Source organism: Anthonomus grandis, chromosome 16 (genome assembly GCF_022605725.1).
Source record: "Anthonomus grandis grandis chromosome 16, icAntGran1.3, whole genome shotgun sequence".
Taxonomy (NCBI): Eukaryota; Metazoa; Arthropoda; class Insecta; order Coleoptera; family Curculionidae; genus Anthonomus; species Anthonomus grandis.
The window spans coordinates 10,756,853-11,736,792 of NC_065561.1; the positions used below are offsets into that span (position 1 = coordinate 10,756,853).

Consider the following 979,940-nt stretch of genomic DNA (forward strand, 5'->3'; position numbering starts at 1 on the left):
ATTTTTTAGAAACTTTTTTTATTTATGAGTTCATTGATTTCTAGTAGACATAAAAGGTATGCGGCTGAAGGACATATAAGTAAGATCTTACATAGCTAGATTTCCTTTAATAAATATTACATTAATTTAGCCTTTTCGACATCGGTTGCTTTTAAGCTTTAAAAGGGTAAAAAAGTACGGTAATGTTCTATTTGAAATCTATGCTTAAAATACATTTCTTTAACCTTTCAGCGGTCGCGCCCATTTTCAAAAAATAGTGGTCGCTGCGGAGTCAGAGTCCGCAGCAACCACTTGTAGCTAAAAAGATCATTTCTTTAAAAAAAAAACGAAAAATATTTTTAGTTTGAATAAAAAATACATTTTAACGTTAGTAACATTTATTTCAACTGTTTGTTTTTTATTTTAACATAATTGGCGAGTAATTATACAAGAGAAAAAAAATAAACGAGATTAAAAAAACCTAAAACTAAAAGGTCAATTTTCCCACTCAGCTGTATCAAAGCAATCTGGACATGTGGTGATAGCATGATCTAAGCATACAGCTGCATTGCATTTTTTGCAAAAATATCCGGTAGGACGATTTTTTTTTCTGTCGCATAAAATACGTCGATTTGGTACATTTTCAACTGGATTTTCTGAAGTCTCTGTTTCAAGGATCTCGTGGATTCTAAGTTTGGTAACTTTTGATATATTTGGAATCTCTACACGAGCTTTAAGTTGAGCTTCAATAAGCTTGAATGAAAGTTGACGAAAAAATTCTTTACGCTTTATTTTTGCAACTGGATCACTAGCTTTGTACACAACTAATGAATTTATTCCGGCAACATATTTTAACATACTATAAAATATGACCATTGGCCATTTTCGAGTAGCGCGCACAAATATAAACTGAACATAACTTATCCACCGTATCGACCCCTCCTTTACTTTGATTGTGCATTGTAATGATCTCTGAGTAAAAATTTCAACACCAGTGCTGCCGTGCAAAGGCAAAAGACGGTACTCGCAAAAAATGGCAAAATAAGATTATTGCATATTTGAAATCTCCTCGTTTTTCTCTATATACCATTTTTTTTAGATTCTTGATATCTTAAAAAATAAGGGAATTAGCACCCTGCCAAATTACTGTATATGCATATTTTTTGGGGTGAAACCAAGGTAAAAAAAGGTACTCAACACTTTTTAAATAATTTTACAAAGGTAAAGTAGTGTAAGGGCTCGTACCTTAAAATTTTAGTTTTTCAAATATTTTTTTAAACTTTCTTACAAAGGCAAAGTAGTGTATATGTGCGAGTACCTTACTTTGCCTTTGAAACGTCACATCAAATTTTAATTATTTTCAAACACTACTTTGCCTTTGTATCGGAGCGCTTTTTAATTCAGTTTGCCCAAATCTCTCAGCGAGAGTTAGTAGACGTTTTTGTGCAATTGTTTTTTTAAAGTTTGTGTTTGAAAATAATATGTATTCCGAAAGGACCAAAAGGATGGTTAATGGTATTCTTAAATCAAAAAGTAACTTGGTAAGTGTGTTGTGTTATTTTTATTTGATTATACTTATGTAGTAAATAAAAATAAAACCTAATAATTAAGTAGATTTAAATAGTAAATCTAAGTAAAGTATTTATTTTTTATTTTTAATGATTTTTAAGAGTTTTGGAAGCCAAAGTAAGAGCCGAAGTACCTACTAAAAATCTAAAACCTTTTTGAGTCATTTTCAATTAAGAAAGTTTTTATACAATTTGGGTAAAATAATTATTCTTTCTGTGATCGTTCGGAAAGTGTCAATTTTCCGCACGCATTTTTGTTTTGAAAGTGTCACTTTCCGCACTAGTGCGAAAAATTAAAATATCTAAAATTGACATCTTATATTTTTATTAATTTTTTGAGTGAATCAATCTGTTTGACTTGTCAGGTTGATGACAATATTTTTGTTTTATTGTGTTTAGTATTAAACAAAATTTTGTTTTTATGTTTTTGCTTACGCTTATAGAAAAAATAGCGTTTTAACACGTGCTAAAGGTATTTTTTCCGCACGTGATTAGATGATCACCTTTCTCCTTCACATCGATCAGCCAAGTGCAATCGCGTGCACAAAAGTAAGACTTTTAGCACTAGTTAGGAAATATACTGTTATAAATCTGTATATTTTATGTACCATCGCGATCAAAAAAAACTGGGATACCTTATAAGATCTCCTGGACTATTTCTTAATTTTTTGTGTCAAATGTTTTCCAAAACTCACTTTTTGGTTAAGATAAGAAATAGGTTAAACTGGGATTTAAAGGAGTTTGACATTTCGTGTCAGTTACCTTCAAAAAATAGTCCAGGATTAATGTTGGTTTGTTTTGTCCCAGTTTTTTTTGATCGCGATGATAGGTAGGTCTAATATTTTTTACCGGATATAAAAATATGTGACCTGATATACGAAACTAAAAAGGTCTTTTTTTGGCTATCCAACAGTTAATGTTTTTATCTTGGCCTAAATGAACATTAGCTCTTTTAATTTTAGGACGAAAATGTTCTTGCCGATATATCAAACATAAGCTCTGACTTAAACAGATCAAGCCTTCCCAATGCAGATTTATTGGATAATTTTGTGTTTTCACAAGAGAAAAATTCAAGCTTTATTGAAAATGATAGAGAAGCGTCTCCTCCCCGTCGTCTGCTGTTTGATCCTGAGGACAAGGATGATGACATTACAGATCCGGATTATATACCCTCGAGTTATAGTGACTCAGATTTAGAAGTACGAGACGTGACTTTTAATAATATAGAAGAGACAGGTGATAACATAGAAGAGATAGGTGATAACATAGAAGAAATAGGTGATAACATAGAAGAGATCGGTAAAGCTGATAGTCAAGAGGATACAGAATCAGATGTAAAAGGAAATAGACCCGAAATATTGAATATAAAGCGACCACGTACTTCAAAAGAAAAAGTTATAAGAAATAAGAATAAACACCCTATCGAGCCTTACACCTGCAACTGCAAGACTAAAAAATGCCTTAATGCATTTGACTCAGACAAAAGAAAAGACTTGCATACACGATTTTGGTCATTAGATAAGGATTTACAAACGATGTGGCTTTATAAGCAAATTCACGAAACTAAAGCGAAACGTAAGCATCTGGAAAGTCGTAGAAATTTTTCTAGAACATATACCTTGCCGAAAATTAACGCAAACGGTGATGACGAGCGGGTAAAAATATACCAAAAATTTTTTATGACAACTTTGGGGTACAAAAGTACAATGGTGGTAGACTATATGTTAAAAAAGAATAAGGATCCTCATGGTACACAAATAGCAACTCCCTTATTAGCAGACCAAAGAAGAAAATGGACTCCAGGAAATAAAAAAAGCAAAACTCCAATTACAGACCATATAAATTCCTATAATCCCAAACCATCACATTATAGAAGAGCACACGGGCCAAATAGAGAGTACCTGCCAGCTGAATTATCTATAAGGGATTTGTACAAAGACTATAACGAAAAATATCCTGAAAATAAAGTTAGCTATGAAACTTATAGAAATGAAGTAGAAGCATTAAATATTGGGTTTTATGAAATAGAAGCAGACAAATGTGATACATGTTCGGAATCAGGCCAAACAAATAACGAAGAAACTTCACTTAAAAAAGAAGAGCACATTGCTGAGGTAATTTTTTACTTATATTTTGTTCACTTTTTCTACTATTGCGTATTTTTACAAAATTTAAGCTTGTATTTTAATTACCCTGACCTTTTTCTTAACAGAAATAATCTACAAAACCTAATATTGACCTCATTATTATTGGACTAAAAATAAGCTTTTTTCGAGACTTTTATTGACTTTTAAAAGCAGAAAGTTTAATTAAAATTGTAAAATAAAAAATTAATTAAATCAAATCTTTTATAAATGCCACAGCAATCTATTAATTGAAAAATTATTCGTGTGACCACCTTGCATATTTTTTTTTTGTAATATCTACGACGATCTTTATACCAAAAAGATGCGCAGCAGTATTTGACGGATCCAATTGTAAAAGTTTATGTGGTGGATATGCAAAAGGTGTTCCTGTTACCGAGAATGCCAAAAGTTAAAGAATCCTTTTTTACATCAAGGCTTGTTGTTTTCATTGAAACCTTTGCCTCTTTAAAGAATAATGACAATCACTTTGCTATTATATGGCATGAGGCTATCGCTGGGCGAAGAGGAGAAGACGTTGCCAGTGCATTTATAAAATTTTTGGATCTCTGTAGAGATGCATCAGAAGTTATTTTGTGGGCTGATAATTGTACGGCGCAAAATAAAAATTGGTTACTTTTTTCAATTTTAATAATATACATTAATAATGATTGTTGCTCTCTTAAATCTATAACCATAAAATATTTATTAAAAGGGCACACTTATAACTCCGCCGATGGCTTGCACGGCAAAATTGAATAGTGTGCAAAGAAAAAAAACACTATCGAAGATATGGACGATTTTATTGAAGTTGTTGAAAAATCTGCGAAACGATTGATAACAAAAGAAATGTTAATCACCGATTTCATGAAAGTAGAAAATATATTTTCCAAAAATACTTCAAAAAAAGGAAAAGATAGTGACGCTATTTTGCTTAAAGACATAGTAGAGATTTGTTTTGTGAAGGGAAAGGAAGCGTTTCTTTATAAAACCGACTTTAAAAATTTGGAATACAAAGAATCTAATCTTAAATTAAAGAGAAAAATGAATTTAAATATTATGCCATCTAAACTAATAAATGTTCGTGGAATAAATAGCGATAAAAGAGATCGAATTATGAGAAGCTTAGTTCCACACATGAAGCCTTCGAGAAGGAAGTTTTGGCAAGAGATGCCTTCTACCGAAGCCAATGATTTGCTAAAATCATTTATTGTTTATTATAATTTTTCTTACGTTACCAAGAATATATTTTTTTTAGTTCCTATTTTGGTTCCTTATTAAAAAAATCGTATTTATATACTTTACACCTATTTTGTTAATTAAATCGACATTATTGGTACAAATTCTAAATATACAAATACGGTTAAGTTTTATAACCTTGAACCTAAGAGTTTTTTTTTATTATTTTAACAATTTTGTTTAGAGTTATGTTTTTTGTTTTTTTTTTATTTTTATTTTTTTTTAAAGTTTCTATAAAAATCTTTTCTGTGAAAATTAATTTTAAGTTCCAGCAAGTTTATATTAAAAATTAGTATATTTCCACGTTCTTTAATTTAAACCCCAATATCTTCCCATTTCTTCAAATTTAGTGTATAAGTATACACTAGTTTACCAGTTCTTATCTATTTTTTCATGACCTTAGTACCAAGGCAAAGTAGGGTAAGTGCTTATACCTTAGTTTGCCATTTTTTTAGGGCACGTTAAAAAAAATACAAAGGCATAGTAGTGTAATCAACAAAACACTGTTTAAATATTGTTTAAATCAATTTAAATTTATTTGGTTGAAAAGAGAAGTTAAAAAAACCCTTGAATTTAAATTTTCATGCAATTCGGACAAATAATAAATACGTGGCCTTAAATTTACCTTTAAACTCGCTTATCTCGAAACTTAATTTTTGCGTGTACCTTATTTTGCCCTTGTGCGGCAGTGCCATCGGTTTTCCACAAATCTTCAGCATTTAAATGACTGCCTTTTAATAATCCACCTAAATAAAGGAGACCTATCAAAGCAAGCAATTCAACAGAATCTGTGGGTTTAGCATCTCTTTCGCGTGAATAATTGCCACGGACGGATTCAATATGCTGGTTTGTATACTGGATAATGGTATTTACTTATATCTTCAGAAAAAAAGTGCTGCCATATTTTTATTGGAGATTTTTGATTTTTTAAATCTCCTTTGGGACCAGGCAAATGCGTAAACAAATTTTCGGCCGGTGTTCGGACAGCTTTTGAAGGACAATGCTTTCGCCACTTTGAGGTCTTGTTTTTGCCTATAGAAAAGGGACCTTCATTGTATTCATTTACTTCAATTTCAGTATCCGAAATATCCTGTTCACTATCAGGATTATAAACCTCTGTTTCGACGACGCATTCTTCTTCATCATCAGATTCGTCCAGACGCAATTCTTCTTCAAAGTAATTTTCCAAACATTCCTGCATTAATTTTTCTAGTCTGTCTTGCTCCTTTTCATACAAAGCCATTCTAAAGGTTAAACAAAAGTAAACTATTAGTAAATAGATCGAAAATTGGCAATATTTACATACCTTTTAGCAGTAAAATAATTATTTACTAAAAACGATTTTCGACACGCCGCTAGTCGCTGCGGACTGATAGTCCGCAAATATAAATATCTCTCTACAACTGAACGCTCCCGAGTTTAGCGGTACACTAATTATGCTATCGTCGCCCTAAAGTGTAAACCTGCCAAGTCACATTTTACCTATTTTACAGGAGAGTCAAAAAACCTAAATCAACTATATTTTACCTAAATTATTGTATGTTTGCCTTGTTTTATTGATTTTTATTAAATATTATTATATTATTAATTATTTAATATAATAGAAACAATCTAAAACTGTGTATAACAAACTGTTTTAAGTCAATAAATAAAAATAGGCAGGTTTGCATTTTGTGAACTCAAATTTTGGCTGGACTTGGCAGGTTATCCCCATAATAATAATTAATACCTTAATATTAAATAAAACCAAAATACTAGTAATCGTTTAATATTTTATTACAAAATATACTAAAATTATTTCAATTAACAAAGTAAAAAATAAGTGAAAAATAATAATATATTCTTAACATAATTTTATCCTAAATTACTTTGTTTTATGGGGCAAGTCATCATAAAATGTGTGGTAGTCCCGGGGCAAAGTTTTTTTATAGCCTGTAGATTTTCATATTTTCGGGAAGCTATTTTAATTCTCTCCAAGGAAAGCGGACTTAAATCTTCCCATAAATATGTTCTAGATATTCGGCTTTTCCTTTGTGGAAGAATTTCCCACGAGTTCGAAAAATAAATTTTATAGAAAATATCTCTTTCCGGCATGTATCTCAGAGCACGACTATCAGTAACTTTCAGGTCTCATTTAACATTACCAGGTCTAATTTTTTTATAATATTGCTTACAATTAAAACTTTTAAAAAAGTAAGATAGTTTACATCATACGGCGCAGGAATTTTTTTTGCCTGTTGGCATCAAACAGAAATATAATCAGCTGGTATATTAATTACTCTATCTTTAAGCTTTTGCTCAATTTTAGCATGAACAGAATCAACTTCCATCTGCGTATGTCCAGGTTCAAGATATTTCTGCTCTATTATAATGTTATGGGCAATAGCAATGTTAAGTTAAACATTCGACATAGTGCAGTTCCGATTTTGGTATCCACATCCATCAGAATATATAATAAGATGACTTTTTCATTAGGATCTTCTGGAGGTGTAATATTTGGCAATATTTTTTTTTCTAAAAAAATAACCATATGCTTGCAAATTTTTTAGCATTAAGTTCACCTTCAGATTCATTCCATAGAAAGCAATAAGCGTCTGAATTCATTAAATTATAAAAACAAAGATTGTGCACTTGAAGTTTTGTTTTATAATATAAAGTAGACACTTTAGATACGGGACACATTAGCACAGCTTGCAAATCCACCGTAAATACATAATATTTTTGTGTATTTTTATCCTTTTCCTTTTCCTCCCTTGCCGCATTTTTCTTTTGTATGTGACTCTTGTATTCATCTTCCGAGATGTCGCCAACCTTGTAACTAACGCATTTTTCGCATTGATCTTTTTTCGGGTGAAAAATGGCATTTTTTTTTCTTCAAAGGCCTTGGAAAATGTTGCTATAGAAAGCAGCTCCACATTTTTTGATTCGCACCAATTATTGATGTAAAAATCATAAAGACTTTTTTTAGATTGCCACTCAGCTATAAAGTATTTTTTATTTGATGTTGATCTGCAGTAATGAGACTCCATGACTGGCAATGAATTTAAAAATTGCAGTAAACATTCACGACGCAATTCGAATGGCTTCTTTTGACCTTCCATTGACGTTTCTCTTTATACATTAGGCGAACGGGAATGAAAAGACTGTTTCCAATGGAGTATCGTCCAGCGACTTATTACTAAAGTGGTAATGAACATTGTCCTACAAACTCTAAGGTTTTCTTCTTCTACTCTTAAAAAATATAGAAGGGTTTGTCCCCGTTTACTTTCATTTTCTTTTTGTCGGTTTCTGTGTCTTTTAGGTGGTATAGAAAAGACAAGAGTGTTTACATAAACTTTTCAAGTAACAAAGTCATTTTTCAAAAGTTGTTAAAAATAATTTGCCTTTGACCTTCATTTACTGCAGAGCATTTTAATATTCCTTTAGGGTTTAGTTTATATTTGCACCTTTCCTTCATTGTACGAGGTTTTTTTGAATTGTTGTAGGTCCATTTTCCATTTTTTTTGTTTCGTCCCAAGTAACTTTGACCCCTTTCTCTTAACTTTCTATTTTTTTCACCAAACCACGTTGATTCTTCTACTTGAAAGCGCTTTTTACGTTTTTTACTTTTTGCCGAATAACTATAAGATGAGCCTGAGTCGGAATCCGAATATGGTACCAACCTGCTAGCTTCGTCATCGGAAATATTAGAAATTGTAGATTCTATATTGGATTGTTTTTTAATATGATTGATTCCTGATGTAGAAGCACGAGAAGCTTCATTTAAGTTGTCCAGTAAAGAAATTTCATTCAGTACAATAACTTCTTCACAATTATCTAATTTTTGTCCATTTTCGTCAATAAAATCAATTTGCACATTTTCGGCTATTTGGAAGTTTTCAAACGGTTGATTTTCTTTTATGGGAGAGTCTAATATATCCATTGGTAACTCCAACGACAGGGGAATTGAGTCTACACCACTGCTTTCCCCAAAAGAATACTCCCAAGTATTATGCTCAGACTCTTCTCCTAGTCTTCGGTTTCATTTGCTGTTTGACCGATGGCCATATCAAGGATTCGTTTGGCACGTGACCTCTTAAAAAAAAAAAACTTGATTCATCACCTATTATAATTTAAAAAGGGTTTACATAAATATATATTTTTTGGCAAACAATTTATTGCTTATTGTGGTTAACACGCTTTTCTATAAAAGTAAATACCATAGCAGTAACTTATTGATGTACTAAAATATTATATTTTATTTAATTTGTCTAATTGTAAGAAAATTAATTAATAATATTATTTAATTTTGTAAGTTTTTTGTTAAGTAGAAAAACTGTTTTCTCCTCATGATATTTTAAAAAACATTTAAGAAATACTGCCAAGTCCTATTAAAACAATAAACGATAATTACCGCTGAATAAAAAATCATTACTGCATGCAATTTGGATAACAATGTTTTAACAACTTACCACTTGTGTTATTAAATAAAAAAAAATATTTGAAACACCCAAAATACTAGAAGTAACTTAAAATAATGCACATTAAACTCAATTGCGATACGTTCTCACAAGATCACCATTGAAAATGCACATGGCTGTGTGGACTTGGCTGTGTTTACAAAGTGGATTTGAGTCGGCGGGAGTTAGCTGTTATTCTCATCGTATAAAATAAGTATTATTATTACACATTTGTAGTTGGCAGGTTAACTAATCAACGTAGAATATATAGTGCTGCCGGTTTTTCGAAAAAACGCATTTTAGTCAAAAATGGACTTAGCAGGTTTACACTTTAAGGCGACGCTATTTCATTAAGGTACTGAGAAACGCAGCCCGAGGTGCGCAGTAACTTTAAGTCAATATCCAAAAACATTTTAAAATGTAGCGAGAGTCCGCACGCGACCACTGAAAGGTTAAGAGATTTTTTTCGGTGAAGTTTTTGAAAAAAAAATTGAAAATCAGAAGCCAATAACAAATAACTAAACTGATTTAAAATAAAAGTTCTTTTTTATATGGTAACCCTTTACTTATTTTACAATCGATTTTTGTTTCAAATCAAAATTCCTTTTTTTTGTTTTCGTTTATTTCGTTTTATGTGATAATTTATTATATATTTAGGTTAATCATTGTCATTATTATCAAACAGCTGATAAGTCAAGTGCTGGACATAGACCTCTCTTGTTTGCTTCAACAACTCCCTATCCTGAGCAATCTGCATCTATTTAGTATGTATAATATGTTTTAAGTCATCATGCTATCTAGACAAAGGACGGACTTTTCTTCTAAATGCATGTTATATTGGTCTCCATTCGATTATCTTCTTTGTTCAACGATCGTCATTCGGCCTTGCAGCGTACCCTGCCCAAGTGACTTTTGGTCTAGCTCGCACTTTGGTTTTTGGTACTTTGTCTCTCAGAGATAACCCCAACATTGAACTTTCTATTGCTCTTTAAGTAGTTCTTATCTTGTTCGATGTTTTCATCATTAATGTTTAAATTTCTGCACTATATATAAGAACTGTCATTACGCACTGATTAAACACCCTTCTCTTCAAACATAAAAAGTGGCGGCCCATGTTAGTTCTATACGACTAGTAAGTTTGCACGTTTGATTGTCACTACTTATTCGTATTTCGTAACCTAGATGTTTATAATTAGTTGTTTCCTCCATTTGTTTTTTATAAAAATATTATCCTCCGCCAATTATTAGGGTTGTCATCATTTGATTTTTAGGGATGTTAATTTTGAGCCCCATCTGCTTAGAAAGCCCTCAAGCGGATTTATCTTAATAAGTATACATAAAGAAATTTATTTTTTACCCAATTTGTCACTGCTTTTTGTATTTCCCCAGAGAAGGCCGTACAAACCTTATGAAAAATTGCTTTAATTATAAAAATATCAAGGTTATACTAATTAAGTAAGTACAGAAATAAATATACGTCTGTAGTTCATTTATTAATGATATAAAATTTTATTATACCATGGAAAACATATTTTTTTTATTTGCGATCATATGCTCGAAATCAGAGGTGTTTGAGGATAATTTGGAAAATTAGAAGTCAGTAATCCGGAAAATTAATCAAAATCTAGTGGTATGTAAATAATTTAGCATGTCAAGTATAGAAAATACATTTAAAAGGTAAAATATATTATAGCATAATAATATTCCTTAAATCAGTGATAGTCACTGGTAAAAAGAGAATTGTCTATGATTACAGTGATATTCTATAAATTGTAACATATTACAAACCTAAACTCTATATAAACATCATTCTAACCCCAACAAAAAAAACCAAGGAACCTGGAACAAAACGTAATACAACCCTTAACATTTTAATATTCTCCATTTATTAATTTTCTGCTTAATAACTATGTAACATTTTTTTTAATTTTAAAAATATCATAATTGTTTAAATTGTTGTCAACAATCTGTTATATTCTTTTGAAGCTCGATACATAAAATTATAAAGTCCTTTGTTAGTTTTGATAAATTTCTGATAAATGCAGTCATGGAGCTGTGTAAAATGATTATACATGTTTTTGTATAATAAATTTGAGATTTGTTAAGTGATTTTTCGTTGGTATATATTACATAATAATTATAATAATAATAATAATAATAAACGACTTTTTATCAAACTCGGCGAAGGGCAGCCAAAGCTGTTTGCTTAACCGAGCATACAGAAATCAGCAATATATATTATTATAAATTACATGGTATAAACAGTCCTAATTAGTAACAATAATTATGATAATAAGAAATTTACAAAACTCAATCCAAATATATTTAAAAGTTCAAAACCCTGGTATAGAACTATATTTACTTAGCATAAACCCTTTTATGTTTTTCTTAAAACTTGACAAACTACAATTTTGAAGTTTATTATGCAACATATTGTTATATACTTTTGAAGCAAGAAACGAAAAGCTACGTCGAAACATAGATGTGCGATGCTTTGGTATATTTAAAAGGGTATTTTGATGTGTGATACGATCATGAGTGGAGAATCTAAACGTTAAACGATCTCTAAGATACTTAGGCGCTCTACTAGAGATGATTCTATGAAGAAAGCATGCGAAGTGTACCGTCTCTCGATCCTGCATATTTAACCACTTCAGTACAGGTAACTTGTATCTGACGTGATCACGGGCCCTTAAATTGTAAATAAAACATATACATGAATTCTGCAAGCATTGTAATCCTTTTTTTTGATGTTACATCCAGGGCGGGGCATCATACACAAAATTACAATAAGCAGTATGATAGAGAACCAATGTTTCGCATAAAACCTTTCTCAACGGCAATGACATATACAACCTTTGAAGGACCCTTGCCAATTGGCTGCGAAATAGTAACTTAGAATCAAATATGATGCCCAGATTCTTACATTCTCTCATAATGGGGATTGGAGTTTGGGATACATGAATAACCAAATTATTCATTGCCCACTCATGATCAGGACCAATGTATACTACGACTCACTTCGATGGATTCAGTCGCCACCCAATATTTTTAGAATATTCAGCCACTGACTCTAAACACTCATTCAATCGAAGAACAGCTTCGTCCGCATTTGCTTTAGAAAAACTGGTATATATTTGGGTGTCATCCGCGTATCGTTGAATTATTCAGTTATTGACAATAGAATCCATGTCACACGTATAAATAACAAACAGCAAGGGTCCCAAAATCGATCCCTGTGGCACGCCTTTAGTCAAAGGCCTCAAACATAATTTCCCATCCTCAAAACGCACTGACTGAGTCCTACCTAATAGGTAGTTTTCAAAAAAACGAATGGACGAAAGAGAAAATCCCAAAGATCTCAACTTAGCGCACAGAAGCTTGTGATCTATCGTGTCAAAAGCCTTGCTGTTATCAAGCAGAACCAGTGCTGTAGTATGACCCTTATCAGCTGCTTCATATATGTCGTCTAGGACGCGCAATTAAATAGATGTTGTACTATAGCCCTTACGAAAGCCTGATTGATTAGGGCTAAGAAGAGAGTAGTGCTTTAGATAAGTAGTCACTTGGTCGTAAATTAGCTTTTCCAGGATGTTAGAGCACACACATAACAAACTTATAGGTCGTAAGTGAGAAAACGTTACTAGTTTATTATTTTTAGGCAAAGGAAGAACCACAGATGATTTCCACAGATTAGGGAGTTGGCCACACAGAAGGCATTCATTAAAAAGATATAACCGGGCAGCAAAGTTTAATGATTTAGATCGTTATACTATCCGATCCACAGGCATTTGATTTAATAGTAGAAATTGCATTTAATACATCAATTTCTAAATACGGTGTAAACTGAAAACTGCTTGTTAGATGTACCTGTTTATATTTATTTATACAAACGTCAGTGATATCTATCGCTGAAGGATCAATTGATTCTATAAAAAAATTGTTATATCTTCGGAATTCCTTAAATGATTTGGTATTGTTATATTGTGTTTTTGTTTCTTGTAAATATTAAGATCATCTAGAGCTTCACATGTATCTTTACTACTATTTTTTAGCGCTACAAATTGTAAATAGGCCGTTTTCTCTTTTCGAACAGTATTTGTAAAATAAATCCTGATTTCTTTATAAGCTTGCCAATCCTCTAGTTTTTTTGTTCGCTTATATTACGATAATGTTTTATTTCGCTCTCTTTTTATAATTTTTAATACATCCGTAAACCATGGTGCCTTTGGTTTTATCACAAATACCTTTTTGATAGGTGCGTGGCAATTAAATACCGCCAATATTTTGTCTGTCATAAACTATGCTTTTTTATTTATTCAAGCAAGATCAAAAATCTGTCCCCAGCCAGTGTTTATCAAGTTAGAATTAAACGCCTCAAAATCAAAATATTTAAAACTCCTAAATACAACAAATTTAGGCTTCCTGCTAGGTATTCTACATAAGAGTTCACAAGATATAAGCTGGTGGTCTGTTAACTCATGCATATCATGATGTTTGATGTCACCGTGAATCATATTAACATTAGACAGAATAAAATAATCCAGCAAAGTACAATTAGTTTTAGAGAGTCGCGTCGGATCTTTTACGACTTGCGAGAGAGAAAAGGAATTAAAAAGGATATCGAGAGTACTAGTTGAACTATTACAAGCCAAAAAATCGACGTTCATATTACCCATACACACTAACTTATCAGACAGAGGAATAACTGCAGCAATAGTCCGTCAAATGCCGTGATACCATCTAATAAATTAGTTTTTAGGCGGACGGTAAAAATTACCAATAGCAACATTTATCCCTTCCACTCTGACCATCACCCAAAATTGCTCAAAGCTTTTTACAGATACAGTATCAATTGGTACCGCTGAAAGGTCGTCTCTTATGTATATGCCTACTTCCCCTCCCCGAGATCTACGATCCTTCCTATAAAATTTAAAACCGTAAATAGCTAAAGCTTCATCACTTATCGCGTCGCTTAACCAAGTCTCGGAGACTCCGAGAATGTCAAGTTTCAAAATATGATTTAATTTATCTTTTAAGGCATTTATGCTGGGCAGAAGTGAACGTTTGTTAATATGACCCACATTTAAATTTTTTGAGTTAGCCATAACAGAAAAGAATTTCCAATGTATATATAGAATAAAATATGTATCAGTATGAGCTTACATCTAAAGAAAAAGGACAACTAATTATATAGAGATAAATAGAACAGAATATTCATAAGGTTAGTTCATTTAGAAAGGCCTCGCTTTTTATAAATATAATTTTCTCCGTCATTCTTCCTTGCCAAGACCTTGCCATTCCGATGCCAGACGTATTTGAATCCATCCCAGTTCCTTTAAAGCCTTGGCCTTTTTGAATAGGTGATAGGTATCCTTAGTTAACTCTTCATGTATGTAGATTGCAGCATCAGACATTCCCAGACCACAAACTCTAGGCGTAATTTTCCCCTTTTGAGACCGAGCAGACAGGATGCGGTTCTTAAGTTCTGTGTCTTTTAAAGTTAAAGATATTTTGGTTCCAGGCTTTGTATTAAAATAATGCACTCTAACAAAGTCTTCAGGTACCACCTTGACATTTAAAGTAGAACAAAGCTCAACAAGATCCCCAGTGATTACCCTTGTATCACTTTGACCATTAAGGGGAAATCCAGACAGGGAAATATTTTATTGGATTTTTTTCGTATTCTCTAAATTGGCAACTCTTTCTAGTCTCTCCACTTTTTCTTTTAGTATTTTATTTTCCTTTGATAATTCGGAAAACATTTCAGACATAATTTGATTACACTCTCTTTTCTCTTCAAATTGCTCATTAATGAAATCCATGGATCTTTTCACGTCTCGTATCTCGCTCTGTAGTTCCTTTATCAGCGTCTAAAGTTCCATCATGTCACCTTCGGGCTTAGAAGATGAAGCCGGTACCGCGGATAGTCGTCTACTGCTGTTGTCACAATCCTTGCACTTCCAGAGTGCTTTTCGGACTTGTATCAATCTAGCCTCCACCTCAGTTACGCCTCCACAGTCGAGATAAAACATCGCAGAACAGTACCCGCATTGTAGCTTAAGACCCCTACCCACGCTTCGGCGACAAACTTTACAAGAAGATTCTTTTACAAGAAGGTATCACTCTGAGTTGAGGATGTGATAATAATAACGGTTATTTGCTTAAAAAAACCGGTTTTGAGCAGGACCGCAATAAACAAACAAACACACAGCTAGGCGCACCGTTGCCATGGTACATATATTTACATAATTTAAAATCCCTTAGTTGATACTGCATAATTCCCAAGCTCCTTATGTAAGATTTCTGTGGGTGTTAACAGATCATAGTTAAATAAGGCTTTCAATATTTTGTTTTGAAGTAACTGAACTCTTTTAAATTCTGTCACACTGCAGGCATTCTATACTAAAAATAGGTATTAAAGATCTGATACAAAATCAGCATTGTCAATATTAAATTTGCTTTTATAAGATAAATAATTTTTGCACTTACATACAGCTGATGCCATTATTTTATTATAAATTTGTGGAATTTTATCCTTCCAATTAATGTTCTCGTCTATAATTAGCCCTGAACATGAATGAATGTATTGAATTGAACTCTTGCTAGCTGCACGTTATTTAATTTAAGAATAGGGTATTGAATTACTTTTTTGATTAAAAATTATGTGCTTAGTTTTTAAAATATTAATTTTAACTTTATTATTTAATGACTAATTTAAGTATTTCTGTAATCAGAGTTTATTTGTCTTCTAAACTTTTTTCACAATCTTTACTATACATAAGTCCTAAAATTATTTTTTTTTAATTTCGGTATTATCACATCAAAACTGACTACATCAAAGGCATTTTTCAAATCAATAAATACTGCAGCTACATTTTTTTTATTACAAAAGTCAAGAAATATTCACTAAATCCGTAATGATATTTATTAATTCTTATATATTTGGGTATAAATTATAATATTAATTTATTTATTACCTTTTCAACTATTTTGGAAAAAGTGCTTATTACTTTAATTGGTTTATAATTTTGTAATAAAGTTTTAAGATCTGATTTATATAATGCCCCTACCCTGCCAATTTTCGGTTTACCTGAAAAAAACCCATTTGTAGGAATCTGATTGATAAAATATGTTGAGATATCTACAAGCTCTTTGTCTAAATTGCATACATCATAAACGGTTATTTAGTGATGATCAGGCACTAAGTTGCATTTTAATTTAGTAATTATGCCACCATCATAGATGAATTAAAAAAAATACAAATTTGCCAAAAATCTCCTAATCACTTTTTATCTATACCAATAGATAATGATAGCAAAAGATGCTAGATTGAAGAAAACAAACTAATTAATTTAGTGAATCGCAAATTTTATTTTTTAATAGTCATCTGTACAATAAGTATGCTAAATCATCCTTTTTCTCTAATTAAAGATTTTGTTGCTTGAACCACGTCAAAAAATGTCCCGAATTAACTTTTTTATGTACTAAATTAAAAAGATAAATTTTATAAGCCTATGAGAGTGTGTAAATTAAATATTGTATCCATGGTGAATAGTAAAAAATTTATATAATAGGTGTGAGTAGGAATGATCCTCATAAATTTAATTTTCCGATAAATAAAAAAAAAGAATGTATACACATGTGTTACATTTTTTTTACTACCCAAGAAAACATTAACAGAAAATCTAAAATAAAAAATTACTTTACGCACTAGTGCAAGAAATTGTGCACTAGTGCGTAATCACATTAAATATGCTGGCGAAGCCTAGTAAATAAATTCTATTCTACTTAACCCACAATTAGTTGTTTAATAATATAAAATTAAATAATTTTTATTACCATAGTTATATTTATCGTTTGGATGGTATCGTATGGCATAAAGCTGTGCGTTGGTGGGTCATATACCATGGAAGAACATATTAAAAAACTGTTAGCAGCTTAGTGCCTAGAAGAGTATATTGAAAATTGTGAATGTAAGTAAAGCGCAATAACTTAAAGCTTTTTAAATAGTCTCACGCATCTGCTTGTAATTTTGTTTTTGCAATATTTCGTATTTATATAATAGTCCTTACAATAAGGTATAATAGTAAACTTATAATATTTAAAGTTATATTATTAATACAATTGTTTTAATTTACACTTTCCTTAGTACTGAAAAAGGTTGTCTGAATAAAAAATAAATTTTCCCGTATTTAATAAAGATCCGTATTTAATAAAGAGCTTCAAAAATAGCATAGTCCTTTTTATGTAACTAAAAAATATAATCGTTATAGTAAATAACTCTGCGATTTCTGTAGAGCTACTCACTAGTTTAGTAAAGATACTTTATAAGAAACTACTCTACTACTACAGTTGAGCTTTACTACCTTAGTAAACTGTTCTCTTAGCGCTTATTTTAATAGATTTTTTAGCTAAATAAGCTGAAAAATTTGCAGTGAGGATGAAAGATTTTTCTCAGTGCAGAAAGGATTCTGAAAAATGCAAAATTTAGGCTTTATTCGGAACGTACTATTTTAAATGATCAAACTGTAAGTAGTAACAGACCTGACTTAGTTTTTGTGGATAAGCTACATAAGATAACATCTCTTACTGAAGTTGCTATTTCCAATACTAACAATTTAGTTGAAAAGCATGCAGAAAAAATTTCAAACTACCGCGACTTAGAAGTACGGCTACAGAGGCAATGGCAAATGAATGTTGTTAGAACAATACCAATTATAATGTCGACTACGGGAGTCATATTAAAGAACCTGGAAAGAAGCATTAAAGCCAGTCCCACTAATAAAGCGGTTAGGAAAAGTATCTTTACCCTAGCCGCGTTATGAGCAGGACAGCCATCTTGCTGAAAATAAACCGATCCCAGGGCTACATCAGGTAGGATTTGAATGGCAGGAAGAACTTGGTTTTGCAGCAACTCAAGGTACTTTTGGGCATTTAAAATGCCATCAATAAAAAATGGCCCTATAACATTGTCGCAGAAAATACCTGCCCAAACATTCAATTTCTGAGGATACTGGGTACGAAACTGAAAACTGTGCTCATTTTCCTGAGACCAATAACGAACAATGGAAGAATTATGTTTGCCATTTAATGGAAAAGGAGATTCATCAGAAAACAAAATATTTTTAAAAAAATATTCGTTTTCATTGGCCGTTTCCATCATGGTTTCACAAAATTCGATTCTTCGCCACTGGTCTTCAAAAAATATTTCCTGAGTTTCTGAATAATTGAAACATTTGTACCCATATTTTTTCCAGATACAAGCAACAGTTTTATTGCTCATTCCCAGTTCCTCTTCAACCCTTCTAGTGGACCGTGTCGAATCAAGTTTTAGGGTACTGCAAACCATTTCTTCCCGCCGTTCTATATCCTGGACCACTTCAACAGGTGGTTTTTGACGTTTTGTGTGGCATTTTTTACAATCTTGAAGACAAAAAGATGTCTCAAAATTTGTAACCACATTTAAAACTGTTTTTGCATAAGGAATCGGTCTATTCTCAAATGTCCCTGTAAACAAATCTCTACATTGTACTGCCGAATTGCGCCCATAACCATTTAACCATTTAATTAGTTAAACTCTTTCGGAAGGGGTATAAACAGCCATAGTGAAAAAAACACGAAAATAACGCTCAAAAATTATTAATGCAACGCAGTAACACAGCAAAGTGAGGTCTGCTGACTCCCGGTTTAAAAAATAAAAACGAAAAATTCCGCCGCCTGCAAGCCGGAGCCAAGCGGTGTTGCCATTATTCTGGGTAATACGTAGCTCACGATAACACTATCTATATATGCAGATAGTTTAGCAAGAATTGTAAGATATTACTAGAATCATGAATAATAAAAGATAAGCAAACTAAGATGAAACCCATGCATAAAGTTAACGTATAGATAAGACGGTTAATCTTATTTTTAACCTTTTGTATTACCATAACACAAAGTCACGGAATCATATAAATACGTTGCTAATTATTATTCTGCAATTTTGCGGTCATAGAGCTAATCTTATAATTTGATTTTTTATTAGAATAGATAGCTACTTAAGTATTTTTTTGTTTTTTCTTCCTTGACTTATCATATGCAGCATATGATAAGTCAAGCAGAAATATGCAGAAATATGAAAGCAGCATCGTGATTTTTTATTTGCCAAATATCCTGAAAAACCTCTTTTTTTACTTACCTATCCTCAAATTATTAAACAAATTAATTTACTGATATACTGTACCTAAATTGCGTACAAAGGACTTCGATCGTAAAATAACTATTTTCCTTAATATTTACCTCTAAATGTTTTCTCGTATACTTTGTTATTTCCCAAAAAAAAAATGTTTTATATTTTTGGAAAGCATTTGGAAGTTGTTGCAGCAGTCTCATAAGTTATTGTTGACAACTCATATTCGCTCATTATCTGGGAACTTCTTGTTCTCCACAGAATTCGTTGAAAGAGCCGATCTTCAGGATGCACTTGAATTTGTCTGTACATTTTCTCAATGTCAGCTGTGAATGCTATTCGATGTTTTCTCCATCGTAACAGAATATCCGCTAAGTTTTGCTTTAGCCTTGGACCAGTATGCATTGTATCATTTAAGCTGATACTGGTGGATGTCTTGCTTGATGCATCGAATACCACTCTTAATTTTGTCGTAGAGCTTGATTCTTTTATGACTGCTTGGTGTGGTATATAGTATTTACCACGATTTACTTCTGGACATGATACTTTTCTCATGTGACCTAGCTGTTCGTATTCGCTCAAAAAATCAGTGTATTGCTTTTTGAGTGATGGATTAATTAATGTTTTCTTTTCTAAGTTTATTAGTCGGGCGCCTGCTCTGGGTTTCGACCGACCTAAGCATTCCGTATTCTTTTTGAACCGAATTCTTAATATATAGCTTCCATTTTTATCTCGAGTAGTCGTCTTGTCATACAAACTTGGTCATCATCTGTCATCTAATTTCTTGATGGCACTTCTTCAATTTCCAAAATCTTGTCAATTGCTTTTCTTCTTCGCATTGAGCGTCCATGCTTATTACTTGAATTCGTCGTCTGCTTGAGAGTACGGAGCCAGAGATCATGCAGCCTAGTTCGGTGTTTTATTTCAATAGGCCATTGTTGAATTTTTCAATACCATCTAACATTATAGATGCATATTCCTTGGCCCCAAGTATGGCATCAATTGGACCTGGTCGCATAAAGGTTGGATCAGCCAGAATATCATTCTTTAACAACTCCTTTTCAACTTGGATTTGTTGATTTGGAATTGATTAAGTTAATTTGGGAAATACTAACATGTTGACTATGAGTGCAAAGTCACTTGGATGTAGTTCGTAGTAGTCCAAGCAGTTAACACGTATGATAGGCGATCCATAGTTTTTCGCGTGTTTCAAAGGGTTAAAGTACAGTTTTTGATTAATAATTTATATCAAAAGAAGTCTTTTAAAATTTTGCATCTTTCAAGCTAAGTATTGACTTATTTTAGAATCACGGTTGCCATAAATCAGTAAAATTCAATTTTTATTTCTCTAATTTGTGTAATAAGTATAACATAAATATAGTGCACGTACGTGATAATTACAGTGTTTACATTAACGGGTTTTCTATTGTAAACAGTATTTGTCTAAATTAACTTATATTTAATTCATATACGGGGTGATTTTGAAATTGTGATTAACTAATGAAATAATGGCTGGAGGAAGTACTACGGATGACGGTGATCCAGAAAGTAATTGTGCTAAATGTAATTTAGTATTTGATGACATTAAGTCGATAATACAATGTACCAGGTGTGCTAAGTATTTTCATGGAAAGTGTGTTAATGTTGACATGCGCGGTTTTCATTTGAGAAAATCGACATGGAAATGTGAATCGTGTGATCCCTCTGCATCTAGTGATGGTGCATACAAAACAGAGCGCGCTAGGAAAAGAAGCCGCACAGATGATATTGTTATTGATTTAGATAATGTAGGAGATATTATGGCCACCTTGCAGCTCTTAGTCAGTAAAACTAACGAGTTAAATCAAAAAGTCCATCTCCTGTTAAACGAAAACCAGAATTTGAAACGTGAAATTGCCAGCCTGAAGGAATGTAAGCCGTCAACAGCCCCATCAAGTGTGAACTCCAAGTTGTCATATGCTGCAGCAATAGGCACCAAAAATGATAGCAAAGTTTTGGTTGTAAAGCAAAAGTGTCCGGAGAAAGATGTAAAGCAAGTGAAGGAGGATTTGAGAAAGAAAGTCAATCCTACTGTTATTCGAGCCGGTTTATCTCTAGGAAAAGCAACCAAAAGTGGCGGCGTTATCATTAAGTGTGGCAATGAGAAGGAGCTAACTTCGATACAGTCGCAGATCCAGAACAACATGGGTGACAACTACAGTGTTGAGGTACCAAAACTTTTAGAGCACAGGATTAAAGTGGTGGGCAATAATGAGTCTGAGTACAACCTATCAGATAATGAAATTTTGGCCAAAATAAAGAGTCAAAATAATGTTCCAGAATCTCCAAACCGGAAAATTCAAATTGTGAGAAAAACTAAAATCGTAAACAAAAAGTTCAATATGATCTTGGAAGTTGATGCTACCACGTATGCAGTGTTTATTGAAAAGGAGAAGATGAACATTGGTTGGAACCGTTGTCCTGTCTTCAACGAATATGGTATCCGAAGGTGTTCCAAGTGCTGTCGGTATGGTCATTTACTGAAAGAGTGTAAAGAAAATAAAGTGTGTGCAAAGTGTAGTGGATCCCATGATGTTAAAGAATGTAATGTAAGTAGCGTTAAGTGTATCAATTGTGTAGTATCTAATGAAAAGTATGGTCTTAGGCTAAACGTCAATCACGTTTCTTGGGATGTAACTAGTTGTGATTCCTATAAGCGAATTGAAGAGTTACAAAGGAATAAATATATTAAGTAGCAATTAGACCTAAATATTGCACTTAACACCAACATTGTTTATTTTAATTGCCAAGGTTATCTAAACAACAAAGATAACATTATTTTACTAGTAAATGACTGGAGGCCTAAGATCTTGCTTTTGAGTGAGACTCACGTAACCCCGGTTATTGAGCCATGTGAGTTGATTATTGATGGGTACAATTTAGAGCAATGCACTAGTAACAACAGTAGAACAGGTGGGGTCTTGGCCCTTATTAGAAACGATATTAGATATAAAGTGGGGTCTGTATTGTCTATTGATGATTATGTCTGGTTGTTGTCTTTTGAGCTATCTATGGGTGGAGGTAAATATTTGTGCTCCGTTTTGTACCATTCGCCTTAGAAACAAGATGCCAAATTTATAGAGTTTTTTGGGGGATATTTAGAGCAAATTAGTGGATTTAATGGCACCAACATTATCCTTGGGGATTTTAATTTTGATTTATTAAAAAACAATTTTTATAGTAACAAATTATTAAGTATCATTTATACCAATGGGTTTAGTCAAATAATTGAGACTCCAACTAGAATAGTCCAAAGAAGTCAGACTCTGATCGATTATTTAATTTCAAATGACTCTCTGGCAGTCCATCAAACTCCTAAAATTAGTGACCATTCTATTATATCAATTTCTATGGATCAATCGAAGGAACAGCCAATAAATCTAGTAAGTTATACTAGGTCTTTTAAGACCTACAAATGCCATAAACTTCAGGAAGAACTGCTTACATGCAATTGGAATAGAAATAGTTCAGATGTTGACTTACTAGCTAATACTTTTGTCAGAGATATTAGAACAATTCTTGACAGTATGTGCCCAAGGATTAAAATTGTGCAAAAACAGAAATATGCCGATAAAAAATGGATAACTCAAGATATAAGGGAGCAAATGCAGGAAAGGGATCGATTATATAAAAGGGCTGCCATAGAAAACAACGACAACGTTTGGAATGAATATAAAGCTATAACATACTAAGAAATAACATAGTAAGCAAGATAAGAGTAGAAAAGGATAGATTTTTTGCGAATACCATAGATCTAAATAAATAATAATCAAAAAGAACTCTGGAAAAATCTGAAGACGCTTTTGCCAGGAAAAAACCAAAACATGCCTAATGAAATAAAGTTTGAAAATGAAATCATTACACAGGAGGATGATATTGCACATAGATTTAATAATTATTTCGTGAATAGTATTGATCTTATTCTTGCAGATATTCCACCAGCAGCAAATGGCCAAACATATTTCATTGAACCACCTTCAGTCCAGAATACCTTGACACAATTTAATAAAGTTTCGATGACTAAAATGAAGGAAATACTTAAAAATCTAAAAAACGTTGGTGGTGGGGAGAGTGGCATCTCTAAGCAGGTTCTTTACGATGTTGCTTATGTTGTGGGTGATCGTCTTTTGGATATTATCAATACATCCTTAAGTACTGGGATTTTTCCGCAAGCCTGGAAACTTTCTACTGTTGTTCCTGTTCCAAAAGTGCAAAACACTAAATTGTGTAATGAATTTCGGCCAATTAATACCGTACCTATTTATGAGAAGCTCCTTGAAGTATGTGTTAAGGAACAGCTACTCGAACATTGTAATATAAATAAAATAGTTGTGCCTAACCAATCGGGGTTCCGTGAAAATCATTCATGTGAATCTGTCATTATTAATATAGTTGATAATTTTCTCAGGGCCCTTGACTCTGATAATCTAGTACTTGCTGTATTTTTGGATTTTAAAAGAGCGTTTGAAACCGTGAGTAGAGAAATGTTAATTAGGAAATTAGAACGGTTAGGCCTTAAACATAATGTATTGAAGTGGTTTCAATCTTATCTAAGTGGTAGAGTTCAGCGAGTCATGTACAAAAATAGTTCATCTGAAAGTGTTAATGTAAAGCATGGTGTACCGCAGGGAACGGTCTTGGGCCCCTTGCTATTTTTATTGTATATCAACGATATGGTGGAGGTAGTGCGGGGGTGTAATGTGGTGTTGTTTGCGGACGATACAATGTTGTATGTGGTGGGTAAAGATATTCATCAACTGCAACAGGTCATGAACGTTTAACTCAATAACTTATTCATCTGGCTCTGTAGAAATAAACTAAGTTTAAATGCAAGTAAATCCAAGTTTTGTATATTTGGCAAGAAATCTAGATTAAGTTCTATAGACATGGGCAATATACAGATTTCTGTTAATGGGGAAAGTATTTTGTATGCCAAAGAAATTAAATATTTGGGAACAATTTTCGATGCCAATCTAAATTTCCATGCTCATGCAGATTATGTAATGAGAAAATTTTCAAAAAAAGTTGGATTTATCACAAGAATTGGAAAAAATTTGTCAATGTACATCAAATTAAAACTTTACAACGCCATTGCTCTTCCTCATTTACAGTTCTGTTCAACATTATTGTTTAACTTGCTACAGTATAGAACTGACCAACTAGAAAGAATTCAAAATAGGGCTATGAGATTGATTCTAAATTGTAATCGTTACACGCCTGTTGTCTCTATGTTGGGTGTCCTAGATATGTTGTCTGTACATCAAAGAATTTTGTATAACGTTTATTTGTTTATTTTTAAATTAAAACATCAGATGCTCCCCGATTATATTTGTAATAAATTAAGAGTTTTTGGAGATATACATAACTATAATACGAGAAATCGTATAGACTTCATACTAGTCGACAGATGTAACACAACCCAAATGCATAATTCAGTTCTATACAAAGGTTTAATCCTATTTAACAACTTGCCTGCTAACATCAAGAATTGTATTACTTTGAATCAGTTCAGAGGGCTCTTGAGAAAATTTATTATGAATAAGTAAAATTGTGTTTGTTATTTTATTATTTTATTTTAATTATGTAGTTTATTTAGTTTTACTATAGTATGCATTGTTTCCGCTCCAATCATCATCTTGATTGTTGGTTTATCTGTTGACTGGGTATTTTTGGGCCAACCGGTATACTGGTTACAGCTTCTTGGAACTACCGAAGCATTTCTAAGTGTTGCACGGGGGGACCAATGTGTCTAGTCAGCAAGGTCAACCAAGTTCCAAATGTGTGTCATCGGCTGATTGCAACCGAACCGACTCGATCAACCTGAGTCGACATTATTTTTATTATTATAAGGCAAACAACAATTAACTGTGCTTTTAATAACTGGGCAAGGAAATAATGTTTAAAATAATATTTAGGTTAAGTCTAGTTTTAATTTATGGTCTACCTCTGACAGGATATTTCTGGAACCGGGATGCTGTTTCTGGATTACCGAGACCATCCATGGACAAACCGGAGTGTCCTGATACAGTTATGGCCAACTTATACTTATACTCTATTTTTTATTTATGTTTTTATTGAATGTAGCATTTGCTAAATAAAGATATTATTTATTTATTTATTTATTAATTTACTTGGAAATCGTGGTTTGATAGGGACATCTATGCACCACTTTGACTTTAGATGATCTCCTTCTCCTACTTCTGATATTTGTGCTGAAATTTTCTTGCGTGGAAGGCCTATCCGTTGTGCGGCTTCTTCGGTGATCAATGACGATTGTGACCCTTGATCAATCAGTACTCGAAGTATCTGGTTGGTGTTTTGAGTTGTAACTTGAACCAATGCCGTTGCTAGCAGCACATTTTCTTGTTGGTTATCTACATAGCGGCTGCTGGTGTTCTGACGTATGGCATTATTGTCCCCGTATCTTCTGCCTGACCCTCTTATCTGATTTTGACGTTGGTTAATATTCCTTTCGTTAGTGGGAGCTCTGTCCATATGCAGAAGTGTATGATGATTGCGTTTACAGATGGTACATGTTGCAGTACTCTGGCATTTTTTGCTGCGATTATGACTTAAGCAATTAGCGCATATTCCTTGGCTGTAAATTTCATTGTTTCGTTCATTTCGAGATAGTGCCTTAAATTTATGGCACTGGAATATGCCATGATTTTGCATTTTACAGAAGGTGCACCCATGATTGCTGATACTCTTGGTTTTTGATTCCTTTGTTATTGCTTCTAACGACTGGAATCTTCTCTCCAGAAATTCCATAAACCCTTCCATGGAGCTGTTTTATTATCTCATCATTTTCTGCCGTGCTGCGTGGTAGATCAAGTAGTTTGTCAATGAGGGTGTATAGCAGAAGCCTTCTGTTCTGGTATCTTTTTTATAAGATTTCCCATGCTGCTTCATAATTGTCATCTGTTATTGGTAAATGTTGAACTACTTTGGCAGCTTCTCCACGAAGATGGGACTTAAGTAATTGTATTTTTTCCACGTTTGTGATTGTTTCGTTTTCATGAACTAATCGCAAGAACATATCATGAAATGAAGTCCATTGCTCATATCCTCCATTGAACATGGGTAAGGATATGGATGGTAATTGTATCCTTTGCCTACTGATGGCTGGTATAGGCTGTTCCATCAGCGTGGTAGGTGTGTTTAACCTGATTCTGTTTATTTTTTCCATGGCTGTGTTATATTTTTTACGACTTTCTTGGAACCAGTTTTCGGTGAAGTATTGATCAGTGTGTAGTGCTTCATTGATCATTATTTCCTCATTCAGCTCTTCGATAGCTTCCCATTTGCCCTTGAGGTCTTCCTGCATTTGTGTACAGCCGAGTGCCGTAATATCTCCCATCGTTTCATCATTTATTGCCTCGATAGTTTCTGTAAAATATTCAATTTTATGATGCTGCTTCTTTAGTCTAAGAAGCTGTTCTTTTTCGGGTTCATCGAATTGCCATTCTGTTAATATTTTTCTGTAAGCTTCGTATTTTACTTTTATTTGATCTTTATAATTTGTTGTAAAATACGGGATTGTTGTATTTTCAAAGCTAAGCATTTTGCTGTGATTTCTGATGATTGTTTGCCATATAGTGACGTTTTTGGCGGTCTTTCTTAATGCGTTGTCTTTTTTTGAAGCTGCTTGAACAATGCTTTTTCCTAATTCTTCTTGAGCAAGGGCAAGTTTGTTCATCTCCTCAATCGCTGTCGTCATATTGCAGCCGATTTCCAGTACTTAATACCACCGAAATTTGGGCTGTTATCGTTTTGATGAGAGCCTTTATTGCTTGCCACTAGTTGTAACGCGTTCAATTTAAGCAGAAATCAGTGACTATACTCGCTAGCATTAACTGGCTTGAATATGTTTACTTGATTCCGATACAATATTTTTTCGCCAGCGTTAACGAGGCTGAAAAGATACTGTGCTTAGTGGTGTATGGTTTTATACGACCAACTCAATGTTTACTTCCGCCAGCGTTAATGGGCATAGAAATAACCATAGAAATTGTATTAATCTTCCTCGCCAGCGTTAACTGGACAACTAGAAAGATATGTAATCCTCAGTTAACTAATGATCATACAATTTACTTCCGCTCGATATCAGTACCCTAATCTTCGCCAAATAATTCTTTATACCTGGTCTCTAGTCTTCTTATGAATGCTGCTGATTCTTCGGTTTTTGTGAACTCCCGTTTTGTTTTCGGTGTCACTAACTCTGTCACGGCGGCACCTTCCCGTTGAAATTGGTTGGTCTTCGTGAATTCAAATGATTGTTCAATTGTCACTGGTAGACCGGATTTGTGTAGTTGGACGTTTATGGAGTCTGAACAGATTCAAATCAATTGCTTCCGCTTTTCCCCAGGCTTCTTCTGTCTTTGATTCTTGTTCAGTTTTCTCCTGGCCATAGATTCCTGTTATCCACTGCTATCTTCTCTAATGTATTTCTTGATGTTACCCCACTCAGTTCAGGCAAACAATACACCCTGGTTAGCTGGATTTTTTGCTCGAAGGACCAATGTTAAAACTGGTGTCTTGCACATTGATTGATTTGTTGCTAGTACGTCACTGGCAGCATGGTGACGAGTACTGTGGGTTGTCTTATTGTTGATGGCGTGGTTTTGCAGGATGTTAAATGAGACACAACGTGATCGTTAATGCTAATTTTATTAATTTCACCTAGCGTATTTATAGTAAATGCAATAGTCGATTCATCACTTTTAATTTACAATGGGTGACTTGGTTTTAGTAATAAATGTAGGTCAGGCGTAATAATGCAATAATGCTGACTGGAAGGTTCATTGATATTAATTTAGGTATTTTATATATTATGCGAAACAATATGTACAATATAAGATTTTAATAAAATTAAAACTAATGTCGGTTAGACACTTTTGAATTTTCAAAATAAATATATTTATAAATTTAATCCTTAATATCGGTTTAATAAAAATAAATATTGATATTTATTTCCGAAAGAGCGTAAGAAGGGGAGAATCCGGAAAACCGTATTCTATTTTATTAAATATCCTGCTTGCTTTGTAAATTGCTTTAACTTCTGTTTAGATTTATCGATGTTTGGTTCTAAAATAAAGAAATTTTATTAACTAAATTATATAAATTAAGGAGTTTAAGGAAAAGTTTTTGATTTAAATATTATATTTTATAATGATAAATACTCAAACTTCATTAGAAAAGTCAAAATTGGGCGAAGTAAAGCTTTTATGTATTATTAAAATATAGTTGATACATAATATTTTCTCTTATTTTTAAATATATATACATAATTTCTTAAAAAAAAAAAACATAAAACTTCCATTAAAGTGTCATTAACCATACAGATAGAGGGAGTACATCATAATAAAATAAAAAGTAATATCTGTCTATTTCATTTGTCGTAAACACCAGCAGGTGCTTCGAACCACCGTGATAAGGATTAGAGTAAATAAAATGCGAGGAAGAGGGATTTTTCACACCGTAAGAAAAGTTAAGTCTGGATTTTGCTGTTACGAGAGATTTATCCTGTTGCTGTTGCTACCGAAAAAGCCATAAATAAAATGGTTTTCAGAAACTAAGCTATACAGGGTGATTGATGGTTGATGGTACCATAGACGTTTACGCAGAACGAAAAATTGAATTTTTTTGAAAATTTGGCATCATGGATTTTAGCTGGTGATCTAATGACTAAAAATATTTTTAGCGATACAGCATTGTCGCTTATACCAAAAAATAGTAGCAACTTTGTTATTTTAAATAAAATACCCTGTATATTATTTTATTTTCCGAGTTTTCTAGAGAAGGTATTTTTAATAAAAGAAATCAACATTTTTGGATTAATCAAAATCTGTATGCGGTTAAGAAAATGGGATTTCAAGAAAAATTCAGTTTTAATGTTTTTTGTTTACTAAAAGAGCTTTTTCATTTACGACGGGTCATGAAACTCCCATAAGTACCTTCAAATTTTGCGTTCAGTAGTAGAAGATTTTCTGGAAAATTTAACGCTTGAAGATTATCGCACTTGCTGGTTCCAATTAGATGAGGTACCCGCTCATTGCACTGAGAAATTGACATGTGGGTTATTTGAGAAATTCGATGACCCCTGGTATACAAGACACCGATAAACAGTACACAGGATCTACGTCAACGACTTATATTAGATTAGAGCAATAAAAGAAAGATTACATAAATTGGAGCAATGCACTACCAACAACAACAGAACAGGGGGGTTATGGCATTAATACGTTGTGATATTAGATATAAGATTGTCACTGTTCAATGTCTTGAAAACTATGTTTGGTTATTGTCCCTCGAAGTATCTTTGTCTGGTTTGAAGTATTTATGTTCGGTTTTATATCATCCGCCTCAGAAAGATGATGCAAATTTTATAGATTTTTTTAATAATCATTTAGATCAAATTTGTGACTTTAATGGTATAAATGTAATAGTAGGCGATTTTAATTTTGATTTATTGAAAAACTCATTTTATGGCAACAAGATAACTAATGTTATATATACTAATGGATTTTATCAAATAGTACAGACCCCTACTAGAATAGTCCCAAGAAGCCAAACATTAATAGACTATATCGTAACAAATAATAAAAATCTCCAATATAAAGTTCACCTTACGCCTAAAATCAGCGACCATTCAATTCTTTCAATAACACCTCCCCAAGAAAAAACTCAAAATGATAAAAAATTACATTTCAGAGGTCTTTTAAAAATTATGATCCCAATGAGTTACAACAGGAATTATCACATTCTGTTTGGAATAATAATATCTCTGATGTAAATATTTTGGCTACTTCTTTCATTGGAGATATTGAAAATATTATTAATCGTATGTGTCCCAGGGTCAAGATAGTCCAAAATCAAAAATATCTCGACAAAAAATGGATTACTTCTGAAATAAGAGAAATGATGCGTGAAAGGGATCTATTATACAAAAAAGCTGTTATGAGTGGAAGTGAAAATAATTGGCAAGAATACAAAAGGAAAAGAAATATCATTGTAAGTAAAATAAGAACAGAAAAAAAAAATTTTACGCAAAAACAATAGACTTAAATAAAAGTAACCCAAAAGAACTGTGGAAAAACCTTAAAACTGTTTTACCTGGAAAAAAGCAAGAATTGCCAGACGTAATCAGGTTTGAAACAGAAGTAATCAACCAAGAGGCAGACATAGCTAATAGATTTAATAAGTATTTTGTGTATAGCATTGACGGTATAATTGGGGATATACCACTTCCACAAAATGCTGTACCCTTTTATATTGGACCCACAGTGCATAGTGGAATATTTAGAAATTTTGAAAAATTAACAATGGTTAGAATGAAGGAAATGATAAAAAACCTAAAAAATGTGGGTGGGGGTGAGTGTGGCATCTCTAAGCAAGTCCTTTGTGACGTAGTATATGCAGTTGGTAATCGTCTTTTAGATGGTATTAACACATCACTTAGCAATGGTGTTTTTCCTGAATCCTGCAAATTAACAACTATCATTCCTGTTCCTAAGGTAAATAACACGAAATTTTATAATGAGTTTCGTCCAATAAATACGGTGCCAATATATGAGAAGGTTTTAGAAGTTGTTGTTAAAGAACAGTTGCTAAACTTCTGTAATTCAAATAAAATAATTATTCCTAACCAATCAGGTTTTAGAGAGAACCATTCTTGCGAGTCTGTTGTTGTTGGTATGTGTGATGATTTTCTTAGGGCCGTCGACTGTGATAACTATGTCTTAGCCGTTTTTCTTGATTTTAAGAGGGCTTTTGAAATAGTAGATAGGAGTATTTTAATAAACAAATTAGAACATATAGGAATCAAGAATACTGTTCTAGAGTGGCTTAAGTCATACTTGAATAAAAGATCTCAACGTGTGTCTTATAAAAATTGTTTGTCGGAGTCTGTAAATGTTAAATATGGTGTACCACAAGGAACGATTTTGGGTCCGCTGTTATTTTTAATCTATATTAATGATATGGTTAGAGTAACACTTAAGTGTAAAATTATTCTTTTTGGTGACGACACAATGCTTTATATTATAGGTAAAAACTTACAACAAATGCAGAAAGATTTGAATGATGATTTGGAGCGTATTTTTGATTGGCTGTGTGTTAATAAGCTATGTTTAAATACTGATAAATCCAAATTTTGCATATTTAGAAAGAAATCAAAGCTTAGTGAAGCGGAAATCCAAAATATGCACATAGCTGTAAATGGGGAAAATATTACTTATGATGGGGAAATTAAATATTTAGGCATAATGTTGGACTGCAATCTAAACTTTCAAGCTCATGCTGACTATATAATGCGAAAATTTTCAAAAAAAGTCGGTTTTATAACTCGAATAGGTAAAAACTTAAACATGCATACAAAACTACAACTCTATAATATTATTGCTCTCCCACACTTACAATTCTGTTCGACTTTCTTATTTAATCTACCTCAGTATAAAATAAACCAAATGGAGAAAATACAAAATAGAGCTATGAGACAAATTTTAAAATGTAGTTGGTATACACCAATTAAATGTATGTTGAATGTTCTGAACATGTTGTCTGTGAAGCAAAGGGTCTTATTTAATGTGTATCTGTTTGTTTTTAAACTTAAACATAATTTGTTACCTAACTATTTGTGTAATGGATTGAAGGTATTTAGTGATATTCATAGTTATCATACGAGAAATCTTACAGATTTTATTTTATTGGAACGGTGCAGTTCGACCCAAATGCAAAACTCGGTTTTATATAAAGGATTATCTGAATTTAACAAATTACCTGTGATAATAAAAAATTGTGATAATCTAAACCGGTTCAAAAGGCTCCTAAGAAAATTTCTTTTAGATAACTGTTAGTACAGATAGTTATATTTGTTTATTTTAATTTTACAGTTGTATTTGTATATCGTTGAATTGTACTAAATTCGAAACAAAATATAAATATTTTCTTTATGAGAAAGTAGAAAGTAGGAATAAAATGGTAAATTAAAAATTTGAGGATTTAAAAAATATATTAAATGTAGAAGCTGAACTGTAGAGGCAAATCTTCTACTTCGTAGTCACCACCGTTATGATAATTGTCGTCTGGTTCTGCATTATATTCAAAATCAGCATCTCCCAAGAACTTGGAAACATTGTAAAGTACGATACAACAAATAATAACGCATGGAACTTTTTCTAATTTGAACTCAGCAGATATATTTCAAAACTAGAAACCTGCACTTTAGTTGGCCAAAACACCTTTCAATTACAACCATTTCTTTCTTAAATAGACTGTTGTAAGCTCTTTCCAATGCATTATTAGGGTTAAGTATAGTCATTAGCCACGGTTCTAAGCCGTAACCATCATCATCCAGTGGTGCTCCACCAAGAAACTGTTGCGACGTATATCGCAGTTCCTCCAAATCCCTGCTGTGTAAAGATTCCGGCCAACTAACATCAGCATACAAAACACACAAAAATAGCATCAGCACTAGTAAACATTTCCACTGAGTTACATGTTGCCTGCACATTTAAATTCGCCAATCCCTTTCTGGTGATGTATTCATCACCATGTTGATTCGGTTTTAAAATCTGAACACGCCTGCAATCAATCACTCCAAAAGCACTTAAAAACTAAAATGTTTCTTGACGGGCTTGCTGTGCTTCATTTATTTTGGGTTGGGTTGACGGAAATTTGATCCATAAATGAGATTTTTCAACTATTTTGTTTGTTATAAATTATGGTAATTCTGCAGTTTAGCGGCTTTTGTCAAAAATGGTCGGGTTTTTTTGCAAAATGAGTAGATTCGGGTATATATCTTTCACTAAGAGTGGCGGAAAGCCACATTTGCCTAGAAAAACTTGACATCTATCCTGAGGAGATGCTCTTTGCGGGTCCAGATAGATGTTGCAAGAAAGAGAAAAGGCGGAGTCCAACAAGGCCGATGGTGGCCCGAATACCAATGGCCATATGCGTGCATTTCCTAGAGCTCTATATAAAAAAAAAAAAAAACAAAAAAAAATAGGGTTCGGTTGGGTTGGGTTAGATTGGATTGGGTTGGGTATCTGTGGTCTGTGCGAAAAGCCTTATGTTCCCGTCGCAGTGATAGAGGAACGGAGCAAACCGAAACACTGCACACACATACTCCCAGAGTCGGCAATTCATTTGACAGATAGCGACTGTCATTGAATTTATGCAAAAAAACAGGAAAACATTTAAATAAACCAGTTTACCTCCATTTGTGATACTTCACATTGTTTATAAAGAAACTATTTGCAAAATACACCTTCCGCCACTTTATTTTTTTCAGGTAAAATTAAGCCATTTAAAAAGAAAACCGGTGAAAATACGCTAAATTTGACAAAAGCCGCTAAACTGCAGAATCATATTATTTTTAATTCGGACCAAAATCTAAAATTTACCAAAATAATAATACATTATGGGTGTCTTCGGTATGTTTGTTGCACGAAAATAATAGATTTAGTTACAAGAAAAGGTAAAAACAGTTTTTGTGAAATTAGATTACTTTATTTTGCACATAATACCTAACATTTCACGTGACTAAAAAAATACAGAGTGAATTCTCCACTTTAGAGAAGGCACTCATGAGTCAGCCACACTGGGGACAAGGCTGAAGCTGCAGTGACAAAACGCAGTTAACGACAGAACTGGCAACACCAAACCTAACCTCACCTCAGTTGTCACCTATTTGTTGACAAAATTAATCGAATACAGGGTTATTCTAATGATTAATCACATCCCATAGTGAGTGATTTAGTGCGTGATAACACCCTTGTCGTGATAAAATTTGGCCCCATCATTTTTCGTTAGTTTAGACAAAAGCCGCTAAACTGCAGAATTACCTAAATTATTTTAGTTTTTTTATAGTCGACTGAGTGATTCCCAATTCTTCCGCTTCACCCATCTGAAATCCAGGATTGGCTATATATCGCAGGAATACCTTCATTTTATGATTGGAAGAATCTTCTCGTCTTTCAAGATTTTCTCCCAAAAAGTACGTTGCCATCCAATTTACATTCCCTTCTTCTGTAAGGAGATTTAAAATCTCACCAATCAGCTTCCCTTCGCACTTTGTATTGCTTCTGTGAATTGAATTCTGCTGTTTTATGACCAGCTTATTGCAAGGTGCAAAAGCTTTGCAAAAAAGATGCAAAAATTTTGGGGCAAATGCTCAACTAAGTAAGCAAATGCTTAAACGGGAGTAGATGCTCATGCTTTTAATACAAGTTTGAGCAAAATCTTCTACTTACATTTTTATTCATAAATTATGTAGCAGATGCTTTTCAAGTTTTATAAGTAGAAGTTTTTGTTCATTTTTATTTATGCGGCCCATTGAGTTCGCTATTCTTCTCGATGACAATTTTAACATAACAGAACCAAAAGGGACAAATACACAGCTTACTGCCGAACTTCAGAAACTGTAGGAATCAATGCAGATCGTAGAGATTAAATTACTGATTTTATTAACAAAATGGCCTAGTCCATTAAAACACACTCAAACATTTCACATAACTTTAAGTGCGCCCAGTGCGCTTTGACTTGCATGCAGAAAACAATTATTCTTGGACCACAACGATGATGCGAAGAATCCTCTTCAAGAAATAACTTCTGCAGTCTTGAAAAATCAAAGACGCATTGAGCAACATAGGCTCTTGCCGTTTTCCTGATCTTTTGTTTATGTGTTTTTTAGCGCCTATTAAAAAAAAAAGCATTGGGCAACACCACGAATATACCAGTTTTTCTCTCTAATTCCGGCATCACCGCGGTGACACAAGTACACCGCAAGAAAGACATCTCTGGAGACTCCTGGAAGCTTAACGAAGCTTCTGCTAAGTATATAAGGGCACCTATGGACATACAAAGTAGTAAATAAAACTGTGTAAGTAAGTATATCTAGTAGTCGGAAGAAATCTTATTTAGTAGTTCAGCAGTTAATCAGAAGACTCTTTCTGTGCATCGAGTATTTTAATTCACAGCTAACGACTGAACAGGTAAACACTCCACATTATCTACCACGTTGACTAAGTACTTAAATAAAGGCCTGATACCTAACGTTTTATAGCCTAGAATGAACATCAATAGTGGCCTGCAATTTTCGTAACCTTAAAACCCAAACTAATAGTTCATGTAACAATTTCCAGAAGCAGTCTCTTGATGGCAGTCACCTCCTGATGGCATGAAAATTATATACGTCATACCAGTCATGCTGCATGCTTCACTTCATCTTGTTTGTGTACCAAAATTAAGTTCTTAAACAGGATAAATGTGGTGTATTTGGGTTAGCACTTGGATTAAATCTTAGTCAAAAAAATCCAGCATTTCTGATATATAGGTTCGGTGGCATAATTACTTAATTTTATCTACGAAAATAAGTCACAGAGCCTCTATAAACCTATTGGGAGTTAAAATATTTCTGGCACAACTGTATTCTTTTGATACCTCTTCCTTTAGGTTCAGTTCATCAATTTTCATTATCAGGGTAATTATGAAACATCTGTTCAATTGAACTTCTTTATAGCACCGTGGAAATTATTTCAAAGCACTTAAACAAAATAAACTATTACGTAGGCAACCGATAAGATTAACACGTTGAGTGTTATGCATCCAACATGGATGCATATATCATGATGATTGAGTGGCCGCATGGATCCATAATGGATACAAACTGGTTTTTGTGTTTCTGACCGCCTGCATCCGCATTGGATGCACGGTTTGCATGTGTTGTTATGGGAGCTCTTATATGGTGGCCTGGGGTACCCAAAAACGGCTTGGCCTACGAAATTTATTTTTGCTCTCTGTTCTGCAGAGGAATTTTGAAATAAATGCATACAAAAATAAATACATAGAAAAATGTGGTTTATTCACATAAATTTATTAAATATGAATTAAACTAAACATGAAATTAAACGTAATGAAACCTAACAAGTTAAAACAAAAAACCTGGATTATTCACTTAAGGCAAGCTTATTCACTCACAAACTTCACACCTAAATTTACTTTGAGTTGCTTGTTTAGCCGCTAATTTACTCCCAATCTCTTCAGATTTTTTTTTGTAACAGTGGACACATCGACCTCTTTTTTGTTCAGCACCTTGACTTTCTACTAAAGTATGTTTCACCTGATTATCGGGACCTCGAGCATCCGCATCAACAGGTGGAATGCGAAGCATTTCTCCTGCAACCATTTCTTTAAATTTTATTATTGACATCTTTTCGTTGGCAACTTCTTGGTGCAAAATGTAGGCATTTACGACTGCAGTTCCCGCTAGTAACTCTATAGCTAATTTTCTGTACCACTTTACTTCTTGCCTCAATGATGTTCCATATGACTTCATCTGGTCAGATAGGTCAATAAACGCCTTACATTTATTATAGTCGGCTATAATTTCAGGTTTTTGAACTTCGTCACCTTTTTGTCTAACAGTTACTTGTTTGTCTGTATGTTTAGTACTCAGAACCAAGACGTCATGTTTATCTTTCCATTTCAGAACTACTACACCAGTGTTACTTTCGGCTGCAACAACTTCGTTCTTTAGAAGTTTTTTACTGACTACATCTTTCGGGTTCAGTTTTCGGTTTGCACGCAGCGTTCCAACTAAGTGAGTTTTTCGTTTTGTCAGATAATGAGCTAACCCGACACTGGTGTAATAACTGTCTGTATATAGAGTTCGTCCTTTATCAAGTAAGTTATTCATAAGAGACATTACAACTGCAGTAGACACAGGCATCCCCTTTTTTTTTCAGCACCGCAATATACACTGAGGTTATAGGTATATCCCTTGGAGACACACAATTTGAACAGCTTTATGCCGAATTTATGCTGCTTGTTTTTTATGTACTGTCGAAAAGAGAGACGTCCTCTAAAGGGGACGAGAGTCTCATCAATACATACCTCATTATCAGGTATAATACTTTGAATACTTGGTGCTTGAAAACTGGTTATGAGTTTTTTGAGAAGTGGGTCTATTTTATGAAAACGATTTTGAACAACACCTTCATTATCGTTAAAATGAAGCATTTTTAGCAGCAGCTGGAATCTGTTTCTGCTCATAAAATATCTTCTTTTATTGAAGTACAAAAAAAATGTCTGCTAATATGCTTGGATACTTGGCAGCTGAAATAGTCCCATCCACATAATTATACCAAGGAACCTTTCAATTTCTTGCGAATTGGTGTCCACCCATTTCTGTATTCTGGACTTTCGTTTATAATTTGTGTTTTTAAATTGTGCTGCATAACGATTTGTTTCAACGACTATATGATTTATAACTTCGGCAGGTACCATAAGTTTATAAAAATTATATGGATTTTTATCAAAAAACTGGTCATGAAATTCCGGTTTTACGTCAGGATCATTCTCCATAAACGAAATTTTTTTTAAATTCATACCTGTAACTGGATTCCAAAATGGTTGGTTATCAGAAGCTTTAATATCTTCATCGTCTTCTCAATTTGAGGTGGTGTGTAATCGAAAGTTTTTTATCACATTATCTGTCGTTTGTAAAATCTGGCTGGTACCATTATCATGCGTGGGAAAATTGGAGGTTGCTTCGTCATCTGAAGACATCAAGGTACGTGTACGATCTGGACTGGATTGGTGAGTTTCCAAACCCACGTTAGTGGCTACACCTTTGCTTGTACTGGGTTGAGGACTATCTGTAAAGACAAAAAGTACTTATTACAAATTACAGAGTGTAACATAGAAAGAATTTTTAGTTTATAATAATTAAAATTAATGTTATTGCGATTTTGTTTTATTGAACCCCTATCAAACAACTTCCTCTGTCTTACAATTGTAAATAAGAATTAATTAATTAAAGCGATATAACACTTACCATAAATTGGTTGTTGAGGGATTGCATTTTTTTACGTCGCTTAGGTGTAATAGATAAAGTAGATGAGTCACTGCTTACGTTTCCGCTTTCGGGTTGATACTCGTCTGACAAATAAACGTCACCGAATACAGAATATTCTTCAGAGAGAATTTCCAGCATCATTTTCTCTAATTTAGCTTGTTCTTCTTCGTACGCCATTTTGAAAAATAACACACACAGCAAACCACTATCGGCGATGATAATAAAAGTACTGCAATTAAAGAACTAAAGTAATCATGCGCACGTGTTAAGAGCAACGAATGTTTACAGTTTCCAAGAACTGACAGACGACAGGCACAACAAACAACCGTGGGCAAGTAAAATAACTAAAGGCGCGCAACCGTGATGCGTCCGGCTTCATATTCAAGCAGTGTTGTCAAATATATCTCCCATGTATCTGGGTTGGATACATGCGGTTACAATAAGCAAAACTAATATAATGGCCACGTGTATCAAATGTAGATACATTTTCAAATCCACGTTTTGAGTGCATCTATTTTTTGTTTCTAAATTTTTTCATTTTATGTGTAAATATGTATTTTTAAACAAATTAACAAAAAAAAATGCCCTGAAGACCCACATTTTTTGGTACCATTGTGGCACTCAACGTGTTAAGGTTCTGGTATTTGTTCTTGATGTTTCTCCCTCCCTATGGCCCAACATCTTTAGGTTTGTTACGATTGTTGTATTTTTATTCGTATTTTATAAAATACCCATATTATTTTAAAAATAAACTTAAAAGCTTAAGAAAATAATTTTTAATTATTTTCGGTAACAAACTAATGCAACAACAACCTGAGTAAGGTTCACTTTTACATAAAAAACGCAATATTTCGCACTTACCCAGACAAAAACCGCCTTCGCGAAATGCCAAGGAGCCACTTCTCCGTGATTTATTTCGCTTTTGTTTTAAAACGTAAAATTAATTTGCTAAAAAAGTCGCTAACATTTCGTCGAGCATTCTGTCCCCTTTTTAATACGCTTTGTCTCAAAATTGAAATCATTATGTAAATAACATTTTCTATTGGGTCTGTCCTAGCGTCGACGTGGCAATAAGACGAGTCTTGTTTTTTTTTATTTTCAAACGTTTCTGACCTTTCTTGGGACTTCTAAAGTAAATAGTCCTTTTGGGGGGCTGTTAACTCTAACTTTTATGGTTTATTTACAGTATTTCTGTGTGAGAAAGGAAAAGAGATGAGAGAAGAATGAAAAAGAATTAAAAAAAAATTGAATGCAGCATGTACTTCGGTTCTTTAAAAAAAGGTTCTAACAGCCCAGGGTATTAGAAATATGGATAAATTGTAGGGACTTTTTAACGGATTTTTTGGTATGAAATATGAGTGACTAATGAAATGAAGATTGTATCTAAGCAACTTATCTTGCATTTTGAGCATTACATTCCTAACACTAATTACTCTACTGCAGACAGTAATTAGCATTTTCTTGTTATTTACCTGCTTAAATCCACAGTGTCTAGTAGTTACTGATTAGTGTTAATTTGTTTTTGGTAGGGATCAAATATTCCATATCTTATATTATTTAGGAAATAAATATTAATATTAATATAAATAATAATGCTTTTATTATTCTATAAAAATAATGCAAGAAAACAAAAATAATAATAATACACTGTATTATATACAAAAAAAAAACAAAATTCTATGGAATAAAAGGCAATTTCACCTTCTATTCTTCACACAAAGAAAGGGCTGTTAGGCCTTGAATTTACAAGATTTTATAAACAACGGGATATACTGATCAAAATGTTGTAACAAAAAAAGGCTATAGAATATTTGATAATATTTTACAGAAATAAGCACTATAAAATTTTAAACAATATATACTAATAATATAAATTAATACATAGTAAGAACTAAAAAAAATGAATATGAAGAAAATGATAATCATAAATCTAAACTACTTCTTAGGGACCAGCGAGAAGGTTTTGTTTCATATATCATCATATTTCATATAAAATCATTTATTTCAAATTTGTTTATGGTTGATGCAATAAATATGAATACTTACGAATTCTTAAAAAGTTTTTTTTTATGATTTGGCACTGTTAAAATGTACGGTCGTCTAATATTTAAATTATGAATATCTGTGGGAAATCTAATCTTATTATACAAGTAGGTCGAACTTTTAAAATTAATTATTTTATAGAATAAACACAAAAAAAGCAAAAAGCGTCTATTCAGCATGCTAAGCCACCCCAATTCTGTTAGCTTATAAGAGACAAGCTGTCCTCGTCGTAATTCATAAATAAGGCGTAAGCAAGATTTTTAAATTTTTTCATTACGATTTATATCAGCAAATCCAAAAAAAGACCAAATCCGCAAAATTAAAATTTGATAGTATTAGAAATTCATACAACAAGGCTTTAGTCTTAGGGAGAGCGCCCACCAAAGTGGCGTGACATGTAACATGGCAGTGACATAGCACGGGCATAGCACTGGCGTGGCAGGTAGCGCACACTAAAGTAGCATGACATTAACGCTTTTAAACGTAAACAATATGAACAAAACTCGTCCGCAATGTCAGTTTTGGGTACACCCTTATTGGAAAGAGATGCAAGGACATAGTGGATTTAATGTATTTAAAGATTTGAATATGTATCCGGCGAAATTCCAATCCTTCTACAAAATGAGAAGAGAAACTTTTGAGCTATTACTGACAAAAATTAGTCCAATAATTTCGAACAAGGATACAAATTATAGATATGCAATATCACCTGCAGAACGTGCAGAAGTTTTGGGAAGTCCAAAAACTCGAATAAATTTTATTGGACTGATGTTGTGGGCTCAGTTACTGTCCTCAGGTCTGTTTACAGTCTATCGTTATTACACGTGGTGCTGGAACTACTTATATTTTCTTCCAAAATATTGCCAGCAGTTGACAACATGTAAATTTTAAAGCGTCTTTTTTGGTTTTCGTTCATTTCTTTCATGTCAGGTACCATGCTCATTAGGAAGGAAATGTCTGGGTCTTCATATGGTGTTATAGTCAATGCTTTTCCCACAGACGTCTTTTTAGACCGAAAGTATTCCAGCGCGGATTTATTCACTTCTTCTAAAGATACTGCAGTTTTAGGGATTATACGAGGTTTTTTGGCAAGTAAGATTTGTTGGAAATTATGCACACTGGATGAAGTATTGTTAGTCGAATAATTGCTCTCGGTCGGTGATTTTCCTCATTTTCACATTGCGACTCGTTATCGCCGCTATTGCTCGCACAGGAATAGTCTATAGATGGTTACGATGAAGGTTCTAGGTTACTCTTCATTGGCCTGGATTTGGTAAATGGCGTGAGAAATTGCATGTATTTAGCGAGGTAGTAAGGTCGCGTTTTTTTGGTGGCAGAACAAGAAGGCGTACATTTTTTCAAATATCGTATGCAAAATCCTCGCAAGGTCTTTCACCGTTCTTTGCAAAGCGCAACTACAACAAATACATATTATTAGTTTAAACAATACTTTCTTAAAATATTTTTATACAAGCATTGTTTTTTTTTCAGATATTTTGCTACTGGTAGTTTGTTTTAAGCATTATCCTACTATTTTTTAAGAGGTCATACTATTGTACGCAAAATTGTGTACGAAACATCTACAACAGTTTGGACAGTACTCCATCCAGAATATCTGCCCAAACCATCAAGACAATTATGGCTTAAAACAGCGTAGATACTGGGAACTTTGGAATTTGCCTAAGTGCTGTGGCTCATATCAGGATTAAACCCCCCTCCTCCCCCCCCCCCCCCGAAATCTGGGTCAGCATACTTCAACTACAAAGATATTTTTCTCTGTATTTTTAGTTGTGGCTGATGCAGACGGGCTATTGTTGTCAGTTGATATTGGTGAATATGGACGAAATAGTGATGTCAGAGCATTTAAAAAAAGCGCATTTGGAAAAGCAGTAGTTGGTGACCAACTTAATCTTCCCGAATATAAACCGTTGCTAGGAGAAAATGATACTGCAAGTTTTCCTTACTATTTTGTAGCAGACGAAGCTTTTCCCCTCTTAGATCGTGTCATGAAACCATATCCCAGAAGACATTTTACAAATGAAAAACGAATATTTAATTACAGACTTTCTAGAGGGCGAAGGTCTATTGAGTGTGCATTTGGTTTGCTTGCTCTGAACTTCAAAGTTCAGAGTATTGGAGACTCCAATATGTTGCAATATTGATAAAATTGATAGCATCATTCAAGCTATTTGTGTGTTACACAATTTTATACGTGTTTATGATGGAGTTTTTACTAATCCGACATTCCAATTGAAAGAACGTATTATAGCCAATAATAATCCAGTACAACCTGGGAGGCATCGCAGGCCAACAAATGGTGCATTAGAATTAGGAAATAGACTATGTAATTTTTTTAATCATCCTACTGGTGCCCTGCTTTGGCAAAATGACCACTGCGTTTTATAGATTTGTCAGTACATATGCCTGAATAGGTAAATAAAAATAGGGTATTCTAGTAAAAAGTAAGATGTTTTTAGCCCTCATCTGTTGTTTTATTCGTTTTTTTCCTAATAAATATCGTAACAAATGGTATTGGACATGCCAATAAGAATATGTCATGTTTTAAGCCATTGAAGAATTAAAACAGATCGTCTAATCAAAAAAGTTATTGATACATAAATAATGTTTTCTTCACCTGTTGTTCGATATTTATATGCAAACCCAACGTCCATAAAACCCAAGAAACTTATAATCGCAACTGCGCCGAAGCGTCAACCTCGCTGATACCTGATTACACCACCTGGCTTCCACGTCACCAAGCCGTCAGACAGACTTCAATCAACTTTCGACTCGAGCGTATAGACCGCTTCCTTTTTTAATCTGTATTCACACATAAGAGTGTTTACTTTGTTGTAAAACTAAAATTAAAATATATACATTAATTAGGAAAAACATCAAGTGTATTATTACACATATTTATGGTCCTTCAAACCTGATTACCAGCGAGAAATCGAAGAAGATTATCGCCGTCTCCAGGCAATCCGAGCGGCCATTTTCATCAATCGAAGCGACGAACGACGGTTAAGGGCGAGAAGCAAAAACACTATCTGACTAGTAGCGTGGGTAGTTCTCCGAAAAGAGGTTAGTCCGTTCCGATTAAGAACTATTTTATAAATTCCTATATAATCGTTGATTTGTATAGCATTAAGCGTTGTATTTTCTCATATACATTCAACCTTAATTATTTTACATACTCCTTGTTTTTGTATTATTTTTACATTTGTAAAAGTTTAAATTCTTAAAAACATGTCTTCCGAAGAGGAAAATTTTGTTGCTAATAAATTAATAAAGCTAAAGAATACACGGAAAAACGATAAATCTCAATTAACACGATTCAAGACATATTTTGAGGCTGAAATATTAAAGGAAAACCCAGATTTTAAGCAACTAGATTTTCGTCTTTCTAAAATAACACCGATTTTAAACAATTTTTTTGATATTCAATCCGAAATAGAACTGATAGAAACTTCAGTAGATGATGATATACATGAAAAAGAACGTACGGAGTTTGAAAACAATTACTTTTCTGTTGTTTCACGGTGTCAAACGTATTTAGAAAATCATAAACAATTTCAAACTTCTTCTGCAATGCCTTCACACATAGAAAACAAGTAGACGCTTCGCGTCTACTTTGGTCCGTGGGGACCAGTAGAAATTTTTAAAATTTTTGTCAGTACCACAAAAAAAAATCTCTACAATAATCCAAGGAGTGCCCTAAACACGCAGTGGGGAAGAGACCTGCCGTATCCTCATAAGGCTCTGAGTTTAAACCTTAGCCTCGGCATGGTGCTCTACCCAACTTTTTCTTTTTTTTAGTACTTCGACAGAATTAACATCTATAGTAAATACAGAGAGAAAAGGGAAGGTCTCATTATCTATTATAATCAGAAATAAATTTTATTGAAATATTACTTACTTATTTCTGGGTATCATGCTTCAGAGAACCATGATGTGTTACAATACGCTCCGCTCTCAAGTAACTCGTATAAATATAACCAAAATTCAATGATACCTTCTTAGTTTATTATAATGCGCCATCTATGGTAAATACGCTAAAACAGAGTCCTCAATTATAATACACTGTTGTACTGACGAACGTTATGGCGTATTCGCCATAGTATGCAGATAATTTCATTTACGTTTTTAAATTATGCTCCAAATTCAAAATGTATTTTTTTACCTTAAAGGCCATTCAAAATTAAGTAAAAAAGTTTTATAAATAAATTTTCCACGATTTATCCGTGTCACAAGATAAAGGAAAAAGAGGGTCCCATTTATTAGAGTATTGGAAAAAGACAACCGTGTTTTTATGTCGATTTTTTTTATTTTTCAAATTTATTTTTAAAAGCTTATAGTAAATAAGATATAAAAAGAATTGACATGAGGAGAATAAGGAATAAAAGTAACCAAAAACGAAATGAATCGAAACTATAGAAGCCGAGATATAAGTAAAAATGTGGGAAAAACAAAAGAAAACTGGTTTTTTCCCACCGTACCATTTTTTTTTCCTAATATGATTATTGGCAAATTTCAAAGTAAGCCCTAAACTAACAATTTCTATTAAAAAAACCCAATAAAAAAATAATTTTTTTTTGGTCAAAAATCGAAAGGGGTATACCCACGAAAAATTTCGAAAAAATGGTTTTTAATTTTTTATAAATAAACTATAACTCTGACAACTTTTTGTATTAAATAAAAGTTCTCAGGCATATCACGAGGTATGCGTATGTCAAAATAAATCGGTTGTAGCTATCATAGAATCGGAGAAAATTGAAAAAAACTATAAAACATAAATATTGAATTATGATGAGCCCTATGGAAAAATTTTAATTTTTTATTTTTCTATCCTATACTACTTCAGAGTACCTTTAAAAAAGATTATTACCGATTTGACTCTAAAACGAACGGAAAACCTATTTCTTTGCATTTTTCGATTTTCGAACAAAATCCGGGTCAAAATGAGCATTTTTTCAAAATATGCTCCGAATTTAAAATTTCTTTTTTCTACTTAAAGACGACTTAAAAAGTAGTAAAAAAGCTTCATGACAAATTTTTCCACGATTCATACGAGTGGCACAATATAAATAGAAAGATTAGGTCCCATAAGAATTGATGTTTGGGGATAAGAAAATCGGGTTTTTTCGTGGATTTTTGTAATTTTTTAGTTTTATTTTTGAAAGCCAATACTAATTAAATATGAAAGGAGTAGACAGATGAAGAAAAAGGAGCAAAAAAACCATCAGTGAATTAAGTCGAAGCTATAGAAACCGAGATATTAATAAAAAGGTGGAAAAAACAAAAGAAAACTCGTTTTTTCCCATGATACCATTTTTTTTTCCTAAAATAATTATTGGCAAATTTTAAAGTAAACCCTAAACTAATAATGTCCAGTAAAAAAACTCAATAAAAAAATAATTTTTTTTTTGGTCAAAAATCGAAAGGGGTATACCCACGAAAAATTTCGAAAAAATGGTTTTTATTTTTTTCTAAATTAACTGTAACTCTGACAACTTTTTGTTTCAAATAAAAGTTCTTAGGAATTTTATGAGGTATCCGCATGTCAAAATAAATCGGTTCTAGCTATTATAGAATCGGAGAAAATTGAAAAAAACTGTAAAACATAAATATCGAAATATCAAGAGCCCTATGGAAAAATGTAAATTTTTTATTTTTCTATCCTACACTACTTCAGAGTACCTTTAAAAAAGATTATTACCAATTTGACTCTAAAATGAACAGAAACCCTATTTCTTTGCAATTTTCGATTTTCGAACCAAATCCGGGGTCAAAATGACCATTTTTTCAAAATATGCTCCGAATTCAAAGATTCTTTTTTCTAGCTAATGTCCATTCAAAAACTAGTGAAAAAGCCCTATGACAAAATTTTCCACGATTTATACGAGTGTCACAATATAAAGAGAAACATTAGGTCCCATAAGAATTCATGTTTGGGAATAAGAAAACCGGGTTTCTTCGTCGATTTTTTTTTATTTTTTAGGTTAATTTTTGAAAGTTAATAGTAATAAGATATCAAAAGAATTGACAGAAGAAGAATAAGAAAAAAAAAGAAACAATCAACGAATTGAATCGAAGCTATAGAAGCCGAGATATAAGTAAAAATGTGGGAAAAACAAAAGAAAACTGGTTTTTTCCCCCGTACAATTTTTTTTTCCTAAAATGATTATTGGCCGATTTTAAAGTAAGCCCTAAACTAACAATTTCCAGTAAAAAAACTCAATAAAAAAATAATTTTTTTTTGGGCGAAAATCGAAAGGGGTACACCCACGAAAAATTTCGAAAAAATGGTTTTTATTTTTTTATAAATAAACTATAACTCTGACAACTTTTTGTAATAAATAAAAGTTCTTGGGTATATTAAGAGGTATTCGCCTGTCAAAACGAATTGGTTCTAGCTATTATAGAATCGGAGAAAATTTAATAAAACTGTAAAACATAAATATCGAATTATCAAGAGTCCTATGGAAAAATGTCGATTTTTTATTTTTCTATCTTGCACTACTTCAGAGTACCTTTAAAAAAGGTTATTACCAATTTGACTCTAAAATGAACAGAAACCCTATTTCTTTGCAATTTTCGATTTTCGAACAAAATCCGGGGTCAAAATGACCATTTTTTCAAAATATGCTCCGAATTCAAAATTTCTTTTTTCTAGTTAAAGAGCATTCAAAAACTAGTAAAAAAGCTTTATGACAAATTTTTCCACGATTCATACGAGTGTCACAATCTAAAGAGGAAGATCAGGTCCCATAAGAAGCAATGTAATAGGATAGGAAAAAGTGGTTTGTTTCTTGTTTTTTTTTTTTTAATTTTTATTTTAAAAGGCAATTATAATAAAATAAAAAAAATTTAAAGAAAAAAAAAACGAATAAAAAAATTTATCAACTTATTGAATTGAAGCTATGAAAGCCGTGATCTCAATAATATAGTAAAAAAAATATAAAAATACACCTTTTTTTGACACCGCATCAATGTCTTTTTTTTCTAAATTGATAAACTATTAATATAAATTTATTACCAATTTAGCAACCCCCACTAAAAGAACCCTAACTAAAATAAAACTATTATTACTATTATTTTTTTTCCAGATATTTATACCTTGTCCTAACCTTTATGCTGCTATTACTATTATTATAAATATTATCTTTCTTGTCAATGTCCTTAAACCTTAAAACACCCTTTATAATATGATTAATATAATTATAAGTAATATTTTCCTTATAAATGCCTTAAAACCTTAAAACCCCCCGTATAATTCTATTTCCATACTATTATTATCCTCATAAATGTTCCGTAATATCAATACCCTCTGTATATTTCAAATATATATTTCTTAATATTTATATTCATTTTATTTATCCTAGTAATTTATCAAGAAACCGCGTAAAATTGTCCCCATAATACTAATAATATTCATTAATAAAATAACTCATGACGTCACGAGACGAACACGACGCGTTTATAATTGTTGCCAGACATCCTCCATCCTTCTCTCAAACCGCTTTTCCTACTCTAACTCGTAGCGCAAACGGGGCCGAATTTGCCGCCACAATACCGAAAACCCCGCGGTTACGTCATCTGGCCATGTGCGACTCGATAATGACGTCGTCCGTATGCTTTTACATTGGGGCAATTTGGTGCTGGACCGCCAACTATTTTGTACCATGCGTTGGCTCCCGTGGTGTCGACGGTATGATTGGTTGATTGGAACGGCTTATTTTTGGGGGTTTTTCTTAAATAACGGCGCATTGCGGGAAAACGGTAACATTTGAAGAAAAACGGTTTTTAGTGGATTATAGCCAGATAGTGTCCGGTGATTTCAGAAAAAAAATGGTTTTCGTAGGTGTCATAGGTATGCCGGTATAAAGCGTCAAAGTTAAAAAAAGGTGTAGAGCAAAAACTGCTCTACGTAGAAGGTTGTAGAGTACGTCGAAAAATAGGATTTAAAAAGTTCTTAAAACGCTGAAAGTTTGAAGTCTCTAGGTGCCGCCGATAAAGAGTTATTAAGAAAAATAGAAAAAATCGGTCAAAAAAAGGCTCAAAAAGGGGTTTATATTTGTTAACACAGCTCACCCCGTATAATACGTAGCACCATAAATAATACCTCTATTTAATCCTAAAGGATCAAGCTTTCAAACGGTGTTAACAAAAAAAAAAAAAAAATTTTTTTAGAAGTAGAAAAAAATTTATTTTTCGAAAAATTCACTTTTTTTTTTTCGAAAAAAAAAATTTTAAGTTTGAGCTCGTTTATCTCGGAAGGAGTTTCTTTTGGAAAAAAATAGTTTTAATAAAAAAGAAAGCTACATTTACGTAGAAAAGGGCTGTTCTATTCGCATTGTCGGAAACAATACCGTTTAGGCCCCACAGCCGTTTAAGTCCGCAAGGTACCGCGCAAAAAGTTCAAAATTCATTCACAGAAAAATCCGACTTCTAAAGGGTTTATCTTAAAAAGCGCCCTTTAGGAGCTGCTTTATATAAAGGCCTTTAACGTCAATGAGTTTCAGAAAAATCGGCCCGGTCAGTTTTCCACAACGACTTAATCAAATTTTTTTCGTCAAAAAACCGTTTTTTGCCACGCCCACCCCTTCGGGGTGGGCGTGGCGAAAAATTTTTTTCACCGTTATATACTCTCATCCTTCCTACATATAACGGTAAAAACCCGAAAGAAAAATTCGCCATAGAAAAAAAGTTATTAGCGTTTTTGTGTCGAAAGTCGGAACCTCCGCCAATTTTTGTCGGTGCGTTCTTACAATACGCGAAGCGTATTGTAACAAGTAGACGCTTCGCGTCTACTTTAGTCCGTGGGGACCAGTAGAAATTTTAAAAATTTTTGTCAGTACTACAAAAAAAAATCTCCAAAATTATCCAAGGAGTGCCCTAAACACGCAGTGGGGAAGAGACCTGCCGTACCCTCATAAGGCTCTGAGTTCAAACCTTAGCCTCGGCATGGTGCTCTACCCAACTTTTTCTTTTTTTAGTACTTGGAAAACATTAACATCTATAATAAATCCAAAAATCTCATCCATTATTCTGTAAGAGACCAACATACAAAATTGACGAAACACAAAGTCACGGTCTCACAACATGTAATTAAACGGGCTACACGTGTTTCGCTCTAGTTAGAGCATCATCAGGCCTTTAGAAGCCATCCACACACTTATGCTGTAACTGATGATGCTCCAACTAGAGCGAAACACGTGTAGCCCGTTTAATTACATGTTGTGAGACCGTGACTTTGTGTTTTTCTTTGTTTTTCGTCAATCTATAGTAAATACAGAGAGAAAAGGAAAGGTCTTATTATATATTATAATCAAAAATAAATTTCATTGAAATATTACTAACTTATTTCTCGGTATCATGCTTCAGAGAACCATGATGTGTTACAATACGCTCCGCTCTTTAATTTTAGTTTAGTAGAAAATATTCTCAAAACCTACATATATCAAAATTATGTCAGGGTTCTAAAATGAATCGGTAATAAAATCGTAAACCAGATCAACATTGGAAATATTTTTAAAAAAAATGCTTTGGTCCGATTGAAAAATGTAGTATACTACCAAATAGTTACATCTATTCGGTGGCAATTAAGTTATAAAATTCTGTCTATTATTAATTTTAATAATATAAAGTGTACCCTTTAACTCTCAGCCATTATTTACAATTTAATTGTTAATTATGCCTAAAAAAATGAATTGACAACTTTGGTATTATTGGTATAAACAGCTTAATTCCTTTATGTAAAGCCACCTTAACATGTTTTTGCATAATTCTGACTCACGTTGGTTGCTATCGGGCTTAAGCCATAAAAATCGAAGAAAAAAAGAAGAAGACGAAGAGACTTTCACTTGTCATTTCAATGTCACTTTCCGGCCCACAAGCATAAACGCCACCGGCAACGGAAGTTCCCAAAATCCAAACAAATGTTGGAAGATATTTTTAAGTCTCCGCATCTTTCTTACTTTCCTATATGAAAATAAAATGTAAGTATCACAATTACACACATACAAGTTTTTTTTTTTAATTCAGTTTCATAATTACCAATTTTTAGTGAATAATCCTGAAATTTATGAAAATACATACATTTTAAGGTTATGTCATAATGTTTTGATTGTTATATTTGATTTTGTTTTTGTTATTTTAGTGGACTACACCAACAAAGGTTATGTGTTTTGCACCAGATTGAAAGCATCATAGCGAAAAACGGACCTGTCATATCTTTAAATTTTCAAAAGAGCCCCTGGAAAAAGAAAAATGAATATCTTTGCCAAGGAATAGGTACTAAGGTATTTTTACTAAATCTTTCATTTTTTTTAATACCTAAATGAGGTAATTTATAAATTTTGTTCCTTGTAGGCAAATGGATAAAAAACCTTCAGTCCATGCATTGGTATGTAATTGTTGACAAAAATACAATGAATGGCCTCACTACTTTTCCACATGCAAAGAGGTTAACCAAGGAGAAATTAAAGAAATTGTCAAAAACCTAGGTAAGTATATACTTCCAACTTATTTTTATTTATTTCAAAGCTTGATTTTTTTCAAGGTAAATACAGAATTGCTTAGTACAAACATATCTATACCCAGTACAAGTTCGTCCACTTCTTTGAAGCATGGTACTTCAAACAGAAACACTGTCAACAATTTTGTAGAAGGTGAGCCGGTGTCAAATTCCAGTAAGGGACATGATTTCAATTTTGCACCAACAGCAGAGCTAAAATTCATTTTGCCGCAAAAAACTGGAGGATGTGAAAGAAAAAAGTGCAGAAGTTAAAATTAAGTTTTTCATATGAGCACATAAAAAATAATCATGACAAAGTTCAGTTGTATACAGGTTTGACATGTAATAAATATTTTTGTAATCTTATTAAGTTAATTAGTTTTATATATTATTTAAATAATAATTGAATACTTCACATAGAATATGCAGAAATTATATGTACATATATAAATTTTTTTATTAAGATAAGGACAACATGTATTAAAGCATAACACATAATATAAACACACACGTAATATCTTCATTAAAAATTATGATTGTATGTTATGTAGCATTAGAGCCTAAAAACATTAAGGAGAATAAAGGTCGTTATTGGCAAATGACAATATTATTTTCTCTATTTCCTACATTTTTGGTGAAGGGAATAGGCTCTGCCCTAAAAAGCCAGGTTAAACCAAGAGCAAAAAAGTTTAGGTCTCATGAGTGTAAGTAAAGTAAACCTTTCTATTAAAAAGGCCATCCAAGATAAAAAAAAATATACTAAAAATATTAATGTTAATTCTTTAGCGACATCTAGGGTGGATATGCTGAATCAACTCATCAATTAATTCACTGTCGTACTGATGAAAGTTATGGCGTATTCACCAAAGTATGCAGATAATCGCTGATTTCAAAATAATTTTATTTGCGTTTTCAAATTATGCTTAAAATTCAAAACTTCTTTTTTTACCTTAAAGGCCATGCAAAACTTAGTAGAAAAGTTTATTAAGTAAATTTTCCACGATTTATACGTGCCACAAGATAAAGGGAAAAGAGGGTCCCATTTATTAGGGTATTGGGATAAGACAACTAGGTTTTTATGTCGATTTTTTTTATTTTCCATTTTTATTTTGAAAAGCAATTGTAATAAAATATAAAAAGAATTAACAGGAAAAGAATCGGTAATAAAAGAAACTATTAACGAATTGAATCGAAGCTATAGAAGCCGAGATATTAGTAAAAATGTGGGAAAAACAAAAGAAAACTGGTTTTTTCCCACGGTACAATTTTTTTTTTTTTAAATGATTATTGACAAATTTTAAAGTAAGCCCTAAACTAACAATTTCCAGTAAAAAAACTCAATAAAAAAAAAATTTTTTTTTTGGTCGAAAATCGAAAGGGGTATACCCACGAAAAATTTCGAAAAAATGATTTTTATTTTTTTCTGAATTAACTGTGAGTCTGAGAACTTTTTGTTTCAAACAAAAGTTCTCGGGAATATTACGAGGTATCCGTATGTCAAAACGAATCGGTTCTAGCTATTATAGAATCGGAGAAAATTGCAAAAAACTGTAAAACATAAATATCGAATTATCAAGAGCCCTATGGAAAAATATCAATTTTTTATTTTTCTATCCTGCACTACTTCAGAGTACCTTTAAAAAAGGTTATTACCAATTTGACTCTAAAATGAACAGAAACCCTATTTCTTTGCAATTTTCGATTTTCGAACAAAATCCGGGGTCAAAATGATCATTTTTTCAAAATATGCTCTGAATTTAAAATTTCTTTTTTCTGGTTTAAGACCATTCAAAAACTAGTAAAAAAGCTTCATGACAAATTTTTCCACGATCCATACGAGTGCCACAATATAAATAGAAAGATTAGGTCCCATAAGAATTCATGTTTGGGGATAAGAAAACCGGGTTTTTTCGTGGATTTTTTTGATTTTTCAGTTTTATTTTTGAGAGCCAATAGTAATAAAGTATTAAAAGAATTGACAGGAGAAGAATAAGAAATAAAAGAAACCATAAACGAATTGAATCGAAGCTATAGAAGCCGAGATATAAGTAAAAATGTGGGAAAAACAAAAGAAAACTTCCTTTTTCCCACCGTACAATTTTTTTTTCCTAAAATGATTAATGGCAAATTTTAAAGTAAACCGTAAACTAACAATTTCCAGTAAAAAAACTCAATAAAAAAAAAATTTTTTTTTTGGTCGAAAATCGAAAGGGGTATACCCACGAAAAATTTCGAAAAAATGATTTTTATTTTTTTCTGAATTAACTGTGAGTCTGAGAACTTTTTGTTTCAAACAAAAGTTCTCGGGAATATTACGAGATATCCGTATGTCAAAACTAATCGGTTCTAGCTATCACAGAATCGGAGAAAATTGAAAAAAACTGTAAAACATAAATATCGAATTATCAAGAGCCCTATGGCAAAATTTTAATTTTTTATTTTCCTATCCTGTACTACTTTAGAGTACCTTTAAAAAAGATTATTACCGATTTGACTCTAAAATGAACGGAAAACCTATTTCTTTGCATTTTTCGATTTTCGAACAAAATCCGGGTCAAAATGACCATTTTTTCAAAACATGCTCCGAATTCAAAATTTCTTTTTTCTGGTTAAAGACCATTCAAAAACTAGTAAAAAAGCTTTATGACAAATTTTTCCACGATCCATACGAGTGCCACAATATAAATAGAAAGATTAGGTCCCATAAGAATTCATGTTTGGGGATAAGAAAACCGGGTTTTTTCGTGGATTTTTTTGATTTTTCAGTTTTATTTTTGAGAACCAATAGTAACTGGATATAAAAAGAATTGACAGGAGAAGAATAAGGAATAAAAGAAACCATAAACGAATTGAATCAAAGCTACAGAACCCGCGATACTATAGTAAAAATGTGGGAAAAACAAAAGAAAACTGGTTTTTTCCCACCGTACAATTTTTTTTCCTAAAACGATTATTGGCAAATTTTAAAGTAAGCCCTAAACTAACAATTTCCAGTAAAAAAGCCCAATAAAAAAATAATTTTTTTTTTGGTCGAAAATCGAAAGGGGTATACCCACGAAAAATTTCGAAAAAATGGTTTTTATTTTTTTATAAATAAACTATAACTCTGATAACTTTTTGTATTAAATAAAAGTTCTTGGGTATATTAAGAGGTATTCGCCTGTCAAAACGAATTGGTTCTAGCTATTATAGAATCGGAGAAAATTGAAAAAAACTGTAAAACATAAATATCGAATTATCAAGAGCCCTATGGCAAAATTTTAATTTTTTATTTTCCTATCCTGTACTACTTTAGAGTACCTTTAAAAAAGATTATTACCGATTTGACTCTAAAATGAACGGAAAACCTATTTCTTTGCATTTTTCGATTTTCGAACAAAATCCGGGTCAAAATGACCATTTTTTCAAAATATGCTCCGAATTCAAAATTTCTTTTTTCTGGTTAAAGACCATTCAAAAACTAGTAAAAAAGCTTTATGACAAATTTTTCCACGATTCATACGAGTGTCACAATCTAAAGAGGAAAATCAGGTCCCATAAGAAGCAATGTATTAGGATAGGAAAAAGTGGTTTGTTTCTTGTTTTTTTTTTTTAATTTTTATTTTAAAAGGCAATTATAATAAAATAAAAAAAATTTAAAGAAAAAAAAAACGAATAAAAAAATTTATCAACTTATTGAATTGAAGCTATGAAAGCCGTGTCCTCAATAATATAGTAAAAAAAATATAAAAATACACCTTTTTTTGACACCGCATCAATGTCTTTTTTTTCTAAATTGATAAACTATTAATATAAATTTATTACCAATTTAGCAACCCCCACTAAAAGAACCCTAACTAAAATAAAACTATTATTACTATTATTTTTTTTCCAGATATTTATACCTTGTCCTAACCTTTATGCTGCTATTACTATTATTATAAATATTATCTTTCTTGTCAATGTCCTTAAACCTTAAAACACCCTTTATAATATGATTAATATAATTATAAGTAATATTTTCCTTATAAATGCCTTAAAACCTTAAAACCCCCCCGTATAATTCTATTTATATACTATTATTATCCTCATAAATGTTCCGTAATATCAATACCCTCTGTATATTTCAAATATATATTTCTTAATATTTATATTCATTTTATTTATCCTAGTAATTTATCAAGAAACCGCGTAAAATTGTCCCCATAATACTAATAATATTCATTAATAAAATAACTCATGACGTCACGAGACGAACACGACGCGTTTATAATTGTTGCCAGACATCCTCCATCCTTCTCTCAAACCGCTTTTCCTACTCTAACTCGTAGCGCAAACGGGGCCGAATTTGCCGCCACAATACCCCGAAAACCCCGCGCTTACGTCATCTGGCCATGTGCGACCCGATAATGACGTCGTCCGTATGCCTTTACATTGGGTCAATTTGGTGCTGGACCGCCACCGTTATTGTACCATGAGCTGGCTCCCTGTGTCTCGAGGGTATGACTGGTTGATTGGAACGGCTTATTTTTGGGGGTTTTTCTTAAATAACAGCGCATTGCGGAACAACGGTAACATTTGAAGAAAAACGGTTTTTAGTGGATTATAGCCAGATAGTGTCCGGTGATTTCAGAAAAAAAATGGTTTCCGTAGGTGTCATAGGTATGCCGGTATAAAGCGTCAAAGTTAAAAAAAGGTGTAGAGCAAAAACTGCTCTACGTAGAAGACTGTAGACTATGTCGAAAAATAGGATTTAAAAAGTTCTTAAAATGCTGAAAGTTTGAAATTTCTAGGTGCCGCCAATAAAGAGTTATTAAGAAAAGTAGAAAAAAACGGTCAAAAAAAGGCTCAAAAAGGGGTTTATATTTGTTAACACAGCTCACCCCGTATAATACGTAGCACCATGAATAATACCTCTATTTAATCCTAAAGGATTAAGCTTTCAAACGGTGTAAACAAAAAAAATTAAAAAAATTTTTTAGAAGTAGAAAAAAATTTATTTCTCGAAAAATTCACTTTTTTTTTTTCGAAAAAAAAAATTTTAAGTTTGAGCTCGTTTATCTCGGAAGGAGTTTCTTTTGGAAAAAAATAGTTAAGATAAAAAAGAAAGCTACATTTACGTAGAAAAGGGCTGTTTTATTCGCATTATCGGGAACATTACCGTTTAGGCCCCACGGCCGTTTAAGTCCGCGAGGTACCGCGCAAAAAGTTCAAAATTCATTCACAGAAAAATCCGACTTCTAAAGGGTTTATCTTAAAAAGCGCCCTTTAGGAGCTGCTTTATATAAAGGCCTTTAACGTCAATGAGTTTCAGAAAAATCGGCCCGGTCAGTTTTCCACAACGACTTAATCAAATTTTTTTTGTCAAAAAACCGTTTTTTGCCATGCCCACCCCTTCGGGGTGGGCGTGGCGAAAAAATTTTTTCACCGTTATATACTCTCATCCTTCCTACATATAACGGTAAAAACCGGAAAAACAAATTCGCGATAGAACCAAAGTTATTAGCGTTTATGTGACGCAGGGTCCGAAAATCCCTCAATTTAGCTGGATGCGTTCTTACAATACGCGAAGCGTATTGTAACAAGTAGACGCTTCGCGTCTACTTTGGTCCGTGGGGACCAGTAGAAATTTTTAAAATTTTTGTCAGTACCACAAAAAAAAATCTCTACAATAATCCAAGGAGTGCCCTAAACACGCAGTGGGGAAGAGACCTGCCGTATCCTCATAAGGCTCTGAGTTTAAACCTTAGCCTCGGCATGGTGCTCTACCCAACTTTTTCTTTTTTTTAGTACTTCGACAGAATTAACATCTATAGTAAATACAGAGAGAAAAGGGAAGGTCTCATTATCTATTATAATCAGAAATAAATTTTATTGAAATATTACTTACTTATTTCTGGGTATCATGCTTCAGAGAACCATGATGTGTTACAATACGCTCCGCTCTCAAGTAACTCGTATAAATATAACCAAAATTCAATGATACCTTCTTAGTTTATTATAATGCGCCATCTATGGTAAATACGCTAAAACAGAGTCCTCAATTATAATACACTGTTGTACTGACGAACGTTATGGCGTATTCGCCATAGTATGCAGATAATTTCATTTACGTTTTTAAATTATGCTCCAAATTCAAAATGTATTTTTTTACCTTAAAGGCCATTCAAAATTAAGTAAAAAAGTTTTATAAATAAATTTTCCACGATTTATCCGTGTCACAAGATAAAGGAAAAAGAGGGTCCCATTTATTAGAGTATTGGAAAAAGACAACCGTGTTTTTATGTCGATTTTTTTTATTTTTCAAATTTATTTTTAAAAGCTTATAGTAAATAAGATATAAAAAGAATTGACATGAGGAGAATAAGGAATAAAAGTAACCAAAAACGAAATGAATCGAAACTATAGAAGCCGAGATATAAGTAAAAATGTGGGAAAAACAAAAGAAAACTGGTTTTTTCCCACCGTACCATTTTTTTTTCCTAATATGATTATTGGCAAATTTCAAAGTAAGCCCTAAACTAACAATTTCTATTAAAAAAACCCAATAAAAAAATAATTTTTTTTTGGTCAAAAATCGAAAGGGGTATACCCACGAAAAATTTCGAAAAAATGGTTTTTAATTTTTTATAAATAAACTATAACTCTGACAACTTTTTGTATTAAATAAAAGTTCTCAGGCATATCACGAGGTATGCGTATGTCAAAATAAATCGGTTGTAGCTATCATAGAATCGGAGAAAATTGAAAAAAACTATAAAACATAAATATTGAATTATGATGAGCCCTATGGAAAAATTTTAATTTTTTATTTTTCTATCCTATACTACTTCAGAGTACCTTTAAAAAAGATTATTACCGATTTGACTCTAAAACGAACGGAAAACCTATTTCTTTGCATTTTTCGATTTTCGAACAAAATCCGGGTCAAAATGAGCATTTTTTCAAAATATGCTCCGAATTTAAAATTTCTTTTTTCTACTTAAAGACGACTTAAAAAGTAGTAAAAAAGCTTCATGACAAATTTTTCCACGATTCATACGAGTGGCACAATATAAATAGAAAGATTAGGTCCCATAAGAATTGATGTTTGGGGATAAGAAAATCGGGTTTTTTCGTGGATTTTTGTAATTTTTTAGTTTTATTTTTGAAAGCCAATACTAATTAAATATGAAAGGAGTAGACAGATGAAGAAAAAGGAGCAAAAAAACCATCAGTGAATTAAGTCGAAGCTATAGAAACCGAGATATTAATAAAAAGGTGGAAAAAACAAAAGAAAACTCGTTTTTTCCCATGATACCATTTTTTTTTCCTAAAATAATTATTGGCAAATTTTAAAGTAAACCCTAAACTAATAATGTCCAGTAAAAAAACTCAATAAAAAAATAATTTTTTTTTTGGTCAAAAATCGAAAGGGGTATACCCACGAAAAATTTCGAAAAAATGGTTTTTATTTTTTTCTAAATTAACTGTAACTCTGACAACTTTTTGTTTCAAATAAAAGTTCTTAGGAATTTTATGAGGTATCCGCATGTCAAAATAAATCGGTTCTAGCTATTATAGAATCGGAGAAAATTGAAAAAAACTGTAAAACATAAATATCGAAATATCAAGAGCCCTATGGAAAAATGTAAATTTTTTATTTTTCTATCCTACACTACTTCAGAGTACCTTTAAAAAAGATTATTACCAATTTGACTCTAAAATGAACAGAAACCCTATTTCTTTGCAATTTTCGATTTTCGAACCAAATCCGGGGTCAAAATGACCATTTTTTCAAAATATGCTCCGAATTCAAAGATTCTTTTTTCTAGCTAATGTCCATTCAAAAACTAGTGAAAAAGCCCTATGACAAAATTTTCCACGATTTATACGAGTGTCACAATATAAAGAGAAACATTAGGTCCCATAAGAATTCATGTTTGGGAATAAGAAAACCGGGTTTCTTCGTCGATTTTTTTTTATTTTTTAGGTTAATTTTTGAAAGTTAATAGTAATAAGATATCAAAAGAATTGACAGAAGAAGAATAAGAAAAAAAAAGAAACAATCAACGAATTGAATCGAAGCTATAGAAGCCGAGATATAAGTAAAAATGTGGGAAAAACAAAAGAAAACTGGTTTTTTCCCCCGTACAATTTTTTTTTCCTAAAATGATTATTGGCCGATTTTAAAGTAAGCCCTAAACTAACAATTTCCAGTAAAAAAACTCAATAAAAAAATAATTTTTTTTTGGGCGAAAATCGAAAGGGGTACACCCACGAAAAATTTCGAAAAAATGGTTTTTATTTTTTTATAAATAAACTATAACTCTGACAACTTTTTGTAATAAATAAAAGTTCTTGGGTATATTAAGAGGTATTCGCCTGTCAAAACGAATTGGTTCTAGCTATTATAGAATCGGAGAAAATTTAATAAAACTGTAAAACATAAATATCGAATTATCAAGAGTCCTATGGAAAAATGTCGATTTTTTATTTTTCTATCTTGCACTACTTCAGAGTACCTTTAAAAAAGGTTATTACCAATTTGACTCTAAAATGAACAGAAACCCTATTTCTTTGCAATTTTCGATTTTCGAACAAAATCCGGGGTCAAAATGACCATTTTTTCAAAATATGCTCCGAATTCAAAATTTCTTTTTTCTAGTTAAAGAGCATTCAAAAACTAGTAAAAAAGCTTTATGACAAATTTTTCCACGATTCATACGAGTGTCACAATCTAAAGAGGAAGATCAGGTCCCATAAGAAGCAATGTATTAGGATAGGAAAAAGTGGTTTGTTTCTTGTTTTTTTTTTTTTAATTTTTATTTTAAAAGGCAATTATAATAAAATAAAAAAAATTTAAAGAAAAAAAAAACGAATAAAAAAATTTATCAACTTATTGAATTGAAGCTATGAAAGCCGTGATCTCAATAATATAGTAAAAAAAATATAAAAATACACCTTTTTTTGACACCGCATCAATGTCTTTTTTTTCTAAATTGATAAACTATTAATATAAATTTATTACCAATTTAGCAACCCCCACTAAAAGAACCCTAACTAAAATAAAACTATTATTACTATTATTTTTTTTCCAGATATTTATACCTTGTCCTAACCTTTATGCTGCTATTACTATTATTATAAATATTATCTTTCTTGTCAATGTCCTTAAACCTTAAAACACCCTTTATAATATGATTAATATAATTATAAGTAATATTTTCCTTATAAATGCCTTAAAACCTTAAAACCCCCCGTATAATTCTATTTCCATACTATTATTATCCTCATAAATGTTCCGTAATATCAATACCCTCTGTATATTTCAAATATATATTTCTTAATATTTATATTCATTTTATTTATCCTAGTAATTTATCAAGAAACCGCGTAAAATTGTCCCCATAATACTAATAATATTCATTAATAAAATAACTCATGACGTCACGAGACGAACACGACGCGTTTATAATTGTTGCCAGACATCCTCCATCCTTCTCTCAAACCGCTTTTCCTACTCTAACTCGTAGCGCAAACGGGGCCGAATTTGCCGCCACAATACCGAAAACCCCGCGGTTACGTCATCTGGCCATGTGCGACTCGATAATGACGTCGTCCGTATGCTTTTACATTGGGGCAATTTGGTGCTGGACCGCCAACTATTTTGTACCATGCGTTGGCTCCCGTGGTGTCGACGGTATGATTGGTTGATTGGAACGGCTTATTTTTGGGGGTTTTTCTTAAATAACAGCGCATTGCGGGAAAACGGTAACATTTGAAGAAAAACGGTTTTTAGTGGATTATAGCCAGATAGTGTCCGGTGATTTCAGAAAAAAAATGGTTTTCGTAGGTGTCATAGGTATGCCGGTATAAAGCGTCAAAGTTAAAAAAAGGTGTAGAGCAAAAACTGCTCTACGTAGAAGGTTGTAGAGTACGTCGAAAAATAGGATTTAAAAAGTTCTTAAAACGCTGAAAGTTTGAAGTCTCTAGGTGCCGCCGATAAAGAGTTATTAAGAAAAATAGAAAAAATCGGTCAAAAAAAGGCTCAAAAAGGGGTTTATATTTGTTAACACAGCTCACCCCGTATAATACGTAGCACCATAAATAATACCTCTATTTAATCCTAAAGGATCAAGCTTTCAAACGGTGTTAACAAAAAAAAAAAAAAAATTTTTTTAGAAGTAGAAAAAAATTTATTTTTCGAAAAATTCACTTTTTTTTTTTCGAAAAAAAAAATTTTAAGTTTGAGCTCGTTTATCTCGGAAGGAGTTTCTTTTGGAAAAAAATAGTTTTAATAAAAAAGAAAGCTACATTTACGTAGAAAAGGGCTGTTCTATTCGCATTGTCGGAAACAATACCGTTTAGGCCCCACAGCCGTTTAAGTCCGCAAGGTACCGCGCAAAAAGTTCAAAATTCATTCACAGAAAAATCCGACTTCTAAAGGGTTTATCTTAAAAAGCGCCCTTTAGGAGCTGCTTTATATAAAGGCCTTTAACGTCAATGAGTTTCAGAAAAATCGGCCCGGTCAGTTTTCCACAACGACTTAATCAAATTTTTTTCGTCAAAAAACCGTTTTTTGCCACGCCCACCCCTTCGGGGTGGGCGTGGCGAAAAATTTTTTTCACCGTTATATACTCTCATCCTTCCTACATATAACGGTAAAAACCCGAAAGAAAAATTCGCCATAGAAAAAAAGTTATTAGCGTTTTTGTGTCGAAAGTCGGAACCTCCGCCAATTTTTGTCGGTGCGTTCTTACAATACGCGAAGCGTATTGTAACAAGTAGACGCTTCGCGTCTACTTTAGTCCGTGGGGACCAGTAGAAATTTTAAAAATTTTTGTCAGTACTACAAAAAAAAATCTCCAAAATTATCCAAGGAGTGCCCTAAACACGCAGTGGGGAAGAGACCTGCCGTACCCTCATAAGGCTCTGAGTTCAAACCTTAGCCTCGGCATGGTGCTCTACCCAACTTTTTCTTTTTTTAGTACTTGGAAAACATTAACATCTATAATAAATCCAAAAATCTCATCCATTATTCTGTAAGAGACCAACATACAAAATTGACGAAACACAAAGTCACGGTCTCACAACATGTAATTAAACGGGCTACACGTGTTTCGCTCTAGTTAGAGCATCATCAGGCCTTTAGAAGCCATCCACACACTTATGCTGTAACTGATGATGCTCCAACTAGAGCGAAACACGTGTAGCCCGTTTAATTACATGTTGTGAGACCGTGACTTTGTGTTTTTCTTTGTTTTTCGTCAATCTATAGTAAATACAGAGAGAAAAGGAAAGGTCTTATTATATATTATAATCAAAAATAAATTTCATTGAAATATTACTAACTTATTTCTCGGTATCATGCTTCAGAGAACCATGATGTGTTACAATACGCTCCGCTCTTTAATTTTAGTTTAGTAGAAAATATTCTCAAAACCTACATATATCAAAATTATGTCAGGGTTCTAAAATGAATCGGTAATAAAATCGTAAACCAGATCAACATTGGAAATATTTTTAAAAAAAATGCTTTGGTCCGATTGAAAAATGTAGTATACTACCAAATAGTTACATCTATTCGGTGGCAATTAAGTTATAAAATTCTGTCTATTATTAATTTTAATAATATAAAGTGTACCCTTTAACTCTCAGCCATTATTTACAATTTAATTGTTAATTATGCCTAAAAAAATGAATTGACAACTTTGGTATTATTGGTATAAACAGCTTAATTCCTTTATGTAAAGCCACCTTAACATGTTTTTGCATAATTCTGACTCACGTTGGTTGCTATCGGGCTTAAGCCATAAAAATCGAAGAAAAAAAGAAGAAGACGAAGAGACTTTCACTTGTCATTTCAATGTCACTTTCCGGCCCACAAGCATAAACGCCACCGGCAACGGAAGTTCCCAAAATCCAAACAAATGTTGGAAGATATTTTTAAGTCTCCGCATCTTTCTTACTTTCCTATATGAAAATAAAATGTAAGTATCACAATTACACACATACAAGTTTTTTTTTTTAATTCAGTTTCATAATTACCAATTTTTAGTGAATAATCCTGAAATTTATGAAAATACATACATTTTAAGGTTATGTCATAATGTTTTGATTGTTATATTTGATTTTGTTTTTGTTATTTTAGTGGACTACACCAACAAAGGTTATGTGTTTTGCACCAGATTGAAAGCATCATAGCGAAAAACGGACCTGTCATATCTTTAAATTTTCAAAAGAGCCCCTGGAAAAAGAAAAATGAATATCTTTGCCAAGGAATAGGTACTAAGGTATTTTTACTAAATCTTTCATTTTTTTTAATACCTAAATGAGGTAATTTATAAATTTTGTTCCTTGTAGGCAAATGGATAAAAAACCTTCAGTCCATGCATTGGTATGTAATTGTTGACAAAAATACAATGAATGGCCTCACTACTTTTCCACATGCAAAGAGGTTAACCAAGGAGAAATTAAAGAAATTGTCAAAAACCTAGGTAAGTATATACTTCCAACTTATTTTTATTTATTTCAAAGCTTGATTTTTTTCAAGGTAAATACAGAATTGCTTAGTACAAACATATCTATACCCAGTACAAGTTCGTCCACTTCTTTGAAGCATGGTACTTCAAACAGAAACACTGTCAACAATTTTGTAGAAGGTGAGCCGGTGTCAAATTCCAGTAAGGGACATGATTTCAATTTTGCACCAACAGCAGAGCTAAAATTCATTTTGCCGCAAAAAACTGGAGGATGTGAAAGAAAAAAGTGCAGAAGTTAAAATTAAGTTTTTCATATGAGCACATAAAAAATAATCATGACAAAGTTCAGTTGTATACAGGTTTGACATGTAATAAATATTTTTGTAATCTTATTAAGTTAATTAGTTTTATATATTATTTAAATAATAATTGAATACTTCACATAGAATATGCAGAAATTATATGTACATATATAAATTTTTTTATTAAGATAAGGACAACATGTATTAAAGCATAACACATAATATAAACACACACGTAATATCTTCATTAAAAATTATGATTGTATGTTATGTAGCATTAGAGCCTAAAAACATTAAGGAGAATAAAGGTCGTTATTGGCAAATGACAATATTATTTTCTCTATTTCCTACATTTTTGGTGAAGGGAATAGGCTCTGCCCTAAAAAGCCAGGTTAAACCAAGAGCAAAAAAGTTTAGGTCTCATGAGTGTAAGTAAAGTAAACCTTTCTATTAAAAAGGCCATCCAAGATAAAAAAAAATATACTAAAAATATTAATGTTAATTCTTTAGCGACATCTAGGGTGGATATGCTGAATCAACTCATCAATTAATTCACTGTCGTACTGATGAAAGTTATGGCGTATTCACCAAAGTATGCAGATAATCGCTGATTTCAAAATAATTTTATTTGCGTTTTCAAATTATGCTTAAAATTCAAAACTTCTTTTTTTACCTTAAAGGCCATGCAAAACTTAGTAGAAAAGTTTATTAAGTAAATTTTCCACGATTTATACGTGCCACAAGATAAAGGGAAAAGAGGGTCCCATTTATTAGGGTATTGGGATAAGACAACTAGGTTTTTATGTCGATTTTTTTTATTTTCCATTTTTATTTTGAAAAGCAATTGTAATAAAATATAAAAAGAATTAACAGGAAAAGAATCGGTAATAAAAGAAACTATTAACGAATTGAATCGAAGCTATAGAAGCCGAGATATTAGTAAAAATGTGGGAAAAACAAAAGAAAACTGGTTTTTTCCCACGGTACAATTTTTTTTTTTTTAAATGATTATTGACAAATTTTAAAGTAAGCCCTAAACTAACAATTTCCAGTAAAAAAACTCAATAAAAAAAAAATTTTTTTTTTGGTCGAAAATCGAAAGGGGTATACCCACGAAAAATTTCGAAAAAATGATTTTTATTTTTTTCTGAATTAACTGTGAGTCTGAGAACTTTTTGTTTCAAACAAAAGTTCTCGGGAATATTACGAGGTATCCGTATGTCAAAACGAATCGGTTCTAGCTATTATAGAATCGGAGAAAATTGCAAAAAACTGTAAAACATAAATATCGAATTATCAAGAGCCCTATGGAAAAATATCAATTTTTTATTTTTCTATCCTGCACTACTTCAGAGTACCTTTAAAAAAGGTTATTACCAATTTGACTCTAAAATGAACAGAAACCCTATTTCTTTGCAATTTTCGATTTTCGAACAAAATCCGGGGTCAAAATGATCATTTTTTCAAAATATGCTCTGAATTTAAAATTTCTTTTTTCTGGTTTAAGACCATTCAAAAACTAGTAAAAAAGCTTCATGACAAATTTTTCCACGATCCATACGAGTGCCACAATATAAATAGAAAGATTAGGTCCCATAAGAATTCATGTTTGGGGATAAGAAAACCGGGTTTTTTCGTGGATTTTTTTGATTTTTCAGTTTTATTTTTGAGAGCCAATAGTAATAAAGTATTAAAAGAATTGACAGGAGAAGAATAAGAAATAAAAGAAACCATAAACGAATTGAATCGAAGCTATAGAAGCCGAGATATAAGTAAAAATGTGGGAAAAACAAAAGAAAACTTCCTTTTTCCCACCGTACAATTTTTTTTTCCTAAAATGATTAATGGCAAATTTTAAAGTAAACCGTAAACTAACAATTTCCAGTAAAAAAACTCAATAAAAAAAAAATTTTTTTTTTGGTCGAAAATCGAAAGGGGTATACCCACGAAAAATTTCGAAAAAATGATTTTTATTTTTTTCTGAATTAACTGTGAGTCTGAGAACTTTTTGTTTCAAACAAAAGTTCTCGGGAATATTACGAGATATCCGTATGTCAAAACTAATCGGTTCTAGCTATCACAGAATCGGAGAAAATTGAAAAAAACTGTAAAACATAAATATCGAATTATCAAGAGCCCTATGGCAAAATTTTAATTTTTTATTTTCCTATCCTGTACTACTTTAGAGTACCTTTAAAAAAGATTATTACCGATTTGACTCTAAAATGAACGGAAAACCTATTTCTTTGCATTTTTCGATTTTCGAACAAAATCCGGGTCAAAATGACCATTTTTTCAAAACATGCTCCGAATTCAAAATTTCTTTTTTCTGGTTAAAGACCATTCAAAAACTAGTAAAAAAGCTTTATGACAAATTTTTCCACGATCCATACGAGTGCCACAATATAAATAGAAAGATTAGGTCCCATAAGAATTCATGTTTGGGGATAAGAAAACCGGGTTTTTTCGTGGATTTTTTTGATTTTTCAGTTTTATTTTTGAGAACCAATAGTAACTGGATATAAAAAGAATTGACAGGAGAAGAATAAGGAATAAAAGAAACCATAAACGAATTGAATCAAAGCTACAGAACCCGCGATACTATAGTAAAAATGTGGGAAAAACAAAAGAAAACTGGTTTTTTCCCACCGTACAATTTTTTTTCCTAAAACGATTATTGGCAAATTTTAAAGTAAGCCCTAAACTAACAATTTCCAGTAAAAAAGCCCAATAAAAAAATAATTTTTTTTTTGGTCGAAAATCGAAAGGGGTATACCCACGAAAAATTTCGAAAAAATGGTTTTTATTTTTTTATAAATAAACTATAACTCTGATAACTTTTTGTATTAAATAAAAGTTCTTGGGTATATTAAGAGGTATTCGCCTGTCAAAACGAATTGGTTCTAGCTATTATAGAATCGGAGAAAATTGAAAAAAACTGTAAAACATAAATATCGAATTATCAAGAGCCCTATGGCAAAATTTTAATTTTTTATTTTCCTATCCTGTACTACTTTAGAGTACCTTTAAAAAAGATTATTACCGATTTGACTCTAAAATGAACGGAAAACCTATTTCTTTGCATTTTTCGATTTTCGAACAAAATCCGGGTCAAAATGACCATTTTTTCAAAATATGCTCCGAATTCAAAATTTCTTTTTTCTGGTTAAAGACCATTCAAAAACTAGTAAAAAAGCTTTATGACAAATTTTTCCACGATTCATACGAGTGTCACAATCTAAAGAGGAAAATCAGGTCCCATAAGAAGCAATGTATTAGGATAGGAAAAAGTGGTTTGTTTCTTGTTTTTTTTTTTTAATTTTTATTTTAAAAGGCAATTATAATAAAATAAAAAAAATTTAAAGAAAAAAAAAACGAATAAAAAAATTTATCAACTTATTGAATTGAAGCTATGAAAGCCGTGTCCTCAATAATATAGTAAAAAAAATATAAAAATACACCTTTTTTTGACACCGCATCAATGTCTTTTTTTTCTAAATTGATAAACTATTAATATAAATTTATTACCAATTTAGCAACCCCCACTAAAAGAACCCTAACTAAAATAAAACTATTATTACTATTATTTTTTTTCCAGATATTTATACCTTGTCCTAACCTTTATGCTGCTATTACTATTATTATAAATATTATCTTTCTTGTCAATGTCCTTAAACCTTAAAACACCCTTTATAATATGATTAATATAATTATAAGTAATATTTTCCTTATAAATGCCTTAAAACCTTAAAACCCCCCCGTATAATTCTATTTATATACTATTATTATCCTCATAAATGTTCCGTAATATCAATACCCTCTGTATATTTCAAATATATATTTCTTAATATTTATATTCATTTTATTTATCCTAGTAATTTATCAAGAAACCGCGTAAAATTGTCCCCATAATACTAATAATATTCATTAATAAAATAACTCATGACGTCACGAGACGAACACGACGCGTTTATAATTGTTGCCAGACATCCTCCATCCTTCTCTCAAACCGCTTTTCCTACTCTAACTCGTAGCGCAAACGGGGCCGAATTTGCCGCCACAATACCCCGAAAACCCCGCGCTTACGTCATCTGGCCATGTGCGACCCGATAATGACGTCGTCCGTATGCCTTTACATTGGGTCAATTTGGTGCTGGACCGCCACCGTTATTGTACCATGAGCTGGCTCCCTGTGTCTCGAGGGTATGACTGGTTGATTGGAACGGCTTATTTTTGGGGGTTTTTCTTAAATAACAGCGCATTGCGGAACAACGGTAACATTTGAAGAAAAACGGTTTTTAGTGGATTATAGCCAGATAGTGTCCGGTGATTTCAGAAAAAAAATGGTTTCCGTAGGTGTCATAGGTATGCCGGTATAAAGCGTCAAAGTTAAAAAAAGGTGTAGAGCAAAAACTGCTCTACGTAGAAGACTGTAGACTATGTCGAAAAATAGGATTTAAAAAGTTCTTAAAATGCTGAAAGTTTGAAATTTCTAGGTGCCGCCAATAAAGAGTTATTAAGAAAAGTAGAAAAAAACGGTCAAAAAAAGGCTCAAAAAGGGGTTTATATTTGTTAACACAGCTCACCCCGTATAATACGTAGCACCATGAATAATACCTCTATTTAATCCTAAAGGATTAAGCTTTCAAACGGTGTAAACAAAAAAAATTAAAAAAATTTTTTAGAAGTAGAAAAAAATTTATTTCTCGAAAAATTCACTTTTTTTTTTTCGAAAAAAAAAATTTTAAGTTTGAGCTCGTTTATCTCGGAAGGAGTTTCTTTTGGAAAAAAATAGTTAAGATAAAAAAGAAAGCTACATTTACGTAGAAAAGGGCTGTTTTATTCGCATTATCGGGAACATTACCGTTTAGGCCCCACGGCCGTTTAAGTCCGCGAGGTACCGCGCAAAAAGTTCAAAATTCATTCACAGAAAAATCCGACTTCTAAAGGGTTTATCTTAAAAAGCGCCCTTTAGGAGCTGCTTTATATAAAGGCCTTTAACGTCAATGAGTTTCAGAAAAATCGGCCCGGTCAGTTTTCCACAACGACTTAATCAAATTTTTTTTGTCAAAAAACCGTTTTTTGCCATGCCCACCCCTTCGGGGTGGGCGTGGCGAAAAAATTTTTTCACCGTTATATACTCTCATCCTTCCTACATATAACGGTAAAAACCGGAAAAACAAATTCGCGATAGAACCAAAGTTATTAGCGTTTATGTGACGCAGGGTCCGAAAATCCCTCAATTTAGCTGGATGCGTTCTTACAATACGCGAAGCGTATTGTAACAAGTAGACGCTTCGCGTCTACTTTAGTCCGTGGGGACCAGTAGAAATTTTAAAAATTTTTGTCAGTACTACAAAAAAAAATCTCCAAAATTATCCAAGGAGTGCCCTAAACACGCAGTGGGGAAGAGACCTGCCGTACCCTCATAAGGCTCTGAGTTCAAACCTTAGCCTCGGCATGGTGCTCTACCCAACTTTTTCTTTTTTTAGTACTTGGAAAACATTAACATCTATAATAAATCCAAAAATCTCATCCATTATTCTGTAAGAGACCAACATACAAAATTGACGAAACACAAAGTCACGGTCTCACAACATGTAATTAAACGGGCTACACGTGTTTCGCTCTAGTTAGAGCATCATCAGGCCTTTAGAAGCCATCCACACACTTATGCTGTAACTGATGATGCTCCAACTAGAGCGAAACACGTGTAGCCCGTTTAATTACATGTTGTGAGACCGTGACTTTGTGTTTTTCTTTGTTTTTCGTCAATCTATAGTAAATACAGAGAGAAAAGGAAAGGTCTTATTATATATTATAATCAAAAATAAATTTCATTGAAATATTACTAACTTATTTCTCGGTATCATGCTTCAGAGAACCATGATGTGTTACAATACGCTCCGCTCTTTAATTTTAGTTTAGTAGAAAATATTCTCAAAACCTACATATATCAAAATTATGTCAGGGTTCTAAAATGAATCGGTAATAAAATCGTAAACCAGATCAACATTGGAAATATTTTTAAAAAAAATGCTTTGGTCCGATTGAAAAATGTAGTATACTACCAAATAGTTACATCTATTCGGTGGCAATTAAGTTATAAAATTCTGTCTATTATTAATTTTAATAATATAAAGTGTACCCTTTAACTCTCAGCCATTATTTACAATTTAATTGTTAATTATGCCTAAAAAAATGAATTGACAACTTTGGTATTATTGGTATAAACAGCTTAATTCCTTTATGTAAAGCCACCTTAACATGTTTTTGCATAATTCTGACTCACGTTGGTTGCTATCGGGCTTAAGCCATAAAAATCGAAGAAAAAAAGAAGAAGACGAAGAGACTTTCACTTGTCATTTCAATGTCACTTTCCGGCCCACAAGCATAAACGCCACCGGCAACGGAAGTTCCCAAAATCCAAACAAATGTTGGAAGATATTTTTAAGTCTCCGCATCTTTCTTACTTTCCTATATGAAAATAAAATGTAAGTATCACAATTACACACATACAAGTTTTTTTTTTTAATTCAGTTTCATAATTACCAATTTTTAGTGAATAATCCTGAAATTTATGAAAATACATACATTTTAAGGTTATGTCATAATGTTTTGATTGTTATATTTGATTTTGTTTTTGTTATTTTAGTGGACTACACCAACAAAGGTTATGTGTTTTGCACCAGATTGAAAGCATCATAGCGAAAAACGGACCTGTCATATCTTTAAATTTTCAAAAGAGCCCCTGGAAAAAGAAAAATGAATATCTTTGCCAAGGAATAGGTACTAAGGTATTTTTACTAAATCTTTCATTTTTTTTAATACCTAAATGAGGTAATTTATAAATTTTGTTCCTTGTAGGCAAATGGATAAAAAACCTTCAGTCCATGCATTGGTATGTAATTGTTGACAAAAATACAATGAATGGCCTCACTACTTTTCCACATGCAAAGAGGTTAACCAAGGAGAAATTAAAGAAATTGTCAAAAACCTAGGTAAGTATATACTTCCAACTTATTTTTATTTATTTCAAAGCTTGATTTTTTTCAAGGTAAATACAGAATTGCTTAGTACAAACATATCTATACCCAGTACAAGTTCGTCCACTTCTTTGAAGCATGGTACTTCAAACAGAAACACTGTCAACAATTTTGTAGAAGGTGAGCCGGTGTCAAATTCCAGTAAGGGACATGATTTCAATTTTGCACCAACAGCAGAGCTAAAATTCATTTTGCCGCAAAAAACTGGAGGATGTGAAAGAAAAAAGTGCAGAAGTTAAAATTAAGTTTTTCATATGAGCACATAAAAAATAATCATGACAAAGTTCAGTTGTATACAGGTTTGACATGTAATAAATATTTTTGTAATCTTATTAAGTTAATTAGTTTTATATATTATTTAAATAATAATTGAATACTTCACATAGAATATGCAGAAATTATATGTACATATATAAATTTTTTTATTAAGATAAGGACAACATGTATTAAAGCATAACACATAATATAAACACACACGTAATATCTTCATTAAAAATTATGATTGTATGTTATGTAGCATTAGAGCCTAAAAACATTAAGGAGAATAAAGGTCGTTATTGGCAAATGACAATATTATTTTCTCTATTTCCTACATTTTTGGTGAAGGGAATAGGCTCTGCCCTAAAAAGCCAGGTTAAACCAAGAGCAAAAAAGTTTAGGTCTCATGAGTGTAAGTAAAGTAAACCTTTCTATTAAAAAGGCCATCCAAGATAAAAAAAAATATACTAAAAATATTAATGTTAATTCTTTAGCGACATCTAGGGTGGATATGCTGAATCAACTCATCAATTAATTCACTGTCGTACTGATGAAAGTTATGGCGTATTCACCAAAGTATGCAGATAATCGCTGATTTCAAAATAATTTTATTTGCGTTTTCAAATTATGCTTAAAATTCAAAACTTCTTTTTTTACCTTAAAGGCCATGCAAAACTTAGTAGAAAAGTTTATTAAGTAAATTTTCCACGATTTATACGTGCCACAAGATAAAGGGAAAAGAGGGTCCCATTTATTAGGGTATTGGGATAAGACAACTAGGTTTTTATGTCGATTTTTTTTATTTTCCATTTTTATTTTGAAAAGCAATTGTAATAAAATATAAAAAGAATTAACAGGAAAAGAATCGGTAATAAAAGAAACTATTAACGAATTGAATCGAAGCTATAGAAGCCGAGATATTAGTAAAAATGTGGGAAAAACAAAAGAAAACTGGTTTTTTCCCACGGTACAATTTTTTTTTTTTTAAATGATTATTGACAAATTTTAAAGTAAGCCCTAAACTAACAATTTCCAGTAAAAAAACTCAATAAAAAAAAAATTTTTTTTTTGGTCGAAAATCGAAAGGGGTATACCCACGAAAAATTTCGAAAAAATGATTTTTATTTTTTTCTGAATTAACTGTGAGTCTGAGAACTTTTTGTTTCAAACAAAAGTTCTCGGGAATATTACGAGGTATCCGTATGTCAAAACGAATCGGTTCTAGCTATTATAGAATCGGAGAAAATTGCAAAAAACTGTAAAACATAAATATCGAATTATCAAGAGCCCTATGGAAAAATATCAATTTTTTATTTTTCTATCCTGCACTACTTCAGAGTACCTTTAAAAAAGGTTATTACCAATTTGACTCTAAAATGAACAGAAACCCTATTTCTTTGCAATTTTCGATTTTCGAACAAAATCCGGGGTCAAAATGATCATTTTTTCAAAATATGCTCTGAATTTAAAATTTCTTTTTTCTGGTTTAAGACCATTCAAAAACTAGTAAAAAAGCTTCATGACAAATTTTTCCACGATCCATACGAGTGCCACAATATAAATAGAAAGATTAGGTCCCATAAGAATTCATGTTTGGGGATAAGAAAACCGGGTTTTTTCGTGGATTTTTTTGATTTTTCAGTTTTATTTTTGAGAGCCAATAGTAATAAAGTATTAAAAGAATTGACAGGAGAAGAATAAGAAATAAAAGAAACCATAAACGAATTGAATCGAAGCTATAGAAGCCGAGATATAAGTAAAAATGTGGGAAAAACAAAAGAAAACTTCCTTTTTCCCACCGTACAATTTTTTTTTCCTAAAATGATTAATGGCAAATTTTAAAGTAAACCGTAAACTAACAATTTCCAGTAAAAAAACTCAATAAAAAAAAAATTTTTTTTTTGGTCGAAAATCGAAAGGGGTATACCCACGAAAAATTTCGAAAAAATGATTTTTATTTTTTTCTGAATTAACTGTGAGTCTGAGAACTTTTTGTTTCAAACAAAAGTTCTCGGGAATATTACGAGATATCCGTATGTCAAAACTAATCGGTTCTAGCTATCACAGAATCGGAGAAAATTGAAAAAAACTGTAAAACATAAATATCGAATTATCAAGAGCCCTATGGCAAAATTTTAATTTTTTATTTTCCTATCCTGTACTACTTTAGAGTACCTTTAAAAAAGATTATTACCGATTTGACTCTAAAATGAACGGAAAACCTATTTCTTTGCATTTTTCGATTTTCGAACAAAATCCGGGTCAAAATGACCATTTTTTCAAAACATGCTCCGAATTCAAAATTTCTTTTTTCTGGTTAAAGACCATTCAAAAACTAGTAAAAAAGCTTTATGACAAATTTTTCCACGATCCATACGAGTGCCACAATATAAATAGAAAGATTAGGTCCCATAAGAATTCATGTTTGGGGATAAGAAAACCGGGTTTTTTCGTGGATTTTTTTGATTTTTCAGTTTTATTTTTGAGAACCAATAGTAACTGGATATAAAAAGAATTGACAGGAGAAGAATAAGGAATAAAAGAAACCATAAACGAATTGAATCAAAGCTACAGAACCCGCGATACTATAGTAAAAATGTGGGAAAAACAAAAGAAAACTGGTTTTTTCCCACCGTACAATTTTTTTTCCTAAAACGATTATTGGCAAATTTTAAAGTAAGCCCTAAACTAACAATTTCCAGTAAAAAAGCCCAATAAAAAAATAATTTTTTTTTTGGTCGAAAATCGAAAGGGGTATACCCACGAAAAATTTCGAAAAAATGGTTTTTATTTTTTTATAAATAAACTATAACTCTGATAACTTTTTGTATTAAATAAAAGTTCTTGGGTATATTAAGAGGTATTCGCCTGTCAAAACGAATTGGTTCTAGCTATTATAGAATCGGAGAAAATTGAAAAAAACTGTAAAACATAAATATCGAATTATCAAGAGCCCTATGGCAAAATTTTAATTTTTTATTTTCCTATCCTGTACTACTTTAGAGTACCTTTAAAAAAGATTATTACCGATTTGACTCTAAAATGAACGGAAAACCTATTTCTTTGCATTTTTCGATTTTCGAACAAAATCCGGGTCAAAATGACCATTTTTTCAAAATATGCTCCGAATTCAAAATTTCTTTTTTCTGGTTAAAGACCATTCAAAAACTAGTAAAAAAGCTTTATGACAAATTTTTCCACGATTCATACGAGTGTCACAATCTAAAGAGGAAAATCAGGTCCCATAAGAAGCAATGTATTAGGATAGGAAAAAGTGGTTTGTTTCTTGTTTTTTTTTTTTAATTTTTATTTTAAAAGGCAATTATAATAAAATAAAAAAAATTTAAAGAAAAAAAAAACGAATAAAAAAATTTATCAACTTATTGAATTGAAGCTATGAAAGCCGTGTCCTCAATAATATAGTAAAAAAAATATAAAAATACACCTTTTTTTGACACCGCATCAATGTCTTTTTTTTCTAAATTGATAAACTATTAATATAAATTTATTACCAATTTAGCAACCCCCACTAAAAGAACCCTAACTAAAATAAAACTATTATTACTATTATTTTTTTTCCAGATATTTATACCTTGTCCTAACCTTTATGCTGCTATTACTATTATTATAAATATTATCTTTCTTGTCAATGTCCTTAAACCTTAAAACACCCTTTATAATATGATTAATATAATTATAAGTAATATTTTCCTTATAAATGCCTTAAAACCTTAAAACCCCCCCGTATAATTCTATTTATATACTATTATTATCCTCATAAATGTTCCGTAATATCAATACCCTCTGTATATTTCAAATATATATTTCTTAATATTTATATTCATTTTATTTATCCTAGTAATTTATCAAGAAACCGCGTAAAATTGTCCCCATAATACTAATAATATTCATTAATAAAATAACTCATGACGTCACGAGACGAACACGACGCGTTTATAATTGTTGCCAGACATCCTCCATCCTTCTCTCAAACCGCTTTTCCTACTCTAACTCGTAGCGCAAACGGGGCCGAATTTGCCGCCACAATACCCCGAAAACCCCGCGCTTACGTCATCTGGCCATGTGCGACCCGATAATGACGTCGTCCGTATGCCTTTACATTGGGTCAATTTGGTGCTGGACCGCCACCGTTATTGTACCATGAGCTGGCTCCCTGTGTCTCGAGGGTATGACTGGTTGATTGGAACGGCTTATTTTTGGGGGTTTTTCTTAAATAACAGCGCATTGCGGAACAACGGTAACATTTGAAGAAAAACGGTTTTTAGTGGATTATAGCCAGATAGTGTCCGGTGATTTCAGAAAAAAAATGGTTTCCGTAGGTGTCATAGGTATGCCGGTATAAAGCGTCAAAGTTAAAAAAAGGTGTAGAGCAAAAACTGCTCTACGTAGAAGACTGTAGACTATGTCGAAAAATAGGATTTAAAAAGTTCTTAAAATGCTGAAAGTTTGAAATTTCTAGGTGCCGCCAATAAAGAGTTATTAAGAAAAGTAGAAAAAAACGGTCAAAAAAAGGCTCAAAAAGGGGTTTATATTTGTTAACACAGCTCACCCCGTATAATACGTAGCACCATGAATAATACCTCTATTTAATCCTAAAGGATTAAGCTTTCAAACGGTGTAAACAAAAAAAATTAAAAAAATTTTTTAGAAGTAGAAAAAAATTTATTTCTCGAAAAATTCACTTTTTTTTTTTCGAAAAAAAAAATTTTAAGTTTGAGCTCGTTTATCTCGGAAGGAGTTTCTTTTGGAAAAAAATAGTTAAGATAAAAAAGAAAGCTACATTTACGTAGAAAAGGGCTGTTTTATTCGCATTATCGGGAACATTACCGTTTAGGCCCCACGGCCGTTTAAGTCCGCGAGGTACCGCGCAAAAAGTTCAAAATTCATTCACAGAAAAATCCGACTTCTAAAGGGTTTATCTTAAAAAGCGCCCTTTAGGAGCTGCTTTATATAAAGGCCTTTAACGTCAATGAGTTTCAGAAAAATCGGCCCGGTCAGTTTTCCACAACGACTTAATCAAATTTTTTTTGTCAAAAAACCGTTTTTTGCCATGCCCACCCCTTCGGGGTGGGCGTGGCGAAAAAATTTTTTCACCGTTATATACTCTCATCCTTCCTACATATAACGGTAAAAACCGGAAAAACAAATTCGCGATAGAACCAAAGTTATTAGCGTTTATGTGACGCAGGGTCCGAAAATCCCTCAATTTAGCTGGATGCGTTCTTACAATACGCGAAGCGTATTGTAACAAGTAGACGCTTCGCGTCTACTTTGGTCCGTGGGGACCAGTAGAAATTTTTAAAATTTTTGTCAGTACCACAAAAAAAAATCTCTACAATAATCCAAGGAGTGCCCTAAACACGCAGTGGGGAAGAGACCTGCCGTATCCTCATAAGGCTCTGAGTTTAAACCTTAGCCTCGGCATGGTGCTCTACCCAACTTTTTCTTTTTTTTAGTACTTCGACAGAATTAACATCTATAGTAAATACAGAGAGAAAAGGGAAGGTCTCATTATCTATTATAATCAGAAATAAATTTTATTGAAATATTACTTACTTATTTCTGGGTATCATGCTTCAGAGAACCATGATGTGTTACAATACGCTCCGCTCTCAAGTAACTCGTATAAATATAACCAAAATTCAATGATACCTTCTTAGTTTATTATAATGCGCCATCTATGGTAAATACGCTAAAACAGAGTCCTCAATTATAATACACTGTTGTACTGACGAACGTTATGGCGTATTCGCCATAGTATGCAGATAATTTCATTTACGTTTTTAAATTATGCTCCAAATTCAAAATGTATTTTTTTACCTTAAAGGCCATTCAAAATTAAGTAAAAAAGTTTTATAAATAAATTTTCCACGATTTATCCGTGTCACAAGATAAAGGAAAAAGAGGGTCCCATTTATTAGAGTATTGGAAAAAGACAACCGTGTTTTTATGTCGATTTTTTTTATTTTTCAAATTTATTTTTAAAAGCTTATAGTAAATAAGATATAAAAAGAATTGACATGAGGAGAATAAGGAATAAAAGTAACCAAAAACGAAATGAATCGAAACTATAGAAGCCGAGATATAAGTAAAAATGTGGGAAAAACAAAAGAAAACTGGTTTTTTCCCACCGTACCATTTTTTTTTCCTAATATGATTATTGGCAAATTTCAAAGTAAGCCCTAAACTAACAATTTCTATTAAAAAAACCCAATAAAAAAATAATTTTTTTTTGGTCAAAAATCGAAAGGGGTATACCCACGAAAAATTTCGAAAAAATGGTTTTTAATTTTTTATAAATAAACTATAACTCTGACAACTTTTTGTATTAAATAAAAGTTCTCAGGCATATCACGAGGTATGCGTATGTCAAAATAAATCGGTTGTAGCTATCATAGAATCGGAGAAAATTGAAAAAAACTATAAAACATAAATATTGAATTATGATGAGCCCTATGGAAAAATTTTAATTTTTTATTTTTCTATCCTATACTACTTCAGAGTACCTTTAAAAAAGATTATTACCGATTTGACTCTAAAACGAACGGAAAACCTATTTCTTTGCATTTTTCGATTTTCGAACAAAATCCGGGTCAAAATGAGCATTTTTTCAAAATATGCTCCGAATTTAAAATTTCTTTTTTCTACTTAAAGACGACTTAAAAAGTAGTAAAAAAGCTTCATGACAAATTTTTCCACGATTCATACGAGTGGCACAATATAAATAGAAAGATTAGGTCCCATAAGAATTGATGTTTGGGGATAAGAAAATCGGGTTTTTTCGTGGATTTTTGTAATTTTTTAGTTTTATTTTTGAAAGCCAATACTAATTAAATATGAAAGGAGTAGACAGATGAAGAAAAAGGAGCAAAAAAACCATCAGTGAATTAAGTCGAAGCTATAGAAACCGAGATATTAATAAAAAGGTGGAAAAAACAAAAGAAAACTCGTTTTTTCCCATGATACCATTTTTTTTTCCTAAAATAATTATTGGCAAATTTTAAAGTAAACCCTAAACTAATAATGTCCAGTAAAAAAACTCAATAAAAAAATAATTTTTTTTTTGGTCAAAAATCGAAAGGGGTATACCCACGAAAAATTTCGAAAAAATGGTTTTTATTTTTTTCTAAATTAACTGTAACTCTGACAACTTTTTGTTTCAAATAAAAGTTCTTAGGAATTTTATGAGGTATCCGCATGTCAAAATAAATCGGTTCTAGCTATTATAGAATCGGAGAAAATTGAAAAAAACTGTAAAACATAAATATCGAAATATCAAGAGCCCTATGGAAAAATGTAAATTTTTTATTTTTCTATCCTACACTACTTCAGAGTACCTTTAAAAAAGATTATTACCAATTTGACTCTAAAATGAACAGAAACCCTATTTCTTTGCAATTTTCGATTTTCGAACCAAATCCGGGGTCAAAATGACCATTTTTTCAAAATATGCTCCGAATTCAAAGATTCTTTTTTCTAGCTAATGTCCATTCAAAAACTAGTGAAAAAGCCCTATGACAAAATTTTCCACGATTTATACGAGTGTCACAATATAAAGAGAAACATTAGGTCCCATAAGAATTCATGTTTGGGAATAAGAAAACCGGGTTTCTTCGTCGATTTTTTTTTATTTTTTAGGTTAATTTTTGAAAGTTAATAGTAATAAGATATCAAAAGAATTGACAGAAGAAGAATAAGAAAAAAAAAGAAACAATCAACGAATTGAATCGAAGCTATAGAAGCCGAGATATAAGTAAAAATGTGGGAAAAACAAAAGAAAACTGGTTTTTTCCCCCGTACAATTTTTTTTTCCTAAAATGATTATTGGCCGATTTTAAAGTAAGCCCTAAACTAACAATTTCCAGTAAAAAAACTCAATAAAAAAATAATTTTTTTTTGGGCGAAAATCGAAAGGGGTACACCCACGAAAAATTTCGAAAAAATGGTTTTTATTTTTTTATAAATAAACTATAACTCTGACAACTTTTTGTAATAAATAAAAGTTCTTGGGTATATTAAGAGGTATTCGCCTGTCAAAACGAATTGGTTCTAGCTATTATAGAATCGGAGAAAATTTAATAAAACTGTAAAACATAAATATCGAATTATCAAGAGTCCTATGGAAAAATGTCGATTTTTTATTTTTCTATCTTGCACTACTTCAGAGTACCTTTAAAAAAGGTTATTACCAATTTGACTCTAAAATGAACAGAAACCCTATTTCTTTGCAATTTTCGATTTTCGAACAAAATCCGGGGTCAAAATGACCATTTTTTCAAAATATGCTCCGAATTCAAAATTTCTTTTTTCTAGTTAAAGAGCATTCAAAAACTAGTAAAAAAGCTTTATGACAAATTTTTCCACGATTCATACGAGTGTCACAATCTAAAGAGGAAGATCAGGTCCCATAAGAAGCAATGTATTAGGATAGGAAAAAGTGGTTTGTTTCTTGTTTTTTTTTTTTTAATTTTTATTTTAAAAGGCAATTATAATAAAATAAAAAAAATTTAAAGAAAAAAAAAACGAATAAAAAAATTTATCAACTTATTGAATTGAAGCTATGAAAGCCGTGATCTCAATAATATAGTAAAAAAAATATAAAAATACACCTTTTTTTGACACCGCATCAATGTCTTTTTTTTCTAAATTGATAAACTATTAATATAAATTTATTACCAATTTAGCAACCCCCACTAAAAGAACCCTAACTAAAATAAAACTATTATTACTATTATTTTTTTTCCAGATATTTATACCTTGTCCTAACCTTTATGCTGCTATTACTATTATTATAAATATTATCTTTCTTGTCAATGTCCTTAAACCTTAAAACACCCTTTATAATATGATTAATATAATTATAAGTAATATTTTCCTTATAAATGCCTTAAAACCTTAAAACCCCCCGTATAATTCTATTTCCATACTATTATTATCCTCATAAATGTTCCGTAATATCAATACCCTCTGTATATTTCAAATATATATTTCTTAATATTTATATTCATTTTATTTATCCTAGTAATTTATCAAGAAACCGCGTAAAATTGTCCCCATAATACTAATAATATTCATTAATAAAATAACTCATGACGTCACGAGACGAACACGACGCGTTTATAATTGTTGCCAGACATCCTCCATCCTTCTCTCAAACCGCTTTTCCTACTCTAACTCGTAGCGCAAACGGGGCCGAATTTGCCGCCACAATACCGAAAACCCCGCGGTTACGTCATCTGGCCATGTGCGACTCGATAATGACGTCGTCCGTATGCTTTTACATTGGGGCAATTTGGTGCTGGACCGCCAACTATTTTGTACCATGCGTTGGCTCCCGTGGTGTCGACGGTATGATTGGTTGATTGGAACGGCTTATTTTTGGGGGTTTTTCTTAAATAACAGCGCATTGCGGGAAAACGGTAACATTTGAAGAAAAACGGTTTTTAGTGGATTATAGCCAGATAGTGTCCGGTGATTTCAGAAAAAAAATGGTTTTCGTAGGTGTCATAGGTATGCCGGTATAAAGCGTCAAAGTTAAAAAAAGGTGTAGAGCAAAAACTGCTCTACGTAGAAGGTTGTAGAGTACGTCGAAAAATAGGATTTAAAAAGTTCTTAAAACGCTGAAAGTTTGAAGTCTCTAGGTGCCGCCGATAAAGAGTTATTAAGAAAAATAGAAAAAATCGGTCAAAAAAAGGCTCAAAAAGGGGTTTATATTTGTTAACACAGCTCACCCCGTATAATACGTAGCACCATAAATAATACCTCTATTTAATCCTAAAGGATCAAGCTTTCAAACGGTGTTAACAAAAAAAAAAAAAAAATTTTTTTAGAAGTAGAAAAAAATTTATTTTTCGAAAAATTCACTTTTTTTTTTTCGAAAAAAAAAATTTTAAGTTTGAGCTCGTTTATCTCGGAAGGAGTTTCTTTTGGAAAAAAATAGTTTTAATAAAAAAGAAAGCTACATTTACGTAGAAAAGGGCTGTTCTATTCGCATTGTCGGAAACAATACCGTTTAGGCCCCACAGCCGTTTAAGTCCGCAAGGTACCGCGCAAAAAGTTCAAAATTCATTCACAGAAAAATCCGACTTCTAAAGGGTTTATCTTAAAAAGCGCCCTTTAGGAGCTGCTTTATATAAAGGCCTTTAACGTCAATGAGTTTCAGAAAAATCGGCCCGGTCAGTTTTCCACAACGACTTAATCAAATTTTTTTCGTCAAAAAACCGTTTTTTGCCACGCCCACCCCTTCGGGGTGGGCGTGGCGAAAAATTTTTTTCACCGTTATATACTCTCATCCTTCCTACATATAACGGTAAAAACCCGAAAGAAAAATTCGCCATAGAAAAAAAGTTATTAGCGTTTTTGTGTCGAAAGTCGGAACCTCCGCCAATTTTTGTCGGTGCGTTCTTACAATACGCGAAGCGTATTGTAACAAGGTCACTCTGAACTCTGGCTTAAAGTCACTTCAAGTAAAACTTCCCACGATAACATTACCAGCATTTGATGGAAATTTCGAGCAATGGCTATTTTTTAAAGACACGTTTCAATCTCTGATTCATACAGATAATACAATACCAGATATTAATAAGTTTTATTACTTAAGATTATCGCTAAAGGGTCAAGCATTAGACCTACTTACCTCACTCGAAATTTCCTCAAATAACTATGCTGTAGCATGGAATCTATTAGTAGAACGATATGAAAACAAGCCATTATTAATTAAAAATCACATTAAGGCTTTGTTTGAAATCAAATCGGCTCTAAAAGAGGGTCATAAAGAATTAAGAAATATTTTGGACGGTATGAATCGTCATCTACGTGCCCTTAAAGTACTTGGTTCACCAGTAGATTCCTGGGATGTTATAATCACTTACTTATTTTCGTTAAAACTAGACCCAGTCACAAGGCGTGAGTGAGAGTCCGAGTATGCTAAACACGACATTGTGACAAAACAAATGTTTGCTAATTTTCTGGCTGAAAAGTGTCGAATATTAGAAACTATCAATTCTACTCCTCAACCTTTATGTAATGCTAATCAACATAATACTAGTAAGGCAAATAAACAACACATTAAAACTTTATTTTCTACGCATGTTCCTATTTGTAGTTTTTGTAATAAAAATCACACAATTTATAATTGTAAGAATTTCATTGATCTCAACCCATATTTAAGGCTGCAAGAGGCTAAAAAGCACAAGCTTTGCATAAATTGTCTTCGTGATAATCATAAAACCGAACAATGTTGCTCTTCTCCCTGCAGAAAATGTCAAGTAAAACACAATACATTATTGCATTTTAGCTTTAACCATAATGATACAAATCAAAACAGAATGCCTGCTAATTCAAATGCCCCATTAAATTGCAATGTTGCCACATCCTCTGAAATTCCTGAAATCTCAGAAAATAATCAAACTTGCCTATTTTCGGGTAATTTCATGTCCAATCGTGTTCTTTTATCTACGGCTTTGGTTGACATTGCTGACAATCAAGGTCGGATTCATTCATGTCGAATTTTATTGGATAGCGGCAGTGAGTCAAGCTTTATTAGCGAATCATTTTGCAAAAAATTAAATCTTAAAACTCAACCAATAAATTGCACAGTGACAGGTATTAATCAAAAGGCTACAAACATTTTGAAACATACTAAAGTTAAAAGCTAGGCAAGTGCCCTTTAATATTGGTATCAAATGTTTAGTATTACTCAAAATAGCAAATCAAATACCAAGTTTCTTATTGGACATTTCGCACATTAAAAATCCTCCTAATCTAATTTTAGCTGATCCATCTTATAATGTGCCTGGATCTATTGATATTTTGATAGGCGCAGATTACTTTTGGGATCTCTTAATGCTGGGTCAAATAAAGCTAGGCAAACATATGCCTACTCTCCAAAAAACCCAATTTGGTTGGATTTTTTCTGGCATGTCCCTTCCTCCATATGTAGATAATGAAAGTAACTCAGTCATGTGTAATTTAAGCACTTTACAACATCTTGATAATCAAGTATCAAGATTTTGGGAAATCGAGGAAGTTCAAAATGTCAAAAATCTTTCCCCCGATGAAACATTTTGTGAACAGTTATTTCAAGAAACCACTCAGCAAACTTTAGATGGACGTTTTATTGTTCAGCTTCCACTTAAGAGGCCTGCTTCCTTTCTAGGCGATACCAGAGAAGCAGCAATAAAACTACTTTTAAATCCTGAAAAACGACTAAACAAAAATCCTGATCTTAAAAGACAATACTCTGACTTTTTAAATGAATATATTTCTCTTGGTCATATGACTCAAATCGATGTTTCTAGCTTGTCACATCAAACATGTTATTACCTACCGCATCATTGTGTCATCAAAGATAACCGCTGACATAGCCAAAATGTATAGGCAAGTCCTAGTCAGCAAGAACCAACGTTCAATGCAATTAATTTTGTGGAGATCTGACACTAATACTGACATTCAAACTTTTCAATTAAAAACACTTACTTACGGAACAGCACCTGCAGCTTTTCTATCCACTCGATGTTTTAAAGAAATATCGATAAGATGCAAACAATCTGATCCTAACGTAAGTCAAATCATTGAAAGTGATTTTTATACATTATTTCAAGTCTAGATTCAACCCAAACTAAAGACACAATCTTTCGATTCGGCGAGCCAAACGAAAATAAAACTCTTGGCTTGCTCTGGAATTCGGAGTCTGATTTTTTGCAATATTTTATCAAAACTTTTGATCAATCTAATCCAACCAAGCGTAAAATTTTATCGTGTGTGTCTCAAATCTTTGATCCCTTGGGATTGCTTCAACCAGTAATCATCATTGCAAAGACCATTATTCAAAAATTATGGCAATGCAAGATTAGCTGGGATGAATCTATTCCCTTAGATCTCCATACAACCTGGTTGAAGTTTCAAAATAATTTACAAGAAATTAACAATATCCGAATTCCTCGCCATGTGTTACCTGAGAAATTCATCAAGGTAAAGCTTCATGGCTTCTCTGATGCCAGTCAAATGGCACATGGAGCTTGTATTTATATAGTTTCTACAGATATAAACAATAAAATCCACAGTCACCTTCTCTGCTCTAAGACCAGAGTAGCTCCTTTGAAGGTTGTCACTATACCACGACTTGAGCTTTGCGCTGCACTGTTACTATCAGAGCTTATGCACAAGGTCAAGAACGCCTTAGCTTTAAATATAGATCAATGCTTCTATTGGTCTGATTCGACAATAGTATTATCCTGGATCAGATCCAATCCACAACACTGGAAAATATTCGTGGCTAACCGTGTCAATCAAATTCAGTCCCTAACTGACAGCAACTTGTGGAATTATGTAAATACACACGAAAATCCCACGGATCTTTTGTCCCGTGGCCTTGATCCCAAAAACCTAATTAGTAATACCTTGTGGTGGCATGGGCCGCACTGGCTTGTTTCTTCTGAAGAAGAGTGGCCTACAAAATCTTTGGAAATTTCCAATAATATTGATGATTCAGAAAGACGTATAGAGAAGCCTATCTCCTTCATGGCCACAGCTTCTTCCTTTCATCTTTTAGAAAGATTCTCGACATTAACCAAGCTTCAAAGAGTAACTGCTTACTGTTACCGATTTTTCAAAAACTGTCGAGAACCTTGTAAAGGCAAACGTAAAATCGGCCACTTAGAAACAGTGGAGCTCAAACTTGCTCTCAGTAAGCTTGTATCTATGGTTCAAAAATGTGAATTTCCAAGGGAATATAATGATCTCAAAAACTTAAAAAATATTAGCCGTAAAAGTAAATTATTAAAACTTAATCCCTACCTTGACCAAGATGGTTTAATCCGAGTTGGAGGTAGATTAAAACATTCCGACTTTAATTATGAAAAAAGGCACCCTGCCATTTTGCCTGGGAGGCATGTACTCTCTAAACTAATAGTAACATATGAACATATTAGACTATTACACGCAGGTCCTCAACTATTATTAGCCTCTGTTAGGGATCGATTTTGGCCTACTTCAGGCAGAAACCTAGCTAAGCAAGTAGTAAAACAATGTACACGTTGCTTTCGTCTTAACGCTACTTCAGCTTCACACATAATGGGAAACTTACCAGACTTTAGAGTGACACAAAATAGGCCATTTTATAACGTTGGGGTTGATTACTGTGGCCCATTTTTAATAAAGGATCATTCTACTCGAAACTATAAAACTAGCAAGGCTTGGGTGTGCTTGTTTGTGTGTCTTAGTGTGAAGGCTATTCACTTGGAACTAGTATCCAGTTTAAGTACTGAAGCTTTTATCGCGACGCTTCGTAGGTTCTTTTCGAGAAGTGGTATAAGCGCGAATATTTACTCAGATCATGGATCAAACTTCGTCGGCGCTAAAAATGAAATATCTAAGTTTTTTTATTCAAAAATCAAAATGCTTTGAAATCTGAGTTTTCTCAAGAAAATATTCAATTTCATTTTATTCCTCCACATTCTCCCCACTTCGGTGGAATATGGGAGGCAGGAGTTAAATCCTCAAAGTATCATATCAAGAGAGTGCTTAATCAGACACCTCTTACTTTTGAAGAATTCTCAACTGTCCTCACTCAGATTGAGGCATGTCTTAATTCGCGACCCCTATACCCTTATTCCGAGGATCCTAATGATCCTCAGCCAATCACTCCTGGCCATTTTCTCATAGGCCAACGCTTAACTGCTTTACCTAGTCACGATTATTTGGACATAAAGGACAATGGCCTTACCAAACTACAACGACTTCAGAAGATAGTTCAAGGCTTCTGGAAAAGATGGTCTAAGGAATTCATCTCCGAACTACAACAGCGGTCAAAGTGGAAGACGAACTGCAAGGACCTTCTGAAACCTGGGGTTGTCGTTCTTATCAAAGAAGATGGAATACCTCCATTGAAGTGGAAACTTGGTTTGGTGCAAGCTGTTCATCCTGGATCCGATGGAGTTGTTCGAACCGCCACCATCAAGACTGCATCAACGGTTATCAAGAGACCAGCGGTAAAGCTTTGTGTTTTACCCAGATGCGAATAATCGTATTGAAGCCTTTAGGCTGTCAAGGGGGGCGGTATGTTCGATATTTATATGCAAACCCAACGTCCATAAAACCCAAGAAACTTATAATCGCAACTGCGCCGAAGCGTCAACCTCGCTGATACCTGATTACACCACCTGGCTTCCACGTCACCAAGCCGTCAGACAGACTTCAATCAACTTTCGACTCGAGCGTATAGACCGCTTCCTTTTTTAATCTGTATTCACACATAAGAGTGTTTATTTTGTTGTAAAACTAAAATTAAAATATATACATTAATTGGGAAAAACATCAAGTGTATTATTACACACCTGTTGCCTTCATCTTCTTTCGCAATTTTTTGCCATGCAAGTTCTTGGACATTTCTATTTGAATATTCCGGACTTCTGTTGTCATAGATGCCTGGAAATTTCTCAATTAATGAAACAAAATGAATATTAAATTCTGGACTATCTTTCATATTCAAATTTGTCAATGAACACACATAAAAATGCAAGTAGCACGTGGCAAAAAGTAGAACAAGCTCTATTTTTAACGACGTGGCGTAGCAGGCTGCATGATGCCACTGCCACTGTCATTTTGGTGTGCTCTGAATCATTCGTTGTCATTGGTTTCATTTAAAGTAACATGCTAGACGCGCGCTACTTGCTACTTGTCACTTGTCCCGCCACTTTGGTGGGCGCTCTCTCTTAGAAGTCAGTGAATGACGGTGTACAGAGTGTCCCAAATTCGAGGGTGACCATTGAAATCTCGAAAACCGTTAGAGTTACAGAGTCGGTTAATTGAAGGCAAAGTTGCGCAATTTGGAGCCTAATAAAACGACGTTTAAAAAAATTTTAAATTCCGGATACTTCCGGAGATATCCAAAAAAAAAAAAACGAAATTTGGCAAAATCGTTTTTACCGTTTACCGACTTTATTTAAAGAGATATCGGAAAACTTAAAACAGTTTTTCATTGCCCCTTTTTATGCTCTACAACATGACGCCAAAAAAAAAATCAATCCGACGTTTCGTTTTTTTTTCGATCATCATCAACTTTATTTTTTCTTATGAGCGCCATATTGAATTTTCTCATTTTTAAAAAGTATTTTTAATTGCCTTTAAAATGAGGTATCGCACTTGCGTGTCCGATTACTCCTTCTATTACTTCCCATAAGAACTCCATGAGTGCAAGAGAGGAGGATATATTAATGGGATTTCCAAATAAATTGATTTTATATAAACTGAAGCTATAAGATATTCTGCATTTGATATAGTTTTTTGATTTTTTTAAATTTATATACTAGGCCATGACAAAATGACATTAGCCGGTTAAACTTAATAAAATGAATGAGTACAAATTCTAAACGTAGAATTTGTTTTGTTTATTCTAATAAAAACTAAATAAAATAAAAACTATAAACCTTTTAATGAAAATGATTGATGACACGTTGAAGGACAGAGACGCTGAGCAGCGTCTTTTCGTAAAAATGTGATATGACACAACGCTGCTCTGCGTCCTTTGCTTGATGGCTAAAAATGGTAGGACGCTGTGTGTGCAGCGTTTTGCTTTATCGTATAATATAATGGGTTTTATTAGCCACTGTCACAAGGCATTCGGATATTACCAGGGTACTGTCACCCTATTAAAGTATATTTACTCCTACCTTTTATTTATACATCCCCTCCATAAACTCAAACAGAACGCCGGGCAGCGTCCCAGAAAGCACTTTTGTAGCATTTAGTTACCCATTTACTGCCGTACTGCCATGTTGATAAACTGATTTGTGTTGTGATTAGTGCTATAAAATAATAATATCGTAGCGTGGTGATTTGTGTAAAGTAAGGTTAGTATTGTAAGGAATTATTTATAATATGTGTTAAAAATAAGTAGGTAAATGGGGAAATGGATCTTTTCATTAATTAGTTTTTATATATTTTAGATGGGAGACACAAATAACTATGATCCATATGAAAGAGATCAGCAACGTCTTCTTCAGCTTTTCGATGAACTATCGACAGATGAAGAACCAGATCCATTTGCAGATGTTGATGGTGATTATGATTCTGACAAAAATTATGAACCATCTTCCGAATCTAATGAAAGTGATAAACTGTCTTCGAGTGCTCCAAATATGGAAAGACAGTCATGTACAAGTAAAAAAAACACAGCACCTGTATTAGATGACGAAGTTGTTTCATCAGAGGATTCTCCATCACACACGCCAAGACCTTCTTCACTATTAGTCTCGGATATAGATTCCTGGGAACCTACGATCGCTGCAATTCCTAATTTTAACTTTGATGAGGGCAGCAACGTTTTAAAAATAAATATTGGACCACTTGTTTTTTGGAAGTGTTTGAATGCCTGGTTACTTCAAGTATATTAGACTACCTTGTTGACTGTACAAACAACTACGGTATATAATTAACAAATACAAATAGACCTAAAACACGCCATAGCAGACATGCAAGTTTTCGCCCGGTAAGCAACCAAGAAATGAAGAGGTTTTTGGGTCTATGCCTATTACAAGGACAAGTTTCTACCAAGAACATGCGACGCTATTTTTCTTATTCGGATACATTGTATTTTCATCCCACATTTTCATGTATAATGTCATCCAGAAGGTTTGAGCAAATCTTAAGGGTTTTATGTTGTTCTCCAGGGAATTCTAAAGGCAAGGATAAAATCCAGCTTCTAATAGACATGCTAATTCAGCAATTTCAGAGTGTTTATAGCCCTTCCAAGGAACTTTCAATTGATGAGTCGTTATTGAGTTTTCGTGAAAGATTAAAATTCAGAGTTTACATAAAGAATAAGAAGTCCCGATATGGACTTAAATTTTTTAAACTAACAACATCTGACGGCTACCTCCTAAATATGGAATTATACAGTGGTCCAGTAAACGAAGATGACGAGTCAGACAACACTAAGACTGAAGCTCTAGTGCTAAGACTGATGAAACCTTATTAAATAAAAGGTCATGAACTATTTATGGATAACTATTACAATAGCTATGAGTTATCCGAAAAACTGCTAAGTTGCAAGACGCACACCAATGGCACTTTACGTTCAAACAGGAAAAGTAACCCAAAAACTTTAATTAAAAGAAAACGAAAAAAGGGCCATTATTTTTGGGTTAGTTGGAAACAAGTTTATGTGTCTAAATGGCGGGATAAGCGTGACGTATTGGTGATTACTACCCGAAACTATCCTCAGATGGACTGAGTAAGAAATCGATAAGGAAAAGAGCAAATGAAACCTAAAAAAATTGCTACGTACAATGATCATATGTCCGGCATTGACCGCTGCGATCAAATGACATCGACCTACTCCACCCCCAGAAAAACCATACGGTGGTACAAAAAGCTCCTTTTCATTTACTTGATGTAACAATGTGGAATGCGTATTATCTTACTCGTAAATACTGCATTAGCAACTCCATAAAATTCCGATATCTTCAATTTAGAGATAAATTAATAAAATGTTTAATTCAAATGCCTAGGGATAATGAAGCAAAAGATTTAATACGTAGTCAAAAACATGACAATCGACGCTCAGAGAAAATATTCTCTGAAGTAACTTATGCACAAGAACCTGGACTAAGTTCAAATGGCCACTGGTCAGAAAAAAATCCCGGTAAGTCTACCGCAAAATCAAACAAAAAATCTGTTTTTTTTTTAAATGCAGGTTATGCACAAGCAAGAAAATACGTAAGGAGACATGTTACCAGTGCAAAGGCTGTGCCGAGAAGCCACCATTATGTCCAGACTGTTTCGAGAAGTGGCATGAAAAAAAAATGCTAATTAGTATAAATTAGTCTTTCTTAAGCCATACTCAAGTATCCTTTCAAATAAAGAAATTTTTCTTAAGTGTTGACTTTCATTTAAAAAGAAAAACAAATAACGCTGATCAGCGTTGTGTCACAGTCACATTATTATGTGGAATTATGATGTGGCTCAACGCTGATCAGCGTTAGACGCATATCAGCGTTGTATCATTATCGCCTCTGGTAAATTCTTAATATTGTGACAGAACGTCCATCAGTGTCAAAATTTAAACTAATTTAAAACTAATTTAAAATGTTTTTTTTTTACTTAATTCAAAGTGTTAAAAATATTTTGGTAGACTTAAAAACATGATATTTAAAAAAAAATTACTGCCAAAATTGACAACTTCTAAAATGTGTTAGTGTCCTTCAACGTGTTAATAAAAATGTAATATATAAAATTCCTTGTACTTGTGGTCAATTTTAAGTAGGTGAAACCTGTAGACCATTACCAAAAAGAATAATAAGATAATAATTTAAAATATTTGATATTCATATATTTTCTATCATTAAGATCATTAACTTTTATTTAACTCTTAATTTACATTAAGATCACATCCCTTTAATTTTAAAGGAGTAACCTTTGAATTTTTTGTTATCTTTCAAAACAGTTTGTTAAACTATTAATAAACCGTGAAATTATATAAAAAAGAATTTATTAAAGTATTGTCAAATTAGGAAGGAGTTTTGAAGGAAGTATTATATAGCAGGAAATTTGAAAGATAAGTATATTTTGTTTATATTTTTAATTTAATTTTATTTTAATTACCTTGATAACGGTAGTAGATATAACTACCGAAACGTTGGTTTAAATAAGGGATTTTTTAAAAAGTAGGTCTGCTCGTTGTTTTTATCGTTTTTTATTATTCATAACGAAGTTAGGTAGGATATTGCAAAGAAGAACCGAGCTCAGAGAATAATAGATTAAACATTAGCTCCTGGGTATATAAAAAAATATATTATACCTTAAGTAAATTATTGTAGTTAAAACTTATTGAACTTAAATTAAATTAAGTATATCAAACAGTATCATTATAGATTTGAGTTCATATTTCTTCTAAATACGTGAATAAGTCTATTTTCTTCTTCTTTTTAATTTTTAAACGTGTGAGATAGTAATTTCTAAGTTGATTTTTCCGATAAGTGACGTAATACCTAATAAAATAAGTAACTCACCAGAGGTTGATCTTCAACCTTAGGATGAACACATTTAAAACCAGGTTTTTTCCGTCGTATCAAATTGATTGAAAAGTATTAATGTTCGTCTATTTTTCTATTAGTTTTTCAACGTAGTATGTTACCGATACTGAAGTTGAATCGGGTGTCCGTTCATGGTGATGAGGGTCAAGTCAATCTGTTACCCTGCCCCTCGCCGTGAGAAATTCATCGTCAGTAAACAAATGTAACTAGAAAGGGCTAAATACTACATTAAGAAAAGTCTTTGGTAATTCAGCAGAGCAATCATGACAAGCCTAGTTAAAATATGTTTTAAAAGGTTCTTATATAACAACGTCTAACGGTTATAGTCAATGGTGTGTATGTGATAGTATTGTAAACAAAACTCTCCCATTTTGCTTGCAGGTCTCTAGACCTCTGAACGATAAATGTGTGGTTGTCAAGCTTTTTATCTAGGCTACATTTTACAAAGTTTATGAAATGCAACAGATAAAATTCTAAATGGTCACTGGTCATCCAACCACTTGGATGTAGATATCACAGCTCTGGATCGTTATATAGTCTTATTTATAAATACGAGGAAAAACGAAGAAATGCGAAATTGAATAAATTTTAAATTGTATTTACCGTGCACAAGACTGTGAGGGTTTGGCCTCTCTCACCCTAAGTAACTTTGGCCACTTGCTTTTATCCTTTGTTTGAAATGATTTTGTAGGGTTCATGGACAGCCTGCACTCCTGTTTTATCACAATTATATATAGAATCTGGTGTGAACTTTTCTCGAGTCAATACCTGTCTCATTAAATTGTACAAGTCTCCAACGATGTATTGATTGAAAGTTGTCGCAGTTCGAAGCTATAAACAAAGTATATAGATTTCAACTTCATGTTAGACTTCAACTTCATGTTAGACTGTGCTATAAAGCCACGTTCACAGTCACAAAAGTTACAAATTTTCTGAAATTTTTTTTGGCATACACATTTTTATGTCTCTCTTAATGTAAACTTATAATTGCTACTTTTCTCCTTATTTAGCTACTTCTCTTCCTTAGGTAAAAAAGTAAACAAGTAAAAATTAATGAACGCGCAAAATTTAAAGTATAGTTTGCCTCATCTCCTTTTTGTTTAAAGTTTGCAGCACACCTTTTAAGGTTCTCAGCTTGCACCCATCTACAACTTCAAGTGCAGCTTTGTTCATTCATTCAAGTGAAGGCGGCACCATGAAATATTTATAAATATTCGAAAATATTTCTTTTATGAAAAATAATTAATATTGGATGATTTGATACACACATCAAGTCTCCCCGAATTGGTTTGTATCATTTTTTCCTTACATGACATGTCTTACTAAATGAAGAACTGCCAAAAACAAACTTCAAATTTTGACAATCATTTGCATCTTAAATGTTAGCTAAGTCCCATCCCATCTCATTCATAAATATGAAAATCTGAATTAGTTTTTAATAAAATGCCTTAAACAAATGCTAATTTTTTTTATATAAAAGTTTTTTCTGTTAAGACTTTTGAGCGCGCTTTAAGCGCATCACATGAATATCAAATGACAGTTGACTAGAAAGCATTACACTGATGCCAAATTTCAGGAGAAATTCATATTTTAGGCTGCAAATTTAAAGCATCTCAAACTTTTCACGGCATCTGATATGGCATTTGGCCTTTTAGGTTGGGTGACGAATGATAATAGCCATTCTGTTGAATAGATATCAAAAAAGTGTACTAAGATTAAAAAAGTGTACTAAAATATGTATGGCATTGTCTATTGAAACATAACATCAATTCTTTCTCCAAGAGACCACACAAAAAAAAATTAAAGTAAAAAACTCCCAAGTCATGGTCCCATTTAATAAAAGCCAATAAGAGCACCTCTCGTACCTTATTTAATTACTTAGAGAATTTCTTTCCGCAAAATTCAGATGGCGCCGTTCACTGACGTCTAGTCAGTTAAGAATCAGTCAGAATCAGTTTACTCCCTTAATATTTTAATTTTAACTTATTTAAAGAGCTTTTTTATTAATTTTGAACTGTGTGTGAAGTAATCTTAAAGGTTGTGTCGAATTGAAATTCAAAAGTTATGGGCAGCAAATCAGCCACAAACCTGAAGGATCTCAGCACACGTTTAGATCAGCTGTAAGCAGAATTCAACACGGGACTGAGCATGCTTCGAGAGCAATTTTCATTCTTTAAAAAGAACGCAGGTCCCTCCTTATCAAATATTAGGATAAACATTGGTCAACTGAAGAAACATATTTCAACATTTCAGATATCTATGACAGCTTCTCTGCAGGAACTGGTTAGGGATAAGCACTTTAAAAGTGACAACAGACGAACACCACAAAAGGTTACACAATATGGAACTAACTCATAATTCGTCCTGTATTTTACTACACGAAATTGAAGATGACAGAAATATCCAAGCTGAAAATTCTGCTAAAACACTATCCGATCTTCTAAAAATAAACATAAATAAGACAGATATTTCGCATTGTTACCGTATTGCCAAAAAAACCTGCGGGTCATCTAAGCCACGGCCCCTGATAATTCAGTTCAGCCATAAGTGGATGCGCGACTTTATGTTTGCAAACAAAAAATTACTTAAAGGTTCGCGTGTGCTAATAACGGAAGTTTTAACTATTCAAAAACTCAAACTTTTTAAAATGGCGAGAGAAATGTACGGAAAATTTGTGTGGACGTTTAATGGACTGGTGTACGCGGAAATTTTGGGTCAAAGAAAACTGATTAGAAATCAAAGTAATTTGGGGGCTTAGGAAGTAAATCCGAACAAAATTCAATGAAATGGAATTATAGTTTCAAAACGGTTAGTAAAATTATACAGGGTGTCCCAGCGAAAACAAAACAGAGGTATTTTTGGTATGAAAAAAAATTTTTTTTACAAAAATCTCGAACACGTCTATTTTATTTTCGAGGGGGACAACTTTTCCTTATCAAGGCACCCTCATACCAGTAACCCTCTTCGAGAGAGTGGGATCACCCCTAAAATCTTAAATAGAAAGAGGGGTCGTGTGATACCTTATTTTAAAGGCCTTTTAATTCTGAATATAACTGCCAAATTTGAAGTGGCTAAAATTTTTTATCCGGATATGACAGCTTGTCAAAATTGTCAGCGAAAATGAAAAAGGTATTTTGAACTCTGTTTTGGATAATATTTTTAAAAAAATAAGGAAGTCCTAATTTTAAAGGGGTCACTTATTAATTAAGGGGCCACCCTAATACCTGGAACCCTTTACGAGGGGTTGAAAGCAGCCCTTAAATCTTAAATAGAAAAAGGGGTCGTGTCATTCCTTATTTTGAAGGCCTTTTTACTCTGAATTTAGATGGTGACTTCTGAGTGACTGATGGATATCTTGTGGATATAAAAATAAAAAGAAATATCTTTACTGCCAGTAAAAGTAAAGAGATAAGAAATACCTACCCTTTTCCTTTTGTGTCTTTTAAATAAAACAAGTTTATTTAAATTACGTCAATTTATTAAATGTTCAAATTGTGCCCCGCCTACTTCCATGCAGGAATACAGGTTTTGCTCAAAACGATGCCTGGCGTTTTGTAGAACTTCAGGTGTTATCATCTGACACTCATTTATAATTCTCTGGCGTAAGTCTTCTAGGGTGTCTGGTTGGGTAGCGTAAACTTTTGTTTTTAAATGCCCCCATAAAAAAAAAATCTAATGGGGTTAAGTTGGGTGACCTAGCTGGCCATTCCATAAAAGGTCCTCTCCTTCCAATCCAACGATTAGGAAATATCTCATCAAGATATTGCCTCACACCAGCAGCATAATGTGGAGGCGCTCCGTCTTGTTGGAAAACGACTTGATCATCATCAGAATGATATCCGCCTTCCATTATTTCTACTATTCTTGGATATACGGCATTTTCCAAGAGATCTCGGTACATTTCTCCATTCAAATTTCCGGGCAGAAAAAACGGACGAACAATGGAGCCGCCCAAGATTCCCGCCCAAACATTTAACTTCTCAGGGAACTGGGTATGAACTTCACGAAACTGGCCCGGATTTGCATTTGACCAGTAGCGGCAGTTATGACGATTTACGTTGCCACTCAGAAAAAAAGTACATTCATCTGAAAAGCAAATGTTGTAAAGAAGACGCGGATTAACAGTTATCATATCACTAAGCGATTCACAAAATTGCACTCGTCTGTCAAAATCGTCCTCATTCAGTTCTTGCACCAGATGAATTTTGTAAGCATGGAATTTATTATGCTTAAGTATCCTATGAACACTACTTTTGCTTACTCCTGTACTCGTCGCCAATTTTCTGACACTTATTCCTGGCTCGGCATGAAGTTGACCTAGGACAGTTATTTGCATTGCTTCATTGACAACAACAGCATTTTGAACCTCACGCTTTTTATTTAAGACACTGCCAGATTCTCTAAATTTAGCAACTATTTCTAGAACGTATTTTCTGTTGACTCGTTTTTCTGGATGAAGGTCATTAAATTCTTGTACCGTTCTATTGGCACAATTGTTATGCCGAAAGAAAAACTCTATCATCTCAACCCTCTCTGCAGTAGAATAAACCATTGCTAACAGTGTTTCAACACGTAAAAGACTGGGTAATAATTTAAAACTATTTAAATAAATGCTGCTTTATGAAAAAAGTACCAATGATATTTAGCAAGCTAAATAAATTCTTTAGATACTTGTGTTTGCATTTTATTTGGTATTTTGTTTTTATTTATGATATGCTGATAAGGTGTAATAACAATAATATTAACAATACTAATAAATTTTTAATCATGTTTTAATGATCCAATAAAAAAAATTGTAAGAAAGGGTTTCAGGCATAAAGGTTTATTTAAAGCATTTTTTCCAGAATTTTATTTGGCTTTCATATCCAGAAGAAATCCATCAGTCACTCAGAAGTCACCATTTAAATTTAAAGTGAAAACGCTTTCAACATAAGGTATAACACGATCCCGCTTTCTGTTTAAGATTTAAGGGGTGCTTTCAACCCCTCGTAAAGGATTCCAGGTATTAGGTGGCCTCTTAATTAATAAGTGACCCCTTCGAAAATAGGATTTCCTTGTTCTTTTGAAAATATTATCCAAAAAAGAGTCCATAATACCTTTTTCATTTTCGCTGTTTCCGCAATTTTGACAAGCTGTTTTATCCAGAGAAATAATTTTAGCCACTTCAAATTTGGCAGTTATATTCTGAATTAAAAGACCTTTAAAATAAGGTATCATACGACCCCTCTTTCCATTTAGGATTTTAGGGGTGATACCACCCCCTCGAAGGGGATTGCTGATATGAGGGTGCCTTGGTAAGGAAAAGTTGTCCCCCTCAAAAATAAAATCGACTTGTCCGAGATTTTTAAAAAAAATTTTTTTTTTCATACCGAAAATAGCTCTGTTTCGTTTTCGCTGGGACACCCTGTATACTCTAAACATTCACTTTTTGAGCACACGTTTATATAAATTATTGCTTTCTTAACTATTCAGATTTGATTTTTTTTTCTGAATATAATTTCCTTTTTTCTATAATATAATTTGGTTTAGTTTGTGCACCTGGGAAAACCCCATTTAAAACTTTTACTCTTTGCTCTGATTATTATTAAAAGCTAATTATGTATTTTCTAGTTAATTCAATATGTGGTTATAAGAAAATGGGCTTTATAATTTTACTTTTTATTTGTTGTTTAAACCAATTTTTGCCCTGTTTATGGGAGTATGATGTACTGTACTAACACGCCTTAAGATTTGGGTCTTTTCGTTTTCGTATAAACATAGAATTTATTTTTTTATTTTGATATAGATTATTTAATACGATTTCTTGTCGGTTCTTGGCTGTGGTAAAAACCCTGGGGATAGACGGTTGACTGCATGTATTTGGGGCTTCAGCTGCATCGGGTGGCTCCTTCTTGTTCTTGCCGTGGTGTCACTTGGGATTTTATAGATTTCTATAAAATATAAATTTTTATCTTTACCTTCTTTTTGACGGTTAATGATTTTAGACTGAATCTACATAATACAAATATGCCACCCTTAAAATAAACAGCATGTACTTAAATGTCCGGTCATTTTTTACAGGATTTAATGAGCTTTCTACGATTCTAACCGAAAATGAATATGATATATTAATGATAACAGAAACTTGGTTGAACCCAAACTGTAATGCCAATTTACTTAGTATTCCACGATATAATTTAATTCATAAGGATAGAGCTGGACCTGGAGGTGGCGTTGGGGCATATGTTAAAAAGGCATTGAACACCAAGGTCATTAATTTAACTTTTTCTACTACTGCCGAACTTGAGCATATTTTCTTAAAAGTTTCCCTACCTAACATGAAAATTATTGTAGGAGGTTTCTATCGCCCCCCACGCTTAAATATTAATAATACATTGGTCGACTTGGAACATATAATAAACGAGCTTTTTCTTTATTTTGATATTATGATTTTGACAGGAGATTTAAACGTCGACTTTTTAAATCTGCATAACTCTGTACCAGATACTCATAACACCTATGGCCTCGAACAAATTATTAATGAACCTACTCGAATTACTAATACCTCTAGCACCTTAATTGACCCGATTTTTATTAACAATAAATGCGGCACACTACCCTTTAATGGAATAAGCGATCATAACCTTGTTTTTGTCAAAATATCTGTTAAATTTATAAAGGCTCCTTCGCGTTTTTTTCAATATAGGACTTTTGAAGACTTTAATTAAAATGCTTTTAAAAATAATTTACGAAATATACCATGGCATAGAATTTTTTGGGAAAGAAGCATAGAAAAAAAAAGTTAATATCTTTAATGATCTTATTATTTCACTTTTTGAAAAACATGCTCCAATTCGGAGGGTAAGAGCAACAAAACCTAGGGCTCCTTGGCTTACCAGAGATATTCGTAAATTGCAGAGATTAAGAGATAAAGAATGGCAAAAATATAAAAAGACTAAAACGGAAACTAATTACAACTAATATAAGATTTTTAGAAATCATACATTATCTTGTATTAGAAAAGAAAAAAGAAATCACATATCAAATATTTCTAAACTTAATAATCCTTCTAAGCTTTGGAAAACCCCTCAAGACTTAAATATTACTTCACAAAATAACAGTACTCTTCCGCCAAATCTACCAAACGCTGAAAATATAAATAAATACTTAACCTCTTTTTTACAAACAGTAACTAAACAATGTAGGGATAAGATAGAATACTACAACAATAATGTTTATAATTTTAAATCTAGATTTAACTTTTCACTAACAACTTCTCAGGAAATACATTCAATTTTGCTAACCCGTAAATCAAATGCTGTAGGTGTAGATTCAATCAATTTAAAAATGTTAGAAATGTGTAGCCCTTTTATAGAAGATATTATTATGCATATGATTAACTCTATAATTGAAACGAGCGATATAACGACTCTGTGGAAAACTGCAATTGGCATCCCTTTACCTAAAATAAATGATCCTCAAACCTTCTCCGACTTAAGAATTATCAGTATATTACCCACATTGTGGAAAAAGTTTTATATAACCAAATTTTTTTTTCATTTCAACAATAATAAAATTATTCCTGATTTTCAGTGCGGATTTAGAAAGGGGCTTAGTACGGCTTCCGTTTTAGCATCGGTACATGATCATGTCATTAAGAGTTTCGATGAAGGTCTTATTAATGTTTTGGTTTTATTGAACTTCTCTAAGGCCTTTGATACTTTAGACCATAGGCTTCTATTAGCTAAACTTAAATACTATGGCTCTAAGTCCGATGCACTTAATCTAGTTAGATCATTTTTTCGAAACAGATCGTAAAAGATTAGTTTAGGTGACTCGGTATCAAATAATATTTCGATTAAATCTGGTGTACCTCAGGGTGCTATTTTATCCCCGCTCTTATCTATTATTTACACAATAGACGTTATCGCTGCTCCTTTGTTTTGTAGTACACATGCTTATGCTGATGATACTCAGATCTACTTTTCTTTCAAACCTCAAGATACTCAGGAAGCTGCCGGAAAAATAAACTCGGATCTTAATATAGTTAATCAATTAGCTTACGAACATAATCTTAACTTAAACCCCAACAAGATAAAGTTATTGTGTTTTGAAAGTAAAACCAAAAAAGACATGGTAAAAAAGTCGTTAAATCTACACATTGGCGCCACAAGTTTATCCTTTGTATCTTGTGCAAAAAATTTGGGCTTACTAGTAGACGAGGATCTAAGATTTCATGAACATGTACGGAAGATTATTAAAAAAAGATTTTATGCTCTTAAATTAATTTATAACAACCGACGACTGTTAGAGTTTCCATTAAAAAAGATGTTGTGTGATAGCCTTGTTTTATCGCATTTTAATTATTGTGACCTTCTGTACGGGCCTTGTCTAACTGCGGAGGATAAATATAAAATTCAAAAAGTACAAAATGCATGTTGTAGGGTTTTGTATGGAATACGTAACTGTGACTATGTATCTCATTTGATCTCTGAATACAATTGGCTGAACATGGAAAACCGAAGAACACACTATCTTTTAAATTTTGTTCATAAATTGCTTACTGAGGCGGAAACATCTCAATTTCTTAAATGCAAATTTTTACCACGCACAGCAATTTGCAATTTTAACGTTAGATCACGCCATGCTTTTACTGTACCACAACATAAAACAGCCATGTTTCGAAGATTTTTTATTTTCAACGCCATCAGCATATACAATCTCATACCAGACAATTTTAAAATTCTTAATATAAATAAATTTAAATTTAAATCTCGGCAGTTTCTAATGGACAGACAAGTGTGAACATGCAGGGAAGTGCTGGGTGATGACCTGCGGTGGGCGCGGGGTGCCTTCGATGCTTTTGCTGCGACTGGGGGAGGTCGATTGTCTGTTGCCAACATGGGCCAGTCAGTCATGTCAGTCATGAGTCGACAGGGTATTATTTTTGTTTTGTTGAAAAATAGTTATACAACATATGTCAAGAATAGCGCGTATTTAAGTATTCAAATATTTTATCTTAGGTGAACCTTAAAAGGGTTGAGTGAGAATAGCAGCTTGCTAGATTTCGCCCTTTAAGTTTACACAAACTTTTTCTTTGTTTCCATTGTACTTAAGTATCTTATTTTTTTGTAACTTATAAAGGTTAATAAAAGTCGTTTTTATTTATTTATTTAAAATGGGTGGCTCTGGTTCTTCCGAAAGATTAAGCGCTATAACTGGACGATTATCATAAAAAGGTTCTTTAATATTCTCAAAAGCAACAAATGATCTTGTGCTTTATATCCGCACTTATATTTCCGTCCTTATATATAAATATTTTAGGCCGTTTGTGTTATCTCATTTCAGTCACCTTCCCAATTTTCTTAGTTAAGTGTCGTATTTTTTTTCCGTTCTCCGGCCTCTATGATTTTTCTTTTAATTATCCGATTAACTTCTTTATATAAGTCTTACTTCCAGAAAGTTAAGCGTATCGTCCGTCATCCAGTTCTGCTTTGCCTTCTTTTCTGCTTTTAAAAGTTTATATCCGACTGTCGCAATATCGTCTTTTATGCCGTATCAATTCTAGTCCAATTGACAGATTTCGGAGATTTTTATTTTTTTGATAGTGTGTTTTTAACAAAAGAGTTGACTTGTTGAGTTCTCTTGTATCTACAACTCGTTTATTTTAAGATATTTTCAGATTTTTAAGGGTGATTTTTATGCTAAAAACAACTGGGTTGAGATCTGACACGTTCTGATTGACTTCACAGAGTTTTTGTATCCACTATCGATTGATGAATTTAATCTTTATGATACTGAATAGTGCAATCAGCCTTATCTGTTGGAGATCTCTAGAACTAGCTAGAAGTTTACTAAACTAGCTAAAAGCCTTAAAGAAAAATAAGGTTTTCTGCTCGTTATAGTCTTTTTAGTATAAAGTTCCAGAATAAATGCAAGGAAGATTTTCGATTATTTTTAGTAGTCGGAGAAATTGTAGTATTGAATCGAGTCAAATACAAACTAGGAATCTGTTTATATTTAAAATAAAATTCACCATTAAAGAACACAGAACAAATTTATGCTTATCTGCTGAAAATTATGGAAAAGCTTTATAAATTTAACCTAAAATCAAATTGTGAGAAATTGGCTAATGTTATAGAAAACTTTAATTGACCATCCGTATCCGATCCACTAGATAGCACTACTAAAATGCTAAGATCAGGAATGAAATAAAAGGCAATAAAATAAGGTATCGTTTTATGTGTTTTATCGCGTTAAATTGACTTGTTAAGTTAACTTGACCCATTTTTTTAACCGCCTCTGAAAAAGTCCCTGTGAAAAAAAAGTTAATAAAACTAAAAAATAACCAGAGTGAGAAAAATGTTTTTAATCAACTCTACTTAACGACTCTATTACCTCTAGTATCAATACATCTTTGGCATTTATAATATAAGCAACTAATTCCTCTCCTAGTTTTTAATCAGGAACAATAGATTTGAAGATATAAAAAAAATCTTTTTTTTATACATTTCTTTCAAATATGTTTTAAAAGAAAATAGATCGTTTCCGATATTAACCGCAGTTTGGTCTACATTTTCTTTTATTACTTTCTACAAATAAAGAGCTAAAAGTTGATCTCAGGATACAATACGCCGCTGGGGATAATTCTCGTTTAGCCATTTCTAAGAGTTCGTTCAGGATGCAATCGGCATTAAAGTCTATTTTCCAATAAAACTTTAATTCTATTTTTTAAAATAACAGAAAAATATTAGTGCTTAATTTCTCTAATAATTGATAAATTTAAACGTTTAGTTATAGCAAGTATTAACTGGGGGAGAATGTTTAAAAAGAGGCAATTGGATAATTTTAGTATAGTATTTTAGCCAAATTAAATGTGAGGTTAAAAAGTTACTACTAGTTGCACCGAACCTACCGAAAATAATGGGGGATGTCCCAAGAAACATTTTCTCAAGCAGTTGGTTTTTAAAGTTGCCTTTTAGCCGCACCAAGGTTCTGCAATAGTCATTGGCTTGCTTGATGGAACTATTTAGGTTAAATTTTGTGCTAATAGGAACTAGGAACCTTAAATAAATTAAAAATTTAATTAGTTCTAGACAAGTGTCAACAATAACGTTGTTATGGCCATAAACGAGGACTTGATGGTTTTGAGATAATAGGGTTTTGGAGACGTTATATTTCGGCATTAATTTGGCAATCAAAATTCCAATATAGAACGATTTTAGCATTAAAATTACCTATTCAGAACCATATGGTCTTGAATCAATTGCCTAACTATTTGGCACTTTATACAGCCTATTCCGGAAAATATAGCATTTCTTAACACCTAAAGGACTTGCTAAAAGTCATATGGATAATAAGATAACTTTATGGTATAAGGTTTAACCAACTAGTCACAATAAAACACAGTTTGCGGACGGTCGCGACTATTAAATCCTACGTCATTTATTCTTAGAATACAGGGATGTCTTGGCACAAAATTGTAAGAAGTGGTAATTTTAAAAGAAAAGTGAAGCGAAATTTCCAACGAATTACAACTGGTCAGGTAAATATGACAAATAAAATATTGACAATTTTGGTAGATTATAACGTAAAAATAAATTTAGTTTGCAATAGATACACCGGAAGAAGATAATTCTCGTAATTTAACTGATGACGGTCTTGGCATTGAACCTGATCCTCTAGAATCAAATATTCACGATGCCAGTACCAGTGGCTTAACAGAAAAACTGGCTTCAGAACAACGAAGTTCATCGATGGATTGGAATGAAGATGATAAAATTGATGACTTTAAGAAATTTGATTTTAGTCAAGATTTAAAAGATTGGGCACTGAAATATAACATTAGACACGTTGCCATTAAAGATCTTTTAAAAATTTTAAATAAATATACAGAGGTCAAGTTTCCGAAGGACCCTAGAACTTTTTTGTCTACTCCATGTAAAATAAATTTACGGGATATTGCGGGAGGTCAATATTGGCATAATGGATTAACTAAGTGCTTGCAAGAAATATATCATAACATAGAAAAAAAACAAAATATTTCTAATACTATTGCAAAGACAAAAATGTAGTGTTAATACAAGGATTAAAGTAGGTATAATTGCTCACAGTAACCAAAAATATACCAAAATATGAAGTCCAATACTATACAATTTTTAAGTTTTAAATATTTAAAAATCTGCTTTTTATATGTATTATATTTTTATATTTATTAAATTTACTAATAAAAAAATCCAAAATTTATAAAGAATATAAATCTAAACATAAATTACCTTTATTGTTGAAGCTTTTTTTTTAACTTTAAAAAGTCAAAACCCATTAAAAAAGAGTAAAATTAAATAAAAAATGTAATTTGTTATGACTAGTGTTGTGAAGGTTCACGACTTATTCGTGACGTTTATCCTCAACAGCACGAATAAGCATGAATCCGAACGTTACTCAAAAATTTAAACGATCCTATAGCGTTAGCGTTAATATTAAGTATAAACGGTCCTTTAGCAACAAGACATGGCAACACCGGATCGCCTCGCATTAGGTTGGTTGTCGTCGATTGTTGGCAGCAAATAACATCTGACAGTGTTGATTTTCGAGGATTCACATCGTATTAATTTATTGGAAATACATACAATCTTACAATCATTATATTTCTTCAATTTTTTTGTGGTTCTAATATACTTTGAATTGAAATACTGCATGGTTGTGTTAAGAGAAAAATGATTTGGTACTCATAACCTCTAAACTTGCAACAATCTGTATTTATCTTTATCAAAATCGCTTTGCCTATGTTTATTATATGAACTAAAATGAACTTAGCTTTTTATGTACCTAAATACAGCCCTGCATGTATGCAATTTGAACGATAAAAAACACACTTTTATTTTCACAGTAACTGGGACCACCAAAACCAAACGCAAACTGAATTGCAATAAAGAAGACTCAAGAAATCCCGCGTAGTAATAAATAATGCCAATAGATCCTACTAAATGCCTAAAAGCCATTTATTGAAATTCGCCCAGACCTTGCCAGCTAATTGGTTATTAAAAGTGGCCTATAAGTCCTGGAAGATGCTAGTTAGCCCTGTTTTAGCTTTTTTTAAAACCCACTGGCATTTTTTTAAGCCTTTTGTCCTACCACATAGCTTTTGATACTTACTTAAGTTATTATAGCAGCCTAAAAGCATACCCGGCAAGGCGTCCATTTTGAAGAAAAAATGTAATTCTTCCATTTTTATAAGCTATTCAAATACAGGCAAAAATAATGTAATATGTAAACAATTTAGATAATATATAAAGACACTGGAGCATTTAAGTATATATTATCACTAAAGCATCTCAGAAATAAAAATATATTAATTTTTTATTTTTTTATTGGCACTGAATAATGTTTAAATTCAAAGGCGCGCGTGTTTTACAGTTAAATTACACCCAACTTTTTTAAGAAACTGGTGTGCGCAATGAAAATCGGTCATCTATTCCAGTATAATATATTTTTTTCTAAAATAAAGTCATACTTACTAAAAATGTCGCCATTGCTTTTTATTTTGGCGTTGTCTTATTTTTACCCTGGCTGTATGATATTTAAAACTAAATGGCAAAATTTTAATACTTCAATATGTATCTGAAATGCCAAAAGCCGGCGAACAGGCCAAACTATATAACCACCTAAAAGTCTAAAAGGACTTTGCTAAAGGGTTGTAAACAGGTAGGCGTAAAAGCTTTCAGGTTCTACACAGGTTACTTTTAGGCATCTTCGGGTTCGATAAAGGTTATTTCTATTAGCTATATAGGTTCTGTGATATGCGATCTGGTTTCAAATTGGCCAGGGCCTATTGGCAACGACAGCCTCTTTAGGGCTGGGACATTTTTTACTACAGGAGGTTATGCGGGCTAATAAATAACGTTGTTTGTACTTAATGGCATAATCAATAATTTTTCTTAAACAGGTTCTAGGAGTTATTTATAACCTTTTTAGAACCTAAATTGTTACTTGGGATATGCCTTGTGATCTGGAAATGCTAATTATCTTATTCCGATTTGACGGCTAGCTGATTCTTGTATATAAATTGATGTGCAACTAAATTAAAGTAAAATAATGCACTGTCGAGCATTAACAATATTATTCTTTCTATGCTTGCTTCACAATCTTTAGATATAGGTTTTTGTAATTTACTTTTAATAAAATATCTTTTCCTATATTTGGTGACTAATTTTTTGGAGGAGAATGAAAGGTCTAATGGTCCGTTTACACGCTCAATTTGTACAAATTTGACTGAATTGGGAGGCGGCTTAGACGCTCATGCCATTTGCGCCAATTGACTTGTTCAAGCAAATTTGTGCAAGACAGTTTAAAGCTAGACTTCCACCATAGACTATTTTGCCTTCTGTCAGCGGCAAAAAAAAACTACATTTCGAATTGTTTATTTATTGAAGTTAATAATATCTGGAAATGGAAAATATTGATGAGATGTTAATTTTTGGTACGGTTGCAGTTTGTGTTATTAAAAGGAAACTTAAATTAAAGGAAAAAAGAAGATGGTCCAAACCTTGGTTGCTAAAAAGGGATCTGCTTTCGCACACCAATTTAATTGCTGGTTTACGCACTGAACCTAATGATTTTCGTAATTATTTGCGTATGGACGAAACCACATATCAACATTTACTTGATTTGCTTGATTTGCCTTTTCTAATTTTATCGTTGTTAATTAAATTTGAGATTAAGTGTTCATATGCAACCTAATAAAAAATGCGTTTATTTCGAAAACGGTCTACTTTTTGGAGATCAAACGAGTATACCTTTTTTGACTAGAATTAAATGCTGTTTTATTATTTTCACTCGCAAATGTATGTACAAGGAGGTCAAAAAAGTTATGACCTTTTTAATCACTCAATGTTGTTGTATGTTGCGCCATCTAGTGGCAATGGCAAAATAGATATCATATTCGTGTTCCTTATCCCAAATAATAAGAGTACGCCAAATTTTAGGTTAATCTGTCAAGTTGATTCCAAAATATTCCAATAAATGTTTGGTAAAAAATTAGTTTTAACACCCTGTAGAACGAAAACCAATAACATTTTGCTAACCGATATTGACCTTAAACGATTTATTTTCTTGTCAGATATCCTACATTAACCTAGGTCCAATTAATTACGGGACATCCTGTAGTGTGCAGTCATATTAAAAAGTTTTTTGTTTTAAAGATATTTATTCAATAAAATTAATATTTATTTTCTTTTTTTTTAACCATTTTTATAAAATACAAAGGTACACCTTTTAATTTTTTTACTGATGTTAACTAATTATTTAAATTTGATCTTAAACAAGTAAGTCGGATACTTTGTGTGGGCATTTTAGTAGATTGGTAAATAGGATCCAAAAGAAAGGTCATAGGAAAGGAACGAAAATAGCAATAAGGCTGAAATTAATGTTTAGAATGCTAGGGATCCTTTCCTCCTTATTATATTTGCGACTATCATAGTAAGGGTTTATGGTTTCCTTGTTGGTTTTATTGTGTATTTTGTTGTCTTTCAAATGGGTCTGGTGTAATTTAATATAAGAGCTAAATAAATTTAAATCTAGTAATTTTATTTAAATAATTTTAAATGATTTATAGCTTTGAATTTTATAAATTTTTTTTTCATTAAGAAAAAAAATATTTTTTAAAACAAAAACCTTTTTAAAGTGCAGCTTGCAGTTTACAACCTGTTTCGACCAGTTGGCATCAAACCTTTTTTTATCCATAAAGTGTTTATATTTTTTCTCGTAAATACCCACTTAATAATTCTATTAAACCAGCCTATAAAGCTTTTAACTAAGATATTAAATGTCTTGACTTATATCCTACCTTAATACCTTTACCCCTACCTTAATACCTTTACCCCTACACCACTTTTATCATTTTAAACTAACTTGGTGGTATTTATGAAACTAAGGAAAATATGGAAAAGGAAACATATTATATCAACTATTCTGCTTAATAAAAATGATGTATTTTAAAGTCTTCTCGCTTTTATAAATTTTCATTGCTTTTTCCATAAAATGCTTTTTAACTTAACTTCATCTTTATTAAACTTGTAATTTAAGAATGGGTACGTTTGTAAATGCAACTTATTATTATCTACAGGGTGTTTTAGAACTATGGGATCAAACTTCTAGGGGTTGTTCAGTGAAACAGTAGAATCCATTTGAGTATAGAAACCCATGTCCGTAAATGTGTCGCAACGCCACTACGGCCCTAAGACGCGTTTAAATTTAGAAAAAATATTAATTACCTAAATATGATCTGATGCATTTGTTTTTACCTTTTGTATAATAATATGATACCATCACAACAATTGTTCAAAATGTCTTCCTCCAACCTCAATACACCGATTTAAACGCCGCACATGATTTCGGCAGACTACACTAAAAATTTGATCCTCGTTTTGAATGATTTCAAATGCTGCTGTTATTCGTCCAATTAAGTCTAGCTCTGATTCTATTGGAGTTTCGTAGACTAAAGACTTTACATGTCCCCACAAGAAAAAATCGAGCGACGTTAAATCGGCTGACCTAGGAGGCCAAGAAACTGCTCCACTTCTGGCAATCCAACGGTGCCCAAACTGCTGAGCCAAATACTCGCGTACTTGTACAGCAAAGTGAGCCGGCGCTCCATCATGTTAAAACTGCATTTGCTGCCTAACGTTTAGTGAAACATTTTCAAGGAGTTCTGGGAGAACTTCCTCCAAGAACCGCAGATAAATAGGTCCTGTTAACCGAATGGCCCAATTAAATAATCATCAACAATGTCTGCTCATACGTTGACAGACCAACGATTATGATGTTTTCTTGGAAAAATTGCATAGGAATGTTCTTCGTCCCAAAGATGGCTATTTCTGCTATTAAAAATACCGTCTCTTGTGAAAGAGGCTTCATCGGTCCACAAAATATATCGTAAAAAATTTGGTTCTGCAATGATGTGATCCAGAAGCCATCGACAATATTGAACTCTAGGATGATAATCAGCTGCAGTCATACCTTGAACTTTCTGGAAGTGGTATGGATGGAGTTGTTGCTCGTGTAATACCCGCCAGACAGAAGAGTTACTCGTATTTATATTCTTAGTGACGTCCCGTGTGCTATTTAATGGTTCATCGATAACTCGCTGAAGCACCTCTTCTTCAAATTCCGTTTTTACGGTTCGAGCAACACCAGTATCATGCATCTTGGTCTTAAACATGCCTGTCTCAGCGAGCCGCCGATGAACCGCAATAAACTTTTTGTATCCAGGATGCTGTCGTTCGGGATAACGTTCATGATACAACCGCGATGCTGCTCGTGCATTGCAGTTTATTGCTCCGTATGCCAAATGCATATCCGTCAATTCTTGATTGGTAAAGTTTCCATTAGCAATAAATGTTTAAAAATTGTAAGCTATAAAATTTTTAAACATGACATTGAGAATTGACATTGATAAGCGTTGATTTTAAACAATTGTTGTTATGGTATCATGTACAAAAGGTAAAAATAAATGCAGCAGATCCTATTTAGGTAATTAATATTTTTTATAAATTTTAACGCGTCTTAGAGCCGTAGTGGCATAGTGACGCATTTCCGGACGTGGGTTCCTATGCTCAATGGATTCTTCTGTTGCACTGAACAAGCCCCAGAAGTTTGATCCCATAGTTCTGAAACACCCTGTATTAAAAAGGCTATAATTAAATATAACGCTCTTCCAGCATTTGTAGTAAAGTAATTTGAAATCTATACATATACTTACGTAGGAGATTACTCAAGAGAATATTACCTAAAGAGTTAATAAATATCTTAATCTAAATATTGTAGCGTTTTTACCATTTGTTTTTGTTATACATGATACACCAAAATTATAAATTGATTTAATACATATGCACACACTATTAGGAACTATTATTAATACTGTATTTATTTCCTTTTATTTAATTTGATTTAAAAATGAAGCCAATATTCATACTTAAACTGGCGGCGAGGGCTTCTTGCATAATAGCGTTGATTGAATATTTGGGAAGATACGCAACCTTATGGGCCAAAGCGTGACCGCAAATATGCGTGAAAAATAGATGGCGATTCTCTCCAGTATGCGCGAAAATAATTTCGTCCGTCGCTTCTCATTAGTAATCGGCCAATCATCCCTGAGTCGTGTGGGAGAGTTTTTGCACAGGTTCGTGTTTGCACTTTGCCGTATTGCAATTTGGTAGTTGTTAAAAAATTGTCTTGGATATCATAATCACAAATAGATAGATATATGTAAATGTGTTTAGTTTGTGAGACAATGGCTCCTTTAGGCAAAATTAATTAGTGTGCGTATCGTGGGTGCAATAATGTAAGAAAATGTAAAAACAATGTTCTCAGTTTTTCAAATTTCCGATTTTAAAACCAGTGTTGCTTAACCAGTGGATAGAAAATATAGGCAACGGGGAAACATATGTTATGTATAAAAATTTATTAAAAAACAAAGTGGTTGGCCAGAAACATTTTGACAAAATATATATTGCAGTAAGTAATAAGCGAAAGAGACTTTTAAAATTAGCTGTACCAATTTCATGGAAAGGTATTATTTTTGATATTTTACTGTTTCCTTCCAAATTAGTGTTATAAATTTACTCTAAATTATAGAACCGGCCTCTAGAAACACAATTTCTTTGCCTGATACCTCATGTAACGCTCAAAGCCTTGAGAGTTTAGATGCAAAAGTTTCATCAATAAATTGGGAAAATGGTAAGTAAAGAATATTATAATATTACTTAAACTTGACACTTTATTTTTTAGAGGCAGATTTTTTTAACTGTTGTATTAAAAGTACATGAGTGGGTATACTTTAATGCTCATTCTCGTGCTGGCATTACTGAAAATATTCCTATTTGCCCTTTTGCATATTTTCAAACTCTTTTACAAGTTGGTGACAAACCTTACCTATTACGACAATAAGTATTATAATATTATTATAACTATAATTATTATTATATATTACTTACATATAGACAGGATAATTCTTTTAATGCACAAATGTAAATGGACGATAGATCTCATCATTTTAGGATAAAAAGTTTGTTTGTTTTTTAGCAAAATTTGGAAATGTCTATTTATTTTAAGAAAGCTTCGCTTTTCAAAAAAAGTTTTACAGCAAACAAATATTTTAAATTTAACAGGCCACTTAATTTCCTAACTAGAAGATGTTAAAGACGTATCACAAAAATTTTTGGGCGGGATAAAGAAGCTTTTTATAGGATATTACTTTTTATTTATAGGGTCTATATTTACATCTATAGGTATATATTTATTTATGTAAAATTTATTTTCATTAATTCTTATTGGTAATGGTCTACAGGTTTCACCTATGTAAAATTTACCACAAGTACAAAGAATTTTATATATTAGATTTTTATTAAGTTCATTTTAATTGAAAGGTTAAGTTTTTCTTAATAAATATCGTAATGTGTTTTGTGATTTAAAAATAATTCTTATGTTAAATTTTTTAGCAATGCTTTTTATCTTAAATAAGACTTGTCGTAAAAATTGGTTTATTCAATTTTATACGTGCATTATCAAACTCTAATTAAACTAACAAACTAAAATAATTATTTTGTATTAAGATATCTTTATTAAAATCTTTTTCAGTTGTTAAATATTGATTATTACAAGTAATGTATTTTTAATAGTATTTTCTAAATTGATTTTTGCTATAAGTGACGTAATACCCAATAAAATAAGTAACTTATAACAGATCTAAGTAATAAAATACAGTGAAAACTACTTTTGGGTGATTACTTTTCAATTTTCTGTTAGATACTTTAGCCTTTGAAGGTGTTTCGAAAATCGTAATATTATTATATATATTTATAATAATCCTAATATTTAACAAACAAAAAACTGAATGCACTGGTCAATTTTGAGCAAAAATATCTCTAAATTTACCAGATAGTATAATACAAGTCTTGAAAGTTTTTATTTGTAGATACAATTGATACAAATGTATTGCCTGGCACGCATATTCAAGTTGATATTTTGCAGCATAGTCCAAAAAATGGTAAGTGTTTGGTAAATTTTTCCAAATTTGCTTTTGTTTGCAATAAAATCTAAATAAGAAATGAATTACTTGAATTTTAAGGAGATATATTTTCTTTAAAAATTAGTAAAATTGGTAACACTTGATCTATTCTGGTCTTCGAATAGATCAAGCATATGTCAACGAATAAGCATATGTGAGAATGATCAACCATAAACCATATGTTTCTAAATAAAGGAAGTTAAAATTTTCTTTTAAACTTTAGTGTTTTTAAAGAATTTGAATATTCTTTAGCAATTGTCCAAAAATAATTCTACACCTGTTATTTTTAGTGATATAGAACAAATTTAGCTTTAACTGGCTGGTTGTAATATAATGATACAACTTAAGAGAGAGGTATATAATATTTAATAGGGATGATTTCAACTCCTCACTAGAAATTACCTCGTTGAAAAAGTAATTAAAAGGGTTATTCAAAACTGCAAGTAGCCAACATGGCGTCGACAAGAAGAAACAAAGTTGGTTATGACTCTCTTAAGAAGGAACGTCGTATTTAAAAGTTAAAGATGTTAACTTGTAAATGAGAGAAAGTGTTTACAACAATGTATAAATGATTTTATTTTATATTTTCAAATAACGCCAGAAAAAAATAAAAAACCATTTTGGCAAATTTCACCTTTTTCCTGAATATTAGAAAGTATTTGGCATTTTTCTAATTTTTAGATTGCATTTATTCAATCATTGCATTTATATTGCGCAACTTTTGCCTAATTAAATATTTACTGCTCATCCTTATTTTGGACATCCTGTATAATCGCGATGAGACCCTTCATACTGTTAAACAAAATATTTGTTTTTTTTTCTTATTAACTTTTTCTAGTTTTAAGAATTAGTACTTAAGTGTTTGCCTGTATTGCAAATTAAAATGTGGCCTATTTTCTATATTTTATAGTGTTGTTACACCCTTATTGAAAACCTTTTAAATTTTGGGATTTTATTTTTATATTAATTTCAGTTAAAGGTATCTATTTTTCAATATTTTTGTCCAAAAAAAGTGTACTTCACAGATCTCACTACCCTACACAGTTTTTGAGATATTGGCTGGTTTCACAAACCCGTATTGTCAAAAATCACATTACGGGCTACTTTTTGCAAAAAATTATTGACTCTAAAAACTATAGTACCGTATATAGATATTAAATCTTTAATTATTTAATTTACTCTTTATATTTACGTGAAACCTACCTATATCATCACCTTTATTTAATATTTTTGTTAATTTTCTAATTAATAAATAAAAGCTTACTGAATTGTTGTTTTGTTTTTATTTATTTATTTTTGTCTCAAAAAAGGATATTGGTAAGTAATTTATTATTTGTTAATAAAATTAGTTGTAAGAGATAGCACCTTCCAATACATTACTTGACTAGTTATTTATGCGAGATCACAGCGCATTTAAATATCGGCAATAACAAAATAAATAAAAGCGCTGTTATCATCATCGCCCTTGTCTTAAAAAAATAACAAAACGGCCGGGCGCCCAAAGATTCCCGCGTCGTTAAACTGCAAGTGGTCAATATAGCGCCGACAAAGAAAAACAAAGTTGATGATGGCTCTTTAAAGACAGAACGTCGTATTTTAAATTTAAAGGTGTCATCGTATAGGCAAGAAAAAGTGGCCACAATAATTAATTCATTTAATAAATACTTTTGTCGTATATTTTGAAATAACGCCAGAAAAAAAATAAAATGATTTTGCCAAATTTCAGTTTTTTGCTAAATTTAGGAAGTATTTAGATTTTATTATAAAAGGACACTATATTGCTCAACTTTCCTCTAATTATACCACCTCTATTGACGTCCTGTATAACCATGATGCGGGGTCTTTAAACAAAATGTGTTTTTTTGTTACTAGGTATCTTTTTATAGTTTTAAGCATAGTTGTAAAAATGTTTATTTTTTTTTGTTACTAGGTATCTTTTTATAGTTTTAAGTATAGTTGTAACAACTGGTAATTGAGAATTTTCCTGTGTCGCTTAAAACTTAAAATGTGGCCTATTTTCTATTTCTATAAACATCCTCACTCACAACCCCTTACTTTACAGATCTCACTACGCTGCACAATTTTTCAGATATTGAATCACATGACAAAATGGGTTACTTTTTACAAAAAATTATTGATCAAGAAGTTATATTACCATCGGTATTAAGTCTTATGAATTATTTCAATTATTCTTTATAATATTTACGTGAAACCTACTTATATCTTAAAATTTGTTCCACATATTTTTTGTATATTAGTTTTTAGTTAATTAAGTGCAACGGGTTTTTTTTTAAACTTGACTCTCTTGAACACAAAATGGAGGAAACATAATGTTTGTTGGAATTATAACTTGTATTAAACTTAGATAGCTTTTTATATTTTTGTATTAATAATAATATTTTTATATTTTTGTATTAATTTTTGTCTCAAAAACATATTTTGGTAAGTAATTATTTGTTTATAAAATATAACTTTTAAGAAATTTCAATATGCCTCCACCCTTAAGTATATCACTTATCACTTGACCACCACATAAATGACACCGTGTTGTATGTTCAAAAAAAATGATAAAAACATAGTTGGCAGTTCCCATATCTTAAAAAAATATCCAACACGGCCGCGTAACCGGAGATTCCAGCGTCGTTGAAAACCTGACTCAAAGAAGCCAAAAGCCAAGTCCACGCAGCTAAAATAAATAGTTCCTAGATTTGACGCTTTGCGGCAGCACCACACGGAAACTGAACGGCAATCCGATAGTCGACCGGGTACACTTTTTAACATAGGATTGCGTATCTTCCCAAATATTCAATCAACGATAATAGGTATACCATGGTTTCGGAACATTCACTAATTTCCCACGTACGCTCAGAGATGTCGCAAGTTGTGCCTGCCGCTCGCTCCATCGATAAGCAAAAGCAAAAAAACTTTTAAAAATCTTAAAGGATCAATTTTAGAAAAAAATATAACAATATCAACAGTGCTTGTGTTAATTTTTTAGAGGATTTATATGGAAAAAATGTGTATGACTCTTTATTTAGGATGTTTCTCTAACAAAGATGAACGGCCATATTATTTTAAAAACTCCATACCGTTTCATAAGAGCCACAAGTAATAAAAAGTCGTGAGATAGGTATAACCTAAAACACCTTGCAAACCTCGCCCCAATGTAAGATGTCGCAGTATACCTTTAGACTGGAGCGGTGTTTATGAATATTTAAAAGATTTTCGGGAAAAGTAGGATTGCCTATGCAAAAATGGCGCTGCATATTGCAGAATGTTTAAAATATTTAGCATATCGTACGCTTCTAAGTTGATAAGAGTTATACTAAAATAAAAAATTATAAATTATTAAGGAGAAGAGAGAAACCAACTTATTTGAAGAATAGTAATGAAAATCTTGTGCATAAACGTTAACACTTACTAAGCGCACTAAGCTACAAACCAATAATTTTTGGTAATATATTTTTATTATTTTAATTTTAGTTCAATTAACAATAACTATTTTTTTTTGCATTATTTAAGGGCAATGTTGCTTCTAAACCAATTCCGTAAGCTGGGACCTTTTTAATGATATTTTTATATAGGAATTAAGATATCAATCATTGATGGTTCTAATTTTTTTTTAATGGCCTTGTGTCGAGCACATTTAGCCACCAGTTCCAAGCAGAACAATGGTATTCATGTTATATGATGGCTGTTATCTCACAGCGACCTATACACCTGTGTCTCAAACAAATGAGAAAAACTCTTGGTATACCAGATATACTTGGATACTTGGTTTACTTAATTATCTAAAAACATATATCTAACTCCCTATAATTTAGATCCCTAAGTGGAACAATTTCTCTTCAAGCTTTCATTATCCCGTAATTTTTTGTAGTGATTTTAATGCACACTATACAACTTGGGGATATAATCACAATAATCCACAAGGATGTAATCTTTTAGAATTGCTAGATCAAAACAATTTAATATTTTTGAGTGATGGCTCTATTACTTATATAAATACTTTGGGAATACTTAGCTAAGCTATAGATTTAACTAATTTGGAGATACTAATCTCCAAATTAAGCATCTAATCTTAATTGATCCACTTTGATCTGATTTGACGCTATTATTATAGGGCGTAATTAAAATATTTAACCAAGGATTGCTCCTACAAAAAACATAATAAAAAAGTAGGGCATAAAATTTTGGAATTTAGTGAATACCAAAAAATTCATACACCTCATTTATAAATAAATTAAATAATGTAGCTAGCAAATCCGTCCTAGTTAATTCGATTTATTCAACGAGGCAGACCATGATGGAATCCTCAGTCTCAAGATATTGAGAATAAACGAAAAAATTCATATGTAAAGCATAGGCAAAACCCCCACTTCAGAAAATCTTTTAATATAATTATGAAAGGAACTTTATAACTTTTATTTACCCTTAATTTTATTGATGCTTGAATGCGTACATTAAAAGCTAACCTACAAAAAAATATCTATAATGATAGTGAGCTCTTAACTCTGATATACTTTATATATATCCATAAGATATAATTCAGAAACAGATCTTCATTGTAAGATAGGTTAAACAAATTTTGCACTTTCATACATTTTATTAGCTTAGGTTTAAAAAATTGCTTAAAAGAAAATGACTTTCATCTATAAAGTACATATTTGATAAGCATGTAAACATTTACAGTTGGAAATTGGTTTTTGATAAAACTTTTAAGCAAATTAATAATGCAGGATTTTGTTTAATATATGAAAGTTTTAAAATCACGTCTATAAATTTATCAAAGCTTAAAAATATATATAAACATAATATGTACTTAAATTAAGCCTATAAATTGTTAAGCCTCTTTCAGTAAATCGGTTTATTTTAATTTGTTAAATAATATTCTATATAGGACATTATATGGATATACAATTTTGGCTTATTTATTATGGTATATACTTATTACTTTGTAACAGATTTAATTATTATTTATTTGATAAGTTGCACAAAAAATATACATTTTATAAATAAAATATTTTTTTTAAGCAATAGTTGCGGTCTATGAAAAATTTTACGGGCCCTTTCTTCAAAATATTATTTCTTAAATTTAAACTCGACGATGGATTCTTATTAAGAATTATAAGCTTTACAGTTCATATACAAGATGTTCAGAATAAGAAATTTAATATATAAACGACGCTTTAGAAAAAAACATATTTTTTTTTAGGATCGACTTTCTACCTGTCAGCTAAAAATACGACCGTCACAGTAGAAAAGTATCTACGAGGGAATATTATTTCTCCACTGCTGTTTTGCATTATTCCACTGTCAAAATGTTGATTTGGCCTAATGAAAAACAATCAATGCTCCGAAAAACACCCCTGTAAATATCTGGAAAAAAAGAAACCGCAATTGGATTTTGAGATTCCCAATTACTGTACGCCTTAATAGAGTCCCGATTGAATTGGCGAAAAATTCAAACAGTAAATTTAATATAAAATTCAATAAAAAGCAAGTGAACGTGTCTCTTTATCCTATTTTATTTTTGGATTGCTGCCGAAATCTTCTGGTCAAATTGCATTTTCCTTGAGTAGGGGGGACAATTCACTCACCTACGATTTTCATCCTGTAATTGATTGGCAAGAATGTAAAGATCCAGTCAATTGCTTTGAATATTTTATGAGCCAAAATATTGTGTCCAAAATGTGCGAATGAACCAACAATAGAGCAGAAATATATTTCAGGAAAAATAATAAAAACACTGTACTTGGTCTTCAGTAGAAGAAACTTAAAAAAGGGAAAATATGTATTTTTTTTGCACTTCATTTTCTCACATGACCCATTAAATGTCCTCGTATAACAGATTATTAGAATAAAAGCATATAGTGTTCTGGACCAAAAGTGTTTGATAAAACAATAATGAGCCGAAACAGATACCTATCTATCTTTACATTTATTACATTTTCTCCTCCGGAAGCTTGGAATTTTAATGGCTATGTTAAAACATGGACCCCGAGATCAGTTTTTCCTATTGATTAACACCTAATGTTACACAAAGGTAGGTTGCATTTCCGCGAGTACATAAAAAGTAAAGGAAGCAGGTTTGGAATAAAAAATTTTGCATTATGTTCGAGTGCTCATCATCTTAGAGGTTATTCTTGGACCTTTTGTCTATATATAGGGAAAGATACTTTTAAAGTAACACATATACCAGTCACTAAAAATTTGACAGTATCTGATAGAATAGTAGTTTACCTAGCGCAAAACCTACTAAAGAGTGGCCGCGAAGTTATTTTGGATAACTGGTATACTTCGGATCAGGCTTTTGAAAATGTTTACTCTCCCAAGAAACATATTTACTTGGAACAATAAGAATAAATCGAGGTGTTCCTAAACAACTGTCCAACACACCAATAGAGCGTTACCAGTCGTGTTTTGTACGACAAAATATGCAACTATTAGTTAAATATAGAGACAAAAAAGATGTGTATCTGTTAACAACAAAACATTATGCAGGTTTTTATGAAAAAAGTCGGCAAATAGCGGAAGGAAATTTGGTAACTTTTAAACAACCTGCCCATAGTGAGTACTATAACTAGAATATGAGCGCTGCGGATGCCGTAGATCAAGATTTAGTGCTATATAATCCTTTGAGAAAAAGTTACATTTGGTTTCCAAAAGTGGGGTTCTTACTGATGTCTCAGATGCTTCTGAACTCCAGAGTTTTATATACACATGCAACCAGAGGTTCTAAAATTGCTATGTGTGACTACATAAAATTGTGCGGTCATTATTTTTAGATAAATATAGTGATGGGTATCAAAAGATGTTTGACGCTCAACCTTCAACCTTCAAAGGTAAATCCTAAAAAGAACATGTTATGGTGAACTTGCCAAAGGAGCAAGGAAAAAATCGCGCTTTACGAAAAGTTTGCATTGTCTGCCGACGACGTGGAATAAGAAAACTAACCAGAAAAACCAGAACTATGCTGTGACAATCACTTCGTAGATTACCTTTAACTTTTTTAAAAAAATTTAGTTTTTGTCCTTGACCTATATTTTAGATATCTAGTTATCTTTTGATTCGGGTTTTGTGTCTCTACGATCAATAATAGCTAAAATATCTAGCTGATAAAGGAGTGATGTACATATTTTTTGAATAATTAATAAAAGATCTATGTACAGCTTTTTTATGTACATAGCTCCTTCATCCACTAAACAAACCAAAATATTGGACTTAGATCCTTTATCCATTGAGATACATGTACATGAATCCTTTATCCATTTAAACTTGGTCGCTTTTTATTTTAGACCTTATTAATCGTAAATTGAGGTTAGATTTGTTGTTTGTTTATATTTTGTGCCTGGTAATTATGCAGTTTTTCTTTAAAAAAGTATAATATTGTGTATGAAAATTGCAACTCCTATAGTGCAAATATGTCATCAAGGACAAAGTTAATGCTGCAACGTGCAAAAATTATGGTCTGTTATGGTAAGTATATATACCTCAAGGTTTTTAGAAAAAGCTTATCATACAGCAGTCCCTAGCAATGCTACAATAACAACAATTTAAATAATCAAAAATCTTGGGGTTTTTGGTGAAGGGGTTTTGAATAATAATCTATAATTTCCTGAAAATTAAACGTGTTTTAATATTGAAGAAATATTTTTTTATCTTAAAAAACATATGCAAAAATAGTGCTAAGTATTTTTACTTTGTAAGTTAAGGGCATAAGAGTCATAGCAAATTAAGGGCAAAAATTAGAAAAGTTTTGTTTGAATATATTTTTATATTTAGTGTTTTTAGATTCCGATATTGATAACGCTCCAAATATATCTGAGCATGGACCTTTCGAAAGAGATTGTATCTCAGGATCAAAAGATATTAGTTGCTGTTCGTCTACAAAACCATTCTTAAGTATGTTTTAAACTTTTTACATAATATATTTCGTTTCTTTTTTTTAACTTCAATAAATTAAAATATATTTAGGCCCAATTCACGAAAATGTTAGTATGAATTCGCCAATGTTGGCTGCTTTGCCGAAAAAAGATCCTGAAATATTAAGCGCAGATGTTTTAGAACCATACCTTGACCTTAGTACGCCAGGTGATTTTAGTGGTAAGAATTTTACATACCCACTTTCATTATTTTTGTGCACTTTTATTTTTTATTGCCCTTATTTAGAAGGGAATGGCAATGTGGCGCAGGCGTTACCAACAGTTCAAAATAATGAAACAAAAAATAACTTTTTGGATCTAAGTCACTCAAGCTGCTTTGAATACACTATTAGTCCTTTAGAGACAATACATTTTAATGGTAAGTTCTCTATTCCTTTTTATTAGTGCCACTGCAGTATCTGTCTTAATTTGTTTTTTGATGTTTTTTGAGGTTGATTTTTTTTTAGAACTTAATGATGAAAGTTTCACTATGTGTCTTCTGCATATTGCCGTTCCAAGCACCACTTCAAGAGTGACATAGGACTTTCCTCTTGTGCTTGTGTTTATCATAAAAAAAAAAAAAAAATCCCGATTTAACTATGAAGACCCCTGTTAAAATATATTACAATATGGGTAAAGTTAAATATATTACAATTTGAATCCTGTTGAAAGAGTAAAAAGAAAAATATTTGAGTTGCCTGAAAAAACTTCTCGAACAAGAACATGAATGGAAAAAAAAGCAGCAATATCTAGCGAGAAGGGAGAGAGCTATATGTCGCAAAAAGGAAAGTTAATTCCAAGTAAAAAGATTGACGTTGGTCTTTTATGCAAAAGAGACAAATCTAGATTGCAATGTTACTCCAAATTTGATGAGGAAGCTAGAATAAGCATTTAAAAAAAATCTTATTCCCTAGACATTAATTCCAAAAATGCTCTGCTTTTTAGTAGTATTTTGATTCAGCCAAGTGTACGCCATAAAACAGACAGGCAAAAGGACAAGCTATTTTCTTTTAAATATCGCCTTACTTTTAAAAAGGAGGAAAGGTTTGTGTAAATCGGCTTTTATGAATATCTACCAAATTTCTGCTAAAAAAATTCAGCTGATTCAGAACAAACTTAAATCGGGTTCCACCGCGCCTACTCCAGATAAACGAGGTGTTTATAAAAATAGGCCCCACAAACATTCAGAGGAAGTAATAAATTTTATTATTTCTTACATCCAAAAATTTCCATCAGAGCAATCCCACTACTCCAGGAATAAAAATATTAATAAATTATATCTTTCACCTTTACTAAATTTACAAAAAATGTATAAGCTGTACCTATAGAGTAATGTAAAGAACAAAAGCCCCAAAAAAATATTTGGTGAAACCGTGCACTTATATAGTCAAAATCGCTCTTATCGTGCGGGTGTATCGGATTATCAACGACAAACTTTTGTAGTTACGTTTCATTTCAATTTGCGCAACAACGTTTTTTAACTACAACGCGTCAGATAAACGAAACAGATATATGCAGCGTTAATGTATCAAGAGAAGATAAAATGATAAATGTCAGTGGTTCTAAAACAATTACTTTCATAACAAACATGTCTCGTTTCGATTGACGGATGACATTATTTGTCACAAGATAATTTAAATTTCAAATTATGGAAAAGAAAAAGCCTTTTTGTGGATTTCTAAATCCTTAAGCCAAAAAAATGGTACTTAATGTTATTAATTACTTCGAGAATGAAAAAGAAAATAAAGGGTTGCCTAAGAATGTACAAGAAGAAGTAGCTAAAGCGCTTGGAATTAGTTTAAGAATGGTGCAAAAGGTTGTATATGAAAACAAGAACAATATTATTCCCAAAAAGGAATAAAAGTGTAAAAGGAAGAAGCCGAAGATTTAAGTAAATGTGTAAATATAGAAGTAAGGGATAGGATTTATGAACTATATAGGCTAAAAACAAATATAACGCTGCCATTTCTAAGGGATGTTTTAAAGCAACGCGGCACTTTGGAAATTGGACTTTCTGCTTTATCAAAATTAATTAAAAGCATAGGTTTTCGCTATAAAAAAGACTGCAGTAGAAGATATTTGTGTGAACTACCAAATATTGTGAGACAACGAATAGGATTTTTAAGACAATATACACAAAATGAAAAATCAAAGTTAAGGAAAGTGGTATTCTTAGATGAAACTTGGATATTTTCAAACGGGAGTGAAATAAAATCTTGGCAATATGAATCTGTGAAAAGCGTGAAAAGAAAAAAAAATGTGGTCAGGGAAAACGATTTATTATTTTACATGCCGGGTCTTCAACGGGATTCGTTCCAGGTGCAAGTTTAATTTTTTCTTCAAAGTCTAAAAGTATGGATTATCATGAAAATATGAATTACGAAATGTTTGAAAAATGGTTAAAGGAACAGTTAATACCGAACTTGCAAGAACCTTCCTTAATAGTATTAGCGTCGTATCATTAAAGAATTTTGAATAAACAACCAAATGGAAGTTGGAGAAAAAGCGAAATTTATGAATGGTTAGTAAAAGAAAATCAGAATCCCTTGCCATATATGCTAAAATCCGAACTTCTTTCAATTGCAAAATCGCTGAAAAGACCAAAAATATATGCTGTTGACGAAATAGTACGTGAATATGGCCATGAAGTTTTAAGATTGTCACCATACCATTGTCAGTTTAATGCCATTGAGCTCATATGGGTAGGGTCAAAATCTTATTATGAGAAGCATGTGGGTGCTGGGCTTAGATCTGACCAGGTTGAAGCTGTTTGGAATGAGGCATTGAATCACATCACAAAGGAGTATTGGCGGAAATCAGTGGATCACACAGAAAACATTATTAGAACCTGGTGGAAGAGAGAAAAAGTACTCGATATCCAAGTTGAACTATTGATCATTGCTCCATTTGAAGAAGATTCGGAAAATGACAAAGAGTTTTCCGACTTTGTTAGTGATAATGATACTTATAATTAGTTTCTTTTTTTAGTCAAATTTGTTACTTTATTTTTATACATTCACTTAAATCTTCAGTCTTCGGCTTATTCCTTTTACACTTTGTTTCCTGCTTGAAAATAAGATTGTTCCTGTTTTCCTATACAACCTTTTGCACCATTCTTAAACTAATTCCAAGCGCTTTAGCTACTTCTTCTTGTACATTCTAAGCAATCCCTTTTTTTCTTTTTCGTTATTAAAATAATTAGTTTTCTTTTTGCATTTCGTTTATTATTTAGGTATGATTAAAAAGTACAAAAAAATCTTTTTTATCAAAGCTAAGTAAATAAATTGGTGAATGCGCTGGGATATAGATATGCCCGGCGCATTCTCCATTTATTTAATAGTTAGTTTCAATCTTTCTTTGCCTTGTAATGTGTAAATAAATAAATATTCATAAGAAAACGATATTTTAAAGAGCTGTCTTAGCTCCCCTCGTATTTATCTTTTTAAAAAAAGCTAAGTAAATAAATTGGTGAATGTACTGGAAGATAGAAATGCCCGCCGCATTCACCAGTTTTTTTTTAGTTATTTTTTATCTTTTTTTGACTTTTAACTGATATAAAAGAAAGGATAACACAACTTTTTTAATTTTCTGTACATCAACGTATAGATTGGGTCGAACGACAAATAATAAATCATAAAATTAAAATGTAATTTTAAAAGTGAGATTGTAACATGAACTTGCCTTTAAATTTCCCAATAATTATTACAAAAAACACAATCGCTGACAAAACACAGACGCTGTGCCCTGAAATCGAGAAATTAGTATGTTATACACATACATAGGATCATGCTAAATTGTAGACTAATTTCTCAAAAATTTAGGTAACAACCATTTTTAAATGAAATATGTACAATTTTAATGAAAGGCTAGGGAGGCATTTTTGCTCTCATAAAAAAATATAAAATGCTTAGATTTAGATATTATTGCGTAAAGAAAAATTGTTGAGAATTCCGTCTATTTAGGAAATTTTGTTAAAAAATAAAAGTAAATATTATGTCTGGCAACTTAACAGAATATCGGAGATTCTAGGCATAAACCGATGAGGCGTGTACCCAACGGGATTTATACTTATGGGCTTTTTCATGTCATAAAAGAAAATAACCAACTTATGTTTTACATGTCGAATCTCGGATACGTAGTATTCCGCAGACATTTTTACGGCGTTAAAGGCATCACGTCAGTTAATAATTATGATCTAAGGTGTATACGCGGCTTTAATATGTCACATGACGGCGTTCAATGTATTGTCAAGCTCTCAAGGAAATAACATTTTGGCAGCCACTGATTTTTCAATTTGATTCATATTACGTGGTGACCTTTGAACCCGCACGATAAGAGCGAAGGCGACTATAGTAACATTTTTTCAAAACACTTCAATCTTTCTTTTGGGCAGCCAAAAAGCGACACCTGCTGCACATGTGATGCAGGATTAGACAATGAAGAGAACAAAGAAAAAGCAGGCTTATCAACAACAAAAACGAGATAGGATGAATGCCGAAAAAAGCCCCAATACAGTGTATTTAACTATGGATCTGCAGCAGAAGATGCCTTTGCCAAAATTAACTATCTCCAAAAGTTTTTACTTAAGACAACTCTGGCTATTTGGTCAGATTCATGCGCGGGCCAAAATAAGAATTTTAATATGATTACATTTTATTAATACTTTAGTCTAAAAGGATATTGCAAAACAATTGACCATAAGTTTTCTGAAGTAGGGCACTTTTACATCATACTCCTCAAGAGTATCGAGATCTTATCAAATCGGCAAGTGTTAACAACTCTGTGGTATGTGATATGACAGATCATTTTAAAAAATTGAGGATATTTCCGAAAAAATACACCTTGTAAACAAGAAAAAGAATACCTTAAATCAGCAAGTGTGCTTTCGTGATGGTATTAAATGAATTCGAGTGGAAGAATATAGAAGTTATACAAATCAACTTTGGATGAGAATACTTCCTTTTTGAAGGTTGAAATTCTTAAAGCTAGGTGTCAGAGGATCAAGGCTAAGGATTTTACACTCAATATTATAAAGTCCAAAACTAACATCATTTCAGCAGAAAAAATTTTAAACCTAAAAGAGCAACTTATTTATGTCCATGAGGAGTTATTTTTATCAAAAAATCATTAATAATGCAGAAGATATCTCCAAGACAAAAAAACTAAAAATGCAAAACGAAGAACAGTTTAAAGAATTATAAACCCTTTATTAATTTCAGCTTCCGTTTATTTATATAATATCCTATTTGACAAAAGATCTATGTTACCTATTAAAATTCTGTTTTTTTTTTTAATTGATAAAGGGCTTATGTAACTTTAAAATTGCTTTTACAAAAATTGGTAAATATTTTGGGTTTCTAATAAAGATAAATAAAATTTTTTAATAAACATCTGTTTAGATATGCTGACAGTATTTTTTTTAAACCTTCCAAAAAAAGTGATACATTGAAAACTTTAAACCTATTTTTCTCATATTATTTTTTTTGTGACATGAATTCTTCATCCACTTGCGTCTTCAATTAGTAAATAAATGTTTGTAACTTTGTCCATGTTTTTTTTTGTATAAATAAATCATTTGATTCATTAAAAATGTGTTTAATTTTTTTTTAATATCTATTCATGGATATCTGGTATAGCACTGATATCTACCACATGGATATTCTCGTATCCTGGTAAATTTTAGGAACGTACCACCATTTTGTTTTTTTGTTTCGGGAAACAAAAACTTACAATTATAATCAGATATAAGTATACAAATATAATTTATAAAAGTAAAAAAAAAATATATGGTATGTAGGATACACCTTTGTTTCAAATTGCAGCTGGAGTGGAAGGGGTTAACTGTACACTTAAATTCATACAAGTCCAAAATACCTCACAGCAGATTTATTTTTATTATAATTTATGCTGTTGCTATTTGCATTACTTAAAATATTATGCAGGGTTTTATTAGTTTATTCCGGCATTTCTAAAAACATTGTTGCCTAAAAAATTCAGACCTGTTTAACTGTCATCTGCGCACGATGTTTATATTAAGAGTTTTTAACGAATGTGTCTAATGTAAAAATAATAAACATTATATTGACCCTTGAGTCCTTTTTCCATGCTAAAACTCTAAGACTTTATTCCATTAAGAAATACATATTGCGACTTAGTTTTCCAATACAAGAGAAGAGCAAAGCTTTTCTTTGAAACCCAAAACGCTTAAGTTTAGCCTAATGCAGTCGTGAACAAAAAGTATTGAAAAGCGTTACTAAAATCCAAAAAGATTATTGAACTTTATCTGATGCTTTGATCTGAAATATTTAGAAAAGCTGTGACAATGGTAAATCCATTCTGAAAACTCAATTGAAATATTTTTGATATGAAAATATTTTTTTTGTTCAGTTTTTTAAGTAATTCGTTGCAAAAATCATAATGAAATTTGCCTAATTTTTGAACAGTGTTTTGCATTAAATAATTTAAAATAAATGCGTTTCATAAATTCTAATTGAAAATTATTAATATATATTTAAATAAATAACAAAATGCTGTTTTTAAAATGTACTTTCTTGAACCTACATATTAGAACTAAGTCTATACATTAGAAATAAGTCACAATTAAAGGCATAGTTCCCAGAAAACCCAAGAAAAATAAATTTAGAAAATAAAGACACACTGTATATGTATTAATAGTTTTATTTTATTTTCAGTAACTTTCCAGGTCATACGACGCTACTATATATTCATATTCTAATATATATTATTCTGCTACTTTATATATTTCACAATAAATTTTAAAAGTAATTTTTTTATAAAACAACCAGGACATTTTAGCTTGATTTTTACCAAATATAGGATCTTTAAAATAACTTTAAAAAAATAATAAGAATTTCTATTATAATAAATATATATAATAGTATGTAAACAAGAAAATGTTGATTTTCTTTGTTATATTTATGAGGCAACTTATTTTCGTTCTAAAATAATACAAACCGAGCCTATTATGAACTTACCAAAACAAAAACGTCATTTCATGTTAAATATAATATTTTATAAAAATTATATTAATTTTTAATAATTAATATTAACATTTTAATTTCTGTTATAATATTTTAATATAATTCAAAAATAAAAAAAAGGAAAAAAATATAAATCAATAAACTTTAGCAAAAACATAGTGGTGAGAGGAAACTAATATTTTTTTTAATTATAAAAAAAGTTAAACATCTCAGAATAATATATCAAACTATTGTGAATACTTACCAAATCTAAGCTTATTATGACACCTTTATGCAAATTCACCTGACTATTATTTTTTTGACATAAAAAAACTCCAAAAACTTTAAACTTTCGCGATCCTGAATTGTACTTCCTTCTCCGGAGAGCACAACTTTTAGGGAGTCGAAACGCGACTGACGAAAAACGACAGGGAAGTTGTCCGTTCAGGAATATTTTGGAGCAGGCTCAATTCACATTTTTGGGTCCTATGAAGAAGTAATACCTAAAAATTAAACGTTTTATATAAAAGAACATATAAGTATCGTAGTATAAATAGTATAAATATCGTAGAATATTTCAGGAAGCACATTACATTATCTTTATATCACCACTATGCTTCCGAACTAGGATAATTGTTGTATTAATAATGTTTATTTATATCTTGTTTGTCTTATATGAATAACTTACATATATTATTTATATAAATATATAAATAAATTATATTAATGCCTCTTTTTTAAATTCTAGAAAATAAAGAATTGATGAAAAAAAATTATTCAAACTATATAGGTCTAGTAAATGAATGCTATTCTATTTAACCAACCGTAGATCTATAGCATTTTTACCATGTCAAAAAACTACGAGTATGATATGTTGATATTTTCGGCATTAATTGCATAAGCGCGTCTTAATGCAGAACTTTTTGTTTTTTGAGGTGTTAACTTACTGTTGACCCATTGCTGATTTGGCCCATTTCTCTAGAATTGGTTTAACATTACCTGCATTTAGGTTTAATGGGGTATATCAAATCAAATCAAATCAAATCAAATCAAAAATGGTTTATTTGTCAAAATGTACAGTTTTATAGGTCAATAAAAATTACAAAGAAAAAAAAATTACATTGACAAATAGGACTATTCTCTCGATTATAAAACCGTTTTCCCTAGTTAGCACAAGCAAAGAAGGGATGAAAAAGCCCTTAACAATTTACCGAAACAATTTTACAAAAATAAAAATAACGTTTTTATATAGGAATGCAAAGTAAGATATAGAATTAATTAACCTAAGATTTTAAGACAGGCAGCGGCAGTGTGACAACGGACGAGCGCAAGGAGAGAGGACAGACGAGGCGAAAAAAGACCCCAAAAAAATAACCCCAAGATGCGTGCATCGGCCTAGGCTATTAAAAAATATACGTATGTATGTTACGGAAAAAGAAAGAATAAAACTAAAAACGGGATTTTAAAATATAATCTCCGAACATTCCACTGAAAATTAGCATATTATATACACATGTATATCTTCTGTTACATGTTACTATTTCTTGTATTATGTTATTATACGCATTATCACATTTTATATATCACCCTACTTGAATTAATTGCCAATTATTTGTTCCATAAGTAGTTTAGATTTTATTTGACCAGAGAAAGCTCCCAAGGGCATTTGCTTTATGTCATTGTTTAAGCCATTCCACATTTGAACAGCTACATACTTAAAAGGACGTTGAAATGCTGCGCTTCTATGCAATGGTACGATAAAAACGTTATTTCGTGTGGCATGCGCATGTTCGAATTCTTGAAACTGACTTCTTAAATTAAATGGTTGATTATTATTTACTATGCGATATACAAAATTATACATATGTAGCTTTCTTCTATTGTTCATATTTAATATTTTATTATTATTGAGATAAGGCGATATATGGTTTCTGTGGGGGATATTATAAGAGAATCTCATACAGGAATTTTGGACTTTTTGTATAATTTTTTTATTTTGTGAAGATAAAGAATTTCCATAGACTACGTCACCATAATCAAACAATGACAAAATAAGACTATCGCACAATAAGTACTTTTGTTTTGCCGATAAATTTCGCTTAAACTTAAAAAGTTTTTTTAAACGTAAATAAGCAGTTTTCGTTTTATTTTTTATGTGTAATTCAAAAGAGCTGTCAAATATAACGCCTAAATTTTTTGCCTCGGAAACAACAGGAATTGAAGTATTATCAATAGATATAGGATTTAAGGATAAGTTGTGTTCGAGCCTTTGCCTTATATTAAAGTTGGAGCACATAATAAGAATTTTAGATTTTGTAGCATTAAGCTTAAGATTATGATTTTCTGCGTATTTATGTAGACTAATTAAATCACTATTAAAATTTTGATAGAATAGATTTATATTATTAAGGAGAATTGGAATATAAACTTGGGAATCATCGGCATATTGTTGCAAAGTGGCGTGTTTTATTACTTTGTACATATCAGCCACGTAAATAGAGAAAAGTAACGGCGATACTATAGAGCCTTGAGGTACTCCCTGGTTAAAAGGTTTAAATTCTGAGTAATGCTTTTCAGACTGCCGAACCACCATAACACAACTGTCTCTATTACGCAAATAATCCTTGAAAAAATTTACACCGCTCTCTGAAATACCAATATATTTTAATTTTGCCAATAACATTTCATGGTTAATCGTGTCAAAAGCCCTACTAAAGTCCAATAAGGCCATACATGTTGGCTGACCATTCTCCTCATTTACCCTAATATCATTTAAAATACCCACCAAACTTGTAGACGTGCTAAAGTTTTTTCTGAAACCGGATTGACAATCGGGGATAATTTTATGTTTATCAACAAAATTTGAAATTTGATTAAAAATATGTTTTTCCAGAATTTTAGATGATGCTGGTAGAATACTAATTGGTCTGAGATCTTTATGCTCTTTTGGATTTGAATTTTTTGGAATGGGTTTAATAATTGCCCTTTTCCACACATTTGGAGACTTTTGTTGAAGAATACATTCGTTAATAATATGCAATAAAGGACTTAAGCAAAAAGGCAAACACAATTTTATATCTTTTATAGAAATACCATCGATTCCCGTTGCATTTGATTTAATAGTCGAGATTATTTTAATCATATTGTCTTGGTCCAAAAGCTGGAAATTAAGTTCTACATTATTTATGGTATTATTTTGATAAAATTCAATACATTCTTTACTTGTAGTATCAGGTAGGGTGGAAACAGTATTAAAAAAATTGCCAATATCTGTTGGATTTGATATGTTAGTAGGTAGCTCGTTTTGATATCTTTTTCCTTTAGTTAAGAATAGTTTATCTGCTATTCTCCAAAATTCTTGTCCTTTTTTGTTTGATAATTGATTAAAAAATGTTATTTTTTCTCGTATTATAACATGTTTTGTGTAGTTTCTTAGCTGTTTATAATATTCAAAATGAGGCTGAGATTTATTTTCAGATATTTTTTATGAGCACGATCACGTAATTTGATAAGAGTTTTTATATTTTCGGTTATCCATGGACAGTATATTTTCTCTTTAATAATTTTATTTTTAGTCGGAGCATGTGTATTTAAAAGCTGTAAAATATGTTCATTAAAAAACTGCACTTTGTCATTAATATCTTTAAGGCGGTACATCTGATCCCAATTTATAAGCAAACCATCGTTTATAAAATTTTCCATATTTATGTTGTTATAAACTCTGAAAGTCATGGATTTTTTTTTAACCTTTATGTTATCATATTGAAATATTGAATAAATCAGATTATGATCCGTGATTGTTTCTGCTATGGCAAGCGACTCTGAGTTTAATGACACCAAATCATTACTGCAAATTATATAATCAATAAGGGTACCATCACCAGTGTTCATGTTAATTCTTGTTGGTTCTGTAATACGCTGTGAAACATTGAAATATTCTAAAATAAATTTTAATCTATTTGAATATGTATTTTGTTTTAAAAAATCAATATTGAAGTCGCCTGTTATAATTACGTAATCGAAACTTAACGTTAACCTAAAAAGATCCTCCAAGTTATCTAAAAAAGCTGGTATGCTATTGGCAGGTGCACGATATATCGTAATAAGGGCGAAAGATCGTTATATCTCTCGTCCGCCGAAGTAACCGCTTTGAAAAATGGAAAAAGTTCTGCCTTCAGAAAGAAGTACTTCCGCAAGTTGGCTATTTGCTTATCAGAGAGAGATAGAATATCAAGTGCTCCTCCACCTCTATGAGCTTTAGGCAGCTTTACATATTTTATTGCTGATTTTCAATAGCGGGGTCTTGTACCTTGTCATCGTTGTTCGAGTGGTATACAGACTTCTAATAAGAAGTCTGTCTTCATTCATTTGACTGTTCCAAATGTATGTGTCAGCACTGGTATAGCATAAGTGTTGATGGATTTGACCATATTCTTACGATTTAGCCTTAATTTCAAGATATTGTTAAGATATTGTGCGGAGAAAGTATTTTTGTGTGGTATTCTGTTTAATGATAACCCTGGTATTTGTATATCTCATCTTCTTCTATGGGCATGATTCATTATTTGTTTTATTTAATTTAAAATTCAAATGTTTTATTTGCCCATTTATAAAATTATAAAATACATTTATAAACCTAATTAAATTTTTGACAAAAAGGATAAATTCTTGATTATAAAAACCGTTAATCTGTTGGTACAGACGAAATAATCTTTAAAAGTAATTAATTTATATAAAATAAACCAAAAGAAAATAAACAATAATTAAAGAACGCGAGAGCGGCAGATGCGGCAGCAGTTGAAAAAAGGTTAACCAAGGAGGGTAATGCCCGATATTTAAGACCTTAAAAAAAGCAAAATGCAAAATGTCGATGTCCACAAAGGGTAATGATCTTAAAAATTATTAGTTTACAACTAATAATTTTTAAGAATGATTTTGTTTTACATTTCTACCTTACTTTGTACCTGATGTTAATTAATCTATTTTTTGTTCAACTAGAATAATTTCACAACGCTCTCACACTCGGTTCAAACAGTTACTATATCCGATACATTTCATTATATAAAATTTTCACATGCGTAGTTTCCATTTCATAATTTAAAAAAATACTCTTTGGGATTGTGTCGTATAGTTTTGTTGACTTATTAACAATTGTTGGGCGCCATAAAGTTGCATAAGAATTCAGGATCACTTCTAATGGAAAAACGTAAAGAGCCTGAGGGTGATATACTTGTGAGTGAAATAACCGTAAAGAAACCCGAAGATATTAAGGTCTGATGATGCTTTATTAGCGGAACATGTAACGTTCGGGACATATATAAACGATATTTTGAGACTGGGACTTGGGGTTTTTAGTTTTTCTCTTTGTTCAACTAGCAACTGTCATTAAATTTTTTTAGAAAATATGTTTAAAGATAGTTGTTTAATGCTGGATGGAATACTATTTCACATTTTAACCCCCGTAAATTTAAAAGAGCGCTGAAATAATACGGATGCAAAAATTCATCTCGCAAGTTTGCCGATTGGCATTTCTTTATAATCCGATAAATAAAGTTAAACATATGATGTTTTTGTCTATTTCTCATATTTAATAAATTTTTGTCATTATGTGGTTTCTATATGGGATATTATAGGAAAATCGTATGCAGGAACTTTTTTAAATTTTTTTGAATTGCATTTTTGGTACTTAACACATTCACTGCCCATATAAAAGAAGGTGTCTTGCAATGTGCCAGAAATTTTTTTTACAGATATGGCAGAATATGTATAAGTTGTGATTTAAAAAGTACCTGAAAATATTTTTTATCAAATTTTAAATAGGAAAAAAACAAAAACGCTCTAGGCGCGTTGGTTCATATAATTGTAGATTAGGCGCTCGGCGCGTTCTTATGAACATAAGAGGAAAATGTACAAACAATGCAAAATGTTAATAATCATTTTATTAAAAGTTCATGCATAAAAACTGCACATAATAAAATACATAATAAATTGAATTATATATACCAAAACAAATGAAACAAAGAAAAAATTTTAGTAAAATGTAAGAGAAGGACATTTGTTATGTATGAAATATTCTAAAATATGGCGTTAGACAAAGTCCAGGGCCACCAGGACATTGAGGGCAATAGTACACTGAATCTTTCCTTTTTTTATTGTCACTTCAGCAAACAGTGCACCTTCTTCTTTTAGATTTTCCATTTTCTCCTTTCGGACAATACTGAAGAAGGTGCAGATGATTTAACTTAGGTATTGGATCTGGCGGGGGTGGTAGAGGGCTCCTATCACGTCTAATCTATATTCATACAAGTCTTTGCGGCTTCCAGTACCTTTTTTGTACAAATAATATGAGTCCAAAAGCATTATCTGGAATATGTGGATAGCCAGCTTTTTGTACTATATTAGGGTCTTGTGTTCGCAAGGATAATACGATAACATTTGACCGCAGTGATCAACTCCTGCCATAAATTGGTTATATTTATTTATTAACTTTGGTTTCGTCACTACTTGACCATGTTGTGTAGTAACTTCTTCCATTTCTCCATTAAATTCGCTAGAAATTGCTAGAATTTCCTTGCGGTCCTTCCATTTTATAACACAAATTCCACTTGGGTTGAATTGCATAACCAGATCACCTTTTTTTAACTTTTTAGACAAAACTTTAGGAGGATTTCCTTTCCTGTTGGCTCGGAGGGTTCCTGTGACGTGTGTTCTATGACCTAACAATTCTTTGGTTAATTTTACGCTATTGTAAAAATTATCCGTATATAATGAGTGTTCAACACCAAATTTTTCTTGCAGAAGAGACATTACTACGTTTTCAGTATGTAGAGAGCCAGATAACTGAGCATCAGTGCATCCTGAATATAAAATTAATTTAAGAGTTAATCCATTTGGTTCACTAAGGACGTACAGCTTGATCCCGAATTTGTGTCGTTTGCCTTTAATGTATTGGCGGAATTTTAATCTTCTGCGCCATAGCACCATTGATTCGTCTAATGATAATTATTTGTCTGGATAATATATAACCTGCAACCTATTATTGAAAAAGTTAACAAGTGGAAGTATTTTGCCCAGTTGTGTTCTAGCTGCTTGATTGTCCAGATCTTCAAAATACAATGACCGTAATTTCGGCTCATAAAGGTTGAAAAAACTTTTATGTTAAATAAGTAATGTTTTTTCCAGTAATCGTTAATCCTATTCAAACGAATTGTGCCCATGTGAAATAGAACTTCAAGAAGTGTTTTCATTTCATCTCTGGTAATATCCTTCCAACGACTAATTCGTGATTGGGTGCCTTCACTCTTGAAAAGCAACTCCACTGCATGCGCATTAGCCTTGGCACACAATATGTCATATAGGTCTTCTGTTACTAATAAGTTAAAGTACTCAATGGGCTCAAAGGCCTCTTTGATTCATATTGACTTAAATACCAGGAACACCAATAAAAGGAATATGTGGCTTTTGTACTTCATCGTATGACCATTCCGAGGTTGTAGCTACTAGCATCGTCAATGATGAATTGGGAGCGACTGCTATAGGAGATATTAAGGGTGGTTCTTGCTCTTCTTCAGAGTCGGAGATAGGATTATATTCGGTATCGTTTACAAAGGGGTCTTCTTCATCTGATTCTTAAAGAAGCATAAGAAGTTCGTCGTCAGACAATGGTTTTTTCTGATCGTATTTCAACTTTTTCTTTGGGGGATCATCACTGTCCTTTGATGTTCCAGGCTTCGGTTCCATGACAAGCTGTAACAAAATAATATAATTATTTTTGATTGTAATATGCTTGTAGGGGGCGGAGGAAACTACACCAAATAGGTTGCCCCTCCTATTCAATGGGTATTTCTATGAAAATGGAGACCAGAATTTTTTGTCACAGGTTGTCACTATTGGCCACTAAAGTTTACAGAATGTGTTGAATAAAAAGAAGAATTACATTCCGAATGAAATGATTCACAAGCATTTATGTCAAAAATTTATTCTGAAATAGTTACAATATTTTATTGGGAATTGGATATTTTATTAACATTACTATTATTAGCTCAATATATCACCTGACCTGATGTCGAAAATTCACCCGCCGTTTGTGGGTGCGCAGCAATGCACCTGGCGCAATCAAATAATTTGTAAATATATATGTATATGCAAAACCACGCACTCAAATTTCTACAACTAACCATATTTCCATATTTTTTATCATTTGAAAGCAATTAATCAATACTATAAGTCACCAAAATATAATACATACCTTTGGAAAACACCACAACACAAAAATTTACGCAATTTGAAAAATCGCATGTGATAACTCGAACCAACTACACTCTAAGTGTGCGAACAGAGTGAAAGCAGGTTTTTCGCAAGTGGTTATCGGCGCCGACTCGCGCCGACTCGCGCTTATCGCTTTCGACATTTATCCCGTGTTTTTAAATTGGCGCGAACAGAGTCAAAGCAGGTTAAAACGAGTCGGCGTTGATAACCTGCTTACACGTTTTTGTCGGAATTAAAATTAGTTTTATTTCTGCTTTTGGTCGCGCGAGTTGTAAATAATTTGAGCCTATTTTTAATGGATAAAGAACTTCTTATAGCGTCTGTGTTTCAGAGAACCCATATATGGGACAAGCGGAACAAATTTCATAGTAATCGAAATGTGATAAACAAATATTGGAGAGAAATAGGCTTTGAAATGAAAAAAGATGGTAAGTATTAAAATGTTTATTATTGTAATGACGGAAAATAAAATAAATGTCATTGATGTTATTGCATATTAGGTATATGTCAACGGATTTTGAGAAAAATAATTTACAAATATATTTCGAATGGTTTTCGCTTCATTTACAGGGCTTCCTGTTATTTGTCTTTCTGTATTTCTGTTTGAGTATTCCACTGATACACCACTAAGATATCTTTGAAATCTTTCCTTACCAATAATGGTGTTATGTAAAATGCATATACACTTAATAATATTGTCTGCAGTCTCGATGTTGGCTTCAATGCATTTTGAAAGAATGCGCCATTTAGCTGTAATTATTCCAAAAGTGCACTCCATGTAATTTCTAGCTCGAGATTACCGTTTATTGAAACATTCTTGTTCAATACTAAGATTTTTCCCACCAAAAGACTTTAAAAGAAAAGGCAGAAGTGGATACGCTTCGTCACTAATTAATACGAAAGGTGCCTTCATCGTTGTTTTAGGTAAATAAGATGGTTCGGGAATATTAAATCGATTATTTTTTAGCAAATTGAATAGTTCGGAGGCTTGAAAAGTACCTCCGTCACTCTGTTTACGGTAGCCGCCAATCTCCACAGTAATAAATTTATAATTCGCATCAGCAACTCCTTGTAAAACTACAGAAAAATAATGCTTGTAGTTATAAAACATGGATCCCGAATTTTTGGGATAAACAATTCGAATATGCTTTCCGTCGATGTTGCCGATGCAGAGGGAGAAGTTCCAAATGTTATTAAATTCATCTGATATTCTTCGAAAATCTTGTTTTTTCGGAATAGCCATGTGAATATCTTTAACTCATGCCATATTGCAGAAACTATTTCTTTTACTATTCCACCTGCAGTGGATGCGCCAATTCGAAATGCAAACGAGATTTGTCTAAAGGATGATCCAGTTGCCAAAAATCTGTATACAAAATATACTCTTAAGAGGCATAATCAGCACGTGATCGGATTTTAACACATTTACAGCGTTTGTCACTAAATGGCAACACAGCATACAACAAGCCGATTCCCGATACGAATACTTTCCATCGCGTTTGCGATGTTGGCATATAGTGCAAGATATTATGAAATTTTAAGAGTTTTGTCATTTTTGTATTGTTGAAATTGACGCTTTATTTATTTAAATTTTGTGTTTAACCATTTGAATTAGTTTCCTAAAAATGGGTTTTTTCCCCGCTACGAAGAAATTTTTTATGTTTTTTTTTAAATAAAGAAAAAAAATCTATTAAAAAAAAAATAAAAAAAAGCGTTCGTAGCGGGCTTCTTATAGGTATAAGAATACCATTAGTGAAAACCGCACTGAAATATCTCTTTAAATAAAGCAAATATTTAAACAATAAGAATTACTAGGGTGATTATTGCTCTTAAGTAACTCGAGGACGAGTTTCAAAGTAATAGTAGGTTTTTTTTCAGAGGCCAAGGTGCGAAAGCAGTGGAAGTATCTGCAGGACCAATTTTCGATCGAATTGGGAAAATTTCCTACACCAAGATCTGGTAATGCGGCAGAAGATACACCGACATCAAAATGACCTTTTTTTAAGCAACTACTGTTCCTAAAAGATATTGTTAACCCTAGAACAATGATAGGAAATCTACTCAGCACCATTAAGTCCACCCAGGAAACGTCGTTAGAGGAACCCAAGTCTCGCGTTGAATGTGAGGAAAATAGCGGGAATGAAGAGGCTTCTGAAGTAACAAAAATTGACCAGATAAATGTCACGGAAAATGACATCACACTATGTAGTTCGAGCCCAACATCTTCAATTCAGACTCCTGTTATGACACAAAAGAAACATGGAGTCACCGAGACATTTAATGCATCTATGCTAGATATAGAACGACGCCAAGTAGAATATCTGGAAAGTAAATATAAGCGAAGCTGCTCCAGAGATCAAGATGACGACCATCTATTATTTTTCAAAAGTTTGTTACCTTATGTAAAAAAAATACCTCAAAACAAAATTTTGTCTTTTCGATGTCGTGTTCAGGAATTGGTAGATCAATTTACATATCAATTAAACTCTCCTTCATCATCTACGTTATCCTATTCTTCTCAGCCTTCTCCTAGCTATATAATGAACGATCAAACTACTACGCATAATTCCACTCAAAAAGTAGTACCGGTAGTAATAAGGTAGTAAGGAGGTATTACCGGTAAGCAGGAAATCCGCTTTCACTCTGTGCGGACCCTTAGATTGTTAGATTAAACATCAAGAGCCACCACATCACCGTACTCGAACAAAGATAAAACAGGCTTTCACAAAGTAAATCTTTTTGTTTTGTGGACAGGTTCCATTTAAATTTAAAAAGATTTCTCAGAACTATTTCTGCTCTTTAAAACTCAAGTTTCTAAAGTTAGAAATACTCTGAAGCAATGCTGCCCATGATATATTAGTCCAAGAGCTACATAATTGCCAACCGAACTTTTAAATAATGAAACTTCGATAAGCAAATTCAACAATTAGTTAAAAAAAATATACAATTAATTACATTTTTATTCTTTTCGTGTTTTTTGTGGCTGCTAAGCCTTCAAACTATTTCTATTTACAATGCAGTAAGTGTCCTGTAATACTCATATAAAATTGAAATGTTTATTTTTAATTGACCATAATAATAATTTTGTTTTTATTTAAATTTTATTTTTTATCCTATTATGGCTTTTTATCATAATCTTCTTATTATTATATTTCGCTTTCGATAACTTTTGTTTAAGGAGATATATGCCGCTAAAAAGAGCTAAAAACTGCCTTTTTTTTAACTTTTATAATACTTTGAATAATTGGGTATGTTTTTAGTACAATAATTACTAGAAAAGCCGCCAGAAACGACCCTTATAAAACCTAGTTGGCACATTTATTCTAACTGAGCTTTCTCAATGAAATATTGCTGTCAGGAACATACTCTTTCACTGTCAACTTCAGGGGCTATATTCTTGAATTATGGGTAGTAGAAAAGGTTATAAACTGGTGTTTGTTGTCTATTTCTTTTTCTAGTTTGAATTAAAATTATCTGGCAAGTACAAGTTTTTTTTTAAATAATTCTGCTCCTTAAAACTGAAAAATAGATTCTAATAAGTAGACTTTAAGGTATATTTCTACATATTTCATTATTTAAACTTTTATTTTGTTTTTACCAACTAGCACCAATAAGCATTGGTTAGATTCCAAAAAAAGCACACACATGATACAGCAAGCAAAATAATCTAAGTAAGGTATAATTGCAAGTGGATCATATAACTCATTGATAAAACTCTTGTACATATAAAATGTAATAGAGACTTAACAATTATTTTTAATATTTAACTTCATTTTTACGTCACTGATCCTGATGAATATTTACAGGCACCATTTTATTTTAAAGCTCTGGGAATTATTTGAAAAGTTAGTCCGTTGTGTATTATATAGCTTAACTTTATCTCCATTAGGATGCTATTTCTTTCCAAAGAGTTTGCTCGTTATGTATTTCCGTAATAATATTAAAACCTAAATAATAATTGTAATCATAATCAATAATTTTTACTTAGCATAGCGGGAGTATACTTGTAATACTTCATAACTTATTTGTTGGCAAAAGTTTTATTTTCCCTACTTGCAAATATTCTGTCAAGTAGATTCTGTCACTCTTTATGTTCTATTTGCGCAAATGCACATGCAACAACCTCCTTTAATACACTAGATAAACTCTCCCCAATAATTTTTCATTTCATACGATTTTGTGCTGTTTGTGATGAGCTATCTTGAGAGTTTACTAACAAAACTTTGTGTCGAAAAGTCGATGTCGAAAGAGATGTTAGGTCATTTTTTTTCTTAGATCGGTAAGATTAATAGCAGCTTTATTTATATTTAAAAATGATTAAATGCTAAATAAGTTGTTGTTGATATGACCATTTACAAGCGATAGTATGATTGGTTCTAAAATAAGCTCGAATGTCTGCATCTTCCTCTGTGTAACTTTAAGTTTCTTAGCTGTTGCTGTTCTTAATGTAAAGATTTCTGAGCCATTACTGGTAGCACGCACTAATCGAAATTGAAAAAATACCTTCTTTTTAGATTATCGGGAATTTCAAATGCATTTCATTTTTCCAAAAGCTGTCCCTAAGAGAGTAAGCCTTCTTTTTAGTTCGCATGTTAAACTCATAGCCAAGGTATACATATCTATCTTACATTTGAATTTTAGCTCGGCCAATCTTCAAGCTATAGCGACAAACAAGGATTTTCGTAAATTTTGTTTTTGACATACTAATATTAAGACCGACTTTTCAGATCAGTCCTCCTGCAATATCAATCGCATTTCTTCTAGATTATCCGACAATAGCACTATCATTTGCAAATGTTTTGTTTAGGTTCTTGCCATCTATGTTTAGACCTCTCTGACTACAGTCCAATTGTTTGAATGCATTCTTTATAACTGTAATAAACTGTTTTGGTGACATCGCGTCACCTTGCCGAACATTACATTATAAGGTTAGTATTTTTATGTAGATTTACCGTCAATATTGCATTTTTGTAGATATTGTGGATGAGTTTGTTATATCGGTAGTCGACTCTAACCTGAAGTGCATTTAGCTCTAATCTATCGAAGGATTTGTGGAAGTCTACGAATGTCATTTATGTATTTATTTAGTATTACAGCTTTAAAAGCCAAATAGCCAATTACAGATACCGAAATAACCTATAACTAATAAATTCAAAATATTCAAAAGCATTAAGTAAACAATATAAAATCCTACATAGCTCTTAGAAAATTATCTAAATACCTACTAAAACAGGAACTAACGTTATATATTATTTAAATCCTGCATCTAAGAAGCATACAACCAATCATTTATAATTCTAGTAAAACTTTCTAAGCTTATCAAATTCATGTCGAAGTCACTAGCATGAATATTGAAAGAATTGCACATTTTATATATTTGTGAGCTTTTAAAAATATTTGTCCTTGGAAAATCCAAATTGAAAGTCTTTCTTTGTCTAGTGTTCCCAGCATTGACAAAAAAATGAAGCTTTGAAAGTATTTCTGGAGAGTTCATTTTATTTGTTAAGATTTTATACATATACACAAGGCGAATTTTTTGATCTCTATTTTCCAGGGAGAGCCTATTAAATTCCTACAATAACAATAAAACATGTATTTTTTGAAAAACATGTATTTCAGAAATTTACGTTGTACACGTGTTATAGTTTTGGTACACACCTCATATTGTGGTGACTATATAATGCTACCATACTCCAATACTGGCAACAACAGACTGTCAAACAATTTTAGACAACACTGAAACCCTTGGCAGACCTGACGATAAATCCCATTGTTCTTCGAGTTTTATTTACAAACTCAGCAATATTGTCTGTAAAACTCAAATTACATCGACAGTAATACCCAGGTCCTTCTCGTGCTTACGGTCTTGTACTGGTGTACCATTAATGCTATACTCATATCTAAACACATTTTTATGAAGAGTTAGAGACATAGAACAACACTTTTTTTTATTAAAAATCATTTGAGTTATTTACACCAGTCTACAATACTTTGTAAATTTCTTTGAAAAACATGACAATCCTCTAGTGTACTAATAACCATATACATTTTAAAGTCATCAGCAAAACATAAGGCCCTTAAATTATCTATAGCATATAATATGGTATTTATAGTAATTAAAAACAAAAGGAGTCCCAAATTGGATCCTTGGGGAACCTCAAAGCTACTAGTATAAATATTAGACTTAATATCGCTTAAATAAGAAATTATTAATTTTATTAAAATATTTGTAACATTACTTTTATAGAGAGATTTTACTATGTGACTATGTTTCACTCTCTCAAAAGCCTTCTCTGTATCAGTATAAATTACATCAACTTGCTTTTTCTTATTAAAAGCATTATGTAAATACTCGCACAATGTTCGTAGGTTAGTCAATGTCGACTTTCTTGGAAAAAAACCATGCTGCTTTTCCAATACACTATATTCTACTTCATCATATAGTCTATCAAACAATACAATTTCAAACACTTTAGATACAGAGTTTAGTATAGTAACTGGTCGATAATTTATTACTTTATTTCTGGCACCTTTTTTTAATATTGGAATGACTTTATTTATACGCCAGGCTTTAGGATAGGTTGAAGTTTGTAAATAGAGGTTAAAAATATGCAAAAAAGGCTTTACTAATACATCAACATATTCCTTACTAATATATCCAGGAACACCATCAGGTCCAACAGATCTGTTTCCTTTCAATTTCCTAATGGCATTCCTAATTACTGTTTTTGTGAAAGTCCTATAACAAAAAAAGTCTTTGAAGCGTACCTTATCCTAGCAGAGAGGTATGTCAGATAAATAAAAAAAAATGAATAAAAATTAAAATGCAATGTTTTTAGCGCCATTTACAGAGAGGCTGTTATAAGTCATTTGGGCAGGTATATCGGCATATCGTATATAGGTATATCATTTTTTAAAGTACGAACTAAAGATGAACATTTTAGCGTTAATTTTATATTCTGCATAGGTTTTTTTATACTTAATTTAATTGTTTGCCTAATCTTTTTATATTTATTCCACCAATATCCAACTTAAGTTTTTTTAAACTTCTTTGAATAACATCCCTTATCTTATCATTTTAGTTATTTCACCATTATAACACACAGGAAATACTTTTCCAACTTGTGCTCACATGGGTACACATTCTGAAAAGATGTTATTGAAAATATTATAAAAATTGTTAACAGAATCATCAATATTTGGACAACTACAAATGCTATTCCATTTTGTATTTTGGAATAGCATGAACGTCCTTTCAAAATTTGCTTTTTTTTAAATTACATATTTTGTTCTTAATTTGATCACATTCCTCCAACTGTTCGATATCTCGATTGATAATGCGGGATTGAATTTATCCAGAGAAAACAATGAGTCATCATCAAGTCTAACCAAGGAACCCTGTAAATGGGGGCTTATTATGACTAGGTCTAACATTGAAAACATTGCGTACATCATTAATCTGTAAAAAAATTGTAAATTCTAAAAAATTGTTAAAATCACATATTGTGGCACTATAAATATTTAACATGAAATCACGAAGACTAAAATCATCTAAAATTAAACACGCACAGTCTAAAAGATTTGTTTTCAATACAATTATAAAATTTGCGATAAAAATCTAAACTACACCCAGGCACAAAGTACACAACCACAACATACAGAAATTTTCTTTGGTCAAGGCTAATTTTTCACACCTTGTCAAATATATCACAATGCATTGCTACAAATTTGTTATTTAAAGCTAATCAAACACCCCCACCTTGTTTTTTACCGGTAAGTATTTGATCTCTGGTCTTTCTAAATATTATTTTATTTACATTAAATTCTTAGTTATAGACAGAACTGTTTAGCTATGTCTTTGTTAATGCAATTGTGTCACTTTCATGATTTATTAACTGCAATTTTAAAACTTTTAACTTTGTTTTAATACCTCTGCAATGTTGATAGTAGACTTTTAGTTTTTTTAAGTTATTTCTATTATGCGGTTTTGGTTCTAAAAATTGAAATAAATTTTTATTGAGTTTTGAACAGTCTTATTAACGGCAGACTCATCCTTGCTATTTTGCAATATATGAATAGTCACATTAAGAGATTGATTATTACTTATTTTTAAATGAATTAATGTTTTATTCTTTTTATGGTTAAACGGGTCCTGGCTAATAATATTATATATGGACTTAGAGATGTTATTATTTCCTATCTTTTTACCAATACTATCACAAATATTAGCATATAACACACAATTTTCAGTATACCTATTTACAAAATTGAAAAAACTACATAACTTTTCTTTATACCTAATTATTTGTTTATTTGCTTTTGATGCGGATAAGACATTCCTTAATTTTATTATTAACTTACTTCATTTTTGGATAATTCCCACTTAACACGTCATTAGTTGTGGCGTAAACTTTACAGTGTTACTATTTTGCCAAGAGTTTGCAGACGGTAGCTCAGAATTATTGGAGGCTTGGGATTGTTCGAAGGTTCACTTATGACTGGCTATTAAAGAATATAAACTTGATTATAACTATTAAATAAGAGGGCGCCACTTAGTTTTTTTTTTTATAAATGAAAGAAAACTAAGAAAAACACTTGGTATATATGTATACACCTCATGTTCTAATCTGCTAAAAGTTAATAATTTGCTATGAATTAAAATAATATGAATAATAATGTTGATATGATTAAAATAAGTTTGTCAAAAGTAACATTTAAATTTTGATTTCACTATTAGGTAGATTTCAGCACTTGAAAAATAAATTGCAATTATTAAAGTTTTTAGTAAATATTTGTATTACGCAGGGGAAAGTTCATGAACCTTTTTACCTAAGGCATATCGGCCTTAACCGAGTTATATCTACTTAACCACCAAAAAAGGTACTGAAAAATACTGAACAAAAAATAACTAAAATTATAGATAAGAATTTGACATATTAAATCATAATATTGATTAAATATTTGTAGCAATAAATTGAAATTAAAGATATATTAGTAAAAATTTAAATAAGTGAGAAAAATCTATGGTTAGTAATATTGAAATAAATGGAATAAACTAGCCTGTATATTCCTCCAAGAAATGAACGGCTAGCCTTCAAAACCGAGGCTGTGAATGTATGCCATTTGTAGCTTAGCTATCCGGACTGGGAATATCTAATACTAGTTCTGGCTCCAACTCCACCGTTTTCAGCAATTTCCCGGAGAAATGAAAAGCCTGCAGCCATCAACAATTGAAGAAGAATAAAGAGGAAAACGGAAAAGTAAAACCCTTGCTAGTTTCATTATCCATCCATCAAAATCTCGGGCATCCTGCACCAGAATTATGAAATAAACAGTTCCCCAAAGGAACAAGATTAAGGACTATAAATTATAAACCATATTGGCCACTTCCTGCTTCACAAACTTCGGAAATAAAAAAACTGACCTTTTACGTGTGCTTCTACCTGCAACACGGGAACAAGTCCTCGAAAAATGGATGCAGTACCGACTAAATAAGTTACGACCCCACCTCTCGCCTGAGCTGTCAATGTCAATCCAATCAGAGAAAACATTAATTAAGACCCACCAGAAGAGTGACGGACCGTCAACAGAAAGCATGAATAATAAAACCAGGAGAGTGATGCGTTACAGTAGTAATGTGTGAATTTAAAGAAATATCGATAAAAGGAGTTGACTGAAATTATTATTATAATTATTGAAATTAATGAAATATCAATGGAGCGTTAGTAACATAATGCTAACAAAACGCTACATAGTACCACATTCTATTATCACAACAAAGTCCTTGGCCGTTAAGTCCTTAGTGAGTCTAGCAAGATTTTCCAGTACCTGCTCGTGCTTTGCATATGGCTTTTTCAGATCTTGGCGCCGTTTCACTACTAACAACAAAAGAAGATGGTATTGTGATGATTGATTGATGATATTGTGATAAATGATTTTTATTCTGATATAATCATCTGTCTGGACATACTATTTAATTCAGCCACCTCCTTCTGCAATTTAATTTTCTCCTCGGCATACACCACACTTTCCTTTTCAAGTATATTTATTGTGTTTACTAGATTTTTACTTAGAAGAGTCAATTCATTCATTTTAGACTCAAGGTCTTGCCTACTGGTTCTACATGAACTTATTTCTGTTGATAGTTGTTGTTCCCTGGCTTTTAACTCTTGTAAATTAGCACTCAAAAGGTCATTTTGTTTATTTAAGTTTTTAATATGCAAAAAAAACTTCATTTCAGAATCGGAAACTTCATTTTCAAATACCTGACTATTACGCTTTAATCTTTCAATTGCTCCACTCTTTCCGTTATTATCCTTGATTAGCTCTTCTATATGTTCTTTATTGTTTTTTTCTCATTCTCTTTCTCATTATAATCATGGTGGCAGTTTTCTGAATTTCCTGACAATATTTTATATCCATGTAGTCTTACTACATCAGGCAGCCTTTCCAAACAACTGGGATGAAAAACGGAGTGGTAAAAATGTTGTGGTAAAAAAGTGGCAAAAATACAGAAAAAGTTTGAAAAATCCTTATTTTTGCAACATTTAAAATTTTTGTTCATTTTACTCTCTATTTACTGGACTATAGGTTAACAAAAAACAAGCGTATTTTGAAACGTAGCTGCGAAATAAAAAAAAATCTAAACAGTAAACAGTGCATTGCACGCCAAAAACGTTCAGGTATTTATCTTAATTTTTTGCTTAAAACGCAATTTTTAAACAAAAACACTAATGCACAATGATTACAACATTACTACAAAACATACAGACTTTAACTTTTAAAATAATTTTTCCCTTTGTATACGAAAAATACACGATTATAAGCGGAGCTGTATTTAATACGTGTCAATGCAACTGCATCCGCAATGCAAACGTTTTAAAAATTTTTGAGTATTTGGAAGTCATTGTTTACATATTATACACTTATATTATATACTTATGGTATAATTTAAGTAAACAGTTTATAAAGGTGACTTAAGAGGCTTATTGGTCAGTAGATTACATTAAAATTATGCCAATTTTCGGGGATTTTATTATTAAACAGACAGATTAAATAGAAACAGACAGACTTTTTATTTTCAACAGTAAATGTTAACTTCTTCTTTTTAGTGCACAGTCTGTACCTATGTTGTCTTTCCCTAGCGCTTTATTATTTTCGTGCTTTTTAATGCGAATTTTATTTTCGCTATGGTAATATCAGCAAGCTCTTCTAATCCTTTGTTGACATTGCCCCCTTAAATGTGGTAAAGAAGTTTATAGAATTCCTCCGCTATATTTAATATTAACTTACATCGTAAGTTCTCCATCTTTGTTTCTAATTTTGTATATTTTTTCCTTTTTATTCTTAAGTTTTCTTAGGAGTACCTTCATACTTTTGTCATTCCCTAAGGTTCGTTCTTTTTATTGCTTTGGAGCTGTTTATCTGTCGTTTTTCTCTACTTGTTCTATTTCTTCTTTCTTGCATTAGTTCTCTAGTTCCTTCACTTATCCTTTCACCCTTTTTGCTCGCTGGAAAATATTCATATCTATTTTAAGTTCTTTTAATAGGTCAAAAGTACGTTGTTGGGATTTATAAGTATCAATCGCCAGATACCGAGTTTTTTATTTGACATCTTAAACATTTTCTGTCGCTCCTTTTTAAATTTAGAGGGACTTTTGTTTTTACCATACGATGGTTACTGCCGATGGTTAATTTACTTAGAACTCATAGATTCTTGATTATATGTTTATAATTGGTTATTACAAAATCGATCTCATTTTTTGGTAGACTAATTGGACTTTTTCTAGTCTATCTCCGTTTAGGCTTTTTGTGAAAGAAGATATTCATGAAGAATAGGTTGTTTTGTAGCAGAAATCTTAGAAGTGTCTCATCGCGATCGCTTCTGCCCTCCGAACCAAAGCATCCAAGCGAAGTCTCAGAAAACTCAGCCTTTACACCCACTTTAGCATTTAGAATACCAAATTCACCACACAGAATTGTGAAATGAGTTGTCTGGTTTTTTTCACATTCTCATAAAAGACATCTATTTTCTCTATAGAATACAATTTTGCATAGTTGTACGTTAAAATCATTGTATTTTCTTTTTATCAAACTAGTACACTTTTTCACTTAACATTCATTTTATCGATTTTAATAATAAGAGTATGAAAAGTTTGAACATGCCGCCGCCCCTGAGAGTATCCAGGTAATATGAGATGCTTCCAACAAGATATTAAATAATAGTTTAAAAACACGCTTTTCCCAAAGACATAGATTCGTACCCCAAAAGACGTATTATCAAAGTATATAGAATTCATTTTTAGACTGTGGTATTATGTACTATAGACGTATACAGTATATACAGGGTGTCCCAGCGAAAACAAAACAGAGCTATTTTCGGTATGAAAAAAAAATTTTTTTTCAAAAATACACTCGTTACATACATTCAAAAAAGTTCTACAAAACGTCAGGCATCGTTTTGAGCAAAACCTGTATTCCTGCATGGAAGTAGGCGGGGCACAATTTGAACATTTAATAAATTGACGTAATTTAAATAAACTTGTTTTATTTAAAAGACCCAAAAGGAAAAGGGTAGGTATTTCTTATCTCTCCACTTTTACTGGCAGTAAAGATTGTATTTCTTGCTATTTTTATATCCACAAGATATCCATTAGTCACTCAGAAGTCACCATTTAAATTCAGAGTAAAAAGGCCTTCAAAATAAGGAATGACACGCCCCTTTTGCTATTTAAGATTTAAGGGGTGCTTTCAACCCCTCGTAAAGGGTTCCAGGTATTAGGGTGGCCTTTTAATTAATAAGTGACCCCTTTGAAATTAGGACTTCCTTATTCTTTTAAAAATATTATCCAAAACAAAGTTCAAAATACCTTTTTCATTTTCGCTATTTCTACAATTTTGACAAGCTGTCATATCCGGATAAAAATTTTTAGCCACTTCAAATTTGGCAGTTATATTCAGAATTAAAAGACCTTTAAAATAAGGTATCACACGACCCCTCTTTCTACTTAAGATTTTGAGGGTGATCCCACCCCCTCGAAGAGGGTTACTGGTATGAGGGTGCCTTGGTAAGGAAAAGTTGTCCCCTTCGAAAATAAAATCGACGTGTTCGAGATTTTTGTAAAAATTTTTTTTTTTCATACCAAAAATACCTCTGTTTTGTTTTCGCTGGGACATCCTGTATGTATATATATGTATAGGACGTCCACTTTCCGCAGGATTCTACGTCATATGTACGTACTTTTAGGACATTTTACGTCATGTATTGGACATAATATGACGTATCTAGATATATACTTAACTCCTTTTTTTGTGTGGTAAAAGGTATTTGGGAGAAAAAGTAACTTATTTATAAAAACAGAAAATATATTGATTATAAAAAATTTATATAAAAATATGAAGCAAAACATGTATATGTCTTAAAAAAAAACAAAAATTAACGTTTAAAAAAATCCAATAAAAACGTCATTTGTTCTTCGCATCTATTGTGACATACAGTATTCAATTTTCTTTGTTCTTCCAGTCTGAAAATTATCAAATAACTAATTCCATTACTACGAAAATAAATAAATATGCTGTTACCATGAATTAATAAGAAAATGTCATTATAAGCCGAATTTTGATGAATCACAAGAGTGTAAACTTTTATTACAAAGGGACAACCCACGCCATTTCTGCCAAGTCGACTGAAAATAGGCGTTCGTTCTCGCATCTTTTGGTTGTGTTAAACACTGTCAACAGTGTCAACTCCCTCATGTTGCTAATTACGTATTTGACAGTCAAATGTTTTGAAAATCCTATAATGAATTACTATTCTACAAGATCAACATGTAAATTAACTAAATTTATTGGGTATGTTAGTCCTTTGGAAAGAGGGAATCTCGATTTGACAGTTTTCGTCTAGTTTATACCGAATTCCTTGACATATTATATAAGTATTTATTTGTACATATATGTACGTACGTCCGCGAGACGTAACGTAAATATACGTACGAACTACATATCCAAAAGTACCTACTATGTAAAAGTGGACGTATGGATATAAGAATGACATATACAAATTACCCAGGAAGTATTAAATATGACAATTATTGGCAGCTATTTATGAGAGAAAAGTTATGAAAATGAAGTAAAATGCACCCCACGCTTTTCACTATAATTTGAATTATTCTGTTAATAACTTAAATTTTATTTTGATTATTATTTGAGGTAATTAATTATGATTAATTTGTTCTACTACTGTAATGAAAAATTATTTTCCACATTTTAGTTCGATTAGCAATAAAAGCGTGTTCTTTTAGCTTTTTTAAACTATTAGTTATTAATTTAAATGTGTAGTTGAACCCAGATTTTTTCGGTTTATTGTAGTTCGAGCTAAGTGAAGTTTTTTTGACTTTAATATTATGTATTAGATTAAGCTTCGGTTTTCAATTTTATGAAGCTAGGGCCAATTTTAATCTAAGAGAAAAGTTTCTATATTTTCTGTAGTTAGCTCAGGTGCCAAACCATAAAAATAGAAAAATTACATCATTTGTTCTGTTTTGATGTGCTCCTTGTTCTCTTATATTTCCTGTTACACTTATGCTAAAAATAGGAAAAAAAATTACCGCAGAAATTGCCTTTTTGCATGTTACTTTTTGTTAGGCACCCTCTTCTGCCTGCTCATCAATCAAAATTTGAAAAGCTTTGTTTTTCTTTCGACTAACGACAAAAAAGTTATCCGCGTTGCCTTTTATAATAATTGACGTTTTTCGTTAGTTTACATTTTTGACTACAAAGCTTTTATATTTTAAAGATTTTATAAAATAACTTATACGTAATTTTTTATTCTGCTCCTGTGGTTGCTGATGCACTTGTGCCCTTGATCTTGTTTTGGCATTTAATTTTTGGTGCTGAAGGTGATCCATTTATGAATTTACTGAATTTACTATTGAGCATAATTCACAAGAACATACAGACAAAGTTAAATTTATTATTAAAGCTTTACGGAAAATTACATTATTTGTATTTCTAATTTTTTGTGTTTAAACAATAAGGGTGAAAAGATGATTTAATAAAAGATATTTTTAACTGCTTGGGATTTGACGCTACTATATCAGAAAGAAGACTCAGAAAACAAAGATAAAAATATAAAAACCGAAATAGTATTATTATGAAAATGTAAATACGTTAATTATTCTCCTAGGTTTTGTACTGTTTTATTAGTATTCTGTAGTTAAAGTTGATTCGTAGAATTTATTTAGGGTTCTACTTACGTTTGGTTTATTATTTTTATCTATAGTGTTTACTTTTTAAGTAGTTCATCTTGTTTGAGAGTCCCATTTTGTCCCCAATTTAGGTTATTTAGGATATATTATGGTAAATCCCTGTAGTTTTAATTGTTTAGTCAGTTTTCACCTTGAAAACAATTAAACGACAGTCAAGGCGAGTTAGGTTAGTGTTTTTGACGTTGACAATAAAAGTGTGTTCCCGAATTTCGTTACAATTGGTGTCAGAAGTAAATAATATTTGGAAGCTCATTTTAGTGTTTGCCTTTAACAAGAAATCAGGCCAAGATGGAGACCGAGAAATTGATGGACCTGCTATTAAGGATGTTTGACGAGCAAAAAGTAGAACAAGAAGAATGAGACCGTAAACAGAGTAAACAGAGGAAAGAATAAGAAGAGTGAGATAATAAACAGGAAGATTTAGTAAAGACAATTAAATCTGACCTGAAGAAGAAAAATGAAGACCTGATAAGGGCCATGAAAGATGACCTAAAGAAAGAAAATGAAGACCTGATTCGAAACATGAAAGATTTCTTACTGAATTTAAAAGATAATCTTAAAAAGGAGCAGGACGAACGAGACAGAAAATAAGAGGAATGAGTTTTACGACTTAGAGAAGATCTGGAGATGAATCAAAACCAATTAATGACTAACTTTGAAGCAACAGTAAAAGAAGAATTGGGGCAAGTACAGAAAAGATCCAAGAACTAGAGATAAAAGTAAAACGTTAGCTCTATTCTGGGTAATTTAAATTTTCGCTTACCAGTTTGATTGATTGTGTGACTACCCACCATAGATCCTCGGTCACTGTTATCATCAGCTTCACCTTGTGACATAGTTACCCCCGACTTCTGCGTGCTCTGGTACCTCAGCTTCAAATCTACAAACCGCTTCCCGTAGGTATCCGTTGTATCCATTTTGGCTGCTAAATCCTTCTCACTTGCTTCAGCACTTTCCACTAAACAACTACAAATTTCATTATCTGCTGCTACGAGAACTTCATATTTAGCACTTAACATTTCCCAGGCCACATTAACCGATGGAAGGTCTACAATTTCCGCAGCCAGCAGAAGCCCTAGCTCGTTCGCACACTTGGTAAAGCTAGCACGCAACGCGCCGCGATATTTTTTCTTCACTTCCATGTTTAGACAAACCCGAGAAAGTACTTAACACGCCCTGTATAGTCACTGCGTATCTTATTCACATATTATTAATTACCGACTGTCCTGTCACGGTCGCCAATATTCTGCATCACGATCTAAAAACCTACCCGATTTTCTTTTCCTGATTCGGTTCGGTTCAATAAAACACAATTTTTTACTAAGACGACGGTAATTTAATTAAATCTAAATTATAATAATACGCCCGACAAAAAACCTGAATGTGTATACGACTAAATATGATTCTAAGCAAAACGGACTCCTCTTTATCCCGATCCTGGAATGCAAACAATGATGAAAGTAAAGTCACCAAAATTCGACGGCAAAGAAGCATGGAGTACCTAGTCGAATCAATTTGAGGCCGCTGCTAAGGGAAATCGCGAAGAAAAGGCAATCAATCTTAAGCTAAGCCTTAGAGAAGAAGCTACAGAAATATTAAGAATGGTGCCATCTGAGGATCAGCTTAATTTCGACGTACTGGTGCGTACCTTAGAGATGAGATACGGTGAAGCCCATCTACAACGTGCCAAGTGTACCAGGCTCAATTGAAATCTAGAAGACAACAACTCGAGGAAGGACTCAAGATAAAGTAAATATCAGAGTCGTTAAGTTATTCAGGGATATTACCATATCAGCAAATTTAGAGGTGGTGGTTAATGCTACAACTGGAGAAAAAGAGAAAGAAACTGTTTTGATTGAGCCCATGGAAAACTGCAAACTATACGGTCAAGAATTTTTCCAGCCAAGACGTTATCTACGCAAAAGAAATCTACTGATTTGGTTTGAATGGTAAATTTAAAGGGATATGATCAACACCTGAAACAAGGAGGGAACATTGGCGTATGCTCTGAAATAGTGGCAGTCTTGAAAAATGCTGATAGAAGTCGTTATTTAAACAGACCTTTTCCTGTATGTTTATAAAACCTATTTGAAGAATCTCCTGCCAATTTAACCATAAGCCAGTGTAGTAAATTGCGACGTCTTCTTGAAGAAAATCAAGATGTGTTTTCCATGCACGATAATGAGCTGGGAAGAACTGATTTGATGCAGCATCGAATTAACACTGGAGACAATGGTTCGATTAAACAAGCACCTCGAAGGATTCCGATAGCTAAACAAGGAAAAGTTTCCTCAATGCTTTAAAAAATGAGGACACAAGGAGTGATAGAACCTTCCCAGAGTCCTTGGACATCTCTAGTTGTGCTAGTGAAGAAAAAGGATGGATCCACCAGATTTTGTGTAGACTATTGGCAACTGAATGACATTACCAAGAGAGATAGTTATCCTCTACCGAAAATTGACGACACCCTGGATAAGCTATCAGGTTCACAATGGTTCTAAACACTCGATCTAGAGTGTTAAGAGTGGATACTGGCAGGTAAAGTCATGCCCTTTGGACTCTGCAATGCTCCAGCTACCTTTGAGAGACTTATGGAAACAGTGATACGTGGAATGCCTTGTGAATTATGTTTAGTTTATCTAGATGACGTCATCATACTGGGAAAAACATTTGAAGAATATTAAAAAGGTATTTGTTAAGCTCCGAGAGGCCAACCTGAAGCTAAGTCCTAAAAAATGTTTCTTATGTCAAAAAGAAGTTCGATACCTTGGCCATGTAATATCAGAAAAAGGTGTCAAGACTGATCCAGATAAAGTAGAAGCAATCCAAAAATTGAAAGAAGCAACGACAGTCGCTGAAGTGCTGTTCCAGAACTGGATTTATCGATTTGGAGTACCCAGAGAGATACATTCAGTTTAAGGAAGGAACTTTGAGTCACAAATATTCCAACAAGTATGCCAGTTGCTGGGAGCCAATAAGACCCGTACCACCCCCCTACACCCTTAGTCTGATGAAATGGTTGAAAGATTTAACCGCACGTTTGAAACCTATTTGAGGATGGTGGTAAACTCTAAGCAAACCGACTGGGATACCTGTATACAACCATTTCTATTTGCATATCGTTCTTCTATCCACAAGTCAACTGGAAAAAGCCCGGCAAAAGTTGTCTTCGGTGATGAACTTCGTTTACCTTTAGACATTATTACTGGAAAACCTCATAAGTCTGAAACCCTTGAGGAGTACGTCGATCATTTACAAGAGCGTTTGCAAATTGTTTACGAACAAGCACGGGATAAACTTCACCTAGAAAGTAACAGAATGATGACACGTTATGACATAAAGGCAAATTCTATTGGTTTTAATCCTGGGGATAAAGTCTGGTTATACAATCCACGGAGGACGAAGAGCAAGTCACCAAAGCTCCAGAAGGATTGGAAAGGTCCATTCAATGTGGTCACCAGAATCAACGACGTGGTGTAGCGTATCCAGCGACATCTGACAACGAAAATGAGAATTGTAAACATCGTCCGGTTAGTACCCTATTATGACTCAGGTGGTCCCATGAGAGTGGTTGATTGATCGGGATAACTATTTTATTAGTATTCTGTAGTTAAAGTTAATTTGTAGGATTTATTTAGGGTTCTAGTTACGGTTGGTTTATTATTTTTATCTATAGTGTTTGATTCGAGTTTATTTTTATCTATATTTGAACCAAAAATAATGTTGATTAATTGCGCTGAGTTCAAATAAAAAATAAAATTAAAAAGTTAGTTAACTCACGATGAAAAAAAAAAGGAAAAAAAAAGTGATTTAGTGGACTGTAAACACTTAATGAGATTAACTAAAAACTTGGAAAAAGCTGTTATGAGAGTTTATTTTTATCTATTGTGTTGGCATCATGTTTCATCTGAGAATAATCCAGCCGACCTCGGTTCTAGAGGTTTGCTCCCTATGGAGTTATGTAATAGTTCGCTTTGGTGGGTGGGTCCTAGTTTTTTAATTAGCTCAACTCGCAACTGGATCCCCTTCATAAACACTCCTTCAACTTCACATGATTTACCTGAAGAAAAGAAAACATGTCTCTCAATTTTTTCTTCTAAGGGTTTTCTGGATAATCTTATTTCAAGGTTCTCGTCGCTCGACAAACTGAAACGCATTATGGCCTATATTCTTCGCTATAAGCATAATATTTCATTGCCCCGCAAAAAATATGAGGGTAACCTTACTTTGGTAGAACTCCACAATGCATTAATGCTTTTGGTTAGACATGTTCAGTCGCAAACCTTTTCCTCGGATATAATGTTAATTCAAGGAAAAAAAATACCTTCGAAAGCGTTTAGAAAATTGAATGTTTTCCTAGATAGTGCTGGGATACTACGTGTCGGTAGTAGATTAAAACATTCTTTAAGTTTTAACAATAACTATCCCGCTCTCCTACCCAGTAATCACGAGTTTACAAGGCTTGTAGTTACTTTTTTTCATTTAAAGTATTTTTACGCTGATGTGCAGAGTGTTCAGTTTCTTATTACACAGCAATTTTGGATATTGTCATCTAAAGCCGTTATTCGTCGTATTCTTGGTAAACGTGTTAGATGCTTTAGATGTAGGCCTCAGTCAATTCAACCTCCTATGGGTGATTTGCCTGCATCCCGCGTATCACAGGTAAAACCTTTTCTTCATACCGGCGTTGATTATGCTGGTCCATTCAATGTCATGATGTCTCGTTACCGCGGCTGTCGTACCAGTAAGGCCTATTTATGTTTGTTTGTTTGCTTTGCGACTAAAGCTTTGCATTCAGAATTGGTATCCAGTCTATCTACGGAAGCTTTCTTAGCTGCTTCGAGACGATTTGTAGCTCGCCGAGGTCGCTTCCAACATTTGTACAGCGATTGTGGTAGCAACTTTATTGGTGCATCCAAGCAGTTAAATAATTTTATAGTAAAATCCGCCGCATCTGAAGGTATAACATGGCATTTTAACCCCCCCTTTGCGCCCCACTTTGGAGGATTGTGGGAGGCCGGAGTGAAATATGTAAAAACTCATTTATACAGAGTCATTAGTGTTTGACCTATGAGGAGCTAAATACTGTATTGGTTCAGATTGAAGCCTTTCTTAACTCGCGACCTCTTACACCCTTTAGTAATGATCCCAATGATATGACTGCTCGAACCCCGGGTCATTTTCTGACCCTGGAACCTCTGAGTGTTCCTCCTGAATTGGATGTCACCTCACTTCCCGTTCGTCAATTGGATCGTTGGCAAATGCTTCAAAAAATGCACCAAGATTTTTGGCGTCATTGGTCTGCACTACGTCGTGAGTACTTGCATACGTTGCACCAACGTGCTAAGTGGCATAAATCCAGTGGTAATCTTTCACCAGGAACTTTAGTTTTAATTCGCAATGATTTGGCCCCTCCTCTGCATTGGTCAATAGGCCGCATAACTGAGGTACATCCAGGTTTAGATGGAATAGTGAGAGTTGTTACTGTTCGCACTAGTAATGGGACTTTAAACCGACCTGTGGTGAAGCTCTGTCCTTTGCCACTTTCGGAGGACTGAAAAATGCAATGCATTTTGGTGGGCGGTATGTTAAGTTTTTATATGTTAATTTCATTCGTAAATTTGATAGTCAAGGAACATATGTAGTAGAGACATGGATTGGAGACTAACGCTCCGTCTTACGTGGGCGATTAAAAAGGTGCGTGGGACTCGCGCGTCAATAGCGACCAAGAGCGCGATTCGTACGATGAAGAAAAGCTTGTCCATGATGTAGTGTCCTCGAGCGACGCGTACTACAGTAGATTCTGACATTGCTAGTGAGAACAACAATATTATGCCGTGATTTGACAAACGTGAAACTGTGTTACTGGATAATCTGGCTTTAAAAATAGCTTTGATTCGGCAAAGACGAAATAAAAGAAGACAAATCAATAATATATATTTGGAAAGGGCACGGATGAGTGAGTTTTTATGATTTATACCGAGAGTTAAGGCGTCCAGAAAATAAGTGCCTCTTCTATGGATATGCAAGGATGTGCGCCAATACCTTTGACTACATTGTATAAAATCTTCAACGAATTTCCAGTGCCCTATATCAGTAGAGGAGCGCTTAATTGTAACCATCAGGTAAAAATAATTGTAAATAACTTTAAAATTGTTTTATTGATTTCTATGATACATATGAATTATTAATGATGAGTCACATTTGTATTGTGGAATTGGTCGTTATCGGAATAATGAGATGTTCTTGAACTTGACGAGATATAAGATCCTGCTGGAGAGGGATGCACAGGTGGTACGCAAGTGATGCCCAGATCGCCATGTTAAATATGACCTGAAAATTGATGTCCATTCTGAACTATTGATACTTGAGAAATATGAAAAGACGGTACGCCGGAAACCCCTGAGACTGTTTAACTGTATTCTGGGCAGAAAATTAATTCTGCTTCTTAACTTCAACAATTGAATTTATTAACAGGTTTTGCACTGCACTACGGAAGGCTTCTTTATTGGAGGAAGGAGTCTTACATGAGGAAGTAAAGATTTGAAAAAATTTATATCTTTATCATCATCATTATCAGCTTTGTTTAATAAATCGACTTTTTTCTTCTCGAGGTCCAGCATTTCTTGTTCAAAGTGATTTAGCATTATTTAGTGGCTTACGTTTTTTACGTATTTCAATGGGTGTAATTGGTCTATCTTGATTAGGTAACTCATTGTCTATCTCCTTTTGTAGCTGTGTCTTCTGTGGAATTTCTGGCAGTTGGTCCTCTTCAAACTGGGTAAGTTGATAACTTTGTGACTGCGAGGTATTTTCGTCATCTTCTAGTTGAGAGCGTTGAGAAACTGTACTTTCAGATAATTGTCCTGGGTATTCCTTGGTGTAAAAACAGCTTTCAGCAACAGCATTGAATCGAAGTGCGCCCACGATCCTGGATGAACTGGATCTTGATCACTGCCATCTCCCGAGCAACTTTTGAGGATCTTTTTAAACTCCCTTCTAAAATTATCACGCAGGTTCTTACATTTTGATTTAACCGCTTCCTCTGAAAAAAAAAGAGAAAAATTGGATACATGACTGTTGCTAACATTTTAATGAAAAGTATTAAGAATTTCTCAAAAAAGTTGGTTTTAATTCGCAAATCTTGGCACAGTTTAAGTTAGATTAGGTCCCCAATAAAACTTAAGAAAATAAATGTTTTTTTTTTAGATATTTGGCAACAGGCATGCCATTTCGATAACTAGCATACAGCTTTAGAATTTCGAAGAGTGCTGTATCTGTAATAATTATCGAGGTATGTCAGATAATCTGGAAAAGGTTAGTAGAAGCTCATATGCCAGTGCCTACTGAAATACACTTAAAAAAAATATCTAAAGAAATTATGAAATATTGGCAATTTCCAAACTTTATTGGCTGTGTCGATGGGAAACATATAAGAATTAAACGACCGCAAAAATCGGGCTCTTTGTATTACTGTTACAAGAATTATTTTTTTATTGGACTTCTTGCACTGACAGATGCCAATTATAAATTCATTATGGTAGATATTGGATCTTATGGGAAGGAAAATGATGCTGGGGTTTTTGATAATTTTCCACTAAGACGTGCAATTGAATCAGGGAAAATAACTAGAGGAAACACATTTGCCGCAATCAACAATTAAAGTTCCATTTGTTTTTCTGGGAGACGAAGCGTTCCTTTAAGAGAATATCTAATGAGGCCATTTCCACGAGCCCAGTTAAAAGAAAGGGAAGAAAATGATATATTTAATTACATATTATCGAGGGCTAGGATGGTTGTGGAGGGTTTGTTCGGAATAATGGTCGCAAAATTTCGTCTTTTAGGAAAAGCTATTGAGAGGAGTGTAAATAATGCTGTAGTCATTGTTAAGGCAATAACGCTATTGCACAATATTATTATTGACCTGGAAGGAGTAACAAATTCCGAATCAGAAAACTTGGCTGTTAATTCGACATTACCGAGTGTACAACCGACTAAAAAGTATAATGCTACAAAGAAAGCAATTTTCATTAAAAAAATATTTCTCGTTATTTTAAACTGAATCCATTAAAAACTGCTTAATGTAAAATATTATTATAAAAGTAAATCATTATGTTAATTAATATTGTTTCATTTTACACCGGGTCAATAAATGAATGCCTTATTTTTCTGAATCTAATTTACTTTATATTGAAATTTATTTATTTATTTATACAGATTTAACATGATTTGAATGATTACTTACTTGTTTCTCCTAAATCTGTGCCGATTTGTATCCACTTCCTATCTACCAGTAAACGATTATGATACTGCTTATGGCTCATGTCCTAAAGAACTATACAACTTTTTACGGTACTTATTTGCCCTTCCGTAAACTGTTCAGGCTGCTGAGACATGTTGAAGTACACGTCTCACTTCGGCAACCATACAACCACAACTGTGCCATCGCGCGATGCGCGCATTAAAATATCAAATATTTTGATCGCGTTGGTCGTTCAAAAATACTGTTGTATCGCGCGCATCGTTTGACGTTGCCACGCAAGACAGTCTCATTAGAAAACATTGTTTTGATAAAATCTCTTTTATCACGTCGCTCGCATCGCGCGCTTTAATCGCCCACGTAGGACGGAGCGTTAGAGAATATGACTGATCTATTTAGTTGGGATGCCCTGCAAATATTTTTGCAAAAAAGTCTTTGTTTGGACTTGCTAAATTATTTATGCAAAGTGAGAGAAATATCAAATTATGGAAACAGCTAAAGAAAGTACTTAAAAAAGAATATGGTTCTACTTTGAATAGTAATTAGTTGCATAAGATGTTGACTGAAAGAAAAAAGGATAAGAATCAATCAGTCGAGGAATATCTGATGAAATAGATCAATAAATATGGATTAGTTCAAAGAAAAGTTGAGTTTCTGCAGTCTGATGAGATGTTTTAAGCCATACAAAAAGTAATAGAGATAAAGAACCAAATCGAACATAGGGCAAGGAAATTTAGAAAATAGGTAATATTTCAGATGTTCCAATTGTGGACAAAAAGGCTATAGGTCAAGTGACTGCAAACTAAAAAGAATAAGATCGAAGTGCTTCAAATGTAATAAGTTTGGTCATAAGAGTTTTAAGTGTAAAATTGTATCACAGCAGCAACTACGGCCATCAACTAGTCTCTCAATCAGATCTCAACAGATGTCAATAACCTTGAAGGTGTAACTTTTAACAAGATACAACAACATATACAAATTGATGCTTTATACATAAACTGCTTGTTAGACATAGTCAGGTTAATTGTTTAATAGAGAGTATTTACAAAAGCATTGGTTTAAGTTTTCTAGAAACATCAAAAATAACGTTAAGTCGATTTGGACATTCTAGTGCTGCTATACCAGGATTTTTTGTGTAATTTTCTGATGGATATTCAACTATTTACTTCTCGATTATATGTTGTGTCTGATAAAAATATGGGAAAGAATTTTTAAAAATGCTGACATGATCAACAAAACAATCTATGAATATTACCAGAGAAGAAAAAAATATTCTTCATATTAACACGACAGATGAAGATGAGTCTAATGAAAATATAAAATACAAGTTAAAGATATTGTCTTAAACTATATGCCTGAATAAAGAATGGCGACCCATATTGAAATGAAGATTTTAATAAAAGATGATGAAGCAACATATGCATCTCCAACACGTTTACTATTTTTTGAAAGGTAAATTATTGACGAACAAGTGCAACAATGGATAGAAAAAGGCATAGTGGAAGCCTGCAGTTCTGACTACGCAAGTCCAGTTGTAATAGTTAGAAATAATATGGTAGTACAGTAAGATTGTTAGGGGCAGATATTCTTTGCCATTAATTAAGCATGTAATAATTATGTGCCTTTAAAAAAATCTTTGAAAATCTTGTTTTATGTCTGCTTTCAGGCATTTAAAGTAATAACTATTTGCCTTTGAAAAATTCTTTGCAAATCTTGAAAATCTTGTTTTATGCCTTCTTTGATGCATTTGAAGTAATTTTCCACATTATTTCAGACACAAGGTATTTTTTATTTATTTTTTCGAATTCAAAGTAATTTTTTAAAGGCACTTGAAAATCAGGTTTTATTTCTTCCAGGGATTTAAAGTAATTTTTCACGTTATTCCAGGCAGTTAAAGCTATTTTTCATGTATTCCTTCGAATTTAAAGTAATTTTTTAAAGGTAATTCGAAATCAGGTTTAATTTCTTGAAGGTATTTAAAGTCAATTTTCACGTTATTTTAGGACCTTGGCTATTTTTTATTTATTTCTTCGAATTTAAAATAATTTTTTAAATAATAATAATAATAATTATTTTTATTTAACATAAATAGCTACATACAAAAACAACAAATTTCCCAAAAAATTATTAAAAATAAAAATACATATAATATAATTATTAATGTTCATAAACCATGTTCAACAACATATTTAGTCAGCAAGAGTACTATATAAGTAAGCAATAAATATCAAAATGCTGGGTATCCCGATCCCCGACATTTGCAACGTCCCGGTTTTACCAGGAACAGCAGCATCCCGGTTATCCAAAGGATACGGCATTATTCCGGTCCGTCTAACCATTGTCATGTCGGCGACCTAAGCACACCGCCATCAAAACTGGTTCAGAAGTTATTAAAAATTATCACATACATAACCCTAAAGCGCTCTTACTAACTTTACAATAATATTATTAATTAATTAATTATTAATATACCCTTATAAATTAATCAATATACGCTTATTGTGTAAAAAATATAATATACATATGCACTTGAGGTTACTATTAACATGTGGATCTAAACAAAACAATTGATGTAATCAAAATTTGCAGTGCTCGCAAATAACTATAAAATGTTACGCCAATCGATGAATCTCGGTCATAGGTCAATTACCTACCTACCAATGGGCTGGTGAACTAGATCGAATACAGAGTGTCCTGGTTTTTTTGAAGAGACCATGTCAAATCCCGGTTAATCCATGAATACTTTTTCAGTATCTCGGTTGTTCCATGGATAGCAAATACAGCGGTTCTGCCTCCCACAAACACCTCATCATTGTTCTCACTTCACTACAATATTTATCTGCACATATATTCACTATAATAATTTAAGCCGCATACTAAAATTAAACTTAAAATAAGTGTTAAACTAAAATAGTGATCCTAAACAACATACTATAAAAAATAAACAAAATGAAAATAAAAAAAAAACAATTAGGCAAAGGTAACAAAATCCTAAGACAATATATGTGCCCTAACCAGCCTTTTAAAATTATTTACAGAATCACAGTCTCTTATGCTTGTTGGTTATCTATTAAAACCTTGTAAGCCTCTCTGTAGGACAGAATTTAACATCTGGTTAGAGTTACACCTATCGATTAGTATGAAATTGTTACAGTTTCGAGTTTGATAATGATGAACATCTCTAAAAAACTTCACCTTCTTACAAATATATAATGGTACCATATTATTTTTAACTTTATACAAAAAAACATAGAAATAATTTTATTTGATAAACATTTAAAGGCACATAGAAATAAGGCTTTATTTCTTCCAGGCTTTTGAAGTAATTTTTTACGTAATTCCGGGTATTTAAAGCAATTTCTCAGTTATTTCTTCGAATTTAAAATATCTTTTTAAAGGTACTTGAAAATCTTGTTTTATGTTTTTTTTCAAGCATTTAAAGTAATTTTCTACGTTATTCTAGGCACTTAAAGCTATTCTTCATGTATTCGTTCGACTTTAAAGTAATTTTTTAAAGGTAATTGGAAATCAAGTTTAATTTCTTTAAGGTACTTAAAGTCATTTTTCACGTTATTTTAGGAATTTGAAGCTAGTTTTTATTTATTTCTTCGAATTTAAAATAATTTATTAAAGGTACTTGAAAATCTTGTTTTATGTCCTCTTTCAGATATTTGACGTAATTTTCCACTTTATTTCAGGAACTTAAGGTATTCTTTATTTATTTCTTGGAATTTGATGTCATTTTTTACTTTATTCCAGGTATTAAAGCTATTTTTCACTCATTTCTTCGAATTTAAAATATCTTTTTAAAGGTACTTGAAAATCTTACTTAGTGTCTTTATTCAGGCATCTGAACTAATTTTCCATATTGTTCCAGGCACTTGAAGCTATTTTTCATGTGTTTCTTCGAATTTAAAGTAATTGTTTAAAGGTACCAATGGGTAACTGTCTTTATTTTGAGAGTTTGATGTAGATGCAGGATTTGTAATGACAAAACTTGCATCTACACCATTTAGGACCATTAGAGAGTATCTATAAAAATTACCATCACATTCTTGCTATTATCGACTCAGTTAGGAAGTTTGTATAGTAAAAAGAGTTTTTTTTTTCTAAACGGTGCCCTTTCAGAAAATTTGAACAATTAAACTATGAGATTAGCTATAGTTTAGTCTCAAGGAGTGACCATGACAGATAAACGATCAGTGAATGTAGGCTTTAAAGAATTTGTGTATTAATAGTATTGGTATAATTTTTTTTGTACTTACTAAGACAGGGTTTGATGAAAATTCAGAGCCTGGTCGCTTTGATCTTTTTGGTTATGAACATAAATGGTGAAAGATAGACTGAGATGCGGTAAAATTGTGACCTTTTGTTAAAATTCCAAAGTTAATATTGCTATTTAAACATATTAATTTTTGTATATCTATATGTAAATGCAAGTAAGAGAATCGTTACATCTTATAAGTTACAGAAAATATCTAAAAAATCTTGATGAAACCGTAAAAAACAGGGAGAAACAGGGAGTCAATAAAACGTTCAGCAGCATAAATCAACTAATCTCCGTAATTTTACTCAGCTGTCAGCTTTAGCATATTTTTGAAATTATGTACAATATTGCCTTTTCATTTCTTATTTCTTCTTTTCAAATATTTACGAGCGAATAACAAATATTTGTTCTTTTTATTAACCTCTCTCAGATATTTCAAATTTCCGCTTTCGACTTTCCACTCTTTTATAAGTTGCCTTATCAGGAATCCTTCGATTTGGAAATGTTTTTCATAAGGCCTCCCCTTCACTTTCAAGGCGTTACAGGATACTCGTACATAAATTTAAGTAATAACTGCACATTCGGCAGATGTAAATTCCAATATGGAAATCAAATAACTAAAAAAGATTAGAACAAAATTTTATACTTTAAGGAGATGAAAAAATTATATTGTATGTAAAATGTTTATGAATAGCTAAAAGATAATAATTTAAAAATCCCTTTTTTATTATAAATTAAATAAACAAAACAAATACCAATATAAAGAGTAAAAACATGGGGGGAGGGTATAAAAAATGTTGCATTATTTATATAAAATAAAAAATAAAATAACATAAAAAAGAAGCAAATAATTCAGCGCTACCAAATATTGCATGAAATTATTCCTTTTTGAGATGTGAAGCGATTTGTTGACACTAGCAGTATAAATATTTATTGGTAAAAATAGCCATACTTCAATTATTGTTTATTATTTTTACATAAATATTACTAAAATAGGCAGTAACTTAGTTACGGCGTATTTTCTTTTATTAGTGATTTTACTGTTTTAATTAGTTTCCAACATTTTAGTATTTTTTATGCATATATGTTAGTAAGTGAGGCCCAATGTCTTAAAAAGTGATTCATACAAGTTCTATAAGTTCTTCATATAAGTTCTTATCTTGCAGGGTAAAGGTTGGAACCGACATGACCAATAGCGCGTGCTGTTGTGCCCGGTAAGACCTATTTGCTTGTGAGTTTTTTTTCCTTTAAGTGTAGAGGCATTTTCCTTTTTACGCATTGAGTTTAAAGTGCTCTTTAAAAAATGATCTCAACTCTAGCACTTTCTAGTTCTTCGCAGTACTTCTTAAGCCATGATGGCTTTTATAATCTAGAAAATATATTCTAGCTATATGTTGCCATCTATCGTTCAAAAGCGGCCATTTAGCCAAATGTTCAGAAATCGAGGAAAACACACCGGTTCACCTCAATACATAGAGACAGCAAAAAAAGTTGATTTTAGTGTTTTAGGGAAGTACTTTAATGCATTTTATTTATTTTTTATTACATTTGAATAAAATAAAATTAATCTGGATATACAGGGTGTTTCAAAACTATGGGATCAAACTTCTAGGGGTTGTTCCGTGCAACAGTAGAATCCATTTGAGTATAGGAACCCATGTCCGGAAATGTGTCACTATGCCACTACGGCCCTAAGACGCGTTTACATTTAGAAAAAATATTAATTACCTAAATATGATCTGATGCATTTATTTTTACCTTTTGTATAATAATATGATACCATCACAACAATTATTCAAAATGTCTTCCTCCAACCTCAATACACCGATTTAAACGCCGCACATGATTTCGGCGGACTACACTAAAAATTTGATCCTCGTTTTAAATGATTTCAAATGCTGCTGTTATTCATCCAATTAAGTCTAGCTCTGATTCTACTGGAGTTTCGTAGACTAAAGACTTTACATGTCCCCACAAGAAAAAATCGAGCGACGTTAAATCGGGTGACCTAGGAGGCCAAGAAACTGCTCCACCTCTGGCAATCCAACGGTGTCCAAACCACTGAGCCAAATAATCGCGTACTTGTACAGCAAATTGAGCCGGCGCTCACACTGCGAAACATTTTTAAGCAGTTCTGGGAGAACTTCCTCCAAGAAACGCAGATAAATAGGTCCTGTTAACCGTTTCGGTAGAAGGTATGGCCCAATTAAAAATACCGTCTCTTGTGAAAGAGGCTTCATCGATCCACAAAACATATCATAAAAAATTTGGTTGTGCAATGATGTGATCCAGAAGCCATCGACAAAATTGAACTCTAGGATGATAATCGGCTGCAGTCATAACTTGAAATTTCTGGAAGTGGTAAGGATGGAGTTGTTGCTCGTGTAGTACCCGCCAGACAGAAGCGTTACTCGTATTCATATTCTTAGCGACGTCACGTGTGCTATTTGATGGTTCATTGGCAACTCCGTATGCCAAATGCATATCCGCCAATTCTTGATTGGTAAAGTTTTCTATTAGCTATAAATGTTTAAGAATTGTAAACTATAAAATTTTTAAACATGACATTGAGAATTGCCATTGATAAGCGTTGATTTTAAACAATTGTTGTTATGGTATCATGTACAAAAGATAAAAATAAATGCGGCAGATCCTATTTAGGTAATTAATGTTTTTTATAAATTTTAACGCGTCTTAGGGAGAGCGCCCACCAAAGTGGCGTGACAAGTAGCAAGTATCGCGCGCCTAGCATGTTACTTTAAATGAAACCAATGACAACGAATGATTCAGAGCACACCAAAATGACAGTGGCAGTGGCATCATGCAGCTTGCTACGCCACGTCGTTAAAAATAGAGCTTGTTCTACTTTTTTCCACGTGCTACTTGCATTTTGTATATGTATTTGTTAACAAATTTAAATATGGAAGACAGTCTATATTCGTTTTGTTTCATTATTTGAGAAATTTCCAGGCATCTATGACAACACAAGTCAGGAATATTCAAACAGAAATGTCCAAGAACTTGCATGGAAAAAAATTGCGAGAGAAATGAAGGCAACAGATAAAGAAAACATTATTTATTTATCAATAACTTTTTTGATTAGCCGATCTGTTTTAATTCTTCAATGGCTAAAAACATGACATATTTTTATTGGCATGTCCGATACTATTTGTTACGATACTTATTAGGAAAAAAATGAATAAGGCAATAGATGAGGGCTAAAAACATTATACTTTTTACTAGAATATCCTATTTTTATTTACCTATTCAGGGATATGTATTGACAAATCTATAAAACACAGTGGTCATTCTGCCAAGGCAGGGCACCAGTAGGATGATTAAAAAAATTACATAGTCTATTTCTTAATTCTAATGCACCATTTGTTGGCCTGCGATGCCTCCCTGATTGTATTGGATTATTATTGGCTATAATATGTTCTTTCAATTGGAATGTCCGATTAGTAAAAACGCCATCATGAACACGTGAAAAATTATGTAACACACAAATAGCTTGAATGATGCTATCAATTTTATCAATATTGCAACATATTGAAGTCTCCAATACTCTGAACTGAACTTTGAAGTTAGCAAACCAAATGCACACTCAATAGTCCTTCGCCCTCTAGAAAGTCTGTAATTAAATATTCGTTTGTTATTTGTTAAATGTCTTCTGGGATATGGTTTCATGACACGATCTAAGAGGGGAACAGCTTCGTCTGCTACAAATTAGTAAGAAAAACTTGCATTATCATTTTCTCCTGGCAACGGTTTAGATTCGGGAAGATCAAGTTGGTCGCCAACTACTGCTTTTCCAAATGCGCTTTCTTTAAAGCTTTGCCATCACTATTTCGTCCATATTCCCCAATATCAACCGACAATAATAGCCCATCTGCATCAGCCACAGCTAACAATATAATAGAAAAATATCCTTTGTGGTTGAAGTATGCTGACCCAGATTTCAAGGGGGCTTTAATCCTGATATGCTTTCCATCAATAGAACCACAGCAATTAGGCAAATTCCAAAGTTCCCAGTATCTACTCGCTGTTCTAAGCCATAATTGTCTTGATGGTTTGGGCAGATATTCTGGCTGGAGTACTGTCCAAACTACTGTAGATGTTTTGTACACAATTTTGCGTACAGTAGTATGGCCTCTTAAAAAATAGTAGGATAATGCTTGAAACGAACTACCAGTAGCAAAATATCTGAAAAAAAAACAATGCTTGTATAAAAATATTTCAAGAAAGTATTGTTTCAACAAATAATATGTATTTGTTGTAGTTGCGGTTTGCAAAGAACGGTGGAAGAACTTGAAGAACGGTGCGAGGATCTTACACATGATATTTGAAAAAATGTACGACTTCTGGTTCTGCCGCCAAAAAAACGCGACCTTACTACCTCGCTGAATACATGTAATTTCTCACGCCATTTACCAAATCCAGGCCAATGAAGAGTAATTTAGAACCTTCATCGCAACCATCTATAGACTATTCCTGTACGAGCAATAGCGACGATAACGAGTCGCAATGTGAAAATGAGGAAGATAATGAATCCCAGTATGTAATGGCTTTAGAAAATGAGTCGCCTCTTCTGTCACCGACCGAGAGCAATTATTCGACTGACAATACTTCATCCAGTGTGCATAATTCCCAACAAATCTTACTAGCCAAAAAACCTCGTATAATCCCTAAAACTGCAGTATCGTTAGAAGAAGTGAATAAATCCGCGCTGGAATACTATCGGTCTAGAAAGACGTCTGTAGGAAAAGCATCGACTATAACACCATATGAAGATCCAGACGTTTCCTTCCTAATGAGCATGGTACCTGACATGAAAAAAATGAACGAAAACCAAAAAAGACGCTTTAAAATTCACATGTTTTCAACTGCTGGCAATATTTTGGAAAAAAATATAAGTAGTTCTAGCACCACGTGTAATAACGATGGACTGTTAACAGACCTGAGGACAGTAACTGAGCCCACAACATCAGTCCAACAAAATTTATTGCAGTTTTTGTACTTCCAGTGACCAGAGTATAATGAATAAATGTTTTTGTTATTAATAAAGAACATATCTTTTATGTTATAATGAATAATGATTATATTATTTATTAATATTATTTGTAATAAAAAATAGATACATACCTTATTATTATTAATAAACGTTCTGCAGGTGATATTGCATATCTATAATTTGTATCCTTTTTCGAAATTATTGGACAAATTTTTGTCAGTAATAGCTCAAAAGTTTCTCTTCTCATTCTGTAGAAGGATCGGAATCTCTTCTCCCAAGATTTCAATTTTCAAATTTCAGCAGATCCTATTTAGGTAATTAATGTTTTTTATAAATTTTAACGCGTCTTAGAGCCGTAGTGGCGTAGTGACGCATTTCCGGACGTGGGTTCCTATACTCAAATGGATTTTTCTGTTGCACTGAACAACTCTTAGAAGTTTGATCCCATGGTTCTGAAACACCCTGTAGATAATTTTGATAGCAAAAAAAAATTAAACGCGCTATAATACATTTTTATTTTAAAACTGGAACGCAAAACATATTTTTATTATGAATCTGCTGAAATAAAAAAAGCACAAAAAATACGCGAAACATAAAATATTTATATATGAAGAGCAGCTTCTTCATCTAAACAGTTACATGGTATAACCTGCTCGCCTTCATCTCCTGCCTTGTCGCTAGTTTCAGTGTCTGTATTACCAGTTAATATATCTATTGGTCCCATTTTGATTAGATTATTAAAAAGACAAAAGTTGATTTTTTTTCAATGAATTTCGCTTTATTTGATACAGTGTTTCTTCTGATAATCTATGGAAAATAATTTAATTCAAATGTTGGCCACGGCTGACTCGGCAGTAGGTCATCCTGGAACACCAATTTTCAAGCACTTTGTCCACTGTTTCCTGGTCAATTTGGGTAATTGCGGCACGAATATTCCAGGATTCCTTAGATTGTTATTAACAATTAGATAAATTTGTTTGGCGTCTGTACTTAAACAATTACGTTTTAAAACTGCCTGATTTTTTCCCTGTAGCTTCTACTTTCCTTGCTTCTTTTTGCTTCCTCAACACTAGTAAATGAACTATCAGAACTATGTTAGTGTAAATCACTGTCAAGATCACTCTTATTGTTTTCATCACAAATGTTATTGTCTTTCTTGTGCACCTACGGTCTCCATAAGCCCACACAAACACTTTCCTCTTCATTTGCCAAATTTTCCTGTCTATTTTCCCAGGGTCGAAACATTTTAAGGTCTTTAGGTATAATACCAAAACAAATCCACAAACATAAATAAAAAAACACACTTCCCCATAGTAAAAACTGCAAAAAATGTAAACGAATACAAGCCAAATTCTAAATTCTCCACATTCATAAACGTGTAAAAAGCAAAACCGGCAAAACTCATCAAATAATAATACCCTCACATGACTCCCCTCCCAACTATTAAAGGTGATAGACTCATCCAACAACTATTTTAAAGGCGATAGACCCATCCTTAAAGATCTCTTTAAAAACACGACCAAAGTAATACAAAAACAGCCCAAAAATTTGGGTACGGCCCGGTAATCTTCAAAATCAGTGGGATAGAGAGAGATACAAAATCACTTGCACAGCCTGAAGTAGGAATCGCCAGAACGCAGGTGTTTTATCTTTGTTTAATAGACTGGGTAAAAAGAGGTGACAAGTTTGTGAGTGCTGGAAGTGTTTCAAGTATTTTGTAAGATGCTTGGATTTTAGTCGGCGGTCAATTTTTTGATATTATTTTCTTGTGATAATATTTTCTTTCTAAAAATGGACATTTTCGAAAGAAAAATAAAAAATACTATAAAACATGGGGTTTTACATATATTTAAGATGATTTCATAGATAAACAATATAAAATTTTGCCATTTAAACATGTATAACATGCGACAATAAATACGACATAGGCGCACGGACTAGTTACTGCGGCATCTGCGACACATCAAAGATTCTAATAGATCTCTGAACTGGACTTTATCTAGTAAAACTACTTAACCTAATTTAAACGTGAAGAAAGAGAATGGATATTTTTATTCACTAAATGTGCCAAAAAAATTTGCCGCAAAAACGACAAGTTCATTTAAAAGACAAAAAATTGTTTCTCACATTCTTATCATTTGTTTAATTGAAATGATTAAGTTAGTGTTTCGACATAAAGATATGTTTTATGTTCACTCTGAGTTCAGTCTCACTCTCTCAATAAATTTTAATTATATCGTTACACATTATTGTTCAATTTTTTAAGGAGGTATCACTTGACCCTCCGTCCCATTTGAAAAAATTAGGGGATGTCACCCCCGCTTAGGGGGTTGAGTTTTTTGAAATGGTTTTTACGTCAAAAATTGTCCCCCTGACAAACATACTTAACGTATTTTTGGATTTTGCCGAAAACTTTTTTCTCACCCTGTAATGCCTTGCGGTACGTCTTCGATGGGCCACCCTGTATTTAAAATTCTTTTTTGGGTGCAGTTTTAAGTTTTTCTATTTGTAATTTTATTTTTTAATATTTTATTTTTCATTGGTGGTTAGATACAGGAGTAGCTTTAAGCTAACAAATTTAATTTCTCTCTGTCTATTGTGCTTTAAATTTATAAATAAAGGGCGTTTTTAATTATTATTAGTATTATTTTGATATTTCGGTGTTGTATTCAACAGCGATATTAAATAACAATTTTAAATTTTCTACTTAAAATTTAGTAGGGCTGAAATAGCTAAAATTTTAATACTAGTATTTTTCTTTAAATTGTTGCATGTTTTATTCTTTTTCCCAAAAGCCCAGCCGTGAGCTTACAGTAAAGTAACTCGCCTTTCTTATTCGAATTATATATTTATCATTATATAAACATCCTGTCTGCATCAATACAAAAGTCACGTAAATGTAGTTTACTCAAAACATCATACATAATTTTTTATTCAAGATGATATATGTGGTACTTTACGTTTTATATTCAGAAAATACTACGAGAAACGACTCTTGTAAGTTACCTTAAAAAAATTTGGCCTCAACAGGAGTATATCTTCTTAAATAATAATAAAAACAATTAAAATAAATAGTTAGATGACATGACGCACTGTAGCTATGTTGAATATTTGAAGGTGATATGTTTTATGATAATTGTTGGCACAGTTTCGATTTTTAAAAAAGAAAATTAGGTAATATCAACATAGTTTCTTTACGAAGAGATCCACAAGCACAAGTGTATGTAATCTGTTAGTGTGCTGTTGATCGTAAATTTCATTCATATCCATCAAAGTCAGATGCTTACTAACATCGTACTGAAAAACAACGACTTGTTGCCATATTTCGCCTTTGAGCACTTCTCTATACGTAATCGCTAACTCTGGATTTACAAGAAATATAATGTAAATTTTCGGACAAGATGAAAAAAGCTGAATGTGGTCTATTAGATATTAATACTGGTAATATTATTTTTGTTGCTACTAGCTATAGGGTTTACTCGATAAATTTAAACATTATAAAGAACTTAATAAAAATAAATTTTTATAAACAGTTGTCGCTAAAAAAATAAGAGTTCATATCAAATTTTAAATCAAATTAAATTAGCTTCGCTATATAAAATACTAGGCATTTTCTTCCAGTATTTAATCTATTTACTTGATAAAATTTATAAATAAACCAATAAAGCCTTATCTTTTAAAATCATGTTTTTTTCATTATTGTTGAATCAATCGAATCAATTATATTGTTCATTTATTCAGATAAAAGATTTGTTTGTCATATTTTTCATAAATGCAAGTCAGTTTCAACAAGATAATTCCATCGCGTTGGTAAATATGGGTCGCGCAAAGCATTGTAGCCCCGAAGAAAGGCGTCTAATTCTGCCATTGAGGAGTCAAAATAAATTGTTTTCACAGCAATATCATGGGCAAAAGAAAGAAAAACACAAAAATTGAAAATTTTCAAATTTTATATTTCTTGATTGACCAAAATTAAAAAATCAAAATTTCATTAAACAACCCTAAAATTATAACAATTGTTTAAAATGTCTTCCCTCTTGTTCAATACATTTGACGTATCTTCTTCTGACACTTTCAACAACCCGTTCAAGTTCAACGCGTTTTTGTCGCATTTCATTGCAACACACACTAATTCGAATTATTTGTTCGTCTCGAGTATTAATGTTAATACTACAAACATTAGATTTTAATATGCCCCAGACATAAAAGTCAAGGGGCGTAAGGTCAGGGCTTCTGGGCGGCCATCTTACCGGGCCGTATCTTTTATCCCCAAGGCATTGATTCAAGGAATTTTGCACAATTCTGCCATTATGAACTGGTTTCGTTGCCGAAACTTATTTTTTTTTGCACAATTTCAGACAATTAAGATCTTTCTGGAATTATAACAAACTTTTAAATATGAGCAAATAACTAAAATTTATATATTTTATTTACAAATTGTCAGCAGTCTAAGATATTACTTGCAAAAATTTTAATTTAGACGATTAGGATTTATACCTTCGGCAAAAATGTTACTTAATTTCCTTAATGTCCCTAATCAAATTGCGGATCTCTCATATTTCAACAGAAATTCAGCAAATTCCAAAAATATCCTAAGGCATTATAAAAAAGGGACGGATCTTTATTAGGAGCTTTGCAGATGTGCGCATAAAATAAATTTTTGAGATTTTATCATTTCCTCTTGACAAAGGGAAAATAAGGGTAGTCCTTCGTCGTGCTATTTAATATTTAAGACGAATAAAATGTGACACAAAGCGGAAATAAACACCGTGTGACAAATTCAATGCTTTAGCTAGTTTTCTTTGGAGGTTTCCTGAATACTTATGCCCTTCTCTAAATTATATCACGTGAGAGACGTTTAGAAAAGGACCAATATAAATAGACACATATATTGTTTTTTTTTTTAATTTAAAAGAGTCTTCCCGTATATATAAATTACCAGTAAGAAGAAAGAATTAGGGAAGTTTTAAAAAAATAAGTTACCAGATAATCTACAGACAAGTGCTAAGAAGTTTAAGAAGATAGAACACTTTAAACAAATATATTAATATTTTCTCTTTTATGAAATATAATTTCAATTCAAAAACTGGACAAGCACTAATATCTCGAAGTTTCATCAAATGCAATAATAAAAGTAACTTAAAAAGAAGAAGATGAAACAAAACTTTACTTTGTCTACTTTCTTACATTAAATTCTGTTTTAAGCTTTTAGCATTTTTTATTATACGGAAAACAAATAATTTCTAATTAAGGAAAATTTTACGTACGTCCCAAAAAAGAAAATTAAAAAATCTATTAAGAAAATAAAAATCTCTTTTTGTTAACTTTTATTACCCTTGCCTTCATTAAAATTTGATTTTTTTTTTTAAATTTGGAAACATTTATTTATATGGCTTTATGTGTGATAGATGTCGTAGCATTGTATACTAAGTATTTCTCGGATACTGAAAATCAAGTAGGAATGATACTCTTTTCCGGCATTATAAACAAATGTATAGAAAATGGTTAAAGTTATAGCCGAAGTCTATAGTCGACAAAAAGAAAAAGTGTATTATCAACGTATTAGAGTGAGGAATTATCGAATACAAACTAGGTAGCAAAATTGGGTTTTAATTTCGTCCATTCTAGTAATAGTCCATATAAGTAAAATGCGTAAAAATATCAAATATGATATGAAATACTGAAAACACTCGATGCAGAAAAATAGTAAACTAATTTAGTTTACACGTATGCACACACTAATCATTTAAGAATACTACAAATATTTATTTACACTGCATTTATTTACTACTATTTATGTCAATTTAACTATTGTGCCAATGTTGCTACTTAAAATGACCTCCCGGCGACGAGAACTCCTCATATACTCAGCAGATCATAATGCCGGAAAATTCGCTAGCCTTCCGTGCGCCTCCAGAGATGTCGTGCAATGTGTCCGCTTGCGTCACCACAATAATTTGATTCCAGAATGACGAAGCATAGCTGATATTCGCGACATTGACAATATCGTTACACTACCCCTTTCTAAGGCCATTTCGTCCCAAAATGATTCCAAAGATGGTGGATGTCAATATCGATAGAAGGGTCCCCACTTGCAACAAGATCTTTTGTAGAAATAACAATAGGCGCTTTTGTCCAAATAACGACGTTAAGCAGTATACCAGCACATCAGGTATGCCTATAGACCTCAAGATCACTTCTAATATGCTGCGAATCATCCTCTAGTTCAGATTATCGAGTCCGCATACGTTTGAGTTCTCAGATCCTTGGCAAACAAATATTTCTTTAGAGAACACAAAGGCTTCCAAACGTCCTTATAGGTTGGCTTCTGAAGATGCCTCACCTCTTTGGTAACCAGGTAGAAAACTTTCTATCAGTCTCTTAATCGCTCATCTTGAGTGCTTGTTCCATTCTGAGGTTAAACTAACGCTCTTGAATTTTTCCGAACTTTTTACAAATTCGATTCTGGTTGCATTTTCCTCCGCTTAGAGTCTTCGTTGTTTCTATAATAAGGAGCTAGTCGGTTAAGGTGATTGACTTAAGATTTACCCTTTCGCGGCTTTTGTATTCTGTAAAGAACATCATTGATGACTTCCAGCATTTTGTACGAGCCAAACCAGAGCTAAATCCAGTAACCATTGTTGTACTTTAGGTCTTTGATGTGGACATCATATGCGTTCTTTTTCTGATCGCTGGCATCTTAAATGGAAATGCGCACTTAAATATACATGACATTCATTCTTTTATGCATCGCACTGACGTAGTCCTTCCTGGCAACATCGGTTTCTGGCAGGCAACCAAATTTCAGATCATATGAGAGAAAGAATTCTCTTTCTATCACTATTCTTTTCCATCCCAGCAACCCTAAAGGGATAGATTTTCCTGGAAACTTATATCAGCCTCTTAGATGGCTAGAGACAACTTTGGCCAAATACCAATTAATGGTTCTATTCATTCATTACAGGTGTAATGCAGTAGTCATCGTTTTCTTGATTTCAAGTGTTTTACTCACGTTCAGAAACAAACTGGATTAAAAATATCATCCTTGGTCTGAATCTAGCCCCAAAAGGTACACCAAATTGGCACATCCATTTTTTTATTAAAGCGTCTTCGACAGTGAAGGCTTTCTGGTTTGGTAGAGGGTGCGCCTCAATCCATTTGCTCAAGTAGTCGTCCATCATGACTTAAGTCTGTCTTTTTATTGACCCAGTAAAATCTTATCCTTACTTTTTTTTAATGACTTCATTACTCCAAGACGTCTTCTTGACACTGGCATGAATTTCGTCTAGCAACTCCAAAATATGAAATTTAGGAAAAATGATTTGCCTTCTTTCCTTTTTGCCGTCATGCTCAACCATTATCTGCCGCAAGAGTCCATCTTCCAAAATTCGAAACTTTTATTGTGCTCAATATGATTTGCAGTCCTCTAGACGAATCTTCTTAATAGGGCATCTGCCATTCATAGGAATTCCTCTATCCACCTTGCTACTTGACGCTCCGGATTTTTGAACTAAAGGAAAGCATTGTAAAGCTGCACAAAAACTAAAGGAATTATTGTAAAGCCGCACAGCTTACAGCAAGAACCTTCTCCTACCCATGTACTTGTCGAAGCGGTCCATCGCTTTGACAACAGCTAGAAACTCTCGGCGAACGACGCAATAGTTAAGGACTAGCTTGGGGAGTATCTTACTAAAATATTGACATGACTTTTTCTTCTTGGCCATCCTGGATTTGGGGTAAGAAATTGCTCGGAATATGAACGCAGGTCAGCGCGTTTTAAGGTGATCAATGGCTTTACACTCGCACAGTTTTGGGACCATTGTAATTTTCATTCTGCTTCTATCAGCCTGGTCAGTGGTTTCGCGATGTTCCCAAATCTCTCCACATACTAAGTATATAATCTCAAGAAGCCGCGTAGCTCATGCCTATCTTTGGGAACTAGCCAATCTTTAACAGTCTGGATCTGTGCCATATCAACCGCAACTCCTTGACTGAAAACGACGTGACCCAGATACTGCACAGCAGGCTCAACTTTAATACAGAACCGCGTATCCTCATAAGATAGACAAGTCTTTCAGGATAGTCTTATTAAAATCATTTATATCATCCCTCCAAAAATGACGGGGTCAGCATTGCATCATGTCATCAATGCGAGGTAAAGGATAGCTGTCCTTTTAAGTCACGTTATTATGCTGCCGGCAATCTACGCAGCCTGTCTGTCTGTCGAATAGATCGCGCATTTTCTTTCTTGATTTTGTGCTGGACTATGTTAGTTTCTAAATTAATTTCGTCCCAGTATCAAAAGCATCTCGATATCTGTGGACCAAATTAATAAAAATTATTCGCATTATATTTTGATTCAAGACACAAGAGCCCAAACCTTTAATGCAAAATGGTATTGCAACTATTCTAGATATATCTTACCAGGTATTCAGACACTCTAGAAGACAGTGCTGGAGGCGGTTCGGCAAGAATGTTGAAAGCACATCCTCCGCGGCACGCCTGTGCAAGGACCTGTCCAAGGACCAGAACCAGGGCCGCTGTCACTTCTAGATGGCGGCTTTACAACCAATGAGTGGGAGATCTTAGAGCTATGAGTCATACTACGCAGTCACTTTCTAGGCTCCAACTCCTCTCACGATCCCCTTCGCAGCTCTCGGGCCACGATTCGTATTCGATACGAATCGTGGTATTGAATGCTGTTAGAAGGATAATCACCTAGAAGATAGTGAAATGAGCAATAAAATTATTCCCCTCTTTCAAATCTCCGGGTATGGATGGGTTAAATCCATGCATTCTACAAAATCGGTTAGGTGTACTAGTTTCACATATCGTCAGACCATTCAGGACTTACGTCCCAAAGTTACAGCGAGAGGTAAAAGTTCTTTTTATCCCGAAATCAGGAAAAACATATAGAACTCACGGACAAACAAACCACACAGTACCGACCAAGCAGCCTTACCACTTTTCTGTTGAAGACAATCGAGAGGCTAAAATACCGATATCTAAAAGAAAGCAATGGTAAGGTCTGTCTGGATGCGTTCCTAGATATTGATAAGACGTTTGATAGCATCCCTTTTGCAGTAGTCTGCCAACCAAATCTGTTTGGTGAGTGGGTTAAAGACCATGCAATTGCAGTGTTATGTATCTGCCTAACACAACAGCGAGGTTTTCAAAGCGTTGCTGGCTAAGGGCTGCCCGCAGGGAGGAGTATTGTCCCCAATCTTGTGTTGCCTAGTGGTCAACAGCCTGATCGAATATTTAAATATGGTTCTTCTATACACACAGTACTATGCTGATGCCCGGAGAAGGACACCGCCATAATGCCAAGCTCTAAAACCGGTCCCAGATACTACGTGCATTCGGCGAATATGCGAATTTTCGAACTATGTACTACGCCTTCGGTCAGCTTCCCAGGCGCTATATTATTTGCAGAAATACGTCCAATATCAAATATTTCCAGTAGTACTACGTAGAGCAACCAAGGATGGTGACCGATGACCTTGTGCAGTAGGCAAGTGCAGTATGCAGTTTAAAATGGACAGTGGCGATGGACAGATCGTTGTCGCCGCTGCTAGTTGTATAATTTTCGGCAGTGTTTTATTATTACGTAATAAGAAAGAGGAACGTAAAAGAAGAAGATGGTGGATATTATCTTTAAATAGAAGTCGATCTAGGTATGTATTAACAGTGACGTTACAGACAAGGGTGTCCGGAGAGGGGGCAGGGGTTGTTTCCAGGGGTTGCCCCCTGGAAATTGCTTTTTATTTATTATCAAAATAAAAATGTAAAAATACATTACTTCTTTAGGATAATCAGTTGCCCCACTAGAAAGTCTAGTTCGGACTGTGGCTAGTAATTTACTCGAGTAATTTTTTTGGCGTATAGCAAAATTAATTTGTGGAGGTATAATGCCTCAAATATACTACAAGATTCGAATCAAGAACCACCTGGAAAGTTCGAAATTTTTGTCGAATGTCAGCAGTCGACTTCAAATATCTCCTTAATAAGATCGGTCCATATATAACAAAAACTGATACAATCATGAGAAAAGCAATACCTGCCAACGAAAGGTTAGCTGTACCTTTAAGATTTTTCGCTTGGTGACAGTTTTGTTAGCCTTTCATATCTATTCAAAATGTCTATACAAGTAATATCTAACATAGTACATGAGGTCTGCGATGCAATGATCACCTCGTTCAAATAAAGGTAACTATATCGTCAGAGGCATTTTTAACGTGCAGGTCCAAAGTTCCTCTTTCACAACAACTGTCAATAATTTGATAATAATTTTACATGCGAAATCTTCCAAAAAAGGAGTTTCGAAACGAAATTTTGACCTTTGGACCCGCACGTTAAGAAGGCCTCCGACTATAATAATAATATTGTTATAAACATTTATTTATGTAATATAAATACTACATTAGTATAAATCATCTTCATTTTGCGAAGCAATCGAAGGAGTGGGTGATAATAATGATGATTGAAAAGGGGAAGTGTATGAGTCAGGAAGAACAGATGGTGATTGTTGAGGAGTTGGAGTACATGAACTAATAGAACTAGAAGATGACATCAGCTGATGTGTGTTGAGAAGTACGTGGTTGAGAAGCGGATAAAACCTGAGACACGGATTGACGGATTGGAGGGAATGATTTAATCCAACACAAGACTGCTGATATTGTGAATTATGTGCTTGCTATTCCGACTGTTGGAAGTTAAAGTTTGATGACTGTAAAGAAATTATGGATGGCGATACACCTCTTTTAAATTTCATGGTAGTCTGAAAAACTAAATCATCGATTGCGTTCTTTAGAAGCTCTCTGTTCAGTTCATCCATCGCCCTGAGCCTTGTGGCAAATACTTCGCCATACAGAGAACAATCACCTCGACCCGGTTTCTTATTCGTAATTTTTTGCATGATATTTACGGCCTGTATTAAGTGACCCTTAATATTGCGTCGGGTGGCATCTGCGTTGATGACTTGAATCTTTTTGCCTTGGATTTTGATGACTCGGGGGACGATGAGCGCGCCGGCGGTGTGATCTGCTCCAGGTGTTGCTGGTCAACAGCTTCTTCGTTTTGAGCCTGAAAGAATAATGAATAATTAGTACTTTGAAATTGCTCCTGTGTGTGTTTTATCGCTCCTTTTTTCGAATTTTAAAATAATAGAAAGGGTTTAGAAGTGTAATATAAGAATATTTATTTTCAGATGCCACAGACCGACGACCACACGAAATACAATAATAAATGAAATTTTCCAAACTGGATTGGGGCTTTAGACGGCAAGCATGTGGTTTTGTCGGTGTCATTCAATAGTGGATCAGAAAATATTAATTATAAAGGCACATTCAGTATCGTGATGATGGCTCTTGTGGATGCTGACTATTGTTTTAGCTATGTTGACAATGGCTGTCAAGGACGGATAAGCGACGGAGGTGTTTTTCGAAATTCTTCTTTATTTAAAAAAATGGAAGAAGGTGATTTAAATCTCCCTTTACCTCATCCTATTTTATCAAACGGGCCATCTCTTCCTTGTGTAATAGTAGCTGATGATGCCTTCAGCTTTAGTCAATATCTAATGAAACCTTATCCAGGAACCCTCGAGAAAGGTAGTAAAGAGAGACAGTTTAACTATCGCCTCTCACGCGCTCGTCGAATTGCTGAAAACGTGTTCGAAATTATGTCGTCCATATTCCGGGTACTTAGAAAACCAATGCTTCTCGTCCCTCAAAGAGCTTCTAATAATGTTATGGCTTGTTCATTACTGCACAATTTCTTTAGAAAAGTCGAACTTCATCATCACGATACACCCCCGCAAGTACATTTGATAGTGAACACGATGGGCAGATAGTGCCAGGAACATGGAAACAAGATAATAATAATTTTAACCTTTCTCCTTTGTTGCCATTCCGAAATATTCCAAAAAAATCGGAAGCTCAACCAAAACAAATCCGTGCAACATATGCCGAATATTTTGCAACAGTTGGTAAACTACCATGGCAGGACGGATATGCTTAAGTTTAATATGTACTGGGTGCTAATAAAATACGGAATCACCAAAACCATTCAAAAGCTATGAAATTACTAATAAGTAATCCACATTTTATTAGTTATCAAAAAGAAAAAAACTTAAAAGTATGACTTAACTGTGTACTTATCGTATCTCTTGGGAAATAAACTGGTTAGAGAAAATTAACCATTTTGCCGTATGAGAACCAAGTAGGTTTGTACACTTCATCTCTGCCCGCACCCGATTTTAAGCTGGCCTTCACCTAATGGAACAATTGCCATTAATGAATCCTTCTTTTTTTTTCAATTCGACCAGCGAACAGTATCCACTAAAGTTTGCCTTAATGTTATTCCAGGCATCTGCCACCTTGTTTCGATTGTTGTGATCTGGAATCTGTGGATTCCATGGGAATGGAATCCACAGATTGGAAGGATGACTGCTTCATTTTCAAATAATTGTTTAAACTCCAAAGTTAATTCGTTGCTCCATTCCATTTTTCAAAAAGATCAATTCAACTTTCCGCCACTGTATGTACAAACTAACTAAGCGGAGCGCGACGCTAAACAAAAAAAAAACAAATAGCCGTAGCGGCTTGGAGAAATGCCGAAGTTGACTACGCCGCACTCCGCCGCACTGTAGTAAATTATGATTTAAGTAATTATGATTTAAGACATAGGGTTAAAATAAAACAACCTGCTTAGGGTTAAGTAGGATCTATAATAAAATATCAAAAAGGTACATCCAAGGATCGTTGAACTTCCCGTTGACCTGGTTTATGATAATGCTTACTAGACATTATAATGTTTTGCTATATAGACTTAATTAATATATTATTACAATATTGTAGATTCCTATTTACACAATATTTGTTATACTGGATGATACTTCCATACTACATCTCCCCGGGAAATTTAAGGAATTTACATATTTCTTTTAAATTGAAAATTCCGGATATATATACTATAAAAGTAATAACTCTTCTTAACACATTCCTAAAATTATATACATACATTCAATTAATATCCAGTAATTTTGAAAATTTCAACTTTTTACCTAATAATACACCAAACTAGTATATTAATTAATTATTACCTAACTATGCGCAGGGCCCTTTATGCACTAATTACTTACTTATGATATAATTTAGTTCTATTTTTATGAATTAGAATCTTTAAATTAGAATCTCTTTATTTTCTTCTACAATTTTTACATTAGGAGATTCATCCTGAACGACTACATACGGCCCCAGGAAACAAGGACTGGTAATTTTATTACCATTATATTCATTTTTAACGAGCATTAAATCTCCTTTCTTATATTCAATGGGATTTATATTTTTATCATAAGATATTTTTCTTTTTTCTTTTGAAAGTAAAATATTATTTCTTGCATCATCATGAGCTTTTTGTAACATGTATTTCAAATCAATTGAATAACTATCAAAATTGTAAATAGGTTCCACGATATTTTTTAAATTACTTGGTATCTGAGATTTTTTCCCAAAAACAAGCTCAAAAGGAGTATATTTAGTTTCAGTATGAACTGCCGTATTATACGCAAAACACCAGTACGGAATCCATAAACTCCAAGCTGCGATATGGTTTTCTGACTGAATTCTTAAATATGCTCCTAAAGCCTTGTGTGAATTTTCGAATGACCCTATGCTTTCGTGATGATATGCAGTGGAATGAACTTGTTCTATTTTTAAATTTTTGCAAACTTCACTCATTGTAGAAGAAATAAATTCAGATCCCCTATCAGTTGCAATTTCCTGCGGAATTCCATATCTTAAGATAAAATTTTCCACAAATGCCTTTGCAACTGACACAGCATCTTGATTTTTTAATGGATATGCTTCCACGAATTTTGTTAATTCACACTGCAGGGTAAAAATATAGGAAAAATCATTGATATCTGTAGGTAGCGGTCCTACAATATCTAGATAAATTTTTTGAAACGAAGAACTGGCTGTGGTAGTAATCACCATTGGCTGTTTTGTATAATGATTTGAATATTTTTGTTTTTGACACATACCGCATCTTTTTACAAATGCCTTAACAGCATTATACAAAGTTGGCCAAAAGTAATACTTTTTTTAAATTATTTGTCATTCTATTTATACCGGGGTGTCCACTGGTTGGAAGTAAATGAAAATCATTCAAAATAACTCTTTTTTCATCATTGTTTACTACTTTGATAATTCCTTTTAAAATACTTATTCGAGGCCCCTGATAACTAATATTATTTTTAATTTCTTTCCCTATACATTCAATTAATTCTGCAGAATTTTCGTTTTTTAAAATATACAATTCTTTTGTGTCAGCTCTCTTACTAATATCGGTCAAGTCTCTCAGCATTCCGTCTCGCGTCAATGTTGATCGAGAAGTTTGACTTAAATATACAGTAAGATGTAGTGGTACAAAATAAAAATTTTCTGATTGTTCAGTTATAATTTTTGACAAAGATTTTATTTTTGATGAGTCTATCAAGACTAACTCAGTGCAATTTTTTGGTTGTCTAAGGGCTTCCACAATGTTTGGTTGATCAGGCCAAGCACTATGACTATCCTTATCCAAATTTCCATCTTCTTCTGCTATACGCCTACACTGATTTCTAGTCATAACAGCAATCATGTCCTTGTTCATAGTTTTTAACTCATTCGATGTTAGAATAATTCGAGATAACGCATCCGCTGTAACATTTTCACTGCCTTTTACATACTCTACATAAAAATCGTATTCTTCAAGACCTAAGCGAAATTTTGTTAAACGACTAGATAGGTCTGTAAGGCTAAATAAGTACAACAAGGGTTTATGGTAAGTCACTATTTTAAATCGGCGTCCGTATAAGTATGGGCGAAAATGTTTTACAGCCCAATAAATAGCTAAAAGTTCTTTGTGAATAGTTGGATAATTTATTTCGGCCTTATTTAAACTCCTGCTTGAGTATGCTACTGATTTATTATTTTTGTTCGAAAGCACTGCTCCAATAGCAAATTGTAAAGCATCTGTTTGAAGTATAAATTCATTCGTGTCCGTAAAATCTGGATACTTCAACACTGGATATTGAACCATTGCTTTCTTTAAAATTTCAAACGCACTATTACACTTTATTATGATAATGCTTACTAAACATTATAATCTTTTGCTATATAGAATTAATTAATGTATTATTACAATATAGTAGATTCCTATTTACACAATATTTGTTATACTGGGTGATACTTCCATACTACAGCACTACGAGCTCCTTTAATTCGTGTCAGTTTACCGACAACCGCCGGGAAAATGACGTAGTACGAATCTTCGTCGAAGGTAGCCTCCCACACGCTAGACAGATAATGCCTCATCAATGATCAACCTCAAAAAGATTTCTTACTATTTACGAGGAGGCGTAAATTTAGCCCACCACCTTTTATATCTCTGTCTGGCGTGCAGGACACTTCGATTTTTGCGAATCACATCAGATTCCAAACTCTCCTAGTACAATCATGCAGACATCAAAATTTAGAAGGCCATCTGTGTGCTATGGGCCTGCAGAAGAACTTTTGGCAACACCTAAGGTCTGTCCCTTAAGATCCTTCACTGGATCTATTCATTTATTGTCAAACTTCTTCTCACTTACAACTTAGTCACAAAATTCGGGCTTAATTGGACAAAGTCCAACGCCTTACATTTCTCAGCATAACGGGTTTTATACTGTGCCAACTAGAGCCTTTGAAACTTTGTTGAGCCTTCCTTGGACCACTGGACCAGTTGAAACAGTGGACTTTGTGGTGTAATTCGAGGTAATAAGGACTGCTTATAGGTTGCGTGTCCTTAGTGAACTATGGGCTGGTAAGACTGGTCATGTAGAAATCTGGTCACAGGCCGTACAGGACAGTGACTGTGGCATCAAAGGCAGTAGATTGCAAGGATTTTGTGACCTACATCGCAGGCAGACAGGAGTGGCAGCACTCTAATAGGCCTAGATTGCTAAGCCGGGGGACCGTCTGGTATACCTACAGATGCCTTCAGAATGAACAATAGAGCTGGGACAGCAGGGCTGCCATTAAGACTATTACGCCCGAAAAGATGAGCTGCAAGCTCGTAGTGGAGTGCATAAAGGTCCTGGTGAAGGTGTGCTACAGGTTTTAACTTGTTTGAGGGCCTGGCCACTCAGGCTATGCTGAAAACGGGGAAGCAGACTCCCTTGTTAGACTTGAATCTGCAAAACTGCCGGTGGGGCTTAACTTGATAAGCAGTATAGTAAAATATGTAGCAATTGCATCAAATAAGAGTCTGTAGATGAGTTAAATCCTCCAAAGATGGTAAGGAGAGTGCCTATCACTCACGAGCGCTCAAGGTTCAAACATTTGGGTAACATTTACATTGTACCGGTCGACTTAAGTACTCTACTGATAATTCTCGTTGGGGCACGACGGGCTCATTGGGAGACCTATGTGCATAACAGCCTCCTTAACTGCTCACTGTAATACAAATGACAATCTGTATGTCTTATTAGCCTAAACCCGCCACTCAGCTCGCGTGATAGAAAATGGTAGGAAATTAACATATTTTGTAGACTCAGAATATCAATTGACATTGACAATCACGATCGCATGACGACGATATATGATACGCATGGTCATGTATCGATTAAAGTTCAAATACTGCTGCTGCTCTAAATGTTTTTCACTTTATCAATCTTACTTGCATAGTTCGCACGTTACTATACCTATATGTATAGGTAGATAGATATAAGTAACATCTGGATATTTTTGGACATATGAAAATGTAAATTTTTATACTATAACAAACTTTACCTTCGACATGTTAATTTAATCAAACTCTTCTAGTTTCCAATTTAGTACAAATGAATCGTTCATTTCAAAAACCACGTAAGTCAAAAAAGTATAATTTTCAGGAAACATAAACTGATTATTTAAAAAAGTATGTTTTTTTAGTAGAAATAAATATTTTTTATTTGAAGTGACTAGTTACCAAAAGCAAGCGCATCGAGAAAAATTCCAAAAAACTAGAATTTGTTGTTAAAAAAAAATAAATAAAAATGTTGATTTATTTTTTTTTTGCACGGTGAAAATTTGTTAAATTGTTTTTTGCATTTTTAGGAAGATATAAAATAAAAATTACATGTTTAAAATATTTATTCAAAAATAATTATAAATTCAAACAAAAAAAAAAAACAGGTAGATAAAATAATATTTAGGGTACATAGTCAAAATCTTCGTCATTCTCGACATTCTCTTGGAAATCTTGCTCTTCTCCTGTTGGCCATCGAAACATTTCTTCATAAAATGGCATATGCTGTTGAAGGATGCTATTTCTGACTGTTTGATGTTTTCAATTTTTTATGTGACTTATGGGAACGTGCCTAATGGATAAGCCTGCTTGTCTGGTAAAGATATTTCCATAGCTTTGTTTCTAACCAAGTGGAACGTATGTCTACTTAAGCCATCAATGAACTGTCTGGTAACAATGGCTTCTTTTTTATTCCTATCATATTCCAAGGACATATACGTGGATGGAGAAAATGACTGCTTATTTTCTTTTGGAACGTGTCTTCCAAAACTCTCATCTGATAGGCATGTTCTCTTATAGTAGGTAGGCCACCATTTTGAAAAATTCATGACTTCACGCTTTGAAAACAAAAATACGGAAAAGCTTGGGTTTGCCTTTGACATTATGTCATAATACTCTCCAGGGACATATATATGGTCACATTGCTTTATTTTTCTCTATAATACGGATTCATTAGTTTTGAGATTCTTGATCCCAAAACAGTTGACCCATAGTTGTCTAAGGTAAAATATCTCCTGTATTGGTATATTTGGGAGTGGCAAATTTTGCATATAATCAAACGTTAAAGCAGCCAGATCGTCCCGATTCTGACAAATTTCTTTTACAGCTGCAATCTTGTTATGAAATTTTTTCGCTCGTCTTTTATGAACCGCGAGCTCTGCGTCGGCTGCCATTTTCGCACTATGTCCTAAAGTGGGGCTCCTGATTTTGACCCCTAATTCTTCACAAGTAATGCATGTGTCGACCTGTGGTCTTCCAAACCGTAAAGAAAAAGTGTTTTTGAAATAGTTGGCGTAGAACGCATAGGTAACTTTTAAATTCGGATGTTTTCTTCTGAACAAATCATGCATGGTTTTAACATCCAATCTTGCATCTAAATATTCAATATCTTTGCCTGAGTAATGAGTTCTCTTTCGAGGGAAGTCCATAATATGATCGTGTATTTCTTTTAAAATTTCAGGCCGTGTAGTATTGGCCTTGGGATGTTGGCCTCGTTTGTCATGAGGAGTTTCCGATCTAACAAGTAGGTCGCATGGGCGTCTTACTCGGTTTTCTGTTATGCCAAAAATGGAGATAAAAGCTTCCTTGCATACGACTTTATTTTTCAATCTTGTAACGATGAAATATTTGAAAGCATATTCTCTAGGTACAGCTCCTTCTTTAGTGTTCGGTGGGTCTTCACTGCTTCTTTTTCAATAAGCTGTTGCACGCAAATATCCTGTTCATTCTTAGTTTGAAAAGAATTGATTTTACTAATAGAAAATGCCAAATCATCTTGAGTAAGATTTTCAAAGTATGCCATTTTACATCTAAAATATATTAAAATATCTCTTTCCCTTCTCTCTCCCTTAACTTTTGATTTCTTGATAATATTCTTTTTGTATGATTCTGGTCACCGTTGCCTCTTTTTCAGAGGTTCTGGTCGATCTTCTATTTCACTACTTAAACTATCAGACGTTTTTATCGACGATATTTACGTACCAAAATAAAAAACGTTACGACGACTAACAGTCAACGACAAACTGAGAATGTAAACACTAAACAACTAAGAATAGCCACACAGAAGAAACGTCATGATGACGCCCCCACTCGACAATGAGTCGGTTCATTTCTATATCGGTATATTTGACTGCGTGGTTTTTGCCTATAACGTGTAGGAACACATGACAAGCCGTTTCATGGCAAAAATGACATATTGGAAAAAATTGACTTATGTGGTTTTTGAAATGAGTCAAATGAGCGATTCAAATAAATCCTGGATTTTATAATTACGCACCAAGTTATTTAAACGTAAATAGCTTAAGCTCTTTTATGGCTTAATGATGTTCTGATCTCACCGATGTGTGGCATAACCTATCAGCAGTGTTAAAAAAAAGGCTAACATAAATTTTCTACAAATACGCATTTTATTGTTTATCTCAGTTAATAAATAGTGGCAACGTAATTATAATATTCTGCTATTGGTATATTTTTAATAGCTTGATTTATTTTTAATTAGCTATTATGAGAATCCATTTAAATACATTGTAATTTCGGGCATTAAATCAAACAACTAACCTTTTGAATTAGTAACTTTATTTCTACAATTATATGTATTATTACGTAATACATTTCTTTTAAATATAACTTCGATATAATCTAATTCTCTTGATTTTGATTGTTGACACTTTTAAATCCTAACAATAATAACTGGGATTGATTTGTTCTTATAACAGAATTACAATAAATAATATGGCATTGTTTGAAAGCTTTCTCGTTTCTATCGTTTCTAATGGAGATTCCTGGATAATATTTATTAAATAGTATAAATATTGCGATTTTATCTTTAAAATCAAAGAAAATGCTATAATACAAATAAAATTATTAAACATATAATATAATATACTAAATATACCCTGCTCTCTATTTACCAACACATAGAAATGATTGTATATAATGACAATGTTAGTGTGATATGAAAAAGACGACGACGAATTGTAAAACACCAAAATGACATGAAATATATAGAGTAAATAATCATATATTATAATTTTTTTAGTTTATGCAGATTACTGAAAATACTCTACATAAATGATGACCTATTTCAAGTGGTTTTTTGTTATAATTTTTCATAACAAAAGCACTAACAAAGTCGAGGTTAAAACAACGAAAATGCTCGTATTTTTAATACAAACACTTCGACAGTACAAGTATACACAATAACACTTAAAGTGTTAATTTAAAATAATAATATTTACAACATAAACTTACAAGTTAAAATAATTTTAAATAATAAAAAAGACTAGCTGTGAAATTTTTAAAGATAAGTAGACTCATATACAACATGACTGAAAGATTTGTTTAACATGTTTGCTACTTAAGATAATGCAATACGTGTTAATTTTCAATATACACCAAATGAATTTCTTTTAATTAAACGTAACTATTACTTTTATTAAACAATACTGAAACTTTAGTAGTGATGTGTTAAAGCTTTTTGATAATTCTTAAACATTTTAGACGATATTGGGTTTGATACCATTGGATGTCAGTACTTTATTTACAAAGTTAACGATAGCAGTAGCGGGCTGTTCTGGGTCGAGCTCGGCGAATAGATGGCACTGGTTGTCGGAGTTGCTCACATTCGGTTTACGTGCCACAAAACCAAATATACGACTGAAAAAAAATACATAAAATAGTTTTAATTTATTAAGTAATCATATATAATATTTAAGGCTACTATGAAAAACATACCTACACATATTTTCAAGAAAAAACTTATAATTGCTACCTATAATGTCCGAATACCGAGCCTCCAAAAACATATGGAAAGACTCGAATAAGAATTGCAATACATGAACTGTTACTTTTCTAGAGATACATAAACTGAGACTGTTCTAGGTCTTACTGAAATAAGACTAAAAGGAAAATTATTCACCACCCTGAAAGCTGGACATTGTTATATCAGAACATCTCGGAAACAAACTATCAAGTAAAGGAGTTGTTTTGACCGTAAACAGATGCCTAAAAAACAGAGTACCTTACCTAAAACATGCAATCGTTTGCACCACGAGTTATGTGTATCCTGCTGAAAGTTAACAACAGATACAGTTTACAGATAGTGCAGGTCTATAGCCAAACTAGTACCTCCGATGTTAAAAATATTGAATAACTATATGAAGACATTACTATGGTGAAAAACAACAAGAAGGCCATTACGTTATAATAATGGGGGATTCTAATGCTAAGATCCAGGGCGCCAGTAAGGATTTGCCAAGTGTAGATAAGTTTGGCATTGGCCATAGAAACTAAAGAAACAACGCATAGAAAGGATATATATATATTCCAGGATATCATAGTTTTAAACTGGCAGCAACCACCGTATAGCCCGAGCAACTATACAGATCTGAAAGAGGAAAACTCAAGCAACAAAAATACTCAACAGTTAAAGTTTTAAGTCGGCACAAAACTACTTTTAAACATATTTTAAATTCTAAACTAGGTCAACCGGCAACACCCAAATCAGTAATAGCAACAACAAACCCCACAATAACATTCTAATTAACCTATTAGTACGTAGAGTCCCTTAAAAGGGACGCCACTGGTTTCAAGCACATGCGCACTTATAATGTTTTCATAATCTCGTGCATTTGTCTAGACGTTCGCTATTTGTTGTAAAATCAGTTCATGTGCAGACATCGGAGGTAGTGTTTTGATTTTGTATTTTTATGTGACCATGCCTCCGAAACTTTACTCGAAATGGAGGGTAAGTTTTAATTTTTTATATCGATAGGTTTTGAAACCAGGGTAAAGAAATTCAGTAAATATATTGTGTTTGAGGTTAGAATCATCATACAATTTTGTCTGCAAAACAAAAATATGTTATTGTTGTCTTAGACATACATTTTTGTTCTGACCCTTATAAGGGACTCAATTAATGCAAAATAGACAATCCTCAGTATAATTCGTAATTCGTATTTTGCAGATTATCTCTGCATGAACTGCAGACATTATTTGAAGAAAATGACGGTGAAGTTCAACAAAATCTTGATGTTTACATTGTTATTCCTGATGACCTAGGCGAAGACACAGAAGAAGACAGCGACAGCTCTGATGATGAGCATATCGGAGATGTAAATCGCTTATGCCGTGGAATACTTCAGCAGAATTTTGAAGTAAGAGCCAGAAAACAAGATGATTTTGATGAAGAAGATCTAGTACCTTTAGCAGATTTGGTTTCTAAACCTGGGTCAAGTATAAGTCAAGGCAATTTTTCAACCCCTAAAGGTAGAAAGCTATATGAATGGAATGCAGATCCCCCCATTTTTTCTATGAATGAAAACTGTGTGCCACGAAAGCCATCTTAAGAAGCAAAAGAAGCCCAAAATCCGTTAGATTTTTTAAAACTGTTTTTCGATGAAGATCTTACATCGAAAATTGTTGAGGAAACCAATAAATACGGCCAACAAAAAAATAAGGAGCTAAATTTCGCAAAAGAAGAGTTATATCTACTTCTTGTAGAAATGCTTCTTTCAGGTTATGCAAAATATCCGAACAAGAGGATGTTTTGGAATCCAACAGAAAATATACCAAACATTTTAAAAAATAGCATGCAACTAAATAGTGTGTGTGTGTGTGCGTGAATGAGTGTTACTTCGCCACATCCATTTCAACGATAATGCTAATATTGATCGCAGTGACCGGCTTTACAAAATTCGCCCTCTACTGAACTCACTGAATGAGAATTTCAAAAAACACGGGGGTTTGGATGAAAATCTTTCAATTAATGAAAGCATGATACCCTACTATGGCAAACACTATGCCAAACAGTACATCAAGGGCAAGCCGATAAGATTCGGCTTCAAAAACTAGACTCTTTGCAGTCCAATGGGTACATGATTTCTTTTGAGATTTACACTAGCAAATCAGATGCAGAAAAAGTTTTTGGTCTTGGTGGAGACGTGGTTATGTCCTTACTACATAAATCGGAAGTGCCTTCTAACCAGGGATATAAAATTTTTTGATAATTATTTTACAAGCCTGAGTTTACTGAACCATCTCTCGGAAAATAAAATTTGTGCAACGGCAACAGTAAGAGAGATTCGAACGGAAAAGTGTCCATTTCCTGAAAGTACTTCATGAAAATCAAAACCAAGGGGAAGCCACTGTTTTGTTTCTTGTGATAACGTTACTTTTGTACAATGGAAGGACAACAAGGTTGTGACATTGGGTACCAACTTCGAAAGAAATGACATTGTTACCACATCTAGATGGTGTAAGGAAACTAAAACTAAAAAACAAATTCCGCAACCAAAAATTATAGCTGGATACAATAAACACATGGGAGGAGTTGATAAAATGGATGGGCTGATTGCTTTGTATAGGACAAGAATGCGACAGCGAAAATGGTATTGGCCAATAGTTTCATATTTATTAGATGCAAGCATCTCAAATAGCTGGGTACTTATGAAAAAGCTAAGACCAAATGATGCAAATTGTGCCTCCTTACTGGAATTTCGGAGGTATATCGCCCTAAGTTTTTTACAGTCCTATGGTAAAAAACCAAGTAGAGGAAAAACCTGGCTTCCATTTCATAAAGCCTCTAGAATTGATAATATAAGACATTTAATTCGGTACAATGAATCTGATCGAAGGTGCCAAGTATGCAAGAAGAAAAGTAACTTTATATGTGTAAAATGTCACTGTGGACTTCATCCAAAAAATTGTTTTGAAAATTACCATATAAACTAAATAATATTAATTTTATGTATTTTATGCATGGAGTCTCTTTTGAGGGGCGGATCATAATACACTAATAAAAACTAATATTTGATTTTTGTATATTTATTTTTATATCCAATTTAAGTCATTTACCTAATTCATAAAGAAAAATACATAAAAAACAATTTTTATAAGTTCATGCACTATTGGGTTAATATTCAAATTGCAATACTTTTAGTCAAGGGAAAATTTGAGTAAAATCAGCCCACACATAAAAAATCTAATAAAATACAGGGGCAATTGAATTGAGAAAACCAAGGATATAAAAATCGTAACATGAAATTAATAGGAACATCCGAAAACATTTAAGATACCCCAATAATGAGCTAATTAAGAAGTAATACAGTCGAAGATAATAAAAGAATGAAAGTTCAAACTATAAAATGGGAAGTCAAAAATGGCTAAAGCAAGAAAGAGGTTGTTAGAGTCAGCGATCGTAGAGAGATGGCGATTGCTATTCAAGGCTTCGACATAAACCTGTACAGTCTTAGAGTCCAGAGCTGTCAATATTAAAGATAAATAATGCAAATTGTGGGATCTGAAGAAGTCTCAGAAATAAATATCGGAGAATTGGAGACATCAGAGTATATTAAATGAAAGACAAAAAGAGTACAGGAGAAGATCAAATGAAATTACTAAAATAGGAGGTCAGACATTGATGGATGATATACATGTAGGACTATTGCTTAGTGAATGTTTAACAGAAGGAAAAATGCAGAATGCAGAAATCATTCTGTTATACAACAAAGGAGACGGAAAGGACATAGATAAAAAATTATCTTTCAGCTTATTATTACACTTATATAATTTGTTTACAAAAATAATAACCAAGCGGTTGATCAACAAGGAACGAATATATCAATAATAATGCTACCATTCTTGTAAAGATAAATGATTAATTTAAAAACATATTCCAATCAAAAGAGAAACAATACAGGGAGATAGCATCGCACCAAAACTGTTTACCCTTGCTTTGGAGGTTGTCCCCAAAAAACTTGACTGGCAAGAACTCAGGATTAATATTGATGGAGTGCGTCTAAACAATTTACAATTTGCCTGCGATACAACATCGCTACAAATTGGACTTGCGAAAAAACTTGTACAATACAAAGATCACGAGTACAGGAAACATCCAGCTGTAAACTGTTAATGACCAACCCCTAGAAGTATAGTTTGATTTACTTTATCAGCTAATTTACTCTTTTACAAATATCAGCTTGCAAAGAAACTAATCTTCTAAGACCATAAGAAGAATAGGCCTATCCTGTGCAGCTTTAGGTAAACTTGTGAATTTGATATTGTGAATTTCCGATAAATTTAAAAAAGGAAGGTGTGATGCTGGTGCTAATTCATATATGGACTCTAGACAATGGCAATTACCGGCACTTGCCAAGAGGCTGCAAACTTGCCAGTGAGCAATGAAGAGGATTATGATAGGAATTATATTAAGGCATAAAGTTTGAAACCAGGAGATTCGTAGGAGAAATAAAGTGTCGAATGTAAGGTTATGGTGCAACTAAAATGGAGATGGGTTTGCCATATAGTAAGGCAGGATGACCTAAAAATGGGCACATAGAATGTTCATTTGACAAAAAGGAGCCATTGGTAGTACCCAGAGACGATGGCGAGACGATATCCAAAATTTTGCAGGAAGCAATTGAATTCGGGGTGCTAGATATGGAAAAAGGTGAACAGATTTGGAAGAGGTCTACAGTCAGGAGTGGAAGAAGGCTACCAAGAATGTTAAAATTTATTACAATTACTTTTTCTAATTGAAGTTCGTTCAGCTTGTAAATACCAAATTTATTAAAAAAAAGATAACAGCGTACGACAAAGTGCAAAGAAGTTAAAAAAATAAATTAATAATTGTCAAATTCTTATTTTATTCAAAAAGTAGGCTGACATATGATAAATATTCACTATCGTCCATCTCACTAATAAATTACAAAATAATAAAACAATTAACAACTAAAAAGTTATTTTTATGCTTTAATTTAATTCGTCGATATCTCAAAATTTTGTCTAATGTAACCTATATATGAAATAAAATGGCGGGTCACGGAATAGTTAGCGAAAACTTTTCACTGGAGAGTCCGAACAAGATGTATCTACCCTATACTGCCCTTGTAGCTTAAACTCAATAACAAATTTAATGCCAAAATAAATATAAATAAAAAAAATTAAGTTTTAGCTATAAAGTTTTAACTGCCCCTCTTGCAGTTAATAAGAGCAAGATAATGAATTCATAAAAAACTATGTAACAGAATAGTGAAAAGCCGAAGCAGTCACGCCAATTAATAAAGAAGGCGACAAGTTATTAGCAGGTAACCATAGGCCAATAAGCCCATAGTATTTATTATTTGCAAAATTATGGAGTACATTGTTCGAGATAAAATGTAGACTTTGTTGACTGAAAATTACGTAATACCGTAGCGGTTGCTTTACAATTACAAACCTACTTCAATACATGTATACTGGATATCAGCTTTGAACAAAAACCAACCAATAAATGTCATCTACCTAAACTTTGCTAACGCATTTGATAGAGTTCTTAGGAAACGACTGTTGCATAAGCTAGAACATCCTGGCAAAAAATAAAATTTGTTAAATTGGATTGGAGACTTCTTAAAAAACAGTGTAAGGATGAAGGGTCTATTCTATGTCAAAATTCTATCCACTAACCATGTCGTCACTATCCATAGAGTTACAGAGAGCTCCGTCCTTGGCATACTCCTGTCCCTGCCTTCCACGTGTGATTTATCTCAGAACTAAAGTGTTGGGCGTCAATATTTGCAGACTACATACAAATATACGGAGTTCCCCTGAACGTCTTACCAACAACCGCACACCGATTTGGACACTATTTGGAAGTGGTGCGGTGAATGGTTATTTCCTCTTAGCACGTGTAAGTGTGTAGAAAAACAAACCTTAGCTATCTTACTAAATAAATAACATTGAACTTAAAAAACTTTTGCATTCGTCTTATAATATGTCCACTCGAAACGACAAAGAAGATCGATATTTAAAAAAAATATAATCGTCCAAAAACTACAGCTTGTGAAAAAATATTCCAATTAGACCATGAAATACACAGACCTAATCTTACAGCGTCAAATTACATGATTAGGGCTTGGACAAAGATCTGTCAATCAGGCGTATCAAGTAAGAGTCCTGTTCTTCAGATGAGTATCTCTTTTTTACTAAGAAATAGCGTCTATTTAGTGCTTAATAAGGGTTCAGATAATCTTATGGTTTTCACAAATAATACTCATTTATGAAAGGGTCATTGTCATTTTTACGTATAAATTCACTCATCCTGGGACACACTGTATATAACAAACTACCAACAAGAGCGAATAGCCAATTTACTACTGAATTTTTCCAACTTACTTTGAGCTCTTTGCAGAACCAACATCTTCCGTACTAACGAGCCACCTATGTTCCTCGGGATCCACTCCACAATGGCTAATAGTATTAATGGGGTAATGTTTTCTAAAGAACAGCTTTCTTTTGTTATCCGTTAAGGTAATGCCTTGCCCGTTAACTTTAAAGTGTACTACAACGGCTTCCGGAAGAGGCGTCCTCTGGAAGAGCTGCATCACTGACTTTTTTACAGCTTGTGGGCCTGTTAGAGACTCCATCTCTAAGGTACAAAGGTAAAGAACATTACATGCCGCTCCCTGAAGTTGGATTTGTTGCAGGTGTTCTTGGGTAGAAGTTGGGTGAGCCAGAGGACTAAAAATAAATATCATGTTATACTTAAAAAATAGTTTTAAGTATAAGACTTGGTTTTGTACCTTAAGTCTCTCTCTGGCAAAATTAGCCTGCAAGGCAAAGCGATCTGAGTGATGCTGTGTTGATAAATTAACGCACTTAAGCTGCTAAACACCGGTTCATTGGGACATCCCTTTAGTCTGACTCCTTTGGAAGTAGGTTCGATCAAAAAGTGACGAATCAGCTCATCAGATCCACTACTAGACTTATTTTGAAGATTAACTGGTACCTGTGCCACCCGTAGGGCTAACCCGAAAGCCCCTGGGAAAGAGTTTGAATCTCGTACAACAAAAGTACCTGGAGCTTTGTCTCTTAACATACTGATTGCTAAAAAAATTAAATAAGTTTAGTTAAAATTCTAAAGTAAACATAAAGTAATAATACCTTCTTCTCTTGAGATGGTCGGTTTGTACCAAAACTTGCTGGTATCTCGTACGATTTTAACATGGGCCGCGGACACTTCATGTGGTGGTTGGTCATTTGCACTGGAGGCTACTGATCCTCTTCTAGACTGTCCGTAATAGACGGTTGGTGAGGAGGATCCATTTTGATTTTCTCGATAGCCAGTTGCTGATGCACTTCTTTGGGTTATGACGTGTCTGTATTCGCTGTCTGACATGCCGCCGTTGAGGTCTGATGGAGAGGTTGGTCGGTCCTTTCTAGATTTGCGGAAAAATATTACAGTTATCATGAATATATACATACAGGGTGGTCCATTTAACTTGAGACATCGTAATATCTCGAAAACTAAACATGTATCCAGAAAATGTTTTATGTGAATGGTTTCCAGGGGGGCCATAAAATGACGTTATTGGTTTGATCTTGAGTGGACGTCTTTAAGGTCAAATAAAGGGCAACTTCACTTTTTTGCATAGAAACCTCTACTTTTTTTAATAGTATCTGATTTAGCATTAAAAAATAAGTAACTTTCGTCTGACACTTTTTTACATGCGACCTCTGCTTTTCAAGATATTAAATCTTGATTCTTTTACGAGTTTTTTCCTTGATAATGACATTAGAAACAGGAATAGCTTTGGTTCAGCAATTCTTCAATATTGTTGTGACAAGGCATTGTTGATTAATGATCAATGTAAGTTATTATGATGCGAAAATTTTCTATAGTGAACAGATCTCACGTGTTTATATCAGGTATTTCAGGCGATAGTAAACAAATACTGATGAATAAAGTAAATGAGAGATATTTTGGTTCACAGTATTCGTTTAGTTATCAAGTATTTGACTATTATGTTGAGTGACTATGGAATGCCTAACAATAAATGAAAAAGTTGAAATGTTCCTTATCTATGGTGAATCTGAACGGATTATTAATAGAGCCATTGAACTGCATAACATGCGACATCCTCAACGGTGACTTCCATCGCGAGCATCATTTTATCCTGTAGTGACCCACTTTATAGAAGATGGAAGTGTGAGAACGATAAATCGATCACGAAAGAGAAGCATTACAGTCAAAATAATGAAATTGCCGTCTCAGCTGCAGTTGCCCATAATCCTGGAGTCAGCTCACGATCAATTTCTTCTGCTTCTGGAATCTCCAAAACAAGTGTCCTGAGAATTTTGAAACGCCACAAGTTTCATCCGTATCACTTGTCGTTACATCAAGAGCTTCACGGGAATGATTTCCAAAATCGAGTGTTGTTTTGTGAATGGGCCCAAAATTAATTGCATGAAAATAACAATTTCTTTCTGCGCGTCTTATTCACCGATGATGCTTCATTTACAAACTATGGGGTAGTTAATCGTCATAACATGCATTATTGGACTTTTGAAAATCCCAGGTGGTTTCGAGCGATAGAACATCAGCGGCCATGGTCTGTGAATGTTCGGTGTGGCATCATCAATGATAAAGTCAAAGGACCTTATTTTATTGATGGTGTTCTTACAGGCCAAAAATACCATAACTTTTTGCTGGAGATTCTACCAGTATTCTTGGAAGATGTGTTTTGAAGTGAGACTAAATGTGTGGTACCAGCATGATGGTTGTCCTGCACATTATTCACGCGTTGCGCGCCAAGTGTCGGATCGTGACTTCAATGGACGTTGGATAGGTCGCGGTGGAGCAGTCCACTGGCCACGACGGTCACCTGATTGACGCCCTTAGATTTTTTTCTATGGGGTTATTTGAAAGAGATCGTATATTGCGATCCACCAACGACTCCCGAAAATATGAAGCTGCGAATCATGGAGGTTTGTGGGCAGATAACTCCACAGATGCTTCACTCTGTTCATCGATCGTTTGGGAAGCGAGACGAAAAATGTATAGAAGTGGAAGGTCAACACTTTGAACATTTATTGAAATAATTTTCTGACTTTTTTTGTCTCAAATTCTTTTATTTGAACTTTGTACGTTTCCTTTTCAAGTTTTCGATTCTGTTGATAATAAAATTCTATCATAAGATACTTTTACTTCTTTTGATAGATCATCAGATACTACCTACAAGGGTAAATGTCATTGTTAAGGAAAAAATTCGCAAAAGAATCAAGAATTAATATCTTGAAAATGAGAGGTCTCATGTAAAAAAGTGTCAGATGAAAGTTATTTATTTTTTAATGCTAAATCAGATACTATTTAAAAAAATAGAGGTTTCTATCCAAAAAAGTAATGTTGATCTTCATTTAACCTTGAAGACGTCCACTCAAGGTCAAACCAATGACGTCATTTTATGACCCCCTGCAAACCATTCAAACTTCACATGAAACATTTTCTGGATACATGTTTAGTTTTCGAGATATTGCGATGTCTCAAGTTAAATGGACTGTATATCAAAAACTTATTATTAACAATGATCATAATATACAAAAAGGAGAAATGTAGTAAAGTAAAGCTCAAAATATAGCTTTTATCTTAATTTGAAATTGGAAAATAAGAAGTCACACTGAGTCTCTTTAATTCTAAATATTTACAAAAAAATTGGCGATATCGACGGCTACTTCTCGTATATTAAAGATCCTCCATGAAACATACAAAATAAAACCTTTTGCGGCATTATAGTTGCAGCTTCAGATTATGTCTGGAATATCCGCTAATATTTCCGTTTATCAACAGTCATTCAGTATTTTTTGTGGTCTATAGTGAACATAACCTGACTCAAATATACGAGCTGTTCTTTGGCATTTAGGAATCATCTCATCCTCCCGAAAGAGACTGCGAATATGGAGCGAGCGGCAGGCACACCTCACGACATCTCGGGACATACGTGGAGTATTGCCGAATGTTCCAGAACAATGGTCTACGTAATAAATAGCCCTCGCCGCTAGGAGGCGAGTTTAAATCTGAATCTGGCGCGTCGTATTCACAATAAATTGTTGGTAATAAACAAGTGATTAAAGTTGGTAAGATCTTTTCATAGAAAAAATTTTATAGAATGATAACGCGCGCAAAATCGGTTTTCTTACATGCAACACGATAGAAGTCATGCAATAATAAAAATAAAAATGTAGGATCATGCGAGATAAAAATTAAAATAAATAAGAAGTAATACGATATTAATAATAACATAAGATATTTTAAAAATGAAATTAATATGCGGTGTTGTGCGGAAAATAATGCTCATATTTATTTGCAGATGATAGTGCGCTATGCTAAACATCGAATCATGCTTTACTGCAGTTATCCACATTTTTTTATATTGATTTTTACCTTTCGGGGGATAGCGCCCATTTGGCGTTTTTCGTAAGTGTGGCCGATGGAAAACTAAGACGGCTATATAAAAAATAAAAAATCTACAATTTTTCGATTTTCAATATGATGCCGTTTAAGTAAAACTAGGTGGTTATAATACCGATAATATTGTAGTTAATTATAGAAGCTTACCGCTGGGTTGTAGGACTCTTGGGAGGCAGACGCTCATGGGACAAGTCAAACTGCACAGATGGGGTGGAAGCATTAAGGTAAGGGGTGCGAGCCAAAACCGGAAAAGCGGGCGTCTGGGGCCTCGGAGAAGAACTGTGTGATGGAGAGATGTCCATGCCTTCGTTGTTTGTTGACTGAGATCTCCAGGTATACGTAGATTGTTCAAACTGCAATGTTAGCTGATTAAAATCTATATTTTTATCTAAAGGAATTTAAAGAATTAAGTAAATATAGAAAAGGATATTAAAGAATTTGAAAAAGATTTTAATAAAGCAGAAGCTTGCAATAGAATAAAAAAGTATATGTAGTAGATTCTTTCAGGCTTTTTGTTCTTTTTCGTAAGTACTGTGCGATAACTGCTAGGGTGTGTAGTAGTGCGGCTATAACCTCCTCGAGGCCACTGGTAACAGAGACCCAGAATGGTCATGTCTGTTTTGGGTACCTGGCAAATATAGTCAAGCTAAGAGAGAAAAGACTAAATAATTCCCAATCCGATTTGACCGTCTTTTCTTCTTCACCCAAAGGACCCATATGGAAGTACACAAAAAAACGGAAAATAAAAAAAGTGACCAAGCACAAAGTCTTTAAAACAATAAAAAAGCAGAAAAATCCATACCTGAAACTGGAGCGGAAATAACTTAGCCAGCAAAACAAGCAATAAAGGGAGGCCAAAGCGGTAAAAAAAGAATACCTAAAAGCTCCTTTGTAAGGAGTAAATATATGCCAAGGCTCTACACCCAATGGCCGCAGACCAAAGGACCAAAGGCAGGACATGTGGCCCGAAAAGGCAAAGGTCTGAAGAGGAGATGCCACCTGAATACTACAGAACAAAAGAGGCTCAATGATAAAAAACCATTCACCTCGCGAGCAAATTGCAGCAGTCAAATAAACAGGTGTCCACTGCCTTATACAAATACATCAAAAGGGGAGTCAAAATTGCGGTTCTGGCAAGGGATTATCCAGATTTGTCCCTTAAGACCCAACAAATGGACTCCATTTAGAGTATAACTCTGAACAAAATTGTAGCAGGCCACAAAACCTGCTTTTCTGGGCTGTACTTACAAGGCAGGATTTCTAGTTTTATATTGTAAGGATAGCGCGTCAGCTGAATGGGTGAAGGTAACCATCACGGACCTGACAGTATAGGAGGAAATCTCGCTGAATGCCATAGAGGAACACAAGATTCCTTTATATTACGTTGCAGTAAGATTCTTCCCAAACACGACTATGCTGGAGGCAAGCAAGATCTTTGATCTACTTACTGGGGCAAAACCAAGGCCTCTTTGTTAAAACGTGGCGAGTATTTAAAAACGCTAAAAAAATGTCTCCTGTTACAAAGGTCATTTTAGTGAACCAAAAATCAGCATCCAGTGTAACGAAATCAACTTTTTGGCCAAATTGTCTTAAGATTCAAGGTTAAGAACATAAGAATGGAAGCATTGATGTAGTAACTGAAGGCGGTGGAGTTGGAAGAAAGCCCTTCTTCCAAATTAGAGGTAACTAACTAAAAATGCCTGAGTCCCGGCAAATCTTCATTATGATAAGGCTGCATCGGCGGTAATTTAGCATAAAGTTTGCTGGTGGCGCCATCAATTTAGGGATAAGTCTTATGTATAAGACAAGAGTCCTGGATATCAAAGCGCCGCATACGAAGACTCAATGAACAAAAGACCCAGGTAATTTGTGATACGGGTGCAGACAAGTCAAGAGCTCCGCTTATCATGAACACCGATATAAGCTATTTACCTCTTACGGATTATAGGAATGTTGACACTGTTGTGGTGGTAGTCGAGTTGGCTTCAAACGGAAGCAGGAGAGAGGTCGTTATTGCCTCAGCCTACTTCCCGGGGGACAAGTAGATTCAGACGTAGTGTCTGAATACCTACCACGTCAATATAAAGGAAGTAGTGGAATATTGTAGATGCTATAGAAGGACACTGATGGACCCCAAGCATAGACACGAACAAAAGGGGTGAGTTACTTCTAGAATACCTAATACTCACTAACATGTGAATTGCAAATAAGGGGAATAATTCAACATTTTACAACACCATTAGGGAAGAGATTATTGATCTGACCGTCATAACTAACAAATCTCTTTATTGACTGAAGGGTCTCTGAACAGGACTATACGTCGGATCATAAACAAATCCTTTTTGAACAGAATTTTTTTTGGTCCAGAAATCTTGAGAAAATGCGCAACATGGCACCTATACAGATACTTTCAATGGGACATTAGAGCTTCTTCTTAGAATTCACTTTCCTGACTGCAGGTTTGGAGCTTAGAATACTGACACTCACACTACTACTACACAAGTAGCATGGTCACATATTTAGCGAAAGGCAATGAATCAGGTAGACAGGAAGAAAGTGACCTTTAAGAGAGTGAAATCGGCTGTGAAATCTTTCAGAAATTATAAGTCACTCGGCCAGATGGCCTTTCACCGGCACTGTTTTTAAGAGGAAATGCTATCCTCTATCGAAAGATGGCAACAACTTCCAATGAAGACAAACATTAGGATGTATTCCAAAAATTTAGAGGGTGGTAGGGATCATATTCATAGCCGAGGGTAGGACAAAACCCCCTGAATCTTTCAAGTCCTACAGGTCAATTAGTCTATCCTTTTATGTTGAAGCCAATAGACAAATTATTGAAGCAGTATCTCAGGGTGGAGGCACTCTCCATGAGACCTTTGCATAGAATCGCCTATTAGAAGCGCAAATCAATTATTATGGAGTTAGTTCCAAAAATAAAAAAGACCTTTGCATCCAAGGCAACGCGGACTTCCTTGCAATGGAAACAGCACTCTCTAATAGAGAAGCTGATCTTGCCATAGTAAAAGAGGTCAGCGGCATGCTAAACCAAAGGTCAATTAGGGCCTCACTTGGATTCACGGATCTAAGTGTCACTGCGGTTAAGGGATACCCATAAGGCGGGGTACTATTTTCTGGTAACTGGCTCTCGTCTTGGATAGAAAACTTACCTGAGAACCGCACCTCGAATCAATACTGGAAAAGGCCACAAGGACCCTTTGGAAAGCAAGACGGCTACAAGGATACGACAATTTTCCAATCGAAACTATATGCGACATTGGGGTTTGTGGAAATCTTATCCGAAAAAGGACATGAGGGAATCCGGATTAAAATATTCTGGAATCGATCTTTATGGCCCTGAGCGGCTGCACATACAGGTCAATATTAATTAAGATATCCTTGATTGAGATCTCCTTAAAGGAGAGCGAAACATATATCGTCCAGGATGATGTGATATTGGAATGACACCAATGGGCTTTCATAAAAATGTTCCTGAGCTCCGACTCATTCTGGAGGGTAGATGTAGCTCTAAGTCACTACTCTAGTCACAGATCACTACAAATGCAACAGCCACTTATACAAAATGGGCTTATCCGACACATCTGCAGATTTTGCTGTGAAGTCCATGGAACACTTGGTTGCAAATTGTACTGTGGAAAGTACACAGTAAGAGTACTGTGGAACAGGAGGTACAGGGTTCTACACACATACGATGAGTGAAGACAATCTGCTGATGCTTCCACTGAAAGAGCTGATCTTGTTCGCGAACGTATTAAATAGATAGGGACAGGGATCAACAATGGTCGTAGTGAAAAAAGCCACCCTTGGCTAGACCCCATTTAACAATAAATTTATTTAAGACTTCGATTACGAGTTTTGTCTCTAAAAATTATGAGGAATTTAATACTCGGCTTATATAATAAAACAGTTGTAGTTGTTTATTTTCCAAAATATTTCCAGACAAATACAAAAACCAAAAATAGAAAAGTTACTAGTGTTATTTGCTCTTTTTTTTAAAAGCTAAAAAAATTATCTAAATAAAAAACTCAAAGAAACATATACATATATAAAATATTCGGATTTCATCGAAAATATTCTAAATTATTTAAATTTTGTAACGATATTTAATCAATATTAAATTTCGCAACTTTGGGAATTTAACCGATCAGATGCGCATTATGTAATAAAAGATACCTAATTTAAATAATTAAAAAAAAATTAAATGCATTTTACAAATCAAGAAAATTAGTAATCACACAAAAAAAAAATTAAACACAGTAAATAATTAGTAAAAACACATTTAAAAGTTAGTACCTGTGGCCATGCCGTGGAAGTGTTAGGACTGTTACTCGAATGATCAGAGCTACTTGACAAATTAGCGATCAAGTCATCCAAAGCGTCCAATCGTGAATTTTCATCTTTCAGCGGGTTATCGCTCGGGTTATTTTGGCCGTTAATTTCACACGCATTACCCACCGTGTTTTCTGGAGATGCATACTTCTGTCTCACGTTATATTTCCGCTCGACCAATGATAGTAGCCCGCTGTTGTCCACGTGATCCTCGCTCACGTTCCTTGAGGATGACCTTACAATTTGGCCATGTGGATTGGCCGCTAGGGCTGAGGCGGGATCCATTGTCTGTTTGAGGTTAGAGTGATTGTGAGGTTAAATGTGCAATGGAAACTACTACTATTATAACATGACGTAAAAAGTGATGTACTTCTTATAATTTTAGTTTTTGTTATCAAATTTATATAATAATGGACTGATAACACATCAAGCCAATCCCCAATAAAACACAAGTGGTCAAGATGAATTCTATTTACATTATCGTATATTATTGTGATGATAAGACTGTACAGGCTATTTTAAATGAAAACAGGCTACTTACTTGGTTATATTTTTCATGTGCCCTCTTAACACTCATAAATGGGCGTTCGTTCTTAGGCATAGTGGAGCAATTACTTTTTAATGTACTGTATTGGGAAGAACTGGGTGTGACGCCATTCCTATGCATCGTATTGATATGTAATGGTATCGTATAGTCATCATCGTCATCTGCGAATGCGGTCGTATCGCTCGTGTAGCCATCTGGATAAATAAATATTCTTTTGTATTGCTGATTATGAAGTACATTAATACAGTGTAAACTATGTTAAGGACATATGTTTAGTTTTAATGTGTTAAAGATAATATAACAGTGCATAATATTTTTAGTATTATTAGAATAAAATTCTGTTTCTCAATAGTTTTTAAGCATAATGGACTTTAGTATTAAGACCGACAACTTAATCAACGCAGCTGCTTTGATTTTTGCTTCCTTGTCTTGTCCTGTTTAGCTACTTGGTATTCAAACAGATATAGGTACTGTCCTATTTCTCACCAGTATTCTCTGTTTTATGCTATTTGCTTTTAATTCAACCTGCCTACCCACTTAGAGTCATAACCTTTCTCTCCTTTGAGATCATACCCTAGTACTGTATCTTAGCGATGGTTTTTAATAGTTCTGGAATGTAGTATAACATCTTTTATACTTTTGATGAGCGTTATCCTGCAAAGGTCCACTAGACTTGCAACGTATTCCGTAACGTTTAGTATATCTCTTTTACCTTTAATATATGTATTTTCTATCAACCAGTCGTACTCTCTACGTAGATCATTTAATTTGGAATTTTGCATTTTTTGACAGTTTGATCTAAGTGAGTGCTTAAGTTTGATATTCATATGTCACAATTAAAAGGTTGTAAGATCTGCTGTATAGATATTATTCTATCTTTAAGTTTTTAAGCATCCATTTGGATTCTTCTGATTATTTCAACTGTTTGATTTTCGTGGTCTGTCCAGTTTATCCAATTCACTAGTCCACAATAGTTCAAGGTATACATATTTCTCCATTATCTCCAGAATCTAGTCAGCTATAACCACATTTCGTATTTCTTTGCGGCTTGTTTCTATTATCTTGGTCTTATGCAATATAATTTTTTGATCCTATTTCCTTTTATCGTTTTAGTTATTAAGTCATAGTTTATTGTTTCTGAGTCTTGACGAGATCATCGGAAAATCTTAGATACACTTATTTGCTGTCTATGCCATTGTCTGACCAGTCAAGTGACCAAAAGCATTAGATATGGTAGGTTAAGTATGCTATAATAGGTATAGTGTAGTAAGGTTTGGTTAGGTATAGTAGCCTGGGTTATCATCTAGTCGAACTCCTCTTTGAGAAGTTTGAAGATATTTCATATTTTTAGGTTTATCATCATTGTTACATTTTTATATAAATTGTGTATTAAATTGCTATAGTAAAAGCAAAAAAGCAGGCTCAGACGACATTCATTCATTAGTTAGAACGTTGTAAGATCTGGTGCTTAAGTATTATTGTATCATTGGGTTTTTAAGTATCTATTTAGCCAAATCCTACCCTATCGTATTTCTCTGGTTTTTTTCCCTATTTGATATTTCTTTTCGGTTTTAACAGTCTAAAATATAAATATTCCTTCATTCTCTCCAGGCTATAGCCATTTATAACAATTTCTCATTTCTATAAGATTTACCCTTGCAAATTAATTTTTGATCCTATTTCTTCTTCTTGCTATAGTTAATTGGGAGTTTACAGCTCCTTAAATCTTAACGAGATTAGGATATTATTATCAGAAAATCGTTAGATACATTCATTTACTGCCGTTGATGTCTACGCCATTGTCTGACCAGTCTAGTGTGCTAAACATTCTCCAAAGCCTAAAACATTGCTTTAAAATAAAGCAATAGAACCCGACAGTATAGAGGCTGAATTTTGGAAGCTGCTGGATGATAAAGAAATAGCCTGAAATACCGACATATTTAACAGAATCTCCAACTCCGGAAATATCCCCGAAAAATGGCTGCAGTCAGAATTTATAACGTTGCCCAAAAAACCTTAAGCAATGGAGTGCAAAGGATATCTAGCTATCAGTCTAATGAGTCGTGTGCATATATTATTAATAACAGATACCCGAAAACCAATTTGGTTTTTTTTAATGTAGTCGGAATCACAGAGGCACTCTTTGAAGTGCAAGTCTTAATCCTGAGATGCAGAAACGTCAACTGTGATTTATACGCATGTCTAATCGATTATAAAAAAACCATGTGATCGCGTTCAATATTGGACGATAAAGATACAAGATTCATTTAAAATATCTACTGAAATCAGACAGCATGCTTAAGACTTGATGAAGTCGAACGCAACAGGTCAAAAGACAACGTGGATTCAGACAGGGTTGTGTCTTCCTGCCTTAAATATTCAACTTATAAGCCGAAAAATTTTTCCCTTAATGGAGTAGAAGAAGGTATTATGAATGAAGGAGTCAGATTGATTAATATTCGATATGCCGACGATACCATGTAGATAAATCTAGAAAATCCAGATTTTTAGTGGTGGCTTCTCTGAGTGTCCAGGATTTTACACCATACAATAAACCAGAAGACATAGGCACTTAGCCTTTTTTTCGTTGCACGAGATATGTTGTGACTTTTAAATGGCCTCATTTCATGAAATATTCTGATTATTGATTTTCCTATACGACATTTAATTTCTTGTGCACTATCCCGATGTTCATTTATGATGGTTCCAAACTAGCAATATTGTTGAACACGTTCAATTCTCGTTCCGTAGACGTAAGGGTGATATCCATTTATATCTCTTTTCCTGATGATCATTTATTTCGTTTTCTTTACGTTGATAATAAAAACATATTGTTGAATGTACTGCATTTAAGATGTAGCTGAATAGAAGAATTCTTAGAATGCCATGGACAGCTCATATTATAAACAAAGAAATGCTAAGAAAATGCGGCATATTATGAGACACAAAGATTGATAATCTCTATTGCAATTCATAAAATGAGGAAAGGTATTATATTAGGTAAAAGACGGCCCGGAAGGAAAAGAACATCATGGTTGTCAAACCTACGGACTTGGTTTGGAAAAAGCTCAGTAGAACTATTTCCAGCTTATACAGTAAAAGTAATTACATATAAAAATAAACATCCAAAACGGATAGGTACCTGAAGAAGAAGAAGGTTAGCCTGGTTTTAGGTATATTACATCACCTAGCCGAGTTCCTCTTTTTATGAGCATGGAATGAGCATTAATGGTTGAATAGATTGTTCAATTGAATTGACTACAGATAGTCGAACTAAAGATGATAACTTCATATATCTTTCTATTCTCCTTATTTAAGACGAAGTATAACTATGCTTCCGTTTCTTTCTTTAGGACTTTGGGATTTGTGAAGGTTTTTATCAATCAAAGAGCGTTTTAAAGTTTGACAAGATGACTGATTCAAATTTCCTTAGCATATCTTGCAAATATTTCTTCTACGCTAGCTGTCTAATTCTTTTTTCTTTATAAGAGGTATCTATGCCTGTTATTTTTTTCTTCCGAATTTAAATTTCAATCCTTCTATGTATAGAAGAGAAGGTGCAAATATGGAATATGCATGTAATATGGAATACCTTGGTTTTCTAAATCTAAAACCTCTAATTCTAAAACTAAGGTCAAACTATTAAAGTTTAAGATACTGTGTGTTTTGCTTGTTTTTTTTTGTTACGATAGGCTAGATCTAACCTCAAATATTGATGTTATAGCTTTTTGAGTTAGAGAAAAAAAAAAGGAATATCTCTATCTCTTTCATCTGAATCAAATTAACACAGTTTTACCACATCAAGCTGCAGCAACCAAGCTTACGTAATTTGGCATCTGAGCTGTTAGCTGATTATATTTTAAAAATGGAGTCCAAATTTTACGGTCTCATATTGACAGGATATAAAGCGTAAGGCATATTAGGTGCCCATAAGGAATAAAATCAAACACCCATTTATTTTTAAAACGACATCCAACTTTGTCAGTAAGAAAGCAAACGGAGACATTATTTGCAAGAGCTGCAGATTTTTGAAAAGAAAAAGTTTATGGTTTTTTAACCTTCTTGAAGAACAAACGTCCTATATCCCGAACAACGTTTATAATTTGGACAATTTAATAAATCAGCAAATAGAGGGACCTTTGGTAACCGTATAAGCCCCTTGATTATTTTTCTAGGAATATTTAGTATATGAGTGGTGCTCCTCCTGAGTCCATAGGAGTTGCACACCCATAAGGTTGGATGCAGTCTCATATTTTCGTAACTTTATCGAGTACATTAAACCAACTCAAGAAGATCCTATCCTCCTAGTATTTGACGGCCATTACAGCCATATCTGCAATATCGACATCATCGACCTTGCAAGGGACAACCACGTTAACATTTTATGTCTGCCTCCGCACTCAACCCATAAGCTCCAGCCATAGGATAAATCGTATACGGGGCCATAAGTTTATTACAGTGAGGACATTTGTATATTTGGATCCGTCAAAACCAACGGGCTCTTTCATATCTTTTTGATATAATGGAATAATTTGGTAGAGCTTATGATAGAGAATACACTTTATTTACACCAAGAGAGGTTTTAGCATCACTGGCATTTGCTCTTTTAATAGAAATATTTTTTTCTGAAGCTGGCTTTATTGCTGCGGAAAAAGAAGCAGCTAATAGAGGAATTACTGTTAGCATACACGTCTCCTACGCCTTCCGACCAAGTCTCGGCTGCTCCTGGCACGGAGGCTTCACGCTCTACAACTTTTCTGTCGACAAACCTTCATGCTCTAGAACATCATGCGAAAACAATACATTTGTCAGAATTTAAGCTGTTAGTCAAAATAAAGATCAGGACTCTGCCTCAGAAGTTGACTTACGTTGAACTTATTCACAAAAAGCAACTCAGTAGTTTGTTTCTCTATTTGAAATATCGCCCGTCCTTAACACAATCCGGAATAAAGCAACAGAGGATGCAAGATAATTGTATCTACTCTGATTACCTCGACACAAAAAAAGAACAAAATGAGTCAGTAATTAAAAAAACTGAAAGTAAGGCAAAAGCGTATGCAGCTTAGAATAACTTAAGTTAAAATATAAAACCTAAGGATTCAATCCAAGATGTAAAACCTGAGGATTCTGACAATGGTTTGCAAAATATACCGGCACAGTTAAAACTAAATGTAAATTATAGGTCCAGTATTCAATCTGCTCAACTTGGGCTCCTAATGATTGCGCAGACGTCGAAAAAGACGAGTAATTTTGCGACTGATGCAAGTATTATGTCATTCAAGACATTATAGTTACGGTTAATCTTTAGGAACCATAAGTTACTTAATATTTTGTTAGGTATTTAAGGTATTCCATTTTTCACCGCCTTTCCTGCTTTTGACAATAACATATTTGCGCTTATATTTTGGTGTAAGACCACTCTTCTCTAAATTTTGCCTAATTCAATCTACTAAGAGAAAAAAGGTATATACCAAAAAAAATTGTATTCCATATTTGCAGCTTCTCATATTTTATCTTGTATATTGGCGTCTGGTGGTGTATCTTAAAGGGGAAGGAAAAGCTGGCTTATTGAGAATCATCTGTATAGAATAATTTAGTAAAGTTCAGTTCAGAGATGTATTAGAATCATTGATGTGTCGCACATGCCGCACTAAATAGTCCATGCGCCTATGTCGTATTTATTATCGCATGATATACATGTTTAAAATTCCTAAATTTTATATAATTTATTTATGAAATCATTTTAAATATACACAAAACCCCGTGTTTTACACTATTTTTTATTTTTCTTTCGAAAATGTCAGCTTTTAGAAAGAGCATAATATCACAAGAGAATAATATCAAAAAATTGATCGCGGACTAAAATCCAAGCATCTTACAAAACATTTTAAACACTCCCAGCACTCACAGAATTCTCACCTCTTTTTAGGCAGTCTATTAAACAAAGATAAAACATTCTGGCGATACCTACTTTAGGCTGTCCAAGTGATTGCGTATCTCTCTCCATCCCACTGATTTTGAGGATTAGGGGGCCGTACCCAGATGAATTTTTGGGCTGTTTTTGTGTTACTTTCGTCGTGTTTTTAAAGAGATCTTTAAGGATGGGTATATCACCTTTAATAGTTGGGAGAGAGGTCATGTGAGGTTACTATTGGATGGGTTTTGCCGGTTTTGCTTTTTACACGATTATGAAAATGGAGAATTTTGAATTTGGCCTATATTCCTCTAAATTTTTTGCAGTATTTACTGTGAGAAGTGTGTTTTTTTATTTGTGTTTATGGATTTGTTTTGGTATTATACGTAAAGACCTTAGAATGTTTAAACTCTCATCACTTATTATAAACACCCCACTAATGGCGCCAAGAACTACACTTATTAAATTAAAATTTTTGGTTAAACTCATTTACGTACTTAAATCTTATCTTTATATTAAATACTATCTTGCTATTAACTATCCTGAATTTCTAACTTTATAAAACTAAACTCAGACATATCAAATAATGAAATTTTAAATACAAATAAATTTTAATGCCGGACCTGTGCAACTTTTCATGCGTGAGTGGCGGGGACTAAGATCAGACGTCTAACAAAATAGTACGTGGGCGTCTGTAGCCAAATTTGAGGAATCAAATGTATAAATTTAAAGAAAAAAAATATTTATTTAATGGAATGATTAAATATTGCTTAGAACATTACTTTATGACTCTTTCCGTATAAAAATTCGCGATTTAAACATGTATATCATACGATAATAAATACGACATAGGCGCACGGACTATTTAGTGCGGCATGTGTGGCACATCAAAGATTCTAATAGCTCTCTGAACTGGTTTTTACAATAATATATATTATTATTCTTTCATTCATGTATGTGCATAGATTTTTTTTCTCTTTTTCTGTTGTTCTGACTAACGACAAATAAAAAGCATTTTCTGCTTATATTTAATAATTGATGATTATATAGACACACGCTCAACTTTTAAAAGTAATTGGGTGTCTAGTCTTAAGCAAGTGTTATATTGTATATTTTTGTGAAATAAACAGATTATTTATTATTTAATAATTAATTATTTGATAATTTTCATTAACTATAACAGTACCGCCTGGTCGAAGTAATTTATTTTAGCCTAAAGAAATATATCATATAATTTTCGAAATAAATAAAATATCATGATAACAAACAGCTATTATAAAAAAAACTTAAATTAAACTATATATATAAAAAATTACCTAATCGGTGACTTGCAGTTGGCCTCATATGCCTCGTCTGCACTTGCCTCAACTCGGAAAAAAGCCTCGTTTCATGGGGCTGTCGCTCCTCTCTTAGCCTCATTTCTTTGCGTTCTTTCAGTTTTTGTTGTTGCCTTTGCAGCCATGTTAGGTTATTGCTATTGGTGTAACTAAACAATAAAATGCATTAAATTAGAGAAAGTTTTCTTCTCAAAAAAAAAAATAATAATTGGTCATTGACTTAAAACAAAGTGATTTTCGAAGTATCCACTGGTCGATTTCTTAATTTGGAAAGACGAGTTTCGTGTTCAATGAAGAATAAAAATACCGCTTTAGTGATGCTTTGCTATATCTAGAAAAAGTTTACTGCTACTTTTCTTTGATTAAAGAACTTTACCATAAATAATTGTTTACTGGTTTATATCACTTTTAAAATCTAATTAAAATATTACGGATATAGAGTGTTAAAGAGACATAATGCCTCGTGTCGATAATGAAATAACAATAAACAATAACAAAATTATACGGTAAATCGATTTTCAATGGCAATCAAATGAGTTGCCTACGCATCAAAGCCATTAACGGCGGGATGGGACTTTTATGGTCATGATCATGGTCAAATCTACCAAACTAAACGTAATAATTTACATATATTTGTTATATGATTAGGTATAAGAAAGTGGTTTTAATTTTAAAAATAAGTTTCGATAACATAGTTTAAGGGTAATTAGCAAAAAAACATTTAATCAGTACTATACTACACTATTTTTGAATTTTGAACTTAGGTTGTACGGAAAGGTAATTAAAACCCGAATTAAAGATTGTTAATTGGGAAGACACTAAAGATCAATGTAGCTAATCAATGAATAAAATATGGGTATAAAATTGGTATTTATTGATTTTCCGTATGTGATAGTGTCTCAGTAGCCAAGTTGTGGCAAGTGCTAGAAGATAAGAGAATTTCACCGATGTATATTAATGCTATAAAAGAGTTAACATGAAGATACAGCTAGTTCAATAAAGATTGGCGACAGAGTGACAGAGGTTATAATAAGTTGATAAAGGTTATCAAAGGACATTCCCAAGGTTACTGCAATGCATCTACACTCTTTAAGATTTATTTTGAGATTTATTACAGAGAATCAGGATCATATCCACTACATACTACGGAAAATAGACGAAGAATGCAACAAGTGGCATCTATCAATTAACCCTGATTTTCTCATTTTTTGCCGTATCTAGCACAGTAGTGTTTAGTTATTTTGTTTTTATGATGAATAAACGGTTATTGAATTAAATTGAACTGGACAAGGTAATTCAGCAACACGTCAATTAAATAGTATAATGTAAAATAGCCACATTACTCGTAACATAAAACTTTATTTCTACATAAGGTTCAAAACAATGATGATTAGATGCAGAAGAGACCTACTAAGCTCGAAGTTCTTAAAAGGACTTTAAAAATGTTCTGTGGTTGAGTTCTAACTCCTCCATAAAAGAAGGAACTGTGTTAATAAATAAATCGAATATTGATGCTTTTTTTGATCGAAAAATAACGGTGAATATATTTAGCGGGTTTAACTACCACGAGCAAAAGAGCTATAGAAACCCAAAATAATTACGTAATTAAGAGATTTAGCCCCCGTTACCAAAAAGACTTAAGAATTTCATTAAATAATAAGTAAGTTTATATTTTAATGACATTTCCATTAAAAGACACAGGACGAACGCAGCGAACTAATTTTAGTCATGCCTTTCGCAATACGATAAAAAATGAATATGTCGTAGGCGATTTAATAATATGGGTATGGTCAGTAATTTTCTCGTTATATCAGTGGGCGAGACCCAGTTGACGATGCCATAATAATGATTAAGGCCAGATGGTTTTTTAGCAAGTTTTTTTTGACGGTGCTCTGCTTTTCTTTTAATACTTAAAGTAAACTTTAAAATTGACTATATTTTTTTAAATATGAAAATTATGTGAAAATTTTCCTGCATTTCAAACGCTTTTTCTGAAATAACTAAATAAGATAAACAGTTTTATACTACTTGAAATATCTTTTACCTTAAACGCTAAATCAAGCATTTCTTAATAATCGATTTCCCACGATTTCTTATGCATTATTTGTCCAGTACTTCCTTATTTGTCATATTTAATTCATTTATTCCATAAAAAAAATAAAGGATGTTGTTTAAATAGCTTTCGAGATTCGTTTGTCCGAGACAAAGCAATGAAAGTTTATGTTCGTACTTACGTTAAAAAAAAACAGACAAAGAACGAGCAGTGGAATAAATTGTTATTGTAAATTTCCAGCACGTAAAATCTCTCAAAGCCATAAAAAATTTGTTAGAAAAGATGTTTCAAAAATTACCTTTCGTGAAACTCAGGTGATTTGGTATTGTTTCGGAATTGCCCAGGTGGAGACAAACTCTCAGAGTCAGAATAAGGACTGGTGACTGTTGTGTTTGTCTTGAAAGTAACTTTTTCTGGACTGCGTCTTATAGTGCCGTCTGTGTAGCTTCTTTTAAGGGGGTCATATCTAAAAAAGATTTTTTTTGTTACTTTATCTGATATTTCATTAGAGTAAGAAGGAAAAATGTAAAAAAGGTTATTTGCAAATAATATTTAAATTTATAGTAATAATTTAATCTGTTCACTATACTAATGCAAGGTATGTTAGTACAAATTATAGAAGTTGCAGAAAAAAATTATTTCTGTAAGAAGATAAAAATTTCGAATTAAAGTAAAGTAAAAAATAAGGGACTTCAAGGGTGAAAATATTTTATAATAATACTTGGAAACTGTGCAGGCAATACATAACACCAACTTATACATTGTGGCTCTTAATTGCCTGTAATTTATATTTCCATTTAAAATAATTAAACTTCAGGTAACACAGAATTGTAACTATGTCACTACAAAAGATGTTGAAAATATGCACCATTGACTTCAAGACAGTAAAATAATCTATTGGAAAACTCGTCACCGTTATTTTGAAAAGTGGCAACATCAATATATAGCGACATGCCATAATTATACTTTGACGTAGATCGAAGACAATCTGGCTGGGTCCCGTAGATTTTTTGTTTCAAGTAGCCTATAAAAAAAGTCCAGAGGTGTAAGATCGGGCGACCTGGCTGGCCACTCGGTAGGCCCTCGAGGACCAATACAGTGATTAGAGTAAGTATTGGTCAAATATTCTCTAAAATTTCTGCTAAAGTGACGCGGTGCCCTATCTTGTTGAAAAACTGTCTCCAACTCAAATTAATAAGGACTTTTTTTCATAATCTCAAAGATCAGTGGTTCTACTGCATTTTCCAACATGCAGTAAATTTTGGTCTAAAAAGAGAGGCCCATCCATGTGATTCCCCAATATGCCACCCAAACATTTATTTTTTCTGGGTATCGTGTGTGTGTTTCACAAAATCAGTGGGGTTTAAGTTGCTCCAATAATGGACTTTTTGTCTGTGAACATTACCATTGAAAAAAAGTACATTCGTCAATAAAACAAATGGTCTTCACGTAAGTAGCCTGGCATCCTATTCTCTCAATCATTACCTCGCAGAATTTCATATGTCAATCAGGATCATCTTCTGTCAATCACTTGAATTTTATACGGATAAAATATATGTTATTTTAGTACCCTTTTCACAGTAGCAGAAGATACATGACACGTGTCACCAACTGTGGAAGTAGACTGTTGTGGATCTCTTACCATAGTTGCTATAACATCCACTTGTTTCTTTTCTGGATAGCTAGGACGCCTTGGATTCTTCCTGCTGGTAACACTACCCGTCTCGGTACATTTTTGAAATATCTCGCGAATATACTTTCAACTGGACGGTCAGGAAAGCGAACATTAAAAATTCTTTCCGTCTCATGTACATTACGATTGATCCACCGTAAATGAAAACTTTTTCAATTTTTTCAGTAAAGGGACGTGAATCAGGCATTCTCAATTAAATCAAAGTACAAATAAAATTGCAGTGAATATAGCAAAAATATTCCCTTCTTTCGGTGTTATTCGCCTTTAAAGGTATTAATAACCAAATAAGTTTTTGTGTGAAACAGTAACTTTTACGATTATGATGTAACATTGATATTGACAAGAAATACAAACTCTACAAACAACAACACACCTACAAACAAATTACACTTGAACAGGTGTAGCCAAAGAAAATAAAGATAAATAAAAATGCGAAAAATAAGATTTTGAAAGGCTGCCATTTTACTATTTGTAGAAGTAATGACTTAATATTCTAGGACTATAAAGCATTTAGGGGGAGCTTTCAAGCGATGTATCGCATGACCCCCTCTTTCTATTTAATTTAATTTTTCAAAATGGCGACCCGCCTCCATTTTGAAGTTTTGCAAAATGAGCTAGGGACAAACAGTAGTATTTAGATTGCTTGTGATTTCAAATTCTTATATAAACGCATTTAAAAGTGAATAGGAGGGGCGACAACTAATAGCCGCACTGATGTATAATATAATTCAGTTAATTGGAAAAGTACGATTTAAATGAACATTTATGTTATTATTTTCGATCTGCATTAAGTTTAAATTTGATGGGTTGATGTACTTAACTTACTATTTACTATTTATTTATTTAACGGTATCCACCAATTTTACAAAAATAAAATAACACAAAAGATACTAATAATAATATAACTTAAGCTAGATAATAGTAAGACATAAATCAATCAAAGTTACAAATTAATTTAAAGAAACCTTTTAAAGTAACGAGTCACTAATTAATTAATTAATTTAAGAGAACTCCTAAAACTGCTAAAAGAAACGTGCAAGTCAAGACTATACCTATCGAAAGAATGTTGCATTCTAGTTATAGGATTATGCTGTCCATAAGAACTACTATCAAAATCTACATAGAAGAGTTTTTTCAGTCTAGTAAATTTTTGCGCTCGAAAATTCAGCCTATTTAAAAGATAATCACAATCAGTCATGCCAGATATTAATTTAAAAATAAAACATAAGTCTGAATTATTACGCCTTAACTCAAGTGAGTCGAAAGAGAGAACTGACATGACCGAACGTGACATGACGAATTCTTCCAAAACGAAGGAAATACTCCCGACTTTAAAGACAGATTGAATAAAGTGCAAATAGGCTTCGACAGAGTACAAACACATTCACGAAGTAGCAAGCTGGGTATGCCATCCGGTCCCGCAAAAGTCTTCCTCTATAAGCCAAGAATGTCGTCAAAAGTTTTTACTAAAGATAACTCTCAAATTTGACATCGAACTGATCCACAAGCCCTATCATGTAATATTCAGGTATTTGAAATGCTTTATCAGAATATACGTTTGGCAAATATTTGGCAAATAAATTAACAGGATCACCACCCTCATCACTAGTTTCATCATTTAAAAACATATGTTTAGGAATAATATTTGACTTTTTAACATTGCTTATATGTTTCCAGAATAACCTAGGATTTAACAATAGATTATTCTCGGTATGAAAAATATGATTGCGGTAACACTGACCGCTCAATACACTGCATGACTGCCGAAGCCCAGAGGAAACCAAGTAATCACTTTGCAATTGAGACTCCTTAAACTTCTTATGAGCAATCCTCTTACGTAAAACTAAGCTTCTTAACTCTCTTGAAAACCATACAGGAAAGCTACCATTATTATAAGACTTAATAGGCACAAAATTTAGAACCAAATGTGTGGCCATCGGAGATAATTTAAGGTGACTACTCAAATAATATGCAATGTCTAAGAGAACAGATTTCTCTATTTTCTGGTAAGTATAGTCTTTGATTTCAATTTGATTTAAAGCTACTTTTCATTTTTTAGGTATGATTTCGTGATGCAATGATAAGAATTTTGACAGGTGGTGTATTTCGCATACGTTGTACTTCTCATTTAAAAGTTGTAAATTACACAGAAAAAAATGCATTCTTTCTGTGTTATTGTTAGATATAACACTTATGTGTATTAGAAGTGTCCTATTGTTGTTTTTTATAACACTAATACTTGATCTGTTATATTATAAAGTAACGTTCAACGTATGAATGTATTGTTTTGGCCCAATAAGTTTTTTTTATGTTCCACTGCCGCATCTGGCTTGTTACGGTAGTAGGGTGGTGAGGAGTATACGAAGATATTGTATTTTTGAAGGAGCTACATATACAAGTTGTTTCTAAAAGGTCTGTATAAAATCTTGGGACATATTAAGGTCAAAACAAGGCGATTTAAAGCAATTTACCTTAGTCCAAAATTGCTTCGTTTCTTAGTTATAGGGTGTTAAATTTGAAAAATGAAAATCGATTTTATTTAATTTTTTTAACATTTTAAGATATACCGCTTTGAAAATTGGTACTTAGGGTTTTTTTTGGTATGAGAAACTCGAAAATGAGCATATTTTTACTGTGGCCGATAGAGGGTGCTCCATATTGATGGTGTAAAATGGCCATAACTTTTTTCAAGTGTGGTTTTTATTTTTTGTTTGTAAATGAAACAATTTTCCTAACGCTTTTAAGTAAACAAGTTGCTCTTGTAAGAACCCGCTAAAATTAATCGTTATCAAGATATTTCATGTTTTAGGAATAATAGAGGCTCCTAGAATAAAAATTCAGAGCCCCATTCAAAATAACAAAGTTGATGTTGACAAGTTGAATACAATGGGTTTGAAAATCTGACACTGTAATTTACTATATCTATTTAAATAGAGCAGTAAAAAAATAAATATCATAAATATCAATATTCGTTTTTTTTTCAAAAATGACAAATGTTGATAAAACATACTGACGCATGCGGTAAAATCATTAGAAAATACCAGAAAGGCGTTTTTCTTTAGTCTCGAAAGGTGCTCAACTTAATGGCTGCTATATAAATAGTAAAAGTAAGGTATATGGCATGTAAATGAATTATAATTATTTATTGTTATTACATATGAGTAATATTTATTTAAATATTCAAAGTTTACTTGATCACAACTTTATGAAATGTGACAAATCAGTAGGACTTTTTAATTTGTCTCACATTGGTAAGAAATGTAGAAACTGTCATGTAGGTACATACAGTGAGAACACGCAAGTTAGAACAAATTCATTTAAAATTTAAGGGTGTTTTCGAAAAAAAAAACGCTCGGGCACGTTAATTTTTATTTTTTGTGGCAATTTTTTTGATGTATACAGTATACATATATACAGGGTGGACTAAAAATGAGCAACAACTATCAACCTCATTTTTTTAAATAGAAACACCCATTTTTAATTTTATTTTTTAATTCTGCATAGAATTTTAAGTATATTTTGTATACCATGTCCTATATCTAAACTCAATATTTATTGAGAAATTTGCGATTAAATTCTTTGTAAATAACCATGAATTTTTGGAATAGTTTATAAAAAAAAACAATTTTAATTTTTCTAAATTTTCACATTTATCAAAATAAACACTTTAGAGTTTAGGTAACCCTGTAAATAAAAATCCAATGGTGTTAAATCTGGCGACCTTGCTGGCCATTCAATAAAACCCCTCCTTTCAAATCATCTATTTGGAAAAATGTGGGTAAGGTAATCTTAAGTAAGGTTAAGGTAAAGCTTTACATAGTTCTGGTTCCTTCACTCTGTCAATATTACTTGGCATAAGTATAACAGACTCATCCATTAGGAGATATGGGATATGGTACCTACAAACTTTGTTCCCCTTAACATCTTTTTGACATGACTTGGAATGGTGGTGTGTATTGAATTGAATAATGTCGCGCGCGCTTTCCAAGTCACTCTAGCAGGTAAAATACCTATTGGCGAAATCGGCACATTCTTTGAATCTCTCTGGCGTCACACCTAATTTGGGAGCACCAGATAACCACAATAATCCATGTACATGAGGGGACCCACGATGCTGAAATTCTACCCGATAACAGTGATGTTCTATTGGGTTCTTTTTAAAAGGTCCATCCGCACTTCTCATATGTTTAAACAACAATTTAAACCGATTTTCGAAGTATCTAGCACATGTTACGGGATCTTTTCTAATTAAACGAATCTTCTCGATATAGGGTAGATTACTTGCTTCCTCAAGGTTAAGTTCTTTATTATCTACTATCTTTCGCTGTTCGCGAATAGTATGGGGACGCCATCCTGTTGGAACCTGTTGAAATCGAATTTTATATGGATGCCATTTATTCCTATGCAAATATTTTAGAACACATAATTTACTTCTCGACTGATCTGCAGCAAATTGTCGAGCTGATTTATGTGGATTTTCTTGTAAATCGAGCAAAATATGTAATTGTCTGTTTTCTGGAACATTTTTCGTGGGACGGTCCAGGTTATATTTGTCTCTAACATGACCAAAACCTCGACACTTTTTTTCAATTTTGCTTACTACCGAACGTGTAATAGGCCTTTCCGGGTACTTATTGTTAAACAGATTGCAAACTTTGGCCTGTGTTCGAGTCTTGTCGCAATATCCTACCAAATGATCAAATCAACTATCATATATCAATAACATCAAAATTTCAATTCTTTGTTTTTCTGTTAAACGCGCCATACTTTTAAACTTTGCTACTGCACTTGACACTAGATGACATTTACGTAAAGTAATACATAGTGTTTCCATGCGATTAAATAATGACAAAGTGTCAACAATCAAATATACCTGTTAAAAAACTATGAAAAAAACATGTTTGAATATGCTCAAATGACGCAAACAGTTGCAAATTTAATAATAATGTTAGTATTAGGTATAAGACATTTTATACAAAATATTTATATAAAATTCTATGCAGAATCAAAAAATTTAATAAAAAATAAGTGTTTCCATTTAATAAATTGAAGTTGGTGGTCGTTGCTTATTTTTGGTTCACCCTGTATACATGAATTCATCATTAAAAAAATCTCCTCAAAAAATAAAAATCAATTTGTTGAACGAATTTGGTCGAAATTGCGCGTCTTCACTGTATAAATAATCTGTTTGCCTAATTATTTTAAAATTTAAATAACATCTAAGCGAAAAGTTAAATGAATATATTTAAAGACAATATTTGCTTAAGAAACACATACATAAATCATATTAATTTCTCTACTACGTACAGATAAGTCAATAAAGAAAAATAAAAATTCCTGCTTAAAGTTGATAATTTTAAAGTGAACAAGTGTTATTTACCTTTTTCCATCATCTTTGTAATATTCTTCTCGGTGGTTTCTGGTGACTGGTTTGGCATTTAAGGCACTCTGAGTGAAGATATCATCAATCGATTCCTTTTCGTGCGAAGGAGTTTTTCTACGAGGGGTAGGAGAGTAAGAATATTTGCCCAAAGTGGAATAGTTTGAAATATAAGGAGACGCTGTGCCATTTTGGAAATTCGGTGTAGGTTTTTGAGACGGGTAGACTCCAGTTTGAACCTAAAAGAAAGAATATTTACTTCTACTTATTTACGAGCTCAAATAAATTACTTTTCTCATAAAGATCCGTTTTAGGAAACCCATAAAAATAAAAAATCTTGAAATAATGATTGAGAGGCGCCATGAATTATTTTATGAGGCTTTTTTCGTATAAACATTATTTTTTTCATGACGTATAAAATAGCTATAAAGTTTGGTACTTTGTCTAGTAATTTCCTGCTACAAGAATATATTTAACTTTTATTATATAGCATTTTCATCAGGAGATTATTATGCATCCTACACAAAATAAAAAATACAAACTCTCATTAGTGTCATACGTTGGTTTTGCGTGGGTGTCAATAATAATTAAAGACGGTATTTATTGAATCAATCTTTTGTATCTGTGCATAAAAAATTGATGGAAATATATCAGATAAACCCACGCGCGTACATCTAAACAATATATGTTTTGTTCCATGTAATACGTAATTGAGATAAATGAGTTTGCATAAAACAGAAGTCTATATAAGGTACTTTACTTGAATCAAGGCCCACCTGCTAAATAAACTGCCCTACTTAAGGACTTTAAATACTCACCTTTGCTAAAGTATCCCCATGACTTTTATTGACACTAGCTTTTCTGACCAAACTTGGGCTGGATAAGCCCTTAGACTCCCCTATCATATCCTGATTGACTCCGTAACTAAAGGGTTTACTATTTTCTCTAGCGTGGTAGGGTATTTCCTTATCTTCCTCCTGAAATAATATATAATAGCTCTTTAGCATGTTAAATAACATCAATAGACGTGTTCTCTGACATGCACACTCAATTAACACTTGCGTAATTTTATGTTGATTTAATCATTCAGATATCTTTAAATTATGAAATACGTGTATAAAGCTCAAAAGATAGAGACGAGAAAAATTTTTCCGACTGCAGATTTATTACTATTAATAAGAATGCAAGATGTATTTAAAGCTGATATTGTAAATACAATGAAAACTAGAGTTTTCAACCAGTCCTATTGGTTCTCACTTATGAAACAGAGAACTGGGCCCTAAACAAGGATATTGTAAATAGATTACAAAAAGTAATACAAAAACAGTAATACAAACAACCAATGAAAAGGCGAATCAAAAGCATCAAACTACAAGACCACATTATCAATACAGAAATAAGAAAAAGAACAAAAGCTAAAATCGTATTTTTCGGGTACTTGTACTATTGCTGGAACCCTGAAATTTTAGTATGCGTTGTAAAACAAAATTTTGGATCTTTCAGATGTTGTTTGATCTTTTCACCATGTACAGGGACGCCGCAAATTATTTAAACGCGAAAATTCGAATTGCTCAGAACCTATTAAAGTTGGAAGATTGTAATTTTACACAAATAATGGGGTTATTAAGGTATTGAATACCTGAGAATATAAATGGTCCAGGTGCCATCACCAAAAAGTTATTAAATAAAATGTAATTTTTGGGTCGAACCTTCATGGGGACCGAAATAGAAGTAAACCGCAGATGAGATAATCAGATGATACAAAAAGAGTGACTGCACACGACTGAATCAGAAGAACCAATAAGAGAGAAAAATGGCTTATGTGAATACTGAATACTCAATACTCAAATATTTATTTCCATAGACTCATACAAATAAGAATCGGATAATATCAAAAAATAAAACTATAAGACCTAAAAAAACAACTTTTAAAAGGCCTTAAGAAGAAACAATAAAAAATCTAAATTTAACTAAAGATTAAGAATATAAGAAAACTACAGCTTTTAACAAACAAACAAATACGAATTATGGGAGTAAAGATGGGAGAGACGCTACAATTTAAATATTTTGTTACCGTATAAAAGGAATTTTTAATTAAAATTATTTTCAATGAAGCTTTCAAATTATTAACCTTTTTACTTTTTTTATTTCAATGGGAAGATTATTGTATAATTTAATTGGTAAGACTATTGGGCTGTTTGCCACTTTGGTTAATTTATGTTTGCGTAAATCCAAATTGAAGTGAGCCCTACCTCTAGACAAAGTATAGTCAGACAGCTTACGCTTTATATGCTTGACCGAGTTGAAAATAAATAGGCAAAGAAATGGCATAATTTTCAAGTCTGGAAAGAGGGTTCTACAAAAAAATGTGTAAGGCTTAAATAAAATAGTTCCCCAACCCAACCCAACCCAACCCAACCCAACCCCAACACATTATGCCATATGACAAACATGACTGGACATAGCCATAGTAATAAAGAAATCAGGCCAATATCGATTTTAATACGTAACTGCCAGATCACATAGGCATAAATTGATAATTTCTTTAAAACCCTATCTACATGATAAGATCAACTAAGTTGTTTATCGATTAATATTCCTAAGTACTCGATTCCTGCTATTCCTGCTACTGATACTTATCATTTTGTCAACTACCCTGGTTGAACCTCTAGGTAGTTCTTCTAAGTCACCACTCGACATTGATATAATAACATCATCTGCAAACGCAGCTATGGTTGCCAGGAAAATCGTCCAAGATGCAATCAAAAAATACTACCCTATGGGACACTACTAACAACTGGTAGGGACTCAGACTTAACTGAAACATTTCCTGACTCTCTCAACGTAGCTTTTCCGGATATCATTAAATGAAATTTACTAAAAAAACACTAAATTTATTGGATAGATAAATAAGATAAAAATACAAGCGGCGCTTAATAAACCAAAAAACTGTTTCTCAACATAGTCTTTTCTCAGCTCCATACAGTTTTCTATCCGTTTTTCCAAATTTTACCTTAAAATAAAATTTTGAATGTTTTGGATATTTAGTAATTTCCCTTTTTAAAGTAAAATGGCAAGTGAAGTAATTTTTTCAAATTCTAAGGTCTAGTGAATACGGTGGATGTGGTAACAAATGGCATTCCAGTTCTGTGAGTTTGGTCATCGAAACTGCACAGGCATACAGAACTCGAACTATTACCCATGAATATGTTACGTCAGCAAATTATTTAATTAATTGAAAAGTGTTTAACATCTACCTTAGAGAAATCGACTATCAATTGAGCGATCCCCGTTGAAATCGCTCTTTCAGCAATGGTAGTACTAACTTTAGTAGAAATAAGGTATTATAATTAACTTAATATTTTTTTTTAGAATAGTTTTACTGTTTTAAGTAAGTTAATTAGGATTATCAGTTTCTTTCGCCTAACTTGTCTTATTCTATTGTGTATGTAGTGTTAAATGACCAAATAAATTAGTAGGCAGTAATCAGTAACATGGATAAGAACTCGGTGAATTTGATTTAACCCGTAGCTACTACTGATGGGTCCTGAGGACCTATCCTATTTTTAAATAGAGTATATTTTTTAAGTTTGGCAACAATGGATACTCGCTGTCTCGTTACTCCTTCGCAATACCATACGCCTGATTTCGCCGGCATAGATTCATACTTCAGTATTCGTTTGTGTTGGCGAGGTTCAAAGGCAGTGTTTACTGGGTCCTGAGGACTCATCAGTAGTAAATACGCGACAAGTTATTAACTGCTTATTGGTTTGAAAGTATCTATGTCGTTGTTATTTTTTGCAAGGTATTTATCTATTTCACAAGAATAGGCACTAGTGGCCATAAGGTATAAGTTAATAGATGTAAAATGTGTTTTTTTACTATCTTTTAGTAAATGCAACGCAATGGCGTCCAGTTCTAGGGCATTGTCAGAAGATGCGTTAAGAAATATTTTAGAGTCTAAAGACTTTTGGGAAAGTATGGAAGACTCAAACCAAATAGGCTCGAGCAAGAAAAGTGTATCCGTTGATGTTCCAAACAGAGAAGCTGTGTTAGAGGAACTAGAAAGATTGGCTGAAGAGAGTGGCGAGAATGAAGAGGACAATGAAATACTGAGCGACTCCAATTTGGAAGAAGAAGAGTTGCCCATCAGGAACAGTTGGTATGGGAAAGACAATACCAAATGGTCAAAAACAGCAGGTATTAGAGGTAGGACCCCCGCTCATAATTTGGATACTATCTTGCCTGGCCTTATTGGCCCTGCTCTTAATAATCTTCCACGTGAGCCTGTAGTAGTTGGAGTCTACTAATACCTAATGAGATGATACAAAAGTTAGTCGGTTTTACCAATTTGAAGATAACCTCCACCAGAGAAAACTATAAAAAGTCTAAAAGGTTTACTCAGTCACAAGCTAAATTTTGCCTTTCGTTTACTGAAAATACCAACATATGTGAAATCAAGGCGTTTTTTGGGTTGTTGTATCTTCAGTATATCTTTAAATCTAATCATGAAGCAAGAATCTAACCATTCTATGTGGGCAACAGATGGGAAAGGAAGACCTATTTTTCGTGCTACTATGAGTCTGGCCAGATTTTCGTTTTTATTGAGCTGTCTCAGATTTGACAATGTAGAAACCCGAAAAGAAAAAGTAAAAACGGATAAGTTGGCCGCTGTGTCGGAATTATTTGATGAGTTTGTAGCTAGATCAAAATCATGTTATTCACCGGGAATTCACCTAACTGTAGACGAAATGCTTATACCGTTTCGAGGAAAGTGTGGGCTTCGGATGTATATTCCGAACAAACCTGCCAAATATGGAATTAACGTGCAGGTTTTGGCTGACGCTAAAACGCATTATCTCGTAGATGCAGAGATTTATGCCGGTTCCGAAATAAAAGCTGATAGTGCAAAAAAGCCTACATTATCAAATCCAACAAGAGTGGTTCTTAGGCTTGTGGAGTGTGTTAAAGGCACCAACAGAAACATCACCGGGGACAACTGGTACAGTTCAGTGGAACTCGTTGACGAACTCAAGAAAAACAGTTTGACGTACGTGGGAACCTTACGAAAAAATAAAAAATCTGACAAAACCAGAATTTACCGAACCGAAAACGTGCAATTCATTCATCAACGTTTGGATTTAATTCTTCAACCACTATTATAGTAAGCTATCTGCCAAAAAAAAGTAAAAGCGTTATATTACTTTCTAGCATGCATCATGACAATTCTGTCAAAGACACAACCAAAAAGCCCGAGATAATTCATTTTTATAATGAAACAAAATCTGGAGTTGACGCATTAGATCCGAAATGTGCGTTGTATTCAGTATCCAGAAGAACTAACCGTTGGCCAACGGCAATTTTTTTGTTGCTATATTGAACATTGCAGGTGTAAATTCTCGAGTATTGTACCAATTTGCATCAAAAGGTATAGAACTAAAACGATACTCATTTATCAAAATTCTTGGGAAGCAATTAATAGATAAACATTTACGACTCAGAATTGCCAAAAATAAGGTTCACTCAAATGTGCGAATCCTCATTGCTGAACTTTTGGGGGTTGCGAATCCAGTTTCTGAGCAGCCTCAAGTACCTTCTGAAAAAAGTAAACGAAAAAGGTGTGCCATATGGCCCACCAACAAGGATAGGAAAACTGCTAGCCAGTGACATATGTAAGATGCCCATTTGCAATCAATGCTGCAAGAAATTGTGCCCTAAGTGTTCTGAAAAATAATTTTAGGTTTTTTTCGGTTTATGTACTGTAATATACCCAAGCAATTTTAAATTTTTGAATAAAATTTTTTTATTATTTTTATGGCAATTTTATTATTATGGGTCATAAGGACCCATCAGTAGTACGTATATAATAAAAATGTGTCGGTAGTAGTTCAGGGTTAACGAATGATGAAAGAAGAAACTGTGTTTGAATTGATATCATCTGTATAAGAACGTAAAGACATTCCAAGTCTTTATAGATGGTTCACCTCACATAACTTTTTTAGTAATTTCTAGCATAGGCAAGAACAATTTATTTTAGTTAAATATAAAAACTGAGGCTCGGCACTGCTGGATATCACGTCCTGGATGCTGAGATCACATTTCTTCTTTGTTATGGATCATACTCAGCTTCTATTGACACTAAAGATGCAAACACATTTGTCTGTAGACATAGAAGAACATGCCCTTTCAGATAATAAATCAGTGGCAAAGTATTGTTTTCCATGCTTGTTTAATCAATAAGCAACTTAGGGTAATGGACCAATCAATCTGGTGATGCGATGTCTTGACTACTCAGCTTTGAATTCCATTTTGCAACTGCAATTTTGAAATAGTAACCTTTGGAAAATAAAGTGGTTTTATTTGTGGTTTCTTGTGGTAAAAAATTTCAAACTAACCTAAAGGACCTTATGTACAAATCCTATGTCTGATCTTAAATAAGTGATACATCTAGAACAATTAATGTAAAACAAATGACATGATTGAACTATTCAGTGAGCGATTATTCTCTATAGCCCCTCCGTTGAAAGCACCTCTACAGTTTGAATCATGAATGAGTTTGAACATCTATGAATTGAATGATTCTCGTTTAAGTTCAAGTTCTGTATATCTTGCATCAGGACAATGTGCGTGTCATGATGTAAGAGGAGTTTTTTCTCGTCAAATGTAGACGTTTTTCTTTAATTTCCTTCAACCCATTCAATAACCGCCTTCGATTTCGAACGACATTCAATAACTCTTTTCTATTCAAGTAATTAATGAAAATGATGTTGCGTCCATCCCAGAAGACTATAACTATTACCTTGCCGGATAATTTTACCGTTTTGGCCTTTTTCAGAGTGATTTCACCCTTAAAAATTCATTGTTGCGATTGTCTCTTCATTTTTGGAGTATAGTAGTGAATTCATGCTTCAACCACAATTATGTATCTCTAAAGAAATTTTGTAGGATTATCACGAAAGAGCGTCAAAATAGTGGACCGTACGATTGCGCTTATTTTCGACTGTCATCTTTCCGAAAATAACAGACCATTCATCATCTTAACTATTTCACACCCTTTAACTCCGCGATCACTTTGAAATTTAAATAAAAAAAGGTGCGGGAGCAGTGACTTCCACTGAACGGCCACCTTTAAACTTATTTATCTAATTGTAAACAGTTGTAAATACAGGAGAAATTTTGCTAACATCTCGTTCAAGCAAAGAAGTTTTCCATCTCTCAAAAGAGCCTCTGATATACCACGTTTCAAGGAAGGAAATAAAGAAATCCTTCTATATAGATCTATATCTTTTCTGCCACCATACAAAAATAGTCGAGAAACTTATGACAAATGAATGTTACAGTTTCTTAAGCTCCATAATATTTTAAGTGCTTCACAGGTCGGCTTCATAATATCTAAAAGTACTAGTGATGCTATATTTCGGGTTCTAGAAGAGCTAGATCTTAGCATTAATGAAGAAGATTGTGCCTTCGCTGTGTTTTGTGATGTCTTTAAAGCCTTCGATTGCATCAATCATGGTATTTTACTGAAAAATTTGGCTATGCATGGCTTTCGAGGAAAATCTCTGTAGAGGTTTCTATTTTATCTTAAGGCTAGTTTCCAGGCTGTTTACTTTTAAAATACCAAATCTAATGATTTGAACGTTAATTCTGGTGTTCCACAAGGTTCCGTATTAGACCCTTTTTTATTTCTGCTTTATGTCAACGACCTGCGTGGTGTGCTAAAGTATGGTACAGCATTTGCTGATTATAAAACAGTGTTGTGGCAACATAAGCATCCTGCCTGCCACTTTGAAGCAAATGATAGTGTTAAACATTTTTTGTAAAATATTTGCTATAGGGAACACTCAAATTAAACACTTGGATGAGTGCAAATTTTTGGAATTTATATTGACAACAGGTTAAAGTTTGAGTCTTATATAGGTAATATCTACTGTAGAGTCTCTTCAGGCTGTCATGCTAGTTACATTCACAGTACTGCTGAGGTCAATATGAAACACCACTCCTTCTTTATTAGATAAGGATGATTATAAATGTAAGTAATTGCTTTTGTTTAGACACTTCTTTATTTAGTTCAAAACATATATTCTAGTTTAACCGAATTACTAAATTTTTGTCTGATTTCTAAACCAATTTTCAATAACATAAATTTTGTTACTTTGGTGTTTTAAATAAAAGTTTGTTTTTTAAGACATAGTTTCCCTCGGTCCAAATGCAACTGGCGCAGTCGGGTCGGATTTTGAGACGTTTTACCAAATTAATTTATTCAAAAGAAGTCCTATAACAATAGGTGGATACCAGAAGCCAAATAGTGCTGATCTAAAGCAGCTTTGAGGACAATTTGGAACAGAGGAAAGTAGGAGAATACGGATCTGAAGTAGCCTTTCACTTAACTAATCACCAGGACGACAAGGTAGAAAATACTGCTGATCTAAGGTAGTTATCAAGTAATCCAAAACATCGTTAACCGCCAGAGGACTAGAAGGAAGGCAGAACAAAAAGAAATTGAAAACTGGACTTGAGCAACTCGGACTAAATAGAGCAGTGAACCACTAAAGATATGCAAATATTGACTCTTATCACATTATTACGGTCCCTCGTCTATGCAGAAATACTAAGTTACCACAACTTAAATAACAATCCTGGTATCTTGCTGTATAAAATAGGAAATGCACAGAAAATTATAAACCTTTGGACTTTCATCCTAATATTTGATTTGAAAAATTTAACAAATTAATTTTCTGACATTTGTATAAAAATTATTGAACAGATATATCAAATTGTACCTATAAAAGCTATAAAAGGCGTGAAAAACGAGGTTTAATTAATGGATTAGGTAAGATGATATAAAGCGTTACAGGTAATTTTGATAACGATCATGCTGAAAGAATAGACAAAAATTTAAGAATTCTACGAGAAAATCAGAAAAATCTTAAGCAAACTTTAAATCAACAGCTAACTATCTTAAGCCAATCAATAAACACCTTTCAACGGTCAATAAAAAACATTTTTCATAATCAAGAGACTCTAGAATCAAATATTAAAGGCTATGCAAGACTATGGATCTGGTAATGCTTATCTTTCTGACATAATTCATTTGCACTCTTCACTGTAAATAAACATACTTTTACAGCTTGTTGTCATAAGTTGCCATAAGCTTTGCAAATTTAAAAATATTTTATTAGGCAATTGTCAATACTAAAGATTTTTTGTCTGAATTACAATTTGTAAAAAATCATTTATATCATAAAAAGTAACTTTTTGAACTTTCAATAGAAAACCTTTTATTTTTGAACAATACTAAGCTTGGGTATCAGCAGCTATATCAAAGAATCAAAAGTTGTATTTATTATTAAAATACCTTTAGTAGAAACAGACAATTATAATTTGTACCACTTATTTTCAATGCCTACAAAAAATAATAATCACTTTTAAATTATTATTCCTGACTTTGAATGTTTTTTATTAGATAAGCAATTTAAATACTCTAATCAACCATGTAAAAGAATTGTAGAAAACAAATATTTATGTCATCATATTCAATCTGAACCCTTTCATAAAAACAGACCTTGTGAAGTACAATTAATTAAGTAAAACCATAGTGTATCCAACGGTAAACCAATTAATTAATATCATAAATACCCAAATTGAAAATACATGGATTATTTTAACCAATACCGATATTATAGGTATAGAAATATGCGAAAACTCGCAGAATAATGTAATGCTAAATGGTATATATCGTATAGAATTAAGTTCACCCTGTATGTTAAAAATAAACTATATTTTAATCAAATCTTATAAAAATATAAAGTTTAAAAATAATCTATTGCCTAGGTTATCTTTTAATTTTACTGGGAAAACAGTGCATAAAGAGGCAAAACTGCTCAATTTAAATAACATTAATTTTAATTAATTTGATCAATTGCAAATGATATTGATATTCAAAATGATGAAAATAATAAATAGCTCAAAAATCCTATCTATTATATTTAAAGAATTATTTGGACAGTTTTACTATATATTGCATTAATATTGTTAGTTTTAGCCGTTTTATAGAAGTCTTTATGGCCCTTTTTCAAATTTAAATGAAAAGTCAAAAATAACCCTGAAATTTATGATATAATAATTTAATGTTTTTTGGTCATAGAAACTTTGATGAAGTCTATATACCTGTTTGAGTTACATCCCTAGTAATGCTGAGGTTAACATAAGTTACCACTTCTTCTAATTAAGACACTTTTCTATTTAGTTCGAAACATACCTGTATTCTAATTTAACTGATTCAATAAATATTTCTCTAATTTCTAAACCAATTCCCAATAATATAAATTTTGTTACCTTTGTATTTTAAATATAAGTTTTTTTTTTAAACGTTGTTTACCTTGGCCCAAACGGAACTATTAGAATCGGGGTCGGCTTCATCCTGACCAGAAGTGTTTGAAATTGATGTGTTGAAAAAACTTTGAATTAGTTGAAGCACACCTGAAGTATAAAATTTGGTTATGAGGATCTCGTTCAGCGACAGTCCTTAATTTACTTTTTATGCTACAGAAAAGAGCAGTGTGTTGTATCTACCTGTCATTCATATTTTGTCAGTGGTGGGATTTTGACTTTGATATGTATTTTCATTATGGCAACAGTCTGCGTTACGTATAGGAAACATGTTATCAAAATAGGATCCACTATTTACTCTCTTTTGATTTGTTATTTCTTTTCCGTTTGAGAAGTGATGCCATAATGTCATTGTAAAGTAAATATTGTAAATATTTTTTTTTACGTTAAAATAAAATGCACTAACATGTAATTAGTTAAGCTTTCTCTACATTTTTATTCTAAATCTTTCAAAAAACCCTAATAAATATTTTCCGAAATAAATAAATAAAAACATACATAATAACAATATTAACCCCAATTTACTTTAATTTGTAATTTCTCGATTACCTTAAGTTATTTTTATATAATGTGAAAAACATAAACAAAATTCATTAAAGTTCATTGCTCCCAATTAGTTTATATTTATGTTGGTTCTATGAAATAGCCGATGATATTTTTTTCCTTAAATATCTATTTTCTGCAAAACTTCAATAGCGGCTGTTGGTACATACAGTGTTTATTCCCGTCAAACAATAACAAGGAAGTCGTATCTTAAAGTGTGCACTTTACGGACCTTCTGCTTTGAAAAGAGGTTTCGGGCCAACAGTGTACTTGAATAAACATAGGTGATCCACTTTTTTGTTTATATAGTGGAAGTTTTAAATAAATTAACGTACCCGATGAAAAGAGGTTAACTGGGAAATACACCGGGCCGCATTTTAAAACTAACAAATGATTAGCTAGATAATTAAGATATTAATTAGTTTCAATATTGTATATATATTTTTACGCAATAAAAATAAACTTTCGGGAGTCTCTTAGTAGACCTACGAGCAGTGTTCATTAGTTAAATCATAGGACTTTTCTTTCTAGATAAATCAATTCTTAGATCTGCAGATCGTAAAAGTCAATAAATATCAGTATCATCTTGACAGTAGGGAGACTGGCAAAGGAATCTCGGACTTAAAGAACTTGCGATTCAAGATTTAATTAGAAGAACCTCTAACCACACTTTTTCATCTAAGTTTAACATAAAGTTCTGACAGAATGCACAAAAGAGTGTCAATCATATTCATGTATCAATCGATCGGAATTGATGCTTAGAGCAAATCTTTTCTATGGCCATAATCTCATGGCAAATTGTAAATGTTTGATTATACAATATTTCAAATATATTTGTTACCGGCTTTTGTGTTAAAATATCTTACTTACATATATCTTCTTCTTCTTTTTTAATAGAAACTCCCACCATAATCAAGTTGCCCTAGTATTTCTTAATATTCAATCTGTGCGTTCAAAAGTTAGCGAATTAGAACTATTTTTAGAATCGGTTAACTTTCCTAGTGTGTTAATTCTTGTTGAACACTGGTTGAGGTTTGACGAGCCTATTGATATCCCTGGTTATGTACTAATTTCCAAATTTTCACGCAAGCAATATACACATGGTGGTACTCTTATTATGTTAGAGAAAGCTTTTTTAACTAAGTCTATGTTTATTTCTATTGACAAATTTGATCATCTATTGATTGAAAAGGTGTGCGAGTTTTCTATTGTATTTAACAGTAAGTTAAATTTGTATATTTTAGGATTGTATCGATCTCCATCTGCTAATTTAGATTTGTTTTTAGAAAGGTTGGAGATCCTCTTAAGTGAAATTTCGGTTAATGCGATGTTGATTCTGACTGGCGATCTTAATGTAAATTTTCTAGACGAATCTAATGGATCAAATCGAATGCTTTTTAATCTGTTAACTCATTTAATTTTAAGATGCACGTGGATCAGCCAACCCGGATCTCAGCATTTTTTTCCTCACTGATAGATTACTTCTGTACGAATTTTAACCAACACGAAAATCAGTGTACAACAATCAATGCCGGTTTGTCTGACCATGAGGCAATAGTGGTATTAGTAAAGCTTAATAGTGCAGCTAATGAGAATAAGTTTAGACGCGGTAGACTTTATACTAGAGCTAATTTCCGCAAATTCTCTTTGCTTGGCAATATATCAAGTTGAAATAATGTATTCACTACTGGTAACCCACTGCATAGCTTTCATCAAATAGTATTAAACAATTTTAGCACTGCTTTTCCTGTTGTCAATATTAAAAAACGAAATAGAAAACCTTGGTATACTAAGGGTTTACGAGTATCTGAGAAAAATATGCGCTCCCTTTTTTACATTAGGAAATACGGTATGAACAATGCAATATTTTTCAATTACTATAATAGATACCGCAAGATTTACAGAAACTCAATCAAAATGGATAAGTGGACCTACTTTTAAAGGAGGATAAATAGTTCCTCCACTAAAGCAAAAGAGTCTTGGAAGATTTTAAATGAGCTAAGGGGAAAAAATATTGTCTTGGTTATTCCAAGTACCTTAGATTCCAATGTCCTCAATTCCTTCTACTGTGATATTGCTAGTAACCTTGCAGCCAACATCTCACAAAAAATAGATCCCAGGAGCTATCTCAGCAATGTGGTAGTAGCCGAATCTTTCTTTTTTGCCCCCACAAGTGTGGAAGAGCTTATACAGTTAATGGTTAATATTAAGAATAAGAGTTCATCAAGTTGGGATGGGCTTTCTCTTAGAATATTTTCTGCTTTACCTCTTGTTGCTTTGCAAGTCTTGGCCGAGTCAACTGACTTTTCATTTATATCTGGAGTTTTCCCAGAGTGCTTAAAAAGAGCAATGATTATTACCAGGGTGGTGATTACGACTGTCCTTCTAACTTTAGACCTATAGCGTTATTGCCTGTCTAGCGTATTGAGTCTTCAGCAGTTTGGCTTTCGTGAGTCTGTGAGCACAAATGATGCTATCTTTAGCTTTCTAGCGCACCTGTACAACCGACTGAATGTTGGTGAAGTTACAGCAGCGGTATTCTGTGACTTGTCCAAGGCATTTGACTGCGTGAGTTACAGAGTGCTGCTGATGAAACTGGAGCTCTATGGTTTCAGAGGAACTGCCCTTGAGTGGTTTCGTTCCTACTTATCAAATCGTGCCCAGGCTGTCAAACTTAATGGTGATATCTCTAAGGAACTTAATATAAATGTGGGTGTTCCCCAAGGATCAGTACTTGGTCCTCTACTTTTTCTCATTTATTTGAACGATCTGCCACAACTGCAGGTAACTGGCAAATTTACGAGATCATAGACTTCCCGGTCGGATTTTAAAATTAAAAAAAAAACAGAATTGTTAAGCAAAAACACGTCAAATATATTTGACAAATAGAGTGTTCGATGGTCAGGATTTGCTATTCGTAGCAAATGTCATGAATGCGACAAATTGGACAAGCTTAGTATTTAAATTAAGAAACGTAAGAATTGGTAGTATATAACAAAGGCTATAAAGCAGGAACATCTTGATCTAATTACAAACCAAATGTATATTAAATCAATTTTTAAAGTGTGTTAGAATAATAAAGTATTAGATTCAATAGTGTTTTGAAATTTAAAGATTGTTCTACTGATTATTTTTAGGAGCATAAGAATCGCAGGTACTTTCCAAAATAAGTCATTTTTGCAACATTAAAGCCGAGGATCTATTGTCAATGCAGAACATTAATTTTCTACAAAATCCTACACTCAAAAACAGAGCACTTATTAAAATCATTACTTGGTAACAAGTTTTGAACATGTCTGTAAAGATCCTGTGAATCCTGTGATTTTTTTTTGAAATATGACCGTTTTTTTTTTAATGTTTTTTGAGACTCTACTATTTGCGTACTACTTACGTACTAAATTCTCAAGATAAGCCAATGCAACAAAAAGCTAAGAAACCTTGGATAAATAAAAACTTCCGTTTTATTTTATCACAAATATAATCAAACATTCCTATCAAAATTTTAAAAGTAATTTAGCTAAAGGCAATAGTCTTAAAAAACTGTTTAAATACATAATTCAATTTTTTAATTAAATCGTGTCAATATCATTGCTAAAAAAGGACAACAACATGTGCAAAAATGAAAAGGAAGAGTTGGCAAGCACTTTTGACGCATTCACAAAAATTCCCGAACAAGAGATCTTACCTGTTCCATACTATCCTCGCATGTTAAAATCATTACAACAATAAACATATATTAAACAAAAAATTAAAAATTTAATAAACGATTCGCCTGCAAGGTTGGACAACATAACAGCAACTATTTAAAAAAAAACTATGCCTCTTGCAAAAATAATGAATTACTTGCTTATTAAAAACTCTGTATCAGAGCAGGAGAAAGTCGGAACGCCAATTTTAGCACGCAACTAAATTAAAAAAAAAAAAAAAAAAAAAAAAAATTAGATCAATAAGTAAATCAATACAATTATATCGATTATTTAAATATTATGGAATAAATTGTTCGAAATTAAATGTAGACAATCGTTGTTAAATCACGTAGCATAAACAAAAATCCAATAAGGATTTGAAAGAGGTCGCTCTACAGTTACAAACCTGCTTTATTGCCTTAATCAATGGATAGCCTTAGACCAAAAAACAAATAATGGATGTCATCTGCTTCGACTTTGCTAACACAATTTATATGACACGACTGTTGCATAAGCTTCAACAACTTGGCGTAAGAGGAGGTTTGTTAAATTAAATTGAAGACTTCTTGAAAAAAAACAGACAGTTTAGTGTGACAGTGAGAAGTGTACAATGCTAAAATTGTATTAAGTATCCAGAATCAGATCTCCGTCCTCGGCCCTCTCTTTTTCTTGGCTAACATGTGTGATTTACTTCGGAACTATTGGGTGTCAAGATTTACAGACGACATAAAAATATACGCAGTTCCTTAACTCCTGACCAACATCAACTGCAAACTGATCTGGACATTATTTGGAATTAGTGCAGTGAACGGTTAGTTCCTTTTAACGCGGGCACATGTGCAGTGTTATATCAGGGAAAAACAAACCACAGGTACCCTACTGAATAATTTACATTAAACTTAAAAGTCGAATCTTATTGTGATCTTGGAATAATAGTAACTAAGGATCTCTCTTAGTACCAGCACATGAATTGAGAAACATGCGAAATCTAAAATGTATTTACTACAAAAAACTTTTGTAAAAATCATATTTTACTTTCAAATGCTAAATGACTAAATTCGTGGTGATTTAATTTTTGATCTGTGATCTAAACAAATTATTTGACGAAAAATCAGGATATATATGGATATATTTGCTACCCGTAGATGTTATGACTGGCTATTCTATCACTCGTTTGGACAAATTGGACATGTTTAGTATTTAAATTTAAAAACTGATAATTCAAGATTAGAAAAATTATTGTAATGTCTACTTTAGTTCATAGAGCTATAGAAAATTCTTGGCTTTTATCAAATAAAATAATAATAATTCATACCTTCAGAAAATACAAAGATTTAGAATTAGATAAGAGAATGTTTGTCTATTTGCTAGCACTGTAAAAGTCATAAACAAGACTTGTCATATCTTGCGCACTATAAAAAACTAACACAACAAATAATAGTACATATCAAAGACTTTAAAGCGGGAGCATCTTAATTTAACTACAAACCAGATGTATAATAAATCAATGTTCAAAGATAGTGTCAAAGAAAAATAAACTGTTACACCTAATAGTGTTTTGAAGCTTAAAGATTGTTCTACTGATTATTTTCAGTAGCCCAGTAATTACAGACATTTGCAAAGATAAATTATTTTTGGATCAACATTCAAAGGTTAAGGCTGAAATAAGGTTATTTTTACATAGCTGCTTCACGTACCCTGAATCTTTTTAATAGTTTTTTAAATACATAACTGTATCAAAACTTACCCTATGATACTCCGTTTTCCTGTAAGGATCGTGCCTTTCCTCCTCATCAATATACCTCACGTTATCTAAAGCGAAATCCTGATGTTGTAGCCGCGATCCGTTATCGTTATTTCGCGCGCTTACGTTAACGTTACCGGAGCCGGTCACACTAGTAGACGGTTTGAAATCTGGTATACTTTGCACTGTTAACATCATATCGGAGAGCAGCTCGTCAAGCTCGCGATGTTGATCTTCGGGTGTGAGGGGGGAGGGCTGGGCAGTCGGAGGAGGACTCCCGGAGGCGTTGGTGTTGGCGTTTTGTTGATGGCCTGAAACGAAAAATATATTTTCATGATTCACTTTAGTCACCAAACGTTGCAATGAATATCTGCACGTATATTAAATCACTAATTAATAAAATCTGTAAGAAAGGAGATGAATGTATTTTATTATTGGGCTAGTAAGGGAGACATTTTGTCTAGAGGCTGCCCAATAATCGAGTTTCAAACTTTTAGAAACTTGTCTGCACTAAATTTTGGTTTTTAGGTTAGTATTTAGGCAAAAACTATTGTATTAGGTCTACTTGTAATAAAAATGATAAGAGTAGTTAACGGTGTACCGTACCTTTAAAATTGTTGAATAACAGAAAAAAATCTAGTTTAAAGAAATATTTTTCTATTTATTAATTTTTTAACTTCGACAAAAATAACTTTTTGCGGAATAGAAATTTTTACAATAAGTTATTAAAAATGTTATCCATATTTCTATAAACAATAGTAAAGTTTTCGGACTCCTCCCTCGAAAAACTTAACCGGGAATTGACCGGCATTCTGTTGCAATTCACCTATTAATTACCAGCAAGTTTGATTTTATAAACAATGGATTTTAAGATGAAAAAACAAGTCTAAGGGTGTTAAGTGAACTAAGTACTAAGTGAACTAAGGTGATCTTGGCGGCCACTAAATTGGTTCCCTCTAAAACTGAATTACAATCTGCATTAATTTGAATTTCTAGCTTATGGGTGATAGCAAGATTAATATTCTTTTCAAGCATACTAAATTGATAGATCACTCATGTCATGTGTAATAGTTTTTATGTAAACACTAACCTGAAACCCAAATTCTCAATGAAGTGTCTTACCAATTTTTAATATTTTTAACTACAAGAGAAATGGATGGAAAGCTTTGTAAAATAACATTCGATGTAAAATTGCCAGTGTAAAATTGATACCCGATATAAAAATGAGCTTTTCCTATGATTGGCTGCTTCCACGCAACGTCCGTGTACCTTTTTGGTTTGGAAAGCATAATGATTTACAAATAACTCACTAAATTATAAATCTGTTGAAAATAAATATTTTCAACAGATTGAATAAAATTACCTTAGTTGATTTTGCAACCAAATAATGAGATTCAGCATATTAGTTATAACCAAAATATTTGAACAAAAAAAACTACTAGTATCTCTTGAAAAGTGGATAATGAGTAGTAAAGCATTTTCTCTCAAATTTTTCTAAAGACTTAAATGTAAATGAAAAAATGTCACATGTCAAGTCTAAATTTCTTAAAATAATAGTAGTCGTCAACATCTTTAAAAAGATTTACTAGAAAAACAATTTGTAACTAGATCTCAACGAGTCTTACCAAATACGAAAATACGTCAGGTTCTAATATTGTTAAAAGACTAATAAAAAAATATTGTATCTATTTACAAACTGACAAAGGACACAACATTATTATAGACAAAGCAGAAAATTTTAAACGGGTCGATGATCTTAATAAAAATGAGCCATGTAAAAAGATTTCTAAGAACCCTTTATCAAACATATTCTCACAGGCTAAGACATTATTAAATAATTGCAAAGACCTTATTTCCTCTTCAGATAAATTCAAGCTACAACTTTCGTACCTCCAAATTCCAAAATTATATTGTTAACCACAAATCACAAACCTGGTCACGAAATAGTCTCATTAGTCTCTCACTGTTTCCACTATAGGATCTTTAACTGACAAATTGCTTTGCCCAAAATATTTCAATATCTTTGTTAAATCAATTTGGGACAATAAAACCTTATGAATGTTTTTCAGTCAAAAACTTTCGTAAAGACATAAAGTTTATTTTAAAAGTCAATATTATAATTTTAAGTAAAAATTTTTGTTTTCTTTGCTTTTTTCGGTGTATCTTTATTGTTCCAGTGGTCAAGTATTTCTACCTATACTAGAAACTTTGAAATATCTAATTAAACTTTTGTAAAGTAATGGTTTTAATATTATTTAAGAAATAACTAAGTAAACGAAACTTTGCATATCGCAAAATAATTTTTATTACAACTCATGTTATGAATATCCTATTATGAAGGACAGTCATGGGTAATTGCCTCTTTTCTAAATGCAAAAAATACATTCCAATACTTTCCACGACTTGACTTCAAATATGTGGATGATGTGTTTGCCGTGTTCATGTAATTTTCTAGAACAACTTTTTAACAGTTTGCATCCATTAAATTTGCTTTTGAACAAGAACCAAATAACTAAGTTTCAGTCTTAGATACTCTTGTCATCAAAAACAATAATCAGTTAGAATTTGATATTTATAAAAAAGAATCAAATACTTTGAGATACAAAACTAGTGACTCCGTTGTAATGATAATTTTGCTAGTAGAAATAGTGGTAAAACTGTTTGGTAATTTAATTCTTTTCTGTAAAAAAAAAAGGATTACATTTTAATGCATTTGTAACAAATGTAATTATTCTTAAGAACTTTTAAAAAAATTATTCAATCAACCTAGTTAATTAAAAAACTTACATTAATATTTTGCATACGGACTTTTTTTACGAATTAAGTTTTTTAAGTATTTAATAATTGTAAATAAATAATTCCATGACTTTCATTGATTTTCATTTTTATTGATTATTAGATTTGAATATATATACAGTTTTTCATATGTTTAAAAAGGATAAAATGATAATTTTCGAATATTTTTAAGCAAATTTTAAACGTTACTTTTTTTAAAAACACTTTTATTGTTGATTTTTATTTATTTTCAGATTTAGATATTTTATTTTTTTGTAAATAATTTAAATTAATTAAATTAACACTATAAAATAAAACCAAAATTTAAATAAAAAATTCTTTTATTTCTGAATAATTCAATTTTACGTAGACGTTTTATTAAATACGGGTGATAAGATCCATTTAAGTTATGCAAATTATCTAGTCTATTCTAGCTTTCTATTAAGTAAAAATAAAGTAATTATCTAATACGAAAAATATTAAGAATTATTTATTACTTTGCAAATCCAAGTTACACACTTACTAATATTTTTAACACATGTTAAAATAGCCAATTATTAAAATCCGTAAGAAAGGAGATAAATGGTCAATTCATAAGTGTGGTTTTTTAAATTGTAAAGCATAATGACTTAAAAATAACTCACTGATATATACATCTGAATCGAAAATAAAGCATGATCTTTATACGGGATATTAGACATGATAGACCTAGGGTTGCAGTAGAGGGACACAAGGTGCCCTATTCACAAGAAACCCATATGGGATATTCTTTAAAGTAACTTAGTTGTATCCAAGAACTTTTAAGGAAAAAACTCTTAGTATCTTTTGAAAAGTGGTTAACCAGTGGTAAAACTATTTCTCTTAAAATCTCTTTAAGTAAGTCAAATAAGTTTAAAATGTAAATGAAAAAATGTCACATATCAAATAAAGAAAATACATTTTTTCGTAAGTGTAGTTTTTTGAATTGTAAAGCATAATGCCAATACATAAAAAAGGTTATCAAGAAACTATGGAAAATTACAAACCCATCAGTCTTTTACCAAGTTTTTCGAAATTATTTGAATTAGCTATGTGTAAAAGATTACTCGATTTTTTTAAGAAGTGTCGATTAATTAATTTATTTTTATTTAACACCAACATGGACACACAGAAAATAAATCAACTCAAACAGCGGTCTCTTAGTTTACCAATGCAATTTTGGGACATCTGGAGAAAAAAAAATTTACGCTAGGTATCTACCATGATTTATCAAAGGCCTATGATTGTTTTGATAGGGATTTTGTATTATTATATAGGGTTAGAGGCTATTTACAAAGATTGTTTCAGTTTTACTTACCTTAAAAAAACAAAAGTCAGGGATAATGGAATGTGGGAAAAGAGTGTTGCAGGGCCAATACTATTTGTAATTTATATCAATAACCTTTATTATGCAGTAAGTCAGGAATCAGAAAATATTTCATGTTATGCTGATAACACAAACTTATTAGTTAAGGGGAGGAATATAACTGAAATAATAAAAATGAAACCAATACTCTTCAAAATTAGTTAAAAATGTCTGTTTGCTACGGAATTTAAATTGTTGGCAAGTATATAGGCAAAAAAAAATTTTTAATCGTTGTTAAAGTATAGTATTATTTTCTGTGGCAGCAGCATCGATACTCAAAAATTCTTTTTAGCACAAAAGAGAATTTTGAATAAACAAAATAGATTTCTAGGGGTGTTTTTAAAAATGAAAAAATCTTCACAATTTACGCTCTATATATCTATGAAATGCTGGGTTTATAGATATGACCCAAGAACCTTTAATGTTAATTACCCTGAACATCGACTGAAAATCACTGAGGAAGGACCATATTACATGTGAATCAAAGTCTTTAATAGGCTATTAAATAGCATTTTTTAACAGAATTTCCTTTGTACAAATATGTTTATAAATAAATATATATGTTTATAATACTATTATTAATATTATTAATTTTGATTTGAAAATATCTCACTGAACTATACATCTCATTGGAGAATAAAGCATGACCTTTGTAAGGAATATTATTTAAATTAACTTAGTTGCTTTTGCAACTAAATACTGGGAGTCTAGAAATTAGATATATAACTGTTCAGCAGAGCCTTTTTTTATTTCAAATAATAAATTATTAACAAGTCAGTATAATTCTTACCAGTAAATGAAATTATGCTTCTGCTTTCTCTGATGTTAATGACGTAATGACTATAATCAATATTTCTACTTATTTAAATACGAAACGATGCAGTTCCTCAAATACAAAAATAATATCAAGTTAATCATTATTTTTCATGTATTTTTTATCTAAAATTAAAAAGGATAAAAAAATTTTTTTGAAGCATTATAGAGCAAATTTCAGTCCTAACTTTTTCTAAATAATTTTTGTTTTAATTGTTTACTTTCTATTTATATATAGCTCTAATATTTCTTTTTGCAAATAGTTATTTTTATTTTGTAAATATATAAAATTAATGTAGTTAGCTGTAAAGGCAAAACTAAATAAAGACAAAAAATTCTGTATTACTAAAAGAAATAATTTTATTGGGACGTTTTATTAAATACGGGGAATCAGATCCATTTAAGTTATGCAAATTATCTACTTTAATATATTCTAGCTTTCTATTAAATAAAAAATAAGTCATTATCCAAGACAAAAAACATTAGGGATTATTTATCATATGCGTGTTGCAAGTCCAATTACACATATACTAATATTTTAAGCTCATATTGCAAGAAGAAAATAAATAACCAGTAGTAAAATAATTTTTCTTAATATCTCTAAGTTCTAGATGTAAATGAAATAATGTCATATGTCAAATCTAAATGTTACAAAATAATAACTATTCAGGAAAGCGCTTAATATCAAATATGATGCAGGGTGTTACAAAGTTTAATGCACAAATTTTAAGAACGTATTGATAAGACCTTTTTTTTCCTATAAACATGCATTATATCCTAAAATGCATCTCCTTAGAACTATAGCCCATGAAAACTCCTTAAAGAAAGTCGATTATTTGGAACTGTGACTACAGGTGTGCGTCAAATCTCCTGAAAATTTGCAAGTTCCTATTTTCTAAACTGCTCTTAAGATTTTCCATCCCATAAATAGTGTAAACTCAATTTTACGAAAAGATTTAGCGGAGCTTTCGTAAGCAGTCACATTAATATGCCCATGTAATATTTTTCTAATTTAATAGTTTAATCGGGTTTAATAATGTTCCTCTTTCATTAATTAGCGATTTACTCAAAAATTACTAATTGTATCAAAAAAAAAGGCAGAAAACAAAAATTTAAGATTTTTTCATGCCAAACTAGATGGTGTTGCTAGGTTTTAAAATTTCTTATCGAAAACATAAGATAAGAGCCATAAAAAGGATAAGCCTCCCAGTATCCTAAAACTGGACACCATTTTAGGGACTGAAAATAAAAATAAAGCATGCAAAAAATGCACAGTTATGCTTCAAGTTATATAAAAATATACCAAATACTCGATTTTCTTTTAGCAATTTGCGCGGGCTGTAGCTCTGAAGGGGAGCATATTAGGATACATGTTTAAAAAGGTTTTATTTTGACTTCAGTATTACGCTCTTAAAATATATTCACCGAATTTTTTAACACCCTGTATTATTGGTAAATTAGGAACATTTTTTGCTATCAAAACTGCGAAGCAGAAGATCTTAGATCTGTTTAAGATGAATTACACATTTTTTGGCAAGGAAAAGGCATACATTCCAAGGGTTTTGTAATAAATTTTAGAATTCTCAAGAATTCTTAAAGAGACAATTTAATTATGCTTAATAATTTAAAAGTTTTTATTAATATTTTACATACGAACTTTGATCATTTTTCAAGTATCGGGTATTTATAAATAGATAATTAATAATATACCCGTCATCAATATTTCTATTTATTTAAATTCCTACCATGCAGGTTCTCAAAAATAAAAATAATCTGTATAAATATCAGCTTTATCATTATTTTTTATGTGTTTTTGATCTGAAAATAAAAAATTATTAAGAAAATATTTTTTAAGTATTCTGAAGCAAATTTTAATCGTAACTTGTTTTAAAAGAGTTTTGTTTTTATTGTTTAATTTTTATTTATCTGTAAATCGATCTAAATATTTCTTTTTGCAAATAGTGATTTTTATTTTATAAATGATTCAAATTAATTAATTCAATTAGCTTTAGAGGTGAAATTAAATAGACACAAAAAAATTGTATTACATAATGATTCAATTTTATTTATAATATTATTTAATATAGGTAATCAGATCCATTTAAGTTATGCAAATTATTGTTTGTTTTATTAATATAATCACTACAAACGTTTGTTTTCTATAGAGTCTTAGAAAATATAAGGCAATTATGAAATTATTAGAATTTACACTATTTCGTAATATTATGAGTTTTATAGAAATTATTTAGAAATTAAATTTCTTCATTTTATTTCTCAGTATATCAGACTTTTTTTGCGTCCAAAATTAGTTAGTACAAACACAAAATCTAGGATTTAGAGCAGTTACACAATTTATAATAGTTTCTATCAGACTGGCAATTATAGCAAATTAAGAACCTTTAAAATTGATTCACATTTAAATTATAAATTTATTAACTTATAAACTCTAATATAACTTCTTTTTCATATGCTTTGCTCGAAACAATAAAAAATCAATATTTTCTGGAGACAATATAATGAAAACTCAAAGTGGTGATGAAAGGATTTCATATATCTATGACTCACATGTGTAGACATGAAGGCAGAAATTACTTATTGTGCACCCTGAGGAAACCTAATATTATTCAGTGTACCAAAGGTACCGAGGTGTTTTTTATAGCAAATGGTAATATATAAATTTTCCCTAGTGAGTATGTCAGTGAACTAGATAAAATACTTGGATTTACTAACTTGGAAAAACAGGAGATTTGGAGAAAAAACCAAATCAAAAGGAGAGAGAAGTTGAGGATGCTGATGAAGAGGAAGATAATAATAAGAAAGACAATAAAAATGATAGAGTTATGAAAAAGTGAGAGAAGCAGTACAGCCTGAAAAGAGAAAAACTGAAATAGCATCACAAAGTTTATAAAAGTAAAGCAAGAAAAAAAACAGTATAACAACAGCCAAAAAGTAACAGGGACGTGTGTTTAAAGGCGGCGTTACCATGAAAGGTGTATAGGGGGGTAACGAGGCACAAGCCAAAGTAGGGCAATTTGTCACTGTGTAATATGAGGGCAGGTTAGAAAAGAATAATAAAAAGTCCAACTCGATAACAAAGGTTGAGGATTTAGGTTTAGATTAGAAGGTGGAGAGATAATGAAAGCTTGGGTTTCTGGGGTGGTAAGCAGGAAAATTGGAGGAGTAAGAAATACTGAGAAAATTATTTTTACCTAAGTCATTTGTTGTTTAAAAAAAAAATCTCTAACTTTAAAATAGTTTAAATTTTTAGGTTCTTGAACAGCAAGTAAATAGTCATATTGCTGAGTTCTTTATACATTAAACATGTTTTTAAAATGTCGGAAAGTGTAAATAATTTAAGATGCAAATATTTTCCAAACCTAGTAACCTAAAACAAAACTCCCAAGCTTTAAGTAATGCAGCCTGCAGAGCATAAATATAGCGAGTGCCTACTAAAACTGGAATTAAATAATAATATTTGTTTTGGTAGGTATATCCTTATGTAGGACTATATTTCTCGAGTCATCGATATATAATCATCACAAACATATTTTGTTACAAAATTCAAATGTGGTGTCCAAATGAGTATAGTCTTATTTATTACTATTATTATACAATTTTATAACAGCTAAATATCCATATAAGTAATACAAAATACCGTAAAGTTTAATAATATTATTTGCCTAATTATATATTATTTTATTTCTATAAACCGCCAGCTGGCATGCATAACTTAAATGGATACGATAAGCAGTAAAGTACTTATTCAGTTTATTTTTCTGGCAAATAAAAATGATAAAAACGCATAACAAAATTACCTGCAGATGATATGCCACTGTCCATAGACACAGTTAGCGGGCTAGAAACAGCACCAGGTGACGACTCTGGCTTCTTTGCTATAGTAGCATAAATACTACCATCCAATGGTCCAAATGTATGATTTACGTCATCTGCAAAAAAATACACATTCAGAAAAAAAAAACATTCAATATAAAAATTATATATGTATATATACAATATATAAAATATTACCAGTGATTCGACATTCTGTAGACATAGCCTTAAGTACTGACGGCTTATATAAATTAAACAATGTGTTTAATGATACACCCAGCGCATAATATGACATAAATAATCGTGGTAAACGATTATTTAAGCGACATTATCTAACATTATGTGGAAAACAGCATTACAAAGATCGTGTAGTTATTGTTAATGTCTTGATAGTGATAATAATTATGCCATTTAAGAATACGGATTTGTTCTGTCTTTTACTGTTACTTAAACGATGTGTTATTTAAAAATGATTTGTGACTACTTATACATAAAAAAATGCATTAAATACTGCACCCTTGGATGGATTTTCATGTCAAGTTAACCGCAAACTAAGCTTATTAAGTATCTAGTTCTATAAACGTCGAGTACGCTTCAATAAATTGATCTACATAAATGACTTAAATGCGTCTCTCGTTACTGATTATGATATTAATTTGTTTATACATATTATTTCCTATAGGAGCGTCATGCAGGGATCGCTTTAATATATTTTTGTTTTACTTTTGTCTCTTAGGATTACTAAATTATTTATTTCCAACACGCCATCTTATTATAAATTATTCATCAATATTCTAATTACATGACAAGCATTAACTATGCATCAGCTTGTCTATAAACGCACTTTTTTTCGCCATTACTCACACCTACGTGAGTTTGCTCGTTTACCATGGACTACCCGTAATAAAGTAAAAATGCCTAACTATTATGGGCTTCACTGGAAGAATGATTTATTTTGCCTTGCAACTGAATTAAATTGCCATTTATTTAATGGCGATGAATCAAATTTTGATTGAGAGCCAGTGGAACGAGTTGGATAATAAATCTAAGCATTTTTATCGTGTCATAAAAGTAATTAAGGCTCTTTGGGCATACCTGAAGTTTTAAAATAGCATTTGTTTAGCATCTTCTTAATATGTTAAAGATTATACTATCTTAAAATTATTAGGTAAAGCTGTTATAAGCTCATTGATATACGAGTACATAAATGCAATTTGAACCTGAGTGTGTGTTTGAAAAACTGTGCTTGTAAAACTTATTCTGCTAAATATATTGGTAGAAGTTATAGGAATTTTAAAATTAGAATAAAAGAGCATTTAAGAGGTCTTAGAAAACCTAGCAATAATTTATTATAATTTGCTAAACATTTTATATATTGCAATTATAATTACGAGCCTAATAACTTTAGAATTTTTCATTTTGCTAAAAAAGGTCTCTGCCTAAGTAATTTAGAACTTCTGGAAATTCACACATCTTTTAAGGAAAATAATATGCTTACCCTAAATTCACAGTTAAATTAGGTTATTGATTTAATATAAATTTGGAATTCTGCATTGTCTTATTAGTAAATTTTTGTTATAAAATTATAACGATTTTCACCAAATAAAATAAAACTCAAAGAACTATAATTCATAGCTATAAATGTATAGTTTTAGTTATAGAATCACAGCTAGTATTTTGAGTTATTTGTGAGTTCAGTTAGTTTTGAGTTTGCTTCGGAACTTTTGTATGTAAGTACTAAAAACTTTAGAATAATTAAACTTAGTAACCAATAATTTATTAAAATCTTTACAATGTTACCATTTTAAGTTCACATTTTATTATAGCCTTCGGCGGTCTGATAATGAAGTGTAACTGGTAGACTCAGACACTAGTAACCATTAAAGAAAGAATTTGATAGGAAATTAACTTTGTAAAATACTTTATAATGGTCATCTTCACAGATTATTCACTTTAATTATAAAACAACCCGTAGCACTTAAATTTATTGTCTATTTTTGTCCATTTTATAGCTGTTAATTATCTACTCAAGCCAGTGTAACTTCACTGAAAGCATTTGTAAAATAACTTTACGCTTGATACTTAAACCAAACGTCAAGCCAGCATATTCTTATTTATTATTCCATTATATTTGTGCATTCTTATAAATGCTACTTCATTGTATTATTTTATGACACTTAGCACCAAAGAAACATCAATCAATCAAACTAAAAACAAAAACAGTTACATGAAGCCCATTAAATTCTGATTTGTTCACACCCAGCATTGATGAAATTAGACATGGGGTTTCACGCACATTAAACAGAATTATAGAACGTGGACTTTTTTATTCGCGTATCAGCCTATTAAATCCGGCATAGAATTTCAGTTTAAGGTGTCAAAGATCGGAACCAAAAATGGTCATCAATTAGCCGGTTAAATATGGAAACTGCCAGGAGCAAAACACGACTCACGGTTATTGAAAAACAAACCTAAAAGGCTAAGTATGCCTTTTTTGTATGTCCTGTGAGGTGAGACGCTTTCTTTTCATGTAATTAGGTTTCACTTAATCATTATTGAAAGTGGTTAGTCAATTATTAAAATAAATAGAAAACAAAAATGACTCTCATGTATATCACAATACACTTTTATCAATTAGAAATCACACAAAAGTAAACACATATTCTCGGTGTACTACAGGTTTAAAAAATGCACTTTATAATAAGGTCTGCTTGTTAAATACAATAAAAAAATATATAGTGGCTGCATTTATCCATTTCCTTTTATTAATTTCTCAGCTCGATACGCCCCTGTAAAACACTGAAATTAAAAGAATTAATATATAGGTGGATCCAGTATGAAACAAGATCAAGTCTGGTTTTTATGCACCAAGGACGCGTAATTCCGATGACTTCTTATAAAAGGAAGTTGTTAGCTAACAGACCCACCGCTGAGCGAGTGGACATTACTTAAATGCTTAAACAGATGAACTGGTCAAAAAAGCGGATGGCCTTTGTTTAAACCGAAATAAGTGAATTTTTCAATATAGGGATTTGTGATTTGCAGAAACAATTAGTAATAATTAAGTTGATGAGTCACTAACGTCAAGGAAATTCTTACGGTGATTTAAGAATATTTATCTGCTTATTTTCAGGCTTTTAATACATTCACCATATGTTTTTATTGCATCCACTATTTAAATTTATAGTTTCTCTAATTATACAGGGTAATTTATTAAGGGTGAGGATGTAGTATGTCTCTAGAATAAATGATCCAAAAGCTTCGTAGAAAAAATTAGTTAATAATTAAAGAAATTGATAATTAGTATTATGAGTCACATGTTTATCCTTAAAATTATTCATCGAAATAACAATTTGGATTTATGAAGGGCACGAATACAAAAAATGCACTTTACAAATACACAAGTAATGTTCCAATGCTGTAGGGATATAAGTTGTGATATTGTTGCCTGTTTTATAGACTATCAGAAGGCGTTCTACAAAGAAACGATAGACGTCTTAATAAATACGGGGATGGATGATAAAATCTAAAGATCATCCGAAACCTTTACTATTAAACTAATATTAGAGGTCATTAAAAATAATGACACTGGAATTTTGCTAAACGGAGAACGAATGAAAACTTACAAAAACTAATGAACAAAATAAAGACATCAGCTGTAACTATGGCTTAAAAATTAAAATACGTAAGACGTAATTAGTCGAAAAACTAAGTTACGACAATGCGATAAAAACACACCAATAGACAGAGTCAGACATTTCACCAATCTGAAATCCATGATTACTGATAATTGGAACCACTCACCAGAGACCAGGTGTAGAATAGAGAAAGCATGGAACGCCTTCAACGAAAAAGGCCTGTATATTTCTTGTTTCAATTGCTCGTATAAATTTTTGTTTTTTATCATGAACAAAAAACACCAAAAAATTTTATTACTTTCTTTAACTACAGCATTTGTTGAAAATTGTCAGTTTTGTTTAAGTCTCTAAAAGTATAATTCGTTTCCAATTATCGAAATTTGCCTGGCCATCAAATTTCGGGTTTTAATTCTTAACTGGTATGATGGGTCAATGTTGACCCCATCCAAAACAAAAATTTTTATTAAAGAAAAACTATTGCAAGTGGCAACATTGCCTTCCATGTATTCCTCGGCCGTACTGAGTAAAATATTTCTGCGTGGCAGTTGCGTTTAAGTTTTCGTTTAGCTGGGGTCTGTAAATTAAATGGGTCAAAATTGACCCCGCAATACGTTAAACGTAATTTTTTGAGTTTTCTAATTTTTTAATGTAATGGCTTCTTTAAAGGATAAAAAGGCACCACTAACAGAACACGAGTTAGAACAGCTTGCTAACACTTTTTTTGATAATGACAGCGACATTTCTGATGCCGAGACTCTCGTTAGTTAACATATTTCTGCAAGCGATAGTGATTCTGAACCAAGTGTTGGTAATTTGCCAGATGAAATAAATTTGGATATTAAACCAGATATTTTGGAAGATAGAAGTGATGATGAGGGTGAAATTGGCGTAAGAAGCTACTATTATGGGAAAAATAGAAAAAAATGATCAACACAAGCTCCTGCCATAAGCCGTGCTCGCAATATTGTTTCGCATCTACCAGGACTTTCTGGACCAGCACGAGTTAACAAACCAAATTTAGCCACAGAAGCTTTTAAGCTGTTAGTTGATGATACAATAATCGAGCAAATTATCGAGACCAATAAAAAAAATAACGAGCTTGCAAGCTAGTTATGGGCACAATGCCTTAACCTGCCAATTTTTAAATCATGTTGACGAAACCGAAATGTTGGCATTTTTTGGTCTCCTCTTCTTGGCAGGCGTATTCAAGTCGTACCACGGAGATTTTAATTCCCTTTTCGCAACTGATGGCACGAGTCGTGAAATATTTCGTTCCGTAATGACTGCAAAAAAATTTAATTTTATCCTCACAGCTTTGAGATTTGATGATCCAGACACCAGAAGTCAGCGCACTGAAGCCGGAGACAAGCTAGCCCATATTTCTAATATAGTTTATCGCTTCGTGAATAATTGTCATACAAACTATTCATGTGAGAAATATGTAACTGTGGATGAAATATTGATTGGTTTTCGCAGTAATTGTAGATTTCGAATGTTTATCAAAAGTAAGCCGGAAAAATACGGAATCAAAATGATGTGTCTCTGTGATGCTCAGACGCATTATTTAGTAAACGCCTTTGTTTATACCGGAAAAGACATTCAAATGCAAAATCCTAAGAAGCTAGCCATCCATCCTCAATATTCTTTCTTTAGTTGATCCGATAAAAAATTCTAACCGAAATGTTACTGGGGATAACTGGTTTTCTTCTTTAGAGCTTGTCGAAGAGCTACAACGCTGTAAACTTACCTATGTTGGTACTATCTGAAAAAAACAAAAGGGACCAACCAAAGAAATGTTTGCCAAATAAGCAGCGACCGGTTTATTCTTCGATTTTTGGATTTACCAGAGACGTGACTTTGCTATCTTATGTTTCAGTAAAAAATCGAGCAGTTTGTCTTATATCAAGTTTTCATCATAATGATAGAATTTTGGACAGAGAAAATAAACTTCCAGACATGATTGATGAGATTTTTACAATATTACCAAAGTGGAAGTAGATGTATTAGATCAGACGTGTGCAAATTATAAAGTTGGTAGACGCACTAGAAGATAGCCACAAGCAATTTGGTTTCGAATGATGGATATTAGCGCTGTAAATGGAAGTATTTTATATAACACTGCTCATCCAGAGGCTGAAATGACACACCAAAAGTTTCTAGTTACCTTAGGAAGAGATCTAATACATAACCAATTAATTCGCCGATCTCAAATGGAAAATATTCCCAGGGAATTAAAAGCGCTTATTCATCGAATTGGTCAGATTCCAGAGATAGGTCCAGGCAGAAATAAACATGGGGAAAGACCACCTAAGCGTGCAAAGAGTTCTATTTATCCACGCAATAATAATAAACAATCACTTATATGTGATAACTGTCATAAATGCGTTTGTAAAAATCATTGCGTAAAAAGAATTCGTTGCAATAATTGCCAATAATAGAAGGTTCAAACATGTTTGCTGTTTTTTTATAAAAATCTGTTTAGGATTTTATTTTTAAGTGTTTTGAACGTTTTCACATTTATTTAAGAACATCTTCCCAATTTTTCACCTAAATTTTGTGTTTTTTAGTTTATTTTCGAGTCATTTTGAAAAAAGCCTATTTTTTAAAAAACCTTATATTTTTTAGTCTAGCTTTATTTTAAGTGCAAGTTTTTTGGTTTATATGGCCTCAGAGTTGTTAATATATTATTTTTATATTTTTAAATTTGTTTTTGTTTTAGTTTAGAAAAAAAATCGAAAGGTCTAATTTGACCCCACCATACTTGGAACGTGATTTTTTTCCGCCATACCAGTTAAGAGCTAGAATAATCGCTATACGGAAACAAAACTGGTCAAACCATAGGATTTTAGCTAAGCATTTCAAGGACGTCTGTTAACAGAATAGTGAAACTGTTTAAAGAAACTGGAGCTGTAATAGGTCCCGATTTAATTTGATAAGTGATAGCCGTCGTGTAAGGGTATGGAGAGAACCAGGTCGTGCAGCACGTTTAGCTTTCCTTAAGTGGTTCCCTACCAGGGAGGGATAGTTATCCAAGAAATAGTCCATCTTCTTTTAAAGAGACAGTTACAGGTCTCAAATTTAATTACAGCATCTAAAATTTAAGACCTGTGACTTGAGAGTTTATTTCATTACTATTAAAGGGATATTTATGTTTTTGTTTTCGCTAAAACGCTAACGGGAAAAAAAAACTTATAAGGCTATTTGTTCTACCTGGAAAAGAAGAATTTGGACCAACATTTATTTTTCTAAATGACAACGCCCGTGCATGAGTCAATCAGTGTATCAAGAACAGAAGCGATCACACGAAATATTATTGTTGTTATTTTTTTTATAACTTGATCTTTTGGTTAGTTAGGAATTTTGATAAATTGATTTTTGGCACCTACTTTGGTTTCTATATTTTTTTTATCACCCAACACTTTTGCACCTAAAAAAATATATATGAATAACTTTTAAAGAAATTTTAAGAGATTCAAGTTTTTTGATCTTCTGTATATTTTATAAATCATAACCACAAGATCGACATTAAAATCAGACTCCTCTGGCTTTCGAAATATCATTGAATATCATTGATAAAGAGAATGACCAAAAAGGCAGTGATAAAGAGAATAAAAAAAAAGATTTGGAAGTAGTAAACACCATTAAGAGAAGAAAGCCTTAGTACCTCGGGCATATTATGAGAAACGAACGTAAATATCACCTTTTACAGTTCGTTTTCTATGAAAAAGTTAAGGGCAGAAGACCACTAGGAAGAATGAAACTATAATTTATCAAAAACTTAAGAATATGGTTTTTAAAAACTACTACCGAAGTATTTTACGCAACCGTGAACAAAGTAATCATATCCAGATAATCGCCAATATTTGGACGAAATAAAAAAGGTAATATTACCAGCAATTTGTTAATTACCAATTTTTATCCCAAAGCATCTGGATGATTAATTCCTGAGATATGGTATCTCGTCGCCTTCAAGAAACCACCTTCTAGATGACAATTTGTTGATTTTTCAAAAGATTGAAATTAAATAGCCACAAGCTTCATTGATAAAGAAATGTCTTTTTAATTTTTTTGACAGTTAAATGAATTAGTATTTGTTGAACATTACTTAAAGCTGTTATTGATGTATAGGTGTAGATAAAAGATCGATTTTTCTTTTCAGGAATTTCAATAGGTTTTTATCTTATTAACTACCGGCAATTGAAGCTACATATAAATAGGTTTCTTAAAGCAAGTTTTCCAATTTTATGTTGCTACTGGAGTAACAGTTTCACTGCGTTCTAAGGAGAAAACGTATATTTAACAATTTTTTCCATGAAGCATATCAAGCAGAATTATTAATGTTCCCATTTACAGTAATCCGAATATCGCCAACATTTACAAAAAATGCATCCGACTTTTTAATGATGAGTGTATCAGTTGTGCGCTGTGTTTGCTTAATAAATAAAACACACTTAACACGCTAAAATATTTTCAAAGTCAATAAAACACGCTTAAGACATTTTCAAAGTCACTATTTTCTAGAATAGTGATAGTCACTTTTATAGAAACCATAGACAATATGGAGTGTACCGTTTTTCTAGAATAGTGTCGTTGCTTTGAAAATGTCTTAAGCCCTGATAAGCAGCAATTTAAATTAGTATATACGCTGAATAGAAGTTGTGTTATTTATTTATCCGACTTTTTGTCAATAAAAAAATTTTATTTTTTAATTTAATAAATTATTCAGTTCAATATTTATGTCCTGCTATTTACAACATTGTTATCATCTCTAAGTTATTGGAAGCGGAAGTATTAAAAGAGGTACTAAAAGCTACTAATTTATACTAATACGAATTACATGTATCATAATTATAATTAATATATAACAAAAACAGTAAAGGGTAGTCTTAAAATTATTCATTGTGGCACATCATATTTGATATTAATACTTTAAAATACACTATTTTTAGACCATCATACTAGAGACATCTAGCTTTATCACAAAACTAAAGAAAAAACTCGAAATCCAGGGTCTCATTAAACATATGTAACTTTTTTTAAAAGCTACACGTGTTTTGATCGTATTGAAGCATCATCAGGCCTAGGCATAGATATATTATTAGTTGTAATGTGATCTGTATAAGTGTATATCTAGGCCTGATCATGCTCCGATAAAAGCAAAACATGTGTGGCTTTTTAAAAATATATAACTATATTAACATATTAATATGAACAGACTCACAGAAGTGATTCTTACGGAACCCTGAATGGTCAAGGAAAATCAATGAACTCTTCTTAAAGTTGTCAAGACGTTGTTTCTTGACACAAATTTCAATAGGTTTCTCATAGACTGGCACAGTATTAATAGGTTCGAATTCATTACCACATTTGAGGTTTGGTACTTTGAGAACAGGAACTACAGTAGATGGTTTCCAGATCTCTGGAAAGATACCAATACGCAATAAAGTAAGTATTATTAAAACCTAAAAAACGATTACCAACAGCATAATTTAAGTCACATGACACTGAATCTGCTTTCAAATACCAGTCGTCTCTCCACCAACATTTTTAAGATCTTTAAGTATTATTTTTATTCTTAATATAGAAATTTTGACATAAAACTATGTGGTACAGAGGTTTCCCATTAACTGCTTGGGAAATACCTTCAATAATATGTTCAATACTATTCACAAAATATTTGTCGAATCGTTGTGCAATGTCATCCTGTGCAAGTAATACCATAAAAAATTATTTCATTGGTCATATTTTGGATCTTTCCGGGCAAAAGAGTCTTGCAATTTAAAAATAACCTAAAAGCGTTCCTTTGATTTATTTTTATTTAAATCTATGGATTACACGTAAAATATTTTTCTTTCTACTTTTATTTTGTTTAGAACAATACATAGTCCTTAGATTTTTATATTTATTCCATAAGATTTCCCTTTTTTTCCATAACAGCCTTTTTGTAAAGTCGGCCTCTTTACTGCATTTAAATTCTTATAACAATTGATATCCATTTTTTATTAACGAATTTTTGCTTTTAAACAGATTTAACCCTTGGGCATATACTGCCAACAGTCTAAAGAGAAGTAAATTCTTTAAAACCTCAATAAAATAACTAGAGGATTGTATACAAATTTGTAAGATTATTTATAGATAGAAGTGCTAAACGTTTAAGCTAATGCGTTTAAACTACATAAAGAAGTAGAGGAACAAACTGTTGACCTGTTTCGTTAAATTAAACATTATCCACTCGATCGACTGAAAGCATTTTAAATATTGTCATTTAGAAGGATCATTAAAATAAGTCAGGTAGACATGGTAATAAATGAGAAAGTACTGGGGAGAATAAGAAAGAAAAAGGAAATACTGAACATAGTTAAGATGAGGAAGCTGCAATATACAGGCCAAGCGATGAAGGGACAATATTATAAAGAAAGATAGAGGGAAGGATATTATATATTGTTGCAAAATATTATTAAGAGCAAAAAATATAGAAAGATTTTATATGTTTTAAATAACGAAACATTTTAAGTGTTTTAAGGTCCTGTGAGCGGTTGTCCTTTAAAATCATACCAGAGTTCTATGAACTTAAACAAAGTCTAAACGACTAATCAAGGCAGCTCCAGAAAAGCTCTAGAAAGGTCAACCTTAAGGTGTAATATAAACTATAATCCCTGCAAAACTATTTAATATAAATATCATATTTTTTAAATATAAATTACGTTAAAAACAGGTTTTAGTAAAAACCGTAAAAACAAACCTAAATAAAACACGGATTTAAATGGGAAGCTTATCAAATTCATTAATAATAACGACGCTAGCCTCATACACTACAAAAACTCGTTTGCATCCAACCGCTCCTGAATAAATATTGCAGACAACTCATACATTTACCTTTCTTCGTTAAGAACGGTCCCTGGTTTCAATTAAAATAAACACATCTACCTTGTCCACAGCTTAATAGCGTCCACATATTAAACCTGAGCTATTTTGCTATGCCCTAGATACGCCAGACATCGTTATTTCAAATTGAAATAATGCATTTAATGGCGCGTGGTTGCATGCATATGCAAAAAAATAGCGACTCGTTCACCCACGAGTATGATCTGGTTTTAGTCAAATTTAATCTTCATTGAAATATACAAACAAATCTTTGGTTTAAGTTTGAATCCTTTGGTTTGTTGTAATCAAACCCATGCTATATTAATTAAGAAAGTTCATGATTAAAACGGTTGGCAATTTATAGCCTTAAAGAGACCTATTTTATTACCGATTAGGTAACTGGGGCAAATCGCAATTTTTAGACAATTTGCATGGTCTTAACGACTTGATTTATTAATATTTGTTTTATATGGAAATTCAATGTTAAATGTCACAATAGGAGTCCAAATAAAGTAGGTATATATGTTTTAAGTAAAAAAAAACTTTGATTACATAAAAATGGTTAAGGCATGGCTATTAAAGAATAATTTTATTTTAATATACATTTTTTGTTATAGTTTCATTTCGTCTTAACGTCTCATAAAGAACTAATAATGTAGGCTTGCTATCAAACATCACACATAAATTTACCACATACCTTTGCAAAATTTAACATATGAATTTGATAAGAAATTCGTTATTAGATATTTAAAAATAAAGAAAATAACTAAAAAGGTTTTTATTAACAAAAACCAATTTGCCTAGTTTAAAAGACACCAAAAGCAGTGCAAGGCTTAATTCATAATACTAAATATTTTCTATTAGTAAAATATAATTTTATCTATTTATTAATACCTCAGTTACTTGTTAAAGAATAAAAACTAAATAATTGATCTCACCTAAAGTCTGTGAAGATATGCTCGTATTTATTCACTTCCGTCTTCATAGTATCCACACTTTTTTCCTACTCTTTATAACTGCAAGGATCAAATTATTTTTTCTTTATAGTTGGAAATAACTATTATTGAGAGAGTTATTGAATAAAAACAGAAAAGGTTGCCAGTTTACTAAAATAATGATGACAATAACATAGAAAACCAATTGAGTATTATTAAGCTTTATATTTCTAAGCTATAAAATATACTAATAAAAAAAATTGTTTAAAAAATTCAAAGTTTTCTGTTTCTACAACATCGTCATTTGTATCTATTTTGATGAAATTACCATACCTACAATATAATTATCCGGGTATCTTCTTAGAATTTAATAAGGATATGACAAAATCTATTGTAAAGTGGATCAAAAGTAATTATTTATAATTAATTAATAATTAAAAAGCTAATGATTGAATTAATAAAAATTTAACATTAATCATTATAATAATTTAAAAGTCCTTAATGATAATTTTAATGTTTATTACATGAACGGTCTAGCTTTTAAGATAAGCTAACGAGCAATAACACTATGTTATGACCAATTTTCAAAAGTAAAAAACCTTTTATACGGTTATTTAAACTAATAATTTAAATAGTTACTTCATTTTGAAGAACTTCTTAAGTTGGATAGATTTTAAAAATAAAATCTTTCTAAACACCTTATAGTTAAATATAAACTAAGCATACGATAGATGAATAAACGTTTAAGTATGGTATATTATATACTATTTAAAACCGTGAATAAAATGCGTTTAATGGAATGATATTTTTTTTAAATACCTTTACTACCAATGTAGATATTTTTTTTTAAATTTGAATCGGGTTCCTTTTTCCACGTACCCAAAAAGAAATTAATTTTTACCAGTGGCGTCCTTAAGGGATTTATCGATGATATATGATATTCTGTTGTAACACTAGGTTATAAGGATATATATATATATATATATATATATATATATATATATATATGCACACTGGCATATATCGGGTGGCGCATCGAAAACGAAACAGAGCCAATTACGGGCAGTCCATTAACTTTTTAAAAAAACGCTCGGACCCGTCGATTTTATTTTCGGGGGGAACACTTAATAATCACAAAATCACTTTCCTACCTACATCCCCCTAATCGGGAGTGGCACTACCCCTAAAATCTTAAATGGGAAGGAGGGTCGAATGATACCTCATTGGAAAGGTCTTTTAATTCTCTTTACAAAGGTACTTGGTTTGACGCAATTTAAGTAAGTACTTATTAAAATTTTCGCATTTAAACCTTAAAAGGTAATTTTTATTTTTACTTTATCATAGACTACTAAAGGTATTTTTAAGAAAAATAATGCCAGGCAGTAGGACAAAACCATCAAGTATTATGAAATTATGAGACAAAAAATGAGATAGCTCTATCATATTACAGAATATTTTGACCTTAAGTCTAGACATTTAAAAAATTATTGCAAAAATACATTTAAAAAGAATTTGCTTTAGTTCACTATCTCAATCACAGACCACGTTGGTATTAATATTACTTTATTTACGACAGGTAAAAAATAAAGAGTTAAAATAATTGAATTATTTTTTTGAAATAATTAATGTGCTAATAGAACGGCGGAATTATTTGATGAGCGACATGAAAACAGCAAGGTGCAGTGAAAGTATGTATTTTAGCTTGTTTCCAAATTTCGAGAAACTGGATCAGTGACGAATCGCAAACGCAATATTGAAAATCCCGTAAGGAATGAAGGTATGGAAGTGGCTGTACTAGGGCATTTTAATCTAGATCCTACATTAAGTACCCGTCAATTGGAAACTGTGACAGGTATTAGTCGACGTAGTATCCAAAGAACTCTAAAAGTTCATAAGTTTCATCCGTACAAAATACATTTTGTGCAAGAGCTGAATGAAGATGATTTCGATCGGCGATCATAATTTAGTGAAATGATGAGTGCACGAATTATTAATGACTCACTTTTTGTGTTTAATAAGTGTTTCTCTGATGAAAGCTCTTTTTTCCTGAATGGCTTGGTCAATCATCATAACTGCCGATATTGGTCCGACAATAATCCTAGAGTGTATCGTGAAGTACACACCCAATACCCACAAAAGTTAAATGTCTGGGTTGGTATCTTTGATGATAATTTAGTTGGTCCATTTTTTTTACCTGGAAATCTGACAGGTGAAAAGTACTTAGAGCTATTACAACAGGTCATTGATCCAGCATTGACAGCTATAACTGAAACTCAAAATGACAGATACGATGAGGATAGATTGATGTTTCAGTAGCATGGTGCCCCACCACATTATACGTCATTCGTGCGAGAATATTTGGATTAGACGTTTCCAGGACAATGGATTGGAAAAAGAGGTGCTATTGAATGGCCTCCACGATCGCCGGATTTATCACCTCTAGACTTTTTTCCTTGGGGTTACTTAAAAAGCAAAGTTTATGAGACTAAATCCACTTCGTTAGAAAATTTACAAGGCCGAATTGTAGACGAGTGTCTTCAAATCACGCCTGAAGTATTGCAGAACGTGCGACAACGCTTTGAGCAAAATCTTTTTTATTGTATGGAGAATGGAGGTGGCCATTTCGAACATTTATTATAAGCTAACACTAAAGCAAATTCTTTCTAAATCAATTTTTGCGATAATTTTTTGAATGACTAGACTTAAAGTCAAATTATTCTGTAATATGATAGAGCTACATATCTCATTTTGTGTCTCATAATTTAATAATAATTGATGGTTTTATCCTACTGCCTGGCATTGTTTTTCTTAAAAGTACCTTTAGTAGTCTATGATGAAATAAAAATATTGAAAATTACCTTTTAAGGTTTAAATGCGAAAATTTTAAAAAGTGCTTACTTAAATTGCATCAAACCAAGTACCCTTGTAAAGAGAATTTAAAGACCTTTCCAATGAGGTATCACTCGACCCCTCTTCCCATTTAAGATTTTAGGGGTAGTGCCACCCCCGCTTAGGGGGTTGTAGGTGGGAAAGTGATTTTGTGATTATTAAGTGTCCCCCTCGAGAATAAAATAGACGGATCCGAGCGTTTTTTTTTAAAGTTAATGGACTGCCCGTAATTGGCTCTGTTTCGTTTTCGATGCGCCACCCGGTATGTGATAGGGGTCATTTCATCATATATTTAAGCTGTAACGATCAAGTTTTAAAACTAGATATGTAAACCCGTGTCAATTTTTTTAAATGCCGACATTTTCTGGCATGTGTAAATAGAATTGTATATGATATACGTATATTCTATAGTTTAATAAATATACCTTGACGATATACGGTTGACAAATATATAAATAGTTTTAATTTAAAAACTGTACTGTTAAACCTAGATAATTTAAAGTTGTCTAGAACAAAAAAATAAATATTTCTTTTTTAAAAAACTGAATGGCTTATCTTGAAACTGAATTTTTTGCTGAATTTCTGCAGACTGCATATGAGGCTCTAAATTGCAAATACCAGCTTACCGTAATCTACACAGATTTTGCTAAGGGATTTGATAGATTGGACCATTTCGCAAAAACTCTATAAACTGAATTTATATGAACATCTAGTATAATCTTTCATTACCTACTTAGTAGATAGACCACAAATTGTGGAGTTCAGTGGGTTTAGATCACCAAACATTACATTGGATCAAGTGGTGCCCCAGCAACGTTCAACAGTGCGTTTCTACTGTTTGCGGATGACATGAAGGTTTTTCATCGTATTAAGAGTCGTTAAAATTGCATACAGCTAAAAGCTGATCTTGATAGGGCTTATAAATAATGTGAAGTTAACAGACTTCTACTTAGTTTTCAAAAATGTAAGAAGATACCAATTTACGTAACAAATGATATCAAACTTGTGACTCTCTTTGCAGCCTAAGGATCTGTGTTGAAAATTCTACAAATATATTAGTTTTAAGTTAGACGGTGTATGCCTTGAGAGGGGCTTCAGTCAGCACTATGCTGTTTGTGGAAGTTTGGTGCTTTTCTTTAAATATACAATAATAAAATTGATATTTCATATCTCTCATTAACTTTAAATTTTGCCGTTCCCTATATCTTGACACTTATGGTACCAATTTAGCCAAGGAAGAGCCCTTATATTAAGTTCAATGATGTTCAGTTACGTGGTGATTACGTTCTATGATGTTGATCTGTTTCGCATTGCCTTGAATAATTTCAAATCTGTTATTTCAGATAGAATTAGATTGTTAGTTTTATATTGCACCAGTGACTTTAATACTCTTATTTATAACATTATCGAATTTAGCGTATTATCTGTTGATATTTCAGTAATTATCTTATTATTAGGATTTATTTCTGTTGGATAATAAAACCGTGAATTTGAACTAAGATGCGAACTACCTAAAGTGTGGCTAGGTATTATCGGTATAGTAGTATAGGTTGGTGTTGAGAGAAGGAAGAAACTGCAGACCAAGTTATTGGAATTTAATACATTTAATTTCTTCAGCAACATAAGATCTATCATACCATAACTCCAATTTTAGTGACTATCTGGTATCGTTTAAGAGAATCTCATAGATATTTGATCTTTAATTGATTAACAACTAATTAGCGGTTGGATAAAGAATTGCTGATTAGGGCTGAATCATCTATACCTAAATTGACATCTAAAGTAAGAGTTTGCTTGAACTAAGAACTTGCTCTTTTTTTCCAATATATGTTTATGTGAAAAATTAAGAATGCTTATAAATTTGCAATATTATGCTTTATTTTCGATTTAAATGCAGAATATATCAAAAATACTCTGATATATTAATGTACCTCTTAGGCTTGTGTTATGGAGCAATTTCAAAAACTGGATGATGCGAGATTTCAATTACACAAGTGATAAAGGTACTAAAACCAAAAGTCTTTACATATTTTTATTGTCTCGCATATTAACTTTCTAAAATTAATAGGACTAGATGAAGATAAAAGAGGACGACTCAACGTATTTACGAGTATACTCAAATAAACTCACGTAAAAATACTTACTCTTCTTTGCACTTTATGGGTTGGCCTATTCAGATTATTAATAAGTATTACACATATGTTATTTTTCTAAAATCAATTTTTTATTTTTTGTTAATTAGCAATATTACTAATAAATACACATCATCTAAAATAAGTCCTGCTTATTTATTTATAATCAAATAGGTTAAATTATTTTTGCTCTTTCACTAGATATAAATTGAAATTTCATTACATTCAAACATTCCATCAAAGCAATTATACAAATATTAAACAAAACTACGAGAATACCTTGTTCAATTTTTTTAAAGTATATTTAATCAGCAACAGTTGGCAGACGTATGTACCATAAACAAGTTTTCAAAAGTAATTCTTCTTACAATTTTTTTTTCTCGCATAAAAGCCACAACGTCCTTATCACAACGAAAATCTCAAGTATCCTTATGCAAATATGGTCATTACATATTCTTAAATAAAAAATTATTAAATCATCGTTGTCAAGAATATAAAACATTCTGATCGCGTATACACCATGAAGGTTAATTATTTGTTATTATTGTGAGTTGTTAGAATTATCGGTTCGTTTTATCTTGGCTTGTATGCGCTACTGTAATTGGATAAACTAATATGATTATATGCGGCAGGTGCATTGATTTTTTCTAGTAAATTGCTGGTAATTTTGTAATTAACATCTTTTATGTCTAGATAACTCAGAGGCGGTATAAGTGGAATAAAAACAATGACATTGGTAGAGTAGGTTGTTACATAGGTGAAAAAAGTATTATTAACTTATAAATTTTTTATACTAAAGCATGTTGTTTTTTCAGAAGTTACTTTATCTTATCAATATTTTATTTTATTGAATACCGCTTTTTAAAATGTATATAAATGTGACCCTCCATTAAGTAGCAACTCCGGCCAAATACACTTTTCGAAATCCTCGGTTTACTTTAAATATTAAATTCTCATTAAAAACCAGATTTTAGCATGTCTCTTCATGTCTTATAGCCAGCAATTAATTTGATAACATAATAACCAGCATTACCTTATGTCAATTAATGTAATTGATTTTAATTAAGTTGATAATTTCCATTTCGCTCTGGCGGAACGGGAATGTAAATTCCTTCAAGTGCCTCGGGCTATCACTTTTGATAAACTCGCATAATTTAATGTCAAAAATCTATATTTATTTAATAAAATCAATACGGTGAATAGTTTTTTTTACACTGGAAATTTTCTCCTTTCTCTATTATATCTGGGAATTTGACTTGATGCTATAAAAAAAACTTCCTGTTTCCAAAACGGGCAATGGCATTTCAATCAGATTTTTAACGCTGCGATAATTTATCATTAACTATTTAAGGAGTCCTCTCAATCATCTAGCTGTCACAGTGGATTATTTAGAATATTGCGGACTTGCAGAAAACGTTTGATAAACGACTCTTGGTTGAATAAAATGTATTTGGTGAACATTTTTATTGGGTCAATTTTTCAAGGAATATTAATTAACATTTTATTTGTACAGTACGTCCTTTGCTATCTCGAAACGCTTTTCTCGGTAAATATATCTTGCTATAAATCATGTCAATTATAAAAATAAAATAGAAAATATTCGTAGGCTTGTCTGATGTTCTTGTTTGCCCAGATAATATTATATTGTTTCTATTCTTATCTATAGGATTTTCACTTTAGAGATAACAAAATCTGGCACAAAAAATAATTAATCCGACGTTTCGTTTTTTTTCGATCATCATGAACTTTATTTTTTGTTATGTGCGCCATATTGGGTTTTCTTATTTTTAAAAAGTATTTTTAATTGCCTTTAAAATGAGGTATGGCACATGCATGTCCGATTACTCCTTTTAGTACTTATAACGTAACGTATATGTAACTCTTACGGTTTCCGAGATCCCAATCGCCCCTGAATTTGGGACACCCTGTACATATAATAATGTATGCCTGTGCTTTATAGAATATGCGAAAGCATTAAATAGATTTTAACATCATAAACTAATAGCACAGCTTAGAAAAATGGATCTGAATGAAGAAAAAATTAGATGCATAAAAAGATGCAAAAGTAAAGATCAGAAATGAAGTTACAATAGCGTTTTTCAAATTCAAAAAACAGCAACAACAGCGTTCTTTTCCTGTTTTTATTTAACCTTTACTCGAAGGCTATTTGTTAAGAAGTACTTAAGGATGCAGAGATTGGGATCAGAGTTAATAATGGGAGTTAATAGAGCGTGGACATTCGGTATGCGGATAACGCAACTCTCGTTTCAGATACCATGTATAAATCACAACTCCTTAAAATAGTGGGCCACCATTCATTGGTTTAAATATAAACACCAAAAAAACTAAGTTCAAGGGATAAAAACATGTTTACTGACTCTGACCAAACTTTTGACAAAAAAACAATACAAGGGGTAAAATGTCTTAGAAATCTTGGAACAAAAACTGAAATCAAAGACATAAATTGCGATATATAATAGGGTCGCGCAGCATTTATAAAACTCAAAAAAATATATTAGATAGTCTTGTTAATGAAATTCGTTGCCCCCAAATAAACTACCAATTCTAATGTTAGAAGTGATGCATTTCGGCAAGTGTTCTTGTCATCATCAGACTGGAAAGTTACTAATTACGATAACAAGATTTTGTTACTGTTAGTGTTTTGTGATCGTGTAAACACAATTAGTAACTTTCTAGTCTGATGATGGCATGAACACTTGCCACAATGAATCACTTTTAACATTAGAATTGGCATTTATTTTATTTAAGCAGAAAATACCTCCTTTATTATACTTTTTAATATTCCATTGACTCCACTTCAGAATGGGCTTTTTCCCGTAACTTCTACCAACGGGGTCTGTGTGACCCGGCGTTAGTGTTAATACGCACTTCCTATGTAACCTTGGTGGTAGGGGAGCTATATGTCCAGCTATTCTCCTATTAGTTAGTGCTTCTCTCGGAGACGTGGCAGGTGGTTTTGTTGATTTTGCCAAATTCGAAATAATTACGTAGTTGGATCTCCGTGACCCGTTTGTAGTACTTACGTAAACAAAGTGTTATCTCATTACACAGGTATGTACTCGTTTTTGCTATTATTTTTTGTGTAAACTTTTGTTAATTGTTTAGGCAATTTTTAGTTTTAAATTCAAATATGTTATTTTACTGATAGACTTTTTTTTTCTAGATAAAATGGCTTCTACAAGCTAGCAGCTAACTTCAGCGGAGCTGGAAGACATTCTAAATAGCGAAGAGTCTTGGGAAGAGTTGAAAGATGTAAATGAGGCGGCAGAAACTCTTCAAGAAGTAGAAAATGGATCGCAAGCCGCACAAACATTATTTGATCATGCAGGCGAAAGTGATTACGACGAGGTTGACGAAGAAATTTACAGTGAACACGATACGGATAGTGAATTTGAGACTGAATCTGTGCAAGAGAATACCTCGTCTAGTGACATCGAAATTGAAAATGCTTCGAGTAACCAAACAGCCACTTTCAACATGTCAAAGTCAGCTTGGTACGGAAAAGATTCCACAAAATGGGCCAAAGAACCTCCACAAAGATCTAAGGTAAAATCCCATAACATTATTAGGGTTTTATCCGGACTGAAAGGTCCTGCTCGACAGAAGGAACCATTGAGCCCCTTAGAAGCTTGGAAATTGTTAATAACTGATGAAATGTTGAAAATTATAGTTGAGCACACAAATACAAGATTGACATAATGGCATCAAAATACGCCACATTCAAACGACGTAAAAACTCTCGCCAAAAATTTGCTCCAACTTTCATTGGTACGACAGATAAAATTGAGATAGAAGCTTTCATCAGTCTTTTATTCATGTAGGGTATATTTAAGTCAGGCCATGAGGATTTTAAATCATTATGGGCAACAGATGAAACTGGGAGAGATTTATTCAGATGTACAATGTCCCTTGCACGATTCCTCTTTTTGTTAAGCTGTTTAAGGTTTGACAATCATCTTACAAGGTCCGAGAGAGTAAAAACTAATAAGCTAGCTGCAATATCCGATATTTTTAAAGCTTTTGTGAAAAACTCTCAGCAGAACTATGAAATGCTGGTTCCATTCCGGGGAAGATGCGCATTTAGAATGTACATACCTAATAAGCCTGCAAAATTCGGGCTTAAAGAGCAGATCTTGGCCGATTCCCAAACACACTATATGTATAACGCTGAGGTCTATACTGGAAAAAATATCCAACGTGAAAAAAATCGCCATTTTCGCATCCAACTGATGTCGTTCTTCGGATGATCAAACCAATTGAGAAATCCAACCGAAATGTCACTGGAGATAATTGGTACACATCAATGGAGTTGACTAATGAGTTAAAAAAACAAGGGATTACCTATGTAGGTATAGTGAAAAAAAAATAAAAGAATGATCCCTCCAAAATTTTTACCGGACAGAAAAAGGCCTGGTAAATCTTCAAACTTTGGATTTACATCGGACAAAACCATAGTAACTTTCGTCCCAAAGAAAGGAAAATCTGTTGTCTTAATATCGTCAATGCATCACGACAGCACTATTGATGGAAGTACTGAGAAACCCGAAATAATTATGTTCTATAACAGGCACTAAAGCAGGTGTAGATGCTTTAGATGAAAAATGTGCAACGTATTCCACTTCTCGGCGAACCCGTCGATGGCCAATGGCAATTTTTCACTGTATTTTGAATGTAAGATACACTTACACAACCGCCAACCCAAAATTTATCAAAAAGAAAGAGATGCTCAATTTGTCCTGGAAAAAAGATAGGAAAACAAATACATGTTGCATTGTGTGCAAATTACCTATCTGTTTGCAATGTGCTTTAAAAGTGTGCCCAAATTGTAAATAAAAAGTTTTTTTTGTACTACCCAAGTTCTATATTATATAAATAATGTTTTTGATATCAAATAAAAGTTTTGGTTAATGTTTTTTTCTTTCATTTTAATATTTTAAAACCGGAGTTATCGACGGGTCAGAGTGACCCGTTGATAGCAGTTGCGGGAAAACTATTTATCAGTAACAAATACGGGTTAATACAAAACTGCTTCATCTGGCCAGTTATTCTCTATGGAGCTGAGGGTTAGACTCTTAAGGCCACAGAACACAAATATATAGACAAATATGATTAACACAAAGCTTAAGACAAATATGATTAACAAATTTGAAGCATTTGAAATGTGGATGTCCAGCAGAATTCTCAAAATCCCATGGACAGTTAAAGCAAGAATCGAAGAAGTTTTTAAGAATGAAAGACCACCAACTCTTCGACAGGCAGAAGAGGAATTGGGAGAAAGAAGATGTTATGGCTTCAGAATTTAAAATAATGGACAGGTTCACAAAACATCCAGGTACTAATACACATAGCTAGAGACAGACAAAAGAATGTGGTCGCCAATATCGATTAATAAATTTCAGATCAAGAAGAAGAAACAATCTTCACCTCTTTACTTGCTTTGAAAAGAATACCTTTGGCGCCATCTAGCGAGCATACTCTAAAACATGAATTAAGGTATTTGCAGCTGAAAAGGGTAATTCAATTCTACACTGGTAGGGGCGTTCTTCACGTTAATGGCTAGGGTAATAAACCTTTTTACTAAGGTATTATTTTCTTTTATCTACACTTATTTTAAAATATACTATTTTATTATCATTTGGTAAGTAATATATCCTGTCTCTGTCTTAACTCACAGCTTAGTTGTTGAGATCCTCAAAACTATTACAATAATTTAAAAAATTGGAATGCGGTATATTAATTCACAATTTAAATACTAACAAATATTTAAAAAGTTGAAGAAAATGAAATAATTTTAAAAGATTACATCCTTATCGGAAGAGTATGTAACAAATAATTTATGTAACATAAAATTTTTATATAAAAATTCATGGCAGACCACCTACCTAGGGATCCCTGACATCAGGGTTTACGGAGATGATGATTGTACCACTACAACACGTAATTACCACCTTTTAATGACGACGGTAGCCCTTATAATAAGATCAGAATTATACCAAAAAAAAATCAGGAACAAACTGCAAAAGCATAAAAGAAGTACTGTACAGACATAGACTAAACGAGAAGTTACAACATCAAATATTTCAACATACCACGGCCCATTATAACTATATTAAAAAATGCTTTTAAGAGGGAGCAAAGGAGGCTTTAGTAAGCATTAAAGAAAAGAGATCTACGAAACCTTAGTAGTGGGATGAGGATGCTAAGAAAGAAAAGAAAAAAAAAATAGATACATTTCAACAACAAAATAAAAAATATTAAGAGGACGGTAAAAAGACCACGAAGACAAACAGACCAGAAGTCAAAAAAAAGTAGTGCAGAAGAAGAAGGAGCTGTAGAAGTGATGTAACACGCTCAACTAGTACTTAGGAGAGACAAAAAACACCAAAAATTTGAGAATATTGAAATTATTGGGCCAAAATAAATGAAAAGCTCTAATGTCTCTCATACCACTTCATAAATGGAATAAATATTTTAATTAACTCCTAACTGAAAACCGTCCTAATCACAGAGAGAACTATGGAGATTGTCATTATAATAATATAGATATACCTGCATCATCCATAGGAATCAACAAAAAAGAGGTTAAAGACATTTGCACCTCAGGTAAGACAGAAAAGCACAAGAACCAGAAAACATTATCGTTGAACTTGCCAAGCATGGTTCAGAGAAACTCTTAGACCACCTGACTGTATTGCTTTAAAACTGCATTAATACTAGCTATATACCAGATCAATGAATCGTCTCTGAAACCAACCTATAAAAAGGGTGGTAAGGAAAATTGTGATAATTATAGGAGTATTGCAATGATGGGCTTGATCAGCAAGACAGAGTATTAAAAAATATAATAGAACGAAGCTACGCTAACCATGAAGTGGAAGAACAAGCAGGATCTCGAGCGGGTAGATCACCAACTGACCATCTAACAATCTCTTCTGTAAAACACAGCTAGCAGATAAGATGTCGGCAGTCAACAAAGATTTACATTAAATTTCTATCGACCTGAAGAAATCATATGCTATTGTACTACTTATGGAAAGTACTATGTACCAACAAACTGACATATAAATATTATAAACGCAATAAGAAACTATATATAAAAATTGCCAAGTTAAATTCAGAATCGCAAATAACATCTCGACAAAATTTGCTCCAAATAAAGAACTTAAAAGCGGGTGCTGAAATGATGATTAAAATAGATCTCGAGAGAGTGCTTAATATATGTTCAAATATGGGTATCCCAATTAACCATTCCACATTATACACACACAGCTTCTCTGATGATCAGATCATTATAGCAGAAGATTCCAAGGATATTGAGTATATGACTCGAAAACTCATTAAGGAATAGGAGAAATTCGGACTCGAGGTAAATATTGCCAAAACAGAATCTTGAGTTTGGGAGGAAGCCATAGCATCTAATTTTATAAAATGATCAAACAAAAAAAAACTTTTTAAAGTACAAATATCTGGGTGTAAATATTAATAACGATGGTACCTTAAACGATGCCATTAAGTATAGGAATAGCCAGGAAAGTAGGAATATACAAGAAGGGAACGAAAGCTGTGTCATTGTTGAACATTATCCTTTGGGGTTAAAAAATCACAAAAAATAACGAACGTCGTATATAAAACACCATTGTTAAAAGCATCTGTATTTACGGCAGCGAGATATGAGCACTCAAAGAAAGACCAAAGAAAACCCTGAAAGATTTTTGGAGATGTTCGGCAGGTAGATCGAAGCTTGAAAGAATCTGCAATGACCAAATACGGAGGTTCGGCACAGTACTGTAGATGACATAAATACGTAAGGATTGAAATGATACGGCCACGTCCAGAGAATAACGTACCAGCTACTGCCAAAACAGATAAAGATGCTTCCAGCAGGAAAAAAGACTACAGGAGATAAGGCTGATAAAAGAAACTACCGTTCATACTCTATTTTTCCTTATCAAAGATCTTTTAAACTTAAGTCGGTCGTTTTTAAAAAACTCTTATACAAAATATCATTTGGTATTATAGCGAACAAACTAATCAACCGGTGGAATATATGTGTGACTCCAATTATCCTAAACGCAACATCCAAAAAATCAACTAGAATAATTAGTAAGAAAAGTACAACCTTTTGATTGGTTCCTTTATAAATCTGACTTGATGCTTGTATCAAATTAATAATATTAACTTACTTTGGCTGACTATTGATGCAAACTCCAACTGAATTTTTCACATACAAGCAAGTACATATAGCCTAAATAATAGCCATAAATTAATGTATAAATAGATTGAGGCGAAGAGTATCATTAAATCGTTTAAAAACTTTTGACTTTGCATCTGTTACATTCAATCGATTCTTATGCAGCGTTTTTCTAAGAAGGAGAATTTGATACTAAGAAATAATTTAAAATGTTTTGTTTACATTTAAACTAACTTCATGGAATATTTTTTATAACACGATCTCTTTAAATTTTCCTGCTTTGTTCTTAAAGTCGCTCTTTTTTGAATAAAGAAATAGAAATGATGCATCCGACTTTAGTAAATTTAAAATTGTCTCATTATTCTTTGGCATAAATTTTGATTTTATGACAGGAGATATATAAAGGAGCAATAAGAAACTTTCATAACCATTTTAGGACTAATCAAACAACTTTGTCTAGAAAACCAGCGTTATTCTTTTGGTACTAATTCCTGACCTATTCATTCATTTAATTTATATTTTGTGCAATTTTTAAGTCATGTTTCTCATTTCGAGTATATCCTTGTATTTTTTAACTGATATTTCTGCACATTAAAAAAATTAAGTGCTTTTAGGCATCTAAAGATCTTTTCTTTGATAAAAAGCAAATTATACTCAAAAACTAAGCAAATAATTAAAAAGGATATAAAATTTTAGGTGCACGGGCTAAGATAATAGAATAAAGTATTGATGATAACTGGGGTAATAGACAAAAGAAAATAACAGGAAATAATGCCTATAGTTCAGTAAAACCTTTTAGATAATTAAATTGACAGAATAGAGAAACAGAAAATAAAAAACGAAAAAGAGATTCAAAGAAACAATGTTAAAAAAATATATATTTTTGTAGTAACAAAATAGTACATTTTACTTTTTTAAATTAGCATATCCAATATTTAAATAGTAATTAAAAACCAGATCTTAGTATCCTTCCATGTCTTATAGCAATTAATTTTATATTATAATAATCAGCACGATTCCATGTTGACAATGTATATTTTGATCCGGTAGAACGGGAATGTAAATTCGAATTCCTCGTGCTATCCCTTTCGATAATTTAATAGGAGCAATATGAGCTCTACTTAATTAACTACTTAAATTTTTTATGATAAAAAAAAAGTCTAAAAATAGTAACAAAACATAAAAAAAATGGAAATAAAATCCAAGAAAACTATAAAAAAATTATCTTTATAAAATTAAGATAAAATTCGAACGTTCTTACTTGTGATACAAGCTTACCTAACCAGAATATTTTTTTCAAATCTAAAATTAAAATTTCATCTGAAAAAATGTATGGGCAATTTTATAACAACTCGGTTAAAAAGCACACCAAAGCAAAAAATCCACAACATTATGTAAATGAAACCCAAGCGAGCCAGAGCCCAAACCCCAATATAATGAAATGCAATTAAGGTAACAACTTACTGCTAAAAAAATTCTAGCGCCGAGTATCCACTAAAATAAAAAAAAAACCGAACCCGAACCACCTACACGCTTCGCGGAACCGCGATAAAATAACCGCTGTATTCTCTTTTAAGAAGAAAAAGATCTTATTCCATTAATGGCGGCTCCCACTCAAGATTTAGAATAATATAAAAGAGAGAACACCGAGGTGACCATGTGCCGCTGCCTGCTGGTGATCCTGGTGTCCCCGCTCGAATGAATTAAAGATCACGATCTCGAACGTTTTTGGTTAAATTTAAGTGGTTTTTGGCAAGAAATATTCTTGAATGAGGTAAAATTTGTTGTCGTGTTATTGCGAACGGTGTAGGAGTAAGCGTAAAACATAAAAAATACAGGTAATCATGATAACTTCTAAAAAAATAAGATACTAATCTTAAAGTATCTTATTTTCTGTGTTTATTATCATAAACCCAATTGTCCAACCAATTAATTGGACATAAACCTTACGTTGGCTCTCTCGTTTATCGCGATGTAGCACAGACTACATCCAGTTCGTTATAATGCGTTTTGTATCATTAATGAATCTTCTTGACGGGCATCTACTGCTTCCTCATTTTTCGATTTCCACTCAAAGATTATTCTGGTTCATCGATTGTCATCTTTGCAATTTGTCAAACACAGTTTTATTGCATTGCAGTAATTTTTATTATGGAATCTGCAACATTGGTACTTCACGTTACTTCCTAGTTTAGGATTCGATCCCAAAGACTTACGTCCTATATTGACCTCTCCATAGCACGTTGCGTTATTTGTAATTTGTTTACTATGTGTGTTAAATTAACATTATCATATGTGTTAATTAATAGCTAAAAAATTTCTCTTTTGAAAATGTGTGACAACAGAGAATCAGTAAATATGTGTCATAGTCTGTTGTTGCTCTGTACTCTTAAGTGATCTTTATCCTGTATGACCCTTTCATTTAGCTTAAGAGCGCTATTCCCGGCGCGACCAACTGAGAATCCGCTTTTAGTCGTTTAGCCCGTCCGGCAAACATCTGACAACACGGTACCGTCGCGTCGTCACTTGCTTTCCCATCGATCCGCAGCGATCCGGGCTGCATTGCGTTGTGAATTTTTGAGCGGTGTCGTGGTCGACGTCCAGAAAAGCGCTTTATTTTTTTTTTAAGTTTATTCTATTTCTGCTTCATAAGAAGTTTTTGCGCAATTAGTAAAGCATTTATTGGATACGCTTTTGTGATTTTAATCTAAAAAAAAATCTTTAGGCTTATACAGATTTTCAATAAACTTTGTAAAAAAATTGCACCAAAACACAAGACACAAGCGCAATTTTATTCTGCATTATGTTAAAATAGGTTTTTCAAATCAAATAATAAAATGATAAAATATTACTATTTATTACACATAATAACCTATAAGTTATCTATTATCTATAAATATTAGCTTTAATTATTGTGTTTGAGATATTGACAGTTAAAAATCATCTTGAATACACTTTGATATGCTGTAAGTTTATTTTATTTTTGCACTTTATTTTTACCAGATTCGTGCTACGCCCAATTTAGAAATTATGGGAAAATACTGCAATAAATTAAAAAAAAAAGAAACGAACGAAACGTATATTAACAAAAAAATATAAACATATAAAAAACGTATATACATATTTATTAAGGTTTTTACATATTAGGAAATAAATAAAAAAAAAATTAATAAGCTTCTGCATCGATTCAGTTGACAGGTTTTTCGCCAACGGAAGAATTTTAAGTTCTGATAGGCAGCCCTTTTGGATAAAGCGGGTCAACTATTTCTGGTAATAAAAAATTGAAGTAGAAGGCTTTTAATTTTGGTAACATTTGTTCCTCCCAAAATTGTTCGTCACGGCCAATCTAAAAAAATACAGAATACTATAAAGAATTAATTTATGTTTTCAATTAAAACTCTCACCTGTTCAACTAACATGCCAAGAGGGCTCCAAATAATAAAATAGCATGATTGCTTGTTAGCTATAGCTAACTGCCCCTGAACTTGGTAGTAATAATTGTGGTTTTTTTTCAAATGTAGGTGGTTATTTTCCAATGTAGCGAATGTGATCTTTTTTGATAATATTGCTTCGGTTGGAGTCATGTTGGTAATGCTAAATGGGCATTTAACTTCTACCAAATCATGTTCATTAATGCAACCATCAGGGCTCGCTGCCAAATAATATTCTTGTTCACCTATAAAAATTCCACATCGAGACACTTTTAAATTAAATTCATTTTCAAATTCTAAAATTGCTCGGGCCTCGCTTTCACTTCCATATCTTGTAGCATTATTGCCGCTAAAATTTCCATACAGCATCGTTTTTATTGCACCACATGGCGAGGTTTTTGCCCGCATTTTACATATTTTGCCAAAATTTGAGGCAGTAATCCGCTGTGATCTTTCTTGTATCCATTTTGGATTAGAAGCCTGGCCAATTGTAGAATTTTCAATATGTTTTATTTCCTCTGGACTTTTTTTCATATCTTTTAAGATTTCTTTTTTCCTCGAGATAAAAACGTCACTGTTTATTTCTAAAGAAATGTAATGGGCGTCAGGACAATAATCCTTATCAGGAAGAGTTTGTTTTCTTTTCTTATTTTTTTTTTTTGAAATTAATGTTTTTTGCAGTCTTTTAGTTTGATAAAACAGCCTTATCTTTTTACATCTCTGAATATACCGCTTAGTAAAGGAACGAGGGCTTGTGCCTATTGCGGTTTTATGAAGGATTTCATAATAGCTACCACCAGAATTAAATGACAATGCAGCTGCCTCACAGCGAGCTTCATATGAACCTCGTTTGCAAAAATTTATACGCTTGCCACCAACAAATTTGCTAACAATACTGTTATAATGCTCAGCGAGGTTATTGTCCATATTGAGGATTAGGCTGCTTGCATTATCTATAATTCTTTGCAAAGCTACTAAGATGTCTTCATAAATTCCACAAGTCTGCATACTTGGCACTAAATTTGTGTAATTTGGATTATCACACTTGAAATAATTAATTTCTTTACATCTGGCGTGTTCCCCAAATACATGACTTGGGGCATTAGAGATGTCACCCCTTAGCAATTTAATTTTTTGGTCCATCGTGGTGTCTTCTGCGATTCTGTGAGTGGTGGCTTTTGTTATCGCACTTCTTAATCTTAAAAATCTGTTCAAAACCTCTTTTCTTAACGCCAATGGTACAGGTACATTTTTAGAATTACTTCGTTTTTTATCTGCAAATTAAAAAGAAAGAAAGTAGAAAACAATAGATACACATTATATAATTGTATAAGTTTAATAGTATGAGTTTAATAGTGTAAGTTTAAAATTTGCCAATATCATTTTATTTAAATTAAATTTAATTTTCATTTAAATCAATAAACGCATTTCTTAGATACAAATATGAAAAAAAAAATTTTTTTTACAAAGTTTAACACCCTGTATCTTGAAAACAAACCGCTTCCGGACATATTATGTTTATTTAAAAAAAAGTTTATTTTTACATGATTTATCACTTCTAGAAGTTTGTACAAACCTGACACCCTGTATGGCTTATATGTATGTGTAATAAAATACAGGGTGTTTCATTTAAAATGATATACATGGGGATATCGGAGACCGTCAAAGATACAGGGTGGATCAAATGAGAAAAAAGTTGCGCATTTTTGTAAACATATGTCATTGTCATATGTCATATGTCATTTGTAACAATATGCCATTTAAAAATTTTAAAAGCTCCGAGTGGTTCCGAAGATAATCGGAAAATCCGATATTTGAAAAAATCGATTTTATTTTTTTCTAAGCTTATTTTTTATCCGATTTTTTTAAAACTTTAAAAAGCAATTTTCAGAGTAACTTTTTACGTGCTACATGAAGGTATTTTTAGATTTTTAGTACGACGTTTCGTCTTTTGCCGACCATCATCAACTTTTTTTTTCTTATGGACGCTATATTGGATTTTTGCATATTTAATTCAAAGCAAATTTTTAAATAGCATACTGTTAAGCTCAAAAATGCGTAACTTTTTCCCCATTTGATCCACCTTGTATCTTTGACGGTTTCCGATTTCCCCATGTATATCATTTTAAGTGGGACACCCTTTATACTGGTATTAAAATATAAAATATACATACTACATATTTCTCGAATTTTCTTGGCAAAATTTCGCAACAAATGATTCCTGCACTCCACCTTTTGCACCAACATATTACCATAAGGCTTTGATTGCAATAATTTTCGGTGGACCGAGGAATCTCCATCACCAATCATTTTTGTAAATTTTAAATTGTAAAGCTCCATGCTTCTTTTAAAGCCCTCCAATACTATGTCAGCTTCCATCGATGTAGATGTGCCGTTCCAGTTCTTATGACATTTATGTATTGGAACGTCTTTTTTTTTATTTTCGTACCAGGAACATAACGAACAAAATTTATTTCTTATTCCCAGAAATAACAACTTCCCTGTTTTATAGCCAACTATACATGCCTAAAAATTACAAATTAAAACATTAATCATTTATGTAATGTTTTTAGTCAACAGTTAAAAGAAAATACTTATTTTCGATTTTGATATTATTATTATTAGTATTACCACTCCAGATGAAGAATCATAATTGACATTGTAGGATCTCTTTGCCCAAGCCCCATCGGTCACTACGGTAATACATGGAATTCCATCTTTATCCACTTCGCCTTCAATGGTTGCGATTCTAGCTTCTTCAGCGGCAGCTTCTTCCATACTCTTCCATGCGGATTCCCTAATCAAATGACCCACTTTCTCATGGTGGCTGCTAATCGTTTTATAAGACATAAATGGCATATTCATGGAAGCGGCTACTTCATTAATTTGTGAATAGCCTAGTCCGGTAGATATGGTGCTTAAAACCACTGAAGAATTTAGTTCAAGTTGTTGAAATTTATTTTCTTCATTTGAAATTACTTTAGTGACGTTACACATTTTACATTTTAGTGTAAATTCACTATATAATCCGTTTCTCTTTTCTTTAATCAATTCCATATCCACAAGAGTGCAGTCAAACGGTTTATGCCGTTCCCCATTTAAAAATTGTTTAAATAAATATTCAACGTCAAATATCCGCCTACCTGCTATCTCAAATTCATTGCTAAAAAATTAATTAATTTCATATAATTATTTTTAATAAATAATGTATTAAATTATTTACCACTTTTTTCTTTTTTTCGCCGATTCTAAATTATTTTCTTGTTGGCTTTGACTTTTAGCACCATTTTCAAGTTTATTATCATTTTCTATACTAAAATGTAATACGTTTAGATTATAATTAAAAAATAACATGTAATATATACATACCTCATAGAATCTTCAACATTTAACTCACTATAATTATTCAAAATTGTTGGCGATATTTGTTGCTGAGAATCTTGATAATTATAACCACACGAGGGTAATAAATGAAATCATTACTGTAATAAATGAAAGTTATTTTTCTATGGAATATGTTGTATTTTTCAGGATAATGTTGTTGTAAATTCTAAATACTCAAAAAAGTTACCTTAAAAACATTAAAAAGTTAAAAAAGGCACTTCTCTAAATGCTTATAAAAAATCCTATACTAACCTGGATTCCTCGCGAGCCTTTTCTTCTAGATAGTCGACAGAAACAGTATTTTTAACAGAAACAGTATTTTTAAAAGTTTCAGATGCAGTTCTAAAATAAAGTAAGATTAAAAAGTTTTAATAAACCTAAGTAAATAATAAACCTTTATTTAGGTTAAAACTGTTTTATACTTACCTTAAATTATTTATTTTATTAGATCGGGCTTGTTTCATTCTCTGTTTTAAAGATTTTTTATTAATATAATACACATCTTTTTTACCCTCCTTTCGTTTACCCATTGTTTATTATTAAAATTTTTTAAACCGCCAATAAAAATGGTTAACTAATACACAATAAAATAGATAAGAATAAAAAACGCAAAGACAAAAGAAAAAACAATAATAACACGAAACACAACTACCCCAAAAAGCACAAAATCATAGGTATAGAAATTACAGCGGAAAAACAGTAGCATGCAATTACCGAAATTGATATAATATCGAATAGCTCCCCCGTTCGGTGGACGACTCTCGTCACCAGCCAGACAAGCGGCGCACGGCGCTGCGTTGCCAGCTGCCAGCAAAAGCCGCAGGTATTGGGAAATTTAAAGCTGTTTTTTCAATTTTTCGGTTATTGATATTACGCTTTTATTAATTAAAATTTTATATTTTACCATTTGGCTTAATTTTATAATAATGATTTTATGTTCCCGCTATAGACGAATTTTCGACTTTTTTTCATTATTGCAGAATTAAAAACTAAAAAAAATAAAAAAATAAAAAAAACGTTCTGTAGCGGTGTTCTTTAGGAAATTTAAATAACTTTACTCAAAACCGCAGTTAAATATCTTTTAAAATAAAGGAATTACTGAAATAACAGTAATGAGCGGGTGACTAATGCTCTTAAGTATAGGATAAATGACTCTTGAAGAAAAACTGTTCATTTTAGTGATGATATAGTCTTTGTGAAGGACAAAACTCACTCTTTCTTATACTATATCCTCTTCTCCCATGTAGTGCAACAGATAGTTGAATGACCGTTACATCTGATTTTTCTTTTTTATTATAAAAGTTAAATTTCTGAAATTATTTCAGAATAAAAGCAATATTTATTATACAGGGTGTCCCGAAATTAAATCGCAATATTTTACCACCCGCATTTTTGTCTAAAAATAAGACAAAAACTTCATACACAAGAATCTTGAAAAGTGAATTATTTTCATGTTACAGGGTGTTTTATAATTCCCATTGAAGATAGTTTTTTGTTAATATTTTCGAAACGCCAGGTCGTTATTTTTCAAAATTTTTATCATCGGTACTCTTGTCTTATTTCGTTAGAAGCCTCTGGTTTCAAGTAATTTTTTGTTTGATTGGTATTTTCAGTTTTGTTTTCTTAGCTAATAAGTTAATTGTTTTAATTATTCTCAATTAGTTACACATTATTTACAATTGTAAAATAAAATTTTAAACAAAGAAAACAGTTTTTGTTTTAAAAATTAAGTATTTGTAATAGTCTTATGTCATGTTTATACCTAATGATTTGTAACATACCTTTTAATTTTATTAAACGTGATTAAAAATACTTTATGAGTGTAGGTTGCAAAACGGACGCTCTTATCGAAATGAGACAAGAGCACCTTTCTTATGTAAAAATTTTAATTCTTTTTAATTTTACTATCCACATAAATAAAGAGTAGCCAGAAAAAAAGTTGACATTTTTATCTTTGCTGACCACTAATTTTAATCGACCCTGTATACATTTTAGCATAAAGTGTTATAAAATCAGTTAGTAATAATAACAGCAGTATACGATAAAAATTTCGAAAAATAACGATCAGGTATTTCGAAAATATTAACAAAAAACCATCTTCAATAGGAATTATAAAACATCCTGTAACATGAAAACGATTCAATTTTCAAGATTCCTGTATATGAAATTTTTGTCTTATTTTTGAGAAAGATGCAGCTGGTAAAATATTGCGATGTATTTTCGGGACACCCTGTATTTTCAAACTGCTTAAGATAAATTTTACACTTTTTTTTTAATGTATACAATTCTGGATTCTATGAAAAATGTAATGATATATATTAACTAGGATAAAGAATTTATTTAATTCAATTTTGCCTAGACTATTCAAACGACATATAAGTCGGCAAAAATCGTAGATTTCATAATCCCAAAAGCCTTAAAAAGCTAATATTAAGACATAACATACTGACAAAATATATACTTCGTAATATACTTTGACAGTTAAGCCTTCAGTAAAGCTATCACTGCCGATAGGGAAAACTCTAGGCAAATACTAGAGTCTATTATGGAACTGGTAAGGGATTGATGCAAGGTACAGTTGCCTCAAAGGACTCAACGAAATCACCGGTTGGTTCTGAACCCAGTATCAGCTTATAAAAATGTATAGCTGTTACATCGCTGAAGGGCCTGCTTAGTAAAACACTTTGAAGATAATTAGAAATACTACATCACAGTTACTATTTCGATATCATACGTGTTTCTAAAAACCAGGAATTTTCTTGGTATTAACAGACCACGTAAATAAAGAGGCACAAGGTATAATATTTGGGTAATGTTTTCAGTTTGTTAACCGATGCTAATCTCTTCAAACTAGTGGTTTTTCTATGGTCATCGTATCTCAATTTAATCTAATCAGGAATAAAATTTTATACTGTCATATCTTGTGCATATTATCAACCAATGCTTTAAAAGTTCAGTATTTCCAAGTATGTGGAAAGTAAAAATTATTCATTCGACGAAAAAATTAATCCAATCTCTTTAAATGATATCAGACCATTAAATGTCATCCCACCCCTTTAAAAATGCTTAAAAAAATTTAGACAAACAGCTTTAGGATTTTCTTCATGAGAAGAAGATTTTGCCCCAGAATCAGTATGGTTATATAAGGTGATACAGTTATAAAACTGCATTATTGAGCATTATATGTAGACAACATATTAAAATCAACTGACAAACGGTTAATAAATGTTTTTTAAAGGATTATTTAAATGAATTCGATACCTTAAAATATGATTTAATGTTATTGGCAAATTATTGGAAGAAGTGATGAAAAATGCAGAGGTTATGTTTAATTTTTTGAAAGTAACAAAAGGCGTGGGTAAAATTTCTGTTTTGGCATCAAAATTATTTTAAATTTGCACCTTCAAGCTTTTATCTAAATCTTATATCACAATTTCGGGGAAGATACACAAGGGTACTTATTATTTAGTTTGCAGGAGAGCGACCTTTGCAGCTATTAACTAAGAACTTAGCAGAATCGATGATTTTTCAAACGAACATTATTTAAATCTAAATAATAATAAAACAGTAGGTATAATATCAAGGAGAACAGCTAATACAGAAAATTGTAAATCATATTATTCTCACTCAATATTTATTGACAATGACCGTGTTGAATTCAAGAGCGAAGTAAAAAACTTTAGGTTGATTGGAGATCAAGATTTGAAATTCGTTTTACATATTAATAAGGGTCTCTTAAACGGTTTTATTAACCTAAAAATTATTTTTTTAAATAGACCTTTTTTGCCTAAACCATTAGAGATTATATGATTCACTTGTGCTCTCACATTTTAATTTTTATAATATCGTATATGGATTATGCATTATCGCATTTGAAAGCACACGCATATAAAACTTGCAGAATTCTTATCCTTATCTTATCCATGAAATACGAAAATTTAAACCAATAAGACATAAACTAATTGAGACAAATTGGATGAGTTCATGTTCAAAATGTGCCTCCCTATTTGTATAACAAAGTTTTTAGAACGCAGTCTACAACATTAATATGAGGTTAACTTTCTTCAACAAATCTTTTTGCTTTAACAAATCATTAGATAATTTAAACTTTAAACCACCAAAAAAATTTAAGGAACAGGTCCAAAAAAATGTATTATCTATATATTTAGACTAAAAGCTTGTGTCTAAAACACTATCTTGCGTACTGGTGAGAGATTGTTTTCGACAGTTGAAAAGCATTCTGTTTTTTTTACACATGCCCAGTTATTAAATGAATTTAACTTAATCACAAGTTATTAATATAGGGTAACTCTAGAGCTTAGCTTTAGCTTTAGGTCTTTCTACGTTAGTTTTCTAAAGAATAGACTATGGTCAAAATGAATCTCGCCTAGAGTGGGCATATTATTGCAAATGTCTGTAACAATTTTTTTTCTAGATAAAAAATCAACTTTTACAACAAAAATTTAAAATAATCCACAAAGTGGTGTAAGACCAATAAACCACACTTCTAAATATGAACACAATATATATATGGCAAAATAGGTGAGGAAGTAACAGCTAAAATCTAGAAAGAGTTATTCTGATATCGTAAAAAGAATGTAGTTTATCGATAAAACAGATGAGGGCACGTGCGTATAATACGAATAAATATGAACGGCTGAACAAACAGTTTTCTAGCCGAAAATAGATCATGGTGCTAAAATATTGATCAAAGATTTCCTTTCGATGATCTCTGAAGGGATTTATGTGGCTTACTAGAAGTACATGGGTAATTATATAATATATTTTTCAATATCAGTGATGTCAAACTCTCCTCGATATCTAAAGTAAAGTTTAAGCGGTAGTTATTGGAACGCGAAAAGGAAAAAGGAATATCAATCATCTAATTTCAAAACCGGCTATATCCAAAATATTTATTTTTTAGGCTAAGTATCACATTACATTACGTATTTAATTTTAAAGCCATTTTTTAATAAAAACGGCCATATCCAAGCTAAATGTCAAAATCGGCCTTATCCAATGCCGCTTTGCATGGAAAACCGGCCATATCCAGCCGACCAATAGAAAACCTCAGATTTGCTTTCGCGCGTTTTATCTACGACTCGAGTTTTGTTTCAGTTAGTATAATATTTGTTTTGTTTACGAACGATTACTTTGAAAACAATATCGAAAAAATTTAAACGAAAAAATAACCAACTGAAAAGCAAAATTTATATACACAGAAAAGGTTTCACAAAGTAAAGGCCAAGGCATTTCTTATTTTTATATAGCATTTTTTTATTATTTTTATATAGAGGAGGTAATTGTCAAAAATTCGTCAAATATAATGTTTTAAAATATAAAACGTCCCTTGTATATCTAAACTGACGTTATTTTTTTTTTTTTTAAGAAGTTATTAAGGGTGGTTTAATTTGAAGTTTTGAAAGGAAAGCACTGTATAATCGGAGAAAATGTACTTTCGACATACTTACCAACGTAATTCATCTGTAATTTGCACCCCTAAATAATAAAGTAAAGTACAAAACCCTAAAAACTGACACCGTAAAACTGACCGTAAAAACTAGACTGCTATTCTCATCTATGTTTCGTTAAAAAAACTACATTAAATACTTTAATATTGATATACAGATACAGGTAAGAGATATACATTGCATTTATTAAAGTTGTGTCATTTTAAGGGAAGTACATATAATCTGGTGCCCAACAGTGTCAAATAAATTAAATCTAATAGATTTATAGTCAGTCAAGGTGTAAAAAATTAAGAGTTTATTTAGTTGAAATTCTAGAAGTTTTCTGAATATTGCAGAATATAAGCTTCTTCCTCTATGTTATAAGTTAGTAATCTAAACAATAATTTATTATGAGATAATCAATTATGTGCAGGAATAGATATATACAGTATGAAATAAGGTAACAACAAGAGATTTAGGCATTTTAATAGTCAAATTGAATCAAAAATCATAAGAACTTATAATTGTCAATTTAAAAAATTAATGACCTTTTTAATTTTATATTCCCCATCCTCATACAATTGATAAATAAATTTTAAATAAGTTTTACAATTTTATGCTAAAAGGAAAACTTAATTATATTAAATACTTTTTAAGATATCTAAAGGATTTAAACACATTTAAAGCGATGGCTTAAGAATTTTCTTTAAAATTTTAATACAATTTCATAAAATTCTACATTTTATTTTCGGAAAATAATCACCAGCAACTCCTTTTTAAATGCAATAACTTAAAGAGCCTTAAAAATTAAAATAATAAATAGTAAATAAATTATAGATTTTGAGATTTTAAATATAAAAAAAGCATTTTCAAATTCAAATTCAAATTCAAATATATTACGTAAAGTTATATACAAAAGTGTTATTGTTACATAGGTAAATAGGTACAAATAAAAATAGATAACAACCCTATTTCATGAGAGAAGAAAACTAACGTTAAATACCTACACACCTAATGTAAAAATACAAGAAGAGGAATCGGCCTAAGGCCATCTAATGACCTTGTCAATCTAAGTACCTTGTGTGCAGATTTCCTCTTCCAAAAATGGCACAGATATTAAGAGGTTAAGAACGGCAACAGCCCGGCCGCTATGCAGGCGGAAAACAGGCGAGAGAACAAAAAGGTAGTAAAAATTACGACTAACATGCACTAAAATAACCCAATATCCACAAACTCAGAACAACGTTTCAAAAAATGTTTGATTTTTCAATAAAAATTGTTTGGTTTTGGCTTTGAAAATTTTTGGATTATTATAATATTTTTTCAATTCAGCAGGCAGTGTGTTAAAAAGAACTGGTCCATAATAGGTTACAAATCTTTGGGTCACATTTGTACGTTTAAATGGAATAAACATATTTATCTCTTTTGTTGCTCTTGTGAGATAGTTGATAGAATCACTATTAATTGGTGATAATGTAGTATGGACATAGTTTAAAGTGGAATGGATATAAATATTTCTGACACTTAGTAAATTTAGATTATTATATAGTTCACCAGTTGAAAATCTATATGGTCTTTTAAATATTATTTTTAGTGCAGAATTCTGAGTGATTAACAACTTCTTTATAGTATTGTTATACGCGCAACCCCATATAATAATACAGTACCTTAAATTGGATTCTATTAGTGCGTTATATAAAGTTTTTAACATTTTTACATTTAGGATTTCACGTACCTGATACAATTTATAGAAAATATTTCTAATTTTTTTATTAACGAATGCAATATGTTCCTCCCATTTAAGATACTGATCCAGTATAACCTTCAGATATTTGATTTTTTAAACTTTTTTTTATTTTGATACAATTACATGGATCATTATGCGATAAGCAGTCATTATTATGAATAACAATCTCTGTGGGCGGTGGTTGATCTACTGACGTTGCGGAAAAACTCATATAATAAGTTTTATTTAAGTTTAAACTTAAAAGACTATTGTTGAGCCACTCATACAGTTTACTAAGGCCAATTTCGGCTTTTTTAAAGACTCTCTTCCAAGAATTATCAGAAAACAATAATGCAGTATCATCTGCGTACGAAATAACTTCGCAGTCGTCCAATAGGCTTCCTATACTATTAATATACACAAGGAAGAGTACTGGTCCCAGCACTGTCCCTTGTGGAACTCCGGTTTTAATGTATTTAGGAGAGCTCATTGTGTTATTAATCTTAACTAATTGTTTTCTATCTGATAAATAATTTTTTAATAAGTTAAGAGGCCCGTTTCGAATACCAATTTTTTCTAAACGGTTAAAGAGAATTTCATGTGAAACGGTATCGAAGGCTTTCGAAAGATCCATAAAAACTGCTAAACTTTTTTTTCTGTTTTGTAGATTAATGTTAATATTATTAACTAAATCAAATACGGCTTTCTCCGTATTTTTTTTATCTCGAAAACCATATTGCTTTTGATATAAAAGATTATTCTTTTCCAGGAAATTCATTATTCTTGACTTTAAACATTTTTCAAATATCTTAGCAAAGTTATTTATGAGAGAAATGGGTCTATAATTAGTAGTTTCATCACGATTATCTGATTTAAATATAGGAGATACCAGAGAGACTTTCCAATCAGAGGGTAAGTTAAACGTTGAAAATGACAAATTTATTAAGTAAGCTAAAGGTTTTAAAATATGAACATGTAATCTTTTAATTAAATTAGTTGAAATTTTATCTTCCCCTGGTGCTGAGTTATTTTTTAATGTTTTAATGTGCATTATAATTTCATTTGTATTAACTGGAAAAAGAAACATGGAGTTAGGATTAATTTTAATTTTTTCTTTAAAACTCGATGAATTTTTATTGATATTTTTTTGAATTTTTGAACCTACATTTGTAAAAAACTCATTAAAGGTATTACTAATTGTTACTTCATCTGTTATTATGTCATTATTTACTTTTATTTTAAAATTATTTTGAGGCGCTTTTTTTTGATGGTTGGTAATCTCATTAATAAATTTCCATGTTTTTTTGTAGTCATTTTTGGATTCATCTATTTTTAGCTTATAATAATTATTTTTTGCCAATTTCATTACCTTAGTTAAATTATTCCTAAATTTTTTATATTTTATTTCATCGGCAAGATTATGGTTCATGTTTAAAGATTTTTTCATGCTATCTCTCTGTTTTATAGAATTAATAATACCCTGGGTTACCCAAGGCTTACGTTTTCTTGTTTTGCTATTTAGTGTTATAATATACGTGTGTTTCCTTAGAAAATATAAAATTTTATTTTTAAAACAGGTATATGACTCTTCTATATTGTTGTTTGTAAACACTTCTTCCCATATTTCTTTAGCCAGATCATTTTCTAAATTTGTGTAATTTATATTTGCTTTTCGTTGCATGCTATTAAACTGGGCAATATTTTTTGTTACATTTTTAATAGATAGCCCAATAGGATAATGGTCAGTTAGATTAGTTTTAAAGATTAATGGTATGATAGAGTTTTTTCTTAAATCAAACTGATCTATTTTTAAAAATATATGATCGAGTGCTGTTTTAGAATTGTGGGTTTCTCTTGTTGCTTGATTTATGCACGACATATAACCATTTTGCGACATAACACTTAAATACTTAGTTACATTCATATCAGTTTCCTCCAAAATATTAATGTTAATATCCCCAATAAATATATTGCACATATTTTGCTTTCCTATAAATCCTTGTGTTTCCAGATCGTTTAAAAATAAGTTTAAATTTGTAGAAGGTGGTCTGTATACACCGGTAATACCCAAAGAAATATCGTTTATTTTCATAGTACAATGCAAGAGATTAGTTTCAGTTAGTTTTATTATTTGAGATATTGCATGCAAATTATTTTTTATATACATTACAACACCGTCATTTTTATTAAAGAAAGAGTTATTATAAAAAATATGAAAACCAGCAAGCCTGAATGTGTCAACATTGCTAATTGTAAATGTTTCTGACAACACTACAATATCGATTTTTGTGATATCCAATTCATTCAAATAAATTATCAATTCATCAAAATTCTTTTGTAAGCTTCTGATATTAAAATGTATAATATTAAGCCCACCACTATCACCAAAAACTTCGCCAGCCCGTCCCATGTCATCCGCCAACACTACATCCAACCTGCTACCCTCCTCAACCTCATCACTAAATTCCAAAAAATTTGTCATCTTTAAGAAAAAAAAATTAAATCTTAAATATTCTAACAAAATATACCTAATATATAAGTTACAGAAAAAAGAAAGCAACAAAACACGTATTTTTTTAAGCAGCCAAACATAATAAACCTCTATTATTTATTTAACTGCCCCAAAGAATTGAAATAAACATTAATTAATCGTTAATTGTTTTTATATAAAGGCTAGTTTAAACTAAAGAATCACTATATGAAAATTATGAATAAATATCTGTATAAGGTGATAAAGTCTCTAGGAGAAACCAATCATTACGAGTTAATTACTGGATTCTTGAAGCAAAAGTACAAAGAAACTCGTGATTAAATAGCCATGTACACACAATAAAAACTCAATAAAAAGAAAAACAAATTTGAGCAAAAGCATATCCTACTCATTGTAAAAAAAAAAGGAAAAGAAAAACCATACTTCAATAATTAAAGGTCCAAAAATAAACTCATATTGTTAGTTAAAAATTTGGAATTATACCTACATTATACATATTACCCTAGAAAAGTACCTATATAAAAGAGATATAAATATAATCTATAAACTGTTGAATTTAAATTGTAATTGTAATTATAACTGTAAATTTAAGGTTAATAGTGAAATTATTAGCAGGTAATATAAGATGTTCGTCTTTATTATTATGTGTAAATGTCCAAAATAAAATATGTACATATTCATAAATAAAACAGAGCTCATCCCATTCCCATAGGGGAATGTTTGGATTCTGAAATGTGTGCTTTTAAATACCATATAAATATAACAAAGAATTATACATACTTCTAAGCCTTAAGAGTATTAATATCCTCTAATTTCTCTCTAAACTCATTTAGTTAAGGTTTTTGGACAACACTTTTTAATTCAGATAAAAACACAATCAAAGTGCAGTATCCTGAAATAAATTCTACCTTTCTACATTTTAAATTAATTTTAGAACTTTTTCCTATACCTAAAATCTCTGAGGAAATGTTGCTTCCAATACACCATTACGTTATTATAATGATAAACAGTCTTTTTTATATAATTCTATAATTTTATTTTTATTCTTTTTTGTTTTTATAGTTTCACAAACAATAAAAGCTTCTATTTATGCAACAGTTCAATGGTCATAAAACTAACTTCTCTACTGCCAAAACCATGGCTAAAAATACGTTTTTTGTTTATTTAATCAACCTTGTAGTTTGACTAACAACAGAAAAATATTTGAAATCGATCGTTTGAGATCCGAACATTTAAAATTAGATTTTTGATAATTTAAACACCTTAATCCTACCAAAAATAAAGTTATTAGGTTTGTTTATCGCTTGTTGCTATTACGTTTTTAATTACTTTAAAACAATTAATGCATTTAATTAAAATTGAAAATACGTTTTTATTAACAAGGTCTTAAAACTAAAATCAAACTTACCAAAATTACATCACGTTTTCTGCTTAAAACACAAAAGATTGTTTGAAACCACTGTAAAACTTATGTAACAGAACAGAGACTAAAAAAAATAGACAAAACAAGAAACAAGAGACTTGCAGGCACAGATCTTTTAATTCTCGGACTGCTCGGCTAAGAGATCGAAAATAACACTGGCAAGATCCAGAAATAATGTTTAAGTCAGAGTGAAATCAGATGTAAGACGTTGTACACGCTCAAATATTTATCGCATTTAAAAATCCGGAAAGCATTTTAGAGTTCAATATTTTACCATAACACCATCATATCCTTTAATAAGGTAATTTTTTGACAAATGTCTGTTTTTAAAAAGATTTGAAAATTAATTAAAACTTAGTCGCATTATTTCAAAAAAAGTCTTTTAGGTGTATGTATACCAATTAAGTTCCGTTTTACAAATAAAATCAGCCAAAGCAAAAGTATATTTAGACAAGGATTGTAAATTTATAGTGGGTGTTTTGTATATTTTAGCCCGCATACAGGTGATTTACGAATTTCGGATCTGGTACAAAGAATCTTGCGCTCTGTAAATTTTATCGTTTCCTGGAAAACCTCTAAGATACCGAAAAATATTAATTTAAAGTTAATATTTATCTTCGGTAAAGATATTTGAGGTATTATCTAAAAAAAATAAGTACATATTTTTAGCCGAAAGCCATAAAGCTAAGACAAACACGAAAATGTAAATTATAAGGTAGTTCCGAGGCGGCTTTACTTGTAAATGTCGCCTTAAGTGGTATTTCGCTGAGCAAAATAAGAAATTTTGCAAATTCGCAACACGCAACTGTGCTCGGATATTGCCCTAGGTTGTCACTTGTGTGGTACAAAAACGTGACGTGAGGCAAACATTAGTTCCTGCTCAGCTAGAGGATAAACGAAATTCCCTTTTTTTTTGTAATTAAAAGAACTAGAACAATACATATAGTACAGTAGAAGTACCCAATATAGATGTATTCTTTCATTAAATTTATTACTTACTGAGTTTGCTTAATCGATTTGAGCAGCTGCAAAAGAAATCTGTTAGGATCAAAAGGGATTACACTATAAATCCAACATTTTATCTTTGGGGAAAAGCACGGAAACTTTTAGGATTAGCCTAAACTTAGCTATCTGAATATTTTAAAAATTTATACCTTTGAAGGATGGTAATATTGCAAATAAAAATTAGAAAAAAATGTCATGTTTATTTTAATTCATAGCTTAATTTGTAATAAAAAAAAATTAATATATAACAATTATGTAACCAAAAGTAGATTCTAATAATTGAAATCTTACATTACGTTACTAAAGACATTCTTTTATGCACGAATTTTTAAATATCAATTTTTTTTTTAAAATGCCAAAACATTTTAAAAGCTATTTCTTTTGCATTTTTCAATTTGATTCTTATTCAAAATATAGTTACATTAATAGTATAGAAAATAATTTCTCCTTATATTATTATTTTATATTCAAGTTATAAAAACACTACAAATAGAGGCCTAGAAACAAAATAACTTTTTTTACTATCGTGCATTTGACTTTACATATCCTCCAGGTCTTTCTATTTATAAACCCTATTTTTGGTCAAATCAACTAAATTTTTAGCAACTGTAACTTTATTTTATGCTTTTTTTCTACTATGTAATTTCCTTTTAGAGCCCCTTAGGACCAAAATTAAAACAATTATCGCATATTTAAAAATAAAGCATATTGAATAAAGCCTTTTAATCTTAAAATTGTGAAGTTTTGTCTTACTATCCAATAATATTATGCTTTTTTTTTAATTAAATTACCCTGGTGTATGAAAAATTTTAGGATAAATTATAGGTCCACTATTTTTTATGCTGTATACTTCACAATGGTATAGCACCTTTATATTATTTCCTCATATTTCTGTGCGGCTACTACTCAACTTTATCTATTATTTAGGTCAAAAAATATTAAAGAAGCTAATGTTAAACTTGATCCACATCACACGGTCCTGGTATTCTCACCGAATCATTAATTAAAGCTCACTGGAACAGTGACAGAATTCACTATGAAGGACTTTGGTATTAACGCCGTGGTTGGAAACACAGTAATAATAGTACAGGAGTTATTCAATAAAGCTGAAAGATAGATAAGGCGAAAGTAATATGCTTTACAATTAACGAGGACAAAACGAAATATATGTATATTAGTAAAAGAATGAGAAGAGATAGGATAGTTTAATGTTACAATGAGAGAGTACAATTTTGAATGGATAACAAATTTTAGATACCTAGGAGCCACAATCAACGAATAAAACAGTATATCCGACGAAGTTAAAGTAAGAATCCAATGCAGCTGTAGATACATGCAAGCTCTAAAGGAAGTTATTAACAGCAAAAATCTATCCCGAAAATCAAAAATTAAAATATATTAAACCATCATACGACCAGTGGTCATGTACAGAAGTGCCTTTGATACTTACGAAAGAAAACAAGGGCAAGCTAAAGTGTTTCGAATAAGAAGTTCTGCTTAAGATTCTTGGACTATGCAAAGGTCTAAGAATACAGCAGTTTTATTTAAGAACAAACAACGCACTGACTAAACTCTATTATAAACCAGACATATTAAAGTAATGAAAGCCAGATGGAGATTTATATAAAAGCCGCATATGGAATGGAGAGACAACATCCCTACAGATCTTAGAGCATTGGAAATAAAATGCGATCCTAAATTGAGGCAAGATAGAGAAGGATGGAGAATGTGATGTCAGCCAAGATCAAGATCCTAGACCTACAAATGATGATAAATGTATGTACTTCGTTTTCTAGTGCATTAATCTCCTATCTGTAATATTGATTTGCCAGTACGACTTATCTCTTTTATTCTCAATTTTAATTTTTAGATTGTCTTCTTTCTTTACGTTTTACAAGAAAAACGTAGTTCTTTCATGATATGTAGACAGATTTTTTTTCTCAATTTATTCGATATGTTTTAAATCTCACATGAAAATAATGTCTGTTTTATTATACAAAGATTTATAGTATAAAGTTATGGGTATTTATATTTTTATGTGTATTTTGTATTGTGCATTTTTTGTATGTTTTTATATTATTTTTCTATGTCGACAAAATTTAAAAAAAAATTGTTGACCATAAAGCATATTATTTATTTAATTTATGGAGAAACTAGCGATCCCTTGAATGATACCAGATAAATTTACTGAGTTTAAGCTGACGATAATTTTATGCTGCTCATTTTCGTGGTAAACCTACACTCGAAAGTAAACATATCTAGCTCTATTAAATAAAGAGTTTAATGAAAATTAAAGTATAATTTTATGATTAGTAAGCTTTTTTGTTAAAATATTTTATAATTAAAATAAATGTTAATAAATAGACTTTTTTTCCAATTTTGTTAAAAAGATTAAGTTGAGTAAAATATAAAGAAGAAAAAACGAGCTCCGAGGTCGACAGATCAAACCGTAGCTCCTCGGTTTATACAAAATATCAGTTTATATAAAATCTTTACATCCTAAGCAAATTATTTATTTAAGAATTATTGGAAAGATTACATTAAATATATCGAAAGGTATCGTTAAAGGTTTAAGTTCATATTTCTTAAGTCTATTTTCTTCTTCTTTCAAATAAGTGAGCCACATAAGATATTCTATTAACTTATATTTGTTTAATTAGTGCCGCAAAACTCAACAAAATAAGTAACTCATTATGAATTCGTCACAACAATATATATTTTACTTATAATTTTATGCATGAGCACGCACCACAGCAATATTCGAACACTAATTACTCGTGTTCGATATTTAAAACGTGCGTCTGGATTCATTAATTATATTAAGTCAATTAGGTCATTTCACGCAAATGTACAAAATCTGACGCCGATTTTTGGATATACTACCAGTCGATCTTTAATTTTTTTTTTCAGGAAAATGATGTAGATGCATAATAGTATTAGAGCGAACAGACTTTGGCAAATCTTTGACCGATGCCTATTCGTGATTTCTTTTTAAATTAAATGTTCATTCATTTTTTTGTACATTAGAAGAGGACATAATAAAAATCTGAAAGAATTGATTAATAAGATACTGTACAATTGATGTAAATGTCTGTGTTATCTTAGACAAATGTTGGGTGCCAAAAATATGTTCTTTGTATGTTTGGTTGGTTGCTATAGTTATTATTAAAACAGTAATTTTAATTTCACTAGTTAGTATCTTCTAACTTTTAATTTGCTGTTTGTAGATTTTTCTAAAGTTACTTTTTGTAGAGTTTTTAACGTTTTTTTGGCAAATCAACTTTTGAAACTGTACTTATGGTTAAAATTGCGTGGTGTCGTTTTCTTTGATAACGTACAAGTGTTTTTTGCATAATATTACTACAATATTAAAACTTCAACAGAAAGTGTTTTTTTGTATATTGTGTACATTTTTGTGAAAAAAATTTTTGTTGGTAGTGTGTTGCACTGAAAATGTACAAATCAATATGGGTAGGTTTTAGGATAATATAATTTATTATTTGAGCTAATTAAACTTTTATTATTTGAGCACTTACAAGACTAGCATGTCAATGACATTTTATTATTTATAGATTTAAATTGTGCGAATAAAGGTATACTTCTAATATTTTATAAATATACATCTCTTCTATTTTCAATTTAATTTTTTTAATTAGCTGCGATATTCAAAACGTGCGCCTGGATTCATTACTTTATTTAAGTCAATCACGTCGTTTTATGCAAATTTCTGAAATGTGAGGCCGATTTTTGAAAATACTATCAGTCGATTTTTTTTCGAAAAAATGGAAAACGGTGTATATGGACAATAGTCGTTTAGAGCTAACAGACTTTGGCAAATGAAGAATTGATTATTAAGATATTGTACAATTGATGCAAATGTCTGTATTCTCTTAGATAAATGTTGGGTGCCAAAAATGTGCTTTTTATACGTTTGGTTGGTTACCATTTGTTTTTTATAATATATTTGATGTATGCTATAGTTATTATTAATACAGTAATTTTAATTTGAGTAATTAGTGTCTTCCAAAAAAATATTAAAATTTAAAAAAAAAACAATTTTTTTATACTGTGTACATTTCTGTTGATAGTGTGTTGGACTTAAAATGTGCAAGTCGCTATTGGTAGATCTCAGTACAATCCTTGATACCAAAAGTTGTAGAGCTACAAATGATGATGCTAAAACTTTTATTTTAACATACAGGTTTTACGCAAATATTACGAAATCTGAGGCCGACTTTTTCTTTTCTTTTCGGGTAATAATGCATGCAATTTAAAAAATTAAAAATGGGTTCTTTATACTTGAAAACAAATAACGTAACAGACTTTAGTCTAAAAAAGAAATTGGTTTGTTGTCATTTGTATTGTTTAATATTGTTTAATACAAATGACAACGAACCAATTATATATATATATATATATATGATTTATGCTGTAATTATAATGAAATCAGTAACTTTAATTTGGGTAATTAGTACCTTCTACCAATTAATTTACTGTTAAAGCTATAAATAATCAAGCTTTTAAGTCGAAAATCATATGTAAAGGTTAAATGAACCGTTACGCTATTTCAATATTAAATAATTTACATTGTAATATTATATTATACTAAAGTACTGATACAATAATTTCTTACAAAAAAAAAATACTAAAAACATTAAAAAAAAGGTGTTAAATTATTAAAAAATATATTGCTAACTGTTTGATTTTTTTGAGTAATTATTAGACCTTCTATACTAGTAGTTGTACAAAATACGTAATAAATTGGAATTAAAACTTTTTCCAGATTTTTTAATAAACCTAATAAATTATAAGACGTTTAGTGCCAGGGCAGTGAAGTAAAACCAATGCTTAAGGCCACTAGTGTATTCAAGTTTTAATAAAAGGCGAGGCGAACTTTCGTTCGAGCTACCGAGACGAATCGATTTGGCCAAGTGGAAGGATTGAATGTCTGGTAATGTCGGTAATTACTGTAATGCCATAACATTTTGAATAATTTTGAGCGAGGATCGCGGTTTAAAATCAGCAGGTTATAGATCGGACATTCGTAATGGTTAATTTTTGGAAGCTACGGATGTGTATGTCGTAAGATTCTATTAATAAAATATAAATATAAAACTGGCCGATTGTATTTTTAATAATAACTATTTCAATTCATATTATTATCTAAATCAAACTGGTATAAAATAATAAAAAGTAAATTATAAATAAGGAAAATTAAACGTTATATTATAGTAGATATCTAGAAAGAAATCTAGACCCTATGTAGTTTTAAAATAACTTAGAAGCACGAAAATTTATCATAAATTATTAAAGTAAGGTAATAAGCTCAGTATAAAAAATGATAAAAATGCAAAAATTTAATAAATTCTATTATTGACTAAAAAAATCTTCCTATATTTTCTGATTTAGTTATCAAGTATATTTTTCACATTATAATTATATTATGTTTCAGAATTATATTTAAAAAGTTTTTACCATTTTCTTATACTATTGTTGATTCACGTCTGTGATCGGGTCAATTACGTCAAAAGTGACATTTCAAAATTTGCCAAAGCATATTAGGGAGGTGAGATTTGATAGAAACCCAAATAATAGACTTTTAACACCCTTTTTGGCACAAAAACCTATAGAAAGTTGATGATTGTAAAATGTTTGAAAATTTTTTGTAAGGCAAATGATGTTGGTAGTATCTTCCACTGAACATGTAGAAGTTACAAGTAGAAGTGTTGTGTAGATTTACATACAACTCTTGGTCTATGATAGTAAATTTTTTTAAAGTTAGTTTAGGTACAATTTGTGATGCTTCAAAAAAAAAAGAAATAGCAACAAATCAATTAATGTATATATTTAAGGGTTTGATGGGCAAAGTGATTTTTAAACTGTATAGGGTGTCCTATTTTGTAGATGTAGATGATAGAGAAATGTGGTTTTCACGATACTGTGCTACTTTTCCGTAAAATTAAAGATTCCGTAAAGTTAAAGCCATCAACAAAATGTCCATAGCCCTTTTAGTTTTAAAGATACAGGGCATTTTTCAAAATTTTTCATTTTGAGACTCCCATCGTATCTCCGTTATCTTTAAAGTTTTTATAAAAGTAAAAATTTATTCTTATAGATTTTTTTCCGTAGAATCCAGTGGTGTAGATATATTTTTTTGTTGATTAATAGTTTCTGAGTTATAACCCAAACTTACGTTTGGGTTATAACGCTTGGCCTTTTTTTATCTTTTTAAAAATAGGTAACAGTATGGACTTATTTTCGTAATTTTAAGATATCGCAAATAAATAACAATTTTCTAAATTTAAATCATCAAATTCATAATTTAATGGGAGGCTATGGCTATTTATAACAGGAAACAAAAAAATGAGAAATAAATTGTTTTTTATTAAATTAACATATTTGTAATATTAATTTATGTCTTACTATTATCAAGGTTAAATTGAATTAATATTAGTATCTTTTGTATTATTTTATTTTAGTAAAATTCGTGGATACCGTTAATAAATAAATAAATAAATCAACTAATTGGCGCAATTCATTTAGTATTTTAAAATCTTAGAAGGAGATAAATTATTATTTTGAATGCTATTCAAAGGGTTATAAAGATGTGCCAATTTTGTATCAGAGAAGATGGTGGTCATTTTGAACATCTTGAAACTTGTAAAAATGTTGTTTTGTTACATTGTTATTTTGTTATATGGTTGTTTTCTTATAGTGCTTATTAAATTTATATATTTGTTTTTTATGTTCTTTCATTATAAAAAAAAATAAAAATTATGCAATTCCCCGTTCGTCGTTATTAATTTGTAACTTTTTATTTGTCTGTTATTGTTATTAATGGCCTACTATTAAATTATGCATTTAATTAAAAAATTATTACGTTATTTGCGTATTTTTGAAAATAAGTCCATACTATTATATATTTTTGAAAAGGTAAAAAATTGCCAATTTTAAGAACTATTAATCAAAAAAAAATATTTATACCACTAGATTCTACTGAAAAAAATGTATAAGAATGAGTTTTTACTTTTACAAAAACTTTAAAAATAACGGAGATATCATGGGGGTCCCAAAATGCAAAAATTTCAAAAATGCCCTGTATCTTAAAAAATAAAAGGGCTATGAAAATTTTGTTAAAAGCATCTTTAGTTTTACGAAAAATTAGCATAGTGTCGCGAAAACCGCAACTCTCTATCTCTACAAATAACGGAGATATCCCGCAAAAGTACCCAAAATGGGACACCCTGTACTTATGATTATAACTGTATCGGATAGTTTAACCCTTGAAAATAGGTTTTTGTACATTGTCACGAAAATTACTGTATAATAGCATAAATATTTAGGTTCACGAAGCTATACTTAAATTTGTACTTTTTTAATGAAATAATACAAATTTAAGAAAAAGTCGATTTTTGTACAATGTTTGTATATTTTTATGAAGGAAAATATGTAGACCATGTGTTTCACCGAAAATGTACAAGTCGATTGTAGTAACTTTTTTTGTATACCTTGTATAATCGATTTTTAAAACTGCACTAATTATTGAAACTATGTCGTACAGTTTTTCCTTGATAAAGAACAAATAAGTTTATGTACATTTTTACGAAAATTTCTGTGTAATCACATATACTTACATTTGTTCATTTTGTACAGTAGAATAATAAAATTTAAAGAAGAAGTCGGTTGTTGTAAATTTTTGCCTATAGTTTTGTAGATTTCTTGGCATCTAATAGTCAAATTTTTGTATAGTTGCTTTTTGTACAGTTTTTATTGCTGCTAAAAAAAGAAAAGTCAATTATTTTAGATTTTTAGGGATTTAGTGGTACTACAAACCTACCACTAAAACTGTATTCATGATAAAACTATGGGGTATAATTTTTGCTTGAAAATGTACAAGTAAGTTTTTATACATTTTTAGAAAATTTACTTGTACGTAATTTCATAGATATCTGGGTGCATAACCCAATAATTAAAATTAAACATTTTTAATAGAATAATAAATTTTTAATAGAAAGTCAATTTTCGAATAATTATTTGTTCATTTATGTGAATGAAAATTATGTTGGTGGTGTGTTGCACTTAAAATGTACAAGTCAATGGTCTTATATTTTGGTACAATTTTTAGTATATGGTGTATTTTTCGTGTCCGAAAATAATTTTCTAATGCAATTTTGATACAATTTTTCAGTACAGCTTCACGATCACTTTTTTGGATCACTGTTAAAACATATTTTTCGTTTCTGATTCCTTTTATTACAAGTGGTTTTTTCTGCTACGCTACTAATAGGATATACAAAATGTAATTCTCCTCTATTATTTTAACTAAACCATCCTATTTTTTTTACTTTTGACAAATTGGAAGTTTTTAAATTGCAATCTTGCAAATACCAAAATGTCAATGAGAGTTGTGCACATTTATATTTTTAACTCAAACTGGTCTTTACAGGTACAGGAACCGCTTTGCCATGTTTAAGTTGAGATAACTCAGAAATCAAGCAATTGTTCCTTAATTTAAGTACTTAAAAAAATACCTCAACGTATACCGTTCAAGGGCCTTTTAATTAATATTAAATTAACAAGTTTACAAAATATACACAGAGTCAAACTCTATCTATTGATTGATTTGATTGAGTTCTTTTATTAATATAAATTTGAAGATTGGCTAAAGCTGTTCACCTCGCATTTGAAAACAGTTGCATGCAGAAGATTTTAAAGTATTTAGCACTAAATAACAAACATTTAAAATCTTAACCAGTCATACAAAGATTTCAATAAATGTAACAAAGCATTAATATCAAATACGACCAGCATTTCTGCATTCAAATTATTTGGGCAATATTTAAGGCATTCGCTAAATTATGAAGTTTTATTTATAAAATAATAGTAGTGGTTCTTACAATATTGGAATATTACTATTTTCGTATGGTTTGTTTTCAACTTTTAACATATAATCACATACCTGAGTCAGAGTCATTTTCATCATATACATCAGCAACTAAAGGACTATCAGCCCTTACTACTGGATCATCGTTGGCCGAAGTGTATGGAACTGCTGGAGTGGGAGCTGGGGCAGGATGCCTAGTTTCTGGACTCGATGAAAAATGTAATTCTACAGCACCATCAATTGGAAACCGTGGATCTGGAAAAAAAGGGAATATTTTTAGAAACATTACATTTTACATATTTTGTATGTCAGTTCAGTTATATTATAAACGTTTTAGATACTGACGAAATGATTTCTAATAAGTAGAATAGCGAATTTTTTTAATTTTGCAATAAAAATGAGGAAGGTTTAAAATGAGGGAGGACGAAATTTAAAAAAGTTTCTAAAGTATATGTTTAGCAAAAAAGTTTTTATGTCGAAAACAATAATATCCTTGTAATAACTAATCTATCTAATAACATTTAATATATACTTAATTCCGTCTATCTTTTTACCACATTTTTTTCTTGTCCACGATAACACTATAAAGTAGGTATTTTTAAGGTTTTATAGGCTTGTAATTTTTTCAATTCACATATAAATAAGTCAAGTAAGTTTATTTTTTGCATCGAAATGTCTTACACATACATATAATATATATAATAATAAAACATGCTATATGTACTTTATTTATAGGCTCAAAATCTAGGACATTTAGGATCTATGTTTATAGTAACTCTTTTGCGTAATTCAGTTCAAAGAACATGTTCCTAGCCTAGGGTCCTAAACAGATCTAAATATATAATACATCATCAACTATTTAAGAATTAATATTAATAAGTGAAAATATATGAACCACTTACAATATAAACGAATTAGAATTTTTATTTAAAAAAACTACAAAATTAAAAAAATTAATAATTTTTGTAATTTTAGAATTTGGTTTTTTGTCTTGAAAACTAATAAGTAATCGAAATGATAAAAAAAGTACAAATTAAAAATTATCCTGCAGTCTGCACTTTTTTTGATTAGTGCAATTAAATTAAAAATTTTATTATAGAGATTAGTAAAGACAATATGTATACGTTTACATCTTAAGCGTATCCAAGAAATATTAACTTTAATTACCTTTCATTCTACATACATCAAAATAAACAGAAAAGTTCAAACTTCCTAATAAAAAGCACAGATTTCCGATAATTTTTTAAAAAATAAACGAGAAAATACGTGGACGAGTTTCCGAGTACACACGTTATAGTCGAAAATTTAACAGTTATTCGCATACATAAATCCACAAAAACAGTCTAGATAAGATATAAGATAAGCCGGGATGATATCATTTTTGATTAAGCACTTTAATCTTTTAGAGGAGGTTTAGAAATTACGTTGCCGCTAATAATATAACTTTGTTACAATTAGATTTTATCACACTACATTCTTTAAACAAAAGTCCCTATAAATTTAAAAATATGTTGTTTTAATAAAGGTAAATTAGTATACAGTTACAAACAATAAATAAAATATTTAATGGCTTTAAATCTATAAATAACTCTAGAGGTTGTTTGAAGGATGAATTTTTATATATTCACTAAACTGGTTAATATATAAAAAAATAAAGGGCTACATTATTGTTAAACAATCTTTAAATTTTATATTATTTAGTTGTCTGAGTCAGTTTTATGAGATTCTATTCAGGAAATTAACACTTAATTAAAATCAGTTAATTACTATATTATTGTCAGCGGAGAGATTTAATAAATAATTTATAACCTGTATTGATCAATATTACGAGTATTTGTACCGTTCTCAGACCTGATGTAAACTCACGTAGACCAAATTATCGAAACGTTAGAGAGTGTTTGGATTTATTTTATACGTTAATATAATTTACTATTTTAAATACCCTTAAATTTATATGAGGATTTGCTAAAGTTTTTAAAAGCTAGGAAAAAGATAAGTAAATAATTATAATGAATATACTGTCAGCAGTAGGTCATTAAGTATATCAAAGTTAAAATTTAAAGTAAAAAAAAACACTTTTATTTAACTAAAGGTGCTTACTTTCTTTGTCATATTCATGTTTAATTTTTGCAGTTACTACTGTTACCAAAATTTTTCTTAATCGTTTCTCTATTTCGTATTTAAACTGGTGCACCAATATTTTACTAAAACTATACAGTGTGGTGACTTTAACTGGAATAAATTCAGTTCGAACTAATCAAATTTTATCTCGCAAAATTCCTGTTTGTTTATTTTATTGGTATCGAGGCATTTCCTGACATTGTTGTAGTGTTACTGTTAAAGTGAATTTCAACCAGTTGTTAAATAAGTTAACTTATATTGAAAAAATGCCTTATTTATCCGAATCCCACAAGATTGAAATCTTAATGATGATTGGTTATGGGGACAAAAGTCGTACTCAGCTAGAGGTTGTCCACTTATTCAGGCAGAAATATCCAGATTTGCCACCTATTAACCAAGGTACGGTTAGTAAAATCGAAAGCAGATTTCGAGAAGTTGGGTACGTGAGGGATGTTTCAAGACAAAGGTCTTCTAAAATCGATGAAAACACCCAATTAAATGTATTGTTAGCGATGGAAGAAAATCCGGTAAATGCAGCCAGAAGAGTAGCTCGCGAAAACTCTATTTATCATAAATCTGTGCTAAAAATTTTAAAAAGTGCAAACAAACGACCTTATAAAATGCAACCCGTTTAAGAGTTATTGGAAGACGATCCAGATCGCAGAGTTCAGTTCTGTGAATTAATGATGAACGCCATTGACGAAAATTGCATTTCTTCGGAGTGGATCCTTTTTTCTGATGAGGCTACATTCACCCTAAATGGCCATGTTAATAAGCAGAACTGTCGCTACTGGTCTGACGAGAACCCACACTGGGTAAGGGAAACTAATACACAATATCCCCAGAAAACTAATGTTTGAGCTGGCATAATTGGCAGGCAAGTTATAGGGCCCATATTCTTCAATGATACTTTAATTGGGGAAAGATATCTAGAATTTCTTGAACATGAACTAGTTCCAGTCTTACGTGCCTTATATTCGAGTCAGATCGATCCAGATTTGTATGATAAAAGAATCTGGATGCACCATGTACGTAAGCCCGTAATGTACGCCAGTATTTAGACGACAATTTTCCAAACAGATGGATTGGTAGAAGGGGTGCAATCGAGTGGCCGGCACGTTCTCCCGATCTCACCCCACTTGATTTTTTCCTGTGGGGACATTTGAAAAGTGACATTTATATGAGCAAACCAGGAAACCTAGACGAACTCAAAGAACGTATTAGGCAAGAAATCCGACAAATATCTCCAGAAGTGTTAGAAAATGTCAGAAACGAATTTTATTATCATCTTGGTCTTTGCCAACAAGTAAATGGTGCTTATTTTGAGCATCTTATATATTAAACGCAACTTTAAATAATTTAATGGTTTAATGGTTAATTTGGAACTCCCCTGTAGGTGAAAAAATACAAAAACTATCTTGAAATGTGAAAAAAAAATAAACAAAAATCGACGGGTCTCAGGAATTTTGCAAGATAAATTTTGATTAGTTTTAACTGAATTTATTCCAGTTAAAGTCACCACTTTGTATAATCTTAAATAGAAACTTTCTTTATAAAAATCTTAAATAAAAATTCTACTTTCTTAAAAAATTACTTTTTATTAAGCATTTTAGTGTTGTAATCCTTAATATGCTCTTAAAACTCTAAACAAGTTATGAAAATCAACAATATACCAAAAGAACTGAACCTTTATTGTAGTTTTGGTGTAACAAATTAAAACACTTTGATTAGTTGTTAACCGTATTTACAGAATAGGAATAAAACAAATGTCCTTACTACTAAAATACGTGAATTTAGAGTGCAATCTGGAATATATATAAATGTGTGTTAGAGTACTGACAAATAAAAGACTAACATTAAAATATTTTATTTGCAATGTTTTTTATAAAAATTTAACTTTTTTAATTCCAATATCAAACTTATATTTAAAAGATTTTAGGCTTTATTGAAACTGATTGATTTATTGATAATTTGTGCTATATGTCTTTTACTAGAAATATTTTTAATGCTATGAGTTTAAACTTTATTCTTCGGCTTTCCAACTTTCTATGATGTCGCTATAATTTACTAGGCTAAAAATCACACATCTAAGCCATTTTATTAAAATCTTTTACTCAAATATGATTAGAAAGAATTGTAGTAAAATATTATATATTAGAAAACTGCAGCCATTGTACAGCATCTAAAGCTCTTTAAAAACGCCTAAAAAAGTTAAACCTAAAAGAACATATGAAATTATTCAATTAGAATTGCTTTTACTTGTAAAAATATATAATAGTGTTTATTATATACCTTTTTCTTAAGTTATATATGAAATATTTTTACTTATATGCTTATTTAATTCTATAATAATAATATCATTTTTCAAATTCATAAAATCCTTAGAAAATTTATTTATATAGTTTCTCTAATAAATCCAATTTAATTAATTAGCATAACTTAAATGGGAACAGTAGTTCTTGTTTACAACATTTATTTTTATCCTTATCCTACAACTAAAAGAAGCATATCTTTAACATTGAAGAATAATTTAGTATTATTTAAGCTTTATAGCTATTTCATGAATAAATTAATAGGAATTTCTTCTAGGATTTATAATCTAGAACAAAAAATACATATTTTCAAAATAATATAAAGAAAGAAAGAAAGAAAGAAAGAAAATGTGCTATATTATGTAAGAATAATCTTGTGTACAAGCATCCTACAAGTTAAAAAAACAAAACAAAAATACAATTTCAAAAATTGACAAAACAATGCACAAAATGAAACACAAGAAGACAAAACTTTTTGAACATACTTGAATTAAAGATAAATAAATAAAACAATCAATTACTAAATAAAGGTAAACTTGTTGACAAAACTAGAGAAAAAAGACTTTCCAACATGTCTAAGGTTAAAACCTATCATTAGAAAAGTCGTCCAGGTTATAATATGCCTTAGCCAATAAAAGCGTCTTTAATTCTCTTTTAAATTTCTTAACATCCGATATATATCTAACACATAGAGGAACATGATTGTAAATTTCTTTACTTATGTAAATAAGTAAAATAATGTAAAATAATGTAATAAAGAGTTTTTGGTAAGGGAAGACGTAGGAATAGGTAGGGGAACATCATTTACACGACGAGTCAAATGGCCAGTGTCAGAGGGTAGTTTGGGAATTTTGTGAATAAGAGCAGCTCTTTCTAAGATAAAGAGTGAAAAAAGAGTTAGGATTTTTTCAGAAATGAAGAGGGGTTTGCAAGAATCTCTTAACTTAGCAGAACACAGGTATCTAACTGCTTTTTTTTAAATAACAAAGACAATGTTAAGTAGCCCCTTATTGGTTAAACCCCAAAAAGGCAAGCCATACCGAATATGAGAAATAATAAGTGAATTAACATTTAATAAAGATTATTATATTTGAGAAACTCTCGGAGAAACTTAAAATTTAGGAAAATGCAAAATTAAAAAAATTAGAAAATAGATTAATTCAGGTACATTGGACTAGATTTCAAAAAATATAGTATACTATAATTTTTTTAAATATAATAACTATGCTTAGTTTATTTCTTTTTGAATCTTGATGTTATTTTGTATGATTTAGTATTTATATTTAAAAACTGATGATACACAACTTAAAAATCTACAACTTTTTAATAGGTCTTAATATTTTATCAAGTATATGCAAATACTGCAATTCACATAAATAATTAGACTACAAAAAGGAACAACACAGTACAAATATCTGGCTTTACACGAACTGGAACTAGAAAAAGATATTAGATACAAAATTGAGATGGCTCATACGGCGTTAATTAGTTTGACAAGATTCTTAGAAATCAAAATTTACATATCCCTTCAAGTCCGATATGCGAAGTGGTATGTCTGGTCAGTACCTCTATATAAAGTATAATTATGGAATATTTTTATATTTATTTTTAATCATTAAAAATAATATTCTTTGAGGAAATCATATCTTTAAAAAATGTGTTAATATTATTTCTGTAATAAAAATATTATCATTAGAAAAATATTCAACTAATTTTAAATTATTCTTAAGCATAACTTAAATGATGATTGTTATTCCTACTTAACCACAATCCTTTTTTTTTTATTTGCTCTTATATCTTTTAAAACTGAAACGAAAAATATATTTAATTATGCAAAATGTACGTAATAACAATGGTCAGTAATACTAAACATTGAAGTTTCGTTACTGTGTCACAAATTAATGTATTTTTAAAAATGTTTATCAATAGGTATTTCTTAATAAACCATATAAACCAGATTAGCCAAAAAATAGGCAAATAAAAATTTAAATAATAATTAAATTAAAGTAACTTATCGCAATACGTATGTTAATTTATATGATTTCTTCATTTTATTTTAATTAAATAAAATTTTTTAACTTACTGTTTTTAACAATCGTAAAAAATTTACATTTAAAATAAATTGAATAAATAGCAGTTATAAACATTTTAAAAACATATTATTTATCATATCTTTTATAAGAGTGACAAGTCCTTTAGGACTAATAAGATATTAATAACAATTGAGCAAAATTATTTCACTTCATGCCATTAGTATTTACTTTGTTTTCAATTATTACATTAATATATGCATCCTTTCTATAATAATTTATCCTTTTAACGTTGCTATGATTTACTCTGTTGATAATCGCAGCCCTAAAACAATTTATCAAATTCTTTTTATTATAGTAGAACTTTTTTTACCTACTAATTAAGAACTAAATTTAAATCATCTTTTGAAAAAATAAAAAAAATGTAAATCAAGAAGTACACATGAAATTACTTATTTAGAGTCATTTCAACTGAATATGAAATATTTTCATATACATCTTTAATTTATTTAAAATAACAGTATTCTTTAAATAAATAGTATTATTAGAAAACTATTGAATTAACCTTAGGCATAACTTAAATGGAGACTGTCGCTCCTATTTTACCACAAAATTTATTTTTAACCTTTATCTCTTAAAATTAAAGAAGAAGTAAATTTAACCTTTTAAATTATTTAGTAATATTGAATTTTCATAACTATGTTACAAATAAATAAATTTTTGAAAACATTTGTTAATACGTATTTCTTCTACGATTTACTACCTACAACAAAAAACGGGAATTAAGATTTAGGAAACTGCAATATTATTATCTAGTACGCTTTATTTTATTTAAATGTAAATTTTTGTGACTATAATATGTTTCAACTTAATGTTTATCTAACAATTGTAAAAAAACCTATTTAAAACAAATAAAATAAATATCAGCTATAAACATATAATTACTCATATTTATATTAAGCTCGACATAAATAAACAAAAGTAAATTTTTTTTCTGGTTTTACTATGAAGTCCAAAGGTAGTTAGAATATCGAAAACATGCTCGACGTCATTTATTTGGCAAGGTAAATTTATTTTCTAAATTTGATATAAAATTTATTTTAATTCATTTAACAAATTTAGAAATAGAGTAAAAACATTGCTTGACAAAGATTTATTTCTTAATTGAGGACTAAACATGCCAAGTTTGTTTTTGCCAAATGTAATTAAATTCATTATTTTTGTAACTACATAAGACTGACAATTCCTTTACGCATTATAAGTAATAATAAATTATGGAGATATTTTAAGTAAGATAAAAGTAATATTTGCAAGCACTTTCGGCAAGTGTCTGTGTCGATCTTCAGCCTTTCTATATTTTTGGTAATTTCTACTGACAATAACTTAATTCTATATAACTATTATAAATTCATTGAATCATGCTTAGAGATAACCATTGCTTAACCATTTTGTCGAGTAATTTTTGCAAAATTGATTCAGGGAGTAAGGATATCTACCATGTGAGAGTTTTCTGGACCAATCCTCCTATAAATTGTTAGGTTTATGAATATTTTCTATTACTGGATATCTGTCCAGTAATGTTATGGCAGTTCATATTATGGTTACTAGGAATAGCTACGAAAGTTGTTTTGTTATTTTTGTCAATCAGACCAATTTGTTAGTATTCCCCTTGTTCCAGTATATTTTAAAGTTAGGATTTTCCTCTGCAAGGCTGGGTTTATATTTATAGTACGGTGTCTTCGTTTCGGATTTGGCACGCTTTTAGGAGTTTTTGATACACAAAATTTCGTACTTCATATATACTTCATATATGCAATGTGTTGTGTTTTTCCCAGTCTAATGCAGCCTTATATTAAATGATCTAGGGTTTCGTGTTTTTCATCACATTATTTACAGCTGTCATTTAGTATGTTTTCTTTTAATATATACTTGGTATAGTTTTTTGCTTACTGTATGACAATTAGGGTTTCTTCTTTCTCTTCAGACCCCTATGTCCATCCATTTGAGTTTAGCTTAGTTATCCGTAGACGTATATTATTATTATGTTTTTTTATATATTATTGTCATTAATTAAACAGAATTAGGTAATATGTGACTTAGGTGATTAATTTCGGGTAAATTTAATCATGAAATAAAAAGAAAAGAGAAAGGTGGTCGACTGCATAAAACCACTTTTACCGAGTTAAATAATTATCTTACCTTTAGCAGCAAAATCCAGTTCTTGTTTAGTAAAACTGAGAGTATGGTCAGCGACAGCACAAGTATGAAACTGACAAGCAAATATAGTTTCTCTATCATTTTCCATCCCTCTATGGTAGCACCTTATTAAGATATCACCTCTTAGTTGTAGACCACCTTTTCGCTCTCCAGCCAAGTTAACGGTAAATTGAGATACGTTGTTTGACACCGAATAAACTCCTAATAAAATTATTATGTTGAATTACATGAATTAAATTATTACTGAATTTGACTAAAACTTACCGGAAGTATATACAGGAGTATGGCCTTCATAAAGTTTTAAAAATGCTTTGCAGCCACCATTCTGAAAAGAGGGTGACCCCAGTACAGTTACATGAGTCAAGTATAGTGGAGCAGCATTAATTTTAATGCTGTGTGAGAGAAGACCAGCAAAATATTCGACGTATCTGCAAAAAAAATATCACATTAGAATCACACATCGATTCTATTTTATTAAAAAATACCGTCTGTTTGAAGGCAGCCTTAGAGGTCCTATATTATCATCCAAGAACTTTCTCATGGAGAATCGATCCAAGGCTTGTTCAGCAGTACCACAGATGCTCGAGTAGTGCATATATGCGGCTACTATCACTCCCAACTTCTCTTTCGAGCCCCTAAATTTACGAAATTATTTTGTTTGGTTGATTCTTTAAGAGCCATATTTTGATTTATCGTATATATTCTTACCTAGAATGTAGCACCGCTATTCTATGAACGTCCTTAGATAACCAGGAATCGATTTCTTTGCACACGCTGCAAAGCCGTTCTAACGGCGGTGCCAAATTTGGTGTCCATCCTACTTCTTTGACGTACTTGTGCTCGCTTCTTAGTCCGCGTTTTGGTTCAGATAAATTAAAGACCTGTAATATAAAAAAAAACTGTATTAGAAATAATTTACTTTTATATTTTTTGTGTTGTTATTAGATTGTGGGTGTAAACGCTAAATTTTGATCTTTGTTAAAGTGTGTTTCAGGAGAGACTCAATCGCAAGTCCTTATTAGGCAGGTTTTTTTGTCATCTGTTATAAAAGTAAACAGATATTGCGGTATTAAAAATATTCTCTTCGTAATATTTTTGTCAGTCAGTGCTTGGTACTTTAACCTACTTTGAAATTAGGTAATAATGAAAAATAAATAAATGTGAAATAAAGAACTAAAAATTAACCCTGGTCAAATAAGTAATCGCTTTGGACCTCTCTGTCAAAATGTTAAAATCTGTGATTAAAAAATGATACTTCACCAATAAAATTTTTTTTAATTCAATATTTTCTTTTACAATGACCACTGAACAGGAAGTTTATGGGATCATTAAGGGTTTACAAACTAAGTCAACGACAGTAGATGGTAAAAGCGCATATATGCTACAGTACTGTAGTTCTTTTGTGGACAAATATGTGCTTCGCAATATAAAATGCGATATTGAGTCAAATGACTTTCCGAATCAGTGGAAGGTAGCTCTGGTTCGACCCATTCCAAAATATACAAACCCTACTGTCTTTAGTGATTCTCAAATCAGAGTAAGTACAGTGAGCGAATGATATTTTGTCCAACATTCAGTATAGCTTAAGATGGTATGGACAGTATGACTTTATTGGCTAGGATTAATAGTTATCAAAATTAACCTATGACTAATATATCACAAGACTAAATCTTCACAAGGAAACATAAGAATCACAATTTTACAGAGATTCATAGATAAGGTTCATAAGGTTGGAGAGTGTTAACAATGAGCTAAAGTAGTTTAGCTAATGAAATAGCTTAAACCTCTTCTTAAGCTTGCCCAAGTTCCAAAGCAGTCCACTCCATGAGAATTATAATTGGACAACACAATGGTTTGCACTAAAAAGGAATTGCGACTATAATTCGTGCGATATGTAGAAAAGTGGATTGAAAATTCCTGCCGACTGTATCTGTCTAGGTTGAACATGAAGACCTATTTTAGGTAAAAGTAAATGAAAAAAGTGTTTAAAATAAAGAATATCATAAAACAACTTTAAGCCTTTATGTCTGACAAGTTGTCAGACATTTTGAATTTAGGAATGACTCTAATTGTTGATAATTTCACTTATGTCGATAACTAGTAAACAGCCCGTTCTGTTTAAAAGCCACACATCAATTTGGGTTGCACACCTTCAATTTTACCATTATGTTCACTATAGTAAGGGGACCAAACACAAGAACTGTATTCAAGATGTGAACGTACCAGTAAACAGTATAGCAAAAGGAGGGAAGCGATATTATGACAATCCTGAAAACACCTTTTAACAAATCCGAGTATCTGCAACAATTGAATTACCACATTTGAAATGTGTAGAATTAATCTCAGACCGCGGTCAAGTAAAATTTCCAGATCTCTGATTTGATTAACAGATGATATCTCCTATAAAATAAGAGTGATTCCAAATTTCTCTATTCTTTTCCAAGGTACAGACAGTCATCTGTGGATAGAACTATACGAAAAACTTTATTTTTTTCATTATCAGAGAACATTTCTCCTTTTACTGTGCTGAAAGCACTCCGAGATATCATTTACATAAAGGTTAAACAATAGAGGCTCCAAGTGACACCCAATGGGGATCACCATATATTACATGAATCTTATGTGACTTATAGGCAAGCACTATGACAATCTGTATTCGATCAGTTAGGTTGATAATGCCTGCTTTTATAGGTTTATATATCAACAGCCTATGATTTACCCTATCAAAAGCCTTGAAGAAGTGTACAAAGCATGCACTTGACACCTCTTCCTCAAAGGACTTAAGTCATAAAGTCAATAAAAGAAAGCACATTTAATTCGGCAGAACGCCTATGAAATCAAATTGCTGATCCAATAATTAATCTAGAAGCAGAGACTTATCTATTCTAAATTGTACACTGTACATTTAATATTATTCGTTTTAATTTTAATAGAACAGATCTACTGTTAAAATGATGGTTCAGAGAGCTAATTTCTGTTTATTTTTATGTTTCTCAGGGATCAGTTTTGAATTCATTGTTGTTTTTAATTTATACCGTAGATATCTTAAAGTTGGTTAATAGCTCTTAGCTACTAGTGTATGATAATGATGCCGACATTTATGCATTTTTTCGTAAGACTTGGAGGAAAGTATACAATTAGTGAATAAAGAATTTCATTTGATATCAAAATTGGCCGATGCTAATAGCCTCAAACTTATTTAGAGTAAGTCTGCAGTCATGTTCTCTGGCAATAAAAGAAATATCTATAATAATAGACCAGTTTGTAATTGTAATTGATGGAAATCAAAGTACTTGTAGTTTAAACGACTAAAAACGTAGGCGTTATAAGCGGCTCTGGTCTAAGACTTAGGCAGCATATTAACGTACTGATACAAAAGCCCTTTATACAGGGTGTTTCAGAACTATGGGATAAAACTTCTGAGGCTTGTTCAGTGCAACAGAAGAATCCATTTGAGTATAGGAGCCCATGTGCGGAAATGCGTCACTAAGCACTACGGCCCTAAGACGCGTGAAAATTTATAAAAAAATTAATTACCTAAATCTGCTGCATTTATTTTTACCTTTTGTACATGATACCATAACAACAATTGTTTAAAATCAACGCTTATCAATGTCATGTTTAAAAATTTTATAGCTTACAATTTTTAAACATTTATTGCTAATGGAAAACTTTACCAATCAAGAATTGGCGGATATGCATTTGGCATACGGAGCAACAAACTGTAATGCACGAGCAGCATCGGAGTTGTATCATGAACGTTATCCCGAACAACAGCATCCTGGATACAAAAAGTTTATTGCGGTTTATCGGCGGCTCGCTGAGACAGGCATGTTTAAGACCAAGATGCATGATACTGGTGTTGCTCGAACCGTAAGAACGGTCGAATTTGAAGAAATAGTGCTTCAGCGAGTTGCCGATGAACCATCAAATAGCACACGTGACGTCGCTGAGAATATGAATACGAGTAACGCTTTTTTCTGGCGGGTACTACACGAGCAACAACTCCATCCTTACCACTTCAGGTATGACTGCAGCCGATTATTATCCTAGAGTTCAATTTTGTCGATGGCTTCTGGATCACATCATTGCACCAACAAATTTTTTACGATATGTTTTGCGGACCGATGAAGCCTCTTTCACAAGAGACGGTATTTTTAATAGTAGGAATAGCCATGTTTGGGACAAAGAAAATCCTTATGCAATTTTTCCAAGAAAACATCAGAATCGTTGGTCTGTCAACGTATGGGCAGGCATTGTTGATGATTATTTAATTGAGCAATACCTTCTACCGGAACGGTTAACAGGACCTATTTATTTGCGTTTCTTGGAGGGGTTCTCCCAGAACTCCTTGAAAATGTTCCACTAAACGTTAGACAGCAAATGTGGTTTCAGCATGTTGGAGCGCCGGCTCACTTTGCTGTACAAGTACGCGAGTATTTGGCTCAGCGGTTTGGGCACCGTTGGATTACCAGAGGTGCAGCAGTTTCTTGGCCTCCTAGGTCACCCGATTTTTTCTTGTGGAACATGTAAAGTCTTTAGTCTACGAAACTCCAGTGGAATCAGAGCTAGACTTAATTGGAAGAATTACAGCAGCATTTGAAATCATTTAAAACGAGGATCAAATTTTTAGTGTAATCGGCCGAAATTATGTGCGGCATTTAAATCGGTGTATTGAGGTTGAAGGAAGACATTTTGAACAATTGTTGTGATGGTATCATATACAAAAGGTTAAAATAAATGCATCAGATCCTATTTAGGTAATTAATATTTTTTCTAAATTTAAACGCCTCTTAGGGCCGTAGTGGCGTAATGACACTTTTTCGGACATGGGTTCCTATACTTAAATGGATTTTACTGTTGTACTGAACAACCCCCAGAAGTTTGATCCTATAGTTCTGAAATACCCTGTAGATCTAGGTATTTTTAAGCCTTCCAAAAATTTGTGTGAAACTGGCGTATTATCAAATTCGAGATTGGCTTACGGGCCTGGAAAGTTTGACGTCATTTCTCAAAAGACTTCTGATTTTGGATGATTTAATAAAATAAATTGCAGAAAACTATACCTGGTTTAACTATTTCGTCTAAGATGTTAAAAAATAAGCTCATACTCCGTAACATTATGTATTTCAGAAATAGGTAAAAAAACTTACAATGGCTCATCGTTGCTATCTTACACAGATCTTTTACATTTAATGCAGTTAATACCTTTAAGGCATTGGATGTTAAATTTGCATCTATAACTCCTTTAGTATTTTAAAAAAAAATTTAGAAAATTTTTGTTCGAAGTTGATGACTCGAAATAATGATTGATACGATATATGGCTTTTAATACGTACTCTGTTTACGGTTAATTTACAGTACGACTCTTAATTATCCTCCCTCCTTCTATGTTTTGAATGCGTTTATATAAAAATTTTAAATTTGGCACACATTATTAGCAACCTTAATACTACTTTTTGGTCCCAATAAAATAAAATTAAATAGAAAGGGAGGTCATGCGATAAAACGTTCGAAAGCTCCCACTAAATGCTTTATGGTCCTAAAATATTAAGTCATTAATTTTACCCATAGCAAAATGGCATCCTTTCAAAATCTTATTTTTTGCATTATTATTTACTTTTATTTACTTACCTACACCTGTTTAGGTGTAATTTGCTTGTAGAGTTTGTATGTTTTGTCCATGTCAATGTCACATAATTATTATAAAAGTTACTGTTACACAGAAAACTCTTTTAACTGGTAAATCATTTGATTTACCAATACCTTTAAAAGCAAATAATACCGAGAGGAGAGAATATTTTTGCTATTTCGTTCAGTGCAATTTTATTTAAACATTGATTTAATCGAGAATGCCTAAACCATGTCCCCCTGAAAAAATGTAAATTATTTTTTTCTATTTAATATTCTTTTGATAATATTTAGTAATTATGAATTTCTACAAAATCTTATCTAGTTATGAAATTTAACAAATAATTTATAAACAAATCTCAACTGTATATTTAATTTTAACATGATCAGATTTTAGATATTAATTCCAAACTTTTCGAGGTTCAATACCTAAAAATATACCATGTGATATGATATCCATTAATTTAAAATACTTCAAAATCCCATACATATATTGCCAATTTCGCCAAGTAATCGGAATCAATTGTAACCTAAAAAGAGTCATTCCGCAGACAACTTCAATATATTTGCATCATTAATGGCTAGAATATGTGATAAAAGCTACTCCAAAAAGTTTATTTCAGCTACTTTTCAAGCTTAATTTTTTTCGTTAGGTTTATTGGGTGTTATTTAGAAATAGAATCGAATCAAATGTCATCAACAGATTTTAAAAATGAAGCCTTAAAATGCACAAATAAAAATGGAACTATGACGAAACGCATTATTCTAATCTGTGCGATTTATTTATCTAATTAAAATTGTATTTTCAATTATAGCTTAAAATGAGATTTTTTTTTATTTATCCTGATATAAAAGCTGAGTAAACTTTAATAAGAGAGCAAATTTCTTAAAGGGAAGTCTTTTCTCTACAAAATAAGTGCCAATCTTGTTTCAAAAGTTAGTTTCAATTAAAAATAGGTTAAAAATAAATTAAAAACATAAATATATGTTTATAATATATATTTATCCTAATTTCCTTATTAATCATTTACTACACTTTTAAAATGAACTTCTTCAATAAAAAAAAATTATTTATACTTATTGTTTAGCAGATGTTGGTGAATTTTTAGGAAACCTGATCAAAATCTTAAGTTTCTTAATCCAAATTTAGTAATATTGTCTTAACTATTAAAAGCATATTTTTTTTGTAAAAGTTCTAAAAATAAATCCTATTTTTACCTATAAATCTTTTTTTTCACAATGCCCAAAATGCCAAATTAAATCTAAAAATACGGATCTATACTAAGTATAATAAGATTAGTCAACCTACCTACCTACCGACATTTACGATAGTAGATGTTGCTTTTAAAAGACTTGTTGAACAATAATGAACAACAAGAATATATTAAAGCAAATTTTTTTTTTTTTTAAATATGTAAAACTTTAATATTGCAACAAAAGTTCTTCGCCTCCTCATACTTTTTATCAGGTAATTCATTGTATGTCAAAGGAAACAATACAAATTATACCCATGCCCAATATATTATGTATCATTAAGACGCAAACGTAGGTACTTAAAAAGATCTCTGAAAGGAAGAGGTGTTTCCCTACGTACTCATATATACATACATATATATATAAAGAACAAGATTTTCCTGATAAATGTTTCACGGGGATATAAATAATCTCTATCTCTGACATATGGGAAGCACCGTGTAGTGTTTTATAGTTTTTCATTTACTCGTGAAGGCCGGAACAGGAAAACGACCCCGAGTTCATAAAAGTTCTGTGGGTTTGTCATAAAAGACAGTTCAGATTTTATTGGTTCTTATATTTGAAATATACAGAGCGGTATTATATTAACTATTTATTTTATTTTATTAACAATAAAGGTTTTTATGGTATTGATAGCCGTAAATACATACAATTAAATTTACATGGAATCATCCAGTAATTTGGAGAAGTAGAATTTAATTCGGATCGCAGATTCTAATTTCAACTAAAAATAAGACATTTGTCTAATTTTCAATAGTTTATTACCAATACTTATTCTTGTTAATAAGTCTATATAATTTTTTATCCTTAAAAAACAAAAAAAAAATGAATATATAACATTTATGGAAATCATATTAATACTGGTTGATTCCGTATAAATTGGTTGTATGTATAAACGTATAGAGTATAGACTGAAATATTATTTTAATCGTTTTACCTACCATATAGTTGTCGCCATGCTTATTTCTAAGCATGTGGGCGGCTTGTCTTTGCCCTTGTCGAAAAGCATGTGACGTTGCCGTGTCTGGAAACCACATGGAAATAATGCGCTCAGTGACATAACTAAGATCCATGCTTCCTTGCATGTTTGATGCTGATTTTGCAAATCTCGGTTGGTTAGTTTGAACCTCTCCATAGTAGTCATTGTAGGAAGTGGACCTTAGCATCTAAAAGGCAAAAAAAATTACAAATAAATAAGCACCATTCTAAGGTTAAACAAATAAAGATTCTTAGTTTATATATTTTATGATTTGCCACAAGTAAAGAGAAATTCTTTTACTGGTAATTTAATCATGTGGAAAATGTATGTACTTCGATAAGCCAGAATGCTAGGCATGACATGTTAATCGGTCTTTTCCTTTTGAGACTCTCTGGTTTAGCAAGCTGTTACTTGTGTACTTAACTACTTTGAAAAAACTAAGCTTAAAAATCCATAGCCATTGATAGATCAATAGAACTAAAAAGAAAATTTCAAGTCGTGATCCTATACGGAGAATGGAGAAGGCAGAACATACCAGAGTAGTCCCAGAAGTACCCTGGCTAAAGAGATCGTAAATTGCGGTAATGAACTTCTGAAACTAAGAGACAAAAAGAATATGTCCAATCAATAACTCTCATTATAAAAATATAGACAACCATAGAGGTATGAGCAGATGCAAATTGTGTATTTGTATGATTTTCGGTCATGCATCTGTGACGATATTTATATGAGATTTATGTGATGCTAGTAACTTCTATTATCGAGACTATTAGAATTCTCTGCTAAATGAATAATAGCTAGCAGAACTCACTGTGTTTTACGCTGCCAATATAACGCAAAAAGTACTTTTGTAAGACGAAGAGCAACCGGATGAAATGAAATGTGATTCGAAAAAAGCAAAAAATGCAGACCTATTAACTCAACAAGCTCCTGAGTCGTCACCCTCACAGCAAAACAACCAGCAAATATCTTTTTGGAAAGCGTGATGAGGTGTTGTTCAAATTGTAGGTTCTAGATCTATTATAAAATCAAGAAATTTGGTGCTGGTATGCTGCGTAATTAAGATGTCTCCAATTGCCACTTCTTCAATTTGCAATTAAATTGTCCCTTAAACCATAAAATTTTTGTTTTATTTCAATTTAATAAAAGAAAAAAATCACGAATCAACCCAGTTTTTTAATCCCTGGAGATCACTAAATAGGGAGGAGTGCAGGTATCTACGGACCGGGCCAAAAAACGATGGTCTCATCATTAGAAAATAAGGTAAATCTAAGACAGAAAGACAAAAAGAATATCGATACCACTAGTAGAATCTTATATTCTAGTCCTGGGAATAAGAGTTCGCGTTACAACTTTCGAAATACTACCTAGACTATTTACTTAGTTTTCAAGTATATCTTAACGAGTTTGTCATAAGGAAATATCCCATTTAAACTAAATTATAAAAAAAATACGACAGAGTAGTCAAATTTTGAAAATGATGATAATAAAAATGATTAAGGAGTTAGTGTTTATGAAGACGTATTGAGTCTCTATAAAATACTGCAGAAAAAGGGTCAAACTTTGCCAATTGTTTGCTTGAATCTCTTCTTCTTTTACTTCCGGTGCCTTATCCGTTTTGGACGTTGTCATAGGTTATGATGCTTCGTAAGGTTCAGTTAGGTATTGTTAGTAGATTATGTTATGGTTAGGTCGGGATGTGGTCAGTCCAGGATGTCCGAAGAATGCGACGATATATACACAGCTCAAATGATTCTAATTTCTTCAAGATGGCTGTTGTTATGGTCCATCCTTTTACTCCATAGAACAAAACTTGAAAGACATAACACTTGACCAGTCCTAATTTTAGTATCACTTAGTCAACCAGTTAGTGAACATGTTTCGCGTTTTCAATGTGTTCTAATTTCTGTTGACTGATCTCATTTTGTGTTGATTGTGGTCCCGAAATATGTGTGTATGCTTTTACTTGTTCTATGTTTTGATTGTTTAATGTCAACTGCACGAAGGTTGTTGTGTTTTGCTGATTAGCATGTATTTAGTTTTGGTTGTATTTAGTTCAGAGCTATATTCTTCACTTGTTTTGTGTATTATTTGTATAAGTTTTTGAAGCTCGTTGCAGTTATTTGCAAAAATAACTATATCATCAACATATGTATTGTTACTAATTATCTTCAACTAGGTTCAACTTGATACTTTCTAGATTTTCTCCTAGAGCTTCTCTGAAGATTTGTTTATTATATTGAATAGAAGCAGCGAGAAAACGCATCCTTGTCGTATACGTTATCAATATTTATCTTCTCATCGTATTAGTTGCCCATCTTTATCTCAGCCCTTTAGTCAAAATAGAGACTGGTTATTATACGCAGGTCCTTGCTATCAATATGCATCTTCCTAATCATTTCCATGAGCTTAATATGTTTGATAATATTCAACTCATTGGAAAAGTCGATGAAGCATAAGTGGACGCCCTTGTGCATGTCTTTGTTCAATTAAAAATTGCAAATTGAATATTGCTTCTCCGAATGTGCTTCGAAATCCTAATTATGACTCTCATATATATTTGCTTTGCATTTTTTATTTATTTTGTTATGTATGATTTTAATAAAAACTTTGATAATGTGATAAATCAAGCTTATTAATCGGTGTTAATCACAGTGTTTTGCGCTTGGTGTTTTAACTATAGCTACAAAGCTTCATCGCAGCTATTCCTCCGGAATTTTTCCATTCTTGTAAAGGTATTCAGGTAAGGAAGTCAGAAAATCGAGGAAATAGCAATATATTTTGCATAGAAGTCTTATGATCTTGCTTCATATGTTGGCGAGACCTAGTGTTTTGTCTTTTTTTTAACGATGAATTGAATTTTTCTATTTCAGACCTTAGTATTTCAGGATCCAGTCATGTCATCATCTTGGCACTCTTTCACTCTGAGTTGATCGTTAAAAACTCATTTTACGTAATCTTTCCATGTGTCAGTGCTTCATCATCATCATCATCTACTTCAAGTCGTCTGATATAAGATTTCCGTCCGCTGCTATTAGTCTCGAGTTTGCTGCTATTAGTCTCTGGTTTTTCTTTTAGTTGTTAACACTATGATCTATATGTAATGTTTTGGTAATCACATCTCTTGTCCCATTCTTCGATTTTATCGCATTTCTCTTTAAGCCAGCGTGCCTTCGATTACGATTTTTGACCTCTTTCCTTCATCAAATCAAGAATTTCATTCGTCAACCATTTCTTCTTCTTTACGTGATCCTGCAACAGATGTGTCTTGTTTATCACTTCAGCTCCTTCATTTTCTCCTATTTAGCAGCTGCTTCTATTGCTCAAATAACTCAAGTTTCCGATGTTTCTTTTTAAGGATTCCTGTACTTGTTTTTTATTGTCAGGATCCTTTATTTTCTAAATGTTTATTAGGTTTTGATCCGATCGAATGGTCAGCCCCGGGATAGGTTGTCACTGAGGTGATTGAGTCTCTGAATCTTTCTGGTATGGTGATGAAATCACCTGATTGAAATCAATACTCGGCACTCCCCGACTACATGGTCAACGGTTTCATCCTCCTCACAGCATTATCGGCTTTCCGGGTTGTCCGCAATACCGATAGTATGGAGATGGCTTCTTAAGTGCCAGTGACCGGTTAAAAGACCTGTCACTAGCCGAATTTCGCGTCTTTTTAGGCGTAGTAGATTTTTGGTGAGACAGGCAGAGGGCCCACCTATGTGCGCTTTGGCCTGTCTCATACCAGGGGACTCAGTACAACTTCGGTGGGTCCACTCGTCCAGCAGACCCTTCTGTGACGCGACCGCAACGCATTTAGCGATACCAACTATGGGTTCCGGCCCCATCGGCACATTCGCGGATCCCAGTCTGGCAAGAGAGTCCGCTCCCTTATTACCTGCATGGCCTGCGTGGCCAGGTATTCAGATGAGCTGGACTCTGCAGCCAGCCTACACCAGTTTTTTCAGGACTTTTGTGCACTCTAGTACAAGCTTGGAGCTTAGCTTTGCGACCGTGATAGCCTTGATGGCAGCTCTGCTGTCCGAGCATATTGATGCGACTGTATTAAAATCAAATAAGGTTTTGTTTAAAAGAATACATTTTGGTTTCAAATACACAGAAAGATCTAAATTATAACCTTTTGAATATTTCTTATAGTTTGCAGGATAAATACTATTAACCAAAAGGTCAGAGAATAAAAGGTGTTGTCTTTATAAGTGCCTTAAATATAATAATAAATTTTATTCACATGATAGCATTTTTGTCTTTGGGCCCTGGGTCTACTACTATCATGAAAGTAAAAACACCATACCAAACAGCAAGAAGAAAGTCTTAAAAAGAAGAAACTTTATTGAAAAAACGAAACTAAAGTTTTTAGAAATAATAAATGTCTTAGAAAATAAAGTAATATTTATATTGCCTTGGATTCAAATATATTTAGAAAAATTTATTAAAATACTAACAGAGAATGTTTTTTTTAAGATAATTTATAAAGTATATTATTTAGGTTACATGTGAGGTGTTGTAGATGCGATAATCTGGATGGATCTGCCTAAAAATAAAAGTATATGCTGAGGTAGTGATTTATTATAGGATAACTATGTACGATGTCAGAAGATTTGTACTTTTTAAAGCGATAGACCGGAAATATAAAAAAAGGCCTCAAAGTCATGATTGTCCAACATATTAAGAGGGCCTAATCATTGATGACTAAATTCGCACATCCCGAACAAAATTGTATTATTTCGAAAATTTTCAAATTTCGTTTTTTTACGGAAATAACAAGAAAAATACCTGTGTTCTATTATCCATCAAAACCGCAACATTGATATTTCAAAATTCGGTCACCAGGGGCGCGAAAGACATAAAATATCCTGAGGCCATACCGTCAGAATTTCCGTGTAAGACAGTATCATTTTTTAATTAACACGTGGCGGGTATGTTGTTTCCGAATAAAAGTGTATTATCTCAAAAGATTCACTGAACTTGCAAGCGATTTTAATACAAAAGCGCATTTTTTTTAAATAACCCATAAAATTATCACTCCTTTTCCGTTAAAAAGAGTATTATTTCGAGATATATATGATATACTTTTGAACGGAAATTTGGGCTATGTATGTATTAAAATTGTTAGTCCAAAAGTAAATCATTTGAAATATTCCAGTTTTGTACGGAAAAAATTATAATAGTACTCACAGATTATTAGCAGTATAGTGCATTTTTTGAAATACGACAGTTTTGACCAGAAGAAAGTTTAATTGGTATGAATAATTTTTATTTTATATTTTTCACATATTAAAATTTAATAATTTTTTTTTATTAAGGGCTTCTTATAACAGATAATAAATAATAAAACTTGACTTTGGCCAACAAAAGAAAAGATTTTAATCAAAACTATTTTATGCGTAATTTTACATTTTTTATAAAGCTTGAAGGAAATCTATTTGCATGTTTTTATTATGTTTACACTTAATCTATGAAATTTATAATTATACTTTTTTAATTTAATTTATTTACTGTTAAATCGAAGACCTTTTTTTAGGAATGACCTTTTCTAGATAATGTGGTTAAAAAAAATTGTTTTTTCCTTTTTTTTTTAATTAGTAATTAAAATAAATGTTTAATCTTTATTGTTTCAGGTACATTTAAAATGTATTCTAGCAAGAGTCTAAGCATTAGCAATAGAACTAAAAAAAATGCTTAGCGCTGTATTGAAACCAATAAATAATCAGACAAATAATAATGATGAAGTAGATAATGATTTTGATCCTAATATTTTTGTTTAAAATTCAGTAGGTAAAAACTATTCACAACTTGAAAATGTCAATTTAGAGAGTGACTTATTGGTAAAAAATACTAGCGATTTTTGTAATAATTCGAAAAGCGATAGTCAAGCTTTGGAATCACTAATATCAATGGAACCATTTAACATTGAGACCTACAGTAATAAAGAAAATGAAAATAATATTTTCTGTGAAGATACTTATAATTCGATTAAAACCTCGGTTAATACGACAGACTTTAAAAGTAACCATCAAAATTCAATGAACTTTGAAGAGCACACACAATTTGATTTATGTGTGGATGACGATGACAGCGTAAAAGATCGCAACTATGAAGCTGATAGCAGTGATAGTGACAGTGATAGTACAGCACATCATCTTACTCTAGCTCATCATCCTCATCCGAGTCCTCAACTTTTTCTCCGTTACCTTCTTCTAGTGCTATAGTTGAGGAAGTACAAATTACAGGAAATGAAGTTAAAGAAAAGGTACTGACGCGAAAGAGATTTCGAAATGAAAGCGAATGGATACAAAAAAAAACAAAACGGTTAAGAAATGCTGGAAAAGGATATGTTTCAACGGGCAAACAAAAAAAACTTATTTCTGCAAAAACTGTTAAGGCTCAGTGTGGGGAAAGATGCAAATATGAATGCAGCAAAAAAATAACAGCAGATCAGCGACTGATATTATTTAATGAATTTTATAGTATAAACGATATAAATGGAAAACGAGAGTTTATTATTCTCCATTCGGATAAAATTCAACCAAAATATAAAAAAGAGACAGTTAAAAGAAGTTTTAATTACGCGTATTATTTTACCATTGAAAAAAACAAAATGGACAACAACAAACAAGTGGACTTTGGATATTAACGATAGAATGATTGATACTGCTCAAAAAAAAAGAACATCATATGGAACTGTAGAACCTGAACCTGAAACCTGACCTGGCAAACACCGTAATCATTCTAAAGTTGACAATGGGTTAAAAGAAGGTGTTAGAATGCATATTAACTCAATACCACGTGTTGAAAGCCACTACTTCAGAGCGCAAACTAGCAAAGAATTTATCGACGGAGGTAAATCAATTGCAGATTTGCACAGAGATTATGCATCATTATGTAAAAATGAAAACAAGCCTTTTGCAAACTATCACATGTACTCCGATATATTTAACAGGGAATTTAATATCTCATTTTTTGTACCGCGAAAAGACTAATGTAATTTATTTTACGTATATCAAAATGCAAATGAAGAAGAAAAGGAAAAAATAAACAAAGGGTATGAAGAACATCAAAATGAAAAAGCTCTTAGTCGAAATGAATTGGATAAAGATAGGGCAAAAATAAATGACATTTATTCCATAGCTTGCTTTGATATGCAAGTATTACTTCAAATTCCCAAGGGATAAGTTTCGGTTTTTTACTATAAGTCAAAATTAAATACCATGAACTTTACAATAGCAGAGATGTCCAATGATGCAACAAATTGTTATGTCTGGCATAAAGGTGAGAAAGGGGCGACAGAAGTAGGATCGTGTATGCTGTCATACCTACAAGAAAAATCTATAAGAAGTGACTCAGAAGAATTGGAAATAGTATTGTACAGTGATAACTGCGGAGCTCAACAAAAAAATAGGTAAACAATTTATAAATATTGTGAACATGTGAATTTTTATTTGATTAGTTTTTTTTTATTTTTAATTTTTGATTGCAGTTTTTATGTATGCCGTAATAAACTTCAAAATAAAAAGCATTACCCATAAATATCTTATGGTCGGCCATACTCAAAATCCTGGAGATTCAGTTCACTCGACCATTGAAAAGCAGGTAAACTCTAGGCTGCCTTGTTTTACGTTTAATTATGTTTATACAAAATTTTGCTTTACTTTAGGCTACACGCTCTTTAAAATCAGGTCCGATCTTTGTACCTGATCAATTTATTACTGGGATCAAAATGGCCAAAAAAAAAAGGAAATCCATACCACGTCAAGGAGCTTACACATGATGACTTTTACAATGCTAAGCAACTAATGACTGATTTTGGAAGTAATTTCACAGTTAATTTTAAGAAAGAGCAGGTTTTTATAAATAGTCTTCGTGTAGTTAAAGTCGAAAAGGCACATCTATTTAAATATTTTTACAAAACATCTTTTTCTGATTTGGACGTTGAGCAAGTGATTGTAAGAGAAACTAAACTTGTTAATACCCGAAAATCCTCTAGAAGGACAGAAACAGACTGTGATGTCCCAAAAGTGCCTATATTAGTCAAAGCATATTCCTCTAAACTTCCTTTAAATGAAAATAAAAAAAAGGACCATAAATTCCTGTTAGAAAACGGATACATTTCAAAATATTATTCACTCTTTTATAACTCTTTGTTTTAATTTTAGCTTGAAATTTTTATAATATTAACTTGGTCTAATTTTGTTTGTTTTATAGTTAATTTAGGTAATTTTTTTTCCTAGTTAGGTCTAAAACTGTATTAAAGTTAAAGCATTTTATTTCCTAATTAAGCTTAAGAATGTAAGCTGTAAAACTAAAAATTTGTTTTTTAAGGTAGTATTAAAGTTATGAAGATCAATAAAAGTTTATTTCCATTTCTCGTTGTTTAATTAAAATATTTTTAAGTAAATAAACTTCTTAAGAAATAATAATAATATTGTAAAAAAAAACACGATAATAACCCATTATTATTAACCAACACAGTTCTATTTTCTAAAAAAATTCCGAACAAAAGCGTATTATTTCGAAATAAAACTCTAAAAAGCCCCAAAAAAATAATATTTTTTTATTAAAGTAAAAAAAAATTGTTTGTGTTATATATTAGACCCATCTTCAAACTTTTTACAAAAAAACAATTGAATTACATTAAAAACAAAAGAGGAACAAGAATTTAAAAATTTCAAAATTATATTTTTACCTCTCCTGTAAAATTTAATAATACACTTTTGTTCGGGACGTGCAAATTTTGACCTTACGTTTGGATATATTTTTATGAAAATGCATGTATGTTTGTAACATATTTTAAGCCAAAATAAAAAAAGAGCTAAGCAAGAGCTAGCAAGAAGTTAAAGCAATTTGATTTTTTTGAGACCAATAAACTAGATACAAAAATAAAGCCTTCGAACAGTTGGGTGTTTAACAACTACTCCAAATACATAATCCAGAACTAGGTCAGTATATGGTATTTAGTTCAGTTGCTGAAATAGTTTCAGTGGGGTAGTTTCAGTAGTTTCAATGGGGTTATAAATAAGCTAGCACGTTATTGGCTAGAATAGTAATACGGCTGTTGACATGACTGACGTTTAAAGAAGAATTGATACTAAAGTGATTATTTTTTATCAGGATAACTTAGAAATTGCTTTTTAAAAGTTATATAAATGATTTTTTTGTATTTATATGCACATGTGAATACAAAAAAATCTATTAATAAAATTGAATTTAGATACACACCTCAATTTAACTGATAAGAAGGCTGGTAAGTAAAGGTGCTTAAAGCTTGTGGTTTGGATTACTATAGATGTAAAATCTAAATTTTCACATCTGATTGCCCTCAAACGTGCATATTACTTTCAATTTTAATAGTTTCTTTAAAAAAATAAAAATACCGGCATTCGACATATTAATAATAACTTGATAAATTGAAAAGATAAACAGTGGGTGTGTCTTTTTGTACTGATATGGAATAATAATTATATAAATTTTCGAGTTAGCAGAAAACCGCCTATACTACATTTGAAACGGATACACTCCTATATAATTATGTGATACGCGTTACACATAAAAACATATTACATATTAAACATAAACTAGTCCGATTAATGAAAATTATAAAAAATCTATCTAATAAGACTCACCTTATTATCCCCGGATCCATTTTTGTACGGCTCGTCATGGGTGTGCTGAAACAAGAAAAAACACTATTAGTCATTATGCCCAATAGTTTTTTTTTCGTAGAATATTTGCAGCAAAATAAACAAAACCTCCTTATAGTAAAAGTTGTACATTTCTAAAACAAACCATATAATTTACATGTTAGTTTTGACTGTTTGCCAAACGATATTGTAGGCGCCATCATCATTCCGTCTGTGAGAAAATTTTGTAATGGGTGGGTGTGACGGAGTCAAACGCCTTACAAAAAGCACCATTTATTTGTTGTTGCAGTAAAACTACTTGAAGTTTAATTAACAATCGTAATTTTTTAATGTGACGTAGTTGCTTAATTTCATCCTGAAGTGGCCTAATAGCTTCGTTAAGAGGTTATACGTAAACAGCACCGATCGCGTAATTGGAAAATTACATTTAATTTCCTATAACTGGTAATTTTCCACGAACCCATCATCTAGGATAATCGCTTGATGGAAGAAAATGCATTCTTTTCTGTCGATTCAATTTTATGTAATGATCATTATTTTAATATCCATTAGCACTTTTGTCTCGTACATTCCACACATCAGCAGTGTTTAATTTAATCCTGATTATAGGGTAACTCTTTACATTCCAGGCTTAAATTAGTCGAGAAAATACAAACAAATACACCGATAAAGAATTTCATTAACTCTCAACATCAAACAAACAAAGATTAAATCTAAATATACCGAATGATTCTCATATAGGTGACTAAGAGTAGAAATACTCCTCATGTAGACTTAAAATAAGAAAAAATAAACTGAGATGAAATGCGACCGAAAATAAGGTGAAAAAGAAATGGACTTGATGGAGGAGCATCAGATCTATATTTAAAGTTATTTTATGTATGTGCTTGACCTGTAAGTGGTATTAATGATTGACAGTAATTAATAGCTGTTTAAATATTGTTTGTTTTCAGTCTAGATGAGTACGATGTACTTGCGCTTCTCTTCAGAGCCAGTCGTTTTTATGAGAGGAAAACTTAAAAGTTTATTTTAGAATCCTATAAGTTTTCAAGATATTAGTAATTTTAACTCTTAAGTATTCATGGTCGAAAATTTAAACCACCCTGACTAATGGTTTAAAGGCTCGGTGGTTCAAAAAATAGACCATATTTTGATGTTGCTTTGCAATGCGCTGCCGAAGCACAAAATTTAAACCACCTATTGGAGCTCGCTCCGTGGACATTTTAACGTTTTTTTTTTTACTTTGGCGGTTAGATTTCTTATTCGGTGGATAGCAGCATTGATGAAACAACTGCTGCGAATTAAATTTTGAGGTTAAAATAAGCAAAAGTTAGTTAGCTGTGTCTAAATTGATAAATACTATTAGAACCTGCAAAAAGTGATAGCTTACACCATTCCAGTAAGTATAGATATTTAATTTACATATATTTATTAGTATGTTGTAAAGAAAACATTGTTTTTATGTGGTCCTTTTTACTACCACCGCTCCACTTAGAATATTGAGTTTCACTAATTATAAAATACCTATACAATATTTTCTTGCAGGTATGGAGCCATTGCCATTTAAGACGGTAGAAGGTTTGACTTACGATGAAGTCAAGACACAAATCGACACATTTTATGTCGATACACTGCCTTCGGGGTCTGAGTCAAAAATTGATATGGACTCCTCCGATATAGAGGATGAAACTCTAGTTCCTACAGTTATTACAGATAAGGAAGAAGATCTGCCGATTTCTGAGGAAGATCCAAGTGATTGGTCTAATGTTCATAAACCTGATCTTCTTCCTCAATTTACCGAACCTTTTGGAATTCCTCAGTTTATCAAAGACATTAATGATCCAACACCGTATATGATTTTTGAACTGTTTATTACTAAGGAATTTATTGATACTTTAGTGTTTCAAACAAATCTTTATGCCAAGCAGGAAAAACTTTCAACTGGGAAAAGCTACGTCCCTACAAATCAGTGTAAAATTAATGCTTTTCTGGGCATAAATTTCTTAATAGGTATCAAACGTAGTCCCAGCTATAAGGATTATTGGTCAACTGCTCCCGAGTTGCATGATGCTTTTATCAGCTCAGTAATGACCCAAAAAAGATTTGGATGGCTCTTGAGTAATCTCCATCTGAATAATAATTCTCTGATGCCTCCAAAATCTCCCCAGACTATGATAAGCTTTATAAAATTCGCCCTATGCTAGAACTGTTGACTCATAACTTTGAAAAATGCCTAATTCCTAATCAAGTAGTTGTAGTTGATGAGTGAATGATTAAATTTAAGGGTCGTAGTAGCCTTAAGCAGTACATGCCAAAAAAAGCAATAAAAAGGGGGTATAAGATGTGGATGTTAGCTGGTTATTGCCTAAAATTTGATTTGTACACTGGAAAATCACCTACTAGTGAGATAGAAAAGTGCCTTGGTTTAAGAGTCGTTACAAATTTGATAAAACACTTGGAAAATAAAGACCATGTGTTATATGTTAATAATTTTTTTACTAGCGTCGATCTATTTCAACAATAGAAAGAAAGAAAAATCCATGCTGTTGGAATCGTAAATGTTAATCGTCGTCATATGCCAAAATTTAAACCAGACAAGAATTTGAAACGCGGTGATTGTGGTTTACAAGCAGTACCGGATTGATAGCTGCAAAATGGAAAGACCGTCGATGTGTTCACATGCTATCAAACTTTTTTATCATCCAGAAGATGTAGGAACAGTAAAAAGAAAAGAAAGAAGTGGATAAATTACTGAAATTCCATGTCCTCAATCTATAATCGATTACAATTCTAATATGAATGGAGTCGACAGATTTGACCAAAGACTTTCTAACTACAAGATTGACCGTCGCAGTGAAAAGTGGTAGCATCGAATATTTTTTTACTTATTAGATGCATCAATTGTAAATTCCAATATTATTTATAATAGGTTGGAGTTACCAAAAATGTCTGCTAAAGATTTTAGACGAAGTGTCATAAACGGTTTAATCTCAGAAACGCTGGTAAATCGAAAGAGAAATCTGGTTGCACCATCATTAGATGTTGAAATAAAAAAATACAAACCTTACGTACCCTTAGAGATAAGATAGCAGTCATCTGCTCATCAACCTACAAGGAGTACCAGAAGAAGATGCGCGCTTTGTAGCACTAAGGCTAACCCAGTAAGGGCGGATTGGGTATGTTCCATATGTAAAGTCTCTTTGTGCTTGGGAAAACGTAAAGAGTATTTCCAAAGTTATCATGCAACGTAATTTTTGGTACCCAAGTTTGTATGAGTTTTTAAATAAATTTGTTATCTTACTCTTAGTTTTTTTATTTTGTGTCGCGGTGGTCCACAATATGATCCACCGAATTATTCAAATTTGACAAAAAACTGATTGGCAGATTTTATTTTTTTTATTATTACTAATGTATTAAATTACTACAATTTTACAAAAAATATAAAAATCCATAAAAAAAATATTTTGGCTCCACTAGGTATTTGTTTACCAACTAAATTAGGCGCCGCTAAGAGTTAAAATAAAAAAATTATATGACGTGCAATATATCTTAAAGCTATATTAATTGATCTTTCAGTAAGTTGCACCTATTTAAATGTTATATAAAATAAAAAAAATGTTTTTGCACTATAAAGCACGATCATTTTGCGTCATGATCCTACGGCATGAATTATACTAAATTAGACAACTGATGTGGGCAGAAGCTACAGACTAAAAAATTAATTGATAACAACGATAAAGTCATAAGTAGTAAAGTTTTGTTTGAAACTTTACTAATTGTGAAAAAAAAGTTTCCAATAATTAAACCTCGAATTAAACAAAATATATTTAAATTTAATGTTATTTTAAAAGTATGCAATTGGTAAGTAAAAAATTATTAAAAATTAACTTAAGAAAAATATTTAAATGTCATGTAAAATCTACGTAAATGAACTTATGAACATCAACTGACACATATGAAAAATTATTTTCAAAATAGATTACGGAAAAAAAATAGGTAAATAAATAGTAGCTTTTTGCAATTACTTTTTCTAAAATAAATTAATTTTATTTTTTAATTATAAATAAACTCTATCGAAAGAAAAAGACACTTGTTACATAATATAAGTCATTATAGTGGTATACTTAAAAATTGAATCTTTTAAAAACTCAAATACCTTCACTAATTAATTAATAAAAAGATGAGATCTATCAAAGCTTTAACAAAAAAAGAGACTTCTAGAAAATCTTAGCTGAAAGCTGATAAAATTGAATCAACTCAAAATATGTCAAAATCAAAGCTCGAGTACCTAAACTAATTACTTAACATGCATTAAAAAAAACGAGAAACTAATAGATGCAAAAAAGGAAACATACAATTTCCTAAAAAGTATACCAAATGAATACCATTTATAATAAAATCAGGACTAAAACTTGAAAATGCAAACTTCTGAATTAAGTAGTCAGCATAGAACTCGGCAAATGAATAACAAGTTTTGCCATCCAGGAGTTTCTTAGGTTAAGGTTTAAAAAGCTTAATAGATGCTTTCCTTATGTCTCTCGGTAAATGATTAAAGCTTTTAATTCCCTAGTAAAGGGGTTGATTTATTAATTATAGTGCTAGGGAGAATTGGAGAAAACTTAAATTATTGCCTTGACGCGTAATATATCGAGAATTTAGAGTTGCAATTTTAAAACGATTTGTGCAAATTAAGCAGGTTACTTCCTGTATGTAGAGAGAGAGATGAAAGCATGGAGGGTCAATGTGACAAATAGCGGTCAACGGGATCGCCTGACCTAGCTCCGCAGATATAACGTACAGCAGGCTTCTGAAGAACAAGTCGAATCCGTATAAGGTAAGCAGCTGCATTTGAATGCTTAAATTTGAATTCCCCATAAATCACTATACGCAAATATTTTGTGCTATCAGACTAATGTACTAAACATATAGAAATAGGCATATATGTTCAAGAACACATTTAAAGCACATTAATTTGATTGTTTAAGGATGTAGTTATAGCAAGTTAGACTCATACCAAAGATGTACGGTCTGAAGATCAGCTGCTATAGAAGTATCGTATCATCTGCAACTAGAGTAAATTTTCCTTGAACATGAAGATTCGTAAGATCCAGAATAGACGGAACTCTCAGGATGATAGGGGCCATTTAAAGCACTCAGTCTCAGACTTTATATATAGAAAGAAAACCTGGAGAATGCAACCATAGCGATGAAGCTTCCTCAGCAAAATACTGTGGTAGACACAGTCAAATGCTTTTGACAAATCACATAAAAATGCCACAGAGGCCCCATTTATTTGAAAATATAGCTTAATAAAAAATTAAGCATGACATCATTTGAACTGGCATTCTCTCGGAAGCCACGTTGAAATTAGGATATTGTTGGATTTTAAATAGGAGTGTTATGTCCTATTTGTGTTAACTAATTTTTTAATCAATTTCGATAGAGTGGATAACAGAGAGATGAGACGAAAATTAGAGCACTTCAGTGCCTCAGCCTTCTGGATCGAGATAACCTTTGCTGGTTTGAGACAATTTGAAAAGATGTTTCTTGTTCAAGGTAAAAAAACATGCTTGAGTTCTTTTAGGATTCTAGGTATCAAGAAAAATGAATTTCAAACAAAGAGATTCTGCAAAAAGTTGAGATTTAAATTTGTCCAGAGTTCGCGATCATTTGAGACATAGAGACTTTAGGACATGAAGATGACTAATAATTGACGATAATTGATGACTGTAAAGTAGGTTTTTAATATACACTTTTCATATATTGTAGTAAACGTTTAGCAGATTTGTCTTAATGCTGTATAGGAAAACCTGAGTGAATATCAAGACTTTTTTTACAATAATTAGATTTTGATACGTAATTAGATGATCGCTTATAATTTTCTCCAAGACTTTTTTTAGATATGGGAGAATTCTTTGAGGCATATGTGAAGAGATTTCAATAGCGCCATCCTGTTTAGGTACTGGAATAATGTTAGATTTTTTTTAAGGAGAATCTGTTATAGAGATACTGTTATGGCAAGTTATGTGAAAGATATTTAATAAAAGAATAATAAAAAGTAGTAAGTTAAGACTAAGAGTAGTTAAGACTAATCTTATTGACTCTAATAGCTATAGATTTTACATGAAAAATAATACTTTGTACATTAACTTTATCCATTGGGGAGAATTTAAGCTCAACTTGAGTTACTATTAAAATATTTGACTTTCTTATTTGATGTTCTACTAGGCTTGATATCAGGAATAATATTTAAGAAAAAATTACAGTTTAAAGTTTTAAGCATCGACTGGGTTCTGGGCAAGAACGGGAATTTAGTTAAATATACTAAGTACGGCAGAATTACTTTGGATGATTTTAAATTGAAACTTAATAAAAGTTATTGCGGACATGAAACTTCCTAGTTGAGGGAACAAGGAATCAAAAGCAAAGAGTAAATGGACGTCAATGAACAAAAAATAGAGAGAACATGGTTAAAAAATATATATTACTAAAGTTTATTAGAATACATATACAGCATTGAAGTAGAGCAGTAAAAATTAGTATACAACAAAAAAGAACGTTGCTTAGGAATAGAATTTAAAAAAATGAATATTTGAGTGATTTCTACATTAGGTTAACCGAATTTTAGCAGAAAAGAATATCTAAAATTACACACTTCAACGGAATTGCCATGTTTAGCTTCGTCAGGAAATATTTTCATATAAATTATTTTTTATTAAACTAATATAAATAAAATAGCATGTAATTGTATGTTGTATAAAAAGTATCAAAATCGGATTGCATCGTTTTGTTTGAATTTGTCTTTAATTCATAATTGCTTCTATGTATTACATTTTCAGCTCCAGATACCTTAATTCATGTTTTAAAGCGTAACTGTTAGATGACGTTACCGTCTAAAAGTAAAAAAAAATCAAATTTGTTTGAATTATTTATCTTTTGAGTCCCAGTGATTTTAATTCTTACATTAAAGTATAACTCTTTAATGGATCCTCATTCGAAAACAAGCAAAAAAATATATATGTCACAAACAATTAGAACAGAATGCATTAATTATGTAATAAAGGTAAAGAAATATTGTTCTAGTATACTTTAACATCTCATTAAATGCATAACCATAGTCTTCTATATTAAAGTTACTTATTAAAATCGTTGACAAACAAATAAGAAGAATTACAAGTCATGACGCTATTTCAAAATTGCCTTTTATAACAATATTTTTTGAAGATTTTATAAATAAGCAACTTGGGTTTAGATCTACTACTGCCTCATCGAGTACTATTTTACTTACTTATCTTTTATGTCAAAAATATATATAATTATTAGTTTATTGTGCACTTATAAGTCTATAATAGTAAGTTAAACATCTATGTATTTAGTATTTTAGCATTATTCACGTAGCTTCTAGTATTCTTTAAGGTGTTAACGGTGCATCATTACTTTTTACTCTATTCTCAGTTCATTGTTTACTTTTTGCTTGTTTCTATAGCAATATTTGATGGATTTGTGCAGTTGGTGTCGTATACCTTCACCAACTGCAAAAATCCATCTGATCTCTAAATGCTACCAAACCATGAAGAAGTGAAGCCAAATTTATTTAAATAAAAAGTAACGAAATAATTTACTAAAAATAAAAAACTAAGGAATTATATTAGTCTTATCTATTTTAGTTCCTAAGCCATTGAAAGTAAGGACCTGGCTCCTGTAAAAATATTTCAAATGCAAAAAAATGAGTAATAAAACTGGCAAATTTGCATGGCCGTATGTTTCCGAGTTCCGTGTCGGATATTTGCAAATTGAGCAGTAAAACAGTAACTAGAAGAAACCTCTTTATTTCTTATATACAAAAGCTATCAGAAGTCTTTTTAAATAGATTGGAGTTAAAATTTTTGGAAGTAGATCATGTGATAATATTATTAATTAAAACATTTGACAAATAAATAAAATGAACCATATTTTACATCGTTATTTGAAAAATGTCTTCTATATCAAAAATGTTTTCTTGTTTGAAGATTTTGTAAACAGGCAACTTGGGTTAGGTATCAAAGGTTTACATTAGCAGCAATTCTGTCTAAGATAGAACGTACAGTTTGGAAAAATAGTAACTATATAGGTGTAATCCTATGTGACCTCTTAAAATTTTGAAAACACTATGCAATTGATGAGCTAAGCTTAAAATGATTAAAGAGCTATCTGTCCTAAGATAATTCTCAAGGGTCTATTTTGGGCCTTCTTTCTTTTTAATTTTTATTAATAATATTGAAATATCTGTTGATAATGAGTTCACTGTCTTTGCTAACGATACAACCTTAGTTGCAAAGGGTAAATTTGGAATTTCTAGTTAATGAAATAAACAATTGCCTGGATCAGATTCAGTTATAGTTTGTTGGAAATAAATTATATTGGAATACTAGTTAAAAACTAAGAAAACTGGTTCACAGTCCAGGAGAATTTGATGATGACCAAATTACCAGCAAAATAAATTCTACCATATACCTCTCGAGAAATATTGGAATGCATGTTGATAAGAAATCTTATTGGCGGTGTATCATTGCTTTTAAATTATGATTTGATACTGTTTTGAGCATTTACATTTTGACCTAATAACAACACTATGGTATACTTGCCTGGGAACATAGTACTCGAGCGAAAAAGATGTTTAACACGTTAACCCCTATGTGTATCAAAAGAAACACCCAAAAAGATTTGTAAATTAGCCTGTGTGTATATTTTTGATACACGGATATTTGGCGGATTCAACCTGCTGTGTATTTCATCCGAACACAGTTACCACGTATTTGTGTGGGCTTTTTAATACCTTTAGGTTCTGGTAACTAGTTTTTTAGATTGTTAAAAAGTGTTATGTAAGGCCGGCATCATGGCAAAAATCTCGTTTAACCTAAATACCGGCAAATATTATTTTTAGGATCAGCGTTTGTTTACAGTTCGGTGATCGAGTGTTTGTACGTCTTGCTATAAAAATATGCCGGGTAGAAAAAAACGTGCTCTTTCGGCGTTAGAACTTGCCAATTTAGCTTAAAGTTTAAGCGATGTTAGTGATATTGACGAGCCATTTGATGATTCAGATGCAGATCCATGGTACGCTGAGAGTTCGGAATATGATAGCGAGGCATCTGCCGAAAATAATAATCAAAAATATAAAAAATTTAAATATCGTACCGAAAAGCCAAGACCAGCCACAACAGGTAATATTTGTATTTTTATATTATACCCACAATAATAAAAATTATGTCTATTTTTAGGGTACCAGTAGTGATGACGAAGATCAAGATATAAGTTTAGTTGGTCCCCAAGTTTAAGCGGCAAGAGTACAACCAAACGTAATTTGGAATGATGTTGATGAAAAGAATCTAAATAAATTTCCAAATCCACAAGAGGATAGTACATTAGGTCCGATTGTCGAAACGCGTCATGACGACAGCCCGCTTTCTTTTTATAGGCTATTAGTTTCTGATGAATTGCTTGACCTTCTCGTAACCATAACAAGTACCGATTTGTTGCTTATTAAAAGATTATTGCTGGTATTGTCAATGAGTCTATTTAAAAAAAACTCAATTCTCGCCAACTGGAGTGACACAAATCACAAAAAAATGTTAAAATTTATTGGAATCCTTATATGGATGGGACTTGGCCCAAAACCTCGTCTAAAAGATTTTTGGAGCACTAGTTTTATTTATAAAACTGATATATATAAAGTTACATAGATATCACGATATCGATTTGAAGCTTTGCTGTCTTGTTTACATTTTTCAGATAATGAGTTATGTCCAGAGGGAAACAGATTATTCAAACTGGAAATACTTTTAGAAATATTTATCAAAAGTTTCCAGGCAGCTTTGGTGCCAGTTTCTATAGATCAGTTCATGGTTCCTTTTCAAGGAAGGCCTTAATTTTTGCAATATATACCTGGAAAAAGCCATAAGTATGGCATACAAATTTTTAAGCTGTGTGCTCAAGGTGGTTACATGTACAACTTAAAAGTCTATGCTGGCAAAGAAGTCCGACCCACGGATCAACCAGTAGCAACTCAAGTAGTAATGGAGTTAATGCAACCTATTTTGAACAGCGGTAGGACCTTAGTCACCGACAACTATTACACCAGTGTTAGTTTAGCTCACCTACTAAACGACAATGAGATTCGTTTAATTGGAACACTGCGAAAAAATAGAAAATACAACCCTAAACGTGTCTTTGAGCAAAAATTAAATCGCGGAGAAATGCTGTGTCAAGCGAGCAACACGAAAGTTATTGTTGGCAAATGGGTAGACAAACGAGATGTTGCTTTTTTGACAACTAAATCGCCTCCAGTAATGACCGAAGTCCAGACAAGAACTGGTATAAAAAATAAGCCATCTACCATAATCGAATATATCGCTGCTAAGTCCTACGTTGATGTCTCGGACCAAATATCTTCCTATAGTAATCCCGTGAGGCGTTCTTTGAAATGGTATCGGAAAGTGGGGATAGTCATAGTGGGGAAGTCATAGCAAGTACTAGCGTTGTCAATGCACTAAAACTGTGTAATAAAACTTTAGACAAAAAAATGGATATTACGACTTTTAGGGAGGGCCTTGTTGAGAGTTTGTGCAAGGATAATGAAGATGTTCCTCTCTTGACAGCATTAACTCATCGATTAGAAGAACAAGCAAAGAGAGGAAGATGCGTGGTTTGTTATAACTATTACTCAAAAAGATACGGAAGAGCGCGTGCATCCAAAAACTCGAAACAATGTAACACTAGATGTTCAGGATGTACAGACAAAAAATTTTATGTTTAAATTGGTTTTTCAAAACACATAATGTATCCAAAAAAATGGAAATTTAAGTCCAATGTAAGTTTTTCTACTTTTTGAATAAACTTATTATAAAAAAATTGGTTTTCATTGGTGTATTGGTTTTCATACATGCAGGTTAATATAACCGTAATGAGTAAATGTCAGCTTCTGTGAACTGCGGGTATGCAAAATATACACGCATTCTAAAATCACTGCTTTCAAAAAAAAAAAAACTGTTATTGTATCCTTATTGTCTTGACAAACAATTTTCAAAACAAATTTATGAAAAAAAAATTTTTAGTTCGGGTACATAATTTTTGTGAAACCGGGTGCAGGGGTCAAAGTGTTAAATTCCTGAGAAGCAGTTTTAGTCATTTTAGCGCTGACGTAAATGAATCTTTTATTGGTTCTAGCATAATAATATTATACTCTCACTATATGCTATATCACGATGCTTGATCTATACTCAAAAAAACATAAATGAATATCGCACTCAAATGAGTATCATTACCATACTACTCAACTTAAATATGATATCGGTAAAACTATTTTGCAATTGTTAATGAAATAAAAAATCAATTAAAAAGAATCTACAAGCTTTTTTGTAATTTCGCCTTTAGGAATTGAAGCGTGTACATTCTTCTGTTTTTAAAAATATTTTTAGCATCCATGCGGTTTGTCTGCACCCACGCAATAAGAATCCTCATTTTTTTCAATTGAATTTCTCCTCTCAGGTAATGTTTTTTAGTTTTATAGTGACAGGCTTGAAAACTTAGCAATCGGTGTATTTTGGATCTCTCAAAGTCTAGGTAGTGTAGGTAACAAAATCTTGTTGGAAACAATTAAAATATATAAAATTATAGTAGGTATTGAAGTGAGTATATTATTAATACTAAAAGTGATACTAAGCATTCATGCGGTTTGTCTGCAGCCATGGAATAAAAGTATAATTTTTTTTTCGATTGAATTTTCCCTCTTAATTCTAATGCTCCCTATCTTTATTGGAAAAATAGTAACAGGCTTAGAAATTTAGCGATGGGCATATTTTTGGATCTGTCGAGTGCTTTCGATAGCCTGGGTCACAAAATTCTACTGGGAACAAACTAAGGATATAAAATTAGAGTAGCTATTGAAGTGATTAATATAAGTGATACTTAGCATTCATCTGGTTTGTCTGCAGCCAAGCGGTAAAAATTTTTTTTTTGTTTCGATTGAATTACTCGTCTTTTCATTACATTCGTCTTTACATCTCTTCTCATCTACGCTAGTTTTTTATAAAAAAAAAACAACTCGAAATGATTAATCGAAAATTCAAGTTGTCGATGATTAAATTAATCAGAATACTAATAAAAATCTTTGAAAAATCGTACCAAGAGAATTCTTGTCCCTCTTGAATTGGCTTTTTATATTTGACCATAAAAAAATTTGCATACATATAACATTATATTTTCCTTTTATACCAATTTAACCTAACTATTTTCGGAAATGATTTTTAACATAAAATTTTGAACATCAAAGATACAGTTTAAAAAATATAATAATAAAAGATATTTCAAAAATTAATTTCTTAAATACTTTAAACTAATTACGATATAAAAGCTATTTTTTATGTAACTCTATAACTGTTTAAGATTAGCACATAAAAAAATGCATTAAAGCATAGTTGCAGGTGTTAGTAAAGGTTAATGTTATGTGCAAGTTCTTAAGAAATTATCATAAATATGTAAAAAAAAAACTAATATACCTTTAGCATTTTGTTTTCAATATGAAACGATACATGCCACACAGTGAATGCCAACTGGTACAACATTTTGGCAGTTGAGTCATTTAGAGATCTGTCGGCCTTTTTAGAAGCACTTTTCAGGGAAAATTGAGAAATCGACTTTTTAACCGACATTTTGTTGACACTAAGTAAACACTAATTAGAATAGAAAAGTCTTGCTTATCACATGAAACGTTATATTAAAAAGGCGCAGTTATTTATACTAATTTACCCTGTATATGATATCTTAATCTGGATAATAAATAAAAAAAATGTGGGCTATGATAAAGTGACAATTTTGTAGAAGGATTTGTAAGTAAAAGTGTTGAGCAATAATTAGATCATCACTAAGATTAAACAGTTCATATAGCACCAATTAATAAAACCGTTTATCTCGAAACCAACAAAAAATTCACACTGAAAGTATTTTCACACAACTTATAATAAACCTCACTAAATTTTTTTACAAAACTCATATTAGAAATTGAAACAAAAAAACACCAAACATATTAACTAAATACGCGCTATTCGATTTCAAGAAGAAGTAGTAAAATCGGCATCTTTGGCCGCATAACACGCGTATGGGAAACCGGAAAAACTGACGCATAGACGCCCCACCCCTCCGACGTCGCGACGTCTGAAAACGACGCCTATATCCAGCATCCAAAGAGCGTCCCTATATCCAGAGATTGTTGCTCGGGAAGACTCGTTTCCGGTCCAAACTAGAGTGACACCAGGCCACGAGTATTCACGAGCGAGAGACGTAAAGGTTATAATACTGAATAAGATTTTTTTATAGAAAAGTTTGTTTTGTTTTTTTTTATTTGGAATGATAGAGCTGAGACTAAATAGATGGTCTCGTAAAGGCCTTTAAACATATTTTGTAAAATTTTGATTATTGACTTAAGTAAGCTTATTTTAGTAACATCGAAAAATATTATTTTCTAACATTTCTGTAATAAAAGAAGTTAATTAAAGAAGAGAGTTAGCTGTTTAAGCTAAATTAAAGTTTAGCTGTTTATCCATAAAGTTTTAAAAGTTTTCATATTATATATATTTAAAGAAAAAAAAACAAATCAGATACTTACGAACTTTAAAGCTACTATATTAGACATCGACATATTATAGACATCGACCCTTACTGCAACAAGCTTATAAAACTTAAATAAAAAAAGAAAATGTGGATAAGAGTCTTAAGCAATTTCGGTTCACAATCATGCTGATTTAGCTCACTAATAACCAAAGCGAAAATGTTTTAGAAATGGTGGATAATAAATGGAGAATTGAAACTTAATTAAGACCAATTTAATAGAAGATAAGCTTTTAGCCATACTGCCCGCCAAGAGTCAGATCTTGTTGTTTTTGTTAAAATTGAAAATGTTTTGGGTAAGACGTTTAATTTAGAAAGCCTAAACCATTTAAAATACCATAAAAGATTATATAATCATATTTAGTATCGTAATAATTAGGAATTCAGACATAAATATCTTGTGAGACCATATTCTCTGCTGACAATTTTTTTCATTTTTAAGCAGTTTTTATGTAGAACAAATAAATTTTATATTTACTTCTTGTTCAGTTTTGTTTGTACTCTTAAGTTTATCTTTGGTGAATTTAAAAGTATAAAGATTCGGCTTTCATTTGACTGTACAAATAAAATAATGTTTTTTTTTTAAATAAAAAATTACGAAAAGTAATGTAAAGTAAAAGACCTAAATTTAAAGAAATCAGTAGTATTCAAAACCATTTCTAATTTTACTAGAAGGGGTATCTTGAATAGCAGTTTTAAAAAGTGCTACAAAAAGAGAATCTATTAGTGTGGTGGATAGAAATATGAAGAGATTGGTTGTGCAGGGTCTATTAATGAGGCATTTTATAAAATATTTCATTTTTAGTGTACAGGGTGTTATAAAATTTAATGCAAATATTTTTTAAAGTCAAAAAAAGACTTTTTTTTTCATAAACATGTGTCCTAAAATGCACCTCCTCAGAGCTTGAACCCCTTGAAAATTTTAAATGAAATTGATTATTTGGAACAGTGGCTATAATTATGCGTCAAATCTTTTGGAAATCCTCAAGTTTTCAATGTTTTGGATGCTCTTTATATTTTCCGTCCCAAAAATGGTATATATCCAATTTTTGGGAAATATTCAGGAGAGTTTACTCATATCAAGGCCCATAACTTATGTTTCCGATAAAGAAATTTGAAAATCTAGAATATCATGAAGTTAGCTATGAAAAAATCTAAAATTATCGCTTGTTGCATTTTTTCGATACAGTTAATTTGACCAAAAATTTAAGCAGTCACGGTCACTTCGTTTGTTTTAATTTGATAGTTTAATCTTTCGATTACCACCGATTTTCTCGAAAACTATTAATTGTATCAAAAAAATGCAGCAGACGAAAATTTTAGATTTTATTATGGCTAAATAGATGGTATTGCTAGATGTTTTAATTTCTTATTGTAAACATAAGATAAGGGCAGAAGGGTAAGTTTCCCTAAATCATCCCCTATAATTGGACTTACACCATTTTTGGGACAGAAAATGAAAAGAGCATCCAAACAAAATGGAGATATGAAAATTTTCAGAAAATTTGACGTAACTGTAGTCACAGTTCCAAATAATCAATTTTCTTTAAGCAAATTTCACGGGCATGTATGTGTGCGTTTTAGGATGCATGTTTATAGGAAAAAAGTCTTATTTTTACTCCAACAATACGCTCTTAAAATATTTGCACGAATTTTGTAACACCCTGTATATAGCCTATTAAAAATGAAAATTAAGTTGTCAATAGAGTTCGTTTACTAACACATTTAATGAGCAGACTTATTTTGAAAAAGGAAAAAAAAAATTCAAAAGTTGCTCTATTATGGGCAATAGTGTATATTAAGTTAAAAACTACTATCACTTTATTATGCAAAATTTTAATTTTTGATAGAAGTGAAAGTCGTCATTGTTGGTTCAGCTTTAACCCGTTTTTTTCCAGAGTTCCGATATTGGAAATGTCATTATTGTCCCGGTGTTCCAAAATCGGAATAACCACGTTGTCCCCCTCTCTTTTCTGAGAACTCTTAACTGCGTGCTCTTAACTATCTTTCCGTCGCGCGGTCGTATTAGTGTCGTTCTGTCTAGCATAAGAGAAGGTTTGATGTGCGTTTTTGCAAATTTTCCGCATTTAGTGTGCTAATTACTGATTTTTTGTGATGAAGTTCACAATATGGCGTTAAAAGTAAATATAATTTTTATAGTTTTGATAATTAAATTGTTCTACTGCAAAGAATTTATTGTAAGTGATGTAATTCAAGATATTTTATATGCCCAATACGAATATTATTGAAAGTTACCAAATGATTTGATCATTTTAGGTTGTTCCTATATTGGAACACTGGGAACAAACGGGGACATAATTTTTTATTTTTATTGTAGGTATTACACGACCCAAGAACTAATTGATTTAGTTGAAGATGAGCAGTTTTGAGCTGCAGATGTTTTTATCATAACTCCAAACGATGGAAGGGATTCTGAAGAGGATTCTGATGAAGTTCCTGCAGCTAATGTAAATCACCTTAGTGGTCGTCAAATGCAGCCAGAAGCTTGTGCTATAATAAAGAACATTGATGGAGTAGTTCATATTGGAGATAATAATCAGGATAAAAATATTGAGGAAATATTCGCAATCGATTCGCAACTAGGAACCTCAGGCCATTCTATCGTAAACGATAACTCTCCTGAATTATCTGATGGTAATGCAAGCGACGATAGCAATATTATACCTTTAGCTCGCTTGGTAACCCAAGCTAATAAAAACAAAACAAATATAGAAAGAAGCTGCAAAAAAGTGGAATTGAAAAACTCCTTCCCACAATTTGTTTTTCCGAAAGAGCCTGGGGCAAACGTCGACATATTTCCAGATGCTGTTGCGTGCTTTGAATCATTTTTTGATATGGAAATATGTAATTATTTAGTAGAAATGTTTAATTTGTATGCTAGACAAAAAGACAATCATAATTATAGTACTGATGCAGGAGAACTAAAATGCTTTATTGGTATTTTATATTTATCCGGGCATTTACAAGTTCCAAGATGGAGTATGCTTTGGGAGGTGGATACTGATACATACAATCCATTAGTAGCAAACGCAATGCAAAGAAATCGGTTTGAATTCTTAAAAAAATTTGCGCATTGTGCTGATAATAATGATTTAAAACAAGACAATAAATTTGCGAAGTTGCAACCACTTTTCAATATGTTGAATGACCGATTTTTGTCTTATACTCCGCTTAACCAAAAACTGTCTATTGATGAAAGTATGGTACCATATTTTGGAAGGCATGGAGCGAAGCAGTACATAAAAGGTAAACCTATTAGGTACGGCTATAAAATATGGTCCTTGTGAAAAATCTGGGTACCTAATACAATTTAATCCCTATCAAGGTAAACAAAAAAATAGGTGCAACATAGACCTAGGATTGGGAGGATCTGTAGTGATGACCCTTTTAGAGAATCTCCCAAAAAATGTCCCATTTAAAATTTATGGCGACAATTTTCCTCCCTAAAATTATTCAATTCGCTTCAGAAGATCGGAGTAGGATATACAGGTACAATCAACGGGAATAGATTAGAGAATTGTCCTTTGCGCAATAAAATGCAAGAAAAAAAGGGTACAAGAGGCAGCTTTGATTATTCGACAGACGCTAATTCTCAAATAACAGTTACCTTATGGAATGATAACCGTCCTGTTCTAATTGTAAGTAGTTACGATCCGGTAAATCCTGTTGGTCAAGTTAGTCGGTGGATTTCCAGTGAGAAAAAAAAATGCCTGGTTCCTCAGCCTTTTGTAGTCGGGCAATACAATAAATATATGAGTGGAGTGGACCGAATGGATCAAAATATACACAACTATAGAATTGGGGTTCGTTTCAAGAAATGGTGGTGGAGTCTTTTTGCATTTTGCTTGGACTCGTGCATGCATAACGCCTGGCAGTATTACAGACTTCAACCAAATCGCAAAAAAGTGGATTTTTTAAAGTTTCGAAGAGAAGTGGTGCAGGTATATTTAAGAAAATATGGAAGGCTTATTTTAACTGGAGGACGCCCTAAAACATCAAAGCCGTTAGAGGCTGGGAACCATAATCAAATTAGGTATATATCATGGTGTATGAATAGGTGTGCCCTATGTCACAAAAACTCGACTAAGATGTGTGAGAAATGCAACCTCAACAAGCCTCATGTAGCTTGTTTTAAAGACTATCACGTGTCCACTTAATAATTATTTTATGATTTTTTAAATTAAACTGGACTTTTGTTCATAAAAATTAAAGTTGGTTTTTATGCACCCATGTGTTCCCAGTGTTCCAAAAATGGAACATCAATTTAAAAAAAAAAAAAAAAATATTTAGAAACAAAAAAACAAATTTTCACAGAAAAATATAATTAGTTAATTAGATTTTTTTCTAAAAATATAATTTTCAAAAGTTTTGCAAAACTGGGGCAAAACAGGTAATTTTAATTTATTTAAACTTGGTAAAAAATGAGTTAAGTACTGATGAAAGAATGCACAAATATCGTCTTACCAGAATAAAATGTTGTCAATTATATATTAAAATATATTTTTACACCCTTTTTGGAAGTTTTGCTATAAATATCTTGTAGAAAAGATTTTGAATATTAGTGATATCGTTTTAATCCAAAGGTTGCAAATAGAAAATTTAATGTTCAGATCCAAAATAGTTATTCTGAAAAAGTGTTATCCCTAGGTTCAGCCAAACAATTAATATTAATCCAGACTTGAGATTGATCCAGAACGTCAGGAAGCTTTACTGAAATAAGCCACTTTTTATTTCTTATTGGATAATAATATTTCTATTTCTTCAATGTTTTACAAAATAAAAGATTTTTTAAGTTAAAAAATTAAATATTGGGGGGTGATGGAACTTTCTCTGAGGCTTAAGTTTCAACTCATAATTACTATTTAATAAATCTTTAGTAGTAATGCAATAATTAAATGCTACGTCTGTTAATTTCTAAAATATCTCTGATCTGATGTGTTTTTATAAATCACTTTTATAGAAAAAATATTTTGATAACTTCTAAAAAGTATTTGGTATTTACTGTTTAAGCTCAAATATCGGTTCTTAAATGTGTTGACTTATCTGCAGAAATTATGATAGAAAAAGCAAGTAATAAAAATGATCTTATAAGTGATCGTCCAAAAGTCATCTTACTAAAGAAGGTAAATTTTCATAAAAAAAGTTAATTTAAATAATATTCACACTGTTTTCCTTGTTCCCTTCCTTGTTTCCGTTTCCACTATTTTAAGTTTCGTTAAACTTATGTCATTTTATCATGTCTCATAATAACTTCTAAGACACCCTATAAAAGTACTTGAAATGTTAAGAGGATACTTTCCTTTTGTTTCATGTTACAGATAAATTTATTAGTAATTTGTGTGACTGTTGAAAAGTTCCACAAGCTAAGTACCCGTACCCTTAAAATAATTCTTCGTTTCTCGTTAAGAGGATTAATTTTTCTTCAAGAATATTGGATGGATATATGGATTTCTTCAAATTTGAAAACCGTTGAGATCACTTAGCCAAGAAAAGTTCTTATTCAATTGCTCACCTAAAACTAGATTAATTTAAATAAAATAAGGAAAATGCCGACGTTTTATTAATGGAGAGAGAAACAGAGAGACTTTAAAATTACTATTTTTATTTTGAGAAGATATAAATGTACGAATTCTTCTAATAGGACCTGCGTCCTTAAACCAAGATGTATTTTTCCTACAATCCACAAAAAGGAAAAATACAATCAAAATTAATATACTCTTGTTTTGGTCTAATTAAGTTTGCATAGGGTAAGAAATATCCGCTGTCATTACATTTATTTATTATCCGATTAAAACGATTTTTATACCAAAATATACGTAAGAACACAGTAAGTGCAGATAAAATAAAAACCCGATTTTTTTAAAAAATGTCAGTTACTTGGTTTTTATTTTGGGCAGCCGACCTTTTCTGGCCGTTTTTATTCCCTACTAATTATTCATTTTTATTTAAACTATTTATTTCCAGAACAATCAATTTTTCGAACGATTTCGAATTTTTTTTTCGAAGTTATTTTACCGAATGTTATTTCTTCCGTACATCAATTTTTCTGGAGTAATAGTATTTTAGCCAGTAATAAAATTTATTTACGGATGAGTTAGGTTCGTACTTCCATTCAACGATTTTTATTTAAAGAAAGACGCCTAATTCTATTGACCTCCCGCGTAATTTAGAAGTTCGTCTTCTTCCGGAAATCGTTGCTTCAGGAAATATTTTACTCAAGATTATAGTGAATCGAGAAAAATTTTGTTCAAAAATAAGACAAGTCGAGATAAAAGCATTCGGGACAATTGCAATTTGGAAAAGTGGTCGTTCGTGAAAATTGACCTTCGGAAACTGACACTCGAGAAAATGACAGAATCGTTACTACACCCTATAACTAGCTATGACACATCTTCTGTTCAAAAAGCATCAATTTTTAAAAGTTTTTAAACAGGAAAATTATACCGTAGACCCAAATGAGGAAAATATATTATTTTAGCAACTCCTAAAACCAAATTATTTATTCATTGATAATTATCGATACATACCATTTGCGAAGTTAACAAGACTTAATACTTAAGTCAAAATTATCCTTATTCTACTGATTGCCGGTGCAGCATGCCAACAACTGAATTGAGTGCATTAATAGTATAGAATTGGATTAGAAATAATTTTTATCCTAAACAATGCAGATGGATACTAAATAATAATATTTTGGAGCGTTTTAAGATTCTGTTACCAGCTGCACTACATTTACTTTTAACTGTCGTGTTTAGCAACTGCTTTAAGGGTAGAACACAAATTGTTAAAAAATTGAACTATTGTGTGCAATGCTGTGTGACCATTATAATAGTTAATATTGATAGTAGCGCTACCGAAGAAAATATTTAGGATAAAGATGATTAAGTTTGATCCATTTGACTTCGTAACATAAAATATAGAAATGAGAAATTGAAAAAGACGATGAAAATCTGGAGGGAGACAAAAGACGAGAACTTGGAAATGAACATACGACAAAGATATGGAATAGGGTACAGATTACAAAAATGAGAATGAGCAATCAAAGTCTACAACGGAAAAAAAACGCGCCTTGCCTCGTATCTATGAGGTAGTGTGCAAACAGATGCACCACTACGCTGTTGTTTTAGCGTTTGAAAACCGTTGATTTTGCGTAAAATATGAATTTACAATTTTTTTAATAAAATAAATGTATTCTTTTTTCCTTTATAACCAGAAAAGTGATAGGATATAGAAGAAACCAAATATTTGCGATGAACCAATTTCCGTGATATTTAACCTTCAATAACTAAACCCGAAAACCAAATGTTAACGAGAACTGCTAATATATTATTAATACAATAAGGTAAAATTATATGCAAAACTTCAGGTCACATAACATTTTTTAGAAAATAAAACCTTATAGGACTACCATAGTACGTCTATACTAATATTACATGATTTTTGTTCAACTTAAATATAGTAAAAATCCGTCTGGTGTGCGTATTCCTTTACTACCGTCGCATTATACGTAGGTAGTCATAGCAACAAAGGACGCTGAACATAATAGCCGTGAACTTCCCATGACTACATTATGAAGTTGTGTAAATGCCGGCGAAATTGCCATTTAAATTCTGAATGAAGTTCGGCAGTAAAAACGTTCAAAGGGTTGTAATTGGTTTTGAAGGGGTATTTAAAGGAGCGGCATTTAATTAAAGTAAACGATGTGATTTACAGCAGGTAAATGTTTCGTAAAGTGATTTAACGTCTAATTTAGTGGAATTGTGTGGTGCAACCCTAAAGGCCTGTTCGATACTATTAAAAAGGCTTTAAACTATACGACTTTAAAATTTATAACTAATTTATAACTTTTTTATTAGCATTAACATACAGCTACAGCTTTTTTACAATATTCATCCCTAGCTTAGTGAAAGATAAGTTAAATCCATTAGAAATTAATTAATTAAATTTAATGATCAGAAAGCTTCGACTTGTGTTGACAATTTGGCATATCTTATACATATAACTAATGTTAGTCCAGTGGCGTTTTTTCCCAAAATTTGGAAAAAGGCTCAAATTGTGCCTACATTCAATTTTGGAGAAATAAGTTCTGTTAAAAATTACAGGCTAAGATAGCTTGGATAGCTTGTCACATTTACTCTGGAAAGCTATTCGAATATTTACTATTAAAGCTATTATTTTTAAGTGTCAAAAAAGTTATCGACGTTAACCAATGTGGCTTTTTCAAAAAAAGATAGGGGAATTAATCAATTTAATACCATATATTCAGAGTGTAAATAAAAATATGGGGAAAGAGACTTTTCCACGGCTTTTGATATCATTTATCATCATACACTTCTAATAGATTTGGAGAGTTTCGGTGTGCACAGAACCCTACTCAAACTCATTAAAAATTATCTAATAAGAATGTTGTCAATAATATCTTTTTGTACTATCAGACCTGCAGGAGTAACTTAAGGTTTTCATTTGGAACCAATATTATTTTTAATCTTATTAAATGAAATTCGTCAATGTTTTCAATTTGTAAATATCTTACATATGCAGATGTCCTAAAAATCTTCAAAACAATTAAGCAACTGTCAAATTTTCTTGTCTTACAATCTGAGCTTTCTAGTTTTGAAAGATACTATACCTTAAATAAATTATTTAGTAATCCAGAAAAATATCATTGTATACTCTTTACTAAAAAAGCAGTTCAAACACAAAATAAACATGATATTTCGGAGGCACTACCTTGACATACATAGAGTGCAATAAGGATTTGAATGTGGCATTGAATTCCAAACTGCTCCTCGACTTTCATATAGAAAACATTGCAACAAGCTTTAAAAAATCTCGGTTTTATATCTCAAATTACAAAGGGTTTTAGTTATCAAACGTCAATATTGTTATACAATGCAATTGTTTGACCAACCATAAAATATGCGACAGTAGTCTTAAATCCGATATCTCACAAATATAATGTCCAAAGTGAAAAGGTACCATGCAAGGTTATAAATATATTTAATTTCCACTAGAACAAAAAATAGAAATTTTTTAACGACTATGATAATTTAAGTTTTATATTATTAAGTCCTTACAGAGCCTTAGAAATAACAAAAAGTTGTAGAAATAAATCAAATAAAAGAAACAATTATAAATAGGTTAGTTGGAAGTGCAAAATTTATAGAGCGCTTACTTGTCTTCAAATTCACTCAGATTTTTTGTGATTTCCTGTTACTGAATTGCCTATTCTATCTCTGGGCGAGCATTGCAATAAATATAGGCAAAACTAACTTTCGGGATTCTTTTCTTTCTAACTTTTGGGAGTTTTGGATTGAATCAGGGAGGGTTGATGGTCGCGGTATTCTGTGATCTATACAAGACTTTGGATTGTGTGGATAACCGAATACTCGTGTTAAAATTCGACAGATATGAGAGGCCTGGCTCTTTCCTGCTTTCGATCTTATCTTGAGTGCCGTTATCAGCATGTTGTGTGCTCGGAAGCAAAGTCTTCATCATTGATAGTTAACTGTGGTGTTCGACAGGGCTCTGTTTTGGGTCCTGTCTTGTTCCTGCCGTTCTTGTTTACTTGACTAGCTCTGGTTACTTCACTCTTTTTGCCAACGATACTTCAATACTATGGCAGGACATGGAGATTGGGCGGCTGAAGCGAACAATAGTTGATGATCTAATTATCGTTAAAGAGTGATTCGACTGCAATCGCTTGTGTTTAAATCTGAGCAAGACTCATTTAATGGGACTAAAATGTGATCTCACTGATTTACTTTTTAATGGAGATCTTTTTCCTCAGGTGCCTGTGGCTAGTTTCATATCCTTGAGAAGCATATCCTGGCTAGAAGACTCTCTTCGGGATGCTTTGCAGTGAGGAAAGTTAGGGAGGAATTGGATCAACAACTGGCTAGAACTGTATATTTTTCTTTATTTGAGTCACATCTCCGGTATGGTATACCATTCTGTGGTGTGGCTAATCAAGGTTTTTTAAATATCCTCTTCACTACTCAAAAGAGGGCAGCTAGATTCATTGTAAATGTTTCTCAAAGAGAATCCTGCAGAACGTACTTTGTTCTTGACGCTGACTTCTCTCTTCATTTTGGAAACATCTTCCCTAATTTTAAAAAATCGTAGCAGTTCAACACCAATTTAATTTACCCTTACCGATTCCCTATAGTACTTTGGTGAAGAGGTCATTGTTGTATGAGGGTCGAAAAGTTTGTAATTATTTGACTATTGATTCAAAAGCAACTAATTCATTAAGGACTTTAAGAGGATTGCAAGAAGTCACTTTTAAGCAAACCTTATTATAACTTGGAAGAGTTGTACCGGGACCTCCTTGAGGATATTCTATAGTTTCATGGGTTCCTTTTTTGTTGTGAATGCAGCTTAAGTTATATTTATATATGCTTTTTAATAAGTTTTATAGTTTATGATATATCTATTAGTTTTAATACCTTTTAATTTTTATTTTTTATAGTTTAAATTTTACCAGGTTTTGAAATTTTATTCTGTTTTTTTTTAATTTATTTTATCTTGTTTTTTATTCTGTTTTTAGTTTAATTTATCTTGTTAAGCTATATTTTGAGTATCAGTACATATATCATGCTTTGTTAACAAAAATGTATATTTTTTAAAACAATAAAGCACTTTTTGACTTTGACTTTGCTAAGGTTTAGTAAAATAAGGCTTATCTAAGGAGAAAAATAATGCTTAAATTCACATGTTATTTAGTGCTTCAGTAAAAGCTGAGGGTTATAAATATTTTACTTAGGCATAATTTAATTCTTCCCGCGAACGGATACTATTATACTTTTCTGAGAGAAAAAGTGTTATTTTATATCCATGAAGCCATTATTTCTAAGCTAGTGATTTAATGTCTATTTTAGTATTTATCGGAATTGTGTGGTCCAACCCAAGGCTAACGTGTTCACTATTATTAAAAAGATGTAAAACTATACGAATATAAAGTGTGTAATTATGTGTGTATATTAAAACTTAATTATCCGTTTTTCCTTTTTTATGTGCACTTATTGTTAATTGTGCCTTCTGACGACTGTAAGATTTACATGAGTCTCAACACCTTTCAAAATTAATTACGAAAGTTTTAAAAAATTAGTCACTTTTGTGTAACAAAAATAACTCTATAAAGTATTAATAATATTGTATTTGGATGCTAATGTCGAATGTAACTTTTGGTCCAATAGACGTCTTATAAATATTTATAGTAGCATATGAGGAAAAAAGCTATTTTTCTCTCGTAAAGACATAAGTACTACCTAACAGAAAAATGGATTTTTACCCTATTGCGAGACTGCCGCTGTAACGATGTTATCTAAAATTGCTACATTTTTAACAGTCAAAAATTTGAGCAGTTGTTGAGATATGTGTCGATCTGAAAATAACATGCTGTTTTAAATTTAATGCTCTAAGGTTAAATTATTTTTAAAATTAATGATGCTTAGCTGAGTTCTTATACTAAAAATAAAAATGTGCTTACAGTGCAAGACTTGCAAATTAGGGCGGTGCACTTATACAGCAAATAACCAATAATGCACATGTCTATATGTATGTTTAAGTTTTCTGTAAGATACAGTAAAGTATTTATATAACTTTTACTAAAAATAAATATTTCTTATTACTGTTTGCAGTTTCTTATTACTCTGTACTTTTGATGCGCATATTATATATTATCTTTATATGTGTAACATATAAAGGGTGGTGCAAATACAAATGGACTTCAAGGTATCAATAGGACTATTATGCGGCTCTGTTAAAAGAGGAGAGAAACTGCCCTTGTGTCATCATCCGGTTCAACAATTCAACTAAAGATTTCCCTAATACGTACTCTATTATCTCGTTGCCCTTATCATCTAATCGCCATTTAATTATCAGAAATAAGTGTAGATACGTATTATCAGGCATATTTTTTTTCTTCTTCTCAACCTGTGTTTATTCGCGCCTGGATCTAGGATTCTTCCAAATCTTTCCATACCCACGAAAGGCTCCGACACTGTGAGTATACACGATTTTGTTAGTGATGTAACTACTAATTAGGTAACTGGAGATTATGACATATATTTCTGTTTGAAGAACACCACGCTTGTGGTTGACGAATAAGATGGACTTAATCAGTTGTATAAGCAAGACTCTGTAAAGAGTTTAGATCACCTAAAAACACTTCGTACTCTTTTTGAAAAAGCGAGTTTAATATAGCACTTCAGTTTTCTGAAATCACCAAAATAATAGGTTTCTCTTGGGCAGCTTTTCGCAAACTAGGATTTATCCCTAAATTTCGTAAATTTTCTATAAATTTAGTTAATAGTTAATAAATTTAGTAATTTAGTTAATAGTACTCTAGGTTACCATAAGCAATGTAAAGGACTATCCATAAAGGGTGGTCGTAATGAATGCGTTAAAAAGCAATTCTAGGTTAAATTCGTAAAAATATCGATGTTGAGACAAATATGCCTTGGTAAAATGTCGCTTATAAATAAAGCATGTTAAAGTGTAATTTTCGAATCTGTTCTTCTTTATAACTCAAGTTTTTTTTGATATATCGATATAGAAATGAAAAATCGAGGGTTTTTAAAGAGAGGAATATGATTTTATGCTATTTTTTATATATTAGTCTACAGGGAGCTACTTACACCATATTCACACGGTGTTTCATGCTATGACTATGACTATAACTTTCTTACTAGTACAGTTTTATTATTTATTAAAGTAGTTGATTTTGGAATTGATTTTTAAGAAAAAAAGATATACTACATTTATTTCGGTTAAACAACCGATATTTTTTTTGAAATATTTGCATATAAATGTTCTGTGGCATAGCCAAAAACCCTAAGCATGAATACTATGGATAACAAATTAACGTGATCATGGATTTTTAAAATTCATTAAACCATTGTCAGGCATATTAACAATAAACTTTTTGATCTCAGATTTATGTTGGGCGCCCTAAAGTTATATCTGCAGATCAAGAAGAAGAGATTTTAGTGAGAGTGGGTAAAAATCTAAAGTACACAGCATTTGACACAAATTACTTATGCAAAAAAAATACAAATTTAGAAATTTTACGAATTGAAAATTAAATAAAAAATACTTATTATGTCAATCTCATTCAACATTTATTACCAACTGATTTACAGGCTTTAGTTTTGTCAATTTCTGCTTTAAAATCACAGTCACGATCAACTTATTAACTAAATTCTAATTACAGATAAAGCGACTCTCATCTGGGGAGGTCTATTTAATTGGAGAAATAATCATACTTAAAATTGGAATATCCACGCTTAACCAGAGAACGCTATTTTCAGCAGAAATTTTCTATTATTATCTGGTGTGGTATAGTTGGTGATTGGTGATATTATTGGACCTTTTGAGTTGAACCAGTTTCAGCAGGTTTTACAAAATTATTTTCCATATCTGCCCGATAATGTTTTTTTAAATTTATGACAAAACATGTAGTAGATTCACCGCATTATTCAGTTGCAGTTCGAAATTTTTTAGATAAATGATAGCCTCATCTAAACAACAAAAAAAAGGTGGTTTGGTCGTGACAGTGAATTTCCATGTCCTCCGAGTAGCCCGGATTTAAATCCTTTGGATTTTTTCTTTTGGGATTGGGTTAAGTCACTAGTTTATTCAGAAAGAAATCCGTACACAAGATCCTATTGCAAAAGATCATGATTCCCTCAATGTTATCAGGAATAAACAAGACACTTTATTCATTAATATATCTTAGTTAATAAAATGTTATCTTAGCTTTAATTATCAAAAACCGTGCAACAGAATATTCATAGGTAAATATTTGTAGTAATTTTTTTTTCTTAAAAATCATCCTTTTATCAGTTCCTTTGAGAAAAATCAAACAAAACTAGTAAGCAAGTTATATGATGAAGCGTGTAAAAATGGCGAAGCAAGCGTTCTCTACACAGTATGTCAAAAAATAAAATCATATTTCTCATCTCCAAAAACCCAGTTTTTATATCGATATCTCAAAAACAACTTGTTTTAATTAAATTTTATTACCCTGTCTTAATTTTACTAAGACATATTTGGCTCAAAATTGATAATTTCATAACTTTAACCTATAATTGTTTTTTGCGCATTCATTATTTGTAAAAGAACTAAAGTGACCGATGTGCTAAAGCTTATAGCACAACTGAAGTGGAAATGGGCTGGTTATATGGCAAGACATAATTATCAAAAATGGTATGAAAGGATACTTATTTAGTGCCCAAGAAATTCGAGCCAGACACGTTGGAGATACGATATTCAAAATGTTGTATAAAAATATAACATTTGCTAGGAAAAAGAAGAAGAAGAAGAAGAAGAAGAACGCTTGTTTATTGGAAGTCTCTGGAGTATATACTGCACCCTGAGTCTATTTTAGCTATGAAACTATCTAAGTAGATGATATTGATGCCTGCCATTCAATTGGTATCAATACCTTTTATGTTGTTTGTATAGGGTTTTTTAAATAAGGGTAAGTTAGGGTAAAGATTGGCCAAGCTGAGTCCAGTTTAGTCTCGAATATATTGCTTTCCTCAAGAAGCCAACCCGTATGCCTCCATATTAGATCCAACATAGCCGAATTAAGCAAAATTAAAATTTTCGGGAAGGTCAGACTCATAATTATCTCCAATTCTCTAGTTGGTGTGATTCTAATAGCTCCCGTTATGTTGAGGCATGCTTTTGTGTGAATATGGTCTAGCTTATATATTCCTAGTTTAAGGAGATAAAAAAGAATACTTGATGATGAAGGCACTTTTACACGTCAGACACGTTACTGCTCTACAGAAATAAAAAGAACCTATTTTAAAATTAGTGCAGGCAAAAATTTGAACAGTTTTTCAGATAATGATGATCCTAAAATAACACGCATTAATGAATTACATACTGCAAGGTTAAATTATTCAAAAATATGTTGATGCTTATGTGCCTTTTAAATACTAAAATAAAAATGTGTTTGAAACTTACACTGCAAAACTTGCAAATTAGAACGATGCACTTATACAACAGATATCCTATAATGCACATCTCTATATGAAGTTTGAAGGTTTTTCTGTAAAAACTGGTAGCATTCAGTAAGTGTTTATGTAACATTTACTAAAAATAAATATTTCTAATTACTGGCGTAATTCCCCCCAAGCTTCGAACTAAAACATTCCAGGTTAGTTTACATAAAAATCGTTAAGAAGTAAAGAAATGTGATTCGGTGTTGAAAGTTTCGGTTTCCCACCTTAGTTTCTAATTAAAACATGTTCATCTAAAATTCTTCGAGTACAAGATACGGAAAATGCAGCAAGAATTAATTTCGACGATCACGAAGTAATTCCAGTATCGAGGCAAGTCGATCTCTTTTGCAGAAAAATATGCAATTACACGTTTTCTTATCTGAATTGTCATCTGGCTACCATACGTTATCCTGTCTCGAGGCAGATTTTGCGTATTGCTAATTACAGAGATTCTTTATTACGGCTATTTGTTATTAATTTATTATATCCCTTTGGCAACGCCCACAAGGAAACAGATTTTAGTTTTTTATTTGCCAGTAAAAACGCACAGTTAAGGCCACAAGGATATAAAATAATGATTCTTTTAAAGGTGTTAATTTAAAGGTGTATTTATTCTTTAACTTCTTCAGTCTTAATAGAAATTCGAGCCTCTTACCGCAAGAAGCTTTTTTTGAAATGTGCGCTTTATTCTAATAGATAAATTGAAATATAGCCTTATTAAATCTATTTATTAAGTAGGTTATATTTACAATGAATAAGATTACTAAGTATAGTCAGCTGTTTAAAAACTTCAAAGCTAATTAATGTAATTTACTTTGTTTGAACGTTACCAAAATAAGGAACAAAAAGAATTTTCGACCAACGGAATCAGAGCAGTAAAACCGGAATTAATGTTGAATGTTAATGCTTAAAGCAATAGACAACTTCTTCCCACGGTATAAACTTGATTTTTAAATTTGTTCTGTCATAATAAAAAATGCCGAAAAAATATTCTCTTTGACTGAAAATTAAAAAATTCTGAAAAAATAGTTTTTACGGCTATACGTCTGACAAGTTTTTCGTCTAAATAAAAGTCATTGAAAATATGATGAATAGTTCATACGCTGACAGAAACTAGGTTAAATTTACATCGAACTGGAGAATATAGCAAAAGTCCGTTAGACCTAAAATTTACAGCTACAAACAAATAGCGATGTTTATATAAAGAGTTAATTGAGGCCAGCTCTTTTGGAGCTAAGAAAATAACTAACATCTGATAAATTTATTTGCAAAATAATTGTCAAAAATAGCAGTAATTATTGGTATTCTGTCATACTCATGACTGTAGTACTGGTAATTTAAAAAAAAAACATCTTGGATAGCCCTATTTTTTGTTTGATCTAAATACTATAGCCTATAGAAGATCATTTCAATAAAACCAAAAAACAACATGATACTGAACAGTCTTTTTACCGATTGATTAATTGTTAAGCGAAAAGCGCAGCAGTTTTTGTCATTCTGGATTATTTTTGCGCAACTAATTTTTGTTGGATTTTGAACAAAAATAAAAAGGTTTTTAGACAACTATAATGCAAATAATTAATTTATACTCTCCCGAGAATGATTTTTTAGAGATGCCTAAACTTTGACATAATATAAGGATATGGTTGTCCAGAAATATTTTATTTTCAATTTCAATGTATCAATCAATAGATGGGCAAAAATCAAAAAAAAAAATTATTAATAAATTATCAAACTGTAACTATATTTAGTCAGCTACAGAATTATGTGCTACGAAAAGCTCCTATTTACTATTAAAAAAATATATATAAATTGTAAAATTAATAATAAATTTTTAATAATTTTTGACTGCAAAAAAATTGCACTTCCAGATAACTCATCTATATGCAATTACTTAATAAGTCAAATTTGAAATTCCTGATATTCTTTAAAAAATCGGAAGAGCATAATAAAGTTCACACTTGGATTAAATCTTAAATAAATATAAGAAAAAATAGAAATAAATAAAGCTGCCAAAGGGTCTGCGGTGAACACTTATATTATTGATTTTAAAATTCCTCACTCAGATTTAATTCGATTTTTTTCTCAAAAAATTTATATTAAATCTGAGTGAAATTTGATTGGTAATTTTAATAATTTGGACACAGAAACATACAAAGATAATTTCTCATTTTTATTAAATTTTTGATTTATTAAAATCAAGAACATAGTTCTGTGAACATATTAACAGAAAATTTGTTGGTACCTTTTCGTGGCTAAGATCCTTTTATGCGCTTTGGATCCATTAAATATGAGAAAATATAGGAAATAATGAATTTTGTAAATTTAGAGAAACTAGAGGTCTTAAACAATTTTTTTAAAACGTAATAATTATGCTATTCAAATAATTAAATTTTATTATAAATTAAAAACAATACACTAATTTTTATTAAACCTTAATTATCTGTTTTTGCTTAATTTTTTATTATTCCAATTTATCTTTATAAAACGTCTCAAAGTCAATTTAATTTTGTCGGGCATATATAACATACCCGTAAATAAAGTAAATAAAAAAAAATATTGTAAAATATAAAAAAGAAAATAGAGTTTTTGCAAATAGGTATTTATTCTAAATTTTAATAATTTAAACAGCTACGCACATATTAAGAGTTACTTTACTTACATAATTTTTTTAAGTAAAGTAACTTTCTTTGTTTAATTTCTTACAACACAAATTTTTATCTCTTGAAATAAAAATGTTGCCTTCTAGCAGATCATCTATAAAAGATTTTGTCAAATAGCCAACAGTATACTAGCATTTTAACGAATCAAGAGATATTGAATCTTATTTTTTAATTAGACGTAAATGCCAATAAAAAATAGTGATGATCTAAGAACTATTCCATTTAATTATTCCATTTAACAGGGATGTTCACTACGGGGAAAATATATCACCTAAATTATTTAATGACTCTTAAATATGTTTTCACTGCAAAACCTCTGAATTTTGGAAAAATATTTCAAGAATATGCCTTTATTAATGTTTATGGAATAGTTGGTAGTGATATTCTCTGAATGACCAGAAATAATCGATCAGAAGATCATTGCATCTATGTTATGGATTACTGGATACTCGAGTAATTAAATCAATTGTTTTTTATAATTATTTTATAGGATAATCATTTATGTTCACAACAAAGAAAACATTATATAAATCTTCAAATTATTGAAGATTATTTGAAAAACTTTCAGTTCCAATATCCAAATCGTCCTTGATGACTACAGAATCAAAAATCCAACTAAAAAAGTTTTCGTATAGGGAGGCCTGAGACAATGTAATGGCCGACCAATAGTCCTGATTTTACTCCATCATATTCTCTTGTGAGAATATGTTAGAAATTTATTATGACAAACTCCAAAATCTTGCAATAGTAAGAGTTACAAGTAAACATAAAATATTTGTTCTTTACAGAGAGAGGAGAATGGAGGGTAATTTTAGTACAAATTTAGTAAAAGTGACTTTTTATGATCTGGAGCTTTTTTGGCCAAAATATTTTCGTATACTGAAAAATAAATATACTAGCTGTGCTTTAGAATATCAACTTAGCAGATAATATTTTTTAAATCTTCCAATGACATCATTTACAGATGTTTTATGCTAATGTCGTACTCTAGAATCGCAAAGACATCAATATCGATAAGAGATATCTAAATCTATGTCTTGCTGATACTTTAAAGTACTTAAAACTAAGATACCCCAACTTAATCAAAACAAGGAGACCTCACAAAACAGAGGAGATAAGTAATAGCACAGGAAACATAACTGTATATAACAAACATTAAAAAACGGTGTTAAATGTATATATCCCAAAGATGTTATAAAAATTAATAAGGAAAATCAAACTACAGAAATCAGTTACAAAACGAGCAACCTCTGCTCTAAAAAACTAAAACATTTAAGATATACTCTCAGTGGCTACTTACGGACTGGAAAATATGGCATAAAACAGTGCGAAAAAATTAACATTGACACACAGAGCCATGGAAAGGCCTATCTTTCTAACTTATTGAGATAGGTTAAAGAGATAAAGTTACAAACAGGAAAATTCGTGGACAGACTAGATTGGCAGATGTGATAAAAAGCGTTGCAGGATTCAAATGGCTCATTCCCCTAAAACTACTTACACTGGTGGCCAAAAGTAGATTGACAACTAATTATTTTTCAAATTTGTTTATATCACGGTTTAGGAAATGATAAATTAGGTTGGACAGTACCTGATTAAAAAACAACGGAGCCTATTTGTAATGTTTAATTATATTTAAACTATTTATTCGTAATACCCAATTTTATAATAAAAAATTAAAAAACCAAACAATTTTCAAGTGGCTAAAATTAAATTGACAAATTCAAAGCTTACTAAAATAAAAATAAGTATAGAAAATTTAAAGGGTTTTATTCAATAATGCGTTGCATAGCCTCTATTTCTTCTTACTTCCACTAACCTTTTGGGCATTGACCTAATTAAATTGTCAATATAGGACGTGTCAATGGATATCCAGCATGCCTTCAAAGCTTCAAAAAGTTCTTGTTTATTTTTGAAATTTTTACATTACATTATTAGGTCCAGTGACTGTGATGGCCATTTGATAACATTAATTTTTTCTTGGGTCAACCATTGCTTAACGACCTTGGATGCGTATTTCGGATCGTTATCATGTTGAAAGTAGTGGTTGAGTGGCATAACTTCATCAGCGTAAGGTACCATAACATCCTGCAGTATATCTTTATACCTGAAACGATCCATCATGCCTTCTTTCAAGTGTAGTGGACCCATCCTATAGCCCGAAAAACACCCCCACACCATCACGGAACCACCTCCATGCTTGACTGTGGACACCGTATATTTGGGATCTTACCTTTGGTTCACAGGACGCCTAACATATCTTTTGCCATCCGAATTAATCAAATTGAACTTCGATTCATCACTAAAAATAACCTTTTTATATCCGGAGACTGTCCAGTGACTATGTTCTCGAGCAAAGCTCAATCGCGCCCGTACGTTTTTTAAAATTAGCAGTGGTTTCTCTGCAAGGCGTATTGTTATTAAATCACTATATTGAAGTCTCCTTCTAATGCTACGACAACTAACTGAACCCACACCTTCTTCCAGATGCAACTTGAATTCTTTTGAAGTTGCGAATGGCTCAATTTTGCTTTTTATTAAACACGACTAGTGGTCTTCTTTGGTCGGCCAGTTTTTTTTAGAGGAACAACACTTCCACGGAGATTAAATTTTTTTTATTATTTGACTTCAACTTCAACTGACTGTTGCCCTCAAAAGAGAAAATTTTCGAGCAATATCCGCCTTTTTAACCCCTTTCCGGTAATCGTCGATTATTCGCATCTTAATATCGATCGATAAAGAATCGATTGTGAATATTTTTTAAAACTAATAGTATGGAAAGTCAAATCAACAGAAACCAACGCATGAAGCTCAGAGACTGAATAAATATGTTGTTTGTCAATCCAATTTTGGCCACCTAGAAGTCAAACAAAATTATTGGAATTTGATAAAAAAATATTGGAAAAAGTGCAAGCAATAAAAATCTATGGAATTTGTTTCTTCAAACTATGTTGTTTACATTCCTGAACACTAATAAGCTTAACCGGTTTTTCCTTTGCTTCACATAAAATATATCTATAAAAATGGAAATTGTCAATCTACTTTTGGCTACCAGTGTATATCAGTTAATATCACGATTGTCTTGACGTGATCTAATATTTCTGTTGATTTTATCCTGTAAGTGCTCTATAGGATTAAAGTCTATTGATCAAGAAGGCACCTCCAAAACTTCAACATCTTTACTATCTAAGAATCAATTTGCAACTCTGCTAGCATTTGGAGAAGCATTTTCTTGCATAAAAAAAAATTGCCAAAACCAGCTCACCCGAGCTCGACTACAGGTAACAACGCTGAGTCAACATACTTCGACGTATTAGGATATGTCAAATTCAAATAGTATCTCGTTTGTTTTTCGAGATAGAGGAAAAAGCTAGATTCTGTAGTCTAGCCTATCACCCTTTGCCTCTGAAAATACAAATTCGGCAGTCATTGGATTGTAGGTCGATTCTGGTTTCATTCTAAAATAAGACTTTTGTCCAAAATTCAGTGATCTAATTTTCACACTTTAAACACCAATTTAATCGGTTAATTTTATAATGGTTAATGGTTAGCTTTAAAATTTCTGGAGCTCTTAACTATCTTCTGATAAATAATTGCCCAGTGTGAAGTTTTTTTCTGATAGTTTCAACAAAAACACAAATATCTGTAGCTTACAAAAGTTGTATTTGAAGCTCTGGATGAGATGTAGAATTTCTTTTTGCTATTTAAGCTACAAAAAGATCCTGCCCTTCTGTAGTGGCTCTTCTACAACTTCTCGTCGGCTATTCTTTAGTGTTGTCAGTTCCAGAAACTTTTGTAACTATATACCTGCTCTTTTTAGTAATTACATTATACTTTTTTATTGCTCGTAACAAAAAATAAATAAAGTGCAAATATAAAAAATATCGCAAATACGTTATTTAAATTCGTATCCTTCTCTTTCTCTCACACTTTGATTTGACAACTATTTATCACTATTTGTTGGACATTAGCAACGTTATAGTCAGACGTGGTAGTTTTTAGATGTCCCGAATGTTTATCTTTTCTCAAGTTGGTGGGAATGAGGATACACGGTTCCTCCATACAGTGTCTTACTCATCTTTAATTTGTGTGGTCACATTGACTCACTTAAGCGATTGTTAAGCAACAACTGCGTATCCACAATGACTGAAATTCGTAAAGATAGGTCAGCACATTCACTAGTTTTTATAAATTAATGCTGTAATCTTCAGGTAATGTCAGACAATTTTTATGCACCCTTGTATAGTGTTTCTTTTAAAGATACTCAATTTTGTATGAAATCTATTTTTTGACAGTACTTTTTAACACACTTTCTACATAGTTCTTTAGCATTTAAACATATTTCTCAAACAAATTTGCTTGATAGTTTAGCCATTCACTATGCTATATAAATCGGAATGTAGCTTAACAAGATCATCTCGGTCTACCTGCATATTAATGTGCGGCCGTCCTCTCCAAATTAAAGTCGCTGTCTCAAAACCAAACCGAAATTGTTAATTTTCTGGCGCCAATAATATCGGATGTCGAGTTATATAAAATGGAATTTGCCATTAAAACCACAAAGTTTTTCATCAACATAAAAGAAAGATTTTAATCGAAACTAAGCTTTGAATGTTTTATATCTACGGCCTTGATTTAAATGTTTGAGTTTTATGATAATTGAAGTACGAAAATAATTTTATTCTGTTTGGAAACCTAACGATATCCAGACATTTTAATAGAAATTCCAAAGGTTTATCCCATTAATATAGTATTACGTAAACGTTTTTGTTTTTTATTAAAGTATATTTTATATATACTTTGGATGAAGAAGAAAATAAAGAAGAAAGTGAAATATCTATATATTATTCATTATTTCCATCTTGAAACTAAAATTTTTACATAGTGTAGACAAATTAATTAAAAGTAGTGTTTAATTAACGAATATAAAATTACGTTTCTGCAAACACAATGATATTTTAATTTTTAAAAATATCGGAAATTTAATTATACAATACAATAACCAGTACTACCATTGTCATTACAGGTAAATATTTAGGTTAATAATTAATCATTATACCTACATTGTCCTTTGACAAATGTAATAAAATTTGTAATGTTTCCTTAATTATTAGGTAACTCAAGACAATTAGGGTTAGATTTCATGTAAATTGAACCAATAATCCCCATATTAGCTCGATTAATTTAAATTTTGTTGCGCTCCGTTATTGCAGCTGTGAATCTCGTTTAAAGAGATTAAATATGATTTACAGTTTATTTGTTTTGTTAATCAACTTATATGAATTAGTTTGCAATGTTTAACCATTTATCTAAATTTTAAAAATCTATTAGGTGTTCCTATGTTTTTTTTTTTAATATTTTAAAGCAAATAGGAAATAATTTAACTAACACCATTACAAAATACCAGAAAACAACCCAAAAAGAAAAAAGTTTTTATTTCTTTATTATTTGATTTTCAAAAAAAAAATTACTTCAAAATAAGTATTAAAATTATTTATTTACTCTTTTATCAACTTAATAATTATGACTATACAGGTGATATAAAAATATTCATCGAATTTAAATTGATGACACTTATAGTGCTACTTTTAGTAACCTATAATACTAAACGAACTAACTACGATTGATGTGGGAGGTTCTATATTAAAATGGGTTGCCGCATATTTAATAAATTGCAAGTTTAATATTTAAATATATGGAACTATTTTTAAAGCATTTTCAATAACATCTGGAGTACTTCAAGGATCTCATCTTGAACCTTTATTCTTATGTATATAATTGATATTTCTCACTGTAAATTTGCTCTTTATGCAAATGATCTAAAAATCCTTGGTTGATACTTTATTGATTACTTACTAATAAAAGAAGATTTGACACGCTATTGTAAACTTAATGAACTTCTAATAAATCTTTTCATGATTAACTTAATTGTAAAGAGAGTGCAGGCAATGAGAGACCTCGGTTTAATCTTAAATGATAAATTGTCATTTGTTAAACATGTTAATTACTTGATTCCAAGTTACTTACGAATGCCCGAATTTATTATTTTTTTGAAAGCAGGAGGAAACTAGCGCATATTATATATTTTTATAAAATAATAAATGATAGGGTTGATTCTCTTGAATTCGTGCAAAAATGATAATATAGTCCTATGTTTGGAACTTTTGGTGTGACACTCAAATTACGAGACCCTTTTACCACTAACCACAATTCCTAATTTTTGTTCTCGATACGTGTTTCGGTAACGATGTTAGCATCTTTGGGAGAAGATTAAAACTTCAAAAAACTAATATTTTATAGCAGTTTTTTATATGAAAATTTGATACTTAAGAAGGGTGGAAATAGTATCCATTTAAGTTATGCATATTTAGAATTGTCCTGAGGTTAGGACTTTTTATGGAGCACTTACATTACGAGACAGTCTTACCACTAACCAACACTATTTATTTTTACTTTTGACACGTGTTTCGCTAACGATGTTGGCATCTTTGGGAGAAGATTAAAACTTCAAAAAACTAATATTTTATAGCAGTTTTTTATATGAAAATTTGATACTTAAGAAGGGTGAAAATAGTATCCATTTAAGTTATGCATATTTAGAATTGTCCTGAGGTTGGAACTTTTTATGTGGCACTTAAATTACGAGACAGTCTTACCACCAACCAACACTCTTAATTTTTACTTTCGACACTTGTTTTGCTATCGATGTTGGAATCTTTGGGAGAAGATTAAAACTTCAAAAAGTAATATTTTATAGCATTTTTTCATATGCAAACCTAATACTTAAGAAGGGTCAAAATCGTATCCATTTAAGTTATGCATATTTGGAATTGTCCTTTGATGTGCCACTTAAATTACGAAAGAGTCTTAACACTAACCAAAACTCTTAATTTTTACTTTCGATACGTGTTTCGCTAACGATGTTGGCATCTTCGGGACAAGATTAAAACTAAACTAAAAATAGCAAACTAAAACAAGATTAAATATAGCAGTTGGATTGCTAAACTATTTAAGGTCTTAGGTAGTGCATTTATATGTTTGTATTCCAAACAAATAAAATAAAAAAACTGGCTTTAACGTCTCTATAGGTGTATATCTGTAGCATATATAGATCGTAAGTGCTTTTTATATTTAGTACAGATATTTTGGAAGCTATGGCGAATTAAAAAAACATATGGTTTTACACTATACTATTTAACCAGTTTTACTTTTCCAAAATTAGACAGTTGCCATCAAATATTTCAAAAAAACTTATTTTAAAAAAATTTAGCTTTATAAATATTAGTCTTAGTTTAAAAAAGTTGTTGCAAATATTATAGAACATTTTGTTTTTAATAAAATGACATAATAAGTTTTTTCATCAGACCTTGTTCTAATTTTGTTTATGTTTTTTTAAATGAGAACCATATTAACTTTTATTCTCCTTAAATATAGAATTATATTTATATGATTCTAATAACTATCTGATTTTTAATTTTCATATTTAAAAAAGCGCGATCTGAATAATGCTATTATATAGGTAGTTTTAAAAATACTAAAAAACAGTTTTTAGTTTTTGGAAAACTGCAACTCTTTGCCCATTTAGAATTTTTCCTTTAACATAAAAACATAATTATAATTTTAAATTACAAAATAATTTTTTATATTTTAGGTGTTTAGTATAAATTAACCAGTTACTTTGAACGGATTACTGGGATCAAAATACATGTTGTGTCAAAAAGATCTGACTTCTAGCTAGATTTATATAATAGTTTTTTAAATACTTATAAAATACAATGCGTAAAATACAATGTCTACCATGTGGGTGATAATTGTTCACTCCTGTGATTATTTCCATAAATTCATTTTTTTTTTCGTTTTTTGTTAAGAAATGTATACCCCGAATATAATTCTTAACAAAAAAAAGGAACTTTAGCAAAGTCGGCATTCTTCTTAAGATTTAATTCACAAATACCTACACAAATCTGTTGAATATCCAATTTAAAGTAGTTTAAACTATTGTTCTTATTATTATTAAAATTATTGTCAATTCTGAAATCAATGGGCTGTTTGAAAACTCTGTTAAAATATTCTGCAAATAAGTTAGAGATATCTAAAGGATTTAAAGCGATCGGACCATCAAAGTTTTTATAGATGGTATTGCCAAAGAAGACATTTTAGATACGACAAAGCTTAACATTCTTTAGAATCATACAGCTTCTATACATTCAAAAAAATTATCAAATCTCATTTTATTAATTTTTTTCTAAATCGAGATTTAAATGCATTTAAGTTTCCGAGATTTTCATAAATTTGCCAACAATTTTTCCTTTAATAACTTTAATTGTCCCTGTAGATAAATAGTGAGGAAAACCACTTTTCGTACTAAAGCAATTCTGCCTTGAATAACGTCTTTAAGAAAATTATAAAATAATTTTGCATTAAAATTAATGTCATTATTAGATTAGTATCTTATATATTTATTTTATATTTAATATAAAGCGGCGGCTGGGTAACAAATATCCTCTTTTATAGCTTTCTACAACATCGTTTGATATTTCACATAAAATTCCTATTACATAATATTTTGTGAGAGTTATTTTCTACACATATAATTCAACTGCATTAGCCCTGCAGAATTGCGTCAATCAGATCAGAGTGCACTTAGGCTACACTAAAAGGGATTAAGTGAATGGTGGACTTTTGTTTTTACTTCGAAGAAGCCCAGAATCTACTAATCTATTACTAGCTATCTTACAATTATTGAATGCTCTTAAAATATTTCTAATAAACTAAATATATAGCGAGGTGCTGAAGTATTTAATAAAACTATATTGTTTAACAAAACGTTTTTCTGAATGAAGGACATAATTCTTTTTACATAATTATTTTCAATACGTTTGACGTGTTCACTACGGTAATAGGTTAATAATAATTGTTCATTTAAATTTCTTAGCAGAAGCAAAAGCATTAATTTTCTTTAAGAGAAAATAAATTTTGTAATATTATTCAATATGTGAGTTTTTAGTCTAAATCTAAGTTATCGTTAGGTGTGATCTGTTACGTTAAAAGATAAATTTAATTAAGAGAATTAGGTTTCAATTAATGATAATTTTATAAAGGTATAATAATCTATTGATGCACCTTTATTCTTTTATGGATTTGTACAAACCTACTACAGTACTATTACGATAATTCGGCTTGCATTTATCTCCCTGTTGTATGTACCTTGCACTTTAAATTTTTGCACTTTCAGTAATTTGGATGTGAACCACCACTTAATATTTTTAATGATTATTGATTTTGTTATTTAATGATTTAATATTGAATAATTTTTTTTGCGCAATATTAAGAAAGAACCAATAGAAGTCGGTTATTATTGATAAGCTTAATCGCAGAGTCAGTATTAAAAGTTTAACCGTTATATGATGTAGGAATTTCTATATTAGGTGATATTAAAAAAAAACAAATAAACTTAAGGGGTTAGTAACGGAACTAATTCTTAATTTATTATTTCAGTGCACTAATTTTATATTTTTCTAAATGTCAGATTCATTGTACAAAGTGTTATTGGGCCAGGAAAAAGGTAAACCTTCAGAAAGGCAGAGTACTCAAAGATCGAAAGTAAACTACATTCGTGACTTGTAAGTCTTCGAAATCGACATGTTCCTATTTTATCTGAATTTTTAGCAGCAAAAGTTGAAGAATTTTAGGATAGATTTTAGGGAAATAAAAACTTTATGCAAGTAGGAAGTTGGTAGAAAGCTAGATTTCCTATTTTCGAAAGAAGTATGGCATCAGAAGACTTAAAATTTGTGGGAAACAGTTATCGAATAACTTGCTCAGCAGCTGTCACACCATTTATAGCTAAATTGGATCACAATTAAAACTTATTAGGTTTACAGCAACCACTAATTTATAATGCTCAAGAATCCGCATTGTTCTAGAAAATGCTTTCAGGTAACACCCTGGTGGGTTCCAAAGTAAAACTGCTCCAAGAAGAAAGACCGGTAAGGAAAGGTCCATATTTTTGGCAGCTTGTAATTCTTATAGCAGTCACAAACTTAAACTTCTGGTTATTGGAAAATCTTAAAATCACAAAGCATTAAGAAAAATACAGCTTTGCGTAGATTATAAAACTACAACAAAGGCTTGGATAACTTCAGCCATATATAAACTGTAGTTTGACCAATATTTTGTATCTCAAGTAAGAACATTTTTAAAACAAAGCAAGATTCCTGAAAAGGCGCCACTTCTTATTGATCATGCTTCTGGTCATTGTACTAGAAATAAATTACTTAACGATGTTGTATGCATAATGTCAATATTTTTATAACCAAATACAACTGCCTTAATTCAACCAATGGATCAGTGTTTGCCACACGCGTAACGAAGCTTTTCTATCGAAGAAGCTTTCAAGCTGAAATTGAGTCTCAAGAGCCTGAACATTAAATTTGCTGTATGCCTTCTCCTTAATGCTTGGGGAGAAGTGTAAGCGAGTTCCTTAAAAAAAAGGCTAAAGCTAGGATAAGATTTTTTTAAGAACATAAAGTGACATAGCGGGTGAAGATGATCCTAATGATTTGATCCGTTTAAGTGTGTTAAAGCAAAAACTACAACTTTTAAGAGTAGAAGAAATTAATGACGTTTTTATAATACTTCATAATATTGAAGTAAAGATGTAGATGTTGGTGAAGCTGTAGATTGGATTAATGGTGATGCTCAATTGCTGCAGGCAAACGATTTAATTGCATCAAAAAATGAATCAGACGAAGATGTCCTGAAAATGAACTTGGCTTACAAAATTAAAAATATAGATGCTATTAATATCGTAAATTTGATTTTACAATGGGCCACAAATAATATTCTTCCTTTAACTTACATCATGACTTTGCAAAGATTAAAAGAAACTCCTTTAAAAAAAAACAACGCATCACTTAATAAAAGCAAAAATTACTAATTTATTTGAATCAGTTTAAAAAAATGTAAATGATCAAATCAGAAAGAAGATGCAACCGAACGTGTAGAAATACGCGAAAGTTACTCGGAGATCAATAATTTATTATGTGTATATTAATTCAATACATACATATTACGTCATGGAAGTTCGCAACAGAATCAGAAACGAAAATTAAATTTTTACAGTCGCCCAGATAAGTTCTGCCCGCATTATTTTTTTTTAAGGCTTAATTCTGATTATAAACTTCTAAAATAAAGTTGAGAAAAAACTATAATTACATGTAGAGAAAGGGGGTGTAAATTTGATTTTGTTGCAGCATAAAAGAGAAATGTGTAACAAATTTACAACTAATTCCTGTGATTTTTCAAATTACTAGGGGATGACTTACACACCTTCAAGGCCTAAAAAAACGTGTGTCTTTGAGATATATGGTGTATTTTATTATCTTTTATTTATAAACCAATTTTTATGGCGTAACAAAATTTTTAACAATTACTGTAATCTTTTTAATTATTTTATTTAAACAAACATTTATCTTTTTTGCTGCAAAAAAAATCAAATTTACACCACTTTTCTTTGTATGTAGTTATAGTTTTTTTCCTTACCTTTATTTTATGTTTTAAGTTTAAAAGCAGATTTAATTCTTAAATATGGAAAAAAATATATTACGGGCAGAACTTATCTGGACGACTGTAAAGATTTGATTTTCGTTTCTGATTCTGTTGCTAACTTCCATGACATTACATTTTTTATTATGTTTACTTTGTTGTTTTATTTTTTTTTGAGTTAACAATATTTAATGCCAAGTTTTACAATAATTCAATAATCCAAATTTTTCGATAATTCGGATCAGCTTTTAATTAATCAGGATTATCGCGATATTAGTAATATAATATTTTAAATGAAGCGAAATATAATTTAAATCGTCAATTTTTTCAATTATTCTAGAATGTTTCTTATAAATTAAATAGATCTAACTAGTATTACAGTAATAGCAATAAAATTAAGTAGCTAATTTGTCTAAAATTATTTACATTAAACCAAAATTTAATTTTTAGCCTTTAGAATAGCCTCAAGATGAGAGAAAGCTGCAAAGAAAGAATCTTAATAATTTCTAAAAATATAATATCGCGTGATTAGAAATTTAATTAATAACTTTCCTAAAGCTATTTATAATCAAAATTGTTTTGCTAAAATGTTGCGTAGGCAATATTGTATTGGATCTTGGATAAATCCATTCAATAGTTTTAAATAAGACTTATTTAAAACTAAGGAATTTATAAATAATATTTTTGGACATAAAAAACAATTATTTTTCCCAGTGTTTCTGCTTCTAGAAAATATTAATTTATTTAAATAATCCTTGACCAATATCAAAACAACTAATTCTTACCAGGGTCTTTCCGAACCAAAACCTATAAAACAAATCGTATCTTTCCGCATAAGCATCCATTCTTCCTGCAATAGTTTTTTTTCCACCTAATGGACTTTATAGCACTTCTCTATTATCTAAACCACCCCCGCACTCGCCATTTCTAACTAATCAAATACAAATCGACCGCGAACTGTCTCATGTATTCTTTCTACCCGATTCTAACAAACACTAAGCCCGAAACCGCATCAACCGCGAATTTTTCGTTCAAGAAAGCCCCGGCTTAGAAGCGTCTGATGTAAACAGAAATTTCGAACATTACTTAAGTGGCATCGACGCGCAAGGCGAAAAGGATTAGCAGCGACCAGGCTAATGCTATAAAATTTGCTTTTTTTTCTAGTCCAGGAGCCGATGATATTAGACTACGTTTGTTTGCTTTAAAACGTTTAGGTGCAGTTAAAGTTCTATACTTCAACAATCTACAATGATAAAAATTTTAGTTTTCAGCATAATGAAATCGTTACAAAAAAGGGAATTATTTTACTATATAAACAGCGGAACTCAAAGAGTAAAACTTGATCATATATTGAGTAAATCTTCTCCAGTAGAGTTCGGTGTGACTCAGAGTATGGTGCTGGGGTCATGCTATTTCTCATATAGGCAAAATTTGTTGACTGCACAATACGGAGAAGTAGTTTGTTTTGCAGATAACAGGGTCATACTTGTTAAATAGCATAAATTGTCATAAGAATCATTAGGACCTGGTTTAATTTTAATTATTTGACAATAAATACGAGCAAATCTAACGTCGTCTTCTTTTGGTCACAAGGCGTAAATCTAGTTCTCTGGAAAACCTGACTGGACATACATGAAGATCAATGTTTGGACCATGCTCATTGTATATGCAAAAAATTAATGAAATCCATTCCTGATATTTTGTCTCAAATTCTAATTCGAACTCACACATACTATATGTATGAACTAAAATTATAAATCTTATATGCAAATTAATTATTTAATGCACATTAAATTATTAATGTATAAATTCTACCACCTAATAAAAGTTCATAAACTATGAAGCTAATATATTTATTTTCAGAAGAAGCTATATTAAATTACTGTATTACAGTATGTTGAGCATTAAATAAAGCAATTATGGAGCATTTTATTATTTTTTATTTCGTGTTTGTGACCCAATATCTTCAATATTGCGGAGGGTGGTTGGGTGGGGTCAGAAATAAAACAGAAACCTGTTTACCTAAATGTCGACGTTTCGACTTATATTAAGTCATCCTCAGGACACTGAAATGGATTCAAGTAATTACAGAGATAAAACAAAGTAATTTCAAGTACATAAAAAACACTATTAAAATAAATGTTCTTTAATTTACAAAAATTAAAACAACAAAAAACAAAAACCATGACACAGTTAAAATTACATTCAGGTACAATCCGTTAAAAAAAAACTTTTTTTTTTCAATTATTTCCTTTATTAGTTCTGTTACTTCTTAGAGCAAATGAGATCAAACGATGTATCAAGAAATGCATGCTAGCCATTGTTTCTTTTTTATAAGTATCAAATTCTAGTCGAATATTATTATTGATGACAAGACTATCTAAGATAGGAAATTGATTATTTATTTCTTGTTAAGAAGATAAATTTATTAGAAAGAAAATAGTTATTATATTGTTCTACAAAATTATTAATTTGCTTCTGTCGAACACGGCAAAAACATTGTCAACATATCCTAACCAAACTCATTGAATTCTATTTTGAGTGCTAAAAATATTTTGTGCCATGCAAAGTTTCATTAATTTAATTATTTCTCAGATATTATCGAAGACAGTTTTAATGTTCTTCCGAAAATGCTAACATCGTTAGCGAAACACGTGTCAAGAATAAAATGAGTTTAGGTTACTGGTAAAACTGTTTTGTGATTTAAGTGTCACAATAAAGGTTCCAACGAACCCAAGGACTACTAACAAGAATAGCAAATATCAGAAATTGTTCTTTTATACATTTTTTTAATTATTTAGGTTTGGAGCACATTAGGTCGCTTTAGTATTGCTCGAAGAGCTTTCTTGAAGATTCCCAGTATTTCTAAAAATTCCTATTCAAAAAATCAAGAAGATTCATATTTGGAGATCTAGGTTTAGATCGTTTTGATCAAGCAACCATCATGCATACACCACATGTATCTCAGAGGAATTTCCTTTAGTAATATAGATTATTTATATTTAGAAAATTATTGGTACTTTTTGCTATTAAGTCCAGGTAGAAGGCTAGAAGGTAGTAGGCCTTCTTATATTAGTGAACCAAAGCAGTCTTTTACGGTAACAATTTATTACTGTATACAGTGTGGTGACTTTAACTGGAATAAATTCAGTTGAATCTAATCAAAATTTATCTCGCAAAATTCCTGAAACCCGTCGATTTTTGTTTATTTTTTTTCACATTTCAAGATTCAACTTTTATTAATTTAAAACCATTAAATTTTTTTTTTCGTATTTCTCCTCCTAAATAATCACAAAAGTAAATAGGACAATTTGATCAGGAAAAAGGGCTCTTTTCAATGAGAGTTTAAAAAAAGTGGCTTTCCATTTGAAAAAAAAAGTTTGGGTTAATTTGGATTCCTCCTGTAGCTGAAAAAATACAAAAACTATCTTGAAATGTGAAAAAAAAATAAACAAAAATCGACGGGTCTCAGGAATTTTGCATGATAAAATTTGATTAGTTTTAACTGAATTTATTCCAGGTAAAGTCACCACACTGTATAAATTAGAAGCAGAGAAATTAAATAAAATGTCGCATATTGTACGTAGTTGTAGAATTAGTATAGTTTCCTTTACAGAGTGGTAATAGTTGTGATAAGACATGGAACTTCACATATAGTTGGTGCGCGAAAATAAAGTATATAATGGTCTAAATCATAAGGACTATTATAAGGATAAACTACAAAAATAAAATAAATAGCTTCCCAATAAATAAAAAATTTTACCTTAAATGAACTTCTAGTTTAATTTTTGTGTCAAAAGATTATAGTTAGTCCCTTAAATATTATCTTTAGTTCTGCTCAAGATTTAATGAAAGTGATGCCTAGCTACACGAAAATACTAATTAATGTGACATAGCTGAAAGAACTAAGTTCTTCATGCGTTCTTCTTTTTTCTTAATATGTTAAAAACTTGTGTTTTCATCTAAAGATATTCTTGGTTTCCTTAAAAACAAACACAAAATAATATGGTTAAAACAAATGAAATTTGCATGAAAAGATATATGATAAATAGATACATTTATCGCAATACTTCGGAGTCAAAAAGCAGAAAAAAATATATAGAACTTGTAAATACAAGTTTCTTCTAATTAACTTCTTTAGGGCAAGGCAACCACAAAGTTAAGAAAAATAAATATAAACATCCCAACAAAACAATATTTTCAATTTTTCAATCTAGGATTCTGTCTACAGAATGTTTGTATTCTTTAGATGTAATTATTGCTAAACTGAATATTAAATATATTTTTTATAATTTTGACAACGTAGTCAAATATATAAGAAAGAACTTACTTATAGAAAAATTAGTTCCGGTGCGTAGAGTTAAAGGCAACTTTCCTATCTATTTTCGTTTCGAAACAATCGCAGTAATAAAAGAAAAAATCAAACTCCATAAAAAATATAAAATATACAGTGATCGAGCTTCATACGATCGATTTTCTGAGCTTAGAACCCTATCTAAACAAATGATAAAAAATGACTATAAAGAGTATATAAATAGCATAGAATCCAACATTTTGGAAAATACAAAGAAATTTTGGGGTTTTGTTGGCAATAAGAGAAAAAACAATATGTCTATTCCACACGCCGTAAAATTAGGTAATATTTCTGCAAAAGGTGGCAGGGATGTAAGCAATTTGTTTGCTCAATCTTTTAAGAGTGTTTATAATACATCAAATCCAGTTGTTTTTAATAAAAGTAATATTAAAATATACGAAATTTCAGAAAATAAAATCCTTGAGATATGTAAAAATTTAGATGTAAATAAAAGTCCTGGGCCAGATAATATTCCACCTATCTTGGTAAGGAACTGCGCAAATAGCTTGGTCAAGCCACTAGGCATTATATTCAATAAGTCGTTAAGATCAGGAGTTTTTCCTCAAAAATGGAAATTAAGCGAAATTTCACCAATTTTTAAAAATGGTGATAGGGAAGACGTGACAAACTATCGGCCCATTAGCAAGTTATGCATTTTTGGCAAAATCCTGGAAAAAATTATGTACGACACAATTTTTCCGAGTGTAAAACATAGAATTATTCAAAAACAGCATGGTTTTTACCCTAAAAGATCTCTTGAAACAAATCTACTATGCTTTTCAGAATTTGTCACTAGACCAATAGATAACAAAGGTCAAGTGGATGTGATATATACCGACTTCAGTAAAGCATTCGACAAAATAGAGCCTGAAATATTAATACAAAGGCTTGAAGAAGTCGATGTTGATCCTGCAATAATTAGATTATCCTGTTCCTATAATACAGGTAGAAAAAGTAGAGTAACTATTGATGGCCATAAATCCGAGTGGTTTGACATAACATCAGGTGTACCGCAAGGCAGTCACCTGGGTCCGTTGTTTTTAATAATATATATAAATTCAATAAAAAAATGTTTTAAACACTGTAAAATATTACTTTTTGCAGATGATTTGAAAATCTACTTAAAAATCGAGACCATGGATGACTGTCTCAAAATCCAACAAGACCTTTTGCGCTCTGAAGAATACTGTCAGAAAAATCGTCTCTTTCTAAATTCTGCAAAGTGCTTTTGTATTTCTTTTACAAAAAATATTACCAAAATAATATCGCCTTACTCTATAAATAGCAGTAATCTGAAACGAGTTGTACAGATTAGAGATCTGGGAGTAATCCTGGATGAAAAATGGACTTTTAAATCTCACATTGAGCGAGTGATATGCGAGTCCAATAAGATGGCTGGTTTCATAAAAAGAAATTCAACGGATTTTAAAAACCCAAATTCAATTATCTCCTTATATTATGCTTTTGTCCTCAGTAAACTTTCTTTTGCCTCAGTAATATGGAATCCGAAGTAAAATGTAGACATTACGCGCCTAGAGCGGGTACAAAATAGGTTTCTAAAATATCTAGGATTTAAGACCAATATGCCAATATACAATCATAATTATACCATTATACGAGCCAAATTTAAATTTTTAACTCTTGAATACAGAAGAAATATCACAGATCTTTTTACGCTTTATAAAATAGTAAATTGTCACGTCGATTTACATTATCTTCTATCTCACATTAATATACGGATACCAAGGCAAAATGCAAGAAACCGAGACTTGTTTGCAGCTGATTTTTATCGAACCAACGTAGGACAGAACTCTCCACTTTCTAGAATTCAAAATGTTTTTAATTTTTACAACAATTTTCTGAATTCGGATATTTTTGGAACGCCGATAGGATCCTACAAACGCCAATTAAAAACCTACTTTTTAAAAAAGATAGAATAATTTTATTTTTGTTTATTTAATTCAGAACTTGTAACAGTTTACGCTCTATTTAATCTCATTAGTGTATTCATCTAAATTTCCCTTTTCTTTTTGATTGTATCTACACACGTAACATGTAAACTTAAGACAATGTTTGGTAAACCTATCATAAGTTTGTTATATATACACAGTGGATGCTTTTCTGGTACTTGTGTACTGTTCGCAACCTGAACTTGTAATAAATAAATAAATAAATAAAAATAAAAGAACTTATCGAAATGTTGTCAGACTTAAAGAGAAAGTCTAAAAAAATCGGTTTAAAAATGAAGATCAATAAAACTAACTGTTCACCATAACAATAAAAGGAGAATCAATTAGCCGAAATAACGTGGCGTATTCGACGGACATCGGTTGTTGTAGGAAAATTGGGAACAACATTAAAAAATCAAACACTGCCTATTAAAAAAAGTTTTTCAACACATGCATCTTGCTACTCTTGACTTATGGAATGGAAACAATCACTCTCACAGTTAAAAGCACTAAGAACTAACTAGACTAAGAACAGCGTAATGGGTAATCAACAGAACTATGTTGGGGATAAACCTAAAGGATCCTATACAGAGCGAGGAAATAAGAAAAAGAGCACAAGTCGATGATGTTATAGAGCACATCAGAAATGGCGTTGGGTTGGGCATGTCATACGACAAGACAATGACAGATGGATAAGACGAATAAGGAAGTGACGTCCAAGGCAACATAAAAGAAGTGCTAGTAGTCTACATAAACGATGCATTAATGATAAAAGAGAGATAGCAAAAAGAAAATGGCAGCAGATGGCACTGAACCGATATCAGAACTAAATCTGGACATACACCTCTTGTATCCAAGGCCTATGGCCAGGAGTGGATGCAAAAGGGTTGCTAAAAGAAAAGGTAAAAGAAGAACAACTTGAATATATAAGTAACCAAATATATAGTATAAGAGATTATACGTGTAAAATGCGCTCGTTGCAAAGGCAGAGCACATGAATAAGTTTTCTCTGTTATGTCTCAACTATGCTATATTCAAGATGCGGTTAGCCTTAGCTAAGGCCGCTCCATAAGCAAAATCATATGTGCATTTGGAAATAAATAAAATTAAAAATAGATAGTTATAACTTTGAGACAATATTTATTAGTTCTGTAGGTATTTGTACAAAATAAATATTTAAATTATATTCCAGGTCCATTCGATGTAAAGAGATAAGTGCGATGCTTAAATAATTAAGTTCGGAACAAAGATAATTATCCATATCTGCGTTCAAAGTGGAAATATTTGTAACAAATTTCTGAACTACATATTTAATGACTAACATATAATTAAAATTTCTTTGCACTTTGATAACCTCTAGCTATTACGGACCAATGTTCATAGGAATATTTAGTTATAAAATTGGTTAAGGATTTATTTGCAAACGTCTATATACTTTATTAACCTCTATATGCTTTATGCTAAAACTATGCCTAATGCTTTCCTTTTTAAATAATACCATTACCTTTATACTACTTTTCCATTACTTACTATATTTTAAATTCACCCAAACAAATCCACCTAATTGCTTTTTCTCAATTTATAATTCACACCTCGCATCTATTAGTTTATGGCAAAAGTGCCCGCTAAGTTCAAGGCGAACAAAAAGCAATAATCGTAACTAACATTGTAATTACCCAAGAACATGACTACGTTTTTTAGACCGTTCAGGAAATATGACAGGAATAATTTGGGTACAATATTTTTAAGGTGGACGACCCTGAATTGGAATTAAGTTTGTTTTTCGGTTGCCTTATAAAGGAGAATCGGTTAAACTGCCTTCTTTGGGCCAAGTCAAAATTATTAGAAATTCTAATGAGATGAAAACGGTTGCGTGCGTATTCATTTTTAATATGTGGCGCCTAGATTTAATCAGCCGTTTAGTAACGAAAAAATTGTTTGCCAGATATTTTATGATTGATCATTTCTGAGTGATTTCCACTAACTAATTCGTTTACATTTCGAGCGTTCTAATCATAAAGTTATATATGTATGTTCGCCTAATTCAAACTGACCACTTTGTTCTTAAAATATTTATCTTCACGACGTTCGCGATAATTTAAATATTTGTATAATTAACCAAACTTTCACAGCTGCAAAAACAAATAGGATTTGTCACGTAGAACTTAGAAAATTTATTATAACTAACACAAAAAGCACTTAACTTCATGATGATCACAGTTTTATTGTTCAGTCTAAGTTGGATATTAGTCAGTATTGCTGCAATAAGCTACTTTTTTAAATCTTATACTTTTTTATTTAAGTTAATATTGGCTTAAGTTTTTATATATGTTTTATGTAGTTATAAGGAAAGAAAATAAATGAAATTGGTAACAAATGGTAGGATAAGTGGTGTAAGCTAGGGTTACATTTATTTACACTATGCAGTAGGTCTACGGAACTTTTATTATAGATGGTGATTGAGCCAAAGTGGATATATCTTAGTAATTCTGGAGATTTGTAGATAAAAATCGGTTTTTTAAAAATTAATTTTTTTAACCATCCCCATAAAAGTTACAAAAAAATATTTTGTCGATAGTTTTACGACAATTCTACCTTTAGGTTTCACATTTTTTCTAAAACATGTCAAATTACAGAGTCTAAGGTTGCTAAACTTCGAATAAGCTAAACCAAACCTCGTCAACTGTATCCCAAGTAAGAAAACATTTCGTAGTTAAAAAGAGCTACATTATAAAATATAATATAAATAATCGCCTTATCATATTAATTTCCTCGCTAGAGGGTGTTATTTTAATAATTCTAAAAATCCAAGAATACCACAAAAATTTGGAATCCCTAGATCTGGATTTCAAGAAAGTAAACAGCAATTAATATATGGAGAATTAATAAGTCATGGAAATTTTAATGGCAAGAAAAACTTAGTTTTGTTTTTTAAGAAATTAATTTTATTGGAGTTTTCTATCATAGCGTTATAAAATCCCATTCTTCATATCTCCTGAGTTTTGACATATTTGAAACCACAATTTAAAATAATTTTTTTGCAAGAAGTTGGTCTATACTCAAATGAATTTGATAATAAATCCCTACATTATCCTGCTGAATTGCATCCATAAAACAACTTCATAACTTGAACTCTTTTAGAAGGAGTATAAATATCCATGATAATATTATTTACTGCTCATCGACGAGACGAAGTTCATTTCAATCAATTCCCCAACCTGTATAAACGAATTTGAATACTCAAATACACGAAACTGTTACCAAAGTATATCTCCATTCATGTTTAATTAAATTAGTCAAAACTTCGGTATATCTAAATCCCAAAACTTCGGTTAACCTAAACCTCAAACCAAACTTAGTAATTTTAGTGTTTCAAAAAAAAATTTAGTTTGTACTTGGTTGTTAGTTGTATAGACAAAAGTATGTGAGTATGTTGATCATATGCGTATTTTCTTGAAAAACTTTATTCCTTTATCATCATCTTATTCCCAGTTTTTAGCATTAGGAATAGAAAGCTACATTATGTGTTTAAGCAGATTTTTCCAGATTTCCTAATCTTCTAGTACATTTTCATACAACAATCTCATACAACAATTGGTTTAGTTATGTTGTTAGAAACAAATGCTTCATACATGAATTTAACTAAATTAAGTCAAAAATTAGGTCTTATAATAAAAAATTTGTACTATGCTTAAAGCTTTCATCAACTATTTAGCTTTGATGGTTAACTATATAATAATATTTATTAAAACATTAGTTTATGATCTAAAATAAATAACTCCTACGTCTGCTTAACTGTTTTGTGTACCACTTAAGACTATTAATCTGTATTTATTTACTGACTATCACTAATCAATTCTATTTTTGGTATAATCTTTTATTAGTTGATCAATAAAATAGCTAAGTGAGAATATACATTTTCCTACTACGAATATGACCCTATTTATACTGTATTATACAAGGTGTCCGAACATAAAGTTCTAACAATTTAAAGGGTGATTCTATATGAAAAATAATTATATGAACATAGATCCGGAAATGCATAGTTTTCAAAATAAAGGGTGTTATATATATTTGCTTAAATGTGTTTGTATTAAATATCTTAAATATCCCTTAACCGATTTTGTTGAAATTGTAAATTCTGTTTTGTTGTGATAAAAGGATATTCTGGAAGGATATCTATTGACCTATCTAACTCTATTTACCCATTTTATTTCTTTTACTAATTAAAAACTAAAATTGGAAGCTTTTCCCTTCTTGCATTTTTATCGTTCGATATAACCTACGTATTTTAGAAGCTCATACATTATATCACGAAGCCGTTCCATTTTGTCGACATTGTGATAAATTATTTAGTACAATATAACAAAGGTTAAGTGAGAATGATGCTGTGCTACCAAATAAGATTGATTGTGAAAGAAACTGTACCAAAGGACTGTGAAAGTGAAGGAAAGATTCTTTAAGCGGTCGAAGTGAATCCTTATTTTAGTACCAGAAGAATTTTTTTTACAAAAAACATTGCTAAAGGCAGTGTGCCTAAAATTTTACATGATCAACTTCTTTATCCATATCATTTACAAAAAGTTCAAGCATTGAAAGATTAAGACTTACAAGCTATAGTGAAACTTTGTCAATGGATGCAGACGAAATGTCAAGAGGACCGTTTCTTATTTGATAAAGTAATTAAAGACAAAGCAGGATTTACGCAGTAAAGTGTTTTTAATTTTCTTAAATAATTCACTTTCGACATTTATCATCCCTTCTGCAACTTTTGGCGTTAACCAAAAAGCCGTATTTGAACATTAACGTAGAATAATATCGTAATCTTAGTTACCGTATATGCACAAATTTTAGTTTCCGTTAATGAATTTGCCGTAAACCACAATTTTTAAAAGAAATTGCCCTATCTGCATGTGTGCGTGCGTATACGGCAAATCACCCAAACATTTTCAGCATCTTCGACAGCGATCTGCCTATCGCAAGACGACGCCGTATCTGATTTGGAGGTTAGGTTTTTGTTTTTAAAAACATGTGTTTTGTAATGATCGCAGGTGCAAAAATTAAACAGTCCGGTAAAACAGTAACGTGATTAATAAATTTTAAACTTACGTTAATTATTGTTGAGAAGTGAAGAGCATTAAGTGCAGGTAAGGTCTTGTTTAAGTTTCTGCTTATTATAATATTTTCATTATAATATTTTCATCACAGGATAATGCTCATGATATTATTTTACCAATAATAGAAAATCTATTAGATTTAGTAATATCCGAAACCTCAAAAAATATACCAAAAGCGGAACGTTAAGAAAACGGAAAATCTTTGATACTTCCCTATCTAAGCGCATAGTTGCAAAACGCCAAAAGAAGATATTAAAACATTCAATGAAACCATCTTGTTCCGACCATTGTTTGCTTCAGTGCAATACGAAATTTAGTCCTGAACGAAAATAGTCGATTAACCAGCAATATTGGAAATCCACAAAAAATGTCCAACAAAATTTTTTAATTAGCCATGTTAAAAGAGTTCCTATAAAAATAAGAACAGTTGTTGTTGCGGCAGAGCTTTAAGAAAATCTACGAGTTTTCATTATTTTTTGAAAGATGAATTAGGTGATCTCCAACGAATCTGCAAGGTTTCTTTCTTAAGTACATTGGGGTATCACCCACATGATGATCGATTTTTAAGGATAATTATGTCAGCTACATTATAGCAACAAATACAGATACTGTTATTTACAAACCCACTCGTCGAACAAACGTAACTCCAAACCAAAAAATTGATGGTACGGTTATTGTAGAGTACATAAATTCATTTGGGCCAACTATCTTACATTATCGGAGAGTACATGCCCCAAATAGACGTTACCTTCTGTCAGATAATTATATTATGGCTATGCATAAACATTTCAAACAGAAATATCCTAACATACTTGTCTTATATCAAATTTACCGTGAAGTAGTAGCAGGGCAAAAAATTTCCTTTGTAAAACTAGGACATGAGGAATGTTGGTCCTGTGAAGTTTTTGAACTACACTGTAGGCAAGTGGGGCATGATAAAGAAAGGATAAGTGATGAATGTGATGTATGTCAAAAATGGGCTTCCCATAAACAGAAGGTAAAACTTTCAAGAGGAGCTTACCAAAGAGACGGTGATTCAAGTAGTTTGGTAGTATCTGCTGATCTTCAAAAGGCAAGAAAGTGGTTAAATAATTAGTTTATAAATTAATTTATAAGATTTGTATTTTATAGGTGATTATGCTGCCAAGGGTAGAGATGTTTAAAGAAGTAATCTTCACCCAAAGGATTATCGTCTTCAATGAGTCTTTTGTTCCGGTCGGTGAAAACAAACAAAATAAAGCCTGTGCTGTCCTTTGGCTTGAAGCAACCGCTGGGAGATCGAAATCTGACATTACGTGCGCATATCATCGATTTCTTGTCATCAATAGAGACGCAAAAGAGAATACGTTTTGGCTAGACAATTGTAGCGCACAAAACAAAAATTGGGGACTGTTTTGTTTTTTTATGTATATGGTAAACTCTAATGACATCTCAGCACAAAAAATTGATGTGAAATACTTCGAACCCGGTCATACTTTCACGAGCGCGGATTCATTCCACCACCAAGTCGAGCATTCATGAAAGAGAAAAGGTGTATGATTTCTAGGATTTTGTGGATTGTGTTCAAAAGGCCAGATCGGAGAGGTCTCTAGTCACCGCTGTTATGGATACCCAACACTTTTTTCAATGGGGTGATTATACATCACAGTACAAACTGAGTAAAACATCTCCTCGTCCATATTTGCAGTCAATGGTTCATGTCAGATTAAAAAGGGGTAAATACACCCTGGAGTATAAAAATACTTTTGATTCTGAATTCCTTACATTAAATGTATTAACAGCTAAATTTTCTAAAACTGGAATCCCACCTCCCAAACTCATACAAACACCGCGCGGTATTTCCAAAGAGAGAAAAGAAAATCTTTTGAGTAAGCTTTCTGCAATTATTCCCACAACCAGATTGCAGTTTTAGAGAACTACCAGTTTCCGAAAATGTGGATATGTGTGATTCCGATGATGAGTAAGTTCATTGTTATTTTAATGTTCATGTATTACTACTCTAATAATACGTTATATTTAATTTAATAAAAGATTTTCTTCAAGGTAGTTTTTTCTTTATGCTTACTTTCTTAATATAATACGGCATCTATAATTTTGTTATGAACTATAAGCCAATAAAAATATCCATGGAATTTTTGAAAACCGATTATAAGATAAGTTTCCATCAACGTTTGGGCAGATATTTTGGGGTATGGCCTAATATACAAATGCATGTTATGCCTGAGTCTTTAAATAATTCGACATACTTAAATTTTCTAAGAGCAGAAACCACCTCATTTTGGTGAAATCATTCATTGACCAACATGCAGCACGTTTTACGTCTATTGTTGGACAAAGGCTTCCACCAAATGTCTCTAGTTTTCTCTGCCCTTGGCTGTTGCAATCCAATTTGTCGCTATCCTCTTCAGCTTATCCGTCCATCGAGTGGGAGCCTCAGCTACGCTAGTTTTCTATTTCTTGCTCTTGGTTTCTATTTCAACAGTTTTTTGGTTCATCGCCTGTTCTTCGTTCTAGTAATGTGCCCAGCCCATTTCAATTTTCGTGTATTGATTCTTTGTATAATACCATTTACTCCAGGACATACAGCATATCTCCTATTCCTCACTGATCGATGCTTTGCCTGACCCCTTAAGGTCAGGCATAGCATCGATTTTTCCATTGGCCTTTATGTTACTCTTAGTTTTTTGGCAAATTTCTTCATTAAAGTTAGGGTATTTGCACCATGGAATAAAACCAATAATACATATTAGTTAAATGCTTCTCATTTTAAGCAAATTTAGCAAATGACTCGTGACTCGACTGAATGACTTTAATAAAATGACAGAGGTTACATATTTTGCCCGATTACAGCATCATCAGACCATAACATACACAAACACCTAACATATAAATAAACAAAGCTTACAGAGATTGATATGTTAGATGTTTTGTGTATGTTATGATCTATCTGATGATGCTCTAGACAAGCAAAATATGTAACCTTAGTCGTTTTATTAAATGTTTCTGTAATGCTGGTAGATTTTGTGTTTTTTATTTTTGTAAAAACGTATGACCAACATCTTTGAAAAAATGGATGAATTTTTCGAGTTCAATTTCTTGTATGATATTGTTGCGTTCTTGGAGCATGATGTCATTGGCCTCCTACAGATTATCTGACAAAATAACGATGTCATCCGTAGAATGAAAGCGTAGATGGTAGATAATGACAGTAATAGATACTTTTAGCGACCTGGTGTCGCTTTGCCTAATTTCTGATTCTATTGTTGGTTGTAGGGTGTAGATTTACTTACAGTTGTTGTGGCATTTTCATATATATTTTTATATTTGTCGCAATATGGGTAGTCGACTCTACAATCTTGCCATGCTCTTAAGATAACGGCTTGTTCTACTATATCGGAAGCTTTTTTAATATCAAGGGCGATTAGTGTAACAGTTCGTGATTAAATATAACTTATCCAAACCGCTGGATTGGGCGGGTTGGACCTATTTCGTGGCCAACTTGTTTACCTGATTTAAACACGCTGGTCTATTTTCTTTGGGAAAATTTAAAACAACTGATTAATTTTTATTTAATTATTAGATTCCTGTTGACAACGTGCAATAATTAGAACAGCGAGTCTTAGATTGTTGCTATGAAATACAGAATAAACTAGGAATTTTTTATCAAGTTAAAAGTTTAGTGAGTCGTCTTTTGAACTGTGTATTGAGTAAAAATATATGGAAGACACTTTGAATGCTTATTGTAGCATAACACAATAATCATAATATCCAGACAATTAAATAAAAGCACTGCTAAAAATGTATTGTAACCTTCTGTAATTCTTATTAATTTATTCTCGATTCAAACTGCACCGATCTTATCTGGTGTTTATGTTTAATGATATAAAGTTTCTGGACATTAGTGCAGTTTCAACAAAAATTCTTATACTATGAAGGTGATTCCCTTCAGATCTAATACTAGCTACGTAGAATTTGTTGTCAGTTAGAGACATATAATAAATTTATTTTGTTTTCTTGAAAACGAAGCAGAATATGAAAAAAAATACATTTACACAAAAAAGTTACATTTTTAGTTTAATTAATAAAAAAAAATACTAAAAAAGTGGCGCACATATTTTTTATCAAAAAATATTCAATAAAGTGCTGAATGATACTCCACTTCATAAATTTATTTTAATTAATTTTAAATTACCCTCTATCACAACAAACAACACTACCCAATTTCAAGAAAATCGGTTAAGGGATATTTATGAAAAACTTACCTTATTTGAAAATGTTTGACAAAAAAATGCATTTTTCACATATCTTTCTATAAAAAATGTATTCCTTGTTCATGTAAAATTACCCCTTGAATTATTTGAACGTTATTTCCAGACACCCTGAATAAGATCTTTTCTTGAAAGCTGTTATTTTCTAAATCGTACCTATAATATCTATACGTCAATGCCTAGATTTTTAAAATTTTACCGATACAAATTTTTTAAACGATAATATACCATAATTTTGTATGTAGTTACATAACTCTCAAGAAATAGAATTTTATTTTATAAAATACGTAAAAACTTAGGTGATTGTCCTCTTTAAATACACATATATTTTCAATTCTCTCAAAGATTACATAAATAAAAAGAAACGTATTTAAATATCCTTTCGTCTAACTTGGCATTTATTAAAATTCTCAGTACCAACCCAATGCTTTCGTTTGCAGCTGATGTCACCATTATTTAAAAAAACCGAGTTTGCATTTTTATTTACGATATCACATGGCACGTTATGTCAATTGTCACCCAGGCGCTATATAAAAATATCCATTGTGCAAATTAATTTGTATGTCGGAAAGTTGGCATGAGAAAGGTCTGCTGGTCATGCTTAGTGCGGGAGCTGAAAAAAATAACGAGTTGTAGATATGAGATCTCAAGACTTTAAAATGCGTTTTATATTTACGATATATATTCATGTTTTGCGTTTTGGTTAATAAAATGTCAAGTTTAATAATACGCAGATAAACCTTAAGGAATGATTTTATTACTTCATTTTAAATTCACTGGGTACGAGATCATAATAATACCTTGTCAGCTGTATTATAGATCTATAAAATATAATTTAAACTGATTTTAATGCAGATAAAATTTAAAAGAAAGAGAAAATGAGTACGATTAAGGATGCTATCCATGATAATGTTAAGTTTTCATAAAATCTATTCTTCTAAAAACGTACTTTTAACTTCTTCAGTATCAAATGACACAATATTTCGCTTTTTTTTTTAATTTAAAAATTTAATTGATGTCAGAATATTTTAGTATAATTAACTAAACAACTGTAATTAAGTAACTATATTTATTGCAAATATATTTAAATTAGTATGAGAATATAATACAAATACTAATAGGTAGTCTCTTTTGTTTTATGACAATAATTATTGAGAGAAAAAAGTTGATAGTATTGGTATCTTGATGTTCCATCGCAGGTGGATCACACCGATGTTCCTCGAATGACTAATGAAAAGCACTACGTCATCAAAATAACAGAAGTGATATAGCTTCAAGTCTACACCAATAACAGAATCAATGAGTCTTTGCTATACGGTGAGGACATAAGTCAACCTAAATTGCATACGGGAAAATGGGACAAGTCCTCTAGTAGAAAAAGTGAATGCAGTAAGAGGGTGATGAGATTTTAGTGCAATAGGAATTTGCCAATACGCGGCCTTAATGTTTTCTTTACTATTACCATTAATGATTACCAGTGTGAATTCGATGGTTCCATAATATCATTGACAATTATTTGTGGCAACTCAGAATTTACATCTTTTTGAAGGGCCCAGGACAGGTAGATAATAGCCCTGTTTAATAGGTGCTAAATTAGTTTTAATATCTAGCTTGACAAAAGTGATACAGCCTAAAGTTAAACTCATTTTGGAAAAGTCTGTCTCGATAATTCTAACAAGTGTTTCTCTTTATATTCAAGTTAGAGTGTCAATGGATTAAATTGTTGCAGTTTCATGAATAAGATATGGGGTAGGGAAGGAACAACCAAAACATCTATTAAAACTAAGCGAATTGCGAAGCTTCATTGTCAAGTTTAAATCTATAGTGTTTACAGCAAATATGTGCACTCAGTGGTCCAACATTGTTTAAGAGTACAATAAGAAAGACAAAACAGACCATTTTGCAGAAGCAGTGATACTTTGAGCTCGATTATCTAGGAAACCTAATAATGACTTCCCAAAAATGTATATATTATGCAGATAAGGACATTCCCTTGGGCATGCGCCAAGACGAAATTAACAACATCAGAAGTACGAACATGATTAGTTAAACTAGTAACCGATTGTGATTTAAAGGGTAGACAGGAAGGCATATGCTTTTGCCGGTGACTTGTTTTTTTTTGAGCACGTAAGACCAATATTTGCCCTAACGTTTCGCTTTCCGCATCGGAAACGGAAGAAAATTTTAGGCCTATAACATTTACGGAAACGATGTCCTCTCTTCCAGCAGTTCCAACAGTTTACAATAGAAGAAACTATATTTATAGAAATTAAATAAGCCAAATGATTATTGAAAAGTATCGCCTTAACCTCACTCTAAACGGCAAGTCCAGGCTGCCTAATCTTTGTAGGAGGTGAAATAAAGCGCTGCGGTCGCAGCGTAGCTTTAATCTCTTTAATCACTCGACTCAATCTTGTCAAATCGTGAAGATCATCTATTTTATGAGTAGCAAGGCTACTCTTAATATGAGGTAAACTATAATGAATAAAATTCAGTGACTCACAAGAACTCTCTAAAAGTTTTCAAAATAAGCTCTCCATTGTGACAATAAACATAAGGACGCACTCTTGTGATCTTTGGGTGCGCCTACGTATTTCATCCTACAAACTATAGTCATAGTAGTAAGGCTGAAATGAGTCTTTCTACTTACTGCATTACTAAATCATCCCAACGGGCAAAACTATTGGTACGGGTATAACGGCATCTCCAGTAATAAAATTCTGATGCATATCGGAGTAACTACTTCTTAAATACACCTCGAGATAAAGTCCTTAACACTTTCTAGAAAATCATTATCCAATAAATTTAAGATTCCTGCGAAACACATCATGTATATGATATGAGGGACTTATCTGTGTTCACGCACATAAGTTTGATTTGACGTATCCGTTAGAAAAATTCGTATCTTCCAAACGTCATACTAAGTCGTTGATTGGTATGGAATGGAACAAGTTGTCTGCATAAGCAGTAGAGTTTGCTCAACGAGATGTATGAACCACGAAGGATCCAATTCGAACCTGTGATTGTCAGTTCGTTGGTTAAGAGTCATTTGCTAAGCTCATTGGGCAAGAATAAACTTGACTTACAAGAGGCTGTGCTCGAAATTTATCTCCATAACACAAATCCTCAATAACCTCTACATCCACTTGATGTTCTCCGATGAGTATTAAAATAGGCATAACTGCTTTAAGCAAACTGCAGTAAATCTTGTGGTAGATGCCTAGACTGTGTTGTCAAAAACAGGTCGGAAGGAGATCTCCACGTACTGCATCGTTATGCAATTCAATATGAGACAAATCCCTAGTAACAGTAACTAAACGCGCAGAGGAGGTAGAAATACCAGGCTAAAATGATTTAAATTGTTTGACTGCTCAGCAACCCGCATTGTCATTGCATTGTCACAACTTGATAAGGCACCAACATTAAAATTAATATGTTCTCCCTATAGTTCTTTCACAGGTGTAGGTTCATCGTCACTCAGAACAATCATTATTTACTTGTAAAATCACTCGGTAAATCCTGTGGTAGATGCCTAGACTGTGTGGTCAAAAACAGGTCGGAAGGAGATCCCCACGTACTGCATCATTATGCAATTCAATATGAGACAAATCCCTAGTAACAGTAACTAAATGCGCAGAGGAGGTAGAAATACCAGGCTAAAATGATTTAAATTGTTTGACTGCTCAGCAACCCGCATTGTCATTGCATTGTCAGAACTTGATAAGGCACCCACATTAAAATTAATATGTTCTCCCTGAAGTTCTTTCACAGGTGTAGGTTTATCGTCACTCAAAACAATCATCATTTACTCGTAAAATCACTCGGTTTTCACTGTATTTAAGGATTCGTAGATTTCGTTGGATGGAGTGGCTTTTGTTACAGTAATGGCTGGTCATTTGTTAGCATAAGAAAAATAAATACAATAGTAAAACCAGATACTCTAAGAAGCAAAATTTATAAAATAAGATCACTAAAAAGTTTGGCGCAGGAACTCACAATTTTACTTTTTAAAACAAACTGTACTTCTGGCACAGTATAAACTGACCCGTTGATATAAGTGTAACAAAAGAACTATAATTCGTTTGAATTCTTGATTACGATAATCCGTTCCAAGATTTTTAATATCCCGTTCAATGGATATCAATGTACTGCGACTAGGCAAAGTTTGCTATCTACATCGAAGACAGTAGAACCAGGAGAATCAGTACACTTTTTCCGTTTAAACCGTAATGACTCACGAAGATTGAACCATCTTTGAGCAAAAAAATCGGTTAATAGAATATCTTAAATGTGTAACTCATATTTATTTTTTCACCACCTAGATAATTAATATTCATTACAAATATCAAATGTAAAAATAGAAGAAGAAAAAAATATATATTAAAATAACTAAACAAATAAACCTGATACAAATATAAATTAAGAAGAACTAAGAAAACAAAAGAAAAATATATAAATAGATGTCCAAAGGACACCTTACCTCTACAATGGATTTTCTTTGCAACTTTTACTTGCTGTGTGATGCTAAAAAGGCATTTAGGGAGGATAGGTTAATAGCTGTAATTAATAAATTTGCCTTAAACGAGGGATAAATACCGAAACCTGTCATCTGCCAGCATTTATAATAATGGTATAATAAGATAAAAATGCTATAAGTATATACTCCACAAGAAATGGTACGGGTAGCAAAAAATGTTGAATGAAAATAATAAATATACTATAAATACTGATAATGCTTAACTTGTATAGCATTTTCATTCAAATCTAAAACTCAATGTAAAAAGAAATGATGAATGTGAAGGAATACTTTTAATATTTTAAATAGAAATATTAGAAAATAGTCTTGGCTTGATTTACTGATATAATATATACCAGTAAATGTATATATGTATATACTACATATAAAAGATACATAGTATACTGGATAATGTAGAATAAAGAAAACCCTTATACCTTCTTTGCTTTTTAATCAAAACAAGTAAAAGTAGGTGTACTACGTAAATACGAATTCAAAACGAGAGGCTAGTCGAAATATTATGTAAGTAAGGAACCAGGAAAAATTAAGATAGTTTTTGTCAATCCATATTTATTGCTTCATCAGAATAAGGCATAAGGTACATGTAGTTGGTTGTTTGTTCCAGTTTTGTGATCCCTTTTGCGTTTTTCCTATTTTTCTTTTTGTTTAAATTTTTGAAGAGAGAAAGAAGGTTTTAAAAAATAATAGGAAAAACAGACACAACAGAAAAATAAGTGCGATTTTCCAAGAACAGTTATATTATACTTTCTAAATATAGTTGCTGTATTTTTCCTCTGAAACAAAAAAAGCTGTTTGTGAACCCTTATGCACCTTTTTCTATTCTATATTTTCCATTAGCATTCTACTTTCCTTTCACTGTAAGTCAATAAACTGAGACTCAACAAGTAGCAACCTCATATTTTGTACTTTGTGACTTTTGAAATATCTTAAGTATATTTTCGTATATTACTTTCCGTGCTAACTTTGATTTTTAAAATTATATTTACTCTGGTTAGGTTATATCATAGCTAAGTTATGCTTCCTTATTATGACGTGTTTTTCTTTCAAACTGGAGGTACTAAAAATTATTACGAAAATTGGTTGTTTACTGCTTTCCTTGATTCATTATGTGTTTTTCTTATTTTTTCTTTCTTTCTCATTTTTCTGCTTCCTGAATTATGAAATATCCGAACAAATAATTTATTCTTCTAAATTTAACTTTCCGTGCTAACTTTCTTTTTTTTTTGTGGAATTACTATTTAAAATATTCAGTTGTTTTATGTCACTTACGGTTAAAAGCAAAATTGTCGTAATATAAACTTAATATAAACCAAATGCCAATTGTATCGCTTATAAATAGGGTGTTGCATTTATCCTAGGCGCTAATCTATATGGAAAACTAGTAATTGAAAAATATAGTTAATTTCTTACTAAATTTTCCTGAGATTATAAATAACGGATTTCATAATGCACAGGATATGTTTTTGATATATCATTGCTGCCTCTAAATGACAGAAATTGATTGATTAAATCCCCTTGACAATCATAAACACTGTTTGATTATCAGTTGGGTTTAAGAAAAACTTTAAAATAATTTTGATATTTTAAAGAAAGTTTTTTGCTTATGTTATTCTGTTTTCTTGTCTTACTTATTTTACATAAATAGTCCAGGTTTTGACGAATAATCTAATCATAAGTGCATATAACAGGTTGTTGCTTATAAAAACTAATCTATGTTTTGCAGATGATTACAAAAGACGGAACTTAACTTAAGAATAGGAACGATAGATTTTTCTTAAATCTGCCTTTAAATGTCCATAAATATTTGGAATTCAAGGCGTGAACTGGTAAATATGAAAAGCTCTTTTATTATGTATAAATGAAAGTCATTAAATAAATGATTTTTAATCTTAGTGAAGCAAAAGTTAATTATTAGTTGAATGATGATATTTGAAATATGACTAGGGTCGCATCTCTAGAAAATACTTAAAAAACTTTTAAAACAACCATACCATATGATAACTGATATAAAGCTTAAGATGAAAGAAAAATAAAGTAGCAGCAAATATTGATTCCATATTATGGTAATATTAAATTTGAAAAGGATATTGGATCTCTTCCGAAAAATTTTATTAATTTTTATTTAGGAAGTAGAACTCGCTAGTAATAAAAAAGAATAATTTTTCATATGTATTTGCTATTTATATTATAAATTAGTTATGAGGCTAATAATAAAAAATAAACAAATTACACCTACCTATAATCTTAACTTTCAATAAACATACGATTTTACTAAAGAGGTCGATTTTGAAAGTGGAGTATAGGGAAGAAATATTATAATATAATAAGTAATTTATTTTGTGGATAAAAGATTTAATTCTAAAAAAGTATCTTTCTTAATAAACATATGATCTAAATGTCAAGACGTGACTTATAAACCTAAACCTTTTTAAAGGCCAGATTTTTTATTAAAAGCACAAACCCAACATCTGGTTTTCTCCAGACTCCATAAAAATTAACCCAAATAAACCTCGTTGTTTACAAGTAGGCATCCAACCTCTCGTTTTTTTTCCGTTTTGTCTGTGTTGTATCGCGTGCTTTACCTTCACCCCTAAGAATGTAAGTTCAAGTGCCAGAAGCTCATATACAGTTTCTCCGATCTTGTCGTCACCATGTTATTTTTAGCTTATATACATCTAACTATAGATCTAATAAAAAAACAAGAAGCGGATGGCTTTTGAAATTATTAAACTGTCATGTTTTTTTTCAAGGTCGCACTTTTGCACGGTGATATTTTACCCATTTTATCTCTAACAACATATCTGAAATGTCAGCGTATGACAAAGACAAATTTACCGCAATTTGCGTGTGTGCATTTAAAATGGACGGTTCTTTTATTGACCAAAAATAGAAGTGATGCAATTTTTTGATTTAGTATTCTAAACGTCTTCGTCCTTTAAAAAACTGGTTGGTAAGGATTAAAAATTATAGAGGCTGAAATTGGGTCTGATGCTTTGTCGGTTCTTATTTATCTTTAAATTGGACCAAGGTAGCTCGGAAAGGTTGACAGTTATAAATTTATTTTGTAGGACTTTGAAGGGCATTAATATTTTTTATATAATAATTTAGGCTTCTAAATATCTAAACTAGTTAAAATGAAATAGAGACCACTTTTATGTTTTCTGATTATTTTATATAGTTTGTATTTTAAGAATAAAATTTGAATTGTAAATTTTAAAAATTAAAAGAAATATAATATACGTATCTTAAAAAAAAAAAGTGTTTGTCATGTTAATAGGCATCTCAGTATCATATGATTTATTAATTATCTTCTTTTTCCTAAGTGCTGATGATCTCTTATTCTCTATTTAAGCATATTTCAGAGATATTCAGTAGAATTAGCGTCTGGAGAATTAGCTGGCCACTTTTTGCAAACATCGGACGATCATATATGAGACATAGTGATTGAGACAATTTGCTACTTATAATAATATATTTATTAATTGTATATTTTCGCAACGTCAAAATAGAGCCAAGCGGTGACGGCGTTTGGCTTTGTTTTGACTTTGTTGAAATTGGGATTTCCTTCATACATAGCATGAGATCCATGTCTATCTATGTATAGATCTTCTGCATCAGAAAATCTAGACAACTGGGAGCTAATCAAAAGAATAGTGCTTTTCAAATATGTCTATGTCTTGCCCATATATAAGAAAGGTTCCCCTCTCGACTGTGAAAACATTTACGATTGCCCTATTTTGACATGATTATACTCGATGATGACCAGCAAAATTATGCTCGAGATGTTTAACGAAAGGTTGAAGAATTTCCTCCTCAGACAATGACCAGACGGACAGACCGGATCTGTTTCAGGGAAAGGAACTCACGAATAGATCTTGAACGTTCGACAGATCTTCGAAAAAACCAAGGAGTTTAATTTTAAAATGCTCATATAATTCGTAGACTATAGGAAGGCTTTGGCAAGATAAAATAGTCGAAGGTCTGGAACATTCTTGCCTAAATGGGAACACTGAAGCATCTAATGATACACCTAATAGAAGTACTATATGGGTTGAACACGGCGGTGGTACGAGTCAATAATACTCTATCTAACGCCTTCTCGACTGCTGCTAGGTTGAGACAAGGCTAAATTTTTTCTCCCCTTCTCCTTATTACAAGGAAGATTCTTGAAGAGTGAAAGGGTAGTACCGCTGTTGTGGGCAGAAAAATGAGCAATCTACGGTTCGTCGATGATAGCCTTATAAAAGCAAAAGACGAACATGAACTCATTAATATAATGTAAAGACTAAAGTAATGATTGTTGACGGTGCCAATAATGACAGCCCTGGCATTACAAATGACGTCGGATATCAAGTGGTCAATTACTTTAAATATCTTGGATCTGTCATCACCAATACCGGAGATTGCGAAACGAAATCTGTAGGCGTATTGCCATGGCACGACACTGTACCACGAAACTCACTTTTATCTGGAAGGACACTTCCATCATAGTTAACATCAAACTCAGGATTACAGGAACTCTTATTTTCTCCATAATGAGAAGCAAAACTTTATGGGGTACCTGGCCGATATTATTGTTTTCTTTCTAGTGAATAGTGCATCCTTTTTAAGAAATAATGAATAGTAATGATTCCGCACACAATTTCATTATTATTTATAGAGCTGCTTGAATGCTTTGGAAAAGCGAGTACTCAAATTTGTCCGTTAGAAAATCTATGTCATTTGCATAAGCTATTATATGTATATCATTATTTAGGCAGATAATGAAACTTACCAGATCCATGTCTTGCAGTAAAGGTGATAATACAGGTTACTTGTGTTTTATGTTATTTTATTAAAAGCATCCTCGACGACTTTTGGCCTCTCCACTCTTCCTACAACTGAGTGGAGGGCTGAATCTGTTGTTTTTTCATTTGTAGGTGTGCTTTTTCAGGTGTAGGTGTGCTGGTTACGGTGAAAAGGGTTGGTGATCAAGACTTTATCCCTTTTAAATCTCTTACACAGCTTTCCAATAGATTTTAGCAAAAGGATAAGCTTAAAGTTTTTTCTAAGAAGTGCTATATTCTTAGTTCCCTGGTTTTTCTTAGGTCCTCTGACTTCTCTGCATGCCTTGGGCATGTATCTCGGAAAGCTTTAAACATCTCAACTGAATACGGCAATAATTTTTTTAGGCCCCATCAAATTAATCCTGAATAGATGCAGTGAAGTCCTAGGGATTTAAAGGGGCACGATCCAGGGAATTAGCACTTTAATTTATCCTCATATATTATCGATCGAAGAAATGTTGCCCAACAAGCCTAAAGGAAAAAAAATCAGCCTGGAAACGCGTTACTATATGAACGGGAGAGAACCGAGGAAAATAAAAGCATAAAAGTAATAAGACAACAAATTGCGTAACAAGTTCTTTTATAAAATTTTACAATAAACAAAATACTCAAAAATCGCCACGATCCAGAGGAATATCTCCGAACAAGAGTTCAGGTCAAGTCAGAGCTCCGAGAATGACAAAAATTCGTTATTTTTGTAATAGTGCTTCAGGGGATAACGGTGTCGACATAGAAACAATAGAGATGGGAGGACCAGTATTGATGTCCATAATTTAAAAACCCTTAATCTATGCCTGTGGAATCGGAATATCCCAACAAACTAGAACAATTCATTTGCACAACAAAGGAGATATATAAAAAAAAATGGAGGAAGGTCCCAACCCTCACGTACTTACCCACCAAAGTTCTAAAAGGTCATTAAGCGCCTGACAAAAGGAATTCCTCCCTTATTTATTTTGCCACTTCATTTATAAATATTTGTCTTCAAAATATACATACAAATATAATACACAGAGTACATGTGTATTAGAACTACTCCTTACTAGTGGGTAAAAACCTGGAAACATATAAAGCAATAAATATCTTTAGTTATCTTTATTGACTATACATCAGAATCATAACGAGTAAATTGAAAGCAAAGTTGGATTTCTATTACTCAAGGGAGCAACCAAGGCCCATGTCCAACAATGGATGTAAAAGGTGCTGCATGATGATGATATTATCGATCGACAAATACCCAATCCGTATGATGCTGAGGGTAAATAACGTATCTGCATCCGGTCCTCAGTAATGTTGGAGCTGGAACCAAGGAAGTGTGTGGCAAATAGTAGTTTATTGGTTTTTTACAATTAACGTGAATATGCCATTCTCCTTGCATAAAATTTGTATTTCCCTCTATGAATCTTTACTGCTTTCTGGAGTATGCAAGTATACTTGTACATTTTTACTGTTTTGATTTAGTGACGCAAATAAAGAAAACATACAATCACAGTCTCACAACTGTTTTGCCAAAGCTAGAGCATTATCAGGCCTTTAAAAGCCATTTCACAACATTTACACGCTCACTTGATCACTTGTGGCTCTAATAGAGGTGCCGATGCTCTAATATTCTGATATTTTCTGTTTTATTGAAGGCTTTTTTTGAAGTGGTTTAGTTCTTGGTATGTACAGTGACTGATTTAAGTATATTGTATATTTTTTATTAGGATTTGTTCTCCATTTTCAACATTTTTCCGATAAAGCCACAAAAAGGTGATGAAACATAAAGGTTTCCTTCAATAGAATTTACTTGTTTTAGTGAATCAAGGCTAATTACTGGTAAATGTTTCTTCATTTAACTTTGATACGAGCATGTAGGAATAGGGTGTTATTCTAATATGCCAACAAAATTCACATTCACAATACGCATTTCTTGGATTAAATCAAGCAAAGAATTTCCGTATACATATACATGACGGTAAAGTTGTAAAAAACACACTTATTTCTATTTATAAATTTAATATCATTATAAATATTTTTGAAACTTTCATAATAACCACTTAAAAACTTTTAATAAAATGAAAGCAGAAGCAAAAGTTCCTTAATATTAAATTGGCTAGTTTCATAAAGAATATATAAAAATAATAATATTTATAATAATTAGGGTAACATAACAAAAGTTATATATAATTTCTAATACAATAAGATTTAGGCGCTATGCCTCTTTTTCTTGCTTAAGGTCATTAAAAGAATACGGAATCTGAAGAGTAGGAGGTTATAAATATACGCTTTATAAAAAATTCTTACTGCAGACACTATCTCTTTTCAAACAAACAAAAGATTACATATTTTCCTTAATAATATCTTTTAAAAAGGGTTAATTAAGTCTTATTTATTTAATAAAAATATAACCAATATCAAAGCAACACCCTATAAGCCGTAATCTTGTCATCTATCTTAAGAAAATATCCCGCATACACCGGACATTTATATTAAACCACTGTACAAAAATGGAATTTATTTTCACTGTGAAAACTGTTAACTCTCGTTTCACGTCGATATATCATTCCGCAGACTTGTTTATAGCCATATCATCGGCTTTGGTACCCAGTAGTGTAAATTAAGACCAAAATTGGCCAGCAGGAAAGTGCTCGATGTTTAAAACAGCCGCGGTTCTTAAAGCTATTAACATATTTAACAAATGAGAAATGAAGGCGGTAGTATTAAAAGAAGTTGATAATTATTAATATGGTTGTTATGAAATTCTCACTACTTGTGTTGTTGTCATCTGTTGTTGTTTTTGTAAAGGATATTTGTTTATAAAACAGAAAATTGTTATAAGTTATATACTAAGTATTATTTTGAATAGAACTTACAATCCTACATAATAATAATTTAAAATATATGTAGTAAAAATCATCGTTTTTAATATGTCACCAAAAGGTATTTTTATGGTTGCAGCCAAGCATTTCAAGATCAGAAAATATACTGAACATATTCACCTACTTATTTCAATTATATCCTTTTATGGTTATAATATTTGGCATTTAAATTCTCTATTTTTGGTCATTTCTATTTAGAACACTTATATTATGAATTTATTCATAAAATAAATCTTAAATATGTTAATGTATGTAAAACATATTTTATTTTTATCATTTTATTATATAATATATTTTTTTTTATTTTATATTTTAATATATGTATTCTCATTTAAAACAAAACTCTTTTAATGATCTATAATAATTCTATCTCAATTTAGTTAATTCCATAATCACTTAATAACTTGATATATTTAAAATAACGTATATTGCTAAAGATCTCTTATATTCATTGAGTCAAGAGGACACCCAAAAATATTAATTGGCCAGACAGTCAGAAAGCAACGTTTGAGAAAAATGTGTGTATGTTGGAAAAAGAGTTGTGTTGACTGGCTGCTAAATTTAATAGTGGTGAATATGTGAGAAATAGTTGATCTTGAGTAGATATGTGGCCATTATGAGTAAGTTTGTACAGATCTGTTTTTATTTTGCCCGCACAAGTAGGTGTGAAAGCCTCTGTTCAATTAGGGGCCTTACCTGGGGCTCGACTGACACGAATAAATAGAAGGATATAGTAGAAATATATCCTTTGTCTAATTCGTTGAGATGCTTACTGTTTAGCGGCAGTGGAGCGTCTGAGAAAGCCCTTACTATTCTAGGTGACACTAGCTAGTCGTCAAATAAAGGAAGATAACATGTTTGACATATGTATATATTGAAATTTGACATTGTGTCAATTGATGTTGACTGAGATGATGCAAGGGAACGGAAGTTCCCCGGGGAGTATATTTTATTATTGCCAAAAGTTGACAGAAGAGTAAATATTGTTTTTTTTTATTATTTTTATGTGATGTTTGAGTTTATGTCTAACAATATGAGAAGGATGACTGTTGAGTGAATTTGCATTGAAGAGACCCATTGGCTAAGAACAACTCTGACAGGTAATAAACCACATTTTAAAGCGTATTTTACATCTAGTTTAAAAAATCGAGTCATAAAATAGCTTGAAACTTTATGAAAATAAACCGATTTCCTAAAAATAATAGAATTATTATTGTGCACCTAACCAATAATGCAGCATGCTGAAAACACCTTTTTACGGGAAGTAATTTATTATGTTTTGTTACACCTCTCATATAATCGAGGAAAATAATTCATAAATTACAGGTTGTATTTCACATTCGTTCTTATGACTATTACTAGTCCAGCAGATTGGAATCATACTGAACTTTTATTTTTCAAAAAATAAACAAAAAATTGTATGTATGATAAGCTAAGTAAAAACACAGAATACGGTCAGTATACTGCCTAGGACAAAACGTGCTATAAAACTATAAGTATAGCTGTCAAAAAAAAGTCATAATTTCTACTACACGGGGTGCAGTTAGAATTTTGAATTGGCCTTAACTAATAATCTTCTTTTATTTAATAAAGACACGAAAGGTGTCCTATGTATAACTCTAGAACTGCATGCTGAGCGTCAAGATTAGCAACTTATTGATTTACGTGAATACCAACCCTAAATTTAATCATTTTTAGTAGTTAAGTAGAAAGTTGGAATAGTGCCCCTTTAAGTTATGCACATTTTCTATTAATATTTAGTATTCTTATTAAATTTCTAGTATTTTAGTAGTTTTATAAGTCGTGTGCTATTGTTTTATGTAACTGTTTGTTTTTGTATAGCTAAGTTTATTTATTTATTTATAAAAAAAATAACATTCACATTTAAGTTTTTAGTATTAAGGGATCTTTTTTATGTAAAAACGTTTTTATCATAAAATAGAAAAAAATAGCGTTAAGATTACCATCGCACTCACTTGCAAAGAATTTGAGCCACTTTCTTGTAGAATAGAAATTGTCCAAAATTCTATATTTTTAGTTTTAATAGTTATGGTGGAACATTAGCTTACCTGTACTAAATCCTCAGAAGTTCAAAGACAGTACGACAATAAATGAGAATGAATTCTTTTGAGTTTTTATTGTATATACAGGGTGTTTGACGGAGGGTTAGCCAAACTTGGTGGGCAAATATGTAGGCTCAGATAGAAGATATTTTCTTAATAAACTTGTGTTCTAAAAGTTTCGGGTTTTTTTATATCATTAATTTTGTGTTATTTTCAGCATTTTCAAAAAATTATGCCTTTTGACAACTTTAAATTTTTTCAGCATATTTTTCACGTTTTTTTTACATTTGTATTTAGTCTGTAATGTATTCTGAATCTAAAAAAATTAATATCAAGTACAAATAATACCGAAATCATTCGTTTTGAGCTCAAAAAGTTAATACAAGTAGCAAAAAAAGCAAAGGAATAATTTTTTGAAAATCCTGAAAATAACACAAAATCAATGATATCAAAAAACCCGAGAGTTTTAGAACACAAGTTTATTAAGAAAATATCTTCTATCTGAGCCTATCTATATGCCCGCCAAGTTTGGCTAACCCTCCGCCACCCTGTATACATATTTTTTTAATAACATTTCCAGATCTCAGCAGATTAGTATAGGCACTTTTTACAATTAAATCAATATATTTTTTTTTTAAATAGTAAGGGTTCAAAATAGAGAGTTTTTTATTGTTAAAAGTTGGCAGAGTAACCATTTATGTTATGCCTATTTTTTGAAAATACTAATAATAGAAGTTAGTGTTTATAGAGGAGTGTCTTTTTTGTTAATTTCAAAGTATATTCCTGTACTTTCTTATAGTTTAAATTTTTTTTGCATTTTATTCAGAAATTTTTAAATTGCTTTTATCTATTAGAAATAGTGTACAGACACTAAAGAACCTTTTTAATAACAAAAAAAAATTGTGTAAGAATAAAGAAAACACATCTGTCATGTTGTCACATCTTTCCACTAAGAAGAGCAGAATGTGAGTTTAATTCATAATAGAATCTGCATTATTGATTGTTCGGGAAAATAATTTTGTATTTATAATTATTGCCAGATTCTGGCAGAATAAAATATTCACTTTTTAAAACTAAATCCATTTTAATTCTTAGAATGAAGAGTAAGTAGTAAGTAAGTAGGTTAAAATGTAGATTTTTTGTTAAATTTTAGAAGTTTCATATAGATTCATTTAAGTTACGCATATTTTGGGCAATAAAAGTTTTTAAGTATTGGTATTGTAAATAAGAAATTTACTGATATTTAGGATTTATTTAAAAAATACTAATGAAAATGTTTTTGTTATGAACGCTTTAATTCGTGTTTGCTTTCTATTCTCTGCCATTGTATTTATGCAATATTTAGTTGTTTAAAAGTTTCTTTACATTTTATTTCTTATAATAAATAGGGAATTTTTTTTTGAAAAAAGCAAATTTCATGTTAAAATATAAATCATAACGTTAATATCATAGCTACTATACTTAAAAGTGGAGGATGCGAGCTACTTATGCGGTTTTAAAAAAAGTCAAAAATAATTTTCAATCAATTTCCCATATAAAACTTACACCAGATTTAAAAAATTAGATAGAATTATATTTCTAGTATATATAATTATGAGAATATGATAATTAATAGTAGATTAGCCTGTCTGTTACCTGACTAAAGCCCCAGAGTTCCAAAGATAGTGCGAGTATATAAAAAGTTTCTTATCAAGTTTTTTACACCTTTTACGCTAAGTATGGTCAACTTCGTTCAGTTATTTTAGATTGTTGATGCTTTGAGGAAAATAATGAATAAATTGCAATATTTGTATCTAATTAATAATAGATATTATCAAATTAAAGCAGATTAGTATCACTTTTTACAATGCAATAATTCCCATTTGAGTTATGCATTATTTTAAATATTACCATGATACAGAATTTATTGATTTTTGAAACTTATTTTAAAGATATTGTTAAAAATGGTAAGGTTTAAGAGATTAATCGGAGCTTTTTTTCTATTTTTAAGTTGCCTTTTGATTTCTTAGATTTTACTTTAAGTAAAAATTATTGCATTTTGTTTTTAAATATTGCTTTAAATTATAAATACAGTGTACAATGTGTACAAAAATAAAAGGTAATGTAATCAGGTACTTAAAAAATTAACAACTTTTAAGGGAAAGACGGAAAATCAGTTGTCATCACAGCGTCAACGTAATTAAAAAAGAAACACCGTTAGAAAAGCGCCTAGGCAGAAACATCGATAAAAAACAAAATCCGGGAAAAAATTAATTACATTTAGTATGTTTTGTAAAGTAGAGAAAAAAAAACTGGCTATTAACTTCGGCTATAAGTCAGATTAAAACATTTAGATTTTTAGAGAAGATTAATTTGTAATAATTATTGGTATAAACAACTGAAAAAATTTTAAAGCTTTTTCATTAAAGTCTTGATAAATTTTTGATTTTGAGATATTTGCAAATATTATCTCAAAGATTATAATATATCACATGACTAGTTGTATGCCAAATTTTTTAAAAATTAATTTTTTTTCATTTATACAGCAAATACTTTTGATACTCAAACATATTTTTTATTTGTTATTATTGTAATTTTTCCAGCATTTGTAAAACAATAACTTAATTAGACAAAACAGCTGTTTTCTTGTCTTTAAATTTTATAAGCAAAAATTATTTAAGAAAATCAAACTTTACAGTTTATTTAAGCTAAGCTTAAGAAGAGAACTCAATTTATAACAATTTACTTTCACAAGTTGTTGCCCAATCTAATCTTTAAAAATTAAAAAAATATAAATATATAAGAAATAAATCAAACTTACATGAAAATCATCACCATAATAGCAATCGTTATATTCCATAAAATTATCAAAAAGTGCCACTAAACACTAAAAACAAACACTATCACATCCCATCTGTCTTAACTGTTCAAGCTGAAATCTAAACACAATGAAAATCAACTGGGAACTGTTTCTCTAGCCACGCGACGCTAATTTCTAGGCGTCTAATAAATGCGCCGCGACGCCTGTTAACCTGATAAACACTATGACATTCACCAGCAGAAAAGTTCAGTGGAAATGGGCATTTTATCACGTATAATTGCCTGTATTCGTTTATTGTTGATGAAAATAGAGTTTTATTGCTATTATATTAAGCTCCAAGCGTATAGACGTATTTGAAAAATCATTGTGGAAGAAATGCGTCTGTCTTACTACACGATTTTATATTGACTGAAAGTAGAAATGTGACGTTACGTTATCAACGTTAGACAATAATTGCTATTGTATTGATGAATAATATGGTTCAGGAGATAAATCTAAGAATAGACTTTTAAAAAACTTAATAGTAAAAATTTTGAGGGCAAAGTTTAAGTTTTGCTTTAAAAATACATAAATGAGCGTAATTGAAATTTAGTCAGTAATTTGAAAAAGGTTTTTATACATACTTAGTTTTATGCATTGCAAAGCACTTAAATATGTAAATTGTTTAAAGTTAAAATAATCCTCTTTTAAGTTATGCATATTTTTTTAAATTTAATATTTTTGTACAGTTTTTAGTATTTTTAATAATAAAATGAAAAGAAATGTAAGTTTTAGTGCGTTTAAGTATATTTACGTAATTTTTGTAATTTCTAGAAGGGTTTCTTTTCGCAAACAAAATGTACATCTACATAGTATCTATTTACAGATGATTTAGAAGTTAGTTGTATTGAGTTCTTGTGTTATTTGTAAGTTTATGTTTTAACAGTAAATAAAACTGCTTTTTAATCTGGATGAAATAAGGCTAACTCTAAGAGAATAAATTAATCAAAATGATGACAGATGACACAAAAAGTGCTATAAAAACATATTATAAGAAAAAATTGAACACATAAAAGTTTTTCATCAGTTACAAAAATACTATAATATTTTGTTAAAAACTCAGAAAAGAGGAAAAAATCTACATACCTGTATGTATGGTTTAAAGGAAAATTTAATCCAATATACCCAATCTCAAATTATTGAAAAAAAGTTTTAGAAAATTTGCCTAAATAATAATTTGTAGAGTCAACCCTATTTTAACTTAAATTGCGTTCCTTGTGTTACTATATCTTTTACTAGAGTAAATGAAAGTTACACTAAATATTGTATCTAAACAGAAGTTTAATAGTATCCAAGAAACTTGATCAAACAGGATAGTAAATTGGAAGGAAAGCACCCAGAAAATTATTATACATATTACGATAACTGATTGCGTAATCTTATTTGAAGTAAAACAATAAAAAGTTTAAAGAACTAATTATTATAGTAAAAATTATTTAAAATTTAAAACAATCCAAAATCATTAAATATTACTCAAAAACGCTTAAATCGTCAAATGCGATCAAGATCTGCAGATATCACAGCTTCTGCTGTCATATTAAAATTCTGATAATTATCTTTAAAAATTATATTTAAATATTTTTAAAAGCACTGCTATTACCATTTTTTTAATAAAAGACTAGAAGAAAAACAATAAAATTTAAATAAGTAATAAAAGAGATATAAATATATTTTACATCATAATAATGAAGTTTTTGCAATATTTGGTCCAATAATTAAATTTTTATTTATTGGTCCAAAAAAAGAATAAATTTGATAGAAACTCATGCCCGTAGCACTTTTTTTTCCTTTAGAATTTTAGTTAATTAAAAAAATAGAAGCTGTCAATCCTTTACTAATGCACAAAACCTAAATTATTACATCTCAAATTCAAAACTTCAAACTTTGGCCTCAAAATTGACCTCCAAAAAAGAATAATTACACCAATCAAATGTACGATCATTAAAGCAAATTAAAAGTAGTAATAAACTAAAGTTACAAACCTATTTGTTACTAGGTATTTTTTCAAAAATTTCACTTTTTAACTATAATAGTTTGCATATGCATACTTTTAAGGTTTAATTCACAAAATGCACTTAAAAAAAATAACAATGGATAATTTTAATAAAAATGAGTCACCGTAAATAAACCACCTGGCCACGAATTAGAAATCCCGACACACGCAAATAATAAAAGTTTTGTTAGTCGTGCTTTACCGGCGATACACAGAAAGAAGGAATAGCAGAAGCAGCAGCAATAGCAGCATCGGCGTCTTCATAGAGAAGTCACTGACTTGGTGCACTTCATAATACGGCCTTTGCGAAACTGCAGCAAACTGCTCTCTAACAGCCGCACCGAGATGAGGTCGAGGTGTGTATCAACTGAGAATATGCAAGAGCGGCACTGCACCGGCGATTTTTGCAAAGTGGTGCCTTCTGGGGATTTTGTTTTAGTTAATTAGTTATTTAGATAGGAGAGTAAAAAGCTTTTAACAGAAGCGTCAAATAGAGACGTTTGTAAAAGCGAGGAGTGGACTAACAATATTTATCTAGTCCAAGTAATTGATCCGTCGGCATTGGAGATCAATAAATAATACTGTAGATTTTTTTAAATTGAAAAAAGAAGGATTAGAAACCTTCATTTATAATAAGAGTTAAATGAGAAAAAACGTATCTTAGGACGAAGTCTTTTCCACAAAATAATATTTATACATTTCGATGAGAAAACTCATCATTGTTGGACTCAAAAATATTTTTTTATTTAAAGTAGTCTACGATTATCGTGAACGTACGGTCAGCATAAAGGTCAAATTCACAACTAAAAAACCAAAACTACAAGTAAATTTTAAAAATTTTACCATTACTTAGTTTCGCTGATTACAAAAGGTAAAAAGGATCCTGCAGAGCAACAGCGGTTAAGCAGCAAAACTCGAACTACTGTAGACTAGGTTAGTATCTAGATTCTATTAGGAAAGGAAGAGAGAAAGAAAAATTAAATTAATTATAAATTAAAGAAAATATTTTAAAGGAAAAGTCTTAAATTTATGTATGAGAATTAAGGTTCAGGGGACTCTAAGAAATAACCCCCCAGTAGTCGGGTAAGGTTTATCCGGCCTATGAAATTTGAAAAGTAATGCCTCACTCTTACTTTTTGATTGGTAAATACCTCCTTATCTGTCAGTCAAAAATTCGTAGTTCACGGGTCATGAAGGTTAATCCATACTGAAAGAAATCCGGAGATTACAGCAGTTGCATGATGAAATACAAATTAAAAATATTGATTTGAAGAGTACCAGAGAGTGATCCCAATACGGATACTGAGAAACAATAGGAAGAATTCAAGACTGAGCCCAAAATTCCAAAATACTTTCAGGCTAATGAAGAAAATCATCGACTCTTTAATTGTGCAAAAGATAGTACAACCTCCAAAACATACCTTCCCAAAAATGTGTGAACAACAAGAAGTTGTAACATAATTATTTCTGTTGTACCAGGTACAAAAGAAAAGTCCGTCAAGCTCTTACTCCTTTAGAGTGTTAGAGATATTATACTAGTCAAAGTATTCTTGGTACCATTGTTCAAAACAGAAACATATATTTTTTTTTTAAATAAATAATTATGCAGATGAAAGTAAAGCGTAGTCTGCAAATACTCTAAAAATCAAGGCATTATCTTATAAAAAATTTTGGGCTACTAATGGACAAGTAAAGAGGTATTTTAGGCTACTATGACCCACAGGCGATTTGTATTTTTGCTTCGTTGTCTCCATTTTAACGATGAGAATACTAGAAAAAACAGAAGAACTCTAGATAAAGTCGCACCAATTAGAAATGTATTTGATCAGTTTATTCAGAACTGCAAACTTAATTTATATTCCTGGATCTTGCTTGACCTTAGATGAAATGCTCCTTTTCATTCCACGGTCGTTGCGGATTTCGTGCTTATATTCTCAATAAACCAGCCAGGAATATCATTAAAGTTTTTTCGTTGGTGGATAGCAAATATGTTTATACGCTAAATATGGGTATTTTTGTTGAAACTCAACCTTCAGAACCATATTAGCTCAACAATAAAATAACTGACTTTGTAGAGCGAATATGTGAACTAGTATTTGGTAAGTCGCGGAATATAACCATGGATAATTGATTTACAAGTTATCAAATTGTAAAATGGATGCTGGAGCAATACAAGATTACAACTGTTGGAACAATTAAAGTGAGATTCCAGAAGAACTTCTTAATCCTAATAGGCCTGAGTCTTTATCTATGTTTCTTTTCCAGACTCATGACTTTTGTATCATACGTACCGAAAAAAAATAATTTCGTCATAGCATTATCGTCTTTTCACTAGGATGATACAATTGATGAAGATCCGGGAGATGATGTAACCCAAATATTATTACCTTTTATAACATAACAAAATCGGGTTTTAACGCAGTTGATCAAAAGTGTGCTGCGTGTACTATAGCTAGGAACACCAGAAAATGGTCAAGGGCAATTTTTTATAATTTGCTTAACTTTACAGGCCTAAGCTCACATGTCATACATAAATGTATTACCAATGGAAAAGACATAATATATGAGCGAAAATTGTTCTCAAAAGAAATTGATTTAACCCTGGTCAAAGAGAACTTGCTAATAAGGATAGAAGACTATTTATCTATTTAAGTTGTTTTTTATTAATTTAGTAATTCTTTTACACGAGTTTTCAATTCTCTTTTTACTTTGACTGATATAGCACACATTACAGTCAGGATAAAAACATTTTAGTCTATAAACTCCAAATCTGAGAATGAATCTTGTCTTTGGTATTGACAACTTGCTTTGACAAGAAGTTTGAGGTCTTGAAACCGACATTTATTTTTAATTACGATTTCTCTAAAAGCTTTTAGCTACCTGATTTGGTATTTTATCATAAAATACAATACTTTAGCATTCGACTTCTTTAGTGTCTTTACAAATAAGTTTTTTATTTAAGAATTTATTTTAAAATGTGTTAATCTTTTATTGATAGTGTTAGTCGAATATATTTAAATTCTAGCTATCTCATAAATTGTTTCAAGTTCTCTCTGAAAAAAGAGGAATATTTAAAAGTCTGTGAAACAATGAATTCAATGCAGCAAATTGTTGGTTAATAGGATGATGAAAAGAAAAGTTATATACACCATCAGTTGCTGTAGGTTTTCTATAAATCTGGAACTCAAGTGAATTGGTACTTACCGTTTTAATTAATAATTCAAGAGAAAGAATAATGAACCTCTATTTTTTTTTCATGAGTACATTCAATAGAGCTATGAAAAGATTTGACTTTTTTACTACATTTTTTAAGTCATCCTCAGATCGGCTAATGATTATAAATATGTAATCCACGTATCTGTACCAACATCTAATAAACTTCTCAATAGAAAAGCATACCAAGATCTTTTTCTCAAAAAGAGCATAAAAACTTTAAGGAATTAAGACAAACTTGAACTCATAGTCTGACCAGATTTCTGCGCATAAAGCTTTTTGTTAATTAAAAAAAATACATAGCATTCATTCTTTCTCCAAGAGACCACGTAAAAGAAAATGCTTGTTTTTTAATATCTATTAAAGAGGAAATTTCCAACATAATATGGGTAAGTAAATTGGAATTTTAAAAAGAGTAATTCATAGACATAGGATAAACAATCTTAAGGAGGAATACTAGAAAAAATGTTTTTCCACGTATCTTTTGAAAAAGAGGACTTAAAAGGTTATTTATTTATAAGCCTGCATTACCCGATCTGCACACATTGGCGCCCAACAATTATTTATCTCCAGGCCGTCACTCTGGCTGTAAAAAAATTATAATAAATGAGGAGATAACGATTTACTAATAATCAATTTCATGTTGTACAAAAATGCACTGCACTTATAAAGGAGCAATTTGTCTGTGTTATCTCTGTCTTAGAATAATAATATTACCTATATTATTATCGGATGTTAAAAGAAAATAGTAAATGATTTTGTGCAGGTGTGCTAAACTTTAAGGGAGAATAGGTCGTAAGTTAATTAATTATCCTCTTTGTGAATTTTTTCTTAATTAAAAACTTGTTTCGTTTTGATAACATCAACATTTTTGCTGCATTTAAGAAATATTTTTGTTTTGCTGAATTCTTTGGTTATTTTAACTCCTAATTTTACTCCCTCTTTTTCTAGATCAAGCTAAAGGGAATCAAGAGATGAGTGAGTTAGTTTTAGAAGAGTTTTTCTTAAGCCTGCATCCTATTAGCTTGCATATATTTTTCGCATCGATTCTAGATCATATGTAACACAGCCAATACTCTTTGGCCATCTGCAAAAAGTAAAATATGCAGGAAGCTTTCATTTATATCTTGTACTATGCCTGTCCTATCCTATGCATGTTCCATGTATTTTGTGCTATCCTGTCCTATATATGTCGTTGAGATAAATTTTGAAGAAGGTTGGCGATAAGCAATGGCTCAGAGATCTTTTTCCGGTTTTAACATTCGATAGTCTCGTACCAACATTTGTTCTCGTCTTCAAACCCTTATACAACAATATCATTCTCTTGACTTCCTACGAAGGAATTATGGAGAATCAAGGTTGCAAAGAGTTATAAACAATGTAATACGGCAGAAAATTGTAGCGAAAATATCTATAACAAAGGAAATGCAGAGACGACGACTTAAATGGTATGGACACCTAAAACGCATGGAAAATGATAAATGACCTAAAAAGACGGAAAGGATGGAGGACGGAATCACTGTCCTTTATTTTTCTTTAACCTGTTATAGATGCATGTATTTCCAGTATAAAAATCTTAGTTAAGCTAAAAGTATAAGGTAACTTTAAATTAATGAAGTAATTAACTAAAAGGCTGAAGAAATTTAAATAGTTCAACTTACATTATTTTAAATGTCCTAACTGTTCACAGTTGAGGTTTAAATATATCTGCCAGACACCAGCTAAAAACTGCTACGATAAATTAAAAAAAAAAGATTGATATTAATTAAAAATTATAAATAATGATTCTAAATTAATTCAAATTGGTTAATTACGCATATTTAGTAAAAAACTATAGTAGACATCAAATTAAAAATTTGTAATATAGCTAATTATTTGTGATGTTATTCCATTTCTGTAATTACTGGTTATATATGTGAGAAATTACGTTGTAATAATAAACAAATTTCTCGGGTTTCAGTTGTTTTTACCATTTTACCAGTAATTACTTTGTACCGAGCAAATACTTTATACCTTTACACAAATATGTATTTGCTTACTAAAAGCATAATAGTAACACGCCAAAGTATTTTACAAAAGTAACAAATAAAGTATAACATAAATTATACTAAATGTTAATGTAAATAAATAAGTAATAAATTAGATAATATGAATATAATAAGCCCTTAAAAAATTTAGAGTATTTTTTAACTAAAAATTAATAGAAAATAAAAAGAGAATTAAAGCGCTGGAAATTAAATAATGTAATACCTAATTCACCCATTATTTACTTACAATATGAGGTGTAATAAATTATTGTTTTTGACAAAATATATTTAAACACTTTTTATAATTTAAATGCTATTCTGACAAATTTACATAATTATTATATTACTTTTTTATTACTTATTAAATTAATTAGTTTGTGATCAATTTGCATATTTTCTTTTAAAGCTGAGCCTAAGCATTCTGATACTTGATAAGAAATTTAATTTTCTTTTGTTAATTAATACTTACGTACGTACGATATGTTTTATCTTACTAAATACAGCATTTAATTGAAATATTTTTGGATATTGGAAAGAATTCATTTGATGACATTCATTAGTATTGTGGTCCATAGATCTTCTTCATATTTAGGAAGCTGGCATACATTTTTAATTTCAGATATACAAACATAAAATAGAGAAACAGATCAAGGAGTCTTGCGGGCCATTCGATAGCTCCTTTTCTCTCAATTCTCTATCAAGTAAGTGTTCCAGAAAAATTTTTAGAATTTTATTGCACCATGACAAGTAGCTCAAATTTGAAATATCGTAGTGCCATTTAATATAGAACTTAATGCCCTTTAAAGAAAATGTATAACCAATTCATCTGAGAGAATGAAGGTAAAAGCCGTCCCCGCTAAAGACGTGAAGGTATAGTGATTATGTATAAATATGCGCTTTTAAGAATATTTATTAGTTACGTTTTATTATTTTTTTCTTGTTTAATTTTAGTTAATTTTTATATGTTTATTGTTGTTTGGTAATTTCAACTCTAGCAATTTCAGCTCAATAGAGAATTTCAACTCTGACCATCCTTTTTAATATTGTTATTCATTTTACAGATATCTTATGAGACGTGTTATGTTATAAACACTAACATTGGATAGAAGGAAATGTAGGGAATCACTCCTAACTATGACGGTAACGCCAAAAATTGTTTCAAATTTTTATTAAATAAAAAATTAGTTCCCTTAGTGCTTATGGATGTTCTAAAAGTGTCGACAAAAGTTAATGAATCCTCTCAGTACCATTATGATGTTCAAAAGATTTAAGGGAGAAGCTGCATTCCTTTAGAATGTTTGAGGAACAGAATGGTAGTGAGGCCATTTATTCATTTAGGAAATATTTCAAGATAAGTTAAGAAGTATTGTCGAACTATTTTGGATAGGTGCAGATTTAGAAGATCATGAATGGGAAAAAACTTGGTTAAATATACAGTTGGGACTTAAAGAAATGACAAATAAGGCATTAGGGGTGGAAACAACTGAATTTCTCATGGTGCAATGCATATAGGGACAAATCGCATTTTTGCCTGACGATATGCTGGAGGATATTAAAATTGTTGGAATGGTTGGAACCTTTGGTGTGCTATTCAAATCAAAAAACAGTTTTATCACTAACTTAATTTCTATATTTTATTCTTAGTACGTATTTTGCTAACAATGTTAGCATCTTTGGGTGAAGATTAAAATTATTTTTGAGGTGTTAAAAAATTTGTGTTGCAGTAGAATAATTACACAATTTATAAGACACGTCATAAGGAACAATTTGACGTATAGTGACGTGTTAAGGGTGATCCAAAAATGTATTATCTTTTATTGAAAGAGTTAAAGAATGGGCTCATTCAAAGTATATTATATGCATATTCATATTATGTTCTATGGATATTATATTTTACAGGTGAAGCTATATTTTGGCTGAGACATGTAAAACCTTCACTTAGAGATTAGGATTCTTGGGTACAAAAATTAAAAAGTAACTTTGAGGACTCATATTTTGAGGAAGAAATTTGGAATCAAATTAAGAAGATATTTATATTATAGGCTTACATTTAAATTCCTCTTCTAGACAAGTTCCAGAAATTAAAGACCATTATCCCATTGGTAAGCCAATAAATAAAAAGTATAAAGCAAATCGGAAACTTTTTAATTCCACAAAACAAAAAAAATTCAATAAGAAAAATTGCTTTAAAGAGAATTACAAATTTAAATATAATTCTAAAAATAAAATATTCAAAGAAGAGAAGACAGACAATTTTTTATGAAAATATTAATTGTTGGAAGTGTGGTGGTACAAATCAGATTTTTAAGAATTGTAGATGGACATAGGAAACGGATATCTAAGAGTCAGAAAACTGACCTAAGACCTCCTGATCACTCTAAAAAGATCGGTAAAAATAATTTAAAGTTCTCTGTTAGTAATCCAATAAAAACACTAACATTTTTAATCCTAACACTTTACCTTTATTTTTACTAAAAATATTGTAATATGGCTCTATAGTAAAGCAAATATTTCATTTTCTTTTTTTAAATTATTAATACTAAATTTAATCTTTCTACTCAAAGTGTTTTACTGCAAATGGTGCAGAGCCATTTGTTCAACAAGGTTAAGTAAGTCTTCTCATAGTCATGAATAATAGAGTTCAAATTCTAACTTGTTATGTTGTTCCATTTTTATCACGTTCATTCATCTTTGGTGGTAACATCTGTCAAATGTGTAAAATAATTATTGACTTTAAAAATGATAAATGGAGTATGTGGTGTAATGCTATGAACACTGGTGTAAACAAATGGATTGTTTCCAATACACCAGTGTTCTCTTAAAAATTTACCAGAAAATCAGAAATTGCAAGCAAAGAGCTTATTAAATTCATTTGAAAAACTAAATAGTGTAAGTAGATTGAGTCTCCTTAATAAAATAATAGTGAGTATACATACTGGCGATGCTAAACCTAAATCTAAGACAATATTTGATGAGCTCTTACATGCTAAAAATATAAGATGCTCCTTAAATGCTCCTCCTACTACTGCAGATAACTTCCAAAAGTTGCAATTTAAATTGAAAAGATCATTCAAATTATCTGAGGTTTTTAAGAATGATCGATACGAAATCAGAGACACTCCAGGGATGATCAGGTCATGAGTTCCGTACTTGAAGAGTGGTTGGAATAGATTATACTGTTATATTTTGAGCATCACTTCTACCAACTAGCAAAAATGCACTAACAAATACAAATCAAAAGGAACCGGAAGTATATCATGATTAATGTAAGTACTCAATTGCAATGAAAAAACCTTCAACTTATTACTTTTCAAAATCACGATATAAATTATACATGAATGCAACATAGCTATCATTAGAAAACCCAATAACTGTACATTTTAATATACACCTAATATATTAATATAATTGTTTTTCCTAAAGCATTTACCTCTTCAAGCATATGTTTATTCTGCTATTACGTGCATAATTTAAAAGGATATTATAATTATTTGTTCTATTGTAACAGTGATGAGATTTTTAGAATAGCTTTAGGAGTAATTTTAGTTTTTGTTACTTTGCTTAATAAAGCTTCAAGAATGTTGTATAAACCTCTACAATAACACCAATATTAAATATAGTCATGGGATTTCAAACTAATTTTATTATATCGCCAGTAGCTTGGGTTGCTCTTATTTTACGCTTTTATTATAGGAAAATTATAGATAGCACTCTTAGAATGGTGATGCCAAAAATTGTTTCAAATTTGTATTGAAAAAAATCACATCACGCAAATAGAAACGCGTAACGCAGTCACCCAAAACTCTTGAGTTTCCTTAGTGCCTATGGATATTCCAAAAGAGAGACAAAAGTTTATATAGTCCTGAATTGTTGCAGTATCTGTTGAGAATATTCAAGAGAAAAGTTTCACCTCTTCTAGAATATCTAAGAAGTAGAATGGTAGTATGGCTGTTTGTTCATTAAGTCTAGCAATAGTTTAAATAGGATAAGCTAAGAGGTATAATCGGACCATTTTAGGTTCTTGTCAACCATGAGTGCAGACTTATAAGATTAAAAATTAGACAAAACTTTGTTGAAAATACAGTTAGGACTTAATGAAACGACAAACAAGGCATTGGTGACAGAAGCAAGTAAATTTCTTAGGGTATAACGCGTATAGATTCCATGTTTGCCCAAAAATATTGTGGAGAATATTAATATATTAAAAAAGGTCTTTGATAATTGTTTAATTTATATTCCTATGGATATCGGAAAACTGCATCATTAATAGCGTAGACTATTCAGGGCGTAAAAGATTCTTGGGAATAATACGATACGAAGTCAAAGACATTCCGGGATTGACCAGGTCATGGGATACATATTTGGAAATGACTGAAATAGACAATATTACCCTACTAATTAAAAAGTGGTGCTTAAAATTAGGCAAAAGTAGTTATCTGAAATGCTGGAAACTCATTAGTTCATTTCAAAGATAAGTTGAGAAATTCATACTGGATACTTGTTGAGTTAGGCTGTAGAGTAGGCTAAACCATGAATACTAAAATATAGTAGATAGTAGTTAAACATACTTAAGGAATCGGGTTGTGAGTCCTAGCATTTTGGGTTGGTTCTGATTGCCCTTAGGATTACTTGCGTGCATTTCCATTTTCAAGGAACTAGATGATATATAGTGAGGTATCATATATTATATGTCTTAATGTTGAGCATTTCTATTTGCCTTTGATCCATTTCGGCTTTATTTTATATAATTTTTATAACCGTGTAATTTTTCACTATTCTTATACCGCGTATTCCTGAATATTATTTTCCTTGGCCCTAATGTATTGATCTATAACTATAGAGTTAATTTGATGTATTAAGTATATTATATTTTTACGAGGTGTAGGTCAAGTTGAACGAGATTTGCCAGCAACATTGGTCTTTGTATTCATAATTTTATAATTTCTTAGATGACAGTTATTTCTTAGATAATTTTGTCGAGTGTGAATTCTAAGGTATTAACTATTATATTGTCAAGAAGCATAAGTTTATTTAATCTTACAGCATATTATGTTTTATACTTTCATGTATTAATACAAATATTTTAATTTTATATTTATTATAGTACATCGTATTTTATTATTAATATTTTAATTCAGAATTATCAAAAGACGCTACTAATGACTGCCTCAAATTTTCAATTAAAGACCATACCATAGAAAGAATGGAAACTAAGAACAGCAAAAAATATGATTTTATTAAAATAAGTCATAGTAATTACAAGTTAATAAATACAACATATAATATTCGAAATAAAAAAAAAGTCTACTTAGACAAATGTCGAAAACAAAAACGCCTTTACTAGCTACTGTAAAATATAAAACATTTCTTATTTTACACCTCAACCTAAAGCAGTGTTTAAACTTTAATTTTTAGACACAAAGTAAGAACTAAATTGCTCATAATAACCTTCGTGACTATCCGATTACCACCCGTCAGCAGTATTTAGGTCAGAGGTAAACAAATACTTAAGCTTATTACGTGCTCGTTTATTGTCGCATATTTATATGTCTTTGATGGAATTAAATCAGTTTTAACTACTTACTAACGAGCTTGTTACGACAGTTTCGATTTAAATATCACTTACAGACTCTCTTTTTTTGATAAGCTTAAGGCAAACTAAATAGTTCAAAGAACATTTTACCATCATAAAAGGCTCTCACAGTCGGCTTGTTTGCTCTCTCGACACAAATCTCTCGAGATTTAAAAAATATCTAATCTGCAAATCTCGTAGTACAGTTAGTACCTTAAAGGCACGCGAGTAACAGAGATAACGTTTAAAATCGATTTCAACACCTGGTAAATTTGATAAGAATATTAGATCGGTTAGTAGCATTTAATATAGGTGCACTTTGTTGAGGTTAGTTTACACACAAAATGGAAAATTCCCTTACCAATTCAACTTCAATAGTAGACTCAACTTTTCGATCGACTGGTTCATATAGCACCTCAATTGTTTCAATTTCCACGATCCTTCTATTTTCCGCCTCATCTCCTTTATCTTTATTTTCCAAATGCTTTTCATTATCATTTTCATCTTTCATGTTATCTCTCTCATCATTTGTTTCTTTACTGTCCTCGGGTTTTTCAGGATTATCATCACTTAAAGAAGGTGATATATCATACGTAGATGTTTTATGAGGCTCTTCTACATTAGGCTGTGAAGTAGGAGTTTCAGGTGCATCGTCATTATTACAACGTTTGATTTGGCTTTGCCGAAAAAGACGCCAACTGGTGTCCGTGTAGCGTTGAGCAGCTTCCTGGAAATAAATCGTAAAGAAAAATTTTAATAACATTTAATTTTTGATTTTGAAATCATAATTAAATCCAGCTCACGTACTGGCATAAACCACTTCGCGACAAACAAATAAATAACAAAACAATGGCCGCCATCTGTTTCAATTTCAATAGGAGTAGATCCGCGGCATGCATTTCATTGTCCTCTTGACTGGGTCAAGTCGCTAGCAATTACCAAGATTCATTCCACTTATCTCCAAAGTGCCTTATGATAAAATTTCACCGAAGCAGAGCCGAAAAAATTGAATTGCTTATGATACGGACTAGATTTCGACATGAAGGTTGAATAGGTCAATAGAAAATTAATATTTGTAAAAAATAGGATTTATTGGGGTCTGGAAAATTACTTAAATAAAAGGATGAAATTTTAAGGCTCAGTATTTAAAATAAGCGAAGAAAGACAGAAATAAAAGAAGAATTTAGTAGTCATAAGTTATAAAATATCTAGACATGAAAAGAAAATAAAATCATAAATGATTTAGCATTCAAATCGAAGCTGAGAGAGATAAACATACAGTTCAAATGTACAGAAAGTTGCAGTTTAAGGAGTTTATTTATATATATTGGCTCATTAGGTTATATTGGCAATCTAAAGTAATAAATAAGGCATTTTAGAAAATTTAAATATATCAGTTTATTATGATATTGTAATACATTGTGAATGTTTTCTCAAGTCGTTAATTCACTACTGGTTTGACATTTAAAGATCATAGATTTTAAACTGTTTACTAGAAAAAAAATGAAAATAAAATATAATAAACAGGTATAGTTTTTAGTAAATTAAAAGTGACAAATTTCTGTTGCTTCAAATTTACTACTTGTAAAAATATATTTTCATTTGTTTACTATTCTTTTCTATTCATGATGAATGATTCTTTGTTTGTTGATTAAGCCTTTTTTAATGAAAGGAGTTTCGGATCACTGTTTGAATTATTGTCATTTTAAAAAATATTTCTATATCTAAAAACTTTTGTTTTAATTGTTGTCATATCTTGAGCATCACTTTTACTAACTAGCAAAAATGCACTAACAAATACGAATCAAAAGACACCAGAAGTATATCATGATTAATGTAAGTTCTCAATTGAATTGAAAAAACATACAACTTAATACTTTCCAAGATCACGATATAAATTATACATGAATGCAATATAGCTAACCTTAGAAAACCATATAACTGTACATTTTAATATACACCTAATGTGTTAATATAATTGTTTTTCTTAAAACATTTACTTTTTCATGCATATATTTTTGTGCTGTTACGTGCATAATTTAAAAGGATATTATAATTATGTGTTCTATTGTAACAAGGATGCTTTTAGAATCGCTATGGGAGTGATTTTAGTTTTTGTTGCTTTGCTTAATAAAGCTTCAAAAATGTTGTATAAACATCTATAATAACACCAAAATTAAATATAGTCATGGAATTTCAAACTAATTTTATTTTATTTTTTTATACTTCTACACATATGAATCCAAAATTATTAATATTCTTCTTGTTTTCCATTTTAGATGTATATTATGCGTTATACTTTTAAAGCATTTGGCTATAATTTTTGTATAAGCAATAGCACCATAAAATTCCTAGCAAGCGAATGAATTAGAATTACTTAAAACTAGTTATATAAGAGTTAGCTTTAGCTTAGTTGTTTAGTTGCTTTTTAGAAAATGCATAGATTTTTTTTGTCAGTTTTTGGCCACGGTAACAAATGAAATTAGTTAAAAATCCGTGATTTATTTAGTTTTAAAAGTAATTTCGATTTCATTTTAGATTATCTGGGAGATTTCCAAGAAGCAACTATCTTAGCTATAGTTTTTTCAATCACATATATTTTTCTAAAGTTTTTATTATTAATTACATATTTCGATTTGTGTAGCTTAAATTGATAGCCAACAATACAATAATCTAGTTGCAATGGATCACAAGCTGTGGCTTACTTTTCCAAATATATAGTAAAATGTTTAATTATATTTATAAATACTATTATTAATATATCTAGAGCATATCTTATACGAAATTAGTAGAAATGAACTAAAAAATAAGAATCAAACGTAACTGGAAATATGTTATGATTAATATGAGCATTTCTTTTAAATAAAAATGTTACAACAGAACCGTTAATGTACATAATAATAAATTTTTACGAACTACTTAAATAATTTTAACTGACCTTGTAAAATATTTTCGAACGTTACTTAATTAACAAAAAACCGTAAAGTAATTATATAACTTTTAATGTTAATATACTACCATAGTTATTTTATCTTAAACCTTTACTTTTTCACATAATATTTCTGCTGTTATGTGTGCATAACTTAAAAGCACATTATATTCATGTGTTTACTAATTCAAAAGTCACGCTATTATTATTAACGATGAAAGGGATTTTAATTTTCTTAATTTTGGCATTGATATAGCTCTAAAATTATTGTATAAACATCTATTTTAACAGGAATATGTGGTAGAGTCATGCTATTTTGACCTAGTTTAATTTTTTTATATATTCTTTTTCGCTAACCAATATTTATCCATTATCAGATATAATAGGCCTTCTCATGTCCCCTGATCTCCTGCTAATATTATTAATTGTCCTCCTGCCACCATTCTAACGTCATCTATCCATCTCTTTTTTGGTCGTTCCATATTTTTTGTGTTTTCTATGTCCATCTTTCTAGGTCCTGTTTTGCTACATAAACAAGCTACCCTTTTCACAGCATCCGTTGCTTCGAAAATATGAAATGATTAGATAGCTCTATCACGTATTTGTTTATTTCGTATTTTGTTCCTTAAGGTGACTCTCAGCATTTTTCTCAACCTGACTCTCTGTGCGACTTTTATTGCTTAGCACCTCTTCGGGTAACGGCCGTATTTTGCAGGTCATAGGTGAGAACCTGCAGAATACATTTTTATTTTAAAAAATAAATGCAAATGGGTAAAAATAATGCAAAGTGAAGGATCCTGCACTTAAATTTCACAGTTTAGTTTTCTTTGCCCAACTTGATTTTATATCCTATGTATATGTAATATTCAACATTTTCTATTGTAAAGTTGTCTATAGTGATGTTATATTAATTTTTGATAATTAATTTAGCTGTGTTTAGGTCAAATTTTTGGCTGATTTTCTTGGATTGTTTACTCAGTTTATTTAGTATGTTAAGTTTCTAAATATTGTTTATTAAGACTATATCATCTGCAAATGTGAGGTGATTTAGGTATGTTTCATCAATGTTTAGGCCCTTATGTATTTATATTTAAGCTATTTAAAAACATTCTTTATTACTGGAGTAAATAACTTGGGAGAGACGGTATCTCTTTGTTGTACTTTTTTGCCAAGTTACTCTTTGGTTTCCCAGCCTTTTTTGTGCCATGCCCCACCTTTCATCTTTCTAAGAACATCTTTCTAATGTTCTTATGCCCCCCGTATATAACATACATAATTTTTATTATTACAAAATTGAATTGTTCACTTTAGAAATTTAAAAGAAATATTTTAAGAAGAAATTACTAGGAAACTGTTAACGAAACACAGTAAGTACATTTTTATTACATTTAGTAGTTTAAAAGTTTAAATTCTAAATAATTTTAATGAAGCTTTTTTTATTTTAATTTAGTAAGATTTTTGCGCTTAATGGTTACAGCACAGAAATTTTATATTAGGTTCCAATTTAGCTAAGCTTAGAGACTTAGCTAAATTGGAACCTAATAGTAGCTAATAGAGACTTAAAGACTTAGCCAGATAGCTTAAGTCTCATATCTCCACGTTGTGTTTTATCCAGCCAATTTTTTTTTTTTTTACTAGTAAAGTACTTAATTCCACATTCAGCAAAAAATTAAGATTACAACGATAGCAATAGTTTTCTTGCAAATTTGGTCTAATTTGGGTGTTTAAATTCAATTTTGTTATAAAGCCATGCTATCCCTCCTTTTATTTTAATAAAGTTTTAACTGTCCCATTATTCTTAATTCTGCGATTTCTTCTTGATACTAATAATAATTAATATTGGCTGTATCATCCGTGTTCCAACGATATCAGTTACTTTATATTTGTAGAGGCAATAAAACTGTTTGCTGTTAATATGTTTCTAACATAACTTATAATGGGTACTGAAATCAAATATCTTCGATTTTGCATCAAAAAGAGTTTATTTCTCCCTTGAAATTGGTTATTTAATATATTTGGTTTTTAAAGATATTGGCTAAATAACCCATAAATTATTAGACGTTGATTGTTAATAAATACTGCATTTTAGGTTTGTCGCTTTATAAATCAAAAGTATCAAACAGTTTTATAAATCTTTTCAAGTAGTTCTCTTTAGATAGCCACTAAAATCACTACTTTTAATAAAATTAATACATTTTATTATTAAATAAAGTACTTCATTTAGAATAGGCGAGATGTTTTCAACTACCAAGTTTTTTCTATGAATATAATGCACAAAAATTATTTCTAGATTCGCATCTTTCGTAATTTTAAGCAGCCATTTTCCTTGCCCATCGTATTAGGAGCTCCATAAATTTTGCACAAAACAATATTTTTTCAGTTAAATGCATTTTATCAATATATCTTACGCATGTAATCAACACTTCTTTTCAGCTCTTTAACAAGTTGTTTTTCATTATCTTCACCTATTTCATCTATTCTTCTGGACACAGTACAGTTTTATATTTTTGTCATCATTTTCAATAGCCATTTTAAGAAATGCTGATATTGCTGATTTTATTACATTCTCTCCTATAAATTAATTTTTTCTAGCTTTAACTGGAAAAATTCATCTATTATCCCAAAGATGCTGGTCATACACTTCTATAAGAGGTAAAGACACAAAATCTACAGCATCACAGAATTTCTGTGATACTGATTATATGCTTGAAGATTTGTGTTTTTATTTTATAAAAATTTGTTGATTGTGATTTTTAAAAAATTCGGCTTTGGGCAAAAGGGTTAAGTAGTATCGAGTCCATTTACGAATTGGCTCTTTAACAATTAAATTGCCCCCATGTGAGATGTGGATCCCACGTTGAAGAACACTGGGCTAGAGTATCTCGAATCGATTGTCGCGTCTTCTAATACTGTTAGAAAAGACCAAACTTAAACGCTATCAAAGACTTTTTGGTAGTCCACAAACGCTAGATGTTGGGGTATGTTATATTCCGCTGTTTTTTTTCATGATGACTGCTTTAAGTGTTTGCAGATGGTCTGCGGTGCTAAAGACCTTTTAAAAGTCTACTTGTGCTACCTGTTGGTGGGTTGGTGGGAGTCTAGTTTCATAGTCAGTGGACTATTAATACTCCAAGTTAAAAATGTTTATAAGAGTAATGGCAGACTTATTGGTCTATAGTTTTTTATATTTGAACGATCTGCTTTTTTTAAGTTAGTACAACTTTTTCTTGGTTCCGAGATTTGGCTTTTATCAGACATTTGTTTAATAGCTTATGTCTCTGTAGGCATTTTTACACCCATTTTTAGGATTTCCAGTGTCATTCGGTCTTTTCCCGGGATCTTGAAGTGCGTATTAAATTTCTGATAGTAATATTTAAGGCAAGTCTTCTGGTGCATAGTTGTTTGGTAGAGTTATTTGCTTAATATTTGTATTACACTTTTAATTTTTTATTTGTCTGTGATTGGGATTAAGCTGTTTTTTGTTTTTACAATTTTTTGTTTTCCCTACTCTTTATTCAATTTTACAGTTTCAATATCAGTACACACATTTAGAATTATAAGTATTCTCATTGATTTTTTTATGATATAAGAGTGCACGTTTATTTTAAAACATTTGGCTATATTATCTTATAAATATTAGCATCATTAGTTTTTTGGCAGGGAACTAAAGGTTTACTATATAAAACTAGTTATATAAGCATTAAAATTACTTTTTAGAAACCGCGTAAATTTTTTGTCACAACAAATAACTCGTTGTTGAAGTTTCTTGGTTAATTTATTACTTTCATCTCCAAAAGTTTTGAATTTGATTAATATTTTCCTTACTGTGCAAGGGTGAAGATTTTTTTTTAAGCATTGATTATTATACCAACAATTAATACAATTCTAATTATAACCTTTATTGCAATTATATTCCTGCTTTAAACAAATCATTCGTTTGTCAGTGCATCCTAGATTTGGCGTAATTACACTTACATTTACATTGTTATTATAAATAACAGGGTTAAATTAAGCTTCTAAATAACTGTATAATATAGTAAAATATATTTTTTAATTTGTAAATACCACTATTATTAAATAAGTAGATATGCACTAAAAGTACAGTATGATTGATGTAAGCATATAGGGCTAAGCTTAAATTAATCATACCATATAGTAATAATATAATTTTCAATTTTAATAAACACCTGATGTACTAACCAAATTATTCATCCAAAACTTTACTTTTTTGCACGTTATACTATTGCTATTATGTGCATAACTTAAATGCACATTATATTTATGTCTTTACTTCTGTAAAAGTCATGTTGTTATATAAAGCGATAGGAGGGATTTCAATTTCCTCTTGATTTGCTTAATAAAACTCCAAAAATATTATATGAGCGTCGACTAAAACACTAATATGAGGTACAATAATGATATTTTAAACTATATTTAGTATTTATCATATATACCTTTACACATAAAAAATGGCAAATTCAAAATTAATATTATTCTTGTTGGTTATTCTTATTATATGTACATACAATAGTCACTATATTTTTTAAAAGCATTTGGCTATATTTTCTATAACTTATAGCATCATTAATTTTTTGGCAAGCAAGTAAAGTCTAATCATTTGAAACTATAGTTACATAATTGCTAAATTTGATGTTTGAAAAATGCATAATTTTTGTTGTCAGATTTTTGGCTTGGTATTTAAATTAGGTAAAAAGTTGTAGTTTATGATAAATCACAAAGCGCTATAAAAGAATAATTTTATATTAGCCTTATTATGTCGTAAAATATATGTTTTTATAGTCATTAATAATAATTTAAAGTATATATAAAGGAAGAAATCAGCAAATTCTGAAAAAATAATAGCAGGTTATCTTTGCTGGTAAAAAGGTTCATCATGAGGCAAAGTAGAGGTTGCTAAAAAATTACTAGTGAGTCATCATACATTGAACATAATTCAAAATGTATAAAAGAACCAACTAGGGCTTTCTACAAGCATAACTAGACGTAGCATTAAAATTAGGTAAAAGTCGTGGCCTATAATAAACCAAAAAGCGCTGTGAAAGAATCGTCTTATAATAATGATCTTATTAGTGTCCTTGTTATGCTCGAAAACACCCTGTATCGATGCAATTTCGGTTAACGGTGTAGGTTACTATTTAGTATATTTCCAAGAGCAAAAAAGCAGTTTTTCTATATTATTAAATTAAGATTTGGCTAAATGAATAGTATAAGATTAGGTTAATATAAAATTTCGATAATATAGTTTATTAAAATTATCTGCCATTATTGTACAGCCTTCCTCATAACTAGGTGCAGATAGAGCAATAATATATACCTTAGTTAAAAGGGCTAAAACTAAGATATATATTGTAGCTCTATGTGCACTTAGTTAAAAGTATTACGATTTGACCAAATTTGTCTCGTCCGAAAATTGATAACAACCGAGATACAGGATGGAAAGTTTTAAATTTACTTTCATTATTTCTTAATATTTGATGCAAAAAGAAACCTATCAGCCCAAAATTTGGTAATAGGTTTTTCGAATTAAAAAAGTTTAATTTAATATTAAGTTATGTATAAATTCTAAAGGGCGCTCTCGGTGGCACAGCTACTGGATAAAAACCTGTACAACTATTTTTCATAGAAATCCTAAAATTGCCATCAATATTACTTTAGAAAGTTCAGTGGCGAAGCGTGAACTTTTCTTTCGGGTAGACAAACAATAAAAATTGTTAATTAGAAAAAAATGTGTATTCAATATTATTCTCTTTAATGAAATAGAGAATGAAATATTAACTCAAAGAGAAAAATATGTAGTGATATAAAAAAGAAAAAAATTATTACTACTAGCATAAAAAGATAGATAGATAAAAATAAATACTACTTACAAAAAAAACACAACATAGGTATAACTATAACTTTTAAATCCATAATATCCTTTACTTTAAAATTAATTAAAGACAAATAAAAACACAACTAAAATACAATTGCCAATATCAAATAGTCGTTCATAAATAACCCCTAAAATATCCACTAAAAAAATCTTTTCTATACACCCAAAAATAAAAATACTATTAAATTACAATAGCTCGCGCCCGCACCAAATGCCAAATGCAGATTCATCAAAAAACAAAATTGAAGATGTATTGCGGCCAACCAGATCAAGCGTGTCCACAAACAATAACCCTCAAGAGCATAATAAAATAGCTGGTCGACTTCGATAGACAAAAGCTCAAATGTCTTTCCTGCGAGTAAATTTTGCATACGTAATAGGCTGAATACTGATGCGGCTGGACCTCTGTCACCTGCTTGATGCGTATATGGTTCGATTAGATGCTCCAAATTTCGGAAGACAAATATCAATGTGTCTTCCTGGAGCTCGTATACATTAATTGGGTGTCAGCCCTGCATTTTTATTTTAATTGGTGCGTCAGGCGGGGCGCGCTTTAGATATTATAGATAGGTAGATATCGACACCTCATAGGCCAAATGGCATAACCCACAAAATAGCCGAATTTAAGTTAAGTACATATCTCGATTCTTCTCCGAAAAATACATTAGCTGGCCAAATGATGTAACCCACAAGAAAAACTAAATTATCAAAAAAATTGAAAAACATAAAATCTCCAAGTTTGGAGTAACCGTTTTAAAGAGTGGCCAGTTGATGTATCCCCCAAGTGTAACCCTATTTCTTAAAGGATTGACCTAACATGAACAAGGCCAAATGCAGTAAGCCATATTATTCAAAAATAAGGTAAAAAAAAATGCGCAAAATCGTCAGGAGCCATATAACGTAACCCACACATGCTCACATGTATATTAGCGTAAGAACTCAAGGAGTGATCTGTGTTTGTTGTTTTGCTGATATTTTTAATTTTTCTAAAAAAGTGTCAGATAATATTCTTAACTTTTTGATAAGCCAAATAATGTAACCCGCATTTTTTTTAATATTGTTAATTTTTTATTTATTAATATTAGTTTTATTAGGATTTGCGTTATAAAACTTTTTCTTAACAAAATTAGCAACAAAAATCTAAAATTTTACTATTACTTTATTAAGTTTTTTGACCCTCCTGTAAAATATAACTTTTGTGGGTTACGCCATTTGGCCTATGAGGTGTCGATATTATAGCCGTTTAGATACTATTATAATAATAGTAAGGAGAGCGACTACATTCTGTGTTATTTTTTTTTTTAAATTTGAATTTAACTAATAAATTAATGAGAAATAACTGGATAGTTTTAGGTAGACAGTGTCTACCTTGTCTACTCGTACGCTTCGCCACTGAAAAAGTTATACCTATGTTAAGTCGCTTAAAGCAACCGTTATTAAGATAACTAAATTTTAAATTTTCAATGCTCAAATTTTTTATATTCTTTAACTAATGAATAGTATGGAAATAAAGGGTCCAAATATAATAGTCATATATTTTGTAAAGATATAATATTTTAATGTAATTATTAAATATGTATTGAATGCAATAATTTATTATAAGATAAATAATAATATTGATTATAATATGATTACAAGTAAGAATATGAAACTTAAAGAAAACGGTAATTTTAACAGCAATTTAATTTTTTTTTAACTTACAATAAATGCTCAGAGTGAAGAGTTTTTAGGGACAGAATCCTAAAACCCCGTTTTCTAAAATAAAATTTAAGAAAATTGGCAAAAAATTTAAAGCTGACTAAAAACCTCGCTAATATGGCTACTAGAGAGTTATTTTCATGCAACCTTATAAAGATTTATTTACGTGTAAAATAATTTTTATAAACGGATTTTTTATGGCATCACATGAGTTCTAGTTGCATTTTAATGCCTATTTATTATTCTCGTTGGACGAATAAAACATTTGCACACACTAGTAAAAAAAACATGACTAGTTTTTACGTGGGTGCAAAACAAAAACACCTATATTCCGAGAGCCACATTGTTTAAAAGAAAAGCTAGAATTTATGGCGGCAGCCTCGGAGAATTGTTTAGATATAAGGTTTCATGTCACGTGATTTTTCGTTGTATATTATACGGTTTCGAAAAGAGATTATATGTGACCCAGTTTCCTTCGATTTTCCCGCTATAAACGTGGTATATTGGTTTACGTCGATTTTATTTTTGACTACATTTTTTTGATTGAGCGTACGCTAATACGACCAGAAAATATTTTGTTATTATATCAGTTCTAGAAAGCAGGATTATATTTTGGTATTCTATTACATTTAAGAGATTAAAAACTTTCTAAAGTAATATAACGGAAAAAGAATTGAGTATACCACATATAATGTGTACATGTACAAACCTATCAAATGTATTAAATTTCTTAAAATAAAATTCCCACCGGAAAATGCACACGACTGCAGTCTCTAAAATCTCTGCATCAATATTAAGATTATAAATATGAACGGGCTTATCTTATTTACACCCAACAAAGAGACGCACTTAAGATTGTAACACCCACAAAAATTTCTTGGGGAAATGTAACATGTGTATGTGTTGTTTGCACTTGATATTTTGATTGTGTCGACTGCTGAATGACATTATGTTACCAGTGTACATGGAACTCATAATAATAAAAATGATAAGTTGATAATATGCGTTATAAAATATTTGAGGTCATTTAAGATTTTTTTGATTTTTTTAGCTGTAATAGCATATTAAAATGAAAATAATTGGTACAAGAATAATGAAAAGACATACATGATATTAATGATACAATGAATATAAACAATTTTTTAAGGTCTGAGTAAGTTTTAAATTCCTATTTGTTGCTGATAATTGTTATATTTCATATACTGCATAATCTTATAATAACTTAGGGTGAACAAAAGATCTCTGTAAGTTACTTAAACATGTAGGTAATTTATTACTCTAAGAACAATATTTTTTATTTAATTTGATCTGTGATCTACAGAAGGTGCTACACCCTCCAACTACACTAGGCAACGTGCGAAGCAAGTGCTTAGTAAAGTATCTGATAGGATAGGTGCAGGTTGAGATAATAATTTTTTATCTTTTTAGTAACTAACCGTTTTAGTATTGTTAGGAAAAATGCAAAAATATTATACTATTTTTCTATTATTTAATAAATTCGATAAACTTATTGCGTTCGTTCAGAAGGAGTGGTCGCATTTACCAGTTGGCAGAATAAAAAAGTCGTCTGCATAAGTTATAGTGAAATGGCTACCTAAAATCATAAGGCCACTCCATTCCTTCCTGTGGTCGACCTCTGATCCTTTTAATTTTCCAATCCTGCACACTTATATATATAATTCTCTCAGAAAACAAGTTGGAAATGTATTTAGAGTGAACTCTATATGGTCGATCGAACTTTCCACCCTTCCTACCACTGATTGGAGCCTGTTAATCTCCCATGTTGATTAGGTTAAAGCGGTTTGACTGTTAAGACTTTATTTATTATGTATGTTTTGCACGGTCTTTTGATATATTGATATATTCTAGGGCGATAAGCTTTGCAGTGATAAATTTCAACTTTACTGGTTTCAGAAGAAACAATTCTCAACTATCTCTTTATATCTAAGGAATTCAATTCCATAGTATTTATTAATGACCTCACTCCTATAATAAAGTTCCCTTAAGTTACCATATGCTGACGACCTCAAACTCTTTATGGAAATAATGCCTTTCTCTTCAAAGACATATTGAATCGGTAAATAGTTGGTGTATCCAGAACCGTGTTGATTTAAATATTTGTGAGTGCAAAATTTTCTCTTACATAGACCAAGAAATGCAATTATGTTTAAGTACAACGTAACAAATATCCCTTTGGAACGAGTATATTTGATTAAGGACCAGGGCGTACTATTTGAGACAAGTTAAGTTTTATTTCTCACATCAAAGAACTTGCGATTTCTGCATCCAGACTCTTGGGGTTATTACTTAGAAATAACATAGACTTTTTATTAATGGAGACCATTACAACGTTGTATTTCACTAGTCTTATCAAAGCTGGACTATGCTGTTATTGTTTGGTACCAGTATATACCAGAAATCGTTTCTCATATATTTAGTAGGAAAACGTTTTTGGTCGAACGTACATGTTGTGGTTTTACTTTTGGGTGTATATGATTTTAGAAGGTAAGTTGTCTGTTTATTCCTAATAAATTTTTAGCATGTGTGGTCATACTGAGTAAACGTTTAGACATCTTCTAATGTAAATGACGCGCTGCGGGGAAATTGTGCGCGCTATGTGCGCGGTACTGCGCATAATTACCCCACATAGAATTAAATAAGAACTTTTTCTTTCTTTACAGATACCACGAAATTACAAGCGGAAGACAGAAAAGAATTCGTGGGATACAGAAAATTTAAAGAAAGCTTTAGCGGAAATTAGAAATGACAAAAAAATAAGAGAAGTTGGCCGGCAATTCAATATACCAGAGTCAACATTAATAAAGCAAATGAAAAAAGAAAATCCTGTATCATCGCGCCTTGGTCGTAAAGCAGTATTTTCTGCTGATATTTAGGCCTAACTAAAAGAGTACGTGCTTACACTTGCCAAGCTTTTTTATGGTTTGACGCCCATAAAACTTAGTCAGTTAGCATTTAAATATGCTAAAGAGCATGATATACAAAATGTTTTTTTATCCGAAAAGCAAATAGCTGGTAAAGACTGGTTATATGGGTTTCTGAATCGAAATCCTGAAATAAAACTTGGGCAGCCAGAAGGCATCAGCATAAATAGAATTGCTTCTTTTAATACAGACTCAACCAAGAAGTTTTTCGAGAATCTGAAAGTGGTAATGGATAGATATAAGTTTCCTCCAAACACGATTTTTAACATGGACGAGACAGGGGTCACTGCAAAAAAAGTGTCCAAAAGTTTATGAACCCAAGGGTGCTAAAAAAGTTGGAGCTGTTATTTCGGCGGAGCGTGGACGAACAATAACAGCAGTATTTGCAGTTAGTGCTGGAGGTCACTATTGTCCACCTATACTAATATACCCAAGAAAGCGAATGTCCCCAGCCCTACAAAAAAATGGACCAATTGGGGCTTTTTACGCCTGCTCTAAAAATGGATGGATAAATTCAGTTCTGTTCATTGAACGGTTAAAACGTTTTGAAAAAAGCGTCAATCCTACAGAACACGATTCTGTTCTCCTTGTTCTAAACAATCACTCCAGTCATTTATCGCTAGAAGCTTATTTATTTTGTAAAAGCAAATTTATTCACATGGTCTTTCTGCTACCTCATACTTCTGACCACCTTCAGCCACTGGACCTAACAATTTTTAGTCCTTTCAAAAACCAACTCTCTCGGGCAATTGATCTACAGCTGACCAATACGGGACATGAAAGAATTTCAGAATACGATTTAGCTGAACTTTTAAATAGAGCATTTTTAAAAGTAGCTTCTATGGAAAAAGCTATTTCTGGCTTTAGAACTGCTAGAATATATCCGTTGAACCCGGATAAATTCACCGAAGATGATTTTGCACCTACAAATCAGATCAGACCCCTGATAGTCGAAGCTTCTACACCTGATATTGAGAGACCCTTAACACCTGGTGCTGAGCCTTCTACATCACGAAAAATAGTTAAATCGTCAGCTTTGCTTCGATTTCAAAAAAGAAATTAAATCTTAAGCCTAAGAGAAAATCTCGTGGTAAACAGTGCTCCGAAATACTAACATCGATCCCTATGAAAGAGCAATTAGAAAAAGCTGAGAAGAAAACAAGAACAACAGCAGCCAAGAAAGTTAAGACTGTAAAAAGAAACTTAACAGATAACAAGAAAGAAGACAATACTAAAAAAACGAGATCGGTAACAAAGAAAAAGAGAAGGTTGTCAGAAACAAGCAGTGAATCTGATGTTAGTAAAGCTGTTTGCGATGACGACGACCAATATTATTCAGATCATTTTGATGATGTTGAACGTAGAGATAACTTTAACGAAGTGTGTGGCATTTGTGGGGAGTTCGGTCGCAATAGGTACAGATGCCGTGGCTGTTCCACATGTTATCTATGTGATTATTGCAGTATTAATTAAAAATATGTTTAATGGACTTAGATAAACTTTTATTTTGGTTAAATGTTAATAAACACGTTATAAAACGCTCTTGATTTGTTTTTTTATTATCAAAGAATATTTGAAATTATGCGCATAATTCTCCACCCTCTGCGTACAATTACCCCATAGGGTGGGGAATTTTGCGCTTTGCACTTTTTTGTTTTTTTTTGTTGTGATACTTGGTTCTAGAAAACATAAACAAATATTTTTTTTAATTTCTTGTAAATGGTTTTCTTCACTGTTAAAAATAAACGGCTTATTATTATTAATAAATTAGTTATAATCTACATCGCTAGGACCTACCTAAATATGCTGAGAGTATTTTTTGTTGAGTACTGTTAAGGAATAACTGAACAACGCCGTTTTCCATAAATATATCTAGTACTTATTAGACTCTTAGCTTTTAGGTCCTTTTTCACATCAATTTTTGTTATATATGCATTAAGTGAGCACTTTTAACCTAACTAAGTAAACAAACTACTACAACCACACGGTCAAAGTTACAGTCGATCTTAATTGCTATCACAGTCAAATTAGATCACTTTTGCCGAGATGTAGTGTGTGAGTCGAGTCCTAGTTGTAGTTGTCGTTAAAGTGGATAGTTGCTCATCAGTTATCCCGACTTTTCATTACTTATTAAACTGTAATAGAGGTCTCTCTTCATAAGTTAAGCTGAATCACTGTCGCAGTAATACAGTGTGTGAATCGAGCCGTGCATTGTGGTCGCAATTGAAATAAGAAAATGCCTATAAGTTACTCCTATTCTCCATTTACATTCTGCTTAAACTCTAATATTGTTCTCCCTTCAGACTCTTAGCAGTTACTACTTGAAGTGCATAGTCGAGTATAGTTGCTTACACAGTCGGGTTGAGTCAATGTTGGAGAATGAGTGTGAGTCGTAATTAGAATCACAGTAAGAACTGAGTCACGGAGTTTTCTCAATTTGCCCTATTAGCATTAATACGCAGATAGGTTTTTAATATGTTGGTCTCTCTCTCTCTCTCTCTCTTCACACCTTTGGTGAAGTTTAGGTATACATAATCCCTAATAATCTAAAACGGGTCTCTCTCTGAAGGTTAGTAAATGCCCTTTTATTCTGCACTTAGTTTAAAACCTACATTTATAAACCTAAAAGTCGTTTGGTACGAGTTCGGTCGTTCTGTGTTAATGCAGGAGGTTATAAGCGTCAGTAATATTAGTTATAACGACTGAGTAAAGTTACCTGATAAGTAAGTGTAAATACCATTAAATTAACTTCTGTTTTCCTACCTTTGGATGTAATAAATGGGCATATTATTTTGTATTAAACAAGTTTGTTTTATTTGTTAGTGTAATGTTCACCATCATACAACCTGTAGTCGGATAAAGATAAGGAGTAAATTAAAACAATCCACTACATTAATTATGTTCCCCTCTAGTTAGGTAGTTTGTTAAAATCCTTGCACAGTTTTCTGTGCAGGTCATCTTAAACCATTTCGAAAATATATTTAAAATATTACTACTCAAAATTTTATATAAACTACGTTTATAAAAAAATATATTTTAGGCCCTAGAAACTACTAGTACAGTATTGCTTATAGTATATAAAAATAACAGACTTATTTTTAATTATGCTTTAATTATTTTACAGAACTAATTAAGTGATAAAAAGTGTAAAATAAATTATGCATAAATTTGATAAAAATTACATTTGATATAGTGTTACTTATGATGATATAGGTTATCGCCTAAATGAAAATATTGATACTTTTTGGAATATAGTTAACAGATACCAACGAATTATTAAAAAAGGAGCAAAAAGTGCTTCATAATATAAGACATGATAAATTGACAAATATTTTAGATAAAAAACATAAAATATAAATGGAGCAATGACTGTTAATACCTAATTATATTAAGATTTTTTGAGATAAAATATATGCTACTATCTAATCCTCAAGAAAAGTAATTATGTAATTAGTCATCAGTATATAAGACATATCGAGTTTGGTCGTTGGAAAAATCTCTTCACAAGTAAGTGAAATTGGAAAATGTCTGCCAAGGAACCCAAAGTTTTACGAAAATATCTATACAGTGTCCACCAAGTGAGTGTACAACGCTAAACTACAAATTCCTTGGTCAAAAATAGTACGATTTAAGCCACTTTGCCCATATTAAAGTTGCCTGGTTCATCTGCTAGAGGGTGCCAAAGTTTCAAAAATATAAATGGTTCTTATAAGTAGCGTCTAAATACGTTTATTGATTTTTACCACATTTAAAGTGAGGGATAACTAGTCCCATGGTTGGAACCTGTGGTGTGACCCTCAAGTCACGAGACAGTTTTACTACTAACCAAAACTCTTTATTTTACCCTCGGCACATATTTTTTACTTACTACATTAGCATCTTCGGAAGAAGCTTAAAATGAAAAACTCGTAAAAATTTAAGTTTAGAACTTTTCCCATTTTACCTCTGCCTCTCACTTCTCATCAGACAGTGATAAAACTGCCTCGTGATTTGGAGGATAACTACTCTGATAACTACTCTACCGTGATTTGAAGGATAATTCAAATCGACGTATTTTGACATAGGGGCCATCATGGATTAATGCCCAGAAATTAAATGAAAATAATTAAGAAGAAAATAAAGAATATTAAAAGGCATAACTTTTGTAAATTAAAGAATTTTAAGTATTACTGTCACTAAATGAAAAAAGCATTATTGGCATTTGTTCAAAACTGGAAAAAATATAAATCAACCAATTAAAAAATATTTATATCATATAATTAAATATTAAAACAAACAAAAACATAATAAATAATAAAAACCCAGAAAACTAATTTATTTTTTTACTATTTTCAAACAAATGCTCAAAAATATAAAAGAACAAACTCAATGTAGGACCTAAATCAATATAGTTCCAAAGGTAGAAATCTAGCTTCTTCTTCTTCTTCTTCCAACCTTACGGAGTTAACCCTATAAACGTGTTCTTAATGAAAAAAGCTGCAGTATTTAATGAAAAAAATCCTGGAAAAAATATAAATCACATACTTACGTAAGGCAACTAATTTACAAATTTAAAGAAACCGAATCTGTTGCAAACAAGAAAAGAGCACAGTTTTATTAGTTTTGTAAATAAACACAACTGTAAATACTGAAATGATGACAGTCCGCATGTCTTCAGGGAAGGACACACACAGTATTCAGAAAATATTTATGTATGAGTGTGGTAAATTAATGTAATGACAAGGGTCAACATTTTTTGCCGTGCACCTCAAATTCTGAATTGTCTACTGATGCTCCTAATAATTGTGACAATTGTATAATAATTGTACCCATGTCACTTGAGATACCTTCAATGATTAAACCAATATAAGGTAAATTTTAAATATAATTTGTCATAATATTGAATTGAGACCCAATTAAAAAATAAGCAATCGGTTACTTGCAAGCAGTGTAAAGGCCTCGCGCCATAATAACTAATGCATTACCACATAATCCCTTCCTTTAGAATCTAAGTCTTCAAAGCCTAAAATTTCGTCATGGCCTGTGTCAAAATATAACTGTAACTTTACTTTGACATTTCATTATTATTGAAATTTCATCTATGCACAAAATACAGTGTCTGTCTTGTTGCAGCTTTGTCTTTATTTTCATATCTAAGGCTCTATAAGTTGAAGCCCATAAATTGAAAGTCCAAGGTTGCAAGTAGTGACTTGAGTCATTTTTTGTATGCCTCTTTTTGTTAAAAGGGTAAATATTTCACTTAAAATCCCGTAACCTGAAGGGTTTAAAAAGTAGAGCTTCAATGCTCTACTTTTTAAAACTCTTTTATCTCTGAAGTATATCTTTGAGCTAATAGTTTTTTATATAGTTTATAGTTTTTATAGTTATTTAAGAGCAGCGGGTAATTGCGGCAGCAGTTTAACTAAGAAAATGTTCTCACATTTTATTAAGATCTTCTACGGTCCATTGATAAGTTGCTTTTGTCACCGATTTTCGTAAAAAAAGCCTTCTATTACCTTTTCTCATAGTGTTCATTTTATTTCTCAACTTTTTCTTACGTTGAGTGTTTTTACTTAAAACTGGCTCGGTTTTGGTGCAACTGGTACAAGAAAACATTAATAATGGCAATTTAAAGGGGATTGTTAGTCTCCAGCATTGTGTCATTAGATCCACTTACTAGAAATGCAGTAATTACTCCTGAAGAATATTATTTATTATCGTTTTGGAAATATTTACAATTTTTTTAATGCCCCTTGTTCAAAGTCTTGATTTTCAAGAAAACGTGGGCGTCCACGATTAACATTATTTGGCTTTTCTCGAAGTTGCCTTTCAATACTCGCAAATGTTTGATGGTTTGGAACCCTGTGGTCTGGATATTTGTTACAATATATTCCGACACTTTTATGTCCGTCTTTTCTAAAGCATCCATAGACTAAGAGCATGTTAACCTTTTCTCCAAAAGAATATAGCTTCATTTTAAAAAGAAACAAAAGCAAAAACCGTTGCTTACGATCCTGTCTTTTTTAAGCTTTACCTATTTAAAATTACTTTTTATAATTATTAGGAGGTATAGTATTAATTAGATTTCTTTTTTTTGCTATTAAACCATGCGTTAGTAGAGAAAAATTTAAAAGAAAAAGCTTTGAAATTAAATCAACTAATATTAGAATAGCAATTTAAGTAATTTATTCAAGGTGTAACAAAATTACAACCATTTATTTATAAACAAACCATTTCTTTTAAATTACCGGGCATCAACCCAAAGTCAAAATACGTCAATTTCTGTAGTTATTACTCACTCCAAATTTGGTAAAAATCGATAAAAGTATTTAGGCGCTACTTAAAAAAAAAACTATTTTAATTTTAAAATTTTGGCACTCTTTAGCGGCCAAACAAAATAATTTTGGTATATACAAATTGGCTTAAATTGTTCTATTTTTTAAATTAAATGAAGTCGGTCATTTTATCAAAGAGACCCAGATTCTAAAATCTAGAACAAACTACACAAACTCTCGCTTTAAAAAAAAAAAATAATTTAAAAACTCAGTTACATGTATTTGTCTTAAGAGCATCATCAGACCTTCCAAATCTTAGGGCTACAAACGCTACAACATGGTTTCTAGTCGCACTGGCTTTTTTTTTTGAGACCGAGATTTTGTGTAGCTCCCTTTAGTATTTATTTTTGCCCAAGAAATTTATGGTTAAGCGTTGTTCATTCATTTTGCGGACAACCTGTATACTGTAGTCATGATTCACCAGAAGATGCCAGGACCATATCTACAAAGCAATTCTGAACGCAGATATTGCAGAAAGACTCCAAAACTGAATTTATGGCTATACAAAACGGTAAAAGATCCATGGTTGCCACACAAAGGGTTTATTTGCCTGATCTAAAAATGTCTAATCTGAATAAAAATGTTACACAAATGCAGCAATAATATCAGTTATAAGATATTTAAATAACTCCGATAGCAACAATGAAGCTGTAACTCATAAAAGAGAAACCAATGATGGTATAACTAAAGCTGTAACAAACACAAGGATAGGCTGAGCCATAAAAAATATCGGATGATCGGGAAATTAAGGTAATGTACACAATGCCACTAGATAAAATGAATCCTCAATGCTTCTGCAATACATACTTCCAATCAATAAGGTTACATTGTTATCATCATTATAAGCAAATAATTAGAGAAATACAAAATTAGTTATGGTAATTAACGAGAATATCTACCTCATCCTGAAATGCAAACAGTATTAATTTAGAAATTAGCATTATGATTCGAGTTTTTTATAACTATGACGTAAACATTCATGCATACATCATAAAATTATGTATGTATGTTTGCTTCGAGATAGTCGTTATTTTTTTTACGTGACCTTGTTATTTTGTAAAATTTATTATAAAATATAAAGTAAGACATTAAAAATAATTGGCGAACATTCGCAAGCTCAAAAAAATGTAAACGATGCTGTGGTATTATCATAAACAATAAAAATTATGAAATGTGGTAGTTTTAAGGAATTTACTTAAGTAATAGGTAAAGTTGATCATTAAGTTAGTGCTAATAATGAATTCATAACAAAGTAATACTAATTTTATTAACAGTTTTGCAAGCGATATTTAAAGCAAATGCTATTAAGAAATAAGCTTTTGAATGAAATTAGGAAGACCAAACCCAAGGTAATCCATTATCGTTTCTGGTTTAGTCATTTTCTAACACGATCTGTATAAGGACTAACTCTAATATGTTTAACGACGAGAAATATAAAAGTCGTCAAAAAATAATTTATAATCGTTAAGTAACTTTGTAAAAAGAAGCATTTTATGTTTATTTTGAAACTCAAAAGTGGACAATATTTTTTTGCACTGTTAAACCGTGCATACGTAATTTTATACCCTAAATATGTACTCGTATTTATACGCCCACCAAGATAATATGCGAGCATACTCAAATCACCACTTATAATAAACTTGCAAAATGGGCATGTTAAAACCAAATTTTGACCGAGGCGCGGCTCATTTAAATTTACTTCTCATCATTTGTAACCAAAATAAACATGTTTACGGACATGCAAAGCATTATTTTAAATAATAAACTCGTAAATTGTTTGACAGAAATCGTAAAAAATGGAACTTAATACGGACAAAACGCGAACCGTATACGGTTTTATACGATACGCCTTTGTCGGCTTGAAAACAAGACCTTTTTCAGCATGTTTCGCACATCGGCTTTAAAACCATTTAATGTGGGTTCTTCGAAACGTGGATTGACTTAATCACGGTCCGTGGCGCCCGACCCTTCATATGTTGAACATCTTTTAATTCTATCCCAGTTTTAAAAGAGGTACTGCCTGGTAAATTGTATTATAGTATGTTCATTATAGCAGCAGGAAATTCATAAAATGTGATGCCTTATTTACAATATTGATAACTTATTATTAATATTGGTAATAAAAAGGGTGTTTGCATATGCTTGCATGTTATGCCTATTGTCGAAAGCAAAATTAATATAAAAAATAGAAAATATACAATTAATGATTTCTGAAAGAATGAAGTTAAACACCAGTTGAGTATGTGGAAAATTACACCTTAAGGATATATTTTAGATAAATTTTTGGTTTAAATTTCAATGTATTTTATTAGAAAAGCAACGAGTTATATATTCCCTTGCTCCTCTATAAATAGAGCTCTAAACTAATAAAATAAAAATAACAATATAGTTAGAATACTGCACTATACCTCTTTAATATTCCAAATATCCTCTTTGCTAAGTTTCTTCGCAGACACTTTTTTCTTTCCCATATTTAAGCATATAAATGAACAAAAACCGCTTGTTCACTAACTAGCTGAAAAACCGTCACTGCACACAAAATTTTACAAAATGTTCGCTGCCAAATACCCGAAAAAAAGGCGCACAGTCACAATTTTTGATCCCACACCATTGTCCCTAAGTATTTGGGTACATATCGTGCACAATATTTGGATTAACTAAAATTTGGCTCGGCTTCGTGTGTCTCAACATCTTATCTCTAATGTTTGCTTAACCTTCTTTGCACCTAAGATTTTATAAAACTCGATATATGCAAACGATATTAACGTATGGCGAATTAAATAAACATTAAAATGTACCTTTTGTAACTAGGAATTTGTACAGTATGATTATTATCATATTTTTCATTATGCTTATTTTTATGTTTTTTATATGCAATATATTTAAAAAAAAAATATGCGTGCCATTTATGTTAGATTTACTAAGTTGTACTATTATTTAAACTATCTATAAATACATGTTTTATCTAATATTAAAGATAAGACTATGTGATATCTTAAAACTATTTTCAGGAAATTTATTTGTTGCGTATTTAGGGTTTCTTCAAAATAATAACAAATTTTCAGCATTAATGTGAAAATCGATATGCCAACGATGATAGCTGATAATACAGTTGAATATTCAAAATTAGCTTATAATTTAGTCGTAAGCTTAAATACCATTTATGTGGGAGATCCCAAAATAAATAGTTTGTAATATTGGCAAGATGTTACAAACGTGTTATCAGACCAACAGTGTTCTGGTAATACAAGAAGTAAAGACCATATGCTAAAAAGGAATATTGGAAGTCTGCAAAGCAAGAAAGGATTGATTAAAGAGCTCAGGCTAAGAATATCAATTAAATTATAAAGCAATTAATATATAAGGCGTCGGAGACAAAACAGTCCCCCTTAAGATCTTGAAAAATAAATTATTTAGCCAAAAACGGCCGAACACGTCAAATTTAATATTGAGGGAGACATTTATTGACAGAAATTGCGTTTCTCTGATGTCATGCTCTGACCCTCTACAGCCCCTATGTCAATTTTTTTAAATGGGAATAGGGGTCGAGTGATACCATAAGAAATATGAATAAACATGGCTAATATTCTTTAAAAGTTTCGATCTTGCAAATTTGTTGTCTGCATAAATTTTCTTTTTTTCTTATTTATTCAGGTGTTATCTCTAATGAAAAAAAAATCCAAAAATTCAAGTTATAATGAGAAAATCGTCAAAATATGCAGTAAATATCTACATATTTCGAGGGTTTTGTTGGTTTAGTAATTTTTATTTTGGTATCGATATTTTGTTAATATAAGCAATAACAACAGTAGCACAAAGTATTTGTTTTATTTAGACCTGATGGTAATATTAATAATATCACTAGGTTGATAACAATGGTTTATACGCTGCAAGAAATAATTGAGTGGGTAAATCCTTATTATAAACAAAATAAGTCTGCTATAGCAGCAGCACGTGCTTTTAATGGTGATCATCGGGATAAAAGGGTAAATTATCCTTATGTAATGGATTTGATAAGAAAGATTCAAGAAACAGGATCAGTACAAAATAGGAATGAAGCTCAGCATCCAGTTGTAAATGAAGTGGTAGAAATTGCTGTGCTGGGGCATGTTAAGATGAAATATAATACATCTGCTCAAAAACATACATACAACTACGTTTACATTTTATAAATTTCAGTTTCAATTTGTGGTGTTTGTTAACACTAAATTTTGATTTCTTAATTACTGGATGGTTAAATTAAAGACTAGAATTTTGTGGATTTAAAATCTACTTATATTCTTGTATGTCTCTACTTCATCAGAGAAGGAATGCAAAAAAAACTTTAAGATTGCAAGGAAACCCAAGCCATGTTCATTTCTTCCTATATTAAAATTGAACGTTAAATTGCCAGTCAAAATGAGCCACATGGCCATGAACTTTTCAGACTTTGGTGCTTTTTCATCAAGAGGTATTCTTAGGACCCCTAAGGTGCGATAGAGGTCATCAAATTCTTGTTTTCTTTGACTCATGATGAATTCATGTATGTGTACAAGTCTGGGAACAACATCCAAAAGGAGTTTCCACACGTAGCTACGATAAGCGTGGGGAACTGTGAACCGAAGACAAAATTGCCTTAATTTCGTCAAGTCGACCCCTGGACTCTCTCTTTAAGTAACATTTCCAGAGATTTCTTCTCATCGACACTTTTAAACCTCACTTTCTCATAATAAATTGATCTAAAGTTACGCTCCTCCGCACTCATTTTGAAATTTAAATTATTTATTAAAAATGCCTACAAAGCAAACTAGTACATGAGCTAATTAAAAATGAGTTTGATCGTCGTGTCCAATTTTGTGAGTACTTGAATGATTAAATTGTGAGAGGAATTTTTTGTACCATGTCTGTTCCTCGGACCAGTGCTCCTTTTACTTACAGGTTTAAGTCAATAGACACAACTGTCGATACTGGAGCGACACTAATCCTCATTTATTTCCAGAAACATATACGCAGCAACCTCAAAAACTTATTGTATGGGCCGGTATCCTGGGAGTTGCATCTTGCTGAACCATTTTTTATTAATACAAATTTAAATGCTGAAAATTTCTTGGAACTTCTGCAGGACACTATCAATCCCAGAATACCTGAGTTACTTGAACAAGATAATAACTTTCTAGAAAATGAACTCATGTTTCAACAAGATGGGGTACCACCTCATTATTTCCTAGACATTGGACTGATCGGAGAGGTACCATAGAATGGCCCTCTAGATCACCCGATCTTACCCCTTTCAATTTTTTTGATAGGGTCATCCAGTCTTTGTCACAAAGCCTGACTCCCTTAAAGGTCTTCGAAACAGAATTGTTAATGAATATCAGTTAATAACACCCAAAATGTTCGCAAATGTGTGCAGACGTTTTGAACAACAATTGTATTTTTGTATGTAGGTCAATGAAGATTATTTTCAACATTTATTAAAATAGGTGTTAGATATACTTTTTATTTCTTCCATTTAAAATAGGGTTTATTTTTTATCCACATTTACTCATATTTGCGAAATGCAAATTTTGTGAATAAATGTCCCTTTTAATGTTTAAGCTGGCGTGTTCGGCCCTTTTTGGCTAAACAATGTATTAAGATTTTTAGGGTGAACTTTTTGGACACGCTGTATATAATATATATATATGGCTAACTCTCGAAACACATTTTAGATTATCGGAATATTAAAATTTTATTATATAGGTTTATATGAAGGGGCTTAGAGACAAAGTTTACACATAAAATAGAATAGTACAGTAGAGAATTTAAAATTCAATACTCGCATATAACATAGCCGTTCACCACACCCAAGAACTCGGGCAGCTAACCTCTCTGTTCGTTTAAAACTTTGTATTTCATACATGTTTTACCTCATACATCTTCTGCGACTATCAATTTAGTTTTTTTTTTTTTTTTTAATTTATTTTTATTTAAATTGTTTACCCTCTCGGCTCCAGGTACCTTAATTTATATATAAGCGTACAATAGTTAGATGGCGCCAAGGTATAAAAGTAAAAATGGGATGCATGCATTTGTATAGCTGGTTTATCTTATAGAACTAACTAATGATTTAAATTCCCGTTTTAAAACATTATTTATATATTGCGATGCGGATGGCTTTTTTCAAACAAGTAAAGAAATTAATTTTCTTGCACTGATTACGGAATCCTTTATCCCAAATTATTTATTGCAATGCATAATTATATTTGTATTACATGCAGCTTCTGAATGTTGGGGGCTTTTCCTTCAGAAATATTGGTTTAATAGAGGTTAGCCCATCTAATAAACTCTGGAATAAGTAAAAGGCTGTACCCAAGCTTTTTAAAATTATCTAAAATAATGCCGCTCTATAAGAAGGGCAATATTGAAAACCCTAGTAATTATCGACCCATTACCTTAGTACCTCTTATAAGCAAAGGGTTTGAGCTATTGAAAATGAAATGTATACGTATTCTGAAAAAAAAACTAACTTTTCACTAATAAACAATTTGGGCTTGGCCAGCAAAGATCGACTGTAGCAGCAATAATGTCTCTCACAGAGTATGTGGTCAAAGGATTTAAGGAAGGTCAACATGTAGGCGCAATCCTTTGCGACCTCTCCAAGACCTTCGACCTCATATCCCATGATTTATTGCTACTGAAACTTCAACAGTATGGGTTTGAAGATACAAGTTATTGTACAGGTACTTTGCAGTTATTTATTAGGCAGAATACAACAATTTTTTTCTTGTGGCTTTCTTGGCTCTTTCTCTCCTCTTTCTAATTTCGTCTAGTCGTCTGTCGACTATCATTTTGTGCTTTTTACTGATGACAATAGTCCTTTTAAAAAACAAAAATGTGAGGTCTCTAGTTAATGAAATGAATACTGGAGGAGCGCCCAAGCAAAAGCAAACATATGATCAAATTTAAAAAAATTAGTTAAATATTGGATCGCTTATTAATGGTAGCCACATGCACAAAACTTAAAAGTAACCTAACCAAAAGCAAATAAATCCGGACCATTTCATATGTTAACCATTGCTGGCCTGAGCAAAAACGAACAAATGCTCAAGTAGCGCCCGATCAAAAGCAAACATATGTTACCAGCCAATCAGAATCCGGTAAAACTGATCAGGTGACGAAAGTTTGATTTACGCGCTTTGGGGCTGGAGGTTCGTTTGATGTTTTTATTTTTCACGTGTTTTTGTTTTGAAATAGTAGTCAGTACGTCGTATTTAGTACGTTTTTCTAAAGAACCTATTTAAGTAAATAAAAGTGTGAGTGTTAAGTTTTTTGGCATGGAGGAGATTGACGAGGCTTTAGTAACAGTAAGGGAAGCAGCAAAAGGTAGCAGAAAGAAGCAAAAGAAAGAATCTAAGCAAAAAAAGCGCGGATTTGTAGACCTCTGAATTCCAAGTTTTTTGTGGGATGTACTCATAATACAGCACGTTTTTCATGCAGTAAAGTTCGTCCTGGTGATGCCTTGTTAATTCGTGGAAAGTTGCAATCGTGTGGGAGTAAAATTACTCAAGATAACAAAGTTGCGAATTGGATAAGTGTCTCAGATATTAAAAAGAAACATAGACATCAAGAAAATTGTCGAGTTAAACCTCACTCGTTTAACGTTAAATATTGTGTGCCAACGCAGACAGGAAAAACTGTTACTGTGTGTAAAAAATTATTTATGCATTTGTTTTGTTTAAAAATTAATAGATTAAATAACCTTTGCAAATTAATGAAATCTGGAGAGTGCATTGCAGAAAGGAGAGGAGGTGATCATGTTGGCCATAAATCATTTAAAAAAAAGGAAAAAGTGCAAGAGTTCATTGAGGATTTTTAAAAGGTAGCAAATCACATTATAATAGAAAAAAGTCTGTACGAATTTATTTGCATAGTGAACTGACGCAAAATAAGCTGCGTCCAATCTATAACGCATCTATTGCTCCTGAATTTCAGGTGTCTAGGACAATGTTTCAGAGAATTTTTTCACAATTTAACATTGGTTTTAAATCGCCTGCTTGCGATGTTTGTACATACTGCACGGGGCTATCACTGCAAATAGAAAGTGATAAAGGTGTAGCAAACAAAAATAAATTGCAGCTGGAGAAAAGAGTGCATAAAATGAGAGCAGCTGCGTTCTATTCTCTGTTACGTAAAGATGATAACGAGGATGCGATAACGTATTGTTTTGATTTGCAACAAGTACAGCCCTTGCCAAAGACACCGATCCAGCAAGCGTTTTATCCTCGTCAAATTAGTTTTTACTGCTTCTGTGTTGTTGACCAATCCTCCAAAGAACCATTTTTTTATACATGGACAGAAGATCAGGCTGGTAGGGGATCACTTGGCGAGGACTGGGTTTTACAAGATACTAAGGTAATTTCCGCAATATATCGTAATTTAGACAATATTAGCGACTTAAAGGGAATAAAGATCCTCACAGAAAAAAAGGAAAACCTTTTTCTGTTTTAGTACATGGTCATATGTACCACAGATTTGATGAAGATACATCGCCTGCTATAGAAGTGTCGCCTCAGAAAGCTTGCTCTCATATTATGAATCACATTCCTTTACAACACGCAATAGCAGGCCCGAAAAAGAAAGATGTGGATTCCCTTCTAACTCAACTTTATTGTGAAACATGGAAAGAATGTGAACGTTTTTCTGCTAGAAACTGGTATTCAAACATCCTTGATGATGGAACAATACTGCCAGAAGTATCGGCAAGTTCAGGAGAAGATACCGCAGAATGTAACTGCTTAGACGATAATCTTGGTGTGCATATTTGAAGATAAATAAAGTTGTGTCTGCTTAATTTTTGTTTTATTATAAAGAATAATTTTAACTATCAGCTTTGGGAACCTGCGAAAACAATAAAATATAACTTAGCAAAATTAAATGGTTTAAACAAAAGCAAATATCTCATTCGATAGTCTGATCAAAAACAAACATATTTTGTTAAACCCAATCAAAACCAAACAAATGGATAATAAAAATGTAAATACATCTTTTAAAAATAAAATATAATTTGAACTCTTTAGTTTTATTTTGTTGCTAAATGGTACAGAATCGGTTTTTTATTTGTTTGCATCTTTTAACATTCTACAATTCAAATAAAAACATTTTACGCTTTAACTCAGTTTCTTATTTCAGGCATTTGTTTGCTTTTGCTTGCGCGCTCCTCTGACATTGATCTCAATGCATAATTGGTTGAACACAAATATGCAATCATTAAACAGCAATAAAACCGAAAAAATCATATTTAGTCTAAGAATAATTGAAATACAAGGGCTTAGAAATGAACTCTACAATACAAAATCAACAATTTTAATGAACATATTAATCATACTGCTAAAACACCAAATTTTTCCATTTTTCTTATAACAAATATGAACCCACTTGTCAACAAGCCTATATTATTGACAGTTTATCTTGCACTCTTTTAATCTCATTGTGATTATGCAATTTTGGCTTGTGAGTGTATGCAAAGTAACTGCTATGATCACGATACTAGGCCAAACAAAGACTAAAGGGTTAATTTACAAAAATTTAATTCTGCACTACCCGATGTATTTTATTTAGTATATTTATTTGGCATATTTCAAGACCAGGCGGTCAAAGTCAGAATTACAAAAATCGGCCGCAAACCATTAATAACAAAAAAATGTCAAAATTAAGATCTATACTTAATCTGATAGAACCGCAGAGACCTAATATGTCAAATTATCTTAGGCATTACCGATCGAAGATCCGAAGAGAAGAGAAGTACCTTTAAAATTTTAGATCCTTGATGCTCACTGATTTCCTGTGGATAAATATTGATATTTATTCATGTCAAAAAGTCTAAACTCTTATACAGAGTCATACATAGAGTCAAAATATAGCAAAAAAAACATTTCAAGTCAAATTACAATAATAAAATAACATATAAACTAACAAATACTATACTTGTCTATATTTATCACATATTGTCCTCGAGTTCGCGAACGGGTATTCATTCTGCTGACATTTTTAAAAACCACGTGCTCAAATTCGAAACTACAAAAATCTTACTCAAACCATTCACACAAATCTAAATTATTATCTATACTTAATTTGATAGAGCTGCAGAGACCTAATATAAATAGGTCAAATTATCTTAAGCATTACCGGTTAAGAAGCTAAGAAGTTCAAATTTATTTAAATGGTGTACCTTTTCGGCTACAGGTAGTTCATGTTTTGATATACAACTGTTAGATAGCGCCAAGGTACAAATGTAGAAACGTGATATACACATTTGTATAACTGGTTTATTTTCTTTGATTTAATGACTTTTTGACCCGTTTTGAAGAATTATTTTTAGCTATTAACAATTATTTCATTCGCTATTTCGAAACAAGTAAAAAAATGTCTATTCTTAAACTGATCACAAAATCCTTTATTAAAAATTATTCACTAGAATGTATACACTTAGTAAAAGTAATATAAAAAGCATGTTTCCAGGTTCATTTTCAGCATGTTTTGTTTCCAATTTTATGTCACATATTGTCTCTTAAGACTAAATTCTAGAATTCAACAGCTGAAATAAGTAACCCTGAGTGTGCCTATTGAGACAAAGTTCGACAAATTAGGGGTAAGAATAATGAATCTTAATAATTTGAATAATGATTCTTAATATGACTTAGTCGGGTCAAATCAAGAGTGAGGTTAGGGAAAGTTCCAGTTATATTTAATAGAGGCAGGAAGAAATCAAGATATTGAAAAGAAAATACAATCTGTTAGCTTTTGGTTTTATTCAAGCATAGTCTTTTAACCTAGCACATGACTCTTGAAACGTGCAAGAAATATTAGCTTTACCAGCATCAGCAATTAAATAAGTTGTGTCATTAGTATAGTCAATATTATCAAGTAACAAAGTGCGTATTAAATGCATCTTGCCCACCTTTCAAGATGCATTTAATACGCACTTTGTTACTTGATAATATTGACTATATAAAAGATAATATGAACTTATAGATTTAATATAGATCTCGAAATGTGCTTTTTTTGCATTGTAAAATAATGGTTTAAATTAACTAACTCTATAGAGTTGGAAGATAAAGATCAGCCGGCATGTTCCTAAGAGGAAAATTGTGAGATGGCCTTTCTGAAATTGCTGATATATACTTAAACAATTTGGCTAAAATATGAATAAAACGTTACTATGATATAATTTCTAATCAGTTGTTAACAAGGCATCCTACTACTTTGTTTTAGTGAATAACAAAGCTCTCTTAAGTAGCTAAAATTAAATCGCTCAACATGTACCCCAAAATGAAAAAGCGTATCGGAAATGCAATTTGAAAAGGTCGTAATAGAGTTATCTAGACGTTGCGATGTAGTTTTATTATCTCGAAATCATCATTAATTTTCATCATTAATTTTTTTGAATAAGTCATCAATGTGCAAGTCCCATTTTAAGGAATTTTCTACAATAAGTCCCAAAAACTTCAAAGATTCACTAAACTAGTGTTCTCACAAACGTGAATTACGTGTGGTACAAACGTGACTAGGGCATTTAATACGACTCTATGTAGTGCATTAATTAAATTGTAGTGCATTAAAGCAACACGGATTGCTCCAAGTAAAACAAAGAGGCAGATTTTATAACTGATACTCAAACTAGCGATGTCACTTATAAATAGTAGAAGCACAATAGGCCCTAGAACTGAATGTTAAGGTGCTTCACATTTGGCATATAAGAAGACGTTGTGATATTAATTAACCTTATAATCTAAGTTCTGTTATTAAGACTATAAACTATTTGAAAGGTATTCCTCTGAACACGTAGTTATCAATTAAGACATCATGATTCAGAGGAATCACAGAAATTTATTGAGATCGGGTGATTCTGATTTAGAGAGAAGTATACTCTACTTAAAAGGGAAAAACATATCATCATTTGTGCATATGTTACTCAAGAATCCAAACGGATTTAGAGTAAATATTTTCTATGTAAACAAAAGAGAAAGAAGCTTTTTTTAATCAATCCTTCAATGAGCTGTGGATAGAATGGCAGAGAGTGGAATTAAATGATAATTCGATAGTTTATTTTTATCACCTCTCTTATGCAACGTAACATTTGTCATATTTAAGCAGCTTAGAAAAACTCCATTTTAAATTGATTTATGAATTAAATTCATAAGATGGTTTTGCTTATTGATAAAACATCGATAGCTCATGATGATGGATTATATAGTTTTGTAAACATTCCTAGGGCATTAAAACGAGATTCATAATTAATTTTATTCCATTGCATTTTGTAATATTCTAAGAAGGCAAAATTTGACAAAATTAGTTTATGTAAAATAAAAAAAAGATGATAGTATGTTATAAGAAAGCTATAGCCTAAATACTTTAACAAAAGAATCAATGAGGGAGTTATCTGAGGTGCTTGGCCTATTTCCATTAAATGTACAAAAAATAATTTTCCAGGAGTTTTATATGTTTGCTGGTTAGATACCAAAATATTTCGTTAGCATTTATTAAAGTTAATATGCCTAATTTTTTTTGTACTGCTATACTATACGGATAGAATTAATATTAAAAAAAAAGGCACAGGGCCTAACTACCACTAAAAACAATCCACTTTTTTTTCTAAAAAACCGAGTTTTATATTGTGACAGTTCTTTACTGTTTTAATATTAAATCTTGATAAGAAATCTTATGTTTTATTTTCGTTATATTTATATTTATTTATTGATAATACTTTTTAAAATCTTTGTGCTCCATTTAATAGTATTGACTAGTTCCAATGTTGCCTTGCCAAATGCATATGATTTTTCATCGTAAATAAGTGACTTATTCATTTCAATACACCTTAAATTAAACTATTTTTAACCCTAAACGTTTTTCAGAAAACATAAAAATAATAACCGGCTTTTTACTCGCTTTACATGAACCCATACCTATTTAAAAGTTATTACCCATTACTTTTTACAACACGTATATTTTTAGAAACCTACACGTGTGACATAACATTTATAAACAATTAAAAATGGTGTAATTGTGGGTTTTAACATTTCGACTTGCAGGTGCACGGTGCATTTTACAGTACTATTCTTAGAAAAAACATACCTTAAGTTTACAAGCTGACTGGTTTTTTATGTACTTTATTAGTTAAATGGTGTCTACTTATTTAAGTAACCAAAATGTCAAACATAAAAATAGCCTTCAAATAAATTAATATAATATTCGATTCAAATAGTTCTCAAGAGTCAAATTAAATTTGGGTGCCCCCTCGGTTTAAAATTTAGATCCTATAAACTTCAAGTGGTTTTATTTTTAAGATTTAGTAGCGGCTTCCTGTCTTTTTAATAGCCAGTGATGTAAAAACAGGCCAATAAAATAGGTGACCTGGGATTACTTATATTATTTTAAGGTAGGGAATATATATGGATCTAAATGCAGCATATGATAAAGTCAATTTAGGCAAATTATATAAAACATTGATTTCCTTAAAGGTTTGTATAGAGGTTTTCAATAGAGAGAGGTTACATCCAAGATCAAGATAATTACACATTAGGAGCAATAAAAATAACAACGGGAATCGCCCTAATGCACTTCACTCTAAAATCATATGAAAATGTTAATGACAAAATAAATGATGATGGTAAAAGAATACAAATATTTACTGGTAGTACTCACTGATACCCTGCGTTTGAATAAGCACTTAACATAATTATTTATGTCCACTAGCCAAAGATAACAAGAACAAATTAAACAAACTACAATTCCAGTCAAAAACAGCAACAAGATGCATCTATCGCACCAAACCTCTTATTATGTGAAAGCAGTAAAATAGTCCTAGAATATGGCTATCAGAGCAAATGGTCGCAAAATATCTAAGATTGGACTTGAGTAGGATAATCGAGCTTGCCACCCCAACTTGCCCTGTTTTAATTATAACAGATACATAACAGACAATTATATAACAGACAATTCCTAGAAATCAAAAACACAATTTTAAAACAGGTAAAGTGGGATTTGAAGATTGTCAACAGGAAAAGCACAATTATTCATTAGGACTGCCAGACAATGTAAGAATCGGCACAGCTGAGATTCTATTTATTTATAATGCAGTTTGCCTTTTTTTGCAGTTGCAAGTTTGCCTAAAAAACTACATAAAGAAGTGTATAATTCTGAAAAATTCTGAGAGGGCTATCAAAAAATTAGACTCTACAAAGGCACATCAAATCTAGAACGCATCACCTCCTTAACTAAGAAAATCATTATTAAGGCAAACAACAAGCAATTTGATATTAAATTATTTAATTCAATTAATTAATTAACATATAGATTTATCTAGATATGCATGATTATACCTACTTACTGTTTAAAATTGAATGGAAATAAATTCAATAATTTTTAAATCGACTCTGCAAGTATAAGGTCGACACTACATTTGTGCTCCAACAAACCTAGAAAAGAAAACTTAGGTTGCTACTATAGAATACCAAGGTAGAGGCACAATAACTACGATAATAAAATTAAGAATGGAACATTGCACATCATCAGACTACCCTATACAGACTCGGAATACTGGAAAACCCTTACTGCTCCTATGGGAGGGTGGCTTGCATGACACATATCTGTTAGAATCTAGAAACAATGAGCCTAGTCTATATCAAGAATTAATAAATCGTAGTGTTATAGGATTATCAATATTAATTCATTTACTAAAACTTACGGACATTACACCTGGATTTCTTAAAAAGAACAAAATAAAATTGTAAGGGGTACTTAGAGAATCCTCATGAATCTTCCTATATGATACCGCAAGTGTCAATCCACATATACGTATAATATACGAACAATCTTTTTTAATTTATGGCGTAATAAAATCCAATTAACAAAAATTAAAGACAGTAGTAAAAATGTAAAAGTGAAAGTAAACTAAGTTGCTACAAAGCAATTACAAGAGGAAGAGTAAACCAAAACAAGGAAAAGGACGAAGCACAGAGATGACGCGAGAAATCGTCTTTTTACGACGAGATGGCTAAATGCTTTTAGGAGCAGGCTAGAAGAAAAAAGAAGAAGAAGAAAAGAAGAGGATTTAGGCTGGCAAAAGAGTAATGTATTTTCGATAAGTGTGATTATTATCCTATTTTGTCTTAATTAAACCCATTAAAAATTAAACAAACTTAAAATATATAGAAAACTAGATAATGTAAATTAGCTTTGAAATAAAAAAGGGAATTTAAAATATTTGTTATCTTAGTGTTGCATTAAATAAATACTGCGCGGTTGCAAAATATTAATAACGATATAATAAAATTTTAATAAACTGTAATCACAAATTCTCTTATTTTTATAATTCTATTTGGAATTCGAGCATAAAGCCAGCAAAAAATATGTAGAAAAGGCTGACAGGTTCCATTACGTAATGGCAGGTTATTAAATATATTTTGATAGACAGATATGAGATTTTTGTCTAGGTTTGCATTAATAAATAGCTATGGGAAACTAATAACTAGGAAAACGTAGTATGATTTTTCCTTGTTTCAGTTTCAAATATAGAAAAAATTAACAAATTATACGGAAAAGTAAGACAGTATGTATAGTAGACTTAAGGCAATAGACGGAAGAAAATTAAAAAAATCTTCTGTCGTTTCATCCTCTAGTTTTTAAGAGAAAAATAGCTTTAGTTAAAGTAATCAATATAATACTGCTCCTACGTATATTTGTCCATATGTCAAAAAGCTTATGGAGCCCGATTCAAAGTATTATTTTTTTTTAAAACACAACCTTCAAATATATAGCAAAGAATAACCCCGAGAAATTATGATCTTGTCTTACTCTAGCAATATGACTATAATCAAATCGACCATAGATAGACGCCATTCCTAGACACTCGCATTTAATCTCCGTTATTGTACTAAGTACGGCATTGAAAGAAAAACTAGTGAATTTGAGCTTCACACTAAATCTACATATGTTTCGCTAACGAGCATCCACGGGAGAAGATTAATACTGGTAAAGTTAGTGGTAAAAGTGTTTTGTGATTTGAGTGTTACACCAAAGATTCCAGCCATAACACGACTGTTGTATTTTTAGTTGACAAGCGTCAAATTATGTCTGTAATCTGGAACACGATTATCAAGCTGTAGAACATCTTGGCAGAATGCTAATACACCGTTAAAATAAAGAACTCAGGCTGGGTCATATACAGGGTGTCCCGAAATTACATTGCAATATCTTACCAGCAGCATCTTTGTCTAAAAATATGATAAAAACTTCATATACAGGAGTCTTGAAAAGTGAATCGTTTTCATGTTACAGGGTGTTTTATAATTCCTATTGAAGATGGTTTTTTGTTAATATTTTCGAAACGCCTGGTCGTTATTTTTCGAAATTTTTATCGTACACTACTGTTATTATTACTAACTAATTTTATACATTTTATGTTGAAATGTGTACAGGGTTGTTTAAAATTAGTGGTCAGCAAAGATAGAAATGTCATAACTTGTTTTCTTTTGTTTTCAATTATTTGGATAGTAAACTTAAAAAGAACCAACATTTTTACATAAAATAGGTACTCTTGTCTTACTTCGTTAGGAGCCTCCTGTTTTAAGAAAAATAATAATTAAGTTTTAAGTAAATCATGACTAGGTATTGCAAAGGTAACTATGAATAAAATAAAAAATAGCAGTTGGCAGTGCTTGTTGACAATTCGTTTATTGCTTGAATTTCTTATTGCTTCTTGATTGGCATTTTAATTATTTTACAATTACGTTGGTAAAGTTAAAAAGTTATTTGTATAAATTATTTCTTTAAAACTATAGGTAGATTTACGAATCAAGAGTTGGACGATATGCATTTTGTGTATGGTTTGTATAATGGCAACTCGGTAGCTGCTGCTCGAGTATCGCCGAACATTTGCCCTCAGACGAATTCCAGATCATTAAGTTTTTGTTAACATCCACCGTAACTTATGTGAAATAAAAGTTTTTAAAGATCTCATGGACAAGGTAGGCCACAAGCAAATCATAACTTGGAAAACGTCTTAAACTATTTCGAAGAAAATCCTGGAACAAGCATTAGAACAGTGTCACGAGCCACACATATCCCCCGCTCAATAATAATAAAAATCAAAATATATTTTTTTAGATAGGAATAATGGTGAGAATCCAAGGCTTACATCCCTATTATTACTATTAGAGAGTTCAAGAGTTGGTACCAGACGAGTTTGCGCTAAGGGTCCAATTTTGTAAATGAATAATTAACAATTCAAACTTAGTCCATTTTTTAATATTATAGTACGGCGGAGCGCCTACTCATTTTGGACGTAATGTTCAATTAAGTTGGATTGGTCGAGGTGGTCCCATAAATTGGCCTCCTTGATCTCCAGATCTAACTTTAGTAGGTTACTATTTATGGGACCATTTAAACGAATTAATACCCGAGAAGAATTAGTTCAGAGGATTAATCGGGCGGTTAATGAGGTAAGAGAAAATCCATTTTCTATTTTAAGGGCTACTTGCGCAATAAGTACGCGGCAAGATTATGTCTCCAACAAAATGGCAACCACTTCGAACATTTGCTATAATTTGTTTTCTTTTGTTTATTTGTTTTGTTTGGTATTTTCAGTTTTTTTTTCTTAGCTAATAAGTTAATTGTTTTAATTATTCAAAATTGTAAAATAAAATTTTAAACAAAGAAAACAGCTTTTGATCTTAAAATTAAGTATTAGTAATAGTCTTATATCATGTTTAAACCTGATGATTTGTAAGATACCTATTAATTTTATTAAACGTGATCAAAAATGCTTTATGAGTGTAGGTTGCAAAACATCTATGTCTGATTATTTCAAAAACGGTCGCTCCTATCTAATTAAGATAGGAGCACTTTTCTATCAAAATTATTCGAAAATAGCTAGAAAAAAAGTTTCGATATTTTTAACTTTTTTTTCTGACCACTAATTTTAATCGACCCTGTATATATTTTAGTATAAAGTGCTATAAAATCAGTTAGTAATATTGACAGTAGTATACGATAAAAATTTCGAAAAATAACGACCAGGCGTTTCGAAAATATTAACAAAAAACCATTTTCAATCAGAATTATAAAACACCCTGTAACATGAAAACGATTCACTTTTCAAGATTCCTGTATATGAAGTTTTTGTATTATTTTTAGACAAAGATGCAACTAATAAACCATTGCGATGTAATTTCTGGACACCCTGAATATTCAAAGTTAATCGAGGCTGAGAAATGGGAACATAAAAGAAGACATAGCGTACTAAAGAATCAACTGATGGATTTACACAGGACGGCCTAAAAAGGCCATAGTAGACGGCTGTAATTCATTATGGGTAGAATCGATAAACATAAAATGGATGTGTTTTTCTTACACATTAGATTGGAGTAAGACAAAGTGACTAAGAGTAGAAAACGCAGTGCATTTAATAATAATAATAATAAATCAGTTTATTTACAATATTGGAAAAATATTACAAGATGATTAATTAATTTAATTTACCAGTAAGTAAGCAATATTCACAGAATGCTTACATGCGATAACTTATAATACCTAAACCTATACATAACAATAAACCTAGATAAAAATAAAGAATAATAATAACAATTGTTACTTTGTCTTGGGTCGTAACTACAGGTAATTTTGACGAGTTTAGTATTTAAGATCTTTGATTTATATGTCTTGGTCAGTAGTTTTTTTTTTATAATAATTTACTTTCTAAGATCTGCAATTTTTTTAGTTTAGTCACGCTATGAATTATTTATTAAGTTATTATATCTTTCTCTGCCCATCTGATGTATCCAATCTCTAACGTCCCATTTTGGGTACTTTTGCGGGATATCTCCTTTATTTTTAAAGATAGAAAGTTGCGGTTTTCGCGACTCTGTGCTACTTTTTCGTAAAACTAAAGATGCTTTAAACAAAATTTTTTGGCCCTTTTATTTTTTAAAATACATGGCATTTTTGAAATTTTTGCACTTTGGGACCCCCGTTGTATCTCCGTTATTTTTACAGTTATTGTAAAAGTAAAAACTCATTCTTATAGATCTTGTTCCATGGAATCTAGTGCTATAGATATATATATTTTTCTGTTTAATAGTTTTTGAGATATAACCCAAACTTATGTTTTTTTAAATGGTTTAATTACATTTATCTCTATATATTTATAATTCATAAAATTGGACCCTTTCAAAAATATATAACAGTATGGACTTATTTTCAAAAATACGCAAATAACTAACAATTTTCTAAATTAAATGCATAATTTAATAGTAGGTCATGAGTACCAATAATAGACAAATAAAAAGTTACAAATTAATACCGACGAATGATGAATTGCATCATTCTATTTTTTTTTTGTAATAAAGGAACATAAAAAACAAATATATATATTTTATAAACAATATAAGAAAACAACAATAAAACAAAACAAAATTTTTACAAGAGATGTTCAAAATGACCACCATCTTCTCTGATACAAAATTGGCACTCAAAATAATAATTTGTCTCCTTAGATTTTAAAATGCTAAATAGATTGCGTCTTGAAGTTCTATGAGATTATTGCATTGTCTTTGATGCACTTGATCTTGTAACCCCCATAAAATTATTTATTTATTTATTAACGGTATTCACCAATTTTACAAAAATAAAATAATAGAAAAGATACTAATATTAATTCAACTTAAGCTTGATAATATTAAGACATAAATCAATGTTACCAATTAATTTAAAGAAAAAAGTTAATTTAATAAAAAACAATTTATTTGTCATTTTTTTGTTTCTTGTTATAAATAGGCATGGCCTCCCATTAAATTATGAATTTGATCATTTAAATTTAGAAAATTGTCATTTATTTGCGTATTTTTGAAAATAAATCCATACCGTTATATATTTTTAAATAGGTAAAAAAAGGCCAATATTATCAACCATAAATATATAGGGTGTTACATTAAAAAAACATAAGTTTGGGTTATAACTCAGATCAAAAAAAAATATCTACACCACTGGATTCCACGGAAAAATCTATAAGAATGAATTTTTGTTTTAACAAAAACTTTAAAGATAACGGAGATACGATGGGGGTCCCAAAATGCAAAAATGCCCTGTATCTTAAAAACTAAAAGGGCTATGAAAATTTTGTTGATGGCATCTTTAGTTTTACGGAAAAGTAGCATAGTGTCGCGAAAACCGCAAGTCTCTATCCCTAAAAATAACGGAGATATATCCCGCAAAAGTACCCAAAGTGGGACACCCTGTACATTTTAAAATTCTTGTTATTGAATTTATCTCTAATATCTCTTCCTACTAAAAAAAAGGGCAAAGAACTATTTGACAATGCGTAAACGTCATGCGCGTTATCAGTAAGTCATTTGTGAGGCCAGGAAGACAGGAATGAATATTAAATGGAAAGAATTAATGAAGAAACAGTGAGTAACAGGGATCATTGCAGAGCGAGAAAGGATATGAGAGAAACTAAATCAATAGAGCGAGAGGAAGGATGAGATAGCAAAGAGAATATAGAAGAATCGGCCATAATAGAGCATTAAGATAATGGGGACGAAAATGTATAGGAAGTTATAACAACATTTTTGTCATGCACGGAAAGAACAGGTGACCTACTTTATCTAAAAAAAAGGAAAGTAATTGGCAACCCAGCATGATAAGGTTTCAGAGCGAAAAAGTCTATTATAGGAGTGTGGCGAGAGAGTGTGGATAGAAAACCAATTATCAGTTGGGTCTAAGATTATTAATGTTTTATTATTTAATTCATTATTTAATGTGAATAAATAAAATAATCACAAAAAAGCAAGTAATTAAAAAATTATTGAAAAACTAATAATTAAAAAAAATATATATAAATATACAGCTATGATTGGTTAAGTTAGAATAACAAAGATTGGAATTAATTAAGTACAGTGAGGCATAAAAAATTGGTTTATTTAAATAGGAGCTGGGGCACTTCTACTACTCTACTTTTTTGTTTACCCTTTTTTTTCTATATGCTTTCAAACGCAAAGTCTATAACTAAAAGAGCTTCAATCTCCCCTACAGACTTTATATCTCATAGTTTTAGCAGACTAGCTGGCTGGAATCGCATGGGAGTAGTACCGAATCTTGAAAACTGCCAATTTAAGATTAACCACAGCGAATATGCTAGTTTCTTAAAGACAGTGACACTTTCAGCTCTGATATTAAAATGATGATAACCACTTGAACACTTTGGACCATAATGATATCATTACTATCTTGTGCTTCTCACTAAAATGCTACTAGCCAATATAGATATAAATTCCAAACCAAACCAAAACCAAACTTTTTCGCCGAGAGTATGGCAAGTCAATATTAGCGCACAATATAGCACCCTCAATTATAATATATTAAGTTAAGATTATGATAAGAGTAATTAGATATTGTTTTTGGCTTTAAATTTCATCAGTATAAATGGTAAGTAAGGTCAAAGATTTTTTAAGATCAGGAAATTTATTTTAAGCTTATAGTCAACGCTACACATAATTTATCTTGGTTACCTATTTAAGAACTCGACAAACAATGTACATAGTAATGGCAACATAATTGTGACAGGTAAAAATATAAGTTTTGACAAATGGTCAAAATAACATATGTCTGGTGATGCCTAGACAAGTAAAATTGTATAGTAACACCTTCTGTGGATTACTCAAATATAAAAGGTGAACAATATACTTTGTATAATAATAAAACATTACCTACACTTAAAGTAAACCATTATGTAGATGACACTTAAAGCCATTCACGATGGCAATTATATAGTTTTTTTACAAGACATGAAAGACATTTACATAATTTATATGATTTTCTTACAAAATAAAAATTGTTTAGAAATTAAAATTATTACTCTTTATTTCTAGTACTACAGTTTCATAAAATAATGTTGATTATCTTTTCACGGCCTTATTCGTATAATTGCTTAATGTTACTGAATTATTACTAAGTCTGTTTGGTTACCCATATTATATTACCCACATTAAAATATTTAATGTAATAAATATTAATGTAATCAAAGTAGGAAACTTATCGAATCTTTTCATAATACTTAAATTAATTAAAAATTAACATTTTTAATTAATTTTAGGTGTAACTTTCTTAAAATCGCAGCATAATTTTAAGTGTACGTTAAAAACTTAAAACGTTAAACGCCGAAATATCTGAGCAATAAATATTATCTTACATTATAAATTTGGAAAAAGTTTAAAAGAAGAAACGTGTAGTTTAAATTCTAGAATTTTTTTTACAGATAATTCAATTTTTTATAAACTATGATTTAAAAATTATTGATTTATTTTTTAGAAAATTGAATATTTCAAAAATACAGACATTGTATAATAGAACATCAAATCTGGTCTACTAGGTCCAACAAAATCTGAAAAATTTCAACCTGAAGATCATGCTAGAAGAGTTGTATTTTGCCAGTGGCTTTAAGAGCAGTTGGCAGTGGTAGAAATGAAGATTTTACGAAATTTTCCTAGACTGACCAGTGAAATTTAGATTTAGATAGAAACTAAATTTCACTGGTCAGTCTAGATAGATAGATAGGAATATGTGGTTCCTACGTAATGAGGCTCTACCACATTTTAGACAAGAAGTTTATGAACACAGTTGCCAAATAGATAGACAGGCACAATAAACCTCGTTTCTTGGCCTTTTTGCTCCCCAGATTTAATGCCCTGCGATTTTTTCCGTTGGGGCTATTTGGAAGAGTTGCTGTATCATGATGGAGCAGTAAATACTCGGAAAACTTCAAAAGCACATTAAAAATTTCTTGTGTTTTAATTAGTGCACATTAGGATTTAATTTTCAAAGCTTGTAAAGAGTCGTAGATTCGCCAAGTAAGATTGTGTGATATTTTTGAAGAATTTTTGTGAAAACGGTAACCATTTAACTAATAACTAAAGATTTTGTTTTAGATAATTATAAATAATGTGAAGTAACGCTTTTATTAAGCAATGTTTATATAGGTGATTTTTAATGAGTGTATATGAACTTCCTTTGACGAGATTTATAAGATGTTAAAATAAATGACTCTGCAAACAGGGTGTACCAAAAATCAACGACAAGCCGAAAATGGACAATAGACCATGTGTTTGAGTACTTTTAAAATTATAGGTATTCATGGAAAACCGAAAAAAATCACACCTCCCTGTTGATCTTTTTAGTACTGTGGTTACAAATTTTTGAATTTATTAACAATTTTTCTAACGTTCCTCTGATTAACCCTATAATAAATTATAAAATTTAAACACAACTGTTCACATTTTTAAGAAATTATCATGTTGATAATTAATATTCATGTCGATATCGTGTTTATTTTTGGCTTTTTTGGATTTTTTCGTTAAAATGGCTTGGTTTATTGTCCAAAGGAGGTGAAAGTATACTTAAAGTCAAAGTCTCACAAATCAAGTACATATCTAAGTCTCTTTGAGAATAATGGATGATTAGTTTGAATTACGATATGCCAGCCAGGCTACACTCATCCGAACCTACAGGAAGAACCTAAGTGCACGGAAAAGTTTACTGATGAAAATTTCGTTTCTTCAACAATGTTTACTATTTTAACTGGTCCCAAAATTTATAAACATTAGATGCAAAGCATACACAAGGGCTTCTACTATAGCGGTAAAGAAAGCTGAGATTATTTGCATTAAAGAAGAAATAAAAAATCATTATAGAAGCCTAATTACCGGCAACTCTAAGCTTAAATTTCTTTATTTTACTCTAACTTTTGTGCCACCTTTTTTAGAATTTTGTATTTTAGATTTAAATTTTAGGGACGAAGTTAAGTCATTTGGATCTGAAACTTTTAGGAGATTAGGTAAGAAAATTTCCAATCTTGAATCGTCTAAGTTGACACAATAAAAACAACGTATTTTACCTGAATTTAGATAGAACTTGGGTGGTAATTTATATTTTGGTTTTCACAAAAGATTTTTTAATTTATCTGACGTTTAATTTTTAGCCCACGAAGAAAATATTCTAAGTCATAACTTAAAATTTAAGTTCTAAATCTGATTTAAAAATTAGGCTAGCCGTCGAGGCTGAAAATATCCTACAAACTACAGATATTACCAACAAAAATATCCTTTTCTTTTATTTCTAAATTGGACAAAAACAAAACTTTTAATTATAATAGTAAGCACTTAAGTAAGATTGAAGAAGTAATGGTAGAATCCTTAAAAACTAAAATTGAATAACATTACTTAATTGCCACTAAGGCCAATAAAGGATCTTGCATAGTCTTTATGAAACGCACAGATTATGTGAATATGGTTGTGGGCTTTAATTTTAATTGTGGGTTTTTTAATATTAGAAAAAAGGCTCTTTATCCTATGAACCCTAGAACTCTTGCTTTACGGGCTACCTAAAGTTCATAAAGAAGGACAGCCAAATAGACCAGTGGTATCTTTTGTGGATTTTCCTTGCTTTAAATATTCTTCGTGGTTGAATGGGATTTTAAGAGAAGTGACAGGCTTCCGAAGTCATTTTTCCACTAAGAATTCCGTCGAATTTGGTAATTTTTCAAAAGGCATATATATACCAGACAATGCAACGTTAATTTCCTTAGATGTGAAAATTTTTTCCCAGTATACCACCTACTGACTGTATTGAACTAATGGAATCTTTACTAGCAAATTCTAATCTACCCAGGCTGATTTCTTTAAACTTAATTTGCCTACTAAAAACTGTTTTATGGCTTTTCTGTTAATTAGAATTTTGTTTCTTATTATTTAATTTTGATAATTTTATTTAGGTCTGGTGATGCCATAATGCCGCGAAACGCGTAGCCTTTTAATAGACTCTTGATTTGTGAGACTTTGGGTATACTTTCTCCTCCTTTGGTCATATATCTAAGCCTCTTTGAGAATAATGGATGATTATTTTGAATTTAAACCATGTGACTGTTTAGTAAGTGAAGGAAGCCATGCCAGGTCATCATACTCCTCGCGAATATGCTTACATGCATCTCATCTATAGAAGAATCCAAAAAAGCCAAAATAAATAATACGCCATATCAACACGAATACAGATAGCAAAGTATTGCAGTAGCAAAGGTCTTAATTAATGACCGAAGTTGGGTCACTACCTGTTGTACTTACCCTGTAGGGGTATTTCTAAATAGAGAATACTCGTACCAGCTTAGGTGGAGTAGAAAAATAGCCTGGTGCAATGTTTGCTCAATTTAAATAAATTATTTAAATTTACCTATTTTAAGGAGAACAATAACTAATAAAAAGTGAATAAAGTAATCCAATTTAAAACGTGGTATCATGAGTGAAGGCAGATAATTTGAACATTTGTTGAGAATTAAGTTGAGATTCATTACATTTATTTTGACTGTACAATTATAAACTTAGCTTAGAGTACAGGCATATATTTGACTATGTACCAAAAAAATACATCCTTATTGGACAAAAATCCAAGCAAGTATCTTACGATTTTGAAATCTAGATTAGATACGCCAAATTTTTAAATCACTTGACCAACAGTGAAGTAATTTTCATTTGCAGGACAGTTAGTTAAAGGTGAGAAATGGTAGTCAAAAGACACAATTTTAACACAAGCTGGACAAAAATCTGATAATTTCTTAAAAATGTAAAAAATTGTGTTTAAATTTAGTTTTGTAATTTATCGAAGGGTTAATCAGGGTTATGTTAAAAAAAAATCAATTGTTGAAAAATTCGAAAATTTTTAACCACAGTGCTAAAAAGACCAACAGGAGGGGTCAGTATTTTTCGGTTTTCTATAAATGCCTATAATTTCAAAAGTACTGTTGATTTTCGAGACACCCGGTATAAAAAATTATTACAAAGTTAATAGCTGAAATAAAATGAGAGGTTTACTAGTTCTAATAATTTTCCTCTTTCTTTTAATGTAGAACTAGTTTTTTATACCAGTATTAAAATCTAGTGATAGGCAGTAATTAATAATTTTTTTATAATTTTTTATATAATATATCTAATTTAATATTGTTGTGGTTTATTATATTAGATGGAAAAAAATGCAGCGAGATGCTATCTTGTTGCACCGAATCGCTTTAATATTAATGAATTTAAATTGTAAAATGTAATGTATCAAATAAAATACCTTTATTATTATTATTTTTATTAAAAAGTACTATTGCTACGCCTTCTCGTAATTTGGATTTTAAATTTAAAAACAGAGTGTGCACAGTGAATTTTTAGTATTCTTTATATTTACTGCACTGAAAATGCTACTAATTTTAATTATATTTTTTTTGATGTCAAACAAAAAATGTGCACTAATATTTTAAGATTTTTAGTAATACTATTTCACCGCAGTCTGACATTTTTAATTAAAATTTAACTTACCCAAAATAAAATTAAATTCTAAATGTTTTAAAAAATTAAAAAAAGAAATATTTACTTTAAAATAATCCGAGAACTTAAGGTGTAAAAACACAGTCAAGAAGATTAAGCAAAACATAAAGACAATAATAAAATTATAAAAAAAATGAAAGACACATTCTATAGTAACTCATAAAGCAACTAATTTTACAAAAACCATAATAAATTATGTTATATAGTAAACACAGTTTAAATACCATATAAAAAACTTAAAGAAAACAAAGCTAATCCCACGTTAATCGAAAGAAAAAAGGTTTTCTTTATTACACCCACGCGACAACATTAAAATGCGGCATTTCTTTGGCGCGCGCGACTTCCCATTCCCATTTGAACTAACGCAACTAACGCGCCGAAAACCCATATGCGCTATGGCGTTTTTAACAAAATCATTTTGACTCAAGGAAATTGTGTTCGAGACTGAACAGAACACATGCATAGGACTCTCGGTTCGCCTCCGCCATAAACTAATGCCTGGCTGCTGTTGTTTACTTTAACATAACCTAAAACGCCTATAGGCCGATGGCTACTACATATACCATTACCATTATGATAGACCGACACGAAATTAGTTTTTATTGACGGGATGTAATGCGTAGCAATTTTATTAATTTATGTCAGTTTTATAGCGGCACGTTTTTCTTGCTGTGCAAATTGATTTTTACGTAATTTGTTTGATGGGTCAAGGAAAATTAGAGAATTTTTTTTTACTTAAATTATTTGTGAAATGAATTTTAAAAAGAATATAAATTTTGACGAGGCGTATTGTTTACTGATTATTTTAGCATTAATAAGCAAGCATCTTGTAACTCTGTCAGCAGATCAATAAAATATTGATCAAATAATTCAAGATAAATTTATTAGAGACAACGTACTTACATAAACTGAGATAAATGATACATTGCAAAATCGGGAATGAAGATCACGGAAGTTGCGACATTACATACCTGAAAAGAATAAAGTATCCATGAGTAATTATTTTACCTTTTTGAATGAATATTTTTTAAATATGTAATGTTTTTGATAATATAATAAAAATATTAAGTCTTTTTATTTAAATCCAAAAAAAAACAAATACGTACATACATAATTAATCATACGTAAGAAATACCTCTAAATCTAGTCCTAGGGCCCCTAACTTAACCACTACAAATAGATATACATAAACATAATTTTACGTACTGAATCATCCTGGAAACTTATAAAAAAAATAATAAAAAAGAAGGTTAAAGAATAAAAAAAAGGTTTAGTGTCCTTGCATACGTAAAGGGAAGGGGGCGTGCAACAAACTCAGAATAAAAATACACAAATCATTGGTGCAATAAAACATGATTTTCCAACTTGAATATTTTAATGAGGCTGAACATACTTAGTTATAGTTGCGCTTAAAAGAGGAAAGAACAAAATTTAAATTTGAATTTATTAATATTTAGAATTTTAAAGTTGTTGAGAATATAGCTATAGATTTTAATAGCGTTAAATGTAAACGAGTTTTTACATAGAGCAGTTTTAAATTTAAAAGTGACTCTCTGCTTCTTATATTTAATTGATGAAGTTTGTTTTTGGGTTTAAATTTACTCTTGAGTTTTTTTATAGAAGAGATGATAGAAGTGCCGGTCACAATTTTCTATTAACTGGCAAGATGAAGATTTCATCTGTTTGACGTACTAAGTCACTTTCTTTCTAATATTTTATGCGATATATGGTCTTCCTTTTTAATGCTATATATTAACTGACAACAAGAAATTTACATTTTCTGAATTCTTTCATGTTCTAATAACCGCAAACAAGGCATATATATAAAATCACAGTAAGCATAATTACTAATAACAAGATACTCAAAGAGTAGCTTTTTTAATTTAAAAGGAAGGGACAAAAAAGATTTTTCACTTATTTGATATTCACTAAAACAAAGAACCTCGTCCACATGTAAACATACATTTCTCGCGGAAGCTACGAAAGGAAGTAATGGGTCTACCAATAGAAGTGATAGAAGTTTAGTGGGCCATGTCCGCAAAATGGTATGTGTCAAAACGCGGATCAAGCGTCAGTTGTGTTAAGTATACTTTGTCATTTCATCATGAATCGTTTAAGTCAAGAGCAACGTATAGCTATCGTGAAAAGGTATTACGAAAATATCGCCGCTGCAAGAGAAAGGGTTGACGCGAATAACAATGTGTCTGTTTTGCGCCGTTTTCAGCAATTGGGCATTTCATCAATGTCTCTGTGGCGCATTTTGAAGAAAGACTTAGGCCTACATCCATATAAGATATTTCTAACTCAAGAATTGAAGCCTGCTGACCATGGTTTGCGAAGAACGTTTACCGACTGGGCCCTGTTGCAGTTGGAACAAAATGCCGATTTTGGAAAACAAACCATCTTTTCAGATGAACCCCATTTTTGCCTTAGTGGCGTTGTCAATACGCAAAATTGCCTTTTCTGGTGTCAGAACAATCCCCAGAAATTAGTACAGGTGCTATTACACCCGCTAAAAGTGACTGTGTGGTGTGGTTTGCATGTCGGTGGAATTATCGGTCCATACTTTTTTGAGGATGCAGGGGGGCGTACTGTGACAGTAAACGGAGAGCGCTATCGCGACATGATAACAAACTTTCTTTGGCCTGCAATTGATGGTGGAGACTTCGAACAGAATTGGTTTCAACAGGATGGAGCAACATCACATACCGCCCGAGCCACAATTAATTTATTAAGAGAGCGTTTTGAAGATCGTATAATTTCGCGACATGGCAATATCAACTGGCCACCAAGGTCCTGTGATCTTACTCCCCTGGACTTTTTTCTTTAGGGATATGTGAAGTCGAAGGTGTATTCTAATAATCCTCAAACCATCAATGAGTTGAAAGTTAACACAACTAGGGTTATTCGCGAAATTCAGCCCAACTTGTTAGAAAAAGTGATTGAAAATTGGGTTCATCGTCTAAACGTCTGCCGCCGTAGCCGATGTGGACATCTTAATGATATTTTGTTTAAAACATAATGTTACATAATAAACTACAACATTAAACATCAATCATAGAAATTAACCAATTCGTTTTTATTTTTTAGCAATTTAAACTTATATCATTCTTATTGGTAGACCCTATATAACCTCTCCTAGGTTAATATCAACATTATTTTTTACAATAATTTTATTTTTTTTACTTTCAAAACATAGAAGCTTGGATTGACTGAAGTTAAGTTGTAGATTATGTTCATTAGAGGACCTAATGGTATAAGTTGTGATTAACAGACTATGTTGCATCAGCAAGTTTGGTGGCATCAAAATTATATACCAGTTGCGTATGGTCAGCAAAGGCGGTATCTGTACACAAATTAGTAGAACAAAGAATATCAGCGGTGTATATGTGTGGAATGGCTAGCTCGCTTGCCAGATTTAACAACTTTAGACTTTTTTTTATAAGGCTATTTGAAGCAAAGGGTATACGAAACTGAACCTGCTTCAGTATTGGATTTACGACAGACAATAACAAATATTTGTAGAGATATCGATGTTAGTGTATTTGAAAATGTTTGGTGTGAAATTTCGGACCAACTGTTTTTGTGTCAAAAATGGCGCCTAGCAGCCATCTTGAAATTTTCGTCTGTCAATTTTGTTTTAAAACATAATATTCATTCATCAATTGCATTACCTCAAGTTTCAATATTTTGAATTTTGAGCGGGACATTAAAGAAAAACACTTTATAAGTATCAATTAAGTGGCTGCATAGTTTTAACATAGAAACAGAAATATCATCAGTAGAAAGCGGAAAATTTAAATAGGTGTTTATTAAGGTCATTTACTAGAATAATGCAGTATACGTACAGGGTATCTTTAAAAACTTTAAATTACCATATATTGGGAACAAAAAACTAGCAAAAAATAAAGGCTAAAAATAGTTTGTATAAAATGAAGGGGGCACAAAAACATGCATATTATTTCCCCTTATTTGCAACCCCTTGGACAGGGTGAGATACACCCTTAAAATCCTAAATAAAAAGGGGGGTCGAGTGATATATACAGCTCGTGAGCTCTCGAAAAATGCTTTCCAATGATACTATAGAAACCCACATGTCAGAAAATTCTTCTCTGTTCATCAAAGAAAATAATAAATCACATCTAGATATAGAGTTAATTTTTTTAGCCCTTCTTGAAACCTTTATTTAATTTTAGTCAAAGAATAAGTGAACCTACAAGATTTAATATTTTAAACAATAATTCCACTCTTATAAATCTTATTGTTACTAATATGAATTGCACTAAACTTGGTTCCCTATTAATGCTTAACTCGGTAACTGATCATAATTCAGCTTACGCTATTTTAGATTGCCCTAAAACAAGTGATTCGTGTATTCATACTAATTCAGAGACTATTTCTCCATAAACAAATATTGTATTCCAATAGGAGGATTTAAACAGTAATTAGGACAGGAATTACTATATAAACAATATTAATTTCAAGGTTAACTTATTTAATAATAATATATTGTATTTAGCTTACACGCATGCTCGGCTAAAAAGTAAAAAAGTAAAAAATATACCTTTTACACCTTGGATCATACAAAATGTAAAATTATTAAAATTATTAAATTATTATAATCAACTCAGAAATTTCAGTAAACATGCTATTTATTATTAGGCAAAAAATTAAATTTTTAAATTCAATTTGAATAAATAGTAATAATAATGGTCAGTTCTTGTGGAAAAATGTTAATAAACTTCAGTTACGTAAAAATAAATCAGTTGATATAGCAGAAAAGCTTAAAAATGCGAGTTTGATAAATTCTTATTTTTATGAATGCGATGCAAAAACTATGACCTCGGATAGAAAAATACTTATGGATCACCTTAAATCTATCATTCATGATCAGTGTAGTAAGCAATCTGGTTAAAGTGTGGTTGCGGTTTCGTCAGCTTCACATTTCTTAAAACATGCAAGCTTTTTAATTCTTCGAAGATATGTTGAGTACAGAACTCCACAATCGACGTTCCGACTTCATAAGATACTGATAAATCATTGCTATGAGTGAATATTGAAAACGTAATACCAAAGTATTACGTTTTCAATAGGGGACGGTCTTGCATATAATCAAAAACTAATGCTCTAACATCACATCTCTCCTTGCAGGTCTTCTTAATTTCTTGAAGTGTCTTGTAAAATTTAGTTGTTTGTCTTTTACGAACCATCACTTCTACTGGCATTGAAGGAGGAGCTGGATTTAATATAAAAATATCTCTACAGTTTTCTCAGATTTTAAACATATAAGTAGTAGGATTGAAGTAAATGGTAAGCGAATTTTGGTACTGTATTTAGGCCACCTTTTGGAAGTACCATCACATTTTTTGATACGTTAGAAATTTTACTGGGCAAGCGATGACCCTTTAAGATTATATTTTGTTACTTTGTGATATAAACAATAATATACTAAATAAAAATGCAAATACAAGAAACCTTAAAAATGTTTTTAATATCTTTAACTTAAAACAATTATTAACTCAACCTATTCATTATAATTTATTGACAAAAAGTGTTATTGATGTGACTATTCGAATCGAGAACTTGGATCAAGAAATCGCTACAGCTATATAAAATTTGCCAAAAACACAAAACAAAGTACAACATGTAATATAAAAACGTAAATTTTGAGGATTTTCGCAGAAATGCTGAGCAAACAGAGTAGAATGGAATTTATTTAACAAAAAATTTGATACAAAATTAGATATTTCTAATAAAAATATATTAAATTTAGTAAACGAACATGCTCTAGTTCAACAAAAATTAATTAAAAAGAAAAATCTTAAGGCTTGAAATTGGCACAAGAAATATTCAAAAAGCAAATTTCTGGGACAATGCTAAAGAATTAAATTTATCATCTAATAAGACAGTTGAAATTTACAATGAATTATGTAATCCAGAACAGATTTGCCCCTTTTTTTTCATTAACTTTTTAAGGTCCTAACTTTGTGTCAGATGACAAAATCTCTTTTTACCATTCAAATATCCATCCCAATATTAGTATAGAACTAAATTTGACCCTCATAAATGAAAACTCCTCGTCAAAGATTCTGATTAGTATATCCACTAAGGTAAATGGCGATGATGCTATAACAGTAAAGTATATTAAGCTTTATTTGGCATACTGCCTTCCACTCTTATTAAATGTAATAAACTATTCTAGAAAGTTGTTTTTCATCTTCGTGGCAAAAATCAATCGTAAGAACTACGGGGAAGACCAATCAGTGTTCTTTCGGCAGTTTCTAAAATTCTTAAAAAACATTTTAATAAACATTTATGTGACTTCGTAAACGCGTCAAATTTTATCCCATTATGTTAGTCGGGATTCCGATCTGGTTACACCACTTCTACTTGCTTGATTAATCTTATGAATAATGTACGTCACAGTGAAGAATAAAAAACTAATGGCTTGGCTTTGCATTTCTTGATTTTAGCAAAGCATTCGATATAATTAGCCATAATATACCATTAGATAAGCTTGATTACTATGGACTTTCTGATAATTCTGTAAAATTATTATTAAAATCAATATTTATTAGATAGATCCTTTTGTGTGAAAATTGTGAGAGATTTTCAAAACGTTCGGTCTATATTTGTACCAATTGCCACATGTGTGCCTTAAGGCTCAATTTTGGGTTTTCTGTTATTTTTCATCTATGTTGGAGAAAAAATTTTGAATTTGAATTTGAACTGGGCATCTCTTTGCTGTTTTTTTCAAAGTTATTGACATCAAAGTTTTATCAATGTCGGCTTCTCTTCTATCACCATTTCTTATAGGCAGACTATCTAACCCATGTTTCGTTAATGACAAATCATTTTTTGCATTTGATTTACCTACATGTTCTTTATTCACTAGCCATTATTGCACACTATATCAAATCTTTTTGTAAACCCTACCTATTTCTTCTCACCCTTGTATCCAGTTATTACTAATCTTGCACTGCTACCTCTCTGATAAAGCCTAGAATGTGACTGGATCTACCTACATCTATGCTTACCACATTCAGCTAATGGTTTCTCAAGTGTGTTAGTCTTTGTTTACTGGTTTTGTGGTAAAGTTCTGGAAAACAAAGTGTTTCGCCAACTCCTTTTCATTCACATATTATGTGTATCTCAAACCAATTTATTTTAGACAAATGTGCGGTCTATTTTGATCTGGTATTATATTCTCTTCTCTTCTGATTCCCGTCTTATGAAGTGTTCGGACATACTTCCCGTCTTATCATTTAATTCTCTGTGCTAACTTTCATTTTAAAATAGGCTTTTATTGATAATATTTATTAAAAATGAATTATCTTTAGCTAAAACAAACTTTAGAGTACAAAACAAACAAACAAACAAAACAAAAAAAAACAAACTTAGCAGTATTTTAAACTTACAAAACTATTTCGACCTTGGCATTGACGATTCCATCCATATAAATAAAAAGTCAATTAAGCTTTGCTGAACTTTTTCCAAGAATCACTTTTGCTTAAACACAAATCATTTTTTTAACTTTAGACCTCACCGACCAAAACACATATGCAAAGCCAAATGGGCATGGGTCGTCTGGACTTTAAATTAGCCAATAAAGCAGGTCCGTATCGGGCCCTTTAGGCGATTTTCGACGCGCCGAGATTGAGATTAAATTTGACAATGATTTATTGAGAACCTTTATGACGGCATTTTTTGGTGAGACTTGGAAACCATGTAAAAACAGATTTTACTATTGAAAGTTTTATTTTATAGAGTTTACAGTAGTTGCAACTTTTAACTGTTTGCATAAAAAATAGAAAAGAAAATATATTTTTATATACTTTTTCATTGGCTTTTTGCTTAGTATTAAACAATACGCAAAACCACGTATATTAGTCTCCACAATATCCAGTTGATTTTTTATACTAAGTTTATTTCATTTAAGGCTTTGCAGAGTAATAAATAATAAAATAGGATAGGGTATTTAAGATGTATAACACCAAACCAACTTGAATAAAATATCTTTTAGTTTAGGTTCTCCAAAGCAAGAAAGCCGGCATTCAAGGGCAGCAAGCTGATTTATGGTAATGTTTTGGCACCTCTGGTGCCAATTTATCCATCGCAGAGGCTATTTTTTCCTTCTAATTTTTGCAAATTGCCGCCTGTAAGAATATTAATTACGTACCACATACAAAATAGTAAAACGGACATTTTAATATATCAGAAGTAAGTTTTACCTTGTGGATCTCGCTAATACATACTCTCAAAGCGTGAATGTGTTAAAAAGTCGCTAAATTATTAGTACAATGCCGTAAAATCGATGATTATCTATAGCTTACATTACAGGTATAAAGGTCAATGATGTCAATTGCTTGGCTTTCGGCTGTCGTTGGCATTTTTGGTGTTAAATAAGTCAAATAACCGTTCTTACGAGATATCGTGTTGGTTTTTTTATAACTCACAAGAAATAATTTATGGGTAAATAATAAGATAGTACAAAATGGTAGGAACTGCCTAGGTTTACGTGTGAACTATAATTATTAGTTTGTTCTTAAACTAATAATTGGAGTTTTTTTTTCGTGTTTAGATGTTCAAATTCTGAATAGAAAAAGACCTTAAAGAGTTTTTTTTTAAATATGAGATCAAAAATAACTTTAATACAAATTTTTAATATAATAATAATTAATTAGAAAAACAATTAAACAGATATAAAATAATTAATCTTTTTACCTTACATATTTAATATATAAAAAACAACTGCATTTAGAATAAATTATATTAAACTCTTTGTACTTAAAATATAGTCCAACCAATATTTAGCAAGTAGTTTTAATTAAAAGTGTAAAAAAATGCATAACATAAATGGATACGATTTTTTTTTCGTTAGTAATATAAAAATATTCTGTTTATGAGCTGAGCTGCTGAATTTTTAATTTATTTATGAAAACTGATCTAAGTTAAGTTAAATATATATAGTTATAATTTATTACAGTTAAAAAGTCTAAACTAAAAAATATCAGTGACCTGCTTAGAGGATTTCCTTGTGGGTAAAAATAATAAAACCTCACAATATCCATATACAATCTCGTCTTATTTACAAATAGCATTCCTTAAACACCTGCCAAATAGGGAAGAAGGATTAGGCAAAGAAACGACGTGGTTTTGAAGAACCACAGACCGGTTCTTAAGAGGGCACTACTGAAAAATAAAGAACAAACAATTCGGTTCATATACTGTACTACCTGCTGAACTCCCAAGAATATTATGTGAACACAAGTAGTTAAGAGATTTGTTTTAAGCTTTAAGATTATATTATTGATAAATTTTTATGTCAATATTGCATTATTCAAAGATAACTTTAAAAAAAGGAGCGTTTAAAAGATTTGTCATATCCTGTTAGCAAAAATTAAACTGATAAATATATGAATATGCTTAAGCAATTAATTTTTATATATCAAAGGCAATTTTCGCTTGTGCACCGCTAAGTCCCATAAAGCATCTTTCACGATAACAGTCTGGAAAATAATAAACACAGACACCGAACATTGTAAACAAATTAGGCCAATAAACCCGATGTAAACATTTTTACTACAAACAAAACTGTTTTATGGTATAAGGTGTAAAAATAGCATATTATCCTTGGCAAAAGCTCCTTTAAAATGCATCATCATATGAGAGGTAAACTAACTTATTTTGCGCCAGCTTTTCTTAAAATTTAAAAATTTAACAGCGTACACTCGAACCTTTTATTTTATGGCAAGCAAGTGTCATTTGTACTGTTATAAAATGGGTTAGCTTTCCAAAAATGAATTTTTCAAGAACTTAGGGAGAAAATCAGGTAATAAAAATGGCTAAAAGAATTTTCTTATAGCGTAATCATTTATCATAATTATTATTTATTAAGTTATTCTATATAGACATCATCAATTTAATAGCGCATTTAAAAAGCAACATTTTGTCACGAACTAGAGCTACACGGTCGGAAAGTGATAAGCAAAAAGTGAACATAATGATCCGAAAGCTGTCAGGTTTGATTTCGAGACCAGCTCGAAATGATCCGCTTGACCTAGTCGCCCAATAAATTTTCAAACGATAGGATCTGACATTAATAAGATGGGAATAAGGTATAGGATGATGCGGACGCAATGATAATATAATTTATGAAATGCGGTGTATTTTATATGGTGGAAAACTATATCCACCAATATTATAGAATTTAGTACTATTTATTTTAACATGTTTTATTTTTCTCATTTAATTTACATAAATAAGTTTGATTTCAATGTTTGTTTATTAAGTCACATTATTTATTAAATTTTGACAAAAAATTTTTATTGATATTTCTAGTAGAAAATTTGTGAAAGATATACTTAGAATATGTCTTTATATACTACATAGTTATATCCTATTGTTGTCCCTTTGTTCAAAACATAAATTAGTAAATCGAATATTTAAGAGTACCTTATCTATAAAATTGTGAGCAACTGGTTTATTTATCTTCTTCCGTTTTGAGCCGAATTATTCCAAAAGCTTCTTGATTGTATCTTAAAGGAAATATTATAAGATATATCTAGAGTTTTAATAAAATTTGTGTATTTTCCATATTAACATAGAAAATTCACCATTGCAGTTAAGCCTTGAGCAATTACTATACAATACATCATTAGTTTAAAAATAACCTGAAATTTGAGCCTCTCTCGGCTATTGTCAAGTGACAATTTTTTTTTTTTTTTTTTGATGGTAAACACAAGCACAAGAGGAAAGTCCTATGTCACTCTTGGAGTGGTGCTTGCGCGAAGATATTTGTCGGCGTTTATATTGAATCGCTGTAGGTTGTATGCGCCGGGAAATATGTGAGGTGGAAGCCCGTTCCACAAAGAAGATGTTCTCCAGATGAATGAGTCCCGATACAGCAACGTCCTTGGGGTAGGCAGGTGAACTCGATGTTGATGAGCCGCAACTGCTAGACGCGTCCTTCTTGCCGGAACAGCCCTGGGTGGAATCAGGCCTGCCAGCTCAGAGGAGCACTTACCGTGATAATAACGGTAGAATAAACAGAGATCAGCCACCTTTCTCCTGTGCTCCAGACTATCCAGACTCTTTGTCAGTTCTGGTTTGTCGATAAGACGAATAGCTCTCTTCTGTATAGAATCCAGCAGGTTTAAACTATGCTTGGGTGCAGAGCTCCAGACATGCGAGCAATACTCGAGGGAAGGGCGTATTTGAGCCTTATAAAGAGCCAGCAGCTGTTCTGGTGTATACAGTTTTTCGTTTTGAAAAGCACTCCGAGTTTTTTGGAAGCCGCACTGGCGACCTCGGCAACGTGGTCATGCCAGGACACACGTTGGTGACCTCGACTCCTAGAAGATGTAAAGATGATTTCATTGGCAATGTTTTCCCTGCCATAACCAGCTTCGGGCCACCAAGGTTAGTCCTCATCGTAAATACTGCATCCTGCGTTTTTTTAGCGTTAAAATTGACCAAATTGTTATCGCCCCACTCCAAGATTGTTCTAATATCGTTGTTGGTTGAAGCTACTTGTTGCTGCCAAAGATTCTGAGAACTTGCGGCTGTCGTTGGTTTGGCGGACTTAAATGTGGAAATAAGTGTGCTATCGTCCGCAAAGCTGTAGATTGGATTGACAGTGGTTCCTAGCAAATCATTGATATATATCAAGAAAAGGGTGGGGGATATAATGCATCCTTGAGGGACTCCAGCGTTAATATTAAATTAGTCGGAGAGGTATCCATCGACGGCTACTTGGATTGTTCGTTGTTCAAGAAAACTTTTGATCCAATTCAATAATGAGTTTTGTATGCCGATTGAGGAGAGCTTGGTTAGTAGTCCCTCATGCCACACCCTTTCAAATGCCTTGGAAATATCAAGAGCGACTGAGCGGGACTCGCCGTGCTTCTCCATGGCCTCCGTCCACAAGTGTGTGACGTAGGCCAGAAGATCGCTGGTGGATCTAAGCTTTCGGAAGCCGTATTGATGATCGCTGATTAGTCCAGATGATTCCAGATATCTTGACAGTTGTTTGTTGACTGCTTTCTCCATAATCTTCGATATTACTGGAACTAGTGCAATCAGGCGGTGCTTGGAAGGCATCGTCTTCTTACCCTTTTTGGGTACAGCTTGCACTCGAGCAGTTTTCCAGCTTGTTGGAAATTGGCCCTGCTTATACGATGCCGTGAACAGTCTACATAAGGGAGGAGTCAATTCGTCTGCACAACGTTTTAGTATTAAGGCTGGAATTCCATCAGGTCCAGAAGCTTTGTTGGTGTCTACGCTTTTAAGAATTTATTTATAATTCGTTAAATGAAATGAATTCACGAGATGAATTCACCCTTGGCAAATATGGCGGTGTTTTGCCTTGCGAGTGCAGAGTAGAATTGGACGCGAAGAGTTTACCCAGTAAGTTGGCTTTTTCCCTTGCTGTTACCGCGATAGAACCATCATCTGCTATTAGGGGTGGCAAGGTCGACTTAGCAAATCCTTGACTAACGGCTTTCGATACCAACCAGAAACATCTTGTTCCATTTGGGCAGTTTAGCAGTTTGTTTTTGATCCCGTTGTTGTGACTCCCTTTGCATTTATTAATAATTCGCTTGCAGCTATTTTTGGAGGCTAAAAAGTTCCTGCGATTTTCGATGAAAGGATGTTGACGCCATTTGCGATATGCTGCGTTTTTAATGTTTACTGCCTTTTTGCAATTCAGGTTGAACCATTGCTTGTTGTTTGATCCGCATTAAGTAGAAAAAGGGACATAAGCTTCCATTCCTGCCAAGATCGTCTCTGTAAATTGGCTTGCAAATTCTGAGATGTTATTGGTTCTAAAGCAGACTTCTTTCCAAGGGAATGAGCGATAAAATTTCCGAAGATGGTTCCACTCTGCTGATTTATAGTGCCATACCTTCCGCGGCATCGAAGGAACCTGCGTTTTAACCTCCAACTGGCAAGAGACTGTTATCAATTTGTGGTCCGATGTTCCTAGGGGGGCATGTACTGATACAGTGTACGAGTCAGGGTCTGAAGCCAAGACCAGATCTAGGAGACTCACGAACTCGCCGTCTCGATCGGGGATTATACAAAGTAAGTAGATTTGAGAAGATAGATGGACAACGAACCACTAAAATGTTTACCTACTTCAAAGGAAGTATTATATAGGACAAAGAATTACACTCAGTACCATATATTCTTTACACAATTTATCTAGTATGAATAAAATCCATCTAACTGCTTCAACAATTGTCAAAAGCACTTTCCTCTTTCTAATAAAGCTATTAAAATCTTGCCTCCGAAACTCATAAGTCCATTATCTTTTAGGCAGATTGAAACTGAACCCTCTGGATCAATTGATGGCTACATGTACATGCATCAAACTGGAATCTCCTGCAAAAGGTAAGTTTGGAAAAATTATACATGTACCCTGGTTGTAAAAAAAAAGATTATATTTGTATATTCAAAAATGTGTCTAGCAATAATCTACCATTCACCTGTAACGTCAAAGTTCTTTTGGAGTCTTTAGTAGAGCCAAACAATAGTAGTAAACTTTAAAAGCAGGTTATGCATGTTATGCCTCAATTGACTGTAGAATAACAGGCTTGTCACAGGTAGATCAGATTAGGATATACAGGGTAATTTTAAATTTGTGATATGAGTTTAACCTTCTGGGATAACCAGCATTTATCTGACAAGATAAGAAGAGTATACCAAGTATCAGATAAAATAAAAGTTTTAAAAAGAAGCGAAATGGTAAAAGTACTCCTTCCTTAATCGACATTTTAGTATGTAAATGTCGCTCATCATACTAGATCAAGTTATTGCTAGCAGAAGTTCTGTAAGACTTATAGCTAAGGACGGTCCAATCGATATTGATCCATGCCAAGGTTGTCAATCAGCTATTGAACTTTGCAGGGTTTTATGTATGGAATATAAAATAAGGTATTAGTTAAAAAAGTATTACACTACTACTATATCCAGAGCCTATCCTTGAAAATAATGATAGACTAAACCACTCTTACAAATAAGCCACAATCAATTGGTCATTACTTTGGTCGACCAAATATTCAAGAAAACAACATTGATCAACATAGCAATCTTTTATATTAATAATGTACTTATTAAATATATTAAAACGACTACTGAATATAAGAAACTAAAAAACAGGCTGCACCATGGTATGCCTGGATTGACTGTAGTGTAACAGGCTTGTAACAGGCTTTTAACAGGTAGATTGCACGCAATCTTATAATCGGGCTTCCACCTCACATATTTCCCGACGCATACAATCTGCAGCGATTCAAGATAAATGCCCACAAATATCTTCGCGCAAGCACCACTCCAAGAGTGACATAGGACTTTCCTCTTGTGCTTGTGTTTACCATAAAAAAAAAAAAATCATATAATGTTTACCTGTTGTTAAAAAATAAAAACTGCTATATAACTAAAATTACACTCTCCATACTATGCATTAAATATAGGAAAATTAAGTTGATATTTTTCTACTCGATAAACAGAGTAATTCTATATTTGCAATACGAGTTTTATATTTTATTTTTGCATTCATCCGAAAAAATTAGAAGAGCATGCCAGGTATCTGATTACTGAATTGAAAAGAATATCTCTTTCTTGAAGATAATAAATCTAAATTTTAGTATGTACATTTTCCTAATTATGAGTAGAATGAGGCTTGTGAATTTAGCCGGAGCTTACAAACAGAGTGTACTCGGTATTATCAAATAAAGTCATACCTACGTGCAGAACTTGCAATAAAAAATTTGACGCCTTTCTACTAAACCCAACAAACATTATTCAAAGAGTGCTGGATAACACATACAAAGACTGGGAAAGGCAGATGTTTTCTGAAGAGCTTTTCGCTCATCGCACAAGATCATGTTATTGTTGGTAGAATCTATTTAATACATATAGTTAAGTACAGTTCAATTGAGAATGATCGATGTTGATATGATTGTCAAACCGCTGTTCAACGGACTAATATATAACGGGAGATTGTGTAATATTCGCTGCATAAATATAACATAAAGTAAGTCAAGTCACAGTCAAGTTCCCACGCATGCAAGTTGAAAATTTTTTACACCATTACTATACTCTAAGTTCTATCCTTAGAAATAATGCTTGACCGAACATCTTTTACAGATAAGCCACAATCGGTCAATGAAAACAAGACAAGATATTGTTTTGATATTACATTTTTCCTATTAAAGTTTTGATCAGAATGGTACCTTTTTTGTTTTTTATAAATTATTTTGAGTTGTGTTAGGTGCATTATTTAATTGTCTTTAATGAAAAATTATTCTGGAGCTCAAAGGAATAAGCCAAGAAATTCTACTAAATATAAACTGGTTTAAACTAAGTGGTTTTAATATATATGAGTATTATAAAGTAAATTTATACAATTATTTTGCCTGGTTTCTAAGTCATTCAATAGTTATTAGAGGGATCTTTTATTACGACATTTTTTCAATCTTTATTTCTTTTTTTGGAATTATTCATAAGACACCATTTCACCCTATTAATTCTCAGAAAAGTTTTATGACACCTAATCATTATGTATGGTTCTATCTAGTCCCTGAAAACCACCCTAACACTATTAATAATTAACTTAGAAACTAGGATGCCATAGTCTAACAGATAGAAAGCTATAGTGTAATTAAAAGATATGACTGTTTTCAATTTGATTTTGCTGGTTTCTGTGAGTCTTAAACAAAGAAATAAAGTAATTTAACCAGTATAGATAATAAAATTATTTACAACTTACCTTCCAAGAATGAAGAGCCTATGAAAATGTTATTTTTTCACGCTAACTTGTATATATTATACAAGGCTATCATATATTAAACTATTTTGTACAAATTCTGGAAATAAATACACTATATCTTGGAAGCAGTAAATTATAGAAGTCAAATTTGTTCATACATTTTGTAGCTTTTTGGTGCCCAACACTTTAAACAATTTTGCGATAATAAAAAACCAGTTTCAAAAAATAGCGTGTCATACGCATTTTAATTTTTCAAAAAAAAAAATATAAGCATAGATTTTAAAAAAATTCTAATTCTAAAGCGTCTGTATTACATTTTTCAGTTAGTTGCGTAGTTACACAATGGAAGTAAGTTACTAATTCTGTTTGTTTGTTTTTTAGAATTATGTAATTTTGTTTCTCTAAATACGAAAAAAAATTAGCCTTTTTAGTAAAATATTATGCAAAAAAAATTAATAGATATTGTTTCTTTTTTTGCTAAAATTGGCCTCTTTTACGCCCATGGACAAATTTATAATGTCATCACATTTATTCACGAGTGACCTAATAAATATTAAAATGTAATGCGTCGTTGTTGTTTTTAAAATTATTCCTGGCGGATATTTTGAAATTAATTTTAGCATCAACCTAATAAAAACCCATATTTGTTTTAATTTTATTACATGAACGATGTGCTACGTATTTAAACCATAATATTCTAAATTTAAATATTACAAATTTTATAATTAAAAACACTTACATATATCTAATTTGTTTTGAAAAACATATTTTTTCTATTGGAAAATGATGAAACTGAATGAATGAATAAAGAAATATTTGTAATGAAATTTCCTCTGGGGATATGAATATTCACTATATAAATTACTAGTTTGTAATTATTACAGACTAGGAATTTCATAGAGAAAATTTTTAAATTAACCATTAGAATAGCGGCATTTTAACACAACAACTGAACTAAAATCCAAAGAGATCAAGGTAGTAAAATAAAGATATGATAGTAATAAAAATCCAATCTACGTCTGCCCACGGCGGTAAATCCTTCAAGTGACATTTAACAAGAATGCTTGTGGCATTATCTAAAATGTTTTTTTTTTCTCTTTTATGACTGCTTTATCTTTTTTACGCCATAATAAAATAGATGGCTAATAAAAATATGGTATGTCATAGCTTTCTTTGAGTGCAATTAACACGTTTGGATTAGGGGATTAAATATAACATTAAAGAATCAGTTGCCTTTGTATCCTTTGACGTAATATATGTTTCAATGTCTGCTTTTTATACAGTTAAAAAAATATATATTAATTTCTTTTTAATAATTTCGTAATTTCTTTAATTAATAAATAAAAAATTTACTCTAATGTCTTAATAACCAGGCAATAACCGTTTAAATTCAATTCTGGGATAGAGCGCCGCTATCGATCCGATATGATCTGATCCTAAAAGGCCAGAAAAACAGTTGTGCATGTGTGTGTGTGTGTGTGTGTGGAATCAATTACTGTTATCTGAGATCTTATCGGGTATCTAACTTTGTATCGAGATAAACTACGGCCTGTATAAAAAACAAATTACGTGTTAACGCCTTTGGAGCGTCAGGGAAGGACTCGAAGACAAATTTAATTTAGGTTTGATAAATAATTTTCTTAAATATTTAAATAACTTTTCTTAAGCCAGGCTGAAAATTTACATTTTTTATTGGGGCCGCAGGTAGAAACATATCAATATAAATTACTTGTTTTAATGGAAGTTTTTAAATTCGTGGAGATGTTAAAACTCCTTTTTGCATGGTTATTTGAAAATAAAGTATAGAAACTAAAGCATTAAGTTGTACATGTTCCTCAAAAAGTATTAGAGTGTAAGTTTTCAAATTTTTTTGTCCTCAAACATCCCTTGTGTAACGATTACCAATTATAAAACAAAAGTAGAGGTTCAAACATTAATTGCAAATTCAAGTAATAACATTTGTAAAAACAGTTCGGATGAATCTTGTATGAATGAAAGTATGGCAAATTTTAATTAGTTTGGTTGGCAACGCTATTAAGTACAAACAACTCTATCATTTATTAGATTTTTCAATTCAATGATTTTCATTGCCTGCGTGCTTTTTTAAAAAATTTCTTGACTAATTTAAGTCAAAAAGTAAGTTATAGCTTATGAAATAAATTTAACAAGGTTTCTGGTCTTCAAATTTTGGAGGAATGGTGCGCTGATATATCCTATCCATTAACCCTAAAAAAACTGAGATTTTACTCAAGAACTTTAGGCACCCAAGCTGTCAGGTACATCACTAAGTAAAGTACCTCGATGCAACTCGATAGCAAATTAAATTAGAACTCTGACATTACAAAGAGATAAGAGAAAACATACAACTCTTATGAACAGTGTAGGTACACAATAGATTTCCCAAAAGGCACCATTTTATCAGAATTTAAAAATAAATAACTTTAATAAAAACTAAGGGAAAAAAATTATTGGATAACGTTAAAAAATACTAAATAATAAATAATAATAATTAATAATTAATTTAAAAGGTGCTCAAAGTAGCCGCCATTTTTTTGGATACAAAGCCTGCAGCGTAATGTTAAATTGTCGTGAATTTTCTAAATAACTTCACCCCTATCTTTAATTTCGGTATTTGGTCTCGCACGAACTCATCGGATTCGCCGAGTGCGCATATCTGCTAACTCAGTGCCACGCAAATTGCAAAGAGGGACATGATAACAAAATAACTAATAGCTTGTAGTAGTAGTAGTTGTTCTGCCGTTGCTCTATTTTGAATGTTATGGAGCGATTTACGTGAAATGAATTGGCAGATATGCATTTAAACCTTGGTGAATCCAGAGCAAATGCTGTATTGGCTCGCGCGATTTATGCTGAACGTTTTCCCAATCGAATGGTCTCAGAGAGAAGATTTTTTCTTGAGGTCGACAGGAGTCTACGTGACAGAGGACAATTACAAGTAAGTACCTTCTTAAAAAAAATAAAAACAAAAATTAACATGTACTTTTTGTTTTAGGTGAACCCATTCATGCAAGACCTATTCGTGATAATGTTGAGGAGAAAATACTTCACAATATTGAAGAGGATCCAAATACAAGTACCCGAAAAATTGCTGATCACCTGAGGATAAGCCAAACGTTGGTTTGGAAAGTTTTGCATGATAACCACCTTTATCCATTTAAAAAACAAAAGGTTCAGCATCAGTTGCCCCGAGACTATGCTAATAGGTTCGCGTTTGCCACTTGGTATCTTCAACAAGGGGCTGAACACCCAGACATTCGCCAAGCAATGTTGTTTCAACCCAAGAAACAATCATGTCTGGGCTGATGAAAACCCTCATGCTTAATTTATCCGTGGCTACCAACAAAAATTCTCTGTGAATGTTTGGGCAGGCATTGTACGGGAGAACTTGATTGGTCCGTACATTTTGCCAAGATGTCTAATTGCAGGGAATTATTTGATTTTTCTTCGAGATGTACTGCCTGAACTTTTAAGATGTACCATTGGATGTTCGGCAAATAATGTGGCTTCAACATGATGGTTGTCCGGCACACTATGGTAGCGTTGTCAGGGAATATTTAAACCAAAGATATCCTAGACATTGGATTGGGAGGGGAGGCCCAGTGGCTTGGGCAGCGCGCTCCCCCGATTTAAAACCCTGTGATTTTTATTTGTGGGGTCACTTGGACCTAGTTATTTATTCTACACCTGTGCCAGATGAACATGATCTTTTGTCTCGCATTGCAGTAGCTGCAGGCGAAATTAAAGATAGGGGTGAAGTTATTCAGAAAATTCACGACAATTTAACATTACGCTGCAGGCTCTGTATCCAACAAAATGGCGGCCACTTTGAGCACCTTTTAAATTAATTATTAATTATTATTATTTAGTATTTAGTATTTTTTAACGTTGTCCAATACATTTTTTTTTCTTAATTTTTATTGAAGTCATTTATTTTTAAATTCTGATATGGTGCCTTTTGGGAAAAAGATGCAGGATACCTTTGTTTCTGTTAAATAAACCAAGGATTCTTAAAATTTTTGTTTATCAGTGGCGTATTTTTTTTTTTATTAAAAAATTACTCTAATGCCTATCTGATCTACGCCACTGGTTAAAACTTAAACATTTACTTTTTACATTTATAGCATCTTTATTAAGTAGCTTTATTGAGAAAATTTGACACCAAAAAACTAAAAATTAATTTCTTAATTTTTTTAAAAACTTTAACCCCCTGTATTTTGCTTCTGAGGCATTTCCGACCCATAGCGTCTTATATCAAAAGTTATATTTGAACGTCCCCTATCATCCCCCAAAAGCATGACCTTCTTATAAAAATCACCCTGTATATATATATACATATATGTAAGTGTTTTATATTTTAATTGTCTTTCTTTGTGTCTTTTATTTTTACGCTTCTTAGTATCGTTTTAAATTATATATGTGCATATGTTTTATTTTTAAATTGTCTTGCTTTGTCCTTTTAATTTAATTTTTACACTTTTTAGTATAGTTTTGAATTTTATATTCGTAATTATGAGTTGTAGTTTCTCAAATCTTGCCTGGTTACCATGTATGTACGACCTATCAGCCTTACCAGCTTTATGCTAAAGGCGATGGAGAGGCGTGGAGGGCCTTCGACAACACCCCTTTTGCATTAATCTGCCAAGCACTCGAGAGCCGCGGCTCAGAACCCTGTTTGGTTAGCTGGATAAAGGCCATGATAAATATTTTAAACAATGCTAGCCTATACACACAGGCCTACGCTGATGATCTGGTAATCCTTTGCCCAGGGAAAGACCCCGTCTCAATGCGGGACCCTATGATGAGAGCCCTGCGTATGGTGGACATATGGTGCCTCTCGGGAGGTCTCAGGATTAACCCCAAAAAAGCAGAGCTCCTACTATTCACGAGGAGACGTAACTTGGGCACGCCCCCTGTTATATCTCTAGGTGGCGTGCAGCTGCATTACTCCAAGACAGTTCGATTTCTGGGAATCAAGTTGGATCCCAAACTCTCCTGGCACGATCATGCAGACACCAGAATGAACAAACCCACCTGCGCGCTATGGACCTGCAGGCGGGCTTTCGACAATACCTGGGGTCTGTCTCCTAAGATCCTTCACTGCATCTACTCGCGCATTGTAAGACCTCTTCTGACATACTATCGGGGCTATCGTTTGGTGGCCATGTACGAAGAAAGCGAAAATTCATGCTCAACTGGACAGAGTTCAACGTCTTGCATGTATCAGCATAACGGATTCCATGCGGATGGCGCCAACTAGAGCGCTTGAGACTCTGCTGAGCCTTCCGCCTCTGAACCTCGTTGTGCAATTCGAGGCAATGAGGATTGCGTATAATAATAATAATAATAATATGTCTTTATTAAAAAAAAGCAATATTAATCTTACAATATTACTTAATACTACATTGCCAAGAAGGCGAAGATTAGCTTAAAGCTACTCTTTAACTCTTAACCTTCCTAACATTCACAGTTTAAATGGAGAAAACGAGAAAAAAAAAACAAAAAAAGAAACAAGTATATATAAAGTATTTATCTTCTAGAACACTAGACTATATTTTGGATTGATTTAAAAACAAAAGTTTATAATATTTCCTATACACATTTAACGAAGTATTAAATATTGGTTTATAAGTATTAAAGAACTTAACGGCATTATAAGTAAAAGATCGCTCGAATAGAGCCGTGGAATGGTGCGGCATGGTCAAGATATTGTATCTAATATTTCGAGTGTGAACATGGTTTCTTGGTATTAACTTTTCAAAAAGATATTCAGGTCTTTGACTAACATATAATCGATAAAGAAAAGTAGAAGTGAAGAATTTGAATAGGTAAGGTAGCGTTAACCACCTCAACTGAAGTATAGAGTCTGATACATGATCAAACTTTCCGAGGTTAAAAATAAATCTACAGCAAGTATTCTGCACGCGTTGCAGGCGGTAACGATTTATTTGGTCTAAGCAAGGATAATAAACTATAAGGCAGTAATTTAGAATAGATAAAACAAGAGCCACTACAAGTTTTTTCCTAGTTTTAAAATTTAAAATGTGTTTATTGGTATAAAGCATACGCATGCGTAAATAACACCTCTGCAAAAGAGTATTAACATGTTCCTTAAACCTTAAAGAATTGTCTATTGTAAGTCCCAGAACCTTCACAGTATCAGAGAACAAAATAGTTTCGTTATCCAATTGAATGTGAACAGTTTCCATTATATTTTTATGTGATCCTCGGTTTGAAAACAAAACCATTTTTGTTTTATTAGGATTAATGACAAGGTTATGCTCTTTTGAAAATTGATTTATTACGTTCAGATCAGCGTTAATAGTATCAGCCACGTTATCAAAATTAGCAGAGTCAAAATAATGTATGTATTGAGTATCATCAGCATACTGATGTATTTCAGAATCTTCAACTAGACCGGGTAAATCTGAAGTATATATAAGAAATAATAATGGGCCTAGGATCGACCCTTGTGGGACACCAGAAATAATGTTTTTCGAAGCAGAATATTCATTATTCACCCTCACTTTCTGGGTTCTACGCCATAAGTAAGTTTTAAAAAAGGACAAAACGACCTCACTACAGCCATAATATTTCAGTTTCGCTACAAGCAAATCATGATCGATGACATCAAATGCTTTCGAGAAATCAAGGGCTATCATAATGGCTGAAATCTTTTTGTCAAGAGCTCGCATGATATTATCGGTGACGTTTAGAAGTGAACTAGCTGTACTATGATGTTTTCTAAAACCAGATTGATGGGAAGGGAGGATATTATTTGACATTAAAAATGATGACAGCTGCATATAGACTATTCTTTCGAGAACTTTGGAGATTACGGGAAGCAAACTTATCGGACGCAAATCTTGAATACTTTCAGGACTGGAGGATTTGGGAATCGGACATACCACTGATTCACGCCAGGCCGTAGGAAAATATCCTACCTCCAAACAACAATTTATAATATGAGTGACATGATCCAGTATATCAGGGAGACATAAGTGTAACATACGTCGAGTTATGTTATCCACACCAGAGGCATTGGACCTAATATTTTTTATAGTTTTTTCGACAGTACTTTGGTCTACTAACGAAAAATGAAAATTATCCTCGGTAAATTTATTACTGGAGTAGAAGTTAATTTTGTTTACACATTTATCAGATTTATTAAAAACACTTACAAAAAAATCATTTATTTGATTTGGATCAGATATATTAAACGGCAGCTCGTTATTATTCTTGGTTGTTTTAATATTTAAAGTTTCTAGACCTTTCCAAAGTTTTTTACCAGTTTTGTCACTCTCCAAGCTTGCAAGATATGCAGCTTTTTCTCGTCTTATTGATGCCAACGCAAAATTACGACACTCCGTGTAATATCTCCAATTTTCTAAACACTTGTGATTTTTGTATTTAGTCAAAGCCTTATCGCGTTCCTTTAAAATAAGTCTTAATGTGTCTGTCAACCAGGGAGCTGGCTTTTTACTGACTCTTATAGTTCTGTAGGGTGCATGAATATTAAATAAATAATTAATATTTTGTTCTAAATATTGAACTTTTTTATTTATGTCCTCAAGATAATAAATATTATCCCAGTAAATCTGTGATAAATCGATCCTAAAATATATCTCATTGAAATGTTTAAAATTGCGGATGGTTATAAATTTTTGTTTTTGTCTTTTAACTACTAATTTTAAAGTGCAGAAAGGTATTTGATTGTGATCACTTAAACCTGAAACAACGGTGCCACTTTTATGACAAATATCTTTAGTATTGATAAAAATGGGATCTAAGCATGTTGCAGTAGTATTTGTTATACGAGTTGGTTCATTTATTAATTGTACGTACCCAAAAGAGTTAAGCATAGAATATAATGAATTAGGTTTTAACATATCAATATTTAGATCTCCGAGAATTACTGAATAATCATAGGTCACTAAAAGATGTGGAACAACTTCTTCCAGGAAATTTATAATTTCAAACGCTTTCGATTTAGGGGGCCTGTATATTATAAGTATTGCAATATTGTGAATACCAATTTTAACATTTAGGAGCATAAATTCAAAGTTTACATTATTAACAGGACGTATAGGCTATACGTCCTCGACGAACTACGTGCTGGCGACACCGGTCACGCAAAAATGTGGTCACGGGCCATACAGGAATGTCCTCTCCTTCTGATGGGCAGTGAGTGCATGGCTCCAGTGACTGTGGACTGCGAGGGATTCGTGACGCACATTGCAGGCAGAGAGGAGTGGCAGCATTCCAACAGACCTGCATTGCTAAATAGGGGGACCATCTGGTACACAGATGGCTCCAGAATGAATAACAGAGTTGGATCAGGGCTTATTGGTGGGATCCCACATACCAGTAGGGCATACTCGCTGGGGGAGCACGCCACTGTCTTCCAGGCCGAAGTATTCGCTGTATTAAATTGCGGACAGAAAATCCTAAGCTGCGGACACCACAATACAGTCGTATCAATATGCTCAGACAGCAGAGCTGACTGAATTCCCTGGTATGAGACAGGCCAAAGCGCACATAGGTGGGCCCTCTGCCTGTCTCACCAAAAATCTACTACGCCTAAAAAGACGCGAAATTCGGCTAGTGACAGGTCTTTTAACCGGTCACTGGCACTTAAGAAGCCATCTCCATACTATCGGTATTGCTGTGAGGAGGATGAAACCGTTGACCATGTAGTCGGGGAGTGCCCAGCACTCACGCCCGCCAGGTTGAAATACTTGGGTAACACTTTCAGTGTACCGAGCGACTTTAAGTCCTTCAGACCAGAGAGCCTTATCGGTTTCTCTAAGGCCGTTGGGCTTTGGTAACCTCCGGTGGGGCATGATGGGTCCATCAGGAGACCTATATGCACAACTGCCTTGCCAGCCCACTGTTTCGTCAATTCAATTCAATTCAACCATGTATGTAGCATATATGCTAAATAAACATATTATTATTGTTATAGATGCCATTCTAGCAAAATGATAAATTCTATTCTTTATAAATAGTTAATCGAATTTAATAAGTTACCAAATATTATTAAGAAATGTAGATATATAAGGGAATTTAAATGGTTGTTAGGAGGGTGTATCTAATTTTAATATTTGTGTAGTTTAACGTTGTATTTTACTCTTTTATTATTTATTCGCCTACTTTTGTTTTTACTTTTTATATTTACTAGTTTTATCAAGATATTGTAAATATGTTTTTAAAAATTAGAATATACAGGTGTTCCATTTAACTTAATATATCGAAAACTAAATATGTAATTAGAAAATGTTTCATGTGAAGTTTGAATGGTTTCCAGGGGGCTATAAAATGACGTCATTGGTTTGACCTTGAGTGACCGTCTTCAAGGTCAAATAAAGATCAACTTCACTTTTTTGCATAGAAACCTCTATTTTTTTTTAAAGTATCTGATTAAGCGTTAAAAAATAAGTAACTTTTATCTGACACTTTTTTACATGCGACCTCTCCTTTTCAAGATATTAATTCTTGATTCTTTTACGAATTTTTTCCTTGACAATGACTTTTTCCCATGTAGGTAGTATCTGATAATCTATCAAAAGGAGTGAAAGTATCTTATGATAGAATTTTATTATCAACAGAATCAAAAACTTGATAATAAAACGTACAAAGTTTAAGTAAAAGAAATTGAAACAAAAAAAGTCAGAAAATTATTTCAATAAATGTTCAAAGTCTTGACCTTCCAGTTTTATACATTTTTCGACTCGCTTTCTAAACGATCAATGAACAGAGCAGCATCTGTGAAGTTATCTGCCCGCAAACCTTCGTGATTCGCAGCTTCATATTTTCGGGAGTCGTTGCTGGATTGCGATATACGATCTCCTTCAAATAACCCCATAGAAAAAAATCTAAGGGCGTCAAATCAGGTGACCGTGGCGGCCAGTGGACTGCTCCACCGCGACCTATCCAACGTCCATTAAAGTCACGATCCAACACTGGGCGTGCAACGCGCAAATAATGTGCAGGACAACCATCATGCTGGTACCACATATTAAGTCTCACTTCAAAACACACATCTTCCAAAAATACCGGTAGAATCTCCAACAAAAAATTACGGTATTTTTGGCCTGTAAGGACATCATCAATAAAATACGGTCCTATGACTTTATCATTGATGATGCCACACCAGACATTCACAGACCATGGCCGCTGATGTTCTATCGCTCAAAACCACCTGGGATTTTCAATTGCCCAATAATGCAGGTTATGACGATTAACTACACCATAGTTTGTAAATGAAGCTTCATCAGTGAATAAGACGCGCAGAAAGAAATTGTTATTTTCATGCAACTGATTTTGGGCCTATTCACAAAACAACACTCGATTTTGGAAATCATTCCTGTGAAGCTCTTGATATAACGACAAGTGATACGGATCAAACTTGTGGCGTTTCAAAATTCTCAGGACACTTGTTTTTGAGATTCCAGAAGCAGAAGAAATTGATCATGAGCTAACTCCAGAATTATGGGCAACTGCAGCTAAGACGGCAATTTCATTATTTTGACTGGTAATGCGTCTCTTTCATGATCGATTTATCGTTCTCACACTTCCATCTTCTATAAAGTGGTTCACTACACGATAAAATGATGCTCGCGATGAAAGTCGCCGTTGAGGATGTCGCATGGTATACTACAGTTCAATGGCTCTATTAATATTCCGTTCAGATTCACCATAGATAAGGACCATTTCAACTTTTTCATTTATTGTTAGGCATTCCATAGTCACTCAACAAAATAGTCAAATACTTGATAACTGAACGAATACTGTGAACCATATACCAATATCTCTCATTTACTTTATTCATTAGTATTTGTTTACAATCGCCTGAAATATTTGGGGGACAAGAATCAAATGTTTCATAGCCGCCTATAGATGGCGTAGCAAGATGGCGACGTTGACTGCGTTAACACGGAGCAATTTGTAATGGTTACTTTTTTTAAAATCCTATTTTGAAGAATATGAATCAATTTAGTTAGATTTTATTATTTATTCGGCATTTTTAAGTATCAGAAACCATAATTTATTTGACAAGTAATGGCAATCGATTGAATTGGTTCAAGACCTCCTATAGGTGGCGTAGCAAGTTGTCGAACGTTGACTGCGTTTGTTCTTCTAATAAAGGTGCCTATCGTCTTAACATGTTGACTACGTTTACCCGAAACACTTTGTAATCGTTAAATTATTGTTTTTTGAATTGCAATTTTAAAGAACATGAATCAATTTAGTTGAATTCTATTAGTTACTCGCCGTTGGGGATTTTAAATTCTTGAAAAGGAGAGGTCACATGTAAAAAAGTGTCAAATGACGTCATTTTAAGGCCTCCTGGAAACCATTTAAACTTCACATGAAACATTTTCTGGATACATGTTCAGTTTTCGAGATATTGCGATGGCTCAAGTTAAATGGACCACCCTGTATATTATTGTACTTGTATGTAGCAATATGCTAAATAAATAAATATTATTATTATTTTGACAAAGAATAAAAAGTGTGTTTGTTCTCAGAACTTCAAAGGTGATTGATGCCAAGATGACTTATTTGAATATTTTGATTTGATGGTGTTTTTTCTGGAAAATTCTCTTTAACAGCAAATGGGATACTTTCCACAAAAATGGCTCATTGTACATCTATATTATGAGGTGGACAGAACAGGTTGCAGCTAATAATTTAGTTAATTTAGTTAAAAGACTTTTAAACAGTTATTTATTGCTTTCACTAAATATACGGTTTTTGTAAGAAATTGTAATGTTTTATTATTAAAATTATCTGACATAAAATTAACTTGAAGTCACCTGTAATAAATACTAATTAATTTTTTTTAATACTATTAAAAAGAATATATTTAAGCTTTTCTATCAGTACTCCAATTCCTCAGGATGATATACAAAGGATGACAAAATAGTATTATCTATGGTGCATTCAACAGCTGGACACTCAAAAAAATATTTTTTAATCATTTTTTAATAATAATGAATAGATACTGTATCCGTCTAAATTGTCATATTATAAGATTCTTTGTAACTTTTGTTTTCAAAAATATTTTCCGCAGTATAATGGTAATATGAACTATTTTCTTTTATAGGTTTTAGCTTAAGGGCTATTTTTTGGCGCTATATTATGTTCCGTACACTAAATATTGTCTGTCTATATACCTTAGCCAAAACTGTTGATATATTTAGCTGCTTATTTTAAAAATATTCAAAAAGCGAACGAAAATAATACTACAACGAGTTAAATAATTTCGGTAAACCAAAATTTATTTTATTTGGGAATATAACAATAAAGAGTTACTTATTATATTGGGTATTACGTCACTTATAGCAAAAATCAATTTAGAATTTTTTTTTTCTTTTTTTTTTTTTTTTTTTTTTTTTTTTTATGGTATATAGTTAACCAATTGGTTCAAATTAGGTATTTTTAAAAAAAGTAGGTGTTCTTGTTGTTTTTTATCGTTTTTTAATTATTATATTCATAACAAAGTTAGGTAGTATATTGAAAAGAAGAAACGAGCTCAGAGATTAATAGATTGAACCTCAGCTCCTAGGTATATAAAAAAAAATCTATTATACCTCAAGTAAATTATTGTATTTAAAACTTATTGAACTTAAATTAAATTAAGTATATCGAACGGTATCGTTACAGATTTAAGTTCATATTTCTTTTAAATACGTGAATAAGTCTATTTTCTTCTTTTTTTCAATTAGTGAGCGTTGAGATAAAAAAAAAAAAAAAAAAAAAAAAAAAAAAAAATTCTAAATTGATTTTTGCTATAAGTGACGTAATATCCAATATAATAAGTAACTCATTATGAATTCGTCACAACAATACAGATTTTACTTATAACAATAAAATCCTTTAAAAAGTAAGTAAATCCTTCATATTTTCATAATTAATTTAACTCCGTCCCTGTCGACTTCCTCGAACTTACTTATACAGCCGTCCTAAACAGACGCTGCCAAGAAGAGAAGTTATTGCATTCCTGCAAACGACTTTACGGTCGTCCTTCCTCGACTTGCAGGGCGAGGTAGACTGCTTGTCTTGCGCTCGCCACTACTGCCGCAATGCCATCAGGAATTTTAAAAAATTGTCCGTTTTCAACCGGTATATTACGTTTTTATTAAGGTGCCGTAATATCTGGGTTAAATTTGCTTAAGGTGCTATAAGGGATCATAAAAAAAAGGAAGTTTTAGGAGCAGTCTAAGATATTTAATTTGAAATGTAACGTATATCATAATTTAACGTATATTAACTTCAATCTTAATTAAATCTGCACAATCCTTTCAATAAATATTATAAAATGACAATCACTGGTACTATGATGATTGTCTATGCCAACCTGTTGTAGAGATTTTGTAAGAATTTTCATTCGTTTTAAAAGCCCTTTCACATTTTATACATTCTTCAATTATTCTGTCCGCGTTTTCATAAATCCCATTTTGCTAAAATCACGTAATGACAAGGCGGCTACATCTGCGAAATAAACTGTTAATATCTGCCTGAAGCTGTTATTATTTTCTCTGTTATTATCTTCAATAATAGTTACGGATAATGAGATCCTATAAGCAATGTAGGTTCTTTTTGATCTTTAAAAAGAATTATAAAACCCGGATGTTTCTGTTTATGTTTCATGTAGTGTTAATCTTATATGTGTCTATTATTTAACTTTTGTATGGTTTCAGAATATACTAGCAGGCAATGAAATTATAAATACAATTCGTTCAATACTAGTAAAATCATTTCATTTTATAGATGCAATATCACAAAAATCAGATGTTGAGACGTTCCTTGACATCATTGATCTATTATGTACTGAACTGAGGAGACATTAAAATTGAAATGTTTCAGAATTACTGACACTATACATTGAGGAAACCTGCTTACAAGATAGCGTAAAAGATGACGAAAAATTCCACTGGTTAGCTGAAGTAACCAATGCCCACTCAGGAACTTTTCCTTAAAGGAGAACTCAGAAGAAGTGCATTAAAAATGGACAGCAAACATCGCCAATCGTTTTAATTATCACCAATTCAATAGTATAATAAATAATTAACTAGCTGCCGTGTCAGGTAGGTAAAACCTTATCTTGTTGCAGATACAATTGATTTATTAATTAATTAAATTCTGACTAAATCAAAAAAATAAAATAAATGAAAAGTGAAAAAGCAACATTTCCAGCAACACATCATATATTGTTATTGTTATATATATATTTATTCAACGATTTTTTAGTAAATTTTTGGTTATGGTATATTAATGAAGCTATCGTATTTCATACAATTCTATTTACAAAAGAAAGAGAATTTGGGCATTAAAAAAATAACATAGAATTTACATATCTAGTTTTTAATCTTAATTACTACACCTCAAATATTTGATGAAATTCTTCTAAAAAATCACTGCTTTCATCCCCATTATCCAATCTAATAACGCTGTTTTTATACTAAATGTTTGTACATAAAATTATTTCAAATTTAAATATACAGTTTTATTAAATAAAATATTATACATATGTCGTCTGCAAAAATATTGTTTTTCACAAAACACAACCCTTACCCCAGCCACCAACCCCAAACGTTTTCCCAGTAAGAAATTGTTTTTACAAATCATCGTTTTTTCGTCCATAATATACAATCTTATTGTTTTTGTATCAAATATTTATTAATATACATATATATAATTATTTAAAATTTAAATCAACAAACAAGGTTATTATTTATATTTTGTTATATATTAACGACGAAACCAGCTATTATTTATGCCAATTATTTTGGAAAACAATTATTTTTGAAAACAATTTTTTACTGTTAAGTTGTGTGGGTGGGTGGGGGGTTAATTGTGAGGTTAATGAGAAACAAATTTTTTGCAGAAAATAATTGCCTGATAAAAAAATGCTTTTCAAGAAAATTATGGATGATAAAAATAATTATTTTTTTTGTATCTATACTTTTCTCACATACCCCTAAGGTTTTCTAGTAAGACGTGAAAAGACCCTATTTAATTTTTCGAAAGCAAGGCACATCGCTATAAAAATTGCAGTAGTTGTGCCATTTTTTATCGCAAATAAGTGAAAATTCAGTTTTGTTGAAATAAGTCGTTAAATTTTAAAAAAAAAATAATTTTTTTTTGGTTCTAGACAATTTTTCACTATCTAGGTTAAAAAATACAGTTTTTAAATTAAAACTATTGGTATATTTATTAACCGTAGATAATGAAGGTATATTTATTAAATTGTAGAATATACGCATATGATATACGATTCTGTTTACACAAGGGAGAAAATTTCGGCATTTCAAAAATTTTACAAGAGATATACACAGCTAGTCTTTACACTAACCCTCAAATATGTGATAAAAAGTCCCTAATATCACATATATGCCACTGTTTAGGAAACGATATACTTTTTGAAAACGTATAAATCCTACAGTGTAATAATGAAATATCATAAACAACGAAATCTAGAAAAAATAGGAAATGCATTAGCGAGTATAAAACAATAATTATACCAAATAAGATATACAAACAAAAAAACTTAAGAACACAAATTTGCTTAGAACTAAACAAGGACTTAAAAAATAAAATTTAGTTTAGAAAAATGCAGTGGTGTATTATTTTTTATTAAATAATATTTACGATAAATGAACGCCATTGATAAAATTATTTTTCTCTGTTTACGTCGAAAAATGCCCCCAGCAGTAATCATAAAACGTAAAAAATATGCTTTCTTCTTTGTTGTATCTACAAACGAACGTTGTATAAACGAACTATAAAAGTAATATGAATATATAAGTAGTTAATTTTTGAGAAAGTAAACCAATTATTTTGTTTTAGCCTGTTAGAGTTAAGTAAAAAGTACATTCTTTTAAACACTTTCTTACGTAATACAGATTTACCAACTTCTAACCATCTTCGACTTTTGTCTTTAATTGTGTCAAATTAAAAACATACATGCATCATTTTAATTAAAAATCATGTGCAACTTGACTGTAAAACTAATATGTATGGTATATATTTATTGTGTTTAGTTCATTTTTTAATGTATCTTAAATATATAAATTTATTGAGTTTAGTTATGGATAATAAAATTATTTATAAATTTAGCTACTTTCTCCATGATTTCTATAGGTCAATATAACTTGGTATTTGGCATGTAAGTTATTTTTCTGTGAATCTCTACTACTACTACTACTACTACTACTACTAATGGAATATTTAAGAAATGTAGTTCAAACATAATAAATAATTATTAAACTCACAGATTTATAAAAGTGATCTAAATAAATGAAAAATATAGTGACTAGGTGATTTTTTGTGACCTCAATTACTCAATTACCGTAAGCCTCGTGCAGATTTATTTATATACTTAACTTATCAACGATCTCAACATTTTCGGATGAAAACCCTAATTTTGTATCTAAAATTTAAATGAAAAGCATATGTCCATGTATTACTAATCTGCTTAAAACAGTCTCGCTAAGGTTGAAGATTTGTTTTAAATTTTCTTTTATTTAATTTAGGGAAATCACACAAAGTTTTTTTTTAATTAAGTTTTTACTAAACAACAGTAAAAAACGAGCATGAGCAGGATAATAATAATATAAATTAAATCGTTTCTTAAGATGTCTTTATTAATCACATTGATTGGTAATTAATATTAAATAGTTTCTGCCTTATTTACGCAAAATGAGTCTTTTATTATTTATTAATAAGAAATTAATATTAAAACTCAAAATAGTCATTTATATAACAAGTGTATAAAATGATTTTTTTATGAATAGAAAATTTGTCAATTCCCATGAATAAAAAGAGGGGATTGATTTTACACACGTGTAACATGCAACATTGTTTCTACTACCAAAGAAAACGAAAACATAATTAAAAATACCAAATTATTTTACGCACTAGTGCGTAAAAAATTACATTTAATTTAATTTATAATTTTGACAAATTTTAAATTTAATGTCAAATTGCTCAGTAGTGCATAAGATCTAATTAGAATTAACTAACAGAACTGTAAATCTAATTAAATATTCTTACTAATGGAATTAATGAGTAAGACTTTTAAGACACTAGTGCGTAAAAAGTGGAACTTTATAAACCCTGGAAAATATATGTAGTAAAAAAAAATTTAGGCGCTTTTTTGCGCTTTCTATGGATAAAATCCTCATGCTATTTTTTACAACAGTCCCTCGTAGGAAACATCCCAAGTAAAATTACCTTGTATGGCGTGTAATCCTAGGCAACCCACGTTACGTTATGTTTGTCTCGAGTGAAGCGGGTTTACTATCGATGTATCCTGATTCTCGATTATTTCATTTTGAGGTTGAGTTTACGCGGGAGAAGTTTTATAAAGAATGCCTTGCTTGGATTTTAAGTAATTTATTTATTAAATTGAAATAATTTTTAGTTAGTAGTAAGCAACCAGAGTTTTGTTTTGTTCATCGAGGAGCTAAATATACTTCTTATTTTAAATTTCTTGCAGTATTTTGACTAGCCTTGATAACGAAAAATTAAAAAAAACACGTCTAGTAGAAAATTATAATATTTCTTTAGGGTGGCCTAGGATATCGAGAACACTAAAAAAAACAAAATGAACGGTTTGTTATGTAAACGCGCATCATTTGACATATTTAATTGATTTTGGTCGCTTACGGTATAGCGGGCAATTGCCTTATTTCCTGCTACAATTTTTTTGTTATTGAAGAACTTCCACGGAAAGGACTAATTCGGAGAAAGTAATAATTCTTTCTAAAAAAGGCCCTTTTTCAAAAATTATCTTAAACTTACCGTTGGAATTTAACCAAGCTTGACTTATTTAATGCCTTTTTTCTTCTGTTAAATCTACGAGAAAAGCTCTGTGGCTAACTCAAGAACTAAAAAATGTAATGAAACTCTAATGTGAGACACGAGAATTAACTAAATAAAAAAACTGTCAGAAAATGGGAAAAGCTTTATATTCAGAGACTAGCATATATATCTAAGAAATTTTCACAACCGTTGAAAAATTTCTAAAAAAATTAACATTTACAAAAAAAAAGATATTTTAATAGAAATAGTAAGTTCAGCGGATATAAGAATTGTGAAATTAAATGTGAGTTAAATATAGAATAAACAGTAAATATATAAGTATTATTAAACTGTATTATTTGCAAATAAACATATTAATTGGATCTTATAAATTACCTTTCCAATATTCCTATAATACATATTGTCGGTATCCATTAGGTCAGATTCTGTGTTTTCTTTGCTACGATTAACTCGAAACATAGAAAAGTTACTAGTAGAAATTATGTTTTGATTTTTTGTTTAATTTTGGAAGGCTCATACCTTATAATTCCGAAAGAAAAAGCCAGAGTTTTCTGGATTAGGATTTGTAAAGAAATATTTAAAAGAAAAATATAAGAAGCTTTTTGTTGATTTTTTTATTTTGGGTAACTTACACACATATTTAATATTGAAAATATGATTGTTTTTAGTATTATCGGCTAAAATTTAAAACAAGGGATAAGGTAAGAGAGCAATATAGTCTCTTATTTAATGAGTATTTAATAAGTATTCTTTCGTAATGAGTATTTTAAAGGTTTATACCATAAGAGTGTTTAATTTTTAAGGGTCCTTTGCTTAAGCCAATTCCTGTTTTTCACCTATTTTTCAAGTAAATGAAGAATAAATGGAGGCCCTGATGTACTTGATAGATTTTCATCAAAGAATGATAATGGTACTCAAAAGTTTGTAAACTACTACTTCTTTTGCTTAAAATATGGATTCAGGTTTTATTCTATACCCGGAATAGTGCAACTTGATCTTACAGTAATTGAGCAGCGAAAAAAAATCCTAATTTATATAAATCCTATAAATTATATTTACGATATAGTAAGAAATATCTGACGGATTTTTCTCCACTGAGAAGGCAGCGAAAAAATGTCTACAACTAGGCTATTTGAAATTTTATTAAAGGCATATCATTAAAAGTTATAGTAAAGTAACAAAAGGATAATATATTTAGAGACAAAACCAATATACTTATTCTTATTAAGAAAACAAGAAATTAACAAACAAAAGAAAAAGGAAAATTGAGGCACATAAGTCTCCTTTTTTATTTTAATTTGAAGATGTAAAATATCTCACATTATAAAAATTGAGATAAAGCTAGCTTCAAATTATCGTCCAATCGCTCTCCTTCCAACATTATCGAAGATCATAGAAAGATTGGTTAAAAAAAGCTATTATAAGCTATTATCATTCCTGTTTAAATATAAAATACTAATTCCCCATTAATTTGGCTTCTTGAGTTATAAATGCACTAATGATGCTATGTTCTCCCTTTTTAACAGTGTTTGCTTCAGTATAAACATTTAACAGCAACTATTTTCTGTGATTTCTCCAAGGCTTCTGATTGTGTAAACCATACTATCTTGATCAACAAATTACAGCACTATGGGTTCAGAGGAACGCTTCTCGAATGGTTTAAGTTCTATCTTAGCTACAGAAGTCAGCTTGTAAAGGTTGATACGACTATGTCTTCTAGAAGACCAATAGAATATGGGGTATCTCAAGGTTCAGTTCTGGGCCCAATTCTGTTTCTGCTGTTTATTAATGATATGGCCCATCTTAACATTAGCGGCAAAATCTGTCTCTTTGCCGATGATACTAGCTTTACATGGAGCAATCCGGATGTTGCGGCACTTCATGCAACTATTGCTAAAGACCTTATCAACATTAAATCGTGGTGCGATTCGAATCTTTTCTGCTTAAACATCTCAAAAACTAAAGTCTTATCTTATAAAGGTACTATCCAACCCTTTGTACTTAGCAACACCAGCTTGGACGTTGTTGAATCTGTGAAATTTTTGGGACTTATTGTTAACAGCTCTTTAAAGTGGGAATTACATATTGATGTTTTATCTAAAAATTAAGTTCAGCTTGTTTTGCCATAAGATCAGTTTCCAGGGAATTAAATCTTTCGTGATCAAGAACAGTGTATTATGCCCTTTTTGAGTCCCATCTTCGTTATGCCCTTCCATTCTGGGGCACATGCGGTGCGACTCAGTTTGAGCGCATTTTTAAACTACAAAAGAGAGCGGTTCGCTAGTTACTAGGACTTGATAGTCGAGCTCACCGCCAAGAAATGTTTAAAAGATTTAAAATATTAACTCTTCCATCTTTATTCATTCTTGAATCTATTTGCTTGGTTCGCAAGCATTTATCAGAAATTCCTAATAGACCATCTCACAATTATCCACTTCGAAACGCAGAGCATGATTTTTAGGTGCCAATCCCAAGCTCAGAATTAATAAAAAGCTATATTTTTTACGGAGCTAAAAAAATGCACAATCATCTGCCTTTGGAAATTAAATTATTGACATCTTTTCCTCGATTTCGCAATGCTTTGATATCATATTTACTGAAGAGAGCTTTATATGTCGTAGTAGTAGACGATTTTTTTTTAATATTAATTTTTGAGTATCATGCACGCACTGGCTAATTATTAATTTTTTTATGATGTAGAATAGCAATATTTTGTATTGCTAAGTTTCTATAAAATTTTTTATGACTTTTTAAACATTGTATTAATGTTTTTGACTGTTTTTGTTACTTTTTTTATTTTACTTTTTTGTTACCATTTTTATTTACTTTCCCATTTTCTTACTTCTTACATTTAGTATAAGAAATTTGACCAGGTACATTTATGTCTTTTGTACCCAGTTTTGTATATATTTATTTAGTACTTGTATTTTGATTTATATATTTGTGTGTTTTGCTTTTTATGTATAGCTTGGTCTACAAATTTTTTTACATTTTTTGACAATAAAGCATATTTGATTTGATTTAATTTGAAGCTATTAGATACAAAATGGTAGGACATGAAAAAGCGTAGAGAATTACCCTTTTTTTTTATAAAATAATAAAAACTAAGAGATTTAAAAAACAAAATCCAATATAAAACGGATATATATAGTCTAAATCTCAGATATAAAGGGTAAATAGTTCCTTCTTGGCATAAAACGTCTATGTTTGAAAGCAGCATTTTATACAATATCTATTTTAAGATCATTCAAAATTACGAATTTTAAGTCATAACCTTTAATCAATTAAATAGGTTTAATATATTTTAGTATTATGCATTTTAGTACAAAATTCAGAATCGAACTTTTTTAATTTCAAAAATATACTTTTTTCTGTATATTTAAATTATTGTTTTTTTTACAAAATTATTAAGGGTGGGTCGTGTTGACATGAAAGCCCTCCATTACAGTCTGCTGCAAAAAATTATTAAACATGTTACCATAGTACTTACCTTACTTTCGCAGACCTTGTGACAGACGTATTTGCATACTGAAATAAAAATAAATTGAGTTAATAGTATATCTTGTGGTGGCATATTATTCAAAAAAAAATTAAATTAATAGTAGGTAACTAATATTTACTGCTATTGTTTAAATGTTTAAAACAACCATAAATAATATTGTTATTATATGGAGAGTTAATACATTAAATAAGGGTAATAGATCATTGGTTAAAAAAATTATAAATTTTATCCTTTTTTTTATCATTTGATATTTTTAATCTATAAAAAACGTAATTTGAAATTCTGTTGAATAGCGTTTAGAGAGTCAAGCTTAATTTATTGCTAATGAAACATTTCGCTTATTTATATTATCATAAAAAAAATTACTTTTTTTAACTAGATGCATACTCTAGACAATTAAACAATAATTAATAAAATACTAAGGCCAAACCTGTTTAATTTCTTTGTAACAACCTTAATTTCACCTCGACCTTTTTCTAGAAGAGTAAGTTGTTCTTTCATGTTTAATTTTAACCTTTAATATTGGTTTTACCAATTTTAAAGAGACCTTCGGATTTTTCCGAAAACATTGCTAGCATATGCTTATACTAGGCACTATGATAATATTAAAAAACGTGTTCTTGTTATCTTATGAAGTATTTAATTTATAATAACACATGATATTTTATGTTAATGCTATAGTTGCCTTATGTCTAATGCCTAGCGCAATTATACAATTATGCATATTATGTTAACAATGCTGTAGATCAAAATATATAAAACTACCGATTTTTTATTAGTTTATTATATAAAGTGATATTAAATTATTATTTATAGTAAACAAATCTATCCAGACTTCCAACATCAGTGGCCACAAAAAATAAAGTTTTTACTGCTATTTACTACCATTATAATAAAATAAATAACTTATTTAACAAGAAAAGAGACAATAAATACTTAAAAAGTGGTACTTCCATATACTACCAATATAGAAAAAATAATGCCAAATATAAATTCGACCGACTATATAATACTGGTTGCACGTGGTCGTTACCGTAGAAAGTTACGGAACTCTATAACAAAGCAGACTTTAATAGAGCCTAGGAATTGGAAAAGTCTGGAAGTTATTTTATTTGATTTTATAATGGTTAGCCACTTCACTTCAGAAAAATTATCTAGCAAATGTGTTTTCAATAAAGTATTGCAGGTCAGAACTTTGGGGTAAGAAAATTACTAAATAAGTATAGTTTGGCAAATTTATACCATTATTCTTGCTTTATCGATTTTCCTAAATTTTGCCATAATTCAGAGCTTTTAAGATTATTTAAACAGATTAGTAAAGCTCTTTTTTGCTATAGGTACAAACTTTATACCTTATTATAAAATATTTTTAAATAGTCTTTGAACCAAGAAATCTTACTTTATGAATAAAATATTTATAAACAATAAAAGAAAAAAAGAATTATGGGAAGCTAAGTATATAATAAGTTGTAACTAAATATATAAAAATGATACTCATATACACTAAGATTATGCAACTAACAAACATAATCTAAAACTGTTTTAACATACGTAATTAAAACATTAAGACTGCTTTTCTAAATAGCTCTCATGCTATTATTTACTCGATAAAAAAGGAGTTAAGACCTGATTTATATTTCAAAATGCAGAGCGTGTATTTGGTTCACCACGACTAATTTTTTTTTCCAACAAAATACATAACTGACAGGACAAACACCCACGTCACAGATGTTATTCTATCGCGCCTTGCAAAAGTATTGTTCGTTCTCTGAAAATAAGTCGTGCTTATTTGAGAAGACAAGAGCATTGAATATAGTCGGGTTATTGTTTCCGATTTGTTGTTCTATGCTATCGAGAAATCTCTTAACTAAAACCCTAACATTTAACCAATAAAAAAATAGCAGGAACAGCAGTGATTAATTTTATAAATTCAATAAAGGCGCACCTGAGCTTTTCATAATGATATGCAAATACATGCATACTCTTTAATGATTTATCTTTAACCTGCCAACATTAATAATACCCTTTATATCAATAATAGTGCATGCAGTAAAAATGCCCTTTTCACATATTCATGGTGTCCGCAAGCAACGAAAAGCCCTAGAAACCACCGTGCTAGCCGGCATACGTCTAATGAAAGATTCCGTCTAACGAAAGCACCTAAATTATCGGCAATTCCTGTCAATTACGTAGCAAAAAGTGAAGTTTTGCAATCAATCCACTGAAATGGCTGTAATTTGTTGACGGGCATTTTATGTGTAAAACAGTACTTGCGCAAATAATTATCCTTCCAGGCGAATTGACAGTTAGTGCGTGGAAGAAAATATGGAATTAAAGTGTACGTGTGATTATTTATGAGATGTAACCTTGCATAACAGAAGTATATAATGGCAGAGCAATATTTTACTTAAAAATATATATAAAGAAATGTGGCTGTGTTAAAATGTGGATAAAACATTTTAAAATACAGTTGTATCAATTTGCTCAGCTCAGTTTTGGCAGCTCTTGCGAGCAGAGCTGCCATTAAGACTACTACCGCTGAAAAGGTAAGCTCTAAAACTTTTCAATATTGTATATTATATAATACAGTTGCGAGTCATCCGCATATTTTTGATATGTAGCAGGTTTAGCTGATTTAAACATGTGCGAAGCGTCTTTTAACTGTAAAAAAGTACTATTAGGCAGATCTGAGGGGCCTTGAAAAAAGCTATGAAGGTAGCGGTACTCGAGTGAAATTTAAATTGCAGATTGTTGTTACAATAAATAAAACACAGGTCACTCTAGCAGTTGAAAAGATAGGAAAAATGGACAAATTTGACACCATTTTTTTTTGTTTTTTTTTTTTATTTTATTTATTTTTAATTATGTAAAAATTATCTATTTTTCCATCTGCTAGAGCCACTTGTTTATTATTTATTGTAACAACAATCTGTAATTAAAATTACAGTCGAGTACCGCTACCTGGTGTTTTTTGGCAGCAAATAGAATTTAAAGGAAAAGTTTTCTTTCTATGATTTTTATATACTTTTATAGCTTTTAGCTAGGTACCTCCACTTGTTCCTTTTAAAGGGATATGACAATTATCATGATTGTTTTCATTACGTTTTAACTGTGTTGTCCAGTGCATGTTTTTTTTTTTTGAAGAAACCCTTTAAAAAAGTATTTTTATTGTAAAGTATGTCGTCTTTTAGCCATAGTTTATTTGACAATTTTCGTTTTAACTAAGGTAAGTACCTTAATTCTTTCATAATAAGTGAGCGTGCTCATTAGGACCTAATTCATTTACCCCAATACCCAAACCCCTTTCAAAGTAAATAAATTAAATGAGGATTTTTGAGCACTAGTTAAATTCGCCTTTTGAGCAGTTGTCCAAAATTCTTTGTATTTTTGTTGCACTACTTGTTCAAATAATGGAATTTTTTCTCTAATTATTGCCTGTTTGCTAAAATTTATTATTTGCCTGTAAAACGTAAGTGTCCCTCCGTTTTTATTTTTTTATGCCTCCAAAATGCTTTATTTCTTAGTAGTATTGATGCTGGAAGTAATCCATGAAGTAAAAGGCTTTTTAAAAAATTTTTTAGTTTTTAAAGGTGTGAATTTATTTATGTCGTTTAAGCTTTTGTTATTAGAAATATTTCCTTTATCTTCAATATTTCCTGTAACATACCGGGTAGTGCGTCGCCGAGCGGAACATAGGAAATCCCATGTAAATTTTAAGGGGGTCGATTGTTGGCTTCCCTGTTATATTTTACAGAAAAAATTTAAGATAACTTTTTAAAAAGACCAATCTAGCAAACCCTTCTGCAAAATTTCAAAAAATTTTAATAAGCGAATCTTGAATTAATTACAATTAAATGTAGTTGCAAAATTACTAAATTTTCGGTTCAGGTAAAAAGTGATGTATTTCTGAAATTTCGGCATAAGTTAAAAGAATTTTAATCCTTGCCTAGGTTCTGCTAGGTATAAAGGATCTAAGCCTGAATTATTGCATAGGTTTTTCTAAGTGTCATAGTAAATAAAAATAATTAACTGCCAGTCTGCGATGCAGCAGAGGATACCTGTCTAATACGCTTTTCTAAAAAGCTAAATGTTTAACATCTCCAATAATAACTCATGATCTAGCCTATCTAAGTCTTTGGAATAAATCACCGCTTACAAAATTTTCTATTATTATTTTAAGATAGGCTCAAGCACCTTTACTTAGGGTCAACAGGCTATAGTCTTTTATAATATACCATTAGCAGAAAAGCAGATCTATCTATATTCATATGGTAAAAAAAATGCTAATAGGTGTAAGTTCAGGTAACTCATTTAGTGCTACTTTGGACAAGGGAAAAAATATATAAAATTAAAATAATTAAAAAAAACTTAGGAACAGGTGCCACACAAATGATAGGATGTAAACATAACTCTAAATTTATATATTTAAATAAAGAGCCTCCCTCTTTATACCTGGAAGTCGCCAGTAGACTCGAAAGAAACAAATGTAAAAAATCTAATCGACGTCATTACCATAACAAAAAGATTCAGAAATCAATCATATCAGTAAATACTCGGAACTGACGATGAATCGAATTAGAGTTCAGTGGTAAGTAAGCTGTTAATCAAACTAAAATGTATAGAAGGAGAACAAAACAAAATTAAACATTAAGAAATTAACGGATCTTAACATTAAACAACAAGTACAGGAATTCTTAAGAACAACCATCGAAAACTTGAGTGAACCCAGAATAGACGCAGGTACTAAATGTGAAAAAATAGAAGGAGCGCTTGCAATGACAAATAAGGCTTTTCTGTTACAAGATCACGTAAAGGTAAGGGAATGAATGAAGGATGAATGATACGATGGGGAAAAAAAACAATATAGCAAACAAGCAATTCGAAATATAAAAACAAAAATAAAGGAAGCAAAGGAACGCTGGCTGCTGAAGAATATGACAGAAGATAAGGCTACAACAACATGTACAAAAAATTAAAGAGTTAATAACTAAAGGAAAAGGGAGAGGGATAAAATATGCAGACGGAAACCTTATATCAGACGACTTGAAGCTTATTGACACATGAAAATATTACGTAGCATTACTTTTTAGCAAAAAACGCAGAGTGACAGAAGACCAAGATGACGACATAACTGGAGACAATACTAAGGCCTGAGGTGAAAAAAGTTTTTTAATCGCTAAAAAAACTATAAAACAGCAGGTTCAACGACAACACACAAAGCGAGATTATAAAACCCCTATGCGAAACAGATCACTTTCTCGATTTTCTGGCACAGGTCTTTTTAATACCTTTTGTGACAAAGAGGAGATTTCAGAGGAATGGCTATGATCAACCTTTGTATCTATATCTTAAACACCAAGCACAAAACACTGTGATCAACACCGATTATTACGACTAAGTTACAATTTTAATTCCGAGGCGCATTAGGCACAATTGAAGTAATCTTCAGTCAGCAATTTTTAACTTAAAGATGCTTAGAACGTCCATATTTGTTTTGTCGACTTGTTCAAGGCGTCTGATAATGTCAAATATATTAAACTCATGTAAATGCTCAGGAAGATTTTGGAATTGTTTTGGTAAATTTTATTCAATTTTATTAAGATTAATGACAAGGATCTGTGCATAGGAATCAGTCTCTGTTGGATCACGATCGTCAACGCAAAATGAGATTCGTTAACAGAAATAAGAACACAAATTAAAAAAACGCAAAACATGTTGAATAATACGAGAAAGTGGTTCACCAGAAAACTCTTAATAGAACTAATATTAAGACTGATCAGGTGTTATGTCTTCCCAGTTTTGTTTTATGAAGCAGAGATATAGATCAATTCACCTTGAAGAAAATAGAATCCTTTGAGCTGTGGATATATTGTCGCATTTTTTGGATATCCTGGACTGACCATGCATCACCAACGTGGAAGGAATGCAGAGAATAGGCAAAAGCAAAGAAATCATCTTCACCGTAAAGAAACGGAAGTTTGAATACTTCGGACATATCATGACTTAAGTACCGTCTGCTCTAGTTAATAGAAAGAAGAATCCGGGAATAAGACGACAATACTTTTTGGAATATGAGTTCATTGTTCTTCTAGTTAGATGTATTGACAAAATATTTCTGATAAAATAAGAAACATGAAACAAATATAGAATATCAAAATTTCTTATCAGTATAGAAATTAAAAGCATTAAAAGAGGATTTTATGAATATAATTTTATGATAAATTAATAAATACGCTCAAAATATTAAAACTTAACTATGAACCTAGGCTGCATAATATGTCTGATTTATTTCGGAGCTGCCGAACAGGCAGTGACATTTAGAAATTCAACTACCAATACCTTAATCTTAAAAGATCATTATCCTCATAATGAAAATAGTTTAAATTAATATCTCAAAATAATAAGCAGCTTGCTAATTTACGCAGTGAGCACAACACTATCAGAATTGGAAATTTTAGTTCAAAGCAATTTTGAACTCGCTATCTATATCGATCTGTAATATATGATTTGTTATAGTTGTTAGAATATAGTTTAATATAATTAGTTAAAAAACATTTATCATACTACACTGCGCATCAATTTTTTTTTGTCCTTTCAGCTAATTTTTTGCCTTTCTAGTTTAATTTATAAATAAATCAAATAATTCTATTACAAAATATAAAGTTGTGACATCCAGAAAAAAAATCATAAATGGGTATTTCCCCCTCTGACGTTTACAAGGACTTGACAACGATCTTTCATACTGATAATTAGGGTCCTTATTTGATCTTAGTCTATCGGACCACCAATTTCTACCCATTTCAAATAAAGATCATTTAAGTTGTTTGGGGGTCTTGGTAACTGTCGCCATGACAGTCTTCTCCCCATGACATCCCACATGTGCTCCATTGGATTCATATCCGGGCTTCTGGGTGGCAAATCCAGGATAGCGATTTGGACTTCTTCCTGTACCACCCTTGCCACGTGTGGTCGTGCATTACCGTGCATAAGCAGGAATTTATTTTTAACCTAGGGGGCGAATGGGAGCACTGTGCAGTAAGCCATTCTTTATCTACAAGTACTAATTCTGTGCGGCCCTCCATATTAATCTCTCCTTACATCATTACTGACCCGCCACCAGAATTAACGGTTCCCACTATATTGCAGTACGCATACCGTTTTCATAACCTTCAGTACAGTCTATTACGTCTATCATCAGAAAAAAGACAGTATTTGGATTCATTGCTAAACATAACCTGTGACAAATCCTCATTTTCTCAACTAACGCGTTCACGAGCGAATTGTTGTCTTCATTTCCTATGCTTCCTTATGGGTAATCGATTGTGTTTTTACTTATTCTAAAATTGTAACGCTCCAGGAACTCATTTAGTAAAGAAGTGCTAGTCACAAATCATTGCCTCAAGGTACGAATTCGTAGAAATCGGTCTTTAGCAAAGGTTGTAACACTTCCACGACCTTGATTGCCTGATTTTTTAATGTTGCTACTAGTTTGTGCAAACCGATTCAAAACTCTGGAGATGGTTGACTGATTGACGTTAAAGCTCTCAGCAAGCTGAATTTGGTTTTACCCTTATTCTTGAAGAGTAACGACTCTAACACAGTCAGCTTCTCACAAATTGCGGTTTTTTCGTTGCGGCGGATTCATTTTACAAGAATGATATGTAAAGTTAAAATCACGTCGAATACCGAAGCTGACTGAATTTCTGAAGTAACGCATGAAATTCTGAATGGCAAAATATTAAAACATTTTTTTGCCTGTAAAGAGGTACACCTTTGTTTACAATTTACCAAAAATCAACCATCAATAGTCCAGTTACAATACACGTTCTTCTATGCTTGCAAAAATAGAGAATATTTGAAACAAAACAATTTTTAAAAATTTTCGTTATTTTGTAGCGCAGTGTATTTTAAATTAAAATTATTCAAGAAAGCTTGACCCGTATCTTTTGTTCTTATTTCATTAAAGAAAATTCCTTTTTCATTTCTTTTTTTCCGATTTTAACTTTCGAGAAGTCGGTAATCTGTTTACTAAATCTATCGAACAACGGAGGAACCGTTCCGGAAAATTAAATTTTGGGTTGAGCTTTTGTTGTTGTTCAGGAATTGTCGGTGTTGTGTGCAGTAGTTCTGAATTAAGTTAAGTCAAATTTGGGTGCGGGAATTGAGCATTAAGCAATTTACTAGATTAGTTGTTAATTGAATTTTGACATTAGGGAAACTATACTGTAATTCGGTAGGAAGAGTTGAGTTGTAAAACTAATATAACGCAAAATTACCTTTTATTTACTTGCTCTCGATTTGAAGAATTTAGTGTACAAGTAGAGTTGAATTCATTTTTTTGTAACGAACTAAAAGCTGGAAGTAAACAAAGAGTTCAAAATAAAAAAAAATCTAAATTAGGATATTTAAAACTTTAACAACTTTGAAAGCTTGAAAACAGCTTTGAAAATGATTTTCAATAATAATAAAAGAACTTTTTTAGCCTTTTTGGGATGTTAGCAATATATAACTATATATTGCTAAAATATATTAAAATTTGATAACAGAAGAACTGCCTAAATTTTTAAATTTAATTTTACTTGAGACGATTTTAGCCGTCGGCGGTTATACCAGCTTTTCTCCGACATTTGGAAATTATCGAACTGGAGTGAGTAGCGGACATACCTTTTGACATACGTGGAAGTTTAGCGAACCGATTTTCCGTCTCAATGGTCTACCTAATATATAAGGAGCCCTCATCCCTAGCTGGCCAGTTAAAGCCTGAATATTCGCGGGAATTTTAAAGTGAAATAAATAGTACGAAATAAACTTATGCGGAAAAAACTTGTTAGAGTAACGTAGGCAACATCAGAAAAGACTGTTTGGATAACATATAATAACGACAAAGCGAGAAGAGAAGTGACTTTCATTTAGAAATCAACATGAAATATTTTTTGGAAGAGACGAAGTGGAATAAAGGATGAAATAAAGGAGTATTTTTAAAAGCACCTCGATTTTGCCTGTGAGCCCACTGTAGTAAAAAACCTGTCTAAAAGATGAAAGGCCGTTTATTAAAGTATCTATTAAACCTTACGCAACCCTGACAAGTAGATTGATGATGTAGAATCAGCCCCGGTAATGCAACCCACGGCAAATTAAATGCTTTAAGAATTACTAAAGTTCAAGTGCTATATTTAGGGGTTGAATAATGTTACATACAATATTAATATTCTCGTCAAACATCTCTGGGATATGACAGACAGAATGATTGAACAACTTCTTTGAACTAACAACTTAATGATGCTCCCCAAGTCACTTACAATGGCATACAGGATTTTCTAGTTCATTCATTTGGCTGAGGAAGAATATGAATTTTCCAATAAAAAATCTAATTGCTTACAATTATTTACCTCACAAATAGATGCGTAATTCTGTTTTTAAATATATTAGTCATGTCTCTTGTCACACCTTATATACATATTACTTTACATATTATTTTAGCTTAATTAGTTTAGTTAACCATATTAATGTTTACGTATAATGAATACTAATTGTGATTTATTTAAATAGTGTAATTTTTGCTAATAGGAAAAAACCATCACCACCTAATTTAATTGGTTATTCTATTTAAGTTATTTGGACATCTGTAGAAAAAAAATCTATGCGATTGAAATCAGGAGAAGATGGTGATTAAACCACGAGACCTATTTGTTAAAATCATTTATAAGGAAATCTCTCATTAATACAATATTTAGCAAAATATGGAAATAAATATATGTGCTGGAATGGATAGGCAAAAAGTAAACCATTGTACCTGTTTCTAATACTAAAAAAGAAAATCATAAGAAACCAAAAACCATTAGCCACAACAAACTGCATGCTGATAATATTCAGACAAAAATAATCTACAAACTAAGCATAGAAATTTTTGAAAAACCCGATGTACCGGCATCCGTGAGGATCACATATGGTGTGAAATTGTACGAACATTTGTAGATTGTTTTTTTTTGGTTATTGGTTAATAATTGGTATCTAAGAATCAATAATAAAAGGTCACAAGATATGTATAAAAAGGGTAGAAATTTTTTTTTTAAACTATACGAGCTGTTCTTGGGCGAACAGCTCCTTTAGGATGTATTAGTGTTCCAGTCTTAAATAGAGACAAAGTTTATAAGTTTTTTGATGAGATTGACTAAGTTGTGAGTTACCTCTCTCTGTATATGCGAGCAGGTTCTTTTCAATTTTATAAAAATGCATAAATAATACATGTTAATAATTCTTTTAAATAAAAGTTTTAAATAAATTAATAAGAAGTTAACAATAATCTTCAAGATAACGATAAAAAGAGAAATTTTCAGAATATTGCTAATTATCAAATATTTCTGCTTATTGTTGTCTACTTGCATTTAGAATATTCTACATCCCAAATCGCTAATTTGTGGACATATTAATATAAAAATTAATATGAAGCAACTATTTGCTAAAAGGTATAATTATACAAAATATTTTTAGGCAGTTTAATTTATTTATGTTTATACTATCGGTATATGGCATATATAATTTTATAACAAACTATAGTAAAAATAATTGTAATACAATGTCAAGAATTAGTAATAAATAAAGTAATAAAATTAGTAGTAATAAAATCAATATAAAAGATATTTAAATTAATTAATATTTTTAATGTGTCAAATAATCGTCGTTAATCTTTATTTGCTGTGCATAACTTAAAAGAACACTAATTTTTGTGTTAAAATAAATTAAAAATAAATATATATAACAATTGCATCCTGTATCCGTCTTATGAATATTTTTTTTATAATTTTTTAAATTATTTTGAGCTTATAAACATATATTATTTTTCCCTATTTTATAATGATAAGGAAAAAAAAACTGAAAAAGGAAAAAGTACTCAGGTGTGCATTTACTTCTGAATAACACTTTGCAAAGAATTGAATTTTCCTGTTTCCTCTTTCGCCATTATCATGAAGTTGAAGCTTTTATGGTTCTGTATAGCTGTAATTAGAATTCTAATTGGTGCTCGTAAAAGATGCTCAAGTTTTGTTTTCTCAGTTTTGCGAATTAAAGCTAAAATAACAAAGCGATAGACATATAATATAGAATGGCAAAAAATTCGTGAATAATACTTGTAACTTTTTAATTATAAAAAAGTCACCTTAGCGAAAGTTGTGCAGTAAATTATTGCCCACATTTCTATCTCCATAAATTTGCTGTTTAATTTGTACTTTAGGATTTATAGAGGTCAACTGTTTTTACAAATAGAATACCATGGATGTGCATGATTGCATATTTGGATTCTACTGAGCAAAATTTTTTTTTGTTTAAAATGTTCACCTATTCAACTATCTTTAATTACCTATATACAACTCTTTCCGATATAAAAACAGCTAAAAATAAATAAAAAACCCAAAATTCTTAAATATTACACCTTCTACTTTGGGATATTATGAATGGTTGCTGAAGGACATTTTCATTTAAAAAATTATGCTTTATGCCAATTTTTATATGCTTGTTTACTAACAGAACAAATAGCCTAGAATATTAAACAACTAAAAGCAACTAGAATAATAAGTAAGTCAACAAAATCAAATAGCTGAACATCGAAATAATAAACAAGTGAAATATTTTCAGGGGAGCGGGTGTTTAAAATGACTATTCAATAAGAGCTTTTCTAGCTATCTAACGTCCTGAAAATTAATTGTTAATATATTGCCTAACCTTTGCCGAAGAATGGGTAGATGCTGCACCTTACTGGAACCATAATTGTTGGTTTATTCTATGATTTTCATTAGACAAACTATTTAGCCAAAAATAATTATATAATTATAACTAGGTCAAGATATTTTTGGCACCATCTATGAAAAAATAACTTGTGTTTATCAATAATATTATTTAAATGAAAGACACCTTCATCCAAAAAAAAACTATTTTCGAAGGTATTATCGGTATAGACTTTTTTCATAATCAGTTCGCAAAACTCTGCTCTTTTATTAAAATTATCCTCATTTAAATCATGCATTAACTTTTTCTTATAAAAATGCAATTCCTCTTCCTAAAAAAAATTCTACTGACTCAGGAGAATCAATAAAAACCATTGCCAATACCCTAGATAATTGTATTGAAGTTTCTTGTGTAAAGAGCATGATATTCAAAGCTTTTGCTTCTTCGCTTGCTGTTTTAGGTTATTCTGAGACACTCCTTGTTTCTCAAAACCTTGTTAACACTTAACTATTCGGATAAAATTCATTAAAAAGTCGACAAACCGAATCTTGAAATATTTCATATTTTCGTAACGTTGCTTTTTATTTAAACAAACCATAGTGTAAGTAATTTAAAAAATAAACCGAAAATTAATCAGGAACTCAAAATTAACATTTCTAAAGCCAATGTCAAGAAAGCATCTTGGTTTACATGATAGAAATTAGGTAGTAATAGTGATTTGTATGCTCCTTCCCCTTATTTCTATATTATCCTGAATAATTCAAAATAGGTATAAATTTTAAATACAAAAAAACATACATTTCTTAGTAGAATCCAAATATGTTAAAAAGAAGTTAGTGTTTAGGGCAACCAACGCAGAAATGACAGAAAAAATTAATGTAGGTAGGAATGTAATGTAATACTTGTTTAGTAAACCATTCCCTGGTTTACTAACCAAGTTATACTAAGGTCAAAGTTACAGGCCTAATATGCGACTTTTCTTCCACTTTGTATATGCGGACTATAACGTACACTATAGTATAAATAATGTATCAATCTAACTTACAAATCTGTTAGTAGAGCATTGTCATTATTACACATTAAATTCCTAAAGCACTAATTTAATCACCATTTACTTTTCAAAAACTGTAAAAGCCTTATAGGCTTTTAACTTTACATAAATATAAGAATATATTTAATTATAAGATTTTTGTTATATTTACTAAGCATTTGCCTCTTTAAAACATAAGAATCTTATTTTAGGGAAATCCGTATCACCAATGCCATACAAAAGTAAAATAACATATAAAACTGGTAAAGACATTAAATTAGTAAAATACATCCAGAATTTTCCTAAGATTGATATTTAAAAGTTTGGAAGTCACTTAATTATTGACAAGCTTAAGAATGACCAATAGTAAAAATATTTTATATTTTGTAAGCCACTTTTTTCATCTTGCCTTGCCTTCATTTAAGTGTAAAAATAATACCGATTTTATATCTTAGAATGGGAGATTATTTCCATAAAAATATTAAGTTTTTTGAGACTTTTCAAGAATGTGACTAACAATATTAGCAATTATTTTTTAATGTTGATAATAATATTTCTGACAAATTTTCAATATTTTCCGGTTTTTTTTAATTCTGATATGGATATGTGTTAATTTAATTTCAGCCAAGAAGTTAGCAGTTAGCAGCCAAGAAGTTAAGCAGTTAAATAATTTAAAATTACTCTTCGCATATGTTTGATTTTTTAATAATTAGTTTCCTACTACTTTTTCCTTTGGCCTTCCATGTCGTATGCCACTGTCTTCTTCTTGTCAAGGCAACATCTACAGGTTGAATCTTTTATGCAAAACAATTTTTATTTGCATAAATCCCAGTTTTATAGAAATTGGTGTATCTTACCCATTTAGATTATGCTTAAGTTATTTAATAATTTCAATGTGATTCTAGGTGTTTCTTCTACTAACTTTATTAGTAGAATTACTAAGAGTATAATTTTGTTTTGAAGCTAAGAAATACCTTAAAAACTAAGAGTACTTTTTGGAATTTATTGCTTGTATACGACGGATCCTTGAGAAAAGTCTGCGAGACCGCATATGAAAGATATTAGATTTATTAAATATTAGAAAGGCTGCTGTCTTACCTCGAAAGAGTTTTACAGACATTCTTTAAAAGTTTAACATCTGAGAGAAAAGCTTTTTTTTACGACTATTACAAAATATATGGCTTCTGATATAATTTTTGATAAAGAAATATCTTAATAACGTTAAAAATACAAATATATTCATTCTAAACTTGTTTCGGAATTTATCAATGCTTAAACCACGCCTAAGGCTATCGTCGTAGAAAGACTTTTTCTTATCAATAGCTCTAGATATGTGTATATACTTGTTGTCGCTTGTTTTGCCGCACATAAAAAAACCTGGATAATTTTCCCTGCTGTTTAAATGCCAGCCGAGATATAACCCATTATATAACTCACTACAAACTTTATAAATAACTCAAAATATTAAAAAAGAGTTTTGCTTTTATAAGTAATTCGAGGTTTAACCCGTTCTTAATCAAGAAGCAACCACTATAGCTAATGTACTATTATAAAACTGCATATGCCGATTTAGTGTCTTCGAAAATGTAGATTCAGACCAAGCAAGATTTTTAGTCAAAACAAATTAACTGTTTATAAACATATGAAATGTACGTCAATTAGAGCATGATATTTAAACCTCAGAAGGTCTATTTGTAAATTTAACATAGTAACCAGAAGATAAAAATTTTAAATGTCGTTCGGTTTGACCACCAACCTTGACACTGGAGGTGATTTAGGATGATCAATCTTACCTTGAGAAGAGAATGTATTATGAGAGTGAGTTATAATAAATGATTTATCTGCGCTTTTATTTTTAATATAAACTTAAGATTTGCTAGTTACGTGAATCTTGGGTTTTATTAACATTTCGTTCAATGGTTTTAACTATAGGATCTTAATGTCAGTAGTCGAGCTTGTTAGAGGGCCCAATTTAGGCTATATAATTTATTGCAATAAAATCTTTTGAACTTTGAATATTCTTGATTTTATGTACTTAGTTGCTTTGACTGTCATTTATTTCGTCAATTTATTGATTCTTGTCAGCAAAACTTTGAGGTATTTCTAAATTTACACGGGTTCTTAGGAAGATCACAGGATATTTCGATAATTTTTGTGAGACATTTTCGAAACGATTCAATGGTAAAGTTAATATAATTAAGATAAAAGTACAGCAACCATAAACCTGACCTAAGTAAAGTTCATTTTGTCCAAGTTTAACTAGAATATACTCATAGATAAAAAGCAATTTAGGCCAAACGATGTAATCCTTAATTTTAATCTTTTCAGCTATTACTTTTAGTTAAAATCTTTCCAGCTTTTCAGTAAATATAAAAAAGTTCTGTATTTGATAGATTCAGCAATAATTTCTTTTGTACTTCTTTTCTTACCTCTGCAACAAGATCCCTCATTTATAATCGGCTGATGACACAAGTGACATGGGCGCGGTTTCTTGAAAGTTTTACATCGAAATGCATGGCTGGGCGTCTGGGTTATTCCGCCAGTTTCTTCATTCTGTAAAAAAAAAATACAAAAATCAGCATAGAACGTGCATTTGATTTAGCATGTGTGATGGAATGCACATAAATAAATATTTATATTGCGTTAGAACAAATAAGAGAATATCAGGTGCCAGACAAATCTATAGATAGGAAAAAACAAAATAGTTTGTAATATAATTTTAATATAATATTGTAATTTTTCTTACTATATTGTGTTTAGTTATGCTATATTTTAATTCTTTTAGTCGTAAGCGAAAGTGCTCCCAATTTTTTAAATTATTTCCGCAGAAGTAAAATTTTATTTTATAATTATTAATTAAAATAGTTTAATTGTAAGGTCTCAAAAAATATATCTTACATGATTCCATTCATCGCTTGTAATGTTTACAAAAGATCAATTTTATTTTCCTTATTTAAGAGCTCCTACAAATTAAATATTTGAAAATGTCAAATATACAATATAGAGCCAAGTACAACTACTTGCATATCACTGTTTAAAATTCTTGATCTTGCTGAAGCTTAAGCCTTAAAATTCCTAGTTATTATTTGGGAATAAAGGTCTTTATACAAGTTTTGGTAGTTCTATTATTTCATATATAAAGATAATATTTAGGGTTACTTAAAAGTCTCGCATAAAATTCATATCTCTATTCTTCAGTTTTATTTTTAGCAAAACGGCGAAACACGGGAAACCCTTTTAAAGTTTGGCCACGTTTTGAGTGTGTTTTGGATCTTACTGTTTCAACCTCGCTAGCAGGGTGAAATTGACCCCTAAAAACTTGAATTGATCAGCAGTTTCAGTAATACAACATATGAAAGAGTATTAACTCCACTTTTCAGTTTTTTCTCAGGTATTTTTGAGAAAAATTCGTTATTTCGTAAATATTGAAATTACTCAATAATGTATGTTTAAGATTAATTACCCATTGATACTATTTTAACCGATAACAAGTTCCGATGACCTTCATCCTAGTTTTTTATTAAGAAGTATTTTAAAGTGAATAGAAAATAAACAAAAATAAATTGGCAGATTGGGTATGTATCTGTCACTTTTCCATTTTTTTTTTTATTTTCTTCCAGTAATTTTACTGTAGCATTATTAGTAGTTCAAAGCTTAAGGTGGGATTTTCCGAGACACATGCAATACTCGAAGTGGATTCCATATTTTTTTTACTTTTGCAGCATAATTTAACAGCGACAAAGTATATTTCTATAATATTTATAATAAGCTGTAGAAAACTCCATTTATTTTAATTCCTATTTTATATATGGGAATTACTGTATTGTCAGAGAAGATCAGCATAGATCGTGCATTTGATTTAGCATGTGTGATGGAATGCACATAAATAAATATTTATATTGCGTTAGAACAAATAAGAGAATATCAGGTGCCAGACAAATTTATAGATAGGAAAAAACAAAATAGTTTGTAATATAATTTTAATATAATATTGTAATTTTTCTTACTATATTGTGTTTAGTTATGCTATATTTTAATTCTTTTAGTCGTAAGCGAAAGTGCTCCCAATTTTTTAAATTATTTCCGCAGAAGTAATAAAATTTTATTTTATAATTATTAATTAAAATAGTTTAATTGTAAGGTCTCAAAAAATATATCTTACATGATTCCATTCATCGCTTGTAATGTTTACAAAAGATCAATTTTATTTTCCTTATTTAAGAGCTCCTACAAATTAAATATTTGAAAATGTCAAATATACAATATAGAGCCAAGTACAACTACTTGCATATCACTGTTTAAAATTCTTGATCTTGCTGAAGCTTAAGCCTTAAAATTCCTAGTTATTATTTGGGAATAAAGGTCTTTATACAAGTTTTGGTAGTTCTATTATTTCATATATAAAGATAATATTTAGGGTTACTTAAAAGTCTCGCATAAAATTCATATCTCTATTCTTCAGTTTTATTTTTAGCAAAACGGCGAAACACAGGAAACCCTTTTAAAGTTTGGCCACGTTTTGAGTGTGTTTTGGATCTTACTATTTCAACCTCGCTAGCAGGGTGAAATTGACCCCTAAAAACTTGAATTGATCAGCAGTTTCAGTAATACAACATATGAAAGAGTATTAACTCCACTTTTCAGTTTTTTCTCAGGTATTTTTGAGAAAAATTCGTTATTTCGTAAATATTGAAATTACTCAATAATGTATGTTTAAGATTAATTACCCATTGATACTATTTTAACCGATAACAAGTTCCGATGACCTTCATCCTAGTTTTTTATTAAGAAGTATTTTAAAGTGAATAGAAAATAAACAAAAATAAATTGGCAGATTGGGTATGTATCTGTCACTTTTCCATATTTTTTTTTTATTCACTTCCAGTAATTTTACTGTAGCATTATTAGTAGTTCAAAGCTTAAGGTGGGATTTTCCGAGACACATGCAATACTCGAAGTGGATTCCATATTTTTTTTACTTTTGCAGCATAATTTAACAGCGACAAAGTATATTTCTATAATATTTATAATAAGCTGTAGAAAACTCCATTTATTTTAATTCCTATTTTAATTATGGGAATTACTGTATTGTCAGAGAAGATCCAACACCTTGGCCTCTTAGCCAATTGCAACCTGGTGGAAATTTGCAAGATACAACAATTTTAGGTTTTGTTTAGGGCCAACTCAATAATTAGTTAAATTTAGTGATTTAAATTTTAGCAGAAATAGAAAATTATAGTCATAAAAACTATATGCAACCTTCATCAGTTAGCACCTTGAATTAGGAAAACCGATTTGAAGTGAGAAATAAATAGAAATCGTGAATCTGACATTTGAATTTTAAATTTTTACTGTAAATAGTTTGCCACTTGATAGAATAAAAGATGGAAGCCTTCCCTATACTTTGAATATTAAATCATGCTGTAGATAAAATCAGGAACCAAACTGGCAAGCTTAAAATGTTGACTATAATAAGACCTCAGTCTTAATGATAATGAAAAATATTATTGAATCTTATACAAGTAATTAACACTTCATCCGTAAAACCTAAAAGTAATCGTTAAAAACATTTTTCCCAAAAATAAGTGTTTATATTAAAATTGTTCTGCTCTCGACACCATTATAACCTGTAAAAATTTAATTTACGCTTTGCTTGTTTTCTAAACATCGAGTACTTACCGAATGCTATTAATTAATAACAAATTACATAAACTACAAATACTTATATTCTGCGCGATCCAATATCCAATACATCTCACTTACAGAAATCGAAAGATAGACTTAATTTCTCAACGACCCCCCAGAGTAAAATACTATACTCACCTTGATAATACCTACTCAGCCATAAACACATTCATTCTATTAGGATAGCCCCCGACGCAATAACGTAAAAAAAATGTTTTATTTTTTACACGAAAAAGACAATCTGTATTTGCTTAAATTAGTTTTAATTCCGTTACACTTAAATACAATAAAATTATTTGAACATATCTCCTGTCAGATAATTTGTTTTTTTTTCTAACAGCTATACCGGTTTTCTTGTCACCTTGTCCAATAAATCTTCGTTATTATCTTATAATAATAAAAATGAAAAATACACCAACACAAGTTAAAATGCTATAACATCATAAATTATAATTTAGTTATTAGGAATAATTAACTTAAAACACAAATTTAATAAAAACTTCTCTGACCCCATTTTTCATTTTAGGTCCCATTAATGCCGTAATAAAGCCCTTTAATTGATTTGACCTTTTAAAAAAAACTTTTGTCCTAATTTGAACCTCTTAAGTAAAAAATATGGCTCAGATTAGCCCGTTTCTAGTACCCACATCGAGAGCTTTATTGATTTTAAATTCCGTCCTAATTTCATCTAGATAGCTTCCCATTTACTGCAATTTCTCACGTTTTGAGTCTTCATCAGACTCGAGTGTACCAGAAAACGTGAGTGAAAAATAAATTATTGAAGCTCCTAAAAGTTATTTAAATAGAATATTTATTTCGATGATGTCAGTTTATTAACGTGTTAATTGAATAGGCAGAAAGAGGCCATTTGTAAAACGAACTTGACAAGATAATGGCGGAGTTGTAAATTTTAAAGCGCCACATGATATGTATTGCTCCATTAGTTACGATGAAAAAACTGCCTAGAATCGATTCCAGAGCACATCTGCTAAATCTGTTTTATGTATTTGAACTGGAAAATTGTGCCATGGTAAAAATCTGCTTTAATTTATTGCAAAACTACCGCCGTTAATTATTTTATATATAATTCATTGAGACTTCCCAGAAAAACTATTCCATAACGTATTTTATTTTAAGTACCTATAGAATTTTATAATTATTTATTCATACGACTGTTGTTATACGTTGGCCAGCCTATAGACATTACCATGTATAACTAATTTCATTTTAAGCGTGAAGATTTTTGTGTTTTGATATTTTGAGGTTTTCAATAGTTCTTATCTTGAAAGACCGGCTTTTACGATATACATATGTTACTTCATTAAGACCCACCGCGAGAACAGATGATTAAGTTGGTTTACTTTGCAAGTTTTAAAACTGAATTGTTTTCCCCTTTTTCTCGTATTGTAGGCCTGTATTATTTAACTTAATTATTTTGAGATGTTGAGGTTTATTGCTGCATCCATCTCTTTGGAGGTTTCTGGGTGGTGTCTTATGTCTATGTTTCTTTTTCTGTCTCTTGTGCATACTCTGAGATATGCCTAAGTTTTTTCAGTTCTATAGTTCATAAGATGTTTTGTGTTCTTTTTATTGTCAGTTCTTGTTTCTATAGGGTAGTATAGGTCTAAAACAGGTTTTGTATATTTTGATAAAGTTCCGAAATGCACCTGAAATTTTGCTATCTTTGTTAGCTTATTATCTTACTTTATCTATTATATTTTGGTTTGAGATAATTTTTATGCCTAAGTGTTCGAACGACATAGCTTATTCTATTATTTTCTTTTTCCAGGACAAGTTTACATCTTATTATTATTTGGCTTTTTGCTTATTTATTTGGAGATGACAATGTCTTTGGCTTTTCTGATCAATACCTGCATGTTAAAGGATTTCGCTTTTACATAGAATAAGTATGAACCTTTGTAAGTAGTCCTTATTCTCCACTATAATTAGGGCGTCATCAGCATAACATACGATTTTGATTTCACCTATTGTAAGTGTACATTTTTCTTCTGTTTATTATTTTATCCATTATTTGATTGAAAAACTGTGATCTTATGGAGTCCCTTTGTCGAATTTTCGACAGTTGAGGTTTTTACCAGTCATCTTTTGATATATACATATACGTGGATATATATATTGCGGTTTCGCTATCTTATGACGTCTAAAATGGCTATTATGTCGTTCAATCTTATCCTGTTAAATACTTTGGTGATGCCTATTAAGCACATATGTATAAGCTGCCTCTTTTTGCAGGTGAGCTGATGTAGCTTTTTATTCCGAATAATTTATAGTTTTATTATGTATTATTTCATTTATAAGCAGGTATATTTGTGAATGAATAAACCATAATTATTATTAATATTATTTTTATTATTATTATTATTATTATTATTATTATTATTATTATTATTATTATTATTATTATTATTATTATTATTATTATTATTATTATTATAAAGCTTATATGATGCAGATCGGATTCGTAGGTCAGCCATCTTGCTTAGCAAAGTTGACAGACGTTGTTAACCGACTTTGATTGATGGAATATCATTTCAGTTTGTTTTATTTTTTAATGTATTTTAATATTCAGGAGTAATGTTATAATTTGTAGCGATTCCAGGTTTGCGGTAAGAAAATGTGATTTTCTTTATTACTGTTATCTTTTTGTATTGCCTTTATTAAAATCAAGTTTAATTGGTTTCAATCAACAATTTAATTTTTTAAATATTTAATTTTTAACACGTCGTAAATACATATTACAAATGTCTTTGTGGCTTTTTTTCCATAACCAAAAAATTGATTTAAATTCTCCTGTAAGTAATTATCATCTAAGAGTATGCATATTTTAAATGGTTCTGATAAACAGTAATAAAAGATTTTTTCATTTCCGTCACAAAAAAACATAGAGTAAATATGCAATGAAAATTTTAGTAAGAGAATTATAGAATTTGTTCTGATCACTTCTTAAATTTAACTCCTCCAACAAATTTGATGCTATACTTTGGTCTCCATTAAAATATCAACTTCTAACTGTACACAATTATCCGCTCATAAAACTGAAACAAATATTTTCCAATAAATCTATTCAAGTGAAAACTGACTTAAAAAGAAAAATATCTACAGGTTTGTGCAGAGATTTTAATAACTGTAAACATTATCAGTAAGTTCACTTTATTATACTTCTCTTTAAGAAATGTCCAGTCTGTTTAACCCCATACGGTGCCTCAGCCAATAAATTTAGGAAACTCTACTTGTTTGAAATCAATCACGAAGTATTCTTTTTTCCTGGAGAAAAAAAACATGATATTCTCTAGTTTTTTTTCATTAATTCAGAGTTGGTAAATACTAATCGTCCCCTTTAAGTCACAGATTGTCAATGAAACACAAAGCCTTTGCCCTCTTAATTTTTAGAATAATAAATTACAGGTTGAATTAATGAGTGAACTAGATTGTGGTGCTGTTTAATGAGATACACTTTTATTCAGGATTTTTTTTATGAGTAGCTTACACCGAGAATTTTAGGATTTGAAGTTTTAGGAAAACTTGATAGAGACTCCAAGCAAGCAAATCATGCTTTTATGATACGGAGTCTACGGAAATCCTATAAAATGCCTGTATCTTATTTTATCAATTAGCATTCACGCAAAACAGAGGCACTAATAGTATTGATTATTAACTGTATTAAAGACCTACAGATAATAGTATACATATAAATCTCAGAGTATACTGACAGCAAACCTACTCCACTTTATTGTAAATGGACAGTGCATTACTACCATTTTTGATGAATAGAACCCAATAGGTATATACTATATAGGTTATATTTGTTATGGTATAATAAGTTGTTTTCATTTTCAAGGAGTTTATTTTGTATTGCAGATAGATATATTGTTTTTAGATAGTAATATTTTTTTAATCAGTTCTTAAAATCTGTTTGATTTTCCTATAGGAAACAGAAATAAGTTCACATTGAACGAAGATAATTCATCCTCTATTGAACCTATATTTGTGTTAGTAAAATAGGAATAATTATAATCAAATTGTAATGTCCTTAGATGTATAATAAGAATATAGCATAAAAATCTACACAACCTTTTCCAATCTGGGTTGGGGTACTTCAGTGCTAACAAAATACTCTTAAATATTTTTATATTAATTCTAATTTATATAATGTCAGTCTATAATTTTAAGTAATTATTTTTCAGGAAAATTGAATATTTAATGTATTAAAGAAAAGAATTATTTTATTTCTATTTTGAAATAGCTGATATGTAATACACTATTGTTAACTAATTATTACAGTTCATTGACTCGTATATATAATTATGTAAAATAAAGCTCAATAATTTCATTTTATCCTAATCAATCCCTAATGCTTGTAATCAAAAGGGCCCTATTATCTACTAGCAACCTTTTTTTAAAGGCGTTTGTTTATATAGCGCTTGATATTGCGATTAAATAATAAAATCATGAGATTTCTTATTAAAAGAAATGTGGTTTTTCCGCCATAACTGGGCCACGCCCTTTTACCATTTTGAGTGGTCGAATTCGGCACGTTAAACTGTCAAGTTACTTGCAACGGCTTCCGTTGGCAAGCGAGAGGACGCTAGCAGTCAGAAGAATTTCTATCAGTTTGTATGCAACCACCACTTTTCAATACTTTTGTGTTTTGTGGAGTTATACTATTGAAAGCCATTATAATTTTGAGTAATTTCTTTACTAAGTGTTAGCCAGTAACAGTCAATTATAATTTTTAAAACTTATTCAAAAAAAAATTATAAACACGATTTTCTCTTGTTTCGAAATTAAATAGTTCCGAAATGTGCTGCATATTTTCCAAAATGACTTTGTAAAAAAAGTGTTCCATAACCATTTAAATCCATGTTTAATCAAAGACAACTCAAATTTTCCGCGTAATTTTTAAAACCAAAGTTTGTTTACTAAGGCCGTTAGAAGTTGCTATAATAACAACTTCCTAGAACGTATAGCAAGCTGCAAATCTATAGTAGTAACTTATGCTAATGATAATTTACTTTATCCTAACAATTTAAACTAATTTTTCGGTGAATTTTTGCAGAATACGTCTGTTCTTTTAAAACTAACTTTTACAATCAAAATATTTTCAACAACAATATTCAGTTTAATTTTGCTAGTGTTGCTCAAATCAATAAAATACTAAATGGTATAAAAACAAATGCTTCAGGGGTAGATGGAATTGGTGCCAAATTACTTAATTATTGCAGTCCCTTCTTGGATGTTTACATTACACACATCGTCAGTTGTTGTATAAAACAAAATTATTTTCCTGATCAGTGGAAATTATCAATAGGTAAGCCACTTCCGAAAGTGAAAAATACACCTAACTATGGTGATCTAAGAATAATTAGTATATTACCGGCTTTGTCAAAGGTTTTCGAAAGGGTTCTGTATAATCAGTTGATTGGGTCCTGCGATGTGAATAAAATTTTCCTGGAGTCTCAGTGTGGCTTTAGAAAGGATTTGAGTACTAATATTGCCCTAATTGGAGTTATTGATTACATAATAACGTCAATCGATAAAAAGTTGTCTACTGCTTTGATTCTGTTAGACTTTTCGAAGGCATTTGGGACGATCAACCACGAACTTTTATTGGCGAAACTGAAATTTTTTGGACTTCTGGATGGTTCAGTGATGTGGATAAAATCATATCTTTATAACAGATTTCAAAAAATATTTTCAAATCAAGAAGTTAGACTCTTATGGGGCGTACTTTAAGGGTCAATCCTGGGACCATTATTATTCATAATCTACACCTCAGATATACTTAAATCATTAAAGTACTGTAAACTGAGAGCTTTTGCCAATGATACCCAGGTTTATCTTCATCTTCACTTCAATCATCAGGATTATTTGCATGCATCTTCTTTAATAATAATAATAAACAAGTACAAAATACAATACAAAAATTAAGAAATACACAATGTCTATGAAAAATAAAAGGCCGTGTTACGTCAGTATTCTGGTACGCAGACCAGAACGATACTGTTTAGGCGCTCTCTAAAAAAATTTCAAAAATGTAACATTAAAAAAAGTTGCACTACAACCAGTATCAATATTCCAAATTACAGGTCATAACAGTTGAAACTTAAAAATACAAAAGTTTTTTTTTGAAAAGTAGAACAGGCCAGATCAAATGATCTAATCTTTAAGGAATTCAAACTGAAAGCCAAATTATATGAAAAGCTTCGTTTAAAAAGTTCTTTTCTGTGTCGAGGAATAGTAAAAAGATGTAAATTGCGTATGTTACGATTATTGTTGTTAATTCTAAAATCTGCCCTATCATACAAGTATTCAGGAGATTTAAATTTTATTATCTTGCAGCCCAACGAAATGAAGGGTAGTTTTCTATACATATTAAGCCAGCCGATGTCTATAAGCTTATGAGAGCTGATCCAAACATGGGCCATATACTGTGTCACAGTGGTTAAAGTTGGATAGCACTAAAGAGTTACATAGATGTTTTTTTGATGATTTGGACGTGTTAGTTAATGGAATGGTGACGTTGTTAATTTGTATATTAAGCTCGTTACTAACTCTCAATCTATTATTTTTATCTCCTCCGAATACAGTAACGGATGATTTTGAAGGTTTTATCTTTAGATCGTGACACGTTGAGACTTCTATTATACTTTTTAAATCCAAATTTACATTTCTATTGGCAATCTCTGTATTATTTGGGTGAAAATGAAGATAGAGTTGGGTGTCGTCCGCATACAAATGTTAGCTACAAATTTTAAATGGTCTTTAAATCGACATAATTGTATAAATTGTGTACAACAATGGCCCCAGGATACTTCTTTAAGGAACACCTACTGATAAAGGTGCTGAGTTAGATTTTATACCATTCAAAACGATCTGCTGGCTACGATTACCCAAAAATAACTTAAAAAATGTTATTGCATCTCTTGAAAATCCTATATAACTTAAAATTGATAATAAAATCCTATGATTAAGTTCCTTTCGTTGGGCTATTTTGGCCAAAGGCGTGACTAAGACGTGTTTCCACATATTTGGACGTACCATAATAAACCATGTCCTGAATTTACTTAACCAGCTTTCTTCTTGCCATAATCTAAAACTTAACCCTCTTAAATGAAATATTACGATTTTTGGACCTAATGCAGATTTTATTGAAAAAAATTTAAATATCTTATTAAATGAGGCTCTTCTTCCCAAGACGGATCGTGCAAAAAATTTAGGCATTGTCTTGGATACTGAGTTGAAGTTTCGCTAATATGTTAAATTGTTAATTCAGAAGTCATTTTTATTGTTGAAAATTTTATATAATAGTCGTCAGGTTCTTAGTTTCCATTTGAGGAAAATGCTTTGTGAGTCTCTGGTCCTGTCCAACTTCAACTACTGTAATTTTATTTATAGTCCTTGCTTAGATATTGCAGCTAATAATCGTATTCAGAAAGTTCAAAATACTTTCTCACAGTTAATATTTGAATTATGAAAATACGGTCATATTTCACACACATTTAAAGAGCTTAACTGGTTGAGGACGGACAGGCGCAGAAAGTTACCCTTAGGGAATTTTTATTTTAAGTTTTATTAAACCACCCACTTCTCTCCACTTTAAGGAATAAATTTGTTCCTCGTTCAAACGTTTACACAAGAGTGATCCGATTTCCTGAGAGGATGACACTTCCTCGTTATTTGACTGCAATGTTTCAACGTTCTTTTACGTATAATGGCATTAGACTCTACAATAACCTACCAACTAAATTGTCAACTTTAGATCAGAAGTCATTTAAATCAAAGTTTAAGGAATATCTTTTACATTTAACCTTCAACCAGTAATTTAGGCCTTTAATTATTTATTTTATTAATGTTATTATTGTTCACTATATCTGTAAATTTTGAATAAAATACATTTATTATTATTATTGTTATTAATATTTTACATGGTATAGTTGCCGGTTGCCAAAACGTTCCTAATTTTGGATAATAGCCAGTGGAGACATCTATATTTTTAAGAGAAGAATAAATTTAATAAATCATTACAATAAAAATTAAAAAAGTGTTACCATTTTCTGAGCCGAAATAAAATATTTAATTTAAATTATTAAAATTTAATTATAATTTAAATTTTAAAATATAATTAAAAATTTTATACTTGAGATATCCTATACAGAGCTGCAAACATTTCAATAAATAATAAGAACTTATGTCTGCCCATTACATCTTCTTTAACAGAATATTTATTTTGTAAGCACTATCTTAGATCTCTCGATTTCAAAACAAACCAACTCAAATCTTCACTCTTCTATTGTCAAGGCGTGGACTATAGGTACTAGAATAAATTAAAGTCGCTTTTTAAAGCACCAAAGCGCGATCAAAGAACCCAATAATGCACCTTTTGTTTTGACCGAGAATTCACGCTTAAAACTTTCAATGCTATATGTTAATTTGTTCGAGGGAAACACTATTTACGTTTTCTATTGTTATAATTTTTATGCAATGACCTGAGTACTGTCGTTCTGTATAGGTCAGAGTTATTACAATATGTTTTGGCTTGGTTCGGTTTTTTTTTCTTTGTAATGTTTCCCAGAAGACCCACCCTGATCTTAATTAGAAATGATACTGAAAGTAAAATATGTCATGTAATATTTTATGTAGATAAATGCAAGATACTTTCATATGTAGTGCTTTTTTCATTATAATAAAAGTATTTTGTAAGTGGGTGTCTGGTTACATGTCACCGGGTCAAAATATTATCCAATACGAACAATGACCCAATCACAAAAAAAAAACAAGAATCAGTTTAAAAGAAGAAATAAAAAACGGTCACCCTTGTTCATTTTTCATATGGCACCTGTCATTTTCGTTTGCGTGCAGTGTGTCGGATTACGGGTCTCAAAATAATTACGAAGCCGCTTTTTAAACCCGTCTTAAATTTTAATATCACTTTTGACAAGGTGATTATAAAACTATTGTATTTTATGAGTTTGATTAATACGTTGTTTAGATTTATTTTGATATCCGTAAAAAAACTATTTGGAATCAAATCAAATAAAAAATTGCTTTATTGTATAGATATTGTAAGATATTGTGTTATCATTTACAAAGCTGTTGATACAAATAATTTACAGTATAGTAATTAAATAAAACAAATAAAATTAAAATTTAAAAATACAATACAATATAGGAACAGATATACAAATAAGAACAAGAATATGGTGTATGATCAACGAAATATCAATTCACAAAAAGTATAAAAGTAAAACTGATATAAATAAAACATCACAAAACTGATAAAAATCATCTAATATAAGGCGGTCTACAGTTAAAATATCTCAAATTAGACCATATGCCTCGTCAAAGAGTAGGTTTTTAACTTTCAACAAGTCCCTAAGCTTTTGACTTTTAGAGGCAATATTCTTGCTGCATCATCAAAACTAAATTAAATTTTTTTGTGGATCATATCCATTGTCGTAAGAACAAAAATGCAGGTAATAGTAAGGAATCTCTCCAGAATAAACAGGGACGAATGCTTCCTAGGACCGACCTCACACAACTATCGCAAAGCCCTCTTCTGGAAAATAAAGACAGATTAAATGAGTTGACTATTGTAAACCTCCAGGATTAAATATCATATCTCAAGTATGATTTAATTAGGGTAAAATATATCTTCTTTGCTATGTCCTGGCCTAAGTTCATTCTGGTTACTCCTACAGCATAACAAGCAGAAGCCAGTTTTTTCCTTATATTCTAAATATGTTTCTTAAACTTCTCTAGTGTCAATAAATACCCCGAAAAACTTATAACTATCTTTATTATCCAGTTGAATATCATTCAGGATTATGTCTGCAATGGAGCACCTAAATGATAAAAAATGTTGGTCTTAGAGGTAATAAAGACGAACCTATTTGCATCATTTCATTATTGTTCTAATATTACGATCAATCATATCCCTTAAAATATCTGAGTCTTTACCTAGCCATGGAAATGATGTATCATCGGCAAATAAGGTAAATAGTCCTTTTAGGAGGATCCTAAAACTAAGTCTTGAGGAACTCCATACTCAATGTTCTGATCCGCTAATAGAGAAAAACTGGAAAGAACCCTACTATTAGGTAGGGTAGTAACCCTATCTAATGGTAGAGTTACAGCCACTTTAATTGTATATCCCTTAAGCCATAACGTGAGAGTTTCTGCAGAAATATGTCCCGATAGAAGCAATCAAACGCCTTTGAAAAGTCGCAAAACATTCTCAGCTACCTCCTTCTAATTCAGCACCAGATAAAATTGTTCTGGTTAACAATTAACAATAGAGGCGTACTTTTTGCTTTAACAATTACGATATACATATATTAAAATTTTTCTATACATTAATTAGTAGATTTTAGTTATTTAAGGAGTTATTTCCTTACGTAATTATAAAAAACTTGTTTTTAATATTCCTGTCTTTTATTGGAATTGAATATTTTAAAAATTATTTGTAATTTTTTAAGCCATATTCGCTATTTTATTGCTAATAATTAAGCATGCTTCTGATTGGTTAATAAATAATACTTTCAAGTCATATTACAAGATATTTTTTCATTTAATACATCACTTAAATGTTGACGTGCAAGGCATAACCTAAATATACATGATACACTTTTTTTCGTAACTAATATTAAAATTATCGTCTACGCGTTATCTGTTATGATCTTTTGGCATCTAAAGTAAAATTAAAATATATTGTTTTCTTAAATTGGTCCTAAACAAATTTAATTTAAGAGCAAAATTTTATATTTTAATAAATTGAAAATTTAAAACCTCATTACAAATCAAACCTGCCAACATCTCACTATCTCTGGAATTCACATAAATTCTTTGTTTGATGAAACAATTAAATTCAAATTTGTTTTATAGATTTAGGAGCTTAATATTATTTGAATGGAAACATAAATTTAACAGACACTTAGATATCTTGTCATTTATGTGGTAAAAATGGGTATGAATGCGTTCCTATAATATTTAAAACCATTACTGTAACTAACTCATAAATTATTAAAGAATTATCCAGGGTTCAAAAGATTGAATTCGATTTGGTTCGGTGTTTTTTGATGCCATATACATGGACCCAGCACTTTGGCACTGTAAGATGCGTAAAGAACTTGGACTGACTAATCATAAACAAGAAAAAAATGGTTAAAAGTGAGGAATGTATCAATAGGAAACTTTCACTATTGCTGAACTAGTTATCTATAGTTAATAACATTTATTGCTTGTATTATTTGGGATTATATAACTATTATAATAAATGCATATGGTACTACTGTTTTTTAAAGTAACACAGCTAGATATTAACTGTATATCTTAATAGTTTTAAAACACTAAATAAAACATAATTTGCAAATAAAATTGAATATGCTTACAATATATTAATTCACAAAAATATAAAATAGAAAGCTGTTTTCAAATCACTGATATACAAGTAATTTTTTAATTATATCCTGGCAGTAAATTTGTTTTACTACTGCTTATTGGTAAGTACCGAGTTACTTACCAATAAGGACTTTAATTTATTTTAAATTACTGCTTCTATCAAAAAACAGATTGATATAAACGCATTTTTTTAATACCTATAATTATATCACATGTTTAGTTAATAATGTTAATGTAACTTAACTCCTTTGAAATGTCCCACTCTAATATAACCAGATCCTAAATATCTAAACCACTAATAACTTTTAAGCGTTTTAAATATAAATTATAACCTCAAATCTGACATAAACTAGTAAACTTTTAGTATTAAATTTTTGTTTATTTTTTCTATAACCAATATTTATTGTTACTAATTAATGTACAAGGGCTATCCGACATGACTTAAATTTCAACACAGCAAGAAATAAAAAAAAAAAAGTCGCACAGGGCCAAAATTGGAGAATAGGGTTGATGGGTAGCAGTTCGTAGACAATTCGACTAAAATGGTCATGTCGATGTTCAGGTTTGAGCCGATGGTGGAAAAGTACTTTTCCCTATATATGTGTAATTTTTTTTTACTGTCGAATTGGCCAAATAATTCAAAAACTTAGAGTTTCGTGACCGTTTTGTCCTCCAGGCCAGGTAGTCGATGTAGATCATCATCTTTTCGACCAATAGGATAGTTTTTGACTTCTTCAGAGTAGGTTTTCTTGATGTAAGTCCCTCGTTCTAAGTACTTCTTTAGCTCTGATAAGTAAAAGTAAATTAAGCATCTCATGACAAAAATGTATAACGGTCTTTTGAGATGCCTTCTATCTCAGCTATCTCCCGCACTTTCAATCGGCAGTCTTCCCTTACGAGACCGTAGATTTCTGCTACACTATCCTCCATAGTAGCAGTTTTCAGGACACCTAGATATGGGTCATCAAACATTAACGTGCGACCATGTCAAAAATTTAAACTAATTATTAAAGACCCATAAATAGCATTCAAACGTTCTTTGATTTTACTTTCAGAAACAATAATCGATTTACGAATCCTCCATGCTCTTTTTGCATTTTTCTTAAATCCGCAGAAATGCCCACATGCAGTCAAATAAATGAGTAGATAGATACTATGAGTCTAATTCGCTGAAATTTTAATACTAGTTGGCGACGAAAATATGGTATATAAGAGATTTCTGGCGATTGTGGCGGCATCAAGGGATAAAGTACTACGTCCCTCATTCGTATTTAAACCTTTTTTAGTCAACACTATTTTGAAGTTTATCTCTTGTTTTGAGTCCTTAACATTACAGTCATCAAAAAGTGGGTAAAATTCAAGTGTGACTGAACTGAACTAACGAGTAATTTTCTCAACAAAATTAAGTATTAGCAAATATTGTAATTTTTTTTTAACAAAATCTTGTGGCTTTTGTTTTCACTTTTCAACTTTTTATAGCAAGTTATTTTTAATAAAAATCGAAACGGTCATCATTAAAAATCATTTACCAATTAAATTACTTTAATAGTTTTCAGCGCAGTGCGCTTTCCACTGGACCCAAAAAATTTGTTAAATGTTCGTGACACCCATCTATCTGTATAAAGCAATTTTTTTCATTTTCAGCTTTTTTCCTAACAAAAAAATTAAATAAAACATCAATCTGCTGCATATTATTAAATGTATTTTTCAGTGAATTAAATGGAATTGTAGAATAAAGCTACTAAATAAAATTAAGTTCTGATAAGAAATATATGTTTTTAATTTAGTAAAAAAAATATCATCAAAAGAACTTAAAGTTTATTGCTATAGTAGTTTTATTTATTGCTTCAAAATATAATTTGCATATAAAAGTGGTAACTCAGCTAAATTATTTTTTTCCTTAAAAATTAATCGTCTGCGGTATTTAAACTCACAGCTCTTAAATTAAAAAAAAATATATTATAATCTGGCTTTCTAGTCCAACAGGCAATACATAACGATTTTTTGAATGTAAATAGATTTAATTTGCAAAAGAGCACATTTTAAAAATCATAATTTTATTTAAATGGGCTACAGTGGGCATATCAGTGGTGACCAGAGGTAGAATTAACCTTAATTTTAGTATTTATATGCACAGAATTCTCTATTTAAAAATATACCCGTATATATACATTTTATTTTTACTTTTTGTTATTAAAAACTAAAAGGATTATTATTAGTATTTTTATTTTAATATATAGTTTACATTCGGTTATAAGACAAGTAACTTAATACCTAATTAAAATTTTAATTAATAGGATTTATGAAAAAAATTATTATGTAAATTGATAATTTCGAATTGGCTATTTTAAACTAAACTCTAATTTAAATTCTGTAGTATGAAATAACAGTTCTAAGAACAAAACCCTTTTGAAGCAAACAGAGTTTTGTTAACTGCTAAAAAATCAATTTTAATGCAATTCAAACTATTAAAGTGGATGCTTTTCCATCCATTTGAACAAATGCCCAAATGAGCCAAAAGCTAATTACCGACCAATTTCGGTTTTGTCAATATGGTTAAAAATGTATTAATTTCCATAACTAAGCCAGTGTTACTGCACAACCTGCTTTTATTGAAAATATGTCTGTGATCATCCTCGACAAAAAAATTTATGCTAATTTCTCAAAAGCTTTTGACAATATTCATCATCTACCATTCAACTCTAATTACTAAATTACAAAACACCGTTGACCACGGCATAGACCTTAATAGGTTTGCAAAGGACGGTTACCATCGAAGTTTTGGGTGCCCAAGTAATCTTTTGGACTTCTGGTCAGGCCATTTTATACGACTTGCGTCATTACTCTTCGGAACTGGTTTTAACCATCTCAATCTGTATGACTTAATTTTTTGTACTATACTTGGGCTATGATATAGTTCATATAACTCGTTGTTACCTTAATATTTTTTCAAACTGATTGAGTAGTAACGTTGATTGAAGAGGCGAGTTCCCTTTTCAATCAACGGTAGTAACTTGTCTTTTACGGTAATGGTCCATGTTTCGCTAGCATAAGTTACAACTTGTCTCATTATAGTTTTATATACAATTATTTTTGTTTGTCTGGTTAGGATTCTTGATCGTAATAGTTGCTGGGATAAGTAAAAGTATTTATTTGTCTCGTCTTGTATTTTTGCCATATGCATATACGTTTATCTCCTCGTTGACTCTAATCATGCTATCTTATTTTTTTTTTGGATTTTAGAAATGTTCCTTTTACTCTTACTGTATTTCTTCTACCACAATATTTAAATAATTTGCATACGTTAGATTTATTCTAGGTCCGCTATTATTGTCCAAGATAATTATTTAAATCCAAATTCAAAATGCATTTATTTTTTATTAAAATAACAAATATAATTAACAATTTACAATAAATAAGCCATCATGATTTATACAGCCATTTTCCTGTTTTCTCAACACATTAATTTTAATTGTTTCAAATTAGGTTAAGCATTCTATTACTGTTTTTTAAGAAGATAGTTTTGAATATATTTTTTAAATACACCTAGTGTAGTAAACACTGATTATTATCCTTAGGTAATTTATTCAAAAGTTGAAAAGCTACAAAAACAAAAGGTTTTTAAATTATTAAATTACAAAATACCACTGCATTTTAATCAGATTTTAATAGGTTTTTTAAGATATAGTGTATAAACAAGTGTTTTCTTTTAATATACCAAACTTAAGAAATAGTGAAAATTCATAGAGTTCAAATAAAAATTTGCTTGGAAACCTTGTTGATCATGTTAAAAACCTGGAGGTAATTTGAGTACTCTAAATTATTATTTTATTTTTATCTGTGAATTTACTTTAAATTCTAAGTAGTGCCCTTGTCAAGTCTCAGGATAATGAATTTGTTCCTGATATTTGGTAGTTTAAATAAATTCATAGAAAAAAAAATAACGTCTACTAAAAATATACGTCTTGACCGCTTCAACAATTCTCTTCGATTTTCTCCGATACTGAGTAGCTTATTCCTAATTACGCACCATCAGTGTTTAAAGATCCTTGCTGATATTATCCCACCATCGATTTTCAGACGCCCAAGTACTCTTTTGGACTTCTTTTCAGAGCATTTTAATTAGACTTTAGAAGATATATCTAGAGTTTTAATGTGTCTATTTTCCATATTAATATAGAAAATTCACCATCGCAGTTAATCCTTAAGTAATATACACCATTAGTTGAAAAATGAAAAATGAGCCGAGACTGGAGTCTCTCTCCGTTATTGTCAAGTCACAATTATACAAAGTAAGTAGATCTGACTAGATAGATGGACAACAAACCACTAAAATGTTTACCTACTTCAAAGGAAGTATTATATGGGACAAAGAATTAGATTCTTTACACAAGTTATCTGGTATGAATAAAATCCATTATCGGTCAAAATCTTGCCTCCGAAAGATTATATAGTGAATATTCATATCCTCAAAGGAAATTTATTTGCAAATATTTCTTTATTAATTCATTCAGTTTCATCATTTCCCAAAAGAAAAAATTTGTGTTTTAAAACAAATTAGATATATGTATCTGTTTTTAATTATAAAATTTCCAATATCTAAATTTAGAATATTATGGTATAAATACACAGCACATCGTTCATGTAATAAGTTTAAAACAAATATGGGTTTTTATTAGGTTGATGCTAAAATTAATTTTAAAATATCCGCCAGGAATAATTTCAAAAACAACGACCCATTACATTTTAATATTTATTAGGTGACTCTTGAATAAATTTGATGACATTACAAATTTGTCTATGGCCGTAAAAGAGGCTAATTTTAGCAAAAAAAAGGAACAATATCTATCAATTTTTTTGCATAATATTTTAATGAAAATGCTTATTTTTTTTAATTTTTAGAGAAACAATAACCTTTTCAAATATTACATAATTTTAAAAAACAAACAAACAGAATTAGTTACTTTGTGTAACTACTCAACTAACAGAAAAGTATAATACAGATGCTCTATAATTTGAAATTTTTAAAAATCTATGCTTTAATTTTTTTATGTAAAACTAAAATGTGTTTGACACGCTATTTTTTTTGAAAATTTTTATCCCCATTGTGTCTTACAAAAAACTTTATAAAACATAGGAAAACTAAATTTTCTACAGTTCCCTTAAGGAACAAATGAGAACAAAGGTAAAGCGCACACCATTTTCTGAAGTAGTTTTTGTAATTAAATTTTTTTAAGTGTTGGGCACCAAAAAGTTTAAATGTATGAACAGATTTGTCTTCTATAATTTACTGCTTCCAAGATATAGTGTATTTATTTTCAGAATTTGTACAGTATAGTTTAATATATGATAACTTTATATAATAAGTTATAAACAATATAATATATACAAGTTAACGTGAAAAAGTAACATTTTTATAGTCTCTTAATTCTCGGAAGGTAGTCAGTAAGTAGTAAGTAGTCAGTAGTAAGTCATTGCTGCTTGGAACATCTCTAAACTATCTGAATCTGTATGACCTATTTCTTGTACCATACTTATGCTATTATATAGTTCATAAGGTATATACGGTATTCTTATCCTAATGTTTGTTGATTTCAGACTGCTCCAAAGGATCTTCCTTTCAAAAGGAATGCGTAGTAATGTGTCTTTTACAGTTAGTAGACCTTATAATAGTGTTATCTTTATTTATTTTTATTTATCCGGTCAGGATTTTTTATCCAAATAATTGCTAAAATACGTAATAGTATTTATTTCCTTTTAGTATGCAACTAAAACCTAACCGTCTTTTTCTTTTCTACTTTACCGATATTATCTGATGCCTAGGTATCAAAAAAACTGTACATTCTCGAATTCTGCTATATGCATATACTTCTTTTTCTCCTCGTTGACTCTGAATCCTCTCTTTTAGCTTATTTTTCAGTTTTATAAAGGTCTCTTTTACTCTAATTGCAATTTTTTCCACAGCATTTAGATCATCTGCATTTTTTTTGTTTTTTTAAGCACAATAATTGTATTTATTTCAAATTAAATTAGGCATGCCAAATGTAAATTAAATCTCAGTAATTTTTTTTAACATCCCCCGGTAATTTATTCCAAAGCTAGGAGGCTACAAAAGAGAAGATTTTTGAAAATTAAAAACAAAACAAAACAAAAGTAGAAATGCCAAGTCAAGCTCTCATTAAACAAATGTATATATAATTGTTTAAAAGCTACACGAGCTTTGCTCCTATCATCATCAGGCCTGAAAGTAAATAAAAAATACTACAAAAAAATGCTTATAAAATATGATAATGAGACTTTTTACCTAGCATACACCTACAAGCAAAAAACTAGACCTGTTAGAAAAAATGAAAATAACTAAAGCTAAGAAAAGCCCCGTTCTTGTGTGTGTTCTCACTCATCTATATCATCTATAACAATCTCTCTGTTTAAATTTAAGTCTTTTTCTTTTAAAATTTTATTGTTAAAATATTATAAGCATTGTTGATATAGTAAGGATTATTTTCATGTTTTGTCGTGTGACTTGGTAGCCTTGGTAGACTAAGGTTGCTAAATCGTTTTCTAAGGTAAATATTGTTAACTTAACCTAGCTTTAGATTTGTTGTTAGTTGTAATGTGATCTGTGTAGTTGTATGTCTAGGTAAAATGTTTTTTAGCATATTTTATAAGCGTTCTTTTTGGACTACTTTTTATTTACTTTTAGGTCTAATGATGCTGCAATAAGAGTGAAACACGTGTAGCTTTTAAAGAATTTAATATACAGGGTGGTTCGTAACCTATTCGCATAAACTTGGGAAATGATAGCTGATGAGTAATATTGAGTAATAATGAAAAAAAATGTAGTAAAATATTTTTAGTTTTGACGATATCCATATTTTTTTTAATAAAAAACGTGTATTTTTTAACGTGTTTAACTTAAACTAATTTAAAGCAACTGTTCGAAGTTGTTTCCATCATTTTCGATACAGACTTGAGCTCGTCGAATCCATGAAGACGTACATGCACGGGCCAAACCAGGCTGTAGGCGAATTGCGTCACTGGCAGCGTTTATGCGATGTCATAGCTCTTGCTCAGGATCCACTTCGTTTACATATACACCATTGTTTTCATATGACTCCACAAATAAAAGCCTAATGGATTAAGGTCAGGCGAGCGAAGGGGCCACCCAACTGGACCATCACGGCCTATCCATCGTCCGGGAAACACACGATCTAAATGTTGTCGCACTGGTCGTGAAAAATGTGGCGGAGCACCATCATGAAGAAACCACATGTTCTGCCTAACGTTGAGATTCACATTTTCAAGGAGCACTGGTAAATTGTTGCGCAAAAATTCTAAATACCGAGCACCAGTCAAACGATTTTCCAGAATAAAAGGTCCGATGAGCATCCCGTTCAGAGTTCCAGCCCATACATTTACAGAAAAACGTTGTTGAATGTATGTTCTCCGTGTAATATGCGGATTTTCCAAAGCCCAGTAATGAGTGTTATGAAAGTTGAAAATTCCATTGCGCGTAAAATTTGCCTCATCCGTAACTAAAATGTTCATGGTAAAGTTTGGGCTTAACTGCTGGTGATGTAACAGCCACTCACAAAAGTGTACTCGAAGCGGCAAATTTCTTGGAAGTAGGGCTAATTCCAGGTTGTTCTTCGATGATAACTTCTAAAATATCCTCCTTCAGATTTAGAACGTGCCTAGGTCTAAGCTCCTCCATCTTGTCCAGACCGCGGCCGCAAATTACCAGTTTCTCTACCGCGCTAAATAACGCGTAAGAAAGCCCCACGTCTCGGGTGATATCTTCGGGGAAATCTTTGGGCATACAGATTAGCTGCTGCCACTGCTTTCTGATGCGTTTCTCCGTAAACCAAAACCATGTCGACAAGTTCTTCGTTTGTAAAAATGTGCGCCATTACATTTGACGCTTTTATTTTGTTCGTGTGAAAATAACGATCGAAAACGATCACAGCCACCAACAAACTAAGTACTGCTAAAGATTCCAAACAACAGATTCCTAACATTATGACTTGTTTACTAACAGTTATTAATAAACAAAATAAGTTCGTCTGATACACGTTCTGTTGACATTTGTTTAACTTTATTTCGGAAACCAAAAATATTTTACTAAACTTTTCTCTCATTATTACTCATTATTGATCTTCATCTACCATTTCCCAAGTTTATGCGCATAGGTTGAAAATCACCCTGTACATATGTTTAATGAGACTCTGACTTGGAGTTTTTTACTTTTTTATTGATATATTGATATACTAATTATATATTTCTATCTATAAAAATTGTAATTTAAACAGGCAGTAATATGATTTCTAAATAGTATTTTGAATGCAAAAGGCATACAGCAGTTTTGGAGTTTGTATAGACTAAGCAGTTGTTTCGGTCAGGAAATCAGAATACAACATATCACATTAATCGAGCAAAGAACGAACTGGTGAATTACATAAATAATATTTAATTTTAGATGATTTTTTAGACTATATAGTTTTTTAGGCATATATATGCAATTTTAAATGAGTTTGACATGTAATACCACTGCAAAATACACGCCCAGATTTTTGATCTCATTGACTACTGGCAGCTGAACATTTCGAATCTGTGGATGCAAATTAGACGAAACTTCAAAATCATTTTTGCCACATTCTAGTATTAATAAAAGCTTTTTAAATCCTAATTAAACTGAAATTGAGCTATAAGGAGACGTGATTTTCATGAGATTCTCACGTGAAAATTAAAGATACAACTGTATCTTTCGTTTTCATGTACCTTATGGAAATCATCCACATATGGCTGTAATGTTAAGTGTTTCATACAAGATATCATGTCAGCAACATATAAAGAAAAAAGTAAAGGACCCAAAATAGAATCTTGTAGATATAGTGTGGTAACTTGTATCTTTTAGAAAAAAATTTCTTGTTAAGAACCACGCAATAAGCCCTGCCAGCCCAATAAGACCAAAAAAAGTTTACTGAATCACTAGAAAGTCCAAAATAATGAAGTTTCGCTAATAGCATTTTGTGACTTATAGTATTAGATGCTATACTTAAATCTAACAACCCAAGATATGCTGATCCTCTTTTTTTTCTCTTTTTTTTATTTCATTAAGAAGGTTAACTAAATTGGTAGAAGTACTAAAGATCTTTTCAAAACCTGCCTGGCATTCAGGAATTAAAAAATGTGATTTAATAAATATCCAAATTTGTTGTTTCAGTTCAAACAGTTCATTCAGGTTCATCTTATCACCTTCTCTAAGGCTAGGTTAAATAAAGCTGGTGACAGTGCATTTTCTTGTATAAGGTCGGTTGTTACATCAAATATTTCATTGTATTGACCTTGCAGGTTTATCATATGATAATTATATATTTCTTTAATGCATACTTTAATCATTCTCATGACTTTAATGGGTATTTCAAGTTCTTCTAGCGCTGACCATAGGCTTGCTCTGAAGATACTATCACTCACCTGTTTAAAGTCTCCAAATAGATTGAAACTTAAACACAGTTTCAGAAGAATAATTGCTGGTGGCTTGTTTTTAATTTAAATTTATTCATATTATACCGTCATAGTATCAAATCTATTGATAGTTTGCTGGATTTATTTTTTCGTTGTTAGTCAGTATTTACGCGACCATCAGCCCTCTTTTATTACCCCGTTTTCTCTTAACCAATTTATTTTATCAATTTCTAATAGCCTACCTTTGTTTTATGGTTTTTTAATCTAAAAAACTGCTAAAATATTTTTTTTACTCTTAGATTTAACGCGTTTAAATAATTTATCAAGCAACTGATATGCGTTAAATCAAATATTTCCTTTAAAAAGACCAAATCCAATTTCCTTGAATCGATTGCACTTCAACCCAGGACAGCATCAGCTGTTCTTTACCAACTTTTCGGATCAAAAGGACGCCTGGTGCCTTACGCCACATCAAATCTAATTGACCCTATACTAAGGGATACCTATTATTAAGCCACGTGGCCTCTCAAAGTTATTTTTATAGGTACACCCCCGAACCAGGTCGAAAAACATCTGGAGGATTTACGAGTATGATTTTATATCGTGCTTCTATTTGCGTAAAGCCACATGATAATCTAATATAGATTGTATGTGTAATCCAATAATTATTAATTTAGGGATACCGTTTCGATATTTATAACCCACTGTAGCTGAGTTAATTAGACGTGAGCTGACTAAGCGTTGCTAACCTAACCCATTTAAACTAATTTGGAAATCTCTAACGGGCTGTTGTTCAAATTTAACGTAAATTATTTAACTTAGGGTCGACTGTTTTTCAGGATTAATATACATATGTATTTACGAGACTTATATTAAAAGTCATTTATGCTTTTGTTAAACTACATAAGGCTTAAATATATTTTTTTTTGTAAAATGGCTATAAAGCATAATAATTATTGTTTTCTGCTACACTTTCCTTAAAAAGTAGTTTTTCTTTTTTTGTATTTTACATAAATTTTAAAGCAAATACGCATATAAAAACAAAAAGTGTATTTCTTTCTAAAATTTCTACGGCAGCTTGCGCGAAATAAACAAACTAAAACTCGATGCACGATAATATTATTCAAATCATATTTTACTCGGAAAAATTCTTCTTTTAATAAATCTTTTATGAGTAAGGTCTCGGGTAAAGGGATGAATTTTGTGGAAAAATTGGAGCTATGTGAAATATTTTTAGACCAAAAGTTGGAGTTTTTTTAGTTTATTTAAAAATATTTGACTGAGTTTGGTTAGCTTAGGGAATGCTGGCAATTCATTCCAATATAAATCTGATAAAGAAAAATATACACGCATAAGAATAGAAATAATTATCATAAAAGATAAATAGTATTTAGCATAAAAGCTAGATACAAAAGACAAGAAAATGGAAAAATTATTAGAGAAAAAAAGAAAGAACAGAAGAAATCGTATTTAATAACAATGACGTAGCAGGCGACTAGCAAAGAACAGTGGAGTTGTTCGGAGTTGTAAAGGTTCCATAAAAGAAGGGAGAAGGGTCATCAATTTCAAACGCTAAAAACTTTCTTTGGATATTCTCAAGGGCTGCACAAAGTATGCCATATTAAGGATTCCATACCAAAGAAGCCTATTCTAATTTAGATCTAGCCAGTGAGCAACAAAGTGTTTTCAAGGAATGTTTTTTTATGTTTCTTTGCTTGAAAAGGACTGACAATTACGTATAATGAAACCCAAAGCTTAACATTAAATGTTACCCCCAAAATCCTTAATCACCACACATCCCTGCAGATCCACTTAATTTTTAGTGTAATTAAATGAGATTGGGCTAGTCTTTCATGTAAGTGAACAAACCTTACATTTAAATGCAGTAGGTAATAAATTATTTTGACACCATTGGCAACTTGTTTAGTTGATATTGTCAATTAATCATCATATCCTAAAATATTAGGGTAAATCTTTTAAATCATTTGCAAATAGAAGAGTTTTGCAATTAATACTGTTAATGATATCGTTAATAAATATTAAAAATAATAGAGGACCCAGGTTGGACTTGTAATAGAGTGGTAGCCATTATAAAAACCGCTTGAACTGTGTTTTTTTAAATAGGAACTAAAAAGATTAAATAAATTTTGTCTAACGCCAGTGCCTTTTAATTTCTTTAATAAAGTAGGGTGATCTATTTTCTTAAACGCTTTTAAAAAATCTGTACTACATCTATCTGACCCCGCTTATCTACAGTTTCTACAGTTTGACTAATTTAGTTACAGTTTATCTGCAAGGCATAAAACCTTGCTGAGCATTGGATATTAGAGGCTTTATTTGAGAGGACCTTCGCAAAGTGATTTAAACCCGAGATTGGTCGATAGTCTGATACTTCTGACTTATCACTATTTTTCAAAACAGGGCAAACTTTGGATATTTTCCAGACATCAGGAATTTTTTGCGTAGAAAGAATTAAATTAAAAATTTTATTCAAGAGTGTTACCAAGCAGTAAGCACATTCTTGAACTAAAAACTTGGTATTATGTCCTTTCCAGAAGTAAACTTGTTTGGTAGTTTTTAATTGACATTCAAATTTCATCAGGGGTTGTAAGATTTAAATCAATATTCACTGAATTTAAAATTGTCAAGTCATCATTAGAGGTATTATTTCTAGGTAACCTATAAACATCTCAAAATTTTGCTCCAAAATTTAAAAAATTAACAATGTCATTTGGATTTTCAAAACTGTTGTTATTAAAGTGTACTTACCAGACATGCAGGAGTTTTTCTTTTTGTTTTAAACATATTACCAGAAATTCATTACATTAAAGTTTAAATGAAGTCAATTGGAACAGCACCAGTTTACTTGGCTGGTGACCGTTTTGTAAATACACCAGTTGTCAACATGCTTTTATTTTTGATAGCAAACCAGACACCTGCCAAATATATTGGTGGTGTTCCAATTGACTTCATCTAAACTATACCTGTTATATTCTGTGCCACTTACTGCAGATAGGATTTATATTAACATTTAATTTGATTTTTCGTTATTCTTTGTTATGTAGAAAATTCTTCATAATAGCAATCAAAATAACTTTTCTTTGATTTTTTTGTAGTAATATTAGTTTCATGTTTTTTATCAAGTCAGCTGAATACCAGGTAAAATACATGGGAAACGTGAGTCTAAAATAGCAAATAAAATAATTAAAGGCATTGTAAAGGCCAGTAAATAACGTTTTTTTAAAATTATAATTCTTATAGAAATTTGACTTAACCCAAATATTACTAGCGTCCTTTTAAAAGTACGCTATACAGAATGCTGTATTTCATGTTATAGCTACCGCCCGAAAGATGAAGTGACTGATATACCTGTTGAATTGTATTTCCGGAACTTGTAGGAATATTCTAGAAACAGGTGGCTGTCGGTTTGCGAATTTGTATACAAACTAAGTAGTTTTTTGTGATGTGTATATTTTGTTATAAAACCATGAGTAATTGGAGGTAAGTAAATGAAACAAATTAAAAGTAATTGGATGAAAATTATGTTAATTATAATTAAAAATACTTACTTTGGCGATATGCTATAATAAAAAAGAGATGCATAAGTTTACGTTTTGCCGGTAGGGATATATTTGGTGGCCTTTTTAAAGGACGCTAGTAATTTGAGCATCTATTTTATGCAGTATATATAATAAAAGAATGATAAATATTTGTTTTTTGGAGGGTAATACTTTGTGTCTTTGTAAAATTATAGATATTTTTTATAAATTTGCATTTTTTTAAATTGTTACCCAATTATTAAAAAATGATATTGGTAACCAAAGATTGTATAATATGTAGATATATTTACTTATGTTTATATTTTAATTTCAGCTATAAAAAACCACTCACTTTACATGAGCTTCTAATCGAGGCTGAGAATGCCTATATTGACGAAGATGATACGCCTGTAGAACTAATGATTTTTCCACCCGAAACTGCAAACGAGTGCCATACCGATGAAGATTCAGGTGAAGAGGACTTGGTAGATATAAATAATTTACCCGGAAGTCAACTTCGAGCACCTGTCGAAATCATGAATTTAAACAAAAATTGTGAAAACTCCGATTCAGAGGCGGATTCTGACGAGGATGTCCTCTCTCAGTCCTTTGTGGCAAAACCAAATTTGTTTAAAATGTTACGAAAGCCCAAAAGGAGATTATAACACCAGCCACATCTTTTTCATAGACAAACAATGCTGCTCTTAACGATTTTCCTAATTTTTTAAACCCAGTCGAACCTCCAAATAATATTTCTCCTTTGAATCTATTTAAACTATTTTTTGATAATGATGTTTTACATCTCTTGCATCTCTATACTAATAATTATTGCAGCCAAAATAACCATCCTGCAGATATAAGCGTTGATGAAATACAGTGCTTCATTGGTATGTTGATGATTAGTGGCTACGTTAGAGTACCAAAACGATTTATGTATTGGGAGACTTCTAACGACTCTCATAATGAATTAATCAATTAATTGCTTCCGCAATGTCTCGTGATAGATTTACATATATGAACTTCTACATAATGAAAAACATTCATTGCTGCGATAATAATGATCTTGATAAAAATGATAAATTTTCTAAAATGAAGCCTCTCTTTAATGATTTAAATCAGCGTTTTATGTTATTTTCTCCGAATGAAGAAAATTACTGTATTGATAAGGCTATGGTCCCCTATTATGGGCGTCGTTCAACCAAGCAGTTTATACGCGTAAAACCTATTCCCTGGGGCTACAAATTTTGGGTCGGATCAGACTAGGTTATGTAGCATGGTTTGAACCATATCAGGGTTCATTTATTCAGCAGCCTGCTCAATCCTATAAAGACTTGGGATTAGGCCCTGGTGTAATTTCACGATTTGCTGATGCTCTACATACATCAAAAGTAAACTTAAATTTTCATTTTTACTTTGATAATTTTTTTACGAGCCTTCCATTATTAGACGTATTCACTCAAAAGCTACAAGTACTATTAGAGAAAATAGGCTTGGTTTATGTCCTATACCATCATCAAAGATTTTAAAAAAGTCTGAAAGGAGCAAATTTAAAAGCTCCTATGGTATTTTTAATGCTTTCAAAATATTTGTACGTAGGGTAAGGTATCCTAATTTGGACCACTTTTCAAACATCTATTGTATTACACATGTTAATAAATATTTCAAAATTTTATTATACAAATCATTTACTTAAGTACTGTTTATATTCCAAAAATTCACAAATAATAGATAAATGGTACTTTATAATATTTTATTTTTCAAATGTTAAAAATATAAACAAAAGTCCAATTTGGGATACCGGTATTCTTAATTGGACCATTAGCGCCCTAAATTGGACCGATGTTAAAACCTATATTTAAACATGAGCAACGCGAAAAAAGATATATATTAGCATAACATAAACTAATATTCAACAATTTTTAACTGATAAACTTAACCTAAATGTAAAAAATCTTTATTATTATGTAATATTAAAAATCATAATCTTAAGTTTTACAGTTTGAACACTAAAATATCTTAGTTTTTAGCGATACATTGACACATTTTGCATGAAACCAAATTTTACATTTAAGACACTGGATCATTTCTTCGACTGATTCAGACTCGCATATTTCACAGTGCCAGCTGTCCAATTTAGCTCCACCTAATTTTGCTACCTTTTTTTTATCACTAATCTTTGAAAATTTTAAAGTAGTTTTAACCGATTTTGCTTTGAATGTCTTAGCTCTTGCTTCAAGTTCATTTTTGTACGGGGAACTAGTCAATTCAACTGCGTTCTGGGTGCGGCAAACTTTTGATGATTTTGATTTTTTTATAGGTAAGGGCAAAATATCCTGGACTGAAATATTTAGGGAAGTTGATGCTGCTCTCTTCGTTCGTAATCCTTGCGACCTAACGACTTGCGCCAATGGAATATTATCTTCTTCAGAAGAGGATGCCTCCTGTTGGGATTCATGGTTAGAGTTTGATGCACTGTCAAACATTGAAGCTGCAAAATCAGATTCTTTAAAAACATTTTCATCTATAGGCCAAATGCCACTAGCACAAAAAGCGTTCTGTGCGTTTCTCACTGTTGCAGCAAGCCCATAAGCCTCTCCAATTATCCCGGAAACCTGAAACATTGATACAGTTCGACCCACGTTATTTCGCAACCATTTTTGAATGCATTGTCCATAAACATTTTGAAAGGCTCTGAAGAATCCAACATCCAATGGTTGGAGTCTGTGTGTTGTGTGACTTGGTTTGACCACAGTAGTATTTGCCCCCCTCTCTCCACTAGAAATGCTCCCAATTTGATGTTTTCCCTTCTTGGCTAATATTTTCTGACATTGCCGTTGTACGGTTGAGCAGCCTGTCTCGTCGACGTTGAATATGTGTGTGGCGGTCAATTTATCCTCTTCACAGATTTTTTTTAAAAGTTCATAGAATTTATTAACTCGTACTTTGCTAAATCCTGCAGCACTTGCCATTGATGTTTTCTCCGGCTGCCGTAACGATATTTCTTTATGTCTTGACATGAAACCATAATACCACTTTTTGCCTGCAATACGTTTATCTGTGTTGAAATTGTGTTTCAAATTGTTTCTTGTGGCCAATTCAAATGCCAGTTTGCGGACGTCTCGTATGCCCATCCCGAACATTCGCTCTTCGAAAATCAAAATATGCCTAGCCAATTCTGCTTCAACTTCTTCATTAAATACAATAAATCTGCCCATTTTTTTAATTAAATTATTTGCCCGTCTTTTTAGTGCAGCTTTAGGTACTTTAAACAACCTTGCACATTCATTAAGCCCATAAGAACCATTACGAAAAGCGGAAATAGCACTGCTGAAATCTTCTGTGCTCGACTTGCCGTATTTACCACGTGATGACATTCTGAAAAAAAAATATTAAGAACTAAGTAAATGGAAGTGGTTGCCTAAATTGGACCGGTCCAATTTACAAGTCAATTGCTGTCCAATTTAGGAACCTCGTTCTCAAAACTAAACAATATCAAATTTCACCCACAACGGATTTTACCAATTTGGAGGTTAGGTCACTAAAATAGCCCCTAAACTATGGCCTCTTTAATGAATCTTGAGAAATAATGATATTATAAATGTTGTGATTACTTACTTGAACGGTAAGTACTAGTATATTTGTATCGGAAGTTAAAAAATCACGAAAACACTAATATTTCCTCAACCGTTGTTTACAGACGCACACGTGTTGAAACTCTAATAGTTTTCGAGGTGTAGTTTTAGTTGGCATTGACGGATGGCGCCACTTGTTGTCGGTTTGCTCAAATCTTCAAAGGTCCAATTTAGGAGCCGGTCCAATATAGGCAACCCTACCCTAAGTGGAATGACAATAATGTTGTATCTATAGCTAGTAATGCATGTTCCTCTGAGCCTGTTCGGCAAGTAAAACGGTATTCTCAGGAAGAAAAAAAGATAATATTAGTTCATCAACCAGATTTGATCAAAAGCTATAATGCTAACATGGGCGGAGTTGATCGGTCTGATCAAAACATCGGACTATATAGAATCTAAATCCGAGGAAAGTAATGGTACTTTCCTCTCTTTTCTCACTGTATTAATATGACTGTACAGAATGCATGGCAAATTCACCGACTCCAAAGGGGGAAAATGGATCAACTTACATTCCGAAGAGCAATTGCCACTTATTTCCTGGAAACATATAAGAGACCTTTAAAAAGGGGATGCCCAAGATTATCAAATAATGCCCATGCCTATTCTCGATATGATGGAACTGACCATCTAATTATATATCAAGAGAAGCAAACAAAATATGGCAATTGTCACAAGAAAGTGCAGTTTAGATGCGATAAATGTGACATCGGGCTGCATTGCAAGGATTGCTTTAAGGAGTACCATACTGTATAACATAAGTACACACTATAGAATATTTTGTCTTGATAAATGATTTAAAAAGTTTTAGTTGTATTATTATCAGTTATATCGTTTTTGCAAAAATTGGGAGCATTAAAATCACTGAAAATAAGTAAGTTTGGCTATGATATAATAACAAAACTTACAAAGTTGTTCATATTCCAAGATGTGGGGAGTTATATAGACAACATAAACAAATAATGTGTCCTGCAGAGAGGCACAATATATCAATAGATGAAAATTATTCACTTATAATATCTAAATCTATGCTTTGAACAATGTAATTAGATTTATAAGCTAACAAGACATCGCCACATTTCGTGCTATTCGTTCTATTAAAATCACGATATTTGCGGACAACACTGTAAGAGTCTGGGAATAGTTCTGAGCTTGACAATTGAGGAGATAACCAGGTTTCCACTTGCCCTAGTATTGAGTCCTCTAACTTTCTAAAAATAACCTTGACAAATAGATTTTTTTGACAGGTAATTTTACTTTTCCGACACTATCCTTGCGCATTTAATTTTTAGGTTTCTTGCGACATTTTCGAGTCGTTGGAAAAGCTTAGCTTTCAGTTTCTTATAATATTTAATTTGTTTGGGAGTACGGTCGGCGAAGATACTGAACAGGTCCATAAGTGACGTGGTTCTTTTATGTTACAGGTGTGGCGAAGACATTTAGAAATCAGTTGCTCGCTTGTAAGTTTTATTTTTATTGGACATGGTCTTGTACTAGTTTTTTCAAATTTACCTAATTTAATAGGCTCTAAGCTATTCGATGCAACTTCAGGCGAAATACTTAGAACTTATCATTTTTTTAAATTTAGTTGCAGATTACACAACTAATAAATTTATTTTCATCAGTAGGTTTTTTACAGCAGTTGCATATGAGGGAAGACTAGAATTATCTTGATTCACCGCAGCTACTATAGATCGGGAAATAAGTCCAGCACAATCCGGTAACGGCGCTTTGACTTTATGAAGAATTTACTCTTGTTTATATTTTTAATCCAACACGATGGACTTATAAATACAGGCAAATAAACTTTCAAAAATGCACTATTTAAGAAAAAAAAATATACTAGCACATTCCCGAAATCTCGTTATTTACAGCAATTCAAATTTTAATAATTTAGTCGCTGTGTAACCCTATAAAATACACGAAATACGATAAGCAATATATCAGGTAGGTGACCAGCGTTAAGCGACCTATTGCAAATTGAATTTTGAAAGTGGTTAGTTAGGAAGGAAGGAATCCATGTTTGCATACTCCCACTGAAAAAATTAAGTCCGATATTTAACAATTGTCGATGGTACATCTCTTTTATTCAATGAATAATATAATGTGTCTCTTAGAAACAGGTCATTTTGAATTAACATACAAAAATCATATTGAATAACTAATAATCACATGAGTTATAATACCATTAAGGTTATGTTTACATCTGTTTGTTTACCTGTTCAATTTGGTGCAAAAGTAAAGTGTTACCTTGGACTTTAAAACCCAAGTAAGTCTGGATTGCCTTTCTCGGTTATTTTTCTTGGTACACACACCAAAGTTCTCTGGAAACTCATCCTAAAATTAACCTCATAACACAAAATAAATAGCAGTCTCTTCATCAAATTTTTCCCGCCTAATTCCGGATGACATATTTGACGGCTAGGAGAGATGTCTGGGAGTGGCCAGAGTTCTGTTCTTCTTCTTCTCCTTTAGCCTGGCTTACATCATAACAGACTAACCAACATAATCAGTTTGCACACCATAGAGCTTCTAGAAATATGGCGAAGTATTGCAAATGTGAAAAAGCATTTACAGATAAATGCAAGTTTGTCGACTGTGATGGCTGTAGGCAACAATTTCATTATGAATGTTCAGATCTGACTAGTTCGGAGATCAGAGTCATAGAATTGAAGAATAAACGTAGTTTAAAATATTTTTGTACTCTCTGCCTTGAGGGTTTAAAGCTCATTCCGGTTCTTCAGAGGCGTATTGAATCTTTGGAGGGAAAACTTAGCTCATTGATTATGATCATGAACATGATTACCCAATTTAGTGAGGTTGTTGGTAAAGTGAGTGATCTGCACAATAACCAACAGCAAGTCAATATTATACCACCTAGTACTTCTCAATCCCAGGTCAACGACGGCAATGATTTAATGCAAGAGGTCGCGGATCGACAGAGGAGAATGAATCATGCAGTTTAATATGGAAATCTTACCACACACTATAGAAATTACCCAAATATCTAATCCTCTAAACTCAGTTACTGGCAAGCAAGTGCATGTCTAAGAAGTGATTAAGTTGGGCAGACCAAATAGTAAAGGTCGTAAATGTATCAAATTAGTTCTATCAAATAATTCTGATGTAACCAATGTACTAAAGAACCGGAGGAGGTTTAGCTCTGCTAAGGCGATTTACAGTGAGACTGACCTCACTCCTAGTCAGGCGAGTGATCTGCAAAGGGTCAAGGATGTACTTGAGCATCGGGGATCCAATGGAGAAACAAATCTGTACATCAAGTTTAATAATGGCAGGCCTGTCATCACCACAAAAAACTAAATCCTTTCAGCACTTCACACCACCTACGTCTTTGTTATCAAAATGTACGTGGCCTCCGCACCAAGACTGATAAGCTTTATACAGGGATCTCCGTGTGCGACTTTAACATCATTGCCGTCACTGAAACGTGGCTTCAACCAGATATTCTCGACTCTGAATTGTGTCTAGAAACATTTAGAGTGCTCAGATCTGACAGACAGCTGGATAGAAAGGCCGCTACTCGTGGTGGTGGCTGCTTGGTTGCAGCTTCTCAAAACATCCAGCTAGAGAGGGTTAACTTGGAAGACATTAACTCCACACCACTTATAGATATTTTAGGTTGTCAGCTCACTTATGGTTATTTTGTATTTTATTTATTTGTAATCTATGTCCCTCCTTGCACAACCGAGAGAGACTTTAAGACCTTGTGTGAAACAATTATGTCACTGAATCTGGTCCACACAAAACGCGTTATGATTGTTGGAGATTTTAATGTTCCGTCTTATCGGACAACCGAAGCTAGCAGTGTCAGGCGCAAGCTTTTGACCAATCTATGCGAGATCATTGGTATTAAGCAGTTTAAAAATATTCCAAATGTTAATAATAGGCTTCTTGACTTGGTTTTTTCAAATTTTGACGTCAGTGTCATCAAAAATATATCACCGCTTATTGACGAAGATTTGCATCATGCTGCTTTGACAATTTTTGTTTAAATCGGCTTCCCCTCATAAATATAATCCTTCTATAAGTTCAAATAATCTACAGCAGTTTAACTTCCGAAAAGCAGACTTTCCACTCATGTATAATTTGTTGCTTGATGCAGACTGGTTGTTCGTCTTGCAGTCTTCTGACGTTGACAGTGCTTGCAAGGAACTTTACAAAAGACTTGATTCAGCTTTTGCTGCTTCAGCAAGTTTAAAACAACGAAGACGACGGCGATTTCCAGTATAGTTTTCAAAACAAATTATTTCTAATATCTTTAAGAAGGAGAAAGCATATCGTGATTATAGATCCTCTCCAACTGAATTTAATTTTTCCAGATACAACAGGCTTCGTCAGATAGTAAAATCTCAAGCCCGTGAGGCCTATAACTCATTTGTGACCCAAGCCGAGGAGAACATTGTCACTGATCCCTCATCGTTTTGGTCTTTTGTTAGAGCTAAGAAAGGTCACTTTTCACTTCCGTCTATCATGCGCGAAGCCAATGGTAATTCTTTTTTAAGAACAGAAAATATTGTGCCAGCTTTTGCCAAACTTTTTCCGAATGCCTACAAAGATCCAATCAACCTCGCAGAAACCTATCCTCCTTCTAATTCCTCAGACCTCATCGACATTCTTCCATCAATTACCACTGAGGAAATTATTGCTGCTAGTCGGAGGCTAAAAAACAAGTTGACAGCCGGTCCAGATGGTGTTCCAAGTTTTGTGGCTAAAGACTGAATGTCTGTCCTTTGTCAGCCTTTATGTCATATTTATAACCTTATTTTGAAAACTGGCAAATTTCCAGGCGTCTGGAAATGTGCTAAAGTAATACTAATTCACAAAAAAGACGATAAAAACAGAATCGACAACTACCAACCTATCTCCATACTTTGCAATTTTTCCAAAACTTTTGAAACTATTGTTTATAACAGAGTTTTTCCCCAAGTTCAATCACTACTCTCTATAGATCAGCAGGGTTTTATTCCTAAAAGGTCGTGCATCACTAACCTCTGTAATGTGACTCATTTTATTTCTTCAGCCCTCGATAAAAAAAAGTCAGGTTGATGTGGTGTATACTGATTTCAGTAAGGCTTTCGATCAGATAAATCATAGCATTCTGCTGGAAAAATTGAACAAGCAATTCAACTTCTCAGAAAGGCTAATTTTGTTGCTTTTTTTTGCTCAAATTCTGTTGAGTCCTGTCCTGTCCTTTGAGTTCTCCTGAGTCCCACAGGGATCCAATCTCAGCCCACTTCTTTTTATCTTTTATATTAATGATCTTACAGAATTGATTTCACGCCTTAGACAAGCTTATGCTGATGATCTGAAAATATTCTGGTGTATCAATAGTATCTTGGACTGCTTGTTCTTACAGAGTAACTTGGACCTCATTAGGGGGTGGTGCAGTCGAAATCAGTTATGTCTTAACATCTCGAAATGCTGTGTGATTTCCTTTCACCGAAACCAGTTTCAAGTTCAAGGATCCTGTTTTGTTTAATTACAATATAGACAATCAATCAAATCCTCTGTAGAAGTACTTTTGTTAAAGATCTAGGGGTTGTATTCGACGATAGGCTCACATTTGTGCCACATATTGAACAGACAGTGACCTCCTCGTTGAAACTTCTGGGTTTTGTCATTCGAAATAGCAGACTCTTTAACAACTCAAACTCAATAAAACTATTGTACTTTTCCTTTGTTAGATCAAGACTGGAATACGGTTCCTTTGTGTGGTGTTCTTTTTATGAATGCCATGTTGGCTACATCGAGAGTGTTCAGAGAAGGGTTTTAAAGTTTCTTATGTTTCGTGAGGATAAAATATAACCTGTTAGGGGACATGATCATGATCTGATGTTAGGTCTGATCTGCAATCTCTGGCCATGAGGAGAACAATTCATTTTGTAACATTCTTATGGAAGTTGGTCAATAATCAAATAAATTCTCCTCCTTTCTTGAACGATATTCTATTTCATGTACCACGATTTGCTTCTAGAGCAAATATCACTTTTGCTTTAGATCACGCCAGAACTAACATTAGGTTTCAGGATCCCGTATATCAAATGTGCAGAATTTTTAATTCAGTATCATCAACCTGTGACATATTTTTATGCTCCATAAAGGATCTAGTTTTGTCTCTGACAAACCAACAGTTACCATAATTTCCTTTCTCTTCCTTTTTTCCCTTGTCCCACAAATCCCTCTCTTTGTTCATTCTAATGTTAATTTACATCTCCTTTAATTTTTATATATACATGATATTACTATAGTAATTTAAGTTTTTCTTATTTTTCTTTATTTTTGTTATTTAATTTATAGTAATTTAATACCTCTTTACACTTTCAAAACATTAATTGTAGATTTTCCTGTAACTGGGCTTTGCCTGTTGGAAATAAACTGCTGAATAAATAAATAAATAAATCACATTTAAAAACATGTCTATTTTTAATTCTTATATTTTTTATTTTAATCTATTTGAATATGAATAGACTTGTCGGAGGACCTACTGCCTACCGATTTTACGACTTCCTATGTATAACAATTTGTAGATTCAAAACAGATAACTACATCATTTTCAAAAAAAGTTATTGGTTTTTGAAATTTCTTATTGTAAAACAAACAACTCAAATAACTACTTAAAAAACAGCAAGAAGTCCCAAACCTGAATATATTTTCATTAAAATGTCATCAACATCCTACTGAGGTAAGCTAATAACTAATTATTTCATAATTAAATTCCATGACTTAAAATGTCGACGGAGTATACCATAATGTCACTTAATATTCCAATCTTGCTTAGCGGTGACTGAGTTAAATTACCTGCAGCGAGAACTTTAAAATTAGTCAGAGAAGATGAGAAGTTAATTAATGACTAAACCATATATAAAATTACTGCCGAAAGAACTCGCATTTATCAACGATAGACATATACTACCTTCAATTGTTATAAATCTCGTATAAAACTAATAAGGTTCGTGCCACACACAGCTTCTTACAGATTTTTATTGCCAGATCGAATTACTCTTTAGGTGTGTTCCTTCGAAATTTAATCAGTTTTCGTTTTTTATTTTCTGAGGGTATTTTATTGGCCTTGTGTGAATTTATTGGAAGCAAGGCTTCAGTCATAAGTACTTTTATTTTTATGGCATTTAAGTTGTCGTGTATCCCACCCATAAGATCACGAACTTTATCTGTGACAAGAATCATTAATAATTTTCCCACAAATTCCGTAACGATTGAGCCATCAATAGATGAAAATAGCATGGTTTACATAAAATTTGCATAAGTCAACTTTACCTAACCTCTTTGCCAAGTTGTTTTATACGAGTATTCGCTGTTGCATGTCTGCGTCCTGATTTGGTCAGGTTCTCATGGGCATTAACTTGGATAAAAGATGGCTTATAGGCTTGAAAAATAGTTTGTTAACAAATATTTATGTAGGAGCTACGTTAAATTAAAATATTTGAACAACAAAAAAATATATCGCTTTATTGCCAGCTTTACTTGGAAAACCGTTTAATGTTTCTCTTAGACAATTTAAAGAGAAATTTAGATTAAACGCAATCGACGGCTTGAGTTGTTTTGGTAATTAGAAAAGCCATATAAACAGCATAAAAGACTTTGTTTTTGAGAGGTCTAGTCTAATAAATGATGCATATGGCTGATAGCGTGCGGATCGTTGGTAAACCAATAAACGCGTTTAAAATAGAGTCATAAAAAACGTTTTCTGTTTTTTCTGGATATTTTAAAAATGTCTAAGCAAGCTGTCGAAATTAATTTCAATTATGATTAAAGTATTTTAATATGTTGACCTAAAAACGCGAATGCTAGATCTATATATTTTAATTTAAAACCTAACACGGCTGCTCTACTTTGGGCTCCCTTTGCCAGAAGTGCTAAATTTAAAGGTTTAACTCTAAATTCTCAGTGGCTAAAAGTTTAGCTTTCCTTGAAAATATTCCTGATTTCCTTAGGGTAGGTTATATTTTAAAATGGTTTATGATGGAGGAAAATGGCGGTGAGAAAAGTAAGGAAGTTCTTTCGACTTTTGCTTCTTCGAAATATAGATTATGTTTTAAAAAATTTAAGGATTTTGCACCATAAATATTTATTTATTTATTATATAGGATGCTTAATTGACTTATATCTTGCATTGGAATTTTTTTAAGTATTTAAGAAGGATTCCATTTCAAAACTTGGCTTGTTCATATTGAGTAAAATGTAATTTCACAATGGTCAAAAAACGTTTTATAAGAGTAATGCCAAGTTTGCTTTATTTACTTATACTTACTTAATGCTTAATGCCAGTCCCGCTTTCGTCTGAGTATCTCTAAACTATAATCCAAGTCCATGAGCTGCCTTATTTTATTCCTTCAATAGTAGTGGAAAATATGATATTTTTAGTATAGTGTTTTAGAATCTTTTCTTTGTTGTTTTCATCATAAAAATCATGGACAGTAGGAGTTGATCAACAACTTTCAACATTATTTTTACCGAGTATAGAGACAGATGATACGTTTTCTTTTATAAGCGTGGTTATGGGTTTGACTGAAATGGACTCTCATTGGTAAACTTAAGGACTCTTAATGGCATTTTGTTCTGTTATTTTTCAATAAAAATGGCTTGTTTCGAAAGCACTCTGTCCTATGTTATAACTAAACGATGATCGCTTATGAAATAAGACAGAGATGATAGGTTCCTAAGCATACTGTATAGTGTATATAGCTTGTACAAAATAAATTTCGATAGATTCCATCAACCGTAACATAAACAGCGTTACTAGCTTTTACATATTCTCTTTCAAACCAGGAGACTCTGCAGGTTAAAAGTATATCGACATATGCTAGTAGTAACTATACTTAAATACATGCTTACTTTAAAGATATTCAGAAAAAATTTCTACTGTAATAGTTTAAAGTTTAATAAAAGCCTAAAAAATTGCAAAAAAGGTCAAAATGTGGCGGGAAATATAACTTTGTAAACTCAGTTGGGCGCCAAGAATGTGTACCCTTGGCAACTAAATTACGTTACATATAACATGCATCGAAGATTATTTGGTACGGGCTTTATTTACTGTGATTTATTTCTTTTTGCAAAGATTTTGTTACTTAAGGTTTTTGTTTACTTTTATACTCTCTGGAAATAAAGCAGAAAGAAAAATTAGAAGTATATTTTAAATTATCAAATATCATTAGATCCAGCACTTCATTTAATAAGGAATTAAAATCTCCACGAACGACTTGTTAACATAAAGCATAGCTATAATCCGGTTGTTATTACAATAGTTATCAGTAAATAACTCTACACTTAATATTATCGTAATTAAACATAAATTGTAAGTCTAGGATAACTCTTAAAGTTTAGATAAAACTAGAGCAATTAACGGTTTACATTTTTTAAAGAAGTATTGTTGAGTATCAAAACTAGCACATTCATTGGGTGGAATGCATAAAAAGTAGTATATGCTAATGCTTCAAGTATGTACTACATTTCTAAAGTTTATACTACACTAATGAAGTATTTACTACTCTCTGTAGCATATACTACTATGTACGCGATACATAGAAGAAGGTGCTATGCTTTGGAAGTATCTACTAGTTATAGTAGTATTTACTACCATTTAAATGAAGTTGATGTTTGACAAACTTCGGCCCCAGCAATCAAAGTGTTTTAGTAAAAAATTGCAGTTTTTATAGATGTGCATCGTCAAAAAGTATAAAACAAAGAAAAGAATACCATAATGACGATTTATATCGAAATTATTTAGGTAATTACCATAAATTTAATAGATTTTTCTATCCCAATCATCTAATCACGCTTTGGTATTTTAGATTTAACAGAAAAAATGGAGAGTTGCTTGGACATTATTTTCTCCAAGATGATAATGAACCGGTGGAAACAAGGGGTGGAGCCCAGTCACCGACTCAGAAAATGGGGGTTTTTTTGAGAAGTTTAAGTGTTGCAAGTAGATTAACTTTGTAATTTGAAAAATGTAAATAGCTTTTCTTACAGGAGATCCTAGATTTCAGCAAGGAGTTGATATTGATCTAGACATCAATCAAAGCACTGTTTCCAGAACCTTAGCCACGGTATCTAAAGCAATTTATTCAAAAAGAAACAATTGGATAAAGTTCCCCAACACTAACGAATTGCTTAGAGTTGCTATTAATGAGGGAGCATGTAATGAGCGAATGCCCAGGTGTTATTGACTGTACCCATGTAAAAATAACAAAACCATCTATTCACGGTGATTAATACGTGAACAGAAAAGGGGTATGCTCAATAAATGTTCAAGCTACTTGAAATACCCGAGAAATGTACCATATAAAAATCCAAATACACCAATGCAAGAAAATAATAATTTAACGACATAAAAGAACGATGTGTCATAGAGCGCTGCTTTGGTCAGTTAAAACGGCGTTTTCCAATGCTCCAGTATACTTTTTGCCTAAAAACTGAAAACATTCCGGAACATATTGTGAGTGCATTTGTACTTCACAATATAGCTAAATATCTACAAGATCCATACCATGATTTTGATCGAATTGAGATGGAAGTTCAGCATCTGAATGAACTAATGCCAGGGGGTAATCAAGCACAAATTCGAAATCAAGGTACACAGCACAGAAATGAAGTTGCTGAGTTTTAATTTCGTAATGATAACTAACATACCTAATAATTTAAGTTATTATTATTACTATGATAATTATATACTAAATAGGTAACTTATGAAATGTTCAATAATAAACTAAGTATAAAAAAACAATTAAATAAACTAATTATTTCAATTTAAAGTTTGTGACAAAATATCAAACTATAAAAGAAATAAATGGATACTACACCTCATATTATATTTAAATTATAGGTCCATACGCAGATTTTATATTCCTGTTAATAATCCAACATGTTCCGCCTAATTAAATGGTCAACTAACTGCCCACCAGCTCTGGCAAAATTTACCAATGCAATCGCGGCCCGTTCCTGAGCTTCACCTGAAGGCTGTTGAGCTCGAGAAGCAGAAATTTGGGCTTCGGCTGCTTCAATTTGTTTTCGTAGATAGGTCTTTTGTAGTTGAATAAGTGTCTCCTCCTTATCAGCTGCTTTAGAACCTTTAGGTGTCATGACTTTAACTTGTTTGGAGCCAGATTTAGAACTGAGGAAGTCATCTTCACTGTTTTGGAAGGAAACATCAATCTCTTTGCCTTCACCGGCCTGACATGCACCTGGTACTCTGTGTAGAATTGGGTTTTCTCCTACATTTCATAAGTCCTAGAATTTTATTTGCCATTCCGTCAGTACAATTCTTTTTTTTCCAGTTTTTTTCAAGTCAACTATTTTCTTAACTTTTGTTTTCATGTTATTAAAATTTTTCAAAATTTGTTTTGTGTCTAGGTTTTTTCCCATTATTTTATTAAAACCAGTTGTTAATTTTTTTAGTGCATCTTCTTTTTCCTTTTTAATTTTTGATGTCATCTTTTTATCAAATAAAATTTGATAACTTTCAAGTAACACATAATACTTGTTCGTTTTTATCTTGTCCTAGCTCTTTTGTTGCATCGGAATCTGAAGAATCACTCATAGTTAAACCAGTATTATAAACACTGAACTTTTAAAAAAGTTGAATACGAACCGAATTATACGAACACACTTAATACTAATAGACGCACTGATAGAAAAACGAGTTTTGACAAGTTTCTTGTCAATTTTGAGAACTTTTACACGCGCTTACTGTGACACTAGTAGATACTTTTATGTAAAAGCAAATGCTACAAAGTAAATACTTTTTAACCAAGCATTAGCATCTACTACTTTTTATGCATTTCACCCATTATTTATCATTGCCTAAACTCTTTGCCCTAAATCATATATAACAATGAAATTTTAAGCAAAAGAACAGTTTTTACTTTTTACTATATATTTATATTAGCTATTTAAGGCATGCTCTACTCTTAATGAAAGTGAATTGGAAAATAAAGAATTGTTTTTTCTTTGTAGGATTATTATATAAGAGAGATTAAATGATTATTAGCAGGAATATAGTGTAGTAATATATTTTAATACAGAAGTGTTTTATTACATAAAACTAATCTTTTATTATTACAAAATTTTTCATATCTCATATTTTCATATCTTGCTTCCTAGTAAAACTTTAAAACTCGGTAAACATTACCATCGTCTATCGAGAAATACGGATGATATTAAACTTCCAGCAACTCTCCTATTCGTTTAGAACTCTTCAGATACTTTCGGAGGTAATAAAAACAGAATTAGGAGCCTCTATTCAACTTTTGAGATAAATTTTTATAAAAAGTTCTAAAAGGTAAAAGGAAATTTTCTGTTTCTAAGTTAAAACTTATATGGAGAATCAGTATAATATCTAAAAATACTGCATAACTTTACAGAGTATGAAACCTTATATAGGAAAAAAGGACGGCAAAGCCCTATAAAAAAATTTTAAATTTATGCAAGATTATTTTTTTAAGTATTATACTACAAACAAAGTACTCTAATAGTTTAGAAAAGATTTATAATGTTTAACTTCTTTTAAAATTTAATCCTTAATTTTTTTTATTAAATCTGCAGCTCGTAGGTGATAAAATTCGCGTTTAAATTGCGCTTCAAAAAAGTCCTGCTTGAGAAGTTAGCGCCATGACTTTAGCTTCGACCCTAACCCGCCTGTAGGAGATAAAGACTGAATTATGCAAAATAGCGTTTGTAATTTTCCAGCTTACAAGTCTGGGCTTTAATAGAATTTGTCCTGTGCATATTTAAAAGAGGTCCAGTTTTTAAACTGTTTTATTAAAGTAAAGGTTTAAAGTACCGTTACCCAAAAGCGTTAGGGTGAGCGGTCGGTTATAAGAAGCATCTAGTAATTAATTTTAAATAATCTAAAAATACATTTCTCTAAGAATGTTTCAAGCATTAACTTCTAAAGCTCTATATTATTATTGGAATACTCACCTGTATCCAGCATGACTAAAACAGAAAAAGTAATAAGTTTTCAATTAAGCAACTTATATGGTGACTCTCTAAACAACTAGACTATACATAAACATGACTTACATACATTTAATTACACAGGTTGTTGTAGACGAAATAGATTTTACTATTTAAAAATTACAATTGTTCAAGAGAATTAAACGATAAACAGAAGCTGTAAATATATTATAATAAGATCAGTCAAAATAATCAAATTTACGATTTTTCTTGCAGAGCTTTATGATAACTTAGTAAATATCTATATTGACAAATTGTATACATTTTTAGAATCAAAGTCGTCTTGTCAAATTTATCTTCTTAAAATTTTGACTGTAATCAGCTGTTTGTTTTGTTGCTTTTTTTGTATTATTCATATGTGTTTTGTTCTGAAATAAACATCTACATATATCCTCTTATAATACAGAAAAAATACAAGAAAGGGAAACTTTACTTAGCAATCTTGTTAAAGCAAAAAATTCATAATTTTATTGAAGATTAGATTGGCTTAATATGCATATCGTCGCCAAAATCCAAAATGAGTAATTTTACAGGAGAAGCAAAAAACTGTATTTTCGGGGTTATATTTTAAAAAAGATGCATTTTTTTAATGAAATTCATTTATTTATTTTAAAAATAGTTAACATTTTGATTTTTAATGTTTTTTTGGAATCTTTTCATGTAGTACTCTTATTTGCGAACAAAAGTGGACTTATGCATTTTAAGAAAAATACTAATCATAGAACAGAAACATTTATTAAACAAAAACAAATTAAAATCTTTTTATTAAATAAAAGGTTATTCGTGCTTCAAGTTATCGTAGAAAGGATGATACTCTGTCTCCGTTGTTTTCTTCAAAAACATTAAATTATAAAATTTTTCCTTTTTTATTTTTAAGGAATCTTTATAAAGCGGTGGTAACGAATTAAAGGGTACAGAGACTCTACTTTTACTTTGCCTGATAGGTAATTCCTTAAAATTGTGCTTGTGTCAAATTTTGTAATCAATTTTTCCATTTACATTATATCTTAATGTAATCATTCACAGTGGGATCACCTGCTTTAAATCCTGGTCGAATGAACTTCACTAACTTAATCCATTAACGCCCAAATTATTTTTTTTTTCGAAAATCGTTGAAAAAATTGTCTTGCCATGTTATTTTGGATAATTTTTAGCCAAAAAAAAATTAAAGAATTTTTTTTGTTTTTCCGTTTTTTCAAAAAAAGATGATCTATAAATAGATCGCTGGGCAAATAATTGATTTTTTTTAATAAAAAAATATGTTTTTTATTACTGTAAAATTGTACAATATCTAATTTTTGCGGTGATATTTTACAAAACAAGTGGTGCAAAGCGTAATGTTACATTTTTTGCAGTAAATAAGTGGGCGACTTTTACAAGAAGTGTATTAGCATCTTCTTTGATTGGTTCTCTTTTCCAAAAAATGCCCCTTTTCATCAAGTCTAACTTCATCAGGTACGCGTGATTTGGAGGTTGATGGTAAGCTTAGGGGTCTACCATTCCTAATACTTCGTCCATGACCAAGCTTGAGGTAGGTTACTGCAATCTCGCGCCTAAAATCTTTTAAATTTATTGATTTCTTCCCATTGATTCTTCGGTAAAGCTGCAACGAATTTATTACTGCCATATCTACCATCCTTGTAAATAAACACCAGTACCACTTTTTGCCTCGGATGGCGATGCTATGCTTCTCCAAAAGCCAGTCATGGTGATCCACTCCTCCCATGTATTCATTGTAGTTGTATATCAGTCTAGGTTGGGAAACTGGCGTGCGAGCTTTTTCCTTCCTATTCCAGCGTGGAACTGAGGCTACTGGCTCTACGTGATCAAAATTAGTCCCCGTATTTCATTTTTGATGTCGAATCTAAAATCATATGATCCACGAGGCATTTTTTCCAGTTCCTTGGTTGCTTGTAATGGGCACTGGGCAGTCCGATTTTCCCTTATCGTGCCAGTAGCTCTAAATTTAAATTCTTTTAGCTTGTGAAATAGCCTATGACTACTAAAAAAATTATCGAAGTAGACGGGGTAGCTTTTCGGATTTTCCAAAATTGATAGTATTTCTACAACTACCCTGGTACCCAAAGGCTCTTTATGTTGATTTTCTTCTTTTCCAGCATAAAGTGAAAAAGAAAAGCAATATCCGTCTTCGCCATATATTGCCCATAGTTTATAACCAAAATGGATTGGCTTGGCTCTAATGAATTGTTTTAACGAGTGCCGACCATAATACCTAACAATCATTTCATCAATTGACAGATTTCCTTGAAAAATTCCGAATTTTTTAAAATTATTATTAACTTTGTCAAATAATGGTCGTATTTTAAAATATTTATCATTTATCATCATATTTGTGTTGTCTTTAGCTTTAGAATTGTCGACAAAATGAATACATGATTTTATTTCCAAGTAGGCATTTCTACTCATAGCATTTTTCACGATTGATTGGCTCAAATCGTCTTCATCGGACCAGTAATCTCTTTCAGAGGGTAAAGTATGATAGCCACTAAATATGAAAAAACCAATAAAAATCCTTATCTCATCTTTTGATATTGTAAATCCAAGTCGATTCTTTTGGGTAACTGCATAGTTAGTAGTTTGTTTCCCTTATCATGCTGTAAATTTCATCATCGAAAAAGTGTTCAAATATGTTTACCGCAGAGGAGTTCAATGTAGCTTTCATATCATTCTCAGCTTGTAAAAAATCCTGTTCGGCTGTTTGAAGATTATATTTAGGGTCAGTTTTGATCCATTTAGTTTCAAGTTTTTGGGGTTTTTGAATTTTTGCTTTTTTTTTCTTAGGGAGTAGACGTGCCAATGGTAAGTTATCTTCTTCCTCGCTTTCGTCATCTTCATTTGTCTGTATTTCTATATAACCAGCAATATCTTCTATGATAGGGATGCCAGTTTCTTCATCGTTAAATACTTCCTCATCGGTTGGCTCATCAGCATCGGGTGGCAACGCTAGTATGTCCGCATCTATTTGCTCTGAGTACAGGTACTGCACTGCATCTTCTAGATTTTTAAATATATTAGGTTTGCTCATTTTTATATCTGAAATAAAAAAATCTTACAGAAAAACATTTTTTATATCTAATATAAGTTATAAATATTTTTTAGAAATTAAATTTAAAAAAATCTCTGTTTATCCCAGCGATCTATTTATAGATCACCATAAAAATCAGTGTTATAAAAAGTAAAAAAAAATGAAACATGCAACAATAACCATTTAGCTACATTTATTGAATCCCTCCTAATAGAAATATAATACATAATTTAACTTACCTTAACAATTTTTAAAGCTATCTCAAAATATAATAGTCGATACACTTGATGAAAAAAATGTCTCCAACGAAGGTCCAATAAAATAAACACTTTCGGTCGTACAATGAAGTAAGGCACTAAATAGGACCGATTTACAATCAAAGTAACGATATGGGTGGTAGGCGCGGCTTAAAATTCACCAGACACATTTTGAACACCTGTTTGATGTTGTGATCTATAAATAGATGGCTGGGCGCTAATGGGCTAATTTCGTCAAAATTCTTGAAATGTTCATGACTTAAATAATTAACTTTATAGGGCTTTTCTCGCATATTTACAGGCAGCAAAAATATCAGCGGGCACATTGATATTTCGTCCTTTTAAATAACGTTCTATGGTGGAATGCATCGAGTCACATTCCATTTAGGTGTGACCCTTTTCCAAATATTTTTGTTCAATACACACCTGGTTTGTTACACAAAGATTAAGAAGAGCATTTGATAATATGACATTCCTATTCTGTGCTGCACATCCGTCGCTAATTAAAATGATCTTTTGGTTAGGGGTAAGGTTTGGCATAATATCAGTCATGAGAAATTGGGAAATAATAGAGGAAAAACAATTTGCGGTTAGTTCTCCGTGACCCTCATGCCATACAAAGCCCTTCTCTGGTATGAAGATCAAAAGTCGTAAAATTATGGACTACTAATTTTGTTCGATAATACAAAGCCGAAGCGTTCGACTTCGGGCAAAGGAGAACCGATTGTAGATTTATTGTGAATACTTTGTCGTCAGAAAGTTTATCAGATTCTTTTTCACTTCTTGCTTCACTTTTCTTTTCAATGTGCTCGATGTAAATTTGCTCTTTTTAATTTTTTGTTTTATATCCCACGCATACATCACATTCATTTTTTTTGGGGGCATATAGTACCAAGTTAAGTTCGTCAAAAACTTCGTGCAAAGTCTTTATGCTTAGAGCATTTATTTTATTTTTAGCACACCAATCTTCTTTATAAATGTGGTACACTTCGACTTTTGATCTAAAATGTGGTTCAAGATACAGTCTCGATGTTGTTTTGCGGCAGTAATGAGATTCAAGCTTAGGCAGTGTATGAAAAAAGATTTTAGGTTTTCCTTTTCTTTGATGAATCTTAAGTTTTTCTTTCTTGGAGTATTATTATCATGATTTTCGCTCGAGCTGGCATCACTTTTATTAGGACTTTTAGTGTCACTTTCAATCCATGCAGATATTGTTCTTACTGAAACTTCCAAAGTGTTGCATACGCGAACTTGTTCATTTTTTGTATGTAGAAAGAATTTGATATGAAATGGAAAAATTTTCTGTTTCTTGTTCGAGCTGTCGGCAGCGCTAATATCCTAGATGACACATAAATTTTTTTCTCTTGCCATTTTAACTTCCAAAATTTCTCAAACATCTTGTCTCATTCTTGGTCACTTGTTTTAAAGCACTGAATTTGTGTAATTACTTTAACACATTTATACACCTTTCCTTTAGAGTTTTCTTTGCTTTGTTTATTTTAAACTTATTACCTTTCCTGCCTGTGTAGTCTAAACCATGTTCTCGTCTTTTTTTTATTCCATTATACTTCCACTGTTCAGGATTGCTAAATTTTCTTTTTTTTCGTTTTCGGTTTAAGTCCTGGTTATCAATATCTTCACGTGAAAAAATTTCTTCTTGTTCTTCCTCCTCCAGTAGTCTCGCTTCACCATCGGTCGCTTCATTTTCTTCTTCTTGTTCCATTTCAAAACTGGAATCATGATCTTCAACTATCTTAACATCTTCGTGCTCTAACACATTTAGCTCGTTCAAAGTTTTCGTAATATTTGGGTTATGTTCTTTTCTTTGGTCTGATTCTAATAAATTTTTACTTTCAAGTTCTTTTTCATCGGTTTTACTTACATTCTCCCCTACTTCCAAGTCAATTGTTGTATTAAGGTTCCAATGGTTATCTTCATCTTCAATAATAATATTAACAAAACTAGTTGATATCACCACAGAACTATCAAATAATATGTTTTCATCAGTTAAAATTTCTTCTGCCAGTCGGCATTCCTCTAACAAATCATATGTTTTGCTAGCTTGAATATCATCGGAATTTTTAGGTGGCTGGTCTTCAAAACTCTCACTCTCAAGTAGCTCTAAATACTGATTATCAATCGAGTTTTTAATGTCTTGTAGGCCAATAGACCGTTGGAGTAGTTTATAGCCTCTTTTTGATTTATCCATATCTGAAAAAATAGAATTTTTAAATTAATAAGTGGTGATAGAAATTAAAAAATATGGCAATATAATACGTACTTACCTTTTTAAACAAAAATCCCAATTTTGTATACCAAAAGCCTTTATAAGCATAAAAAATAGATCAATAAGTTGAAAACGTAAATTCAATACCTTTTAACCACAAACACTGACGGACTTATGCAGGTTTCATAGAGTTGTCAAAATAGTTGGACTTATGCAGATTTCATTTCTATAATTTTAGCCACATCTATTGACAATTTCTCGATCTAAAGTAGGTCCCCGGATAGCTTTAAAAATCAGCTAATAGATGCCACCAAATATCTGAAATTGAATTTTTTAAAGTTTTCAAGCATTTCAAGCCTTTGTTGTTGGGGTCCACCAATTTATTGATTACTCTAGGTCTAATTACAGCATTATATTACCCTTTTAGGATATTGGCCTTTAAAAACCATTTCCCACCAATAACTCTTTGAACTTCGAGTCGAATAAATTTTAGACGAAATAATAATTGTTAGTAACTTGCATTAAATTAGTTGCTTAACTTATCTAATACTTGCAAAGAAACATTACTCATAAGCCTTTGGTACTGTCTTTCCACTTTCCATGATAATTTTTACTGACAATGAATAATAACTTTTTCCTTTGAGACAAATAATTTAAAAATATTTATTTACATTGTATGTTTCGTTTTGTTTTGTTTAGTCTTAATTTTCCTATGGTTCATCGTGATTCTTACCCTAAGATCTTCAATGTTGTTTCTTTTATCAACAATAATTACTGTTGGTCTATTGTCTATTTATGTGCTCCTTTTTATTTTCACTGCGTTGTATAAAGAAATTAATTGTATAATTATAGTTACTGCCATTTATAGCTTAATTTTAAAAAAAATACAAGTCATAGAATTTGAGAATATTTTTATTATACATTTCTGAAAATTAATTGAAAAGTTCTTTGAAAAAATTTGTTAGACAAATTATAACATACAATTTGTTTTATATATTATTTTTTTTATAATCTAATTATAGTTTATAGGGAAAAAAATGTTATATTCACAACTTTTTTATAAAACTTTATACAAAAGGCCAATTAAAAATATGCACAAAACATTCTCTTTCAACTAAAACGACTGAACCGCATTTTTACAAAACATATAGTCCTGCCTATCTGTTCCGTATAGATCGGAACTACGACCCAATTAATCTTACTCCCCGAACAAAACAACAAAAACTCAGCGAAGAGCATTTTTCCGTTTTTCTGCTTTAATTTCAGGGCAAACGGAAGGTCGCTCTGTTGTGCATTTTTCCTGTTTTCGAGGCAATGATGTACAGGGACATTTCTGGATAATTGCCAAGCTTCCCTGTCAGACAACCGAGCTGCGATGTAGCCTGAAACCGCAAGTGCAATGCATCTCACCCCTGGTTTTCTGGATCGGCAAGAATGTACAATCGCAACAGATGCCTTTTTGCGAATAACTTTATATAAGTAAAGACTGACTTGTAAGTATTTTTTTAGCAAAGTAAATCCTAAAACTTTAAGTGGATTAATAAAATGAGGCATAAGTTAAAAACAGGGCAATAATTTTTTAATGGCTTTTGTTGCCTGACGTTACTAGTAAGTCCTAGGAACTTAATCTGCATACAGTTATGAGCAAATGAACTTAAGAGGCAACTTATGTATAAGAGCTTCTTAATTATCTTTCTTTAAAGCTCATCAGATTAGGTTTTCATTAGCAAATCTGTAGGTATATTAAAAAAAAAAGTAGTGATAGCTACATTTTTTCAACTTCTTAACTCTAAGTTGATATTACCAATAGGCTTGGATAAGGCAGCCTGGCAAGTGTCAATCTCAAATTTTCTTAATAACAGAAATTAGAACTTAAACAAGTATTATATAACACACAAGATCCAGTCTTACAAATGTGTCAAAGCCATTTCGCTATAAAAATATGCCCTTTTAATCTTTGCACTTCAATAGCTAATATTATTACTAAGATGATTTAAAGAGAAATCATCGATAATTAGTAGTTATAAAATATAATATCATTTTCTTCTATATATACTTTCCTTCCTTATCTCTATCAATACTTATATAATAAGCCCTTCACATAAAATCCCAATAAAACTTAATTTACTTTAAAATTTTTCATTTATATAATCATGATACTACAGCGGATTTTCTCAATTATAATTTCCATCACGTAGGTTTATAAAATAGGGTTCGTTCATCAAATAGGCTTATATTATAATCGCATTAAAAATATATATTACAATATAAAGAGTTATTCACTATACTCCTATGGATTAGTAAGTTGATTTTTTATATATCCAATGATTGCAAAATTAACTACGTTCTTGTCCTTCATGAATAAAAGAGTTAAACTGAATTTTGATATTTGGTTTGCATTGCAAAATTATTACGAAGTATAAAGCCAAATGGCTTCTATTTCTATGACTCTAATATTAAAATGATATTGTATCCATTTAAGTTATGCATTAAAAATATTATGCATTTTCGGCATCATAAGTTACTAAAAGAAATAAAGTCTCAATTTGAGCTGGTACTCAATATTTAAATAAGACTGTGGTCTAAGATAAATTTTTATTTATACCTAAGATCAGTTAAAAAAATATGAAAATTATATATCAAATATTAACTTAAATTATAATATTAATACCATTAATTTAAAAATTCGTATATAAATTTCAGTTCTTAGTATATACATTTCTAAGAATTTGAAGTACTATCTTCACACTATTTTATTATATTCAGTATCCCATTTGATTTACATATTTAAAATTTGAAGTTTATTGAGACAAAGAGTTCAAAGTAATATAACTTACATAAAAGCAGTTCCTCTGCTCCTACAATAAATTTAAACAAAAGTAACGTCCTACCATAGTGAAAGCTTTTAAATGCAAATACGTCTTGAACAAAATAAAGAGCGAAATATGGAGAATAAGCAAAGAGAATTTACATAAACTTAAGCCATACATTTCTCATAATATATGTTGAGCCCAGTATTATTTTGATAAAGAAAAGGAATTTCGTGTTTTAGAAAATTTCAACTAGGACTAAAAAAATTCCTTTTATTAAAATATATATCGTTATTTATCCCTGCCAAGAGGCCAGCAATTCGCTTTATAAGAAAAACCTCTTTTATTAAAAATAATTACTATAATATTTCAAGAACGAACAAAAAGGCAGAGATTTGCTGTTTCGCCTTATGTCGTCACGAAGTAATAAATTATATACTGCTGGGCAAAACACAATGATATAAATAATATTTTTTGAGTCCTATACATGTTATACAGGAAGCAATTGCCCGAATTAAGATAAATGGAGAGAAAATAAAAAGTCAACATTTTGATGCAATTCATTTTATTAGTAGACTTTGAATTTGCCGACAATAATAAGCTTTTGTTTATTGGTAATTCTAATACTTACGAGTACTAAGCCATTAAGTTTTTTAGAAAAAGCCAAGTACTTTTGGGATCCTAACCTAATTGTAATAAAATAAAATGAATGCCAGAAGTTACTTTTTAATGAAAACAAAATAGGAGGAGATACTAGAAATTTCATCAGCATGAAAGCACTTATTTTATTCTACTAATCAATGTAAATTTTACTTATATTGAGGCACTCATCATCCTATCATAGAACCAGCTGTTGTATTCCGCACTCAAAAATTGTTGCTGTCTAATTAGATAACCTCTGCGGCAGGTTCGTTTTGATTTCATCTATTCTAATCTCCTTGATTTTCTTTTTCTTTGACCCTCTACATCTTTAAAATAGCAGAATGCTAATTTCAAAAGAACGCAGCTCACACTCCATGGATCTATATTATAATCTTTTCTCTAGGCTTTCTTTCATCTTTGATGTAGATGAGGTGAAAAGGGTAGCCATAATGGTCTGTAAATTTCTATGATATATTATTTAAAATCATTGAAGTCAAATTTTAGGCTGTGAACCAGATAATATTTCTGCTATTTCTGTTTATCATTGAAATTAAACAAATATTGTAGCAAATAAGATAAGTTATTTATTAAATCCCACTTTTAAGCCAAAACAACATTGATTTATTCTAGGCCGCTCAATTACAACAAACCTATTAATATTGAATGAGTTTTTATTGAATCATTTTGAAGATAAGTGATAGGATATTCTAATCTACATTGATTTCTCCGAAGCATTTTACCGGTTAAAATAACATAACTCGAAAAACTCATCCATTATCCCAAAGATGCTGGTCATACACTTTTATAAAAGGTAAAAAACACGAAATCTACAGCATCACAAATAAAAAAAAAATAACATAATGTCTTGAGATCTAAATATCTATGATAAGATTTCTTTTATTAATAATGTAAAATATTGTTTCGTGACGAGTAATAAACTCGTCTAGGCCATGACTTATAAAGACTAGAGACAGTCAGATTTGTGTAAGTATAAGATCAGGGCAAAAAATTTTTTGCGCAAGGGAAAAACAGGATTATGAGAATAAATCTGCAAAAAAATTATGGAAACTTCTACATGTGCTAGAACATATAGAATCTTTGTCAAACAGGGCTAATAAATCAACTAGTCTGTCTGAAAAAGCCCGATGAACTTGAACAAAATCTGCAGCAGAAAGCCTAAAATAACTTGTATATGTGAATTTTTCCAGGATCGACTATACTACTAAAATTATTGGCCAACATCTCCTCAAAGAGTAACAAAGATAATAAAATCTAATTGCAAAATAGCCAATGAAATAATTAATTATCCAGCCACACAATAAGCGCTAAATTAATTGCAGACACATAAATCACCAGACTCCAATTAAATCTATCCAATAATGCTTTTAAAAGATGAAGATGAATACTGCCATACCTAGGACAAATGTTTAGAGCATGCATAATTTAAGGCTATGATAAAATCATACGGATCTATCAGCTTAAAATCATTCTTAATAAAAAAAACTCTGGACAAAATTACTAAAGGTATATAAGAGATGAAGTTATAACCTAATATCCACTTAGTGTGGCAGATTTACATGCACATATCAGGGAGAGAAGTCTTTAGAAACCGCCCTGGATGAACTAAATTGACTGGCGATATTCTTACTAAAAAAGAAACGTTTAATAATGCCTGAATTATGAATTTTACTTATCAATTACATACATTTTCAATGCATTTGAACTATAGCAATACCTCTGTCATCGGCTATATAGACACATGTCTGCTAGCTGTTGGACTGTTGGTATTTGCCTCTTTCACTATAACTGTACTATTTTTACAGGTATAGCGAAACAGGCCTCTTACTATCCTGACGGAGGTGTTCTATCACTATTATGCAGATTATTCGACGATTTACTAATAAGAATAAAAAATTAGTGCATTGCTTGGGCTTCGCAAACGATTTAGTAATAGAATTAAGAGGCATAGAGGCATAGAGGCATAAATACATGAACTATGTTTTAAACAACATAATTAACGAGAATGGGAGCTTATCACGCTTAGACCCAAAATCATTCCAAAAAAAAGAGGGAACGACTTAAAAACTAAAATTGAATAAGACACAAATTTCGTCTATGAAACAAGTAGAATACCTAGGAGCAAAAAATGACCTTGAGGCAATAGTCAAGGCAAAAACTGCTCTAGACTTTAAGAGACGGTCTAGAAGAAACTAGGGCTAGAACTTATGGCTGTACAAAATGGTAGTAAGATCAATTCATTCATAAGATTAAACATTTACTCAAACTCCAGCAATCAGGCAAATACCGAAAGTCCAACAGCTAGCAGACTTGTGTCTATATAGCCGATAACAGAGGTATTGTTGGATCTACTGCCTCTCCACATGTTCATAGAAGCAAACGTAAAGGCTGTTCAATACTGGCTTAAACAAAGCCAAAGACCCATAAAAGGTAAATAAAAACTGTGAGCTATAAAAACAAAGAAAATATTAAAAAGTCATTTCAATCTATGACATGCCGTCCGACAAGATGATTTTAATACCAACAAATACTTTTTTGTAAAACTCAGAGGAGCAGGTCTGGTAGGGTGGCTTTCCAATAAAAGTAGATTTACTTTGGTTTCAATCTTGGTCTTAAGAAATCTCAATCTCTTGAATTTGACAAAATCGTCGTTAAAATGTGAAGAACTTCAGCAACAGAGACATAGATGTACTATATCAAATTTGCACAAAGATATGGGAATACGATAAATACTTTAGATTATTATATGGTGATATATGGATGAAATCAGCCTACGTTTCTCTACATAAAAATGAAGCAATTACAGAACCGTCGCTGTGATTAGCCATGCCAGTAAAGTTCTCACGTGAATCATAAAATCGATTGAAGAACTCCCTTGACAAATTATAGAAAAAACATACGAGTACAATATACCAGCTATGTTTTAGTTCCTTGACTACATCCAAGCCTTTGACACCGTACAGAGGGAGACCACCATGGAGCAGCATCCGGAATAAGTTGGTGGTCCCGATTTGTATTTATTCAACCTAAAATTGTTAAAGAAATAGAAAATCATCTAGATATTCATGGAGGTAGGCACCTAAACGAAGATCTATTACATTTTGAACAAGATGGAGCATCACTCCGCTATGTTCTTCCTATGAGGCATTTTTACATAATGCGTTTCTAGACCAGTAGATTGGAAGAAGAGGTCCAATGAAATGGGCGTCAAGATCACCAGATCTAACACTCCTCGACTGAAGTCACTTAAAACCTGTTGTGTTTTAAACCCAACCAGCTCCACTCGATAATTTTCGGCAACGGATTATTACACAAAGTACATAGATCTATTCTATCTTATAAGAAATAAGTTAGTTTAGAAGAACCAAAAATGCAATGCATTTTAAGTATTTACAAATTTTAATTATTTGAAATAATTTTATGAAATTTGATAAACGACCCTAAAGTAATAAAGTGTATATTTTAATTAATTTTTTTTTTAATTAGCTTAGTGCACATTTAGTTAATTGTCTCTTTTTCATACGATCCAAGGCTTTTCAGTAAAAAAAAATTGTGAATTCTTTAAGGAATTTCTTTATTTTCTTTTAATCTGTTTACACGTAGTCCAAGACTTCAAACCAAGATGATTCATTAGCATTTCCAAGTTCTTTCGTCTCTGGTCACTCTGGGTGAGGCTCTAGAAATCTATCGGGATCCTTATGTAAACTTCTAATTCCTGTCCGCACCTCCAATAGATTTAATTTATTAATCAGTCGTTTTTCGATAGTGAATTCTGATTTTCATCTTATAGGATCTCATTCATGCCAACGAATATTAGCTTCCAGTTAAATCCTTTAACAAGTTTGGATTTTCGTCAAGGAAATTCTTTATTTCATTAAGAGAAGGATGAGAAAACCTTAAGCTTTTTAGATCTAATCCAAGACATAGAACACACATGACTTATTACCATTTCTTTAGCTTCTTATGACTCCAAAAAATCATCAGGATCATTATATGAACCTCTGGATTATGTCAGTACCTCATAATTTATCTACGCTTGCTTAAGGATATGGAATCCATGAGACAAGAATACTTAATTGACTTTTCATTAAATTCTTTGACTTTTGGGAACTTTCAGTGAAGTACCAGTTTTCCATCATGAGTCTTATGGATGATGTTTCATATTTTGACAATAAGAGTACTTAACCTTTAATTTGTTTTTCTTATAAATGATTTTGGCCTTTGAGTAGAGCTGAAGATTTTAACATATTTAAGATATTGAAAATTTCAGTTCAAAGCTCAGCTGGCTTCAAATTATACTAATATTCATTTGGACATTTAGCCATTGTTGGTTTGGATCTATCTTCCAATAAAGGCGAATTAATAAATCAATCATTTTTGACTGTAATTTATGAGTTTTTGCCTCAGGATGGTGAATATGATGCATCTCAACTAATATATTTTTTACTAGGTAGTGCCGATCTTCTGTAAGATTGATTGAGATGAATTCTTTATTTATTTATAAACTAACAAAAATATGCAGGAAATAGGTCTTATTTTTGTACTTAAAAACCTTGCATCGAAGAAAAGGCAGCAAATCAAATTTGCTCCAAACTGAATAAGGATTTGCGAAATATTATTTGTTTTTAGAAAAAACATTGGCCTATCATTTTTTATAAAGAATATTCAATTAAAAATCGCATACGAACACCACTAATAAAAATTTTAAAAAACGTTGAAAAAAAAACCTTTTGTAATTCTAAAGGCGTCTATCAAAATTGATAAATATACCTTAAGTAATAAAAAAGTTACTTATAACTTAAAACTATTTTTCTTCCAAAATTTCTGATACCTTATGTTTCAAAAACTAAGCGTTTCTCGACATATGTTTTTAAAGAAAATTAAGGCTTATTCTGAACATAGAATGCGCTATTATAGCTTGGACACTGCAATTCAAAACATCATGTACTTTCTTATATTACCAATTAGTGTATTTGAAACTTTCCTAATAAAGTCTATTTCTATGTCCTTAGTAGAACCATCACATCTTGGGCTACGCTTCATATAAAACGTCACATTATATATTATGCTATAAATAAATTAATACAAAGAATGTGCAATGGCATCAACTCAATTAATGTAAATTTAGTAAATACGATTCATCAAAGTAGTTTTAAGACTGCAAGAATTCTTTAACTTTAATTAAAGTAGTTTCATAGATATATATTTATTTATTTAAGTTCTTTTTTTAATAAAAATTACAAAAAATAGAAATAGCCTAAAAAATATTTAAATAATTTGATAAAATTTATTCAAAATTTTATTGTACCAGTTCTATGTTGACGACTGTTTTTACTAGCTATTAATTTCCAAAAGATTTGCTAAGTCTAAAAAATGTTTATGTGAAATATTTTGTCATCTTTGCACAATACAAAGGCATAACCTAAATGGATTTCATACGCCTTTTACTATGCCAGTGAAAAGCTATTTAGACTAATTAATATATAATAATTTAAATTAATATATTACTAAAATTATTTGTTTTAAGTTAACTCATTCTTTACTGGTGCCTTTCAATTGGCTTTTTTTATCACCTTCCTTAGTTTAGACCGCGACTATATATATAATTCAAGAGTGCCAATACAAATACAGTTATTATTTATTAAAAATATTACAATAAATATAAGGGAATAAATTTTTGAAATGTATTGGTTAATTTACGTAATCTTAAGAATAATACAATACTAGTGTTAAAATTAGGTTTTAATCAAAAATTCAAAAATTATTAAAACGACTCGTATAAAAACTACAACTGGCATGTTCAAATTAACTTGTATGCTATATTTTTTCAGATTCCTTTAACTAATTAACACTGCGCCCCTATCGAACTTTCGAGATCAAACGAATAATACCGCTGTAACCTCACCAAACACCCTTTGTATTAGCCCTCCTTCCGGGAAAAGGACCAACACACCCAATTTACCGACACGTAAATCACAAGGGTTTCAAAGGGAGACCCGAATGGTTAAATAACCATTATTTCACTGTTATACAAAGAAACCTGGTGGCACTAAAATACATAAATTAAAGCGGACATCTGAAGAATTAATGGAAATGAATTCTGTAATTTTCTTAATTTAACCCTTGAATATTTTTATGGAAGATTAAAGCATTATTATCCGAAAGGTTCAAGAAAAATAGAAAATGTTTTACAAATAATATAGAATTTATTAAATACAATAGGGTTGCCCGAAGATCTTTCCAATTTGTGTTATTACTAAGCTTCCGTTAGAAAGCTAAAAGGGCTTAAGGCTAATAGGGTAAATAAAAAGCTTTATATAACATAAGCATTATTAACGATGCCAAAGCAGAATTTCCATTTTAAAAATCTTTTCGCACACTTTATTAAAACTAGGTTAAAACTTTTAGAATTTTTAAAAAATAGCTTTTTGACTTTAAAAGAGTATAGAAAATGGTAAAGAGCTAAGAGAGTTTGAGCCTTTTAAATGATATAAAATATTTTTGAAACAACAGATTTGTCTAAAGCTATTTCAAGCTAGTATTATATTAAATGTACAACTTTTTGTTCAAGAAGTAAAAAAAGCTCAGGAAAAATATAAGAATAATATATTAGCACTGAAAAAACCTTCTTAAATTACTTTCATACTAATCTATGCATAACTTAAGTATATATGATACACTAAATCTAAATATACCTATTTATTTGCAATGGAAACATGTTACAAAGGGTGCTTTTACTCCTTGGTATGCTATTAGGTTATTAAATTTAAAAGTATGGTTTGTGATGAATGAGCTAGAAAGGAAAAATTAATGTGAAGCTAGTGTGGAATAAGCGAAATTCTACCTTGGTAAAAAGGTCTGTTGGAACGGCATTTCAAGTGTAGAATTAAATTTTTTTTATTAGTTTTTCTCCCCAATACATATTTGTTTGTTAAATAGTTTACCTTTTGGACTCTAGATACCTTCATTTATGTTTGAGAGCATGCTTATTAAATACCACTACAGCACAGAAGTAAAATATGACTTTAAGATACAGATATTAAAACGAAATTCGTGCATTGAAATTTGGGTACTGATTTAATCTATCTCTTTATCAAAATGCATATTTTTCTTTTAAGTTGTAACCTCAAAAGCTTAAAAAAAAGAACAAAACGGGGCGACTTGTGAAAAGCTTTTTAAACGATAAAGAACTTTGTTGTAGAAGTAGTATTGCTTAAAGCTGCTTTAAAGCCGTATTATCACTCAGCTTTTCCCGTTGTTCTCACAATGCTTATTGGATCCTTTTTTAACAAAACTAAGTTTAAAGCTTGTAGAAACTTAAATAAAGAGCTAAGATCTAGTACCAACGGCTTTAAAAAAAAAAGTAAAAACAAGAAAGCATCCCGAGAAAAAGCTCCTTAAATATATAAATAGGTTTTTTTTACAATAAAGTTGGAACAAGCTTGTATTATCACTCAGCTTCGGTTCGAAAGTTAAAAGGGCTTAGGGCCAACATAGTAAATATAAAGAGCTTGGCATTACACGAACGTGATTAATAACGAAGCCTTTATTTCTTTTTACTATTCCTATTTTTAAATCTCTTTGTTCCTTTCAATAAAAGAAAGTTTAGAACTTTTAAAAGCCTGATAAAAAAACATCCCGTATTATGCTCTAATGCCAACAGCATTTTAAAAAAGTAGAAAACAGGAAAGCGTCCTGAGGCAAAGTTTTTTTGTTGTTATTATAGGGATCACTTTCGAGAGAGCGCAAATAATCGGCCGTCTGGCTTAGTGCCAGAAACCAAAATCTGTCTGCGAAAGTTTAAAATTAAATCTGCAAGTCCGGAGTAAAGCCGTGAGGAGTCAAAGAGAAAAAGATGGAGGGATTTGGTGCCAGTGCAAATTATTTAGGTAGTTACTCGGAGTTTACGTAATCATATTTAAGGCGGAAGTTAAGATGAGGAAATAGGGTAAAGTGAGTGTAGATGGAATCAAGTTTTTAGTTATAGTAAGAGTGATTTGTTAAAAAGTTTTAGAATTAATGGTTTAATAGAAGGCGACATATTTTCTATCAAGAGAATGACAAATTAAAGATTCTGCGTGGTAGTGAAAATTGTAAAGAAATATACGTCCTGTGCAAATACTGGGTTTTTATGATGGATGGCCCACATATAAGAGCTAATTATAAGAATAAGTATTTAAGATTTGAAATACCAAAGTCACCGCCAAAAATGAAATTGCTGCACTGAATACTTGGGCACTACCTACTCTGACCTACATTTTCGGGTTTCAAATAGTCCGATACTGAACTGAATGAGCTAGACAGAACGACACGCCGATTGCTGACTAACTTTTGTTGTCTACACACGAATACATCGACAAAAGGAATTTATCTATCTCGTAAAAATGGTGGTCGGGGAATAGTGAACATTAGGGTAAAGTCGGGAGAGATGACACGCCGGGACAGATGACGCAGAGCCAAAATTACGGTGTAACCATACCCAATTTATTAGTCGTGCATGCCATGTGGTAGAGCTGGTACTGTTTTCGGTTTCTCTTGTTTTTTCATATAAAAAGGCGTTAAAATATAGGTGCAGTATAATTTTTTTAATTGGTACCACGAAGTTTCGGAACATGTTAAAAAATATAAAAAAAAATAACCAAAAAAATACTTGACCTAGGAAAAACTAGGTTATGTTAGTAACGTGCTTATATTAAGGCGAGTGCGTTTACTTCATAACATATAGAATAATATAGGTGCGTCATCTCTCTCACACATCTGGGATAGATGACGCATAATTTATAAAAATTTGTTTACTTTTTTAAGCCAATGTTTATTTTCAGATCCTTCAATATGCCAACATTTTACGGTCCTAGAAAAAGTTCAAGGGGCAAATGGACAGAAGAAGAACTGCTAAAAGCTGTAGAAGCTGTAAGAGTTAGAAACGTTTCAATAAGACTGCAAAAGAAAATAATATTCCTTAAAGAACGCTAAGATTTAGAATGCACAAAAACGATTTTAAGAAGAGTGGAATGGGTGGAAAATCACTTTTGGGGGAGGATGTTAAAAAAATGTTTTGTGAGCATATTAAAAAGCTACAAAATTCTGGATTTGCACCGGCAAGAACAACTATTAGAATTTTAGCCTACAATTTAGCAAAATCGTTGGGTATCAAAAGTAGGTTCAATACACAAGCCTATATAAAGATTGGTTGAAACTTTTTTTAAATCGAAATAAGAGCCCTTCTATAAGAAAAGCAGAGGGCGTCTATCAAGCAACAGCTCAAGGGCTAAATAAAGAAAAGGCTAATAATTATTTTCAATTATCATCAAAAATATTAACAGATAATGATTTGTCAAATAAGCCGTTGAATATTTTTATTATGGATGAAAGTGGCTTGCAGCTTAACAATGATCCTGGAAAAGTTATCGCTGCAAAAGGAAGTAAAGATATTCATGTTATTAAATGTCAAGAAAGAGGAGAGAATATAACTCTTGTGGCTTGCTGTAATGCAGCAGGTTCATTTTTACCACCATATTATATTTTTAAGGGGGTGAACAAGCAACAAGTTTGAAGAGAAAATAATTCGCCCGGAGCCATAATTGAAATGAGAAAAAAGTCTGCTTATATTTGTGAAGAGCTGTTCATGGATTGGCTAACAAATCACTTTATACCCAGGAAGCAAGCTGGAAAGTGTCTCCTGATTTAAGATGGTTGTGGTTTTCATATAAACTTCTATGAAATGCTAGAAACTGCCCTGGAAAATGACATTTTATTATTGTGCCTGCCCAGCCATACTACCCATTTTTTACAACCCCTTGATCGCTCTTTTTTTAAGCCACTGAAAAGTTACTTTAAACGTGCATGTGATGAATTTATAAGGGCAAATCCAGGCAAACGTAATGAACGCAGACATTTTGGGAAACTTCTTGCCGATTCTTGGACACGTGCAGCAACAACTGAGATTGGAATATCAGGATTTCGTGCTACAGGAATTTACCCTTTGAAACCATCTGCTATCCCAGATCATGCTTTTCTTTCTGCCAAGGAAAATGAACTACCTTCTTAACATTTACCAAGTGAACGCTCAGAACCTAGTCCTCCTCAATCCACATTAACACCCAATGTAGCATTGACAAGTTCAAACTCTTCCCCTCTTAAGACATTAGATAATCATTCTGCAGTACCTGTGGCTTGTTCCTGTTTCTAAGATCGTAGTTTCAAAAAATCCAAAAAGGAGAAAACAGTCTGCCCAAGACCTAACTAGCCCTATCAACATTTTGGAAAAAAAAGAGAAGAGACTCAAAAAACTAGTGCTTGAAGCCAAAAAATTATAAAAACAGAAGCAAAATCAACAAAAAGAAAAAGCACTCTCACTTTTTCGCGTGAGTGCTCTTAATTCTGCCAAACGCAAATTAGTTAATAGTCAGTCGTCATCATCAGATAATGATGATGATTTTTCAATTGATGATTCCAGCGATGACGAGATTTTTGATGAGAATGAATGTGTTGGTTGCTTAGAAAAGTACGACCAAACCACCACTGTAGACTGGATAAAATGTGTTAAATGTGAGGGATGGGTTCATGCTTTTTCCTGCACCTCATATGAACAACAATATTTAATTCATATTATCTAGAATTCTTTCTGTTACTTTTTTTATTTTATTTGAGCTACCTATATTTAATGTGAGCTTAATACTTAATTAACTAAATTTTTCTTACACATTTTTCACTTTTTTTTTTTTTAATTATGTATAAAGCTTATAGGCAATAACACCCACCCGGTCGGCGTTAACACACCCATATAGGATGGGTGAGATTGCCAAATACATAATAAGGGAAAAAAATGTTATTGACAAGAAAACCGAAAAATTTATTGAATCCAAATAATACATTTTTCACATATAAACTTAAACATTTAAATGTGGTTTTTATTTACTGTCTCCCAATGTTAGAACTAGAAACTTTATCACGCAACAAAGAAAGGTGCGTCATCTGACCTAACTCTACCCTACAGTTTATGCAGAATCCAAAAGCAAACTCTGAAACAATGATTCTTCGAATCCAACGATAAATGAATGAGATTGGTAGCCCAGGAAAATTGATATACACCTTTAAATCTTCAATACAGAGATCTCCAATTCAACATCAACTCAGCTCAACAATAAAGAGATAGAGAATAGAATAATAAGTTCTGGACACCTGTCCACCATAAAGTCCAAAAATTCTAAAGAAAGAACTAAAGTGTTTTTTTGCTAAGATACCAAAAAATATAAACGTAATAATAAAACTCATTAATACGTATGGTTGTACTGCGCTACTTTTTTGGCACCATGAACTAAAAAAAAAAAAAAAATTGTAAATTACAGAGGAAAATTATGGTGTGCTTGATGGCAAATTAAAAACATATTAAAAGTGACACAAAAAGAACGACAGTGTCGTAATGTGAAGGTGGAAGAGGATAGTAGATTTTAGTTTTTAATTGGACCAGTATGTACAGAATTTATGAAAATATTTTTAAAGAACTGCAGAATTGTCATGTCTCTACCAAGCAATTTGTCAAGTCGACGACTTCACATCTTTAAACTAAGAGTGAGAAGGAGAAACTACAGCATAGAAGACACTAGCATGAAATTAACCGAGACTATCTTGATAAATTAGCATCGAACTGTAGTTGATCTTGCGACATATATATCCTGTGAAGGAAGGTTTTGTTTTGGTAATTTCAGAAATGACGTGACCTTAAATGTATAACAAATGACATTAAATGATTAGAAGGGTATTGAAATTGAGTCAGAAACTAAGCAACATGTCACACCAAATCGCTTTCACCACTAACTACAAAGAATATCATGATGCAGTATCAAAAAGAATCCATCAAGGACCAGCAACTTAATAATATTTAACAGAAATCGAAAAAGTACCATACAACACATACTTTGGATTTATCCTAGAAAATAACAAGTATAAGCTCTATTCTGACTGTTCGCTGCTTACAGATCAAACAGTAAACCATATTCTACCAGATATTGTAGACAGAACAAGAAAATCACGTTAATTAAAGTAATAATTCCCAACAACAATAATGTGGTGGAAAAGTATGCCAAAAAGAGCAAAATACAGAGACCTTAAAGGCCAAATGATGAGACAGTGACAAATACACGCAGTTTGTATGATATATTTGTACCGAAAAACGCAATTTACGTGAAAATTCATACAAAACAACGCAAAAGTGTTTCATAGTCTTAGAGAGTCGTCGCATTAATCAATGTCCTGTCCAAAATTCTCTTTTATTCGATTTTTTTGGAAATTGGAGATACAGGATACAATATTATTGAAAATTATAGTTTAATACTATATTAGCAATTTTTTTATGACTGTATTCCTATGCTGGAGCAAGAGGCTAAATGTGACAAGAACAAAAACTGAAAATAAAGTATGCCAGACACTAAACGACTTTGAACTAAAAACAAATATAATAATTTCATTTCATTATAAAGTGATTTAGCAGAGGTCGTTTAATTTTTTGGACTTTTTGATCCTACTTGGTTCAATTGTTAATTTTAAATCCAAAGTATTTAATAAACAAAGTTTCTTGAATATGATGATTTGCTTGTCTTACATTTCCAAGGTTTCACGCTTTGAGATAAAATTCTTATATACCGACTCATCTGAAAAACTAACAAGTTTCGTTCCAATTTAAGTTTAGGCATATTATTTATATAAATAATAAAAATTAAAGAACTTAAATCAATTCTTTAGTCACTCAAAGGGCCATCAATGTTAATACTGGCATAAACCGTAGCATCTAAGTTTATTTAGGAGCGTGTTATATATGACAAACTATATCGAGCGCTTTGATTCACAAATAAACCATAAAATAAAATATTAGTAATAGCCACCATACTAGCTTACTATTTTTACTAAAGCAATCTAGAAAGCAACCTGTATCAAACGATTTATTAATTATTGAGATACTGATGGGAAAAAAAGTTCGTCGCTTTTATTGTATCTTACGCACAAAGGACATCTGCTAATGAGCCTATTTAAACACTTTTTTTAAGAAACGTGTTTTTCTTAAACACGTTTCTTCCTAATTATATAAATAGATAATGTTCATATAGGATTAACATATAACCGTTATGCATTTGAATTTTACAATAGATTTTTAGATTTTTTTTATCCGTCGTACTAATAATTTACACATGGTGTCTTTGATTTTAAATATGTAACTAAATCATATTTTCCTATTGTAGCGATATATTTAGTAAAAAATAAAAGTGAATAAAATAACGCTCAATAACATCCAATATGCCGACATCCGTGATCATAGCTGAAACGCTGGAAAATTTGTAATAAATTGATTTAGTATAGTGAGGAATATGTATTAACCTTAATATTAAGGTTATAAACATTTTCAAAAAATAGCAAGACAAAATAAAAACAATTTAAGTAAATGGAAAAAAATAATGTGTCTAATTATATAAGTACAATCACCTAGGTAAGAACTAATTACAATAGAAACAATTGCCATATAATCCTTACTTCCTACTTTATTGCACGATATTAAAACTTGGATGTTAAATCTTATATAGAAGAATACTAAAGATATCCTAATATACCATCTTAAAAATCTTTAAGTCGTAAGACCTTTAAATAAACAAATAAACAAGTCTCTATTAAATTTAATTAAAGTCAGAAAGCTTAAATACGTAGGGCATATTTCAAGAGGATCAGATTGTTGCTTGTTGCAATTAATCAATGATAAACAATTAAAATTTTTGTATGCTCGTCTGAAAATTTGTTCAAAGCAACCACTTTAAAGTAACAAACACAAAAAAAAACAAAAGCCACAGTATCACAGTTAATTTCAGTAAACTTTTATCAAATGGTGACAGGTTTCGCCTTGAGGGCATCATCCGACCTGACAATATTACATCAAACAATATAGTATCTTTGCAAATTATGGATGAATTATACATGATGATTGCCAAACTTGAAAGCTAGCAAAGAAAGAGATGTACTCGTTTATATTTTAGGCATCTTAAGAAATAGGTTTTGTCTTATTTTCGATTAATTACACAGACTATCATTAAACAGCTTACAAGTTTAAATATAAGACAATTTTTTCATATTGCCATTTTAATATATTTTTTTTTTAATCGTGTTACAAAATCATAAAATTCATAATACAGAAAAATACAAATTTTATTCATACATCGGCTTATGAATAACACAAATTGCTTCAATACATATTTATTAACTCTAAATATTGCAGTCCGGTTTGGTCGACAATATACACATATTACGTATACCTTTTAATGAATATAACATGGCTTGGTCGGATTTTAAATTTTTATCGTTAAATATTTACGCTGATTAAACGATTTGTATGAACGAGGCTTAACCCATCTTACAAATTGCGTATTGGAATGATGAAGCCGGATTAGGTTCCGCATATTCGATAATATATTGTACGAGATCTCTTAATTAAATGTTAATGTTGTTTTAATTGATTTTTGTTGTATGTTAATTATTTTAATATATTGTCATTCATATTTTGATTTATTTCTATTGCATATAGATATAGATTAGTTATATTACTATAATTTAAAAAAAATTAAACCTATATGACTGATACAGTATTATATTTTAACTAAAAAACTACTACTTAGACATCAGATTGCCGACTTTCAGTAATGAAATATCGTATTTTGCAATGTAAGTATGATCATACGTAAATAGAATAAGTAAATCAACACTTGACAGGAAAATTTTTGAAGTAGTAAAAACCTTAGACGAAACAAAGTTTTGACCACTACTTTTCACAAAATTGCTGCATCTTTATGTACTGTACATGTGATGTGCAAAATTTTTTATGTTTGTCTTAAATGGTATGAACTATTTATTTCTTAGTTATTCTTGTTTCTTAAAATTATGTTATAATCTAAGCGTGCTAAAAATCATTGTAATGCATTGTATCTGGGCTTAGCAGGTGCAGGGTAAATGTGAAAATATTTACTCCATCATCGCGACTATAGGCTTCTTCTTCGTTTTTAATATTGTTTGTTTTGTGCACACTTGTCTTTTATTCATTTATTTTGCAAGTGAATAAGTAAATGAAGTAACAGGCAGAACACTAAGAATATTGCAATTATCTCCAAAAGATCCCAAACACTGTTCAGAATAGTAAGTTGGAATAATGACCTGTTTTTTTTAAAGATCCTAACCTGAAAACGGGTAAGTACTAAATACAAAACCTTATCTAAAAGTAGTTTGGCAAAAATTATATTTCTGTTAAAAATTATTATTATTTTATTGGCGGACTAGAAGCTTTGCCATTCATAATATCCAATTAAGAACACTTTTGTTACAAACAACCCGTGAAGTGACTAAAAGTGAGACAGACGAAATTAAAAATGAGCTAATATTTTAAGAGAACAAAAGTGGAAGTCCTAATTTAATATTTGAAATTAAAAAAATTATAAGGGATTTAGCTCTGAAAAATGCCAAGGAAACAAAAATATAAAAAAAAAACTTCAAGGAAATAGGCTTGTCAGCTAAAATGCACTAAAAAAGGTCGGTACTCAGATTAACGACAATGAAAGAAATTTGTTACTTTCAGAATTTTGTAATCCATTAAAAATATTGATTTAAAGAGACAATTTGTAATAGCGATGATATATAAGCATACCAGATTCTTGTACAAAAGAAAAATATGGGAAGAGATCTAGTAAAAGGAAATTTATCAAAATTTATGCTCTTAATCTAAGTAAAATTGGAATTATCATATAGATTAGAATACAAAACATTATTCCTACGGAGAGTATCACAGAAAGTTGGTTATATTTAGGCATTTTGACAACTGAGTATAATATGTGTTTTAAAGTACCATACGTAAGTGTTAAAGGTTGATTTTGCTTGGTTGAAGGCGCTGAGCAAAATTGGCAAAAGCCATCAACAACATTTATCAGAAGCCTGTAAAAGGTTCGACTTTAAATGAGCAGATTTAAAATAGTAGTAGTAGAATTTAGTAACAGTAGATTTATAATAATGCCTTGCAAGGATAGCAAACTATTGCCTTAAATTAATAAAATTGACACAAAGCATTTGCCTTATATAGGATGAATTCAAATCTGGAAAACCAACGAATTAATAGGCTTCTGGTTTGATTAAATGAATTCCAACATTGAGAAAATCTAATCTAAAATTTGCGTATGGTCAGATAATTATGCTCCACAAAATAGAAACATGATTATGATTGTTGCTTATTTCCGGATAGTGCATAAAAGTGCACATATTAATAAAATAAGTCATTGTTTTTTTTACGTAAATTATTATCTCTTGCGACTGACAGCAATTGTCTGCAGCTCTGATCCTAGCATATTACTGGGATCAAAGCTGTTTACTGTGGTCAATATGGAAAACTCTGATTTTTCTAAAACACTTTGTGGTTCTAATTTAGATAAGGTAGTAGTGGTATTGAATTACTACTTTTGAACACTGGCTTTAATGGTCTTTTGAACGTCTCTATCTTAGAAAAAATTCAAGACGAGTGTTGTTTTCTACTATACTACCAAAAAAATATAATTACCTGCCAAGTTTATTGCAGTAGATTCCAAGCGAATTTCGTAATAATACTCAAATTCATTCAGTCTTAATAATTCTTTTAATTTTTTACCTTTTAATTATTTACCTTTAAGGAAAACAGTATTAGGAAAAGATAATTAAGTAATTACTATATTGGTTTATAAGTAAAGCGTAAGGCTATTTTCAATTTTCTGTATTTATAAACTTAAAAGTGCTCTTCTGTAAAATTTTCAAAAGTGAATTTAATACAGCTCAGCTCTAACTAAAAAGTAGGCGAATAGTATTTACATTAAAATAAAACACTAAATAAAATCAGAATTACAAAACCAGCAAAAACTAAGCGTTCAGCTGAAATTTACTAGATCATATTAATAATACTTAGATATAATTACGATTTTTATGATTTTAGTTTCACTAAATTTAAGCAAATCAGGTAATACTAAGAGTATAACACAATTACTTCTAAAACAATAGGTGCAATAAAAACAACATTAAAAACACTTCTTAATCTAAGAACCCAAAATTGTAAGAAAATAAATATTGGAGTTGTTATTACTAATATATGAAAAGTAATTAAGAAAAATGACATAAGATGACGATAAAATAGATCTTTAATACTTTTCTACTTCAAAATAAAAACAAACAATTGTTTAAAAAATCAGTATTTTTAGCCAAAACATTGACAATCTAAGAATAAATAGATCTAAAAGAGAACGGTAGGAGATGCTTGCTTATACATAGATATTAAACGCAGCTTTAAGTTTAAATTCAAATGTAACATTTAAACTTGAATGCCCCATTATAAATGAAAATATTTAAAGTTATTGTATCCTATCAAACTAATATGTATTGTAGGAGCAAAATAACATCAACTAAACAGACTCGACTGACAATATGCTAACTAGTTTTTTTATATAAATATCAGCAAAGGTACAGCTAAATCTCAGTTAAATAAAGTTGTAGAAGGGTACCTAGAATAAAAGTAAAGAGTGGAAACGATCATTGCAAAATATGCCAAAAAAACTAACTTTCAGTATAAATAATTGTAAGTTAAATAGTAAAATAGACGACAAAAAAATATATATATATTAAAGTCTGATTAATTACTAATATATATTTTTTTTAATCTGGCCAATAAATAAGAAAATAAGACTACAAATTATTACCCATCAATTCAATGCACCCGTCCTGTATGATTAAAAACTAGAGCGTGCCAAAAGATAATTTCAATTCAAGAATTTTGAATATCAACAATTTTTTTGAATTAATATAACAATGCAGGCCATGTTCAATTGAGTTATGCCTGCAATTAAATCTAGTAATATAAAATTATTTGAAATACAACTGTTATTCACGTTCTAAATTGTTAACAATACTGTACTATTGATAAGCTGAGCATTATTCTAATAACTTTTGTTCCAACGTGTATTGATATAAATTATAGTGTGGTGTACACACAACACTTAAGCCGTAAGTGAGAATGTTGGCTTTGAGATTAGATTACAGGTTCAGAGTTAATTTTTTTAATAGATTTAAATTGCTTATTTGTAAAACATGATCTTTTTTTATCTTTTTAATGAAGAATTATTTTAGTAAGATTTTGCAGTTATATTGCTAAATTTCCTAAATTTTTGAGTATAGCAAAAAAGCATTTAATAGATTAAATAAAAAGAATTACGTAAAAAAAGAAAATAGGATCTGAAAAGCTTAAGTTGAACTAGTTTATTACTTCTAAAATGACATCCCTGAGAGTTTTAATAAAATTTTAGTAATCTATTTAGTTTAATATTAGTTTGACATTGTCTACTAAAGTATCTTTTAAGTTTTAAACGTTTTCATTTACTTTTGTAAATTTGTTTTATTCTTTTTTTAATGTCATTGTAGGCTAGTATTCAAAAATTACAAACAATACTAAATGTACTGCCATTTTAAAATCAATAATAATTCGTTAGACAATTATGGTAAGAATACTAGCAGTACTTTTTTTTTGTTACTGAGGCTCCAATCATCTTAGTCGGTTTCTTATTTTATTGGTATGTATAATATATTATATATTCTATTTATAAAATAAGACACTAAATTTTTTAGTTAAAAAAATTAAAAGAAAACTAAATGTGAATTAAGAAAAAAATTGCAAAATCGCATGCTTAAATACAAGCTAAAATGATGGCAAATATCTTAAGTTGCCGAAACATGAAACTCAGACAAGTTAAAACTTTAATTCGAGCTTTAAAGCGAAGTCCATTTGCTTCTTCTTTTCAACTCTAATAATTAAGTAATTACTCTATTATGTATTTTTGTTATTGGTCCAAAAGTAAAATGTAAAAATATTCTCAATGTCAATAAAAAGTGGAACAAAAAGAAAACATTTGTTTAAAATTCAGTAATTTAGGCCTAAATATTCGCAATCTAAGAATAAATAGATCTAGAAGAGAATCTCAGAAAATGCCAGTTTATATGCAGATATCAAACCTAGCCTTAATTCTAAAATCAAAGGTAACATTTAGGCTTGAATGGGAATATCATATTGTAAATGAAAATACTCAAAGTTATTGTATTCGATCAAACTAAAATGTGTTATAGGAGAGCAAAATAACAAAAAATAAACCGACTCGAAAGCTATTACGCTAGCAAATTTTATGATATAAATATCAGCAAAGATCTTCTAAATCCCAGTATGATAACGTTGTAAAAATCATAAGTCTTACCACAGATTTAACTATCTAATGCAAAGCGTTAGCTAGTTAAATCTGTGGTCTTACTAATAGTAGAGTCATAAGGATGTAGAAAGGCACCTAACCAGAATAGGAGCAAGGAGTCAAAACCATTGTCGCAAAATATGTCAAAAAACTAGTTGCTAGAATAACTGATTAGAAGGTAAAAACTAAAATAGCACGAAAAAACAATATATTAAAGCCTAAATAATTATCAATAAATTTTTTTAATCTAGCCAAGACACAAACACGATACGATATACGATACGAAGCAAATACGATTAAAAATTATTGCTATTAAATTTAATATACCCGGCTTTTATGATTAAAAACTAAAGCCTTAACTGAAATCAACCATTCTCCGAATTAATATAACAATACACTCCATGTTCAATTAAGTTATGCGTACAAATAAATCAGGTAATATAAAATTATTTAAAACTAAACTGTTATTCGCGTTTTAAATTATTAATAATTCTCCACTATTGATAAACTAAGCATTAGTATAATAATTTTTGTTTCAACGTGTTATTACCTTGCTATAAATTATGGTGTGGTGTACGCACAACACTTAAGTCGTAAGTGAGAATGTTGGCTTTGAGATTAGATTACAGGTTCGGAGTTTACTTTTTTAATAGTTTTAAACCGTGAGGTTATAAAATATTTTATTTTTATACCTTCTTAATCAAGAACTATTTTAATAAACTGATTATATTGCTAAGTTTAGTGTGCTACAGAATGAATATAGGAAAAATGTATCCGAATATAGAATATCGAAATAATACAATAGGATTTTAGGAGTTTAATTTCAAATTGCTTAATAACTTCTAAAACGATATACCTAAGAGTTTTATAAAACCTATTTATTTTAATAAGGAATTAAATATCTACTAAATTATAAAAGATAGGTAAATAAAATACTACTCAAAAACATTATTTAAAAGAAATTGCAACTTAAAACTCAGCTCATGTAATTGCAAATATCTTAAGCTGACATCCTAAACATGAAACTCAGACAAGTTAAAACTTTAATTTGAGCTTCAAAGGGAAATCCATTAGCCTCTTCCTTTTACTCCAGAATATTGACGGAATGGATGTTACCTTTCGAACAATAAAGCATTGATTGATAGAAGGTGATTTGTTCAATAAACCTTTACGAGAGGTGTCACCACTAAATAATAGAGAAATAAATAATAGATTGCAAATTGCAATATTTGAATTGGTCTGGTAAAAAATAGTGAAATATTTTATAATCAGATAAAAGTAAAATTGTTTTGTTTAGAAATACAAGATAAAGAACATATAAAACGTTCTTTAACTACCATTTATAACCCATGAATAAGACGATAACGTTTATATTGTAGCAATCAGTTTTTATATGGATATTTTAAGGGAGGTTATGCTGGTTTATGCAGAATGTGAAATGCCACTTGAATTAATGGAATATTAAAATTTTAATCTATTAGTGTCCAAGTGGCCTTCACATGAGTCCGAGCTTGAATCATAAGCATATTAGAAATGCAGGTAAAGGTATTAAGGATGCTGTATTACGTGTAAAAATACTAAATTAAGAGGAACTTTGATAGGATATTCACGACATAAAACCTAGTATTCCAATAAAAGAAGGATAATACAAGATCGAGAATCAATAGTTAACAATAGGTTTTACAATGAATTACTAAAATATTATTTTTATTTTTATGACTAATTTGTAAAAAATAAATTTGTGTTAAATAATTTTAAATACCGCGATTTAACTTTAAAAAATACTTACTTTTAAAAAAATATTAATTTACTTACATGTATTTCTAGAACATATTTTAATAATTAAAATAAGAATAATATTTATTTTTTTGTACTTTATTTTCAGCCCGACAAAAAGCTTTTTACTAAGTATAATATTAAATTATCTGTTTATTTAAGAATAAAAAACTACACTTAAAAATTTCTAATATAAATTCTTTATTTTTAATAAATCTTAAGATTTTTAATTAAGGTTCCTACCTGTAGGCCAAAACTGTTTTCAACATTTAATTATTGCTTTTCAAATAAAAAATACAAAATTTAAAACTTCGGTGCTTTTACTAAGAACAATATTAAACAATGTGTTTTCCATATAATAATTGTAATATAATTGAAAGTAAAATTCATCAGAAAATAGAAATTGCTAAATGTGTTCTTTTGTTGGATATAAATCTTATGTTGTATAAACAGCTATAGTAGGTTGAGAAAAATTATTCTGCATTAGAACCAATGAACTTAATTATTGATTTAATGATTATTATTAATAAAACAAACATTACTTTATAACCTTAGGCTTTTCAAATTCTCAAGCAACAGCCTAATAAATATAATAACTTTTGCATGCCTCAAAAAAATCAAAAAAGTTTTCGTTGGCTTAAAAAAGCAAATTATAGATAACAATCTTGTTATTTTCAAAGCAGATAAACGTACTTGTTTAATTAGTATGGATCAACTTATAAATTTTTAAAACTTTTTAGAAAATAATAACTTTATCAAACTATCTAATAAATCTGTTCCCTTTAAAATAGAACATATATACATTCCAGACAACTCTGCTTTGGCCTCATTCGACGTCAGTAAACTTTTCACCTTCAATCCACGTCTCGAAACTTCACCCATTGTCGAGCGGTTTTTACAACTAAACAAATTGGACGCTGATGATATTATTGAGATCCTTTTAGTTCTTAAATTTTGCCTGTCAGACGATTTTCTTTTAGCAGTTTTATAGTTAATCAATAGGCTTTGCCGTGACTAATCCACTCACACTATACTTTACAGACCTATTTGTGAATAATATAGAGAGAACTTTAATTTCTATATTGTTAAATGAAAACAACATTTTAAACTGATTTAGATGCGTGTATAATTATTTTGTAATAGTTTTCATCGATCCTTTAAAGATTTTTATTTTTCCTAGGAATTGGAAATTGATAATAGCCTTAATTTCTTAGATATCACAATTACTAAAAAGAACAATTACCTCTCCTTATAATTATTTTGAAAACCAAACTAAGCCGACAATATTATCCCCATTCAATTTATTCATCCTTTATTACACAAACTGGCATCCTTTAATTATTCCGTTAATTACTTTCTTAATAATTCAATGTCCTCAAAAGACAAATTGCGTTTCACAATAAATATGTCCCAAGCCTTGTTGATAACCAAATTTCCAAAATAGAAAGCAAGGCAAGCAAACTTAGCTTATAATGATCATTTTCTAGACTGTCGTAATTTTAGTTATCCCTCCCCTTTTAACGCTCTTTTTCTTATAAGACTTACAGAAGACTTTTAAAGAAGTGTGGTGGAATCATAATTATAGTATTGCATCTTGCAGAAGTTCCTCTTGATTTTCGCCCATTTACTTTTCCTTCTATGATCAGCTTGTCCATTGCTTATAATCTCCTAGCAATGTGTCTAAAGTATTTTAAATATTGCTGGTTGACATATGTAAGTGGATAGTCTAGTTTTGATTCGCAGTCATTTCAGAATTGATTTGTCGGTGCGGTATGCTGTCCTCAGAATTTAGAGCATTCTCTTATAGCGCGACATTTCTAGGGCGGCTACGTCTCTTCTGCATAAGTCGCTATGGGGTAAGTATTAATTCGTATAATCCTTAGTTTGGTGTTAATTGTGATGTGCCTAAAAGTGATACGCCTACGGATTTCAGTTTCGCAATCTCCGGTATTGGTGACGACAGATGCAAGATATTCAAAGTGAGTGACCACTTAATAACTGATGACATTTATAAAGTCAGGACTGTTGTGATTAGTATGATTAACAATCATTAGTTTAGTCTTTGAATTATTGATTTTCAGTTTGTACCGATTGTTGTGTTTATCTTCGTTCTGCAATATATAAATGAGTTCATGCTCGTTTTTTGCCATTATCAGCGCATCATTTGTGTAACGTAGGTTGTCAATTTTTTTTCCGCCAAAAATGACGCCACCCTTCGACGCTTTAAAAATCTTCCTAATTATGTTTATTGAAGAGAAAGGGATATAAAATGCAGACTTTCACAACCTAGCAGCAGTTGAAAGGTGTCAAACAGAGTATCATTGACTCGTTGACCGTCCGTTGCTTTAAAATGATTTAAGAATACTCAGAAATAATTGTCTTAACCAGAATTAACTCTCTTGGCTTATTTCTTATAAAAAATAAACACAGTTTACCTGGAAAAAGTGGGCTTATACACTGAGATATGCAGACTGCCTGCCACATATATTGGAAAACCGATAAGGCCCTGTCAATCAGAATTAAAGGATATGCTAATAGGATTGCTCTAGATAGCAAAAAGTTTAAATTTTTCTTAAAGAAAACTTCCGTAATAAATGCTGCCTCGTGTAAATGTATTTTCAATAGTTAGTAGTTTTATTGTTCTTGCTGATGTGCGATAGCAGTGTTGATCTATTTTTTTATTGATAGTGGGATGACATATTTTGACATTTACCTATAATATTATATTGTCTACTATTAAATTTATAAGTTATTGATAGGTTTTAAATCGATTTTAAATATGTGTGCCAGATTTCCGTTGGATTAAACCTGTACATCATGTTATCTATCTTGCATACCTTGTTTTATAGTGTGTTTTTCTATTAATTTAACTCTAATTTACAAGTCTATAATTTTGTTGTTCTTTATATTTAGTCAATTTTTACTTCTTGTCACAGAGCGGCCCCAAAGATGATTGAAAAGATCGAAAGCGCTTAGCGGATTTTATTAAATAATTACTACAAAGAGGTACAAAACTTTGTTCTATATCGATATTATTATTGCTATTGTGTAAAAAGTAAAAATTGTATAAATCTCTATTATACGAGAGTAGGAGTTGTTGTCATTATTTAGGAAAATGCGTAATCTTCAATGCCCCAACCTGTATATATCTACATATTAAAGTTACATTATTAAAATACTCATTAGTTTAATTTATTAATAAACTATGTAACAAATAGACAACAATTAAATTACAAGTAATCAAAAATTTGAAAATTTTTTAAGTGACCTCCTGAAAGTAGAGATTGGGATTCCTCAAAGCAGGTCTGGGCCCATTACTCTTTATTTTATATAGCAGACGCCACAGGAATAAAATAAAAATAAGGTGAAACACATTTAAGCTCTCACTGAACAAATCTAAAACAATTATATTACCTTTTTTTTTAACTAAATCAAACCGCCCAATATTCCATGCTTTAGATGTAGGTTACGATACTCAACATGAAGTTGTTATTAAAGAAATCTCATTTATTAGGTATTTAGGTATTACAGTGGATAAGCACTTAAGTTAGAACGAGCATAACTAAGAATATTCGAAAGTTATTACGAATATTTTATATCTTAAGTCAAATTTTGTGCAACAAATTATTAACCCATTTACGCCTACCGTCCTTTTAAAAGCATTTCAAAAAGAAACCTGTATTTTTCTGATTCAGCTGATGGTTTGAAGATGTCGCCAGTGTCACATTATATTTAGTTAACATCTTAAACAAGATTAATCGCGATCGTTAGGATTTTGGTAATTTTTGGATCGATAGTGACGAATAAAACACGCTGTGTTCCTAGTGATTTTGCAATGAGTGACTCAAGGTAAGATATGTTAAAACTCGTTTATTGTTTCGTTCTTGTTTTATTTATTTTTAACAAATAACATAACATACTGACCTTTTATATATTGGTGGTTATGTTTCACACTTCTTGATCAGTCCAGGAGCGTTCAATTAAACGAGTCCTTTTAAAAGGACGATAGGATTATATACTACTATGTGGTTTTTTACAGGTATTGGAAAAAGCCATTAACCATGGCAGAACCTTAAGAGGAATTGGAGAATGACTCTACGTCGGACATTCCTACAGACATTACAATTTTTCTATCCGAAAATGTCAACGAAAACTGCGATACCGATGAAGATTCTGGGGGTAAAGACGATGTAGTACCAAATAATTTACCCGGAGTGCAACTAAGAGCCCCGGCGGAAATTGAATTTGACGTAGAAGGTGAAGACGACTGGGACAGTAATGATAATCTACCACTGTTCACTTTTGTTGAAAGGCGACCTAAACACATAAAGACGTTTGACTATACTCTCAATAAAGATTTAGAGTCTACGTTTATGCAATGGCAATCAGTTCAAACTGCACAAAGCAACCTTTCCCCTGGAAATATTTTCAAGCTGTTCTTTGATGAGAACTTGGCAGGAGAAATTATTAGTTTTACCAATATTTATGCACAGCAAAAAAACCGCCCCGGTAACGTTACTGCAGACGAGATGTACTGCTTCATAGGGGTGTTACTTGTCAGTCGATATACAACTGTTCCAAGGCGACATATGTATTGGCAAAATTGCAACGATACCCAGAATAAACTTATATTAGCCGCTATTTCCAGAGATAGATTTCAATTCATAATGAGCAATCGTCATTGCAGTGATAATACTTCCCTTGATAAAAAAGGCAAGTACTCTAAACTGCGTCCTCTTTTCAAGAGCCTAAATAATTTTTTTTTTAATTATACCCCAGTTGAAGAGAATCACAGCCTTGATGAGGCCATGATACCGTATTTTGGGAGACATACGCAATTTATTCGAGGCAAGCCTATAAGGTGGAACAATTCCGGACAAATATAAACACCTGGGTTTGGAAGCGTCAGTTGCTCTCCAATATGCAGATGTTTTACAGAAAATGCCTTACCAGCCTTTTCACATATTTTTTAATAATTTTTTCACATCTTTGTCACTTCTAAAGGAGCTAAAATTGAGGAACATCAAGGCAACTGGTAGTATACGTGAAAACCGGATCCCACAATCTCCATTTAGCAATGCGGCAGTTCTGAAGAAAAAGACACGAGGTACATTTGAATGGGGTGTTGCCGATAATGAAATCGCATTATGCAAATGGAATGACAACAGCGTTGTTACTTTAGCCACCAATGCATGTTCAGTTTTGCCAGTAAATAAGGTCAAACGATTTTCACAGGCTGAAAAAAAGCATGTTTATATAGATCAGCCTCAATTGATCAAGGCATACAACGAAAATATGGGAGGTGTAGACCGTAGTGATCAAAACATAAGCCAATATAGAGTTTCAGTACGAGGTAAAAAGTGGTATTTGCCGTTATTTTCCCACTGTGTAGACATGGCCTCACAAAACTCGTGGCAACTTCATAGGAATAATGGTGGTACTCTTGACCAACTTCAGGTTAGAACGGACTTAGGGACACAGTTGCTTGAAACGTACAGGAAAACAACTAAGAGAGGACCTTCGAAATTGCCAAAAACTGTATTCCAATTCTCACGTTACGATATACTAGATCATTTAGTTACATATCACGAGAGTCAGCGGAAATGTGCTGTATGCCACAAAAAAGCAAATTTTGTGTGCCAAAAATATGAAGTTGGTCTTCACCCAAAAAACTGTTTTGTGGACTGTCATACAAATTAGTTTTTAAGTTTAAGTTTTAAGTATTTTGCTAAGCATTTTGTAAGATATATAAACATATTTTTAAGTCTTTACTTATTTTTTTAATAGTAGCCCTTTATCCTACCATTCTTTTAAAAGGACCGCCGTTTTTTCCAAAACTGGGAATTGAAAAAAAAAATCATGATTTTTTCTCGACTTATGGGACTTTCTATTGACCGTTTTTAAGAAAAAAATATACAAATTCGGAAAAATATAGTTTCAGGGTCAAATGGGTTAATATCCTTAGATAAAACCTTGGTGGAGTCACTTAACAGATGTGGTATTGTTGTGTGAGGAGGTCTGTATCAAAACTCTTTAAATTCCTTAAATGTAGTACAGAACTATATATTAAAATTTTTGTTTAAAAAAATACGCTCTACTCAACAAATCTGTTATGTACTAGTGATAATTTAATTGTTTAATTACTCTATGCTGTTTTAATAAAAAAAAATAACGAACTATAAATAACGAAAATAAAGAATAACGAAATAAACATCTATTTAATGCATTCTTTTAATACCAGAAATTGCGTAAACAAATATTTAGTTACTCCAAAAAATAAAAGAAACTTAGAGAGATCTTTTAACTCTTTTGCATCAAAAAATTTTAATTTAGTTCCAAACAACGTCAAGATAGTTTCAAAACATTTAAAAACGTATGTAAAAACTTTATTTTCGAAAATAACACAAAACTTAAAGAACTCTTCATGTACTCTTTTGTGTAAGTGAATTAAGGCTAGGGGTAGGATGATGAGTATTCATTTGCATATTTTGTTACTGTGGTTCTTTTTGTTTGTAATAATTAACATATATTTTATTTTTTTGTTTTGTTAAAGCAACTAGGAGCACATGCAGGTATTCTGTTATCAATTCTAAAATTTCGTATGTCTATTCTATGCATTATATTTATGTATGTGGATGTATAACATAAATTAATAAATATATATGTAAAATTTCCATACTACCTTTATTTAAATATAAACTAACAAATTTGATGTAATTGGAATTTTGTCTTCATAGTAACAAACCTACATATCTTATTTAGGTTTAATGATTTATCAGTTTTTATATAAAAAATATTCCTGTTGAAAAAAATTGTAAATCAAATTACGGGCAGCAGTGACATGCACATTTATAATAAAAGAGTATGAGTGAAATATATTTAAAACAATATTAATATTTTCCAAATATTTGGATCCTCGCCTGCTACAATTTGATTCCGGTGCACTAAATTCAAAAGGCGGTTCTAAGCCCTTGTTTAACCAATTCATCTTTTGAAGTCATTTAAGCTGTCAAATTATTGTCGCGTACAAAAGGTGCCCGGCAACTCCGTATAATCCCACACACTCCGACACCGTTACTATTATGTTGTTAATTTTAAAATATGGATCAATAAGGCGTTTTCTATTAAAGGCAAAAACTTGTACTGCTTGAATTGTCTGTTTGTACTCGATAAATTTCTATCTTGTTGTCGCAATTGACATTTTTTCGTCTGATAAAAATATTTTTCTTGGGCAAGTTTCCTTGTATAGAATGAGAACACAGCTATTCTTGAATGGTCTATGATCTATTGCTTTCACTTGTGTTTGTACAAAATTTTAATTATTAGTAACTTTTCTCTTTTCTGTAAAATACCCTATCAAGTTAAAAAAAAACTTCCTAATAACCAGAATATCTAAGAAAATTATCGTGTATTATTATTGAAAATAAAATAACTGGTCATTTTCTAAATAATATTTTAAGAATATTGTAACGTTAGTAATATTAATTTCTTTTAATGGTAAGCTAATTTTTAAAACTTAACTAAAAATAAACTAAATATTTCTGATGAATTTTATTTATTAATTAATTTATTTATTACACAAGTATCAATAAGAGCCACTTACAAATACTTACAAATTATTTAAAAATGCTTACATTTTTCATATACCGTGTGTTAAAAGAGATCATTGGATTGACAGAAGAAGTAAAATCCTGATTTTGCACTTTTAGACTACTTTCTCTGTAAATATATAAAAAATAAAGTTTATGCGACAAAACTTGAAAATATTAAAGAATTATAAGGAAGAATTATAGCAGAATGTGAATTGATAACTCCCGATATGTAGAAAACGTAGCCATTTTCAACATTTAAGTAAATAGGTTTATTGTTAAATTACTTTTTTTTGTATCATTTCTCTATTTTATATATTAGTATTCGCATGTTTTATTTATAATAAAATTTACATAATTTATTATTACTAAATTAATTATAGTATTAGTAAAGTATTACGATTTTGCGTAGAATACTACTGTTGTAATGACTCCTGCAAAGATGTATGCCTACTGCTGATGCAAAGTTATCTTTCTAATGTAGATTTTAAAGAGATCTAAAATTTTCATTACAGACCTTTTTAGATAAAAGGGCGCGAAAAATTATTGAGAGGTCTTGGACTTTTTTAACATACCGTATGTGTTAGGATAAGATATAATTAGAATTGAGCAGAACAAAATATTACACAGTTTATGACAACCAACACAGATAATTCACATTAATATTTATAAAAACAAATAAAACATAATAAGAAAATAAAATATAACTACGGATTTCTATTGAATAATTAATTTTAATTTAAGTATAATTAATATTTTCATAACTGAACTTAAGTAGTCAAGCAAAAAATAACTTGGTTCAAATGTCAGGTCAATTAATACTGTTCCTAATTATTTTAAATATTATTCACCAGAAAATCTTAGCTAGGCGGCTTTTACCTATCAAAAATTTCTGTTATTGTCACATTCTCTCTACTGCTATACACAAAATTTTCTGTAGTACATGCACTTAAAAATCCTCTTTTGCAATCCTTAAATCAGTATTATATTGTATTAAGGAGACTAAATATTAGAGCCATAATACTCTAAGATTGGAAAGAGCAGAGAGTCAAAACTTAAAGTCTCTGGTGGATCTAGCGATGATTTAAAAGACACTCTCAACCTTCGACAAAATGTATCCAGAAAAAGAGAGTAATGTCAAAAAACTCCAGGATCCTTTTGTTCCGTTACTCTTTTTAATCGTTCATTACTTAAAGTTTAATTAATAATAACAGGACTATTATTTAGAGTAAATGGCATATATGCACATTTGCCAATGTTCCAATTTAAAGCTACTTAAGTTCAATTTTTTGAACATTACAGAAGTCACTTTGTAGAACTTTGACAATATTCGATACATCAATCTGTAGAAACACTGAAAATTAGCAGCAAGTAATAGAACTTTTATATTTTTGATAATGCAGATAATATAATTGTTCGTGTCCAGAAATAAGAGAGGTCTAAGATTAGAGCCCTATGGAACACCTGAAGTACTTTTAAAGGCACATGACTTCGTTCTCATAATTTCAACTTACTTATATCTGCAACTTATAAGATTGAATTAAATTAACAATCTGACAAATATTTAAAAATTGAATAGTGTTTTACCCTATCAAAAGTCTTTTTCGTGTCAATATATACAGGTTGTCCTATGTGTGACCATTGCTATTTCCGAAACTATAAGAGATACGAGGGCGGTTATAATAGAAAAAAATTGCCAATTTTGATGCCTATTCTAAATCCTTTTACAGCGTGGTAAAATGTTTATTAGTTCGTGAATTAAAGGGCGATTTATAAAAAACGTTAAGTTATATTTTAAATATTATTTCCAAAACTATTGGTTTTAAAAAGTTAATTTTAATTACAAAGTTTTATAATTTTTCTGGTCTGCAAAACTTCACTTTTAATTTTTTTATGGCGTTTGTTTTCTTGGCAACCGCTATTAACTACTTTTTTTGAATACGGACCTTTATTTTTTATAACTTATTTTGAAGGCATTTTTTATTTCGGTTAAATTGATGTATCTTATTTATATGTTTTATATCGTTTCAACGTATTAAAAACCATTATCAGGAGTTTTTCCTTAGTGCGGATCTAACTTTTATAATTGCTAAAAACTTAAATAATTTTAAATGTTTATTATTTTCCTCATAATTTAAAATTTAATTAATTAAAAGCTAAGGCTTATTAAACTAGTGGTTATTTATGTTAAACCCAATAAACACTAATCTAAATATGTTAAAAATATAGTTGAACCATTTTTTTTTAATTAACATATAACTGGACAAGCATATTATATTTTTTTAACAAATCCACAAGATCTTTTGGATAATATCCCTCTTGATGTAATAAGAAACTTTGAATATTTTAAACATGGCGGTGCACCTGCACATCGAGATCAGCGTTGTACAAACTTCCTGAACAATTTTAAACTACATCGTTAGATTGGTAATAACGGTCTTGGTAATAAATTGGCCCGCAAGATCGCCTGATATAACACCTATGGATTTTTCCATATGGGGTTTTATTAGGGACTAGGTTTATCGCACTACGCCTTAAAATTTAAGGAGGACCTAAGTTTAAAAATAAGAGAAGCATGCACTAAAATGTGTCCGCAAATGTTAAGGAACATTAAAAGGAAAATAATTGTAACCAATGCGCGAAAATACTTATGAAATAATGATGGGTGGTGGTTATTTTGAAAATTTAGATTAATAACATTTTATTTTATATATATTTTTATATTATTTAATAGCCTTTATTTATTTTAAATAAGTTTTGGATTTATTTTTTTTATTATTATTTTGTTTATTAAAGATTAATTTATTATAAAAATAGTCAAATCATTGTTGTAATTTTTATTTTATTATATACCTTCTTTTAATATTGATGTTTGACATTTAGTAGCAATAATGTTATTCAGCAGATGATTATTAAATAAATAAATTGATGACAGCTAAACAAATTGTACACACTTTAAAGGTTATTTAAAAATCCAAGTCATCTTATGTCTAAAATGGAATTATTATTAAAACTTTTATAATATTTTAGCGTTTGTAAATACTTTTAAATAACAGTCAAAAAGACAGACTTTTAACTGTATTATTAAGTAATTAATTTACAATTTAAAAAAATGAGATCCGCATCGAAGATAAAATCCTGATAATGGTTAAAATTACGTTGAAACGATGGAAAACATATAAATAGGATACATAATTTTTAAGGGAATAAAAAACGCTTTAAAAATAAGTTATAAAAAATGCAGATTGGTATAAAAAAAAAAACAACGTTATAAAAAAAATTAAAGGTGAAGTTTTGTAGAGCACAAACAATTGTAAAAGTAAGTCTCTAAAATCAATAGTTTTGGAAATAACAATTAAAATAAAATTTAGCGCCTTTTATAAATAACCCTATAATTCACGAACTAATAAAAATTTTGCAACGCTGTAAAAAGGCTTAGAATAAGCATCAAAAATGGCAACTTTTTTCTAATTTAACCGCTCTCATATCTTCTATAGTTTTGGTTATGCCAATAGTCACACATAGCAAATAGGACATCCTGTATATCATCAATCTGATTTTTTTATTAACAGCATCTTGAACATACTGACGGAAACAGCTAAGGTTTGTAAAAATAGATTTTTTCGAACAAGATGTTATGCTGTCTGAAGTTTCATCATATAGACGTTCAATGATAGTTAACTCAAATTAGACTCAAACTCAAGACTCTAGAAATAGAGTTTATCACTAATTGGGCAATAATTTTGTATTTTGTAGCTAAAACCAGATTTGTATATAACAATAGATTTGCAACTTCCCACTTAATTGAATAAGTTGAAGTTTTAAGGATTTAGTTAAAAAGATATTTTAAAGGTATATATATAAATGTTCACGACAACCTTTTAAAAGGTATCTTAACATCTCTCAGATAGTAAGTGTAGGCAACTTTAATATTAATTTTAATAGAAAATGTAATGAAACGATACTAGCGTCTCCAGTAGTATATATTTTTTGGTTTTTAGGAAAAAAATATATCTAAGCTTGATAAGTTTGATAATTTCTTAAGAAAACCACACTGGGTATTTTTCATTTTTTGGGATGACTTAAGAAAAGCCACATTGATCCAGCTGATCAAAGTGTTCCAAGTTGAGAGGTAGATAGATTATATATTAAAAAGAATTAGCTTTTCCAAAACTGAATCTAGAAGTTGACATCACCTGGCAATATCTAGGAAGTTCTTATTAGTAAAGTAAACACCTCAACATAAATTATGACTGTCAAGTGTAATAAGGGAATCATCCATCCTATTTACCTGAACCCCATCAACAGATGCAATCACGAGTTTAAAAAGATTATTGTTAAATTTTCTGATATGATTTGTTTGATATGAATGGTTGAGGGAAATAAGGATTCTAAAGCGCCTAAACAGTCTTCACAGGAAATAGGACTTACATAACTAAGTATCTAAAAGTCTCCAATAATAATAAATTCTGTACTCTGCTCTGGACATAGTTCTCAATTTTCTCAAAAAACTGAATTTTTAAAATATTGCGTACACACTTTTCATCAAAGATCCTTATATCTTTCATTAATTTTTTAGATTTTATAAAAAATATTAAAAATTACAGTGGTTGAATACTTGATTCATTTTAGAAGATTAAAATAGAATTAAATATATTTCTTTCCTAGTTTCCTTTGCTTTATATCCATAAGAAGAAAAGTTCTATTTACAAGATCTAGAGTAATTTTATTAGATAAACTAATAACAGATCTTGCTGTTCAAAAGTTTTTAAATAGTTTGTTATGGAATTAGATTGATTATTTTTGCTAAAATATTTAAATCTTTAAAATATAATTTGGTTTAATAGTGAACTAAGATCTTTAAATGTTCCTAAAGAAAATAGTATACAGTTAATTCTAGGCGCAATAAGTGCCTTAACAGGTAGTTGATTGATCTTCTTACTCCATGTAAATCTTTAGCCATAATTAATTAAGAAAATAATTTTTTAAAAAGTCAAAACTATAAATGTACTACGGTAATAAAATGAATTAGTGAAGAATATCATACTTTTCTTAAAGCATAATAGAGTAATACTTCTACATCTCTAGACTGTTATTCCAAGATGCTGTCTAGTATTTTTATCTTAGTGTTAATCACATTTATTAATTACCGAATTATTTAAGTCAGCTTAAGAACTTAGCAATATATTTTCGTTTTGTCCTTCTGTTTGCTTCTTAGCATCACTATTATTTATTATTATGTTTATCATTTAATTTTGGTAAATTTTCCTTATGTTGAAAGATTTCATTTGCCACACCTTTTCACCAGTCTGGTAGTGAAGTTGACATAATCAGTTATAGGGGAATTCACATTTAATCAGTAATTTTAAAATTGTTGGTCTCTTCAGGGTCTCTAAAGTTTAGTTCTAATAACAAATCTTCTTTAAATTGAGCTCTGTGTATCTATTAATTTTGCCAAAGTATTTAACAAAGTGAATAAAGCATAACTAATCAAAAAACCAATAAACTCGAAAGTACGGAGCTGAATTTTTTGGAGGAACTATTACACTTTGTTTGGATAATAATTTCATTTCTTTATTTATTTTTCAATTGAAAGATGTGTCTCATGTTCCAAAGGGATCACCACGAAGTTATTTGTAAATAGTAATTTTGATAATGTTATCTAGCATTTTGTATAAAACTCTAAACTTCTAAAAGAGCCCTTAAGTTTGTAGTTAAGTTTGCATAATTTGACAGTCATCAATGTGTTTATATTTTTGTTCATTAAAATTTAGCAATTCATCATGATTGGTAAAACCCCAAAACAACAGTTTCAAATTGTAGAAATTTACTTAAAAAACATGAATCTATTCGTTAGGTTTATAGAGCACTTCGTCAATTTTACGAGAGAAGATGATTTTAAGAATTGTATGTACCGAAGTCAATATTGCTGCTGTAGAGTAAAGTGTTAAAGAAGACGCTAAAATGTTGAATCGTTGCCGTTCTTAACTTGTAGGTTATGTCCTTTGACTCAACCTAAACAGCAAAATTGCCATATATGGACCGAAGACAGCCGTCAAACTATTAACCAATCATCACTTTATTCATTAAACTTAACGGCATGATACGTTTTACATGCTGGCGCCATCATCAGTTCTTATTTCTTTCTAAATAGGAAAGAGCTTCCATTACAGTCAATTATACCATAAATGCCGAATAATTTTTTGTTTCCAAAAATTAATCCTGTAGAAAGAAAGAAATAATACTTAAATGATTATATGGCGCATCGACTTCTATGATTACTTGGCTACACATCCTATAAAGTTATGCATTTTTATTCCGTTAAATCATTTTCATTATTCCAATTTTTTAGGATTAGAAAAGCATACTATTATTCATTTGCTATACCGGGTGGTCTAGGATAAAGGGTATACTATATACCTTCCTCGTTTTTTAAAACCAAAACATATTTATTTCCCACCAGATTTCGAAACAAATTCCACATTTATGTTAGCACCTTTTGGCTTATATCCAATGTTTCGTTTCTTGGCCTTCTTAATTATTATTAAGTGTTGGCTAATTAAACAGTTATAAATAATTTTTCCGTGGAAATTAATATTCTTTCTTAACAAATTAAAGGATGAACCTCTACAGAATAATATTAATTCATCCACCAGTCAATAGTCGATCTTTCTTATTTGGAACACTGGATGTGCAAAAAGCCAACCTAACATAAAGTAAAAACTTATGTCGGCTTAAATGAAAAATTACATACATCTATACAGTGAACTTCCCGGTGTATAAGTACTAACCGATTGCCATAATTCATTCAGAGTAAAAACACCCAACTGGATCGGCATCGGCAGTTATGAATGATGATAGTGTTTACGTGGGCGGGGAAAATATAATTCATTCATAACTTATCTCTTTGTCCGACAATGTTCTCTTTTACTCCTTTGATTTTCCATTTAAGGAATTGCAGCTGCAATAATTCGGTCATAAATAAAATCTTTCTCCTCTTGCCATTCATATGGAGCTGTCAGGAAGGTTAAGTCGGCCATCAAATTAGCGGGCGTTTTTAACATTTATAACGTATTTTTGTTTATTGTTTGGTTCCTGTTTACCAAAACCTATAAACTTTATTATCTTGAACATGAAACCGCTGGTTTTACAACAGGTTACATAATGTAAGCAATCAAAAGTCGATTGCTACCAACGAGATTATTATGAGTGATGGCTTTCTCAATTTCAACAAGATAAGCAGATTAGATTACATTTTAAACTGCTCACCATATCAAGAGCGACACCTAAAAAATCGGTTAGTTTTAAAGTGTGTCAGATAAAGTTGAACTTGTTTTTAGAATTTCACATCTTTATGTTTAATGCCAATAAAATAATTTAGTTGATAATGTAAGTGTTTAGGCCAAGTTAGAGAGTTTGAGTAAATATAATTAAAATTACATCACTTTGATTACAAAATAATACTGACCACAATAGAGAGTATTAAACATTTGGTATACAATAAATAGTAGTGAAGCAGACATAAAATTATAAATAGGCTGATTACTGAAGGCTTCTTGGTATCTTATTTTTAGATAAAGTTGCTTTCAGAATTCACAAACAAATGCGCCATTGTTTAACTTTATTGTACAAGACTATAAAATTGATCATTCTTCTTTTGTCTATAGTCTTGGCACCAAACAACTTGTAAGCATTATTTTATTCAACTGCGATAAATTATTAGTTTATAAAACAGTAACAGTATTAGATCATAAAACACTACTGCTGAGGCTTCATAGTCATACACTATTATAGGTAAATTTGCTCCAAAAACTTAAAAATTGCTTTACTGACTGACTTATATTCACATCAACCGTATTACATTGGACTGTAAAATTAATTATCATTTTTGATACAGTCAGATACCTTTATTAGATCACAAAAAACTTAATAAAATAAATATTTTATTGTATTGTTTTTTTTTAATTTAGAGACACAACTAGTAAAACAGTATCTAAAAAATAAATATAATATAGAATATACATTATACTTACGAAATGTAGGAAAAGATCACAGTAAGAAAGAAAAGATCATAGACCTGATTCCATTACGAATTACATTGTACGCTATAAAGGTTCTAAATAACTCTGACTCTAGTGATACGGGCTCACGTATTAGGCAAAAGGATTTAAATATGAGTAAATTTAATATTTTATATTTTTTTAAGATTCCTTGACAGGAAGTTCTACTAGTTAGTTTCAAGGAATAACAAACAGCTCTTTTTTATAGTTTAAAAATACGATCAAATTTAGTAGCACACGTACCCCAGACGGCAATGACGTTTTGGAAATGTGCCTCAAGAAGGGCACAATAGACTGATCTAGATCTTGTTAAGTTTAACTTCCTGGAAACCAATCAAAATGCAAAACATGCAGAGCTTCATTTTTTGGATAAGGCATTTATCTACTATTCCCATTTTAAGGACTTATCTAAAACAAGTTCAAAAAATATAACGAAGTTTCTGTCACAGAAACAGAAAGCGTCAACCTGTCGCATCATCAGTTCTCACCCGAGGTGATTCTTAGCAAACTCAGCACACTACAATACTCTAGAAGCACCAATTCCGGAGTACTGTCCGTATTGTTGAAAAAATGCTGCAGTTCTCTTATTAACCCTCCGCAGTCCCTAGTTATCCTATTCCAAAAATACCTAAACTGCAAGGTCTTTCCAGCTGTGGGGAAGCAATCATTGCTTGTGCTTCTTTTTAAGCCTGGATAGTTCGAAGACGTAGGAACTATTGAACAGGTTCTTGGTTGCTGGTGGTGTCAAATATATTTGAATCCATTATCACGGATGAGCTCTCTACTGCATTGAAACAGAGTATATTATAGGAACAACACGGGTTTACTAAGGGCAGATCAAGGAATACCAACCTGGCAGTTTTTCAGGACTACTAGTGAATGCAGTGGAGTAAGGATATCAATTCCACATAGTTTATGCCGACTTAATGAAGGCCTTCGACCAAGTAAAGCATCAGATTCTCATCCAAAAGCTTGCCAGATCTGGTATTTCGGGAACCTATATTAAGTGGACTCAGTCGTACTCGTATCTTTGCATAGTCAGGTAGTGTGTAAGAGTTGGTAATGTTCTATCGCGTAAATTTAATGTTACGCCAGTTATTATATTACATCCAGTATTATTTTTATTTTAAGCAGTGTTGTTCGTAATTTTTGTAATAGTGAACGTCTGTTATATGCCGACGATCTCAAACTTTTATATGTTAGGATGAAAAATAAAGACGACTGTCTAGCACTTCAATCAGGACTTAACTTTCTAGTTAGTTGGTGTAGAGGCAACTCTTTGGAATATAAAATTATGTGCTATCCTAAACTTAAAAAACCTATTTTAGATGACTATTTAATTAAAAATTATGTTTTAGAAAAAAATCATAGTTTTAATGACCAACTGAAGTTACCTTTAGTGGTACTTTAATTTTTATACAACATGTTAACGTGTTTATTTTAAAATCATTTAGAATATCAGGTTTTTTAGGTCGTACCGGTTATCATATCTGTAATTTTCGAGCTACTAAGATACTATACAACTGTCTTGTCAAAAGTATTTTGGAGTATTGTTTTATGATATAGTGTCCATTATATATATATTATGCATACTGTTTAAAGCAGGTTCATAATTTCTTAGAGTTTTTATTGAATGAGCAAAGATTTCCGTATAAAGACACATCAGACAGGATATCAATTGCCTGGAATAGAAAGTGTCAGGGTCTTAAAAAAAAATCTTTGTTTTAATCCTTTACAAAATATTACACGGGCAAATCGATTCAATTACCTACTGAGTAGAGTCTTACTTACAATGCTTCAAAAAACCATACGCCTACAACAACTATTTTACCATGAGCAGCATTGAACCAACTTTTAAAAACATATTTGTTAAAAGTCACAATTACAATTTGTTAAAAACCTATAACAAATTATACTCTAATATAAAAATTTTTGATACCACTTAACAGTCGCACTTGGACCCTAACAGTGTACCCGGAGAATATGAAAAGAGGGAGTCAGAAACTAACCCCAGGTTTTCTGAAAACCGGAACAGGGGGGTTAGCGACTGACCCCAGATTTTTGTGTGTGTAGGTGCTTTTTTTTTAAGTAATAAAATCAATGATCTTATTTAAAAAAATATATTTTTTTAAAGACTTTAATAAAAAATAAATGTGCAAAAAAAACTAAATATTATTACAGATTGTGCAATGTCTAGTTGTTTTAATTTTTTCGCTGGCCGTATGCCTAGGGCAAATATACTGTTCGCAATTAGAACATGCCTTCATATATTTTCTATCAGCCGATCTTGGACAAATAAGACATCTTCCTTTTTTGGGAATCTTCTGTACAGCGGACTGGGTAGCTGGTCCATTTGCCTCTCGACGAACTAAACCTCTTGTTATGTGCTGGTCCTATTGACATTCCAAACCAAAAATTTTCCAAGAAGCTATATATTTATTTTGAAGTCTCTTATACTTTGAACCATTTCTCATGTTGATTTGATACAACTCCTTGCCTAAGCATTTTAGAAATATTTTTCTCCCAGATTTTTGTTTTGGATTCTCTCTTGCCCAGTTCTCGTTAGCTTTTATGAAAAGAATATAAGAGTTTTAGGCAACTATATCGATCAGATTGAAAAAAACAGCCATCGGCCATCTTCTTGTGCCTCGCCGACAACTATATGCCCTTACGTATTTATTAAGCATATCGACGCCGGCTTTTGTGAAGTTATAGTACAGAATAATTTCTGGCTTATCATTTTTCACTTGCATATTATGATGTTGTATAGAAAGAACAGTGACGACCTTCTTCTTTTTAGGTACATAACTTACAAGTGATTCACGGTCCCGAAAAGCAAAGCGAATAGTGCTGGAAGTTGCATCCTTCAACGATTGTGGTCTTAGTTCTGGTGGAACATCTTTTCTGTTACTCATTATTGTTCCCACGACTGTAAGATTTTGTTCCCGAAGACCAAACAAATAACCGCACAGACCAAAACAAAGTCCAAAGGCTGATATGTCTAGAAATAACCGGGGCAATGTCTACTTGTCCTACCACAGCCTTAGAGACACTGCTAAACATGCCTCCACTTCACATAAGCGTGAAAAAAGAGGCAATTAACAGTGCTTACAGGCTTTTCCAAACCAGGCTTTTCCATTCCAGGCAAATTCAAGCCTGGGGATTTAAGTGGTCACCTGCGCATCCTCGAAGATAATTTCTTCGAACTGGAAAATGCCAGCAAACCACGTGACCACATAACGGCCATGCTGGATCTAGAAATTCCATTCGAAGTGATCATAGATGATCGCCAATCATGGGAGAAAAAAGAAGTACCAAAAGCCGACAATGCATCGCTATGGTACACAGACGGTTCCAAACTAACAGAAGGAGCAGGACTAGGTGTGTCAGGCCCTAACATTAAGATCTCAAAGTCGCTGGGCAAATACCCTAACATCTTTCAAGCTGAAGTGCTTGCCATAGACATATGCGCAGAAGAGTGCATCAACCAAGGCCTCCAAAGAAAACACATATTTATACTATCAGACAGCCAAGCTGCTCTAAAGGCCCTGAAAGCTTTTAAATGTAATTCAAAGCTAGTCTGGGAGTGCAAACAAACCCTAAAGCGCCTTACAACAAAGAATCAAGTAACACTAATGTGGCTACCTGGCCACCGGGGTATAGAGGGGAACGAAGAAGCCGATCGCCTTGCAAAAAAAGGGGCTCAAACACCATATTATGGTCCAGAGCCATACTGTGGTTTAATGAGGACCCACATCACCGAAGACCTAAACAGGTGGGAAAAAGAACAATTGCTGTCGCACTGGAGAAGAGCACCAGGGCTAAGACAGGCAAAAAAGTTTATAACCACTTCTAGAAAAAGAGCTGAACAGCTCCTAGACATGAACAGATCAGACATCAGAATAGCAGTCGGACTCCTAACCGGTCATTGTCCAGTCAAATATCACCTAAAGGCAATAGGTATAACAGAGGACGACCAATGTAGATTCTGCAGCAATGCCACAGAAACAGCAGAACACCTGCTCTGTGAATGCCCGACCCAACTCTGCAAGAGGCTCAAGTACCTGGAAGGGGTACAACCAACACCTCAAGAAGTGGGACAACTACCTCCCAAAAATATAGCTTTGTACGGCAGAAGTCTAAGACTTTTTGAGACAAACTAAGACAAGTAGAGTTATGCACAAAATATCTCACAGGTAGCAGTGCTGAGCGGCGGATCAGCCGAAACGACTCCCTTCTCAATCTACAATCTACAAGATTTTGTTCCAACAAAGCATCTGCTGTTGGCACTGATGTAAATTTTCTGTCCATTGTGATATTGCGACCACTATTCTGCAATTTTGCTCATTCTACAAGACGTTTTACGACTTCTGGACCACTATTTTAATCTTTGGGCTGATTGATTACTTTTCCAGCCTATGGTTTTGCAGCAAAACAATAATAGTTTTCTGAGTCACAGAGCACATTAGCTTCAATCCCATATTTTGTAGGAATATATAAACGGAATTTGCATAGCCATTGAATGTTATAAGCTCCTCGTCTATTGCAACTGACTCTGAAGGAGCCAAAAAATCTGGAAATTTGTCTGTGACACGCTCCCATATATCTCTTGCTGCAGCAATGTTGTCGTATTCTTTACGAACATCTCGAGTAGTTTTACCATCAAACCTTATACATTTTTGGAGTAGTTGGAAACGGAAGTGCGAAAACGTAGCCCTATAAATTGGCAAATTCTCTTCATTGAATAAGTCGATAAGCGGATCTTTGTTTTTCTTGTAAGCACTTGCTGTTATCAAGAAGCTGATGTAGCCTAATATTTCTTCTCTTTGTGCTTTCTTTTACAAGGGCGAGTTTCTGGTTCGTATATTGCGAAATAAATTCGATGGTGTCATCATCGAAAAAAAGTCGAATCGCTTCAAGTGGCGTTTTAGGATTTACTTCATTTTTGAGACCTGGCACTTCTTTCATAACATTAGCAGCAATTTGCCTTCGTCGGGCAATAGGACCAAATTTCCATGTAAGACCTGATGCAGAAATCATGTCAGAATTAATTTGATTTATTACAGCTTTAGGCCGTGGACGACGTCTTGCTGTAGAATCTAGAAAAAAACAATCAAAACTACTAATAAACCACTTTGAAGATAGAAGTACTATTATTTTTTTCCGTACTACTACTTTCCTCATCCATAATTTCTTCAGAAGACTCATGCTGCTCTGATTGAATATTTGAAGCTAAAAGAATACAAAAAAATATTGAAAACAAGCGCAGTAAAATATTTGCCACAACGCGCTACGTTTTTATGATTTTTTGAAACTAGTTATTTATTTACTTATTTATAATATATGTTACTTACTAGATAATCAGTAATTTTCCGGTTCTTGACAAAAGCGATTCTGCTGTTCACCTTGATCGTCATCGGATTCTTCATCTGAACTGCAAATCTGGATCTAGGTAATCCCTCACATCATCTTCATCCTCAGCATAAATAGCTTCTTCCAATTCGCCTTCCAATCAGTCAAATATCTTCTATGTATCTTCTATCTTATGCCGAATGTTAAACATTTTACCATTACCAACAAATGTTAAGTCTATGGGTTAAAAAAATACACAGTTTAAAATTCCTAAAAGTTTTTGGATAGAAATTAAAAACAGCTAAGGAATGCTAAAAAAAATAGGGGGGGTCAGGCACTGACCCCCCCGTTCCAGGTGCGACTGTTAATGACTTTCAAATACTTTGTAAAAAGTTCCATTATAGGTCGATTTTAGAAGTTAACATTTTTAAGTATTTTTTTATAGTACTATTTGAAGTGGTTTGACCCTGTAACTTTTATCTTTTTGTAATAAATAAATAAATAGTTCTTCCAGATTCGATATGATATCCAAACTAGTGTTATGAAGTACAAAAGGCTTCAAAACTTTCATTAGTAGAATCGTTAAGGATCTGAAGATTTGAGTTGATGGAATACGATTTAATCGTGACTATGTAGTGCCCTTAACAGTGAGTTGCTGCAAGTAAAACTTATTTAGTCTGCAAGATGGCAAATTTTTAGACCGCTGATGCCGAGATGATCATTTATAAATAGTAGAAATAAAATACGCCCTAGAACTAAACCTTAAGGTCTCCAATATTCTATCGGATTACAAAAACAATTTCGACATCGATATTATGATTTACACAGTCAAAGGCTTTAAAGAAATAGAAAAATTCTTGGTCATTCATATCTAAGTAAAATTTATCTAAATAATAGCAATTGCATCACTGTTTAAATTTTAAACCATGTTACATCGGACTCTCAAATCAATTATCTTTCTTTTCACTAATCCTTTGTAATACTATATAATTTAAAAAAAAAATTTCATGGAGCAGTAGTATCTTATGATTGACGTCGTCAAATTTCCTTGACAGATTTTAAGCTCCGCTGCTAAGGCTCTTGATCACTCATATTCAGGTGAGACTGTAAAATAAAAATTGCATCATCTTGGAAAATAATATTGCAATAGACTGTGAAATAAATAAATCTTCATTTTACTAAGCTCGTGTTACGCTATAAAACTTCTTATCAGTATTTCATCCAGCAGTAGTATTTTAGATTGACAAAGTTAATTTCTCTGTCACCTCACCACCTTAGTCATGAAAACATCTTAATCGACAAAACAAAAATCTCTGAATGTAGTATCTCATTTTAATATCTCGTAATAAGAACATTTATAGCATCATCAAACACATATTAACACTTTTTATAAACAATTACTTTCAATATTTTATTTGTCTCCTCTGACTATACTTGGTGGAACTTTTATTATTCTACTTTTGCTATAAAATTCAGATCACTTCCAAATTTACAAAATCACTCAGTTCTAGAACATCGTCTTATTTTAATTATTAATACTCTCACTAAAGGCCGTGATTATCAATTAAGTATTCTTGTCGAAAGATAGTGCCTTCATAGCACGCGACTAGTAATATCGAATTTAAGCTGTGACTTTAGATTGTTTAATTAAGTAGCTAAATTAGGGATGATCCTTTTTAAATTACATAAATTGCTGATGATGATGTACTTTCGACGTCTTTTAAGTTATCATTTTTATGAACCGTATGTAAATCTCTGCGTTTTATTTTTTTAATTCTCTAACTACTAATTAAACTTCTTCGTTCATAAATCCTGAATTTGTTGTCAAAATACTACAACTGTATTATATAGTTCCTGATGCCTCAGCATAGGGTCTGCATTAAGCCGCCTCCTCTATAATATGTATATTGCTGATTAACATAATATCTAACGATATTCTTTTAAGGGTTAGAGACAACGCAGCTTTTAAAATTGTCTTAAATACTAAAACACTATCTAGGATCTTAAAAATAATAAGTATTAAAGGTTAAAAAAAAATTTAACAGCATTCATCCTTGGAGAGAGTTCTTTCCTTATTTCACCCCACATAAATCCATCGCTATCGTATATATATTTGAACATATGCTCACAGTATTAGTAGTAAAACTAAAAAGAAAATATATAATAATTAAAAATTGAAACAGCGATTCACCAGAAACAATAGTAGGTTAAATATTTGAAACTGAGAATCTTAGATGAATACAAAACAATATAAATAATTTAGGTCAAAATTAGTTTTTTAATTGTTATGGGTTATTCCTGTGGGCTTTCAGTTATCACATTTAATGCAAAATCTAAAAAAAAAATAGTTATTTCATCACAGCTTCTCAATTTTAATGATAAAGTTAAATATTTATGCTAGTTAATTTTTTTTTTAATTAAATCTCCATTTTAGCTTTATCGGAAAGTAAGTATTTATTTAGTTTAATCACTTACAATACCTACCTTTCAATTCTGGTTTAAAATTCACAATCAGTTAATTATTCAACTAATGGTTGAAGCTTCAGAGCTCGAGACGAGAAATGACGTAACATACCTGGAAAAAAATATCGATAAGTAAGAATATAAATGTATTTTCAAAAAAAATATTAATTTGTAGTATAAGTTGAAAAAAAGTTTTCTAGACACAAAAAATCCCGTAAATCAAACTGTTGCCTTTAAATATAATAATTTTACTAAAAATGCCCGTAACATTGTATCGATATAATATTATGGTCTGACAGAAGCTATAGTTCGAAATTACTAAATTGGTGATCATATCTGCTATAGCCACTGTATTTTAGTATAGGTTTAATTACGTCTAATCAATTGTAATTTATCACTCGTCAAGACCCTAAGAACTATTTGACAGCGTGATTAATGAAATTTTGACCGAAAAAGATTTTACCTAATTCATACAAACTTTCATCATTTTTAAAGTTAAAAGCACCAAATACTGGTGTGGTTTTTTATATAAAAACATGATTTTCTCAAGCATGTTTTAAATGTAAAGCAATATGCCATTACATACTTATTCCAGAAATCTCTTTCAACAGCATATCTTTAAACTACTTTTAAAACACCTTTAATCCCCAACAGAAGAACAAAATATATTAGATTTATGTGAAAGATATTTTTTTTACTTAGAATTGACTACTCGTACACACCTTTACAACAAAAGGTTTTCATGTAAAAGGTTCCAGGTAAACTGAAATACTTTTAACAGCTTAAATTTGGGGCATTCTCTAAGAAAATTGTCACATTTTTGTAACTATATTAACACAACGGATCAAAGGGATATTCAAAGGGTTCAAAGTTGACTTTAATATTTTAAAAACACCTATATATGCAGCTTAAATCTGAATATTTTAAACTTAAAAAATTATTTATTTAGCAAACTTAATATTGGTCTGTATATTTTTTATGTTCTGTAAATGTTTATTAATTTTTTTGATTTTAGTGATTTACATATGGTAGCAGCAAAGAAAAAAATTTAGCATGTAAAAGTAAATACCAAAATAATATTCCGTGAGTCAGAAAACAGAAAAAATAAGGACTTTATATGCTGACCACTTGTTCCTACTTATTGTATTTTATAATTTTATAAGCATAACTTTATAAGACATTTTAACATAATAATATTTTTTTATTAAAACGGAATATTCTTGCAAATCCCTCCCTGCATTTACTATTAAAAAGTACTCTACCGGTCAGTAAAGATGTTCTGGGAAGGCTTAGGTACTAATTCTAAGAATGTTTTAGAATTGAACACAATGTTTCTGCATGCTCTAAATATCCTAATTGTATATACCCTAGACATGTATAGTGTCTTTGTATAGTTAGGACAGAAAGCAAATAATGATGTTTATTAGAAAAACCAGCTAAATAAATTTATGTCGAGCATACCTTTTCAGTATATACGGTAATTAAGATCTATGACTTTTAAAATACAGCAAAAAGCTCTAGTTAAACAGATTTATTTTATTTTATTATAAGCGTCCATCGACAGGCGTAATTTAATATTTTTAGATGGCTACATTTTTTAAAGTTTTCTTATGGTAAAAGTAAAGAACAGTGTTCATTAAAGACTATGATTGAATTAAACAAAACTGCTATTTGAGTTAAAATTTGAACATGACTTCCCTGAATTTCTTATGCAGGTAGTATAATCATATTGAGCTATTGACTCAAAATATGGGTTCAAAATTTATCCTTTGTATTTTTATTTAAGGCCACACTGATAATGAGTGTCCAAAATTTTTTTACTATTATAATATTTTATTAAATTATGGATTAGGGAGTGACATATTCCAAATTAAATCCTATTAAATGCATTTGGATTATACTTAGAAAGCCACTGATAGAGAGTAACCTTTTAGGAAGTCTACAATATGTTAATAAAGTTTTCATCGAAGAAATTAATTTTAAGACATTAATCGACATTTTTACGTCGACATAGTCCGGAGGGTTAGAAATGTAAAGCATAATAACAGTTTTAATTTTGTACATTTATCACAATTAATTTTTTTCGTAAGTGAATGTATAGTAAAGAACTTAATAAAATTGACTTGTCTAGTTTAATTAAGCAGGTCCTTTTTTCTTCTCAGGCAATCGGCCAGTTCATGAATTTAAGCATAGAATTCTGTCTGGCTCTGAACCATATCCCAAATTTAGAATAGCTTTTGACTATAGCTGATCTATCTAGCTCTGTAACTGTTTAATAGCCGTACTTCTAGCTAAAACTATTCTAAAAAAAAAGACTTTTATTCAACAACTTATTTTTTACTAAAACATTTACAGGATAGTGCAAGGTTTGATTTTGAAAAGTGTGTAATGTTATAGGTTAAGTACATTTAGTTTCCTAATAAAAATTGTTTTCTGTTTCATGACTTCAAGATCAAGTCGGTACTTTGACATGATCCGTTCTCCATCAACACATAAATCAATAATTTATGTGGATGAGGTTTTATAAGAAAAATCAAAGTTATCTGATCTTTGATACTGGAGAATTCACTGTATTTTGATCAAAACATTTTAAAACCTGGTTTCTTATTGATAAAACTGGCACTGAATGGTTGTTTGAGGTAGGTCATTGAAATATTATATGTATTTGGTGGGTATGATTCGTATTGAATAATCTATTTGTTTTTAACCCGTAGCTTCTACTGATTGGTCCTGAGGACCCATCCTATTTTTAAATAGGGTATATTTTTTAAGTTTGGCAACATTGGATACTCGCTGTCTCGGTACTCCTCCGCAATACCATACGCGTGATTTCGCCGGCATAGATTCATACTTCAGTATTTGTTCGTGTCGGCGAGGTTGGAAGGCAGTGTTTACTGGGTTCTGAGCATTATTATATTTCCCCTTATTATATTGTTCTATGGTCCTGAGGACCCATCAGTAGTAAATACGCGACAAGTTAATGACTGCTTATTGGTCTGAAAGTATCTAATTCGTTGTTATTTTTTGCAAGGTATTTATCTATTTCACAAGAATAGGTACTAGTGGCCATAAGGTATAAGTTAATAGATATAAAATGTGTTTTTTTACTATCCTTCAGTAAATGCAACGCAATGGTGTCCAGTTCTAGGGCATTGTCAGAAGATGCGTTAAGAAATATTTTAAGAGTCTGAAGGCTTCTGGGAAAGTATGGAAGACTATAGAAACATATGTGAAATTAAGACGTTTTTTGGGTTGTTGTATCTTGAGTTCATCTTTAAATCTAATCATGAAGACGTCCGTTCTATGTGGGTAACAGATGGGACAGGAAGACCTCTTTTTCGTGCTACTATGAGTCTGGCCAAATTTTCGTTTTTATTGAGCTGTCTCAGAATTGACAATGTAGAAACCCGAAAAGAAAGAGTAAAAACTGATAAGTTGGCCGCTGTGTCGGAACTATTTGATGAGTTTGTAGCTAGATCAAAGTAATGTTATTTACCGGGAATTTACCTAACTGTAGATGAAATGCTTGTCCGTTTCGAGGAAGGTGTGGATTTCGGATGTATATTCCGAACAAACCTGCCAAATATTGAATTAAAGTGCAGGTTTTCGCTGACGCTAAAACGCATTATCTCGTAGATGCAGAGATTTATGCCGGTTCCGAAATAAAAGTTGATGGTGCAAAAAAGCCTACATTATCAAATCCAACAAGAGTGTTTCTTAGGCTTGTGGAGTGTGTTAAAGGTACCAACAGGAAAATCACCGGGGATAACTGGTACAGTTGAGTGGAACTCGTCAACGAACTCAAGAAAAACAGTTTGACGTACGTGGAAACTTTACGAAAAAATAAAAAATCTGTACCACCTGAATTTTTACCGAATCGAAAACGTGCAATTCATTTATCAACATTTGGATTTACTTCTTCAACCACTATAGTGAGCTATGTGCCAAAAAAAAGTAAAAGCGTTATATTACTTTCTAGCATGCATCATGACAATTCTGTCAACGAAACAAACAAAAAGCCGGAGATAATTCATTTTTATCATGAAACAAAATTTGGGGTTGACGCATTAGATGCGAAATGTGCGTTGTATTCAGTATCCAGAAAAACTAACCGTTGGCTAATGGCAATTTTTTTGCTATATTGAACATTGCAGGTGTAAATTCTCGAGTATTGTACCAATTTGCATGAAAAGGTAAAGAAATAAAACAATATTCATTTATCAAAACTCTTGGGAAGTAATTCATAGATGAACATTTGCGACTCAGAATGGCCAACAAGAAGTTGCACTTAAATTTACGAATCCTCATTGCTGGACTTTTGGGGGTTACGAATCCAGTTTCTGAGCAGCCTCAGGTACCTCCTGAAAAAAGTAGAAGAAAAAGGTGTGTCATATGCCCCACCAACAAGGATAGGAAAACTGCTATCCAGTGTGACATATGTAAATTGCCCATTTGCAATCAATGATGCAAGAAATTGTGCCCTAAGTATTCTGAAAAATAATGTTGGGTTTTTTTCGGTTTATGTACTGTAATATACCCAAGTTATTTAAAATTTTTGAATAAAAGTTTTTTTTTATTGATTTTATGGCAATTTTATTATTATGGGTCCTAAGGACCCATCAGTAGTACATATGTAATAAAAATGTGTCGGTAGTAGTTCAGGGTTAAGTAAATATCATATGGGTAGCGATAGTGGTTAAGAGTTTATAGTTTTTCTCATTGCATTCCTCTATGTTAAACCCTACTTCTTTTTCTTCCTCTTCTTCTTCTTCTTCTTCTTCGTTATTGTCCTATAACGAAGTTATAGATATGAACGTTCATCGTTAGCGCTATCTCCATTTTATTAAAAGTTTTTCTAAACAGACTTGCCGTAGTTACCTTTTATTATTAATTGGAGAAGTGTGTATTTATTGTTTCTAATAATGTGTCTAAAGTGCGAATGTGTAAAAGTATTCTAACTGTCATTCTTTTATTCTACTTCAATACCTTTCGACATTCTTGCCAGCACATTCACATTTTGTACTCTGTCCATCCAGGATATCTTTAACATCCGTCGATACGTCCACATTTTGGCCAATTTCATTGGTTCCTATAATATCAAAGATTTTTGAGACTATACTAAAAAGCCCGCTCTACAATTATTTTAAGGTAAATTCTCCTTTCTCACCCTCTCAATTTAGGTTTTAACAACGTAGGTCCACGACTCTTGCAATTCTTGATCTACTGGAGCTCATGGTGGAGGTCTTTGAGGGAGAATATAATATGCACACCAGATGCTATGACTTCTCGAGGGCTTTTGACTGTGTTTCATATAACATTTTTGTGAAAAAGTTAGAAGCATATTGCATAAATGGAATTGGTGTAAAATTACCAAGCAGCTACCTACGTGACCGATATTAAGTCACATCCTTTGGACAAAGCATCCCGGATGACGCTCGTTTAGTCCATAGAGTACTTCAAGGATCAACGTTGGGTGCCTTGCTTTTGCCGATTTATATAAATGATATATATTACTCTATATCTCAAGCCAAGCTGATTTACATTAGACATTACATTTAGACATTTCGATAGAAAACATCTTGACAGGCGGGGAGCTGAGAGTAAGAATGCTTTGAGAGACTGGTTATATACAAATAAATTGTCCCCAAACAGTGCTAAAACTAAGAGTATGACTTTTGGTCTGAAGAATATTACTGGGCCAACCCTCTTGAATTGAAATTTCTGGGAATATAATCTCAAACTATAATCATTATCTCACAAGTCATTAATTAATAAAATCACACTTAAACACTATAGGCTTGTACGATTTAGAATTTCCGGAAACTATTATGGTCCAAAAAGCTGTTTTTCCAGAGAGTGTACGTTTCCTACCTTCAACTCATTTGTAACACAATAAAAAAAGTCTAAATAACAAAGCCTATTATGACGGATAATTCATAAACGCCTCAGAATTTACACTTTAATGCCTATTTTTGTATTTTCTTTTTGTCAATTTTTATTTGTTTTAAGTATATTGTACGACATAATATGTATTTTAGGTATTTTACTATTTATTTGTTATGAACTATAAATAGGCGAATTTAGAGTTTAGGAATTTAGTAATAAATGTAACACTTTTCCCTATTTTATATTTTATTATGTACCTATACGATTGATGACGTAAAAATCATCTGTGATAGTATATTGAATAAAATTTCAATTTTAATTTTGAGAGCTTCCATTCTTTTAAACATGGCGTCTCTTAGAGTCCACGCCTCAATTACACAATAAAGGATACAGAAGAGGTAACAACGTAATACTCAAGTTCGAACGAAGAGCCAAGACTTTGGCAACACAACACGGACTTAATTTTTCCAAGTGATATTCTGGCTTGTTCAATTTGGACACCTCCTGTATCAGTTTTCATTTAACTGGCATCCAAGATAATTATAATAATTCAATATGTGGATCACTAAAACCCTAAAAAACTTGATTATTGTTCCTTTTGCGATATTGTCTAATTGGCTATTACAGAGGGTACTTTTCCTAATTGTCTCAAAATTGTAAAAGTTTGTTCATATTTAATTCAATTAATAAGAAAGGTTCGAAGTCAAACCCTGAGAACTATCGTCTAATTTCTATAGTCCTAATTTTTGGTAAAATTCTAGAAACCCTGCTGAACGAGCAAATTGAGGACTACTTTGAAAGTAATCTTCTGTTATATATAAAGCAACATGGTTTTAGATATCAATACTCCACCAATTCAGCAGTTAGGGGCCTGTGTGATAAAAATTCTAGACGCTTTTGAAAGTGGTGTGTACTCTCAAGCCGCTTTTTAGGACCTGTCGAGGGCTTTCGATTATGTGGACCATGGTATACTTCTTAAGAACCTCGCTTACTATGGGTTCGATAATCTGAGCACTAACCTGCTCTAGTTTTACTTCACTAACAGAAGTCAATATATCCATTTTGAGGGTGGTAGATCTTAGAGTTTATTGTTGACACATGGTGTACCACAGGGATCAGTTTTTGGGACTTTTTTATTCCTGGTGTTTATCAATGATCTGCCCAGCTATCATCTTGAGTAGGATTTCATCTATATGTTGGTGACACAACATTTTTGATTATTGAACGTAGTCTATGTAGTCTTGGCATCACGGCTTATCAGTCATGCACTAGACTTAAAGAATTGACCGTGTCAAATCGGTTATGCTTGAATGAAACTAAGACCCAGAATATCCTTTTTTTCTTTCGAGACTGCGGTCCTTGTCTCGAAGCTCCAGATAAACGACGACCTTCCTTGGCATCACATTGGATACAGGTTTAACTTGGAAATCACATATTGAGGAACTCTCCTTCAAATTATCGAGGTGCATTACAGTTAAGAAACTAAGCCACCTCAGTTTCAGCTTGTACGCTGAGGAGCGCTTAATTTGGATATTTCTCCTCCCTAAGGACCTACTGTTTGTTTACCTGGGGCCATTCTGCTCATTTTTTCAAAATATTTGCATTACAACGAAGATGCGTGAGAGTAATTGCTGGTCTGGACTACAGAGCATGCTGCAGGTTGGAATTCAAGAGGCTGGGTATTTTTACATTACCTTGTGCCTATATCTTGTAATGCTTACTATATATCAGGGGCAACGTTCGTGGGCTTATGACTCAGGCTGATATTCATCCTCACCAAAACTAGAAACCACAGATCCTTGGTGCAGCCGTATCGAAGACTCTGCAGATCCCGTAACAGTACATCATGGGATACAGTTTTTTAATGTTTTGGCTGTCTTTGTTAAGAAACTGTCCCGTGATTTTACTCTGTTAATATTTGATTTTTTTATATCTAAAGTTAATCCAAATACTGCACTATTAGTTGCCACATGATCAAATAAAATCTAAAGGCCCCCCAAGGATTTATGACGATATCGTCAGCATACCTAATGTTATTTAAGTTTACACCATTAATGGAAATACCGTCAGGGTAGTTTACCAATGCACCTACGAATATTTAGTTTCAGTTAATAATAGAAAGTAATAGTAAAAAGATGCAACCCTCTTTGGTGTCTTTTGATTCAAGCCTTGCCTGACATCTGTTGGTCTACACTATCTTGAGCAGTTTAGTTAATGTGAAGATTTGCAATTATTTTGAGGCCTTTATCATTTGAGTTTACATATTTAAGGATTATCATTAGCTTTTCAGGTTGCATTCTGTGCAAACCTGTGTTGCTATTTTTGGATGTTAATTGTAGCCACTCGGTAGGAATGACGGCCGATGAGTAGACCATTTTAAAGAGCTTCACTATCACGTTTAGCAACTCTTTACTGTTTAAGATTTTAAGGCCTTCCGATTAAACTCCATCTCAACCTGTAACTTTTTAATTTTTTGACAACGATATTGCATGTTTAACTTGCTTAGTTGTACTATATTTGCGTGAATATTATTTAGGTGTGTCCGATCTTTTATTATAAAAAAGGTTTTTGATGTAGGTACACCAAAGTTCTACTTTGTCGTTAAAGTATAAAAATATTTTATTTTCAATGTTCAAGAACACGCCAGTTTCACGTGGTTCAATCAATAATTTTAGGTATTAATTTAAAGTCTTATTTTATAGAAAGTATATTAAGGTTTGAATTGATATTAAACCGAAATTGCTTTTATTGCCAATACGGCCTTATTAGTGTTGCGTCTTTATGATTCTACACATATAAACCTAAAGGAAGTCCCAAAAACATAAAAACTGAATGTTAAAAGAAGAACAAGATATCCGTGTCAACGATTTAGCCTTTGTAAGTCTTTTAAAGCCGCAAGAAAATAATGGGCCAACGAAAACCATAAAATTGTAATAATATACCAGATAGAAGCTATAAAAATGTGAGATTTTTAAAGAATGGTAAAGGGTAAAGTTTTTAAAAACAGGTGGCAAAAACATGATTTTAATGTTAATAAGTGAGGGGATTTGGATTTTTTTACATTATTCTAAGTAGTTAAGGATCGCTTTTCGAATTTAAGTCCTAATAATTATTAATAATTTTGCAATGTTAAGCGACTACAGGCTCAGTTAATTTTGTACTTAAAGATGTTTTCGCGTTGGGTCTAATGGAAAGAAATTTAACTACCAGCATTACTTAGTATAAGTTAGAGTAATAAAAAATAACAGGCCAAAGAATACATTCATTAAAAAAATTAAATAATGTTAAAGTTAGGTGTTGTTTGATGATTATGAGGTAAATTAAGTTTGTTAAAGACATTATTTGATGAAATTTATGAAATCAGTTTTTGTATTCGTGAAATGGATTTTAGACAGATATTACAATTATGCATGCCGATATAGTATTTAATAATGGAATAGCTTCATTTAGTAGTCAATGCAAGAATATTTACTCTCGCTCCTTTTTGCCTCTTTTTTCTCTCCTTTCAGGCAATAAATGTCTGTGGCGCCATCTAAAATTCGTGCTTTTAATCATGAATTGAGGTTACTGAATCTTAAAAGGTAAGTCACATAAGAATATTGTATTGATGGGAATCTTTGTTCGTATACATCATGGTGTGATCTAACAGTCATACTTTAGAACCTCAATTAAGATACCTGAAGCCAATAAGGTAAACTAATCCAACAAATATACATTAAACAATATGCAACAAAACTGAATTAAAAGTCGAATTTTACACTCGTAGAGCGGTTTACAAGTTTTATAGAATACACTGTTTCGTTATTATTGCACATTTCTTTTTCATATTTGTTTCTTAAGCAATAATTTTTAGGTACGCTACAGTGAAGAAGAGATTAATTAGGTTTTATAAAACAAGTTTGCCTTGAAATAATCAAAAAAATATTGAGTTATGTAGAGTAAACCTACCAGTTGTTGGACACCTGCGAGTTATTGGACATTCCATTATTGTAACTAAAAAGAAGAATTCTGTATTTAGTAGTTCGCTAAATATTATTGAGATGTCGCCATTATACTATTGGTATCAATATAGACAAAAATGACATTTAACTGACATTTCTGTTTTCGCGCCAATTGTGAGATTCTGTGGTTATGCGCAAAAAAGTAAGTTTCCTTAAGCCTATCTTATAAAACCTTAGGTGAATTTTAGTGTTGTAATTACCAGTGAAATTGTACCAAAGTGCTCGCATAAATATACAACGTAGTGGTCTAGTAAAAGTAAGTATTTTTAAGGTTTATATCAATATATTTAATTTAGGTTATGTTTTAGAGGGGTGTCCAATAACTGAGTTTAAAATATGATTCTTTCCAATAACTGCATTTTGCAAAGTTTATACACTTTTTGTGTGTAATTTTTGCGCGTCTTCTCCTGTTTCCGGTACTTCGATACTTCGATTTTGGTGTTAATAATCACAGTGAAATCAGTTATTGGACAGCCGTCCAATAACTGATTTATACTCTGTCCTATAACTGAAACATGCTTTTTTTTTGTATCTATAGTTTTCAATCATGCACAAGAAAAATAAATATAATGCGGAAGAAAAATAAATATAATGATGGAAGTCGCGATACATGAAGTAAAGAATAACAAAATGTCATATAGAAATGCGGCACATAAATACGGTGTACCTAAGTCAATGCTAGAATTCAAAATAAAAAATCCTGAACATATAGACACATGCGGTCCAAGTCCAATTCTTTCAGCAAGAGAAGAGTCTGATCTTGTAAGGTGAAGTTAATTTAGTTAGGTAAGATGTTGAAATATCAAGATAACTGTTTTTAATTTTGCAGGTGGATAGAAGAGCTGGCCACAAAAGGATTCCCTAGAAAACGAGAGAACATTTTAAATAGCGTCCAAAAATTTTTGACTGAAAAACCACGTCCTAATCCCTTTAAAAATAACAGACCTGGCGATAATTGGTTTAAGGTAATTAGGCAACAAAGAATACTATACCGACTTGGAAAATAATTATAGATGCCACTTTATATTTTAGGATTTCTTAAAAAGACATCCAATAACTGTACAGCGGACAAGTGAAGCAGTAAGTGGTGCCAGCGCTTGTGTGTCAGAAGCAGATATTCGAAAATGGTTCAAAGATATAAATAGTTATCTTACTTCCAAAAACTTAATCATTGATGACCCTTCAAGAATTTACAATTGCGATGAATCCGGGTTTCAGATTTGCCCAGAAACTGGCAAAGTTTTTGCTAGAAAAGGCGCAAAAGATGTTTATTCTGTGGAAAAAGGATCATCTAAGGAAAGCATCACTGTCATGTTTTTGTTTTCTGCTTCTGGGTTAACTTTTTCGCCAATGATAGTGTACCCTTACAAGCGAGTTTCGGAAAAAATAAGTCAGACTGTCAGAGATCCTGATTGGGACATTGGCAGATCCGACAATGGGTGGATGACGGCAGATACGTTCTATGATTATGTGAATAATATATATTTCATCCGTTCTTGGCGAATAATAATATACAATTCCCTGCAATATTATTTTTGGATGTACATAAGTCCCATTTAAGTTATGATTTGAGCCTACTTTGTAATGAGTTAAACATTGAAATTATAGCCTTATATTCAAATGCAACCAGAATTCTCCAACCATGCGATGTTGCAGTGTTCCTGCCCATAAAAATGGGATGGAAAAAGGCAGTTAGGGAATTTTATGAAGAAAACCCTGAAGAAGTGCTAAATGAAAATGACATTTGCTCCTTTACTGGAGAAAGTAGTGCCGAATAATATTAAAAGAGACACTTTAATCAATGGATTTCGTATATGTGGTTTATTCCCTTTTAGCCTAGATGCTGTTGATTATACTAAGTGTTTGGGAGGAAATCAGCGTGTTGAGGTAATATTATAAAAACTTTTTTATTTACCTATTATAATTTAAATTATCACCTTACCACATTTTTAGGTAAAAATGCCGCCCCCGCGTACGGACTATAGATCATTTGTTACTTTGACTGGTGAAGATTTAATTAAAAGATGTAATAAATAAATAATGTAAGTAATAAATTTTTGACTTTGTACAAAATATGGAGTTATTTTGAAAAACCTGATTCATTGACACATGTTAAAAAATAAGACTTTGACGTAACAGACATATCAGAATCGTTTGCTACTGAGGAGTTTTACTCAACTGAGGCTGAACCTGAACTAAATCCATCTGAAAACCAACCTTCAAATGAACCAGAAATTAAAAAAATAAATTTGGATTTTAAAGTCAATTCATCTCAGATTCAACTTACAAAGAAATCACAAATTAATGTAACACAAAATATCTGAACAACCAACAAGAAAAAATAAACGTAATATCGAAAGAGTCTCCTTTGCTATAACATCAAGAGAGTACCAGGAAAGTTTTGAGAAAAAGCGTGCCTTAATGCTAAAATTAGAAAATAATAAATTAGAGAAAAAGCGAAAAAGAGAAGAGAATGCAGCAGCAAAAGCTTTAAAAATGACTACACGAGATACTGACAAAAATAATTTATGCTTTGTATGCAAAGTTCGTACAATCAAAAATAATTACCTCACATGTGATAGCTGCAAGAAAAGAATTCACCGAAGATGTATTGTTCGAACATGTTCCTGAAGAAGATGATGACGATTTATTTATGTGTCACTTGTGTTATACTATGGAAAGCGATGATGATGATGTTATTTCAGAAATAGAAAATGAAGGAGATATTGAAGGATGTGACCGCAAGGACTCCAACCTCAAAGAAATAGACAGCAATGAATGTAACACCGATCAACAATCAAAAGAATGAAGAAAGATAATGAAATAAATACACAGAAAAAAAAGATGGCAACGAACCGAAACAACTAGGAAGTTGCGAGGAGTATGAAGTAGATAAGAACGGTCAAGTCAATAGCAAAATTTACGAAAACCCAGGAGACATAGAAAGTGAGGAAGAAATTGAAATAGACGATCTTGAACACTATAGGAAAAAAGTGGACCAGATATCAGAAAATAATTCAAATGACGACATGGACGTCGAAGAACTTTTTAATACATTCCAACTTGAAATGAAAAAATATAAGTGAAAATATTTCAATAAAAATTTTTTTACACTAAGTAGGTAATTTCAAGTTTTTATTTGCTTTTACTAATTGCTTTGTCCAATAACTGAACATTTCGTGTCCAGTAATTGACTTTTTTGTCCAAAAACTAGATTTTCGGAGTCGTTTCAGGACTTTTTACATTTTCTAAAAGAACTATTATGCCTTATTAAGGATACTTCAAACCCGTTGGCATAAAATAGGATATATGTACTAATATCAGGCATAGGCAAAAAAATATCGGTTAAAAAATACTCCAGTGGCAGCAATTTGAAATTCCAAAAAAGCTTAACTGTCCAGTAACTGGTAGGTTCACCCTATTTTCCATTAAGCCAGGCATACAACATGCAAACACATACTTCTATATTTACTTGAAACCCTCGCATACAAACATTTTCCTTCTTTATTCGAACCCAAACCTTTTATGATTAGCCGAACTTATAATCACTTTTAATTTTTCTAAAAAGGCTTAGATCCAAAGAGTTTAATGGTGGCTATATTTTGACACATAAAACAATTGAAATAGTTAAAAACATTTATTCATGGAATGCTTTTTCCTACCACTATATGCATCGGTTTATAGTTTTTAATAATGGAATGGCGTTGCTCTGTAGTCAGCGCAAGAATATTTACTCTCTTACATTTTTTTCGCAATAAATGCCTGTGACGCTATCTAAGAGTCATGATTTTAGGCATAAATTAAGGTCATTGCATCTGAGTAAGTAAGACATACATTATTTATATTGTGACGTGATTAAACAGTCATGCTTTAAAATTTCAATTAAGACACTTGAAACCAATAAGATAAATTATTTAGCCAAATATGCATTGAAAAAATTATGCAACAAAACTAAAGTGAAAATTGTACAAAAGGTTTGGTCTATATCACGCGTAAAACTCATGACTACACTCGTAGAGCCATTCCTAAATAAATCTCTGCTAAAGAATTTTGCTTATTTGATATTTGTTATAAATTATTCTATTTCCTTATTGTTGTACATTTCATGTTGACTTTTTATGCATCACTTTTAAGCACGCTACTGCAAACAAGAGATTAATTATTTCTGAACTAAATATGATATATGAAATAATGTTTCCTTCAAATAACCAAAAAAATATTGAGTCATGTATTTTCCATTAATTCCGGCATACATGCAAACACACACCCCCTATATTTACTTGACACCCTCGCATACAAAAACGTCCCTTATTCATTCGAACCCAAACCTTTTATGATTAGCCGAACTAATGATCCCTTTTAATTTTTCTAAAAAGGCGACAAGTCCATTTTATGGCCTTCTGGTTTACCCCTCGATAATAATGAAAATCAGCTGGCAATGCTAGAGGAGAAAACCACGTTTTTTTTTGTTGATTAAACGGTGCATTATGAAATTAAAAAAGCAGATGTTGGACGCCCCAAAAAAAAAACAATTAATTGAGCGGTTGTGGGGCGGTGTGTTATTATGTTGTTGTTACGTTTAAATTGACAGGCTTTTAATTGTACTATGTCACGGTCTCTTTGTTTTAAGCTAAACATTTAAAGCGAAAACCTATATAGGGGTCTCATAAATAATGGTAAATACTTTAACAGCAGATTCCTTTAAAAAAAAAAAAAAGTTAAGTTTAATTTTTCTAGTCCGAAAGTTCAAGGCGACCAAGATACAAGAGTGATGAACTTAATGTTATTTTTTTTTAAATTTTGGCCCTAAATTTAGCATTTACAATTTGTTTTTAAATTTAGATTATAGTTTTCTTAAATGGCAAATCTTACATTTTTTTCATTTCTTCTAAATCTTTTAAACTTTTCTAAACTCCGTAAATTTTGATAACTAAAAAATAATTTTTCATTTCGAAATGAGTTAGCAGCAGTTATTATTTTTATAATTAATTTCATGTATCCCCATATGCAAAAATCTAATGGGTTAAAGTTTAGACTTCTTGCAGGCCAAGGTCTTTAACTTCCATGTTATATGCAATAAATAACAATAACTAATAAAGCTATTAATAAGAACGCAAAAAAAGCTAATAGATAACGTTGCTGAGTGTGAAGTGTGAGTTTGAATTTTCCTAACTACTCATCAAAGTGACTGACAAAAACATAAGCCCTGACAGTGATAATCACATTTACAATAATTTATCTTGCCAGGCTCAGCCTACTTAACGAATATTTTAACCTGAAGTAGGAAAATAAAATTTTATCTTGAGCGCATTGAAAATTTGAAATGTAAATATTTTAAAAAGTATTAAAAAACTTATAAAAAATAACTTATAAAAAAAACGCTAGACGCGTGCTTCTGATTATAGGTTTTCCCTAGGCAAAGCAACTATAATACCAAAGAAAAAAATACAGACATTACATCTCAAAAGAAAAACTTGAAAAACTGCGATTTTTTTTGTTAATAGTATATTAGCAGCATTTTTTTATAAAATTTAATTAGGATAATTTTATTGTTCTTCATAGTTTGAACATTGTTTTTAAGATTTTTTACTTTTAAGGCACATGGAAAAGTACCGCAAATTTGATAAACATAGAAGGTAAAGTTTAATTAAATGATTATAATGTATACTTTTTGGCGCCCAACACAAATATTGCACTGAAAGTTAAAAATTTTTAAGTATGTCTGAAATAAAAAATATATTTTTTATTCTTTTATTTTTTCTAAATAATACATTTTGAAGGAAATGAATCCAATCCCAAGCAACACATCATATATTATTATCGTTAAATATATATTTATTTAACGATTTGTTAGGAAATTTTTAGTTTTGGTATATGTATCAAACGTATATGGTCAAGGCTTATTGATTAAATTGTAGAATATACGTATACGAGAAAATTTCAGCATTTAAAAAAATTGACACGGGATTTACATATTTAGTTCTTAAATTCGATTACTACATCTAAAACATTTGATGAAATTCTTTAAAAAAATCAGTGTTTTTCGTCCATATTATCCAATCTATTAACGCTGTTTTTGAACGAAATATTTATATATGAAATTATATAAATAGTGTTATTAAATTAAATATATATTTTCTGCAAAAATATTGTTTTTAATCAACGCAAACTTTAACCACCCCTCCCCCTTACTCCCAGCCATTTGGCCAATAAGGAATTCTTTTAAAAAATCACCGTTTTTTGTCCTTATTTGTCAATCTAATAGCACTGTTTTTATATAGACACCTTGTATATAAAATAAATGTTTTCTAATATATTAACTTTTATAATATAGATTTGTACTAAATATTTTTTTTGAAAAAATTCTAAACTAATAACGTGGTGACTTTTCCATTTAATCTTTTGGGCCAATGACATATACAGGGTGATTTTTCAACCTATGTACATAAACTTGGGATATGGTAGATGCAGATCAATAATGAGGAATAATGAGAAAAAAATGTAGTAAAATATTTTTGGTTTCCGAAATAAAGTTAAACAAATGTCAACAAAACGTGTATCAGCCGAACTTATTTTGTTTATTAATAACTGATAGTAAAAAAGTCATAATGTTTGGAATTTTTTGTTTGGAATCTTAAGCAGTACTTAGTTTGTTGGTGGATGTGATGATTTTCGATCGTTATTTTCACACGAACAAAATAAAAGCGTCAAATGTAATGACACACATTTTTACAAACGAAGAACTTGTCGACATGGTTTTGGTTTACGGAGAAACGCATCAGAATGCAGTGGCAGCAGCTGATCTGTATGCCCAAATATTTCCCCGAATATATCACCCGAGATGTGGGGTTTTCTTACGTCTTATTCAGCGGGGTAGAGAAACCGGTAATTTGCGGCCGCGGCCTGGACAAGACGGAGGAGCTATTAGACCTAGGCACATTCTAAATCTGGAGGAGGATATTTTAGAAGTTATTGAAGAACAACCTGGAATTAGCACTAGGACAATTGCAGCGCGATTTGGAATATTGCAATCTAAAACTTGGGAAATTTTAAGGCACGAGTTGCTGTACTCGTTTCATGTGCAGAGGGTACAAGCCCTACGTCCAAGAGATTTGCCGCTTCGAGTACACTTTTGTAAGTGGTTGTTACATCACCAGCAGTTGAGCCATAACTTTACCATGAACATTTTAGTTACGGATGAGGCAAATTTTACACGCAATGGAACTTAAATGGAAGAATTTTCAACTTTCATAATACTCATTACTGGGTTTTGGAAAATTGGAAAATCCGCATATTACACGGGGCACATACTTTCAACAACGTTTTTCTGTAAATGTGTGGTCTGGAATTCTGAACGGGATCCATCGTTCTCATCGGACCTTTTATTCTGGAAAATCGTTTAACTGGTACTCGGTATTTAGAATTTTTGTGCAACAATTTACCAGTACTCCTTGAAAATGTGAATCTCAATGTTAGGCAGAACATGTGGTTTTTTCATGATGGTGCTCCACCACATTTTTCACCAGTGCGACAACATTTATATCGTGTATTTCCCGGACGATTGAAAGGCCGTGATGGTTCAGTTGGGTGGCCCCCTTGCTCGCCTGACCTTAATCCATTAGACTTTTATTTGTGGGGTCATATGAAAACAATGGTGACGAAGTTGATACTGAGCAAGAGCTACGACATCGCATAAACGCTGCCAGTGACGCAATTCGCCTACAGCCGGGTTTGGCCCGTGCCTGTACGTCTTCATGGATTCGACGAGCTCAAGTCTGTATCGAAAATAATGGAAACAATTTCGAACAGTTGCTTTAAATTAGTTTAAATTAAACACGTTATGAAATACACATTTTTTAATTAAAAAAATATGGATATCTCCAAAACTAAAAATACTTTACTAAATTTTTTTCATTTTTATTACTCATTATTACTCATCAGCTATCATTTCCCAAGTTTATCCGCATAGGTTGAAGATCACCCTGTATATTGGAAAATGACAGAATATTTGAAAAACTTATAAGAAATTAACGCTAGTCAGAAAGTTGATAATGATAATAAGATAAGGTTGTCGAAAAATAGAAAAAATTAAGCTAAGATCTACTGATGCGTGTTATGGGTTCCTCCTGGATAAAGCAATCAAAGGAAAAAATATTATCATTTTATCATTTTATTATAAAATTTGATTAAGACAATTATTCTTTATAATCCTGAATATTGTTTTGATATTTTTTACTTTAAAGGCACATGGCAGAATACCGGAATTGTGATAAACATAGAAGTTCGTTTATATTATGATTATATAATATATGCTTTTTGGCGCCCAACAAAAATATTGCACTGAAAGTTTAAAACATATTCAAATTATTTAGAAGCACATAAAAAATATTTATTTTTAGATGTAACGAACATAAATGTCTATTAGATATCCAGCAGTTTACTTAACTTTTTTTACATTAGGTCCCTAATATTTCAATTTTTTGTCATAAATTGGCTTAACTAAAGTTAAGTTTCACATATTGGGTAAACTAGTTTAATAAAACTAGTTTAGTGTATAGTATTGTTAAGTTCTATTGTCGAATTGATCTGCGGGCAACAATAGTAATAAGTGTTTAAATTTATTTTAATTAGCCAAACTGTGAATCTTTGAAATTCTTAGAAAAATATAATTTTAACTTTTTGGTACCCAAACTCTGTATGTTTAAGCTTTAAACATAGAATATAGATCTATTCTAGTAAAAGATGCTTATAAAATCTGTAAGTATATATTTACATGTAACATGCCTTAATAATTTAATGTTACTTTAAAAAGTCGCACACCTATTGAAAACTTGAAAACTTGAGATGAAATATATGTTTAATTAGTAGCAAGCTTGGAAGGATATCTTACTTTTAAAAAAATATTTACATGACATATTTTCATAGAACTATACCATAATCTAATATATCTACCATCAGCTCTAGAAAAAAGTAATAAATTTTAGAGGGTTAAATAAATGCATAAATATTCCTAAGCTCTCTCTTTAATATGACTAATGTAAATACTTTTAAAACGTCTACTTATTTAGCAAGAGTTCAATTACAGAAACTTTCTTGCAGCTTTAATACTTGAAAAGGTGAAAGATTTTCCTTTAACAATACAAATATGTAAAACGAATTCACCACACTAGGTGTCGATAAAGAGGAGACAAATAATAATCACTTACAACTACTATCATATTAGCAAGACAATATTATTTATCGCTAATGTAATATTGAACAAAGGAGGGCTAAGCTTTATGGCACTTCAAAATCTACCTCTACTTTATTACTATAATTGATTATAGCCTAAAAAATATTTAAATAATTGTGAAGTATTTTTTCTGCTCTAAGTTTAATATTGTTTATATGGTGTGCCACAATCAAAGGCCTTTTTTCAGATCCAGAAATACTTCACGACCTTTTTTTTCTACATCCAAGTCTTTAAAATATATAATTTATTACCTCGCAAAGGGCACTTTCTGTCAACGAGTTGTCTCTAAAAGTAAGTTTATTGATTTTCCAGTAAACAATACTTATCTTAAAACTTACATACTACAAAACTTTGAATACTATGCATTGTTTAATAATTTTACCAAAAGAGCTTGTTAAAAAAATGTTTTACAATAAAAAAATAGTCAAATTCAAAAACGATCATTATTTTTTGTTAATAATTGATGGAAGTATTTAATATACATATTCCGCTTTTACAAGCAAATTCCCACACTACTTTGGAGACTTATAAAATAAATTTCTTCACTCAAGCTAATAAACCTTTTTATATTACTATAATGTTATCTTTATACATATATACATTAAAAGTATACGCTATTACAAGGTTTTTGTAAAAATGTAAGTGGTTGACAATGCCGGAAATTTACCCCATAAGCACGCTGACAGTTTGATCAATGAGTTTGCCGCTCAAGCTTAAAGATACGAAGAAGTACGTCATTATATTAGATACGATGAAAAATGAAACTTTTTGTCGACAACGCCCTTAAGCATATCGATCCAGATGATCCAATATGTCTTGTTTGTATGCACAAAAGCGCACGTGTGCCGAAATGCTAAATGATCTCTTGAAGATCCCATTCCGTTATTTGCACTTCGAGTATGTATTGGCAAATATTTCATTTCGCTTCTATTCATCCCTTTCACTGCGGATATTCGAGTATCTTTTTGAAATATGTCGTATATAGGAGGTTCTCTAATATTGCAGAAAAATTAATGTCTTTATTTGTTTGAGTTTGTCTCATATTTTTTGTTAAATTGTATATAACAGTTTAAAGTTGTTTTTATACAGCGTACTTTGGTTAGGATTTCAACCATGAGTAAGCGTAGTTTGAGCGGAGTATGGACTTGAAGCCAGTAAATTGCAGTCCATGATCTTCACGTGACGACAGAGTGAATTTATTTAAATAATTAAAATCAAATGTATTAGTGGTCACTGGTGCAATAATATTAAGGATTAGAAACTGGTTATTGTAATATTTGTGAGGAACGTTAAAATTATTTTAAAAAACCCTTTGGCGAAACCGTAGAAATCAAAATATTACAATATTTTATCACGAAATATATATACACCAGCTCTAAACAAGGCGTATGTATTAAATGCTCTAAAACGGATAAGAAATACACAACTGGATTTGTCTGTATACTTTCCTTTCTTCTGCGGGACAGCGCTCTCTGTCTCTTCCTCTCTTTCAGGGTACCTAGATTACCTATAAGAATGAAAAGGGGATACATCGTTCGAATGGTTCACCTTTTAGATGCAATGATTTAATTCTCGTTGGAGTATGACGTTAAAAAGGTGCCACCGGTACTTATTTTGAAACAAACAAGAATAAATATACTCATACTGATTACGGAATAAAGCTGTAACAACTGTAACAGAATCAACTGATAGGACCTAAAAAGGTATGAGCTACAATACAGAAACAAATCACATATATAAAAGATAGCACATAGCACATAAATCGTATACTAAACGTATAGATAAAACTTAAATATTTGATCTGGTACTTCCCCTAAATAAAGCTCTCTATTAATATCAACGATGTAGTCTCCAGTATCTCTAGTCAATGTCTCCTGTTTTCGTATGAATATAAAACTATATATTTCGTACCATCAAAGATCAAAGAGATTGTCGGTGTCTCCGAGATGACCTAAGTAAATTACTTTTTAATATACATGAATACAAATACTTGTTTTTTACGGGTATGCTTTGCATCATACACTTCTGTTGTGTTGATCTGAAATCAATAAGGACTATACTCAATAAAAATGTAAATTTTAATGCACGTATTGCCGAAGAACTCATTGAGCAACTACATAACTAGAAGACTTCAGGTTTCTCACAGAAGGTACCATTTGCCTACGAGTTTTCACGACTAGCTTTATAACTCAAGATGCGTCAACATATCGGCCAATAACAATACAGTAACATTTCGTGCAGCTGTCTAAAGTAATTATATCCTGCATTACAGCATACTGCATACACTACGCATCTGTAGTTATTACAACCGGATCAACATAATAGCGGGACAACAAACAGGATGCACCAGGGGCATTATGAAATGCATTAAGCAACCGATTGCTCAGTCTGTTCAGTAAGACCTACAACAATAAGAGAAACCCTTTCGTTGTCTGCATTGACTATAGGAAGGCCTTTGATGCGGTTCCACATTTACCATGGTTTTTCGAAGAAACCCTTAAAAAAAAATTAGAGCATCCAATACTTACCACAAGGCATACCATAAGAACTTTTACTTTTATTATAATTAATATCTACTTTTTCTAACACATTTAGTAGACAAATTTTTATTTAAAATTAAGTCCGTGTGCACCATTTTAATTCTCAGTACTAGGGTACTGCATCTTACCATACTTGTACTAGTCCAACGTAAGCTCTTGAAATTTTAAACAGGAATTTCAACCATCCTTGAACAGTTGTCACCATCTACCACTTCATGATGAAGTTCTATTTACTGGTTCGTTTCCTTCAAGGGTTAAATATTTGGTTGCCTTAGTAAACAGCCGCAGACTTCATGTGTTTAACCATCAAGCAAATAATAGAAATTTGGCCAATAAAGCTTTCCTATATCAAGCTCTTGCTTTATACAGAATATAATTTAATTACAAAAAGTTCTCCTAATCAGAAAATTGTAAAATTGAATATTGACAACATAAAAGTTGTCAATATTTAGTAGTACTCTGCGCAGTGAGCAGAATAATGATTTCTGGAAATGAAAATAATAATACTTAGATGCATAGACGAAACAACAAGACAATTGTTTAAAATGCTTTCTGATCAGTAGTTTAGGCGCCTTAGACCATATCACTGGCCTGCTAGATAACCTGATCTAATACCATCAGATTCCTATTTAAAGAAAATCTGCGTGATTCACCTAAGGTTGCTATAAATTGCTGTAAAAAACTTTATTTTAATGAGATAAGAAGAGCTACAAGTGGATCGACAAAACAAGAGCATTGGATCCCGTAGAATATAAGTCAATAGTTAGTCCAAGGAGGCCTAAGGAAATTTCTCTTTCTATGCGTTTTACGGAAAGCATTTATATTTCTTACCATTAGACAGGTACACATGATAGACAATCTTTTACTTCGAGAAATTCAGGTGAATATTTAGGAAATGTATCATATGCGACTAAAGAAGGAAAAGTAAAATTGTATAACAACTAAATTGGCCATAGAAGGAAAAATTATTCGGTTCAATTGGTAAACGCTCGCTTACAACAAATATTCAACCATCGAGCAAATAATACAAATTTGACCAATAAAGATTCCCTATATCATACAAAGGCACCTCAAGCAAAGTAGTAGAGATACGTCTCACAAATATAAAATTACAAAAATAAGATTCACAACTTTTACATTCTAAACATGACTGTGGTAAATGGTCAGAGAAATGCTTTCTGAAAATGGAAAAAATTATTACTCTGATAAACGGTTGATTTCGTGATGGAGCACCGGCTTATTGAACAGATGAAAATACAAGAGAATTGTTTAGAATGCTTTCTGAATAATGGTTTAGATGCCTAAGACATGGTCACATGGCCACAACCCATGACATAGTCATTGGTCTGCGAGATGATTCAATCTAATACTGCTGAATTCTTACTTGTGGAGAAATCTGACGAAAAAAGTTATCTATTGCTTTCAAGATCTGGATGCAAATGAGACAATAAAAGCTCAGTCATCATCAGTCAGCATTTGCAAACAGAAATGGGAGGTGTCACTATAGCAGTTTCGATGATTTGCATACTGCAGTTCTTGGTGACCAACGTTAAAAAGGGTGGTATAGTGTGCTCTGCGGAGATCATGTTCTGGTAACATGCATGCACCACTAGTGGTGATCGTAAAATGTAATTTTGCACGGAGCACCATGTCTCATTTTTATAGTGAGAAATCAAATAGATTGAGTCCTCATTAAGAGCCACTTAATGAAGTTTGTCAAATCAGCAATAAAATATACTAAGTCTACAGTATACGAGCCAGAGTAACCGAGAATCTGGAGACGCGTCTATAAATGCAATACGTCGACAGCAATGACGACGACGTAGGGCCTAAATGGACTTTCTTAAAGAAGGCTCCTTTGAAAACCTAGAAGGAGGAGATTGGAGACACAAGTGAAATTTTCCAATTTATGAACAAAAGAAGGAAATACCCAGCCAAAGCTACAGACAATAACCGGTACAGGGAACTGAACCGGGCGATAAAATCAGAACGCCTAAAAGCAAAGAAAGAATGACTAGCTGAAAGATGTTTAATCTCCATAAAACGATCAAGGAGTTCACAAACACATAACGCAAGCAAATTAATGATATTTTGAAAGACATTAACAGCAAGATCTTAACGCGAGGCTCTTTATTTCTCCACGTTCCTACACAGTGATGCAGAGACATGAATAGTATATACGCCTGTTTTATTGACTTCTGAGGAGGTTTCGACTGTGTCTTACACTAAGCTCATTGTGTACGAGGCTCATTGAGTTCCTAAATACACCAAAGCTGATGCGGGAGATCTGAACAAAGCACACGTATCTACATATAAACGTTACTAAAACCAAGGTGGTCGTATTCTCGAAGACACCAAGACAAACGATCATTCTTCAAACATTAAATTAAAAACCAGATTGTGGAACAAGTGCCATCCGTTAAAAACCTTGGAGCCCTCGTCAAGCAGAACGGTGATCCCAAAATGAAAATTAGATCAAGGATAAACCGGACAGAGGGATTTTCATCTCCATGAAGAACCTTTTCACCAGTAGAGATCTAAACCTACAGATCCGCATACGTATATTGCGCTGTTAAGTCTTCCTAGTGTTACTCTATGGCTCCGAAAACTGAACATTCCACCAATCAATGGAGAGTTGCATTAACGCCTTCGAAATGTACTTCTATCATGATATACTGCCATATAGACATCTTGGGTTGACAATTATCAAAGAATGAAAACTGCTATACATCGGGCACGTTATGAGAGGGGATTACGACATTTTTTTGACTCATCGCGATGCAGACGGTAGAACTCATGGCTGAAAAATTTGCGTTGATGGTTCTGACAAATATCTATAGAGTATTTCAGATATGCTGTTTCATAGCACAGTTGGATCGTCAACCTTTGTATGGAGACGAAGTGCATCTACAGAAGAAAAAGAAGTGCATCTACAAAATAAGAGCGTTCTATCTGTCAGAATATAAGCAATAGTCAGACCAAAATCCTTAATAAGGACTTTTCTACCGAGAATTCGAAAGCAAATTTCTCTTTGTAGCTTAAAACTTTTACGCCAAATATAAATATTTTTTACCATTAAGCAAGCACATGGAGCTATGCACATGGAGCATAGACAAGAAGAACTCTGATTCTCTTTTAGTTAGAGAAAATTATCTGAATATTCCGAAAGCATACTATCTGTGACTAAGAAGAAAAATATTATTGAATATCAACCAAATCGGCCGTGGTGGAAACATATTTGGTAAATATTACTGCAACCTCTAACTTGAAGCCAGATTAATTTTAAAGACATTTTAGACTAGATCACTTAAAAACTCAAGTAACCTTATGCTACGTTTCCACTGGAGGAAAAAATAGCAACATTTAGCAACATTTTTGTTGCCTTGTGTTTCTTCTTGTTTGTGAATTTAGGAACTAGAAGGCAACAAATGTAAACTTTTTGTTTCCAATCACAGAACTTTTAATGTTTCTGGTAACTGAAAAAGAGCAACATTTTCATTGTTTAAGTGTTTTCACTGCGGTTGATAAGTATGGATCAAGATAGAATAGATGCATTAAAAATGACGATCTGCACATAGGAAATAATATAAATAATGGTAGTATCAAAATTTTCTTACGAATGTTTAGCACCTATTTAGAATGGTTATTATCCCAAATTGCCCCAAAAATACAGAAAAAAAGATACTAATTATAGACAAGCCATTTCACCAATGGAACGATTGCTGCTTACACTGCGATTCCTTGCAATAGGGGATTTTTACGATTCCTTGATGTACTTACCATAATGGTACCATTAATTAGTAAAATAATGCCAGAAGTATTTAAAGTATTTCCTGAACTTCTTGAATTTAAATACAAACCAATTTTTTGAACTTTAAAAAAAAATTAAGAGATTTTCTTTAAAAAAAATAATATTGTATTGTTAATTTAATAGATAAAGTGTTGCATCCCAACCCAACCCACCCAACCCAACCCAACCCAACCCAACCCACCATGTTTACCCTAAAAATAATTTTTTTTTTTTATTTTTCAAATGATTCAAAATAGAGATGAATGGTCTATTACGGGACATTAATTTACTAATCTTTAAAATTTTCCTAAATGTGCCTGGGTTATGGAGAGCAAACACGTTATGATACAAGCACTAAAACATAGTGGTAGTAAATTTTATAGTTACAAGTCCTTCTTTAGTGTGGTTTTATTTATTGTAGCCAACACAAATTATGAGATGATGTATCTTTATGTGGGCAGCCAAGGTCGAATATCTGATGGTGAATTGTTTGACAGTACTCGTTTTTCTACGATATGACGCCTTACCACTATCGCCAATCTTATTGAAACCTTACTCTAACATAGAAGAGAAAGGTTCCTTGAAACAAATTTTTAATTATCGCTTATCATGTTCCAGGCGTATTTCTGAGAACATTTTTGAAATTATGTCTGCTAATTATTGCTGCATATGTTATCTCCATAATTTTATGAGAAGCAGTTTATATTCCCGAAAGTCATACTCACGTCCTGGCACCTTTGATTGTGAAGACAAAGATACGGGTGAAACAATCACAGGTTCTTAGAGAAAAGAAATAAACACCAATATGGTTGCATTACTGCAAAACCAAGCATGTAATTCAACGTTGAAGCTAAACAAGTTCGAGATGAATTTGCTGAGGATTTTATGTCACCCGAAGGAGTGGTTCATATAATGAAAAATAAAATCTAGTCACTTATTGTTATTCCTTTTTCGGTACATTTTCTAACTTTGTTCCTGCCCATGGGAAACAACAAAATTTTATAAGCAAACCACTTTGAAATAAATATGGGCGCTGGCTTCCGACTTTTTTAAAGTACGATATTTGTTCTTTCTCTATAGAATTATGCTATAAAATTTTTAATTTTTCTTTTCACTGCTTCTATATTTGACCCTGTTTTTTCTAACAATATTGTCCAAGAATCGCTTTTCGCATTTCAACATTTATACTGGGCGTGTTTTGTTTTTCATAAACATTTACAAAGCCTATAGTTTTCGATTAATTCGAGCACAGGCTCATTTGTCCACATAAACATCATTTTTCTGTATTATTCACACGACTTGACCGTCTATATTCAATAGAGATTGGTTGCGATATCGCAGTCACTGCTACGTTAACGTCATAATAAGAACGTGCTCTGGAGCAAATAAAAGCACTGCGATATTTCGAAGCAAATTAGTTAAATGATACGTTTGGTGACTGCTGTCCTAAGTACTTGTTTCCACTCACAAAACAATATACTTCTGTTCCTTATTATTGCCGAATTTCTTTTAGAGTTTACCGCTAAAACAGGAAATCAGCAACAATCGTAAACATGCCACAATTGTTGCCTAAACTAGAAGAAACTCTTAGGAACTTTGGGAAACATTTTTTTAAGCAACAACTAATAGAAACACAAAAGTTTCTTCATGTTCCTCCAATGGAAACGTAGCTCTAGAATAGGTTTTTTTTGTTTTTATACTCTTTCATACAAATGAAGAATTTTAATATTATTTACGCAAAGTGTGACATTATATTCTATAATAATAGGAAGAAGAAAGAGCAACACTAAAAAAAGAAAAATATAGTTTTAAGTGCGGTTTGACTTCTTTGCAATATTACAAATTTCAAATTAAATTTGTGTTTGAGATTATCGAGAAAAAAATTTATTGAAATAAGCCTCACATTAACTTAAATTTAATAAGCTCTAGTTTACTCGGCTAATTTAATTTTAATGTATAGGTATATTAAAAGTACTTCTGACAAGTTCTCACTGATAATGTACGCAGCAAAGTATCATAAAGGAAATGAACTAAAATGCGTTCCATCATTATTATAACTGTACCCAATTTCACTTCGATACCCACGCATCACGGCTGTTTTTTTTAATGTGTAATTGCGTGTCTTCTATGCATCTTTTATACCCCATCTAAGTGTCAATTATCCAAATTGAACGTTTAAACATTTGCGAAATTGATTTTACGATGGGTATTTTTATGTAGGCGGCCACTAACAAGACCTAATCGGTTTTTTAGGCCGTATAAACAAGTCAGAGAGATTGGCTGTGTAATCGGTATAGTTGGCTTATGGAAATTATCCCGTAGCTTCTTTAACTGTGTGGAAAATTAATAAGTTGAAATTTATTAAATGATTGAGCAAATAGTTCTATGTTAAGAAATGATGAAGATTTTGTATTTATTCGTTTCATTAATTTCCTGCTTTATATATTTTAGCAAATAGGGAAATTTATATTGTGGGTTTTACTTAATTATGTTTTTGTCTGCAGCACTAATTTTTTTAAAATAAGAGGTGCGGACTGCAGTAAGTAAGATTGTAAACAAAAAATGTTACGAAAACTACTACTTACTACTTAATAATAGTTAAATTTTGGTTTGACATTTGAAGGCCTTATAGCAACAACAGTGAAAGTCATATTCTCCCCAAATATACGTATTATCAATTTTTATAATAGTTTAATAAGCATGAAAAGAACTTAAATATTTACTATAAAACAAAAAATATTTGACAGTGATGTAGTTCACAATGAATTGTGGATTCGCTAAAAAAAAAGACAAGTTTGGGTTTCTTGTTGTTAAAATCAGGATACGATAATATAGATCTTAACAAGCTCAGACCCCGCCTAAGAGACATACATATCTCAAGAAATTTCAAAAAAATTAACAAAAGCCCAAGATATATGTCAAAAACTCCAATTTAGACACGCTCATAGGTCCAAAAGTTACAAACAGAGGAATGTTTAAGATTTAGCCCAACCTTATTTAATATATTCTGTAACAGAATGCAAGAGCTGACTAGAGGTATTTCCCTGACCTTATTACAATTTGCAGATGACAGTGCATTGATTCTTATTAAAAAAGATGTTTACGGAATTGTTGAAAAAGTCAACATATTACTGAAAAACATAAATAAATGGCTTATATACAAGGAGGAGTAACAACACAAGTACTTACCAACCCAGTTCAGATTGTCATAGCTGTAGCAAATACTGGATACTTATAGATATAATTACCCCTATTGAAGCATTTGACTTCGTGGCTATCAAGATTGACAAGTTTTACAAGTATCCAATACTTCCATGTTATGAATTTGAATGCTATAGCCAAACCCAGGAAATATCCTTTGTTAAACTGCCTCGAACCAAAGAAGAGAAAACAATAGCCAGCAAATTCAGGATGTTTTACAAAGTAAGTGGCCAAGACATACATTTATACATTTATAGAGATGGATCGAGGGAGATATGAAAAGAGTAGGTGCAGATATCTTTGCTCTTAATCAAGGGTGGAGTCTATCACAGAAGCTTTCTAAGGAGGCTAATATTTCTTAAACAGAAATTAGGGCCATTTAAATTGCTTAATAAAAGAATTTTATTCAATTATTTTGATGTTAAAATGAAGCTTGCTTTGTTTTAGTGCATTTTTATTCATGTGCTATTACATATTAAAAAAATTAGAGAAAACTCAGGAAACATGTGTATTGGTGGCTTAACTTACATACAGGGTGTTCATTTGAAATCTTCCCACCACGGATTTATCGAAAACCACTGTCTAAAAAAAAAACGCCGAAATACGTCAAAAGCTTTGTCAAGGGGGACAACTTTCTAACCTAAAATTACTTCACCCTCTGCCCACCAGGGTTATCCTCTTAAAAATTTTAAATGGCAAGAGGTATCGAGTAATAGCTTGTTTAAAAGGTCTTTCGAAGTCTTTTAATTTGACGTTTGATTTTTTTAAATCGGTCGATTCGTTTTCGAGAAATTTAGAAAAAATTTTGTTTACCTTAATTTGTTCAAATAAACAAAAAAAACATGAAAATATCAGTTTTTATTTTAATAAGTGTTCAAAATGTTGCTCGTTTTTGGCCAAACAATGATCGCCTATATCATGTTCAGATTCCTGACGGACATTTTCAAAAAGATGTTGTGGGATATCATGGCAGCTGTCGATGATGCGTTGACGAAGTTCATCCAAACTTTCAGCGTTGATTGAAGAGGCGAGAATAATTCCCTTTATAGTCAACGCTTTCAGGTTGGGGAGTAAACACAATAGATTTCAAATGACCCCATAGAAAAAAGTCTAACGGCGTTATATCGGGAGATCTAGCAGGCCATTCTATAGTTGTAGTTCTGTACCTTTTACATAATACTTTTTAAAAAATATAAAGCGACAGTCATTTTTGAATTTTTCAATAGTTGTTACAAGATTATTTTCTTTGGTGGATTCAGATTATTTAGGATATTTTACATTAAAATACCTTGTAGTTTAAATGTGGAATATTATGTACAAATTTGATTTGACTGTCAATATTACGTTTAATGTCAAAAATAAAGTTACATTTTTAAACATTTTCAACTCTATGGATCACTTAAAGGCATCGAGTTTGTTGCTTTTCCCCACAACTTAACTAGAACATCAATGCTAGTAAAATAAAAGTTTGCTTAGGTGTGTTTAGTTTAGTACTTCTGATAGCAGTATTTTTTATATTGAATTGGGCTACATTTTATATTAAAAGTAAAGCATATTTAGAAGTAAATTGGATATTTTTTGTAGATACTGTTGGGGGGCTTAAGAAATCGACGAAAACAGGAAAAATAAAATAAAAAACAGGGAAGACCAAGTTAAGCAATAAGAAAGCGAAAACCTGAAAAAGACCTTTAATAGGATTATTCAGGCAAAAAGAAATCGGTTAAGGTCCTGATTAGGAGAGCAGAAGAAGATTTCATAAGCTTAAAAGTCGATCCTCAAAAGGTGAGATTTTGTACTTTGAGAAGACCATAAAAAAGAAAAGTATGGATCAAATCAGAAAAGTTAAACATATTTAGTACATTAAGAAGAAAAGAGAAAACTAACGACCATAGTAAAGCCTGCTTCTTTTCATTATGGGACTGGACTGCACATAGTGATAAAATAATCTAGCAATCAAAGTTCTACGGCGTATAGGAGTGTGTATAAAGTTCCTATTCAAAACAGTTTAAAGCTAACTCAGGTATACCAAGTTAAATCAAAACACTATTATTAGCATTTAGAAATACAAAAAATTAAATAAATAATATGCTTTCAAATATTGGATAATAATTAACAACTATTTATTATGAACATACTTTTCTGATACACGAAGTGCACTGTGATTTTTTAAAACCGATGCACATGCGACTCAGCGCATAGTAAAACTCGGTTACAGAGAAAATAGTAAAAATAACAGTAGGTATGCATTATACCATAAAATAAGTAAATAGGTCATAGGTTAAATGTAGAAATGAGCGTAAAGGCAAGGTAGAACCCTAAGATAGAAAAGAGGCAAGACTAAAACTACTATGTTGTAAATATTAAACTGTAAAAAAAATTATATCACACCACCACTGTCTGTCAAAAGAATTGATTTCAATCAATTCTAAGAATCAGGTTATCTAAGGATCCTCATAGAGCCCTATTTGCTGCTTTATACTTAAAATATGTTAATTATAAATAACAAATCATAATGCATATCTTACAGATATTCTATTGCCAAAATAGAAACTATTTATCCAGGTAAAAGTTCTGTAACAAAAAATTAGGATGTAATTTCCTCGGTCAGAAATAAAACTCATGTAAGGTGCACAATGCTTTACAACTTTGGGCCATCAAAAAATGTTAAAGTTGTTTTCGCATAAAAGAATAAATATGTAAACTATATAAACTAGTGTACAAATATATGGCAGATGCAAAAGGAGTAGCTAGAATACACGCTTCTCTACGTATCGAAATTCCTGTTTAAAGAAGCATGATACCTACTAACAAGTCAATGTTTCTTATGGGTCATATTGACGTCTAATGAACCAGTTTCAGAAGTTTCAGAACTAGAAGAGAGTCCACTAAGTACTGACCAATGAAGAACAGACTAAGGGCTTTTAAGGGTGGCTTATATATTATTTACACCTTTTTCCTTTTACAAGAGGCGATAATAGCACATTAAGTTCTTAACTATTCCATTCGCTTAATATATAATTTTTAATTCGTAAAGGTTCCTTTAAATATACCTGGGTATTGAATAAACTAAAGGGTGATCTTGAACGCGGTATTACTTATGATATTGCTTTATGGAAATTTGAAACTGCCAAATACTATATAACCACTATTGATGCCCCTGGGGATAGAAATGTCATCAAGATCATGATCACTGATATATCCCAAACTGATTATACTGTGCTTATTCTAACAGGTAGTATTGATAAATTCGAAGCTAGCATCTCCAAAGTCAAGTTAAAGGGATAGAAAATTAAACGTAAAGAAGGCAAACCTGAGCGCAAGAGGATCTTATCCTCAGTAATGCCATCCTTTTACCTTCAAGTTTTACTGATAAAGTTCCCCGTCTTCCACTTCAGGATATCTACGAATTTGATAGTAGAATGGCACCTCTTGGTCGTGTTGAAGCTAGTATTCGCAAACCTGGTGCAGTAGTAGTGTTTGGTACAGCTAACGTTGATACTAAATTAAAGTTTATCAAAATGCATCACGAAGCCCAGAGACATTGTTGATTTCAATGTTAACAACGTTTCAGTCAAAGAATTAAGGAAGGGATATCTAGCTAGTCAAGAACAATTAATCTAAGGGAGCTACTGAATTCTTGATTAAAATCGGTATCTAAAACAATTTCGGATAAATCCCCAATGTCTCGCCGTTCACATGGTTTGTAAGTCAGGAGATGCTGCAATCATTACATTCATTTCATTTAAGCCAACGTGCGTCAAATCCTGCGAGGAATTCTTCTCACTTGGACATGACTCGAGGCAGAACATTGCTCTTGCTGCACCTAAGCTATATTTAAGAGAGATATATACTCTATAGGAAACTGGATTATTTTTTAATATCTCTACTTTATGTAAATTACTTATACTTTTTTCTGTAATTAAGCAATTATATAAAATTATCCAACTCACCTCTTTATTTAAGTTTTAAAGAGGCAGGCCAAAAATCCAGATTTGAATTTGATTATATATATATTTTGTATTACACATAAAAAGTAATAAAACGTTAGATAAAGGAAACCTGCAAAACGGTAAAATGTTACTGAAAGAATACCTAAACATTATGCAGAAGTTGATCGTGTAAGTTCTTAATCAATATTCAATTACTAATATTAGTTTAGTTTTAAGTACTATTATTGGTTTAAAAATTAAATAAGAATTATTATATTATATTCCTTTCACAGAAAATATACAAGTCAAGTAAGGAAAAAAATTTATAAATATTAAATTATTAATGTCATTTGATTTTCGGATTCTTTGTAACATATATTGCTATTCTTTTATTTATACTACCTATGAGTTAATGGATATTTTATCAAATTATTAAATAAAGGCTTTTTAAAAACTGAAAACTCATAAAAGTAAAGATTGTTTATTTAGATAATTATTTAGTAATTTAATTCTAATTTAAAATTTTAAATTACTCTCTATATTTAAGTATCTAATTTAAGTTCAATGATGAGTATAGTAATTTATATGTTTCCTAAAAATTAAGCAATTACATATTAAAGCGAATTTTCAAAATAGCATCGCAAATTACCTAGCAATTTACAAAAATAACCAGCAATAAAGACTTAAATAAACCTTTATACAAAGTTCCCAAAACACATAACCCATTATTAAACCTTTAAGTTATTCCAAAATGATCCTTACATAATTCGATTTTACGACGACTATCCGGTTTGTCAAACCTCCTCCGCATCGGCAAGATGAAATTACCTTTAGAAGAAAACTCGTAGTAGTTTGTACGGTAATAAAACTTTTTGGAACGTGTGTTAAAGACCGTTTTACTATATAGCTAGTAAATGATAAAGATTTTTGCTCTTATATATTTTTTTATGTACACAATTTTGAAATACGGTTTAATAAAAAAAAATTATCAAAAAGCGTAATTATATAATAGTTTAGATAATAGCATTAGAGGATTATAAATGACAATTGAATTTAAAACAAACCTGATATTGGTAAAATAGGCAGTAAAATATTGCTTTCATTTCAAAACAAGCCACACTCATTAATTTTTTTAAAAAAGACCGCCAACCTGGATTTACAGGGGGACGTTTAATTTTATATTTGACGAAGTTCTGTCAATCACCTCCTCTTCTGTCAATCACCTCCTCATCTCCAGGTAATATTACTTTAATATGTCAAGTTAAAGCAATTTGCTATTAAAAATGTATGATAATAAACAGTTCATTGAGTCCAAAGAGTCCAAAAAATCCTCCTCGAAAAGACAATATATCCTTCAATCGACCAATAATTTGTATTTCCAACAACATGAAGCTCCCCGCAATACGCTTTGGCAGTTCGAGAGTAGCTTATTAGAGTAGTTTCCAGAGATGTGGTTGGCAGGCGTGATGCAATCGAATGGCCCGCACGGTGGCCAGATTTAAACAACAAGATTTTTTTCCTTTAGGGGAATTTAAAAAGCAAAGTTTATAAAACCTTACCTAAAAATATTAATTATTTAAAGGATCGAATTTTTTGCGAATGTAGAGATATTAGCGGACAAGCACTGCTCGTGAGGAATTTCAAAACACTTTATTATTGTCTCGCGAATAACGAATAACGGAATCTACACCGTTGGGTGGTAGATTAGATGCCCTTTAAAATAATGTAGCACACTATAGGATAGCCAAATATATCAAATATAAAATTAAACGTCCCTGTTTATATCTAGATTGACGTGTTTCGTTTTCTTATTTGGTGGTTTGTTTTAAAATGAAATCACTCTATATACATAACAAACAGTTTAAAAAAACTACTAGATTATATACCAGAAATAAAATGTAAAATGGAAACAAAAGCTAGAAAGTGAAAAGGAAAATGTTTTTTTTTCTTATATATTACTTGGAATAAATATTTTCCATTTATTGGCTGTTTCAAATTAAAATTTTGATGTGTAAAAATAGCAGTCCCTTAAATAAATAAACTATACAAAGGTAAAATGTTTTCTCTTATAAGGCTGCAATGATTTCATATGGAAAGTGCACAATATACAATAAAGAACTTTCCGTGAGCACGAAGGTTATTCTCCAGACATGAATCGCATAACAGACCGGATAATTCCCGGAGAGCGCCACAGTGGTCAATCTTTGGAAATTAGCAAGAAAAAAAGATTGATGAGGATTATTTGGCATAAAATAATAATACATGATTACAAGAGCTTTTGTACGATATCTTAATAAAAATTAACATCCAAATAATGAAAAAAATCCTCTACAGGATGTTTTAAAAAGCCAAAAATAAAGTGCTTAATTTTTTAATGTTTACAAAATTATTTTTTTAAATTTCAAATTAATTCGAAAAACCTATAATTAAAATAATTAACTTAAAGTTATATTCACAAGTATAGAATATATATATATAGGGTGATTCGTTACTTCATACAAAACATTTACGGCTAACATTTTTTCTTAAAAATATAGATCCTTTATTTTAATCTGACAGGTTATCAATTTTTTATGCTATTGAAGAATCTCGTAGCAAAAAATCAACTGAACGACGCGATTTCAAGTGTTTTTTTTTTTAATTCCTCTTTTGCCATTATTTTGCATTTCGATAAGCTATTTTTGACATTTTAGTATGCAAACTCTATATAGGTAATTGAAATCAGAAATAATTTGCAGGAATAACTGCATAATGTATTTTTAATCAAAAGATTAAAAATACATTGTATGAAAATAACGAATCACCCCTGTACTTTCGAAAGAAAATAAAGAAAAAGGAAATTAAGAAAAGTTGCGAATATTTAAAAAAGAGTTTGCGTCAGTACATACATATATGTAAGTTTATAAATATATAGAAAAATAGGTTAACATTTTTAAGAAAGAACACTAAACTTCTTTAATTAGACTAATTATTATAACATAAGATATTTTCTTATATTAGACAATATGTATAATATTAGTATAGTAAAATCTGTATTGTTGTGATGAATTCATAATGAGTTACTTATTATATTATATTATATTATATTATAGTATAGTGCCTACATAAATAGTGCTTTTCTTATTGAAATATTATATGTATAATATTGTACTAACATTAATTTACTTGACATTTAACATAAATTCAAACGGTATCACAAAGAAGAAGCCTAATTAGAACTTATATATGAATTTTTTCGTCAAAACTCATCAATTTTTTTTAAATCTAATAAAAATTCAGATTTCTTCTATTCAAAATCTAACCAAGTTAATAAGTACCCTCTACCCTTAAAATGAATGTAGGGGAAAACTCAAAAACATCAAAATATTTCATTGTGATCGTAACCCTAAACACGTATCAAATTTGAAAACAATCGGTCAGATATAAGCTAGTCAAAATCGAATTCTTAGAGTCATTCTATACACATATATTGTAGAATTCTAATTATTGATTAGTCTGTACCTTAGAAAAATTATCCAAGTTATAAAGACGGACCTGGACGGCAAATTTTTACATTTGGAAAAATTCTCTAATAATGTTTCTATCAACTAAAATATATTTTAAAGTAAAACCTGGTAAAATATTTTTTGTTGTTAAAAAAAAATATAAAATTATTTTATAGTTTAAACAAATTTTTGGCACTTTTCTATTTTTCAAAATAATTTATATTAGATAACTCTATCAAAGACAAAAAGCAAATATTTTTAAATGTTTATGTATAACTGCTCATTCCATTGTGAAAAGATTTAAAAACTTATAATACTTTACTATATTAAATTTGAAATTTAAAATTGTATTATAATATCTGCAACAAAACATGAATAATTATCCAAATGTTTGAATAAATTTTGGTTTGAAGTGAAATGCTTCAAAACCGAAAAGTAGTTTAAACATGTTTGTAGAAGAAATATCCATGGCAAAGATTTCAAAGCCTACGGCCAATTTTTTTCTCGTCGTTAATTTGAATGAATTGACCACAGTGGAGCGAGGTGAAAAAGACTCTAAAGCAGTCTAAGAATGGCAAAACTACAGGTCCAAATAAAGTTATGAAAGTATTGGGTAAAGAGAGCATGAAGGAGCTAACTGAGCTGTTCAATGCAATCCATGTATCGGATCACATTTCAAAGAACTAGCTACTATTAACGTTTTTAGTGCTATCGAAGAAATTATCTGCGAAGACATGCAAGGAGTTTTGGACTACAGCCTTATAAGTTCTCTCTCTCAGATATTTCTAAAAATTATACATGCTAATATCGACAAAAAATGTGAAGCAAACATCGGAGAAACGCAGTTTGGATTCCGCAATTCGCTAGGTACACGTGAAGCCCTTTTCCTCTTAAGTTCTGATCCAGAAATGCCGTAATGTCAGTTGTGTCTTCTACATTTGTTTTCTTAACTATACCAAAGCATTTGACCCTTGTTAACATTGGAACTTGATCATCGGCCTGCAAAAAATAGGTATAGACAATAACGACATTCAAACTAATCATCAATTTGCACTAGAACCAGCGTGCACAAATCACACTCGAGGATCAACGGACCAACTAGGTGAAGATCTACGCATGAGTGAGGCAAGGCAATATATGCTTTAAAAAAATCTTTACTAAAGCCCTCGCGTACTTAGAACTGGAAATCCAAATAAACGGGAAATATATCAAGAAAATCAGGAAAACTAAATCCATGATAATCAGCCGCACCAATTGGAACCCAGAGAAGCTACGGGTAGGACATATAGAGATCAAGAGAGTCGACAAACTCGTGTACCTCGGAACCATCCTCAACTTGTAATAGAGCCACGCTTACGAGATCAGGTCCCGAATCGAAATAGAACGGTCCACATTTACCTAGATGAGAACCTAACTGTGCTGCGTTTAGACACCAAGATGCTAGCAATGAGGTCCTACGACCTCTCGATGCTGCTATAAGGAGTCGAGGCCTGTATCCTGACGCAGGCTACTGAAAAAAAGACCGAAGCCTTTGAGATTACAGGATTTACAGGAGAATTTTGATGATATCTTAGGTGGAACATGTCACCAAATAGACAAAAGGGCTTAACATAAAGAAGCAACGTAAGCTTAAGGACCTTGGTTTTAACTTGCCATGCAAGGCAAAATATTTGGCAGGAGGAAACCGTCGTATCTGGTAGCTGAAGAACCTCTTATAATAGTTTGAAGGAACATGCGCAGAGCTGTTTCAGAGAGCCGTCAACCAAAATATATTAGCTGATAGTTTCCAAACAAAAAGTAGACTGGATGAATGAAACAACGAAATTTCTAAATTAAGAGAACCATTTACTGCCGATAGGTCTCGTAAAAACTAGTGATGGGATAATTCAGATTAAAAATCATTCATAACTTAATTATGAAAATAATTGGTAGCATCCGATTATAGAAAAATAATTCAATTACTTTAAATGAGTGATGGAAAAATTAAAAGATAAATAATAAGTCTATTTCGCGATCACTTACAAGTCGGTAGTCATCGTTTAGGTCTTTGGTTCAGACTTTCTTATTGGTTAATTGAGCTTTTTCAAAGGAGTATGGACTAAAACGGCGGAAGCGAGGTTTTTAACTGCGTTGCCATTTCTTTTCATTTTAATATTTTTTATGCTTAATAGTAATAGATTTTATTTATTTTATTTTTTATTAAATATTCAGTGTTTAAAAATAATAAACATAACACTGGTATTATTTTTTTTATTAATAACTGTAGGGTATAGGACGAAAGTGTGCGACTTTTAAATACAATTTAAGATTGTAATTAACTAAAAGTTAATAGGAAATTATTAATTCTTTTAGTTCTTTTTAATTTTTTTTTAATAGAAATACTAATTTTATTTGGCAAATAATGGTAATAAAAAAATCATTATAAGAATATATTAAAATTTTTTTGCATGTGTTACAAACGGCTTGTTTTGCATCAAGTTTATTAAGATAGTCCCAAACTGCTGATTTTTTTTTTAATTTCGCATTGTAAATATTAATTACTATTTGCAGTAATACTGACTTCTCGCAGTTTATCTATAAAGTATATTTTTTTAGTCAACAGTAACAGTGTAATGATCAAGGAACAAAAAAAAATACAAAACTAATTATTTGTCACAAATGGATCAGCTGATGAAAGGTGTTATATATCTTGTCATTTGCGATGTTGAAATATATACACACAAGCGATTGTTAGTTCGAATTATAATACGATTATTAAATTTATTCAAAACCTAATATTATGACAATCAAAATAATGCGATTTTTCCCATCATTATCTACAACGTACTACTACTTCTACTTGGCGTTCTGTGGCTGTAGTGGGATCAAAGCAACGTTGTCACGTTGTAAAATAAAGAATTATATAAATTAAAAAAATATGGTGAACAAACAATAGTCTTGATGATTGCCAATATCTGGACCTGACAAAGCACGATAGAAATGGTTCCTATTATAAATGGCCCAAATATAACTAATAGCGAACAGGTTTTGCCCAATAGTAAACCGTACCTTGTCTCTATCAGAAAGCATCAAACTGATTTAATTAATATACTTAAAGAGAATTGCAATTTAAGATTTAATTAAGCCAATGACAATATACACTCCTATTTAGAAATATTAATATCATTAAATGAAAACATTATGGCTTAAATAAGTTCAAGATCAAATCTAAATCATAGAACATTTTTTTGATAAGCTTAGTAGATTTGAGTCACATAGAAACTTAAATTCAGAAAGCGCAGTGATGAGCAAGGAATAAAATCTGGTTTTAAAATATAATGTGGTTTGCTGGTAGTATACATACAACTGAATAGTAGAATATTAGTGAATCAAAAACAATTAAGAAATCATCCTTTGTATTACTTGTTTTTTTTATGACCAACATCTTTTTTATGACCGTTAACCTTAAAGAAAAAAGTGTGTTAATTGTGTTAAGAAACTTTCAAGCGTAAAGTAAAAGAAGTGATTCACACCTAAAACGATTTTGTACGCACATTATTGTCCTTCACCTTGATGGAGCATAAAACAATAGGCAAAATAATCAATATTGTCAGGATAGTACGTTCCAATATCCTAAAGAATTTTACCTCGAAATTTAATAAATGATTTACTATTAATTATAATCATAATCATAGTTTTTATTTTTGACAATAACTTTTGCAGATTTTGTAGACGTTAAAATTAACAAAAAAAGTCTTATTGTCTACATTTAACATAAAATTAGTGCTTAATAACTAGAACAAGTACCAATTTAAAATTTGTAGATTTGAAATATGAATTAAAAAACACTGTTGGGAGAGAAGATATGTTACAACTTGTTAAAACACATAATTTAAAAGCTTGTCATGAGAATAAAAGCTATTAATTATGAAATAATTTTAATGTGTATTAAAATGTAGGTTCAATAATTTTTCAAGAAAAATATTAATGGAATATACAGCCCTAAGATAAAGAAATGTTTCTATTGTACTTAAGGTTTTGCTGCCAAGGTATTATTTAGAAAAAAAAACTGTGAAAATGTTGGCGTGTCAATCATGCGCCTAAAGTACTTTAGAATGACAAGAAAAAACCACTAAAAATATAGATATAATTATAGGTTTAAAAATTCATCTAGATATATGTTGTCATTTAAAGAGTAATTAGACTAGTGATTTAAGATTTTTAAGGAAAAATAAAGTGTTCCAAATTCTAGGGTAGCCATCGAGATGACAATCGTTCAAAAACTGTTAAATATTTACGGTCGATCAAAAAAATAAATTAAAAAAAAAAAATTCTTAAATCCAATTCTTAAATCCAATCTTAAATCCGTTTATCATCAACACGTCTTTTCTTTATTTTTATATATCGTGAAACGTTTAACGTTCCACGAACGTTATTAATCAAATACAATAATTTCTTAATGATAATCTATTCAGTAAAAGAGACCTGGCATGGATTAGTTTGACGTGATGGTCCGCATCATTTACTAAACTGATCTAAATGACTATTTCTTTCCAATTATTATTGAAAACCAACGAAATAAATTTTGATTTCTAAAACTTAATTTCTAAACTTAATTTCAAGGACATTTTAGTTAAAATTAATTCAAGATGTTGTGACTTGAAATCATAAGTTTTTTTCCTGTGTAGGTATAGAAAATCAAAGTTAGCGAACAATGAAGGAATAATAAAGGATCTTAAAATTCGTATTTGAAATATTATTTATAATATTTATAATATACGGTCATGAGAAATCGGAGGGATAAAATGCTCTTTTGTCAATAAAATCTAGGAACATTGCAATGGAATTATTTTTATAACATGCTTATACTTAGATGCTCTTATATTTTAAAGGAATTTTGTATTTTATTAAATTTCAAAATACCAAGGCATTAATTTGATATTTCTTAAAAAAAAAGAAGACAGCTGCTCTACAGTGGTTCCATATTATTCAATGATGATAATGATCATAAAAAAGCTTCTACAGTTTAATTAGCTTAAAAAATTAGATAATTAAACAATACCACTAAATTGACGAAACCAAAAAGACTCAGCAAATCAGTAAATGTAGCCTTTACGTTGTGTTTTATTATTTAGTTAGAAACACTATTCGTTATTTGAATTCTAAAAAAATATATATATTTTTTTATATTTAATACGTCTATGCGTCATCATATTTCAAGAAACCTTGCTAATTGCAGTTTTCTCGAAAAAAACAACGTTATATTAAAATATTTACCAGGAAAATAATTAAAGTTTTCCATTAACCTTTAAACTAATGAAAATGTGAAAATACTTATTTACTATGCAAACATATTTTATATACGATTAATTAAGTGTTTAATAAACATACAACAGTTTACAATACGGACTAAAATGTGAATAATTTAAATTCTAATTTATGAATAAATTATTTTCATTAAGCTAGATTTGATGACACATCATAATGATTTGGGGAACAAGGAACAAGCCGTTTTATTTCTAAATTAAAAAAAATGTTGACAAAAATAATTTGTATTTATTATTTGTTGGACAATCCTTTCAATATGCATTATTACATAAATCATATTAAGTTTTTCTTATTGATATTAAATAAATAGTTTAAATTCTTTAAGATGTATTTGCTAAATTGAGAATATTATTTAGTACAATTCTTGCTGAAGGTGTAATCAGAATTTGATTTAATTGCACGTGCAATTAATATAGTTAATGTGACCAAGGCGTTAATTTCTACCCTTGACTTGTATCATGTTATATTGTGTTTTGCTTGTTTCTTTTTTATTAGTGATTACACAACTAAATCTAATGATGCCTACTACAGACGAAACAGGCGTGTATTCTTTTAAACTTATATTCCAATATATATGACTTGGAGTTTAATTTAGTACTATTTAATATCGTGCGCATGTATTAGAAAATCGTCATTATAAATAATACTTGGGTTTATATTCAAGTTTTCAAAATTATCCTGGTCTTAATGCAATTTATTTTGTGCATATGCAGCATCTTAACCAAAACATTAAACAAAAAACATCAAATAGAAATTTTTTTAAAGTTTGGGATGGAGTTTCTGTAGGTTTTCTAAGTAATATGGTTCCCATTAAAAGGTTTTTAATAGCAAATGAGTACAGAGTTTGGTTAAAATATTATACTTAAGCACGATGACGCGCATGTTGCAAGAAACTTCTTGTAGTACGATATTTAGATATCGCCATAGCCTGCGCAATCCCCTGACTTTAATCCTACTAGAGCACGTTTGGAATATATAGTAAAGGCGTATTTTAAATCAAGGAATAGTGTTTCAGATAAGGGAAGAGTTGCTGAACTATATGCAAGACTACAAATTAAGAAAAAGGACATTGACGCTTAAGTTAGGAGCATGTCAAATAAAGGGTGTTTTTTTTAGAGGCGGAGAACTTTCATTTGGCAACACTGTTTTTTATGACAGCCGACATGACAGTTCTGGGTTATTTTTAGATTAGTTTGGTTTGGCAATTCATCATGAACAGACTCACGCCATAGCAACGTTTCCAAATTGTTCAAATTTATTTTGAAAGACATGGTTCTATTCGAGAAACACATCGGGCATTACGTGAGTTTTATGGTGCTCATAATCGTCCTTCAGAGAGATTAATTCGAGAAACTGTTGATCGTTTTCGCAATACTTTTACTCTAGTCGACAATACGCATCCCGTAAGACGCCGTCCAGTGCGCACGCAACAAGCGATAGCTGCTGTGGAGCATAGTGTTGATAATGATCCAAATGTGTCAATTCGTCGTCGTTCTCAACAAGTGAACTTATGTCTATCCACTTTATGGAAAATTTTGCGCAAAGATCTCGGATTGCGAGCATATAAAATTCAACTTGTCCAGGAGTTAAAACCCCAGGATCATCTTATGCGCCGTACATTAGCTGAATGGGCGGAAGGAAAGATTGCTGTTGATCCACGATTTCATATGACAATTTTGTTAAGTGATGAAGCACACTTTTGGTTAAATGGCTATGTAAACAAGCAGAATTGTCGAATTTGGGGGGAAGAGAATCCACGAGCTATTGGCGAAAAACCGTTACATCCAGAAAACCAAACCGTTTAGTGCGCTTTATGGGTCGGTGGAATCATTGGTCCTTATATCTTCAGAAATGCTGATGGTCAGAACGTTGCAGTAAACGGTGAGCGATACAGAAACATGATAACCAACTTTTTTGTGCCTCAATTGGAAGCCGTTGCAGGCGTTGCAGAAATGTGGTTTCAGCAAGACGGTGCTACGTGCCATACAGCGTGCCAAACAATTTAAATTTACTGCAAGAGACATTCGAGCAACGAATAATTTCAAGGAATGGACCTGTAAACTGGCCAGCTCGTTCGTGCGACTTGACGCCATTAGATGATTTTCTTTGGGGCTATGTTAAGTCGCATGTCTACGCTGATAAACCCGAAACACTTGAGTACTTGGAAGCCAACATACTACGCGTGATTGCCGAAATACAGCCTGAACTGGAAAGAGTGTGTGAAAATTGGACCTCTAGAATACTCCACGTACGCGCCAGCCCTGGGGGTCACATGCCCGAAATAATATTTAAATATTAATGCCAAAAAAGTTCTTTATTATAAAAGCAAATTCGTTTATATAAATAAAATATTATGTGTTTAATTTCAATTCAAAGTTCTTCGCCTATAAAAAAACACCCTATAGATGCCGAGCTGCTATTAACATTGGGGGGTGGTGTTTATTCTATTAGCATCTTTTTCTATTAACTTTTCTTTGGAATTTGTTATTTCAAATTTTTGATATTTTACTTCTTTAAATTATCATACATTATTAATTCACACGAACAATTCGATGAATTTTTGTATTTTTAATAAATAAATATTTATCATTGCTTTTAAAATGAATTCAAATGTATTTAATTCCAATATTTTTCAAATAATTTTTAAATTTTTTACGTAATTAATTTTCAATACATTTGTCCTTAGAGCATGTTGATAAATGTGTATGCTGTGTATTACCTGAGTAGTAGGGTGGAGCGAATTTTCGATTTCTGGAATTTTAATTACCCTGTATGCTTAATAGGTGCCTATCGTAGTCGTTAGTAAGCCAAAAAAAACGTCCAAAAACAAGATCTTCGGCTGCCGAAACCTCCTCAAAATTTCGATAATTAAAGATACAATCCCATCTATCTTTAATTATAAGAGGAAGCCATTAGTAAGACCCTTGAATCATGTGAAAATTTACCAGTCGTACTGGTTTGAGAAAATTGAAACAATTTTAACATTAGTTGATCTAGAAACCGTAAGTACCGATGCAAAGTATTTTTATGAGATGTGTCAAGGAATCTCTACAGGAGTTTTTAAAGTCGATTAGGCTCTAAAAGCGCCAGGGAAAATGTCACACTCTAGGTGACTTACCACAGCCAATAAAGTCCTAAGGTTATACGTTGCTACCAATGAGCCCTCTCAAAACCTTAAAATGTTAACAGAGTTTATAGTAAAAGTGTATGCCGTTTGCTGGTTTCAAATTAAATGCCATTGGTCTTGTAAGGATGGTGCTAGGCACTTGTTTAGCATTATAAATAAATCTCGTTACCTCCCTGAAGAAATAAAAAAGGTATTGATCCCGTAATTAAGAGAAATGGATTTTTTGCGCACCCAGAAAATATTTTATTAGCGATGTTAGGGGATGATAGAAAACATATTCGAGAGTTAGCTTTAAGAAGGATTTTAAAATGCAGATCAACCGCAAAAACCGAGGATGTTAGAATATTTCGCGTGAATAAATTGAATTTTGATTGTCAAGATTATGTCGACTTAATTGACTAGCAAAATGTTGTTATAAGCGAGCCCCCATTAACAATGGAAATTTCAAACTAAGAACTAACTAACATGATTTTTTTGGCTTCTGATAAAATAGGGTTATTAAAATTCCCTTGTCATTCACAGGCAGTTGAACGAGCAGTTAAGTTAGTTACTGAAACCTCTATGGCGGTTTATGGCCCTGAAGCACGAGACGGATTTATTAGAGCTCGTATTGAATCAAGACAAATATTGCCGCAATTTGATACTAAAAAACAATTCTTAGCAGTTCTAGAGCAGAAAAAATAAAAAAATTTATTCTAAGGGTAGGAGGGTAGGGTGGAACTCGAGATGCAGCCACCTCCACGTTGTACCATTCATCCACGTGTTGAGTTCTGGGTAGTTTTTCATGAAAAACTAGCTGAGAGCTGCATGTTTGGCTTTTTTTGCAGCTTTAAAGATTTTTTTAATTTTAAAATTTTCAAGGTCATTTCGGCAGCCGACGGAATCGTCATAAGTCATTCGGATTTTTTTGGGTAAATAAGAACCCTGAAAGGCATCTTTTGCACACCCAAGCATAAAATTAGTTATTTTGGTCCAGTTTTCGCTCCACCCTACTGAGTAGTCTAAATTCCCTAAAGTTAATTCGGAAAAGTATCAAATTTTTTGGTCGTAAATATTAAATGCCAAAACACAAATTATGATAAATTTACATGTTTTAATAATTAATATTTAATGTATGAACAATAGTTAAAGCAATACTTAAAAATACTGAAGCAAGATTTGACTAGAACATAATATACTGGACATGAAGTGCAATATAATTACAATATAATTATATTAATTATTATTAAGATATTACAATTAATAAAGAGAAAAATCTATCATTACTGTAGTATCTCTTTCAAAACTTAAATGAAATTTATTAGAATTTTTAAGAAATAAGAAGAAATCGCTAACAAAATCGTAGATAAAAGCAAATCTAATAATAGTGTAACGGGCCTATAAAAAAAATAATAAACTTACTCAATTTTAATTTGATTTAGTCATTTTCATGAAATGATATTTACAATATAAATACGGCTAACGAAAAAGCTAATTTTAATGCAAATAACTTAACTGTAAATGTAAACACGTACCTTTTAAAACATGAACAAATAATTGATATTAAGCCAAGTTACGCAAGAAATTAAGGACTGATGCAGTTAAAAGATACCGGCATATTTACCTGCAAGTATTATAAACTGCATCGTAGCATATTTACAGAAGCACATCGGAAAGAAAAAGAAAACTAACCCTAATTTGAAGTTTCAAAATTGTAGTTGAAAAGAAAAAAGGCCTCCGAAAAGAAATATTTAAAATAAAATAAATATTTCTAAACCGCCTCATTTAAAAATGTTAATGAAATGAAGGCATCCTTTGGTAATGTTCCTAACTGAAAAACGGTTATCTTAGATTGTTATAGAAACAACACAAGAGTAAAATTTTAAAATTTTGTTTTACTAAATTAATGAATTAAATTATTTATAATACAGTGCTTTCAATTCAAAATAAACCACTTTCAACAACTTCTTCAAAAAAAAAAGTCAATATACATATACAGAAGGACGTTTCATTTTATATTTATCCCAGCTAACTTGGTTAAATTAGTTGACATAATAGCGAATAGTGACCAAAAATGTCAAAAAATTGAATAACGGATATTTCAACCAAACAATATTTAAAATTTTAGGTCCTCAAACTTTTGTTTTTCAAATCCCTACCCTAAGTCTGATGCATCATTTTAAAAACTGGCTGACGTATAACCGAATAGTAAGCAATAACTGATAGTGATTTAATAACCTAAATTAATTAATTTAATTAATTTAAATATTTTTGTGTAGATTAAATTAGTCTTGGTTTTTTTTGTGGATTAAATTTTTGTGTGGATTAAATTAGACTAAATTAGTCTAAACGAAAATAATTTTTATTTCCAACAAGATGGATCTTCGGTGCACTACGCTTTGATATTTCAAGAATGGAAATATTATTGATTTTAAGTATCGAATTACTCGCGAATGTAGAGATATTAGCAGATAAACACTTGCCGATGTTTGTGAGGTGTTTCAAAATAGATTTTATTGTTATCTCGTTAATAACAAAGCACATTTTGCGCACTTAATAAAATAAATTCTGTGAACTGATTGTTTATTTTTTAAATACCTTTTTACACTGTTACTATTTGTAAGTCCATAAACTTATATTTTTTATACACCGTTGGATGGTAGATTGTATGCCGTTTAAAACTATGTATCACTGTATATCTAATATCACGTGTTTGTTTTTTTTTGTTTTTTCTTAAAATCAAAGCACTTTATAATACCTTGCATGAAATTCAGAGCATCTGAAAGTGACATTAGAATGATTACATTCTTAATTCTTTTCTGTACCTTTATTTCCGTCTGACTTATTTAATAAATCAATGTTTACTTTCACCAACTATCCCAGATGCCTGAAAATTTTATTTAATCGATACTGTGTATGGACCCTGTTTAGATTAAACAGAGACTCGTAGGGTGCAAAAAGTTCAGAACTCATGTAGTCGGTCTAAATATGGCATTAGGTGGCCACAATATATTTCTTATAAACTAAAGGAACTTAACTGGTTGTCAATGTATAGCAAAAGATCATTAATTCCGTTAACTTTTTTTTTTAAGCATTATTAAAAAAAAAGGTCCCATACACTACCGCTCAAAAGTATTTGCCCACCATGTATTCTTTTTAATATTTTAAATTAGATACAAAAATCTTATCTTTATACCTATATTTAGATTGTATCTCTTTTGTATTGCATTATGCATATAATTGCATATATGCTTAAACAGCATACCTATCAACTATGGTTCGTTGAAAAACACTGAGTATTTAAAAATAGTCTTGCAAATAACAAACAATGTAGTGAAAATATGCACTTCTTCTAAAAAACTTATCTGTTTACAGCTCGTTTCCGATCAAATTTGAAACATTTAAAGATGTTCATCAAGAATTGATTTTGTGTAACATTGGTAAATAATTTCGCTTGCTTATTGACGATTGTCATCGTTTCTTTGCTGGTTTTTAAACATTTTTTAAATTGGCTAAGACAAAAGAGTTATCGGTAGAAATAAAATGTATTATCATTGGACTTCATAAGGCTGGAAAGACTAACCGTCAAATTTCGACGGATTTGGGAATTCCAAGGCGGACTGTCGATTATAATGTTAGGAAATTCACCAGAGAAGGGACTATTAGCAACAAACCTCGATCGGGAAGGCCAAAGGCAACAAGTTCAAAGGAGGATTTAAATATTATAATTACAAACAAACGCAATAAACGCCTTACCGCCCCTGAAATCACAGCAAAAATCAACAAGGAGCGTAAAAAGGCGGTCAGTGGTTCAACAGTAAAACGGAAGTCGCCGTTACTACTAAACCGCTACTGAAGGATGCTAATAAGAAGAAAGAGCTTGAGTAGGCCCAATCACATAAAGAAAGGACCATTGATGACTGGAAGAAAGTTGTCTGGAGTGATGAGTCGAAATTCGAGGTTTTTGGAACAGAGAGGCGAGTTTTCGTTCGCCGTTGTGCCAATGAAAGGGTCGCTGAAAACTGTAGGGTAGTTTCGGAGGATCTGCAGTGAGCGATCTAATTAGAATAAATGGAATTCGGAAAGAGGGTTACAAAACAATTTTAAGTGACAATGTACTCGAATCCTATCCTTCTGGTACTCGAATAATTGGGGAAAACTTTATCTTTTAACATGACAATGACCCCAAGCACACGTCAAAATTGTGCAAGCAATATTTAGGTCGTCAATTACTAAGGCAACATCTTCTAAAAGTTATGGTATGGCCCCCACAATCACCGGACCTCAATCCTATCGAATTACTGGGGGATGAACTGGATAGACAAGTGCGAAAATTAATTGAAAAATGTATTGTTTATATTCATTTTGTTATAAATAAACCGTTTCATAAAAATAATTGATGGGTTTATTTTTTTTTTATGTTATTACTTTAAAACAGTGATATGTGGGCAAATACTTTTAAGCGGTAGAGTATATCCGGAGAAGGCATGTTTTGATAATTTCCAAGTACAGTAGGATTTTTTTTACAATATAGCAACTACATTTATAAAGTTCGAAGTTTCTAAATTCATCTAGACTAATTTGCATTGCTAACTAGTCATATGTATAATATATACAAGGTTCTTTAAATATTTTTTATATAAAATTCATTAAAAAAATTATTATTATTATCAATAAACAAACCGTCAAGCATTGAGAAGAGTTATCAGTCCCATTTAAAACCTTTAATTGGATATAAACACCTGTGACTCTGGGACCAACATATACAATGCACCCACACGGTAATAACCACATAAATCTGCGTTAATTTTTGTGGTTTAGCAGAAAATGCTACTAGACTTCGGTCTAATACATAAAAATACAAATTATAATAATAACACTAATAAAGCTATAATAAAAATAATACATAATGCATTATTTTATTTATGATCATTTTCTAATGCTAATGTGAACTTTATGGGGCATCAGAGATCTTTTACAATAACTTAAAAAAAAAATACCTAAAAAATACCTAATTTAAACCAACGTTTCGGTAGTTATATCTACCAGCGTTATGAAGGTAATTAAATTAAAATTAAATTAAATTAAAAATATAATTAAAATATTCGTATCTTGCAAATCTTCAGCTATGTAATATCATCGAAAATTCTTCCTAATTCGAAAATACTTTTTTTATATGATTTGATGGCTTATTAATAGTTTGACAAACTCTTTTTGTAAGCGTGTGAGATAGTAATTTCTAAATTGATTTTTGCTACAAGTGACGTAATACCCAATAAAATAAGTAATCATTATGAATAAAAAAGTATCATTATGAATTCGTTGCAACAATACATATTCTACTTAATAACTTAGCGTTAAGAAGAAATGCTTTTTTCAAGAGACATCTCCTTTTAGACGATAAAAGTCTATGCTGAGTGATAAGTTTTTAAAGAGGTGCTTTTTAACCTGTTTTTTTAATACACACATAAACAACAAAATTACATATAATTTAATATGTGGTGGCCCGAGAGAATCTCTCTAACCATTATCCTATTAAACAAGCGCTATAACGACAACTTTCTAATTTAAAATTACGCGGCATGCCTAATATAATAACAATAATAGCGTGGTAAATATCGTAAGCAAGGTACTAAAAATTACCTATGAACCAGAATTTAAATAAGCGTGCATAATAAGTTCGGGAAGCAATAAATTATTACATAATTGATTTTAATGGACAGTCTTAAAATATTTATGGTTTCTTTAAACTCTGCGTAATGCTCATTAGTATTCATGACACATGCAAATTCGAGTAATCTTCTTTGGTAATATTGCAAACATCAAGTATAATTTAGACATCCCTTTGCCACACACAAAGAGGGTGACTAGGCGAATTGGAAATGATTTACCTCAAAGGACCAGATGAAGATACCCTTATACCCCTATTCAGATAAGATTATGTGGCTACTGGAATTAGACGCTTCAAGTCATTTACAGAATGATAAATAGGGCGACAACTAATAAATATTAATATTTATTGTTCGAGGTGCTTGGGAGTATTATGGCATTATTAAGGGCATTAGCCTATAAGCATTTTTCATGTGTGGAATGCAAATACCCAAATTTTGTTTTGTGTATGCATTTATTGTAACTAGATTTTTATTTTATATCAGAAAAAGATCAGCGATTCATAGAAATTTAATTATATTGTCTTGACTTCCTGTAACAACTCGGTAAACAGCTTAATAAACCTACATATAGTCGAGATTTTGTTTTTGTTAGTAGTTCTGTGAATTGTATAAGTCATATGTTAAATTCTTGTATTGTCATTAATAATAAATATACTTCTATTTTAAAAAAAATACTTTAAGCCCTTAAGCATAAATACCATAGCAGTCTTTAACTTCCAGATAACACATGGAATTTTTTGCTGAGAAATTCATTACCTTTAGTAATTTCATATCCTTCTAAGTCACGAAAAGGTTATTTGCTAGGGTACATTTGCATCCCTAAAAAATTATTTTGTTATTCAACAAATACGAAAAATCCGAAAAAAAATTTTCCTTTTTTAGAAACTTTCTAATTGCCGTTTACAAAGCTTTTCTTTTTTTGAAACCATCTTTATGATATTATAAGTACAAAAAATCATATAAATGAAATCATTGATTTTGTCAATATTTCTTCACTATACTAAATTGCTAAAAAGATTTTCCACTTGTAAGCAGTAGTTAGTTCCAAGTTAGTATCATTACTATTGGGAAATAAATTAAAGAAAGAAAGCTAGCAGGAAAGGGTAAATGGTAGCAGAATAGGTTTATAGGGATACTCCATCAGGCGGGAAAAAAAGAAGTAATATAAATGGTAGCTGTGGATACGTATTTCTGATATTTGGCTTCTTCGGTGAATTATGCATTATGCATATATTATTAGAATATATGCATTAAATTTATAAGTAACTTGCTATTTAAGTTTTCTTCGTAAAAGTGTAATTTAATGTCTAATTTAAGTAAAAAGTGTACATTTATGTTATAATCCATTATCTTACAGCCGCTTCTAGCGGTTACTATGACAACCGTCATGCCCAACTAATCACCAATCCTTGAGCCGTGTTACTAGACGGCTTTTATATTAGGCCAAATTTACTGCCAATACTAAACTGCCAATATTTCGGAAACTATCAATTTTTGGACTAGATAACCTTATACAAAGTTAGCCTTATTTTTAATTATCTTTATGAAAAAATTATAAAAATAGGGGGTTTCCATTTAAAAAAATTGACTTTTAATGATTTTTTCATTTTAATTTTTAATGCTAGTTTTTGACCCCCCTGTATCTTTTTTTTAGCCAAATATTAAAATAGACTTTTAAAGTGGTCCTTCCTTTAAAATAAAACCAAAACTAACCAATAAATAAAGGTTACTAAAAGGGAGTAATCGGTAATTATGTTAGGGCTTATAAATATAGTTTTTCACATGAAATCAAAAATATGTCAAAAACGGTTACACTTAGGTATAGGATATTATACATAAAATATACCTAGAATTTCACGTGGAAGCCAAAAATGTAAAAATATACAGGGTGTTCAATTTAAAATAACGAAGTTGACACATACTTCCGGTATAACCAGAAACGTGACAACTGTTAAAATATTTTAGTTGTGTATCCCCCATCGACTGTGCCATGTTGCCAAATTTTCAAAATTTAAAAAAAATTAGTTTCCGCGATATCGATCGCGTCTATTCGTCGTGAGACACCTGTACAGTCCACTATAAAACAAACAAAACATTTTCCTTTAGTAAACCGACTAGTTGAGCAGTCGAATTTCAGAAGAATTGAAACCTGAGCACAGAAGCTTATGGACTGCTCTCTAGTAGCAATTACAGTTTATAAGACTGTTTCAGTATTTACCATTAATTTTACATTTTAAACATAGGGTGGTAAAAAAAACTGTTAAATTTATATAAACCACACACACCACCAAGATTGATCACCAGCACTCAATCCTGATAGTCAATTCAGCAAAAAAACTATACTTTTTTTATTAAAAAAATTTATTATAAATTATAAAATATAACAAACGTAAAATGTATAAAGAAATTGTTTCATTCATTTTGAAAATATTATTCTTTTATTTTTCGTAACTGTATCATTTTTTATTATACTATACTACATTTGCTGTCGAAAATATATTGTTTGACTTTAAAGTTTAATATCTTAAGTTTGTAGGAAAAAAATTGATATTTTTATTATAAATCGTTAATTTTTTGTAATTTTTTTTATATTTCGTTCTGGAATTCTTAAGTTTATTTATTGGCAACTTATTATTTATTTATTTTATTTAAGTAATGCTTTTCTATAAATAATTTAAAAAAACTGTTAAACTAAATAAAAATCTCCAAAAACACTCGAAAAATTTACTTTGTATATACGTGATGTATCTTTCTAATATAAAATTCTGTAAAAAATATACATTTGTATTTAAAAAAAGTATTGACCTTAGAAGGACCTTTAAATGGTCCAGAATAGTAAAGGTTTGAAATAAATTTCACAGGGCGTTATTGAAATTATTAATATAAGAAAAACCCTTTTTGCACCATTTTTGGTAGAAGGCTGCCCTAAGTTAATGGCTAACTTTGTACAAAAAATACAAAAAAGAGCAGAAAATAGCTCGATTTTGTTCGACTTGTAATCCCTATAAATTAACTGCAACCCTTACTCGGCCAAATCTTTTTACTACGCTTTTAGGTATGCTTTTTATCTTTTTCGGTAAAAGTTCGAAATGGTGTAATAGGATTACTAGCAAAGGAAAAAATATATATTTAAAAAAAATCTCATTTACCTATTTTAATTTTTAGAAAAAAAGCTTTTATTTATTGCTATTTTCGATAACATTCTCTCCTAGTGAACTAAAATGCATATTTAAAATATGTCAGTAAAGTCTCAAAAAATAGTTTTTAATGCTGTTATAATTATTAATGTGCTTCAAACATTCAAAACAGCGTAAAGTTTATTGATAATTAAGTCTCTATATTTTTAAATTAATTTACCTTTAATACTTCCATTTAGTTAGTTAATCTATTTAAGTATTCTCTATAATTAATAATAAATATCTATAAAGTCAAATGGCATTTAACACGTTTTAAAAAAATAATTGATTACAACTGACATACAATATGTTTTCGTCGTACAGGAGCTTTTTATAACCGTCATCTCTTGTAAGTTCTCTAATAAATCTCTTGAAAGAAGAGATCCCCTAAAATCGGTTATCGGTTTCATATAAACGACACGTCATGTGGCGAGGCAATATTTTTCCCGCATGACTGTTATTTATCTTATTTATAAAACGGTCATGTCACTGACGGGTAATAATGGTCCTATTACACTTGGGAGTTAAGGCTTTCGGTAATTATTCTTTCACATTTCAACATTACGACAAATTTTCTCTTTATCCCCCAATTGCTTTACCAGTATTACGTTTGAATTCTAATAGATATTTCATTTCGATGTTATTAATGTTTTCGCCTACCTAACCACGGGTTACACGAAGATAATTTATGTGAAACATTGATAACATTTCGTTATGGTGTAGGAGAGAAAATAGCGAACGGCCGGCGCATAAATAAATTGCATCCTTTTCCACAACAAATGAGTTATTTACTTATTTAGATGTTTCAGAGGTTCCGACACACGTAGGCAGGTTTTGTATGCATGTGATGGTACAAAAGTCAAGGTTGGTTTATTATTGCTTAAATCATTATTTATAACTATACGTTTTTTACCACGCAAATTTATAAACCATTAAGATTTTATTTTTTTTCATGCAAAATAGAACCGAAATAATTATTGGTTTTGAGAGCAAGTTGAATTTATAAAGGACTTACACAGTAAAAAATTCCGTGTTAATTTTTACACCAATTCTGGTCCAGAAAAGTCCACCATTTCTGCGTGTATATTTTACACGTATATTGGTAATTTATACGAAAAGCATCGTGTATAAAATGTACACCAAGTTGTGTTACTTATAATACACTATATAGTGTAACTTTTACATACACCCTTCCGTTTAGATTTTATTTATATTAATCACACTCAATCGTGTTAAATTTATACTAAGCCATGTTAGAGCATACACCATAAAGTGTAAAATTATTTTTATAGTTTGGGATATTGTACACAGTTATGTGTAAACTGAAAATAAAAAACTGTTATATTTAATATTTTATTATATTAAGAAACAAAAGCAAAACAAAAAACATAGAAGGTACATATACCAAAATTTTTAAATTTTATACTTACCTAAATCTCTATTTGGCAATAACTCATTAATGTGGGTACTATCATTATTAATGTGTTTGGGAACTATTTCATCAACCGGGGGCGCTGCATCTGTTCTACAGATAGTTACTAAACATCCCGGATTTAATTTGATAAATAAGGAGAGATTATCCTCTTCAAGGATAATCTCAATAACTAGATTAATCTTATTAATTAATTAATCTCATTAATTCACACTTTCGTCTGTGAAGGTTACAGAGGCTTCTGCTTCAATTTTAAATTTTTTTCTTTTCTATATATAAAACATTTAATTAAAATATGTACCGTAAAGTTGAGTGGCTTTGGCCACTCTTTAATACTTAGCTTGTTTTAGATATTGTGCATTAAATAAAACAAATATGGAAATATGGCCAAACTCACCCCTGGGGGTAAAAAACAGAAATAAACACGAAAAAACAGATTTTTAACTTGTCTGGACAGGTTCAGACGTGCCTAAATAAGTTTTATCTTCTCTCGATTAATACACTCAAACAATTGGCGACAAAATTACGATTTTCTTAGCATTTGGCTAAAATAAATCAGTTCAGTATGGCAACATCGGCAACACTAGATGCCTAGGCCTGTTGTATGTATAAATTTTTAGAAAAATCACAGCATCAATATAATATTGCAATAGGTGCATGCGTATGAATTAAAATTAAATATGTTGATGCTACTGCTACACTTTTAAGCATTTAATTCGAAGTATCTGCTTCATCAGACATCTTGCATGGGTGTTCTAATCTTTAACATCCATTTTTGGAAAACGTTTTAATACGTTATACTAATGCATATTATTACTTAGCCTTATTGACAATATCCTGGTATGAATCTTCTCCATAATTTATGGTGGCCCATTTTATGGTGTTGATATGCTTCAATTTAAACGTAAATAGGTGATCTATTTACACAAAATTAAAATCTCAGGGCACAAAGGCGAAACACATGCCAGACCAGACACAACGTCGGTAGAAAGAACGATCAAGAATTGACAAGAATGCTACGCGACGGGGATTGACCAGTTTACACCACACGGTGTAAAATAATTCGGTTCCGTGTAAATGTTACTAATATTGGTGTAGGTGTAATGGAACTGGTGTAAAAATTTCACGTAGCCGTGTAAATTAACACAGAGATGGTCAAAAAAATTATTTGACACTTAATAGTGTATTATAATTTTTTACCAAATCAGTGTGGGTTAAAAAGTACGTCGTTTACAAAAAACGGGGTAATTTTTAACACGCAACCACTTACCAATCTGTCGTGTACAAATACACGCTATTTTTTTTTACTGTGTACTATACCTGCTCATAAATTTGTCGCATACATGACTTACAAGATGAATCCAAAAATATTTTATCAAAAATAATATTATTGATAACCCTTAATGCGATAAGAATCATTGCATAAGTCTAAGAAAATGAATACTAGTAATTCTAAACTGATTTCTTATTCCTCATCCTTTTTTTAATTGCTGCGGTCGCAGTCTAGCTTGCATCTCTCTAAACCCATTAAGGCCCAAGTTTTTTTTTTTTTTTGAATTTCTATTTGAGTTTTGGTTAACATGTTTGTTTTGGCTCAAAAAAATTTTTTTTTTGATTTTTGGTCATTATTTTGATCATTGGGTCAAAATATAGACCGTCCTCATATGAGGACGTTGGGCTTATATAATATATGTAATCCCATATTGAAATATTCAAAAAAAAACCAATAAGTAAATACAAAAACTTCATATATTACAAGATGAAACTAATGTACTGTTAAAAAAATTAGAGGTGTTTATAAACCTTAAATTAAAAAACTAATTTTTTTATGAAAATTGTTAAAACAATAAGGTACACAAAGAGTGACATTACATTTCGAAAAAAATGTGCGGGGTTTACTTTGGCATGTGTTAAATTGACATCTTCTTTGCTTTTCTCTCTTGGCTATCAAGTGATTCTTGCCATCATATTTTACATTTTCTGTAATATTAGTCCGAGACGATAAAAAAAAAAACAACCTACCACTTCATCTAAGAAACCGTTGCATGCCATGGCTGATTTTCCAAAAGAAGTTGGGAAGAAGAGAGCTCGACGAAAAGTTTGCGTAATTTGTAAAAGACGTGGAGTGCGGAAACTAATAAGAAAATGTTGCATTGCTTGCTCGGACAAACCTGGACTTTGCTCATCAGAACATTTTGAAAGTTTTCATAAATAAAAAAATAATATTCTTTTTTTGCTTCGTACTAAATGTAATATTAAATAAATTTTGTACTTTCTCTTTGTATGTTTTATTTTATAGCATTTGCCGTGACTTTATAAATAAAGCAATAGATATCGTCAAATTTTATTAGTATCCCAATGTGGATATTTTGGTATAGAAACGATATCCAAGTGTGGATATACTGGTACATCCATATATCCTTATGTGGATATTCTGGTAGACACCACAAATTGTTATAGTAATTTAAATTGTTTTAAACAAATTTTCTGGCATTCTTAGATAAATTACTCTTCTATTCTACATGGAAACTTTAATAAAATTTATTTTTTAATAATTTTTTTCCTTGCGTATAACTACCTACTTCGAAAAATGGCCTGGAGCGGAAGGGGTTAAAAGGATTCCTAGGGTTGATATGATTAAGCAATTTCTACTTACCTATATGCATTTAATGTGCTTAGGGGTGGTAAAAGAGAAATACTTTAACAAGGTATAAAAAAGTAGAAAGCATCTTTGAATTACAAATAAAGGAAGAAATTGCAAACATCCCTGAATTTAGTAAAACACCAAGAAGTCCTTTTGAGTGTAAAAGATGGCAAGCTGCATAGTATAGATAGTTTTTGCTATATACAGGTCCACTCTTGTTAAAGTGTATTTTGTCTTATGATAGATATGTACATTTTTTCTGTCTCAATATTCTTCACTTATTACTTTTACGATACATTAACACTATTTTTGTTTTGACTTTAATACTTTATCTTTTGGTTTAATATTGTTTTCTCAATTAATTTTTATATTAGTTTTTATATATATTAGTTATTTTTAATAATGAACTAACACATTTACCGTGTAAGACGTTCTTAAAGTACGTACATGTGACGTAGAATACTGTGAAAAGTAGATGTCCTATACATGTCCATAGTACGACCGTAAGTCTTTTATGGTTCGTACTATGTACGTACATTATATCGTGGAGTACGTACAAAATACGTCTTTAGCACATACCTGTGCTGTTTGGGAAATGGCATAATATGTAAATTTCTAATAAAAAATATGTAAAAGTTTTAGAAAAACGACATTAATAGGGTTTTAAAATATATATCTATTAAGTATTTACAGAAATTGTTTGGTTCTTGGTAAGCTATTGTTCAGCTAAGTATGTACTGTAATTTATTTTTTTAATGCCTTGTAATTGGGTTTTTACTTGTAAGGGCTGTAATGCAGTGTTTGTAAATAAATAAATAAATAAAAGTCAAATTTTATGGTTTGAATAGCTCCAGATCATTAATTTACCCTGGACTAATTTGGAGGCTCACTACATTTTTATGAAAACAAAGTTATTTAGTTATTTAATTTGCCAGTTTCTACTTTTAAATTATTTTATTTTGGTAATATTTTCATTAGGTATACCCCTTATATTGACAAAATATTAAATTTATAATAATACTTTTCAGATTGTTTTCTAGATATGTACATAGTTTTATAGAAAACCTTATCCAAACTAACTATTTATTTTTGGTAACAAACTTTATTTAAATAAATGTATTATTTTCATAACTCTTTCACCAAGTTTTCCTAATGATCCAACCAACTCTTACACATCCTTGCACTAATTGAGATATCTCGTAAAATGATTTAAAAAAAGTCAGTGTTTACCTTTCAGTAATATAATAGCAATTTAATAACATAATTATTATGCATTTCCTGCGGCATTACCGTGAAACTTGGATATACATATTCATTGCTAATTGGTAATTACTATATCATTGCATTGCAAAACAGCTGACTAAATAACACTGACTTGTCCGTTACACCCTTTAAACGCTGCTAATTACGATATAATAGTGAGAAAAATGTCATTACTGTCTTTTATAATGAAGGCTAGGGTTTGTGTAATAAATTAATAATGCTAAGGTGTTCTATATTATAGGTCATATTTAATACCCATTAAATTGAACAATTTATTTTGCTTTTTATTGATGTAAATCCTTAAGGAATCTAATAATAAGTTAACCGTACAATCACATCAGCCTCTTAAATTTAAATGTTACAAGATAGCGTTTCCATACTGCCTACACAAAAATGCTCTTCCCAGTAAACTAGGCTGTATACAGCTGAAAGAGAATCAAGACAGGCAGATAGGCCGTTTTCAGCCTCTTAATTGCAAATTTGCTCTTCCTGGCTCCTTGTCTTCGACTTTGCTCGCAAATATTTTAGCTCCTATACAAGGGCATGCAAATAAGTACTATTTAGCGTAGACTAAATTGAATAAGTTTTTAATTTGGTAGTTGGTTGAATTAAAATATTTATATTAGGCAAATAAGAATAAAATAGGCATAGAGTTCCTGCAATCATAAATTTAGTGCTTGTTTTTTAAAGTAAGAAATGTAAACAGTTAGCAAGATTTTTGGCTTAGAATAGCCGTGGAAGTATGGGCAGTATGTTTGCTTGTAACATCTGTGATGCAATGATGCCAAATGCTTATGTAGAAATATCAAAAAACACTATAATATCATAAAAGTTTTACAGTTATACTCATTTTGCAAGTACTATTCCTCTTTAACAAAACATGAAGCATTCTTTTTTATAAAATATGATAAAATACTCTATAAGGAAGTCAACACTCAAAGTTAAATGAATGTAGATAACGTGTATTAGAGAAAAAGGCAACAATTGGCGTTGCTCGATCGCATTGTTGATTCCACCGACACAAGAAATCTTTACCAGTGACGTCGTCAAAAAATATTTATATGGTAAATATTTATTATTAATTGTTTTATGCTTTAAATTAAAAACAATATTACCGCTTATGAAAGTATTTTTATTGAAATTAAATATTTTATAATTAATAATGATCTTAATAAATTTTTAATATTCTACGTTTATGTGACGTACGTTTATGTGTTTACGTGATGTTATGACAATAACGGTATTTATTAGTGAAAATATCGGCTTAAATCGTATTTTTCCCATGGTGCAGCCCAAACGGTACAAGTTTTTACTATTGTAACAGTTTACAAAACACTGAAATTACTCAACCTTTTTCATTTGTCAACCAATGCTGAATGTAAACACAAATCCGTTTGTCAAGATGACATTTCGCAAGATGACATCATTCATTGTATTTGTACTATCAATTTTTGCCTACGGTATTGCCATTTCAAATTTTTTAGAAGCGGTTTTAAGAATAAGAAAGTTAATACTTTTTTTTGCTTTAAAAATGTTATTTTTGCGCTTAGGAAAACATATACATATCTATTTCGACTTTGTGTTCTTAATTCAAAATCTAACATCAATAATAGTGAAGAAATAGTTCATACTTGCAGTGGAGTCGTAGGTTAAGGAAAAATGAAAATCCGGTATGAAAATAAGGTAAAAAAAGTAAATAAATAAAATATAAAAAAAAACAATAATAATAAAAAGGGTTTTTTGATATGGAATCAAACCGTGGGGCGTATATCTAATACCAATTTTGAACCTTTGTAAGTGTAAATTATATTAATTTTTTAAGTTTTTTCTGTGTTTCTTTGTCTTTTGTTCGAAAACTACTTCCTGGACTTCCGGAACTGTTAGTACCCCCTAATGATGGACACCACTGTGTCCGAAACATGTAGGCAATTTCAGGTAACTAAATGTTTAATAAATGAGTAGAGGGAGAGATTTTCATTTTACCTTACATCAATAAGTTAAATTATCATTATTAAATGTCTTAATATATAGATGAAAATTTCCTTTTTTGAAAATGCGTGTAAACTCAACAACAGAGAATCGTTGAACATGTTTGTAAACAACACACCCCCTTTGCCCCTGTGCACATGTTGAACTCAAACAAAGTTGTTGTTTACCAATTCTAGCCTTTCAATTTAAAGAAGATCATTAATTTATTAATAGTGATTAGTATTTTTTAGCTGGCAAGCATATGACAAAAGTTCAAAATTTAATGTCAAAATCAAGTCAAGTTTTATCAAAATTCAGTGTAAGAAGATTTGTCTTGGATCAATATGTTATCTTCACTGAGTCTGCTAACATTGCCTTTTGCAAGTAGTTATGATTTTTGCAGTGCACTTAGATTATCGTATCATCTGTAAACTGGCCTTTGATGTCTAAGGAAGTCAAATCGTTGATGAAAATAAAAATTAGTAGTCATTGACCAAGGCGTCAGATTAGGTAGAATTACTACACACTTTTTGCTTACGATTGGATAGATAAGATTTTAGCCAAGAAAGAGCTTCTTTTTCTTCTTCTTCTTCCTCAGCCAATACTTTCTACTCTTAAACATAGGCCTCTTAGACGTTCTTTTATACCCTTCTGTTCTGGGATATATTTAACTCAGTTTCTACCCGAAATTAACTTTACATCATCAGTCCATCTCTTCTGAGAGGTCTTATCTCGGTCTGTATCTTGTTAGTCTTTTGAAATATGCCATTTAAATTTAGCTATTCTTCTTACTACACCGTCACCTTCATTCTTCCTCTTATTTCCTTATTTGGTATATTGTTTCTTAGGCTAATGCCCAGCATCTCTCTTTCTATAACAAACTCAGCAATACTTTCTGTGATAGTTATGGTTTCCAGCCCGTAAGTTGTTACTGGTAAGATACGGCTATCATACACCCTTCTCTTCAATTTTTTTGATATATCTTTATCTTGAAGTACACAACCGATCTTCCTAAATGCAGCCCACGTTAGTGCAATTCTTCTTTTAATTTCTGCTCCAAGTTCGTCAATATTTATTACTTTCGTTTTATCGTGGTTGATCTCCAGTCAAATTTAATACATTATTTAGTTGTTACAAACATAGTTTAAAGTTGATAAAGTTGAAAGATTTAAAGATGCATTGGTAGCAATGACTACAATATCATTAGCAAAACGTGAAAGTATTTGATGTAACTTAATATTAAGTCCAAAATGTCCTCATGGTAGCTTCTTAAAGATGTCCTCCAAGTCCAAGGTTAACAATTTGGGAGAGATCGTTCCTTGTTATTAGGAAAAGGCTCATCTATAAGACACCTTTTGCAGCAAAATTTTGTAATTGGAACAACCAATAATATTAACTTAACATTTTATGCTCATTCAGAAATGAAGAGCTACTAATTTTGCAATCCCCTAGATCACCACCTTTATGAATAGTTGATGCTTTCGATCTATGAATCTATTTTACCATTTTATTAGGTTGCATTCATTGTTTCTATTCCCTAATCTGTAGAAGGCAAAGATCTTTTATTTGTATTCATTTGATTTGATTAAAAGTTCGTTCCTTTTTCCATCTTTCTCAATCGATTATATCATGGATAACTTAGTGACTTTCTTTTAATATTTTGTTTTATTAGGTTTGTTTTTTTTATTATTGTATATTTAGGCACTTTTTTGAATACTGTTACAGAATTCAGTATCTCCCTTGAAGAAATTTAAGCAGAAAGCTTCTTATAAATAAAACTGCTACAAAAGAGCTAAAACCTACATGAGGAAAAATGGCATTATATATTTTGCACCCATTAAAACTAAAATAGCTCTGAAAATTTTTATGTTTTTATTTAAACCAAGTATAATTTTATGTCTTTTTACCATGGATACTCACACTTGAAATTAGTTTATTTCATAAATTAGTCAGTTTCCTATATACATTCCTATAACTACAACTGAAACCGTTTATTTAAGAATAACGACTTCGATTCTATTAACAGCGGACTAACATGGTCAAACTTTCTTACATCAAAGGCAAATTTTAAGGAGATATATTTCGAATTTTTTTAAAGATTTTTTTTTATTGATTCAATGCTGACCAAATAGTGTACTTGCATAGCTTACAATAGTCAATAATATTAAGAAATCGCAAAGTCGTAGCCTAACATCACTCCTGATAAATTCCTTATGCATATTTAAATACAAACTTTAATTTATAAAAACAAGTGTGTAATAAATTAGATGCCTAATTAACGAAACTTATAAGATCACTTTTCATAATAACTCCCATATTTTTCTCATTTTTAGTAGGGATTAAAATCGAGCCATTTATGTTTGTCCGCAGTATTAGGCAGAGGTTCCTCAAGTATTGTGTATTTGGATTTAGTAGCATTAGGAATCAATTAGTTTGTACATTAATCAGATATTATAGGAAGATCTGTAGTATTAGCTTTAGACAAATTCTAGAAAATCGCCAGGTTTAAGCAAATTATAAATTTCTGTGTCACCGGCATACGGTTATTAATGACAAATTCGAGAGCGTTTATATAGAAATCAGGCATTATTTATTTGTCCTTTTGTTACCTATTTAAATTTAAATTAAGTCACTGGATTAAAAAAAGTAAGATTTGTGTATTATTGAACAATCTCATTGTTAGTATCAGACTTTGTTTTTGGCACAATATTACTAAAAAACCTCAATACTTTCTGATACTTTTTAAAAAACATATGGATGAGAATTACTTGAAAACCTATATGGGCCCTTCAAAAACGTAAAAGTGGAACCATTTTTACTTTCAGTCCAAATTGGTGAAACTTAACATTATGTGCTTATTCAGAAATCAAGACATACGTTTCTTAAATAATTTTTTGATAATTTTAAATCGACAATAATTAAATGGATCCTTTAAGTCACCAGCTTCATGAATTGCTCTAAATCTGTTCATTGTTTAAGAAATCATTCTCTGTTCGGATAACTGTCACAGAATTACATCAGTTGCTTTTATACCTAATTAATTTACATAAATAAAATATTAATTTTAAGTTAAAAAATACAGATTTTAAAACCCAAGGTCTCTTTAAAATGATTATCATAAGTTTTAATATTAATTCTATCTATTTATTTGTCTCTATCGTCCACCTTCATTTAATTCTCAACAATTCATGAATAAACTAGACTACTTGTTAGCCCTAAATAATTTTGATTTTCATAATTTTATTATTGTGGATGATTTTAATATAAATGTCTTGAAAAACACGCTTTAAAAAGGCTACCTTAGAAGTATAGTTGAAAATTATAATTTAACGCAAATTATAATAGATCCTACTTAAATAAATATCCAGGCGAACCCTCAAACCGTCATTGACATAATACTTATAAATTTCGTAATTTGGTGACGTCTAAATCACTGTAGCGATTTCAGAGGCTATATTTGACCATAAGCTATTTTTTTTATTTCAATCCCTTTTAAGCACAATTTAAAAAAATTAGTATCGTACAAAGGATATCAAATTATAAACCTAATTGAAATTGAAACCGATACTCTGGATATACCATAGTACCAAATTGATCCAACTACCGAGATAAATGATAAGCTGACTATGTTTAATACCTTTGTTATCAACTTGTTTCATAAACATACACCTTTTCGCAAAAGTAAAATTTATGAAAAACCGTTTTACGAAAAAAACATTTACGAAGATCCATGCATAATAGAAAATATCAAATTCCTAAGAAAACTCAGGGATAAAGCAAGGTGTAATTACAATATTCAATACAAAATATTAAGTTAAATTACTATAGATCACTGCAAAACTTGTCATAATAAGAGAAAATGTGAGTTACTTTAAGTGAATGTCACAAATAACTGGCAAATAAATTTGAGATGCAGCGAAAAAAATTAAAATTGTAAATCAACATAAAACTCCTAACACCATAATTGCAAGACACTGAAAAACTGAAACACTTACTTTTTGACACCAAATAGTATAGGCACAGCGACACCTTTAATTAAAATTAATTTCTTTAACTCAAATATACATAGAAATATTACACCAATACAAAAAGATTTTTCATGTAGTTTAATAGATAAACAAACAGTAATTAACATAAGGAAACAAATTAAAACAAATGGTATTGGTGAAGATAAAATATCAATTATAGACCTATATATTGCCTCCTTTTCTGTATAAATGATCTAATAAATTCATATATTTGTAACGGTGTGTCCCGAAATATACTATCGAAGAAGCTCTAACAAAAAATAATGATCTCAAGAAAGAAAAAGACCTCAGACCAATAAGGAATGTGCCAGTTATGTCCAAGCTAATATACAAATTGTTATATAACCAAATGGTTAATTTTATTGAAAAACATCAGTTGATTTCGTGTCAATATGAGTGTCAATATGGCTTTAGAAAGCTTTCATGTCTTTAAGAAACAACGAAGAAAAAAAGACTTAGCGTGCCTTACATTGCTGGATTTTACTAAGGCGTTTGATACCTTGGAACACGATCTAATTGTATTGAAACTACCTTATTTTGAAGTTGCTCTGTTAAATTATTTCAATGTAGTTTTTATAATAGATGTTGCTGTGTAGTTGTTAAAAATGAAAATCATAGTTTAAAATGGAAATTTAGCCCATTAAAGAGAGGACTTCCATAAGGATAAAAGTCACCGATTCTTTTTTCACTGTATGTTGCAGATATGAAAGAGTCCGTCAAATACTCTATAATTCTACAGTATGCTGACAACTCACAGTTGTATTTAACGTTAAATTTCAAAAATTATTAACAATCAGAATTACAATTCAACTACGATTTAGAGAATATTTCCTTCTTTGCTTAGGAACACAACTTAGTACTCAAACTCTCAGCTTAAGGACTTAATAAAATCCAAAATTATTACTAAAATTTAAAATGAAGTTATAGCAGTTATAGACTAAATCAAGAATTTTGGACTTTTAATGGATAGCTTATAAAATTTGAAAACCATAAAAACAAAAAGTTAGTAGCGGCCTATTTAAAATAAAAAATATTTCTTATTTAAAACAATATCTCCATTCCATTATTAAATATTAACTCTATAAACCTCTTATTAATTCCCTTTTTGAATATGCGATGTCGTGTACTCTGAAAGATTGCATGACAGCACTACGTAATTTTGGTGAATCCATTTCGAGAGTTTACTATAAAAGAGTACAAAAGCTACAAAACTCATGCATAAGGTTTGCGGTTCTCAATACAGTTCTCAGTGCAGCTCTAAATATCGACGCTTAAGAAACAATACCACCTCCAAAATGGAAATTTTACAGGAGACGTAAAAAACTTATTAACTCACATAAATTATAAAATTTAAATGATTTTTCATTTGTTTTCAAATATTTTGAATAAAAAAATACCATGTAAATGCCTCTTAATTGTATGTCTTTGATTTGTTTAACTCTGCCTACTGTACGGCAGGGTGAATTGAGTAGCTCAGTGGTGCATTAGCAGGTTTTAAGTCCAGATAAAAGAGGAAGATTGAACGATAGGCCAATCAGCTACTCCATTAAAATAAACCGGTTTAGAAATCCTCAAACATAGCCTCGGATACTGATAGACTAAGAACTAAGCGAAGACGATAATCACAAATAAAAAAGGGTATCGGGTTAGGAAGGCAGAACGTACAAACATTATACACACCTGGGACACTACGGAAAGTAACTCATGAGATAGGCCAGTACAAAAAATATATTACAAGTACACGTGGATGTCGCCTAATAAACACTGATAGAAAACCGTTACGAAAGTGGTATTACAATCGTAAGAAGCTTCAGATGCGCATAATGTGACACCGACCATAGTAGGTGTCACAAAGTAAGTAAAAACCTTATAAGTATAAAAATACCCAAGATATGTCTTGGGTGTAGCAAAAATGAGAAATAAAATTCTAAAATTTGAAAACAAATCCCTGAGGGAGCAGAACAACATTTTGAAGTTAAAATGGTTAATCAAATAAAAATAAGCAATAAATTTGATGCTCTGAGTAGATAGATATATAATGATGATGATAGATATTTATGATGTGAACCAACACGGTACAGTTCTAAAAGAAATTATTCAAATGGGTGCAAGGAAAGCTCTAGAACTACTTCTTCCCCTAAAAAAGAAAACACGATTAGACGAAAATTGCAAACAATAAATTAAACTCAAAAAGGAATATAAAGAAAAGTACCTGGCTAATCGTTACTATCAAATGAAATACAAGCAAATTGAAAAGAACGATTATCAAGCGAAAAACATAAAAAGGTTTTTAAGTCAGAATTAGCTTGGTGAAAGACAAAAATGCAAATGAACTAAAGGAAAAATGACAGTAGAGCGATGGAAAGAATAAAATAAATTATTTATAATATTTTATTATCGAGAAATTTCACTGGAGATACTTGAAGAAGGCGTGATGCAGCTCTGACAAATGTATGAAAAACTACCTCAAAAACGCCAAGATTGTTAACATATTATCTTATATTCTGATAATATATGAATAAAAATAAGTCATACATTTTTTCTAAAGATACACAAATTTCGTTGCATTTGTGCTATTCCTGGATACTTACTTGGGTTTATACATAAAAAAATGCTTCTTTATTTTTCTCTTTGATCAAGCGTCTCATTAGTGTTCGTTGATTTCTCTTTAATTTCTTATACACTTTTATTTTTTTGCGTAATTACTACTTTAATTTTTCTTCTATTATTTTTTTGTAGTAACTACAATATCTTTACTTTATAGTTAACTTGTTATTATAATTCAAAATAAGTTATTTAACATATTTTAAAATGCTAATAATGTATTATATAATGATTATAAAATGCGATACATCTCATTATGCTTGGATTTCACATATTTTTTTAAATCAACCTCCTTACACCAGCTATTTAGTTGCTTTGTCAATTAACATTCCGAGCTATACTAAATAATCGAACTAAAAAGAATAATTTTCAATTTCAAGTTGAGAATTTAAAGCCTTAAAAACACAACTTAGTGAGGACAAAATGCAAATGTACAAATAAAGTTAGAAATTACAGAGCCATATAATGGTAATGGGTTTACCAATAGAAGTGATAGAAGTTTAGTGGGCCATGTACGCAAAATGGAAATGAAAATATACTAAAAATATCGCCGCTGCAAGAGAAAGTGTTGACGCGAATAACAATGTGTCTGTTTTGCGCCGTTCTCAGCAATTAGGCATTTCACCAATGTCTCTGTGACGCATTTTGAATAAAGACTTAGGCCTACATCCATATAAGATGGTTCTAATCAAGAATTAAAGCCTGCTGACCATGGTTTGCGAAGATCGTTTACCGACTGGGCCCTGTTGCAGAACAAAATGCCGATTTTGGAAAACAAATCATCTTTTCAGATGAAGCCCATTTTTGTCTTAGTGGCGTTGTCAATACGCAAAATTCCCGCTTCAGGTCAGAACAATCCCCAGAAATTAGTACAGGTGCCATTACACCCGTTAAAATTGACTGTGTGGTGTGGTTTGCATGTCGGTGGAATTATCAGTCCATACTTTTTTGAGGATTGGCGTACTGTGACAGTCAACGGAGAGCGCTACCGCGACATGATAACAAACTTTCTTTGGCCTGCAATTGATGGTGGAGACTGCGAACAGAATTGGTTTTAACAGGACGGAGCAACATCACACACCGCCCTAGCCACAATTAATTTATTAAGAGAGCGTTTTGAAGATCGAATAATTTCGCGACATGGCAATATTAACTGGCCACCATGGTCCTGTGATCTTACTCCTCTGGACTTTTTTTTTTGGAGATATGTAAAGTGGAAGAGGTATTCTAACAATCCTCAAACCATTAATGAGTTAAAAGTTAACATAAGAAGGGTTATTCGCGAAATTCAGCCCAACTTGTTAGAAAAAGTGATTGAAAATTGGGTTCATCGTCTAAACGTCTGCCGCCGTAGCCGAGGTGGACATCTTAATGATATTTTGTTTAAAACATAATGTTACATAATAAACTACAACATGAAACATCAATCATAGAAATTAACCAATTCGTTTTTATTTTTTAGCAATTTAAACTTATATCATTCTTTTTGGTAGATCCTATATTATGTTACTTTATTATAAACCCTATTAAACCATATCTTAATTTTCTACAAATCATTGAAGATAATGGACTTATAAAATTTATTTACTTAATTTATATTTATTAGCACTTTTTATATTCAGTTTATGATCTGGGAAAGCACTGTTTTATCTCAATAATTTATAAAATTCTGCAAATTTAATAAAAATAGATTTAATGACACCTTTTGTATACATGACTCTTTCACTTTAATAACATAGAAAACTTAGGTTAGGAATAACATAGCATGATTTTTTCAAAAATTGTTACCGTCTAATGATTCTGAAGAGTTATATTTTTTGCATTTTTTAAAATGATCACATTCAAAATCCTTGATGGGTATTTTCGATAAACCAACCTTATATATTTAATTTGCAATCTATAACCTTTAATAATACGCTTTAAACCTCCCTTGCCTAGTTTTATTATTTTACAATATGTTCAATAAATTTTAATTTTCAGATTTTGGCTAATGTTGCGAATAAATATTAAAAAATATATAAATTGTAGGTTATACAAGGTTATCTCCTTTTGAGCTTCAAATGATATTGCAGAGGTAAATGTTTGCGTAACATATATTATAATACATATAACGTATGCACGAGAATAATGTCTAAAAACAACTGGTCTCTACGATCATTCATCATGATATTTTTATGTATCTTAAGATTTAGAATTTAAAACTATAATGGAAATATGCACGCGAGTACAGTGCCTAATCCTACAAAATAAGAAATTTAGTATAATATATTTTTAACTTCTTAACATTTATGTATTTAACTCATTTAAGAGGGACAGGCGTTACTCTTAAAAATTAAAGTATTCATCTTCTTTTTAGCAGTGACTAAAAAATTAAAAAACTTATTTTTTTATATAAAATGATAAATAATATCGTCATCTTCACCACCCTGCAGTATCACATACAAAGTTGCGTCCTAAGGCTTTGAAAAGGCGTATTATAAAAACATCACAAGAATGCCTAAGGAAAGTCGGAAAAACGATTTTAGGAAGTATAAACAGAGTTTACAAAGATTTATTAAAACCGTATAAAGTACCAAATTAAAGCGATCAATGTAGTTTTTTCCTTTGATCAGATATTTTAGTTATTTTTTTTTCGCAGAGGTAAGTGTAAAATTATTATTACGAATCAAGATATTAAAAAAAATATATATAGAAAAACGTTTTCATATTGCAAAATGTCCCATGATATAAAAAAGAATGCCTTAATATAGAGAGAATGTTTAAAAAATTTACTCTTGAAAAAATATAATTTCCTGTAAATAAGAATACCAAACTTAATAGCAACAAATAAAAACTAACATTAGAACAAAAAGTGTTTATTATCGAATTTTAGGGTTTAGATGAAAATATGTTATACTCGTATGTGCCAAGAATGTTTAATGAGAAATGGCTAAATCATACCAGTGACCATAAAATAAGAGAGGCTAAAATTCTATTGTATAAAAATGTATTCGTTTAAATTACATTATTTTGAATTACATCTTGCTACTTTTGCAAGAATTTTCATCAGTTAACAAAAATCACAAAGATATATTCATTAAATCTAACAAATCAGTTTTGATAATATAATATTTGACACAAAGCCATGTAACAACAAAGGTGTTTTGTCTTGACACACGAATTAATCAAGTCAAACAATTGAACCTCAGTTATTGATCTCCCGATAGGTGGAAATCGATATATTTGATGGTTGTTTGTGGTAGAATGAAAGCACGTTTGCATATTATATGCGTTTCATTGCACCATTGTATTTGCTCACTCAATTTACACAAATAGCTTTGAGGCTGCCGTTCAGATGCACACAATGGGGTGATTTTCCGCACTGAAAAAAATCCTATTACCTACTATTATTATTTACATCCGATTTTCGACACTATGTATTGTGTATATTTTATAATGAAGGCATTATTGTGAAACAATAGAGTTTTCCAATATTCTTTTTAACGTCACCTTGTATGCCATCCAATATAGCAGCTCGGGAGTTAAATTTCGAAATAGCAGGAAAATTGCGCACCGTTTCAGGTTTCCGCTGCCTCTAATTGCGTATCTATACACGCTAGGTAAATTGTAGCAGATTCATTTGGCTCGTTGAATGTACTTTTATTTCATTTACTTTATTTTCCGTGCCATGGGTAACGTCGTTTTGGCTTAATCACTGCTTAATAGTGGTTTAAATATATTGACTGTCTTTTGTTTATAGATTTTTTTTTAATTTTTAATAAGCTGTTCTCTTATGTTTAAGAAGGTATCAATGCTATGTTTTTCTTTTTTTTTTTTAATTTTATTATCGTTAATTGGCAATATAATCTTGAAAAGAGTTTTATGCAGAAATAGCATATAACGATAATATTCCATTTTCGCCCTTATTAAGTATACCTCACTTTATGCTACCTTGCTAGTCCAACATATCGGTCTCTGTCACACGGTAGGTTCTCTCTCTCTCGCCAATAAAAAAGTCATGTGTCATGTTTAGTACTTCAATGTCGGTTGTTGTAATAGTCATTTATCCTTAACGACTTAATAAAAATATTTACATTTAGTGGCCTCCCTCACTTAGAGTATCTGTGGCGCCATCTAAAAATCTGAGTCAAGACAGATAAATTCATAAATTTTAGAACTAGAAAATAGACAACCCATAATAGAAATTAAGACTCTATTTGAAGTCGTTCATAATCTCTTAAACTCTTCAACAACAACTCTCTTACATTTCTTTAATACAGTTAAAATAGTGGTAAAATTAAATTTATTGTACCTGCTTTTGCTAAGTGTCGTAGAGAACTTTAACCGAACGTCCATAGAACTGTATAGCAGATACAGAACATTATCATTTCCCTATAGTTTTAAGACAACGGTTTGATGTCTGTGGAATAATAAAATAGCAGTCGTGTTCATATAGGTTATGCATAAAATCCACAATGTTATTTAAAAATGTGTTTGGATATATGCCTGAAATAAAATCAATTTTTTTTAAGTAATGTTTAAAAACGATTAAAAAAATACCTCTATAAAAGATAAAATTTTGACAATTTTTCTAAACTAAATACTCCAAATGCTTAAAAATCATTAAAATATTATATCATTTGCCTGAAAAAATTAAAAACAAAAAAGTGCCATGTGTGTGAAATGCCAATTCCAATTTATTTTTAAAATTTAAATATTAATAGCATACAAGAAAGCTTTTAAATAACTAAATACTTGTGTATGTGTATAACTCTAACACTGCAGTAAAGCAAGAAAAAATACATTTTATATTTACTATCTAGGAAAAGCGTACTCGTTTAATTTCGGACAAATTGCAGTTAAATATGTCACATTTATCCGGAACAAAATTAAAACTGTTACACGCTCTGCGCATTGGGGAGAATTTTCAAATATTCGTATTAGGTGTTGCAATCAGTCGGGCTAGTCAGTTTTAAACTTTCAAATAATAAAAGTTTAGATAAAACTTGCAGATCAGCAGATTTTTGCCTCTCCTCATGTCTGCATAAATAAATCCTATACATTCTTTTATTCTGTAGCTTCTGGTATGAAAACCTAATTTCTGAGTACACTTAAACATTTTTCAGCTCATTCATATGATTCTTATAGTACCTTACTGTAAAAGGATACTCTAACAGTAATCTCACATAAAAAAATGAAAAATTTTTAGAATAAAGACATTAATAAAGATCTGTGTGTTTCTAATGATAGGATCCAGCATAATATCCAGGACATTATAAGTTGGTAACTTCGAATTATAATGTACTGGATATGTTGCTAAAAAAGGGGGGCTATCGAACGTCATCTCTAGTTATTGGTCTTTCTTCAGAGAATAAGAAACAACTTCTTATCATTAGTAGACATTGATATTGCTACTATAACTGATAATATATATTCATTTGTTTTTTTTTTAGTTTCTGTAGTGTTGTATTTATTTTTATCCCACTTTGTAATTGGAATTCTGCGGAGTGGTATAAATCAAACAAATAAATAAAACAAAATATAATAGTTTTTTTAATTTTTCAATTATTTTTTCAATAAAAAAACATCTCTATTCCAAAATTTGCAATATTTATGTGTTCAAAGTAATACCAGATATCTTCAAGTTAAAATGGCTACTTTACTAATACTAAAATAAAGATATTTTTTATCTTAGATTAAAGTGGATGCACAAATAAATATAAATCTGATCAATAAAAAAAATGCTTGTCCTAAAAATTTGATAAAAAGGAGATTGTTGAATTTGGTTTTGGATCCCTCAATTATTATTATTGCATTCAAAACCTCTGTTTGTTTGTATATTTAATTTAAAAAAAAAAATTTAACTACAAATCCAAAACATAAAATTCATATTTCGTAATTAAGCCTGACTTGTTTTTCTCATATGTCTCATCAAAAACCACAAACAACAATTGCAACTAAAAAAATAGAACAACTCAATAACCTAAATGCAGCAACGCAAATATGCATGCCCATACCCGATTTCAACTAATTAATTATACATTCGTAATATGTAAATTTGTCATGATCCGGGCGCTACCTTTGAATGCCTCGAATGCGGTTTTATTTTCAATCGAACGTTATTGATAGCCCTACTATTGTTAAACGTTTTTTTTTTCATTGTAGTGAAACCTTATCCATCTTGTTAATGGGATGACATAAGTCAATAAATAAATAAATGAAATCAGGGACAGGGCCAAACGGATTATCAGTGAATAATAGCAATTGTATTCTTAACAGTTACGTAATTAAAGTATTTTTGAAATTCATTGTACGTAAAAAACCCTGTGGTCTTTATTCCCAAAAGGACGACGAAAGGAGAAGAACAAAATAAAGAGACCACCAACAAAGTTCCAATTTTTTCTTCCTTAGCCTTTTTTTTTTTAAATTTTAAGTCGAGATGATAATTAAAGGGCAATTTGAGAACATGCGAACAGGCATCTCTCAGGATAACATACTGTGGGGTATATACTTATTTTACTCACATGACATGGAGGTGGGTACGTTTAATTACAAAATAAGTGAATTTTATTTAAATTTTTAATAATAGCTTTTAAAGATTATATTTTTGTTATTTTTTTAAGAGAATTTTTTCTGCTGTAACTTCAAAAGTGTATTAGACAAAAAAATTGTTTGCTTTGAACCACTACATCTTTTCGTAGAAATTGCAAGTAGTTTGAGGATAATTAAATGACTGAACAAATCGATCTTCAGTACCTTTTTCACATTCCACCTACCCCTATTCTCAAAGTATTTGGCAGTTGTTTTCCTAATTCAATTTGGCTTTACTGACTTGCCGAGACCCATCGAGCTCATAAACTCTTTGCAAGGAACTATTGAAACTGTTAGTAACTTAAGTGGTATTTATTTGTCTGGAAACCTATACTTTTGATACAGTACTACTTGAACAATTATTCCGAAGATCAGGGCTAGGTGAACTAAAACTTTTTAATAGAAAATAAGTTGCATTTTTACCATCTAGTTTTGCTGAATGTTATCTTTCTTAACGCTGCATTGCTGACATGGGAATTGCCTTTACTTCTTACGCGTATTACACATTTTTGATAGGCAGGCTTACTTGCTCAGACAAAGCAAGTAAGAGTTTTTTTTTTTTTTTTTTTTTTTTTTTAAGAAATTAGACCAATTGGACCAGTGAATGAAATATGTACAAGCACATACAAGTACCAATTCTCTGCTGCTATAGAAATAGATACAAATCAATACAATATCAATACAATATCATAAATACAAATCAAAAAACCTACTTTTGCCTTAGTAGAAGACACATTCATTATTGACAAAGGTGGACCTTTAACGACTTTTTGTTCCAATGATGATTTTTTTCTTCTAGCCTTAATTTTCTCAATAGTACTAAAAAGCTCTAGCACCTTACGAAAATCTGTTAATCTATTATTGTCCTATAAGGACGTAAGGGACTGTGTAAACAACTTACAGTCCAAAATTGTCTGGATAAATAAGGTAACCATCGGTAGGATTGAGCTTTTCTAGCATCTCACAGAATATAAAGCCTCTAAGGTGTGAGGTGTCTCTAATTAGATTACGACGTACTAGTCCACGTACTTTGTGGACTGTGACAAGGTTGACTTAGAAGACGAGTTTATTTTGGGAATGGGTCCTATTAGATTCACACTTGACGCATTCACATTTGACAACAGGATTAATATTCTTAGGTTCGAAAGAATTTGTTTTGTCCAGTGCAAGTGAAGGCATAGCTGCTATAAAGGTTGTGACAGTAATTCTGTTTGAGTGGGTAATAATAGTGAGAAGATCATTTTTGGAAAAATTCTGAGAGCTGCAATGGATTAACTCAAGGACAAGGGAATGTCTGTAAATACCTTGTGGTAAAGTCACTGGTAACATCAAAAGGTGATATTCCTATAAAGAATGCCAACATCCTCCCCAATAGTCTTAAGATAAGCACGGGTGACTTGGTGGCTTTATACCAACCAGTAAGATCTGTGTACAAATGTGAAGTAGATTATGCGATTTCTTAAACCAAGAGACTCGATATGAATTCAGACAGCTTTGCAAAGGATTAAAAACATCTTTCTCCATACGAATGGGCAAGGCCAAACAAGCACAACAAAATATTTGAACTTAATGCTAAAACTGGAATAGTTACCAAACACCAGGAGGCAGAGTCACATACTCAAAGAGGGATTATTGAGGAAATAAACAATCCATGGTCTTCTTCAGTCGTCTTAGTGACAAAAAAGGAACGGTCAACGAGATATTCAACAATAGGTTCTGCGTGGACCATAGAAAACGTAATGACGTTGCCAAGAAAGATGATAAAATTGACGATACGCTTTCGACTCTTGCCGATTCCAGCTGGTTTAACAACATGGGATCTAAAAAGTGGATATTGGCAATTGGGCGTTTAGGAAAAAGAAGAGCATACAAATTTTCTACTACAAAATAGCCTCTCTCTTTAATGTTATGCCATTTGGTCTGCGCAATGCTCTCGCTACGTTCGAGAGGTAAATAAAATTCGTACTTTATGTACTTACAGGAAAAACATGCCTTGTATACCTTTACGATGTTCTCGTAATTAAAAAAAAATAATAAATAACTCGAAATCCTTAAAGCAGTTCTTAACAAAAAAAAACAGAATGCTTAGCTTAAATTGAACCCAAAGCGAGCACTTCGCTCTTCCAATAGAAAGTGAATTTTATTCTGGTCATGTGGTATCACTAGAAAGAATACAAGCTGAACCGAGAAAAATTTAAAGCATAAAAGACGGGCCGCGACCTTGTGACAAACATGAGTTTTCTTAGACTCTGCACATGCTAACAAAGGTTTGTCAAAGGATTTGCCAATATTGCTGCTCTTTTGCATAGATTGACAGAACATAAATCCAGTTTTCAATGGAACACGAAGTGCGATCTTACTTTTTGAAGGGTAAAAGCTGCTTTATATTCCAGTCCCATATTAGGATACCCACAACAATACTGCAAATTTATTTTGGATACAAATGCAAGCATGGTATTGGAGTTGTGCGATGACAAGTCCAGAATGGCAAAGAACCAGTCATCGAATATTTTAGCCGAGTGTTGTCAAAGCCAGAAAGAAATTATAACATCACAAGGAGAGAGCTTCTAGCTATTATCAGAGCGGTAGACCTTTTCACACGAATACCTATATGGACAAAAGTTTCTGATTAGGACCTATCATGCAACCCTAAAATGATTGTTGCAGATGAAACAACAAGAAGGACAAATTATCTTGCAACTTGTCTTAGTTCGTTAGAGAAGTTGCAGCTGTACAACTTGGACTAAACATTTAACATTGGTCATATATACTGCATTACAACGCAGAAGCTTTATCTAGGAGATCTTGCCAGCCACAATACAAACATTATAAGAAGTCTTAAATTTGAAGTTAGTGAAGGATAGGATACTGCTGAGTTAATAGAAGACTAAGGCGAAGACAAAGATATATCAACAATTCTTCAGGAGAAGAAAAACGGCAGACCAAGACCGAGATGGAGCGACGTTTCAGAGAGAGGGTTGACATTTAAGGCACTATGAGCGCAGTGGGACTCACTAGTCATCGAAGATGGGTTGTTGATGAGAGCATGGGATAGCCCCGATGGAAAAGTTGTTAAAAAACAATTAGTCATCCCAAGGAAGAGAGTTAAGCAGGTCCTTGAGGAGATGCATTGTAGAGCAAGTGGAGCTCATTTGGGAGTAAATAAGACTTTGGATAAAATCTGGGACCGGTTCTACTGGGTTAACTACTGTGAAGATGTAAAATTATGGTGTCGCAAATATCCAACAAGTGCAGCTAGACGAGGTACCAGCAGAAGATTCAGGGGTAGAATGAAAAAGTATACTGTAGCGCTGCCTTTCGAAAGAAAGGCTATCGATATAGCCAGTTCATTTTTCGAGACTAACAAGGGTAATAAGTCACCATGGATTATTTTAGTGAATTGCCAGAAGTTTTTGCTCTTCCCAACCAAGGAGCAATGTCTTCAGCAGAATTGGGACCCCTCTAGAGGTACATTCTGATCAAGGACGATTCGACAAATTTCGAATCTAAGCTTTTTCAGAACTGCTTAGGATTCACAAGACACGGACAACAGTCTTACATCCACAGTCCGATAGGATGGTGGAGAGATTCTAAACAATCGAAGAAAATCTTGGGGGCCTACAGGCCCGCAGTTCATGACACAACTGAGTTTACACCAGTCCAGGTTTTGTCTGGTGGAAAACTTTATTTGAGAATATATTTATTAACATGTGACTTGTTTACCTCAAACAATGAGGAAGAGGCGGTGGAGGACATTGTGGACGATGTAAAAATGAGACTGCACGATGTTCACGAATTGGTCAGAGAACGACTAAAGCACCCGGATGAAGACCCTATACGACTTTAAAGCAAACTGTTCAGGATTTCAGTAAGGTTTCTACGTATGGCTTTGAAACCCTTAAATAAAGAGATGCTAGCCTAAGAAAGTCCATATGCAGTAGCAAGGAGAACTAATTATGTCATTTATATAAATAGTCTTATCATAGTTCATTTAGATAGGCCTAAGTATTATGTAGGTCAGGCTGATCGGAACGATCAGATTTAAGAGAAGGGCAATATTACAAAGTCACCTTACTATGGCCCTGTCTTGGCCTAATTATGCTAATCGATTTTTATTTGTACTGAAAGAACATTCTGTTAAAATTCTAGAAATTATAGGGACCTGATTCCATGTTAAGTAGATTGAGTACGATTAAAAAATCAATAGGTGATTAAGTGAAGTAGTGAATAAAGGTTTAGTGTTTAGTGGTCAAGTGTGCTTATTAATTGAACCCACGGGGATTACTTCGTTTCTATAATGGGAGGAAAACCGCATATTGAAAACTCCCGATAAATTTCCCGGAATAACTTCAAAGTCCTCTCGGAACGTTTAATTACCAAGAATATTTCATCTAGCTGCCTCTGCTGTGGCATTTTAGGGCCATACTGCCGCTTTTTTTTAGGTCAAATTTCACGAAGCTCATGCTCAACGTTCCCTTAGGGCTATTTTTGTCTTTTTTTTTCATAGTCACATTAAAGTTGTTAATTTTGCCGCAAAGACTAAAATGCTGCAAAAAATTGAGGAATTTCAAATTGACGATTTTATGTATTCTTTTTCCGTTAATAAATAAATAATTTAAAAAAATTACAATTTTATTTACATTTTTATATGCATTGTTTGCTTAATATTTTTTTCTTAATTAAATTGTTTATTGATCAAAAAAAATTAATGATATGCTTTAGCTTATTTAAACATTTAATAAATAAGAAATAAATTTTATTTTTCATTAAAGAACAAATACTTTGTGGCAGAGACCTGATGAGGAATGAGGATCTATATTACTAGCTACTGAAGACTTACGAAACTTAGAGCAAAGAATACAGACCTGACATAATGACGCTACTTCTTAATGTAGTTTAGATTTAATTCATAATTATGTTATTATGTATTTATTAAAAAATTGCCAAAAAAGCAATTAGAGTATTCTAAAAATCAATACTTTAATACCACATTTTAGCCACTAGAAATTAAGATGTTAAGTTGCCAATAAGAGACAATAATAATTATTTTATTTCTTCTAAGCACTCCAATAGAGAAAATATGGATATCCTAGTTTTTAGAATATGGATTTTAGTAATTTATTTAAAAAGTGCTAAAACCCATCAGAATATTCCAAAAATTAATAATTATCACATTTTAGCTACTAGAAATTAAAAAAATTAAGCTGCCAATAAGAGACAATTTATTTTATTTCTTCCAGGCATTCCAGTGAGAAAAATGTCAATATTTTGAATCTTGATATATGGATTTTAATAAATTTTTCAGAAAGTACTTAAGAAACCCTTAAAGTGTCCTTAATATCAATAAATATACAATTTGAAATAAAAGAATTTAAAATATTCACTTGTCAGTAAAAGACAAGTGAATATCTTAAATTGAATGAAGAGAAAAGTGAATTTTTAAAAATCTTAAGGTTATTCATAAACAAGGTCACAAGTTTCATTTTTTAATAAAAGAAAGTTCTCTGAGCCTTAAAGTCTAAGGTAAAACAAGAAATCGCTATTTTACGATTGGTGTCCAACATACTACAATAGGAGTATTAAAGCTTGTAAATAAAAGTATGTTTAATTAGACGGTTTAGACGGCTATCTTATAGAGAGCAAATATTACTTGCATCCTAAATAAGACCGAATGATCGCTGGAATAAGGGATCTAGCTCCCGAGAAAATAATGAGAAATGTACCATGAGAAATCGCCAGAAGAGCTACGACATTGGTTAACGTCATAAGAATCAACAACTTAGGACAACCGCTACAGTAAGGATTCTACGAGAAAGTCCTGGTAGAGATCATATTATATGGCAATGCTTAGAACTAAATATTTTAGGACGGTATAATAGAAATTAGCAAAATGAGAAGACCAGAAGTAGGAAGTATAAACAATAAAGAAATCACAGTATTTTATTCAGGAACATCAGATAGAAATCTGGAATATGAAGTTGGAATATTAGTTGCAAGATATATTGGCCAATGTGTGTCTAATTTTATCCCAACGTTCGAAAGAGCTATGCTACTCTGAGTAAAAGCTCATCCTGTAAATATGAACATAGTCTAAACATACGCCTCTACTGCAGACAAAAGAGAAGGGTAAGTCGAAAGTCTTTACCAAATAATAGAAGACATAATACAACGACTCTCAAAGCCCGAAATAAATATCGTAATGGCCGATTTTAATACCAAATTGAGAGTGGGTTTGAAAACAGATTTCATTGAACCGTTTGAATTAGGACAAAGAAATAACAAAGGCGACAGGCCTGAGATATATATATGCAAAAAATATTGAATTCTTACTATTATTAAATATATTCTACAAGTTTCCAAAGAGAAAATATATACATAGAAGTCGCCAGCCGATTCACCTAGTAACATTGTTCGAAAGCAAATTGACTTTAAGTAAATTAACAAGAGGTTCAGAAACTGCTTTGATTTAGTTAAAATTTTTTCTGGGGCTAGTTAAATCAGATCTTATACCTGTAGTAGGAGTTATAAAAGAGAAATTAAAGAATGTTAATGTGTGAAGAATGTGTTCTTCATGATACCCTAATAATATGACATGAAAGTTTATAATAACGTCTAATAAAACAAAAAGCAAGCAAATACGATAACGCAAAGGTAAAAAAATTAAAAGAGATAAATGACATGCATGCGGAGATAACGAATTCACCAAGATAATAGATTCAGCAAAAAAAGAACTGGAAATCAATGGAATGGAGAAGAATACATAAAAGTAATGGCGAGTACAGAAAAATGCAGACAGAGATTAGGAAAACAGCTTAAATCTACACAAAGAAATAAAAGAGATAACTATAAACTTCAAAAACCGACAAGCTATAAAGACCATTAATACAAATAGAAAATTTACTGACAAAGATGATCTGAAAAGAAGGTATAATTCATATTTAGAAAGTCTTTTTGAGGATCAAAGATCGAAGGTCACTGTCGGAAAAAGCTATAGGCCCGCCTATACTAATGCACCAAATAGAAATAGCAATAAAACAAATGAAAAACAAAAAAGCAGTGGGACCAGATGATATAGAGGCTGAATTTCCAAAGTCGTTGAATAATAAAGGAGTGACTTAATTTACCGACTTCCAAATCTTCAACAGAATGTATGACTCTACAAAAATCCCCGACAAATTGCTGCGATCAGAATTTATAGCGTCGCCCAAAAAACTTGATGCAAAGAAGTGCGAGGAATATTGAACCAATAATCTGATGATTCAGATGCTAAAATTGTTGCTTAAGATTATCTACAGAAGAATTTACAATAAATGTGAATAACAGATATCGGAAAACTAATGTCGCTTAATAAATCCAGTCGGAACCAGAACTCTTTGGAGTTCCAGTCTCAATTCAGAGAAACAGAAAGAACAACTTAGATGTTACGTATGTCTAATTGATTGTGAAAAATTATTTGACTGCGTTTAACATCATAAAATTATCAACATCCTATAAGAGGAGGATAAAGATATTAGATTAATTTTAAATCTCTACTGGAAGTTAATAATAACTCTTTATATTTTGAGGAACTAAAATTGTCTAATTTGATACTGTAAACCTCCATTTTCAATTAAGTTGCTTCAGCTGCTTAGAAAATGGAAATCTTGACCATTTAAGTTATGCATTTAAAATCATATTATGCATCGTAACAAAAACTTGACTTTTAAAATGTGGACTATACAAAGCATTCGTACTAAGCTAGATCAGTTGCTTAAAGAAATTAAGTCATGTGTACCATCATTTAGAGAAACAATACAGAAAATAAAAGGGAGTTTAAAGATTTTGTTAATTTCTATAGTGGAATAGGAAAAGACAAAAAAGCAGTTCTCAATAAATATTAGGAACTAAGAACAGGTAAGTGAAAGGTAATAAAAGTTGAGATGAAGCTAATAAGATATAACTTAGAGGTAGTGTACACATATGTACCTTCTGAAGATGAAAAAGATATGGTAAAGGATACATTTTGTGACAATTTGATGAACTTGTAAAGAATATTGGAACTAGGAAGGAAGTAATTCGGTTTATTTGGAGAAAATAAAGATTAAAAACGTTAGAGGCTAACGAAAAGCAAAGTGTGGATCTCATCATCATTTACTTAAAGCATCACTACTTTTACATTTAAAGCAAGTCAACATCCAAAATGAAGAGAGCTTAGTGACACTGCAAGAAAACATCCTGGAAGAGGAGGATAAAGATATTAGATTAGTTTCAAATCTCTACTGAAATCAGACAGAGTCAGACAGAGTCAGAAAAGGAGGTGTCCTCTTAATATTGATATTTAACTTATATTCCAAAAAAATGTTCATCGAATTTCTTAACGGAGTTAAAGAAGGTATCCTTTTGAGTAGTCAAACTGAGTTATATTTGATATACCCGATAGCTTAGAAGTACTGCAAAGATCAATGGACTAATCGTGCAAAAGTCAGCCTTATATAGTTTTAGTATCAACATTAAGAAAATAAAACAAATGATCATCAGCAAAAGGGATATATTTATAAAATGGGTGCCATCTCCATAAGTCATACTATATTACCTGAAACAAAATTAAGGCACATAAGATGCTATGTCTTTTCTACTTTATTGTATGGCGTAGAATCCTGGATACTTACAAAAGCCACCACTAAAAAACTGGAGGTATTTAAGATGTGTCTCTATTGGAGAATGCTTAGAATAACATGGGGAGCTCATATTACAAACGTAGAAGTGCTAAGATGAATGAACAAATGTCATGTACACTATTGAGAAAAGAAAACTACAGTACCTAGGGCATGTTATGAGAAATAAAGATCGCTAATTCCTACTACAAACTATAATAAGAGGAAAAGTATTATGTGGAAGAGAGGCCGGAAGAAGAATATCATGATTGCGGAACCTATGGACTTGGTTTGAGAAAAGCTTAGTAGATAGAACTGTTTGAAAAAAATTCTAATTGCCAACATTTAAAACGGATAGTTGGTATCTGAAGAAGTTTTAAATTTCTTAAAAAATGATTTCAACATGCTTCTTATTTATCCCTATGTCCTCTTTGCTTTAATCATTTGCCAATCGACAAATTAATGTCCTTTATCCGAAATTTTTAATCTTTGAAATAGCCAAAAGTTGCAGAGGGAGCTGCCTCAAGACTGCAAGTTCAATTCATCTTTTGTCAACTCTTAAACAATTAGCACACTTGATTAAAAATAAGATATCAATAAAGTGATTGGAAGTTAATAATACCTCTTTATATTATAAGGAACTAAAATTAACTAATTTAATACGGTAAACCTCCATTTTAAATTAAGTTGCTTCAGCTACTTAGAAAATGGAAATCTTGACCATTTATGTTATGCATTTAAAATCATATTAAATTATGTTAACTTGACTTTTAAATGTGGACTATACAAAGCATTCGTACTAAGCTAGATGAGTTGCTTAAGGAAAATAAGAGAGTTAAATCAGATATGCCATCATTTGGAGAAACAATACTAGATTTTGAAAACAGTCAGCAAGATAGTTTTACTATCAACGTAAAGAAAATGAAACAAATGATCATCAGCAAAAGGGAGATATTTATAAAATGAGTATCATCTCCATTAGTCATGCCGTATCACTTGAAACTAAATTAAGGCACGTAAGATGCTATGTCTTTTCTGTATGGCGTATGATTTTGGACACACAAAAGCCACCACTAAAAAACTGGAGGCATTTAAGATGTGGCTCTATAGGAGAATGCTTAGAATACCATGGGCAGCTCATATTACCAACGTAGAAGTGCTAAGAAGAATGAAAAAAATGCATGTACACTATTGAAAAAAAACTACAGTACCTGTACTATATTATGAGAAATAAAGATCGATAAGTCTAAAATTACTTAAGAAATTATTTCAAGATGCTCCTTTTTTATCCTTTTTTTTTAAAACAGTCCAAGTCTTTGCTTTTTCAGTATCCAATTTAAAACGTACGTTATATTTGTTTTAATCATTTGCACATCGAAAAATTAATGTCCGTTATGGGCCAGTCAACGACTGCCCCAAGCTATGGCCATTTTCTTCTTGTTGTGTCACTCAATATTTCTATAACTTAAAGATAATATTCATTATATATTGTCATTTCTTAAAGAACAAGATAATCAAAGATTTTGCTGTCAAAGGCCACACAGCGCGGATTGCTATTGACAGATATGCCACCAACTTTGAGCCATTTATATTTGTCGTTTATTTGCGTATTATCCCTACGCTAATTCTCAAATGCTGTCTTTATCATTTCGATAGACTAAATAAAAACAGACATTAACAAACATACACCGCTTATGAATAAAGCAATGAGTCCTGCCGATGACCAATGCATTTCCATTTGCAGATTTTATGAAAACTTACAGAAGTCATTGGGACTTTTTGACCTGGAGTTATAAAAGTAGATTAGTAAAGAGAATAAAAGTAATATTAGTAGTTTTTGGGACACACCTTCTACTTACATGTAGTTTAGATAAATTGGTCTTTACCGATAAATAAAAAGTGAAAAAAAATTCACATCAACATTTTTAGACTTCAAGACTATGGCCAACATGTTTGTTTTTATTTGCATTTTTAATGTGCTCAACATACATGCTGTATATTAAAAGTATCATCTAGAAATAAATATTATAAACAGATAAATAAAAATTTTATTAAGACAATCCCAAATAAAGATATCTCAGTATTTATTCCCAGCGTGACGTCTATAAGAAACGGCCTTCCTTAACGTTCGGTTGTCTAAGTCTCAAAGAAAGATTGATGGCAGGGTTAGCGCGCTTATATAGCTTAGAAATATAAAAATATTCAGGCCCTGTTTTCAGACTAGGACAACAACTTTTTAAGACGGAAGATAAGGTAATGCCTCCTATTTTACGTCAAATTATTTCCTCTTGGTCCGTGTATTCGTGTCACGATCGCCCCGAAGAAACCGAGAAACGAAGAAAGGGAACCTGACAGTCTGTAGATGGTCCTTAGAGGTTTGTCTTTTTGAAGCTTTTTGAGAAACACCGCTGATGTCGCGATATCCGGATAAAAAAAAAATCGTGAACCGTGTCAGGACGAATAAATATTTAGCTAAAAGGCTTTATATTATATTTAAAGGAATGAAAATTTGCTTTGTTAATATAGTTACCTAAAAATAAAATTAGGACATAAAAAATTTCAACTTTTAAACAATGAATTAATTTAACACTGCAACCTCTTATTTTTAATTAAGTTACCAAACTGCTTAGAAAATGGAAATCTTGACCATTTAAGTTATGCATTTAAAATCACATTAATTATGCATTTTAATAAAAAACCTTATTCTTTTTTTCGTCAAGGCTAATAGTGCTAGAAAACTTTAAACACTGCCGTAACCAGTTTCAAGTCTGATTAAGAAAGAAAGAAGTTAAAAGAGCTGAATTTACACTTTGAGGTACATGGGCATTACAAATACCAAGAAACACCCAGAAGTATAAATCATAGTGAGTGTACACCTAATACATAGTGAGCAAATCCTATCTTAGAATAAAAAGGGTGAAGCGAATCTTCAGCGCCCAAAAACTGGAGCCACTCGGCTAAGGGTAGAAGGCCCCTACAGAAATCTTCTTTGTCCAACAAAATTGAATAATATGGCAATGAGACCATCATATCACAAGGAAAAAAAACATATCAACTCAACCAAAACAACCCAGCTTACGGAAAAGGTTAATGAATTCCGGAACGTAGAATTAACAAAGCATTTTGACTAAACTAGATGAGCTGCTAAAAGAAATCAAGAGAGTCAAATTAAATGTAACAGTCATTAAAGAAACAAAAACGAAAAAGGGAAAGGGACGAACGAGTTCAAAGATTTTGTTCATTTCTACAGTGGAGTAGAAGAAGACAGAAGAGCAGCAGCAGGCGTAAGTATACTGATGAAGAAAAGGCTGTCAACAAATTTTAAAAACTGAGAACAGATATATGAAAGATTATTAAAGTTGAGATTAAGCTAAAAGGACATGACTTATTAGTAATAGTAGTAGTAAGCGCACATGAGCTTTCTGAAGATGAAAAAGATGAGGTAAAGGATACACTTTACGACAAATATATGGACTTTGTAGAAAGTATTGGAACTAGAAAAGATGTAATTCTACTAGGTGACTTAAATGCTAGAAGCGGAAGGAAAGTAAATAACAAGGTGATCGGTTCGTTTAGAGAAGAAAGAGTAAATAAAAACCGGTAAAAGTTTAAAGATAATGAATGGATACAATCAACGCAGCCTGTCAGGTTTTTCGTTGCCACATCACGTCATCTGCTTTACAGAATATTACCGATAATATAATCAGAGCTCTGGACAAAAATATAGCTGTACTTTCTATTTCATTGGATTATTCTAAGGCCTTTAATGATCTGGATCATCATGACCTATTATATGCCGAGGTCCATTATTTGGGGTTTGACTCTGTAGCAAAAATTTTTTCGAGAGTTATTTCAAAAACAGAGCTCAAAAAGTGCGTGTCAATGGTAAAGCGTTGTCTTAATCTTCCATATTATCGGGTGTTCTTAAGGGAACTATTCTAGGAATACTTTTATTCATTCTATACACCTTTGATACTTTTGAATGTCCTAGATCTTTCTATATTCAGTCTTACGTTGGTGACACTTAGTTACTTCATTATTCTGATCCCAATCAGAACCAGTAACTGCAACTATTTGATTGATTTGCGATCTACAGGGTATTCTGCGAAAGGTCATAATTTGAAGGTACACCCTTATAAAATTTAAACCTTAGTGTTTTGCTCAAAACGACAAAGAACTACCCTGGAACACAGCATTCACCTCAATATGGCTAATTAGGAGCTGCATTTCTCAAAATATACATGGAATTTAGGTATTTTGATTGACAGAATCCTTGGTCTTATTTTCTTTTAATTAAAGCAACATAGTTTTTCATCCATATTTAGATGCAGCATCAAAAAGTAGGCTACAATATGAACAAACTGATTTATTTTCAATTTGTGAAAGTATAATTATATTTCTTTTATATCGGGTGTACAAATTTGCATTTTACCATATTTTTAATGAAGCTAATCAACGGCTGGTTTTCCGTAGAAAAATACGTGATTGTCTTATAAGACATCAGAATTTGCTGACAATGCCACAATATAGGATTGCACTATTTTAGAGGTGTTATATAGTGGTAAGTACCTATAATTCTTTGTCAGATAAGTTTAAAACATTTAGTTTGAGAAGCTTGCGACTGAAATAAATTCCTCTTCTGAATAGGCAATTGTGTTAATATGTTCTTTGGTTTTTTTGAATTGTATACTCATTTATATATTTCATTGATTCATTGTTAAAATATAAGTAACTGAATTTTATTCAAAAATTAGTACGAGAAGTCTTTTCTCCACAAATAAAATGCAAATCCTAATTTCAGGCGTGATGCGGCAAGAATTCTTGCCATTATCAGACTCTAAAATACTCGTAGATTACACACAGTTAAAAATACAGACTAAAATTGTAAAATTGTAAAAAACTTGCACAAAGTTACTTAACACCCACAAAGTCAAATCAAATCAAATATTAGTGTTACTGTTAGGACTTAAAGAATTAAAGCAGGTGTTGCTCTCAAATTTAGTTTGCTCGTTAACGTAAGTAAAATTTGGCGATTTAATTGCTTTATTTATTTCCGGGAATTCCAAAAGATCCAACTTTAAACCTTTCTGACAAACCGCTTTAGGTTTGGACTTAAGTCCAGCCTCAATAATATGATTGGCGAAAGGAAAAGGGTATTGGTTATAAATCAGTTACATTTTCAATGAGTTTACTATATTCTTTGACTCTCCTCTCGACTCTCCTTCCGCTTTTTCCAATGTAGCACATATTAAAGTCAGGATGAGAACATTTTAGTCTGTAAACACCAGATCTGTGTGTGACGGGAATTTTGTCTTTGGTGTTGACTAGAGACAAATTATTTAAAGTCCTAAAACAAACACAAAGTGCCTCGACAAACTCTTGACAACCTGATGAGATATATTTCCAAAATATGATATGCTTCTGTAAACGACATCGGTTTTGTAAATATGTGGCTGATTTAAATGTTTGTTAAGATGTTTAAAATAAAGAGAATTTATAATTGTGTCAGGATAACCATTGTTCCAAGCAATTTGAAAAAATTCTTTTTTAAAATGTATTTGGGATAGAGGGATATTAAAAAAACGATGAAAAAGTGAGTTAAATGCCGAAAACTTTTAATTAACTGGATGATTTAAAAAGAAGGGTATAACGTTATCCATGGCCGTGGGTTTTCTATAAATCTCAAAGTCGAATTTCATGTTTGTCCTTTTAATTAAATGGTCTAGAAAAGGTAGATTGCCTGATTGTTCCTGTTTAACAGGAATTAATGTTTGAACAGTTGTAATGCTTTTTTTATTTGTTTCCGTAAAATGCTTACAGTAGTTCCAACAGCATTTACTTATGCGAAGAAAATGAAATATTAGTAAAAGAAATCACAAAACATACCAACGGTATGAAAAACAGGAAAGCTCCAGGACCCGGAGGTTTGCCCACATGACTGATTAAAAATGGCCCTAATAAATAATTTTAGTTACTGTTTTGTAACTCCAAAAGGAAAAACTGCATATATCAAGCTCTATTCAAGAACAACGAATAGAATGGATTGTACGAATTACCGAGGGCTTCGTTTAATTAACTCAATTTGTAGGTTGTAGGAAAAAAAGCCAAATTGAAGATTGTTGAGAAGATCAGAGTGGCTTTCGTACTGATTGTTTTTGTATAGACAATATGTTCTATTTAAAACAAACAATAGAACCGAACTTAAAATATGATATGGAGACACAATTGGTATTTTATTGATTTTTAGAGCGATAGTGTCCCATTAGCCAAATTGTGGCAAGTGCTAAAAGATAAAGGAGTTTCGCCGATGTACATCAATATTAGGAGGAATTTATATTAGAAGAAAATATGACTAGTTTGATAAAGATTGTAGAGTGACAAAAGGGATAAAGGTGACCACAAGGGATCGACAAGGCTTCTTCATTGCAGTTACATTTTTAAGATTTATTTTTAGGAGGTTTTGGAAACCTGGAAAAAATGTGAGCCTACGAATATTCCAATTGGAGATCACAAACCATTCAGATTGCAATTTACGGATCACTAAGTTACACTTGCAGAAGATCAGAAGGACATCTACTACATATTACGGAAAATAGACGAAGAATACACCAAGTGCGGTCAATTAGCTCATCAAAAACTCAGTATCTATTAGTGGGAGTAGAAGGAAGGTATTTAGAATTGGACAAGGTAAGTCAGTAAATACGTTAATTAAATAGTATACTCTAGAATAACCACATCGCTCGGAACACAAAAATTATAATTTATAAAAGTATCATAGAAAGTATTATTACATATGATTCAGAGTTTTAGATAATAAATAAAAAAGACGCTACCAAAATAAAAGCAATGGAAATGAACTGCTGGCGTAGATTTTGCCAACTAATTAGAAACTTCAAAATTAAGAATACTGAAATTAGAGATCGTGTGGGTATAGACATTGATATATTGGAAACTAGCGAATGCAAAAGGCTGAAATAATATGGCCAAGTCGAAAAGATGGATGATCAACGATGATCAAAGCTAATGCTACAGTAGATCCTACATCAACTGCAGAAAAGGGGTAAATCAAGAAGATTGTGTAGAGAAGAAGCAAGCTGTGCAATAGAAGAAAGAGTTGTATAAATATATGATTGAAAAATGGCAAGCGTTGGATGTTAAAATGCGAGAAAGAGCGACAGTCGTAACAAAATTGTTATTATATATACAAATGTGCTCACAGTTTTTTGGTACAAACATATTAAATACTACTTTTTCTTACTAGCCTATCATCTTTGTACTTATAGGTTACATTTCTAGGAAAGGGAACTAAAGTGAAGTTATTTAAAAATTCACATCTACTCCTAATTATTTCACTTAGATTTACAGACAGCTAAAAACCAGATTAGATTGAATTTCTTGACGAGGCATTTCGCCGCCAGGCCTCGGTGTCTGTTTGCCGTTTTAATTATTCAAAGTAAACACAAACATTAATCTCTCAGACGCCACACTTGATGTATCTGGGGACGCTTCATAAAAATTCTTTTATGCTTTGCCATGCCTTCGTATATGCTCTTGAGAGTTTATTATTAGACATTTCTCTTTTGTGAATGAGCAATTGCTTGGGAAACTTTCGACCTTGAGTGAGTAAGGAGCAAATTTATTTAGTGGAAAACTTTATTTACCGGGAATTACACGGTTATTTAATGCTATTTAACCTGATACAGTAATAAAGTATCCAGAGGCTGTATTTCAAGAATTCATTCTTATAGTTTTGTTAAACTTTAAAATATAATACACTAACATAAGTTGAGTACTATGTGTTAAGTATCAAATAAATTGGATTGCTTTAACTTTTCTTATTTTGATTATTTTCCTTAATGGTATGTTTTTAGTTGTTTTATATATTTTTTTTTACTTAGCTGAGAAAAACTATATATTGTTGTGTTAATTTTTTTTTTGGTCAAGGTTAGTTTGTGCTTAAATTTTTCTGAAAGTTTTATTTCATTTGTATATCTTGAGCTGCTACATATTAATATACATTTAGATAGATATATTGTTGATTTATAGAAAATTTGGATATTTAATAGATTAAGTTCATTATATATCTTAGTAATATATTTGTTGACGGCAGATTAATTATATACATTTAGGGTTAGCATATAATTTATTTTGTAATTTTGTTAGAATAAGGAAATCCCGTAAATAAATAAATAAACCTACGTGTTTGTAACATATTAGTTCTTACCTCTGATTAAGCACCTGATTATATAAATATAGCCTCATTACTTACCTGAAAAGAAAAAAAGTAATTTTATTGGAATAATTTTTTTTTTATTAGAATTTTATAACACAAAAAACTACAATAAATAATGTAAGGATATAATTTGAATTTAAAATAAATCAGAAATTTTGTTTATTAAACTAAAATCAAACCCTATCAAAATGTGCTGTGATTTATATGTGGCTTTAATATATAAAGAATATAAGTGACTTTTTTAAAGAAATTTTATATCAAATCATCTAAAAAATAGTATAAAATAAAAAGTAGACATCATTATATAAAGATTTTACTAGGATTCACTTAAAATTTGTAAGTGTTATTCCAGAAGCTGGACTACGTCAAAAACTAATACTTGATAAAGTTTATTTAAATGATTTAATTAAAAAATAATTTTTTCGTTAAACAAATATTTTTTTTTATCCAATTGCAAACAAACTTTAATTCGGTTAAGGCTATCTTAAAGTACCTATTGAAACTAATTGATTACACATTAAAGATAATTACTGCCATTTACTATGGCAGTGTTCTTGAAACTGATGTATAGTCAAGTCAAAATTTTTGCCACAACAAGAATAATTGCGAAACTTGAAAACTTTCCGAGAAATTACTAAAATTAGATTAAAAACAAACTTTACAAGAGGTACTTGAGAAACAAAGCTTTTGAACTTAAATTACTTGATTGTTTGAAAGCTCTATGTTTCAATTAAAACTATAAATGAATTTAAAACTAGTTATGACGACAATGTAATTTTACTTAAAGCTCGGTATTCTTAATGCTTCTCCGAGTGCTTCTTTTAAAATGCAATAAAGTTAATTCAAATTTCTCTGTACAAAAATATTGGATAAAGCAAAAGCAATTGCTTTATGAGTCATTTTTATACCAATCTAATCAGTATTGTAAGCCTCATATGTCTAGCCATTGAACCCTTACATTATTCCCGTCAAAAATAAATGTAGAGTCATGCCGAATATATTTATAGCTGGTAAACCTTTTAACTATTGACATGTAGGATATTTATAACGGGTCTCGAAGCGAGAAGCTCAACGACTTTTGGATTGGCTCTAATTGATAGTACACACCCAAAATAATGAAACCAGCACATTTTATTCACAAAAGTCACACTATATAGGGTGTCTAACCAGATAAATCTATAAAGCTTGGTATATTTAGTAGGCCGTTAAATAATTTCTGTTTATTTATTTTTAAATAGGAAAGTAATAAAAGGTGAAGGAAGGCAATTCGGTATTTACTAAAAAACCAATATCTTGTATATGTAAAAACTTAAAATAATAATCTTGAAATATTTTTTCGGAGTTATTTGCTACAAGCATTTAATCGATGTTACTTTTTTAGTAAAAAATTGTTAATATGAAATACAAATGTCAAGTGTCAACGTATTTTGAAACAAATCAGATTCTAGTCCTATTTTCTGAACGAGATACAAAGGAGTTAAATGATCAGCGATACAGGGCTCTAATGATAAATGCTGTTAAGACAACATTGCTTAGTAGAAAAAAATAGATTGCTAGGACCAAAATGGATTAATTTGACACTGCTTTTTATATTTTTTGACTAACTACTTAAAAAATGGAGATCTAGGCCACTTAAGTTATGCATTTAAAATCCATTTAAATTATGCATCCTAACAAAGAAGGGTATTTTTTTTTCTGTTAAGTTCCATAAAACCTACAATTTCTTGTTTCAAACTTAGTAAGTAACACTTTTATCCTCTTAATATATGAGGGGCTCCAAAAATTGCTTTAGCCTATAATAAGACCACAGGAGCGAAGAATTTTATTAACACGCCATTTTAAAGAGTTAGTGCTAAATGTTACATTAAAACGCCATCGTTCAACGTTCATCTGTTCAATGCAAAACATTAAAAAGTTTCATGACCTATTTTATTTCTTAAAAACAAAAACTGAACAAGGCAATTTTTTCCTAAAATTCATGTCTGTTGGGGTTTCGTTAAGAGCAAAAGATTCTTCCAGAAAGTCGATCATAATCAAATAATACAACAGTGATCTAGACAAAAAAAAGTCAATTTAAATATGGCAAACAATTTAATCAAATAGAGGTGAATTAACTTAACAAAGGAGTGGTTGTTAATGGAAAAAAAATCCAGGACGTCGGAAAATTATTAATACGGTCAATTATTTTTTTATTTACTTGAGAAGTACCTACTAAAACAATGGTCAAAGAAAGTGTACTTACTGAGTTTCTTAAAGGAAAAATCAATTAAAATATATCAGGTTTCTTAAATTTTAAGGATATAAGAGGGTATTTTATGCTGTAACTTGTCTTATCTATGTAGTCATGTCAAAACTGATCTGTTCATTTTATTTTAATTAATTTTATCGGAATAGTAAAATAACTACTGTAATTAGTATAGCTTTTATAAAACGTTTTTTGCAAATTTTACTCAAAGCAGACAAGGCAAATTTTGTAATGGAGCCCCTCAATTATCATGTATGTCCATTCACATTTAATTCTGTTCTATTCTATTACAGTTGATTTATGTACGAGTACTTATACCAAAGAGTCTAATGTAAGTCTATTTTAAAACATATAGTTACTGTTAGTTACTAATTCTCTTACTTGGATTTAACGAGAGAATCATTCTTCATAATTAAATAATCATAGAATCTAAAGGGCAAGACAATTTTTATTACAGCCTCTCTTATGCTCAATAAGTGTTTCATTTTATATAAAAACATTAAAAGATTTATTTACAAAAGAACAAACAATTTTTACTCACTTAATTACAACGGGAACTTTTTACATAAAAAAAGTACTTATACTATGATACTTTAACAACTTTCTTGATAGTCGAAATAGTATAAGTAGTTTTTTACATCTTATACAACTGACAAAGTATAAGACAAGTTTTGGTTTAAATGGCTAAGAAAACAAATTAAATTGATGTTATTACGCCTAAAAAACGTACGTTAGAAGACATAAGTGTGGTACGGCTTCGTTAATAGGAGGAGTTTTAAATGCATTGAACTGCTTGGCTATTTTGATATTCTATTCCTAGTAATAAATATTTTTATTTTCTCCATATTGGGGGTTTAAAATTTCTCTATTTATATTATGATGTTCTTTACGAAATCTGGCTTAACTATATTTTTATTTTCTACTTATTTTTATAAATCTTTTTCCGAAAAGAAAAAACTATTTTTTTTTGTTAATAAACTTTATATTATTGACTACGAGGGACGGGTAATTAGTTCTTAGTAAAAATTGAAAAAACAATATTTTTTTATTTTTATTTTTTAACAACAGAATCTCTTCTTAGCTCTATATATATTTTTTAAGCCATTTTTTTCAATTTTTTTTTACTCTAGAAAAATAGAATTCTGAATGTGCTGCAAAATAAGCATTTGTATAACATTTTTATTTAATAAACTAGTCTTCTAAACCATTGCTTCTAATTCGAAAACAGGCGAAAGTCACTGGTAGTCAAATCTGTTGAATACGGTTGATGTTGTAACAATTGCAATTTTAATTCCAAACTTCTGGCCACCGAAAGTGTACAGATATGCAAACGCGTATTGTCGCATATGTCGGATCTCTATAATTAAAATATAAATAGTTTATTATAAAAGAAAATAGGGGTTCCTAAAAAAATTACTAGTAGGTTATCTTATGTTTGAAGTTAAAAAAAATCATGAAAACACTAGGGGTTGCTAGAAAAACTACTACTATGTTATCTCATCTTCGCTGTTAAAATATAAACAGTTTATCATAAAATAAATTTGGGTTCTACAAAAAATACTAGAAGCAAAACAAAAGCAAAAAACTCCAAGCCAGGGTCTGATTAAACATATGTACTCAGTTGTAATGTGATCTGTATAGGTGTATGTCTAGTCCTGATGATGCTCCGATAGAAGCGAAATACGTGTAGCTTTTTAAAAAAATTATATATACATATTAAGGAAGAAGTCCATTCTGAAGTGGAGTCAATATAAAATTGAAAAGTTAGTAGGGGAAGTCTTTTCTCCACAAATAAAACGCTTATCCTCTAATTTCAGGAGTTATGCATTTCGGCAAGTGTTTTTGCCATCATCAGACTTGGGTTGGGTTGGGTTGGGTTTTGAGTAAGTTTTTTACTTTTGTTTTGTCTCTTGAAGAAAGAATAGATAATATGATTCAATTACTAGAAGGCTATATTATGTTTAAAGTTAAAAAAAGTTCATCATAAGGGAACTAGCGGTTTTGAAAAAAAAAACTAGTGTGTTATCTTAATAGTAGAAATATAAAAGTTTATAATAAAATAAACTAGGGGTTGTTGATAAAAAAAAATTATTGAGCTATCTTCGTAGTTAAAATAAAAACAGTAAATAAAACAAACTATTAAAAAAATTACTAGTAGGGTATCTTATGTTTGAAACTAGAAAAAGTTTATCATAAAGAAACTAGTGGTTTAGTATTTAAAATAAAAAATTAATCATGAAATAAACTAAAAGTAAAAAACCTACTGAAAAAAAAAACTAATGGGCTAAAATTTAAAAAAATTCTTCATGAAAAAAACTAGAGGTTTCTAAAAAAATTACTAGTAGGTCATCCTACAATAAACATAATTCAAAGTATCTGAGAGAAGAAATTAGGGGATTCTACCGATATAACTACAGGTTGTTCGTATTTTTAATATACAGGGTGACAATTAATGACCATGGCTTGTAATTTCGAAACCGTAAAAGGTATAAAAAATGCTTGAAACCTTTTATATAGTAACAAAGTGATTGATTTCTTAAGGGTTTATTACCATCCTCCTAGCCTCCAGAGGCATCTCCTTAACAGTTTTAAATTGGGAAGGTAGTGAAGTGATACCTTATTCAAAAGGTCTATTAATGCCCTATATTTTGCGCTCTTACTTAATATAATTACTGCATTCGTTTCGAGCTATGGCAATTATAATATTTTTTTTCTAATTTTTTATAAAATTAATATAGTTTGGAAATCTATAAAAATATTTAATATTTGAACATTAGCACAAATGGTTAGGAATCAGAAAGACGCTCTAAAACATTTTATGTTCATGTTTATTCTATTTTAAAAACACTGTCTAACACTCAATACAAGATGTGGCTGTGCTTCGCCCTGTTGAAAATGCAATAAATTTTCACCAAGAACAAGATCTCCATTTTCATCTTTATGGTTTTCCAATTTTGTTTATATTAAAGGCTCAGTAGTTGTTCCTAACATTTTTTAGCATAAATTTCTTTATTCAGGTTATCATAAATAAGCAACGGATGTAATTAATAAAGAAAACTAAAGCAGTGAGGGCACTTTAAATACCAAAAAGAACCACCACAAACCAAAAAGAAATTATTTTAATGCAGCATTTCAATTAATATAGCAGTAAGCAAATATTTTGTTGTTACACCAACAAATAGCATTCCGACAATTTAACAATTTCAGTTTAAGTGTACTATTTATTGGGAATTGTTTAAGAGGCATAGCTCTAAAACGATTGCATTGATTTTAATGAGTAAGCCGATAGATTGGAGGAAATTAATAGACCTTTGAAACAAACTATCACTCGACTACCCTTCCAATTTTTATTTTTTTAGGGGGTGCCTCTGGAGGCTAAGAGAATGTAATACACCCTTAAAAATCTAATTATTTTGGTTCCCCCTTGTTATTATAAAAACGCCACTAAGCTATTTTTTTGTTATATCTTCTAGGGTTTTAAAATTATGAGCCATTGCTACTTTGGAAATTTTCACCTTGTATATAAGAGTGTATCAGGAAACTTACTAGGGGTTTCTAGAAAAATTACTAGGGGTTTTGGTACAAGTGCATAAAAAACCAAACAAACCAAGTCAAAATTTCTACCGGAATTGAATTGATCTTTCATTTGTTGGACATTGCAAATGAATACTAACTTTGGGAAGAAGATTTAGGATTTCTTTTCTCTTCAAATGTGGACTTCTTATTATATTCTCTATCAACCGTTGTGTATCATGCCAATAATTTTTATGCAAAGTTGAAGTAAATGAACTTTACAATATGCGGGATCACTTAACATCATATCTAGAATCTTATCAATATTTTCGGGAGTAGACACTTCCATTTAGTATTCCGAATCATATTCATCTGTTGTGGATGAATGGCTACGTTTAGACATTTATCCAATTGTAAACAAATGCAAACATATGAACAGATCTGCCATGAACTGCATCCAACTGATTCTCTAATTTCTTTCGGTGTAAAGCCCTTAAAATAAAAATGTTTTCACTTGTCTTCATTGATATACAATAGCAAATAAAAGTTGTTAACTTTAACCGATAATAAAATTTGCCTTACATAACGGATAAAGCTACAAATTTGACAGCCTTCTAGTTAATTATATTGCCAAGTACTTATTGAACGATCATCGTAGTTTTGAGTTAGCTAACGTTTTAATGAGAGCAAAATTAAGAAAAAATTATTTGAAATAAAACTGCTATTTATATTGTAGTAAAGTAAGAAAGTCTACAGTTAACAATTATTTTTCTTAAAACAAAGTAAACCCATTTATCAATTGTGCACTATCTGGCATCAAAATTACAGTTAGGTATGTTCTCTCAACAGCGGCGCAACGCTCACTTATCAAGCCATCAATTTCAGTAGGTGTAGGCTACCAAACACTTTTGCCATTCCTAAATAATTAATTTTATCACCTAGTTCGCGGCGGCATACTAATTACGCCTCAAGGAGTTTCTCTATCTATCATCTTGATATTAATCCTGTTTCTGCCATTATTCCGTCACGCTTCGCTCTTGATCTTGATTAAGTTGTAAAATCAAACCGTTCGGAAATAAAACCTTTTCATCGTTTTTCGCCATTTATATTGACGGGTTTATTTCACCTTTTAGTACTTTTTAATTGTTCATTTGTATGACTGCTTTAGTAGCAAATCACATTCTTAGGTAAATGATTGAAAACAAAAAAATAATTCCACCTTATTTTGCGACATTCCACTCTGGGTTTCAGCACCTTCTAAACATTTTGCTACACTATCCGCACTCCTCGGGTCTTTGTTTGGCAGCATCAGGCCACTCAGAAAGATGGGTGCCGAATCCTATAGTGGAATGTCAAAATGCAAAAGTAATTTTTCATTATGGTATTAATTGTTCCCCTGCTCCGTGTGACCTTAGAAGCTTGCTCATTTATATTTTTTAAGTAGGAATAAAGAATATATCCGATAAATGGCCATTTTTTCTTAAATGGAAATCAAGCGCTTTGATTTGTTTAACACACTAACTGAAATTTTTAGTCAATATATGAAATATGAAATACTCTTAAGCACAAAATTGTGCTTTATTATACAGTTCTTTCATCTCAAAACGAACCACCTAATATAAGGTAATATGACACATCAAAACAAATACACCATAAACTTTCTTCATTCGAATTTCGTTAGTTCATTTACCGATAAAATAAGTTTATCTATTTTTAACCAAGTTGAACTCCTACTAAGGAGTTACCGTAAAAAGAGACGCACATCATATTATTCAAATTAAAGAAAACGGTAACTGTGTGTCGCTTCCTACGTTCAAATTCACCGGAACGAAATACCTTTGTGGTCAACCCATTTCGTTTCGTATTTCGTATTCACATCTAGAAGCGACCAGCTTTATAGCAGCAAAGGCACAATCTTTATTCAAATTAGTGTGCCTTGATTAATATTTCAGTTTTGGGAAGCAATGCCGCATAATAAGAAGGCTGACAAACCGACGGAACAATATGCAGGAAATATGCAATATATTTATTTAAAAAAAAAATTCTTTTGCGGAAAAAAAATGTGAAAGTCCCTGAATGAAACCCTTGGTTAAACATTATTGCCTATGTATGTATGATATAAGGTTTCGAGTCAAATCATTCGTTCAATTTCAAATAGATTGCCTAGTTAGAATCTGCTGATCTACTTAGCGATGGAAATTGGATAAATTCCGATAAAGTCGTCCCTTAATTTTGCTTTTATTTGTTTCATTTAGCCTTTAGGAAATTTTAACCGGGAAAATTGTATTTAAGCAGTTAGCAGATTTCTTTTTAAAGTTTTATTTATTATGTTTTTTTTTTAATGTAAGCATTATGTATGAATTGATTATCAATCTAAGATTTTCTGTAGCAAAAATTTATAATATCAATAAAATCATGAAGAAGTAACACAGGGTCTGGCAAAATGATCCCCCACATTTTGGTTTTTTAATAAAAACGCCAATATAAATGCTATTTATATTTTATTTTTATTAACTAAAAATATATGGTATGCCATTTTGTTTTTATTAAGTTTTGAAAATTACAGAGTCCAAGTGGCGACCATTTCTTTCGACACACATTCGAAGCTGATTTCTGAAAGTCTCCATTACTCGAGCAGTAATTTGAGGCGATACTCCTGTAATTTCTTGGCGTATTGCTGCTTTCAATTCGTCAATGGTTCGGGGTTGATGTTGAAAAACCTTCTTTTTCAGGTAGCCCCAAAGGAAAAAGTCGCATGGGGCAAGATCGGGTAAACGCGCAGCCACCCAACGTCTCAACGTAACGAGATTACGTGCTGGAAACATTTCCCTTAACAGGTCCATTGTCCCTCTTGCCGTATTAGCCCCCTCCTGTTGAAACCACATATCCGGATGTTCAAGTTCCCTAAGTTTTGGTCCAAAAAAATTACGTAGCATGTCGACATATCGATCAGCAGTTACGGTAACCGTTACCTCTCCTTCTTCAAAAAAATAGGGACCTCAAACACCAAAAGAACTAACAGCATACCCAACGGTAACACCTTGGCTGTGAAGTGGCCTTTCATGGAGCTGCCGCGGATTTTCTGGTGCCCAGTAGTGAAAATTCTGCTTGTTTACACAGCCAGACAAATGGAAATGAGCCTCGTCACTCGTTATTAAAATCTCTCTAAGCTGGCTCCCTCTTTAGTGATTCGGGCTCAGTGGCGGAGCAAAATGTGGGGGATCATTTTGCCGGACCCATAAAGTAAGTATCAGGAAACAATAGAGATTACAAATTATTTAAAAATGTGCAGCATTAGAGGGTGTTTTTTAATTATATTACCAAATTTGAACAAATTATTGGCTAAGTCATCTTAAGAAAAAAATGTTCCTAATCATTATATGTTGGATTTTCATGTTTTTTAAGTTCTTAGCATACTCTTGCAATGTTGGCATTTTGAGGGACTTTTGAATTTTTTTTTGTCAAGAGCCTTATTATCCTCCGGAATAATACTTTTGACCAGGATGCACCGGCTATCTATTAGGCCGATTGTTCGTTCTATCGTCCAGTATTTTTTCTTTATCGTCTTTGGATTTGTGGTTTTCCACACATTTTGTATGAGGCTCTTTCAGTCAGCGGGGGACCTGAAATTGGCACAGTTTGTTGAAAAACTCTTAATTCTAATGTTGGTAATCCTTGACTAGGCTTAAAAAGGGTTAAAGTCTTTAGTTTTATGGTAAGGCTTGACTTTCGTCTTGATATCGCAACAGGATGAGCGCAAGTTGCTATGACTGATGTCCGCCAATTGCCTTGTCGGAGATTCAATGACAAATATATGGTAGTCGTGTAATAAATCACATAAACTTTGGTATTTTCTTCTCATACGTGTGGTGCTCACTAGGACATCAGTAGATCTCATATTATAAACTTGATAACAGCTAAATATGCACCTTGTAACTTTAAATAATTGCCCTAGATTTTAAATATTTATCATGAATGAATTAATTAGAATAGTGAGCAGCCAGGGGCCTGTTCTGCATATAGACCTCCTGATGGACTCCTCGTACGCCACCCCACAAATTATATGATGCAGTTAAATATATGTCCAGTAAATGTAGGCCGCAGACACAAATATTAAAAAATGGCAACACAAGACCATAGTATATTAAAAATTAATGAGAGGTAGAAAAAGAGCCTCCAATCTTAAAAGCCAAAGTAGAAAAGCCATAATTCTTCTAAAAAACAACAAATCATCTGGTAACAATGGTATATTCCCCGAAAAAATAAAAGTATCCGTAAAATATGGATAAAGAATGGTGTAAATCGGTGCATAAGTTGCTACACAAAAAAAGCTCTCCTACAGACTGCACAAGCTTAACAATAGCGCTAATGTCACATCCAAGCAAAATTCTGCTTCATATCATAACCTTTTTTACTTCCACAGATTCCCAACGAACATGCAGGATTCATTTCAGGAAATAGAACAAGAGAACAAATCCTGAATTTAAGACAAATTATAAAAAAAATATGCATATAATGTAGAAACTCATTTGTTCTTTGTCGATTATAGAAAGGCATTCAAACTTAATGAATTTAGCTTACCTTGCATAACATCGAAGTACCAAAACATATGACTATTTTCATTTAGCGGGAAGGTGAAATTCAATAACACGCTAGCTAAATCTTTTAGTTCAAAACGCGTTGTGAGACAGAGCTGTTTTGTGTCACCGGTATTCTTTAATATATGCGGAGAGTATATAATAAGAAAAGGCTAGCAAGGGAATTAACCATAAGAGAAAAAACGATTACTAATCTTAAATATGCAGACGACTCCTTAATACTAGCTCGTGTGGAAGAAGGACTCATGGAACTCATATGAAAGCTGGATAGGATCAGCAGAGAACATGGTGTAAGTTTAAACAAGAAAAGGACAAAAATTATGATAATAGGCGGCACCACTGCCAATATTAGACAGATCGATGGTTTTATAGTTTGGTGGTTTGGTTTTAACAAAAAACTAACTGAAATATGGAAACTATGTAATAAAACAAACTTAAATGATTAAGCTTCTTGATCTATTGCTTCATATGTCTCTGAGACCTGAACTTTACAAATGGCCAATCGAACAATAATAGAGGGCCTACAAAAGGATGCTGCTAATATCATTTACAGAACATTGTACTAACGTATTAATTCTTAGGGAACTAAAAGTTACTACAAAGCTTTCGACATTTTAAAAAGAACGAATAGGTTGGAAAAAGTTATTCCTTGGAGGGGATAATTAAGCGATCAAGGAACGTCTTCAAAGTGCTAGGTAAATTAAACCAAAGAAATTATTGATCATGGTCTGCAGGAAGCTTCTGATGGAGAACTACGATCCAACTAATTGAGACATGGAATCACAATACTCTCTCAAAAGTAAAAGGCCAAGAGAGAGAGTTCGACAAAATTTATATTCCTTAAGTCTTTCGTATTTAGTAAAGAGGTTCTATAAAGAAAAGCAAATAAATGAAAATTCGCTGTTAATAGTTTACAGCGAAATGGTTTGCAAGTCTCACTGCCAACATCAATACACTTTTCAGCTCTAGGAATAACTTCGAGTGTGTGGTCCTTTGGAGGGCATTATGACATTCCTTAACTTCTATTTCCTAACCTTCTCTTCCTCTAACTTCCTTAACAGCACAATACATAATCTTAAGGATTAACTCAGCTCGCGTATTTACTTTTTCCTGATAAACTTCAATTTTCAGCCATTCCCATAATTTAAAATCTAGGGGAGTAAGGTCAGGCAACCTTAGAGGCCAACTGATAAGACCACCGTGGCCGATCCAACGTCCCGGGAAAATTTGATTCAAGTGTTGTCACTTGTCGGCTGTGAGAGATCCGTCGTGCTGAAATATCGTATTCATTCATTAATTCAAAGGAATATCCTCTATTGGCATATTGTTTTGTAGAAATTTTAAATAACCTGCTCCTGTGAGACGCTGTGGTAATACAACGGATACAAGTAACATTCGGTCAGTAATTCTGCACCACATATTTACGGAGAATCGATTTGGGAAATTCGATTCAACAGCTGCATGTAGATTTTTATCAGACCGCCGATGCCAGTTATGGCTGTTGTTAATAGCATTGCGAGTGAAGGTTGATTTATCGGTTAATAGTATTGATCAAATTGATGGATAGCGAGGTCATTGGGATCCAGGTGTTGTACCCGTTATACATGAGATGAATGCAAACCTTGCTGATGTAATGTCCGCCATACTTTTACGTGAGAAACACCGATACGTAGATCATCTCTTCGTGTACTCATACCAGGACTACATTACAATGATTTAAGGATCGTTTCTAATTCATCCAATTTTGCTGATTTACACGTTCGGATTTAAACCTGCTGGGAGTACACTACCAGTCTCGCGTTATTTCATAAAGACACAAGTGAATACCCTTGGACTTGGCTTGGAATACTTCTGACACTTCCGATGCATTCACCATAAACAAAGACCATCTCGGCATATTAGTGTGTAAAGTTAAATAGTGTCATATGTTTAACAGTTCTGACAATCTGTGATGACAATACTGTAAATGTTAACTAATTAATGTACGTCACCCATGACGACATTTGCCTTTTACTACTTACTTAATCACGTTTAATCAATTTTCTTTTGCTATGCTAGACTAACTTCAAATAGCTGTGTCTTAGCACCTATTGAGATTAGGATACATGCTTATATGAACTTTTTTATCCAGAATTATGGATACTACAACATACCAAAATATCCTTTATTCCTCCTGAAATAACCTGTCAAATACTTAAAATTAGGTCCTTTACGCTGCAGAAAAATTAACTTATCCTGAATACTAATATGGAATGGACCATAGATATATAAAAAGGGGAGATATAACATTTCACTCATAAATTCGCTTTGTTTACGATCAGAGACCGGAGAGAGAAAGGCTACAATATCTATCATAAGAAAGACGAAGATAAAAGAAAATTCAATCGTTCAACAACGCATCGCGCTATCACGTGGTTTTCGACTATTATTTCAATCGACCAGTGGCGTAACTTGGCTTTAAAGAAAACTGTATATTAGTTAAAAAATTGAAAAATTATTTAGAAAGGTTAATTTTAAAGTTAAATTTATTTGTTAAAAGAAGGTTACTTTATTACTTTTATTCATAATATAAAAGTGGAAAAAAATTATAATTTTTATTCTTATTATTAAAAATATTCATTAATTATAATTTATAATTATATTTTAAAAATACCTAGGTAATAAAGCTTCTTGTAGAGTTTTTCAGTATTCCGGTATTAAAAGATATTGTGTAAAATAAAACATACTATATTATTATATTTTATAATATTTACGTACACCATACAAATATGCTGTGTTATAATTGACACAAAAACATAATATTTACAAACAGTATTTTTAGACTAAAGTTATAATATAATACATAATTACCCTGTTTTTTACATATTGCAATTAATTTTAAAAATTTAGCTTCATTCATATAAATTAAATTAAAACTACATTATATTTACATAGTGTAATGTAATATACATAGGTACATAAAGTAATTCAATTCTAAATAAAATTATTTTGATATTTACACTTCTACTTCGATTTTTTGTTATAAGGTCTAATTGTTTTTTAGTTTCTTAATAAATTCGAATATTAAATTGGATGTTCTGATAAAATATTGTTATCAAAGATATGGTCACCACATATGTCATATACAGTACTAGGTCTCATTTCCAAAGTATAATAAAATATTTACGTTAACTATCCTCTCCTACATTAAGCATTACATACAAATTCAAATAAAAAATTATTACACTGACCCACAACATAATTGAAAAGACCAAGGTTAAGGAATCGTTTTTAGTTACCTTACCTCCGAAATATTAATATATAATAAGTATTGATAAGAATAATCCATTTTCTTACACACTACACATTGACGAACCATGAAAAATGTCTTATGAAAAAGTTTTATGAACAAAATATCACTAAAAAGTACAAAAAACGCTAGTAACAAAATAAATTCATCAACCGCAAGCGAGAAACAATGCAAAGGAAGCATGAATGATATTTACAACAGAGTTACAACTCTCGGACAACCGAGTACAGTGTTGTCGGACTGTTTTCTGTAAATAGAAAATAAATACTCGTGCGAGACTCGCATGTTAGTAGAAATCGGTAAATCAGCGGAGCTATGGCATCGTTGCTTAGTAAACAGTTTTATCGCCCCTTTTTATATATCTATGGAATAAACTAATAAAATCTAAAGAAAACAATACAGCAGAGTCTGCAACAAAAAGCAGTTACGTGCCAAGAACGGCGTTATTGAGCTAGTAGGGTATGCAGCAACAATAGAGCTGCACTAGGGCTATAAGAGAATTTTGCTAAGCACATTTATCAGTGATAAAAAAATAGAACTTTACTAAAAGCAAACCATTGCAGTTAGTCAAAAATATTTTTTAAGTTTCCACCAGTGGCGCCTGTACAGGATAATTATTTTTGTCTAGTTTTTATACTCAGCAGCTCAAAAATTAAGAGGTTTGATACATATGTTTACTTAAACTCTTTTTTTCCAAATCACCAAAGTTTCCCTAAAATGCATATGAAAAATTCAATTATTCAAATTCAAATTATAAACTTCATAAAGATATATAAGAATTCATGTAAAAGAAAATACCGAAGATAGATTGTTAATTTACTGCAATACTCCAGGCAAAAATCAATACAATGACACGAACATGCATAGCCCGCAACAAACGTGAAAAAGATAATTGAAGTTGTCAACAATAAATAATAATTTATTCACTTTTAAATTCCTCTGCATACGCTATAATTAACTTAACGGTAATCGATCAATGCAATTAAATTATTTAAATAAAATAAACACATATGGGTTTAAACTTTAATTCTAAGAGATTCAAAGAGGTTCTCATCTATTATGCACTTATTGTTTCGTGTTTGACAACTTGCATCCATCAAATTATTTCTCTCAAGAGATAAATTATAATTGCCGGCTACTTTTACGCAGATTAATAGACTTGTTATTTCGATTGTACGATCGCGAAGCGGAACCGAGATAAATGCGAGACTATGCGCCATTATTTTTCAATTGATAATTACCATTTCAATTAAAAAATCATTAAAGGCGGTCTTATATCAAAGTGTAACGCGAGTTACATAAAAAAGTGTACATAACTGGGACACTTTGCGGATTTGGATCATTATAAAAAAGCATTATTAAGTAAAAGAGTTTACTCTCTCAAGCTTATTTTTAAATATTGAACCGAAAGGAATTAGAATTTATTAATCTCTCGATTTGTGTCTTATATTTTTTTTCACCTTAATTTTTTTCACCTCGTTCTTTTATACTTTTTTCAATATATAGAATTCTTTAGATGTAGATAGTTAATATTAATTTTTCATGCACTTTGCAAAAACATATTATCAGTATTATAGAAAATAAAGCTTGTGCTTCATAATTTTCCTTGTCTTGGTTCACTCATCTTCTTGTAGTTGCTCTGTAGCAACTTACTTGAGGTATTTGATTATTCCTTGTGTTTGTATTTTCACTGTCACTTTCACTACTTTACTACTGTGTTTACTTTATACATTATTTAATTACACCATAAATTAATAAAGATAATTAATATGTTATACATATATATAAATTGATAATTACACATTTGTGTAGAGAAATTGATGACGATTCTGTAAGGACCCCTTACAACTTTATTTGTTCTCTTTGAGAAATCAATGTATAATTTCCATAATTTTCTACTTAGGTTCATATAATAATTAAATTAATATTAGTGTTTCTACAATACTACTATTGATTAATTCTTGGTATAGGTAAGGCTCATTGTTTCGTGTCAATTACCCTCCCAAAAGTATTCCAAGTCTGTATAGGTGGTCTGGTGATGTGCAGTGTCCCATTCCTAACCTTATTATCGTAGTTATTATGCCTCTACTTTGGTATACTATTGTACAAAATCAAGTTTCATTCCTAGGTCCGTTGCAGCCCTAATGTAGTGCCGACCTTTCACTTGCAGGATCGTGTTTCAAAAAATATTAAATTTATTCTAATGTTTTCCTTTATAAGCGGTAAGTAATCCTGTATAATGATACAGATTTCAGGATATAATATCTTAGATATTCTTCCTATGTCTGCCAATCTGCCTACTCTTGATATTTGAATGTCCTGATATCCAGGCTAATTTGATATCAAATTGCTTGTTATTTGCCTCAATTATTTTTGGCTCAGTTAGGAAGGTGATGTGTTCTAGCTCTGTGGCACTTTCTGAATTGCTCAGAATTATACACTTCTTTATGTCATTTTCTAGGGAGAAATTTGATGCAATATGGATAGCTACGATGTCAGCTGTGTATATTCTTACATTGTCTGATAGTTTTGATTAATATTTATGCTTTTTGTTGTATTGCAGTAGTTTAAGTTCTTTTCCTTAACCTCGTGTTTATTATCCTTACCAACTTTTACTGGAGAAATTCCCTCATTCATTTTGGAAAACTTATCATACAAGTGTTTAATAATTGATATGAGGATTGTATGTGGTCGTAATTTATATCTGCTTGTAAGCTAAATATGTGTGTATTACATTAAGAATAAATTATATTAGTTCCTAGATCTAGATCCTATTTTCTTTTTTTGGCACTGCCATATCTCTACCACTTATCATCTTCCTCCATTGGGATGTGATCCCACCTTTTCTGTTATGTGTTTGTTGGTCTAATGTGCTTCGTTGTTGAGGATATTCCTTTGTTTTTAATAAATTTGTCTCAGATATTTCTGATTTTAATCTATCATTAATTCGGCCTCCACAGACGAATCTGAAATTGTTTATTTAGGCTTAGGTCATTTGTATTTTGCCCGTCAAATAATGAGCCTTTATTTTTTATTTTTGAAAATTCTGGTAAGTTGTAATTTCCTAACATCCTTCTTATTGTATCCTTATGTTGGGGATTCAATCCTCTTGCTACCTGTAGTTGAGTTTTGATTCTCTGTATTTCTTCTTTAATTTTCCGGGTATATCTACCTAATATTGCCCCCACATTGAGTAGAGGTGTGTTTATGCATCTGCATAGCACTGAATTATGGAAAGAATATAGGTATCCACCACCATTTTCAGGCTATAAATGCTAGTATACCTTGGAAGGAGTTTACCTTTAAATGTTAGTCAGCAAGTGCTTGTTTTGATAAAATGTGTTTCATTATCGATAGTAGTATTCCCTTTCGACTAAATCTTCTTGTCTTATACACCTTAGCCGAAGAATTTGTGGCTTCTAGTATTTGTTGTTTCTCCATCTCCTTGCAGATACCTCTAACGACTCTCTTGGTTGATGCATTGTATTCTGGTATAAAGGATGTAAAGTTTTTTCTTTTAATGTTTTGTTTCTGATGAAATTATTTGCAGTTTCATACCAACTAAATTGCATAATTATTTTATACTTAACTTTCTGCAATGATTTGTCTACTATTTTCTAGTTTTAGGTTAAATATTACTTTGGCCATTGACATAGGATGTAGGTTTTCCACATTTTTATCTTTCTCTTATTGAACCGTGACTATGAATAATCCAGTGGAGTTCTTGTCATACTTAAAGATTGTTCTTTCCTTTTGACTTATTATGAGTGCTTGTGTGTCATCGACCCGAGCCTATTATCCTGAAGCAGATTCCTGCGCCTTCTTAGGGTGCCTGACAGACTCTAGCTTTGCTTATGAGCTTGTTCTCGTTAAATGTAAAGTAATTAAAAAGTAAAAGGGATTTTAATAATTAAAGAGCTAAAAATGTTTGTTTCAATTGTGCGCGTTGTGCTTAAGAGGCTCGTTGGCGGCAGCTCTTAATGAACTTATCCTAGTCTTTAATTTTATATGTACGAAATTTATGGAAATTACAAATAAATATGGGCTGATCTTTACCGCCGTTTATGAGGGTTAAGCTGTTATTTCTATCAAAGGTTGGGATTTTTTAAGTAAAAGACAAGTGATCATTGGCGTGGTCCTGACTTGAGCGACAATAATGTTTTAAACTGAACCAAGCGAAACAAGTTAATCATTGCGTGATTCCGTAATATACAGGCTGGGGTGTCGATCATTATATATAGAGAAGTGCTTAAAAGCTGTTGTGCTACGTTGTTGTTTTTCAGAACCGTAAAACCGCGTAATTGGGAACTACAATGTAACTTGGAACAAAACTTTGTTTTCTAAACCAACCCAACATGTCTGGCAACAACGCAATGACGTGTAAAGTGCAACAAAGCACAGTCATCAGGTGATATATTTTTGCAAATATGCCATTTTTATTCTTTAATCACTGTCGCGTTCAATATATTTTATTTTTACGAAAAATATTCGGCATTTATTTGCTGTGTAAAACTTCTTTGCTATAGGTAAACAAATTACTATACACGTGATATTTTCAGGTTTAAATACTAAATTGGTGCAAGGTTGCCAGATTGGGAATATTTTAACTGAATATTTTTTTTTTTGTAAAAAGATTCCGAAAACTTGGAACTATATCGAGCTTTACAAGTTTTCGGAAATATTCTAAATAATGTTTTCCCTTTTGTTTAGAATAATGTCACGCCCCACTAGAAAGCCAGGACCTCGCATATATACAGCGTATACATTACAGGCTACGCTGCAACAAATTAAAAAAAAGTAACTTTCATTTATAATGCGTCAAAAAAGTACAAGATATCAGTGTTATCACAAGTTATCACGTAAATCCAGAAATCTGCACATGGAGGGTTCTGGTAGGGCAACAGTTTCATCGAAGGAAAAATCAAACTAAATCGTTAAAGGTTTGCAAATAGCCGCTGAATGGAAGTTTATTTTAACGGCAAGGGATTTACAGTGTGTTGATTAAGCGTATTTGGACCACAGTGGAAGGCAAGAAATTAGGTTACTCATATTCACCAGAGACATCCTAAACTAACAAATAGGTTAGCGGAAAATAATAAAAGAAACAGGGCTGAAGTTTCTAGAAAAATGATTTCAGCTTATTTTGAAAATTAAAAATTATCACACAAGGAGCTAAACATCTCGAGAGCTGTTTAGACAGCTCGAAAATGATCACGTCTGTAATGTTTGCTTGCTCCGCTATCGAAGAGCTTCTTCCCCCATATACTACTTATAAAGCGGAACATTTACATGATTCATGGACTGAATAGATCCTTCTGGAACTAAACACAATAAAAGCAAATATAGATGGATAGAATCAAATTTATTTGAGGTTTGGTTTTTAGCTATCATATTACCTTACATGAAAAAATTTGTTTAAGTTCAAAAGCAATAATTGCTAATAATCTGTCAAGTCACCTGTTAATATTATTGAAAAATGCCGTAAGCATTATAATATGATTTAAAGAAGTAGTCCATTCTTGCAGTGGAATTAATAGTTCAATGGGAAACTAAAAGTATTTCAGTCATCCTCCACTAAATTTATTTAAAATCATCAAGCCAACATGTTTCGGACATAGAACATGTCCATCATCCTGTTGTTGTTCTATAAACAGGAACAGAGTCCTGTTCCTGTTTATAAAACAAAAGCAAGCCATTACCTATTATTATTGACCTATTGTTTTAATTATGTAGGAATTAGTTATTTTTAAGTTAAATTATGTTTTAGTAAACCCAAGTTTTGTCCTATACACATTACTATTACCGAAAGACTAGTGAAAGTTGGATATATTTTTATAGGGATTTAAATTCATTAAATGATTTAAAAATACCACGTCATGCTAATACTTCGGATTATATAGAAATTGAATTACACGGTTTCATTGATGCGTCTACAAAAGCTTACGGTTGCTGTATGATGATATAATCGGGAAACTATACATATAACTAATCTGATGTGCGCAAAATCACGAGTTGCGCCATTAAAACTTTTAAGCCTTCCTAGATTAGAGCTTTGTGCAACAGTTTTACTTGCCAGTTTATTAAAAAATGTTAACGATTATTTGGACATATCGCTTAATGCTATACACTGTTGGACGGATTCCACAATTTGTTTATGTTGGATTAGAGAAGAACCGTGTAAATGGAAGCAATTTGTTGCAAATCGTGTTCAAGAAATACAAGACTTAAAAATTATTAGTTTTTGGAAACATGTTCGGTCCAAACATAATCCTGCGGATTTGCTGTCATGAGGGGTTTTAGCTGCAAATCTTAAAAATAATAATTTATGGTGGTTTGGACCAGAATGGCTCCTACGACATGAAAGTGAATGGGACATTTTAAGTTTTGAACGGTGTCAAAATGTACCGGAAGCAAAGATTATTGCCTGTATTGCTGTAAATAATTTTACCTTAATAAATTACTTGTTAAACCGTTTTTCATCTCTTAATAATAAATTTCCTAAAATATTACGTTTTAAGATTCATACATAACTGCAAAATTCAGGTATCAAAAAGGAAAAAAGGGTTACTTGAACCAGAAGAAATTGAAGCGGCTTTAACATTTGCCATAAAATCTGTTCAAAAGGAATGTTTTTCACAAGAGTATAATAATCTTGTCGATAATAAACCTATACCGAATAAGAGTAGGATTATTTCTTTAATTCCTTTCATACATGAAGGTTTACTAAAGGTTGGTGGATGCTTAAAAATAGCAATATTCCTTTTAATAGTAAATACTAGATTATTTAACCAAACAACCATAATTTAACAAAGAAAATTTTACTTAAATGAACATGAACGTTTACTTCATTGTGGAATTCAACAATTAATTTTTTCGATTAGACAAAGGTATTGGCCTATTTTAGCTGGAAATTGTTGCAAGTTTGTTATTAACAAATGTGTACGATGTTTTAGGGCTAAAACAAAGGTTATAAATTATTTAATGGGTGATTTACCCCTCAATCGGGTAAATATTTATTTCGTTTTTCAAAATGTAGGTACTGATTACGGTGGTCCATTTCTTATTAAAGATCGAAAAACGAGAGGTGCTAGGTTAACAAAAGCCTATATTTGCCTTTTTATTTGTATGTGTACTAAGGCTGTTCATCTTGAATTGGTGTCCGAACTTACGACCGATGCTTTTTTAGCTAGTTTTAAAAGATTTATTAGTAGAAGAGCAGACCTTCCAATATTTTCTCTGATAATGGCTCTAATTATGTAGGTGCCAATAAAGTAATAAATGCTGTTTATGATTTTCTTGAGAATAGTTCTAGTAACTAGCTCAAGGTCTTTTAATGAATAATATTAAACTGCATTTTATTCCAGCAAATTCTCCCACGTTTGGGGGTTTATGGGAAGCTGGAATAAAAAACATAAAGTCTCATTTAAAGAGGGTAACGGGCTAAAGGTCTTTTACATTTAAAGAATTTAATACATTGCTCCTCCAGGTGGAAAGTATACTAAATTCTAGGCCACTCTGTCCTATATCTAGCGACCCTGATGATAACACAGCCTTGACGCCAGCCCATATTTTAATTGGACGTACCGAAACAATGCTACCAGAATTGAATATCACTCGTGTTCCCGAGAACCGTCTAGATAAATGGCAATCTATACAGTTAATGGTTCAGCAACTGGAATATTTAAATGAATTGTAAATGCGGCAAAAATAGCGTACTAACGCTCACCAGATGCTAAAGGTTGGATCTCTAGTTTTGGTGAAGGACGATAATGCATCTCCGCTACACTGGCCCCTTGGTAGAGTAACAGCGCTACATCCAGGACTAGATGGTGTAACCCGAGTAGTGACACTTAAAGTGCGGGATACCGAAGTAAAGAGAGCCATAAATCGAGTGTGCGTTTTACCCATAGATAGTTAAAGATTAATAAAAAAAAGGAATTTAACAAACTTTGTTTTATGTCAATACATTTTTAAAAAATAGGTTTATCTACTTAGGTTTAATACAGAACAATGTTGTTTTAGGTTTATTCTGTAAGTTTTTTAAATTTTTTTTTAATCTATATTATTTTTTAAAAAAGGACTGCGTTCTTATATATATATTTTATATATATATTTCTTATATATAAATTTGACAGAACCCCTGATAATGGACATGTTCTATGTCCAAAACACGTTGGATTGATGGCTTTAATTAAATTTAGTAAATGATAACCTAAATACCTTCATTACATTATAATACCATTAATTACCCATTATAATCACCAAGGCCAGGCACTCATTTGTGCCAGCCCCTTGATGTTAGTGTATTTTGGTCATTACAGATCTGTTGGCAAAAACAGCTTTTAGAGTGGAAATTATGAAATAAAGCCCAATCTCAATTTCTGTTCCTATTAAGCCAAGCTCTGCAATCAATAAATGATAATTTAATAAATATAACTAAGTCAGAGATTCATGCTTCTGAAATCTACCCTCCTAACAGCAATGAAATTTCAAAAAGACTTTCGGGTCAAAAAAATTTGGACAGGAAAGAACTGCGGCCTTAAAGGATCACCTACATGAAATGGAGGAGGAAAAATCACCAGAACTTTTTAAATTTTTTAAACTTTTTGAATTTAGCAAAAGATAGAGATTTTGATGACGAGAATAAAGATGACGATAATACGATCCACGAGAACAATAAAGAAAATGCTCCTGAAAATAAAATGGAATTCATAAAAAACTGCAATCAAATCAAAGTAGGTGAGTTCATATTGGTTACATTTCCTCTTTAATCTAATTCAAAAACTTTGTAGGCAAAGTTTCTAAGATATCTTGCAATAAAAAATATAAATGCAAGGTTTTAATACCCCGAGGTTTTAGGGTACGAAGTTTGGGCAATTCTAAAAAAATCGTAATCTCTAAATGTTTATTGCATATTGAAAATAAAATATAAACTTCGATAAAAGTAGAAAAGAAAACACTATGCAACACTAAAATTAAAAATATATTTAACAAGAATTAATTCTTTTAATAAAAGTCTCAAACAGACAATTATCATTGTCCAAACATTGAGATGAATGAACCTATCACAAAAGACATTTTGTACATCCAAAATAGTTTCTGAAGAAATTGGCACCTTTTTTTTAACGTTTTATATACGTTAAAACATTTTAAAAAGCTTCCTAAGAAGACATAAAAATTGAAATCTGTTTTGAAATTCTTGGAATAGATGCACATTCTGTTATAATTCGTTGCCGAAATCGGGTTGTGTTTTAAATGTAACAGTCTTAAAAAGTGACCCTAGAGAAAAAAACGGCTGTTAGATCTGGTGATATTGCCGGCTATTCTACTGGATATTGTTCTTCTTACAATCCACCGATCTGGAAATATATCGCTTAAGCATTGCCTGACAGGAACAACATTGACGCTTTATCTTGTTAAAAATGTATTTGATCTTCGTTCAGGTTTCTATTAGTATCTAACTGTTTTTTGATTTTTTTAACTATTTGTACGGTGTTACATATTTTTGAGTAACTTTCGCCATTAAAGTTTGCTATAATAAATAAAGTCATAATGATAGTAACACCCAAATTTGTACTTATACATTTATTTTTTTTTGGGTATTGTGTTTGTTTCCTCAAAAACTGTGGGTTTTCATCATACCTGTACCTACAGTTACGTTTATAAAGAAAACCATTGAAAGAAAAAGTACACTCGTCGGTAAAAAAAATATTTTTTAGCAACTTGGGAGTAATCCTCAACTTATAAATATATTAACGTTGAGCCTAGGCGTAAAGACTTTGTAAGATTAATAGCAATATACTCGTATTTAAACACTTTTCATTTGTGTCGATCCATTAAGTATTCTACGCCGAACCCTTTTTTTGGTTGCTACCGATCTTGCTTCTTTAAACTTAATAATCCGTTGCCTCAAGTAACTGTCACTAACATTTTTTTCAGATCCATAAATAAACGCTATTTTAATTATTTCAAATAAACTGTATACTAAACTTAATAAAAAAATGAAAGATTAAGCTTAGTTAAAAATTATGGTAAATTAATCATCAATGTTATCTTTAAAATAAAATTGAACAAACCGAAATAGGTAATATGAAGATAACTAGAACCTGACCGACCGTCCTTAAGGTAATTGGAGCAAAAAATATTCTTTGTATGTACCTCAACCGTAATGCAATTTGCGGATCAAATATCTTAAAATAACATTTAACAATTAAATTATTTCCTTTATTTATTATGGCGTATTTAATCTGATTTGTACATTTTTCGCTGGTGTCTCAAATTAGAAAAAATACCCAAATGAATACTACTTAAAGAGACCTTTAACTTAAGGTTTTAGAAAAGGAGTCAATAAATTAGGGTGTTCAGGTATAAATATGCTAGTTATTCTTCCCAATACTTTTGTAAGATTTGTACAAAATTTAGTTTTGTAACTTTGTTGTTTTTAAAGATATTTACATTAAAAGGAATCAATCAAAAGAATCAATTCAATAAAATCTCCTATTGATGCTAGGTCTAAGTTCATACTTGATTTATTTCTTCCAATATCGTAATTATAAATTTTGTAATAACTTTCCCACCACCTAAGGTCTAAACAAAAACAAACAATAATAACACAAGCAAGGAAATAGCAACGAAAGCATGATAAGAATAAATCTCTGAAGAGTTGTATGCCAATAGATGGAATGTGGTAGGAAAAATAGTAGGAGGAAGGATATAGTTTAGTCAAAATAAAGTTTTGTAAGCCTTCATACCCGGAAACAATAACTTATTTTGATATTTTGAAGACATTCTTATTTATAAATGTGATTAGTGTTTAAATAAGCAATATAAATAAAGTAAATATACACTTTCTGCATGCCTTCGCATCTTCATTAGTCAATTAAAACCTTGTCAGTTACATAACGATTTAAAAAAGGAAAACACCCACTTTTAGGTAAACAAATTATTGCAGTCTTTGTTTATTTATCATCGTCCGGATACTACTATATTTGAAAGATATTTTTTAAATAAACACAGTAAAGGAGACAAATCTGGTTCATCAATTAGGTAGGTACATCACTTAACATATTATGCTTAGATATTTTAGAGAAAATGAATGTAGCGTCCAAATCTTTGATCTGAGGTCCTAATTATCCTTAGTATACTATGCTACTGATGCTAAAAGATTAGAGAACTACAAGCCTAATTAAAATTGGAAGAAAAATTATTCCAGTTAACAAAAAGGTCTAAGATAGGATTCACTAAATGCACTTGTTAGTACTAATTAAACTTGACTGACAGAAAGAAACGAAACATGTAATTAAATATGTTCAAACCGGAAATCTAAAGTAACGTTTTCGGTTTATCTTAATAACAAACGTCGCGTTTATTTCAATGTTAAAGTGTCATTCAAAAAACTTAACGCTACAAATTACAAATTACGTTTTCATGCCCCAGATATTTAATTTTATTTGTCGGGTGCCGCTTTTAAAATGCGCAGTATACCATGAAACCTACACAAATGTCGAAAGACCCTTTAAACGCACAAAATGCCATTTATTCCAATTATTTCGGTGCTTCCTTCCGCTACAGTGCTCTAATTTCTGTCAGATGTAGGAATACATTTCATTTTATTATCTTTTATGTCGTATTAACGTAGCAAATTATATGCAAATATGCCTTTAATGCTCATTTATATTTATATGCATATGCCGTTTCTCGAGTAAAGTGTCTTTTCTGATAAAGAAATCCCATAAAAATGGAAATTTTATTTGCCTTGTGAAAAAATTTTGAGGTGTAATAAAACAGGTAAACAAAAATACCATTTTACCACAAAAGGAAATAAAGAATTCATATGTGGCATGTTTGTTAGCCTGAGTTTCGCATTCGCTTTCAAATTACATTCAATTTTGAGCATATTTTTGTTCCCTAGGTTAATAATTTAGTACAAGTTATTTAATAATATTACCTTATTTCTATGCTAAGAAAAAACAAATAAACGGGAAAAAATATGCAAAATGATGAAGAACTTACGACCATTAGAAAGAAAATAATAAATATTATGGAGCAATTTTATATTTAACTCCTTTACAAAAGTCAATATGATGATAGTGACAGAGAAATTCTGAACTCAAAATCCTAAAATCGAAAGGAAGCAATGTTAACTAACGGTCAGAAGAGCTTCGAGCATAGAAGAAATAGAATTAGCATTAAAAAACTTAAAAAATAATAAAGCATCAGAGGAAAAAAACATAGTTACAGACGCAATAAAAATAGGAGGCTAACCTATGCAGCAAAAAATAAAAGAACTTCTTAATCTCTCTCTACTTAATAGTAAAGTCCCCAAAACTTTCATTGGCGTAATTCTGTTATAATTCTCTTTCACAAAAAAAGAGATAAAGCAAAACTAGAGAACTACCGACCAATAAACTTTTTGATATAGATAATAAGTCACCGTTTCAAACTGTTACTCGAATAATAACTAACCGACTAAAAAATAAATTAGAATTAGAATGCCCACCTCCAAAGAATTAAAACACTTAGAGAAAAACAATTGTGGACTTTTACAAAGCCTTCGATATAATAGAGCTAAATGCATTGTGGAATACACTTTACAGGAATGAAAAGTCAACCGATATACCAAACTCTTCCACAATATCTACAAAAATGCAACTTTTTATTTGTACGATCAATGGGTCTACATGAAAATACCAGGGTCATAACTATTCAACGTGGTGCTCGACAAAGCGACACGATGTAATCAAAACTGTTCATTACCATCATAAAAAGTGCATTCAAACAATTCTACTGAAGTCAGAGATATACACATGGATGGCAAGAACCTAAACAACTTATGTTTTTTTGTTGATTTAGTGTTATTCTCGAAGTATCTAGAAAAAATGTGACTGATGTTACAGGACCTACAAGAGGTGTGTGTATAAGTCGGTCTATATATTAGTCTGTCAAAAACAAAATTCATGACAGAGCTTATTCGTAGCTATGGCTTGAAGATTGGCTAATAGCATAGAAAAGGATAACCAGACATGCGACCTAAAGAAAAAGCTTTAGGTCGCTTATTTGGAAGATGCAAAGACTGAAGTTTTCAAGAGTGACATTTTCATCAAACTAAAAAGTAGGGTTCTCCATCAGTAATGAGATATGGCTTAAAATCATTGACACCAACAAAAGCAACAGCTAAGGAACTTGTTGAGTTACACAGAGGAAGATGGAGTTATCTATGCTTGGTGTGACCTTGAGAAAGGTGGCCTAAGAAACGAGGATTTTCACAGAAGAACCAGTGTCAGCGATGTCGTTGGAGCTATTGCGAACCTCAAGTGAAACTGAGAACGAAAGAGAAAGAAAGTAGAGGAAGACCATCTATGCTTTGGTCAATCTATATTAAGATCCGCTGCAACTGGATGCAAACAGCACAGAATTGAGTGGAATGAAAAATTATTGGGGAAGCCTAGATTTAACAATGGATACAAAAGGCTGATGATGAAGCTGAGAAAGTTAAATAAGTATGACTTAAGTACCTACAAAAAAAAAACTAAAATCAATAAAAAAATTTCCACGGTTTTCTTATGATTTAAATATTTTTTCTAACTACGATTCCAAAACATAATAAGTATATTCAATCAATATGTAAAATTGAAAAGAGAGGAAAATTATATGTATATAAAAGAATATCATTAATATTTGTATGTTTTACAAAGTTATAAATTGACTCCTGCGTAAACCTATACTTAGTCAACACGTGGTAGTTCTTTATCTTTTTCTTTCCTCCTAAGCATGTCCCAAAATCCTTAGCCGGTGATTAGCTGATCCCACTTCTGCTGCATGATGCATCGTAGGAGCAACATTTTTTGTTTGACTTGCCTGCTTTTAATATATGCTCGATCTATTTATAACCATGAATTTTCTATAATCAAAGAGTCAGTACCCCACTCAACCATATTATCCCTTCATTTATTTTCATAGAAAAAATTTTTGTTGAGTTAAGTGTACCTAATAGATCAAAATCCAAAGATCAAATGCAGGCATCTTCTGTACAATGCAGTGAGGTTTATTCTTCCGATTCATAAAATGAATAGGTATCGTAATTAAAATTTGTTATTACCAGTTTACACCCAAAAATGATCCAAATTCTTCAATCCAGCTAAAGTACGTGATGGCCTTCCCATTTGAAGAAAATTGTTGTTCTTCGAGGACAATTTTTAGATAGAAGTCGCTTGGGCTAGATTAAGTGAATAAGAAGGGTGGTCGAGCAGATCAAATCATAATTCGTGGATTTCTGCATTATAAGTTCAAGTTGGCGCATTGTCTTAATGAAACGGTTTTTTTTTCGCATATATGGCAGCTTTTCTGCAATTTCTACCTTTAACTCCCCTATTAATGCTGAATGCCTGCGTGCATTAATGCGTATACAGTATGCTTCTGTAATGTGTTTCTTTTTTATATAATAAAATATTTTATAATAAAAAGCCAAAAAAAAAGTATTTGCTTTGTCATCTACTGGTGTTGGCATCCTATCAAACAATTTATTTAGATCAGCAACATACAACCCAATTAATTCTTCAGGGCTCTGTGTTCTGTTGAAAATCTGTTTCCATAATAAAAATATATGAGTAGGCACAAATTGTTTCTTCATTAGGGCAATCAAACTAGCCCAATCATTAGCATATTTTATTATCATGTGATAAAAATGTAGCACATTCACCTTAAATAAATAATTGGTCGACAAAAACAAAACAACAAACAACTATTGAAACTGAGATCTAAAAAACTTGAGAATTTCAAATTCCATTGGTACTGATTTGATTGAAACACAAGTTTTAGAATCATTTCATAACATTACATTTGCCCAAAAAGGCAAAGATTAGCTAAATTTACTTTTATCTTTTAACCTTAACAATAATAATAAATACAAATGTTTTGACAAACAAGCAGTAATAGTAATATAGATATTAACCAAAGAACAAATTGAGAGAAAAAAAAAAACTAATTAAATATATTTTTATAAATCCGCAGAAAAAAAGAAAACTAATTGTGTAATTGTTCCTCTAAGAACAAAGTTTTATAATCATTTGTAAAGTGAGATATTGGAATTGAAAAATTAGGTCTAAATCGATTATAAACTGTTACAGCATTGTAAGTATAACTATGTGAGAAAAGAGCTGTGCTGTTGTGTGGTAATGTCAGAGTCTTATATCTCTATCATGAATCGCATTTTTTGGAATTAATTTCTCTACAGATATTTTGGCTTTCGGTTTTTATAGAGCCGATACATAAATAGTAATTAATGTAAACATAGTAAGAAAATGAAACTTAAAAAAGAAATGACATTTTTAGCCATAGCAATGAACACATTTTGTTCAATTACACACAAATCGACAACACGTATTTTATATACGTTGCAGTTTCTGCTGGGTTATTTTATCAAAACAAGTAATTTAAAATGGAACACTAACGATACTGAGACTTTTTTTGTCTTAAAATTTAAAATTTATTTGTTATTATAGAGCAAACACATACGCAAAAAGCGCCTCTGCAAGACAGCAATATTATGTCCTTGGAATCTTAAAAAAGAATCAATAGTTAAACCTAGAATCTTGACGTTCTCAGCAAAAGCCAAGGGGTTATTATCAATTGAACGTACTCAAGATTAAGTTTAGGTCTCTATTTATACTTTCAGAAGCCTGTTCTATGTCATCTGGATATCATCCATCGAAATAATGAATTAACTGAGTATCGTCAGCATACTGGTACACCTCAGAACCCTTTACGGCTAAAGGAAGATCTTAAGTATATAGTAAGAATAAAAGAGGTCCCAGAATCGATCCTTGAGGAACTCCAGAAATTAAGTGTTTCGAATCGGAGTAATTATTATTGACACGTACTCGCTACTACTCGCTATTGACACGTACTTCCAGAGATAGCACTTAAGAAAAGAAAGAACAACTTCATTGCAACCATAAAACTTGGCGAGTAACTTTAACATGATCGATTACATCGAAAGCCTTTGAATAATCTTATTCAACTAAAATTACAACCAGTTTCTTATCGAGAGCCCTTATTATGTTTTCAATGATGTTCAAAGGTGCTAAATGTACTGAATCCTTCTCTAAAGTCAGACTGTTGAGTTAGAAGTATGTTATTACCAGTAAGATAAAATGACAACTGTGCATAAAAAACTCTTTTCAAGACCTGATATTATTGGAAATAAACTTATAGGGCCAAGTCCCGTAAGGATTCAGGATTACATATACTCTAGATTACATACCGAATATTTCGAGTTATTTCATAGACGGTATTTTAATTAACTAAGACAAAATTAAATATTTGATCGAAAAATGTGTTGCTTGAGGGTTACCAAAAACGTGCCACTAAGGAATGTGATGCTATGGGTTTGATCTTAGCTAAACCCCCGGAGGTAAATATAAAATCCTCTTCTATGCAAAATTACCGATTTAAAACAAGAGTACAGGTAATTGGACCACTTTTATCCCCTATAAAGGGTAAAATTTGCAAGAGATCCCAATACAACATGCGGTCACAACTACAAAAAAAAATCAAAACTAAAATTCAACACAAATCCCGCATAGAATGCTAAAATAAACAAATATAGCAAATGACATTACAAAATTCTCCTTATGGTACATTTACAGGAAGAAAAAAACCAGAACAGTGGATCGGCAACGTCAGAATTAGCAACAAGGAGCCAGCGGTCGAATGTCACATTGACCGTCAATTCAAAGGTAAACAACTAAAATGGCTGTTCATGCTCCACAGATAGTGCCTTCGCGGAAAATTCCGATTTTCATGGGAAAACAAGAAGGAAATTACTGTAACTGGATAGGAACTAAAAGAGCACAGTTTATAGAATGAGTTATAACGTGTTGTCACTCTATACAATACACATGTTTTTCTCCCAAAAATAACATATTTGTAGCTGTTTTGCAAGGACTCAAGATAAACAACTATCCACAATCCTTAAGAGATCATTTTTCCAAGTGTTTGAAGAGCAAGGTGAGGAAACTAGCAAATCAAAAAGTCAACAAGATCGACCAATTCAACTTCCTAAAATATAAATACTGAGGAAAACAAAGTAAAATAAGGCAGCTTTTAGACATTGCTAACAGCTTAGAGCTAGTGGAACTACTAATATACTCTAAAGAGATACTAGAAAAATGTATGAAAACGATAATTAATGAACCGCTACCGCTAAATTAATCATAAAGAATTAATTTAAGAGTAGCGGTTTAGTGACTAAACAAGCTAGAATTCGCCATTTAAGATTTAATAATGTAATAGTGTTATTATTCTTAATAAAGACATTATTTATTTATTTAATGGGACCTAAAGCAGTACCAAACAAAGGACAGACACAACAAAAATTACCGACGCAAGATGCAGAATTTATGGTCGAGTTTTTATTTCCAATGGACAATCTCCCATGAAACTTAAAGATTAATACATATATTATTTACAAGAAATTAACCTACCTGTTTACTTTAATTATTTTTTTATTATAATATATAAATTAAATAAAACGTACTAAATAAACCAGACTATAAAAGCTTTTTTTCGAAGCCTTTGCTCTTTCGCTCTTTTGCCAATATTTTGGTTGGCCTATAACGATGTACCTATCTTAGTTTTATCTGCCGTAATCAAATATCGCCAAAACTCTAATTACGACTGACTCACGCTAACAGAGCAATGGAAATGCCTATTCGAACATGTTTTTCGTCTACGCTTAACCCGCAGTCACATTCTTAATATTCTGATATATTTATAGCCCCTGATATCTCTCTCATTTTAATCAGAACACCATTTGACAATTTTTTATAATGTTAGCGTCAGCAGTTGCAGTTTTCGGTCCTCCCGAACGTTTATCGTCTCCCAAGCTGGCACAGCCAAAATTCAGCTGCATAAAGTTTCATAGTGTTTAACTCATATTTAGTTTACATACTCATTGCCCTTTAAATATAAATATTTGCTAACTCGTTAGTCGATTTTCTGCTTTTTCACAAAAATAGTCAAACGATTACTAAACAACTGCGCGTCCAAAAATCGTGAAATTTTATTGAGTATTATCAAACTATAGGCAACCACTAGCTTTTGTTCACAAGTGCTGCCACTTAATGTCTTGTGTTTAGGGTCAGAAACTTTTCAAACCCCCATTTCGTCTATTTCATTATTTAAATTGAGAAATAAACATTTAAGAAAATACTAATGAGCTTTAATAAGCCTTCGACTGAACCTGGTTTTAACTCCGAATCGCATTAAACCTTGCATCCACCTATCGACGATTAGTAAACTACACCTAGTGGTGATTTTCGTGTATGCAATATTTTATATGACATATACATGAGCTGATGTTACAGCATCTGGACGTGAGCCTGCTCCTTTTTTATCTTTTTGATATTCATAACTTGTCATGCGACAAAACGTGTAGGCGCATCACGTGTACGTTGTGTGGATCCAGATTAGGATTTAAAGATTATTCTAATGGCTGCATAAATTGCGATATGCAAGTGTGAAAACTAGTACTTAATTTTTCTTTTATCGGACGAATATTTTATATCTTGGATGAGACTAATTCAACGTAAAGTAATATAAGCAGAATTTATAGCACGTATTCGACGTACGAAATTTTTGTGCCATTCCAATATTTGCGAACATATTTACCAAGTATAAGCGTGCTACTACGAAACAATAATTGCAACTATATCCAACTGTCTAAAAGATATAGAAAACTATCCCTTAAACATAACATAAATTGGGTCTGGAGATACAAACACTAAGTTCGCTTTAGCTGTTATTATTTGATGTTAAAATATTGTACCTAATCTGTTGTGTTCGTTTTAGTATTTAATTTTTTTCGTGACTTAAACTTAATTAACTTAGTAATAATTATTTAAAAAATGTTAATGCCGTGATACATTTATTCTGTAAGAAGATTTAACTGACTACCTTTTCTTTTCGTTGCTTATATCAAACATGTCTCCTTAGTCAACTTAATTTCATACATTTTTAAAGTGGAAAAATTAGTAAAATTTTTCTAATCATTGTGATAAATACTACTTACTACCTATCATGCTATTCACTAATTATATTTTAATTTATTTTATTTCTTTAGTAAATCCGTCAGTAAATATAGGTGGTATGAGTTGTTGTTATTGCAGAACTCTTTTTTTTTATACAAGATTATTTTGTATGGTAAGAATTGATGGAATGATTTTTGGTGGATGAATTTAATGTTCTTTTTATTTTTTTGTCGTTTGTTTTTCCTAATAGCCTTATAATTTGTATTAATATTGGTTAATCATATCCTTTATATGAATAACCAATATCCTTGTATCCTTTTTGGAAAACGATAAATTTAGTTTATTTTTACTTAATTTTCTTTAAAAATTTATTTTAAGGCTTATTACGTCACAAATCTTTGTAAAACATATTAAGTAAGCGTTTCTAAAAACACTTAACCTTTGCCCTTCTTTTTCCCTTTTTATTTAATTATAGCTTGTTATGGTCTGGTTTCATTTAAAATGATTCATTAGAAATATTTTAAAATATATTTGCACTTTGTATTATTCTTGAACGAGATAGTATTAAACTGCATTATTTTGTTTTTTTTTGTTTTGCGTTTATTAAATCAATAGATTGGCCAGCAGACAGACCTGATCTTAACCTAATTCATGGCAAAAATCAAGAACCATGAGTACCACAGGAACTAGAGCTTTGCAAACAGTTTGAAAGAAAGAAAGAAAGAAAATGTGCTATATTACGTAAGAATAATCTTGTGTACAAGCATCCTACAAGCTAAAAAAACAAAACACAAATACAATTTCAAAAATTGACAAAACAATGAACAAAATTAAACACAAAAAGACAAAACTTTTTGAACATACTTAAATTAAAGATAACTAAATAAAACAATCAATTACTAAATAAAGGTAAACTTGTTGACAAAACTAGAGAAGAAAAAAGGAAAAAAAGAAAACTTTCCAACATGTCCAAGGTTAAAACCTATCATTAAAAAAGTCATCCAGGTTATAATATGCCTTAGACAATAAAAGCGACTTTAATTCTCTTTTAAATTTCTTAATATCCGATATATGTCTAACACACAGAGGAACATGATTGTAAATTTTTTTACTTATGTAAATTAATGAGTTTTTGATAAGGGAAGACGTAGGATTAGGTAGGGGAACATCATTTACACGACGAGTCAAATGGCCAGTGTCAGAGGGTAGTTTGGGAATTTTGTGAATAAGAGCAGCTGTTTCTAAGATAAAGAGTGAAAAAAGAGTTAGGATTTTTTCAGAAATGAAGAGGGGTTTGCAAGAGTCTCTTAACTTAGCAGAACACAGGTATCTAACTGCTTTTTTTTGAATAACAAAGATAATGTTAAGTAGCCCCTTATTGGTTAAACCCCAAAAAGGCAAGCCATACCGAATATGAGATTCAATAAGTGAAAAGTACACTGAACGTGCAACCACCCCTCCCAGCTCTTGTTTTGCCATTCTTACTGCGAAACATCCAGAAGATAATTTCCCAGCTAAATGTAAAATATGATCTTCAAACCGAAGGCGACCATCAATGGTAATTCCTAGGAACTTGCAGCACTCTTTATTCTGCAAGAGGGAATTTTCGTCAAACATCAGACCCTGAACATCGCACTTAAACCCCATAATAGACGTCTTTCTTACATTAAACACGAGCCTGTTGGAAGCACACCACCCTGATAAAATCTGAAGGTCCTCAAGGATACAAGTCTTAATATAGTCAGAATTTTTATGGCTCCATAGTATGGTGGTATCATCAGCAAACTGAACCACCTTGCCCTGCAGTTTCAATGAACTCAAGTCATCCACATACAGTAAAAATAACAGTGGTCCCAACACTGAACCCTGGGGAACGCCGCATTTTAGGGATCTAGAAGCAGACAAACGCCCAGACACTGAAACCTTCTGAGTACGATTTGATAGATAGGACTCAAGCCATCGCAACGCTACGCCTCTAAAACCATATTTATCGAGCTTAGATAACAGTATTCCATGATCCACACAGTCAAATGCTTTGGATAGATCACAAAACACTGCCGCCGATGACTCTCCAGAATTCAAGGACACATAGACGCTCTCCAAAAAGCTAAAAACAGCATCATGAGTCCCTTTACCGGCTTGAAATCCAAACTGATTTGCAGACAAAATGCCATTATGATGTAAAAAGGACAAAATTCTGCTTTTTGCAAGTTTTTCAACTATCTTAGAGAGGGTAGACAAAATAGAAATGGGACGGAAATTACAAGGCTGATCCAACTCTCCACCCTTATGAAGAGGGATAACCACTGCCTCTTTTAAACATGAAGGAAAAAAAAAGTTTGTTTAACAGAACTTCTACAGTTCTAACAATCCCATTAGTTTCGAACTAGACAGTGATGAAGTGATCAGTTAAAAAATGCCGTTATTATTTGTTTCTATTACTTGAAAATATTTGTTAGAGGTACTGCCCCAAACTAATATCCCAAATCTTAATACTGATTCTATTAAACTCTAATCTAATTAGCTCAGTTCAATGGTGTTCTCATCACCCTTTGCATGTTATGGATACAGAAGCAAAAAATTAAGGATAAATGTAATTGAAAAAACCGATCTCAGGGAATCAGTATATCACTTTGATGACTTCAGTAGATGTCGTCTTTCGTCGTTGTTCGATTCCTAACACCCTTCTGTGGTTCTACTGTTCCTCTCTTAGGCTCATGGCTTTCTTTATGCCTTCTGTCCAAGTTTTGGGAACCTTCATCGTGTGATACATCATAGTAAGCAGCGTAAAATTCTCTATTCAACGGTACCAAAAAAATGAAGTCGGTAAATGTGTAAGCAAATAGTTAGCGAAAATGTCTAGAAATAATGAATATTTTATTTACGCCAAACTTTGGTATTTTAAATGAATACTTTTAGTGTGGTACCTACATCATGTTAAAATTCTTACATTTTTTATAATAGATCATCAAAAAAAAATACAAGCAATTTAGAAGTTAAAATGTGTGGTAACAAACAGTACATTTAGTTCAAGAAAATTATAATTTTTTTTTAATTTTTAATTATTTTTTAAATTATTTATTATTTATTTTTTTATAAAACCCCACCTGAGTGTATTGAGAATTTAAAAAATTGAATATTTCAAAAATGCAGAGAAATTAGCGGGCAGACCCTTGCCAATATTTGTAAGGAGTTTGAAAATAGGCCTTTTTATTGTCTTGCTAATAACGACGCGAATTTTGAACATTTAATAAAATAAATTTGGTAAACTAATTAAATTTGTTTTTCTACCCTACCGATTTACACTTTAATTGCTTCTTGGTCAATCAATTTTACAACCATTGATAGCATAATGAATGCCCTTTAAAATAATGTATCACACCATGGGGTAGCCATTTGACATACCAAAGTTTGGCGCAAATAAAATATTCATTATTTCTAGACATTTTCGCTAACTATTTGCTTACACATTTATCGATTTAATTTTTTTTGGTACCGTGGAAGAGATAATTTTACGCTCCTTACTATGACGTATCACACGATGGGGGTTCCCATTTGACATATTAAAGTGAGGTTAGCTGGAGGTGACGAGGTGATTGACAGAACTTCAGTAAATGCATAACTAAACGTCCCCCTGTATATCTAATTTGACGTGTTTTTTTTTTAAGAAAGTAATTAAAGGTAGATCGTTTTAAAATAAAAGCACTGTATCTGTTGTATTTACGTTGTTTCCCAATTTCGCCACTCCTTAGCACACTATTTAGACATCCTATAATTCTTCTGGCTTGTGTTATTCTTTTTTTATTTCTCAATCGCCTTTTGCTAATGAGTGAAACTACTTACCAAGATACGTGTAAACGTAGCAGCTAGTAACTTCATCTATATCTAATTAAATTTCATGTGGTTCTTCTCCCATGGTGAGATATTTCGTTTTCTGTGTTTTAATATTCAGTCCCCAGTTATTATACTCTTTCTGCGATTTTCACGCCATATATCGTAAGTCGTCTTTGTCTTTCGCTATGATATCTTAGTCATCAGCAAATTGTAGAGTATAAAGGCAAGTATCTCTGATGTCATTGCCCATTCCGTTACAATTTTTCATTGTATTCACAGTAGCCTTGACGTAAATCTGTATCTACTACCGCCTTTTTGAAGAACTTCTTAACTCGCCTAATAGTTTAAATAGGCTTGGTCGTGATAATGTTCAAATATGGAATAATTTGGATCAAAACGACTGACCGCGCTGTTATTCAAAATTAACTCGTATTAATTTAATAGTTATTATTTATTTTTTTTTCCTTCTTTTGAAATTTTATATTTTGTTAATTCCTGAAGTTAAAATAAGAATATATTGAGGACATAAAAATATTTGATATATATTATGAAATATACTAATTTTTCAAAATATATTATCGGTGAGTTAATTTTGCTGCTTATATTAAATTCTAAGGGCACTGATACGAATATAAATAGCTCTACTTGCTTAGGCGTCACCTGACTCCTGTCTAAATAATCAAAATCACCAAGAACAAATCTTAAAATATTCAAGCTTACCAAAATAAACACATTAAATACCCACGTCCTGTTGCTACAAAAAATCATATACCAAAGAATTATAACTAGAGATCCTATTCCCAGACGTTTTCTTATAAAATATGATTAAAAATACAACGACTTCCTTCGAAGACAGATTATGGCCGGTTTTGTTGTTGAATTAAGCCCTTACGGACTAACCCTCATATTTTAAATTGGAAGAAAACTAACCCTAGACACGTTTAATGGTCTTGACTAGACACAAACGGCGTACGTGGTTACGAATAAGAATTTTGAATTTACTTGTGCATACGTTTTCATACATAAAATCTGTTCTATAAACGGATTTAGTTAGTTTTAGGAAAGCTTAGATAAGATTTTCAATGCGATTCTGTTTTTGTATAAGCATTTGCATTTTATATCAAATTACTTATTATTCTACTTATAATGATTTCCGTTTTTCCAATAATTGGCGATATTTTTCAATATTATCTAAAAACAATAACCATTTTTTGCCGCAATAGAAAAGCACACGATAATACAATAGAATAATAATTATTTTATTTATGGGAAAACCGTTACTGATAAGACATGCATTAGCATAATTAATACCTAATGTTAAAAGGTCAAGCTATAATTATAAATAAATTTAATTATAGAAATAATAGAATAAGGCGTTTCAGAATTGTGGAGCTGAACGCGAAATAAAAGTCGCAAAACTCTTCTAAATGTTAAAGAATAGCCAAACAAGTGTACTTCGCTCTAGATACGGTTTTCCTCGTTATGGCACACGGCTCTGAGGTTCATGCATCAACTATTTACTCCGCTATATAAAAAAGGGTAATAAAAGGGAATTAGACTTAACGTATTACAAATTTTCCGACTGCATTTTAAATTCGGGAAAGAGATTTTATAATGAAAACCAGAAACATGGTGTTGAAAACCGAGGAAAATTGAAAACTGTTAGGATTTTACAAAGGATAAGTACATTTTTCTAAGGCATGCATGAATTTTGGAATAGGGATTTATAGTGGTTATTTTGTATTTTTGAAAATCTTAGTTATTTGTTGCTTATTTTGTTTAATATGGTATACTTGTTTTGTGATTTTATACTTTATACGATTAATCTCTTTATTTTTCTTCAATTTAACTTTTTATAATATGTGTGCTGATTTGAATTTTAAATGTCAATAACAAATTTTAATAAAAGTTAACTAGGTAACTTCTCTGTCCGTTACTAATTAAATAATAAGCCAAACATAACAGAAATTCTCTTACACGATTAATAATAGCATTGCGTTTTGCAATTTAATTTAATCAATGTTTAGACTGAGGCATACTTTCGAAATATGCATAATATTTTTAATTTTGGAAGAATTTTAATTTTACGTTTATTTATTTTGGCTCTTTAAACATAATGTAAATTATATTAATGCAGTAAGTTCTTCTAAAAAAATTGTTACACAAAACATAATGACAGTTTTTTATTTTTAAGTTACTTTTTAAAATGTTGCTTCTTTTTCAGATTTTAACTCATAATTTTCTTCAATATTTTTAGTGAGGTTAAAAAAAATTAGATAAATTTTTGTTTCTTTAGAATTTTTTATAGAGGATCTAATATTAATAAGTCTTTATTACAAACAAATAATAAAAAATAATTAGAGACACCTTTTATAGACCAATTATAACACATACTAAATAAATAATAGAATGAACAGTCATAAATTAAGTAAATAAAATTTTGTTAATAATATAAATTGCTATAAAATATTTGTAAAAAGTGATCCTTTTAAAATAATTCAATTTTCCAGAAACCACACCTGATGTGTAGAAAAGTTAATATCTAAAGGGATATAATCAAAGGCAATCTGGCAACATTATTTAAAATATTGTTTGTAATTTAATAAAACAGGAACCAAAGCATTAGATATCTGTACGTATTTGTATGTTCAATATTTAAATTTTTTATAAAATTCTTTTAATAGTTTGCGTTTTTCCTCTTGCTAAATTGTTAAACCTATGCTTCATTAGACTTAACTTTTTCCATTATTCTAAATATACCTATAGTTTGTGCATGTTTGCAGTCATAAATTATGTAATTATTACAAAGACCCATTGGCTTTTCCTTAAATCCCTTAACTCCCTTGACCTCTAGGAACTATTAGTCGCTTTAAGTTTCGCTGATTTATCGTGAGTCTTGTGTAAGTTGGTTTATAATTTCTTCCTAACAGTACTTTACCTTTTTTTTCTTACAAATACCTTAGATATTTAAAAAGAGGCTGGCTTCAGTAAAATTATATTAATAATCATTCGGATATTCAACCATATCCACTTTAGTGCACTCTTCCAATGGATGGAATTCATCAATGAATCAAACATTTTTGACAGTGAATTATGAGTTTCTGCCTCAGGACCATGGATACGATGCATCTGATCTTCAGTAATATTTTAATTTAGGTAGTGCGAATCTTCTGCAAGAAAACTCTTCATTTATATGTAACTGACATAGAACCTGCAGGAAATAGTTTTCATTTTTTTACTCGAAAACTTTTCATTGTACGAAAAAAGGCCGAGGAATCAAATTTGCTCCAAATAGTATAAGGAATTAACAATTAGTTTTTGTTTTTAGAAAAAGAAGGGCCGTACCATTTTTGCTCAAAAATATTCAATTAAAAATCACCTACGGATGCCGTTGACAAAAATTTTAAATAATCTTTTAGATAAACAATACCTTTTATTTATTTAAAACCGTGTATTAAACTTAATAAACAAATCTGAGGTAATAAAAAAGTTACTACTAAGAAACTTGAATACTCTGTGTTTCAAAAACAAAGATTTCTCCATATATGTTTATAAAGAAAAATAAGGCTTATTCTGACCACAAAATGCGCTGTTAAAGTTTAGACACTGCAATTCTGCGTACTTTGTAAAATACTCAAAAATACGTTATCCTGCAAATGGTTAAAGTCCTGTAATCCAATCACCGTTTTTTAGAAACCCAATTTAGTTTTTGAAAGAGCAAAACTATATGAGTGATATTGGATCTTGGATATATATTGATTATTAAGTATGAGTTAAGCAAACTTTTTGATTGCGCCAATAATAGATTATTTCGAAAGCCCTGAAATTCATCTTTATATCTGTATAAATGTTAAACTCTAGAAATCTTTCCTTTTTTACCGTACTGGGCTCGTCCAGTTTTCACTCTCGATCACACTTTAGCCTGTAATAGACTTATTGTGCTCGCTTCCCTATTTTATCCAGGTTTACACTTCCCTGCTCTACTGTTTTTTTTGCCGTATTATATAGTTCTTCTGACTCTAGTCCTTCACAAATAATTATTGGCTTCTGCGACACAATACCTCACAAGCGCAGGTTATATGTCATACAGTATCTGGTTCCTTGAAAGGACGACAATTGCCAATTCTCTTAATTGCTGGGTTCCGTTTTTCTGTTCAACTGTCGCATTTTCCGCCAGTGAATTTAGTGTTATCTCTTAATTCGGGAACCGCTGGTGAAAAGAAAAAGGCAGGAAGAAATGTCCTGTCAAAAAAGCAACCGGGGAAGTACCATCTGCTGCTAAACCAAAGGCGAAAAAGGCAGCATCTCCTAAGGTTACCTTTAAGAAACCTGCCAGCGATAAGAAGGGTAACAAGACCACCACCGGAGAGAAGAAAGTTGCGAAGACTGCTGCTGCCGCTACTTCTGTTACTGTAGCTGCAGTAAAGCGACTCAGCAGCAGCAAAGTTGAAAGCTAAGAAATTAAATAAGACCGGTTCTACTAAAAAGCCCAAAAACGTCAAAAGCTGAATCTACCAAGGTAAAAAAAGCCGCTTCTGCCAAAAAGAAGAAATAAATGTAACCATTGTTATCAATTCTTGACATAATAAAAATTGGTTCTTTTGAGAACAATAGATCTTTCATTAAAAAACATTCGTATGCTTATAACAAACTCCTTGATATTTTACTATAAACTATTTACTTTAGATCACACCTTTATATCGAAGAAAGATTTTAGGAACCGGTACTTATTTTAATACGGACTCCTACATTTTTCTTTTACAATGTCGAACGAATAAAATTTGATTTCTGTAGGAATCTTCACGTATTTTGTTTGATTTTTTCATGCACCCAAGTACAAAAACCTTGTAATTACTACCCCTAGTATGTTTTCCGATACACTTTTATGTATATTGAAAATACGAAAAACCTCTAGTAAATAACTATGGAAACCCCTAGTTTATCCCTTCATATACTTTGAATTATATTTTTTATATGACTTACTAGTAACTTTTTTACAAAGCTAAAGTTTTTTCACGATGAACATTTTTTTAACTTAACCTAATTGTAAATTTTTTAGAAACTTTTAGTGTGTTTTGTGATAAACTGTTTTTGCTTTAACTACGAAGATGACCCACTAGTTTTTTTTTCAGAAACACAACTTTTACATAGTAACGGTTTTCCAGATTGAATTACAACTTCGATGTAACCCTGGGGTAAGCCAGTGCTTCCAAGGCTACCTGTCATATATTAATGAGATTTGCTATTCCAGGCTTTCTAGGTTTCTTAAAAAATAAGAAAAAACTACTTTTTTTATAAACACATTTTTCTTGTGTTAATTTTAAATTTTTATTTTATCTGTTTTTCACTTATTAATTGTATTTTAAAATTTTTTACTATAGATTTTAATTCTGAACAGTTTTAAATTAGTTTATTTAAGTGTGTTATATTGTATGTTTAGTTTATAACTTTTACATTGTAAAAAGGCCATTTTTTGGTATTAAATTTTTGCTGAATGTTATAGGATGTAAATTTAAATTAATAAATAAATTTGGTTGCTATTTATTAATTATAAAAACTTAAACACCATTAACTTATTACAAACCAGCAAACGCTTTTTATCTTCAACTCTTTGTATATATTTGACTTTTAATATACCTTCTAAATACAGTTTCCTTTGTCCATTTAACTCCAAATACTTCCGATTCCAGTTTAAAAATAGATAAGACATGGTGACATTCTTTCTTCGCAAGTAGCTCAAAATTGAGTTTAAAATAGACCGTAATTCAACGGTTGAAAGCTGATGTGTGGTAATAAAGTAACCGAATAATTTAATGTTGTCCTGCTAAAAGACTTCATTATTTATATTTAGAAGTCTAGTGTCCAAAGAAAATATGATGTGAAGTTTGGCGGTCAATATTTGAAATAAGTAGTAAAAAAATACGTCATTTTAAGATTTTTTCCGTTATGTGTCATTTTACAATTTAAAATTAAAATATTTTATTTGAAATAGATAAGACAATAAATAATATATTTATTTTAAAAATTTATAATTTATTTTCTTTCATACGTTGATTCTTTTGTATTTCGTATATTAACATTTGTGGAATTACCAAGAGTCTTATTATATTTGGTATTTTCTTCATTAAAAACAATTTAAGTGATATTTGTTAGAAATATTAATTTGTATTAAAAATATATATAAAGGGTGGCGCATCGAAAACGAAACAGGCATTCACTGGTAGTTCAGTTTTTTTTTGAAAAATGCTCAGACTCATCGATTACAAGTTTAGTATAAAAACTACGTTAACACGTGCAGCCCTCTGGGCGGGGGTGACACCACCCCTAAGATCTTAAATGCAAAGAGGGGTCAAGTGATACTTATTTTAAAGGTGTTTTAATTCCCTTTGTAATGATGTAAAATGCATGTATTTCATTTTAGTATTTTTGGAGATTTATTAATTTAAAGCTTAAAGTAGATTAGTTTGTACTACTTTTATAAACAAAATTTGTAAAAGCCTTTACTTAATAACGAAGTGCTATCTTTTACTACACCAATGGTTTGTCTACCATTTTGTTATTAAAAACAGCGATTGGAGCGTTTTTTTCTGACAGAAAAGTTTTTGATTAAAGAAAGATAAGAAGCAAATGTCTTGCACTTATTTCAAATAGGAATTAAGTACATAGTTTGTGATTGATTCAAGCGAAATCTGTTCCTAAAATACCTTTTAACGCTTTTTATATAAATTAACCATATTCCATGACAGAAAGGGTTGAAATTATTGAAATATTTTTCAGAAATTATTAGTGCACTAATATAACAAAATAAATATTTAATGAACGACATGAGAACAGTAACAAGCATGAATGATAGAACTTGTAGCTAAATTTCGGGACACTGGATTAGTCGCCAATAAAAAACGCAAAAAATCCCATAAGGAATTAAGCATTAGAAGTGAGGGTTTTAAGAAAAGTGTATGTAGATCGTACGTTAAGTACCCGCACATTAAATACTGTGTGTTGTGTTAGTGGATGTAGTATGCAACGGATTCTAAAGGTCCATAGTTTTTATCCGTATAAAATTCACCTTCTACAAGAACTTAATGAAGACAATTTCGATCGGCAACTACAATTTTGTGAAGATATGAGTAAACAAATTATAAACGATAAATATTTTCTATTTAACATTTTGTATTCCGATAAATGATGTTTTCTCTTAAATATCGTAATGAATCATCATAACTATCAATATATGTCCGATTCTAATCCCAGAATTTATCATGGGGTACACACACAGCAGCCACAAAAATTAAATATCTGGGCTGGTATTTATGGCGATCATTTAGGTAGTCACTTTTTCTTACCTGGAAATTTGGCTGGTGAAATGTACTGAAAGACGTCATAGATCTTGCATTAACTGTCATATTTGAAAATCAGAATGATCGGCGGTACGTTGCAAATAGGTTGATGTTCCAACAGGATGGTGACCCACCACATTACGCATTTTGTGTTAGACAACAATAAAATCAGACTCATTCCAGATTGATGGATTGGTAGAAGAGGTGCCATTGAATGGCCCCCAAGATCGCCAGATTTATCAACTTTGGGGTCACTTTCAAAGCAAAATCTTAGTTAGAAGATTTGCGGCAGAGAATTGTGAATAAGTGCATTCAAATTACTCCTTAAATCTTCAAAATATGTGGCAACGTTTTGAGTAAAATCTTTAATACAGCATGGAAAGTCATGGTGGTCATTTCCAACATTTACCTGACAAGTCAGTTCATTCTTCAAACTACTTTCCTGCCAAACATATTAATCTCCACTAATGATGATGTATTAGTTTTATTTAAGCTTAAAATCAATAAATCTACAAAAGTACTGAATTATACCTCGCCCAGGGGTTGCACCTGATTTTTCACAAAACTTGTGTCCTCCTTGAAAATCAAATCAAAGGATATGAGCGTTTTTCCAAAAAAAAAGGAAGTACCAGTAAATGCCTCTGTTTTGTTTCCGATGCTCCAACCTATACATATTTATTACATACAAAAAAAGTGCTCTTCCTTGTATCTGTTTTGCACTCTGATGTTGTTACAAAATTATATAATATAGTTACAAAGTAACTAGTAAGAGAGTAACATGTAAATCACATATTTATGCAAGACATGAGAATTAGCCTCAAAATGGCGAATAGTTGCCATCCTGAAAATCAAAAATGATGAAAATTAAATTTGTAGATATTTAGTTCATTTATTAAATAATATAACAGTCTTCAGTATACAGACTCTTCTTGATACTGAAGCTAATAAAATATTCAACAGTTAATGAGATTAATAATATTTATGTAACATTTGCCTCCTCATTAGTTTTTGTCATGAATTTCTATCAAGTTTTATTTTTTCTTCACTAAATACCTGCAGTAAGTTGGCTTGTTATTTACGGGGCAATATAAAGTGTTCTTTCCTCGGCTTCATTGAATATCGTGGCAGCATCAGCTATATTATATCAGTTTCAGATATTGCATAGCCAAGTGTGTTGTTTTCGTCCTGGTCCTCTTTTTCCTTCGATTTTTCCCATTAGTACGGTTGTAAGTAAATTGTACCTAGAACCTCAAAGAATATGTCCTAGGTAGGTTAATTTTCGTTGTTTTTACGATGCTTAGAAGTTGTCGGTCGACGTTTGTTGTGCGTAATACTTGCTCATTTATTACACGTTCTATACAGGGAATCCCAAGTAATCTTCTCAGGATCTACATTTCGAAGGCCTCTATCCTTTGAAGGGTCAAATTTGAGTGACCAGGTATTTACTTTATATAACTGTATAGGTCATATATCCTAATGGTACCTTTTGTCGCAAAAGGTAGATATTAAACTTGATAAACGTATTTCGAGCAGCGGCTATACATTTTTTGATTTTTTCATCGTTGTTCCGTTTGTCGTTCAATGTTGTGCCCAAGTATTTGAACTAGTTCACCCTCTCGATCTGGTTATTGTCAATATAGAATTCTGCGTTGTCGTAATGCTCACTATCATCAGTTTGGATGTTGATATTACATTTCTTTCCTTTTGCGTTTATGGCATTTACGATGGCTTGTAGATCTTCAATATTGCTAAGGTCGATATAGTAAGGGTATCTTAAAATGTTGATGGGAATACCATTCATCTTTATTCCCCTTGGAGTATATGTTGAATAAAAGCAGTGACAATACAGTGCATATATGTTAAACTCCCTTAGCTATAGTTATGTTGTCTGTGTAATGTCAATCATGAGTTCGTAGTTTTGTTGTTTGGTTGCAGTATATTTCATGTATTATATGAGTAGCTTTTTCATCCATGCCATCTTCTTATAGAATGGGTATCTAAAGATCGTATTTGACGTTGTCAAAAGCCTTTTAGTTATGTAAGAAGCATATAAAAAAGTCTTTTGATTGGTCATAGCATTTCTGTATAAGCAGGTTAATGCAGTACAGGGCGTCTCGCATGTCTAAACCATTTTTGAAACCAAGCTGTGTTTCCCCAAATCTTTCTTCGTATTTTTGGTATATTTTGTTGTGAATTATTAACACGCTTTTGTATTTGTGTATATGTGTAACTAAATTTTTGAGCCCAATTTTCACTGGTTTCTAAAAGTCTGATCAACTGAAATTTTGCACACGTATCAAGAATCGATGACAATGGAATAATTTGATAACAGTTACCCTTTGTCCTTATAAGAACTGCTAGGATTTAAATGGGTCTGTCTATAGTTACACGGATGGCCAGCAGGATTTTGCTTAATTGTACGTTAAATTCATTCTATTTTCTATTTATCAAATTAGTAGACTTTTTCAGTTAACATTTATTTTATCGATTTTAATAGTATGAAAATTTGAACATGTCGCCGCCCTTGAAAGTATCTAGGTAGTATGAGATATTTTCAACAAGATAATAAATAATAGCTAAAAAAAACTAAAAAAACACGCTTTTATTGCGAATCGAACTAAAAAGTAGAAAATAATTTTTAATTAAAAAGAGTTTTTATTACAGTAGTAGAAGGTCGGACAATTAATCATAATTAATTACCTCAAATAAAAACCATAATAAAATTTAAGTTATTAACAGAATAATTTAAATCAATGTAAAAGCGTGGGGTGCATTTTACTTCATTTTCATAACTCTTCTGCTATAGATAGTAGCTAATAGAATAATTGTCATATTTAATATGCTCTCCACACTTTTTGCTTTGATCTGAATTATTATGTTAATAACTTAAATTTTACTATGAGTTTTATTTAAGGTAATTTATTATGATTGTCCGCCTTCTACGACTGTAATAACAACTCTTTCTAATTAAGAATTATTTTTTACTTTTTAGTTCGATTACTATTAAAAGCGTGTTCAATTTTTTTTTACACTATTATTTATTTAAAATTATTTTCACGTGTACAATACTCATTTGGATTTTGCTGTGTTTATTCTAAATCAACCTTTATACAGTGTGTGTGAGCCAAATGGAATAAATTAGCTAATAAATAGATGGGAGCATGTTGGAAAAAACGCTCGAACACGTCGATTAGTTTCTATAGTTGCACATTTTTTTTTCACAAAAAATTTTTATTCAGGGAGTATCAGATAACGGTGGCCAATACCAACTTGCACTCTGTATGTTAATTAATTTTTAGATTCCTCAGATCATTTAAGACATATTTTGTATACAATGTCCTATATCTATCTTTGACTGTTTCAGAAATATTAAGTAAAATTCAAAAAATAACATTTAGAAAAGAAAATTATTTATTTGTCGAAAATTGATACAACAAAAAAAATACATAATGCAAATCTAAACAATAATTTCAATGTAAGAGATGTTCAAAATGCTTACCACGAACGTCTTGGCAACAACCTACCCGTAAATAGAAATTTCTTCTAACGTTACTCAACATCTCAGGTGTGATCGATCTAATTGCCAGGGTTATACGTCTTCGTAAGTCAGCTAAGTCAGTGGGTTTAGTTTTGTATAGAATAGTTTTCACATATCCCCATAAGAAAAAGTCTAATGGCGTCAGATCAGGAGACCATGCTGGCCATTCCATCGATCCTCGCCTCCCTATCCACCGATCTGGAAATATTTGGTTGAGGTACTGCCGGACATTTATTTGATAGTGGGGTGATGCTCCATCTTGTTGACCCCATATCAAATTCGCTGGAACTTGTAGGTTTCCTGGATCAGGATACAAGTTGTCCAACGTTGGCACTACATTAATTTGAAGCAATTATAAATAATTATCGCCATTCAAATTGACCTCAATAAAAAAGGGACCTATGATCTGGTCTTCAATAATTCCTGCCCACACGTTAACCTTTTCAGAGTATTGAGTATTGTCTTCTCTTGTCCAGCAAGAATTTTCCCTGGACCAATAGCGGCAATTTTGACGATTGGCATGACTGTGAAGAGTAAAAGTGCACTCATCAGAAAACATGACATGTTCTAATTGGATCAAATTGCTGTCTAACATTGCCATCATTTGTTCACAAGAATACATTCTCCTGTCAAAATCGTCTTGCGTGAGCTCCTGGGTGGGTATAATTTTATAGGAATGCATTTTGTTTTCTTTTAATGTTCTAATAACTAATAAATAGCGAATATCGAGTACTAGGGCTGCTTTTCGAGTAGATGTATGTGGGTGTTCGTTAAACTCAAGCATAACAGTCAATTTGGTATCCTCACTTATTGCATTGGCAGCTGCTTTTTTTACCTGCCTAACATGGCCCAGCTCGCGGAATTGGTTTTCTATTTTACTAATTGTCCCTTGGGTTAAAGGCGGCAAATTTGAAAATTTTTCGTGAAATAAGCAAGCTACTTGCACTTGCGTCCGTATATTACTTCCGCAGCCAATCATCTGTAGAATTGTTATTTTGTGCAATTCTGTTAAATGAACTATGTTTCTGGCTTGTAGTTAATGAAATTCAAACGACTATAGCACTGACGACTACTTCTGTCATGCAACATGAGTCAACATTAAGTCTGGCATTTTAAACCAAATTAAACAACAATTTTTAGTTTTTTTTATTCTCATATCAATAAAAAGGAATGCTGAAATAGTTTTTGCTTGCTTCATCATTACCAAGACCTAAATAGGCAAGAAATATTAAGTGAGTTGTAGAAAATCTTGAAGAGGTTTTACCTGAACCGAAAATTTGGTAATTTTGCAATTACATTTAATTGAATAATTTAAGATTCGCTTATTAAAATTTTTTGAAACTTTTCACGAGGGTTTGCCAGATTGGTCTCTTCAAAAAGTTATCTTACATTTTTTCTGTGAAATGTACAGGGAAGCCAACAATTGACCCCCTTAAAATTTACATGGGATTTCCTATGTTCCGCTCGGCGACGCAAATATTAAACCATACCAACGAACCAAAATATTGAACCCGGTATATAGTACAATATGCTGAATCTAGTATAATATTCAACAAGTCATGAAATTAAAATTAAGAGTAAGAATGAATTTTTTTTTTTAATTTAATGATTCAAATAAGATTATATTTTTTAATATTATTGAGTAAGAGATGAAAAAAATAAAAGTTCAATCCTATTTAAACTTGCCAACGTTTCGCAAAATATATTTGTATCTTCAGGGCGAATTCAATACGTTTGACTTAAGTCAAAAAAAGGAAATAAAATGAACATTTATAAAGAAAGCTTTTTAGGTACGTGACATCAGACAATGCATGGATATATACAATACTCTTAAAATATAATTTATCACAGTAAAATAATTCTAATAGTAAAAATGCCTCCTGATTAGTTCCTTGCATAGATTAGCTTTATTTGTATTATCTTCCTCCATCAGGTATTTTGTTTTTCTTTTCTAAATAACTGTAGGTCACCGATCATGTAGTCTGCATTATTATTCATAATGGAATATGATATTGTTTGAGTGTTCCTCATTATGTAATCTCCACCTAATAATCCTATTAATATTCTGGTCTTTGTTTTGCTAATTTTTTAATTGATAGACTTGACCTGTAATCAACATCTGCTCTTTGTTGTGTATCATTTCCGTAGCTTTATATGATATATATCTGTAATCTATCCTAAGAAGGTAATTTTCTTTAGAATTACTTTCTAATAAGAAATCTAATCTTCAGAGGACCTTCGAGTTTTCATTGCCTGTCACTCCTGTATATTCGCTTTGCTCGTAGTTACTCTATCGTGTATAGCGAAGCTATTTCATGCTATATTTAAGTAAATTTATTGGTCTCAAGAGTATTTATTAAAAACTATCCGTGGATTTGGTAGTCTCTCCATTAGAGTAACCTTTTATCAGGTCACATACATCTTTATGACTTACGCTTGTAATATCTTAGTATATTTGCCTAGTAAAACAAAGCAATTGTATTTGGAATTAATGCTGTATAAGGTGGAATTAATGCTGTGTAAGGTTTATGAGCCTGAACCACTTCTTATATTTAATTCATTAGCTATACTATTTGAATTTCTCATTCTCGATTATTGAGCATTTTTGTTTTTCCAGTTCAGTCATAGAACTGAAAATAATATATTTGTAATAATTTTTGAAAAAGAGAATTTCTGACTTTTATTGGTATTTTTTAGTATGACTTTAAGACACCAGTCTATTTGACTCTTTTCAAAGGTTTAGAATAAATTTTATGATATCAGTGGATATGCTGCCCATTGCTTTAGTCATACAAAGAAAGGGATTTTTCTGGAGCAAAAAAATTATAAAGTGGTTGTTATCTTAACAAATATTCATTATTTGAGATTAAGTAAAATAAGTTTAATTATGAATATTTCAGTAGAATGTTATTTAATACGAATTTGAAAATCATCAATATTAGTATATTATAAATTTTTAAAAACACCTTGTGTCTGCCGCTCTTGTAGCTAGTTAGGAGTAACAAGTTTGCAATCGCTATATTATTTATATCGCCATTTATTTCATAAAATAACTGATTTAGAAATTTATGTAATCCAATTTTCACGATACACCACATCAAATTTGCAATTATTTTATAGGAGACAGGCACTAACAAGGCCACACCCATGCTCGAATTTTTCAAAAAACCAACATTATTTATGACAAATTGAGCGGTTGCATATAGGAAATAATGTCTTAATCTAGTTATACATAAACATGAGCCCCTCGAGGCATAATAAGTATAAATATTACAGCAAGAGTTAGATCTCCCGTCAAGTCGTGTCGGGCTAATAAATACTGGCGTATAACTTTTTTTTTACAAAATAATTAATTTTAAAGTAAACATTGGGGCAGCACTCAAGTGACGTGATTTAATTATGACTAAACAAGCTTGTAATTAAATATAATGAGTGTATGGGTAGATGAATTACGTTTTTGTTTTAATATGAAATATCTTAATTGATTAGGCAGGTAATGGGTACGTTCGTTGGCACTTGATGAGGTTATAAAAAAGGAGGATATGTATGTACTTTGAACGGGATATGACATTACCATTTTATTTATCATTGATTTTGATTAAAATCATGGGTTTTTAATAAATCTTTCTTTTGATCTCTATGCCTTGTTTTAAAACGTGTGCCAATCTATTAAAAGATCGAAAAATCCAAAACTGTTGAAAGTAATACATGGAAGCCATTTTTGATCTGTCAAATTTTGATCTGCCTTTTGATAGAGTGAAACATCGAAAAATGGTAGAAATTCTAAAAAATGCAGGTTTGTGTGGAAAGGACATCAGAAATGAGTCAACAGAGGAAATGAAGATACTGGCATATTTTGAAGCCTTAAAACTCACAGAGTCAGAATTATCCGTAAATAGATAAAAAGTGAACAATATTCATTTTGCAGACAATAAGGTCGTTTCTCTGACAGCATAGAAGGGTTAGAAAATCTGATAAATAGAATAACAGAGTTCAGTCAACTATATGGCCTAGATAATCATATTAAAAATACAAAACTAATAATTATAATCAAGGATAATATTATTAACTATTAGCCTATAATCAAGCAAAAACCGATAGAATGAGTGAGCAGTATTACTTATCTCGCAACTCTGGTGAACGAGAAATGGAATAATTCGAAGCAGGAAATACGAAGCAGCATTCAAAAGACCAGGACTATATTCAGCAACATGTGATATTTATTTACAAGATATTACTAAATATTGCAAGCTAAGGACTGCGCTGTTAAGTGTTCTTTATCCTGTTTTACGAGGTATAAGTATGAACACTTACTGAAGCCACAATGAAGAAACTGGAAGCATTTGAGTTATGGTTATATCCTAGAATATTGAAAATATCATGGACTTTAGACCACATAAGAAATATCGAGGTTCTTAGCAGAATGGGCAAGAAAAAGGAACTGGTTAATAGTGTGAAGGAAAGATACCTTCAACACGTAATGAGAAATGAAAATAGATTCCACTTTTGAAGACTTTTATCTTCCAAAGAAAACAAAGTGTGGGTATAAGATGAATCTCATGGTTAAAAAACCTTAGAATCTAATTTGGTATGAGTACAACTGAATTATTCCTGGCTGCAGTAATCAAAATTGAGATAACTAACATCCGAAATGAATAGAAACTATAAGAAGAAGAACCATAAAAAAAATTAATAAATCAGTATTTAATTTTTTTTTGTTTCAATTGGTAAAGTTAAAAACCATATCATTCTTATTTTGGTATTTATTTAAACCATTGCCTGTTTATCCTAAAAACTGTTGCAACATAAATCAAATTATTATTAATACTACTGAGTACTTAAATATTATTGCTAAAATCTCTTAGCGATCCCTCAAATTTATTGAATTACAATCATCTTTGTGTTACCCCATTTTTCAATCTGTACCAAGAAAGAACTAATTTCTTAATAATATAGAGAAAGAAAAATTATGTTAATATGTTTAAAAACAAAAATGTAAATGCTCAAGGTACATATGAAAACTGAATTAAATTATCAAATAGGAGATGACTAATCATGGTCAGTAAATCAAATATTATTGCCGTAAACTAAATATCTGTCTACCAATATGCTAAAATTTAACATTAAGTAAAAAATTTAGGATAGATCATAATTTGCATTAAGATCTTGTCATAAATTTAAAATAACTTTACAATGATTCCACGTTATTCAAGAATATGAAAATTTATAAATTTAGTATTTATCCTTAGATCCTTGTCTACAATTACTTGTCTACAATATCGCGCGTGTCAGAAACGCTTCGTTTATATATACTTGCAAGATTTCCTGATCACGTGTGAGTCGCGTTCTGTACACAGGAATCTGACGAATCTGAAGTTCTCTTCTTCTCCTTCTCCTTGTTCATATTCGTTTTCTTCTTCTCCGACTTCTTCTTTGTTCTTCATGGAAAGTATAAGCGCATATCTTCCGTTACTTTTGGACCTATCCATGCCTTCCATTGCGTATCTTATTTATCAGTAGAATTTAAGGATAGGGTTTGCTAAGTATGCTTGCAATTACGCATATTAGGCGTTCTGTGCCAATTCTAGTAAACCTAAGTAATCGTGATGCGCTAGGATATTAATGAGTATAATATAAATGAGTGCAGCATACGGTGCTAATGTGCTTTGCCTATTGAAGTCTATTAGCTAGAGGCCTCAATTTTAATCTTCTGTGTTATCAGGCATTTCACAATTTGTCTCATTAAGTTTGATAGGGGATTGTGCAATATGGTTGGTATATTCAGTGTTTCTGCTGACGCTATTATCCTCTTAAAGTACATTGAGTTTTCTGGAATAAAGAGCTGTCATACAATAGGAAACGCCATACATCCGAAAACGCCGATTTTCTTGGATATGAAGAGTGTTTCTATTGCAAAATCAATGTGGATTCACATCACTCTAACATCGACAGTTATTTTTGTGTATAGCACCATGAAAATATTACGTACACGTATCCTATAAAAACAAATTCTTAAGAACAGATGTGCATTATTGAACAAACTTAGGTACATTAAGTAAAGAAAAGTTCAATATCATATTAGCAACAAGAAAACGGCATCCCAAGAAAAAGAGTTAAATTATGCGATCGAGTTTAATATAATATAATGTTTATGTCCAAATAGCTTAATATAATTTAAGGATTTTTATAAGGTGAAAAAAATATATTACAAAGGTAAACATTTCAAGCAGTTCTTAACGTTTAACGTATTAATCTGAAAACATTTGTAACTTAACTTTACATTAAGTTTTACCTTTAAATTTTAGATCTCTGTTCAATAATTCTCTACACTATTAGTGGAATTTATCATTGTTAAGTTGTTTATCTCGTGTGCCAGCAATATATATGTACAAAATAGAAAATATATAAAAAAAAATACATTAAAATAAAACTACTTAGAAGTAAAAATCGCCTGTGATCTGGTGATTGTAAATAAGATAAGGTTCCATCTATATGTTGTTTCAAAATACCGTCTGCATTAATGTATCCGTCCTTAATCTTAATAGCGCATGATGCCATAAAGGTTTTTCTAATATTAACCAAAAATATCCAATATTTTTGCCGCAATGCTATAATCATTAAACTAAATAAAAGAGTTTTTGTCAAAAATTAAACTAATTGAAATGTCAAGAAAAGTGGTATTAAAAAAAAATTGAATAATTTAAAAGTGATTAAAAGTTTTTACATTGTTTCTGCTTATGGCGACCAATAATTTAAAGAGATGAAATTTAAAAGAACAAATCTTTTTATTAAATAATCTGAATTGGATTCCCAGTAGAAGTTGAACAAGTTAAAGGACTACAAACCAGTCTAGAAAATTAATTATACCCTAAAAAAAATTATCAACCTACTTAAACTGCAAAGTAAAACCAAAAAAGTAGAAGAAAAATGAAAATAATTAATGTTTTTACATTTTTGTAACATGAAATTTAAAATACGCTTTATGAATGATAATATTATTTATATGAAGTATTCGAATAATATTATATTATGAAACATACATATTTTATAATATTGAGTTACTCAGATTTTAACGAGTGCAGCTACAATTTCTTTTATATAATTTTATTTCAATAGTAAATTACATTTATCTTAAATTTGTAACCAAATTTAATTTATTTTTCTTAGCAAGTTTTTTAATAAATGTTAGAAAAGCTTTGACATATTGAAAAAATATGAAAGCTTACTATTATTACTACATGCCTTTTTAATCTCCAATATTAAAATTCATATGTGAATTCCATCTATAACAAACTTAATTTTGATTATTAACGTATAAGTAACGTTAAAGAAATTACTAGCTTTTCAATATTTTTAATAAATATTTTAAGACTAATATTCTAACTTTATTATCTAATCATTACTTAAGTGTTACAATAAACTAAAAAATACATTTGTTCAAGGCCTAAAGGTATTATTATGGTATGCTAGAATGGAAGTGCATTGTGGAACAGGATTAGGCACTGCTTGTTATACACTGGTTCAGGAAGAAAACTTGAAACGCTTTTTGGAAAAAACATGACCTCTTACATACAGGTGTAACAAGCAATAGAAATACGGACAAATGTTGATTCTTGACCGTACGGACATACGAAATAGAAAAAAACATCTATACAAAATAGATATGTAACACGAAGGACTCTATAGAGTATGAGAGCAAGATAGCGAGTTAGTTACTATTCAATACTAATATCGGGAGGAAAATTCGTAGGAAAACATTACTTAGGCTATTGAATTCGGGAAAATTTATTCGGCTTCCTAAATATTCTGAATATAATCTTTGTTTTAAATAAATCCTAAGAAATTCTACCTTTTTGGAAACATCCAACTTAATATATATATAAATATATAAGATTCTAAACGTCTTAAAGGAGTTTTTATTTATTTAAATATTATATTAATCTTATAAATTAGATAACGAATATTAATTGTAATCAATAATCATAACTAAATAAGGTTTTGCATTCCTGTTGGGCGCCAAGATTGTTTAAAGTTATTAATTTTTTTCTTGTAAAAAGTAATCAGTTAAAAATTCTTTTTATATTACTAAGAAAATAGATCAATTAATTTCTGTCTATTTTATCTAGAACTATTTTTTTATAGAATTTACTTCTATGGAAATGTGTATTCGATATGTAAATGAATATGATTTATTAAGTAATTAAAGATATACATTAATGAATATATATTTAGGCATTTACTAAAGATAATAATATAAATAATAAATATTATTTTGTTAAGTATTTTATTTTAGTAGTTTTCAATTCTAAGGGTTAAGTTAGATGTGGGGTCGTTCAAGCCGTTTAAATATTTTTTTTTACTTTTTGTCAACGTTGCGGCCTGTAATTGGGCCTTCTTCAGGGCAAACAGAAAAAACAAAGCTTTTCGTTTGACAGTATAAAGCAAAACATTGGTTTATCTTTTGACGATTCCTTTACAGAAGTACTGGTGTGCAAATAACAAGATTAAAATAACTAAATCCACAAAAACCTTTAAACGAAAAGCATTGATTTTTTTTTGTTCTCCCTAAAGAAGGTCTAATATAGGCCGAAACGTTGGCAATAAAGACAAAAAGATTTAAACGACTTGGATTTTACTTGATCTCACAACCCTCTTAACCCTTAAAACATAAAACAACTAAACTAGGTCTCTAATATAATATATTTAATAGGTTATACTTTTATCAAACTATATTGTAAAAAGTAAATATATTATGTTTAATTAAAGTTAGTTTTTTTCATAGGTTATCATAGCGAAAAATAATCTTACCAATTCCAAAAATTTCACCTACCAATGCATAAAAAAACATCTAAATACTCGTGAATATAACCAAGTCCATTTATATGAAAATTTAAAAATCTGAGCTTAATTAAATTTGTATTGCATATAAGTACTAAAAAAATTAACTTTAAAGAAGACTAAAACAAACTGTGTAACAAATAAAATTATACTTACTTAGAAAACACATAATAAAAGATTATTTATAGCTATAATTTTTTATGAACGTTTCTGTTGGGCACCAACATTATTTTAAATTATTTTGAGACGACATATTTTTTTATATTTATTTATGAAAAAGTCGAAAAAATTTATTTTATTTTTTTATCAATAGACAAGTTATTCAAGTTTAATTCTTGTCAAAAGTTTAAACTAAGCAAATAATTTTTTATGTATTTTTTTAATTTATGGCAATTTGGGTATTTTTTTCATTACTTAGAATTATGAATACTACATTTAAATTAAAATACTGTAAATATTTTTTATTAAATATTAGAAAGTTTCAAACACTTTGACATATTAAAGTAAATTTATTTTAAAACTTTGACATATAAAAGACTACTATTATTACTACATCCCTTTATAACCTTCCAATTTAAAAATACAAATCTGATTTAGTATTAAATGTTTATGCAACAGACTTAATCGATTCGATATTTAGTGTACAAAAGTAGTAAAATAAAATAAGACGTACCCTTATTTAGGGCCTTAACTTATTATAGTATGCTAGATCGGACGTGCATTGCGAAACAGGATAAAGAATTGCTTGTTATACACTGGTTTAAGAGGAAAACTTGAAACACTTTTTAGCAAATCATATTATACACTGGTGTAACAAGCAATAGAAATACAGACAAACCCTCGATATCAGGGACATACGAGATAGTAAAGTTTGATAACGAGTCAGCTTCTTATAAAGTTTTTAAAAAAATAGGATGTTTTTAAATACTTAATGGAGTTTAATTCTTAAGACATTTAGTAAGAAATATAAGATTACTTTTATATAATAGATGACGAAGAATTATCATAATAAATAATCATCATTTAATAATATTTTAAATATCTGTTGGGCGCCAAGATTATTCAAAAAAATTTTAAATCTACAATTTTTTTTGGTAAAAAAGTATTCTGGAATTTTTTTTTTTATATTTATTGTTATTTTTTGTATTTATTACATTACTAAAAAACAGATCATCAACATTTTTTGTAAATATAAGTTAATCTTTTGTTAAATTAAGTTACAAAGTATTTATCTTAATAAAAAATGCCTAATTATGTTAATGTATTTTTTAAATTAATTTATAAATTTTAAAATATCATGTCAAATTCCAATTCAAATGTTATACTTATAAAATTGTTTATGCCCTAAGTCACAAGTGACTTATCGGGATATAGTATTATAGAATACAATAATAATTTAACAATAAATTTGAGAGTTCATTATGAAACCAAAATTAAATTAACTAAGATTAATTGTGTAAAAGTAATATTAAAATTAATTTATTTTTCTATTTTATTAATAAATATTATTTGCAAATATACTAGTAATTATAACCAGACTTGGATGCCTAATCTGTGTGAATTTAAAATATTTATTTACGTTAAAAAAGGTAACTTTAACAAATATTTTTTAGTTACACCGTCTACATTTAGTTATGCGTACATTAAGCAGTTTGTTTTTATAGCCTTGCAATCGTTTGGTATAAGATTAAAGATTCCTGGCCCTACATCAGAAATAAGACGTTGACACTAGTAAATAATAAAAAAAAAATTTTTTTCGTGTGATAGACCGACTGAGTAGTTAAGGCTTTATGGTAGAATTTTATAAATATTCTTATTTTTTATAAAGTTAAGCGTGCTCTTTATGTGAAGTTTTCTTACTGCAAGAGAGTGCTGCAGTACCCCATATTCTTATACCATAATTTAGAATGGATTCAACTAGAGCCTGATATACTACTCCTGAGGCCTAATTTGGCGTAATTGATTAAACTTATAAATTGTTTGCCTTATCTTTTTAGTTATGTAATCAATATGCATATAGTATATTAAGTTTTTATCAATTTAAATACTGAGGTATTTCATGTATAAAACTGAGGAAATATTGGAATCACAAGTGAAATTTTCCATCTGATTTGCTAAATAAGGATAAATATGCCTTGATAGTTCCAAAGGTTCTGCTTGCTGATTACTGCTATAAATAAAATAATTAATAAATTTGGTTTTATTACTATTTTAAGTTAGGGGACCCTGATCCGTTCAAAGTTTCATTATTCTATAATATTTTTCATAGCTTTTATTAGAATTACAGATCATCAGTGTAACAAATAACAGAACAATTTATTTGAGGTAAAATGTTTGTAGGGTTCTTCATATAGATCAAAAATAAAAGTGGCTCTAGGTCTGTAACCTGTGGCACACAATATTTAACAATATCTATCTCTCCAATAAGGCTATCAATTTTTACTTGTTGCATTCGATTAATAAGGTATAATTCAAATTGTGCTATTTCAGTACTTTATTATTATTCGCTATAATATTATTACTTTATTATTCGCTCTTGCAAGTATTGAATTGCGCCCTCACTACTCATTTTACTTTGAAAACCAATTCGACAATCTGATAATAATTTGTTATTTTCCAAATGAATTTCCAATTTAATTTTATTGCACTTTTTAAATAATTTATTTAGCGTACTCGTTATGCCAATAGACCAATAGTTTTTAACGCACTGGATATCACCAGACTAATAAATATGGGAGTTATTATGAACTTTTTCAGAATATTTGGGTAAATGCCTGTTCTTAGTACTAGATTTATAATGTGTAGTAAGGGCTTCATTAAGGCTATATGATTATCCCTAATTATTAATGCAGAAATATCATATTTGGCACATGAAGTGAAAGACATATTTATTTTTAGATATGTTTTCTGTTAAGGTTTTTCCCGATATTACAGTAATCTATGTCAGTAGATTTGTATATAAAATAACAATATTCCTATTCCTAGAAGTAAATTTCATGACATTTTATGACAATTTAACTAATTTAAACCTAACAAAAACACTTGAACTATAATTTTTCCAATAAAAATTCCAACTCATGGATATAATCAAACCCACTTATATAAAAATTGCAAAATGTCTGTTTTAAATAAATTTGTATTGTTTATAAGTACTAAAAAATTAACATTAAGGGAGACATGAAACAAGCTAAGTAAAATATAAAATATTGTCAAGAATAATCTATGAAAAGGATATCTATAGACATACTTTTATATAAATGTTTTTGTTGGGCACCAAAATTATTGCAAATTATCTTAAGTTCGCATTTTTTCATATTAATTTATTAAATATATAATACAGAAATTCATTCAATTTTTTTTTTACTAAAAAGCAGATATACTCAAAGAAAAAACTCATATTACTAAAAAATTAGGTTAATAAAAAATTTGCCTATATTATTTATTTTATAAGTTACATTAATTTACCCTAATTTTATATAAATGTTTTTGTTGGGCACCAAAATTGTTGCAAATTATTTTAATACTACATATTTTTTAATATTAATTCATAAAAAAGTACTACGGTCAAAGATTTTATTTTGTTTGTACTTAAATGCAAATAAGCTAATATTGATTTAAAAAAAATGATTGAAGCCAAATATCAAGTTATTTTTTATCATGTCGTATACCAAAAATTATAGAAATTATATTTATTTAATTAGGTACGTTAATTTACCTTAAGCAACAGATGAATGGGCGGACTAATGGTTGGTGTTTTTTTCTTTTCTTGGTTACATAGACACGACTTTATCCACGGCATTTCCTTAAAAAATATTTACAACTTTTGGAGTTCTGTCCTTCCTTACACTTTCACAAAGAGTCAATTATATAAGTTTCTTTTTTAAAAACCAAAATTATTTATTCAAAAAAGTTTTTAGACGCATCAAAAGTACCGCCTTTTATTACTATCTCAAATCATGTTCAAAAAAAAAATTGTTTGTTATTGTGCGGGTCACGTGTCGTATACGACGTACTGGCGCTTAGCCACCACCGCGTTTCTCTTTCGTCGTCATGATGGCTTTGGCTTTCGTAGTGTTCGAAGTCCCGGTCGGAACTAACAGAAACAGAGCCGGTGAAAAACAACTGCCGGCTATGGCGCTGACGACGACAACGGCGTCTGTGACGTCGGGACGCGCGACCGGACTCCTCCGCATCAGAGCGCTCGCCGCTCTTTGATCTAGACAAAGAGAGCTGCTGGAGCAGCTCGAGATAGAGCTCTATGAGATGAAGCCACTACTACTGCATCGTATCGGTTGGATAGAAGCGCTAGAGCTCAGATTACAAAGCAGTCTTCCTAGAGTTATTTCGTTGTTCCTAATGAGCTATCTAATGATTGTAAAATTATAGGCAATAGCTGCATATTGATAAAGAAATACTACAACTGAACAAGTTAATTTAATTAAAGGAAGTTTGAAAGACTTGATAGTCTATTATATACATACATACTGGGGTAACAACCAACATACAAATATTGACTCTCGACATCAAAGACTTACGAAAAAGAATAATTTAGCAGAAAATAGATATGTAATATAAAGGATCACTTTGTACAGTATAAGAGAAAAATAACAAGTCAGCTTCTTATATATTTTTAAGGTACCCTTACTCACTGAGGAACCAATTGCTATTCAGTAATATTACGAGGAAAATAGGAAGAAAAAATATTAGTAATTTAATTTAGGGAAAATTATAAAGCTTTTTAAATATATTGAATACAATCCTTGTTTCAAACGATTTTGTGAGACATTGTATACCTTTCATAAAAATGAATATATTTAAATAGGTTCATTTAAAAATATAAGATATTTTAAGTCTTAAAGGGGTTATTAAGTATTGTTTTTTAATTCTGTTGGGCGCTAAAATTACTTCAAAATATGTTAAATCCGCATTTTTTCAAGATTTGTAAAAATAGTACTATGTTAAGAAATCTGTTTACTTAGATTAAAATGCATAAATAAGAAACAGACAAATGAATAATTATTGCAAATATAAGTAAAAAAAATATATTAAATTTTAGGAATAAAGTATGTCAATATAAATATAAAATTAAAGCCCTCGCCACTCTTTGACCTAGACAAAGAGAGCTGCTGGGCCAGCTCGAGATAGAGCTCTATGAGATGATGCTACTACTACTGTATCGTATCGGTTGGATAGTAGCGCTAGAGCTCAGATTACAAAGCAGTCTTCCTAGAGTTATTTCATTATTCCTAATGAGCTGTTTTATGATTATGAAATTATAGACAGTAGTTGCATATTGATAAAGAGATACTACAACTGAAAAAGTTAATTTAATTAAAGGAAATTTGAAAGACTTGATAGTCTATTATATACATACATACTGGGGTAACAACCAACATACAAATATACACTCTCGACATCAAATACTTACGAAAAAAAAAATTCAGTAGAAAATAGATATGTAATACCAAAGATAATACTACTACGAGTAGTAGTATTATCTTTGGTAATACAAAGGATCACTTTGTACAGTATAAGAGGAAGATAACAAGTCAGCTTCTCATATATTTTTAAGGTACCCTTACTCACTGAGGAACCAATTGCTATTCAGTAATATTACGAGGAAAATAGAAAGAAAAATTATTAGTAATTTAATTTAGGGAAAATTATAAAGCTTTTTAAATATATTGAATACAATCCTTGTTTCAAACAATTTCAGACATTGTAAACCTTTCATAAAAATGAATATATTTAAATAAGTTCATTTAAATATATAAGATATTTTAAGTCTTAAAGGGGTTATTAAGTATTGTTTTTTAATTCTGTTGGGCGCAAAAATTACTTCAAAATATGTTAAATCCGCATTTTTTCAAGATTTGTAAAAATAGTACTATGTTAAGAAATCTGTTTACTTAGATTAAAATGCATAAATAAGAAACAGATCAATGAATAATTATTGCAAATATAAGTAAAAAAAAATTAAATTTTAGAAATAAAGTATGTCAATATAAATATAAAATTAGAGCACTCGCCACTCTTTGATCTAGACAAAGAGAGCTGCTGGAGCAGCTTGAGTTAGAGCTCTATGAGATGAAGCCACTACTACTGCATCGTATCGGTTGGATAGTAGCGCTAGAGCTCAGATTACAAAGTAGTCTTCCTAGAGTTATTTCGTTGTTCCTAATGAGCTGTTTTATGGTTGTAAAATTATAGACAGTAGTTGCATATTGACAAAGAGATACTACAACTGAAAAAGGTAAATTAATTAAAGAAAGCTTAAAAGACTTGATAGTCTATTACATTCTGGTGTTAGAAGTAATTGAAATACAGACAAGCGTTGACTCTCAATATCAGGGACTTACGAAATAGCAAAAATTCAGCAGAGAACTTATAGAAAATTAATACATAATATGAAAGATCACTTCGTAGAGCACAAGAGGAAAATAACAAGTCAGCTTTTCAGATAATTTTAAGGTATTCACTGAAGAGCCAATTGCTATTCAGTAATATTACGTGAAAAATTGGAAGAAAAATTATTAATTATGTAAGTTAGGGAAAACTATACAGATTCTTAAATATATTGAACACAATCTTTGTTTTTTACAAAAATCTAAAATATTTTAAGTGTTAAAGGAGTTATTAAGTACTGTTTTGTAATTCTGTTGGGCGCCAAAATTACTTCAAAATATGTTAAATCTGCATTTTTTCAAGATTTGTAAAAATAGTTCTGTGTTGAGAAATCTGTTTACTTAGACTTAAATATATAAATAAGAAACAGATCAATAAATAATTATTGCAAATATAGGTAAAAAAAAATAAATTTTAGGAATAAAGTATGTCAATATAAATATAAAATTAGAGCGCTCGCCACTCTTTGATCTAGACAAAGAGAGCTGCTGGACCAGCTCGAGATATTACGTGAAAAATTTGAAGAAAAATTATTAATAATGTAATTTAGGGAAAACTATAAAGATTCTCAAATATATTGAACACAATCTTTGTTTTTTATAAAAATATAAGATCTTAAATCTTAAAAAAGTTATTATTAATAAAAAGTTATTAGAGATAAAGATGCGTCTTCCTAATACCATTAGCCACCTATTGCAAACATTTTAACAAGTTGTTTTTTGACAGGGTATTTCTGAAACGGCTGGTGGCAGTCAATCTGTACTTAGAAATAGAAACGCTAAAGTATCCAATCCTCAGAATCACTAGGATTTTTATACAGTGAGTCTTTTAAATATAATGAATGGTTTGTGTGCAACTTTCTACTTGTCTAGTAACTAATAATAGTTTTCTGTACAGCAATCTAAACTTAAAACGGGACATACAACTAGTGAATATTAGTCACAACATAAATAAGACTTTAAATTACGAGACAGATTTACCACTAACCAAAACTTTATTTTACTTTCGATACCTGTTTCGCTAACGATGTTAGCATCTTCTTAAAAAAGTTTTCATCATAAGCAAAATACGTGTCGAGAGTAAAATAAAGAGTTTTGATTAGTGGTGAAACTATCTCGTAATTTGAGTGTCTCACCATAGGACTATAATAAAACCTCTTGACCTATCAATTTCTGCTATTATGGTAGCTTTTGATTACATCTTCTTTACACGTAAGACTTACCAAATATTTCATATTTATCACAAAATATGATTTCGTCCGTCATTATTAGATTAAACTTTTAATAACCTTGCGGCTTAAAGATATTGTCAGTACTCTTAAGCAGAGATGTTATTTACGAATACGCATGCTTTTTGTTAATAAATCAATTCCAAAATAATAAAATAGAAAAAAACTTACTGAAGCTTTCGTTGAATATTGGTTAATAATTTTGTTCTTTGTTTAGACCAGAAGATGTTTATATCATTTGCAACTTGTTTAAAACACCCGTTGTCGTTTTATTTTTGATCTATTAAAATGCAGACAAATGTTGCCAGTCGACAATTAAAACCTTACGAAATAGTAGAATTCAGCAGAAAATACCTATAGAAGATAGATATGTAACACAAAGGAACTCTATGTAGAGTATGAGAAGCACATAACGTGTTAGCATCTCATATATTTTTTAAGCGCCGTACTCACTGAAGAACCAGTTGCTATTCAGTATTATTACGAGTAATTCAATATTTTTTTGTGATTCTGTTGGGCGCCAAAATTACTATAAATTGTTCAAAATCTGCCTATGACAATTTTTAATATTTGTAAAAAAGAAATCTGTTTAATTAAAATAAAATGCATAAATATATGTATTAATAAAAAACAGGTCGAAAAATTAAATTATTCCAACTATAAGACATTTTTTGTAGAGTTTTCAAGTTATAAAATATTTACTTTAATAAAAGAAATACATACTTGCAAACGGCAAAATATAATTTGTCTCTGACTAGAAGGAAACTACATTTTGTAACAGGTATCACAATTGGTCACTGTCAATCAAATAGTCATCTATTTAAATTGAAACTAAGCAAATGAAGAATGGACAATAAAACACAGAATTTTTAATCGTCTCTCTCTTGCCAATACACAACAGAATTCCCGGTGTATCCCATAGATCCGTTTGATCAAAGGATCTCCCCTCGGCTAATGTCATCGCTAAAGTTGATGTGTTAGGCTAGATGACAAGTTGAGTGTGGTTTCTTGTCTCTTTCAATAAATGCGTACAATGTGCCTGCAGCACTAACTAAATGTAAACAAAATAAATGTTCTGTAAATTAGAAATATTATAAAGAGTGCTCTAACAGAAGAGAAAAAGTTAGTAAAAGTTATCTAATTAAGGCAAAAGACTTTGGACTGGTTTGAGAAACCTTAATATTAAGACCTAAAGAAAATTGTGAAGTCGCACCCAATTTATGCGACCCATATTAATGACTTTCTTATCAGTGTTCTTAAGCAGATATGTTATTTACGAATGCGCATGGTTTTTTTTTAATAAATCAATTCTAAGTTTAAAAACTAGGAAAAAACTTGAAGTTTTTGTTTTTATCTTTAATTCAATATTGGTTGATAGTTTTTTTCATTGTTTGGACCAGAAGATGCAATATCGTTTGCAACTTGTTCAAAACACCTTCTGCCATTTCATTTTCGATCTATTGAAATACAGACAAATGTTAAACAATAGGAACTTACGAAATAGTAGAATATAGCAGAAAATACCTATAAAAGATAGATACGTAACACGAAGAAACCCTGTGCAGAGTATCAGAGAAAGATAACGAGTTAGCGTCTCATATAATTTTTAAGCGCTGTACTCACTGAAGAACCAATTGCTATTCAGTATTATTACCAGTAATTCAATATTTTTTCGTAACTCTGTTGGGCGCCAAAATTACTTCGAATTGTTCAAAATCTGCCTATGATTATTTTTAATATTTGTAAAAAAGAAATTTGTTGAATTCAGATAAAATGTATAAATATATGTATAAATAAAAAACAGGTCAATGCATAAAATTATTCATAAAGTTAATAAGTTACAATAAGGTTTTTAAGTTACAAAATATTTATCTTAATAAAAGAAATTTACGGCAATACGTAATTTGTCTCTGACTAGAAAGAAACTACATTTTGTTACAGGTATCACAATTGGTCACTGTCAATCAAATAGTCATCTAATTAAATTGAAACTAAGTAAATGAAGACAAGATAATAAAACATAGTCTTTAATCGAGTCTCTCTTGTCAATACACAACAGAATTCCTGGTATATCCCATAGATCCGTTTGATCAAAGGATTTCCCATCGGCGCCAATGTTGTATCATCGCTTAATTTGATTTGTTGGGCTAAATGATAATCTGAGTGTGGTTTCTCGCCTCTTTTAAAAAAAGCATTCAATGTGCCTACTGGGGCCCAAGTGCTGTAATATTAATAAATATAAACAAAGTAAAAAAGTAATTATGCTGCAATATGATAAATCACGCAAAAGGCTTTGGACTGGTTTGAGAAACCTTAATATTAAAACCTTCAGAAAATTGTGAATTTCCACTCATTTTAAAGTGTCTTTAATAAGTCAGATAATTGCCCTATAAAGACACACTTTTACTTTAATAATAAATTTGCCAATACTAATTTTAACTTTCTGATAGTAGTAGTTAGGTTTCTAGTAGGCCAATATAGTGTGATGTAAATAATAAAAAACTTTAAAGCAAATGCTGCGGGATCTGACATTATAATGCTCTCAATGATAAAGATGTATCTTCCTGAGATCATTAGCCACGTATTACAAATCTTTTTAACAGTTGCTTATTGACGGGTATTGCCCAAAAGCCTAGAGGTAGTCGTTATTCCCATCCCTAAAGTACGCAATCCTTAGAATCCCCAAGAGTTGCGTCTAGTGGGTCTTTAAAATGTAATTTTCAGTCCTTGAACGAGTTTTTTTGTGAGTGTGAACTTTCTACTTTCCTAATTACTAATAACTAACTAATATTCCTCCTGTATAGCAATCTGGATTAAGATTGGGACGTAGCACAACTAGTGCAATATTGAATATTATTACTGAATAAGAGCTGTTGATGTTATTGTGGTTGCCTCGATTACTTCAAGGCATTTATTGTTATAGATTATTACTTATTTATTAGCAAATTAAAATACTATAGGTGAAATTATATGGCTTTATTTTTTTTGAAAAGATTCTTATGAAATCGTACACAAAGAGTACGTAAATATAACAGCTTTTCTCATTTAAAATTTCAGGGGTGCCACAAGGGTTAATCTTTGGGTTTCTTTTATTGGTTCTTTATACACCAGACCTACCAAGCATTTTATATTCATCAAAAATTCACCAGCATGCTGACGATACACAATTTATTCATTACGTTGATTCATAAATTGCTTCGTTTTTCAATATTATATTGAACGACATATTAATTCAATTTTCTGGTAGTATGAATGTGCTGAGTCTTTTTGCTAATAAATCAATTCTAAATTTCAAATCTTTATTTTAATATTTTTTGATAGTTTTCTTTCCTTGTTTGGGTCAGAAGATGCAACATTGATTATAACGTGTGCAAAACACCTGTTGCCGTTTTATATTTGATCTAAGTTTGAGTCTCACAGAATTTGTGATTTGAAATAGCTTTAAATACCTTATCTTTATTAATTCTTGCTGGTTACTTTCTTATATTGTTTATTTAACACTAAAATTCAAGCAAATCAAAATCGCAAATAATATACTATTTAAGGGACACGGTCAATTCAATAATTGTATTTCTATTTGTAAAAGGTTTTCTTGTATAGAATTATAATATGTATATGAAGGTTCAGAGTTTAAGTAGTATTTAGGTACAGCAATCAAAGGCAAATAAGACAATGTGTCTGCTTAATAAAGACGTTTTATTAATAACCTTTTTTTTGTTGCATAATTTTATATTTACATTAACGTTGATTGTTTAATTAAAAATATTCTATTTCTAAGGCTATTAATCGTAAAACACAATTTTGATTGATAACCATGCTTTATTATAACCATTGCAATAATTTAATTAAAATAGAACAATTTATTACTAATTTTAATAAAATTAATAACGTGACAATTATTGAAATGATATGCACTTTCTGTTACCTCTTATCATTTGCATCTATCACATAAGCTACTTAACTCATCCATATTTTAAATTCATAATATTTCGTTTCCAATACGAAATATCGATGGTATCTGAACCTGGACCACCGTGGTAGTCACCGTCGTAATGGTGACTGATAAAAATCAAACCCGTGATTGAGAAGTGCAAGTTTATGTGCCACGGTTTCGGCGTATCGGATTTGCGTATTATTATTTATGGGTACTGTGGACTTTACTTTCGTTTTTTGTAAATTGTTTTAGTGGGTTACAAATTGATCGTGACATAAAAATAACAGGAAAGCATTAAGAAATCGAATATTTTTTATAGGTTTAAATTAAAACTAACTTAACTGCATTGGTTTAGGAGGGTAAAAGTTATTTGAAAGCTTTAATTTGTTTTACAAAGCAAATCTTTTTAAAATAAATATTTATATTGCTATTGAAAGGCAGTATATAAATGCATCTTTACCCGCTCCGAACTTTATTTACAATACTATGGGAATAGAAGATGCAATCTTTGTTTCTAGGAAGCCAAAGAGCGTGCATTACAGTGACCAAATGGAATGCATGCTGTACGCCATCTTTTTAAATTTATAGCCCATTCGATGGTCTGCGCTTTCAGATTCCTACGGATTTTTTTCAATTGGTAAACTTCCTATTAATTATGGGATGAGCTCAGAATCTTTGCTAAAATCGTATAAGTGAATATGGTATAATTACCTACGCGTTTTTCAGGTTTACATTTTTAATATAAAAGTATCCACCACAAAGCACAAATATACAGTGCTTTCATTTCAAAACGATCCACCCTTAATAACTTTCTTAAAAAAAAAAAAAAAAAAAAAATAACACGTCAAATTAGATATACAAGGGGACGTTTAATTATGCATTTACTGAAGTTCTGTCAATCACCTCCTCACCTCCAGCTAACCGCAATCAAATCAATTAAAATATTACTTTCAATATTGAAAAAAAACCTTCTAGGAAAAAATCTATTCATTTAAAATGGCATCTTTAAAAAAATCTCAACTTACGCTTCCAGCATACGTTGAAATGAAAAACAAACTTAAATGATGTTCATCAGTCAATGTCAACAACGTCAATTCTGTCAGCTCCTGTCAATTTTTCCAAGCAAGATGGCCGACATATGATTTCGATTTTCACCATACAAGCTTCATGTGGTGATTTTCACCATACAAGCTACATGTGGCAACAACTGTAAATTTGACTTTAACCATAGATGAATGTTTCTTAGATAGGAAAGCTGCATCAACGCCAATAGACTGAATGTTGCGCCCTCTGAATAGCGAGGAGTAGTATTAACTGGAAGCGAAAATGTGTTTGTGACGTCATAATACCGGGAAATTTAAAATTTGATTAAGGCGCCAAATTTAAATTTTTGCTCTTAAAACTAGTGGTTCTTTTATAAACTAGACTAAGCTGATTGAAAAAGTATTAAATCGGGAGCTTATTTATCTCCATAGTGAAGAAAGTCTTCGTTTATCACTTTTTCTATATACGTACTCTGATTTCTGAAAAACATACTATACATTTCCTAGTAAATACATATAGGTTGGACTTTTAGAAATTAAACAAACATTTTTCACAAAATGTATTATTATAATACTATAAAAAGATATTATAGCATATAATTTAAACTTACAGTTATATATGCTTATTAAAACGTAAAACAAAATATGTGAATTCTTCCAAATCCCACAATGTATAAAATTAAAAATTAGTTTATTTAAAAACTTTGTTGTATAAAGAACAAAATTTATATAATAAAAATGTATAAAAGTCGTTAAATATTTAATAAAATTATCAGAATATTACCCTCTACTCAATTCAGTGGTAATTCCCTAAACTAATATTATAAATTTAACAACTATCATCAAACTAGTAAAGAAATATTCAATAAGTAAAAATGTAAGCAGCAGAAACAACAGAGCAAAGCTTGTGAAGTAATATTTATACGAGATGTTAAAAAAGGTTATAGTAAAGCTGGATTCACACTATAATGCCGATCACGGTCCGCTCTCATTTCAAGCGTTTGATTCTGTGCATTTACGCAATTGTATTAGTGCAGGTTGAAACATTTTCATCGCTAATAGATTGTGTTCCTGATAATATTATGCAAAATGGATGTTGTCAAGGCAATCGAAGCATTTGTAGTGCAAGCAATGCAATCGAAGCAATGCATTTTCGGGATTAGCTCTCAATCTTCTCTGGTAGATACGAAGCTTTTGCGGCAAAATTCCGAAAGCACAGTCTACTAATCTTGTTCTTTGACATAGGCTATAATTGAAGATTCTCTTTTCGCTACATTTCTCAATCCTGGATACAGACGCATTTAATATTTTTTCAATGGGAATGCTTATTTTTCTTCCAAAATTATATACGTAGCTAATCTGTTCCTGGTAGTAGAGAGTCTTTGTCTGTTTGTTTTTGTTATAAACTTCCAATTAGCATCCACCAAGGCCATCGTAACAATTAAAAATGTTTTTTTTTATAATTAAAATATAGTGATCCACTGTCCTTATATAATGACATGCTTGCCATCTAATGCTCCTAAACAATTAGGAAAAATTTCACATTGTCTACCCTACATCTTATGCCTAATTTGTCGCCATTTTTCCCAAAAAGGAGCTGGAATATATTCTACCAATAAGCTTTCATTGATGGCTGCACACACTTCAAGCACGATACTTTGTACAGCAGAATGGCACAAACTATAACTGAAAGCAATTTTTTTTATGTATATCCAGTAGCCAAAAATCTGAAAAAAAAATTTTTAATCATAACTTGATTAATAAATTGATAAGAAATATGCATAAGGTTTTATTATTGTATTCCTTATCTGCTTTTCTCTTTAATTCTAGGGGCCAGAAATCGTTGGAAATCCCTTAGAGATCACTACCGAAAATATTTATCAAAATTAAAAACTAATGGTGGTCAAGCAGCACGGAAAATTTCAAAATGGTGGTATTATGATCACGTGCAATTCTTCAATGACTTTTTCAATATTGATAGGCTAAGAATGTCATTAATGATTGACAGAGACAGTGAGAGATTTATTGAAATGGAGAATGAGGATTTATAATATGTGCAAACCAGTTTTGTGAGATACGATGAGAATGAGGACGTTGAACCGACAAAAAGTATCAGTAACACATTTACTAAGGCCATTCTGATAGCTTCAAAAGTAGAAAATCGACCAGGCCATACAAAAGAGAACGCATCATCTATTTTAATGAAATATATTTTAGAAAAAAAGAGCAAAAACGAGCCAATCATCTAGTAGAATATTTTTTCTTTCTGATGGCTTTTACAGTAAAAATATTTGTATCCATTCATCAACATATGGTGAAAACGAATACTCAACTACTATGGGCATACTAACTATGGGCAGTTTGTTTGTTTGCTTGCAACATCTCTGATGCAATGATGGAAAACGCTTATGTAGAAATTACAAAAAACACATTTTATAATATCATTAAAATTGTTACTGTTCCTCTTTAATAAAATATGATAAAATACTCTATAATAAAAGGGTCAATATTTAAAATTAAATGAATATAGTTAACTTAAATTAGAGAAAAAAGTAACAACATGGCAACGCCACTCAATCGCATTGTTAAGTCCACCGACACAAGTAATCTTTACCAGTGACGTCGTAAAAATATTTACAAGATAAATAATTATTATTAATAAATTATGCTTTAAATTATAAATAATATTACCATTTATTAACTCTTTACGGTTTTTTTTAAAGTACTTCATTAGAGTAAAGTTACTTATCTAATAAACAGCATTTTCATGAAAATTAAAAATTTTATAATTATTAGATTTCTTAATAAATTTTTATTATTGTACGTTTATGACGACGGTTGTCGTCTCAAAATAATATAGAATAACATATATCTATTTCTACTTTTTATTTTTAATCTAAAATCAAACATCAATAAGTTAAATTAAAATTATTATATGTGTTGATATATACCTAAAAATTTCCTCTACTGAAAATGCGTGTAAACTTGACAACAGAGAATCGATAAATATGTTTGTAAACAAAACACGCCTCTTGCCCCTGTGCACTAGTTGAACTCAAACAAAGCTGTTGTTTACTAATTTTACCCTTTCAATGTTCTAAGTATCTATGTATCTTCAGATTTCGGTATTAAATGGGTTAATCCCTGAATCAAGAATGAAGGTTATAAAAGAGACGGGTCGGTAAGGATTATATGAAAAGCTGAAGCGAGATATTGGTGAGTGCTAGTAAAGACTTTTATTCAGTAATTTTGTATACCATCTTGTCCAGCGGGTTTCCAATGAGATATATTTTTGCAGGTTATTTTAATATCTTCTAGTGTAAATATAATTAGATCCATTTCAGGATGTGAATATTTGAGGAGCAGAGTTGCAAAACGCAGTTTGTCCAAATTTTCACATTTTGAACTAAAGGTGGCGCAACATTATTTAACCGAATTCTATCATTTCACATCACTTTGGTGGACGTCCAATCGAATTTTGTACCATTTAAAATATATTGCGAAAATCCACTAGATATGCAAAATGCATTTAATCCATCACCTTTAGACAAACAAAAAGTATTTTGTCAACAAGACAAACAAATCGCGTTTGGTCTAGATGTAAACATGTTCGTTTCATAACCTAATTTTTGTCGGTGTGGTTTTAGTTTATGTACAAGTATTTTGTGTTTGTCTCATAACTTTTTCGTGAAGTAATCTTTGGAGTCTGTAGATGGTGAGCACATAGTAGCCGAAAGCGATAAATTAATTTAACAGCTAGGGACAGAAAAAAACAAGTGAGGTATGAATTTATTTTTTAATACTTATTTCTTTTTGTTACGACTTTATACTATTTTAAGGTATTCAAACCATGATCCCGATTTAGAGCAATTTGATATAGCTTGCAACCATAAAAATAATTCAAATCTAAAATGTCAGCAAGTGAGTCGAGCAGATGTAATTAAACTTCGGGAAGTTTTTTACAGAAAATCCAATAAAATCCTTCAATATGGAATTTTAGAAAGTTACATTACTTTAGATATACCTAAACGAAAAAGGTGTCGCAAGGCTGATGGAAAACCTCACTCTTTTGCAGTAAAATATTGCGTAAGTTAAGCTAAAAGTGCTCAAATTCCCACGCTGTTATATATATTTATTTTTATTTAAAAAAAATATGGATTTGATTTTTTTTTACCTATTAAAATTAAATATTTTTTTAGTTTGAATGTTTCACTAAATTTTTTTAAAGTTTTCGTTAAGCACCAAAAACTGCAGGTTTGTCAGAAGTTTATAATGGCTGTTTACAATGTTGGTCAGAGGAGGGTGAATACCATTTGCAGGAAAGTGCAAAGTGGGGAAACAGTTTTAACAGAAAAAGGGAGAATGGGTAGACGCACTTTTAAGTTTGTAAATAAACTGAATGCTGCAAGATCTTTTATTAGTCAGTTACAAGGAAAGGAAAGCCACTATGGAAAAAAAAAGTCTCGACGGATTTATGTATCATCAGAATACAACATTTCTATACTTTGGCAATTATATAACAAAAAAGCACCAAACAATCTGAAAGTAAATAACAAATATTTCAGCCGGTTGTTTAGTAAATACTTTAATATAGGATTCGGTAGTCCCGCTACTGATGTCTGTAGCTACTGCGTTAGAACACAAATCAAAATTGGTATGTCTCAAATTGCTACACAAAAACAAAAGTTATCTACTGAACTAAAAGTGCATAAATTCCGTGCATCACAATTTCATAAATTAATGAAAGTTAAAGATCCCAATACCATTTCATATTGCTTTGATCTGCAACAAGTTTATGTATTACCCAAGGTCCCTATTCAGGAGGCATTTTACGCCCAACAGCTGTCAATATACTTTTTTTGCATTACCAAACTTAATTGTAAAGACCCAGTATTCTATACGTGGATGGAGCACCAAGCAGGTAGAGGGGCGACTGAGATATCTTCCGCTCTTATCAATTTTTTGAAAAAACTTACATTTCCAGACAATGCGACGAAAATCCGTCTTTTTGCAGATGGGTGTTGAGGACAAAATAAAAATAATCATGTTGTGCATGCTTTAATGTTTTGGCTTTAAACGTTTTCATGTGAGCAGATTAGGGACATAGAAATTATATTTCCAATTAGAGGTCACTCTTATCTTCCCGCCGATCGTATCTTTGGACGCAATGAAAAAAGCTTAAGGTCTCATAGTATTATAAAAACTCCAGATCAATATTGGGATATCTACACCAAAGTGGGTGGTGTACAAAAACTTGGAACTGACTGGCATTTACTTGACATAAAAATGATACTTGATACTTTTGCTACATCTGAAAAAAGTGACTGGCATTCATTTTTGTCGAAGACTTTTGTTAAAGAAAAAAAGTTCCACCCATAATATTTTGCTGAAAACTGAGTTACTATATCGCAATTCATATGAGACAAAAAAGTTTCAATCACTCCTAAAACCTCGAACAAGATTCGATCAAATAGAATTACAGGAATTAGGTTTGGGTCATAAAATAAAGGGAAAAAAAGTAGATACTTTAAAAAAATTATTGGCATCATTATCTGGAGAAAACTGGAATCAGGATCCAGAATTGGAATGGTTAGTCCAATTTTAGAAGGTCAGTGTGAGGTTGAAACCAATGTTGAAGAAAGTGAGGACTGTGACTGTAACGATATGGAAGATGTTAATTTCATTTGAGTTTGTTAAAAAATAAAAATACTGCTTAAAGAAAATGGTTCTTCATTTTTTGGTGGTAATTTTACCCAAAAAGTTTTTCCAAATGACAATCAAAAGGCATTTTGTCCACTATAGACATGCAAATAGCATTTTGTCCATATGTTTTTCTAAAATACCAAAGTTACTTTTGCTTCTTCTAGTCTGCCATTCTAGTATTTGCTTATCCTAAATTTTCTTAATTTTTTGTTAAAAGTCCTAACTCGGTAAGTAAGACCGATTCGTAGCACCAGTTTTTGATGTTTCCAGAAAATTTACAGTTTTGGACAAACCGCATTTTGCAAGTCTGCTCCTAATTTGTCCTGTTCAGTTTTAATCCTTTCATTATATCGAATGTTGAAAAGAGTTTGAAAATATTCGTGACCAAAACTCTTTTATTGGTTGTTTAGGTGGAGGGATGATTTTAGTTTTTCAGGTTGGAATTTCTAGATTCCTGTAAAAGTGTTTTTCGCTTTCAGTGAATTGATGATTGTGCTGCTTTCGTTGATTCCTAATTTGTGAGAGTTAACCATTAGTTTTTGTTTAAGCGTGTCTAGGTAGTCATAAGCTATGTAATGGGCTTATTCTTTTGTAGCAGCATTAATCTGATTTTGTGTGTCTTTTGGGAGGGTTTTGAAAAGTTATAGTATTATTATTATTATTATTATTATAATTGGTTGGAACTTTCTCTGATAATTAATCGCTTCTTCCAATTCGAAGATCGACTTTGAATTGTTAATTACTTGCAAAGATTTTAAATTTTTCATTTATAGCATCAATAAAAGAACCGCGTCTTCTTAGTTTTTTTGTGTTATCCTATAATATAGTTTATATTTGAGAACTGTAATTCTACTAGAAAATAAATAATTATCAGAGGCTTCCTTGTAAAAATTTACTAACATACTGATAAATACCCATGATTTGCTTTCACAAACTCATTGGATTTCTTCATGAATTCCAATAAAGCATAAAATGTATAATTCTCATATTCCTCAATATACCATTTTTTATACCAATATCATGGTATTCTCACCTGATAATATTTGCATAATAAAGACTTTCTGTTTTTTTAACGAAGAAAAAAGTAAAATTAATTATGCCTTTACTTGTAATAAAAATACTTTTTTACAGATGGTTAAGGTCATAAAACTCGCAAAACACCCTCTAAATAAGCCCCAATGTAAGCATACAATGGGTTGCAATTAAACAATAATGGTACGCTTCATGATTCAATCAGAATTGAACTGGAATTTCAACCCGAGTGCAACAACGAAACGCCGGTCATCCTTCCTGAAAAAAAGCTTTTTAGCCATCATCGGTACCAGCGGCAAAGGTACCATTTTCAAGGTCAATACTCACGGAACGTAAACAAAGAACACAAAATACAACAAAACGATTGTACGTGCTTCGAACAATGGTCAATGGTCAGCTGCCGCGTCCATCATGCTCGTCATTGATGGGAGCTAAATAGTGCGCCCGATGACTGGCCGATTTTATATTGTGGAGGTGTAAATGTTTCTTTATTGGAAAATATTGTTTATAGGTTGCGTAAGCAGATGATTTTAATTTTTTTGATAACCTCGGACTTATTTTTAAGATAATACCTAATTAAAAATTTACGGCTTTATAAACTGTAAATATTTCTTTAATTCTTCTCTCATTCTCAGCTTTTAATTATTTTTTTTTTAATGTAAACCAGTTTTTTTTTCATTATTGTAAACCTTTGTACATCAGTCCAACATTTTTTTGCATTCGTCTTTATGTGGTGTGTTTTTCTGTGTTCTCCAAAGCAGCTCTGAAGATGGTCGTATTTGTAAAAATAGGAAAAGGAAAGCATCAAATGCTCCAAGGATGTATTTATCTACCACACAACTCACCAAATAAGAAATATGAAAGTTTCATACATAACCTAGGCGAGATTACTCAGCTATTTCTCAATCTAAAGATCTACATTCTGGGTGACTTTAATCTTCCTAAAGCCAAATGGACCATTGGTGATCTTTACTCCTATATACCCAACAGTCTACAACTATGTACCACCAGCTAAAATTAATAAGACAAGAAATCTAGAAACTAGTCCGTGATACAACTTGTTTCAGCCTAATAACATTCCAAATATAAACAATATTATACTTGACCTTGTCCGACATCAACCGAAAAAAACATGTCTTAAAGCCAGATGTTTCAGATCATCCACAAGGAACTGGCCGCTATTATGACTTTAACGCAGCAGACATAACCATCATAAATGAATATTTTCGATCTATAACATGTTACATATACCAACCTCTATCCAACAAAACCATTGAGTAAATCAGCCATGAATATTTTTATCATACTCTTTATAATATTTCCGATATGTCTGTATCATTTAAAAAGATTGCCAGTAAATAGTTTCCCAGATGGTTTTCACAGGATGTTCAATTACAAATTATCCAGGAAAAGGTTGCTCATTAGAAATATAAAGAAACTAGACTTCTCCTTGATAAGCTTTGTTATCAGGACTAGATAAGAGACACTAAGGCAGCATTGTATCAAAAATCTCCCGGAACTATGGTCTTACACTAATTATTTACAAAGTTCTATGAATGTTGCACTTAGATTTTTCTCAATGATTGAGAATGAAAGAAGAGAGATGCTGTAATAAGATCGTAGTCTGCTCAACTTTTTGCTGATTATTTTAGCTGTGTATACACCATTTCATTTTACTTAAAAACTGTTGCACCTTTATATTTTATATATAATTAGTATCTAAAAACAGGTCACTTTACAAATTTTTGGAAAACGACTTATGTGGTTCCGTACATTAGTTTGGTGATACTTCAGATATGAATATTGGCTAATATGTATTTTAAACACCATCCCTAGAGATTTTGAAAATTTAGTTACAAAGTTCATTAATTCCTCTTTGAATTCTGAAATTATTCAGGGACAATTTAGTTCTCAACAGAATTCATAGCAAAAGTGAACTTGATCAGGTATGTATAGCAGCAAGAAGATTCATTCCATTTACATTGACTTCTCCAAGGTATTTGACCAGGTGAATCATAAGATCTTACTCAGTAAACTTTTTAGTCTTGGCATATTGGGTTCACTTTTGGACTACGTGAGGAGCTACCTTACTGGTAAAACTTACATTGTGCAAGTTAACAACTTCACCTCTTCGCAATTAGTAGTTTCTTCAAGGATGCCACAAGGGTCTTACCTAGGTCCTCTACTGTTCAACTTTTTCATTATATATAATAACTTTAAGTTGTTCAAGGGAATGGCATGCCCTGATGACCGCCTTGCACTTTGAGATGAGCTTAATAATCTGGCAAATTGGTGCCACTCCAATGGCATGGGTTTTCAACATCTCCAAACGCATAGCCATCAAATTTTCCAACAGATAAGAGATTGGGGACTGCTACTTGATTTCAACCTAAACTTCCACATGAATATTCCCTTACAAACAAAATACATTCTTGAAAAATCTTCAAAAGTGTTGGGATGTATTACACGTAGTACCAGAAATTTTAATCACAATACCTTCATTAAAATACTGTACTTTGCCTTTGTCGGTACCCACTTGGAGTATGTCTCCCCTGCGTAAAGCCCAAACACTATGTATTTCATATTCACAGACTAAAAAGAGTTCAGCTTACATTTTGCAGGTACATTTACTACAGGTTTTACAATGATCAAGAATGTCATTATAAGACTCTCTGATCGATATGACATGAAAATTCTCTATAGGTTACTCCATTTAACTATAAATTATCCAGATGTCTCATTTCACAAATCATCTCGCAATATACTAAAACGATATTACAAATACCAAGAAACCAGCTGATGTTCCGTCATTTCGGAATGACACAAGAGGCGAAACGCATGACGTCTCGAAGTTCAGCGAATCTTCCGGAATGGTCAGCCGAGTATATAAGGAGCCGCGTCGCCGCTGGGAGTCAGTTGTCAGTTCTGGGTAGTAAAGTTCAAAATTTTGGCACGAGATTTAAGTCAGACATAAATAGTTGTAAATAAATACGACGAAAATAACTAATTATAGTAGTCGTAAGTAATTGTGTTTAGTAGTGTAAGTGTGTAAATAAATTAGTTTACTAGTTTTGTGCAATTGAGTATCAAATATGTCAAAATTTAATTCATTCGTCCCATATCAAAACTAAGCAATAAGCTACATAGCCTTTATCTTTCAACCTTTGAAGCCTTTTCTAAGAGCTTTTCTAAGAATCTTGGCATGCTTTTTTTTTGTAGCTTAATTTCGATTTTTGTTATTTGAGCTTGTATTGATTTACTTGCATAATTTTGAATGGGGCTTAACCCGTTAATAAATAAATATATTATTATTGACACTTTGACAAGCCGTTTTTTAAAACACATAATATCATCGCTGATATGGCAATACCTGCTAACAAATATCAATTTTTTAGCAAATATTACTTTTTTATGGCGTTACCATTATAATCTCTATACTACTGTAACATATTATAAATTTATTATTATTATATTAATTATAACTTTAATTTTCATGTCAATAAATCAAAAAAAAAATATTGGTACACAGTGGCTACTCCGATATTAGGTTATTGTATCAAAAATAATTTTTTTTCAGGACATGAAAAATGTATAAAAAAGCATGAAAATGATGCTTAAAATAAAATTAAGAAATACTACTTAAATGCCTTAAACACCTAAAAAGTTATTTCCAATTTCTGTGATGAGTAAAAATATTACGTCAAATATATGGAAGATATAAGGAAACTACTCTAAGTCCTAGAAAACAGAAAATTATTTTCAATATATGAAATATTAAAACTAACGTCAAATGCAAAAACGCTATTTTACATTTTCCAAAACAAGGAAAAAATTAAATACCTGAAGTTGACAACCACATAGTTGACAATACTTTTCTCTATTTTTATAAATGACTTTTCTCTATTTTTGAAATGGAACCAATTGTTTTCGTTTTCCTTCGTATAGATGAAGAGTAGAAAAAGGAAGAAAAGAAAGAGGAGGAGGAGGAGGAGGAGAAAAAAGAAAAAAAGGAAAGATGCTATATTTTCGTTGCAAGGAAAGATCATTACTAATAATATTAACTATATTTCATTCACTTACTCAGTTTAATAAAATATGGCTTACACGCTAACATACATATTTTCCAGAGCATTCACCAATTCTGAAGAAATATCCAAAATAAGCTTTATAATATTTTATATATATTTTTAGCATTAGGTCTATAAATAAATAATAAATCATCTTCTAAGGGAAATCATTAAGTCCTCTTTGATTCTATTTAGTTTTGAATCCACTAAATATGGTGTCTTTTACGTTGAATTTAATAGCTCTATTGAATTGAAATAGGATACACCCTAAATAACTATCAAGATTCGCACGCCATATATCATCAGTATTATATCGAAGATTTCAAACTTTAGGGGCCATGGTACGATAAGCTTAATTAATTAATTAATATATTTTAACTGCGGAGTGTAGGGAGGACATTATAGCAGCACAAAAAAAAATTGATTGCTTCTTAAGAGGAAAAAACAGAAGAAGTAACTGAAAATAAATAGAAGTTAATCGACTAGGAGACCAAAAAGCAACACTGAAAGAAAAACTTGTCAAACAATCACAGGATATCAACAATCTTCAGCAAAAGATATGTGATTTAACTGATATAAATAGGTCTATCATTTCTACAATTTATATATTGGAAACTGACAACAAGTCTCACTGTGGGGAAATTTCTGTTCTTAAAGAAGAGATTTTCAAATTTAGGACTCAACAATTACATTTAACTCATCTGACAGCAAATCCTATAGCTGTATCAAACTATGTTTCTCCAATATCCCTGATGGAAGAGCTTGTGAGTGCTGACAATAAGGCTACACGACTATCTGATGGGCAAACTAAATCTTCAATGGAATGTCAGAGAGACAGTCTCCCTAGTAGCAGCTCACCCGAAACAACTTTAGATGAACCAGTAAGATGTATTACTGAAAGATAAAAATTATCTGTTCCTTCGGCTTTATCCAGGAAATCATGAGTACGTATTTATGGAGATTGTAGTGCCAGAAATTTAGTAAGTGCTATGAAATCATGGATGCTATGAAACCCTGTTTACAAGTTCTGTAAAGACATCTTAATAATATTACGGATTTTGATAATAGTGATAATAGTGATTTGGCTTAAGAAGAAATCTTTTACCTCTAAGAAGAAGTACGAACATTATTTTATGCCTATGGTGCAATTCTGTTAGTCATGGGCAGTATTATTTTAACCGTTTAAACTCCTTTGTGCATAATTGTAATGCATCTGTTATAGTGATCACTAAAATTCGACTTTCATCTAAATCAATATGTCTCTTGGCATTGTATTTATTCTAAGCCTTAAAAATTGTTTTACAAAAAAATTATTAAAATTGTTTTACCTTACTTTAGTTTGGACTCAAATAGTGATTCTGTGGTTAAAAGGATTTTTTTACGCCAAGGTCAATTGAAAGATGGTTTACTTTAGCCCTTTCTATAAACTTTAACCGAGCATTCCCAATTAGCAATTTTTCGACGCCACAACATTGCAAATTTCAACGCAACATTGCATTGATACGTTGTCTTAACCGTAGTTTTACACCAATTTAAAAGAGATTTTTTTGGTAGTCTCAACGTTACGCAGTGACTACCCGTTAACTTTTTAAACGCTTTTGCAACATTTTAGAGTTACTGAGTTTTGGACGGATGAATCCAGAATGCCAGAAAAATTAATTATTTTTTTAGTAATAAATTAATAGATAACTCCAGTAGGCAACTACTCTTAAAGTTAAACCTTCTTAATCCATCTTTTGAAAAGTCCTTAATTAATATTTGTTTTGTATGTAGTTTAATATAGCGAACTATACGGGTAAAATAGCCGTTTTGCAGGATTTACAAGCACTTAATTTATAAACGGTAAGTAGTTTACTATAAAAAGATATTATATTAGCCCTAAATAATACGTGCGCTCTGAATTTATAGCCGATTTCGAAAAAAATGTAATTTTTTTAGTTGTCGGCATTTTTGCCTTCATTGCAAGATTTTTTGACGTCTGTAGTAAGCTGCAGAATATTTTAAGTCTCTATATCTCTTAATTTTTTAAAGCAACACGAAAATAAGAAATCCCAATAACTCCAAGCAAAAAATGAATCATAAAAATAAAAATCTAAATTATGTAGGTTATGTTGAATTGAATATTTTTTCTTCCTCTTATTCTCTCTACATTTGTTTTTCATCTTCTTCCTAAAGCTCTTAACGTGTCAAAAGGCTCTCTCTACAGCGAAAAATGCTCAACACAGACGATCAGGCATTTTAATACCCATTCTCTAACGATGAAGTAACGTTGTTCTTACTAGGTTTTTGATTCGAAAAATTGTACACGTCTGAACGTCATTGTTTAAAGTGTAAATTAATACTGCTATATCTATAGTGAAAATACGTCGTAAAAACAGGAGAATTCTACAACAGTTGCCACACAGTTGCAGTACGTCGAAATTTGGTAAAAAAAATAAACGTCGTTGCAAAACCAACTAAATTTTGCACTGAAAACGACGTTGCAACTAGTGAAAATAAGAGTAATTTCAACTTAGGTGACTTCAAATTGTTACTTGGGTTAGCTCAAGCCAAATGAATCTTTTTTCATGGAGGCCTATATTTTGGTGTCCATCTCTCGCAGTCAGTATAATCATGGTGGAACACTGATGTTGTGTGCAGGAATGACTTTTATAATTACTTGCATTTTTCTAATGTAGATAAGTTTGATTTTTTTTTAGATGAAAAGATGAAAGAAAAAATTTTCATTGCATACTGCAAGAAAATTAACTTATATACATCCTAAGTTTCTACAGATCTCCTTCTGCAAGTGCTAAAGTATTTATTGACAAGTTAGAATGTATTTTGAGTGAAATATCAATCAACGCCTCAATAGTTCTCACTGGTGACCTTAATGTGGATTTTCTGTAATCTGGTTCTTCTGAGACTAGCTTGGCTTTGAGTGGGATGTTTAAATCTTCTAATCTTACTGTGCACGTGGATCGGCTCCGTCAGAAACACTTTTAGACTATGTTTGCTTAACTTATGGTAACACAAAGGTTTTTTGTATTGTGGTAAATCTTGGGCTGTCCAACCACTATGCTGTGTTGTGCAAAACACCCATCATTCTGTAGACACAGATAGGGTAAGAAGATTGTACACCAGCAAAAACTTTCATAAATTTAAAGAACTTTGTAATGTGGAACACTGGGAAAGTTTAATATTGGATAAGGAACCCTTTTTAAAATTTCCCACTATGTTGGTCAGATTTTTGATTTAGCTTTTCGCTTGGTTAAAATTAGAAAAAAAAACCCTGGTATACTAAAGGACTGCTAACTTCGGGTAAAAATATCAGATCGTTGCATTACATTAAAAAATTTGCAATTGTTAATGCACATTTTGGGTCTTATGTTAATAGTTACTGCAGGATTTACCAAAACTCTATTAAGCTGGCAAAAAATTAATATTACTCTGAAAGAATTAAACAATCATCCAACAAATCTAGGGAGACTTGAAAAATTATTAACAACATGAGGAGTGGTTTACGGTGTGATCCAGTTTCTGAAGCTTTAACAGCTGAGTCCCTTAACACTTATTGTCAGGGTACACTTATTTACCAGTCTCTTATCTTACTAGCGTTTAGGTCCCTGAAACATTTTCTTTGGATCTACAGATCCAAATGAGATTAAGGCTGTCCTGCGTGACATAAAGAGTAAGAATTCTGGTGGGTGGGATGGAGTTTCGGTGAGAGTACTTGCTGCATTGCTACAAACCACACTTTCTGTAGTAATCAATATCTCTTAAGAAGGCTCTGGAGATTACATTATACAAGGGAGGTAACAGTCTATCAATTTTTAGGCCAATAGCCTTCCCACTCTTGGCAGGCTGATTGAGAGACTGGTTAAAACTCCTGTGATGGACTTTCTTAGAGGGTATGAACTTCTTAGCGTCTATCAGTTTGGTTTTCGGGAGAAAGTCGGCATGGGCGATGCTATTTTCAACCTTTTGGAGAGCCTCTACTCGGGGTTGAGTTCTGGTGTGAATGTGCGGCAGCGGTTTTCTGTGACTTATCTAAGGCTTTTGATTGTATAAGTCACAGAATGCTGACTCTATGGTTTGAAGGGAGTTGCTCTTAACTGGTTTCGGTCCTATCTTACGGATAGAATTGAGAAACTGCTCTTTGGTAACACTAAGTTTAAGTTTTTTTGTTAATTAATAAGGGAAATCGGGGACTTACAAAAAAGCGTAAATCAAATGGCCGGCAAATTGGAAAGAATTAAAAAAATGGTTTCGACCCAGACTGATGAAAGTCCTGAAATGTCTACATCATCAAAAACTCAGAAAACCTCTTCAAAAAAATACCCAGTGATGAATGGCATTACACTGTTGTAGAAAACATACCTGCCTACTATACTATGAGTCAGCTTGCACACTACATTAAGATTAAACTTGGCACCAACGACTTTATTCGATGTTTTCCTATGCTTAAGGATGGATACAGTTTACCCTCTAGTTTTAAAGTTGGTGTGCAAAACAAGGATCTCCTGAAACGACTTAAAGAGACAGACATGTGGCCTGCTGGTACTGTAATAGATGGTCATAAAGTACATCCCTCCCAGCATATAGCCTTACCGCCAACTCCAATGTCCATTGCTACCCGAGCAGCCTCCGATAACATTTCAAAGCAAGAAAAGCTGCTTAAGATCAACTCATATAGGGAAGCCATAGCTACTGGTAAGTCCTGAAACGGTGAAGCCGTCAATATCAAGATTGTGGAAAAAGCCAATAACGATAGTAGTGGGCGCCATCTCGACCCAATGATCCCACCAATAGTACGGCTCTCTCATAAATCTGACGTGGAAAATGATCGTTACTTGTTGGCTAGACTGAGAGATCCTTTACTCCTTAAATCTCTCAGACTTTACCTGGCATATCTACATGATCAACCGACGAGTACATGTTTTGATGGACAAACCAACACCAGCATTTAACTAATGCTTGCTGCTAAGGGACTGCCGACCGATCTGGTCTCGCTACGAAAGCTGTACATCCGGTTCCACGAGGCCCATGGTATTGGATCCACGAAAGTTGAAGAGGACCTTTCTGCCTTTAGGACCTATTTTTCGTCGGAGAAGCTTTTGCGGCTCCAAAAAATTAGGGAAAGCCAAAATAATTATTTTTCTAGTGGTTCGCCATCTACACAAAATTCTTAGAATACCTGACGCGACCAGAGGATCAAGCACCCTCTTTAAAATTGGTTGATAGTGAGCTTGGTATTTTTCTTTTAAATATTCAGTCCTTCACAAATCTAACGATCTATTTTTATTGCTAGAAACACTAAATTTCCCTGAAATGGTTGCTATTACTGAACATTGGTTAAATACTGATAAACCCATATATGTTGAAAATTACAACATCATAGCTAGATATAATAGAACAAACATAACGCATGAAGGCACATTGATAATGTCCACTAACAGCGACTTTTCAGTAGTGTCAAAGTTTGATAACTTATTATCTGAAAAATTGCTTGAATTTTCTATTGTTTATAATAATTCACATGATCTCTACATTGTTTGTCTATATAGAACACCCGACTCTGATATACAAAGTTTTAGCCAGAAACTACTAAGCTTGCTAGAATCCATACCCTTAAAAAGCAAACTAATTTTATGTGGCGACCTTAATATTGACTATTCCAGTGTATGTGCTGCCCCAGAATCACTCCAGTCTATATTCGAGTCAATGGGCTTGATAATGCACATAGATTCACCCACCAGAATAACTAAAAATAGCTCCATCGCCATCGATTACGTAGTATCATCCTTTGCTCCAGAACTTTTAAATTGTACTGTTTTCAGTTCGGGCTTTTCAGATCATGAAGCTATATTAACCAGCTTCTCTTTGGATTTAATTAACAATAGCACTTTGCGTAAATTAGGCCGTGTTTATAACAAAAATAATTTTCTAAATTTTAAGAATCATTGTCTAACGGAAAACTGGAACTTTCTTTCAAGTGATGTCGATAATGAGTTCTCCAGATTCTTAAATTCACTATCAGATATTGCAAATATATATTTTCCTCTAAGGCCAATTAAAACTAAAAAACAAAAGCCCTGGACCTCCAAAGGTCTTCGTGTATCGGCAAAAAACATGCGCTCACTTTTCCTACCTAATAAAGTTCTCAGAATCTATTGCTTTTCATAATTACGTCAAGCAGTATAGGAAAACTTATCTTAAAACAATTAAGGCTGCAAGAGAAATCTATTATAGTGGGAGGCTGGCAAAATCTGCCAATGTAGGTAAAGAAACATGGTCTATTGTTAACGAACTAAGAAATAAGTCTACCTCAACTAGCACTATCTCTACATCACCCGAGGACCTAAACAATTACTTTGTAAACGTGGCAAAAAATCTAATGGCCACCATAACACCTTCTGATGATCCTCTCGCACAATTTCTTTTTTACGCCAGTATCATTTACAGAACTTCAAAGTACAATTAACGAAATAAAAAACAAATCATCAGCTGGTACAGATCGGCTTACTCTTAAAATGTTTTCAAATATGCCTGATTGTACTCTAATCCATTTAGTAGACCTAATCAACATGTCATTTCAAAATGGGGTCTTTCCAAACTGCCCTAAAACTGCAATAATCATTCCATTACATAAAGGAGGAGATAAAGATCAAGCCTCAAACTATCGTCAAATTGCACTTCTTCCAACCCTCCCAAAGATCATAGAACGCCTGGCTAAAAAAAGGTTTTTGTCATTTTTGTTTAAATATAATATCTTAACCCCTTATCAGTTTGGATTTCTAAGCAAAAAATGCACCAACGATGCTATGTTCTCCCTATTTAACAGCGTTTATTCAAATATCAACAAAAATTACTTAACAGCAACAATTTTCTGTGACTTTTCAAAGGCTTTCGATTGCGTAAACCACATTATTTCAATTAACAAATTGCAGCACTATGGATTCAGAGATATATTCCTTCAATGGTTTAAGTCATATTTGTGCAACAGAAGTCAACTTGAAAAGGTCGATACGTCAAGATCTTCTTGTAAACCAATTGAATGTGGGGTACCTCAAGGTTCCGTTTTGGGTCCTATGCTCTTTCTGCTGTTTATAAATGACCTGGCCAGCCTGAACATAAGTTTATTATGCTCTTTTTGAGTCACATCTTCGTTACGCCCTTCCATTCTGGGGTACATGCTGCAAGACCCAATTTGAGCGTATATTTAAACTTCAAAAGAGAGCGCTTCGCTACTTACTAGGACTTGATAGTAGAGCTCACGGCCAAGTAAATTTTATAAAATATAAGATCCTTACTCTTCCCTCGTTATTTATATTTGAATCTATCTGCCTTATCCGCAAACATGTGTCACAGATTCCAGAAAGACCATCCCACAGCTATTCACTAAGGAACGTTGATCATAATCTTCATCTGCCAATTCCACGGTCGGAATTAGTAAAGAACTCTATACTTTATGCAGCAATAAAAATGCACAATCATCTGCCTTTCGTAATAAAATCGATGACTACTTTTAGTTGATTTCGCAATGCCCTAAAATCTCTACTACTGCAAAAAGCCCTATATACAGTAGAAGACTTTTTTAATATTTCCTTTTAAAGCACACACACTGGCGTTATTAGCTACCTATTTATTTGCAAAATGTTTGCCTGCTTTTTATTGTATGTTTTTTTTTGAGACTAAGGTTTTTGACAATTTTATACATTTAATTGTTTGTATATTTGTATATAAAAATTATTTTATTTATGTATTTCGACCAAATTGTACAATTTGATAATTTGTACAGTATTTTTGTTTTGTTACGTACCTATTTACTTTGTGTGTATTTTGTCTGAGTATTTTTTATGTTTTTATGTTATTTGTTTATATTTGTATTTTTTTCCTTTAGCTTTGTCGATAAAATGTAAATTTTCAGACAATAAAGCATTTGAATTTAATAAAAGTATGGTAGGCTACTTATTAATGCTGGTGTGCTCCAGGACTCGACTTTATTTTGTTCTCGTTATACGTCAATAATCTGCCTCTGGTCCCTGTTTCTGGAAAGTTTACACTTTTTGCCGACGGTACCACTATACTATGGCATGTTACCAACCCTAAAACAATGAGAGTTGCCATTGAAAGGGATCTGACTCTTGATAAGGTGTGGTGTGATCCCAACAAGTTGGCTTTTAAATAATAAGAATCGTATACTTTCCAAAGATGCAAGCATACTGGCTCTACTTAAATCCCAAAAAATTCATTAAAGAGTAATTTTTTGCTAGTTTTAGAGTCAAAATATATGCATTTTTTTATTTATCCATATTAGTTGACTTCAATTTAAAAAATATTACATATTAATAGTAGCATATTTTGGCATTGTCCGTTTAAAAACACGCACTTTCCTTTACCTTAGTCGCATAATAGAAAATTTGATAATTTTATAATAATTCCGGGTTTGTTTAATTTGTTGTAATTTTATTAATTATACTGGAATACCATTAAGTTGTGTTGTTTTCAGCAAAAATATTTTTAAAATACCGAATACTTAAAATAATGAGGTTTTAATAATAAACAATAAACTTAAATTTTTAATATATTTTATTCAAGTATATAAACGATACACAAACGTATTATTAACATAATAATATGGCAAATATGCAAAAAATATTAACTTCTAACTCATATTTAACAAGTTATTGCACCTACCTCTATCTCAAAAAATCAAATAAACTTTAAAGAAATGCAAATAATATTGTTAATACAACGTTTAGAGGACGCATACTTAATGAACATACAAAAAAAAAACTTTTTAATTAAAACTTGATTCTTGCTTAAAGTATAATTTTTCTACTCACGATACTAATTTCTTCAGGCGTCACACTCTTTTTACCTCTAAGTTTGCAACTTTTTACGCGTTAGTTTCTTTACGAATTGCCGTGCAAAGGGACATGAATTTTAGGAACTTATCGGCCATTAACCGATTTACAGTTATTTAGTTTAAAAAAGGCACCCGATTCCCCAACAATTATTATAAAACGAGCTACTTTTTGTTTTATATACAAAAAAATATATACATGAGTATCATAGATTTTGGTATTGTTGGAGAACCGTTAATATATCTTTAGGAACACAGCATATTCTACTTATTTGCTTTTCTTATTACTTATTATGTTTTTTTTTGAATCCACAAAAAAAAGGTGATGTGTAAAAATATGGCACTAATATTATATAGGTTTCCTGAGTTTAAATCACTGCTAATTACTATGGGAGTATCTGTTTTAAAAAATAACATTACTTTGCCTGTGTATATGAATAAATCTGGCTTAACATATTTCATATTGTTGAGGTAGGTAAAAACCAGTACCTCTTATTTAAAGGTACCAGGGAATATCTATACATAAGAAATATAAATACATAATATAAAAAAGACAGAAAAACATCAGATCATTTTTTTTAAGTAGATCGTACCTCCGGGGTAAAACTGTGCAATATAAACAAGAAATCTAACAGTTTCAGAAACTACTAACTAACATAACTATTTACAAAATTAAACGTTATTTTAAAATATTAATAAAAACCACAAAACAGACCCGTGTTAAAAAGTTCATCACTGGTTAATTTGTTTTTTTTTTTAAGAAAATGCTTTCTTATGGCCTACAGGCTGTACCCTTTAACCTTGGGGCAGCCTATATACTGGCAATATATAACATTCTAAATGCTAAACCTTATATAATAATTAACAACAACCTATTTTAAGATCTATTTTTATAAATGATGGTTTTTATGTAAGACAAAAACCAGAGGCGTATGTTTAAAGGATGAATAAAGCATGAACCTAATTTTTTTAAAACAGTTAAGTTAAGTACGCCTTAAATACTTAAATATTGCAACGTTATTTTAAGCGGGAATAACTTAAACTATTAAGTACAAGCCTCTAATAAAAACATGATATACAAAAGGGTAGCCTATTGTCAGAAAGTGCTTTTATTAAAATTTTAGAGCTAATATCATTTTAAATAGAACGTACTAAAACTGTGATGCACAAAAAAGACAGTTTCACTTTTGGCGATTCATATTTTGTACTAGGAAAAGAACGAGAGACCTTCATTCATGTCTCATTGATCGGTCCTTTCTCGTTTTTTTTTACAAGAATTCTGTTATGTAAAATACTATTTCTATACAGTTTTAAATATGCCAAACAGTTTGAAATAGTTCATGTCACAGAATCCCACTAATCCACAATAAAGAATTTTGTTTTATTGCTTTCCAGAATAAAACGTAAATCCTCCAATGCAGTAGGGTATCTCTTTTTGCAGTAGAGTATTTAATGGAATAACGATATAGTTTTCGTGAACGATAACGCTGGTTTACAAATATTTACTTTTAACATTGTACTTCGACAAAAAGGGGTTTTTCAGACTAATCTCAGGGCGCTGAAACCGAAAATGACTATTTTTTTTTCACAGAACCGATTTCGAAATTGCCTTTTTTTTTTGAAGTGCGTGAATTTTTGAAAGGCTAAGGCTATAACCTTCGGGGCAATATACGATTTGTGTAAATTGAAGTCGTAGTTTTTGAGATTTTTTTGTCACCTTCATTTTGAGCCTAAGTTCGTTCAAATCCAAGAAAATCTGTAAAAGTTATGACGTGTTACGTAAATGAAGGCAATCTAATTGTCCTCACGAACTTAATAAATATAGCTGGACTGCCAATTCAATGAAAAGTAAATGACTACTACTTGGGGGGCCATCATTTTGCGTGATTGTGTCCTTTCGATGTTGGTCACTCTGACAAATTTTAGTTATGCCAGTTATAGGGAAATAAAACAATTAAAGTTTTTGAGAGGTTAAGTTTACAAAAATACAAAATAGAGAGATACAAAATAGAGAGTTACATATAGGTAGGAATTTAAGATAGTTGCGTTAGATCTGTGATTTTTCTTGTACTTTCTTAAGAATTTCGTTAAAATTTATGAAAACAAGTAATCCTCACCTAAAATGAGACAAAATTTCAATCAACTTGGAATAAGATGCATGCACTTTAAAATATTTGTTTTATTATTCTGATAATCTTGAATCTTATAAATCCAAATACCCTGAAAATAATGATCTTCGTTTACATTTTTGCTTGTATTTACTTGTATTAACAAATTCAGTTAAAAGCACTTTTTATTTTCATTCTATTTTTACTACTTCGAGTTTTACTTTCCTTCCATGTACAGCGTGTTTCCACATTAATAGGTACAACCATCTATAAAAATCAAAATATAGCTGATTCAATATATTTTTCATCATTTTAAATCAATTCCGTTATTCAATATATTTTTTGTTGGCAACACTAAAAATGTTAAGAGTGACCAACATCAAAAGAACACAACCACTATAAAAATGGCGGCCCCCAGGCAGTGGTCATTTTTGGGTATCGTGGTCATATGCATTAGCAGTCCAGGTATATATATTAAGTTCGTGATTGTCCCGCATAGGGTAATTACGGAAGAGATGAACCATCGATCAGTCGATGTTCAGTAGTTCCGATGTGTATAAGTGCAGTTTTTAAACAGAAATTAACCTGACTTGTGCACGTGGAGGAAAACTTTCTAATATGATTTTAAAATTGTGCTTCTGACTAAACGTAAGTAAAAAATGCCGTTTTGTAGTAAAATTTTGTCACGCTAGTGTCTATATTTTAATTTATAAACATCGCAAATGTATATTTTTGATTTTATTATGAACTACGTAGTGGTCTATCTAATCTTTAATAATGGCACAGATGAACTAGATGGCATTGGCATAGTTGGACCAGCTATAATATATTGTTTTTTTTTTAGAATGCCCACGAAATATCAGAGATAGTTGCGTTCAGAAAGAGCGACTTGGTCGGAAGAGGATCTCAGAAATGCTATTGAGGCCATAGCGACTAGGACAATGGGTGTCAATTCAGCAGCGAAGGATTTTATTATACCAAAGGCTTTGCTGAGAAGAAATCTGGTCAACTTAGGGGAAGAAAATGAGAGCAGGCTGGTAGCGCATATTTAAAAACTCAAAAATTTGCTTTTGCCCTACACGAGCAGATGTGCGACATATGGCGCTTCCACTTGCAGAACAATTAAAGCTGAAACATCATTTTAATGAGACCACTGAAATAGCAGGATAGGTTTGTTGCATGTTTTTCTTAACCGCCATGGAGATCTAAGCATAAGAATTGCAGAAGTGTATCAGTAAATCGCTTGACAGCGGTATGTCGAGAAATTGTTGACAACTATTTTACAAGGACAAGTGATTGCTGCAAAGATTCAAAAGCAGTAACCTCCAGTACATCGGGAGAAAAAGGCGAAACAATTAGTGTTGTTGCTTATTATAATGGTAAGTTTATTGTAATATTTTATGCCTCGAAAACCAGTAAAAAAGGCTTTTCTAATCCGTGATGGCCATAGATCTCACTGCAACCTTTGCGAAATGCTTGAATTTGCTGATGAAAATTCCAGCGCACACCACTTCAGCCCCTTTATAAAGCGGTATATAAAACGCTAAGAGCACATTTATTATTCAGCGTATAATACTTTCGGGCAAACCAATTCATCAAGAAAAGAGGAAGGCTTCAATTTGGTCAACTTCTGACAGAGTCCTGGGCAAGTAACACTATAACTAGTTTTGGAGGTACCAGAATTATTCTGTTTTTTGACCAAAGGCAATACCAGAATATGCTGTTCGGTCCGACAATAGTTTTAACAACCTTCAAATATAGCAATCTGCAAATACCAGTCAAAATTTGGTGAGAATATTCTCCTTAATTTATGGAATGAGGTTAAAACATTTATTTTTTTGGTTTCGAATGGGGACAACTGCAACTCCTGGAAAACCAGGATGTTCTCATTGGGAACCGAAGTCAAATAGTTTTATTTCACATCGTTCTCCTGTAATAAAAGGAAAAAAAATATGGCCAACCCCGTGCAAAACAACTAGGCGAACGAAAATCTTAGTGACCTAATTCCTGGTAAGATGCTGGATATGATAAGTCCAGTTACTAAACGTGCAGAAGACGTGGCCTCTGTTAAAAAGTGAAGCCGGATAATTGCACTAATTTTAACGTTTCCAGAACAGATTGCTAAAAGGAAAATACAAAGCACCAATACAATTCAAGAGAAAGATTATGCTGGCTGTAAAGAAAATTATAATAAAAAAACCAAGACTGACAATTGGATACAACGTATTGTATGCACTCGCTGGCTCCACGAATCCTGCTAAAAATATGAAAATATGTGCGACAGATGTGGCAAGAAAGGTCCTTGTTAGTTTAAGATGCAATAATTTGTTCCATTAATAATACTTTAGTTTTTATAGGATTACTTATAACTATTTATACTTTAACTACACCAAGTATGCGGTTCAACTAACTCACACATTCAGGGAGAGTTGGACTATTTTAGGGTTTTATAATGGATTTTTTAAGTAAAAAACCAGTTGATGTTTTAGAGCTTTTCAATGAAGATACCATTTGTTTTAATTACAGTTTTTCAGTAATAAATGTTTTTCCTCAAATAATATTAAACTATTTTTAGATTTTTCACAGCAAAAATTAAAAAGGTGGTTCATCTCTCGCGCGATTACCCTATATACTCCTGATGTATGCAGTCCCGAACTAAAGTGAATAATGACATCCTGTGTTTTGAGTCACACTAAATAATTATTCTAAGGGTCACTATTAAAACCAATATTCATTTTATACGAAAATCTGTACTAATTGTCGGAGCGATGATGCGCTGTGGAGTGTGGCCATGTTTTTTGGTTTGTCTGTGTAGTTTGTAATTTACTAAATATTACTATAATAATTATTAACTGTTACCCTTGTTATTGCATTTATTTATGATATCTGTGTTATTGCGTTTATTTATGATAAGAAAGTACACTGAAATGTGCAAGAACGCATCAGATAAGTTCTGTTTTATTTGTAGTTTGTATATATTCATATAAAAGTGCCCGCAAAAAGCTCACCACACATATCTTAGCAGCTTAAGAGCAATGTTTTGATTTCCGAGCAAAAAATTTAGAGGAAACGTGGATTCCCAACTTTGCCTGCGCTATATCTTTTGTACAGTTGAACGAGCTTAGCAAAGCCTTAATCATTGTGACTGATGCTATTTTTTCCCACTACAATTCGAGGAGGAAAATACAGTATAGCTGTGTATCCCGAGGTATCATCAGTGAAAGAGACCGCACCACATTCTTTCCAGTACCCGAAATGTCAATTCTCAACACTTCTTCGATTTTAAATGTCAACCCTATTCCAAACACAGTAAAAAATTGGTAATAATACATCAAATAGCATTAAACGATTTAAATCGTGATCTCAACTTATAAAAAAAATCGGAACTTCTCGCTTAACATTAACAGGAACGCGGTTATTTGGAATGTGGTATTACTGTAGCGTATTACCGAAATCGCAGTAAAAACTTTCATCAATATTTCTTAAAAACAGAAGATTTTTGCTACTGCAACAATGTAAATGAGTTGTTTGTTTTACTTGAAGAAACTGATGAACCGAACGAGTGGCGTCTATTCATTAATGGTAGCAAGTATGATGTTAAGGGTGCAGTATTGCACAAAGGCAACAAGAAACCATCGATCTCCATTACTCACCTAATGCCAAAGAAACGTACGAGACGATGGAAGAGGTACTTCAACTGATTAACTACAGTTCATATAACTGAAAGATATGCTGAGATTTAAAAGTTGTCGCTATACTGACTGGTCTGCAACGTTGCTATAAAAATACATTAGTTTTTTGCCTTTTTGGAACAGCAGAGCAGATGAAAAACATTTTACTCAACGTAATTGGCCGAACCGTGTAAAGCACGTCCAATGAAAAAGCAACGTTATCAAAAAAGCACTAGATGAGAGAAAAAAAAGTTGGATTCCCTCCTTCGCACACTGGCTTATGGGATAATGAAAAATTTTGCAAGAGATTTGGCAAAAAATCCAAAAAATACAGCTCTGAAATAGTTAAAAATTAACTTCCCAAAATTGTCAACAGAGAAAATCAAAACGGGTATATTCGTCACTACACAGTGCTTAGAATCCTCCGAAGCTAAAGCTTGGAGAGCTTACCAAAAAGTTGCTCATGGAATATTAGGAAACAACAGGAGCACAAACCGTTAGTTGATTTATGCAATGACGAAAAAACATCAATGCTATTGGTTATTATTGGAAAATATACACACTCTATAATATATCAAATTACTGGAATCATATTACTAAGAAACTAATATTTAACTTCGTTTATGTTCACAGGTGCTCGCATGTCTTTGAAAACGTAGCTACTTCACAGTCATTTCAATTTTTCCCCTCGAATTTAGGTGTTGAAGGTGATGAATAAGGCAATCGATTTCATCAAGACATTGCTGCAGAACTGAAAAGTGTTATGAGGGCTCTTGGGATCAAGGCGTGATGATCGACTATTACTGGATGTTTAAGAGTAAAAACGTATTTTTGACCTCAAATATTGTCAAAAATTGCAAAATCTCATACGTTGACATTACGCGTCATAACTTTAACGCTTTTCATTTGCTTTGGACTCATTTAGGCTAAAAATGTAGGTGACAAAATTGTCTTTGAGCTCACATAATTTTTGATGATATAAACAAAATTTTTGTTCCAGAACTTTTGACAATTTGGTAAAAATTTCAAAATGCTCTTTGTTGCAACTTTCAACTGTTGTTTTGCAAAAACTACGAGTTTAATTGACATAAATCATATATTGCCGTAAACGTAATATTTGTGCCTCTCGAAATACACGCTCTTCAAAAAAATTATGCTTACTGTTAATGTATTACCTGCACTATGGCATAAACAAAAATTTCAAAAACGTTTCTCTGAAAAAAAAAAGTCATTTTCGGATTAGAAGTTAGACTAAAAAACGATTTTTCGTCGAAGCACATTGTTCGTATAAACTAGTGTATTTTGTTTTGCGGCTTTTTTTATCATCAAAGTTGCCGCTGGCGGAGCCTTTGAACGCTCCTTTGACGAATAAACCGTAAAATAGAATATTGCTGGAAGCAAGTATAAGTACAGTGGTGTCCCATAAATTTATGGCTAATCACGTAGATAAAAACAAATTTTAATCCAAAAATAACTACGGAAAGGCCATAAAACAAAACAATAAGATTAAGTCAAAAACAATCTGGAAAGGTCTATGCATAGTTATTAGTTTAATAATTTACGAAGATTTTCCTTTTTAAAGCTGCAAGTATTTCTAGTAGATTTTATTATTTGATAAATACCGACTTAATTGGTCTAATTGTTATTGCTGTTGCAGAGACTTCAAACATAGTTAATGATTATCCTATTAATGCAAGATAATATTTATTATTGGTTTTTAGTACTTAAATGTTAGGAACCATCCATAAATGTCGTAAGATGTTTAGGGAGAAAGAAGGTTTTACTTCATCCTACAAAATCTTACGCAGGGAAAGGGGGAGAGGTGATTAAGAAGCTTACGTAAAAAACAATTATTTCAATAAAATTTTCAATCTGATTATTTGAGTAGAATTTATACTAGGTACAGGAAGTCTATATGGTTAGTAAAGTCCAATATTCATGAGAGAATAATTAAGCACAAAAAACGTTACATTTAGATACAGTGATTAGTCCTTTAATATAAACAACAATACTCATATTATAGTATCCATTAATACTATATATACTATATAAGTGCATAATATCGATAATAGTGTTGTCTACTACCGATTAAACAGAGTACATGTTGTGCATCATTGGTCATTTGCGCGATGTCTGGAGGTTGAATCAAAGTGCCATGTTGTAAGTTCTAAAGAATTTTATCGAGATTTCAAAAAAATCAAAAATGTTAAAATGTCAGGAAACTTACATCAGCCTCTTTACAATTCTTGGGTGAAAGGTTATCCTTAAAAGTATTGCCAAATTTGTCAGATCGAGACAAATCAATTTTGGAATAGTAAGAAAAGTGATTTAAAAGGGTTTAATAAATGGATATTGAGAGTAAGTGAGAAATAGCTGATAAACAACTGATAGCATGGTACTGTAAATTGAGCCAAGTCGCGGCATTAGTTAAGCTTTATAATAAATTTTAGGCTCAAGCGTTTGATGTTTTATCAGATGATAAATCACGAATAACAAACAAAGCATATTTTATCATGCACTTAGAAGATTACCTAGCGCAAATGCCTGACCATGATTGGGTCATGGCTGAAAGACACAAATTGATTCCCGCTGTATACGCAGGTATTCCAACTACAGATAGAAAAATATGCGATCCCGAAGGGGTGATTTAACTTGATACGTAATACATTCGTCTTTTTCTGCAAGTTCTTCTGGTAATAACTTTTAAAGATTACTTAAGCTTCCAGAATTTTAACACCTAGCGAAAACTCCATAAGGCTTCGTTAAACTTATTGTGATCATGACCGTCAATGAAGGGCTAGATGAAAACCCACGACTCCCTTAAGTCATCGAGTAAGCTATTTCTCATTTCAAATCCTATAACCTTGACGCATCATGATCGCTACAAATGCTCCTGATAGTAGCTGTTTCAACGGAGTTGAACGACGCATGGCCGCACTAAGTCACCAGCTGACAGGCTGGTTTTTTCACATGATTCTTTCGAAAATCATCTCGCTGATAGTCAGAAAACTATTGACGAAGAACACGAGTTGCCGAATTTCGCCCAAGCAGAAAATACTCTTGCTGATATTTGAAATGCTCTTACTTTAGATGATAATGAAGTTGCCTGATCCACATGATACTGATAACAACAACGAACTTCTAACATGAACTCCGGAATAGTATTTTATCCACGTGCAGGAATACCAGTGAATATGTAAATATAATACCACAGTTATGATTCACGCATGATTTTATCTAACAGTTGTCTATCGCCAGTTGTCCCAATACTACAAACTCTAGCTTTAATCACATCACCTCCAAAACACATCGTACAATCAGAATTTTGTTCACTTTAAGATATTCAGAAACGCAAAAACGTTTGTTATAATAAATTAACACATTATGATCTTTACTACTTAAGTATTCGATGCAGCATCAAAGAACGTACATCCGATAAATGCGGCGTTCATTTTGCATCAAAGAAAAATCTTTTCTGTTAAAAATGTATGGTAATGAATGTGCGGAACATAAAAAAATTAACCTTTGACAATATTGCAGGGTTAACATGGTAGAAATCTCTTATCCTTTAACCTCATTCATCTGACTATACAGAGTGGCTTGACGATTAAGATATAGATGTGGAACCTGTTGAAGAATGTGAAAAGGCAGAAAGAGTCAGTACCGATTATTCCGTCCATTGTAAAATGACGTTTGAACCAAAGATGTTTGATTGTCATTGATGAACCCTTTATACTTTTCACTAACATGTATAGGATACAAATCGAATTATATAAGAATCAAAAGACATCTAAACTGTGATTAGCATGAACCTTAGTGCAAATATTACTATTATAATTTTAAATCTACACAGTTTTCTCTACGGGTTGTGTCAAGAAATGTATTGATAATTTTCCTACATTTATTAGAATAACGAAATTGATCTCTATCACATTACATGAACAGCAAGGAAAAAAACAAAAATGTTTGTCATACGTTGACAACAAAAAACATCTTATAAAATCTTACACAGAGGGAAAGAAGGGGTCCTAAATGGTTAAAAAAGGTCTTACGGAACTTATGGATGGGCCCCTTATACGTGACCCCTGACATATATGACATAAAGAAAGAGAAAAAAATAATCTTGAAAAAACTTAGAAACTCGGATATTTTCATAATGAGAAAACTTGAAAACTTAGGAACAAAGAACTGTGAGGGTTCTATGAAAATTTAAACGTGAAAATGATTGGCTAAATATTAGACTGGAATTGGCTAAAGTCCTATTTATAGAGATACATATTTTGTAGCACACAAAGTTCTTCTTTGCCATCTAGAGGCAAAGTAATTGATAAAGGCGATATTAATACTGCAGACGTTATTGCTAGTAAAATTATCAAGAGTTAGATTAGAGATTTTGCTGCTATCATAAAAAAAGTAAAAAAAGGTTTGATATTTTTTAATGAAAAAATGGACTTCTTTAGCTTCATTGATGGCTCCATAGAGTGTTACTCGAATATTTAATTGATTACGTGCCAAAATGAGAAATCATTCAATGAGCTTTGAACTACGATATAGTATATCGTAGGCTTAGAACGCATGAGTGTACTAAGCGCTATATTGCCAATGTGTAAATACGAAAAACCAGGAATATTCACAAGCCCTCAAGAATTTTTTTGATCTCAGATTACTTTTTCTAATTAGAGGAATATTCACAAATAGGAATATTCCAGAAACGTCGACGCAACTAACCATTAGAACTATTTTTTCATCGCAGTGATTTTATACATAACTCTACTAGTACATCATTAATTTTCTTTAAAAAAAAATCATTAAAACAAAATTTTAAAGTATTTTAACAAAGGTTACTTGAGAAAAAAACTACAGATCTTTTACATAATCTGCCATAAATTTATAAAAACCAGAAATCAAAATGGGACACTACGCTCTTGTGCATCTTGTAGCAGTTTCAACAAAACAAAAAATAATTAACAATTTGAATTTGCATTAATTATAATTGTATTAAGAGAAACAAATAGCAGTTAATTAAAAATAACAATAAGACATAACATGAACAACACAACAATGATTTTTGATATTAACCGATTATTTTGTACTTTGGAGATATATTCATGATATACTTTTAATTAATCCTGAGTCAAAGCCAATTACCTTTTTAACTTACCTAACAACTTACTGATTGTAATATCTAAGAATTGCTTTTTATGGAAGCATATTATTTTTTTAGCATATTTGAAAATTCATTTGGAAGCTAACATTTACAAGGAAGATTTGCCATTTTTTTAAATTATGGAAAATCGTTTATAAAAATATGAATTTATATTTATTTTGAAGGCAAAACTGATTTTTGTACCATTTTCACCCGGATTTTGCTGGATTTTGTATTTTACGGCAGTTAAGAAACACATATTTCCTAGTTTACTATGACGAGTATACAACAGTATATCAGTACGCTACAAGATTGTTCTAAAATTTATTGCCATTAGAGGACATTATTTTAAAAAATCCTTAAAAGAATATTCTTTTAAGATTTTTCTAACTTTTACTCGAAGGAAGTATACAATATACATATATATATATATAATAAAAATCTCACTCTAAATATGAATCTACCAATAATAAGAGAGGCATCTAAAAACACCAATATTACCCGCACAATATAATGCACTGTAGAGGTATAAACGTAATATAGCAATAATATAATATTTACCGTATACATCATTAACCCTTATTATCTTGGCGTATAGTGCGATCACTAATTTATTATTTTACTACTTACATTTGTGTAATTTCTACTGAGGTAGATGGATCGGAATAATTACTTTTTAACTGTATTTACTAAAACCAGAACGTAAAACAAACTGAGGTAGTCAAGGTGAATTTATACACAGGTGTGGTTTTCCTTTCTAAATCTACATGGCAAGTTCAGCGGCAGCAAGAACACTTTTTGATCTAACAAATCATATCACCTTTATAAAATTGTTTTTTAAAACAAAACGAAAACTATTCGCCGGCTTTTACACCTTCAGGCTCGACCTCCTCGTCACTATAATCCTCCTCTTCACCACCTGAACTATCACCTTCTTCATGTCCCATATTACTTCTCTCGTTCATCATGCCCCTGTCATTCTCGTCGCCCCTTTTGATCATTAGATCATTGGCGCTCTGCATTTGTTGATGCATCTTTTCTAGAAAATGCTGTTGCATTCCTTTGTCCATGCCTGTAATCATTAATAAGAATTATGATTTAATTTTTAAGGTGCACTAAATTTACTGCACGTATATAAGTTTTTTTGAGCAATTTATGATGTTTAATATTGATTGCATGAAGGCTAAAGCAAATAGAACTAGTAACCATTGAAGTGTTGCTATATGATGTGATATGACGATGTTAGATTAAGGAGGCCTAAAGAACTGTCTTGACGCACAAACCTTTTGAATTGTACAGACATAAAAGAATGAACTTAAAACTCATTTAGAACTACACTCTTAACACATTACCGCACCGCTTAGGGTATTTAAAAAATCACCCAACAATTTTTTGACAAGGATAATGCTAAAAAGATGATAATGGTAAAACTGTCTCGTAATTTGAGCATCACACCAAACGTTCCAACCATAAGACTATAAGGATGATGCAACTATTCTACAATATGGATTAACACATCGGCAATATTGCAACAAAAAAAATATTGACCTTTGATCAAAATCGCAAGAAGATTGAGATACTAATCCATTCTTTTCAGAGAGACCAACATACAAAATTGGCGAAACCAAAGAAAACACAAGAGTGTGATTTAAAAATTGTGAAAATAAAATGGTATGAGCATAAGCCTGATGATGCTCTAGCTAGAGCGAAACACGTATAGCCTGTTATAATATATTGCGAGAGCGAGACCGTGACTGTGTTTTCTTTGTTTTCATCAATTTTAGAACAAAGAAGACAGTGATCCAAGTGAATCCCCTTCAAGTCAGGTACAAACTGGAGGCGAGGAGACGGAAAACTAGTAGAGGATACTGTAATTGGTTAAATGGTCTAAGCAGCTAAAGCCATCTAGCCTTTTCGGACCAATCAGAAAGGCTTCCGAAGAAAAGAGAAGAAAAAGCTTGTGAAAAGGTGAGTTTCGAGGGGTAAATAAATATTTTTGTTTCAAAGGCTGTACACCGAAAGAAACAAAATTTGAGTTAGATGCATGAGTTCATGGCACATTTGCTCCTGTGTTTGCAACTGTTTGCTCTTGGATAAATAACTTTACACGTGGCCTTAATATGAACAGCATTCAGGATGCCCGGTCCAGTAAGAATGACTACTAAAAATGGTGTTTTGCGGGTAAATTCGTCGCTAGTCAGGTTTTGGTTATGGGCTTAGTGGCTAATACTTTGCCTACAGATATCATTGCATACCTTAGGGCCAATCCTCTAGACCAGTGCATATTCTGCATAAAAATGAGTACTAAAAGGAAAACTGTAAGTTGCTTTAAATTGGGACTTCCCAGAGATGTAAAAGATTGTTGCATCTTTTGCTTTGGATGACTTTTTATAATTTAATGCCACAGAACTACTTCGGCAAGAGTTTTTGGCAGTTTTTCCTTCCTCCCTTCATAAATCTCTATGTAATATAAGCATATAGTTTAAGCACGGTTAGTATAAGTTTTTTTTTTTAGTTTACAATAGGTTTCTTTGACCAATTTACCCACAAAACACCACTTCTATCATACATCATTGGTCACCAAATCACAAGAAGATGATTGAAGTGATTGTCGAATTAAAGTCCGCGAAATAGTTAAGTAGGTATAGTCGCTTTATTTTTTAACGAAAAATTCTGAAAATAGTTTCAGCAAGATGGATGACGTGTTTGCTGACAGAGAAGAACGAGCCCAATTATTGTACGGTTGACTCTGAGGCGAATTGGGTGCTCTTTGGTACCAATCCTGCACGGTTTCTTCAACGCTACATAACTGTATAAAACATAGATTCACTACTAGACTTCAAAGATGAGAATACCGTCAGAACAGTCGATTTTTGAGGAAAAACTAGTTTTGAAGAAGGCGAAAACGGTAATATCAGCTGGCAATGCGATGGCCACAGTCTTTTGGCACCATTACTTGTAAAAAGGACAGGCGATAACAGAGCCGTATTATGCGTCGTTAATGCACCAATTGAACGACGATTTCCTTCGAATGAGGAGATTATTGAGCAAATTGTTAAATCACTATCTCATATCATATAATGTGGAAAAATCGACATATAACGAGACTCAATATTATGCATCTGGAAAGCTATATGAATATTTTACCTTTAAGCAAGAATAGAGTGCGATCTTAAATTGGTCATAAAATGACTTTTTTTTGACAACTGTATGTAAGCTCTTCATAACGTACTTAAAATGACGTTTTGAGGACGTGAGTCTTTATCCCTCCCAATGACGTCCAAGGAAGACCTAATTGAGATGACTTTAAGACCCCACCCTCTTAGCTAAGATTATCGATTATGGAGTCGTTATTCGTTCAACAATATTTGAATGAGACGTTTCCAGGAACGTTTTCCAGACTGAAAGAAGAGATCCTATTGAATGGCCCCCACGGTCGCCAGATTTATCACCTCTATACTTTTTTTTGGGGCTATAATAAGAAAAATTAATTAAACTGAATTGACTCTATTAAAAAATTTACCAAAAGGAATTGTAAATGTTTATTTTTTATGACATCCAACATCCTATTTTCTGGAAGGCATAAAAAAATTGGAAAAACGGAGGAGATTAAAAGATGCCGCTAGTTGAAAGATAATTAAAGATTAAAAAACCCTTCTTTTACCGTACTTTTGCATTACGCAATTTTCTTTTTTGCAATAAAGTAGCAACTTTCATTGCTACATTAAATATGGAATGATTATTGGGCAAAAATACGCAGTTGGGATAATTGCGTTGGTATCATATAATATTTTTATAATGGCTGCAGGTTTTATAGCTCACTAATAAAATTAGTCGTGACAAAACCAAATTATTTATTAGGAATCATTAAAATATTTTTTTTTTTTACTTATTAGGATTATTTATATTTGACTTCTCTATTTTGTGTTTTTTAAATTCTCTATTTTTTTTTTTTTTAACTCTGCAAGTTAGCACCTTTGGTTGTAATTTTTTTGTACTGCAAAGTTCACCCATCTATATGTACATACGAATCAATGCCGTACTTATAATGAGGTTCACTATCTATTATAGGTACAAATATCTAATTATTATTTTATATTACAAATATTAAATGTCCACTTAGAACTATTAAACTTCGACTTTACTTGGGTGACAATTTTAGACTCCCTAATAGAAATTATTAAAATAATTTAATTCTATTTATATTTTTTCTTTTGTTAAATGTACGTGTTTGTAGTTTTAATCATACTAATAACAATTCTAATAATTATCTTTATATTGTATAATGTATTTTTTTAATTGTTTACTTATTCTTGAACCTACCCATGGCATTAAGTTGTGCCAACTTAGCAGCGTGCATCGCTGCGGCAGTTTCTGGATTGATCATACCCATCATCTGAGTATTCTCGGTAATAAATTGCAAATATGTATCTAGAATGGCCGATCCAGTAGTGTTTCCCGTTGTGGAAACTGGAGGAGCTAATGGAGCTGGATAAGGTTCTTTGGACAGATGTTGTAACGAGTCGATACTTTTTGCTGCCACTGCTGGACTTAATGAGTTAAACCTAGGTGCATTAAATGGAAATTTTGGTTAAGAACATCTAAGACATCAAACCAATATTCTTACCTATTATTCTTAAAATTATTATGACTATTTAATGGTGGTGACATCGCATTGTAAAGGTCCATGCCACCGTACCTGGACTGCGTTACGGTCAAGTCTTCTGGATCGTTATCTCCGCATATCGAACTACCGGCTTCGGATGGTGCTCCTGAGAATGCGCTCTTTGCGTCCAATTTGACATCGGACCGTCGTGGACCGGTTGGTGATGCTCTCGCTCTTAGTTCTGCTGGACTGATTTTTACTCCTGCTTTTGCTAGTAACCTATTAAAAAGTTCGTTTAATTTAGGTTCTTATATTTAATGATTATTAATAATTTGGAAAATGCAAAATATAATTTTTAGTATTTAGAACTGGCGCCTTTAGTAAATCATTTGCTTGGAAGCTTTATGTGTAACCACTTGGCAGCTATAACGTGTACTCAATTTTGTATTAACCTCAATATTGTTTGTCTTCTTTTCCTAACTGGAGTTTGAGTAGGTGGATGACTTGTTTTCTCTTTTTATTCGCTCTAAAATTTCTAATTCAAAAATGAATACAATGAACAAGGACTGGATTACAGAGTAAAACTTAAAGCAAAGCATTTTTTAGAATTTGAGATTTTGTCATCAAAAAAGTTGGCTCTTCTTAGCAAGTCCATTTAAAAAATTCTAAAGTGTAATAACATTCCACTTCCGGTGATAAAAACTGTAATAAGGAACACATTGGACAGAATATTTCGTGACATTTTCTGCGTAAATACAGAGACCTAATACTCATCCAGAAAACGATATCAATATTCTATAGAAAAGTAGATCAATGATGGTGGTAATGAACAAATTAAGGTGACGATGATCGCATTTAAATTAACATGCTGTTCTATGATTGGATATAGACATATCAAAAGAGCATTATAAGAGATGTTTTGCAAAAATTAAACTGTTCAAAATTTTGAATATGGTGAGGTAAAACCAAGAAGGTTAAAAGGATTTAAGACCTATATAATCTAGCTGAGATAACACAGATCCTTTTATTTGGACATAAGAGCTTTTCCTTAGAACTGACTTTCCTGACTGCAAGTTTGGAGCTTCTGATATTAACTAGGGCGACGGACCAGGTCACCAGGAAGATCCTTTGTGAGAGTGGAATGGGCTGTGAATCCCTTTAGACTTTACAAGTCGCTGGGGCCAGGTGGCATCTTTCCGCCATTGTTGTCAAGAGGAAATGCTATCTTCTATCCGGAGATGGTTAACATCTTTCGATTAAGCTTAACATTGAGATATGTTCCAAGGATTTGGAGGACGGTAGGGGTCATAATCATACCCAAAGGTGAGAACACACTCCCGGAATCTCAGGCCAATTAGTCTATTCTTTGTTAAAGACAATTAAGAAATTATTGAATCAGTACTACGGGATGGAGGTACTCTCCATGAATCCGTTGCATAGACTTCGATTCGCTTATCGGAAGGACAAATTATTCATTGCCGTATTGCACAAATTAGTTTAAGAAAGGCCTTGAAATCTCTGGAAATAGCCCTGAGTGCATTTATAGGTGCTTTAGATAAAACGGACTTCCTCGCAACAAAACACGCACTCTCTAATAGAAAAGCGGAACCGACGATAGTAAGATGCTGTCGATTAGACATTAGATCTTCCACTTGGATCCACGGATATCAGTGTCACTACAGTTAACGAGATGTCCACCGTATTGGTGGATGACCTGATCAGGCTCCTTAACCGAAGAGGGCACAAAAACCATGGGTTATGCGGACGCACTGTGGAAAAGCTATTAATCAACCTAATGACGACGCCCATTGTATCATTTACCTGGAAAACGTTGATGAACATCCCAGTCTTTGGATCTGTAGAAGGTGAAATGATGGAGGGTGAAACATCTGGGTATTGCCTTGGATAGAAAACTCACCTCGAACCAGTATATGGAAAGGCCACTTGGAAGAACCTTTGTACGGCAAGATAACTACTTGGTAGTTCCTGGGCTCTAAGCCTCAAAATGATCTATTGGATATGTCCAGATAGTAGAACCCACCATACTGTATTAGGCTTTGGTATGGTGGAGAAAAACTGAACAGAAGACAGCCAGATCAAAACTGTGCAGGCTACAAAGACTCGCATGCCTATGCATCACAGAGTTCATAAAATCAATCTGGGCATAGAGACTCTTTTATATCGTATACCCCTTAATATGGCCCTTAATATGGAGAGCGATCTCGATTAATAGGAAACAAATCTTGGGGGCAGGCAACCTTATTGGTCATCTGGCAATTTGGCTGACCATGGAATATTGCTCATACATTTGGAGCACTGCTCCCAAGAATGTTTTAAAACATCTGGACAGCATACAGAATCGCGCTGTACGACTTGTCAACAACCCTGAATATACCTGTAAACTTGACAGTGTGGAACACCGAGGAGCCGTGGGAGATTTATCTCTTTTTTACAGATACTTTAATGGAAAGTGTTCCCAAGAAATAGCACAGCTGATTATTCCACCACTTTTGACTCCTGCCCGACGAACACGACAGACAGTGATAAATCATGGATTTGTGGACGAGTTGGAGACTCCTAAAACAGAATGCTTTTATCTGGTGGACAGCGGCACTCTGGAACGGACTTTCCGCAGACGTGTTTCGCGAACCCTACGATCTACAGCAATTTAAGACGAATATCCACCGAAACTTCCGCGCACTTCCCGCCCTTCGGGCGCGATATGTTTTCCTTCCTTGCAAGTGTGTCCAACTATAAAATAAAAAAAAACCCTGCGGGTAATATGAGATATAATTGATGTGTCTCAGACGGTTGCCCTTATGGACCTGGTATAATGCTTCGATAGGAAATACATGATCCTCTTCCTTACAGGAGAAGAATAGTACGCAAATCCAAGGTGGTTAAGAATTTAGAGTTAATTGCAAATGTGGAACACGAATGGATTAAAACCGCTCCAAGGAATTGGTACAGGAATAGTGGGTCTAGAGCACACATGTCCATGACACTGAGCAAGGATACAACAATTTTCCAAGGAGAACTATAAGCGATATCGGAAACTGCGGAAATCCTATCTGGAAGGGAACACAGGGGAACACAGTTAAGATATTCTTGGTTTGCCAATCGTAGGGAAACTTTATGGACTCACTTCATTTTTGGGTTCAACAAAAGTTTCCTTAAAGCGGAGATTGTGAAATGGACTTAATCCAGGATAACGAGACATTGGAATGACACCAATGGATTAGATCACTCCAAAAAGTTCCTAACTTCTATACAGGGACGCTGGTAGAGCGCTCATAGGCTACTGTACCTGCCACCTATAAAGAATGTGCTTCTTTGATACAGACATCAGCAGATTCTGTGGTAAGGAGGACGAGAACACTATGGAACACTTGACTGCAAATTGTGGAGCACTGGGCCACAGGAGATTTAGGATTCTACATACATATACGCTGTGTGAAGATGATCTGCTGGCGCTAGTAAAAGAGCTGATGCTGATTAAATAGAATAGATAGATCAACAATGGTCGCAGTACAAAGAGCCGACCTGGGCCAGACCCCATTAAATTATATTATATTACATTACAAATAGTTGAGACCGAAGGGAAGTGCATGAAGTAAACGTGTATGCTTATTTAATGATTAGACCTGAATCTCCATTAATTTGAAATAAAAATCTTACGATGATGGTATTCATGAAATTTAACAATAGATCTTAACTTATATAAAGCTAAAATATGCTTATTCTGCTTATATTGAAATACTGGCAGTAATAGCGATTTTAGTACCTGCCTCTAGAATCAATAACTAATAAATTATAGCCGCAAGAGTTACGAGGGCTAACAAGAGCCCTAGCATAAAAAAACACTTGATAAAAAATAAAATCTTTCATAGAGAGTTAAAAGGAATTTACTGGAAGCATAATATAAAGCCTTACAGCTACATTTAAAAATTAAAAAAGATGAAAAAAAATAGTGAAATTTATTATTGGACAATATAAATTACTCAAATTTTACAGATAATATAATTTATAAAAACTATTGTTCTGACCTGCTAGCTAATTCAGGATCAAACGGTGCCGGCATAGGTAACACAGGTAGATCTTTCGTACTGATTCCTCTATGTTGCCTAGACATATGCGAGTGTAAGGAGTTCCTAGATTTAGCTACTGTCCCGCACAGGACGCATCGATATCCCGGACAGACGGTGTGTTTATCCTCCAAATGTGTCCGTAACGTGTGAGCCGACCTGTAGATTTTGCCGCATTTCGGACATGGACGGGGGTCTGTTGCTCGAACTCGCATCATGTCTAAGGAACGTCGAGCACCTGGAATAAATAATTATATTTAATTACTTCAGTCAGTACTAAAATAAATTTTAAGGTTTTGTTGTTTACCCAAAATTTCTGGACGTCATTTTTTATACACAATTTTTTATTTAAGATATATCGAGAAAACATAAATCAATTTCAATCATAGTATTTACTTAACTTCAACCTACGTATTTAAATTAATCGCACTTATATTTTAAAGGATATAGTAATCTTCATTTAATGCAAAAAAACTACTTACATAAATTATTATGATATATTTTATTGTGGTTTAGGTTATCAAGTAAAATGTACAATCTATTTCAATTTCCTTTCATATTACTATATTTACATAATTATAATGTTTAACAAATGACTGTTTTGGAGAATATCTATTTTTAATTTAAGTCTAATAATACTGGTTTTATTTAGGTTCTATTTAACCGATCTAGTTAATTTTAAATACATTTAAAATTAATATAAAACTGGCTTTTTTGTTCTAATTCTACATTTTTAATTAGGAAAACTTGTAATACAATTTAAATCACTAAAAATAAAAGTAATTATTTATAAAAAAGTGCTCAATTAATTAATTCTGTACAGATATTTTACAAACAAAAACTACATCGGTCATAACATGATAAGGAAAAATATTTACATATTATACACTACATGACCTTTTTAGTCTAACCTCTAATTATATTGGATCAAAAATTGAAGTAAAGAATAAATTAAAAAGAGAAACAAGGTACGATCTGCTGAAGCATTAATATATTTTTCATTAGAAAAGATTGGAGGACTAAAACTACAAGACTAACATAATCTATATGCATAGTATTAGAGCCTTTGATACAACAACAAGGCTTAGTTTGTGGGAGTCATTAGTATTATCACACTTGAATTTTTGTAACATTGTTTTACCTTTGTCAATGGTTTATAATTGAATGTATTGAATTGTAATTCAATTTCGTTTTCTAGGTCAGGCAACCCAGTTTTATTTGGTTATGTTATTGATTCTATGGTGTTGAAGAGAGTAAGGGAGGTAAAAGATCTCGGGATTATCTTAGACAGCAAGAACACATTTGTACCACATGTTGAAAAGTCTACACAGGATGCATATAAAAGTTTAGGTCTTATATCTAGATGTAGTCGTGATTTTGCAAGCGTTTTTAAAGTCTTGTTTTGTTCATTAGTACGATCTGATTTGAAATATATGCTTGTCCGGTATGGTCTCCCTGTTATAGATTGTACATTGATGCCATTGAAAGGGTGCAAAATAGATTTTTGAGAAATTGTTCCTATAAGCTTAAAGTTCCTCAAATTAATGGTCAAACTGACTATAAAAAGATTTTGTCAATGTTATCAAAGGACACACTTGAATTCAGACGACTTAAGGCAGATTTATGTTTAAATTAGCAAATGAAACTATTGATTGCAATTATCTGTTAAGTAGACTTAAATCTCGATTTAAAAAACTTTTTTATGTTGATATTGATAGTTGGTTCTATATACCAACATACAACAACGAATTCTTTTAAAGATCTTTCAGCTATAGCAACACATGCCTTCTAGCTTTACTAGAACTTCATCCTTAGTTTAGTTTTAGTAAAAAGATTTTTGATGTCTTACTATCTCTCCGTATCAGTTAATCACTATCAGTAAAGTGAATTTGGTGAATATTGGTGACTATCAAGCTTCATACTTTATAATTCATTTGCTTGTCTGTTATCTAGATATTATTAAACGAGCCATTACCATTGCACTAAGCAAATTTTTAATAATATCCAGTTGGATACCGCCCCATATTTTTCTTTTTATCTTTGTACTGCTTTTTGTATAAATGAATAGAGGCATTGATTATTATTATTATTTTTTCGGTTATTAGTTGACTAGTTATTACGGTTGCTTAATTACTAGTATTAATATTATTATTATTAATTTTTTAGTTTTGATACAAGACACTATTTAAAACAATTTAAGATTGTATTTATTTAGAGAAAGACAGCTCGCCAACTTACATTTTCCGTGACTGTTTAATAGCATATAGGTACTTTACTAATTTATTATCACGAGGAGCGTAAATGGCAATAAACAACTAACTATTTCTCTTAATTTAATTTTTCAAAAATCCAGAATTTTCTGTTCATATTAAGTTACGTTAGTCCTAGAACCTTTAATGTGACACCTTAATCAGGAGACAATTTTATTCTTCTACCGAAGATGCTAACATCGTTAGCGAAACACGCGTCAATAGTAAAATAAAGAGTTTTGGTTAGTGGCTGACGGTTTAAGAAACTATAAAACTTCTTATTCAGCAAAGCCTTTCCCAAGTCTGAATAACTCAATAAAATCGGTCATTTTGAAAACAGCATAAGTCCATATCTGGGCTAGAACAAGATTTCGGCGCCATGAAGTTTTATACTTTAAAACCCATCAGTCTAAATGAAACGAAGACATGCTACTATTTTATGGCATAGTCGCTAGATCAATTTATTTTCTGTTCATTTCGAAAGCAACATAAGTCCTTTACTTGTGTGGTTTTTCGTTGTTTACAACATGGTAGAAAGTGTGATGGAGCGTGAAAATATCAGTTTACCTAAACGAGCAAACGGTGTTAGAAATCCACAAGATTATCAGGCAAATGTAATTAAAAAGCTAAAGTTGAAGGTGTGTAACACTTTAATTATCGTAAGAAGTTGGTTTCACAGCAAGTAATGGGTGAAATGATGCACGATAGATTGTATGTTCCCAACGAGTACAATACCTTGGTTCCGAAAGCAAGTATCAGTTTTAAGTACTGTGTTGAAATCATATCAAAGCCAAGTTGGGAAATTCAGGATTAAAAAAGTTGGTGGCTTATATAGTATAAGAAAACACAGTATCAGAATCGGAAAAAACTGAATATACCAAAGACCCAAAAAAACGAGTTCACGATTTCAAAATTTAACCAGCTAATATTTTATTCAGAATATACTGGTAGTATGATTATATATATTATATTGATATTATCCAAGCACATGATTATATAGTTGGTTTAATGTCCCATAATTTCCTGGTTGTAAGCTCGTCTCAATCACTTACTAATCCTCCCAAAATCCTGTGTACACATTAGATAGAATACCAATAAACATTAACAAAATTACGGATATTAAAAAGGTCATGCGGTATATTCCAGATGAGCATGCCGAATTTTGGAATGATGTATGCAACTAGCTTAGAACAACTTTTCATGCGGACCTGTGGGTCCAAATAATATTATTTAGCATTTTCAAGTTTATGTATTTTTAATGTTTTTTCTAAATGATTCATTTTGAAATATCTATATCAGCCTTTTGAAGTGTTTTTTATGTCTCCTGAAAAAAAAAAACAACTTTTGTGACTTAAGTTGTTTTCAAGTTATTATTATTGAAGTTTTTTTTATTTAAGAATAAGTTGTTTTGTAAATGGCGTCCTGTTGATAGCATATATTTCCAAGAAGTTTTAATTTCATTCAGTGTTCAAATAAAGATCGCTGATTTCTTATTCTCTGGGTCTCTCTTTTGGTCCATTTTTCAAATGGCTTTCTTGCAACATGTCCAGGTCAATTCCACTTTAAGCAAGCCATTCTTTCTACCGCATTTATACCCGCGGTTCTTTGACGTATTATTTCATTGGGAAGTCTATCCCTTATAGAGAACGATAGATAACATTCCTAATAGAGAGCGTTTGATGACACGTTGAGTAAATCTCACTTTATTTACTGATTTCTTTATTAACCTTGAAGTCTCTGAACCCTAAGTCACGGTTTGATCAAACACCTTGCGTTTAAGGCACATCGGAAGCTCTGACTTAAATATATATTTAAGTTTATCATAAACTACCCATGTTAGTCCAATTCTCCGCTTGATTATATCTGCTAATTCTGATCTCATGTTGATATTTATAGGATGTCACTTGGAAGAAGAGGTCTTCCAAGAAGAGGTCTTCCAAGTGTTCCCTGTACTGTGCTCCCTTTACCAAAAGGTCTTGGCTAGGAACCTATTCATTAAGAATTCCGTTTTTGTTGGGTTGATTTTAAGATCAACTTTGTGTTAGGAAAATGGTTAGTTTTGACAGCACTTTTTTCGTTTTACTTAGGCAATCTGATATCAATATAATGTCGTTGGATCGTCAGAGGTGACTAAAGATCTCCGTCGATATTCATACCTAGACTTCAGAACATTGAAAGATTAGAATTAGTAAACAACAACTTAGTTTGAGTTCAACATGTGCTTGAGGGCAAGGGCTATATTTTGTTTACGAACATATTTACCGACTCTCGATCGTCAAATTTATACAAATAAATAAGAACTTATTAAAAAATCCATAATTATAAATTATTTAATTTCTATACAAATGCTTTCTATTAGGAAGGTACGTTTACTTTATTAAGGTGCGTTAAAAAAACTCATAAAGAATAGTCAACGGTAGTATTTTTTATAATTTAAAGTATAATCTATTGTTAATAAATATCTATGATTTAAATATTTATTGACGACGCCACTGGTAAAGATTCCTTATGTCGGTGGATCAATAATCCGATCGAGCGGAGTTGTCAAAGGCAACAACAATGTTGTTGCCTTTTTCTCTAATATACGTTATCTGCATTTATTTATCTTTGAATATTGACTTCTTTATAGAGTATCTCATCACATTTTATTAAAGAATAGGAGTGTTGTTTTGTGCCTGACGAAATGAGAGATGACAAATTATCATGATATTTTAAAGTGATTTTTCGCTATTTCTACATACGCATTTCGCATTATTATAAGGCTTAGACTCTGTATGTTAATATTTTTGAATATGTATTTCAGAAGTGTGGTAAATAGATCAGGCGAGATTAGGTCAACCAATATATCAAACTTCTCGTTGTACCTTAAATTTAACGGGATTTTCATATACTCATACTTTTGCTGTTGCGTGGTTAAACATATGTTGTAGTGCAACTCGGCAGTCAGCAAGTGCGTACAACATCTTGTTGTGTCTGATAGAGTCAAAGGCGTTTTCATACTTCACTCACACCTGATCATGTAGGAATCAGTAAATCGTTAAAATAAAGTTAGAAGAATAACTTATTACGAGCACAAAAGCAATAGAAGCAGGAACATACAAAAATATATTGTAAGTAATGGATAAATATTAAGGAACATTAAAACGGGTACTTTATTAGATTTGAACGTACACGTTATGGATATTTTTTAACAAAACATTTAAGTTTTGGAAGTATAACATAAAACACTCTTTATTCACCACTATTTTTAATAACAAACCGACGTGCAATGCACAAACTGACCAACAATATTTTTGCATCTGGAGATTTTGAATGATTTAAATTATCAGTTATATTTAAGTGTCGAGATATTGTAACAAAATTCCTTTTTCTCTTTATAATAACACTGTTTTATATTGTACCCATTTTATTAAAGAAGTCCATTTTGGAAGTATAGTGAATTAATAATAAGGAAAATGATTTCCTAAAAGGAAGTCTTTCTTGATGAGATAACTCATCATCATGGGACTCAACACTTAGTTATTGGACACTCAGTTTTGCCAAACTTAATTTAGTAAAACTAAGTGTTGACTTAAAACAAAATTAGTATTAGTTTTGTGGACAAAATACTTTCTTTTAAGAAAACGTTTTTCTTGTATCCGTTTTCTTGAAAATCTAATCTCATTGTCAATAAATAAATTAGTAAAATATTCAAGCTGCACACACGGGCTTACGTCAATTGTGCTTCAATTAAATATTAGAAAATATTTAAAAAGGTTAATTTGGGAAATAAATTTGTATTTTGTATTTTTGTAAGCCATTGTATTTTATAATATGTACTTTTATCAGATATCTTTGTTCTTATCGAAGTTCTTAATAGAGTTTAATAGCTAATATTTTAAGATAGGTCAAATTAAATAAAATATGTATATAGTTAATTGAAAAAAGTAAAAACATAATTTTTGGCAATTCTAGCAAAAAAAAAGTGCGAAAACAAGATTTACAATTTTCAGAATAAAGACAATGACACTTAGCTCATGTTACTACTGAAGCATTTTAGAAATTAATCATTGTAAAGAAATTTAATAATTTGTAACTGTGAGTAATAGAATGTATTTGCTTGGTGAAAGTCTTTATAAGTTTAGTAATTTTAGGAGACACTAAGTCAGAAAAGCGCATTCTTTTTAAGTGTATGTACATACATTAATGCTGAATATTACGACTTTATTAGCAGCTTTATTTAGGACACCAAGAACCCCTACACTCCCTCTATAAAATACACGAATTTAGTTAATATGCTTAGTAGCCAAAAGTGTCCTCCCTCCCAAGCCAATAAATCTTACTTCTCTTAAATACAAATCGATTTTTCAAAAATATTTTTAAGCCCAGTAAACCTGTCCCAAATTTTACTCCCCCAATATTATAATCCATTTCCGCCCTAATCCTACAAGGTCCACTTAATCTGTTTCATAATCGTCCACTGTTGAGAATGTTTCTGTCTCATATGATTTCTCACGGAATTAGGGTGGGCAAACCTCCGAGCACACGCCTGTACTGGACAAAAGAGACTTTCCCTCGGATAATGTTGGTCTAAATGCGCCCTGGTCGCTACCAAATTTTTTAGGACCTTATCGCAAAGCGGACATTCGTATTTCATCTCGTACTGTAACGATGAGGTCATTGTTTGGTGTTGTTGTTGTTGTTGGTGGTGCTGTAGCCGCTGTTGGTGCGTTCTCGATTGATGGCGGTGGAGGCTGTTGTCCCCTCCGGTGGCATCTGAAATGCCAAAATTTGCCGCTGCATTTTTTAGTTAGTTTTATTAATAATATTTAATTTAAAGGTTTGATCACAGTAAATAATCGTGTTTTTATTTTGAATAATTTAAGCTCTATTGTTATTTTTTAAGTCCAGAAATTTTGGGACAATAAGAAAAAAATATACCTAAAAAATACTTAAAATGGTTATTATCTATATAAATCAGTATAAAGATTATACCTATATATACGGGGTGTTAATTAATTAAGTGGTGATAATACAAGGTGTGAATTCTGAGTCCTAATCCTGATGTCTTAAACCAATAAGTTTTTGAGTTATAGGGTGTTAAAATTTTCAACAAGAAGTAAGTTATTAGCATTTTTTTGCATTTTTATTTGGTTTGGATATCGTAAGTGTCTCATATACATAAATTAAAATTAATACTAAGGAATATAATGCTTCTCAACTCAAAATATCAAAAAATTATTGTTTGGATAGCTTCCATTTAACTTTGACATATACAGTTTATTAGCGGTCTCGGGAAACTGCTAACAAATATGGTCTAAATACGGTGACATCATGACTCGATCGCTCGAATCAGATGTCTTAAAGACGCTTACTCGCTAAAATATCGCTATGGTAGAACACCGCGTCCTGACTGTCAAATTTAATTGCCACTATTCGTAAAGTGCATCCAATGTTCGGTCGGAAGAAAAAGGTTCCTAATTCATCAACTGTGAAAAGAATAATAAAAATAACCGAAAGTACTGGTTCAATTAGTGATGTGAAACACACGATACGAGCTTGTAGAGGTCGTTCAAAACAAAGCATCACGGTAGTTCGCGAAAGTGTGACAAAAAGGATCTGGTATTTGATTAAATCTTTAGTAAGAAATCTTCAGCGAATTCTTACTAAAGATTTACCGATGCATGCCTATAAAATCCAACTGACTCAACAACTTCTGCCAGCACTTAATGAACAGCGAAAAAATTAACTAATTGGTTCTTGAGCTGGTTTTTAAAACAAAATTATTTTAGTTCTGAGGCCCATTTTTACTTTCTATAGCAGCTATTGCCTTTGGGATATCGACATTATCCGATATAGAAGACCGTTTTCATTATATGGTGTCGAATACTAACATAGTGACTAGGAGTCGAATTCTAATGAAACAGTTAAACTCGCAGAACCAAAAGAAGAGGATTCCGAAAAATTTCTAAAATAACTATTGTCAAAAGAAAAAAAACAGCAAGAGAGGAACATGCTAATTCGCAAAGTCAAGTAATTGCTGCAAAACTATTCAAAATGTATATTGCAATTGTTCAATAAAGTGTGATATTAAGATTACTGAAGAACGACAAAAAACTACAGGGTGTTTTAGAACTATGAGATCAAACTTCTGGGGGTTGATCAGTGCAACAGAAGAATCCATTTGAGTATAGGAACTCATATCCAGAAATGAGAATGAGAATCACTATACCACTATGGCCGTAAGACGCGTTAAAGTTTATAAAAAACATTAATTACCTAAATAGGATCTGCTGCATTTATTTTTACCTTTTGTACATGATACCAAAACAACAATTGTTTAAAATCAACGCTTATCAATGTCAATTCTCAATGTCATGTTTAAAAATTTTATAGCTAACAATTTTTAAACATTTATTGCTAATAGAAAACTTTACCAATCAAGAATTGGCGGATATGCATTTGACATACGGAGCAACAAACTGCAATGCACGAGCAGCATCGCGGTTGTATCATGAACGTTATCCCGAACGACAGCATCCTGGCAAAACTTTGGAGGAAAAAATTAACGAAATTAAATAATTTATTAATTACTTTTATCATACCAATCACAATATTCAAAGAAGAAAAATCCTAAACGACGATATCTGGCACCTAATATGAGCTTATCAAAAATATTTTGTTCAAGGAGTTCAATCAAAGATTCCATGCTCTCGTATCTGATTCATGTAAAAGATGTGATCAGCTTGAAATAGAGTTAACAATTGATCCAGAATTGTTGCGGCAGCTTAATCTGTAATATGAACCTTTTTAGAGGAAAGCCAATAATGCTATAAATGGTATTAAATCTGACGCAGAGCTGGGTAAACAGCGACAGGAGAAAAGAAAGACCTGTTTTAATAACAGGTATCTGCTACTACAAACGCCAGAGATGAACCCATTATTTAGGTGTACATAATTAGGTTCTGGAGAAATATAGATGTTTATGTGGCACAAGGCTATAGCGTCAAGAGGTCCTAAGAATATTGGAGCGTGCATAATGTATTCTATCAAAAAGTATGTGGCATCAGAAAGAGTGATAATGTATTCCGATCAGTGCGGAGGTCAAAACTGGAATATTATGTTTTTGCATGGTTTTATCTCCTTCTGTCATTGTAGAAGAAGTTGACCACACATTTTTTATTAGTGGTCACTCGTATCTTGTGACCAAGATTTTGGGCTTATTGAAAAAGAGAAAAAATACTTCAACTTCCATGTAGTTTTGATCGCTAAAAAATGTGCATTGAATATCATCCATCAAATGCATTTAATGCATTTAAAATCAGAAAACTTTATTTCTACCAAACAATAATAAAGCAGGAGTACCAACAGAAAAAATGCGTCCGATAGATCGATTGTTCGTATGATACCTATGTGAAAAACAATACATATATATATATATATATATATATATATATATATATATATATATATATATATATATATATATCCCGATTACAAGCTGAGATCCATTTTTGTTATACGATCAACAACCCGAGATCCGATTTTCAAGATGAGATCCGTTTTCGGATCTCGCCTTGTAACACGTGTATATAGGTCGCATTTGAATGCTAAAGGTCTAAAACGACTTTTTTCAAAAAATTGTCCGGATCTCGTTTGGCACGATTATGTATATTATATACTAACATGTGTTCCGTCCTAATTCTCTAGATGGCGCTCAAGCCGCCTTTCTCTGTGTGCTGTATTTCAGTTAAGACGAGATCCGTCGATCGCGGCAACGTTGATGTATTATTTTTTAACTGCAGGCGCGGATTTTTATGGGGCATTAGAAAATGAGCTTTGTCTTGAACTTGACGATTTGCAATATATAGGGACATAAATTATTATTTTTAGTTGCCAGCGCTTTCTAAAGTATATTACGATTAAGACGAGATCCATCAGACCAGCATGACTAATGTCTTTAAGCAGACGATAAAAGTATAAATAGAGGAAATAAACCTTGATTCTCTAGAACTAGAACTTCTTTGCATAACGTCAAAAAAAATAAGTGTTAAAACATTTTTAACTTATAAGCTGCAGCTTTTATTAGAATCCGCCAACAAATAACTGCAGAGAAAGAAAATAACAAAATTTGAAATGTCAAATTGTATGTAGGTACTGATCCAAACTTAACATTTTTAGTTTATTCATAGCGCTCTTTCCCAAAATTAAAAATTTAATTTTTTTATGGTATGTTTAAAATTAGAAAATTTTAAATAAAACAAAGTCAATTTACCATTAGATGGGTTGTGATAGAAATCAAGTAAATACGCCAAACAATGAACACTTTAACCGATTCCAAGCGGTCTACCGGTAATTACCCTTCCTAAGTGGTATTAACCAAACACGTCCAAGCGGTTATAGTTATAACCGCTTGAGATGCGTGACGTCACCAATTAGCCCTTTATTTGTCATCAATTTGGAACAGTAATTACCCACGTCCGGAGCTGTTTTCTAAACGTCAAATGTCAAAGATATTGTAATAAGTGCGGGAAAAAATAAAAACAAACAATAAATTATTTCCTTTTTAAAAATGACACAAAATTTATTATGGCTAATAAGTTTTCTTTTTTGAAATTTATGTTTAAGAACTAATTACATGTAATATTACTGGCGTCTGGGGTATTATATAAAAACAAACAAACCTATGACAGTGACAAATTACGAAGCTACATCAACCAAACACGTCCAAGCGGACACGATTGGTTATGTTATAAAGGGACTGTTCAAGGTGAACCAAGGGCTTAACCGCGGTTAAAACCGATAGATCGCTTGAAATCGGTTTTATGTTAGAATATTCTCGTTTTCTTTTCAACACTTCTTTAAAAAATAACACACGTCAATCTTGATATAGAAGGTTGACGTTTAATTTTATATTTGACAATGTTCTGTCAATTACCTCCTCACCTCCAGCTAACCTCACTTTGATACATCAATAATATATTTAAAGGATATATTGTATTTTCAAAAAAATGGGCTATTTGGACTTAATGAACAGTTTATTACCATACATTTATACTAGTAAATCGCTTCAACTTGCACCCAATTTTTTTTTTGGCAAAGTAAAATGGAAAAGTTTTTGCCATTTAAAATAATGTGTGACACAATGAGAGTAACCATTTGGCCTACTAAAGTTTAAGTTGATAAAATGTCTTTTATTACCACACATTTTTTTTTGGACACTGTTGAATAAACATTTTACATGCTGCTTACAACGATGTGTCACACGATAGAGGTTCCCATATGGCATATCAAAGTGAGGTTAACTGGAGGTGAGGTGTTTGACAGAGTTTAGCAATTTTTGAAGTTTAAAATATTTCTTGAAGCAATCTAAAATGTTGCCTATTGACCACTACGCTGACTCATCACAGTGGAAATTTAAAATGAGTATATTTTCTCCACAAGATGAGATCTCGAATCTGTTTGTTTGCCCAGATGCATTTCTGACGATATTCGATTCTCACGATATTTGTATACGTAGCAAGAAAGAGATAAGTCGTTTTAAAACAAAGATATTAAGTCTTTTAAAAAATACAAAACATAAACATGAATATCCATCTGATTCAACTTATTATTAAGTTTGTAAGTTGATAAATAAAAATATAAAAATCCTATAATTCTTTTAGGTAATAATTCCTATAATTCTTTTAGGTAACGTGAATTATATTTTGGAATCAAACATATTTTGAACAAGTTTGAGATATTTTTTTTTTCTTAAATAAAACATCTTGTATATTTTTGCATTTTCAAATTCACCGAATAATTTTGTACATGTTTTATAAATAATATCCTTTACCTATCTTCAACTGTTTACGAAATAATTATGTTTAAATAATAATTATAATACTTTATTGCAACAGAAATTAATAAATTATATTGCATATTCTTAAAATAAACTTGCGCGTTTTTTAATAAAAATTGTCTATACAGGGTACCTCAAGTAGAAACTATGGCGTCAACATTAATTTTTTTAAATGGATTACCCTGTATATGATATTTTACAATTCTACGATATACCCTGAATACTTTTTGCATAGCACACCATTAAAGTCAGCGGTTTATGAAATTTGACGTATAGACTAGTGAAACATACCTTATTATAAAATAAAACTTTATACAATATTTATTTCAACTAATGTTCAATTTTTTGTCAATTCAATACATTTTCGATCTACAAGTCTAATTTCTTGTTAAATTCTTGGCTTTAAATCATCAATATTATTTGTTGGTTTATTCACATCAAGTTGGGATTTCAAATATCCCTATTAAAAAAATATAATGGGGTTACATCGGGTGGCCACCATTTGTTAGAAAAAGTTGCATCCAGAAATTGTCGAACAGCAATGGCAACGTGAGGGGCCTTGTTGAAACCATATCTCGCTCGTTACTAGGTATGTCAGCCTCTTGTGGATCAAGGAATAAACTATAGAAAGTCTAAATAGCGCTTTCCGTTGTATTGTATCTTCGAAAAAAAACGGTCCAAAGGTTCGATATTTCACAATACTTGCCCACATATTAAATTTATGATGTGATATTGTTGGGTCAAATGTGGACTTTCGGTTGCCCAATATCTGTAATTTTCCCTGTTACCGTGAGTTGGGTTAACGTGTTAACTTGCGACCCCTGTAACTAAAATTTTCATTGCAAAGGACGTATTGAATCTAATGGAAAACAAATTAAATATTACAATACAAATCGTTTATTTGTCAAAAGAAAAAAAAAAGAATAGACTTTATGAAAAAAGAAGGCAGCATGACAAAAAGGACGGTTCATCGATTATAAAAAAAAACCGCCTCACATGCTCCTTATATTAAGGAAAGCATAATTATGTAAACTATCCTATACATAACAAACAAAACAGCTAAATATTTCTAAATAATTCTAAATAATCATTAGTATTTAGTATATGAAAGATTTAAAACGAGCAGTAGTCGCAATAAATCTAGAATTAATTTTTATTTTTTAATGTCTTATGTTTCTTTAGATATATGGTATGCTATACAAAAAGTATTCAAAATATATCATAGAATGTAAAATATCATGATATTCCATTTAGAAAAATGAAGGGTGACGCCTTAGTTTCTACTTGGCACCTTGTATAAAATTTAATTTTTTTTTTAATTTTTATTTAAAAAATGCCCAAGTGACAATACTAATCGATGTATCCAAATAAAAAAAGAAGAAAAAAATATCTTAATATAAAATTAATATGTTCTTTTCATCGTAAATGCACTATATAACCAATCATTTTAATTACCTGTATCTCTGTAAATATTTGTATATATAATCTTTAAATAAGTGTTTAATTATTTAAAAGTTTTAACTGGATTGTTAATTTAAAATATTTACAATATACTAAACTCAGACTTAGAGAATCGAAACAATAACTATCCTGTGATGAGGAAACTAGAACACACAACGAAGTTTGAATAATCTTGATGTCTAAATATTTGAATAGAGAACCTGTAAGTCAGTAGCAATGTAATTAATATGAATATCTTTCTTGTATTTTGTAATTTAATTAAAAATAACAACCTCTATTTTGCTCGGCCAGCAGAAGGTATTCTTTCAAAGCACACATAGTATAAATCCATTGAAAATAAGTAGACTGAAGTTTTAAAATAAAAAATTGGTTTAAAAAACTCTTAAAAGTGTTAAAATTAATTAAAATAATAAAAATACAAACATTTGAAAGGAATCAATCATATTTAAATGTTATCACAATAAAACTCATACAGATTATTGTAAACACTTCCAAGGAGAAAATTGCAGACCTTTTCCGAAATAGCTTAAAGAAAAGAGGAAAGCGCTGTTCAATGTGTTCCAGCAAACGATTACAGATTTTAATTTTATACATTATTGATTTGTTACTCAACGTAGAATGGGGCATTTGCAATACTAAATTAGCAGCAATATACAAAATCTTTTCCTTAAAACTAACACACTTTTGAAAAGCCAAGAAGAGAGTGCTGACTACACAAACCCCAAAATCTTATGCCGTTTAATAATCTCCACTCGACCGGACTGAAAATACACCTAAGTCGATAATCTCAAATCGCATTCTGTGACGTCATCAAAATCGTGACAAAATACTTCTTCAATTGACTTAAATGCTGAATAACGCCTATTAGTTATTAACGCCTATTATTATAATGTTATGAATTAATCAGAAAAGTACATATTGTCTCGAAGACGGTGGGATAATAAAAGACCAATTTTAATTCGATAATTCGAAAACGTGTAAAAAAGTATTGTTAGAGTAGAACATTGATCGCCCTGAATCCCGGCCATTACTTAAAATGCAAACATTTCAAACGATTGTGACAATTCCTTTTTTTCTATTACCTTAAAATTAATAGATATTTTTATATTTTACACATGTAATTATCAAAACATTTAATAACTAATTTTAGCAATAATTAAAATATTTAAAGTTCCAGTACGTAAATTCCAATATATAACATTTCTAAAACAAGAGTACTCATGATTCGATATATTTTATTCTGATTGATCAATTTTTTTGTGAGAAAAATATTATTTTTAGAATATAATTAAAAAAAAAATTAATCTAAAATCTTGCAAATAACTTATTACCAGAAGAAAATTCTAAAGAAGTCAATTTACGAGTAATAAATACAATGAAAAATCAAGCTACGTCAATAAATGAATCGCCATATAAATTTACTTCATATTTAAGCCAATATTCCTTATTTTCACGGTAATCCTTAATTACCATAAAGAATTATACCTAATATTCTATGAAAGAAATGAACCAATAACCAAAATATCACACATTTACGAGATTAATATATTTAACTAATTTAAAAAAAAGAAATTAGTTTGCCTTCATTAAGAAAAAAAAAATCATCAATCCGAACACGTAGACTTTTATGGGATCCGACCTTTTCCCTTAATATTGTGGCACACCTATCTAATACATATAGCCGTAATGAAATATAAAATATTAGCGGAGGATTTTTAAAATATAGTCCTATTTTCTGTTTAAATTACTTAATTATCGTCAGCTACATTATCGTCACAGTATAGACCTCTTTGATTACTTCTTAGTTTTTCGTTGTTACTCTATGTTCTTCTATATTTCCATTTGTATTAATACAGAAATAGTTTATAGGTAAACATAAAAGATTAACAAAACCTATTTTTGTTTTACAAAATGGCAATATTTGATCTGGCAACATCGTTGGATCTCGCGTTATGCGGTGACTTTAATGATATACAAGGTCGGATCTCGAGTTTCACCATATATTTAGTGGATCTCGGGTTGATATATATACATGGTATATATAAAGGGGTTGAAAAAATCTACCCCTCTCATGATCCCATTAATTGAACCACTTTGTTAAATATATTAACAAATTATTGCTTCCATATATTAAGGGCTTCAGGTGGATCTCAGGTAGTCCACGATGTGATCGGATCTCGACTTGATAGAAAGAAGTGTATATATATATATATATAGCAGTCCAATGCCGAAAAATTGCACTTTATGCATTAATTGGATTGTAAATCCCTATTCTTTTTTGTTTATTTAATTAAATGCTAACATTTAAGGCTTACCTACAATAATTAACATTTGATGTATACCAAAATAACAAACAGTTATTTAGGGCTTATTTATTATTTAAATAGGTTCCTAAATTATTTAAATTTATTGTCAAGTAAAAATTGCACAAAAGTGTGACAGGAATGAAACGGTAAGGATGCAGTTTTCCTTTATGTAATATTAAGTGAAAACTGATATACACTGGATTTTTCGCTGACAGCTACCTGGTGGCACATTTTAAACATATTATAAAATCTAATCCTAAAACAGCATGAAACAAAAAAATTAGTCTTCTTCAGAGTCACTGCTACTGCTACAAGAAAGATTAAAATTAGGGTATAAACAACTCAAGTAGAGACATAATTTCAGACATTAAATTCATGATAGCTTTGGTACTCTTTATTGCTGGCTTCTTGCACTGACCAACGGGTAGTGGAGAAGCATTGATAATTTCGGGACTATGAATGAGTATTTTGTGGATGCTTACTGGCACTCTGTACCATGGACAAATAGATTTTAAATTGAGTAGTGTTGATATATAAAAACCACTATCAAGAACTTAAATACTTTTATAGTATGTATTCTCCTTTAATTTCTCGCCTCAGAAGATCATCTTTTAGCCCCACTTTCTTATTAAAGTTAAGTTATTTAAAAAAAAAATAGTTATTGAGAGGCGATAATAATCATTAAGAGCAGATAATCTAGTTACCGGACGGTCAATCAATAATTAATTAATTAAAAAATTAATCCATAATAATAAATATATTGGATGAGTAAGATGCTAAATGCTACAATCATCCAACGGCTATTTTTATTATTATTCCTTGGTCAGCAAAGCTGGTTACAAATTAAAAATCCACTGTTTGAAAACGACACTTTTTTATATTTTTTTTACAATCTCTTCACCCCTTAAGTTGATCCACCACAGACTTGGCCATGCCTAATACAACTTCAGGTTTAAAATAAGTGGATCGATCAAAGAACCCCATTGGGACTCAGTGGTCTATTGTGTCTCCCACTTATTTAGATTTCCCCCAACAAATTCGACCTCCTTAGAGGTTCAATAAGCTGATTGAGGGAAAAGTTTTTTCTCAAGTTTCAATAAAGAGGATCGCCCTAGTTTTTTCTAGTAAATTTGCGTAGAATGTATAGCTGCTTTATCTGCACTTGGGGCATTATTTCACAATAATGTATGTGATACAGAGTGTAAAAGATTCTTAGATTTGTCGTATTCTAAAAAAATGTTCAAAGTTGAATCTGGATATATAAGTTTTCTAACCAGTTATAAAAAGTATATCGTATGACACAGTGGTATATATGTCATATCAGGGTCATTTTATTACGTATTTGAGGTCTAGTGATCGAGTGTTAAGACTAGCTATGTAAATCCCTTGTCATTTTTTTTAAATGACGAAATTTTCTCTCTTGTGTTAACAGAATCGTATATAATATACATATATTCTACAATTTAATGAATAAACCTTGACCTTATACGGTTGATAAATATATCAATAGTTTTAATGTCAATACTGTATTTAAAAAAACTAAAATTTTTTCAAAACTTAATCAAAACAAAACTGAATTTCCACTTATTTGCGATAAAAAATAGCATAACTACTGCAATATTTATAGCGATATAGCGGGTTTTTTCCCGTTTTACTCGAAAATTTTAAGATTATGTGAAAAAAGTATAGATTCAAAAACTATATATTTTTTATTACCTTGAACTTTTTTGAAAATAATTTTTTCTCAAGCAATTATTTTCTGCAAAAAAAGCGTTTTTCATTAAACCTAACCTTACCCCCCCACCCACCCCACACAACTTACCAGTAAGAAATTGTTTTCAAAAATCATTGTTTTCCAAAATAATACGCATAAATAACACCTGTTTTTGTCAATAATATTTAATCTAATAACACAGCTTGTCTATTTAAATTTAATAATTATATATCTGTATGTTAAAATATATCTAATACAAAAACAGTGCTATTAGATTAAATATTAAGGACGAAAAACCATGATTTTTTAAAAGAATTTCTTATTGGGCAAATGTTTGGGATGGGGAAGGGCGGTAAGGGTTGTGTTGATGAAAAACAATGTTTTTGCAGAAAAAATATATATTCAATATTTAATTTAATAACCCTATTTATTTAAATTTGATATATAAATATTTAGTATAAAAACAGCGTTATTAGATTAGATAACATGGACGAAAAACAGTGACTTTTCAGAAGAATTTCATACAATATTTGAGATATTGTAATCGAGTTTAAAAGCTAGATATGTAAGTCCCCTGTCAATTTTTTTAAATGGCGAAATTTTGTGCTTTTTGTAAACAGAATCATATAATATATGTATATTCTATAGTTTAATAAATATACCTTGACCATATACATAAATGCACCAAAACCACAAATTTACTAAAAAATCGCTGAATAAATATATATTTAACGAGAATAATATATAATGTGTTGTCTGGGAGCCTAAAGAGATGCAAAACGCTACTAATGCAAACTTTTTGACATCAGTTAAATAGGTAAGATTTAAATCATAAAGTTTCCACACTAGTAAAACCATAATGATGAAGCTTCCACAGCAGAATTCAATGATGAACACAATCAAATGCTTTTGATAAATCACAAAAAGCTGCTCCAGTTACTCCTATATTATTAATCCTTGAAATCCTTGAATATATAACCCTTTAAAAACTGAAAAATATCATCATTTGACCACGATCTCTTCACGATTTTGGATAGATTTGATAGTAAAGATGTAGGCCTGTAGTTGGAAAGGTCAATAAACTTTGTATCTACTTTGTATTGAGGTCCTGTATTGAAATAGCGTCTAAAAGAAAAACCATTACTTTGTGAATTTTAATTATATAATGATAAGCGATTTGCAACCAAAAATCATTTTTAGTAAGATCTGGTAATTATATCATATCTAGTAATATTTCCTCAAATTACAAAATTGCCGCAATAAAAAATTAGCCTTTCCGGCCATTCGACCCAGATTCCAATTGTTTTATGGCATCTGGCAATCCCCCATTCATGCCATCAAAATAAATAAAAAGGGCAATCTCTTAGGAAGATATTCTCGATCGGGGCCTTACTAAAGAAGAGACAGAATAGCGTTTTAGGAAATGATACCATCGCGATTTATTGCCTATAAACAAGTCTGATTTGCCGAGAAATAGTGAGGGGGAAGCAAAAGGGTGGGGGATTCAGTTATATTTTTCTTCCAAATGGCAATAAAGGCATCGTTTTACATTATTATGATTATATAGGCTTGATTTAGTTTTTAGTCTAAAGAGCGAAATAAATAAGGATAGACAGTTTATCGGAAGAAGAGCCGATGTGCAATAAAACTGAAGGTTCGGACAAAAGCCGGCGTGTTAATAATAGACCTCCCCCGCTTTGCGCAATTTGAGAATAAATAGAACAAAAGCTGAAAAAGAAAAGGCTGAAAATGGATCGAAGACGTAAATAGAGCCAGGGGGGGAGAAAGGGGCAGCGCGAGAACGCCTTGCTTTTGCTTTTTCTTTTTCTATTAATTAAGGGAGTGTACCCTGGCTGTTAAGGCCCGAGGGCGATTTGATTTGTTTTGCTTGAAAACACACTGAATTGTTCGGGTAAAAGGGTTTGTTCTTTATTCCTGAGTTGGCGCTTTAGGAAGTTGTGTAAAATAAAAACTTGGCTCCGACTATCCTAGCAGTAAAATAATTACTGTGTGTTTCCGTTATAGCGATTTACATGTTATGCTCTATTTTATTACAACTCTGTCGCTAAAAAATTAGAGAGATAAAATAGATGTTGACTTGGCCGTTCTATAAATAAATAAATTGGCCAGTTCTCAAAGAAAAGCATGAGCTACGCAGCTTCTTAGGATTATGCACTACTGACGCTATATGGAGGTATTTGCCAATATCGCTTCAGCCTGTTAGAAGGAGAACGAAAATTCCAATGGTCCCAAGACTGTCTGGAAGTCTTCGATCATCTAAAAGAGGCTCTGACAAGCGTACTTATCCTGAACTATCCCCTAACCGAAGGAAAACTTGTACTGGATATCAACGTTAGCAATTTGGGCATAAGAGCTGTGTTGTCCCGAATCCAGGATAGCTCAGAAGAAAAAGTCATTAGCTAATTTAGTAAGACGCTGTCCATGCTAGAGCTCAACCATTTCGTCACTCGTCGAGGGTTACTAGTTGCTGTAAAACCGATGAAGCACTTCTACAAGTACCTCTATGGGAGAAAGTTCCTGCTGTGCACTGATAATGTTGACCGCACCGTTAAAATAGCTTCATTTAAAAAGCCGGAGGGTGAAGTAAAACGATTAATAGAGAGGCTACAGGACCTACAGAGAAGCTACATCACATTTGTTTGGACCCATTCTATATAGTTAAAAACAAAGTCTATTGGTTGTTTTTTCTCTGGACTGTCCAAAAATACTGACCCCAAAACTATTTTGAAATTCTTGAGCGGTCTACAAAGTCTAATTAGATCAGCCCAGTGCTTGCGCACCAAAAGCCAGGTGAAGAGAAAACTGGATCCTGTATTATGGCCATAAAGAATCCAAACTAACCATTTTCGAAACTGCAATGCCAGCAATTTATCAAGTTTCCGCCTCTCAAAGAAGGAAACCGGTAAGCAGGGTTAATAGCGAAGAAATGTTTACTATTTTTAATGTTAATATCCAAAGAATTTTTAATAAATTATCAAAATTAGAGATAGTCCTTAATAAAGAATTGTTTGATATTGTATGTATAAATGAATCAGTATTTAACCAATGTTCCTTAATAATGCTTGAAGGTTATAAGGCGGCCTCCAGTTGTTGTAGATTTCTCAGCACTCATAAATGTGTGGTAATTTACCTAAAGTCAAATCTTAAATATGTTGACTTACATACTTAATATAGTATAAATAAGTAAATAGTAATAAATAATTAAAGCAGAAGTTCACAATATATCATATAATACTATTACAACTACCATATACATAAGTTAATCAAACAAATAGACAAGAAACACATTACATACAAAGAATCATAACAATAATTGACTTCAAATAGCTAATTTAAAACAGGCGTGAATTTAGTGTCTGCGATGTGTGGTTTTAAAATTCATCAAGTAAATAAAAGGGATTTTCACACAATAATTGTTTAAGCATAGATGTAAATACTTTATCACTTGACAAATTTCTAAAACTATCCGGTAAAGCTATAATATTTGCAGGTTTTCTGTAAAGTAGCAGGTATTTTCATTGATAAGTATATCATCCAGATAGTCAAAATCTATAGATCGTCTAATGGTGATTTTAATGAGTTTCTGAGTATTTTGACAGATGTTTAAAATAATATTAATCTGTCTTTGAGCATCCTAATTACAGGTGACTTTAATGTGTATTTTATGACCAATGACTACAGGGAGGCTGGGCATGGGAATCTGATGCATTTCTACGGACTACATCTGACAGTAGATTTTGCAACGAGAAAGGATTCCTGAGTTGGCAACGTATTTAAAAATCTAAATACCTTTTTTCAGGATCTTACGATCTGCACCACCTCTTAGATCATAGGGGAACAGGATCTTAATTAAGTAAAGTTACTTAATTAAAAAACCAAATAGAAGAATTAATTATAGAACTATAACTAGTGAGGACCTGTTACATTTATATAGCATTCTTGAGTCATTCCTACTGTACTTAAAGATGCAAAAGTTGTGGCCATTTTTAAGGATCAGAAGATGATGTTATCAACTGCCGTCCTAGTTCTTTGGTACCAATATTTTCCAAAGTCTTTGAACCTATATTAAAAGACCAATGAAACAATTTATTTCTTGCAAGGCAATTTGGCTTCTGGAAATCAATAATTTTAACTATTAATGGCCTTATGGATCTTGTTGTGAACGGTCTCAAGGATAAATTGCATACGTATGCCTCATTATATAATCTAACAAAAGCACTTGACTGTTTCAGACGCAATTTAACTTAAAAAAATACCTCATTACAACTTTACAACAAAAGTTTAAGCCTAATGGAATCTTAACTATCTGACTGATCGCAGAATGTATATTTCAATAACCAGAAAACTCAAAAAGAGAAAATTAAACATAAGGTACCTCAAGTGTCAATGTGTTCAATGACTGTGATCAATGACTTGTCTATTTTTCGGGAAACCTCTAAGCTTATTCTTTTTGCAGATGATACCACCAACATAGTTAGGCATCATTCAAGAGATCAAGTAAAGATATTGTGTGTGAGACTCAGTCACATCGGCTTGATTGATGTATTGCGAATCGGTTTAGTCTCATTTTCTATTGAACTTGACTGTGAAGTAAAAGGAATTTTAATTGATATGTTTATCATCCAAATGGTCAATATCTATAGTTCTCCTTATGATGACTTTGTTGAGTTCCTGAGAATTCTGGTGCTTATGATAGATAATCTAAATATTTCTTTGAGCATCCTAATTGCAGGTGACTTGTGCATTTTATGACCAATGACGACAGAGCTTGGGTATGTGATGAATTCCTACGGACTACATTTGACAGTGGATTTTGTAATGAGAAAGGATTCCTGCCTTGACAAAGTATCTACTAACCTGAATACCTCAAATAATTTTTCAAGATCTTATGATCTGCACCATCATTCCGATTATAGGGGTATAAAAAGAATTAATTATAGACGAGTAACTAGTGAGGGCCTTTTTTGTTTGAACAGTACTACAGGGTGTACACTGGGGTATTTGTGAATGACCCGTGTTTCTCACCCGAAAACTGTGTTGACATTTTTATTGGTACAATCACGACTCTAATAGAACAATGCTTTCGCTTAAAATCTAGGGTGGATAATGGTCCCAAAACATCTTGTTAATAACTAAAAAAGTGTATAGGCAAAAAACTTAGACAGACCACAGATCACAATGTAGAATAACATAAAAAATAACTCTTCTCCTTTAAACAATACCAATAATGACAGGCTTAATACGCAGATATTCAATAAATTGTATGTTAATTGCTGAAGAAATTATCAAAGATCTGCCAGCCACTTAAAAGATTACAACTTAAAGCTAAGAACTTTTAAAAAAAGGGATTATTTTGATATTACCACTACAATTGGAAACTTATTAAAAAATATTATAGTCTGTCCACTAAGCAAGTTAACAAACATCTTTGCTGGAGTCTTTCTTACTGTACAGTGTGTCGAAATATTTCCGTATGTTTTTTTACAAGGTTTCTCGCTTATAAAAAGAGATAGAGAGATGCGGTTTTCGCGACACCATGCTACCTCTTAATAATACTAAAGATTCACTCATCAAATTTGCCAATCTCGACTTCTATGGGTACTATATGCTAAAATCTAACGCTTTCGTCTTAGTTTCGTCCTTCTAAATAAAATGAGACTATTCTCAAGTTCGAAACTCTCATATTACCCGAGATAATAATTTTTAGGTTCTATATTTGTGCTCCAAAAACCCAAATTTTGTAGATATTTCGGCTTTTATGGGCACTATCTGTAAAAACTCAACAGATCCATTTTAGCTTCGTCCTTCTGAATCCAACGAGACTATTTCCAAATTCGTAGGTCGCATATTAGCCGAGATAATTTTTAGTTTTCATATTTGTGCTCCTAATAGTCAAATTTTGCTCGATATCTTGGCTTCTTAGCTATCTTAGTTTTTATGGTAAAAGGTGAATTTGAAAAAAAAAATTTTTAGTAATATGCTTTGTGTTTACATTCGCAGTTTGTGAAAATCTGCGTTTTTTTTTAAGTTTTTCGTTGTAAAAGAAAAAAGGTCTCATTTGAGTGTGTTTGTGAGCTATTACGATGGTAAAAGCTTGTGCCGCATTATAGAAAAAAGGCGATTTAAGCTGATCTTTTCACTTTAGCTAATACCGATACTGTCATAACTGTCTCATAAACGTAGAATAATAGAAACTTATTAAGAAATCTTTAAAAATTATAAAATATTTGATTTCCATAAAAATGCCTTTTATTGGATAGGTACCTTAACCCTAATGCCGTACGTTAAAAAAACGTATAAAAAGTACATGAATGCTAATATTCTTTATAATTTAAAGCATAATCTGATATTAATAAATATTTATAATGTAAATATTTTTTGACGACGTTACTGCTGAAGATACCTTATGTCGGTGGAATCAAGAATGCGATCAAGCGGGGTTGCGATGCTGTTGCCTTTTTCTCTAATATACATTATCTGCATTTATTTAACTTTGAATATTGTCTTAAAAAGTAACAAATTTTAATGATATTATAAATTGTTTTTTTGTCATTTCTACATAAGCATTTGGCATCATTGCATCAGAGATGTTACAAGTAAACAAACTGCCCATGGTTCCAATGCTAATTCTAGCCTTTCAATGTTCTATGTTAGTAGAATTTTCCATTATAAATTTTTGTCTTTGTAATTCTGCAAACCCATTTTCGGTTGCAATTTTTAATTGTTGCATGTTGGCATATTACCTTGAATAATTATTTTATTTTTTAAATACCCCCCACAAAAAAAAAATCAAAACCGAGAGACCCGGTGATCGTCGTGGCCATCGTACCAGTCAATCCATTTATTCTATTCTATCCATTTTATCTTCTGGGAAAATGTTCATTCAGCCAGTTTTGGATTATTCTAACATTATGGGCTGAAGCTTAATCCTGCTGGAAGAATATATCGTACAGTTAAGTTAGTGGAATATCTTCTTAAATGTTCATAGTGTTCTCTTGTAGAATTTTTAAGTACTTATATTAGAGTATCAGGAAAGTAAAATATAACACCAACACGTTTCAGCGTTAGAAATAACAAAAAAAATTTCTTACGCTGAATACGTATCGGTGTTCTATTTGACTTTCCTGATAGTCAATTAGAGTATACAACTGACAAAATTCAATACCCATTTGAGTTTAGATTTTCTTTATAAATCTTATAAACAATTTTTCAGTTAAAAATAAAGCAGGAGACTTTAAATCCGAACATAACTAACTTCGAACCGAACTAACTCCAAAATCGCTTTTTGTATCCGTTTTTTGTATACCGCGAGTTGTATCTCATAAGAATTCTCGAACTTGTGAAATGTGCCTCGTCTAATTAGATTATATTTCTTCTCAAAATTATTGTCATATTTATAAACCAATTCAAGTGTTCATATTTCAATTAAGTTGTCATATTTATCAACCAATTGTAAGACCAGGATGCAGATGAATAAATTTATACTTGTAAGGTCTTAAAAACACCGGTCTCTTGATATATTTTCCTGGACGAAGTTTCGGAGTGAAGATTTGTCAAAACAGCCATGTTGGCAAGGATTAAATTTCAATTTTTGAAATATTCTTCTCTTGGGTTGTCTTTTTTTGAAGTATCTATATGACAAAATAGATAGTTACAAAATATATAAATTCTAAGATAAAGATTAACTGATCTCAGGCCTTGTCTACGTTTTTATTAGGTTATATGAAGCAGGTATTCATATCATATTTCTCTAAGCTTCTAAATCAATATCGCTTTTGATTTTTTTATCGCTTAACACAGAAGGCATTTAATAGGGTTTGGCATGAAAACCTCTTAAACAAACTGTATCCTTATATTTTGCCACCAACTGTCATTGTTTGGTTTTGAAGCTTCCTCGAGAATCAATCCATTCAGGTTGTCGTCGATGGACAAACCTCGCATAGGTTTCAAACTGGGTCCCTCAGGGATATATCTTGTGCCTTAACCCCTTTTCTTATATATCAACTACCTTGTCGACAAGTCTTCCAATCTAAATTACAGCTTTGCTAATAACAGGACATAGAAAGACACTTCTACAACATATATTAGACAGGCAGATGCGAGATCGAGTGCAGAACGTTTAAAAAGTCGCTATATCGGGCCTTCTTTTTATGGAAAATTGCCAATCAAAGGAATAATATTCCTAAACAATATCTTGCCCGAACATTACAACTTGCAGAACTTTAAGAAAAGTATTCACACACCTTTGTAGCATCGGCAATACTGGAGTACCATAAGGTTTGCCCTTTTGTGCCAGTGTATTCCATAAAAAAAGAAACAACTTACTATAAGACTTAGAACATTGAAAATCTAGAATTAGCATTGCCGTGGAACTATGGGCAGTTTGTTTGCTTGCAACATCTCTGATGCAATTTTAACACACCTTATAATAACATAAAAATTTGTCACCTATTTTGACAGGCGCAAAACAATACTATTCTTCTTCAATAACAACAACAATACCTCTTTAATAATAAATAAAAGCTTTTTTTCCATAAAATATGATAACGTACTCTATAAAGAAGTCAACATTCAAAGTCAAATAAATGTAGACAACGTCCCTATATTAGAGAAAAAGGCAACAACATCGCAACGCTGCTCGGCCGCATTGTTGATTCCACCGACACAAGTAATCTTTACCAGTGACGTCTTCAAAAAATGTTTATTATTAATAGATTATGCTTTAAGTTATAAACCATATTACCGTTTATGAACTCTTTATGCGCTTTTTTATCGTACTTTATTAGAGTAAAGGTATTTATCTAATAAAAAGCATTTTTATGGAAATTAAATATTTTATATTTATGATTCTACGTTTATGACGACGGTTGTCCCTTGATATGATGTTTTGACAATATCGGTATTTACTTGCGAAAAGATCCGCTTAAATCGCTTGTTCTCATGGTGCGGCACAAGTTTTTACTATCGTAACAGTTTACAAAACACTGAAATGATTCAACCTTTTTTATTTTTCAATGAGAAACTAAATAAAACACACAGAACTTCACCTACGCCAAATGTAAACATAAAGATATCGCCTTTTGCCTGCGGTGTTGCCATTTCAAATTTTTTAGAAACGGTTTTAGGAATAAAAATGTTAATAATTTTTTTTTGCTTTTAAGATGTCATTTTTGGCGCTTAAAATAACATATACCTATTTCTACTTTTTAGAAATAGGTATATGTTAGGTTATTAACATTACTATATGTATTGATATATAGCTGAAAATTTCTTCTTTTGAAAATGTGTGTAAACTTGACAACAGAGAATCGATGAATATGTTTATAAACAAAACACCCCCCTTGCCCCTGTGCACATGTTGAAGTCAAACAAAGTTATTGTTTACTCATTTTAGCCTCTCAATGTTTTAAGGTATAAGAGCATCATTTGTAAAATACAATTTTATTTAAAAGCTTTGATATCTTGGGATTTTGTTCAAATATGTGACGTACTCCTTTAAATTGCGTGCTCTTTATAGAAGAACCAAAATTAATAAGCCAGTCAAAATAATTGCCACAAAACAATTGCCAATGCATCGTACTTTAACAACATAAGTAGTTAAGGAACTATTATGGTAATTGTTTCAATTTAAATCAATTATTGTTATGGGCCATTAAATTGATATACACGAATATAGCAACTTTTTGTGATTACTTTTTTTTTTGTAACTGATTGACTTAAACTAAGATAGTTTCGTAGAAATTCAAACGTGAAATATAACCTACTTAGCGAAGTTTCACAATATAAAGCACCATCCTCAAAAAGCTATTTATAGTCCCAGTCAAATACGAAATATTGGTACGTAAGGGCGATTTTGGCAAAGTAAAGGCCAAGCAAGTGCAAAATCGTTACGATCCTGCCTAAAGCCTACGGGGCCTACGGGTGCGTAAATAATCCTAAATGTTCGCCCTGCAATTGATCGAACTGTTAGAAATACCCCGGAGCAAGGATATAAGGGATGCTGGTGCCGCTTTGCCTTCCCTCCTGTGCCCCCTTCAACCCCTTATTCGCCTCCCCTTGCTCCTTCTGACAGATCCCGTCCGACCGATAGGATAGTTCGACTGTTCGGGAGATAGAGAAAACAAGAGGATCGGTCGCTCGACGCGTGGATGATTTACAGGACGGGCTTTTAGGCATTATTTCCTGCAATTGGCTGGAAAACTATAGATAAAATTGAGTTAATAGGATTTATGTATTTAATTTTCCTTTAGATTTAAACCTTAGGCCTAAAAGATGAAATTAAATTTTTTAAATGTATACTGGATTTTATTGTCTTGACTATGCTTTAAATAGCTTTAATATATCCTTTTTTAAGTAAAGAGCATCACTTAATTAAAAGCCTACGTTTTTCAAGTCAGAGATAGATTTTTGAACCACACAAATTAACTCAGGCATGAAAGTCCGGTAAGAAACTTATTTACTTCTGTGACCTCGAAAAGTGGTCTCAGACAAATCGCACGGGTGACGAGTATTCTGGTCTGGAAAACGCGGTTGCAGACTTGATGTTGAATATCATTTTAATTTAAATTGAATTAGCATAACATATATGAACATAATTCACATGATTGTACAAAACTATTTAATTAACGAAATATATCAACAGAGTTAAACTATCCTGAGTGATAAATATAAAAGTAACTCTTAGACGACTATAGTCGCAAGGTCTATACAAATGTACATTGAATAATGATAATCAATATACTTAACATCAAATCGCATGCTAAAATATGGGATGCTCTGGTACCTAACAGTAGTGTATAACGCAAAGGAGTATTGAGATATATAGAGAGTCAAAAATTTCCTATCTGAATTAAAGTAATTTGTGATTATATAATAAAATTATCCCTTAAAAATACATAAAATGTTAATTTTTTGCATTTTTTTGGATTCCTACCTCAACTGTGTCATTTTCAAATAATCCTTGACAAGCATAATTTAATGGAGATTTTTGTAAAATTCAACTTAGCTTAAATAGCAACCCAGTCGAAGCAGCGTTGATGTTTATTATCTATTGCTGGAGAGAAATGTGGAAATTACAATAGAACAAGAAATCTGCAATGCAAATCAAATATTTATTACATACATACAATGCTTATACAGGTCAGAAAGTCAAGTAAGCTAAGTTATTCTGTTTACAACATAGAACACATAACAATTAAAAAAAATGAGAAGAAAAATCGCATGCCATAGAAGTTAGGTAGAGGTGGTTGCAGATAGTCCTTAAGTGAGTAAAAGGCCTTCTTTATTGGGTAGCCTATAATTTTAGACACTGTTCACAGATCAAAAACTTAACATCAATAATCAGAGCCCCTTGGAGTTCTAGATAACCTATAAAAGTTATTAAATATGTTATCACGGTTCCGAGTCAGGTGTTCATGTAAATCACTGTAAGACACATACTCCTTAACATAGGCAAGACAGTTGTATATAGACAGGGATGGAAAGGTAAGAATTTCTAAGAAAATGAAGTGCTGCTGACAGCTCCCTCGATAATCAAGTCTAGCCAAAACACGCACGCATCATCTTTAAAGAATTTGAGTTCGAAGTGAGCAATATATTTAAAAGAATATAGAAAAACTTTTGAAGTTTCTTTCAGAAGCCAGTGGTTTCTTTACTACACGTTTGTTGTAAAGCTTTGCTTCAATTACCTTTCGTTGGACAGTCCTCACACTTACTTTCCGTTCCGGAATTATTCTTGATCTATTAATTCTTATAGAATTTTTTCTCACGTGTCCCCGTTCATTGTATTATTTCAATATTCTGGACGCACTGCATTTTACCAATAGGAACTGCCTGGAAATATTAACCCAACCTTCCGAAAATGCATAAACTCTAGGCAAATTGGTTTACTCTTTGGCATACTTAATTCTTTTAAAAATAAGAAGAAGCTTAATTTTTTCCTCTCTAATAAATGTTTTCATTGTTATCTGAAATAAATTCCTTTTTTGGACAAAAATTTTAAAGTTGCCTACTAATACTAATATACTTACTAATTTGTTTGAAATTAGTCCCACTAAAAAAACCTTATGGCCTTTGCTAACAATGTAGTAAGCAATAAAACATTGTTACTTACACAGCAGCAGGTATATATCCTCAATAGCAAATAAGCCAAATGCAATCATTTGAAATAGCTATGATATTCCATTTGTCGCAATTTAACGAAGAGCTTTGATTTTTCTGTTTGCCCTGAATAAGGGTTAATATAGTCCAAAACGTTGGTAATTAAAGGGGTCAAAAATTTGAAAGGCTTGGATTTTACTTGATCACTTATACAACTAATACACAAAAGAAAGATCGTGTCCATTTAAGTTATGCATATTATTTCAAAAATCAATAGTTCAGATCTAAATATTTGGGGTATTTAAACATAATATTTTTAAATAAATGTGATAAGTAAGTCCCTTAAGACTTTGTGTACATCAGCCAACCTAGCCATGCATATTAACCAACAAAATCAGTTCACTGCGTTTTCTTCCTCTGTATTAGTACAATTTTGCAGGATGTACTTTGGTATACTTCTGGCACTGGACTGCCTAACTGCAAAGCTGTTCTGGGGTACCTTAACCTTAATATGAATCACGAATTTAGTATAAGACGCAGTAGACTTAATATAGACAAGGCACACAGAGTGTCTCTGCCTTTGAGAATCTTACAAAAATCTATTATTATTTTTGACAAAGCATTTATACTTACATGTATTAAAAAATCAAAATAAAAAGCTTAGTATATTACGGGATACAGGATATCTGGCAAAAATGTGTATTTCCTGCATTACATTTTTAAGTTTTTTTTTATAAATAATTAGGTACGGTACTGAAAAATATACAAATGTGTTTTATTAAGAAAAAGAAATTTACCAGGAAAGAATTAACAATTTAAGAAGCAGGTCTAAGGAATCTTGGAATATTGTTAAGCGAAGAAAAGTCCATCAGAGAATAAATGACCTGACGCCAGATGAACTGAACAATTTTTACTGTAATATGGGAGTCAACCTCTCAAAAGATATTTCAAATGCTAAAAATCCCTTGAGTTATTGATAAGGCACTAGTACACCCGACGCATTATTATTTGCTCGCACTGATCCACTAGAGTTAGTGCAGATATTCACCTAAATTAAAAAGAATGCAAAGCTCTTAAGGAATCCTTCAAAAGCCATAAACTCCTCTTTCGTATCAAGTGAATTTCCTTCATGCTTAAAAAAAGCTGTCGTCATTCTTCTGCACAAAAGTGGAGATGCAAATAATTCATAAAATTTTCGACCACGCGCTCTCCTTCCTACACTAATCAAAATTATTAAAAAATTAGTAAAAATCAATCATTTCTTGATAAATTTTGTATTTTAAATAATAATGAGCAGTTTAGATTTCGAAAGAAAATAATGCAGTTTTTGTATTTCTGCAGCTGCTTTATAGTAGATTAAACTCTGGTGAGTGATGTTTTATGATTTATCGAAGGCATTTGACTGCGTGACCTATGAAATCATTTTGGGAAAGCTGGCCATATAGGATTTCATGGGTGTTAACTCAAAGTGGTTTGAGTCCTATTTATCTGGACAAACCTAGAAAGTATTTTTGTTTACAATTTGTAGAATCCTAAGAACAAGGTACAAATATTGGTGTACCCCAAAGCGCTGTTTAAGGCTCATTATTATTATTATTTATTAATGTAAAAGATTTACCACAGCTTTTAATCCAGTTAAAGTTTACGATATTTACAGAAGATATAACAATTCTCTGGCACGATATAGATCCAATGCAATCAAGCGAAAAAGTGTCTGCAGATATTTTGAAAGTTAAAGCTAGGTGTAATGCTAAATTAAGTCTTAATATGTCAAAAACAAATAGTATAAGCTTTAAATGCTTAATTTATAATATTTTTTTTAGATTATGTGTGACTTTCAGATCAACAACACAATAAATTTCTGGGTTTGACTGTCGGTTTGACTGTTTGACTGTTCGGAGAGCATATCTCAGGTATTTGTAATAAGGTTTCTTCTGGCTGGTACACTCTAAGGGTAATAGCGAATTGTTTGGATTTCGTCAGAGCACAAAAGGACAAGTTGGATATGGCGTTGTATATTAAGGTTCTTGTTCTCAATATCTCCTTCAACATGCTTTTTTATATTTCAAAAGAGAGCAGTTCGGTATCTTTATGGGATAATGAAGACTAGAGCATTGCTTCATCCGTTATTTACCAAATGTAGCATTTTGATCTTGTGCTCTCTGTTTATACTAGAAACCGTCACTCTTATAAAAAAAAATTAGGGCGGAACTTCACATTAAAGACATATTTTCTTAAGCAAGCTTTTTATAATTTGGAAAAATTCTATTTTAAGTTTAATAAATTTTTTTAAATTTGATATTATTGCTTATTGAGTTTAAAAGTATTTTAGGTAGTAGAGCTATGGCTTTAACAACCTCAAATATTGTAATGTTCCAATAATAAAGCTTCGGATTTGAGTCAGAATACATACAATTGACTTAAGCATCCCTAAAACAAAGTCCATCCCTGTTGTACTTAAACCAGACAAACATTACGTTAACATTTTGGTCCAAATTTATTTACCCTTCCACCCCCTCCCCGAATACAGCCTTCTCATCTTCCATTACTCGCATCGCATTGGAGCTATTGATTTATATAGCGCCGGTTCACTTGTCCGCTTTCCTACATTCCCGCATTTCTCGCATTATTGTATTTAGTAGGGAATATCCAGACCCTCGCTTTCGCTCAACAAATCCTAAAAATAATCAAAACTTATGGCCGTAATTCCTGAGCCCATCCTTACGCAGTTCTTTTTAGAATTCCCACCCCTTTCGTGACTTCATTAGGGATAGACAGGGGTCCATCACACACCAAATTATTTTCTAAGAAATTGCTTTTCGGCCTACCGTATCAGTCGGCAAAGTAAAAATAAAGGGGGCGCAAAAATAGCGCCGGAATCGACGTTTCGTGTTTGGGCCCCATAAACGCACTTTTATTATTTTATGTTCGATAACGGGTCCTATTGCTCTAAGAAATTACCTAAAGCCTTCCTTTTTTTTCCACTCGTTTCTTTTCCTTTACAGGGGAAGACTTGCATGTCGGTTAGAATTTGACGCAAAGCGGTAATATCACGTGAAAACTTTGGTCGTTATTTTACTATAATGGTTTTTACCTAATAAAAAAAGCCAATGAGGTGAAGGGAGTAGTTTTGCTATTGGGAGCAATAGTTTGAAGGTTAATATTGTAAAAAGTTTTTCCTGCTATACGTTACCCGGGATATCCCGCATATTTTATGTCTGTTTACTTCCTTATAAATATCTATATGAGGTTGGGAATCATAAGTTATAAATCCCTTTCTTTCTTATAACTGGGACTATAGGGAAGAAAAATAGTGTCTTTTGATCATAAAAACGTATTTTTAAATATAAATATATATTACTGGTTTTCAAACATTTATTACTGTCTGATTTTCATTGAAACAATCTTTTTCCATCTTTTTATAGATCAACTAAGATATTTGCTGTAGAAAGACTTAAAGTGTATTAAGTTTAGTTTAGATACATGCTCAAAGGATTAGATTCAATGCTAAATTCTGTGCGATTTATTTTTTGTGCGTTATATAATAACGAAAATATATACTATTTTATGTTGTTAAAAATTATTTTTGTGGATCGATATTCAAAATTCAAATTCAAAAATAGTTTATTCAATAATTACTGAAAATACGACTAAGTAAAAAAATTATTAAATGAATAAACAGTTAGAGCACATTTACAGTCTTGCGACATTGCTTAACTATGAAAAAGAAGACATCATAATAAGGCAACTAGTGCGCCAGCGCGTAACGTTTCATCGTCCTTCGGTCTTGCTCCAATAATTAGTGCTATGTGTGTTTTATCTTATGTAATTCTATTAATTAACCTATCAATTTAAAAAATATAAAACTATAAAGTCAACAAGAACTAAACTATAATAAGTATAAATAAAATAACTACAAGAAGAACATATGTACGCAATTTAAATAGTACTTATTAAAGAGAAACGTAAAATCTTCAATGAATATAAAACGACTAAGATAATATGACACAAATATATAACGCAACTAAAATATTTGGTATGGATACAGGCAAAAGAGGTTCTTATGCAAAGCTCAATTTTAATTTTCTACAATTAAAGTTCAAAATAAGGGCTTTTACGGTTTTTTTAAACTTTGCCCTGAAGAGCATTATTTTCTTTACATCACAACATGCCATATAAGAAATGCACATCTGAGAGACCCTACTAGATTTTTTTATAAGCAATTTTATTTATTGAGGGTACTTTGAAACATAGCATAAGAGTCTGGTCGCATAAAGTTGCTTTACCCTAAGAATACTAAACTCTTGAAATAATAAATCCATTGAGGACATGCGGTTTTTATATAAAATGATTTTTATACACCATTTCTGTGCTTTTTCTACACTACTTAATGCAGTTTCATAACTGCTTTCTCATGCTATTATGCCATATTGAAGAATAGACTCAAATATAGTCTTTAAATTACTTTTATTCATATAAGACCTTAATTTCCTTAAAATAAATATGATTTTTTGTAGTTTGGTACTTCGGTTCGTTCGATAAATTCGGCTAGTGACAGGTCTTTTAACCGGTCACTGGCACTTAAAAAGCCATCTCCATACTATCGGTATTGCGGACAACCTGGAATGCCGATGGTGCTGTGAGGAGGATGAAACCGTTGACCATGTAGTCGGGGAGTGCCCAGCACTCACGCGCGCCAGGTTCAAATACTTGGGTAACACTTTCAGTGTACCGAGCGACTTTAAGTCCTTCAGACCAGAGAGCCTTATAGGTTTCTCTAAGGCCGTTGGGCTCTGGTAACCCCCGGTGGGGCATGACGGGTCCATCAGGAGACCTATATGCACAACTGCCTTGGCAGCCCACTGTTTCGTCAATTCAATTCAATTCAATCTATGTGGAATAGTAGAAGTTTTGTCTTCTCCCAGTTAAGACTTAAGACATTTAGGTCTAGCCAATTTTTAACCCATTTTAAGGTCTTTTGAGATTTAATATTTATTTCTTCCCAAGTGTTACCATATATGAGACACACACTATCGTCTGCAAAAGAGACAATTTCAAAATCTTCCTGATGATCCAGAAAATCATTTTTAAGTACAGAATGAACAGCACGGACCTAAAACAGTTCCTTGGGGAACTCTTCTTTGTGAGCTTTCACTAGTACCAATAGTAACTCTTTGGATATGTTGATTATGGTGTCTAGAAGTATTGACTAATATTGAACTATTTAGTGGCGGGTGTTTCTGCCTCGTTGAGTGTTTTTGTTTTAATTTGTATGTTTAGTGTTTTCTGATCTTGGTTATATAAAATTAAGTCTCTTTCTTCTTAAAATTTTGATATTTCAGGTGTCTTAACAAAGGGAGTTAATAATTAAATTAAAACAAACATCCTATAAACTTAAAATAAACATCCTTCTTCTCTAATATATCATCAATCTTAAGACCTATATCTGTCAGGTCCCCCAGTAGTCTAGAGTTAATAAAAATAATACAAGTCAGCTTTATATCACATCAAATCTCACTGGTCATCTTGCGCCATATTATGGCTAAGCCATTACAGCTTTAGTATCAAATTTCATACACACAAGTCAAATACGACGGGAAAAATATTTAATAATAAAACTTTTTCTTATATGCGTCTCATTGTTCGTAAGGTTGACAGATGCCAGTTTTTATCCCTTTTCAGCCAGCTTTTATTTATTTTGACCATTTAACAGGGCGAATTTTTATACAATACTCCATTGTGTCTAGTACGTGTATGGAATAAAAAGTTATTTTTTCAAAGCGAGGATAAACGAAATGCGTTGGTGCGAGTACCCTTGTCAGGGTACAATATGGCAGGTAGATTGATTTTTTAACGTTAAAAATAAAAAATCGACTTACCAAAATCATTCATACTTCCGGGAACTCCTGAGGGTCCCGGTAATCCTGGCAGTCCGCTCAGTCCTGCAAGTGCATAATCTTTAAAGAAGAGAGAAAATTTTACGTATATGATTAAATAGTTCATAGCGCTTTATTAGGAAAATAATAAGTTTTTAAGAGAATTAGTGAAGGATACCTTGTAGTCCTAGCAAGGCACCTGGAAACGATGGAGGCCTGTTTTGATCCATGACTCCTCCGTTCGTGTGAAAAGGATTATTGTGATCGTCCATTATGTTTGGGTAATCAGATGGTTCAGTCTTTGGGGTAACGGGTCCATTTTCACCATTGTCGCTCAGGTCGCTGCTGTTGCTATCCTCGCACGTTGATTGCAAATGGTTTGGTGATTCTGAGTTATTGCTTGATTTCTAGAAATAAAAATACAACATAAAAATATAAATGAGTAGCAAATTTGTGAGAGCTTCTTAAGTATAACCTTATTTTAATAGAACAGTTATTCCGTTATTGATTAATTGACCATCATTTTGCGAGTTAGTTAAACATTTTGGAATGCCTGCAGTCTAGCAATATTATTAGTGACCCTCAGCAAGGTTTTCGAAAATACAGGTCTACTAGCAATCTGTTGGCTTATGTCACGCATGTTTGGACCGAGGTTATCGAAAAATATGATGAATACTGTGCAATAGCCCTGGATATTTCAAAAGTATTCTAAGCCTCTCTACTAAGAGAACCTCTCATTCCTGCACTTAGAAGCTTCCTCATAAATCGACCCATAAAGGCCATCGTTAATGGATACATCTCGCACAGGTTTCAAATTAAGGCTGGTGTCCCTTAGAGTTGCACTACTCTCTTCCTGTTATATATCAACGACCTTCTCGATAAGACTTCTAATTCAATTTATCGCTCTGCTGCTGACAGTACATTCGTGTCTTCCTTCAAGTCAGGTAATAACTATTAATGCCGATCTTAACAATATTTTGGAGTAGGATGAGTGCAATTTGACTGAGTTAAATGCAGCTAAACCTCAGGTCGGCAGGCTGCAGGTTGTTACTTGCCGTTGTCCTTGTTAGTTAACTGTGGGGGTTGGAAACAATCGGTCTTGGCATGATCAGGTAGTGGCAATAGCTAAAGCGGCCTTTAAAAAACTTTGTTTTTTTTTAACGAAAATGCTATATACACCGCAACAGCTTTTAATGCTTAACAAGGCCCAAATTCGTCCATCTCTTGAGTATTGTTTTCACATATTGTACTCTGAACCCAAACAACTGACCTGACTCTGTTTCATCGATACCATCACGGTAAATGCTCTTCCAAACGGTCTTCACCACTACAAATATGACTTTATAGAAGCCTTTGATAGAGTCAACTATTTCTTGTTTTATGTTGTTGGAGATTATTGTGTTGGAGGTTTACTGTTGACTAGTTTTATCTATACTGCTAATGTTGGAACGTTTGGTGTCACGATACAATTTTACCACGAACCAAAACTCTTTATTTTTAATCTCGACACGTGTTTCGCTAACGATGTTAGCATCTTCGGGAGAAGATTAAATCTAAACTAAAATTGAAAATTCTTTATGTTTGTGGAAGATATAAAAGCGGATCTGTAATTTAGATCCCATAATTTTCTACCTAGAGCAATACACGCAAGATCTATTTAACAGGCAGTTATGACTCATGAATATCGAGTGCATCTACAGACACCTAGAACGTCACTATATCGAGACTCCTTTTTATAAAGAACTGCAAGTCTGCGGAATCAACTTCCAAAGCACGTCTTTCTAGAACATTACAGCTTGCAGAACCTTAAAAAAATATCCACAGACACATTCGTAGCACTCGCGCTACTCGTGATAATCGGGTAACATAAGGTTTGCCCTCATGCCAGCGTATTGCGTAAAAAAAAGATACTGTGGAATAGATACAGATTCCCTATTACTTCTAACGAATCCCAAATACTAAAAAGGCATAACCAGAGTTGCCTGAATATCAAATTTAATTTTTGGTCTTAGAACATTGAATGCGCATAACTCTAGCTGCACACCATAAGCGAGGTTGTTTATGTTCAGCATCTTTCAGACAATAATGTCAAATCGATTTTCTAATTTTTCATACAATTTATATTTTTCTTAATCCACTGCATATTTTTTTAATCTATTGTATTTTGTAATAGCTAACAAATGTACTTTGATACTAATCATTAAATTTTTCAGAATAAAAAAATATTCTTAAGAATACCTGATATGTTTACAATTAAAGTATCCAATGTTGACACTTTTTTTTTTCCAAGATTTTTTTGCAGGGTGGGAAGCTACCATCCGATCAATATCCAGCAACCAAAATCGAGAACGCCGCATATGGCGTTTGAAAACAGCCTATTTCTAGCCCGCACTCGCTGTTATTTAATAGATATAATGTCCATATCTCCTATGATTCCCAAGGATTTTAATAATTTTTTGTTCAGATATTAACAATGAACAACTAAATCTACACAAACTAAGTTTTTTTTTTGCGAGAATGAATTAAAAAGTCAAATGTTAAAGAAATGAAAAACGCTTTAATTCCCAAAACTCCTAAAGGATTTGGATGACTTTTTTCTATAATATATAATAAATACCTGGACCGATAAAAATGTATTGAATTATTAGATGTTTAAAAATATAAACGGCTATAACTCATTAACTAAATATGATAACCGAACTAACTATAAGGAAAAGTTTTATTCTTATCCTTTGGGAGCTTTGGGAGCTTTTTTTATTTCTTCAACATTTGACTTTTCAATGAATTTTCACAAAAAATCCTTAGTTTGTAGAGGTTTGTAACCACCATAAATCGACTTAGTTATTTATTGTTAATATCTGGACAGAAAATTCTTACAACCTCTTGAAAATTACAGGAGATATGAGCACTACATCGATTAAATAACAGCGGGCGCGGACTATAAATAGGTTGCTAGCAAACGGCATATGCTGCGTTCTTGATGTGATTGCTGGATATCTACCGGACACTAGCTTCCACATATTATTTTTGCGGCGTTTACTGATTGGAATAAGCAAAAAAATTTCCAAATTGTAACAATTTACTAAACTACACATTTTTATTAATATTTTCGTAAAAAAAATTAGGGAAAAAGGTTAATTCTAGTATAGGGTAAAAGGATGTGAGATGGACCAGGAGGGTAGACGGTCCACTCAAAATATCCGGCAAGGTTTGGCAACAGGGCAAGACTAACCTGTCCCGCTCTGTTTCTTAGCGCCAGTTGCCTTTGAGACAGCGACTGGAACGTATTATAACGCACCTTCGCGAATGTTATTTACGATAGTTGAAATCACCACGTGCAAAAATTTTATATCAGTTTTGAGAATCTTATATTTTTTTTTAAATCAGGTAAGTTTAACCGATTTTTGTTGGATTAGTGTTTAGATACCATATACAAGGTGTACTAGAGAGCACCAATCGTAGCTCTAATCAGCATATTTTAAAAGCTAGACACTGGTCCATCTATCCTCCTATTTGAGGATAGATGGCCCACTTAAGTGGAGGAGAGTTGGACCAGCCTATTTTGTTTTAGGATTATGCCCAATAAATATATCCAAAAACAAAACGCACCTAAAAGAGGTTCTTGGACGGCTAGAGCATTAGGTGATGCAGTTGATGCTGTGAAGAATGGCGGTATGGGGTTTAACATGCAAAAGGCAGGCTTTGCAACCACCAGAACAGAAGTAAAAATCATGGCGTTTAATTTAGCTGAACGATTGGGGATTCCAAATAAATTTAATAAAAAAGAAGGTACATTAAAAAAAAATAAAAACCACATTGCTAATTTATTATCGTCTTTTTTAGGTAATGCTGGCCAACAATGGTTAGAACTGTTTTTAAAGCGAAGACCTGAAATTTCAATCAGAAAATCCGAGAACACCTCAATTGCGCGAGCTTTGGGAATGTCAAGGGAAACCGTTAATAATTACTTTTCGGATCTACAGAGAATGATGACTGAACACAATTTTTATGATAATCATGGACATATATTCAATACAGACGAAACAGGATTACAGCTGAAAACTAGGGCTGGTCAGGTACTAGCCGAAAAAGGGTCAAAATGTGTTCCAAGCGTAAGCCCTGGGGAAAAGGGTGAGACAATTAGTGTCATAGCATGTTGTAGCGCAGAAGGCACTTTTATCCCCCCATATTGTATTTTCAAAGGAAAAAATAAAAACGAAGACTGGCATGAAGGTATGCCACCGGGTTCTAAAATTAGATTTTTGGGAAAAATCTGCTTACGTTAATAGCGAGATTTTTTTAGAATGGTTACGAACATATTTTCTACCAAGAAAGCCCTCGGGTAAAACTTTACTAATAGTGGTGGCCACACGTCCCATACGACCAACCTGGACCTACTAGAATTTGCTGAGCAAAATGATATAATTTTGTTTTGTTTACCATCGCATACCACTCACTACCTGCAGCCTCTTGATCGCGCCTTCTTTAAACTCTTAAAAGCAACTTCTACGCTGAATGCCGTTTTATGGTTCAAAATAACCCAAACAGGGTCCTTAATCGTCTTCAATTTGGTAAGCTGTTAGGTCAAGTATGGGCAAACTCAGCAACTGTTCAAAATGTGGCCTCTGCATTTAAATCCACTGGGATATATCCATTTAATCCGTTAATTATCCCAGAATATACTTTTTTAACACAGATACCCCTTGAAAGTCCTGAAACAGAAACATTACAGACGGTCCAGACGGATAACTTATCAATTAGAGCTGAGTCTCCTCAACCAGGCCCCTCCGGAATTCAAAATCTAAAAGCCTTACCCATCAACCCCAACAAGTCATCAGTAGCTGATGAAGATATAACTCCCGGAAAGGCTTTTGATGAAGTAACGCCTGTACCTGTTTTATCTGTAGCAGTGAAAAGAGTTCGTAAAAAAATATCCGGAGAGATAACAGCTAAAGAATTTATAAAAAATAAGAAAAAAGATAGCTAAAGAATTAAAAAGTAAGAGAAAGGTGAGTGAATCTTCAGTGTCTGAAGATGATGTTACTCTTGATGACAGTTCCAGTGGTGAAAAAACTTAAGTGATTTAGAAAATGAATGTGTCGGTTGCAAGGAAGACTATAACCAAACGTCTAAAAAAGACGAAGGGCTGCAATGTATCATTTGTTAACGTTAGTTACATGAAACTTGTTCTGGCTTCGTTAACCTTTGCAATAAGTGTGGAAAGACTGTAGCCACCAAAAAAAATAAAGTATAGCATGGTCCGTCTATCCTACCCCTAGTGGTCCATCTCATCTCCACAGAGCAGAATAGATGGACCAATGGCATACCTGTCATTATGTATATTTTTTAGTGCCTAAAATTAATATTTTTAATTCCTAATTATACCAAAAGAAATACCAATGTTATGTTATGTTATATATACTTTTTCCAAATTTGTTATTTTTTTTATTAAGCACGTTAAATTTTTTTAAATGTGGTCCATCTCTCCTCCTTTTACCCTACAATACTTAATAGATAATTCACAAATATGTCGTTTTTTATAATATTATAACCTATACGGATGACACCTAGCTCGTCTGTGAAAGGAACGATTTAAATTTTTTCCAATAAATATGACCCACTTCAACTTCTTTATTATTTTTTCAGCAAAAAGGGAGTTTTTAATTTTATTAATAATTAAAAAAGCGCACTGAAATTACTCAAAATATCCTTCCACGTAATACTATACGAAAAATACGCCATTAAAACGTAGACAACGAGGGCAGAGTTGCCAAATACCGCAGTTGCCGTTCTGTGTGAAAATTAGTATAAATATAGTACAAAATAGTTTTGGTTATTAAACAAATTTCACTCTTTCTTTTTCCTTATAATAAAGAAATGCAATTCAGTTTCTGCTCATTACAATAATTTTTTATATCACTTTATTTTCTTCTGTTAAAGTTAAGTGATACTAAGCATGTTTATCATCCAAAGATACCGCTCCTCCTGTGTTTTGGATTTAGATTTTGCGCTAAATCCAAAACACCCAATGTTGATTCTAGTATATTCAATATTTTAAGTTCTTGCTATTAGTTTAGTTTTATCCATATTAAAGACCGAAAATTTATATTATTTGACTATTCTGAAGCTTAAAACTGAATTATGGTACACTCTAACTATATTATAGAACATGCAGGGCCATATTATTAAGTTAGGGTCGCGTAGTGTAAATAAAGTTACCTCTTTGATGGATAAGTTAGTTCCCCCTTCCAGTGCCTGCCCTAATAACGAGTCAGCAGATATATCAGCCGGGTTATTATTAGTCCTGGATGAAGGGGTAAGTCTTTCTGTAAAACTATCTAATCTGTCGCTGCTCCGCGCCCTTTTGGCCGGGGGTGGTGAGTCGCCGGTTTCCCTTAAACGGGGCTCTGGACGGTCGGTGGCCCAAGGCAACGAGGAAGAATTCTGTAAATTCAAAACGAGGCACGTAAATGAACTGAGAAATTTGCATACTTAATTATTTAAATTTTATAGCTCTTCAATAATAATATTAGTTAAACATTAGACCATTAGACAAGTCGCTTGACTTTTACAAATGCTGCTGGATAATTTATAAATATTATTGAGCGTGTTTCCAATAAAAAAATATATGGCAGACTTCTAATAACAAAGCCCTAAAAAAATTAATCTCGAGAGTATGTAACATCTTTAAAAGTGACATCTCTGGTTTATAAATAGCGAATATGTAGAGAACATTAAAACCCTCCAACTGAATAAGAGGTTCTGCAGCTCTTCCAGTCACCATTAAGGCTCTTATATATCGATATGGAAAATTGAAGTAGGAATCCACCTGCCGAGCCAGTTTTCCTCTGATCAAAGCAGCGGCTTGAAGGAACCGAGGGTCCTAAGAATATATAGTTTGCTACCATGACAAATTGACACTGGCTAATAATCATGAGCTAGTTGCCCAAGAAAAAAATAGATTAGAAAGTTTGGAAAGTTTCCCAAATGAGCTGAAATATCTTGTGTGACATGACCAAGATTTAGACGATTAGAACTCTGGGATCATTTAGAATATTAGTGAAATAGAAAGCAGGGTAATTCTCTCTCCACAATATGGAAAAAATTGGGCGGAATTGACCACAGAGGTCTTTGGTATTGATGTTCGAAGGGCTCTTCTGACGTGGTTGGAAACACCATAATAATGGTTAAGAAGTTCATCAATAAAGTTGCAAGACAGGTGGAAATAATAGTCCTTAAAATAAACGAGGACAAAATGAAATACATGTATGTTACAAATAGAACGAGAAGAGATAGGATAGGGTAACGTTACAATGAGAGAGTACAATTTCAAGAGGGTAACAAGTTTTAGGTATCTAGAGGCCAGAATCAACGAGGAAAACAATATACCCGACAAACTCAAAATAAGAATTCAATATGCCGGTAGATGTATGCACGCTCTAAAAGAAGTTATTACCAGCAAAAATCTATCCCGAAGATTAAAAATTAAAATATATAAAACTGTCATACGACCAATGGTTATGTAGGGAGTGTAACTTGGACACGTACCAAGGAAAACAAGCGCAAGCTTAAGTGTTTTAAATGAAAACTGACTGAGTTCTATGAGGAATGATAAAGATTAAGATAGGCTGGACATGTTTACTGACAACCAGACTGCCAAGTGATCAAAATGGTCTAAAAACAAAATCCTAAAGTGCGGAGATCTATGAAGAGACAATATCGTTTTAGATCTGAGAGCGATGATGATACGATCCTGAATTGATGTAAGAAAGAGAAGAATGAAGAATGATCGTGCAGTTAGCCAAAGCCCACCAAGGGTTGAAGAGGTACAAATAATGATGATGAACTGATAGGAACACTAAAGTAATAATAAATAATCTACAAAGATTGGATTGGATAAAAACTAGACTGATCATATCAAAGGTATTTATGGTGACTTGAACCAGTTCACCTGTAGGCTTAGGATGAACAGTGTGCTGATAAAATATTTTAATAGAATATAAACATAGCTTTTGATGACACTGAAAATACGTAATTCTGTTGAAAAGAATTGAGTCTTGTCATATTATTTATAGGCTCTTTGTAGTAAAGTGAGTGGTTTTCTGGTTTTAATGAAACTTTTCTTACTTAATGTAGATAAAGTTTTATATATAGGTAGAATGTAGTGATAGGCAGGGGTAAAATCTGGACTTGTTTGGTACACCTGAGAGTGTATTAGTTTAAAAAAAATTGTATGCCATATTTCTAATTTACTATTGTTGTAGTTAATTAGGTTACATGGAAGAACAGGCAGCGAGATGCTATCTTGTTGCGCTGAATCTCGTCTTGAAATAAAATGAATTAAAAATGTAAAGTAATATGTATGAAATAAAAGATGACTTTTATTATTATTATTATTATTATTATTATTATTATTATTATTATTAAAGTTTTGTAATCTGTAAAGTAAAAGAGATAAAAAGAACAGAAAATGGAATATAATTGAAGAACAGGCCATATCAGAGGATCCTTCCTTTAAAATTTTTTTTTTTTAATAGCATTGTTTCTAAACAACTAATAAATAAACTATTATAAGCTGGTTTTTGAAAAATAGTTAAAGAGTGCCTAAATATTTTACTCTCTAATACAATGATGATACAGAGATTTAGAAATCCCTTTAATTCTAAATTTGCATAAGGTATGTTTAATTCAATTTTATTTGCATAGGTTTTGTTGAAAAATGAAAACGACCAAGTAGTAAATGAGGTTGTAGTTATTTAAGTTCTCCACACATATGTGCATTTAATATTATCTCAGAATGCCCTAAAGTAGCCAAGATTGTAGGGTAAATAGAGAGTAGAAAGGAATTTAGTAACCCATTAGTGCCCAAAGTTAGTTTTTGTTTTATTTTTAAATTATAATTTAAAAAAATACCTTATTATGGGTCTAATAAACACAAAATAAATGTTTTTTAAGTCCCTTTAGAGGGACGCTGGGCAAAAGGAAAAAAAATAATAAAGTAAGATAACATGTTTATTATGTTTTGTATATAATTACAATATATTTTAGTTATCATGGTAAAGTTTGAGACAAATTTTAGGATGCAATGCAATGTTACACTTTTCGCAGGTCAATTGACTTTTTTTTCCACATAGGGCACGCATCGGCGGTCGGTTTCATTGTAGACTATCAGATGCCCAATATTATCGAATCCTACGTCATGTAATGGTGGAGGCACTCTGGTTTTTCCTTGCAGGGGTTTAGTACCAAAACTTTTCAAAAAACTTTGCGATATGTATCGTCGAAACGCCAATAAACTAACAGAGTCAGGATGATTTGTTTTCAATTTTCGCATAAGTAACCAAGCATTCACAACAAACACATCTAATAAATATAAGACTAGTGGCCAATACCATTTCCTTTGTCGAAATCTTGATCTATAAGCCGCAACAAGACCATCTAATTTGTCCACACCACCCATATATTTATTATAGTTGGCTACTATTTTTGGCTAAGAAACTTAAATCTTCTTAGATCGGGTGACCCTGTTCCAACGAAGTGTGTTAGTTACTTCAGTGGTTTCAAAATTGGATGCAACAGAAACAACTTTATTATCTTTCCATTGTACGAGCATGCTGGTGTCATTTCGATAATACTTATAGGTTCCCCTTTGCTGATTATTACATTCCTTCTTAGTTTGTACCGGACATTTCTCTAAACGATTATCTCTTATTGGCACAATAATTGTTTTTCGATAAATAGTCAAAGAGAGGAAGGCCTGTGAAGTAATTATCCATAAAAATTTTATAACCTTTATCTGAAGGTAATTCGACTTGCTCTAGTAAAGATAGTATTACATCTCCACCCAAACCAAATTTCTTTTCTTTTTCTTTGTTTTGATTTTTCCCGGTATAAATCTCAAAACCATACATGTATCCGCTACTCGAACAAATAGCCCAATATTTATAGCCAAATCTTATGGGCTCACCCCGAATGTAATGCTTGGCATAATATTTTCCATAATATGGCACCATGCTCTCGTCAATGGATAAATGCTCATCAAAGCTATTGTGTGTTCTAAAATTCAGGTTTAGATGATTTATCAAGGGTCTCAATTTATAAAGCCTATCGTCTTGGGGTAATTTTGAGTTGTCAATAAAGTGAATATACTTTAGTAGAGTGTCAAACCGATTTTGACGCATGCTGTTTTGTTATATATTTGGAATATATTCTTCACTCGACCAATAGAGTCTTCTGTTTGGATATTTTCTACATCCCGATAAAAGAAACGCTCCTAGTACCACATGAAGTTCGTCCAGAGTAAAATTTAGTTCTAAATTTTTCTGCCGTGCATATCTATTACTTTCCGTAATAATCAACGTCAAAAGTTCTTCATTGAACAACAACTTGAAAAAATCAACCGGGGTAGTTGCATTTTTTGCATCCTGTGAGGGTTCACTAGGGCTACAGACAATCACAAGGTCAATATTATTTACTCGGCCAGTATCAGGATCAGGCTCCCGCCATCTTGATTTTTGGTACGCGTACTCTGTTTGTTGCTTTGTATTGTTATTGCCTTTTAGGTTTTTCTGAAGGACAGATAAGGGCAGTAAATCTTCAGGGTCAGAATCGTCAAAGTCATTTACGTAAGCTATTTCACATTCCTGAGATAGAATTCCGCGAGGTAGGTGATTTATATTCGCTGCATGCTCGTCGTCAGATTCGTCGCTATTAACTTCGGTCTCATTTCCATCATCTGGAGGTAAAATATAGATGTTAGATTCCGGCAGGTCGTCATCCTCTTCTAAACAGTCCATTAGTTGAGCTAAGGTCAATAAAGGAGACGTAGCGCTTAGCGTCCCTTATAAGGGACACAACATATATAGTAACGTATTTTACACCCGGTTACAAAATCAGGGGTTCGATGACCTTTACTATTTTCTTTTGGATTGAATAAGTAATCAATGCGGAAAATGTTTATTTACACATACATAAAATAAAACTTACCCTTGACCCCTAGTAGAGTACATGGAGGGATCCATTTTCAATAACACATAAATAATTTCGCGAGAAATAGAAAACAAAAACACCTGACACGTCGAATTAAGTCTCCTAAATACGCTTTGCAACTCTAAGTGCTCGATGTATCCCCACTTTTTTTATCGCAAGGAATTTGCTGGTATTAACGGGTATTAACGGGTTAACTATTGAACTCTTAAATAGTATGTTCATAATCATAAATCAAACTAGTAACATGGATCGAAGAAAACTTAAAGTAGTAATAAAAGACCTGCTTTCAGGAGACTTTCCTATACAAGCTAACCAAAGTAGGTATCTGTATCTATATAAAATTATTGGTATATCTTAGGTAACTCTGACGAATGAAAAATCCACAAGAAAATAATGGCGGAACTGAATTTTATAAAGGAGGTAAATACCGGACTAAAGCAGAAGGTTGAGTCACTGGAGGCTGGATAAAATTTGCAGGAAGAAAGAAAAAAGGACGACAATACATAATTACCGAAATTTAACAATAAAAATTCTTATATTGTAAAATATCAGGTAGTTAGGGTCGTAGAAAGCATTCGCTTACGAAAAACTTAAAATGACCTTAAATTCGAAGCAGCTGGAAATTAGAGGATATACTTTAACTTCATTTAAAAAAGCCGAAGAAATAAAAAATCTAAAAAAAAACAATTTACGGATAATATAACATGCATTTTGATAAGACAAAATGGTCCTCAAACACTTTATATCTCTATAAATATCTCAGGTTCTATGGGAGTTTTTGTAATAAAAGACTAAAATATTGGATGAATTAATGGTACAGAGTTATTTTTTAGGTTCAGATCGTTGATTTTACCCGAGTACACAATTTTAGTCTGTCTTGTATAACATTTTTTACCCAAGGTTCAATTAATTTTATAGTAAAAGAAATTATAATAAAAATGACAGTGTTGAGTAGTAAATAGAGTCTAGTAAAAGTTATGTTTAAAACTCATCAATTACCAGTTTCTGGAGTAAACGTAAGCAAGTTTTTTTATTTTATTTACGAACGAGACGCTTAATAATCACCTTTAAAATTTAAAATGATAATAGATTTAGTTGAATTGGTTATTACCACAGGTCACGTTAGTAATAGTAAGTAATGATATCAACTTACTTAGGGGGATAACATTATCAGTAAAAAAAACGGATCAACTAGAGTTGTGTTTTGAATGTCTGTGGAATTTTTTTGTTTCCCAAAAAGCAATTATTCTTATTGATTATATAAGTATTACGGTGTTAGTACGGTGATTTATATAAAAAAACCTTGTTCTTTCACTTCTTTTTAATACCCACTTTTTGAAATTAAGAATGTGGCATATATCACGGCAGAAAGTGTTGAAATAATTGCAATATTTTTTGAAAATAACCAATAAGTTAATAAAAATGTGGAATTATTTAACGACCGACATGAGGACAGTAGGTTGCAATGAAAGTGTGTACTTGGAATTCGTGTCTAGGTTTATTTTATTATATTCTAGGGCATGTTAATATTAAAACAGTAACAGGTGTTAGTCGACGAAGTATTCAAAGAAAATTTGTACTGTTTGAAAAGATGTATTATCTGGTATAAAAACTGAAATAAGACAATTTTAATCGACAATAACAATTTCATAAAATTATGATTGAACGAACTACTAACGATGCAAACTTTTTGTTTAATACGTGTTTCCCTGATAAGTGCTCTTTTTTCTTAAAAGTTTCAGCAGGATGGTGCTTCACCACATTATGCGTTATTCTTTCAACAATCATTTGGATCAAACGTTTTCAGGAGAATAGATTGGAAAAAACGGTGCTATTGAACGGCCACCACAATCACCAGATTTATCACCTCTAGACTTTTTTCTTTGAAGACACTTATAACTCAAAATCCATGAGACTGAATGAGTGCCTTCAAATCACACCTGAAGTACAAGTCTAGAATTTTAAAATAATATGTATAAAATAAATCCCATCCGTATGTTAAAGTGACCTCATTTTCAGTCTCACATTTAGTAACATTTGATATGTTTACCCTATTTACTACGCTACTACTACTGGCAATTTAAAAAAAAAAGTGTAATAATCTGTAATAAAGTAATAAGAGTAAACAGTATAAAGAAACCTTTTCAAGATCAATCAATCCTCCTTCCTATTTCAAATTTTAGGGTTGGTGCCACCCTCTTAGAGGGCTGTTTTTAAAAAAAGCTAATGGACTATTATTTCTCTATGTAAATCTCGCATAGGGCAATACAAATTTGTTCCTTTGTACATAAAATTACATCTCAACAAAAATGAACAAAATTAGTATTTTTTATCAAAAATTATTTTATTCTTTTTATAGGGCATAATTATATTTGGTTAAGAATAAATAGAATAAAGACAAAAACAAAAATTTCAAATGTTCATTTAAAACGACTTTAAATAAACCACGCTACCACTGGTGCAAAAACCTTGACAAAAGTCAAAACCATTATAGCTCTCTAAAAAGTGGCAAACATAATTGTCCCGATTTACAACACTTTTATCGATTATTTATTCTAATTATTTTTGCATATTATTTTATTACCGCGGTTTCACTCCTAAAAATACGCTATCCCACATATTCATATTTACGTAGATTATTATTTAGATTAGGCTATTAACATTTTGCCGTCGAATGCTAAATTTCGGCAATGTACACTAACCAATTTGACCGTACGAAAAACAGATAAATTTAAGAGGATTGAAGACATGTATTTTTTAACCGCGAGGCTATTTCTTATAGGCAAATCCGTTACGGTTCCTAATAACGTCTCATTTGAATATGATATTTACTGAAGTAGATTTTGCAACGTTTACTAATTTATAGAATTATGTACGTAATTAATTAAATTAATTTTTATTTTAGTAAAATCTTCCAATAACACCGTTGTGGCCGTATTGGAAAATCCGTATGTTATGTTGCGTCCTACATACCCACATCGGTCAAATTAAAAAGATATTTAAAAACAATTTAGTTCAGGTGTTTAGGACAACACATTTTATTTGGTATGTGATTATCGTTAAAGGCGATTAATCTGTAAATTTAATTGCATGTAGGTAAGAAGATATTAACCTCTAATAAATCATATATACTTTGTACGAGAGTATATTAAATAACACTTAGCAGTAGTACCATAAAATTACGGTAGTATCATTAAAAGCGTTTTGATTTAATTTCTAACCGAGACACCGGTAATTGCTTAAGAACTAAAACTAATTATTGTTGTTAAATAAATTAACATAACCGAAAAAGCCAAGGCTGCGCAATCGAGTTTGGTAACATAATATAATACGTAGTTTAGAGTAAATATTATACCTAATTAACGTTGTTATGCATAAAATAAAATATTTGCTATATACAAATAATAATTATATGTCTTGTGAAAAAATGTAGCTTAAGGAGTCTACCATCAATATTTGGCGTGGGTGGCATACCAAATAAAATATTTATAGCAGCATTTATTTTTACAGTGAGTAATCAAACTTCTAAAGCAAATCTGATAATAATATGCTAAGATGGGAACATTTACCTCTCTGTATGGGGTAGTGCTAAAAATGGTAAAAAAGAACGGCTCATGCTGTATACATAATAAACACTTCTTAAAGGCAATAAACTGAAAATCTTTACTAGAATTTTAAGTGATATAGACGTACCCTTAATATAGGGTGTTAATTGACCACCAAATAACAGAACAGTTACCTCATTCAATCTCTATCTCAGCTTGTAGAACAGCGTAATTCTTCTGAAGAGTTTTTTCAATAATTGGAAAATTTAAAATGAATGTTTTTGTTAACAATGAGGTATCATAACTATAGTCAAAAGCTTTTGTTAAAACCTCAAACTTAAGTGGAAACGTGGAACTCGTGCGAAGAACACAGTGGGAGATGAAAGAATTTAGTATTAGCTCTCTAATGAAGATTCTTGAAAAAGTATTACAGAACTAATTAATGAAAAAATATTACATCATATCTTCATAATATAAATTCAACGCAACAAAGATAGAGAAATACAAAGAGATAGTAAAAATAATACAAACAAATAGCTTAGTACCGCTCTTAAAAAAAATGCTTATTTTGTGGGCAATGAAGACAATCTACGAGATATCAAATAGAAAACGACGTAAACCATTTTTATCTGAAGATGAAGTAAATAGATCAAGACTAAGCTAATTAACAGAAACTAAACTATAGAAGACAGGAAACTGATGAAACAAAATATGATCAGAATGCGCAAAGCATAAAATTTCAATGCACCTGAATGGTAAAACTCTAACATGGTTCACTAGTAAAAAAATATTTGAGAGTCTGAATTCGGAATATAGGATTTATGTATATATCTAGTTCTAAAGCCTTCCGCTTTACCTTTCGCTTTCCACTTTCCAGCATCTTCTGTTGTTCTAATCTCCTGGATGTAAGTTTCTCTCAGACATTGCTTTTTGCATGGCTCTTATTTAAGATGGTTTTCGCCTTCCTCCTTTTCTCCTCGCAGTTGACACCAGGTTAAGTATTTATTTGAAGAGTTTTTCTTCGACCATTCTCTTGACCTGCTCATATCATGATAGCTGCATGCGTTTAATTTCTTCTATTAGTGTTGTCTGTACTTCCATTCTTCGTCTAATCTGGTTATTAGATATTTTTTCCAGTTTGGATCTTTTAGCTGCCAGAAGTCCATTTCTAGTGCCCATAGATGATATTATAAGAATTTATTCAGATGTTCCACGCTCATATAAAGGGTGTTTCTATAAGAGCGCAAGATTTCAGTGTTCAATAAAACATAGTTTTTTGAAGCAGTATTGACATATTTCTTGATTGCAAAAATATACATTTAAAAATTATGTATGGTACAAGATATCTTGTAAACGGGCGCAAAGGCTTTGGTAGCATATGCGTACCCTTCGTTATTGTATACATGTGATTGTATTTCAGTGATATAGCGTCTACTTTTGGCTTTCAATGCTTCGACGGTTGCAGGCTTTGCTTTTTTCAGATGAATTAAATCGTTAGAACGTGAAGGCCAATTCTGATCACCAAATCGAGAAATGACACGACCAGGAGCTTCCAAATGAGGCATAAGAAACTGTGTTATCGTAGCACAATAATAATTCGCCATTCACCTTACTGCATTACCTTCTTCGTTTTCGAGGAAAAACGGTCCAAATATTCCTCCAGACCATAATGCCAGTGACACGTTGTCGATGCATTGCTTTTTAATGAATTACTCGTGGATTTTCTCAAATAATAAAAGGGAAGTCCCAAATAAGACAGTTTGGCCTATTAACAAAGCCATCGAGGTAAAGGTGGACCTCATTACTAAAAATTATTTTGTTTGCAAAATCAGCATATTGCGCAAGGATCCAATTGGTCAATTCACTTTACGAATAGTGGCAATTAAGCTTTTACCATATTCATAATAGTTTTTAACAATCAGGACGTCTTGTCCTACCGTGTTTACCAGGATGCATACCATAATGCTCTCTGTTTACCAACTCACAACTGTCAACTTTCGATCTGTCACGTCATAATCATGTGACATTTTGACTGTGAGACAGTGCGTGACACAAAACTTGCGTTCTTGTTGAAACACCCTTTAGTACTATGCTATTAAAGATGGAGATGAACAGGAGATATTTTCTTTGTAGATTGAACTTAGCTATATGTATATTTCTCACATGCCTTACTTATCTAATTTTCATTTACAACAGTTAATTGATAATCTCCATTTTTATTCTTTGAAAAGTCTTCGAGTAATAAGTTCGAGATCATCTTAGTCTTGCACTATGACTATCTGACGTGAAAGTGAAGGGTGCAAATGTTCTCTCTTCATTTAATGGTACGCCCATTTCAGAGCAGGATCTTCTTCATTATTTTAAAGCCTTGTTTATATATTTTTTAAATAGCATAAGGAGCGACAGCCATCTTGCCGCAACCGTTTTGATATCAAAATCTATTCTGCGAAATTGTTTAGTAGTTTGATTCTGCCTGCTTGTACATTTGTTTTCCTGCAGCTATTGCCATATACATTGGATATCTTCCAGAACAAGCCACAGTTTATTGGGACTGTGTCATATGCTCTTGTAAAGTCAACAAATAAAAGGTGGATTTTTCGATTCCCTACCATTTTTTTCTCATTGAGATATGATAGAGTCAAAATATGTCGACAGATGCTCTTCCAGCACGAAAGACTGCTTGGTCTTCTATTTCCTGAAGTTTATATTCTCCTTCTGACTTTAAGATTATTTTCATATTATCTACTGGAAATACTTGTAACTTAAATACATTTCTAGTTGTTACATTGGTCTGTTGGGCTCTTTTGATGTAAAGGTGTAAGCCAGGCTTTTTTCTAGCTTAGTGGGATTTATCATTCATTAATGTATCCATAATGCGTCTACATGCTAAGTTGCTTTCACTTGTCGTATTTGTTGTGATGAAACACAGATCTAGTAGAGTTTCTGATTGCCACCTTGCTGATCTGATCTAAGGTAGGGGACTTAAACATATTAATGATGGTAGTTCCGCCGATTAATTGCAAGAGAAAAAATAATTGCTCTGCTATCTTTGGTTGTAGTGTAGTCTCTCATGCCAGTTATGTGCCTTAATATATGTAACGATTTCGTATACATGATTTACATCGCGTATTGCATCAACGAGCTGAGCTGATAGTTAAAAACTTTAATGATGAACAGTTATTTTTAAAACTGGAGACTAGAACGGGATCCTTTAAAAGAAGCAGTAAATGCCTACCATCCGAATAACTCTGTAGCCCATCGTAAATTAAACATGTTAATTTGTAGAAAGCAACTAGAACGCAACTACAACGTGAAATACCTTGGTCACTTTAGACATGACCCTCACGTTTAGAAAACACCTAGGCAATACTACCAATAATGTAACATAATGTTCACCTTATAAAAAAACTGGCAGGTTTTTTACTGGATGGGGAGCAAACGCTAACAGATTGCGAACTGTTACACTAACGTTAGTGTATTTTACTGCAGAAAATTATGTCCCGGTTTGGGATATTAGTGTTTATACCTATTAACTTGAGAAAACTAAACCAGGGAATCATAAGCGGAATGGTAAAATCAACACCACTACCTTGGTTGCCTAAACTGACTAATACCCAAACATCACACACAATGGATTGGTCCAAACTAGGTAGAAATATCCATGGATTCATTATTATGGACATCCTTTGGATAATAATTTTGTACAAGCCAATAGATTTTAAATTATCTGTGTCTAATGCACTTTTATTGGGTTTCCAAAAGATGTTTTAAAAAGTATAGTTAGGTTGCCTAAGTCCAGTGTAAATTTTTTTTGAGAAGCTATTGGACCCATATTTTTATAGACATCAAACATCCATTATTGATCAAAAGATGATTTTTCACATCGCATCGCATCACGTTAATATGCATAACGTACCATGGATTTAGAAAATTATTAATCCCACAGCTTAAAAAAAAAGAGAAACCATTTGACAAATATTAATAAACTGGTGATCGATTAGACATTCATCTTTCCTTAAAAAGTTTATAGGATATACTATGGATTTAGGTAAATTTCAAGCCCATGGATTGAAAAAAAAATTGAAAAGCAATTGGACGAACGGAAATGAAAAGCCAATGGACTCCTATTTTTCTAGATTCATTAGACGTTCATCTCTCATCGAAAACTGCATCTTCATTTTAATAGATACATTAGACGTTTTATGGGCTTAATAATTTGCATTGGACATTGGGCAATTCCAATGTATGTGTTTACAATGAGAGTACTGGTTAATGAACCTGTTTCGCAATTGTACGGACGTCCAATAGACTTTTTGCTCCGAAATTTAGGTTATCATTAAACCTCTTCACAGAAAATAGACTTATTCACTTTTTATTTTGTTTTGTAATTAATTGGATATATCATAGATGACGAAAGGTTACTATCTATTGGATTTTCCATTTTACATATCCCTTTGCATTAACAAATTATCTGATCAGTCGACAATTTTATTTATGGCTGGCAAAGCTTGTGACATTTTTATTATCCTGGACTGTAAGATCCAATGGTTTTTTTAAAAAATTAAATGGATGTCCACTGGACGTTCATATTTCAAAAAAAAAAGAAATTTTTGGATGTCCATTGGATAGATTATTGATGCTGCCTGGGTATTGCACCTCCTTCAATTAGACGAGAGGCTGCTAGTGCGAAGGAATTCCAAAAGTTCCAAACATTCCAACACTCATGCACTACAACCCCATCTTGTTATGTCGTAAATGATAGTCCGGCAAGACTAACTGGTTTACAGGGACTATTTCTAGAGAGTTGAGTTTGTTCGACAGTCTTGATTTTAAAGTTTTAAACAACATGAACAAGCCCCTTAATCTGATAGGTTCCAGAAACCCTGCTAAATTTAAATGATGAAAAAAAGAACCTATCAGGCCGGCTTCGTGGGTTCTCTGTATGGTCAGTTGTCTCAGTCACACTCACTCACTCAGTAGTAAAACATTTAAATAGGATGTTTATTGAAGTCAATATCTTACTTGATCACAGAGAAAAAATCAGTTGGGTTGGGTTTTTAAATATTTATTAGCCCGTAAGTCATTTACTGTTTCGGAATATTGCGTTAACACTCAAATCCAGAAAAATGATATTTGTTCTGGATTCGATCGTTTTAGACATGTTTTGAATGTTGCCTAATTAATGCATTTGAAAATTTAGAATTATTTACTTAAAATGATTTTGACTTGAGTCAATTAGTTTGCCTCATATGAATTTTTCTGCAGTTAATAATTACTTAAAAGGGAAATTTATTTTACTTTAGAGGAATTTAAACACCCAAATTCCTTAAATAAAATTTAAAAAATAGTTTACTATGGGGTTTTGGAAGGAACTTGCAGACACTCAAGTTCCAAAAATTAGACAAAAAATTATTTATTTAGAGGCATATGGGTGTAAATTGGAGAAATTTAGAGCAATTAGGTGACACTCAAACTTCTGGAATAAGGCCACAAATTCCTTTCTTAGACGCAGTTAATTAAGAGAGTCTTAGAGCAATTTGGAAAAAACTTGGAGGTATTTGGGAGTAATTTGGAGAACTTTGAAGATACCCGATTTCCTGGAATAAGCCAACAAATTATTTATTTAGGGGCTTTTAGGCGTATTTTTAAGAAGATAAGAGTTAAGACTCTATATTGGAAACACACAGAAGCCTGGAATAACATAAAAATTTACTTTTTTTAGAGGTATTTGGAAATAATTTATAAATCTTTAGTTCTTGACTACAAAAACACTTGCTCCACTTAGAGTGTAATTTAAAGAGCTGCAGAGCAATTTAGATACCCCTTAAGGCCTCGAATTAATTAAAAATTTACTTCTAGGCGTTTGAGAGTAATTTGGAGAACTTTCGAGCCATTAGGAGACAACCAAATTCTTTGCAAAAAAATTTAAAAAAATCTTGGCGTCTCATTACTGTTTAAGAGTATTTTGGAAAGGCTCAAAAGCCTGGAATAATACATATTTGCTTTCTAATATAACGTTGTTGTAAATTAGAGTTATGGAGACGACATCCACCTGTGAACTCCGACGTTATTATCGATCCAAGAGTAGAAGGCTTCTCCCTCTTCCTTAAGCTTTGGACAGCTCTTAACAGATTTTGCAATGGCTATGAAAGAAGTGCCCACATGCAATACAAATAGAGACTCACAAACAGCATGCGACTTAATTAAGGATCGTATATATCAAGAGCAATCCAATAGTTAAAGGATCTCGACATTGACGTTTAATATAATAAGTGATTGATACCGACTGTTTACTATTTACCATGCGATAAATAAATAATAAATTATTGTGTTAATGCATATAAAAAGATTAAAGAAGTACACACTATTTATTATAGTGTGAAAGCCGTACCTCATTATAATTTTTTTTAATATCAGTTATATCTAAAAAGGTCAAACGATTAAAAAAAAAAGAAATTGTATCTCATATGTGTAACAAATTATTATATTGCCAAAAAACGCAGGTGTGTCTTAACCGGGTAGCCTTTAATTATAATAAATATCGGTGTTTTATCTTTTCGTGCACTATTGGGCAAAATTTTGCAAGAATAATTTAGTATGGTATACAATATTATTATATATTCACCTGTCTAGCGATAAACTGCTATATAATAATTAGAAAACGCTATTAAGAGGTGATTTTAAACTCTGCAATTTAAATTTTTGTAAACTGTCCCAGATAAAAGTGAATATATGGAGATACTTTCATAACCTTCCACAATAAGCATTTGAATAAATTATATAAAAAAAAATTCCATTCGTAACTTCATTTTGTTTAAAAAATTAGATAATAACAAAATCTGTGTATATACATTAGATAACGATAATATACCAGGTATTTGGTACTTACCGGTGAAATTTTTTGTTCTGAGGTAGCTAAGGGATTTGTCGGCGTTGGAGTGGCTGTGGTGGTCAGTCTTTGGCCAGCACCGGCTGGAACGTCAGCCAACCCCCTTACTTGGAGCATTTGCGCAGTCTTTAGAAAATCTGTAAGGTGTTCTTGGCCTACATGAACTTCTCCATTATACATAAACCTGAAATAAATTAGGAAAGTTATAGATTAACCCTTAACTGGTATGGTGGGTCAATTATGACCCCATCCAAAATAAAAAAAATTATTAAAGAAAAACTATTGCAAGTGGCAACACTGCCTTCCATGTATTCCTCGGCCGTACTGAGTTGAATATTTCTGCGTGGCAGTCGCGTTTGAGTTTTCGTTTAGCTAAGGTCTGTAAATTAAATTGGTCAAAATTGACCCCGCCATAATTTTTTGGGTTTTCCAATTTTTTAATGTAATGGCTTCTTTAAAGGATAAAAAGGCACCACTAACAGAGCACCAGTTAGAACAGCTTGCTAACACTTTTTTTGATAATGACAGCGACATTTCTGATACCGAGACTATCGTTAGTGAACATATTTCTGCAAGCGATAGTGATTCTGAACCGGGTGTTGGTAATTTGCCAGATGAAATAAATTTGGATATTGAACCAGATATTTTGGAAGATAGTAGTGATGATGAGAGTGAAATTGGCGTAAGAAGCTACTATTATGGGAAAAAGAGAAAAAAATGGTCAACAAAAGCTCCTGCCACAAGCCGTGCTCGTGCAAGCAATATTGTTTCGCATCTACCAGGACTTTCTGGACCAGCACGAGTTAACAAACCAAATTCAGCCACAGAAGCTTTTAAGCTGTTAGTTGACGATCCAATAATCGAGCAAATTATCGAGAAGACTAATGAAAAAATAACGAGCTTGCAAGCTAGTTATGGGCACAATGCCTTATCCTGCCAATTTTTCAATCATGTTGAGGAAACCGAAATGTTGGCATTTTTTGGTCTCCTCTTCTTGGCAGGCGTATTCAAGTCGAACCACGAAGATATTAATTCCCTTTTCGCAACTAATGGCACGGGTTGTGACATATTTCGTTTCGTAATGACTGCAAAAAGATTTAATTTTCTCCTCACAGCTTTGAGATTTGATGATCCAGACACCAGAAGTCAGCGCATTGAAGCCGGAGACAAGCTAGCCCATATTTCCGATATATTTTATCGCTTCGTGAATAATTGTCATACAAACTATTCATGTGGGGAATATGTAACTGTGGATGAAATATTGATTGGTTTTCGCGGTAATTGTAGATTTCGAATGTTTATCAAAAGTAAGCCGAAAAAATACGGAATCAAAATGATGTGTCTCTGTGATGCTCGGACGTATTATTTAGTAAACGCCTTTGTTTATACCGGAAAAGACACTCAAATGCAGAATCCTAAAAAGCTAGCCATCCCACCCTCAATGTTCTTTCTTTAGTTGATCCGATAATAAAATTTTAACCGAAATGTTACTGGGGATAACTGGTTTTCTTCTTTAGAGCTTGTCGAAAAGCTACAATGCTGTAAACTTACTTATGTCGGTACTATCCGAAAAAACAAAAGGAACCTACCAAAGAAATTTTTGGCAAATAAGCAGCAACCGGTTTATTCTCCGATTTTCGGATTAACCAGAGACGTGACTTTGTTATCTTATGTTCCAGTAAAAAATCGAGCAGTTTGTCTTATATCAAGTTTTCATCATAATGATAGAATTTTGGACAGAGAAAATAAACTTCCAGACATGATAGATTTTTACAATATTACCAAAGTGGGGGTAGATGTATTAGATCAAACGTGTGCAAATTATAAAGTTGGTAGACGCACTAGAAGATGGCCGCAAGCAATTTGGTTTCGAATGATGGATATTAGCGCTGTAAATAGAAGTATTTTATAATAATAATGCTTATCCAGAGGCTGAAATGACACACCAAAAGTTTCTAGTTACCTTAGGAAGAGATCTAATACATAACCAATTAATTCGCCGATCTCAAATGGCGAAAATATTCCCAGGGAATTAAAAGCACTTATTCATCGAATTGGTCAGATTCCAGAGATAGGTCCAGGCAGAAATGAACATGGGGAAAGACCACCTAAGCGTGCAAGGTATTCTAATTGTCCACGCAATGATAATAAACAATCACTTATATGTGATAACTGTCATAAATACGTTTGTAAAAATCATTGCGTAAAAAGAATTCGTTGCAATAATTGCCAATAATAGAAGGTTCAAACATGTTTGTTAGTTTTTTTATAAACCTTTTAAGGATTTTATTTTTAAGTGTTTTGAACGCTTTCACATTTATTTAAGAACATCTTCTTAATTTCTCACCTAAATTTTGTGTTTTTTAGTTTATTTTCGAGTCATTTTGAAAAAAGCCTATTTTTTAAAAAACCTTATATTTTTTAGTCTAGCTTTATTTTAAGTGCAATTTTTTTGGTTTATATGTGCTCAGAGTTGTTAATATATTATTATTTTTAAATTTGTTTTTGTTTTAGTTTAAAAAAAAATCGAAAGTTTTAATTTGACCCCACCATACTTGGAACGTGATTTTTTCCGCCATACCAGTTAAGGGTTAAGTAAAAAGAGCTGGCTTTGATAGCATTTGGTTTTACCAGAGCCATTTTTACACAAACACACATATACAAGTAAGAAGACTTCACTGTTTATCAGGATATTGGTGTCCTCTGCATACAAAACAAAACGACCTAAGCCCTCACGTGACCTCTGATCATCATTGATAGGTTATTAAGCCCATTCTTTAATTTCTTATACGTAGTTATTTATTTTTAAAAACTACATTAGCATACTCTCTTTCATTTAAGAATGACAATTCAGATTCTTACTCCACAAACAGCTTCTCAATCAATTTTTTTTTTCATTTAACAGGTATGACTAACAACTTGCCCAAGCAAACAACATCCGATCACACATCCACTCTGACGAACCACCGTTAGTTTTAATTGAATTCACGTATAAAAAATGGAACAAATCAATCATGGTCTTAAACGAGCACCTAATGTTTTAAATTAATAACACCCTGCTTTGGCATTTTTTTGTTTAGATTTAGTTAACAACATTACAGATCGAGTCTCGCTTTGGATATGGTATGTAGTTTATTACACGTTATTAGAGCATGGTTTCGTGTACATATATTTAATCATTGGTTAATTAGGTTTAAACATATTAAGCTCCAAAAACTACTGCAAATATTAATTTAAAAAATTCTATTTTTAACACCTAAAAGAGTAACACTTGAAATTCCAAAACGAGTATTAGGCATAAAAAAATGTATTTCAATCGTCTCAGAAAAACATTAATTGTCCTACAGCACAATATAAATAAAAGGGTATACGAAAAGTTAATTGCTACCTATAAAATATTATTTTAGTAATTACCGGATCCTAATAAATATACTAACTCTTAATTAAAATGTCCAGATTTTAAGGTCTTTGGCAATTATCGGAGTCACGAAACGAGAGAAAAGCAAAGGCTGAATTAGAAAGTCTATTAGGGTCTTAGATTAAGGGCTGTATGGTCGGTTAAATAAATATTTTAAGAAAAAGCAATATAAGCTAAAGGTTAATTTCTGACTATGAAGATTTGTCACAAACTTGTTTAATTAGTAAAATTATCTACTACCAGTAGCGGTTAGGTAACCTGCAAATATAATTTGAAGTAAATGACATATTTCTAGGCGATTCTTATATTAATCGACAGTATTGATATATTAATTTACCTCACTAAAATATAGTTATAATAAATGTTTTAAAAATTGTAACTATTAAGCATGAGTCGAATAACTACTTGGGTTCTCCTTCTTTTAATGACGTTATTCAATTTCTTTAGTTACTCAGTAACCTTTTCATAATGATTCAATAGGTGATTATATATTTTTATTTACAAAGGATTGAAACGTGTATTCGTCACATACTTGTAACAGATAATTATGTATTAATTGCAATCAAATATTGATGCAGTGAATATTCTTAACTAGTAAACTATTAAAACCATGTAAAAAACTCATATAAATATATCATGATATACGCTTTTAAAAATAATTTCACAGAAAGAGGTCCAGGTATAGTATATTTGTTTGTTCTTTATTTCTTACTGTATTATTTTATTATATTGTTCTTTTCTTTTTAATTTCAATTTTAATATAGATAGGTTTGTCTTTTAAAACCAAACTGTTTTAATATATATTTATTCTACGTCAATAGATGCAATAATCAATAAATAATTTTATATATTTAATAAACTGTATGTGGCTAAAGCTTTCTAATAATTGGTCCAGAGAATATGCACAAGAAAAGGTTAATGAGTGAGTCAGTCAGAAAGTAACGTTTGAATAGAGCGTGTGAAAGAGGTGTTACAGGTGGCATGAAGGTGCTGAATTAAATAGTGGTGAAAATTAGAGAAACGGTTGATCTTTAGAAGTATGGCTATTATGAGTAAGTTTGAACAGATCTATATTATATTGCGCACTTTTGGTGCCCGCACAATTAGGTGTGAAAGCTTCTGTTTAATAAGGGACGAATGCGCAATTTATCGAGTGCTGGCTGTTAAGACTGGGAGCTTTACCTAGAACTCAATTAACACAACTAAATATGAGATTACAATAGAAATATATCCTCTGTCTAATTTGTTGAGATGCTTACTGTTTTGCGACAGTGGAGCGTCTTTTTTAGGTGACACTAGCTAGTCTTTAAACAAAGAGAAATCCTATTGCCGTATATCTAAATATTGGAATGTGACATTATGTCAATTGATGTAAACTGAGATATTGCAAGGGGTCGAGGTTTTCCAGTGAGTATATTTTAATATTCCAAAAGTTGACAGAACAGTAATTGCTTGTGTTATTTTTATATGATTGAGTTTTTGTCTGACTATAAGATGAGCAGGACTGTTGAGTGAATAAACAATTGCAGACACTCATTGTCTTAGAGCAACTTTGACAGCTAATAAACTACATTTTAAATTTGATTTTACATTACAAACTACCAAAACATGAGAGTTTCTTATTTCTCATTTCTTAAAAGCAAAAAAGGTTCTATCCAAATTATAAACTCAGCCAAAATAAAGATTTTTGCTACCTATTTAGAGCTATTGATTTTAAGCTTAGGCTATACTAAATTAAATTAGTGTATTAAGGTGCAAGTTAAAGTTTCCACCTAAAGGGTTGTCCCTTTGACCTTTTTCGTAATGTTTGTCTTTTTAGCAAAACTTGGCTTGCTTATATTGAGCCTAAAATTTTGAGTGAGTAAAAAAGAAGTTGACTCATAAACACGAAGAAACGCTGGTATGAACAGTTTTATCATGGCCACCATTCAACGACGAAAGATGATAGCTTTTAAAAATGACTAAATAAAGAATGGGTTGCAATGCTTTGCAAAAATAACTAAATAAAGAATGGGTTTATCTGGATACTCCGTAAGACGAAAAGCAGATCAACCAAGATGGTACCTGCACACGTGCTTTTATTTTATTTTAAATTTAGCATGGCGTTACGGTTTGGTATCTCCAACTAATCTTAGTAGTATCTTCAACCAATATCAAAATCAAAAATTAAAAAAGTATTTATTTTCCAAAAAGTCCTTTTTCAGTCATGAAGTTTTGAAAGACATTGCAATAGTAAGAAAATAGGTTTTTTTCGATATTAAGTATTAAGAGGTTTAAGTCCAGCCAGTGTTTAATCATGGCCATGACAATCTTACATCTGTCAAAAGCAATTAGAAAAACAGTGTCATTAGCATAATAGGACCGAGCACTGTGCCTTGTGGATCACCACCCTCAACATATTAAGGTCGACTTGAACTTTTTCCAATTGTTACAACTTGCATTCTGTTGGCTAAGTAAGACTTAACCCCTTGTTGCATGATTTTTTATTTTTGTCGGAAAAAAATATATAAGATAAATCAATACCCACACGTAAATGGAAAAATAATTAAAAAATTATATATTGTGTTTTTATCAAAATTTTTAATAAAAAAGTGTATGTACCATATACGAAGCGCTATGCACTAACTATTTTTTAATCCATACTGAATAAGTTTTACAAACTTATTCAGTTATTCACTATGGAATCGAATGAAACAATTTCTGTCTTTATTTAAGCAAAGGGGTATTTGGCACTTAACACAATAAATGTACGTCTGGGATTTGCACTCTGGATGCTTGCATCTATTTCTGTCATTCTCTCTCCATTCTGGCAAATGATCGATTCCGTCTTTTCGAACTTCAGTTTGAGGTATTTCAGTCGTAGGGCCACGTTTCTTATTTTGCAAATAAGCATTTTCAAGATTGGCGCTAGGTCGTCCACGTTTCCTGGTTAATACATATTTCCCGCTGTTGCATAAGGCATCTGCAATAGCTACTTAAAAATCTGCAAGTGGCATATATATATCATTTTGCCTTCTTCATAAAAGCCAACTATTTACAACGCACATGTCCATAAAATGAAAGAAAATGAGAAGATACCATTTCTTGGATCTAATTTTAATGCGATAGTAACCGAGCATAGAGTCTAATAAGTCTACACCTGCCATGTATTCATTATATTTCAAAATTGTTTGCCGGCACTCCAAATTCTTGTAGCATTTCTCACTTCTAAAAAATCTTTGCTTAGTTCCTGTTGGCTGTGAACCGACGTAGGATGATAAAGTTCAAGAGACAATTTTATTATCATACCAGCAAACGGTACTTAACTTTACATAGTCTTTAATAGCAGTTTTCTCCTGCCAAGATCCTCGTCCAAGTTCTTTAAACTCTTTTTCTGACAGCATTTTACATCCTTGAACTCGATTCAAGCGCACAGTTTTAAGAGGATGGATACCATTCTTGGTTAAGTAAACCATAAGCGGGACGCTAGTAAACCAATTATCAAAAAAAATCTTATGATTTAGGTGTTTCGGGACTCTTTCAACAAGTTTCACCACCACATTACTACTAGTTCCCAAATCAGGAGCATCGACAGGAACGATGTTGCTCTGAGAACCAGCAAAAATGTCGAAACTGTAACTAAAGCCGGAGATCCAGAGGATTATATTGTTTGATTGTCGATCTGGCCTTAGTGGGAATAATTTGTTCATCGACCGCAATATATTCTTCAACAGGAATTATATTTAGTCTTTCTTGTAATCTTTCTAGTAAAGGTCTTATCTTGAATACTTATCATTACCGGGCTTGCCACGAGGTATAAAATTATCATTATTATTAAAATGTATACATCGTTTGATTTCTTCCCACCTGTCCCACCTGTTACTTCCCACCCTAGATATGGCGGGGTGGCCTAAATGTGGTGACCAATAGTTCCTAGCTTGAGGCAATTGTATGATCGACATATATAAACACATGCCAATGAATTGTTCTATTTCATCATCTGTAAGGTTTGCGGGACGGTTTATATGTTTTTGTAAGCAATATAAATTTGATTCGGTAGTTATCGTCGATATAATTTCATAAGTCAAGAAGAACTTAAAAAACTCTGATGGTGTCTCTAAATCAGCAACCTCTGGGGCATATTCAGGTTGCCCGTAAATTCAAGCTCCTTTGGATTTTTCCTGAGATTTCCGGTTCTCCAGGATCCTGGATTTATCTTCTTCGCAATTTCCTGAAGTATATATTTTAAATATATTTTCACTATCATCAGACTCCACATCCATTTCAGGAATGGTTATCTCGTCATAATCTCCTTCAGGCATAGAGTCATCACTTTCGTAGGCTAATATATTATGATGGTTTATTGGGATATTATTGTCTTCATCATCTGACAAATCAGGAACATCACTTTCATTATCCTCCGGTACATCCCTAACATATTTGCTGTTAATTCCGTAAAATATTTTCGGATCCATCTGAAACCAATCAAACTCTTATTACCACGTATATGTGCATGATATCCCATATATGCATCAAAACAATTGGTTTGAACATATTGGTTGAACTCACTTTCAAATGAAAGTTCAACAAATAAACTATAAACGTTTATTTTTTTAATCACGAAACTAACTTTTTACTAAACAAAAATGACACTTTAAAAACATAAACATCGACTACACCGACAAATATGTGATTCTCAACTGGCAAAGCGCGCCAAAAAAGCGTGCTTTGTTGCCGCAATGTCGGAATTGTTTTCACGTGTTTATTCCTCGGTCCCAAATATGCTACATCATGCATTTATTTAATTTTTAGATTCTAGGATCTTGAAAAAATATTAATTTTAGTATGTATCATATATGACACAATATGCAGCAAGGGGTTAAACAGAGCCAGTGAAACACCCCTTGTACCAAAATTTTCATTTTCATAATAAGAAAAACGCTAATCGCTTAAGTACTTTGTTAAAACTGTCGACTTTAAAGTGACCTTTGCAATTGCATTCTCGGTATTTTGCCTATTGTTTTTTTCGAGAGATCACTCAGTCTTAATTTTATACATTTTTCACGAATTTTAATAACATTGCTAGTAACGGCGATCGGTTATTCCTTCTTTTCTCCAGATGTTGGGAATATTAACACTCGCCTGGCTGAAGGTTCCTTGCTTTTGCGTTATAAAAGTTGCTTTAAGAGATCTTTTTTTCTTCGAATGTTGCATCGGACAGAAAATCTATGCTTCTGTCCGATGTATGATGTGGCAATTGGATTAAGCGTGTACTGCTGTGCATTATCTGGAAACCTCTTTGCTTGTTCGGGTCTCTTTTCAATGTTCTTTTGTCCTAACTTGCAGTGGTCACTTTGCCTCACTGCTGTCTAATAGGCATTCTCGTTTGGTCTTCAATACTAAACCTCGTATAATTATCTACGAAGTACAGGCAGTCTTGTCGAATTTTCTGAAAATTCTCCTGATTTTTCCTAGATGTACGGAACCGCTGAAAATCCTGTAGGATTTTTCAGTTGAGGTGGCTCTTTCCTTGTTATTTCTGCTACTTTCCTAATAGTTGTCTTTATTAGTTTGCTTGGATACCCGTTCTGCTGTAAGTCTTTGATGGTGTGCTTTATTTCCCCGTTGAGGTTACATATCGTTGTTGCTTATTGTGGCAGATGATTCCCACCTTTGTTGAACTACGACAATTAAAGGCGCACTGTAGGTCCATTGTTGTTCTTTACAAGAAAATCTAACAAGAGTATGCTGACCCCATCATATATTTGGATTGAGCTGTCCTTAAAGCATGCTCATCGAACCACTATATGTATGTTTGCCACTACTAGAGATAACGGCGAGCCCATTGAAAGTCCTTCGTCCTAGGTGCAAATCTATCCTTAAATTGAAAGTAGGAGTTACAATGATAAACTACTAAAAGGTTTATCACTCTCTCCAGTGGAAGTCCAGTGTATTCTGCAAGTCTTGTGTCCAATCTGAGTCTTTCTCTGGTGATGTTAAAGGGTTTGTATAAAGACCCTTAACATCAAAGCTTACTAGCTTATCAGTGGGTCTAACGCTAGTGGCCTGAAGGAGTTCGACCAAATGAGATGAGTTTCGTACAAAAGATTCGTGGTGTTCCCTTGTAGCGGCTGAATAATGCTAAAAATCAATTTGGCCAGTTCCGCTGTTGACGACTCCCTGAAGCTAGTAATGGGCTTCAAAAGGCTCTTGTTTCTCATAAAAATGTGATATCTTGCGATGGTATGAAGTGAGTTTGATCCGCAATGCGTCAGAGAGATAAGCAGAATAGAGAGCCCCCTTTGACCCCCTTTTGAGAGCGCTGTAAATTCTGCCCTCTTATATCTGAGGTTCTTATGAAAGATTTTTCATCAGTTTCCATACATTTCATGGTTTTTTCTATGATGATTAAAAACTTTATTATGTATCAAGTCGCCTTAATTAAAATCGTATAAACCATTCTCCCTTTCGTCGTCCTCCGAAAATTGGTCGCTTATATCTGAAGTTAGACCATTTGTTACAGCCAACTCTTTTGTGTTTTTTATGACTTTGTTTTACTAGTACTTTTTTAATGGCTAGTTTGCATGGTTAGCGTTGCAAAATTTCTCCCTTTTCTTTTACTTTTTTTGCTAAATTTTTTTTAATGTAATTTTTTCGCTATATTTAGTTTTCTGCCCCTTTGAGCCCCTTTTGTGGCCTTTCCTTCTTTTTTTAAAGCCTCTAATAAAATTTCTGCTTTTTAGCTTCTTCAGGACAGGACAACCAGAAAGTCAAAGGAATAAACAAGAGATCACGAACAGGAGCAAATAATCAATTTGTGTATTGAGCTCTATTCACTTCGGTTTTATAAGAAAAAAAACAAGACATGGATATAGTTTCAAAAAATTAAAGCTAGCGAGGCGAGTTAAATAGCAAAAGAATAAGTTTGTCAAGATATTTTATTAGAAGAATATCAAGGTAACTCATCATGAGGTTTAGGTATCCTTGGATAAGTATAAAGACCATCAATAAGATATTTGATAAATATTTAGCTTTAAATAACAAAATTATTCGCATTGGAACTCGCTTCTTAACCATGATAGTGCAAGCTGATACCCATTACCTAAAACAACTAGCTATTTTACCTATTTAACTGGCCAAAGGGTTTAATTGATGGGTTATCATCCATACAGCCCTAATTTACCATCAAGTACCGTGGCTAAAGAAACCATTGATGAGTTCAAGGCCATGTTTTGGAGGTACCTCAATGGGAGTAGAGAAAGTGTTACGAACATTGGTTCAAGTGTATGCAAAAGTGTATTGATCAACATAGATAATAGTTTGAAAAACAGTACAGTTATTTTCAAAACCCTATACAATATATCAACGCTTAATATTAGCAATTTCCTTAATAATTTTTGTTTTAATGTCCTGAATATAGTTCTTGGTTTAACAATAAAGACTTTTTCTTTAAGTATATATATGTCATCACTGGCCAAACATATTAGGCAAATGCTTATATTTCCAAGGTTACGGGCATTTCCTATTGAAATACATGTTTAAAGTTACCAAATGTCCGCCCAGTCCGCCCTAAGTCGGGGACCTATTTCTTTGGATCTCGGTTGTTTGATTTTCTCGGTCTATATGGAGTTTTCGACTAAGATATTTATGTAGTGACAACATTTCAATGCTTATCATTGGAATTTTTTCATTTGCCACAAGATTGGTTACAAATTGGATCTTCGAAATAATTATCTCCAACCACTTTTGAGGTTGTTAAAGTCTTTCCAAGATTTGCGTGGCTTTGTCGCAGTCTGATAATAAAACAATATCATCTGCAAATTTTAAATGGCTCAGATCATTTTCGTTTATACTTACGCCCATGTTGTCCTATATTATTTGTTTTGTTTAAAGTCGTAAATACCTTTAGCGATATCGGGTCACCTTATTGGACACCACGTTCTATTTTAAATTTGTTTGTATTCTCATTGAGTCTCGTACAAAATAATCGCGAGCCGTTAGATCTGGTGACCTTTCAGGCCAGTCAATATCTCCTCGTCGAGAAATAACGTGAGTCGTAAACCATCTTTGAAAAGAGTTTAAGGCCGATCTTGTGGTGTGTAAAGTAGCATTATCTTGCTAAAACAACGATTGGTTGTTCTGTGGAAATCTGTTTAATTGGTGACTCAAAAATGATTAATCATATCGAGATAATGAGCGGAATTAACCATAATAGTGTTATTATTCTCATCTTTAAGAAAGCAGGGACCAATAATGGTGTTAATACAAGGACCACCTTATATAAACAGCAACTAGTGTAAGAGTATAGTTTACAATTTCCAAAATAATCATAATTTTTTTAAAAGAGTCAAAGCAAAATAGATTTGATAATGGTGAATCTATATATCCTCTGTCTGTTGTATGACTTTAATTAATATATATTTGTCTGTTGGGATTTTATACATTTTTCTGATGGTCTCTCGTAAGCCTTTTAAAAAGTAATCTATAAGACTCAATTGCTACTGTTCTTGTAAGTGATTTAAATTAATCTATTTAATCTTTTTCAATTGAAGTAGAAAAATTATTAGTTTAACAGTAGTTTCTTCTTACCTGCTATTTTGATACATTTATTATCAGAATCTGTAATATTATTTGTCACATGAATTTGTTTATTATTTGAACGTGACCAGATCTATTAAATAATAGTGTTTCTAACATATTCAATCCTTAACTTTCATAATTGGTTGATAGCGATGTTTTATGATCAAGTTTTCCATATTGAGATTAAAATAAGTGATGAAATATTTTTCTATCGAGACTTGAATGAACTTCAATAACTTGAACTTCATTACTAGTGAAGAAAATAAATGAAATATTAATAGAAGATAATTCTTATTACTATAATGGCCGTGCATCAAATTTAATCTTGGCAGGAAGTACCTTAAAGGTGATCAATTTTTTACACTTGTCATTCTCTTTTAGTTTTAATATTAAGTAGTACTTTTGAAGAAGTCTCTGTCGTTAAACAAGTTAAATAATTATATTTTACAGATATAACCAATATTCTTTATTCGCTATAACTAATTATTAATAAAAATCTAAATATTTATTTAAACAAATGACGCAATTGTTTTTTCAAATTATTTAATAGATTCAAATAAACCTATCCGTTAAGTAAACTGAGTAATAATATTAAAACCATTATTAGCGGTTAAATATTTTAATCTTGAATTAATTAACATTTAAAAAATCAGGCGGGACGATTAGAAGGGAACGACAACTTTTAACTGCTCCAATCATTTTTTTGTAAATTAAGTGTGAAATTTTTATTAGCCATAAAGTAGAGGATGTTGTCGATTTATTTAGCATTTGAAGCAGAACCATGAATAATTTATTATCATATTATTTTGTAAAATAATAATATAAATATGTGTTTACCTTAACAGACTTTCCATATCTTTGTGTTGAACATCCCTTAATATTACTATGGGATGTTGACAGGGATTTGCTTTTAGTAACCTCCTGAAATAGGGACTGCATGCTGATAGCACCACCTTGTGTGCCGTGAAGGAACAACCGTCGCAGGCGAGGGTTACATCTACAAAATCCTCCTGAAAAAATGTAAATAAGTATTAATTTAAGAATTAGTACTAATAATAAAATTCATTATAAAATATTAAGTAATATTTGCCCCAGATACTCAAATTTATAACTATAACCACTATGTACAATAGATAGCAATTATTATTCTAAATTGGAAGGTAATCACCATAAGAGTAACATGATACATCACTTTTGCTCTTGTCAAACATTTGACGAATATTTGCTAATTGTATGAATATGGAATCTTAGACCTAAATCAATTTTATATGGTCCATATGAGGCTACCTTAAAGGGCATGCAAGCGCCAAAGAGTATTTCCAATTTTCCAATCTAAGCCTTGCGCATCATGTTCTGTGCATTTTATATTATCGGTCCATCTTGTTGGAGGGCCCTTTCTACTTCGGTAGGCCTTATTTCTCGGTCTTGATTCAAAGACTCTTCTGGTCCATCGATTATCTGTTATCCTTGCAATATGTCCAGCCGAGTTCCCTTTTAATGTAGTGATTCTTCTTATGTAATCTACAATACCAAACCTTCGTCTTAGTTATAGCTATATTAGCTATATTTTATTTACTAATCTTCTTAGATAAAGTAAGTCTCTGCTACATATGTCATCACTGGCCAAACATATTAGGCAAATGCTTATATTTCCAAGCTTACAGGCATTTCCTATTTAAATACATGTTTAAGCTTACCTAATGTCGCCCAGTCCGCCCTAAGTCGGGGACCTATTTCTTTGGAACTCGGTTGTTTGATTGTCTCGGTCTATATGAAGTTCTCGACTAAGATATTTATATAGTGACATCATTTCAATGCTTTTCTCAATGAACTTCCATTTGCCACAAACTGGATCTTCGAAATAATTATCTTCAACCTAGGTACTTTTGATGTTTAATAAAGCCTTTCCAAGATTTGCGTAGCTTTGTCGCTGTCTGATATTAAAACAATATCATCTATAAATTTCAAATGGCTCAGATCATTTTCGTTTATATTTACGCCCATGTCGTCCTAATTTATTTGTTTTGTTTAAAGTCGTAAATACCTTTAGCGATATCGGGTCACCTTATCGGACACCACGTTCTATTTTAAATTTGTTTGTATTCTCATGGAGTCTTTCAGATGCAGTTGTTGTTTCATAGATATTCCCAATTATTGCGGTGGATCAATCATCAATTCGGCAATGAGCAATAGCTTGGAGCATTCGGTGTTGGTTTATGGTACCAAACGCTTTCTCTCAGTCTATGAATACAAGTGGTTTGTTATATTCCTATTTCTTTATTAGAGTTTTAATGACATGCAAGAGTTCGTTTGTACCAAAACCTCGACAGAATCCAGTCTGTTTACGCGGCTAGTAACTTAACACTTGGTTTGTATAATTGTTGTTGATAATTTCTTTAATCAGCAATATCACCATTCTTATGCATGAGAACAATCACTGCACTGTGACATTAAAAGGGAGTCCTACTTTCAGGAGACATGCGTTAAAGAGTTTTTGAACGCATGTTTTCTGTACTTTGCGTTATCGTTAGAATGAGATTATGCTGTAATTTAAGAAAGAAAATTAACATAATAGTCCATGTTGGTCCATGTTAGGTGTTTTGTGTATGCTATGGTATGCATACACAATAGTTGGATAATGCTCTAGTCGAGCGAAACATGTAACCTTTGTCATTTTATTAAATGTGTCTGTGATGCTGTAGACTTTGTGTTTTTATCTTTTATAAAAATAGTAGTCTTAATAAGTAATTGAATATTAATTATATATAATTAATATTTAACCTTAATCCTTAACCCGTAACATGAAGAATCCCAAATTTTGGAAATCAATGGCAAAAAAATTATAACTCCAATGATTCTTCCATATTCCCATTATAGCAGTTGCAGTTTTCCAGGTCTGGCTCTGCCAGCAGCAGCATTGATAACTAAAACGCAAAATAGAATATTGATTGAGGCAACAATAAATTGCACATTTCAATGTACATTACAAAATGTACCGTTTATCGTCAAGGTTTAACCTAGTGGAGATAAAAGTTTCATTCCATTGCAAGATAATCCAGAAAGAATGTTGACCATGATATGGCATTACAGATTTTCAGAATCAAAAAAAAAAGAAAAATGCCACTATTAAAGGCACTCATGGGTCTTATGTTCCAATAATATTTCAAATTACAGAAAATTAGGCTCTTGAATTGGAGTCCTACAATCCTATAGTGAATTAGATTTTAGAAAAAGAATATATTATAGTAAGAGCTACATCCAGGTTCTCTCTAAATGTCAAAAAACTCGAAGTCGTGCTCAATGGTATTAACCTATATGAGGTTAATATCATTGAATAAAAAGAGAATATCTTTTAAAATAGAAGTGATATACATACGTCTATTTACTAGAAAGTAGTTTAAAAGTAGTAGTAATATATATAATTGAATAACACATTTCAAAGTAATAGAACATTTAACTATGTATCATGACTAAACTGGCTCATTTAGGTTAATGATATTTTTAATCAACAAAAGCGTACGATGCATTATAAGGTTAGAAGATATCTCTAGTTCTAGAAGTTTAAGTTGATATATATCTAAAGCCTGCAGAACTATTTTAAACTTCGATCTATACCTTCAAATTACATATGCCAGGAAAAAACTATAAATAATCAGTATTTATTGTATACCAGTAAAAAAAAATATTTTTGCTTGAAAGTTAGGCTTAAAAATAGGTTTTCTCTCATTGGAGGTCTCAACGTCTCTTCCAAAAATGTTCGTGCTCTCTATATCAGAAAGTTTACTGTATCTTCAGTTTTTTATCAATACTTGCTTATTGTTCTATCTACCGTCGCTTTATTAGGCTCGCAAAATGGACTTATTATTCAAATCGTTTCCATAACAGTTCAAGCCGGTCAAAGTAATGTTGGAGATAATAAACAATATTCGCAATAAAAGTAATTATCGTCAAGTTGTACAACCCGAGATCCCTATTGATATGTGACTTCAATTCTTACTTTTGTAATATCGCTGAAACTCTACAACAAAGTATGATGCTCTTAGTTACATGTCAAATATCAGCATTCCGCATTCCTTCCTTTTCCTGTCTACTGACTTGCTCTATAAAGAACAAAAATGGCTCCGGTAAAGATGGACGGTTTTCTTGAGTCTGCCTGACCTTGCTTAGACATTGTTAATGAATGCGGCGATTAATACTGCATAGACTGTGGGAATATTTTCATCTCATCTGAAGTTTGCCAAGATTGTTCCCATTCACCAGGATGGAAGTCTGACCAAGCCCTCCAACTTTAGACCTATCTCCCTTTTATCCACTCTATCCAAACGCATTGAAAGGATGATTAAGGCCTGGATCATATCTTTTCTGAACTCTAATAACATCCTTGCTAGTTTTCAGTTTGGTTTTCAGATTGGTCTTAATACACATAATGCTGTTTATAATTTTCTTTATGAATGGTATTCCTTAATTAATGGTGGCACGGAATCTGTCAAAGGCATTCGACTGTGTAACGCATGACATATTGCTCCGTAAGTTTCATTGCTATAGATTTAGCAGCGTGACCCAGTTGTAGTTTTTATCTTATTTTTATAGCGTGCCTTTCTGGGATCAGAATCTTCTAAACATATGTCTCTGAGATGGGGAGTGCCACAGGGTTCTGGGACCTCTACTTTTCCTCCTTTATGTTAATGACCTTGCAACCAGAGAATTATTAACTTTGTTTGCTGATGACATCACGGTTCTCTGGCATGGCTTTAATAGTGAGTCCTTATATTCGACTTCAAAAAGGTATTTTTGTAGGATAAAGTTGTAGAATATAGAATGCAGTTTTGTGCTTTAAAGGCAACCAAAGCGATGTCTTTTGATGCGAACACGATGGTGCAGTGTCCTAGTAGTAAATTTCTTGGTGTCATAATTGATAATACACTTAGATTTGAGGCTCACATAGTTGATTTTGCCAGTAAAATATCAGCTGGCTCCTTTTGTTGTTGCGGTGGCTGTTGCGTTTGAGGAACTTGGTGGAGTTTTGGGCAGATCGATATTTTGCTCGTCCCGTCTACGTTATGGTATCTGCTTTTGGGGTAATGACAGTGTCGTTCAGTCTCTTTTTATACTCCAGAAGTAAGCTGTTAGATACAATTTCCGGGCTTAGCCTCGTGATTTATGTTGCTCATTATTTAGGAAGGAGAGCATCCTTATAGTAACTGGTATTTACCTAATGGATGTTAGTAGCCTTTTATTCAAGGACCCACATAGATTTTAATTAAAAACATTAAATACTTGACCGGACAGGTAAATGATTTATGTCTTCCCATTTCTACATGTACTCTTAGTCGTAGATGAACATTTTATGAGGTTCAGTTTTCGATAAAACGAGTTTTTTATATTATTACGGAATTTCATAAATCATGATCTTTGTTTCTTCCCTCTTTGTATTTTATAGCGAAATTTTTGAATTTATGCACGTGTCCAATTCTTTATTCTTATGAAATTTTTGCTAAATTTTACTAATTTTAGGTTTAGTGTTTGTCTGATGTTAATATATATAATTATGAAAATTTCTTTTGACTAAACTAGAGTAAAAATAAATTAATAATTTAAATACATATTTGATGCTCACTACCTTTCGTAATATTTTATGTGATATAACAATGCAAATCTTGTTTACCTGAGAATTTCCGACGATATGATCAAACGAGATCATATGGGAATGATACGATCTGTAATAAGCTAATATAGGAAATTAACTACAGGATAGTTGATAATTCATGAAAAAAAGTTACAACGAGAAGTTAGTAAGTTTGTCGAGATAGTCCGTATGACGAGACGAAGTAACTGATGAAGCAAAAAAGCAGAAACACGTGATGGCAAATATAACCTTTGTTTCTTAGCTTCCCGTCTTATGGAATATCCCGACAAACTCTTTATATAAATTTAATTTTTCTTCGTTGCTTTTTATTACAAATAGTTCATATTTGTTAGGTAAACCATCAAGAGTAGTTAAGCATATAGGAATGCTATTAAATTGACCATTGCTATTAAACACAATAGAGACAATAATAGATAAATTTATGCTTAGAAATTGTATATCGCAAAAGATTATGAAAAACTAGTGCGATGAATTTATAAGAATAATATTCACACTTTAGCACAATAATGACCCGGAATTCGTAAAAATGGTAATAGACTCTAAAATTCAAGATGCTTGAATAATACCTGCCTAATCCTTAAGAAAAAGTCAAACTATTTCTTTAATTAGTAATTACATATTTAAATTACCAAGAACATAGTAATACACACTGTATCCGGCTTATCAAAATATAATACAAAAATTAATTTTCTTTCCACCCCATTCGTGTCTCTTTATTAACATGTTTACCCAATATGCCGAGCACAATGTGACATTATAACGTCCCCTTAGAAAATATTTTATGTAAATCTGTTGTTTCGTAGATAAAACACAAGTAATTAAATTAAGTAAAAAGTAATAAAAGTCAACATTGAAAAGTTATTACATCGCAGGGTTAAAATATAACGTGTGTACATGTGTGATAAGGCTGTGATAACTTATGCCAAGTGGTCACTAGGGAACGGGGCCCTCGTTTGTTATTTGGTTTAGTAAAATAAAACTATTGAGTTATTAAAAAAATGGGTATATAAGAACGTGAAAAACCTTCCGATTTTTGCTGGTCATTTTTGCCATAAATTTGATTGACAAGGGTCACCCGACCATTATTATCTTAAAGGCGTAAAGTCAATGCATCTGTACCGATCAGACAATGTATGGTAATAGATTTTAACGACCATTTTTGTGTTTAATTTTTGGACCAAGTGACATTAAATAACAAAGGAAATGGGTCTTGCACTTTACTTTTATTGTGAAGAATCATTTTTCTTGGAAGGACCGAAAAGTTGATTATTTACGGTATTTATTTTAATGAACGGGATTTTAACGTGAGTGTGTCTAAAATTGGGTTTAGTAGATGAAACATCAGCAACTTTATTTATTTATAGCATTGCAACATATTATTCTAAAAAATCGATGGTTTTTTTAAGAGATTTTAGTGCCAATGTTAATGCGTGTTTTAGTAAAAAATTGTGAGCAAATGTTTAATACATTTATTGATTAAATTAGAGATTAATGCAAGGAACTAAGAATATGTTTGTTTTTGATCATTTTCTGTTATCTCTTGATAACTCTTACGGCTATATCTAAGTTCGCATTTTAAACACTCTCATCTTAGCAATATCCTATTAAATTACGCAAACTGTTAAGCTACTAAAAGCAATTTTTATTGCAAAACTAAATTTCAGTCTAACGTATTTTAGTTTAAGCACTTTTAATTCCCGAAATTGCAATTTTAAAGAATGTGTATTAATTGTTACTGTACTAATCAATAATAATATCATTAGTCATATGCCTTCCTTGTCAGTTTCCATGCCTCTTTGTCTTGTGCTATCTAATGCCAAGCTCTACCAACCCTATCTTTGACATCATCTAGCCACCGTTTTTGTGCAGTCGTGGCCTCCATTGCATTATCCGTTTTGTCCATTTTGATTTATTCTGATAGCGACATATCCATTCCAGCTACATTTTAACTGGGCTGTACATGTTATGATGTTATTAACTTGTGTTTGTCATATAGTCCCTAAGACTTAGTCGTCATCATTCGTTTTGTTAGTATACGTCGTGAGTATACACGTACTATACACTTTATTAGGATATATTTATTTAGTATATGTCACAGTTTACCTGTAGCTTCCCATACTTGTCGGACCCATTTGTTAATATCAATGATTTGATTTTTCTTAGGTTTAGTTATTTCCCATCAATTCTTATGCCCTTTTTGTCCCTTTTCAGTGTCTTGAAAACGTCCTCTAGAGCAAGAGTAAAATATTTTTGTGTTCTGATTTAAAATTGATTTATTTCCGCTTAAAATTTAAATGATATCTGGATTTTCTTTGACAAGTATTTTAGCCTTTAGTACCTATATATGTATGTACGTACAAGACAGTTTGAGAATTCAACATTCTTAAAATTTTGATTTGCAGCTTTTTCTATTCGAAAGTCTATGTAATGACTTATAAACCATAACAATAGAATGCCAGTTTGTTTGCAAAGGGTCTACAAGATGTCTCTAAGTCAACTTAAATACCAAAGAAGATAATGTTTGTATCTATTAATAATTCTATAAGACGACATGTTTTTTCTATAGAAGAAAGATTTTCTGAACATACCCTGCTGCATTCTTGCTATAGCCAGATTTTATAATAAGGATACATCATCCATATAGGAGCCCGACCTATTGAATTACAACTTATCTGAAAAAATTCAGCAGCACTTTCTCCGATTACTTTTGAATGCCGTTCGAAGCCCTCTTTATTTATGATAATCTTATGTAAAAGACAAATTGACTTGATAATAAAATATCGGCGAGTTGTTCGTCTGTTTCTAAGACTCTGGATATTATTCTTCATTTTCGGTAGATTAGACCAAATTAACATTCATTCGTCTCTCTGGTTCTGGATAATTGCTGGTTAAAGTACATGTCGGCATTCGGAGTATGTCTACTACAGGGGTCGGCATAAGTCAGGCAACGAATTTTCATTAAGGGAAAGAAATACAACCTCAAAGTGTTAAAATTGAATCACCAATTTATCGACAGCCATGCCAGACTTATGAGCGTTGCCGAACCGATTTTTCGAAAGCGTTGCCTGACTTATGTAGACCTCTTTATATAGTTAAGGCAATTTTTTTTTGTAGTAGATATGCTTTATCAGCAATAAAACCAATTGGCATGCAAATGCTGCGTATGTGATAAATACTATTTATTTGGTCGATTTTGTTGTTTGTTCAAAAGCTAAACTTTAAAACGTGCCTCCATCGGATTGTCGTCCATATAGACTACTTGAAGAACGATCGAAGGAATTTCTTATAATTAAATAACATACTTCCTAAATGGCTGGAATATTTAGTCTTTTACGTTCTTTCCATTCAAGGGTGGATCCATTTCAACCAATCTCTCTTCCGGGTCAATAGCTTGTTTATTGTAATTTGTCCAGTTCATTCGCAAGCACTTTCTTTAAAATCTAGGTAAAAGGTAAAAATTGGACTGCGTGTTGTTTGAATTCAAATATTAATGTGTGGTACTGCCCAATCAGTGTGTTGTACGCGTTATTAATGCAATTTACAGAAAAGTTAATTCAGTAGCATTATCAAATGAAATATCATTATCACTGTCGGAACAGTTTACTGAGCTTAAAAAGTCAAAGTAATAAATCGCAACTTCTGTCTTCTTACTATGTGCCATATTTTCACGTCGCTTATATCGTAATTGTACCTCTAGCCTCGTCGTTCCACTATATTTGCTTCCTAAAGAACTCTATCTCGAAGAACTGATATGAAACTAATGTCAGCAACATTTAGCATTGTGTCAAACAATTATGAGTTGAAAAGTCACTTTTCATACTCCATACCTTTGCAGTTTGTTTCGTAAGAATGTATGTTCGACACTGTTAAAGGCTCGCAACTGGTCAAGATACATAGCTACTGCTTCCCATTTTTTATTTAAGAAATATAATGCTTGAGTTGATTGCCCTAATAGTTTTTTTTTAAGCCATTTTGGCACATGAAAAATAAGTTTTTATTTACAAAAAAAATTATATATACATGGCTATTAGGCCACCCGTAAGTTAGTTTATGTACTCTGTAGACTAAAGGATCATTTACAAATCAACTACGGTTGTTACAGGTAGGTTTCAATGTCAAACAATAGTTCGTTTATTGTTCCAACAGTTTCTTTGTATTTTCTTTTACTAAAGTGCTAAGAAAGTATACAAACTATGTGAATAAAATGTATTTTATCTTTTGACAAATGGTAAATTAAATAAATTAACTAACTTAAAATAAACTGTTCACGTTGGGATTAAAAGTGTCACTTAGTAACTAAGTATATAATGTACTACTTTTCCACAGCTTAATAAAGAGATATGTTGATATTAGCTTGGTTCGCGGTGACAGTCCTGGAGTGGTTCAGAATTACTTCGCATGCGCATTGTTAAAAAAAGCGTTCGCGGTGACCAGTCCTGAACTTCTAGTTCGAAATCCTGCCATTCGCGGATGTTTTGTTACTTGTTCAGGATCAATTTGTAACTAGTTCAATCGATCCTTCTCCGACTCTCATCAGAATTTTGAGTTCTGGACTTGCGCAGACGTTTTTTAATGACCTATTTGATGTGTGTCGTCTATTTACTCTTTTTGTATTGTAGTGCTTATTTTGTTTTATTTTTAAATTTAAAACCAATAAAAGTTAATGTTACAAATAATAATTGCTTGTCCTCCTGTTTTTTGTTAGGGTTATGTTGCTTAAATGGCAATTTCTGCTTTAATTAAATCAATTTTGTTTTAGATTAATTGTCCATGATAAAATTACCATGTCTGATCATTTAAGTATGAGTACTTGGGTACTCTTACTTAAATTAGCGAAGTTCCCAAAAATGTTGGATATTTTGAACATTGTCTTATATTTTGATGATAACCTGTATTTTCAACATTTTCGAATGAGCCCAGCACTGACGAATAAACTGGAGATCGATTTGCTTTTATAAAGAATAGGAAGGAGACTCAGAAAAAATAACTTCATTGAAATTTATTACAGTATTTCTTAGCCATTTCTCTGCTTTAAGTCTTTACTGTTTAAAGAAAAAAAAACTCCTTCCTAAACAAAACAATCGGAAAACATAACCTATACTAACCCAAACAAATTTAAATGTTGACAGTCCGCGGATCTTTCGCGGTTAAAATAAATTCCGGACCGGTTATGAATCACGCATGCGCATCTCCTTAAAGGATAAAGACTTCGTGACTGATCCGGGATGCGTTCAGAACTGTTACCGCGAACAAAGCTATTGACAAGGTCTAATTAAAAAGTTGAAACTTTTTTGTTTTTTGTTTATCTTAAAATGCCTTGGTAGTTGATAAAGGATCCTATTACCTACTTTATTTTTGATTTTTAATTCATAAAACCCACTTGGTGTATTCTTCGTCTTATTTTCCCTAACATGTAATAGATATCATCCTGTTCTTCTGCATGTATGACTTGGTTATTTGTAAATGTATGATCTTGAATCGGAATACCCATAGATTTACTTTGTTTTTCAGGTTTCTAAAACCCCCTTCAAATAAATCTTAAAGAGTGTAGATGCCGTTACACCTACGCATGGCGAATTCCTTTTAGGGAAGTCCCTTTGCTCACCTTTATCCTCTCAGTCACTCTTTGTCCAATCTTTATTGAACTGGTCATATCTTTGTATAACTCTGTCACGGCATTAATGTACATCGGTAGAATTCTCTTATTTTCTTTGCTTTTTAAACGTCAATAAATACCAAATGTGTTATCTAGACAAGGACAACCAGTACCAACGCCACTTTGATCTTTAGCGTCTTCCCGGCGACTTTTAATTCAGCTTTTATCTCTGGGTAAAACCTACAAATTGAGTTGGTTATACTAAACTCTCGATAATTCGTTCAATATTTTCTATCGCCTTTGTTCTTATATAGATTGCTAATGATTTATGCAGTTTTCCATTCTGCGAGTAGCTCTTTGCCTCTCAAGAATGAATTAAAGATATAAGCCATAATCTGGAAGAGCTTCTTGCTGAATAAATATTTTTCAACACCAACAACATAATTATTTAAAACTGTGGATTGTCAAACCTTGTGCACTGAAGAACTTTTTGTGATTTATTAAAAGCATTTCATTTTGTGAATCATTAGATTCTGCTGAAGCTTTGCTGTATTCGCTTTGGAAAATTGACCCGTTTATGGCTTAAATCATATGTATTCGATCCTTGGTAAAAGTTGTAGATTGGAGCGTGCTACTCTAGAGAATTTGTAAAACACTTGGGATATGCCACAAGTAGTTTCCATGACCTTACTCTACTAAATATGTCAGGATAGTTTACTTCTTTATAACAATACTCTCAATCTCTTTAGTCTTAAGCAAATAATTCTTATAGATCAGCAAAGGCTTGCATGATGATGCAGCACTTTTCTTCTTGATTTCATTAATTCTTCCTGGTGTTCTCCTACTCTAGGTGATACCATGATCTAAGCTTCTAGGCTATTCTACCCAGCTTCTGTGTCTGCCTCTGTAGTCTTTACTTTAGTGGCACCTTTTTTTTCTGCTCTAACCACTCTTCCGGAGTGTGTACTGAGGTTCGAGAAGGATTCTGTGTCCATCTGGCATTATCCAACCTGGTTACCGGCGTGTCAGCCAACCTTGGCCTAGGAAGTGAAGTCCAAACAAATATCTTAGCATTTAGATGTCATCTAAGAACTTCTGTTCCTAATGATCTATTTTGGCAAAAGTCTAACAAATGTTTGAAAAGCATTACGCTTTTCCAACACTATTTAGAAAAAAAAATCTCTTTTTTGAGAACCATCGTAGTATCCAAATAGTCATAAAGGATACATGTTAATCAGTGAAAGTCTAAATTTATATCTTACCTCGTCCCTGAGATGTCGAAACGACGAGAGGATTGAGGAATGAAAATCGTTCCATCGCAACGAGTACTGTTGCTCCGAGGGGGTGGTCTCGGCCCCCATTGGGCAAAGCGACGGGGCAATCTCTACGCCAATGATTGTGCCGTTGGTCCCGATTTCTATGATGTCGTCTATGTTAAGCGCAGCAGCGGTACGCGCGCCACTGGGCCCTTTACTTAATTGATCGAAGAATGTATATTTGGTACATTTACGTTTGCGCAGTCACGTCTTGAATACTTTGAGTTGCGAAGGTGGAGGGGGTAGCGATGAAACATTACTGTAAGAAAAAAAAATATGTAAGTAATTATTAAACAAGAGTGAAAATTTAGAATCTCTTGAAACCACCATAATCATACCAAATTGGTTTTGCGGAAAAGATAAAAAACAAAATATTTAGATAAAGCTTAGTTTATTATATATATATATATATATATATATATATGTTGTTATCTTTATTTCATTTCATGCAAATCTCATTAAAGTAATTCATTCACTTTAATAAGCACATACTTTTTTAGCCCTCCATAACGTTTTTACTACGCCCTACTATTTACCTTAATAATTAAAAATAAAATATGATTACAATAATTTAATCCTAAACAAATTTATTCTTTAATTATTTTATTACAACTATACGTATGTGTTCTCTAATTATTATAGGAATCTTCATCCTACGTCCTAAATATTTCCGATAAAGTATGTGGTTTTCCTCGACCGGGCGGGTCATTATAAAAATTTTAGAAACCGTTAAAACGCTATTACATGTATACCTACACAGTCACTCTGAAGCGGGTACTTAAATATCGGTAATAAAATAAACAAATATGTATAAACTTTTAGGCGAATTAATATTCTGAAGGCGGTGGGTGTCTCGGATAGAGCGCAATTATTAATAATGAAAATTTGGTACTTGCTTGTGGTACATGATGGTTATTTTTAAAAATTACTTCATGGTGTTATATGAGAACAATGTAAGTGTCTGTAAGAGAAGTGTCATCTGTATTCAGCACATATTTTCTGTAAATATACACGTATGTGCGTATAAAAATTCTTAATAAGGACTATTTAGAATATACGTTAAAAAATTTATTTGTCGACTAACTATAAATAAATTAATACTTAGGTATATTTTTTTTTAATGAATTATATGTAACTCTTTCACATATGTAATTCAGGCACTTTTGGAAGAAATCGGACAAGGACTTTCTGAAAAAAGTAATCGAAAAAGTTAGTCAGTAATTAACTGATTAGTAAACAAATAAATATTAAAAAACCTCAATTCCATACAGAAATTAGAAAATCCAAAAGTTACTAATACATTACGTTTATAAAGACCCACCCAAAACATCGAAGAGCCTTAGTTCTATATATTACATTTATAACAATAATGTCCAAAGTCCTTTGAAATTAACTAGCATTAATTTGTTTTTAATAGCAATAATTAAATTAATTGTCCCCCTCCCCCTCTTATCTTTTGAATACGTTTATATAAAAATTTGAAATTTGGTACGCATCATTAGCAACCCAAATACTACTTTTTGATCCTTAGCTCATTTTGGAAAACTTAAAAATGGCGGCGGGACGCCATTTTAAAAAATTATGTTAAATAGAAAGCAGGGTCATGCGAAACAATGGTCCTAGAATATTAGGTCATTACTTCTACCTATAGCAAAATGACAGCATTTAAAAATCTAAATTTTCGCATTTTTATTTCCGTTCAAAATAATTCAACTTTAGGTGACACAGAAATGTAACCATTTCACCACAAAAGGTGTTGAATATGTGCACCATTAACTTCAAGATAGTAAAATAATCTATTGGAGAACTCACGAACATGAACATTTTCGAAAGTAGAAACATAAATATTGCGACATGCATCAATTATTCTTTGACGAAGAACGAAGATATATTCTGGCTAGGTGACTTTTTATTTCATTAGCCCTATGAAAAAAAAATCAGAGGTGTAAAATCGGGCGACCTTGCTGGCCACTCGGTAGGCCCTCGACGACCAATCCACCGATTAGGGTATTAGTCAAATATTCTCTAACATTTCTGCTAAAGGGAGGCGGTGCCCCATCTTGTTGAAAAACTTCATTAAAGAAAGGATTGTCTTCAATATATAATCTCAAGGATCAGTGGTTCTACTTTATTTTCCAACATGTCAAAGGAAAGGTTCCCTGTCAAATTTTAATTCAAACTCTACAAACAATTTACACCTGAACAGGTGTAGTAAAGAAAGTAAAAATGTAATACTCATTTATTTTAGGGAAGCTAGAAACTATATTGCTAGAGGAACAATGGTACGATAATATAACAAATAATGAAAAATAATTCATCCGCTGTTGAAAGTGGCCACTATTTGTATATTTTGCCTCTTCGCACTTAACTCTTCTGTTCCCATTGAACAATTCCTGTTGTATTCCAGATAATGATACTTTAAACTATAATACATAATAAAGTGTTTATATACTCCATAAAAAGAACAATATAAAATAAAGTCCAGAATTTAAACAGGACCTAGCAATAGAATCACTTTTAAGTACCAAAAAAAGAGAAAAATAATTTATAGACAGTACAAGATTAAAAACACTAAGTTTGCAAGGTATCAAAACTGTGATTACAATACTCATCATATGTATAAAAAACATTTTCTGTTCGTAAGTTCTTGAATTATTCTAAAAGCAAACAAAATGACTCATTTCTTAAATAGCCCAATATCTTGATCCTTCTTGATACCTTCCAAGTCGCCAGTATGATTGTAACCGATTTTGCCTATTTATAAGCAGAAAATTATGGACGTCTTCGTGTGTTATGTAACTCTGGATATTTTGCTTCACATATAATAAACATTCATGCACAAATACACGGATCACAGTCATCAACTTCCACTGCGCAAATGTCCCCAAGCAATAAAAGCATATGCAATATGACAGTGGAATGATGTTAAATAGCAGCTTGTCGCAAGAGATTGCGAAGAACATACAGATTTTTCTCAAGTTTTCCGGCAAGACTACTTACGTAATTTCTCTATTGCAGCTTTGGATCTAAAGTTATACCTAAAAAGGCTTCATTTGGGACATTTACTTCTCTCATAGAAAATACCACTTGTTTGGACTTTGCTGCTTTAAGGAGCAACCTGTTGGAAGAAAACCACTGTTGGACTCTAATCTGGACATTTCTGCAACAGCTGTAAGACCTTCAATAATGAGTCAGCCACAGCAGACAGAGTAAATAAATAAATAAATAAATAAATAATGGCTTTAATTGTACTTTTCAATAGTGTATATAGGCGAAGTCTAGCCAAAGGCTAATCTACTTAACCTATTTAAAAAATGTAAGCAAAATTATTTTAGGTAGCACAACAGAAAGAAAAAAATTAACATTTGTAATAGTAACACTAATATTAATAAAAAATAAACAGATATACACCAATTGCTCCATAAAAATCAAAAAATTATAAAATAAGAAATACCTACTGACAATTTAGCTATTCTGTTTTATTAGAAAATGCAGCTTTAGTTTTTTCTTGAAACCCGCTACTGACATTTCTTTTATAGGATTCGAAACAAGGTCATTGTAAATTACCACAGCATTATACAGAAAACTACGACGAAAGAAGGCTGTTTAATATCTAGGAATTGACAACTTATTTATAAATCTCAGATTTGCTTCATGTAAATTTTTCCGAAAAGTAAGTTTTTTGCGGAGGTAGGGAGGAGTAGACGACGCTAGTAGTCTATGCACAAAAACCGCCAATTGCAAAGAGAATAGATTTTCCACGCGCAGCCATCTAAGTTCACATAGCCTTGCAGAGACACTATCGTACTTTCTCAGTCCATAAATAAATCTGCAGCATTGATTTTGCAGCTTTTGCAAACGGTACACAGTGATTTTGTCTAAACATGGAAAATAAACAATATTGCAGCAATTTATAATAGGTAATATTCCTTACCTTAAAATTAATTATATTTCTGTTTGCATACAATGGCTTTAAAGAATAGTATGACTTTTTAATAACATTAGAAACGTGTAACTTAAAGCGCAATTCATCATCCAAAAGCAATCCAAGATTTTTTGCACATTTAACCATACTTAGCTGATTACCTCCCACAAAAAGCTTTAAACCGTCCAATGCAAATCTTTTTTTGTTCTTAGAAGTAAAGCACACAACACAACACTTTGAAGGATTGAGTTTTAAATTATTTTGAGAGGAAAAGAAGGAAATTCTAGAAAGATCGTCGATCTTTCAATTGTCAACAGATTCAGCTTTAAAAGAATGATAGATTTGCATATCATCCGCGAACCCCTGGATCTGGCGGTATTTTACAACTTTAAACAAATCAGAAACATACATCAGAAATAAGAGAGGTCCCAAAACAGATCCCTGAGGTACTCCAGATGTTATATGTTTAATATTTGAAAAAGTCTGATCTTCCAAGACCACTATTTGCCTTCTGTTGGATAAGTAGGATTTAAAAAACATTTGAGAAACATTATCAAAGTTATAATAAGCCAATTTTGCTAAAAGCAAATGATGATCCAAGGTGTCAAATGCTTTGGAAAAATCAATCATTATAAGTGCTGTGGAGTCACCTTTATCCATTGCAGAAATTATCTCTTGGGTAACGTTTAGTAAGACAGATGTCGTGCTATGTTGTTTTCTAAACCCAGATTGCTTATGCAGAATAATATTATTGGAGGTGAGAAAGTCATAAATTTGCGGCTGTATAAACTTTTCCAAAACCTTAGCGATGACCGGGATAATTGAAATTGGTCTAAGGTCGCTGAAATTAGTTAGATTATTAATTTTAGCTAAAGGTGTTAAGATAGAGAAATTTTCCACATACCCAGAAAATACCCAGCTTCTAGGCAACAGTTTATAATATGCGTAATATGTGGAGATACCTTTGGAATACAGTGTTGCAACATTAACGCTGATATGGAATCACAACCGTGTGCATTTGATTTTAGGCTTTAGACTATCTTAGAAATTTCCTCAACTTTCGCTAATCGAAATGAGAAATTTAGGTCATGCTTAAACTGTTTGTTCTAAACATTAGCAACTTCTTTGGGGTAACTACTTAAAGGGCTATAAATTGAAGCAAAATAGTCATTAATTTTGTTTGGATCTCGGAGATTTAAAGGAATAGAACGATTAGAGAAATTGTTTAGACTTAGTTTATTAATAGCTCTCCATAACTGTTTACCATCTCTGATGTTCTGATGAAATTGAAGATAATTTCTTTTTTCTCGCCTAATCATTCCCACCAAAAGATTACGCATCGGTCTATAATATGCCCAATACGTCAAATTTTTAGATTTTTTAAAACTTGACAGTGCCTCATTTTTTCTTTTATAAAAAGCTGCACATTTGCAGTTATCCACGGGGTATAAGGCTTAGAAATGTTTGACGTCGTAAAGGGTGCATATCTATCAAATAATGAGCAAATATTACTAGTCAGATACTACATTTTTTCGTCTAGATTATTGATATAGTACACATTATGCCACACAATTTTATTCAGGTCCTTATAAAAATCATTATTATTAAAATGTTTAAAAGAGTAGTGTCATCAGCAAAGATAGCAAGCATATATTGCTTCAGCTTTAAGTTATGGTAAGTCATTTAAACAAATGAGAAACAAAATTGGTCGTAGGATAGACCCTTGGGGCACTCCGCCTGAAAACACTCATTGCTGATCTAGCCCCATTTAGTGCAGAAATGCTCCAGTGTCTGCAGCATTTCTACATTGATAAATGAATTTATAGGTTCTAATAAAATAATTTTTATGATATTGGTTCTAATGATAATAGGAACAATTAGGCAAATGAAATATCTCTAGGGCTACGAGATTGGGATCCGAGAGATCTGGATTTTAGCAAAGCTTTTGACATTATTGACTAGACTATCATTTCCAAATTAAATAATATTGTTTTTCAGCTGAAACTCTTGAAAGTATTTCTAATTTATACCTAAATATTAGATCTCAGTCTGTATTAATAAGTAGAATCATAAACAGTACAGTTAGACCCGTATAAATCAACACATAGCCTCTGGACTAAATAACAACCACATCAACACTCTTCCCAGCAACTTTATTAGTAACAGACAGTAGTTTGCTTTGCATCTCTGTCACCTGCAGGAAAATCAAGGTATGTATGTCCCTAGTCTCCTAAACCTTAAATTATGCATTCTTTCTTCTACTCGCATGCACACAATTTTACAACTTTCTCAGAAATTAATTGTCACGGGTGGCATTTGCAGATAATGTCAGGACCGTAGTGTTAGGAATTTTACCTGATTTTAATTTTTTATACCCCTTAGTTACGTTTTGAGGTTAGGTGAATTTGGTTTTTTGGTGAAGGGATTTTATGCAGGAGTAAAGTGTATTGCCAATGGAACTGAGAGATCATACCGTTAACAGTGATCTGGACAGTAACTTTTTGACGCACGCTGTTTACGCACGAATAGGAATCGGCCCTTATGCGTTTTGTGATTAATTAATTAGATTAAGGTAGTTTAAGAGAATCTAGAGTTTTGTTTTATTTTATTTCAGAAATATGACCAGTTAATTTTTTTTCTAATATAGCTAACAAGAAATGGATTGTTATAGAATATTCACTTCTATCTGAATATACCTGTTATACCTTAATATTCTGTAGAAACATATTTTATTACATACTTCGGTCAAACAAGGAATATGATGTGTCTATCTCTGTTTTGTTTCATGAGTATTCAGAGGATTTTTCCATCTTTTTTAATAATACCTCCGTAATATCACTCTACCTGATACTTGCATGAAATACGTGATCAAGAAAATTGAACATTGACACCAGCTATAAACCACATTCTTGCAACAAGTGGAACGTCATCAAACACCATTATTGTGCTATTAAGGTAATGATAATTATTAATATTTAAAACAGTTTAACATTTTTTTGTGGATTTAACGTTAATTAGTTCAATAAGAATCAACAAATTATATTTTTATAATTATTTAAATTTAATATACGGCTATTTATTTTCGATGTTTATTGATTTGTTTTTGATGCAATCTTGGAAACTTACAAAAAAATTAAGAAGTCTTGAATTTCAAGAAATTTTGACAGCTCCTAAGTAGAAATAGTATATTTTCTTATATTTCTTTAAATAGCTTGGTTGGCTTAAAATAAAAATATATCAAAGAAAATTAGTAGATAATATTATTCTTAACATAAATGTGCTATATTCTATTATTACCTATCATAGTCGCGGATTTTAACTAGGGAGGTTCCTTATGAAGATGAAATATTTTAGCGTAGTAGTAAGAATTTTAAAAATTATTTAATCCTAAGAGATGATCAAGATATTGAGATCAACATAACAGCAATGATCTCGAAAATGACGATGTTTTAAGTCCTCAAATTATGCCGAGTTTTTCACGAACTAAATTATGTACATAATATCAAAATGACAAAACAAACTAACAGTAAATCTGAAGACCCCGGATAGCTGAAGAAGAGAATATCTAAATAAATCAGAAAGGATGTAAGAAAATTGAATACAGAGTATAAGGTAGGCAATAGAGAAAAACAAAAATTTGAAGGTGTTGCGAAGAAACCTATCGAATGAAAAAAGAGAGATTTTTAAACTGAAAATCAAAACCAAGATGTAGCAATAGCAAATAGAGAAAAACTGCTGAGAATATCAGCAAACTTCTATACACAAGTGATCATCAACAAACACGCAACACTCAATAATATCTAACACACTCTAAGAGAGATCAAAAACCCGTTAAGAGAAATGAAAAGTAACAAAGCTCCAGGCGAAGACAAAATGTAATAGAGGTTGTAAAACTCGGAGGAAAAAAGCTGCTAAAATGTATCAAACATTCATGTAATCTATGCTTAAAAGAGGCAATAATCCTGTTACAGCGGAACAACGCAATAATGATATTACTTTATAAAAAAGCCAATATTACCAAGGTTGAGAAGTATAGGCCGATAAAAGGCAAAGGATTTGGCAAAGAAGGCTGCCATTTATGTAAGCTATTCACCAGAATCATCACCAGAGTCTGGGAGGTCAATTACATTTTTAATGACTAAAAGACTAAGCCGATGACCATCTTCAAGCAATTACGATCCTGATATAAGTCGATGGAGTACAAAAGACCCTAACCCTTGGTATTTTTCGGTTTCAATAAAGCATTCGACATGAATGAACTAAAATCAATAATAGCAGCGCTGGAGCAGTGTATCAGAAAAATCGCACTGCATCCACTTACATCACCTTTTGACTGTCGAGAATATTCAATTAGGGATGCAATGAAGAACCAGCAGGACATCAAGCATTGACCCTTCAATGCAGTGAATGACCATGGTAAGGTGCAAATGGAGTACAAGAAGGTGATGAAAACAGGCAAAAAAACATGGTCCTGACGAAGATGAGGGAAATGGCGGATGCATCCTTGGCACATTGGACTGAACGTCATGAAGATCATCAATGAAGCAACTGCGGTCACCCTGGCTTATGGTTTGGACAAAAACTTTGAAGGGGAGAAGAGTGTCCTGATTTACGTTTTTTCGACGTTTTCATCTTCACCATTGATGAAGGCTCCTTGTTTGCAGTGAAAGCGACTACTAGAGACATCCATCTGGGAGCTCAAGACTTTAACAACCGCCTAATGAATCACTTTTGCGACAAGTTCAAGAAGGACTTGGCAGGCAACCCGTGGGCTATCAGGGGGCTTAGCACTGCTACTGTGAGCACCAAGAGGATTTTTTTCGCGAGCACTGAAGCTACCCCAGAGATCGACGCTCTGTTCAAAAAATATCAACTTCTACACCGAAATAACCAGAGTAAAATTTTAGGAATTAAATGTTGACTTATTAAGCACTCTTTAGCCGATGAAGAAGACGTTTCAGAACGCCAAGATAAGAAAAGGAAACAGCAAAGGATCTAAGAGATCCAGCAGTTGCTATAGGACTTCTTTGCCAGAAAGCAGCTGAATTTGAGCATTCACCCCGATGAAGCTATTATTTATGGAGCCACCGAATACAGTAAAGCTTCTAAAACTTTACGAATTAATGGGCAGAGGAGATTGGTAAGGAGACACCATTTCTCCTAAACTTTTTACAGCCATTCTTCAATACGCAAGGAAATCATTGCCTTGGGAGTATAAGGGCACCAATAGAGTTGGTGAAAGGCTAAGACACTTTAGATTCGCAGATGATATCGTTCTCGTCACAGATAACTTTGGAGGTGCAAAGCAGATACTCAAAGAAATAGTATCGGTCTTCGAATATATGCAAAACCCAAATAATGACTAATCTAGTGCTTACATAAAACATCAAAAAAAAGGAACGAGTTACAGTGTAGAATAGGTTTGAGTTAGGTATCTTCTTGTGAATTGCGAGAGGAATTTAAAAACGAAATATCTATATGTCTGAAGAGTACCGGTAATAACACATGGAGCAGAAACTGGAAGAAAAAAGTCAGCAGAGAAGCTGACAGTGGGTGAAGAGAGCCTTTAAGTGTTACCTAATGCACTTTTTAAAGATTTTTGACTCCCTTGCTCCTCTTTGTAACGCATAGACTGATCCCCTCACCTTGGTGCGTTACGTAACGCATAATTTTGTATTAATCCAGCCTTATAGTGTTTCGTTTAGTATTACCTTACTCGATAGAAAACATTTGAGAAAATACTTGTGTTTCATGAAAGTGTCGACGTTATTCAAAGACTGATACCTACATAAGTAACAGCTATTAGAGTAATTTTTATTTGATCTTCGTTTAAACTTTTGCTAAACGATTAGGCCTTAAGGGTTCGAAGACTGGAACATTAACCTCTTTCGCTTCGTCGGTAATATTCCTTACCAATAGTAATAAATATCCTTTATTGCCTATGTGCATGATAATTAGTTTTTATCATACTGGCATTCTGTCAATAGAGTAGTACTGTTTTATCCATAATTAGAAGACTCGAAGCTACAGAGGATGAAAAATGAGTAGGCACAATCGTTTGATCAATGTCGTCTCTTTCAAGCTATTCGGTATTTCCAAAGTTCTCTTTATCACTAACAATGCAAAGTAGTTTATTTGCTCGTTATACAGCAATAAATATGGGCCTAATCTTAAATCAATTAAATTGAAGAAGTTAGTTTGTGCATCATAAAAACGTGTCGCTTGGAGATTTTTTTGATACCACATTTGTTGCAAACTCATTCTTTGAGTTCAGTCTTAATAGAAGTACAGTAAAAGTCATAAGGAATCTGCAAGACATCTGGTGACATATTGAGCGATAATTTGACTAATAGTGGAACCAATCTGCAGGTGCCTTGCTGGGGCAACGTTAGTATTTTTTTAAATCTTGACAAGTTAATTGTAACAAAGGACATGGAGGTGGCAAAAATCCTTCACGAAGAACTTTTCTAAGTGCAGTTCGTGCCTAGCTGCAGCAAGAATCAACTTGTAAAAAATCTGGGATTTACGAGGGTGCTTATTGTACTAAGCTCGATGTTTGACAGGAGGATCTTCGTAATCCTGATCTTTGGCTATGACCTCGTAACCGTCTATTTGAAACTGACTCCATACTTATGAAACTGTTAAGCAAGTTTATTGAAAAATCTGTCATTCGAGATCCATATTGACTGTTGTTCCTTTTTTATCCTATATAAATAGCATCTAAATTGTAATTTAGGAAATGTTGAACTGCAAAATTCTTCACTTTGCAATATCGCAGATTTTTATCCCTCACAAAAACAATAAAAGTAGACTTTGCTTTATCTGTAACTTTCACGTTACGTAATGCAGGCCTCAATAATCTTCCTTCTTGTAACACTTGAATGCTGTCCAAAGAACTATGGAAAGAGCCATGCTTGGAATCACTTAAAGAGACAAAGTACCCAATAACATCATTAGGCAAAGAACCAAAGTCAAACACATAGTTGATTACGTAACTAGAATAAAATGAAGATGGACAGGTCATGGCTATAACAACAAATGACAGATAAACTAAAAGAATTCAAAATAGTGACCATGAGAAGACAAACGGAACAGAGACCACCAGCATGCTGGAACGATGATTTAAGGAGAATTGCTAGGAATTGGATAATGACGGCTTAAAACCGAGACATGTAGAAATTTAAAGAGAACCTATGTTCAGCAACGGACAGTGAAGGCTAGAATATGATCATATCAAAAGACAATATTATTACTTAAGATCTATTAACATATTGACCAAACTTGCCGTTGAGATAACTAGGTTACCTATTATGGGAGTGGCAGATATAGGCAAACAACTAGATCGATTTTTTATGAGAGACTAAAATACCCAAAATTCATTGATGCAGTTCATTGAAACAGGAGAACAACAATAGCGACCGGTTTTTAAAACTAAATAAATGACATTAGAAGCATATGAGTACTGTCACTGATGTTGTAGTAGTAGTAAGTCGTAGTCTTGACCTAAGGCAAAAAAAAACAAGGATAGTAACATAAAAATAAAATGTTAAATAACACAAAAAGCATAATATGATTTACAAGCCCAAATAATCCTTTTATTTTCCCCTTACTTTACTAGACTCGTAATACAAAAGGTGCTTGTGTTTTTGTTGAAGATGAAGTTTTTAGAGCACCCTTATGCTGTTTATCATGTTGACAATTTTTTTACTAACGGCTGCATGGTCAATACGCAGAAAGAATGTCGACAGTTTTATCATATAATCACTCTATCTAATCCAATCACTCTATAAAATTCCTGTTCTGGCCAAGCCTAGACATTGGATGTGAATGCTTTGAATTATATACTTAAAATTATACAAATGAAGAACTCTATTGAAATTTATAAAGTATTAGTTACATATAAATACAAAAAGTCATATCTCTGTACACCTTCATACTTTTTTTTAATTAAACATTTAGTGACGTATCGCTTTTAAAGGATTCTAAATGGTCAGTATATTAATGACGAGACATTGTGGTTTTAGAGGATTGGCATTTGACTGACTTTGTTCATACTTTATACTATAAAAGATGAAGTTCCTCAAGGTTCAGTTTCATTTATGTAATGACGTGGCCATATTAGGAATCTGTGGTCAATTCACGATCTCTGCAGAGGATAACACAATCAACAATGATGTAGAACTTTCGGAGATGGTTTGTGAATGTTTGTTGTTGAATATTTCGAAGACTTATGTGTTGGAGGGCTTACTTTCATTTAGTTAATTCTCAACTTCACTATTGTGTTGCATTCTAGGTTTTTGGGCTCACTATTGGTTTCATATGTTGTTCGTTTTGTAAAAGAGGTCTGTGAGGTCTAGAGTGGAGCTAAAGGAACACTGTAAACCCTTGCTTATTTCTCATAATATTTTTAATTCTACCTTAATTATACCATAATTTAAGCGTCTCTGTGTTTAACTCATAAACATAGATATTTGTTATTGTCCACTTCAAATTCACAAAAGCAAATATATAGTAATTAAAATAACTCCTTCGTAACCGCAAAGAAACTCCAAAATGTTTTCGTGACATTACAATCATATCTATAATAAAAAAAATCTGATTATAAGTTTTATCAATCAATAAGTAATTATTTTTTTGCGTATGTTGATCGCTTATTAATTATCATTAGGTATATAATAAATTTAACCATAACCTTAATACCACTAATACTTTCTCATCGATTTTTACTTTTTTTAGGTCTAATAGAAAAAATCCCAGATAAACATGAAATCTTCTCACACAACGTCATTACCCAAATCGTTTTTTTTTTCAGCAAAACCGCATAAATTAATATAAATCACCAAAATCTCTAGGCAATAAAACTGTAAAGTAGCCTTGTTAATAGATATTATTTCAAAGATGGCCACCATACTAACATTATTAACGTTTTAAATAGCTCGTAAAACCAGTTTTTTCTCTTTCTTAATTGCTTAAGGATCATATTTTCTTCTAATTATTTTTGTTTAGGTGGGAAGCCGTTAACTAGCGTGCCACAGAATACAATATGCACCATGTATTGTTATAATAAAAACAATTTGATTTCTTGTAATAGCCAAAAATAGCGATAAAAATTTTCAAATCCCGTTACGGCTACCAGCGTAAATTGTTTTATTACTGGGGAAATATTTATTTAATCTGCCGTCAGCATCACATGTTAATTATAGAAAATGTAAGTTCAAATAGATTTTTGAGTCGTAAAAGTCTTGCTATAGCCAAGTCAGACTTAAATAAATACACTTTTATTTTAATGCAGTATTGGTATGATAGAGTGCGATTTATAGGTAAACATAGCCGAATATTTTTTAATATTAAATTTTACGGTTTAATGTAGTGATTTTTTTACAGTTCATATATTACTTCTCTTTTTATTTTTTGTCTCTTTTAAAGAATGTAAAAAAAATACAAATATAAAAAAATATTTCTTAATAATTCTTAAAATCCGCATGCATCCAATATGACGTACAAAAATAACGTAAGATACGAAAAAATTGTTATTACCACAACAATTAATAGTCGAAAAACAAATCAACAAATTTAAATTATTAATGAGCAAGCAGGATTGTAGCCATAAATTACGTGATTAAAAATGTGATAAAAATGCTTAAGTGCGGTTCCTTATTTCCAACTCCTTATTTACTTACCACAAGCTTGCCATGGGGTGAATGATTATAAAATAGCCACTAGTAAAGAAATTAAAAATGTGACTGAAAAATGTGAAAAAAAAAGTTTTCACTGTTTTCAGTTCTCTCTTATGCTTGAAATGAGAAAAAGAAGATATAACCTTAGTTGCTCAAGAAGTAAGAAAGTTTCTTTCCTGCATAATTAATGATAATTTATAGTTCATTAAGCTCAATAAACGTTGTAAAAAAATAAAGGATTCTCGCCCAACCATTAAAGTTAGACAGTCAGACAGAGCAAAACACTATAACTAATTTAAATTTAATTCCAAGATGGTAAATTAAGAACCAGAAAACTTATGTTGAGAAATAAAACGTTACTATTGATCTGTTTATCAATGGTCCCCATACAAAGCCCTGTTAATACCATTACATATGCAGCAGTGCTTCATGATTGACACAATCAAAAGCTTTAGGCAGGTCACAAAACACTATATCGGCGACATCTTTCTCATTGAGGCCAGGACCATTGGTGTTTTTTGCTTTAAAAGCCCTGTACCGTTCTCTTCTTGGTCATTCAATATTAATAATTAATAATTGTTAAAAAGCAAATAAACCAGAAATTGGATGGAGAGTCAATGTCACAACCTTTAAAAAGAGAATTATGTTTGTCACCTTTAGTCTATTAGGAAGAGATTTATTTAATGATTCCGAAAGCACTAAGAATGTAGCGGTTCAGGAAGCAGTTGCAAAATTTTGACAGTAATTTCATCTCAACCACAAGAGCTTTTATGAGGGAAGTAACTGCCTAAAATGATCAATTAACAAGAGAGAAAATTATATTAAAATAGTACGTCTAGCAATCAACTCATTTAAACTTCCTTTTTAATGTAAATTATTTTCATGGTAATATGGGGTATATAAATGTACATTTTGAGCTTGACTTTCTTTAAGTATTGAATACAATTCAGGACATTTCGGGACAAAAATTGCTTTTGCGCATGTCCTATCTAAATTTTACTCTATATCTAATTTCTATTCACATACGCCAAAGACACAATGTATGATAAATAAGAAGTGCTAAGAAAAAAAGCAACTTCTCAAAAGCACGTTTCTAAGGTTTATATTGTTAATGTAAAATATACAGAAGCACTTTGAGTCAAGTCAAGCTTGTTTGAACATTGTTCAATCCTTACTGAATTCATAACCTGTTCTTCACTTAAAAATATACCTAAAGGAAATCATCCATCTTATAAAGTAATGGCAAATTTATTATTATTTACTTTGTTAATGGTTATACTCAACTATTTCAGATCTTTTTATAAGAGGCAATAAAAACTTGTAAAAAATTGTAAAATCTGTTTTTTGAATTTGCATTATCTTTTATTTAAACTTCGCACGACGTTTCGGTTGGAAAGTACACGGTCCGCCAAAATAGTCTTTCACCTGTAAAAAAAACGTTAATTTAAATGTTGCCATTAGTTTTTTATCTAGGTTTAAAAAATACAGAGTCAAAGTGGTGACCTTTTTGTCGATACACATTCGAAGCTAATTTCTAAAAGTTTTCATCACTCGAGCAGTAATTTGAGGCGATATTTCTGTAATTTTTTGATATATTAAGAAATTACAGAAATATTGGGCAAGATCGGGTGAACGCGCCGGCCACCCAGTGCCTCCACGTAACGATATTTCGAGTCCTAGAAATATTTCTCTTAGAACTTCCACTGTTCTTCTTGCCGTACAAGCAGTAGCTCCATCCTGTTGAAACCAGACATCCGGGTATTCAAGGTCTCTAAGTTTTAGGTACAAAGAATTGTGTGTCATGTCGATATATCGATCGGCAGTTACAGTAGCCGTCACATCTAACTCTTAAAGAAAATGGGAAATTCAAACACCAAAAGCCCAACAGCACACCAGATGTTAACACATGGGGTTCGAAGTGATTTTTCATGGAGCTGACGCGTATTTTCTGGTGCCCAACAACGAAGATTTAGCTGCTTGTACACACATCCAGACAAATGGAAATAAGCTTCGTTACTCGTTATTAAAAAAGCATTTTGTGAAACATTTTTAACAATATCGTTGAAATATACTCTCCCAGTTCTGTTTTGGAACCTTCTGTGGTGGAACTTTAAAGCAGCATGTTAAATTACTCTCACAAAACGAGCTAACAAACGCAAAACAGAGGCATGTCTTAAAGCTGACGGCTAGGAAATCGATCAATTGCTTTTGTTACAGCTGCAATATTTTTAAGTGTCCGAACACTTCTGGGGAACACTTCTAAAGCTGAACAATAGCATCCTTTTACAAGAGAAGAACAGCACAATAGCCAACAAAATGGCGAGGCGAGACACCAACCAACTATTTTGATCTCCCTCTATCCTCAGTGATTCAAATGTGAGCATCATTTTGCCGAATCCTGTATCTCCAACGCTTATCAAATGTAGACTAACAACAATAACTATTCTTTACTCTCTACTAGAGGTAATGATGTCTGGTCATGCATAAAGCGCATTAAATCTTGCAATGTCCTGGCACTAAACGTCATCAGTTGTTGGAAATATCAACACTAGGCTGGCTCAATATTCCTTGGTTTTGCATCAACGAATTGCTTCCATGAATCTTTTTTTCTTCCAGTATTGTTCCTTGCACAAAATCTTTACTTCTCACCATTGTATGTTGTCGTTATTAGACCAAGCGTGTTCTGATATTTTCTCTTGTTCGAGTTCACTTTCGATGTTCTTTTGTCCGGATTTCTATGTATACCTATGTATGACTTTCCATATTCATAGGAGATTTGGTATACGCAGTTCCTGGTATCTAGTAGGTATTTTGGCTTGATCTTTGGTACAAAACCTCGTATGGTTGTCATCGAAATAAGGGCAGTCTTAATGTTGAATTTTCTGAACATTTTCCTGATTTTCTCCAAAGTTTCTTCGATATAGAAATAGTTGCATATTGTGGGTACCCTCCTATACAGGATTTTAATGATTTCCACCTTTGTTAAACCCGGAAGATTGAAGTTGTAGTGAACGTATTGTGCTATGCATGAAGGTTTGCGGTAGACTGGTGTGCTTAAGTGTCCATTGTTATTCTTTACAAGAACATATAAGAAAGGCAGTACTGACTCAGTATCCAACTCCATCGTGAATTTGACGATTGCCCTAGAAAGTTTGGTAGCTTTGTATGGCTTTTGTCTTTGGCATATCGAACCTGCCTTCCATTTATCCATTTCTTAATTTATCCAATATCTTAATCCAAACTTTTGGTTTGAATTAAGCTGTTCTAGCGTGCTCCGCGAACTACTGAAAATATGTATTTGTCATAGGCTACCACTAGATAAGTGGCACCTAAAGTCTTAGTACTACCTAACTCCTTCGTCCTGAGCAAAGAACCTAAATAGAAAGTAGAAGACATGAAGACAAACCTACAAAAGGTTCATCAATCCGTTTTCCAAATAATGTTAAGTGATTTTCCGATGGGCACATTTTAGTATAAAGGCTGTTAGTATCAAAGTTTACCAACTTGTTGATAAATGTGTGTGGAACAGGAAACGCTTCTAAATCAGGAATCGAACACGCTTGGTCCAATTGCTACAACATACATCGGACAGAAGAATAAAGTTGGAAAAGAAGAAAGTTGTATGGAGGACATTTGTGCATAAAAAATTGCAAAATGGGCATTTCCTAATACTATTGTATCCCACATTGTCAGCCAGACGACGAAGGAGATACAGATTTTTGTTAAAACTTAACAGCCACGTACTCAATGCGTATATCCCATTGTGCTTTTGGATCCATAATTACAACAAGAAATTTTGTCTCGAATAATATCATTAAGGCCATCGGGGTGTTGATGGCTAAAGAGCCAGAGCAAATTCTTGCTCTCTTGATTCTGTTTAACATCAGGCTATTAAAAAAATACGATTTTTCTGCTTCCTTCTACTGTCTGCAGAGAACCCAATAGAGAAGCCTTAAGTGCCTTTCCAGTATCTGAGTCAGTGTTGACATTTTCAACATTTCGAGACCCCTACTGTCAGGATAGTGCAAGATCTATCTGGTCATGACATACACTATACACTGGATGTCATATACCTCTAGTATATAAGCCTGTAGAATAGATATTGTTGTTACTTTACACTTGATAGTGTAAAGTAACAACAATAGTTATCAAGTTTATCAGTGTCTTAGTTTAGTTTATCAATGTCTATAACTTTCAAAAATAGATTGTAAGTAGTTGCGTCTTATTACTCTTTCACAAATGCATTTTGTAGTTTAATTTGAAGGTTAGTGGCATAAGTTTTTATCGTTATATTAAATAGCTTCAGTAAAAATCTTCTACAGGAAATGTAAGTTTTTAAACTAATGTCAGGATGTTACTGGTAGTTTATAACTCAGTTCCACACTACTGTTTGAAGAAGATGATGGAATTGGTGAAATTCCAGCAATTGCGACTTAATAAGCCATTAGTTTGTTGTACGAATTTTATTTACTCATTTCTTAAAAAGTTAATTTATTTTAAATATGAAATAATAATTAATTTCAATAAATTGACTTAATAGAAATGATATTATAATCGGAAGCAATTAAAATATTCTCTGATTTTGAATTGAAGTTTTTTAAACTTTTAAATTAATAAAATAACTAAAAATAAAAATTTGGCAAGAATTTCGGAGTTATAATTATTATAGGAAATTTATTCCGATTGCCAATTTAGAAGTAAACATTTCAACAATTAATTTTAATTCATGTTGTCGATGTAAACAAAAAAGATTTATGTGTTCCATATAATTGACCCTCATTCAATTCAAAAACCAATTTATCATAATTGCTTAGGAAATATGTAATTTAATATTTGCTCTATTCTTACAACTATAAAAAAATACTAATAAAACAAATTCTTACTAAATATTTAAAAAAAATACGTTTTTTTGTTTTGTTAATAAGTGTAAAAGTGTAAACATGGACATATGGCAGGTACTATAGCGAGTATAATATAAAAGTTTATAAACCAAATTCGACAAAACAGATTTTACTACTTCCCAAAAATGCTTTATTTATCCTTTAACGCGTGTTTCGCTAATGAAATGTGTCATCTTCAAAAGTAATAATGACTAATAAAGGATTTTAGTAAAAGTGGTTGAACTTATTTTTTTTGAAGTCTATATACAAGATTATGACTAAAATGAAACATCAAGTAATAAGGTAGAACTTTAAGACTTCTTGTAATTAGTAATAAATTAAATGCATAAACATAATAAATGTACTCCCCATTAAGTGGAATTCTATAGAGTCATTATTAACTTATGTCATAATAAAGTTAACCAAATTATAAAAATTAAATTTCTTGAACCGGATACTTAGTTTTAAAAGTCATCACTATAAGAATAAATATACATTATTATTCATTCGACCTAATAATTTTACCGAGAAATTAATTAAATTTAAATTATATGATCTACAATTAACTACTATTAAATCTTGGTAATATAAACTGTTCTACAATCCAACATTATCAAAGGAGAAGGAATGTTTCAAAAAAATGGTAAGTACTATGCTCAAAATATAATCAGCTGAGTTGCCTGTATTACACACTTTGATAAAATGCATTCCTGCGAATTGCAAAAACACATATTAAGTCATTGCAGCTAACATTGAATTAATTTAAGCGGTATCTTAACCTAATAGTTTTGTATGAAGAAGCTAAAAATGCAAAACGGATGGCAAATTATAATCAATTGTCACTCATCTGAAACTGACGCCTTCTGATTCTGGTCCTATAGAGCTTGCAATTTTATATTTACAGTTCCATTAGATAAAGTATCGGAGTTTTTGTTACGATTAGAGAGTACATGTCTTACTAATATGTAGGTGAAAGTATTCCGTTACAAGTAATAAAATCAAGCAGTAAAGTAAAACACCAATAATTATTCTAGAACCAAGAGTTAACCAAGGTTACTAATGAAAATGTGTTGATTTTTAGCTTAAGCATAAATGAGATGAACTCTGTGAACACTGTTCTCTATTAGGTTACTTACAAAACAGATTATATTGTAAAGAAACAGATAAAGACCCACTCAATCTTAATATGTGTAGTTAAATATCGGCTGGACAAGTGAATACCTACTCTTTCTTTAAGGCAATAAAACATTATAAAAATGTTTATTTTGTTAACAAACTTCTGGTTATTGTTCTTGTCAAAATATTAAGATTGATTGATAATCCTGAGTTTTTCTAGCAGTTGATAATGATGATTCTTACACAGAATCATGAAAGTGGATAATGCTTCTGCCGAGAGTGGCATGATAATTTTTGAAGTACTTTTAAAGGATCAACTGTGTTGTTAGTGTAAGTCCAAAGTTTGCTCATTAATGAAACATTTGGTTTTAAGGAGGGGAGATTTACTATCATAGCGTTGAGCAGGGTGTGTGAGGCAGGCTACATCATATAATCATTTAAAATTTGTATGTAAATTGAGCAACAGAATTACCATATCATTGTTTCCTTAGAACATTGAATGCCCAGAATAACTCTAGCTGCAAATCATAGGCGAGGTTGTTTGAGTTCATCATCTTTCAGACAATGATATCAAATCGGTTTTTTAATTTTTCATATAATATATATATTTTTCTTAATCCACTGAATATTTAATGAGTTGTATTTTGTAACATTTTGTTTATTTGCTAACTATGCTAAAATGATTCTTAACAAAAAAGTTAATGAAAAAAAAGCAATTTGACAACGTAAAATACTTCTATGGTTACAATGCGAGTAGCCGATGTTGCCACTTTTTTTTCTAGATATTTTGCATATGTTTAAAGCTAGCATCCGATCGATTTAGGGTGGGTCGGTTTTCTAGGTTTTTTATGCCTGTAGTAAAAAAAGTTGCCAAATGGTCCATAATAAATACCAATTTTTTACTCTTTTTTAATTTTATTATTTTATCCCCCACCCGACCCCTAAAAAAATTAAAAAAAAAATTATATTATTAAAGACTGCTGCTTCAAACAACTAAAAATAGCTTCAAACACGCTCCCCGCCAGGTAAATTTGTACGCAACGGTCCCTCCCTTCAAAAATTTCGTGATGAGGCTAATATTAAACTCTTTGATATTTCAAAGTGCAAATGTACCGATTTTAACTTGTGTATTTGTGAGAAGTCATACAAAGTTCCAAAAATGGAACAAGCTTTCCTAAACGTCTATAGGGCAAATAGATGCCAAAACAAGTAAAATTTTGCAGCAAAAACAAAAAAGAAAAAGCAGGGACCTCTCGCGTAATATTCCGGAGGACAAAAGTCAACAAAACATTTCGCGTAATGTATCAGAAAAAAAATTGAACAAGGCAATCTATCAGATATATTAGTGCAAAGCGAACCAGACTGTGATCCAGACTTCGAACCAGAGCCGTCAACTTCTACGGGCATAACTCTCGACTTTCCTGCATTAGCAAAAGCAATATACCGAGCTGGATTATCAAGTAGAAAAGGAGCAATGATCGCCAGTGCAGTTCTGGAAGATGTTGGATTGATATCCAAAACTGATCAATCTTATGTAATCTATTTTGATGGACGCAAAGATAGAACTCTAGAACTCTTCACATTAAAAAACAGGGTGAATCGTCATCTAGGAAAATCATTATCGAAGAACATATAGTGTTATTAAAAAAACCAGGTAGCGACTATATAGGACACGTAACACCTGAAAACGATACTGCAGAAGAGCTTCATAGCTTCAACGATTCTAAAATATTTAACCGAAAATGACGTATTAGTTAGCGAGTTAGTTGCGGTTGTCTGCGATGGTATTGTCATTAATACTGGGCCTCACGGTGGTGTAATACATTTGTTGGAATTACATCTTAAACGACCTTTGCAATGGCTAATATGTCAACTACATGCAAACGAGTTGCCATTGCGACATTTGGTTCGACATCTGGACGGAAATACCACAGAACCATTATCATTCTGGGGTTCTATTGGCAAACTTATTGAAACATGTGAGCGATTACCTGTCGTGTGCTACGAAACAATCAAAGTTAATTTGCCTGAGGTATCATATATTGATTTAATAAATTGGCGAGTTTTCAAAGTAACAGAGCCACCAATGACGAAGCATCTGTCTGATGAAGAAATTGAAGAATTTAATAAAACTAGCAGCTATCCAGAGGGAGATTTATGGAAGTTACCCTGCCATACGCAGGTTGTTGAAAGATGTGTCAAATTAGTGACAGAGGCATCATCGGCCGTATGTGGGTTTACTAACAGAGATGGTTGGATACGTACAACGATAGCATCTAGAAGTTTAATACCAAATCAGACTATGAAGTAGGAAATTAGAAATTACTTATATGGTGGGCAGGGATAAAACTCGATGAGAGCCACCTCCCCGTGGTGAGTTCTGGGTTATTTTGTATCTGTTTATATACAAAATAGGCGAAGAGCTGCTCGTAAGTGGAATAGTTGAAAAATGCTTGATTTTTTTTAGGCTTAAGAGCTGGCGGGGGGGCCTTAATATGTCTACAATTTAATAATATTTGTTTTGCGTAATTAGAGGACTATATTACATTATCTTATAGCACAGGCAAATTATTTTCTTTTTATATTTTCTTTGTATTTTTGGGGGGGTAGCGAGGGATGCAAACGCTGAGGTTTTTTTTTTTTTAATTTATACGAGATTATTTTATTCAAAAGCAAGTTTTTAAACCACAGAACTGTCAAAATTTAAAAAAAAGTATAAAAACGACCGACCCTAAATCGATATACAGCAACCAAAATCTAGAACGCAGCTTATGCCGTTTGGCAGCAACCTAATAATAGTCCGTGCCCACTGTTATTTAATCGATATAATGCCCGTATCTCCTGAAATTTGCAAGGAATTTTGTCGTAAATAAAATATTCATTATTTCTAGACATTTTCACTAACTATTTGCTTACACATTTACCGATTTCATTTTTTTTGGTACCGTTGAATAGAGAATTTTACGCTCCTTACTATGATGTATCACGCGATGGGGATTCCCTTTTGACATATTAAAGTAAGGTTAGCTGGAGGTGAGGAGGTGATTGACAGAACTTCAGTAAATGCATAATTAAACGTCCCCCTGTATATCTAATTTGACTTTCTTTTTTTTTTTTTTTTTTTTTTTTTAAGAAAGTTATTAAGGGTGGATCGTTTTGAAATGAAAGCACTGTATATTATAAAAAAAAGTTTAATTTAAATCCTTGGAAGTTAACTTTTTATTTAATTTTTACAAAAAAACCTTAGCTTAGGCTTATACCCACTATAAACCAATTTAGTTATCCAATCTTAATAAGTAGACAAAAATTGATTAAAACTCTTTTGGAAATCCAGGAAATACGGGCATTATATTGAATAAATAACAGTAGGCGCGGACTATAAATATATTGCTGGCAAACGACATATGATGCGTTCTCGATTTTGGTTGCTGGATATATGGACCGGAGAGTCTTCATTTTTAAACACATTATTTTTACGGCTTTCTTTTCCAAAAAAAAAAATACGGAAAGCATTGAATCTTGTTACTTTTCTTCATCGCTTTTTATCTATCTACTGTTTAAATCATCTTAAAAGCTTGAAAATAAACTGGAAAAGAAGAAATCCTGACAGCTTTGAGAAGTTACAAGATTTTTTTTGCTAAATATATACTGGGTTATATAAGGTTTTGATCTCACAGCAATTTTTTAATAAAGCTGAAACTGTTTCCAAGCCATTCTTGAAGCTTATGCGTAAAATATTACAACTTCTGATGGCTTTTAAACCGTCTGTGCGAACATCAAACACGGGTTGAAAGGAGTTCAATTTAAAAGAAGAAGAGCAATAAAAATAACCTCACTTTTATATCACAAAAAAACATACAAATACTGTTAGGGGGTTAATTTCCCTTGAGGTTCCACCTAGCTTCAAATCCCTTACAAATATTATTTGCTACTTCAGGCCTTTCTCTAAAATGGTCGAAAAATTCTATTCTATTAAATTGGGACACAGTTTCATCTAAATAGTTTTGATTTAGTAGTGGTTTGAATAGTTTTGCGTCGGAATCAGAAAATTTTGATAATTTAGATTCTTCCGACCATTCAAAGTCACTCATTTGCTTAACTTGTATTTTTAGATTATTGCAACAATTTAAAAGACAATTAAAAACGAATATCAGGGATTTGAAACCGATCAGAAGTTTCTGTGCGAACACATTCTACTCTATTGCGCATGTTTATTTCTCAAAAACTTGTTTCTTATTGCTATGAGAACAAACTTGTAGACAGACAGTATAAAATAGGTAAAGACCTAAACAGAGACTCTCGTGACTAATTTGATCAAAACTTAAAAATTAAAGGTATCCTGTTTGCTAGAACTAGAGATACTCCCAAAACTTTTGATTATCTGAAAACTTGATGGTGATGTAGTAGCCAGTTATCCTCAAAGGATTCAAATACAGAAGCGGAATGCTGCATAGAATCCTACCTCAGATAATGCTGCTTTTAAAGAGCTTACTCTATGCACAAAAGGACAATTTTTCACAGAAACTCAACTAATGCAACATCTTAGTATGAACTAGTAGGTGGCATGAACAACTTTAGATATCCTTGCCTATTTTTGCATAAAGAATTAATAAAATAATAAAGAATCCATATTGAGTTTTATGGAAGCACACACGCTGATGTGGTTGTAAAGGGTTGGAGAGGAGAAATAACAATATTGCCAAATTCCATAGGACCGATGCTTTTGGTTTTTACCCTTCAGATTTTATTACAGTGATAGTAGAACCGGGCCAAATATTAATTTAGGTTACCCAAGGTTTAAAAGAAAGAAATGGAAACTCCGTTTCGATGGAGCTGACTATAATCGCCATCACCTATTTAGAGGCTTAATAAAGATTGATATAAGGGTTCTGATCTAACAGAACACAGTATGTCTATTTCTTTCTGGGACAGTCTGTACACTGACTTTTATTATCCATTATTATCTACTTAACTGAATTATTTGGCAACTTTTTTACTTTTGTGACGCTTTACTTTAAAAAAAAACGTGTTTCTCAAGCAAAGTGTATGAAGAATACCAACATTTGTCCGACACTCAAGCTCCGCGTATAATAAATTATTTTCCCTAATAACGACACGTATATACGCTTTAAAATAAAAATAGAAAAAAAAAATTAATTCACTTAATTTATTAGTCTGTTTACTTTTTAAAAATACCTACTACTTGCCCAATCCGCGTGAGCATTTCTCGAACCGTGTCTACATAACACCAGCTAGCTAGTTCCACTTACACTTATTTTTATTTTTAAGTTTCCATCTGATACTCTTAAGTTTAAATGTGTCATTCCGATCCGTAGATATTCTGGATTTAATTATGTGTAGCGCGGGGACGCCAAAAGAAATATTTTACAAGTACTATTTTTATTTTTATGGGAAACGTGTTTATTACGCTGGTCTAAGAAAAATGTGAAACTCGTTAGAGAATGCTTGGAGAATGCTTGGAAAACTAGCTAAAGGGCGTCGCAATAAACTCTTAAAATATCTTTTCTTTAAGGTTTATTAGATTTCTACATAAACTTTTAAGGCAGATGAGATAGTTGAAGCATTCTATAACGATTCAACCAACACACTTAAATGATTTAACAATAACCATGGGCGATTTTAACGCCAAAGTTGATGATGGGCATTTTGGGGAGTTTATAGTCACCAATATACATTTTTCAAGAAAATTGTATAGCTGAAAAATCAGATAGATTATAATAATATAATCATGATAAAGTTTTACAATTTAACAAGTTAGATTTACAAATAATTCTATCCTAAACATAATTGTACTATTGTGAAAGGAGGCAAAGTCCAGATGTAAAAAATCTATACAAATAGATGTGTTTTTTAATTTCATTCATATATATATTTATGCAGATTTTCCCTACGTGATTTCTTCTTAGTTGATGGTCCTGGAGCACCACTTTTATATTCAGGGTATATGAAAGGTATCACTTTCTGCTATAATTTCATATTTTTTACGTAGAATTACTAATATATTAACCAAAAATTAATTTATAGAATTGTTCGAGAACAAAATATAATTACGAAATAATCAAAAAAAATCACCGTTCGTGTAACGCTAGCAAACTCGCAAATGAACTACTGACTAAAATATAGAATATATTCCATGCACTGGCTGTGAGAAGAAGAGAGAAAGAAAATATGAACTTTGATTTTTTTTATTTTAGGCAATTTTGGAAGTAAAACTTCTTTATACACGCTTAAGTTGGGTAGTAAGCTGGCGAATTCGTTACGAAAAGTGTGATCGGGCAAGGCGAACAGTAGTTGAGAAGGAGATATGAGGTAGTGGCGATAGAAAGAGAGAGAGAGAGAGTTACGGTTCGTATATTACTGTAGGAGCAAGAATATAAATACATATGTTATATATACATATGAATGGAGCTAAAGATGTTTTACTTCAGTCGTGTGGTCTTAGGCGCACTAATTTTTTTATTTAACTCTCCTGCTGGAAATAATATTCAAAGATTTTATATCGATAGATTCCTGACTTCAAAATCTTTAAACAATTGGGAATAGAGTTGTAAAGCTTTGAAGAATTATAGGAAAAACTCCGTTCATAAATAGATGGTTGATGTAAAGGAGATATTATCAAACCTTTAAATAAAATGTTTATATAATGTACATGAGATCTATAAATAATTTTATTGTAAAGATAGATGTCGTAGAAAATAATAACCTATTATAAAAAGATGCACAGTGCACTGTACGCCTAGTTTCCATTTTAAGCCAATTTGTTGCAGAGTGTTTTTAAGAAATTCTTTCATATTTACGAATTCCATAGATATACCGCAAACAGGAATTATGCACTCCTTGTATATGATTTTTCTAAATTTGTGTCAGGCAGTTTCCATAAACGACATCTTCATAATTCAACACAGGCAAAACGAGAGCAATACATTTTTTTTTAATTGCTGTATATTAGATTAAGTCTAAGATAAGCTTTTCGGATAAAATGAGATACGTGCTAGTCAAATCACATTTGATTGTCACAAATAAGACCAAGATTTATATATTTTCCTTTATTTCTAAAGCCACATCACCTACCCTAAGATTAATTTGAGTTTTTAATATTTGCACATTATTTTTAGGACCAAATATTAACAAACAACACTTGCTTGGATTTAGATAAAGAGAATGCTGTAAATATAGATCATCAGTTTTCTAATTCTGTATTAATTAAAGCAACTCATGACCCTGATCTTTGAAAAACGAGTAATATAGTTTCATATCATCCACGTAGTAGTGAACTTTACATGTTTTTATTACCTTATTAATGTTTGATGTATATATGGCATACAATAATGAACTTACGACCGATTCCTGAGGGACCCCGCAGGGAATAGGCTATGTACCAGATAATATCCCATCAATCCTAACACGCTTACTTCTTTCTGTTAAATAATGTTTAAAAAATGGAATCTCAACTCCTTTAAGTCCTACATAAGATAAAATTACCAATTTTATCTTATTTTAAAATTACAAAATAACTATGATCTATGTATCAGATGCTTTGGTGTAATCTAAAAGTGTTAAAATTATAATTCCACCAATTTCGGTGGCCCTATCATCTATTATATGAGCCAAAGGCGTAAAACAGCTATGGCTCTTTCTGGTGGTATTTTATTATGTTGAACATATTTCGTCATTTGGCGGTGTATAATTTTTCCTAATACCTTAGCCAAGCAAGGTAGGACACTAATTATTGGTCTTAGATCCTTATATTCTTTTGGGTTAGTCATTTCTATTGATTTGGAAAAAAATTATTTATTAAGCAGTAATTAATAAGATAAGCTATATAAGGTAAAGGAATAGGACAACAGAAATAAATAATCCGCATATATTCAACTCATCAGATCCTATCGCTTTGGACTTAATCTCCAAGAGTAGTTTTTGGATATTCTATTTCTGATACTGGGATAAATTCTAAAAAAGATTGTAAGTTTTCCTTAAAATTACTTTTGTAAAAATTCATGACATTTTTGTTTTGATTGACTTGGTTAGGTGAAATACCGGACAATAAAAAAATATTTGTTTCATCAGGATTTTTTAAGATATCAGAGATTTTGTTGCTATTTTTTAAAATTCCATAACAATATTTTCATCCTGCCAATAATTTTTCGATTTTGATAGGTTGATTACGCAAGCTTGTATAATATTCCCGATTAGCTTCTATTTTACTTCTTTTCTATCTTTGAAGAGCTTTGTCACGTGGTAACATTAGGTCTTTCACATTATCGAGCCATGGTAATAATATTTTTTTGTTATACGAACTTTTTTTAAGAAACTATATAAGTCCATTAGCGCTCGGATGTTATCTGTAAAAAAACCTACTCTATCATCAACGCCTTGAATATCGTCGATATTTCGCCACGGTATAGACAGTAAATTATACTGAAACTGGGTAACATCGATGCTTTTAATATCTCTGTATTCAATAAACTTAATTTGATTTTTATAATAGGGTACTGATAAATCACAAAATATGAATTAATGAACTTTTGGACCTGGCAACGTACCACTATTTATAACATTTATATCCTTAGGAATTAACGTGAAATCTATAAGAGAACTCGTTGCTTGTAAGATTCGCGTTGGATTTAATATTACTTGCACAAGGCCTACATTATCACCACACCTCTTTAGCAAATATATAACTGTAGTACAAATTAAAATCTCGTGTACATCAGATATTATCATAAATTGGGGTATGAGATGTAAGCACATTGTCAAACAGAAACCACCAAAACCAAAAGAAAAACGTTTAATGTGGTTTGTTCCATGTTTGCGCACTAGACCCGTCCAAGTGTTTGTAAATCTTCCTCGGTGGAAATTTGAACCCTTTTGTTTTTAAAAAAGATAAAAACGTTAGCTTTGTAGGTCCATGACTGATTTTTATATATTTTTACGAGCTTTTAGGGATAAACCATATTGAGGACTTACCAATTGTTCTCACAGATAACAAACTATGGATACATAAATCAACATACATCCAAGAGCCAACATCAAGTCAGGTCACAACTTCCTATTTGGTATAATAAAACTTAAATCAAAGAACAGAGAACACACAACATAAGACAACTAAACAACGAACGTATAAAACAGAATGTGCAACTGTACAGGAAATAACAACTAAATAGTGAAAAAGAGACCAGTAATACCGAAGAAAAACTATACGTAATAACTCAGGACATACTCGACAACCACCTTAAACCGATAAAAGTAAAGTAAAAGGAATGGATAACTGTAGAGATATTTAGACATGATGAAAGGAAAACTTAAGATTAAAAGCAAGGATATAACAACACACAAGGATAGACAAAGAAATTAAAATTGCTGTTAGCAAAAAAATATTGAATGAACTATTACAACAAACGCGTCAGTCATTTAATTTCTACAAAAAGATCAAAAAGGCGGCAGGCCATTATAGGCCTAAGGCTCCGTTTTTTCCAAAACTTAGGTTATAACCAAGATGGCTACCCCTTATGGGTCACCGATCATGGCAATGGTAAAGAAAGATTCGTCGATTCACGTTTGTTTCAATGCCAGGCTTTATGTCATGTGATGGAGCCCGAATATGATAGTCCAACATCTACACTTTTTTTTAAAATAATTTTAGGAAATTCTACATTCCTTTCCCAAATTTAAATAACTGTCATCATTGAATTTCACTCATAGGTATTAGGAGATTCCGCTGACGAAAGCTAACTGGAAGTATACGGGTTTTCAGTTTGGTGGCCAGACATATTTTTTGTACTCTACCATTTGGACTGACTACAAGTGTTTTCCTTTACACGATGGTTTGCACCTTTTCGCGGTGCTTTAGTCAGGTTTTAGAAGCCGAATTTTCTTCTTCTGTCATATTTTTTATCGAGGATATTTTAATTATTATAGAAACAATGAAGAAAAACTAGAGCATGTTGAAAAGGTCCTTACTCGATTAAAACAAGCCGGTTTTAGCCTTCGCTTGAGAAAATACAAATTTTTTATAAGGAGATATGCTATCTGGGGTATATTATTACTTCTTCGATGGCAAAACTCAATCCAGAACGAATCCAGGGAGTTGTCGATTGTTTGTCCTTGAAATGTAAAGCATTTTCAATGGTTTCTACGCTTGGCAAACTTTAATCGGCCATTCTGTAAAAACTTTACAGATGTGGTCGCTCCTCTGCCAAAAGCAGTTGAAAAGATTTGTTTGTTTAGCTGAGTTTTGTACAAAGTTGTATCATCCTGTGTGAGATCTTCCCTACTTTTTATCGGTAAATAGTTCAGAGGAGGCCTTGGGTGCTCATCTGTATCAAAAAGTGAAACCTGGTGTCCATAGTCCATAGCATGGATTAGTCGTCAACTTCTGACTCTGGAGGAAAAACTATCATAGTAATGAACTGGAGGCGTTGAGTCTAGTATGGGCGCTTGGTAGGTTTCAAGTATATCTACTGGGAAGAAAGTTTACGGTGTTTACTGATAACTATTCCATTAGTTACTTAAGAACATGTCGTCCGTTATCTTTCCTAATCGCTAGGTATGCTTTGGCAATACAAGAAAATGATTTCGAAATAAACCATTGCAGAGGGAAGGAAAAATGTCGTTGCTGATGCGTTAGGTCGCAGTGGGGTGGCTAACGATCCTCGTCCTCCAGATTCCAAAGTACTGCACATTTTTCAGTTACTTAAGCTTTCAGAGTTTCAGAGCAGCTCAGTTCACCCCCTGATCTAGTAATAGGGAATTTTGGGATGTGGGAAAATTTATTATTTTTGAGACAGGATAAAGGTGAATCTTATTGACTTGTGTTTCTAAATCCTTGGTCGTAGACTTTAGTCGAGCCTTTCATACAGCACTTGATCGTTTTGGAGGTAATAAGACTTGACAACCTTTGAAAGTGAAGTTTGGTGGACTAACAGATCTGCGTAATTCCTTATTCCCCAGTCGAAGCCACTATTCCAACAAGAAAAGGTGAGCTGGTGATAATGGATTTGTATGTACCATTACCAAAAAGTACAGAGGCACTGTTTGCTATACAGGTCTTGTTCCAGAGTTGCAGAGACGTCAGCTGTGATATACAGGGTTTCTGCGAATGGTTGGGAAATCCCGAAGGTGTAACTACTATAGACTTAAATATGTGAATAGACCCAAACATACCTTAGTCCAAAAGTTTATAGTTTGTGACATACAGGGTGTTCATGTTATTATTATTATTATTATTTATTTTTGCCTTGCGGCAATCACACTCCCGTTTTACGGGGAACATTCACTTATCCCAGATATCTAAGATATCAAAAGGATTAAGCTCTGAGGGGACCCTTTCCAGGTTGTCGGGCCCTGGATGGTGTTCGGTCTTCTGTACCCATGAACTTTCTGACGACCCGTGCTGTCCCCAGTAGCACCGCTTTTTGCATGTTTTTGTAGTGGTGCTCACTTAGTCCCAGTTGTTTGAGGTTCTCTACAAGGGTTTTTGGTATAAGTCCAGTTGACGAGATTATTATCGGAATTGTTTGAACATGCTCCATCTCCCATTGCCGTCTAATTTTCCCTTCAAGATCTCGATATTTGATGATCTTTTCGTTCTATTTTCCTTGGAGGTTATTGTTATTAGGTATAGCGACGTCAATCAGCGTGGTTCTCCTTAGTCGTTTATCCATCAGGATAAGATCTGGTCTATTGTTGACAGTTCTTTGGTCGGTGAGAACAGTTCGGTCCCAGTACAATTTATACTCGCCATTTTCAAGAACTGGCTCTGGAGTATAATTGTAATATGGAACTTTGTCCGTCCTCAAGAGGTTCAGTTTAACTGCAAGTTCTTGGTGCCGTATTTTTCCCACGCAGTCATGACGTGCCTTATACTCAGTTTGGGCAAACGTTTGATATCCTCCCGTTATGTGTTGGATGGATTCTGTCACTTGGCATCCATATCGACATTTGTCACTCTGTACTGAAGGATCCGAGATAATGCACTTCAAGTAGTTTCTAGTTGGAATAACTTGGTCTTGTATGGCCAAGAGGAAACCTTCCGTTTCGGGAAACAGTTGTCCCGAAGTTAACCAGTAGTTCGACGCGTTGGTGTCGACATGTCCCTGGCTAACCTCGTTGACGTGTCTCCCGTGCAGTGGTTTTTGTGCCCATGATCGATGTTTTTCTTCATCAGTGACGTGGTGACTTTCGATTTCGCGATTCTTCAGTTTCAGAGATGTAGAGTCATCGACCTCGCATATAGCACAGTGCAGAGCGGACGATCTAGCCTTTTCATAAAAGAAATTTCTCAGAACTGAAATTTGTCGGTCTAACTGTTTGCCAATGTCTGCCAATCCTCTACCTCCCTGATGTCTTGGTAGCGTAGTTCTTTCTGTGGCACTTCGAGGGTGGTGTTTTTGAGCCTTAGTCAATAATGTTCGTGCCTTCCGTTGCAAGTTCTGGATGTCCGTCTTGCTCCATCCCATAATTCCAAAGGAATATGTTGGTGGTGCTTATGTTACTGCTCTAGTTATTATTATTTTTATTATTATTATTATTATTATTATTATTATTATTATTATTATTATTATTATATTCTAATATGCATTTAATGTATGGATTGACGAGATATAATGCTATAAAGGCACGAAGATTGTACGTAGACAGATTCCGTTAGAATAGAATAGACACCTGCCTAATTCAAAGACTTTCCAACGTATCGATCAGCGGTTACGAGAAACTGGTAAGAAGTGATTATGGCTTTATTTTGTGTCAAGTTTTGAGTAGTAAAAACGATTTGGATTTTAGGTAGTTCTGCTCTAAATATGGGCTGGTATAGTGGAGTTCCCATAACTATACGTACAACTGAAGAAAAAGTTTTAGATGCTGTTGTTTAAAATCCCACAATTAGGGTAAGGAATGTAGCTTGAGATTTTCAAGTTTTGAAATGTACAGAAAATATTATTTCTCAAAAGCAACCGTTTCGTCTATAACACAACCTTTAAACACCACAATGTACTTAATTCGTCAATATTATTTTGGGATGAAGTAGGATTTCGAAGCCAATTAACTCGCATAATCTTCACATTAAAGTATAATTTCAAATTAATTTATAGGCAGAAATAATTTAACACTCTTTAACAGAACTCGTTGAGTTACCACCTGGACTAAATGGCCAAAGTTATTTGCAATTTGTTGAAAGACATTTCCCATTCTGCTGGAAGATCTTTTATTACAAACACGCATGAATCTGTGGTTTATGCATGACAACGCTTCAACTCATCTTAGTTTGTTGGTTAGAGAGCCTTCAAATAGAGTTTATCCAGACCAGTGGATCGGACTGTATCATGGCCGGCTACATCACCAGATTTAAATCCTATGGACTTCTTCATTTGGGGTGAAAACTGAAGGTGATCCTTCGCAAAGGATTTTTTACCTTAGACAGAAAATTAAGCATAACATCCAAATGCTTTGGAGAGTACAGTAAGGATTAGTTCATTAAGCTCGAGAGTATAACAAGTAAGGTAGTGCTCACTTTGAGCAATTTTTTGTAGATATTATCTAAAGCAAGTTGATTATTATCTTATACATAATAATATGTTTGATCATCGTGGTAAAAATAATGCATTGGAACTTTTAGAAACAAATATCTCGAAAACTAATAACTTAAACACTTCTTATAAGTGGTCCTTTTTTGTGATGAAAATACGAACAAATAAGATTTTTCGGTCAGTTATCTTCCTGTATTTAGTTTTTTGCCAAAATCTGAATTACTTCGTAAGCAATAAGGAAAAATAGAAAATAAAATTGTAACTTTGACACTCTTTGTAGAATCTCTACTTTCCAAACCTTTTGTCGACACCCTGTATATGTATGATTTGTGGACTACCAGGCGGCGTTCGATAGAGTTTTATATCACTGATTAGCATAGATGATAAAGATCTGAGAATCATTAAATATCTTTACTATAAGCAAAATGCTAGCATAAGATTATACAACCAGTTATTAGAAGCAATTTGAATAGAGCATATTTGTTAACGTTTGCTCCAAACATATCTTCAAACAAGCCTTAAAGGAATGTGATAAAAGCATACTAATTAACAGCCAATATTTGAAAAACATAAGATGCGCAGTGATATTCACAGACAGTCTAGATGACACGTATAACTAAAACTACTCAACAGTATCGATTAGCCCTTAACACAAAAAAAAAACCAATATATGGTAATTAGCAAACGTTCAGTCTTAAATACACAGCTGACTATCAACCAACGGCCAACTAAAAAAGTTGAAAGCTACACATATTTTGGCACGAATGTAAACAGTCAATGAGATCACTCCTTGGAAATAAGGCAATGTATAGCAAAAGCCAGACAGCATTTTTAAAATCATTAATCAACGTCTTCAAAAGACGTGACTTGCCGCTGAAAATCGAGATCTTCGTACTGTGCTATAGTATTTCAGTTCTGTTATACGTAGCGGAGGCTTGGACGAACTTTGAAGCAGTTGACACATCCTAAGAATCCCCTGTCAGTCACAAACAATGAAGTCATCATATCATGAGGAATAAAGAACTATATAGCCTCCTTGAAATATTTCTACAAGGAAAAGTGTACGGCAAGAGAAGACCAGGATGAAGGCGAATCTCCAGGATTCAAAACCTAAGAAATTGGTTCAAAATGACTAGGACTGGACTGTTCAGCACAACCGCCAATAAAGTCAGAATTGCCATGTTAGTCGCTAACATTCGACATGAATAAGCACTGCAAGAAGAACAGAAATAAACTTAGACATTTTCTAGAAACTTGCTCAAATACAAAAAATTCACAATAAAGTTCGGTCAATCGATTATCCTTCAATTAAAAATGCACATGATCCGCCCACACCAAAGTACATTGAAGTATTGATTTTGCAATTATCGGTAACCAATCCGAATTTTTCTTTAGGCCGCAACCGGGGGATGAGGAGGAGAGGGAGGGACGGGAGGAATACAATCGTGTAGTTTTTAAATGTAGGTCTCGATCCTCTGGCTGTCCGGCAGCGGCCGTTTTTCTCTTTCTATTTTTGCGCATATCCCGAAATTTTTGCCATTGCGCTTTGCCGCCATTGTCCACTTACATTCGGCTAATTTTTAGTGCCCGTATTGATTTTATTTATTTTAACGTCGACCCGAATGGCAGTGTAAACGCAATCGAAAGGAAAAAGCCTCCTTGGCCCGGTGCCTCGGTCGGTCCCTTGGGATTGCCGACTTTCCTTTGGGATAATTTTTAAGGAGCGTCAACTTTTCTCCGTATATCTTGCAGCCTATAAATGACATCTTTCAGTCCCTATGCTAATATTAATAAAACGTTCACGGTACTCTTCATTTTTGTCAAAAATTATAAGCTTTATTTAGATGGGTTAATGGGCAAATTATAACATTGTGAAAAATAAAGTAAACATCTAAGATCTTCTTTAATAGCAGCTTTTGCCATTGGGTGATCATACGGACAAAAGAAATGCTACAGCTAAGTATTATCTGCATATTAATACAAGCAAGTTTTAAGGCAATATTGAAGATTATCTGTATATAAATATTGAAAAACAAAGAGCCTAGTATAGATCCTTGCGGAACACCACAGCTTACTCAATCAAAATCTGATTTGCCCCTGGAGGTTTCAATAAACTGAGATCTATTGAGAAGATAATTTTTTTTTACAAGCAAAATTGCATCCCTCGACAATTCCACGAAATTTAAAATTAATAAAAGAAGTTTGTGGTTTATCGTATCAAACGCCTTACGGTAGTCCAATAAGATTAGAGCTGTAATTTTTTTATCCTTCGTGGCATAAATTATAATTTATGTTTAACATAGCTGCAGCATAACCAAAACCAGGCCGAAAGCCAGATTGACAAGTAGGCAGAATTTTGAAGATTTTCAAATGATCAGATATTTGTAAATTCATTATTTGTTCTAGAACTTTTGACAAACTTGCAAGAATACTTATATGTCTCAAGTTATTAAAGAAATATGGTTTGTTTTTAAAACGTATAATACGTTAGATCTTCCAACAATTATATTGGGCATAATCTCTATATGCGGGACCAATTGCCATTGATCTTTAAAATAAAAGAAATAGCATTTTTTTTTTAATTTAAATAAAGATTTAATTTTTTATCGGGTGGTATATTACTTGCAGAGAACTTTAAAAAGTGTGTGTTTGTAATTTTGATTTCTGATTTGTTTCAAATATTCCCAATGCTGTAATGTTCAAGTTTTTTTATTCATCAGCATTCCATTACAAGCCATTTAACATTTATTATAGTCAATTAATTATTATAGTCAATTAATCTTTTATTATTAGTAAGATTAAAGTTCTATTAACGCCTTTATACAAATATTCTCAAAACCCAAAAACGTTTCTTTTATTTATCTTTCAAAATTTTTAACATTAAAACTTAAAATTGTAATAAAACAATCTGTTATAAGTTCTTAAAATGGCTTCTAATCACGTTCATTTTATTAAAAAATTTAAATATAAATTCTAGATCTTATGGAAGAAAGAGGCGACAAAGATAAAAAGAGGATAGTACATAAAACGATACAGAAAAAAAATTAAGGAAACAAAGAAGAATACTCAGTACTAGGAGCTTGTTTGTTTCTACTCTTTATGACATTTCTGGTTTGGACATCAGTGATAAGTTTGGTTTTTGCAGACGATATGAATTTTATTGAAAGCAATTCGGATATGAGGGAACTACATAAAACCATATCAAATGACCTAGTCACCATTAAATCTTGGTAAGATTCGAATCTTCTGCACTTTAACGACTCTGAAACTAAATTGTTTGTCATTCAAAAACATGTTGGAACCTTCTGAACACCAATTTAGCCGTGGTTGTATCTGTTAAGTTTTTGGAATTTATTATGAACGAGTGCTGAAAATAGAAATTTTATACATTGATGCCTTTTTAAAAAAATTCAACTCTGCATATTTTACTTTCAAGTCAGTTTCCAGAAAATGAAACGTAAGAACATCTAGATCAGTCTATTTTGCCGTTTTTTGCATCTCCGACACCTCCTTTCATTTTGAGTTACATGTTGTGCGTCTTAATTTGACAGTAGTTTCAAATTACAAACGAAAACTGTTCGTTGTTCGCTGAGACTAAGTAGCAGGACTCTCTGTCAAGATTATTTTTTAAAAAATAAAATAATAACTCTAACTCAGAAAGGCCATTTCATAATTAATTAGAAACGGGAATCATGATCTTAATCTTCTAACCCCACGGTCAAAGTTAGTTAAAAGCTCTATAATGTACACTGTAAAAAAAATTGCACATCATTTGCCATTTGAAATCAAGTCCACATCATCTTATCATCTTTTCCATAAATTACAGTTTTATTGCAGTTTATTTAACATTACAAATATTCTTTTATTTAAACTTTTGCATTTCTTCTATGTTTACTACGACTATGTACTTTAATTATATTTTCTATTTTAATGAATAATTATTTATAGTATATACATATTTATGTCTATTTATAATTTAAGTTTTTATGCATATTATGTTTTTGCTTCATTTTTTGTATGTTTTTTTTATTATTTTATAAAATATGTTTACAAAATTTCAAAAGAAAAATGTGAAAATTTGTTAAAAACTTCAACTTTTGACTTAAATTTTAATTTTTTAGGAATTTCTTAATTTTACACATTGGCATCGCTCAGCAAAATATGATATTAAGAATGTTAAACATATGTTATGTTAAATAAGAAATATAAAAAAATAAGAAGGTTAAATGGAGAAGATTTGAAAGATAAAATTTCACGAAGTAAAAATAATGTATTTTTATTGTAATTGAACTTGAAGTAATAATTTCTCATTAAGAACATTTTCCCATAAACGGATAAAAAAAGTAATTTAAAGGAAATGCTCGTGTTTTTAAATTTTCAAATAAAAAAAGAATTACAAAACTCAATACATCATTTTTAAACAAGTTTTAAATAATTTTTTATCTAAATAACAATATTATATAAACCCAAAATATGTGCACTAGTATTTGATCCTTTATAAGATTTAATTAATCAATACTTCATTTCTTAATTATTAACAAAAATTTAATTTTTAATTTAAAAATGCCAGTTTTTGTTTAGGTTTTTGTTTTTTATCTGTTTTTTGTTCCTAATATTTCCTATTAGTAAAATGCCTAAAGATGCAATTTTTAAGAATTTGATTGCCTTTTTGTTGATTTGCTTAAATACAGTGTATCTACTTAAGTTGGCAACCTATAGAAACCTTTTTTATTGTTAGATTTAGGAAAAAACGATTCTTTATAAAAATTCTGCGTTCGTATACGAGGTTTGTCAAAAACCTCGTAAAAAAACAGTAGTTTGCTGTCAGTTTACACTTGATAACGGTTGGAGATACTTACCAACCGAAACGTCGTGTTACATTAAATAAATAAGACAATGCAAGTCCGACAAGATGTTTTCACTGTACCATTGTCTACCACCTTCAAAAACAAAAACCTCGTATTTGTACAATAGTTACGTACTTTTATTTTTGACAATAACAAAAATGTTATAAAAAAAAATTTGCTTAGAACTAAAAACTACATGCAAATATGCAATTATATCCAGACAACTATAAAACGTATCGAGAAGCTGCAGACATTTTTGATAACCAACACCCAGAGAAAAATCTTCAATATATCACAGTAAGAAAAATAATAGCGAAATTCAAGACTTTTGGAGATCTCAGTAATAAATTTACCAAGAAAACCAAACAAAAAGTTGTCAATGATGACATGGAATTTGGAATAATGCTCTCAATAATTGAAGATCCTACAAAATCCCTAGCAACTTCCAATAGGATATGACATCCTATTAACAGAGATGCGGTTTAAAATATTTAAAAAAGTAACAGATTTCATCCATACAAGCCCCAATGTATTCATACGTTAAGGCCAGGAGATCGTGAAAGATGCTTTTAATTCTACTATGATATCCAAGGAATGTTAGAAGATAACCATTTATGAGAACACATGTTTTTCTGGATCAAGCAGCATTTTCATCAAATGGAATAATTTCTTCTTAAAATTGGCATTGGTGGAGTGATGCTAGTTCAAATTTTAACATTACAACTCAGACCAGTATGCATTCAAAATAAATTTGTGGTGTGGAATTTACCAAAATAAAATAATTGGACTTTTTTTTCATGAATCTTTGAATGCGAACCGTTACTTACTCTTTTCAGAGAATGAATTAGAAGTACTTTTTGACAACGTTTCCCTACTTACAACAATTATGGTTTTAACAGGATGGTGCCGTATGCCACAGCATATAGGTTAGATGTAGCGCAATACCTTGAAAATTGTTTAAATGGAAGAGTTATACATCGGTTTTCGGAAATTTTTTGGCCACGGCGCTTTCCAGATTTGACGCCACTCGATTTTTTTCTTATTGGGTTATTTAAAGCAAATGGTACATCTTCAAAGGCCATTCACAGATGTTGCTGATTTGGAAAGATTCATTACAGAAATTCAAAGTATTAGTCCGGTTATGATTAGAAGAGTAATGAAAAACTTGTGATAGTACAACTACCTGTAATGAAAGAGAAGGCGGACTACTATATACATATGTTGCAGAACATGCGAATTAGCAAGTTAAAGGATCTAATAGTGTCTGCTAAAAATCTATAAAGTGATACAACATAGATCTTAAGTAATTGAAAGATTATAAGTAAATAAGTGTTCATAAAAAATTAAGAGATTACTACTTATTATTAATTATTTTGTTTTGCGAAAATGTTCTCATTAATTTCTGACTGGAATGGTTATTTTTTTTTTGATATTTTAATTCGAGAAAAATTTGTAAAAAATATGTTTGAAGTTTCAGACATAGTTTCTGACATATTTGTTGCATGTTTCTGTATTATTAGGGATGTTGCTTTTCTAATTTCTTTTAATACAATTTAAAAATGTGCATAATAATTAATTATTTGTATATTTATATACAAATAATTTAACCATATTCAAATTTTTTAAAATACGTAAAACAGATTTCATAAGTTGTTTCTTTTTATTGTAATTTTTATTGAGTTGAAGAGCTGGAGCTTCTTTCAATTAGGCAAAGGTATAAAATACGTTTAGAAACGTGTTGAAGTTGAGTCTATACTGTTTTTTCTTGAGAGTTTGTGAAATTGAATTAAATTAAAATTATTTTTTAAAAAATGTGTCATATATTTAATCTAGAGCTGCACAACTAAAATATGCTAAAAAGTTTACCCTAATTAGCAAAAAAAAGTAAACAACAATAAAAAAAAAAACTCACACATCCAGTAACGCTCCCAATAAAACAACAACAATATATCATTCCCGATTTGCCACAAAAATCGCACCGAAAAAAAACAAAAGTCGCATTGCTACAAAATTTTCAATATTGCATTTGCTTTTGTCCAACACACATATCATCAACATATCGTAACCAAACTCTTTAAAGGTATTGGAATATATTTTTTGCATTTAACTCAAAACGATTCATGAAAAGAAATCAAATCTAGAAAGACATGTCGTTCATATAATATGAATTGTTGTGTTTAAAAATATTTCGTGACATGCAAAGTTTTTGTCAAGTTAATTATTTCTCGGATATAATCGAAACCATTGTTCTCCAAAACTTCAATGAGATATATTAAAGAAGAAGATACATCAAAAGAAACAAGAATTCCATCTTAACTTAAAATTAAATTTAAATACATTGTTGAAATAAACTGTTGATGTCTTAAATTGGTTTACCAAAAACTTTGAAATTAAAAAAATATCACTTTTATATAAGGATGATACTAATTCTATAACTAATAACTATTTCTTGTTAAAATTAATAAGTTATCAAATCTTACCAAAAAAGACTACACATTTCTTTATGGATTATGGATTATTGATAAACAATATAATTTTGGAATTGTTGGGTTCGACAGTTGTAACTTAAATCTATCTGAAAGGAATAAGATCATGTTTTATAAAAGTTTCTTAGAAATCTCACTTGTCAAGAATAAAATAAAGAGTTTTGGTTAGTGGTAAAACTGTTTTGTAATATATATAGGCAAAGGTTTTAAATACGTTTAATAACTGTTAAAGTCGAGTCTAATGTTTTTATTTGAGAGTTTTTTAAAATGAATTATATTTTGTCAAGTTTTATTATTAGTGTTACGCGCCTTAAAAATACATTTATTAGTTTTTTGTAATATGCATATATATAAAAATTTAAACAATAAGATAATTTAACTCTTAATATAAATCGAAATTAAAAAAATACCATAATTAGAAATGTTAAAGAAAAAAACTAGAGATTAATTATCTTGTGGGTGTACATTTTTGTTTAATGTAATTACATTTTCAGTAAAAACTTAATATATGTTAACTTAGATTAAAGCAAATATTTTTAATAAAGAGAACGACAATTTTTTTATCAAACAGCTATAAAACTATAATAATACAGGTAATTTTGAATTTATATTAAATATAAAAAAACAAAAAGGGTGCTTGAGCATATCGACACCCGACGATTTTCCGATTTTTTTATGTTTAATAGAAAGGGTACGATCTATAGAATAACAATAATATAGAAACAAAAAAGATTTATGGATTATCCATTAAAATTTTATGTTGTATATGGATGATGATTATGGTAAGCTTCTTATACATGTAAAAAGAAAATTGAAAATCGTTGGATCGTAAATTGCTCAATCCACCACAAAAAGATTGAAACTTTTAAATACGTTTTCCAAAAATATAAAAAGTTTCCAAAAATGTTGTTCACATGAATAATTATATTTGATTCAAAAATCAAAATTATTTTTTAAAAAATGTGTCATATCTAGAGCTGCACAGCTACAATATGCTAAAAAGTTCACCCTAACCAGCAAAAAAAAAGTAAACAACAATTTAAAAAAAATATTCATACATCCAGTAATGCTCCCAATAAAACAACAACAAAATATCATTCCCGATTTGCCACAAAAATCGCACCGGAAAAACAAAAATCGCATTGGTCTGTTCTACCAAATTATCAATATTGCATTTGCTTTTGTCGAACACACATATCATCAACATATCGTAACCAAACTCTTTAAAGGTATTGGAATGTATTTTTTGCATTTAACTCAAAACGATTCATGAAAAGAATATGAATTTTTGTATTCAAAAATATTTCGTGACATGCAAAGTTTTTGTCAATTTAATTATTTCAAAAGAAAGAAACAAGAATTTTATCTTAACTTAAAATTAAATTTAAATACATTGTTAAAATAAACTGTTGACTGTTTTTGACTGAAAAATTATCATAAGGTAATTTTAATGTCTTAAATTGATTTACCAAAAACTTTGAAATGTTGTGATTTGGACATCATATAGTAGAAATAATTCGTCTTTTTTCATTACCATTATTTTAGGTAAGCGAGTTTTGGTACAATATCATATTGAATGGTAAGTTCTTTTGCTAAAAATTAAAATATCACAGATGAATATTAATTAAAACAAGAAGGTTACCCTAAAAAATTAGATATGTTTTTTTAAGAACCTTAATTAAATTTTAAAAGTAAATTTTTGTTATCAACCTTAGAAATCTGCAAAAGTTTTTTAATTTAATTTCTAATTATAATTTATCTTCTAATAAAATACTAGCTTTATAGCCATAGATATATCAACTGTTAAAAAATATTACTTTGATATAAAGATGATACTTATTCTATAACCAAGAACTGTTTCTTACTAAAATTAATAACTTATCAAATCTTACTAAAAAGACTATACATTTCTTTATGGATTATGGATTATTGATAAACAATATAATTTTGGAATTGTTGGGTTCGACAGTTGTAACTTAAATCTATCTGAAAGGAATAAGATCATGTTTTATAAAAGGTTCTTAGAAATCTTACTTGTCAAGAATAAAATAAAGAGTTTTGGTTAGTGGTAAAACTGTATTGTAATATATATAGGCAAAGGTTTTAAATACGTTTAGTAACTGTTAAAGTCGAGTCTAATGTTTTTATTTGAGAGTTTTTTAAAATGAATTATATTTTGTCAAGTTTTATTATTAGTGTTACGCGCCTTAAAAATACATTTATTAGTTTTTTGTAATATGCATATGCATATATATATAAATTTAAACAATAAGATAATTTAATAGTAAATTTGAAAAAAAAAATTTAACTCTTAATATAAATCGAAATTAAAAAAATACCATAATTAGAAATGTTAAAGAAAAAAACTAGAGATTAATTATCTTGTGGGTGTACATTTTTGTTTAATGTAATTACATTTTCAGTAAAAACTTCATATATGTTAACTTAGATTAAAGCAAATATTTTTAATAAAGAGAACGACAATTTTTTTATCAAACAGCTATAAAACTATAATAATACAGGTAATTTTGAATTTATATTAAATATAAAAAAACAAAAAGGGTGCTTGAGCATATTGACACCCGACGATTTTCCGATTTTTTTATGTTTAATAGAAAGGGTACGATCTATAGAATAACAATAATATAGAAACAAAAAAGATTTATGGATTATCCATTAAAATTTTATGTTGTATATGGATGCCGATTATGGTAAGCTTCTTATACATGTAAAAAGAAAATTGAAAATCGTTGGATCGTAAATTGCTCAATCCACCACAAAAAGATTGAAACTTTTAAATACGTTTTCCAAAAATATAAAAAGTTTCCAAAAATGTTGTTCACATGAATAATTATATTTGATTCAAAAATCAAAATTATTTTTTAAAAAATGTGTCATATCTAGAGCTGCACAGCTACAATATGCTAAAAAGTTCACCCTAACCAGCAAAAAAAAAGTAAACAACAATTAAAAAAAAATATTCATACATCCAGTAATGCTCCCAATAAAACAACAACAAAATATCATTCCCGATTTGCCACAAAAATCGCACCGGAAAAACAAAAATCGCATTGGTCTGTTCTACCAAATTACCAATATTGCATTTGCTGTTGTCGAACACACCTATCATCAACATATCGTAACCAAACTCTTTAAAGGTATTGGAATGTATTTTTTGCATTTAACTCAAAACGATTCATGAAAAGAATATGAATTTTTGTATTCAAAAATATTTCGTGACATGCAAAGTTTTTGTCAATTTAATTATTTCAAAAGAAAGAAACAAGAATTTTATCTTAACTTAAAATTAAATTTAAATACATTGTTAAAATAAACTGTTGACTGTTTTTGACTGAAAAATTATCATAAGGTAATTTTAATGTCTTAAATTGATTTACCAAAAACTTTGAAATGTTGTGATTTGGACATCATATAGTAGAAATAATTCCTCTTTTTTCATTACCATTATTTTAGGTAAGCGAGTTTTGGTACAATATCATATTGAATGGTAAGTTCTTTTGCTAAAAATTAAAATATCACAGATGAATATTAATTAAAACAAGAAGGTTACCCTAAAAAATTAGATATGTTTTTTTAAGAACCTTAATTAAATTTTAAAAGTAAATTTTTGTTATCAACCTTAGAAATCTGCAAAAGTTTTTTAATTTAATTTCTAATTATAATTTATCTTCTAATAAAATACTAGCTTTATAGCCATAGCTATATCAACTGTTAAAAAATATTACTTTGATATAAAGATGAAACTAATTCTATAACCAATAACTGTTTCTTACTAAAATTAATAACTTATCAAATCTTACTAAAAAGACTATACATTTCTTTATGGATTATGGATTATTGATAAACAATATAATTTTGGAATTGTTGGGTTCGACAGTTGTAACTTAAATCTATCTGAAAGGAATAAGATCATGTTTTATAAAAGGTTCTTAGAAATCTCACTTGTCAAGAATAAAATAAAGAGTTTTGGTTAGTGGTAAAACTGTATTGTAATATATATAGGCAAAGGTTTTAAATACGTTTAGTAACTGTTAAAGTCGAGTCTAATGTTTTTATTTGAGAGTTTTTTAAAATGAATTATATTTTGTCAAGTTTTATTATTATGGTTACGCGCCTATTTATTATTTTTTTGTAATATGCATATGTATAAAAATATCTGCATGACTTATTACAGTAATGTGGAATTAAAAGCTTAAATTAATTTTTAAAATTAAAATAAAAGGATAATTTAGTAATAAATTTGAAAAAAAAAATACTTTTTTAACTCTTAATACAAATCAAAATCAAAAAAATAACATGATTACAAATATTAAAAAAAAAACTAAAGATTAATTATGCTGTGAGTGTACATTTTTGTTTAACGTAATTAAATTTAGAGTAATAACTTAACGTAATTTAAATTTGATTTAGATAATAGCAAATATTTACAAAAAAGACAATTTTTGATTCAAGTAACTATAATAATACAAATAATTTTAAATTTACATTAAATATTAATAACAAACGATTTTCCGGTTTTTTTTGTTTAATAGAAAGAGTACGATCGATAAAATAAAACATAAAAAATTTGGATGACGATTATGGTAAGCTTCTTAAACATATAAAAAAAATAAATAAAAATTTTAAATAATAAAAATTTATGGGTCGTAAAATGCTCAATTACCACAAAAAGTTTGAAACTTTTGAATACGTTTTCCAAAAACATTTCCAAAAATGATGTTCACATGAAAAATTATACTGATTAAAAAATCAAAATTATTTTTTTAAAAATGTGTCATGTCTAGAGCTGCACAACTAAAATATGCTAAAAAGTTCACTCTAACCAGCAAAAAAAAAAAACAACAATTTTAAAAAAATACTCACACATCCAGTAACGCTCCCAATAAAACAACAACAAAATATCATTCCCGGTTTGCCACAAAAATCGCACCGGAAAAACAAAAATCTCCAATTAAAAAATCACAGCCAACAACATCGAAAAAACGAGCGAATCAAAAAAAAAAAATAAACCGGATAGACGCAGCGCAGCGCCGCGACGTCCGAGAAAAAAAGTCTGCCGAGTGCCCGGAGTGCCGAAATGGAGTGCAATAGAGAATCCGATCCGAGATCCGATGGATTGCAATTGTTTGAAACAATCGACGACGCTGATGATGATGATGGTCGCGTTGTATGTGTACTCGCAGCACACTTGCGCGTAGTGCCGAACCTGCCTAAAGTGAAGTGAATATTGCCCGATTGCCGCCTACTCTATACGAAAGAAGAGAGAGCACTACTACTTGCTCGCTTGTTTGCTTCTTGCTTTGCTTTGCCCATCCATTGGTATTGCCTATACTCTGTTTGTAGTAGTTGCTCTACTGCTCTATTCTCATTTTTCGCATACGAGGGTTGTGAGAAAAGTAGGAATAATAAGACGCATATTGAATTATAAACTATTTAGAAATACTTTACATACAGCATGAGTGGCATTTAATTATTGGCAATATTTGCAGGGTTTTAATTAACTAATTGGTTAAAGAACCTATATACTTGTGTATTCTAGAGTGGAGTTAATGTAACATAGAAAAGTTAGTAGGGGAAGCCTTTTCACCACAAGTAAAATGCTAATCTTAGTTTCAGGAGTAATACATTTTGGCAAGTGTTTGGCACCATCAGACTCTAAAATCTAATATAAATAGTTTTTTTGAAAACACTTCATATATTAAAGCAATTATCTGGTTACAAAATTGATTTTTTTTTACATTTTTTTTTTCTTAATACATATTTATAATATTGCCTATTTCATAAACTTAATAAACACACAAGTCCAATATATGAATAAACTTCTAAGCAATGCTTATATTAGCATTGGTACCGAAGTTACATTTAAAAGAAATATGTTATTGTAACAATGTGGCCATAGAATTACATATTAGCAACTTTGTTAATAGTGTAAGGATTGCTTAACCATTCTAATAAATTTATAATAAGAAACTTCTTGTTTTATTTCATAAGACAGATCATTATAGGTTTGTGTCGCTGCGTTGATTGGATTTCTAAGGGCAATGTTTGTTCTAGCACTACTTAGTCGAATATTGTTGTTTCTTAGATTATGTGCATGTATTTCACTAGAATAAACAATAGTGTAATTTGATTTTTGTAGCTTATTAATTATTTTAAATATTAATTTTGCTTGTTCTATTTTAAGTATGTGACTAATTGAGTGGATTTTCAATATTTCAAATATGTCCCCCGCATGCATAAAATAATCAAGATTAAATAAAATCTTGAGTACTCTGCAAAATTTCAACTCTTTGAAAATTGTACTTACAACAGGTTCCCCACACTGGAATTAGGTACCGCAAGTTTGAAAGAAAGTAAGCATTATATATTTTATATTTAGCTGCGTTACTTAAGAAGTGCTTACATTTATAAAATGCTCCTGTAAAGGGAATTATCTTACTTTTTAAGTAGTCAATATGAGCGTTCCAATTAAGATTCTCATCCAGTGTAAGTCCCAAATATTTTATATTATTTACATTTTCTAAAGTCGCACCATTTAGACATATTCTAACTTGATTTATTGTCTTATTTTTCTGTTTAAATAGGATATATTTGGTTTTGTCCAAATTTATTTTAAGATTATTTTGTAGTAACCATTGACTATATTTAGTTAGATCATCATTTACCCTATTAACCAATCTATCACAATCATTATCCGAATACAATAATTCAGTATCGTCCGCAAATGTATAATATTGGGCGTCTAACCCTGCTATCCGTAAACTCAGAACATACAGTGAGTACAGTAATAGTCCCAACACTGACCCCTGAGGGACACCACAGTTAAATGTTAAGATATTACTTTCTTTATTATTTACATGTACATATTGTCTTCTATTAAGTAAGTATGACCCAATCAAAGACAGTGCAGATCCCCGAAAACCCATTTCTTCCAGCTTGTTTAATAATATGTCATGATTAACTACGTCAAATGCCTTTCTTAAATCGACAAAAACTGCTATGACAATTTTGTCTTGATCTAAATTAGCTGACACATAATTAAGGAGATCTATAGTAGCACTTAAAGTGCTGCTGTTTTTAAGAAACCCATATTGGTATAAATCGTATGAGATATATTTTTCTATAAATGACATCATCCGCCTCTTAATCACTGTTTCGATAATTTTTGAAAAGACACTTATTATAGATATAGGCCTGTAGTTATTTAATTGGGTTTTAGGACCAGATTTATGAATTGGACATACTTTAGATATTTTGAGGTCAGGAGGAAATTCGCCTATGTTGAATGCATTATTTATAAGTATGACTAGTATATTTAATATGTACTCTTTTATATTAGTTAGATCAAGTATTGTAATTTTATCATGGCCCAGAGCCGCATTTCGTTTTAGGCTTAATATTATGTTGCTTATTTCATTACTGTCTGTCGGCTCAAAAAATATACTATTATCACATTTAATCTCCTTAAAATCTTGTTTTAATATATTTTTTGTATCAGTCCGCATGTCCTCGATTATGGTCGCACCTACCTCCGTTAAATATTTGTTCAAACTGTCTGCAATTTTTTTATCATCATTTTCTAATAGACCATTAATTTCGATTTGGTTTATATTGCTTTTAGTAGAATTATTATTTAAAAACAGATTTATTGTATCCCACTGTTTTCTTGTATTTTGTGCTGCTTGGGCCCATTTGTTTTTGAAGTACGCATTTTTTAATGCTTTTGTTTTATTATTTAGTGAATTTTTTAACCTTGTAAAATTTAATTTGAAGTTATTATTTTCTGGAGCTTTTTTATATTTCTTATACGCCAATTCTTTTTCTTTAATTAAAATTAATAAGTCTGGTGTTATCCAATCATTGTTTTGTCGACATTAAATTTTTTTTTTAATTTTTGATTTTATTTTACAATTGCTAATTACGTTAATTAAATTTTGAAATGAATCTATATTTTCTTCTATTAGGTTATCTTGGAGTTTTTTTTTTTAATTTTTGTATATTTAGTACGGGACGTTGAACAAATATTCCAGGCTTGAATTTCCTTATATTTGCCCTTATTTCTAAACAAATTTTTCTATGATCAGATAAAGAAGTATCTTCTACACTATTATCACATTCATTTTTTTTGTTAGTAGTACAAATTACATGATCTATTATTGTTCTACTTTGTGAGACTCGAGTGGCGCTGGCAGGACTAATCTCATTGACAAAACAAAAATTATTTATTGCAACCATATTTTTATAGTCTTTAGTAATTCTTGATCTAAAAGATTAATATTAAAGTCACCTAAAATAATATGATTAGACCTATATTTACTTATCACAGATTCCAGCTTATCTAGGAACTCATTTGGTGAATACCATGGAGGTCTATAGATTGCACATTTTCGAACATTTTTTTGTGGCAGATGATTTCAAAAGATACAAACCACTAAACTTACTTACTTCCTTACTTACTTAAACAACACTCAACTTATGCTAAAAGAGTTCTATGCTCTTTGAGCATAAGCTTAGTGTTTGTAACTGTTATAAAGGCGCATCCTGATATTAAGGAATATACAGTGTGTATACACGTATCTTGGAAACTACAAGAGATAGAAAATTGGTTAAATGCGGAATGTTGTAGGGCATTTAGTTACCAATTTAGTGCCGCTTTTAGAAAGATTTTACCTTTTTCAGATTTTGAAATATTTGCTTTTTAAGGACAACGAATACCTGAATTCAGTTTTTATTTTCGACGTTTCAGTTTGCAGATTCCATCCTCAACTTTTTTTTTTCTTATGGCGGCCGTTTTATTTTTGCTAAATTAAAAAGATTTTTCCCTTTAAAATGATGTATAACACTTTATAAAAATATTTCATTTTTATGTCTAAAAAGTTACAAACATTTTTCGCGGAGTTGCCCATGACTACGGAGGCCATTTGTCATATAAACAATTATTATTTAATGATTTAGCGTCATTTACTAACAATTCGGCAAAATATTATTTATTTGATTTCACTTTTTATCTTGTTTAGTAGTTCTTATCTTGTTAATGTTTTGTTCTTGTTAGTGTTAAATAGTTTTTTCGTATCTAGTTGCTTTCGTTTGTATTTCGTGAGTTTTGTTTAAATGTTAAATTTCCGAAAATGGCCATGCGATATACCAGTGAAGAAAAGTTTGACATATTGAAATGTTATATTACATGTAATAGGAATGCAAATCTTGCAATCGCCAGATATTTGGAACTATATCAAGAGAGTCACTGAGAGACAACAGCCAGGTCCAAGACTATTCGCTAGGGTTACCATGAACCTTAGAACTCAAGGAAGTTTTAAAATATCAACGCCAGAAAATTATCAAACGGACAATGAAGCTCGCGATGAAAAAATTTTAGACCATTTTAATGCGAACCCGAAAAGCTGCAACTAATATGAATATACCAAGGACTACTATTCAAAGAGTCCTTAAAAAAAATAAATATTCTAGTCTAAGAGATACAGACTATCCAAGACGATTAGAATTTTCAAACTGGTTTGTAAGGCAATGTCAAGAAATACCTAATTTCAGCAGAAAAATTTGGACCAACGAGACGTTTTTTAGCAACTGCGGAGTACAGTTCAACAGGCATAATCGTCATTTTTGGGCTACTGAGAATCCTCATGAAGTGGCTGAACGTAGGCTACAAGTAAGATTTGGATTTAATGTATGGTGTGGTATGTACGGTAAGCATGTTTCAATTCCGCCGTCGATCTCGGCACCATAGTAAAAATAAGGCGTTCTGATTGGTTGCCTGAGCGAGTGTCGAGATCGTGGTCGGAACTAATTATAGTGCTGAGATGGTGGTTAGAATTAACATACCTATCAACAGTGTACTTTGTGTCTTGTGCAGTGTGTTTTTAATGTTAAGTTAGTTATAATAAACAATTATTATTATGGAAAAGTTCCTACATACCTCGTTTGGTAACTTATGCATTGATGATGATGATAAGTGTATTCGAAGTGATATAAAAAATGAACAGGCGCAAATGGGTAGAAGAGTATAGTTTGTTGAGTAAAACAAACTGGAATGTTTAAAAGTGCATTAAGTCAGATAGATTTGTTATTAGGTAGGTAAGGCAAAATTATACATACCTAGGTATTTAGTTTTTCGATGCTTACCTGGTAATTTCTTTATCAAAAAAAACTAACGGTTTTAAATATACACGGTATTTTTTTTAGAATGGTTTATCTGTGCCATCATACAAATTATATAGATCCTATAAATAATAAGCGAGGGCGGTCCAAAAATTGTGCCTGTCCTGCAGAAATGCATATTAAAATTAAATTAACAACCAAAGATACTATGAAAAAAGACGCTCATGTTAAGGTAGGTAAATTTTATTCAAAGATTTTAAAGTCAGTTGACGCGATATACTAGTTGGTCTTCTATTTAAAAATGTCCCTGCGATAGTAATGAACAATGGCATGACCATATAGAGGAAAATCAACAGCAAAATGCAACACATATCCTTTTTCAGGTAACCTTCATTTTAATACAATTTTTCCTATTTTTAAGGATGGATTGCCAGGTCTAATAGAATTTAAGCACCCACATAACACTTCGGAATCGTATTCGTATTTAAGACCAGCAAAAAACATAAAAGAAATATTTGAAACATATTTTGACGATGGTCTTGAAGTAAAAGAAGCAATTAGCTTGCATGAGTCTAAATTAGAGTTAGAAGGTGAAAATTCAATACCTATTGCTTGTTCCTCATTGAATCCCCCAAAACATACAGTTTATAATTGGTACAGTATCAGTGAAGAGCTTCTAATTTAGGCCCAAGAACAGGACCCGGGATAATTGAAGTAAGTGGTAGTTTTAGTCGTTGATTAATTAAATTAATATTAATTTAAATAGCAGATTCTTCGTAAAAAGAATAAAAGTTATAAAGAGCAAGGTATAATAGTGGCAATTCAGGAGGAACCATTTGCAATTGTAATAATTACTCCTATAATTCAAAAAGCCCACAAATTGCCATTTGCTAAAGATATTGCTTTTATGGACAGTACATCTTCTTGCGACTCTGAAAGCCACACAGTGACGTTTGTTTTGACGTCTTGTCAGATAGGAGCAGTGCCTCTAGCTGTCATTATAACAAAAGGTCAACGCACCGAGGATTATGTAGCTGGTTGCAGTTTACATGAAACGTACAATGCCAACAGCATTTAATTGTCAACAATATCCCAAAATATTTATTACTGATGACAGTGAGTCCGAGAGACAAGTTATTGCCTTGGTTTGGCCAGATTCAAAAGATTTGTTATGCCGATTTCACGTGTGTCAATCTGTCTGGCGTTGGCTGTGGGATAAAAACAATGATATACTTAGAGAACATAGACAAATGTTGTACAAACTCTTTAGGGATATCTTAAAAGCTTCATCAGAGTTTAGTGCCTTTAAAGCCTATTGCCTTTGTATAGAAGAAAGTAATAACGTTCCTGAAATTTCTGCAGTAGTTTTGCATTAACCAAAGTGGATAATATATATTTCCAATTTTTGGGAAAGACGGGAATTATCCAAGACGGAAAGATTGATCGCTTGCATTCAGAAATTTTTGCAGCATGGTCATCACACTAACAATTTTAGTGAAGTCAATGTTAGACTTTTCAAAGACATTGTGTTGTTAAGAAACAAAGCTTATAATGCAGTTTCCTTGGTTGAATTTGTTTGCACAGGTATGGAGGTATATTACAAAAGAAGGTTTCGTGATTACTCCAACAATCGACAAGTAAAAACAGCTCTTCTTTTGCGACATCAATTACTTAAATGCTCCTATTTAAAAAAAGAAGACATAGTTAAGTTGAATGCAAATTCCTACAAAGTACCAAGCAAAAGTAACCCAGAAATCATGTACGATGTTCAGGTTACACTGGGATTTTGCTCTTGCGAAATGGGAAAATTCGGCAAATTTTGCAAACACCATGCAGGAGTTTATGAACATTTTCAAGAAAATTTTCCTAATTCACCGGCTTTAACTGCTCAGTCAAAATATCTAATGACCAGTTTGCCTTTAGCGAAGAAAATGTTATGCTAGTCTCATTCTATGAGCCATTAAGAGCTCCATAAATTGCATCAATATCTTTTCTTATCTTCCAAATTTCAACCATCTCAAATTACACCCCCTATTGAAAGAAGCATAGATATTGATCCACCGAATACAATGGCAAACAACTTAGAAGAAGATAATAAGGATTCTTCAAAAAAATTTACAGAATTTTCAAACTTACTGTAGGCTCACCATAACACATATGGCAGTTTCTTAAAAATAATAAATGTTTGCAAGCAACGCTTAAAAAAAAATTCGACTCGTTCTGCTTGGGATTCTTTCTTAGCTACTGCTGGTAGTTATCTTCCTAGAAAACATACAACTAGAGCCGCAATTAGAGCACAACCTACAACAATAAGTCAAAACTTGTTAACGCAAGCATCAACCAATAAACCAAAGCGAACCGCTGTGCTGTAAATTGGCCAGCTAGGTCTCTAGATACTACACCTCTGGATTTTTTATCTTTGGGGATATGTTAAAAAAGAAAAATGAACTCGCAAACAACTAGAGGATAGGATTCGGAATGTCTTAAATAATAAACTTGCATGCATAGAAATCGGCCCACTGTAAAGTTTTGACTTTAAATATATATTTTTTTTAATTATCCATCAGATCAAAAAAAGAAATATGCTGTTTGAAAGACAATTTAATATCCTTTAAAGTGAGTAGAAATTTGTCAAGAAAGCTTATCGTTTATATGCGTAAAAACCGGTAAACAAATGAACCGTGTTTATGTGGTGATTGTAACGAATATAACAAATTTGTCAAATAATAAAATTATTGCATTTGCAACTGAAATTTGCATATTGTTCCTTTTTCAGAACCTCAATAGTGCTCAAGTGTGTTAATTTAATGCATACCACACCACAAAAAGCCGCCCAAGTTATTGCTTTAATCGAAAATGGACTTATTCAGCGAGGTGTTGCTAGACAATTGGATATGACTCGCGCAGCGGTTCGAAAAGTGTGCCAACGTTATGAGGAGACCGGATCCTTTCATAAGCGACCTGGAACAGGTAGGAAGTGATTTACAATCGCTCGTGATGACCGCTTTATTGTGTCAACAATATTAAGAACGTCACCTTAATGCCGTTCAAGTGCAACGAGGAGTGCCTATTAGTCAGTGGACAGTGAGACGAAGACTGCAGGAAAATAACCTGACCCCTAAAACACCTGCGACTGGTCCAAAACTTACTCCAGCTCATCGGCAAGCACGCCTGCGTTTTGCAAGGGATCATCTGAATTGGACGTTGGAACAATGGGGATCTGTTCTGTTCTCAGATGAGTCCAGAATATGCCTCCATGGTAGCGACCGAAGAAGGAAAGTGTAGCGAAGACCAAGAGAGCGATTTGCAGATTGCTGCTTTAAAGAGCGAAGTGCTTATGGAGGTGGTTCCTGCATGATCTGGGGTTTAATTTCTATAGAAGCACGAACCGACCTTCAGTTCATTCGTAGGGGCCACCGTGTTCACGGAAGAAGAGGGTTAACGGCTGCCAGGTATATCGAGAAGATTTTAGCAATTCATGTGGTACCTTACGTCGACTACATTGGAGATTAATTTACCTTTATGCATGACAACGCAAGGCCGCATACCGCAAGAATCGTGCAAGATTACATTGCAGAACTCGGTTTTCGGGTTATGGAGTGGCCAGCATACAGTCCTGATCTAAATCCGATCGAACATTTATGGGATGAGCTAAAACGAAGAATTCGAGCTAGACTTCGTACCCCAAACTCGATCCCAGAACTTATTGTTGCAGTAGAAGAAGAGTGACTAAACATCCCACAAGAAACAATAGCACACTTGATTAAATCTATGCCTAATCGTATGAGAGGTGTTATTAGGGCAATAGGAGGTCATACCCATTATTAAAAAATTAAGTGTTAAGTTTTAAATTGTCAATAACCCTATTTATGTTAATAATAAAAAAGCCTAATTTTCTTAATGCATTAATTAGTTAAAGATAGGATGTTCAAATAAGTTTTCATAAATTTATGCTCATATTAAAGGATATTAAATTGTCTTTCAAACAGCATTTTTTTTTTTGATCTGATGTGTAATTTAAAAAAAATATATATTTAAAGTTTGAATAGTTTAATTTAATATTGTTGTAACAAATAGTTAATTGTTTTATTTAGAAATTTTATACAAGTATAAGTTAGCAAGTTAGTAAGTTAATAATAATTGTGTGTACGACAAAATTCCAATAAAAGTCATATCCAACTCAGCCAAAAATAAGCTATTTAATTTTTTGACGTGAACATAAAATATTTTCATAAAGTGTTATACATCATTTTAAAGGGAAAAAAAGATCTTTCTAATTTAGCAAAAAAAACAAAATGGCCGTCATGAAGAAAAAAGAAGTTGAGGATGGAATCTCAGAACTGAAACGTCGAAAACAAAAACTGAATTCAGGTATGCATTGTCCTTAAAAAGTTGTCCTAATAATGTTTTTACAGATTTTAAAAATACACTGAAATAAAAAAAATACAGCAGTTTTTCAAAAATGCAACTTTTTCATTTTTTTTTGCAAATATTTTAAAATCGGAAAAAGATAGAATTGTTCTAAAAGCGGCACTAAATTAGTAACTAAATGCTCTACAACTTTTCACATTTAACCTATTTTCTATCTCTTATAGTTTCCAAAATACACATACATGTACAATTGGGGCCACACTGTATATTTAAGTTTTTAGTGTAGTCATGTTAGGTTAATTACAGCAAAATAGTTTTTGTTCAATATACAGGGTGTTATTTAGCTACGTGGCCAAAGTCTAGGAGGTGATTCTATGAGTAATTTCAAGAAGAAAAGTTTACATAAACACAGAAATGCTTCATTTTTAAGGTACAGGGTGTCAAACTTTTTTTTAAAAATCGGTTTTTCCTAAATATCTTAATAAGCTTTCAGTCGATTTCGTTCAAATTTAAAAAAATCTATTTTTAGATCTACCCTTAAACTTTTATCAATAAAAAATAATTAACAATAAATAACACCAGACTTATAATAGTTGCTGAAAATGTCCTCCTTCAACCTCAATGCAAACATTAGCTCGTCTAAACATTGTTTGCCGAACTCGTTGAAATATTCCCGACGTATGTCTTATCGGATCACATGAATCCCCTATCCGTTGAGTTAATTGTTCGTCAGTGTTGACTGGAGTCTTGTAAACGAGGGCCTTTAAATGCCCCCAAAGAAAAAAATCTGACGGATTTAAATCCGGTGACCTGGATGGCCAGGACTGTGGACCTGCGTGCCCGATCCAGTTTTCTCTAAAAGTTGCATCCAAAAATTGGCGAGATACTATGCTGAAGTGAGGTAGAGCCTCACCATTTATGCCAACATTGCTCCTCTTACTTCCAGCGGGACATTTTATAATAGTCCAGGTAAAATAAATTACAATACTCTTGACCATTTAATCTCGGGGGTAAAAAATGAGGTTTAATGAGATAATCATGGAGAATTGTGAGAAATCTGGAGAATTGTGAACTTTTGGGAATTCTGACATTTCGTAGTTGAAAACACTACGTTTGAGATCGAATTTAAGAATTTAAAGCCCTGGTCTTATTATTATTATTATTATTATTATTATTATTATTATTTTTATTTTTGCGAAACTAAGATCTGTTAAATATATATATAATAATATATATAAAAAAATATATAATATACGTAATAATCTGATTTGGGTATGTTTAAGTCAGTTGTAAAGAGAGGAAAAACCCTTTCTCGTTTAAATACTGAACAAATTCCTACTGGAGTGCATTGCTTAAAAGGAGATAAGTCCTCTATTTTTAATTTACTAAGGAATCATTTTGGATTGGACTGGGCTAGCAATCCAGAATTGGAATTTTACAAGGATCTTCAGAACGCAGTTCATAATTACCAAGAGAGAGGAGCTGAAGAAGACCAACAAAATTAAGAAAATGAAAATGATAATAATGTGGTCATTGAAGAATATAAAGGACTTAGGATCTAACCTGTTTAAGGACTTTTGGTCCTTTTTTGCATTTTTCTAAAAAATAGGAATTTAGAGAAATAAATTTTGTTCTTAAAAATTATTTAGAATTTGTGTTGTTTTCGTTAATAAACTTTTTCACAAAACATAGTTTTTGGTATTATTATTCTTTACTTTCAATGCAAGACTTGGTATTTGCAAAACATAAATGCAAAACTGTGTATTTTCAAACATTATTTCCTTTTTTCTTATTTATAAATAAGTAATGATTTAAAAAGTAAACACAAATCGAAAAAATTTAGATAGACTCATCTACCAAACATTTTCCCAACTACATAACACTAAAAATAATTTTTTTTACAGATTTTTGCGCTTGCTAAAAAATTGCTTCTATTGCAAATGTCGAGTTTTGCATTTAGTGTACTCAAGTTTAATAAGAGCAATGAAACTGCTGCTTGATTAATAGTATTTTTGAAACTAAAAATTTAAAAGAATCATTGTTGAATTATGCTTTTTTGATTGAGATTGACATAAGTCTATAAATTACAATACTTATAATTAGACTTATTTATGGCAGAATTTAGAAAAGCACAATATAGCTTTAAATAATGAATAAGATGTAAGCTTGGCGGAATAAGTTCTTTTTTCAATATTTAGATAGTAAATAAGGTTTCCTGATACCAGAAATTTTAATGTTGGATTAAAATCGAGATCAACCAAGGATCTAGAAGTCATTAAGAAATCTGTACTAAGTAGTATTTTATTTATAATCAAAAAAGCTAAGTATTATTTAAGAGTGTTATTATATGTGTTTTTCTTTATCCTTCATTTCAGTGTGCAAAATAATAGTATCAGGCATTGCTACAGACTGAGCGTCAAGCAAATAGGCATGTGAATGCCATCTTAACTGAAAAAATGAAATATTAAGTGGATTAAGCAATATCATTATTTTGTGCTTTATATGAGGTATTTTATTCTGATTTTTTTTTGTCATGGGGCTTCGACCAGCACAGGGATACTTACTTCATTATCTGTCTGTCATAAGTGTCGCCTAGCTAGTTGAGACCATCGATATCTAATACCTAATAGATCGGTGGTCTGGACTAGTCTGTATAGGGCTATTACTGATTTACCTTATAACGTGGTATTAAGTAATTATCATCATATGTTGCTTTAGATTAAGGCATCATTCAAAACCTCTGATAATTAATATCTGTTTTTGGTCTTGGTCAAAATTTTTCAAAGTCGGTAAGATTAAATTATTGACTTATTGGTATGATTCTTTGAGCTAAATTCAAAAATATTTATATGATCCTATTGAAAGTATTTTTTTTTATTTGCATATAAATATACTTTTCAAATAATAACATCTGAATTTATAGTCAAATAAGTGCTGCAATTTGCCAATATTTGATGGTTTGTAATTTTGTAGTATTCACACCCAAGTGTCTTATAAATTGAGTGAATCAGTGATTAAAAGTTTCTTTTAAAAAGAATGACTTTACCTAAATCCAAAAATTCTGCCTCTGTATATTTTCGTTAAAAAAAAAGCCAAAATCACCAAACTAAAAACTTTTAACATCTTTCAATTAGATTTTACATAATTCCTTATTTAATTGAAGGAATAATTGTATCATATAAAGATAAACTGCCTTTTTAAAGGCTCTTCCCAAACACACACATTCAATAATAAATTAAATTAATTTAAGTCTTACCGCTATAAGTAATAATAAATACAAGACCAGATAAGGATGACTAGCTTAACAAACAAATTTATTTTAAAATGACACTTTATTAGGCACTTTCGTAAATCCCCTCGTAACTCGCCCTTAATAATAATGGCGCTGCCCGAAATAAAGCAAAAGAGACAACGCTAAACAGAGAAGGAGAGGCTCTACTGGACACAGGAGTAGCTCTATTTCGCATGACCGTGCGGTGGTGTGGTGGAAAGCAACGTGCAGAGAATTGCGAGGTGCATTCTTTTGCTTGGGTCTATAAAGGGGTTCATACACTAAGCAACTAGATTTGTTTAGGAAGTCTTTAATTAAAACTAAAATTTTTAAATAAAAACAAAATAAATTGAAAAAAAATAAATTGAAAGCAATGATTTAAGCTAAATCATTTTTTAACAAATTTGAATGTTTTTTTTTATGAAGTTTAATATGCAATTTTTAAATTTATTTACAGAAGCAGTAATGTACCGATCTAATGCCCACACTCCTTTAATAAATTTTGGCACTGCATCAATATTACCTGCAGATATAGTTGCCCTCACAAAAAATTACAAACACCAAATACGGCAGAACCATAAATGAGGGATAACTGGGATAAATAATATTCAAGGATAACTGGGCAGTTAGCAATCACCTATAGCAGCGAACAACAAACTTGGGGAGTTTGGGTGCAAAACCGGATATATCCACTTTTCACCAGAAATCATGTTTTGACAATTTTTGGTTCTTGGTTATCATTTCTATACGTTCATATGGGTGGCATTTGGGACACATATGATAACTTCAAAATTAATGTTGCTCAGTACAGACATTTTAAGTTGTGGGCTGGTTTTTTAAATCGCATATAATAAATAAATAAAACTAGTAATTATCATTAAATACTTTAATATATCAAGATTTAGATATAGTAAGCAAAATATGTGTACATAATTCTGTTTTAAATAAAATGGCACGTATTATATTTGTATCAAACATATAAAATTAAAAACAATTCTATGGAAAAAACTTCAAATCAACTAAAATCTTAACACTCTAATACACTGTTGGCTAAAACCTTAATGTCAATAAACTTAATGTAAAATTTTAGAAATTGAAATTTAATAATTAAGAAAAACAGTTATTCATCAAAATTTTCATTACTGTCGCTCACATATTGTGGTGTTTTGGTTGGAGTGTGCTTTAATGTTTTGTAAAATACATGATAGATTGGGTCAATAAATGGCAGAAGGTCAAGAATATCTTGATATTTTAATATGTCTATATTTAAAGGCTCGTTATATGCTGGAGGTATGTCAATATTAGACATTGAACAAAATCTTCCTCTTCTTAGCATGGTAAAAAATCAAAAATGTTCATTGGAATTTAATGTATACTTGAAGCCTATGTCATTATCCTTTTTTGTAGTATAACCAGAATATGCTGTTAAGGTAAAGGATGATTTATCCTTGGCAATATTTCTTTTTATATAATGTGTGGTTAAAAGTTTGGAAAATCCAAAAAAATCTGTCTGTCTCATAAATTTTACATAAAAATGAGGGCTAGACATTTTTATTATAGACACCCAGTCTTGTGGAACTGAGATGATCGGTATCACACTCTAAATGAGTATGCCCTGAAACTAGGAATTCGTGATATATTTCTTTCAACGTATTCTTGTCATCAAGTGCTTTTAAAAACATCATCGGTAATATGCTATTCCGATTTTGAGGGCACGTATCAGAACAGAGGATTAGAGTTTCCGCATGCTCTGGTAAGTCCTTAATAAACTGAAACAAGCAAGATGCGATCTCATCGGCTCCTCGTTGTGCTACACCTTCGTGCCATATGTAACTCGAAGTTTTTTTTATAGTAATATTGCGGATCGTCAGATTAAATGTCCATAACTTTCTTTTGTAGAAGGACACACTAGCAGTCAAGTTGGGTGTAGCCAAACACTTTTGTAAGTCAAATGCCGCTACTACAATCCTGCCTAAACTTTACTTACCTTTTTTTTTATCACCTGTTTTTATTGCATAGTGAAAGGAAGCCTTGTCCTGATGTCGTTGACTCTCCGTTTTTAATTGGGTTTTTTCCTCCTCGTCGACAGAACATTTTAATTTTAGAGAAAATGCATCACACGTTTTGCACGTATCATTACTTGGTTTCTTAAATTTTAAGTTTAAGGTTATGAAAACATTGCGAAAAACAGTTGCAAAAACAAAGGCTTTGTAGTTGGATCAGATCTTGTACTCTCGATTTTTTCTTTATAAAGCGTATACAATATCTGGAAGTTTAAGTGTTGTGCTAAATATCATTTTGTAGTATGATTTCTTGAGTAATGGCTGTCGTAAGCCAGAAAAGTATTAATAAAATCTCTAGCAAATGGGATGTCCGCTTCTGATCGTTTATTTCCTGAAGGTAACGTGCCTCTTAAATCGGACTTCAAGATGATAGAGGTAGCGGATATTTTCTTTTTTTTAACAGCATCATCTAAGAAACTTCTGGTTTCACCAAAAACGTTCAAAAAGCAAGTTTTGCAGATGTGACCATTATTGCCGTCTAACTTATAAATTACTGTGATTTGTCTATCTTTTGCTGATTTATTACACCTTGTTTGTTCTTTCGGTTTTATTGTAATTAAACTAGCTAAATACCTTTTCTGTATATATCTACTTGGTAGGTTTCTGTCAATATAGGCAGTTTTTAAATGGCATTTTGCTTGGCAGCCTTCAGAAATTGATCTTGACGTTTTTGCTAGAATACTCTTACCTTTGGCAGTAACATATGCCTCGCCTTTTTTTCTACTTTCAGAACGACTTTGTCGCAATTTTCTTTGCATTGAACCCTGCCCCTTTTTTCTCTTTCTAGTTGCATTTGCAATTAGCGGTAAAGGGATGTCATCGTCTGACTCATTTTGGGTTTCTTAAGAAACATCAGCTTCATTGTCAGTCATCTGCTCTTTATTTGATGGTTCCCATAATTCACTAGATCCAGAACTGAAATCAGTTGGTGACGATGGAAGATGTGGGTTATTTTCAAGGCTTAGGCAAGTATTAGTCTGTTCCGGCTCTATAAAAGTGATCAGTTGTTCAAAAACCGGTAGCCTTGACCAATCAGGGGAACAATAATACGCTGTCGTCTTGGCGACGCCGAATGATTATAAACGAGTCATTATGATAAGTACAAATACACTGGAAAAAAAATTTGGTACATTTATGTTATATCCCACTTACATAGAAGAATTCACAAAACAACTAATTAAAATCGATTTTTTTGGTAGAAATATGGTAAGTGGGACATAACACAAAATGATCTAAATAATTTTTACGATATTTGGTTTAAACATGATAACTACCACTTATCACAATTGTGTCAACGTGTTTTACCTTAGTTTTTTTTTTAAACACATGATATGATATTTTAACATGATTATACCAAACAAATATTAAGCAAATAGGACTTATCGATATTTTACCAAAGTATAACCGACTTACTAGTAATGCTGTACTTATCATGGTTGGATCAAATAAAAATTTATAAAAAATTTATATTAGTGAAGTTAACAAAAAAAAAACATTTTTTGGAGTTAACATAAATCTCCCAAATGCCACAGATATATTTGTTTGGTAGCAAAACCGAATAAATCCCATTTAAAACGTTAAGTAAACTTCGACATTTGGAGCAAAACCGGATATATCCAAATTTTAATAACAAAAGCGGATATATTCAAATAAACAAGTTGTGCGCGTTCTATTGCACTTTTTATTATCTATTCTAGTAGTTGTTGTTCGGACGTTGAGTTGTGATTACTTGTGATTCCACGTGCTTTTAACTCCTGTAAGACAAGTCAAATAAAAATGCTCTTTTAGTGTTTTAAGTTCATAAGACATCTATTAAGACATCCAGTTATTACAACAAAAGAAAAATACATTGAAATATATTCGAAAGTGGATTTGGTAAAAACACTGGGCCTTGACTGGCAAATGTATAATATTAAAGAACTGGAAAACGTGTATAAAAAAATAAAGGGAATTTTAGAATGCAAAAGATTTTACTTAAAGAAAATTGAGAATAAACATAACAAAACTACTGTTAAAATTAAAATGTCTCAATTTTATCGGTTTACATCATTGGGTGACACAGTTTGGGAATCACCTCTTAAGAAAGGAAAATCTAAAGACAACATACAGCTTAGCACACTGCCACTAAGTAATTCCATACCAAAAAAAAAAGTTTTAATCATTTTATGGAGCATTTTGAGGATGATTGGTGAAGCAGGGAAGATTTTTTGTGGTACAAAACCCTATTATATTTATTACTTTTGTCAAATTAATTAACTTAATCCAGTTTGTTTAACAGAAATAAATATATATTTTTGCTTACTATGTCTCATTTCTGTACAAAACCGGATATATACAAACTTTTATTGCTAATAATGACGAATTGTTAATTTTTTTTCTTGTTTCTTTGTATGTTAATAAATTGGTCAACTCCGCTTACTTAAAGTTATTTTCTTAAAATATTACTATTTTTAAATATAAATACACAGGGTGTTTTTCATGTTTCCTGAAAATGTTCTGAAAGTGAATATATCCGGTTATGCACGCGAACTTCTCACTTGTATAATCAGTTCCAGTATCTCAGTTTTGAAAGGAAAAAAATATCTAAATATCTAAAATATCTACAGTAGGGTAGCATATGCCACTTTTTTCTTTAAATGTTTAATCAATCACCGAGACCCTTTAATTTCATATGTTTAGAGTTAGTTTAGAACATACATGTGTATTGTTATTTTATAAGAATCTTTTTTTTTCTAATTTACTTAAATATTAAGCATTTGTGTTTAAAAAATATTTCATAACAGAACAATTTTGCTTTTTTAGACAAATCCGTTCGTATAAGACACCTTAAAGAAAACCATTAAGAAAGCTCGGAAGCTCAATTCGTTTGTAGATATATGACATTTTCACACCTATTAGGTCACTTTATGAACACGTTTATTTCATTTTGTACGTGTTCACGCTATATCGCAATATTGTTTATTATTATACCTTGACAAGGAAATAATAGTCGGCATACCTATTGGATCAAATAAAAATTATTTATAAATATTTAGAAGCTTTACGGCCTATTAAGTAAATTTTGGATCTTATTTTAAAAATAAATAATGAATTATATTTTGCCCTGCAAGCACTGACTAAAGGTATGATTCTTAGAATCCGCTAATACCGGAAATTGCATTAACATGACTCTTGATGAGTCCTTAATTTTAATATTTTCTTGATAAACATTTTTTTAAATATTTAAACCACATGGAATTCCATAAATAGGGCCCTATGATTAAATTATTATAAGGAAATAAAACAAATTAAGGTACTTACCAGTAAGATAATGACCGAAGACACTTAACTAGAAAATTACAAAATTACGAAAAACACACCGAAATAATCACTTCACATATCGATAAAACCACGTTGTTTCCCGCGTAACGAAGAAAATAAACAAAACGTAACCCTTCTTCCTTCATGACTTCCTTGCAATGTTCATGTGTAAAAGCGTTTTTTTTTGGCGCACATATATACAGACAAATCGGTGACATCGCGTACCAAGGCATACGCAATTCGAGCCCTTTTAGGTCCCCCTTCTCTCCCCTCTTGGGACCTTTTCGTCCGACACACAAGTTCGCAAATCGACTTTTCTCTTTCTAATTCGCCCTTCTCCGCTTCCTTATTGCAGGCCCTCGTAAGTCCTGTTATAGGCCCGAAACAAACTAAATCGGATCGATTTTGATAGAGGCTACAAGGGGCTATTAATAAGTTAATTTTAGTTATGTAATAATTTTATTTTTTTTAGTTACATTATTTAGATTGTTTTCATCTTAATAGATTCTTATGAGACTTCCACCATATCCACGCTTGGACTCAATTATTCCCGAGATATTTCAGCTAAGTAAAATTTTAATATACAGGTTGGAGAATTAAAGATTACGCATTGTCTAAAACAATGGCACTCTGGTTGATAGCTATTTTCTGTTTTTATTGTATACAAGAATAATATCGGCATGCCCAATTTTGCGGTGACTGCACGATGCATTATTGAATTTTGATGCGCTTTAATTTTTTCTCACTTTGTTATGGCTGTTTATACTCCTTCCGAAAGAGTTGAAAATTTTGAATAGGTTTATGCCAGGTTTATGTCCAGGAGTAAGAACTACTGAAAAAAATTATTTGTATATAGTGCTCTAGAAGAAAATTCAGTAGACAACTTCAAACAGAATCAAGTAGAAGTCTACGAGAGGATGGATCATAGAACTGTTACCAGTATTTATAAAAGTCATAGATATAAATATGTTAAATATACCAAAACCCAAGAGGTATTTTTCTCGAAGACAAAAAGCCATCAGTCGCAAAAATTCGAATAGAATTTTGTGAAACGATGATTTATCTTCTTTTCCATTATATGAGCAACACAATCTTTCGGTTGTTTAATATTGGTCTCTGGAAAATTAGCAGAAAAGTTTTCACGTACTTATTTTTCTCAAATATTGAAGTTTGGGCTGGTATTTTGGGCGATTATATATAGGCAACAATAGCGTTAATGAACCCATATAAAATAAAAATGTAATATTAAAAATAACATAAAATCAAAAGAAAACAATATAGATAAACATATATAATTTTTTTATGCATTTTGCTTCAAACTAATAAAAAATTCAATAAAATAATAAAATGTGACAACACAAAACTTTTTACAGACATTCAGAGTAGTAAATTACATAATAAAATGTAGTAATAAAAATCGCTAACATTTTCTTTATTTAGTCGTAAATGGTGGTAATATTTTATTTCTTGTTTTAAACAAGAAAACATACACACTAAAAGCGATTTTTTTGTTTTATTGATCGTATGCTTGACACATTAAGTATTATTTATCCTGGTGTAAATCTGTCGTATAATAAAACAATTCTAACTGCTCTTTTTTGTACTAGCTGCTATTGATTAATTTTAAAGTTAGGTAAGTTATAGAGAAGTGAAGAGCAAGGCTCAAGATGAGGTACTGCTATTATAAAACAATAATCTGGTACTTAATGATAAATTTTGTTAATGTGGAAATTATACTTGACATACTTGATACATACATACATACTGGATATTATGTTTGACTAATAAAAAATTAATATTTTGTTTTTTGAATTACACCTAGCTTCCAGGATTTTAGCTGTTTAACTTTATTTTTGATTTTTGAAGCCATTGATTTGAAGCATTTGGTAATTTTTTATATTTTAGGAGTATTTTATTTCAAATCTTTAATTTTATATTTATAGTCTTTCAGACATAGATACAGGGTGGCCATTTGAAAACGAAACAGAGCCTATTTTGGGTCCCCCAGAACATTTGCGAAAAAATCCTCGGACCCGTCAATTTTTGATTCAAGGGGGAAGCATTTTTTTGCTAGTTTCGCCCCCCTGAGGGCAAAGCCCTAGCGGGGGTGACAAGGGCCCCCAAAATTTTAAATGGAACGGGGGGTCGAGTGATACCTTATTTTGAATGTATTTTTATGTGGATTATAACCCTGAAGTTTTAAATCGTTACTATTTGCCTAGTCGATACAGGGGCTAATAAAAGTTACAAAAAAATGTTAAAAAGTATAATTTTAAATAAAGGGCTTAAAGATAAAATCAATCAAGTAAATGTTCAAAATGTTGGCCTTCGACTTCCATACAATAATACAGGTTTTTTTCAAACCTTTCCCGTACATTTTGCAAAATTTCTGGGGTGATTTGACGACATTCATCATTTATTCTTTGTCGCAAATGGTCTAGCGATGTTGGCTGACTAGCACAAATTTTAGTTTTTAAATGGCCCCATAAAAAAAACTCTAACGGGCTTAAGTCCGGGGAACGAGGAGGCCATTCAATAGCTCCTCTTCTTCCAATCCATTGTTCTGGAAACGTTTGGTCCAAATATTGACGAACCCTTGCAGCATAGTGGGGTGGCGCCCCATCTTGCTGAAATACTACGATTTTCCAAGTACTTGTTGTTATTTTCTAGTATCTCCACTAATGCTGGATGAATTGTATTTTCTAATATTCCAGGTATATCTCTCCTGTTAAATTCCCTAGGTTAGGTAAAAAAAGGGCCTACGATATGTTTACCAAAAAAAATTTTTCAGGATGTTGTGTATGCACCTCACGAAATATTCTGGGATTTGAATCAGCCCAATAGCGACAGTTGTGACGATTCACAGTACCGTTTAGGAAAAAGGAGCATTCGTCAGAAAAGCATTCATTAAATAGAACGTGTGGATCATTGGCGGCTTGTTCAGATATAGTTTCACAAAATTGTACTCGCCTATCAAAATCGTCTTCGTTTAGTTCTTGTACGAGATGTATTTTGTACGGATGAAACTTGTTTTTTTTTTAATATCTTCTGAATGCTGCTTCTCTTAATACCAGACACTGTTGATAACTTCCTTGTGCTTAGTGTAGGATCTTGCACAATATGGCCTAAAATAGCTACTTCTGAAGCTTCATTCACCACTGGATTATCCATTTCGCGCTTTTTATTAGCCACAGACCCAGTTTCCCTAATTCCCGCGAACAATGATAATTAGCATTATCATTGTTCGCAAAGAAAAGAGAAATTATTTCAACTCTTTTAGCAAATGAATAAACCAATATCACACTCAATGTTGTAACTAACTAACTTTAAAGAGCTATTTGTTTGACACACTATGATCTGACAGCAGTAATTAACAACTACTATTAAAATTCAAAATATTGTTATAATAACAGTCTCAACAATAACCAAGAGTTCCCTTGCAGAATTGGCATAGATACCTACGGGTATTAAAAAAAAAACAGAAAGTACGGTTCACAATGTAGGAGAACAAAATTTTTTGTATTTATTTAACTGCTAAATTTACAAGCATTTTTTTTCATAAAAAATGTTGACATGTTTTTGTAACTTTTATTAGCCCCTATATCGACTAGGCAAATAGTAACGACTTAAAACATTAGGGTTATAATCCACATAAAAATACCTTTAAAATAAAATATCACTCGACCCCCCGTTCCATTTAAAATTTTGAGGGCCCTTGCCATTCAAATTATGCACATCAGTGTGGTAAACTATTTTTCTAGTTTAATAGATATATGGGAAATTGGTTCCTAATAATACTATGAAAAAAGCAAGCAGAATGCAATGATCTGATATACATTGAAAATCAGTTTAGTACCACTAGTTTATAAAAAACATGTTGTTACCACCTAATGTCAGATATAAACTGAGTACATGAGATTTGAACTTTCTGCAACCTACAATTTTCTGTTCAATCTAAATAGGATCCATACACAATATTAGCAAAATTAAAATACGAGAATACTAGTGCCAGTTCAAGTTGCACAGTTGTTTTTTTTCCATGTGGAAAAAGAGACTTTGATTAAGAGTAAGATCTCCTAATTCAAGAGGTTATGTGTTCGCTTAATTTAATTTTATCATTATATAAGACTAAGTTCACTTCCCATATTTTAATAACCGTTATTTTTTTAAATGTTTATTTTTCGGAGTATCGTCCATTTTTCTCTTGAACTACAATTCTGAGTCTTCAAATTAGGATAAGTTAAGGTAAAAAAAAGTACCTAGATTGGTAGAAGTAATTAATACAAATAAAGGTAATAGTCAAAAGTAAATAAATCGGTAAGATTAAATAAATAGGTAGGGGTAATGTCTCTGTAAGTTGGCCACCACAATTTCCCGACTTAAATCTGTGTTCTTATGTCTAATTTAAAACTAAAGAATATATTACAGTTTATTGTAAAAATCTTTTCAGACAACTTGTAAATTACCTTAGTATACAGGTCAAGGAATCGATCATCAGTGAGGTGCTTAAATGCGCCTTAGGTACGCTTTGCTACTGCTACCTGCTATGTCGGTATTTTTTAGTACGACATTAGTAAGTGTCTTAAAAGTTTCATGGAAAAATTGTATTACTCGCAATAAAATTTCGGAAAATATTACGCGAAAGTTCAGGCCTTTTGAAATATTTTTCTGATGCAGGCATTACGTCAGTGTGTGTAATGGCCACATAGAGTCAATTTTTTATAATACTGTTCTCTAAATCATAATCTCGTTGCTAAAATTGTGGTTGGTGCGATCTTTATTAGTTCCTGGTTCCATATTCTTTTTATTTCTTCGGCTGGTGGTACATATATTTTTGGAGTTTTTCAGTATGTTTAGCACATAATTTTTTTATCATTCACTATGCTATATCTATAAAGTATATAGTTTTGTTTAATAATGCTACATCTGGTCTATTAAGTGTTACTGTTTTATTGGTTAGTATTCATCTGGCCTAGTATAGAGTATATGTGCAAGTTGCTTACACCCAGATTTGGTGTGGTCTATTGCCTTTGCGAATAGATGGAATTTTCTGTATTTATCTGTTATTGTATTAATATTATTTGGGTACTGTAAACTCAAAAACTTTCTGACATTTATTACAAATCTGTTGAAACTCTATGGTGCATATATTACATATCTCTCTAAAGTTGTAAAAGTAAATCTTATAGCGAAGTATTTCGTAGATGTTGCCAATAAATCTTCCCGGTTAATTATGAATATACCTTATGAAAATTCGTAATCTGTATTTTTGTAAAACATGCTTCATTGGTATGCAAAATATTGTTAGCCAACTCTTCTCTTTGGCTGTAAATAACCCGAACAAAAACCCGGCCCAATTCAGGATCATTGGGAAAAAGATTACTTATGACATTTATATAGTAAGTATTCTATAAGTACTTTATTAAAAATATCCTTACCCTCCTATTTCCCTACATAGTTGCGTGGAGTTCTGGACCCTCTGCAAAATGTCTATTCAACTTCAAAAGCTCTTTACAAAACCCTGTTTTTCATTATCTATGGAAAATTAAAAAAGTGTTTTCAGTTTACATTTTACGTGTTTCATGTATTTTAGGCGTGTAACGGATAAATTTGCTCAGATGTCCAGAAAAAATACTTCAAAAAAAATTCCACTGAGAATTTTGAGAACAGACATTGACAGTTTTTCATATTTTAATACATAATTTTTTAATCCAATTTTATTAATGCTAATTAAAGTAATGACTTGGACTATCTATCTTCTTTTTCCGTTGCCTTATCCGTTTCGGATGTGACCAAGTTTATTTTTCTTACGGCGCCTCTGAACAGTTCGGTCGATGTTAGTCCGAACCATTGTCATAGGATATGCATCCATAAAAGTCGTTTTACTATTTCCCAGTTCTCTCCTGCTGTAAACTCTTCCTTGGACTATTAACTGTGGCAGGCGGTACTTAGTTTTATATGTCTGAAGTATTCAAGCTTCCGTTTCTTTACGGTGGAGATTGTTTCTTTGATTGAAGATTGCACTTTTTAATATTGTTGAATGCATTTCTATGTTTTGGTTGTTGTGTTCTGCTGATATTGATGGCTTTCCTTAAAGCTTTCTATGAAGCTTGGTGCAATTATTTGCAATAATAACTGTATCATCAGCATATCTAATGTTATTGATTATCTCCTCGTTCAATTTTTCAATTCGTTCAAGTTTCAGAGGGTTAGTTCGAGTCTCTGAATTATTTAGTGCTTCTCTCAAAATTCGTTCAGAGTATATATTAAATAGAGAAGCGGTGCTAGAACGCATCTTTCTCGTATACTTTTTTTAATATTTATCTTCCCACTGTGTAAGTTGCCCATCTTTATCTTAACACTTTGGTTTTAACAGAGATCATGGATCGTCATCGAAATCCGTATTGTGACGATTTATTGCTTCCATTTGTTGTATATTCTACTGTATATGATTTTGGTGAAAACTTTGGTAACGTGATTTACCAGGCTTAAAAATCGGTGTTAATCACAGTGTTGTACGCTTAGGGTTTTAGGTATAGCTATTAAGATTAATTCTAGCCCTTCCTCCGGAATCTCGAAGGAAGAAGATCGAAGATCTTTGATCTTTTTGTACATACCAATTTCTTCTGTCACATTTTACTTTTTCACCGCATTTATCTTTAAGCCAGCGTTCTATAACTTCGCTTATCTTTGTTTATATATTGCGAATTTTTTTTGGTACTTTATTTTAATCTTACATTTATGTCGTCTTCTTTCATTCATCATATCAAAGATCATCAACAGCTCCTTTTATCTTCTCACATTTATACACTGCGTCTAATGCGGGTTAACTCAAGTTTCCATTGTTTTTTCTTATGGATTTCTGTATTCGTTTAATATTAGGTTCCTAATGTTTAGTTTGGTTTTGTCAGTCTTCCCTTATACCTTACGTTTTAGTTTGATTACCAGCTTACCTACTACTGGGCTGTGATCCGATTGAACCTTATCCTCGGGATAAGTTTTTACTGATGTTATTGAGTTCCTGTTCCTGAATCGTTCTGATATGGTGGTGAAGTCGATCTGATTTCTTACATTTGTTTCTTTCGAGTCTGCTGACAATTTCCAGATGTAAGGTCTGCGGTGAAGGTGCAAGGAAGGAGCAGTTCAAAAAAGTATTACTTATCAATAGTTTTGTTCCTGACAGAAACGTATGAGTCGCTACCTTCTCTCATTTCTTGTTTCCAATTCGTATCCGCCCACAACGTTTGACACTTTTGTGTAATTTTGCATTGAAGTCACACATTTCATGTATGCTTCGTGAATTATTCCAGGTTGCCAATTTTTCCCATTACCCATTTTGATTTGGTACTAACAAAAAGACGATTACGTTAGTCACCTTCATTTTTAGCACCGCAGATTTAGAATCTGCTTAGCTTTTTTTTAACTAGAGTTAATGCAGTAGTGTAGAGTTTTGTGAGTAGAGCTTTCCGTGGCTACTTGATTGTAGGTATCCCCATAACCCTTTATACATTCCCGTATAACAGTTTTTTCACAGATTTCTATTGCAACAAATTCATCTTGAAGTACTGTGTAACATTTCTTCGCACTATTCGCTGTATCCCTACTTTATTTAGTTCTATAGATCTTACCCCTGTACTTTTGTTTCTTTTCGATTAATTTGTTGATCCGGCATGTTAGGGTTATTTATGGCAATCCTATCCGCTACGTTAATTAGCCATTCTCTTAGAACTAGATTTTAAGCATTTGCATGCTTAATTCTACTCACTAGGCGGCCATTTTAAAAAATAAAATTAAATTGAAAGGCCCATCATGCGATACACCATTTGGAAGCTCCTTGGAAGTCTCTAGAATAGTACTTCTAGCCTTTCAAAATCTTATTTTTTACATTTTTATATATTTTTATTTTCTTTACTATACCTGTTTAGATGTAATAAAGACCAAAATTTGACAGGGGACCTTTACTTAAACATGTTGGAACATGCAGTAAAACCACTGATCCTTGAAATTATTGAAGACAATCCTCATGAATTTGAGTTAGAAACAGTTTTTTAACAAGATGGGGCACCGCCTCATTTTAGCAGAAATGTTAAAAAATATTTAACTAATATGTACTCTAATTAGTGGATTGGTCGTGGAGGGTGTATCAAGTGGCCGGCCAGATCGCCCGATCTTACACCTCAGGATTTTTTTTATGAAGCTATTTAAAACAAAAAGTTTACGTCACCCAGCCAGAATTTATCTTTAATCTATAACAAAGAATAATTGAGGAGCAACTTTTCAAATCGCATTTTGTCCAAAAAATACTTTTTTTGGTATTGACGAAAAACGATTTTCTTTTAAACCCTGCTATATATTTTTACAGCATGGAGTTGTTTTGATAGAAATTAACATAAAAACCCATTAAGTTATCTCAGTTAAATCAATATTTATTAGAAAATCTGGAAAAATCGAAAAAATGTTTGGACTTAATGCGTGTTGATTCATAATAATGTATAAAATTCGTTTTGTTTCGTTTAAAATTGGATATAATGCTGTTAGTTCCAATTTATTCGTTTTACAAAAAACTGGTGTTGGTAGTGAAATTATTCGACTTTAAGGATAAAATGTCAACTCAGTACCAGGAATATGTTTTTTTTGTTTGGCAGTCGCACATGGGATTTTCTTCACCTACATCATCTGCAGGATCTGGAATTTCAGCTTCTGGTTCCGTCGTGGTGTTTAAGGCATGATCAAAAAACAAGAGTGAAGAAAGCGGGACTTTAAATTCCCAGTCTTGTCCAAATTTTGCACAAAGCAGCTTTCGCAAATCAGTTTTCTTTTCTTCTTTGATGTCATTTACCAGTGGTATGTTACAGCGATCCTGCATATTCCTTATCAAAGTTTGGCCTCGTTATGTTATTGCCATTGGGTGCTTCGAAGCGTCGTCAAACATATAGGTGGGCTCAAGTTTTATCTTCGTAGTTTTTACTCTTTGTAGTTTTTAAGGAACCAGTCTTCGCCTAAAACCCTGACAATTCCGCATTGTTGGTAAATTTTGATATAAGCTATGGAGCTCAACCAACACCTCTTCAGTTTTTCGTAGATGTTTCTCAACTCGATCGAATACCCTGTCAGCAGGTAAATAGGAGTAGCCGCGAACTGGGAAATATATTACTATCTGTTTTATGTTTCTTGGGAACTTTTATGTAGCCAGTATGTTAAGGCATGGATGAAGTGTTGGTTTTTGTTTTGGCCTGCGCAGCCGTTTGTAAAAAGCCTAATTTGCGTTACCAAAAACTTCAGTATGTACTTTTTCTAAAAAGTCTATCAAAACTGAAGAAATTTCTTGAGCACTTCTTGCAGCTTGTGTCTCGTTCCAGACATAAAAATGTGGGTTTTTAGTGCCAACATCAGTCACACAAAAAGAAATTTGTCTGGAGTGGAAAGCCTCACCAATACTGAAGTCAAACACGTACGTTATGCTCGCTTCTGGGATTTGCTTCATCAAAGTGTGGAAAGCTTTAGCTCGCTTTTTTGTGAATTACGATGTTTGAAATTAAACCTTCTTTGATAACACCATTTTCACAAGACTGAATTTCACTTTTAAGTCTAGCACAATAGCTACAGGTATCGGAAGCGGGAGAGCCAAACCCTAGATTGAAGTTTGTCTCAAAAATTTTTACGAAAAACGTTTTTTTTTACTTTCAACTCGTCTTCAACGGTAGTATTATAAAGGTGAAAAAGTCGATTTATGTTCAAAGATGAATGCAAGTAAAGTCGACGGCTTTTATTTCATGCATAATGACTTTCGCAACCTCGCAAATCTGAAATAAACTCGTACACTTGCTTTCTTTTTGCAGAAAGTTTATGATCCCCTCCTCGTTTCTCTACGATCCTGATTCCAGATAAAATTCCGTCAGCAATTGTGTTTAGTCTTCGCTGACCGACCCCAAACAACTTAGCAAAAAACTTGGAGCATACAGATAGTCTTTGTTTTTCTGTAGATATCAAGAAATATTTAACTGCAACGCGATGTGGCTTGTTTTTTCTCACCTCACCACGAACTCGGCTGCGTTTTGGTTGAGTAACATCCATTAAAAAGGACAGTCTTTTATCTTGCTCCTTTCTGTCTGGTTTATAAAAAACTTCTCTTTGCTTTTGCTAGGATGCTTCTTGAAATACTGAGACAGTTAAATTTTCCTTCTCTGTGGAGGCAGGGTGGTTGAAAATTAAGCAACAAAGGGACAGGGTCTTGATATCTATACAAAATAAGTATAGGTGTGAATATTTTTTATTGTAACAAAGGAGCAATACTTACCTCTTCTCATAATCCATTTCCCTTTTTGTCTTTTGTCGTTGCCTTTAGCTTGACCCTTCATTATAGTTGCCCACAATAGCAGTGTTATCGAGGTTTTCCATTATAACGCACTTTAGCACCTACACTTTCTAGTTCCTAAATATTTTATTTAAAGAATGTAACTGGACAGTATACACCTGTTCCACTGCAAACACTTACTGAATTGCAGGTTATAACAAACAAAACTAACACAGCACTAGCTTTATATATCAGCTGTTTTGTTCGAGACAGCGCCTTCTAGTGGCGAAATAACATAATGCGTTTTGATTCAACTACATCTGTGGACAAAATGCATTTTGATGTGAACCCTATACTTTGCACGTCGATTACACAGTGACATAATACCGTTTGAAACGTTTTATTTTTATAGGATTGTAGAACACAATAAGTTCAATTTTGTCCAATTTGGACAAAATGCGTTTTGAAAAGTTGCTCCTCAATTGATGGCAAGCATATTGATGTTGCCATATTTTGATGATTTTCTTGATATTAGTTAACGAATACTTCACGGAACACCAATAATTAAGACTCACATTATTTTGAACAATTGGAGCAGAGTAAAGCACTAATTGGTAAGGGATAATGATGTTTTATAGCACAGGCACTTCTGCAAGGAAAATTCAAATGTTTTATGATTTGCTTTACATGTTTTGATGATTTTCTTAGATGTGCTAAAAGAATACTTCGGGGAACCTCAGTAATCAAGAATCACCCCAATTTGAGCATTTTGTGTAAAGTTATGCGCTAATTTGTAAGAGTTTAAAAATGTTCTATAGCACAAGTATTTATGTAAAGAAATAGATTCCAATACATTATTTTACTGTTTTAAAGTTGATGGTGCACATTTTCAACATCTTTTGCAGTGAAATAGTTACATTTCTATGTTACCTAAAGTTAAATTATTTTAAATAAAGATAAAAATGCGAAAAATAGGATTTTCAAAGGCTGTCATTTTGCTATGGGTAGAAGTCATGATTTAATATGCTAGGACCATAAAGCATTGAGTAAGAATTTTTAAACGATGTATCGCATGATCCTCTTTCTATTTCATTTTATTTTTTTAAATTGTATCTTGCGGTCATTTTATCGATTTATCAAATGAGCTAGGGACCAAAAAGTAGTTTTAGGTTGTTAATGATGTGTGCCAATTTCAAATTTTTATATAAACATATTCAAAAGAAAAGGGGAGAGAGGATAATTAAGACCCGCACTGTATAACAATAATTATTGAAGCGGCACCATGACACTTTGAACTTACCACATATTTATATAGAAACGTTTATTTTTCCAAATGAAAATGAACATCTGACAATATTGCACATTACTCATTGTTGAATAATACCCACTGATGTGCCATTTCATACAATATTAAACCAAAGAACCTACTCAAAAATTTACAGGTCGCAACTGTACTTTATGGCCCTTAGAACTAAATCACAGGTTACAGCTCTCCCTAACTAAATGTCTTCCGAAGGTATAAGTTACGTTGCATCACGATTCAAGGTAAAGAAACGGGGGAATTTATCCACCCATATTCGTGGCTTAATGGTTATAAAAAGCACCGGAACGCCATTTTGAAATGACTTTTTATGGGGCTATAAAATAATAAAAAACTCATCTACTATAGGGCCCACCGTAATCAATATTACAGGTTTTTATTGTAACGAGATGTTAAAAGTAAATTTCTGTTTTATGTGGGTTTCAAAGTAGTATAAGTGTGCTTAAAATTAAATGATTTTTTGCTTCGAGGTTTAACATGTCTACCTTCTTTTTATTGGTCGACTTCAACATTATTTATTAAATAATTTACTTTTGTATTTAAATCGTATTTGTATTTATATGTTTTGTTAAAAATATATAAAAAGCAGATGTTATTACAAGAGCCCATCTCACTAATTTTAACATTATATTTTTATAAAATGGTAAAATTAGTGAATTGAGAAAAAAGTAAAAAATCAAGTACAAAATTATAATAATAAACAAAAATAAAAGGTGATATTTTTTATTTAAAGAGTACTTTTGTCCTACCGCGTTTATTATTTAAAAGCTAAGCTTACTTATCTGAGTCTAAAAATATTTAACATTATTATACATATATCTAATAATTGAGATTCTCAATATAATATTATGAGAATTAGGCGCTTAAATTGGTTAATACGACTCTAATGTAGATATGCAAAGTGATTTTCTTATTTTTAAAATATAAATTATAATTTATATTTAAAATAAAAAGCCCTTATAGTAATTTTGCGGGCATATTACACAGAATAACTAAAACTCAAAGTATATCAACAAAAATGTTATTCCAGGATCGATCTAGAATATTAAAATACTTGTTGAATTGATTTTGGTATTTGTTAAATTTATTTATAAAACCACATTAAATTATAAACAAAATAAAATAAAAAATTATTTAGCATGCTCGAAAATGTTGGTGAAAAAAAAACAGATTATTTTTAAGTTAATAAGTTATTTACCAGCCTCTTATTTTGAACTAATACAACTATAATATTTTTAAATGCTGAGTATGCAGATATTATTTCTATTTATGGATATTATGACGATAATGGAAGATCGGCGGTCCATGAATATGAAAAGCATTTTCTAGGCCAAAGAATACTATATCACCAAAGTTTTGCTAAAGTATTTTATTACTCAAAAGAAAATGGTCTGTTTCCCTCTACTGATAGTCACATTGAGAGAACTTCAAATAAAGATTCTTTAAAAGAAAACGTTATGGACATTGTACGTGAAAATCCTGATATAAGTGTTAAAGGAGTTTACAAACTAGAGGTTTGTAAATAAAAAAAAACTAGTGGGTTATCTTTCTAATTGAAATAAAAATGTTCATCATAAAAAAACTAGATAGAGGCTTCTGAAAAGAATACTAGCAGGACATAATTCAAAGTGTATGAAGAACAAACTAGGGGTTTCTACAAATATAACTAGGAGGATTTCGTATTTTCTAACATATATAAAGATATATCAGGAAACATACTAGGGGTTCCTAGTTAAATAACCAGGGGGTGCTTGTACTTCAGTGCATAAACAACCAAGCGAAGTGAAGATGGCTATTGATAGCAATTGAACTGGTATTTCGTTTTTTGATTTGTTTGACATTGAAAATGAATACTTACTTTGAGAAGTAAATTTTAGGAGTGCGTAACTGCGTATCGAGATCAGTAGATAGTAACTTTGTTCGTATAAGAGTATGATCTGAAATAAATAGAAGTTGCAAAAATATATGGGAGTTAATTATAAATATGCATACGAATTTTCTTTTAAGAAAAATTTGTGCTCAATTAGGATTACCACCAATACGTGCATAGCGTATGCTTCACAATAAAAATTTATATTTCACTATGCATACAAGCGCATAGAAGTAGGATTTTCTCTATTTTGTTTACTAATGAGGCTCAATTTACTCGAGATGATGTTTTCTAGTGTTCTCATAAAATTCATACGCCTGGGTCATCAAAAATCCACATTCCCTTAGACAGAGTCATTCCCAACAAAATTGTGTAATTAATGTTGGTTTCTACACAACACTTAAATAGTGCTGGTTATTTTGACCTTTTGTAAAATCTTCTGCTTAGATTTCTGCTACAGAATTATGTAAATTTATGATGATATTTCCAGCAAGATGTGGTTGTAATGCACCATCTAGATAATCAATTTCCAAGTCCTTGAATCGGGTAAGGGGAGCCGGTTTCTTGGCCGTGAAGATCCCCTGACTTAAACCCAGTAGAATTTTTTTATGGTTTTATTTAAAAGTAAAGATTTATAGTGTTTCAATAATAGAAAAGCACGTTAGTACCTATTGCGCTAGGTTGAGAAGTGTATAAATGCTGGTAAAATGCAAGTTTGAAAATGTACTATAATAAATTTTTAATGTTTTTTTACGCATATTGTATCCGTATTGTTTATTTTATTTGTAAAACTTTAAAAAATTTTATTGCAAAAATGAGCAAATGACAAAGCCTGAACTTTAAATGAATTTATTTCTTTCATCGTGAATGCACTGTAAATATTATAGTTTTCTTTTTTACATTATTTCAAGTTTAAGGTCAGATTGGATTATAGTAACTGTACAAAATTTCCTAAAAGATTTAAAATTAAAATATGTATTTATTTTAGGAAAAGCTAAAAGCTATCTTTTAGAGGTGAGTTAACCAGGAATAAAACATAAATTAATTTAAAGGGACAAAACAGCAGCTGGGATGGTATCATTAGAAATAATTTTTAAATTTGGCAGGCTATATTTTGAAAGGTATTATCATCCTTGTCACCATAAAGTATTACATTAATTAATTACAGATTTTTCTCCATAACTGGGCAAATTAAATTTTTATTGGTGATTAAATGGTTTATATTTAAAATGTATTCAAATGTTAATTGATTAATTATTTAATTGAAATTTTTGGGCATAAGCTTACGAATATAAACCTGATTTATAAATATTGAATAATGATTTAAATATTTTTCGCGCTTTAATACACTCTCTTGCATTACTTTGACCTGTAAATATTAAAAGGAAGGGCACCGTGCTCCCCTTTTCTCTTTTGTAGGTTTTCGGACATCGGATTATCTATTTAGTCGGAAAATTTATTTGGTCTTTGGCCCGGAGATAATGGGATATTCCTCCTGGACTTTATTTATTAACCGATCGATTATAGGGGATAATAATCCCAATATGCCATCAATCGGTGACATCGGACTCGGGAGATCCGAGTAGCTAGCAGTAATGAGATTAGTAGGTATTCATTATTTACTGGAGGGACTTTCGTTTTTGGATTAACGTCTAGAAATTGGCCTCACTAAATATTTAAAAATATAATTTTCTTGTACTTTATCTGATACAATAAAAGTGTTTATTTTTTTATGGTAGCATAATGAAGGTATTTGCTGATTTTCAATGGTATGTTTATGACCTAAAAATTGTAACTTTATTTATGTTTTAGACTAGGATCATTTAATTTATCCAAGTTTCTCGTAAATAAAATGTCGTTTTTGTTGGATATTATTAATTCACCAATTATGAAAGTAAATTTCTTCTGTTTTAGTGAAACTTTTATGTAACATTTTTTATAATCAATACTCATATAAACAGTCTAACAATATATAATAAACTTAAGCAAAATGAGCAAGTTATGATGATTTATAATTGCCTTATCTGTGTAGCTTAATTTAAGAGTTTCTAAAAATTGTGAGTAAGATGGTTATTACACTAATTGGCATAAAATATAATCTATACATTTTATTATTAGGCCCTAGAAAAGGTGAGTAACTCAATTTCAACAAAAGCTGTATAAAAATCCGGAGAGATTTCGAGACTAGAGAATTTCTCATTTAGAAGTAAAGCAGAGCCTTAGTTCTAAGATCTCTAACATTCTGGAAATAAATCGGTTCATTCTGTAAGTATCTGATTTAGAGAGATGGTCAGATTCTTTTCGATTTTCGAGGTTAATATACCTATTAATGCATCAACATTTAGCGCCATAAAAATGGTATATTTTATTAATATATTATACCTGCCGTTCTCTTGACATGAAGCTCGTGAAGGTCTTTCATATGCTTCAGACAGCAATTACATATCTTCTTTACCTCTTTCTCAAACTCTTTCTCGGTCATTCGATCAAGAAGCCCAAATTTCTTATAAAACTTCTAGTTAAATTCAGCCTTTTTATTGATAGTAGTATCAATATCAGAAATATAAAACAAATCTAAAAATACAAATAAGGCACCACTTGACTGCCAATTAAGTTTATATCATATATATCTTCTAATTTAGAGATTCAGAAGAAGAATTGTCTTCAATATTTTCTCAATTTTTTTGTACTTTATCTTCATCATTACTTTTCTTGATACTGTTAGTTCTCTGAGGCATTATGTTCATATAAAAGATTTATTTAATATATCACGGTAATAAAATAAGTGTATATTTTTATTTGATGACTTTAAAATGGCAGTTTGACAACTGGCTGTCTTCATCACCTGTCTTTATCAGTATGTTCAATTGTCGAAATTAATTTATAATTTGATCTACAAAGAAGCTATATGGTTGCTTCATCCCTAAATTATGTAGGGGTGAAGCAATGACATAATGAACACATGATATTATTTAGTTCAATAACTTGATAACTTCTTCTTCACCTCCTTCGATCTCACCTTAAATAAAAATGAGCAGAAAAGGAAAACTGGCTTTTATATATTTTCTGCCATTAAAGAAAAAAGGGTTTAACTTAGTAGATATTGCAGCAGAAATATGCCATCAAAAATGTACAGAAGAATATACCAACATCTTAAATGACCAAAAAAAACATTGGATCTAAAAACTTAAAAACTTAATTTGGAGTTACCTCTCATCGGATCATAAACCAGCTATATTAAATAGCAAATACCCTATGGTAGTAATAATAATATTATGCTGCTATGTCGATTGCCATAACGCCTACGACTCTGTCCCTCATCCCTGGTTAATCAAGGTTTGGGAAAAATATAAGGTTCACGCAAGCCTTATAAGCATTAAACTCACTCTCCAAACAGCTTAACAGGACTGGAATAGGAAACATGCTAAAATAAGAAAGTCAGAATAGCGAGGGAAGGAAAAAGTAGCGAGAAGAGTACAATCGAGACAATGGCAAAGCAGGTTGGAGGAAAAGGCTAATACCCAACTCAAGACCTTGGGAAGAAAGGAAACATGGTGAAGCAGACTTTTACTTGACACAGCTACTTAGTGGTCATGGTCAATTTCCAAGCCTACCTAAAGCGTTTTAACTTAGGTCAAACGGTTAAACGGTTAACAACAGATACGGTTAAACATACATTTTTCTACTGCCCTAGATGGGTAGAATAAAGACAATTTGTAAAACAAACAACTCATACACTAGCTCCTAACACAATGAGAGAATTAATGTCCACGCTTCCCAATTAGCAATTTTTCGACGCGACAACGTTGCAAATTGCAACACAACGTTGCATTGTTACGTTATCTTAACTGTAGAGACAACCCCGTTTTACACCAATTTGAAAGAGATTTGTTTGGTTGTCTCAACGTTACGCAGTGACTACCCGTTAACTTTTTAAACGCTTTTGCAACGTTTTTAAAGTTACTTTTTTTTGGACGGATGGACGCCATAACGACAGAAAAATTAATTACTTTTTTAACAGTCTTTATTGATGTTTGGTTTGTATGTATTTTAATATAGTGAATTATACGGGTAAAATACTAGTTTTGAAAGACATACAAGCACTTTTATAAACGGAACATAGTTTACTGTGAAAAGATGTTATTTTAACCCTAAATAACACGCGCGCCCTGAATTTATAACGGATTTTGAAAAAAAAAGAGGTATTTTTTTTATTGATCTTATGTAAAGAAACCCGCTGTCCTTGTCACTGGTTGGCGTCGAGCAAGAGGAAGAACGGATGGACCTAACCTAAAATTTTAATATTTCAATTATTGTTTGCAGTTTGTTGCGCGTATGCAGCACGTTTTACAAACTTTAATAAACAAAAACTTAAACTTCTACAAAAAAATTCGAAAAATATAAACTCCGAAAGAATGGAAGGACATTTTAAAGTAGTTTACATGTAAAATTTAATACAAACCTTTCCACTGCTATCTTTCGCTACTTCCATTGGTTCTACATAATCCATATCAACTTTAGGTAAGCTAGTTGTCGGCATTTTTGCATCCATTCCAAGTTTTTTTTTTTGCGTCTGTAGTAAGTTGCAGAATATTTAAAGTCTTTATATCTCTTCATTTTTTAAAGCCAAACGAAAATAATAGATCCCAATTATTCCAAGCAAAAAATAAATTATAAAAATATAGATTAAGTAGGTTATGTTGAATTGAATAGTATTTCTTCCTCTTATTCTCTCTACCTTTGTTTTTTATCTTCTTCCTTAAATTCTTTAAAACATATCAAAAAGCTCCCTCTACAGCGAAAAATGCTCAACACAGACGATCAGGTAATGTAATACCCATTTGCTAACGATGAGGAAACGTTGTTCTTACTAGGTTTCTGATTCTAAAAATTGTACACGTCTGCACGTGGTTGTTTTAAGTGTAAATTACAACTACTACCATCTATAGTAAAAAAATACGTTGTAAAAACAGCAGAGTTTTACAACAGGTGCAGTACATCGAAGTTTGGTCGAAAATAAACGTCGTTGCAAAACCAACTAAATTTTGCACTGAAAACAACGTTGCAACTAGGGACAATAATAGTAATCTCAACTTAGGTGACTGTAAATTGTTATTTGGGTTAGCTGACCACCTTTTTGAAGTATAAGATCCAGTAGTTCCAAGGAATCCTACTTTGGGCCGCGAGGTGTCGAGGAAAGGTTTAGTCGTTAAAAATCTGATACGGCTGTGTGTCACAGGCCACAAAATGTCTTTCACCGTAAAAAAAACTCAGAATCAGAAAAGTAATTTGGAAAAAAAATACTTTTGCAATAATATTTTAATACCAATTACTTCAGTAATTTACCCTAGTCTTTATCCTTATTTGAACAAAAAGTTTTATTAGATAATATAATTTCGATTTCGCCTTACATGTTTGCCTCAATACTGGGAATATTACAAACAGCTTCGTAATACTTTTACAGCAGCATATCACGCAGAAAAAAAGCAAAAAAGCTAAATATAAAATTCCAGAATTGAAACTCTAGATATAAGTGGGCTAAATAAAAAAAAATAATGCTGTGAATAGAAAAATCAATTCACTTCCAGCCCATAAAACCCTACAAAATCAATTTACATATTTTGTTGGTACAACAAATATAAACTCTGTTCCTAACAAAGACCTTTAGGAATTTTACAAGAATAATAAAAGAGTTAATCAGGAGTTGTGTTTCACTGAGGTAACAGAGGATACAATTGCCAATATTGTACTTGGGATGAAATCTAAGGCTTCTGGAAGCAATGATATAAACTGTACTACTTTAATATTGTGCTGCCCCTTTATCATTCCTTATATAAAACATTTCATTAATTATTGTTTACGATTCTCAACGTTTCCGAGTGCTTGGAAGTCGGCAATTTGTGATGTGTCCGAGGATCACACGCTAAGGTTGAACCTCTTGAAATCGATGGCTTTATTATTTTGTTATGATAAACTACGTGAAAATATCTTGGGTCAGTTGGATCTTAGTATCGGAAACGCCAATATTTATTTAAAAAATTTCTTTAAAAATCTAGGTTTCATATGTATGTGACACTAAATTAAATTTACCGAATACATAATAGTGTATATTAAAAAATCCTACAAAAAGATTCTCTTAAATCTCTTTTTCTTCACAGGCATTACTTAGAAAAGAAAACCAAAATTAAACTATGTGATGCACTCGTACTATCACAATTTTTTTAAATTATTTGCTCAATAATCTAGTACGCTGATAACTCTTTGTTTGTTTTTATTTTCTTCTTTATGCATTTTATTTCGCTTTTATTTTAATTAAATTTTGGCTCAATATTTTAATCGACTATTAATTCCATTTATTTCTTGTTTTAATGTTCTTATTCGTCATCTTGTTCTTCTTCTAATTTTTCTTTTTCCTCTTCTCTTTTTTTATTGTTCAATTTTTTTTTCTGTTTATATTTTGGCTCATTATGCTAATCTTTTAATAGTTATCCGTATTTCCTTGTTCTTTTTCATCATCTTCTTCTACAGATTTTTTCTTCTTTGTCTTCTTCTTTATTTTTCCGTGTTTGGTTGCTAAATTGTGACTCATTTTTGTAAAGTTATTTTAATACTAGAAACCTATGATTACTACAATTAATAAGAGTGAGGAGTATGATTAGTAACCCAGAAAGTATTTTTGAATTTTTTTTACGAAATTTGTTGAACTTTCCGTGATATTTGGTGATTTCCAATCATCCATTAATTGTTCCTTCTTTGGTATCTTCTGGAATTTCGATATAGCCTGAAGTTTCTTCTACATTTTTTATTTTCTATTGATATTTCTCTTCTTGTTTTTCTTCTCCCGTTTTTATTTTTCTTTTTGCTCCTGAAGTTTTGGATAAATCCTAAAGATGAAGAACTCGAAGACCTCGTGATGCTGGGTTATCATCAATCTAATTTAACGCATAACATTCAGGTTTCTTCCCTTGATCTTTCGAATTTTGTGAATCCCTAAAATGTTCAATAATTTATTGTCTTTTTCTTAGTTGCATTAAAATGTTATGCAAAACTCTTGTAGTTTCTTAACCATTACAAAGAACTTAGCTGTTTGTCAATGTTCAGTAGGCGTGTACTGCACTCGGCTTGTCTGTTTTATAACATCATTAAATTTCAGTGTCCTATCTATCTCAAAGGAGTATTATATACATATAATATATATAATATAGGAAAATTATATACATTATATAAATATACGTAGAAAGCACATCCTTACAACCCCCGAACACAATAAGGAACTTCAGAGAAAATTAAATATTATATACATATTTTTTTTTATTTTATTGATCAGAAAACAGTGTTACCGTGTATTATCTCTATACCGCTTTTATATAATGGATCTAGTCTTCTGGCTTTTCATTAATATATTGAGTTAATATTATTATTATTTTTATTATAATGACCTATGAATGATTTTATTCTTAATACTTTATTTAGGACACCATTAGGAAACTTTTGTTTATAACAATTTATTTAAAAAGGGTCCTAGCTTCGACTTATTAGAAAAAGGATCTTATATATCTAATATATTCCCAATTTTTCCCATCTATTTCAAATACAATAAAATCTGGAGTAAACCCACTCAATCCGGAAACAAATATAAAACTTTGCATTGACTACAACATAAAAAGGACATGACTTTGCAAGTTTGATATTTTGGGGAATATATAAGGGGACAAGGACCCTTTTTTCCAGAATACGTGGGTCTATTATTTGCTCAATTCTTTGGAAAGCGGGTAATATTTCTTAGCTAAAGACAGAAGACCAATAAATAAATCTGATTAGAAGTTTGGCAGTAAATGAGGGCTATTTTAGTCGTGTTCCTGTTTTATAATCTGTAAAAAAATACATCAAACAACAGACTTATTAACATCTTTTGGGAGATTACAATAGACAAAGACATTTTGATCACGTAATTATGCATGCATGTTTAACTCACACAAAAAAAAAACAAAAACATCACTTTTCGTATAACAAACCTATAATTACTGCACATTTACATGTCTACATAAACCAACATAGCTCTAATTTTCTTTCTAATCTCGATAATTTGATCAAACCAACTATCGTGACGTTACTGCCGCCTTATTCTTTATCTGACACACGAAAACCTCGGTTACACATACCAAAATTAAAATTGCTCAGTTTTTCAAAACGCAAAGCTTGTTTCGGAGTTTGTATAAGAAAAATATCATTCGTAACGTATTAAGTTATGCATTTAACTTCGGTGTCATGAAAGTAATGTGGTAAACGTCCAATACTCACAAAACTAATAAATAAAATGTCCCTTTTAACTTCGACAAATAAGGAAAAATTCTTGGCGCTTGTTCTAGCCTCACTCGTAAATTTTAACTTTCCTTTTGGCTCATATAATTCTTGCGGCTGGGCATAAATCAAGGCAAATTTTGTTTTTCCAATTTCATTACCAATTCAAATCGGGTAAGTCGACGATAACTCATGTGGTTCACTTGGCATTCAAGGGAATACTTTTTTCTTTCCGTCGCTTTTTCCATTTCCTTAGGCCGAATTTCTTATATTTATCCCGGCCCCCGGCTCCGGTCTAATGCTTTTTATCGATCTTTGATAGTTTCTTTTTGCAAGATTCCTCATACGGTGACGTATGGAGCGTTAATTACGTTTGATGAATATAAAGGGTTTGCCAGGTTTAATTAGATGTGGCTGTACTACAGTTTTATTAGAGTATCTAAATCAGTGTTTCTAAACCTTTTTTGTGCCATAAAGACCTTAAAAAATGTTTAAGGTCGTCTTTGTAAAATTCGTATACCCCTCTATGTAATGTAATATGTAATACATAATTTTTAATATTAAAAAAATAAATTGTTCACTTAAGAAACTCTGAAAGAATGGAAATTCAAATGAATTTTAAATATTTCTAAATTGTTTCATGGGGCTTTAAAAGAGACGCGTTTCATGACATTTTATTCAGTTTTAACTATTTAGTAAGTTTTTATCTTGGAGACAATCAACGCCAGTTAGGCTAAAGCTTTGGACGTTGTCAATAAGAGTGTATTCCTGAATTTTGTTACAATTGATGTCAGGGCTAAAGATTATTTGGAAGTCTATTTTAGTGGATGCTTTTAACATAAAGTCAAACCAAGATGGAGAACAATAAATGAATGAAGCTGCTATTAAGAAAATTGGACGAGCAAAAAGTAGAACAAGACGAAAAAGATCTTAAACAGAGAAAAGTACAAGAGGAGTGAGACCGTAAGGAGAAGGAAGAACAAGAAGAACGAGACCGTAAACAAAAAGAACATGACAAGATACAGGAAGATTTATTAAAGGCAATTAAGTCCGTACTCAAAGATAATCTTAAAAAAGAACAGGACGACTGAGACAGGAACTTAGAAAAGATCTGGAGATGAATCAGAAACAATTAACGACTAACTTCGAAGCAATAGTGGAAGAAGAATTGGGGCAAGAACAAAAAAAGATTCAAGAACTAGAGATAAAAGTAAAGCGGGCCTCCCTTAATCCTGGAATGCAAACAATGATGAAAGTGAAGCCATCAAAATTTGACGGCAAAGAAGTATGGAGTATCGACTTAAATCAGTTTGAGGCCTAGGAGAAATCACTGGCATAACGAAGAAAGGGCAATCAAAGTCATGCCTTAAAGGAGAAATTACAAGACAGCTTTACCACTAACCTAAACTCTTTATTTTTACCCTTAAGAGAGTGTCTCATAATTTGAGCATCACACCAAAGGTTCCGACGATAGGACTACCCTACAGGAGAAGTTGCACTACTAAGAACCATCGGAGGATCAACTCAATTTTGACGTACTAGTACGTACCTTAGATATGTATCTCATATACAATATGTGTACCAGGCTCAACTAAAACTTAAGAGACAGCAACCCGACGAAGGACTCCAACAGTTTGAGGCCGGCGTTGCTCGATTAGTAAATCTGGCTTACCTTTCAACCCCACCAGAGTTCCGAAAACAAATTTCTATAAATTGTTTTATTGACCGGTTTCGAGATCCAGATACTAACCATGCTTTAAGGTATACCATGCATAAAAGTATTTTGGAAGCTTTGGTCCATGGACTAAAGTATGAGGCAGCTTTTCAAGCAACTAGACCGCCTAAAGAAGATTGAGTAATTTTTAGCTGGATAACCTAAAAGACCATTCCAATTTTGGAATTGTAATGAGTAGGGGCATCTTAAACGCCAATGCCCTAAGCCTTTTGGTGGTGGTATTTCATGGATATAGTGTCTAATTTCTGCTTTTATAGCTTCGATGATTGCCGGTTTACTGTCAATGTGACTTTAGATAACCCCACAGGCAGAAGTCTAAGTGCGTTAAATCCTAAGAGCGTGGAGGTCAATTCTGGAAATAATAGGATCAGGATCAAACTTGTGCAAGATCATCGTTTGTTTCAATATTTCAGGGGTGATATAACATGTACCACTATCCTGCTGAAACTACATATTGTCAATATCAATAGCTTCCAAATGAGGCATAAGAAACTGAGTTATTACAACACGATAACGGTCGCTATTCACCGTTACAAAATCTTAATGCAGTTCTTCGCTGTTCATGGTGTGCTGGCAGAAGTTGTTTAGTCAGTTGGATTTTGTAGGAATGTAGCTGTATATATTTAGTGAGAATTTGCTGAAGAGTGACTTGTACACGATGACAAATGGATGCCTCTGATCTTTCTATCACACTCTTTAAAAATTCATTACTAAACCGGCAAGATCGCAAATTGCTAGTCCGGACAATGAGTGGATAACAACAACTATCACACTCTCGCGAACTGTTCGAACTAGTACTTTTGAATTATGTGATTTTCCCTTTTACAGTAGATGAATTAGGAACATTATTTCGACCGAACATTGGAGGCTTTTTATGAATAGTGGCAATTAAACTTTCACTATTTTGATAAAAAATTTTGATGATCAGGACGCGTTGGCCCACCGTGTAATTCTCCTTGTTTACTAACACGTTTCTGTCAGCTGTCAATCTATCATATCATAATTATGTGACTGATTAAAACGTCCAGTAGATAGCTTTCGTCTTAGTTTTTCTTCTTAGTTTTTCAGCTTCTGCACCTTCGTGGGTCTTTTATTAGTCTGTTTACCAATTTAAATCTTCACAAATTATAAGGCCGCTGTCGCTGCACCCTTATCTATTTGAATACGCAACTTTAAAAGTTAAATCAACTTTGTCCCTGAAAATCATATGATCCGACAATAATTTTTATGTTTTATCATCACCGATTATCCGGATTCTTTAATACCTTATGGAATCGTGCTGACTGTTCTTATATTCCATCAACTGTAGTCCCCGTCTGACTTGGCAAATCCAGTAAAGCCTCCATCCAGGTGCAGACGTAATGGTTTGTAGCACCTGATGTAGATCCAGTGTACCATCTTGGGCTGTAAGTTACTAACTAAGGATGTAAAAGAAATACCGAAGGCGACGCTAAGATTAACCAATGTTCTCTATTTTCTACCGAGATTAATAAGCCAAAGAGAAGTCTATTAGAGTAATATGCAATATTTAGCGGTTGGAAGTTACCATTTTTTCGCCTTAAGAAGAAAAAATCTTCTTGGTCGATGGTTATGGTCGATGCTGTAGAAAGCTTTTGTCTGCTATTTATACTGCTAATTCGATACGAATTATCTATCGGAAAAAATGAAAATTGATCAATAAAAGATCATCCTTCCAAATGTTTTCTTAGTCTTTAAGGATTGTACATAGCAATGAAGTATATATTTTATTCACTTCCATACAATACTGTCTTACTGGTATAGAGGGACACTAAAGTGGTTATAGTGGTTATAAAGTAGCATATTTCTTTGTGCAGCAGAGAAGTATTAGTAGCAAAAATTATTAGAAGTATGAAAAAAATACTTTCTACTTTAACCTAACTTTACTCTTTAATCTAACTTTCTTTTTTTTTAATTGTTATTTATTTAATTTATTTATTACTCACAAGTTATAAAGAATATATTTATGGAAGAAAAGGTCTTTTATGAGAAGGTTAAAAAACCAAGGACAACCGGGGAAGTGGTCTCTCCTCCCACTTCTTAAAAAATCTAGTTTCTTGCTATTACCAGAATACCCGCGGCCTGCAATCCAAGACCAATACCTTCTTTAGTGCTGCGTCTACTTCTTGCTATGATATTATCTCCATCACAGTAACTTGACTCCAAAATGATGTACTTGATGGTGAAATCCTTCCCAACTCATACGTAATGTACCGTTCTGACAGAAGAACTGACCTTGTTGCTGCTTCAAGGGGTGGTGGTGTTCTACTAGGGATTCTAAAGCAGCTCTCCTCGGAAGCCCTCGACCTCTCTGCGATCAACCAAGAAATACCGCAAATTGACCTTGTAGGATGTAGAGTTAAATTTAATCATTTCATACTGTATATTTTTGTATTGTACGTTCTTCCTTCCATCGACTCCGTGCAATTAGAACGCTTTCTTAAAGCCTTTTCCATGTTTAATGTAATCTATTGTGAACATGTGATTATCCTGGGAGACTTTAATGTCCCCACTTATATTGAACACTCGGTATCTCCCAATAGTAAAGGTCAACTTCTAAGTAATTTTTTTGATTTCCTGAACTATAAGCAATGTAATAACGTGGTAAATAACAATCTTCGCTGTTTGGATTTAATCTTTGCAGGCTTCGATATCTTTGTACTTAACAGCGGTACATCTCTTGTCCCGGAGAATACCTACCATCCTTCTCTGTCATTTAAATTCCATGCAGGCCTTACCTTTCTTAATAACCTACCCCTTTATAAAGGTGAAATAAAGGAATTTAATTTTAAAGATACCAATAATACAATACGCCTGACAGCATTGTGTCCGCTTTTGGAGATTATTTCCGGAGTGTATATACGAACTCACTTCCCAGCGATCACCCTGTTGTCTCTGAACCTCCCTTAACTAGCATAGACGTCGTCGCACTCGCGGCTACCGACATTATAACGGCGAGCAAGTGTCTCAAAAGCAAAATGACCTCTGGCTCAGATCTAATTCCTAGTTTTTTAGCTAAGGACTGCTCTGTTGCACTTACAGACTTTCTGCTCCACATATTTAATCTGATCCTTAACACAGGTATTTTTCCCAATATCTGGAAGCAAGCCAAAGTTTGCCCTATCTTTAAAGAGGGCGATGCTGGAACAATAGAGAATTACCGACCTATATCCATTCTGTGCAATTTCTCAAAGTTATTCGAGTTGGCTCTTTATAAATTAATTTTTCCCAAGGTTAAATCTATGCTGGCCAACGAGCAACATGGCTTTTTTTCTGGTCGATCATGTACTACAAACCTAGCATTCTTTTCTCAGTTTGTGTGTAAAGCACTTAATGATAGAGGTCAAATCGATGTTATCTACACAGACTTTTAAAAGGCTTTTGACCACTTCATCCTATTAAATAAGCTTGAACGTCAGTTTGGATTCTCCGATCACTTGATAAAGCTCCTTAACTCCTATTTAGTTGACCGCTCTCAGTTTGTAGTGGTCGAAGAATTTAGATCTGCTTGTTTTTCACCCACCTCTGGAGTTCCGCAGAGCTCTAACTTGGGTCCTCTTCTCTTTAACGTTTCCGATAATGACTTGATCTCCACCCTCACTTGCTCTCGGTTAGCAAATGCTGATGACCTAAAACTTTTCCATAGGATTGACTCTTTAGCAGATTGTGGTCAACTGCAAGAGAACATCAATACTGTACACCATTGGTGCACTTTGAACAGGCTTAAGCTTAATGTTTCCAAGTGTAATGTGGCCAGCTACTTCCCAATCAAAAGTCCATTTGTCTTTAATTACTCAGTTAATGGAGAGTCTCTGGCAAGATCTACCTGTTTTAACGATCTTGGAGTCATCTTTGACCAAAAATTTTCTTTTATCCCCCACATAAAAGAAGATACTGTTTCTAGGGCTACTCGCATGCTGGGATTTATTATTAGAAATTGCACACTTTTTTCGAACACTGCCACTGCCAAAACTCTCTACTATGCATTTGTTAGATCCAGGCTGGAATACAGCTCCCTCATTTCGTCTCCCATTTACAACCAGCACATTCACCTATTAGAATCAGTCCAACGGCGATTCCTTAAATGTTTGGCATTTAAGGATGATGGAATCTCCTCCAAGGGGTTTTGACCATAACCTGCTGCTTTCTAGATATAATGAACGGTCACTTGCAAAGAGAAGAGAAATGCATTCGGTGACATTCTTGGTTAACTTTCTTAACCATAAAATTGACTGCCCATCCCTTTTGCAAAGGATTTGCATATGCCACGCCCAGGATCTAGACACTGTCCAGCTTTTAACCTGGACACAGCCAGGTCCAACATTCTGTACCAGAGTCCTATTCACTTTATGTGTCAAAACTTTAACACTATTGCTGATTCTTGTGACATTCACCATGACAATCTGTCACTTATTTTGAGTCACCTACGTATCGTCGGTGGGGGAGGCTAGGTTATTTAGTTCTTAGTTA

General features: G+C 31.5%; 4 protein-coding genes, 5 long non-coding RNA genes and 1 pseudogene across 36 annotated transcripts; 5 read left to right on the plus strand and 5 right to left on the minus strand.

Annotated features, from left to right (window-relative positions):
• Positions 1-2,304: 2,304 nt before the first annotated feature.
• On the plus strand, positions 2,305-13,303 carry LOC126745740 (uncharacterized). Its single transcript, XR_007663663.1, has 3 exons — positions 2,305-2,376; positions 2,510-3,661; positions 13,010-13,303. It is a non-coding gene; the product is annotated as an uncharacterized LOC126745740 (long non-coding RNA).
• Positions 13,304-48,811: 35,508 nt separating this feature from the next.
• LOC126745609 (uncharacterized) lies at positions 48,812-71,332 on the plus strand. 14 transcript variants are annotated; one of them, XR_007663605.1, is made up of 4 exons: positions 48,812-50,458; positions 50,620-50,761; positions 63,301-63,434; positions 63,491-64,044. It is a non-coding gene; the product is annotated as an uncharacterized LOC126745609 (long non-coding RNA). The 14 variants fall into 14 exon arrangements; XR_007663603.1 differs by lacking the exon at positions 50,620-50,761 and adding an exon at positions 63,089-63,230 and having other exon boundaries at positions 48,822-50,458; XR_007663609.1 differs by lacking the exons at positions 48,812-50,458; positions 50,620-50,761; positions 63,301-63,434; positions 63,491-64,044 and adding exons at positions 61,282-62,927; positions 70,377-70,518; positions 70,589-70,722; positions 70,779-71,332.
• Positions 71,333-154,191: 82,859 nt separating this feature from the next.
• On the plus strand, positions 154,192-155,120 carry LOC126745960 (uncharacterized). Its single transcript, XM_050454018.1, has 3 exons — positions 154,192-154,306; positions 154,361-154,593; positions 154,662-155,120. The coding sequence occupies exons 1-3, from the start codon at positions 154,192-154,194 to the stop codon at positions 155,118-155,120; spliced, it is 807 nt and encodes a 268-aa protein (XP_050309975.1).
• A 584-nt stretch (positions 155,121-155,704) lies between these two features.
• Positions 155,705-157,977, minus strand: LOC126745732 (uncharacterized). The gene is made up of 2 exons (XR_007663662.1): positions 157,808-157,977; positions 155,705-156,607 (listed from the first exon to the last, which is right to left on the minus strand). It is a non-coding gene; the product is annotated as an uncharacterized LOC126745732 (long non-coding RNA).
• A 28,874-nt stretch (positions 157,978-186,851) lies between these two features.
• On the minus strand, positions 186,852-759,019 carry LOC126745591 (tensin-1). 8 transcript variants are annotated; one of them, XM_050453497.1, is made up of 25 exons: positions 758,649-759,019; positions 510,203-510,326; positions 495,011-495,048; positions 412,112-412,477; positions 323,222-323,266; positions 313,546-313,770; positions 306,428-306,600; positions 306,205-306,354; positions 305,984-306,147; positions 305,702-305,920; positions 297,115-297,294; positions 244,560-244,691; positions 235,776-236,083; positions 220,226-220,384; positions 219,408-219,646; positions 212,633-212,800; positions 210,261-210,430; positions 203,025-203,224; positions 202,448-202,771; positions 198,281-198,486; positions 198,107-198,169; positions 194,830-195,104; positions 194,469-194,772; positions 194,062-194,406; positions 186,852-187,566 (listed from the first exon to the last, which is right to left on the minus strand). In XM_050453497.1, exons 1-25 carry the CDS (start codon positions 758,730-758,732, stop codon positions 187,407-187,409), a joined length of 4,821 nt encoding a protein of 1,606 aa, XP_050309454.1. In that variant the 5' UTR covers positions 758,733-759,019; the 3' UTR covers positions 186,852-187,406. The 8 variants fall into 8 exon arrangements, with proteins under 8 accessions (XP_050309454.1, XP_050309456.1, XP_050309455.1 ...); XM_050453499.1 differs by having other exon boundaries at positions 186,856-187,566; positions 202,610-202,771; XM_050453498.1 differs by lacking the exon at positions 198,107-198,169 and having other exon boundaries at positions 186,856-187,566.
• On the minus strand, positions 272,356-276,857 carry LOC126745593 (uncharacterized). Of its 5 annotated transcripts, none has more exons than XM_050453509.1 (8): positions 276,487-276,857; positions 276,313-276,402; positions 276,046-276,158; positions 275,900-275,984; positions 275,308-275,839; positions 274,851-275,202; positions 272,650-273,950; positions 272,356-272,591 (listed from the first exon to the last, which is right to left on the minus strand). In XM_050453509.1, the coding sequence occupies exons 5-8, from the start codon at positions 275,731-275,733 to the stop codon at positions 272,466-272,468; spliced, it is 2,205 nt and encodes a 734-aa protein (XP_050309466.1). In that variant the 5' UTR covers positions 275,734-275,839; positions 275,900-275,984; positions 276,046-276,158; positions 276,313-276,402; positions 276,487-276,857; the 3' UTR covers positions 272,356-272,465. The 5 variants fall into 5 exon arrangements, with proteins under 5 accessions (XP_050309466.1, XP_050309463.1, XP_050309464.1 ...); XM_050453506.1 differs by having other exon boundaries at positions 275,900-275,989; XM_050453507.1 differs by having other exon boundaries at positions 275,900-275,989; positions 276,046-276,247; positions 276,313-276,857.
• On the minus strand, positions 607,023-619,930 carry LOC126745598 (uncharacterized). Its single transcript, XR_007663594.1, has 3 exons — positions 619,816-619,930; positions 608,035-608,125; positions 607,023-607,695 (listed from the first exon to the last, which is right to left on the minus strand). It is a non-coding gene; the product is annotated as an uncharacterized LOC126745598 (long non-coding RNA).
• LOC126745599 (uncharacterized) lies at positions 612,038-612,593 on the plus strand. Its single transcript, XR_007663595.1, has 2 exons — positions 612,038-612,206; positions 612,261-612,593. It is a non-coding gene; the product is annotated as an uncharacterized LOC126745599 (long non-coding RNA).
• A 27,879-nt stretch (positions 759,020-786,898) lies between the features above and the next one.
• On the minus strand, positions 786,899-933,998 carry LOC126745595 (protein abrupt). 4 transcript variants are annotated; one of them, XM_050453512.1, is made up of 11 exons: positions 933,674-933,998; positions 888,261-888,573; positions 876,593-876,765; positions 863,779-863,962; positions 848,575-848,799; positions 842,534-842,762; positions 842,359-842,421; positions 806,771-807,047; positions 802,746-803,003; positions 802,442-802,683; positions 786,899-799,190 (listed from the first exon to the last, which is right to left on the minus strand). In XM_050453512.1, exons 2-11 carry the CDS (start codon positions 888,357-888,359, stop codon positions 798,973-798,975), a joined length of 1,968 nt encoding a protein of 655 aa, XP_050309469.1. In that variant the 5' UTR covers positions 888,360-888,573; positions 933,674-933,998; the 3' UTR covers positions 786,899-798,972. The 4 variants fall into 4 exon arrangements, with proteins under 4 accessions (XP_050309469.1, XP_050309468.1, XP_050309470.1 ...); XM_050453511.1 differs by having other exon boundaries at positions 842,359-842,436; XM_050453513.1 differs by lacking the exons at positions 786,899-799,190; positions 802,442-802,683; positions 802,746-803,003; positions 806,771-807,047 and adding an exon at positions 812,982-813,813 and having other exon boundaries at positions 842,359-842,436.
• LOC126745961 (heat shock protein 68-like) lies at positions 896,490-897,403 on the plus strand (annotated as a pseudogene).
• Positions 933,999-979,940: the final 45,942 nt, after the last annotated feature.

Excerpts from the sequence above, each read along its gene's own strand:
- LOC126745960 (XM_050454018.1), top strand. The coding sequence starts at position 154,192 with ATGGGTGATTTGCCTGCATCCCGCGTATCACAGGTAAAACCTTTTCTT. Across the intron at positions 154,307-154,360 it reads TTACCGCGGCTGTCGTACCA|AATTGGTATCCAGTCTATCT; the intron begins GTAAGGCCTATT and ends CTTTGCATTCAG. Across the intron at positions 154,594-154,661 it reads GGGAGGCCGGAGTGAAATAT|ATTGAAGCCTTTCTTAACTC; the intron begins GTAAAAACTCAT and ends GTATTGGTTCAG.
- LOC126745593 (XM_050453506.1), bottom strand. Across the intron at positions 275,840-275,899 it reads GCGAAAAAAAGAAAAAAGTG|CAATGAATTTGAGATAGCAG; the intron begins GTAAATAATTTA and ends TTAATTTTTTAG. Across the intron at positions 275,203-275,307 it reads ATGATTCTTCATCTGGAGTG|GCATGTATAGTTGGCTATAA; the intron begins GTAATACTAATA and ends TGTAATTTTTAG.
- LOC126745591 (XM_050453497.1), bottom strand. The coding sequence starts at position 758,732 with ATGCCGTGGATAAAGTCGTGTCTATGTAACCAAGAAAAGAAAAAAACA. Across the intron at positions 306,601-313,545 it reads AGCATGGCGACAACTATATG|GTCTTTAATTTATCTGAACC; the intron begins GTAGGTAAAACG and ends TTTATATTACAG. Across the intron at positions 306,148-306,204 it reads AGGCTGCCTTCAAACAGACG|ATACGTCGAATATTTTGCTG; the intron begins GTATTTTTTAAT and ends TTTTTTTTGCAG.
- LOC126745595 (XM_050453511.1), bottom strand. The coding sequence starts at position 888,359 with ATGGGGGCCGAGACCACCCCCTCGGAGCAACAGTACTCGTTGCGATGG. Across the intron at positions 803,004-806,770 it reads GATCCTGAATTAGCTAGCAG|GTTACTAGCAAAAGCAGGAG; the intron begins GTCAGAACAATA and ends ACTTTTTAATAG. Across the intron at positions 799,191-802,441 it reads GGCACAACTTAATGCCATGG|GCATGGACAAAGGAATGCAA; the intron begins GTAGGTTCAAGA and ends TAATGATTACAG.